The sequence below is a fragment of the Lissotriton helveticus genome, chromosome 3_1, assembly GCF_964261635.1.
Source record: "Lissotriton helveticus chromosome 3_1, aLisHel1.1, whole genome shotgun sequence".
In the NCBI taxonomy this organism is placed as follows: Eukaryota; Metazoa; Chordata; class Amphibia; order Caudata; family Salamandridae; genus Lissotriton; species Lissotriton helveticus.
Window position 1 is genome coordinate 381,612,306 of NC_136061.1, and position 1,153,433 is coordinate 382,765,738.

General features: G+C 45.5%; 1 protein-coding gene across 1 annotated transcript; it reads left to right on the top strand.

Moving 5' to 3' along the window:
• The first annotated feature begins 14,859 nt into the window (after positions 1-14,859).
• Positions 14,860-755,100, top strand: LOC144824555 (Na(+)/citrate cotransporter-like). The gene is made up of 9 exons (XM_078683616.1): positions 14,860-14,938; positions 126,158-126,280; positions 215,521-215,739; positions 218,982-219,082; positions 264,312-264,433; positions 457,831-457,992; positions 497,121-497,258; positions 725,351-725,421; positions 754,842-755,100. The coding sequence occupies exons 2-8, from the start codon at positions 126,222-126,224 to the stop codon at positions 725,360-725,362; spliced, it is 813 nt and encodes a 270-aa protein (XP_078539742.1). The 5' UTR covers positions 14,860-14,938; positions 126,158-126,221; the 3' UTR covers positions 725,363-725,421; positions 754,842-755,100.
• The last annotated feature ends 398,333 nt before the right edge of the window (positions 755,101-1,153,433 follow it).

Below are 1,153,433 nucleotides of genomic sequence, written 5' to 3' on the forward strand. Positions count from 1 at the left end.
GGCTCCTTTCACTAACAGGAACCAAACAACAAGCATTGCTAAAAGCAACTCCTATTTACACAGGATCTTATTACAGTCTTAACACTCAAACTAATATTCAGAGTTTAATTTATACATTATATTAGATTCATTCAGTTGTAATAAAACACAGTCTAAACCATGTAACCAGATTTAAGCTCATTAAGCTAGACGACCTGTAACACCCCTAACAGTTCCTCCCCCCAAAGGTCGTCTCACAGGGCGAGGTTTGTCAGGATGTAAAGCATGGAAAGACCTAATAAGTCTAGGAGCATGCACATTTTTTTCTGGTTCCGAAGATCGTTCTGAAGGATCATAACCCTTCCAATCGACTAAATAAAACAAGGTACCTCGAATTCTCTTTGAATCTAAAATAGATTTAACCTCATACTCAACATGATCCCCAATAACCACAGGTGGGGGTGGATTATCAGGTCGAGTAGACGGTTCAAAAGGCTTCAACAGAGATACATGAAATACAGGATGAATAGTGTATTCATCGGGCAAAATTAACTTTAAGGATACTGGATTCAGAATTTTCTCAACTTGGAAAGGCCCAATATACCTAGGTTTCAACTTCCTTGGACCCTCCAACTGAATGTTTCTCGTAGACAGCCAAACCCATTGTCCTTCCTTGTAAATAGGAGAAGATCTACGATGAGAATCAGCAATTCTCTTCATAGTAGTCTTACTTTTAATCCATTGTTTCTTAGCTTTTTCCTGAATATCAATCAATGAAGTCAATCTATCAGCAACTGCTGGCATAAATTGCTGATCCTCAGGTAAAAGAATAGGAAGAGATCTAGGATGTAGACCAGTGAGAAAGTAAAAAGGGGAACAACCCAAAGCTGAATGGGTGGTACTGTTATAAGAAAATTCAGCCCAAGGCAAAACTTCATCCCAATGACCAGAGGAATTAGTTAATAAACATCGTAAACCCTGTTCAACATGCTGATTAACCCTTTCAGTTTGACCATCAGTTTGTGGGTGAAAGGAAGAAGACAAGGCCAATTCAATTCCCAGTTGTTTACTCAATTGAGACCAGAATTTCGATATAAATTGCGGGCCTCTGTCAGAAATTATTTTAGATGGAAGACCATGAAGTTTAACAATATTTGATAAAAACACAGTACTAAATTCTACAGCTGTGGGAATCTTGTGCAAAGGAATAAAATGTCCCATTTTTGATAGCAAATCAATCACCACCAACACAGTAGTAAATCCATTAGATTTAGGAAGATCTGTAATAAAATCTAAACTGATTGTATGCCAAAGTTGAGGAGGAATAGTCATTGGTTGAAGCAAACCCATAGGAACTGCATGTAAGGCTTTTTGTCTTGAACATACTGGACAAGATTTTACAAATTGCTGAATTGCAGGAATCATTTTTTCCCACCAAAAATAGCGTTGACATAAATCCAACATTTTATTAACGCCAGGGTGAGCAGCAATTGCCAAATCATGATTCCAATGCATAACTTCATCTTGTAATTTTTTAGTAGGCATAAATAACCTATTATCATGAAAAAACAAACCCTCTCTGACAGAATTCCCTTTCTTAGATAACCACTCCTGAATGTGAAAAGTTTTTAATTCCTCTTTAACAGACTCCAAAAAGTTTTCAGAATGAATCCCTGCAGCTATTTTTTCTTTAGATAAAATACTTGGTGGCTCATTAACTGCAATCAAATCCTTCTCACAAACTAATCGTGAAAGTGTATCAGATAATAACTGTTTATTACCTGGCCGATATGTGATTAGGAAATCAAATTCACTAAAAAACTGCAACCATCTCATCTGTCTGGGAGTGAAAGCTTTTACTGTGGAATAAAATTGTAAATTTTTATGATCGGAAAATACAGTGATAGTATGTTTAGCACCCAAGAGATGATGTCGCCATTCCTGAAACACATCTTTTATAGCAAGAAGTTCCCGTTCAGCAACTGTATAATTCTGTTCAGCTAATAAAAGTTTACTTGAAAAGAAGGCAATAGGGTGTAAATTGCCAGAATTTGAATCCTTTTGAAGCAACACTCCACCAATAGCAGTCTGAGAAGCATCAGCTTCAACAAAAAATGGCCTATCAGGATCAGGATGAACTAAAATCGGAGCTGATGTAAAAGCCCTTTTCAATAAAGAAAAGGCTTGATCTGCTTCTTCAGTCCAAGAATTTTTTTTCCCTTTTTTCAAAAGCTGAGTAATAGGCGAAACAATTTCGGAAAATTTAGAAATGAACCGCCTATAAAAATTAGCAAAACCTAAAATTCTCTGTGTGTCCTTAATTGAAACTGGAATTGGCCAGGTCAAAATTGCTTCTACCTTTTTAGGATCCATATGAATCCCTTCAGGAGATAAGCAATAGCCAAGAAACTCCACCTTGGATGCATGGAATACACATTTTTCCAATTTAGCGAACAAGGAATGATCTTTTAATCTTTGTAAAACAGCTTGAACATGTTGCACATGCTCCTCTGTATTTTTAGAATAAATTAGGATGTCGTCAATGTAAACTATGCAACATACATCCAGCAAATCATGCAAAACTTCATTAATAAAATACTGAAAAGCTGCCGGAGCGTTACAAAGACCAAACGGCATGACAGTATATTCAAAGAGACCAAACTTGGTACGAAAAGCAGTTTTCCACTCATCACCTTCCTTAACTCGAATCAGATGATAAGCTCCTCTAAGATCCAGTTTGGTGTAAACACTTGAACCTTTAATTTGATTTAAAAGTACAGGAATTAGAGGTAATGGATATCTGTTCTTAATTGTTGCTTTGTTGACAGCTCAATAGTCAATGCAAGCTCTCAAATCTCCCGTTTTCTTTGCCACGAAGAAAAGCGGAGACGAGACAGGAGAAGTGGAGTGCCGAATAAATCCTAATTCTAAAAGTTCATCCAAATATTTCCTCAAATAATCATTTTCAGGTTCCGTTAACGCGTAAATTCTACTGCAAGGTAAAACAGCTCCAGGAACCAAGTCAATTCTACAATCATAAACTCTATGAGGTGGTAGTTTAGTTGCTTCAACTGGATCAAAAACCTTAGAAAAATTTCTATACTCTACAGGGAGCCTATCAATTTCTGTATTTGAAGTAGCACAAAAAAGAGGCATCACCGGATCACTGGTTTCTTGGTAGCAATGCAATTTACAATAAGAAGACTCCAATGTAACAGTTCTTTTAATCCAATCAATTCTTGGATTATGTAATTCTAACCAAGGAATGCCCAAAATTACTCCAAAGGTTGGTGCATCGATAAGATCAAAAACCACCCTCTCAGTATGCCCATTGTCTGCCAATAAAGTTAATGGTTCAGTACTAAACCGGATCATCCCAGAAGACAAAACTGAACCATCAACAGCTCTCACCGGCTCCGGTTCCTTCTTGGCAACGAATTTTAAATTCAATTTATGGGCAAACCCAATATCGAAAAAATTTCCAGTGGCCCCAGAGTCCAAAAGTACAGGAATACTATGTCTCTGAAGGGTAGTTAAAATAAAACCATTCGAATAGTAAAATGTCTTGGAATAAGAGTAGTTACATTAGTGACAAATTGAGAGACCTTAGATGAAGATTTACTCGGGAGAACGATCTCAGCTTCCCTCGAGAATTCTAGTTTTCCGACAGATTTTTCACAGGGGTTTCAATTACTAAAACTTTCTTTTTGGTAGGTTTAACTGTACAATCCTTAGCAAAATGCCCAGGTTTACCACAGTGCAAACATAAATTACCCTTACGTCTTCGTTCTTTTTCTTCAGGAGCTAAAGGACCCTTAAACCCACCCGATAAGACAGGTTCTACTGAGGTACCCTTGACTTCTGACTCTTTTTTCTCAACTTTAAATTGTGAACTTTTAAACTCACCCCTAGATTTTTCATTTTTACGTTCACCCAACCTATGATCAAGCTTCACCACCAGATCTTGAAATTCTTTAAAATCTTCAGGTAAGTTAACTATGTGTGCAAGGGAATCTTTTAATTCGTCCTTTAGACCTCTATAAAACAAAGAAATTCTTTTCTCTTCAGGCCAATGAGTCTCGGTCAAAAGTCTATTGAAAGAAGTAATATAAGAAATGAGATCCTTAGTTCCTTGACGAAGATTCAATAACTCATTATCAGATGCCTGTACTAGAGTATGTTTTGCAAATAAGTTGGACATGGCCACCTTAAAATTTTGTAAATTATGAAGCAATGGATCATTATTATCCACCAAAGGCATTGCCCAATTTGCAGCCACCCCTCCCAGATAAGAAATTATAAAAGCTACCTTAGAAGTGTCAGAAGAAAAAATTTGAGGTTTACACATAAAATGCAATTGACATTGACTAATGAAAGTAGCAAACCTACAATTATCTCCAGAAAATCTTTCTGGATTTGCCAAGGGAACAGGTGTAGGCGTAACAACCGTGACCTGGACAGGTTGACTTTCTAACTGATCACCCATGGAATGTGACTGACGGATATCAGCACCAAATCTAGTTGGCGCTAGGACTGGCTTTTTCTCCTTAGAAGGATCCCTCCAAACTGAGAAACCCGCTTTAGTTTCTTCTAATTCTTGACGAAGCGATTGATTCTCCAATCGTAAATTATTCATTTCCACAGTCATTTTCTGCACTATTTGCGACAACTGAGATACATCCATGAGGGCGAATTTACAGACTTAAGAGGAAACAATTTTTTGAGGCTTCGTCTTCTGTTGCGAAGTCCTGCGAGACTCTTCTGACGTTTCTTCTTAAGCTGCAAACTCCCAACTCCCCCAAGGATCAATCAACACAATCAGGATTGTAACTCTGACTGAATTAACTTTTCCCTAAGGGAAAGGGGAAGTGGACAGAGAAAACTAACAACACATAAAGAAATATTGACTTCTGTAGTTGTTTCTCTGGGTAGTGTTCCAGGCCTTTGACTTCTTCTGATTGCGCGTCAAGTTCTACACAATTCAACAATTGAAAAGTTGACAATGAATTACTCTTCTTAACTTATACCATATACCAGAATATTGACTAGACAATTCGTTACTGACCATTGAGTCTAGTGGCCTTTGTTCACACTTTGATGATCCTGAATTGCCAAATCTCTTACTCAGGATTCCTTGAAAATTATTAAAGATTGTTAATCAGGGAAGAAATAGACTTTTCTTTGAAAAAACAATAGCTGTTAATCAGGTTAGTGAACTTAACTGGTTAACACATGCAGGAATCATCAAGAATCATACCTGGAGACTTCAGCAACTCGTCTATCAAAGAAAACTCTGCAAGGGGGTGACAGAAGATGAATACAACAACCTACTTCTATACTACAACTGTCTTATAGAAATTTACAGCAGTGCATTAAAAATCAGACCCCTTTTTCTCAGAATTCAACAGTTACCTATTTACATATGATATTGTTCTTTCCTATTTAACATTTGAATCCTTGTCTCTGCCAAGGCTTGTTTGTTTAACAAGACTAGTCTCCTTTTTTGAGTACTCAGAATAACCTTGTCTTTACCAAGGTTTGTTGGTTTTTAGTCTCATGCAACCTAATCCCTCGCAGATCTCAAGTGACCTCAAAATGTTTTATCCACTGAATATCTTGTCTTTGCCAAGGTTGTTTAATCCTAGCTGAGCAAGAGCCCTTAGATAATCTGAAGCGAGTTCACTTAAAAATTAAATTAGTGGTGACTGTTCAGACGCTGCACAAGCTCCTCCGTTGAATAATTGAAATTTATGACCTACTGTCTCCTCTGAAGACGTCCGTCTGACTGCAGCCTCGATCCGCCTTCAGACGCGCTGAAAATGAAACGCGATCTCAGCCGCCTGACTGAGAAAAGACACAGTGCTTCAAGCTCTCCGCGAAGCTTTTTCTAAAAGGGACCGATTTCCCAAATAACACGACAAGGAGTTGGGAGATTGTTATTTTTAAGGAAGGGGACTCGGAAAAGGGTTTTTAAAAGGATAGAGATGACGGAATCACAGTTCAGCTAGCACGGTCAGAAGCGCTCGTCGAACCCAACAAGAGACGAAGCGCCGACCGTTGGAAGGCAGCTGTATAAATAGATTCAGCTCTTGCCACGAGAGCCTACACGAGCCTCCACCCACAGGGATTCCTTACTCTCAAGGAGCGCACAATCTTAAACATATTAATGAAGGCTCCTTTCACTAACAGGAACCAAACAACAAGCATTGCTAAAAGCAACTCCTATTTACAAAGGATCTTATTACAGTCTTAACACTCAAACTAATATTCAGAGTTTAATTTATACATTATATTAGATTCATTCAGTTGTAATAAAACACAGTCTAAACCATGTAACCAGATTTAAGCTCATTAAGCTAGACGACCTGTAACACCCCTAACAATTGACTATGATTCCAGCTTCTGCCACCTGGTTTTCAGTGATTGACTTGAAGAATGCTTTCTTCAGCATCCCGATTGCCGAGGAGAGTAGGGACATTTTCGGATTCAGTTTAGGAGGCCGAAGTTTCCGCTTCAAACGCGCTCCCCAGGGCTAATGTGAAAGTCCATCGATATATAGTCAGGCTTTAAAAACACAGCTTGATACGATTGTTTTACCTGATGGCGCTACACTTATTCAGTACGTTGACGATTTGCTGATTGCTGCAGATACTGAGGAGATTTGTAAAGAAGCCACATTGTCATTGTTGCGTCATTTGTCTGATTTGCATCACAAAGTGTCTCTTTCAAAATTGCAATATTGTCGACAAGAAGTGACCTACTTAGGTCATCTCTTATCGAAGGAGTGAAGGAAACTGACCCCAGAAAGAATTCAGGCAATTGCGAAATTGAATGTGCCAAGGACACAGAGAGAAGTACGTGCTTTCCTAGGTGTTACATCATACTGCAGACAATGGATACCGAATTTTTCTTTGTTGGCCAAACCTTTGGTGGCATTAACTTGTAAAGATACACCGAATCCCATTCCATGGTCTGAAGAGTGTCAGAAAAGTTTTTCAGAATTGCGTGATGCATTGTGTTCGGCTCCTGTGTTGGGTACCCCCGACTACAGTAAGCCCTTTACATTGTATGTCCATGAGAAAGAGGGTTGTGCATTGTCAGTGTTGACACAGTTGTTCGGAGACAAGCAGCGTCCGTGCGCGTATTTTTCGTCGACTTTGGATCCGGTAGCTAAAGCATTGCCGAGTTGCCTGAGAGCCACAGCAGCAGCAGCAGTTTCCATTCGACAGTCTGCTGGTTTAGTGATGAATAATACATTGATTGTGATGGTTCCACATGCAGTAGACACGTTGTTAAACAAGACCAAAACACAGCACTTAACTAGTGCTCGATTGTCGGGGTACGAGTTGACACTGTTAGCGAGTCATGTGCACATAAAGAGATGCAACACGTTGAATCCAGCTACGTTGTTGCCGATTGTAGCAGAGACAGATGCTTCTGAACAGCATGATTGTTTTCTAAGGACAGAGGAAGAAACGAAAGGGAGAGTAGATCTTCAAGACACTCCTCTTGTGAAGTGTGATGGTACCTTATGGGTGGATGGTTCATGCTTCAAGCTTCCGAATGGTGATACGCCTGCGGCATATGCTGTCACGACTTTGCATACGATTGTTGAAGCTGCACGTATTCCACATAATGCAGCTCAAGCAGCGGAGTTGATTGCACTTACGAGAGCGTGTGTGTTGTCGAAAGGAATGAAAGTGACCATATATACCGACAGCCAGTATGCATTTGGTGTGGTTCACAGTTTTGGACGATTGTGGAAAGAGCGTGGTTTTCTGACTTCGCATGGAGCTAAGATACAGCATGGTCAGTTGGTGAATGAGCTCCTTGACTCACTTACTTTGCCGTTGCAAGTTGCGATTGTGAAATGTAGTGCACAAAAGAAGGTTACTGATGATGTTGGTCGTGGCAATGCATTTGCTGACGAAGTCGCAAAAGAAACAGCAAGGGATGTGATGAGTCGAATGTATGAATTGACGGCTGAATTACGTGTTTTACACCAACAGGTTCACGATACTCTGCCTCAGGTCTCTGAAGCTCCAGGACATCCGATCGATCCTGGATCTTGGGTGCTGGTCAAGAATTTCCAGCGAACAAAGAATGACCAGCCCCGCTGGACCCGCCCCCATCTAGTCCTTCTCTCAACAAGATCAGCCATTCGAGTGGAAGGGAAAAAGAACTGGATCCACGGCGTACACTGCAAGAGGGTCCCTTTGCCTCTGCCATACTACCGGTGGGTCCAGGAGGGTGTCGCTGACTCAGAGACCGAAACTGTGCCTCGTTTTCTGCCTTTCAGCGATGCACGTGTGAAAGGAACAATTTCTGAACAAGAAAGTTACAATCTTCTACAAGAAGCTGTGCCACCGCCAAATCGCTTGGACACTACCGAACCTGAACTTTTATTTCAAAACCAGACAATACCTGGAAAAAGCCGTTATAATTTGAGACCGAGACCTATGAACTAATAAAATATTTTTCTTCTTTTCCTTGCTATTCTCGAAAAGTGCAGCTCTCTCATCTGAGAAACTTTTTTATTTCTGTTTTTCGAACCACCATCCGGGTTCAGCTGTAGGGTCGCTGTTGCCCAAGTCTTTGGGGTGCAGCCGAAGACGTTAGGTCGACGGTTCTGGTTGGTCTAAGGGAGTTGCCCTGGACTGACAGAAGCATTCCTTAGCATAGAACACCCTACCACCGTGAGCAGCAATTAGAGAGGATGGAGTTTTTCGAGATGGAGAGACCTGCCAAACAGATGAACTTTAAGGCTAAAATTTGCAGAATGATGACCAAGAAAAGTTTTCTGATATTGTGCATTTTTATGTTGTTCAGTGTGATGATGTTTTTAATAGGATATGTTTTATATTCTTTTCGAGTGACATTTGCACCCACTACACAGCCCATACCTCCTCCTACTGTGTCCTCGCATTCTTTCCACCCTTTTTCTGAACATGAGTCTGTTAGGAGATTAGAGTTTATTAATAACTCTTTCATTCAGCTTATGCACCAACACCAAATAGTAATGAACACGACTAACTGTTGGGTGTGTGGTCTTATGCCTCATACAACGGATAAAGGTATCCCCTATCTGGTCCTGCCTTTTAGCCATAATGGTTCTGTGTGGGCATACAGGACAATGTTCATTTATGCACATGAAGTCTACCCCCTACGTTCTGTGAAAGATAATCCTAAGAATAGTGCTCTAGTTAAGGGTATAGTAGATATGATTAGGGAAGATACTTCCTATGAGACTATCCCGAGAGATGAGACACTAGCATACATTGGATGGAACGTGACCGGATATGGCATTACTCTGAATGAAAAACAGCAAGCTAAGAGGTCCTCCCCGATTTGGATTGTACCCCATCAGGGTCACCTATGTCTGCAAGGTAATGGCAAGAATCCCAGAGCTCAGTTAGGGAAGAGTACCTGCCCTGAAACGTATGTTTTTGCGTCTCAGACTTCCCCTTCGTTCCTAGCAGCTAGGGGTACCTATTTCATCTGCCATGATAGAGCCTATACATGGTTGCCCCCTGACTTTTCGGGCACATGTTTTGTTTCGTTCCTGTTGCCTCCCACCTACACAGCTACGGCAGATTACCATAAGACAAGGATAGTTAGAGGTGTCTTCAGTAAAGAAGACACTACTGGACAAGAATTTGGAGACTTCGTGAAGGGTTTTCTGCCGTTTTGGGGACCCATGGTTAACAGCAAGAACATAAGACAATTGACAAGGGTGGTTGAATCCACCGTAGTTGAAACTGCCGGTGCCCTTAGTAACTTGACTGCTGAGCTCCAGTCGGATCGTCTTATGACCCTTCAGAACAGGGTCGCGTTAGATGTCATACTTGCAGACCGAGGTGGGGTATGTAAAGTGATCTAATCGAGTTGCTGTGTTTTCATTCCAGATAACGCTCCAACAGTGTACCAGGCCATTTCCAAACTACACAAGATCTCCCACTCTATTCACGTGGATAAAGGAGATTGGTCGTTACTGGGGTGGTTCTGGGTATCCGCCTGGGGATGGAAGATTCTGATGGTCATTGGGATGATCTTAGCCATTCTTTTCCTGTTCTGTCTGTGCGTACAGTGTGCTCCTGCTATATGTGGCCTCTGTGCTACATCGTGTGTAAGGAAGCCTGTATCGAGGGACGAGCTAAGTAATAGGATGATGCTACAGCAACATCTCAATGACTTTACGAATATAGACCTGGACTCAGATTAGCATGAGTATAGGTTAATTGCCTATGTAAGGGCAAAAGAAGGGTCTGTGGTACTGAAAATTCTGACCCGTGTCATAAACATCGTCGTATCATGACGATTTTAGTATCAATAGACCGAGAATGGCGAGTATACTATGCATGAGTATTTCCGTCGTATTCGAGTCACGAGATCACCCTGAAAACAGAGATTCCGTCCTGAACCCTAGGGTTCCATTTTGTATACGGCAGCCATTTTGTGATTGCCCTCACATAGGCCGGTGAACTGAAGCCGAAAACGAGTCCGAAGGACACGTACACCTTTACTGACTTCTCTGTGACCTGGGCAAGCTGACTCCACTGCCTGAAGCCAAACTCGTTCGGGCAGTTCCTCTCCCATTGGCCGAATGAGATTAGTATCAAGGCACAACATATCATAAACCTTTCATCGCACACGAACCATGCCTAATCTTACACACACCTGCCCCTGTTTCTTCCTTTATGACTTGCTTTACGAGGAGGAGGTGCCCGTTTTTATTGGGGGTCCGTCGATATCTGATGGAAATACTGGGCCTTGCCGGGTAATTAATTGTGGGCTGGACAAACTGAAATACGGGCTTGTCATCATGACTCTGCTTTTTCTTTGTAGTGAAAATATGTGAATGATCAACTGTAAAGTAAGGAATGTTTGCCTAAAGCATAATATTTTGTATAAAGGAGAAGACTGGCTTTGTAAGGTTGAGCAGTCTCCTGAAAATATACACCATGTTGTACTTCTAGGATACACTGTTACTGGCTGCAGCCAATAAATTCGATCTTTGACTTAACCTAGAAGACTCTGTGTTTCTGTATTCTGTAGTCTGAAACAGGAAGAACTCGAAGTCTTTGGGTGTTCTCCCTGGCACCGCTGGGTTGCGAAAAACCCAGTACTTCACGAGCGGTGCACAACCGCCTTTTTTAGGAGACACTCAGTGGAGACCACCGAGAGGCAGAGGCAGAGGAGGCTCATGGAACAACCGCCCCACCCGGGGACAGAACCAACAGAACTGGGACGGAGGGAGACAACAGGGCCAGAATTCGAAACAGGTGCATTTCCAACCAGAGGATCACGGGGAGAGAAGCACCAGGAGGAAGACTTACAGATGGTAACTGGGGGGCCCCCCAGAACCACGACTAGAGTCAGCCCAATAATCAATCTATCAAGCCATACACTAACGGCTGAGGAAACAAGTGTACTCTGCAAAGGGCTATCTTTTGTACCCACATCCCAGGTCAATAGATTCAGTATCCAAACGGAACTCACCAGATTCTTCAGGAAGATACGATTAAGAAACTTTTTTAAGAATCGAGCATTACCAACCATGACGGCCTTCACAAATCTACGTCCACCATCAACATTCATGCCTACCATGGCATCAGTATCACATAGGATTTTGACATATGAGAGCGTGGTATTAAGGGACGTTCTAAGGACATGTGACAGAAGATCTTATGTCAAACACAATATCACTGCAGGAGAACGGACAGCGTTGAACACACTAAAGAACAATAAATCAGTTGTGATCAAACCAGCTGATGAAGGGGGATCCATAGTGATGCTGGATGTGGAAGAGTATAAGGCTGAAATGTATTCTCAACTAACGGATGGGGTTAGCTACAGACCTGTAGCTTCGGATACTACCAAGGAGATAAGGACTGAGATCGTAGCCATTACCAAGAAAGCACTGGAAATGGGCTTTTTGACCAAGAAGGAGTTTGATTATCTCAATGTGGAACAGCCGAGGGTTCCCACAATATATGTACTACCTAACGTACATAAAAATCCAGTCAAACCACCAGGACGGCCCATCATATCGGGTTGCGGCTCCCTGCTAGAACCCCTCTGCAAATATGTGGATGCATTTTTGAAACCACTGGCGGAAGCGACGCCTACATATCTCAGGGACACGATGCAGGTGATCAACTTGGTTGACCAGATGCCATTCAACAAAAACAACCAGATCCTGGTGACAATGGACATCGTCTCCCTATATACCAGTATTCCCCAGAGACCGGCTTTGGAATGTATGAGGAGAGTTTTACAAAAGCGGGTGCAACCAGCGGGGGTCCCAACAGAGTTCATTATTGATCTGCTTGAAATCGCCATGACAAAAAACTTCTTTGTTTTCCAGAACAGGTTCTACATCCAAAGCAAAGGAGTTGCTATGGGCGCTGCCTTCGCCCCAGACCTGGCTATCCTATTCATGTCTGAATATGAACAAGATTGCATCCTATCACAGCACAATCCATACCACAACAAGATTTCAAATTGACATAGATACATAGACGACGTCCTGACAATATGGACTGGCGAAGAACACGACCTGAAGGACTTCATGGAGTGGTTGAAAACCCAATCGGAGGACATAAAGTTTACGATGCACATGAATAAGGAATACATCGACTTTCTGGACATCAGCATAAAAGATATGGAAGGCAAACTCTACACCACCCTCTATAGGAAACCAGCTGAAAGAAATTCCCTTCTAAGATACACCAGCCATCACACAAGAGGCCTACGGGACAACCTGCCTTTCGGCCAATTTCTTCGCATTCATAGAAATTGCTCTCTGAAGGAAGATTTCTTCAAAGAATCTGATGATCTAATCACCCGCCTGATTGATAGGGGCTACCCCAAGCGACTCGTCAAAAGATCTAGAAAACGAGCATGGTTTCAGGATAGATCCACACTTCTAATGCCAAAAGAACGCCAGTCGTCTCAGGATCGTATGATCTGCGTCACAACATTTTGCAACAAGAGCAATGAAATAAAGAGAATTATCAACAAACATTGGGGCCTGGTGGCAGACATCATAGACACCCCAGAGCCACCAATGCATGCTTTCAAAAAGGCCAAAAGTATAAGGGACCACATTGTTCGATCTCTACTAGACACACCACAGGCACCGACCATCCAAGGACTGTGGAACCTACCAGGGGTAGTAGGCCACTTCAGATGCACGACGTGCAAAGCATGCCCAACATGTTGGGAGACTAAACAAATAACTCATAACAACTTGACCATAGACCTCATGTCCTTTACAAATTGCAACACCAGCGGAGTAATTTTTGCTATTCTTTGCCCATGCGAACTGATGTACATTGAGCAAACCAAACAAAAGTTCAAAAACCGAATTTTCCAACACTGCAGCAGGGTCCGCTGCCAAACAGCAGGAGCACCACTTGTTGAACATTTCATGGACAAAAAACACGCCCCTGAATCGATGAGATGGGTTGTACTCGATAAGATTACCCTAGGACCGAGAGGTGGGAATTTGAACTCCATCCTAAACATCAGGGAGTGTAACTGGATGCACAAATTTAAGACTATCAACAGTGGTCTCAATGAACTAGGGGGCATATTATCAAGGGGGTTTATCTCCGCTTTTATGGCTTTAAAAGCCAAGAAAGCGGAGATAAAATTATCTCCCTATTACCTAGCTGTCGCTAACACCAGTTAGCGACAGCTAGTAGGAGATAGCGACCATCTTGGGCCCCACTTTGCATTTCAGTGATATTTATCACTAATGAGATGCAAAGTGGGCGTGCCAAGATGTTAGCGACTGGAAACAGTCGCTAACATCGCTATCTCCTATTACCAACTTTTGGAGATATTCGCGCTAAGCGCGAATATCTCCAAAAGCTAACACCTGCCCTGAGCAGTTCTTAGCCATGTTATCCAATGGGAGGTGGATAACATGGCTAAGAGCATTAGCTCGGTAATGCATGAATATCGCTGACTTTTCAGCGATATTCATGCATTGCGGCCGTTTTTTATCGCATTTGCGATAAACCTTGGTAATACCAAGGTTTATCTGCGATCGCCGCAGCTCAGCGGTAAAATTTTGTCTCTCACCAAGCAATAGCGATAATTATCGCTATTGCTTGGTAATATGCCCCTAGATGCCAATTTTGCACAAATGGCGGGTCTTGAACCCGAATAATCGCACTGTATTGTAGGTTTGCATTAACACACCAATCATGTGGATAAATGTAGCGGGGTAGCCACTGTCTTTTCATAAACTCCACCCGTAGATAGAGTACATGCTAGTATTGTTAAGAGGCCTCTATAATCCAATATTAACTTTGATTGCTGTTTTACTCGAGTACATTGAATTCCAAATTACGTATGATTTGTATGATTTGCAATTTCCTTTTATATGGTTGATACATATGCATAATTCTGTCTACAGATCTCTGTTATATATCACCAACCAGATCTTGAGATTTATCAAATTGCATGTTTATCATACACTATATGCAACAGTACCGGTAGAATGATAAAAACATGGCCCACTGCTTATCTCATTGATTGACATGTTTTCTCCTAAATGTCATTGTAAGAATGTCTAGGTCATTTTCAGATTGCCATACCGAACACCATGCAATTTTGATAATATATTTCCAAGTTAGACCGAATCGGAGACACATATTTCTCCACCAGTATGCGCCATTTTAGTGACTGCGATACTAAACCGCTTCCCTCAGAATAATGAACACACCCGATCCTAAGTTTTAGTATCCCTTGCAACCAACATGCATCTTTTTAGATACTCCCTCCCTTACCAGTCTCACGCTGACGCGGCGTATCATGGAGTGACCCGGTGATTGGCCCGGCAGTGCCGAGCCCCTGAATACTTAGCATTGAGCGGCGGCACCGCGAGCATCGTGAGATGCATCGAGGTAGCGAGCTGTGCGGACGGCGGCATTCTGACGCCGAGAAGGTACGAATACATATACGAAGCATCACAGGCCTTAAGCACTACCAGACTACGCTAATAGCACCAACCCAGTAGTATTCTACTTCTCCGGCTTGAAATGTACCCACCAACACGCCGGGTTAGTTCGAACTCTAGACTCGATGTTAAGACTGAATTTTGATAAACATCACGACCCGTTTGCTATCCTTTACCTACGAATTTGTAAGTTAACGATGCACATCCCACATGCCAGTTTTCCAACCCTGTCCTTTATGAATAGTACGAGGTTCCATTTTAACTCCTACGCAATCCAGTTCTGATTAACAATACACTTCTTAACCCCTGTTAGTCTCATGTCGCACACTTTATTGATTTTTAGAACGGTGCCAGACGAGCACGGAAATCATAAAGTGACTACGGAAACCACAAATTTGACAAGTTTTTCTATGCTGACTCATGAGGATCACTGCCCAAGTAAGTCTCCCTCCCACACAAGTCACTGTCATATGGCTCCCTAGCCATAGCTGTCCTTTGAGAATTTCCTTCATTTCATTTATTTCAGAATTCGTAGGAGCGCGCAAAGGCCCAGCTGCTGACCGTCAGTTCCATGTAGGTAATTCCTACATCCCTTCTTAAAATACAGCCAATTCACCACTTAGACTACTAATGTTAGCCTTTATATTGTTCCATAGGCTCTCTATCTTTGTCCTGACGAAGACCCCAACACGAGGCGATAATAACCCTTCAGCGTACATGGGGGTCGAAGCGTAGACTACGCCAACCTAACACACCATAGGATCCAATGAAATGAATGTATCTCACCTATGTATGATGTGATTTGGGAACATTAATACTACTTTGATTGTAAAGGCGTATTTGATTTCAATGTGATGTTATAAATGTCACACCACCTTTACCCAGTCCCTCACAACCTCTTCACTTCCCTTCCTTCTCACACTGAGAGCACTTTTAATGTAATGACTTCACAATTACATTGAATTAATGTTGACCATTTATGATAAATTCCTTGTTGGAAATTTACATGAGTAAATTTTGCTAAAAATAAATGCAATTTGATTTTGAATATTGCATCTTTAACTCTACTTCATTGTATTTAATAATATGTTGTGTTTATCGGTATGAAGTAAAACTAAATAACGTCCTTACCAAATTGATTTATAACTCGGACCACTCCTTCGTGTACCAATTTAATGACCCAGGTCCAGGAGTTTTAAGGTTAACCCCTTTATAACTTACGACCTCTTTGCCAGGGCCGATTTTCGGCCGATTTTGGTACAGGGCCGATTTTGCAGTTATGCTGCAAAACGGCCCTGTAAAAAACCGGCCCCCAGGGGCCCAAAACCGGCCCCCACCTATGCAGCGCACCGGAGGATTGCCCGGTGCCCGCTATGGCCAGTCTGGCCCTGGGTATCAAAGAGCTCTGTGCTGGCACATCTTGTCAGCCATCGTGCTTGGCCATGCCCCTACTCACAACAATATTTACTGGCATCATTGTCACATCAGTATCATGGTTTCCTTTTCTTCACTTCCCTTTTCTCATCTCCTTACCTCAATTTCTCAGTTTCCCTCACCTCCATTTTCCAGGTTTTTATTTAGCCTAAATGCATACCTTCCTCTCTTATCTGGCTCTCTCCTTCGCTCTTACCATCTGTTCTTTTCATTCTTCTTTGGTGTATGCTTCTCATCACTCCCTTGTTTCAGTGTTTGTTCTCATCCTCTTCCTTCTATGTCACCTTACCTTCTACACTCATCTTTTCAACCATCTAATTGTGTGAAAAAGCCATTCTTTTCACTGTTGGCCTTTTTTGTTCACCTTCCTTCTTTCTCCTGTCACACCTTGCTTTTTGTTATTTTCTCCTCCCATATTTTTTCTTTAAGTTAGTTCTGTTTCATTCTTTCTTTATAGTTCTCCCATGTTTATTATTTTTAGCCCATTTCCTTTGGTCTTAGTGCTTCCCGTGTTTGCCTTTCTTTTACTTCTTGCTCTTTCTTTCTTTTCCAGTTTCTTGTTTCCTTCTCAGTTTTTCTTTTTTTGCTATCCATTTGTCTTTTCTTTTTCTCTTGTCATTTTTTCTCTTATTTAATTCTTCTTTCATTCATTATCCCGTGTTTTTCTGTGAGAAGCCGGATCAGTATAAAGTGCTCCCTTATGTAAGTGTTGAACCCTGCACTAACGCGGTCGACCTTTATGGTGATTTTAAGGGTTTAGATAACCATACAAAAATCTCTAAGTGGTAGCATTGGAGAACAGCCTTCAGGCTTAATCTAGGAGGAGTGCAAAGCAGCTCAGTTTACCAGTATCTAATATTTTAGTAAAGGCTAAATGAAAAAGAACTACACAGTGTACTTATAAAAATAGATATTTATTACAATTACTCACTAACACATTGCAATATCTCCTCCCCAGAGATATTCACAATGCACACAATACTTTGGATATAAAACAGCAATCAGCACCAGTAAACAGTGGTCCAAAGGGGAAGACCAGACCATATATCAAAATAGTGGGACACAAACAACGACCTAAGTGGAGACTGCACCCAGGAGACGAAGAAGAGTTGGGGGCCCAAGGAACATCCCCATCTGAGAGTCTTGGAACCCCGCGACGGCCGCATGAGAACTCAATACTGATCAGCAGGTACATCGCAGTTGCAGTCTTACCACAGAAGGACGAGACACTTGGTTGGAACCCAGAAGTGAGTTCGAGTCGAAGAGTACCTCAAAGCAGAGGGGACAAAGTCTATGTATCACACAACAAGATTCTACCCTGGCATGATGTCTGATTCATAAAGAAGATAGAGACACACTTTGCCAATTACCTATGTGCTGTTGGGCATCTCAAAAAAATTTTAGTACAGTCCTCACACACCACCAGGTGTCATGCTTCATTATCGTCAGTCCTCACTCTTTAAAAACCGCGTTTGATAAAGAGCGGGTCTACACGTGGAGACAGGGAGGCACTTCTACAACTAAGTGGGGACCCATGCTAAGAAAGTGAATGAGTGATGTTAAAAATCGATGCAAATACTACATGAAAATTTTAACTGCGGAAAATTAGCTAAATATTAAAACTAATAGAGGGGACTTGGGGGATTAGTGTCCCATCCCATCAGTGTCGCCAACATGTTTCTGCCTCTGTGGCCAGGTGTGTCCATGGCATTCACCAGGACATGAAAGAATGGGCTCCTATCTAGTCTCAAAGAGACTAAGATGAATCCACTTAAGTAGGTTGACCTTTGTCAAACTCTACTATGAACCTTCAGAAACCCCGGGTTAGGGATGTCCCATGGGAAGGGAGGAATTGAGGAACCCCTGTAGTCGTACTTGCCTCAAGGTGCATCCCTCGTGATGCTCCTACGTTCTGTCCTTGTTGCTTCCCCGATGGTGGCTTGTTGAGATGCCCAAAGGCACATTGGTAATTGGCATAGTGTACCTCTACCTTCTTTAAAAATCAGACATCTTGCCAGGGTAACTTCTTGTTGTGTGATACATGTTACTTGGAGGCCAGCTTACCTTGACTGCCCAGTAGCCTCTTGTTCCCTCCCCTTTTGCTTATTAGGGTTTTGTGCGTATTTGGGACATAGTCCATGCTGCACCTGGCATCCAGGCCACTTGAGTTCAATGATGCAGGTTAGATGAAGAGGCTTCACGTACGGGTACACTGAATCAATAGCTCTGCCCGAGCCACCAGGATGCTGAAGACAACAGAATCGATCTGTCCAACCAACCACGTCGGGACGGGTCAGTTATAGCGGGAACAGACTCGCCGACAAAACCTCTCGATGTGTCCGACTCTGTTGGCACGAGTCGGTCATGGTAACCGTTGCGGTCACTGGGTGATTGAAGGGAGCAGCAACATCGTGCACAGGGGTTTGGTTACAGCGTGTTTCTACAAAGGATGTCGGCCTCAATGCAACGAGGGGACAGCTCAGGCCTCGAGGGAACACAGATCCACCACTTCTGTTGTAGAGCCTTGCGGAGTACATGGGAGCCCAGGTTCGGCAAACCAATCAATCATGTTGCTGTGACTGCGGATGCAGGGGAGTGACTCTTTCACTCCAAGGGAGATTCCTTTGGATGTCTTTAGATGTCCACATTCCCCAGACGGAACATGTATGGAGCATGGGCACTGATGGTGCAGGGGGTTTGCAGGACAACAAGGTCAGGAGTCGACAGAGTCTTCTCCTTTGCAGTCTCAGTCTCAAAGCAGAGGACGATGCAATCAGTGCGGCGCGGTCAGCACGACTCGGCCAGGATATCCAGACGGTCAAAGAAGAGGTGGAATTAAATCTGAATCGAATCACATGACAAATCTAGGGACCCACCCACAGGTAAGTCCTTAAGTACCCTAAGGTGAGGGTTGGGATGATTCAGTGGTTCCTCCCAGAGGAGGGGTCGACCAGTGGGGAGGATACTCCCATGTCCTTTGTCCAGTTTCGCGCTAGAGCTGGGAGCCAACGGCTCCCTGATCTGGTTTGAACTGGAGCATGCAAGGAGTGCCCACACTATGTGTAGCTGGCAAGTGCCCCCACCCCAGCCCAGTACACTAAGTCCAGTTCGGGAGGTGGTCACACCTCCCTGTGACAGGAAACCTATTTTCCTACCTTCCCCTGCTTGGGTCTGACCCATCAGCAGGATGGCAGAATCGTGTCTCTGGTCGGCAGCAGCCATAGGTTGCTGTCAGGCTCTGTCAGATCGGTCCCAGGAGCATGGAGAGCCTCCCGGAGGGGCCCTGGAATGGGTGGAATCATATCTCCAGCAGGGGATACGGTGTTGGGGTATATTTCCAACATAATGAGTACCTTGAGCAACACAATAATCAATCAAAGACGTGGGTACACATAAAGAGTTCTTGCTCCTTCGTTGCATTTTCTTTGTTTCTTTAATCCTCCTTCTCCATAGGAGATATTAGTCATTCATTGAATACAGTGTACATTCCAGTCAATCTTACAGCCTATTCTATACCCAAAACATGTTTCGCCATTGGTTATTAAACCAATTTGACTTTATCAGGGCAGCTCACCTGTTTCGCATTGTTAAAGTGGCAAGGGGAGATTTACAAGCCCCCTGCAACACGTTTGTGCTGTTGTTCCCACTCAGGAAAGCCTTGTAAAAGTGATGCAGTGAAATTTACAAGATTTCACTGCACGACTTCTAGGATGCAACTGCATCAAAACCTCACGCTGGCTTGAAGCAGGCGTAAGGAATGACACGGTACAATAAGTATAGGTCTCCACATGCATTGCTGGAGTTGCGTTGTGCTGGAGACCCGACTCCAGCAATGCGTGACTTTTGGGCGAACAGATGCAAATGAATTTTTGACGCATCTGTCAATCCTTGCGCCACGGTGCGCCGTATTGTAAATACGAAGCACCCATGGTGGCACAAAGGTAAGGCAGGTTGGCGCAGGGAAACTGACGCATCTCTACAGATGCGTCAGTTTCTTGTACATCTGCCCCAAACAGTATAATCGTAGTCAGTCTCACACAGAAAGCTTCCAATAATCTGTAAGTCAGTAAACACTGTATTCAGAAGCTTATCTAAAAAGACCAAACCAAGTTAAAAATATTCCCGCTTCATGAGCTCACCAGTACTAAGGAAAAGTAAGTATATCCATTAGTCTTCTTCAATGTTACCGTAATCCATTAAACCGATATAGTCATCCTAAGTCCATAATTCCGAATATTAGGAGAGCACTCCTACAACCCTTGTCGATCGGCCCCTTGACACATTTTTAAGACATGACTTCTTTCCTTTTACCCTATATAATGAATGTTCTATAGTTTACTGCTCCATCACATGATTATAACAGTTTATTATTATGTCTTGTGACCTTTTACTATACCATTTTATATTATATATTCGTCATATCTCTTGTTTATTTGGACAAAACTGTTCTTTGAGTTAAGGGCTGCTCAGGGTGTTGTCCAGCTATATAATACTGCTCATAAATTGATTAGGAATCCCACAGTGTTTAGCTAAAACACCACCTCCAGATCCTCCACTGCATTGTTGTCGATGGAGAATGGATCAACTAATCGTCCAGATACAGGTGAATACCTGCAAGCGAGACATCACTGGGAAGCACCTTGGAAAGAAGCAGCTAAACGGGCATAAGACTGAGAGGGTGGACAGAAAACCACATCAGTCATTGATAATGAGAAATGTGAAGCATCCTCATGTCCATAACTTACAAATCTTCTCTTGCTAGGATCAGATCAATGATTTTCTGTAGGGTGGCCATCTTAAAAGTGAACAGTCTGCACACAATTGTACACCCCTTTCAAGGTGATGATCAGCAGGTATCCCCCCTGATCTCTGGCACCAAAAAACATGATAGGAAACCCCTTCACTCCACTCTTCCAGGGACACCAGGGAGATTACCTGCTTATCCAACCTGAATTGAATTCCACCATGGACTGCTGCTTGTTAGTCTAAGTCGTCCAGCCAGTGAGCCAATTGAGGCCTGGAATTGAAAGACAGAGAAGAGAATTTGGCTTGGTATAATGACCACACTATATCCCACCACAAAGCACCTTACATCAAATCCCCACATCAATCGAGGAACCTGTGAATACTGCTTCCAACAGAATTGGTCTTGGAACGATCTGGATAGAATACAGAATTAGGGACAAAACCCTGAAATTGGGCAAATAATAATGAATTGCACTTTTATGGACGTATAAGGCAGTTCCAAAGTATCTCTCATGTGGCCTAGTACAAGTGCCATCTCCTCATTGTCTACCAAATGATCCCCTCAGATCAGGCATGAAAGTCCTGATCATAGTCTGAGGATAGCCATAAGGAAGTGAAAGGCACAGTATAACTAAAAAAGTCCAATCTACTGGCCTGTTTCTTAGCCACCATTGTAGAAAAGTTTTCAGCCATAAAGATCCTAATGAATATACCAGAGAGTCAATCAATCAATCAATCATAGGCATTTATACCGCGCACTACTCACCCGGAGGGTCTCAAGGCGCTGGGGGGGGGGGGGGTCCGCTACTGCTCGAACAGCCAGGTCTTGAGCTTCTTCCTGAAGGAGAGGTGGTCTTGGGTCAAGCGTAGGTCGGTCGGGAGGGAGTTCCAGGTCTTGGCGGCCAGGTGGGAGAAGGACCTTCCTCCTGTTGTCGCTCTTTGGATGCGGGGGACGGCGGCGAGGGCGTGACTGGTCGAGCGGAGATGGCGTTTGGGAGCGTAGAAGTTGAGGCGGCTGTTGAGGTAAGTCGGGCCTTGGTTGTGCAGGGCTTTGTGTGCGTGGGTGAGGAGCCGGAAGGTGATTCTCTTGTTGATCGGGAGCCAGTGCAGGTCTCTCAGGTGTCTGGAGATGTGGCTTCGTCTGGGGACGTCGAGGATGAGTCGTGCGGAGGCGTTCTGGATACGCTGGAGTCTCTTCTGGAGCTTGGCGGTGGTTCCGGCATAGAGGGCGTTGCCGTAGTCCAGACGGCTGGTGACGAGGGCCTGGGTGACCGTCTTCCTGGTCTCGGTGGGGATCCACCGGAAGATCTTACGTAGCATGCGCAGGATGTTGAAACAGGACGAGGAGACGGCGTTGACTTGTCTGGTCATGGAGAGGGAGGAGTCCAGGATGAAGCCCAGGTTGCGTGCGTGGTCTGTCGGTTTGGGTGCGTTGCCCAGGGCGGGGGGCCACCAGGAGTCGTCCCAGGCGGAGGGTGAGGAGCCCAGGATGAGGACTTCCGTCTTGTCTGTGTTCAGTTTCAGGCGGCTGGTCGTCATCCAGTCGGCCACGTCTTTCATCCCTTCATGTAGGTTGGCTCTGGCGGCGGCGGGGTCGTTGGTCAGGGAGAGGATCAGCTGGGTGTCATCGGCGTAGGAGATGATGTTCAGGTTGTGTTGGCGTGCGATGGCCGCAAGGGGGCTCATGTAGACATTGAAGAGGGTGGGGCTGAGCGAGGAGCCCTGAGGGACGCCGCAGATGACTTCCGTGGCTTCTGATCTGAACGGGGGGAGGCGGACTCTCTGTGTCCTTCCGGCAAGGAAGGAGATGATCCATTCCAGTGCCTTCTCCTCGATTCCGACGTTGCCGAGGCGCTGTACTAGGGTGCGGTGGCAGACAGTGTCGAATGCCGCGGAGAGGTCCAGGAGGATGAGGGCCGCTGTTTCTCCGTTGTCCAGCAGGGTTCGGATGTCGTCAGTGGCAGCGATGAGGGCGGTCTCGGTGCTGTGGTTGGCCCGGAAGCCTGACTGAGATGGGTCGAGGGATCCAGTCGTCTCGAGGAAGGCTGCCAGTTGCTTGTTGACGGTCTTCTCGATGACTTTGGCTGGAAACGGGAGGAGCGAGATGGGGCGGTAGTTCTTGAGTTCGGTGGGGTCCGCCGTTGGTTTCTTTAGTAGAGCGCTGAGTTCGGCGTGCTTCCAGCTCTCAGGGAAGGTGGCGGTGTCGAAGGAGGTGTTGATGATGTCCCGCAGGTGGGGTGCGATGACAGCGTCAGCCTTGTTGAAGACGTGGTGGGGGCAGGGGTCGGTTGGAGATCCGGAGTGGATGGAGTTCATCGTGCTGATGGTGTCTTCGAGGTTGATCGGTGTCCAGGCGTTGAGGGTGGTGGTGGGGGGCGTTGGTGTGGTCGTGGGGAGCGTTGTTTGTGTGTTGAAGCTGTTGTGTATGTCAGCGATCTTGTTGTGGAAGTAGGAGGCGAGGGAGTTTCAGAGGTCTTGCGATGGGGTGATGTCGTTGGTTCCGGCGTTGGGGTTGGAGAGCTCTCTCACGATGTTGAAGAGTTCCTTGCTGTTGTGTGCGTTGTTGTCCAGCCGGTCCTTGAATGCTGTTTTCTTGGTGGCGTGGATCAGTTGGTGGTGCTTTCGGGTGGCGAGCTTGAGGGTCGTCATGTTGTCCGGTGTAGGGTCTTTTCTCCAGGCTTTCTCGAGGGCACGGCAGTTCTTCTTGGAGCTCTTGAGTTCGTCGGTGAACCACGGGGCCTTCTTGCTTCCGGGTCTGCTGGGCGGGGTCCTCAGAGGGGCGAGTTCGTCCGCGCAGGTGCAGATCCATTTTGTGAGGTTGTCGGCGGCTTGGCTGGGGTTCGCTGAGCTGGCGGGAGGGTGCTGGTTTAGGGATGCGGCGAGTTGGTCGGCTGTGATCTTGTTCCAGCTTCTTCGTGCAGCCTGTTGCTGGTGGTGGTGGACCGTGGTCCTTCTGAAGGTGAAGTGGATGCAGCTGTGGTCCGTCCAGTGGAGTCCAGTGGCGTGGCTGAAGGCGATGTCTTTGCTGGATGAGAAGACGGCGTCGAGTGTGTGTCCGGCGAGGTGGGTGGGGGTGGTCACCAGCTGCTTGAGTCCGAGGGTGGCGAGGTTGTCAAGCAGGGTGGTGGTGTTGCGGTCGTTGTTGTTCTCCAGGTGGAAGTTGATGTCCCAGAGGAGGATGTAGTCATAGGAGGGGAGGGCGTGCGGGCTGATGAAGTCAGCGATGTCTTCGCTGAATTGAGTGCGTGGTCCTGGGGGTCGGTAGATCAGGGTGCCCCTGAGGGTGGTCTTGGGGTCGGTGTGGATCTGAAAGTGCAGGTGTTCGGCGGTTGTCAGGGTGTCGTCGGTGTTGGTCGAGATGCGGATGCTGTTCCTGTGGATGATGGCGATGCCTCCTCCAGTCTGCTTGTCGCGGTCTCTCCTGATGATCTTGTAGCCCTCTGGGATGGCGATGGCGATGTCGGGCGCTGAGGAGTCGTTCATCCAGGTTTCCGTGAGGAAGGCAACGTCAGGAGCTGTGGTGTCGAGGAGGTTCCAAAGTTGGACGGCGTGTCTGTGGACGGAGCGGGTGTTGAGCAGGATGCACTTCAGGTGGTTGCTGCTGGTGTTCGGCTTGGTGGATGCTGGTGCAGTGCAGGTCCGGATGCAGGAGACTTTGCTGGACTGGCAGGTGAAGGGTCCGTGGGTGCGTCTCGGGGTGGCTCGGTAGCACCCAGGGGTTCGGCCGGCGTTGAGTGCATTGAGGGTGGCGGCGTCGTACGTCCGGCGGGTGGGCTGGGGTCTGCGAGGGCCAGGGGTCCTGGCGCTCGGCGCGGTCCAGGCGCGGACGGGCGTAGACGGGCTTACCTTTGGCGCACCTTCGGCGCTCAATCGGTGCTCCCGCTGCGCGCGTCCGCTGCGCGGTCGCTCTGGGGGCGTCATAAGAGGGGATCCGGTAGGGAGGGCCTGCGGGGAGGTGGGGAGCGCGGGAACCAATCGGCGGCCGGGGGGCGGGGTCTCGTGGGACCCGGCGGGAAGCCTGGGGGCTCGGCGGCGGCCCTGTGGCGGCTGGGGTGTCGCTGGGTGGTCCTGTGGCGGCTGGGGCGTCGCTGGTTGCGAGGCTCAGGCAGGTAAGGAGGAGCAGGCGGGAGGTGTGGGGGTGACCAGGCCGAGGGCACAGTGGTCACTCCAGGGCAGCGGTGTGGGACCCCTTAAGAGGGGATCCGGTAGGGAGGGTCTGCGGGGAGGCGGGGAGCGCGGGAACCAATCGGCGGCCGGGGGGGCGGGGTCTCGTGGGACCCGGCGGGAAGCCTGGGGGCTCGGCGGCGGCCCTGTGGCGGCTGGGGCATCGCTGGGTGGTCCTGTGGCGGCTGGGGCGTCGCTGGTTGCAAGGCTCAGGCAGGTAAGGAGGAGCAGGCGGGAGGTGTGGGGGTGACCAGGCCGAGGGCACAGTGGTCACTCCAGTCCAGTAGCCCCATGTCATCTGAAGCAAAAGAGGCCTCCTACGGCACTAGACAAGCACATCCCTAACCAACCTGGCCACTTCACCTAAGAAAGGTAGAGGAGTTGGCTTAACGGCTAAGGCGCTCGACCTCGGACCTGGGGATCTGGGTTCGAGTCTCGGTAACGACGCTAAAACCTCCTGTGATTCTGGGCAAATCACTTAATCTCCCCGTGCCTAAAAATGAAAGTGTGTGTCCTCATGTAAAAACGTAACTTGTACTATGTAAAGCGCTCTGATACCTGATTCGGTTCGGTTCGGGTCTAGTTCGCGCTATATAAAACTCTACAAAAAAAAAAAGAAAGACAAGGAGGTTGAGCCACATGGTGACTCAGGACATCCAGATGTAGCCACCGCCAACATAAACCGGTACATGTCTCGATAGGAAAGGAGCACCACCATCTTAAAGCCACACCAGATACCAGGGGAGAGGTGCTGCCAACAAACCCACCCACCTTGACCGGCCCTGCCACTAAGGCACTAGCAGTGAATGAACAATCAAAACAGAAAAATGCGACCCGTAATCTGCCTTGCCAATGAGTCCTCCCGCCCGACTTCATACAGAAGGCTGCCAGGCCTAGAGAAAGAAGAACAGGAAGGTTGATGAGTAACATTCCCTTTTACAGGGCCTACTGACTGGAGGTGGCAGAGAGTTAAAAAAAAAGTTTTTTAGCTGTAGAGTGTCCGTCCAAGAGGTGGACATTGTTAAGGAACGAAACAAGAAAAGGAACTGAGATGTAAATCCTGAAAGGGCGGCCTCGTTGTCTGACTGCTTTTTTCTGTTACCAGTGAGCGGTCACCCATGTTTATTCACTGTTTTCAATTAAAGATTAAGTCTTGCAATTTCATATACTTGCAAGACATTCAAGCAGATGAGTCTGACATGTAATTGATTCCTCACCAGCCCTGCTAGCTTTTCAGTAGCTCTGACATGTCAAAAATCTCAGTAGGCTCTAGCAGGCTTGTTTACCTCTTGTAGGACTAGATATTATGCGTATAATTTGAGCACTTATCAAAACACTTATGTACATGTGCCAAGTACCGATCCTCACCTGATTTGGTGAAATCCTCTCTGTGCACGGGGATTGTTCCATAATATAACAGCAATAACACAAAAGATGAATTGGAGATGAAAGACGGTTCGGCAAAATGCAGATTTCATGCAAATTATCGAGGTGTTTCTGTTTTTGATTGGGGTGTGACCTCTGTTGATTTATCCGCATCAGGATTGCTTGGCAAGGGCTGGCATGTTGGAATAATCCCTGTCTCTCCTGGATGTAGAAGGCGAGGGCCGCGTGCCAAGCAGCTACCTCACCTCCGGGGCGGCGGGGCCACCAGTAAACCTCTGCCACACCTCGGAACACAATCATCAAAGAGAAACCCGCTCCAATTTGTGGCTTGCTACTGGTGGGGATTTTGGTTTTGCCGCCCAAGGTCTTTGCGTGGTGACGTAGGCGACGGCGTTTCACTCTCTCTCTTAAAATAATATAGATTTCATGGTCACCTGAATTTTGCGGGCAGGACTGATTTCTGTGGCCTGAAGGAGTTCTGAAAGGAAAAATAGCAGAGATGATTAATGCACCTACACGACGACCTCGAAGCCTCTCTTTAGAGCACATAAAGAGTGGACCATTTTACGTGGGAAAGAGGATATAAATATAGGTATGCAGGTGAGGCATGAAGATCCTGTGAGCAAGAATAATCACACACCATGGTCCTCAGCATCCCTCGATCAGTGGCGCCTCGTGCCCCAGGCTGAATTGCCCATGAACTGTCAAGTTTTTTTTAATGCATGCATTGCAGCCTGCTTTTCGAAAGAATCGGCTTCCTGTGGTCTGGTAACCTTGAATTTGTCTCTCAGAAGCTGGGAAAGGACTCAGTGTGAGAGCAATTTACACCAACTCGAAGGAGAAGCGTCTGAAACTCAGACTGCCCACTGTCTCTTTAAATGTAGACCACAAAGCAAACATATAAAGGATTACTTGTCGCCCTTGAACCACTACTGCTCACCAATTCCTGGCAACCTCAATATCCAGAAGTATTTCGTTTATCCTAGCATGCGTGTATTAGTTCAGCATGCACAGCGGAACCTGTGGGGCACATAAAGACGGGGACCCTCAGGAAAGAGATGGAACACGTGTTGCATGACTCACGTTTGGGGGCCCACTAACACTACTTATCACTCTACTCGAAAGGTGCAGGGCGCTCTCCAGCTTCCAAGTGACAGTAACGTAATTCACAGAAGAGCACATCAGTTTTCCATTCCATAACTGAGATCTTATCTCTAATTCAACTGAGCTGGCCAGAACACGTCTGGCTATATTTCCTTACTGAAATAGCCATGTCAAGTGCCTCACATTTGCATTTCCCCTTCCATTCCTGCTTTTGGCCATCCCTCTCTCTCCGCCAATCTCACCTATGCCCCTTCTTTTTTTATCTCTTTCCCTCTCTCCTCCTTTTGTTAACCTCCTCCCCTCTCACCCCCTCCCTACTCCCATTGTCTCACTCCTTGTCTCTCTCTACTCTCCCTCCTTCAGTTTTTTCTCTTCTTCCTTCTCATCCCTTTACCTCCACCTTTTAGAAATGTATACATGCATAGTCTGCAGTGAATGTCATGTCTTAATGAACAGCCTGTATTCTACAGCATGTTAACACCTTGGCTGCGCCGCCGATTGTGCGGACGTGCGGCACTTCCGCAAAACGGGCGGGGCCGCGTCGGCCATTGGCCGACGGCAGCACCAGCGAGGTAGCGTTGCCGTCAGCCAATGGCCGACGGCAGCATGGAAGGGGTTAAAAACTGGACATGTTCAAAACAGTATGTATGCAGTATGCAGTATGGTATGCACTGCCACTGTCCCTGTGACGTTAGTGCTAAAAGAATGATATTAGCTGTGACCAAGTGTGTGTTTCTGTGCTTTCGGTTTGCAGTTTATTTCTCAAAACTGCCGGAGGTAATTTAGAACAGGTTTCTGACAGCCATAAACTAACATCTATGCTGTATGGGAGATTATTGCACCGGCCTCAGCCTGTGAAGATAATGCAGAATGGTGCTAGACAGTCTGTCTGTGCACGTGTCACCTGAGATAGTGTGACACTTAGGCAACTGAGATGGCTCAGTGGGTAACTTGTTCATGTTGGTGCCTCACACATCCATGCTTCCTGTTGGGCCAGGTCCCATGTGGACAGCAGGGGCGCAACACAGGTCCCCGCAGCCCACGCAGTGCGGGGGGGCCCCTAGCTCCAAGGGGCCCCCTCGGCACTGAACTCTGGCTGGGACAGCTCCTGATTGAGCCCAGAGGGGGCCCCTCTAAGTACCGTGCAGGGAGGACCCCTCACTTTTCGTTACGCCAGTGGTGGACAGCGACCATTTCTGATGCTTTGCAGCACTTTTAAGATGTTCATGCAGTATCTTGTTGCTCAAAAGGATGCCATTTCTGATATTTACATGTTTCCCGCATCTTTATTGCTTGATTTTGCTTGCGAGAAAGTGTCACTCCTAGTCGTTGAAATGTCACTCATAATTACACTGACATTTTGAAAATGTCACACATAGCAATCTGAAACCTTGGCAGCTATGAGCCAGGATAAACCTCACTCTAGGCAAAGTCATGAAACTTCATCTGTCTTCATGAAACTTCATCTGTCTTCAAGAAGGATGAATTTTCTCAACTCCACCCACTTTGTGGGCAAATATTTAACTTCTTATGCAACTAATCTAAAAACAACGTTCCAGGAAGCTTGGAGCTTATCCATCAAGGACTAGCAGAGTATTTTAAACACATGATGAAATCCATATAGAATCTAATTACATTTTATAGGGGAGAGGGGTGGAGATGGGCAGGCACTGCAAAGAATTTTACTGTGAATAGTGTGTCAAATGGTTGATAGTTCAGTTACATGGGATCAACAACACTAGTCAAAACTACTCAGACTATAAACAGGCAGGCACATTGGCATACCCCGCTCCAAGTAACAGGCAGGTTGTGCTGAAGCAGACCTTCGCCAGATAGCCACATTCTACAGTAGGAGATTGTGTGAGTTGGGGGTGGGTCATTTTGTGGCATGGAGATGGGTCATTTTGGGTCCTGTAGTCAAGCTGTGGGCACTAGTTCTCTTTCAGTCACAGAGCCACAGTTGGCCAGTTAGCAGCTCTGCCTTTACGGTTTTGTCAGTGAGTGGTGATTTCATGGTATGTATGTAAAATCCTGGTATGTGATGATTTCTTTTTTTGCTGATGCTTGCATGGTTCCTCCCTTTTGGCTGTTAAAAATGTCTTAACTGTCTGAAATTACAGATCTGCTTCTTTCTTTCCCTTGCTGAACACTATCATTGTGGCACTCAGTAGTACTATTTGTCAGTACAAGGAGGCGTTGTGAGTCAACACTAATCAATTACATTTTTGGGAAAATATCACAATAATGCCTGCTATCACGATCTGTAATTATAGCGCATAAACCACAAGTATACGGCAGAAATGGAGCTAGATGTGTCTCAAACAAATCAAACACACTGGAAGTTATCAACCTTTAAAAAAAAACACTGACGGAAATGGAATTGAAACATCTAAAACGGGGCTTACATTTTTGCCCTACTAACAATATTGACCTAGCAGAAACAAGGATAGACCTTTATAAATATGTTAGAAAAGTCAAATTAGCTAAACTCTTCATAGAAAACCCAAAGATGGCACAGTACAGTAAAAGGATTACAGCTCCGGACATGGAACTTATGGCAAAGGATGCAGAAAGCTTTGTTACCCTTATGGAATTGGATCAAAACCCTGAATGTGAAAGGAGAGAACTGCGGGCACACTGCACACAATTGGGAGATGGATGCAGTAAAAAAAAACTCAATCCAAATTCTACCCACAGCTGACGCAGGGCAACAAAATCGATGTGTTTCACGACTGTGTAATAAAAGACTTGTACCATTTAAATCATTCAAAGAAAAAAGACACCTTTCCCAAAATGAGTGTATTTCACTAAAAAACTTAAAAAAATTATTATACAATCGACATAAAAATGGCGGATAAGGGAGGAAATGCCATCATCCTAGAGAAAGAAGCCTACATTCCGGAAGCTTACTCACAGCTGAGAAACAGAGAGTATTATGAAAAATTGAAAGCAAATCCGACAATGAAGTGAAAAGAGGTGCTGGATGCCAAACTTGGTTCCTGGATGCAACAAAACTTACTGGATGAGGATGAAGTAAAATATCTGAGGAGGGAACATACGAAAATGGCGACGATATAGTTCCTCCCCAAAATTCATAAAAATCCCACTAAACCACCAGGGATACCAATAATCTCAGCGAAAGGAGCATTATTGGAGCCAATGGACAACTTTTTGGATGTGTTTCTACTACCTTACATTAAAGACTTGACATCATACTTGCAAGACATAGGGGACCTGCTGAGACACCTGCAGGAAACTCCATGGCAAACAACATATAAATTGATATAGATGGATGTGATATCATTATATTTGAACATCTAAAATGACATTGGTTTAAAAGCGTGTGAACACTTCTTACAAGACAGAAACATCCAGTTGGCTGATCACAATAAAATGTTGTTAGAAATGATCCATATGTGCTTGGAACAGAACACGTTAATGTTCAGGGAAGATGTCTATCACCAAGTGAAAGGTACGGCGATTGGCTTTTCCTTCAGCCTCAGTTATGCCTGCTTCACCATGGGATGGTGGGAAAAGATCTGGGCTTGGAAAAATGAAAATGACAGTCATGTGAGTAAAACTATAGCATGGCTAAGGTATATCGATGACCTGCTAATAATTTGGGATGGAAACAATGAAGAATTCGCCGATTACTTTGAGATATTGACCAACTCGGAATTTAATTTGAAGTTCACATATGACATCAGTGATGAACGTGTCGCATTTTTAGATACTGAAATCTATATCCTAAAAAATGAAGTACACACAATCTTGCATCGAAAAAGCACGGCAAAACAAGGGCTGTTCTGCATGCAGAGAGATTCCACCAAAGTAGTTTAATCAAAAATATCCCCTCTGGGGAATTTCTCAGAATCAAAAGGATGTGCTCCCAGGAGGAAGAATGGCAAAAACATAATCGTCTGGCAACAGAAAGATTTAAAAAACGAAAATATAACTCCAAGGCCATTAATACATCACCACAACGAACAATGATAGTAACCAGAACTAATCTGTTAAAAGAGAGACAAGCTCAGGGGAATGATGATGAACAGAAAATACGTCTTATAACAACATATTCCACGGAAAGTCAACAACTCATGAAAACCATGCGTAAGAATTGGCACAATTGCATAAGGACCCAACAGTCTCTAAAATAGTGGGAGACCATCCAAATATTACTTTCAGACGGGCAAAAAACATAAGGGATCAACTGGTCCACAGTCACTTTCAAAACCAAAAGACGTGGTTGAAACTCAGAGGCTTCTTTAAGTGTACCAATTGTAAGGGCTGTGCTATTGCCAGGAATGCAAAAGAGGTAGTGATGGCCAACAAACGTGTTTGGAAATGTCAACAGCTGATCAACTGCAAAAGCCAATTTGTAATATACATAATTGAATGCCCATGTTCCATGAAATACGTGGGCAGCACGATATGTACATGCCACAATCAATACCGACAGGAGCAATGCAGTTGCCGAACATTTGGAAAAGGAGCATAGGAGCAAATGGAAAGACCTGAAATTTTATGCTATGGAAATGGTGGGAATACACCCAAGAGGAGGAGACAGAGAAAAAGTTCTCAGGCAGAAAGAATCACGACACATCTTGAACTTTCAGACTCTCATTCTGAATGGATTGACCCAAGACGAAGAGCCTCATTATCATTTGTTAACTGACTTTGAGTAGCTCCATGGTCAAACTTATAGAAGATCTCAGTATAAATTAGACAGTGTCCTCCCAGGATTTTTAATCACACTTTAGAAAGTTTTTCAATATTGATTTTTGTGGATAAGGGGTTAGCTTAGCACAAAATATATTTTTTTCTTTTCACTATCAAGTAGGCACTATTGTTCCCGTGTAAATACGATTTGAGATTTGGAGAATAATACAAATAAGCAATTTAAAATTGTTTGTGGAGTAAGGAAACGAGGCAAATTAAGGTGATAAAACACATTATTGTGAATTGTAAAAGTAGGGGGTAAGTGTCCGGAACCCTGTTTTCCACATTGGCAAATAAACTGCAGGATTGCCTGACAGTATAGAAATCCAAGGCCCACTAGAGGGCTGGAGTGCGAAGGAGGCAAATGTTTATGCCCACTTGAGGGCAAGATCAAACATGTTGAGTCAAATGTGGAATTGCTTTAGGAGTAATATGAGCAGTTGGATGTTTATGCGCTGTAATTGCAGATCGCGATAGCAGGCATAATTGTGATATTTTCCAATAAATGTTATTAATTATTGTTGACTCACAATGCCTCGCAGTACTAACAAATAGTAATAGCAAAATAATTGTATTCTACCAATTATGGATCTAATCCTAAATCGATCTTAAGTATTTACACAAATTGCACATATTGGTTTTTCAATGGTTTTCACTGTTTACCAAGACGAACATGAAGAGTTGCACTACATGACCCAGAATTTTTAGCTGCTGTTGGCTGGAAATGATGTAATCACTGGTGTTAGATGTATAAAAAATATGAAAAAAGCGCAGTCACAGTTGGTCTGCTATTCGCCTGAGCAAGGTCTTTGGAGAGACGCATAGAGATGTTTCTGGCATGCTGAAATAAATCGGAATGGTGATAATTGCTGTTTGGTTTACTCCTTAATCGCGAGTGCGTTCGGAATCACTGTGGGGAAAAGTGGTGTAATACATATATAACTCTGAAACTGCGCCTGCTGGCGGGCTGTATTCCATTAAAGCGGGCTTTGAAAACGAACCTTTGTGAGGCGTTATTACTAAACAAGGACCCTGGTATGGTTGGATTTATAGCGGCTTCCTGGTCGCGGTAATACGCCTGTCGCAACAGCGGATCCCTGATGGTGTCCAGTGGGTGCTGTCGTTTGGGAGCGAAGGTGGGGAGACTGAAATCAACAGGGGATTCCAGCTCCATTGCTCCGGTTTGCAGCCAACAAAGCAAGGCAGGTGCGGGCAAGAAGACTCCCGTTTATTAAGGCTTATCGCGCTGGCGTGGGGGTCACGCCCACGGTGGTAATACTAGGGAAGAACTACATCACCCAGCATGCCTCGCATGAGGCCACACCTACCTGAGCAGGGGATGAATACGAAGTGCTTCCCAGTGAGCGCCCTCAGCCAGCATTTGCCTATCTACGCCACTGAAGAAAGGTACTTCACCTGAAACGCGTCTGGCGTTTGTTACACGGACATTGAGAACTCTGAAAATGCGCCTGCTGGCGGGCTGTATTCCATTAAAGCGGGCTTTGAAAACTAACCTTTGTGAGGCGTTATTACTAAACAAGGACCCTGGTATGGTTGGATATATATATATATATATATATATATATATATATATATATATTACCTACTGGCGGTCGCCAGTAGGTATATATAGTTAGGATTTTTTCTCTATGGGATTTTTGAAAATTCTATGTCTAATAACTTTGCCGTTTGTGGACGGAATTGGCTGAAATTTTCAGGAAAATGGCACATTTTGTTTCTGAGCAGCCTTTGAAAATTTGGGGGGGGTTCGTCAAGGGGGGGCCGAGAAAAAAGGGGGGTCCCAAAACGCGTTTTTCCCATGTTAATTTCCATAGGGCGGTTGGCCTCACTTTTAGCCCGAACGGCTGAATGGATTTGCACGAAACTTGGCAAAATTGTAGGGACTGGTAGCCCGATGTGCCTTTTGTAGGTCTCAATATATGTGCTCCAGTGGATTTTGAGAAATTAACGTTTAAAAAAAGATATATATCTGTAAGCGCGGACCGGGCAGCGGCCTAGGACGCGTACTTTTCGCGCAACGGAGCTTTGTGAAGCGAAGCTGATTGGTTCTCCGGCGTCTGTCAACATTCCAAACAGTCCGTAGTGGCCGCAAACAGTCCGTAGTGGCCGCCATCTTGTCTCTCGGTAGGATCGAGAGACAAGAGGAGGCCAAAGCGAAGGGGCAAATGACCATAAGGGGGAATAGTAGATCCTCGCTGACCCCCTAGGTTTGATGTGGAGGTTTTAAAAGGGCCCCGCGGGGCAAAAAAAAAAAATTATAATAATAATCTTACGGCTGAATGGATTTGCACGAAACTTGGCAAAATTGTAGGGACTGGTAGCCCGATGTGCCTTTGCTAGGTCTCAATATATGTGCTTCAGTGGATTTTGAGAAATTAACGTTCAAAAAAAGATATATATCTGTAACAGCGCACCGCTGCGCGTACTTTTCGCGTTACGGAGCTTTGCGAAGCGAAGCTGATTGGCTCTCCGGTGTCTGTAAACATTCCAAACAGTCCGTAGCGGCCGCCATCTTGTCTCTCGGTAGGATCGAGAGACAAGAGGAGGCTAAAGCGAAGGGGCAAATGACCATAAGGGGGCATAGTAGATCCTCGCTGATCCCCTAGGTTTGATGTGGAGGTTTTAAAAGGGCCCCGCGGGGCAAAAAAAATAAATAATAATAATAATCGAACGGCTGAATGGATTTGCACGAAACTTGGTAAAATATTAGGGACTGGTAGCCCGATGTGCCTTTGCTAGGTCTCAATATATGTGCTTCAGTGCATTTTGAGAAATTAACGTTCAAAAACAAGATATATATCTGTAACAGCGCTCCGCTTCGCGGAGATAAAATTATATCTGTATTACCTAGCTGTTGCTAACACCAGTTAGCGACGGCTAGTAGGAGATAGCGACCATCTTGGGCCCCACTTTGCATGTGAGTGATATTTATCACTAATGACATGCAAAGTGGGCATGCCAAGATGTTAGCGACTGGAAACAGTCGCTAACATCGCTATCTCCTATTATCAACTTTTGGAAATATTCGAGATAAGCGCGAATATCTCCAAAAAGTAACAGCTGCCCTGAGCAGTTCTTAGCCATGTTATCCTATGGGAGGTGGATAACATGGCTAAGAGGATTAGCTCGGTAATGCATGAATATCGCTGAGTTTTCAGCGATATTAATGCATTGCGGTCGGTTTTTATCGTATTTGCGATAAACTTTGATAATAGCAAGGTTTATCTGCGATAATTTCTGACGGTAAAAAAATCTTTGCAATGCATCGTTAGGGATAAATATCGCTTAACTTTGGTAATATGCCCCAACGTCTGTTAACGTTCGATTCGAAGGAAATCAGGAAGTGTTGAAAAACATTGTCTGCGCCATCTTGTCTTTTTTCAAATGCCACACTTTTGTCGTGCACGGCAGCCATTTTAGATGCCTTGACCAGACCCACTCTGTGCACGCTGTCGATCCTTAGCATGGCTCCCCACCCTCGCAAGCATCTCCCCCAGGCAGTGGTCACCCCCGCTCTCTGTCTTATGCATGGGTAATAAACCTCCCCCCATCTGCGCTGCTCTTTCCTGAGAATCACACCCTGTGCCCGCCCGACACCTCCCTTTCGCTCTATTCACTACTGCACCCTCTGACACTCCTTTTCCTCTGTGTCCGATTGTCCAGGCTGGTCCTAGGGTATCAGCTAGCCCTGCAGATGTAGTTTATGGCCACAGCTGTAAAGATTCACCCCTCTTCAAAGGAGTTATAGTAGATCAAGGCCCACACTCGATGAGATCCGTCACAGCAGAAGCGTTGCTATTATCTGAAAACCATCCTGTATTGTGATTGGGGAGGGGACCGAGCGTGAAGCGGAAGATTCCAGGGATGACTCTTTGTACATCAAAGTTTTTACAATTATGTGTCACATTAAAAATATATAGCACTCCGACAAAGTAGTAAGATTATAAAACTTTAATTTATAAATATATACAAGAAAACAAAAATAGTAATAACATATAAACATTTTTAGGGAAAAACAACGAAGTAGCGGTCGGCTGTGCGAATAGTCCCAACGCAGCACAACGTCCAGATTTCCGGCGTGGGGCGGGTCATCAGTAGCAAACTGTTGTGCGAATAGTTCCAAGGCAGCAGAACGCGCTGAAATCTAGATGACACGAAAGTGATGTCTAGTAAGTTGCCACCCAGCAAATAACGGCGTGGGGCGTCGCGGGGGGTGGGTCTTCAGTAGCAAACTGTTGTGCGAATAGTTCCAAGGCAGCAGAACGATGGCACCAAGGTGATGTCCAGTAAGTTGCCGCACTGGTTTTGGTATCCTACAATGCTGCTCCGAATAACGGCGTGGGGCGCCCCGGGGGAGGCGGCGTGAACGGGCCTCTCCAGGTGGAGTGTCATCTGTTGTAGTGGGGCGCCCCTTTACCGTTTCAGTTGCCATTCCGTCCGTTTTTGGTCCACTGTGTCAAAAGCCGCAATTCAGCTGAGTTGCGCCCACTCTTGCGGTGCAGCGATAGGCGGCTGTCACAGGACTCTCAAAATGGCGGCAGGCTCTTTCCTTTTTGGGCCTGGTCCACTGAAATGGCCCTGGGACACCTTGGAAATCGGATGCTTGTCTGCTAGGTCTTGGACCCCATTCTCGAAAGCGTCCCCTCCGCCTTGAGAATTCATCAAAAGTTTTGGGGGCCCCGACTCCTGCAGGCTTCTGGTGGGGAGCGGCTGCCATGATTGCTCGCGGAATGACTACGACGGAGCTACGAGATGGTGGTGCTCTCATGCTGACGCCAGCTTCAGTCTGAAACATCCAGAAACAAGGTGGGGCTTTCATCGTTTGGAAAAAAAAAAGTTTTCATCCAATGAAAAGTGTTGTTTTTAGGTCATATGATCAAGCCTTCCATCATTAGGAAACCAAAAGTAAAATGAACCAATGAAAAGTTTTATAAACAAGTCACATGACCTGTTATGCGGCATAGGGTATAAAATGCGGAGAAAATACGTTGGCACGTGAGGCGGCGTCAGTAGCGGACCGATGTGCGAATAGGCCGAAGGCAACACAGCGCGCCAAGATCCGGATGGCACCGAGGTGGTGTCCAGCAAGTTGCAGCACTGGTGTGGCCATCCTACAATGTTGAAAGTCGGCGTGGGGCGCCCCGTTGGCCTGTGAGTTTGCGTCAGTAGCGGACCGATGTGCGAATAGGCCGAAGGCAGCACAACGCGCCAAGATCCGGATGGCACCGAGGTGGTGTCTAGTAAGTTGCCGCACTGGTGTGGCCATCCTACAATGCTGAAAGTCGGCGTGGGGCGCCCTGTTGGCCTGTGAGATGGTGTCAGTAGCGGACTGATGTGCGAATGGGGCCAAAGGCAGCGCAACAATATTTTCTGACTGACACCACAAGGCGCTGAGATGCCAAGATCCGGATGGCACCGAGGTGATGTCTAAGTTGCGGACTGATGTGCGAATGGGGCCAAAGGTAGCGTAACAATATTTTCTGTATGGAAGATACCACTAGGCGTTGAGATGCCAAGATTCGGATGGCACCGAGGTGATGTCTAGCAAGTTGCTGCACTGGTGTGGTCATCCTACAATGCTGAAACTCGGCGTGGGTCGCCCCATTAGCCTGTGAGATGGCGTCAGTAGCGGACCGATGTGCGAATAGGCCGAAGGCAGCACAACGCGCCAAGATCCGGATGTCACAGTGGTGGTTTCATAGTTGAGAGGCACTTCATCTGCAGTGGGGCGCCGAGATCCGGATGGCACCGAGGTGATGTCTAGCAAGTTGCTGTACTGGTGTGGTCATCCTACAATGCTGAAAGTCGGCGTGGGGCGCCCCATTAGCCTGTGAGATGGCGTCAGTAGCGGACTGATGTGCGAATGGGGCCAAAGGCAGCACAACGCGCCAAGATCCGGATGGCACCGAGGTGGTGTCCAGCAACTTGCCGCACTGGTGTGGCCATCCTACAATGCTGCGCCGAAAGTCGGCGTGGGGCGCCCCGTTGGCCTGTGAGTTCGCGTCAGTCAGTGGGGGCTGTTTGAGGATCTGACTGCATTGGAAAGCAATGTGATGCTGTGCGTCGCCCCCAAGATGGAGGTTCCTCGGCTGCAGTGGGGCGCCCCTTGGTGTTTCACTCGCTATGCAGCTGAGTTGCGTGCGCACTTGTGGCGAATAGGCCGAAGGCAGCACAACGCGCCGAGATCTGGATGGCACCGAGGTGGTGTCCAGCAATTTGCCGCACTGGTGTGGCCATCCTACAATGCTGCGCCGAAAGTCGGCGTGGGGTGCCCCGTTGGCCTGTGAGGTGGCGTCAGTAGCGGACCGATGTGTGAATAGGCCGGAACCAGCACAAGGCGCCAAGATCCGGATGGCACCGAGGTGGTGTCATAGTTGAGAGTTCTGAGCAGCGCTTGTAACACTGTCTGAAGCTTATTTGCACCTGCTGCAGCTTCACTATTGCCCTGGTGTGGCCTAAGATCGCCCATGACATAGGCGGCCACCTCCCGGGGTCCGGCGGAACTTTTTTCCTTTTCCTTTCTGCATCTTGTCCCAAATTCGTTTGACCTGAAGACACGACCAGGTCCCTGAATGTGTGCAGGGGGACGCTATTGATTGAATCAAAATGGCGGCTTCACACAAAGCTGACTCAAGCGTTTTCTGGTGGTTTCATAGTTGAGAGGCACTTCATCTGCAGTGGGGCGCCGAGATCCGGATGGCACCGAGGTGATGTCTAGCAAGTTGCTGCACTGGTGTGGTCATCCTACAATGCTGAAACTCGGCGTGGGTCGCCCCATTAGCCTGTGAGATGGCGTCAGTAGCGGACCGATGTGCGAATAGGCCGAAGGCAGCACAACGCGCCAAGATCCGGATGTCACAGTGGTGGTTTCATAGTTGAGAGGCACTTCATCTGCAGTGGGGCGCCGAGATCCGGATGGCACCGAGGTGATGTCTAGCAAGTTGCTGTACTGGTGTGGTCATCCTACAATGCTGAAAGTCGGCGTGGGGCGCCCCATTAGCCTGTGAGATGGCGTCAGTAGCGGACTGATGTGCGAATGGGGCCAAAGGCAGCACAACGCGCCGAGATCTGGATGGCACCGAGGTGGTGTCCAGCAATTTGCCGCACTGGTGTGGCCATCCTAAAATGCTGCGCCGAAAGTCGGCGTGGGGTGCCCCGTTGGCCTGTGAGGTGGCGTCAGTAGCGGACCGATGTGTGAATAGGCCGGAACCAGCACAAGGCGCCAAGATCCGGATGGCACCGAGGTGGTGTCATAGTTGAGAGTTCTGAGCAGCGCTTGTAACACTGTCTGAAGCTTATTTGCACCTGCTGCAGCTTCACTATTGCCCTGGTGTGGCCTAAGATCGCCCATGACATAGGCGGCCACCTCCCGGGGTCCGGCGGAACTTTTTTCCTTTTCCTTTGTGCATCTTGTCCCACAATCCGTTTGACCTGAAGACACGACCAGGTCCCTGAATGTGTGCAGGGGGGCGCTATTGATTGAATCAAAATGGCGGCTTCACACAAAGCTGACTCAAGCGTTGCTGCTGATGCTATACAGAGAAAAACTGGTTTTCAGTTTGTACATTCTTCAGGATTTTTCCATCCAAGGCTGGTTGAGAGTTTGTATAACAATGGCTTCAGATTTTCAACATACTACTCTTCAACATTCTTCCTAAATGTAACAATGTGAGACTCACTAGGAGAACGGTGTAGTGAGGGCCACAAACGGCTGTTTGTCTTTCCTTTCAAAATGCTGCCAACAATATTTTCGGAATGGAAGACAACACAAGGCGCTGAGATTCGGTTGGCACCGAGGTGGTGTCCAGCAAGTTGCCGCACTGGTGTGGCCATCCTACAATGCTGCGCCGAAAGTCGGCGTGGGGTGCCCGAAGGGGGGGGGGGAGGCGGCGCAAACGAGCCTCTCCCGCTTCTCCATGTGGAGGCAGTTCATCTGCAGTGGGGCGCCGAGATCCGGATGGCACCGAGGTGGTGTCTAGCAAGTTGCCGCACTGGTGTGGCCATCCTACAATGCTGCGCCGAAAGACGGCGTGGGATGCCCGAAGGAAGTGTCCTTATCCAGGGCATTATCGCTGTATCATGTCCTCCACTAAAATGGCCCTGGGACACCTTAGAACTCGGACGCTCGATTTTTTTTTTCCTTTCCTGTACATGCAAAAAAAGGTAAATGCCCGGTACGTTACACGCTTCATCTGCCACGATGAACTCTCCAGAGGAACCGAAAAAAAATATAGTTGTGGTAACTATACCATGCATCGTCATATGGAGAGGTGGCACCAATTAATTATAGTGCTGCATAAAAGAGAGATTTGGAGGAGAACCCCTGACCTGCTAGTACATTCATCAAAGAAGTGGCACTGAGAGCTTCAGAGGCAAGGGAAACGGTCCCAAATTTTTAGAAGAACTTTGGAAAGATTAAAATGACATGTTTAGATTGTGGCAAATTAATTTCATGTGGACAGATGAGTGTTACTCTAATAAATACAGCATATGAACATCATCATAGTCGATGGTTGGTAGAGACATTTTGACTATATCCTGGACCTGCCCGTCCTCGCCCAAAATGGCGCCGGAATAAATGGGACTCGTAACTCCTTGTTGTGTACTGGTTGCAGAACCTTGAAATCACGAGATACGTATGCAGTTTTGAAGCACATGGCGGGCGGGGACGAGAATTGATTGAATATTTCGACATCCCTATTGATATTAAGTTCTGATGTGTTATTGATTACTGTACTGTTGAAAGTTCGAATTAACGTCACCCATGGTACTTGCCCGCAAATGTATATCTAGATAATTTTATTGTAACTGGCCCTGTCGTATTTTAATTATAAAATGTACGTCCACCGATTCCGTAACTGTTAGACACCTTAGTTCTTGCAACCTAATGGCCCGCCCGTTACGTTCCTCTACAGTGTAAATGTCTACTCATCACATACGATTACAGTTTGCTCCGTGGCCGGCCCACGTGGTTATAGGCTCGTATTTGTATAATGAAATTTTCACAATAAAGGTTTTTAAAAGAAAACATGGTAGTAGTATATACATTGGTAAAGTTTGTAATAATAGTCACTGTTTTAGAATCATTAAAAGGCAAGTGAAATAAAGAAGACCAATTACATGAAGGGTAAAAGGTATAATACGAAGGAACGCAGTAAAGATAAATGGTCAAGGGCTGTTGTGTTTTCTATTCCTGCAACATAAAGTGATCGATAAGAATCTCATATTCAGGCGTATCGGCGACTAAGACAGCAGGTCGACCCTCTTTTGCTCAACGGCTCCATCATGGGACGAAGAAACGCTCTTTTTCTCGAAAAAAGAATATATTTTACTTGCAGGACAGTTGTAAAATTTCCGGGAAAGTACATTAGTCTGGAACATTATAACATATATTTAAGAAAAAATAATGTTCGGAAGTAATGAAAAGCGTAATTTTTAGGTCATATGACCAAGCCTTTCATCATTACAATAAGAAAAGTAAAATGAACCAATGAAAAGTTTTATTAACAAGTCACATGACTTGTTATGCTTACGTTACGCGCTGCGCGCCCCGGATGACTTCCGGATGTGCTAACGCGGCGCGTCATATGACGCATTACGCGACAACGCAGGTCCAGAATATAGTCAAAATGTCTCCACCAACCAGCGGTCGGAACACAACCCCTTTCAGCAGGCTAAATAGTTCTGTTAAATGAGAACAGAAGGGACAGGCAACAAGAACCATCAGTCAAAGAGGGGAGGGCTAGTTCTTCTCTACCGGGTTACATTGGGGCGCTACCGGAACTGATCGAATTGGTAGTCTACAGTGTTTCTGGATGTTTCAGACTGAAGCTGGGGTTAGCATGAGAGCAGCATCATTTCGTAGCTCCGTCGTGGCCATTCCGCAACCAATCATGGCAGCCGCTCTTTATCGTTATTTTGGGCGGGGTGGGTGGCGGAGCCGAGCTGTTTTGCAGCCATCATTGTGTGGAGTTCAGTTCATCTCACTAGTTTTGTATTTGTCATGAGGGGTTGTTCCTAATGTTTCTATTTTAGCGAGGTCAAAAAGAGATCCCATTAGTGGCCTACTGATTTTGCTCGATTCCTTTTCTTTTTTTTACACGATTTTTCGTTATCTGCAAAGACTAAACAGAGTATTGCGACTCTGTGTTTGTTTGTAAATAGAGAATGAACCAAAGAGAACTAATTCTAAAACAGTAAATACTTGGATAACAATCAATCAAATGGAGAGAGAAGCAGGCACGACGGATTACAACGGGGGCAAAGGCCTGCGTTAACTACCTTTCACTATCTGCAAAGAGAGAGTACTCCTAATAGAAATGAGGGGGGGGGTACCATTCAAAGCAGATCAGTGTGCATAAACACGAAAATGTTTTCACTTACCACGTACTTGACATTCGACAGCTTATGATATTTGCTATTAAAAAACCATTGAAATTCACTGAAAAAACCATAGGTTATAGACCATATATAGTTAGGAATTAGCATTTACAAAACCTTGAAAATTCACTGAAAAAACCATAGGTTATAGACCATATATAGTTAGGAATTAGCATTTAAAAAACCTTATTTTACTCACACAAAACCATTGAAATTCCATATATAGTTAGTTGCACTAACTATATATTGCGCACCCGCAATCCACTGCTGATCATGTCACATATTACATCATTCATGACATGGTCAGTGACATCACTGATGACATCACTGATGACATCTCAAATGACATCACTGATGACATCACTGATGACATCTCATTTGACATCAATGACCACATCACTGATGATATCATTCATGTGACAATACAATGCATCTCTTCACATTTTAATATAACCTCTGTTTCACCCAGTGTTAAAAACAGAGTATAATTTTTGAAACCATTGACACACCAATACTAGTTACTACATACGTACTCACTGATTCCTACGTCTACACACACATTCACTCATTCACCCATACAATCATTCATACATACAATCACTCATGTTTACAACACAATCATATGCACTCATACACCTATACAGACACTCACACTCTGCCACTCATCCATGGAGTTACTCACACACCTAGTCAGTCCTGTAAAGAATCAATCACACTTCCATTTTCTACTCTATACAGTTAAACATAGAGCACCTTACGTTTTCAACCATATACTAACACATACTTACTCTCTTATACAATCATTGATACAAGTACACATTGATCTGTACAGAGTCACACACCTCCCATCCAGCCACACACACACTCAGTCTCCCATGCAAATACTTGGGCAATCAATCAATAACCCATATAGTTACTCATATAGCTACTGATCAACACATGCAGCAGTTTACAGAACAACAGACATAATGATGCACAAATTAAGACAGTTTAGTCACTAACCCATGCACTCAGTGAGACACATTTAATCACTCACTCATACATTCAGTCATGCACCTACTAAATCCTTCGTCCAGACACTTATACATCCACTCATTCTTCAATATGTAAGACATATTTTAACTTTATAGAAACATACAGTCACTGGATGTTGTCATCAGTGATGTCATCAGTGATGTCATTTGAGATGTCATCAGTGATGTCATCAGTGATGTCACTGACCATGTCATGAATGATGTAATATGTGACATGATCAGCAGTGGATTGCGGGTGCGCAATATATAGTTAGTGCAACTAACTATATATGGAATTTCAATGGTTTTGTGTGAGTAAAATAAGGTTTTTTAAATGCTAATTCCTAACTATATATGGTCTATAACCTATGGTTTTTTCAGTGAATTTTCAAGGTTTTGTAAATGCTAATTCCTAACTATATATGGTCTATAACCTATGGTTTTTTCAGTGAATATATATATATATATATATATACATACACACCAGATGATTACTTTGGATGTGCACCTCAACTCACTCCCACAGCACAAAGAAAATACATCAAATGATCAAAGCAACTGGCCTAACATCACAATGGCAATAATCAAGACTCAATACTTCAAACACTGTATCTCACCCAATACTGACTGGGGAAGTTAAACATCCATGATTGAGAGCCTCAGCAACCAGGGCCCCACACTCCAAGGTAGACGCGCCCGTCCCCACTCGGATTCAAAACTCCCGGTTTCTGAGTCAACAATCCACAGATTTATGATCTCAAAACACACTAGAAGCTTAGGGAAAACCTCCACCCAGGCCAGAGGAATCTTACCAGAACCGGCCATGTTCCAAGCAAGCATTCCCATGGCAGGAAGGCTTTCTCATGTCCCCTTCTCCAAATCTCGCATAATCCAGTCTTTATCTCGACGAAGCTCACAAAGCCTTCAGGATACATTAAACAAAAAACAATCCTTGAACATGAATAACTCAAACAACTTGCAAACACTGCTGTGCACGCAGAAAAGCTGAAGCAAGGAAGAGTCAGCAAAAAGGATGACATGAAGCCATGTCAAAGCCAATAGTAAGAACTACATAATTCTCATCAATGTACAACACAATGCACAATTGTGCACAACTGCTTATAGATTCACATACTTCATCTCTCAATGGCCTAGATCATCACATACTTTATCTCTCAATGTACAACACTGAGCACACCTGTGCATCACTGCCAACAACACTGCACTTCAAGACCAAAAAGTACATTTCACATCTCTCTCTACCTCTTGCTTTCTAATGCACATGCCACACCTGTTCTTGGCAAGGCTCTTCTACTGCGTGACTGCTCCCACTGAAAGACCGCAAGATTACAAGAAAGAAACTTTTAAGAGAAACATTGCATATGCAGGACTGTTGTACATTCAGGCTAGGATAAAATAACACACTAAAGTCAGTAAAAATAATGATAGTCAAAGGTCATCACTGGGTGTCAGACCACAAGAGTGCCTCTAGCACTACATTCCACCCCATGGCCTTTGACTATCATTACATACATATATAAAAAAACTGAATTTCTTAACTGAAAGCACAACTATGATTGAATACTGAACTTCATCACTGAGAGCACAACTATGAGTGAAAAACGGAACTTCTTAACTGAAAGCACAACTATGATTTAAGAACTGCATTTCCTAACTGAAACCACACAACTATGATTGAAACACATGTTAAAGCAGTAACATTATATTCTCATGTGCTGAACTGAAAGCACAAGTATAACTTAAACACACATTAAAACAGTGAAATCATAAAGGCATGTAATAATAATTTCAAAGCATGTAAAAGTAGCTCATGACTATCTGGATACTCAGCAAGAATAAATGTATGATGGATACACAAAATGAATGCACAAATTGAATCATGCATATGAACTCCGTAATGCTCCTAATGTCTCAAATGGCTAATACTGGAACTTCTACTGATGAAGCAGCCAAACGTATATATTATGTGCTTGAAAATAAAGGCAACATCATCATCTCAAAAGTGAAAAACCATCTTCTGCAAGTTCAATTGCACAATTTTCTTTCTCTTCAAAGTAACTAGCATTTGCAGAATAAATAATGTCCTTCTGTGTGAAAGACACACAACCTTCTTGCATTTAAAATGATAACTGTGTTTATGTTTACGCAATCAGTTCATGATTGTTGACTTGGTAGGTCTGTCTGATTTGTTCAGCCACAGGATGTCAGTTAGCACCATCCGGTGATCACTCCTGGGTTGGGGAGGGGAGGGGTCCCTCACCAAAACGGGGCACACAAACATGGACAGGGACATCAGGTACACCAACACACGTCACAGTATGATGACCTGGAAAAGAAACAAGCATCACTCTTCTTACAAAAATCATTTTTCAAAAAGCGCACGTTTTCCTTTCTCTGTTTTGAGTTTGAAGGCACAATATTATCATTCCTGTTTGCACAGTTCTCTGCTGGCTCTGGGGAATTATCTGAGAGTTCTACCCATGCTATATCCTCTGAATCCTTGGTATTAGAATGAAACTCTCTTTTTCCCTGCACAGTAGGAAGGGCTGGGGCAGTCTCCTTCCTGACTATTTTTCCACTCACTGCTGAATACTTGCTCCTTTATCAATTGGCAGAAGCCCAAGGCAATCCATTTTCTCTGTCGGCTCTGGTAATTTTCCTTTCTTCAACTCGCCCCTCAACTTCTATGAGACTGGTCTGACTGGTGCATACTGACACATAAGAATCACAGTTCCAGGTAAATCTAGGGGGATATGCATCCCTTCGTTCTCTGCCCACCTGTTTGTATGGTCTTTCTCTCCTAGGTGCCCGCATTTAGTCATGCACACCAAATCTGAATCGTGTGTCACCACCTTTGTCTCCAAGATTTTAGCCTTTTCGTCTGTAACGGAATTGAAGGTTCTGTCATGCACAGTATCTGCGCTTTGCAGTAAAATCTGCCACTTCATTGGGGAATCCTGTGTCTCAAACTCCACGCCTGGACTTTCTATTGGGAACTGCACAAACTGTTCATGCAAAACTGCAGTTTCTGTCTGTATATACCACTTAATAGCAGCTGCTTTCTCCCATTGACAAATCTCATTATGTCTTATTGTCTTCTGCCCAGTGTCTTTCAATACGCCAAGCACAAAAGCGTCTGTATTTGTCCAGCATCAGAAAATGTTACAGTCCACAAAGTTAAAAGCATACTTTTCTTTCCCTGTGTTTCACAAATTCTAAAAATAGCTCACTGCTCCTGAACTGGCACATCAGATTCACTGTCTCCTTTCTGAATTGACCACATTTAAAAAACATACTGCACAGTCTGTTGTGCAGATTCAAAAGTACATTGCTGCATTTCTTTTTTCAAGACAGCGTCTTTCTATGTAGAGCAAGATTCATCATTCACTGTCATGTCTGATTTATACCTGCAACTGGCGATTGCTAATTCTAACAGACTCCAGCTCTCCGTCAGACCCATTCCCGTACCACATCTTCAACAGAGCAAGCAGCTCCATCGCACCCCACCTGCCCAACGTCATCAATCTCTCCCTCGAGACCGCGACCTTCCCAGAGATCTGGAAACGCACTGAGATCAACACCCTACTCAAAAAACCTAAGGCAGACCCAAGAGACCTTAAGAACTTCCAGCCCATCTCTCTGCTCCCCTTCCCGGCCAAGGTCATCGAGAAAACCGTCAACACATAGCTAATCCAAAACCTAGAAGAAAACAGAATGGACCCTTCCCAGTCAGGGTTCCACAGCAACCACAACACCTAGACTGCCCTCATCGCCGCCACCGATGATATCAGGACCCTGTTGGACAACGGCCAGACCGCAGCACTCATCCTCCTAGACCTCTCTGCCGCCTTAGACGCCGTCTGCCACCGCACACTACACGCACACCTCCACGCCGCAGGGATCCGAGACAAGGCTCTGGATTGGACCACCTCCTTCCTCTCCAGCAGAACCCAGGGCGTCCGCCTCCCCCATTCGGTTCCAAGGCCTCCGAGATCATCTGCGGCGTACCCCAGGGATCCTCCCTCAGGCCAACGCTGTTCAACATTTACTTGGCCCTGCTAGGACACGTAGCAGGACTTCAACATAATCTCCTATGCTGATGACACTCAGCTAATCCTCTCCCTCACCAAGGACCCCATCACCGCCAAAGCCAACCTCAACAAAGGAATGAAGGTCGTCGCTGACTGGATTAAGACCAGCTGTCTGAAGCTGAACTCGGACAAGACGGAGGTCCTCATCCTCGGCTCCAACCCTTCAGCCTGGAATGACTCCTGGTGGCCAATCACACTGGGGGCAGCCCTGACACCCACCGACCACGTAGGCAACCTGGGAATCAACCTCGACTCAACGCTCTCAATGACCAAGCAAGTAAACGCCGTCTCCTCCTCCTGCTTCAACACCCTCCGCATGCTTCGCAAGATCTACAGATGGATCCCGACAGATACAAGAAAGACAGTCACCCTGGCCCTCGTCAGCAGCAGACTCGACTATGGAAATGCCCTCTATGCAGGAGCCCCGACCAAGCTCATCAAACGACTACAACGCATCCAAAATATCTCGGCACGACTGATCCTCGATGTACCACGCCACGGCCACATCACCCCCCACCTGAGAAACCTGCACTGGCTCCCTGTCAACAAGAGGATATCCTTCAAGCTCCTCACCCACGCACACAAGGCACTCCACAAGACCGGCCCAGCCTACCTCAACAGACGGCTCTCCTTCTACATCCCCAACCACCAGCTATGCTCCGCCAACCTCTCACTCGCCACCGTCCCGCGCATTCAAAGAACAACCACCCGTGGGAGATCCTTCTCCCACCTCGCAGCAAAGACATGGAACACCCTCCCACTGAGCCTATGACAGACCCAAGACCTGCTTACCTTCAGGGGGATACTTAAGACCTGGCCGTTTGATCAGTAGTGCCCCCAGCGCCTTGAGACCCTCGCGGGTATGTAGTGTTCTTTACAAATGATTGATTGATTGATTGATTGATTGACTGGTCTGTTTATCTCCCTGCACATTCACATGTTCTTTGTTCAAAATCATTTCTGGCTGAGGAACGACCTCAAAAGAATTAATTAAGGCCTTTTGTGACACCGGCAGATTAACTGGCAACATCTCTAAGTTCACAGCACTATTCAAAGGGTACGTTACAGTTGCAGTCTCGGAGAGAGAGAACCCTTCCCAGTGAACCCTGAAGACACACTGTGGAGGACAGAAGGTTGAGGAGCCACCCCACCTGTGGATATCCCCAGAATCAGGATAACTAAAACCACTGTTGAGCACAATCGAGGACTTCAGGATGAGCCAGCTGTTGCGGAAGGATGAAAGAGTCTGTTGGAACCCGGATGTGGGTTAGTGTTCAAAAGTACCTAAAAGGAGAGGGAACAGAGTCAGTGCCATTCCGGAGCATCTAGGAGGCATGCAATGCAAGATGAAGGCGATTCAATGAAACAGGTCAGTTGATAAAGAGGCTTCATTATGGGTACACTGAACTGGTAGCTCTGTCCGAGCCGCCATGAGGCGGAAGACAACAGATTCCGTCCGTCCAACCAACCGTGTTGGCACGGGTCAATAATAGCGGGGGCAGAATCATCAACAGAACCTTTCGATGCGTTTGACTCCATTGGCACGAGTTGGAAGTGGTAACTGATATGGCGGTTACCGTGTGATGAAGCGATGCAGTGAGACAGTGCACAGGGGTTCGGTTACAGTGCGTTCTACAAGTGATACCGCCCTCAACTAGATGAGAGAACAACTCAAGCCCCTAAGGATTGCAGAACCACCACCTTTGTTGCTGAGCCTTTTGGAGTCTGTTGGAGCCCGGGTTCGGCAGACCGGTCGATTGTGTTGCGGTGTCTGTGGGGGCAGGGGAGTGACTCCTTCACTCCAAAGGAGATTCCTTTGGAAGTCTTTAGATGTCCAAAGGCCCAGGACAGAACCTGTATGGAGCATGGACACTGATGGTGCAGCGGGTTTGCAGGACGGTAAGGTCAGGAGCAGACAGAGTCTTCTCAGTTGCAGTCTCGGTCCCAAAGCAAAGGACGATGTGATTAAGTATGGGTGAAATTTGCGAATTCGCGGTCCGCGAAATCGCACGAAACGAGTTCTTGATCCGCAGAATTCGCAAATTAGTGCGAATTTGCGAATTTCTTTTTTTTTGCGTGTTCGCGCGTTTTTTTGCTTATTCGCGGACCGCTTGCAGCGCACCGACCGCAAGGTTGCCCATGCGGTCGTACATGGGCACGGCCATCTTGTGCGCGCTGCGTATTTCCGTTTACGGGTGCTATTCGCAATGTCGCGTTGTGTGCGGTGCGCTATTTCGAGTTCGCGCGTACCCCTTCTGTGGTACAAATTAAAAGATTTAGGAGGATTATGTAGGATAATTCAGACTATGGATAAACCTCAATTGGAGCCTGTTCATCATGATTAAGGGTGGCTTTGGTCCTATTTCTTGAAAGAAAAAATGCCCTGTTGCCCCTACAGTTGAGTACTAAAATCTAGCCACAATTGGTGCTTATTGGGCCACATAGCCTATGATGTCACAATGTGTGGCATAACAGTAAGTGACATCACAAGAAGTAACATCAGATAAGTTAAGATCCCACTCATTGGTTTTTATTAGGTATATATTATGAGTGCATTAAGCAATAAGCACATTATTTGGTTCAACACATTTTGCTTTACGGTTGTCCTGAAAAAGTGGCACACTCCCAAAGCAAAATGTGGGCCTAAACTAATTTTACAATTTTTTTTAAAAACCCTGCCATAAAGAAATTCGTAACCAGGAGAAGCATGGTAGTACATCTGTTATGCTTAATTAGTTTCAAAGTCTGTGTTTTCTAATATTTAATATTTGATGTGTTTTATCGTTTAATACAAGTTGTTTTATATCTGATGCATTAATTCTTCTAGTCAAAGTCAAAGTCAAAGTTTATTTATTATGTTTTGGCTCTCACTGAGGGCCACATAAAGAAATTAAACATACCAAAATACTATAATAACAAATAAGAAAGCAGATATATAAGCATACATAATTAACAATAAATAAACAGAATACTACAGTTATCAGCTTTAAAGTGAATCATGGCGACATTTCAGTAATCTCAATAAATATTTAAGAATCCTTTAAAAAATTTAAAAATTCTACAACAAAATAATTCATTGGGAGGGCAGTAAAGTGCATGAATAAACAATTTGGCATTTAAGATTCCCAATTGTAGACAAATAGGTTTAATCCACTTAACTCGCAAAGAACGTAAAGCAGGGCAAACAAACAAAACGTGGTTACGATCTTGAACAGCGACATCACAAAGGTTACATATCGTGGGACTCCCGTGCCATTTTGCTAAAAGTATATTAAGTGGGAGTAGGTCATGACGTAGGAGATACCATAACCTACGTACTCCATGAGGAATATTCCAGCTCAAATATTGCTGGGCCAGCTTGGGGGTATATGTTTCTAGGAGAGGTTTCCTGGCACATAATCTGGGTTGCGCAAGAGTATCCAGCTTAAAACATAACTCCCATGAAGCTCTTTTTAATAAATTTTTAAGTTCAGAGGAATTGAGTAAGAATAGGGTACTCTCATCCAACTCCAGCAAGGCCACAGCTTTCCTAAAATTTTTTAGTAAAGAGGAAAAATCATTAAGATTACCCAGTAACTCCTTTTTAACAAGCTCTCTTAGAGTACCAGGTTTTCCTCTAGCCAAGCATGCTACCCATCTTACTAGGGCCACCAGTCCCTGTGTCCAACAGCTTCGGAGCCCAAATTCTAGTCTGCATGACGAGGTAGAACATGCATTACTAAGTGATGTAATTTTTCGAAGGACCCGTCCTTCCATTTTTTGAAGGAATCCCCAATGTTTCAGCCCCACTAGTTCTATTCCATATAAAAGAGTAGCTGGGACTTTGGCTTTAAAAACTTCCAAAAAAAGTGAGAAGTGTCTCTTCCCAGTAGCATTATATAACGAACATAGCCCCATTCCATGAGACAATGCTTTACGGGAATTATGTTCGATATGGGGAGTCTCACTAAGATTCGCTGATATTATTTTGCCTAAAAAAGGGTAAGTTTTAACAACATCGAGTCTTTGCCCCCCTATTAACCACTTATAATTGCTCGATCTGCATTTTCTCTTACCAAAAATACACATAATTTTACTTTTTGATGTGTTAATTTTCATATGGTGTGCTACAGCAAATTCATTCAATGCAGACAGGCGATTAGATAAACCCTTCGGGGTCAAATCCAAAACAAGAATATCGTCTGCATACATTAAAATAGATATAGTAGCTCCTCCAATTTTCGGTGCCACTCCTTCACACGATGAAATAAAAATTGGGAGGTCAGCCATATACAAGGAAAATAATATTGGTGCCAATATGCATCCTTGTTTAAGGCCATTTTGGGAGGGAATTAATGAAGTAAGACCCTCTTCTCCACCTTGTAGCACTTTACACCATGTGTTCGTATGTAGAGAACGAACCAATGCAAGTAAGTATCCTGGCATTCCCAATGCCGCCAATTTTCTCCACAGCGATGGACGATCCACTTTGTCAAACGCCGTGGAGAAGTCAATAAATGCGGCATATAGGCCACCATCACGGATGCATACATACTTGTCACTGATCACCTGCAACATTGTCAGATTATCGAGCGTTCCATGTTCTTCACGGAAACCAGTTTGTTCCATTGGTAAAATCTTATTAGTTTCTGCCCATTCCACAATAAGCATTAAAACACATTTCGCGAAGATTTTTCCTATGGCATCTAGCAAAGCTATTAGACGGTAATTAGATGGCAACTCCCGATCCCCCTTTTTAAATATGGGGATTAATATACTACCCCTCCAGGATTCAGGAACAGTTCTTGTCATGAAGCAGGCCTGAAATATAGGGAGAAGAATCCTACTCCAAGTAGCGATATCCTGTTTGATGATTGTCATGGGGAGTTCGTCTGGACCCATGGCTCCGGTAGAGCGCATACTCTTTATTACCGTAGCTATTGTTTTTTCTGTAGGGAGATTACTATTTTGAATATCATTTATTTCCACCAAACCTATATCCTCCATTACCTCAGTTGGAGCATATAGCGCAGTTACAAATAGTGTCCAAACTTTTTCACTGATGGCAATAGGACGGGGTGTTACTACAGTACCACAACCTTTCCTTATTATAGACCAGAATTCTCTGGATCGATTAAAGGTTATTGCTTCCCTCAAATTAATCCACAGTAGATCTTCCTTTTCTCTTTTCAATTTGAGTCTCAATCTAGCTCTTCTACGCTTTAATAATGCTAATAGAGACTCATTTTCCTCTGTTCTATTGAGATATTGTTTCCTGATTAATGCATTTATCTCCCTATTCAGGAAAAATAGAGGACTCGGTGAGAAGTGTGGCCTATTAGCAATTCGCTTTTTCTTAGCGAATCCAATAACTTTTTTAATAAGGTTTTCAAATTGTAAGAATTCTATACCCTCCCACTGTTCAAGTTCCAGTAAAGTATGGGCCAGGAGGCTTTGTATATCCTTCATGGTAGTAGGTCCCCAAAAGCATCTACCCGACCTACAATCAATAGAGAGATCTTTATGCTTTAAGGACCAAGAGTTGTTTTCAGAAGGGGTTAGCGAAAGAGCCAATTTAATTATTTTGTGATCACTCAGAATAGAATGAGTGATCACCATATCCATAATCAAATGGAATGACTCAAAATCCGTAATGGCGTAGTCCAAAATAGACTCACCCCTGTATGAGCCATGTGTATACTGGGCAGGACTATCCCAGGGCATTCTACCATTAATAATAAGCCCTTCTAGGAGGCTTAGTTCCTCCAAGAGAATCTTACCTCTTTTATTAGATTTTATTTTAGGAGGCCAAGCCATTTGAGGTATATTATACATTTCTTCCTTAGACTTATTTCTAAACTTAACTAGGGTAGAGTTAGATAGTTTACTATTTAGATCTCCAACCATTAATATATAAGGGGGATGTTCAACATCCAATAGCTTTGCTACATAGGAAAACATTCGCTTCATAACTACATTAAAACATTCCTCAGGGGGAATGTATGCGTTTAAAATAACAAACGAGGACCGCGCTCCAACTTTGCCCAGATTAGTGAAGGTTATAGATTGAAAGAGATTGCTAGTATCAGAATAATGTGTATATTGCCATTGGAGAGAGGTGGATAACAAACAAGCAATTCCACCTTTCGCATGGCCTTTTTTTGAAGGTTTTGCAGACGCCTCTAAAACAAAAGACTCTTTCCCTACATAGGGGAGACTTTTACACCACGTTTCCTGCAGGCATATTACATCAACATTTAGAGTATTTAGAAAGTCAAACTTCTCAGGGGAATTGAACATACCAGCAGCATTCCAGGAGACAATTTTTAAATTCTTGTTAAAGATGTTGGAAAAGTCGTGGGGTGTTCGCGGAATTACTAGATAAAGCCCCCGGTAACCAATTCCACATCTGATTGTCTTCTAATTGAGGAGCGTCTGTATTTTCAGGCAATGGCAGGGCCTGAGATACCATTCTTTTGCCCTTTGAGACCCAGATTTTTAGATCTTTATTACCAAGGTAATAATCATCCTGTATAGTTACTGGATTAATTATACTATCTCTATTGGCAATAGATAATGCCCTGTTGTAATAGGGCAATACGTCAATTCCTCTGCATTGGAAGAATTCCGCCTGTTGTAGAACAAGATTAGTAATTATTTTTGAATAGAAAATTACTCTTGTTCGTTGTCCAATACTGGATTTTATTGGAAAAACCAGGTCAATATCGTTTGACAAAATCAATTTTAAATTATTAGTCTCTTTGAAGCAATTAAGGAGCCAAGACCTATTCATTTTTACGTCTTGGTCAAACAACGGAAGGAAATCCAATATTAGTGTATCCACACAATGCACTACACCTTTTACTGGTTGAATATCTAGGCTACTAGCACTGATTGGTTGAGGCCGGAAAGTGGATGCAGTTGGATTTAGTACTTTTACCACTTGCAGCGGAATCCCCATACCCTCAGCCGGCATAAGTAAGGATTCTGGCGCTTGTAGCACATGAGGTGAAATCACCACCTTTGTACTGCTCCTAACCATATTATCCTTCAATGAGACATTAATTGCATCGCTCACCACCTTAGTATTGGTGGCATTCAACAGTGGATTTTCCCCATTACCTGACTCCTCTCGTGCTTCAAGACTTATGTTTTGAAAAATATTTTGCCTTGGCCTTTTCTTCTTAAATTTACGTAGTAACTTCCTATTTTTTCCTTTTGTTTTTTCTTTTCTAGTTTTAATCTGAGCCGGCAATCCATCCCTGCCCTTTTTTTCATGAGTAAAGATAGGAAAAAGATCATTTTCGATCGTTTGCACCACCTCTACCAAGCTATCATCTTTGACAGTAAGCTTTGACAATTTACTCTGTTCAGAGACAGATAAGGCAGGGGTCTTAAGGGGTATGTGGATGTCTGCCTTAACGTTTAACTTCATAGGAATATTGCCCTGCACAGAATTAGTACAGTTTGATGGAGTCCGAACTGCAGGTTTGGTAGGGGATAATATAATGTTTTCAACTACAGGTTCAGAGGGGGGTAATGAAACATTAGCAGCCTTTTTAGTCAACATTTCCTTCAATATCTCAGACACAGATGATAAAATACAATCTGAACTCACAGCAAATTTACCAAGGAGCAACAATATAGAAGACAGTATTTGTTCAAGCGCTATTAGAGATTCAGAGATTGGTTTCTCATTTTTTGGGTAGCTGGATTGAACAAAGGAACAAATCCCAGATAAGTTTAATTGGGGAGACTTCAATTCACTGTGCGTTAAGAAATCCTCTTGAGATTTGTTTGATGGAGTGCTGCTATATAGAAGCATTCCAGATGGAGTTGCTCTAATTGGAGTTTTGCTGTCCATAGCCTGGGCAAAGGGTTTCTTATCCAGGTATCGACCACAAAGTTCGAGATCGATACTAGTGGAGATGGATGTAGCAGCAAAGTCTTCACCTTCCTTTTCTCTTTCAATGAAAGTATTATGATCATGAGCCGAGGAGTTAATTTCCATCATTTGAGGGATAGAAGATTGATTTAGTTCAGTCAGCACGACAGTGTTTAAATCCGTTACTAACTTGGTTTGTGGTTGTGAATGAGGCGATAGACCAGAGTTTACAATTATTGGGTCTCTTACGAGTTTATTTCCAGATTTTTCCCAGATATGTTCCAGCTGCATCTGGCCTTTCACTAACACACTGCTTTCTGATTTTTTCCTCAGGCGTGCAGATTCAGATATGACATCTACTTTATCTCTTAACACTTTCCCGGATCGTAGTTTCTTTGTAGACATAATACTTCTTTAAGGGATAGTCCTTATGCTTAATGAGCAGTCAGAGAATCACAACACACAATTTATAAGATAAAAGTACTAGAATACCGGAAGAAGCCAATAGTTCACTATAGCAGATAACAGAGTTGATTGTCAGCAGATAATCCGTATGCTTATGTTAGAATAATTGCTGCAATTTCAAAGCAGCAGAGAAGCGCAAACAACGTAAAATATGAAACTAAAATAACAGGGCCCAGCCCGGCCTACCTCGGCCACTGAGGGCCACAGAGGGCCCGCCCTTTGCCCGGGCTTCGCTCCGGGCGTCCCGCTCGCGTCCCGCGAGACGGGGGTGACTGTTGATTTATGCGCCTCCTGGCGCGCAACTGACGCGAGTAGCGTCGCGAAGGCTCTTGGGGGATGTAGTCTTTATCCCCACCGCGCTCCACTCGGCGGCCTCACCCAGGGATGTGTAAAGGGTCGGGCGGCGGGAGGCGGGAGGTCAGGAAACACAGGAGCTACTGCAGGCAGCAAAGGAAGTCTATTCAGCGGTCAGCAGCCAAGAATTACCGCGTCAGGAGTCACCCACTCGACCGGGGTGACTGTTGATTTATGCGCCTCCTGGCGCGCAACTGACGCGAGTAGCGTCGCGAAGGCTCTTGGGGGATGTAGTCTTTATCCCCACCGCGCTCCACTCGGCGGCCTCACCCAGGGATGTGTAAAGGGTCGGGCGGCGGGAGGCGGGAGGTCAGGAAACACAGGAGCTACTGCAGGCAGCAAAGGAAGTCTATTCAGCGGTCAGCAGCCAAGAATTACCGCGTCAGGAGTCACCCACTCGACCGGGGTGACTGTTGATTTATGCGCCTCCTGGCGCGCAACTGACGCGAGTAGCGTCGCGAAGGCTCTTGGGGGATGTAGTCTTTATCCCCACCGCGCTCCACTCGGCGGCCTCACCCAGGGATGTGTAAAGGGTCGGGCGGCGGGAGGCGGGAGGTCAGGAAACACAGGAGCTACTGCAGGCAGCAAAGGAAGTCTATTCAGCGGTCAGCAGCCAAGAATTACCGCGTCAGGAGTCACCCACTCGACCGGGGTGACTGTTGATTTATGCGCCTCCTGGCGCGCAACTGACGCGAGTAGCGTCGCGAAGGCTCTTGGGGGATGTAGTCTTTATCCCCACCGCGCTCCACTCGGCGGCCTCACCCAGGGATGTGTAAAGGGTCGGGCGGCGGGAGGCGGGAGGTCAGGAAACACAGGAGCTACTGCAGGCAGCAAAGGAAGTCTATTCAGCGGTCAGCAGCCAAGAATTACCGCGTCAGGAGTCACCCACTCGACCGGGGTGACTGTTGATTTATGCGCCTCCTGGCGCGCAACTGACGCGAGTAGCGTCGCGAAGGCTCTTGGGGGATGTAGTCTTTATCCCCACCGCGCTCCACTCGGCGGCCTCACCCAGGGATGTGTAAAGGGTCGGGCGGCGGGAGGCGGGAGGTCAGGAAACACAGGAGCTACTGCAGGCAGCAAAGGAAGTCTATTCAGCGGTCAGCAGCCAAGAATTACCGCGTCAGGAGTCACCCACTCGACCGGGGTGACTGTTGATTTATGCGCCTCCTGGCGCGCAACTGACGCGAGTAGCGTCGCGAAGGCTCTTGGGGGATGTAGTCTTTATCCCCACCGCGCTCCACTCGGCGGCCTCACCCAGGGATGTGTAAAGGGTCGGGCGGCGGGAGGCGGGAGGTCAGGAAACACAGGAGCTACTGCAGGCAGCAAAGGAAGTCTATTCAGCGGTCAGCAGCCAAGAATTACCGTATCCTGGATGATGGGGGGGGCGAAAGTGATCTTAGTAAAAGGGAGAGGGCGGCATTTTTCAATTCTCGCCTAGGGCGGCAAAACACCTAGAAACGGCCCTGCTCAGAAGCCAACCAAAAAGCCATACACGAGAAAAGTGAAACTCTGGAGTCTAAATTAGACAACATATGAAGGCGCACTGGGGCCTTAGAATTAGAAGTAGAAGCACTCACTGAAGTAGTTCAGGGGAACACAAAAAACATTTGAGATCTGAAGACACAGAACAACTCACTCCAGATGGACATTGAAAGACTAGAAATGCAGGCAAGGAGGAATAATTTAAGGTTCCTGAAAATTCTGGAGGGGGCAGAATGTGGGGATGTCAAAACTTTCATTTGCAGATTACTTAGAGAAGGTCTACTGAAGGATAGGCCTGACATCAACCTTGAACAGGAAATTCAGAGGGCTCATAGAGATCCCTTCAGGCCCATCCAGACAGAAGGCTCCCAGAAAGATCTTGGTCAATTTCCACACTTATACAGTTAAGGAGCTGATTTTGGGAAGGGCATTAACAGATACAACATTACAACTCAACTCTGTTAACTATCAAATCCGCTCTGATGTCGGTAAACGAACTGCTCATAGACAATGGGAGCTGGGTTCAAGAATGCCCGAGCTTAGGAGCTTGGGGGCGAACGTCCCGATGAAGTTCCCGGCGCACTTGAAGGGATGTGGAGGAACAAGCTCCATAACTGAGCTCCCCCCAAGAAGTGGATACTTTTCTGATTTTAACGAAAGAGAGCTCTCCACCTGGTCCATCTTAAGCATGTGTTTTGGAAGCGAATCCCATACCAATATTTATCCCCCCCTCCCTATTTCAGCAGAGGGTTAAATAATAAGGAAGGGAAGTAAGGGGGAAAAAATATATATATATATACTTATATATACCCTAAAAATACAAAATAGAAAACAAATAGAAAAAGGATGGGGCAAATGGAAAGAGGAAAAAAGAAATAATAATAATAAAAATCTTTTTTTGGAGCAGCCTCTAGCATAGTGTCAATGTCAATGTTGAAAAGGGGTTGTTTTATACTTATTAGCGGTCTGTTCTGTTGCTGGTGTAGGGGTAGTCCTGAATAGGCGACAATGATCGCTGTATGGAAACACGAGGGGGTTCCTCAGGGGGTGGAGGGTGTTGGGTGGGGGGCTGGGGGAGGGAAGCAAAACAAAAAAATGAGTCCTGATGCAACAAAAGTAAAAGAAAGTGCATCACTAGCTTGGGTATGTAACATGTCTCTTTCTCTCTTTTTTCTTTTCTAGAAGCTCTATTAAATGGCTAGTACTACAAGAATTAAAATAATAAGTTGGAACATAAATGGCCTGAGCGATAGGAGGAAATTATTTAGAGTGGCCGAATTTCTGTATAACTCCAAAGCCCATTTATGTCTCCTGGAAGAAACCCACCTAGAGGCTCAAGAGTGTAGGACGGGGTTTAGTAAGTATAGATGGATTCAGGAAGGCCTGTACTCAGAACAAAGGGGTAGTTCTCGGGGTGTAGCAATTATTATTAGAGGCAATAGTAGGATAAAGGTTGAAAAGTGTGAAACAGACCAATCCGGAAGGTGGCTGGTGGCCATTCTCACGATACATGGCACGCCCCTGGTATGTGCGGTATATTACGGGCCGAACCACGATAATCCAGGGGCTATGATTAAGCTAAAGACGAGTTTATTGGCCACCTCTGCTCCTGTTGTTTTGTAGGGAGACTTTAATCTTGTTTTCGATGAGTTTCTGGATTGCACTTCTAAAGCCAAATACACTGTTCCTCGCAGATCATATTCTGAGCTGAAAACTCTTATGAAGGAATTTAGTCTTATAGACATATGGAGAGTGAAAAATGGTTCCCAAAAAGATTTTTCCTTTTATAAAAATATAGACACCACTCCAGAATAGATTATTTTTTGTTAGATCAGATTATTTTTTCAGATGTAGACTCAATCTCCTATGTTCCTGCTATTCTCTCTGACCACTCAGCTGTGGCTCTGGTAGTGAATCTAAAGCAAGGAAAACGCCAGTTGAGGGTGACCCTAGATCGATCTCTACTATCAAAAGAGGATGTAAAAGCTGAAGTAATAGCCCAAGCACAACAATACTTTAGCCACAATCTTGGGACTACTAATGATCAGATAGCATGGGAGGCCTTCAAGGCTTTTTTAAGAGGCGTCTTTACCTCGCTAATGATCAGACAAAATAAATCCAAGAGAAAGGCGAAGGAGGATGGGCTCCGTAAGATTAAAAGTAAAGAACAGGAGCTGCAGTGGGCCTCGGCTAATGCTCAGAACCAAGTCCCAGGTCTACAAACTTAGCTTGAGGGCCTTCGGGCAGAATTCCTGGCAAATCTGGATACGATTTTAAAGGACAGGTGGGACGTCAGTAAACTCCAAAACTTTGCATATGGGGAAAGATGTGGGTCCCTCCTAGCTTGGAAGGCTAGGGCGGATAGAGCAAGGAACTAGATAAATAGTCTATCTCAAAAAAACACAGGAAACATCCTACATGATGATGATGAGATCCGGGAGGAAGCTAGACTATTTATGCAGGACCTATATAAGGAAGACCTAAATATTAGTGTCCAGGGAGTAAAGGATTGGCTAAATCAGATTGACCTTCCTCAGTTGTCCCAAGCAGATCAAGCTTTTTTAGACTCTAGTATCACAGAGGGCGAGGTAGAGCTCAGCTCAAGAAAATGGCCCGAGGTAAGGCTCCCGGTCCTGATGGCCTCCCCACAGAGGTATACCTTGCTCTAACTGATATGATTGTGCCTGTCCTAAAAAATCTTTTCAATAAAATATATATGCTTGGAGAGCCCATACCAAGTTCTTGGTCAGAAGCAACTGTTACCCTCATTCTGAAAGCGAATAAAGATCCACTAAAAACTGAGTCTTATAGACCCATTTCTCTTTTAAACATATACTATAAAATCTTTGCTGGGGTATTAGCAACTAGGACCGCTAAAACTATAAAATCTCTAATACATCAAGACCAAAGGGGCTTCATTCCCGGAAGACAGCTGAACAAACTCACTTTTCAAGCCATTGGCGCCATCGATGTGGCAGTAGATAAACAACTCCCGCTAACTTTGGTTGCCATCGACGCCGCCAAGGCTTTTGATCAGGTGAGCTGGTCATATCTCTGGGAAGCGTTAAATGTTTTCGGTTTCCCTAGCAATTTTATGTCCAGTGTTAGATCTCTTTATTCTGCCCCCCGAGCTAAAATTCTGGTGCTCTTTCGGACTGGGTTAATATCTCTCGAGGCACCAGGCAGGAGTGTCCCCTATCACCCTTCTGTTTAATTTATTTATAGAACCTTTTGTTTGTTGGCTTAGGACTGACCCGTTAATGATACCTTTTAAAATCTCGGACCTGGTCCTAAAATTTGCCCTTTACGCAGACGACCTGCTTATGTTTACAACCAATCCAGCAGTGTTTATACCTCGATTGGTAGAGCAGGCCGGGGTATTTGGGGAAGTCTTGGGGTACAGAATAAATAGCGATAAGATCGAGATCATTGAGTGGAATCAGGCCAATGGGACACAAGGGGCCACATTTCGTATGAGGTATCTGGGCATTCAATTAGCTCAGAAAATTGAGGATATCCCTAAGATCAACTGGAGCAAGGTCTCCAAAGAGGTTTGCAGTCTCCTTCTTCGGTGGTCAAGTCTACCGCTGAGAGGAGCTTCGCGCGCATCTGAGATGGCCGCGTGAGCACAGGGCTCCTGAGACCCTCGCCGCCCTCCGCATATATCCTGTACGATATCCTGATTATGAAGACGGGTTATTGGAGATGAAACTCAGCTGATATCATAGTTGCTTTCAAAAATTGATTTGGTCTTCGGGAACCGTCACAACGACGATTTGAACTTTTGAGGCCCACCCTATGGCGACACCTGGGGCTCAAGTCACTGAGATGCCCGGGAAGTAGTTGAACAACAACGGCCCAAGGGGTTCTGCTCATCGCCTTGGAGTTAACTTTCGGTTTCGCTTTGTGTGTCTTTGGCCTCATTCGATGGCCAGACTGACCTGATTGCCCGAGGATTAGCTGAACTCAGCAGGTCCATCGCGTGCCACTGATCGCAAGTGTCTGTGTTCTGAGCTACGCTGCCGCTACTGCCACTGGCACCCGTTTTTTGAAGGCTCTGGCGGGTTGACCGCGAACGGCCATTTTCACCAGGTCTCACGGGCCCCTCGGGGGCACACTGCCCAATATGATGGGCAGGACCGACAACGAGAAGCGGAAAACCAAGACGCCTCTTCGGGGGGGAACTGTCCAAACGAATGTCATGGATCGATATACCCATCCCAAGGGGTCCCCCGGAGGTACGAGTAGGACCCTGGAAGAGGCCAAGGAAGACCCGGCCGTGCCGATCGACTTGACTCTACAGGATGTCATGGGCGCCATTGCCAATATGAAGTCCTCCATTGGCCAGCAATATGAGGCTCTCGCCCTTAAACTCGACACTGTAGCCATTGACGTCACTTTGATTAGAGCGGACTTATCGAAGACCAATGAGAAGGTCAAATCGTTAGATCTGAGGACCTCCAGGCTCACGACCGATGTGTCCGACTTGCAGACGGAGGTCAGCAACCTGCGATCCTCCAATGATCTCATGGCTCGTCGACTGGAGGAGTCTGAAAATAGGGCCCGACGCAATAACGTACGTATAATCGGGGTCCCTGAAAACTCGGAAAATCCTAATGCAGATCTCCTTGTGGAGGACCTCATCCTAAATCATCTCGCCCCCACGGGACTGAGCAAATTCTTTGCTGTGGAGCGTGCGCACCGAGTGCCGGGTGGGAAACCGAAGCCGAGAGCCCCTCCGAGGCCGATCATCACCAGAATTTTTAACTTCCGAGATAGAGACGCTATCCTGCAGGCATCGAGGGTGGGCGGCCCGTGAAGTTCGAAAACACAACGGTGAGCTTTTTCCCGGACTTCACCCAGTTTGTTCAGAGGCAAAGGATGGGATTCCAGGGGGTGAAGCGAAGGTTGAGAGACATGGACTTAAAATATGCGATGCTATTTCCAACTAGGCTTCGTGTCGAATATGAGAACCGGACGTTTTTCTTTGATCGTCCCGAGAAAGTGAGTGACTGGCTAGATACATTAACAAGGCGGAGCGACCGAACGGAGCACTCGGGTGGAGCTGAGGGTGGCGTGTTGGACCAAGAATGACAATATGGTTCCTGATTTCCGAATAATTAACATACTGTACAGCTGGGTTCGATGACTTTCGTACTAATTTGATTTATTGTTGCATACCCGTGGGTGGCGGGGGGAGTGGGACTCTTTCCTCCTCCGAGTTTCTTTTTGTAGACTAGTTTAATGTCAGGGCGACAGGCACACTGCAAGTTGGGGTGGCTTTTGACTCTAACGCAGGGGTGCAGGGTGGGGGGTGTTGTAACAGGTTCAAGTTGGGGGGTGGAGGGGAGTGTTTTTGGGTGTGTTTTATCTTTTCTCAAGGCAACGTATTGTTTACTTCTTGGATCTGGTCACTGTGTTCGCGATGGGGTGGATTCTGCATTTATTTCCGGGATGGGGAGTAGTGGGTTGAAACTATTGTGTTGGAATGTCAATGGTTTGGGGGATAGGATAAAGCGTGGAGTAGTGCTACAGTTGTTGCGACACCTCTCCCCTGATATTGTGCTGTTGCAGGAGACGCACTTGATTGGAAATACTTGTCACGCCATGAATTGGCGAGGATACCGTCTCGCTGTGCACTCTGGGTTCACTTCTGGCTCTAGGGGCGTGGGCATCCTAGTCAAGACATCTCTCCCCCTTGAAATAGATAAGGTGATTCTTGATGATAGGGGGCGCTATGCCGCTCTAACCGGGAGATGGGAGGGGAGGACGGTTTCGCTGATCTCTGTATATGTTCCGCCGGTCTACAGACCTCAACCTTTGCAGATCTTCGGCGGGTGGTGTTGGGGCTTCCAGAGGGCTTCCTGATAATAGGCAGAGATTTCAACTCAGTTGTTTCCGGTACCTTGGATCGCTACCCCCACAGAGATCTCACTAGGTCGCAATCCTGGTTGAGTGGGTTCTTGGATACACTGGGGCTGGTAGATTGCTGGAGGCTGATGCACCTGGACCAGATACAATACACTTTCCGCTCTGGGGCCCACGGCAGTCTTTCTAGACTTGACTATGTTTTGATGCCGTCGGCACAGGCCCCCTCTATCAGGGAGATTAGACACCTGGCCCGGGGCATATCAGATCCCTCCCCACTGTGGCTCCAGATGAACACTAGTATGGGTAACGAAGGTCGGGTTGCTCCGATCAATCCCTGGTATCTTCGCAATCCCAAAACCCGTGCCGAGTTGATCAAGTCCCTGGATCAGTATTTTGCTGAGAATGAGGGGTCAGTGTCCTCTTCTGTATCACTGTGGGAGGCATTTAAGACGGTCATCCGTGGACAGGCACTATCGTTAATCGCTGGTGCCAAGAAAAGTAAAAATGAGGAGGTGGTCCGTTTAGAGACCGAAATAGCTGAGCTTGAAAGGGAATTGGAACTGGGAGTGACTCGTGATAAGCTTCATACCCTCAGCCTCAAACAACTAGATTACAAAGCCCTGGTTACGGATGCTGCGAAAGTCATGAGTAGAGAGCAACAGGGCAGACTGTATGATGTGGGAGATAAGGCAGGGAAATTGATTGCCTGGCTAGATAAAAAAGAGAGGGCGAGTCGTGTCGTTCCAGTAATTGAGAAAGCTGATGGAGTGTGTGTGACTGATCCAACTGAGATTGTTGAGTGTTTCGCGGACCATTTCCAAACTGTATACTCCCCAGTTTCTGATAGACTTGAGGAAGACTCTCATCTGTTGCTGTGTGACATTGCATTGCCTCTCTGAAGCGGACAGGGACCTAATGGACGCAGCACTCTCAGCGGAGAAGGTAGCCATTGCTATTCGCTCCGTGCGTTCGGGCAAAGACATGGGTCCTAACGGTCTGCCCATTGAGCTATACAAGTTGCGTCCGGATAAAATGGCGCCGTACCTCCGCGACATGTTTCTGGAGGCGCGGGACATCGGCTCCCTCCCTCGTGATCAGCGTCTCGCTACCATCGTGGTGATCCATAAGGAGGGAAAGCCGAGGGATTGCTGTGCGTCCTACAGGCCCATTTCGCTTTTAAACGCCAAACAAAAGATTCTTGCCAAGTTGTTGGCAAACCGCTTGATAAAAGTAATTAGTGACTTGATTCACCCGGATCAGTCTGGTTTTATCCCACACCGCAAAACTGCACTCAACCTGAGGCGTCTGCACGGTGTTCTCGCGAGGGCCGCGTTTCTGCGCAAGCCGGCCATTTTGGCTTCCTTGGACGCTACGATGGCCTTCAATACACTGGAATGGCCATATCTCTGGGCCGCTCTTGTGAAATTCGGCTTTGGTCCCGGGTTCATTGGCTGGGTGAAACTTTTGTATGAGGAGCCATTGGCGCAGGTGGTAGTGAATGGTCGAGTGTCTGGACCCTTTGTCCTCGGGAGGGGCACGCGGCAGGGCTGTCCGATGTCCCCACTTCTTTTCGCCCTGGCCCTGGAACCTCTGGCCGCCTGGTTGCGATGGGAGCCTTCGATGAAGGGTATTCAATGGACCCCGGACTTCGAAGATCGCATATCGCTCTACGCAGATGATATTCTGTTGTACCTCACATCCCTTCGAAAATCGTTGAATGTTTTGATTGATGTGCTCACCTCGTTTGGTAGAAATTCTGGCCTAGTGTTCAATTGGGCCAAGTCCTGTGTGTATGTGCTTTCGGGTGGTGCCCCCTTCCTGCCGCGCGGGTGCCCCGTCCAGGTCTCGCAAACCGGATTTAAGTACTTGGGGATTTTTATATCTTTGGATCCAGTGGCGCGCTATGAACGTAATCTGCTCCCTCCTCTTCAGAGGTTAAAACTTGACGTTGTGGGTTGGCGCAAGCTACCGCTTTCGCCACTCGGGCGCGCAGCTCTTTTTAAGATGATGTCCCTACCGCGATTTTTATACGCTCTCCAGAATACATTTGACATTATTCCGGCGAGTTACTTTCGAGAGGTGGAGAGTCTTCAGAGGCAATTGATCTGGGATGGACGCACGCGTATTGCCCTTCCTAAACTTACACTTCCCTGGTATGAGGGGGGTATAGCACTTCCGGATATCAGGCGATATTACTGGGCCTCTCAGTTGGGAGCGATTAACCATGGAACGTACGCGCCGGCCTCTAACCCTGCATTTGAGATGGATAAATATTTGTTACCGGGCGGGAACTACAATAGGGTGCTTTATTCCAAAGCAGCGGGAAGGGAACTGTCGGGGCCCACCAAGATTGCGGTACGAGTGTGGCACGACGCGAATGCAGCAATGGGATGGAGGGATCGACTGACCCGAGCGACTCCGTTGTATGCATCTGAAAGACTGGGATGCCTTTCTAAGACGAAAGGATTTGAAAAGTGGGATATGATTGGTATCAGTAGGGTGAGTGATCTTTGGGTCAAGGGTAAAATCAAGACCTTCGGGGCTTTGAAGACAGAGTGTTAGTTGAGTGACAGGGAATTCTTTCGTTATGCACAGATTCACCACGCATTGAGTTCGGTTTTTCCTGGGGGCACTAACATCCCCAAATCTTCCCCACTCGAAGATCGGGTGCTTGACGGCTACGTGCCCGACAGCACTATTTCTTTGATGTACAAGAAATTGATTAATGATCGGTCGGATTTGTTGGTGCGTCTCAGGGAGGTTTGGACCCGTGATGGCTTGGAGTTGGACGACGAGGACTGGCAATCTGCGCTATCCTTGCCTAAGGAGGTCGCGATTCCGGCCCGTCTCCGACTCGTGCAGCTCAAAATCCTACATCGTGTATATGTCACTGGCCCGCGCTTGATTCGTATGGGTTATTCTTTGGATGGGTTATGTAAGCGTGGATGACTGGTCGGAACCTTCCTTCATATAATTTGGGAGTGTCCGGAGGCAGTGGTGTATTGGAATCGTGTCCATATTGTAATGGAAAGGGTCACAGGAGTGGCATTATTGCCCGAGGCCAGGCGCTGCCTGTTGAATGTCTGGGAGCCGAATGATTATGATGTGGCACAGAAGCAGTGGGCGACCCTTGGGAATATGATTGCTAAGAGAGACATTGCACAGTTGTGGGGTTCCCAGCGGCCGCCCACGGTATCGGTATGGAAGGAGAACATGGACTGGTGCATGTTTAGAGAGAAGACGGTGTATGTGGCTAGGGCAGACCTAGGAAGTGGAATAAAGTTTGGAGCCAGTGGAACTCTTACCGTGGAAACATATGTACGCCTCCATTCGTTGAGACTCTAGAGGTTTCCCTTTCCCCCTGATCCGACATTCCATGTCTTGTGTAACTTATGAGATTACTGCTCTTGTTTCCTCACTGGCCCACTTGCATCAATGATTTCTGTATTATATTGTACTGCAGTTTTCCCCCCTTTGTAGCACATGTCCAACTGTACAATTTATTGCCTTGTGTATAATTTCTTTTTCTTTAATAAAAAGTAAAAAAAAAAAAAAGTCTACCGCTGAATATATTCGGTAGAGTAAATCTAATAAAAATGATTATTTTGCCCAAGTTAACTTTTTTATTCAACTGTATTCCATTATCTTTTTGTGTTGCGGATATCTCAAAATTGCAGGGGAAAATCGGCTCCTTTATCTGGAACACCAAATCCCCAGAATTTCCTGGAAAAAGCTCAGGAGGAACTTACAAATGGGAGGTCTAGGCCTACCTGATTTACTTACCTATTGCCACACGTCCATTTTAAGAACTTCAGAATATTAGCCAATAAACACGTCCCGTCCTCCTTGGGCTTACTGTTTCAGGCCCTACTCCACGATATCCCTCAAGGACAGGAGTTCTTTCTTTTTAAATTCGGGGACCCTAAGTTTTACAACAAGGTCAGGCTGAAGGTCCTGGGGACTGCATTAAAAATTGGATCTATGTCAGGAAGAGTCTAAAAATACCGTACTATACTTCCCAGGCTCCCATCTGGGACTCTCCAGGAACTCCTGCTTGTCTCAGGGATCATCTCTCTCAGCCTCTTAAAATCCGCAGGCATTCAGCTTTGTGGTGATCTTCAGAAGGATTCGCAGGTGATGAGCTGGGAATCTCTCTCCAACATTACAGGTGGCACGCTTACCAGATTGAAATATTACCAACTGTCTGGGTGGTGGGCAACCCAGTCATGGGATTATGAAGATTCGAGTGTCAAGTTTAACTTCGTTTCTAGAAAGGGAGGCTGGAAGCGAGAAATTTCTTTCTGGTATTGGGCCTTGTTGGAAGATGAAAGTCTGGTGGCATCTGAAATTCAGCGTCTTCGGGGAAATAGCCTTGGCCTCGATACGCATAACCTAGACGACCTCTGGAGGGACTCTTTTACCTTGCTGCAGACTGTAGTAAAACCAGCCGCCCTCACGAGAAATCATCTCTATACGGTCTACAGGGTTTATTGGACCCCAGGGAAACTAGCCAAGGCATTAGGGTCAGTATATCATTGCCCTAGATGCAAGTACTTGGCGGCCGATGACCTCTAAATGTGTGTAGACTGTCCAAAGATTATAAGCTATTGGCTTGAGGTAAAAAGGTTTGTTGAAGATGTTCTTCAACAACAGGTGAAGATTAACCCCAGGACAATCTTTTTCGGCCTAACTACAGACCACTGCTTGAAAGATCCAGCATCCAAATTTATTTTTATGTGGTCATTTTAGCTAGAAGAGAGATTTGCAGAACATGGAAATCTCCAAACCCCCTGACCTTTGCAGAGTGCCTGTCACATATAATATTCACTATTGAATCAGACATTGCAAGTGACACTACAAGTCTGGATAAGATATAGTTGGCCCTGGTGGCCTGGCGCAATAAGTACAGTGGTTCCATGATTTTACCTGGGTACTGTTGGTTCTTTTTCTCCTAAGTAACATATGGTTTGGGAGCTATGGTGAAAAGGAGTGGACTAAGGAAACAGTTTTGACTTGAGGGAACCTCATCACATTATCATTACTGGCCTAACACATGGTCCGGAACGAGTAAGCCAGATGAGAAGAGCGGAGGAAGCCCTTCAATAATGCCCAATACGGTGTATGACGACTACAAAAAGTTTTTTTAAAAAAGAAAACAGTCCGTTCCTGCCTGAAAAAACCTCATCTACTGAGACACTGCATAATAGCAGGATGTGCTGTGAGCAGAACATGCTTGTGGCACCCCCTGCTCAGGAAGATTGTAATGAAGACCACTGAGGTTTACCCTGTAAGGACCCTAATAGTGTTGCAGAGCTGAATGTTGCTCAAGGCCTCAAAGCAAGTTTTTTCTGCCTACACCAACATTACTACACGTGACCAATGCACAGGTCACATGACTAAGGTGAGGTCACACCCCACATGTCACATGACTAAGGTGAAGTGACACCCCATCTATCCACCCCATAGGGCCGTGACTAAGGTGATGTCACATCCCCATGACCACCCCACAGGGCACACAATTAAGGGGATGTCACACTCCACAATAACGACCCCACAGGTCACATGACCCACACAGTCATGTGACGTAACATCCAGGGTGGGCCCCCCAGGAGCCAGGAAGTCCCGTCCACTGAAATAACGTCACTTCCAGGGCAGGATAACTGCCACTTTCAGTTTGATGGGAGGTACCATTTCCTTCTACTGATATCATCAAAGGTGAGGACATTATGTTTTTTTCCACAGTCTTTCATTATCTATTCCTAAAGTTGCTAAAAATGGTTCGTTTGGGTAGATATAAATTCTTATTAGTAGAGTCAGTCTTTACCAGTGCTTTAAAACAAAGAAAATGTATCTGAGAGTGGGCTAACGAAAGATGAGGGGGCACATTTGCCCGGTGGTAGTGAGGGAGTCTGAGGATGATGTCACGGGGTGGGCACCAAAAATGATTGGTGCACTGGGCGCCACCAAAAACAAAGGAGGGAGGGAGCCCATATAATCTTCTTGTGCCTGAGCTACACCTTACAAATGTGCAAAGTAATAAAAAAAACAGCTCTAGCTTGAACAATGAAAATATTTTTTTAGATCGCTAAAGAGAGATTGCTGTATTGGCAAGGTATTGACTTATTCAATGTAGATATCGAACGAAATCTACTACACAAGGCAGTGGTTGTGACACATGCTGGGTAAAGGCTCTGACTGGTCTAAGATGGTGCAGTGAAGAAGGAGACTTCCAACCCACAGTCTGGAGCTGTTGGCCCATTCACAGATTCTAGAAGGCAGTGGATGGGAAACTAACTGAAGAAGTAAACCAGCACATTGCTCCCACTTCCTACAAAGTATTGCTGAATGCAGGAGGAAGGGGATCTCAATTGCTATGATAGGGCCTTTTTAGGTCGAGCCTCGGCAGCGCTGCTCTGCGAGGCATGCTGTATTGAGGTAGGGATTGAAGCTCCTCCCACATTTTTCATTTGATTGTGTCATTGTCCACTACAAACTGTGGCTGTTCATTGGTCAAAAGGATTAATATTCTCTCCTTAGTACCACCTTGTGCAATTTTGTAATCTCCAGTGGCAAAATCCACTGTTACATGTGTTGTTGCTCGGTAGGCTTTAATTACAGCCTTCAAGCGCAATTTTCTCAAATAGTTTTGTTCTGCCTTCTCTTGCAAGCAGGACACACTCTCTCCTAACGATTTTTTTTAATTTTTATAGGACGCATTTGCAATGTAATAGGTCTCGCATTTGCGAACATTTAAGCTATTGAAATTGTATTTGACTATGCCTTTTTTTTCTCTGTTTTAAAAACAACACATAAATTAAAGGCATTGTCATTTACAATGCAAATAGCTCAAACTCTCATAAATGCCAGACCTATTGCATTGCAAATGCTTGTTGGGATTATGGTTAGTGCATGCAAAAAGAGGCATAGGACAAAGTGGTGGCAGGCAGAAACATCTAGCTTAAGGCTGGCAAATATGCATGTAAACTACTAGTACTTCTTATCTACAAAGCAAAAGAGTTCCCTCAAAAACATCATAAGCTGTGGGATAATTGAATTGCATAAGGGCAACAGGATTTTAACAACCATGATGCCAGGAGATTGAAAATATGCATCATTTTCTGAGCCTCATAGCTTGTCACTAGCCTTCTGGATTAACTGTACTAGTGCACTTTTGTTCTGCTGGTCTATGATATAAAAAGCCAATAAAAATGGATTCTTAAAAATAAGAGAAAATTAGCACTGTAATTCACAAATGACCAAGAAAAAAATTGCATCCCTAAACTTGGGAAATTTGAGAACCATGCCATTGTCCAGTAGGGACTAGCTAGCTGTCACCGGGTGACTCCGTGAAATCAGATGCACTAACAGGTAGATGCATCAAGCATTTTTGCGAGCGCAAACGGTGCGAATCGCAAAAGTCGTCCGTTTGCGCCTGCAAAAATGGCATTTGAGATGCATCAAGGGTTCAGCACTCGCAATTTAAGAATTCGCAAATAATTGAGAGTTCTCAAATTGCAATTGCATTTAAGGCATCGCAATTTGCGATTCCTTAAATGCAATGCATGAACCATTCCAAGATTGCGAATTCGCAATCTGGGGCCGCTATTTACCGCGAAGTCACACTACGTGGTAAATAGCAAAAACTTAGAAATATGCACTTTAGTGCATTTTTCTAAGTTGTATGTTACACACACACATGTCCTTGGGACATGTGTGTGCGCAACACCAGTGAACATTACCATTTCAGGGGTGCAACAGGGTGTCCTTTGGACACCCAGGCACCCTTGAAATTGCGGCACATTTGCGATTCGCTAATTGCAAATCGCAAATAAGAATGACTCCCCATTCATTCCAATGGGCCTCTAGGCCCATAGGAATGAATGGGAAAGCCATTCCTTATTTGCGATTAGCAATTAGCGAATCGCAAATAGGGAATCAGTAGAAATCGCAAATAATATTGCGATTCCTACATGCATCCCGTTTGGCGAGTCTTTAATAGCGAATCCTTAAAATTCGCTATTAAGGACTCGCAAAACATAACTTTGATGCATCTGGGGGTAAGTTCGAGATCCTGGGCTTTCTTTTTACCAAACATTGTTTTCAGTTCGGACTACTACTGCCAAAATGCATAGGCCGTTAAAGGAAAGGCAAGGCCTGGAATTGTGTCCCTGATGACATGGAGTCGCCTGGTAAAACTGGTTCTAGAGGGTAAGGGGTAATGAAGGATATGGGGTGGAGGCTGTAATCTTTTCGAATTTCGGTGCCCAGCTGATTGTCCTCAGTCGTTTTAACCTTTGTAAAGGGGTTGTTTCCCATTTGATCAATGTAGATCTAGATCAGTAGCCTTCAAACCTTTTCACGCCGAACTCCCCTTAAGTAAAAAAAATTGTTCAACCAACCCCAAAATGTTGTAACCAACTAAAATACTTAATGATAAATACCGAATAGTACTGCCCTTGCATTTTGAAAGTTGAAATGCGTGCTGTCTGACCTTCCAACTGTTTATTTTCAGCAACATTATCACACATAGTACACGTATATGCGCCCACTTGTGCTTACTCGCAACGTTTTACCACATTCTTGCAGTTAAGCTGCAGTATTAATGTTTTCCGCAAAGTATTGTGTGTGTGCGCGTGTTTGTAAACATGCAGGTCCCAGAATAAAATCTTTGTAAGCTGGCTGAATTGGTTTATGCAATGATTGCTGAGATTAGATACATATGGATGTAGGTTTTGTTACTGCAGCTATTTTCCAAGTCTCTAATGAAGACAGGGTTCAGTGAAGCTGCTGTTTCTCATTTAACTTCACTGACGCTTTCTGAAATTATTTTATAAATGCTCATTTTTTAAAAACCGGCCTAAAGTGGAAGTTTTCACATTTCAATGTAGTATATTGACTAATTGTGATGCTAAATTGCAGATAGAGGGGCAAATGTACTACTTCTGGCGCACTCCTTTAATCAGCAGGGATGCGCCAGTAGAGTTGCGACGCATCTGCCCACCCGTGCGTCACCACTGATGCGCCGCATTTACAATGCGGCGTACCGTGGCGCACGGATGGGCAGATGCGTGCCGCATCCCCCGGCTGAAAGGCAGCGCATTGCTGGTGCCGCTTAGCAAGCGCGACGCAGCTCCAACAAGGCTCGGGGTCCCCCTATTCAACATGCTGCGTCAATCCTTACGCCTGCTTCAAGCATGCACAGGTTTTTGATGCAGAATGGCCTTAAAAGTGACTGAGTGAATTCTTGTCGATTTCACTCAGCCACTTTTCTGAGGCGTTCATGCGCCGGAACGCCCCACCGGTGCTGGAACGCCCACATGTGGCGCAGGGCTTTACAGCATGATGCATCTCCCTAGATGCGTCACGTTGTAAATACCCTGCAGCATGGCGCTGGCTTTGCACCGCCACCGAGTCACAAAAGTTTCGCAACGGCGGCGCAAATGTGCAGTACTGGGTTTGTAAATCTGCCCCAGAGTCTTTATTTTCACTGTGCTTGCTACAAATGGTTCGCCCATGAGTCAGCGCTCTAGGCCATATTGTTGCCGTGGATTTTAGCACTTTGCATCCCAGATGCCCTGTCCGGGATTCAAAGAAAAACCTGCACTGGAGCATTATTATGGGGACTTGATATGCCCATGGTCTGACTAGCACTCGTCTGAAACATCTGAACGGTAAGAGCAGCAGTTAGTTTAAGTACCATGGTGATCCGCATGCCAAAACACACGAAGCTCTTGCTTGACGTTAGACACCCCTTTCAGATTGCAGTTCCACCTTAGTTACACGCCCATTTACCTCACGCCTCTACCCTTTTAATCCTTCAGTTGTGCAACAAGACTTAAATATCCTGCTCTTTTTCCATGTACATTTATCAGCATGATTCAGATCTGTGGGTACATTCTACATGGATATCTAGAGCCCCGTGATGGTAACTGATACATCAGCTCTTTTTAAATGGCAACGTATTTGCAGGTGTCGCCCAGACAGCAGCAGTGCACGCTTCCTCCCCTAAGCACAGACCTTGTACTACATTAATAGAAATGCATTCAATCTAAGGGTGGCAGAGCAAGCTTCTCCCAAGCACAACAGCTATACCATGTGCAGCGAAGGCTTCCATCGCCCACAGATTAAGTGGGACAGGAGCAATAGTCATGGAAGATGTATGGACCGCAAGAATAACACAGTGAGCACCATCGCAAGCTTCACCCATGTGTAGAACATTAAGCAGTGACAAAGTATATTGAGAATAGGCCTCAACATGCATTGCTGAAGTTGCATCGTGCTCGCTACACGTATAAAAATAGTCACAATAAATATGCAGCAGAGAAAGATTACTCACTCAGCCGGTACAGCGTCTCTACTGTAAAGAGGGTTCTTGCATCTCACACAGAACAGGCGGAGGACGTTAATATAAATAAAGCACATAAACAACTAGTTATAAAAAACTTGAAGACATTTGAGCAGAGAATAGCCTAAAAGTTGCTAATGGAGAGATTCTGGAATAATTGCTAAAATAAAAAAAGATAGAATGGAGATTCCTGAAACTGAAACTGCAGTGAAGTGAATAAGATTTTCCTGGTACATAAGATCACGAAGCAAAATCTGAATGTGCTAGTTGTAGTTGCCTTACACAGACCTCAGATATCAGGATTACTTTAAAGGATGAAAAGCAGCGCTTAGGTGAAATAGGCAAAAGACAGGGGGGCAGATTTACAAGAAACTGACGCATCTGTAGAGATGCGTCAGTTTCCCTGGTCCAGCCTGAGAAACGCTTGCGCAACCTTGGATGCACCGTATTTAAATACGAGGCACCATGGCGCAAGGATTGACTAATTCGTAAGAAATTCTGACTCATATGTTGGTGCAAATGTTACACATTGCCTGGAGGCATGTCGCAAGCACGATGCAACTTCAGCAATGCATGTTGAGGCCTATTCTCACTATACTTCGTCACTGCTTAGGGTTGATCTTAGATGCTGTATTTGAGAAGATAAGGAGCAAATCATCACATAAATACTGAACACAATTTCTAAAAAAGTTCAGTTAATAATGAGAGTTAATTAAAGTTTTTAGGATTTTATTGTTCAAGGTTTAGTAAATCCTCTTTATTCAAGTCATGTTTTATTCCAATTCCGAATCATTTCAATAATCAATCATTTACAGAAATTGATGAATTGATGAAACAATGGTTTATTCGAAATATGATCAAACGTATTAAGCGTGTTCCATAAAGGATGAAATCCCTGTTTTAAGAATGCTGTAAAAAGGTGTCAGAAAGAACCTATAAAGAGCTCAAGTTCAAAAGAGAGTCAGATCAAGCATAAAGTTTAAGCTTTATTAAAAAAGTCAATTATCGATCAGAGCAGAACCTCCCATAAAGAGAGGTTCCTGAAAACTCAGAAGAGTCTCGAAGCAATAAGGAATAAGGCAGGATAAATGTGCAGTAGCTGTATCAACCACAATCGGCAATGGGGTCTGGGCAGTATGACTGGGTAAAAAGTCTTGTGGCGAGTGAATGAGTTGTAAGTGAATGTGCGTTAACCTACTCTAGGAACAAGTATTATTATAAACAGTCAGAAATTATGTTGCAGGTCACATTGCACCTTCTCCTCCTCTTGTAATCATCATTCAGGACAACTTCTGGAAGCAGGATTACACATCTTCTTCTCATATGAATACATTGGTTCACAGACAGTTATCTTAAAGTGTTGTATTAGTCTAAACTACACACAAGACCTTTTTACATTCAGGACTTCTTTTCCCATGAATGATACTACACCTCTTCCTTCTAATAAAGCAATATGTATAGAAGCTAACAATGGGCTATGTAAGCATTTATATATAGCTGCTGTAAGGAGATCAAAATTATTTCCAAGATATTATCCCTTTGAAGGAAAATAAATATATTAAACGTGGTCATGTTTAGTGTATGTGCTGCATTCTATTTGTGGTTATTCTTTATAATTCTAGTAAACAATACTTTCTACACAAATATTTCACACAGCAGTACCTGTAAGTTTAGACTTTTCATTGGGAGAAGTAAAATCAGCAATCCAAGGGCTATCAAAAAACAAAGCGCCAGGCCCTGATGGCATCCCGCCTGACCTCTATTTGAGCAATGTGGGCTTGTGGGCACCCATCCTCACTAGGGTCTTGAACGAGGCAGTAGTGGCAGGACTGCCTCGCTCTTGGTCCTCTGCAATTATCGTCCCAATTCACAAAAAGGGTAGCCGGGACGACCCCCAATGCTACCGTCCTATATCTTTAATAGATGTAACGGCTAAGGTTTTGGGACTGGTGATTCTAAATCGTTTACAAATGTGGGCAGAGGACAATCACATTTTAACAGATGTACAATATGGGTTCAGAGAAGGGAGATCTACAACAGATCAATGTTTAAATTTGTATCTCCTCACTGCTAAATATACCATTGCCGCCAAAGGGACCATCCATATGGGCTTTATGGACCTCTCAGCGGCCTTTGATCGTGTCAACAGACAGAAGTTATGGGCCCTGATGATCTCCCTGGGGGTGGATCAAGGGTTAGTGGACACATTGAAGGCATTGCACTGGGAGACCACAGCTTCAGTTCGTTATAACAAGGAAGGAATGAAGACAGAGCCATTTCCTTGTACAAGCGGTGTCCGCCAGGACTGTATATTACCTCCCTTTTTATTTTCATTGTATATTAATAACTTGGACTGAGAACTTATGAAACTGGGTGTAGATTCGCCCCAAATAGGCCAGCGTCCGGTACTCGTTCTCTTGTATGCGGACGACGCAGTGTTGTTAGCCCGCACCCCACTAGGTTTACAAAAGTTAATTGATGGTTTTGTCAACTTTATGAACTCATTGGATCTCTCAGCTAACCTGGATAAGTCCTTCGTTATGTCCACAGGTACAAACCCTAAAAAGGACTTTTTACACAGCATAGGATCACACAGACTAGGAAGAGTTAAGTCCTTCTCCTATCTAGGTGTACTTTTCGACGAGAAACTGGAATTCAGAAACTTGGCCGAAAAGCATGTAGCCAAACTGGTGGCTTCAACGGGTGCCATAATGGCATATGGGAGGAGGCTAGGCAGATGGTCCCCGGAACAGATATTGAACCTATATAGAGCGGTTTCCTGCTCTAAGGTATCATACGGGGCAGAAGTTTGGGGCTGCAAAGCAAACTATGTGCATCAGATACAAGCTGAGGAAAACACATTTTTTAAAAGATTATTAAAGGTTCCTCAGAGTACCCCTTCATATATAACACATATGGATTTGGGTGAACCATATATCCAGGATAGAATCATGGTCCGACCCGTCTTGGCCTGGATCAAGATCTGGGTTAATCCAGAGGCCGGCCTCAGCAGACAGATTATTAAGGATCGCCTGAGCAGGGTTAGAGGGGGAGAGATTCCGTGGCTCAAATATGTAAAAGATACTATGGAAGGAATTGGTTGTAAGAATTTGTTTTTTGAGCCGGAGTCTATGACCAACCTGAATAAAACTCTGGTTAAGAAACTTTTCACTGCCCGGGCAACCGCCAGAAGGGCCCACGTTGAAACCGGGAAAATATCCGTGGTGTCCCATAGTTCACTAAAAACACAGCCTGGAATGGAACCATACCTAGCGGTGAAAAATCGGCTCACATCAATTTATAGTCTGAATGAATGTCTGTACAAAATTCCCAATGATTTATTGTTTGTTTCGCCCCTTTTTAGATCTATTTTTATTGTTCTTAATATGTCTTTTTTGAAAATGCTTTTAAACATTGTATGTATGTGTCTTCATGTTCTTTAATGGTATCTTTTTAAGTGCCGAATAAAGATATTTGAATTTGAATTTGAATTTACACAAACATTTCAAGACTTTGTGTATGTAGAAACATTTTGCAGTGTTTTGTGGAATATTTATTCAATTGAAAAATATGATCATTTAAAGGTAAAGATACTAAACATTTTATGGGTGCTCCAGCACATCTTGTCTAACTACTTGCTAAGCAATACTGCTTTATTCATTTTGAGGCCTAGTATGAGTAACTATAGCTACCTACTACAATTGTGCACATTTTTAAATGCATTTTGTTAATTTAAATAAGTAAACTAATATTGTACATGTACGCTAACTATATTATTTTGTGTTTGTTGAAAGCGCCCCTTCAATCGCCCATCTGAAGGTCATCTTAACCATAACACTTTCACATGTGAATCCGTTAAAGCTCATTCTCATCTTCAATTAAGTCTTTGCTCTTTCTTTTAAAACTTGTACATTGTTTTGATTTTCTGTACTCTTCATTAATAAGATAATTCAATGCTATTTCTCTCTCTTTTCTTTCACTCATTTACCTACTCCTGTTTTTGTTAATGCAATATCTACAATCTTTGAATAAAGTAAGCAAAGCCGTATTGTTAACCCCTTCCATGCTCATGACGAGCTCAGCTCGTCATGCAGTACACTCAATCAATCAATCAATCAATCACTGACACTTATAGAGCGCGCTACATACCCATAGGGTCTCAAGGCGCTTAGGGGAGGGGGGGGGGGTGCCGCTACTGCTCGAACAGCCAGGTCTTCAGCTTCTTCCTGAAGGAGAGGTGGTCTTGGGTCAGGCGCAGGTCGGTCGGGAGGGAGTTCCAGGTCTTGACGGCCAGGTAGGAGAAGGACCTTCCTCCTGTGGTTGCTCTTCGGATGCGGGGGACGGCGGCGAGGGCGTGGTTGGCTGAGCGGAGGTGGCGTTTGGGAGCGTAGAAGTTGATCCGGCTGTTGAGGTAGCCCGGGCCTTGGTCGTGTAGGGCTTTGTGTGCGTGGGTGAGGAGGCGGAAGGTGATTCTTTTGTTGACGGGGAGCCAGTGAAGGTCTCTCAGATGTCCGGAGATGTGGCTGTGTCGTGGGATGTCGAGGATGAGTCTGGCTGAGGCGTTCTGGATCCGCTGGAGTCTCTTCTGAAGCTTGGCGGTGGTACCGGCGTAGAGGGCGTTGCCGTAGTCCAGTTGGCTAGTGACGAGGGCCTGGGTGACGGTCTTCCTGGTCTCGGTGGGGATCCACCAGAAGATCTTCCGTAGCATGCGTAGGATGTTGAAGCACGCTGAGGAGACGGCGTTGACTTGCCTGGTCATGGAGAGGGAGGAGTCCAGGATGAAGCCCAGGTTGCGTGCATGGTCTGTCGGTTTGGGTGCGGTGCCCAGGGCGGGAGGCCACCAGGAGTCGTCCCAGGCGGAGGGTGAAGAGCCCAGGATGAGGACCTCCGTCTTGTCCGAGTTCAGTTTCAGGCGGCTGGTCGTCATCCACTCGGCTACCTCTTTCATCCCTTCGTGTAGGTTGGCTCTGGCGGTGGCGGGGTCGTTGGTCAGGGAGAGGATCAGCTGGGTGTCGTCGGCGTAGGAGATTATGCTGAGGTTGTGTTGGCGTGCGATGGCCGCGAGGGGGCTCATGTAGACGTTGAAGAGGGTGGGGCTCAGAGAGGATCCTTGAGGGACGCCGCAGATGACTTCGGAGGCCTCTGACTTGTACGGTGGTAGGCGGACTCTCTGTGTTCTTCCGTCGAGGAAGGAGATGATCCATTCCAGCGCCTTGTCCTGGATTCCGACGTTGCTGAGGCGCTGTACTAGGGTGCGGTGGCAGACCGTGTCGAATGCCGCGGAGAGGTCTAGGAGGATGAGGGCCGCTGTTTCTCCGTTGTCCATCAGGGCTCGGATGTCATCGGTGGCGGCGATGAGGGCGGTCTCGGTGCTGTGATTGGCTCGGAAGCCGGACTGTGAGGGGTCGAGGGATCCATTCGTCTCGAGGAAGGCGGCCAGCTGCTTGTTGACGGTCTTCTCGATGACTTTGGCCGGGAACGGGAGGAGCGAGATGGGACGGTAGTTCTTGAGTTCGGTGGGGTCCGCTGTAGGTTTCTTGAGTAGAGCGCTGAGTTCTGCGTGCTTCCAGCTCTCAGGGAAGGTGGCGGTGTTGAAGGATGTGTTGATGATGTCTCGCAGGTGGGGTGCGATGACCGCGTCGGCCTTGTTGAAGACGTGGTGAGGGCAGGGGTCGGTCGGTGATCCGGAGTGGATGGAGTTCATCGTGCGGATGGTGTCTTCGGTGCTGATCGGGGTCCAGGCGTGGAGGGTGGTGGTGGGGGGAGGTTGTTCGGTCATGGTGTGCGTTGGTTGTTTGTTGAAGCTGTTGTGTATGTCCGCGATCTTGTTGTGGAAGTAGGAAGCGAGGGAGTCGCAGAGGTCTTGCGATGGGGTGATGTCGTTGGTTCCTGCGCTGGGGTTGGATAGCTCTTTCACGATGTTGAAGAGTTCCTTGCTGTTGTGCGCGTTGTTGTCCAGCCGGTCTTTGAATGCAGTTTTCTTGGCGGTGCGGATCAGCTGGTGGTGCTTCCGAGTGGCCAGTTTGAGGGTGGTCCTGTTGTCCGGTGTAGGTTCCCTTCTCCAGACTTTCTCGAGGGCTCGGCAGTTCTTCTTGGAGCTCTTGAGTTCGTCGGTGAACCATGGGGCTTTCTTGCTGCCGGGTCTGCTGGGCGGGGTTCTCAGCGGGGCGAGCTCGTCCGCGCAGATGCTGATCCACTTCGTGAGGTTGTCGGCGGCCTAGCTGGGGTTCGCTGAGCTGGCAGGAGGGTGCTGGCTCAGGGAGGTGGCGAGCTGGTCTGCTGTGATCTTGTTCCAGCTTCTGCGGGCGGCCTGTCGCTGGTGGTGGTGAGTCGTCGTTCTCCTGAAGGTGAAGTGGACGCAGCTGTGGTCCGTCCAGTGAAGCTCTGTGGCGTGGCTGAAGGCGACGTCTGTGCTGGATGAGAAGACGGCGTCGAGTGTGTGTCCGGCGAGGTGGGTGGGGGTGGACACCAGCTGCTTGAGTCCCAGATTGGCGAGGTTGTCGAGCAGGGTGCTGGTGTTGCTCATGATGAGCTGAGCTCGTCATGAACAATGGAAATAATGGATCTGCAGCACAGAGGATGAATTGCTGTAGCATTCATGTGGTTAATATTGGCATTAAAATAGCTTTCAGGATTCCTCTTCCTGTAGGGGTAAACCAATTTCTAATTGTTTTATTTCCCTTTCCAAAGTTATCTAAAATCGAATGTGTCTCTAATGGTTCTAATTCAGCTTTTAAATCAGAAATATTCTTTTCAAATATTTGTATTTTCTTACTTTTGTCGGAGATATACGGACAGCAATGGTGAACTTTCAGTATCTTGCAGACTTTGTCTGTTAGCAAAATGTCTAATGCTAAGCGACTTTACAAAAACTTTGATCTACTAGATACTAATCGTGTTTTAGCAACTAATAACGCTCCAGAAGGGCTCGTTGCAATTTGTCGACAACTGATGAAAGCTTTCTGACTTTTTCACCATTTATTATGACTCCTACCCGTGGCATGATTGCATCAAAAATGTCTCCCACTAATTGAGTTTCATCTTCTACACTATAGTGTTTGTCTGTATGATGGTGTCATTGTTGAAGCATCTATAGTGTCTATACTATATACATAATATATCTTAGGAAACAATATAGCTAAATAACTTGCCTATCTACTAATGTAGTGTGAGTTATAAATGGGGTTGCCCTGAAAACTCCAGGACCTGGGGCCTTAAGTAAGTACAAGAAGAAGTGGTCCGAGTTATCAGTCAATTATGTACAAAAGTTATTCAGTATTAATTCATACCAATAAACACCACATATTATTGAGTATAGTGAAATATAGTTACTGATGCAATATTCTTAGTCAAATTGCATTTATTCACAGCAAAAGTTCACTCACTTAGATTTCAAACATGGAATTTGTCTTGTTATAATCGACAAGCATTAAATGTAATTGTGAATTCATTACATTAACATGTGCTCTCAGTGTGAAAGGGAAGGGAAGTGAAGAGGTTGTGAGGGACTGGGTAAAGGTGGTGTGACATTGATAACATCACAATAAAATCAAGTACGCCTTTACAATCAAGGTAGTATTAATGTTCCCAAAACACATCACACATAGGTGAGATACATTCATTGCATTGGATCCTATGGTGTGTTTATGATTGGCGTAGTCTACGTTTCGACCCCTTGTGTGCTGAAGGGTTAGTGTTGCCTCATGTTGGGGTCTTCGTCAGGACAAAGGTAGAGAGTCTATGAATCAATGTAAAAGCTAGTATTAATAAATGGCGTGGTGATACGGGTGTCTTAGTATTAGGGAATGTAGGAGTTTCCCTACATGGAACTGACGGTCAACGGATGTGCCGTCGTTTTGTGGGCTTTAGGGCGCTCCTACCAATTCTGAAATAAACAAAATTGAGAGAATCCAGTGGCACAATGAGCAAGGGACCCACATCTGGGCATACCCATCCCACTTAGGGTGAAAAGTGCTAAGCAAACAAATGATGGACGAAATGCTGAATAAATCATACATTCACCCATCGTTCTTTTGCTCCCCATGCCACTCCAGTTTAAAATTGAAATACTACACATTGCAATAATGCTGAAATAAGTCTCTCATGCTTCAAAGTTGGATTTCCCTTCTCCCGGCTATGCACTCTACTCATCCCTTCCTCCCTGTGTCTCCATCTAAGGGTTCCCAGGGTTAATGTGGCATAGTCTCTAGCATTGATAAAGCACTGTTTGTGTACTTCACACAGCATGCAGTCTCAAAAGCTATACGTCTGTTTCAGTCTCTAATCATCTGTTGTTAGGCAGCTCAGGGGCCGCATTGGCCCTTCTAACAGCAGAGACTTCACCAGTGGTGTGCAAGGCCTCCCCACACTGCATATGAAAGTCCAGCTGCAGGAAAGGAGATGCTAGCCACACAGCAACTGTCATAGAGGCTGCAGCAGAAAAGTATGCATCTGGTGGAAAGCCCTCTTCTGGGCACTGACAATTGCAGGCCTTGAGGATTCAGCAGCTCGGTCCCATTTCTCCCGTGAGCCTCTAGCATAGGTGCTGCACTCTATCTGCACTTTTCTCAGCATATACTTTCAACTGCCCTAGGCTTGTTTCAGTCTCTCACCAGTCTGTAGTGGTGAGGCAGTGTGTTCACCAGAGGCAGGACCTTCCCTCATAGCATGTGACAGCCCTGCTGGAGGCAAGCAGCTGCAATCCTCAGCAAATCTCATACTGGCTGCCACAGGAAGGGGTTCTTCTGGCATAGTGCCTTTTTCTGGGCTCGACCATAACTCTTCGTGGGCAGCCCTCAAGCATTTAGCAGGTCAGGTACCGTCTCTCCCTGTAGAGCCTTTGGTCAGTCACACTGGAGCCTCTCCAGGTGGAGGCAGTTGGCAGTCCTCTTTCCCAGGTGTGAGACTCCGGTAACACATTTCTAGGCAATGTCATGAGTCATGGTGGCAGTACCTGTACCCCGGCTGGGTGTGGAGGGTTTCTGCCACATGGTTAACCCTGGGCTCTTTTCGCAGTGTTTGCAGAGGTGTCCTCACTCCGGGGAGTACGGGGAGTTTCAGCAGAGGTTTTTTCCTCTACCTCATGGTGAGATTTTTCCTTGCTCGCACTTGCCAAGGTGTTGTTGGCAAGTGCTAGTGAGTAAAATCAACCACCTGGCGAGATTTCCTCAATGCAGGGAGTTGGATTTCTCAATGCAAGTGGTCGCGGCAGGTCACGACCACTCATGTTGGGAAACCTTCTGTTTGTGTTGAAAAATCTGCAACTCGAGTAGAAAATCTACTTGAACAGCAGAAAGGAAGCTGCATCCTCTTGCGCTGCTCATGGTGCCATTCGCCATGATTTTACAGCGAGTAAAAAACACCCGGCTCTCAAAATCACTGAGAACGGCATGACCCTAATGCACTCCACCGCTCGTGAAGTGTTTTTGTCACTTCGTGGAGTACCGCGTAGCTTAATCATGGCTGCCAGGCACTATCTTTAGCATGTAGTGCCATGAGGTGATGGCTTCAGATCTTCATAGTAGGGCTTGCTTCCAGGCACATCTGAGACAGTGCTGGCTTCTCTACTTGTGGAGGGATACCCTAGATTGGCAACTCTGGATTGCAGTCTTTACATCCTTGGGGTAGTTGGGACTGGCAGTTTTGTGATCACACTGTCCATGTTAACCCGGTATCCAATTGGTGGCCCATGCAGATACGCATTCATGCTTCAGTCAATCAACCATACAAACTGCAGTGCCTTGGTTATGACGACGAACATAGTACACTGTGGCAGTGCTGCAGTTAATCTGAGGAACCTTCTTTAATCAACTGGTGCTCTTGACTGTGTTAATCACTCAGGTTGCGAGTCTATGTTGTACCAGAGGCAACCTTTTCCAATGATCCACTCTTCCTGCAGGGTTGGCGCTTTCTTTCCCTCTTACTCAGGTAGGGCTCCTTGAGTCTCAGTAAGTCAGCAATTCTACCTTCTGATTGGACTTCAGGTGGTGGTGACCCTTCACCTCTGGGAAAATGGCTGTCTAGCAGACAATAGCCCTTGGCTGTGCAGTAGTCTTCTGAGTACCCTGCGGAGTAATCAATCCATGTTTGAGGAGAAATTTGAACTAGAACAACAAGTGGGTCAATTGTTCCAACATTTGTACAGAGTTGGCAGATAGGGTATGTGAATTTCAAGTCTGCATTTTAAAAACAGGCTTGGGTCGGTTCCTTTTTCATATGCCCTTCACAGGACATGGTCCTGAGAGATGCTTCTCATAGCAGGGTTGTTTCTAGGTGGCACACACCATGGAGACACAAAGAGGTGTAAGAATGCTGACCCTTTACTGTAAGCAACTACATCAGTGAATGATCAGGAAGAGAAACAAAGCTGCTCCACTTCTAATGACCATTCACAGCCTGACAACAGATTCTACAGTCTCACCCTTAACTACTGACATCCACTGAATGGCAGTTCCAGTAAGACTGTTCAGCAGCCCTCTTTACCAGAAAGGACATAAGCACATTTCTAAGGAAAAGCCTATCTCTTCTTTCCCCATTTCAGTCTCTAGGTTTCCTGCCTCAAGTCTCAGGAATGTCATCAATACATATCCACTCTCTTGGAAAGCAACCTCACCTCCATCTTCTGTTCATACATGGGCCACACATTTCTAAAATGAAACCTCCAGGCCTGTGTCACTCAGGTTCACTCATACATTCACAGACAGCACAACACCATATTTAGCATACACACATATGGTCAAGTGCACAAGATCTTGGTGCTAGGATTCTGGGCCATTGTGAGCAGTGTTACATTTGGGTGAGTGTGCTCACACTCACACAACACAGGAAAAAAAGGCCCAGTCAGACTATAATCACAATAAAACACGGTGTGCTGCAACCATAGCGCTAGACCTGGAAAACCCATAACAGAGATAGTATTCCAGCTGTCATTATGAGGGGTTTTCTTGGTGCACCCTCTCAGGTCTAGGACAAATCCAGAACCTCTTGTAAGTCAAAGTTAGGCCAAAGACCCTACAAACACACATTGTAAGGCTGTGCCCAAAAACCAGGAAAATAGATACAAGCAGTTTAGGTCTGGAGATCAGTGAATACGACTATGCACTGTGCAGGGTACAGTTCCATCCCACAACATGCCCCTCACAGATCAAACTACCCAGAACCTTTCTCCACTATTGGAGAAGTCTGATATTCAGAACTGGCAGAAATGTATAGCTGCATTCCTGTGGTTTGATCCAAGATTTAGCTCAACTGTGAAATCTAGGCCTTGCAGTGAGATTAACTAACTCTGCATATTGGAATTTTCACCTTCATAACCATCAACCACTTGAGTGGATTGAGATCTGTATGTACCAAAAATACGGGCAGAACCTTTTCAAAGACTACAGTATGGCAAACACATGTTCTCAAATGCTGCCCTGTTCTGCTGACTTAGTAATAATGTACAGCTAATAAAGACCAGAGGATGCTTTGTCCCTTTATAGTCAAGTAGATTCAGTACTGCTCCAAGGGCCAGATGTACGACCATTGGCAATTGCGACTCGCAAATTGCGCCAAATGGCGAGTTGCAATTGCCAATGTACAACAGTGTCTGAGGCACTGTTTGGGACTCCAGTGGGGATGCAAATTGCATGCCTCATGCATATTAACAAGTCTGTCGCAATTTGGGACCCCATTGGGAATGGCTGGCACTGCCAGGGATGGTGGCCTGCTGGGGTCAGCAGACCTCTATGTCTGGGACTGCTTTTAAATAAATCAGTTTAAAAAAAAAAATGCGGCCTGTTTTCCCTATAGGAAAACAGGATGCATTTAAAAAAAAAATATCATGTTTTTGTTTAATTTTTTAAGGGCTGGTAGTGGTTCCTGGGACCAATAATGTTTGCGCACCCATTCACAAACGGGAAGGACGGGACCCCTTCCCGTTTGTGAATGGTTTACCACCTTCTTGAAGAGTGTGGGAAACTGCGAGTGTTTTGGAACCGCAATTGCAGGCGCAAAATATTTTTACATAGGGTTCATACTCACTTTTAGGAAGGGATGCCCTCGGAACGCCCCTTCCTGATAGCAAGTCGCTAACCCTATTTTGTGAGTCGCTTTTTAATTTGCAACCCCATTGGCAATGGCTGGCACTCCCAGGGATGTTGGCCTTCTTGGGTCCAGCAGACCTCCAAGTCTGGGACTGCTTTTAAATAAAGCAGTTTTTTAAAAATTAAATGCAGCCCATTTTCCCTAAAGGAAAACAGAATTGTTACATCTTGTTATTGTTTACATTTAATATTATATCTCTAGTGTATGTTGGTATTACATTCTGTAAGGAGTTCTCAGTGTGGCAACATTCTTAACGGCATTGAGAGGACTGGCAATCCTAATGCATTGAAACGTTCTGTAAATGTTGTTACTGAAGTTACTGATCATAGCAGTGACAGTGAAATTGAAGTCATGGCTATTTGGACCAGCGAAGTGGGTGAGATATCCGGTGGTAATCAACCACCCAACTGTGAAATCACAATCAATGGATGTAACATGGTTTTATGGGTGGACTCTTGTTCCCCATTTACCATAATTGACAAGAAAATGTGGGAATCTTTTGATAAATGTGATTTATCACAATCGGACGTGATACCTGTTGGTTATTGTGGCAACAAACTGCCAGTGATTGGATGTTTTGTAGGCAATATCACGTATAAAGACAGGTTTGCTCAGGCTAAGGTTTATGTGGTTGAAAAAGGTAGAGCCTTATTTGGATGGAAGGAACAAAAAAGTTTAGGAATAATTTTAGATCCAAACCATCCTAACCAGGTTCTTTTAACACAAACTGATGTTGTGTCCAAATGGCGTGAAAGGTTTCCAGATCTATTTAGTTCCACATTAGGGTGTTTAAAAAAATTAATTCACCGCATAATTCTCAAACCGGATTGTGCTCCTATTGTTCACAAAGTCCGCAATGTGCCAATTGTGTTAAGATCACAATTAAAAGTTGAACTGGATAGGTTATGTGAACAAAACATTATTGAGCCCATCGAAGCATCGGATTGGCTTAGTCCAGTGGTTTTGGCACGAAAACCCAATGGAAAATTGCGCATGTGTGTAGATTGAAGAGATTTAAATAAAAACATCTGGACTGATCGCCATCCCCTACCCAGTATAAATGAGATGGTAGCTTCAGTCAAGGATGCTAAGTATTTTTCATCTATAGACCTATCCAATGCCTATCACCCAAAAAAGTTACACCCCGAGTCTCGCCACCTAACCTCTTTCATAACGCCAGAGGGTGTGTTTCGATTCCTTAGGATCCCTTTTGGGTTGTCTTCAGCTTCAGCTGTGTTTCAAAGACTCATGTGCAAGATTCTCGAGGGTATCTCTAACATGTTGGTGTTTCAAGATGACGTATTGGTTTGGGGTAAATGTGAAGCTGATCATGATGGTGTATTGAATGAGGTATTAACTAAGTTACAATTGGCTGGTTTAACAGTTGCTGCTGAGAAATGCAAGTTCGATACTACTGAAATTGAATATCTTGGCCATACCTTGTCAGCTGATGGTGTCAAACCCAAGAAAAACTTGATGGATGCTATCAGGAATGCCCCTCCACCCTCAGATAAGGAGCAATTACGCTCTTTTCTGGGGTTGGCAGAGTACTATTCCAAGTTTGTGTCTCATTTTGCATCTAAAGTATATTGTTTAAGATTGTTAATGAAAAAGGGAGTGAATTTTGGGGCCAATTAGGATGGCCGACGAACTTTGCCCGTCTGCCATCCCTGTGGAAACAGGACCGTCCGCGATGTGAGCGGTGGTCCCGCCATGGCAATTATGATGCGCCCGCCACACTGGCGGGCGCATTATGCATTTTTTACATTTGGCGGGCAGTGCTGAAAGCACCACCCATGCAGGCAGGCGGTGCCTGCCGCTTTGTGTATGCAAATGCAGGGGGTACCAAAGGTACCCCCTCTGTCCACTCCCCCTCTCGCCTTCACTATGGGGGCCCGCAGGGGGCCCCCAAAGTAAAGACCGCATGCCTTTCCGTAACGGCATTGCCGCCACGGAAAGACATCTGCAGGAGGCCATCCTAATATGGCTGGCGGTGTTTGGAAGACACCGCCAGCCATATGAACCCTATTCCGCCCCGGCCGCAAGGTGACTGGGCCGGAAAAGCGGCAGACGGTGTTTCCGTCCGCCGCGGAAATAGGCCCCCTAGTTTGGACTTCTGAGTGCCAATTGGTTCTTGACAATATAAAAAAGATATCATCAATGCTCTGGCTCTTAAACCGTTTGACCCTAACAAGAAATCAATTATTGTAGTAGATGCAATTGCTTATGGGTTAGGGGCTGTTTTGATGCAAAAAAAGACAAATTTGAATGGGCAATAGCGTTCGCTTCCCGTACCCTGAGAGGGGCGGAGTCATCGTATTCTGTCATAGAGAAAGAAGCGTTGGCTTGTTTTTGGGGAGTTAATTATTTCAGGACCTATGTGTGGAGCACAAATTTTGAGCTAAGAACGGACCATAAACCTCTTGTGGATATTTTCTCAACAAAAGGTGCGGGTAAAGCAACTCCTAGAATTGCTAAATGGATCTACAAATTACAAGAGTATGACTTTCAGATTATGTACGTACCTGGCATTAAGAATGTTAATGCTGATTGTTTGTCACGTCTTCCTATTAATAACAATTGCGAGAAATAAAATATATTGAAAAATAACTAGAGGATTCCATCTCACCTGAAGAATGGTCTAAAACCCTGGAGGATATCAACACACAACTTGAAAAACACACAAGAGAAATAAATGAAAGAAAAATCCGGAAGTTCAGGCGCGACACCCTGGACTATAAACTTGGTGAAGTTTACACCTGGGCCGATGTATACGCTCAGAGACGCCGAAATAAGCCTTATAGCCAGCAAACAGACACCTCTTCGTCTGGGAGTGAATCATCTAATCGCCCACCAAGAAAGACAGGCACAGTTCAAAGTACATCAGGTGGGATTAAAGACACCAGTGAGAGACCAACCCCAAGAGAAGATAGTCCATCCACATCGGAGCTTTTTTTAGTGGAAGGCCATAGCGAAATAGGAGACTCCGGAGGGGTGAAAGAAAAGGAAAAAGGCCATCCCAACACAAGGAGCACAATTCAACAAAAAAAAACAACAAAAAGAGGAATACCTAGTCATCAATATATCAGATACTACTTTAACACCACATGAAATAAAACTACTACAAAAGGGTACATCTTTCATTCCAACCACTTCTACTAATTTACTTGAATTAGAAGTAAGTACATTCAAATTCACACGGAAACTCCCACTACGTCATTTTTTTGATAATGTTTTGCCACCCACTACTGAAAAGAAACCCGACCTACTGATGGGCCTACGCCCTCCAAGTTGTTATCTAGCTCCATGCAGTCACAAACGCATCCACATGTTTGAAACCTTAGTCAAGCAAGACTTAACGAAAATAAACTACCACAAGAAAATCAAACAAAACATCACTCAAAAAGATAAAGACACGCTCAGAAAAATTGCCGGCAACAAGGACATAAGATGTATAAAAGCGGATAAAGGCGGAGCCTTGGTAATAGTAAATTCCAGCATGTATCAAAGAAAAATCCACGAACACATCTCAGATCGGCACACATACATGCAACTTGAAGCCAATCCTACTACTCAATTTAACGCTATCTTGATTGAAATACTTGGTAGAGCCCAGGAATCTGGCATAATTGATGAAAGAACCAAAAAATTCCTACTGCTAGAACATCCGAAAAGCCCGACCATCAATATGACACCAAAAATTCACAAAAACCTGGAAGACCCTCCATTCAGACCAATAGTATCCACCAGAGGTTCCCTACATGAACCTGTGGGGAAATTTCTGGATCGGTACCTCCAACCTCTAGTCAAACAAATGAAGAGTTATGTGAAAGACACCACAGAGTTCCTAATCAAACTATCTGAAGTAACCACCCAAGAGGGGGAAAGTTTAATCTTCTGCACTGCAGACGTTAAAAGCCTATACACATCTATCCCCTATGGAGGCGGGATCGATGCTATTGAAAAGGCCATCCTGAACAGCAGCATTGAGGACACAATGCAAACTTTCCTTATGGAACTCATGATGTACACTCTGTACCATAGCTATTTTGTATATGAAAATAATTGGTATTTGCAGCTATCCGGAATGTCCATGGGAAACCGCGCAGCTCCCACGTATGCAAACATTTATATGCAAGAATTTGAGGTAACCAATATTTATGACAACCCCAACTGGAAAAAGAACTTGAAACTATTCGTCGGATACATTGACGACTTATTCTTTATTTGGAAGGATACCAAGGAAAACTTGGAACAAGCACTCATAGAGTTGAATACTAAAGACAACAGAATACAAATCACCTAGCAGATAAGTGAAGACACTATCACATTTCTAGACGTCTTGATTTCAAAAACTAACATTGGGTTTGAGACTGACCTGTTCCGGAAAGAAACGGATCGCAACAACACGTTGCATTTCTCTAGTTTTCATCAGGGTTCACTGAAACGCCACCTACCATACTCTCAGATGCTACGCATTAAACGCATAGCATCAAATACCGATGTATGTGAAAAACGAATGAAAGAGATGGGCTCTAGATTCCTTGAAAGAGGATACCCGCAAGAAACCTTAAAAGAGGCTGAAAATCGTGTATCTAAAATACCTAGAGAAAAAGCATTAACCAGAGCCATGAAACCTAAAGATACCAGGATGGTATTAGTATCGAAATTTTCCACACAAAGTGCCAACTACAAAAAGATAATTTTGAGACACTGGCGAATTTTGACATCTGAACCTGAATTCAATAATTTGTTTAAAACACCACCCATATTTGCCTATTCACGGAATAACAACCTCAAAGAGATCCTTTCTAAAGAACCCATGATTCGAACAGAATTCAAAGGAACCCGTCCATGCCTTAACTGCAACAGTTGTAATAATGTGATGAAAGGCAACACCATCTGTCATCCAATGAAGGGTCATAACATCAAATTGAACGTCAACGCCACTTGTGATTCATCTAACTTAATTTGCCTCCTCAAATGCCCATGTGGAAAAATCTATACTGGAAAACTGAAAGGAAAATAAAAATACGATTGAACAAACATAAATCTAATATCCGCACTAAAAATGACAAATCGAACATTGCAATGCATTTCATGGAATATAAGCACAGTATTGCCCAACTTAAGTTTCTGGTATTGGAGATCATTGAGAAAAAAGAGAGTAAGGACAAAAATAAGACACTACTGCAACGTGAAATAGCTTGGATATATCGCCTTCAGGCTATGAAGCCATTCAGGCTGAATGACAGGACCGAATTTAGTTGCTTTCTGTAAACCACCACGATGGTGGAGATCTAATGTATAATACTTTTTGCTGCCTGCAATGATACTATTGACTTTACCATGATTTATATATTTGTGGGTTGGATGCCATGTCATTAAATGATGCACCGTTTCTATTTTACACACCCCCGGCGTACACCCAACATGGTCACTCCATCATTAACTCGCCCACATAGTCCGTTTTTTACTATTATTGCGCACATGAGCGTTTTTTGAGCCAATCAGGGCTCTTCACTCTTCATTTCCGCACTTGTTGTTTAAATATCCCGCAGCCCGGCAAGTTTACTACTTCCTGGGAACAAACTAACTACACGCGTTTGGAACTCGCTCCCGTAACATACCCGCAGAGAACTTTTCAAGCACCCCCCAACCTTTCATGTAAGTCGGCTTATTGTCCGCTGTCACCTTGTTTGACCTAGGTAATGTAGCGAATTCGTGCCCTGAAAGGCTAGACCTCACTAACTGATGCTTGTTACCTTTCTTCCAGTTGGTGAATTCGTCTACATTTGTTCACGTAAGTGTAGTAGGTTTACCCCGACGCGTTTTCATGGTATACTGGTATCTGGCATAATACACCCGCCGAACCGAACACTTGATCACGTATCACATATCACCCGTCGATTTGTGTGTGCATCCACAAATGAGCATGATATCCTTGTGCATGTACTGTTATTACTTAGTATATGAATGTTGAAATGATGGGCTATATATTTAATTTTTGTTTGTAGAGCTCCTCGATAAAGGGCTATGGAGCCCGAAATGCATCGGAGCGGTTAGAAACATGATGGAATATGTATTAAACATATGGATTGCATGAGACTTCCATTTGATATGAAGTAAAAATATTGAATCACAATATTAAAGAAATAATCAACCTACCTGAACTGAGTCTTCTGTGAAGAACAAAAGCTGTGCCCATTGGCAGGGATGCACCCATAATGTATGAGTGCACACATTCTACAGTAATTGTGAGGAGGTTGACATAGATGTGGAGTGGTCAGTAGCCACTGTTAACGGAGCTTGTAATGGTGCCATCTGTTTGGAAGATTGGAAACAAGCTGTTCTGGATGACCTGGATTTACAACAAGTCCTTTCACAGTTAACTCAGGACAACAATCGTTGTATTTGGAATCACAAAGTACTTTCAGAGTATAAAACTGTGTGGTCTGAGTTATCTTATGATTCTGTTCTTGGCATTGTAAGGAGAGTGGACAAACTTATTGTACCATCTAATTTACGTTCTAGATTACTGGAGCTCATTCATGATGGACATTTGGGCATGTCAGGCATGAAAAGAAGAGCTAGATTCGATTTTTGGTGGCCAGGCATGGACAAGGATATCGAAAGAGGTGTTAGAAATTGTTGGGCATGCACATGTAGTGACTAGTCTCATGTATCACAAGAATCTGCCATCATTCCTGTTGCATTTCCGGAGAAACCTTGGCAGAAATTAGCTATGGATATTTGTGGTCCATTTAGCGTTGGAAAGTTTGCCATTGTTTTAATGGATTATCATAGCAAATGGCCTGAGGTTGCGTTTGTTAGGGAAATCAAGGCTTTTAAAGTGATTTGTTTTTGTGAGGAAATATTTCACAGAGAAGGTTATCCAGAATCTATTACCACAGATAAAAGTCCACAATTTGTGGCAGGAGAATTTCAGGATTATTTAAAGACACATGGTGTAAAATATATTACTACTTCAGTTTATTGTCCGATGGAGAATGGAATGGTGGAAAGGTTCAACCGTGTATTGAAGGAATGTATTCAGTTGGCTATTGTGGAAAGTGTGGACTGCAAGGTGGCTGTTAAGGAAATGATTTGGAGTTATCGTAATACCCCACATTCAGCTACTTTGGAGCCTCCTTTTAGTCTTCTCAAGGGACGTTCTGCGTGTAGTAAGGTAACTCCTGCCTGGATGCACAAGACCTCTTCTAAATCTGTTTCCAAACAAATTCTTCAAGATAGGATGAATGTATATCAGGAAAAGTACATCCGCAGGCATAATAGTAAAATTAAGAAGCGTGTGCAAGATGTTAGTGTTGGTGATTGGGTGAGAACTTTGCATGTTGAAATATCAAAGGGAAGTTTCTCCTGGTGGTCTCAACCGAAGAAAATTTTAGAGGTGATGGGAAATTGTGTGTTATTGGATGATGGGCGTAGATGGAATTTCAACAAAATAACGTTGTGCAATGATTTAGAACGTAACATCTGGTTGGACAATGAAAGGAAATCTAATGTTTCTAAAAATGTTCATCCAAATCCTTTCATTGTTTTGCCAAAAACATCATCAAGTGTATCTGTTCAAAATAATTCTGGTTCCAGAAGGTTATCTGGACGGATTGTTGTTAAACCAGTCAAGTTAAAGGATTATGTTTTGTACTGTAAAATTGTCACCATAAAGTGTTATTAAGGTATTATTGATAGTATTCATTTTTACTTTTACTTTCTTTTTATTGTTTATTTTTTGTTTTGTTTGTTTTTTTAGTTTATTTTTAGGAAAGAGGATGTGTTACGTCTTGTTATTGTTTACATTTAATATTATATATCTAGTGTATGTTGGTATTACATTCTGTAAGGAGTTCTCAGTGTGGCAACATTCTTAATGGCACTGAGAGGAGTCCTGAGACAGCAGCAGATGTGTGTCTGTTGTCTCGGGGGTTGCATCACTAATAAACTTAAAGAAAGAAACCTTTTGGTGTGATTTCCATTTTGTAAAAAGGATGCATTTAAAAAATTCAACAATAAACGTTTTTGTTGAATTTTTTAAGGGCAGGTAGTGGACCCTGTGACCACTGCCTGCTCTGAAATAATGTTTGCGCACCCATCCACAAAGGGGAAGGCGTCCCCTGGGGACCGCTTACCATTTGCGAATGGTTTACCACCTACTGGAAGAGGGTGATAAACTGCAAGTGTTTTGCTACCGCAATTGCAGTCGCAAAACATTTTTACATAGGGTCTAGACTCGCTATCAGGAAGGAATACCCTCGGAACGCCCCTTCTTAATAGCGAGTCGCTAACCCTGTTTTGTGAGTCGCTATTTAATTAGCGACTCGCAAAATAGCGTTAATACATGGGCCACAGTTTTTTTGCATGCGCAAACAGGTTTAAAACCCATTTGCGCATGCAAAAATACGTCGTACATCTGGAACCAAATTCTTTAGATAAGGCATCAGTCAGTACAATGTAGAGTTCATACTAGTCAAGCCCATTCAGTACTGGTGCACTGCCTAGAGTTTCTTTCAGTTCCTCAAATGCCTTTCAACACTCCTCAGTTCAGATCACCTTCCCAGGCTGCTTCTTGAATGCCACTGCTGTAAAAGGGATAGGTCTGATAGCTAGCTACAAAATTTCTGTAGTAACTATTGAGCCCTAAAAAGCCTTTCTCCACAATAAGAGTAGTAGGCACTTCTCGCTTCAAATCAAATTGTATTTTTGTCCCCAGCAGACAAATCTTCCTGTACTACACCAGATACCTAAGGTAGACTGAACTGAACTACCCCGCTTGGTAGATGGTCACTATTCTCGCTGTTTCAGGTAGTTCTCCCATGAATTGCTAAACATGGCAATATCATCTGGGTAGGCCACACAGAACGTATCTAACCCTGTGAGAACATGGTTCAACAGGCACTGGAATGTGACTGGGGCATTTTTTAACCGAGAGAGCATTACTATAACTGAAACAATCTCTTTGACATTGAAAATGTGGTCTCCTCTAGGGATGGGATTAATTTGCATAATTCTGTGTAGTGTAATCATGTGGGATTGTTTAAGAATTCAGTGAGATTACGCTTGAATTACACAAGATGACAAATTCTGCATTTAGCTCTATTTTAGCACAAAAATGACCCCTCAAATCCAAAATAGGCATGAGGATCCGTTTTGTGCTAAGAAATAGAGCTAAATGCAACAGAACACGATTAGCAAGTTTGAGTGGCCACTTGCACTGTCTAAATGTGCTTTTGGGGTATAATTCCCCCCAATTTACTACTTCCACTGAACGCTATTGTCATATCCCAAAATGCAACCTTGCGTCAAAAGTGGACGTGAGGGGGGGCGTGGCTAGCGGCTGAACATGGCGGCTGCCTGAAAGGAGAGCTCCGTGGATAGAGCAGCCTCTCCTAATATCCGAGCAATTATCCGGCAACAACGAGACCTCTGCAGGGGAGACCCGATGCCCGGGACCGGGCGGTACCTGACATGCTGCCGCTGAACTCAATCGGACACCGTGGGAACGAATTATCACCAAAGACAGTCGTGGCCTTGAAAGGACATACAGACCAGGAGCTCTCCTGTTAACGGACCCAACCGGAAATGCGGCGGACCTGGGCACGCCAAACCGGAAGCGCCCGATCTTGTGGGACCTCGCAACGGTGCTAAAATTTTTTTTTTTGCAGTACTGAGTAGGGGAGAGCTGCGGGAAACCGGCGGCTGCCATGGAAACGCAGCAGTGGTGACACAAGCGGCATAACGGGCTGTGCGGCGGGCTGACTCCAGCAGTGGTGGAGACGGCGTACAAGAGTGCACCGCCATCTGGGAACAGTGCAACTCGCCCCGACTCCTGAGGCAGCCTACAGCGAGTACCGGACGGCAGAGACACCCGTCTATAACAGCAGCGCTGCAAATAATAATAGAGGAGTGGTGTCCGGACCGGAGCCGGGGGAAGGTTCAGGTCAGGCGGCTGGAGCCGTCAACGCGCACCGCAAGTACTGTGAGCGCGACGAGACGGACCCTCATGCAAGTAAGTCCTGACGCCCGCGGGGGGGACACGGCCCTCCACTGGGCCGCGAAGATAAGTACCAGGGTGAAGCACGAGGCACGGGACACCGGCACCCTTGATAACGGCGCCGCAGACCCCAAGCTGGGCGATGAACAGTGCGGCCTGCAAGCCCACAATTACATCAGCCTCGCGGAGTGACATCGCTCACCAACCAAGGGCAAATCGGACGCTAGGATCTTGGGACACTAGCCCACAACCACTGGCTTACTCAACTAGCGCCTCTCATTGAATGCTGAGATACTGCAGACTGACACCTGGGTGACATCTATCGTATGCCAAGTGTGCAAGCAGTGCTACATGACAATATCGCAGTGTGAGCGCGGTAGACCATATATCTAACCAGTCCATATACACTCAAGTGCGCCTCTTCACCGCGACCAACGCCACTGCGAGTAGAGCCGGACGCACCAACGACCGCAGCGCTGATCAACATGGCCGGTAGGGGCGGAAAGGGTGGCACTACGCAGACCAGAAACGACAAGTTTGCCTGCGATAAGAGCATGTCCTCTCCGACGGATGGGAAAACACAGACGGGAAAAGCGACAGATGGCATGAGCGGGAAGAAAGCAACGCTAGATGACGTCATGAAAGCCCTGACTCAAGTCCAGGCGACGATAGGCACGATATCCACCGAAATCCCACTTATAAGGGCGGACTTCCATAAAATGTCGGAGGGGGTGAGCTCTGTGGAGGTGGTGGCGAAGTCTCTGGTCGAGGATGTCTCGGAGCTTCAATCAGCGATGGAGAAGATGTCGGCGGAGAATAGGGTGCTGCGTGAAAGGCTGGACGATCAGGAAGGGCGCTCTAGGAGAAACAACGTGAGGATCCTAGGGGTTCCAGAATCGGAAGGTACCAGAGCGATGGACCTCTACGTGGAAGAATTAATAAAGAAAGAACTCCAACCTAAGGGCCTGTCCGCTTTCTTTTCCGTTGAAAGGGCGCACCGGGTCCCAGGGGGACAACCTAAGCCGGGTGCGGCCCCTCGCCCGATTCTAGCCAGAATGTTCAATTTTCGGTACAGGGATGCCATCCTGCAAGCAGCGCGAGTCTCACCACCGGTCAAAATTCAGAACTCAACATTAGCCTTTTTTCCGGACTACACGGCGGAGGTGGCCCGCCGTAGAAAGACGTTCCTGGATGTGAAAAAAGAACTCAGACAGCGTGAGATTCCATACTCGATGCTGTTCCCGGCCAGGCTGCGTGTAGTGGCGGACAACAGGACTTGGTTTTTTGACAATCCGGAAATAGCCCGAGATTGGCTTGACGGTTGGCGGCCGGCCACTCATCCGCGCCGTTCGAACAGAACAAACAAGACTCCGAAAACAGGAGGACATCGAAGCTCGCAAGATTCTAGACATGAGTCAGAAGACCAATCGCAGGTGAGAAATAGCGCGGACGAAGAGGTTAACGAGGAACAATAACTACCGGTGATTAAGTACAACCTAAGAACTCAGCGATGGGCCAGACGGACTGCCACTGGATACCGGGCTGGGGCACCTGGAGAGAGTGAGAGGGGCTGCCATCTCCGGAGAGTCCTTCGCCCCATCGAGCAAGTATAATTTGTGTGGGGAACGGGTTGAGCATTCCGCTTAGTTGGGGAGGCGGGCGGTTTCGTGTCCGAGTAGCTGGAGGGCAGGGAGGGGGGGTTTTGGGGGGGGTTGTTCTCAATGTTGGTAAACTGTTTACACTGTTTGACTCGAAAAGATCTGCTATGGCACATACACAACAGTATACGGACTGCTACACGAATGACACGACAGGGTAAGCTGAGGGCACAGAAGGGCCTGACGCTGCTGAAAGACAATGGCGCACGATGCACGGTGTGATCTAGTGGGCGGGGGACCTGAGCGAGGCCCCGTGCCACCATTGCAACTGATGTCCTGGAATGTGCGGGGATTGGGTGACAAGATTAAACGTGGGCTGGTTCTGCAGGCCATCCGGAGGCTGGGTCCCACAGTGGCTTTATTGCAAGAAACACATTTGGTGGGTGCGGCTAGCCGGGCACTAGATAGGCGAGGGTACCAAATGATTGCACACTCAGAATTCACTTCGGGATCACGGGGAACGGGCATACTACTAAAGAAGTCATCCAGGTTCATATTACAATCCACTAAAACAGACGACCAAGGCCGTTTCGCGGCGGCACATGGACAATGGGAGGGGAAGCCGCTGACTCTGGTATCAGTATATATCCCGCCAGCACTTCACAAAGTTGCGCTTCCAGACTTGGGGAAATTCCTACTGGAACTCCCAGAAGGAGATCTTCTAATAGGAGGAGATTTAAATGCGGTGGTGCACAACGCGCAGGATAGGTTTCCACTTCGCACGCCGAACCCGGGTCCCTCCCGATTTAGCGATTTCCTAGCAGCAAAGAGCCTGGTGGACCTCTGGAGACAGTTACATCCTGATGATAAACAATACACATACTACTCCGCTGTTCACGATAGTCTGTCCCGTATCGATTACTTTCTTGCTTTGGGAGGAGGTCTCCTCACCGTGAGTGACGTGCAAATTAGACCCAGGGGCATCTCCGACCACTCGCCACTGACATTAATTTTATCCTGCCCAGACACAGCAAGAAAACGACTATACCCGATCTTCCCTGGTTACCTTAGGATACCGACCATACGTAAAGACCTGAAAAAGGCTACTCGATATTATTTTGCGGAGAATACGACCTCGGTGACCTCACCGTCAACCCTATGGGAGGCATACAAGACGGTCCTGAGAGGGCGGGCAATAGCATCGATCACAGGACATAGGCGCGCCCATTGGGAAGACCTGGCAAAACTGGAACTAGAGCTTGAGCAGGCGAATTTGGCACACATGTAGGACCCAACCACAAGTACACTGCATACATTACAGCTCTGTCAGCGGCTTCACGATGACCATCTGCGTGGGCAGACGGTTGCGAACATCGCAGCGACGACACATAGAGTCTATGATATTGGGGATAAGGCTAGTAGACTCCTGGCCTGGTTGGACACGAAAAAGGGAGGTACCAAACATATATTGCAATTGAAGGGATCTAGTGGGGAGGTGGATACAAGCCCATCAGTGATAATTGAAACCCTGGCTGATCACTTTCAAAACGTATACACCCCTGAGGTGGCCATAACACGGGAGGAGGAGGCAATGGCGCTCCACAAGGTGCCAACGCAGACCCTGTCACAAGAGGCAAAGGGAGAGCTTGACGCAGACCTGTCAACAGAGGAGATTCACCTGGCCATTAATGCACTGAATTCGGGTAAGGCCGTGGGCCCCAATGGGATCCCAATAGAATGGTTTAAGACCATGTCTGAAGAGGTGTGCACGCCTTTGTTAAACATGTATACCGAGAGCCTGGAAAGGGGGATTTTGCCCCTGGACCAGAGGGTTGCAACCATTGTGGCAATCCCGAAACCAGGTAAACCGCCAATGGAGAGCTCGTCCTATCGTCCTATTTCCCTCCTCAACGCGGAAGCCAAAATACTGGCAAAACTGCTGGCTACCAGACTGCTACCTTATCTCACACAACTGATCCACCCTGATCAGTCGGGATTCATGCCTCACCGGAGTACAGCGCTTAACCTCCGTAGATTACACGGAGCACTGGCAAGGGCCCCGTTGCTGACGGAACCAACGGCTATCCTGTCATTAGATGCCAGAATGGCATTTGACATGGTAGAGTGGCACTACCTTTTTGCAGTCCTGGAGCATATGGGCTTCGGCCCCAGATTTATTTCATGGATTCGATTGCTTTACACTGACCCGGTGGCGCATGTGGCAGCGAATGGACATATCTCCCGGGATATCTCCTTGGCAAGAGGGACACGGCAGGGATGCCCGCTCTCGCCCTTATTATTTGCTTTGGTCCTGGAGCCATTGGCAGCAGTCCTTAGAACATCCCAGCTGCTGAAAGGGATACAATGGGGGGAAAATTGGGAAGACAGGATCTCATTATATGCAGACGATATGTTAATCTACATGTCGGATCCAGAGAGGGGGATCCCGATGTTGCTGGCGCTGTGTGATCGACACGGACACACCTCTGGATATAAGATCAACTGGACTAAATCGGTCATGTATGTACTTAGAGGCCCTGCCCCAACCCTACCAGCCGATTGCCCATTGACGGTGACGAACGACACATTCAAATACTTGGGGATAATTATCACTCAAGATAGTAAATCCTTTTACGACCTAAACCTGATGCCTCCGCTCACGCGGCTTCAGGCAGACGTAAGACACTGGAAGTCGCTCCCGATGACGTTACTGGGAAGGGCGGCCTTATTTAAGATGAAAGTGCTGCCTCGTTTCATATATGTATTAGAAAATACGCCAATGTTAGTGCCACCTGCATATTTTCGTAAAGTAACTTCGGTGGTCACTGGACTATTATGGGGGGACCGACCGGCTCGAGTGGCATACGGGAAACTGGTCAGAGACTGGTACAGCTGTGGGATAGCCCTGCCGAATATACAACTATACTTTTGGGCGGCTCACCTTAAGATTGTCAACCAGTGGCTTCATGCGCCGCAGGACGACCCTGCCTACCTAGCAGACAGAGCACAGCTGGGTACGCACACTCTCTTGGCCCCGTTATACAACAAGGGACTTCTGATGAAGCTCCTGGGACCTACTAAGCACACGGTGGCGATATGGCACAAAGCACAGGCGAAATTGAAGTGGGGGGGTGTTATCACTAGACTTACGCCTCTATGGGACACTAAGGCCTTGGGACATTTAAGACACAGTAAAGGGTTCACACAGTGGGATAATATAGGCATCTCCACGGTGGGAGACCTGTGGACTAAAGATGGAGTGATTCCCTTTGACCAGCTGCGGCAGCAGTACGACCTGGGAGTCAATGAGACTTACCGCTACATCCAAATACGGCACGCACTGCTGACAGCGATTGAAGCGGGTACGGATATCCCAGAGTCATCCCCGCTAGAAGATCGTCTGTTGACGGACTACATGCAGACAAGCGCCACCTCCCTCACATATCGGAAATTATTAAATAATCTACCAGACCCATTACAAAGCCTGAAAGGAAAATGGGAGAATGAGATAGCGGAAATGGATGAGACGGAATGGAATGAGGCAATGGCCTCTCCGAGGGAAGCTGGCATCTCAGCGCGCTTTCGACTTGTGCAATTTAAAATACTACATCGGGTGTATTATACGAGGGCCACATTGCACAAAATTCAGAGGGCGGATCACCCATATTGTCTCAGAGGATGTGGTGGGGAAGGGACACTACTACACACACTCTGGGAATGTCCACTAATTGCAGACTATTGGAGGCAGGTACTGCGCACGATTTCACAAACTCTAGAGGTATCAATTACACCTGATCCACGCATGTGCCTGCTAAATGTGTGGGGGCCTAATGATCTGACACGCCAGGGACAACAATGGGCTATTATAGGTTTCATGGTGGCCAAGCGTGACATAGCGCAGAAATGGGGGGCGATTGAGGTCCCGACCCGAGCACAATGGTGTAGGAATGTAGATATGCTCATGGTGATAGGAAGGGCTGTGTATAAACAAAGGGCTAATCCTCAAAAATGGAACAAGGTATGGCTTCCATGGAATAGGTATCGGGGGGATATATGTGACCCATTACCAGAAGAGGACTCGGACGATTCAGAGGAAGAGGGAGATGTAGATTGAGATTTGAGTGTTGGGGTAACAGTTGGGAGGTAATAGGAATGGGAGGAATGGTGGGAGAATAAATTTACGAGGGGGACCGAGAGCGATGGAATGTACAGAAGTACCGGACTGAGCATACTCATATCAGTCGTGAAAAGTGAGATGCAATGTTGTGAACTGCTTATTGATCTATCGAGTCACAAGTTAACTTAAGTTTATAAAACCATAAAAGTAAGATGTACACTGAAACTTTTGCTACAGACTGTTGTGTTTCTGAGAAGAGTGAATACACTGCTCCTAAAACTGCAACTTTTCCACCGGAATGGATCTTAACTGATGTATGTTATTACGAGCTTACTAGCAGCCCGCCTCCGGGTTGTAGGCAAATGCTGTGTTAATTGCACGGATGTCAATAAAGTCTTACAAAAAAAAAAAAAAAGTGGACGTGAAGATGCATTTTGCACTACGAAATTAAATGTATAGAAAATGAATAAAACCAATCAATCAATCAGGGGTTGGTGAGGCACGCTACTCACCCGTGAGTGTCTCAAGGCACTGGGGGGGGAAGGTAGGGGATCGTAGTGAGCAGGGGAACCATTTCTGGGCAATAACCCTTCCCCCATAGGGCTAACAGCCAAACACACAAGGTGATAGACGGGTTGTTGAACAATGGCACAAAATTCACCCCTAGTCAAAGATCTGGGTTTCATCCATCGTTATTTTTCTCCCCACGCCACCCCAGTTCAGACATGGCCATATGCAAATCAGTCTTGACCCTGTGCCTCATAGGAAGAGTCCAGCCCGAACTGCCAAGCCATGTCTTCCCTGGACCGGAATCAAGTATCCTAGGACCATTTCTGGCCATCAGCTATCAGCAGCCAGGAGAGCTTGAATAGGGAGTGCAAGCAACTGCTGGCGCTCGCTAAATGTGCTCTTGCAGTAGGATTTATCCCCTCAAATTACTCTCAATTTTGTGAGTAGAACTAATTGTGTAACTATGGGTAATTGTGTGTCAAAGAGTAATGCAGAATGACTGAAATTACTACGATTACTCCAGCATAATCGCAATTCGGCCAGGCCTAGTCTTCTCCTTGACATTTAGTGCTAATGCATTCTGCCAGTAACTGCTGGTCAGATCATAAGTGCTCAGGTATTTTGCAGCACTCAGGCGATCCACCAGCTCAGCAGCAGTGGGGATCGGATTTGCATCAGTATTGGTGACTTCCATGAGGATGCAGTAATTAAGCACCAATACTACAGGGCTTGTCCATGGGCTATGCAAATACTCAATCACCCCCAAGCCCAACAATTTGATCACCTCTGCCTTGATGCAATCCTGGACACAGTCAGATATGTGATGTCTTATATTCTGTTGTGTAAGTTCTGAATTTGCGTAACCCTACAATGTGTGCTTTCCCACCCACGAGTGACACGGATGAACTTGGTTCAATATACCAGCAATGAGTGTGAAAAACAGAGTATTGAAGCTCCGCAAAGCACTATTCAATTTGTAATTGACAACGAAGCATTGCTGTTGGGTTGCTAACAATCCCATAAAAGGATCAGAGGTACAGTAGAAACAGTAACAGACTTTTTTTTTATTCACCGTATCCCACACACTTTACAAAGAAGAATGAACACTTTTAAGTTAAAACTATTTATTACTACAGAAACAATCTGTTTCTCAGTACATCTAAAACAACCACATAAAATATTATAAAAACAGCAAGAAGGCATGTTATGAATAACGAGAATAAAATTAACATTTCCAGCACTGTTAAAATGTAATTAAAATAGCATCTAGAACCTAAAACCCTAAATTCTACTACTATGCAACATACAAAGACAGCATGGAAGGCAGAGCAACTTACAGTCTAGATGTTCCTAGGGAAAAGACATGCACTGCATACCTTGCTGATAGTAAAGTCTGCCTTTATCAGCGGAGGCTCAAAGATAGTGTTCCCTGTGAAGGGCAAACACACACTGTGGTAGCAGTCAGGCAGTCTTCCTCCGGGACTCAGCGTTATTGCTTTAGGTGAGATGTAGCTTCTGTGAAATGCAAAGTGTGCCATCAGTAGGTGAGACCATCTTTGGCAAAATCTCAGATCATATTCTGAACTAAGGACCTCTCCTGTCAAGTGTACCCTTTTGCAGTTCTTAGATGTGGTGAGGCAACATCTGCAAATAGCAGACATGACAATGATTCTGCATGATTCCGGAAGAAATGTCGGCTTCTATTGTTTGAGAGAGGATATGGCGGTGGCCATTTATCAAGATGGAGTTGAAGCCTATCTAAAATGGAGTCAGATTTTAGGGAATATACGTCATTCCCGACTTGTACGTCAGAATGAGTTTATAGGGACTTATTTAAGCAAAAGGGATTCATCTTACATTTAGGAAAATCCATGCTCTCAATGTATTGAGATCTAAAATACCTCACATAAAATGTGCACCTAACTATGCATATAAAATATAACAAAAATATTCAATTTGAAGCATTTAATGAACCATAAAAAAGGCAATAAGTACATCATATAAGTGAAAATGACAAAGTGATACATAGAACAATTATAACTGCGAAGCATGAATGTTTTCAAGCCTTAAATTGATTAGAAATAAATGATATATACATTGTAGTCTAGCTGGAATGTTACATACATGTTGACGATTAAAACATGCAAGTGATAATATGAATAGGCCAAATTAAAAATAGGTGGGAAAAATTATAAAAACAGAAACATTAAAAAGAGTCCTATTAAAAGAATATAGTTTGTCTAGGCTTTTGAGGTATGTTTGCTGAATTCTTGTTGTTGGACAACTTACTTGTTAAGTTCACTCTTCGTCAGAGGACATGTTGATACTGCTAGGTGCACACGCAGCATACATGTGATCTTTACGAAAACCATACAGAGAATGTTCATATTCAATGGTCGTTGTAGTAGACGGATCAGCAATTGGTTGCTCATCTTGGGCACTCGATGGTAGTTGCAGCTCCTCTCCAGGGGGCTCAAAAGATAACAGCGAATAAAACCATTCATCAAGAGCTGCGTCAAAAAGTGCTACCGGTGATATTGCTCTGCCATAGGTAGCATCCTGTTTGAGGGACAGATGCATTGCTCGCCATCGTAGATGTAGGCCCAGGATGATTTCAGGCAGACATTATATGCACCAGAACAGAGGTTTTACTTGTGTAACATCTGTTTTACAAAAGATGAGCATCCAGTGCTCCCTGTGTTCAGACAGCCAAGCATGTCCCATGAGGTGAGCAAGAGTCTCTCTGAAGATTTGCTCAGCTCGATACGTATACTCCATGTTGTTGATTTCCTTATCGGAACAGGAGAAAGATGATGATACCACAACCAATCGGCAGTACGATGGTTTGAAATCCTCCAGAAAGGCTGGAGAACAGGGAATGAAAATAATATGGAATCACTACAAATACTGCTCTAAATCCAACACCAGTTGTTACAGACAAATTAAATATTGTTTGTACTATATCTGCAAATGTGTTGGGTGCCCTATGTGTAACAGCATTTGAATTACTCAAACATTCCTGGCTGTCTGCAGATTATAAACTTCAACTGCTGGAACAACAGTATATAGTTTACAAAACCATTATCAGGTACGGCTGGCTGTATTTTTAACACACAACAAGTAGAATCTGGTAGAAATAAATGCGAGGCGTTGTTCACAAGTTCATGATGTGTGAGAATGAACATAACATAAAAAAAGATAAAACACAGCTTAACCCTGGCATCAAAGCACTACACATTCCGCGTAATGATATGGTGTCACACCGAAGTGAGTGTCCAAGAGCATTTCTACAATCTGTTGTACTAATACACACAGGGTTATCTTCATTTTCATTTGAACAGATGTATGAAAAAGGAAATATATGGTTCGAATCGGGCTGTTTCATTGAGGAGTTGCCAAGGCATGAAACCTGATCTAAGTGTTTGTAATGCCCAATCTAGTTGTAGTATTGTGTCTGCCCATATTGTAATAAATTCAGATCTACTACCAGGTCTAGGGTTGATGAAAAAATGTGATTTAATGAGTACACTCTTTTAGAAAGTATGTGTATACCATTGTCAATAACTTTAATGATTATTTGCATGTTTTTCTGATCTATTTGTGAAGTTCTTTCTGCAGCTACTTTCTCTGAAAGGTATTCAGCTCATTCTGAATGGCATATAGTCCTGTGGCAAGGAATCTTTTATCCGTTTTAGGACAGGGTCCGAGAAGAAAATCAGAAAGTCAATGTTTTCATTAATGGAGGAAAAGTGTTCTTTCACAGCTGAAAGACTACAGAGTTCTAGCCATTGTTGCCATAGCTTACCTACAGTATATGTGGTAACTACTACGGATGTATTATACCATAGATCAGTATGATTAATTTAGGCCCTAGAATGCTGGAAAGAAAATGCTGCATGTAGGTATTGTAATCACAAGGCCAAACCTTTGACAGGAAATTGGGTAGAATTATAGGTTCCATTCTGTATCGAATATGACACATTACTACGCGTACTAAAACCACGTGTGTCATTACAACGCGGGTATTACTATACATAGTCATTCACCACGACCTACCATTGCAATGCAAACTTTTACCACGAATATGCCTTTACCACGCATGCCATTACAACGCAAAAGCATGTGTGGTAAAGGTATACTCTTGGTGAAAGTATCTAAGGCAGAGGTGTTCAAACTTTTTAATGCTGTAATACCCCTGTCAAAAATGTTTAAGCGTAGGAACTCCTCCTAACAAAAATTTCTAGTACTTGGTCATCCTCATCATTGCCAACTATCGACAACCATAAACGCCCCAAATTCCCGCAGCAAATCATTTTTACATTGGCGAAATAAATTAAACAGTGTTTAGCAAACCAAAGGTCAGTGCGAGAGCTTGGAGGTGTGGTCAGAGGTATGACTAAAACAAAGAGCATTAATTATGAGGCATTGGCGTAGGGCAGTGCCGCAAGTCTTCTTGCTGCACTGCTGGTTTACATGGTTTCACAAATCTGGGGCAGCATCAAAATCAATGGATGTTGCGTGAGAACACTCACTGCAATGCCTATGGAACGCTTACTTGATGTAGTGTAAGGCAACGCAGCGACTTGGGCTGCTTTGTCTTACTCCATATCTACGAGGCCATGCAAAGCCATGCAGGGTGACTTTGCGTCGCCTCATAGATATGATTAAGATGCTTGTGCAGCCAAAACATTTAAAAAAAAGTGATGCTTAGGCAGCGCAAGCTTCTCATAAATCAGCCCCAAAGTATTTAGTTCGTTTTTTAGGTCTGCCACCATCAGGTAACTACATATAAAATAATGGGCAGCTTAAATGAAAAATACATTTACTCAATGGGAAAAGCACTGTAGTACATTATGAAAACTCAATTTTTAATGCACTGCAGAGGTCTGTGTGTAAACAGAGAGACACAGAATTAAATTTGGTTGGCGCAGTGGAGAATAGTGACTTGTGCATTTTTAGTGCTATGAGGTCACAGCCTGTGACAGAAAGCACGGTGAATGTGTAAGTCTTTTTTTATACTTGCATTACACACATTATAATATAGACTGCTACAAACTGTGCAAATAGTTTTAAAATAAAATGGAGCTCCCAAAATGTAGATTTAAGTAATATAAGACCATAAGTAATGTTTTTTTGCACACCTGTCCCTTCAACACGTTCCCAGGGGTACCAAGCACTGTATAAATGAAGTTATGAATAAAAGCATGCACTTCACATCCCACTTCGTAACTCTTTACACCACCATGCAAAAAAAAACACATCTTTGCCATCACAATGCTTGGAGTGATTCCAGCAGTTAAAGCCAGAACCACTCTGAGGCAGATTAGCTCCTAGCGCACATTTGCATGTCATTCAGACAAGCAGGCACCCTGGCATGAACACTTACTTGAAGGATTGTTTTACTAGGCCTCTTCGTTTTACAGCACATTAGAGTCAATCAACTTCAGCTAAAGGATTTCAACAATCGGAATGAAGGGTCAGGGCCATTGTCCAAAAGGAAAAGCACATTTCGCATTCCAGGCAGAAGTTGGACCTGGAAATGTGTGACCCCATTTGCAGGACTCCACAGCCCCCCTGAGGGTCGCGCCCCTCATTTATTTATTTATTTATTTGTCGGTTTATACGCGCTTGAATCGACTCCCGAAGGAGTATCTCTGCGCCGAATGCTATTGATAGATCGAGGAGGGGAGCAACAATCTAATTAAAATGCTGAAGCTAGAATAAAAGAGTTTTCAGCATTTTCCTGAAGGTGAGATGGTCAGTAGCCGGCCTAAGCCAGAAGGGAAGTTTATTCCAAAGTGCTGGGCCAACAACAGACAGGGCTTTACCACCCTGTCTTGCCTTTTTCACCGTAGGCACTTGGAGAAGAAGCTGGTTGCTGGACCTAAGGGTACGGGCGGGGGTATAGGGAAGGAATTTTTCAGCCAGGTATGACGGGGCTAAGCCATGTAGGCCCTTATGGACCATGCAACAGATCTTGAACTTGACCCTTTGGCGAATTGGGAGCCAATGTAAATTTTCAAGGAGAGGTTTTGAAGGTGATCTGGGAGGAGCATTCAGAACCAACCTTGCAGCGGTGTTCTGTACTACTTGGAGTCTGCTAAGCACTCCGTCGGTGGCCAATGCCAGTAGCCCGTTACAATTGTCCTCAGATTGAAGACTGCTGATCTAGAGTAAGTTACACTACCTTGCACTACCCTAAGCGCTAACTTAGTTCCCCTGCACATCCCCCCCAAGCCCCAATCCTTTCCCTACCCTAAATCACTACCCCTGCACGACCCCCAACCCCCAAACCTTTCCCTACCCTACAACACAACCCCCGTACGACCCTCCGCCTCGCCAGTCCGCTCCTTACACTAAAACACTACCCGGCACAACCCCCCAACCCTCAACCCTACCGTAAACCCTAAAACACTACCCTGCATGAAACCTCGACCCCCAGTCCTCTTCTTACCCTAAAACACTACCCTGCATGGCCCTCCCCGACCCCCTGTCCTCTCCGTACCCTAAAACACTATCCTGCACGACCCCCTGACCCTACCATAAACCCTAAAACAGTACCTTGTACGCCACTCCCACTGACCCCCAGTCCTCTTCCTACTCTAAAACACTACCCTGCACAACTCCCCGACCCAACCCTAAACCGTACAACACTACCCCTGCAAAACCCCTCCCGACCCCAGTCCTCTCCTTATACTAAAACACTACCCTGCATGACCTCCTGAGTCCCGACCCTACCCTAAACCCTAAAACACCACCGTGCACAACACCCCTGACTCCCAGTCCTCTCCCTATCCTAAAACACTATCCTGCACGACCCCCAACCTTACCCTAAACCCTCAAACACTACCATGCACGACCCCCCTGACTCTAACCTAAATCCTCCAACACTACCCCTGATCGACTCTCCCCGACCCCCAGTCCTAGCCTTACACTAAAACAGTACCCTGCACGACCCCCTGACCATATCCTAAACCTTACAACACTAGCCCTGCATTACCCTTCCTCGACACTCAGTTCTCTCCCTACCCTAAAACACTATCCTGCACGACTCGCCAACCTTACCCTAAACCCTAAAACAGTACCCTGCACAACACCCCCCCCCACCTGACCCTCTTTTACCCTAGAAAAAGTAACCCCCACCAAAGACCCAATCCCCCTTACCTCTCTTTCATGTTTCCTCTCTCTCCTCGTGGTTCCGGTTTCCCTCTGGTTGTCTGAAGGGCGGTGCACATTGTTGTCAGGAAACGGAAGAGCCTCTGTTTCCTCACAATGACGTAGATCGTCTATATTTTTTTACAAGGTATGTGCTTTTATCACACATACCTTTACAATGAAATTCATTGTAAAGGCATGTGTGGTAAAAGCACAATGTTAGAAATGGGGCAGAAACCCCCACTTTAGTCAGGGCAAAGTAGTTACACGCTGAAGATAACCCCTGCTCACCCTCTTGGTAGCTTGGCATGAGCAGTCAGCTTATCCCAGAGGCCATGTGTAAAGCGTTTGCGCACGCACACAGCAACAACATACCAGCAACACCACAAAAGGAACTCCACACAAGGTTATATCAAAAATAACCTTTGTATTCTCATAACACATTAGAATAGTAATCACATAATAAAAATTGTGCCACTGTGCACTAGGTAATATCTACAAGGGATTATATACACCTGACAGGGCCCAATGGACCACTGTCAGAACCATCACAAAGTGAACTTAGTAAAAGTTAGACATATCATAAACGTACAACCAGTAATCACTGGTAACAACTGTACTCAGCATCATCCTGTTACATAAACCACATTATGCACAGTCTCACGTTAGGCGCCAAATACAATGTACGCCAACCTCATCAGTCTAACCTCCTAAGCATCACTCACATTAGGGGTATACTCGCAGTAGGAAATAACCTCACCAGGATTAACACATTATGCACATAATCTCATCCCCAAACACATTTAGAGGTATGAATCACAGTAGAGAATCACATGTCCTACATCACATAAATCACTGACCCCCTTGGTCAACTGGCCTTCTCAAAGGGGCTCAAATGCCCTGCATTCAGAATGTCAGGACTGATGCCAATGCAGCATAGTTTGCACATGCGCAATTGCGCTGGGGCAGAGGACTGAATTTCACTCCTATCTCTCAAAACATGTCCGCAAAAAAGGGTGGCCTAAACGTAGCAGCTAGCACTAAGTGCTGCCCAGCTGTAAATCCAGTGAAGGCCCCGGCACCACTGTGCTTCCTGTCCAACGCAGGGACTCTCAAAATAAATGGCCCCCCTCATCAGTGCAGCTGCCGGTGCTCTCGCAGGGCAGCTGGGATCAGCCATCAGTCCACGGGCACCGCTGTGCCGCTGGACCCCCCACTGGGGCCCTACAAATGAATGTGCCTCTGTTGCAGCTGCCCGCTATGGCGGAGCAGCTGTGACACTCTTCATAGAGGGGGCCCGGCACCTCTGTGCCCTCTGGACCCCCATCTGGCATTGAAAACATGCCTCCCTCGTTAGAGCGGCCCGCAACGGCTGGTCCGCTAAGAGAAATGATGCTGGCACTGTACCTCGCACACACCAGGGATAACGGGGGCGCTTAACTCACCAGGTTCTCTGCTGGAGACTCCTCCAGTCCGGCCATCTCTGCCTTCGCCCGGTTCTGTTGTAGGGACTTCTCTTGCCGTAGTGTAAAAGGGTAGGCAGATTTCAACCGATAACTTTTAAGTATTTCCCGGCGTTAGTCGCCTCTCATACCACTCGAAATTATCAAACAAAGAGGCAGGCGCTGGAGACTGGAAGGCAGGAAACAGAAGTTTATTCCGACGGAGCAGAACACATCAAATCAGACAACAGGGTATCTTCTCGAGGTGCTCTAACCGCATCTCTGAGGCCTGGCCTCTTATACACAGGTTTATGGTTTTATTGTACGAAACACGTTCTTGTCAATACTTTGAAGTACGGAAAGACATCCTCGGAATCCCTGCTTCAAGCCCTTTCCCACACACATTTACAGTAGAAGTCCCCACCCCGATCTCAGTAGGTGATGACTGTCGCGCAGCTGGATATTCCGCCAATTCCCGGAATGTGTGCGGTTGATCGGATCTCATAGGGTGGGGGCTTTGATCAGTCGTAGATCCTTTGAAGAAAGACAGATTCCTACTGTATGGGGCAATAAACTGCATCCGCAGGGCCACGTGATGGCCTGGGATCGGGCTGGACAATCGGGCACAGAGGAAGGGGGTTTATCAAAGGATGCGTGATCACGAAAGGGACGGAGGGAGGTGTTAGCCGGGTACGGGATGTGGCTCCGAGGCAGGGTCGCGCTGAAGGGGTGGTTTATGGCCCAAGCATGTGAGAGCGGGGGCTGTCAGTGCGCGGGGGATGCTTGCGAGGTCAGAGAGGGAGAGAGAGAGACGCGCTGGCTATCGGCAGTGGGCAGAGAGGCCATGGCATTCAAAATGGCTGCTACTTACGCGCACATATGAGCCTGAAAAGGGACAAGATGGCGCCGATAATGTTTACGCCGCAATCTAGGTTTTAACAGTCCTCCCTTTTCAACATATCTAGCCAGCTTGTCAATCTATGTCTATCCCCATCATATTACGGATTTCTACATCATACAAAGCTTTCATGCGTTCAGCTTCAAAGTCCAGAGTCTTAGGGCAGATACAGTTAGCAAAAAGTGAGCACAGGGGTGGCAAGCATTGAACACCCAGGCAGAATCCACATATTACGACAATCGGTATCAATATGATCATAAACAACCTCCACCCCCAGTCCTTTACAGCACTCCAGAACCAACTCCCAAGCGACCATTCTTCTTGTTCCTGATGAACTTCTGAGGAAAGTCTGTGGAGGTGTTCAATGGCTTTGTAGACTGAGGGCGAATTGCCTGGTATGTAGGTGCAGCAGCTTGACCCAATGATACGGCATGCTCCTCCACGATCCGCTAGAACAATGTCTAGGACAAGACGGTTCTGAAGTGCCACCAGGCGGACCGCCTGGAGCTCGGCTGTATTGTTTGTGAGGATGCCAGCTGCAATGTTCATCGTCGTTTCAACTGCCTGGGTCAAATGTCAGATGGCACGGCTGTTCGCCATCGGACCCCAGAGTGGAACAAGTCCCTTCATTGCATCCAGGAACTGTGCTCCCGTGGAGTCGGCTTGCTCAATGTCTCTCGCTCGCTTTTGTCGGTGGTGGTTTGCTGGGGCCACATAGGTTGGAGGAAGGATGAAGGCAATGTAGCAGGTACCTCCCCAGCCCTTTGGGAGCCAAGTGTAGGCTTTTGTACCACAGACAAAGTACATGTTCGGAGAGGTGACAAAAGAGGGTGGATCAGTTGAGTCCAAAGTTCTGGTGATGCGGCAAGTGCTGTGGCCCATCAACTGTGTCCCAAGGCCTTCGATGCATACAAGGCCCGAGATGTTGACGACAGATAGGGCCACAGTCAGGGTGGCAGCTGCTCTTTTTTGGAGGTAAGAGAAGGTGGGTCTGGCTGGGTTGTTGAACACCTGCATTTCAACCTGTTCTTTGGCAGGGATGTCTATGTGTGTAGAGGCATTGGATGTCAGAGGGCAAAAGGGAGCAGCAGTTCTTCCTGTTTTGTTCAGCCAGACCCCATGATAAAAGTGCGACATAGTTTTGCTGGAAGTGGCATTATCCCTGTAACTCTCTTGCAAGAGGATCAGCCAAGCAAGGCAGGAACCATGAACAGAGAAAGGTGAAGGGATGAAGGGGATGGAATGTCCAGTGGCATGTGGTATCAACCCACAGATCCAGCAATTTGTGGCATTGGTGGCAAGGTTGTGTTGGTGCAGCAACTGCACGAAGGAGTTGTTCCAGAACGCCTTACGTCTTTCTCGGAGTTGAGGTGAAAGAGAGACCAGGTAGTGTTCTTTCATGGTGGTAGGCTGTGCAGTAGTCAGAAATGTCTTATGAGCTGGTGCGCTCTCTTCCACGATCCAGAGGGTGGTCATGAGAAGGAGGCAAAAGAGAAGGGCGATAAAGAGGGCAATAGTCTTTGAGCTGTGTATTTTGTCGGTCTTTGGGTTTCTGTAGTGGGTCTTCCGATGTCTGGTTGCTTCCATCATCTTCGTGTCGGGTGCTTTCATCATCTTTGTGTCGGGCGCTTCCATCATTTTCAAGGGGCTCGGTAGCGGGCAGAACCACAAACTTCGTTTGGCTTCTCTCCTGGCAGCCTTAGTAGTGTTAGGCCGCCGCTCTGAGAATTGTAACTTAGTCAGTGGTCTACTTAGCCGAAGCTCCCTCCTTTCGTCGCAGGTTATACCCTTCTCTGGATGGCACAGTGGGATCGGGGAATTCAGCCAGTTCAAGTGTCTCTGTATCAGGGTAACAGCTCAGGGATGGTCGGTCTTTGTTCAGGAGCTCTTCTTGGGTGGCCACGTCTTCGGTCGTCGTCAGGGTGGAGGAGATTTTCTTACAATGGTGTGCGTGCAGCCAGTGTTTCTTCCCTTCCACTCGAAGAGCTGTTCGGGTGGTGATCAAGACTTGCCAGGGGCCCATCCAGCGAGGTTCCAGACTCTTTGCACTCTGGAAGTTTCGGATTAACACGTAGTCTCCAGGTTGGAGGTCGTGTCCGGGACCCCTGGAAGCATCGGGGATGGCCTGCAGCACCTGTTGATGGATAACAGACAGTGTCTTAGTAAGATTGTACAAATAGTCAGACATTAGGACGTCCGGGACGTCATGAATGGATGTCGGTTTCGGTGCAGACCAAATGCTCATAGGTCAGCCGAAAACGACCTCATAAGGGGTCAAATAGTGTTTGGTGGGGGTGGAACGCATTAATAGCAATGCCAGTGGGAGAGCGTCTGGCCATTTCAGTCCTGTGGTAGCCACTATCTTAGCTAGTTTGAGCTTCAACGTGGCATTATGTTGCTCAACCAGTCGAGCAGATTGGGGGTGGAAGCCTGCGTGAAATTTTTGTTTGACACCCAACCCCTTCAAGATGAGTTGGATGACTTCGGCTACGAAGTGGGGGCCATTGTCGCTCCATAAAATTCGGCAAAGGCCGTAGCGAGGGAAGAATTCCTTCAGTAATACCTTTGCGGTAGCAATGGCAGTGTTGTCGCGAGTTGGATAGGCTTCCACCCACTTGCTAAATGCGCACACGACAACAAGTACATACTTCAGACCTTGGCATCTTTCTAGTTGGATGTAGTCCATCTGTAGGACTTCAAATGGATGATTGGGGGCCCTAAACCCTCCCCGGGGTACGACAGTTCCTTTCCCAGGGTTGTGTTGCAGGCATATCAGACATTGTTGGACTAGGCGTTTGGCTGAGTCTGTGATCTTGTCATTGTGCCAAACTTTGGAGACAAGTTCGGCCATAGGGGCAGATCCTATGTGTCCAGGGGAGTGTGCCATGGTCAGTATGGGGATCAGGTATGAGTTGGGTAGCAACCATTTGTTCGTGTCTTTTGTCCGCCAGCAGCCTTCATCGTCTTTCAGTCCCACCCGTGCCCATTCAGTCAGTTCGTGTGGTGAGCTAGCCATCTGGATGTCCCTAATAGTTTCCCTAGCGTCCTTCCATTTTTCTGTTTGTGACCTGGTCACATACATGCCTGTCGTTGTCCTATTCTCGGCTGTGGTCCGGGCAGTGATGTCGGCCAGTGCATTCCCCTTCCCAATGATGTCCGTCACCTTTTTGTGTGCCTGGCATTTGATTACAGCAAGTTGCTTGGGAAGGAGCACCGCTTCAGTCAGAGCGAAGACTAGATCTCCGTGTAGGATGGGTGTGCCGTGTGAGGTCAGGAATCCCCTCTACTTCCACAAGAGCCCGAAATGATGAACCACCCCGAAGGCATACTGGCTGTCTGTGTAAATATTTGCTGTCGTCCCTGCTGCTAGGATACACGCTCGTGTGAGGGCAATCAGTTCCGCTGCATGTGCAGATCGTTGTGTGATGCGGGCGGTCTCAACTACGGTTCTGGCTGTGGTAACTGAATAAGCAGCTGAGGTGGTGCCATCGGGGAGTTTGATACAAGAACCATCCACCCATAGCTCTCCGTCAGGATCTGGAAAAGCAGTGTCTTGGAGGTCAACCCTACTCCTAGTCTGTTCGTCCGTGAGGGTCACACAGCCATGTAAAGGGGACACATTGGGGTCGTTCTCAGGTAGGGGCAACAGCGTGGCTGGATTCAGCGTGGTGCATCTTTTCAGCGTGATGTGGGGTACAAGCAGAGTCAGTTCATACCCAGTCAGTCGTGCGCTAGTCAGATGCTGCGTCTTAGTCTGGTTTAGGAGGGTGTCGACCTCAAGGGGCACTAACACCGTAAGGGAGTTCGAGAGCACGATCCCCTCACTCTGTCGGATAGAGATAGCAACGGCAGCTACAGCTCGAAGGCAGGCAGGCAAAGCTCTGGCTACGGGGTCAAGAGTGGCAGAGAAGTAGGCACATGGGTGTTGCTTGGGGCCAATGGACTGAGTCAGGACAGACAAAGCGCACCCCTCCCTTTCGTGAGTATAGAGGGAGAAGGGCTTTGTGTAATCAGGGGTACCTAGGACTGGTGCAGAACAAAGGGCGTCTCGTAGTTCTTTGAAGGAGGATTGGCATTCAGGGGTCCAAGGGAGCGGGAAGGGTACATCTTTAGCCAGCAGGGAAAGTAGAGGTTTCACAATGAGGCTGAACTTTGGCAACCCCTGTCGACAGAAGGAGGTGAGGCCTACCAGGGAGCGGACTTGTTTCTGGGTCTTAGGGACAGGGGTTTCTAGGATGGTCTGTATTCGATCGGGTGTAAGTTTCCTCCCATCTTTGGACAAGAGATGGCCTAGGTAAGTGACCTGGGGTTGGCAGAATTGCAACTTCTTCTTGGAGACCTTGTGGCCATTTTCCGCGAGGAAGTGCAGTAGTTGGATGGTGGCTGTGACTGCAAGTGGAGTGGTGTCGGCCGCTAAAAGGATATCATCGACGTACTGTATCAACACCACTCCATCCGGTAACTGGACTGCGCCCAGCTGCCTCTTGAGGGCCTGGCTATAGATGCTGGGACTATCAGTGTAGCCTTGGGGTGCTCTACAAAATCTATATGAGCGGGCTTTTAAGGTGAAGCCGAAAAGGTAGCGGCTGTCTGGGTGGATGGGGATGGAGAAGAATGCGTTCTTGAGGTCGATTACAGTGAAGGTGGTGGCAGTGGAAGGAATCAGAGTCAGAATGGTGGTGATGTCTGAGACTATGGGGTACTGAGGTACAACTACTTTGTTAACCTCTCGTAGGTCGATGATGAAGCGGTACGCTTTCTCATCTCCCTCACCCTGCTTCTTTACAATGGGTAGGATAGGGCTGTTGCAAACATTGCTAACTACTTCCTCTGCCACTCCTGCATCTATCAGGGACTGGATGATCTTTACCAATGCCTTCTCGCCCTCGGGCGATATCCGATATTGTGGAAGTTTTGGGAGCACTGCGTCCTGCCGAACAGTTATATGCACAGGGTCAATCATCATGCGTCCTACGTCCGAGTCAGTTTTGGCCCATAGGTATAGAGGTAGAGTGTCGAGTAGGGACAAGTCAGCATCAGAGATGGAAAACATGCGTCGAGTGGGACAAGGTCTGAGCAGAGTCGGGTTGTCGTACAGAATGACTCGAACCCCGTCTTGTGAACACCTAATAGTAGCTCGGAAATGTTTCAATAAGTCAAGTCCCATAATGGAATCGGGGGTGTTGGATGAGAGCAAAAACGTTGTGTCAGTGGTGTTATTTTCCAAGTCAAAGGAGATCAGTGTGGACAAGGGATTAGTGGAGGGCGTTCCATCAAAACCTATTGATGTCACATGTGAGCCAGACAAGTGTGCCCTTGGAATCAGTCATTTAGATAACGCGCTACGTGTTGTGCCAGTGTCTACCAAAAAATGGAGACTTCGTACCCAGGACCTTAGCGGTGACATAAGGACCTTGCTGGTCAACATGGAGCTCGACTGGATCCCTCCCTTGCCCTTGGCAGTCCTATGCGAAGTCGTGGGTGTCGTCGCAGTCGGACTGTTGGTACTGGTTCTGTCGGGGACTGTCAAACGTGTTCGGTCTGCTTGGCCTGTCGTTGTTGGTGTCGTTCGTGTACCCTCGTCCCTGTCCTCTATTTCTTGGCCCACCCGCTACGTCTCTTGTGTCTCTATTTTTGTTTGCTTCTTGCAGAACCGGGCACTGGGACTTCCAATGACCAAATCTTTTGCAAAACGCACACTGGTTCTCATCGATGTCTTTACGTCCAGCGTAGGGTGCGGATGTACGGCCTCTAGGGGGTGGATTTCTAGGAGCATTCTATTGGTAACTACCTTTGTACTGTTCCCTTCCTATTGTCACCCCTTGCGACTGTGCGATCATCACCCTTTCTTTTAGGTCCTTTTTCTTTTTCTCAGTCGCCCTATCGTTCTCATTCTTTTGATGTTCATACTACTGGGCCATCTGAAGGATAGCCGCAGGTTTGGAGGCCGCCCAACTACTCTCGCTAGTCTGTAGTTTCTGCGAGACTTCCTGCAATAGACCTTTGACATAATTCTGGACAAACAGATGATGTCCGGTTGCAGTGGTCATGTCCTGGCCACTGTAATCGGAGAACACCGTCTCAAACCGGGAGAAGTATTCTGATACGTCTTCCTGGGGTTTCTGGTGGCAGGCCGTTACTATCGACCAGTCCACCTTCTTTTCTGGGATCAGGGTTTTCAATTTCTGGACGATCTTGTCTGGGAGGTCTAAAATGGATTTTAAAGGTTTCTGTCCAGGCTCTCGTTGTCTATCTATGCCATCGAGTTGTGACCAGGTATGTCCGAACAGCTCAAGGTGGTCGACTTTCCGGATTTGCTTCCACACATCAGCTGGCAGACATTGCCCGAAAAACAAATCGATGTCCGCTAGGGTCATAATCGTCGAACCCAAGGCTGTGCCTAATTCAGTATAAAAGGCAGTGAGGTTCTTTCGTAAATCAGGCAAGGATTTTCGGAAAGTCAGGATGTCTTGCCGATCCCATGGTTGGTAGACCCAGTTATAAACTACTCTCCCTCTCGCATCTTGGTGGTTAATGTCATCATGCGTTCCTTGTCCTCGTGGGGGAACCCAGTAGGGAGCGGCCTCCTTTATAGGCATCATTGTGTCAGTTTTTTCTGTTCGGGGTTCGGTCGCTACAGGAGTCGTAGCGTTAGTTTCTGGCCTCTGTTCAGTGAGGTGGTGGAAAACTTCAAGCGTACGCGTGAAGAGGTCCGTCACATCACGCTCGCCTTCATCCCCAATGTCAACTTTCCTATACAGAGTCGTTAGGCTCTCAGGACCTTTGTCTTGATATCGATCCACATAGGTATTGATGGTGTGATAACAAAATCGCACAACAAAGTGTCGTCTGTGGCTATTGGCATACGAATTGTACATATCCGTTACGTATTCTTCACTCTCTTTTCGTTCCACCAGTGTCTTCACTATCTTATCGATCCCTACTCGTTCATCTTTGCTTAATCGGTTCATTCTAGTGGAATCTTTACTTCTAGCTTCAGGGTCATCTAGTGTTACTGCTTGCGCTGCGTTGAGTACAAGGGGCTCGGCCGCGCGGAGGCCGTGAGGACCGAGGTCCTGGTACTATTCTCACCTGTACTTGGGGGCTGCGGGTGTTGTATTAAGGGTTGGGAAGGGGCGTATGAAGGGGAGATGTAGATGATTGGGGGAACCTAGTAATAAATCATCGTTCGCTCGTTGTTTCGAGGGTAACTCAGGGTAGAGCGTAGAGGGTGTTCTAACGGGACACTGGCCCGATGTTTCGGACTCTTGCTTCTGTTGGGCCTCTCTCTCCTTTATCTCTTCCTCTAACTTTTTAGCAGCTAGGTGAGCTGCTTTTCGTAGCTCTTTCACTAATCTAACTTCGTTTCTCTTTTTTCGTTGCTCTGCTTCTTTGCGCCACATGCCGAGACTATCAAGCATAGTGGGCGTTGTCTTATTGTTACGAAGGGCTGTTTCCAGCACGTTTATTTTATCGTCATCAAAGGATCCTATCAGTGGCCACTGACTTTCCTGATCCTTTCTTGTATATTTATGCCATAGCTTACTATAGGCTATGGCGACTAGTCCATATTTAGTGAACATGTCCTTATTAGGGGTGCCTTCCAGTGGAGCTGGATGGTTCATCTCTAATAAGCGGTCCGGGCTGAACCAACTACCAATCAGTGGGGAGAAGATAGGCATGACAGATTACAAAGGGGGACAAAGGTCTGCACTACCTATCCTTTCACTACTTGCAACGACTAGACAGAATATTTCTATTCTACGTTATTTGCAAACAGAGAATATCTCAAAAAGAACCAACTTCGAACAATCAATGTTTGGACAATCAATCAATCAGTGGGGAGAAAAATAGGCGCTACAGATTACAAAGGGGGACAAAGGTCCGCACTACCTATCCTTCACTATCTGCAAAGGAAGAGAGAATATTTCTATTCTTCCCCGTTTGCAGGCAGAGAATATCTCAAAAACAATCAATGAGCAATACTAGTATTTTCAAACAATCAAACAATCGTTTCGCAATTTGTTGTGTTACACGACCTTACCCGGACCGCATGGACAGTTTCTCGTTCCCAGTCAGGACCGTAGATCACTCGAGAGAGGTCTGCTCGGAACCGGTGAAGTTCGGATGATCGGCTGCCAGACGAGGGTCTATCAGGCAGGTGCACTACCGATCGTTGCAGTTGTTCACTCTGTCGTCAGGACCTCTCCCACTGGATCCACGTGTCGCTGATGGGCCCCACGTTTGGGACGCCAATTGTAAAAGGGTAGGCAGATTTCAACCGATAACTTTTAAGTATTGCCCGGCGTTAGTCGCCCTCATACCACTCGAAATTATCAAACAAAGAGGCAGGCGCTGGAGACTGGAAGGCAGGAAACAGAAGTTTATTCCGACGGAGCAGAACACATCAAATCAGACAACAGGGTATCTTCTCGTGGTGCTCTAACCGCATCTCTGAGGCCTGGCCTCTTATACACAGGTTTATGGTTTTATTGTATGAAACACGTTCTTGTCAATACTTTGAAGTACGGAAAGACATCCTCGGAATCCCCGCTTCAAGCCCGTTCCCACACACATTTACAGTAGAAGTCCCCACCCCGATCTCAGTAGGTGATGATTGTCGCGCAGCTGGATATTCCGCCGATTCCCGGAATGTGTGCGGTTGATCAGATCTCATGGGGTGGGGGCTTTGATCAGTCATAGATCCTTTGAAGAGGGACAGCTTCCTACTGTATGGGGCAATAAACTGCATCCGCAGGGCCAGGTGATGGCCTGGGATCGGGCTGGACAATCGGGCACAGAGGAAGGGGGTTTATCAAAGGATGTGTGATCATGAAAGGGACGGAGGGAGGTGTTAGCCGGGTATGGGATGTGGCTCCGAGGCAGGGTCGCGCTGAAGGGGTCGTGTATGGCCCAAGCATGTGAGAGCGGGGGCTGTCAGTGCGCGGGGGATGCTTGCGAGGTCAGAGAGGGAGAGAGAGAGACGCGCTGGCTATCGGCAGTGGGCAGAGAGGCCATGGCATTCAAAATGGCTGCTACTTACGCGCACATATGAGCCTGAAAAGGGACAAGATGGCACCGATAATGTTTACGCCGCAATCTAGATTTTAACAGTAGCCTATGGTGGGCAGCAACACGAGGGGTTCTCTCTCTTCACGAGAACCCCGCCTTCCAATCCAGCAGCCTCCATGCAGGCGGGGTGGGTACCCGTCTTCCCGCAGCTTCCCTCAGCTTCACTCGGGCCCCCTCCTGGGACCCGGGTCTTCTCCTTCGCTTCGCCTGGTCCCCTATCTGAGCACTGGGACTTCATCTGGAGCCTGCAAGGCTATGGCAGTTTCTTGCAGAGGCGGGGTGGGCTCCCGTTCTCCTTCCGTCACCACTTTCCTTTTCCGGCCGCTCCCCCAGGGCATCCAGGAAGGCGGGGTGGGCTCCCACCGGACTCCCTGCTTCCGGGTATCTTGGGTGAGGCCCTACCCCCGTCTCAGGCCCAGGTGCCTGACTTTCTCCACCGATCTCTGCAGTGCGGTAATACGGGGTAGGCTCCCGTTCTAATGCGCACATCTGCGTGGTAGGCACCCGCTTTAGGAACAATACCCGCAAAAACCCGCTATCATCAGACAGGCTATTAAAAATCCAAACGTGGCGTGGGCACCCACAATGATGCCTGTATCACGGGTGAATCCCTACAATGTGGATTCCCTCTCTAAGGGCTGCAGCGCTGCGCTGGGAAGCCCACGCTCTCCTTGCTCTTTCTCCTTGGGATAAGTTGAAATAAAGCACTCGCAAGGCGCTAGAAGCCCAAGCAAAAAGTTCCTCTAGAGATCATGGGGCAATGCAGGGCCCAGGGAGGCAAGCCCTCATGGTAGCCCCCCCCCAGCAGCACGCCCCAGCAGGAACAGCAAACAAGAACTGAACAACTTCATGGGGTCACAGCCCCTATATTTATATTAAGAAATGCCATTGTGTCACAGCACAGGCTTGGGGATACCAGTCAGAACTGGTTTAGGGGAGCTTTGGAGCACTTTGTTTTGCTCAGCTCCTCTCTCCTCTGTCAGGTGGGGGCTCAGTGATTAGTCGCACCACAGGGGGCGGAGTCAGCATTGTGGAGGGAAGGCACAGCCCTATTCAGGTCCCAGGTGCAACTCCTCCCTCCCATCTGCATGCAGATCTCTCTATTCACCACTGGGCAGACTTCCCATGGCTCCTGGAGCCACCCAAACCTCTCAGCTCCTGTCAATCATAAGCCAGACATGCAATTCACATCAGGCAGGCAGACACACAGTACACAGAGATGCCAACTGCTAAAAGTGCCATTTCTCCACCAGTCACCATAAATCTGTGCACACCATTGCGCTGCATTTATCCTCACGAGTTCATACATACTAAACTAACCCCTGCACTCCTCTCATACCAGGAATTACCATGGACACACATATCCCCGATGCATTCCTATGGGACGGCAGGCCAATCTCACCACGCGCACTTTACACTGGGCCACAGTGCTAAAGTGTGCAGAGGCCAAAAAGGGACAAGTCCAACACAGACCTACAAATTAGTCAACACAAATACAAGTCTTCCAATGAGAACTGATATAAAGAGGCTAAGCTCCAGGGATGGAATATGCATGAGGACAGGGAGTAAAATTACTGATTTTGAGCAAGGGGCTGGTCATAAGCTAATTTTGTATATTGCATTGCATACTACAGGCGTTCCAAAATGAACAGCTAAAGCTGTCTGTAGGTGAGACCTAAATACAGAAGCGATCTTTTGTGGAGACTTGTGATAAGTATAAAGTCTTGCTGCAGGCCATTTTAAGCTATTTTTTCTTTTTTGCGACAGGCCAGCGTTTTTGATGAGCTGAACTCATAAGCGGGTTAGTGTAGTTATTATTAAAAACTATAAATTGGAATCAATATTCAGCAATGTTAACTTTTTCCAAAAATACTGTCTATTAGCTAAAGGTGCGCATGCCTCTGAAAGCCCCAGCCAGACTCAAGCCGGAAGCCTGACTCTGGCTCAGCTTAATGTCCTGTTGAAACCTCGAGGTAATAATTAGCCCAGCTTGTATGTGGTATCGGCCTGCCTCCCTCCCTCCACCTATGATGTGGAGTAAAGTCAGAGCTGCCGACTGTAGAAATCAGGAACCAGGTTCAAGTCTTTGCATCAGCTCAGCATACTGTGATTCTGAGCAAAATCACATAATCAACCCATGCATATAAACAATGCATGTGACCTTATGTAATTTAACTGGTGCTCCTGTAAAGTGGTTGGCCTTTGGGTCAAGTTTGCGCTATTTTTACAAACTACAGAAAAATGCACTAGGGGGGAATAACAAAGCCTTAACATAAGGAAAGACAAATAGGTATCCATTTGCTGGTTAATTTGCACAAAATAAAACCTGGATAAATCGCGGCTTCCCCGCATAAAATGTGATCTTAGCAAATATTTTATTTCACCAAAACTCTTTTTTCTTCATTATCACATATAATAACACTTTAAAATGTGTGTTTCAGACTTCCAGTTGTACAAAACTATCACTGTTAATAAGTACTTCTCTGTGCAGTGCTATAATATGTGCTCTTAATGGTAAAGCTTCCACCTGGTAAAGATATTCGCTTTTTTTTATTTTGATGAGTGTATCTTATTTTACGTGGTTTCTTGTGTGATTTACATAGCTGATATTTTCAGGTCTCTGCTCGTTCATGGGCTCTAAAATCCCATTCAGACCTTTGGCTGGCTCTCCCCGCTAATTTGTTGGCGCGCCCACCTCTATACAGTCTGTACCATAATAGACAGGAGCAGGAGCAGCCGTAAATCTTCCCCGCTTTCTCACTATAAAACGTTTGGAGCAATTAGTGTTATGATTGATATTGTCGAGAGCTTCTTTGCCTGGACTGAAGCTAGTTTGGTTCCAGAATAAGGTGTCAGAATAAAGTGCCATTTTGATCCAGCATTCCTGCGGTAGGTCCAATATGTGTTTAGCAAAATGCATCCCTTCTGTTTCCACAACAAGGAATAAAATGAAATTTTATGTCATGAGACTTGCCCCTGTGTGTTTTTTAGCGTTTGGCTACAGACTTTTGATTTCACATTAAAATCTCGTAAAGGTGCTGCATAATGTAGCTCCTCTTCTACATGGAGTAATAGCGCCACTTTGTGGCACTTTGGCATACTACAAGCACGTGCCAAACCAGATGCATCGGCATTGCCAATGCGTGTTCTGAATGTAGAACATTATTTTAATCATTATCTACCCAATCGAAAAGTACGACATTTTCCATTTTAATGCATACATAATTACCAGATACAGGGCTTCAGCCCAAAAGGATAATGGGTAAGATGTTATTAATGCCGCCCGAATCTAGTTTTAAGCTCCGCACCTCAAGTGGCTTCAAACTCAAAATTCGTGTTTGCATCTTTAGATAACTATTTGTTCAGAGCTGCATGAACATAAGCCATGCAGTTCCATAACATATTTTTTCAGTATGACTCTGTATTAGCCAAATTACCTCCACTGTTACTCATGAGCCACCAACTAGCAAAATGCGTGTGTTTCATCAATCATAAATGTTCTCTTGATACATTCACTAACCGGTGCCTCTAATGTCTATAAAAGATAGTCCTAGATAAGCTCCTAAGAAGTCCAAACAATTTGGTTCTAATTTTTTCCACCTGAGAAACCAAACCTAAACTTGGGATACTTGTCTGTGGGGCTTTATATTTGGATTACTGACCAGCATTATGGTTGATAGCTTTTGTATAACCGAAATCATTTAACCTGGAGAAGTTAGTAAAGTGGTCAGAGATACCACACTTCTTTAAAATGTCTGTCAACAAACTAATACCATCCATTACATATTTTTCCAAATTTGCAACAGACCATTTTAAGACACATTTTAATGTTTTTTTTTCTCCTAAAGTCACTGCACTAGTTGTGTTATGTTAAGGCCTCTTCAACAACTAGGCCTCGATGTGCTTAGGGGCCCACTTCACATTATGTCCGGCCTGCAGTTGTTACCTGTACTTCCGGTGCCAGCTGCGCCACTCCACGTGCACAAACCATGAGCTGAACATTGCAGGCATTGCTCTGCAACTTCAGAAACGTAGACATGGCCGCCGGTTGTACAGTGGGGTGTCGGAGAACATTCCATAAAGTATAGAACCCTGCAAATGCTGGTAATTTCTACGTTTTTATTTCTTTATTTGAAAATTTATATCACACACAGACGACGTTAAAGTACTCTACAGTTATTTTTTTACAAAAAAATGTGAGAAATGATTCCAAATAATAAACATACATGTTTACAAAGAAATGTTCAGGATGATGTCAGAGCATTTTGCATTTTGTAGATACATATTCTGAGAAATGCATCTAAGTCATACAAATCCATGTTTGCAAAGATGTGTTGTCTTATAGTGAACATTAAGTCGTCAGTTTGTTCTTCACGCTACAATATTTGATTTAAGAATTGCACTGAATATGTGGCGGTGCAGGTGCTGGAGAGAGCTGCAATTAAATGTCACAAACGTAAGTGTTAGTATGGTGGCAGTCTGTGTGTTCTCCTTTGTACTGCCGGTCACCGGTGTATTTAACTGTGTAGCCTTGGACTGTGTCATGTATGTGCATGTAACTTGCATGATCGAGGTAACTATTAGCGGTGATACTTCGTGACTCTCGGTCCTTTTTCCCCAGCCCCCTCCCCAGGGGCGGCAATCTGAGGGATAGCCCCGGGCGCCACAAGCTCTAGCTACGCCCCTGTACTAATGCTGTGCATAAGATAAGAACTTGAATCATGGCGTCACAGATTGATGGAGCAATCCTCTCACCCTGCCAGTGCAGTGAAATCTAAAGGCTTATTCAGATAGCAATTCAAGATATATCTGTGGTGTGACAGATTCTTGATATAATTGTTTTATGTTTTTTCATGCAGGCTGTTCCCGGACAATAACAATGTCATTAACTTTGCCTCCTGGTTCGGATTTGCATTTCCAACCATGATTGTGATGCTTGTATTCTCCTACATCTGGATGCAGACTATGTTTTTAGGATTCAAGTAAGTAAATAATGTCTCATCCAAGAAATATGGTAACAAGGAGTCCATGACTGATTAATGAAGGAATGTGACTCTGTTAATCACAAAGGGCATAACTGAACATTGTATAATGTTGTATTCGAGCATTTGCATATTGGTACACACGTCTGCTTCTCATCTATTCATGGGTGTCACTCTGGAGGTTTGTGGTTGGCTGGATTTTCGATACAATTTGTCCTATGCAGAAGATGTTGGATGAAGTGTCTGAGATTCGAAGAAATGCTCTAAACATCGTGGAGATTGTGAAAGGAGTCGCAGTTGCACATATCAACTTACCAACTTGTAAGAATCAAAGTCATTCGTTTGTAATGGGAGGACCCAAGAGCCTGATTTAGAGTTTGGCAAGCAAGTACACTTTTGTAAACGCAACACAGTATTAAGCCCACCAAACCATCAGTCTACCCCCCTTATTTGGAGACGGGCACGCATAAAGTATTCGGTTAATGGAGCCCCTGTTCGCTCAATTAGTAGAATACTTCTTCCGACATCCTAACATAGTAGTGACCACTGAAGGAAGGACAACATTGCCTTCAATGTTTAGGGTGGGTGTTTTTTAGGTCGAGCCTAGACCGCACTTGATTTGTTTTATGTACTTTGTGGGATTTGCAGATCCGCCCTAGGACTTGCTTTCTACTTAGGGACTTTCTTTTTTAATTTGACTGGCAACTGCCTCTATTTAACTCTTTTGATAGAAAACAACCAGCAGAGGTCAGTAAAATACCAGAATACCTTTAGCATTCCATAGATTCCAGGCCGTAAAAACTTGTATTCAACGAGCACCCATAGACAATAATATTTTATTCAAATCTTGTATTTTCAGTGATATGACCACCGAAGGGGCTGATTTTATATTAAAACAGAGCGTAGACAGTATTTCTCTCCATGTGTTCCCATATCTCACGTGTTTCTCAGTTTGGTGCTTACTTTCCCTCCATGTTGAAGAACAGTAGACCTTTCAGCACCCAGGATAATTTGCTGCATAGCTAAATACATATAGCGTCCCAGAGGCAAGACTGATTGCATTGCAAATGCTTGTTTTTCTGTCTGTCACCACCAGAAAATAACAGGATCGCGTAAACAGGAAAACAAACTTTAATGACCCCCACGTTCTGGGACAAAGCTCCCATTGTTTGGGGGGTCACTAATTTTAAGAAGAAACTCATGTTTTAGGAGTTTGTTTTTGAAAGAAAAAAATAATAATTTGGTAAATGGCTGTCAAAATCGATGGGTTTCTTCCACTAAACTTTCATAAAATTAAACAGAATTGTCGGGTACAGTCCCATGGATTGATATGTACATGTTGCATTGAAGGTGATCCTTCTACCTACTGCTAACTGCTGTATGGAAAAAGGCCAGGTTGAAGTGGGCCCGCAATGGTAGGCTGAGGAGCTGTGATGTGGCAGAGTTTTTAATTCTCTGCAGTCCCTATATTACTGATAGGATTGCTCCTAAATAGAGAGTTCCTTGGTGTAGTTGAGATGGGTGAATATTAGGTCAGTCATAGCTTACACCTTTCGTGCTACTACCAGGGATGGGAACATTCTTTGGATATATGTCATCCTGTCAAAGATTCTTTTGACCACTTAATTCACTTATGGTGTAAGGGATAATTTTAAGTCCATGATCACCCTTGATTTTCTCAGTATCAGCTGAGAACAGTGCTGGGTGGACCCAGTTTTTGAGGCCAAATGGTTCAAGGGTGATGATCTATCCAGCTGTCATATTTAAGAATCTCCATCTCTGAGGTGGTGAGCTTTCGATGGTTAGCAAACATTGGGTGGGAAACTGCTTGAAGCCATTTCCCCAAGATACATAACTAAAGGTTGGATGACCTTTCAAGCTTTAAAATAATTTGAATGCATCCACCTACGCTCATCATTTATGTTTAACAGAGTGTAAAAGCTCTGAAAATGGCCCAATTGGATGATCTTTCCTGCACTCCAGCTGGGAACGTGGACTAGCGTTTGTAGGAAGCTGCCTCCTTATATACTATACCAAAAAGAGTTATGCTGTGTAAAGAGTCCAGGTATACCTTATGAGTGGAGAGAGACTTGCTCTAGCAATCCCAAGGTGCTCTATCTACGGTAGTGTAGTGGATCAGCCTTAAGCCTATCAGAGAGGAGTGTTAGACATTTGTTCCGCACACAGAGTAAATAAATGATGCACACACTCAAAAAGGAGGTTCACACCAATTTAGAAAATTAAACAGGTATTTTTATATGTATTTTAAAACCAAGAACTTCGTAAAGAGTTAAGTTCTTTTTCGCAAATATACTTTTTACAATTTTAGCAATGTAACCAACAGTGCGTTTTTACGCGTAATGCTTTCCTATGAGAGAAAGAACATTCACTGCATACATATACTTGCAAAACTTTTCTGTGGGACCCCTTTCTGTCGTGAGGTGGTAGAGGGACCAGAACCAAAGTTCCACCAGCAGATTGGTCTTATCTGCCCTGGTGAGTCTGGGTGCAGAGATGCTGGATCGGTTGGTAGCCATGCACTCTGGATGTATGACGTTAAAACGCATACTTTTACAACGCATACCGTTACAACGAGACTTTTACAACGCAAATACTATTACAACGCATGTATTTACAACGCATTTTTTTACAACGCAGGTACCTTTACAACGCATACCATTACAACGTAAGTATTTGGTAAGTATATATAATTTTTTTAATTGTAAATTATTTAAAATTAATATAATTTAATGTAATTGTATTTAATTTAATTTAATTTAATTTAATTAATTTAATTTAAATTTAATTTTATTTTATTTTTACCCTGTACCCCTGTACCCCAAAAACCCAAAACTGACCCTGGACCCAAAAAATACCCCTTTACCCAAAAACTGAAAACTGACCCTAAACCCTAAAAATACCCCTTTACCCAAAAACTGAAAACTGACCCTGAACCCTAAAAATACCCCTTTACCCAAAAAACCAAAACTGACCCTGAACCCTAAAAATACCCCTTTACCCAAAAACAGAAAACTGACCCTGAACCCTAAAAATACCCCTTTACCCAAAAACCCAAAACTAACCCTGAACCCAAAAAATACCCCTTTACCCAAAAACTGAAAACTGACCCTAAACCCTAAAAATACCCCTTTACCCAAAAACCCAAAACTGACCCTGAACCCTAAAAATACCCCTTTACCCAAAAACCCAAAACTGACCCTGAACCCTAAAAATACCCCTTTACCCAAAAACCCAAAACTGACCCTGAACCCTAAAAATACCCCTTTACCCAAAAACCCAAAACTGACCCTGAACCCTAAAAATACCCCTTTACCCAAAAACCCAAAACTGACCCTGAACCCTAAAAATACCCCTTTACCCAAAAACCCAAAACTGACCATGAACCCTAAAAATACCCCTTTACCCAAAAACCCAAAACTGACCCTGAACCCTAAAAATACCCCTTTACCCAAAAACCCAAAACTAACCCTGAACCCTAAAAATACCCCTTTACCCAAAAACCCAAAACTGACCCTGAACCCTAAAAATACCCCTTTACCCAAAAACCCAAAACTGACCCTGAACCCTAAAAATACCCCTTTAAAAAAAACCTAACATATAACATTTTAAATATAATTATATACTTACCAATACTTACGTTGTAATGGTATGCGTTGTAAAGGTACCTGCGTTGTAAAAATATGCGTTGTAAATAAATGCGTTGTAATAGTATTTGCGTTGTAAAAGTTCCGTTGTAATGGTAGTGCGTTGTAAAAAATGTGTTGTAACGGGTGTATACCCTCCATATGTCCTAAAATGCACTGGAAGCCTCAGGCTCTAAAACCCACACCTTGTACTCTTGTTGGAACTTCACCAGTGCAGCCTTTTGGCCATACCAGAGCTTCTGGAGCTCTTGACTGGCCTCACGTTTTTTGGATGCTTTGACCATATACTCAGCCATCCTTGAATGGAGGCTAAGTACATAGTCCACAATATCTAGCTTAGGCTCTTTGAGAGGTCTTTCCCAGCCATCCTTTACTACACATAATGATCCCCTCAAAGAATGATTAAAAAGAAGTTGAAAGGGACCAAAGCTGACTCACTTCTGTGGTACTACTCTGTAGGCAAAAAGCAAGCCTGGCAAAAGGACATCCCATCTCCTTTGGAGTTTTTTAGAGAGCCCCGTGATAAAGTCATGACTTTTTTTAATCTCTCTGCTAAACTGTTGGTTTGTGGATGATATAGGGTAGTGAATTTGTACATCACACCACACTCATTTTACATGGCCTTTAGGTAACCAGATATGAAGTTAATACCTCTGCCTGATACCTCCTCCTTAGCAAAACCTACTCTTGTAAAGATACTCAAGAGGGCCCTAGCAACTGCAGGAGCACTGCCAGTCCTAAGTGGAATATCTTCAGGGTGTCTGTGGCATGATCTACTACGATCAGTATAAATCTGTTCACTGTTGCAGTTGGAAGGTCAAGGGGGGCAACAACATCAACACCTACCCTTTCAAAGGGAACCCTAACCACTTAAAATGGAATTAAGGAGGCTTTTGGGGGTATACCTGTCTTGCCACTGGCTTGACAGGTAACACAGGAGTTACAAAACCGCTTCACCTTCTGGGACATGCCTGGCCTGTAGGAGTAGATAACTAACCTACTCCAAGTTTTGGTCTAGCCAAGATGCCCAGCTAAGTGCATGTCATGAGCTAAAGAGAGTAAGAACTCTCTGCACTATTGATGCACTACCACTCTTCATGTGGCTCAAGGTTTGGGGTTGCTGCCTTCAGTGTACAGGAGTACCTCCTCCCAATAGGTTCTGGGGGAACCACTGACATCTCCCTTTTCCTGGTCAGCAGTTTGCTGTTTCGGGCTCTCTAGAGTGGGACAGGTCCTCTGCCCCTGGCACAGATGTTTCCTAGAGGGCCCCCCTGGGCCTAAGAGCTTTGCCGCATAAGGCCCAAGTTCCTGGCACTCATTCTCTCTGGGGCTGACAGGTCTTTTGAAGTTGGTTTCTGAGACTTCTTGCCTTTTCTCTTGGAAGATTGGGCCATTATTTCATCCTCCAACTTCTCTTTTTCACCCTGGGCTTTGCTTTGTGCTCTGGTTTTCTCACACACCAATTCAGGTATTCCTAGCATAGCTGTATGGGAGATAAGTTGTACCTCAGCCCAAGCTGAAGACTCCAGATCATTTCCTAGCAGACAGGCTACAGAGCAAACGATCACCTTCTTTTGGCCACTAACCCCTTTCCATTCTAAGGACACAATTGCCATAGGATGGACCTTCGTTTGATTATCAGCATTGATGATTAGGTTTTTCCAGTCAAGTACTGCTCTGAGGATGTCAGTTTCTCAGTCACCATGATGACACTTGCACCCGCATCCCTCAGTGCTTCCACTCTAACCCACTGAAATCTGTCTGTTTTGGACACCCTAGTCTTGACCCAATGATCAGCCGTCTTTCCCAATTCTTGGGGAGAGGTTTGACCTAGGTCTACCAAATACTTATGCAATTTTGCGGAAATACAGTTACTTGATAGATGCTCTTTCATAGTAAAATTATAAAGCTCATCATAGTCTTGCACCTGGTTACCTTTCAACCAGCCACCTAGTGTTTTGACTGAAAAGTCTATAACATCTACCCAGATCTGGCTCCCTGAACTTAATCCTTTCGTCTTCAGTGCTGAGTCCCAAGCTCTACTCTTTCAAGAAGAAACTCATCTTCAGTGAGCCCTTCATTATACCCTGAGTGGCCTTACCCATCGTCAGTAGAAGAAGGCACTCTGGGCACATTTACTCTGTGTTTGGGTAGAGGGACCACATCTTTCCTTTCTAGTGGAGTAGGGTCAAGCTCATCTCCACTCTCACCATCTCCACCCTGACCCTCAGAAGGAGTGGTGTCATCCCTTGGATGGACCAACTCATACTCTCTCAAAAGCTTCTGAAGCGATGTAGAGGTAGGGTGTCAGCCAGTTCTAACTTAAAACTTTCTCTGAAGGTTCTTAATTGCTTATAGTTAAGCAGCCGGTAAGGGGCCAGGTTGAACTCCTGCGCCATGTCTTCTATAGAGCTTATTGTTCACTAAAGCTGGGACATTTTTAGAAAAATGACAGAAATTCTGAAATTGTCTTTTGAACCTAACTATTAGTATGCTTTTTAAATTCTAAACATTTTGGACTGGGGGCATAACACAAGGCCCTAACAATTATTTTCAAACCATTTAGAAAAAAAAGTTTGAGAACAAATATTTTCTTACCTTAAGACAATTTGGATTCCTTAGTAGAATCACCCATTAACAGCAAATGTCAAGTTTTGTATTCCACTGCTGCCACCAATGTATGAAGATGCCTCTTTACATAGTAAATCAAAAAAAAGTATGCTCTGTAAAAAATCCAGAAATACCTTATGATTGAACAGGGACTTGTTCTAGCAATCCTGCATGTGCTCTATATAGGGTGGTGTGGTTGGCTTATCAGAAATGAGTGTTAGACTTTTTACAACAGTGTGCTTTTAAGCTGAATGCTTTAATACGGAAGAAAGAACATTCACTGTATACATATACTTGCAATACTTTACTGTGGGACCCCTTTCAGCCTTCAGGTGGTAATGGGACAAGGACCAAAGGTTCACTAGCAGATCGATCTTATCTGCCTTGATGAAGCTGGATGCAGAGGGAGCAAGGAGGGGGCCACTTGAAATAGGTTGCAAAGGGGACTTGGGTACAAGTCTGGGAGCTCCCTAAGCAGGGCTCAGTTGTGAGGGCCCTGGGAGCATGGGGAGAAGTTGGTTTCCTTAGGCCCGGGTGCAGAGCGTTAGTGGCTGGCTGGCTCTTGTGCTTCGAGGTGCTCACTGTTGTTGGTCATGCCCTGTAAGGGGGACAACATCAGGATAGCTGGGACACTCTTGGTGCTGGCTCTGTGTAGCTGATGTCCTTCGTTAGCTAGTCATAGATGATGTAGTTGGAACCTTGGCTGGAATTTCAACAAGCTTTGATTGCAACAAGGTTTCTGTACCATGGGTATTGGTGAAGGAAGCCTCATGAAGGTCCTGGCCTCTTTAGTCTTGGCAGAAACATGAATATGACCTTATAGTGGGCAGCTACTGCTTGGTGGATCCGGAGGACAGCAGCTTCTTTAAACCGGACATCGCTGTCTGTGCCTCTCCACACATGTACTGTAATGCATCCTGCCTTAGGTTGTAAGCCCTGCTGTTGGTATTACTTACATATATTGCATGCAGTGTCTGTAGGCATGGTACACAGGAAGTGTGCCTAGTCTTGTCTTCACTTTTGTCTGCACCATGTCATGCAGCCTGCAAAGGCAGTTTGTATGAGTATGGTGAGGGGTCCCTTAGGGTGGCATAATACATGCTGCAACCCTTCAGGACCCTCTTTAGTATCCATGCCCTAGGTACCAGGGGTACCATTTACTAGGGTCTTGCACAAATGTGAATTTACCTTAAAAATTAAATCCAAGAGGCATTTGGCAAAACAAGAACAGTTGGTTTAATTACAGGCAGCAGAGTCTAGGTCTGACTTCTGTCTCAAAGCACATCGGTTTCAGCCGTCATTTTATACAATACCTGAAGAAGGGAATCTGGGACCAGTCATACGGCCAAAAATCTGGTCATTTGATAAGAAGTGCAGGTGGGTCTTGACCTTGTGGGGACACATTGTGGGGTCATTTGGTACATGTCCAGATGTTCAAAATGGGGAGTGCGTGATCACTGTGTGTAGTGTGCATGTTGTGTTCTGATTGGTTGAGTATTCCTTACTTAGGGCGCCACCGTAACAGAAAACGGGACTGTTAGATTTTGGGGTATAAATGTTGGCAGAGGTAGGTACCTTTGACCAAGTAGGGACCCTTGCGTCTAGCCAGGGTAAGGGTGTACACTCTTAAAATAACCCCTGCTCACCCCCTTGGTAGCTTGGCATGAGCAGACAGGCTTATCTCAGAAGCAGTGTGTAAAGCATTTGTGAACACATACAGTAACCCAGTGACAACACTACAGATAGACACCACACAAGTTGTAGTATAAAAATAAGTATTTTTATATAGGCTTAACACAAGACCACTAACAACAACAATCCACAACACTGTACTTTAAAAATTGTAGAAATAGCTTAGTTCTCTTTAGATGTAAAATGCGACATTGTGAGTTCAATGTACCATTGGATGCATAACGCTATACAACGAAAGTGTTGCAGGGATGGTGATGCGTTGGTTCCTTACACGCAAGAACGGTGATGCATCAGGTCCCTACTGCTGTGTAGGGGTTCTTCTCCACGTGGGGAGGTGATGCCTCGGTTTCTTACTGCGCTTCCGTGGCAATGCGACCAGCAGCGTCGTGATGCGATGAAGATCCGGTGCAATGAAACAAAATGGCATCTTCTTCTTGATGCGGCATGCTGCGTGCACGCCCGTCGGGCGTGTAGAAACTCAATGATTCTTCTGAGCCATGACAGGCCCTGCGACACACTTCTCCAGTGATGCAATGGCATCTGCTGCGACAGCGACACTCTTCTCAGGAGATGCCAGGCGCTTCAGGTGATGGGATGGCGACAGCGGCAGTTACGGCACGCTTCTCCAGTGATGCGAGGCCGTCTGCTGCGACGGCGACACTCTTCTCCGGTGATGCAATGACAACGGTTGCGGCTGCGACACGCTTCTTCATCTTGAGTCACGCTTCCAGCTCCCAGCAACACACAGTCTCTCAGAAGGCCCTTCAATTCCCTGCAAGGGAAGGCAGGGGAGCTGGTTGGTGGAGTATGTTGCCCCTGAAACTTCATCAGGAGGAATGCTCTATCTCAAGCCCTTGGAGATCCTTTACAAGTTGATTTTAAAGTAGCACAAAGTCCTTTCCCCTTTCTTTGGCAGTCAGGCAACCACTACAGGCCAATCCCCCAAACAGCACTCAGTCTAGGGATAGTCTCCCCCTCAGTTTCTCTGTTTCCTCTCCTCAGCAAAGGTTCTTCTTGTTTCCCAAAAGTGATCTAAAGTACCGGGGTCTGGGTCCCCCCTTTCATATACCAAAATCATTTGTCCATTAAGGCAGAGAGTGTCTGTGCCTAGTCCAAACCAGTTATGGGCAGTCATGTAGCACTTTGTTGACAAGACTCCTTTTTTCCTTTGACAGTGTGGGCCAGGGACATCAGACGCACCACCGGAGGTGTAGCCAGCATTGTGGATGGCAGGCACAGCCATATTCAGGTCCCAGGTGCAACTCCTCCCACCCATCTACATGCAGATAGTTCTATTCAGCCCTGTGCTGACTCACCCTGTCTCCTGGAATCCCCCAGCCCCTGTCCCTCAAACTCCAGACAAGGAATACACAACCTAGCAGAGGCAGGCTTGGATAGATAGGCAAGAAAATACCTACTTTCTAAAAATTGTATTTTCAAACACAGAATTTTAAAACCAACTTCACTACCTAGTTCCCTGAGTCAGTTAGGATTATAAGATGTTATAATCAAATTGCCCTTCTGGCCTATGGGGAACAGGTAGCCTTGCAATTTTTAAAAATGAAAATGGCTGTAATTCACTATTAGGGCATACCACACACACCAGGGCATGTCCTACCTTTTACCTCCAGTGCACCCTGCCCTTGGGCCTACAATAGGGGTGACTAATATGAAGAAAAGGCTATGCGACGCCATTAGAAGGGAAAACCCCTTCCTAATTGTGACTCGCAATACCAAAATAACAAGTTGCAAATAAATTGTGAGTCGCTATTTAGAAATTGTATATGGCCAACAGTCATTATGTATACGCAAACGGGTTCGTAAACGAGTTTCCGCATGCAAATTGACGTCGTGCATCTGGCCCTAGGTCCTTAACTCCAAAGGAATATATGCAGAAGACAAGGAGAGTGATCTTTCCAGCTCGAAACCCCAATGAAAAGTGACTAGGAGAGGGACGAAGCATTGGGAGGAGCCTGCTGGAGAGGAACAGGGAAGTTGGAATCTCTGGAGTGCATCCTTCTGGTTTGAAAAAACAAAGTTTTTAAAAATCCCCTCCAAATGCCTCTCAGCTGCATTCTCAAGCAGTAAAGCCGATCGACCATTCCATTTGTGCCGGCATGGCCAGAAGCCGTGTGAATTAGCGTGAAGTCTCACGGGAGCTCGCTAGCAGCAAGTGGTCTGAGACTCTTGACATTCACGGTTGCTAGCCAAAAGGAAACTCAAGCGTGTGTATGGAAAAAAACCTCTGCTTTGCACCCAAATGGCGGAATTCATGGATTCTACACTCCTCCTTGGAGCACGGGGTGCCCGAATTCCACAAACTCTGCGAGTGAAGCGGAGTTTACCACCAAGGCTTAGTATTAATTAGCTCTGTTTTTGACATTGTGTCAGCCTAAAGGTTGGAACTATGGAATAAAGATGTCCTGAGACTGTACACCTGTATGTCTCTGTTGGGGTGACATGGTTGCGATACTCAGTTGCACATTGTTGACTGGATTTTTTCTTGGATGTCCTGGCCCACAAAGGGGGGAGTCTGCTGCTGCAGGGTCAGGGATGTCTAAGGAGTCATCATTTGACATGCTATCCCTTCCTGTTGCTGCTGCAGCTGTAGAAGGGGTAAGTGGCAAGGGAAAACCCCTTCAGGGTGTGGCGTTAATGTCCCTCAGCACCCCTTTGAGCTGGCACATTTTGTCACTGTCGGTGTTATGCCTCTGGTCTATGAACCTCTGCAACTGCTTCCTCTCCAGGAGTTACACAAGTACCTGGCCTATCACTCCTAGGTAATCCACACAGGTTCCTAGGACTCAAGCAATTTTGGTCTTGGTGTCAGTGGCACCAGTGGCTTCACTTTGCAGGCCCACAGTTACCCTCCAACCTACCCCTGCCCCCACTGGCCTGTGTCCTTGGGACAGCCTACCCACTCTCAAGGCTCCTTCATCCTCAGTGAGAGTGTTGTCGATCCTCACCTCTGGAAGTGGGACTGGGATGAAGGATCTGTTGCTGCCCATGCTAGGTACACCAGTTGATGGGGCAGAGGCCAGCAGAGATGTTGCAGCTGGGTTGAGAGGTGTGGTTGTAGGCACAGTGAGACTCACCTTTGCCATCTCCTCAGGCTGACCAGATGTGCCAGGTTGGTACTCTACGTGCATGTGTCCAGGTGATTATACATCACTGGAGGCTTGATCCGGGGTGGAGGATGAGTCTGGGTGATGTCTTCATTCTGGTCAGATGTTGTGCCTGATTGACCTGTTCAGACATAGAGTAGACTGGTATTGTTGTAAGTGTGGTATGTACATCTACATCATTTGGTACACAGTGGATTCAGGCCTGGGAGGGACAAATGGGTTGAGGTTAACATTGTGAACTATCCCTGCTGTGTTTGACTCGTTTGTAAGACATTGGGAGAAATCCATTACATAAAGTAGTATTGGCCTGATCATTTGTTGAACCGATGTGCTTCATGTTGACATGTGGGATGGCCTTGTCATCTCCCAATAACCTGGGGGGGCAGAGAGCCAGCGAAAAGCACTTGCGGGAGCTCCGGCCGTGAGGGCAACGGTGGCGGAGCTAACTCCCGACTCACAAGCGCCGTGAGGGAAACGGCAGTGAACTCCATCTCCCAGGTGCCCCAGCAAACACCGGCGCACCGGTGACGCGACAGCCTGCGCCCGGAGGCGCTACTTTACCCCGGAGCGCCGAGCGCTCCAGGGGGCAGAGAGCCAGCGAAAAGCACTTGCGGAAACTCCGGCCGTGAGGGCAATGGCGGCGGAGCTAACTCCCGACTCACAAGCGCTGTGAGGGAAACAGCAGTGAACTCCATCCCCCAGGTGCTGCGACAGCCTGCGTCCAGAGGTGCTACTTTACAGCGGAACGCCTCCCGTCCCGCGGGACGCGTGCGGGCGGCGCCAGGCTAGGCCCAGGCAAAGGGCGGGCCGTCTGTGGCCATCCGGGGCAGGATGAGGCTGAGCTGGGCCATCCCTCTAAACCCTATCAGAAGGTGAGTGTCATCGTAATACCATGGGGAAAGTACAGTATTAACTGGTACCAAGCCTCCAACTGTGCCCATCATTGAAGCAGTTAATATGGTCACAACTGAGATCGAGCTAACTGAAAGAAGACTTTCTATGAGCCTACCTGCACCCAATCGGCATTCATTGGGCGAAGTAGAACAGACCAATACATCTATCCCTTTCCCACTGTCCCCAGAAGTTTTGATTACCACCCTTAGCCAGCGAGATATGTTTTCCAGGGGCCCTGAGATTGAGCCTGAAATTACTGAAACTACTGATGCTGATACAGTTAACATAGCGTGCCAACTGGGGGCCAATACCGATGCCAATAGTGGGGACTTGTCCAGGGCTACAACAACAGCGGGGGGCAAGAGGAAGAGAGGAGTAACCAAACCTACCACTTGTAAAAGGAAACAGCCGGCTCGCTCAAAAACACAACCTACCCCGCAAAGTATGTGGAAGCAAGGACCAACTGCTAATACATTGGGCACAATGGAGTTAACATCGAATAATACCGTGGATTTGACAGTTGCAGATGGTATCAATTCAGCCCATACACAAACTGACCATATGATTACATACATGGCAGGCCGGGGGGCTTTCCAATTGATTCCATAACGGACTCTGTTTATGACCGATTAAAAACATTAATTGATAAACAATTTAATGCTTTGTTCAAACGGCTGGACAGATTGGAAATTTGGTTAAAAAACCAGACATTAACAGAAGTAATGTTACTATTGCTAAAAAAATCGTGGGGGGCAATAATCAGACAGGAGTATCCGACCAGGGCATATCACAGGCGAGTGGTATATGTACAGCCCCAATTGTTAATGCTGCTTGTGTAAAGGGCAGCAATCTAAAGGATTGTCACCCCCCGAAATCTAGCCCAACCATGATGTCCACTCCAAATGCAGTAACAGTCGGTGATGGGTCAGGCATTAATAGTAACAGTCAGCCACAGATTCCGGTGTCAGCTTCTTCCGCATTACCTGTTTGTGTGCCTGTTTGTGTGCCCATAGGTGAAAGAACTGCCCCAAAAGATATTCCCATTGTGGCCAAAGATGTTCTTAACTTACCTCCAGAAGCCAGTCCTTACGTTGTAATCCTAGCTGGCGTCCCTCCCTTGAAGAGAGATCAATCAGAATCTTGGGAACAACTTAGAAATAAGAGCAGTGATTGGCTTACAAAATACAAAGGCTTAGGGATGGAGTACGCAAATGATATCTTAATGGTGGGACGTGTAGGCTGCGTGGGGTCTTCTGAAAAGAATATTCTAGGTGATTGCATAATCATAAATTTTAGACGCCCCCTTATGGTGAAATGGCTATTGCAAACACAAGTCAACTATAACACAGTCCCAACCCACATACAATCTTTACCATTGTTTTTTTTATAAATCCCCATTGGGAAACATCCTTTACAACGAAACTTTTACAACGCAGTGCTTTTACAACGCAGGTTTTACAACGAAAACTATTACAACGCATTGCGCTGGGGGGTGCTCTAGGATAGGGAATAGATTTAGTTTTCTATCCAACCCCTTCCCTAGTGTCCAAGGGGACTGGAGTTGGAATAGTAAATTAAACTATTCATTATCCAGCACCCCAAAGCGCTATGCGTTGTAAAGGTTTGCGTTGTAAAAACTGCGATGTAACAGCATGCGTGGGAAAAGCATGCGTTGTAACGTCATGCATCCACCCCCATTAGGCCCACGTATTCCCCGCTATACCCACATGGAACACTCAGAATAGGTTCACTGGTTTTCCTTACTCAGAGGGCCCTCGTAATCTTTTCACACCAACATGGAACCTACAGATCCGGTTTGCCGCGCTGTCTAGTTTAGAGAGTCAGGACTGACTATCGAACCACCAACTCCCTACTATATCCGAGCCAGCAGACCCTGTAATATTATGTATAGGTCCTAGCAAACCCACAACTCTAGATCTAAATCTAAAAGTTTTAAGCTGGAATATAGCTGGATTAGGATCTAAGTTGAATTGCATAGAGTGGGTTGACTTGGTTAGTACTTATGACATCCTGATGTTTCAGGAGACGTGGTGCACAAATTAATTGTTCCTGGAAGGGTTTGTGTGTCATAACTGTATTGTAGATAGACCAAAATCAGGCTGACCATGCGGGGGGTTATCAACATGGTTAAAAATATCGGCAAAGGGCAGCATAAAATCTGTAATGACAAACAAAGCAAATTTCCAAGCCAATATTTACACATGGGGCGTCAATATGTTTAATCAATTTTTATAATAATGATTTTATGTCACTACCAAACAGAAATTGTTTGAATTTATTGATGGATTGAATGATGAACAGAGGTATGGCAAAATAGATGGTATACTCTTAGCTGGAGACTTTAATGCCCGAATGTCTAGTGATATTGAGAACACTTCTATCACCCCAGTTGGTGTGACCCCATGCAGAAGAGGGGAAGAACTTTGTAATTTTCTATCACCCCGAAATATGATTAATGTAATGGAAAAAGCTGGTGTACATCCAACTGAGGGATCGTTGCCTACCTATAGAGGACGCGGATGCTCATCGATTATAGATTATGTTTATATATCATCCTCATTGGAAAACTTTCTGGTGAAGGCTGAGGTTTTATGCACTAGTCAAGGCGACCAAAATCCTATTTTAACTACTATTAGACTTTGCTCTAAATGTATTACTCAAAGGGAAATCGGGGCTAAAAACCTGGTGATAACTACGGACATGCTCAGGTTGATATGGAAGGGGATAGACAATAAAGCCCTACTTGAACGTACGATAACGACGTATCCCGCACTTGTAGATATATGTTTGTCAAGCAGCTCCACAGGCGGGGAGATTATTGAGGCTTTCAGTGGCCTTTGCACTGGTATTAAACACATATTCTCCAAACCAATTACTAACATAAGCAAGACTCCCAGGTGGTTTGATAGTTCTTGTTCGCGTGCCAATAGAGATCTGCGTGAATCATTAGCGGCGTCACCCAGGGATGTAAGTCTAGTAAGATCATTAAGAGCCTGCTACAAGAAAGCCACTAAAATACGCTCAGATGAGATACTAAAAGCATGCTGGGACAATCTAACTAGGGCTGCCTCCCTAAAGGACACAAACGGATTCTGGAAGGAAGTTAAAAGCATGAAGTCCATGGATACAAATAGCACCCCCATAAGCTGTAATATATCTAGTGAGCTATGGGAGGAGCACTTTGCTGGAATTTACACCGCTTCCTCAATGACTACCAGCAATAATATTTGTACCCAAGTCCTACAAGTCATTATAACAATATCTAAAGTTGAAGAGGCCTTACATCAAAGCTTAGGGAATAAAGCACCAGGTCCGGATGGGTTATCTATTGATCTTATTAAACAAGAACCAGATTTTGGGCTCCCCTTTTATGCAATGTTTTTAACAACTTGACTAATGCAACCATCCCGAGCACCTGGTCGACTAGCATTATCGTGCCCATTTTTTAAAAAGGGGACCGATCCAACCCCAGCTGCTACCGCCATATTTCTTTGATTGACAACACCCTAAAGATCCTGGGTAGGGTCGTTTTTAACAGAATCAGGCTTTGGGTGGAAGATAACCAAATTTTAAACTGTTGCCAGCTGGGCTTTAGAAGTAATGTTGGAACTGTCGAACAGTGCTTAAATTTGAATCTTAATTTAGGGAAATACACGGTTGCACAAAAAGTTCCACTTTATTTAGGTTTTATGGATTTATCCTCAGCATTCGATTTTGTTAACAGATCACGTTTATGGGAAATTCTTTTAAATTATGAGTTGGATGAGGCGTTTGTTTGTTTTTTGCCTTATTTGCACAGGGATCTGAAGGCACGGTTGAGGATAAGTAACGACAGGGAAGTTTCTGGGGACATCACCATCGGTCGAGGGGTCAGACAAGGTTGTGTTCTGGCCCCTCTGCTTTTTATTCTTTACATTAATGAATTGCATAACTCCCTGTCAAAAATGTCTAGCGATGTTCCAAAAATCAACGGTAAATTACTGCTCGTGCTTTTATACGCAGATGATGCGGTCTTTATGGGTCGCACGCCCAATGCACTTCGCACTTTAGTCAAGGGATTCGTGTCATTTATGGCTGATCTCGATTTGTCTACAAAAAAAATATAAAATCCTATATAATGAGCTGCGGGCCGAAAAAATATTGTATTAAATCAATCTCAGTGGGCAATGAACTGTTGACATGCAACAGCACTTTTCCCTACCTGGGCTTAGTCTTTTCAGAATCTGGCACATGGAAAACCCACACGGCCCATGCAAGAAGCAAACTTACTAAAGCAATAAATTCCATTATCAGTCTTCGGCAACCAAGACAATCTGAGGTTGTGGTACCGTTGACTCAGATATACAAATCGCAATGTGTGCCAACTGCCACCTATGGGGCCGAAGTCTGGGGGCATGCAAATTGTAATGGGATTCAAATCGAAGAGAACAGATTCTGCAGGAAAATCCTTGGCGCGCTAATATCATCTCCTAATTATATATGCCACAAGGAATTGAATTTACAATATGTGGAGGATTTCATTAGGTCACGCCCAGCTGTTTTCTGGGCAAACATATGGCAGAATCCAGTGGCAACCTTAACTAGAGAAATAATTACAGATTGCCTCAAGTGCGACAAAAGCGGCTGTATACCCTGGTTTGCCGCAGTAAAAAAACGTTTAGCTAGAGTGGACATGGAGCATATTTTTCAATGTCCTTTAGAGGCGGAAGGAATAAATATAGGATCAGTCAGGGGGGCACTTTACAACCTGTATCGCAAAGAAAGACAAGATACTGAGCATCTTAAACCATCTGTTGCTAGATACATGCCCCTTTTGGAGATACCTAGTATTCAACATCATATTCCACAACAATACCTTAGAAAGGATATGGAGAGATGGCAAAGGAGCCTACTCTATCGCCTCAGGGACAGAAGCATCAAATACTCACTTTGCTTCCCAATAGTTTTCAATAAAAATTTAGAGCAATTGACCTGTCCTTTCGGGCATTGGTAGCAAACAAACTCTGTTACACTTTTTACTTTTTTGTACATTTTATGTAAGATATACCAAATGGTACCTCGCCCCATATTTCAAAGCTCGGGCTATCATGGACTTTGAATTTGCATATTTTGAAATATTAAAACTAGGAAACAAGGATCTGATTTTTAGAGTAAGTACATTCCTCCAAGCTGCAGTACGCTCTCGCCCTTCAATGAATGAATCCTAATGCGGTATGCACTCTTATCTTGTTTTTATATATCTTTAATCGTTAGTGAAGGTTGTCTCATTGTATAATAATTTTAGGGACCCATTTGGAAGATATTTTTGTTTTGTTGAACATCTATGTATTTTCCATGTAAATTATTGCTGACGTTGCACAGATCTACTTAAAATAATTTGCACTGTCAAGTTTGACCGCACTTTAATGCACTTTATTATAATTCCCTGGCTGATTTGCACACATTGTTCTAGACTCATATTTTGCACAATGCCATCTATACTGCTGGTTTTTAGGCCCATCGAACCCCTTTTTTTATCATGTTTTTATCCCCGTATTGTGTATTTCTATTGGATGGTATTGTATATTTATATGTTTTAATATTTTACTGTATCTGTTTTGGTGGTGATGAACTGTACTTTTATGGATATTTTTATCCGAATAAAGATTATTCATTCATTCATTCAAATAACCTGAAGCCAACACAGGGTAGGAGTTACATGTGTATTAATCCATTACAAGTCTTTGGTGTGTACGATACAGGCATACATACAACCTGGTAATATATTTAGTATTGTAAATCATGTGTGCTGTGTAATGTCAATGGGCACCAGACTTTTCAAATCACCTTGAGACCTTCATGCGTTACATATATTTCTGGTACACACTTGCTCTAACGGAAGTTCAGATTGAGTAGGCAGAAATGTGCCTGAGCAGAGCATTGTTTGTAAAGTTCTCAGTCCATCTGACCTGGGGAATCAGTGGTGACATGGCTGACAAGTGAGTATGGGCAAACAACACTGGTGCCTCTTGTTCAGAGTTAGAGGTACTGGTCCATATGGTAGTTAAAGTCATTTGATTCTCTCATACCCCACACTTGACCAATGGCAAACTGCATGTGAGGGGAACATCAGTGGAGACATGGCTGATGTGTGAGTATTGGCAAACAACACTGGTAACTCTTGTTCAAAGTTAGAGGTACAGTGCCTCATGGTAGTTGTTGTCATTTCAATCTCTCATATTGCACACTTGACCAATAGCTAACTGCATTTGATGTGAACATCAGTGGTGACCTGGCTGACAAGTGAGTATGGACAAACAACACTGGTGCCTCCTGTTAAGTGTTCAAGCAACAGGGCCTCATGGTAGTTGTAGCCATTTAAATTTCAAATGCCAACACTAGCAAAACTGGTTTGTGTTACATACCTATTTGTAAAATGTATTTATGCTGGGTTATATGTAGGGGTGAGCGGAATTTGCGTAATCGTGTTACGCAAATCTCCGCAAAACAGTAAAAAATCTCTGTGAAAACGCAGAAATTCCACGAACACGCGGAATTGCTTGTTCGCAATGCTTTTTTACTGTTCGCAATCACTGTTTGCGTGCTCTGGGGGAAATATCTCGTGAACACGCATTTGAGAACACGAACAAGCAAAACATTTCACGAAGTCACTGAATGCAGAATTTTGGGCAATTTTGCGTTCTTCGCGGAACGTGAAATTACCCAAATTTCGCAAGCGGAACGGAATTTACCGCTCAGGCCTAGTTATATGAGTGGCTGTATGGGTATGGGTGAGTGAATGGTTATATGAGTGGCTGTACGAGTGAGTGAGTGGGTGAGTGAAAGCCTCTATGGAGGAGTGAGTGGATGTGTGAGTATTTGTATGGGTCTGTGAAAGGGTATGTGAGTGGTTGTGCTGGTATGTGGTGCGTGTTCATGATATTGTATGGGGGTGTGAGTGGTTCTGTGGATGATGTCATGAGTGATATAATTTGCATTGTCATCAGTAATATCATCAGTGATGTCACTGGCCATGTCATGAGTGATGTAGTATGTGTAGTCATGAGCAAGGCATTGCGGGGCGTAAGTTATAGTTACCTCAGGTAACTGTAAATGCTGAATTTCACAGGTTTAGTATGTGTGAAATCTGGGCCTAATTATAACGTCCTGTAACCTTTGTTTTTTCTGTGAATTGCAAAGTGTTTTTAATTCTATTTCCTATCTATAAAGACCCAGTAACATTTGTTTTTTAAGTGAATAAAGAATTAAGGTTTTTTAAATTCTAATTTGTAACTATACCGTCCCTGTAACCTTTGTTTTTTAAGACAGTCAAAAGCAATGTTTATTTAGACCTTAGGCCCAGAAGCATCAAGCTAAAATCCGCTCGCAAAGGGGCAGATTCTCAGAATCTGCCCCTTTACGACCGGTATTTTTGCATTTGGGATGCATCATCCCAAATGCAAAAATCGCAATTTAAGAAATCGCAAATTTGAGATTACTTTTATTGCTATTGCATTTAAGGAATCTCAAATTGAGATTCCTTAAATGCAATGCATTAAAGTTAAAAAATTAGTGACTTCGCTAATAGGGGGCGCAAATTACTTAATGGTAATTTGCAAAAACTTTGAAAAATGCACTAAAGTGCATTTGTCAAAGTTCCATTTTACACACAAACATGCTCTTAGGGCATGTGTGTGTGCAAGACAAGATGTACCCATATGCAGATTTCAGGGGTGCAACAGGGTGTCCTTTTGACACCCTGGCACCCTTGAAATTGCAATCTCAATTTGCGATTCTCTAATTGAGAATCGTAAATTGAGATTGTCTTACCAGAGGCCCATAGGAATGAATGGGGTTGTATTCCTTAATTGCGAGTCGCGATTAAGGAATTTTAAGAAATCACTATTTTTTAAGCGAGATATAAATGCATAGCATTTTGCTATTCCTTATTAGCGAATCCTTATTTTTCGCTAATAAGGAATCGCAAAATGGGTGCTTGATGCATCTGGGGTCAGTCTTTAAACTGCAATACCCAACAATAGAAAACATTAAAACAGAGATAAATATGTATTCATTAACAAACAATAAAAATAAAACCATATTCATCGATACATTCTTATTCCTGGATGTGCTTTTTAATGACCAAATTCAGTCTAGGGCTCGCAATACTAAATGCAAAAACATAATTACTCATTAAAATTCTACCCGTTTGTCCCCGGGAAGAAAATTTTTATTCATATTAAGATAAATGATAAATATAAATATTCATCAATAAAATCACTAAAATCCAGTATATTTCTAACATTTTACAATATTTCACTAGGAGCTTTTTACAGACTTCATATAAATTCCGATTACAATCGCAATGTCGAGGTTAGGCATTTCTGTGAGTAAGTCAACCGCCTGAGGACGAGACCTAATTTCATATTTTACAAAAATAGGTCTCAGATGCAATTTACGCTGGGGTATAAGCGCCAAACAGTCTAACAAAATATGCAGCATGTCACCTTTATTGCCCAGCAAGCATTTACAATTCCCATCCGGGTGGAGCTTATTGACCTTCTCCCTCTGATTTGTCAGCCAGGGGTTAATGCCTATCTTCACTCGTGTAGCCAGGCTGAAGTCATAAATTGAACTGATGGTTTCAAGCTCAAATAGCCTTGATCAATTGTTCTAGACAGTTCAAGGCCTTGTGTCCTGAGCTCCTTCTTGGTGAATTCAGCCTGGAGTGACTGTTGGCAAAATCTCACCTTTAAGTTCTCTGCAACCTTAATCAATTTTATTCTTATCTCTTTGGCCCATTTTAAATCACTTGATTCGATCTCCTTCCTACACCAGAGGGAAACCTTCTGGACCCCTCCCGGGTCCTGTCGTCTCCACAGCCTTAATACATTTTCTTGGGCCTCTACGGTCCATGATGTTGTACCTAACTGTAATCTGATAGCCTGCACCATTGCTGAGCTGGGAAGCGAAAGTAGGACTTTCACGCATTTTCCCTCCTCAGAGTCCCAGATATCTTTGCCACAAAGACAAAGTACTTCTGAACTATACAGGACTTGAGGAGGGATCATTGCATTAAATGCCTGTAGCACAGGTCGATGTGACATGTTGCCATATTCACTATTACATTTTTTCAGCCCACACACTGAATTAAAAGCCTTTGCTTTCTGGGCTGTCAAATGAGCTTGCCACTTAAAGGAATTTTCAAACCCAACCCCGAGGTATCTATATTCTTTTACTACCTCCGATTTTATGGGCCTAGATACCAACTAAAGCCCAAATCTCTTTTTCCAAAACATAAGATTTTAGTTTTATCCACATTTATGGTTAAGGACTTTAACAAACAGTATTCTTGAAAGACATTTAATTTCCTTTGAAGGCCCATCGCTGTCTGATCAGAAATCACCAAATCACCTGCATAAAGCAGACATTTTAGGGCTGGCACTTCTATCGGTCTCTTAGGCCTTTGGTAGATTAGCAAGAAAAATGGCAAACAAGAGTGTAGCCAACACACAGCCTTGTCTAAGTCCATTTCTGATTTGTATTTTAGGAGTTAAGGACCCTTTCTTATTCATAATAATCTGTGCCCAATTCTCAGTATGTAGCTCTTTTATTAAAGCAAAGAGCACTTCTGGGATATTATACTTTCTAATGGTTTCCCACAGGCATTTCCGATCCACTAGGTCAAATGCCTCACGGAAGTCAACAAAGCAGCAATACAGCTTCCCATTTTTCTCGAGTGACTTCCGTGCGACGGCCCACAATGCGAAACAATGATCAATTGTCGAATGGCCGTCTTTGAACCCACCTTGCTCTATAGGCACAATTGCACACTCCTCGACCCACTCTTTTAATCTATCTAAAATTATCTTCGTGAACACTTCTTCCCTCGATATCTAGAAGATTAATCAATCTGTAATTTTTAGGGGCATTCATGTCACCCTTCCTATGCACCGGTCGGATGACAGCCTCCCTCCAGTTTCTCTGTAATTTTCCCAGCTCTAAAATCCGTAAAAACATATGAGATAGAAATTCTGCCCACCATTATGGTTGGGTTTTCAATATTATTGCAGGCAGTTTATCTGGGCCGGCCGCCCTGATCAGGTTTACACTTCCTATTGTTTTACTAACTTTTGTTACTTAAAAGTCTGCTTTCAAGTCCCCTACCAGATCTATCCAATTTAAAGGCTTGTCTATGACCACGTCACTTCTGGAACTGTATAACTCCCTTAAATATTCAACCCATACTGCCTCTCCCACTACACAGTTCATTGCCCCCATCGTATGCCCAGCCGCTCCTTTTATTAATTGCCAAAACTGGCGACTATTCTTTGATTCAATAGAATCCAGGAGATTAGCCCAACATTTTTCTTTATATAGTCTTTTTGAATCAGTAATTAGCTTTTTATATTCCCTTTTCAGTTTTATAAGGTTTAACGATCCAGCCAAATTATAGTTGTCTTTGAGGTTACGTGCTTCTCTCCTTATTTCCCTCTTCTTTGCTAGACATACAGCTGAAAACCATTTCATTTGCCTAATCTGCGGATTTTGTCTGTTTATTACACCTACTTTGCCTTTTTTTAATTCGACTTGGAGACATTGCACCACCTGATCGATTTTTTTCTCAAACCAATCCAGTGTATGCCCTCGTGGGCTCTCCAAGACTAACCTCTGTTGAAGTTTTAACACTTTTTCGATATACTCATCCATTAGTCTAGTGGTAGCCCGTCTCGGGTACTGTACACTTTGAGTAATTACAGTCTGTCGCTTAATCGCCGCCGCATCCTGAAACTCAACTGCAGTAAATTATGGTCACTATTGTCCGTTTGAGAAACCATAAAACCCTTCATTAAGGCACAGTTACAGGCATGCGTAAAAACGTAGTCAATCCGGCAGTTTTGGGCACCTATCTCAAATGTTTTCTTCACAGGGCAGTACATTTCTGACCTGCCATTTAAACAAAATAGCCCCTTTGTGGCTAGATAATTTACCAGACTTAGATCTTGCTATGAAGAAACCCTATCTGGATAGGTAGCCATGCTTATATCATAGCTTCCAAGATTTCAAAATGCTTTGGATCAGACTTGGAGGGATTCAATTTGAGATTAAAATCCCCCATCAGAAGAACAATATCAGAGCCATACTTTTCGGTCAAATGATCCAAATCTTCTTTAAAAAAACCTTAGCTCTACCCCGTATTAATCTGAAGGCCCCCATTGCATATACACGTTTATATAAGCACCACATTTTCAAACTTTTTTTCTTTAAACTCAGAAGTACTCTACATGCTAAAAGCCATTTACATTTGACGCTTAGTTGTATTGCATCTTTCACCTTACTAGAAGACAACAGTATCATCAACCCTCCAGCTGGGCGACCAAAGCTTTTTTTCCTCGCCGGGCGGTGGAGTTGAATATAATCATCAAAAGTAGGGGTTTTGTCACATAGCCATGTTTCTTGGAGACTAATAATATCATTCATCTGGGTTAAGATACTTATACTCCCTTGTTTTATCAAATCTCCAAGACCATTTACATTCCTTGATACAATTCTAAGACTATGCGACAACCCAGCTTCCTACTCCACATCACATAAGTTATCAATTTCCCCACTGTAGCGTCGAAAGGGGCTTGTAGGGCTACTCTTTCGACTCAAATTACCCCACATATCAGAAATACCTGCGTGGCAATTTAGGAAGCCTGCACCCAATTTGCTGCACCCTGCTAGATCTCCCTCCGGGACTAATCTTATCCCTTCCTTTGACATTTCGCCCGCAGCATTTTCTATTGCTATTTTTACCAGATTATAATACACTACAACCCTGGTAATTTCCTTCCCTTCCGGGTTAAATCTAAAGCCACTTGGCGGAGATCTTTAGAACCAATTCCTCTCAGACTCGGGCATTTCGAGAATGAGAACAGAAGTTAGGATCTATTCAGGGGTACTACCTTTCTTATTATTTCCCCCCACTGTGATTGCTGTACGGGTTCAAAGGATAACCACTTGTTGCCCTCTGCCTCCTTTGCCACCTTAGGGGTTATGGGGCCCACCTGATCTGTCATTTGTTGACTCCTGTCTCAAACAATTCTAGAGCCCACTTGTTTTACCCTTGGGGACTGAAAACTATGGCAATTCCCTTTTTCAGGGTTTCTGCCCGGCAATATAATATTTGGGCCATATCGGAAAGATGACTTCCCAGGTAACTCTCTTATTCACCTTTCTCCAGTCGCTATCCTGCGCTGTCCTAAATTTTGGAGATCATTCTTTTCCCCTTCTCTGCTGCTAATATAGGGGGCCTCGGCTCCAAATGAATAGAGTCTCTACTATTGTCAATAACCATGGGTGTTACAGGTTTTTGCCTCCTCCTTTTTGTAACTTTCTTTATTTTATGTCACCCGCGGTTCCTTGCGCTATTACCCCAGTAATGCCCCCTTCTTTTTGTCAACATCGGCCATTTAGAAATGTATTCATTTGTTTGATCAGTAGGTGTCATAGCGTCTGCAGAGTCCATCGGGAGTTTCTCGCAGATGGTTCTTGTCATTGCAGGCATTTGTCCCCTAATGCTTTGCAATTCCCCCACTACCTTCTGGAGTTGTTTTTTTTGTGATTTTAAAATATCATTATTTAGCATGGTTACTTCCAATAGTCCTTGGAGGGTTTTCTGAAGGAGCACCATTATATCCAGCATTGAAGACGCCGGAGTTGCAGAGATATTAAAGTCAAGTGTAAGGTTTTGGCCAAGTCCCTCTAGTTTTTCAGTTAAATGGGAGCCTGGATGATCTAGGCTCTTGACTTGGCTCTTGTCTTGGCTCTTATCCATTTTTGTACTTAAATTTATATACGCAGCCTCATCCCAGGACATAATTGGCTCCTCACTGTTGGAGACGTGCTCTTGTTGTTCTGAAAAAATTTGTGGCGACGAGGAGAGTCGAGGATGAAGACTTAGCTCACTTTGATCTAAATTTGTAAGATCAGATAGAGTAAGACCCACCTCGATTTAGAGGCGACTGCACCTTTTTTAGCTTGTGAAACTTGTGAATCCTCCCCTGTAGGATTCTTTATTGTACTTCTCGCCAGAGTTTTTCTGGCCCTTACTTTCTGACTGTTAACACTCACCCTTGTTACTCTGTGCTCCGCAATAGATTCTTTTGACACGTGCTCAAGTGCCAGGGGTTCCTTGGAGGCTTTAAGCCTTTTTGGTACCATCCCCTTCCCCTTAAGGGCTTCTGATTGGATAATAGATCCAAGAACAGTTATGCGGGTCGCTTTTTCTTAACAGCTGCTAGTCCACGCTCTCTTCTGCCCAATAGACCATTTTTAGCACCTCATGCCCCTGTTATCGAACTCTGAAGTCTTAACATACCTTAAAACCATTAAATTTATAGATTATACCACTTACCTCTGTTGAATCACCTAGCTGGCTGCTGAGCCGTGCTTCTTCCTACACAGTTCACTTTGAGACGTTATATCTTTAGTGCCCAGATCTGGGTATTATGGTCTCTTTTGCCTTAATAGCCCTCAATTTGTGCCCTTCAAAAACTACAGTGTCCACTAGAGGGCCAATCTCCGGAACGTTGCCCTTTACAGGGTTGCTCCTTCCCTAGGGCTGGGTGCATCCAGACTTCCACCTGTGAGCCCTGTGTAGCTCTCAACAGAACTCGGCTCACGGCCTTTCTCCCCAGACTCTTCCAATAGTACCCCAGGCAACACAAGTCAAGGAGGAGAGGGAGGTGACTTCGAGGACTTTGGGGTCAGCCCCGTTGCCCGCACCCTACAGGGAGCCGCGCCGCGGCTTCTAACTCTTTGTCTCAGGCTCCGACACCCAGGACGGGCCAATCTCAGGCGACTCACAGCTCCAAACTCCGAAACTCCGAGGACGAGCACGTATGTGCGAGAACGTGGCGTAACGTGGCGTGGCTCCGGCACCAGCTGCGGGAACGATTCAATAGAGTGTTTTTTAAGTGAATTTCAATATTTTTTTAACTAGCAGTTGCGTTTGCAGAGTGGTGGGGAAAAGGGGCAGGTCTCCAAACAGCTCTCAGGAATCCTACTGTGTCGGACTTACTAGAGATTTTAGTAACACTTCTGGGCCCCCAAATATATATAAATTTAAAAGTGCAACAAATAAACTGCAAACATATTAAAAATATTTTCATTTTAATTATATAAAAAAAGTATACTAATAGTTACTAAAAATATCTTTAAAATGACACATTCATATATGTAAAAAATATACATTTGAATACACAAACACATAATAATAATATAATACAAAAATGTAACTATATAAATAGTAAATATACTATTCCTGCTTCAATTTATACAACAGTAGAGAAAGCGCTTAACTCCAGAGGAGTTAAGTTTGCTATTCCCACTCCAGTTCGGCGCTATTTGCTGAGGAGACAGTTTAATGAAAGAGATATCCGCACCTGCAGATCAGCAATACTACGAAGTCTGGACTCAAAGGAACCGCAATTAATCTGCTAACATTTCTAACCTATTTTGAGGACTTAACAAACAATGTCATAGGCCATAAACAGTGCTTAGCTGTTCCTCTCAGCCTCTTTAGAGTTATATAGCTGTAAAAAGAGACAATGATGTCAATTTTAATGAATTGCACAAAGCAATCTTACTTTCTAACTTTGGAGTATTTTTTTTTTCTTACCATACAGAAAAATCAGATATTTTGTATTGGAATATTGTGATGGTCTTAACCGGCAGAGAAATTGGATTTTATGCATTGGAACATTGTGATGGTTTTAATTAACTATACAATAAATAACTTTTCACTCCAGTCCATGCAACAGTAAGAAAAGCGTTGGAATCAGGGGGGGGAATTATTTACATTCCCACTCCATTTTTGCCCAATAGTAGGGAAAGTGTTGGACTCAGTAGGGGTTACATTTACTTTTTTCACTCTAGTATGTGCAACAATAGGGAAAGTGTTAAGCTCAGGAAGGGTTAAATCGACTATTCCAATGCTAGTGGGTGAAACAGTGGAAAAACATTGGACCCTGGAGGGATAAAATGAACTATTCCCACTTCATTCTGTGCAACTGCAGATACATTGTTGGACTCAGAAGGGGTAAAATGTACTGTTCCCACTACAATCTGTGCAACAGTAGGGAAAGCGGTGGACTGAGTAGGGGTAACATTTGCTCACTTGGCCACTGGATTCAAGATAGCCTGGCTGATGAGGATTATGAATCCGAAACCGGTCCCAGGATGCTTGTTTCCGGTCCATGGAAGACATGGCTTGGCAGTTCGGGCTGGACTGTTTCCATGAGGCACAGGGTCAGACTGATTTGCATATAGCCATGTCTGAAATGGGGTGGCTGAGTGGGCTAAAGAATGGTGATGGATTAAACCCAGATCAGTTGACTGGGGGTAAATGTTTGATTTGCTCAAGCGCTCCGTCCATCATCCCCTTTTGTATCGCTTTGTTCGCCCTAAGTGTGGCAGGGTATGCTCAGACGTGAGTCCCTTGCACACTTGGTCACTGGATTCAAGATAGCCTGGCTGATGAGGATTATGAATCCGAAACCGGTCCCAGGATGCTTGTTTCCGGTCCATGGAAGACATGGCTTGGCAGTTCGGGCTGGACTGGTCCCATGAGGCACAGGGTCAGACTGATTTGCATATAGCCATGTCTGAAATGGGGTGGCTGAGTGGGCTAAAGAATGGTGATGGATTAAACCCAGATCAGTTGACTGGGGGTGAGTGTTTGATTTTCTCAAGCGCTCCGTCCATCATCCCCTTTTGTATCGCTTTGTTGGCCCAAGTGTGGCAGGGTATGCTCAGACGTGAGTCCCTTGCTCACTTGGCCACTGGATTCAAGATAGCCTGGCTGATGAGGATTATGAATCCGAAACCGGTCCCAGGATGCTTGTTTCCGGTCCATGGAAGACCTGGCTTGGCAGTTCGGGCTGGACTTTTCCCATGAGGCACAGGGTCAGACTGATTTACATATAGCCATGTCTGAAATGGGGTGGCTGAGTGGGCTAAAGAATGGTGATGGATTAAACCCAGATCAGTTGACTGGGGGTGAGTGATTGATTTGCTCAAGCGCTCCGTCCATCATCCCCTTTTGTATCGTAAAATGTACTATTCCAACTCCAGTCAGTGCAACAGTAGAGCTACACTAGTAAAAGTGCCAGACTATTTTTACACAATCACAACAGCAAACAATTGTAATTGAAATTAAAAAGTATAACCATTTTTTTTGTATAGTCTGTTTATTGAACATAACAGCCAAACACTGCATCATCGTTACATTGACACGTCTCACTAGACATAGCAGATGATTACAGCCACAAAACTTCTTGTACAAACATACATTTAGATCCCCTCTACTATCTTCATCTGGAGTCCCCGCTCCACCATTGGTTTCATGGATAATAATTAACCCTGGGCAACGCACTACACTACGCTCGCGTAGTTTGTGAAATTTGCGCTACTTCACACTATGCAAACTACACGTAGCACAGTGCAAACACGCGTTGCGCAGTGCAGCGATCATTTTTTGCTTGCTCGCGGTCCTCAACGTCAAGTTGGCGATCGCGAGCAAGCAAAATGACATCCCGGCAAGACTTTTTCCTCGTTCATGATCAGCAATATCAAGTTGCAGATCACCAGCGTGGAAAATAAACCTCCCGGCAACATTCTCAATGCGGAGAGGTCAGGTTTCTCAGTGCGAGTGGTCGCGTATGCTCGCGACCGCTCGTGATGAGAAACTACCATTCCGCGTTGAGAAAGCTGGCGCTCGAGTGAAAATCTACTCGAGCTGCAGAAAACTACAGCTCACACTGTGCAAGATGCCGTTATCAATGATTGCACAGTGCCGGATGCTTGTCCGCACTGTTCAATCATTGAAAACGGCATCTTGAATAGTGCGAACAGGGTACTACGCAGTTCGCGTAGTGCTACGCGTAGCTCGCGTATTGCGAAGTGCACTTTGGTTAGCTTCGCGTAGCGCTACTTTGCAAACTACGCCTAGCCCTAAATTAATACCCGAGCATGGTGAGGACTACAAATATTCCCAATGAACGAGTTCCACTTGCCCCAAATCTTGTCCCATTTTCTGAGGGCACCCTCTGTTTTTATAGACCTCTGCCTCAGCGACCATACACCAGTTCATGTCCCGCTCCTAATCCATCAAGGTTGGTGACTCTGCTGCTCCTCACCTCCGGGCAATACTACGTTTTGCAATCATGATGCCCATAGTAGTCCAAAGTTGTTCAGTCCAGTTCATATCAGTTGCCTCCCATATGTTCAAAAGGCACAGTTTCAGGGATAGATGGATGGTCCCGCCACACGCACCTGTCATACACTTGATTATTGTTTCCCAGCATGCCTGGATCAAGGGACATTCCCAGATCACATGGAAAAAAGTGTCTATACTACCGCATAAACTTTTGCACCCAGCCTTTCTTGCCCATTTTGACCAGTGTGGTGCATGCAATGTATTATCTATGTAGCATTTTTAACTGGATAAGACGCAGTCGTGATTATATTGACACTTCACAGGGTGACGCAAGTGCCTCCCTCCAACCCTTAAAATACAAAAAACATATCTACTCAGAGAAATCCTCCATCTTCTGAGCCCCACTTGATCATTCTAGAAACAGACCTAAGGACCCCTTCAACGTCATTAAACAGTAAATATTCCTTTTTCTTCTACCCTCTTCTGATGACTGTCAATTGCTGTGATGAATTCTCCAAATTCTTTTCTGAAAAGATAACAAACATTGAATTCTCGTTGGATACCCTCACCTCCCCACCCATTTCCATTGATGCCCCCTCTTCCAATGATGATCCCACCACTGCTACACCTTCACCCAATGACGCCCCAATCCACCTCCTCACTGTGCTTGAACTCTAACCACAATCATATACAGCTGAAAAACAATGCAACATGGACCAAGTTTGAAAATGTCTGAAGAAGAAGTCACTAAAATTCTTATATTCATGAAGCCGATGTTAACCATGTCTGACCCCCTTACCTCATCTCTAGTCAAAAACTTCAGACACGTCATCTCCCTAACCTGGACCAAAATCACTAACTCCTCCATATCCAGTGGCTTGATGCCGGCTCCGCTTAAACACGGCCAAGTCAGAACCCTCACCAAAAAGCCAGACGCTGATCAGAATGTCCTTAACAACTATAAAACCATAAACAATCTCCCTCTCGTTGCCTAAACTATAAAGAAATGTATGCTTTCACACCTCAACAACCACATTGAAAAATTAGACCTACACATAACCTTTGATCTGGAGTAAGGAAAGGCTGCTGTACAGAAACTGCAATCTTGAACATCACTGATGACTTACACAGATCTCGCTATTAAGATCAAGCCTGCTAAACCTCTTTGATATGTCCATGGCCTTCGATACTATGAACCACAACGTTCTTCCACGCACCCTCTCATAGCATCCATTCATCAAATGTACAGTTCTTCCGTAGTTTACCACATACCGCAACCATTGATCTCAATTAATCAGACTGAACAAATCCACCTCACCAACAGTATAAGTCCCACATGGAGTTCCCCAAGGATCTATTCTATGCCCCGACCTGTTCAACCTCTCTATGGAACTGCTTACAGTCATCCCAAAAGAAGCCAATATTGCCTACCTTCTATATGCAATGACACATAACTGTACAATAAAATATCATCTTCCGAAGGCTTTCGGTACCTAAACAGTCTTGTCATGGTACAAATGTTGCTGACCAACAACCACCTCAAGCCCAACAAAACTGAACTCTTCTCCATTTAACCTAAAGAAAAGTCCTATCCTATACACAACTTAACTTCACTAAACTGCAAACTTTTCTTCTCCAACTCTGTCAAAACTTTAGGAATTACACTTGACAAAAACCCGAACATGAAAGATCACATTAATGCTTCTGCAAAAAGTGCCTTCTACATGCTGAAACACCTAAAAGAAATCAAACCCTTGATCCCCCCTGAAGACTTAAAGACTGTAGTACAAACCTTAGTCGTCTCTAGGCTGGACTGTGGTAAGACATCAAACACTGGTATCCCAAAAAACACACCTCATTCCTATGAAACTCACAGACAGTGCAGCGGGTAGGTTTCTCTCAGGAGAGAGCCTCTACAATCACTCACTCCCACTCTCAAGAAACTCAATTGGCTACCAATCAAAGCAAGAAGTATATTCTAAATGGCCTGCATTACCCACAAAGCTCTTTACGCTGAAAAACCAGTCCACCTCACAAACAAATTATTGAAAGCTGAAATAAGGAGGTCTCTGCAAAGCTTAAACACTCTGGGGCTGACTATAATGTGGGGCAATGACACCGTTGTGGAACCGATACTGACCGAACTCTGGCTAGCAGTCCCGACTGCATTATTTGGATGGAACCGCACATGGTGCGGTCTCAGAGTCCCATTTCTCTATGGAGCTTGTCTTACAGTCAGAAACTGGGCGCAGCACAAGCTCCCATAGAGAAATGGAAGTTTGTGTAAATCCCTGCACCATGTGGCAGGCACCTCATTGTGCCTTCCACGCAGTGCAGGGATTTACAGGGGGTACCATAGATGCCCCACAAGCTTACAATCTGAGGCTGCGGAGGCATGGGGCCCTAGTGGGCACCCCAAAGTCACTTTCCGACACGATTTTTATGTCGGAAAGCCCGACATAAATAGCCTGCTGGAAACACATAATAATCTCCATGACGGAAATGCTTTCCATAGGGGATTATGTGAGGCCTCCAACTGGCTGACAGGCTTTTTGAGCCAGTCGGAAGCCAGTCGGGTTGACCGGCCAGTTTCAAATCCGACAGCCTTCATTGTAATTATGACTGGATAGTAAACTTCATTCTGCTGGTGGGGTTTGCAGAGTTTTGCCCTCTCCGTGCTTCGCTTGAACGGTGGAGTTCGGAAACTTTGCTTATTCCGCAGCGTAGCGTACTTTACGACCAGTCCAACTTTCTTTCTCTGTACTGTCCATGTAGTGGCTGCACTCGTGAGACCAACCCTTGCCCCACTCCATGTTTATTACCATGGCAACAGTTCTGAACTTTTGTCCCTTCAGCCTCCAAGCTGACATTGATTGATGAGGGATCAGCACGCCTCAGTGCACTCCAGTTTTCCAGCGGCTATGGGTGTTTTTTTATTAACTAGGTGACATGGTTCACGTCATTGATCCTAACCAACTGAAGGAGAGGCTCGGTGCGGGTGGAGTGTATCCATAGAACTGAACTCCTCTGCCTGTTAACAACCAAGCTGTCAGCACTACACTTAACCACTCCAACACCTGTTCCCCTCCCAGTTTGCAATCCCTTCTGTAAGACCCCTTGCTTTACAGCAATACCTAGTCCATCCCTCACCCTCTGAGTAATCTGTTTCTTCATTTACTGCTGCCCGCCAATTCTTGGAGTTGTACCCCCTGCCCGACAGCCACCCCTGCCCAAGCCTTGGATGTCGGTCGACTCGCCGACATCCAAATCGGCCCCTCTATTTCTGATTATGCCCAAATTTAAGAAAGAAAAATCACTCACTCGATACCTCTCTGGAAATGTGCCTAGAATTTAGAATGCTCTGATACAGGATTTCTGTGACAATCATTCATTCCTAAACTTCAGAAAAAACTTACATTACTTCTGCTCTCCAAATACTTTAACGCATCCTCCCAATATAACAGACTTCATGGACAATCTTCCCACTCCAACCAATAAAAAGCCTGAACAACTCTACCTATGAATTTAAAAGTGCATTCCCCAAACTTTTGAAATAAACTGCCAACACTACCTCTGAACTATATAACATATCTACTCCATCATCGTTTACATATTATTATTATTATTATGTGCATTGTTTTTCCTATTTTTCTTTAGACTATCTACAAACACTGCTGATAACCCTTCTACTCTGCCTCGTTTATATACTATTATCATGTATGCCAATTATTTTGACTATATTACATGTATGCATCATATAAAACTAAAAAAATAACTAAAATAACTAAATAAAGCACTTGTCCGAACCACTACAGAAACAAACAGCAATAATTATCCATCAATGCATACTTTCAATACAGCCTCACAAAAATATATTTTCAATATTATCATTGCAACCATACCATCAGGACCCAACAACAACCAAAAATCTTTAAAGAGATCCTTCACATGACCTGTGCTGGGATGTAGCCAGATACTTACTCAACCAGTCCCTGGAACTATGTTCATTCCCACCTAAGATGAAAATCCTCTACATTAGAGAGCCCCTCAAAAATAAAAACATTGACCCACTTGACCAAGCAAACCATAGGCCCATATCAAATGGACCATAGTTAGGAAAATTATTTCAGAAGGCAGTGTTTACTCAACTCTCTTTTACCGAACACTATGGCTTACTGTCAGGCACACAGCCCAGTTTCAGACCAGGTAGATGCACAGATTCAGCGATCTAGTCAGCAATCATCCATCTGGGATGTTCGAAAACTCACGGTAAACAAAGACGGAGTAGCTTCCTAGTTGCTTCAGGATGTATCAGCTGCATTTGACACTGTCCACCACCACAACCTAGTACAAAGACTCCACTGAAAAGATGCTTTGTACACCAGAGGTAAAATAGTCTTCTTTATATTCAGCATCCATCTTCTGGCAGGCACGTAGGACTACTCCAACTGCTACTCCCATTTTGAAGCTAAACATTCTCAGAATATATATATATTCTAAATACACCTTTCATCACAAGTCTAAACCCATACAAGCTAAACCCAATACATCTTCCCCCTTTATAATGAAAATAAATAACTGTTATCAAAAATATGATAAAAATTTAAACTGCAACACAACACTGTAATGCAATCTTTTAGTTTAAGAGGAGCAGAAATTCTCCAAGAAAAACTCCTCACCCCAACTGATGAGGATGAAGGAAAAAATGACGATGACCGCACTTCCACCTTCTCTTTTGAATTGCTCCACCCTAGCAATAAATCATTCGGCATCAGTGATAATTCACATTTATTCCAACATTTGGCATCTTCCAATCTGACCCCATGTTTTTACAACTTCATCACCTTCATACACTCAGAAAAGCGAGATCCAGTTGCACATTTACAAGGTCTCTTGACTATCACCACATCAACCTCCTTTACATTCAGACACCAACTTTTCTTCTCAGTGTACTTCTTTTGCGTATCACTTCTTCTCGCTGGTACCTCAGTCAAAACAGACATAGATGGCAACTTCTTATCCATCCATAATCTTTTCATCTCTGAACACGGTAACCTCCCTTTCAACAGATCAAATGAAGAAACTTTGGTGTCAGCATTGGGAATAGTATGAATGGCCCACAACAATTTTTTTACCTCCTGCATCCAATTCAATCCGCAGACCACTGACAATTGCAAGTTTTCTTTGATGCTCCGATTACATCGTTCAGCCAAACCAGTACTCCTGGGATGGGTCAACAAAGTGATGACATGTTTAATGCCTAGCTCTTTAAGACAAATTTCAAATTTGTATTAAACAAACTATGACCCATTGTCCATAAACTTCTCATTTGGTAACCCTTCCGGGGAAAAACAAATTTTTCAAAGCTCCTTCACATTGCTCAACATGACAGTATTCATGAAAAGTACCTCTGACCATCTAGAATGATAATCAATAATGATGAAACCATACGTGACTTGATTTCCCATATTAAGAGGACCAATAATACCCATAGCAGGTTTAGACCAAGCTTTGTCAGGCACAGGCACAGGACTTACTGGACATGGCACTGTAACTTGAAGCTAATCACTGCCCAAACAAAATCTACACTCTGTTACAAATTGTTCCACAGCTCTGTCCACACCTGGCCACCAGAACAAATCTCTAACTCTCATTTCCATGGCTCTCATTACAAAATGCCCTTCATGAGCTAGATCCACCACTTTTGCCCTCATGAAATCCAGAACCACCAAATTATTGTCACGAAACAACAGACCATGTATTACTGATAATTCTGGGGCTACATGCCAGAAAACATCCACGTTTGCATTTGCGATTCAAAATTTAGGCCAGCCATTATATATATATAGGTTTCCTTCCCAATATGTTTAGAAATGGCACCCTTGGAAATATCAGAAATTTTATTTACTACTATCAAGTCATTCTCAACCCTTTTCATTTGTTCATGAAAGTTTGATGGTAATCTTAAAAGGCAATCAGCCATTATGTTCTTGACTCCGGGTATATACTCCATACAATAACAAGCTTCTTGTACTCTACATTGCCATTTTGGTATTCTGAGAGTAGCTTTACCTGCTCCCTTGGGGGCAAAGAGATGAACCAATAAGTTTATGATTCACACGAATTCCAAACTCTGACCCCTATAAATAATGTCAAAATTATTAATACGTCACAAGGACACCAAAGCTTCCATCTCCACCACTGAGTATGAAGACTATGCACCTCTAAGACGGCGACTTGCAAAGGTCTCCACTTCTTCTCTATTGTCTCTTCTTTGTAACAACACTGCACCCACTTCATACTGGTCTGAATCTGTCACAATAATACTAGAATCCCTGGTATCAAACGGTGTAAGAGATACAGCTTTGGCAATGCACGCTTTGATTGTATTGAACTCCCACATGCATTTTTCATTCCAAACACATGTTTAGTAACCTTGTAGTGAGTAAGTTTTCTCTGCGCACATGTGAATTAACCTAAAATAAAATTCCATCAACCCCATGAATGACCTTGACTGGTTCTTACTTTCTGGAACAGGAGCTTCTACAATGGCCTTCATCAAGTTTTCTTTTGACTCTACACCCCGTTCAGATAATTTGTGGCCTAAACACTCAACACTTGCATTTCTCCACTCTCGATGTATACCTTTCCCCTCAAATATGGCCAACACATATACCAATTTCAGCACCACTGGCTGTACCCCAATTTTCAACTGCATGTTGTGTTTGAAACCCTTCAATTTTCCGAACACATCTGTAAACACTTTAGGAAATCTTACCTCCCACTTTGATCCTTGCAACGTCCATACCCTCATGCATTCCTTTTTAAGAAGCACCTCTACAGAAGTGTTAGGGTCCAAAATAAAGCCAATATCTCTCTGTTCCAACCATCCCAATAATGATGACACATACCACGCAACATACACCGTGGCAGACGTGCTATTATCTTTAAAGGACACTTCTGGATCAAAGTCACCTAACACCTCTATAGGTTTCCCCCCTTTATGCCAATGGCTTAACTTTTGAATTCCTTAACTTATCATTTAAAAAACAATGTTAATCATCTATTTCTATCAAGGTAAAGGATGAATCTAAATCTGCCATCACATTTACAGATATTTCTCAAATTCCAACTTGACAACATGAAAGTCTAAAAAACACCCTTTCTACTTACATTCCTTGAGAAGTTAAAATTAAATTAAATTTACAATAACCAAACTGACCACTTTGAATGAATGAATTCTTATTTGTAAAGCGAGAATATATCACCCTTATAGGTTTCAAGGCAATGGGGGCCGTCGGGGAGCTTAAGTGAGCTATTGCCCAGAGTCACATGATGCTTAGCTGAGCTGCCGCCAGAGCCGGGGATCAAATCTCAAGCCCCATGCTACAGAGTCAGACACTCTGGCCACTGCACCATAACTCTCCTTAATTTGGATGGTTGACCTTTGCTGGAATGACTACCATACCAAAATGTCCTTTTTTTCTACATTTCGGAATCTCCTTGACTGCGTCTGAGCCGACTCAGTCATTTTACATTATGACAGCTCAATTACGATGTTCGCGGTCGGAATGTAAACTGTGCAGTCATTCCAAATCGGTTCTGAGAGACTCCCGCAGTATTCGTCTCGGTCGGAACCGCATGTTACACCCCTATAGACAGCGTTTCTGCCCTCGGTATTCCGATGTCAATTTTCAACAGCCTTTCCGCATTGGCCTGTCTGACACGGAAAGGCTGTCGGGAAGTGACCTTGGGGGCCCCCGGCAGGGCCTCCTTAGCCCCGTGGCCTACAGTTACTGGCCAAGTGGGAACCTAAAGGACCCCCCTGTACAACTCTACTCTGTGTGGCAGGCACCATGGGGTGCCTGCGACAGGGTGCAGGGTTTTGCGCAAACACCCCATTTCCCCATCGGAGCCTGTGTTACAGCCGGTTGTCGGGTGGAACATGAGCTCTCATAGGGAACAATGGGACTCCGACCAAACAGTGTTCAGTCGCATTGTAATCCGGCAGTTGGAACCGCCGACCACAAGTGGTCGGTAGAGATTCCGAGTACGTGCCAGGCGGAGGCTTTCAGGCCAAAATCGTAATGAGCTGCTTCATGTCCATTTTGTCTCATGCTGGACATAACTTTGAATTTTCCACATGATTCATGTTACTACATCTATAACGATTCACTATCAGAATATCAATCTCAAAAATATTGATGGAAAAAATATTGATGGAAAAATATGGGATTTGGAATTATCGACTTGCTATACATAAATGTTAAGTACAAAAATATATATATATATATATATATAGTTTACAAAAATATAGTTATATTAATTATCGATTTTTTAAGATATATAATTTAAAATATTAAAATAAACATATGCTAAATACTAACATTAATTTCTAAAATTAAAATATATTCAAATGTAAATTATAACAAATATAATATATAAACTAAATGCACATTTATGTGTGTGTGTGTATATATATATATATATATATATATGTATATGTATATATATATGTTTTTATGCAAAAACAACAGTGGATGGACAAAGTGCAGAACAATGTCATACATTCACCCCAGTACAGAGATCAGGGCCTAAATCCATCGTTTTTTTGCACTCCACACCACCCCAGTTCAGACATGGCCATATGCAAATCAGCCTTGACCCTGTGCCTCATGGGAATAGCCCAGCCCGAACTGCCAAGCCATGTAAGATTTTTGAATCTTCATAGGTTATGGTCGCCAGCACGACTTTCATATCAGTCCTGAAAGTGTGTTAATTACTTGTAGACTTCCTAGCAGAACAAACCAGGATAGCCTCACTCCAATGTTAAATATATCATCCAGTAACATAGAGGTGTGTTGGATGTAGATTATACATTAATCATTTAGTTAGATTGGATTTAATGACAGACAACGGTTAGCTTTGGTTCCTTTAATATGGTAGGAACGGAACGTTCTATTTTTGAAGAATAATTACGATGGTTTAGTTGCATTTCATGTTATCAGCCGCAATGTGAGTGTCACACATTTGGTTAACATCCCTAATAACATAAACCACTGAGTACTTGTGGGAAGAAGTGAACTACACATGACAGCACTGTTATACATAGTTTTGTTATTGTTGAATTTGTGTATAGAGCCTTCTATTAGACTATTGACATGGACTGGTGAGCACACCCACTGGGTCAGAATACACTCTCTCTGTGTAGGGTTACAGGTGGGAGAGGTCATCCACACAGATTATAACAATCATTACGATTATGTTTAATAAAACTTAATCCTGTCATTTCAAAATTCACCTGAAGAAGGAATTACCACATTTGGAAATACATTGGGCTTCAATCAATTGAAACAAAAAATATTATTTCTATTGTGACGCATGGATTATGTATATTAGGCGACAGGAACGCCAAGCTGTATTTTTTATTAAACAATCATATAAAGCAATTCGAATAAGTAAATAAGTGTATACATTGTGCAAGTGAAAAGACTTGTTAAAATGTTGTTTTGATATATTCTCTAGTAGTGCGTACTGTGCCAAAAAATATATACCTGAACTACATGTGTTATTAATTTTGCATGAAACAACGCTGCACACTTTTGCAGTGAGGGAGGGCGCAGCCTGCAAGAACAGCTGCCTTTTCTGTACCTTTGCCGCCGACCTGGGTCGTCTCTGTGCCTGGTGGCTGGCCACTGCAGCTGACTCTCACTCAGCTCAGCTACTAGCTGCAGTGCTCTGGGCAGCTGAGCTGCAAACCATTAACCACCACTGTGCCGGAGCAAGCCTTGTGTTTCAGCACCGCCTGCAATTGCAGAGGCTGCACACGAAGGGGGCTCAAAAGGCCTTGCCCCCACCCGTGACAAGCCAGCTCGTGGGCAGTCTTTTGAGCGCAAAAAGCAAAGGCGTGGAAAACTGGCCTCGCCCCCACGGTGGCAGCCGTACCGGGGGTGCCCCCCCCCCCGGGGAATGGGGGCCCAAGAGCAACATACAAACCCCCCAATGGGAAGAAGGCAGCAACTAAGAGGAATAGGCAAGTGGGGGATATAAGGCCTGCTCCCCCAGGTGAGCTCCACGTTCACATCCAGAGCAGGGGAGCAGCATCACTGGCAGAATCTTTGCCCACCCACACCTAAGGAAAAGCAATGTCGCAGTGCTGAGGAGCAGAGACAAGCAAACAGAAAACTACGCGGATAATGGTTGGTAAGGTGGCACACCGGAGGGCGGTGTGCCATAATTGTACCACTAACCTTGGGATGCCTCACGACTGGGAGAGCTGGCCTAAGGGCAGCGGGTAAGACCACTCACCTTCAGATGCCTCACGGCTGGTCGAGGCGGCCTACCAAAGAGGGGGTAGCAAATGGAAACGGCGCTCGCAGCCCGGCCCCCGCCGGATGGCAGGGGACAACAAGAATCGGACAAGGTAGCGAGTCGTGGCCTAACTCCGGGACAGAAGCTACTCCCTCCCCTGCGCAAAGAGAGCCCAAACCCAACCGACCAGAGAAAAATGACTCGGAAGGGCCAAGAGAGACTAGACAGCAAAATGACACAGCAAAATTACAAATTTATGCATGTTGTCACTATATTCCAAAATAAACTGCGGCCAACAAATGACCACCAAAAAGAAACGTGTACGTTGGTTCTTTGACAGAATGAGGAATGCAGTATGGGGGAAATTTGTAAATGCACGGATGGGGAGGTATGGGGCAAGTGCAAGGGTTATGGCCGGTCGCCCTGCATTGTCCGGCTGTGTTGGTCTTTCCGAGATTTATCATTGCCACGGCGAGCTGTGCTCATCATCACAGGACACACTACAGCAAAAAGAAATTAATGTCAGCTGCCACGCCGCACACCCGCCTACAACTGCGAGACTCACGTTCCTGACCAGTATGCCACACAGTGATTGATTCATAGTATTAACATTGTTGCAATTGAGCTTAGCCAGTCCCCAGGTCCCCTGAAGAGCAGGGTGCAATGCTTGCTGCCTGCCACTCCGGCTTTTACCAAATCATGTTTTAGCGGCTGGCAGGTCTGGGGTTGCAATTACAGGGACTGTCCCGGGATAGTGAATTACCCAGGACAATCTCCTACTTTCCAGGAATGTCCCAGAAAAAATGGGACATTTGGCAGCTATTAATTAGTTGAGTGTGAAAGTGACAAAGATGCCTTAATGGGCAGTGAGAGGTATGTGTGGATTCCTTTCCCTCAAATCCCACAACTCCCTACAAGGCGATGGCCGCCATCTGTTGGGACCATCTATCAGGGCCATTCAGTCACCTACAACACAAGTCCCTGCTCTCCTCTCCGCCCAGCCACGGGGTAACCTTGATTGGGATGCCTACTTCCAATCCTCAGACTGCCTGCTCCGCTAAAAGTATCTTCTACATTGAGTTAACTCCTGTCGGGGAAGAAAAGTCAACTGATTGTGCTCCACTTTCTGGTGTGCTCTTGCACAAGCCCCCACCACCTGATGGGCTAAATTCTCTCCTTCTCACTCTGCCTCTGTGGTGACCGGATATTTTGTTCTATTTTCTGAGTGATGGTGACTGTGGTCTACTACCATCTTAGTATAGTGGATAGATCCCTATTCTTAGCCTATTCTTAGGGTTTGCCTATTGACTTTGACATAATTCAGTGCCCCTTTCATCGTTTTCGGGCCTGAAAACTTACATTAGGAGGTAGATGCTTTATTCCTGATTCAATATTACCTATTGGTAGGGCTTGCCTATGTACTTTGACAGAGCTATGCGTCTCTTTCATCTTTTTCGGGCATGCAAGGCCCAAACGAGAGAGACTCCATTTTCCTTTCCGCCTCGGCTGCCCGAGGCGCTTGTAGGTCAAAAGTAATATTTTAGTTATGAGCTGTTGTTCGCTGGAGAAGAACCGGTCAGAGCTGGCCCTTATCGGAAGAACGTAAACGGAGCTCGGATTTAAGATGCAACAACATGTGGCCACTGTGGGAGCGTCGAGAGCCCGGGGCCTGGTACAGAAGTCTGGTGGGCGGCAGGTTACTGTCTGGAAATTTCCACGAACGAAGGGCTCTCTATATTATCGAAATGCAGCAAGGTAGAGCAGACAGATGATTTTTGGACAGGCAGACGATCTTTGAAGAGAAACGAAGCAGACGATTCTTAGCCACGCAGATGATCCTTTGGAGAGGCCGAAGTTATATCAATCGGTCTGTTAGAGCAGTTGGAGTTAGGTTGTGGCCAGCATTGGCATAATCAGAGTGAAGAAGTTAGTCGACGGATGGTTCTCAGAATAGTGAAAACTATACCAGCAGAGTGAAGCTTGGAGGTGAAGACAGTTCGTGGGAGAGAGAGGAGAAGTCAGTGCAGATTGGATGGTGTAGAGCTGAGAGGCAGAGACCAAGACCAGAGAAGGGTTCCAGTGCTTTGGAGGGGTGACGGAAGTGAAGGTGCATAGCGGTGCAGACGTGTATCCGTGAGTGCAGAGCAGAGTTTGAGATGAGCCAAGGCACAGATGAGAGCGGGACCCAGACGACAGCCAGAACCGGACTATGTAATTATAAGGAGAAGTCTGTCCTGCTATTATAGTGCGGAAATATATTAACTCGCTACTATGAATGCAATGTTTATTTTTAGCCAGGTGCTGACGAACATAAGGATGGGACATCCCCTTCTGAGAAGGTAACTGATGACAGGAAAGAGTGTAAGTCGTATCAGGGAATAATTCTTGAATGTAACGACCCAACCGTTTTTGTGTGTGAGGATTGGATCTCCTATCCAGCATACAAAGGATAATAATAACTCATGTGAGATAGATACTTCCAGTAGATAGTAGATACTTAGGAAATTCCCCAATAGAGAACAGAAGATATTAATAGGACAGTGGGAAGAGATCGCTCAAGATAGGGCGTTACAGTTGAGAGAGCTGCTCCCCTAGGAGCGAGGGGGTAGAGTAGTCCAGGCCGGATAGTTGTGGGACTACAAGTGGGAACACTCTAAAAGAGAGATCGCTCAAGATAGAGCGTTAAACACCAGCGCTGCTTTCCGACACAAGAGAGAGTAGATTAGCCCGAGCCAGATTGTTGTGGGGCTATAAGGTGAGATCATAGGATGTAAGATGGAATTCCGTAGTCTCTCTAGGATTTAATGGTATATTAGCTATGTAAGCCTGTATATATTGTGGGTTCTCCATTCCCAGGTAAGTACCCCAGGTACTATTGTAAATAGGGTCTGGGAAGGGATGAAGTTACGTGATGACTGGGTTTGTGGTGTTTGGGTGAGCTAACAACTTGGTCAGAAAATCCGGTCATTACAGCCTCTCTGGCTGAGCTTGCCCGCCTTCCACCCAGGCATGCCTTCCATCCACACTTCCTGTTAGCAGAAAAATCACTGTGCAGGAGGGCTGGTGTGGGAGGAGCGGAGCTCTCTCTCCGAGGATAGCAAAGGGTATTGTAATCTCTGGACCAAAGCATGCGTGCGGGAGGTAGAGTGAGGAAAGCCGAGTTTGTCAGATGGGAGACGTGCAACCACATTGTCTCAAAAAGAGTCGTAATGAAAGAAACTTTTATAGAAAATGAAATAATACTAACCTATACCCTTATAACCCAAAACTGGAATTGCAAAAACTGCTGCACATAAAACACGGTCTATTCTGGGTAAGATGTTGGCAGAGAAATAGGGCACAGGGTTTTGGATTGCCCAATATATGGTTAATGTGTACTTTAATGAGAAATTGTTTCATGATTTAACTATAAGCACCAGTCCTTTTACTAAAACGTGTTGTATAAAGAAGTATGCATAAATAACCTTAGTAACAAAACACATGTACTGGAAAGGTCTATTTGTCTTGCCTCCCAATGTGGAGTTCCCAAACTAGGCAGCTAGCGATGCCAAACCAAAAGTACACATGCACACTTGCAGCATACACCTCCTTCGCGTTACATCATGTCTGCTGTGAAACACACATGTGTAACGCACCGGATCTCAAATGGCATCCCTCAAAAAGTGCCACCAAAAAGAGTCACCTCGAGTCCACACAGTGTGCTTTCAAAAGTCCTGATGACAAATTGCGCATACTCAATTTCTCGGCTTCCTGTCTGCCTAAAGCCTGTACCCCAACCCTATCCTAACTCAGTTGGGAGAGGGTAGGGTGACCAGGACTTCCACTTCCTAATTGATGTGAAGCTCCAGAGCAACAGGGTTTCAGTCTTAAAAGCCCAGGACTCATTTTACCCCCATGTCATCAAGCGGCAGATACTAGTCCTCAAGGCTTTGCTGAGCTGATGGCCTCACAGTCTAAAGGCTGGGAGATCGTCAGTCTGGCAAATCCTGTAGACTTTAGTCACTCATCACAAACATTACTGCAGACTACTGCAGTGTCATTACACAGTGATTGGCATTGTGCAGCTGTCCCAAACCCCAGCAAGAGAAACTAGTGATGTGCGTGTAGGATAATTAACATAAAAACACTTTGGGGCTGATTTACAAAGGGCTTCCGCACTCATGACAGAGGCCCTGCAGACACGGCTGATGCCTTACAATGAGTAACTGCAGTACGGAGGTCCTGTCATGACTGCTTGGCCTTCGCCACAAGTGCAGAGGTTCTTTGTGAATTGGGTCCAGTGCTTTGTTTTTGGCAATGATGTGAAAGTAATGGGGGTGGAGTCCCAACACCCTTGATGAAAAAGCTGCTTCTGAATGGATGCATCCCACCATGTGCCAATGTTCAGAACTCACCAGAAATTCCTGAGGTTTTGTGTTCTGGGTCACTAGTACAGGGTCCTTCCGTTTCGTCTCAGGTGATCACCAAAGGTCTTTATCAAGGTGGTAGCTCCTCTGGTCACCCATTTTTAGCCTCAGAGGTTCTCTCTTTTTTCTGACCTGGACAATTCGTTGCTCCAAACCCCTTCTCTTCAAATAATGGACCATCCATTGTCATTGACCATGAATACACCAATATGGATTTCTTCTTAACCTACAGAAGTTTCAGCTACAGCCCTCTCAAGATCTTGAGTTTATCGGAGCACGGGTTACCACTCTTTAGGGTAAAGTCTTCTTCCATTGGAGAGAATAATTTGCCCCCAGAATCTCCTGGCTATTCTGCTTCAGAAAAAGGAGACAATAATGTTCAAATGGATGGATCTGCAAGGACACATGGCAGCTTCAGTGTTCACTGTTTAGTGGGCACAGTTACACCTGAGACCACTGATTTTCGATTTGAACAAGTATTTGGCATTGTCATCGAGGAGCCGGATGCTGATGATTCCAGTAGCGTCAGACATCAAAAAAGAACTTCAGTGGTGGCCGGACTCTAACAATCTCCCAAGGGGGGTTTGCTGCATCCATGCATTTGTTCTGGTACTGGATGCAAGCATCTAAGTCTAGGGTGCGTAGCTGAACAATCTCTCAGTTCAAGAACATTGGCCTTGGATGGAATATTTGAGATATTCAAACTGAAGGGAGCTACCAGCACTGTTCAATGCACTTCAACATTTCAAACCACAGCTACACTAGGCCAAAGTGTTGGTAAAATGAGACAACACTGTTACAGTGGCATATAACAACCATCAAGGCATCACTCATTCTCAGTTTGTGAACAAGGTAGCTTGTTTTGTGACACTGTGGGCAGAACAGCACCTCCTGTCTTCATCAGCTGTCCATATCAAGGTTCTCAACAATGCGCAGGCAGACATCTTTGCAGATTTCTATAGCGAGAACTCGACCCAAAAGTATTGGAGTGCTTTACATGAGCACTGGTTACGTTACACAAGGACACATTAATTTTTTGGTAGGCATGGGGAGATTAAGTGATTTGCCCAGAATCACAGGATGTAGATGCGACTCGAGGTTCAAACCTTGGTTTCCCAGCTCCAAAGTCGGCATTCTAGCCGTCAGACCATATCCTCTCCCCCAATCTTCAGCTGGATGTTTCCATCTTCCCAGAACCTTAGCCTAAGTCAACCTTCAGTGTAATATGCAGGAGGTTTGGGGAATGTTACATTGACCTGTTCACTTGCAGGATCAATGCTCTTCTCCTACAATTTTGCTCCAGCTTTCCCAGGCAAGGAGCCTTCGAAGTGAATGCTTGGAGCCTGAAATCACCTACAAAACGTCTGTTTGCCTTTCCCTGTGATGCAGAAGCTGTTATGGAAAATTGTTGAAGAGCAGACTCAAGTGGTGGTGGTAGTTATGTGTTGGCCCAGGAGAACTTTGTTCCCACTGATTTGAGACGGAGGGGTTGCCTTCAAATGTTATTCAGTTAGCTCAAAAGTCTAAGAGAGCTGCCACGCTTTTTGCTGCTTCTACACACTGGAAGAATTTTGATGAATGGTCCGCTAATAATAAGTGTTCCTCTTATCCTGCTCTGTTGCTTTTATGCTTCAATTGTTTTGGGATGGTTTTAACAAAAATTTATCTTTATCCACTTGAAAATCTCAGTGGTACGCTATTTTCTTTCTTTTTATTAACATAAATAACCAAAGAAAAAACATCAGGTGACTCTGGCAGATATACACTTATCAATATAACTTCCATACATACAGAATGTGACATACAGTATAGAGAAAATAGGTCACAGGGATTCCGCGATATCGCTTCCAAGCCTCCCATACCTTTCCCCACTTCTTAGGACAACCTCTGGCAACATAGCCTGACCTCTCCCTGAACATGCACCAATCCCAGTCTTCCGCCCACTTCGTAACCAGGGGTGGCTTATTGGCTCCCCACAACTGTGCAATGTTTCACTTCGCAACCATATAGGCCAGTGTCACTCACAGTGTACACATTCAAATCTGTGGGCTCCCAAACGTTTAGTATGCACCTGCGGGCCTCCGGCCGTATCTCCACCCTCAGGACATATTGCAGAACCTCATGGATATTCACCCAGTAGTCCCGCACTCTCGCACAGTGCCACAAGATATGCATAAAGGTGCCAAGCTTCGCGCAACCCCTCCGACACTCCCCGCTCTCCACTCGGCCCATGCGAACCAGACGCGTTCCCGTGACATTTGACCTATGCAAGATCTTCAACTGCACTAGCTTGAGCCTTGCCTGTATTGCTACTACTCTCGCAGAAGAGACCACCTCCCTCCAACCCTCATCATCCAGCTCCAACCCTTCTTCGTTCCAATGGGCCCTAAGGGACGTCAAAGGGTTCTCCACATTGTTCATATTAATATTAAAGAAATAGTCTTCTCCGGGAGGCGCCTGTCCAGTACAGGGTCTTCAAGAGGGGAAGCATCGGAAAGCGTTGCGCCTATAGGGACATGTGTAAGCAGAGCGTGTCTAACCTGGAGGTCATTTTCATGAAGGTTGTACATTTGCTTGAGAGAGTCAAATGTGTGCAGCGTGTCTTTCCCCCCATGCGTCTTTAATCTGCGTAATCCCAATAAGATCCCATTTGTCAAATCCCTTGGATTTCTACAAACTTCCCAGCTTCTTCGAGCTCCATAGGGGGGTGGCAAGTGTGAGTTTTCCCTCCCATCATATCTGTCTGTTTTCCGCATGCCACACGCTCACGGCGTGTGCCGTTGGTCCCGACAGGGGGAATCGGCGAGGTCTGGCATATAGAGCCCTGGTAAAGTCATTCCCGGGCACCTGCCAGCGATCCATAGCATAGCCCGGATCCCCAGGGGGCCCGTACATGACTTAATTCACCGCCGCCAGCTAGGAGGCCCAATAGTATTTCCGTATGTCCGGCAAGCCCATCCACCCATCATACCAGGGAAGGGTAAGTTTAGCGAATGCTATTTGTGGGCTACCTTCCCAGAGAAGCCGTCTCTGGAGGGTCTCTATTGACTTAAAATTAGGGCTCCCGGTTTTGTGGTATTTATTTTTCGGCCGTTTCCGTCTGTATTTATCCATATTTACTTTTTGCTAATTTAATCTGTATTTATCCATATTTATTTTGGGTTTTGTGGAAAATGTAAGCTAAAATTAGCATATTTCCACATTTATTTAACCGATAAATATGCACTCATGCTTGAAGGTCTGCCACGTTTCAGTGCTGTGAGTACCTGCAGAAAATAAATCAGTGCACTTATATGAAAAAAATGCAAATTTCACTATCAACCTTGTGCATATCTACTGCTGTTAAAGCCTTGTTACTAAAATTTCTTTCTTTTTTAACCAATTTATCTATCAATCCATACATCTATTGGCCTGGCAGTCATGGCAGACAGTATTTAGAATTACTCAAAAAGCAACCCAATTTCCGTTTTTATCCACATTTAAAAATAAATACAGACAAGAAAATGAATGTTTTCTGGGTTTATTTATCTGTAAAAACCATTAAAACGGAAAACAGGGAGCCTTACTTAAAATATGAGACCGGTACCGGGTCCATTGTATTCTGGAGTGCATATAAAAATCGAGGGAGAGCCAGCATCTTAAAGAGTACCGCTCTGCCTAAGAGGGAGAGTGGAAGAGTCTACCAGCGCTCCACATCTCTCCCAAAACGGATCAAAGGGGGTTCTAAGTTATTAGCATACCTTGATTTTGCATCGAGCGAGATATAGATACCAAGGTACTTGAACCCCAACGGCTCAATTTGTATTGGGCAGTCCTGTGGTATTACCGGTGAATCGCCCCTAAGGACAAAAAGCACTGATTTAGCCCAATTTATAGCGAAACCGGAATATCTCCCATATATAGCCAATACATCCAGAAAACAACTCAGTGATCCTCTAGGGTTGGTGAAGTGAAGCAGGATATTGTCTGCATATAATGAAATTTTATCCTCTCACTCCAATGTCCACCGCAGACCCCGTATCGATCGGTCCCACCGGACCAATGCCGCCAAGGGCTCAAGAGCGAGAGCAAACAGCAGCGGGGACAAGGCGAATCCCTGCCTTGTGCCTCTACCGAGGGGAAAATTGGCAGACTTGCGATTGTTAACAACAACTCTAGCCAATGGATTAGAATAGAGTAAATGCACCCAGGCCACAAACTCCGAACTGAAGCCCATTTTTCCCAACACTGCAAATAGGTAGGGCCACTTGACTCTATCAAAAGCCATGGCGGCGTCCAAGGACACCAACACAGCCGGTTCCTGTATCGTTGAAGATCTACCCAGTATCCTGTGGAGTCTACGCAAGTTGAGGGCCGTATTACGGCGGGGCATGAACCCGGATTGATCCGGGTGTACAAAGGTGGCAATCACCTTGACCAATCGGGTCGCCAATAACTTCGCCAGGATTTTGGGCTCGGCGTTTAATAGTGAGATTGGTCTATACGAGGAACAGAGCCTCTTAGGTTTATCCACCTTGTGGATGACTACAATGTTAGTCACCCGTTGGTCATTTGGGAGCTACCTCTTCTCTCTACTCTCCAGGTACATGGACCGGACATATGGGGCGAGTTTGTTAGCACTTAATTTGTACAATTCAATGGGGATTCCATTCGGGCCAGTGGCCTTTCCGGAGTGTACCCCGCTGATGGCCTGCGCTACTTCGTCATCAGTGAGGGGGAATCTAAATACTCTTGGTGCTCACCCAATAGCACAGGCATCGGAATATCTCTAATCATTGCACTATTGTCTTCCTCTGTGTATCTGCCAACTGAGGAATATACCTCGCAATAATATTCTGAGAACTCGTCCGCAACTGCCTGTGGGTCGGTGATCACCGCAGGATCTGTTCCCTGTAGCTCTGGCACTAGCATCGAAGCCCGGTCTCCCCTCTCAAGTCACGCTATCAATTTACCGGCCTTGTCCCCATGTTCGTATATCTTACTCTGAGTATCAGTGTCCTGAGTCATGGCCCTGTCTTTTGCAAGGCTTCTATAGTCATCCTGTCGTAATCTTAGGAGGAGCATACTCTCCGGGGTTGCTGCCCTAGCTACCTCCTCATCTAGCTTTATCACCTCTGCCCTTTCCATATCTGCAAGGGGCTTCTTTTTCTTCCCAGCTATCAAGGACAGTACCTCTCCTCGAACAACTGATTTATAAGCTTCACATAGGGTCTCTGGTGACTCCACCGAGCCTGAGTTTTCTTGAAAGTATCTCTCCGTGACTTTAACAATCTCTTTCTTGTTGTCTGGGTCTTTCAGGTGCCATGCATTAATAGGAGCCACCCTACCCACTGCTGATTGGCCAATCTCTAGCTGAAGCCATGTGGGAGAGTGGTCAGAAATCCCCCTCCCAGGTATCGCACCTCCCGGACTTCGGCCGCCGGTACCAGAATGTAATCAGTCCTGTCATGTCTAGAAAGTCGGGGAGCCACATCTGCACCAGTCTCAACGCTCTACCCGGGTGCCTATCTTGTTCCCCGTCTACCACCGCATTGAAGTCACCTCCCATCACCAAGAGACCAAAAAGTAGTGGTACGCAATTAAAGCTTCCCACAAGACTCATTTTGTAATTAAGGAGTCAGAATCTCTAGAGGTCAGAATGTTTGAAAGTTTTTTTATTTCTAGGCCTGTTCCTTCTTCTTTAGCTCATGCTTGGGAGTTACCTCTCGTTCTTTGTGACCTGAAGAGTCCTCCTTTTGAATCTTTAACCAACGTGAATTTCAAATTTCTGTCTAACAAGGTTATTTTCTTGATAGCTACCAATTCTGCTAAAAGGTTGGGGAAACTGTTTGCTTTACAATGTCATCCTCCTTGCTTGACTTTCTGAGAGGATGATGTTGTACTTCAATTACATCCTTCCTTTCTCTCTAAAATCAATTCTAAGTTTCTCTCTCCTCCGGAACTGGATTTTTCCGACTTTCTTTCCTTCACCTTCTTCTGATGAAGAGCAGTTATTGAATTTATTGGTCTGTCCATTTATCTTGAAAGATCCGGTGAATTCATGAACAATTTGGTTTACCAGGACAAGATACAAAAGCTTCCAAGATAACTCTGAGTCACTGAATTAAACTATTGCCCTTGTGTACTCAAACTCTGATCGTTGTCTAGCATCTCTGGGTTGCATGGGATCGATCTGTGAGAAGGGTAGCGGGCAGAACTGTGAGGTGTTATGATGGAAAAGATCTGCAGATCAGGGACTTGGGCTTTGGTGTATACCTATGTAAACCATTACAGTTTGAGGGATATGGGTAATGCTCATAGGAACATTGGTAAATATGTTTTGCAATCTGTTTTCCTGTAAGTATTTGTATATTCATGGTATTGATGCTGATATCAGCAATAAATCACTGCAGTGTTGCATTATATCATTCAATTAGAACTCCTTTACATGTTCATATTGAGCAAAGGCCTGTCTCTTTGCTTTGGTATACCTCATAGGTGAATGACTTGGTCGAGGACGAGGGACCTACAAGTAATGCTCCAACTACTTACTGGTAATCTTCATTTCTCTTAGTCATATTCATCCTCAACCCAATCATTATATACAACCCACCCTCCCTTATTTTCAGAGACCTTTGATAAACAGGCTTTGGATGACAGGAAGTGCTGGGGGAACTCTGTTCCTTTATAGTACCCAGCCGAGGGTGGGTGGGCCTCATTTCATTTCTGTTTTGTTTCCTGTCCGGAAATTGAATGTCTCTCATAGATGAATGACTGGGTCAAGGATGAGTATGATCGAGAATAATGAAGATTACCTATACATATTTTGGCCATCTTTCACTCACTGACCATGGCATAATCCAACGTTATCAAATCATGGGGCATATATACTAGGAAGTGGGGGAGCGAGATGTTAGCCACCCTGGCTTAACGCCGCACTTCGCCACTTCCATATTTACAAGGATATGTTGCAGCCCTGCGTTTCCTCCTTTGATGGCGTTAATATGAGCTGCCTTGCGCCAATGCAGACACTCTTGCACATTAGTGCAGTGGTGCCTGTGTTGTAGGGGAAGATTGTTTATGTGCAGGAAGGTGCATGCCTGCACATAAACAATCTGAAATAGCATTTTGAAACTTCTATGAAACTTCTATGTGTGCTGCTTAATGCTGCTTAATCATTTTCTATTGATTGTTTATATGCAGGAAGGGTCACCTTCCTTCACATAAACAATCAATGGTAGTTTGCTGTTTCTATATGTGCTGCTCAACGCTGCACACATAAAACCAGGTTTTCCTGGTCTTAATTTTGGCGCCGGCCCAGATTTACTCTACCCTTGCAAATATGGGGCAGCTTCATAATCAATGGGTGGTGGAGTGGAATGACCCCAAAATCCTAAAAAGACTCAAGCCAAGTTGAGGGTGGAGAGAGAGTTATTTCAGGATTGATGACCCAAGTAGGGGGGCAGTTCTCTTTTTTGGAAGTGGTGCCCTCACACCTATGAAGGTGTCAGGGTTTATCATTGGGCGTTTTTGCTCCTCATGGAGTTGGAGCTGCAATACCCAATGGGCCCAGCAAGAGGGCTCTTTAGCAGGGATCTTTCAAAGTAAAATACGCCGTAATGATGACTGCAAGTGTGTGTGGCACTAATGAGTAAGTGGGTTAAAAATACCAAAGTGGTACCCAATAAAAGAAGGTTTTTATTCTAGGGTCCACCGGATAAAGTAAAAACACTTACTTTCCAATAATGAGAAAATGCAGGTTGGTCAAGACTGCCGGTGAAGTGCATTGGGTTAACATGTTTCAAGCAGTATTGTCCAGAAGGGATCCTGGGTGTTTCATCAGGACCGAGTATAGTGCAAAAGGTAAAACAAAAAAAGGGAAGTCTGTCCTTTCCCAGAAATTTAGGTAGTGGGTGTCAATAGATTACCCACTTGTATCTTAGTCGGGGAGAGACTAGAACGTTAGGAGCAAGAAAAAAGCATTGACGATCAGCCACCCAAAAATGGATCCTATCTGAAAGAGAGGGGAGTAAACATAAGGTAGGAATAAATCCTCCACAGGGAATGTACAGTGGCTGAATAGTAGTGGCACGTAATGGAACAAACGTGCTGGAGGTGTAGTAGAGAGTCTATATCATTGCTGTGTGTCACTCATACAAAAACATAAAGTGTGTGACAATTATTTACCTGCCTGAAGAAACGTATTAAATCATTAGCAGGACCACAAAGACTCACCAAACATAACACACACATTTATATATAAATAAGTATAACATATTGATAAACATCAAAGTTTGGGAGAGATATCTCGCTTACCATCTATAAGTAATGAAAATATCATCTTAAGTAAGCGTAGGCGTTCGCTGTGTGTCACACGTGGCCCAGAAAGCCAGGCTTGATGTGAAAGAAGCAAGGGGAAAAATGTGGACAGGAGCCTAATCCTGTGACCACAATCTTAGAAAGGTGAAAGTGACCTAATTAGCTGATTGTGGATGCCTCCATGGGAGGGTGAAGTTGTTATGATGAATAATCCACAGATGAAACGGAGGAAAGTTGAAGTCAGGTTTATTTCCAATAGATAACAAACTCCACCCGATGCGCGATGCTTCCATCCAGAGGCAAACCCCAACGGTGACTGGCCACACGTTAGAGTAATAACCACCAAATGGACACATCGCGCGTGGATGCATCATTAAACAAATACATAGCATGCGACCACATCACGCGTGGACCCATAGTCAAATAATAACATGTAAGATGCGTGCACATCGCGCGACACACTGCGCGATGAGCACGAGTAATTAAAGCAACCACTACACCACCTTCCCCCTTATAATGACAAATAGAAACTAAAGAAAAACGAAAACAAATTAACATCAGAAGAAATCATCAAACTTCAATACCTTACAAAATCATTGAATTTTCTAGGTGCTCTGATGACTCTGCCATAAGAAGAAATAAACTGTGAAGAATTGGTATCAGAGGAATTAACACAACCATTGGCCGATTGAACATGAATATTAACACATCCGTTCACATCAACAGGGTCATTTAACCAATGACACCAATCCAAATCCTCAACAGGTTCATTCCTTATGTTTCTAATGATGTTGGCTTGTTGATGAGAAACTTTTACAAGATGGCGCTTGTTCCACCAACCTTTGCCATCAATGAAAGCAGCACCCTTACTGACTTTAAGAACCCTTAAAGGTTGAAAAAACTTGGACTCTCCTTTTTTACCTTTAACAGGCTTTTTGATCAAAACCCAGTCATCCATAGAAATATCCACAGGAGTAGCATTACACTTAGAATCAAAATGTTTCCTCATAAGTATTTGTTTGGCATCCACTCTTTTTCGGATAGCACCCAGGTCAATTTCCTTATCCCCGGATAATTTCTGAAGCCAGGAAGGAAACCAATTAGAATGCGAACCTCTGTTCCTCAACAACATAAAAGGAGAGACTCCTGTAGTACAGTGTGAAGAAGTGTTGTAATGCCAAACTTTCTCCCTAATGAAACTAATTGCATTCATTCCACAAGCCAACGCCGTCTGAATGCCCTCCTTAATCACCGTATTTCCTCTTTTCACCAAACCATCTGAAGATGGGGAATATAAAGCAACTTTGAGTTGTTTAATATCTAGATCACCAAGAAATTTCCTCATCTTATCGGAAACAAAATGTGTGCCATTATCACTGACAAGCACCCTAGGAGCCCCCTCCACATCAAAAATTCTTTTCAAAAATGAAATAGTAGAGTCAGAATCGGGTGATTTAACAAATTCGTGGTACATCCACTTGGAATAATAATCAACTAATAAGATAACATACTTGCATTCCTGGTCCAAAATAGAATAAGGACCTGAAAAATCAATACCAACTTTTTCCCATGCTGCATGTGGAAATTCAGTCGGAGATAAAGGTACTTTCATTGTATGCCAATGTTTATCAGAAACCAAGCATTCTGGACAAGAATCAATTAATGTCCTGACCTGTACATCCAAAGAGGGCCACCAATAATGTTCCTTAATCCTCATAATGGTTTTAGTAATTCACAAATGACCTTTGTGAGCTTCACCTATAATCAAAGGCCGTAATTTGAAAGGAGGAATAAATCTGTCTCCTCTGCAAACAATATTATTCTCAACTGAAAGCTCATCAGCGACCTGTGAAAATTGACGTAATTTACCCTCCAGACACCTAGGCTCCGGCCATCTACGGGTCGAATAGTGAATAACCTTCTGAAGGACTGAATTACTTTCACCTGCAGATTTCCAATCATTCTCAGATAAAACAGGGGTCAATTCATCAACAGCATCCACCATGGTAACACATTCAATATCCTCAAAAGAGATATCCTCATCATCATCCTTAACCATGGAAAGTCTTGAAAGACAGTCGACCCTAAAATTTTTACCACCACTAATGTGTTTGACCTCAAAATGGAACTCCTGTAATTTAGAAACCAACCTCATCAATCTAGCCGACATACATGAAGAATTGACCTTCTCAAAAATATAGACAAGAGGCTTATGGTCGGTAACAAGCTCAAATTTCCGACCCCAAATATATGTTCTAAATTTCTGAACTGCCCACACACAAGCTAATGTTTCCCTTTCAATTGTGCTATATCTGGTCTCAAATGACTTCAGCGAACGTGAAGCAAAAGCAACTGTCTGTTCATTTCCTCCTACTTTCTGAGTTAATACTGCACCCAAACCAGTGATACTTGCATCCACTGTTATGACAGAAAGACAATCATCCCTGAAAGCGTGAAGAGCTTTAGCAGACACAATCAATTTTTTAACATCATTAAAAGCTTTGTCTAACTCAGGAGACCAGGCAAAACTGCAGCCTTTTCTCAATAAGCCGCGTAGAGGTTCAACCAACTCAGAATAAGCAGGGACGAATCTGGCATAGTACTCTGCCAGACCAAGAAACGATCTGAGAGAATCCTTGTCAGATGGAGGTTTGGCATCTTCTATGGCTCTAATCACAGAGAACTTTGGTTTAATCCCCTCACGGGAAACAGTATGACCCAAATAATCAAGCTCCTTAACAGCGAATTTGCACTTTTCACCGCGGACAGTCATTTTTTTAGACATCAAAATGGTAAGGACACGTCTCAAAATTGTATTATGCTCCTCTAAAGACTTAGCGAAAATCAAAATGTCATCGAGGTAAGCCTGAACTCAAGGCACCTCACAGAAAAGAGAATCCATAAGCTTCTGGAAGACACTGCCAGCTGAAGCTAGGCCAAAGGGAAGGCGTAAAAAATTAAAAGCGCCAAACAGGGTAATAAAAGTGGTTAACTTCTGAGACTCCTTTGATAAAGCTACCTGATGATAAGCCGACTTTAAGTCGATCAGAGAAAACCACCTAGCCCCGCCAAGATTAGCGAGAAGCTCATGGATCTTTGGCAGAGGGTGGCAATCCACAATAATATTCTTGTTTAAACCGCGTAAATCCGCACAGAGCCTAATTTCGCCAGTCTTTTTGCGAGCGACCACAATCGGTGCCACTCACTGTGAAGAATCAACTGGTTGAATAATACTTTGTTCACACAGATCTTTCAAAGACTTGTCTAATTCCGCATGAACGCTCAAAGGGACAGATCTAACCTTATGAGCTACAATCCTCGTACATGAGAGGTAAAACAGTCTATAATGGCCAATCCTCACGCTTGAAATGTAAGCCAATCGCGCATAAAATATATTTCAACGTAGCTTATTCATCGGTGAAGAGTACAGAAAGTTTCTGCGAAGTACTTCACAGAGTGGAAACGGCAAAGGTACGTCCTTAATTTAACAACAAATATTGATGAAAAATTCTTGCGTGAGTATGGTGGAGTTTTATTCCCGATCGTCGCCAACTGTTATGATGAATAATCCACAGATGAAACGGAGGAAAGTTGAAGTCAGGTTTATTTCCAATAAATAACAAACTCCACCCGATGTGCGATGCTTCCATCCAGAGGAAAATCCCAACGGTGACTGGCCACACGTTAGAGTAATAACCACCAAACGGACACATCGCGCATGGATGCATCATTAAACAAATACATAGCATGCGACCACATCACGCGTGGACCCATAGTCAAATAATAACATGTAAGATGCGTGCACATCGCGCGACACACCGCGCGATGAGCACGAGTAATTAAAGCAACCACTACAGAAGTGGAAAAGGAAGTGCTGTCAGAAGGTATTTTGACAAATGTAATTCAAGGATGAAACATTCTGGTTTTTAGGCACTAAGCGAAAATCTCGGTGGCCGCAAGATGACGGCCACAGGATTAGGTTCCTGTCCACCTTTTTACCCCTCGCCTCCCCCACGTTAAGCCTGGCTTTCCGGGTCACATGTGACGTGGGCCAGTTCACTGATGGACAGCTTCTGCACTACTTTAACTTTGCTGTCCCGAGGGGCTGGTTCCCTCCGGCTAGGCAGATGTGGGTAGGTGATTATGCAGAGTGCTACAAGAATATACTGTAAGCATGCATTGGCGAGTGGCAAGGGCTTTCATTAAACGGCCGACTCCTTTGTTTTGACGTCTGAGCCCCTTCTGTTAACTTATCCTGCAGATCTCACACAGCGAGCCTTCTGTTACCTAAGAGGCTATTTTCTTTACTTAAAGAGGATAAGAGATATATTACTCCCAAACTCGGATGTTTAGCAATACTTTATTCTTATTTATATATTTATGTGTGTGTTATGTTGGGTGAGTCTTTGTGGTTCTGCTAATGATTTAAGACGTTTCTTCAGGCATGTAATCACTTGTCACTCACAGTTGTTTTTTTTGTATGAGTGACACACAGCAATGATATAGACTCTCTGCTACACCTCCAGCACATTTTTTCCATTACGTTCCGCTACTATTCAGACCCTGTACATTCCCTGTGGTGGATTTTTATCCCCTCTCTTTCAGGTTGGATACTTTATTAGGTAACTGATCATCACTGCTTTTTTCTTGTACCTAACATACTAGTCTCTCCCCGACTAAGACAGAGGTGGCTAATCTATTGGTACCCACTACCTAATGCTCACTCTCCGAATTCTGGGCAGGGACAGATTTCCCCTTTTTTACCTTTCGCACTATACACTGTCATGATGAACTGCCAACGATCACTTCTGGACCAATAGGGAGTGAAATATGTCGACCCAATTAACTTCACCTTCACTCTTGACCAAACTGCATTTCCTCGTTATTGGAAAGTAAGAGTTTGGCTTCTGTTTCAACTTTATACCTGGTGGACGCTAGAATGAAAACCTTCTTTTCTTGGGTACCACCGTTGTATTTTTAACCCACTTATTCATTAACGCCACACATTTTCACTCACCATTAAGGTGTTTTTTACTTTAAAAGATCCTCAGTAAAGAGCCCTTTCGGAGGGCTCATGAGGAATTGCAGTGCCCCCACATGGACCAAAAATGCCCAATGATGAAGCATGACACCTTCACAGGTGTTTGAGGGCACCGCTTCCAAATAAGGAAATTCCTCCCCTACTTGTACATCCATCCTGAAACATCTTATTTTCTTGCTTATCCATCCCGGTTGCCTCTGCTGGTTTGTGGATTGACTGTCTGGCTTTGGAGTGACGGGCTGGGGATGTGCATTCTCTCAGACAGCCACTGTGGGGCTAAGGTGTGTCCTGCCTTTCCAGAATGAGCCAGGGCTGGGCGAATAGACCTAGGCTGTATTTAGAGTAGTGGGGGGAGATTTCACTGAACCTGAATAGGCTGGTCTGCCTTTAACAATGCCGTCTCCATCTCCTGCTGGGAAGCTGGGCCTGAGAGGACAGATCTGCTTTAGACTGAGCACAGAGGCTCTCTGGCACAAGAGAACTAAGATAAATTTAGTATAAATATTGGGGCCCTGACGCAAGGACTTTAGAATACTTCTGGAATCAAGGGGAACCTCTGCCAAGAAGTGCTGGGAAAGCTGAAGGAGAAGTACTGCCCCTTTGATATGTGCTCTCTGGGGTGGGCCTGCAGTGGCTCTTTCTGCCAAGAATAGGACAAAGACTTTGCTGCACGCTATGTATCCTGCTTGAAGAAGTTCTCCAAGAGTTTGAAGTAGAGCGTGCCTCCTGTTCTGAAGTCTCAGGAACACAAATACTTAACCCACAGCTCCCCTGAACTCAGTAGCTTGGAGTTCAGACTTGCCAAGAGGGGTCTGTTCCCGTGTTGGGCCTCTGGAGTTTGTTCTTGCTGCTGGAAGCTGAGAGAACTTGAAGCAACTAAAGAAGTGTGATGCATCCGCACCTGTTTCTGATGCAACACCGCCATGCTGGAAAAATTCCCAAGCATCGCCGGCGTGCCGCTGAAGAAACCGATGCACGTCGAAATCACCGCACCGAATGATGCAGGCCCTGCTGTGTGGTTGCAGGAACCAACGCATCGTGGGACCGTGGCTAGAGAGATCGGCACTGTACCGTTGCTTCATCGAGAGTTGATGCCTCCCCAAATCCCCATACGTCGCAACAGGGTGCCCAGTCTACAGTAAGGAAGCGACGCATCAGCTCCCCTATGTGGCAGTAAGGAACCAACCCATCACTTCCCCTGGATCAAGGAACCAACGCATCACCCTCCCTGTGCGTGAGGAACCGACATACCACCTTCCCTGCGGCTCTTTTTGCTTATGATTTTGATGCATCCAATGTACTTTGTGTTGAAAGTATTGCCTCTATAGTTGGTTATGGATAGAACTGTTTTTACATTTTACAATTCATATCTTGATAATTGTATGTTGTTTTTTTGTTGTTTTGGTCTTGTTTGGTTTAGATAAAGATTACTTATTGTTATAAACTGGTGTGGTGTCCATTTGTAATGTTTTCACTGCATTACTGTATGTGTGCACAAATGCTTTACACACTGCCTCTGTGATAAGCCTGTCTGCACCTGCCAAGCTACCAAGGGGGTGAACAAGGGTTGTCTAAGGGCGTTACTCCCTTACCCTGACTAGAAGCAAGGGACCCTACTTGGACAAAGGTGCAAATCATTGCCAAGAGGCCACCATTTCCAGCACACTGCCTCGTGAATAAGGCAAAGCCCCTATCGCCACCACAACGTCAGAAAAAGTTAAGTTGTGGTGGCGATAGATTAACAGGGAGGTTCTTCACTCTCCCTTCTTAATGCTGTCACTGCTGTAAACTGTGACCATAGCACAACCAAGCTTGACGTATCATGTTGGGTCATGCACCGACATTGCGCAATGGCATAGGAGACTGATTTCACACGCCAACAAGTGCACAGGGTATGTTTATTGAGCTGTACGAGTGCAGTGCACATGCAATAGAACAATACATACCATTTAAATGCAATAGCCGTTGAAATCTGAAACTTCAAATAGTCCAGCAGCTGACCCAAATTACGAAGAGGGTTATCTCTTATAATTTACTAGCCAGTAAATTATATGCAAACCCACACTGCCTACGCATTGTACCTTAGTTTGTTTAGTTTTTTAGTAAGTTCAAGTGAATAACAAATGCGATGCCAACTCCTGCACAGGGGCAAAGCAGGGAAACTCCTTTCTGCTTGTTTAGCACTGCAGGCATGGGTTACACACAGATGATTTCACTTGCTAATTTTTGTGAAGACAAGCTTGCTGCATGCCTATATCTAGGGATAACAGCAAAACACACAAGATGATGGGCGGAATGTTGCACAATGGGAAACATTCACCCCCAGTCACAGATCTGGGTTTAATCCATAGTTATTTTGCTCATCAGTCTTGACCCTGTGCCTCATGGGAACAGTCCAGCCCGAACTGCCAAGCCATGTCTTCCCTGGACCGGAATCAAGCATCCTAGGACTGGTTTCTGGCTATCAGCCGTCTTGGGAAACGGCCATTACAACGCGGCCGTTTCCACGAATACATTAACCACGCATGCATTACAACGCATGTGTGGTTAACACGAAAGCCTTTACCACGCATACCTTTACTACGAGGTGTGTAGTAAAGGCATATGTGGCAAAGGTTCAAAATAAACATGGGGGGTTTGGGGGGGGTCTCCCCCCCAAATAAAAACCTCACCTGAAATCGTCGTCGTTTAAGAGGAAACGGAAAGAAACTTCAGTTTCTTCTTAACGACGTACCACGTCACCACGCATGAATTAGAGGAAAAAGTTATGCGTTGATAAACCATTCCGTTGTAACGCATGCGTGGTAAAGGCATGCGTTGCAGCGGAATTCGTTGTAAGAACATATAACCAGCCGTCTTCAGCCAGGATAGCTTGACTCCAGTGGCTTAGTGAGCACGGGACCCACGTCTGGGCATACCCTTCCCACATTGGGTGAACAGCAAAACACACAAGATGATGGACGGAATGTTGCACAATGTGAAACATTCACCACCAGTCACATATCTGGGTTTAATCCATTGTTATTTTGCTCACCAAGCCACCCCAGTTCAGACATGGCCATATGCAAATCAGTCTTGACCCTGTGCCTCATGGGAACAGTCCAGCCCGAACTGCCAATCCATGTCTTCCCTAGACAGGAATTAAGCATCCTAGGATCGGTTTCTGGCTATCAGCCTTCATCAGCCAGGATAGCTTGATTCCAATGGCATGGAGAGCACGGGACTCACGTCTGAGCATACCCGTCCCACTCGGGGTGACAAATGCAAAAATCTGGTTGGGGCTGCTATGAAGCGCCCAGAGGCAAGAGGGGGTTACCCCTCACATGAAAAAGCACGCCAAAGAGGTGCTGAAGCACTTGACCAATAGAGGAGGGGGGGCAGGTGACTTTTGAACCCCTCCAGTTTAATGCTGGGAAGACGGAGGTGCTCTTTAGCACCGGGAATAAGATCTCCCGGCCATTTCCAGAGAACTTTTGGCCTTCTGAGACAGAGACTAAAGTGCGGCCAGTGGAATCAGTTCGCAACCTAGGGGTCATGCTTGATCAGAAGTTCAGCATGGAGACACACGTCAATAAGACGACCTCCTGCTGTTTTGCTATTTTGCGGTCTTTGCGGAAGATCATGCCATTATTACCATCTAAGGCGCTCGCCCAGGTGGCAAGGTGTACGATCCTCAGTAGGCTGGACTACTGTAATGCCTTGCTACTGGAGTCCCCTGGCTTCCTTTTGGACAGGCTCCAAAGACTACAATCAGCGCTGCTAGGCTGGTTCTGGGGCTTCCTAGGAGAGCACATGCGCAGGCAGCCTTGGCGAAGCTGCACTGGCTCCCTATGCGACAGAGGGTACAATTCAAGGCCCTCTGCCTCGTTTTCAAGGCCTTACATGGAATAGGCCCTCTACCCCTGCAATCCAAATTTGCGTGGTATTCCCCAACCAGGCTGCTTCGTTCCTCAGTGGCTAGGTTGGTGAGAGTGCCTAGGTTTAGGAAGACCAGATCGGGGGGTAGATCTTTTGAGGTGGCCGCGGCCAAGCTCTGGAATCTGCTTCCGTGCGAAATCAGGCAAATGAAGGAGCTTCTCCCGTTCAGAAAAAAGGTTAAAACCTGTCTGTTTCCTTAGTATGTGTAACTTGCCCGTCATGTCCGGTTCTGTCTGACACTTCCGCCCTCTTTGAGCAACCAGCGCCAGGATGCCTGCAAGGTGATAGTGCGCTTTATAAAGACACATGAATAAATAAATAAATAAATAGCTGATATAGTTCCTGCGATGGGTATCCCTATAATATTTTAGATGACATCTGCCCAAATCTGCACTATTTTTGTATGCCTGGACAGCTCCTTAATATGTGCAGCAAAGTGCCCCATTCCTTGCATTCCTCCCAGCAGGTGTCAGGTCCTGTGCTGCCTGAGTTGTTCTGTGCGGTGTGAGGTGCCATCTGTAGAGAAGTTTATACAGTAGTTCCTTCACATGCTCATGTCTTTTGAAATTGTTTTGCATCGGAAATATTGTGTCCCATCGTTCATCATCTAATGTTATGTCTAACTTTCCTTTCCTCATACTCTCTGGTAAGGGTGACGTGTATGAGCTTCCCTACCAATCCGAAATTTGTATGTGAGTGATATGGCTTGTCTTTGTCAAGTGTGTGTTTGGATTAGCTTTTCGAGGGGTGTAAGGGATCTTGAACCACCCCCCTTTATCAGTGGTTACAGCTCCCAGTACTTTACTTGCATATATCTATACCTTTCTTCGTTCTTTATCACATATTTCTGCTTGAGTTGCTGGAATGGCGTAGTCTGACCCTTATGAAACAAGTCGTCTATTGTGTCACATTTGGTGCTTTTTCAGCCTTTAGATTTATCACCCCATCCTGGGGCAAAATCACTGTTTTGTAGTAGGGAGGTAAATGGTGCCAGGCATGAACTCGGGGGTTTCCTCCTATGCCCTGTATCCCATGTCTCTGGGGTGGACCTCAACACTGCGGAGGCATACAGCCTTATATCTCTATGCGTGGTATCCATGCTACCTACCACAAAGATTGGTCCACCATGGTATGGTCTATATAGCATCACTTCTTTTGATTTTCCATATATGACTACTCCAACAAAGATCGCAAGTGTGATTCCGGAAAGTACCTGAGTATATGTGGCACACCCAAACCTCCCGTACTTGGTGTTAAGTGTCCTTTCTGACCCATTCCCATACTGGGTTTCTTATCATGCCAGATGTAATTTGTGCATAAATTGTGCACTGTTATATATCCCTTGTTGTTGTTGTTAGAGGAACTACACGGATCAGGTAGAGTGTTTTTGTTAATATTTTCGTCTGTATGAGTGCTTTATTAGCTCCCAAGAATAATTGTTGGTGTGCAGGATATTGAGTCCCCATCTTTGCAACGTGTGCTGTTCTTCCTACTTTTCTCAATAGGGTTTCTGGTAAGTTTTTAGCTGACAAGACACGGAAGTATTCCAGTTATTTTTCATTCAAACATGGATCTAGCTTTTATCTCTGGGAACGTGAAAGTGGGTGTGGTGAGGCTTAGTCCCATAGACTTCATCAGATTGATTTTGAAGTCAGAGAGTAACTGATAGTACCTTAGTTCTGCTAGAAATGCGGAAATGCTGGCACTGATGTCTCTGGACTAGTGAGCCAGAATAGAAGTTTGCATAAAAAGCATGAAAGCAGGTATTTTCATCCTCTTTAATCGCTGCTGTCCTGGAGGAGTCTCTTCGCACCCCCTGAGTAGATGATTTACTTTGTTGATCTCTGACTTTGGCTGCCAGGGGGTTGCTTGCTCTGCTGTTTTTGATGTGGTTTTTAGGAAAGTATCAAAGGATAACCTGGGGGAAAACACCACATTTTTAACACAATTCAGTGAAGCAATGCATTACCATTGAGCATACATTTATTTTAATCTAAATCATAGATGTATTGCAAACTGCCTACACTTCTGTGTTTATACCAATAAATTACATGGATATGTACAGGCTACTGTCCAAAACAAACATTAATCATTCAAAGCAATAGTCATAGAAGACATGCTCATCTTTATGCATATTTTCAACAACTATGTCTCAAGGGTACCACCATATGAAATTAGTCCATTCCTTGTTGCCTCTATTTGTTTTTTGGAAACAAAGGTGGTTATGCAGCGTTCTTACTGGCCTGGTCAGTAGGTTGCTTTCCTCGCCACACAGCTCTGCCTGGCAGCTGTTGCCCCCTGATCCTTTCATGTCCGTAGTTCTAGACCCTCAGGCACCCACCTGGGCATCATCCCTCGTGTTCCAGTGGGGAGTGTCTCTGCTCTGCTGTTGTTCTACCCTCTGTCTTCTGCTTTCTGCCTACTTCCGCTCCTCTGCTCCTTTTTTCTATCACTGCTTTCTTGTCACTTTCTCTGTTTTCTCCCATTTGCACCTTTTGTCCCTTTCCCTTGCCGCAGCTCGCCCCAACAGCCTACCCACTCTAGAACCGTTTTCCCGATCCCTCTTCCCACCTCACCAGCTGTTGAGCCCTTCACAACACTAGTTGATGTCGGCCACTGTGCAGTGAAGGAGTGTACTTTCTGACCTGGTAGTAGGTTGCTTCACACACCGTACAGCTATGCCTAGCAGATGTTGCCCCCTGACCCTTCCAGGTGCTAGGTTCGAGGCCCTCCTCCACCCACAGGCACTTGCCTGCGTCTAATCCCTTGTGGTCCAGTGGGGTGCATCTCTGCTCTGCTCCTGCTCTGCCCTCTGTCTTCTGCTTTTTGCCTTTTTCTGCTTCTTCTCTTTTTTTCATCTTTCTTTTTTCCATCACTGCTTTCTTGTCACTTTCTCTACCTGCTTCCTGCCTCCCAGTTGTTCAGCCCTCCCCAACACTGTTTAATTGCAGTCGTGTAGCTGGTGTGTTTAGCTGGCGCGCCACTGGCATGTCTAAGGCGCTCCAAAGTCAAGTCCGTCTGCACCTGCCCGTGCCTGGACTGCTTCCAGCGCCACAGACCCGGTTTCCTGGACCATCTCCCGCTATGACTCCACCACCCTCTATGCCCTCAACACCGCCTGCAACCTTGTGTCGCCAAAGAACACCCAATGCCTGTTCACCTGCCACAACTGCAACTACACCTTCGCTGACCTTTCACACACTGACCTCACGACCCCCAAGAACCAGACCCGACCTCCTCAGATGCATCCTACTCAACACCCTCTCCCTCAAAAGACATTATGTGGAGATCTGGAACCTGCACGACTCCCTCTCCTCCGACTTTGCCTTCCATGCAGAAACCTGGGTGAACTTCACCTCAGCCCCAGACATCGCAACCACCATCCCTGACAGCTACAAAATCATCCACAATATGGCGTCAACCGGCCAGGAGGAGACATCGTCATTGTACACAAAGATACCCTCTGCCTCACAACTAGCTCCGACGACTACTCACTATGAGAAGTTGGCCTGGCATATGAGGTGCACTATTCTAGTGGGCACCTTGCACCAGTCCAAACGACCCTTATTGATGGTAGGTTTAAGACAACCTTTATAGAAAGCTAGCCTAGTGGTAGCTGTGGAGAGCAGCCTTCAGGCTAAGTCTTGAAGGAATGTAAAGCAGCTTGTTTTACCAGTCTATAATCCCTTGAATAAACACATGAAAGGAGAACCACACAAGGATATATATAAAATATATATATTTATTCTAAAACACACCCCTTTGGTCTCTTTATGAGGCTAAAAGTAAAAGTACAAAAAATAATTTAAATAGCTCACAGTAAAAAGCCCAGTATACGTTTTGCCCTAGGGGCCTCACAAACCATACACTAAGAAAGTGATAGAAGTACCGCTCTAAGCATAGAGACAAGGCCTAGGGCCTGTAGAACCACTGGGGTAACCAGGAACCACCCACGGTAGGGACGCAAGAGACCCACGGGGGACACATGCAGTGTCTAAACACAGCCTCGAATCACCATTTGCTTCTATGGAGGAAATTAAAGTTACAAGTTTAGAGTTTAAGGACACTTAGGAGTGGACTACGATAATACCCCTTCAGTACTGAACACTTTGAGAGTCCAGATTCACGGGAGCACCGAAGTACTCGTGTTACCTCACCCAAGGAAGCTGGGTGCAGATGGATCTTTTCGTGTCGGGTTTCGTCGTCATTTCAAATGGCGAGCTGCAAAGAAGTGCTGCAGGCGACTAGGAGAAAAGTGTCCGGATGGATCCAAGGGTGGATTGGAGATCTGAAGAACCTGAAAGTAGAGGGGACAGAGTCTGGGTCACTAGCCAGTGACCAGGATGGCGAGGAGAAAATGCCAGCCGATGTCGGGTGCGTTCAAGTGATGCAGGTGAAGCTTGACTATTCAGCCACGAGGATTAGGAGGCGTTGACTATGACCAGGAGCTGGAATCGAGCTGTCCCACAAAGGATATCGAGTGCTGCAGGATCGGTATCCGGATTGGACCCAACAAGCCTTGGCAACAGCACCCCACGCAGGATGAAAAGATTGGCTTCAGAGTAGACCAGCAAGGTCTGAGGGACTTACCCTTTGGAGGGGAGTCAGGGCACATCTGGAGCAACCAGAGAATCCCAAGAAACAAAGGATTGTTTGAACAGGGGAATCACTCCTTGACCCTGTAACAACCGGATTTTTAGGATAGGCAGCCTCCAGCCGCGGCTAACCCAGTCGTCACGCAAACACACTCTTCTCAGGCCGCTATTTACAAGATATTTAGAAGACTCACCTGAGAAGGTGAAAAGAGGCTTATTTACAAGCCTATACAATTAGAGATATAGCTAACATCTAAGGAATTCCATATATTATATCCTATGATTCTTACTTTATAGCCCCACGGCAAGCTGACCTGGACCAACCTACCCACTCTTGCGTCGGAGGGCAGCTTATTCTCTTTATAGTCGCCAGACTTTTGATTTAACGTCGCCAGACTTTCGATTTAGAGTCGCCAGACTTTTGATTTAACGTCGCCAGACGGTTCCCTAACTCTTGGGATCAATATCATCTATACTTCCCACGGGTGAACCTGTTATTCCCCAATGGCGTATTCTATAGGGGTCGGCGGTACACCTAAGGTGCACCGACGATATTTACTATTCTCAATTTAGAAGAGCTATCTCATTAGAACATTTGGGAGTTCCTTCCAGCCATAGGCTACACAATCTCTCATTTCTCAGTTACCTGCTAGAAGGGTCTACTCACCTGCTAACCTGCCAGTATCTGGTTAAAAAGAAAGGTTAGTCCTGTCTTGGAAACAACACTCAAACATATAGATCGGATATAACATCATTTATTTATACAATTAGATACATCATTAGCAAGATAATTATAGTTGCAATTAGCCATCATCTACAACCTAATAAAGGAGAAAAGATGGAAAAGATGGATTTTTAATTTTGAGTCACCTACTCTAGCTTAGAACGCCTCACCTTAAACGTGCGTCTTTCCATCTCAGCAGCGGGGCTGGTCCCTCTCTCTCTCTCTCTCTGTCTTGGGTCTTCACTCGCTCGGGACTCTGCTCTCCCACTATGGCTCACGAATACACGTCTGCACCGCTACGCCTCGTCTACGCTGCCTTGGTTCCAAAACTCGAACCCTCTTCTGGACTCGCTCTGTTTCTACCACTCCTGCATGTTGGCATTACAGGATTCTCCTCTTCAGTAAAAGCTAGCAATTATTCACCAGCTCTCGGACCAACTTCATCCGTCTGCTCCGCACGTTGCTCTCCCTCTATCTACGCCTTGCTCTTTGCTAATATCTCTTTCTCATTCGCTATGGAAATTTCCAACCGTAGGCCGACTCCCACCAAATTCCTGTACCAGTCTCTGGCTTCTCACGCCGTCGGCAGTGGCCATCTGCGTGTTGCGTCTTCCACCAGTGAAGAAAATACATTCCTCTGATAAGGGCCGGTCTCGACCGGTTTTCCCGCTAGCGAATAACAAGTTAGCTCTAAATATTATTCTTACTCTGGAAGCACCTCGCACAGACGAGGCAGCTATCTAAAATGGATGCGGCAGCCATCCAAAATGGCTGCTCTCTGGTTTTGGGCCTACAGGCCTAACTAACGGTAAAAAGGCACTAAACCCTGTCAAAGCGCATAGCTAAGCCCTATTAATTAACGAAAAGGTATCTAAGACTGAAATGATAGTAGATTATAGTCACTTTTGGTCTAGGGAAAGGCTAGAAATTACCCGGGCCTTACACTCCACTCCTGACTATATGTACTAGCATTGAAGGATTAGTAGAACAACTAAATTAAGGGGATCGTTTTGTTTTTCAAGCTGCATGTATGTCGGTAGATGAATAATATGAAACAATACTAAAAGATCTAGCCATTACATGTGGTCGGAATAAATGGAAAAATGATGGTATACATTGAATACAGCAACAGATGGCAATCAAGATGCAAATTATTGAAACAATTCCACCTAAAATTTGGCGTAAAGAATGCAAATCAGGTAGCCAACTAAAAAGCCAGTCAAACCACCCACCGTCCAGATGTTCCCTCACTTCTTGGGTCAGTTCATGTAACTTGTTAAGATGGGATCTAATGGATTGGGAATGGTCTGATAAGTTGAAACAACACATACCCTCAAAATCTGAGCAGCCATGATCATGTTTTAGCAATAAATAATCAATAGCGGTCCTATTCTGTAAGATGGCACGGCGTTCTCCTTGATTATCTAATAACAGGTCAGTTAAAATTGTAGAAGTACTATTAATGGATTTCACCATCCAGCAAGCAAGTTTACTTATGGTTTTAGCATTGTGCACAGCTAAAGCAGGAACACCAACAATAGAAATAGCTAAACTAAGGTATTCAGATTTGGAATAAAGATGGAGTGATGAATCACAATCACTGGACAACATGACATCTCGTGTCACGCGGGATGAAATTGCTCCATCAGGGGAGAATAACAAAAGACTCAACCTTGTTAGGGCACAGGGGCCTCGAGAAATATTTGCTGGTATATAGGACCAGGATACATTGCCACAGGAAAAGAGCCATCCAGTCGGTAATGATACATGATAATAATGACTTGCAGTTATTATTATGCCTTTACAGCTCATTTCGTTGTCAAGGGAAACGCAAGAGTTTGCAGTTCTAGTTCGACACAGAATTGTCTCATGTGGAGAAAGCGATGTCGCATGTTCCAATCTTAATTGGGCACATTTGCCTATCAATCTAGGGTCACAGATAAATCTGTAGCACGTATCCCCCTCAGTAATATTAAATGTTAGAATTTTAAAAGTTCGTGGGGGTTCTGGGTCAATCAGGACAGTACATGAGGCACAGTAACTGTAGGGTGTGAAATCCAGATAAATGAATTCGGAATGAACTCCAGAAACATTAAAGAAATGTCGAAGGGAAGCCATGGATATTGGAACTGCCACAAGGAATGTGGTAAGGAGGTCATTAATGGACTTCATAGGAGTTAAACAAAAGTGAGATGAATTAATAATCGTATGGGCCAAGCTGACCCAGAAGTTAGTATTAACGTCCCATGCTGCAACGGAGCGACGTCTTCTGTCCACATGGTCGATCCGGTCCCGGACACTTTCTTGACCCTCGTCGCAGCAGACCCACGGGAGTCCAACGACGACACATCCGGCAGCAGCAATCCATGTAATGATCTGCAATTCAAATAACAAGTATCATTTATTCTCGCAAATAACATTTGTTAGCTGGGACTACATCCCAGCCTTCTTGCCCTGGCCTCATCACTAGTACTGTATTATCAGATCCTGTTGCAATAATTTCGGCCTGTTCAGGGGGATTATTTGGCAACTGCACCCAAACTCTAGCTCCGGGATTATTGGTGGAGCCAAAGCCACCTGCACCACGCATTGTTAACAGAGTTGGAGCTGCACCATTTGAATCGCACCACTGAATACAGGCATAATGACCAATTGGGCCATTCTATCATTTTCGTTAACTGTAACTTCAGAATCGCCACTGTTTAACAGGATGACTTTAATTTCTCCTTGGTAGTCACTGTCAATTACTCCACCAAGTACCTGGATACCTTTTAAAGCTAAACCAGATCTTGGGGCAATCAAGCCGAAATGTTCAGTAGGTAATTGGACACCAATTCCTGTTTCAATTACAGTAATCGTATTAATTCTCAATACAGTATTTTTTAAAGAATGCAGATCTAAGCCTGCAGATCCAGGGGTAGCTCTACATGGAGCCAAAGCTCCGGGTGTGATTTCCCAATAGGACACTGTACTCTTAATTGTATTAGGTTTAACATCAGCTGCAGGAGGGAATAAACGCATTAAAGGAGAATTTGAATACAAATATGGACGATTATTTAAGATCAGTAAAGCATCAGATAAATGATCTCTCCAATTCTTTAAGGTACCGTCTGACAATTTACGTAACTGGTCTTTCAAAGCGATTAAAAAACCACTAAAAGTATCGACAACTGTACAGACATATTGGCAGTTTTTGCTCATGGGTAATGGACCAATATAATCAATCTGCCACACCTGGGCAGGAGATTTACCTCGATGCAACTGGCCTTTCACTATTCGAGGCACTTGTCTATGTTGGGAATGCTGACATACAGGACAGTGGAGTATGGCTGTTTTAATCAAGTCAAGAGGAATATAGATGCCTCTCTCAGCTGCCCACCTGCTAGTAATTTTCTCGCCATAATGTCCTGCCTTTTGGTGGGCCCATTTCGCCAAACCCTCCAGATCAGAATCTTGTTGGTCCACCACTGCCTTAATGATTTTGGAATGTTCATCTGCAATATTATTGAATAATTTATCTAAAGAGTCAATGGGCATATGAGCATCAACATGAAAAACTGTTACATTGCTTTGAGGAAGGAACTCCCAAATCTCCTGCCACAGCTCTTTACCCCAGATCTCTTTTCCATGAATCGACCAATTACGGAACTTCCACGTGGGTAACCACATCACTAATCCATTTGCAGTGGAGCATGAATCAGTAAAAATATGACATTTTCCAGGTAACTCTTGTTTCAGAACTTGGTACACAGCATATAGTTCTGCAAACTGGCTACTTTGCCCTTCACCAGTTGTGCTCAATAACTTTTGGGTCACGGGGTTATAGGAGACGGCTTTCCAATGCCTCTTCTCTCCTATGTACCTGGCAGAACCATCCGTAAACCAAACGTGATTTCTATCCTCCACGGACAGATCATCGAATGGCATACCCCATTTAACAGGTGATTCCTGTACTACAGGTACGGAGTGCTCATTTTCTCCCTCTTTCGCCTGCGCCACTTTCTCATGCAACATTGCCACTCCTTTTGGACCCACGCAAGCCCGATCTTGTATATACCACTTCCATTTAATTATGCTCATTTCCTGAGCATGTCCAATTATATGGGTTTTTGGTGAACTTAAAACCCATTGCATAATAGGAATTTCTTGTCTCAGAATCACATCATGTCCCAATGTTAATTGCTCCGTGTCTACTAAAGCCCAGTAACATGCAAGCAATTGTTTCTCAAAAGGTGTATAACGCTCACCAGCGTCTGGTAGCTTTTTAGTCCAAAAACCTAGAGGTACTCTAGTATTGCCCTGCTTCTGCCATAAACTCCAATTTGCATACATCTCTTGTACAGATACATTCAGATCCACATCACCATCACGCACTGGCCACAAATCCAAAGCATGCTGAATTGCTTCTTTTGCTAAATCAAATGCATCCTGCTGTGCTTTGTTCCATTGGAATGCATTCTTTTTACGTGTGACTTTGTATAAAGGGGCCAGAATCTGACTCAAATGTGGAATATGTTGGCGCCAGAAGCCAAATAGACCAATACATTTTTGAGCTTCTTTCCTATTTTTAGGGACTGCGAATTCTGCAATTTTCTGTTTCACTTGAGGGATTACTTCTCTATTTCCTTCATGCCAATGAATACCTACAAATTTTACATGTTGCGCTGGACCCTGTAATTTATCAGGATTAATCTCCCAGCCTTTGCTTTGTAAGTGTGCAATGATTTGTTCAAATTGTGTTCGCACCTGATCTTGTGTATCACCTTGAATTAGTATGTCATCAATATAATGACATACTTGAATTTTAGGATCAATGGTCACCTCGTCTAAATGCTCTGCCACTATCCGATGACAGATAGTCGGACTATGCACGTAGCCCTGGGGAAGACTTTTGAACGTCATTTGACGGCCATTCCATGTAAAACTGAATTGTTCCGGACATTCAGGTGCAATCGGGATGGAAAAGAAAGCATTAGCAATGTCAATGGTTGCATACCATGTTTCTGTGTTTCTGAATTCTCTCAATCAAAGTAATAACATCAGGGACTGCAACCGTCAAAGAAGGTGTGTGTTTATTTAATTCTCGATAATCAACTGTCATGCGCCAAGAATTGTCACTCTTACGGACCGGCCAAACAGGATTGTTCCAAGCCGAAGTAACAGGAATTATTACTCCTGCGTCCATTAAATCTTGAATGGTAGCACTGATCTCCTCGTGCCCACCGGGAATACGGTACTGTTTCATTGAAACCACCTTCGTGGCTTGTGGAATCTTAATCGGAGGCATAATTAAACGCCCCACTCTCACGATTTTAGATGATATATAATGATCATGTCCAAATTTATAACATCCATCATCCAAGTGCAACGTCATACCTTTTAAAATATCAATGCCAATTATATATTCATCAAGAGGTACCACCAATACATGATACTCTTTTCGGGGTTTTCTTCCAATTTTCAGTTCAAGTTTAGTTTGTACGGCGGGGGTCTCTTTACCACCTAATCCAGTAATTGTGTAACCTTGTCCTTTAACTTCTTAGGATTTCCAGAAATTAGAGTGGCCTCCGCTCCAATATCCACCAATGCTCGGGCCCTCTGTATATTTCGATGTCTCCAATATATTTCAATATCTACATAAGGCCTATGGTCTCTACGAGACCAATTTCGCACTGGAGCTTGACCTACTTCCTAGTCTCGTTTACCGTGTTCTTGCGCCCAGGACAAATCAGGATACAAACTCTCATACCGTTTAGGTAATGTTGCATCCCGTTCATATCCTTCATCCTCAAGAAAAGGATTTTTGTCATTCACATAGTATTGCGATAGTCTCTCAAGAGATCGTGATCTTTTATCTCTCATTCTTACCTCTGGGGATCGACCACCCTCTCTCTCTCTCTCTCGTACAGAATGGTCTCTTCTCTCATCTCTCTCTCTGTCTCTGTCTCTGTCTCTCCCACTCCTGGGCCAAGATGAATCATTCCGTGTCCTGTCTCCCTCTCTTTCTCTCTCTCTCTCTCTCTCTATCTCTCCCTCCCTCTCTCTCTCCCTCTCTCTCTCGTGCTCACGGGACACCCTTGAACTATATTCATCGCCATCAAAGTGGTAGTGATCAATGTCTTGTTTACGGACCCGTCTAGCACCTTCCTTCCTATCCAAACCACGCTTACGGAACATATTCCACAGTACATTATTAGGAAGATCATGAATTTCACTCTCACGGACTCCATCCTTAAGCAGAGCCATATACATATCACGTCGAGTGAAACGGAAATCATCAGTGCGAGCCTCAGGCCGAGACTGTCGTTCCGGCTTAAACCAATCACCCAAGTCACTGAGTTCACGCACAGCTTCAAGCACAGCAGACAAAGGATTACCAGTTTGATTAATCAATAGTCATCATCACTTGTTTATAAGCAGGAGGGGAAGTACAAATTAACCTATTCCTCACAGATGTATTAAGCACGCAGTCCATCAACTGATGAGCCGTACCCAAAAAGATAGCGGTCTTCATGCATTCCTCTTTCAAGCGCTGAGAAGCGTCTCTCAAAGTATACCATTGTTTGTCATTCATAGGCCAATCAGACTCAGTCGGATATTTACGATTTGAACCATCCACTGCCAGCTGCAAAAGATTAGTTTGGTTATTACCAGTAAAATGGCGGAAACTTTCCTGAACAGTAGGATCAGAACTCAAGGTACAAAACTTCACAGCATCACCATGATCTAACGAGATACCAGAAGCACCTGTGTCAAAAAGACGGACCATCCAAGTCAGTAAGGACTCACCCGACTTTTGTCGGAAGCAATCCAAAATATCATTCAATTCCTGTTGTGTGTAATCTTCCAGACTGTCAAGCGCAATACCCCGAGGAGCATTAGGATTGCCTTGCAATTTACGTCGATATATCGGATGAGCAGAGACGTCAGTACGATCCTTAGAAGAATTACGACATTTAACGGGAGACGGCGCACGCGCAACATTCTCCTCAGATGAAGAAAACGCATCAGAAGAATTCCAAATATCACCATCCCATTCATCGGGATTCCAGTCAAGCCCTGCTTTCGCAACGGCCATACGTACTTTTCTGGTGTTAACCCTTCCACGTCGGTGTCTATATTTGTATACAGCCTGATATGTTTCAAGTTTGTCAGCGAGCAGTTTATTTTGACATTGCAAAAGAGTAACATCATTCTGAACTTGAACAAACTGTTCCTCCAAAGTCTTATTGTCAGATAGCAATCGAGTCATATTCTCATGCACAAGCCTGTACGCATTCAACAACATCCAACCTCCAAAACGGGAAGCTCATTGCCCTTTACGACCGGGACTTTCTGCAAGCACTCAACCACCTGAGCTGGCCCAGCGTCCCCCAAGCAGGAACTCCAGTTCTCACTCAGCCCAGTAGAATTAGCCCATTCATGTGCAAGCGCTTCGTATGCGGTAGAATCCCAACCAGGTATGTCAATAGGCAATACGAAAGGAGGTTTAACTTTCTTCGAAAACATTTTGACAAATATATACAGCAAATAGAATCGAACAAAAAACAGTACAATAAATCAGATATATACAAAATCATACACGGCGAGAACCCACGGATCCTCTCAAGAAATCACGACGGCATTCCTGCACTTATCGATCGAAAACGGTTCGTGACGCCAAGTGTAACAACCGGATTTTTAGGATAGGCAGCCACCAGCCGCGGCTAACCCAGTCGTCACGCAAACACACTCTTCTCAGGCCGCTATTTACAAGATATTTAGAAGACTCACATGAGAAGGTGAAAAGAGGCTTATTTACAAGCCTATACAATTAGAGATATAGCTAACATCTAAGGAATTCCATATATTATATCCTATGATACTTACTTTATAGCCCCACAGCAAGCTGACCTGGACCAACCTACCCCCTCTTGCGTCGGAGGGCAGCTTATTCTCTTTATAGTCACCAGACTTTTGATTTAACGTCGCCAGACTTTCGATTTAGAGTCGTCAGACTTTTGATTTAACGTCGCCAGACGGTTCCCTAACTCTTGGGATCAATATCATCTATACTTCCCACGGGTGAACCTTTTATTCCCCAATGGCGTATTCTATAGGGGTCGGCGGTACACCTAAGGTGCACCGACGATATTTACTATTCTCAATTTAGAAGAGCTATCTCATTAGAACATTTGGGAGTTCCTTCCAGCCATAGGCTACACAATCTCTCATTTCTCAGTTACCTGCTAGAAGGGTCTACTCACCTGCTAACCTGCCAGTATCTGATTAAAAAGAAAGGTTAGTCCTGTCTTGGAAACAACACTCAAACATATAGATCGGATATAACATCATTTATTTATACAATTAGATACATAATTAGCAAGATAATTATAGTTGCAATTAGCCATCATCTACAACTTAATAAAGGAGAAAAGATGGAAAAGATGGATTATTAATTATGAGTCAGCTACACTAGCTTAGAACGCCTCACCTTAAACGTGCGTCTTTCCATCTCAGCAGCGGGGCTGGTCCCTCTCTCTCTCTCTCTCTGTCTTGGGTCTTCACTCACTCGGGACTCTGCTCTCCCACTATGGCTCACAAATACACGTCTGCACCGCTACGCCTCGTCTACGCTGCCTTGGTTCCGAAACTCGAACCCTCTTCTGGTTCACTCTGTTTCTACCACTCCTGCATGTTGGCATTACAGGATTCTCCTCTTCAGTAAAAGCTAGCAATTAATCACCAGCTCTCGGACCAACTTCATCGGTCTGCTCCGCACGTTGCTCTCCCTCCATCTACGCCTTGCTCTTTGCTAATATCTCTCTCTCATTCGCTATGGAAATTTCCAACCGTAGGCCGACTCCCACCAAATTCCTGTACCAGTCTCTGGCTTCTCACGCCGTCGGCAGTGGCCATCTGCGTGTTGCGTCTTCCACCAGTGAACAAAATACATTCCTCTGATAAGGGCAGGTCTCGACCGGTTTTCCCGCTAGCGAATAACAAGTTAGCTCTAAATATTATTCTTACTCTGGAAGCACCTCGCACAGACGAGGCAGCTATCTAAAATGGATGCGGCAGCCATCCAAAATGGCTGCTCTCTGGTTTTGGGCCTACAGGCCTAACTAACGGTAAAAAGGCACTAAACCCTGTCAAAGCGCATAGCTAAGCCCTATTAATAAATGAAAAGGTATCTAAGACTGAAATGATAGTAGATTATAGTCACTTTTGGTCTAGGGAAAGGCTAGAAATTACCCGGGCCTTACAGACCCCAAGGGAGATTTCTTCCGTCTTCCAGTCGATATGGAATGTCGAAGGTACAAGATTTCTGTTCTAAATTCCTAGGGACTGGGTTCCTATGCGTATACCAAGTTTAGGGGTTGTACTAACTCTAGGGTCCCACCTATGGGAGGACCTGGGTAGGGGGTGGTTACACCCCTTCCCCTTTGTCCAGTTTCGTGCCAGAGTTGGGGCTGAGTGCCCCAGCAACTGGTTTGAACTGGGAAATGCACGGGGACACCTTGTGTGCCCCAGGCACTGTCTGAAAAGCATTCACTGAATGCAACCCACCCTGCCCCAATACACTAAAGCCTGTCTGGGGAGGTGCTGGCACCTCCCTGGACAGGAAACCTATTGTCCAGGCCTCCCCTGCCGGAGTTTCATCCAGCAGCAGGAGGTCACACTCATGTCTGTGGCAGCAGCATCCATTTTGAGATGCTGGGGCTATTTTAAACTATTACCGGCAAAGTAAGTGTGTACATGTCTTCTCCGTTGTTGGGGTTCAAGGGGGCCTGGTTCCTTCTGTCTAGTTCCCCGTTAGCGGTTTTTCTTAAAAGTGCCAAGTGCATATGCGAATTTATGGACGCTCCCTAGAGCTCGCTTTAAAAGGGGGCTGCCAACAGGAAACAGGTGCTTGGTTTCTTTATTGGTCCCTTGCCGTGTGTTTCCTGTTCCTGTGGTTCTACCTTGTTTCCCTTCCTGCGATCTCCTTTCCAGCGGTCTTTTCTAGTGCTGGGTTTTGATCCCCTTTTTTCCCCTGCTCCCTTGTTTTTCTATTCCCTTGGGCATTTCAGAACCCTTTATTGGGGACCTGTTTTTGATCTTCGGTGACGTTCTGGGATTCGCGGCTGCGTTTCCTTTGAGTTTTAACATCCCGTTATTATCCCTTTTTTGTATCCAAACCATCTTGTTATACGCTGTGTTTGGGTGGTTTCACGAAGGAGCTGAATAACGGCCGTTTTTGTGCTACCTTCGTGTTCTTTTTTAGATTCCAGGGGTTTTTTGGGTGTCTTTCGTATTCCCTTTGATACCATTTTCCCCCTGTCCTTTTTTGTCCTAAGAATTGTGAATTCCACCCCCTTAGTCATTCTCGGTGTTTCCTGAGGGGGCGTGGTTGGTCTGGGGTTACGCAAGAAACAAACAATACGATTGCAGTGGAAGAATTCCTGTTTCGTATCAAGCCACTCCCGTTTGTTATCTGGGGTAAGCAGGGAGGTCGGTGGTTCGTGTGTGTACTTGGCACTGGTAATAGTAGTAGGGGTGTGTTTAATCTTGTCTCCTTCTTTCATTTTAGCGGTCTCGTCTGTGTCAAGCTGTCAGCTGCCAGGAAGCCAGAGGAGACGAGTTGTGTTCCCCAAGACCTTGGGTTCCCTTGTTTTGTTACCCACCTTCTCCCCGTGTCGTGTTCTCCACCATCCGTTTTGATTGCGGGTGTTGGGGGTCACGGTAAGGGTAGAGGATTGGGGCGTTCTTCACTCCTGCGGTGTTGGGCCGGTCGGCATCGGAACAGAAAACCAAGACCACGAATTAACACACCGCCCAAGTGGAGAATGGTGGAGGAGGCAGCAGGGGGGGCTTCTTCGATGCAGGAAATCATGCAGGCTTTAGCGCACATACAGGGTGAAGTCCATTCCCTGCGTCAGGAGAACCAGGAGTTACGGGGGACACTGAGTGAGGTGAAGGAAAGCACTAAAAGAAGAGGGAGGGATCCCTCAGTTAAGGCTAAGCCCCCATTGATTCAACCAGCCACAGTTCAATATGAGAGGAGGTGGGGGCAGAGTGGGTCTCCTTCTACTTTGTCCGTTACAGTGAACACTCACGTGCCGGTGCCTCTAGCAGCTCCAGAGAGGTTTTCCGGGGATAGTAGCAGATATGCTATATTTATGAACCAGTGCCATCTGCACTTTATGTGTCGACCAACCGCTTTTCCTGACGACACTACTAAAGTAGCGTTTGTGATCTCATATCTTTCGGGTACTGCAGCTAGTTGGGCGATCCCCTTAGTGGAAAACAATGACGTTGTGTTGAATAGTTTCCCGGCCTTTAAGAACCAGATGCATGCTTTTATGCAGGCAAGCGATGTTGAATTGTTAAAGATCCGGCAGGGTAAGCAGGATCTTTTGGGTTATGTGGCTACTTTCAATCGCCTAGTAGCAGAGAAACAATGGCCTATGGCAAAAAGAACCTCTTTGTTTTATCAGGGCTTGTGCGAGGACTTAAAAGATATAGTCTCTCAGGTTGTAGACCCCCCTGAAGATTGTGTTGAGTTCATCGATTTGGTTGTCAAACTCAACCATCGTATGAGTGAAAGAAAAGGGGAAAAGATCAGGTTTCAACCCCCAAGGACAACTTTAACCAAGAGAGAAACATCTGAGAATGGGGGCATGAAAATAGATCCTGAACCTATGCCTTTGGGTGGGGTGCGGGGTCCTTTATCCAAGGAAGAAAAGGAGCGAAGGCGCTTGTTGCAGTTGTGTTTGTATTGTGGGAGGGGTGGACACTTTGCTCGAGAGTGTCCAGTGAAACCGTCTCGGATCCCAGAGAATAAGGCTGTGGCTTTCGTGGGAAGGGATTGCGAGAGTCCTTTAGTCCATGAAAGAGGTTTTTGTAACCCATATGACGTACAAGGGGCGGTTCAAAGAGTCCCACATTATTTCACGATATCGGCTTGCTTCGCTTACTCATCTTGTGGTAGAGCTTCCTTGTCGGTATTATTGGATTGTGGGGCCACAGGGAACTTTATGGACATTGGGTTGGCCGAGTCATTGATGGTTCCCTGTGTGATGAAGAAACAACCTGAACCCGTGAGGGCTATTGACGGAACGGAGCTAACCTCTGGGTCGATTGTACGACAACCGAACCTTTGTTGATGACATTTGATAATGGGCATTCTGATACGGTCTGTTTCGATCTGATTGCCGCACCAGCATTTGGGGTGGTACTCGGGGTACCCTGGCTACAGGCCCATAATCCCAGAATCGATTGGGCGCAGAGGCTGGTTACGCTTGATTCGGAGTATTGCCTTCTTCACTGTTATTGTGAGGCGACTGATAGGGTGTCTCCGTTGTCTTGTGCAGCGAGTGGTTGCGATCAGAACGGTTTGCCTCCTTTGTTTGTGGCATATAAGGAGGTGTTTGATAAGGATCAGGCGTGTGTATTGCCACCACACAGGGCTTTTGATTGCCGTATTGCCCTGTAGTAGGGTTTATGCGTTGTCGGAGCCGGAGGAGAAACATCTACGGCAGTATTTGGATCAGATGTTAAAGAATGGGTTTATTCGGCCTTCTTCTTCGCCTGTGTCTTCCTCCATATTTTTTATACCGAAGAAGGAGGGTGATCTTCGCGCTTGCGTAGACTACAGAGCGTTGAATAAGGTCACAATAAAGAACAAGTACCCATTACCTCTTATACCGGTGTTGTTAGACAAGCTGCGACATGCCAAGGTGTTCACAAAGCTTGCCATCTCGTTCGCGTCCGCGAGGGCGACGAATGGAAAACGGCGTTCTGTACTAAGTTTGGTTTGTTTGAATATTGTGTTATGCCTTTTGGTTTGTGTAACGCCCCTGCCGCTTTTCAGTTTTTTATAAATGAGGTTTTGCGTGAGTTTTTGGATGTCAGTGTGATTGTTTACATTGATGATATTTTGTTTTTTTCCCCGTCCTTTGAGGAACATGATGCTCATGTTTCGCAGGTTGTGTCTAAGTTGTTGGAACACCGTTTATTTGTCAAGCTGGATAAATGCCTTTTCGGTGCGACACATGTTGAGTTTTTGGGATTCCTGATATCTGCGGATGGTATAAAGATGGATCCCCGGAAGATCGAAGCTATAGTTAACTGGCCCATACCCGCATGTGTTAAGGATATACAGGTGCTACTTGGTTTCGCCAACTTCTACAGGCGTTTTATCAGTCATTTCTCTGACATTGTTTCGCCTATGACTTCATTGTTGAAGAAGGGAGTGGTGTTTGAGTGGACGCCTGCGGCACAGTTGGCTTTGGAAAGATTGATTGGGCTTTTTACATCTGCTCCTGTGTTGATGCATCCTGATCCTGCTCTTCCGTTTTATGTAGAGGCAGATGCGTCCCAGCTAGCCGTTGGGGGCGTGTTGTCTCAGCGTGACAATGAATGATTTGCCGCTTGATTCAGGGTTTACGGCCATTTTAGTTGTTGTGGATTTATTCACAAAAATGGCTCACTTCGTTCCCTTGCCAGGGTTACCTACAGCTAGAGAATTGGCTGATGTGTTTATGGCCCAAGTGATCCGACTGCATGGGGTTCCTACTGCCTTCGTTTCAGATAGAGGGGCACAGTTTGTTTCTCATTTTTGGACTGCCCTGTGTCGATCATTAAAGATGGAAGTACGTTTGTCAACAGCTTACCATCCACAAAGCGACGGGCAAACAGAACGTACCAATCAAACTATGGAGCAGTATTTGCTCTGTTTGCTAACGTCACTGACGGGCAGTTGGGTACAAGCCCTTCCTGTGGCTGAGTTTGCATATAATAATAGCATGCACTCAGCTTTAGGCATGTCACCGTTTTATTGTTCAATGGGGTTCCATTCCAAGACCATTCCTATTCAGCCATCTGAGAAGGTACCAGCAGTGGATTCCCTGAGTAGGGGTTTGATTGAAATCTGGAAGAAAGCCCAACAGCATTTATTTGAGTCCAAGAAAGCCATGAAAGAACAGGCAGATAGGCATAGACGGCCAGCTCCTCTGTATGCAGTTCGGGATAGGGTTTGGCTATCAACGAAGAATCTGAAGTTGCCAGGACCAAGAAAATTACAGCCTTGGTTTGTAGGTCCCTTTCCTGTTCAGAAGGTGGTGAATCCAGTTGCGATCAGATTGACTTAACCGGCTGAGTATGGTATTCATCCTGTATTTCACACCTCTTTGTTGAAGCCATATGTCACCACTTCTCAAGAGTTGCCACCTCCTCCTCCCGTTTTAATAGATGATAACGTGGAGTATGAGGTTAAAACTGTTATGAATTCCAAGCGGATGAAGGGACGGCTGTATTACCTAATTGACTGGAAGGGTTATCCCCCAGAGGACCGTTCTTGGGTTCCGGCAAGTAGGGTTCATGCTGCCCGGTTAGTTCGTCTGTTTCATCGCCTGCACCCTGGGAAGCCAAGGCCTATAGGGAGGCTTTCGGGAGGGGGTACTGTTGGGATTCAAGGGGGCCTGGTTCCTTCTGTCTAGTTCCCCGTTAGCGGTTTTTCTTAAAAGTGCCAAGTGCATATGCGAATTTATGGACGCTCCCTAGAGCTCGCTTTAAAAGGGGGCTGCAACAGGAAACAGGTGCTTGGTTTCTTTATTGGTCCCTTGCCGTGTGTTTCCTGTTCCTGTGGTTCTACCTTGTTTCCCTTCCTTCGATCTCCTTTCCAGCGGTCTTTTCTAGTGCTGGGTTTTGATCCCCTTTTTTCCCCTGCTCCCTTGTTTTCCTATTCCCTTGGGCATTTCAGAACCCTTTATTGGGGACCTGTTTTTGATCTTCGGTGACGTTCTGGGATTCGCGGCTGCGTTTCCTTTGAGTTTTAACGTCCCGTTATTATCCCTTTTTTGTATCCAAACCATCTTGTTATACGCTGTGTTTGGGTGGTTTCACAAAGGAGCTGAATAACGGCCGTTTTTGTGCTACCTTTGTGTTCTTTTTTAGATTCCAGGTTTTTTTTGGGTGTCTTTCGTATTCCCTTTGATACTATTTTTCCCCTGTCCTTTTTTGTCCTAAGAATTGTGAATTCCACCCCCTTAGTCATTCTCGGTGTTCCCCGAGGGGGCGTGGTTGGTCTGGGGTTACGCAAGAAACAAACAATACGATTGCAGTGGAAGAATTCCTGTTTCGTATCAAGCCACTCCCGTTTGTTATCTGGGGTAAGCAGGGAGGTCGGTGGTTCGTGTGTGTACTTGGCACTGGTAATAGTAGTAGGGGTGTGTTTAATCTTGTCTCCTTCTTTCATTTTAGCGGTCTCGTCTGTGTCAAGCTGTCAGCTGCCAGGAAGCCAGAGGAGACGAGTTGTGTTCCCCAAGACTTTGGGTTCCCTTGTTTTGTTACCCACCTTCTCCCGGTGTCGTGTTCTCCACCATCCGTTTTGATTGCGGGTGTTGGGGGTCACGGTGAAGGTAGAGGATTGGGACGTTCTTCACTCCTGCGGTGTTGGGCCGGTCGGCATCGGAACATCCGTCTAGAAGAGTGGAATGCTACCCCCAGCGCCAGAACTGGTGGGGGGTAGTATTCCAAAGTGTTTGACACCAAACACGACATGTTTTGATAAAGCCATTCTAAAGTTAGCATTAACCGCAAGGATTATAATGCACTTAAAAGTATATGGTTTGCCTATATCATAGAACAGCTATAAGGAAGGGATTCCGAAAGCTGCAGAGGGGCTCAATCTGGAGTGTACCTAATGTACATGCAATCAATTTAGAGATAGAACAGCTAGGCTGGGGTCCTGGTTAGCAGGGCCACAGCCAGACTAAAGTCGATAAACCAGTGAAACACAGCAAAAAGTGAGCAATAAGCAAATCCTACTCTCCTACACACACCCATCATGAAACATCTCTATTTTCAGATCAAGACCAACTCAAAAGCCACCCTCCCCAGCACCCTCATCTACAGACCCCCAGACCTCACCCCCCTTAAGCGAAGCCATAACTGACTTCATTGCTCACCACGCTCTTGCCTCAACTGACTACATCCTCCTCTGCGACCTCAATTTCCACCTGGACAACCTCAAAGACCACAACACCTCATCCCTACTGGAGAACCTCACCACCATCGGACTCAAACAACTGACACAAGATCAACCCCATCTTCTCCACCGGCAGCAACATCTGTCAACCACTCCTTCGAGCCACACCAGACCGACCACCACTGCGTCCACTTCTCCTTCACCAAACCTACCTTATGCCACCACACCCACCCACATCCTCACAGAAGCTGGAACAAGGTCCCCGAAGACCAGATCACCACCTCTCTCAGCAAGACCCCACCATTGACCTCCAAGGACGCCCCCACTCCTCAGCACGCAACCTCCACCGCTGGATCTCAGACTGCGCCAACACACTGGCTCCCAGACCAAAGTCCTTATCCTGGGTCCTCCACCTCCGCCATGGATGACTCCTGGTGTCCCGCAGCGCTGGGACCTCCACACACCCACAGACCACGCAAAAAACCTCTGCATCATCCTGGACTCTTCGCTCTCCATGAACCATCAAATCAATGCTTTGTCATCCTACTGCTGCCACACATTCCACCTACTTTGTAAGATCTTGAAGTGGAACCCCACTGAGTCCAGGAAAATGGTCAGCCATGCATTTGTCAGCAGCAGATAGACTATGGCAACCTGTGAGACCTTTACTGGCTACCTGTCAACAAAAGTATCACCTTCAAGCTCCTCACACAAGCCTACAAAGCCCTCCACAATGCCGGACCTGCATGCCTCAACCACTGCCTCTCCTTCAACACCCCCACCAGGCATACGTGCTCTGCCTAACTAGCCCTGGCTGCCATCCCACAGATCCACAAGACCTTACCTGGAGGCAGATCCTTCTCCTACCTCTCTACGCAGACATGGGACCTCGGGCAATCACCATTGCTGCACAATTCAGGAAGGACCTCAAGATCTGGCTCTTTGACTGAACTGCAGATCCACCCCACCCCCACTCAGCACCGTGAGGCCCTCACGGGTGAGTAGTTGCGCTTTATAAGATTGTTGATTGATTGATTGATCCAGGATTTTCTGACACTAAATCAACCTGAAAGTAGTCTTCCTCCACTCAAGGAGTGAAGGGTCAGACACCCTAAAGTTCCTTCTATTGCTATTCTAATCTAAAGCAAGTCTGACTCCATGTAACTCCTTCCACCAAGAAAAGTTGATGATTTTGGCCAATATGATTAAAATGCCTCCTCAGGACTGAATAAGTCAAGGAAATTGATATTGTCTACTTGATGCTATGAAAGCAGGCATGGGAGGCATACAGCAGATGAACAGAAAATATTCACTTCTTCCTGGTCTGCTTGAATTTACGGATGCAGACAGCTTCAGGCAAACATAGCTTGCCTTCCTCCACACAGTATTATAAGCTCCCAAGGTAAATAGTGCAGGTGTAAATAGAGACCATTCGTTCCCCCTTGATAGCTGTCACCAGACTCGTACCAGCGCTCTGTGCGGTTCGTGGCCGGAGCTGCTGTTAATTTTTAATCTTACCTGGTTTTGTGTTTTATTTTTATTTTTGTTTATTTTTCCTTGCTTTTAATTTGCCTGGCCCCCACTCGCACTCTAAAATTGGTGAAAACCACCGCTGTTGGGCGGGTCCGCTTCCCGGCGTAATTCACTCGCACTTGCGCCATCTTGCGAGTAGACGGTGCCGTTTTTCGGCGCCATTATGTAGTTTACACGCTCTAGTCGTCAGAAGGACGCTAGACGTGTATAAAAGAGAGTCATGCAAACGCGCAGCGGTTACGCGCAGCGGGGACGCCTGAATGACGCGGGAGTTACGCCAGAGTTCTGCCCGTCTGCGCCCGTCCGCGCTGAGGACGGGCTGGACCCTGGGGCTCTTTATGGATCTCTCTCCTTGCACCGGGGATATTTATTATCGGAACTTTTGTCTCTTAGACCCCCAGTGCTCTCCTGTCACCATCGGTTTTTTCCTGAAGTCCTACGGCAGGCTCAGGTATGCCCTACTTGTAGAACCTCTTTTAATTCCACCACTCAGTTTTTTATTAAACCTGATCCTTCCCCCCCATTGTCAGACGACCTCTCTACTCAGAAAGGGCTTCCTGATTAATGCGCGATCCCTTATTAAGCATAATGTAGCTTTTTACGATTTTGTAAGTATGAGGCATCCAGACTGGGTCTTTGTGACCGAGACATGGGCCTCTGAGTCCTCTGGTCATGATCTTCTTTTGGCTATACCTGAAGGATATGTGCTGCATAGGCAGGATAGAGTGCGACGCAGAGGAGGTGGATTGGCAATCCTTGTTAAGGCCACACTCTCCTGTACGGTGAAGTCTCTATCGGTCCCTTCGGATCCCTTTGAGGCCTTATATTTCTGTATTGTGTGTTCCTCCTCGATTTCCTTCACTGGAATTCTTTTATATAGACCCCCAGGACCGAGAACCAAATTCTGCCCTGAGCTATTTAGTATCCTGGAGCCTTATTTTGGGAGATCTCACTTTACTATTCTTGGCGACCTAAATTTTCATCTTGATGATCTGGAAGCCAAAGATACATCCACTCTGGTTAACGCATTGGAAGCCTGTGACTTCGTCCAAATGGTACATTGCCCGACTCACAGGGCTGGCCATACTTTGGACGGGGTGTTTTCCAATGATTTGAGACTAACAGTTGGTACGCCTATGCCACTGGTATGGTCAGATCATCTAGCAGTACCTCTGGACTTAAACATTCCCCGTATCGAGGGTAACTCGGTTGCCACCAATAAATGCTTTAAAAGAAACCTCAGAAATATCACCAACGAGGCTCTGGCCCCCTTTATCCAAACCACCAGTATTTCATCTCAGAGGGCAGTGGATGAGGCGGCTCAGGAACTCGCCGACTCTATCACTAAAGCAGCTGATGAGTTAGCCCCTACCTCACTCAGATATGTGGCACGACAGAAACCCACAGCCCCTTGGTTTACAGAAACACTGAGGCTCCTCAGACAAAAATGTAGAAGGAAGGAGAGAGGCTGGCGCAAATCATGGGATCCGACAGAACGGGAGGTGTACAGGGGCCTGTTGCGAGAATATAAAAGCAGAGTTATTAAGGAGAAACAGGAATACTTTACCAACCTTACCAGTTCTCTTACTTCATCCAAAGAGCTCTTTAATATCGTGGACTCCCTCTGCTCTCTTCAGACACCTGACCCTGTGGTAGGTTCGCAGGAGCTATGTAATAACATCTCGGATTTCTTCTATAAAAAAATAGATGATATCTACCTGGCTCTACAATCCCAGAGGAATATCTTGAATGACAATGATTCCTCTCGAATTAAGCATCTTGAATCTTGGACGGGTGATCCCACCCAAATCCATACTCACTTCCCAGCGCTTTCCCTGGACGGTCTCAATCTACTTTTAGATAGAACGAAATCCGCCTCTCCTCTGGATCCTGTTCCTTTGAAAGTACTAAAGGAATGTAGGGACATCATTCTTCCTCCCCTGTTGGAAATAATGAATGGAGCCATCGAACAGGGCACCTTTCCTATGGCATGGAAGAAAGCCATAGCGAAACCGCTACTTAAAAAGCCCACTCTGGATCCTGGTCTCCTGAAGAATTTCAGACCAATATCTCTTCTGCCGGCCCCTGCCAAGATGTTGGAAGCGCATCTGAACTGTCATCTATCCAACTTCCTCGACTCTTCTGGGTTCCTGGACGGGTCCCAACATGGTTTTAGGAAGTTTCATAGCACGGAGTCTGCCCTGACTAAGGTTGTAGACAACATTCGCCGAAAAGTAGACATGGGCCAAACCACCGTGCTAGTACTGTTGGACCTCACAGCGGCATTTGATACCCTGTCTCCCTCTACTTTGACATCTCGGTTAAGGGAGGCAGGGGTAACAGGGTCTGCCCTGAGTCTTTTGAACTCTTTTTTACAGCAGAGAGAACAGCGTGTGATGCTTGGTGATTTCCTCTCCCCTGCGAAATCTCTGCAATGTGGGGTGCCACAGGGGTCGGCATTGAGTCCGACCCTATTCAACATCTACATGGCCCCCCTTGCGAGACTAGTAAGATCTCAGGGGATGGAGGTGGTGTCGTATGCCGACGACACGCAGATTATGGTGTCCCTGACCCACTCTGTGAGTATCTCCACGTCCAACTTTAGGTCCTGCATGCAACTTGTTGCTGAGTGGATGATTTTCAACTCCCTAAAGTTGAACGGCGACAAAACAGAGGTCCTGGTCTTTGGCAAGGACCAGGACGTGTGGTCGGGTGAGTGGTGGCCCTCATCTTTAGGCACCTGCCCCACTCCCACTAAATCTGCTAGGAATCTTGGCGTCATCTTCGACACCTCGCTCTCTATGGAGCTTCAGGTTAACAGGACTGTGGCCACCTGTTGGGGTGTCATTAGGACCCTTAAAAGAATCCTTCATTATCTCTCCCCCCAGGCACGCAAGCAGATCGTGATTGCTCTTGTTGGCTCAAGGCTCGATTATTGCAACTCACTTTATGCCGGGGCCAACAAGGGGCTTCTGCAGCGTTTACAGGTTGTGCAGAATGCCGCGGCGCGATTTGTGTTGGCCCTGCCATGGATGTCATCCGCTACCATGGCAAGGAAGAGCCTCCATTGGCTCCCTATTACCTCCAGAGTGTCTTTTAAACTCCTCTGCATTACTTACAGGGCCCTCATGGCTGACCACACCGATGCTCTTGGGTCTTTGCACACCCGGTATGTCCCGAGCAGATGTCTACGCTCTCTAGAGCTGAACCAATTGGTAGTCCCTCGCTCTAGGAAGGCCAGATGGGGGACTAGGGCTTTTTCCATCTTGGCACCCCAATTATGGAACACACTTCCTCTGGAGATCAAATCGCAGCCCTCATTTGATCTCTTTAGGAAAGCCCTTAAAACCTGGTGTTTCATTAAGGCCTATCAGTAAGCTCCTGTCACCTGGTGAATTCAGCTAGATATTGAGTTAGGCGCCTTGACGCCCACTGGGCTAAGTTGCGCGGTTACAAATCACATTTAATAATAATAATAATAATAATAAGTGTTGTCTGCCTCATCAGGGTCAGTCGCAATAGAATGCTCTCTGCTATAAGTAGAGAGTGTTCTATTGTGATCAACAAAGTATTTGGTATTCATATGCTATACGTCAACCCGGTGGAGAGGATTTCTCCTTGTTGAGAAAGATGACACCTGTGCTGTTTACCTTTGGAGCATTTCCAGGCATGCAGAAGTGAATATCTCTTGATCTATGCAGGATCTGCTCATTCTTAATGGACAGAACACAAGCTGTCAGTCTGGCGCCTTACACCTTGGAAGCCCACAAACCCATCTCCTGAGTGCCTCAACGTTCATTGCTCAGCCCAACCCTCATCAAAGCATACATGATCCCTCTGGGCAACGTCATCAGAGCACATGATGTAAACTTCCTCTTCTACGCAATAACGTGCATCTCATACTCTCCTGCCTTTAATAAAAAAAAAAATGTGAGCTCTCATTGAGAGAATGTCTGCTCGAAAGCCAGATGAGAAACTGTTTTTAACTGGAGTTAATATACCTTTATCATCCTGAAGAAATAATTAAGAGAAATAACATAACATGTGAATTTGTAAAGTGCATGTCCACACAGAAGGGTATACGGAAAGGTGTCATGATGAGGAAGGAGGTGATTATCCTCAGGAGCATGTGTCATGGGTGACTGAGCGCATGTGTCACAGGACATACCTTTCGCCACTGTTACATATATAAAAAAAAAAAAAAATTTTTTTTTATGGGAGACGTGTAAAGTGCAAATAATGTTCTTCAAAAATTTTCATAATACGGGCCATTTTTCTGCACTTCAAATTTCTCTCTTTAAAAAAAAAAAGGCTCTATTTTTAGTTATACTCACGGCGGAGTCTACTGGCCATTAGGAGAAAGAGGCCTGCTGTTTGTAAATGCAACACTTTGAAATGGGAGAAAATTCAAATGAAAATTTAACTTAATCATTAATGTAACATCCTTTTATTTTTCTTCCATTTGAAAAAGATTTCAGAAACACCATTTTGTTCACAGCTCTGTTATTGAGTTGACAAGGAATTTGATTTAAGAGTTAAATTCCTCCGCGATTCAGTTGTTCACCACTGTGCCCCCGACCCAGCATGGGTCATTAATCTGCCTGCGTATTGCTCATTATCTGGCCTTGCTATCTGCATCCTGAAGATAATACTATAAAATAAACACAGCATTCACTTAACTTTGATAGGAAAATATGACCATGTGCTTATTTATAAATGAACGCGAGGGTGTGAGAGACTCTGAATGTGTCTGGGAACTACCAGTAGCTCGCAATCTAAAGGTTGGAGACAACATTTGGTGATCAGTGCTAGTGTTACACTTTGTAATATTAGGGCAGTTGATTTCCTAGTCCCCAGTTCTGTGTGATGGGCATGTGCATGGCCATATTTATGAGAATCGAGTACAACTCATCCTTGGCCACCAGGAGCGGCCCATGCAGGTAAGAGAGGTGGGGTGGGGCAAGGTGGGGGGGGGTGGTGGTGATTCGACAGACAACCTGCACGGGTAGCTCCTGTTAGCTACACCGCTATGAAGGTGACTAAGGTATTGGTAAAGATGCTAGCTGAGTGCCTGTTCCACTAAGAAGAATATACGGTATTTAAAAACGGCAGTCCCAACTCAATTTGGCTCAAGTATTATAGTTTTATGCTATTAAAGACTTACTGCTTCCAGGAAGGTAGTCCTGCACAGTGGATTGCACATTTTGTGGTCAATATTTTTTTAAGTACTCTCTTCCTACACTCTCACCCATCGACCTCTTTCTGTCATGCAGTTTCCGAAAGAATTTCGGGTGTGGAGTGAGCCCAGAAGAAAAAGCCAAAAAGATGCAAGCCTATAAAGTGATCCGCAGAGAGTACAGCAAATTGGGATCCATGACCTTCGCTGAGATCAGTGTCCTCAATCTCTTCGTATTACTGGTGCTGCTTTGGTTCACCAGGGATCCAGGGTTCATGCCAGGATGGGCCACCAACAGTTTCAACCTCAACAAACAGTGAGTGTCCATTTTAGGAAAAAGTGATCTACTCTGAATATGTCAGTCAGCCATATCTTTCACCCTAAGAGAGTCTGAGTCAGCAGTACCGGGTCCAACATCCAAAATCTATAGCGCCAGAGACACACTTCCCAAATTATCAATACCAAGAATTCAACATGCTCAACATTAGAAATGCATTCAAGGGGTTCCCTACCAAAAACAATGCAATGGTACCTGAGGAATATCCTGAAGCCCCACAGGTCCAGATCAAGTTAAGAAGTCAGAAACACACCTCATAGTCTCACTCACATAGATGCATCTAAAAGTATCACTACCAGACATGCATCTTAAAATCTCACTTAACAGAGGCACAAGTCTTGAAGAGACACATACACGGGTCTCACTTAGAGGCACCTAAAAGTCTTAGTATAAGATGCATATCCAAATGTCTCAGTGGAAGATACATGCTGATAGGAGAAACCAGAGATACAGATACTGCAGACGCATTAATATAGACCCATATCACAAAGTCTCTCTAGCTCTGAAACCCAGGTTCAAAACATCTAGAGGTCTAGAGGGAGCTGCAAATCCTGAAGTCTGATTAACAAAGACAAGCATCTTTATATCCTATTAACAGAGGCACGTTAAGACACTAGTAATAGACAAAGCCAGAACACTCAAGCTAGACACATCATAAATTGTAGATTTCAGCAGTGCCAGGCATTTTAGTACAAGAGATGCACATCCCAAAGTCTCACTGATAGATACATACATCTCAGAGTCTCACTAAAAGTGGAAGACATCCCGAAGTATCACTAACAGAGACATACATCTCGAGGTCTGAGTAAAAGAGGCATCTAAAAGTCCTACTTTTAGAGACATATCCAAAAGTATTGGTACTAGTCTTATCAGAATTGTTGATAATATCAACATACTGCGAAATCTTAATGTCAGGTGCCCATCCAGTTATCTTAATACCAAACATGTGAATTTAGAAGTTTATGCAGAGAATATGAAGTACAGAGATTTTCAAACCTCTTGACGTATTTTGAAGTCTCACAACTATACACCGAAAAAAAGAGAGGAACCAACCTTACTTTGGGCAAGTTCTTGTTCTTTCATAAGGAAAACAAAACGTTTTCTGTTAAACCCTCACCCACCAGGGTTACCCCTTGGAGGCATGCTTCATCATAGGGTCCTTCCCGTTCCGCTGCAGAACGGGGCGTGCTGCGACCGGACGAACTACGTGGGAGCACTAAGTTTTTGACTATGAGAAGCTGTTGATTCTACAGGGAAGGAGTGAAGGAAAGGATGGTGTTCTAAAAATACCTGGCTAGTGAATAACGACTACTTTGTTCCGACCCCTAGTCGGTATGGTTAAAAAACAGGGGAAAAGATTAGGTTTCATGGATTTAATGTGCTGAATAACCTAATGGTCGACATGTTTCTAGCCTACCCCTAGTCTCAATACTATAGCCACACCTTCAAAGGTCCTAGGCACTCAAAACTGGTGCAGAGGTAATCCTAATTCATGCAGAAATAGGGGTTTCCTATCCAAATCAGGATTATGGGTTTTGGAAAAATATCAACACCATACACATTTTCCCATTAACACTTCCATCAGGAAAAACATGGTAAAATGACTGGCATTGTGCATGGAAACATCCTTTCTCTGACTATTCCCCATTTCCATGTGCCTTGTTAATAATTACGTGGCTATCCTGTACTTGGGAATTACCAATCCGCGTACGAAAATTTCTAGGTCCAGGAATTTCCACCATATTATCGTAACTTGTAGCTTGTATTTTAACAGTGACTGACATTTAGGGTCCATTTAGAGTTGGCTGTCACACAAAATATTCTGATTTCAAGAGTAGACTGCTAAATCTGCAGGAGAATCAACCAGTAGAATTTTCTCAACCATGCAATGCCTACAACAATATCTTGACAGTCAATAATTTGGAGTCGATGTAGGTGCAAGCTGATGATAAAATTCGATATGTGGTAAAACACTGTCTTTCCATAGTATTGATAGATATGAAAGTCCTTATAGGATATGGAGGTGGCCACAACTAGTTAGTGTAGGTTTCTAGATGGCACTGAGGAGGAGGCTGGGGATGGGGAGGAAAGTGGTGAGGAGATCAGGCTGGCTGACTGCCCTCTGGTGTCGTGGTGAGTTTGGGGAGGATTGGAGGCATAGGAGTGACTGAAGGAGAAGAGACAACTAGGACAGGCTTCAAGTCATGAAGTGGAAAAATCAGTAGCTTATCAGACTTATCTTATAGTCTCCTGAACTTTTTTCTTTTTAAACTTTTTCATCCTTTTCTTGTTTTTTCTATCCTGTTCTCTCTATCTCTTCTACTAGCTCTTAAATGTCAAGTGATGCGAGTCCTAGATTTTTGCTTTCCTGACTGCTACTCTTCTTTCCTTAGGTCATCTACACTTGACTACTCATTGCTCCACTTTTACCTCATTCCTCTCTCCAGTGTACTACAGCAAAAGTCTTCTGGGAATTTTCATTACTTTTCTCTTTATTGGCTAATGAGACATACCTGTCCTTCCTCCTCATTTTGCCGTGCAGTTCCTTACTCTGTTTCTCCTCAACCCGCCGTCTCTCCTCTCCTCCTCTCCTATCCTTATTTCCCCGTTTCTTCACTCCTCTGTTTAATTGAATACATCCTCTTCTCATTCATCCACCTCTTCTCACTCTTCTATCTAAGCCTTAGGCCCTAAACTCAGTTTTCTGGTTTACTCATAGCTTCTTTCTTTCATTTACCACTCTACTTCCCCCTGAAACTACCCACTCTTGAGTACATTTTTCTTCTTTTCTTTCCCAAATATCTCCTTTCCTAATAACTCATAACTAATGCTGCGTTTAGTGGCTCAGTGGATGAATGCATACACTACATGGATCTGTGTATGAACCCATGATAACAGGTTTCTATCCCAGAGGGTATACTCAGCCTTTCTATAAAATGAGTATCGATCAGTTTGGTACCAATAAACATTTATTATCTCTTATTATTGCCCAGATATTTCGTTTTACAGAATGTGGACTGTACAAATGTCTGTTAAGTCATCTTTCCTACTATCTATATATTCTCCCTTACCTTTTCAGTTCTTGTTGTTGGTTACTTCCTCTCTTATTCAATCTGACTGTCCTTACTCCTCATCCCCTAGATCATGCATTACCCCATATTCCTAATCCTCCATATATTCTTCCTGTCGGCTGATACCGTGGCTTTCTTTCTTTCCCACAGATATATCACAGATACCACTGTTGCCATCTTCATTTCACTCCTGATGTTCAGTTTCCCATCGGAAGTTCCTACCTTCACCTTTCGTAACTCAGGGGAATCAGGTAAAGTTGATCTCCTCTTGTGAGCGTGCAAGCAAGGAAACAGTTCTGCTAGAAGTCCCCTGTTGCATGAACAGAAAGAGTAATAGGGTGAAACGTTAGTGTGAGAGCGCTGAACATGTAGAACCTCGTGGCAGAAGCCCTCCATTCCTTGAATTTTTAATATCAGATAAACTAAAGGTCTATGGGCAAGACCTGTGATCAAGAAGACCCGCCAGGAAGAAGTTATCTATTCCATGAACTAAAATGTTCTTAGAAAAGTAGTGCTCTAGGGACAAGACCTGCAATTAGGGAGACCCACTTGGCCAAAGCTCTCTAACGGAAGCATTTTAAACAAAGTAGAGTTGTACATGTAAGAAGTATGATCAAGGAGTTCCTTATGGCAGGTGTTTCCATTCCTCATATTGAGAAGAGTCAGGTAAGGTGGAATTGTATTGGTGAGACCAGTGAACATAGTGACCTTCCTTGCGGAAGCCTTTTATTCCTTGAACCGAGATGTCTGGCAAAATAGAAAGCTATAGATGAATGCTGTTCACAGAGAGACCCTTATAGCAGGTAGTTGAAATCATAGAAGTAACTGAATACTCCACTCCTGTGTCAACCATTTCCTGAGATAAACGAGCAGGAGAGTAGCTATAATATGGCAGCTAATATGGACTACTTCCTGTTTAGGAAAAAGCACTGCAATAGAGCTGAATAAGACTGACCATTGAATGTTGTTAATTTTTTTTAATTTTTGGCTTGAGTTTCAAGCCAGGCGCTTGCATTTCAGGTTCTATGCATACATTTTAATCCATGACTCTGATAGAGAGCAACCATGACACACTCAAAGCGTAACATGGCAGAACTGCTCCAGGAATCAGTACTAGAAGACTGATCCCTTGCAGCCCCTAGAATCCCCTAGAATCATGTATGTGGTTCACATACACCAACTAGGTCAATTTCTGTTTCCTGGATGTTAAGGGATGTAGGGCCGGGAACCATAGTTTATCCCAACATTTTTTATGTTTGTTAGCCTTTTTGAGGAGAAAGCCACTCTGAGGTTTTCAATCTTTAATTCCATTGTATCTTGTCACATAGTGGTGCCAGTGACAACTCTTGAAATTGATTGCCTCTGGTGCCTGGGTAGCTATGTGCTCAAAATACACAGGGCCATCTTGAAGGGAAAATGCCAAACCCTCTCTAAATGAGATATTTGCCCTTAAACCCATTCATGTAGACAGCCCTGAATAGAAGCATAAAAACATTTAAAAGAATAAGGAATCCCTCATCATCCCAACGTAGTAAACAATACAAAGAATCCCAGTGCCAAAGTACTGTATATTGTGTCCAAAATATACTTGGGTGTGTCAGGGTGCAGTGCTTTATGCATCAGGTATGCTATTTTGCAAAGGATCCCAAGATTCCAATGAGAACCTGCGAAGACACTTGAGAGGTGATGTGGTTTGTGTCTCATTCAGATATCAGCCTTGCTTCGCCATGGAAGGTCACCTTGAGTGGTGCAAGTCAGGTTCACCTACTCCAAGCTGAGCCTCATTGCTCAGCAAGTTATGGTTTACTAGGTTAGGATATAACTCATCTGAGGAATCTCCATGAGGGCGAGGGTCAGATCAGCCACCCAGCCTCATTTATAAGTATGCAATCTTTTTTTGTGTGCTCAAAAACCTTTATTGCACCTTCAAATTTACACAGCTGAAGGCCTACAACCCAGTGGGCTGGCCGCTATAGCGATCTTGTAATCATCATGCAGCATCATTAAGTTATTATCAGAATGCCAGTCATTTTAAGCATAATTGAACTGCACCGATGAAGAGGTACTTTGTAGTCATTATAATATCAATCAGTAGTGGTTCTTGATTTTCTATTTTCACAACAACAACAACAATTCAAAAGAAACTCAAGGAATCACATTATGGTCATGTATTGTGTGGTATCGGTCGTGTTTAACTGGGTCGTGAAACGTTCCCCCATTAGAACTCCACCCGGTCCCTCCAGTACTGCCTTAAATGCATGGTAGTGTGAGTACACCGGTTTCGTTGAACTCTATTCCCTAGTAACCTCCACCATTCGTCCCATTATATTATCCTGTAGAATCTGGTGAAACCCAAGTTCCAGGGCTTCCCTCCCCATCATACTCTGTGAGAACTACCATTCCTCCTCCCCCTCCCCATCCGACACATCCTGGTCATCTTCCGACAAGGAATCACATATCTCCCCTCTGTACACGTTCCACTTGGTCCAGATTTTATTCCATTTCCCCGGACAGGCTCGGTTAGAGTACACCGCCCTTTCCGTTACCATCACCCTATCCATGTTCAGGCACCATTGCGTCTTTGTTGGCACTTCTGCCGCTCCCCATAGTTGTGCGATATCACGTTTCGCCACTATCAAGCCCACTGTGACCCAAAGTTGACCATTCCTGGATAGCTCAGTAGGTTCCCATATATTTAGGAGGCACCTCTTCGGTTCAGGCAACAGTGAGATCTCCAGTGTCTGTGACACTGTTCGCAGTACTTGTCTCCAAAACTCCTGAACCCGGGGGCAGTCCCATATGGTGTGGAAAAACGTGCCCTCCTCCCCGCACCCACGAAGGCAATAAGGGTGTTGTGTTCTGTGAATGCAGTGCAACATAGTCCTCGTGTAGTACACCCTATGTAACACTTTCAGTTGTACAAGTCTCAGTCGTGCGGAGATGCCTACTTCCTTAGGCGATGCTATCGCCTCATTCCATTCATGTTCGTCCATTTCACTAGTGTCTCCCTCCCATTTCTCCTTCAAAGGGGTCAGTTGGTCCGGTAAGTTGTTGAGTAGTTTACGGTACGTGAGTGACGTCGCGCGTTCAACCATAAAGTCAGTGAGAATGCGATCTTCCAGTGGGGACGATTCTGGCAGATCCGTGTCCGGGGGCAGAACAGTGAGCAACGCATGTTGTATCTGAATATATCTATATAACTCCCGCTCACCCAGGTCGTATAGCTCCCTCAATCTACTGAAAGGCACCACGCCTCCCCTCTCCCAGAGATCCCCCACCATAGATATACCTATAGTATCCCAGTGTGAGAACCCTCTGCTGTTTCTCATGTTACCTAAGGCCCGTGAGTCCCACAGTGGGGTAAGCTTGGTTATTCTCCCCTTCCATCCCAGAGCTGCTGTCGCTGTATGCCACAGCTAGTCTGGTGGGCCCCACCAATTTGCGCATTTTGCGTTGGTCATACAACGGAGCCAATAAACTATTTGTGCTCAATTGTGCCCTGTCTGCCTGAAATGCTGGCTCGTTTTGTGGAGTGTGTATCCATTGATTGATGGGTTTCAGGTGCGCCGCCCAATAATACAATTTTAGATTAGGCAACGCGATCCTGCCATCGTACCATCCTCTATGCAATTTGGGTTGTGCGATGCGCACCGGGAGGTTCCCCCATAGAAGATTGGATACCATTGGCTCCACTTTCTGAAAAAATCTCGGGGCCACCGGATATGGCGTGTTTTCAAGTATGTACAAAAATCGGGGCAGGGCCATCATCTTATACAGTGCCGCCCTTCCTAGTAGCGTTAAAGGTAGCCCCGACCAAAATTTAACGTCCTGCCTGAGCCTTTCCAAGTGGGGCCCTAAATTTTTGTCCATAAACTCCGAGGGGTCCCTAGTGACCTGGATACCCAAGTATTTAAATGACGAGCCTGCTATCTTCAGAGGGCATTCTGCACTCAGTGTCGGGACCGGTCCCTTCAGTACATACATTTCCGATTTGCTCGAGTTCAACGTATATCCTGATACCCTACCATGACTATCACTGAGATGCAAGAGAGCCGGCACCCCGCGGTCTGGGTCCGTTAGATATACCAGCATATCGTCTGCATAGAGTGAAAGCCGGTCCTCCCAGCCCTCGATCCAGCGTATGCCCGTCAAGAGTGGTGAGGTCCTTATTAGAGTGGCTAGGGGTTCCAATGAGATCGCAAATAGCAAAGGCGAGAGGGGGCATCCTTGACGTGTGCCCCTACCCAGTGGGAATTTATTTATTTATTTATTTATAATTACATTTGTTGAGCGCGCAGCTACCCGGAGGTTTCCCGGCGCTAGAGCAAACTGAACGGTGAAAGGGAGGGAGGATCATAAGATCATAAATTAGTTGTTAAAAAGCCAAGTTTTTATTCCCTTACGGAATTTCAGAAAGCACAATTCAGTGCGCAGAGATTGAGGAAGAGAATTCCATAAGGATGGGGCCAGCAGGGAAAACGAGCGTCCTCCCATCTTGGCTCTGTTGATGCGCGGAATCTTAAATTTATTCTGCGTCGAAGACCTAAGTGTGCGGGGGGGGATGTATTGCTGCACCAGAGCAGAGAGATAGCAAGGGGCTCTACCAGTCATAATTTTGTGCATGTAGCAGAGTGCTTTGAAGTTAACTCTGCTTTCAATCCGCAACCAGTGCAGATTCCGCATATGGTGCGCGACCGAGGATCGAGCAGGAAGGTGACAGATCAAGCGGACAGCCATATTCTGTACCACCTGGTACTTCTTGATTACCTCTTTGGCAGCACCTAGGAGCAGGATGTTCCCATAGTCCAGGCGTGAGATGACAAGAGCCTGGACTACGGTCCTCAAGGTGTCCGCAGGTAACATCCAGGTGATCTTTCTCAGCCACCTGATGATGGTAGTACAGGTGGCTGAGACTTTCACAGCGTGTTGTTTGAAAGTGAGTTGGTTGTCGAAGATCACACCAAGATTGCGGGCAGACACAGATGGAATGGGAAGAGGACCCATCTCTGGAGGCCAATGGTGTGGGCCCCAGAGAGAGGTGTCTGGGCCAAACAGGAGCAGCTCTGTTTTATCCCCGTTTAATTTTAGTTTGTGCTTCAACATCCAGTCCGATATATGTTTCAGTCCAACTTGCAGAGAGGAAGAGGGGAGGTTTTTATTGGTGGAGAGAGAGTAGATGACTTGAGTGTCATCAGCGTAGGAATAAATTGTGAGGCCAGCTTGTTCCGCCAGGAAAGCAAGCGGCCTCACGTACAGGTTAAAGAAAAGGGGACTAAGAATAGACCCCTGGGGAACACCGTGAGGGGAAGGGAGAATAGATGAAACAGATGTGGAAGAAAAAACTTGAAATGTGCGCTCAAAAAGAAAATTAGCGATCCAGGCCAGGGCGGTACCACCGACACCAACTGCCTCCAGGGTGGACAATAGGATGGAATGGGAGACGGTGTCAAAAGCGGCACTCAGGTCAAGCAGAATGAGTGCCACCGTCTCACCATTATCCACTTGGCGTCTGATGGTTTCTGACACGCCAAGGAGAGTTGTTTCCGTGGAGAAACCAGCCCTGAACCCGGATTGAGAACCATGAAGAAAATTGGTGGATTCAACAAAGGAAGACAACAAAGAATTAACATGCTTCTCCAAAATCTTGGAAAAGCAAGAAAGCAAAGAAATAGGGCGAAAATTGGAAGGATTATTGGGGTCTGCGTTGGCCTTTTTTAGTAATGGTACCACCATTGCGTGCTTCCGTTCGCGAAATATGTCCGTTTGCCACTACCTGTGCAACCGGGTCAGCGTATAATAGTCTAATCCAAGCGGTAAACCGGGGGCCGAATCCCAAACGTGACAGAGCCTCAAACAAGTAGTTCCACTCTACAAGGTCAAATGCCATCTTGGCATCAAGGGTCAATATCACTGCTTGTGTTGCGATCGACTCCGCCCTAGGCAACACTCCATGCAGTCTGCGCAGATTCAATGCCGTATTCCTATGAGGCATAAATCCGGACTTGTCCGGGTGTATGAGGGACGGCAGATGAGGCAAAATCCTGGTCGCCAAGAGTTTGGCGAGGATTTTAGCTTCTGCATTAAGCAGCGAGATGGGGCGGTATGAGGAGAAATCTTAAGGTGGCTTCCCTGGCTTGGGGATGGCTACTATAGTTGCCAACCTCTGATCTGGTGGAAGTATGCCTTTCTCTAAACATTCCTTAAACATTGCTAGTAGATATTTGCTCAGGCTCTCGGGCGTCGCTTGATACCATTCTATAGGTATGCCGTTTGGTCCCAGCGCTTTGCCCGGATTCAGCGCGTTAATAGCCATTTGGATTTCTTCAACAGTAATGTCTGCATCTAACTCAGTTGCCACCTCCGAAGAAAGCGTACGGACCTCTATCTGTTCTAGTGCTTCTCTGGCCATCTCGGGTGTTACCATGCGCTCAGGGGTGTAGACCCCCTCGAAGTGGGCCGCGAGCTTCTCAACAATTTGTTCTGGGTTAGTGTGCATCCTCCCCAGATTGTCCCTCACTTGTTGGATTCCTCTAGAACTTCCTCCTCTCCTGTCGAGCCATGTCAGCATCCTTCCTGCCTTGTCTCCCACCTCATAAATCCTATTCTGCGTGTCAGTTATTTGCCCCTTAACCTGAAAACGTAAGTGGTCGGTGTAAAGCTGCTGTTGAAGGTTAAGTTCGTGTAATGTGGCCGGAGTGGGGTGTTGTTCATGTGCCGTTGTCAACTCCTGCAACGTTAATTCCAATTTAGCTAGTTCCTGAGCCTGTTCCCTTTTGTAGCCCGTGATTGAGGTTATTGCTTGCCCCCTGAGAACCGTCTTATACGCCTCCCACACAACCTCTGAGGAGCGCACTGAGTTTACATTCTCGTTGAAATACTGTGTCGTCACTTTTTTAAGAGCCTTGCGAACTTGGGGAATCTTAAGATATGCAGCATGTATAGGGTATATGCGTTTGCGTGACTTCTCCTGGGTGGAGATCGTAAGAGGTGGGGGGAGTGGTCCGAGATTCCCCGAGGGTGAATTTCTACGGTGTCTATATGTTGGATACCATTGCCCAGGGCAAGGAAGTGGTCAATTTGTGACCTACTGCCGTGCACTGCGGAGTGAAAGGTGTATTGTTTAGCCTTGGGGTGGGTGTACCTCCAGACGTCGGGGAGACCCATGGCTGTCAAAAACCGTTAGAGGCGGGGGGGCCCCCCGTGGGGGCTGGCGTTGGGAACCTATCAAGTTGTGTATCTAAAATGGCGTTGAAGTCCCCCCCAAGAATAACGTCCCCCTCGGGAAGAGTCAGCATAAAGTCTGCCAGTTTCGGGAGCTGCACCGAGTGAAGTGCCGGTGGGATATATACAGAAACCAAGTTAAGGAGTCTACCCTCCCACTGTCCCTGCAGTGCCACGAAGCATCCTTGATCGTCAGTCTTAGTTTGTAATGGAATGAACTGTGAGGATTTCTGAATCAGGATACCAGTCCCCCTGGACCCCGAAGTGAAGTCCGAGTGGACTACCATCTTGTAACCTCTCCTATCCATGGCCTTGGTTCCCCCCCCCCCGTCAAATGCGTCTCCTGCAGTAGTGCTATAGTGGGTTTCTGTCTTTTCAGTGCAGTCAGTACCAGTCCTCGTTTTACCTTATCACCCAGCCCTCTCACATTCCAAGTCAGTAATCGTAGGGACAAGCCCAGCGACTCTGTGTCCACTCTTACCGCTCTGTGTGCTGGGTCATCAGCCATTTGCATTTATGAGGTCCGTGGTATGTCTGACATGATTCGTGTCATGGGTGCTGGCTTTGTACCTGTTCAATGGACTGCTTAGGGTCCCCATGGAAGAGCTAGACCAGTGTTGCATGTACCAAACCTTTGCCAAATCGCCCGTATGCATAACATTATTCTTCGACCTTACATGTGTATTCCGAACTGTGTTAAAACAACCCCCCCCTTAACCCCCCTCCCTGCACCCCTGCTTAACGGACTTCCAACTGCCCGCCCCCCCAACTGAGCAGAGTGCTTAACCCATCCCACAACCAGAGTACTTGCGTGTAGAGGGGAGAGCGTCTCCGCGAGCAGGCGGCATCCCTGCTTACATCCGGGGCTAACGAGGCCAGCGTCCTTCTGCAACTATAAACCAGTATGTCAATGAACAAAGACAGCGTCCCTTATTTTCCCCATGTTCCAGGTCATTCTTCTCCGTCGACCCCTGCGGATCCATGAGTCGGAGATCCTCCCGCTCCTCCTCTGCCTGATGTTTGCAACCCTGTCCGGTTATCTTCTCTGTGCCTCTGGTTTGACCTGTGAGTTCTCAGCGGCTGGTCCGCAGTGCGCCAACCCTCGAGCCAGTCCCTGGCCGCATCTGGGGAGTCGAAGAACCAGACCTTTTTATCCGCTACCACTCAGAGCTGTGCTGGGAAGAGCATCGAGTAAGGCAATTCTTTTTCTCTTAATGTCTTTTTCACCTCAAGAAACGTTCTCCTTTTCCTTGAGACCTCCGCCATATAGTCTGGGAAAAAGGACACCCTAGAGTTCTGGATTTGGATGACTGGTGCCACTCTTGCCGCTTGTAAGATGGCGTCCCGGTCCCTGAAGTTAAATAGTCTCGCTAGTATTGGCCTCGGCGGTCCTCCCGTTTTCCGCTTACCCCCTAGCACCCTGTGGGCCCTTTCCACAGAAAAGAAGTGTGAAAGGCCTTTAGGCTGGAGCCGAGTTTTGATCATATCCTCCACGTAGAGGTCCATTGCTCCCGTATCTTCAGATTCCGGCACACCTAAAATTCCGACGTTGTTGCGCCGAGAGCGCCCTTCCTGATCGTCAAGTTTTTCTCTGAGTATTTTGGTGTCTGCTTGCAGTTTACCCATTTCGATTTGTAGTTCCGACACATCCTCGACTAAGGATTTGGTCACCACCTCAACTTGTTTAACTCCCTCATTCATCTTCTGGAGGTCCGCTCGTATCAGGGTCACCTCAGTTGCCGTAGCCCCCACCGTCGCCTGTACCTGAGCCAGCGCTGCCAGAACATCCTCCAGTGTAGCCTTCTTCGCCCCTTCGGCTTTCGTTGGTTTCCCAGTGGGCTTGCGTTGTTCTTGGGGGGGGTCTACTTCTCATAGGTGAATTTGTTGAGCTTGGCCTGTGTGGAGCTGTGTCTGGGGCCTCTGTTCGCCATGTTGCGCCGCCGAAGAGCGTTCTATTCCCCCACAGAGGCGCGGTACCTGTGCAAGAGGAGGGTTTTCCACGTGCCTTCTGGTTGATGTCTGCGTGGTAGTCGCGACAGCCACTCCGCAGTGCGTGATACTGGTCTCACCTGGCGAGCCCTCGTCCTCTGGGTCCTCCGTTGTTGACAATGTAGGCTCGGGCAGCGCTCCGTGTAAGTAATGAACAATTGGGGTGACCCCCCGCCTCTGTCCAGGTGCAAAGGACTCCGCACTCTTTCCCAGTACCTCCGAGCAGCGTCACGGCTCAGTCGGCCGACTGAGCCTGCAAGAGCAAACAGTGCTGTGGCCGGTGTAACCGGGGCATAGGTTGCTTGTCCTTTGCGCTGCCCAGCGTGTCTGTGCGTTACTGATCCGGAGCCCCTTCTCTAGAATTCAGGCGCTCGATCTCCACGCTGCCTAGTTTTGCTCGTGTCCCAGCAGTAAAAAGGGGGTGGGGGGTGAGGGGGCCCGATTCCTTGCAGGCTCTCAGTACGACCCGCACCGCGTCCCCCAGATGGTGCACCCCCAAATGTTCACGCAAAAAATGCGGATCGCCTTTCACTTCCCCGGGGTTACCCCCGATCGTATTATGCCCAGCGTACCTTCGCAATGGGTCCCGCTTTCGTTTCTTGGGGTCTCTGCCCACGATGCGAGTCCGCCGCTCACGATGGCGGTTCCGCCCTTCCGGGCCGCGGAGTCCTCTACGATGCGTTCCGTGCACTTTTCCCTGCAGCGCTCACTATGTCGGGTCTCCGTCCCGCCTTCTGCCGCCCATAGAGGCTCTCCGACTGTTTTCCCTCAGCTCAGCCGGAGGACCGGCACTTCCGGCCAGCAGCACCCGCCAGGACACCACTTCCGGTCGGATTCGTTCTGCCCACTACTCCGCTGCTGCGAGGAGGACAGCAGGCCCCTTCCCTCTCCTCGTCTTTCCGGGTATTATCGGGCCGCCGCTGTCTTACAATTGCTCCGGTGAGTGCCTCATGGACTCCGGACCCAGTCCGCCCTGTCTGGTAATGAAATTTATCGGATAAATGTAGCGGATTTGTGTGGGAAGCCGCCTTGCCGCGGAAGCCTCCCTAAGCTGCGTCCGCCATCGTTGGCTGCTAGCCACGCCCCTATAAGTATGCAGTCTTGAAGCATCATTTGCCATATCTAAGCATGTTCTGGGCTATGTTGAACCCTCTGTGCTTCTAATTTCAACAGGACTCTTCACACTCAGTCCATTCAATTCACGTCTCCACCCCTGTAGTGTAGCGCCTTTGAGGGATTCCCAATGCATGGACAGTTGCCAGGATAAGGGCCAGATCTATGAATCTTGTGGTTACCAGTTTAGCCTTAAGTTTAGGATATAATCCCAACAGGCAAACTACTGGTGTCTTGTGTAAATTTAAGTTTGATCTGACGTTAATGAGATTCTGGATCATGTCCCTGTAGGGCGTGAGTCAGGCATTCCCATAACATCTGACAAAAAAATCTACCCTTCCAGCTGGCACCGCAGACAAGTTGCATGCGTTTAAGGGAATATGAGGTTGATTCATTTGCAAGTCAAATATACCCAATGCAGCTAGTAGTACTGGATTCATTTGCAACAGGCATTTTGGGATGTACAAGGAGTGAATTTCAGGTTATTGGTTCAATCTGCATCTATAAGCACAGGCCCATGTCTGTGGCCCACCGCCCACAAAGCCCAGGAGGGACCGATAAAGAAGAGTTATCGCCCTTGCATGACTGATAGTCATACAAATATCTTTCAAACAACCATTTTAAGGAGGCTTTAGGCTGCCATCTTCCCAGGAACGCCTTATGCAAATGCCACTGTAAAATTCTTTATTGTTCAGTTAATTAAAACCATTACAATATAAAGCATTCAGCGACGTGTAGTACAAAACTTTTAGGGCTGTGGTAAAGGAATAATAAATAGAAGAAGGAAAGGGAAGGAAATATAAAAAGCATAAAAACTATGTAGCAAAGGGTCTGTCACCAAGTTCAATAAACTATTCCGGAGCACAAGTTAATCTTACAGCAGTGTTCTTAAGTCTCAATGAAGGCCGAGCCTATGACAGCGGGCATCGTTTTTTCACAAAACTGTCCAGAAATTTTACTGATCTACAGATCAGTTGGGGGTCCCCCGAGCATAGGATCGCGACTATTGCGGATCGGCAGGTGCGGACTCCTTGCTCGTGAAGTTTGTCCTTAAGCCAGTGCCGCCGACCCTGATACATGGCTGGACAGATGCAGACTATGTGTATCATGTCTTGTTTGCCTGCACCACAAAGGTCGCATTCCGTTGTATCTTGCGGTTTCCATTTCAGTTGGTCTGATCTTGAGGGCAGAGTGCCCAGCCTTAGATGGAGGAATTTTCGTTTAAATATCAACGAGAATGAAACGTCTAAGTAGGGTGCTGGGGCAGGCCTTGTGTATGATTTGATAGTCATCCAGGCGTGGGTTCGGGTGCTAAAGCTCATTTTGTCGTTAAGGAACGAGTGTTTCTTAGCAGTCCTTTTAACCACCTGGTTAAATGAAGGAACTGGCAGTTTTGTTTCCCACAATGGTTGCCGCTAGTGAGAGCTTTAGGTACTTTGAGTACTCGGAGTTCGGGCTTGTCTGGATCGCTTCCCAAAGAGCGCCGTTCATTTTATTCTCCTGTGTCCTCCAGACGTTGTGCCAGAATTTAATGGCCTCGTATTTTTTCAGTAAAACTTGAGATTGTAATCCAAATTCAAGTCTGACTTGCGCTGGAGAGGAACTGTTCGATAGCAAGAAAACCCGTTTATAGACTTTGGTTTGAATTTTGTTCAGGAGGGTGGCGCTTTTCCCATGGTGCAAAACACTCCCGTATGCTATTGTGGGCAGTAGTTTTGATTTCATTGCGATTAGCAAAGGGGAGACAAGAGGACCTTTTAACTCGACTGCTAAACTGGCGAATGCGTGCAATAAGGTGGCCCCCTTTCGTTCTATGTCTTTGAAGTGCACTAGGAAGTTTAAGCGCTTGTCTAAGTGTACCCCCAGGTATTTATAGCTGTTAACGGCTTCCAGCTGGTCATTATTTATTCGGAAGGTTGGCGGATTTTTGCGTCGAGGCGTTATGAGCATTGTCTTTGTTTTCCTGATGTTTATTGTTAGCAGGTTCCTTTTTGTATAGCTGGACAGGTCGTCTAGCAGGCGTTGAAGGCCAATTCTTGTCTGGCTCAACAGTACCACATCGTCCGCGTACGATAAGTGCGTTAGATGAAGGGTGCCTAGCCTGGGAGGATGCGCGTTGACCTTGTCTAGGCTTTCTGCTAAATCGCTCATAAACAAGTTAAATAGGTGTGGAGCCAAAACGCAGCCTTGCTTTAATCCATCAGTGGTGTGAATTTTCCTGGTCAGGCGGCGCGCATTATCAATTTTTACCTGCATCCAGGTTTCAGTGTAAAGATTAATAATAGGCAAGAGGATTGAGTCCGGTAGGCCAAGATGTTTTAGTTTTGCCCACAACATTTGCCTGTTGACGCGATCAAATGCCGCCTTGAAGTCCACAAAACAGGTATAAAGGTCCTTGGAATTCTGTAGGCTTTTCTCAGTGTTCAAACATAGGGCCATTGCGTTCGTCATGGTTCCCATACCGCGGCGAAATCCGGTCTGGTTCAGTGGTATTTTACTGTTCGTTTCAGACCATTCAGCCAGGTCGGCTAGTATCAGTGACACGTAGTATTTTGCTTTGGCGTCGAGGAGGGCGATCAGACGGTAGTTGTTCGGATCCTTGTGGTCTCCGCCTTTGTAGATTGGAGTTATGATCGCCCCCCTCCAACTCTCGGGAACGCCACCTGTTTTATTTACTGTTCGAAACAGTAGGTTAAGTTTACTAGCCCAATACTGTGGATCCTCCTTGTAGATGGCTTGCGGAATGCCGTTTGGACCTGGGGGGCTGTCTTGCCTACTTTTTCCAATTATTTTTAGGATGCTTTGTTCAACATCTTGCCTGCGGCATAGTGCCGTGGTTCCATAAAGTTTTCCGCGATTCCCTTTGGACACTGGGGCGGGGTCTTCCCGCTCAGGGTTGACTTTTGCTTCGGTGACCAAGGTTGTGGCTGTGCTCAAGTTGTTGATTGAGAATGTGTCCGTTAAGTGTTGGGACCATTCCGACTCAGTTATACAGGCCATGCCAATTGGTTGGGCTGTCCGATTTACGGAGTTGACTTGTAACCAAAAGGCATGTGAATCGGTTTTCTTTATGTTGTGCAGTAGTTTGGACCAGAACTCGTTTTGGAGATTTTGTTTTTCGGTCCATATTAGTTTCTTGTATTGAGTCCTGGCCTTGCATACTGCTGCCCAGATGCTGGCGCTTTGGGTTTGCCCACTTGCTCAATGCAATAGTTTTTTCAACTGCCTCTTTAATAGTAGTACAGATCTATTACATTTGATGTTAAATTTGTAAGAGGTTCTTGAATTGTTGCTTAAATTAGACCTCGGGAGTTGCTTTAGGTAGTTGTTCCAGGTGTCTGGGCTCAGGGCATTCTCTGTCAGGAACTCTTCTAGTAGATTTTTGGCGTCGATGGCTACTTGTGAAAGGGATTCACTTGTCCACTTGAGCCGTTTCAGGTTGATGGTCGTGACATTTCCTGGTAGCGTCGGAGCTGGTGAGCATTTAGGTATGTCCATCGTGATCTCAATATGCTGTTTAGCATGGTCGCTATCCAGAGTGCAGATGATGTGGAAGTCTTGTACTTGACTAAGCAGTGGTAATGTGACAAATGTGTATGGAGCAGGAATTGTGGCCTAAATAGGTCAAGGAGGGAGGGATGTCTTGATTGGATCTTCCGTTTAGCGCTCTTAGACCGAGATTTTCAAGATCCCACATGAGTTGTTTACCCTCCTTATCGTTCTTCCTTGCCTGAGGGACCACCTGCGGCAAGACATTCCAAATTTCATTTGCAGCGTTGATGTTAGCTTCGTCCTCCGGTTGGTGTAGGAGGTTTGAGTTAAAGTCGCCCATGAGAATTATTTCCCAGTCAGAATGTTCCAAACGCATGTTTGAGACCACTGAGATGATATGTTGGAAAAGTGTTTTTTGAGGGATTTTTTGGGGTTTGCGTATATGTTTATTAAGATTAAGGTTCTGGTTGTGGCCATTAGTACACTCACCAATTTTAAGATTTGCATGCCGCCGTCCATTCGGGCAGTTGTGTTGTTCTGATCTTTAGGGCTGTTGAAATGTAGATGGAAAGGCCCCCACGGGCTCGCCCAAAGCGCTGTAGGCGAGTCGCACTTGGTAACACAAACGGCCAGGTATGTTAATTGGGTCGGTTAGCCACGTTTCCTGTAAGTCTATTATCGCATACGGGTCCCAAGTGGCACCTTTGCCGTTTTTGTTCACAATGTCTTCTGCACCTGCAATGTTCCAGGAGAGGATTTTTATAACGTGGCTTACAGTGTTAGTTGACCTACCGAGCATGCAATTAAGAAGTGGCAATTGCAGTTGTGGGTGGTCACAGCATGCTGCTTCGGCTCCCCTGGCTCCTTGGAGGACCGAGCGCGTTGGTCGATTCTTCAATGCTTGGTTTATACTCTTGGAGTGCCTTCTTAGGAGTGGGGATGGATAAGCTGCCTTGACCATTTCCTTCAAAAGAATTCCCCATTCCTTAAATTTGGCCATTTCAGAAAGAATGTGGGTCACTATTCCTGCCTCCCTCCATATCGTGACTGTACACTCTTTTTTTGGCTCGTCGTTCGTTGTTGTAAACTCGACTGACAGGAGGTCTGCTGAAGTAAGGTAGCCAAGACTAGGGATAGCTGAAGTTAGGCGAAGTATGTTTCCACGGTTTAAGTAGTCCTGCGAGCCTTGCTGCTCGTATTCAGGAATAAAAAGAAGCTTCCCCGCGTTGGGGACTTCCTCTTTTGTCATTGGTGGGTTATCACAATTTTTGATAGTTTGGCGTTGGTTCATGTGGTTGTAGTTCCCAGAATCTTTCACGCTGACAGTGTGACTGCTTCCGAGGGGGAGATGAACCCTGTTCAGAGATCGCTTATATGGGATGCTTAATGGCTTCTCTTCGTGTTCTACGGTTGTCACGTGCCTCGTTGCTACTAGGCACTCATTTGCGTCAGCTAAGTTCTCCCAGGGACGTCTGCCCCTTATTTCCCTAATTGTTTCAGGATTAGCGTCCTTTCTGTCGGTTGGGAAGGTGACTTTAATGAGATCAAGTTTATCCCTGCTCACATTTGTTGCTGGTTGTCTGCCGGGTTCTGAGGCCATAGTTGAAGTAGTTATTAAAAATGGGGATACTATGTCGTTGGTAACTGTCTTTACAACAACTTGACTGTTGGGCCTATCTTTACCAGACTTATCGTTGTTTAGTTCTTTCTCAGTTGGTGTGAGCTGCTTGTTAGTGTTCTGCGAAGTTGAAGTCTGTTTGGGTGGTGGTAAGGGTGTTCCTGAAGCGAGCTGGTTAACTGACAGTGGCTTGATTGACTGACCAACGATAGTGCCTTCTTGATCGGTGGTGACGTATGATCCCAATGTGTACCCAAGGCTTTTGGGGGAATAGCTCCTGCTATATAAAGTGATTTGTTTGACGAGTTTTCCTGTTGTCGCTTGTTGGGGGGTTCTGTACTCGTGACATGTGCCTCAGTTATTACGGGCATCCTCTGACCCTTGATTTTTGTGTCGTTGGCTATCGTCGCCTGTGGTGTGCCGGTTTAGTTCCACTAGGGCTCGTAGCCTGATTTTTGCTCGGTGGGCCTATAATTGGTGAGATGGGTACGATTTCTGACTGTGAGTCGTGAATCGTTATTGCTAAATCGTCCAGCGCGGCAAGCAGTAATTTATCGCTTGTATTGGGTTGCTCCGTATCACTTCCAGTTATATTGGTGGGCGGGCAATCCCTGTGCCTTGTGGTCTTATCATTATTAGTTGTAATTGATGTTTCGGGTTTCAAAGCCAGATGTAGGTCTTTTGTTTTCGCTAACCTCAGTTTTAGATTTTTGTTTGAGCATAAGGCCGGTCTAGGCGTTGAATGATTATTTGGGTGGACCTTCTCTATTGGGTCACTCGAATTATTTTTAAGAAAACTTGCCCTTTTACTGACTGGTCGCTGATTGCTAGACGTGTCAAAGTTCAATTCGCTGTTATTTGATGTTACGTTGCTTGTATAACTTTCGGACGGGGTACCCAAGGCTGAATTTGAGTCTCGCGTTGTTGCTGTTTTTTTTCTCTGCGTCGGCGCCTGCTGCGTGCATGTTATTGTCCCTGTGGACTTGGGCTAAACATTGCATTGTGTGTTTCGTTGGGTCGTGAACTTGTTCCGCACAGTTATGATCCGGCTCAATACCGTTCGACGTTGTGGCTGTAGATGACTGGACTGATTGGATCGCTGATGTGTCCTTCTCCTCCGTCTTAGTGCTGCATATTTTCGGAGTCATTGGCTTCTGTAGGCCGTTTAGGGTAGTCGGCATTGAGTAGATTACCGACATCGGATCTTTCATGAATGTGAACTTCCCAGAGGGTTTCACTGTTCCAAAAATTGAGTAAGTAGGGGATATTAAGCTGGGGGGTTGGTCAGCTTGCAAGGTATGAGCAGGTGATTTGGTCTTGGCCTTAGCCTTCTTCTTGATGGTTCTTGGTGGATTTTCTCTCAGCCTCCCAGATCTCATCCTTCCCCTCAGTTGGTCCAAGAGTTTGGTTGTGTTTTTGTGGGTTACTTGTTGTGTGTTTTTTTTGTTGTTTTTTTTTTTATTTGTTGCTGCTAGGTCAGGTACTGGCAGGAGTGCTAGCAGGGGTGATTGCAAAGATCTGCGGCAGCCTTGCCCCTTGCGCCTTAATCGGCACTGCAACCCTTGGGGGGTTCCTACCTATCCTACTAGCCTAGTCCCAGGCGGGGTGCGATTCAGGTTGAATGCGAACCTCCTCCTTGCTGCTACGCGCTTTATCTCTTCTGTTTTGCGGCAACTTAGAACTTATTTCTACTGTCTTTCGTGCCGTTGTAAGGTGGAGTTATAATGACAGAAACGGCGTTTAGGGCATGTACAGGAGTGTTGTTATCACAGCGCTATCCCTTTGCTCCCAGCGCTCACAATACCTGCTGCCGCTGACAGAACAACGCTAGGTGGCGTATTCAGGAGTGTTGTTATCACAGCGCTATCCCTTAAGTTCCCAGCGCTCACACTACCTGCTGCCACTAGCCACTAGCTCACAGACCTGTTCTCCCTCTGTTTTGATGTTAGTTTGCCAGCGATGAGTTGAGTGACAGGGAGTCGCGGTTTGTGTTAATGTCGACGCTGAACTTGTTATTTCCTGTGAGCGCAGTTAAGTTGATTCTCGGCTGGTCAGATTCAAATTGCCGCTAGTTTGTCAGTTGGGGTCCATCGCCTTCCGCATTGCCCCCCGTAAGTCAGGGTGCTACTGACCAAGTCGGGCACTGGGCGGGGCGCCGCTGGTCAGACCGAACCGCTGTGCCCCCCCCCCCCCCCCCGGGCTGTGGAACGAGGCCAACGGACCGGGGAGCCAGGGAACTGAACCCGCGCCCGCACCTGCACCCTCCGGCCAGGCCCGGACCGATGGCCGGAAGGCAGTAGGCGGCAAGGGTGGCGGGTGAGCAGGTGAGCGCGGTCCGTTCCTCGCTCTCCGCCTTCCCTAAGCATTGAAATGGGCGAAGCTAGCGGTCTCCCGCCTCCTACCTTCTTGATGAGGCCACTTGGTGCCTAGGAACTCAGGTCCTCTCGGTCCGCTTGGCCCCCCTCGGTCTTTCTCGTCTCGAGTGTGTGAGGGCTCCTCTCGGTGCGTCCTCCGACCGTTGGCCCACTCTGCTTTCTCGGCTCTCTCGGCCCTCAGCTCTCTGCTCGCTCGCCACTGACCTCTAGCGGTACCTCCTGCAAACCTGTTAGCAACACGAAGCAAGCCTCACGAGTGCAATGTGGCTCCCACTAGTACACGGCTGAAGCTAAATCCGGCTGCCCCTGCCCTTCTGGGTTGAATAAAGGAAATACTCGAAATAACTTCAGAAAAGGAAGGCGACTGGGCAGCTGACAATCTGCCCACCCCTTCGGCTCCGGCCGCAAAGGAAATGTTTGGCGGCTCCAGCCGCGAGGAAAATGGTTGGCGGCTCTGGCCGCGTTATAGGTGTTTGCGGCTCCAACCGCGTTGTAGATATTTTAGCGGTTCCGGGAAAAATGCTTGGCGGCTCCAGCCGCGAAAGAAGTGTTTTTGGCGGCTCCGGCCGCGAGGGAAGTACTTGGCGGCTCCGGCCGCGAGGGAAGTACTTGGCGGCTCCGGCCGCGGAAGAAGTGTTTTTGGCGGCTCCGGCCGCGGGGTAAATGCTTGACGGCTCCGGCCGCGAAAGAAATGTTTTTAGCGGCTCTGGCTCCGGCCGCGAGGGAAATGCTTGGTGGCTCCGGCCGCAAGAGGAGATGTCCCACAGCACCCGGCTCCGGAAGGTGTAGCGAGCGCATTCTAGTTTATGCACGTCACGCTAACGTGACGTGCATCGGCCATGTGGAAGCTGCGCGCGCATCCCCAGGGGAGAGTGCGGGGAGTCTGAGCAGCGATCGGAAGCGCCGGCCGGCGCTCCTCAATCACAGTTGTAAAACTTAAATAAATACTTGCCTTACCCTCAACGAGTGTTGTGTATACCTTGGTACACCCTCACTTTACAGTGGCGACGAGGTCGGGAGGCTCCAGCTGGCCATCTCGGCAGAAAAAAACAAATCGAACCCTCCACCACGTGGGCAACAGCAGGGTAAGCAGCCCCCCTGACCACCTGTACACAGCGTCCAGCAGCCCCACGAGGCCACAGTGCGGAGGGCAAAGGGGGGCACGGCGGAACCCACCCAGGAACAACAGATTGAGGAGCGTGGCAGTGCCACAGTCACCGGAGGGGCGGCGAAGTGGCCGGAGAGGTGACACCGCGCCCCGCAGCAGATAAACCACCGTGCAGACCATCCCACGAAGCCGCGGAAGGTAGGAACAGCGCTGGCTGCCAAAGGGGAAGAAGTGGGGACTGGCACTAGGAGTCCCCAGGAGGACGCTGACACAGAAGTTAAAGACAGCACCCCAGGGAGCCCCACCAGCAAGGCGGTCAAAGCGACAGAGAGCAGGGAGGTGAGGATGAGCACACCGGCAGGCTATGCAATCGCACCAGTGCAATTCCTACTGAAACCTGGTGAACCCCTGATGAAGTGGGAGGATTGGAAGCAATATATTGATAATTTTATTGGGGTCCTGGAGGACGAAAATGAAGAGAAGTTCACCCCCCAAAGGAAGAAACGCATCTTGCTGCTGAACCTGGGACCGGAGGGTCTCAGGATTTACAAGAGTCTGGTGCCCAAGAAGAGAGAGGACACCGATACGGATGTATATGCCCATGCAGTAGAAGACCTGGATGAGAGGTACCGCCCCACCATATGTGTGTCTGTGGACAGGTTCAATTTCCAGCAAAGGAAACAACGGGCTGGAGAAACCATAGAGGAATATGTAGGGGCCTTAAGGAAACTAGCGGCCCCGTGCAAATATGCACTGTGGGAGGATGAATTCATAAAGGACCAGATCGTGATGCACACTACGAGTACACAGGTCCAAGGCAAGTTGTGGGCGAGCGGCGACACCACGCTCAAAGAAGTTATGGTCATCGTAAAAAGGGCCGAGCTTGCCAGGAGGTGTGCGGCAGCAACCAAGAAAGATGTGGTCTCTCCGACAATGGTGAACAGGATACAAGAAGGAGACCACCGTAAGGACCAAAGAGGAAAAGACTCAGCAGCCAAAGGAACTAGCAGGTGGCAAGGGAAACAACCTGGGAGCGACAGCAAGAAATCGTGCTACAGGTGCGGCAGTTGGTCCCACGATGCCCGTGACAGAAGATGTCCCGCGTTCAGAGCTAAGTGCCTACACTGCGGTATCCTGGGCCATTATGAAAAGGTGTGTAGGAAGAAACAGTCAAAGGAAACGGTGAAATGCGTTGAGCAAGGGGAAGAAGAGCTGGAAGAAGTAGCAGAAGAAGAGGTGATCACTGTCCTGTGCATATACGACCAGGTGATGAGCATAGACGGGAGGAAATCCACAAAACCCATCCTGGACATGGCAATGGGAGGAATCACCATCACCGTGGTGGCGGACACAGGATCCCCCTTCACCATCATTCAACAGGCAGTATGGGAAGAAACATTCAGACCCAAGTTGGGACCGGAGTTGGAGAAGCTAGACATCAGACCGGTCACTTACAACGGGGACCGCATTCCAATGTTGGGGTTCCGCCGCCTACTGTTCGAATTCAGGGGCCGGTCAGCATGGTGCAAGCTGTACATTGCCGAAAAGGGACCCTCGGTCCTGGGATGGCTAGACCAGGGGGACCTAGGAATTAAACTGGATCCAGGAGGGAAAGAGCAGAGTTTACTTACTGAGCAAGAAGAATGGCCAGACTTGAACAAATGGAGGGAGAACTTACCCGAAGGTATTTGGTGGCACAGTGGGACGGATGGAAAACTTTCAACACAGGATTGTGCTCAAGGAAGGGGCCATTCCGGTAGCCCACAAGGTGAGGAATGTGCCGATTGCGGTGAGAGAAGCTGTCCAAACTGAACTCCAAGAGCTGGAAAAGAAAGGAATAATCGAGCCGATAACATGTGCAGAATGGTTGGCGCCCCTGGTGGTCGTAATGAAGCCAAATGGGAAGGTCCGGCTCTGTGTGGACCTGAGAGAACTGAATAAGAATATAGTTGTGGAGAAATTTCCCCTCCCCAGAATCGAGGAAATGTTGACCAAGACCAGGGGGGTGCAGTGGTACTCCACTATCGACTTGACCTCGGCCTATCATCAAATTGCACTGCACCCGGACAGCAAACGGCTCACATCCTTCATCACCCCGTTTGGGTGTTACCAATTTTGTCGAATGCCTTTTGGGCTGGCCTCAGCAGCCGCCGTTTTCCAGAAAATGATGCACCAACTGTTCAGAGACTGCAAGGATGTCCAGTATTTTCAGGATGGCCTCTTGGTGATGGGGCGAGACCAGCAGGATCACGATCAGAAGCTGGGAAAGGTGTTGAAAACACTAGAGAACAAAGGCCTCACGGCGGAGTGGTCGAAGTGTCGGTTGGGCCTGCAGTCAGTAACGTACCTGGGTCACGAGATCGGACGACAGGGTGTCACCCCCAAATCGGAAAATGTCAAAGCCATCGCAGAAGCACCGCCACCCAGGAACAAGGAAGAGGTCAGGTCGTTTCTGGGGATGGCGGAGTACTACAGCAAGTTTGTAGTACACTTTGCTTCCAAAACCCACAACTTGAGACTATTGACCAGAGACAGCACAGTGTTCCAGTGGACACCAGAAGCCCAAGCAGAGTTCGAATTGATCAAAAGGGATGTCACCAGAGCCGTTCCCCTCAAAGGGTACGACCCACAAGGCACCACTATACTGACGACAGATGCCAGCGACAAGGGCCTGGGTGCTGTTCTCATGCAAGACAGAGGTAGAGGAGAGATGGAGACCATCAGCTTTGCATCCAGAGCACTGACAGATACGGAGAGCAAATACAGCGTGATTGAGAAAGAAATGCTGGCGGTCGTATGGGCCATGATGAGATTCCGGCAATTTCTGTGGGGAACACGCTTCCAACTCAGAACTGACCACAAACCGTTGGTGAAGGTGCTGACGTCGAGCGGACATGCCAGTGCTACACCTCGGATATCCAAGATGTCTCTAAAGTTGCTCGAGTTCAGGTATGATGTTGAGTACATTCCCGGGAGCCGGAACCGAGTAGCGGACTATTTGAGCAGGGCAGCTGCCATGGAGCCAGGAGAGGAAGACCCTGCCGGCAGTGGGGAGTTGGTAGCTCTAATAGAGGACCAAGAGAAACTGATCAGTCTACAAGAATGGACAGAGTCATACGAAGAAGACATGGACATAAAGGAAGTGAAGGGGTACATCGTACATGGATGGCCGGATAAAAGGAACGTGAGAGCGAGCCTCAAGCCGCACTTCGAAGTGCGGGAAGAACTGTCGATAGGAGACCGAGGGATCTTCATGTACAGAGGAGATAAGGTGATTCCCCCAAGGAACCTCACGTCAAAACTGATGGACTTGCTACACGAGGGTCACCTGGGCATCGGGAAACTCAAGGCACGCGCTAAACAGAATTACTGGTGGCCCGGCATGGACATAAGGGCGGAAAGGCATGTTCGAGAGTGTCCCCAATGTCAACGGGCGGACAAAACATTAAAACCATTAAGGCCAGCGATAGGAAAGTTTGATCCCCCTTCAAATCCGTGGGAAGAACTATCCATAGACATTTTGGGACCGGTCCTAGATGATCAAGGCACACAGAAGTATGTGTGTGTGCTCATGGATCGCTACTCGAAGTGGCCAGAGTTGAGAGTAGAGGAATCCATGGACACGGAGAACATCCTTAAGTTCCTGTCAGAGACTTTCACGAGAGAAGGAATACCGAAATCAATCTTGAGTGACAATGGACCCCAGTTCACGTCAGAAAAATGGACTAAGTTCATGCAAAGAAATGGCGTCACCGTCAAACACACTGCAATTTACCATCCGGCCGGAAACGGTTTAGTGGAAAGATTTAACAGAGTAGTGATGGGAGCCATACAAGCGGCCATCTCAAGTGGACAGAATTGGGAGAAGGCGCTAGAGAACATGGTATGGGCCTACAGAATAACCCCCACTGGCACGGGGTATAGTCCATTTCAAATACTAAGGGGACGTGAACCTTTTACTCACGACAACAGAATTTGGAAGGAAAAGCTCATCACCAGTGAATGGTCCCCTGCAGTGGTGCGGGCCAACCTGAAAAAAGCACAGACAATTTACAGCAACCACTACAACAAACGAAGGAATGTCAAAAGCACAGATCTGGAACAAGGAGAGTGGGTAAGAGTAAGATTGGCCACCCTGCAGAAGAAGGGAGACAGCAAGTACAGCAAGCCGTTGCAAGTGGTAGAAGTGTATGATCGGGCAGCTCTATTAAGTGACGGAAATGTGTGGTCCCAAGACCGCATGGCCCGGTGCAATAAAGTTTTGGGCTGGGAGCAACAGGGCACCGATTGGGAAGACAAGGAAGGTTCTGAGGTGGAGAAGAGTCAAGCGGCCGCGGAGCAGCAAGGAGGAGTGAGAGCTGAAACGGAAAGTGAAGAGGAAGGAGAAACTGGAAGTCCAGGAACGGAAAGGGACAGTTTGGAGAGAAGCACGCATGAAGAAGGAGCTCTAAATGAAGGAACAGTAAGCAATGAGTTGCAGAGTCAAGAGACAATGGAGAACCCAGTCAGGGTCACAAGGAGTGGAAGGCAGGTGGTAAGACCTTCGAGATATCGAGATTTTGAATTGGACGATGAACTGTAAGTGACTCATTTAAGTTTGGTAAAAAGGGGGAGATATGTAGCGAGCGCATTCTAGTTTATGCACGTCACGCTAACGTGACGTGCATCGGCCATGTGGAAGCTGCGCGCGCATCCCCAGGGGAGAGCGCGGGGAGTCTGAGCAGCGATCGGAAGCGCCGGCCGGCGCTCCTCAATCACAGTTGTAAAACTTAAATAAATACTTGCCTTACCCTCAACGAGTGTTGTGTATACCTTGGTACACCCTCACTTTACAGAAGGGAAAGTTTGGCGACTTCAGCTCCGGCGGCAGTCCACTCAGATAATGCACACCATCCGGGGCATAGGATTGAAACAAGTTCATAGATTCAAAATCTGTGGCAAAGTAAGAGGATACATCCAAGCCTGCGGGGAACGCCAAGGAAACCCCACAGCGGGGGTGCAAGGGTCAGTATACGAGAACTTCAATGACGGCGCAACCTCAGGCGTCCAGTCACTAAGGTTAGCCCTCTCACTATCTGGAACGGAACTGGTCCCGAGAGGATCACCTTCTGTAAGGTTGTAAAATGTACTCGTTAGAAGTGGACTGGATTAACGGTTCCAAAGAATCTCAAGCTCTCCGGTCAGGTTTGTCCGCACATATCACGTCGGCCGGGCTCATCAGCCGCAGTAACCAAGCACTGCACCATACTGTAAAAAGGGTTGTGAGGGGAATGCAAACTCATCTGTCAAGTAGCGGAAACTCCACAATTTCCCATTGGTGTACCAATCTCCTAGAGTGTCCATGCCCCTGCGGGCCCAGTTATGTAGCCCAGACCCGCTGCCGTTATGAGAGAGATGTAATAGAGCTGTGAGAGGAAGGTCCTTCGCATAGAGGAGCTTTGTCCTTGTGCGCTGGAGAGTGCTCCCACTAGTGGAGCTGAGGTTTTAGCAATAAGGCCATCGGGCTAGTGAGGGTGGATGTGTATCATATGTCAGTATTTACCCCTCACCAGAGTCCATCTCTCCAGCAGGCTGCCCATTTCAACTGCGCAGCAAGATTATAAAGCTCTATGTATGGAGCCCCCATTCCACCATTATCGGTGGGAAGTCAAAGTTTTGCAAGAGAGATTCTCAGTTGATTCACACTGTTATGATTTTTTTTTAAATATATTTTTATTAGCATTTCAACATAATTCATACAGCGTACACTTCCATGCTTTGAACTGGCATACATTTTGTTTCTTCAATGCAATGCTTTGATAATGAATTACAGTAATAAAGAAAAAAACTCAACAGCATGTGTTGATCACTCTTTTTAAGTATAAAGATAAGTGAACAAGAATGAAACAGTATGTTCATGGCAGTTGATAGTAACAATCTTATGATACCTTTACAATAAGAGTTTCAGAGCTGATCTTAGCATGCAGAGGTATGTGTGACTATTAGAAACAGAAGCAGATAGAAAGTCAACATTAAACAAGAACCATTCCATGATGGCAGTTAGGGGGGAGAGTCAGGTCTTCTACGTTGATGTACAGAGTGTTGTTTCAATCCCTGGGTAGCAAGGGTCAGTTGTGACTGTGTAGGGAGATATATCAGATGGTAAAGGTGTGGTGTCATTTATCACAAGCCCATCTGCATTCAAATGAGACTAGACGGTTATGGGGGGGAAATTCCGAAGGGATGGTGACGTCTTCTCACTGCGACTCACTACAGTTTACAAAAAAGTGATGGATGAAATGATTAAATTAATCGCAGTTACTAGTAATTACTCTGGTTGCATCCCAGTCCTTTGTTATTCGGCACGCCGTGATACATCAGTTTGGACCTTGCCCTATGCAAATTATTTTCGACCCTGCTCGAATGGGAACGCTGCAGCTTGAACTGCCAGACCAGGTCCTCCTTGAGCCGGAACACAAGGAACCTAGTAATGCTTTTGCTCTAGTTAGCGCTCATCAGCCAGGCACAGCTTGGTTTCAGTGATATAGTGTGCAAAAAACTCACATATGAACTTACCTGTCCCACTTAAGGTGACACACTAAAGTGTACAAAAAGGTGGTGGGTGGAATGCTTAAATTAATCTCGGTCACTGGTAATTACTCGGAGCCTCTTCCCAGTACAACCTTATTTTCCACATTCTGCCACCTCAGTCAATATGCAAATCAATCTCTACTCTGCTCCAGACACCCCATCATAATCACCATACACATTCAATTGAATGCTCATGACTCGCGCCTCAAGATTCAGGTAGGGTATTTCCCCCAAGGGACACTGGACTGGAAAACCTTGACTTTCCATGCTTTGCTTTTTGAATTTCGAAACCTGGAGAAGGTTGCTGCTACAAGACCTTTAACTACATGAGGTTATGCATTTAGTAAGTCCCTTTACTGAAAAATGTGGGCCCGAACCTTGCAGATCTTTAAATATTAGACAATACATTTTAAACTGCACCATTTACTTGATGGGTAACCAGTGTAATTCTTTTCAGATAGAAGTTACACAGGAATGCCTCAGAAGTTTAAACATGATGCGTGCTGATTCATTTTCAACAAACTGAATCCTTTTGATAGCATTATCTGGGAGAGTCAGGTAAATAGAATTGGCATAATTTAGCTGAGAGATGACCATAGCCATGATGACCATTTTCAAGGTATCTGAAGGAATAATGGAGGGCATTTTATCTAATTATATTCAAGGCCCTCCTACAGCAGGCCTTACCGCCTTAAGGCAGGGTGCACGGTACCTCCTGTGAGGGCATTACTGCAGGAGCGAATATGCCCCAGTGCTGGTCAGTTCCATTACTGCCAGTACCTGTGATGAGGGATGCCATTTTAAAGAATGTCCTAAATACTGGTGAAAACTAGCTCACTAGCTACATGATGGTTTCACTGAAATAGGGATGTTTGAAAACAAACATCTCCTATTAATAAACCCACACTGATACCAGTGTTAGATTTAGCACAACATGTACACAGATGGCCCCTTAGAGGTGCCCGCTTAAAACCTTGCAGCCACTGGTGTGCTGTCTGGCTGTTTTTTGACAGCCTGCCCCTAGAGACGAGATTCTGACTCCAAGGGTGAGGACCTTTGCTCTGAGGGGGCCACAAAGTGAGCCTGCTCGAGCAGGGGGTCTTTTCACCTCCACTCACAGGATGACCTGTAGATTAGCATTCTAAGCCAGGGGAGCTTCAAAGGTCCTACCACCTTTAGTGTGCTAATCTGGTTTCTCTCACAGGAGAAGAAGCCTTCTCCCTTTGTTTAGAGCCGTTTGGCACCTGGGCAGGCCAGAAAATTAGCTAGTCAAGATAGGCGTGTCCTTCCTCAGATAGGGCCCTCTCTAAGGAGGGATACCTGAAGTGGAGGCAAATTTACAAAGTTAGCCATCTTAGTGATGGCAAAGTCAGGAATTCTGAGGCGAAATGATGCAGTGGCGTAGCTAGGGGGGGCGGTCCGCCCCAAGCTGCACAAATTTGCGGGCGGCACTGGTGGCACGTGGCCAGTCTAGGATTTTGTTAGGGACAACAGGGTCACCCACCACCCCCCACACCCACACGTGCGGCTGTAACTGAGCAGCACTGCACACGTGTAGGTAAGTGCAAGCACACATGCTTGCAATTGCTGCACCACCTAGCTTAGTGGTGATGCAGCGCTCGGCGTACAGCGTATGTGGATCCCAGGGCCGTCAATCTTGTAGCGCGTGAAAGCGCTACCAATGACGGCCCTGGGCATCTTTTTTGGCCAGCCCCCGCACTGTAGGATCATCGGTTAAAATATACTAGTAACGAGCGCCACCCCCACGCGCTCTCTCTTTAGTGGAGTCTCTGCAGTGAAGGGCGATTTGCAGCAGACATTCTAGCTGATTAAGAACAGCACTGCAGCAGTCTCACTTAGTTCGAGAGCTGCACTTCGCGCCCACAAACTTCCTCTTCCCAACGATGTGAAAGGAGCTGAGGCTGAACTTCCCTCTGTTTAGCCCCAATCATCCCTTTGCACAATGAGAAACAACAGCACAGTGAAGCTGCGTTTCCATTGTCGTCTTCTGTTGCACGTGTACTCTGTGGTCTTCTGGGCGCTACGTCTGATATGGTATTTAAGCTGTCTGTTTTGGCATTTACAGCTCCAACCAGCACCGCTTCGAGACCCCCGACCGGGCCGTGAGTATTTTCTATATAAGTGCTTACTATCTCTGACAAGGCGCTGAAATATGTTATTAGATTGTAGTAAAATACCTCGTCAGCCGCTGCCTCGCCATTGTTCCTAAATCCCTTTAAGTAAAATCGGTACATTTAAAAAGATCAAATGGCAGACCCTCTTGCATTACTGGAATGTAGATATGGCGATTTTGTGTTTTCTTTAACTGATTATAATATATATAGCCCACATTTCACAAGATGAAGCTTGAAATAGTGTTTCAGCAGTTACCAAACACACCAAGGGGGGCTTGGGGGGGGGCAGCCGACCCCTGGGAGGTCCCCCCCCCCGGGCTGTTTGGGAGGGTCGGGTGGGGGCCATTTTGAAGCAGGCCAGGGGTTTGGGCTAGTTTTGGGCTATTTTTGGTTGTGGAGGAGCCCAGCCTATAAGGGGCTTGGGCTCCTCCTCCCGGCCACCATTTTAGGCTTAGGTGACCTGGTGGCCGGGTGTGTTGCATAGCGAGTTTTTTGTCCCTCCCTCCCTCCCTCATGGTTTTTTCTTCCTTTTCTTTGGTTTCATCTCATGGGTTTTTCTGACGCTTGCTATTTTGCCCCTTCCTTTTTTCTTTTTGTTTGGCGCAGCTTTTTGGTACAGGTGGACATGGGGGTTATTTGTTATTGTTCTTTTATTGTCGCTTGGAACAGGTGCGGTGCGGAATATTTTGATTTGCCAAATTTTGGGCACGAGGGGAGTTGAGATTTTGGAACGTGGATTTTGTCAGGGGAAGTTGTACAGGTGGAATTCGGGTTTGGAGGCATAGGCTGGGGGATCTGGTCGGGCTTTGGCTGTAAGTGGGGTTTGGAGATATGGTTTTGGGGCCTGTTTAAGTTATAATGTTGTAATGGGGCTGTTATATGGTTTTAATATGTGATGGGGTATGTACGGGTGGGGGCGGGTTTGACTGAGGGTGAGGGGCGGGGGTGGGTATTTTGGGGGTTGGAAAAACAATTCAAACAATTGGTAAGGTTTTAGATTGTTAGGCGTTTGCCGAGGATTCGTTGTGTAAATGTGCACCTGTTTCATTAAAGCGGCCTTTTTCACACTCTACTTGGTCTCTTGGTCTGCTCACTCCCCCCCACCCCTCCCTCCCAAATCAAAGCATACTAAAAACACACAAGCAGTACTCAAGGTTTAACAGAAACATGAGACCCACTGACTGAGCGCACACCATCTAGGTGGAAAAGTAAAGGGAAACATAGTTTAGTATTTATGGTTCTAAACATTTCTCAAATCTTAACATCCTAAAATTCAAACTTAGATTCAATCAAAGACAAAGAACTCAAGGGATAATACATCTAAATTGCCTTTCACCATTTTTGACAAAATCCATTGCTTTTGTACAGGAAGGCTGAGAGCAAAAAGTATTTTAATAAACTTGGAAACTTGGCCTGTGGTTTGGAGAGAGGGGCAATGACATAATGGGATGCGGAGACTCAGACACGGACTTTGTAACAGAAACACGAGCAGGTCTGACGAGGTAGGTGGAAAATGGCAAGACACATCATCAGCAAAGAAAAACTAGTACCAGTAGACTACAGCGTTGCATAACAAAACAATCAACAATGGCATGTGGATAAGGAATTTGCAAACATTGGGCGAGATGAAAAACCCATGATATAACATTGCATACCATAATATTCATGTAGCCTGATTTTCAGGCCGAGCATACTAGACTTTGCTGTCTGCTATAAACCATTTTGTGGCTCACAAAGAACATACAGGGTTCGCCAATGGCTTGAGCTCCGACCACCACCGCTTCAAGATCCCAGACTGGGCCATGAGTATTTTCTTTTTATAGCGCTTACTATCCCCGACGAGGAGCTTAAATATGTTAGTAGATCGTAGTAAAATACCTCGTCTGCCACTGCCTCATCATTCATGCCTCACAAGCTGCTCACTTCTCAATCAATATGGAACAATAACAATATTATTACCGAAACTCTATGACCTCATTATAATATTTACATCCACGGGTCATTAACCTTCACTCTAACCCTGACCAAAATTAAGCATGCTATCATATTCTTATTAAGTACATGTAAGTATCCTAAAATGTAACATCTAGAGCTAAGTATGTTGAACTTAACCAATGTTACATACCTAATTGTCACAATTAAATTAAAGAAATGAACACTTACCATAAGGCTAATGTTGGGTCTAATTGTAGTCAATTTAAATATTTAATTATATTAATTAAATTAGATAAGATAAGATAACTTTATTGCACAGTTAATTAAAACTCACAATTTGAAGTGCATGACTTTAAAAGAGATACATGTTAAAGGTAAAAATTAATTATCAGGGGTTAAAATTATGAAGTTCATATTAACAGTTTACATTTTTACTATTGTTTGTTTGAGCTGCGGTCCCGAAGTTATGCTCGGCGGCAGTGACTGAATGTTACTCCGTTTCCTCATTTTGTGTCTCTTTAATTCTCTCCGTCACTGTGTCAAAGTATTTTGTAAGTCTGCAATTTAATTGGGTCTCCTGCGGATTAAAACATATTTTGACTGCTTGTCTGCTCTTTCTAATGCCCTTCTGGTTCCATATTGTGCGTAATAAGGATCTCCTTTTGTCCGTTAAGATTGGACAGATACATATTATGTGGATTAGATCTTCAGGTCCTGCACTGCAGGGACGGCAAGTTTTGTCTTCCTGGTTCCTTTTCCATGGGGCCAGGTGGGGGAGAATTGGTAGTATACTGAATCGTAGCTTTAAAAATTTCTCTTTAGTCTTCTGTTTGAATCCATGATCCATATACGCTAGAGTCTTTAGTGTTTTATAGTCGTTTAGGACTGTCCATCCATGTGCCCTTTTATTCTAGAGTTTCCTTGTCCTCTAATAGTGATGTTATTTTTGTAACCTTTGTTACTAGCTTTTTGAAGCTTTTGTGATCTACTGAGGTGTTCCAGAGGTCAGACAGTTTGAGTACTTCTAACGATTCCATCAGATACTTCCTTGCGTATGAAGATTCTCGTTGCTGCAGCTCAGTCCAAAGGTGGGCGCTTAGGGTGCCTTGCTCTGCGTTTCTAATCTTATGCCAGCATTTTATGAAGCTGCCCCTTCTTTCCACTGTCTGTTTTTGAATCCCAAACTCCAGACGGATTTGGGCAGGGGATACATAACTGGGTAGCCGAAAGATGGTTCTGAAGGTTTTGCTGATCACTCCATCGAGGGTAAGAGCATCTTTTCCGAGAGTTGATTCGCTCCCATATTTTAGCATCGGTTGAAGGCGAGCTCTCAATACTTGTAGAAGCGGGTGAAGCGTGTAATCTGGCAGTATTTTCTTCAAGGGGATCATCGCAAAGCTGCTCATGGTGCTTTTTCGATGCAGCGTCTCTAATTGCGGTTTAGACGAGCCTCTGCTGTCTACCAGGACCCCAGATATTTGTAGCATGCTACATGGTCCAATTTGTGTCCGTCCAGATACCAGGAATTTATCCTGGCCTTCTTATAATTCACAGCCATGGTTTTTGTTTTCTGTTGGTTGATTTTTAACCCGTTACACTGTGAAAATATGCTGGTAGTGTTTAGAAGTTGCTGAAGGTCAATTGGAGTTCGACTAATTAGAACCAGGTCGTCAGCGTAGAGGAGGTTGGACAGCGTGGTGTCCCCCAACCGTGGGGCGTGCGATTTGATGTTGTCCAGTTCCCCTGGTAGGTCTGCCAGGAAAAGATTAAACAAAGTAGGGGCTAGGGCGCACCCTTGTTTTAGTCCTTTAGAGGTGTTGATTCTCCTGGAGAGGTGCGTCCCGTCTCCCAGCTTAATCTTAACCCAGGTGTTAGTGTGGAGTAAGATTAATTGCTTCAGGAGGGGTTGCGGTATCCCCCATATGTCAAGCTTTCGCCAAAGTTTGCCCCGGTCCACATGGTCGAAGGCTGAGCTGTAGTCGATAAAACATAAAAACAGGGAGTTCTTTCCTAGTTTGGCCGCATCTGTCAGCAGAGTTAATGCCATGACAATGGTAGTAGTTCCTTGTCCTCTGCAGAACCCTGTTTGATTTGCCGGGATTATGTGTTTTGACGCTGCCCAAGTTGTCAATTCATCCAATAAGATGCCCGCATAATACTTTGCTTCTATATCGAGTAGAGCGATCAACCGATAATTGCAAGGATCACTCCTATCTCCTTGCTTGTAAATTGGGCTTATTGTTGATCTTTGCCAGGATTCGGGGCAGGTTTCTAATTCTTGTATGCCCGCAAAGAGTGGTAATAGTGTGTTGCTCCAGAATTCGATGTTGTGTTTAAATATTATCGGTGGTATTCCAATTGGGCCTGGAGCTCCTTCCATTTTCCCCTTTTTTATTTGAGTTTTTATCCGATCCGCTGTTAAATTGATTTTGTTCTCTGTGGTACTTATTAGTGTGCTGTTGTTCTTTACGTCATCTGTTTTCTTTTTGTCGTATTTTCCCGTTATGCTATCCTTGGGGTTTCTGGACCCGCTTCCAGTCTTTCCTGTTTCGTTATCCTTCTGATTGTTGTCTGTTTCTTGCTTTATCAAGGTTGTGGAGTTACCATCGTCGGTTTGATTGTAATGATTGTGCAGGAAGTCGGCCCAAGCTGCCTCTGATATGTAGGAGTTTATTCCTTGATGACCCGGTCGCTGCAAGCTGTGAATTGTTTGCCAAAATTTAGCACTATTTTTTTGTTTCGAATCCTAATTTATTTTTGCCCAGAGCTCATCGTTCGCCTGTCTTTTGATTTCCCAAGTTGCCTTTCTTAGGCTTGTTTTTAGGCCGCGAAGAGCGTCTTGTAAAGGCCCTTTTCCAGGCTGTGTGCGGAGTTCGTTCAGAATTTGCTTCATATTCCGTTTAATTCTTTTTATCTCCAGCGTGTTTGTCTTGCTCGATACAGGCTTGGGAGTTTTGCCTTTGACAGGCCTTAGTTTTGTAGCGTATTTGGTCCCCAGAGTCTTTGTATACCACTCCCAGGCCTCTATTGGGTTTTTAGCCAAATTGCACTGATGAATAACTCCTTTGCGTTTGAAGACAGTTCTTCGATGTTATGTTGTTTATATCTTATGCGTTTGAAGTCTGATGTATATTCAGATTTGGCGCATGCCCTAACTTCTGTTGGGTTTTCTCTGGTTGTCCTTAGAACGATTTCTTGTGGCAGATGGTCACTTTAGTCACTAACACCCAGCTTAAATGAATTAATATTGTCAAATAGAGGGAGTGTTGCAAATGCGTAGTCTAGATAGGAGGAAGTTGCTGCCAAGTGGTAGGTTGATGGTGGAGGGGTGTCTTCTTTGTACCGGCCGTTTAGCGCCCTTAGATTTAATTGCTCTAGCCCTTTTAACAGTTGGTTAGAGCAAGTGGTTTGTTTAGATGAAGATGGTTGAGCCTGAGTTGGTATTCCCCAGGCCCTGTTAAGATCGTGTACCAAGTCATCGTCTGTTGCGGTTCCAAAAAGAAAGAGGTTAAAGTCTCCTGCCAAGATTAAATTATCAGCTTCCCCCTCATCCATAATTCTTGCTGTCTCTTTGACCAGCTCTCTTGCGCATTTCCCTCTGTGCTTCGGATGTATGTAAGAGTTAACTATTACCAGGCGGTGGTCCGGCTTTCTGGTGTTAATCGTTATCTCAGTCACCTGTATGACGTTAGGAGCAGTAGTTTTAATCTTTATTTCCCTCATTGTTCCTACTGTGGGGATTGAGGCAAAGATCATTAATCCACCTGAGCTATGGCCAAAAGATGATGTCCTGGTGGCTGGGACAAACTGCGTCATATAGCCTTTGAGGGCTATCTCAGCTTCTTTCCAGGTTTCTTGAAGTAATATCAAGTCAAATGATCTTAAATATTTTAGTGTTTCTTGATCATCCAGTTTGTCAGCCAAGCCATTAATATTCCAAATACATACTCTGAAGTTGTTCAATGTTGTTTATGTTGAGGGCTGCGCAAGGGATCCTTGTCATTGCCCGGCTCTGTTTGTAATTATTTGCTGTATTATGTCCAGGTTAGGAGCTATGCATTTCGTTATTACCGTTTTGGTGTATAAGGACCTCCCTTGGCGCCTGGTGACTGGCCAAGGGCTCCTTTTAAAATAGATGTGGCTTTGGGCAGGTGTTCTTTCTCACTCTCCTTTAAGAATGGTGTTGGGTAGGCTGGCCATCTACCTGGTTCCAGCCTTATTCCCCATTGAGAGAATTTGTTAAGTTCTCCTAAAATCCGGTCAACCAGGTCAGTTGACGCCCATGTTGTCTTTGTCATTTCTGGTTTTGACTGGTCAAGTACAGGTAGGAATTCAATTTCAAGTAAGTCGGTTGTGGTGATGCCTTCCAGATCCTTGATAGATGTAATTAGTTTAATTATGTTTCCTCTGTTCAGGATGTCCATTCTGCCCCTAGATTTGTACTCTGGGGTGAATATTAGTGTGTCTGTCTTATTTGTTGAAAAGTCTCTCGATGCTCCGGCTGTGGTTTGTTCAAGATGGTTTGCCCCTGTGGGGGGTTGGTCATTGGTGCTGTCGGTTTTGGCTAAAGTTGCCCTTGTTTGGGTTTGTTCTGAGACCTGCACCAGGGCCGACTGTTTCATATTTTGTGGCGTGGCCCTTGGCCAGTTGTCGGAGAAGCTCCTTGTTATGCTACGTGAGTCAGACTCTATTTTGAGTTTTTCCTGTTGGTGTGAGCGTTTTGCTTTTGTGACGTCCTCATGCCCAGGGTATTCTATTGCGGTCTCTAATAGGTCCGTTGCTCTCGGGATTTTAAATTTGATGGGGGTCGCTGTAGTTGACGTTTTTTTGCCCAGGGGCAGGGACTGCTCAGCCTGATTTAAAAGTCCTGCCGTCACTTCTTGTACCACTTGGCCTTGGGGATCCACTGTCGGCCCCTCCTGATCATGGGGAGTGGCTGTTATTTTCCTGTTTCTGCCCTTCCTTTTTTGTTTCCGGCGGGTTCGTGAGTTTGTGGGCACCTCTATGATGGCTATTTCAGGGAGTGAGAGATCTGGGAGTGCGTCTTTTGGCGATTGACTAACAATAGGGGAACAGGACTTCTCGTTTTGAAACAAGCCGTTTTCTGCTTTTTTTGGCGTCCCTGGGGTTGGGCGACCCTTGCGATGGTTCCCTCCTTGGCTGTATCTATCAAGTCTGCAGATGCGGTTGGCTTCAGACTGACCAGAAGGTTCTCTAGCATGGTTGGTAGTGTCGATAGTTTGTTGATTATTGGGGAACAGTCACATTCTATTCTAGTTATAGCAGAGAGTTCTGCTGCTTCCTGACCCCTTTTTATTAAGCCGTTTAAGTCGCCTAGTTTCTTCTCATTCCTTGAGGTGAATTCAGCTAGTGTTTGTAGTACTGTTAGCTGCATGTCTAGTTTCTCTGATTGATATTGTAGGGCTGCTGCTGATAGTTGTGTTGTGTTTAGTAGATTTGCCCAGAAGGTGATGAACGAGCTTTTGCTCTCGCTCTCTGGTCTCCTGGTACTTGGGGTTGTAGTTGGTTTTAGATTGTATGCCGCCACTAGATCTTGCCACTCCTGTGTTGCAAGGAAGGACATGTAACCGTCTGTAATGTGTGGAATCTCCCATTTTCGATTTTTTGGTGTGTTAGGGCGGCCCGTGTCACTCTGCTCGTCTCGGGCCGTTTGGGGGCCGTCCTGCACACTCTTCAGCGTCGGTGAAGGGATGCTGTTTTGTAGTGTTGTTGGTGTCCTTGCGTCCCGCACACTCTGCGGTTTTTGCCACGGCGTAGCTATTTGTTGGTCTCCCCAATCCTGTGGGAGGTGTTGTTCTTGAGTAGTGAAGGCATCTAATGCTCTGTCTGTACTTTGCCCGCTGAGTGTTGTGACCTTGTCCAGGGATTTTTCTATTTTTGTCCTACTGGGCTGTGTCTGGATGCCTTGAGGGTTAGTCAATTCGGTGTCTGGTTGAGTGTTGAGTTCCACTGGCATGTCTACTGATGAGTATACTGTTCCACCTTCTTCGTTGTTTATACTGCTTAAATTAAAACCAATGACATTTAAAAAAAAAATAAGTAGCCATTAGCCTAACCCTATTCCTTGGGAAGACCTTAATACTAACCATAACCAAATATAATATCAATTAAATAAAACTACATTCAATTAACCTTTATATGAGGTAATGTTGCCGACTGTAATGGCAAACAAAGATGAAGACGTGGAAATTGTCGAGGTAAATGATATTGCAAACGTGAGACAAGGTAATGTGCTCGAGCTAACAGTATGTCTCCTGTCTGTGGTTCTGCAAGTCCAGGCTTGTGAAATATTGTTATTTACAGCCTCCGGTCTAGCAAAAGATGCTACACGTATCATGGGCCCATTGGCAGCCACCGGCCCGTTACCACTGTGATCTTGGTCATGTACAAGATTCCACCCCTGTTTCTGCTTCAGGGCCGTGAGTCTTCTGACTTACTCGTGGACCGGGGATATGTAAAGCATTCAAGTGAATACTGTTGGTGCCACAATCAAAAGTAAGTGCTATTTTGCCTAATTTACATCAGTTTTCTCCTGCTGGAACCCCTCCCTCTCCCAACCCAACAAAGAACGGGTGGTGTTTGCGTGTGCCACATGTCGCTTAGGAGTGCTGACGGAGGCAGCTTGATTTATGGTAGGGCCTGCTCTGCTTGTGTGCATTGGTGTTTTATTATAGGAGGATGTGTTTTGTGTGCGAGTAAGAATACTCACAATACTAGGCAGAGCTTTTCTGGACCCTCAGATTTAGGTAGTGCGAGTATAGGAGTGTGAAAGACTTATTTATTAGTCTCCTGACAGGCCGACATCTAATTGATTTGTTGATTTTCAATAGCAGGCTCATGGCCACTTCAAGAGGCCACAAGCCTGCTACTGAAAAGCAACAAGCTCAGTGGTGTGCTTGTTTGGTAATTTAATGCCTGCTAGTCAGGCCTGACGTTACTTGTACAAGATGTCTCGCCGCTCTAGGCTCTGTCACCTCACCATTGCCATTGTCACCGGCCAAGTGACAGATGCTCCAAGTGGAGATGACTTGTCTCGCGCAGGTTAGGTAATAGATGTGTTTCCAGTGCTTTGAAGGACAGTTGCCAGAAATTGCAATTTTTTAAATGTATGAAACATGTCATGCAGTAGGTACTGGTGCTTCAGAGAAGTTTTTTCTACTTATGATCTTTATGTACACGAAATAATCGCACAGTGCTATCTTCAGGTAAATAGTTTACACACTTTAAACAGTTGCTGTGCTTTTCAGAGTTAGTTGTGTTGCCAAGGTGCAGTAACTGTTACCGTGCTTTTCGGTTCCCCCAGTTTTGAGTCTGCACGAATCCTCCTGTTCACCATGTGTCTTGTGCAGCAAATGAAAGGCAAGAAGGCTAGCTGCTTGCAGAATGCCTATGGGTTCTTATTTCAACAATGCTGGCATTTTTATCCGTAATATCAAATAGGTTATATGCAGTTAAGGACCTAGAAGAAGCACAAATGTGGAACTGCTAATGATCCAGAACTTAGCGATACAAAAGGGGATGATGGACGGAGCATTTGAGCAAATCAAATACTCACCCCCAGTCAACTGATCTGGGTTTAATCCATCACCATTCTTTAGCCCACTCAGCCACCCCATTTCAGACATGGCTATATGCAAATCAGTCTGACCCTGTGCCTCATGGGAACAGTCCAGCCCAAACTGCCAAGCCATGTCTTCCATGGACCGGAAACAAGCATCCTGGGACCGGTTTCGGATTCATAATCCTCATCCGCCAGGCTATCTTGAATCCAGTGGCCAAGTGAGCAAGGGACTCATGTCTGAGCATACCCTGCCACACTTAGGGCGAACAAAGCGATACAAAAGGGGATGATGGACGGAGCGTTTGAGCAAATCAAACACTCACCCCCAGTCAACTGATCTGGGTTTAATCCATCACCATTCTTTAGCCCACTCAGCCACCCCATTTCAGACATGGCTATATGCAGATCTTTTGACCGGGTGTGAGTGTTTGATTGGTTCAGATGCTCCGTCCATCACCACCCCCTTTTGTACCACTTTGGCCGCCATAAGTGTGGCAGGGTGTGCTCAGACGTGAGTCCCTTGCTCGCTTTGCCACTGGATTCAAGCAAGCCGGGCTGAAGACGGCTGTAATGCCAGAAACCGGTCCTCCGAAGCTTGTTTCCGGTCCTGGGAAGGCATGGCTTGGCAGTTCGGGCTGGACTGTTCCCATGAGGCACAGGGTCAGACTGATTTGCATATAGCCATGTCTGAACTGGGGTGGCAGAGTGGGCTAAAGAACGGTGATGGATCAAACCCAGATCTTTTGACTGGGTGTGAGTGTTTGATTGGTTCAGATGCTCCGTCCATCACCACCCCCTTTTGTACCTAATGATCCAGAACTTGGCATGTAGATTATTCCTAAATACATTTTTTATTTAAAACACGTCACCCGGGCACTGATGCCTCGCCTTTATATTCTGAAGCAGTAAAACAACCAGTTCCAGGTTTTGTGTCCCATACATGCAACCTTTCATTGTAGAGGCACTGCTACTTATAAGAAATGGCCACACACTACCCATGAGAAATCTGTTATCCAGAAATGCTGCCCGCACCTACTAAAATAACTCCAGGTATCGGAAGCATTGATTAAAGCTCTGATAGTTATGGTCCTCCTCCTGTGAAATTAGCGAGACTTTGTTTATGAGTTCATCTTCTTTCAGTTCAGTAAACACTTTAAAAACCTACCTCTTTAAAAGGGCCTGTGGCACTTTCTTGTCTGAACTGGACACCACCCTCGATCCTATGGAATGGCCAACGAATAGGAGGACCCTTCCAAGATTAGATTGTTCTTGCAGGAAAACTGTAAGGAATCTCCCAGTTAGCTGGAATTCCTGGACTGAATCGAAAGAAAAGACTAAATAGCACCCTGGAGTGTCTGAAACTCTACCAATCCACCCCCGTTGCTCGCCGTCTTTTTTCCCCAGAAACCCCCCCTCCCCCAAGTACCTATCATGGGCGCCAATCTGAGGGATACGCCCGAGTGCCTGAAGCTCTAACTACGCCTCTGAAATTATGACCACCTCCCCTAGGATGTGGTTATATAGGAGGCGTAGGGACTCTGAGAGTTGATAGCTCATTCTGTTTGGTATTTAAGGGAGCCCCTGGCACCAGAGAATAAGATAATGCTAACTAAAAGAAGAAGGGCTGAAGAGATACAAAAGCAAGAACTGCAGAAGAAGCCACTGACATGGCACCAGCCCTGCTGGACTGTTCGCCTATATCCGACAATTGCGCTAAAGTCGTCTCACCCTGTAAACTGCTGATCCTTTAAAGCCTGGAAGGACTACCATCACTTCTCCAAAAAATCAGGAACTCCCATGGAACAACGGAGCTGTTCCCTTGTATCTTGCAGTTAGCAAAGGATGAGCTGCAAGACTCCAAAACTGCAATAACCTGACACCCGGAAGCACCTCTGCTCCCGGGCTGCCTAGCTCGAACTAAAGTGGACAAACGGGTCCAACGTGTTTCCCTGACCCTCGAGACTCGAAGCCTACCTGGGGTTACTCTGCAGTGGACATCCTGATGCCACCTTTCACATCTGTTCACAGGCCCCATCTACCACTAACGCTCCCGATGGCGAAAACCAGATGCCTAAATACTCTTCTGCATCCATGACCCCTGGAGAAGAGGACCAAAGGTGCCCCCCGCCTTGTGAGGTCTAAGCCCTCCTGTTAAGTCAGCCTGACTGATCCCCTAGTCTGACACTGCAGCATCTATTCACAAAGACCGATCCCCACCGACTTTGGCACCACTGCACCAAGCCACCCTCATGCCGCGGAGGTTATCTGCTGGTGCTGCCTTGGACCTTTCCCCCATACCCACCTTATTTCGCAGAGTTTGGTTTCGTACATTGCTGCAAAGAACTCTCATGCCGTATTTGTTTTTCTTCCATAGAATAACATTAAAGCCTCTGAAAAGTGTTGACTGTTTAAACGCAAACGTATTTCTCTTGAAAAATGTACTTTTCTGATCTTATTGATTCTGGTGCCGAAACATATATGAAGATACTTGTTAGTTTTATAAATTGGTGTGGATCTCCTTATTGAGTCGAGTGCATCAAATATTGACTATTGTGTGTGTCTAACTCTCCTCTATTATGAGCTTAAAGTTGCTCAACCACACTACCCCCTAGAAAATCACCTTGAGATTGCTAGAGAAAGCCCCTGTTCACTCATGAGGGAATTCCCAGACTCTTTGCACAGTATTTCTTTTTTTGGTATACTACATAAAGAGGTGGCTTCCTACATTAGTGGCAGTGGTGGGACTTGACATCAGCTGTACAACTTGGTTAATGAGTGATTACATTAAGGAAATCAAAATGGTGTTTAGATAAAAAAAATGTTTTCCAATTTTGACTTTTTTCCCTAAATAGTTTAAAACCTAGATGTTAGGGCCTTGTGATAAGTCCTGTGGTGAAACGGTTTAGAACATAACAAGTATTTAAGTCAGTTAGGCCTTTAGAAAGTTTTTCTGTCTGAGGCAATTCCTTCCCAAGCGCTCAACCTGGGACCATACAGGAAACCTATTTTGTACAGACTTATGTCCCTCTGCCAAGCATGGAACCTTCCAATGGGATCTAGACCCAATAAGACAGACTTGCAAAAACTGCTGGCAGAAAATGCTAGATACCTGGGTGAGGAAGGAGCCCATAATGAAGGAGGGGAACATGATTCTGAAGTGGATGAAGATTCCAACAGTGGCCCTATGGATAAAACACCACTGGTGATACTACCATTAGTGCACCAGAAGACTTGGAGAGTGAAGATGCTGATCTTCAAAAACTTGCCCAGAGGATAGCCTTAGAGGCCAAACTCTTAGCTATAGAAAAGGTAAGAGCAGAGATGGGTCAAAGACCCAACTCTGGTGGCAGCAAAATAATAAATAGGGAGAAAGATTAAGCTTTTAACCCTAAGGTTCCCAAACGGATTGTCCCGAAAATACACAGAGGGTGATGATATCACCAAATGGTTTACATTCTTCGAGAGGACTTGTAAAATGAGCCACCCAAGCCAAAAATATTGGGGCTATCTTCTCTGGGATCTGTTATGAGGAAAGTGTAGGTATAGGCTCCTGACACCGAATTAGACAGATGCTGAGTCCTATTACCTCATGAAGGATACTCTAATTGAGGGCTTTTGGCTCTGGATCACAGAGGAATACAGGATCAGGTGCCAAGTCAAACCTGCGTCCATTTTGTAGACTTTTCAGTGAAAACACTGGGTGGATGGTTGAAAGTAACTATGTGCAAGAATATGATGGGCTTTATATTCTCATTATGAAAGAGCATCTGTTGAGTTACTGTGTTCTGACAAATTACATCAGTACCTGGTAGACGTAGGTACACTTTCTCCTTAAGAGTTGGGGAAGAAGGTAGACTACTGGGTCAAGGCAACTCATGTTTGGGGTGGCCAGTCGAAAAATAAACACCAAGAGACTTCTCAAGGCCCCCAAAAACCTGTTCAGGAGGGTGGGCCCGAGCCAATTCACAGTCTTAGTGTGGGTACCAGGATAAGAACTATGATTCCGAGAAGGCTTTTTGCCTTAATTGCAAGGCCAGTGGGCACCACAACTAATACCCTTTTTGTCCCAATACAAAGAGTTCACCTAGTGCATCTGCATGGAATGTAGTGGTAAGTCTCAAGTTGGGATCCCAGGTGAGCCCTGACCATGTCAGAGAGAACATCGAAGAAACTTTAGGGGCATATCTACAAGTAAGTGGTGGTTTACAAAGTCAACTGGACTAAGAGCGAGGCCCTCCCATGGGAAACAACCATTACAACACAGTCATTACAATGCACTACATTTACACGCAACTACCTTTACAACGCATGCCACTACAACGCATGTCATTACAACGCGTGTCACTACAACGCATGTCATTACAATGCATTATAAGGTAAGTAATGGGAATAGAAATTTTTATCCCTACAGTTTCCAACACTTACCCTACTGTTGCACTCACTGCAGTGGAAATAGTAATTTCTACCCCTACACTATCCAACTCTTACCCTACTGTTGCACTCACTGGAGTGGGAATAGTGATTTTTACCCCTACACTATTAAACACTTACCCTACTGATTCCCTAAAAGTATTATGCGTTGTAATGGTATGCGGTGTAATAGTATGCATTGTAATGGAAAGCGTTGTAAATGTAGTTTCTAAAAATGCGTTGTGATGGCATGTGTTGAAAAATCATGCGTTGTAATTGATGTTGCGATGTAAAAACCGTGGTGTAAAGGCTTGTGTTGAAAATGTTTGCGTTGTAATGTGTCTTATTCCCCTTCTACCTGTGCTACTGTCACTGGATTCCCTTTTCAATGGAAGGATTCCTGCCTAAAATAACTGGGCGTCTATATCAATAGGGCCCTGGAACACCTGATAAAAGTCAACATCGACCTGCTCATGATAAGTGGTCACACCTGAACCTGCCCTACAGGGGCCGTGTACAAGAGGTGAAAATAGTGAACCTCTTCTGATTCACCTACCTACTGTGCATGGTCTCCCTGCTAATGAATCTCTTGAAACTCTGACAAGTGGACAATATAGGCCTCCATCTGGGGGGCTGTGAGGCCTGATTAGCCATCAAAACCTGTTGCCCACAGGTCCGTGGGGGACCTTGGCCTCCAATCTGTGGAGCACTATTGTATGGCTCTCCACCTGGAGCATTTGGCATTCATGCATACCTGGGTTCAGGATCCCACGTAATGGGTGAAAATAGAAAACCGGCTCGACCATGATTCACCAGGGCTGCTCACCTCTATCTACCTATACCCGGCGGCGCTGGAGCACTGAACCCAATTGTCCAGGCAATGTACAGAACAAGCTCTTCTTGGTGAATGCCTATCTTCATGCCAAAGCACCCATATGGAGTAACCATGGCATCTGCATTGGCAGGGAAATGCTTGGTTGAACTCCATGGTGCGACACAGGCATACATACCTTATAGCACCTTCTCTCTCATGGTGAACTCAAGTAATTTGCGGCATTGCAGGAGGAAATCAGCCTGCCACAAACCCAGCACTGGCGCTATATACAGCGGTGGCACTGTCTAGCGAGCAGACTAGACTTGCAACACTCTTCTGTCCCGCCATCCCCAGTGCTCACGTACCTTGAATGTCCAGGCTGTACAACCTTTTGATCCGCCATCTATACTCACAGTTGCACGTAGAGCACCCCAGAGAGGTCTGGCAGACCTATCTTCAGGTGGAATATGAGGATGAGGCCTGGGTGGAGATACTGGAGTCCCTGGGAGGAAGGACCAGAGAGGCCCGGATGTAGTACAGTCTTTTGAAGATTCGGCAGGGCTGGCATTGGAAGCCGGCATTGCTCTGTGCTGCTGGCCTGCTGCCCCACTCCTCCTTCCTGTTGGAGGTGTAGTCATGCATCCTGTGACATGGTTCACCTTCTCTTCGAGAGCCCCGCAGTTTGTCCTTTCTGGTCCACAGTTGAGTCTATGTTGGCGGAGACCCTGGATATGCCCGATTCACTATCGAGCCAGCTGCTCCTCCTGCAGGACCTGACAGACTTCCCTCTGCTAACACATTATGCTTGTGCCTCCTCACTACCGCTCTCACAATGGCCAAAATTGGTATATTGTGTCATTGGTGCTCTCCATAGGTCCCAACCCACAGGGAAGGGCTTGCAGCCATGTTCAGGACTCCCTCCTACATGAAGGTGATCTATAACATGATGGATAGGGCTGATGAGTTCCTCCTTATTTGGATCCCCTAGCTATGGAAAAACTGACCCATTTTGTCGCCCTCCCTACCTTCATCTTTCCAGCCCCCTTCCCTTTTATCTCTTACCCCCTCCTGTGTAATCTCCCGCCTGTTCCCCTCCCCTTCAGCTTTTTTTTTTTTTGCTTGCCTGTTAAACTGGTTTCTTTCCAACCTCTCCCTTTCTATTGCCCCGCATTTGACAATTGAATTACTCTCCTATACTTTTGCTGCTTGTATTCATCTTTGTTTTTATTGGCATTTGTGAATTCAATTAAATGATTTCACCACCAATAAAACAAAAGTGGCATGTCTAAAATATTAATGTCAAATTCAATTTTACCTCTAAAGAGGATTTAAAATTACCATTCCAAAGATATGAAACATGATTTAGCCACTCCTTTATAATCAGGAATTACAGCTTAAAAGTGTTTTAAGGAATTCCCAATGCTACCCTGTGAGAAGATTGGGCTCACAATAGTGACACATTAATTTAGCTGTTTGTCACTATCAGGACATGTCAAATTAATAAGTATATGTCCTATCTTTTACTTACACCACACCCTCCCCTTAGGGCTACCCATGGCCTACCTTATGGGGGACCAATGTGTAATAAAAGGGGAGTTAAGGCTTGGCAAGTGGATTTTACTGCCAAGTCGAAGTGGCATTAAATGCCAATTCCAAGTGGCAGTAAAATGCACACACAGGCCCTGCAACAGCATGTCTGAGATAGGTTTGAAAGGCTACTGTGTAGGTGGCACAACCAGTGCTGGAGGCCCACTAGTAGAATTTAGATTACAGGCCCTGGGTATATGGTATACCACTTTATAAGAGACTTATAAATAAAATAAATATGCCAATCAGGTGTACGCCAATGTCACCATGTTTAGGGGAGAAGCACATGCACTTTAGCACTGGTTAGCAGTGGTAGAGTGCTCAGAGTTCTGTGGCCAACAAAATGATACAGCAGAAAGTGGAGATATGCATGCAAAATGTTGGGGGAAGACCCCCCTATGGTTAACATGTCTAACACGGAGTCAGTGTTCAGGGTCTTGTGTGTAATGCAGGCAGTCTTATAGCGAGATCTAACTTCTGTGGGAAGCAAACAAGGCAGGAGAAAAATGGTCACATCTTGTTGTTCCTGAGAGAAAGCAAGCAACTGGATGTAGGACTGATTTCAGAGGGGCGAGATTCATTTTTGAGAGGCCAGCCAGGCGAGGATCTCTATAATCAGTCAGTGAGAGCTTGAGGTCTGGCAAATCCCCTAGGTTTAAACTGAAAGAGTCCATTCTCAGTCATATCATTGTTAGAGTTTGCAATAATTCTTTCTATCACAGTTAAATCCAAAAGATTTGGAGTTGTTTATGATTGTGTATTCTCAATCCAGCACACCACATCATGACCGGATGGTACTGATAAATTCAAGTAGGAGGGTGAGATGAGAAGAACTTCAATCTTGATGGGATTGAGTTTCCGGTCACTATAGGTCATCAAGTCCTTCATCTTTTGTAGTGTCAAGAGTAGAAGTGGACTCTCCTCCAGAGGGGAAAATCTTGAGGTGTGCTTAAGTATCATCAGCGTATTGGTGGTAAGGAAATTCCAAAGCTTTTGAGTAGCACAACCAGAGGTTCAATATTAAGGCTAAATAGAGCGGTGGCCAGTATAGACTCTTGATGTACCAATTCACTGAGAATTACGGAGCTGAACAGGGCGTTGTGAGTTTTGATCTCTTGAGCCCGGTTGGTTTGAACCTATTGAGGACCAAGTCTTCAGTGCCCATGAAATCTTTGGGAGTTTCGATGAGTGGGAAGTGATTCACTGTATTGAAAGTAGCTGAACAAAAAAAAAATGCTAGAATGTATTATCTGTGTACGGCATATGGAGTGCATCATCTACAATCTGCAGAAGTACAGTTTCTCTATTGCAGCCCTATCTAAACCCTTACTGATAATACTGAAATGTTCAAAGTGTGGTTAAAGACGTCCTATAATTTGAAGAATATGATAATAAATGAATTCCAAAAAATCCCTAGAATGTATTTTGTAGTTGTTTAAATGTGCAATCTTACAACATTTTGAAGCATTTTCCACCATGGTTCTATTCTTAACGAACACTACCTTTTTCCATTGAACGGCTATTTCTCTAGATGATAAAAAGAAGATTCAAGTTCCCTCTGCGCTACTGAGCTGGAAGACAGTAAATGAAAAGCTACCATGGGGTGTCGTGCTCCTGCTAGGAGGTGGCTTTGCACTTGCCAAAGGTAGTAAGGTAATCGTATGTGTTTCCCTTATTTGCTGAGTTATCCAAATCTGAATGACAAACCATTGCATTATCCTTTGCTTATCCGAGTCAGTGACCAGTTCTCAATATGTGGTCAGATACTATATATTTTCCAAGGCTATCCTTGCTCAGTGAGAGAATACCAAATGTGTTTTGTTCCTTCCAGGGAATACTAACTGGAGATCCTTGCTCCCTGTTAAAGGGTAACCTGGGCTTGATGAAATATGCCAGAGCATGGATTATACTGATGGGCAAGACTTGTCACAAAAATAATCTTTTTTTACTATTATGCATGCCTAATAGGCCAACAAGAGTCTTATGTTATATTTATCTGAAAAACAAATTATCACGATGAGGATTTCCTAGGGCTGAGCTGGTGTGTGTGCCTAGCCCTGCTTATGGTAAGTTAATTAATTGAAAAGCCAGGTTATTCATCTTCATGTGAATTTCAATAAGAGAGGCAGAGGCTGTGATGTGGAGTGGGATGTCATTCAATGCTTTAAGAGAACACCTATCCTTCTGATCTGGTTTTGTGTATGTATGAATTGTGTGCAAGCAGGAGTCCGGCAAGCAGATGTGTCTGGGTGGTTGGTGGAAGGAAATGCAACAGTTCACTTAGGTGGGGCCTAAAGTGTGTAATGCCTTTAATGTTCGTGTGAGGAGTTTGAAATGAAAGCATTTGTGTATTGAGAGCTAGTAGAGCTGCCTGAGGTGTGGTGTGAGTTTTGTGTGAGAGGTTGAGAATGAGTCTGACTGCCAAGTTGTGGATGGTTTGTAGTCTTCTAATGAGTTGCTTGATGGTCCCAGCAAAGAGGGTGTTCACATACTCCAATTTGCTTGTGATTAGGGCGTGAGTGACAGTTTTTTTTTATTGTTGCTTAGGAGCCATTAGAAGATCTTTCCCAGCATCTTCTAGATGTGGAAGCAGGATGCCTTGACAGCCTTGACTTGTGCAGTCTCGTTCAGCTTGCTGTCAATGATTATCCCCATCACCTCACCATTTGGAGTCCCATGGTGAGGTGTTCTTGCAGAAGATCACTACTTCACTCTTGTCAGTGTTGATTTTAAGACAGTTGGCTTTCACCCAGTTTGTGACTTCAGTTATGCAGGCGGTGAACTTGTTTCTTGTGTTGGCGGTTTTGACTGAAAGGGAAGTATGAGTTATGTATCATAGGAGTAGAAGATGTTGATATTATATTCTGTGCGTGGATGATGTTGGCTTGAGGATTCATGTATGAGTTGAAGAGGGTGCTAAATCTTGAGGCACTCAGCAGATGAGTTTGCGGGCTTCTGAGGGGGAAGGTGCTTTACTGACAGTTTGTGTTCCATCCATTAAGATGGAGCATATTCAGCAGGGAGGGTGTCCTTGGATACCATTCTTGTGCAGGCGCCTGATAAGGAAGGGCTCTGCGACCATCCATATCAAATGCTGCAGAGAGGTCCAGGAGAATGAGGGCTGCCATATCTTCCATGTCGAGGATCTAGCAGATGTAACCTGTGTTGGCAATGAGTGCTGTTTCTGTATTCTGGTTTGGTCTGAATCCAGACCATGTTGCATTGAGGAGCTGGTGGTTTCTGAAGTGTTCAATGAGGCATCAGTTGATTACTTTTGCTAAGACCTTTTCAGGCTATGGTAGGAGGGCGATGGGTCTGTAGTTGTAAAACGTGGCTGGGTCAGTGGATGATTTATTGAGCAGGGCCATGATGGTGTCAATAGAGGCAAATAGGATAGTTGATAGTACTTCACTGGTAAGTAGGAGTCCCTTGGTGTAGGCATGGTGGAGCAAGATTTAGATGAGGGAGTGGATGGTCTACATCAGTGGTTCCCAAACTTTTGACTCCTGAGGACCCCCATTGAGTCACCACTGGAAGCCGGGGACCCCCAAGCAATTTGTATGAGTTAAATTTCAAACATTAAAACAGTAATTCGAAAAAAATACACACGTGTGCACACAAAACAAATACTCAAAGTACTAAGGGGCAGATTTATGTTGGGAATGCGCCACGTTTGCGTCACGCAACTGCGGCGTAAACGTGGCGCATCCCTACGACCCATTTACAACGTGACGCATCTAGGCAGATGCGTCACGTTGTAAAGCCCTGCGCCACTTGTGGGCGTTCCGGCGCAGGGTGGGCGTTCCGGGGCAGGTGCGCCTCGCAAAAGTGGCTGAGTGAAATCTATAAGATTTCACTCAGTCACTTTCAGACCAATGCTGCGTCAAAACCCTGCGCCTGCTTGAAGCAGGCGTAGGTCTTGACGCAGCATTGTAAAGATGGGGCACCCCCGAGCCTTGCTAGAGCTGCGTCACGCTTGCGACGAACTCCAGCAATGCGCCACCTTTACGGCACAGATGCGTCACGCATCTGTGCCGTTTTTACCCCATGGTGCGCCGCATTGTAAATGCGGCGCACCATGGGTTGCGGAGCTGCGGCGCAAAATAACTGGGGCATCCCTGGAGATGCGCCAGTTATCATAAATCTGCCCCCTAAGGATTTTGGGGCCATATGTATGACCATTTCATTTAGCGCCTCGCAATTAGCGGCACATTGCGAGTGGCAAATTGCGAGTCGCTAAATGAAATGTACAACAGTGTGTTTAACACTGTTTGGGATTCCAAATGGGGTCGCAAATTGCGAGGTTCATTAATATATGAGCCTCTCGCAATTTGCAAGCCATTGGGAATGCCAGCCCTCCCAGCGATGGTGGCCTGCTGGGCTCTGCAGGCCACCGTGTCTCGGACTGCTTTTAAATAAAGCTGTTTTTTTTAATGCAGCCTGTTTACCATGCATAAAAAAAAAAAGAAAATGTAACGTTTTCGTTTCATTTTCTAAGGGCAGGCAGAGGTCCCTGGGACCACTGCCTTACCTTAAAAATAATTTTGCATGCATTTGCAAAGGGGGGGGGGGTCCCCTGGGGAGCCCTTCCCATTTGCGAATGCGTTACCATCTACTTGAAGTAGGTGGTAATTGTGACTGTTTTGCAATCGCAAAACATTTGTACATGGTTTTGAGACTCGCTATTTGGAAGGGAATGCCCCTTCCAAATAGCAAGTTGCAAAACCTATTTAGGGAATCGCAAACAAATTGCGACTCGCGAAATAGGCTATGTACATGGCCCAATAGGTTTTTGCATGCGCAAACGGGTTTGCGAACCCGTTCGCGCATATAAAAACAGATCGTACATCTGGCCGTTAGTATTTTATATTGAAGTAATAGCCCCTCTGTCACATGTATTTCATTTGTTTTGTAGCATCTCTCATACCATTGTAGGATGTCAGAGCGCTTTACATCACACACATATAGAGACATTGAATCATACATGTAAATCAGTGTATAGAAAATGTTTAAAGAGTGCTTGGTCTGGAAAAGCACAAACTCAGGATTCAGAGCATAACACAGTGGCTAGCATTGACTTGAACATTAAAAATGTATTTCCACTCAAATATATCTTTTTAGCAGCATCAGGATAATGAATAACTGGGACAAAATATAAGTTACTAACTGGTACCATGCAGTTTGCAAGCAGCTCTTTGATAACAGTTTATAGGTCCCTCTGCTATATTACGATTGTCACTTATGAAGTGCACAGTAATAAAGGAAGCTCTGTGACAAAAGCAATAACCACGAACCTAGGCACATAAAATGCTGCTTTTTAAGATGCATGTTACACGTTCTTTGCAGTAGGCACATTAACCCTCTGTGCTACATTAGTTAAATCAAAGCTGCCACTGAACAAAACTCTCCTCGCTCTCCAGCAGGTACATTAATCACTGGCAGTCTCTTGACACTTTTATTGTTGCTGGAAAGCTGCTAATTATACAAGAAATGTTTCTGTGCTTTTAAAACTGTTGCCTACGGACCCCCTGGGAATGTGTCACGGACCCCTGGGGGTCCGCGGACCACAGTTTGGGAAACACTGGTCTACATGGTATAATAATTTTTGGATGGTTGGGGGTGTGGCAACGGCACGTTGCGTGATGGCTGCCTGCTGAAGGAGCTCCGCAGGCCAGACTGCAACATCCGACGAATACCATCCTCCAAACTCACTCTGAGCCTGAGGCAAATACATGCCCTGATTGCTAGACTTCTCCTGATTCAAACGATGTGTGTCGCGACCTCGGAGTTGGTGTAGAACCCCTGAGTTGAGAAGCGGCGCGGATCGGTTGAGCTAACGATAAAAAGGACGCTGCCATCTGAACTCAAACTGCGAGTGCGGACCATATCCAGAGACCGAGAGACTGCGGCGACATTACCGGCTGCTAGTGAGGAGCCCCGAGGGGCAAAGATGCTGTCATGAGACGGATTGTGGGCGATTATTGATACGCACAAACTGTGAGACGGGAGCAGTAATCTCTGTCTGCTGAGGGCCGGAGAAGCAGGCAGCTGATGACCGACCAACGGCAGGGGGAAGCATTTGAGGAGGCCCGCCGGAGCTGTGGATTTGTCCTCCTGGAAGCCTGACACAGACAAGGTAGGAGCGGTGGGGCCTTTTTTGGCTGGCATTGTGCTGGGCATTGCGGGGTGGCCTGGACCTTTTATTTGCAGCTTAATGGGCTGCGGAACCTGTGGCTGGCGCTGTGCTTGCTTGGGCCTGTGCGCGGAGGGCTACGGGCATCGCCTGACTCCCCCCTTTTGCAGTGAACACGGGGGCTGTTTAGTGCGGTGGGGCCCTCGCATGCAGCGCTTACTTCTAGTTGGTAACCACACCGCTCATGTAGACCCCCCCCTGGGGAACACTGTTGTCTGGCTATAGTGGACTCTGGTCCTGGTGCAGTGATTGACCTCCCTTTGTTTGCTGACCGGGAGTGATCCCAATATTGCCTGGAGGTGTCTGACCAGGGTGGTAAAATATGCTCTCTTTCCACTGGAGGGTGAGCGATACTGAGCCAGCCTCCTGCCTCTCTGCTGACTGTTGCTTGTCTTGACCATCTGCTGAATGTTGATTGGTTTGACCATGTGCTCATACCACTGCCTGCCACACCGCCACTAAATTATACAGAAGCCACAGACCCGTGCAGCGTTGGGATCGGTGAATATGGGCAAAACAGAACCCAAACAGCCTAAAATCCCCTTAGAGAGTAAGAGACACACAAGCACGGCAGAAACACTGATGGAGACGGGCGCTGCTCAGGGTGCGCCAGACAATGTGGATGAACCGGAGGAAGACATCTGGTCCATATTGCTTGAGATGCGTACTGGCTTAAACACAATCAACAGCAAGATCGATGCCCTTGCGACCAGCCTCGATGCAGTAAAAAAAAAGGTGGACATGCATTGGACCAGGTTGGATGTCTTGGAAAACAGGCTGTTGGACATGCACAACGCCAGTGCTGAAGTGAGGACACAGATTCTGAACATGGAGTAAGTGCTGGAGATTCTAAAATTAAAGAATGAAGATTTAGAAGCGCGATCACGCGGAATAATGTTTGAATTATTGACCTTAGGGAATCGACGGCCATCTCGAAGATGGAGACCTACATTGATAACCTCCTCCATGAGTTGTTTGGCGCGTTATGATTGTGGAGAGAGCGTACCGATCACTCGGTCCCCGGCCGGCCCCTGGAGCACCACCACGCCCGATAATAGCACCCCTTTCTTAACTATGCGGAGAGGGATGCTATACGCCGTGAAGCAAGATCTAAAAGTCCTGTCATCCATCAAGGTGTAGTGTAGTTCCTATATTCCCAATAGGCTCTGCTCATTGTAATAGTATATCCTGTAGTTTAGACGTAGGACTGAAGTCAACTAGGTCTCTACCGAATATACTAGACTTAATTGTGTGTGTGCCAGCTAGCTCGAAGGTCACTAGAAACTTTCTCGAATGAACAAGAAGGGATTAATTTCTGACAACCGCTTAAAACATGACAACTTTGTTTCCCAAGAATAAGAAATATATCTCTAGAGTCGCGGAAACAATAGATAGTTATTTCACTAAGTCAACCGTGCATGCTTCGTTTCACCAGAGGTGCAGAAAAATAGAGAGATGGGCGTTTTCAATAAAAGGTATTTATTGAACAGTCTTCTTTCTCAAGCATAAGAAATGAACTGCTGCAATCATAATACTTGTGGTAAAGTACAAAGCGTACAGTACGAAGAGTATTATAAAATATTATTGTAAAAGCATGATATGGTTTCTAAGCCATAAAATACCTAAAATACCTAAAATACATACAGTGATAAATAATGACTAAAAGTACTCAACTGGTGCTTCTAAAATATGCCTACCCCGGTGTACCTAACCTAGGTCTGGTACAAGGGAAGAAGTAAGTAAGGTGTTGCCTAGTTTTAGTATTCTTTGCCAAGAATCTATTCCAAGAATTCTGTTAGGGTCTAATCAGCTCCGTACCTTGGTTTAGAATGAAGGAGGTCTGGTATCTCTCTCTCAGGACTCGATTTCCTAGCAACCCGTAAGGGTAGCCTGGAAACACTGGAGCTGGATTTCTCGGCTGGAGAAAGTACAGCATCTCTCAGTGCGTCAGCGGGAGGGTCGGCTTCCTTCGGCACTTGCTGCAGCAGGGCGCATCGGGCAAGTAGATAGTTGAACTCCTCCAAACCACTGTGTGTTTGTTTAGACAAGTGTGGGCATATTTATACCTTGAAGGTGCTGAGTTTGACATAAGATTGGACATAATAACGTCATTAGAGACTTAATTCTCTGACAACTCTTTCTTGGATAAATTAATATTCATGCAGGGGGAAGTCCCTGACTTCTGAAGGCGGATTTGTCCAAGAAATTGTTGTAGATTTTCGGAACTAGTGGAAGTAGCCAAGCCGTATTAGCACTACTTTAGCCATGTCTTAATATGGTAAAGATTTCTATGCCTATATAAGGCTACAATATTTTATACCTTTATAAGGGCATGAATCGGGAAAATTACACTAGGGTCCTAAAACGCTGTACAACACCCACTCCACGTATTATGTCTAATATTACAAAATCTATAAGCATAAACACATAACTAAACCATGTGTTCATAATCCCACCCAAAATACATGAAATGCATCAAATATGGTACATAGACATAAATCAGTATTTGTCTTGCATGTATCTTATAAGCAATAGCTGTCATTAAATTTTTTTATCTAAATGAAACATGAAATGACAGTCATGAAATGGCTCTAAATTTACAGAAGAAAAAGTCTAGACCATTCCATAGCATAATATATAAATAGTTAATGTTTTCATGAGATAATGCCAAATATTTGTCTTTTGGAAGTGTCAAATTTAATTTCTTGTTCTCTAAGAATAGTTCTACTTTAAGCAGATTACTTTGTGCCAAGTGAAAAGGGTCTATTCTGGGATGAAGAGAAAAAAGTTTTCAAATGTAGATTGTAGAAACTTAGAGTTCCCAAGTTACAGGGTTTGTTTAGAAAAGCCGAAGGCCAAATTTCAGAGTTCATGGAACTCCATGTGCACTTTCAAAAGTTATTCTCGGTGTCGGGAAAAAAATATTCAAATCATCTAAGCTGGCAAATAAGCCGTCTACCACAGTTGGTGAAAGTGGAACTACTTCATCTAGTAGATCAAATGTGCATAGATGTGAAGCATCGCCGTCAGAGTCATTTGCATTAGCAATGTTCGATGTAGATGGTACCTGTGTGCCTGTTGTTCCAAGTACCTCACCAATAGCTGGATTTGCTGGTGAGATCTCAATGAATGCCGTCATCAGGATTGGCAGCCGTTGGGGGCAACATGATGTATGAGTCGTTACAGGACCCAGCAAGGTGTCAACATCCACTGGCAGTGCTGATGGAAGGGTAAGACAGATGTCTAACACGCATTCTTCTCCGCAAAGCAGGCATTGTAGAACAGGTAAGATGCAATCTTGCCAGATTGTTCTGAATGAAAGGAACCAAGTGGTATTCAGATCTCTTAAACTAGTCAAGCCAAGAATCTGTGTAATTCTGTCACAATACCGCATGGCCAGGAGAGCCCGTTCCATTGTAGTCTGGGTATCGTCGGTGACTGGACTTGCCATATCGGAGCAGGAGAAATAAAAATAGAATTCCTGCTACGAGTCGCAAAAGTAGAGGCAGACCATTGAACACAGGTGCACGAAAATTGGATAAATGCCGAGGACTGCTTTGAATGGTGCTAACAGTCCTGAAAGGATCGTCTTAAATACATGTGCGATGCCACTGGTATCAGACATGTTTAAGATTTGACCTAGCATTTCTGCGAAATGTACTGGGCAGTTTGTTGATAATAATGCATGTATCTCTGCAGACGTCCTTGCAACTTGAAGATCATACGTTTCTTTAGACGAGGTCAGTGGCACAGTTTTTTGTAAAAGAATGGCTTTCATTCTGCTTAAAGTATCAATTCGTATAGAAGAGATATTCAGTGAAGGCCATAACGCCATCTCCCTGTCTGTATTACTTTTTGGATACAATACTTGCATACAACAAGTGACCCTGGCCGACACACTAACCAGATAGGCTTTTCCTGGCAACATGCCACAACAGCTGTGATCATTGAGCATAACGTAGCTCCCATTGGAAAGCTGCCTGAAAATCGGATCTATCAAGGCCGCTGGAGTACCGTGCAAGTGGCAAGAAAGGTTATTTAAAGAACCTTCGCAGGCTCCATGTAAATTAATACCATCACATAAAAGTGTACCGCTTAGTGAATTTTTACAATTTTTTTGTACTAAGAAATACCTCCTTTCCCCCACTCCAACATTTGTGTGTGTATGATAAATTCCAGGTTGACTTAATGTATCCTTTACCCAACCTTTCATCCTGCTGGTACATGCTGTAGACAATACTGAAATTGGAAAATCGTCACTGGTATCGTTATGGTGCCATGTATTATCCATTCAACGACAGGTTTCTCAGAAACAGTTAATGGTAATCTTTCCAGTTTTTCAATGCTCAGCACCGTATAGTCTGCTCCTCTTTGTGCCAGAGAGATTTGTTTATCTGTAAGGTTAAAGACAGTAAACAATGTCGTGGTATTGATTAGACGCCATGGCACATAGCCTGAATGGAGATTTTGCAACGTCCAGCCTAGTAGCATTATAGAACGCAATTGAGACTGGCCATGTTGTAACATTAGCAAATCCTGTTCTATTATGTCAATGGCAGATGATACAATGCTGTCCAAAGAATAAATTCTGGAGGACAGAGTCGTTAACCCATTGTCCACTACAGAAAGTGCTTTCTCTAAATGAATACAATCAATTTCTCGTATTTTTCCAAGGTTCGTTGTACGCAGCGTACATACTGACGTATATGAATTTTTTTTTTTTTTAACTTTTTATTAAATATAAGTTACAAAAAACAGAAACAACAAACGGACACAAGGCAGTACTATCATCACAGAGTTACAGCGTGCGGGGGGGGAAAGTACATGTCGAAGAGGAGGTAAAGACATTTCTTAAGCGCGGGGGCAGAGGGACCAGAAGCAATCAAAATGTCTAAGTCTACGTGGAGGAAACATCGGGTTGGGGAGATGGCGGGTCAATATCAAGTTCTGGAAGGGGGGGAGTACATATCTCACCACAATACACATTCCATTGAGTCCATACCTTCCCCCATTTCCGGGGTGTGCCCCGGGAGACATACACCGTTTTTTCCCTGAACATACACCAGTCCAAGGTCTGTTTCCAGAGCTGAACTGTCGGGGATCTCTGGGCACCCCATAGCTGGGCAATGTCTCTCTTGGCAATCATATTTCCTAAGGTCACCCAGCGAATTTGCGCCACACTATAATCATTCGGTTCCCACACATTCAGCAAACATCTCCTCGCCTCAGGCATCGACCACACACCCGTAACCTCACTCATGACTTCATGCACACAAGACCAATATTGCATCACTACAGGACACTCCCAAATGATATGGAGAAACGTTCCCACGAGACCACAGCCACGCCTGCACAGTCCATCAACTGAAAAGCCCATGCGTACTAGACGAGGACCGGTCACATACACCCTGTGTAGAATGTTAAGCTGGACGAACCGGAGCCGCGCCGGGATCGCTACTTCTTTAGGGGAGGAGATCGCAGCCTGCCAGTCTTCATCATCAAGTTCCAGCCCATCGCTAGTCCACACCTCACGAAGGTGACATAAGAGATCAGCCCTGGAGTTGATAAATTTTTTATATATAAGCGAGATCGTGCTGTCAGGAACGTACCCATCCAGTATCCTATCTTCGAGCGGGGACGCCTCTGGTACCTCCGTACCCGAGGGAAAGACTGAGATTACCGCGTGTCGAATTTGCACGTACCGAAAAAATTCCCCATCATTCAAATCATATTCAGTTCTCAACTCATCAAACGTCTTAACTCTCCACTTGGTCCACACGTCATTCACCTTGCTAATACCGATCACATCCCACCTGTCAAAACCCTTCGACCGCCAAAGGGACCCAAGTTTATCCGATGCGTACAACGGAGTCGCACGGGTCAACCTGTCAGCCCAACCTAGAGCCACCGTAGCGCGATGCCAGACCTGGACTGCCGTCCTAGTCGGGCCCGTGAGGGTCCTACCGGCAGATTTAGAATAGAGAGCCCTATTGTAATCTCCGCCAGGCAGTAGCCACTTGTCCATCTCAAAGGCCGGATTCGGCGAAGGAGCATAGGTACAGTGATTAATAGCCCCTAACTGAGATGCCCAATAGTATCGGCGAATATCAGGGAGTGCGACACCGCCATCGTACCATGGAAGCGTCAATTTCGCAATAGCAATACGAGAGCGGCCCCCCCATACCAATTGTCTCTGTAAACTTTCAATCTCTCGGAAATAACTAGCAGGCACGGCGTCTAATGTATTCTGCAATGCGTAGAGGAAACGGGGTAGCGACATCATCTTGAACAACGCCGCCCTTCCGAGGGGAGAGAGAGGGAGTCTACCCCAAGCAAGGACATCGGCACGGAGGTGCCGGAGAGGAGGTAGCAAATTGCGTTCATATCGAAGTCCTTGGTCCAGGGTAATAAAGACTCCCAAATATTTAAATCCCTCCCGCAATACTGTAATGGGACAGCCGCGGGGCAAAATAGGAGCGTCTCCCGAAAGGACATAGACACAAGACTTCAACCAGTTAATGACAAGGCCAGAGTTCTTGCTGAACGAGGTCAAAACATCAAAGAGGACTATCAGTGATTTTCGCGGGGAAGTAAGATATAGCAGAATATCATCCGCATATAGGGATATGCGGTCTTCAAATTCTGGAGTCCATCTAATACCCTTCAAGGACGGCTCCCACCTCAACCAGGCCGCCAGTGGCTCCAAGGCAAGGGCAAACAAAAGAGGAGACAAAGGACAGCCCTGGCGCGTGCCCCTACCAAGCGCAAAGGAAGCAGAGACTCGACCGTTCACAACCACTTGAGCCAAGGGGTCAGTGTAAAGCAGCTTCACCCAGTCAATGAAGGCCGAACCGAAACCAAATTTAGCAAGGACCGCCCATAAGTATGGCCATTCTAGCGTATCAAACGCCATAGTGGCATCTAAAGACGCCAAAATGGCCGGTTCACGCAACGTTCCCGCTCGCGCGAGAACGCCATGCAATCGCCGGAGGTTAAGCGCAGTGTTGCGGCGCGGTATAAAGCCGGATTGGTCCGGATGAACCAGGTCGCTTATAACAGTGACCAATCTATTAGCAAGCAATTCAGCCAGGATCTTCGGTTCAGCGTTGATCAAAGATATAGGTCGGAAGGAGGTGCAGCGATCACGAGGCTTACCCTCCTTGGGAATCACCACTATAGACGCCAGTCTCTGATCAGGAGGGAGGGAACCTGTCTCTAGTGATTCTAACAACATCGAGCGTAAATGCGGGGCTATCGTATCTGGGCGGAGTTTGTAGAGCTCAATAGGAAGCCCGTTGGGGCCTGCGGCTTTCCCGGAACGAACAGAGCGGATAGCAATCGCAACCTCCTCCACCGTAGGCGGCGCGTCAAGAAGTTCCCTTTCGGGATCAAACAGACAAGGCAGCTTAATGTCGCGCAAAAGCAAGCGGGAATCCTGTTCCGGTCTATCGGACACAGGGGAATACACTTCCCGGAATTAATCAGCAAAACATTCAACTATTGCAACCGGCTCAGTATGACTCACACCATTCACATCCACAATAACAGGAACCACTCGACTCGCACTCTCCCTTTTATCCAGCCAGGCAAGCAGCTTCCCCGCTTTATCACCAACATCGTACAGGCGTCCCCGCTGTTCCCTGCTCATCACTTTCGCAGCATCCGTGACCAACGCTCTATATTCAAACTGCTTAAGACCCAATAGGTGTAATCCATCTGGGGTGACCTCGGACTCCAGTTCTCCCTCCAGAGCAGTAATTTCACCCTCAATACGGACGACGTCCTCCCGACTATTCCTCTTAACGTTACTAATCAGGGAAAGGGCCTGGCCCCGGATAACAGTTTTATACACCTCCCACAATGAGACCGAGGAGGATACAGATCCGACATTCTCCGCAAAATAATGGTCGAGCGTCTTGATCAATTCTACTCTAACCTTGGGACCACGGAGGAACCAGGGGTTAATCGGGGCCAAACGGCCTTCCGTCCCCAGCTGCGCATCCACTACCAACCAGATCGGGGAGTGATATGATATACCTCTAGCAAGATGCTTTACCTCCCGTATTGCGGAGGCCTGGGCAGAGGGCATCAGAACATAGTCGAGTCTCGAGAGACTACCGTGTGCCCTAGAATGAAAGGTGTACTGCGAAGTCCCCAGGTGAAGCAATCGCCAACAATCGGTGAGCCCTAGGGCCTCGAGGAAGTCACTTAACCATGATTGAGCCTTCGGAAGTTCCCGGGGAGGATAGCGATCACACATCCCCGAAACTACAGAATTAAAATCACCGCCCACCACCAACAAACCCTCTGGGACTCCCAGGATAACCCTTCCCAGGTCGGCATAGGTAGTAGTCTGGAGGCGAGGTGGTATGTAGACAGAGAGCAGGGTTATACCCTTCCCCTCCCAACGCCCAACAATGGCGGCATATCGTCCCCTATCGTCAAGGATGGTCTCATCAATAGCAAGAGGGAGGGAGTTCCGGACCAGAATGCCCGCCCCCCTGGATCCAGAAGTGAAACCCGAGTGCGCCAGGAGACGATAGCCACGCCTATTCAGCGCATGGCACGTATTACCAAGCAAGTGCGTCTCCTGGAGCAAAACAACATCAGGGGATAGACGTCTCAACAGTTGCAACACCACTCCCCGTTTAATCCTATCCCCCAACCCATTGACGTTCCAACACAACAATCGAAGTCCCCTACCCCCCATCCCAGTACGTAGCCCCGCCCACATCCCACACCCAGTGCAACGCTGTACAAGAAAAGATCGACATTACTGTGCCTTGTGAATAAACATGAAACCTAAACTCCAACCCCCCTTTCCCCCAAAAAAACCCATACATCTCACCCCCCACCCCGCACCCCCGCGTGAGACTAAAAAGCCACCCCAACTTGCAGTGTGCCTGTCGCCCAAGTACCCAACTAATCTACGAAAAGAACCCCAGAGGAGGAAGGGTCACCCACCCCCCACCCACCCCCAAAAGGAAGAAACGTTTGCAAGCAATAATATCATGGCATCAAACCACAGCTGAAAATTAAGTCCAACGAAAGGGGGCCGATCTCGATTCCTATTCTTGTTCCATCGGGCCGCCTTCTGCACCACCGGAATGTCCAAAGTTCCCAGAATGTTCCTGCCCCGTAGGCAGGGAGTCCAGCCAGTCACTTGCGGCCTCAGGATGGTCGAAGAAAAATGTCCGCTCTTTATACACCACACGTAGACGGGCCGGGAAAAGCATAGCCTATTTCATATCCCTGTCTCTCAGCCTCTTCTTCACTCCTTGGAAACCAAGTCGCTGCTTCTGGACCTCCTGGGTAAAGTCCGGGTAGAAACTGACTGTAGTATTCTCGAAGCCAGTCGGACCCGACTGGCGTAACGCCTGCAGGATCGCGTCTCTGTCCCGAAAATGAAAAATCCGAGCGATGATGGGACGCGGAGCGGCACCCAGCTTAGGCGTGCCTCCAGGGATCCTATGTGCACGTTCCACAGCAAAGAACTTACTAAGGCCCTTGGGTGCTAGATGGTTCAATACAACGTCTTCCACCAGTAAGTCCACCGGAGAGGCCCCCAACGTTTCCGGGACACCAATCAAGCGGATGTTATTCCGCCGGGCCCTGCTCTCGAAATCCTTCAGGCGTCGAGAAAAGTAGGCCTCGGCAGTCCTTAGGTTACCGACCTCAGCCTGGAGATCGGAGACGTTGGTCGTGAGGCTAGATGTCTTAAGATCAAGGGACTTAACCCTTTCATTGGTCTTTGCAAGGTCAGCCCTGATCAAGTTAACATCAATAGCGACAGTGTCCAGTTTGTGGGACAGGGCCTCATATGGTTGTCCCACTGTGGCCTTCATCGCAGATATGGCGCCCATGACGTCCCGTAGTGACAGGTCCTCACCAATCGAGGAGTCGTCTGCAGCAATAGTCGGGGATTTAGTCGGTCCTCCAGGAGAGCCCTTAGTGAGGGTGTATCTATCCATGATATTCGATTGCACGGAATTCCCCGGACACCCGGCTTGGTCTTGCGTTTCTCACCCTCAGGCTTGGTGGCCATTTTAGATCTGGGGCCCCAGAGGGAAGCCTGATATCGGGTAAAAATGGCTACAACCACGTCGCCCGCAGCAATGAGAAGGAGGAAATACAGGCCTCTCACCAGGCAGTGAGCCAAATGAACCAGAGGTACCGTTCCGAGAAGTAAGAAGGTGGGAGGTAGTCGGAACAGGCCACTCAGGCAGAGTCAATGAGGCCCCTGGGTGAGAAACGAAACCGAAAGTAGACGACCGAGCCGAGATGACTCGGGTGGTCCGTTGTTGTTCAATTGCAGTCCGGCTGGCAGAGAAACAGAGCCCGGGGCAGTGCCATGGAGCAGGCCTGAAAAAGTCAGAGATCCATATCTTCGGCTCCCGAAGTCCAAATCAAAATCTGTAAACGGATAATTGATCAGCGGGGCTGTGCCAGTAACAACCCGTCGTTCAAATCAGGATAGAAGTCAGGATAATTGGTGGAGGTGGCGAGGGTCCGGGAGCCCTGTGCTCACGCGACCATCTTGGTTGCGCGCGAAGCTCCTCCCTCGATATGAAACGTTTTTGACGTTATTTACGAGGCCCAAGTAAGAAGTCTCGCAAGTCAACGCCTTCTTTAAGTAAAGTCAAGTGTTGTTTAATTTCTGGAAGTGTGGATTTCTGTAGCCAATCAAGGCATAGTTTTCCTACACTGTATGTGGTGACTATCCCTGGATGTTGTCTCTGGGAGTATCTTGGATCTGGCCTACTCATTTTGAACCCTTCTGTTTTGTCCATGAATCTATCTTGACAGTTATTCGTATCTATGGGCCAGATTAACCATTGTTTCCAATCAGGATTGGTTCTGTTGTGTTTTAAAATCTGTTTTATGTCTACCTCCTCATCTGCAGTGCCATTACTGTCAGGTGTGGCCTTAGGTATGGACGGTTTGTTTAAATCTTTTATCTTAGCTAAGCCAAGACATGATGTTTGTTGAACGGTGTCGTTCAAAAATATGATTTGTTCTGGTATAATGCAGGCTCTGAACAAGGATTCTAAACCCTGCACCTGCCATTCTTTTGTGCCCCAGACAGTTTTTGTCTCAATGTTGTCTTTCCAAAAGTTAAAACCTAATGTAGACAGCTGAGCATAAAAGTTTGCAGAATACATTTGTTTAGTATTGGTCAACATGTTTTTCATTTCTGTCTTATTCACATTTTTTAAATAAAACGTTTCTGGGGTTGTGACATTAAAACCTGTAAAGTATGGAAATTTGTCATAAAATGTTTTAGAGCTGCCTTTTGGCGGCGTTGGACCATGTTCCCATTGATTGTAAGTAAAAACATTTCTAGGAATTACAGATTTATGCAAATAATGGTGACCAAAATGATTAAAACAACACAGTTCTTCATAACTTGTTGAACCTTCTAGGTGTTCATGTTTTTGAAATGTTGCTGATATTTCTAAGTCTGACATCATATTATTAACAGTTTCAAAGTCCCAATCATCTGAAAAGGTGCTTGATGAAACAAAATCACCTAAAGAAACCTTGAACTGGTGTGGAATTTTCAGCAGTTCCACCTGGCCATAAATGTCATAATCAGTTGTCTCCCATGCTATACCACCAGGTATAGGAACGGCTGTGATGTTCACTGATGACAGGCTTTTTCGCTCATGATGAAATTACTTGTAAGGTTGCAGGAGCAAGTTGATGTTCCTACTTGCTGTGTCCATTGTGCTGTCTTTTCCATCTATCATTTGTCCCAAACTCAAAACAAGAATGAGCCATAGTAGCAGAAAAAGTACACCTAATCCTATCCAAAATTCAACCCTTGGCGAAACCAAATAAGTTTTCTGAAGTTGATGAAAGAGTTCTGTTATTTTTTCTTTAAAATCTTTATTTGCTGGCGTAATTTCTGGTTCACCGGGATTCTCAGAAAAGTTATCGAAGTTGATAAAATAACCAGAGGCAGTTCTGTTAATAGTTGGTATTGCATCCGGATTTTTTAAAATCACTGGAGTAGCTTCCTCCTTTGACATGTTTGTATAGTCAGATTCTACATCATTGTAGACAGGAGTTTTTTGACGAACTGATATTTGGGTATCAAGAGGGACGAGTTCCATGGCTGTGTTGCAAAGTCCTTTTTTTCTCTCTGCAGGTTTATCAAAGGTGATTAGTCTTTCAGTTTGAACCTCTTGAATAGTAGCTAGATTTGGTTGTCTGCTACTTCTTGGGAGTCCACTGGGCCTTCTACTTATTATCGGCCACATGATGTGGTTTTACCAGGTCAATTAATACAGTTCTGTTCTCCCTTTTTCCAGCAAGCGGCGGTAGTAACACTGATCTTGTTCCAAGAATTGCTAAGACAGGTACAGCTTTTCTATAAGAAGGCCCAAGTTCCTTCTTTATCGCAATCTTTTCCCTGACTACATCCCCAATCTTTGGAATCCAGATAGGTCTTGCTGGGACAGGTGGTTTTTCTTCAGTGGTCGTTGGGCTTTGTGTTGTGTTTCTCAGACTTCTTCTTGTTTCATTTAAGTCCTGTAAAACAGCCAAACGGTCTTTGATATCAAAGGGTTTCTGTTCCACCACTGAAGTTGGACAATCAAGGTCCTGGATAAGCATTCTAGTACCAAATAATAGTTCATATGGAGTGATTCCCCACAGAGAATTTCTTGGCAGATTGTTAAGACTACGTTGGACACTATTTAGATGTCGGACCCACCCGTCACCCGAACCTAATACCCTAGCTGTTATAGATTGCTTTATGTCACAGTTTTTGCTTATCACTACCGCATTTCCCTCAGGATGGAAGGGACTTGAAAACCGCAATGCAACGCCCAAGCTGGCCATGGCCTCCTTGTAAGCTTTGGAGCTAAACGCAGGACCCTGGTCAGAATGTAGCGTGTCGATTGCGTATGTGCAGATAAAGACTCGCAAATCTTTTATAACAGTTCTGGCATTAGCCGAGCTCTGGGGCCACATCCAAATGAATCTTGTTTTAATATTTGTGGGACATCGTACGTCTATAGCGACGTCTGCATGTAGATAGTCTAATGCTAGTCTGAACTGGGCTTGTTACACTGCAGTTAGGTATCTGGTGGTCTTCGAAGCTGTGCTCTGTAACAGGTATCACATTTAATTCCGAATTTGTAAACGTCGACGCTCATTCCCGGCCACCAGTACATCTCATCTAATTCTATTAGAGATTGCAAGATCCCTTGATGTGTCAGACCCTCCCCCATATGTGCTTTGTGAACCATAGCACCTCTCTTGTTCCTGTTTGGAATTACTTTATCCTCCACTCCAGGGATTCGAGAAAAAGGAACAGAGTTTGCATCAATTATGTATGTATTACCGAGTGGATAGTTTAGTGGTAATGCTGCATAGTTGCCTTTCATTGAGGCACTCACTGCTAGCATTGTTTCACCGTCTATTTTTGTTTTTGAACGAGTGATTGCAGCTACGGAAGTCGTCTGCACAGCTGCCTTCGCGGCCTCATCAGCCAATGAATTCCCTTTAACGTGAACGCCATTACGCTGATGACTCAGTGTATGAAACACGTGAGTCTTTTGTTGTTCTTTTGTAAAAGAACTACTTGTTCCCATAGCAGTTTATGCTTAACTGTGTCACCTTTAGCGTCTTTGAAGCCGTTCTGAACCCAGTTCTGCAAGTATTCGTTGTAAGACTGGACGCAGTAATACGAACTGCACACTGTGAGTGTGGGGAATTCGTGATCGTTATTTTCAAGCGCCATCTTGAAAGCCTTTAGTTCAGCTCGCTGAGCTGTACAGTCTCCGAGTGATTAAGTTTTAGTGACCATGGGTCTAAATTTACCTTTGCGCCAGTGACCTTTAACAATCTCGCACGCAGCACTATAGGCTTGTTTACCCCCAATTGCGGGTTGTGCTGATCCGTCTGTATATATTATACAGCCGTAATATTCAAGTGTCAGAATTTCAGTCGGCAGAGGACATTCTAATTCGTATTGTTGAAATTCTTGTGTTTTTAAATACGGGTCAAAAACTTATTCAACATCTGTTGCAGCAAGAGAATTAACCCATTGTATCCATCTCGGATGTAGAGCCTTTGCATTTGGAATGCTTGCTTTTGTCACTGTGTCTAAGGCAGGTACAGGTGTAACGATTTTAATGCGTTTACCCTGTGCGAGGGCTCTTTCTTTTGCTACAGCAGTCTGAACCGCTGTCAGTATCTTTTCTGTTGAAGTGAATTTCATTTCAGCTTGTGTGTACAAGTGTGACTTGGTTGCTGTTGGTACCGTCTCACCTTCGTTAAAGGTTAGGTATGTGAATCCGCATCTCCCTGGGATGATTCAGATCACTAGGTTGCGCACGTTGTCGCGTGTTTGTAACGGTGTTTTTGCTAACATGTCTGTTTGCACTGAACGCAAAATTTCTGTGTGTTTTTGTGTCAAATTTGTAGGTTTGAAATCAGGTTTGATTAGTTCGTAGAGAGGTTTAACCCTTTCTGCATAGTTTAGAACATAAGTTCTTCCAAAATTCAGGAAACCTAGAATTGACTGTAAGTTTTTCAGTGTTTTTGAGGTTGGAGCAGCGCACATTTCTCTAAAAAGTTTGCTGCCAGGCTCTTGCCTTCACTTGATAACTCATATCCCAAAAATAGGATGTTGAGGTGGGCAATTCGTGATTTCTTAAAATTGAATTTGTACCCTTCAGAAGCAAACCCGAGTATTATGGTGTTCACTCTTTTCAAGTGTACGTCCAAATCATCATCTGTAAGATAGATGTCCATAGGATAATGCCTCATCATCGTACATTTGTAGTAACTCCGTTACTCTGGCTGACAATAACCCTGGACTCTTCTTGAATCCCTGGGGGAGACGTCAAAATTGTCGCTGTGCCCCAATTATGGAAAAAGTGGTCAAATACCTGCTTTCTGGTGCAATGTATTGACAAAACAAACCATTTGAGATATATCTAATGTAGTTTTATATTTTTTGCGCACAATGTTATTCATCAGTACTGATCTATGTGCATCTTGTACTGCAAAAGTTTTGCAACAGTAGTTTAGATGTCTGTAATCCAAAACTAGACTATATGAATTGTCTGGTTTGGAGACAGGAAACAAAGGATTGTTCATTGATGAGGTGCATGTTTCAATCACCCTTTGGTATTCAAGCTGATTTAAGATCTCCCTGACCTGTTTTTTAGCTTCCTGTTTTACAGGATATTGCCTTTGCATTGTTGGTTGAGTTTTCAACTGGATTTTATGGTGAGGGGAATCCTCATCATATCCTACATGATTTTTGTATAATGCTAGGGCCGGGGGCACAGCCCATTTCCTGGCATATGTGTATTTGTTATGAATTGGAATGTGATTTGAGAAGGCTGGCATAAATATATCTTTGCCATGTGGGCACTCCCTGACAAATTCAGGTGGCCAGTCTTGTTCAGCTAGAAGGATGTCATAACCCTTAGAGAGCTTCTCCCAAAAGAGTGCTCTAATTTTTCTTGGTTTGCCCCCATCCATCCAAAGTGTTACTTCATGTAACTTATGTGGTACACTAACCCTGGTATCTGCAGTTTCAACTTGGATACTTTCATTCAAGTCCACTGTCTCCAGATGATCCTTCAGGATCTTGCGAGCTATGGTTACCTCTGCTGCGCTGTCTAGCATTGTTTGGGCCAACTCCCCGTTCTTGAGTTACGTCCTCAAGATCCTCTGCATATTTGATCTTTAGACTTGCTACCTTCTTTTTGGTGAATTGAGTTTTCTTATTTTTTGGAACGTGTTGTTCGTCTTTGGACTTTACTTGTTCTTCTTTTTGTTCTGATCATCCTCTTCTTTTGGTTTTCTGCAAGGAAGTCTGAAAGGTACGAGAGGAACGTGTATCATTATCTTGATATCTATCAGGTTTTCTCAAATTATCCCTATTTCTCAGGCTGTATCTCTTTTCAGAGGGCTCTTGGTGAGGAGACCTTCCTCTGGACTGAGAACGCTTCTCTCTAGGAAGTGTCTGTTTGCTATTTTCCGACTTCTTTTTAGTAGTGGTGAGATTATTTTTAATAAAAACTTTTTCAGGATTGTCAGTAAGTTGGGGTTTTACTGGTTTCCCACCCAAACTATCTCTACCTAGTTCTTCATATGATTTTTCAATATTCCTGGCAAGTTCAAAAGATTGCTCTGTTATTTCTGTTTCCTTTAGTTTTTGGCGGATTGCCACTGATGCTGCTTCCCCTTTGATGTTGGCTAATAGTATAGCCGAGACCTGTTTGAAATCTTTCAGTAATTTCATACCTAGATTTAAGGCCCCCATAGGTTGCCTACAAGCTTTAAGTGTGAACGGCACAAAAGGCTTGCTTTTCATTAGAACATTAGTGCACTTTTAATCTAACATTCATAACCGGAACAAGCGTACAGAGTACCAAGAAACATTTTCGAGACCACAAAAGCTACTGACAATATGCCACACACAGTTACAAATTGTTTCTCTAATGCATTGAGTGATTTGTTTAGAGAGGCATGAGCTCATTAGCATATATAAAATACCCTTTTTTGCAGGCAGGCATGTCCAAATAAAATTAACAATTCACATGGAAAGGTGAAAGAAGCTGAATGTCTAAGGCTATCTTCAGCCAGTCCTGCGTTTTTGGCCAACAGCAGTGTTTAGCATGTTGAAAGATTTTCACTTTTATTTATAGTAGGCAAAGAAATCCAAGACGGTGAATGCAATTCGGTGGCTGCAAAGCCAGAACTGGCACAAGATACTGTTAGGTCACAACGACATGCATACCAAATCTACATATATTAACCAAAACATTTGCTTTTTATGCATTCTAAATCAGGCACCTTGAGTAAAGATTTCAACTGCTTTCATTTCTGCCACAGATGTTATCAAGTAGGCAGAAGAATCAGGGTAACCTTTTAGCCGACTAGCCAAAAAAATCTGCATTACGACTCCGTCACATCTTTCTGCTTTACTCCATGCTTAAGTGCTGCAAAAGAAATTGCTCCCACACAGGCCTCACTATAAGGGCACACTCTACCAACCATAGGAACAAAATAAAGTATTCTCCTACCTGATGACCGGGATGGGTTGTAGCGCCTCGTCAGGAATAGGGCATGCGAGGCGCTTTATAACCTCTACAGTATAGCACAAGATGAACTGTAAAAATGTCATTCTGACCTGGCCTTTTGAAGAGGATGCTTTAGCACCGCTCTGGTTTGCATTTTAGGTAGTGCCCTGATGTGCACCCCTTTATCAGCGGTGCCATTAGCAGTAACCTGGCTTTGATTCCTGCCACGATGTCCAGCTCTTCGTTACCTTCTTCATGTCAGGGGAGCTGTTCACCATCTTGCCGGCCATCCAGAGGTGGTCGCAGAAGCTGACTAATGAGTCAGACTTGCCCAGCTGGCAATCACAGTGGCAGTGGTCCTCTGTCGCTGCGGCATTGATTATACAAACTGTTGGCGACGAAGGCTCTACTCTTGCAAGCATGCATGCCTAGTTGCCACAGTGACAGTGACAGTGTAGTGGCATCTGGGCGCCAATTCAGCAGGGGATTCTGGGTGCTTGTCTCTGTCACCTAATTTCTCTACCGATGGTGCTCAAAAACAATGGTAAAAGTCACATACGAGGTCCCAAAAGCCTCTTTCTCACCAGAAAACTGCTGATTAAGTCTGATAGAGAACCCGTTGTACAATGGTGGCTGACAGATAGTAACCCCATTCAATATCAGTAACCTCAGGTGCCTTGTGCAACACCCGAAGTCAGTGGTGGCTGGTGACATTTGATGGTGAGGTGTAAAAGTTTAGGTTGAGTGCCCTATGCCATTGGGGACGTAGAGCCAGACCGACCGATAGGTTGGACGATCCCGTGTTTCTCGTGATATGCTTTCAGGTTTCAGAAAGAGTCTGAAGTCATAGGACAGTAATAATAATATTATTTTCATAATGCCTAAATAATCAATTCACCAACATTACAACCTACAAATATTGATTACCAGTTTCAAAAGAAACAAGAGACTCGAACACCCACTTCCTCGAAAATATCCCTAATTTATCACTGATTAGGTCCGTCTTTAACTGACTAGCTCATCCCTTGGCAAAGTACAAGAAGAAATGTGCGAATCTTCGCTGACAAACACCTCAAATCACCAGTATAACTGCAATAAAGATAACGTTGTTTACAGTGCAGAGGAAGCAGCCAGTGTCAAGCAGCATGTGGCAAATCAAACGACGAAGAAGCATGGCTTGTGTGCGTGAAAACATCAGTATCAGAAGGGCTGAGTATCTTTTATGCCTCCGGAGACAGCACTTTTATCAGCGTAGACAAAAAAACATGTGGGAGCAGTCAGTCGCCTTGCACATCGGCAGAAAGGTCTTTCACGCCATGCTTAATAATATCTGGCAGTTTAATGAAACGGCCAGTACTTCTCACACAGAATGCCACGCCCGCCTCCCTCCCGACGGTGCAGAACTTCACGGCTCCCGGGAGGACAATTGTGTAGTGTTTGGGCCTCAGGCCCACATGGTGAGGATTGATGGACACAGACACTTAGGGCCTGATTCTGATGCGGTTAGGAAAGCATTCCCACCTAGGGCCTGATTCTGATGCGGTTAGGAAGACCACCTAACAGCATTTGCTCCTTCCAGATCGGATCGGGAACATGTCTTACGGACCGATGGCCCAATTATGATGTGGTTAGGAACATATGCTCTCATTGAAGTCAATGGGAGTCCAACCAAATCATATCGGTAAGCATCCGGATGCATCGTACTCCGTCGGTCGGACTCTCCCGATCCGAGAGGGTTGGAAACCATTTCCAAACCGATTCGGTCGGGAAGCTTTCCAACCCGCATCAGAATCGGCCCTTAGTAGTGTTGTGCGATAACTGGCCCAGGGCATGTGCCCCCGGCCCTGACTGGTGCCGCCTGTGGTGGGTGGGTGTAAAGTCTGTGTTACATCATGGGTGGGACACTAGAACGTATCCAGGTGGAAATTACATCCCTTCCAAACTTTAAGGAAAAAAACCAAACAAAAGTACAACCTGTAATAAAACAAATAAACAACACACAGCACCAAATGAGTCTATTCAGGCCATCAGCCAGGCAGCGCTGGAGCTTCGGACCGCATGGTCAGGATGCCTTCACCTGCCTTGGCGATGTTCTTTAGACTGGTTTGGTCTCGTGGTGTTGAAGTCAATGTGTAGAGCTCTGGTACTGGTGCATCTGGAGCGGAGGTGGAATCCACTCTGGAGGATCTCTCAGACGCTCAAGCCTCGGTGGATGACAGAACATGCAGCTGTTGGAGACGATCTCTGTGAGTGAGGCCTTCCTTTGGAGGTGGCGTGCTTGATGGACTTCTTTACTCCTGACTGCTGAATGACGTCCAACTTGCCTCTCTCGCCCGGACTCCTCTCTCGCTGGAACCTCTTGGAGGACTTTCCTGCTGGCTGCCATGGGACCGCGTGGACCGTGCTGGGCTTTGTGTGGGCCGCACAAAGGCGTTGCTGGGGAACTGCCAACGGACTCACAGCTAAGTCACTCATGTACCCATAGGTGGTGGTGTCTTAATCTGGGCGTCCTCGTCGTCCGGACTTAGTTTCTGCGCCTTCCTCTGACGATCTTGTGGGTGACCAGTCTTCAACCGTGACCTCTATGCTTTCTGCACCTGATGTGGAGCTGTGGCCCACGCATCTCTCCTACTTGGACTCCCATCGCACGGGAACTCCATCGAGGCCCTTGTCCCCTGGACTGCCACGTGACCGCGTGAGCTGTGCGGACCTTTGCATAGGCCATGCTTAGGGGTTGCTGCAGAACTCCCAACAGGGCCTTGGCCAAGTCTTGTGTAGTCCTCAAGGTCTGATCTTGCAATGGTCGGGTGTGCTCGACTTCCGCAGGCTGTAGGTTGACGGGGGTGCACAGAAGGTTCCTGGGTGGTTCACCTTGATGAACTCCGGTTGTTTGGAGCGTGTGTGGAGTCACTCAGGCGGTGCGATTCTCCTTGGTGATAATGTACCTGGATGGTGGTAACAGAACAGTGTTTTTTTCTTTGGTGGGCAAACAGGCGACGATCATCTGTTGGGTTGACCTTAGGGAGTGAAGAGGACTTGAGGGATTTTGTGGCACCTCTCCGTTGTCTTTAAGCAGGTGCACTGCGAGGCGTGGTGCTATCAATACCAAGCAGCCGGTGACGGGTGAGAGGACGGTCGAACTGCCAAGCGTGCGGCCAGGACGCACATCGCGCTTGCTAGTGGCTTGCGGTTGGTCCTCCCGCGAAGCTGTCTCCAGTGACGTCTCTGCACCATGGTGGCTGGCTTGTGCTGGTGAATACCTTACTCAGTGTTGGTGCGAGTCCTTTGTCCTGTCGCTCTACTTCGTTCCACCTTGCGCGCCTGTTGTGGTTGTCTGCCTTGTGGCGTCGTGCCACTCTCTTCTCCTTCTTCTGACCAGGTTTTAACTTGGAAGTGGTGTCCTGCCACCAGTCTTATGTTGGTGCCACATGGACATTTCACTGGTTGCATCGTTCTTGTGATGGTCTTTCCTTTCTCTTGTGGACCTGTTGCAGGCCTGTCCTGTCCGTAGGCCTTGCATGTGCTACTTGGGGATTTTCATTGGCACCATCCCCTCCTCAGGGATTTCGCTGTGTCCCTCTTCACTTCGCTCGAGGGTGTAGTGCTTGCGCTCGAGGCTGCGCCGTCATATCGCCTGCTTCTTCCTTTCATCCGGTGTGCTTGTCCGGGCTGGTCACTTTGCATGATGGGCTCCTTGCCCGCTGTACGCCGTGACATCCGGTCACGTGTCGTCATGTTGTTGGAGAGCTTGTCGCTGTGGCGGCCTGCCAGATGGAGTGTGCGACTCCTCTCTTGCCTGTCTTGGGTCACTGACGACTCCGTCTTGAGGCAGTGCAAGGGAGGACACTCTTTGTTGCTTTGGGCCCACTGCAGGGCTTCTCTGAGGCGATGGAGATTCTTCTTGATGCCTTCAGCATTTCTCCATCTCTTCGAGGAGGTCTTGCTCTCCTGGGCGCCTGCCCATGCATTCAAACTTCTGGGTGCCTTTGTTACGCACCTCGGACTTGGCACTCTTGTACCCTCTTCTGGGTATTCGTGCTTCTGGTGGTCTGCCCAACCTCTTCTTCGACCTCTTTCTGGCCCGCTTCCAATTGCGCCCCTCGTTCGCTTCACTGGACGCATTCTCTTCAGTCTGTCACTCCTGGAACTGTAGCAGCTGTTCCTGCGCTGCTGCGCACTTGCTTGGTGCTGTGTTCTCCTCCCTGCGTTCAGCAGTGCTTCTTCGTGGAGATGTCTCTTTCTCCCGGTCTCCTTCCCGTGCGGTCAGGCGCACTGGCGCGGCTTTCTGCGCGCCCCTGACTTAGCGCGCTCTGTCTTCTTCTGGGGCGCTTCCTTCGGGTGCTGCGTGTGCCTGTGGTATGTCTCTGAGTTTCTTGCAGTTCCTTGCAGGGTTTGTCAGTCTCTCCTTGTGTTCCGTAGAGGCGGCCGGCTATGCTCCTCTATTCCTCCTTTGGAGTCCTGGTACAAAGAGTGCTCTCGGGCCGATGCGCATTCCACATTCTAGGGGGTAACCAATGCCCGGGCGCCCTTGAGGGGTTGGACGCTCTCCTCTGTTAGCACGCTCCCCTTCTCTCTCTGGGTTTAGCAGCTGTCCTTCATGCTCATTCTGGCCACGGGGCTCATGTGGCTGGCATTATTACGCGGATGGGTGGTGTCGCTGTCAGTGTTGGTGTGGTTTCTTCCCACCATGGGGTTTACAGATACATGTCCCCCAATTGGAGAATCTCCTCTTCCCTCTTCACTGGGGTGCAGCCAATCTTTCCTGCAATCTCCGGTTCCTGTGCAGCTCGTGGGATGCACTGTGGCATGGATCACCAGGTGGTGGTGTGGGTGCTGAGGAGACAACCTGCCCCACGGGCTGAAAATGCCAATTTGGGCCCCTTGTAGGCTGGGTGTTGCTGCTAATAGTCTGCAGAAGATATGGCTGGCACCCTTACTACCTCTTTTTCATCCACACATGCTGCATAACAGGCGAGTGAGGGTGCAGAGCGAGGGTGCTGGACTAGCGTAGTTCTGCCAGTGGCGTTCAGTCTGCCAAAGGGGCATATGTGCGGCTGGAGTGTGTGTCTCTTTTGCGCCGGCCTGAATGGAGTCCGGGTGCGGTGTGACCAGCAGGCGGTAGGTGGCGCTGCTGGTGCAGCAGTCTCTCTTTCCTAGGCAGGCCACATGGGCTGATACTGCAGGCCGGAGCTCGTTTGACGGGTGAGGGTGCCTGTCAAAGGCTGCTGAGTTGCTTCGTTTTCTCCCATCGGCTGTTAGGACTTGGAGCTGATCTGTGGCGGCATCCGGTGCTGGGTCCAGGCGCTTGCTGGGAACCCGAACCTTCGGCTGCGTGCCTACCTCCAGACCGTGCTGGTCACTCAAGGAAGGTAGGGGGGCACAGTAGGGGTGGCGCACATGTGCTGGGCAGCTTGCTGACAGTGGCGGAAGTGCTCTGAGCACAAGCAACACAACATGTATTTCTCCGCACCCCTGCTCGCACAGGTGCAGGCTTCACATTGGGCAGCAGCAGCGGTGGTATCTTCCATCGCTGGCTGGATGTGCACCAGGCTGGCGGGGGACTACCTTCTCGGGCCGGACTGGGAACTGAAAGCAGCCCTGTCAAATTTTGCCAGACCAGCCCCCGTCCGGCACGTTGCGAGCGAGCGCAGCGAGCGAGCTTGACCGTTAATAGTTTTGTAATTGCTATATGGCAGAGACATGTTTTTGGCGTCCCTTCCAAGTAGATTGTAACCCTGATGTATCAATATTTCACAGCCCTAATCCATTGAAAGGTTACCTGCTCCCAAGTTGGGTTGTAACTGATTCACAAGGAGGAAAACCCCCCTTTTAATCCCTTCCTCTTTGTGAATTCTGAAAAGTTTCAGGGAGAATAGGTAGTGGTCCATGGGACCACTGCCAACTCTCAGTGAAACATTTTATGAGAAGAAAGGATTTTGTTTAAACGGGCTGCACTTAAAAAAAAATCTTTATTTAAACATAATCACAGACATGGTGGTTTGCTTACCCTTGCAGGCCACCATCCCTGTAATTGTGCCCAATCGCATGGTGGTGTACATTGTGAGTGCCCTAATGAATATTAACTAGGCAGTTCGTTCTGTGATCAGTTTGTTCTGTGATCCCGCTGCGATTGAGCATTTTGTGAGCTGACCTATTTGTACATAGGTCGGTTTGCAGAATACTATTCGAATCGCAAACAATTGCTGTAAAATTTGCTACCACTATTTGGAAAATGGAATAATTGTAGAGAAAGAAAGGGAACTATAGTCTTGGATCTGTCTGCTTGTGGTTCAAGTTCATCTGGTTTCATCTAGCACCCTTCCTTCTACAGGACGTTGGGAATTGCCAAGAGGGACTCTTAAATTAGAGATATGCAGCATCAGCATTTCATCCAGCTCTGAAGAGGTGGAGGCCGCCTGCAGGCAGGCGGTCCATTTTTACTGAAAGAGGTGGAATGCTCTGATGCTGTAGAACAGCATACTCCTTAAGTTGTAGGACGGGCTTCCAGGGAGTAATTTACTTTTACAAAGTATTGACCAACTTTATTTTGTCTGTAGAGTATCTGCTAAGAAATCATAAATGTTTCCTATTGTCAGCAGGTGCGGAAAATGATGGGACCGACCTGCAGAATATGATGAAGGCCTCTACGTCCCTCATAACTCCCAGATATTCCTTGACATTGGGCTTAATGGGGCCCACTTGAAGGGATGTGGCCCCTTGGAACGTTGGAAGCTCCCAGCGCTGCAAGGGCCTGTGTTACGCCCCTACCTATTGTTGAAAGTGCTCTTAACAACCAGGAAGTAGACGATTTACAACCTGATGCCATCAACACATCACGCAGGCCATTCGCCACATGGAGATACTTTGCTTTGCAGCAGTATTGCTCTTGGCAGACCAACAAAGATCTGTACATTTTAGTAGTTTTGTATAGCACAGCCATTGTCATGGTCATAGGGCATTAGAGTGCTTGACAAGAAAAACCCAAAGGTACATGTAACTTGTCTCATAATAAAATATGAGCGTGCCAAAACAACAGATACATACAGACTGAACTGAAGGACACAAGGCTAGGAGTTTACATGTGGTGGATCCTGCCAATGCTCACCACACATAGTAATAAACAAGAATTTTCAATGCCATAGGTCTCGCATTTGCCAGCGTTTAAGCTATTTGCATTGTAAATGCCAATGCCTTTTATTTGTGTTTTTTTAAAAGCAACACATATATAAAAGGCATTATTTTTAATGCCAATAGCTCAAACTCTGCAAATGAGAGAGCACTGTAATGGTTGCCGCGCCCCTTTTTTTAGACGCCGCTCGCATATTCAGGTTACAATGAGCCGCATATAAACAAAGGAGTGCGGCCAACAAAGTGAAAACAACTATGGTGCTTTCACCCAAAGTGAAAAAATATATATTTTCAAAAGTTTCTGTAGCATGGCAGCTACAGTGAAAGAGGCCTGCTGGTAATTAAATAATTAAATAAGCGCAGCCACTAAAGTGAAAATGGACTGCGCGGTATATTAATTAATTAAGTAAGTGCAGCCGCTAATGTGAAAGAGGACCATGGGATATATTACATAAGAGCAGCCGCTATAGTTAAAGCGGACCACACTGTAATTTGAATAATTACATTACTTTGAAATAAAAAGGGGCGGGTGCTGTGATGTATTGGGTGGAATAGGGGAAGAGCATTAAAGAAAATAGTGCTCACCGACTTATAAAGCAGACCATGTATCAACACCAGTAAAAGGTCCAGTTGTTATGGGAGTTAACAAATGCAGACAAGGCGGTATCAAGGTCGAACTAACAAGCCTAATAACAACTCAGAAGCCAGCGTTTAGGAAGGACAATGACACACGGCAATTAAAAATATGTCCGGAGACTGGTTGGGGCTTCAAAGCCATACTCCACTACTGCATGTCTCGCAGCAGCGCATGAGCTGCCCAGGCTCGACCTAAAAAGGGACGTTGAAACAGGTCCTTACCATGCCCTATATACATGACCTGACCTCCAGCAAAAACATATGGTGCCTAGAGGTAGTAGTGCTGGGACAATTCTTTTGAGTAGGGGATGCTGCTATTAATGTTATGCCACTGAAATTAGAGATTTTGTGAAAACACAAAGCGATACATAAATGACAGGTGTAGCAAATGAGCCACGTAGATTCGGCAGGAGTATGGTAGCGTTGTAGTATGTGTCCAGGGTGCATTTTGAAACACATTGTCCCAAATATAGGAGTAAAGCATGAAGTAGCACGGTAATGCCAAATACAGAGAGCACATTTTACATGGAAAAGTCCCCTTGAAATGGCTATTACATTTGCATCGGGCATGCAGTTTTACTGCTATACGTATATGTCACACAAACAACAACTTGTTGAAATTTGTTTTCTGAGCATATTTATCGCACAAGTAAAGTGTTTGTTTTGATTTATTAAACTATTTGTAACCATCACAATTCAGAATTAGATATATTTTGAATTACTGTAAAGTTAATTTACAAGTACTTATTTATTTATTTATTAATGAAATTTCTAGAGCGCGAACAATGGCCCTTGGGCGTCTCGGCGCTGTAATATCTGCAGAAATTCAACCAAGGAGGGGAAGAGAGGGTCTACTGATTAAAAAGCCAAGTCTTGAGTTGTTTACGAAATGACCAGAGTGAGTGACTTGATTTAATCGAGGGAGGCAGAGTATTCCAAAGTCTGGGGGCTGAGACAAGAAATCTCCTGTCTCCCCAGGAGACAGATTTGCTGCGTGGAACCACCAGATCATTCAGACTGGAAGAGCGTAAGGTTCTGGGCGGGCAATAGGGGGTCAAATTTTGAGTGAAAAATGCAGGTCCCATGTTATGCATAGCTTTCAACACTATGCATAAAACTTTGAATTTTATTCTATTCCTTATGGGTAACCAATGCAGTTCTTTGATGGTACCAGAAACGGAATGAAATTTGGGGATTCTGCCCAGGAGCCTAGCTGCTGAATTCTGGATTAATTGCAGTTTGTTCAAGACTCCTACTTCAATTTTGTTGTGTGTTGGAAAACTTTTGACATAATGTATACTTCTCTTTTCAAACTCTCTGTACCCCACAAGGATTGTCTCTTTATTGCAAAATTCACTTACTTTGCAGTATGAGAAGGGCAAAGTAAATGCCAATTTCCTTATTAAAAAACGTTAAGGAATAATTTGTCAGAAGACAAAGCCTAGCATTTCACCTCTGTCTTCAAACACTACAAGATAATAACAAAATTGAAAGGCCTCATCATTGATAGTAATACTATTAATCCATATGTGTAAAGCGCGAACATGCCACCCTTTAAGTGTTCATGGTCCTGGGGGCCCTTGGGGTAATTAAGTGAGCTATTACCCAGTCTCACATGATGCTGATCTGCCGCCCGCTATCGAACCGTGGTCCCTGTGCTCCCGAGTCAGCCTCTCTGGCTGCTGTGCCATACCTCTCACCCTAGGTGAACATTCTACTTTTGAACTCCTGCAAGCGTGCTTAATTTAGAAAGTTATGTGCCAGGACCCAAGACATTGCTTAGGATGTAGCTACAGCTTGCCCCGCCCTATGCCCCTGCAAGTGCTGTAAAGTGCCAGTACCAACGGCCTAGACACACATAATTTTTTAGTCTATATTGAATTTCTAAATTGACATGTTCTGCTGAAAATAGGCAGACAGTGGCTCCATGTGGGGGCCTGTCATAAGTAAAGTGCTGGTGTTTAGAATTAAATGCTGGTCAAAGTACTGGCAAACACAGGCATAAATTAAGCACAGCAGCATTCAAGGTTATTCTGGGAGTACTGCAGCACCTCCTGCATCCTTAGAATCAGCACCCTTGGCTGGAAGGGTGAACAAAAAAATCCTATAGTGACCGATAGGCAGCGTTAGGTGATGGTTACCTGCCACGCTGCTAAGCTTCCACCAATAAAGCCCCCTGCCCCCCCCCCCCCGCCTGCACCAGTACCATCTTCTCTTTTAAAGCCATCATGGGCTGTCATGGTCTATTTTCTTCTTGCTGCATTTGTACCCAGTCCTGGACTCTCTTATGGATGGAATGCTTTAACTTCCACTTACCTTTCCATTGGATTTTGCACAGGGCCCTGATTCTTTCGTTGTAATGCCTCGAGTACCTCTTCTGCCGTCCCTCGAGGATATTACACTGCTTACAGTGAGTCATGTGTTTGTTTTGCTCGTCAGATGGATTTGATTATTCATGTATTTTTAGTTCCAGATGGGTCCCTGCACCCCTTCTTGTCCCTGTGTTTGCTGGAGCATGCACCCTGTCCTATCGAGGCCCTGTGTGGGCTGGAGTCTGAATCTTGCCTTTATTAGGCACTTTGTGGGCCTGCCTGAGCCTCGTACCACCCTGTGCGCCCGAGAGCATGTATACCCTGCCCTTCCTTGAGCCTTGTGTGAGTCAGAACCTACAGCCTGTGCTTTCTCGGGCCCTGTATGAGCTGGAGCATTTGCCCATCCTTTTAGAGGCCTCATCAGAGCCTGAACATGATGCCCCTTCCGGGCTTTTGTGGGCCTTAGTGTGATGCCCACCTTCAGGACCAATCTGGGCCAAAGCTGCTCCCGCCTTGTGTGGGCCGAACCGTATGTCCCCTTCTGTACCCTTAGTCTTCTGTGCCCTATTTCGGCCTGATCCTACTGCCTTTCCCCTTCTGGGATTGATTCCTTAACTTTTGACTAGCTTTTGACTAACTGTCGAAACAAGGGAGGCTCCCAGTGTTTAATATGCAGGCCCACTGCCCCAGACACTACAGTGCCACAACGCCACCCGTAAATCCTCAGATTTTGCCAGGAAGGAACAAATAGCACTCACCTGCGGGTGGCACTGGAAGACAGGGGGAATTAAATTATGGGGTGCCGCTGAGCCGCTCTCTTTCCAGTCTCCCTCTGGCCTCTAAGATGCCTCATCCTGCCTCAGAGTCACAAGTTTAAGTTTATTTTATTGTACAGTTAATAAAAACTCACAATGTTTGAAAAATAAAAATTTTAAAAGGTCAATATTTTCTTAAAACCAGTAAGGTGCAATGGCTCAAGTGTTAAAAGTATAAAAGTCTCAGCTTTGGTTACATAAGAATCAGTGGGGTTTTCGTGGCCTTGTTACTTTTCAAAATTCAAAGACCTTGGTAGCCAGGGGTGTTTGCTCTATTGTTATTTTTCTTCTGCTTGACAAGACCCTCTGGATTTTTCGTTCAATCTTGTGGCCACTATATCAAAAAATTTTGTTGTTCTGCAGTTTAGCTGAGTTTCGTCAGGATTAAAACAGAGCATCACCGCCTGCCTGCAGCTCCTTATGCCCTTCTGATTCCACAGAGCCCGTAACAAGGAGCGCCTTATGTCCTGTAGGTTTGTGCAAATGCAGATAATGTGTATGAGGTCCTCTTTCGCAGAAAGACAGAGGCGGCATTGATTTGCAGGATTCTCCCTTGTCCATGGAGCCAGGTGCGGAGCTATAGGAATCCTGCCCATGCGCATATTAAGGAACTTGTTTTTTGTCTTCTGTGTGAGGCCAGTCGTTAGATACTCTTGTGGTTTTAGAGCGCTGTAGCCATTCAGCACGACCCATCCGTGAGCTCTTTTAGCTAGGGTGGCTTTGTCCTCAATTGATGAGACCATCTTGGTGACTTTTGACACCACTTTTTTGAAGGTGCCAAGGTCGGTTGCCGACTCCCATAGGTCTACAAGTCCTAAGACCTTCAATGATTCCATTAAATAGGTCCTTGCAGGTGAGTTGACTCTGATGGTTAGTTCGGTCCAAAGGTGGGCGTTTAAGGATCCTTGGTCGGCATCTCTGATTTTCCGCCAGCTTTTTAGATATGCGCCTCTTCTCTCCACCGCTTGTTTCTGGAGGCCGAATTCGAGGCGAATTTGTGCGGGTGATGAGTTGGTGGGGAGGTGAAATATTGCCCTGTATGCTCGACTGATGGTTTTATCTAGTGTTGTTGCATCTTTGCCTCTCATGGATTCGCTACCATAGGTAAGCATGGGCTGTAGGCGAGCTCTTAATACCTGTAGGAGAGGGCCCAGTGATCGTTCAGGGAGTGCTTTCTGCAGAGGCTTTACCGATAGGTAGAATGTCGTGCCCTTTCGACGAATTTCTTCTAGTTGCTGTTTGAAGGAACCATTACCGTCTATTGTGACGCCTAGGTATTTATAAGAGGCTACCTGGTCTAACCTCTGTCCGTCCAGGAACCATGCGGGTTTCCGTTTTTTGTGATAGTTTATTGTCATTACTTTTGTTTTGTTTAAGTTAATTGTTAATGAGTTGGTTTTTGAAAATGCGTTGGTTTTGTCAAGGAGATGTTGGAGGCCGACGGGGGATCGACTGATGAGGACTAGGTCGTCTGCATAGAGGAGGTTTGAGAGGGAGATGTTGCCTAGTCTTGGGGCATGGGATTTAACTGTCTCCAGTTCACCAGGGAGGTCTGCAAGAAAGAGGTTGAACATCGTGGGGGCTAGCACGCAGCCCTGTTTCAGGCCTTTACTGGTCTTGATTTGTCTCGAGAGGTGCGAGCCAGAGCCCAGTTTGATCCTGACCCAGGTGTCGGTGTATAACATTACCAGCTGCTGTAAAAGTGGGCCTGGGATTCCCCATCTGTCCAACTTCCGCCAGAGTTTTTTCCGATCTACGTGGTCGAACGCAGCGCTGTAGTCAATAAAGCACATGAAGAGAGAGCTCTTGGAAGCTTTTGCTGCGTCGGACAAAAGAGTTAGCGCCATGATGTTTGTCGAGGTTCCCTGGCCGCTGCGGAATCCAGTTTGGGTTGCTGGGATGGTGTTATTTGCTGTTGCCCAAGATGTTAATTCCTCCAAGATTAGGCCTGCATAGTATTTTGCCTCTGTATCGATTAGGGCTATAAGGCGATAGCTACTTGGGTCGCTCCTGGCTCCCTTTTTGTAAATTGGGCTTATTATCGAGCCTCTCCAGGATGTTGGTATGGTTGCTGTTTCTCTTATTGCGTGGAATACTGGTGTCAGGGTGTTGCACCAGAAGGCAGTGTCTTGCTTGTATAGTATGGGCGGTATCCCGTTGGGACCGGGGGCCCCCTCGAGTTTGCCCTTTAGAATTAGTTTTCTTAATCTGTCCGGTGTGTCCTGGAATGAGTTCTCTTCTTGAGGTGCGGTTGAGTCGAATGTTGGTAGTAGGCGTTTAGCCTCAATTGGGTTTTGTTCCTTGGTTGGTTTCCGCCCGCAGGCTTGGATTTTATTGTCGGAAGATATGCCAAGGTTGTCGGGGCTCTTGTGCACTGCGTCTGACCTGTCCCCCCCTGCAGGCGCTGCCTTTGCAGGGTCGGCTTTGTTGAAGTGAGCTGATAGGTAGGTAGCCCAGTCAGATTCGGAGATGTTGGAGTTAATGCCTTTGTGGCCTGGTTGTTGGAGGCTGTGAATGATCTTCCAAAAGCCGGAACTATTCTTCTGTTTGGAGTTATGAAGGATTTTTACCCAGAGGTCCTCGTTTAGTTGCCTTTTTCTTTCCCAAGTTTTCTTTTTTAACTGTGCTTTTAGCTTGCGGAGATTCTTTTGGGTGTCCTCGATGTTGGGGTGTTTTCGGAGTTCTTTGAGAGACTTTTTTATTTCTCGCTTTATATTTTTTATCTCTGCAGTTGTTATTTTGCCGTGTATGATCCTGGCGATGTTGTTGCCTTTTTGAGTTTTTGTCTCTGTTGCGTGCTTGGCTCCTAGTTCCTTTACGAAGTCTACCCAGGCGTCAAGGGGGTTATTGTTTGAGCTGGATGTCTGATGTATAAGTGTTTTAGCGCTATTTAGAAGTTTCTCAGGCTTGGTGGGCTTGCATCTTATTCTTCTGTAGTTGGTGGTGTGTTCTGTGACGATGTATCTTTTTGCAGCTGCTTCGTTCATGCAAGTCAGCCCAAGATTGATTTCTAGAGGCAGATGGTCACTTTGGGTGCTTTCTCCTATCTTGAACGAGCTTATTTTCTCATACAGTGGAAGTGATACAAGCATGAAGTCAAGGTGTGAGAAAGTGCTTGATGAGAAATATGTTGGTGCTGGAGGGATATCCTCAATGAGTCGTCCGTTGAGCACTCTTAGGTTTAATTGCTCAAGGTCTTGTACTAACTGGGTTGAGGTTTTGGTTTGTTTGTTTCGTGGGGGGAAAGCTTGGCTTGGGATTTTCCAGATGGTGTCCATTTCTTTTGTCATTTCGTCCGAGGTTTTGTCTCCGAAGAGGTTGAGGTTGAAGTCTCCTGCCATAAGTGTGTTTTCCATATCCCCCTCGACCATGAGCCTTGTCAGTTCTTTGACAAGTTCCCTTGACCCAGATTTCTTGTGCTTGGGGTGAATGTATGTGTTTATGACGTGTAGCTGTTGGGTGGCCTGTTCGTTTTTGACTGTAAGTGATATGAGCTGTATTTCATTTGGTGGGGTGATGTTTGCCCTTTTTTCTTCCACTGCACCAATGGTAGTTATTGAGGTGAGTATTGCAATCCTGCCTCAGAGTCACAAGCGTCACGCACTTTTTCCCAATGCGTAGGAGCCCTGCCCCCTGATCATCGGGCGCGCACACACGGAGGGCGGTGACATCTGCGCGCTGTGCACGTGACGCACGTCGTCTACATGACATCAATGGTGATCTCATCATGGTCAGGTGGTGTTGTTTAATAAATTAAAATGAGAAGGGCGGCGGCCTGCCACCTGATCAAAGAGCCTGCCTGCCTGCCTGAAATGAAAATCAGCGGACATGCTTCGGAGCATGGTGGTCACTGTGTTCTATTGTTGGGGCCGATTTGGACTGACCGTGACTCAGTCACGGTCGGTCCAAATCGGCCCCAACAACAGAACCGGCCCCCGGTCTAAAAACCGGCCCCCACCCGGTCCAGCCGACCGGGGGATTGCCCGGTGCCCGGAGTGACCAGTCCGGGTCTCGCCCCGTGCACATTACATGCACTGGGCGCCGCTTCGCATTGGTGCAGTCGGGCAGCTCTTGGGCGGTCACTGGCGTCCTGCAGACGGGGGAGGCATGGGGACACTCACCACCTTCCGGTCGGTGCCGGGCGGGCTATGGTAGTCATGCTGCTAGTAGCGATGAGCGGGAGTACACATCCCTCGCGTTAACAACCGCCTCAATGAAGGGGCGGCAATGTTGGCAGCATGGTGTGATCCACAGGGGCTCTCCAGGACCGCAGTTTTCGTTGCGCCTCACCTCCCAGTGGTGTCTCCTGTAGGGTGATCGCAGGCTCTGCACGTGATCCGCAGGCAGGGCCTCAGCACACCCTATGCCGGCACCTTCGCTCTATCTAGGGCTTCAGGCTGGGGCCGCGGGTTCACACAGCAGCGTGGTTACACTGTGCCCTTTCCCCTCCTTGCACCCGCGTAGCTAGAGGGGGGCGAGGGGGGCGGACCGCCCCAGGCGGCACTATCCTGAGGGCGGCGGCCGCGCTGCACTGGCACGTTGCGGCGGCCTTTATAATTTATTTGGGAACACTGTCCCCAAATACATTATAAAGGCCGCCACAACGTGCCAGTGCAGCGCGGCCGACGTTGGTTTAAATACAAGCACTGCGGCTGCGTACGTGACCTGCTGCTTTTAAAAAGCTCCAGGCGCCTACGATCTACAGAAATGAATCCCCTCAGCCCCGTGCCCCAGTGCCCCTCCCACCGCTGATATCGAAAGTCTGCAGCCACGGAGCCTCGTGGCCTGGACAGTTGATACAAGAACAACAAACACAGAGGCAAGTGAAGTTAGTTGATGTACTTCATCCAGAGGCTCAACTAGAGCCAACTTTCGGGGAGGGGGGAGGGAGGGGTTTTGCTGAGAAGAAATTTCGGGGGGGGGGGTCTGAACCTTTAAATCGGCAGAGTCGAGCAGCTGCAGGGGCTCTTAGAAGGGGTGAAACTACAGTAAGGCTCCATTAACATTCAAATGGGTCTTTTAAAGACCTGTTAAGTGTTCTGGTGCGGCTGTGAGCGGGCCCGGGATCTGTCTCATCCCGGGCTGCCACACACGACGGGGTTGGGGGGGGGGGGGGCTGCAGACCGGTGAGTGCAATGCAATGGGTGTTGCGTGCCTGATGTTCTTGCTGCTTATTTTTATTTATTTATTTTATATTCTTCTATAGCGCATGAATAGACCCCCGAAGGGGTATCTCAGCGCTTTGCCAGTGAGTATATCCTCAGATGTTAAGAGGAGAGGTGGATGGTGCATTTAGAGAGAGAGATTAGTTAATGGGAAACAGATGTGTTTTCAAGACCTTACGAAAGGTCAGATGGTTGGTCAGTGTTCTTATCTCAAGAGGCAGAGAGTTCCAAAGCCTTGGTCCAAGATGGGCCAGGGCTCGCCCTCCTTGTCTGGCCTTTTTTATTCTGGGCACCTGTAGAAGCTGTTGGTTCACAGAGCGCAGGGTTCGCCCAGGAGCATAAGGCAGGAAGATGTTGGCCAGATATTTGGGGCCTTTACCTATCACACTTTTGTGAATTGTGCATAGGGTCTTAAAATGCACTCGTTTCCTCACTGGTAACCAATGGAGTTTGGTCAGCAGGGGAAGGGAGGGAGTCCTGGGGGGGGAGTTGAGGACTATCCTTGCTGCCGTGTTTTGGATCACTTGCAGTTTTTTGAGCTGCCCTTCATTTGCTCCCAAAAGAAGGCCGTTGTAGTAATCCACTCTGCTGATGATTAATGCTTGCACTAGTGTTTTTCTATGGCAGTCTGGCAGGTAGGGAAACACTCTCCTTAGCATACCAATGGCTCGGAAACAGGTGCTTGCCACCTGGTTTACGTGGTCCTTGTAAGTAAGTGTTTGGTCTATTAACACTCCTAGGTTTCTCACTGTGTTTTTGGGGCTAGGAACGGGGCCTAATTCCAGGGGCCACCAGTCCGGTGTCCAATGTGTTATTGCTTGTCCAAACAGCATGACCTCCGTTTTTCCTATATTGCATTGGAGGCAGTTTGCTGACATCCAAGCAGATATTGCTCTCATTCCCTCTGCGAAAGATTTTTTTGTCGCAGGTGTCAGATCTTTAAAGGGGAAGAGGAGTTGGGTGTCGTCAGCGTACGACACTGGTGTAAACCCAAATGATCTTGCTAGGTTGGCTAGGGGAGCCACATACACGTTGAAAAGTGTAGGGCTTAAACAGGAGCCCTGTGGCACTCCCTTATTGAGCTCCCTATGGATGGATTTGTGGGAGCCCAGCCTGACCTCTTGAGAGCGTCCTGACAGGAAGCTTTCCATCCATGCCAATGCCGTGCCCTCCAAACCTGCGTCTTTTAGTCGCTCAAGAAGCACTTTGTGAGACACCGTATCGAAAGCGGCGGAGAGATCCAACAGCACCAGAATCATGGAATTGCCCCCATCCAGTGCCATTCTGATGTTATTGGTCACTGTTTGGAGGGCAGATTCGGTGCTGTGGTTTGGCCTGAACCCAGATTGAGAATAGTCCAGGCCCTCCGTCGCTTCTAGATGTTGTGACAGATAGGTGTTCACATGCTTCTCAGCTATCTTACTGATGTATGGTAAGAGTGAAATGGGACGCAGGTTGGAAAGGTCGGTCCATGGGGAAGCAGCTTTCTTACGTATTGGGTTTACTACCGCCCTCTTCCAATCTGCTGGGACTTGTCCTTTCATAAGAGATGTGTTGATGACATTCTGTATGAAGGGGCCCAGGAGAGGGAGCAGGGGAGGAACCATCTTAGCAGGAAGAAGGTCGTTTGGAGACCCTGATTTGATGTGGGTGATGAGGTGGGGGAGATCTGCACTTTCAATAAGGGGGAAGTGTGATATGGGACTTCCACTGTCTTTGTCTTTGGGCAGGTTTAGAGGTGTAATCCTGCTGGCGCCATTCGTACTGTTATTGGCAGCCACTATTTTCTCGTATATAGTATCAATTTTACTCTCAAAAAAGGACGATATCTCGTCACATAAGGTCTGTGAGAACTCCTCTGAGCTTTCACATGCAGCAGGATTAACAAAGTTTTGGAGGATTTTGAAAAGCTCCTTGGGACAGTTAATGGCTTCTTCTAGTTGTTGCTGAAGACGATTTTTCCTAGCCTGTCTAATGTTTTTATAGTACTTAGATTGAGCATGATGAAAGACCGCTCTTGTTTCCTTGGTCTTATATTTCCTCCATTTTTTTTCGGCTTGCCTACATTTTTGTTTTTCCTCCCTTAACTCCTTAGTGTACCAGCTTTCTTGTTTGGAGGCAGGATACTCTTTGTATAGTTTTAAGGGGGCCAGAGTGTCAATGGCTTGTTTGATTGAGCCTGTAAGTTTAGCCAATGCTACATCTACTGTATCTTCTGCTGATATGGTGGGTTGTACCCATGTTTCCTGTAGATTGCTTAGGGAAATTTTGTGCCATTGACGGCGCCAGGAAGGGAGGGAGGGTCCTTTATTTATCGGTCTTTTGGGAGTTGAGAGTGTAAATTCTAGAAGAAAGTGGTCTGTCCATAAGATCTCTCTGGCTGGAAGACAGATGACCTTGGGACAATTGGAGAGAACAAGGTCTAGCGTGTGGCCCCCATTATGCGTGGGTCCAGTATTTTTTATCTCTAGACCCACGTTTAGCAAGTCAGTGATTAGGGTATAAGATTCAGGTAAAGTTGGTAAGTCTACATGAATGTTGAAATCCCCTAGAAGAATGAAGTCTTCATTGGATTTAAGTTGGGGAACTAACAATTCTTGAAGAAGGAGAGAAAAATCAGGGTTTGGTCCTGGTGGGCGGTAAACAAGGGCTCCTTTCCAGAAAGTGTGACTAGTAAGGGCAATTTTAAAAAACATGATTTCTAATTGCAGATTTTGATATTGTGAGAATATGGTGACCTTTAAATCATCCTTGTGTATGATTGCTAGGCCACCACCTGTCTTCCCTTCTCTATCTAGATGTTTCAGTTTGTATCCAATAGGAATCCCCATTGTTACAGCTGTGATGGTATGGGGCTTCATCCAAGTTTCAGTAAGGAAACATATGTCTGGTTGGATAGAGTTTACCAGGTCCCATACCTCATGCTGGTGTTTAGGCAGGGACCGTACATTTAGGAGTAAAGCCTTCAGCCCAGTAACAGGGGCTCCTGCGTTGGACGGGGCGTTGTTACCGAGTAGTCGGTGATGACATTGGAAACATGAGAATGCTCCTTCTACGGTGTGCCATGGTATTTTAGAACCACATGCTATCTGTGGATTTAAGTCTAGTAGGGCGTGGGCGGTATAGGTAATACGATGTGAGCACATACCTAAACGTGGCAAGATGGAAGGTGCAGTGTCCCTGGCCCCTATGCCCCGTCCTGTCGCGGACGGGCGCAGACGGGCAGCTCTTTGGCGGGTCTTCGGCAGGGCTGCGCGCGATCGCTGCGCGCTCGGTAAGGCGCGAGGGCTATATAGCGCTGTGAGGATCCACTAGAGCGCTAACCGCTCCCAGTGGACCAGGAAGTGAACAGGAAGTGAGTCAAAGAGCCTACCACCCCCTTGTAAGCGAGGGAGGCGGCAGCCTAGCGTTTCCCCAAGCGAGGAGGGCTGGAAGCAAAGCTGCTTTTAGTGAGTGCGTGGGTGCAAGTAATGCGCTCCAATTTTAAAAAGCACACAATTACAATACAGTGTAAATTCAATTTAAAATGTTGCTACAATTCGATTTAAAATAGTTCATGCTTCATGTTCTTATGCTGAAAGAAGGAAAGGCCCTCTTACTGCTCTGAGTTACGCTTGTGTTTAGGTGCACTGAAAGCACTAGCACGTTATAAAAGTCCAGCTGCAACTCGCACTAGTGACAGATTAATGACTTATGTACACTCCTCTGTGCAGCACTCTGCTCACATGACAGTAGCACCGGACCGGCTGCTGGAGAATCGCGGTGACCGTGGGACATATTTACTTAGGGCTCATTCTCAATATATTTAATTTAAAGCCGAGCGTGCATCTGCATGAACCTGCAGCTCAGTGCTTCTGTCCTCGGTTACACTGAAATTAATTGTGCCTCTGCAGGCTGGGCAGTGAGGTCAGGTACAGTGGATCTAGATAACTGATTTATATTATAGCAGCTGAGATCTTTTACTGCGTAACATGGTGACTTTTGGGAGCAAAGCTAAAGTCCTGCTTAAGATGACTGCTAAAATATATTAGCACCCTTCCATTTTGCTGCTTTACAACATTTTATAGAGCTTCTTAGAGTTTCTTGTTGCTCAAATGGGTCTAACTAGTGATATTTATATATTTACCTTGTCCTCATTGCTTGATTTTGCACGTGAGAAAGTGTCACTCATAGTTGTTGAAATGTCACTCATAATTACACCGAAATTATGAAAATGTCACACAAAGCAATCTGAAACCTTGGCAGCTATGAGGGGCAGATTTACATGCGCCTTGCACCTCTTTTGCGCCGCCGTTGCGTCACTTTTGTGATGCAGCGGTGGCGCAAAAGATGCACCATGGTGCGGGGTATTAACAATGTGACACATCTGGGAGAAGCGTCACGTTGTAAAGCCCTGCGCCAGAAGGAGGCGTTCCATCGCAGGGGTGGGGGGGGCGTTCCTGCGCAGGAACACCTCCAAAAAGTGGCTGAGTGAAATCTACAAGATTTCACTCAGTCAATTTTAGGCCAATGCTGCATCAAAACCCTGCGCCTGCTTGAAGCAGGCGTAAGGTTTGATGCAGTATTGTCCAGATAGGGCCCCCCAAAGCATTGCTGGAGCTGCGTCACGCTTGCGACGCAACTCCAGCAATGCGCCGCTTTTACGGCACAGATGCGTGACGCATCTGTGCCGTTTTTGCCCCATGGTGCGCCGCATTGTAAATGCGGCTCATCATGGGTGGCGGAGCTGCGGCGCACAATTACTGGCGCATCCCTGCTGATTTGCAGGGATGCACCAATAATTGTAAATCTGCCCCTGAGATCCGAGGTCGCTAAAAAACTTTGGGGGTGAGGGGGCGGGGGTAGAGAATTCTCCACACCAATATTGTTCTGACCTCTCAAACTATGCTTCTCGGGATAAAGGAGGCAGGAAGGTCTAGAGGGGGTGATTCGTTAATATATGTGGCCATGGCTGTTTTAGTATGTGCATCGCTTCAGCGATCCACAGCCTAATACGTTTCAGCAATGGCAGGGGGCTGATTTCGTCTATCCTGAATTTAGAAATCGCATTGTATGAGCACAAAGGAAGAAGGTCCAGGCAGAAGGGAAAAAGAATATGGGGGCCCCTGTTGGATTGGGTTTATGTTCTCTGGCTGGCCCCGGATCCTTGAGTAGGATGACCTGCTTTTGAGCCTAAATGCAGGCATGGCTTTTGCACTGTATGGATTTTTGTGCTTACACATGTAAGAGTACAGCACTTTATGATCAGATTAATTTTGATATTGGTTACATTATACGGGCAGGCTGCTTGAATCTTTTGCAGAGGTGTATATTAGACTCTATCGGGGATTGTGCTTATGTTTTGTTTACATATTTTATTCATGTATGTAGTCTCAAAAGTCCATGCTTTGATAAACGAGTTCTAATGGCCCCTACAGTTTTTTAGTACAGTATCAATTTCGCTCAGATGCTTTTTGTAGTTTTATTTTTGCTTAGTGAGTCTTTTGTGTGCTGTTTGATAATTGAGTACTTACTGATTATGATTCGATTCTTGCTGAATGTGCACCCTCTCTCTCAGTTTACTTATTGTATTGATAAAGTAAATGTTTAAAAGCTTTAATAAAAATTATTGGAAAAAAATGAAAGGGGTATTTAATTGAAAAAGCAAGAGACCTACAAAGTCAAGGGAAAACAACTCAGGTTGGAGATGGTTCAAATAAAAAGTGGTAATAGAATGGATTATTAACGGAGTGCTGAGTCAAATTGGACAAGGAATAAATTAGAGATTTAAGGGATACTCTACCAGGCACACATTTTACTTCAGCTTGTTCAAAGGTTTTAAACTGTTGATGTTGACGTGTGCATGGTGTGACTTGCGTGCTTTAAGGTTGACCATTGGATTGATATGTAAAGGATCCTGAGTGGGCCAGCTGGACAATTTGGTGCGGATTTGATTGAATTGAACTCTGGGTGTTAGTATGTTGGTGAAAATGTGGTTGAATGCCTATGACTGATTGCATGGTGTTAAATATATCCTTGACCCTAAATTTCGCAGTGGACTGGGCATGGTAAAATTATCTAGATGGCATGATGACACTGTCAGTAGTGATAGTAAATGGCACAACTCAGTTCTCTTGGAAGCATGCCAGCAACTCTAATGTATGATTGGGATGTTTTATGTAACCTGCTTTGTTTCATACAGATTTAGTCACCCCTCATAGCCAACTCCACAGCGTATCTTTATGAGGGTTGCTCAATGTAATGTACTTTATGTGTTGTCTTTTGTTGACAAGTATGACGTGATGTGATAGCCAGCTGTAAGGTATGTAGTTATGTTTCTGTCTCTGCACGCACTTGGCATGCTGCAGAATGTGATGAAAATGCAATGATTGTTGGCACCCCTACCACCACTCCCCGATGACGGTGGGCGAATCAGCTATGGTGCCTGACACCCCCGAATAGGACCCGTTCCCTTGAAGTGTCCTACTGTGCCGCAGGTGGGGTGGTGGGTAGTGGGAGGGGCACGTGGGATGGTTTCTACTGAGCTCTCATGGGGGGCTTGGGTGGAGTGAGAAGGCTTCCACTGCAGGGCTGGTACTGCCCCAACTGCAGAACTCAAGCTAGTCTAGTGATCAGGTGCATTGGACTCACCTGTAGTATCCTGAAGGTGCTGCCAGGGGAATCGTGGTCAAACCCAGTGTGGTTGACTGGTCTGCAGACATTACTGAGGTCTTGGACGGGGCAGATAGGGGACAGGGGACAAGGGTCCTGCACAAGCTGTGATGTTATGAGTGAGATGTCACAAACAGGGTAGGTAGAACTGATGTTAGTTTTGGGTTTCCTTCTGCTTTTCCTTCAGCGGCGTAGCTAGGTGGGGGCGGTCCGCCCCAGGTGGCACTATTTTGGGGACGGGGGCTGGCTAGCCCTAGACCGTGTCATGTATGTGCATGTAACTTGCATGATCAAGGTAACTATTAGCGGCGATACTACGTGTCTCTCTGACCTCTTTCAGGTGCTCTCCGTCCTTTTTCCCCAGCACCCCCCCAGGGGGGCGGCAATCTGAAGTATAGCCCCGGGCGCCACAAGCCCTAGCTACGCCCCTGCCTCCTTAGGCAACTGTGTGCCGACCGGTAGCTGAAGGGTCACGCTGTGCAGGCAGACATTTGCGGGAGCTTCATGCTGCATCACTCCTCCCACGGTACAGCAGATGCAGCTGTCTTGCACAGGGTCTGGAACCTGCTCGTCGCTGATGTAGTGTTTGGGCCTCAGGCCCATATCGTAAGGATGGACGGACACAGACACTTAGTAGTGTGGTGCGATAACTGGTCCAGGGCAAGTGCACCCGACCCCTTTTATTGACAGGGTCACCTGACTGGTGACGCCTTTGGTGGGTGGGTGTAGAGTGTGTGTTACCTCATTGGCGGGACACTGGAACGTATCCAGCCGGATACTTCAAACTGCAAGACAAGCTGCAGAAGCCTCCAAGAATCAGTACAAAGAGCTGCTGTTTACAAGCATGCCAAGAGGATCCTATACACTATAAGTTCCAAAGGGGACTGACAACAATGCACCAGCCCAGGAGAAAACAGCCTTCAAGACAAACGGCAAATTAAAAAGAAACTAAATGACATGGAGGAAAGAGGGCAAATTGTAAAAGGGCGTTGAAAAGGCTAATTATGCCCGAACTGCAAAGTGATTGGCACTTCTGATGCACTATTTTTGGGAGGCGATGATCCACATGCCCATCTAAAACTAAGGAGAAAACATATTTTTGATCGCAACCATAAGCAAGAAATTATATATAACAAAAAACAATCGTACTTTATTTTCTTATTTGCCGGATTCAGAACGAATTTTTGTGTGCTATTTTTCGAATGGATGTCTTTAGAATATCTACAACGTAGTGCATAGCCTAAGGATGTTCCCATTAAGATTCATCACACGAAACACAATGCAAAAATGAAAGAATATTAAATACAGTCGTACTCATGGGGAGGGTTGCGTGAGGGTGGAGGAGTTTAAAAATAAAATAAATAAAAACGTACCTGACCGGGTTCGCTCTGCCTCTGCTTTTCGGCCGGGGTCTTCAACTTGCGAACCAGAACAGCTGCGTCACAACCACTCTCAGCCAATACAGACGCTGCTCCAGCAGCTCCAAGATTGGCTTAGCAGGGATACTCGCAGACCGCCTGCCCATTAGGAGACAGAGGGTGGCGGCATTGATCAACCCTTGCTCTCCTAATGCGCAGCCGACAGCCAGAGCAAACACTAGTGCGCATGACTGGGCTGGTCGGAAACATTCTCCGACCTAAACCCCAGCATGCGCACTTGTGCTGCTGCCTGCTGTGTGCTCCACGCCACCCCCTGGTCTGACAATGCATGTCAGTCAGCATGACACCGGACCGCCCACCCCCTTCAGACTCTGACGGGGTGGGAGGTCCAGCGTCATGCTGACTGACATGCATTGTCAGTTCAGATAGATCGACCGAGGGAGCTGCGGGCGCGGCTTGTGAGTCAACACCCCAGTGCCCTAATGGATGCACCGCCACTGCCAAATTGGCAAATCCCCTCTCCCTGCCTTCACTCTGGCTGCAGCTGTTGCCCAAAATAAATTCTAAGTAGCTTCCAATCCGTTCTTTCTGTCGGTAATGTGAGGATGGCCTATTATAGATGGTTTCAGTGCTACCAGCGCTATAATTGGCTGACGGCCAACTGCCTTAGAGATGATTGGAATGCAGATCTGGTGACGTAACTTTTGTCCGAGTGCTGAGAGGTGCAATTTGCAAAAATGCTTCAAACCCCATCATTATGTGTGCTTAAGCTCTTTCCTTGTAGGAGACTGGTGATATTGTCAGGTGGAACAAGAGATTAGCCTTCTGATATCACTGAGGGTCAAGGGGTACATGGTGGCACTTTAGCAAATCAACTTCCAGAACCCGGATCGGGTGCTATCCTTTCCACAAGAGTAACTAAAGATTGATTAAGAGTAGAACCCCATCTTATTGCAATAAAAAGGTGCTACACAACTTCGGGGAGGCAACATTTAATTTTTCAGCCCTTCTTGAAATCTATCGCATTAAGAATTCTCCTATATTAATTGATGGGTTGGAGTACATTTCTATAAAAACAGTGGGGCTTTATAAATTCCAAAGAAGGGAAATTCTTGCAAAAGATCACCTCTTCTTGCCAAGCCACACCTCCGGTGCATGCACTTCGACTACAATTAGAGGTAGTTAGTGCATGTGCAGGAGCCTTGGCAAACCCTATCAGATGGGCCTATAACCTATTACATAAATGTAAATGTAATGTCATGGTACTTATAGAGCGCACTGTCACCAGACGGTCACCTTGCGGTGTTGCCTATTCGGCTTCCTGGCGCTGATACTCATACCGCTGTGGAACCCCTCCTGGCTTTCCCTGTGAAGTGTCCACTCCTGGGCGCACCCAGGGTGAAGCCAGGCATCCTTAGCGCTGTTGGGGCCGGAGTGGAGGCTAAGCAAGCTATTGCCCAGAGTTGCAGCGTGGGGCCCATGATTAGAATAGGCACCGAGGCGAGAATTAACAGGTCCGAGGAAATTGAGCCCGAGACCCCGCCGAGGCGGGAAGAGAACCCTGGTCCCTGGCCAGAACTCTGCATCAGGGTCTGCCGCACTAGCCATTGAGTCACACTCCTCCACATGCCCCTGTAGGCTCACTGAGAGCGCTCTTATGTCAGGAAAGTTTTAAGTCTAATTTAAGGAAAAATACCTTCAAAGAAAACCTGGAGAATGCTTTGAAGTATTTTCAATGTTCCAATAAACTCCTGCAAGCTTGGTCTCCAGTACTCCTGAAGCTTTTCCTGAAAACATCTACCACAAGATTGAGCTTTGAAACGGATAAGTCTTATTGTCTGCACAGTGGCGTAACAAAAGCTGAGGGGGCCCCCCTGCAAGGTACACGAAGGGGCCCCGCCTCCGGATTTAATCCGGAGCTCTAAGGCCTGAGTATTGCATATCTGCCAAGGTTTCAGATTGCTTATGTGTGACATTTTCATAAATTCAGTGTAATTATGAGTGACATTCAACAGCTTGAGTGACATTTTTTCGTGAGCAAAATCAAGCAATAAAGACAAGGGAAACATATAAATAACAGAAATTACACCCATTTAAGCAAAGAGAAACTCTAAGAACATCTTAAAACTGCTTCAAAGCACCAGAAATGGAAAGGCACTCATAGCTGCCAAGGTTTAAGATTGCTTCTTTGTGACATTTCCATGATTTTAGGGCGCTTATGAGTGGCTTTAGGCAGTGCTTAATTTCTAAATGAATAAGTGCCAGGGCCCTTGTCAGGAGGCAACTACAGCTTGCACCAGCCTCTTCTTCAGCACTGCCAATGGCATAACCAACAAAACTGCTAACCATTGCTCTCCTAGAAGGATGATAATTAGGGCTATTCCGGGTCCGCAAAGCTATAAGAATGGTTTAGGCGACAGGTATTAGTCATTTTTTATGTGTAATGAATTAATCCATAATCGTTGATGTGCACATCTCTAAATTAGGCTAACCACACCACCATGTTGCAGACTGCCATAGCGTCAGTGTTAACAAATAGATGCTGTTGCCGAGCACCGGAAACCACGGGCTCAAATAAAGCACTGGCATTAAGTGACCACATGTGTGACACTTAATAGTGACATTTTTTCATGAGTAGAAGCACACACTCTTTCCAAACATTAAATATTAACTCTAAGGTACAAGTAGGATGTTAATTCAAGAGGGCGAGAAGGGGTCCTTTGATCATCTTTCTGTTTTCATAATGTATTTTTAACATTATTTGTTGTACCTATAAGAAACCAGAAGCTTTTTAGTTGCAAGGCTGGTAACTTCGCTCTGTGTACCACACATTTCTTCTCTGTGTGGAATTGTGCATCTGAAATATAAAGAAAAAACATTCCTCTTGTTTATCAGTGCAACTAATTGGAAGGGCGGCCGAGTAAGTTAAAGCACATGCTCCAGAGATCAGACAAGCAAACTTCAGAGCAGAGAGAGAGTGTATCTAGCAGTCCATAAGTGCCTGGGGAGTGCGTGTACCAGGCGGAGCACTTGAGAGTGCCTTTAAACTACTTTGGGTGGGCTGGATAGGGGGGCACCGGGCTGCTGCAACAGCAGACAGGCTGATGTTTTAAAGTGCTTTCTTCTTACATTGTGGTTTAAAGTATATACCGATAGGTGAAAGAAAAACTGTCTTTCATTTAATTTTGTATTTGTTATACTGCTGGGGGAGGCGGGCTAGCGAAACATGGGGGTGTTGGTTATTTGCACCAACGACCATGTAAATAAATAAACAAGCATTTACAATGCAATGGTTTCGCCTTTTTAAAAGTTTGAGCTATTGGCATTGTAAATGACAACATTTTTATTTATGTGTTAGTTTTGAAAACAGATACATAAATGGCATTGTCATTTACAGTGCCAATAGCTTAATCTCTCGCAAATGCACACACTTCAGTAGAGAGAATAACACGCAGAGCAGCACAGGCTAATTCAATCAATATCCGCACAGTTTTCACCCATTCCAAGAGGTGTAAACTCATAATAGGAGTGTAAAAGGGCAGAGGCGCTTTAACAGTAATCGCGGCTGGCCGGGGTCTCTGCCCATGCACTCCTGACTCATGGTTTGAGCCTTCAGTTTATACTATGGTGGAGAAGGCACGCCTCAAACTCTCGCAGTCTAACCTCCTTCAAAACCCGAAAGCTCCAATGCGTAGAGCTTCAGTAACGTGCCATACACATACTGTTGCTTGTATTCGCACCCTTCTATGCCACCCTAAACAGTTACCCCACTAGCTGGTAACAGCGCTATATAAAGAAATAACTTGGCAGCAGTCCCCTTATCAGCCGCTCCGTTGGCCCCCACCAATGTCGGCGCCACCTGCGCCCCAGAAGCAACTCTGTACGGTGCTGACGCATCACCAGCCCAACAAACTAAACACTACACCACAACAGAGCCGAAGCCATCTCCACAACACGCACAACAGCAGGGGTGGATGGGCAATGGATAATACGGATGGGTAACTGAGTAGCTGCATGGATTTTAAATAAATCTAGGGGTTGATCGATGAATGTAGAAATTATGGAAAAGGAAAAAATAGACAAAAGGAAATCACAATGCAAACAAGCGCGCATGCGGTCTTTTCACCTTAAGGGATTTTCCTACGCTTTCCTGTTACTTACTATACAGCATTAGACTATTACTCTTTTTTATCACCTTCTTATGCAGTGCTTTAAATGGGCCGGTACCAGTGCTTAAAATGGAAAAATAGAAGTGCAGGTACTCTTTACCAGAGTACCTGCTTGTTTCTGAGAAGTGCCGGTACTCTCCAATTAAAAGAATTACGTCACTCTTGAGAAGTGCCGGTACTCTCCCTCTCAAAATAAAAAAGTGCTGGTACTCAGTGCCAGAAGTACAGGCCCATTTAAAGTACTGTCCGGCATGGAGTACGGGCACTTCTCAGAAAAAAACAGGTACTCTAGGGCAGAGTGTCTGCACTTCTATTTCTCCATTTCAAGCACTGTTCTTAATTATGTACGGTTCCGATTTTCTAGTACTGGTCTGCAGTTGTCTGTTGGCAGTGAGCGAGGCCGCCGATACAGAAATAGAATGATGATCAATAGTTGTTCAGTTCTAGACTGGCGGGTTGATGTGCAGGTGACCGAGAAACGGAGCATTAGACACGCTGAGAGCTCTGTCTGCCCAGGATATATATCTTCAGATCTCCGCCCATGAATCTCTTCTTAAACACGAGCCGGTGGCCGTTGTGATGAGCGCTCAGTTTTTGTTTGTAACAGGGTAGTTTGTAAATAACCGTTAAAAGCAGAAAACCTGTTGCCTCATCAGAACGAGAGGTCGTGTTTTCCGTGAATTATTTATTGCGCGGATCAAATAAGTGCTTGTTTTTTTGGTGCACCTTGGAGTTGGCTCTTAGTCGGGGTGGTGGGGGTAGGGGGGCCGTTTCTCGGGGGCGAGTCGTGGGCACGCGCAGTGCTAAGCAGTAGTAGGGGCCCCAGCCCTCATTAATGCACTGATCCGGAGCGGGCCATTAAGAGGGAGCGGCGCATAGTCACCTTGGCCCCCGGAGCCCGCCGGGGCGACCAGGAGGCACGAATGGGAGTCGCTAATTACAAGAAACCGTTTATGGCGACGAGGCTGAGGGTGGGGGAGCCTCCCCGCGAGGGGTTGCGAGGGGTGGGGGTTGAGAGTCACGTAGGCCTGGGGAAGACACAAGGAAGTGATGAGGATATATTGGGGAGAGGCGAGAAGTTAAGGCTGAGGAGAGGAGCCCCAAAAAGTGATGGGGCTGCTGGAGGTGGGGAATTGGGGGCCGGGTCGGAAACGGAAGATGAGAAAATACTTACCAAGATCGAGAAGCAGCCATGGACACCCTACAGTGACTGCACGAAGCTACTGCCCGGGCGCCATCTTTGGCGAAATGACCAAAAGAAACCAAAAAAAAAACCACCGCCCACAAATCTGCTCCGGCAATGACGGACAGATCTGTCTTCCAATGGCTAGCCTCCATTTATGGAGCTCGCCAATGGAAGACAGAGGCGGGAGAAAGCTACATACTTGTAAACAAATGTTTTCGCCTGCGCGATACTGCTTGCGCAGTAAACGCCAGGCGAAACCTAAAAAGGCTTGTTTACATTAGCACACAGAGTGCATCGCCAATTACGTGTTACCTGGACCTAACGATGCCAGCCTCACTTTTTCTCTCGATCTGCAGCGGAATAAGAAAACAAAAGTGTAATTTGTGCATCTCTCATTCATTGGCTATAATAATCCTATTACTAACATGAACTGATGAAGTGCAGGGGTGGCGCCAGTTGCAGGAAAGCCAACACGCACAGTGGCGCCTCCCGATTAATTCAGTGCAGGCCTGCTGCAGGATGATTCTCACTTGACTTCGGATATAGGAACTGTTGTAGGTTGTCCTCTGTGACAGCCACGTCATGTGACTGTGCTGAGGGGCCCCCCTGCAGCTCGGGCCTACCCACACGGCGGGGGATGCGGAGGCCTGTGTTACGCCCCTGTGTCTGCAGCAATCTCATTATAAGCCATTTTTAGTCAGAGTGAGTCCAAAATGTTTGAGATTTTTCCTGGACAACAAGGTTAGGCGTTGCATTTTTATGTTAAGACTGAGAACATTACTACTAAAAGATGTAACTAAAATCTGGGGTGGCACCTTAGATAAAGCTCACCACTGAGATCTTTCAAGTGGAGGTATCCAAGACTTGGTACATGTCCTATTTGTCTGTCCCAACAAACTCCTGTTCGAAACACGTAGCCATTTCATAAAACCTATATGTATAAAATATAATATTTCTAGAACCAAGGATCTGATTGAGTTAATAATGGCTGCCCCAGATGAATTTGTGCATTTCTGAGTTTCACATTAAAAAAATTCTGAATATATCGATTTTTTAAAAAATATTGTGGATCTCTGACAAGGTCTTCATCAATAACACTTATTGTATTGTATTGTACCCAAACAACACCCCATTACAGGTACATGTGGTGTAACCAAATACACAATTAAGTAATGCCTACTGGGAACAAGTACCAAACACAAAAAGGCAAAATGAAGTACAAGTTTGCAATGTTGCTAAACTATGCTATTCACTGGTTACGGCTTCTTGTGCCAAAGATGCCGACTTGGCAATGGCAGAGGAAGGGCAGATGAAAATCTCAAAAAGTTTTGATAAACTGACATAGGACGTAACAGAATGGACTGCAATAATCCAGAATCTCTCGTACCTCTGGGTAGTAGGCCTAGTTAGAAAAACACAGCACATATTAGGCAGGGCCATAGGAGATGGGAATGATAAAAGAGAGGACAGGAAAGAGGCGCACACAAAAGAAATGCACTGCAGGAATTGGTATAGAATTAGAGCAACAGAATATAGGAGAACAGAAATTGTACTGATGACTGAATTAAGATTGGAATATGTACAAAATTAAATAAAGGGCCGATTTTGATGTCGGACGGACCTGAGGTTGTCCGACATCGATCTGGAACTGGGACCGACCAACCTCCTGTCGGCGGTCCCAAACCAGCAAGTGGTATGCGACTGAGCACTGTTCAGTAGCACTCCTATTCTTAGGGTGTCCTGTTTTCAGTTTCTATTTTCGGTAAATTCTGGTGGGGTTTTTTCAGTGTTTTCAATATCTTAAAAAACAGTTGTTATCAGTGCTTACACATTTTCACGCCACTAAAAACAACAGAAAACGTGTTTTTCCGGTTTTTATGGAACGTTTTGCTTTTATCATTGCTTGCTTTCTGCACTGAAAGAACATGGTATATAGACCGTGTACGTATGGTGTATATGAGGTCCAAAGAGATGTTTGCAAATTAATCTTATTGTAGTACACCATACAATACTTCTTAAGTGAGTCTTTGGTCATGTGCGCTGGTGCTTTCCTTCCCATGTAAACTTCCGTGAAAAGGCCCTCTTAGCATTCATAGCCCCTTGGGCTGAGAACCGCCAGCTAAGGGGCACAGTTGGGATGACTCTTTCTTTGATGCCACATAAAGCACGAAATCATAAATATTTGCATTTTAGTTCCTGGGCATAAGAAAACAGTGCACCAGAATGGACTAAAAAGTCAATAGCATCCCTCATTAACTCTGAAGATTGTAAAGATGCTTTCAGCATACCATCTAACAAGTGGCAAGGATCTCCTACAGGGAACCACTTCAGCTCGGGTATCAATTTTGACAGATCATCACACACATTTTTTATATACGTAGCTGAATCACTACAAATACAAACAATATCACTCCAATCTTTGCTGAACTTGGAAATAACATGTTTTGCAGAGCATAACAAGTGACACTGCGTTCCATGTTTTCCAAAAGTCTGGTGTCACGTTTTCACCACTATTCCAGATGCTTGGTGATATATATACTTGTCACTATACCTTGCATTTAATGTTTAAAGCCTGAGGTGTTGGCAATTCACCTACTATCAATACTGACCCCCTAGAAACTATGGTCTGATGTATTAAGGGTTTTTACCCATTCTCTGTGGGCAAATGTGATGACACATATTAGGAAAGATTTTTATGAAACTAGCCATTTTACCTATCAGTGAAAGAATATAATGCAGCCAAAATAATAAATGTGAGTTTGATATGTCCTGATTCTCTACAGGTTATAAAATAATTAAACTAAACGTGAAACTAAACCCTGCATCTTTAGACCAAAGGCCATAAAACTGAAAAAAAGTAAAAGGAAGAAGAAACAATATTTTAGTGGCATCCCTAAAGAACAAAACTCAAGCAGAATAATGTTAGTCAGTCTTTCTTACTGCTAGCTTGTATAACAAAGTTACATTTTATTGACCCCTTCAGTAAGAACAACATGACTCTTTCACTTTCTTTTTCCTTTCATTGAATGGCATTTAGTTTGTGGTTGTGCAGGTCTTTTTTCAGTGTTTATATGTTTTCACCGGCGAGGGCTATTTTTCTTTCAGTGGGGTTTTATCAGTTATTATAGGTTTGAACCTAAAACCCCACAGCCTACCTATTCTTTACAATGGGAGCATGCATTCCGACCGGAATGCATGCTGCATGGAGGTGCAGTTCATCCCTGCACCCTGTGGTAGGCACCTCAAGGTGCAGGGATCAACAAGAGGCACCAGGGGCGCCCCCTCGGCAGCCATTCAGAGGCCTTGCACCAATGGGGTCCCTGCTGGGGGCCCCCAAAGTCAACATCCCACAGCCTTTCTCAGTCGGAAAGGCTGTAGGAATCCGATGTTGTAATCCCTCGGGCGGAATTAGCCACCCTTGGGATTGCAGGAGGCTTTCCGAATGGCAGACAAGCTCTCCGAGCCTGTTGTAAGCCATTCGGAAATTCTGTTTGGATTCATTTCCAACCAACTCTATCAAAATGGGTCGGTCAAGAAATAACCCAAACAGGAGATTATGATGCCGTAGGAATGGCTCTGATCGAGGGTCGGAGCCGTTTTCTACGGGATTGTAATCGGCCCCATAGTATTGTCGGTATAAACCACCTGGAAACATGACGGTGTGGAACTGGGACCATCTATACTGTAACTAATGTTCAGATTACCTATGGTCTGCAACTGTAACATTTGGAGTCGTCATGAGCAATTATTGTAGAACTTTTACATTGAAAATAATGTTGGTAAAAAAGCTCCGCCTCTAGCCCCAATACAACTCTGGTCACACTCCTGCTTTCATGACAGACTCAAGGTTCTAAGAGTGACCAATCATTAGCCTAATCCAAATCTATTAGTGGTCATACCTTCCTTTTAGGACCGTCCAAGTTTCAAGAATGAACAATCAGCCTGATTCATCAAGCTGAAATCGGCTCGCAAAGGGCCAGATTCTGAGAATCTGGCCCTTTGCGAGCGCTATTTTTGCATTTGGGATTCATCATCCCAAATGCAAAAATCGGTAATAGCGATTTCGCTATTTTGCGAGGAATTACATTTAAGGAATCTCTATTTGAGATTCCTTAAATGCAATTCATCATCCATTTAAAAATTGCGAATTCGCAATTTCGGCCCGCTATTTACCGCGAGGTCAAACCTCGTGGTAAATAGCAAAAACTTAGAAAAATGCTTTTAAAAGCATTTTTCTAAGTTGCATGTTGCACACACACATGTCCTTTGGACATGTGTATGCGCAACACCTGTTTTCAATTTGCATTTAAGGGGTGCTAAGGCACCCTTTAAATCGCTATCTTATTTGCGATTAGCTAATTGCTAATCGCAAATAAGGAATACTCCCCATTCATTCCTATGGGCCTTTTGGCCCATAGGAATGAATGGGGAGTTATTCCTTATTTGCGATTAGCAATTTGCTAATCGCAAATAAGGAATGTGTAGGAATTGCAATATTTTTTGCAATTCCTACATGAATACCGTTTTGCAAGTCCTTAATAGCGATTCCTTATGATTCGCTATTAGGGGCTCGTAAAACGGGAGAATTATGAATCAGGCTGTAAGTCTTTTCCTAAGGCTGTTCAAGGTTCTAAGAATGACTAATGTCTATTTCTCAAGAGTGGCCGACACCAATTCTCACAAACAAGCTGTGGTTTTCAAGTTTGACCAGCACCACTCTACTCAAGTGTTCCACATCATTTCTCACACATTAGCTAAAGCTAAGAACAGTGTCCAACTTCTGGATCTCACTTACGACCCGTGTTCACCAAACACAACGCACTTTCATCCACTTAAGGCAACAGCTGGGCAAAATGGTGAGATCATGCCCATTATAGCAGGATTTAATTTTCTGGCAAATCATGTCAGAGCCGTCTAATGGCTTCACGGCTGAAGAGAAAGGCATGCTGTTTGCCTATGACACCGTATTCGGTGGCCATTCTCTGTTGCAGTGCCTGAAACCCTTTCAATTAACTGATATAAAGAAGTACCTGCTTTTCTATGTGGCATCCCTCATCCATGGTTTGTCTTCTGAAGAGATTGTGTCATCCTAGGTATCATTTTGCCACCTACCTTTATCACCCAATATATTTGATAGTGGAGAATGCTCTTAGCCAGCAACAAAATAACTCAGTTTATTATGGATAATAGCACAAACTACAGTCTTTTATAGCCCTGCATCAGGTGACATTTATTTGCAGCATTGATGTGTCTGATCAGATTAACTGTCTGGTTTTATTATGTTTAAATAAACAACATTGACCTCACAGGCAAACCCGGCTTCTACCTTAACCCATATTTGGGGCCTTAGAGTGGGGACAAGTTCAAGTCTTGAAAACGAAGATATATTCCAGATAAGCTGCACTACACACAAGGGTCCACATACTTTCTGCAGTTCAGTGATGGACATTTCTAAATGAGTATTGGATGTTTTGGTTTTCGTGTTATAAAACCCCATATTTCATAGGACCCAGGAAATATACCCAATATATAATGGTTCTGTGGAAAAGTAAATTTTGCCATGTTCTGTGTCCCTACGTGTTCCCCATCTTATGTTATGTGTGCATGATTAATATGCATATGTATTCCCCATGTTTGATTAAAGACGCAATTACAGTTGTGTCCATCTCTAGTATGCCAGTTCCCAGTTCTCGTGAATACTACGAATATCAGGCCTATGTAAAGTTACGTTGCCACGTTTCTCAGTGTGCACGTTATTTCATTGTAAAGTCCCCGTTTCTAGGCCTCAAAAGGGCCCGGACACCAGATTCAACTCCTGTCTCCTGAGCCCTCGCTGAGGAGTGATACAGCCCCCACCTGTATTCCTGACCCTTCACTTACTTCCTGCCTCACAGTGCCCGGCTCAGCCTGGCTCTGCCTGCTAGTCTGCCAAGAGTATGTTATGATTCTAGTTATCAGTCCAGCCCTCCTTCTCTGCATTCCTAAGCTACTGAATCGCATCAATAGTTTCCGTCATCGTCTAGCCCTTACGTCTCCATGTAAGAGAAATACTGTATTTATGGTCATTTAATATTCTTCAACACGCACTACATGTAGAATAATGCATGCACCAGTCTTAGTGTCTGTTAGCCTTTACCCCGATAACTTTTGGATTCTATCAACATGTTCTCTAAACATCAGATACTAGATATTGTTTAGGCACATGTCGCCCTGACTCTCCAGACTCCAGTCTCTGCTCCTAGTACAGAGTTCATAGCCCCCAGCTTCTCCTAGTAACACGTCATTGTCAGTTTGCGCGCACTATTAGGTTAGAGGTCCCGGCTCCTTAGGTAGCCCCCTCCATGTTTGACATATTCTGTTACGTTTACATCACATGTCTATGTATACGCCTCCTGTTACACCCACTTTCACCCTTATCTTTCGCGACTGCTATTGACCACACCCACTGCTCCGCCTATTGTATGTATTGTAGTGCAACTGTTTTAGTATATATGCTTGTGTACTGTTATTAAAGTTAGCGCGCGCTCATCCCAGATCCAGCCCCGGCAGCTGCCGGGCTCTGCCATCCTATTCCTGTGCAGGTTGTCCTGTTCCTGTCCTTTATGCTGTATTAAACCTGCAAACTCCTACTACCTCGAATCTTGACTCTTATTTATTGAGCTATCTGTTATTGCTATGTCCAGTCAAACCTAGATCCGGTATTATTTATTTATATACCACATAATGGCGCCCGAACAGGGACTTGCCCTTTCCCCACGCGCCGGTGAAGCCACGTATGCCCCCTGACCCTCAGCAGCCGTGACGGAACCATACCGGCCACGTGCAGATATTTCTGCTTCAAGTATCCCTCAGGCCCACGGAGGAGACGGAGGTTGCGGTCCAGCATCCAGACGAGGCGGTGGAGGAACGCGGCGAGTCCCGACAAGAGCCCAAGCCGAGAGTCCAAGGTCCGAGGTATCCGGAGGCCCACCCGTAACAGAAGTCCGTCTGTCCGGCGTCGAAGCAGTCCAGTCCAGTCCGAGGCCTTCCGTTCTTGCTGCCCGGTGAGTACCGTTGCTAGGGTAGTATCTAGACAGGGTCAATCTAATTGTCTCTGGTCCGTGGGGTTTGGTGGTACACAGATCCCAAAACGAAGTGTCCACTTCGGTGGATGCGGGTCCTGACGTGTCTCTTTATGAGACCGGTAAGTTTCGTACTGTTTCAGCAGTGCATCTAGTCTCTGTTCTAGCCAGTTCTGTTCTCGAGAAAATTCATGTATTCTGTTTTCCGTATTCCAGGTAGTATTTTGTCAGAACTGGTATTTTAAATGTTCTTCATGTATTTTAATGTCGTGGTATGAGAGTGGTGTAATTATCGTGTTCATTTTGTATTGTATTGTGTCTAGATTACAGTTCAGTCATGCCTTTATTTTCTAAACTACGTCAGTTAAAAACCAGAAAAGGTCTGTTAGAAGCAGCAGTTCCTGTCCCGCCTAGGGACAGTCCAGGTCATTTTATGTATCAGAAGCATGGCATAAGTGCCATATTATATCTAGATTTATGGGTAGAGTACACCAAAGAGTTAGAAGAAAAGTATAGATGGCCCGTATCAGGTACGTGGGATGCCGAGTGCATCATGCGAGTAGAAGAAGCATTATGGAAAAAGAAAGCCAGACAGTCACAGAAAGATGCCATCGAGTTATGGCGCAAAGAATCTCATAAAAGAACCGAAAAAGAAATCAGAAAGTCAGAATTAAGTAGAGAATCCTTAGAACGAGCCCAAGAAAGGGAATTAATCGAGATAGGTGAACGAGTTAAAACCGAACAGTCAGACAGACAGAGGAATGCCCTCATTAAGGGTATGTATCCTCTTCTTGCCGAGGGCTTGCCAAAAGCGACCCCGGAGGCATCCAGTAATTTTCCGCCACCATTAGTTCCGACCAAGCTACGTCACAAACCGACCGCAGCTGATATTTTCATCTCGTCCTACTTGGACGACACAGTCCCAGAATATGCAAATCCTGTTCCGTCAGTCCCTGTAAATCATGCAATTCCTGCTCCTCCAGACACCGGAGTACCTGCCACGGTACCCCCGGTCCAGCCTACATTACAATTTCCCGCCGCGCCAGTACGAAGAGTATCAGTCGACGATTCCAGTTTAGGGGCCGCAGGAGGAGGTCCTCCTGGTACCCCGCCACCACACCAACGAGTAACGTTAGTCGAGTTACATGAATGTGCGTTACAGCGTACGCCCAAATATAAGTCCGTTGCAGATATCCGACGAGCTCTTACTGAATGCCGCTATGATCCAGTTGCAGGTGATGATAGTACAGTTATATATTCCATCCGTGTAAGACGGGTGACCGGGTATTTGGACACCCTACCGAATATGAAAGAAGATCTAGACAGAATATATCGTTTCATCCGTACAGGGGATGATCCAGAAAGTATTGGCGAAGCCATGTCTCAAAGGAAAGCTGAGATCCAGCTCATGATATTAAAGTTTCTGATTAATTGTTTAATAAGGGAACAAGATTACCCGTCCAAAGATCCGGCCGAAATGAGAATCCTGACAAGGTGGAGTGATAATATAGCCGAGGGTAAACACAGAACTATCAGTAGTATAGAGAGTATGTACAAGAGAATTCGTAAGGAAATAATAAAGTTACACGAACAACGTAAAGCAGCACAAGTAAGCGAGAAAGAGAATGACTCTTCTACTGAAGAGGTAGACGACGAGAATCCCGCCAGAATAGCGTATGTAGGAAAATCTAGATTTCCAGACCGCCATTTACGCCTAGAACACAAGTCAGTTTTTCATCACCCAGCACCAGAACAAGGTTCTCTAGAACAAGTATTTCAAGCTATCGATCATATTCTGAAATCACGAATCGGTTATAGTAAGTTAAGTACTATGCATGAACAAGAACTAGCCCGATCAGCAGTCCGATGGATTACTGATTCTACCACTTTTCCAGACGAAATAGTGGCACAAATGTTTCTGAAACTGCCCCCAGCCGAGCAACGACTGGTGGGTATGTATATGATCCAGCACCTCATTACTCTGTATGAGGGTCAACATTCTGATCCAGGTCCGTTACACGATGTCCTGAACGAGTTACTCCAGTATAGATGGAAAGGTTTAGGTACCGATTTAATTAGTGTCATTCTAGAACAGCGCCACAAATATAGAACGTTCCTGAAACCGCATTTTGTTCATGTCTCATCTCCAGAAAGTAAACCCTTTTACATAGACAGACAGAATCCGTTACGAGAAGTACACCCAGTCAGGACAGCAGATGGCGAAATGCAACGAGTGTTTGTTTACACTCCGATTACAAAGATGGAACTCTTAGAGATGAAGAAATTAATTCCCTGTCATGACAAAGATCCAGCAGGGTTCCACCGAGAATTAAGACATGCTCCGTATGGGAGAATACACGTATCCAGATATTATTAAAATGCTAAAGGTCCTGTTGCCCGCAGGGGTATACGAGAAACTCAAGGAAAAAGAATGGGAGGTGGGAGAGAAAAAGATCGATTGGGCAGTTCTAGAAGCTGAAGATAAGATACGAGTACCAGGTACCGGTCTTGGAGAGAAATGTAAAGAATTACCTGAATTGTTAATACAAGTTTTGCCCAGGTTATTAGCCACTAAAAAGGAAGACTGGGATGCAATCTCAGCCTGTAAACAGAAACAAGACGAAGACACTAGTGATTTTTATTCTAGATTTGAGAAATGCTTTATTATAAACAGTGGCTTGAAGACGAGTAGCGAGTCGTACCCTCATCTTTTTGTTACTAAATTAGTCGAGAATTCAAGTCCACAAGTTAAGAATCGAGTTTTGAAAGTCGAAAGTACATGGCAAGCTAGTACCCCGTCCCAGATGTTACAGATGCTTCAATATCACCAGAATAGAATCAGAGAAGAGCAAGAACACGAGAGAAAACGTATGAAAGACACGAAAATGAAAGTACTAGTTGCACAATCTGTTCCTCAAGACAGTCAGAAGAGGGGTCCGAATCAAGCCAGTCATCCTGCAGCTCCCGTTAAAGGGACCTGCAATTATTGTAAACAGCCAGGTCATTTCATAAACGAGTGTGCAGTTCTGAAACACAATATAGCTACTGGTAAAACTAAAGAAAGACCACGTCCGCCTAGACAAGAACAAGTTTCACAGACTTCTCAGCCACAGAATGCACAACAGACAGTTCCAGCACCGCAGCCTATTGCTGCAACACAGCATGTTACACAGCAGATGTACCAGTATGCACAGTCTGAGTATCCAGAGTATCAGCAGTACTCATGAAACAGCCTAGAGAGGGAGGTAGGCTTGCCTCTCATCGAGATTCCTGTAGATCAAGAAGGTCCCTATGTTCATAGTCAAGTACTAGGGAAAGACAGAAAGTTTCTGATTGATACAGGGGCAAGTAGGACGACCATCAGTCACGCCGAAGTTCCAGGGGCTCCGCTCTCAGGCTCTAGAAATGTTTCCCTTGGATTTTCAGGAAAGCCTATTGTAAACGAGATATCTAAGCCAGTTACTCTAGAAGTAGGTCCATTGTCCCGCACTACTGATCTGTTACTTACGAAGTCATGTCCAGAAAATCTGTTAGGTATTAGGACACTGAAAGAATTAGGTGCAGTTATTTGCTGTTCCCCCGAGGGAATACGACTGTTTCTACGTGACTTCAAGGGTCACTATGTATTACGAGATTTTGATCCGAGATTGTCTAATGTTCCGCAGCATCTATGGGCGCAAGGTCCAACTGATGTAGGTCTTATGCAAATCACACCCCATCGTGTGACTCTCAAGCCAGGTGTAGTGTTACCACGAATCAGACAGTACAGATTGCCACCTGAGGCTGTAGCAGCCTTATCCAAAATTATTGACGAGCTCATCGCTCAAGGAGTAGTTGTAGAAACTACTTCCAATGTATGTAATTCTCCGATCATTCCAGTCATGAAACGTACTGATCCAAATGCACCCCCAGTATATCGATTAGTGATTGACCTTCGAGAACTCAATAAATGTATTATTCCCCAGTACCCAGTTGTCCCAGATATCTCTTCCCTATTGACAGCCATTGATTCCGAAGCCTCATTTTTTACAGTCATAGACCTCAAGAACGCGTTTTTCAGTGTCCCCATTCATCCAGACAGCCAGTTTCTTTTCGGATTTTGTTTAAATGGAAGGAGCTATATGTTCACACGAGCTCCTCAAGGTTTCACAGAAAGTCCTAGCATTTACAGTCAAGCACTTAAGAGACAACTAGACAACATTCACATGCCAACAGACACTGCCCTGCTCCAGTATGTCGATGATCTACTGATCACAGCCCGTTCTGAACGTGCTTGCGAGCGAGCATCACTTACAGTCTTGTGTTTCCTTGCCGAGATGGGGCACAAGGTGTCCCCTTCGAAGCTTCAATTCTGTGTCCAGCAAGTGATCTACTTAGGCCGCTTACTGTCCAAGTGGGGTAGGCAGTTGACACCAGACCGTATCCAGTTAATAACGAGTCTTCCTCAGCCCAAGACCCAGAAGGAGGTACGTGCTTTTATCGGCCTTACTTCTTACTGCAGACAATGGATTCCTCAGTATGCATTTCTAGCTAAACCACTAATACAGTTAACGACACAGGAGGCAGCCGTATCGACTGTCCTCCCTTGGACATCTGAACATACACTTAGTTTCAATGAGTTGAAGAAAGCCTTATGCCAAGCTCCAGTTCTAGCTACACCGAACTACAGTAAGCCTTTTACACTTTTCGTCACAGAACGCGAAGGTACAGCATTATCTGTTCTCACACAAGATCAAGCAGGACAATACAAGCCCTGTACTTATTTTTCGAGCACATTAGATCCTGTAGCCCAGGCTCTGCCTGCGTGCCTCAAGTCAGTTGCAGCCACAGCACTAGCTATCAGACAAAGTGATTCCATAGTATTAGGACACTCTCTGACAGTACAAGTTCCACACTCTGTGGAAGTTCTTTTAAATCGAACACAGACTCAGCACTTGACAATTGCACGTTTAACAGGTTATGAACTGACACTGTTCCAGCCACACATAGAAATCAGACGCTGCAACGTTCTAAATCCTGCTACACTATTACCGTCAGTTAATTTGAATCCTGCCACACATGACTGTGTGGAAGTAGTTAACACCATGACAAAGCCAAGACAAGATCTGACAGATATTCCATTACCAGATCCCGACCTGACACTTTATGTGGATGGTTCATGTATGAGAACAAGTACAGGAGAACTAGTAGCCGCGTATGCAGTGACTACTGACACTGAAGTTATAGAAACACACCGTATTGACACCCTGTCTGCTCAAGCAGCAGAGCTAGTTGCTCTGACACAAGCCTGCATACACGCTAAGAACCTGAAAGTTAATGTTTATACAGATTCACGCTACGCATTCGGAGTTGTACACGACTTCGGAGTGCTCTGGCAGGAGAGCGGTTTCATGACTTCTCATGGAACCAAGATTCAGCATGGTCTCCTTATTCAAGCTCTGTTAGATGCCATACATTTACCGACATCTATTGCTATCATGAAGTGCAAAGCACATACGAAAGTTACTGACATTATTTCTCAAGGTAATGATCTAGCAGATCGCACAGCCAAGCTTACAGCACAGACTCCAGACATTTCAGTTAATCCGACACAGACACATACTCCAGCTCCGACTACCTGTATGACAGTTAAGGACCCTACTCAAGATGTCATAGATATCCAGTTACATGCTACTCCCGAAGAAATCAAGAAATGGTCCGAACAAGGAGGGGTCCAGACAGATCAGGGATGGGTAACGAAGGGTAGAGCCACATGGTTTCTCCCCGACTCTATGGTTCAAGTCATTATCAATACCGCACATAGTCCAGCCCATTTAGGAGAAAAAGCTATGTTAGACAGTATCCAGAACATTTGGTTCAATAAGCATTTACGAGCTGCAGCCAAGCAGAAAGTCCGTACCTGTATGATATGTTGCCAGTTCAATCCAGGTAAAAGTGTCCCGGTGGAACAAGGTGGATTCCAGCCCCCTGACCACCCTTTTGAAGTCCTCCAGATGGATTATATTCAGATGGAGCGATGTCGAGGTTTCAAGTATGTCCTTGTAGTTGTATGCGCTTTGTCCAGGTGGACAGAGGCATATCCAGTTCCAGATTACACAGCCGCGACCACTGCCAAGCAGTTGGTTCGTGAATTCTTCCCCCGTTACGGACTCCCTAGGGTCGTATATTCTGATAACGGCCAGCCATTCTCATCTGAGCTCATGAAACACATCTCCCTGTTGTTAGGGTACCAGTGGAAGTTCCATTGTGTACGCCATCCTGAAGCAGCCGGTCTCGTAGAGAGACATAACCAGACCCTGAAAATCCGCATTGCCAAAATATGTAAAGAGAAAGGTGTGGACTGGTTAGTAGCTCTGCCAGTCGCTCTGTTTTATATGCGCATGGTCGCACATTCCAGATCAGGTCTGTCCCCGTACGAGGTCGTATTCGGCCGCCCCCCTAATATGTGGGGTACACCTAGACCCCGAAGTATTACCGATGTTTCAAGTAATATGCTGACAGATTACCTAGCTTCCTTGATGTCTGCCCTACACTCTTGTCGTTCACAGGTTGCCGCCGCATTTCCAGACAATACAGAGGTGGCACTGCATGACATCGTTCCCGGAAGTTTGGTTCTTGTAAGGAACTTTGATCGTTCAAGTCCGCTGGAGCCTCGCTGGAAGGAGCCAAAACAGGTCCTCCTGGCCACCCGTACTGCCGTCAAGCTGGAAGGCAGGAAGGGCTGGGTCCACCTGTCTCACGTGAAAAAGTTTTATGGACTAAAGACTGTTTCCAAGAACATTTCCGAGGATTTTAAGGATTGCCAAAGTACTATTCTTAAGGACTGTCCCGCAAAAGACAATGATACAAATCCCTCCCTGTTAGAGAAAACTCCGCAACAGGAGTATAAGCTAAAATTAAGGTCTAGTAAAATAAGTCAGCCAGTTTGATTGTCTAAGTCCTCCCCTAGGTGAAACGGTTAGACCGGTTTCTGACATGTATAAAATAGACCCCCATAGTGAGAGAGTTAGTCAAAACTCAATCCGATGTATCGTTTTTCTAAGTTTCATATTGTTTTTCAGCCTCATGATTACCTGCACAGGTTATGCATTTTATTTGTGTTTTCCAGTTTCTCATGTAAATAAGTCTTCTATTGTTACAGTAGAGCACACGTTTAGTGATCTGCCTCCTCATGAACTATCTTATCGTCTTGCTATGCGTAATAATTCCTTTATCCGCATGTTACATTATTCACACCAGACCAGCAATGCCACTAATTGTTGGGTGTGTGGTCGACTCCCCCCTTTCCAGACACCGAAGGGAGTTCTGCCACTGTTTCCTTATCCATTTTCACATAATGGTTCGTGTGGAGCATGATCCACGTTAACGTCATCCTCAACAGATATGTCTTTTCTTAACAGTACATGTTTTCCAGACAAGCAAGGTCTTCCCCACAGAACAGGGCTAGATCTAGAAAATGAAGTTTATAATTTAGGTAATTATTCTTCGAATTTTATGGTCCTGAATGTTCAGTCTGATACTACTCCAGACTTCCCTGCTATGTCAGTATTACCAGTCAAAGGCGAATTATGTGTCCAAAAGAATGGTTCCGTACATGTAGGACATAGTGATTGTACTACTATTGTCAAGTATAGTGACAGTGGGAACTCTATTTTCAAAGCTTCACGTCATTCTTATTTTGTTTGTGGTCAGACCGCATATGTCCGTCTGCCCCTCGATTGGGAGGGAACCTGTTACATTGCCTTCCTACTGCCACCAGTTTTTCTAGCCCCACCTGACTATCATAGGAATTCCCACCTAGTACATATCAGACACAAGAGAGACCTCCCGATTGTCGATTATACTGAAACTGCTCTAGAACAATACATAGATATCAATAAAGGTGTCTTCCCTTATTTAGGTACTGTTGTGAATAGTAAACTGATACGTAGATTAACCAGAACCCTTGAAGCAGTAGTGATTGAGACTACCTCTGCTCTAGGTAACTTAACCGAGGAGCAATCCTTTATGAGAATTGTCGTGCTCCAGAATCGTCTCGTCCTTGACGTCATACTGGCCGATAGGGGCGGGGCATGTAGAGTCATCGGATCTAGTTGCTGCATTTTCATTCCTAATAACGCGCCGTCTGTTTATTCAGCTATAACCAGACTCCATAAAATTGCCCATATGTTACACCAAGATCCAGGCACCTGGACATGGTCCGGTTGGTTCTGGAATATGATTTCCGCCTGGGGATGGAAAGTATTGTCCTTTCTAGGTATTGCAGTAGCGATCATATTCAGTTGTTGCCTCTGTATACAATGTGGCCCTGCGATTTGCGGCATTTGTGCTACCTCTTGTATTCCTAGTCCCAAGTCCCGTTCTAAATCCAGTTCCAAGAAAATTCGAGACGAGCAAATGATACTGTATGAATTAATAGATGGTATCATGAATATTGATGTTTCCTGATGGAAACGTAGTGACAAGGAGGGAATGTGGAAAAGTAAATTTTGCCATGTTCTGTGTCCCTACGTGTTCCCCATCTTATGTTATGTGTGCATGATTAATATGCATATGTATTCCCCATGTTTGATTAAAGACGCAATTACAGTTGTGTCCATCTCTAGTATGCCAGTTCCCAGTTCTCGTGAATACTACGAATATCAGGCCAATGTAAAGTTACGTTGCCACGTTTCTCAGTGTGCACGTTATTTCATTGTAAAGTCCCCGTTTCTAGGCCTCAAAAGGGCCCGGACACCAGATTCAACTCCTGTCTCCTGAGCCCTCGCTGAGGAGTGATACAGCCCCCACCTGTATTCCTGACCCTTCACTTACTTCCTGCCTCACAGTGCCCGGCTCAGCCTGGCTCTGCCTGCTAGTCTGCCAAGAGTATGTTATGATTCTAGTTATCAGTCCAGCCCTCCTTCTCTGCATTCTTAAGCTACTGAATCGCATCAATAGTTTCCGTCATCGTCTAGCCCTTACGTCTCCATGTAAGAGAAATACTGTATTTATGGTCATTTAATATTCTTCAACACGCACTACATGTAGAATAATGCATGCACCAGTCTTAGTGTCTGTTAGCCTTTACCCCGATAACTTTTGGATTCTATCAACATGTTCTCTAAACATCAGATACTAGATATTGTTTAGGCACATGTCGCCCTGACTCTCCAGACTCCAGTCTCTGCTCCTAGTACAGAGTTCATAGCCCCCAGCTTCTCCTAGTAACACGTCATTGTCAGTTTGCGCGCACTATTAGGTTAGAGGTCCCGGCTCCTTAGGTAGCCCCCTCCATGTTTGACATATTCTGTTACGTTTACATCACATGTCTATGTATACGCCTCCTGTTACACCCACTTTCACCCTTATCTTTCGCGACTGCTATTGACCACACCCACTGCTCCGCCTATTGTATGTATTGTAGTGCAACTGTTTTAGTATATATGCTTGTGTACTGTTATTAAAGTTAGCGCGCGCTCATCCCAGATCCAGCCCCGGCAGCTGCCGGGCTCTGCCATCCTATTCCTGTGCAGGTTGTCCTGTTCCTGTCCTTTATGCTGTATTAAACCTGCAAACTCCTACTACCTCGAATCTTGACTCTTATTTATTGAGCTATCTGTTATTGCTATGTCCAGTCAAACCTAGATCCGGTATTATTTATTTATATACCACAGTTCCATGTTATATATGGATTTCAATATCATAATGATCGTCCCAAACTACTCTCCCCAACTTCGCAGTTACTCGTTATTTAATCAACATTCTTTCATTGGTAAGTAGGCAACATCTTTACATTCTATTTCTGATCAGTGATTATTGCTTGCTGTTTTTTTGCAAAGACCAGCTTCAACAATCTTTCTCTCCACCGGAGACCACCGGATGGCGACCCTAGGTTCTTAATTCAACACCCCCCCGCCAGTGAGATTTGTGTTGTAGGCTTCCAATTGCGAGTTAAACTCTAATTACTTTCCCACAGCTTCTCATGATAGGAAAACCAAAAGAATTGGAGCAATGATGGCAGGAGCTCATTGATCGTGGTCTGTTGATTCGAGTGCTATAGTAACACCCTCTTGGACATGGTGCATGAGGTTTTTAAATGCGCTGCCTGAAGACCTACCAAATGCCTTCACACACACGGTCCAAGGGCAATGCTCCCCAGCCCATGCTTACATCTGTATGCTGGATGGAGGCAGGCTCCCCCAAACTTTTATGGTGCTCGATTCTTTCCATCACAGAGGAGGTCAGAGCTGCGCGCCATTTAGTTTGAGGCTCTGTGGCTTCATAAAAAGCATAAGAGGAGACAAGACAAATTAATAAAACTAGGAGTGGGGTTCAATGGTAGTAGCTATTTTAGATGCATAGAATATATTTTCTAAGGGTCTGAATCACAAAAGTAAAGTTACACTTCTGTGTGAGTTTCTGATGTTTTGTAATTCACAACGGAATTGTATGAGTAGTAGCTTTACGACTGCCTATTTGTTTAGGTGCAGAGTCTCTACCACGAATGCGGAGGCTCCACAGTTATAAAAAATACTACTCGTAAAATTCCTTTGTGAATTGCAAAAAGTCGTAAACTCAAACAAAAGGTCAGGTTTACCTTTGCACATAATCAGTTCCTATGTGTTTTGCTGCGTTCCTTTCTAGGCAATTGAGATACTTAGGTTCTGCTGCTGTAACCATATTGCTTGTATGTTGGAACTTATTGTGCTTTTATCTGTATTTATCAAAGACTACTGGATAAAGAGAATTATTCTCGGATAACACTCGAGATCAAGGACTTCAACTTTGTTTTGCACGCCACTAGAGGAGTCATCCTTTCCAAGGTGTAAAAAACGCTATTGCACCTAATATTTCACAAGATGAGTTAGAGGAATCCTTAGCTCGTACAGACTTTGTTTACATTACTTAAAGTCACATAAGGTATTAAGGTGTTGCCAGTTGCAGGGAAGTGAATGTATTTTGTCAGAAGGAGATGCACAATATTAATGAAGGTGTTATATTAAACCACTGACTTGATTTACTAATCATTGAAGGTATTTACCAATATAGAAACGTGCATTGCAGGTTGGATTATTTTAGAAACCATCAGAAAGGTTTCATATATTCATATATTTCAGCTATATGATTTGGGAGTTTGGCCTTACAGAGATTGTCATATTAGGAATAAAGACTTGGAATGCAATTGGAACTCAAATAATACAATATAAAAGAGTTATTTCTTGCTGTTGATATCAATGCTTTTGCAGTGCAGCTTAAGCCCAGTTGTAAGAAAAGGCAGAGTGAAGATATCGAGTGACTCTGGTCCTAACTCTCTTGTAAGCATTCCCCTTTCCCTGTCTACTGCTGACAAGAGTAAACAATCTTTGAATAGTTGTCATTGGTTTAAGTGAAGTGTGGATCTCAACACATCTTCTGTTGAATATGGATTATCAGGCTAGTGCAAACCTGACACCAAAATGGACAAGATAGAGCTAAACAAATTCACCACTCTAGCGTTGACCCCACTCAGTTGTTCCAACAATGGGTACTAGTGTCACTATCAGATAGCAACTCTGGATGCGATACAACACATTTTCAGAAAATGTCATGGCATCATTGGCCGATTTAACAATTGATGGGGCCAGACTTTTTCAAGAAAACGCTGGTGTGGCTCTGGAGCTTTTAACAACAGCATGGCTATGGATTGCTCTATGAAATTGCCACTCCCATGGGCTCCAGCTCCACCAGGAGTACAGGACGTTCAGGCATTGTTCCAAGTGCCTGCCAACGGTAGTCAACACAGTACCTTCAGCAACTAATGCACACTTTTCCTGGTACTCAAGGCAGAGGCTGCACTAAAGGTCAAGAACAGCAGCAACAGTCATCAATACTCTTCCTCCTTGACTCAAGGCATCGCATCCAGATCTCTTTAGTTTGTCCTTGAGCGGGAATCTGAAACTCACAGGATGCAGAATAAGACATTGCCTAACCTATTGACACTCGATCACTTTGGACGTATCAGTGCTTTTGAAGGTCTAAGAGTGAGACAGCTCCTCACATTTCCCCATTTGACATCCAGACATCAGTTGACCTCACCACTATTCTCTGCAAGGAGGTGCTGATGTTGCTTGACAAACAGGTTAACACAGGATGCAGGAGTTAACAGTTGCACTGTGAAGGGGGCAAGATGGAATCTCCGTGAGCTCTCGTCACTCGGCTACCCACGCCGGAAGCATTACGCTCGGCCAGCCGCCCTGCGCAGACCTGTCAGATGTCAGAGCACTGCGTGAATGATGCAGAGGCTGACTCTGGCACGGCGAGGCTGGAAACTTACTGGGGCGCTGAAGACGATGAAGATATCTAATACTTTCTGTCTAGCGGACACACAAGCTGCACTCGACGAACAAAAGATTCAAAGCGTTGTGCTGGGGTCGCTTCTTTTCTTAGTTGCTATTGCTGCCAGCCCACAGACTCGTTGGATTTTGTTGTACTTTGTGGCTGCAAGTATTATTCAAGCCAGCCTCTTCTTCATCGTTCCCCCGGTCGCGGGCAGAGGGCACTGCTGCATAATATTTCATAACAGATGTGGCACCATGAACTCCAGAACAGCGCGGAGAGGCCCTAAAACAAAGACACCGGTCGCCGCGAATGAAACTAAAACTTCCAAGGACTCAGTTACAGCGATAGAGGCTGACGGAACTGCCATACCCGGAGGAGCATGGGGAGGATCTGCCATTCTCAAACCGGAGGTTAGTGCTGGGCTGAAACAACAGGGGAAACCGATGGCCAAACCAGGGGTGTGGGGGCGATTAAAGATGCTAGAAACCTAGATGCAGTCTGCCCCGCCCCGGCAAAAATCTTTCTGGGGATAAAAAAGACTCACCTCAACCCCACGCTACATCCTAAAGCCCTAACTGCCTTACAACAAGAGGGGAGTGCCGGGAAAGAGAGCCTCGGAGGGGCGCCCACACTAGACTCAGAAGAGAATGTTCCTAATATATCTGTGCACCCCCCGCACCCATCAAGGATGCAGACATTCTCCCTTCAGCTCCCCTGTCAGACCAGCCCTCCAGCAACCTCTCTCTATCTTACGCACCTGGCATTGCCAGCAAAAACCCCTGCCTTGAGACCTCATCTCTCATTCATAACCCACAGTCGGACGAGACTGAGAAGGTCATCCAAAACTTGCTGCCACCTTCCATTCCTCAAAACCCCTGGACACCCGAGGCCGGAACGGAACACTTTTACTCTGTTTCAGACGGTACTCTCTCGTCCACTAGTGATGAAGTGTCGGATGGCACCAGTGAAGGCGATAGTGAGGTTTCACACAAGGAAATCAGCACCGTTCAGCGCACTAAGAAGCCCAGTAATATGAGTAAGCGGCGCAGTCGGTTAAAGTGGGATTATTCTGACTCCCAAATGTCGTACCCACCAGATGAGGATGATCACAATTCAACCCAGTGGGGGAGCTCAAAGAATCTGCCGACCGACTCTGAACCCTCTCTAGCTTCCATTCTAGCCTCAATTAAGGAATTTCATGAGGAAGTTCGGGCTGACAACCGCACAGCCAAACACACCGCTAAAAAATTGCAAGGTGGACTAAGGCACCTGAACAAATCTTGTTCCGACATCAGCGACCGTATCACCATGGTAGAGACACGAACAGAACATCTAGAGTCAGAAAGCCTTGCCGCCAAGCAACTTGGGGAGTCCAATACAGCCTGAATGATCGATCTAATGACAAAGATGGAGGATCAGGAAAACCGCCAGCGTCGAAACAACATACGCTTACTTGGCATTCCTGAAGGGAAGGAGGGGGACGACCCAAGACGCTTCATCGTCAAGCTGCTTCAAGAGTTCCTCCCTGACGAGCCAGGTTGGGATTGGGACCGTGAGGTACAGAGGGCACACCGCTTCCCCTTTCACCTAAAGCGACAACATAACCCAGCTGGAGGACACCCAAGGGTGTTTCTGGTGTACTTCGGAAACTTCCTTCTTAGAGAGATGATCTACGATAAAGCCCGCTTCAACTCTAAAAAGGGAAACACCCATTACATTGATGGCAAAACATCGTGGTGCCATCGCACCGCGACTTTTACATCGCAGGATCGATGGCATCGCATGCATTCACTACGCATGCGAGAACGGCGCAATGCCTTTAACATGGCATGCGATTACAACGGACGCTTAAGCCTGCTTTGTCTGCTGACGATGAAATACGCTACGGACGAAGAAATGCCAACTAATTGTGCGTTGCCTGTACTCTTAAGCCTGCTTTGTAAAAGTACGATTAAATATGCCAAGAGGTGGAATTCAGCTTTTGCCAAGAGGCTGAATTGTAAGAAAAACACAAGCACGCAAGTACGATTAAATATGCCAAGAGCTGGCACGCAAGTATGATTAAATATGCCAAGAGGTGGCACGCAAGTACGATTAAATATGCCAAGAGGTGTCATTAAAAGTACGATTTAATATACAACGGACAATGAAATTAATAAAAACACAGGGGTTGAATTCTCCAAGAGGTGGAATTGTAAGAAAACATAAGCACGCAAGTACGATTAAATATGCCAAGAGGTGTAATTAAAAGTACGCGGGTCAAATGAGGGGCCCTCTTTGATTACTCTAGTCTCATGGAATGTAGCGGGGGTGCGTGCAAAAATATGTGACCCTGACTGGAATATTTATATGAATAGTTTTGATATTTGTGTGTTACAGGAAACTTGGGCCACGGATCAGGTTCATAGAGTGGGATATAAAACATACCAAATAGAGGCTGTGCCTTCACCAAGAGGACGAGCCTCAGGAGGTATATTAATTTGGACCAGTGTATCTATTAACATAGGTATATAAATTTTAAACACTGATTCCCTAGATATACTTGGTCTAAAAATAACCACAGAGGATAAAAGGGGGATTAACCTCATAAATGTGTACAATAGTCCTCATCCATCCTATAAGGAGTCGCTGTGCATTGAAAAACTGGAGATTTTTATGGACACTTTAGAACCAAATGCAAGCATAATCTTATGCGGGGACATGAACTGCAATTTTGAACCGATTATGGGCATGGTTAAATTATATGAAGACGAGGATGTTGCTAATGGGATACCTGTCCTGACTAATAATGGGACAGTTGCTGGAACCACATTAGCCCTCCAGATTACTAGGTTGCTCACAAGCCATGGTTTGAGGGCATGTAACGGGCGTATGCCATCTGATAGCCCGAAAGCACCCACTTTCAAGAGGCGAGATTGCGAAAGTAAATTAGATTATGTCATTGTTTCTTTTGACCTATGGCCATACACAAATGATTTAAAGGTCAAGGAGAGATTCGACAGTGACCATTTTCCACTTGAAACTAGCTTTCTTCCAAGCTTACTAAAAGGGCCGGGAGTTAATGAGGGAGGTCTCACTCAAGCACAGCCACCAACAACAGATAATATCATTCTCAGTAACAATCGAAGGGCCGTCAAATGGGCATATATACTGGAAAGAGAGGACCTATTGGCTAATATTTACTGTACCCTCGTAAATACATTTGATCCATATTGTCCGTCTAGTTGTGAATCTGGTGAATTTATCAAATTACATAAATCCCTTTTTAACAAATTGTTAGATCTTCTTACAATAAGACCAAAAAAAGGGACCGGCACAGTAAATGCAAAACCAGTAGGTAAACCATGGTATAATAAGGAATGCCGTGTTGCCAAAACCATTTTGATTGATGCACTCAAAAGAAAAGGTCCTATAGAAATCAAAGATAAAAGTAAATCATATAATAAGATAATGGTAAAAGCAAAATCCTCTTGGGATGAGGAACTATGGTCCAGCATGCTATCAGCAGCCAAAACCAGGGACCAGAGGCAATTCTGGGAACTAGTGGCCAAGGGGAACAAACGTGAGATAGGCTCTAGAGAGGTCTTCCTAGATGAGGCTACGTGGGTAAAACATTTTACAACGTTGTACGCAGCCAAAACTACAGAGGAAACTTCCCTGGAAGAACTCACTTCTATCCAGCCGGAGAAACCATACCCATTGGTAGTTTTTGATCTGCAGGAAACTGAAATAGCAATTGCTTCAGTTAAACCAGGGAAGGCGCCTGGACTTGACAAAATTCCAGGCGACCTTTATTTACATAATATTGATGTTTGGGCACCCTATTTAAACCATTTATTTAACGTTATTGTGGCCGGTGATCAAATCCCGGACACATGGGATGGTGCAGAAATTATCACAATTTTTAAAAAGGGGGATAGAGGCGATCCAGCCAATTATCCCCCCATTAGTCTTTTAGATATAACTCAAAAGATATATGCCAGGCATATATTAAACCGTATAAACACATGGTTGGACGAAGAATTAGTTTTATCAAAATATCAGGCGGGTTTAGGGAAAAAACTGGGACCATAGATCAGGTATTAAGGTTATGCTGCTTGTATTGGAAATACGTCATCATTCGCAAGGGCCACTTGTATGTGACCTTTGTAGATCTACGAGCAGCATTTGACCTAATACCTCGTGACTTACTTTGGAAATCCCTGGAAAGGCAGGGACTCCCTGGAGAAATATTAAAATTGGTGATGGGACTGCACCAGGAGAACTATGCTAAGGTTAGATGGAGCCCAAATGGGTAACTTACAGATCCAATTCCCATAAAAAGGGGAGTACGCCAGGGATGCGTACTGGCTCCCACACTTTTCTCCCTTTTTGTTAATGACATTGCAGTCTACATGGAGAATTGTGATAATGATTCGCCCCGATTGGGGGGGGAACGAGTACCGTCCCTCCTCTTCGCGGACGATACGATCCTCATTTCACAAACTCCTCGGGGTCTCCAGATTTTACTAGACAGGTTCCAGCAATATTGCACTTTAAAAGGGCTAGAAATTAACATTAAAAACCCCAAAATATATGGCACTAAACCCGCACAAAAGTTTTAAAAGAAACTTAATGTTAAATGGCCATAAACTCGATTATGAACAGAGTTTCACTTATTTAGGGGTATTACTGGATTCTTCATTGGGATGGAGACCCCAGCTAGAAAAATCAAAAATAGTGTTCAAACAAAATTGTCTCCCAATACTAAAAAGACACAATAAATGTGTGAATAAGGCAGTTACCCCAGCAATAGAGATTTTCAGATATAAGGTCCAGTCAGCTGTTTTGTATGGGGCAGAATTATGGGGACCAGTATGTAGGAAGACCTTTGAAATACAGGAGAATACGTTTATTAGGGGATTATTAAAAGTACCCAATAACACTCGATTGTTACCACTATTTCTAGATTTAAACATTAAGCATACTGACCACCATGCAATGTTGAGACCATTATTACTATGGGTTAGATTATGGACAACCCCTGCACTGATTGATTACAAAAATGGGTTGAAAGAAGTATTGGACCTAGACAGTGGCAGTAAAATTCATTGGTTCAAGCATGTAAAAGCTTGGCTAATCAAACTAGGACTAACCCATTTCTGGAGTGAGCCAGAGTCCTTAAGCATGGCCTCCAAGAAAATTGTTAAACTGTCTTTTTGGTCTTATGTGAGCTATGATTCTCCGTACATAAGATCGCACGGCCCTTTAACTGAAAAATTTTTAATGGTTAAAAATGTGGCTCATTTTGAACCATTTCTCGATGAGGTTCAGCCACCTTTGGCCAAAACCGTGTACTTGAAATATAGATACGGAACATTGAGAACTAAGGCCACTGAGAAAAGCTGGGGGAAGACAAACAGTGATTACTGCACTTTATGTACAAATAATATAAGGGAAGACGTCTTACACATATTGTTTTTTTGTCCCAGTTATGGTAAAGCTAGGAAAAAATGGATAGTGCCATTATGCCATAACATTGGTTCTATTTCCCATAAGGAAGCTGGTAGAATTTTAAATACGGATACCAGCCAAGTAATTGTGTTTGGAATCAGTAGATTTCTTTTGGCTGTAAACTTCATCAGATTGAAAATGTCTCTTCCTTTTTAAAACTGCATACCCTGTGGAACTGTCAAACCATGAATTATGTTTTTTCTTTTTTCTTTTTATTTTTGTGCAACTTTTAAATTTCTATGCCTTGGCTGTTATACATTCTATTTAATGATCTTTAAATCTGTAATAATGTATTTTTATCCTTTTATATATATTTATTCAATATTCCATGATAATTCTGACCATAACAGTGTGTCCCAAAATGATGATGTGTGTATTGATTATTGATCTTTTGGCACTGTACAAAGTATTTTTATTGTATATCTTTTATGTTGCAAAAGCAACGAAATAAAGATTTGAAAAAAAAAAAAAAAGTACGATTTAATATGCCACTAAAAGACAACGGACGATGAAATTATTAAAAACACAGGGGTTGAATGCTGCTTTCAAAAAATGCAAGCAGCGTTGCCAAGAGGTGCATTTGTAAGAAAAACACAAGCACGCAAGTACGATTAAATATGCCAAGAGGTGTAATTAAAAGTACGATTAAATATGTCACTAAAAGACACCGGACGATGAAGGTGGATGGATGGTGGGTGATGGATGGGTGGATGGGGATGGGTGGATGGATGCGTGAGGGTGGATGGATGGGTGGATGATGGATGGATGGGTGGATGGATGATGGGTGGATGGATGGGTGGATGGACGGGTGGATGGACGCATGATGGATGGGTGTATGGCTTGATGGGTGGATGGATGGTGGGTGATGGATGGGTGGATGGATGCATGATGGATGGGTGGATGGATGCATGCTGGTGGATGGATGGGTGGAGGATGGATGGATGGGTGGATGGATGATGGGTGGATGGATGCATGATGGATGGGTGGATGGATGCGTGATGGATGAGTGAATGGATGCATGATGGCTTGATGGGTGGATGGATGGTGGGTGATGGATGGGTGGATGGGGATGGGTGGATGGATGCGTGAGGGTGGATGGATGGGTGGATTATGGATGGATGGGTGGATGGATGATGGGTGGATGGATGCATGATGGATGGCTTGATGGGTAGATGGATGGTGGGTGATGGATGGATGGGTGGATGATGGATGGATGGGTGGATGACCACAATTGTGGAGGGATGCATGATGGAGGATGCATGATGAATGGGTGGATGGATGCATGGATGACCAAAATTGCAAAAGTGTGGGTGGCAGGATGGCTAAAAGTGTGGATGGGTGCATGATTGGGTGGTTGGGTGGTTGGGTGTATGGATGGATGAATGGGTGGGTGGGTGGCTGGCGACAATTGGTGATGGATGCATGATGGATAGGTGGATTGATGGGTGGATGGATAGATGGATGAATTGATGGCTAAAAGTGTGGATAGATGGGTGAATGGATGGATGGGGAAATTTTGTAAAGAATTTTGGAAGGGTGTCACCTTCAGTACAACGTGTGGGTGCCTTGTGCCCCTTTGAAGCGATCCACTGTTACTGCGCATGCACACCTCAGCAAAAGTCAAATGCCTGTTTATTTTCGCATTGCTAGGGCAATTGTTGAAGAGAGGAGCTTCGAAGGTGGGTGCACCTTCCATGATCAGCACCACCACATGCCAGCGCAGTAAACAGTAGCAAAGAGTATGTTTAAAAAAACAAGGTACACCCGCCCATTTTTTAGTTACATACGTTGTTAATGTATAATGGCTCCAAACTCAAGGCTATAATTAGAGACAACCTCTTTTTGGACCCCTGGGCCCCATCCTTCCTGCTGCCTGGATATCAAATCAGTGCCATCAAATGCTCCTTCTTTATCATAGGTGTATTCCTCACAGCACGGCCCATCCCCCAATCTGGAACGTTAACTAACTTACAGCAAGTAGACTGGCCTCTTAAGGTGCTGATGGCCCTTTATTTATGCACAAAGGTGCCTTTGCATGTTCGTGGCTGACGTCTTGTATGGTTGCCTTCTGGAGTTTCCTCTCAATGCAAATAATGTTTTACATACTGCTGGTGGGCTGATGGAAATACTTTATCTATAGGACGGAGGAAGAAAATAGCTCTGTTTTATTTACCCCTCAAATGCGATATGAAGAATGGTTTCATGTTAGTAATGAAATGGTTTTGCTTCATATTCATATGTAGTCACGATTAAATCACGTGCACTATTCTCAACGTGGGGATTCATTTATCAACTCTTGTGTACATTTAGTATTCTCATTATGGAGTAGAACAGCAGCGGCTGTGATGGTTCGCCCATCTATACTGTGTACACTCTTTAGTTTAAGCCGTAAATGGAGTCTGTTCTGAGACTGAGCTGTTTAAATGCATTATCGTTGTGAGCTATCTCCATAAGTTTTAGCTCTCACACTCCGAGCACTTTTAAAACAAACTGCAGAACCCACGTTGTTTAAGAATGGCACAGGAGGTGAGCAACCTTGACCTATTAACTCTGCCGCTGGCCGCGCGACGCGAAGGGGAGCTAAGCGAGACAGCATCTTAGTCCCACATTCCGCGCGAACAAACGGTGCACGCCAGCTCTTGGCTGCCCCCTTTCATGTGCGTCCAATGGGCGCGGGCCACCAGGTGGGAGGGGCGGCCCTTAAGGGGTTTAAAGTTTAGCGCGGCAGCGAGGCCCGGTCTTTCCTGCCGTCGCGTTCCTGGCTGCTCTGCGCTGTTACTGCTCTCCGCTCGATCGTCGTCGGTTTAGAGGTATGTTGCATCCGCCTGGTCTCCCCCCGGCCCGATCCCTGGACATGCTCAGGTCGATTGGGCCCTGTGATGTTGATCACGGGGGGGGCTGGGGTTTGCAGCGCAACGCTGGAAGTAGTGCAGAGCCTGTTGGGAAAATTGAACTTCGCTGCTAGGGTCATTCCGGCTGGCAAAGTGTTTTCCCGCAGGTTGGCGAAGGCCACGGCTAGCGTGAGGAAGAAGCATCACCTAGTACGTTTGGGACCGGGACTGAGATCAGACATGTGCATGTGGGACGAATTTTTAAAGAATTTCAATGGTACAGTAATATGGAGGGCCCCCTGGGAAAGCAGCCAAGGCCTGTGTCTCTTTTCTGACGCTTCCGGTAGAGTAGGTTTCGGGGTGATCTTTAGAGAGAAGTGGTGTGCAATGAAGTGGCCGAATGCTTGGCGCAAGAAAGGTGTGACAGCAAATATTACCGTCCTGGAGCTGTTTCCCATTGTGGTGGCACTGCACCTATGGCCAGAAGGATTGGGCAACAGGAAGGTGGTGTTCTGGTCTGACAACCTAGCTGTGGTCCAGGCAATCAATGGTTCGACTGCTAACTGCCCGCTAGTTTTAAGTCTGCTGAGAGAACTGGTCAGGGCTGGGCTGCGTAACAACATTGAGTTCAGGGCTAGACATGTCGAAGGTGTCAAGAATGTGGCAGCTGACGCTCTCTCTCGTTTTCAGCTGTCACGATTCCGGGAGGCATGGCCGCAGGCAGGGGAGGAGATGACACCGTTCCCGGCAGCACTATGGCGACTACTTCGGTGGGGGAACGGTTGAAGAGGATGGGCCAACGTTCCCTGGCCCAGTCAACTAGGAGAAGATATGAGGCCCAACTGACAACTTTCTGAGCAGTGATACAGTCCCTGGGAGCAACAAATTTGAGTTCAAGGGAACAAGTTGAGGTTTTTGTAGTTTGGGCTAGGGAAACGGGCAAGTCCCACTCTTGGGTGTCCAGCCACCTGGCAGCGCTCAAACACGAGACACGTTTAAATGGCGAGCAGGACACAACTGGGGAGTTCAGGATAAGGGCTGCACTGAAGGGGTGGGCCCGGGACGAAGTCAGGTCCCCAGACAAGAGAGCAGGGATAGAGTTCCCCGCCCTGCAGCGCATGGTAGACACGCTGCCGTCTGTCACAAATTCAGCTTTTGAGACGCAGCTTTTTGCAACGGCCTTCTGTTTGGCGTTCTTTGGTGCCTTTCGGGCCAGCGAGCTGGTGGCGAAATCCAAATTGGACAAGTCAGGGAGGGCGCTAGACATGATAGACGTTTGTGCCAGGGATTCATTAGTTCTGTGGCTGCGCAAGTCCAAAACGGATCAGGCTGGCAAAGGTGTTGCCATAACATTGCATGCATTCGAGGACCCTAGATACTGCCCAGTCACCTTGGTTAGGGAATACCTGAAGATAAGGCCCTTGCTAGCGGGCGCCTTCTTAATTCACGCTGATGGCACGCCACTAACACAATTCCAATTTGAGCGAGTGATGGCAAAGGTGTTGGTCAAAGCAGGCTTGTCGCAGACAGAGGGAGGTCAAAAATGTTCAAGCCACTCGTTTAGAATAGGGGCAGCCACTGCTGCATATAGGGCTGGGATGGGCGAGGAAGGTGTCAAGAGAGTGGGGAGGTGGTCATCCTCTTGCTACCAGCGATATGTTCGCCCTTGAAGATGCCTGGATCCTAGATGATTCAGGGCGGTAGGTCAACGAGGCCCTGCGAAGCCAAAATTCAGCAGTACAGTTAAAGTTAAGTGTTTTTGTGCAGTGTTTTGTGCAGTGTTCAGTTATAAAGAAGGATTAAGGACAACGGTGGTACAGTTCAAGTTAAGTTTGCTTGTGTGCAGTGCTCAGTTATAAATAAAAGATTAATGCCAACGGTGTCTTTTTCTGTTGCGTATGGGTGATGGGCCATTCGTATGTTACCAGGCTGGAACAGTGGGCGTCATACAGGAAATGGGATGCGGCCTTAGCAAGGACACGAATTTTATGGCTGGGTTTCCCGGGTATGAGATGGGGCCAGCTGAGGCGCAGGATTGACCAATGTTTAGCAGCGCAGGGTGGGCCTCCCAACATCCTCATCATCCACTTGGGCGGGAATGATCTGGTGACGATGGGGAGGAGGGCTTTGGTAGATGCCATTCAGAGGGACACAATTGCCATAACGAACAAATTGGGTGCCACCGAGCTAATATGGTCGTAGATCATTCCCCGGAGGGCCTGGAAGGGAGCGCGATCAGCTGTTGCCCTAGAGCAAGGCAGGAAGAGGGTCAACAGGGCCACGCAAAAATTCATGGAAAAGAGAGGCCTGGGGTTCATCAGGCATGCGTTGATACAGGAAAGGACTGTGGGTTATTACGAAAAGGACGGGGTACACTTGTCTGGGCTGGGTATGGATGTCTTTCTCCTAGACTTAGAAGAGTGCCTAACAGCAGCAGGGTGCCAGTGATCTTGCTGATAGGTACCTATGCGGCGAGACACAGAAAGATACAGGTGATGAAAGCAGTAACGGAAAGTAGGAGGTGGTGGGGGGCTCTGTCATCGACGGGGGCCTCCTCCAGAGCTGTAGCGGAGTACAGGGCGATCTGGAAGCAGATGGACATTAGGGGTACCTCTGCGGCAGAAGGACACAGTCAATACCTCTGCCGGGCACAGTAGGGGTGCCTGAGCCAAGAACCTGGAGCCGAGGGGGTTCCAGGAAACAGCGTCGGCGCCTCGTTAGTCCTTCGGGCGGTCGGGGGGCCTGAACCGACCGGGGGTGTGCCTCATCGCTCCGCCCTGACAGGGGGGGCGGGAGTGAACGAAAGAAAGTGATAATGGACTGCACCGTCAGAGCATCGACTCGCCGTGCAAGAATGGCTCATTAGGCATGCGGGTCAGCGAGGGGCTGCCGCATTGGATCGCCCGTAAGATGACCCACCTTATTTCCACTTGTTGTGCAAAATAAACCTGCACCACTGCTTTCCCACTAATCTGTCTCATGAGTTTCCTTGGTATGTAAGTGTTATGGGGCGCAGAGTGGAGTAAGCACTGGGAGTGTGGGCACTATGCCGCTGGCCGCGCGACGTGAAAGGGGAGCTAAGCGAGACAGCATCTTAGTCCCACATTCCGCGCGAACAAACGGTGCACGCCAGCTCTTGGCCGCCCCCTTTCATGTGCGTCCAATGGGCGCGGGCCACCAGGTGGGAGGGGCGGCCCTTAAGGGGTTTAAAGTTTAGCGCGGCAGCGAGGCCCGGTCTTTCCTGCCGTCGCGTTCCTGGCTGCTCTGCGCTGTTCCCTCCCTGGCCCAGACCCAGCGGCAGGCATGTTTTGAACTGTTAACGGTCTGTTTTTGTGTTGCAGGCGGAGTCACAGGGCGATCTGGAAGCAGATGGACAGTAGGGGTACCTCTGCGGCAGAAGGACACAGTCAATACCTCTGCCGGGCACAGTAGGGGTGCCTGAGCCAAGAACCTGGAGCCGAGGGGGTTCCAGGAAACAGCGTCGGCGCCTCGTTAGTCCTTCGGGCGGTCGGGGGGCCTGAACCGACCGGGGGTGTGCCTCATCGCTCCGCCCTGACAGGGGGGGCGGGAGTGAACGAAAGAAAGTGATAATGGACTGCACCGTCAGAGCATCGACTCGCCGTGCAAGAATGGCTCATTAGGCATGCGGGTCAGCGAGGGGCTGCCGCATTGGATCGCCCGTAAGATGACCCACCTTATTTCCACTTGTTGTGCAAAATAAACCTGCACCACTGCTTTCCCACTAATCTGTCTCATGAGTTTCCTTGGTATGTAAGTGTTATGGGGCGCAGAGTGGAGTAAGCGCTGGGAGTGTGGGCACTATTCACATGGATGCGCATTCCTTTTTCGACAGATGATGTAATACTGGAAGTTTTGAGGCAGTGACACATTTTAATAAACAGCTGGTGATATCTACTTTTCTTCTATATACAGCAGCTGTCGCTCAGAAAGTGATGTGGCGATGGTTGTGGCTTTTTTATATTCTGCGCTCACGAAGCACGTCTTCCAGGGCAATTTCACACACAAAAACACGTAATTTTTTGGATGTTGCATGTACTTCGATGGTTTTCTCACCGGAAAAAAAAGACTAGTTATAGGTGTACATATATTACTCACCAATTACAAGAAAAAACGTCGGCGGGACGCGTACGGTGGGCTTCACAATTAAAGACGTTTGATGAGTTTCGGCATTAGGGCTGCGTTGTAATCGCGTGCGCTTTGGCAGTGTGCGAGGTATTGTTCTTGCAATAGGAAACAACGTATTTGCGTTGAAACGCCATGCGCTGTTAAAAATGCCGATGTAATGGTCATTGCGATGTTTTACACGCGAGCTAAATGCACGCGTTGAAATCGTTAGCGATGTAGGAACATACATCCCTCTAAAAAGGGTGCCAACGGAATAACTTTCTTTGCTAAACCTGACTTCTGTCATCAGACAGTTGAGCGCAGATGGCGCCTAAGACAACTAATTCTGCCTTTGCAGCAACAGGGAGCAGACGTGTATCTCATGAACCCCACCAGACTAAAGGTCATATGCAATGGAACAACCAAAATCTTCCTCTCTGAGATAAAAGCTGGAGAATATCTCAACGAGCTGAAGACCAAAAAATGCAGCAGACGAATCAAGCTCTAGCTGACGCTGCCCACCCGTCAGGACGCCTGGCAACCTGCCTAACATAAGCTACTATTGACCATTGACTATTGACCATCTCTGGCCTATTGCAAGACACACCGAGCACTTTACACTACAGGCCCCTATACCGTTACCTTCACTCTTCTTTTCTTTTCTTCCTTTCCTTTTTTATATAAGCTTCCTCTCCTACTTTTGCTAGCCCACATATAGCAAACCAAATAAGGATCTCTGACATCAGATCTTCTAGAGGAGGGAACCAATCTGGAACTTTACCTTCTGGCGTGGCGGATGGCCGGGGCTCATGCAGATTGCCATCACTCAGGGTTCTCCTGATTGCTGCAAAGAAGGGGGGGAGGCACTCGCACTCATATTGGAAAAATGGGCACTAAATTTTGTTTTAAATTTGCACTTACTCACCATAAGTATACACAAGCAGACTGTATATATATTTCATGGCACCAAATGGCGAACACAATTTTTTTCTTTAGATGGCCAATTTAGATACATTAAGAATCGTTTGTGTTAACATCTGTGGACTCAATGATCGTTCCAAAAGGCAAGGTGTGTCTCAGGGCCTCAGAACCTTGAGGGGAGGCATCTATTGTCTGCAGGAAACGCATATTGAAGGCTCACAGAGATGCCTACTTGACTCTTTAGGGCTCAAAGTTTTGGGGGCAACTTCCCAAGGTTCTAAAAGTAGGGGGGTGTGCATCTTGGCTGAAAAGGGGCTCCTTCTTAATACTCCTAGGGCCAAAGCGGACCCTCTTGGTAGATGGTTATAACTGAATGTCGTCTTCCAGGCAGTCCCCCCTTCACACTTTGCTCAATCTATGGCAGTAACACGGACGATCCTGGAGTCATTAATTTAGTATCAGGAGAACTAGCCCACTGGCCTACCCCCATAATTCTCTGCGGCGACCTCAACATACACCTACCCAGTAATTGGGCTGTTGACTGCACCTGGAAATACAAGGGCAGAAAACCGTTGGTTTTCCAGGCCCTGACTAACTTGGTTGAGACACATGGCTTAAAAGACGTCTGGGCTAGCCTGAAACCTTCCCATCCCTGCTACACTTTCTACTCTGCCCCTCACCATACCCTTGTCAGGCTAGACTATTTTTTTATGTCCTCCTCTCTTATTAACAACAGTATTATTGAGATAGCCCCCCGTTGTATGTCCGACCACAAAACCCTCATTCTTAACATCAAGGGGCTGCTAAAACCTAGAACTCCCTCTACGTGGAGCTTTGAGAAAGCCCTACTACAGAATCTAACATATCAGACTCATATGCGGGGTTGGATACAGGACTTTCTAGAAATAAACATGGGGTCAGCCTCCCTGGCTGTTGTCTGGGACACACTCAAAGCAGGCATAGGGGCCGAGACACTTGGCTTCTCAGTGGGTAAAAACAAAAAGGAGAGACTTTTGATCAGTGATCTCCAGGAAAAGCTCAAGATTGCTGAAACCAAACTAACCCAAGCTATCCAAACTGGGTTAAACACTGAGGCTATACAAGACGAGGTTGTCCTAGTCAGAGCTAAAATAGGAGCAATTTTTTCTGAAAAAAACGCATCAAAATGGGCTGCTACACGACAAGAAAACTATGAATGTAGCGATAGTATAGGGCACCACTTAGCGGTTAGGACCCAACAACAGGTTTCGAGTAATGAAATACACTCAATTAAACTCCAATCAGGAGAGGAGACTAAAGATTTTGACCTAATACGTAAGGGCTTTCAGGACTTCTATGCCAAATTGTTTACCGAGGAGAACAAAAACCCGATCGACCTAACTGAGAACGACATCTCCAGATATCTGAACGAGGTCAATATCCAAACACTCTCCACCGATTCTAGCGAGGTATTAGAACTAACTCCTACTTGGGAAGAGATTCAGGAATCTCTCAAGTCCCTCCCCGACTGTAAAGCCGCAGGACTGGACGGGATCCCTGTGGAATTTTACAAGGTCTTTGCACCGCAAATCCAGAAAATACTAACGGAATTGGTAACATCTATTTTCAGCGGGGCTTTACCTCCAGCCTCCTGGTCTAATGCCAGGATAGCTATCTTTCCCAAAAAAGATAAATCCCCGCTCGAAATGAGCTCATATAGGCCAATAGCACTTATCAATTGTGATTCCAAGATCTTCTCAAAAGTATTGGCAAGTCGAATTTCCTCAGTGGTTGAATCCATCAAATCAGAGTGGCAGCATGGGTTTATCCCGAAAAAGGGCACAACAGAGCATGTTAGACGAGCCATTACTCTATTTGACGCCGCGCAGGCAGCAGGAGACCCGATGTCATTAACACTACTGGAAGCCGAAAAGGCCTTTGATCGGGTCTCATGGAGATACCTGTGGGCAGTCATGAAGAGGATGGGCTTTGGGCCAAAACTCATACAGGCTGTACAAGTGCTCTACCTAAAACCTTCGGCCTGTGTCTCTATAAACGGCCAATTAACTGGGCAACTGGAGATATCCCGAGGTACCAGGCAGGGCTGCCCCTACTCCCCTCTGCTGTTTGCCCTGTATCTGGACCCCTTTATTAAACAGATCGAAAACAACCCTAACATCCCACTGATTAGCTTTCAAGGCTGTAGCACAAAAATCTTAGCATACGCAGACGACCTGGCTATTACCTCACCAGACCCCCTAAAAGCCATAACGGAACTAGAAATTGAGGCAACAAAATTTGGAAAAATCTCTGGCTACACTCTTAATAAAAATAAGACCTAGATAATAGCTAACAGCAACATTTCTTGGGCTGATCATAGGGTGGTACCTAAAGCCAAATATTTAGGAGTATCTATTTCCTCCAACCTGGACAAAGTTGTTTCCAACAATCTACTTCCGCTTGCTACACAGACCAGGAAGGCACTAAAGCAAATAAATAACCTGCACCTTACTTTAGTTGGCAGATGTAATGTCGTAAAAATGACCTACTTTTCCAAACTTTTATACTATTTTCGTCCAATACCTTTAGAATTTAGTAAAGTCAACCTTATGAAATTTCAACAAATATATACACAATTTATTTGGGCATACTCGCAACCCAGGAGGGCACTCAGACAATTATGCCTGCCAAAAGACCGTGGAGGCTGGGCCTTCCCCAACATCACGCTGTATTATTGGGCCGCGGTCATGCAGTACAGCACCGAAACTAACTAAAGAACCTCCTGACATCTACTCTACAGAGCTGCCCTCTCCCTTCCATCTACTGGTGGGGGAGCACCATTGGGGGTGCCTGCTACGAGAAACTACCTTTGGATACTTTAAACGGGTTAGATTCAAGACCCTACTTAACTCGTTTAAGGTTTTCCGAAGCATCCGTAAATATCTTGGAATTGGCAGATACAATCATTATTCACCCATTCTAAATAATAGTAACCTCCCTGGTATCTTTGGAAGAGCTTACTTCTCTGACTGGTATAGGGCCGGTATAAGAAAATTAGGTGACCTAATCACCAGCGAGGGAGTTATCCCCTTCCCTGATCTATTAGATAAATTCAGCCTTAAGAAAGAGGACGCCTTTAAATATCTGTCTATCTATGATTTTCTCTCTAGGAAGGTCGGAGGCACCTCTGGATTTATGGAGGTGGAACTTCTTAATGCCTTACTGAAACCTCAGATTCCTCGAATTGGCCTCCTATACAGAATTTTAAACAGCCAGACCCCGGACGATTTACAAACTATTGCAGGCAAATGGCATATCAAACTTGATTCTCCCAGGAATGTCTTTTTTAATTCACTTAACCTTTCACAAAATATTTTACTGTCAGCCAAACTACAAGCTCAGCACTTTAAAACTATTTTTTTTTATATATTACTCCTTGGAAAGTCGCAAAATGGGGGACCGGCCAAGGCACTCTCTGTCCTAGATGCGCTGAATACGGGGCCAACTCCATACACATATTTGCTTCTTGCACGAAGCTTTCATTTACTTTGAACCGAATACAGGGGTTCTTAAGAGAAGTCACCTCTCAGCCAATAACCTTGAATCACACTATCATTATGCTTGGAACGCAAACAGAAACTCCACATCTAAAAAGGGACGGCCTAACATTCATAGCAATGGCCGTTTGGAGGATCTGTGTTCCGACAGCCTGGCTAGACTCAGAGCCCCCTTCTTTTTCTCAATGGCTTGCAAGATTCATGGCAACCTATCATTTGGAAACAGCTGTATACGCTAAAAAGGGATGCAGGGGCCGGAAGAAAGGCACAGAGGTTTGGGAAAACCTTACTAACTGGCTGACTCTGTCTGAATAGCCTGGGTATTTCCTTTCTTTTTTTTCCCTATATTTTGTACCATTCGGTGCCTGCCCGTTCGGGCAGTAATCTGTCTTTTTTCCCGTATTTCCATTTACCATTTCACTTCTTTGATTTTCTATCTTTTCTACATCTTTTTCTCTTTTTGTTTTGTAACATATATGTGCCCTTTATTCCAATTTGTGACTTATTTTTTTTTCTACCCTGCAACAGATGGGTGGAGTGGGGCGTGGGGGGGTTGATAGACTCAAATATTTTGTACCATTCGGTGCCTGCCCGTTCGGGCAGTTATCTGTCTTTTTTCCCGTATTTCCATTTACCATTTCACTTCTTTGATTTTTTATCTTTTCTACATCTTTTTTTCTTTTTGTTTTTTAACATATATGTGCCCTTTATTCCAATTTGTGACTTATTTTTTTTTCTACCCTGCAACAGATGGGTGGAGGGGGGCGTGGGGGTGTTGATAGACTAAAAAAAAAAAAAAAATGAAACTCACAGGATGCAGACTAAGACATTGCCTAACCTACTGACACTCGATCACTTTGGACCTATCAGTGCTTTTGAAGGTCTTAGAGTGAGACAGCTCCTCACATTTCCCCATTTGACATCCAGACATCAGTTGACCTCACCACTATTCTCTGCAAGGAGGTGTTGATGTTGCTTGACAAACAGGTTAACAAGAGGTAAGGTGATAGAGTGTTACTTTCATTCCTTCCTTGTTCCCAAGAAAAATGACAATAGCTTGAGACCATTCTTTTAACACAGATTAGTGAACCTGTTCTTCAAGAAGGAAAAATTCAAGATGACGACCCTCACCCATATTTTGATGTCCATTGACCAAAGGGTTGAATGGTGTCCCTGGATTTACAGGACATACACGTTTATGTACAAGTCCTACAGTCACATAGGAAGTATCTCAATTTTTGCAATAGGATTAGATGACTTCCAGTACATCGACCCTTTTATGAAGATCTTTTTGAAGGCCTTGCCAGTGGTCAAGGCTCACCTTCTCAGGTCAGGGTTACATATATTCCTGTACCTCGACTTGCTGGTCTGGAACCACCTGCTGAAAACAATTTCTTTGCCCACCCCGGATTTCCCCACAATGATTCTAAATCTCATCTGCAACCTTCATTGGGGCTTCCCCTTATCTGAGCCATTTTGGACATGGTTGCCTTGAAGACCTTTTCATTGCCACTGTGAGTCCGGAACATTTAAGCTGTGATTATGATGTCTCAGGCAAAAGCTACTGGTCCAGTGTTGTAATAGGTGTGAGGCCTTTGGGTCTGTTAGAGTCTTACAATCTACTGGTGTCTTATGATCTGGGGCACATAAATGGATCTTGCATTTTCAGTAGGCTCAATATTGGGAACAACACTTGCACAGATCTGCATCTCTGATAAGAATGGTAAAGACCACCAGTGGTGAAGGATGGAGGTCAATTTGACATACAGCAGATCGCTCTACTGGTCATTGTGGAAGTCACAGTAGTGAGGGATGCATCTTCTCTTTGATAGGAGGTCATCTCAATGACAAAGTGACCACTGGCCTCTGGTCTTCAAATAGATTTATCTGATGGCATGGAGCAGTGCCATCAGATAAATCTATTTGAGCTCTGTATCATCTAACAGGCTATCAAGGCCATTCTGCCGCCATTAAGAGCAGGTAGAGCAAGGTAATAACCAACATCATGACCACCATTTGGACTGCAAAAAGCAGGGCAACCTGGTGTCACTGACTTGATTCTTTGTCTGAAGGTGTGGAGTTTGTGGCACAGTTTGGGACTTCACGGGATCTCCCTGACGGTTAATCTGACGGCCAGTCATCTAGCATGATGAGTTGAGCAGGCGTCAGCTTGACGATCGAAAGTATGTTTCTCCTTGCCATCACTTCTGTATCACCTGTCAGTGATAGAGCGCGGGTTCACCTGCCCAGAATTTTACCGTACTCATCTGGCACCCACAGTTAAAGTATAACGTCAGCGTCACACCCTCTCTGCAGCAAACAGTCGGACCCCGAATGGGTTAGTGTATCTTCTCTCCAGAACCCCGATTGGGTTATCGAATCTTCTGACAGAGTGCTCCGCCAGCACTTCTGCTCTTGATCGCCTATAGAGCGCGTTGGGTCAGTGACAGGTCAGCTATTCGGACAAGTCGTACAATCTAACTAGCTAAGCCTACCTTAGATATACCATTTTCCAGGGCAATGTACCACCCCCCCAATGTTGCAAATGTGTGAATTCCCACAATTGAATTGGTTAAAAGATGAGGAGAGTGGGTGAGGGATGTGGGGGAGCTGGAGGAAGAGGATTGGCGAGAAGCCCTTGAGTCCCCCAGAGGCGCGGCTATTGCCATGCGCCTGCGCTTAATACAGTTTAAATACCTACATAGAGCTTACTATACAAGGGAGAGATTGTGGAGGGCAGGCCTGATTGAGTCTCCGACGTGTCTGAGATGTAGCCACGAAGTGGGTGATTTCCTACATACAGTGTGGGGCTGTGATGGTCTGGTAAGATTTTGGACCGGGGTGTGGAACTGTCTAACGGAGGTGCTGGGATGGGACCTCCCTCGTACCCCAAAATTAGGCCTACTTCATGTGCTCGAGGGGGTAGGTGGTAACATCTACAAGAGACACCTACTCCTACTGGGCCTTACAGTGGCAAAGAGGGATGTGGCTCAGGCATGGAAGGACCCCAGAGCTCCCAAAGTGGCTGTGTGGAAAAAAGGCCTTGATTTCTGCATGGGATTGGAGCGGGCAGTATTTCAAGCTAGAGGCTGCCCCAGGAAACACTATAAAATATGGAAAAGGTGGGCGGACTACAGGGGTCTATGGCTGAAACCTCCAGCACCGCTAAGAGGGGCAGAGGTGATGGGAACATGGGGGCGATGTTATACACACTGTTTTATATATAAACAATTTTTTTTTACAGGAACAGAGAGACGCTGTGCAGGGGGGGGGAAGGGGAGGGAGGGCAAGGAGGGGGGAAGGGGGCAGGGTGTTGGAGGGCAAGTATTATAATGTTAAATGAATCGCTGACTATGCTGTACTGTACTTGCTGCAGCTCCTCCGGGGTACGGAGTGCTGTGTCTTCTATGCGATTTGTCAATAAAAAGAGTTAAGAAAAAAAGATGAGGAGAGGTCATCACACCATACCAGTTATGAAGTCATGCTCTTCAATATTCATATTAGTGTTCCCGCCAAATATTTTATTTTCCCATGCACTTTTATTCCTCCCGGCAATGAATGATCCAATAGTAAATACAATGTATAATTTGACATCCTCTTGAAAGTTCAGGAGGTCGAGTTCACATGAACACCTTCTCGCAAGTCTGGAGTTGGCATGGATTCAATGCCCTGGCTTGTGGACTCTTGAGCTCTTCTGCGGAGTCGCAGGATTGCAAGATGGAGTGCAGCAAGATTACATCAGGCCCAAATACGAGCTAATAGCAAAGTCAAAAAGAAACAGTTTTAGAACAAGAAATAAATGAATGCACTGTATACCACTTATCTCTATTCTATTCCCATTACTTTAATTTACCTAAAGATTTAGAGATTATGCAGAACAAACTTAGTAAAAGCAATGGTGCAAGCGTTAGCACGTTAACACACAGAGTAGCCATCTTAGATCTAGTGCGCAGAAGCAAGAATTTCCCACCAAGCAGAGAGAATACGTCATGTCTCGTGAGTGTGACAGACGCATGCGCAGAAAAGTTTCCGCGTTGCGGCAGCCATTTTAGGTTAATCGAGTTACGGTTAGTAAAAGCACATACTATTATTATTTTTATAAATAATATGAACTCTGACATATTAGATACTTAGGACTAATGCATAATTTCTGATGAAAATGGTCTCACCTTTCCACGTGGAACGGCTCCTCATTCTCATATTCTTTTCACCTCTGTATCCATCTAAAGAGGAAGAGAGGCTATACCAGAAGAGCGTTGACGGTGGCAGAGGCGGGCTCTATCCACTTAGCGCTTAAACTGCTGTCTGTTACACTGCTCGCGCTGTTTTCATAGCGGTTTGTTTTAATTTAGCGACTGAGACTAATTTTAAAAACGTTCAGTGTTTTGTTTACCTGATTGCACTTGTATCACTGCACCACACTTCCAGGCTGTTTGTATTCCGCCCACTCCCGCCCCGGTCCGCCGCGTCCAATCATGGGCGTTTGATGCGGAGGGTGAGGAGGAGCCTTGCACTTACGGGCTCAGGGATCACAGGTCAGCGCTCTAGCGACGCTGAGAGTGGAAGTCTACTTAAGGTCAGCTGGGTTATCTCGCGCTGTGGAGAAGAGCGTTGCCGGTGGCAGAGGCGGGCTCTATCCACTTAGCGCTTAAACTGCTTTCTGTTACACTGCTCGCGCTGTTTTCATAGCGGTTTGTTTTAATTTAGCGACTGAGGCTAATTTTAAAAACGTTCAGTGTTTTGTTTACCTGATTGCACTTGTATCACTGCACCACACTTCCAGGCTGTTTGTATTCCGCCCACGCCCGCCCCGGTCCGCCGCGTCCAATCATGGGCGTTTGATGCGGAGGGTGAGGAGGAGCCTTGCACTTACGGGCTCAGGGATCACAGGACAGCGCTCTAGCGACGCTGAGAGTGGAAGTCTACTTAAGGTCAGCTGGGTTATCTCGCGCTGTGGAGAAGAGCGTTGCCGGTGGCAGAGGCGGGCTCTATCCACTTAGCGCTTAAACTGCTGTCTGTTACACTGCTCGCGCTGTTTTCATAGCGGTTTGTTTTAATTTAGCGACTGAGGCTAATTTTAAAAACGTTCAGTGTTTTGTTTACCTGATTGCACTTGTATCACTGCACCACACTTCCAGGCTGTTTGTATTCCGCCCACTCCCGCCCCGGTCCGCCGCGTCCAATCATGGGCATTTGATGCGGAGGGTGAGGAGGAGCCTTGCACTTACGGGCTCAGGGATCACAGGTCAGCGCTCTAGCGACCTCCCCCAACGTTATAAATGTGCTTTGGTCAGCGACCGCGCAGCGGACGCGTGCAGCGGGCGCGCCGGAAGCGCGCCGAAGTCGAGCCAAAGTCAAGCCCGTCTGCGCCCGTCCGCGGCCGGACGGGGCGCGGGGCCATAAACCCTGGCTCTCCTACAGTTGCCACCATAAGGTATGACAGACAAGAACTGTTGGATATCCAGTCCAATATTCCCTTATGCTGCAAACATTCTATAAATGCGCTATCGCTAAAGAACTGTACTATATGCAAATTTGCTCCAGAAAAAAATGTAAAAACTAATAGTGCGACATGCACAATAAAAGCAGCCGTACTTAACTGCAGGTCCCTTCGAAAACACCGTACAGAAATCTTTCACCTGCTCGAGGATGACGAGATTGATGCCCTGTTTCTCACGGAAACATGGCTGGACGAATACTCAGACCCCGATATCATTCAGGCCCTACCTCCCGGCTACTCCCTCTCCAGATTGGATAGGAAGGATGGTAGAGGCGGGGGTATTGCCATTGCCACTAAAGCTCCTCTAGAATGCACCCTCTCTCCTATTTTTGTTGACCATAGTGAAGCTGGTTCATTTACCATCACTACTGGACCCAACCACTCTTTCTCAGGTATCCTCATGTACCGTCCCCCTGGAGGGCTCTATGACTTCACTTTCACTCTTATGGAAGCCTTAACCCATCTAGCACTTAGAAAAACACGATTACTAGTACTAGGTGATTTAAATGTCCACTTTGATGACCCCATCGATAAGGAGGCGGTAGACATCAAAGCCGAGCTACTCTCCTTACAACTAGAGTTAAAAAATAATGATCCTTCACACCAACATGGACACTTATTGGACCCTGTCTTTGGGAACTGGAAGGGAGTTCAGACCCTATCTCCCCAGCCAGTACCCTGGTCTGATCATTTTATTATCCCTATACAACTCCAACTAGATGGTACGTAGCAGTACAAACAAAGCTCACAGCGTTATAAACGCAGGAAATGGAAAAACTTCTCTATAGACTCCTTCACAAAAATCCTCCAAGATGCAGGATCTCCTAGAGGATCCGACTGTGAGACAGCATATGAGCATCTACAAGAATGCATCACGAAAGCTTTGGACATTACTGCCCCTAATCGTACGGTAACTAACGCCACGAGGACTAAAAAAACTGCCCCGTGGTTTAGTCAGGAGCTCCAATTTGCCAAAACCGCTTGTAAAAAGCTTGAAAGAGAATGGCGCCTCAACTTCTGCCCTGAAATCAAAGCCCGATATAAGGTAGCACAAAAAGAATATAATAAAAAGATACGCTTGTCCAAGGCATCTCACTATAATAATCGGATCTTGGATGCTGAAAACTCCTCGAAGGAGCTCTTCCAAATTTACAAGGAAATCTCAATAATTGATTCTAATTCCACTTCACATAATGACTCAGTAGAAACCTGTAATAAAATTGCTAAGTTTTTCTCTAGCAAAATCACGAACATATATGCTAATTTCTCTAGCAACATAAAATCTGGCATTGATTTTGCAGAGAGCGAAGACCTTATACGTACACAATCCTGTCTATGTGTTTTCTACGTTCCCCCTGTTGAAATTCTAGTGAAAACCTGTAAAAGTATCAAATCCGGCTCTCCACGAGATCCCGCTCCACCCAAAATTTTAGCAGCCAGTCTTGCTGTTTTAGAGCCCCACTTCAGACATCTGCTCCAAATATCTTTTTCCACTGCTTGTTTACCTGCAGAATGGAAGAAAGCTATAGTGCTTCCAATCAAAAAAAAACCTAACATAAGTCAAGACATATTGGAGAACCTACGCCCTATCTCCCTGCTACCCTATCTGGCAAAATTAGCAGAGAAAGTAGCCAATGTCCAACTTATGGCCCATCTTGAAGCCCATAATGCTTATCATTCATCGCAGTCGGGCTTCAGATCGAGCTTCTCCACAGAGACAGCACTCCTGAGAGCTACTGAAACTCTGCGGGAAGGAGCTGACGAAGGCAAGACCATGGCTCTTATCATGCTGGACCTCAGCGCCGCGTTTGACACTGTAGCACATTCCATCTTGCTACAGTGTCTAAACAGAGCGGGGGTCATCAAAGAGGCGCTGGGATGGCTGAAGGCTTTCCTTACCAACAGGAGTTTTCAGGTCCAGAGAGGGACCTTCCTTTCGGACAGCATGACATTAGAACAGGGGGTACCTCAGGGCTCTGCCCTGAGTCCCACCCTGTTTAACCTATACATGGCACCGTTGGCAGAGGTGGTCCAATCGTTCGGCGTAGAGATTTTCTCTTACGCCGACGATACTCAACTTCTGATCTCCCTGTCTCAAGCTCCCTCCTTTGAGGCCGACAACTTTAAATCCTGTATGAGCAAGCTTGCAGCTTGGATGACCGAACATTGCCTCAAATTAAATGGCACAAAAACTGAGGTACTCATAATAGGAGGAAAAGACACAACATGGACTAAAGATTGGTGGCCTACCTGCCTGGGACCCCTACCAACTCCCAGTCAGGAGGCTAAGAACTTGGGTGTCTGGATAGACAACAAGCTCTCCTATGATAGCCATGTCAAAAAAACAGTAGGGAAGTGCTTTGGAGTCATGAAAACTCTTAATCGCACCCTGGACTTGCTCCCTGTGAACTCCAGGCGCACCATGACTCAGGCACTCATTACCTCCCGAATAGACTATGGCAACGTGCTGCTGCTGGGCACTTCTGAAAAAAACATCAGAAAATTACAAGTCCTACAAAACTCAGCCGCACGTCTAGTGCTGAGACTCCCCCACAGAGCTCCTTCCAAACCTTCCCTAGCTACCCTCCACTGGTTACCTATCGGTAAGAGGATACTATTTAAAGCACTCCTCTGGTGCCACAGGATTATCTATCAAAAAGCTCCATCCTACATGTCTGATTTAGCCTTACTGTATGAGCACAACAGATCCCTTCGCTCCAAGGGAATGGGTATGCTCAAAACATCGCTTCCTAAAAAAGCCAGAATGGGAGGCAGGTCCTTCCGCACCCTTGGAGCTAAGAAATGGAATTCCCTCCCCATGAATATCAGACTAGATAAAAATGAGGTCTCCTTTAGAAAACTGGTGAAAACGTATCTTTTCACTCTCTAGCTGCCTGTTATATGTCTCCATCCTCCTAAGACTCTCTCGCCACAGCGCGGGGACACGCCGGGAGGCGTCACCAGGCGCTTTACAAACCCCTTTAATAATAATAATAATAATACCAGTTGGACCCATGGAGTGCCATGAATTTCTATATTGCTAGGGGTAACGAGTACAGTGTGGATGATTATCTATTACTTATGTTGACCAGTGAAAGGAACCAAAGGTGATCCAGAAATGGACCTTATTGAGATGGATTGCCCTCTACATTAAAGTATTATGGTCAAAAAGGAGAATCTTGATGCCTTCAAGATACACAAGATTCATTTCACCCAGTCAAAACTGTAGCCCTAGCTCTAGGTACTCCTGTCTTGGACATCTGTCAGGCAGTCACATGGGGATCTGTCCTTAATTTCACCAGGCACTACTTAATCAATTCCACAGAGAGAATTATTTTGAGCCAATTTATAAATGGGCGGACGGCTGCTGATCCTCCATGGTATATTACTCCATCTCCCTGGTGAAGGGACCGCCAGCCACATTTATAAATGACCACCAAGCTGGTGGCCATTTGTAATTCATTGACAGGATCTTTTTCCTGCCAAAGCCTTTCATTGATTGGAGCATGGCTCTGTCGTCAGGACAGTACACTGCATCAAAAGTTGTATATTTTTATTTTCAAAAATAAAATCCTGAAATGGGATTTTCTGTTTGACAATAAAAAAAGAAGAATTCCCCCCTCGCTATGGGAGTCATCTCCCAAGGAGAGGGGGGCATTATTTCTATATTACTGTCCTTGACAACCAGGGTTCCCTGGGGGTGATGTACTGTAAAAATTGGCTATATGTCCACCCATCTAAATTGGGCGGGCACACATATAGCTATATATCAAACGGCCCTCACTCTGCTGGGCTGTCAGACAAATTTGGCTTTTTGCAGTGACAGAGTAGTCACCGCCATTCCCAAACCCATGATCTGGCTACATCACAATTGGGCGGGTGGACCATTATCTTGGTGGTATAGGTACTCCATTGCCGTTGTGATGGGGTACGTGTACTGTCAAGATATAAATCGGACCCTCCCACCATTCTTTTTTGTGGTGTGTACTTTTAGGAGTAGTAAGGTCCAGTGTTAGTTTTTGCACACTGCCAGTCCAAATTCAGTCCCATCAGCTATATTCCACAACTGAGGGCAAGGAAAACATAGGGCAGCTGTTATCAGTGTGCAAGGGTGAAAAAACATAGCTTGGGTTCCATGTTTCATGTCTGGAGACGGAATAGTTCAGACGGAGTTCAATGGACCCACCTGTCATCATGCAGGAGATATTACATGATCTGGCATCTGGGGAGATTCACAAGATGAGGGCTCTGCGGTTAAATAGAGTAGCAACCAGAAAGAATGTTACCTAACTGCTCTAAAGTAAACATGTTATATAAAAATATATGACAGATAGCATGTGCACTACAGTTCTAGATTTCAATCAAAGGGTTCTAGTTGTATTTCTGAACCACTGGGTCTTTGGACTTGTGGTTTATAGTGTTACCAGATTCCTTTGATATCTTATATAGAACCATGTTACATGAGTATCCATTTAGTATACAACATAAGTCTTTAAATACATATGTAAAACTCATATTTCATAGAGACCTGAGAAATATTGAAAATATTCCAGGGGCCCGTGTGACATATTGGTTTTTTGAAGAGACTCCTCTTCCAAAAACCAAAGTAAAATAGGGGTCCCCGACTGACAGCTGTCCACCCTATGTCTTAAAAGAGGTTTTCTCTTTACTTTATTGGCCCACCATCTCCCTCATAAATGATTCATTGGCTCAGGGCACCGCCCCAAGAGCCTTTAAAGAAGCTATGTTTGTACCCCTTCTAAAAAAAACAGGGGCTGACCCTCAGATGTTGACTAATTATCGCCCAAACTCGCTGCTCCCTTACCTGGCCAAGGTACTTGAATCCTATGTGCCAAATGCCTATGTGCCTTTATCGAACAGTCAGAATTTCTCAACCCCCACCAAGCAGGATTTCATCCAGCTCATTCAAAAGAGGCATTCATACTGACCGCTCTGGACATCCTTCGGAAGGAAACAGATAAAGGATCCCCCCAGGCCTTGGTACTGTTGGACCTGTCTACGGCATTCGACACGGTTGATCACGGTATTCTGATCGATCGTGTCCAAGATGCTGGTCTTCAGGGATAAGCTCTCAGATGGATAGGGTCATTCTTTGAAGACAGCTCCCAGTCAGTCCACCAATCCCAGTTCACAGCATCTAAAAGGAGCGTAACTTGCGGTGTTCCCCAGGGCTCCTCGTTCTCTCCTCATTTGCTCAACGTTTATCTCCTGTCACTGATCCAGTCTTTAAAAGAAAGGAAAATGTGTACATTCAACTATGCGGACGATTTACAGCTAATTTTCACCATTAATAATTCACCTTAGTCAGTGCTGGAATTCTAAACCACCATGCTGAACACCAGGATGAACAGCAACCAGTTGAAACTCAATCCAGATAAGACCGAACTTATCCTGATAGGAGGTACACAGAAGTCTTGGAGCCCTGAGTTCTGGCCAACCAAGCTGGGTGCCCCCCACCCCATCTGCCTCACCTAAAAGCCTCAGGGTGATAATCAACAGTGTCCTCTATGAAAACCCAAATTGCATTGGTTACTTCGACCTGCTTTCGTCAGCTAAGAAAAATAAGGAAGATCAGCAGACTCCTTACCAGGAAAGCACTGATTCAGGCTGTTCTAGCCATGGTAATTTCACATTTAGATTATACCACCTCTCTATACTTTGGCATCCCATTGTATCTCACGAGGACAGTGCAACTAGCGGCGCAGAACCAGGCCACTAGACTGTTCTTCCAGCAACCCAGATGGCAACACATTTCCCCCTCATGAGGAAGTTTCATTGGCTTAACATCCCACAACGTTCTGCTTTCAAAGTGGGTTGCTTGATTTTTAAGTCCTTGTATGGTCCAAGCCCAAAATTATTCTCCAGCCCTATTCAAAGGCATATTCCTGTTCGCAACCTGCGTTCATCTCATGAACCTCTTCGCCACACCCTCTTACAAACTGAAGACTGAAGCGGCAAAGTGGCTGCAGATTTGCAGTGCTGGCACCTGTATTTTGGAATTCTCTTCCACTAAACCTATGCGCATGTACGGACCTCATGAAATTCAGAAGACTTCTCAAGACCTGGTTATTCACCCAAGCATATGACTAATCCCAAGCTTATGACAGACCAACAGGGCTCCAGCACATCCCAGATCCAGCGTCAAGAAACCAATCGGTGTACGTGCGCTCTACAAGTCATTTTAACATAACATAACTTCTGTCAACAGATTCCTCACCTTTTGAATATTCCCCAGAAATCAGGCTGGATCTGGAAATAATTCAGCAGTACATCTGTGGACAAGAAGGTGGTGCTGTGTGGCTCTGCACTGATGCTGTTTGTTCCAGCAATGATGTGTGAGGCTTATATAGGTGCCACTTCCATGCCACCGGATGCAAAAACACTTACCCTGCTGTTTTTGACAAATTTTCTCCAGTGTGCAAGGGATGTCACCCCCTAAAATGACAGGCTTCAAGCCCTGCAGGGACCTTTGCAAATAAATGTCTACGGCGGATCCCCATCAGGTGTCTATGCTGGCTGGGGTTGATCCACAACTCCAAGACTTATGGTGACTGAGCATTGATGAACTCAACAGCCGTTAGGAAACCCAAGACATACCTTTACATAGCCAAACATAAGAAGACTCCTCGCCAGGGCCATTCCAAGTCCCGTTCCGTATCTGAGGTTTGATCTCGGTCCCATTCCCAGAGGCGGCAGAGCTGCTCCAGAGGTTGGTCTTCTTTGCATTCAAAGTACTCACGTAAGTGTAAGAAACCAAATAAATCAAAGTGGGAATCCACTCTCTCGCCCCACTCGCATTTCTCTGAACAAGTACGGGACAGTGTCACCCTTCTTGTTCTTGCTTCTGAAGTCAGCCGACTTTGGAGCCGATTCCGCAGCTGGTTCCAGCATGACCTGAGTTTTGGGACCTACAAGCCATTCTGCATTAGATCGAAGAGTGCTGTGCAGCCATGCCCTGGCTCTTTGGATCTTTGCCAACTCCCTCTGGTGTGCCTTTGGGCCCCAAGGAGCCGAGACGCCTTCCACACAGGATACTGACAACGGGTTGGCCAAAGGCGAGCCCGTCTGCGCCCGTCCATGACCGGCCGGGACCCGGGGCCACAAACCCTGCCCCTTTTGTTATGTACACACCTGCGCAGCTCCTCGCCCTTCAGGGCAACTGGTCCCTTAGCTTGAACGCATCCAGGCCCTCGGCATTCCTGCCCCTCTCCCCCCCTTTCTACTGCTTCCTTGCCCAGGCTCCAGCCTGCCGCCCGCCCTGCGCATTCCCCCCCTCCCTCTTCCCGTCTACCCACTATGGCCTCTGCCTATCTCCTTAACACCCGCTCGGCGGGTAGGCACCAGTTGGAACTCTTCAATCTCCTCGACACTGAGTCTCCCGATTTTCTGTTTCTGACGGAAACTTGGTTTTCTGCAGATTCTCTGCCCAATGTCCTATCTGCGCTTCCCAACTCCTACTATGCTCTTCGGACTGATCGCCCAGATGGGAAAGTTGGTGGGGGTGTGGCCATGATCATCCGGTCCAACCTTCAGTTCCAAACCCTGACCCATCCTCCCATACCTTATGTGGACCTGTTAGTCGCCCGCTCGGTGAACCTTGTTGTTCCCCTCACCATAGTTCTTTTATATCGTCCCCCCAAACTATGCCTCACTTTGTACCAACTCTCCAAGATCTGCTGGCCACTCTTGTGATTATCAATTCATCAGTTCTTCTACTGGGCGACTTCAACTATTGGCCTGGCGATCCCAGGGAAGATCAGACCTCCAAAGACTTTTCTGATACTCTTCGCTGTTTCAATTTCACCTCTCACATTCAAGCACCCACCCATGTTCATGGTCATACCCTTGACCAGATATGGTCAGCCAGTCGGCCCATTTCTTCCATTACCATCCTTCCCTGCACTTGTTCGGACCACTCGCTCATCTCCTTCTCAGTTGACCTTACAGTTATCAACCAGCCTCCCCTGCCTAAAAATGTACTAGCACGGAATTGGAACCGGGTGGACCTTAAGTCTCTTCATTCTTCCTTGGAGCCTCCCTCCCTGATCTATCAGACCTCTCCATGGACCTTCAAGTTGAAGCCATCAGCACCTGGATATCCACCTCCTGTGACATGGTCGCCCCCCTCAGGAGGGTTAAGGGATGTCGTCTCCACGAAGCCAATAAATGGTTCTCCAGCGATCTTAAGGCTCTTAAATTAGCTCTCAGACAATCTGAGCGCCAGTGGAGGCGCAATTATTGCCCCCTCCTGAGAGATCGGCACAAGTCCCTCCAAAAAAACTATAAGAGAGCCATTCTTTCAGCCAAACTAGAATATTTCTCCAATAAAATCCTACTAGCGACCAACAAATCCAAGGAGATCTTTTCCATCGTTCATAATCTGGCTGCCTCAGATAGTCAATCCCAACCCTGTCCCCTCCCAAGCCCTTTGCCTCTCCTTGAACGATTTCTTCCTTGAGAAGATCGCTAACATCAAACGGAACATTTCCGCGCCTTCTTCTCCCCTCCCCCCCTTCCCTCACCCCTCTGTCCTATTCCCTGAATCATTTCCCAACTTTTTCTAAGGAATCTTTCCTTGTCCTTCTTGGGAAGGTCAAGTCAGGGTCCCCCGCTGACTGTGGACCGGCTCGCATCTTAAGGAAGCTATTCTCTGGCTGTCCTGATCCTCCTTTATCCCTTCTTAATGCATCCATTTCACAGGGTACGGTCCCGCTTTCCTTTAAATCTGCCACAGTCATCCCCATTCTAAAAAAAACCCGTCTCTGACCCCTCCCTCCCGGCTAACTTCAGGCCCATTTCCCTTCTCCCCTACTTAGCAAAGATCCTAGAGAGCCACGTCACCTCTTGTCTGTCGGCCTACATCGAGGAGAATCATCTTTTGGCCTCTCATCAAGCCGGCTTCCGCCCGGTCTACTCGACCGAATACGTGGTTTTGTCGGTCTTGGACGAGCTGAAGAGCAAGGCGGATTCCAACTCCCCTCAAGCCTTGGTGCTCCTCGATTTGTCCGCTGCTTTTGACACGGTCGACCATTCCATCCTTCTCGACCGTGTCAGGGCAGCGGGCATCCAGGGCACCGCTTTATCCTGGCTTGCCTCATTCCTCCAAGGCCGGACACAAGCTGTCCGTCTCTCCGGTCTCTCTGCCCCCCCCCGCTCGGTGTCTTGCGGGGTTCCCCAAGGTTCTTCCCTGTCCCCTCTTCTTTTTAATTTATATATCTATCCTCTTATCATTTCTCTGCTTAACATGGAGGTCTCCGTGTACAACTACGCTGACGACCTTCAGCTTGTTTTTGATCTTTCTTCTCCCTCAGACTCCCTCTCCATTTTTCAAACCACACTTATTTTTGTTTCTGACTGGATGAACCAAAACCACCTCATGCTTAACCCGGATAAAACGGAGGTTGTCCTGACGGGCGGTTCCACCAGCCCTTGGCCTTTTGGCCTCCCATTCTTGGTCCCCCCCGATTCCCTCTGCCTTAGTAAAAACCTTGGGAATCAAAATTAGCCAGGACCTCTCCAGGCGCCCCCAGGTCAGCTCCGTGGTCTCTTCCTGCTTCCTGTCCCTTAGGGTTATCCGAAAGATCTCCAGGTTCTTCTCTTTTAACGCTCTAAAAATTATTGTTCTAGCTATGATCCTCTCTCGCTTAGACTACGGGAATTGCTTGTACGTGGGCATTCCTGCCTACGAGATGCGACGCCTCCAGACCATCCAAAATCCGGCTGCTCACCTCATCCATCGGCTTCCCAGGTACCACCACATCACTCCGCTACTTAAATCTCTCCATTGGCTACCCATCTTACAGCGTACCCTCTTTAAGATGGGATGCATAGTTTTCATGGCCCGCGCCCGTACGGCGCCTATTTTCATCAACTCCATGACCACCCACTACCTCCCCTGCCGTGACCTCCGTTCCTCCAGCCAGTCTCTTCTCAGCATTCCCCGCTTCCGTAAGACCAGAGTAGGCGGCACTAGGTTCTCCCTCCTTGCCCCCCGCTTCTGGAATAGCCTCCCGCTCACCATCAGGTCCATCACTGAGTACCTGCATTTCCGCAAGGCACTCAAAACTCATCTGTTTGCCCTAGCCTTTGTTGCCCATTAATCTCTTGGCGCCCCCTCTCATCCTCCACCGTCAATCACCTAGCGCCAGGAAGCCGCTTGGCCCCAGTGCGCTTTATAAATATTTTCAACTTTCAACTTTGACGCCAGATGAATCTTCCGAGCCTCAGGCTCTTGTTCCCACTCTACTTCTCTTGTCTAGACACATGCTGGCCTGGGCATGTCAATGCCAATGACGACTTAACCGCCTGAGGTGGCGGTCCATTCGTTCTTTCCAATACTGGTCTGACCTCGGCCAACATCGTGCCCGAATCTACCCGAAATCCCACTTCCCCCACTTAATTTAACAGAATTTGTCAACACGCTCTACATTCCTCTTTTTGGGACTGACTCGGATGATCATGTGACCTGGATTATGAGAATGCTCAGCCCTACAAGCATGACAATTGGTACAAGGACTTATTGGAGGATAGTGGCGTCTGTTCCTCCCCGGAGATAGGTATTTTTCTTCCCATAGACCAGTCACAGAGAAACCAGCATCCTATGCCCTGGTGATATGTAGTGTGGCTGAAGGGCTTGACTTCCAGCTCTCCACCTTGGAAGATAAAACAAATCTATTTTCAGAAGTCCTTCAACTAGGGCAAACATCTTCTGAGCCCGTCTTTCATTTATTGAATAAGGTACTGACGGTTACCTTATTCGGGACTTTGGCTAGACCTTGTTCTGGCCTCCCATTCATTCGACTAAATGCCAGGCACCATCACCCGTATCCTGGTGAACCAACTTTTCTTTCAGAGCACTCCTCGCCAGAAAGGGTAGTGGTGTGGCTTCCACCAGTTGCTCCAATTCTGAAACATTTCCCACCACTCTTCCTGATAGGGAACCTAAGCGAGTGGAAACAATCAGCAAACTTGTCTTTACTTTTACCCGCTTGGATCACTGATCTGTTATTGCCAGCTGTTGTCCCACTCTTTGAGATTCAGTTGCACACATCCTCCCGAAGACTTCCTCCCTATACTCGTGCAGGCAATTCAAGATGGTTGGGATGCAGCCATGTTCATGACTCATTGTGGCTCGGACACCACCAATTCCATTGGACGGTCCATAGGCAACAGCATTGCCATTTGCTGTCAGGCGGGGCTGCGATTGACTGGGTTCTCCAGCCACGTCCAGTCCTCCAAAATGGACATGCCCTTTGATGGGACTTGCCTGTTCGGGGACAAAGCAGATTCTCCTCTTTATGGCATTAAGGGGAACAGGACCACTGCTTGCTCTCTGGGCCTTTACTCCCCACCATTCCAATGGCAACAGTTCTATTGTCCCATTTGCAGCGTTCGCTGAGTCATTTCTTTCCGCCAATCTATTATGCCCCCACAGGGACCCCAGCAGTTTTGCAGTAGATGCCATGGTTCATACCACCTCTGTGGCCAAGGTCAACATGTCTCCCAGCCTACCTCCCTCCTTACATTCCCACCTGCCAAGCCTCTTTCACATGCCCTTGTAGGGACATAGCCACCTGGTGGGAGGCAGAATCTACTGATTTTTACTGGGCTGGCAAGTAATCATGTCAGACAGATAGGTCCCACAAAGTGTTCGCAGGGGTTACGCTTTGCCCTTTATATCTTTCCCACTGACTCTTCCACGTTCGCTCTGTGACTGACAGAGAATCATCTCTTCATGTTGCAATAGGAGGAACAAGCCCTTTTGGCCAAAGAGACAGTCAAGAGGGTGCTGGTGCCAGAAGTAGGTTGTGGTTGCTATTCCTGCTTCTTTCTGGTGCCCAAGAAGGACGGCGCACCTTCTTAACTCTCACCATGTCCCGGGTCTTGTCTGCTCATAACCCTGAAGACTGCATCGTGGCGTTGAACCTACAGGACACCTATTTCTATATCCCCATGCTACCGACCCATTGGCACTACCTGCAGTTCATGGTGGACAGGCCCATTTTCATTTTCCTGTGCTTGCCTTTTGTCTCACCAGCGCCCTTCAGGTTTTTACAAAAGCATATCTTCAGAAGTCAGGGGTGCCAGTCATCCTCTTCGTCGATGGCTGGCTGTTAAAGACAGTCGGCAACTACCTCCAGACTAAGGTGACCTTCTTATCATCTTTGGAGTTCACTATCAACTTGCCAAAGTGGTACCTGACTTCTTCTCAGTTGCTCCCCTTCTTCAGAGCCATTCTGGACATGGTTCGGTATCGTGCCTTCCCCCTGGGCAAGAGAGTCCAGGATATTCAGGCTATGACCCCGATCTTTAGCCTCATTCTTTGATTTCAGAAAGGTTGACTCTTAGGCTGCTGGGGACTGATGGCCCCTGCATCCTGCTGGCTGAGAATGCCATGTGTCATATGCGGGCTCTGTAGTTCTATTTGAAGTCCCAGTGAGCCCACCATCAAGTACACCCTTCTGTACCCCCCTGAAGGTATGTTTTTCGGATTACAGTGGGCAGGTTTTGTCTATTGAGGGAGGTGTTTGCTTGTTTGTTTATAATTTGCTTCCTGAAATTGCAACCCGATTGCAGGCCTCTGAAAGTACTTGGTCCACCTCTTACCCCTCTGTTATTTTGAATAGGGCAAAGTATTATGAGCATAGGGATGATGAGGAGAAAGAGAGGACAGAGAAAAGGCATAAGGATTTAAAAACTAAGGTGTTGTTGCAGCAGGCTTTTAGAGGGAATGTCAGAGGACGTGGTGGTCCTGCCCCACAGCTTCCACGCACTAGTAGGCAGCCGAATACTACGCTTTTGGGGCCAAATCAGTGTGCATACTTTATGGAGGAGGGACATTGGCATAGCGAGTGTCCTGTACTTTTGCAGAAGGTAGCGGTCCCTAGAGGTTGAGGATCTCGTGGACGAGGTCATGGAGCTGGTGGGGCTGATAGGGCACAGATTGCTGCAGCCTCACAGAGTTGTTCTGATAACAATTATTTTGATAACTCTTGGGATGGACAGTACTATCATGATGATTATGATATGGAGGAAGTGACAGGGATGTCTTACAGCTGGGACAGCCAGGGACAGAGTGGGGTACCAGTTCCGATACCTGTAGGCCAGCGTGGTCCTTATGTAACAACAGAAGTGCAAGGTTTGACTAAGGATTTTTTGGTGGGCACAGGTGCGACAAAATGTTCTGTTTCTCAAAATATGGTCCCTAGGGCTGCTCTTTCTGGCCATAATAATGTTTCGGTAGGTTTTTCTGGTATACCAGTTGTAAGCCCAATTTCAAGACCCCTTGCATTGACCATTGGTCGTTTCACTGTGGAGTTGCCATTCTTGCTGACATCCAATCGGGGTGAAAATTTGATGGGTTTGGATTTGTTGAAGATACTGCATTCTACTATTTATTGTTCCCTGGCAGGTGTCTATATGACAATGGGACCAAATGTAGTATGTGCTAAACAGTGTTTGTCCAAAGATGCGCATCTTCCTGTTAATTTTGCTGATGGGCCACCCACTTTGTGGGAAACAGGTGATGCAGACGTGGGACTACTGCAGATACCACCAGTTTCGATACATGTTAAGGATGGTGCTATTTTGCCCCGTATCCCTCAGTATAAAATACCACAGGCAGGAGAGCGTGGGTTATTGCAAATTAGTTGAGTAGACGTCTGCTAATATTTGTAATAGGGGTGGTCGACAAATTCCATTCCGCTCGCAAAATTGCGATAATTTGACATTTTCGCGTTCCGCAGACAGAGCAAAAAATGGAAAAAATGTCCACGATCCGCAGCGTACCGGAGATTTATTTTCATGCTCGCGCTTTGAAAACATGTTCTCGCGCGCACAATCTCCTTACCGGGATCCCCGCGTTCGCCGAAAAGTTTTCCTGATCCGGTCGCGTGCTCCATGAGATGTTGGTAGCCGTTTGCACTATCTCGTGAGAGTTCGCTCCTGTGCTCACGTCATTCGTCACACGATCATGCATCGTGAGAGTATGAGATCTCGAACACGTCATTCTCCACCGCGAGCGAGAGCGTGAGGACGCGAACACGTCATATCCAACGCGACAGGGAGCATGAGAAGGCAAACACGTCATTTTGGACGCGCCATCGACATCCGGCTGAAGTAAGGTGAAGCTCGAGAACTCGAACACGTAAAATTTTCAATCTGGAGAAGAATATCATCTCTGGGGTGGCCCTAGTTCGCAAAGTTGCGCTACACGAAGTGCACTTCGCACTACGCGAACTTCATGTAGCACTACGCGAGCTGCGTAGTAGCATGTACGCACTGTGCAAGATGCATTTTCAATGATTGCACAGTGCGAACAAGCATCCGGCACTGTGCAATCATTAAAAACGGCATCTTGCACAGTGCGAGCTGTAGTTGTCTGCCGCTCGAGTAGATTTTTACTCGAGCAGCTGCTTTCTCAACGCGAACTGGTAGTTTCTCATTGTGAGCGGTCGTGAGCATGCACGACCACTCGCAATGAGAAACCTGACCTACCCGCGTTGAGAGTCTCGCCGGGATGTCATTTTGCTTGCTCGTGGTCACGAACATGATGTTGAGGACCACGAACAAGCAAAAAATGACCGCTACGCGTGTTCGCACTGTGCTACGTGCAGCTCGCGTAGTGCGAAGTTGCGCAAACTTCGCAATCTACACGAGCGTAGCATAGTGCTTCGCCCAGGTTTAATCTCTAGCAGCATAAAACCTACTGTAAATGAGGATTTGGATGAAAAGAACTCCTCAGATTGACATTTGGCTGTCCTTTTTTGTGCAAGGAGTCCTTTTTTGAAATGGGGGAGAGGGAGGAAGTGCCACAGAATCTCCAACTTCCTGTTCCTGCCCAGCAGGCTCCTCCCAGTGCTTTGTCCATCTCCTGGTCATTCTGCCTTTGGATTTTGAGCTGGAAAGATCACTCTTTTTGTCTGCTGCATCATTACCATCGGATTTGAACATTTTGAATTTGATATTTTACAAGTAAGTTGGTGTTGTGTCTGTTTGATTGGGGGCATTGCAGTTGTTGCAACTACAATTTAATTTTGGTACTTATCATTCCTTTTATTTAAATTGTTGTGGGTAGTAGTAGTCAATAGGCCCAGAGCTAGTCATGGGTGGGTGCATGATGAAACAACTGCTCCTTTGGTGTGTTTTGAATGTATTTCATTTTCAAGCATCATTTAGGGCATGGATGGCATTGGATTGAGTTGGGAAATGTGTTTTTTTGGGAAGGGGGTTCTGTTGTTGGGTGTCATAAAGAAATGCCTTTGTTGTGTGTGCCTGGTGTGTGTTGGTGTGCAATGCATGCACCGTGCAGACCTTTTTTTTGGCATGTGTATTTTCGTTTTTGCATTTTATTACATTAAAAAGGCAGAGCTATGTGCTTTAGCATGCATCCTTTGCCTGGCTTATTTAGGCCTTTTGTCAGTTCATGTTGTTTCCTCGGCCTCCTGCTTGTTGCTTGTGAGTGTCCATGTGGCTGGTGGCCTTTTTTTTGTGGTGGGAGTTATTACTGTCCTTCTTTTGCCATATAGGCCTGCATGCTATTCCTTTGTGGCCTAGGCTTCTTGTTGTGGGTAGGCCTGGCCATGAGGCTGACGGTCATTTTGAAGGCTGGCAGTGTGCTTTTTGCAATAGGCCTGCAGTGCATTGTCTGTCTTCTGTTTCTTGTAGTTGGGTGGGCCTGGCCATGTGGCTGGTGGCCATTTTGAAGCCTAGGCCTGCAAGCTTGTCTGGCCTTGTCTGCCAACAAGCCTGCTTTCATCCAGTAGGCTCAGGGCAGGTAGCCACAGGCTCATTAAACAAGTGTTTCTGTGTGTTCTGTTGAATTTAGACATCATTTAGGGCATGGATGGCATTCGATTGAGTTGGGAAATGTGTTTTTTTGGGCTGGGGTTTCTGTTGTTGGGTGTCTTAAAGAAATGCCTTTGTTGTGTGTGTCTGGTGTGTGTTGGTGTGCAATGCATGCACCCTGCAGACCTTTTTTTGGCCTGTGCATTTTCGTTTTTGCATTTTCTTGCATTAAAAAGGCAGAGCAGTGTGCTTTAGCATGCATCCTTTGCCTGGCTTTTATAGGCCTTTTGTCAGTTCATGGTGTTTCCCAGGCCTCCTCCTTGTTGCTTGTCATTTGTGAGTGTCCATGTGGTGGTGGCCTTTTTTTGTGGTGGGAGTTATTAGTGGTGGGAGTTATTAGTGTTCTGCTTTTGCCATACAGGTCTGCATTCTATTCCTTTGTGGCCTAGGCTTCTTGTTGTCGGTAGGCCTGGCCATGAGGCTGACGGCCATTTTGAAGGCTGGCAGTGTGCTTTTTGCAATAGGCCTGCAGTGAATTGTCTCTCTTCTGTTTCTTTGTAGTTGGGTGGGCCTGGCCATGTGGCTGGTGGCCATTTTGAAGCCTAGGCCCGCAAGCTTGTTTGGCCTTGTCTGCCAACAGGGCTGCTTTCATCCAGTAGGCTCAGAGCAGGTAGCCACAGGTGCATTAAAAAATGTTTATTTGTGGTCTGTTGAATTTAGACATCATTTAGGGCATGGATGGCATTGGATTGAGTTGGGAAATGTGTTTTTTTGGCGTGGGGTTTCTGTTTCTGTTGTTGGGTGTTTTAAAGAAATGCCTTTGTTGTGTGTGTCTGGTGTGTGTTGGTGTGCAATGCATGCACCCTGCAGACATTATTTTGGCATGTGTATTTTCGTTTTTGCATTTTATTGCATTAAATAGGCAGAGCAGTGTGCTTTAGCATGCATCCTTTGCCTGGCTTTTATAGGCCTTTTGTCAGTTCATGGTGTTTCCCAGGCCTCCTGCTTGTTGCATGTGATTTGTGAGTGTCCATGTGGCTGGTGGCCTTTTGTGGTGGGTGTTACTAGTGTGCTGCTTTTGCCATATAGGCCTGCATGGTTTTCCTATTGGCTTACTGCTTCCATCCACCCCCTTTGCCAGCAGCCGCTCCATAAATGATGTGATGCTCAAATCATTTAATGCCTGACAGGTTCCACCCCACTTCCATTACATTTGTATTTTAGTGGTTCTTATTCTCTTTCCTATCCTTCCTGAGAGTGTAGTGTGTACACAGTAGTATAACATAGCCCTTTTTGACAAAGTCTCAGAAATGGCTAAACTATATCTTTTGTTTGTACTAGTACAGTAGTAATTGTACCACAACAACAAATGCAACATTTCACTGATGTTCTGGCTTATTTGCTTTTAGGTTCGCAAAAAGCCAGAGGAGGAGGTGTCATCATCATCACCCGTTGTACTGCCAGACAGAAGTCCTGCTGTGCATCATGTCCACGTGTGACCACAACTTGTGCAACTGCGTCCTGCCTGACATCTGAAGAAGATGGCCCCTAAGAAAGGTACCAGGTCCAGTACCAAGAAAGTTGCCGGTGAGAAGAAGGAACAGAAAAAGGAAGTGCCACTAACCATGACTGGTGTGCCGGCCAATGTTTTTTTTGGGACCAAAAAATTACGCATGCAGCAGCGTCGTCCGGGAACCAAGCTGGGAGCAGCACCTCTGCACCAGCGGTCCAACCTCACCAACCTAGGCCCAAGCCCTTGAGTGTCGCAGAGGTAGCCAGTCTATTAACGAGCAGCGATGTTGAAATGTCATTATCGCAAAGTAGTACACAATCAACGCAGGCGGAAACTCAGCAGCTGCAAGAACAGCAGCAGCCGCAAGAACAGTCTACAATAGTAGTTGTTGCTCCTGGAGTAGGGGCATTTCAGGAAATCGAGCTTCCTGCAGACAAAGTGGAGCAAAGTAACCACTGTTTTGGAAGATCTATTGTCTTCCAGACCACCAGCAAGGAAAAGGAGGCTTAGTCCATCATCATCTTCTTCAAGCCCCGCTTCTGATGATCGTGATGCCACTTGGCAGCCACCAGCTCAGTCTGAGAGTAATGCACGCCACAAGACAATGCTACTGAAAAGGAAGGTTCCAGAAAGGCTTAGAGTTATGGAGGTCGATGTGCAAGAGGGGGATGATGTTATTGATGACGAGCCAGTCATGACGTACATCACTCAGCCCCCAAAAGGGGATGGAGACCAACATTATAACACAGGTTACACCACAACGACCTCCAGCTGCCATATTTTCAAAGGCCTGGCAGGGGCCCACATCCAGCTCAACCATCTCAGTAGGTAGTGGTAGTAGTCACAGTGTAGCTGCACAGAGTCACATTCCAAGCATACCCTCCAGTTCATCTGGTATTGAAAGTGGCACATCCAGCAGCACCAGAAAGTTCTCCCCAGTTTGGGACTTCTTTTCAGTTAGCACTAAGGAGGAGAACGTTGCTATATGCTCAATTTGTCGCACAGGTGTTCGGCAGGGTAAGCTTGGTACAAACTATGGTACCGGAGGCCAAACAAGTCATATCAAAATACACCACACTATCATGTGGGAAAATCACATACTTCACTTACAACAAAGTAATAAAACTCAACCCATTGATGTTGGGCATGAAGAATCAGGGGACGATATTATTGCGGTAGAAGGTGAAGAAGAGGGAGGCATTTCTAGCCCTGTCCCCAGTAGTGTAGTGGTACCGCCCACATCCCCCTCAGCAACATCTCATTAGCACCGCAGTAAGAGCCATACTCAGATTCAGCCTGAGACACCAAGGCCACGGAGTACTGCTATGAAACAAAATGCGTCATTGAGCCTAAGTGGGTTCATGAAAACAACAGCACCACAAAGGAAAGTAATCCAGCCTACCATTGAGTGCATTCTTAGGTTGGAGGGGCAGTTCCAACGCAACCATCCAACGGCACGGTTGTACAATCCGAAGCTGGCTAAAATGTTAGCGCTGGACCCTCTCCATTTTTTATTTGTGGAAGGGGTGGGTTTCCTTGAATTTGTGTCAGCCATCTGCCCTAAGTAGAAGGTTTCCAGCCGGTCCTATTTTGCAAGAATTGCTGTTCCGAAACTACATCATAATGTGCTGGAATTGGTTGGACAAGCTTTGCAGCAGAGTTCTGTTCACAATATCCACCTGACAACAGACATGTGGACCAGTTGCCAAGCCACAAATTACATGTGCATCACTGCACACTGGGTCTCTTTTGTGGGGGTTAGACATACACTATCTGACGGAAGTGCTGTTGACACAGCTGAAATTTTTACAGCTACTTGGAAACATGCAACTGTAGCCTTGTTCGCCATGGAGAAATATCATACTGCTGTAAACATTTTGGAAGAGTTTCGCAGCAAGGTTTTTGAATGGCTGCGCCCAATAGGGCTTAGTATTGGTTGTGTTTCCACAGATAATGGCAGTAATGTACTTAAGGCCATGGAGCGTGGTTCCTATTTCAGGGTTTCGTGTTTGGCGCCCTGCTTAAACATTATAGTTATAGACTTTCTGAAAAAAAGAACCCATAATCAGCAACTTACCGACCACCTGCTGAAGAATATGCACTCATTTCAGCCATTCTTTTAAAGCTCAGAAGCAGGTGAGGATCATTCGACGAGACTATAAAATGCCAGTCAAAGCACTCATCCAGGAGGTGTCAACACGTTGGGACTCAACTTATTACATGCTTGATTGTCTGTTTGAGCAGTACAGGCCACTCAATGAATATGTCATGCGAAGAGGGGATGCTACTTTGAAAGGCATGACTTTTCAGATGGACCAATGGTGCCTAGTTAAATGCCTGGCTGACATGCTTCGTCCTTTTGAAGTCTTTACACGTGAAGTCAGCAAGGAGGACTGTACTATGGGCAAAGCTATCCCATTTTGCAAATGCTAGAGCATCAGCTGAAAGCGGTATCTGAATCATACAAAGGTGTAGAGGGAAAAAAAAGAAGCCTATGAGTTGGTGGGCAGTTTATCCCGTCGCTTAGCTGACATTACAAGGGTGCAAAATAAGATTTTTTCACAAGAACATTCCATTTATGCCACAATTTTGGATCCACAAACAAAATTGGCACTGAAGACATTGATTCCTTTTCCAGAGATGGATGTTGCCCGCTACAAAACTTGGATTGCTGAGGCAGCGAGTAAGTTGGAAATTGAACGGCTGCTAATTACATTTAAAACCCCGCTTAATCAATCCACAACAAGTACTGCATCAGGGCATCCGGCATCAAGTGCAACTTCGGAGGCTGAGGGCAGTGCGTTTGGCTCAGAACACTCACCATCACTACCGACAACAGCAATAACTGGATCATTCGGCCCAGTAGAATCTTTACAGAATTGGTATTTACATTTAGGCATTGGGAAACGCAGTGCTGATGCACAGAGAAAAGAGCCGGAAATAAGTTTAGCACGCCTGAACATTGAGCGCATGATCCAGGTCTATCTGGACGACCCAACAGAGGTGTACATTGATCAAACCCATTGCGGTATTGGTATGGGAAAAGGGACCAATGGCCAGTGCTCAGCAGGCTGGCGATAAGCTATCTGGCTTGCCCTGTCGCAAGTGTCTCTTCCGAACGTGTTTTCAGTGCTGCTGGTTCCATTGTAACAGTGAGAAGGACCAGTCTCTCGCCAAAAAACGTGGAGAGGTTAACAATGATCAAAATGAATCAGCACTTCATACCACCGAATTACACAATACATGAATCCAGGGAGGAAGATGAGGACAGCGGCTCAGGTGACGGAAGTAGTGTGTTACATGATGATTACCCATTTCTGGTTGAACCCCCAGAGTTTGAGGACGAGCTATACTTCCCTGACAATTAGGCTTGCACTTCATGTCTTTCTCCCTTATTTTCCTTTATTTGTGTGTCTGTCTTTCCGGTTACAAACTTTAAATCACAACAAATCCATCGCCACTCTCTTCTACTCCTCCTGAATCTCCCCAAACCCATTACCCTCAAGACAGATGATGATTGGATGATGCAAAATAGAAGAAAAAATAAAATCTTTCCTAGTCCCTCCAAAATAAGTGGAACATGATGACTACTAGAGCTATCCTCCTTTCTGAGCCGAGAGAGACTGCCCATTAACTGAAAATGAGATGGAACAGGTAATGAATGATGCCATGCATTGGACGCAGACTGAGTGATTTTGTTGTGCATGAAGTTATTTCATTGTGCACTATTTGTAATAATCATCATTCTACACACTAAAAATAACTCATGACAATTTTCCCCTTCTTGCAACTATTTTTAATGAGAAATGTATACTTCTACTGCAGCTTGTACATTGCTTTTGAATACAGGAAGGGGACTCAATCTGTACACTGCACACTGAGTATGACAACAGCACCGTCCATGATGATGATGGCGAGAGAGACGCCCCTTAACTTAAGATGAGAAGGAATAGGTAATGAAAATGAATGGCATGCATTGGACATCTGACTCTGAGCGATTGGTGTTTGGGCTTTTGGTGTTTGTTGTTTATTGTGCATGAAGTGAAGTCAAAGTGTACCAGTCTTACTGTACACACTAAAGAGTGACTCAAGTCAATAATATTTCTACTCTAGTTGTTTAACCCCTTGGGCGCGGCCGCGATTCTGCGCCTGTGCGGCGTTTTTCGAAGTGGGCGGGTTCATGACGGCCCCCAGCCGTCATCAGCACACGAGCCCCGTGATACATGACGGCTGGGGGCCGTCATCAGCATCGAAGGGGTTAATAACAAAATTGTACTTCTACTACAGACCGATCTTCACAGTCAGTTAGTACAAGTATCGGAGGTGATTGATGGAATAATAAGTCAGGACGTTTCATGAGTGGCATAAAAGGTAAACAAGTCAACAACAACCACAGCAGACCTAAGTGTCTGTGTAGAAGTGGAGTCGAGTGTAGCGGTGGTATGACTGGCTGCGGTGCATTGATTTAGTCACTTAAATTGTAAAATGCTATGTTGCTGGATATGTGCTTTGTCCAACTGTTTCCAAAAATGTACACTTAACGAAAGATGTGCTAAGTGACATGCCGTCACTGTGGGCCTGCTCTGTCCTGTTGTTGTTGTAGGTCAATGCTGGAAACAGACTAGAGTAGAGATGATGCATACATGCAGCCTTGGAAAGTGTTCTTGTTGCCCTACACCATAACGTGTGCATTTTTTTCAACTTTGTTTCTCAATATCCCTTTTGTTTTTCCATCTACAATTACAGGCCGGGCCTTACCCTGTGCTATACTTGGGAAAACAATGCACACTTATTTTACCAATAAATCTACATTTGCCAGGCAAGCAGTGGCGACACCCAAGATTGATGGACGAGAGGACCAAGAGGAATGCCGAGATGCAAATCCACATTTTTGACCAGGATAACACAGTAACAGTATCAACTTTCATCATCTTTTAAAGAATTTGATTAATTGTTTGTCTACAATCCTTCCAACAGTGTGTTCTTCTTGTTCTTATTATTATCATTAGGTTTGCCCTCTGTTTATGATTCATCCCTACCGATATTTAAAAATGTTATTTGCTATCTGTAAAAGTAAGCCCGGAACTACTGAACAAAAACTCTATGTAATCCGGGTCTCCTTATCAATCATCATCATGCATGCATTTCCTTTTTCTCCTCCCTCAACATATTGATATGTATATAGTAGTCTACAGAGTTTGTTGTTTGTTGTTTATCCATGCGTACTGTTTTTCATTTTCAAACCTTTCTCCAAACCCCCCTTCCCATCCATTCAACTGTTGAAAATAGCAATGTGTATGTACATAAGCGGCGTTCATTTGTGCTCACAGTACCCCTTGTTGTAAGCAGAACAGATATCGCTAAAACACTGACTGTGTTATCCCGCTAGCATAGACCCATGCACACACGTACACGACAGCCATTTTAGGTACCATGGTCTCTCAGTTTGCGATCGATCACCAGCGCCCCTTCCCTGACCCTGCAAGCCTCCCCCATGCACCCTGACTGCCCCCGCTCTCACATGCACAAGTCATGAGCCCTCCCCTCCCGCATGACTCTGTCTCTGAAAAACGCACCCCCGCGCCTGACCAACACCTCCTTTTCCTCCATGAATACCCCTCCTTTGATGACCTCTTCCTCCGAACCTAATTGTCTACATGGACCGCTGGTCACCCCCTTAGCCTGAGGATACAGTTTATTGCCCACTACTGTATGCACTCGCCTCTCTTAAAAAGAGCCACTATTGATCATGACCTCCCCACCCCCTGAGATTCGATCAGGAGCACACATTCCAAAGGAATGTGCAGAACACTCAGCTGCATGACAGCCCCCTCCTATTGTATGGAGGATAAGGGCCCCTACTGTAGCCACGTGTTGGAATATCTTCGTACTTCACAATGTCTTGATTGTAATAAAGGATGCCTGTGTGCCACAAACCTGTGTATAAAAGACGAAGCCTCAGAGAAACTTGTTAGAGCACCTCCCGAAGACACTATGCGAGTGTCCCAAATGACAGGCTCTCCTCATGAGAAATAAACCTTTTTCCTTGTCTTCCTGCTTCCAGCGCCCGTCTCTTTATTTGGTAATTATTCAAGATGGGAACTAAGAGTCGCCCTGCACCAGCAGCCTGGGCATCGGGTGCAATCTGGGCTGACTTTTCCACAATTGGCGTCCCAACGCGGGGTCCATCAGCGACATAAGGTCCGGTAAGAAAGGTCCAGACGATGAGGTGAACATCTAAATGATTGGAGTATACCTGCCTTGAGAGGGCCCTCGTCCGGCTGCCGATTGAATGAACTTCACCGATTCCGAACGGACCTCTCTCAAGTGACCTATTGTCCTGACTGGAATCCCACAGGAATGCTGCGGTAAAAACATGGAGAAAGAGAACGATCGGGCGCTGGAAAAAGGAAGGCGAAGAACTGCCCACATGGTCCGGTCCGGGTAAGGTCGTGACACACGACAAATTGCGAAATTGATTGTTTGAAAATACTAGTATTACTCACTTTATTGTCTCTGAGAGATTCTCTATTTGCAAACAAGCACAGAGTCGCCATACTCTGTTTAGTCTTTGCAGATAGTGAAGGATAGGTAATGCAGACTTTTGTCCCCATTGTAATCCGTCATACCTATTTTTCTCCCCATTGATTGATTGTTTGAATCGAGCATTGAATTGTTCGAAGTTGGTTCTCTTAAGGATCTTCTCTGCCTGCAAACGGGGAAGGATAGGAATATTCTCTCTCCCTTTGCAGATAGTGAAGGGTAGGTAACGCAAGCTTTTAACCCGTCGTGCCTATTTCGTTCCTCATTGATTGATTGATTGTCCGAACATTGACTGTTTGGAATTGTTCTTTTTGGAGGTATTCTCTGTTTGCAAATAACGTGGAATAGAAATTTTCTGTCTAGTCTTTGCAAGTAAGGAAGGGTAGGTAATGCGGACCTTTGTCCCCCGTTGTAATCTGTCATGCCTATCTACTCCCCACTGATTGATGCACCAGTCTCACCCGGACCATTCACTAGAGGTAGGTCATCTGGCCCGACCGGAGAGCACCCTAGTGAAAAGGACATATGCAATAATAACGAAGTGATCATTGTATCCTGTTAACAGAAACTTTAGCATGAAACAACCTGGAAAGAAAGGAATAGGAAAGCGAAATCAGTAGGCCACTGATGAACTTTTTATTAAATAACGAACAAGGAAACGATAACAATACTTAATGATAAAACCTATTATTGTCCTAGAAACAAGAAACGTTAGAAATAAGCCCTTAATAAGAAACCTGAAAATGATAAGAGAAGCCAAGCTTGACATTGCGACGGCAACGAGGCTTCATCGCCCCTCATTGCTCCAAACATGTCTGTCCCACCGCCTGCCACGCCCAAATAACGGCAACCTGGGAAAGATACAAGTCAGCAGACATCCGCCCCCTTTCTGGAAACTCCCAAAGTGCAACAGGTTTGCGGCTACGCCCAGCCGGAAGCAACACATGTAGGGCGGGTCCTGCTGCCAACCGTCGGCCGGAGATCATCACATAGGGTGTAGCCGGAGGAGAGGCCGAGGCCGACGGGACCCGGCCAAGGGGACTGCTACGACAACCCTGGAGAGTTGCAGGGGGGGGGAATGTCCGTGTCCTCGACCCCCCCCCTCTCTCTCCCAGTCTGGACCAGCATCCATGGAGGGCCTGGGAGTGGAGAGGCCACTACACGAAAGGCCCAGGAGAGGCGCCACACGCCAGGGCCTGCCCCACCGGATGAACCAAGGAACCCGTTCCTGGGGCCGGAGCAAAGAGCGTCCGGCCACCATCAACCAGAGGCCCGGCCCAAAGACGGACGGGACGTTTCTTCTTTCTTCTATAATTGCTGCGACAACACTGGGGGGGATGTCTTGCACATGCCTCCGACCCCCCCCCCCGCCCTCATCGCCTGGTCCGGCCATAACAAATGTCAAGCAAGACGCTGTGGGGTGCACCGGGAGGGAGAGGCAGCGCGAACGAGCCTCTCCCACCTCCTCAGGTGGAGGCTCCCCAGCTGCGCCCTCAACGCACCTCGCACCCGGCAAAGGGTTCGTCCACTCTTGCGGTGCAGTGACGCTCCACGCACCCGGAAAAGGGTTCATCCACTGTGGCGATGCTGCAACACCTCGCCCGGCAGGTTGGAGCCCGTCTGCTCATTTGACCCCGCGATCGCCGGTAGCTGCCGAACTCTCAAAATGGCGGTCGACCTTGCAAGAGCGGGCCCAGCATGAAGGAATGTCCCGGTTGCTTGTGGATGCCACCATCATAAAAGTTCTCCTCGTCCATGAAGATTCTAGAGGAGCCGCGGGAGTCCCCAACTCCCGCAGATACCCCCGATGGGAAATGACTGCCATGATTGCCCACGGAACGATGGAAATGTAGCAGCAGGACGTCGGCGCTCCCATGCTGGCGCCAGCCTCAGTTTGAATGACTAGAATCCTGCAGACTACAGTTCGGATCAGTTCCGGTGAAAACACAGTATGACCCGTTAGGAAAATTGTTGCCTCCCTCCCCTTTTTGACTGATGGTTCAGACCACCGATCCTTTCTTTTGCCTTTAACGGAACTTTTGGACTGCCAAAGAAGCTCTGGGCCAACCACGAGTTAGTAGAGATTTAGACTATGCCTGGTTCTGCCTGACTGCACCCAAAATGGCGCCGATGCAAATGAAACTTTCAACTCCTTGTTGTACCCCGATTGTTCAGCCCTGGTGTCATGAGATATGTATGCAGGTTTTTTTAACCACATGGATTGATATAGGATGTGTACTGATCATATGTTCGGACAATTAATTGATTCAGGATGTGTACTGTCAGTTCGGGAAATGAATTGATATGGGATGGGTACTGGTTATATGTTCGGACAATGAATTGATATTGGATGGGTACTGATTATGTGTTCAGACAGTAAATTGACATCAGATGGGTATTGATTGAACATTCGGACAATGAATTGTTGTTAAGTTTGACGCATCATGATTATTAAAAGTTCGAAGCCCAACACTTATGACACTCGCTCACACTGAAGTCTCGACATGATTTTATTACACTTTTCGCACTTTTTATGAAATTAACGACCACCGACTCCATTAAGTTTTCCACTAATAAAGTATCCCCACATCTACAGTTCCAGCCTGCTCCGTGGCTGGCCCACGGGGTTGTAGGCCCGTATTTGTGCACCGACATTCTTATTAAAGATTTTTGGTGAAAGCAAATATAGTTGTCCCGCGTAAATTGATAAGTCTCGAATGAATGATCACTATTTTCGATATAACTAAAATATAGGTGAAATGACTCAGCTCGATTAGATAAGGGTTAAAGGGTATAGTACGCAGAAATACTGCAAACATGAATGGTCCAGGTTTTTGTTGTATGTACTTTGCACATTTTTGTACAGCCTAAAGCAACCGCTAAAAGACCCTGGAATTCAGTCTATACTTTATATGCCACCTGTATCAGGAAAATTGTGCTAAAATGCCCCTAAGTCGCTCCAAAGGAGTGCCATCTGGCCTCCCTACATACGATCCGTAATACCACACACTGGCTTCCGATAATCATCTCTCCCACACTAAAAGGTTCATCTGGGCTTAAATGCCGAGTTGGCAAGAACTGCGTTCCGTGGAGATAGACCGAGTATGTAGTAAGTAAAAGCCTTTTCGGGTTTATGCGCGCTGATGTGTTCTTAAATGCTGCCCCCGCCCCCCTTCTTTTTCCCTCTTTCTGCAGGTCACTTTGGAACATCGATTAAGAATACAAAAAAGGAAAATGGTGATCTAACGGACGAAGAAGACGGGAAAAAGGCGTTCGATTATGGTGCCCACGCATTCCGAATAATACAACCAAAAATAATGTGCACACATGATTAAGCACTCCACACTTAACTAAATAGGGAAAGGTTTAGGGTATATTTCGAGGTAAGGTTAACACAAGTATCCTCCGCCGAGAGGACTAGGAATATTGCCAATATTTAAAAACCTACTACCCCCCCCCCACCCTTTTTTTCGCATCCTCATAGACATGTAACTCAAAGCTGCCCCATTGTTCTCCAACTGACACCGACTATTGTCTCAGCCTGGAAACACATTTGCTAAAATGACTCGAAAATACCACCGTGAGCACTAGCCCGACCAGGTTAGTTCATGACCAAGTGGCAGAGACGTAAGTGTGTGCAACCACAACCTCCAGTAAAGGCAGCCGACAATAAAAAGAAAAGAAAAAGTAAAGAGAGCTTAGGATGCTGAGAATGCGCAGCGTACAGGAGGAGATCATTTTGGCCAATAACTGTTCTATGTTTTGTCTTGGATTTTTGTATATAATACATGTACTGTCTCCCCCGTCTGAGTTTGTGTGTACGTGATGCATGAATCCACGTCATCCCTCTGCCTGTGTTTCCGTATTACTTAACCCCTGTTGTTCTGTGTTGTGCGCGCACTAAATGGCCCATTATTGTACACGTCTCTCTCTCTCTCTCTCTCTCTCTCTCTCTCTCTTTCTTTCTCTCTCCATGTCATACGTGTACCGAATGGACCATTTAGGGTGCGGTCTCTCTCTCTCTCTCTCTCTCTCTCTCTCTCTCTCTCTCTCTCTCTTTCTCTCTCCAAAAGCCCCCTGTTCCCTCTTTCCTTGTATGGTGACGTTGTGCCCCTCCGGCACAAAACATAATTGGGTTTCCTCGAACGCAAAGGTGTTCAGCAAAATTGACCAAAACCAAAACGATTGTGACTTGCCATATTACTACCTCTCCTTTCTGCAAAACGATAGAACCCGAGTTGGTAGTGAAGGAAAGGACAGGTAAGACGACGGACGTCCCCTAATCTGGCCTTTTATAAGGGAACTATAACGTCAATGGTCTTCTGTTTCTCAGTTCGTTAGAAATGCGATCCCCAATGCCCCGATTGCCCCACCCCCCTGCGCCTAAGTGCGGATATTCAGAGTACCCCACTTCTCCCGATCGACCCCAGCTCCCTGTCCAAAGCACCCACGCGCCCCCGATTAACCTTAGCCTCATGTCAGCTACCCACGAAACGTAATTGATGACCTTGATTAACGGTCATTTCCCAGGAAAGCCATGTTCAACATCTGCCCCCTTCCCCCTTCTTCATGACGATAACGCCCCTGCTTGCAAGAGTTAGCCGACCCCGAAGGGAGATGTAAGATTGTCGATACTTGGGTTAAAGGGAAGGACGAGTCTCTACATAAGGACTCGATTTTGAATTTGGCGTAATACACTGTGTATAAAAGTCCAACTTCTCTCATCATATGTCGCGAATGAACGCTAAGCAGGTCTATGAATTCAATAAGCAATGCCCTTCTACAGACTCCATAAGTGACGACTTCTGACTGTGACCGATGAACTTATTCCCCACCTACATAGGATTGGGGACGGAATTGAGATGTATAAATGTCTTCTCCTGCCAGTTTTTCTAAAACTTGTTTTCTACCCATTCAAAGATACAATCACCGGAGGAGAGGAGCTGGACGTAACGCACAGCCTGGCCACAGATCATGGAGCACGTGTGACGACCAAAGGTGGAACTGCAGAGCAACGAGACGCGGGACGAGGCATAACTTTCAAACTCAGCAGATGGAGGAATGAAGGGCTGCCTTGAAGCCCTCGACTCGCTGACCCACTCGTGCCTGAAGTCCCCCGTCCCCTTTTGAGTCCGACTGTTGGGCTTGCCTGCTCGTTGTCCTTTGCTCCCTTGGTCCCTTGGTGTGTTCAAAGATCTGGCCCCACTCCGCCCTCTCTTCCCTCGATTATCCAACAAACTCACCCTTTTCGCATAAACTTTTGACTATAGAATGAGGTTTTGCCACGGAAAAAGAAAAGACACGGAGGTGCCCAGCTTGAGGCACCCCTAAGAAAATAAGTTAGGAAACAGGACTGTGATCTAACAGCAGAGGACTGATCGCACCCTGCAACGTGTAAGGATGAATCCGAGCTGGACCTATAGCTCCACCGCCGGTGCTCAGCAGCGCCAACAAAAGAAGACGGACTATGTTAAAAGACATTGCGACAAAGACCCTCCCCCTTTCCAGAACTTTCTACTCACCCCTTGACTAATTGTTTGTATCGAATTGAATCTCCCCCTCAACCATTTTGTATTGCCTTTTAAAATGTTTCATCGGTCACTCATGTGGTTAGTTTTTCAAAAGTCTCTTATAGTACTGACAAGACCCGAAGGTATCAGAGCATTTTTCCTGTATGTTGATGTCACTGGAGAGAAAATGTGAACCTGATTTTTTTAATGTGTCGGAACATTCTTCCTTGATTCTACACCGACTAAACATTATGCCGATCTCTAGGCTTGAATGAAGAACCCAACAGATGTAAATTAACATATATTGCATTCTGCCTCTAGCATCGACTAGGTTGAAATTGAACTTGCTTATGTAAAAAAGCGGCGACTGTTGAAAATAGCAATGTGTATGTACATAAGCGGCGTTCATTTGTGCTCACAGTACCCCTTGTTGTAAGCAGAACAGATATCGCTAAAACACTGACTGTGTTATCCCGCTAGCATAGACCCATGCACACACGTACACGACAGCCATTTTAGGTACCATGGTCTCTCAGTTTGCGATCGATCACCAGCGCCCCTTCCCTGACCCTGCAAGCCTCCCCCATGCACCCTGACTGCCCCCGCTCTCACATGCACAAGTCATGAGCCCTCCCCTCCCGCATGACTCTGTCTCTGAAAAACGCACCCCCGCGCCTGACCAACACCTCCTTTTCCTCCATGAATACCCCTCCTTTGATGACCTCTTCCTCCGAACCTAATTGTCTACATGGACCGCTGGTCACCCCCTTAGCCTGAGGATACAGTTTATTGCCCACTACTGTATGCACTCGCCTCTCTTAAAAAGAGCCACTATTGATCATGACCTCCCCACCCCCTGAGATTCGATCAGGAGCACACATTCCAAAGGAATGTGCAGAACACTCAGCTGCATGACAGCCCCCTCCTATTGTATGGAGGATAAGGGCCCCTACTGTAGCCACGTGTTGGAATATCTTCGTACTTCACAATGTCTTGATTGTAATAAAGGATGCCTGTGTGCCACAAACCTGTGTATAAAAGACGAAGCCTCAGAGAAACTTGTTAGAGCACCTCCCGAAGACACTATGCGAGTGTCCCAAATGACAGGCTCTCCTCATGAGAAATAAACCTTTTTCCTTGTCTTCCTGCTTCCAGCGCCTGTCTCTTTATTTGGTAATTATTCAAAATGGGAACTAAGAGTCGCCCTGCACCAGCAGCCTGGGCATCGGGTGCGATATGGGCTCTCCTTTCTACACAACAAACCCTAACCCTCTTCCCCCGGGCTGTGTGACTTATTGAGGTGCTTCCTGGGAAGCTTGATTCCGGTCCAGGGAAGACATGGCTTGCAGTTCGGGCTGGACTGTTCCCATGAAGCACAGGGTCAGACTGATTTGCATATGGCCATGTCTGAACTGGGGTGGCGGAGTGAGCTAAAGAACGGTGATGGATTAAACCCAGATCAGTTGACTGGAGGTGAGTGTTTGTATTGTCAACGCTCCGTCCATCACCACCTTTGGTTTTTCTTTGTTCGCCCTAAGTTGGCAGGGTATGCTCAGATGTGAGTCCCTTGCTCACTTTGCCACTGGAGTCAAGCAAGCCCGGCTGAAGACGGCTGTAATGCCAGAAACCGGTCCTGGGGAGCTTGATTCCAGTCCAGGGAAGACGTGGCTTGGCAGTTCGGGCTGGACTGTTCCCATGAGGCACAGGGTCAGACTGATTTGCATATGGCCATGTCTGTACTGGGGTGGCGGAGTGAGCTAAAGAACGGTGATGAATTAAACCCAGATCAGTTGACTGGGGGTGAGTGTTTGTATTGTCAACGCTCCGTCCATCACCACCTTTGGTTTTTCTTTGTTCGCCCTAAGTTGGCAGGGTATGCTCAGACGTGAGTCCCTTGCTCACTTTGCCACTGGAGTCAAGCAAGCCCGGCTGAAGACGGCTGTAATGCCAGAAAGCGGTCGTGGGAAGCTTGATTCCGGTCCAGGGAAGACATGGCTTGGCAGTTCGGGCTGGACAGTTCCCATGAGGCACAGGGTCAGACTGATTTGCATATGGCCATGTCTGAACTGGGGTGGCGGAGTGAGCTAAAGAACGGTGATGGATTAAACCCAGATCAGTTGACTGGGGGTGAGTGTTTGTATTGTCAACGCTCCGTCCATCACCACGTTTATTTTTTCTTTGTTCGCCCTAAGTTGGCAGGGTATGCTCAGACGTGAGTCCCTTGCTCACTTTGCCACTGGAGTCAAGCAAGCCGGGCTGAAGACGGCTGTAATGCCAGAAACCGGTCCTGGGAAGCTTGATTCCGGTCCAGGGAAGATATGGCTTGGCAGTTCGGGCTGGACTGTTCCCATAAGGCACAGGGTCAGACTGATTTGCATATTGCCATGTCTGAACTGGGGTGGCGGAGTGAGCTAAAGAACGGTGATGGATTAAACCCAGATCAGTTGACTGGGGGTGAGTGTTTGTATTGTCAACACTCCGTCCATCACCACCTTTGGTTTTTCTTTGTTCGCCCTAAGTTGGCAGGGTATGCTCAGACGTGAGTCCCTTGCTCACTTTGCCACTGGAGTCAAGCAAGCCCGGCTGAAGACGGCTGTAATGCCAGAAACCGGTCCTGGGAAGCTTGATTCCAGTCCAGGGAAGACGTGGCTTGGCAGTTCGGGCTGGTCTGTTCCCATGAGGCACAGGGTCAGACTGATTTGCATATGGCCATGTCTGAACTGGGGTGGCAGAGTGAGCTAAAGAACGGTGATGGATTAAACCCAGATCAGTTGACTGGGGGTGAGTGTTTGTATTGTCAACGCTCCGTCCATCACCACGTTTATTTTTTCTTTGTTCGCCCTAAGTTGGCAGGGTATGCTCAGACGTGAGTCCCTTGCTCACTTTGCCACTGGAGTCAAGCAAGCCGGGCTGAAGACGGCTGTAATGCCAGAAACCGGTCCTGGGAAGCTTGATTCCGGTCCAGGGAAGACATGGCTTGGCAGTTCGGGCTGGACTGTTCCCATGAGGCACAGGGTCAGACTGATTTGCATATGGCCATGTCTGAACTGGGGTGGCGGAGTGAGCTAAAGAACGGTGATGGATTAAACCCAGATCAGTTGACTGGGGGTGAGTGTTTATATTGTCAACGCTCCGTCCACCACCACCTTTGGTTTTTCTAAATTAAATGTACACCAATAATTTATCACACGCTTGCTGGGGCGGATGTGGCAAAAGCAACAGTACTTCAATTTCAAGGCAGAGCGAGGATCCTCTTCTGCTTGCCCACCCTTGAGCAGTATATTTTAGAGGTGATTTTTATTTACCAAAGGAACATATACTTCTCTTCCAGGGGATACTGATCAATAGTCATAAGCACTGAATAGTCCCGCCCACGTGCGGGACCCCGGAGCAATAGCCAATAATATGCATATATCTACATATATATATAAATACATATAAATACGCATAAAATAACCATATATATATAGATAAAACGCATATACATATACATATGCAGCCCACTATACACCATACTAGGCTCAAAAACTGCCATTATTGCCTGTAAAATCTTTACATTTGCTAAATAAAGACATATAAATTACATTAGATGACAATGCAAAGAAGAAAACACTGCCCTGGTTTTCTTTGAAACACACAACCTTTATTTTAAAAGGTAAAACAGGCAGGATCATAGAGGCAGCTTTAGCCTAAATAGGCTGCATAGTAACAACAGAAAAATCTGGTGCCGTGCTTTTAAGACCTCTGTGAGCCTCCAGGCTCCCATCATGCACCACAGGTGACAGTTAGGTCAATTCTTTTTTCCGGCTCCTTCTGTGAGGATCCTGGAGCACTGAGCTTGCCAGTTGGTGATATGTTTCACTTTCTTCTGGTATTTCTCAAATTTTTTCGTCTTTACTCGACGTCTTTAGTCATTATCTGACTAATCCAACAATTTTTAGCTGTTTTTTTGGCTATTTTTCCAGTCATAATGCCGGCCTTATTTGTTAAGTGTCCGGCCTGTGGTAAAAAAAATGGCCAAGACAGACCCACATTCGGTCTGTGTAGCTTGTCTACCATCTTCTCACAAGCCAGAACTCTGCTACCACTGCAGCAAGTTGTCAAATAGAACTTTGAGAGAGAGAGAGAAGAGCAGGCTTCAGTCCCTGCATGACAGAGGAGAAACTGTGAGTGGAAGAGAAGAATTTCATTCCAGGAAGCCTTCTTCTCAGTACAAAGAGCGCAAGGACAAAGGGGAGAAGAGAAAACATCGGTCTCCTTCAACTTCGAGGGACAGATCTTCTTCTAAGGTACCTGTGAGCTCAAAATCAGCATCGAAATCACCGTCGCGGTGTCCGTCGACGTCAAAACATCCCTCGCCGTCGAAGAAGAATTCGCCGTCGAAGCAAGGTGAGAAGCGACATGAGCGTAGGCGGTCCAGGTCTGGCTCCCCTGCGACTGTGAGAGGGCGGGACTCGACGTCGTCTCATCGACGTCGACGGTCACCGCCGAGAGGCTCGAAACATCAGTCAAGGTCGCCGTCGAGAGGTGCCATGATGTCGACGTCGAACCGGGCAGTAGAGGTTTCGACGTCGAAGAGCCCAAGTCATGTGGCGTCGAGGCACACGACGCCGAGAAAATCATCGCCGTCGAGGCGCATGACGTCGACGCCGAAGAGACCATCGTCGTCGAGGAGGTCGCCGCCGAGGAGGTCGCCGCCAAGGAAGTCGCTGCCGAGAAGGTCGCCGTCGAGGAGATCGCCGTTGGAAAAATCGACGTCGAGGAGGCTGTCGTCGCCGTCTCCTGCAGCTAAGAGGCCTAGAACGGTGTCCAAAGACCGCTCTAAGGTTTCTATTGTGTCTTCTGGGAGTTCCTCTTCCTCCCCTGGGCTGCGGATTGTGCAAATCTCTCCAGAGCCCTCAAGAGCACCTTCACCTACAGGGGCTAATATCTCGCCACGATGGCTGGGGGAGATCAGAGACTGGAAGATAAGGAGGATTAACCTTCCAAGGTCTTATTCCAGGTCTCCTGTGTCGGTAAGACCTACTTCAAGATCAAGATCGCCTCTAGTACAGTTGGTGCACTCTCCGAGAAGACGTGAGCGTACTCCTCCGAGAAAGTCTCCATCAGAGAGGAGGCAGACTTCACCCTCTCCTAGGTCTTCGTGTCACCGTTCTTCTAGGAGACGCGATGCTAGATCCTCGACAAGGTCTACAAATTCGAAGGGGGACTACTCACCGACGCTGTCATCTACTCCTCGAAGTAGGATATCACCGATTGATGACGTGATTACCTTTAATGAAGTTCTCTGTCGGGGAGCAGTGAAACTTAATATCGAGATGCCGGTCTCTACTGCCAAGACAACGGTCATTTTCGAAACGTTACATCAGAAATTATCATCAAGGCCTTTACTTCCTCTGGTTCCAGGTCTGTTGGAGCCTGCGGAGCACAAGTTCTTAACTCCTGCATCTTTGGGAGCGGTTCCTTCGCGGATGGCAAAGAAGTATAAGGCTCCGGACAATGATCCGTTATTTCTGAGGTCTGAGCCGCAACCTGATTCAGTCATCGTCTCAGCGGCACGTAAGAATCAGACAGGAGCGACGTCATCCTCTGTGCCTCCTTATAAAGATAGCAAAGCTATGGACTCAGTAGGGAAGAGAATGTGTGCCACCTCTGCTTCCTACATGAAGGTCGCCAGCGCCTCCGCTTTACTGGGTTGCTATGACCGTGCACTATGGGATTCCTTGTCTCGGTTTGCAGATAAACTTCCCAAAGAAGACAAGCATGATTTTCTTGAAATTCTTCATGAAGGTGGGCTAGAGGCTAACCAGGTGATTAGCGCAGCTGCTGATGCTTCCGACCTGTCTACACATGGTTACGCTCATGGACTCTGTGCCAGGCGCTCAGCTTGGCTAAGGCTTACGGGTCTTAAGCCTGAAGCGCAACACCGAATACTTAATCTGCCGTTTAATGGAAAATCACTCTTTGGCTCTCATGCTGACGATGAGATGTCAAGAATGAAGACGGAGCTTGATACTGTGAGAGCTGTTGGCCTCGAAAAGAGAAAGAACTTAAAGAAAAAATACCGTCCTTACGATCGGAGACAGAACCAACAGAGGGTTCAAACCCCTCAATGGTCGTCACAGCAGAATCAGGGACGATCTCAGTTCTCCCAGCTTCGTCCTGGTAGAGGAAGGGGTGGCATTTCCAGACAGTCTGCACCTGGAAACAAGCAGCAGCAACAAACACAGTGAGTTTTTGCTTCCCCTGAGCCCGGGAAGTGTTCGTTTTTGCCTGGAAGAGTGGAAAAACATCACAATCGACAAATGGGTGCTGAATATTGTACAAAATGGATATACTATCAGGTTCAAGTCTCCTCCACCTTCCCCTCCTCCTCAAAAGACTGTGATCCATCGACTTCATCTTTTGAAGCAGGAGGTGTCTGCATTAATCCTAAAGAAGGCCATCGAGGAGGTCCAGAGGGCACAGCGTCGACAAGGCGTTTACTCCCGATATTTTCTAGTTCCAAAGAAAGGTCAAAACAAGGAGTTCAGGCCCATACTAGATCTCAGGCACCTCAATCAATTCATTCGGCGAGAAATGTTCAGAATGCTGGCGTTACATCAAATAATTCCACTGTTGCATCAAGGGGATTGGATGTGCTCTATAGATCTTCAAGATGCTTATTTCCACATCCCCATCGTCCCAAAGCATCGGAAGTTTCTAAGGTTTTGCATACAAACCAGCCATTACCAGTTCACAGTCTGGCCCTTCGGGCTAAAGTCAGCTCCTCGCACCTTCTCAAAGTGCATGGCAGTCGTAGCGGCTTTCCTAAGGAAGAGACATATTTTCGTCTATCCCTATCTAAACGATTGGCTGCTAAAGAGTGCGTCTCCGATTCTGCTTCAGCAACATCTCACGTTCTGCATACATCAGCTGCGGAGACTTGGCCTGCACGTAAACTTCAAAAAGTCTATCCTCAATCCCACGCAGAGGATACATGATCTGGGCGCACTTCTGGATTCAAAGGACGCAAAAGCGTATCCTTCGGAGGAGAGACTATCCTCCATTCTCCTCAAGTGTCAAACCTTACTAAAGATTCCTCGACCAACGGCCAGACAGATCTTGTCTCTGCTAGGGTCCATGGCGTCTTGCATTTTCCTCGTTCTGAACGCCAGGCTGCACATGAGACCTCTGCAGCAGTCTCTGGAGGATCAGTGGTCCCAGTTTTCAAACCGTTGGGAGGACAAACTGTCACTACCTCTGTCAGTGCGGATCTCCATTCGATGGTGGATGCAGCGGAGTCATCTGGTAGTGGGAGTGCCTTTTTAAGAGGACATGCCCAGACGATCGCTGGTGACAGATGCGTCCCTTCAGGGATGGGGCGCCCATCTGGGGTCCCTTCAAGTTCAAGGAGTGTGGTCAGAGAAAGAAAGACTGTATCATATAAACATGTTGGAACTCAGAGCTGTCCATCTAGCTCTCAAGGCTTTCTTTCCAGCAATCAAAACATCCTCTCTGCTTGTTCAGACGGACAACACAACAACGATGTACTATCTGATCAAGTAGGGCGGAACGAGATCCAGACCTCTGTCGCTGGAAGCGCAAGCAATCTGGAAGTGGCTTCTGGCTCGGGATATGAAAATTTAATCTGTTCATCTGCCCGGTGTCCTCAACATCCAAGCAGACGACCTAAGCAGACACTTCGCAGAAGCACACGACTGGGTCTTAAAAGACGAAGTGATAGGAGATGTCTTCCAAGCCTGGGGGTCACCAGAAATCGATCTCTTTGCGGACGCAGAAGACGCAAAATGCCGCGTCTTTGCGTCCAGGTACCAACAACGAGGGTCCAAGGGAAAGGCTCTATTGATGGACTGGTCAGAGACATTACTCTACGCTTTTCCACCAATTCCACTCATTCCCTTGGTGATCAAGAAGCTGTACAAGTCCAAGACAGACATGATCCTTGTGGCTCCGGATTGGCCTCGCCAATGGTGGTACCCGGATCTCCTGTATCTATCCAAAGTACAGCACAGGAGGCTTCCTTGCTGTCCGGATCTGCTGACCAGAGAGAACGGCAGGGTGTTCCATCCCAACCTGCCGTCCCTGAAGCTAGCAGTATGGTTCCTGAGTTTGTCCAGTATGGACATCTAGGCCTCTCGCAGAACTGTATGCACATTTTAAGAGAGGCAAGGAGAGCTTCTACAAGAAAGTCGTATGCTTTCAAGTGGAAGCGGTTTTTCATGTGGTGTGCTGCTGAAGGTCATGACCCTATTCGAGGTCAGGAACAGGTACTGTTACCATACTTACTTTCTTTGGCCAAAGCAGGTTTACAATATTCCTCTATAAAGGTCCATCTGGCAGCAATAACAGCATATCGAAAGTCCCCTACCCAGGTTTCTTTCTTTCAAATGCCAGTTGTGAAGGATTTTCTGGAGGGTCTCAGGAAAGTGTATCCTCCCGTGAGGGCTCCCTCTCCTCCTTGGGAGCTTAATGTGGTTTTGTCTAAATTGATGGGTCCTCCATTCGAACCTATTCATAAGGCCTCCCTTCAACATCTGTCGTGGAAGGTGTCCTTCCTTGTAGCTATCACTTCTGCACGCAGGGTGAACGAGATTCAGGCCTTTTGTGCTACAGAACCCTATCTCGTTTTCCATGCGAATAGAGTGGTGCTTCGGACTCATCCAAGATTCCTTCCTAAGGTAGTCTCGGATTTTCACATTAACCAGTCAGTTACACTGCCTATGTTTTTTGCTAATCCGAACACTCCAGCTGAAAAAGCTCTACACTCTTTGGATTTAAATAGAGTTTTGAAATTTTATCTTGATAAAACTAAGAGTGTTAGAAAGACTGATCATCTGTTTGTGAACTACGGTCCTCTGAATACGGGCTTGCCTGCGTCTAAGAGGTCCATTTCTAGATGGATTGTGTCATGCATTACGTTATCTTATCAGTTGGCACGGAAACAGCTCCCGGGCAAACCGAGAGCGCACTCCACTAGAGGAAAGGCTTCTACTATAGCAATGCTTAACATTTTTCCTGTTCATGAAATTTGAAGGCAGCTACGTGGCGTTCGGTTCATACCTTTGCTCGCCATTACTGCCTTGATTCTGATACTCAGGCGGATGCTCAAGTTGGTCAAGCATCCCTGAGGTATTTATTTGGGTAATATATATATTAGTATACTGTTTAGAGAGTCTGGTATTCGTCCGCAGGCTATGGGATGGGCTTGCTACTCTATTCAGTGCTTATGACTATTGATGAGTATCCCCTGGAAGAGAATGATTAGTTACTTACCTGTAATCCTAGTTCTCTTCCAGGGGTATACTCATCAAAGTCATAAGCAACCCACCCTCCTCCCCGGGCGAATACCAGAGCTGTCTATTTTACATGTTGCCCATGCAGTTATCACACTGTTATACGCCGTCCAAAAGAACTGACCTAACTGTCACCTGTGGTGCATGACGGGAGCCTGGAGGCTCACGGAGGTCTTAAAGGCACGGCGCCAGATTTTTATATTGTTACTATGCAGCCTATCTAGGCTAAAGCTGCCTCTATGATCCTGCCTGTTTTACCTTTGAAAATAAAGGTTGTGTGTTTCAAAGAAAACCAGGGCAGTGTTTTCTTCTTTGCATTGTCATATAATGTAATTTATATGTCTTTATTTAGCAAATGTAAAGATTTTACAGGCAATAATGGCAGTTTTTGAGCCTAGTATGGTGTATATAGGGCTGCATATGTATATGTATATGCATATTATCTATATATATATGGTTATTTTATGCGTATTTATATGTATTTATATATACATGTAGATATATGCATATTATTGGCTATTGCTCCGGGGTCCCGCACGTTGGCGGGACTATTCAGTGCTTATGACTTTGATGAGTATACCCCTGGAAGAGAACTAGGATTACAGGTACGTAACTAATCCATCCGCATTAATTCCTGGCATTGATTGGATTTGTAGTCATCCTCATTCACAGCACTAACTGTTACGCTTGTGTCGAGTGTACTGTAGGCCTAGTCAAGTCACTCGAGTGACTCGACACAACTATAGTTTGTAACTCTGTTTAGCAGGCTATCCCCACCACCATTATGCTTTGTTGTAAAATATTTGCATATTATTGTTTCGCGGTAAGTTCTGTACTGTACTTCTTTCTACAACTCCTCGAACAGTTTCTCTCAGGCGACTGGCATTTTCTTTTTTTGCAAATGCTGCTGCCAGTGTCTACTACTACTACCACCACAACCATGGCATGTTAGGAAAGGAAACCATCATCACCATGCAGCCATCGCTGTGCCTAAGTTAAACATCAAGCAAAGGAAAGAGAAGTTTGGGGGAGGCATAATTATTAATGGACATGTTTTCAAACAATTCACACACCCCTTTGAGTTCAATTAAAGAATGCATAGACTAGAAGAGAGTGACAGTACTAGTAGGACAACTCAATCAGTGAGGGGTGCCGCATCTATCTGTTTGTGTCCTACAAAGTCAGCCAATTATTTAAATCAAACACTAGCTATTGGCGGCCCTACACCAGCAAGGAAACAGTGTGATGTAAAACAGTAACCCCACCCACAAAACATTAACAACATTGTATGTAGAAATATTGCTTTAATAACCCTCACAAAAATAAACTATGTAAAAAAAAACACAAAACGTGACCCACCCCCCTCCCTAACCCCAACCAATGTCCATAAAGACAAAGTACAACCTAATGTCCAATTGTCCAAAGAAACCCCAACGCCTGATTCCCACCCACCAAAACAAGAAATTAAAAAGGGGCAATGAACAAGGTCTCTTCTTTATATTCGGCGGGATTGTCTTTGGAGGACACACACTGCCTCCTCAAGAAGTGCGACGCGGCGCTTCAAAGCTCGGCAGTTGCAGCCACAGTGGGGGGGGGGGGCACCAGTGATGGAATGGCGGCAGCGGGCGGCTGCCAGACGGTGGCGCCGTACAGGTGGATGGCTCTGGCTGGGGCCCGGGGCATTGGAGGAGACTGCAGTTTCTGCTGCCGCCTCCTCCTCCTCTTCCATGACCACCAGCCCACGATATTTCAGCTGGATGGCCTCCAGCTTCCGGCACCGTGCCTGATCCGGTTTCCCAGTGGAAGGAGTAGCTGTATATCAAAAAGAAAAAATAAGACCATTGTAAAATATACTCTTAGAAAAACAGTAAGACAAGTTAATTATACACATAGTGGTAGCACTATAAAGCACAGTACATAACATTTGAGGTATGTATCTATCCTCCCACTTCCTTGGGCTGTAACATTTGTGGGATTTTTTCAGGCATTCAAACAACCATGCATCTGATTCCTATCAGCCACCTATGCATGCATTGCATGCATGCATCACACGTATCCTCTCTATCAGTCATAAATATTAAATCTCCCCCGTCCTTCTTCCTTCCACCTGTCTTTCCCTTTAAGTTCAACACCAGGTGATCTGATATGACTTTTAGACTTCTTCATAAAACTTTCAAAGCGGACTTATCATATAGAAGAGACCATTGGTTACTCAATACTCCCGCCACTAATGCCTTTACTAATGCCAACTAAAGGGTGTCTTCACTCTTCAAACGTTCACAACAACTTATTACTTACTAAGTCTCAACAGTACAGTATACATACAGGACACCCTTGCAGTGAGTGTAATGTCAATAGTTAAGGATTATGAATCTAACTTACCACCGCCCGCCACTGGTGCTGGCTCACCCATGCAGCTCCATCCACAACTGCTGCATCCTCACCAGCCGTGTCGCCTTCGCCGCTAGCCCCGGCACTGGTGGTCGGTAGTGGACCTAGAAAAAACATTACACATTTTTTAGGTGTCATATAAACCTCCCCCTAATGGTCAGTAGCAAGATTGAAAAATGAGTTTATAGTAATACATACATATACAACATACATCACTAGTACAAATCAGCTAGTAGTAGAGTAGACACTAGCAGTTATATGGTCCCTAGGGTCATTCTAGTCTTTGCTTAGTTAGCCCGAGCCGTGCAACCATTTTACCTTTGGGTCTTTTATTTTTGCACACGTGACGTTACCTCGCAGCTTGTTGTATAAGATACCTTTGAGCCCACATGACCTCATACTGCTACTGTCTAAGCGCTGCGTACCAGGTCAACCAAAACATTAACAAGCCACATTATGGAGTTCTAGTGTTAGTCCATATTGCTTATCCATAAAAATGCTACACTTTTTGGCACGGCTGAGAAATGCTTGCAATATAGTAACGCGCACCATTTTTCTCATTACAGACGGAAGATTCCCTTCTATGAAACAGAGCTTTGCAGAGCTTATGATGTAACAACTACCAGTACTAGGTTCTTCTAAGGTGCGGGGTCCCCAGAATTTGCTCAGAGATCTTAATTTATAATGTTGTATAAACTATATTCCTACCAAGGGGATGGTGGTGCTTTGTCTACTTGTTGGGTATCTTGAGGGGGTTTCGGAGAGCTAATAGTTATGATGAGACACTACTAACTAGTCGAGCAGGGGATTGTGGTGGGTTCTGAACTTCTGATTGAGGTGTGAGGAAGGTCCCACCTACCTATTTTCTTGCGCAAAGTTCTGTATGTGCAAAATCCCTACAACAGTAGTAGTATGTCGTATCCTATCAAAATAGTAAAATCTGGTTGTGCATTTGTTGGTGGGAATTGTCGAAAAGCCTCAAGATTAACAAAGACTCATGATCAATAAGAATAGAAGTAGTACAAGAGGACAACTCAAAGGTCTGGCCTCAATGGCTAGAGCTACAGGGAAATCTGAGTTTTATTGAAAACCTTTTAAATAAAGAGTGGCCAACTGGGCTAGCTTAGGCACAGACAGACAGATAGTAGTAGTACAGAGAGTCATCATTACAGAGGCAGTAAGAAGCAGGGATAACAAGAATTTAGAAATAGATAGTCCAGATCGAAGGATAATTGTTGGTAAAAAATAGCATTAGGAAACGGAAACACTAGTTCGTAAAAATATGGTGCAGTAAAAGTTAGGGAATGAGAATTATTAATATTAAAAACAAGAAGACTTACTAGGGCCAGCAGAAGAGCCCTCATCGTTATCCTCCTGTTGCTGTTCCGCTCCTCCCGCTGACTGAGAACCTGTCTGCTTGCCCCTGGGTGCTGAACATGAAAGATATAAGAAAGAGACAAACATAGATGAGTGGTGTGAAACAAATACAATATTTTTTAAGGACGGTCAAAAAAACATTCATGTAAACAACAATTGCAATAAATAAATTGACCTAGCTCATCTGGTCAACAAGAGGTATCGGGGGATTCGCGGATCAGCTACTTACTATTTATCAACACTAATCCAGTCTTCCATTCTGATTCCAGAATACTAACTAAGCCTAAGTAGTGCGTACCACCTGACCTAGCCCACCTATTCCAGGCGTGCCAATTTTACATTAAATATGCATTTCACCTACTTTTAGTCCTAAAAAATGCATAAATGGTCAAATGGAGGACACATGACTACATTTTTGCATACACCAAATTGTTGGTTGATTGATTGGTGCTGATGTTATGCTAGTGCTAAGCCTATTACTACTCATTAAACAAACTAAAAAAGGTTCTACTAAAGACTGGGGTAAGCACTAGCAGCATGTGACGTAACAGAGGGGGCATCACGCATACCACTAAAAAATTACAAACTCATACTAAGTAACTAAACCTAAGTATCAATCCACTCCTATCTCTTAGAGGCAGGAAAAAGTAAGGACAAGAGTCACTATAGCAGTACGTAACTTAATTTCTCTAAAATAAAACTCTTACATAATCACACTAAGCGAGTGCAAACACAAAGTTGCAAACAAGTAAGATTAGTAACGCAGAAGAGCACCTGTGTCCTAACAATAACAGAAGACTTTTAAATGTAATTTACATGTAATGTAAGCAGCAGCATTCTAGCTGGTTGGAAAAAAAAGATATTCGCAATATATAACACAGAGCCGAAGAACAAACACAAAGTAATAATCATTAAATAGTTACTCACCAGGACCCGGGACCTCCACTCCTAACAGGTCCAGCAGGTCCTGCTCCCGGTCCAGGATATCAGACCACCGGTGTGTCAATTGGTTCTGGGTGCGGCGGACCCCAGAGCAGTGAAACACTGCCCGGCACATCTTCCCCCACCGCTGCCGATGCTCCCAGAGCCCGGACCCTGGGCTGCCGCCTGCTGCCAGGGTTAAGGGGAGGTGGCGCTGCACAAAGAAAACCCGTGCAGTCAACTCCACCTCCCCAAATAAGGCCCGTGCCTGCACTCCTTGTGTGCGCCGCCTTCCGCAAGAAAGGCGGTTGCGGCTCTGGCTCCGGCATCGAGCCCTTTCCCTTTAGACATGGTTCTGGGATAGGCGGGGCGGGAAAGAAAAGGTAAAACAATTTAAAAAGTAATTAAAAGAAATGAAAAGAGCAGGCAATAGAAAAAGAGTGAAAAAGTAGTTAAAAAACATAAAAAGTAGACAAAAACCATAAATATAGAAGCAGGAAAATAGTCTGAGAGATAATAAATAAAAAAGATTTAAAAAAGTTTCTAGAAACAAAGGATTGAAAAGATAGAGGGAGGATTCAAAAGCAGGCGCCAGAACCATAGCAATAGAGTGAAAAACAAGATGGTCGCACCCATTGCGACCGCGTGGGCAAGTTTGCGCGATATTTCCCCCCCGAGCGCGCAAAAAGCGGTGCAAACACGTAAAAGCGTTCCTGAACAGGAAATATGTATCGCGAACGGGCGCAAACATGCATTGCGTAACCCGCAACAGGAAATAAGCATCGCGAGCTGGCGGGACAAGTAAAAACAAGATGGCCGCGCCCATAGGTGACCGCATGGGCAAGTTGGCGAGACATTTTCAACGCGATCATGCAGAAAATATCGTGAACAGGCGGGAAAAGAACTTCCGAGTCTTCGTGATATTTCCGCGTGTTTGCGGAGATTTTTGAAATTTTCGCAAAGAGTTGCGTAATACGATTATGCAATTTCAGCCCACCCCTAATTTGTAATAGCCCTATTCTTCCAATTCTTAAACGGACGCTTTCAGGTTCTCCCGATGATCATGAAGATACTTACCGTTTTGTGATTGATTTGCGCAAAGTTAATAAAATAGTGGTTCCCCAGTTTCCAGTGGTCCCTGACATTACTACTGTTTTGACCATGATTCCTTCTACTGCTAAATTCTTCTGTTATATAGTTGAAAAATGCATTTTTCAGTATTCCTACTCATCCAGATAGCAGGTACTTGTTCGGGTTTACTCTAGCTGGCAGAAGTTTGAGGTTCTGTTGAGCTCCTCAGGGCTAGACTGAGAGTCCAAGTATTTACAGTCAGGCTTTAAAGTCTCAATTGGATTCCCTTTCACTTTGCACAGTCAATATAGTGGTGCAGTATGTTGACGACCTCCTTATTGCTTCTGATACTGAGCAGGGTTGTAGAGACAGTACAGTTGAATTGTTGTTGCATTCGGCCCAACATGGACATAAGGTGTCTCTTTCTAAATTTCAGTATTGTCTACAGTAGGTCACCTACTTAGGCCACCTACTGTCGAAGGAGAGTAGGAGATTTACTCCTGAGCACATCAGTACTATTGCTAAAATGCTCATCCCACAGACTCTGAAAGATGTGCGTGCTTTCATAGGTATCACTTCATACTGTCGGAAGTGAATGCCTAACTACTCCTTATTAATCAAACCCTTGCTTGCACTAAGCACTAAAGATGAGCATGAGCCCCTGCCTTGGAAGCCTGAATTTGAGCAGTCTTTTGAGCACTTGAAAACTGCACTTTGTTCAACTCCAGTACTTGGCTCCTCGGACTATAACAAACTGTGTTGTTTGTCCATGCGATGGCCGGTTGCGCCCTTTCTGTTTTAACACAAAAATTTGGAGATAAGCAATGGACATGGGCTTATTTCTCTGCTGTTCTTGACCCTGTCGCAAGATCCCTCCTGAGCTGTCAAAAAGCGATCACGGCTGTGACTGCCTTGATAAGCCAATCGGCTGGACTCGTACTTGATACTGATCTCACAGTCATGGTACCTCATGCTGTGGATACACTTTTAAATAGGTCAAATACACAGCACCTCACCAGTGCACATCTGACTGACTATGAATTAACATTGTTCGCTAAACATATTACGATCAAAAGATGTGCCACTCTGAATCCAGCCACGTTACTGCCCCTCCCTTTTCAGAGTGTTGAGATTGATAAACTTGACTGTATCTTTCGGACGGAAGAAGAGACGAAAGGACAGGTAGACTTGACTGATGTTCCCTTAATTGACCCACAAGGGGAACTATAGGTCGACGGCTCTTGTTTTAAATTACAAGATGGTACTACAACTATTGCGTATGCTATCACTAGACTGCGTACAGTAGTTGAGACATCATGAATTCCTTATCGGTGGGCCCAAGCTGCTGAGCTTGTTGCCTTAATACGAGCTTTCAAATTGAGTGAGGGACTGGTTGTCAATATTTATACTGACAGCCAGTATGCCTTTGGCGTCGCGCATAACTTTGGGCAACTATGGGCTGAGAGAGGGTTCCTTACTTCACCTGGCACAGAAATTCAGCATGGGCACCTCATATTGAGGCTTTAGTATGGTAAAGTTTAGTGCCCACCAGAAAGTCACTGACGATGTCGGTAGGGCAAATGCATTTGCAGATCAGACTGCTAAGGAAACAGCCCGAACTAAAATAAAAATAATGTTTGTAGCAGGTCCCGCTAGGTGGGTGCCTGAAGTTACCATGTTTGAGGATACACTCGAGAATGTGAAAGAGCTACAAAGCGAGGCCACGATAGAGGAATTAGCAATGTTGCAAGAAACTTCAGCAAAATTAAACAATGAGGGATGTTGGATTGATAAATCAGGGAAGCAGAGTTGAGTGTTGCCAGATGCATATATTCTTCCTGTAGTCACAATGGCCCATGGTCCAGCCCATATCAGTTCTAAGGGTATTTGCAAGTTATTAGACCTTGTATGGCAGAATGATAACATTTGAAAACAGCTGCACATTTAGTGAAGTACTGCATGGTGTGCATGATGCATAATTCTGAAAAAGATACCCCTATACCACCCGGTAATTTTGCACCACCCACTTTTTCTTTTGAGGTCCTACAAATGGATTACATATAATTAAATAGGTGCAATAATTTGAAGTATGTCTTGGTGGTTGTTTGCACATTTAGTAACTGGGTTGAGGCTTATCCTACCAAAGACAATACAGCCATTAAGATTCACAGGCACTCTTTAAGGAGTTCTTTCCTCATTTTGGCTTGCCCTGTTTGATCTGGAGTGATAACGGAAGTCAGTTTAAACAAAACAGCAATTGGTGCACCGCCTTATGAACAATGTCACAAATTACAAAGTCTGTGTCCAAACTTGTTCTTCAAATCCTCCTTTTTATTGAATTACAATTTGATTTGAAAGATCATAAACCATGTTGAGTAGACCAGCCAACGTGCTTTGTCCAAAAAATTGGACTTCTTCATGGCATATGCGAAGTCATCTAACATATGGCCTCATTGTACCCGTTGCAAGTATAGATAATCAGCATAATGTCATACAGTGACGCCAGGCTTACCTGGACCAAAATGGATGAGGAAAATGATGAAGTGCTAATTGCAGCAGTTGCCCGGAAATACGAGCTATCCAGGAGCCTCTTTTCATTGATCCTTTTGTGCCTGGAGTCACTAGGTACAACCTGCACCCTTGGCTGAGGAACACTGTACCAAAAGGGAAGTCAGATTAGTTAGGGATGGACTGTGTAAGTTAGGGTGTACTTTGGTATAGTACCAACAGAGTTAGTTTAGGGTGATGTGAGATTTGTGCACTGTTTGAACATTGAACAGGATAGATCGAAAGTATCCCCTTGGGGGTACATTTTTGTGGTATACGTAGGAACCTGAGCTTACGACAGAGCAAGCTCTACCGCCTGTGCTCAAGATCACCAACGGTTTGATGGACAATTGGAGCCTGAACCAGTGAGGCTTTGACGGACACTGGGAACTTTTACATTTTTCTTGCTGGCATTTTGCCCCCTTGCTTCATCATTTGCTATGCATCCCTTTGGCAGAATGGTTGATGAAAAGCAGCCAGTGATTCCCCTTGTTCACACATGTACATTTTGGTCTACAAAGAAAAAGATATTATGTGCTATTCTTATGGTTCTGCTGCTATTGATTCTGGGTGGGGTGTCCTGGGTTTTGTAACGTGATCAAGATGCGCCGTCATGTACTAAGAATATGGTTGTTTCCCAAGTCCGCACAAGCCCGAGTAATGTATTTCTAGACACACATGAAAGATTTCTGGGAAAAGGTACAGCTTGTTATCCCACCGAATCTGTTACAAGCTTATAGACTGCTTATCCATTGTCACTTGTCAATTATACGTATACCCACCCAGGCCAATTCATAGAGGTAAGGGGTGAGTTTGGTATTGGGTATCCTGGCTCTTGTTTGTAATACAGGAAGCCATGAGGAAGGGGATTTCTGGGGTGTGACAATAATACGTATTGTGATAATTTGTATATGACAGAACGTTACCTTAGTGGGCTGGCACTACCCAGATTTAACAGTCACCCTGAAAGCTGGTTATTATCCTGCCTGTTATCTGATAATAAATAGTACTGACGCATTTCTGTATATTAATTGTTCTGGGATTTAGGACCCGAGGACCTTTGGAATGAAAACCAGATAGGCCCCCCGAAGATTATGAAAGACCACTTCATGCACGCCCAGGATTTTTTTTCTTTTCCATTGATACTTACTGAAATGTTTATAATGGCACAGATGATGTTGCTCTAGGGATGGTACTCACGCTAGGCGTGCCATTTAAGTACAGTAAGCCAAGTGTAAGACGGGTAAAAAGAATATTGACTGCAGAGTTCTGTGATGGAGTGAAAGATTGGAAGTCAAAAATTAAAGCAATGGGGTCACTTTTGGATATATTCTCTCCTCCATTATTACCTTTGGTGGGACTGCAATGGCCAGGGATGAAAGAGCTAGATAATATTTTGGATGTAAGCTGCAGATACTGTCTTATCACACAGTAACAGCTTTCAGTGACATCACCACCCAATTGGAAAGTATGTGGATATATTCTGAACAGACTAGATATGCTGTTGATTTCATCCTAGCTAAAAGTGGTGGTGTGCGCACAGTAGTAGGAGACCAGTGTGTAGTCGGGATCACCAATATGGAAAAGAACATTACCCAACACATTTTAGACATCCTACAAAATGTTAAAGGAATGGAGAGTTGGAACTGGAGTTGGTTACTTTTTGGTAGTTGGGGTTGGATCCTTGAGAAGGTGATTTATTTCATTGTGATTTTGATCTGTTGCTGTGTCCTGGTCCAATGTCTCCCCTTTTGTTGCTCTTATTGCACCACCTTCTCGCTCCTAAGAGAATATCGATTGATGATACTAATGCAACAATTATGATTCAAAAGGAAGTAGAAGACTTCATGCAAATAGATGAGGGTATTTTTGAGACCTCTTCCCTCCTCACTTTTTCCTTTCCTGAGACCGAAGACATGGAGTGCTCCTAAAACAGTTGATTATTGAATTACATGTATTTTTCTATTATACAAAATGTTTATCTCATGCTAAAAGGAGGGTCTGTTAGAATAGAAAAATAGGCTTTGCATTGTTTTATGTAAGGTTAGCATTTGTGGCATCATTTTGTGTATGGCCGCTATTTTGAATTATAATCCTATGCCATTTCTGAGAAACAGCCTTCTCTAAGTTATGTTCCTTTGGAGCTGAGTTTTGCTACACTAATGAATGCATTGTTCTGATTAGCGCATACCTTTCCTTTTAGACGTAGGCCTTCTCCCACTTGTCTACTGGTGGGTACAGGCAGAGTGACCGTACATAGTAGATAATGTGTGCTCGGCCTCAGAATCAAAACTTACTCCTTTGTAATTTATTGTCCAGCTGTAAAATTCCATTGTGGGCATGCTCTCATTGGTTTCAAAATGTACATAATGTATCATTATGCTTGCTGATGTCAGTCCCACTGCAGCACTCCTACCGACTGGGTATGTTGAGCTCCACCCTGAGTATACATAAATAAATAGATATTTTGGTTTGTATTCTCTACCGTTTGACAGACTCTTCATTTGGTATGGAAGGCTGAGAGGTGGTCGTGAGTGAGCCGGATGACCCTTATCTGGCCATTTCCTTCACTTCCTACCACGTTCAAGTTTTATGCAAAGGATCTGAAGTGGTGGTTGTTGGACCATGATTGGGTCAGCAGTAGAGCCCTACTCGCTTCCCCACCCAGAACTGACAGTGGTGATGGATGCATTGCTTCTGGGTTTAGGCGGTTATCTGGGAAAGGTAGAGATCAGAAATCTATGGTCTCTGGTGGAGTCATGGCTCCACATCAGCCTTCTGGTGCTAACGGCCATCTACTTGTCATTGAAAGCCTTCCTTCCATCTATCAATCGGAGGGTGGTACAGATGTCACAGACAACACCACTGGCATGTGGTACTGTAACAAACAGGGCAGGATGGCTCTCACAACCATGTGACAGGAGGCCTTGCACTTCTGGAAGTGTCTGGACCACCATTGAATTTTTCTGGTGGTCAACCACCTGGCAGGCTGCTTGAATGCCAGGGCAGACACGCTCAGCCATTGATGCCTAGCAGATCACGAATGACAGTTACACCCACAGGTGGAGCACAGTCACCCATGAATTGGGAGAACCGTGGCTCAATCTTCTACCGCCAAGAACGCACAATGTCAACACTTGTGATTCCCAGGTGTCTCACACTCTGAGATATGTTTCCATCGAGTGAAACTATATGCCTTTCTACCACTACCACTCCTGTATCGATTTCTCAAGAAGATAAAGACAGACCTGGCCTTACTCATACTAGTGGCTCTGGATTGGACACAGAGAGTGTGGTATCCCGAACTCCCGGACTTGTGCATATGTCCCCTGATCAGGCTGCCCCTCAAGGAGGACCTGCTGTCCCAGCAGCTGGGCAGGGTTCTGCAGCCGGGCCTTCATGCTTTTGAACTTCCTGCTAGAGGATTAAGAGGCAACAGCTGAATGTCTTTGATATTCCTTCAGAGGTGGTTGATGTCATATTGGCAGCCAGGCATTCCGTATCGAAAACTGTGTACAACTTTTGTTGGGACAAATTTGTGGTTTGGCTCGTCACACACCAGATTGGCCTCCTCCACACCAAGTTATCTGATGTTTTGTTTTTTGTTCCGTCTCTTGCCCAGCAAGGCTTTTCATTGCACAGATAAGGGTAATTTTTCGACTCTAGTGGCATTCTTATGATTGCCAGATCATCCCTCATTGTTTAAGTCACCAGTTGTGATGCGGCTTTCAAAAGGGCTTTAACAATTGTTTCCCTCTTCTCCCTTTGTCATGCCACAATGGTCCTACCGAAGTAAATGTTTATTGTTTAGTTAATTAAAACCATAACAATTTAAAACCAGAATAGAAAAAAAAGACCATTGTAGTACAAAAAAGTTACAAAAGTTAGCAATACATTCATTTCATTTCTTCTAATACTTCCAAAATGTCATTGTTAAAATTCAGTGCAGTGGTATTGTCCATTATCCTTCTATGCCACGTTTCCGACCCTTTTTAACAAAGCTTTGTAAATGCTTTGAGGAATTTAATCAGTCATCCGTTCAGTGGGGGATCTGAAGGATTTAGGCACGCCGTTATTGCAGCTCTACAGGACCTAATACCTCTTTCATTAAAGCTTGATTTTAGAAGAATAACTCATTCATTATACAGTTTCTTGCATGTGCAAATTACATGGATGAAGTCCTCTTTGTAGAAATTGCACAGCCGGCATGATTTAGGACCTGTATGCACCCAGGCTGGCTGGTCTGCCAAATATGGTAGTTTTCCGAAGCGTAGAGCCATTAATTACTTTTTTACATTCATTGAGAATGTTTCGCTCAAACATGACGCTGGTTCGAGGGACTTATAGTTGTTTATCACCATCCAAGCATGCGACCTTGATCTGAAAATATTTTTGTCATGTTGAGATGAATGAATTTTTGAAACTTTATTTATTGCTTGTTTGAATGATTGGTACGGAAGGTTTTTATTCCATAATTCTATTGTACATGTAGTTGAGAGGGATTTGAATAAGTATTGATTAAAAGCAGAAGTTTTGTCCTCATTCACTTCAGTCCAAATGGCTTCATTGATTTGTGATGTAGCTACATTTTGTTTCAAGAGATACCACGTTTTAACTCTCGCATACATTCTGCCTATGTCTTCGTTTATTAGGCCGAATTCAAGACGAACCTGGGCCGGGGAAGCCGACTTTTGTATCTGAAATGTTTTTTTATAGATGGAAACTATCAATTGGTTTAAAACCTCTCCATCTTCACCATGAAAGGCAGCGCTGGCATATGTTATTGTTGGCAGGATTTTTGCCTTCATTACGGCAAGCAGAGGTTTATATGAAGGACCCTTCAACTTTTTAGCCAGTAAGCTGAAGGCAAATGTAAGTGCGCATGTTCTCTGAGTCATATAAATTTTTTGCTCTGTGAGGTTTCTTGAGTTATCAATGTAGAATCCCAGGTACTTGTAGTTTTTTACCTCCTCTAGTTGATTACCATTAAGCCAGATTGTCTGTTTACATCTCTGCTGGCTCCCAATCACCATTGTTTTAGTCTTAGATATATTTATTTCAAGTTTGTTTTCTGAAATATAGGCTGACATTTCGTTCAAGCTTCCTTTAAGACCAATCTTTGTTTGGCTCATTAACACCACATCATCGGCGTATGAAAGATGAGAGAGTCTCAATTTACCAAGTTTTGGTGGATGGGAGTTGATACAGTCCAGCCTTTGAGAAAGATCAGACAAAAACAGGATGAAGAGGTGATGAGCCAAAACACACCCTTGTTTAAGTCCTCTGGTCGTTGTCAGCTTCCTTGATAATCTGGACCCATCACCTATCTTGCTTCTTAACCACGTGTTTGAATAAAATAACAGTATGCCTTTTAATAGCCTTTCAGGAATGATGCCACAATGGAACCGTAATCCCTTGCATGCTCATGATGGCCCCTGGCTGTCATGAGTCACGGTGGGCGTGTGCTGACGATGGCCGGGGGCCATTCGAATCCCGCCCACTTTTAAAATCACCCGCACAGCGCGAAAATTCGCAGCGCATGCAAGTGGTTAATTAGTCCAAATGTATCTGATGAAGAATTCCGAGCCCTGTGTCTCCTGTCACATGCTTAGGTTGGTTCGCCCTCTACGGCCTGAAGCCGCCGTGAAATACATAAAAAATATGTCGCTCATCAACTTAAGGGCGCACTCAGGAAGCAGAAGAACATTTCTTTATTGACCACCAGGCAACAGAGTGCACTTTCCAAATCATGCAAGTCTGCCTGACGCGTTTCTGAAAGTTCCTTTTTCAAAGGAGTGGCTTAGATTACTTGCGTTGCTGTGCCTGCTACCCTAAGGATGTGACAGGGGACACGTGGCTCGGAATTTTTCGATGCCCGATGTGGGGAAGCAGTTCCTGTGGATTTCGGGCAAATTATGAATTTTGCGGCCCATTGTGGAACGATTGTTTGTTTTGGACTTTTTCCAATTTCGGTTTGAATGCTGGCTGCGGGACATACTACAACTCTCAACAAACACTGAGATACTTATCTGAGAGACCATTGGAGGGCAATTATTTAGAAGGATATGCCGCGCAGCAACGCAAGTAATCTAAGCCACTCCTTTGAAAAAGGAACTTTCCGAAACGCATCTTGCAGACTTAAATGATTTGGAAAGTGTGCTCTGTTGCCTGGTGGTCAATAAAGAAATGTTCTTCTGCTTCCCGAGGGCGCCTTTAAGTTGCTGAGTGACCTGTTTTTGTTTTTATATATATATATATATATGTGTGTGTGTGTGTGTCTGTGTGTGTGTGTGTGTGTGCAAGCAATAATATCACACTTATAAGTAAGCAAATGCAACTGTTAAATGCATGGAATAAAATACATGGAATAAAATAATGAAATACAAGCAGATAATAATATGCACATCCAATGCAATAAATAAGAAAGATATATACACTAAATACATCAGATGATTATAACCACTGAAGACTTGAACGTGCACACAGACACACTCACATATTGTAAACAGTATTGTTAGAGAACAGTTTGTTAGGCCCTTACCTGCAGAAGTCCAAAGAGTGGATTGAGGCTGTTTCTCTACTAGGAGATTCTGAATAGAGGATCAGCTCCCCAGTCCCAGCCCCAACCCCAGGCCAGCAAACCCTGGCCTGTTGATTGGCTCCCCATCTCTCAGGCAACCCAGAGCCCTCCTCTCATACCTGCCCAGGCCCCTTAAGGCTTTGCTGGGTACACTCCAAAACATTCTCCTCCATCTTGTGAGTTGCAGTCTACCTGTGCCCCAGATTGCAGTGAAATAAACAAAGTGAAATGCCAATGCTGCCACTCAATTCCACAATTTAAAGAAGAAACAAGAATCAAACAGGTCCTTCTTAACCGCCTTTTCCGTTAGAATTAATCAGTTTTATTTATACAAATTTAGAGCTAATACATTCAGTAGAACATTATAAAAAACTTTCTTGTCATCACCAAATCCGGACAATTACAATAACCCCCACACTGACATACTCATCCTTCCAAATATTTTTAATGCTCCTCTTTCAAAACCTCACAACTGCAATCTCTCATCTCATTCATACTTTCAATAGATACTTCATATTCATACTCAACTAGTTGCCACACTCATCCTCACATACTATCACATTCACACTCATTCCACCCTGGGAAACATGAACAAAATCCTTTTTGAAAAACAAACAATCTATTCTTGAAAAACACTAATAATAACAAATTGTAAATAAGACCATCAATTTTTTTTTACAACAATCCAAAAAATCAAGAAAAATAGAATCTGGTGATTGGCCTAGAAATGACATGGTCGACGCGTTTCGAATCTCTTTCTTTGGAGAGATTCTCCTCAGGACCAATAATTTCTGAAAGACATGAAATGGTCTTGTCTTACTAGACATTCTCAACATATATCTAGATTTTCTGCCATATATTGCAGCATTTTACCTCTTACCTTACTAAATGCTTGAATCACAGGCTAAACCACTCAAATATGTTATCTGTGGACACAAAATAAATAAATATGTCTCAGCTGTCCAGTTGTGTCAGTCATCTGTTTCCAAACAAAGTTCTCTAATCACTAGTGGCTTACTTGTTTGAAAGCGGCACACCAAGCCTTAAATTGTTGGCCATGTTCCAAACTTTTTAAAGAAAAACAGCTTTTCGGTCACACTCTATAGAAAAATAAGATGGACTGCCATCAGTACCTTAGCTTTAATTCCATTGGCAGAAAAAACAAAAACAAGGTCTCTCATAAAGTTACCTGTTTTTTCAAGTCTTGCTCTTGTAGGGGAATCAAGTTTGCTCAGCTGTTTCTAGTAGGAATCAAATCCTAGGAATCAAAAGTAGAGTTGGTATAAATGCCATATTTGCCTTTCTTCGCATTATTTAATGAAAACATGATAGCTCCAGCCAATCCTTTCAAGTGCCCTCTAGCATCACTTTCTTCTATGCCATGAATGAATAATAATTTCCCTTTAAAAAAAAAAAATATATAAGTTTGAGAGCCCCGGTTAGTGCCGAAAAGTTCTTTTCGCGTGCTGCCCGCATCTGCGTTGGCTCGCATTAAAATGATATCTTATCCTCAGGGACGCTCTGTTCTTATTAGTGCATGTGCTAGAATGCTGCCAAAATCTTCCATCTTGCCTATAAAATCTTATAATGGTAGGGATGGCCCGCAGGCTTACCTTTTTTCTTTTTCGTAGCAGCTCACTCGTAGCTGAAATCGGAGGACGCTAACTCTGTGGTCCACTGAATGCGGAAATGGCGCGAACTCCCTCAAGTTTATCGTTCCATTTTTTGGGGGAGGGCTTGGAATTATGGGAAATGTAGTCGCAATCTAGAGGTCTCTTTTGAATCCAATGTGAGCTTCTCGGTTTCATTATATTCAGTCATTTATAGGTTTTTTTCATTTGAGAATCTCTCGATTGTTGATACTACAAAAAGCCAAAGTTATGGTCGGTAGTGAGACATATCAAATGACGGCTGTGGACTTCGTTGGTCTCAGTTAATCTCTCATATTTTGAATTGAAATCCAATAAGGTTGAGGTGAAGCTCGACATGTCTTTTTTCAATAAAGTTCTTCCAAACATAACTGATTTAAAAAAAAAAGAGAAAGGACTCAAGTCGTTTTTTTGTAGTAGCGCAGCTGCGCTGTTTAAATCTGTACCTGCTAGTATCGTTTTTCTTAAATTTGCGTAGTTGCATGCTTAAAAGCCTCAGGTTAATGGGCGCTTTTGCAAAACGTCCCTGCCTATATAGATCTTCCATATTGGCATGGTTTTTTTTCGAGAGCACCCCGGTTTGCAATTCTAATATCTACTCTGAAAAGGGTCCGGAGGGCTCTATAGATGTATCATATCTGATCATTCTGGGCAACGAGACCTTATGTCCAATTATCCATGGACAGGTTCTTCATGGATGGCATTTCAGAGTGTATGTGACCGGCATGGTTGGCCTAATACGCCGTTGGAAAGCTGAAATTGTGCTTGTAGTGGAACTTCCACGCAACAATATGGTGTTTTTTAACTATTGAACAGAAACACAACATATATTGAAGTGACGTCGGCATGATTTTACAGATGGTATATTTCTGAAAGTTCATTTAACCCATCTACTACCATGTTAAATGTAGTATTCAGTGTTGCTTCCCTTTTGGTCAGTTTTGCCTCCAGGCCACCTCCTCTTGGATCTTGTTCTACTTTGGAGATGGCAGTCCATCTTAAATCTTTTTCTGAGTGGGAGTGGCTGTGCCAATGATTTACTAAAGGAGCTGTTTGTACCACAATAATCACAAATTGCAAATCCAAATTTTTCATCTATGGAATTATTTGTCCCTGCAAAAAGCTGTATATTGGCAAAACCAATCAAGAAATATGCCATCGGATATCACAGCACAAGTTGCGAATTAGGAAAAAGGTACAAACAGCTCCATTTCTGAATGGGTGGTGAGGGAAAGTGAAAAACATTGGCTGCATCTGGACAGGGCAGTGGCCTGACGACCACTTTGGGACCTCTCCTGGTTGCCTAAATCCTCCCATCCACGCAGCGCTTACACAGCCACTCCGACACGCACTATGTTGGAGATCTGGGACAAACTATCTACGAGGCACAGATTGACCACATTCCCATCGCCTTATACTCCCATAGCACGCAATCCTGACTTCTACCCCGCTCTTCCCCAGGCAAATGTAGGATACTACACAACCTCTTTCGAGGCCTGACTGTTAAGTCCTTTGAACAATGCAAATGGGACTTACACCTGTCTGAAACTGCTTGTCAACAATATTTCCAGCTTCGGCACAGGGATCTTCACCCCTCCAATGCCGAGGCTGTCACCGCCCTCTCACACTCTTTTAACACCTTGTCCGCAACTACCTGGGCTCTCGGGGTTTGGTATCTAAAACATATTCAGTCTTGCAACAATAACGCACCCTCCCTCACCACCCTTACCAATGGAAGTTGTCCTCGGATGGCACGCATGACATCACCCAGAGACAGTGAGAGTAACTTTGGCACGACATTCTGCGCATACACAGAAGCATTCCTCAGCAGGAGGCAGTCTACAAGGTATTATTTCATTAGTATTACACTCCCTCCCGTCGACATGCTGTGCATCCGGCAGTTCTCGCCTCATGTCGGCAATGTGAGCCCCGGGAGGTGATTTTTGCCACATATGATGGGCATACCCTACCCTGAAGATCTTCGGGAAGATAATCCTGAGCCACATCAAGGGTAGGCCTGGGCGGCAAATTCCGTTCCTTTCACGGAATTTGGGTAATTTGGGTAATTTCGCGTTTCGTGGAGAACGCAAAATTGCCCAAAACTCTGCGTTCCGTGACTTTGTGACATTTTTTGCTTGTTTGCGTTCTCAAATGCGTGTTCGCGAGATATTTCCCCCTAGCACGCACACAGCGATTGCGAACAGTAAAAAAGCATCGCGAAGAAGCAATTCCGCGTGTTCGCGGAATTTCTGCATGTTTGCGGAGATTTTTTACAGTTTTGCGGAGATTTGCGTAACGCAATTACGCAAATTCCGCCCACCCCTAATCAAGGGCACCTTGGGATATCCATTTCCAGATGACTACCACACAATCATATTAGGTTCCTACCTCTCTCCCTGTTCATTCTCCCTTTGTTTGGTGTCTACGCACCTGAGAGACCCTCAAGCCGTGATACAGCTCTCTGAGGGGCCTGACTTGTCCCTACTAAGATTCTCTCCCCTCCTTCCAACATTTCAGTGGACAGGTCAATTCTGCAAGCATGCATTTTATGTCAATGGCTCTGAAGACTATATTATGTTACCTATTCTATGCAATGGCACCTAATTTGTTCTGTAAATGTTTTTTTAAAGTTTTTTTTTAGGTGCAAATATTTTTCTGTATATTATATAAAAAATAATACATTATTTTAATAAACAAATGGCAGTAAAATGATATGTTTATGTATATATTATTTATTAATATTTATTTTCTTTTTAAATCAAGGAAAAATAGATTTAAAAATGTAATGTATTTAGTTTTGATAAGAAGAGAAAAACCCACATTTTATTGACAATTTTTTAACATTTTTGCAATATTTATCATGTGTAGTTTTTTAAAAATGTTTAACAAAAATTTGGGGGAAATATTTGTGATCAATTTTTAAATTTAAAAAGAATTTGTATATTATTAATTTATGTTTTTCTCATAGTTTGGGATTTTTTTTATTTTTCTATGTTTAAAACTTTTACATTATTTAGCACTTTTCCTTAGTTTATTTGTTTTGGAGTTTGAATAGTAATTATTTTTTGTTTATTATCCAGCACTCTACCTGAGTTTAGTTGGTTTGGAGTTGGAATAGTAATTTCTTATGGTTTATTATCTAGCACGTTCCCTGAGTTTAGTCGGTTTGAAGTTGGAATAGTAATATTTTATGGTTTATTATCCAGCAGTTTCCCTGAGTTTTGTTGGTTTTGGAGTAGGAATAGTATTTTTTTATGGTTAATTATCCAGCACTTTCCTTGAGTTTAGCTGGTTTGGAATTGGAATCGTAATTTTTCATGGTTTATTAGATTGCATTTTTATACACTTTACATGTAAATCTATATAAATTAAAATGTAAATGTTCATTTGTGCAAAATCGTGAATCTCTGAAAGTTCTTCACCGATTGCTTTTAGATTTTGACACAACGTTGGATTTGAATACGCGCATGTTTTTATATACACAACGTTGGATTCGAATACGCATGTGTAGAATACGCTCGTGTTTTTAATCGAAAGCCCGAACAGACACATAAAAATGTCAAACGTTTGTTCGTTCAAAATCTTAAATCTCTGAAAGTTCTTCACCGATTGCTTTGAAAGTTTGACACAACATTGGATTCGATTAGGCGCATGTTTATATATAAACAACGTTGGATTCGAATACGCGAGTGTCCTGTACGCGAGTGTTTTTAATCAAAAGGCCAAAGGGACCCTATCGGTTTGCTTGCTTTGCAACAACTACATGGGACGCATACAGACAATAGTCACAAAAACATATTGTATACCCACAAGCATTGTGAAATTAAACATATTAGAAAAGTGCACTTACTCTTTTCTTTCTCTTCCATTTATCCAGACTGAGCCACAGCAATGCGTGGCCGGGTACAGCTAGTGAAAAATAAAAAAGGAGATGTATGTCAGTTTTTACTGTCAACATTTTTATTCACGAACAATTTTTTTATTTTAGTTGTTCACAATTAAATTGTTTTTATTCAGTTTTATTATACAATTTTTGAAAATGTTGAAAAACAAGACTAACAAATGTTGATGTTATTCAGAATACATTATGAAGTATAAAATATAGTTTGAATGTACATTTACATTACAAATTTATTTTTAAATACATATTCTTTTTAAACAGTTTTGAAAAATGATAAATATTTTATTCAAGCATTGTGTTTTTAATAAATTTTAGATAATTTTATTTGTGTCATAAAATGATATACTATGGGGGTCATTAGGATGGCGGGCGGACTCTGTCCGCCCGCCATCCTATCAGGAAATGGGACCGCCCGCCATAAGGATGGGGGCCATTGGGATGCGCCCACCACAGTGGCAGGTGCATCCTGCTTTCCTGTCATTGTTGCGGGCGGTGCACTCAGCACCACCCACGACAATGCCAGGAAGGCATGTTGTGCACTTCCATGCACAACATGGCGTCCACCGCGGTCCCCCGCCATAGTAATATGGCGGGGGGGAAATGGGTTGCGGGTGGGGACCGATCTCGGACGGATCGCCACCGCCATGCGATCCGCCCGAGATCCTCATGGGCCCCATAGTATTTTAAACTGTTATAGTTTTTATTTTGTTCTTATTATTTAGTATATTAAATATTATTATTTTTAGGTCATTTTGAAAGATGGAGCCTCGCTGCTGTGTTTTGTCTCTTAAGGTAAATTCAATTTAATTGACTTTTAAAGTAATTTTAGGGCAGGGGGGGTAGTAGTAGTGTAGGTAGATTTGTTAGGGTGTTAAATCTTCATTTTTGTGTAGTTTGGTGTTGTGTTGGTAGTTTGGTGTTTGATGTGTTTGACGTGGTTTTGAAGAGTAGTAGAGTGTTATATAGTGTTAGTTATGTGATGTTTAATTCTGTTATTTTGTATTTAAAGTTTTAATTAATGTGTGTGGGTTTAAATATTTTATTGTGGGAGGGAGTTGTTTTTTGTGCATGTTTCTTGTTTAGTTAAAGTATGGTGCAGAAGACGTGTTTTTTCTTTTACAAAGGAAAATGTATTTTATTTCTTTGAAATGAATTACTTTTTTAAATTTCCTTTTATTTTTTGGATTTGTCGGACCGTTTTCTTAAAACTAATTTTCAGGTTTTTGAGGGTTTTGTTATTAAGAGGATTGCATTGTTGGATCATTTTTTTCTACAGCTGTATTTTTGCATTTATTTTGGACATCCCCTTTTTAATGGATTCTTGTTCCGTTTTAAATGCTATGGATTTCTTCGTTTTGGAGGACCATCCACTGCGAATGTTTTTGTAAAACATTTGGTTTGCTTGTTTCTTTTTTATTTTAATAATTATATAAGGTCATATAGTTGTATGTACGTTTTTCATTTTTAAATGACATTATTATATTTAATTAAAAAAAGAGTAGAAATATGTTGTTTAAATATTTTGTAATTTTTAAATGCTGCATATTTTTTTTCTATTGTCTTATGTTTAAAATATAGATTTGGCTATAGTGTCTAGGTACTCTAGTCCTTTGGTGTTTGGGTAGAGTCTAGTTTTGTGTTGTAGGTATTCGTACATTGTTTTTGTTTGTTTACTAAGGGGCACATTAGGATGGCGGGCGGACTTTGTCCGCCCATCATCCCGTTGTACAACGGGACAGCCCGCCATAAGGGCGGGGGTCCTGTGGGTGCCATTAGGATGCTCCCACCACAGTGGCGGACGCATCCTCCATTCCTAACATTGTGGCGATCGGTGCACTCAGCACCGCCCTCCACAATGCACAACATGGAAGGCACCACATGGTGCCTGCCATGTTGTGCATGGAACTGCAGGTGGGTACCATGGGTACCCCACATGTGTACCCCCCACCCTCCTGGAGTCCCTGGGGGCCCGCACGGGCCCCCCAAGCAGACTCCGCATTCCACCACAGAAAGGCATTTCAAAACCCACACCATAATATGGCTGGCGGTGTCTTTCAGACACTGCCACCATAACAAACCCTTTTTAGCCCAGTCAACTTATCGACCAGGCGGAAAATCGGTGGGCGTTTTTTCTGTCCGCCGCGGACCCCCCAGCCATTGTATTAGGACCTATTTTAGTGACGGTTTTTTCTAGCCTTAGTTCTTGATAACTTTGGGGGTCATGGCGATGGCGGACGGAAAAGCCCTCAGAGCGCAGTGCTTGAGGGAAAAAAAGCAGCCGCATGTTCCGCGGCAAAACCGGTGGTCACATTATGATGCAATGAATGTAAAATCCGACCGCCACGATTGGAATGCACAAAAACCGTCCGGAAAACCATAAAATCGAACTGCGGTGGATGGAAAAGCTGCGGAAAGCACTAAAAATGCCGATCCTCATGCAGAAAGACCGCAAGTGAAATTATGATAAGATGGCGGAGCAGTCAGAACGTTGATTGATTGCCGACCTCTGCAGTCACATGAAAAGGTGAATGGCAGAGCAGGCGTAATGATCATTGCGTGGAAAGAATCCAACCACACAATAAGGCCTCCAAGTGTGTGTGTTCTTTCCGCTGCCCTCAAACACATTTGATGCCAACTTATGGCGAACAAAGTGGTACAAAAGGGGGTACAATACTGGATTCAAGCAAGTCGGGCTGAAGACGGCTGAAATGCCAGAAACCGGTCCTCTGAAGCTTGTTTCCGGTCCAGGGAAGGCATGGCTTGGCAGTTCGGGCTGGACTGTTCCCATGAGGCACAGGGTCAGACTGATTTGCATATGGCCATGTCTGAACTGGGGTGGCAGAGTGGGCTAAAGAACGGTGATGGATTAAACCCAGATCTGTTGACTGAGTGTGAGTGTTTGATTGGTTCAGATGCTCCGTCCATCACCACCCCCTTTTGTACCACTCAAACACATTTGACACACCACAATGAAACACCCCCATGGTATTTAAAACCAAACAAATCCCAGGTCAACATGGAGAACACACCTGGCAGGAACACCTCATTGTGACACACCCACATAGCTGAGTATAAAACCAACCCCTTCCCTGACCAGCCTCCTTTGCACAACTCCAGCAGTGAAGGTCCAAACACCACAGCTGAAAGGAGAGACAAATCATTACGCATCACCCCATCACAACCACCCACACCAACACTACCAACACACACCTCACACATCTCCACCACCACATTCCCACATGCACTTGTCACTTATTTGCGCATCACACACCACGGCACAGAAATAAATGCCAAAATTCACAGACAATGAGTTGTCAGTGATGGTAGACGAGATAATAAGAGTAAAACCACATTTGAAGCATGGTCCAACAGACACCACTACTCAGAAAAAATCAAATGTGGAAAAGGATAGTCAACAAGGTCAATACACTAGGGACCACCCTGTGCACACTGCATGACATCAGGAAGAGGTGGCAGGACTTAAAGACTGGTGGTGGCCCTCCCATTCTACCATTAACATTCCCTGGGAGGAGAAGGTGCTTGCCATACTGCATCCAGAGAGTGTCACAGGAATGGCCAGGGTAGTGGAGACTGGTAAGTACCAATACACATATTCCATCACACTGCCATGTACTGTCTTGCACAAATATAAAGCTACATTTACTACCCCTAAATGCACTTATGTATCACACCCTCTCCCCAACACATGCCTCACATATCTATCATTTCCTTCTTCAGATTATCTTCAAATGTAGGTAGCAATATTTCCATGAGGGTATGTGTACAGGCAGTCAGCACTACAACTCCCACCAGGCACCCAGAACCATGTGGCAGCCATTTCATAGCTCCCTTCACCTTACAGGTAGGTAGGCTCCTCATGCTCACTTCCATCACCCCTGAGCAGGATGGAATACTCACCCCACCCAAGAGCTATGTGGTAGCCATCTCCCTCCACTATGCCACCTAACAGGTAGATAGTCAGCACCTGCACCTGTTATCCCTCTCAAAATGCATGTAGACATATGACCACCACATCCCTCACCTGTTAGGCAACTCTGTAAAGATCAAAATGTCACATCCAGTGCACACACAGCTAAGCACAAGTAAATGTCACAGCAATACCACTTTGAATCACAAAGTCACATGAGAAATACAATCAGGGCCCAATCATGCAAAGCACACAATGCAATGTATAATTCCATTTGTTTGAGAGCATGAAGGCTCATATGAACTCATAACACGCATGGTCAATCTGTCAAAAAAATAAAACCACATGATTTTAAGCCATATTAACTAATGAAATCATGAAGATTTGGCATAGCTGGACCAGATTCTCAGAAAAGTCTATAATATCCAGACATAAAACAAAGTGGATGTGCACAACGTTGGTAGACGATGACATGTACATCTGTATCTGTACATGTCAAAGGGTTGTTATTTACATATCACAACAATAACAAGTAATGTATGTACTTCTACATCATGTCATGATGCTGATAATCTTCTACCAATACCAAGTGATGGCAATGTAAAATGTTTGGCGTATCAACTGAAACATACAAAGCTGTGTCAGCAGAGTTGTGAAGTGTACTTTCCTGGCAATCTAACCTCTGTCCAAGAGGAGATTCACAAGCAATAGCTTGCGAAAACACCACCAACGCGCACAGCCAGTCTCCCCCGAACGTGAACACTAATGCTGATTCTCAACGTTTATCGGATGAGGAGCAACAACCTGGCCCCTCAGGACTGCTAGGGTGCACTCTGTCTCAAGGCCACATTGTCCCCACCACCACAACTATCAACACACCAGCAACAACCACTACGCTGACCCCTGCTACAACGACCTGTGCTGCAGCCACCTCCAACATCACCACTGCTGCCTGCAACACTGTCCCTGGCTCAGTGGTTACCATCACCACCACACAAGACAAGGATGCTGTGGACAGTGTGCGTGTGTGCCGACAGCCAATGCCACAGGTCCGAGGCAGCAGGGCAGGTGGGAGGGCAACTGGAGGACAATCACATGAGGATCCTGAGACAGAAGCCATGGCCACCGTCGCAAGAGTTTGGTGCATACCAACAGAACCAGGGACAGATGGGCCCGGTTGTAGAATAACTGCGTGAGCTGCGCCTGCTGCAGAGGTCCATGGACACATGAATGGGACAACTTGTGGATCTCATGGGCCGGCTTTTGGGTGTTCCGAGGTACATACATGCTGCTCAAATGACGGCTCAACCCCCCTCCAGTGGCCAGCCTACTGAAACTCATACCAACTCAGCTGCGGCCACAGAGATGCGTGAGCTGCAAGACAATGACTCCTCAGACACCTTTGAACCTGCATCAGAGGCCCCCCCTGCCCAACGCACAAAGGGATGTCTGAGAAACACCAAGAGAGGATCATGTGGCACAGCACCAACTAAAGCCAAGTCGCTGAGCCAACCATGATGTCACATGATGTTGCACTGAACATTTACTTTGTTGATTATCCTATCCCACATTGCCATGTTGATGGCAGTAGTTTGTTGGACTGAGTAATTCCGTTATTGTGGGGAATACTGTATTTGTCTCTTTTACCATCAATGACAACTCATACACTCAGAAGTCCAAAAGCACGCTCCACTACACAACGTGTCCTCCCATGGGCATCATTGAAGTGGACTTTCCCCGGGGTACTTGGATTTCAATGTGGGCTCAGCAACCAAGGCTGGTTGGGATACGCAGAGTTACCTAGTTGTGAGAAACACAACCAAGTATGTAATAGTAATAGTTGAGGAGAATAGCATGTCACACATACAGCACGCTAATTGACACAGCTTACTCACCAACAAGCCACACACGCTCCGGATGCAGATTGTCCATACATGGTGGGATGATACTGTTCCTCAGTATGTAGGAGTCATGTGTCGAACCCAGAAAATTGGCACATACATGGGAGATAATCACATGCCACTTACACATTAATTGAATGGTAATGCTTCCTGTTATGGTAGATGTGCTCACATGCCTGTGGTGGAACTAGGCCAACGTGTATGCAGTCAATTACTCCAACAGCATTAGGTATGTGACCAAGGTTATACATTACCCCCTTCACATCTGCTAATTCATGTGTCCTTGGAAAGTGGATGCAGCTGTTCTTGTAGGTCCGGAATGCGGACAGGACATCACGCAACACCAAGCTGAACATAGGTTGAGACATCCCACCTGTGATGGCCACTGTGTACTGAAACAAACCAGTGGCAAAGCAATCCAGGGCGGCCTTCACCTTTACTGTTGGTTTCAAAGCTGTTGGACATGTTCTGTGAGGCCTCAAATGGGACTCCAACTGAGTATATAGCTGTTGAAGGGTAAGGCGATTCAGACAGAATTTCTTTATGATGGAATCGTCTTCCATTTTCTCCAGCTCTTGGAAAGGCCGATACACAGGTAGTCATCTCTTAATTATTGTGGCAGGGGACACATGTAAATATGAGTCAGATAGATGTGGCAAACATCTTACATAATGACTAACACAACACCAACATTGACAACAGGACTTTAACAACATCTTAATGCACAAGTCACATGCACAGACACCTTGATCTCCTGTAGTCATTCATGTAGCCAGAGGTACATACTAACTACTGTCAAATCTGAATCAGACTATGTGAATGGTATATGGTACACTCCTACATCTTGTGTCACCAGCCATGTGTGTAGCTGACACAGCACATTAGGCAAACAGCATGAATGCTGAGTTGTACGTAGCTGCTGTCACTGCACAACCTTCTTGCTTTAGTCACACGAAGCACAACATCATTCACAATGAACAAAGTGAGTGTAAGTTGTACAACTATCAATATAAATACAGCACTGTATACAGTGATATATGCACATTATGTGGTCAGTCCATCATGACTGTGGGATGAATTAGCATTTCACACATTGGCATGTTTACAAAAATTATAAGCAATTTAACATAAAATCTGTATATATGCCCACATGGGTGAAATTGGACATGTCAGTGAGTACATACCAATGTATTTAATCACGTGACTGACATGACATGTGTGGGCATACTTGAGTTAAATGTCACACTCTCAATTCACTTGATAACCAGATGAAATTAAATTTGTGTAAATGTATAGTCATCAGTGATGCAATTTGCAAAGCAATAATACTATTGCACGATATGTTTACAGGTGCGGTAGCCGTGCTCTGCCAGTGCGATCACAGGCATTGTCCACAATTGAAAGATGCAGGATTGCGGTAGAGACCACCTGGCCACCGCGGTGTGACATCGCCTATGAAAATGTCATAGCGGCCAATAGGAACTGCCATCGCGGTAGTGCAATACATGTTTGAAACTCGCAGTAGGTGTGCTGCGCCAGTGCGGTCACAGGCATTAGCCACAATTGAAAGATGCAGGATTGTGGTAGAGACCAACTGGCCCCCGCGGTGTGACACCACTTATGCGAATGTCATTGCGGCCAATGGGAACTGCCATCGCGGTAGTGCAATACATGTTTAAAACTCAAGGTAGGCGTGCTCCAACAGTGCGGTCACAGGAATTGTCCACAATTGAAAGATGCGGGATTGCGGTAGAGACCACCTGGCCCCCGCATTGTGACACCGCCTATGCGAATGTTATTGCAGCCAGTGGGAACCGCCATCGCGGTAGTGGAATGCATGTTTGAACCTTACCGTAGGCATGCTCCGCCAGTGCGGTCACTGGCATTGTCCACAATTGAAAGATGCAGGATTGCGGTAGAGACCACCTGGCACTTCGGTGTGACACCGCCTATGTGAATGTCATTGCAGCCAATGGGAACCGTCATCGCGGTAGTGCAATACATGTTTGTAACTCACATTAGGCATGCTCTGCCACTGCGGTCACAGGCATTGGCCACAACTGAAAGATGCAAACCAGGCAGACCAATTGCATCAGCAGAGTACCACTGAAACAACCCCAGGGGCCTATAAATGTCTGTGAGATAGCCATACGTGTCACTTGCAATCAGCCACTGCTGTCCGCAATTCATCACCACCAACTGCTGCTGTACCGCTACTCTGGAACCAGTTATGGTTCGTACAGAGAACATCAGGGCCCCTCCCTTTACCACAGAGGAGCTGGAGGTCCTGGTGGACGAGGTCCTTGGCCAGTATGGGCGGCTATATGGTGCTCCAGAGGTACTGGTAAGTGTATGAGTAAAAGTTTGAGAGTGCTCAGAATGCACACATGATGTTACTGTAAACTAGTATGTGCCTGTGAGTGCAAGCCAATGTTCATGCATTCAGATTTTGCCAACAGCATGGTCCACACATGACCTAGAACTTTTTGCACTTCAGTTTGGGGGGAGGATGGTACTGGTTGAGCTCTATTGAAGCCTAAGATCACACATATTGTTCTGAAACTGGGTAGTGGAAAGGTGTGAGACACTGCCCAGTATGATGACTTCACATCAATGAGGTGTATAGCCTTATTCCCCCATATCCCTGACTGCATGCAATGATGTAAATGGCATACTGTGCTTTAGAAGTTATACAGTTACACTGCTGAGTTGAGAAACTCGAACTCTGAACACACATTCCATGTGCCATGTAATGTCATAGTTCATTAAGTGTTCATATGCTCATTTGTGAGATTTCAAATGTAGATTGGCCAGAGGGTACTAAATAATGTGTGTTCTGCTTTGAAATTGACTCTATGGAGATGTGGCCATTATGCACAGGAGTACAAGGCCTGGATCTATCACTATTGGCAGTACATCAGCTCTGACACAACTGCTAAATGTACGATGGACATGTCATATTTCTATTGATTCCCTAATGTGGAGAGTCTCACATGTGTATGCACTGTTTCATCATTCTCATTGTGTATGCATGTGATTTCTGTGATGGACCACGTTTTTCCTCAGTGAAAAGCCCTCTGGCCTGCCCAGTAACTGCACAATGTTACAAGGACCAATCACTAAAAGGACTTAGAAAAACATATGTGCTGTCCACCATCCTATGTTTGAAGGAGATACTATAGGCCTGAGAAGTGCATAAGACAGGCCTACACCTTCTGACAGAGTGTGAGAATGTAAGTTCAGGGACCGTATTGTGACCTCCATGACACATGTAGCTATGCAATGGTCAAGGACATTAAGGGGTGTGTTGTGTAAGACACTGGGTCTGACCACTACACATCATTTACAGTGTATTGTATGTCATGCTCACTCACATAGTGCATCACAGATGAGGCCCATTTTCACATTGGTTTCTGTGCTGGCATCATCATAGATGTATACATTGCAATGATATGGCTTGATCCAAGTGTACTATGTGACATGGTGTATGGGCTCTGTTCTCCATTGATGTATCTGTGTGCTATGTGTTTACATGCTCCTTTTCTGTCACACAGAGGTACAAAACACAGTGTTACAAAATGTTCCTCTTATCTCCCATGCCTACAGCTCAAGGCCCATCAGCGTAAGGCCATCTGGAGGGCTATTGCTCGCAAGGTGTGGTCTCTTGGGGTCTCAAACCAAAGCCATACACACTGCCACAAGAGGTGTGATGACATCTGCCGCCTCAGCAAAAACGTCCCAGAAATTATGCTGGGGCTGGTCCCTCGAAGTGCCAGGTTGGCATGCAGGAACATGATACCACTAATGGTCCACATCCTGGCAGTGACACAGCCAGAGCTAGATGGACGCTTGAGGGCCCAAAAGCAGGATGTTAGGGCTGATTATTATGCAAAGTGTGACTTTGCGTATGAGTGACTGAATAAATCCCAGCCCAGAGCAAATACGGACCTCTATGATGTCTCTAGTGTGATGCAATGGCTTCTAAGTAGCCTCAGTGTTGAGTGCAGATGTACAATATTTTGTTTCTCATGTGGGAAATCCATGAACGTTGTCATATCAAGTCATCTTGCCATGTTTCCATCTCACATTTTGTGAATGTTGTCTGAACTGAGACCTTCTGACACAGGAAAATTCATTGTGTGAAGTGTGTAGCCCAGTACACTTGTCAGGCTTGTGTGTGCTGTGTGGCTACCACAATAGTGTGCTCATGTGATGATTTGTAAGTGGCTAGAGACAATCCCCAATGTGGACTCAGGGAGCAGTGAGTTGGTAAAGGTCACACCTGTCCCATGGGTTCTGTGTCTCACAATAATAGAGATGACCACATCACTCCATAACATTCTAGCCTAATATCAGCAGCAAGGCATCACATAATGTAATTTCCTGCCACAGTGGCAGCAAGGCACACAGGTGCTGCTGGGGTAGATGGCGATGACGGTATACCAGTCCTAATGGAGGCCACTCACAACTTCATCTACAGAAGGCACTATCATGCCTTGGATCAATGAAGGCCTGTCAGGAAATTAGAAAGATGTTGGTATGTGCTATGTTCCAACACATGAAGGCCTTGCATTACATTGCCTTTATCATGCTATTGTGGATTGTCTATGTGACAAAGGCACGTGGGGCTTATTTGCACTTCATCACAAAAAAAGGTGTGTTCATGTGACATATGCTGCAGTGTGAGTGTCAGAGACATGAACTGGCAGTGAACATCAGTGAGCATCATGTAAGTGTGCAGCATTTAGAGATGTGTGCTGTGCACTTCAAAGAAATTGGTATATCTACAAGGTTGACACCAATGTACAACTGTAGTTGTGTTTCATTGCCAAAGGAGGTAATATCACTTGCAAATGGATAGGTTTTACTTTGTATCTGTGGTGTTCAGTGAAATATACTTCAAATGTGACTGGGACAACATATTTGAATGTGTAGCTATCTTACCTACAGGCATGCAGGTGTGCCTACAGACAATTGTATGTGTTGTTGAAATGTAGGAACATGCGCAGCTATTTGGCTGTCAACGCAACATGGAGCATTACTATCGACTAAGCATGTTTCCATGCATCAGCTGATGATTGCACACATTTGGAATATGCTGAAAGTAGATGGAGTAGTAAAATGTGGGAGTTTCAGTCAAAGTATTTGTGTTTGTATTGCACATAATGTTTGTGAGTATGCCACTTTACTGAACCTATGTCTCTGTCTCTTGCAGCAACTACCGAGGGCAGGGAAGGAGAGGGGCCGACACCGTTGGGGAAGCTTCTGGCATGACTGGTATACAGGAGTTCCGTGACATTGAGGGAACCAGCACCTCGGGAGTAGGACAGGAGTGCCCTGGAGGATTGCTGTCCGGAAACACCAACCTCCACATCTTTCCACTCTAGGAGTGACTCCTCGGTGTTGGCGGGCACAGGAATTTCAAGATCTGCATCTTCTTCCACCACACGTCATCCTGTGTCCACCCTCCTGGATGCTCCCCAAAGTGCTATCCGTACCCGCAGCCATAAGAAGGGTAGAGTCTCTTTTCCCAAGGCACCTCTGCCCCAGCCCTGTCTCCCTTACTACCCTCAGTGTGGAGGCCATGGACATTTTGTGTGTGGGTCACACTGTGCTCCTGAATGCCCGCCAGGATCATGGCAACAACCTTTCACAGGTTGCTGCGTTCATAGAGGGCATTCATTCGGACTTGGGTGGACTACACCGAACTGTCCACTCTTTGGCCTCCATAGTGGCGGCAGCCATTGAGCAGTCCCAAATTCTCATTCCAGCTCCTGTCCCTTTCACAACCACAATCCCAGTGCCCCCACCTGACCAGAGCATACACACCGCAGAGCACTCAGGCCCCCAGTCATCCACACGCAGCACAACATCACTCCAAGTGATCTAGACACCATACATCATCGCCACAGCACACAAAGAGGAAGCATGACCGCACCACAAAAAGCCAATCACAGGACACTCAGAGACATGAGGACAAAAAACATGCATCCATATTTCATTCCTCAGATGACTCACCCTCCAAGAACACTCCAATCCCCACACCTGATCTGAAACCCACACAAACACTTGCCCTGTCAGCGGTGGACCTGGTGCCTGCCACAACTGTCGCCAAAACAATGTCAGAAGGCTGTTAGCCAAAATCGTCGACTCCCACCCACACCCCTGTGAAGCGTGGACAAGAGAGCAAAGTGGGGAGTGTACCTCCACAACAGGGGAAGACGGGGAAAAGGCAACACCCACCCCAGCGTACCATCAGGTGTGGCAAATTCCCACTGGAAGATCCACCACCACCACCTGCTACAGTTTTGGGGAAGAGGGAGGCTGTTGGAGCCACCTCCCTTCTCACTTGTGGCAATACACTTGGGGGATATTGGATCCACAAACAATTGATACCCAGCCCTCCTCATTCACCATCAGCCACTGAGCCTCCGCACAGCATGTCTCCGCCATCCCGTGAAACGACTCCACCAGGTCCAGCCAGCCCTCAAGCTCCCACATCCATGGATCCCTCTAACTCAGCCAGTTCTCACCCTCCCAGGTCCAGTCCTCCGACTAGCCCAGTCAGTCAGCCCCCTCCCAGTTCAACTTCCACACCATTTTGAGGCCAAGTCCCCCATCCTACCACATTCCTCCCTGAGCGGTGCCTGACTGCCCATTTGAGGCCTCTATCCTAGGGTGATTCCCATGGCAGGGGACTGCACTACAATTTTCTGCACAAGCTTTCATGCACACATGTGCGGACTTTAAATTTGGGCTGGCCGTTGGCCTTAATGTTTTGCACTTTTGATGCTGATATACAGAGTTTATGTAATAAAGATATTATATATGTTGTGAGCTTCGTTGCTGCCCTTTGTAATACTCAGACGTGAGTCCCTTGCTCATTGTACCATCAGGATTCAAGCAAGCCGGGCCGATGAAGGCTGTGATGCCAGAAACCGGTCCCCGGAAGCTTGTCTCCTTCCCAGTATAAGAATTGGCTTGGTAGTTTGGTTTGCCCTGTTCCCATCATGCACTGGGACAGGAACAGACTAATTTACATATAGCCAGGTTCTGAGCTGGGATGGTGCAATGAGCTAAAAAACAGGCGATGGATTAAAACCATGATCTCTTGACTTGGTAAGAGTATTCTGCATCATTCAGAAACTCTGTCCATCACCACCCCCTTTTTCCAAAATCGATTTTATCCACACTACGTGTGGAAGGGTATACTCAGACGTGAGTCCCTTGCTCATTGCACCATCAGGATTCAAGCAAGCTGGGCCGATGAAGGCTGTGATGCCAGAAACCGGTCCCCGGAAGCTTGTCTCCTTCCCAGTATAAGAATTGGCTTGGTAGTTTGGTTTGCCCTGTTCCCATCATGCACTGGGACAGGAACAGACTAATTTACATATAGCCAGGTTCTGAGCTGGGATGGTGCAATGAGCTAAAAAACAGGTGATGGATTAAAACCATGATCTCTTGACTTGGTAAGAGTATTCTGCATCATTCAGAAACTCTGTCCATCACCACCCCCTTTTTCCAAAATCGATTTTATCCACACTACGTGTGGAAGGGTATACTCAGACGTGAGTCCCTTGCTCATTGCACCATCAGGATTCAAGCAAGCCGGGCCGATGAAGGCTGTGATGCCAGAAACCGGTCCCCGGAAGCTTGTCTCCTTCCCAGTATAAGAATTGGCTTGGTAGTTTGGTATGCCCTGTTCCCATCATGCACTGGGACAGGAACAGACTAATTTACATATAGCCAGGTTCTGAGCTGGGATGGTGCAATGAGCTAAAAAACAGGTGATGGATTAAAACCATGATCTCTTGACTTGGTAAGAGTATTCTGCATCATTCAGAAACTCTGTCCATCACCACCCCCTTTTTCCAAAATCGATTTTATCCACACTACGTGTGGAAGGGTATACTCAGACGTGAGTCCCTTGCTCATTGCACCATCAGGATTCAAGCAAGCCGGGCCGATGAAGGCTGTGATGCCAGAAACCGGTCCCCGGAAGCTTGTCTCCTTCCCAGTATAAGAATTGGCTTGGTAGTTTGGTTTGCCCTGTTCCCATCATGCACTGGGACAGGAACAGACTAATTTACATATAGCCAGGTTCTGAGCTGGGATGGTGCAATGAGCTAAAAAACAGGTGATGGATTAAAACCATGATCTCTTGACTTGGTAAGAGTATTCTGCATCATTCAGAAACTCTGTCCATCACCACCCCCTTTTTCCAAAATCGATTTTATCCACACTACGTGTGGAAGGGTATACTCAGACGTGAGTCCCTTGCTCATTGCACCATCAGGATTCAAGCAAGCCGGGCCGATGAAGGCTGTGATGCCAGAAACCGGTCCCCGGAAGCTTGTCTCCTTCCCAGTATAAGAATTGGCTTGGTAGTTTGGTTTGCCCTGTTCCCATCATGCACTGGGACAGGAACAGACTAATTTACATATAGCCAGGTTCTGAGCTGGGATGGTGCAATGAGCTAAAAAACAGGTGATGGATTAAAACCATGATTTCTTGACTTGGTAAGAGTATTCTGCATCATTCAGAAACTCTGTCCATCACCACCCCCTTTTTCCAAAATCGATTTTATCCACACTACGTGTGGAAGGGTATACTCAGACGTGAGTCCCTTGCTCATTGCACCATCAGGAATCAAGCAAGCCGGGCCGATGAAGGCTGTGATGCCAGAAACCGATCCCCGGAAGCTTGTCTCCTTCCCAGTATAAGAATTGGCTTGGTAGTTTGGTTTGCCCTGTTCCCATCATGCACTGGGACAGGAACAGACTAATTTACATATAGCCAGGTTCTGAGCTGGGATGGTGCAATGAGCTAAAAAACAGGTGATGGAATAAAACCATGATCTCTTGACTTGGTAAGAGTATTCTGCATCATTATGAAACTCTGTCCATCACCACCCCCTTTTTCCAAAATCGATTTTATCCACACTACGTGTGGAAGGGTATACTCAGACGTGAGTCCCTTGCTCATTGCACCATCAGGATTCAAGCAAGCCGGGCCGATGAAGGCTGTGATGCCAGAAACCGGTCCCCGGAAGCTTGTCTCCTTCCCAGTATAAGAATTGGCTGGGTAGTTTGGTTTGCCCTGTTCCCATCATGCACTGGGACAGGAACAGACTAATTTACATATAGCCAGGTTCTGAGCTGGGATGGTGCAATGAGCTAAAAAACAGGTGATGGATTAAAACCATGATCTCTTGACTTGGTAAGAGTATTCTGCATCATTCAGAAACTCTGTCCATCACCACCCACTTTTTCCAAAATCGATTTTATCCACACTACGTGTGGAAGGGTATACTCAGACGTGAGTCCCTTGCTCATTGCACCATCAGGATTCAAGCAAGCCGGGCCGATGAAGGCTGTGATGCCAGAAACCGGCCCCCGGAAGCTTGTCTCCTTCCCAGTATAAGAATTGGCTTGGTAGTTTGGTTTGCCCTGTTCCCATCATGCACTGGGACAGGAACAGACTAATTTACATAGAGCCAGGTTCTGAGCTGGGATGGTGCAATGAGCTAAAAAACAGGTGATGGATTAAAACCATGATCTCTTGACTTGGTAAGAGTATTCTGCATCATTCAGAAACTCTGTCCATCACCACCCCCTTTTTCCAAAATCGATTTTATCCACACTACGTGTGGAAGGGTATACTCAGACGTGAGTCCCTTGCTCATTGCACCATCAGGATTCAAGCAAGCCAGGCCGACGAAGGCTGTGATGCCAGAAACCGGTCCCCGGAAGCTTGTCTCCTTCCCAGTATAAGAATTGGCTTGGTAGTTTGGTTTGCCCTGTTCCCATCATGCACTGGGACAGGAACAGACTAATTTACATATAGCCAGGTTCTGAGCTAAAAAACAGGTGATGGATTAAAACCATGATCTCTTGACTTGGTAAGAGTATTCTGCATCATTCAGAAACTCTGTCCATCACCACCCCCTTTTTCCAAAATCGATTTTATCCACAGTACGTGTGGAAGGGTATACTCAGACGTGAGTCCCTTGCTCATTGCACCATCAGGATTCAAGCAAGCCGGGCCGATGAAGGCTGTGATGCCAGAAACCGGTCCCCGGAAGCTTGTCTCCTTCCCAGTATAAGAATTGGCTTGGTAGTTTGGTTTGCCCTGTTCCCATCATGCACTGGGACAGGAACAGACTAATTTACATATAGCCAGGTTCTGAGCTGGGATGGTGCAATGAGCTAAAAAACAGGTGATGGATTAATACCATGATCTCTTGACTTGGTAAGAGTATTCTGCATCATTCAGAAACTCTGTCCATCACCACCCCCTTTTTCCAAAATCGCCCTTTCTAATGATTCAGTGCAATGTAAGTGTATATGTTCATCTGTTACATGCTCTGTATGCCACATTCACATTGGCATCTGCTTGATTTTCCGTTGCAGAGGTTCCCAGAGGTTACAGCAACTTTTGTGCTTCTTGACTCAGAGGCTTGAGGGTGCAATGATGCTTATCTGTGATGGTCTATTCTTGTCCTAAATATTCTATTATCAGGTCTGTAGTTTTGTACACATGTCATATGTGGATGCTGTACCATAACAGAAGAAAATTCTATTCACATGGTGACTTGAGGGGTGGACAGGGTCCGTCATGTCTGTGGAATCTATCTTGATGTGTACACACCAGTGTAGATGTTTAGTCATCTTGTATAGGTCTGGCTTCATAGTCACATTGGTACATTTGAATGTGTGCACTTGAGTACTCATACAGTTTGTTTGTCCTGTCTTTAGCTGAAGTATTGATGTGTATGTGCCCTTGAGCATGACCCTTACAGACATGTATGATCCAGTTGATGAGTGCCTGTTTGTTTACATGATCAGACACCCGCTGTAGATTGTGGGCACATGTATGTGTTTTTTCCCGAGCAACGTGCAGTGTGTCAGTGTGACCTTGCAGTCCAGGGTACACCTACTTGTTGTCCACATCATTTGTGAGTTTGCAGAGTGTGTCACTGCAATGTCTGTGTTGTGAGTTTTTGGATCAGCCATGGCTCTTGCTTACCTTTGCTCTCACTGTGCTGACTAGCTCAGGCAAACAAACATTATATGTGACTTTTCACATACATTTGTGTCACTTTATACTTTACTTACTCCACTATGTGGTATTCAGAGTCATTCCAGGCCCATGAAGAACCTTTGATACCTACACATTGTGATTAACTCCTCTATGTGTTTTTGCTCTGTACACTCCTCAGCTGTACAATACTGATGTATATACCACTTCGGTGTAATATGTTCGACTCCATGCCATGCAGTGTTTGGCCCTCCCCACCACTCCATGGTGTGACACTATACTGTGGGAGGATGATCTGTGTCCAGATCCATTCTGCCCCTCAGCACTGTTTCACAATTTGTTATGTACAGTATAAATGAGTTTCCAGCATAGTCCTCTAGTCAGGTTCCATGCATATGTGTTAGTGCGAGTTGTGCAGAATAAGTTGATAGCAGAAGTGTGTATCTGTTTTCTGATATACTGCTACCTATCCTGAGTTTGAAGTGATCAGTGTGAAGTGATGATCTGTGATGTTAAATTTCATGGTGGTGTAATCAGATATGTGTGATACTGCTTTTAGTAGTGTTCACACACTGCTTACTGTGCATACACTGCTGTCAGTGGATATTGCATTGCCCTTGCTAGGCGTGAGTCCCCCTGATGTCCAGCTGAGATTGCTATGTGATGTGTTTGGATGTGGATATGTTATGAATTTGTTGTTGAGGGATACAGTCTTTGTCCAGTGTTTGCTCTTTCTACTGACAGGTCCCTGTGTGTGTAATGTCTTTTTAGCATGACATTTTGTATGAGGAGTTTGTGCATTTGAATGCATTCTGATGTGTGTTGAATTTGTACTGTTCATTAATTGTGTGCATGTCACATGCGGCAATGTAGAGTCTTGTTTCTTTGCTTTTTTTGTGGACTATTGTGCTATGACCTCCGATATTTGACCAGTCACTTGTCAGGATTGTAAGTGGGAATGCTTGTGCTACACATTGACACCATGCTTACTTTGTAACAGGTGGTGTTTGCAGATTTGTCTGGTTGCACACAGTTTGTGTTTATATTTGACATTTGTTCATGTATTTGTGGATTAGTGTGGATGATGCTGTCTGTGCAGTTGGCCAGAGGAGAAATATGATCTATTCCAGTGTTCTACAGGATCACATTGCTTATCCACTCTTTTGCTGCACATGTCCATGCTATTTGGACTTCTTTTGGAGTGATTTGTGATACATTTATTTGGCAATTGGTTTGAGTTCAGCATTGGATCAGACATCCCTGAGTGGAACTCAGACCTTTGTAGGTACACAGTAGGGTAAAGCATTGGGTATCAGGGAACTCATAGGACCTTATTTTCACCTTTATCAGATCTTCTCCCATGTGTAGAGCAGTGAAGGTAGAAGATGGGTAGATGAGGGGTATACGCAATGGTCATAGTTGAGTTTGACAGTCAGGGAATGTCACGGTGAGCCACGAGTGTTGTGCTGGTGGCATACACATGTCAAGATAGTTGATAAAGATGAGGGGCTGGTCAGTGTATGGCTTATAACAGTTCATCTGATTCAGGTCCAATGCATTACTTGCATTGCTGTATTACAGGGATACTTCACATATGTTACTTTCATACCATTTTAATCTCTGTGCCTATTATGTAATATATGATGTCCTAGGTGTAGTGTCATATGTGGTACCTCTTGAATGCCATGTACATATGGTCACAGTCATTTCTACATGCTTTTCCTGCACTGTGCCCTCCACTTTATAATAGTTTAATTATCATAAAGAGCTGCTGACTTATGGTTTTTGTATGAGGCAGAGTTAAAGTGTGTGAGCTGTATCAAGGACTTAATATGCAGACTGAACATTTTCAATGTTGCACATTGGATCTTCATTTCTTCAATTGTTCACTTTAATTCACGTGAGTGGAAGGCAGGTGTGAGGAAGGGGAGGATTGTCCTGAGTCTCAGGTCAGGGTTTACTGCTGTCAAGATGGACTCTTCCTGAAACTTTGGCATTCATTCAATACTTTATAGTTGGTGCTACCTTTGTTGCGTTGGGCTGACTCATCCAACACCTTGTTGGACTACTGTGCAATACACATACTCACCCTGCTTGCTCTGCCCTCCTCTATTCCACATTATATGTGGACTGACCCCTATTTGGCTGCAATCATGACTATTGTCATTTTGAAGGGACTCTTGCCTCATCCCTCACTCAAGTTGCCATACAATTGCTGATGATCCTAATGAGATGTCACTATAGACAGTGTCCTTGCACATGACGTCTTGCTGCAGATATATATTGTGCAGAGTGGTGCTTCTTTTATGATACATGTGGAGTGGCTGTTGTGATGATGATCTTGCTTGCCTGGGACAATGTGCTGGACTCCGACAACATTGTGGGCAGGTTTTCCAGCGGCTGCAGTGATGTGACCAATACGACCGGGCTAGTTGCAATCATTTCTATGGAGATGAGTGCCCCCGATGCTGAGGTGACAATTTACTTATCTGCAAGACATGTGTAATTAGACTATGGTATATGTTCCTTTCTTCACCAGGGTGTATGTTGTAGACAAGACCCGTATTTCACTGTGACAGTTGTGTGTTGTTTTTTTTTTTTTTTCATTTCTTTTTTTATCCTCATTCGCGCCATGGCTCCAATCCATCTACTAGCAGTCTCTCCACAAAGCAAGAAGGTAGGCAATGCCTGGTGATGTCTCAGCATCCGCTGGCAGGAATATTTTAGTGGAATGAACGGCACAATATCCCAACAACACCTACTGGCAGGCCGCTATCCTTCGACCTCAGGGCTAAGACCGCCACAAGATAGTGTCTGGCCTATTTAGGCTCCCTTGAATATATCTTCGTTCTGGACCAACCCAAGGGTGAACCATGTATGCGTAATCATTGGACCTGGGGGGAGAAAAAAAAACCCCAGGCTCAACGACACCAGTCCAGCTGGTACCAGAAAGCTCTCCTTTCCTGGTTTCCTCCCCTTGCCAGGTCCAATTTAGATATTCGAAGCATTTCAGAGCGCCATTCGTAAAAAGAGGGAGGCAAAGCATCCTTCCAATGCCTACAAATTTCCCTGCGGGCCACCAACACAGAAAAAAACAAAAGGTTCGAGGCAGCAGAGCGGGATTTTTCACTCAGGCCAAAAATAACAAGACCCAAATCTATAGATATTGGGCGACCCAGACAAAAGGACAATTTTTCACTTATAGAGATCCAGAAAGCAGCGATTTGCGGGCATTCAAAAAACATATGCACGTCAGATGCCGCCTCCAAGCCACATCTTGAGCAGGAGACCGGTCCAGTCGAGGAAAACTTCGACAGCCTCTGCGGGGAATAGTAGGCCCTATGCATGGTGAATGAATGATTTCTTCGCAACCAAGCTGGTTTGACTAAGTCCCAAAGCACCTCGCAAGAGGCTCCCCACAGTTCCTCCACATCCTTCCCCGGCATCAACTCGCCCCATAGTTGTGATGGGAGACAGAACTTTCCGTCAGTTTCCTCTAAGACTATTTTATACCAGAGTGAGATCTCCTTTTTTGCAGGGGGTTTATTGACCAGACCCACCTCTAGCTCACTTACAACTCCCATAGGTAGATTTCTACTCCGTGTGGACTGTCCTTGAAAGGTCTGAGCCCAACTTGCTATTTGGACATATTTAAATCTTGAAAATCTTGGCCCGATTTTATTGACCAAGTAATTCCATGGTAGTAAGGATCCATCCATGAATAGGTCTCCCCAAGATTTAACTCCAGCCTCTCTGAGTGGTAAAGCGAGTGCATCTTCTGTCCAGGCTGGGGGTGCAGGTAGGTCCCAAATTGGGGCACAGTTAGAATAATACCCCAATTTAATCAAAAGTCTCAGTCTGTACCAGGTATTGCCCATCCCCTGCAACACCTTCAGTTTTATTTTTTTTTAAAACTTGGGATCCCCAAATTTAAACAAAAAGCTGCTCTGCCCAACTCCCTCACACCTCAGCAAAGCTGAAAACATGCCACCCACACCTGTGTCGGTAGGAGTTTTCAGCAACATGCGTGAGTGGGATAACTGAAAGGCCCACGCATAAACTTGGAGATCCGGACCTGCCAGTCCTCCCTTCTCCCTACGAGGCCTTATCTTTTTCCAGGCCATTCTCGGATTTTTGTTACTCCATATAAATGAGGAAATCTCACCCTGTAACTTAGATATGGTTTTGGGATAAAAAAACAACGGGATTGAATTAAATAAAAAAGTAACCTTTGGCAGGATGGACATTTTCACCAGATTTACCCTCCCTAGGATGGCAATCGGGAGATGTGCCCATGCTCTCATCTGTTTTCGGCACTGTGCAGCCACCCTATCAAAATTTGTAGGAGCAATCAGCCCTATATCTTTAACTATTGAAACACCCAAGTATCGCAAATTGGTTCTAGATATTTCACCATGAGTGTTATGGGCAACGTTCCATGACATGGACTCAGTCTTGGAGGCATTGACTTCGTACCCCGAAACTCTGCCGAATTCCAAGGCTAGATCAATGACTGCAGGGAACGCCGTATTCATATTAGATGTAAAGATCATAACATCATCCGCGTAGAGGGCTACTTTTTTCATCCAATTGCAATAGGTAAATGGTGCAACTAAGATGGCTTCTCTTAGTTTCTGGGCAAATGGCTCTATGTATAGATCGAATAATAGGGGAGACAGGGGGCAACCCTGCCTTGTCCTCCTCGTTAATGGAAACGACTCAGATAGCCCCCCGTTAACCAACAAAGAGGCTGATGGACTTCTGTACAGCAACTTTATCGCTCCACAGAATTCTTTGCCCACGTTGAACCTCGACAGGGCCTCCAACAGGTACAGCCAATTTACCCTGTCGAAGGCCTTGGTGGCGTCCAACGTGAGAAATGACAGGGGCATACCTTCCTTTGTTGCAATATCGATGGAGCCTATAAGGTCATAAATGAGCTCAAACATCTGCCTCCCCTTCACAAAGCCCTTTTGGTTAGGGTGCAAGATGTCCGGGGCTACTTGTCCAAGTCTTTTCGCTAAGATCGAAGCAAAAAGCTTGTAGTCGGCATTCAGTATCGAAATAGGCCGATAAGAACCACAGTCAGCCGGGGACTTCCCAGGCTTCAAAATAAGTGTTATAGAGGTGTTGTCCCAGGAGGCTGGTGGTGCCTCACCCTCCCTTAGTATCTGGTTAAATAAAGACACCAGAATAGGGGCAACCTCGACCATCAAGTTTTTATAGATTTCGGACGGTAGACCATCTGTCCCTGCAGCTTTATTACCCTTAGCTCCCCGAATAGCTTCCTCTACCTCTACCCCTGTTATTTCTTTGTCTAGGAAGTGGTTTTGCTCGGCTGATAGTGATGGTAGCGAGATGGCCTCCAACCAGTTTGTAATACTCTCTACTGTTATATTAAGGTCCTCCTGGTATATTGACTTGAAGAAGTCTTTAAAGGTGGCCCTGATATCCTCATCTCTTGTAAAGGAATTTCCTCCAGCAGTAATTACCTCTACATGATTTCTTACCCTGTCAGTTTTAGCTTTCCAGGCCAGCAACCTGCCTGCACCCTCCCCATACTGAAAGTGAGACAACTTGCTGGCCTCCCACCTCTGCAGAATCCGTTTGAACAGTTGTGTGTTGTTGTTGTACAGGGGTTGTGTATGTTTTTGACATATCTGCGGTGTTGACCGCGACAGTGTCTTATCTGCTGGTAGTGGATCAGTTACAGCAGCAGAAGGGCTTGTAGAGCAGGATCCATGGCGGCCAGGAACTTGTAGAGGTGTATCAAACTCTAGTTTTCAGCTCCGCAGTTGTGCTTCCACCATCTCCGAATTGCTGGTTTCTCCACTGCTTTCTGATGGGATGTTTTATGCATCCTGATCTGTTCGGCGGTCGAGATGTCATTCTGCACAGCAGTCTTTCTCTATTAGCTCCCTCCAGCACCATTGCAGAGCGAAAAATCTGGTAGATCCGAAAACTCCGCGACGGACAAAAAAAGGGCTAACTTTGCCCACTATAATATGGCGGTCGCGAGGCCCGCAGTAGGAGTAACTAAATGGGCATTTTCCACCACCGCCAGCACCGTGGAGGTGCCTACGACTGCCATTGTAATCAGCCCCTTTGTTCTTTTCTTATGGCTTCTATTAGTTTGTGCAAAGTTGGTTGTCCTCTTCCTATTGTGGCTTGGAAGGCATTATGCCATCCTTCCACTGCGTCATTTGTTTTTGCTTTTTGTGCTAGGGTGCTTTGATAGATGTTCCACCAGGGGATTTGGAACTTGGGTTGTCTTTGGTGCCCTGATCTATGTATTTCCACCCAGGTGTCTTCAAAGTAGTCAAGGAAGGATGTTAGTCTTGCTTCATTGGCTTGGTAGAAAGGACTTACAATAAGTATATTATAGTGGTTGGCTAGTTCTGTTGTTGGTACATAGGCCAGGGCTATTAGTTTTTTGATTTGATAGGCAAAGTTGCTGTTTGTGGCATAATCTATACTTAGGGTAGAGTTTGGAAGATGTCTTCAGATACTTTGGTTGAAATAATAATAGCAACCTTGTATTGCAGTATGTGGAAATATTTTTAAAATTGACTGAATCATTGCTTGCTCGAAATCTATTATTATTTTTTGTGGAAAGTAGTTTTATGTCTGTTGTTTTATTATTATAAGGAGTTCTATGTAGGTAGTTGTTGTAGATAGATCTCAGGACACTTCTAGTTAGTTATATGTAGTTTTATTGTAGGACACAGCTGAGTGCACACATCGCCAGCTGACCAGACCATCAACCGACAAGAGTAGAACACTCCGGTACAAGTTAGAACACACATAGGTATTCTGTGAGGCTAAGGAGGAAAGAACACAAAGGAAGGGCTAACGATCACTGTCAGTCATGTTACACGAAGAACTAATTTACAACAGTAGTACTTTGTTTGTTGGGGAGTAGTGCATATATGAAGGGGATGTTAGTTTCTTAATATTCACCATAGATGGTATAGAGTTTATAAAATGGCTTAGGGCAAACTTTAAATGTCCCATCCCTCATCTATGTTTCACATTGCTTTAACTTTTGACTGTTGGTGTTGGTGGCAAAGATGACAATTCTTTTTTACAGTTAATGTCATAAAGAATGATTTTTTTCATCTTTTTGTGTGACTGTGTATTCTTGTAAAATTTCAATTTCTGCAAAGGTTTGAGGGTGGGGGTGTTTGAGCAGTAGAACTTTTAGTTCTGGCTATTAGGTGTTTTAGAGTTGGTATGGAAGGTAATTGTCCTGTTACATGTTCAGGAACCCTAGTTAGTACGTTTTTTATTATTTGGGTACTGGTTTTTGGGAGATGGTGCTTGCTTCTTTGAAGGTTTCTAAAGCATCTCTTATCTCAATTTCTGTGACATTGGGGGGAGGTTTGTGTTTCCTGACATTAATAACATTTGTTTGTATTGTTGTTGCTCTCCCATGGCAAGAATTGGAGTAGTATTTACAACAATTCAAATGGGTTTCATTTTGGTTATTTTCTCTTGCATATGTGCAGCCCATGTAGCACAGAAGTAGTTTTCTTTTTTGTGAAGAGATGAACTTTGCCCCTCCGGTCATTTTCTTTGTATATCTGTGAATGTATTTGCATATATGTATTTAGTAATTATTAAGTATTGAAGAGTAAACATGTTCATATAAATATTACATTTCAAAATTACTTACATATATCTTGTTTTGCTTTTCTTGTTGGATACTTCTTTGATGTTTGTACTTTATTCACTGTTTTCTTTTTTTCAATTGGTTGAAAAGGAAAATGTTATTTTTATTGAAGTGTTACATTTAGTTTGTTTATTTTGTCTCTATTTTTATTTAGTTGTTTTGAAAATACTTACTATTTTTAGTTGATGTAGTCTATTTCATTGATGTTGTTTTTTTGTTGAAGTCTGTAGAAGAAATTAAAATAAAAGTATTTGTTAGTTATGTTTTGCTTTTTAAATAAATTTTTTAGTGTTAATTAACTCTATTAGTTATATACTTAACTTTGTTTTATATTTTCCTTTAATGTTGATTTTGTAGTTGTTTTGGAAGTAAATCGTTATTTTGAATTTTCTTTGTGGAGTTTTAGTTAAGTTTAGTCTGTGAAATGTAATGGAGAACACGTTATATTTGTTTATATATATATTTTTTTAAGCTAACTACTCATTTATTTATTTTAAAAGTTTTGTACTTACCTTTAATGCGCGTTTTTCTGTTTAGTTGTTTGTACTGTTTTCTCTCTTGCAAAATGTCTTCCTTCTGTAGTGTTTGTCTGTTTCATGATAAAGTTTGTGTTAATTATTTTATTTCTTTCATGTTTATTTAATTAGTTAGAGTTTTCTATTGGTTTGTGTTGGTGTAGTTTAAATTCATTGGTCGAGATAGCTTTTTTCAACTTTTAGACAGTTATAATTTAATCTGTTTTATGTTGATTATGTTTATTTGATGTTTGTTTTTATTTTGTTTAGTAATACAATTAAAATGTATGCGTTAATAAATATATATATATTTTCATATATGATAGTTGTGATTTGTTTTATGTTGTAGTGTTTGTTTATTTTTTGTGTTTGATTTTTGAGTGTATTTGTTTGTGTTTTAGTTTAATTAATTTTGTAATTTTGTTGTTTCTTTTTAATGTTAGATATGTTGTTTATATTATTGAAAATAGTTTATTTTTATGTTTAAATGTTGTTTTTTTGCATATTTTTTATGTATTTTGTAATTGTTTGTGTTGTCGATATTATGCTTATCGATGTTTTTATTGTAATATATGTTATTTCAATGTTATCAATATTCTTGTGTTCTTTCTTTGTTGATTTTTTTATATCGAACATTTTTTAGCAATATTTTGTAATCAGTGTTTGTGTTATTTTAGTTTTGTGTACTCAGTGACGATACTTTATACACGATATTAGTGACTCGATAATTTTGTAGGTCGATATAATAGGAGTCGTAGTGTCAGTGATCTATGCTGAACCCAAGGGGATGCTGGCAGGCACACTGAGAAATGGAAAAATGTGCTTTGAAGACCTCCAAAAAATGGGTTCAAAGTGTGTGTATCACAATATAGAAGAAAATTGTGCTCCTCCGGCAGTCCATTTTCCAATTTAAAAGAGAACAACACATCCTGCAGGGGGTTATGGCAGACAGTGAGAGGTTGAGGGAACTCCATGGCCGTACACTAGGCCCAGCTGCCAACCCGTACAGCGCACAGCCAAATGTCATACTCAGCTGGGGATGCTCATCTGGGGTTGCTCACACACAACAGGTTTGGGCAAGGCCTCACCATAGGTGGGTTGGAAATTAGGTATAACTTAGAAAACCATAAAAATTCACGAAAAAAGACAAGACTTGAAACCACTGAAATTTGCCAGTTATGGTTATCAATACTCAAAACTTGCCATAGCTCGTGCTCCCAACTATACTCACAACACATATTTGACAACGGCACAGACACACAAAAACAGCGATCAAGAAATCAACATGAGATGCGATTAAATTATGGCCTGTATTTTGAGTGTTGGTAAGTGTAACTGGTGAATTTCAGTGGTTTTATACGATTGATCCAAAACAACAACTCTCTTTTAATCTGGTTTCTTTCAGTGCAAATACTTCCATGTATATTTTCCATTAAATAAAAACATGTAAAAATGCAGTTATGGTTCCAAAACAACCAAACCCTAACAACAGCTGAAATTCCCCAGTTTATGATGCAGACCCTAGCCATAACTTACACCCTATCATACTCTGCATACAATCCCACCTATCACATCACTCATTACATGATAAATAACATTTTTGATGCCATCACTGGTGACATAGCAAAATTGCTCAAAAACTGTTCAAGGATGGATAAATGGATCAGACATAGGCTAGTCCATGGTGGCCAATCCTGCTGTGCTTAGTTTAGATTGTACACAAGAGTTATTGGTGACTCAGGAAACATTTTGGCACAGGCAGTAATCCCTGCTGCACATCTGCAGCTGGTGTTGGTTGCTGAGAGAAATTTGAAAGCGGGTTCTGGATTAAAGTCAAAGCCTTTTGCAACCACCTCTGAGTAAAGCTAAAGGTTGTTGTGCACCAAGGTTATTCCCCTGTGGAGGGCTAGGTGCATGGCCTTGTTATTCAGTCAAAGCTTAGTGCTATGGACGCAGGCTGTTTGAAGTGTGGGTTATAAAAATGTTGTGCTTCGCTGAAGATTATGGTTCAATCCTCATGGTTCAAGGACAGGCAATCTAAGGGTGAGCCACTCAGAAAGGGTTTAGCTCATTATAGTTGTAAGCATGACTAAACTCCAATATACACACCTAATTACAGTATGTGATGTGTGTGAACCAACTGGCTGAAGGCAGAACTTAGCTCGGTGGTCAATCTTTGTTGCTGCATTGTCAAAGGTATGTGTACTGGGAGTTGGTTGCACACAATGCACTCGGCACAGGACTTGCCTACTGCCTAACACCCATTGCACATGGCCAATGGCAAAGTATTGGAATAACTGTATGATGCCATCAGTGATGTCAGTAATGTCATCAATTATGTCATTTAACATGTTATGAGTGATGTAACATGGAAGGCGTTAAGCAGTGCATGAAGGGGGTGCAAGTTATGGTTAGTTTACAAAATATTAACTCGCAAATGTCAGTGGTTTTTAGGTTTTGTTTTGTAATCATAATTGAATATTGACAGTGAATTTCAGAAGTTTTGTAAACATACATTATGGTGTTATGAAGAAACCTAACCATCATGTCACTTTAACCTTTGGAAGTTCTGTGTTTTTTTAATCATAATTAACATGGACGTGTTTTTACACCTCAACCTATGTTAAATTCTAACCATTGTGGTGCACACATTTTGGATGTTACTCATGGGGAATAGCTGGTGTATCTCTGTAGAAAACTTGCTTAGACACCTTTACCATTACAACACATGGTGTATAGACAGGGGTAAGAAACAGTGGTTGACTGTTCGCTTTTATGGCAAGTCTCTGAAGCCCTACAGTAGAATGGATTGTGTATGCAGATGCTGTTTTCAAGCCTAATCCAAAAGCTAATCTGCATAGTGTACTTTCTTTGATTGAGGTCAGTAGGGGCAGACTATATGGCCTCGCAGACCAGGCACTGAGCACCATTGTAAACAGGCAACCTCTGGATGTGTGCAGGGAAGGAAGGGTGGGGTGCAGGGTGTGAATTTTAGCAAGTCCTTGCAACAAATCCTATAGGCATCTAATGTTTACAGGGGACGGCGTTTGATTGTCAGGAGTGGGGGGTGAGACCAATGGTCTCCAAATTGTAGATTGCATGGTGTACATGACTCTGATGGGCCCTGCACCCCAGTCTCCGTTGCCATTTGAGTAGCACTGCAGACAATCTTTGGCCATGGGCAGTGAGAGTGGGATGCAGTCCTGGCATCTACTCAGGTCCTGTGCCTCACCCATCGCAGGTGTATGATCACATGCCCAACTAGAGCCTGTCTTTAAACACTGATTTCACAAAAACTTCTGAATGAATTTACACCAAACCAATAATGTGCAATTCCATTGTAATTTTTTCTGCATCGGAAAGCAAAACTTCCTTTGCAAGTTAAAATTGTAAAACAGACTTTTGGGACCCCACTTTTTCTATGCACCGCATGATGAATCTACACAAAATCTTTAGTGCCTTACAGTCCAAAACTCCCTCCTCTCCTTGCAAGAAAGAGGCCGCATTCTCGTAGTGGTGCAAACCGAGACAAACTCCTCTGTGCGTTTTGGCTGTAAACAGCCTGGTTCCCGTGGCATGACGCCATCATTTGCAAGTTTAAATACCACATGAATACCAATGAAAACAAAACATAGAAAAAATACGTCCCTTCACATAACAGGCACAACAGCATACTAAAATTAATCCATAGTCATGCCAATCAAGGAAACAATATGCAAACAAAGAGAATTGGTTTTCTTTGTCTAATCATATTATATCAATTAGTTTGCATATGTAAGTATAATTCTGGAAGCATGTACAGCCAAGCCCTAATGGGCAATGGTTTCAACTCACTCAATTGCACTGAATTTTATTCTCAACCACAAAACATCCCTATCTTGTTGCTCTAAATTCAGGTAAAAAAAGAACATATTTTCAAGACAAACTATAAATTGTATATATTAAACAGATTCTGTAGTTTATGTATCTTCTTATAACACCTTATGTGTACTCAAAAACTAGCATGACTCTTAAACTATTGTCCGAACTATACAGATAAGCGGTGCCCAAAGGTCTCTCTTTGAGATATATCAGCTCTTTTGTCCTTGTCATGCCCAAAGATTCACCATTCATTTACACATGTTCTGGGAAGTACAAGAACATGGAAAGTTAAATCTAAATAAATCTAAAAAGCAAAAGTACAAAGGTGCAGTTAAAAACACAATAAAAACATCACTTGAAACAAGCAATATACAATTTATTGGGGGTATTTTTTTACTTTAAACTCATTCTTGTATCTATCTAGGTAGGATCCTCAAGACTCTCAATCTCAGTGTATTACAAATGTACGTATAAAACTTCATCTCGGTTAAACCCATTGGGTTATTTGCTGTTCAAAGCAAATATGTATCTTGATTCTAATCTTCTGAGTTATTTATCCCTGTCTGCTCCTCTTATTCTTTTCGACACTCCATTAATCACACTGTAACTCTACTTGGTTTGGTCATCTTTATGTTCTCTATAAAGTTCTTAATGGCCTTTAAATGGTGTAAAATTCCCCTGTCTTCAGATAAGATGGTACTTCTAACATACATTTTAGGGCAGGGGCATTTCGATATGAAAACTACATAGTCACTCTTGCAATTAATTTTACTTTGATCTTGTGCCTTTCTCTGCCTGGAATATTGATTTAATTTCTTACAGGCTTTGCATTTTCTGCATTTGAAAAAACCTTGTTTGGGTTTTAAACTTTATTTGTTCTTACATAAGCCCTCACCAGGTCATCTCTCATTGATCTCGCTCTCCTAAACGTTATAAGGAGTTTCCTCAACATCCCTTCACCTATAATGGTGTCACTTCTGAGTAAATACCCATGTTTTCCCAGGATATGTTGGTATGTTCTGCATGAATCGTAGTGATAAATCTTCTTTTACTTATTTGGGAGGTCCTCTTGGTTTTGGGTTTAAATAACACCTACTCTCTATTACATTTCATTAATACATGTTTTCTATTTGCAAAAATTCTTTGCTGTATCCTCTTGCTTAAAATCTCCAAATCTTGTTTGTTTCAGTTTTCTCATACTCCTCAATCATACTGCATATTCTTTTAGCTCTCAGAAGTTCACCATAGGGGATGCTATCTTTTGTATTGAGCTGTTCCCTGAGTTGAGTTTCCTATCCAATGTAGTTACAAGCACGGCATGCTGCACTGTTACCTTCAGATGCAATAATTCTACCTGGGCTTCACTGACATTACTAGTAAACCTTAAATTCAGATAATTCCTATTTATTTCAGATATAAATTCCTTGGCTAAGGCCAAACTTCCTCTTCAGATTACTAAAATATCAATGAACTGGAGCCACAGAAGAATATGGCTGGCCCATTTCTTCATAGACTGGCCATGAAGAACCTTCTTCTCCCACCAGCCCACGTACAAATTATCATAGGTGGGGGTGAAGCATGTACCCATCCCTGTTCCTTGTTTTTGGTCTAATTCTTCGCAATTGAAGACAAAGAAAAAAAGAAAAAAAACATTTTTGTCAAAAACAATCCTATCCTTTGCAAATGCTTCAAAAGCATACAGGAACATTTAAAAAAGAAAAGAACATTTTAGTCAGTCATGATAACATAGGTATTTATAATACTTGATAGATCTAGACCTCAAAAATGTTTTACAGCTTTCAATCCATCCTCATGGTGAATGCTTGTACGTAATGAAGCAACAACCAAACCATTAATAATAACTCATTTTCCAAACCAATGTCAAAACTTATTTTCAAAATGTAGGTGGGATCTGTTATGTACATGGGGATGCTCTGTACTCTGGGTCTTAAAACTGGTCTATATATGTTGTAGTGTTTGTTTTTCTGGTAGCCCTTCCTGCTCTGCAATAATGGGTCTCCCTGGTGTTTTTTTACATTCTTGTGTATGTTGAGAATCAAGAATAACGATGGTAGTTGGGGCATTCTGTTTTAAGGAAACTGATCTCAACTCTGTTGATCAATACCTGATTTACAAACCCTCCCCCCCCCCCCCAACTCCTGGAAAACTCTTTTTGCACATGCAAAAAAAAATCATGTTAACCTTCCTTTAGCATTCAATATAACTAAGCTGGTGACAAACTTCTTCCGTAAACATGCTCTTTGGCAAGAGGGGTACCCCCTTCTTCTGACACACAAATACACATGGAGTCTAGCATCACATCAACATACAATACACTCTCCTCATCCCATAGATCTTTTGTTAGGTCCACATCTTCTACCCAGAGATTACTCTCAACCATTGTCTCAAGTGTAGTGTTTTCTCTGAGATGCCTGGGTTCTTTTCTCCTTTTTGCTTAGTCCACTCTTATCTGCTGTTTTTTCTTTTTTTTATTCCTTTGCCTTTCTGGGGCCAGTATTGAATATTAAAATTTATCCAAAATTGTCATCTGCCCCAAACATACACACTAACCTCCACTTTGATTTTCCTCTATCTCAAATCTGTACTAATGGAGGCATCTTGTTTCAATCTGTTATATTTTCCAAATCTTTGTGTCCTCAAATTTTCAAAGCACCTAACAAAATTGTATATTTGAATCTTTTAATAATCTGCTCTGTCTCTGGAAAATATTCTAATTTTCTTCTGTATTATAGTTTCTTCTAATGTCTTCCACCTTTCAGACATCTTCTATTTGAAAACTTTAACAGTCTCTTGATCACTATGTTTATCAATGTATGTATAAAGTTAATGAATCTGAGTAACGGTCTCCTCTCTTTTTATGTCTGTGTATTTGATCAGAATATTCATCATTCCCATGGAGTTCATGGTTTTGCTTCCTTTACATTCCTTTAGCATACTGGGAAGTGGGTTCTCATAACTGGGTGTTATCAAAATGTGAGGGTATTCCAGCACTCTTCCCACTCCTAGGTATGTGTTCAGGGACACACTCTCTCCCCATTTAGACAATTCTGTTTCACAAACTTTTTCTAATTTGTACAATCTATCTTGTAAATTCCCACTTGTGGAAGAGGTGTGGCGCAGCGGCCAGGGCGACTAACGCTGGAAGCTGGGGATTACGGTTCGATTACTGGCTCCAGTGGCAGGGGTCTGCCCAGCACCATGTGACTCTGGGCAATAGCTCGCTTAATCTTCCCGACGGCCCCCAGCGCCTTGACACCTTTGGGTAATTGTTCGCGCTTTACAAATACTGGACATTTACATTTACACATTTACTTCAATTGCTTTCAGCTCAGCCAAGTTCACCTCTATTGATTACAACATTAGATTATCTATAAACACATTTTATGCCAATAACTGTCTTGCTTTGCAATCCACCTTGGTCATAATGGCCTCAATAACAATGCTCTCCCTTCACCATCTAAAGTGCTTGTGGAATTCAGACATGCAACAGTCCTGGCTCTTAGTATTCTCACATACACGCTTAGACGATTTACCTGGGGAAGTTACCAGTCTCAGTAGGGTCCTCTGATACTTCCTCCTCTGATCCTCCAGCTCCCTATTAGCAGTTCTGTCTGTCTATCAATGCCTCTCCAGCGCTCACTAGCCTCTAGATACAGAAGAACTTGGTGCTTTTTGGCATGAGCGCCACTGGTGCAAAACAATCAGTTTGACAGTCATCAGTGCTTTACAATCCAAAACTTCCTTCGCTCCTTACATGGAGGGGTCCGAAATCTCGTAGCACTGCAAACGTGTTCATTTATTTGGCTAAACTGAGAGAAACACATCTACTCATTTCAGCTGTAAACTACCTTGTTCACGATGCTTGAGGCCATCTTGTGCAAGTTTAAATACCACATAAATACCAATACAAACAAAACATGTGAAAATACTTCTCTTCACATAACGTCCACAACATAATAGTAAAATTAACCCATAGCCATGCCAATCATTGAAACGTTATGAAGCATAAAGTACATTAGTTTTCTTTGTCTAATTATATCACATCAATTAGTGTGCATGTATAAACACAATATTGAAAAAGAATAAACATAACATTGAAAAACATTTACAGTCAGGCCCTAGTGGGCAATTGTTTCAACTCAAGAGCAGTGGATTTTATTGATAACCACAAAATGTTCCTATCATGTTGCTTCAGGTTCAGCTAAAAAAAGAACATATTTATGGGAAAAACTCTATACCTTTTCTATATCAAACACATTTTATGGTTTATGTGTGCTCTTATACCATCTTATATGTACCCAAAAACTGGTATGAGACTTAATACTTTACTCCCTATACAGATAAGTGGGACCCAAAAGTGCCCTCATTGAGATATATCAGCTCTTTCGTCCTTCTCATACCTGAGTATTTACAGTTCATTTCCACATGTTCTGGCAAATACAAACATGTGAAAAGTCCAGTCCAAGAAACAAAATTACAAAAGTGCTGTTAAACCATAATAAGAACATAACATGAAACCATCAAAAGACAAATAAATAGGGGTATTTTTTTTTTACACTAAACTCATTTTTGAATCTATTTAGGTGGGATCCTCGAGCCACTCAAACTCAGTGTGATTACACATGTACATGTAATTCTTCATCACAGTTCCATCCATTTTGTTTTTTTTACTGTCCAAAGCAGGTATATATCTTTGTTCTAATCTTCTGAGTTCTTTATCCCTGTCTCCTCTCATTCTTTTAGACACCATCAATCACACTGTAAGACAAAAACTTTTATGTTCTTTATGCAAGTGTCTTGCCACAGGTTAAGTAGTTTCAAAGCTCTTAATGGCTCTTAAATGCTGTAATATTCTCCTGCGTACAGGTAAGTTGGTACTCCCTAAATACGCTTTTGGGGAAGGGGCATTTCAATATATTTACTACATAGTCAGTCTTGCAATCAAAATTAACTTTGATCTTGTTCCCCTTCCTCTGCATGGGATATTGATCTCATTTTGGCACTCCCCATTCTTAGACACTTTGCATTTAATGCATTTGCTATAACTCTCTTTGGGTTTTAACCATGAACCTATATCCGTTCTTACATTACTCTGTACCAGTTCATCTCTCATTGATCTCGGTCTCCTAAACGTTATATGAGGCTTTCTTGACATTTCCTCACCTATAATCACAAGAGTCCCTCAAACCCAACCGTCCAGATATACAAATATTTTTTTAACCTTAATTTCTCAAAAATTACTGATCAGATTAATGCCAAATCACAAAAAACCCAGCGGCCCTTCCCCCCTGCGTGTTCCCGCTCCCACCTCCCAGCTGCTCTCCCTCCGCCCAACCCTTAGAGGCAAGCCTGTCTGTGCCCATCCGCGACCAGTGCCAGGGACCCTAGCCCTCCATCCTCCCGCTGCTACGACTCAGCAACACTCCAAGCAATCAACCCCAGAAGCAACAACAACTGCCAGCTCTCATCACTGAGCATCATCCAAGGCTCAATGTCCTACAGACACTGCTGCCGCACCTTCACCCACCTCTGGACCCCAACAGCCACCGCCAACCCAACAGATGCCAGCACACCCAAAACCCTGAGCTGCAACCTCCTCAATGTACACTCCCTGCACAGACACACAATAGATATCTGGGACCTCCTAAAACCCTGTCACCCAGCGTCGCCTTCCTCACAGAGACCTGAAGCAACGGCAACTCCACACCCGCCATCGCAACTGCCATCCCTGCCGGGTACAAGATCCAGAGGAAAGATTGCCCCAACCACCCCAGAAGAGGCCTCCCATCATCCACAAAAGCTCCCACCAATGTACAACCTCCATCTTGAACGACCCTGCACCCCCTATGGAACCCATCCACTTCCAGATCATGGTCAACCGCAGAACAACTCTTCGCTGAACTCTTGGCTACAGACCTCCTGGACCCCGCACCTCAATCACCAACATCATCGCAGACCACATCATGCCCCACACCTCCACAGACAGCGTACTGATCGATGACCACAATTTCACCCCTGACAACCAGAACAATCATAACTCTACTGCCCTCATTGACAACCTTATCAAAATCGGACTGAAGCAACTCGTCTCCACCACCACCCACAAGGCAGGACACACCCTCGACCCTATCTTCACCGGAGGAATCAACATCCACTTCAGTCACAGCATGCAACCCCTCTGGACGAACCACCTCTGTGTCCACTTCTCCTTCTCTAAACCCACCGCACACAAGCCAACACCATTACTCTCAAGCAGGAACTGGAGCAAGATGACCGAAGAGCACTTTGCCTCCGCCCTCAGCCACACTTCTCCCCACACCACGACCGACACCTACCTCTGCAGCCAACTAACTTCACAATGGGTTTCCGACTGTGCCAACACGCTCACACCCCTTCAGAACTCCGACAAACAACACACCAAGAAAGCCACCTGGTTCACCACAGACCTCTGAGAAACAAATCACTCATGCCGATAACTAGAGAAAGCTTGGAGGAACAGTAAAACTCCAGAAACGCACACCACCTACAAGACTGCCTCTACAGCACACAACCAACTCATCAGATTTATGAAGAGGAACTTAATCGAGGACAGAATCCACTCCAACTCCCGCAAGTCCAAGGAACTTTTCAACATCATACAAGAATTCGCCAGGTACCCCAGTGAAACGCCGAACATCCCTCCCTCCCAGGACCTCTGAAAAAAACGTGCCTACTTCTTCCACCAAAAGATCAGGACACTCTATGACAACTTTGATGAATAGGACCATGGCACCAACCCAACACCTTCCACCAGCAACTCCACTCAGCCGACCATCCTCGCCTGGACCCATGTCACCACAGAAGACACCGCAAAGACCATGAGGAGCATGTACCACAACAGACAATCAACTGCACCCTCAAAACAGGCACGTTCCCCGACAACTGGAAATGCACAGAAGTCAAATCCCTTCTCAAGAAGCCCTCCGCAGACCCGACAGACCTCAAGATCTACAGGCCCATCTCCCTCCTCCCCTCTGCTACCAAAGTCACAGAGAAGATTCTCAACATCCAGCTAAGGAACTTCATAGAATCCAACATCATTGACACATCTCAATCTGGCTTCCCCAGCAAGCACAGCACTGAGACCACCCTCCTAGCAGCCACGGATGACATCCGCACATTCCTCGACCAAGGCCATATTGCAGCCCTCATCCTACAGGACCTTTCAGCCACCTTCGACACCGCCTCCCATCGCAAACTAGTCGTCAGACTGCTAAACGCTGGTATGGGAGACATCCATTTCAAAGCGGTCTTTACACCGCGATACGTTTACAACATGGCCATTACAATGCAAGTCATTATGACTTGCGCTGGATCGCGCTATACACTAAGGAATAGTATGATTTACTATTACAACACCTACCCTACTGTTACGTAGGCTGGAGTTGGAATAGTAAATCATTCTATTCCTAAGTCCAGCACCTCTAGCACAAGTTGTTGTAAAGACTTGCATTGTAGTGACTGCGTTGTAAACGTATCGCAGTGTACAGACCGAGTTGAAATGTCATACATTCTGCCGGCATACAGGGAACTGCCCTAGACTGGATCCTCTGCTTCTTCGCTGGCCGAACTCAAAGAATTAAACTCCAGGCCTTCCTCTCCGAACACTCAGAGATCAGATGCGGAGTACCCCAAGGATCCTCCCTAAGCCCCATGCTTTTCAACATTTACATGGCCCCCCTCGCAACTATCGTCAGAAAGCACAGACTCTGCATAATCTACTATGCCGACGACACCCAGCTCATCATCTCCCTCACCAAGGAACCCGACATCACCAAACACAACTTCCAGGAAGGAATGAAGGACATCGCAAACTGGATGAGCAGCAGCTACCTGAAGCTCATCTCGGAGAAAACGGAAGTGCTCATCTTCGGATCTGCCCCTCCATGCAGGATGACACATGTTGGCACCCCGCCCTAGGCAACCCCCACACCAATGGACCACACCCACCACCTCGGCATCATACTCGGCTCCTCCCTCACCATGATCTGACAGATCAACACGGTACCCTCTACATGCTTCAACACCCTCTACATACTCTGTAAGACCTTCAAATGGATCCCCCCGAATCCAGGAATACCGTCACCCACACACTAATCACCGGCAGGCTGGACTATGGGAACGCCCTCTATGCAGGAATCAACAAATCTCTACTCCACAAACTCCAGACCGTCTGGAACGCGGCAGCCAAACTCGTCCTCAGCATTACATGACAAGAACACATCACCCAGAACCAACGAGACCTCCACTGACTCCCCATAGAAAAAAGAGTGACCTTCAAGCTGCTCATACAAGCCTACAAAGCCCTCCACAACACCGGACCCCAATACCTCCATACAATCTCTTGTACACCCACTCACATGCCCGCACAACCACTCACATACCCATTAACAGACCTATACCAGTGCTGACATACCCACTCGCTCTTCCATAGAGCCACTAACACACCCATTGTCTCACTCATACAGCCATTCACACACCCATGCACTCACCTATGCAGCCACTCATCTAACCAGCCACTTATCCATTCAGCCATTCACATAACCACACACTCACCCATAGAGCTACTCACACACACAGTTATTCTCCTGGAAAGTTGCTCACACACCCACTCACCCATACAAGCCTTTACAGACAGCCATACAAGCACTCCCACATCTGCATACACACCCATACAGCCATTAATGCACGCACACACTCTACAATACAGCCACTTACACACCAACTCAATTATCCAAACATCCACTCAAGCAGCCACTCATGGACCCATACAGCTACTTACACACCCAGTCACTCACTCATACAACCATTGAGACACCCACTAACTCACCCATACAGTCACTACCCACCCACGTACCCACCCATAGATCCAATCATACTGCCACTAACCCACCCATACAGCCACTGAGATACCCATACACCCACTCACTCACCAATACAGCCACTAACTCACACAGCTACTCACACACCTTCGTATACACCCATACAGCCACTCACACACATACACACAAGGACATAATATCACTCAGTAGTACACCTAGTACACCGCTTTAACTTCTGTAGTACCTTACTATATACGTTTAACAATCATAAACTCTTACGAAATACTTACAGTGATGTCATTTGAGATGTCATCAGCAATGTCACTGACCATTTCATGTAATATGTGAGGTCATAAGCAGTGCATTGAAGGGGTGTAAGTTATACTTAGGTCAGCTAACTATGACGGCTGAATTTCAGTGGTTTTGTTTCAGGGAAATCTGAACTAGACTGCAAGTCTCCATTTTACTTACTGACATTAAGCATACACCATGTTGTATCACTGTAAGGTGCAATAGATCATTAATAAGCAAATTAGCCTTTTAACAACATGTTCAGAGATAGTAGAGTCATAGATGACAAATTGCCATTGAATAATAAAAGTTAAAAAGAAAATCATTTAAGGAGAAGTGAGATCTTCAACTAGTAACTAATGATTAAAAGTAATATAGAACAACCCATTTGTGTAAAGATGTGAAGTTCCATTTTCAATTTACATTACATTAATGTAAGTGTTACTTGTTTCAAATTTATACTGGCAAATAAAATATAATTCCATATCCAATGCAAATGCATGAGAAGATTTCTTCCTATTCAATATTGATGTAATTACTACAACTTGGATAAAAAAATTGGTTAAAAAAGTTAACAAGGACCGAATAAAACGCTAATATATTATTTGTTCGAATTTGCAAGATATGTTACTCAGAATTTCATCCAAACTAGTCTAACCAATCAAGGTGCAGTTTTAAGTAAAGTGCATTGCGCATTGTTATTATATCCACAATTGAGATAAGGAAAGGAGAGCAACGTCTATACTCCCTCTCTCACAATATTATTTATAGGTCACAAAACACCCCTCAAGAGATTTCATGTTGTTCCAGTCATCCACATTAGTCTCATCTAAAGTGCTAGAGCCTAATAAATAATTAAATTCCTCTTTAGAATAAGAATAGCTCTGTCTCACAAGAAGTTTGCCTGAGACAAGGTTAGACTGCTTCCTATAATCCCACTTGATTACTTTAACAAAGGACATAATAAACAGACTATCATGTTGACTTGAAGGCATTGCTTGCTCATACTTATGGCGCCTATGTGAGAACAGACTTCCATTACATTCATAAGTGCAAATTTCATTATGCATCTAAAAACTTCATGTTAAAATATCTACATAAATTAATATACACTTTTCGAATGTAAATTAATTAAAATTGGTTAATTTCTATTACCATTGTTCAAGGACTCCAAACATTATTTATATCATCAAGGAACCATATGAATTTGTAAAAATTCCTGCCTAAATGCGTTATGCAGTTTTGTTCCCATATTCAATTCTTTGCATTGTCAAATATATTGTTAGTTTATTAAAAATACCAGCCATTAAGAAGTCTAAATTATGAGTCTTAGCAGCAATCGATATGCAAATTGAGCCTGATAATCCTAGATAAAGTGCTTATGTGCCTACTAGCTTATATACATACATATATATATATAGTTCTCTGTCCCTTTTTATGTTGTTCTCTATCTCTCTTTCTTTCTCTCTCTCTCTCTATAGGTATGTACATACAGCTCTCCCTCTCGCTCTCTCTCGCATTGCCTCTATCTCACTGTCTCTTTCTCTCTCTTTGTCTATCTGTCACTCACTAACTCTTGCTCAGTCCTGCCAAGCGTCACGCAACAGGTGTGACACTCTCACATTTCAGTGCGATGATCCGCATCACTGCACTGATTTGCATTTTCATGCATTTTGCCACCAGTGCCAGGCGTGCCACCAGCGGCGCCTATGCCCGGGCTCCGACTGCTGCCTGCCTGAGCCCGAGTTCCTAAATAGTTAACTGCTCTCAGCCTCTGTGGAGTGGCTGAGAGCGCTACAATGTATTTGCACTCTGCCCGGGCAGGCTCAGCTTCCTGCTATTGCCCTGGAAACTGGATGCGGCGCCGGCGGCTCGGTGCTTATTCACACACTGCAGGGGGAGGGGCTGCCCTCTCTTAGCAAGCAGACACGATAGTACTGCTGAATCACCAGCTTGGCACCATGAGGGCCCGGACATTATCCGGATTTGCCAGCGGTAAAGTGTGCCGTCATGTCCGGACTCGGAGGAAGTAGGCAGAAGCGGCGGGAGAATCGCAGCAAGCAGGAGACTTGGACTCTCTCTCATGCCCCGATGGCCGCATGCCGCGGCTCGCCAAGAGGGGGCATGAAAAATGATTGATTGCGGCAGGTGGGCGGCCGGCTGCGCCGCGCAAAACACTGCAGTCTGCACCTCAGCAGGTGTGCCTGGCGACAATCAGCTCTGCCAGGCCCACCACCAGGATTGCGAGCACCAGAGACCACGCCGCCGGGGGCCGAGGAGAGTCCCGAGACTGACTCGAGTGGCCAGCTGCTGCCTGGCTGGTCCGTATGAAGACAGGCAAAGTGCACATCATGGCTGGGGGCAGCTGGAGTGCAGTACTGACCACAGTCGTGGTCGTCACTCATAAGTAAGTGTCAGAGGGATCATTGCCACCTCTAAACTCACACATTGCGCGCTCACAGCCTCCCCCCTCCCAAGTTGAGGACACCCACGTTCACTTTAGTGCCTGGATGTAGGCCTTTCGGCGGGGGTACAGAGGGTGGGTGGAGGTTTTCTGTGGGTTTGCGTGTTTCAATAGCAGTCTGTTATGGTGTGACCAGCCCCTCGTAATAATGTCATATTATTGAATGTGAGAACATCACTCACCAGATATCTCATTTACTTGACGGTTCTTCCGCTGTGAGTCAAACACTCGCTATAACGTAGCGACGCCCTCCAACTTGAACAACTCCAATGCCTCTGTGTGAATCCACTGCAGAATAAACTTTAATGTCCCTCTTAAGTGGCTTAAACATTTTTTAGCGTGTCCCATTTGTACGTTTTTTTCCCAAAAACACTTCTATGGGAAATCAATTTCGTTATAAAGCTAGCTCAGAAAACGTCTCTGCATCCCACCTCTGCTACCCAATGACTTATTTCTTTAAAGGATACTTTTTGAAAACGGAAGAGGTTAGTGTGACTGCTAAAGGCACTCGCGCTGCAACTGCAGCTGCTCCATAAATGCAACACTTTCCTGGTCTCTGATGAGGTTAATAATAGCTGGTGGAGCAGTACTTTAATCAGCGAATTGATTTTTATTAAATTGCTCAATGTGTCTTTTTGAAAAAAAAATTACACTTTGCGGCCAAATTGTGACCCTTAGCTATGTGTGTGCCCTTCCATTTCTGGTGCTTTCCTGCAATTTTAACATCTTCTTAGAGTCTCTTGTTGCTCTAATGGGTGTTATTTCCTAATATTTATATGTTTCCCTCGTGTTCATTGCTTGATTTTGTTCGGGAGAAAGTGTCACTCATAGTTGTTGGAATGTCACTCATAATTACACTGACATTATAAAAATGTCACACATATCAATCTGAAATCTTAGCAGCTATGCTTGCTTTCACACTCTTCTCTCTCTTTCAGGAATCTGGACTGTCACATTGGCTGGGTGACAAGCTTATGCCCTTGGAGTCTATCCCACCTGCTGGTATCGCCGTCATTATCTGCCTCCTGGTAGCCACCTTCACTGAATGCACAACTAATGCGGCCAGTGTCACTCTTTTCCTGCCTATTTTGGCATCATTGGTGAGAGATGGTGTTAGCCCTCAATGAGTAGCCAGAGGGCATTCTGAACCATTTGATGAGAAAATGTGTAACACACTTCTGAAAAGGTCACTGCCACTTTTATTCAGACAAAAATATACTTCAGGAAAAATGTCAAGAATTGAAAGTGCATGTTGGAGGCATTCCTTAACATAAAGGTCAAAGTTGATTGTGCCTTGTCAGACATTTTTTATCATCTTTACAGATTGTGATAAATCTCTTATCATGAGGCACTTAAATTAAAAAGGCCATGTTGTTAGCGTTCCAATAGTTGAATGAATTATATTTTTTTCAGTTAATAAAAACTTACAATATAACTCATTTATACACATTTCATACATATTACCATTATTAAACATTTTTTAAACTCATTTAAAATAAGGGTTAGTCCCACAGTAAGAACACTCAATTCATTAAATAACCTACATATAAAGTGCATTTACTGATGACACAATTTGCCTACTATTTCCTCTTACCTGCGGTGCCCTGTTTTTTCTGTTCATTACTAACTTGCTACACACTATGAGTAGATCTAACAATTTGTAAAATGTATCACATGGGGTCCTAGTCAGTTTATTATTGACACCTAGGGGGTCGATTCCGATTCTGGAAAAAACGCTCAGAATAGCCATATGGAGCGTTTTTCCCATACGAATCGTACCCTGCAACGTCCCCCGTACGTACGATGAAGTAAGATTCGTACCAGGAGCTGGACTCCGTACGAATCATACAGAGACCGTACGAATTAAATCCCTGTACGAATCTCCCTCTGAATCCGCTGTACGCGACATCCGTACAGTACGCACAGTTGTGTCGGGTACGCACCGCACAACACTTTTTCTACGAGAGCCGAAAACATCTGGAGGAGCAGAGTTCGCCTCGAAACAGGTATGGAACGCCCCCCCCGGGTACGGTGCATACACCCCATGATCGCAGGGGTCGGGTCATCGGGTCGTACGGCATGTTTACGATTCATACAGAGAGGGCTCCGGATACGAATCGTACGGATGTTTTTTTTCCAGGATCAGAATGGACCCCCTAGTGTTACCGGGTGAACCTACAACGAGCAAAGCTTTAAGATACAAAGTGCCTATTTTTAAAAAAATCCTCAGAAAGGCTTGTCAATACTAAGTCCAAATTTATTTCACGGTGTAACAATTAATTGTGTATGAAAAACTTCACTCCACTCGTTTAAAATTTACCTGCCCTTCTTGGTAATTTATTTATCTGCCCTTCAAGGTGTTTTTTCATAGATTAATAGAATAATTATGATAAGAGCCCTTTACTGGGCACTATTAACAAGTTTCCTCTCTGCTATATCTATGAACTTTAAGAAAGCTTCCAGTAAATTGTAAAGCTTCTCCCTGCAAGAAGGCTATTACTGCTTGGCAGCATGTTCGTATAGTTTGTCGATTAAAGTCCTGCTTTAACAGACTTCTGCATTTTGTTGCTAAAGCTGGGCAACTACAAATATTATGGCAAATATCTTCTCTCTTGTAGTTGCAGAGGCGACATGACATTTCACTACTCAGCTTTTTCCAAGCTGGTGCGTCACTGCAAAATCGAAAATCGCCAAGCCTGAGTCTCATAAGCTTAGTTTAGCATTTAGACAATTCAGGTCCCCTAGATAGTTCTGAGGGTGTAACTTGCCATATGTTGCAATTACCATGCATGCATGGGATATTTTTGCGAACGCCTCTCTCTCCAATAGTGAAGACAGTTTTTTACTGCACCCATTATTATCTCTGTTAAATGCAGCCTGAGAGAGGGGTAAGGCCCATAGTTGTTTTGCCTTGGACATAGATAAAGCCAAATTAAAATATTTATGGGCCTGCATGTGTTAACAATGACTTATTGCCTCCCAAACAACTGTCGTAAATGTGGAGTTATTAGCATTTCCAAGTTTGTGGCAGGATTTCCAATATGCCCCTAAGCTGTTTAAGTACTGTCTTCTAAGCCCAAACTCTAATCGAATTTGTGCTGGCGATGCCTGTTGCGGGAGATTGAACTGTCGACGATATGTTCCTGCCACCAGCTTATCTATGATATTATCAGCCTTCCCTCTTAAAATCTCCACGCCGTATGTCAAAGATGGAACATTTTTAGCTGACATAACTTGTAATTGTGGCTTGAGGGCAGCACTTTTAAACTGTTAAAGAATTATTCCTTCTTTATAGTGCAGCACACCGGTACTTAAATGAGCCCCCCGCATCTAGTATGACACTCAAATATTTATATTCTAGAACCGACCCCAGCGCTGACCCTTTTATGCTGAGTATACGGTGAACTGCTATACCCCTTGACACCAACATGGCTTTTGTCTTGTTTAAGTTGATCTTTAACCTGTGGGATGAAGCATACAAAGCAGTCACAAATTAACCGCTGAAGCCCCACCTTTGTGTAGCGCAGCAGAACAATATTGTCGGCGTACAATAGGTGGGAGACCTTGAAACTAGCCACCGACGGAGAGTGCGAGTTAATGCCATTCAAACCTGAAGAAATATTGGCAAGATACAAATTAAACAATTTTGGGGCCAAGACACAACCTTGTTTTAAACCATTTGTTAATAATCTATATTTTTTAACGGTTGTGCCTTGGCTAAAACTTACTCTTGTCCAAGTATTCGTGTACAGCAATTGAATCGCTCTCAAGAGTTTAGGTGGAATTCCCAGGTTTGCTAACTTATACCAGAGAATATTCCTCTGCACTGTATCAGAAGCAGAACGAAAATCAATAAAACACAAATGGAGAATCAGTGAGCGACGCCTCACCAATTCAATTGTGAGTGCTAGCATTTAAATATTAATAGTCGTACCCATGCCTTTGATAAACCCAGTCTGATTTCTTGGCAGCAGATTTTTAGAAGCCACCGAGGACGTTGAGTCAGCCAGCAGACATTTGGCGAAATACTTTGCCTCACAGTTTGTAGCACAGAAAAGGTGGCAGGCACTATTGCTGCACTAACTGACAGTTGTTACAACCGTTCTTTGGTTCACGCTATAGTTTCCACTCTTGCCCACCTCCTAAGACCAGCCACTAGAAATGGTCTTAATATATAAACTTATTAAACACAACAGTGGAGAGGCAAAGCGTATTAGTACTTATTTATGGCTTTAAATGCCATACATATAAATCAACATAGATGACAGGATTAATGGTTTTCCAAACGATGACGTGATTTTCAAGTGCTTTTATTGTGTCATAAAATCCACAGCCAAAATCCACAGCCTACGCGTTTCGCCCAACACAGGCTTCTTCAGGGCTTGGTATTGTATTTCGGTGCTACAATGGCTTCAAAGCTGGATTTGTCCATTTATGTGGTTCCAAAAAATGGTGAATGTGTCCCACTTGCTTTTATTAAGAGGTCAGGTATTATCTCGTGATCCTTTGTATGCTTGTAAACTCCTTATTTCATAGGATGTAAGAAAGACTTCAAATTTAGCCGTGTCGCTATACCGTGCCGATTAAGGCATAGTGTACTATCTCCTGTATCGGAGCCCTTCTCCTTTGGTATTCATTCCGGAAGTGTAAGCTAATAAAAGCAAGTGGGACACATTCGCCATTTTTTGGAACCATATAAGTGGACAAATCCAGCTTTGAAGCCATTGTAGCACCGAAAGAAGAAGAAGAAGCCCGTGTTGGGCGAAACGCGTAGGCTGTGGATTTTGGCTGTGGATTTTATGACACAATAAAAGCACTTGAAAATCACGTCATCGTTTGGAAAACCATTACTCCTGTCATCTATGTTGATTTATATGTATGGCATTTAAAGCCATAAATAAGTACTAATACGCTTTGCCTCTCCACGGTTGGGTTTAATACTTTGCCTCACAGTCCAGTAGGGCTATCAGCCGATTATTGGTGGGGTCCGTTGTTTGTCCAACTTTATAAATCGGAGCCAGGATTGAGCCCCTCAAATGATCTGGAATTCCTTCGCTCACCAGAATATGGTTCAATAAAGTTGTTAGTTTTTTTCCCAATATTGTGGATTCTCCTTGTAAAGTGCTTAGTGGAGACCATTCGGCCCAGGGGCACCATCCCGGCGGCTGTTGCTAATTATTGTCTCCATGATTTTAGGGTAGATCTCAATAGGCGAGTGTTCCCTATTATAATTAAAAGTGGCGGATTCAAATAAGCCAGTTGCTGAATTTGTACCACCTGATATAATGCCCAGGTGTTTAATCCCACGCTTCTTCAGATATATATGATGTAAACTGTTGAAATTTCCTTCTGGTGGATTGATTTACCAAAATTCTCTAGCGTCTTTACGTTTAGCGGCATAGTGGATTTTATGCCAGTACTGATCAAGCTCAGTTTTTGTTTGGGCCCAAACCGTTTTTTTGTAGAGCGCCCTTAGTTTAGGTAAAGTCTCACACTGGACTCTAGTGGATGGATTATTTCTTAGGACCCTCAGATCATGATTCAATTTCTTTTTGGCTGCTATGAGTTGCGCTGAAATTTTCTTTGGAATTGAAGTAGCGGTTGTTCCTCTGACTGTGTGCTGAGCAACATTTTTCTCTACTAGGCACTTTGAAAACTGGTCCCAGTGGATCAGAGGATTTTTTATTTATTTATTAAACAAAAGCAACAAAAAAACAAAAACATCAGGTATCAGGTGACATAATTCAACTTATTATCAATCAATAAATGACATATCCATACCTCCCAGCCGATTACAATTGAACTCAGGTGTCGGAACAAGGGGATGCTCGTTCCTCGGCTTCGCTTGGGCTCACCGGGGGGGTGCAGATGTCTCCCCTGTAAGCATTCCAGGCCTCCCAGATTCTATTCCACTTCCTGGGGCAACCCCTTGCCAAGTACACTGATATTTCCCTAAACATACACCAGTCCAAGTCCTCCCTCCACTTCTCCACACGGGGGGGCAGACTGGCTCCCCACAGTTGGGCCACATTACGTTTCACGATCATGAGTGCCAGCGTTACCTACTGCTTTCGATAGGCATTGAAATCCATTGGCTCCCAGATATTTAAAATACACCTATGTACCTCAAGACCCAGTTCCGTATGCAGGACTGTGCATAATGTGCTGTGGACCTTCACCCAGAACTCCTGGACTTTAACACAGTGCCATAGGATAAGCATGAATGCCCTCAGCTCTCCACAACCTCTCTTACATTCCCCCCTCTCTGAGTGGCCCATATGGACCAGTGTAGACCCAGTGACATATGACCTATGCCAGATCTTCAGCTGCACTAGTCTGAGCCTCATGGGGATTGCCACTACTCGTGGGGATGATACCGCCTCCTGCCAGTCCTCATCATCTAATTCTAGACAGTCTTCCTGCCACTGCCCTCTAAGGCGCCCCAGTGGGTCCTCCATGTGGTTTATTATTTTCCTGTATATCAGGGAAATCGTCTTCTCAGGGAGGTGGCCATCCAGAACTCTATCTTCCAGAGGGGAAGCCTCCGGAAGTATCGTATCACGGGGGATGTGTGTAAGCAATGCATGCCTTACTTGGAGGTACCCAAAATACTCTCCTTCGTTCAGTTGACATTGCAGCCGTAGGGAGTCAAAGGACTGAATTGAACCCGCCTTCCAGACATCCCTGATGGAAGTGATGCCAATGAGATCCCACTTGTTGAAGCCCTTCGACTTCCACAGACTTCCCAACTGTTCCGCACTCCACAGGGGGCTGGCGAGCGTAAGCTTCCCCTCCCATTTGAGGTGTCTATTGGCCGCGTGCCAGACCTGGACGGCGCCGTGGGTCCCGTGAGATGAAATCTACGGGGTGTCACATACAGTGCCCTGGTGTAGTCTCCCCCCGGCATCAACCAGCGAGCTATTGCGTAACCTGAGTCATTAGGGGCCACGTATATCCCATGATTAATTGCCACGAATTGGGAGGCCCAATAGTATTTCTTGAGGTCCGGCAGTCCTATACCCCTGTCATACCAAGGAAGGGTGAGTTTTGAGTAGGCGGTACGAGGCCTACCGTCCCAAAGCAACTGTCTCTGAATAGACTCTATTTCCCTGAAATAGGACGCAGAAACTGGATCTATAGCATTCTGCAATGCATACAAGAACCGAGGTAGGGCTAACATTTTAAAAAGTAACGCTCGACCAAAAAGGGATAGGGGAAGCGCCTTCCAGCGCTGCACATCTCCTCTAAAACGGGCCGGGGGGGTCAGATTACTGGCGAAGCGGATCCCGGGATCCAGGGAAATATGGACTCCGAGATATCGGAAGCCCGTCTGGGCAAACTGCAGAGGGCAAGTCCTGGGGAGGACCGGTGGGTCTCCCTTCAGAACGAATAGTACCAACTTAGACCAGTTGATGACGAAGCCTGAGTACCTCCCAAAAATAGCCAATACATCGAAAAAGCAGATCAATGATGATCTGGGGTTGGTGAGGTAAAGCAGGATATCATCTGCATAAAGCGAGATTTTATCCTCCCAGTCAGGGGTCCATCGCAATCCGCGTATGGAACGATCCTGCCGGACCCAAGCCGCCAATGGCTCCAGAGCCATGGCGAACAGGAGCGGGCATAGGGGGCATCCCTGCCTTGTCCCTCCGCTCAGGGGAAAGTCGGAGGACCTACGGTTATTGACCACCACTCGGGCCAGAGGAGCAGAATAGAGAAGACGCACCCAGTCAATAAATTCCGGTCCGAAACCGAACTCCTCCAGCACTGCAAAAAGATAGGGCCATTCAACTCTGTCGAACGCCATAGTAGCGTCCAGCGACACCACCACGGCAGGTTCCTGAATGTCAGTGGCCCGGCCCAATACCCCATCGAGACATCACAAATTAAGAGCTGTGTTCCGACGTGGCATAAATCCCGACTCTTCTGGATGTATTAAGGAGGTAATGACCTTGACTAGTCTCGTTGCCAACAATTTCGCCAGTACCTTTGGCTCGGCATTCAGGAGTGAGATGGGTCTATACGACGAGCAAGTCACCCTGGGCTTTCCCTCTTTGTGGATAACCACTATATTGGCTATATGCTGGTCATACAGAAGCTCCCCTACCTCCTTACTTTCCATAAACATAGAGCGGCGAGTCTGTAAGAATTCAGCTTGTAGAGTTCTATAGGGATGCCATTCGGCCCTGATGCCTTGCCGGAATTAACCCCCCTGAGATCCTGTGCTACCTCATCATTGGTTATCGGGGAGTCCAAATAGGCCCGGTCATCCTACGAGAGACAAGGCCTTTGAATATCTGTGATCATCTCTTTATTGTCTTCTTCCAAGAACCCTCCTTCTGCCTGGTACACCTCGCTATAGTAGTTGGAGAACCTATCTGCGATAGCCTGTCGATCCCCGATCGCTTTAGAGGCCTCCCCCTGCAACTCAGGCACAAACCTCGACACCCACTCTCTTCTCTCCAGCCACGCAATCAGTTTTCCGGCCTTGTCCCCATGCTCATACACCCTACTCTGGGTCTCTCTGAACTGCGCCCTCACCCCCTCCCTGGCTATTACACAAAATTCATCCTGATTAAGTTTGAGACGGTGAAGACCCTCGGGGGTTACCGTGCCGGATATCTCCCTTTCAAGGACTATCACTGCCTCTTCTGCTTCCTCCAACTCGGCTTGCCTCTCTTTATTTTTCATGGCAATCAATGATAAAGCTTCACCCCCTTATGACTACCTTAAACGCTTCCCATAAAGTCTTCGCTGAGTCCACCGTGCCCTGATTGTCCTGAAAATATCTATCCATTGCTTTGACTATATCTCTCTCAGGGTCTCAGAAATGCCTGTGATAAAGGGGGGCAATCCGGCCAACCATGACTCGGTCGAATTCTAACTGTGCCCAAACCGGGGAGTGGTCAGAAATACCCCTCCCCATGTGCCTTACCACTCTAACGGCCCAAGCTTGGGTCGCCAGGACTAATATATAGTCTATCCTAGACATGCTATGATGCGTGGAGGACACATATGTTTAGCGTGTGGCACACTGATTCCGCATCCGTCAACTAACCACCAACCCTGTTATGTCTAAGAAATCAGGTAGCCACCTCTGTACTGGGCGCAATAGTCTAGCTGGGTATTGGCTTAATTCTCCATCAACTACAGCATTAAAATCTCCTCCCATCACCAAAGTCCCCAGGGGCAAGGTAAGGAAGATTGCTCCTAAGTCTCGATATGTGTCTGTTTGCAGGCTCGGTGGGACATAAATCGACATAAAAGTGGCCGTCCTCCACTCCCATTGGCCCGAGATACCTATATACCTCTCCCTCTGATCGTACCACGTGGCTTGAGTGGTAAAGGGAAAAGAGTTTTTGAGGAGGATACCAACCCCCGTGACCCAGACGTAAACCCCGCATGGGACACCAATCTGTAGCAGCCCATGTGTAGGGCCATGCACTTATTTCCGATAAGATGTGTCTCTTGCAGCAGCACCACATCAGGGGAGTGCCGCCGAATGAACTGATTGACCATCCCCCTCTTGATCTTGTCTCCCAATCCCTTCACGTTCCAGCTAAGTACGTTAATCCCCGATCCTTTCCCACTATTTGACATCGAACTGGTATAAAATCATCACATTAGCTACATTGTCGCCTGATGTTTGAAACAAATGAAAAACACAAAAAACAATCAAACAGCGTAGTCCTAAACAAACAAGAGTACGCCAACCCTGGATCCCTCCCACCCTCCCTGCACCCCTGCACACAGCTTAGGCCATCCCCAACTGGCAGTGGGCCTCTCGCCCCACCATCAAACTCTACACACTAACTAAAGGTAGTAACGAGGAGGAGAATCGATGTCCTACGCTCCCCACCAGCTCTGCTCTACACATTAGTCCACTGTTTCGGATTCGCCCACCCAATCTCTACAGCGCTATGCCTACAATCAAAACACCACAACGGGGCTAGCCCCCCAATTATACATAGTCACAGTTCCTCAGTTGCACTCTCCGCCCTCACTCCTGCTGTTTGCCTTCTCCCTCATGACTGCGTCTCTCCGACTCGGCGGGATGGAAGCTATCAATCCAATCTGCCGCCACCTCTGGATTGTCAAAGAACCAAGTTCTCCCCTCAGCCTCCACTCTCAATCCCGCCGGGAACATCATTCCGTATCGCATGCCCTTGTCTCTCAATTTCTTTTTCACCGGTAGGAAGCTTTGACGCTGTTTCTGCACAAGTTGTGTAAAGTCCGGAAAAGAAGGCATTTTCATATCGGAGGGCCCCCCCCCGAGCGGGCCGCCTGCAATATTACATCCTGGTCCCTGAAATTCAGGACCCTCGCAATCATTGGGCGGGGCGGAGCACCGGCTTTAGGCCGACCCCCAGGCACCCTGTGAGCCCGTTCAATGGTGAAGAAATTCCCCAGTCCCTTGGGTTTAAGGTGGTTGAGGATGATGTCCTCGATCAAGAGGTCAGGGGCCGGATTCTCCACTTTCTCAGAGACCCCAAGGATGCGAATGTAGTTCCGTCTGGTTCTCCCCTCAAAATCACCAAGCTTCTTATCGGTCAGGGCACGGGAGGCCTTAAGATCACGTACCTCCTGCTGGAGCAGTGCCATATCATCTATCACACTGGCCATCTTAATATGCAATGATTTGACCTTCGCGCTCGCTTTCATGAAGTCTGCCCGGATGAGATTGACTTCTATCATTACCGTGTCCAGTTTGCTGTCCAGTGATTCTATTTTCTGCCCTAACGATAACCAGACTCCTTCAATGGCCGCCATCACATCTGATAGTGTCAGTTCAGTCGGCGTTCCCGAAGAATCACCACTTGTCGATTGGGCCCTCTTCGCCTCCACAGGTGATCCTCTTGGCATAGTGTATCGGTCCAGTTTATTAGACTGGACCTGCTTAGTTCCTCTGGAGGATCTAAGCAGATTCCTGTCGGCATCTGCCTTAGCTGCCATGTTAGTCATTCCCCAGCGGTCCCTACCGCTCCCGGGCTCCGTATGAACACGTAGGCTCCCAAACAAGTCAAGCCCCTCAAGTAGACCCAGCCCCACTCTGCTGTACAAGATCTCCATCCGGGACAGATCAGGCTTAAAGGGATCTCGTAAAGGGAGTGACTATTTGTGGCCCAGGATCGGGGTGCTTGGAGTCTCTGCTGAAGTACAGTCCAGGCAAGTCACTGCTTCAAGGAAACCGGGTCTACGCAAAGCCACTCAACTGCGCCGAGTGACTCGGGTATCCACGGCCAATCTGTAGGCCCTAGTCGATTGCGGCGATGAGAAGTCACTGGGTGGCAACAGTACCAATGTGGAGTGTCGGAACCAGCGTCACCACACCAAGGAGCCCCCCCTTTAAGATCCCCACAGGTGGAGCGGGGAACCGCAGGGACCACAGAAGGATGATTCACGGGCCGATATCATGGCCGTGCCTGCTGGACCCCCAAGGGCCCCCCAGATAGCAGTAATTGCGCTGCCGATTTCACGGCGAATCCCGATGGTTTCAATTCACCCCCATGAACCAAGTCTGTCTGGCCAGTCTGTCAATCGAGGGGCGAAAGGGGGGGCCCCCAACATCAACAGGATCTCCCAATGCCCCCCTCAGGGCGTCACCGAGTAGCCCACGCCCCTACCGGTCCACACCGGTTTCACCTAATCTCTGGTTTCGGTAATTGCAGGCCAGGTGTTGTATGTGGGGGGGCCCTAAGGAGGAAGAAACTGGGTCACTCTAACTCAGCGATCAAGGATCCCCCATCTCTTGCCCTGCCAAACCTCGTTCTCGGTGATCCTCCAGCCCGATTCGTAAATGGGGGGGGGGGGCAGTTTCGGCACCTCCAGTCCCCCCAGCGATCCTCTGTCATTCGTGCGGGGCACGCCTCTCGGGTCTAAGCTGCGCCGTTCCGTACTTCTTTACCAGCAGGCCGGCCCGGTAACTTCCGGTTGCCGGCCCAGCTGTTGACGCACTACTCCCCGGGCGCTGGGCTCACTCAGATCCCTGGCTTCTGCTGCTCTCCGGGCCACGACTCCAACACGGCGTATGTCCGGTCCCCGTCACCTCAGCAGGACCGGAGGAACCGTCAGCGCCTCAGCGGCACCACAGCCGTCAGGCGGCGGGCTCCGACATCAGGATTAATTGCAGGATTGCAGAGCTTGGTGGCTTGCCACGCGGAGCTGAGGTCCTAAGCAGCCATCATGCTCAACGCGTAGCTCCTCCTCTGGATCAGAGGATTTTGATTTACATCATGTAAGTCTTCCCACAACTCTTTTGCTTGGTGTTCAACTTTCTCTATACAGGCTACCGACCACTGCAGTTTTTTGTCATTTTGACCTATAGGGTAGCCTATTTCTGGAGCCGAATAGTCCTGTGAGGTGATGTTTAGATTAAAACTGATAATTTGCAGTTGGTGGTCACTTTCTAGCCTATTACTCAAACTATAGCTTTCCAATAGTTAATTCGAAGGTAGACAGACTGTGGTATTTCTTCCTTTGAGAACTTCTAAGGAACACCTTTGCATTCTGCACCACTGGAGTCAGATGATGGTGAATTTAAAGAAAGAGAACCACATTTCTGAAGCATCATGAGCCCTCTACTGGGAAACAGGTGATTTGAGGAGCTGGTGTGTATTTTGTGAATGCATTTCTCATCACAATTCTAATTACTTAAGGAAGAAGATTATCTGTATCAGAAAGAAAGAACCATGGGTCCTCTAAAAAAAGCTCCAAGGTAAGTCTATTAATATAGTGCTTACTATCACTGAAAAGGCGTTACAGTGCTTTTCGGTGAGCAGTACACAAATCCCAAACCCAAAGTGGGTAACTCATCTATTTACATACAGTTTACACAGGGGCGAAGATTAAAGCTTAGATTTGAGCATATCCTTGCAGATTTTACCCTTCACTCTCTAAATCTTCGTCTCCATCAAAAATGTCTCTTTTTTTAAATCTCTTACTCGCCACAAAGCATATCATATATACTTGGTCAATAAAAGTTCATCCATCTAACTATCCATTCTAAGAGTGATTCGAAGAAGGAAGATGGCTCAGACCACAACCCATTAAGGAATATGGAGACTCCAGCAAGGAAACTTTAATCACCCAATCAAGAAACCAAGGATTCCATCATTTAATCTAGTAGCTACTAAGTATATGGCACTAGTCCAAAAAACAAGAGTCAGAGAATTAGAGTATGTAAAGTCTAATGAAGTCACAGGAAGGGATCTCATAGTCACAACATTCACTGCTGACATCTGTGCGTGACTTTCATATTAGTGTTTCATGTTCTGTGAGAAAAGGGTGGGTGACCAATAGACCCTTGCGGGCTTGGGCGAATAATGTATAGAAATATAGGTTGCCAGCAAGGGATTTATTTTATGATCTGTTAAACAGAGTTTAGGATCTCTACTCAAAAGGGTTTTAAATCCTAACTGTAAACATCAGTTACTGTATTCAATTCAATTGTCAGATTATTTAAGACAGAGCAAAAACAGATAGCTACCACACTAGCTAAATGAATAAAGATGAACAACACAGGGAAGTTTGGTATCAAAATTGTTATTATTTGTTTTGAAATCATAAGGGTACTCAATCAGCTATCAGAATAAAATCAAGATAAACAATTCCAATGTACAAGGCAAAAAATCAATTATCCTATAGTACACAAGAAAATGTCCAAACTGTAACATAGGGTGCAGTGACTACTCATAAATTTGAAGTAAGTCACTGAACATGAGATGTCTGTAGCGCAGAAATGGATGTGTAGGTCGACGTTTCGGTCTTTTCAAGATAAATCACAAGACCATCATCAGAACGGATAGTTTAACATATACCGATGACCCCTGAAATATCGTAATCAATTCTCAATATCGAGGTAACAGATCCTGAAATCACCGTTCTTCTTCACCGTGACTGGTTGCCGGACGTAGTTGCCCTCAACACAATATTGATAGCTGAGAACGAATAACTTCAAGATCCCCCAGAAGAAGAACGGTGATTTCAGAATCTGTTACCTCGATATTGAGAATTCATTACGATATCAGGGGTCATCGGTATATGTTAAACTATCCGTCCTGATGATGGTCTTGTGATTTTTCTTGAAAAGACCGAAACGTCGACCTACACGTCCATTTCTGCGCTACAGACATCTTATGTTCTTGACTTACTTCAAATTTATGAGTAGTCACTGCACCCTATGTTACAGTTTGGACGTTTTCTTGTGTACTATAGGATAATTGATTTTTTGCCTTGTACATTGGAATTGTTTATCTTGATTTTATTCTGATAGCTGATTGAGTACCCTTATGATTTCAAAACAAATAATAACAATTTTGATACCAAACTTCCCTGTGTTGTTCATCTTTATTCATTTAGCTAGTGTGGTAGCTATCTGTTTTTGCTCTGTCTTAAATAATCTGACAATTGAATTGAATACAGTAACTGATGTTTACAGTTTGGATTTAAAACCCTTTTGAGTAGAGATCCTAAATGCTGTTTAACAGATCATCAAATAAATCCCTTGCTGGCAACCTATATTTTTATACATGTTTCATGTTCTGGCATGGTTAACTCAGCCTTTCACCATTTCTAGTTTACATTGGGTTATAATAATCACAGGCAAAAATGTTTTGGGTAAAGCAAATTGGTAAGCACCATCCCAATCGCAGAACAGACAGAACTATTATGGACTGTTTTTTTGGTGCTACTAAAGTTTGTGTTCCTTTGCCCACAGATCAAGTAATATCTCAATTAGGAATCTTTAATAATGAAAGTTATATTCAGCCATCTGACTGAAATTAATTTAAGCAGCAACAAAATATCCATGGGTCTATGTGCCTGAAAAAAAGCTCCTCAAGCAACTGGCACAAGAAAAGACCTAGTGGTGAAATCAGTGGAATCCTTTTAAAAGGACGGAATCCCATCACTCACCGTGGTGACACTCTTCATCATCTGGGATCTCCTCTTAGTTGCAACCTAGTGCAACCAAGGGCTACAACCCCCTCTCTGAGAGGGAGGAGCTCAGGGATGTTTTTATAATGAATATAGCTAGGATTTTCTACAATCCAACAGAGGTGAAGAGCAGGAATTTCTGTGAGTGGTGGTTGCAGTCATAGCCAGACAGTTGATCCATTGAAGTCTGTAGTAACTCTAGGAGTCGGACCCTGTTTCTTTACCTAACGGACCAACATCCCCGGCTGGAGTACGCTGAGCTATACAAGAGTTATATATGGTGATTTGGTGGCACCGATCAATTAGGGATTGTGGTTTCTGCACTTTAGTCTGAAGGTACAGACATGAGAAAGAGAACATGGATTGATCAATGAGTTTTGCAGTACTCTTTCTCCATGGTTTCTAATCACAACCATAAACCTCAATGTCTTTGGCTCAATGGCTTCAGATGGTGCAGGAATGAGATTGTGTAGCATTCCTGTTAAGATTCATGCGTTTAGAAATAAAGAAGGATCAACTGTTAGTAGGATGTGTGAGCATATGTAAACCAGGTGCGGTCAAGTCAAATGCATTTGAAAGGCACTGTAGCCATTGGGTATCCATGCTCTGTTATGAGTACAGTCATAAGTTCTAAAGGCCACCAATAGTAAACACCAAAGAAAGGTTTTCAACCCAAGCAGATAGGTAGTCTTTGGGAAGACGGATTACCCAGTCACCACTGAATCCATAAAGACTTGGATTCTCTGTAATCAATTGAGCAGATTCTGCAAGGCACCCACGATGATGGCATAACAATACTTTAATCTTGAGCCTATGATCACCCTGGCTATCATGGCTCTACTTTTTTTGTCATCAATGGTTGAAGCATACATAACAGGATGATGTAGCACCAGCATGAATTTGTGAGTATTTTCTCAAGTCCATCTATGCCGAGACGGGCCGCCATGCCAGCCACACCGCCAAACCCGTTCTGAGACCGCCCGCTGTATTCCAACTGGAATCCAGGTCAGGCGTTCCTGCTTTGGCGGTCCAACAGCGGTGGTGCCGTGCTGAGGCTCATATGTGATTCTTAGCAAGGCATCGCGTTCCTGTACGGCATGGACTATGAAGTCCATGCCGTGCCAGAACTGGGGGTGCATGTAGGTGGGGGGGCACAACATGCCCCCCCGCCCCCATAAGACATCCACTGGCCAGGAGGCAGCAGGAGGCCCTGTAGGGCTCCCTTAATAGTCTCATTGCAACACTTTTCATGGTGGGCTAACCGCCATGAAAACTGTTGTGGTGAGGCAACTCATAACATGCTTGGCGGTGCTGCAGAGGCACCACCAGAATATTGCAGGCCTCCGACTGCTGCAAGATTGCCAGGGATAGTTTATCCCTGGCGTTAGCAGCGGTCCCATGTCGGTCCGACCACCCAACTCGGATTACAGCGGTTCGATTGCCAGTGTGGCGATAGCCGCATCGCAACAGTGGGTTTGGCGGTCCATCAGACCCACAAACTCATAAAAAGGCCCTATATGTTGGATTTTAACCTCAACAGAGATGCCAAGTTCAAAGCCCCGAGACTTGAGTGATTTGCTTAGCTTTTTAACAATTTTTTTAGATCACCTTAGCAACAGCTCATGATATCTCACGCCAGCTCTCAAGCATCCATATGTAAATCTCAATGATCTGGATCGAATAAGAAGTGGAAATTAATGCCTGTCATCTGCGTAAATGCAGAAACCTACCTCAGCAATATATATAGCTTGTGTAAAGGTTTACGATTAAAAGCAAACCCTTAAATTGTATGCCACAAGTGAGGCTGTTACACCATCCCTGACTGCCCTGATAGTTCTTGATAGTTTTGACAGACAGTAAAGCCTCAAACCAAGTCCAAGGAGGGGGGTGACAAAATCTAGAGAATCTAAATCGGCTGAGGAGCACCAATCATATGACAATCTTGAAGTTGCCTCTTGCAAATGTCCAAACTAAGCTGAATGTGTTCTATGAAGAGGCTTAATGCCCAATTATGAGCAACACAGCAAGTTATTAGCCTTGACATGTTACTACCCCACAATAGGCTTACATCTTGTCAGCTCCACTTGGCTTCAGAGGGGACAGTCTTCACAGCAGACTAATGTACAACTATTTTAGACAATTCAGAACACTCTCTTCTGCCACTGACCTTTCAACGATTTTCTCAATGAAAAGAACACATGTGAAACAAAGTTATTTTACCAGGAAAAAGTCCATGTGTCTCCGGGGCATTCTGTAGCAGTCACAGCATCAGTTGTTCCCTGTATCTCTGCTGCTGTTTAAGTTTACAGGATCTCAGGGTTCAAAAAGAGTAACAGGCCATGAACAATGCCAGGCAAGTCAAAAAAAGAGTCAAATGCCCTGGACAAATACTGTACCACTCCCAACAAAAGTCAAAGCTTAGTCTTCTCTAGATTAACCGACTGAGAAAGACTGGGAGTTGGAAAATGGGGGACGTTCATTTAAGTTAGATGCTATGATCTGCAGCTGTTAATGCATGGCCTTCCCTTCAGGACTGGAGATACCAGCCAACCAGGAGCCCAGAAACGAAGCAACCACCAGAAATGAGGAACATGACCAAAGATAGCAGCATACACGAAAGCTCTAAAAATACACTTTCAGCCAACTCTAGGCCACGGCGGTCGCGCAAGAAATCACTGTCCACAACTTCTTTTAAGAGCAAGAAAGGCCACTTTATTTAAGACAGGTGTGCAAATCAATATCTGTTGAACACATTAATTATTTAATAAAATTCCAATCTTTACAGCATGACTAAACATCCCTACCTAACTAAAACCATAACAACTAACTCTTGAAGAATACCCCCTGGATTTCCCAATGAACTACCCTTTCAGGATGGCCAACCCGCTCCAGGCTGCCCACCCCACTAGAAAAACCGCCTCCTAAAAGAACCAAGACACCTGTCCTAAAAGTGGCAAGGCCCGAAGGCCAGAGCAGCGCCTAGAGCACCGCAAAGGAAAAAACCTAGCTAGAAAAAAGGGGAAGGGTGGGTGGGGCAAAACGAACCTCCCTTCCTTGCCTCCCGCTACGCACTTCCTTAACGCCTGCCTCCAGTCCCTTTATTACCTCCCCTCCAATCAGCACACCTGCGCTTTCCAGTTCGTGTCTCGCGCAAACGCACCCAGGGAGAGACCGGCTCGCGCCCGGCTCTCCCTGGGTCCCCCCTCGCGCAAGAAATCACTGTCCACAACTTCTTGTAAGAGCAAGAAAGTCCACTTTATTTAAGATAGGTGTGCAAATCAATATCTGTTGAACACATTAATTATTTAATAAAATTCCAATCTTTACAGCATGACTAAACATCCCTACCTAACTAAAACCATAACAACTAACTCTTGAAGAATACCCCCTGGATTTCACAATGAACTACCCTTTCAGGATGGCCAAACCGCTCCAGGCTGCCCACCCCACTAGAAAAACCGCCACCCAGAAAACCTTTAGCGTTTTCCTGCCCCACTCAAAGACAAGGAGGAAGGGAAGGAGCACACCACAACTGCACATCAAGTACCTTAGCTATCAAGTCCCGTAATTCTAAAAGATAAAAGGAAAGGCCCAATTGGGACAGGTGAACACCATCCTCACAAAATAAATGCGTCTCAGAATCTTGCAAATGATGATGAGCCAAACTGTAAATGCACAAATGTTTACAAAACAGTCTCATAGCACGATTCACTTTTCTTCGTGCTTTCTCCATGGCTGAATAATTCCTCGCCCCAGTCCATTGTAATCGTGGCACGAACTCAGTCCAGATCACCATGGTGCTCACCCAGGCGGTCTTGATGACGTCGAGATCCATTTTCATCAACTTGAGCAAAGTCAAACCGGATAAAGAGACCAGATCGTTTTCTCCAAGGTGCAGCACCAGTAAATCAGGCGGGCCTCCCAACCCCCCGAAACCAAAGCAGTCAAGGCGGGAAAGAGGCCGCCCTAACGCATGCCCCCCGTGCCATGCCATGAAACCTCATGGGTCAGACTGCTTAAACCAAGCGATCTACCACAAAGCAGACGTGCAGCGGCCACCGCAGCCCTTTTAACAAAAGAGTGGCCAAGAATCCACACCCTCCTTTTTGCTCCAGCCACCGAATGCCAAGGACCTAGGAGAAAAACAAATGTTAGGGCAAAACAAAGGCGATCTATTTTCTTACATACTTCTCACAACATCTTGATCGGCAAAACTGCCCAATGCGGCGAATTTGGGCCCAATCCCACCCCAACCTGGCGGCCTCAGTCGCTGCCCCCATCCGGAATGAATGGGTACCAAATTGAGAAGGATCCCGCCCCAGACCCAACAAAGCCTTTCGAAGAACAGCCAACAACTGAGAAACAACAATTGGACTGCCATTAGCATGACAAAAAATAGCTCCCGGGGCAAAATAAGGGGATGTCAGAAAAACCTCCCATTCTCCTACAGGGCAGCAAAAAACTACCCCGCTCCGTCCCAAAAAGACCCACTTACCCCTCCCCATCTGATCAGTCTTGGACATGCGCAACCACAGGCGGACCCTGTCAAGCTCTACCACCACCTCACTGCTAGTCATACCCACCCTATCCCGCAAACCCAGCAACTCAGAGGCCCGAAAAGCCCCAAAGAATAACCACACAAAACACAAACGAAATTTCTGACACTCAAAGGCATCATAACAGCACACATCCAATTGTGATAAAAGCAGCTGAAGCAAATCAGAAGTCACCGGCTGCCGTAACTTCTGGTCACCAGCCTGAAACCTACCCAAACCTTTTAAAACTTACCGAACCAACACCCCCCCAACAGGATCCCTCCCCCACCAAAGCTGACCGTAAAAAGATACCCCAGCCAGCTTGCCCGAAATGGTCGTGTGGGAGAGGCCTTTGTCCGCCAAATGCAAAACAAACTGCAACAAGAATTGCTCATCAGACAAAACAGCCCGTGCCGGACCTACCAACTCCTCACCAAACTGCAAAAACTCCTGCCAAGCCTTCAAGTAACTCCGACGGGTGGAGGCAGCCACTGAATTCTCAACCAACTGTTGGACCCCCAATCCCCCAAGGCCCATACGTACTGTGGGATCGCAGTCGGTTCTAGATCCGCCCCAGGAGCCAGTCTGCGGAATTCCGACCACTGAAATCGAGATAAAGCATCAGCGATACAATTAGTGGCTCCTGGAACATGTCTAGCTTTAAAGACAATATTCAGTTGTAAACACCGCAACATGAAAGCACGCAACAGCTTCAACACACGCAAATCCCGGGCCCTCTGCTTGTTTACGAGGTCAACCACTGCCATATTGTCCACGTGGAACAACACGGAACGATTCTGGAACTCATCCCCCCCAGATGTACAGAGCGGCCAACAACGGGAACAGCTCCAAAAATGCTATGCTGCGACCCTGCTCCCGCCAATGCACTGGCCAGCCAGCCGCGCACCAACGCCCTTCCCAAAAGAGGCCGAAGCCGTTAGCTCCAGATGCATCCGTGAAAAGCTGCACCTGCCAGACGATGTCCTCGTCCGCAAAAAACAAGGACACGCCGTTAAAATCCTGCAGGAAACGCAACCAGATACCCAAATCGGTTCGGACAGCTGTGGTAATGCGCACCCGATGATGAGGAAGGCTGGCGCCAGACATAGAGAGGCCCAGACGTCCACAAAACGTCCTGCCCGCCCGAACAACTCGACACGCAAAATTCAAGTACCCCAAAAGCTTCTGAACCTTCCGAAGTTCCAATTTGCGTTCGCCCAACACCAACTTGATGAAATCAGACATCTCCCGCACCTTGTCAGCAGGCAAGCGCATCATCATAGCCAGGGTATCGATCTCAATCCCCAAAAATGTCAAAGATGTACACGGACCCTCAGTCTTATCCGGCGCCAAAGGGACACCCAGCTCCGTGGACATAGCTTGGAAAATCTCTAATGCCAACTGACACTGCCCAGACTGACCCTCACCAATGAAAAGGAAGTCATCCAGATAATGACAAACCAGGGCATGGCCACTGATGAAAGTGAAGCGCCACTGCAGAAACGTACTGAAGGTTTTGAAGAAGGCACAGGACACCGAGCAGCCCATTGGCAAAACCTTATCCACATAGAAACATCCCCCAAAATGCATGCCCAATAGACCAAAATCCCAGGGATGAATGGGCAGAAGCCGAAAAGCCGATTGAATGTCACTCTTCGCCAGCAAGGCACCAGTACCCGCTGTGCAAACCAGCCGCAAGGCGTAATCCACAGAAGAATATGTCACACTAGAATCAGCCGGGTCAATGAAGTCGTTGATAGAGGAACCCTCAGGCCAAGAGAGATGGTGGATGAGGCGAAATTCCCCAGCCGCCTTTTTGGGGACAACTCCCAGCGGAGAGACTATCAAATCAGGGAGAGGGCAGCTAAGAAAAGGACCCGCAATCCTGCCCGCCGCAAGCTCAGCATCCAGCTTCTTCTGCACGACCCGGGGGCACTCTTTTGCAGACTTTAGGTTATCAGACCACCTACCCAACCGAGGACCTTGGTACCCAATCCTGAAACCGACTCTGAAACCCCAGGATAAAGTCTTAGCAGCCTCGAAATCAGGATAGTCTACCAACCACAAGTCAAGTACTTCGAGCTTAATAGGAGTAGGAGCCCTTAGATACAAAGTGTGAAGATTGTCCCTGCCCCCTGGACCCCTCCCTTGGTCCCCAAAATGCTGTCCCGGGAAACACTGTGTGAGGGCATGCCGTCCCCCGCACTGCGCACACTCATGCTTGTATCTGCACGCAGGCCTGTTACACGAGCCCCTGTTAAAGTGCCAGCACGCCCCAGAAGTGGAGGACTACCCTCTGCCCCAAACCCCCGCCCCAGAAAGAGCGGGGCGAAATTGAAAGGGGCGATACTGCACCGGCAGGCCGCTAGCCGTGTGGGTCGTAGCAGGCGGGTGAGCAGACGCCATCCACTGGAGCCACAACTCCGCATCCACCTCACCCCAGGAACGCTCAGGGAAAGCACTCATCCGAGCCCGGAACTCCTCGTCGTAAGACAGCCATGCAAAACCTCCAAAATAACTATAGGCCGTACGTATGACATCAGCATATTTGAACATTTCAACCGCCTTACTCGGATGACGCTGGCAATAAACACTAGCATAAATCAAGGAGGCCGACGTCCAGTTCTGTAGTAGGGGATCTCTGTGTATAGTCATAATCTAGTGAATAGTCCCGCCCATGTGCGTGGACCCCGGCAATCAAAAATAATCTCTTAAATTGTCAAAATCATGCAGAAACTGCAAAGACACTTAAGAGAGAATTTAAAGACAAATAATGCAGCCTATAACACAGGCTACACTGTCCAGTACTTCAACTAGAAATTCCACCAAATAACACCACACATAAGAAATCCAGCCCAGTTTCTACCAAGAGAAACTTGCCTCTACCCTTAAAAACACTCTGGAATGATAGAGAGGAAGGCATGGACAGACAAGCCCCATAGGCTGCCAGTATGTGGCTTAAACAGGATACTGTGCCTTTAAGGAAACCTTCTAGAACCTTCTCCCAGTATCCCAGAATGCATAGCAGGTCCAACTGACTTCAGTTTTTTTTTCCGGCTCCTGCTTACAGGACCCTGGCATTGAGCTCTCCCTTGTTTCAAGGGTTTATTGCATATTTTGGCACTTTTGTGTTTTAAAAGTGTTGCAGTTTACTCTCTTGGTGTTCTCTTTCTCTTCTGTGTGCTGCTTCAGGTATTTTAGGGCTCTAAAATGCCTGGACTCTTTGTGAAGTGTCCAGCATGTGGGAGGAAGAAGGCCAAGGGTGATCCACATGAGGTCTGCATTGTCTGCCTCCCTGAAGATCATGTCCCTGAGGAGTGTGTCATCTGCCAGCAGTTTACCACTCGTACTCTGAAGGAAAGGGCGAGGATCAGGCTGTCTGGCCTTGAGGAGAGGCGTCTGCAGGCTGCAGGTGGGTCTGGGCAGTCCGGGAAGGTTCCCTCTGCCTCTGCTGAGGCCTCTGGGGGGCTCCCCAGGGGCAGGAAGTCCGGCAAGCGGTCCCGGTCTCCGTCGACGTCGATGGCATCGACGTCGACGTCGAGAGGGATGACGGCGGTGTGCTCCCCTTCTCCCCGGGGCTCCGGGTCGAGACGCCGTGACGACTCGACGTCGAAGGCACCGCTGACGAAGCCGCCGTCGACATCATCATCACCGTCGACGTCGAGGTCTTCTTACCGACGTCATGGACAGAGCAGGCATCGGCGCTCGCCGTCGAGGCGACACCGCCGGTCGCCGGCGAAGCACCGGTCGGCGTCGAGGGGCTCCTCGACGTCGAGAGCATTTAGACGGCGGCATTGGCGCTCGTCGTCGAGGAAGGACCGTTCGACGTCGCGGGCGGCGTACGACGTCGCGGAGGAAGAGGTCGACGTCGAGGGATCGGCGTTCGACGCCGAGGAAGAAGAGGTCGACGTCGCGGAGGCGGTGTTCAACGCCGGAGTCCCGGAAGCGTCCTTCGACGCCTGAAAAGCGACGCTCGACGTCGAGCAGAAAGAGGTCGGCGTCTGGGAGTCGTTCAGTCTCTCCAAAGCGGCGCAAGAGGGATTCTAGTCCCAGAAGTCACGCTGCTTCCAGTGGGGGACGCAAGAGGAAGCGATCACCAGCTGAAGGGGCGGGCTCTCAGCCCCCTTCGCCTAAGGGGTCACCGGGCTCGGTGTACTCTGCGGTGTACACTCCATCTCGGCCTCGGTCGACACCTCAGCCTATTCCTAAGGAGGTCCCTCCTCCTCCTCCTCTTCCTAAGGAGGATCCTCCGCCCCTGCCTCCACTTCCAGCGGACGACCCACCACCACCGGTCCCTCCGCATGGGCCCGCCCCGCAGCCGATAGTTCCTCCGCCGAGGTCCACTTCGCTGCCGTATTTGCCTGTACCTCCTAAGGGGACCCCAAAACCTGCACCCCAGGAGGCTCCAAGGAAGACCCCACCGCGGAAACCGGTGGGGCGGCCACGGACTGGCAGGTCTCGCTCTCGCTCTCGCTCTGGAAGGCGGGACAGATCGCGACACAGATCGTCCACGCGGTCGAGACGCCGCCATAGGAGGCGCGAATCTCGATCCCGCACAAGATCCTCTGGTTCCAGGGAGTATTCTCCTACCCTGTCGGGATCACCGGACACGAGGGTGTCCCCGATTGATGACCTGGTGGCGTTCCAGGATGTCCTCTTGAGAGGCGCTGCGAAGCTGGGCATACCCCTGACGGTGCCCACGCCTAAAACATCAGTGATATTTGAGACGTTGCACCAAAAACACCTGTCTCGCCCTCTCCTGCCTCTGGTTCCGGGCCTGGAGGAACCAGCTATGGACCTTTTCCTCACCCCCGCGGTGACGAAGGCGGCGCCATCGAGGTTGCTGAGGAAGTACCGGGCCCCGGATTCGGATCCGGCCTTTCTGAGAGCGGAACCCCCTCCGGACTCCGTAATTGTGACGGCGGCGCGCAAACAACATGCCGCCACACCGTCGTCAACGGTTCCCCCGGATAAGGAGTCCAGGTGGATGGATTCGGCAGGGAGAAAGGTCTGTGGAACAGCCGCTACCTCCATGAAGGCTGCGAGTGCCACGGCGCTGTTGGGCCGATACGACCGCGCCCTCTGGGACTCCCTCGAGCGTTTTGCGGAGCACTTGCCTCGCGAGCAGCGTGCGGACTTTCAGGAAGTGCTGAGTGAAGGGATGCTGGTGGCCAACCAGATCATCAGCGCTGCAGCGGACTCTTCCCTGTTGGCTGCTCATGGGTTTTGCCATGGAATCAACCAAAGACGTCACGCCTGGCTCCGTCTTACGTCCCTGAAACCGGACGCACAGCAGAGGGTGGCCAACCTGCCGTTCTCCGGCAAGACTCTCTTTGGGAAGCATGCGGACGATGAGATGGCTCGCATGAAGGCGGAGGCTGAGACGCTCACGGCTGTGGGCCTCGAGAAGCCTAAGGAGGCGAAGAAGGCGTACCGCCCTTTCCAACGGCGGTTCGGTGGGCAAGGCCGTGGACGTGGCCAGGCTTCGGGACAATCGCAACAACAACAACAGTTCCGTAAGCCGTTCCAGAAGCGCCAGAGGGGCAGGGGAGGCCAGCAGTCTGCTCCGGCGCCCAAGGGCCAAGCTGGGTCTAGGCCCTAGGTACTTACTTCCCCCAGATCCGTTACCCACTCCGGTAGGGGGAAGCATTCAATCTTTTCTGGCAGAGTGGAGAAAAATTACTCAGGACAAGTGGGTGCTGAATATTGTTTGCAATGGATACAGTCTTCGGTTCACCAGCACGCCTCCATCGATTCCTCCGGTCAGCTCGCGGTTTCAGCTGCTAGAGCTCCAGGTGGAGGCCGATACCCTGTTAAGGAAAAGGGCGATAGAAGACGTGCCTCTGTCCCAGAGAGGAAGAGGTCTGTACTCCCGGTTCTTCCTGGTTCGCAAGAAGGACAAGAACGAGTTCAGGCCCATTCTGGACTTGCGACAGGCAAACAAATGGATTCGCAGGGAAAAGTTTCGCATGCTGTCGTTGCATCAGATTTATCCTCAGTTGCAACAGGGAGACTGGCTCTGTGCTATAGACCTACAGGATGCTTACTTCCATGTGCCCATTGCACACAAACACAGGAAGTTCCTGCGGTTCCAAGTCGGCACCAATCATTATCAATACACAGTACTCCCATTCGGACTGAAGTCTGCGCCGAGAACGTTCTTGAAGTGCATGGCGGTGGTAGCAGCGCACCTGCGGAAGAACAAGGTGTTTGTCTACCCGTACCTGGACGATTGGTTGATCAAGGCATCCTCCTTCTCGAAAGCGCGAGCACACTTCCAGAAGACGTGCGTTCTCTTGATCAAGCTGGGGTTGCACATCAACATGGCCAAGTCTGTCCCGACTCCGGTCCAATGCATACGGTACTTGGGAGCCTCCATCAATACGCTGTCAGCAAGCGTGTCTCCTTCGGAAGAGCGACGATTATCTCTCCTTCGGAAGGTTCAGGCTCTTATGACGACTCCATCTACAACAGTGAGGACGGTGTCTTCTCTACTGGGATCGATGGCCTCTTGTATCTTCCTGACGCCGCACGCACGACTGCACATGAGACCGCTGCAGGAGTGCTTGGAAGACCAGTGGGATCAGAGGAAAGGATCCTGGGACGACAGGATACGACTGTCTCTGCATGCTCTTCAGTCTCTGAAGTGGTGGTGTTTGGCGGGGAATCTCCTCAGAGGGGTTCCTTTTCACAAGGACATTCCCACGCAGACTGTCGTGACGGATGCTTCTCTCCTGGGATGGGGAGCGCACTCCGGGACTCTACAGATTCAGGGAACGTGGTCACCGGTGGAGGCCACGTATCACATCAACTTCCTGGAACTCAGAGCTGTTCACTTGGCACTGAAGGCCTTTCTTCCGTCCTTCCAGACCAGCTCCCTGCTTGTGCAAACGGACAACACTACCACGATGTACTACCTCAACAAGCAGGGGGGCTCGAGATCTCGCACTCTGTCGCAGGAGGCGCAGGCGATCTGGCACTGGCTCCTGGCCAGAGGACTGACGATAACGGCTACCCATCTGCCAGGTGTGCAGAATGTTCAGGCAGACGCACTGAGCAGACTGATTCAGGAAAACCACGAATGGGTCATAAACGACGAAGTACTAGGAGACGTCTTCGCGAGGTGGGGAACCCCAGACATAGATCTGTTCGCCACCGCCAAAAACAACAAATGCCGAGACTTCGCCTCCAGGTACTACCAGCAGGGGACGCTGGGGAATGCGCTATGGATCAGCTGGTCGAACAGCTTTCTGTACGCTTTTCCACCCATTCCCCTGATTCCGGCGGTGCTCATCAAGCTGGCCCGGTCCAGGGCTCGGATGATACTCATTGCCCCGGAGTGGCCCAGGCAGTGGTGGTTCACGGACCTGCTTCACCGATCTCTCCTTCCTCACATTCGGTTGCCGTGCAGGCCGGACCTTCTCACGAAATTCGGGGGGCGGATGTTACACCCCAGCCTCTCGTCTTTGAGTTTGGCGGCATGGCTCCTGAGATAGTGCAATATGGCCATCTGAATCTGCCCGAAGATTGCATGGTCATACTGAAGGAGTCTAAGAGGCCTTCCACTAGGACTTCATATGCTTAGAAGTGGAAGAGGTTTTGTATCTGGTGCCAGTCTAAGAACCATGACCCTACAACCTGCAAGGAAGATGTCATCCTTCCTTACCTTTTACATTTGGTGCAGTCTGGCCTTAATGTTCATTCCATTAAGGTTCATCTTGCTGCATTGACTGCCTACAGGAAATGCCCTTCACAGACTTCTTTTTTCCAGATCCCTGTGATCAAAGACTTTCTGGAAGGGTTGAAGAAGGTGTTCCCTCCTGTCAGGCTTCCCTCGCCTTCATGGGAATTGAATGTGGTGCTGTCCAGATTGATGAAGGAGCCTTTTGAACCCATTCACAAGGCCTCGTTGCAGCACCTGTCCTGGAAGGCGGCGTTCCTCGTGGCCATTACATCGGCCCGCAGGGTGAGTGAAATTCAGGCGTTGTGTTGTACTGAACCTTATACTGTATTTCATGCTGCTAAGGTTGTGATGCGTACTCACCCTAAATTTCTTCCCAAGGTTATTTCTGATTTTCATGTCAACCAGACCATAACTTTGCCTACGTTTTTTCAGAATCCTTCCTCTCCGGCGGAACGATCTTTGCATTCCCTGGATGTGAGGAGGGTGTTGAAATTTTATCTGGATAAGACCAAAGATATTCGTAGGTCAGACCAGTTGTTTATCAATTATGGATCAGTCAGGACGGGTCTTGCTACCTCTAAGCAGTCCATTTCTAGGTGGATTGTGTCCTGCATACAATTGTGTTACCAAAAAGCTAATAAGACCTTAGGAGGTAAGCCTAAGGCTCATTCCACCAGGGGCAAAGCTGCCACGACAGCCTTGCTCCGTTATGTGCCGATTGCAGAAATCTGCAAGGCCGCCACTTGGAAGTCGGTTCATACCTTTGCTAAGCATTACTGCCTGGACTCTGATGCCAGGGCAGACGCTCAGGTTGGGCAGGCTTCGCTGCGGAATTTGTTCGCACAGTAGTGGCGTTCTGTTCTTTCTCCACCGCCGCTTTGGTGTGGGGATGGGCTTGCCATTCTATTCACTAGATTATGACTATACACAGAGATCCCCTACTACAGAAGGAGTAGTTTCTGTCCTGTAACTCCAGTTCTGTAGTAGGGGTATCTCTGTTATAGTCATAAGCGCCCGCCCTCCTCCCCGGTGGAGAATTGTTCATGTAAGTAATGCTACAGGTCTGGCGTTTTTACGCCTTCAAAAAGAACTGAAGTCAGTTGGACCTGCTATGCATTCTGGGATACTGGGAGAAGGTTCTAGAAGGTTTCCTTAAAGGCACAGTATCCTGTTTAAGCCACATAATGGCAGCCTATGGGGCTTGTCTGTCCATGCCTTCCTCTCTATCATTCCAGAGTGTTTTTAAGGGTAGAGGCAAGTTTCTCTTGGTAGAAACTGGGCTGGATTTCTTATGTGTGGTGTTATTTGAAATTTCTAGTTGAAGTACTGGACAGTGTAGCCTGTGTTATAGGCTGCATTATTTGTCTTTAAATTCTCTCTTAAGTGTCTTTGCAGTTTCTGCATGATTTTGACAACTTAAGAGATTATTTTTGATTGCCGGGGTCCACGCACATGGGCGGGACTATTCACTAGATTATGACTATAACAGAGATACCCCTACTACAGAACTGGAGTTACAGGACAGAAACTACTCCTTCTCAATAGACATTCGGGACTCGAGGCCGCCGAGACAACTCCAATTCCTCCTCCTTAGACCCTTCCTTAGCTTGCACATCTCGATGGAGGAGCCTAAACACATCCACAAATTCACCACTCCAGATTCGAGTTTTAGTTTTTTCAGACAGATGAGACCCCAAAGGCATTCCCACCCCAGAATAAGGCAATCGCTTGGGAAGGATACTATCCTCCGCAACAGGTTTTGTAGGAGTCGCCGAGGCCCCACTGACAGAAACTTCCCCTGCATGTAGCACATTCGAACCTGCCGGCCGCTCAAGCCGCGGTGCCAGAGCGACTCGCTCATCAATAACCCCATCACCCGTTCCAATTGATCTGGTACGCTTAGCCGGGAGACTCTCCCCTGATTTCCAAACAGACCACCAACCATCCTTACCTCGTGGCAACTGGGCCAACTTCTGATGAAAAGCGACACGGTCCCCTTGAGGTGGTCGACTCCCCGCTGCCTCACGTACCGCTGCGTGGTCCGCACATGACTCCTGCAAGATACGAGAAACAGGGAATTGCCCCACCCCACCCTGTTGAGCCCGTGCTGCAAAAAGCCCAACAGCCTTTTCTCGTAATTCCCCTTCTTCCAAATCATCCCCTTGGACATCCAATGGTAACACATCACCAGAAAATGAATCTTGTGCACTGCCACTTGGCAGAGCCCCATCTCCAATTCCCCCATCATAAAACTGCCAATCAATTTCAGTAGAGCGCCCTGTGCGCAAAGCTGCAGAAGAGAGATCCGCTCTAGATAACTCTCCCGTGACCCCACCACAGGAAACAGCCGTAGGGACAGTTCCCACACCCTTCGAACCAGCCAACAGCCGCCCAGCTGGAGCTGCAACATGAAAACTGTAGCCGCTCAAGCCAGACTGAGAGGAACCAGTGAGAATGCCCACCCCCAGCGGAGCCAAGGGGAACACCCACAGCAGACCCAGAACCAGGCGCAAACCCTGGGCCACCACCCAACCCGCCCACCAAACCACCTTGCAGAACACCGGGCACCCCACGAGAGGCTGGGAAAAGCACCTGGCTGGAAGCCGGGTGCACCCCCCCCCGAGGTCGAAACCCAACCCACCAATGCCCTGGGGCTGCGGTACATCAGAAGGGGGCCCAGCAGAAACAGGAACATGAGCCCTGTGGGCCGGGGAGGGAGGGGTGGAGGACACGTCTCCTGTGAGAAACACCTCATTGGCCGAGGGGGCCCCCAACAACTGAAACCCAGACAACGCAGAAGAGGGAGCTTCAATATCTGGACAGCCCTGTACCAGAACACTGGAAAAAGGAGGGGGGGCTTGTCCCAACACAGGGGTGGCTGGTGACAAAAGGTAACACTGCCCATTGACCAGTAAATAGGGCGAAACACCATCAGGCAATGCACTAAAAGGAGGGGGGGGCCCTGCAGAGAGGGAGCAAAGGGGGCCTGGGGGAGGCCCTGTGAATCGAGGCTCCTCCCCCCTTGGCCCTGGCACACACCGGAGGCTTCTTCGCCTTCACAGGAGGGGGCCCGCCCAACCGCTGAACCGGCCGACCCACAGAACACCCCCGCCTCCCAACGGGCGCCCCACGCAAGCCAGCAGCCCCAGTGGGAGCCAAACATACCTGCTGCTGGGCGCCCGGTACAACCAGCGGGGGCGCCGAGGCCGCGGGAACCGGAGCCGGCACCTGCAACACCGCCGGCATTGCCGCATCGCCGTCTTCCTCCTCCTCCGGGCCTGGTGACAGGCAAGCAGTCACCGCCCTCGACACACCCTCGGCGGCCTTGCGAGGGGGGCGAACCAACCCCACCCACGCCTCCGACGGCACACCGGGACGCAGAAGGTCCTCGCGTCCCGCAGCGCACAAGGTCTGCACAGCCCTACGGACCTCCGCCGCCTCCTCCATAACCCCGCAGCACAGGACAGAGAATCAGGCAAAACGAACCTCCCTTCCTTGCCTCCCGCTACGCACTTCCTTAACGCCTGCCTCCAGTCCCTTTATTACCTCACCTCCAATCAGCACACCTGCGCTTTCCAGTTCGTGTCTCGCGCGAACGCACCCAGGGAGAGACCGGCTCGCGCCCGGCTCTCCCTGGGTCCCCCCTGCGCCCGCTGGGGCCCAACAGTTTGCCCTCCCTGCTGCCACCGCAGCAAACATGAAAAATAAAACAGTAATACAATGGTTTTATAACTATTTTATTTATGAGTGCAGCTGGTCACCCCAAGCTAAGCTTCTCCACTGAAGCTGTCTTCGATAGCTGGGTAGAGAGCAGGCACAGCCTTCAGTGCCTTTAGAAGCGCCTAGTCAGCCCGCTCCAGCCAATTCTGGTGCTGCTCTCATTCTGGGTAGCTGCAGATACTAGCATCTGATTTGGTTAGGGGAGTTGTCTCAGAGACGCCATGCTCCTGAACTACAGGACCAACCGTAGAGGACTGGATTTGGTAAGTAAGTTTTCTTTTTCTTTTAATTTATTGTATGTTTGATTTATTTTTTGACAATACCAGGCAGTGTGAGAAACTCATGCTGCCTTCAGCCTCAGCTCAGGGAGCTCTTAATCATGGTCCATTATAAACACTGTTTATAACTGACCACGAATGAAAGCTTTGGGGTTGCATCCAAGAACATTCTGGATTGCCCGCCTGATCGTCGCACTATCGTTAAATGTGGCCAGCTACCGCTGCGTCTAGGATCACATTTTACAAAAGCACCTGAGACTGGGATGAAGCATCCTTCAAGTTTTCTTGTCTTCTGTACTGTGTGTTTCTGACCCCTGGAATGATTGCATGTGATGTTTGTGGAATTTCAGATATAAGCCTGTAAACTCATAGGAAATCCCATGTATTGGACACTACATGTATGTGCATTTTAGCTTGGTTGTGATCTATGAAGGTCGATTCACCAAAATGCCAGGAGTAGCGGAAGTACCATCACACACCCATTGACCATATTTACATCACAGGAATTGACATCATAAGACCTTCTGCCCTGAATGTCAGCAGGAAGTGTTGTTATATGATCATAGTTGCATAATAATTGTTTTTGCTGAAATTTTATATTAATTGCCTAAGTAATATACCACAACACAGACAAATGTCGATTTTAGATAATAATTATGTTAGGGTGCTAAATTGACCCTTTAATGCAGTGGGGCTTACTATTTTCTCTGAATTGTAGCGAATGAGTGAAACGAGTGAGCCAGACCTCTTCTAGGAGAGATTCAGGGGATATAGTGAGGGGGAGTTCTTGAAGTGATTACACGCAGACAGGTAAGTGTAAGAGCACTAGGTTTAATGACCGTTCATCTCCACAGGTTCCAGGGAATGTCACAGCTGACCCTGGATTTCAAACAGCAACATTCCATAGCTCAAGAGATGACATCACAGCTTGGACATTCAGGTTAACTGATTACTACAGTTCTCCCCCAAGAAACATTGGAACAAAATGGCTCAAATAGTGTACACAAAATTCTCACTCTGACTCAATCATACTCACTTACTGACACTTAATCTCACTCACCGCATGCCACTGACTTTACTTTCTTTCCATCACAATATCACCACACCATTTTCTTTTCCATCTAAATGTTAGCACTCAGCACATTAATTACAAAAAAACGTTATTAGTGTATTTGTCACATATCACTTCGTGGTGGCTAGGAGTGATGCTCTGAGATTTTCATTACATCTATTGCAGCCATGAGAAACCCGATGACCAAGTAAGGGCAAAACACTTGTCGGCTGTTGAATGTTTCAAATCGAATCCTGTAACATCTTGAACAAATGATGAAAACTCAAAAACCATGTATAAAAGCAAAACAAATCCTTAACCCCGACGCCCCTGGGTTCAGCGGAGGGGCTGGGGATCGGGAGGAACCGACTGGACCGCAATTCTGCCGGCACTAACGGTGGTGGCTGCCTCGCTCTCCCTCTAACTGAGCGGGCCGCGGACCGCGATCTCTGGTACGTCGGCAATCCGCACTGCGTGCGGCGACGTGCGGCAGCGGGCGGCGAGCTCGCCCCCCCGGAGCGCATACATCTCCCGCTGGTGGCGATCGCGGCCCCGGCGGCCAGGAGACATCGGATGCCCCAGATCTCCGCTGCCTGAGACGGTGAGCCTGCCTGAGGGGTCGGAGGGACTCCTGCTGCGCCAAGGAACCACAGCCAGAGCGGGGCGCAGGGAAGGTTACGGAGGCGCTGTAGGGTGTGGGGACCGCACTCGACATGGCAACAGTGCACAGGCGGCACCCTGAGAGCCCCTCTCTCCCGTGATTGCGCCCAAACTGCTGACTAATTGATTTGGGACTCCACTGCACCTGGGGACCAGGCGGCTGGGTGGGTGACAGCGCCTGCAACGACCTGCAAGTTTGTCCAATTTGCCACCTGCTGACACTGGCTGCTCCCCCTAGGACCTTGTGATCCACGTGCAAGGGGAGAGGCAGCTTCAACGCTGTGGGGACAACACGTATTCCAGGCTGAACAGGCTAGCTTCCTACGCACGCCATTAGGAAGGTGAAAGGGTGTAAAAACAGTGACCTGACCTCAGATACCACTTTCTAGAGACTCGGAGCGCGCCACAGCAGTCAGTGTTGCGTATACGGTGTGCCACGGTCGACACAGGTTGCTACCAGACATGGGGAAGGGAGACAGGACCCAGAGCAAGCTCCCCTTCTCACAGAGACGCGTGACGGCGCCAAGTCCCCAGGCCCTGCGAGTGGAGGAAGCGCACAAAGGGGAGCAGCAGGAAGAAGACGCGGACATTAAAATGATGCTCCGCTCCATGGAGCAGAACATTCAAACGAACATAGCGGCGCTAGGTTCCAAGATGGACGCCATGTCCTATAGAATGGACCGCATGGCGGAGCGCCTAGACAAGCACGCGGAACGACACGATGTGGCCGAGCGGCGAATCACAGAGGTGGAGGAGGCCCAAACAGACCTGGACACGGCCAGACGGAGGGCGGAAACACTCATCAAAACACTACAGGACAAAACAGAGGATTTGGAAGCGAGGTCAAGACGCTGCAACCTCCGCATCACTGGCCTGCCGGAGACTACCCAGACGGGGAACATGGAATTATTCACAGAACGATTGCTCACCACGCTCCTGGGGGACGGAGTATTCTCGGCAATGTTTGTTGTAGAACGCGCGCACCGCACACTGGGTCCGAAGCCCAATCCGGGCCTCCCCCCACGCCCAGTCATCGCAAAACTGTTGTACTACAGGGACAGAGACACGGCACTCCGGCTGGCACGAGCCAAAGGGAACCTACAATTTGAGGGGTCGGCGATCTCCATTTTCCCGGACTTTACAGCGAGGGTACAGGAAGCACGCAAGCATTTTGCCCCACATAAGAAACGCCTGAGGGATATGGGCCTAGACTATGCAATGCTGTACCCGGCCAAATTGCGTGTGAACAGACAAGGTCACTCCCATATTTTCACCGATCCTGCAGAGCTGCAGAAAGCTCTGAAAACGTGGGCCAGAGAGAAGACGGACATACAAGCTGCGCAACAGAAGGAAGCGGACTCCAACCACCTCGACGAACAGGAGTGATAAGGGTGTAAGATTTCTGGTGCACAGTGTGCTATTGAGGGAGACGCTGTTATCCTGGAGTTTGGAAGGTCGCTATTCTGGATGTGAGAACTACTGAGACGAACAGTCAGATAAGTGGGGCAGGGAACTGGAAACAGGGAATGACTACTGGTAGTACTGAACACGGTTTCCATAGACCATGTGTGCCCCGGATACGATAGCGGCTGGTGGGGTGGAGGGGGCGAATATAGAGCTGTGAGGGCGGAAAGATCGGTCGTGGGGGCGGAGGGGGGGGGGAGGAAATAACCGTACTGAGATGTGGGTTTGTGCATTGATATGTTGCTGGTGGTGCAGGGCGGAGGCGGGGGGGCTGGGCTCCAGAATCGACAACTGAGCTCTTGGGAAGTGCTGGCCGGCTACCTTCGCCTCCACGCGCTATGCACACGGGGCTGTTGAAATTGTTGTTGGGGTGGGATGGGTGGGATGGGAAACTGCAAGACCGAATTGGGGTGGGTCTGCTGTGGGTGGCGGGGGGAGTGTTGGAGTATGTTGTTGGGTACGAGTTGTTGTTTCATTTGACTGCCGAGGTGCAGACTACTGTGGGCTGGGCCGGTTCGGATATACATGAGATTGCCGCTGCCATGCCACGTCCACTACTTAATCTTACCCCTCCGGGGCGTCTGACACTCTTGCTTGGTTGCCTCCTTAATCACACTGTACGACATGGCTGGAACTGATGTTGATCCTCCCCAGATGGGCGCGGCACGGACTTGCCTGCGGGCTCTGACGTGGAATGTCAGGGGCCTCAATGACTTTAGGAAGCTGCGCAAAGTCCTTAGTTACTTGCGTAGGCATAACATAGATCTCGCATTCCTACAGGAGACACATTTACCACTTAAAAGCAAAATGTTGGTACACAAAGGTATAGCGGGATGCAGTGTAGCAGCGGGCTACACCACTCACTCGAGAGGGGTAATCACATGGGTCAGCCCACGCTCCAAGCTAACATTGACCTCACTGGAGACAGATCCTGAGGGGCGTTACGCCATCTGTAGATGCAGGGGCAGGGGTCTTGACTTGTTACTAGTTAATGTGTATGGACCTAACTATGATTCTCCTGCTTTTTACGTAGAGTTGGCCCAGAAGTGCAAATCATATGATTACTCGACTATACTGTGGGGTGGGGATTTCAATCTGGTTCTTGACCCAACCCTGGATAGGTCTGCGGGACCCCCCCGAACCCCATCGGCAGCTGCATGGCACTCCAGTCGGAACTGGTTCACTTGGAGCTGATGGATGTGTGGCGCAGTCGACATCACTACAGAGGGGGGTACACCCACTACTCTGCTTATCACGCACTCCACACCAGAATTGATTACTGGCTGGCATCACAAAAGATATCCAATAGCTTGAGGGACTGTCAGATATTACCACGCACACTATCAGACCACTCTCCTCTTCTCCTGATCCTGGAGACGCCGGTGCATGGGATCCCCCCCTTTACGTGGCGCTTCCCCCCGTATTCTCTGCTGGACGAGGTATTCAGAGGGGAAATTGCAAACGAAATTGACAACTTCTTTGAGACCAACATGGGCTCTGTGGAGAGCTTCCAAACGCTATGGGAGGCCTTTAAGGTCTATATCCACGGGATAGCCATGGCCAAGCACTCCAGTGTGCTGAAATCCATTAGACAGAGGCTGAAATATCTTGAGAACCAGCTGTCAGAACTAGAAGAGAAACTGCGGGGCGACCCTGAGGGAGACACCTTGGACCAAATTAAACGGTTACTGTCAGAGTTTAACACAGAGGCGGACAGGGAGGTACAACACATGGGTAAATACGCCACGGCCCGTACCTATGGCGAGGGTGAAAGACCAGGCTCCCTCCTGGCCAAGATGATCCGGCACGAGAGACGTCCACTAATAGTGGGTGAGCTGGTTTCGAGCACGGGGGAGACGCTCACGGACGAGGAGCAGATTGTGGGTGAATTTAGGCGGTACTATTCCACACTCTATGAATCTCGGTCTACTGGAATGGAGGGGGCAATCGACGACTACTTAAGTTATATTAAAATGCCGCAGCTGACCGACTCGCAAAGAGAATTCCTCATGATGCCCATCCAAAAGGAGGAAATATCGGAGGCACTGGATAGCATGCGGGTCGGTAGCGCTCCGGGCGCTGATGGGCTGACGGTAGGTTTCTACAAGGCCTTTAAAGAACAGTTGATCCCCTTCCTCTCAGCACTATTCGACGACATTTGCTTAGAAGGCTGCATGCCCCCAACCATGCGAGAGGCACTCATCATAACGATCCTTAAGCCAGGGAAGATAGCTACTGAGTGCGGCTCATACAGGCCCCTCTCACTGATAAATGTCGATGCTAAACTTTATGCCAAAGTCCTTGCGACTCGACTCGCACTGCTCGCCCCGGAACTGGTTGCCCCAGAACAGGCCGGTTTTATACCCTCCAGAAACCTCACGTACAACATACGCACAGTCCTGGGGACGATGCAGCACGTGAAGCCGGAGAATAAGGCGCTGGCAGTGTTTCTCGATATGGAGAAGGCGTTTGACTCTGTAGAGTGGCCTTTTATGTCCAGAGTGCTCAGAAAGCTGGGGCTGGGCGAGCCCTTCCTACAAATGATAGGCGCCTTGTACTATAAACCATCAGCCAGGCTACGAATCGGTGACAGAGTCACGGAAGCGTTCGGAATAGGCAGAGGTACTAGACAGGGCTGCCCCCTCTCCCCATTATTATACGCCCTAGTAGCGGAGCCATTAGCGTGCGCACTTCGTGAATACCACAGTCATGAGGGCATTAATTTCCCCACTTACAAGATCAGTATCTCCACGTATGCCGACGATACACTTTTGTACGTTAGGGACCCGGAGCTCAACCTCTCTTCAGTTCTCAGGGAGGTGGTGCAGTTTGGAGCCTTGTCTGGTCTAAAGGTGAACTGGACCAAATCGGTGGCATTCCCACTGACTCCGGTGACAAGTAAATTCGCCATGGATTATCCGTTACAGTGGTCAGAAGACCCGGTTAGGTACCTGGGCATACAGCTTCATCCAGATCCGGACGTGCTGGTGAGGGAAAACTATGGTACAGCTTACACGAAGTTAACGGAGGATGTGGACAGGTGGTGTAAGTTGCCGCTGTCCCTGTCGGGTCGCATCGCACTGATGAAAATGATAGTCCTCCCGAGGTTCTTGTTTCTTTTTAACAATCTCCCGGTGATCCTATCTAAGGCCTTCTTCAAAACGATGACCCAAACTCTCACTCGATTGGCTTGGGGAGGTAAGCAGCCTAGGGTGCAGTGGCAAGTACTAACTCTCCCGTGTGAACAGGGAGGTCTGGGAGCCCCGGATATGGAGAGGTACTACAGGATCGCCCAAGCGGCTCACCTGCATACATGGATTCACGGGGACCGCAACATTCCACACGTGATCCTTGAGACACTATTCATGAGGCCCCTCCCCCCACCGGCCACTGTATTTGAACCAGCCACGAGACGGGTGGGTACACTGGATTCGATCACAACAACGAACCACGCATGGCACTCCTTGGCCAAGAGCCATGACTGTACGCTACTGTACTCCCCACTTGTCCCGATAGAATGGGCCGTGTGGCTATCACCGCTACGGGAGAAGGGGGTCACGCGTGCTCTTAACCAACTAGGTATACTCAAGCTGGGAGACTTGTTCAAGGACGGGAAGGTGGTCACCTGGCACCAGGTCGCTCCCTCCCGGACCCCGGTGTCACTGCTGCACCGATTCCATCTGCACAGGGTCCGCGTGGCGCTCCAGGAATTGCTGGGATTAGCCATGGAGGAGCCCCCCGAACTGCCAGAGCTGACGTATGTCATAAAAACGTCAGCGCCCAGCAAATTGATATCACGGTTATACAAGATCGGGCAGTGTCACCGGGAACAGGCAATGTCGAAGGCCCGACTGGCGTGGCAGAGGGATTTGCAGACAGAGATTAGCGACTCAATGTGGAAATACTGCTGCCAACATACGAAAAGGGTATCGCTTAACGCCAGGCACAGACTTATTCAGTTTAAATTTCTTCAACGAGTGTACTACACTCCAGAACGCTTGCACAGATACGGGCTTCGTCAGACGTCCAAATGTGAACGCTGCCATGCCCCAATGGCAGACTTCCTACACCTGGCGTGGTCCTGCCCGGGCATTAACAACTTCTGGAAGGATGTCTTCTTGGAATTGGGTAGAATTCTTGAGATTGAGCTCCCAGTGGACCCTGCGCTGGCACTGCTGGGACACACCAGGGTCCTTCCTCCGGCGACACGTCGCCTGGCGGGCATGGGACTACTTTTGGCTAGACGGACAGTTGCTCAGTGTTGGATGAGAGGCGCGTTGCCAACCAGACGCAGGTGGGACCGAGATATGCTGTATAGTTGCACCCAATCACAGCTGTATAGTGAACTCCTAACCCCGATCAGTAGACCCAAAAATTTCTGGGACCTGTACCTGACCTACAACACCAATAAAAACACCGAGGCTACAGATCAGGAGGAGGCAGAGGAGTGTCGGGAGAGGGAGGAGGGCCTCGAGGATTAGACGCACAATGTTGAAAGGCAGAGGGGGACACATGGGTGGGACGCCGAGGATTCTGGGACCCTGGGTGGGCACAGGACATTTAGTTTACACACGCGAGATGCACACAGGGCGGGAGGACAGGCCGCAGCGGGGACCTGGGTGAGGGAGGGGAGGCAGATGGAGTGTAGATGTGGGCGGGAAGCCACATATTATTGAGAAGTTCGAGACACAATAGCGGAGGACACGCAGGCAGTCAAGGGAAGGGGGTGGGGGGTTGTTGGGAATGTTCTGTTAAAGGTGATAGACCTAGATCACGTTGGCATACACGCGCACTTCATGTTCTAAACCGCATTGCATTGGTGCCGCCACATACACAATCCCCCAGCAATGTGGGGAGGGGGGTCGGGATGGCGGCTAGCGCTCAATAATTGCAAGATGTTCTATTGGTAAAATAGACCACCGGTCCCTTGAGTTGACGAAGGTATGATTCGTATGCGTTGGTTTCGATCACTGTATTGAAGTTGCCCTTGTTTGCTGCCGGCCTCAGGGTTGTAGGCGGGAAGCTGTGTGTGCTAATTGATGACAAATAAAAGTTTATAACCAAAAAAAAAAAGAAAAAAAAAAGCAAAACAAATAATCATCACTTGAAACCTTGAAGCATTCTTTAATTGCTAATATTTCCCTCGTGATAGCATCCTCCCACCAAAAGAGAAATGACAATAACACCCAGGAAGAGAATCTTTGAACCTACCTTCTTAAACAGTACTCTACACACATAAATTGCAGCTGTAGATATATTTAAAAAACTTTTTTCACTAACATCAGCTGCAGCAGTCTTGTTCCAATTCCTGGTGTTTCAATATTTTACATTAACAGTGAATAATTAGGCCTTATTGGCTATTAGTATGAATACTATTTGGCAGGAAACCTTGAGAACAGAGCCCCGATGCCGATAAGGATGAGTTGCTCCCTTCTTTTTGGGGCTGATTTTCTCTGAGGCCAAGGTTCGTAAAGGCTGTGCCAGTGGCTGCAGGGGCAGGTCAAGGGCCAGCGGGGACCCCTAAATGAAGTCCATGTTGCGATCCTTTGGAAACAGTGAAAGAGAAAGCACTGTCAGATTACAGGGAAGTGGATGTTTAACAGAGGTGCACTACTGAGAAGTAACCACCCACAACACAAGGAGATAAGCCAACTAGTGTGTGCATGGTGATTGCATGGTGTGATGTGGATGTAATAGTGAAGCATTATTTTGCATATGATGCAAATACATGACATGCTGATAGTCTAAGCACTACAAGGTGCATTCGAGAATGGGGAATGATGCAATGCAGATGGTGGCTAATATATTTAGTTCTGCAAGGAAGCATGTGCTCATGCGTTTGGTTTTCAGGTGATTCTTGAAAAAGTTCTCATTTGTCCTTTTCTCTTTTACTGTTGCCCAGGCTAAGGTTATCCAGATCCATCCTTTGTACATTATGGTGCCGGGCACCCTGTCAGCATCCCTGTCATTCATGCTGCCAGTAGCAACGCCTGCTAATGCAATCGTCTTCAGCAATGGATATCTTAAAGTCACTGATATGGTGAGTATCTGAGCGTCCTCCTATCTACACAGAGCTATACATATGCACATGTGCAATAAAACCGCAAACTTAAAGCATGCAGACTCTGATGTCAGTCATTAATTCACTTTCGACTAACACTATTAAAACCACTTTTTTAAATCCATGGCATAAGAAGATGTAACAACGCAATGAATTGGATTTTTAACAATGGTTCCCCTTGAACTGGCAAATTCTTCAAAGCAGTGCAGGACCTCCTTAAAGTCTAGAGATGACTGCTATTTGATAAGTTTTACTTTCCGTAATACAGACATTAGGCACTTTATACTCTGACTTTTTAGTAATTGAGTTTTAACAATTGCTATGCATCCAACCCAATTGTAGTGCATTTTACACTGCTTTTCCTTTGTTATTTTTGGGGGATATTACATATATGTTTGTGTTGGATAGCCCTATCATGATTTATTGTTTTTTTTTAAATATAGGGTTTTCTTTGGTTTTTCCATAATAGATTTTAAACATTTAAAGTGTTAAAAAGCTAAACAAAGTTGATCGCAGACTGTGATTTCTAATCTTAGGTATTATGTGTTAGTCACGTTAGGGGGAATCGCAAGGGCACTCTTCTGCTCTTTGTATAACATGCCTTTTAAATGTTTTACATTGTTATTGTTTTAATTACCACTCTGGAAGAAGCATAGGTTCATGGGCATAGGGACCTACCAGCAGAATTCACCCATGAAAATGTGTAGATAAAGGCAGGTATTACATTAATTTGAAATGTTGCCAGTGCATGCCGTAAGAGCCAACCATGGGCCCTGTTTCTTGAGATTCATTTTAGATGGCAGTCTTCGATTCCTCAAAACCCTGAGACGTTGCCAGAAACTCTGAAGGGTGGCAACGTACCCCATCATTCTTGGAAATTCCAATTCTTAACTGAAATTAACAATATTTGGAACCCATATTGACATTAGCTTCCAATGGATGAAAGGAGCACCATCGTGATTATCACAAAAAGCACTGCTTGAGGTTTTTCTAAAGGAGTTTTGATTAAAAAAGAAAATCAAACTCAGAAAAGATATACAAATATTAAGCAGTAGAATTCAGATACAATATGCTTGCTAATATCCCACATACAAACATAAAGGCTTACCTATACCTGACAAGAAGGTACGAATATCTGTCATAAAAATATAGAACCTTGCTATTGTAAAGCACAAAGATATACAAGTTTGATAAGATCTAGAAACAACAAAACATATAAAAGTGTCCTGCAATATGAAACAAGCATATACAAGTTTACCCATTTCCTATATTTAGTTTTGCTAATATTTTAGTTTTGCCAATTGCTAATATTTATCATGAAAATATAAATGCTTATACATATCCTATGTAATTATATCAATTGTCTTGAATCTGATATAAAATCTTGGTAATGTGCAATAGATAGATAATAAGAATGCTAATCCTACATAAGTAAAGCAATACCTTGCTAATACCTGACAGAATGCTATGAAAGCTTGCTACTAACCAACATAATGATATAAAACCTTACTAATATCTGACATGAGTAAATAAAAGCATGATAGTATTCCACAATAACATAAACAATGCAAGCGAATATCTGGTAAAAATATAAGAATTTGCTAATGCATGACATGAAGATATAAAAACGTGCCTCTGTCTGGCTACACGTGCAAAATCTTGCTAGTTTCTGACATGAAGATATAAACATGCAAATATCCTAGTTAAACATGCAAATGTCCACTGATGCTTATATGATATAATATCAAGATATGTGAAATCAAAACTCAAAACTATAGTCTAAAAATATTGAGAACCCAAATATTGACATCCTGTCCGTAAAACACTAAAACATAAATATCAACAACAAAACCATAGACCTACAAATCTTGAAAGAAACAAAATATTGAAAACAAAACCAAAGAAATTTAAAATATCATCAGCAAAATCAATAAATAAAATAACCTAATCATGGAGAAAAAAATCTTACAAACAAAAAATCACTTAAATTAATTATAACATTTAAATTGTTATATATGCTAATTTGAAACATATTAACTTTCATTTTTAAAGTGAATCAGACCCAGACTCCCTAAAACATATCGAATTCATGACCACTTTCGGGCTATCCCTAATCACGAAAGGTCCGACAAACAGTGCAGGACATACACTTGATGGAATTTTTTCCAACAATAAGGCTACTACTACTCCTTTCTCTCCCCATTACCTGGTCCGACCACTGGGCAGTCAACTGGCAGATTTAGTCCGAGAACTGCAAGTTGCACAGAAACACAATCCCAAAACCCGTAAGCAGACCCTGGCACAAAATTCGGGAGGCAGAACTGAGAGATGCCCTTTCCCTTCGGCCGTGGGAATTTGCCGAGAACCTGGAACAAAGAGTGGAAAACTTTTCTATCTGGCTAAATTTATCCTTGGACATAGTAGCTCCACTGAGCCATAAAATGGTAGCCAAAAAAGTATCCCAATGATGGCACAACAAAAATATTTGGAGATCAAGACAGGACTGTCGAAGGCAAGAACAAAGATGGAGGAAAAGTATGACTGAGAAGAGAAAATCACATACAAAAACAAATTAGCAGAACATAAAAGAAACATTGCATCAGCAAAAACCTCCTACTACTCCGTAAAGATCAAAGCAGCCTGCGACACAAATAAAACCCTTTTCCAAGTCATACCTACTAGTCCAAACCACGCAGTAATAAATCAAAATTATTGCAACAAATTAGCATCTTTCTTCCAGAAAAATGTTGCAAACATCTTCTCTAGCCTCTCAGCTTAAAGAGTAACAGGTGAAACCGGGGACCATGCCCCCAGTAACGTTAGCTGCTTCTCCATTATTAAGGCTCTCTCAGAGGAGCAACCGGCAAAACTCATTCCACTTATTAAATCTGGGGCACTTCAGGACCCCTGTCAGAAAAAAACGAAGCACTGAGTCGGCTTTGGTAACAGCCACTGAGGAGAGTTGAGAAGTGCTGGACAGGGGAGGAACCGCGGCCCTCATCCTGTTGGATCTTTCAGCGGCTTTTGATACGGTTAGCCACGATATCTTAGTTGACCATATGTGCAGTCTAGGGATCGAGGATGCAGCACTAGATCTCCTCAAATCTTTCCTGGCAAACAGACAGCTTATGGTGCCAATGGGCAATTAGACATCTAAACTTTTCTCCTCACCCTGCGGAGTCCCTCAGGGATCAGCTCTGAGCCCAACACTTTTTAACCTTTATGTGGCTCCACTTGCGACAATACGCTAATGACACCCAAATTGTGGTGTCTTTGGCAAAGCCTGAAAACAACTCAGGTATGGCACTCAAAAACTGTATGACCAACGTAAGTAAGTGGATGGATTACAGCTACCCCCCAACTAAATGCCACCAAAACTGAGGTCATCCTCTTTGGTAACAACCACTTACTCTGGGAGCCAGAATGGTGGCCACCCGAACTGGACTCACTCCCTGAACCAGTAAAGATAGTCAAAAACCTTGGAGTGTTGATAGATAAAAACTGAAGTTCAGAGATCAAGTTAACAAAATCACATCAGTGTCCTTCCTTTCGCTAAGGTTCATAAAAAAGATTGAAAGATTTCTACCCCCTGAACTCCTGAGAACAGCTGTCAGCGCATTGGTTCTTACAAAGATAGAATAATGTAATAGCCTCTATCTCACCCTTGCAGCGGGCCTTGAAAAGAAGCTCCAGACCGTGCAAAACGCTGCTGCTCGTTTCCTTCTGAAAATTCCCAAATATGAATCGCCAAGAGGAGCCATCAGAAAACTGCACTGGCTGCCGGTTAAAAAATGCTACAAGTTTAAGGCTCTGTGCCTGGTCTATAAGGCGTTGCATGGACTGGGGCCGGATCATTTTAGAGAGAGACTCAAATGGTACAACCCAGCCAGGACACTGCGCTCTGGCTCCGCAATAAATTTGATTGTTCCCTCCTTTAGGAGAACCAACTGGGGTGGAAAGAGCTTCTTCAGGGCCACAGCAGTGCTCTGGAATTGTCTCCCAAGGGCACTGAAAGTTGCGCCCTCTCTATTCACTTTCAGAAAGGCCCTAAAGACCTGGCTGTTACCTCAAGAGACTTAAAGGCTTCCGGTCCAAGCTAAACCTGATGAGGTCATTTAATACAGCAACTTTTTCAGCTCCTATAGCGCCAAGATGCCTAAAGGCATTAGTTGCACTTCACAAATTATATAAATAAATAAATAAATGACATCACTGATGACATCATCTACAGAATCTCTGGTGCACTCACTCACACCCCAATATAACCTTTCATACGCCCACTCTAACTTCCATACTGCCATTCTCAAAACCATTGACACACCCATACCAGTACTTGTCTTTCTCCATATGTTAAAAAATATATGTATATATTTATCCATGTCAAAATATGTACATATTTATTTATTTATGCATATTTATTTATTTATATCCATGCATTACCTAAATATTGATGATTTTTAGAATATCCCAACACTTGAAAATATTTTGAGTATTGTTAACTACACGTGAAGATACAAACAGCAGATGGTGCTTTTTGCAAACTCAAACTCATAGTGTATCCTTTATGTTGATTATGATGTGACACTTGGGGGTGTGCACAATTCATTTAAAAATGTATGGCGTACTGCGTTCCATGTGTGATCAAGGCACTTAATGCTCGAAACGCGTCGGAGGAGGAGTGAGGAAGAATAAAGAATAAACTTGCCATTCTATCACGGTGTCCCTTACTCTCTTTTTGCCAAGAGGAGGTTCTGAGAGTGCTGTGAGTTGTGAAAACAAATATATTTATCAAGGCCTCTGTGAAGGCCGAAACGTCATGCTGAGGTGTGCCGTCTCCCCGACGAAATAAAATACACTGCTCACCTGCACTTGGGTCTCCTCTCTTCTTCTGCGCTGCGGTATCCAGGATTGGGCTCCAGGCGAGAGTGGCAGGGACTGTTTCATATATATATATATATATATATATATATATATATATATATATATATATATATATATATATATATATATATATATATATATATTACCTACTGGCGGTCGCCAGTAGGTATATATAGTTAGGATTTTTTCTCTATGGGATTTTTGAAAATTATGTCTAATAACTTTGGCGTTTGTGGACGGAATTGGCTGAAATTTTCAGGAAAATGGCACATTTTGTTTCTGAGCAGCCCCTGAAAATTGGGGGGGGTTTCGTCCAGGGGGGGTCGAGAAAAAAGGGGGGTCCCAAAACGTGTTTTTAACATTGAGTTTTCCATAGGGCGGTTGGCCTCACTTTTAGCCCGAACGGCTGAATGGATTTGCACGAAACTTGGCAAAATTGTAGGGACTGGTAGCCCGATGTGCCTTTTGTAGGTCTCAATATATGTGCTCCAGTGGATTTTGAGAAATTAACGTTTAAAAAAAGATATATATCTGTAACAGCGGACCGGGCAGCGTCCCAGGACGCGTACTTTTCGCGCAACGGAGCTTTGTGAAGCGAAGCTGATTGGTTCTCCGGCGTCTGTCAACATTCCAAACAGTCCGTAGCGGCCGCCATCTTGTCTCTCGGTAGGATCGAGAGACAAGAGGAGGCGAAAGCGAAGGGGCAAATGACCATAAGGGGGAATAGTAGATCCTCGCTGACCCCCTAGGTTTGATGTGGAGGTTTTAAAAGGGCCCCGCGGGGCAAAAAAAAATAATAATAATAATAATCGAACGGCTGAATGGATTTGCACGAAACTTGGTAAAATATTAGGGACTGGTAGCCCGATGTGCCTTTGCTAGGTCTCAATATATGTGCTCCAGTGGATTTTGAGAAATTAACGTTCAAAAAAAGATATATATCTGTAACAGCGCTCCGCTTCGCGTACTTTTCGCGTTACGGAGCTTTGCGAAGCTGATTGGTTCTCCGGCGTCTGTCAACATTCCAAACAGTCCGTAGCGGCCGCCATCTTGTCTCTCGGTAGGATTGAGAGACAAGAGGAGGCCAAAGCGAAGGGGGAAATGACCATAAGGGGGCATAGTAGATCCTTCCTGACCTCTTAGGTTTGATGTACCATTTTGCCAAGTTTGGTGTAATTCCGTTCAGCCATTCAGGCTGTAGACGTATGTAAATGTCCTATGGAAAATTGCATGGGGAAAACACATTTGAAAGTGTTGAAATTTAGAACCAATTAAAATGTTACTTTGGTTTTGTATTTGTGTGTGATGAAAGTTAATTGGTTATGTATATATGTCAAATGAGAGGAAACCACAGCCATTTTGTGATACTACTGTCTGAGGTACATTTGTGAGGAATTTTTGGTGGTGAATTTCTGGTGTTTGATTTACACAGTACTAACACTTCTGCTACTTTTAAAAAGGTGAGTTGTTAATTTGTAATGGGAACTATGTTGTACACTTGAAGATAATTTGAAAAATGTTTTCTGTTATTTATTTGCAGTCCTTCTGTTATACTAAATACTTGATAAAGTTAGTTTTATATTATGTATTACTAAAAACGATAAATGAAAGTGATTATTTTTTTCTGCAATTTACAGCAAGCAATTTCAAAATAAAATGGCTCACAATGAAGAGACCGTGGCAATTTCTTTTGAATTGTCCAACACATTGATTGAAATTGAGAGCACCAATAATGAAATATTGTCACAAGGAGGACATGACTTGTATGATTCCATTAGATTGATTGAAATGGACAGCACCAAGAATGAAATATTGTCACAAGGAGATGACTTGAATGATTCCACTACATTGATTGAAATTGAGAGCACCAATAATGAAATATTGTCACAAGGAGGAGATGGCTTGTATGATTCCATTAGATTGATTGAAATGGACAGCACCAATAATGAAATATTGTCACAAGGAGGAGATGACTTGAATGATTCCACTACATTGATTGAAATTGAGAGCACCAATAATGAAATATTGTCACGAGGAGATGACTTGAATGATTCCACTACATTGATTGAAATTGACAGCACCAATAATGAAATATTGTCACAAGGAGGAGATGACTTGAATGATTTTTTTGATCAATCTCTTGATGGCGAATTTATCGAGTGTTTGGAGACCATAGAGTTACAAGAATCATCATTGGAGACTTTTAATGAGGACATTGCTGATGAGGACATGTTACTAGTTCTTTCAAATTTAGAAAATTCTGAAGAATAAATTTATATTTAGAAATCAAAAATTGTTTGAGACATTATTCATTTTTATTTTTAATTTATGAGGTTGTAGCGAAGTGATTGTAGTATAAAATGAGACTTATAGTATAGAGTGCAACATTTTTATGTTACATGGTAAGTTTACTCATATTTACTTCCCTTCTGCCACTATATTATCTCCAATGTGTATTTGACATGTCTTCTTCATCTCCGGCCTCCTTTCTCTCACTGTGTGTCTCCGATGCATCTTATCGCTGGTATTTTGTGTAATTACAGAAGAGAGTAAAATAAAATAGTTCGGAACGTGAAAAGGGGGCAAAGTAGAGTACTCCTCACCCCCTAGGCCTTTTTAGGCGGTCCCAAAAGGATCAGTTTCTGCTTTCCTGAGAGATTATGGTATGAGTTCCATATACCACAATAACTTGCATTACAACATGCAAGATATCTATCTCCTATTACCAACTTTTGGAGATATTCGCGCTAAGCGCGAATATCTCCAAAAAGTAACACCTGCCCTGAGCAGTTCTTAGCCATGTTATCCAATGCGAGGTGGATAACATGGCTAAGAGCATTAGCTCGGTAATGCATGAATATCGCTGAGTTTTTAGCGATATTCATGCATTGCGGCCGTTTATTATCGCATTTGTGATAAACCTTGATAATAGCAAGGTTTATCTTCGATAATTTCTGACGATGCTTAGCGGTAAAAAATTCGTTGGTAAGCATCGTTAGCGATAAATATCGCTTAACTTTGGTAATATGCCCCAACGTCTGTTAACGTTCGATTCGAAGGAAATGAGGAAGTGTTGAAAAACATTGTCTGCGCCATCTTGCCTTTTTTGAAATGCCACACTTTTGTCGTGCACGGCAGCCATTTTAGATGTCTTGACCAGACCCACTCTCTGCACGCTGTCGATTCGTAGCATGGCTCCTCACCCTCGCAAGCATCTTCCCCAGGCACTGGTCACCCCCGCTCTCTGTCTTATGCATGGGCAATAAACCTCCCCCCATCTGCGCTGCTCTTCCCTGAGAATCACACTGTGCCCGCCCGACACCTCCCTTTCGCCCTATTCACTACCGCACCCTCTGACACTCCTCTTCCTCTGTGTCCGATTGTCCAGGCTATCAGCTAGCCCTGCAGATGTAGTTTATGGCCCCAGCTGTAAAGAATCACCCCTCTTCAAAGGAGTTATAGTAGATCAAGGCCCACACCCGATGAGATCCGTCACACCACACGTGTTCCTACTATCTGAAAACTATCCTGTATTGTGATTGGGGAGGGGACCGAGCCTGAAGCGGAAGATTCCAGGAATGACTCTTTGTACATCAAAGTTTTTACAATTATGTGTCACATAAAAAATATATAGCACTCCAACAAAGTAGTAGGAATATAAAACTTTAATAACATATAAATATATACAACAAAACAAAAACAGTAAAAACATTTAAACAACGAAGAGACCGTGGCAATTTCTTTTGAATTATCCAATAGATTTATTGAAATTGACAGCACCAATAATGAAATATTCTTGTCAGTAGCGGTCTGTTGTGCGAATAGTTCCAAGGCAGCAGAACGCGCTGAAATCTAGATGGCACGAAAGTGATGTCTAGCAAGTTGCCGCCCAGCAAATAACGGCGTGGGGCGCCGCGGGGGTGAGTGAGTCCAGTAGGCACCACAGCTATTCTTACCGGCATTGCAGAATTACTGCTGGGGACAATGCCTGTGCTGTAGCAGGGTCACAGCAGAAACAAAAAGGATTCTGTTGAAGATGTTGTTGGTTTTCAATTTGAAAACAGTTCTGGTGTCAACTGCTATGCTAATGTAGTGGTTAATGTTTTGTTTTCTCTAGAAAATGTAAAAGAGGGGGAGGCAGTCCAAAGTTCCGTTAAAAGGGCAAAGGAAAGGATCGGTGGTTTGAACTATCAGTCAAAAAGGGGAGGGGGTGCAACAATTTTTCCTACCGGGTCACCCTGTGCTTTCACCGGAAGTGAGGTCTGCAGGATTCTAGTAATTCAAAGTGAGGCTGGCGCCGACGTCCCACGGATACAGTTTCGTCACTCCACGGGTGATCATGGCAGTCATTCCCCATCGGGGGTCGGAGACTCCCGCGGCTCCTCTAGAATCTTCAAGGTCGTGGAGGACTACGGTGGTGGAGTCAACCAGTGACCGGGCCATTTCTTTATGCTGGGCCCGCTCTTGCCAGGTCGACCGCCATTTTGAGAGTTCGGTAGCTACTGGCGATCGCGGGGTCAAATGAGCGGACGGGCTCCACCCTGCCGGGCGAGACGTTGCAGCATGGCCACAGTGGAAGAACTCTTTTCCGGGCGCCTGGAGCGCTGAGGGTGCAGCTGGGAAGCCTCCACTGGGGAGGCGGGAGAGGCCTGTTCGCACCGTCTCTCCCTCCCAGTGCACCCCACGGCGTCTCGCTTGAGATTTGTTATGGCCGGACCAGGCGATGAGGACGAGGGGGGGGGGTCGGAGGCATGTGCAAGACATCCCCCCCCAGGGTTGTTGCAGCAATTATACAAGAAAGAAGAAGTGTCCCGTCCGTCTTCGGGCCGGGCTTCCGGTAGATGTCGGCCGGACGCCCCTGGCTCTGGCCCCATGAACGGGTTTCTTGGTTTATCGGCTGCAGCCGGATTCCGTCGGCCTCGGCCCCCCGACCGTTGGTGGCCGGACCGGAAGAGCATGTGGCGGGACTACCTGCAACTCTCAAGGGCCACCGCGGCCGGACTGGGAGAGAGAGGGGAGGGTCGAGGAGACATTCCCCCCCCTGCAACTGTTCAGCGTTGTAAAGGCAATCCCCTGGCCGGGTCCCGTTGGTCTCGGCCTCTCCTCCGGCTACACCCTACGTTAGGATCTCCTGGCCGAGGCGTGGCAGCAGGACCTGCCTTATATGGGCTGCTCCCGGCTGGGCGTAGCCGGAACCCTGCCCCACCTTGGAAGTTTCCAGAGTGGGGGCGGATGTTCTACTGACTTGCATTTTCCCTAGTCTATCGATTTTTTTGGCGTGGCAGGCGGTGGGACAGCGAGGGGTGATTTGGTTTCTCTTACTGTTTTTCTGGTCTCTCACCACTGGCATATTTTAACGTTTTCTTGTTTCTAGGACATTAATAGGTTTTATCATTACGTTATGTTATCGTTTCTTTGTTCGTTGTTTAATAAAAGTTCATGTTCATCAGTGGCCTACTGATTTTCGTTTTCCTATTCTTTTCTTTCCAGGTTGTTTCATGCTAAAGTTTCTGTTAACAGGATACAGTGATCACTTCGTTATTATTGCATATGTCCTTTTCACTAGGGGTGCTCTCTGGTCGGGCCAGATGACGTATGTCTAGTAAATGGTCCGGGTGAAACAGGTGCATCAATCAGTGGGGAGTAGATAGGCATGACAGATTACAACGGGGGAGAAAGGTCCGCATTACGTACCCTTTCACTACTTGCAAAGATTTTCCTACGTTTATTTGCAAACAGGGAATACCTCCAAAAAGAACTAATTCCCAAACAGTCAATGTTCGGACAATCAATCAATCAATGAGGAATGAAATAGGTACGACGTGTTAAAGGCTTGCGTTACCTACCCTTCACTATCTGCAAAGGGAGAGAGAATATTCCTATTCTTCCTCGTTTGCAGGCAGAGAAGATCCTTAAGAGAACCAACTTCGAACAATTCAATGCTCGATTCAAACAATCAACAAGGGGTACTGTGAACACAAATGAACGCCGCTTATGTACATACGCATTGCTATTTTCAACAGGTTGTTCCTAATGTTTCTATTTTAGCGAGGTCAAAAAGAGATCCCATTAGTGGCCTACTGATTTTGCTCGATTCCTTTTGTTTTTTTACACGGTTTTTCGCTATCTGCAAAGACTAAACAGAGTATTTTGACTCTGTGCTTGTTTGTAAATAGAGAATGAACCAAAGAGAACAATCAATCAAATGGAGAGAGAAGCAGGCACGACGGATTACAAAGGGGGCAAAGGGCTGCGTTAACTACCCTTCACTATCTGCAAAGAGAGAGTACTCCTAATAGAAATGAGGGGTGGGGGGCAGCATTCAAAGCAGATCAGTGTGCATAAACACGAAAATGTTTTTACTTACCACGTACTTGACATTCGACAGCTTATGATATTTGCTATTAAAAAACCATTGAAATTCACTGAAAAAACCATAGGTTATAGACCATATATAGTTAGGAATTAGCATTTACAAAACCTTGAAAATTCACTGAAAAAACCATAGGTTATAGACCATATATAGTTAGGAATTAGCATTTAAAAAACCTTATTTTACTCACACAAAACCATTGAAATTCCATATATAGTTAGTTGCACTAACTATATATTGCGCACCCGCAATCCACTGCTGATGATGTAACATATTACATCATTCATGACATGGTCAGTGACATCACTGATGACATCACTGATGACATCTCAAATGACATCACTGATGACATCACTGATGACAACATCCAGTGACTGTATGTTTCTGTAAAGTTAAAATATGTCTTATATATTGAAGAATGAGTGGATGTATAAGTGTCTGGATGATGTATTTAGTAGGTGCATGACTGACTGTATAAGTGAGTGATTAAATGTGTCTCACTGAGTGCATGGGTTAGTGACTAAACTGTTTTAAATTGTGCACCATTGTGTCTGTTGTTTTGTAATCTGATGCATGTGTTGATCATTAGCTATATGACTAACTATATGGGTTATTGATTAGTTGGCCAAGTATTTGTATGGGAGACTGAGTGTGTGTGTGGGTGTCTGGGAGGTGTATGACTCTGTGCATAGATGTGTGAGCAGTTGATTCACTAGATGTATGGGTTCAAAAGTGCATGTGGAAACAGCTGTATGGGCGGTTTACTGTGTGCATGAGTGTATTGGTGAGTGAATGGATATCTCAGTGCTACATGTCAAAGTAAGTACATATGTAAAACACAGTACATGTGGTAGTTGACATATATAAATAACTGTGCATAAGAGCCAGTGAATGTGTGAGTGGCTGTATGGATTATTGTGAACTTGTATCAGGGATTGTATAGCAGAGTAAATATGTGTTATTATATGTTTCAATAAGTAAGGTGTGTTTAACTATATAGTTGAGGAAATGGAGGTGTGATTGATTCTTTGCAAGACTGATTAGGTGTGTGAGTAACTCCATGGATGAGTGACAGTCTGTGAGTGTCTGTTTACACTGAGTGTATCTAAGGTTATATTAGAGTCTGAAGAGGTTCATCGTATCATCACATGAATGATGTCATGAGTAATGTCAAATGAGATGTCATCAGTGATGTCATCAGTGATGTCATTTGAGATGTCATCAGTGATGTCATCAGTGATGTCACTGACCATGTCATGAATGATGTAATATGTTACATCATCAGCAGTGGATTGCGGGTGCGCAATATATAGTTAGTGCAACTAACTATATATGGAATTTCAATGGTTTTGTGTGAGTAAAATAAGGTTTTTTAAATGCTAATTCCTAACTATATATGGTCTATAACCTATGGTTTTTTCAGTGAATTTTCAAGGTTTTGTAAATGCTAATTCCTAACTATATATGGTCTATAACCTATGGTTTTTTCAGTGAATATATATATATATATATATATATATATATATATAATGTAGGACTTGGCCCGCTTGGCAGGGTCATCCCTGAACTTTTTGCCGTCCTCTAATATTCTCTCCGACCTGTTTGTGTTGGTTTAATGACTCTGGGCACTTTACCACTGCTGACCAGTGCTAAAGTGCATATGCTCTCCCTGTATAAAATGTACCTGTAAGTGATTTCCTTGATTGGCTCATTGGTTTTACATTCAGTCCCCAGTAAAGTTCACCAGGAGTGCCAGGGCTTGTAAATACCAATGCTGCTGGTGGGCTTGCAGCACTGGTTGTGCCACCCACAGAAGCGGCCTAGTAAAATGTGTCTAGGTCTGCCATTGCAGAACCTGCGTGCAGTCTGGTACTGTCATGCTGACTGCGCAAGTACACCTACTTGCCAGTCCCTAAACCTTCCCTTTACTTCATACTAGTCACCCCTATGGTAGACCCAAGGGCAGGGTCCATTGTAAACATACGGTAGGACAAGCCCTGATGTGTGTGGCATGTCCTAATAGTGAATTACAGCTCATTTCGTTTTTCACTATAGTAAGGCTACCTGTTCTCATTGGCCAGAATGGGCTGCTGGAATTATTACACTCCATAATCCCAGCAGGCTCAGGGAACATGGTAGAAAGTCAAGTTTAGTATGCCTGAACTCAGAATAATAAAATACTTATTTTAGTAAATTTTATTTTAACATCCTGTGTTTGCAAATGCTACTTTTAGAAAGTTAGCATTTGCTTGCCTAACCTTTTCAGCCTGCCTCTGCCAGGATGTGTATCTGCTGTCTGGGTTGTGTGAGTGACAGGGATGGTGATGACAGGTGGTGAATAGGGGGATTACACCAGAGTAGGTGGTGGGAGTTCCCCTTGACTCTGAATAGGTCTGTGCTCTGCCACCACAATGCTGGCTCCGCCCCCTGGGGAGCGACTGATGACTCTGCCACCCACCTGGACCAGGAAGAGGGAAGACTGTAAACAAGGTGCTCCTGACTGTACTTGTCTTCACAATGCTGGCTCCACCTCCTGCGGAACGTCTGCTGCCCTGCCACACACACTGAAAGCAGAAACCTGTTTTGGCAAAACAAAGTGCTCCAAAGCTGAAGTGAACTATGCAAAGGCCCCCCTGGCCTGAAAGAACAAAAGAAACTTGGTATAAAAGTAGGAGCCCTGCTCCTAACAAATCAGATCCTGCATGGAGGACTGCTGTCTCTAATCCTGAGAGACTGGACTGTGGTGGGTGCCTTGCTGCAAGAAGGAGCTAGGAAGAAAAAGACTGAGAGACTTTTTAAATCTACTTGTGCATTTGACAATCTCCAAGGGCTTGCTGGTGAACTTGCCCCCTGACCTGCGCCCCAGGAACAGTGGGCGCTACCCCCCTAAAGAAGGAAGCTGCTGCTGGTGTCATCCTCCCTATCAGCGCTGACCCTGGAGACCCGAGTGCACCTGGGAAGTCATCCCGCACTCTGAGCGCCTGTGCCCCCACCAGGTCCAAGCTCCGTGAACCTGTGGCCCCCGAGCTGCACGAACGCACCGCAAAGACTGGTGGCACCTGTACTCGCCCCTCTGAGAAAGAGGCCCTGATCGCAACATACCGCTGCTGGCATTATCTCCAGCCACTGCCCCTCTCTTCAGGACGCGGCCTCTGCTTATGAGCCTGTGTCCCCCGAGCCCCGCCAACCTTGAGACAAGTGGTCCTGTGGTCTCCGCGCCGCGACACCCTCCTGGGAGGCACCGCAACAAGGGACGTCAGCCTAGCCCCGGCCGCACCAAAGCTTGTAGGAAACACAGGTATTGGCCGCGAAGCGGGCTGCATTGCCCAAGCGTCTCAGCCCGCGCTGTGCGCTCCGAATGGTGCGCCTCATATGCTGAGTTCGCCTCGCCAATCCTGACTGTCCGCTTCTATTTGTAAATTGGACACTGTGCGCATCGTAGTCCTTATTTTTAAAAGCTGAAGCGAGTGCACTGAGAACTGTACGTTTGTATTGAGAAGAACTGTACGCTTTGTATTTGGCATCCGAGCGCCTTGGGCCCAGCGTACATCCCTCTTGCCTCTACCACCAGCCGGACGAGTCACCCAGTACGCCTCACCCCCCCCTTCGCTTTGGGCATTGAGGCTGTGCGCACCGTACCGACAAGGGAGAGGCATACGCTGCAACCATGCGCTGAGAACAGTGCGCTGGTAGTACGGTTGCTGGTACGCCTCGTACCTGCCATTTCCAGTGATCGCGCCGTACGCCGGCTCACGCGAGAAGCGTGAGGTTTAGTAGGGCTCTTTCCCGACAGCCGTACCAAGAGCACTACGAGGCGCACAAACCTTAAGAGAAGTGAGAGCAACGTTTAACACTGCCTAATATGAACTGTGGCACCCTTTTAAAAGTAGTACAAGTTACTGGAACCGTTTTTGAAGCCTGTATTTTGAAGCCTACTTGCAGATTTATATAAAAGAGATATATTTTCACAGAAATCCAGTCTTGTGTCATTGTGTGGTGGGCTAATGATTTATTGTGTGTGATATTGCAAATGCTTAGCTACATGTACTCCTGAGATTAGCCTTGACTGCTTGCGCCACACTACCTAGAGGGTGAGCAGGGGTTATTTCTTAAGGGGAATCCTGTGCCCTGACTTAGAGGAGAGGGTCCCTGCTTGTCACAAGAAGATACTTGTGCCAACCAGAGACCCCCAATTCTAACATTGCTGGCAGCGGTAAGGATCACGAATTTGCATTTGCAGTGTCCATACAGTGATTATTGACCATTACACAGTGAGTACAGTCCAGTAACTTAGCCACAGACACTCTTTTTCTAATTGTTGCTTTGCTAGAAGAGATCTCCATGTGTTTTTGAAGTCATGCCTGTGTCAGTGAAAATGAAAAAGGCAGCACCCATTTCTTCTATTGAATGTGATTGGGAAAAACTAGAAAACGACACCAAGAAACAGCTCAAGAGCTTCTGCAAAAATATGAAAATTTCCATGACAGGACTCTCCAGAAGGGAGCAGTTCCAAAAGGCGCTGAGAGTGAGTTCTCTGACCCCAGGGAGCTCACATTGGAGACTGACCCTTTGGTGGACTCCAGAGGGCTGAAGCAGCATTGGGGAGTGATTCCAACAAGAATGGCTCAGGTAACTTCCAGTCCTGTGTGATGGAAGAGGTTCAGTGTAGCCCAGCTAAGTCTCAGTGTAGTACGCTCTCTAGAGCTAAACCAACTGGTAGTCCCACGCGCTAAGAAGGCTAGATGGGGGAGCAAGGCCTTTTCCATTCTTGCACCCCAATTATGGAACACACTTCCCCTGGAGATCAAATTACAGCCTTCACTTGATCTCTTCAGGAAAGCGTTGAAAACTTGGTGTTTCATTAAAGCATATCAGTAAGCTCTTGTATCTGACTACCCCTAGCTAGTTGTTTGAGTTAGGCGCCTTGACGCCCATTGGGCATAGTTGCGCGTTATAAAAGCCATTTCATTCATTCATTCATAGTGGGAGGGGTGTAGGGGCTCACGTCCTGTCTCAGAGGAGAAGGAGTGAGTGTGGGTTCTGTCCCGAGGTACCCGAAACCCAGTCTCAGGGCCTGGATGGTTTCTTAAGGGAACATCAGGTCGGGGGCCTAGGCTGTACTTGTAGGCCATTTGAGGAGGATCTACCAGTGGTTAGAGAACGTGGAGACTCTGTAAACAGAGCTCCAGTAGTTCTGGGGTCTGGCAGTACCGCTCCAGTTGGGAGGATGCAGAGGTCCAGATGGAGGGGTGAGAGGGGGTAAGAGTACCCAGTGGGTCAGAGGCCAGCCAGCAGGGCTGCGTCCCCAGGAGATGAACATGGTGACACCACTTCTGTCCAGGGGGATCTTCGCGTACTGTCAGATGGACAGGGGACGGGAGATCTGCACCAGGCAGACTGTCACACAATACAGGAGTTATGTGTTACCCTCAGGGGGGGCATGCGTGCTCCCAAGGAAGTCCTGGTGCGCCAGCAAGTGTTCAACTGCAGGATTGGGTCCCTGAGTTGGGAAGCCAGGTTCAGAGGCTGTCTGACCTGGAGGGTGGGACCACTGTAATAAGTGTCCTGGCCCCTGTCACTTCTAGGGGTACCACTCAAGTTGGGATTGGGCACTGGGCAGTACTCTGGAAGGGGGTGCAGAGGGAGGGAGTCCTCACCTCTGACCCCGGTTCAACTAGAGTGTTTAGACCCTAGGTTTAAGGGCCAGGTGCAGGGTGTCCCCACTGACCTGGCACCCCAGTTTCAGGATAGTACCCCTGAACTGTTGGGCAAATTGTGCAGATCACCTGCCACAGGTGCCCTGACAATTCTGGAATGGGGTACCACTCCAAGTGGGAGGGTACAGAGCCCCAAGGAAGAGGGCCGGGTGTGGGTGAGCCCATCCCAGTCTCTGGTCCAGCCGCCGGGTACAGGCCTGGGGCTGGTGGGTCAGTGCCAGGATGTCATACCTGACAGGAGGGAGAGTGGACAAAGGGTGCCAAGCAACTGGGGCTACTGCCCCCTGCTCTCTAACGCCACAGAGGTTTGAGAGCCCTGAGAGGCATGAGGCCTGGGTCTCATCCCTGACTACTGTCAGTGGCCACTGGGACTTGCTGTCTGTCTGTTGGGACACACCTGTAAGCAAGTTAAGGTTAGGTGCTGCACAGGTGGTGTCCACAGGTGTAGAGAAGGGTTTCCCATGGAGTGGCTTGGTGGACCCTGAGAGTATGAACAGAGGATTTGAAATAGGTTCAGATTGGCGTAGAACTGGAATATGCCCCTGCTGTTGCGGGCCAGGTCCATGTTCTATTGCCCTAAGCAGGGAAGCCCATCACGGTAGTGATTGGTCTACCCTGCGTTTTGGCTGCAAGAGAAGTGTGTTGGACTTGGCCCTCTTGACAGGGTCATACCTGAACTTTTTGCCTTCCTCCAATAATCTCTCTGACCTGTTGTTGTTGGTTTAATGACTCTGGGCACTTTATCACTGCTGACCAGTGCTAAAGTGCATATGCTCTCCCTGTACAGGGCTGGGGATGACAGGTGGTGAATAGGGGGATTACACCAGAGTAGGTGGTGGGAGTCCCCCTTGACTCTGAATAGGGCTGTGCTCTGCCACCACAATGCTGGCTCCGCCCCCTGGGGAGCGACTGATGACTCTGCCCGACACCTGGACCAGGAAGAGGGAAGACTGTCAACAAGGTGCTCCTGACTGTACTTGTCCTCACAATGCTGGCTCCACCTCCTGCGGAGCGTCTGCTGCCCTGCCCCACACACTGAGAGCAGAAACCTGTTTTGGCAAAACAAAGTGCTCCAAAGGTGAAGTGAACTATGCAAAGGCCCCCCTGGCCTGAAAGAACAAAAGAAACTTGGTATAAAAGTAGGAGCCCTGCTCCTAACAAATCAGATCCTGTTGACGCCAAGAAGAAACTATGCCTGAAGAGAAGGACCTGGGAAAGCTGCATGGAGGACTACTGTCTCTAATCCTGAGAGACTGGCCTGTGGTGGGTGCCTTGCTGCAAGAAGGAGCGAGGAAGAAAAAGACTGAGAGACTTTTTAAATCTACTTGTGCATTTGACAATCTCCAAGGGCTTGCTGGTGAACTTGCCCCCTGAACTGCGCCCCAGGAACAGTGGGCGCTACCCCCCTAAAGAAATAAGCTGCTGCTGGTGTGATCTACCCTATCAGCGCTGACCCTGGAGACCCGAGTGCACCTGGGAAGTCGTCCCACACTCTGAGCACCTGTGCCCCCACCAGTTCCAAGCACCGTGAACCTGTGGCCCCCGAGCTGCACGAATGCACAGCAAAGACTGGTGGCACCTGTGCTCGCCCCTCCGAGGCATCCCGCACTCTGAAGCGCCTGTGCCCCCAGAAAGTTCCTATTCGCAGGCACATTAGTTAAAAGATTTTACACTGCAGCCAGCAGTGGGGAGGAGCACCGTCGCAGGCTGGGGAGAAAAGAAACTAGCCTGCGAGACTGCAGTTTGGAACTTTCTGAACTTGAAAAGCACAGCGCCATGCTAAAATTATCCTGCTGCCTTGGTTTCCATTACCTACTAAGGTGAATAATAGTTTTTAAATGCAAGCAAGATAATGACCTTACCAAAGGAAAGAATCATAGCACACCACGAGACTCAATGTCCCACAAGGCAATTGTACACGTCCGCTGGGGGCGTGCATACTAAATGAGTGATTACAAATCGAGAAAAGTACAAGGTGGTGCACTTTTCATTTACTTGCCTGCTGCCCATGAAGAAGGGATTGGTATCCTGAAACGCGTCGGCATGAAATAATTAAATATGGACAAAGCAAACAGGCTGCATTGTACTAAGGCACTGTGGAGTAACCTCCTATGCGCAGGCACATTGGTTAAAAAAAAAAAAAATATATATATATATATATATATATATTCACTGAAAAAACCATAGGTTTGACACCAGTTATAGTTAGCTGGAAATTTTACTGATATAAAACCAATGAAATTCCACGTTATAGTTAGTTGGACTCACTATAACTTGCGCGTGTAATGCACTGCTGATGACGTCACATATTACATCACTCATGACATCACTGATGACACCATCCAGTGAATGTGTATCTTTCTGAAAAATAAATATGTGTTATATATGTATATATTATTGAATATCTTAGTGAATACATATATTAGTGAGTAATGCTTAAATATTTAAATACATGTATTAGTGTTTCACTTTGTGTATAAGTGGCTGCATGGGTTGATGAGTAGGTACATGTGTATGTATATAGGTGATTAGATGTTTTTCTTAGTATCAGTATGAGTGTTTGCATGCTTTGGTGGGAGTATTACTTAGTACATAGATGCAAGAATGACTGAGTCTCTGTGTGTATGTGTTTTGAAGACAGCATATGTGCAGGACTGTATGGGTGGATTCGTGTGCATATGTCTGTGTTAGTGAGTGAATGACTGTCTTATTAGTGTCTTTATCAGTAAATACATATGTTTTAATGTAGTATATGTGAATATTGATGTATATAAGTGGCTATATGTGAGAGTGAGGGATTGTAAAAGTTCCTGTTTAAATTAGTATGTGTTTCTAGAAGTGATTTTTTAAGAGAGTAAGTATGTGTAAGTTTCCTTAGAAGTAAAGTGGTAGTGTGTGTATATTTGTTTATGCAAATAAATGTATGTTCAATAGTTTATTTGCATGTGTGAGTATGTGTGTGAATAACTTTTGGATGACTGTCGGTGTGTAACAGGATGTGTAGGTGTATCACTACATATGATTAGTGAATATATGTATGAGTGACTATATAGAACTGTTGGTGAATTAGTGCATGTGTATATACATGGTGGAATTATTGAATTGGTTGTTGTAACTGGTATGGATATCTCCATTTTTTTGAACATTTTAGTTTCTATTTTTGAATATGCGTTTCAAGGGTTAGATTACAGTGAAAGGAGGTCTGTCACTGAGTCACAAGGATGGTGTCATCAGTGATGTCATGAGTGATGTAATATGTGACGTCATCAGCAGTGCATTACACGCGCAAGTTATAGTGAGTCCAACTAACTATAACGTGGAATTTCATTGGATTTATATCAGTAAAATTTCCAGCTAACTATAAATGGTGTCAAACCTATGGTTTTTTCAGTGAATTTCATAGGTTTTGTAAATGCTACTTCCTAACTATAACGTGTGTAAAACCTATGTTTTTTTCAGTGAATTTCATAGGTTTTTAAAATGCTAATTCAGAAATATCTCGTGTATACAACCTATACTTTTGTCAATAAAGTTCTGGCAATATTTTTTTCAGAAACAAGCCGTTTTCTTCACTGTTCAAGTCGCATAGAGACTCCTTGTAAAGCGATACAGAATTAGAAAGTCTGTACCTTGCCTTTTTTTCAACGCATTAAAATTTGCCTGTAAATAAAAATAGCCTTTCTAAACTTTCGTGCACGACCCGGTGTGCGCACTCTCGGCAACAGTTCTCAATAAAATGGATAGCGCATTTCCAGGCTTTCGTGCGCGACCGACTGCGCGCACCCGCCTATATATTTCGTGAAAACTTTGCAATCTGAACTTATTGAATTTCTTCATAGACCCATCAAAGAACTTATAATACGTCAAAGAGACTAAACCTAGGCTTCTTTTTTAATATTATGAAAATTTTCATTAAATGGAGCCGAATGTCTTTTTAAACTTTCGTGTGTGACCGAATGTACACACCTTGGTATTTTAAAAAAAAATATAAAAGGTTTTATACTTTAACAATTGTATGCTTGAATCGAGCTCAGAAGATATATTAAATCCGGATATGTTTAGATTTACTCCTTTTCACGTTTTGAAACTTCGCTGAATTAGACCGCTACTTCCAAATGGCGTACGTGACCAGATACTATCACCGCGTACACGTCCTGAGACGCGCATGTGAAGTCATGTGACTTGAAAACAACACTTCCAATTGGTTCTTAGTAGTTTCTATTCTGCAATTTACACGGAGGACTCCACCCACTCCTCTCACTATCTTTTCTACTCTCAAAAGAGAACAACGTTCAACACCCTTCGGAAGACTTTGCTGAAATGGCTGCCGCCCCGCATTCATCTTCCGAATCTGAAGGAAATGAGCGACTACCTTTAAAAAGAAAAAAGGAATCTTTTATTTGGCAATTTTTCACTTATCCTGAAGAACAAAAGAAAGTGAATGCGTCAAAAGTTACCTGCACGGTATGCAATTCGGTTCTCTCAAGAGGAAATCCAAGAAAAAAATATTCCTTTTCCATACATACCATGGTGCGGCATGTCAAACAAGTGCACCCTGTGGAATTTGCACAGGCATCGACAAGAGCCCTGGCCACGCTATTACCATCAGAGGTGGCCAGCACATCTTCTGGTGGACGACCTGTATCTCCATCGAGTGCTGTGATGGACTTGAGACCATATCTTGCAAAGGTGCACATGAAATGCAACGAGTGTGGAGAAATTCTTCTGTACGGAGAGCAGAGCCTCATTCTTACTAAACTAAAAATTGAGAGTCATAAATGCCCCGAGAAAAGATACATTTCTTCATTTCATTTTGATCCTGTGTCACACATGAAAATGTTGTTGCAAGTTAAAAAAATCAAAAACTGCATGACACTGTTCCTGTCAAGGTAGCATAGCTGTCGGCCTAGGGGTGGAGGACCGTTGTGCAAATACCCCGGGGAGGACTCTGGATATGCTTGGTCCCTGAGATTCTTAGATGTCACTGCCTTCCACAAATGGCATAAGTCCTGGATGTTCGGTGCCATACTTGAGGATTTGACCTAAAGACACGTCCTGCGGTGCCCTGGTCCAAAATCAAACAACATAACACTTGTTTAAAAAAAAAAAAAAGTTCTTTTCAGAACTAACTCATTGTACCAAAAACAGCTCCAGGAGCATATTATAAAGGGGGTTTATCTCCCCTTTTTTGGCTTTCGTTCGTGCGCGACCGTGTGCGCGCACCCGCCTATATATTTCGGGAAAACTTCGCGATTGCAACTTATTAAATTTCTTCATAGACCCATCAAAGAACTTATACTACGTCAAAGACAGTAAACCTAGGCTTCTTTTTTATTATTATGAAAATTTTCATTAAATAGAGCCGAATGTCTTTTTAAACTTTCGTGTGTGACCGAATGTACACACCTTAATATTTAAAAAAAATATATAAAAGGTTTTATACTTTAACAATTGTATGCTTGATTCCAGCTCAGAAGATATATTAAATCCGGATATATTTGGATTTACTCCTTTTCACGTTTTGAAACTTCGCTGAATTAGACCGCTACTTCCAAATGGCGTACGTGACCAGATACTATCACCGCATACACGTCCTGAGACGTGCATGTGAAGGCATGTGACTTGAAAACAACACTTCCAATTGGTTCTTAGTAGTTTCTATTCTGCAATTTACACGGAGGACTCCACCCACTCCTCTCACTATCTTTTCTACTCTCAAAAGAGAACAACGTTCAACACCCTTCGGAAGACTTTGCTGAAATGGCTGCTGCCTCGCATTCATCTTCCGAATCTGAAGGAAATGAGCGACTACCTTTAAAAAGAAAAAAGGAATCTTTTATTTGGCAATTTTTCACTTATCCTGAAGAACAAAAGAAAGTGAATGCGTCAAAAGTTACCTGCACGATATGCAATTCGGTTCTCTCAAGAGGAAATCCAAGAAAAAAATATTCCTTTTCCATACATACCATGGTGCGGCATGTCAAACAAGTGCACCCTGTGGAATTTGCACAGGCATCGACAAGAGCCCTGGCCACGCTATTACCATCAGAGGTGGCCAGCACATCTTCTGGTGGACGACCTGTATCTCCATCGAGTGCTGTGATGGACTTGAGACCATATCTTGCAAAGGTGCACATGAAATGCAACGAGTGTGGAGAAATTCTTCTGTACGGAGAGCAGAGCCTCATTCTTACTAAACTAAAAATTGAGAGTCATAAATGCCCCGAGAAAAGATACATTTCTTCATTTCATTTTGATCCTGTGTCACACATGAAAATGTTGTTGCAAGTTAAAAAAATCAAAAACTGCATGACACTGTTCCTGTCAAGGTATCATAGCTGTCGGCCTAGGGGTGGAGGACCGTTGTGCAAATACCCCGGGGAGGACTCTGGATATGCTTGGTCCCTGAGATTCTTAGATGTCACTGCCTTCCACAAATGGCATAAGTCCTGGATGTTCGGTGCCATACTTGAGGATTTGACCTAAAGACACGTCCTGCGGTGCCCTGGTCCAAAATCAAACAACATAGCACTTGTTTTAAAAAAAAAAAAAGTTCTTTTCAGAACTAACTCATTGTACCAAAAACAGCTCCAGGAGCATATTATAAAGGGGGTTTATCTCCCCTTTTTTGGCTTTCGTTCGTGCGCGACCGTGTGCGCGCACCCGCCTATATATTTCGGGAAAACTTCGCGATTGCAACTTATTAAATTTCTTCATAGACCCATCAAAGAACTTATACTACGTCAAAGACAGTAAACCTAGGCTTCTTTTTTATCATTATGAAAATTTTCATTAAATAGAGCCGAATGTCTTTTTAAACTTTCGTGTGTGACCGAATGTACACACCTTAATATTTAAAAAAAAAAGATAAAAGGTTTTATACTTTAACAATTGTATGCTTGATTCCAGCTCAGAAGATATATTAAATCCGGATATATTTGGATTTACTCCTTTTCACGTTTTGAAACTTCGCTGAATTAGACCGCTACTTCCAAATGGCGTACGTGACCAGATACTATCACCGCGTACACGTCCTGAGATGCGCATGTGAAGTCATGTGACTTCACAACAACACTTCCAATTGGTTCTTAGTAGTTTCTATTCTGCAATTTACACGAAGCACTCCACCCACTTCTCTCACATCTCTACCCTGTTATCTGCAATTGTGAACATCAAAAGGAGCTGCGCTACACCCCTGTAAGAGGCCTCACTCCCACTGCTGCAACGGCTTAGCAGTCCTCCAGATGCACAGGAACAGCCCCTCCGATCCATTGAAGTTCTCTGTCGTGAGAGGCCTCACTCCCACTGCTACAACGGCTTGGCAGTCCTCCAGATGCACAGGAACAGCCCCTCCGATCCATTGAAGTTCTGTGTCGGTCTCAATACCACTTACTAAATGAAAATAAGCACTGAAGAATATTTATGCTGTAGCAGGAGGAGTACTACATGCTTGCAGAATGCATTCTATTACCTATAAAAAAGTGAAACACCCACGCTACAATCATATAGAATACTTCCTCTAAAGAAGCCTGTGAATAACTTTCGAACATCAGGTTAACCTTTTTGTACTCTGTCATCATTGCTAAAGATAAGTATTTACAATACTATATTAAACAATGCCATGATTTTTCCTTTTTAATTTTAAAAATCTTGCAATCTTTCACAAACCCAATACTCATGGCTTCTTTTTCGTGACAAAAATCTTGCAATATTAAATACCTACATAGAATAACAGCAAAAACATAAAACTACAAAGGCCAAACAGTCTACTAACCGCGGATTTGTAACCTATGGGGCAGATTCATGTTAACTACTTCATACCCAGATATGCACCAGTTAATGTGCACCACAGTATGGTAGTGCTCCGTTACCCATGGTGTGCCACATTTGAAATGTGGCGCACCATGGTACAAAAACACCATACATGCGTAACACATCTGTGCTCAAAAACTAATACATTGCTAGAGTTGCATCGCAACTGTGATGCAGCTCCAGCAAGGCTCACCAATGCACTATATTCACAATGCTACGTCAATACCTACGCCTGCTTCAAGCACATGCACAGTTTTGAAACAGCATGGGCCTGAAAGTCACTGAGTGAAATATCATACATTACAGTCAGCCACTTTCAAGACGCATTCCTTCAGAGGAACACTTACCGGTTATTAGAGGTAGATCGTCCGACTCCACCGGAGGAGACCCCTAATAAAAAAGACATATATAAAATGCAGACTAGCCACTGTATCGTGCTAGCAAACTTTAACTTAAAAATCGTTAGAAAAAACAAAAGGAATCGAGCAAAATTAGTAGGCCACTGATAGGATCTCTTTTTCACCTCGCTAAAATAGAAACATTAGGAACAACCCCTCATGAGAAATATGAAACTAGTGAGAGAAACCGAGCTTGACGCCATGATGGCTGCAAGATAGCTCGGCTCCGCCGCCCACCCCGCCCAAAATAACGACAAACCCTATACAAATATTATAAATAAATACAACACACCAGCAAAGTAACAGGGTAAAACGTTTTATTAAATAACTATTTACATGGCAGCCTGCTGCAACATGAAAACAACACTTCCAATTGGTTCTTACTAGTTTCTATTCTGGAATTTACACGCAGCACTCCACCCACTTCTCTCACTATCTTTTCTACTCTCAAGAGAGAACAACGTCCTACATTTTTCGGAAGACTTTGGTGAAATGGCTACCGTATCTCATTCATCTTCCGAATCTGAACAAAATGATCGACTACCTTTAAGAAGAAAAAAAGAATCTTTCCTCTGGCAATTTTTCACTTATCCTGAAGATCAAAAGAAAGAAAATATTCCTTTTCCATACATACCATGGTGCGGCATGTCAAACAAGAGCACCCTGTGCAATTTGCAGAGGGATTGACAAAAGCCCTGGCCACGCTATTACCATTAGAGGTGGCCAGCACATTTTTTGATCGACGACCTGTATCTCCATCGAGTGCAGAGATGGACTTGAGATATTTAACTATATATGGTCTATAACCTATAGTTTTTTCAGTGAATTTGCTCCGCCGCCCACCCCGCCCAAAATAACGAGAAACCCTATGCAAATATTATAAAAATATACAACACACCAACAAAGTAACAGGGTAAAACGTTTAATTAAATAACTATTTACATGGCAGCCTGCTGCAACATCGATCCAAATGCATGGTTTTTTCAGTGAAATTCCTCCGCCGCCCACCCCTGCCAAAATAACGAGAAACCCTATGCAAATATTATAAATATATACAACACACCAACAAAGTAACAGGGTAAAACGTTTAATTAAATAACTATTTACATGGCAGCCTGCTGCAACATCGATCCAAATGCATGGTTTTTTCAGTGAAATTCCTCCGCCGCCCACCCCTGCCAAAATAACGAGAAACCCTATGCAAATATTATAAATATATACAACACACCAACAAAGTAACAGGGTAAAACGTTTAATTAATCAACTATTTACATGGCAGCCTGCTGCAACATCGATCCAAATGCATGACACTGTTCCTGTCAAGGTAGCATAGCTGGCAGCCTAGGGGTGGAGGACCGTTGTGCAAATACCCCGGGAAAGACTCTGCATATGCTTGGTCCCTGAGATTCTTCGATGTCACTGCCTTCCATAAATGTCATAAGTCCTGGATGTTGGGTGCCATAGTTCAGGGTTTCACCTAAAGACACGTCCTGCGGTGCCCTGGTCCAACCATCACATATACCTGCGCCAGGAGACGGCGTGGGGTGCACTGGAAGGGAGAGGCGGCGCGAACGAGCCTCCCCCACCTCCCCAGGTGGAGGTTTCTCAGCTACACCCCTAAAGACACGTCCTGCGGTGCCCTGGTCCAACCAGCACATATACCTGCGCCAGGAGACGGCGTGGGGTGCACTGGAAGGGAGAGGCGGCGCGAACGAGCCTCCCCCACCTCCCCAGGTGGAGGTTTCTCAGCTACACCCCTAAAGACACGTCCTGCGGTGCCCTGGTCCAACCATCACATATACCTGCGCCAGGAGACGGCGTGGGGTGCATTGGAAGGGAGAGGCGGCGCGAACGAGCCTCCCCCACCTCCCCAGGTGGAGGTTTCTCAGCTGCACCCCAGCACTTCACTCCTCGACATAGGCGGCCGGCTCCCAGGGTCCGGCGGAACTTTTAGCCTTTTGGTGACTCTTCCATTCTGGACCTTGTCCCACAATCCGTTTGACCTGAAGACACGTCCTGCGGTGCCCTGGTCCAACCATCACATATACCTGTGCCAGGAGACGGCGTGGGGTGCACTGGAAGGGAGAGGCGGCGCTAACGAGCCTCTCCCACTTCCCCAAGTGTAGGTTTCTCAGCTGCACCCCAGCGCTTCACTCGACAAGATGAGTTGCGCCCGCTCCTGCGGCACAGTGCCTCGCTCGGCCAGCGGAATTACGCCTGCTCTTGCTATTACAGCGTCTCACCCACCATCCGGCTGAATTGCACCCACTCTTCCGGTACAGCGACAGGCGGCTGCCACGGAGCTCAGGAAATGGCGGTCGGCTCCACAGACTTGGGCCTGGCCTGCAAGGATGGCTCTGGACAACCCTGGAACTCGGACGCTTGACTGCTACGGCATGGGCCCCGTTCCCAAAAGCGTCCCCTCAGCCTTGAAGATACTACAAGAGTCACCGGGGCCCCCGACTCCCGCAGACTTCCGGTGGGCAGCTTCTGCCATGATTGCTCGCAGAATGGCCACGACGTAGCCACGGGGTGCTCTCATGCTGACGCCAGCTTCAGTCTGAAACATCCAGAAACACTGTAGTATCGCGTTGTCGCGTAATGCGTCATATGACGCGCCGCGTTAGCGCATCCGTTGCGCGAAGCGCAGCTTCCCGGAAGCGATCCGGGGCGCGGCGCGAAGCGCGTAACGTAAGCATAACAGGTCATGTGACTTGTTAATAAAACTTTTCATTGGTTCATTTCACTTTTGGTTTCCTAATGATGTAAGGCTAGGTCATGTGACCTAAAAGTAACACTTTTCATTGGTTTAGAACTAAACCACACCTCCTCAGGTGGTGGTTGAGCAAGAGGTGCCCCCCCTCCCCACCTTCATGTTGCCTGATTCGGCCAGCTCAATCGATCGAGCATGAGACTCTGTTGTGATCTGAAGAACAGCTGCCTGCGGTGCCTCACAGAACCGCTTAATGAAGGCCCCCGAGGGGCGGTGTGGTGGCGCGGACTGGGAGGGGCCGCTTATCTCCTACCCCGTCCCCAAGTCTCGCTTGGCCAGCTGAGTTCCGATCACTCTTGCGGCCTACGACATGGAGAGGCCGAGGCGTTGACTAGGCGGGACCTCCGGCCGCAACCACAGCGCCAACGATCGCTGCTGACGGAGGGGAGCCTTGCCGGTGAGAGCCACTGATCTGAAGAACCGCTGCCTGCGGTGCCCCCATGAGCCGCTAGAAGGAGGCCCACGAGGGGCGGTGTGGTGTGGTGGCGCAGACTGACAAAGGTTGCTTGGCTCCTGCGCCCTCCCCAAGTCTCGCTCGGCCAGCTGAGTTTCGCCCACTCTTGCGACCTACGATATGGAGAGGCCGGGGCGTTGACTAGGCGGAGCCTCCGGCCATAACCACAGCGCCAACGATCGCTGCTGACGGAGGGGAGCCTTGCCGGTGAGAGCCACTGATCTAAAGAACCGCTGCCTGCGATGCCTCCCTGAACAGCTTAACGGAGGCCCCCGAGGGACGGTGTGGTAGCGCGGACTGGGATGGGGCGCTTGGCTCCTGCGCCCTCCCCAAGTCTCGCTCGGCCAGCTGAGTTTCGCCCACTCTTGCGGCCTACGACATGGAGATGCCGGGGCGTTATGGATCAGTATGAGCAAATTGATCTCAGTCTTGTTGCCCTGGTGTGGCCTGAGATCGCCCCCGAGCGGCCGGCTCCCGGGGTCCGGCGGAACTTTTAGCCTTTTGGTGACTCTTGTCTTCTGGACCTTGTCCCACAATCCGTTTGACCTGAACACACGTCCTGCGGTGCCCTCGCAATGCGGCCTGGTCCCTGAATGTGTGCAGGGGGATGGTATTGATTGGATCAAGATGGCGGCTTCACACAAAGCTGACTCAAGTGTTGCTGCTGATGCTATGCAGACAAAAACTGGTTTTCAGTTTGTACATTCTTCAGGCTTTTTCTTCATAAATGTAACAATATGAGACTCACTAGCAGAACGGCCGTTTATCTTTCCTTTCAAAATGCTGCCAACAATATTTTCTGAATGGAAGACACCATCTGAGATCGCCCCCGACATAGGCGGCCGGCCCCTGGGGTCCGGCGGGACTTTTAGCCTTTTGGTGACTCTTGTCTTCTGGACCTTGTCCCACAATCCGTTTGACCTGAAGACACGTCCTGCGGTGCCCTCGCAATGCGGCCTGGTCCCTGAATGTGTGCAGGGGGACGGTATTGATTGGATCAAGATGGCGGCTTCACACAAAGCTGACTCAAGTGTTGCTGCTGATGCTATGCAGACAAAAAAAGTTTTCAGTTTGTACATTCTTCAGGCTTTTTCTTCATAAATGTAACAAAGTGAGACTCACTAGGAGAACGGCCGTTTATCTTTCCTTTCAAAATGCTGCCAACAATATTTTCTGAATGGAAGACACCATCTTGTAGCATAAAGGGCTGCGTCAAGAGTGGTATTGCCCAGAATGTCTTGTTTTCTAGTGCTCGTAATGACGAAGCCAGAACTGCCGAAAGGGATTCTGGTCCTGCCGCTACTTATTGGACACATTGAACTATACTCTGGTCCTGCCTGACCTCGACCAAAATGGCGCCAGTATGGGAGCGAATTGCAACTCCTTATGACGTTCTAGTTACTTAGCCTTGACGTTATGGGGGATGTGTGCGGTCTTTATGCACATTGCGGGCGGGGAAGGGTACTGACTAGGAATACGGACAACCCTATTGATGTCGATTTTTCATTATTGATTATTGTATTAATAAAGCTTCGAAATAATGTTACCCATGATACTCGCCCATGGTATGCGTATTGACGATTTTATTGTAACTGATCCTGTTATACTTTCAATTAAAAAATCAACCTTCACTGATCCTGCAACCGTTAGTCACGTTTAGTTTTTTCAATTAAATGGCTCGCTTGTTACATACTCCTATACCCCTGGCTTTTGAAAGACACCATCTTGTAGAATAAAAGGCTGCGTCAAGGATGGTATTGCCCAGAATGTCTTGTTTTCTAGTGCTCGTAATAACGAAGCCAGAACTGCTTTGGTATATTCCAATATATGCCAAAGACAGAAATGGAATTAGTCCAATCAACATTGTGCACAAATTGAGAAAGAAAGCAAGGAGACATGTTAATAAATCTGTTTCTGCTTTCCTCAGAGATTATAGCATGGGTTCTATTTACCACAACAACTTGCGTTACCACATGCAAGACATCTATAGGACAGATGGTGTTCATTTCACGGATGAGGGAAACAGAATCTTGCTCTGCAACATCAGACTCTGCATCGGTACTTACTTATAAATGCAGAAAAAACTCAATTAACACAAGGGCTCTTTTCAGAGCCACCTTATATCAAAGCACTCAAACTTCTGATTTATCTCCATTTTCACACTCTTGTAAATAGGTGTGCGCGCCCGGGTGCGTGCACCCCGCAACTTGAGAAAAAAAATATATATATATTTTCGCGTTTAAGGGCCTTACTGCACACCCTGAGAGAACCTATGCAGCAAAACAATCTCTACCTTCTCCCCTTTCCATGTTCCAACGCTTTGAAATGACAATATATTTACTCGCAGTGACAAAATGACGGTCAACACTTCCTGATTTCCTTCGAATCGAACGTTAACAGACGTCACGCAGCAAAAAAATTCCGCACGCGCACAGCCGCTTAAGTACACGCACCCGTCCGCGCTTACAGATATATAATTGACTTTAACTTTAATTTTCTCATCAACTACTGAACGGATTTACACCATTCCAAGAAAAGCGTAATCTGCGAGCCGGACTCTACAGTTTTGCCAAATTTCTTATAAATCCATTCAGCCGTTCGACCTGTAGCCGTGTCTAAACGTCCTATGGAAAAAACCATGGAGAAAACACGTTTTGGGACCCCCCTTTTATCTCAGCCCCCACTTCACCAATCCCCCCCAAACTTTCAGGGAAGGAGCGCAGCGGACCGAGCCATCTTCTTTGAGAAATTCGCAAAGATTCATCCACCAGGGCCAAAGTTAATCCAAATAGAATGTTGAGGATTTCCTATGGAAACTAGGTCCTAACTATAACTACCTACTGGCGACCGCCAGTAGGTAATATATATATATATATATATATATATATATATATATATACATATTTATATATATACATATTTATATATATACATATTTGAAGTTCACATTTGCCCAGACCCACTTGGGATTTAAATATGACTCCAACTCCCGTGATTCTTTGTTTCCAGGCCCAGCTGGGCAGGATATTAATTAGAAGGGATTTGTCAGTTGGAGTGCTCACGGAACGAACTTTGTTTGTCATGCTGCCTCTGAAGAAAGAGTGTTAACTCTGAAACGCGTCAGGCAAGGCGTGTGTTGATTAAATTACTTGTGCTGCACGAAGGTTGTCCCAATGCTTTTGAAAATCTTGTTGGGAGTGCTATCCAAAAGGGCAACTTGTGAAACTCAATGTATTACGGCCTGCCATTTTGGGGATATGCACCTTTGCAGATATGAAATGCGAATCCAGTGACATTCTGCGTGAGTGACGCTTTGGAGCAACAAGCGACGCTTTATGTTTGGAACAATCTTTTGGTGTTTGTGCAAGCAATGCTAACAAAAGGAAAATATGTACTTTATATTTCAACAGGTTCTGTGTCCGGACCCACTTGGGATTTAAATATGACTCCAACTCCCGTGATTCTTTGTTTCCAGGCCCAGCTGGGCAGGATATTAATTAGAAGGAATTTGTCAGTTGGAGTGCTCACGGAGCGAACTTTGTTTGTCATGCTGCCTCTGAAGAAAGAGTGTTAACTCTGAAACGCGTCAGGCAAGGCGTGTGTTGATTAAATTACTTGTGCTGCACGAAGGTTGTCCCAGTGCTTTTGAAAATCTTGTTGGGAGTGCTATCCAAAAGGGCAACTTGTGAAACTCAATGTATTACGACCTGCCAGGTCGGGGATATGCACCTTTGCAGATATGAAATGCAAATCCAGTGACATTCTGCGTGAGTGATGCTTTGGAGCAACAAGCGGCGCTTTATGTTTGGAACAATCTTTTGGTGTTTGTGCAAGCAATGCTAACAAAAGGAAAATATGTACTTTATATTTCAACAGGTTCTGTGTCCGGACCCACTTGGGATTTAAATATGACTCCAACTCCCGTGATTCTTTGTTTCCAGGCCCAGCTGGGCAGGATATTAATTAGAAGGGATTTGTCAGTTGGAGTGCTCACGGAACGAACTTTGTTTGTCATGCTGCCTCTGAAGAAAGAGTGTTAACTCTGAAACGCGTCAGGCAAGGCGTGTGTTGATTAAATTACTTGTGCTGCACGAAGGTTGTCCCAGTGCTTTTGAAAATCTTGTTGGGAGTGCTATCCAAAAGGGCATTTGTGAAACTCAATGTATTATGGCCTTCCAGGTCAGGGATATGCACCTTTGCAGATATGAAATGCGAATCCAGTGACATTCTGCGTGAGTGACGCTTTGGAGCAACAAGCGGCGCTTTATGTTTGGAACAATCTTTTGCTGTTTGTGCAAGCAATCCTAACAAAAGGAAAATATGTACTTTATATTTCAACAGGTTCTGTGTCTGGACCCACTTGGGATTTAAATATGACTCCAACTTCCGTGATTCTTTGTTTCCAGGCCCAGCTGGGCAGGATATTAATTAGAAGGGATGTGTCAGTTGGAGTGCTCACGGAACGAACTTTGTTTGTCATGCTGCCTCTGAAGAAAGAGTGTTAACTCTGAAACGTGTCAGGCAAGGCGTGTGTTGATTAAATTACTTGAGCTGCACAAAGGTTGTCCCAGTGCTTTTGAAAATCTTGTTGGGAGTGCTATCCAAAAGGGCAACTTGTGAAACTCAATGTATTACGGCCTGCCAGGTCGGGAATATGCACCTTTGCAGATATGAAATGCGAATCCAGTGACATTCTGCGTGAGTGACGCTTTGGAGCAACAAGCGGCGCTTTATGTTTGGAACAATCTTTTGGTGTTTGTGCAAGCAATGCTAACAAAAGGAAAATATGTACTTTATATTTCAACAGGTTCTGTGTCCGGACCCACTTGGGATTTAAATATGACTCCAACTCCCGTGATTCTTTGTTTCCAGGCCCAGCTGGGCAGGATATTAATTAGAAGGGATTTGTCAGTTGGAGTGCTCACGGAACGAACTTTGTTTGTCATGCTGCCTCTGAAGAAAGAGTGTTAACTCTAAAACGCGTCAGGCAAGGCATGTGTTGATTAAATTACTTGTGCTGCATGAAGGTTGTCCCAGTGCTTTTGAAAATCTTGTTGGGAGTGCTATCCAAAAGGGCAACTTGTGAAACTCAATGTATTATGGCCTGCCAGGTCGGGGATATGCACCTTTGCAGATATGAAATGCGAATCCAGTGACATTCTGCATGAGTGACGCTTTGGAGCAACAAGCGGCGCTTTATGTTTGGAACAATCTTTTGGTGTTTGTGCAAGCAATGCTAACAAAAGGAAAATATGTACTTTATATTTCAACAGGTTCTGTGTCCGGACCCACTTGGGATTTAAATATGACTCCAACTCCCGTGATTCTTTGTTTCCAGGCCCAGCTGGGCAGGATATTAATTAGAAGGGATTTGTCAGTTGGAGTGCTCACGGAACGAACTTTGTTTGTCATGCTGCCTCTGAAGAAAGAGTGTTAACTCTGAAACGCGTCAGGCAAGGCGTGTGTTGATTAAATTACTTGTGCTGCACGAAGGTTGTCCCAGTGCTTTTGAAAATCTTGTTGGGAGTGCTATCCAAAAGGGCAACTTGTGAAACTCAATATATATACATATATATACATATATATATATATTCTTATATATTTCCTCACAGCGGCGTGGTCATACCAAACAAATAGGCGCACTCGTCGATTGTCTTCGGCCCAAATTTTATTTTTCAAAGTCCCCCCCCCCTCTCATGCTGACAGACGCGTTTCGGCGTGGAACGCCTTTCTCAATGTCAGTTCAATAAAGTTTAAAATAAACTTGAATACAAGTGATTGGTGCATGTGACTTTTCATTACTACAAAATGCAGTAAAAATAGAAGAGGTGACTGCACATAGAATCCATGGTAGCCATCTTGTGAAGTGCAAATCGTGCAAATGAACAAGTGTACAACTTAAAAAAGAACGAAAAATACTACGTTCTAATACGTGTGTTTAGACAGTACAATTTGATATTGTTGTGAGTGGTTGAGAATACGTTACTCATAATGGGTAAATCATTAATTCAAACATTTCATCATCCAAACTCAACGTTATTTTATGTCTAAAAACACACACTTAACATATTTGTGCCCTGGATGGGCTACGAGCTAAATTACTCATACTGCTAAATTCATTGGTTCGAAACCTTTGTTGAACCAGACTACACCTAATTTTATGCCTAGGATGAGCTTGGCATAATTGAGCCCTGAATGGGCCTTGAGCTTAATTGTTCCGAAGTGGCTGAAAGAGAGTTCTCCATACATTCTAAAGTCCAAGAGTTTTTTTATAAAAAAGAGAGTAGTTGCTTAATTTTGGATTCTTACATAACATAGCAAAAAAAGGCCTGCTCAGGGGATGAAAAGTACAAACATTTTTTTACAAAAAATTTTGCGAGATGCGCGTAGGATCCGTGCATTTGGTTGCTGAGAAAAAAAATCATGTATTTTTGAGATATTTATCAAGCTTATGTGTATAGATGTTGGGTAGTTCTATAAAGAGCCCTTGTGTTTATTGAGAGATTTTAGTAATTACAAGTAAGTACGGATGCAGAGTCTAAAGTTCATGAGGAAGACTCGGTTTCCTTCATCTGTAAAATGTATACTATCTCTTTAATAAATACCATTGATATTGAAAAAGGCAGATTGCTGTGGTATATGGACAATATTCTATAGTCTCATAGAAAAGTGGAAAGATTTATTCACATGTTTATTCACTTATCTGCGCAGATCAGGTGTTCCAGTCTTTCCCTATCTTGATGACTGGTTGTTGAAGGCGGGCTCTCCCCAGACAGTTGTCTCCCACCTCCAGACTATGGTCGACCTCTTGCACCTGCTGGGGTTATCCATCAACGTGCCAAAGTCGCACCTGTGCCCCTCTCAGAAGCTCCTCTTCATTGGAGCAGTTCTGGATTCGGTGCAGTTTGGGAGTTTTCACTCTGAACAGCGGGTTCGGGATATTTAGGCTCTGATTCTGATCTTTCAGCTTTTATAACGGGTCTCGGTCAGTTTGACGCTGCGGCTCCGAGGGCTGAAGGCCTCCATCATCCTAGTGGTGCATCACGCAAGGTGGCATGTGAATAAATATAAACATAGGCCACGCAGTTTGCCTCCCGTAATCTACAAATTTCAGGGGGTGGTGGTTCCCGGGGCTTGAGGGGGGTCGTTGTAATGTTGTGGGGGGGTTAGATGCGAAAGTGGTGCAAGGGGGTTGTTATTCTGGTACACAGTGTTTTGTTTTACTTTGCTTTCCTTTCTGTAATGTAGAAGATCCTGGGTAAATATAACGGTTTTTGTACAGCCAGTAACTTTTACCCCTACCCCCAAACAGCTTTCTGCTTGTTACCATAGCAACAGTTCATGGAAAACTTACATGAGCACAGAGGTTAAAAGTTCACCACACTATGTTGCAAATGAGTTAGCCTCAGAATTATACTTCAAATTATAATTATCATTCCTATTGATGACTGCTACCCCCACAAACAAAACCAGACGTATGTACTTTTTAATTAACTTTTATTAAAAACAATAACTGGAACTATAACTAAAAGATAACAATACAATAAATAAGTAGAACTATAACTAACAAAATAATATAATAAACAACATATAATATGGACTCCAAAAGAAGTCAAAGTAACACTTGACGATATTTATATTTTTTTTAAGTTTGCAGTGTGCCTGAAATGCTTCCACTGGCATTGTACATAAAGACTTTGGTTCACCCTTTTAACAATTTTTGCAGTTTGAGATATAACGTCCTACCTCTGTTATTCATCTCCTACTTTCTCCTTTCAAATTCTCTTGTAAAGACCTTAACAACAATTAAAGGGAACATTTTCTGCATAATTGTAATAAAGCATTTGACACAATGCATAGTGAAAGCATATTTATTGAATGTTTTGAAATGAATTTTCACAAGTCTTAAAAAAGGTGAATACTAGAAAATGTACATGCCGCATATGCAAGCCTGCTTTCAAGAGGAGACCCCATTAAAGAGGACTGGTGTGGAACTGCAAGTAAGCGGAAGCACTTGCAGACTAAGAATCCAATCAACTTTGCAAGGGTAGAGTTAAGGAGATTGAGAGAGGCTCCTCCTGCTTCATGAGGTGGCCCAAGTACCAGTGGAGCAACACCGTCAACCTCTTCTGCACAGCCTAATATTCGTCCCCAATTTGGAACCTTTTAAGAAAAAAAGTAAGAAGGTTGGGAGCTCTGTATGCCATCCTAATACCTAATCCTCCTTTAATTATACAGAGATCTACCCTGTATCAGACCTATCCGTATAAGTGTGAATTGGAGATTATCTGCCACTGAAAACACCTCAAGTACTTATATCTGTTACTTTTTACCTTCGTCGAGTAGTCGTAATGTGCGTATTTACCTTAAAGTTGTCTGTTAAAAATTTGGCTTCATACAACTAGGTCATGCCATATTTGAGACATCAGTGAAATGAACTGGAACACGAGGATATACTTTCTTCAATGTTGGAAACTTGCTGCTGACTTATGCAACAGTGTGGTAACTGAAAAAAGAGTAAAAAATGTATATGTTGTACATATGTCCAAGCTTAATTTTAATGTTCATAAAAACAATTCTTCTCAATAGGATTGGGGATGAAAAGTAATCATCAGAGGTTATATTTGGACAGCAAAATAGGAAATACTTTTGCATTATACAAATGTTAGGCCGAGATTGGTCACTCACTTCATTCACAAACTCCTGGGCTTGCTCTGATAGAACCCTTTTTGGACTTCCATGATCTAGAAATTCAGAAATAAATAGCAAGAAAAATTAAAAGATAAGTTTAAAAAAAAAAGCAACATTTTTACTTTGTATCTGAAGTACAGGCTGAAAACATCTAACGAGCATTTAAATGAGAAATGGGTTTCAGGAAGAAATGTCTATAAGACTATCATAATGCAGATTTATATTTTATAAAAATATTTATAGAAGCAAAAAAATTATAACCCATACATTGTTCAATTTTAAATCACATATTTAATCAATAAAATCCAGAGGACATGTTTTTTTTACTATTGGTTGATTTCAGAATGCCTACGAATTCTAGTAAAACATGATAATAACACAGTTATCCATCTGCAAACACATGAAATACACAAATGCTTATCTCAGAATGGTTTTTGATCATGAAATGTTGAAGACAAACCTGATAACTCCATTAGGTCCATTGCAATTATCGGCTGATGACATATGGAGAGCAGACAGTGGATCTGGTGTGTCGAGTTGTTCACCACCGTGTGGTATAGTGTATGGGCAGGACAGCTTGTGGCGACCAGTACATCTCATGCTTGAAATATCTCTATAATGAGATAGAACAGGGGGCAAATGAAATTTAAGGTTATTAAAAAACATGGAGAGCGTGCTAAAATACAACATTGACTAATCAATTATATGCGCAGTTCATGGGGAGGAAGCAGCACGTGACGCACCACTTAAAAAATTATATGCGGCAGAATTAAATGATTTGCCCAGAAACATGGCCTACCAAGGAAAAAAATATTTACGTTATAAGAGCTGGAAACCGTGCTAAAATACACTTTTGCAGAAAACATTACTTTTGCAATGCATGGGCACGTAACGCACTACTTACACAAGAAAAACTATATCGCATTCACTTGAACAGCACGTAGCACACTGCTGTAGGAGCGGCCACATGCTTCTTGGCAAATTAAACAAACGCACCAGGATTAGGTAATTTGTACAGAAACAGAAGTTACAAAGTCAACTTTAACGATATAAAAAAGCAGGAAAACGTGCTTAAAAACAGCATTGCCAAATCGAACATGAATTTGCATTTACGCGGTATTTAAAGATTGTTAAGATTAATTCATTTAATTACTCTTAAAAAAAGTGCTCACCTACGAAGAAGTGGATACGAATACTCTCAATGGCTGTGACTGTGGAATAGGAAAATTTCAAGAAGGTTGGCAGCTTATAAATGCTTTGCAGAAGGATGATTGATTGAGCATGATGTCGCTGGGTGTGAGAGCTGTGATTGGGCATGTTGTAATTGAGCATGCACAAATAAAATGAAATACGTTAGGGGTACATAAGCAGACGGTGGGAATTATTGTGCAAATGCGTAACATTAACACTCATGCACTAACACAAACATGCATGCTCAAAGTGAAGGCAACTCCTATGGGGTACATACATAGATGGAGTTCGGACGTTCCCGTGGTCTTGAAGTGGCTTCAGGAGGGGGGCTTTGCAGCCCTCCTTAATAAAATAATAATATATAATTAGCCATGCCGGAGGGGGCTGGGTACTCCGCTGCCCGGAATTGGGCATGGGAGGAGGGCCACGCGGCCCACTTCCCATAAAAAAATGGAATACGTATACTCCGCTTATTTTCATCGTACCACAAGCGCACCCTTCCGATCACGCGCTGAAGGCTAATTGGCTGTCAAGTGGTTGTCAACATTCAGAACTAGAAACTGTTGGTATCCATTTTATGTCTTGGTACAAGGGAGGCTGAAGAAGCGTGTGAAATGTGTGTTTAAAATGTGAAAAGGGGGAGGGTAGACACACTCTGATCCTCTGGGTCTCCTCAGGGGGTCCCATAAGGTCTCCCAGGGCCCCTATTTTTTTTCTTTTTGTGGGGGAAAAATCGCATTCTAGCGATATTTTATTTTAAAAAAGACGTGGGCTTCATCGCATCTTTGATAATTTGCATTCTTTCAACTGTTTAGAGGAGATGCAGCAGTGCTGGATCCAGGATCCAAAACAGAGTAAGAAAAGGTAACGATAACACTATTTACCTGCTAAGTGAATTTCTACCCATAGGATTACAGTGATATACTTTTTATGAAAGTTAAAGAAAATAATTAAAATATTAACCTCAGATAATCTCTTATCCTAATATTTATATTAACTATATATAAATATGTTTTTTAGCATTGAAAAAATCGCCGAAGTCGCACACACACCCCGCCTGATATGTATATGACATCACGCACTACCGCGCGTCCGTCATGTTGCGTTATTTGTATATCTTGCGTATGCGCAAGGCGTCGCGCGCATGTCGCGTAGCAACTGCGTGGGAAAAGTTGTACCCGTCGCACACCCTTCGCGGATCCTAGACTGCGACCCTAAAATGGCGGACACGTTTTGTGCAGTAAATGAGTAGGGTGTACGTAGGGTGCGCCACTGCAAAAAAAAGAAAAAAAGAATAAAAATAATTTAAGTATCTTTTTTTTTGTAAAAATATTTTTTATTGGTATTCCAGGTTAGGAAGTGCATTACAGGAAAATAGCAATCAAGGCAGCAGCCGATAATGCAGTATATCAGTACAGTTCCAACAAGACACCTTTTATAGATAACATCCCCCAACAGACCAATCCCACCCTGTACCCCACCCCCATAGCCAGTGTGTCACAATCCTCCCTCCCAGTCATTAACATGGTATCACTTTTTTGTCCTGGACAGGCCCTCGGTAAAGGTAAGTAATGTCTTTCAACGGGATGTTAGGACCTCCTGATCCGCAATCGATAGGTGTAAGTAGTGTGTGTACCCTGGTGCGCGTGAGGTATCCCCGTACTCAGCACCCTCAACCTGGTGTCTCTCCCTCATCTTCGCTCTGGCCACCCTCTGGTTGCTGGAGCGCCACCACTAGGGCCTCCCACGCCCTAGCCACCTCCAGCGCTTTGTCATTATCTAGGCTCCTAGCCTGCCGCAGCCGCAAGGTACTCTCTGCTTTCGCCCAGCGCTCCAGAGTGGTCTTCCAACGCAAGTAGCTGGGGCCTTGGGTAGATTTCCAGTGCATGGAGATTTCACGTTTGGCTAACACCAAACCCAAGTCGCAAAATTTACTGGTAACCCGATTGCGGGGGGTGTGAGGGAACCACAATAATAGGCAGGTGCCCATGTCAATATCGATCTGCCGGTCCGTGACAGCATTCAGGCAGGACATCACCGCCTCCCAATAATCGGCCAGCTTGTTGCAGGTCCAAAACATGTGGGCGAAGTCTGCGTCCGCTGTCCCACATCTAGGACAGAGTGAGGACGCACCCTCGAAGTATTGCGAGATTTTCGTCGGTGTTAGGTATGCGCGGTGCAGGGTAAAAAACTGGACCAATTGGAACCTGGCGTTCCTGGTGCCCTTCCATGCTCGGCGCAGCAGCTGTGGCCATGTCGTTTCAGGAATAGACCGCCCAATGTCCCCCTCCCATTTGGCTCGCAGCGCATCCAGGGGTCGCAGGGTGGCAGTCGACAATCGTCGGTAAAGGCATGTGACGGGCTTGTAAGTGCCAGCGGCCATTACCACGTATTGACAGCACTCCGAGGTCGGCGGTTCGGTGAGCCCACTCCTCCAATAATGGCGAATACCAGCCACCAACGAAGCGTGTAGCAGATATCCACCTCTCGGCAGATCGTAAGAGTCCTGCAGCTCCTGAAACGGGAGCAGCGAGCCATCCTTATAAAGATCGCCGACCATCTGCAGGCCAAGCTCCTCCCAGGTCGCCAGTGCTGACCAGTCGCCACCGTGTGGAAAGGCCGTGCACATCCCGAGCGGAATTTCAGGGGCGTAGGGGCGAACGACACCCGAGCGCCTGTGGCACCGAAGCCAGCAGCTGCGAATCGTTCGTTCCTCCAAAGTGAGCTGAGCGAGGTCCAATTTCTGGCCCAAGATTATAAAGGAAAGGACGTGTCTCGGGAACAGTTTGCCCACCACTCCCTCCGGGCCACGGAACTCCAAGGCCACCGCCTGGGTGAGCCACTGCAGCTGCGCCGCCAGGTAGTACCACTCAAAATCCGGTGCCGCGAGACCCCCGTCTGCTCTGGGGCGCAGCAGCGTGGCCAGCGCCACCCGTCGTCTACCCGATCCCCAGATGAACCCAGACGTGAGGGAGCGGAGTCTGCTGAAGACTGACGCAGGAATCCAGATCGGCAGGGTGCGAAACAGGTACAACAATCGGGGAAGTGCCACCATTTTCAACAATGCGACTCGTCCCGCGACCGACAGCGGTAGTGTCCGCCAGAAACCCATGCAACCCTGTAGGCTCCGAATTGCCCTGTTGATGTTGCCGTCTAAGAGGGCCGCTGGTGAGTGGTATATGAGAGTGCCCAGATAGGGGAGGCAATGGTGCTCCCATCGCAAGACGCCCCCCGGCTGGGAATCATCAGCCCCTGGGGTCAGCGGGAAGAGGCAAGACTTCCCCTAATTGACTCTCAGTCCCGAGAGCTGGCCAAATTTCGCCAGGAGCCGCTCGGCCCCCCGCAGGGAATCATTCACGTCCGCCAGAAACAGCAAACAGTCGTCCGCGTAGAGAGAGATGTAGTGGGTGTCGCCTCTCAGCAGAAGTCCTGCATACGCTTGGCCCAGCCGGGCATGTGCGGCCAGTGGCTCAATAGCCAGTGCAAATAACAGGGGAGACAGAGAGCACCCCTGTCGGGTCCCCCGGCCCACCGCGTAAGGGGCCGAGATGGTGGTTCCAGTCTTGATGCGGGCCGTGGCCGCGTCATAAAGCAAGGTGGTCCATTTCACGAAGCGTTCGCCCAGGCCAAAGGCCTCTAGCACACGAAGCAGGTATGGCCACTCGACGCTATCAAACGCCTTCTCGAATTTCTAAGGTTTTTTAAATGCTAATTGCTAACTATAACTTTTCTGAAACCTATGGTTTTTTCAGTGAATATATACATATATATATATATATATATATCCAATGAAAAAAAACTCCTACCGAACTTCAACAGACGCTCGGAGAGTGGCACGTACGCCGGTGGAGTGATCCGGCACTCAACAATCCATAATGTCACTTTAACATTCAGCGTGCTCTCAGGAAACAACACACCCAAAGGTAATCCAATATACTGTTGTTTAATCACACAATGCGTTTCACCTCCTCAAAGGCTTGATCACGTGAAAGAAAACAACCCATACAGGCAAACATAAATACTGTGACTTGCAATGGGCATAGAAATAGGACTCACAGATGTTTTTGTTGGCAGACATGTTGAATAGCAAAGGAAGTTATTTGCAAAATAAGTAAGAAACACGCAAAACACTTACACATCACAGTTATGATTCACCATGTATGCTTAGTGCTGTCACAGTAATAAACACATGTTAAGATTCCCCACTCGTTCTACCCATCATGTAATAGCTAGATATCGCAGTGCGTATTCACATTAAATTGACCATTACGTCAAGAAAATTCCCGATATCTTGTATACAACATGATACATGTTTAATGACTCCTTTATGACCTATGCCTCCGACATGTGCTCTAGATATAGAAACGTCATAGTTACAGGAGACTTCAATTTTCACTGGGACAAAGATAAGAAACAGCCAGCGGCCAGCACCCTAGAGACAACCATGTCCTCCCTGGGATTCAAGCAGCTTGTAAACGCTCCCACCCATATAAAAGGCCACACCCTAGATCTGATATGGACCACAGATCTTAGGGTGGTACTAGCTGAAATCCTCCCTTGTATGTGGTCAGATCACCACCTGATCTACTGTGATATTCCCCTGGATATCATACCCCCACGTCCAGCATCAAAAACCAGACTGACCCGCCAGTGGAAAAACGTAGACCAACACACACTGACTACATCACTCAGAGGAACTGTCCAGCCGATAATGCCTATTAAAGATCTAGATCAGGATTGTAAAGATATGATGGGCTATTTGGTAAAGGCCATTGATCAGATAGCCCCTGAGAAACTTCAGACAAAAAACAGTGGGAAAAAGGGAGCCCCTTGGTTTACACCCGCCTTGAGGGACCAAAGGAAGGCCCTGCGTAATATAGAGAGAATCTGGAGGAGGAATAAGGACACAGCCACTTGTGAACAATACAAGATGGCGTTTCGTAGTTACAAAAAATCTATCCGGACAACTAAAGCCGCATACTATGAGGTCCGTATAAACAGGGCGAACAATGTCCAAAAGGAAACGTTTAAAATGCTGAAGGAACTAACAAAAAGAGCCCAGGATGCAGATAGTAGCATAGACTGTGACACTTTCCAGAAATATTTTCTGGATAAAGTTGACACTATCATGCGCGAAATAAAAAGCATGGGGTGCAGCTTAATTGAGCAACATATCGCTCTAAACCCTACTGCCAGCTGCTTATCATCATTTCCCCCTATGGATTCACTAACCCTTGAATCACTGATGAGAAAGACAAAATCTGGCTCCCCAGCAGATCCATGTCCCCCAAGTATTTTTTGCCTGGCAGGTCCAATTCTAGAGGACCATATCCTAGCTACACTGAACAAATCCCTGAGCACTGGCAGGCTCCCCACTAGCTTCAAAGAAGCTCGTGTAAGACCGTTGCTAAAAAAAGTGGGGGCAGATCCCAATGCCTTAAAAAATTATCGACCCATATCCCAGCTGCCCTTCCTGTCCAAAGTACTCGAGCAACATGTACTAAAATCTATGTCAAGCTATCTGGAGTTTAACCATCTACTCCATGAGAGGCAGGCAGGCTTCCGGGCACACCACAGCACCGAGTTGGTCATGCTCTCAGTGCTGGACGAGCTCAGAAGGATGGCTGACAGTAAGAGACCGAGCGCCCTGATTTTGTTAGACCTATCAGCGGCGTTCGATACTGTCAGCCACTCCGTTCTGTTGAATAGGCTGGCAGGGTTTGGGATTCAGGGTCTAGCCCTTCGGTGGCTCAAATCATTTCTATCTGGGAGAACCCAGAGAATCCAGATGGGAGATAGTGTATCAGGAGTGGGAAGGCTGACTTGTGGCGTCCCCCAGGGCTCAGCACTGTCCCCACTCCTGTTTAACATATATCTACAGCCCCTGATTAACACACTAGCGGGGATGGGCTGTCGGGTGTTTAACTATGCTGACGACACACAGCTGTTGCTGGGCATAGATGACACAGCACAAGCCCAGTCACACGCGCAGGACATACTTAGATATACGGTCCACTGGATGTCCACAAACCAACTTAAAATTAACCCGGAAAAGACAGAGGTGCTGATAGTACCATCCAAGTGCTCTTTCTGGAGTGACATGTATTGGCCCCAGGAGCTGGGCCCAACCCCACAGCCAGCAGCCACGGTTAAAAGTCTGGGCATTAAATTGGACAGTGCCCTCTCAATGACCAACCAGGTTTTCACCGTGGTCGGCACTTGTACGGGTCTTTTAAGACAGTTGCGCAAACTAGTCCCTCTCCTCTCTCAGTCGATGCTACGCACAGTGGTCTCGGCCACCATAGTGTCAAGACTCGACTATGGCAATGCGCTCTACTTAGGCCTGCCAAAAATGCTAACAAACAGACTTCAGGTAGTCCTAAACGACGCCGCTAGACTTATTTTTAACCTACCGCGGAGAACGCATGCCTCTCCACTATTAAAAAGTCTACACTGGCTGCCAATTGGACAGAGGTCCGTTTTTAAAAGTCTCTGTATAGCCCATAAAGCCATCTATGGGAAGGCCCCGACCTACATAAAGGAGCGGATTGAGATATGCAGACCGGAAAGAAATCTCAGGTCCTCTGATGCCAAACTCCTTGTATGTCCTCGTTTTAAGCTGGCCACAATGGGAGGGAGATCCTTTTCGGTTTTACTACCGAACCTTTGGAACGCCCTGCCTGAGACACTCCGAAAGGAGGGGAATCTACTCCGTTTCAGGAAAGCCTTGAAAACTAACTTGTTCAGAACAGCACTCAGCTTAGCTTAGGCACTCCACCCTTTTTTCATATCCCGGATGTTATGTTTGGTGGTCAAAACGCCCTGAGACCTGTAGGTGACCCGGCGCTATATAAACCCACTATAACAATAACAATAACATGTATCAACCTTAATGCGTTTGACAGTCTGTTCTCATGCGCGCATGTTCCGCTGATATGCCAGTATCACCCTGTAGGTGAACCTTAATTTGCCATGTCTGCCATGCATAGCCCAATGTCACTGTATCACGTTCGTAATGGTGTGCCCTGATGTTGTCCAATGGACTGAAAGTCATGTCTGATCTTGGCATGTAGATCAGAATACATCCAAAAAAGGGTGGGGGGGAGTCTCCATGCGCGCATGAGAACAGACTGTCAAACGCATTAAGGTTGATACATTGTATTCAAGATATCGGGATGTTCTTGCCGTAATGGTAAATTTAATGTGAATATGCACTGCGATATCTAGCAATTACATGATGGGTAGAACAAGCGGGGAATCTTAACGTATGTTTATTACTGTGACATCACTAAGCATACACGGTGAATCATAACTGTGATGTGTTTTACGGGTGTCTTGCTTATTTAGCCAATAACTTTCTTTGCTATTCAACATGTCTGCCAACAAAAATATCCGTGAGTCCTGTTTCTATGCCCATTTCCAGTGACAGTATTTATGTTTGCCTGTATGGGTTGTTTTCTTTCACATGATCAAGCCTATATATATATTCAGTGAAAAAAACATAGGTTTCAGGGATGTTATAGTTAGAAATTAGCATTTAAAAATATCTTTGATTCACTGAATAAACGATAGGTTTCAGGGACTTTGTAGTTAGTTGGATATTTCAATCATAAAAAACTACAGAAATTCATCCGTTATAATTAGTTAACCTAACTATAACTCACACCCCCGCAATTCACTGCTGATGACGTCACATATTACATCATTCATGACGTGGTCAGTGACATCACTGATGACGTCACTGATGACATCTCAAATGACATAACTGATGACTTGATCCACGTGATAATCTGATGCACCTCGTCAAACCCTAATATAACCTTTGATACACCCACTCTAAAATACAGACTACCATTTTCGAAACCATAGACACACCAATACCAGTTACTACATACCCACTCACTGATTCCTAGGTCTACACACACATCCACTCATACAGTCGCTCATACAGACTACAGTCGCTCATACATGCAGTCACTCATCAATACAGCGCTATCATATGCAGTCATACACCTATACAGACCCTTATACACTGCCACTAATCCATAGAGTTACTCATACACCTAGTCAGTCAAGCAAAGAATCAATCACACTCCTATTTTCTCACCTATACAGTTATATACAGGCCACCTCACTTATTCATACAGATGCTAACACATACTTACTCTCTTATACAATCACTGATACAAACACACACTCATCCATACAGCCGCTCTCACACTTACTCTCACATAGAGTCATTTATATACTTTAACACTCACATATACAGCCTATCACATATGTAGTTACATATGTACCACTGACACATCCATTCACTCACCAACACACCCATACATACACTCATTCTCCCATGCAGCTCTTCACAGATACACTCTTGAACCCATACACCCAGTGAACAACTCACTCACACATATATGCCTAGTCACACACCCCCCACCCACCCACACAGATACTCAGGCATCCATGCAGATACTCAGATAACCAATCAATAACCCATGTAGACACTCAAGTAGATACTCACTAACCCACACAGTCGCTTGCCCATCAACTGACAGACTGATACAGACATTCACACAGTTTAGTCACTAACCCATGCATTCCGTAAGACACGTTTAATCACTCACATATACAGTCAGTCACAGACCTACTAAATCATCTACTCAGACACTTATACACCCACTCATTCTTCACTACACCTTGGCATATATATATATAAGGATATTTTTGTTCATGAATATTATATTCAATTGCATATTTTGATCATCTGTAATAACGATGTTAATATGATTGTTCTCGAATGGTACAGTCTCCATGTATTCGTACAGTTCTTATTTGTCAAATCAAGTAACATTAAAACCTCTGCCATTTAGATTTCATACATTTTGGGTAGAGTGTTTTAAATGTATTTTACAATCAGTATCGCCAGTTCCCTTGTTGGATTAAGCGTGGTGTATAGAGTCTTTTTACCATGTTTGTCTACAGGTCATGTGACTTCCAAACACCGGATTGGCTTGTGGTGTTTTAAATCATGTTGGGTCACTATGCACTTTATTCCAGTGAGCAAGGCAACTGCGTTCGCCGAAACGCGTCTGGGTTACTTTTGCACTTTGCAGTTCACTTGAAAATCTTTTGAAAATAAAATTACCTGCCATTTCAAGAGAGAAGAAAACCGTCTGTTTCTCTGTTTTGCCAATAGCATCTGGGAGTTGTTGACTCGATATATATATATTTATATATATATATATATATATATATATATATATATATATATATATATATATATATATATATATATATGGAAAAACAATTTCTTGGCTGAAGAAATTAGAGGCCAGAGGGGGCTTCAAGGCGACAGCAAGCTTTATTGAGTTGATGACAGTGGCGGTAAATGCATTTCGGCAACCAGGCCTTCTTCAGTACCCATCACTGTTGTCCTTTCCTTCTGTTGCTCCGTCCTGTCGAAAATATTCGTCTGCACCACTGACTCCTCCCCCTTATGTAGTGGACACACCTGGGCAGTTCGAATGCAGTTCAGGGAACTACCCAACCCAGCATGCACTGTTTCGTCAATACCGGGCCGATGGCATGGGCGAGGAGTTTAAAGACTGTAGGTCTGTGCTGACATTCAGGTGAGTGGAAACGGAATCTTTGCAGCTCCCCAATGTCCACAAGCTTAACCCTGGGCCCCCTCGTACCGTCACAACCGTTTTACCAAGGATTTCATGCAGGAAGGGACTGCCAAATGCGAGGCGTCACGTCCAATGGAGGTCAAATACCGTCTTCTTCCTGTTTTCCTCCGAGGGTCCGGGCGGTCACCGCTTCTTATTGATTCCTCAATCTCGAACAGCGCTGCAACAGCGCGAAGCCAGATTAGAACCGGGACTCTTGCGTGACAGGGCCATCTTTACTGCGTCTCTGGCAGGTGCAGAAATATATGGAAAAACAATTTCTTGGCTGAAGAAATTAGAGGCCAGAGGGGGCTTCAAGGCGACAGCAAGCTTTATTGAGTTGATGACAGTGGCGGTAAATGCATTTCGGCAACCAGGCCTTCTTCAGTACCCATCACTGTTGTCCTTTCCTTCTGTTGCTCCGTCCTGTCGAAAATATTCGTCTGCACCACTGACTCCTCCCCCTTATGTAGTAGACACACCTGGGCAGTTTGAATGCAGTTCAGGGAACTACCCAACCCAGCATGCACTGTTTCGTCAATACCGGGCCGATGGCATGGGCGAGGAGTTTAAAGACTGAAGGTCTGTGCTGACATTCAGGTGAGTGGAAACGGAATCTTTGCAGCTCCCCAATGTCCACAAGCTTAACCCTGGGCCCCCTCATATATATATATATAAGACGTGGGCTTCATTGCATCTTTAATAATTTGCATTCTTTCAACTGTTTAGAGGAGATGCAGCAGTGCTGGATCCAGGATCCAAAACAGAGTAAGAAAAGGTAACGATAACACTATTTACCTGCTAAGTGAATTTCTACCCATAGGATTACAGTGATATACTTTTTATGAAAGTTAAAGAAAATTATTAAAATATTAACCTCAGATAATCTCTTATCCTAATATTTATATTAACTATATATAAATAGGTTTTTTAGCATTGAAAAAATCGCCGAAGTCGCGCACACACCGTGCCTGATATGTATATGACATAACGCACTACTGCGCGTCCGTCATGTTGCGTTATTTGTATATCTTGCGTATGCGCAAGGCGTTGCGCGCATGTCGCGTAGCAACTGCGTGGGAAAAGTTGTACCCGTCGCACACCCTTCGCGGATCCTAGACTGCGACCCTAAAATGGCGGACACGTTTTGTGCAGTAAATGAGTAGGGTGTATGTAGGGTGCGCAACTGCAAAAAAAAGAAAAAAAGAATAAAAATAATTTAAGTATATTATAAACAATATAAAATAATGAAAAAAAATATTTTTATGTAAAAAAATGTAATACAAAAAATGTGTAATGGAATTTAAAAAATAACATCTAAAAATAAAAAGATTAAAAAAATACAAATATATTCAAATTAGCATTTAAAAAATCTTTGAAATTCACTGAAAAAACCATAGGTTTCAGACATGTTATAGTTAGGAATTAGCATTTAAAAAACCTTTGCAATTCACTGAAAAAAACATTGGTTTCAGACATGTTATAGTTAGGAATTAGCATTTAAAAAACCTTTGAAATTCACTGAAAAAACCATGGGTTTCAGATAAGGTATAGTTAGGATTTAGCATTTAAAAAACTTTAGAAATTCACTGAAACAACCATAGGTTTTTGGGTTGTTATAGTTAGCTACACATATCAATCGTAGAAATTCCCCCGTTATAGTTAGTTGTACTAACTATAACTCGCGCGCCCGCAATCCACTACTGATGATGTCACTTATTACATCATTCATGACATGGTCAGTGACACACTGATGACATCACTGATGACATCTCAAATGACATCACTGATGGCATCACTGATGACATCATCCATGTAACAAGCTGATACACCTGATCATACAGTAGCATAATCTTTTAACACACATTATAAAATATGAAGTACCATATTTGAAACATTGACACACCAGTACAAGTTTCTAAAAACCCACTCAGTGATTCCTACATCTACACACACATCTAAACACTTACCTATAGATTCACTCATACATGCTAACAAAGATCAATAGAACACTATTAAATATACTTATATACCTACATCAACATTACACACCAGCACATCTCCTTTTCCTTTATGCAGATATCCTACTTACTTGTGCAAACAATTGATCATACTTATATTTAGTAAGCTACTCACTTACACAAACACCACTTTATTTATTCATATAGATAGGAACTCATAATTAGTGTGTTATAAAATCAGTATTACAAGTATACAGTTATCCATACATCAATCATACAATCACTGAGTATTATGTATACTTATTATATACAATAACTGTCACATACACTGCCTTTTATATTTTTAGTTTGTTGGACATATATCATTCAGAAATATATTTACTCATCACCACACCCATAAATAGATTCACACACCCAAACAACTGTTTCCACATACAGTCTTAACCCCATATACTTACTAAATCAACTATTTACACATCTTTCCACAGTCCCACACGTCCCCTCCAACCACACACACATTCATTCACTATCCCATACAAAAACTCATTTAACTAATTAATAACTAATGTAGACTTTCACATAGGTAGTAACCAACTTATGTAGTAGTTTACACAACAAGAGATACAGTGATACATGTATCCATACAGTTTAATCACTATCCCATATATTTAGTGAGACACTTAAAATTCCTCACTTAGACAGTCAATCACATTGGTACTAAATCCTCCATTCACACACTTATACATCCACTCAGTCTTCAAGGCAGATTGCTATATATATATAGCTACATATTTAAATAATGAACTAAACCACTTTCACTGGATGATGTAATTTGAGATGTCATCAGTGATGTCATCAGTGATGTCAATGACCATGTCATGAATGATGTAATATGTGACATCATCAGCTGTGGATTGCGGGCACGCGAGTTCTAGTTAGTACAACTAACTATAACGGGGGAATTTCAATGGTTTTATACGAGTGAAATGTGTAGCTAACTATAACACCCCTAAAACCTATGTTTTTTTCAGTGAATTTCTAAGGTTTTTTAAATGCTAATTGCTAACCATAACTTATCTGAAACCTATAGTTTTTTCAGTGAATATATACATATATATATATATATATATATATCCAATGAAAAAAACCGAAACGCGTAAGGAGAAACTCACCGGCATGATAAACATTTGTGCTTTTACAGTGTTCGAGGTTTGTTGCCTTATTGGAGTAAAGAGCCCTACCAAGTGCGTGGCCTCCCAAGTCTGGTCTCTTCTTTGTCATATTGAATTGCGGCCTGCCAGGGTCGCGGGAGGCCCCCCCGCGCACACAGCGGTGTCCAGCGCCTCACCTTACAGCGCAGCATGGAGCTTGGCTGGATCCCTCTTGCCTCCGGGATTACGAACATTGCCACAACTGCACAATTAACAAATACCTACCAAGGTGAATATACTGTTTTACTGTGGAGCAAGCAGCCGTTTTTATGCAAGTACTATACTACCAGTAGAACTCCAACTACCAGCATGCAAACTGCAGCCACGCCCCTGGGCGGGGTAGAAAATTTATTAGCTGGAGGAACGGCATTCTGCCCTCCACTTTGCCAGAGTCCTGTGATCAAGGGCGCAGGGACGCCCGAAACGCGTAAGGAGAAACTCACCGGCATGATAAACATTTGTGCTTTTACAGTGTTCGAGCTTTGTTGCCTTATTGGAGTAAAGAGCCCTACCAAGTGCGTGGCCTCCCAAGTCTGGTCTCTTCTTTGTCATATTGAATTGCGGCCTGCCAGGGTCGCGGGAGGCCCCCCCGCGCACACAGCGGTGTCCAGCGCCTCACCTTACAGCGCAGCATGGAGCTTGGCTGGATCCCTCTTGCCTCCGGGATTACGAACATTGCCACAACTGCAGAATTAACAAATACCTACCAAGGTGAATATACTGTTTTACTGTGGAGCAAGCAGCCGTTTTTATGCAAGTACTATACTACCAGTAGAACTCCAACTACCAGCATGCAAACTGCAGCCACGCCCCTGGGCGGGGTAGAAAATTTATTAGCTGGAGGAACGGCATTCTGCCCTCCACTTTGCCAGAGTCCTGTGATCAAGGGCGCAGGGACACCCGAAACGCGTAAGGAGAAACTCACCGGCATGATAAACATTTGTGCTTTTACAGTGTTCGAGCTTTGTTGCCTTATTGGAGTAAAGAGCCCTACCAAGTGCGTGGCCTCCCAAGTCTGGTCTCTTCTTTGTCATATTGAATTGCGGCCTGCCAGGGTCGCGGGAGGCCCCCCCGCGCACACAGCGGTGTCCAGCGCCTCACCTTACAGCGCAGCATGGAGCTTGGCTGGATCCCTCTTGCCTCCGGGATTACGAACATTGCCACAACTGCAGAATTAACAAATACCTACCAAGGTGAATATACTGTTTTACTGTGGAGCAAGCAGCCGTTTTTATGCAAGTACTATACTACCAGTAGAACTCCAACTACCAGCATGCAAACTGCAGCCACGCCCCTGGGCGGGGTAGAAAATTTATTAGCTGGAGGAACGGCATTCTGCCCTCCACTTTGCCAGAGTCCTGTGATCAAGGGCGCAGGGACGCCCGAAACGCGTAAGGAGAAACTCACCGGCATGATAAACATTTGTGCTTTTACAGTGTTCGAGCTTTGTTGCCTTATTGGAGTAAAGAGCCCTACCAAGTGCGTGGCCTCCCAAGTCTGGTCTCTTCTTTGTCATATTGAATTGCGGCCTGCCAGGGTCGCGGGAGGCCCCCCCGCGCACACAGCGGTGTCCAGCGCCTCACCTTACAGCGCAGCATGGAGCTTGGCTGGATCCCTCTTGCCTCCGGGATTACGAACATTGCCACAACTGCAGAATTAACAAATACCTACCAAGGTGAATATACTGTTTTACTGTGGAGCAAGCAGCCGTTTTTATGCAAGTACTATACTACCAGTAGAACTCCAACTACCAGCATGCAAACTGCAGCCATGCCCCTGGGCGGGGTAGAAAATTTATTAGCTGGAGGAACGGCATTCTGCCCTCCACTTTGCCAGAGTCCTGTGATCAAGGGCGCAGGGACGCCCGAAACGCGTAAGGAGAAACTCACCGGCATGATAAACATTTGTGCTTTTACAGTGTTCGAGCTTTGTTGCCTTATTGGAGTAAAGAGCCCTACCAAGTGCGTGGCCTCCCAAGTCTGGGCTCTTCTTTGTCATATATATATATATATATATATATCCAATGAAAAAAAACTCCTACCGAACTTCAACAGACACTCGGAGAGTGGCACGTACGCCGGTGGAGTGATCCGGCACTCAACAATCCATAATGTCACTTTAACATTCAGCGTGCTCTCAGGAAACAACACACCCAAAGGTAATCCAATATACTGTTGTTTAATCACACAATGCGTTTCACCTCCTCAAAGGCTTGATCACGTGAAAGAAAACAACCCATACAGGCAAACATAAATACTGTGACTTGCAATGGGCATAGAATTAGGACTCACAGATGTTTTTTTTGGCAGACATGTTGAATAGCAAAGGAAGTTATTTGCAAAATAAGTAAGAAACACGCAAAACACTTACACATCACAGTTATGATTCACCATGTATGCTTAGTGCTGTCACAGTAATAAACACATGTTAAGATTCCCCACTCGTTCTACCCATCATGTAATAGCTAGATATCGCAGTGCGTATTCACATTAAATTGACCATTACGTCAAGAAAATTCCCGATATCTTCTATACAACATGATACATGTATCAACCTTAATGCGTTTGACAGTCTGTTCTCATGCGCGCATGTTCCGCTGATATGCCAGTATCACCCTGTAGGTGAACCTTAATTTGCCATGTCTGCCATGCATAGCCCAAAGTCACTGTATCACGTTCGTAATGGTGTGCCCTGATGTTGTCCAATGGACTGAAAGTCATGTCTGATCTTGGCATGTAGATCAGAATATATCCAAAAAAGGGTTGGGGGAGTCTCCATGCGCGCATGAGAACAGACTGTCAAACGCATTAAGGTTGATACATTGTATTCAAGATATCGGGATGTTCTTGCCGTAATGGTAAATTTAATGTGAATATGCACTGCGATATCTAGCAATTACATGATGGGTAGAACAAGCGGGGAATCTTAACGTATGTTTATTACTGTGACAGCACTAAGCATACACGGTGAATCATAACTGTGATGTGTTTTACGGGTGTCTTGCTTATTTAGCCAATAACTTTCTTTGCTATTCAACATGTCTGCCAACAAAAATATCCGTGAGTCCTGTTTCTATGCCCATTTCCAGTCACAGTATTTATGTTTGCCTGTATGGGTTGTTTTCTTTCACATGATCAAGCCTATATATATATTCAGTGAAAAAAACATAGGTTTCAGGGATGTTATAGTTAGAAATTAGCATTTAAAAATATCTTTGAAATTCACTGAATAAAGGATAGGTTTCAGGGACGTTGTAGTTAGTTGGAAATTTCACTCATAAAAAACTACAGAAATTCATCCGTTATAATTAGTTAAGCTAACTATAACTCACACCCCCGCAATTCACTGCTGAGTGACATCACTGATGACGTCACTGATGACATCTCAAATGACATAACTGATGACTTGATCCACGTGATAATCTGATGCACCTCGTCAAACTCTAATATAACCTTTGATACACCCACTCTAAAATACAGACTACCATTTTCGAAACCATAGACACACCAATACCAGTTACTACATACCCACTCACTGATTCCTAGGTCTACACACACATCCACTCATACAGTTGCTCATACAGACTACAGTCGCTCATACATGCAGTCACTCATCAATACAGCGCTATCATATGCAGTCATACACCTATACAGACACTTATACACTGCCACTAATCCATAGATTTACTCATACACCTAGTCAGTCAAGCAAAGAATCAATCACACTCCTATTTTCTCACCTATACAGTTATATACAGACCACCTCACTTATTCATACAGATGCTAACACATACTTACTCTCTTATACAATCACTGATACAAACACACACTCATCCATACAGCCGCTCTCACACTTACTCTCACATAGTCATTTATATACTTTAACACTCACATATACAGCCTATCACATATGTAGTTAAATATGTACCACTGACACACCCATTCACTCACCAACACACCCATACATACACTCATTCTCCCATGCAGCTCTTCACAGATACACTCTTGAACCCATACACCCAGTGAACAACCCACTCACACATCTATGCCTAGTCACACACCCCCCCACCCACCCACACAGATACTCAGGCATCCATGCAGATACTCAGATAACCAATCAATAACCCATGTAGACACTCATGTAGATACTCACCAACCCACACAGTCGCTTGCACATCAACTGACAGACTGATACAGACATTCACACAGTTTAGTCACTAACCCATGCATTCCGTAAGACACGTTTAATCACTCACTTATACAGTCAGTCACAGACCTACTAAATCATCTATTCAGACACTTATACACCCACTCATTCTTCAATACACCTTGGCATATATATATATAAGGATATTTGTGTTCATGAATATTATATTCAATTGCACATTTTGATCATCTGTAATAACGATGTTAATATGATTGTTCTCGAATGGTACAGTCCCCATGTATTCGTACAGTTCTTATTTGTCAAATCAAGTAACATTGAAACCTCTGCCATTTAGATTTCATACATTTTGGATAGAGTGTTTTAAATGTATTTTACAATCAGTATCGCCAGTTCCCTTGTTGGATTATGCGTGGTGTATAGAGTCTTTTTACCATGTTTGTCTACAGGTCATGTGACTTCCAAACACCGGATTGGCTTGTGGTGTTTTAAATCATGTTGGGTCACTGTGCACTTTATTCCAGTGAGCAAGGCAACTGCGTTCGCCGAAACGCGTCTGGGTTACTTTTGCACTTTGCAGTTCACTTGAAAATCTTTTGAAAATAAAATGACCTGCCATTTCAAGAGAGAAGAAAAGCGTCTGTTTCTCTGTTTTGCCAATAGCATCTGGGAGTTGTTGACTCGATATATATATATTTATATATATATTTATATATATATATATATATATATACATATATATATATATATATATATATATATATATTACCTACTGGCGGTCGCCAGTAGGTATATATAGTTAGGATTTTTTCTCTATGGGTTTTTTGAAAATTCTATGTCTAATAACTTTGGCGTTTGTGGACGGAATTGGCTGAAATTTTCAGGAAAATGGCACATTTTGTTTCTGAGCAGCCCTTGAAAATTGGGGGGGGGGTTCGTCCAGTGGGGGCCGAGAAAAAAGGGGGGTCCCAAAACGTGTTTTTAACATTGAGTTTTCCATAGGGCGGTTGGCCTCACTTTTAGCCCGAACGGCTGAATGGATTTGCACGAAACTTGGCAAAATTGTAGGGACTGGTAGCCCGATGTGCCTTTTGTAGGTCTCAATATATGTGCTCCAGTGGATTTTGAGAAATTAACGTTTAAAAAAAGATATATATCTGTAACAGCGGACCGGGCAGCGCTCTGGTTCGCGGACTTTTCGCGCAACGGAGCTTTGTGAAGCGAAGCTGATTGGTTCTCCGGCGTCTGTCAACATTCCAAACAGTCCGTAGCAGCCGCCATCTTGTCTCTCGGTAGGATCGAGAGACAAGAGGAGGTCAAAACAAAGGGGGAAATAACTATAAGGGGGCATAGTAGATCCTCGCTGACCCCCTAGGTTTGATGTGGAGGTTTTAAAAGGGCCCCGCGGGGCAAAAAAAAATAATAATAATAATAATCGAACGGCTGAATGGATTTGCACGAAACTTGGCAAAATTGTAGGGACTGGTAGCCCGATGTGCCTTTGCTAGGTCTCAATATATGTGCTTCAGTGGATTTTGAGAAATTAACGTTCAAAAAAAGATATATATCTGTAACAGCGCACCGCTTCGCGTACTTTTCGCGTTACGGAGCTTTGCGAAGCGAAGCTGATTGGCTCTCCGGTGTCTGTAAACATTCCAAACAGTACGTAGCGGCCGCCATCTTGTCTCTCGGTAGGATCGAGAGACAAGAGGAGGCCAAAGCGAAGGGGCAAATGACCATAAGGGGGCATAGTAGATCCTCGCTGACCCCCTAGGTTTGATGTGGAGGTTTTAAAAGGGCCCCGCGGGGCAAAAAAAAAAAATAATAATAATAATCGAACGGCTAAATGGATTTGCACGAAACTTGGTAAAATATTAGGGACTGGTAGCCCGATGTGCCTTTGCTATGTCTCAATATATGTGCTTCAGTGCATTTTGAGAAATTAACGTTCAAAAACAAGATATATATCTGTAACAGCGCTCCGCTTCGCGGAGATAAAATTATATCTGTATTACCTAGCTGTTGCTAACACCAGTTAGCGACGGCTAGTAGGAGATAGCGACCATCTTGGGTCCCACTTTGCATGTGAGTGATATTTATCACTAATGACATGCAAAGTGGGCATGCCAAGATGTTAGCGACTGGAAACAGTCGCTAACATCGCTATCTCCTATTATCAACTTTTGGAAATATTCGAGATAAGCGCGAATATCTCCAAAAAGTAACAGCTGCCCTGAGCAGTTCTTAGCCATGTTATCCAATGGGAGGTGGATAACATGGCTAAGAGCATTAGCTCGGTAATGCATGAATATCGCGGAGTTTTCAGCGATATTAATGCATTGCGCTCGTTTTTTATCGTATTTGCGATAAACCTTGATAATAGCAAGGTTTATCTGCGATAATTTCTGACGGTAAAAAAATCTTTGCAATGCATCGTTAGGGATAAATATCGCTTAACTTTGGTAATATGCCCCAACGTCTGTTAACGTTCGATTCGAAGGAAATCAGGAATTGTTGAAAAACATTGTGTGCGCCATCTTGTCTTTTTTCAAATGCCACACTTTTGTCGTGCACGGCAGCCATTTTAGATGCCTTGACCAGACCCACTCTGTGCACGCTGTCGATCCTTAGCATGGCTCCCCACCCTCGCAAGCATCTCACCCAGGCAGTGGTCACCCCCGCTCTCTGTCTTATGCATGGGTAATAAACCTCCCCCCATCTGCGCTGCTCTTCCCTGAGAATCACACCCTGTGCCCGCCCGACACCTCCCTTTCGCCCTATTCACTACCGCACCCTCTGACACTCCTTTTCCTCTGTGTCCGATTGTCCAGGCCGGTCCTAGGCTATCAGCTAGCCCTGCAGATGTAGTTTATGGCCACAGCTGTAAAGAATCACCCCTCTTCAAAGGAGTTATAGTAGATCAAGGCCCACACTCGATGAGATCCGTCACAGCAGAAGCGTTGCTATTATCTGAAAACCATCCTGTATTGTGATTGGGGAGGGGACCGAGCGTGAAGCGGAAGATTCCAGGGATGACTCTTTGTACATCAAAGTTTTTACAATTATGTGTCACATTAAAAATATATAGCACTCCAACAAAGTAGTAAGATTATAAAACTTTAATAATTTATAAATATATACAAGAAAACAAAAATAGTAATAACATATAAACATTTTTAGAGAAAAACAACGAAGTAGCGGTCGGCTGTGCGAATAGTCCCAACGCAGCACAACGTCCAGATTTCCGGCGTGGGGCGTCGCGGGGGGTGGGTCATCAGTAGCAAACTGTTGTGCGAATAGTTCCAAGGCAGCAGAACGCGCCGAAATCTAGATGACACGAAAGTGATGTCTAGTAAGTTGCCACCCAGCAAATAACGGCGTGGGGCGTCGCGGGGGGTGGGTCATCAGTAGCAAACTGTTGTGCGAATAGTTCCAAGGCAGCAGAACGATGGCACCAAGGTGATGTCCAGTAAGTTGCCGCACTGGTTTTGGTATCCTACAATGCTGCTCCGAATAACGGCGTGGAGCGCCCCGGGGGAGGCGGCGTGAACGGGCCTCTCCAGGTGGAGTCTCATCTGTTTTAGTGGGGCGCCCCTTTACCGTTTCAGTTGCCATTCCGTCCGCTTTTGGTCCACTGTGTCAAAATCCGCCATTCAGCTGAGTTGCGCCCACTCTTGCGGTGCAGCGATAGGCGGCTGCCACAGGACTCTCAAAATGGCGGCAGGCTCTTTCCTTTTTGGGCGTGGTCCACTGAAATGGCCCTGGGACACCCTGGAAATCGGACGCTTGTCTGCTAGGTCTTGGACCCCATTCTCGAAAGCGTCCCCTCCGCCTTGAGAATTCATCAAAAGTTTTGGGGGCCCCGACTCCTGCAGGCTTCTGGTGGGGAGCGGCTGCCATGATTGCTCGCGGAATGACCACGACGGAGCTACGAGATGGTGGTGCTCTCATGCTGACGCCAGTTTAGTCTGAAACATCCAGAAACAAGGTGGGGCTTTCATCGTTTGGGGGAAAAAAAAAGTTTTCATCCAATGAAAAGTGTTGTTTTTAGGTCATATGATCAAGCCTTCCATCATTCGGAAACCAAAAGTAAAATGAACCAATGAAAAGTTATATAAACAAGTCACATGACCTGTTATGCGGCATAGGGTATAAAATGCGGAGAAAATACGTTGGCACGTGAGGCGGCGTCAGTAGCGGACCGATGTGCGAATAGGCCGAAGGCAATACAACGCGCCAAGATCCGGATGGCACCGAGGTGGTGTCATAGTTGAGAGTTCTGAGCAGCGGTTGCAACACTGTCTGAAGCTTATTTGCAGCTGCTGCAGCTTCACTACGCGCCAAGATCCGGATGGCACCGAGGTGGTGTGTAGCAAGTTGCCGCACTGGTGTGGCCATCCTACAATGCTGAAAGTCGGCGTGGGGCGCCCCGTTGGCCTGTGAGTTTGCGTCAGTAGGGGACCGATGTGCGAATAGGCCGAAGGCAGCACAACGCGCCAAGATCCGGATGGCACCGAGGTGGTGTCTAGTAAGTTGTCGCACTTCTGTGGCCATCCTACAATGTTGGAAGTCGGCGTGGGGCGCCCCGTTGGCCTGTGAGATGGCGTCAGTAGCGGACCGATGTGCGAATAGGCCGAAGGCAGCACAACAATATTTTCTGACTGACACCACAAGGCGCTGAGATGCCAAGATCCGGATGGCACCGAGGTGATGTCTAAGTTGCGGACTGATGTGCGAATGGGGCCAAAGGCAGCGTAACAATATTTTTTGTATGGAAGATACCACTAGGCGTTGAGATGCCAAGATTCGGATGGCACTGAGGTGATGTCTAGCAAGTTGGTGTGGTCATCCTACAATGCTGAAACTCGGCGTGGGTCGCCCCATTAGCCTATGAGATGGCGTCAGTAGCGGACCGATGTGCGAATAGGCCGAAGGCAGCACAACGCGCCAAGATCCGGATGTCACCGTGGTGGTTTCATAGTTGAGAGGCACTTCATCTGCAGTGGGGCGCCGAGATCCGGATGGCACCGAGGTGATGTCTAGCAAGTTGCTGTACTGGTGTGGTCATCCTACAATGCTGAAACTCGGCGTGGGTCTCCCCATTAGCCTGTGAGATGGCGTCAGTAGCGGACCGATGTGCGAATAGGCCGAAGGCAGCACAACGCGCCAAGATCCGGATGTCACCGTGGTGGTTTCATAGTTGAGAGGCACTTCATCTGCAGTGGGGCGCCGAGATCCGGATGGCACCGAGGTGATGTCTAGCAAGTTGCTGTACTTGTGTGGTCATCCTACAATGCTGAAACTCGGCGTGGGTCGCCCCATTAGCCTGTGAGATGGCTGTTCTTTGGATTTGGGCCTGGTCCACCAAAATGGCCCTGGGACACCTTAGAACTCGGACGCTCGATTTTTTTTTCCTTTCCTGTACATGCAAAAAAAGGTAAATGCCCGGTACGTTACACGCTTCATCTGCCACGATGAACTCTCCAGAGGAACCGAAAAAAAATATAGTTGTGGTAACTATACCATGCATCGTCATATGGAGAGGTGGCACCAATTAATTATAGTGCTGCATAAAAGAGAGATTTGGAGGAGAACCCCTGACCTGCTAGTACATTCATCAAAGAAGTGGCACTGAGAGCTTCAGAGGCAAGGGAAACGGTCCCAAATATTTAGAAGAACTTTGGAAAGATTAAAATGACATGTTTAGATTGTGGCAAATTAATTTCATGTGGACAGATGAGTGTTACTCTAATAAATACAGCATATGAACATCATCATAGTCGATGGTTGGTAGAGACATTTTGACTATATCCTGGACCTGCCCGTCCTCGCCCAAAATGGCGCCGGAATAAATGGGACTCGTAACTCCTTGTTGTGTACTGGTTGCAGAACCTTGAAATCACGAGATACGTATGCAGTTTTGAAGCACATGGCGGGCGGGGACGAGAATTGATTGAATATTTCGACATCCCTATTGATATTAAGTTCTGATGTGTTATTGATTACTGTACTGTTGAAAGTTCGAATTAACGTCACCCATGGTACTTGCCCGCAAATGTATATCTAGATAATTTTATTGTAACTGGCCCTGTCGTATTTTAATTATAAAATGTACGTCCACCGATTCCGTAACTGTTAGACACCTTAGTTCTTGCAACCTAATGGCCCGCCCGTTACGTTCCTCTACAGTGTAAATGTCTATTCATCATATACGATTACAGTTTGCTCTGTGGCAGGCCCACGTGGTTATAGGCTCGTATTTGTATAATGAAATTTTCACAATAAAGGTTTTTAAAAGAAAACATGGTAGTAGTATATACATTGGTAAAGTTTTTAATAATAGTGACTGTTTTAGAATCATTAAAAGGCAAGTGAAATAAAGCAGACCAATTACATGAAGGGTAAAAGGTATAATACGAAGGAACGCAGTAAAGATAAATGGTCAAGGGCTGTTGTGTTTTCTATTCCTGCAACATAAAGTGATCGATAAGAATCTCATATTCAGGCGTATCGGCGACTAAGACAGCAGGTCGACCCTCTTTTGCTCAACGGCTCCGTCATGGGACGAAGAAACGCTCTTTTTCTCGAAAAAAGAATATATTTTACTTGCAGGACAGTTGTAAAATTTCCGGGAAAGTACATTAGCCTGGAACATTATAACATATATTTAAGAAAAAATAATGTTCGGAAGTAATGAAAAGCGTAATTTTTAGGTCATATGACCAAGCCTTTCATCATTACAATAAGAAAAGTAAAATGAACCAATGAAAAGTTTTATTAACAAGTCACATGACTTGTTATGCTTACGTTACGCGCTGCGCGCCCCGGATGACTTCCGGATGCGCTAACGCGGCGCGTCATATGACGCATTACGCGACAACGCAGGTACAGAATATAGTCAAAATGTCTCCACCAACCAGCGGTCGGAACACAACCCCTTTCAGCAGGCTAAATAGTTCTGTTAAATGACAACAGAAGGGACAGGCAACAAGAACCATCAGTCAAAGAGGGGAGGGCTAGTTCTTCTCTACCGGGTTACATTGGGGCGCTACCGGAACTGATCGAATTGGTAGTCTACAGTGTTTCTGGATGTTTCAGACTGAAGCTGGGGTTAGCATGAGAGCAGCACCATTTCGTAGCTCCGTCGTGGTCATTCCGCAACCAATCATGGCAGCCGTTCTTTATCGTTATTTTGGGCGGGGTGGGTGGCGGAGCCGAGCTGTTTTGCAGCCATCATTGTGTGGAGTTCAGTTCATCTCACTAGTTTTGTATTTGTCATGAGGGGTTGTTCCTAATGTTTCTATTTTAGCGAGGTCAAAAAGAGATCCCATTAGTGGCCTACTGATTTTGCTCGATTCCTTTTCTTTTTTTTTTACACGATTTTTCGTTATCTGCAAAGACTAAACAGAGTATTGCGACTCTGTGTTTGTTTGTAAATAGAGAATGAACCAAAGAGAACTAATTCTAAAACAGTAAATACTTGGATAACAATCAATCAAATGGAGAGAGAAGCAGGCACGACGGATTACAATGGGGGCAAAGACCTGCGTTAACTACCTTTCACTTTCTGCAAAGAGAGAGTACTCCTAATAGAAATGAGGGGGGGGGGGCACCATTCAAAGCAGCTCAGTGTGCATAAACACGAAAATGTTTTCACTTACCACGTACTTGACATTCGACAGCTTATGATATTTGCTATTAAAAAACCATTGAAATTCACTGAAAAAACCATAGGTTATAGACCATATATAGTTAGGAATTAGCATTTACAAAACCTTGAAAATTCACTGAAAAAACCATAGGTTATAGACCATATATAGTTAGGAATTAGCATTTAAAAAACCTTATTTTACTCACACAAAACCATTGAAATTCCATATATAGTTAGTTGCACTAACTATATATCGCGCACCTGCAATCCACTGCTGATCATGTCACATATTACATCATTCATGACATGGTCAGTGACATCACTGATGACATCACTGATGACATCTCAAATGACATCACTGATGACATCACTGATGACATCTCAAATGACATCACTGATGAGATCACTGATGACATCTCATTTGACATCAATGACCACATCACTGATGATATCATTCATGTGACAATACAATGCATCTCCTCACATTTTAATATAACCTCTGTTTCACCCAGTGTTAAATACAGAGTATAATTTTTGAAACCATTGACACACCAATACTAGTTACTACATACGTACTCACTGATTCCTACGTCTACACACACATTCACTCATTCACCCATACAATCATTCATACATACAATCACTCATCTTTACAACACTATCATATGCACTCATACACCTATACAGACACTCACACTCTGCCACTCATCCATGGAGTTACTCACACACCTAGTCAGTCCTGTAAAGAATCAATCACACTTCCATTTTTTTTGTCTATACAGTTAAACATAGAGCACCTTACATTTTCAAACATATACTAACACATACTTACTTTCTTATACAATCATTGATACAAGTACACATTGATCTGCACAGAGTCACACACCTCCCAGCCAGCCACACACACACTCAGTCTCCCATACAAATACTTAGACAATCAATCAATAACCCATATAGTTAATCATATAGCTACTGATCAACACATGCAGCAGTTTACAGAACAACAGACATAATGATGCACAAATTAAGACAGTTTAGTCACTAACCCATGCACTCAGTGAGACACATTTAATCACTCACTCATACATTCAGTCATGCACCTACTAAATCCTTCGTCCAGACACTTATACATCTACTCATTCTTCAATATGTAAAACATATTTAAACTTTACAGAAACACACAGTCACTGGATGATGTCATCAGTGATCTCATCAGTGATGTCATTTGAGATGTCATCAGTGATGTCATCAGTGATGTCACTGACCATGTCATGAATGATGTAATATGTGACATGATCAGCAGTGGATTGCAGGTGCGCGATATAAAGTTAGTGCAACTAACTATATATGGAATTTCAATGGTTTTGTGTGAATAAAATAAGGTTTTTTAAATGCTAATTCCTAACTATATATGGTCTATAACCTATGGTTTTTTCAGTGAATTTTCAAGGTTTTGTAAATGCTAATTCCTAACTATATATGGTCTATAACCTATGGTTTTTTCAGTGAATATATATATATATATATATATATATATATATATATATATATATATATATATATATATATATATATATATATATATATATATAGAAAAACAATTTCTTGGCTGAAGAAATTAGAGGCCAGAGGGGGCTTCAAGGCGACAGCAAGCTTTATTGAGTTGATGACAGTGGCGGTAAATGCATTTCGGCAACCAGGCCTTCTTCAGTACCCATCACTGTTGTCCTTTCCTTCTGTTGCTCCGTCCTGTCGAAAATATTCGTCTGCACCACTGACTCCTCCCCCTTATGTAGTAGACACACCTGGGCCGTTTGAATGCAGTTCAGGGAACTACCCAACCCAGCATGCACTGTTTCGTCAATACCGGGCCGATGGCATGGGCGTGGAGTTTAAAGACTGTAGGTCTGTGCTGGCATTCAGGTGAGTGGAAACGGAATCTTTGCAGCTCCCCAATGTCCACAAGCTTAACCCTGGGCCCCCTTATATATATATATATATATATATATATATATATATATATATATATATATATTCACTGAAAAAACCATAGGTTTCACACCAGTTATAGTTACTAGGAAGTTTTACTCGCATAAAACCATTGAAATTCCCACGTTATAGTTAGTTGGACTCACTATAACTTGCTCGTGCAATGCACTGCTGATGACATCACATATTACATCACTCATGACATGGTCAGTGACATCACTCATGACATCCTACCGACACACAAGATGGCGGCCGCTCCGGACTGTTTCGAATGTTTACAGATACCCGAGAGCCAATCAGCTTTCCGTACACAAGTCGCGTGGCGCGCCCGGAGCGCGGCTATAGATATATAAATTTTTTGAAACATAAATTACTCAAAATCCTCCGGAGCACATATCCTGAGACATAGCAAAGGCACATCGGGCTACCAGTCCCTACAATTTTGCCAAGTTTGTGAAAATCCATTCAGCCGTTCGAGCTAAAAGTGAAACAGACCGCCCTATGGAAATTAACATGGGGAAAACACGTTTTGGGACCCCCCTTTTATCTCGGCCCCCGTTTGACGAATCCCCCCCAAACTTTCAGGGAAGGACCGGAGCGCCGCGAGGCGAAGTTGCTTAAAAATTCAGGCAGATTCCTCAACCGGCGCCAAAGTTATTCCCAATAGAATGTTGCGATTTCCCTATGGAAATCAATCCTAACTATAACTACCTACTGGCGACCGCCAGTAGGTAATATATATATATATATATATATATATTCACTGAAAAAACCATAGGTTATAGACCATATATAGTTAGGAATTTGCATTTACAAAACCTTGAAAATTCACTGAAAAAACCATAGGTTAGAGACCATATATAGTTAGCTGGACATTTTATTGACATAAAACCAATGAAATTCCATATATAGTTAGTTGCACTAACTATATATCGCGCACCCGCAATCCACTGCTGATGATGTCACATATTACATCATTCATGACATGGTCAGTGACATCACTGATGACATCACTGATGACATCTCAAATGACATCACTGATGACATCACTGATGACATCTCAAATGACATCACTGATGACATCATCTAGTGTCTGTGTGTTTTTGTAAAGTTTAAATATGTTTTACATATTGAAGAATGAGTGGATGTATGGAAGACTGAGTGTGTGTGTGGCTGGCTGGGAGGTGTGTGACTCCGTGCATATCAATGTGTACTTGTATCAGTGATTGTATAAGAGAGTAAGTATGTGTTATATATGTGTGAAAAGTATGGTGTTCTGTGTTTAACTGTATAGATGAGGAAATCGAAGTGTGATTGATTCTTCACAGGACTGACTAGGTGTATGAGTGCATATGATAGTGTTGTAATAATGAGTGACTGTATGTATGAGTGATTGTATGGGTGAATGAGTGAATGTGTGTGTAGACGTAGGAATCAGTGAGTGCGTATGTAGTAACTGGTATTGGTGTGTCATGATGTCATCAGTGATGTCATTTGAGATGTCATCAGTGATGTCATTTGAGATGTCATCAGTGATGTCATTTGAGATGTCATCAGTGATGTCATCAGTGATGTCACTGAAGTATGGTGTTCTGTGTTTAACTGTATAGATGAGGAAATGGAAGTGTGATTGATTCTTTACAGGACTGACTAGGTGTGTGAGTAACTGCATGGATGAGTGGCAGTGTGTGAGTGTCTGCATAGGTGTATGAGTGCATATGATAGTGTTGTAATAATGAGTGACTGTATGTATGAGTGATTGTATGGGTGAATGAGTGAATGTGTGTGTAGACGTAGGAATCAGTGAGTGCGTATGTAGTAACTGGTATTGGTGTGTCATGATGTCATCAGTGATGTCATCAGTGATGTCACTGACCATGTCATGAATGATGTAATATGTGACATCATCAGCAGTGGATTGCGGGTGCGCGATATATAGTTAGTGCAACTAACTATATATGGAATTTCATTGGTTTTATGTCAATAAAATGTCCAGCTAACTATATATGGTCTCTAACCTATGGTTTTTTCAGTGAATTTTCAAGGTTTTGTAAATGCAAATTCCTAACTATAAATGGTCTATAACCTATGGTTTTTTCAGTGAATTTCATTGGTTTTTTAAAAGCTAATATCTATAGCTGTAAAATATATTCTTTATTACGTGACGTATCACGTAGCCACGTGAGACGCCTCATGACGCGTCGCATAACCGTGACGTATCGGCTCTGCAGCGCAAACAAAACCCGTAACGTAAGCGTGCCGGAGCACGCTTACAGATATATATATTTTTTTTAACCTTAATTAGACAAAATCCACACGTGCACATATCTTGAGGCCTTGCAAAGGCACATCAAACAAACAGTCCCTACAATTTTGCCAAGTTTGCTGGAAATCTATTCCCTTAATTTTTTTTTACTGTTTCTCTTGGTTTTCCCCTTGTTACGCTTACCGGGACGCTACCTGGTACGCGAACCGGACGCTCCAAAAACACAAGATGGCGGACTCCCGTTACGCTGCCGGTTAGCTGCCCGGTTCGCGTACCGGGAAGCGCCTCTACCGCGAAAAATCGCGGGGGACTTTAATATCCCCCTCATCAATCCTAGGGGGTCAGGAGGGTTTTACCTTGCCCCCTTTCCTTCATTTCCCCCTTCTTTTTTCACCACATCTTGTCTCTCGAACCTACCGAGAGACAAGATGGCGGCCGCTCCGGACTGTTTACAATGTTGACAGCTACGCTGCCGGTTAGCTGCCCTGTTTTTGTTTTTTTTGCCCCGCGGGGCACTTTAATATCCCCCTCATCAATCCTAGGGGGTCAGGAGTGGTCTACCTTGCCCCCTTTCCTTCATTTCCCCCTTCGTTTTTCACCACATCTTGTCTCTCGATCGTACCGAGAGACAAGATGGCGGCCGCTCCGGACTGTTTAGAATGTTGACAGACACCGGAGAGCCAATCAGCTTCGCTTCGCGATGTTCCGTTACGCGTCAGGTACGCGAACCGGGGCGCTAACCGGAGCGCTGTCACAGATATATATATTTTTTCAAACGTTAATTTCTCAAAATCCACTGGAGCACATATATTGAGACATAGCAAAGGCACGTCGGGCAAACCATATCTACAATTTTGCCAAGTTTCATGTAAATCTATTCAGCCGTTCGAGCTAAAAGTGAGTCCAACCGCCCTATGGAAAAATGAATGGGAAAAACGCGTTTTGGGACCCCCCCTTTTTTCTCGGCCCCTCCTTGACGAAACCCCCCCAAATTTTCAGGGCCTGCTCAGAAACAAAATGTGCCATTTTCCTGAAATTTTCAGCCAATTCCGTCCACAAACGCCAAAGTTATTAGACATAGAATTTTCAGAAATCCCATAGAGAAAAAATCCTAACTATATATACCCACTGGCTATCGCCAGTAGGTAATATACATATATAAACATATATAATCTGAATATCTATATAAATATAAATGCATGCATACATATACATATATGCATACATATGCATGTTATTTACATGAAAGTTTTAAAAACACTAATAAAAGCAAAGCTAAAAAGCCACCTCATTACAAACAGAATGGCTTTAACTTAAACGAGGGCGAGATCTATTGCATTTTCAATGCTTGTTTACTTTGGTTCTATCAAGAAGGCATTCAGATGTGTCACACATTTGCCATAAATTCTGAATGTTAGCACTCTAGTTGCTCATTAGATCACTGTAGTAAAGCTAGTGCTCACCAGGGAAGTCTGCTGCTAATCATGGTTTGCAGCCATTTTCCCGCATTTTTTATCCCGCAGACTTTCAGTCCGCATACCATTATCCCGCAAGGTCATTGACCTCGCATACCATTATCCCGCATTTTTTCAAAACGCATGTGCATTTATCGCGCATGCCTTTACAAAGAATTACGTTTTAAAGGCATGTATGGTAAATGCATTTGCGTTGTGAAAACCACGATGACGAGAGAGGTAAGTGGGTTTGTGTTAATTTTTTCGTGGGTTAGTGATTGTGTAGTGTAGTGTAGTGTTGTGTAGTGTAGTGTTGTGTTAGTGTAGTGTAGAGTTGTGGTGGTTGTTTAGTGTAGGGTCATGCTGGGGGTAGTGTTTTAGGGTTTAGGGTTGTGTTGTAGTGTTTGCGTAGTGTAGGGTCATGCTGGGGGTAGTGTTTTAGGGTTTAGGGTAGTGTTGTAGTGTTTGCGTAGTGTAGGGTCATGCTGGGGGTAGTGTTTTAGGGTTTAGGGTTGTGTTGTAGTGTTTGCGTAGTGTAGGGTCATGCTGGGCTAGTCTTTTAGGGTTTAGGGTAGTGTTGTAGTGTTTGCGTAGTGTAGGGTCATGCTGGGCGTAGTGTTTTAGGGTTTAGGATAGTGTTGTAGTGTTTGCGTAGTGTAGGGTCATGCTGGGGGTAGTGTTTTAGGGTTTTGGGTAGTGTTGTAGTGTTTGCGTAGTGTAGGGTCATGCTGGGGTGTAGTATTTTAGGGTTTAGGGTAGTGTTGTAGTGTTTGCGTAGTGTAGGGTCATGCTGGGGGTAGTGTTTTAGGGTTTTGGGTAGTGTTGTAGTGTTTGCGTAGTGTAGGGTCATGCTGGGGGTAGTGTTTTAGGGTTTTGGGTAGTGTTGTAGTGTTTGCGTAGTGTAGGGTCATGCTGGGGTGTAGTGTTTTAGGGTTTTGGGTAGTGTTGTAGTGTTTGCGTAGTGTAGGGTCATGCTGGGGTGTAGTGTTTTAGGGTTTTGGGTAGTGTTGTAGTGTTTGCGTAGTGTAGGGTCATGCTGGGGGTAGTGTTTTAGGGTTTTGGGTAGTGTTGTAGTTTTTGCGTAGTGTAGGGTCATGCTGGGGGTAGTGTTTTAGGGTTTTGGGTAGTGTTGTAGTGTTTGCGTAGTGTAGGGTCATGCTGGGGGTAGTGTTTTAGGGTTTTGGGTAGTGTTGTAGTGTTTGCGTAGTGTAGGGTCATGCTGGGGGTAGTGTTTTAGGGTTTAGGGTAGTGTTGTAGTGTTTGCGTAGTGTAGGGTCATGCTGGGGGTAGTGTTTTAGCGTTTAGGGTAGTGTTGTAGTGTTTGCGTAGTGTAGGGTCATGCTGGGGGTAGTGTTTTAGGGTTTAGGGTAGTGTTGTAGTGTTTGCGTAGTGTAGGGTCATGCTGGGGGTAGTGTTTTAGGGTTTAGGGTAGTGTTGTAGTGTTTGCGTAGTGTAGGGTCATGCTGGGGTGTAGTGTTTTAGGGTTTTGGGTAGTGTTGTAGTGTTTGCGTAGTGTAGGGTCATGCTGGGGGTAGTGTTTTAGGGTTTAGGGTAGTGTTGTAGTGTTTGCGTAGTGTAGGGTCATGCTGGGGTGTAGTGTTTTAGGGTTTTGGGTAGTGTTGTAGTGTTTGCGTAGTGTAGGGTCATGCTGGGGGTAGTGTTTTAGGGTTTAGGGTAGTGTTGTAGTGTTTGCGTAGTGTAGGGTCATGCTGGGGGTAGTGTTCTAGGGTTTAGGGTTGTGTTGTGGTGTTTGCGTAGTGTAGGGTCATGCTGGGGGTAGTGTTTTAGGGTTTAGGGTTGTGTTGTAGTGTTTGTGTAGTGTAGGGTCATGCTGGGGGTAGTGTTTTAGGGTTTAGGGTAGTGTTGTAGTGTTTGCGTAGTGTAGGGTCATGCTGGGGTGTAGTGTTTTAGGGTTTTGGGTAGTGTTGTAGTGTTTGCGTAGTGTAGGGTCATGCTGGGGGTAGTGTTTTAGGGTTTAGGGTAGTGTTGTAGTGTTTGTGTAGTGTAGGGTCATGCTGGGGGTAGTGTTTTAGGGTTTAGGGTAGTGTTGTACTGTTTGTGTAGTGTAGGGTCATGCTGGGGGTAGTGTTTTAGGGTTTAGGGTAGTTTAGTTGTTTAGTGTATGCTAAAGGCATATTCGTTCTAAAAGTTTTCGTTATTTTAATTTGCGGCCTAATAGTACATGCAGGATTTTTTTTGCGGACTGATGGTATGCGGGATTTCGTCATATATTCGCTAATCATACTTTCTATGGCAAAATGAACCCCCTCATTTTGTTCCTTTTTAAATTAAATGTTTTAAGAGTTACCACTTTATTCCAATCAAGATGGCTTCAGGTGTGCCATACCTTTGTAATAAGTAGGACTGTTAGCACTCTAGTTGTTCTTTAGAACACTCTGGGACATTCTGTCATTGGGCTATAGTTGGGCTACATCTGGCTGATATTTGGGCTACATTTGTTTTTTTTGTCTCTGGTGGCCATCTTTGGGCTACATTGGGCTACATTGGGCTACATTTGGGCTCCAACATATATATAGCCCAATGTAGCCCAATATATATTTTTCAAAGTTAATTTTCGTAAAAACCACTGGAGCCTATATCTTGAGACATAGCAAAGGCACATCGGGCTACCAGTCCCTACAATTTTGCCAAGTTTGGTGTAAATCCATTCAGCCGTTCAGGCTAAAAGTGAGGCCAACCGCCCTATGGAAAATTGCATGGGAAAAACACGTTTTGGGACCCCCCTTTTTTCTCGGCCCCCCCTTTACGAAACCCCCCCAAATTTTCAGGGGCTGCTCAGAAACAAAATGTTCAATTTTCCTGAAAAATTCAGCCAATTCTGTCCTCAAACGCTAAAGTTATTCGACATAGAATTTTCAAAAATCCCATAGGAAAAAAATCCTAACTATATATACCTACTGGCTATCGCCAGTAGGTAATATATATATATATATATATATATATTCAACAGATTGCAGTTACCCAATTTGAGTGAGACCACACGAGAGGAATATCTCCGTTCTTTTATTGACTGCCTGCTGACATACAAACTCAGCTGCTTTCTCTCGTAAGTTAGTCTGCTGGACGCGTTTCAGGACCAACGCGTCCAGCAGACTAACTTACGAGAGAAAGCAGCTGAGTTTGTATGTCAGCAGGCAGTCAATAAAAGAACGGAGATATTCCTCTCGTGTGGTCTCACTCAAATTGGGTAACTGCAATCTGTGGAATAGTAACGGCTGGCCTCGGTAGTGTAGTGAGACCCGCCACAGCAATTTGGCTCCCAGTCAGCGCCAAGGGCCGTTTTCGGTTTGGGAACGAGAGTGGAGCTGGCACCTTGGCAGGAGGAGGCCCGCCCGTCCGGATTGACTAACACAGAGCAGGGCATGCAAGTTCAGCAGGACTGTATCTCGACCCACTTGGGATTTTATGTTTTGATTCAGAAGACTGCTTAGCGCACCCACATGGGGGATCAAGCTGCGCACTACAGTATCCAGAAGGCAATGCGGTGCCACGCCCAGGAGGCAGGCACTAAAGCAGGTAGTGGCGTGGCCAAGCGCTGCGATCTTCATTGAACTAAATGCTGCCGAAGAAGGGACTTGGTCCCGAAACGCGTCCAGCAGACTAACTTACGAGAGAAAGCAGCTGAGTTTGTATGTCAGCAGGCAGTCAATAAAAGAACGGAGATATTCCTCTCGTGTGGTCTCACTCAAATTGGGTAACTGCAATCTGTGGAATAGTAACGGCTGGCCTCGGTCGTGTAGTGAGACCCGCCACAGCAATTTGGCTCCCAGTTAGCGCCAAGGGGCGTTTTCGGTTTGGGAACGAGAGTGGAGCTGGCACCTTGGCAGGAGGAGGCCCGCCCGTCCGGATTGACTAACACAGAGCGGGGCATGCAAGTTCAGCAGGACTGTATCTCGACCCACTTGGGATTTTATGTTTTGATTCAGAAGACTGCTTAGCGCACCCACATGGGGGATCAAGCTGCGCACTACAGTATCCAGAAGGCGATGCGGTGCCACGCCTAGGAGGCAGGCACTAAAGCAGGTAGTGGCGTGGCCAAGCGCTGCGATCTTCATTGAACTAAATGCTGCCGAAGAAGGGACTTGGTCCCGAAACGCGTCCAGCAGACTAACTTACGAGAGAAAGCAGCTGAGTTTGTATGTCAGCAGGCAGTCAATAAAAGAACGGAGATATTCCTCTCGTGTGGTCTCACTCAAATTGGGTAACTGCAATCTGTGGAATATATATATATATCTATATATATTCACTGAAAAAACCATAGGTTATAGACCATATATAGTTAGGAATTAGCATTTACAAAACCTTGAAAATTCACTGAAAGAAACATAGGTTATAGACCATATATAGTTAGGAATTAGCATTTACAAAACTTTATTTTACTCACACAAAACCATTGAAATTCCATATATAGTTAGTTGCACTAATTATATATCGCGCACCCGCAATCCACTGCTGATGATCTCACATATTACATCATTCATGACATGGTCAGTGACATCACTGATGACATCACTGATGACATCTCAAATGACATCACTGATGACATCACTGATGACATCTCATTTGACATCAATGATCACATCACTGATGATATAATTCATGTGACAATACAATGCATCTCCTCACACTTTAATATAACCTCTGTTACACCCAGTGTTAAATACAGAGTATAATTTTTTAAACCTTTGACACACCAATACTAGTTACTACATACGCACTCACTGATTCCTACGTCTACACACACATTCACTCATTCACCCATACAATCATTCATACATACAATCACTCATCTTTACAACACTATCATATGCACTCATACACCTATACAGACACTCACACTCTGCCACTCATCCATGGAGTTACTCACACACCTAGTCAGTCCTGTAAAGAATCAATCACACTTCCATTTTCTAATCTATACAGTTAAACATAGAGCACCTTACATTTTCAAACATATACTAACACATACTTACTCTCTTATACAATCATTGATGCAAGTACACATTGATCTGCACAGAGTCACACACCTCCCAGCCAGCTACACACACACTCAGTCTCCCATACAAATACTTGGGCAATCAATCAATAACCCATATAGTTACTCATATAGCTACTGATCAACACATGCAGCAGTTTACAGAGCAACAGACATAATGATGCACAAATTAAGACAGTTTAGTCACTAACCCATGCACTCAGTGAGACATATTTAATCACTCACTCATACAGTCAGTTATGCACCTACTAAATCCTACATTCAGACACTTATACATCCACTCATTCTTCAATATGTAAGACATATTTAAACTTTACAGAAACATAAAATTACTGGATGTTGTTTTCAGTGATGTCATCAGTGATGTCATTTGAGATGTCATCAGTGATGTCATCAGTGATGTCACTGACCATGTCATGAATGATGTAATATGTGACATCATCAGCAGTGGATTGCGGGTGCGCGATATATAGTTAGTGCAACTAACTATATATGGAATTTCAATGGTTTTGTGTGAGTAAAATAAGGTTTTGTAAATGCTAATTCCTAACTATATATGGTCTATAACCTATGGTTTTTTCAGTGAATTTTCAAGGTTTTGTAAATGCTAATTCCTAACTATATATGGTCTATAACCTATGGTTTTTTCAGTGAATTGCAATGGTTTTTTAATAGCAAATATCAAAAGCTTTAAAATGTATTCTTCTTTAAATCGAAAAATATATTTTATATGTTTTTAATACAATTCTTTTATATATTTTTTTTAAATAATTTTTTTTGTTTCGCTTCCGGTCCGCGAACCAGGTAGCTTCCCGTTAGCTCAATTTGCTGCCACGACCCGGTCCGCGAACCGGTAAACGTTCCGTTTGCGCAACTGCCACGTTAGAAAACAACATCGTAACGCGTCGCGTAACCGCGACGTACCGCGTTGTCGCGTAATGCGTCATATGACGCGCCGCGTTAGCGCACCCGGAAGTGCCCTGGTGCGCGAAGCGAGGCGCGAAGCGCAGCTTCCCGGAAGCGATCCGGGGCGCGGCGCGGAGTGCGTAACGTAAGCATAACAGGTCATGTGACTTGTTAATAACACTTTTCATTGGTTCATTTCACTTTTGGTTTCCTAATGATGTAAGGCTAGGTCATGTGACCTAAAAATAACACTTTTCATTGGTTTAGAACTATTTTTTTCCCAAATGATGAAAACCCCTCCTTGTTTCCTCACTCTGACTTTCATCTTTGTGAGAGGAAGACCTTTTTTCATCACTTAGCAATGGCAAGTGTTGTAGCTTCAGCTGGTGCACCCCCACCACCACCACCACCTTTTAGGAAGAGAGGACCACCTCCTCAGGTTATGGTTCAGCAAGAGGAGGAAGAAGAGGAAGAAGAGGAAGAGGAAGAAGAGAGGCAGTTTTTGCGAGAAGAGCCTAGGAGGTCCCGTGTCAAAGAGAATTTTATTTGGCAATTTTTCAAATATCCCCGGGGCCAAAAAAAAGTGAATGCTCTGTATGTAACTTGCCTTATTTGCAAAAAAGATCTGTCCAGAGGGACAGATAAAAAATATAGTTATGGCAATTATACCATGCATCGCCATATGGACAGGTGGCACCCTATCAACTATAGTGCTGCGCAGCTACGTGACCTGCACGATAACCCCCGTCCTGTGGCCAGTACATCACATCAAGAGGCACTGACGGGACCAGAGGCGAGGGAGACGGTCCCAAATATTCAGCTGAAGTTTGGGGTAGTGTAATTTGTATGCATTTATTGCGAAAAATTGATTTGCTACAGGGAGAGTAGCGTAAATTTAATAAATGCTGCAATTGACAATCACAACTGTCCAAAACGCCCCAGAAAATAAATTATCTTTTTCTTTTTTTGCTCCTGTTGAGCCCTTTATAATGAATCATTTTTGTTTCCCCCCCCAAAAAAACCCAAAAAATATAAAACCGTTCAAAAAATACAAAAAAAGTAAAAAAATGTTCAGAAAAATAATAAAAAAAATATAAAACAACAAAAACAATAAAAAAAAAGTTATTTTCAGAACTACCTCCCCTTTATAAAAAATTGCTAGAATGTTTAGCACTCTGGCAACCTCTATTTCTTTTGGTTCGCTTCCCGGTTCGTGCGCCGGTACGCGAACCGAAGCGAACCAGAATTTTTTTATTTTTTTTTAAAAAGAAAAGAAAGTATAAGAGAAGGAAACAGAGAGTAATGTTAAAAGAAAGACAGCTAGAGGGAGTAACACAGAGATACTGTTTAATAGATCTATTTACCGAAGAAAAGATGTACGTGGGTATAATTGTGAAAAACAAAATAGATAAGGAAGTGAAAGAAAAAAAGGAGAGTAGAAGAATAATAAACAAGAGTTTCTTAGAGAATGTGAGTGAATGTTCAAATTAAGAAGAAAAACAGTAAAGGATGTGGAATGAGAGGTAGGGATAGAACCGGACTAAAAGAACAATCCTGAGGGAAAGTGTTAAGAAAAAAGTGAGCAAAAGTAAATAGGAATAAAACAAGATGTTGACATTGTGCAGAAGTAGTCTAGCATATGAATGAGTACGCAGAAGATGAGCACTGTATGCAACAACTTTGACACTTACAGAAGCCTCAGTTTCTCCATGCCCCCTACACAGTCCTAAATATATACATTTTAAACTGACAGTATCTTGTTGCAGATGAAGTGAGGCCAATCTTGCAACATGGTGCATCTTTTGCACTGCTGCTGCGTCACAAAAGTGACGCAATGGCGGCGCAAAAGAGGCACACGGCCATCATAAATCTGCCCCTAACATTTTAAATGATTGTTTCAGGATGCCGATAAGGTGTGGCCTATCCAGAGATTTGTTTGAGGTGAGGCCTACTCAGGGTTGCAGATGAAATTTAGGCTTATTGAAGAGTACAGAGAAAATAATACATGTGCAGGTCTACCAATGAAGTGAATCATGTCCACTGCACTCTTGAACAAAGGCCAGACCTCCTCTGTGTCCCTGGACAGGCCTAAACCTCATCTGCACAATGTGATTCGTAATGTTAGGAAACACAGGTGATATAATTGAAAAACGTGCAAATATTTTTGCTCATTTCACAATCACATCACCTGTATTTCCTCAGCTTAGGTATCTCATTGTGCAGATTTAGTCTAGCATATCCAAGAATACGCATAAGGTGAGGACTGTATGCAACAGAGCAATGTACATTACTCACCTCCCTTGACACTTACAGAAGCCTCAGTTTCTCCATGCCTCCTACACAGTTCTAAATGTATATCATAAATACAAAAAGGTACAGAAATAATTATACATGTTAAATGGTTTATTTTTGCTGTTCTCAGAATATATCAAATTTCACTAAAAACAGTGAGTTGAAGGTATTCATCATATAACAGCGGGGAAAAAAAAAACAATCAAAATGATTGTGTTTAAAAAACCCATATAACATAACCAATCAGAAATCAGACCTCCTGAAAAGTAACTTACTTTCCATGACGTCGAAGGATGTCCTATGAACAGCTTATACTCTGTTGTGCTGTTATTTTTTCTACCCGCCACTTTCTGAAAGAAAAGCTCCATCGTATTGACAAATATGTTACATACAATAAATGACTTCTCGCTCTCTACCGCACTTCTCCTCAAGGCCAAATCGTGTAAGAGCCATTTTTAACTCTTGGAATCCTTCTAAGCAAATCCCGTCATTTTCTTTTTCCGCAACTTTCAGAAAGAAAACGTCCAAGATCACTTTAACAATCCTGTACTAGTAATATCTCACCCTTCTTGCTCACTCATGTTCCACATTAACTTTTCACTCTGTACTACACTTATCCTCAAGGCCAAATAGTGTAGGAGCCATTAGAACCTCTTGAAATTCCTCAGAGCAAATCCCGAGATTCCTACCCTAAAATTTTGGTTGTAAAAACACCAGGTAAGAATTTTTAAGGTCAAAAGGCAATTTTTTTAAAAAGTTAAAACAGAATCATTGCAGAATGACCAGCCGTGTCTAGACTTCAAATAAGCTGTGTAATGTCCTGATGTTGTTGAAGGACCGTCATGATATATAATTGCTGCAGTTACAAAAGTCCTTCCTGATATTGACAACTGCGAAGCCACAACATTTTTAATTAAAGTTGTCAATTTTGTTCCATCAGGCCTACATCGTTGGAACATTAAAATGACATACTGGCCATATGTTCGTATAAATAATGTGGACAGCATTGCAGACTTACATTGGCTACACTCCATGTTGTGATCGGCTGCTTTTACTAGCTTATTAAAGGACACTGATTTACTGTCTGGCAAAGTTAAATATATAAATCTTTCTGAGTCTACACTAGTAGTACTTGATACCCTACAGTTCTCACAGTCATGCTGCCATTGATAAGAAAGGCCAAACAGATGATCTACATCTACACCTTCATCTTGCAATACATCAAGCATATACATTAAAAACTCCTGACAATCTTGCTGAATATTTTGAGAGAATTGCGTTTGACCTGAACATTTGTCTAACAGATTTCGAATTTCAGACACACTTTCTATTTTTGTTCTATCAGTGCTACATTTCTCTAACACAGAATTCAACAAGCAGCAAAAACTTTGATCTGAATTGATCACAATCTGTTCTTTTAAAGTTTCTAGAGAAAAGACAACATTAACCACTACATTAGCATAGCAGTTGACACCAGAACTATTTTCAAATTGAAAACCAACAACATCTTCAACAGAATCCTTTTTCTTTCTGCTTATAATTTCAGGTTCATCGACTTTTCGTCTTTTTGCTACAACCTCTCTACTATTGGTCACATTTCTTCGTTTCCGGCCTACTACACGTTTCTCAAACAAAGGATATTGAGGCAAATGTGGCGCATACTCTCTTCTTAACCTATTGTATTCCTTAACACAATCTAGATCCGCACAAATGTTTGTGACATCACACTCAATCAAGTACAATCCCGATAAACTTCTGACTCGTGACAATGCCACATATGCCATACCCTCCTTGAACACAGAACTGCCAATATTCACCAATGCACTGTCTACACTTAAACCTTGCGATTTATGGATTGTCACTGCATATGCCAAGCAAACAGGAAACTGCTTACGGCGAACATATAAGTCTTTTACAAGCAAAAACCTAGCAGAGCAACGACCAATTAGCTGTACTTCCTCAATGCCATCAAATTTAATTTAAAAAAATTAAATTCCATCTCTATTTCTGTATTTCTCAAAATCAACAACATTACCCATTGATCCATTTACCAGACCTCTTTCAACATGTAAATTCCTTCTTAAAATTATATGGCAATTTAAGCACACATTCAGAGTCTTTTCAAAACCTGCAGTTTTAGATATAGTCTTCTCTAATGAATCCAATTTTGATTTCAAATTCTCAGACAAAATAATTGTTGATCCCATATGCTCTACTCTATCAATAGCTTCCAGTTTCACAATCTCTTGGTTTTCTAAATGCAACATTTTGTTGTTGAAGATGGCACATTCTGCAAGAGTTGGCATCAAACATATTCCAGATTTCTTCTCAGTAATTTTCCGAAAAATATTCTCAGGCACAACGTCTTCTTCTGGATACAAATTTGACAGTAATCGTGCATGTAAAGCTTCTTTCCCATGCTCGGTCACTTTTCCGATTCTAACATCTTGTAGAATATTCTTATAATCTCCATCCTTTGCTTGACGCATATTTTCACGCAGTTCAGCATAATTGAAGTTTAACGATATATTGACGTTGCCAATGCTCCCTAGGCACTTCCTGGTATCTTCATGCGTGAGCATTTTGAACACAGGTTGTCCTTTCACTGGTGTCAGCTGCAGAAGATCACCGAAAACAATGATGTGTTTGCCACCAAATAACACATCATACTCTGTTTTGAGAACTTCTTGCATTCTCAAATGCACAAAGGCAAGCATGACATTGGAAACCATGCTTACTTCGTCAATGATAAGAAGTTTCATTTTCCTCAAGACTCTTGAAACTTCACAACAAGCATCTCCAGATAACTTGTGGCATTGTAATTTGTTATCATGCTCCACTGGCAGCATCAGTAGACGATGCAAAGTAATACCTTTAATGTTATGTGCTGCCAGTCCAGTTGGAGCGGTGACAACACAAGACAGCGATGACTCAGTCCTTTTCTGCGAATAACATAAAATTGCTTTAATGAGGAAACTTTTTCCAGTTCCCGCTTCTCCACTCACGTACAGTCGGACAGGCTTCAACGACGTACATGAGCACTCTTTCTTCTCATGACTTAATCCATGATCAATTTGGTTGGTAACTTCATCATATATTTTCCTCTGCTCAACGTTGAGTTGTCTTTCCAAGTCTTCTAAGTTAACCGCATCCTACTGAGCATGTGCCATGGCTCTTTCCACTTCAATCATGGCAGTGGCAGCTTCATTTTCGATAACTGGTCCTCCTAGTGGATCCTGACTCATTGAAACAGAACTCTGACTGTCCTGAGAACTGTCTCTAGCAATCTCGGCTGCAATCATTGCTTCCTGCTCGATTTCCGCATTCAACATTTCTAGATATTTGGGAAAAACAGGACATTCTATGGTCTCCTTGGCGGCATTGAAAGAGTCTTCGTAACAGAGGAAATCTCCAAGCAGTTCCTCTTCTGCACGCCAAGGCTTGAAAAGTTGCAAAAGAGCTAAATAGAAAAACTCTTTTCTTTCAGGAGATTCGCCACTTAATTTTCGATGGTTTACCAATTGGCATTTTCTTTGCTTGACCAGACATCCCTCACTTCCAATTACAGCATACACTCCTTTATCAATATCTTCTTTGATGTTCCTCTTGAATATGTAATTTTGTAGAACCTCATACAGACAAACATTCTCGAGGTGACTGCTTCTATTTGGATAATATGTATCCAACATGTTGGTCTTCAAAATATCGGTACTGTTTGGCTCCTTTTCCGCCAAATACTCAATTTGTCGCACAGGTTTCAGAACTCGATTACGCGTTGCAGCAAGACCAAGACTCGCCCAAATGATTCTCCTAGATTTGGCATAGAGACTTGCTGAAGATAACCGGTCAGAACATTCGTAAACTCCGATTTCTCGATGCGACAACATCTTCAGACTGAAACTGTACAACTTCTTACTGAGGCTTTTTTCATGGGAAATGTCCTCCCACATATCCTTCAATTCTGTCTTTTCTTTTTTGGTGATGTAAGATGCCACATACCGAGCCACAGCCATACAGTTATCAGCCACAAACTGTATATCCATGTTAGCATTCCACATGGACAAAATCACTGGGTTGTAGTCGTTGATGTACTTGGACTCTTCGTTCCTTTTCAAATTGTATGTATTTTTGGGTGATTTCCTCGTCACATTATGTCGCAGCGAAGACATCAAACTGTTCACTCTTCCTTTAGAAATCACCGGTCGTGGAAAGCCGAAACGACATTTTGTGTAGAACTTGTCCTTGTTTCTGAATTTACGACGACAGTACTTTCCGCAACGATGGCTTTGGAAGCGTAAAACTTGTTCTCTTATGCTTTTGTCTTCCTTTGTCTTTGGAACAGCACATGTAGAATACTGTTCTATGAAACTCATCACTAAGTCATCCGGATCTGTTCCAAATTTGGGTGCATCTTTGATCCATAGCAGCATATGTATATGAGGAGCACCTCTTGCTTGGTACTCCTTTCTCCAGAAGAAATCCAACACCTCTCCAAGAGGTGGATTTTTCTTGTTCATTATGAAAGCCATCATAGCTTCAAACCTATGATTGAAGTACCTGCATACATTCACTGGTTCCAAAAAGCACAGTTCTCCGGGTGTCTTGAATTTGATATTTTCAATGTTTCCATTTGCCTCTCGTAGAAATTCAAGTAAGTCTTCCCAGCCATACTCGGCACAGCTGAGAGTGAGGAACCATGTGGGAGTTTCTAAGTTCCTCAGCATACATTTTAAATCACCATGACGACGGTACCAGTACTCATTAGTACCACGCTGACACGCCATGAGATTAATCAGGTGAGAATCCAAAATACTGTCTTGCACATTGACTTTATCCATAAAGTCCCTTGCCGAGATATTTTGCATCTGTACACCACTTTTCAAGATGTGGTTCACTGCATATGACAGTCCAGACAGATCGCTTTCAAACAGGAGATGAAACAAATAGGGAATGCATTGACGAAACCTAGGATCTTCTGCATACAATCGTAAAGTACGGTATTCAGAAGCAAGAATTTGATCAGGTCGCTCATCATATCTTCCTCCTTCACCTGTTGGAAATAGCTGTGGGAAACACCGAGCTTCCAAACTTTCCTCCCAAACACTAATAGGACTCCCTTTGGCTTGTTTCTTTTGAAACAACTCAATAACATTCCCCATGACTTCCTTGGAATGCAAAGGATGAACACTATAATGTTCATATATTCCTTCATTTTTAGAGGCTTCTACTTTCTCAATTTGACCAGCACACAAATCTCTATCCTCTTCTTCACTTACTTCCTCTTCTGCAACATATACATTATTATAGTACTTATTTTTTTTCTTCAAATACAATGTTGCCTTTTTGACTTTCCTAACATCCACTAAATCTTGCCATATTTTATTACTCTTTGTCGGAACCCCATTAACTAAGATAACCAGAGGTTCCTCTTCCACTTTCTCTACTCCAATTGTATTAATGTTTTTCTTCAAATCTAGAGGCAAATAAACAACTCTTCCCTTTAATCCTCTCTGTAAATCTGATGGAGGCAATTTCCCTGTCTTTGGCTCCATTCGTACAATAGCCTGAAAGGGATGGACACTTTGAATCAAAATAGATTCATAAGTATTTAAATCCTTCAATTCAGAAGGAATCTCAACCAATACCAGATTATTATGAACCGCTCTAGCAGGCATCCGGTTTTGATTTAATTTGTTACAACAATAAGTACACACACGTTGATCCGATCCCAAATCAAAACAATTTTCTACCATCAAGTATGTTGCGAAATCCTTCCATTCACTATTATTTTCCCTTTCACTTTTCGCATATAAATCCACTAACTTAGTCTGATTCTTATAATAAGTGCGTCGACAACACACACAAGTGAAATTAGGCCTCTCACTTGATTTCACCTGAAACGTGGCAATTTCCTTCTGAAAATTATCTGTACTGGAAACCTGTACACTATCTTCCACATTACCTTCTTCTTCTAGGTCAATTTCAACATTCTCCTCTTTACTTGCAAAGTAACAAAACTCAATTTCTGCACAAATATTCTTCACATCTACTTCTGAACCATGCAAAAGAGCAGTGCATAATTGTTTAAGCATAATTGCTGGACTCTTAGTATAATACAACATTCTAACTAATTTCCTCACTTTATTATGATGCACTGCTAGCATCCTGAAATGATGAAAAACACTCTGGCATACTCTCCTGGAAAGACAAGCCAGTGAATGACCATGCAAACCTGTCACTTCTCTCACTCTGCAAGGATCTAATTCTTGCAACAACTTCATTTTCTGTTTTAAACTTTTCTTATTAAATGTCCGTACAAAATCACAAAGCAAATTGATGGAATCCTGTCGCACACTGCAAATACTACTACACTTCCAGGTATACACTGGTCCCTTAGGACGTCTTCCTAAAACCTCATTACCTAACACCTCTTCTGCCTCTGTTGTCACAAGTTTTTCTTTTTCAACTGGACAACCATCTTTCACCTCATATGCTCGACCACTGGTGTCAACTGCATGCACCAAATCATTATCCTGGAAATAACTCTCCTCATTAAAAAATGCCTCACAACTTGAACTATGCATCCATTCTCCAGAAAAAACTTCACAAAAATTACTATGATTAACTGTTCTTTTCCATCTACTATTTGATTTGAAATCATAAATTGCCTTGTTTAGTTTCCTAATTCTATTGATTATCAAAATAAATAACTTTCGCTTAATTTCGAAAGCCTGATCAATAATTTTCTCTACATCTTTCTTTCTCTTATAAAAAGCCACTTTCTGTTGACTTTTCTTAATATTTTTTAACAAATTGCCAATTATCCTATTGCGGAACATTCGTCTACGAATGTCCCAAAACTGATTTTTCCTTCTACTACCATGCACAGAGTTATCTCCTGCTCTAGCAGTAACATTTTTGAGTGGTCTTTCCTTTCCATTTAAATTGGCTCTCTTTTTCTGGACTAAAACATGTTCTGTACTGATACTTTTTCGTCTGCAAATGTTTCTTAAAAAAGATTTCGTTGTCTTACCCGGAGCTTTCTTGGTGACTTGACAAGTTTTTATTGTAGAGGACTGCTGCAAGCATTTAGTAAGCTGCTGTGTTTGACGTTTTGTAGCCTTTTTCCTCCTGTCCTTCGAAGGCATCGTATAATTTTGAAATGATCTGCAGTTGAATCTGTGGTAAAATATAATAAAAATGTTATTAACCACTATTACCAAACAGTAAATCAATAACAGTCGTCAAAAAATTAACAGACTAGTTGTCAATTCTACATACAATAATTTTTAGTGCATTAGCAAATTTTAAACTCACAAATAGCAGCAAAGAAATGGAATGCTTCTACATTTGACCTGTGCTCTTTTATATGTGAATCTGAACTAATTTTATTAGCATATTTCACTATTTTAATAAAGACACTTCACACAATCTGTTTTTGAAGTTGTATTTAATTTTAAATGAAACGGTTTACATGGTTACTTTTCATTTCGAGTAACTTAAATTTATTTTTAAAAGTCTTTATAGGTTAATAGGCTCGAGCAGGTCAGCTGCCCACCCTATGTCATACAATTCTGACAAATCAGCATCCTCATCATATTCTTCCTCATCCACAGGATATAAATCATCCAAGGGATCTACTTCCACTGACGTTTCAATAACAAGTTCAATGATAAGATCGAGATCAACAGATTGCTCATTATCACTCATGCTTGATGTTGTCGTGATCTTTAAAAAAAGAGAACAACAATGAGATGTTGCAGAGTAAGAGACACATCTCAGAGACTATAATAGTAAAATTGTTTAACAAGAGTTGTTTAACAAGAGTAACATTTTGCAGATATTATTTAACCATGTCCAGCGATGCTGAGGAGGTGAGGCCTATGTCCAAGTTTTCAGTGAACAGGACTCATCTCTTCTTAACCTTGGATAAGCCTCACCAACACTGTGTCCCCTGCTAAAACTTAAATTTAAAGGAGCAGATTTATGTTAACTGGCGCATCCCCAGGGATGCACCAGTTAACGTGCGCCACTGCTCTGCCACCCATGATGTGCCGCATTTACAATGCAGAGCACCATTGAGCAAAAACAGCACAGATGGGTCACGCATCTGTTCCACAAAAACGGCGCATTGCAGGAATCACGTCATAAGCGCGACATATCTACTGCAATGCACAGGGGCAAGCCACACATTGCATGGTGCATCACTCCTTATGCCTGTTTCAAACAGGCATAAGGATTTGATTCAGCAATGCCATAAAGGTGACTCAGTGAAATCTTCTTAATTTTACTGTGTTAGTTTTACAGGGCTTTCATGCAAATGACTGCCCACCCTACAACAAAACACTCACATGAAACCTGACGCAGGTTTCATGTGGCACAGGACTTTACAGCATGACACATCTGCCTAGATGCATCAAGTTGTAAATATGTCGCAACATAGCACATCTTTTGCACCGCCGCTGCGTCACAAAAGTGACGCACAGCGGCGCAAAAGAGACACACGGCTATCATAAATCTGTCCCTAACATTTTAAATGATTGATTCAGGATGACGATAAGGTGTGGACTATCCAGAGGTTTGTTTGAGGTGAGGCCTACTCAGGGTTTCAGATGAAATTTACGCTTGTTGAAGAGTACAGAGGAGATAATAGATGTGCAGGCCTACCAATGAAGTGAGTCATGTCCACTGCACTCTTGAACAAAGACCAGACCTCTTCTGTGTCCCTGGACAGGCCTAAACTTCATCTGCACAATGTGATTCATAATGTTAGGAAACACAGGTGATGTAATTGAAAAATGTGGAATTTCTTTTCCTCATTTCACAATCACATCACCTGTGTTTCCTTTGCTTAGGTATCTCATTGTGCAGATGGAGTCTAGCATATCAAAGAGTACGCAGAAGTTGAGCACTGTATGCAACAATTTTGACATTTACAGAAGATTCAGCTTCTCCATGCCCCCTACACAGTCCTAAATGTTTACAGTTTAAACTGACGGTATATTGTTGGAGATGAAGTGAGGCCTATCTTGCAACATGGTGCATCTTTTGCATCACTGCTGCATCACAAAAGTGACGCAACAGCGGCACAAAAGAGGCGCACGGCCATCATAAATCTGCTCCATACATTTTAAATGATTGATTCAGGATGACGATAAGGTGTGGACTATCCAGAGGTTTGTTTGAGGTGAGGCCTACTCAGGGTTGCAGATGAAATTTAGGCTTGTTGAAGAGTACAGAGGAGATAATACATGTGCAGGCCTAACAATAAAGTGAGTCATGTCCACTGCACTCTTGAACAAAGGCCAGACCTCTTTTGTGTCCCTGGACAGGCCTAAACCTCATCTGCACAATGTGATTCGTAATGTTAGGAAACACAGGTGATGTAATTGAAAAATGTGGAATTCTTTTGCTCATTTCACAATCACATCACCTGTGTTTCCTCAGCTTAGTTATCTCATTGTGCAGATGTAGTCTAGCATATCCAAGAGTACACAGAAGATGAGGACTGTATACAACAGAGCAATGTACATTACTCACCTCCCTTGACACTTACAGAAGCCTCAGTTTAATATTTCTCAGTTCAATATTTATTTAAAGAAGCAGACACCAATATGACCTTCTCATAAATGTGAAAAGTGTTTTTTTTTAAAAAAAAAACGATGTTCTGGTCATAATTTGAAAACACAACACAGGTCCTATGTAGAAGCACACCCTATCAGTACTTAAATTAGCCAAGCACACATGGGGGTGTATTTACAAGGACCTTGCAACACGGGGAAATGTCTTAAATTAAAATGGGAAAAATAACATCAAAGGGACTCAAAGGCCTTGTAAATATGCCCCAAGCAACCTATGAAACTCTAGCAGTACATATCAAGAAACCTAATTGATTTCAAAAAACGTTTTTAAACACATCATGTTAAGCAATTATATACCTACATTCATGGGGAAGTGACTTAAAATGCCCTAAGACACATGAAAGCGTTTTTTTAAGGCCCTTGCACCATTTTAGCGTCACTTTTAACATGGCTATGTAACTCAAAGAATCAAAATCTAAATTTGCCAAGCACACATGGGGGCGTATTTACAAGGACCTTGCACCACGGGGAAATGTCTTAAATTAAAATGGGAAAAATAACATCAAAGGGACTCAAAGGCCTTGTAAATATGCCCCAAGCAACCTATGAAACTCTAGCAGTACATATCAAGAAACCTAATTGATTTCAAAAAACGTTTTTGAACACATCATGTTAAGCAATTATACACCTACATTCATGGGGAAGTGACTTAAAATGCCCTAAGACACATGAAAGCGTTTTTTAAGGCCCTTGCACCATTTTAGCGTCACTTTTAACATGGCTATGTAACTCAAAGAATCAAAATATAAATTTGCCAAGCACACATGGGGGCGTATTTACAAGGACCTTGCACCACAGGGAAATGTCTTAAATTAAAATGGCAAAAATGACATCAAAGGGACTCAAAGGCCTTGTAAATATGCCCCAAGCAACCTATGAAACTCTAGCAGTACATATCAAGAAACCTAATTGATTTCAAAAAACGTTTTTAAACACATCATGTTAAGCAATTATATACCTACATTCATGGGGAAGTGACTTAAAATGCCCTAAGACACATGAAAGTGTTTTTTTAAGGCCCTTGCACCATTTTAGCGTCACTTTTAACATGGCTATGTAACTCAAAGAATCAAAATCTAAATTTGCCAAGCACACATGGGGGCGTATTTACAAGGACCTTGCACCACGGGGAAATGTCTTAAATTAAAATGGGAAATATAGCATCAAAGGCCTTGTAAATATGCCCCAAGCAACCTATGAAACTCTAGCAGTACATATCAAGAAACCTAATTGATTTCAAAAAACGTTTTTAAACACATCATGTTAAGCAATTATATACCTACATTCATGGGGAAGTGACTTAAAATGCCCTAAGACACATGAAAGCGTTTTTTAAGGCCCTTGCACCATTTTAGCGTCACTTTTAACATGGCTATGTAACTCAAAGAATCAAAATCTAAATTTGCCAAGCACACATGGGGGCGTATTTACAAGGACCTTGCACCACGGGGAAATGTCTTAAATTAAAATGGGAAAAATAACATCAAAGGGACTCAAAGGCCTTGTAAACATGCCCCAAGCAACCTATGAAACTCTAGCAGTACATATCAAGAAACCTAATTGATTTCAAAAAACGTTTTTGAACACATCATGTTAAGCAATTATATACCTACATTCATGGGGAAGTGACTTTTAACATGGCTATGTAACTCAAAGAAACCAAATCTATTTGTAAAACACTTGACACAAAGCAACATTTTAAATACACAACTTTCTTCATAATTTTCTCCTTAAAGCATACTAATCTCTATTTAAATTAAATGAATCTTTTCTCACCTTAGCAAATACTTTTTGAGTTTTAAAACAGTCTCAGACACACACCAATTTGGCTTTAGCAGAGCAAAGGGTATGCACTCCAGAGGCTGCAACCAACAAAGGCACAGAAATGCTGTAATTCATCACACATATCTCTCATGTCACCCAATCAAAACTCTTCCCTCACTTTTTTGAAATCGACACCCTTCCCCCTCTGCCCTTTCTGCCTTTTTTCCATAGCAACCACCTCCTGAAAGACCTCTGATGTTTGCAAGTTCACACAACTATGTTTCAATTGAACTCTGAACTCTCAGTACACCTGCGTATCCAGTGCAATCTTTCATAAAATGATTTTTTCTTGACCATTCAAATTACATCTTTCAAAGAACTCATCCATGCACCCTAACTTTCTGTTTTCAGCAACGAAATCCACCAATCACTGCTACTGAATCATTAGCACACAAACTCCACAGTTTTTTTCATTACAAACTCCTACTGTTTTAACTGTCATTTCAATCCCACACTTCATCTGACTGCAGCAGAACCTCCTCTCACCATGTTTTCTGTCTGGATTATTGGACATAGTTACATCCACTGGGCTCAAAGGTATGCTGATAACAGAAATTTACACAACCTCAATTTACAAAATGTGGAAATCAAGTGGATTGGCCACAGAGGATTAAGATGTCACCAATTGATACCATTGGTGAAAACCTTTTTGCATTTGCCAAAACCTGACCTGTTAATTGTACACTGTGGAGGAAATGACTTGGGCACTTTGACTGGGGTAGGTCTGGAAATGCTTTTAAAGGACACCTTTGACCAATTGATGGCACTTTTTCCTCAAACTGCCTTGGTATATTCAAATATATGCCAAAGACAGAAATGGAGGTGGTCGAATCAATTTTGTCCACAAATTGAGCAATCGAGGAAGCATGTAAATAAGTCTGTTTCAGCCTACATGAGAGACCATGGAATGGGCTCCATGTACAAAAATAACTTGCGTTACTACATGCAAGATATCTACAGAGGAGATGGAGTTCACTTCTCAGATGAGGGGAACAGAGTTTTCATCCTGAATTTAAGACTATGTATTGGTACCTACTTATAAGTACCTAAATCTACCACAGACCCAAAAGCTCTTTTCAGAGCTACCTTAACTATGATTACTCTTTTAAAATTTCAAATGTACCTTTTTTCACTAATTTTCACTTTTGTTCGCTTCCCGGTTCGCGTACCGGCAGCTAACCTCGCGAAAAATTCAATTTTTTTTCTTTTTCGACATATATGAGCCTCCTCAGCCACCCTTAGAAAACCTAGGGGGTCAGGATACGTCTCCTGTGCCCCCTTATACCCTTTCCCAACATTCTTTATCCTCCATTTTGTGTCTAAATTCATCCGAAACACAAGATGGCAGACTCCCGTTACGCTATCGGTTAGCTTCCCGGTCCGCTAACCGGGGCGCGCCTCTACCGCGAAAAAACTGAAATTTTTATTTTTTTAATTTTTTACCCTGCGGGAACTTTTATTGCCCCCTCATCAATCCTAGGGGGTCAGGAGGGGTCTACCTTGCCCCCTTTCATTAATTTCCCCTTTCGTTTTTCTTCACCTCTTCTCTCTCGATCCTACCGAGAGACAAGATGGCGGCCGCTCCGGACTGTTTGGAATGTTGACAGTCACCGGAGAGCCAATCCGCTTCGCTTCGCGAAGTTCCGTTACGCGTCAGGTACGCGAACCGGGGCGCTGCCCGGAGCGCTGTTACAGATATATATATTTTTTTAAACATTAATTTATCAAAATCCACTGGAGCACATATATTGAGACCTAGCAAAGGCACATTGGGCTAACAGTCCCTACAATTTTGCCAAGTTTCGTGCAAATCCATTCAGCCGTTCGGGCTAAAAGTGAGGCCAACCGCCCTATGGAAATTAACATGGGAAAAATGCGTTTTGGGACCCCCCTTTTTTCTCGGCCCCCCCTTGACGAAACCCCCCCAAATTTTTAGGGGCTGCTCAGAAACAAAATGTTCCATTTTCCTGAAAATTTCAGCCAATTCCGTCCTCAAACGCCAAAGTTATTCGACATCGAATTTTCAAAAATCCCATAGGAAAAAAATCCTAACTATATATACCTACTGGCGACCGCCAGTAGGTAATATATATATATATATATATATATATTCTCCACGCACATTTTGATGCTTAATTCGCTCTCAGGAAGTAAGGACAAAAACCCAAAATAAGGATTGCAGGTTTAATCACACAACGCGTTTCAGCTAAACAGCCTTGTTCACGTGTAAAAGTGCACGACAAAAGCCAGCACTGATAAAGTTTTCGATCTGCATACAATTCACAGGCAACGAAAGAGGACTAGCGCGACTGAAATTCGTCGGCCATCTTAGAGTGGTAAAATATAAAATATAAACAAACATAGGTAGTATTGTCTGGACCTGCTTGACAGCTAATACAATTGTAATATCGTCATAGCAACGTAATAACAATGCAGAAACAGTAAATATTAAGAGTAATCTATATCTATACTGTCAAGTGCAGGGTCCATAGTCATATACCACACGAGTCAATCAATTGCCATAGCATGCGACAATGGGACCTACTTGCCGATGCAGAAATAATAATAATCACAAAATAGAGCAAATATATATATACAGAAGGATACTGAATGCAGAATCTATGCATTAATACATTGCAGTCGGAAGGCAAACACGTACATTTATCCTGTGTGCGATGTTACATGGATATAAATATTTCCAAGGATCTTATGGCGAATTTCATCAATTGCAAGTGCAATAATATCAGCGTCAATCAGGTTGTGATGTTCATATGAACTGCAATGGTCCATGATAGTGTCCAATGAAAAAATGGGTAGCCCTATGCAGAGATTGGGTACAATTAATGACACAGTGTCCAATATATATCGATGTAATCAAAAAGGTCCAACGCAGATGGACAACCTACCAGTGACAGCAAACCCATAATGTGACATAAGTGATAGAGACTTCGGAGTGCAAAGGTTAGGAAAGCCAGTGAAAGTGAATACAAGTGATGGGGCCCCTTCCTTTCCTCCTATAAGACAAAGAAAAAACACACACAGGATTAAAATCATAAAATTGCGAAATCGCAAAATTTATTCAGAAGAAGAAAAAACAGCTAGTTACCATTTTAAGAATTTTAAGAAATCTAAGAACTACCAGGAGCAAGAAGGCAAACAGCTAGTGTAACCAATTTACTATGATCCCTCCCTTAGGTGGATTGCAAGCTCCTCATCCATATTCAACCCCCCCCCCCGGGTACTTGGTTTGAAACTCAATTCTGTACTGTGATTCACGTTGTCTCAGGGTTATGACTCTATCCCCACCTCTGGGATGCTTAGGAACATGTTCCAGAATGGTATAACTCAGATCAGCAGTATTTGAGAAGTGATTCTGCTCAAAGTGTCGTGCCAAAGGGTATTTAGGATCTCGGTTAGTGATGGCCCTTAAATGCTCTAGAATTCTTTTTTTGGAAGGACAAGTAGTCCTGCCAATGTACCACCATTTGCATGTACACTCAATAGCATAGATTACAAAACATGTACCACAAGTTAAGAATTGTGTCAGTTTCTTGGTTGTTCCTCTGTATTCCAGAACTCCTCTATGTTTGCTGTGCCTACAGGCCTTGCAGTGGCCACCTGGGTAAAAACCAACTAAGCCATGTTGTGTGTTATTGTGATATTCAGTAATGTCATTTCTGAAATCACGTATGTTTTTGTTCCTTCTATATGTGATGGTCGGTCTATCTGGAATGCAACTCCCTAGGATGCTATCCGTTTTTAAAGTATCCCAATGTTTGGTGAGGATCTGTTTCACCTTGTGTGACTCGGAATTGAAGGTAAAGATCATGCGAGTGGTTTCATCACCTTCTTTGGTATCCTTCTCTGTTGTGTCTTGTAGGGTTTGAATTCACTCGATTCCCCCTGCCCTCTCTTTTGCTTTCTTAAGGACCCAACTAGGATACCCTCTACTTTTGAATCTTGCTCTAATGTTGTTTAGTTCTTCCGTGTAGGACTCAGTATTGTTGCAATTTGTCTTTGCCCTCAGCAGCTCGCCGTAAGGAATACTCCATTTGAGTGCCTCTGGGTGACTGCTGAGGGCATGCAGGATACTATTGCCTGCAGTGGCCTTACGATACAGGGAGGTACATAGGAAGTTATTTTTGATTTCTAAAGTCACATCCAAATAATCAGTCATTTTCTCACTGATGTTACCTGTTAAGAGAATATTGTACTTATTGATGTTAAGTTTGGAGATGAAGTTAGCTGCATCCTCTCTAGATCCCTTCCATATAATGAACAAGTCATCAATGTAGCGAATGACTTTCTGAAAATCCCCAGCCAGAGTGGTGCTGGCAAAGATCTCTTGCTCCCAGTAGCCCATAAAAAGATTTGCGAAACTGGGAGCAAAACATGACCCCATCGCAGTACCGTTGATATGCCTGTAGAGGGCGCCTTTGAAAGAGAAAATATTGTTCATCAAACAAAATTCCATCATCTCCATTATCATTTTAGTATGTTCACGGTACCTTAATGGTCTATTCTTCAAAAAAATTTCACAAGCTTCCAGACCCTGTTGGTGATTAATTATCGTGTACAATGAATGCACATCAAGCACAATAAATAAAACTTCAGGGTCCCAGGTCAGATGTTCAATTCTGCACAGGAAATCTTTGGTATCTCTAATATAGCTGGGTAAAAGTATGACAAAATCACGTAGGAAGTGGTCAACATATTTGGAAATATGTTCACTGACACTCCCTATTGAAGAGACAATGGGTAATCCTGGTGGTTTTGTTTTATGTTTTGTTTTATGTTTGTGTAATTAAGGGAGTAAATACAGGATGGGAAGTTTAGGATAATCCTTTTTTAGATAACAATATTCTTCCCACACAAGGAGCCCCTTGTCTTTTCAAGTAATCAATTTGTCCCAAATCTCAGTAATACTCTGATTGTAAACCTCAATGGTTACTGATATGTAGAAGTTAGTGTCACTGAGCTGACGTAGTGCATCATTGATGTAATCCTCCCTATCTAAAATAACAATATTGCCCCCCTTATCCGCGGGGCGGATCACAATGTTGGTATCCTCATATAAAGCTCTAAGAGCCTGTCTTTGAGTGTAAGAGAGGTTGTTGGTATAATTTCTGTCTCTTTGATTATTTTTATGTCTCAGGTCCATTAGCCCCTTAGTAGTACAATCATGAAAAGTATCTATATTGTCATGGGGGAGCATAGGCATGAAAGTAGATTTGACCCTAAAAGCAGTTCTAGCTGCTGCATCCTGTTCTAAATACATGCTGTCTAGTACCTGAGTAGTTGTGAGATGTTCATCACCTATGTCATTATCAATGTCAAGTTCTGCTACAGTTAACAAACTATCAACATCCCCAATCACCAGATTTTCCGTACCGGGTCTAGTAATGCCTGTACTTCTCTGATTCTGACCCAGTCTCTTGAGTTTGTGCCACTTCCTTAATTTTAATTTACCCACAAATTTAAAAACATTATTTCTTGTGTCTGTATAGTTGAAACCAGATGTTGGACAGAATGAAAGGCCAAGGCATAATGGTATTTTGTCAGAGTCTGTCAAATGTCTTTGCGATAAATTAACCACTGTTTTATTTACTGTGTCTGTATCCATTAATAGTTGTTGTTCGAGCGCGTTCTGCGACTTCCCACAGCGCCCTTTCCTTTGTCTGTGTTCCCAGCATTTCCTGAGTCTATTTTAACGGTTTCTTCGTTTCCCTGACCTCTGCCTCGTCCTCGTCCTCTTCCTCTCGGTTTCGGTGAGGCAAAGTCTCTCACGTTTTGTCGGTCTTTTTGTCGATCTTTCTGCATGACAAGAAACTCGCCTAAAAAAATTTAATTTTTTTCCGATTACCATCTTCACTTGATGTACTGCCACCTGTGATGTCTGATTCTGTATCGCTTATGATTTGATTTTCCATCGCAGTATTGTTGGTATTAGTGTCAGCTGCTTGGTGAATCTGACTTTTGTATAGATGATCATATTTTCTGCTGAAGGTTAATATTGTACCACATTCATAATTCGCATAATCCCGATTAATTTTTCTTTGTTTTCTCGCCTTAATTTCATCCTCATATTTAACAAGGCGTTCTTTTATGGTCTCCAAAGTTTTTTTCAAACAATCACTATCCATGGCAAGAGTCAATTCTGCCATTATTGCAGTGATCTGTTTTAATATATCATCTCTGTCCAGCCAAGCAAATTTTATCAAGATTTCCTTCCACTTTCTCGAGCTTACAGCCAAATTATTATATATGTGTGTGTGTGTGTGTGTATATATATATATATATATATATATATATATATATATATATATATATATATGGAAAGAAAGAGTTGCCCCTAGGTGGGATGCACTTACAGGTAGGGATTAATGCCATCGTAAGGGCGCGAGCTGCAAACAGAGTCCCTTTCCTGCCAGACGCTTTTCGGGCCAACGCCCTCTTCAGTGGCAGCACATGTGACATGACGGCAAGCTGCAGGCACCAGTAAATACCCTCAGTAATTATGCACAGGTGTAAAACCTGAAGCAATGCTCTCTGGGACTGGTGGTTCCGTAAAACCCAAGTGGGTTGCCGCCGCCATTCGTATGCAAAAAAAGTATTAAAGGGATTGCCAATGTCCCCGCAAGCACCCCGCAAGTAAAGGCACCTCCTGTACCACAGAAAGCTACCCAAGTAAGGCAGCTGTAGACCCGCAGTTGTTAGCGGTAGTGCAACCCCGCGACCGGGCAGGCCGCCAACAAATGGAAAGAAAGAGTTGCCCCTAGGTGGGATGCACTTACAGGTAGGGATTAATGCCATCGCAAGGGCGCGAGCCGCAAACAGAGTCCCTTTTCTGCCAGACGCGTTTCGGGCCTACGCCCTCTTCAGTGGCAGCACATGTGACATGACGACAAGCTGCAGGCACCAGTAAATACCCTCAGTAATTATGCACAGGTGTAAAACCTGAAGCAATGCTCTCTGGGACTGGTGATTCCGTAAAACCCAAGTGGGTCGCCGCCGCAATTCGCATGCAAAAAAAGTATTAAAGGGATTGCCAATGTCCCCGCAAGCACCCCGCAAGTAAAGGCACCTCCTGTACCACAGAAAGCTACCCAAGTAAGGCAGCTGTGGACCCGCAGTAGTTAGCGGTAGTGCAACCCCGCGACCGAGCAGGCCGCCAACAAATGGAAAGAAAGAGTTGCCCCTAGGTGGGATGCACTTACAGGTAGGGATTAATGCCATCGCAAGGGCGCGAGCCGCGAACAGAGTCCCTTTCCTGCCAGACGCGTTTCGAGCCAACGCCCTCTTCAGGGGCAGCACATGTAACATGACGGCAAGCTGCAGGCACCAGTAAATACCCTCAGTTATTATGCACAGGTGTAAAACCTGAAGCAATGCTCTCTGGGACTGGTGGTTCCGTAAAACCCAAGTGGGTCGCCGCCGCCATTCGCATGCAAAAAAGTATTAAAGGGATTGCCAATGTCCCAGCAAGCACCCCGCAAGTAAAGGCACCTCCTGTACCACAGAAAGCTACCCAAGTAAGGCAGCTGTGGACCCGCAGTTGTTAGCGGTAGTGCAAACCCGCGACCGGGCAGGCCGCCAACAAATGGAAAGAAAGAGTTGCCCCTAGGTGGGATGGACTTACAGGTAGGGATTAATGCCATCGCAAGGGCGCGAGCTGCGAACAGAGTCCCTTTCCTGCCAGACGCGTTTCAGGCTGTTGTATAGCTCCTATATATCCTTATATCGTGTTAAGTTAGCATAGGTACATTTGAGATTTAAACGCCATTTTTCCTTTCTTGCAACTTCTGCACACGACCCTTAATTGTTGACTTAGCTTTCAACCTAGTGGTTTGCCGTGGTGTATGTGAGAATAATATGTTATTGCTCTGAAATCAGTTTTGTTTAATAAACCATGTCTGCACGGAGAGTGCTGAAGTTTCAGGAGCAACACGATATGGAATTGTTATGAGGTCTGATCTCCACGCCTTCATAGTCATAACACAAGTGCAGCCTTTGCCAACTTGGGCTTGAGGCGGGATTGATATTGCTTTGCAGGAGAATAGTTAACACACTTGATGCGGGGCACATGCAGAGAGAGCTGGTGATGCTGATGTGATTCCTTCATGCTAGGACACTAAGGTATGGGCCCGCCCTAAAACAACCCAAAGAGACCTTCTTAGCTAATAATATAATATATGTGTTAGGGAGGGTGAGATATAAGTGTTGTTAACTCTTATTCATTACAGCATGTTAACATGCTGTCACCATTCGCTTTTTATGTCTTAGTAACTATGCTGATAATTTTGATACTGATAATAAGTATACTTGTATTATCTAAGATACTGCGCCTGAGAAGACGGCATTAGTAAATAAACATTTCAAATGCACATGTGTCTTCTTTACTCCATGTTCTGGTTTGTAATGATAATATAACGAAAGAGTGTTCATGAGTCCCACGTACCCTGAGGTACTGTAAGTTCATGTTCTGGTTTGTCTAAACATTGGGAGTTTGATATGTCCAATGAGACACTGTAGCTAGCTCGGTAAGGGGTGAGTTGGTTGCTAAGGTAAGTTTTGGGACACCCTAATTTGCCGAGGTTCCACTCCTCTGTGCACAGTTCTGTGTGAGTACAGAAACCCTGCAACATGGCGCCCAACGGTTTCGGTGGTCTTATATCATGACACTCGAGTAGTTTATCGTTCATGCCTTAACCCCTTCACATCCGTTTCCGGAAAACGGGGTGTCGGTGAAACCTACCTATTTTTTGAAATAGGTCTTTATTCAAGCTTGATTCTTTCTTAAACGGTTTCTTTGAATTACTACCCAGTTGTGCTACAGAGTATTCTTTGTGTGTTCTTGTTTCCAGTGTTGTCATGGCGGCGGTGGCTATTGCGCAGCATAGTCGCGTAGCGGTACGCAACCATCTTCAGACGTACCAGGTCCCAGTAGATGGGATGGCTGTGATTTTCGTGGTAAGTGCAGATCCGGCGTTTCCTTACGAGTTGTTTTACTCTTGGGTTACGTTTCCGGCTGTGGATGCTAATTCTGGTTTGTTCCACTCCTACACTGCCTCGGATGTCCCGGCTGTATATACGCCGTACAGGGCATTGGAAATACCTATTGATCATTGGCAGCATCGAGTTTGGTTTGATGGCGCCCTCCCCCACTCTTTGTCCGCTGCGAGGTTAGGTCCACTCTCAATTCCAGGTACAAATTGGCCTGCGTTGGGTGGCTTTACCCCGCACCCGAATCACGGGGCTTGTACCCTAGCAGAAATACGCAGGCTACATGTTGTTTCCATTTCCGTGATTCGTGCTTTAGTGCAATACATCGGTCGACATCTTCCTGGTGGTCCCCAGGAACGAGGCGGAATGCGTCTCAATCCTGTGATGGTTAATTCGGTTTTTGGTGCGCATCCAGTTGACAACGATGACTTCCCATTCTGGCTAGCAGAGAAGTTTGATCAACTGGAGGCGGTTTTTCCGAATTCTACTCCTGCTGATAAACATAGAATGTTAACGATTACTCTACCGAAGGATATTACTCCTGAACTTGCTGACTGTGAAAGCTGGGGAAAAACATTTGCGGCAGTTTATACAAGGTGCTTCGGCACCCCGTCTATGACTGCCCTGCCTGACATCATTAGACGTGTTCAGAATGATCACGGTCCAGAGGCAGCGGTTGAATTGGGTATGCGCCTGTGTGGTTCTTTTGAGATTGTAAGTGATCTCATTCTCTCCAATGTTAAAGGAGATGCAGTTAACTTTCAGGTATCGAATGCTTTGGCTGCTCTGCCCGATGCCGACAAACCCCGCCAGTTAGCAAAGATTGTGGTGGCCGCTTATAAGACAATTGGCCGCACAAGTAGAGGTCTGAAATATTTTCCAGTAAAGGAGAAAAAACAACCTCAAGGACAATCTGCAGTGACAGATGTCCAGCCCAAGTCTAAAAAACAAAATTGGCCTAAGAAACAGACACAGGGGAGGAAGAATACTCAGACTCAGGATTCTTTTCCTGCAGTACAAGCACCTGCGCCGACTGAAAAAGTTTATGATTTGCGCGATCGCGCGATGATTAAATCACCTGATCGTTTTCAGGGTTCTGATCAACGCTCTCCTCGTTCCTTTCAGGACACATCGGCCCCGAAGACCGGTGGAGGAGGAGGGGGTGGACGTGGACGTGGTGGCCAGCAAGGACGTGGTCAGTCCCGCCAGACGGACGGCGCAGTGAAGCAGGAGGATTCTACGCCTAGGCGTCCGCAGTTTGCGAAAAAGAAAGTCGCAGCCTTAACAGCGCATCGATATGCCACAGATAGTGAGAACGCGGCTTCGGAATCTGACGTGGGCTCTGACCTTGCTGGACAGCGCGGCGGAGATAACCATAGTCAGAGAGGCGCTGCGTCCACTACTGAGGGTGACAGCGACTGATGTCTACGTTGTGATAGAAACAGCGGATACGAGACTTGCTCCCCCTGAAAGACTATATGAAATTGTCCTGTTAATTGAAGGTGACATACAGCGTACCGTTAAAGGTGTATTTTGGGAGAATCTGTCTTCTACATATGATATTTTACTTTCGGAGGCTGACTGGCCCCCACCTTTTGTGCTCGCGGCGCCGCGAGGGGAGGAGGTGATCCTACCCAGTTTCGCGAACACTGTCTCGAAAGAGCATGCGCAGCATTTTGCAGAAGAGTGGGCTCGGGCTCTCGCGCCGGCTCTGTACCGTAACCAATGTGGTTGGGATAGATTGTCGCCTTGCCACGAAATTCCGTTGCGGTCTCAGCCGCAGCCTCAACCTCAATATCCCATTCGGCGTGAAGCTAAATCTTCCGTCGCGGAAATCCTTGAACAATTGGAATATCAGGGAGTTATTGAAACGTGTGTGTCACCGATGAATAATCCCCTTTTTACTGTGAACAAACCTGACGGATCATATCGTTTGGTTTTGGATTACCGGCATTTAAACACGCATTGCCGTAACTGTGCTGTACAGAATACCCACGGCTCTGCCCTAGTGGATAGTCTCGTGCGTAAGCGTTTCAAGACAACGCTTGACATATCCAATGGTTTTTATGCCCACAGATTGGACTGCTTTAGCTCCCAATGGACCAGTTTTACGAGCGCTGGAGTCCAAAAGCAATTCCGGCGTCTTCCAATGGGCTATAAGAATAGTCCTGGTATATTTACCGCTCGCATTGTCTCTATTCTGGAGGCGCTCGACCCTGATGCTTTTTCGTATGTGGATGACATATATCTCACAGACGACGATATTTGGGAGCATCTGTGTCGTGTAAATTCTGTTATTTGCAACTTCGCTGACATGGGTTACAAATTTAACTTTGCAAAATCGCACATTGCTGAACACACAGTGTTGTTTTTGGGCTATGAGCTCAACAATGAAGGTAGAGGTTTGGCTCCTCACTTCTTAGAGAAGTGCGCACTATTGCGCGCTCCAACAACACTGAAAAAATTACAATCTTTACTGGGCTTTTTGAATTTCGGCAGAACTTACATTCCGGAATATGCCCAGCGTATCAAGCCTTTGTATGCTTTGATACAACCAACTTTCTCAAAATCATGCTGGCTGCCTGAGCATTCAGCCATTTTGCAATCCTTGCAGGCTGATCTGCTCGCTTCTAAATATTTACTGACTCGTGATAACCACACCAACCTGGTAATAAGAATAATTCCTGGGACGGTGGGTTTCACATACCTCACTTTTAATGAAGGTGACACAGTACCTATTGCTTACAAGTCACACTTGTACACTTCGGCTGAGATGCGGTTTCCCACAGTGGAAAAGGTTTTAACTGCTGTACAGATGGCAATTCTAAAAGAACGAGCACTGTCTCAGGGGAAACGCATGCTAGTGGTAACACCCTGTCCTCACTTGGAGGCAGTCACGAAAGCCAGTGTACCAAATTCGAAGGCTTTGCACCCTCGGTGGATTCAGTGGGCTGCGTCATTGTCATCCACGGATGTCATGTTTATTTTTGACGCCTCCTTACGGTCGCAAGAGTACTTGCAGTATGAATTCGTTCATCCTGCTCCTCTGGCTATGCGACCTTTGGAGGACTTCCATTGCATCATTTACACTGATGGGTCGGCGCAGGTTGCGCATGGCTCTAAACATGCCTACGTTTCCGCATGCGCCATTGTGGTCGGTGCTATGTTGAATGATGAGTTCGTTTCCAGGGAAGTGCACACGTTGCCCCTGGGCGATTGCACCGCACAATTGGCGGAGCTTCGTGCTCTCTTACTAGCTTTGGAGTACGCAGATCCAAGTGTTACTACTCTAATTGTAAGTGATTCTTACTACTGTGTCCAGTCTTACAATGAAAACTTGTTCTTTTGGATTCAAAATGATTTTCATGATTTCAAGGGTAGCACAATAAAACATAAAATGATCTGGGTTCGTGTGGCAGAGCTTAAGGCTATGTTGCCACTCGTTTATGTGATTCATACTCTCGGTCATCAGCGCGTAGGAGTTCACGCTGTTGGCAACTCGCTTGCTGATGAAGCGGCGAAATCTGCAGTATCTACATACTTAGTTGCAGCAGTTACTAGGTCTAAAACCAAGATTGATAGCGACATCTTGGCAGCGATTGCTGCCTCTGAGAAGGGAAGTAAACATCCTGCGGGATTCCCTTCGAAGTATAAATACCACTTAAGTCCCGAAAAGGTTCCTTTTGTGACAATTCCTGATGTTGGGGAACGGCTGATTCCCAACTCGGATCGCAGAACAGACTTGATTACAGCGGCTCATGAAGGTGTGGCGTCTGCGCATGCGGGCGTCTCAGCCGCTGTAACGCAACTACAACAACGTTTCTGGTGGCGGGGACTGTACAAACAGACGCGTGATTATGTCCTTCTTTGTGACATATGCCAGCAGATTAAACCTTCAACTGCTACGCGTCCGCCACAGACTCAGTTGTACATTTCTAATAAACCACTAGGCTGTGTTTATTTAGATCACTGCGGTCCTTTTTCATCTGATACTGCGTATAAGTACATCTTAGTAGCAGTTGACTCATGCACACGCTTTGTGTGGGTATGGCCACATCGCAGCGCTGATTCACGGACTGTCATTAGAGATTTGCGTATCTTTATAGGGATTTTTGCCTGTGGTACCTTCCATTCGGATCAGGGTCCGGCTTTCGCCTCTAAGGCGTATAAGGATGCCATGACTTCGATGGGGGTCCAAGTCAAGTTTTCGTCACCCTACAGACCTGAGGGTAATAGTGTAGTTGAACGAATGAACCGTGATTTAAAGCAATCTTTGACAGCCCGAGTTATAGGCACTGGCAGAAACTGGCTGGCTCACCTCTATGGCGTGCAGCGTGCTCTTAATAATCTCCCTAGAAGGTCTCTGGGTGGGCGGACCCCATACGAAATGCTCTTTGGCATCAAGATGTACGTCCCTGACCTTGACGGTCTAGACTCTGTGGTTCGCGCCACTTCCTTTGACGCAGATGAACATTGCAATGTTTTACAGAATCTACAAAAGACCAGAGACAGTCTTGCAAAGGAACATTTGCCCTCCACATCGGATGATGCGTTGCAGATCCCGGTAGTTGGCTGGCTACCCCAAGTTGGAGAACTGGTTCGAGAGAAGATCGACAACAAGAAAGAGTTTGGTCCCTCCTATCAATCTTCAGTGGCATGCAGAGAGAGCTGGTGTATGCTGATGTGATTCCTTCATGCTAGGACACTAAGGTATGGGCCCGCCCTAAAACAACCCAAAGAGACCTTCTTAGCTAATAATATAATATATGTGTTAGGGAGGGTGAGATATAAGTGTTGTTAACTCTTATTCATTACAGCATGTTAACATGCTGTCACCATTCGCTTTTTATGTCTTAGTAACTATGCTGATAATTTTGATACTGATAATAAGTATACTTGTATTATCTAAGATACTGCGCCTGAGAAGACGGCATTAGTAAATAAACATTTCAAATGCACATGTGTCTTCTTTACTCCATGTTCTGGTTTGTAATGATAATATAACGAAAGAGTGTTCATGAGTCCCACGTACCCTGAGGTACTGTAAGTTCATGTTCTGGTTTGTCTAAACATTGGGAGTTTGATATGTCCAATGAGACACTGTAGCTAGCTCGGTAAGGGGTGAGTTGGTTGCTAAGGTAAGTTTTGGGACACCCTAATTTGCCGAGGTTCCACTCCTCTGTGCACAGTTCTGTGTGAGTACAGAAACCCTGCAACAAGGCCAACGCCCTCTTCAGTGGCAGCACATGTGACATGACTGCAAGCTGCAGGCACCAGTAAATACCCTCAGTAATTATGCACAGGTGTAAAACCTGAAGCAATGCTCTCTGGGACTGGTGGTTCCGTAAAACCCAAGTGGGTCACCGCCGCCATTCGCATGCAAAAAAAGTAATAAAGGGATTGCCAATGTCCCCGCAAGCACCCCGCAAGTAAAGGCACTTCCTGTACCACAGAAAGCTACCCAAGTAAGGCAGCTGTGGGCCTGCGGTTGTTAGCGGTAGTGCAACCCTGCGACCGGGCAGGCCGCCAACAAATGGAAAGAAAGAGTTGCCCCTAGGTGGGATGCACTTACAGGTAGGGATTATTGCCATCGCAAGGGCGCGAGCCACGAACAGAGTCCCTTTCCTGCCAGATGCATTTCGGGCCAACGCCCTCTTCAGTGGCAGCACATATGACATGACGGCAAGCTGCAGGCACCAGTAAATACCCTCAGTAATTATGCACAGGTGTAAAACCTGAAGCAATGCTCTCTGGGACTGGTGGTTCCGTAAAACCCAAGTGGGTCACCGCCGCCATTCGCATGCAAAAAAAGTAATAAAGGGATTGCCAATGTCCCCGCAAGCACCCCGCAAGTAAAGGCACTTCCTGTACCACAGAAAGCTACCCAAGTAAGGCAGCTGTGGGCCCGCGGTTGTTAGCGGTAGTGCAACCCCGCGACCGGGCAGGCCGCCAACAAATGGAAAGAAAGAGTTGCCCCTAGGTGGGATGCACTTACAGGTAGGGATTATTGCCATCGCAAGGGCGCGAGCTACGAACAGAGTCCCTTTCCTGCCAGACGCATTTCGGGCCAACGCCCTCTTCAGTGGCAGCACATGTGACATGAAGGCAAGCTGCAGGCACCAGTAAATACCCTCAGTAATTATGCAAAGGTGTAAAACCTGAAGCAATGCTCTCTGGGACTGGTGGTTCTGTAAAACCCAAGTGGGTCGCCGCCGCCATTCACATGCAAAAAAAGTATTAAAGGGATTGCCAATGTCCTCGCAAGCACCCCGCAAGTAAAGGCACCTCCTGTACCACAGAAAGCTACCCAAGTAAGGCAGCTGTGGACCCGCAGTTGTTAGCGGTAGTGCAACCTCGCGACCGGGCAGGCCGCCAACAAATGGAAAGAAAGAGTTGCCCCTAGGTGGGATGCACTTACAGGTAGGGATTAATGCCATCGCAAGGGCGCGAGCCGCGAACAGAGTCCCTTTCCTGCCAGACGCGTTTCGGGCCAACGCCCTCTTCAGTGGCAGCACATGTCACATGACGGCAAGCTGCAGGCACCAGTAAAAACCCTCAGTAATTATGCACAGGTGTAAAACCTGAAGCAATGCTCTCTGGGACTGGTGGTTCCGTAAAACCCAAGTGGGTCGCCGCCGCCATTCGCATGCAAAAAAAGTATTAAAGGGATTGCCAATGTCCCCGCAAGCACCCCGCAAGTAAAGGCACCTCCTGTACCACAGAAAGCTACCCAAGTAAGGCAGCTGTGGACCCGCAGTTGTTAGCGGTAGTGCAACCCTGCGACCGGGCAGGCCGCCAACAAATGGAAAGAAAGAGTTTCCCCTAGGTGGGATGCACTTACAGGTAGGGATTAATGCCATCGCAGGGCGCGAGCCGCGAACAGAGTCCCTTTCCTGCCAGACGCGTTTCGGGCCAACGCCCTCTTCAGTGGCAGCACATGTGACATGACGGCAAGCTGCAGGCACCAGTAAATACCCTCAGTAATTATGCACAGGTGTAAAACCTGAAGCAATGCTCTCTGGGACTGGTGGTTCCGTAAAACCCAAGTGGGTCACCGCCGCCATTCTCATGGAAAAAAAGTAATAAAGGGATTGCCAATGTCCCCGCAAGCACCCCGCAAGTAAAGGCACTTCCTGTACCACAGAAAGCTACCCAAGTAAGGCAGCTGTGGGCCCGCGGTTGTTAGCGGTAGTGCAACCCCGCGACCGGGCAGGCCGCCAACAAATGGAAAGAAAGAGTTGCCCCTAGGTGGGATGCACTTACAGGTAGGGATTATTGCCATCGCAAGGGCGCGAGCTACGAACAGAGTCCCTTTCCTGCCAGACGCATTTCGGGCCAACGCCCTCTTCAGTGGCAGCACATGTGACATGAAGGCAAGCTGCAGGCACCAGTAAATACCCTCAGTAATTATGCAAAGGTGTAAAACCTGAAGCAATGCTCTCTGGGACTGGTGGTTCTGTAAAACCCAAGTGGGTCGCCGCCGCCATTCGCATGCAAAAAAAGTATTAAAGGGATTGCCAATGTCCTCGCAAGCACCCCGCAAGTAAAGGCACCTCCTGTACCACAGAAAGCTACCCAAGTAAGGCAGCTGTGGACCCGCAGTTGTTAGCGGTAGTGCAACCTTGCGACCGGGCAGGCCGCCAACAAATGGAAAGAAAGAGTTGCCCCTAGGTGGGATGCACTAACAGGTAGGGATTAATGCCATCGCAAGGGCGCGAGCCGCGAACAGAGTCCCTTTCCTGCCAGACGCGTTTCGGGCCAACGCCCTCTTCAGTGGCAGCACATGTCACATGACGGCAAGCTGCAGGCACCAGTAAATACCCTCAGTAATTATGCACAGGTGTAAAACCTGAAGCAATGCTCTCTGGGACTGGTGGTTCCGTAAAACCCAAGTGGGTCGCCGCCGCCATTCGCATGCAAAAAAAGTATTAAAGGGATTGCCAATGTCCCCGCAAGCACCCCGCAAGTAAAGGCACCTCCTGTACCACAGAAAGCTACTCAAGTAAGGCAGCTGTGGACCCGCAGTTGTTAGCGGTAGTGCAACCCCGCGACCGGGCAGGCCGCCAACAAATGGAAAGAAAGAGTTGCCCCTAGGAGGGATGCACTTACAGGTAGGGATTGATGCCTTCGCAAGGGCGCGAGCCTCGAACAGAGCCTCTTTCCTGCCAGACGCGTTTCAGGCCAACGCCCTCTTCAGTGGCAGCACATGTGACATGAAGGCAAGCTGCAGGCACCAGTAAATACCCTCAGTAATTATGCAAAGGTGTAAAACCTGAAGCAATGCTCTCTGGGACTGGTGGTTCTGTAAAACCCAAGTGGGTCGCCGCCGCCATTCGCATGCAAAAAAAGTATTAAAGGGATTGCCAATGTCCTCGCAAGCACCGCGCAAGTAAAGGCACCTCCTGTACCACAGAAAGCTACCCAAGTAAGGCAGCTGTGGACCCGCAGTTGTTAGCGGTAGTGCAACCTCGCGACCGGGCAGGCCGCCAACAAATGGAAAGAAAGAGTTGCCCCTAGGTGGGATGCACTTACAGGTAGGGATTAATGCCATCGCAGGGTGCGAGCCGCGAACAGAGTCCCTTTCCTGCCAGACGCGTTTCGGGCCAACGCCCTCTTCAGTGGCAGCACATGTGACATGACGGCAAGCTGCAGGCACCAGTAACTACCCTCAGTAATTATGCACAGGTGTAAAACCTGAAGCAATGCTCTCTGGGACTGGTGGTTCCGTAAAACCCAAGTGGGTCGCCGCCGCCATTCGCACGCAAAAAAAGTATTAAAGGGATTGCCAATGTCCCCGCAAGCACCCTGCAAGTAAAGGCACCTCCTGTACCACAGAAAGCTACTCAAGTAAGGCAGCTGTGGACCCGCAGTTGTTAGCGGTAGTGCAACCCCGCGACCGGGCAGGCCGCCAACAAATGGAAAGAAAGAGTTGCCCCTAGGAGGGATGCACTTACAGGTAGGGATTAATGCCTTCGCAAGGGCGCGAGCCGCGAACAGAGCCCCTTTCCTGCCAGACGCGTTTCAGGCCAACGCCCTCTTCAGTGGCAGCACATGTGACATGACGGCAAGCTGCAGGCACCAGTAAATACCCTCAGTAATTATGCACAGGTGTAAAACCTGAAGCAATGCTCTCTGGGACTGGTGGTTCCGTAAAACCCAAGTGGGTCACCGCCACCATTCGAATGCAAAAAAAGTATTAAAGCGATTGCCAATGTCCCCGCAAGCACCCCGCAAGTAAAGGCACCTCCTGTACCACAGAAAGCTACCCAAGTAAGGCAGCTGTGGACCCGCAGTTGTTAGCGGTAGTGCAACCCCGCGACCGGGCAGGCCGCAAACAAATGGAAAGAAAGAGTTGCCCCTAGGTGGGATGCACTTACACGTAGGGATTATTGCCATCGCAAGGGCGCGAGCCACGAACAGAGTCCCTTTCCTGCCAGATGCGTTTCGGGCCAACGCCCTCTTCAGTGGCAGCACATGTGACATGACGGCAAGCTGCAGGCACCAGTAAATACCCTCAGTAATTATGCACAGGTGTAAAACCTGAAGCAATGCTCTCTGGGACTGGTGGTTCCGTAAAACCCAAGTGGGTCGCCGCCGCCATTCGCATGCAAAAAATGTATTAAAGGGATTGCCAATGTCCCCGCAAGCACCCCGCAAGTAAAGGCACCTCCTGTACCATAGAAAGCTACCCAAGTAAGGCAGCTGTGGACCCGCAGTTGTTAGCGGTAGTGCAACCCCGCGACCGGGCAGGCCGCCAACAAATGGAAAGAAAGAGTTGCCCCTAGGTGGGATGCACTTACAGGTAGGGATTAATGCCATCGCAGGGCGCGAGCCGCGAACAGAGTCCCTTTCCTGCCAGACGCGTTTCGGGCCAACGCCCTCTTCAGTGGCAGCACATGTGACATGACGGCAAGCTGCAGGCACCAGTAACTACCCTCAGTAATTATGCACAGGTGTAAAACCTGAAGCAATGCTCTCTGGGACTGGTGGTTCCGTAAAACCCAAGTGGGTCACCGCCGCCATTCGCATGCAAAAAAAGTATTAAAGGGATTGCCAATGTCCCCGCAAGCACCCCGCAAGTAAAGGCACCTCCTGTACCACACAAAGCTACCCAAGTAAGGCAGCTGTGGACCCGCAGTTGTTAGCGGTAGTGCAACCCTACGACCAGGCAGGCCGCCAACAAATGGAAAGAAAGAGTTGCCCCTAGGTGGGATGCACTTACAGGTAGGAATTAATGCCATCGCAAGGACGCGAGCCGCGAACAGAGTCCCTTTCCTGCCAGACGCGTTTTGGGCCAACGCCCTCTTCAGTGGCAGCACATGTGACATGACAGCAAGCTGCAGGCACCAGTAAATACCCTCAGTAATTATGCAAAGGTGTAAAACCTGAAGCAATGCTCTCTGGGACTGGTGGTTCTGTAAAACCCAAGTGGGTCGCCGCCGCCATTCGCATGTAAAAAAAGTATTAAAGGGATTGCCAATGTCCCCGCAAGCATCCCGCAAGTAAAGGCACCTCCTGTACCACAGAAAGCTACCCAAGTAAGGCAGCTGTGGACCCGCAGTTGTTAGCGGTAGTGCAACCCCGCGACCGGGCAATTCGCCAACAAATGGAAAGAAAGAGTTGCCCCTAGGTGGGATGCACTTACAGGTAGGGATTAATGCCATCGCAGGGCGCGAGCCGCGAACAGAGTCCCTTTCCTGCCAGACGCGTTTCGGGCCAACGCCCTCTTCAGTGGCAGCACATGTGACATGACGGCAAGCTCAGGCACCAGTAAATACCCTCAGTAATTATGCACAGGTGTAAAACCTGAAGCAATGCTCTCTGGGACTGGTGGTTCCGTAAAACTCAAGTGGGTCGCCGTCGCCATTCGCACTCAAAAAAAGTATTAAAGGGATTGCCAATGTCCCCGCAAGCACCCTGCAAGTAAAGGCACCTCCTGTACCACAGAAAGCTACTCAAGTAAGGCAGCTGTGGACCCGCAGTTGTTAGCGGTAGTGCAACCCCGCGACCGGGCAGGCCGCCAACAAATGGAAAGAAAGAGTTGCCCCTAGGAGGGATGCACTTACAGGTAGGGATTAATTCCTTCGCAAGGGCGCGAGCCGCGAACAGAGCCCCTTTCCTGCCAGACGCGTTTCAGGCCAACGCCCTCTTCAGTGGCAGCACATGTGACATGACGGCAAGCTGCAGGCACCAGTAAATACCCTCAGTAATTATGCACAGGTGTAAAACCTGAAGCAATGCTCTCTGGGACTGGTGGTTCCGTAAAACCCAAGTGGGTCACCGCCACCATTCACATGCAAAAAAAGTATTAAAGGGATTGCCAATGTCCCTGCAAGCACCCCGCAAGTAAAGGCACCTCCTGTACCACAGAAAGCTACCCAAGTAAGGCAGCTGTGGACCCGCAGTTGTTAGCGGTAGTGCAACCCCGCGACCGGGCAGGCCGCAAACAAATGGAAAGAAAGAGTTGCCCCTAGGTGGGATGCACTTACACGTAGGGATTATTGCCATCGCAAGGGCGCGAGCCACGAACAGAGTCCCTTTCCTGCCAGACGCGTTTCAGGCCAACGCCCTCTTCAGTGGCAGCACATGTGACATGACAGCAAGCTGCAGGCACCAGTAAATACCCTCAGTAATTATGCAAAGGTGTAAAACCTGAAGCAATGCTCTCTGGGACTGGTGGTTCTGTAAAACCTAAGTGGGTCGCCGCCGCCATTCGCATGTAAAAAAAGTATTAAAGGGATTGCCAATGTCCCCGCAAGCATCCCGCAAGTAAAGGCACCTCCTGTACCACAGAAAGCTACCCAAGTAAGGCAGCTGTGGACCCGCAGTTGTTAGCGGTAGTGCAACCCCGCGACCGGGCAGGCCGCCAACAAATGGAAAGAAAGAGCTGCCCCTAGGTGGGATGCTCTTACAGGTAGGGATTAATGCCATCGCAAGGGCGCGAGCCGCGAACAGAGTCCCTTTCCTGCCAGACGCGTTTCGGGCCAACGCCCTCTTCAGTGGCAGCACATGTGACATGACGGCAAGCTGCAGGCACCAGTAAATACCCTCAGTAATTATGCACAGGTGTAAAACCTGAAGCAATGCTCTCTGGGACTGGTGGTTCCGTAAAACCCAAGTGGGTCGCCGCCGCCATTCGCATGCAAAAAAAAGTAATAAAGGGATTGCCAATGTCCCCGCAAGCACCCCGCAAGTAAAGGCACTTCCTGTACCACAGAAAGCTACCCAAGTAAGGCAGCTGTGGGCCCGCTGTTGTTAGCGGTAGTGCAACCCCGCGACCGGGCAGGCCGCCAACAAATGGAAAGAAAGAGTTGCCCCTAGGTGGGATGCACTTACAGGTAGGGATTAATACCATCGCAAGGGTGCGAGCCGCAAACAGAGGAGGCTTTCGGTGGTGCGAGTGGAACCCCTCCCCCAAAGAGGCTCGGCGGCAGGAAGCGGTGAGTTCCGTGTCCCGGAACTAATCTTTACAAGACTCCGGCGTGGAGTTAACCGCCAAGAGACCCTGGACACTGCAGAGTCCTATCATACGAAAGGAGTCGGCGCCATCCGAGTCAGGAGAACGGACAGCGCAACGGCAGCCCAGTGGAGGTAGGAGATGTCAGATTGTCCGGTGGGGAGTGTGACTACAGACGCGATAAATCGAAACGTTTTTTGGAAACAGCGTTTGAAAAGTCCATCATCGGTGCTGTGCTTACAAATATCAGCTACAGCCCAGCATTGTCCGCGGATGTGTTGCGGAGCAGGGAGGAGGCAGCCGGCCTCGTTTTTGTGAATCCCCCGGCTGGGGAAACCGACATAATACGGCAAAGTACAAGTGTAAATGCTGCGCCTCTGGCCTGGTCGCCCCCCTGCTCCTCTCCGCGCCTGCCACTGCAGCCCCTGCTTACCTGCTGACAGAGTTCCTTCGCCGACGCCGCCAGCAGCGCCCCAGCCGCCGCTGGGCCGCCCGCTCTGCCGGTCCCGTTCCCGCGCCTCCTGCCTGCGGCCCCGCCCCCCCGCCACACGATTGGTTAACCCCGCCCCGCCTCCCAGCGGACCCGCCCTCCCTGCTCCCCTCTTAAGGGGACCTCGCCTGCTTCTAGGGAGCGACCACTGCGCCTCTGGCCTGGTCGCCCCCTGCTCCTCTCCGCGCCTGCCACTGCAGCCCCTGCTTACCTGCTGACAGAGTTCCTTCGCCGACGCCGCCAGCAGCGCCCCAGCCGCCGCTGGGCCGCCCGCTCTGCCGGTCCCGTTCCCGCGCCTCCTGCCTGCTGCCCCGCCCCCCGCCACACGATTGGTTAACCCCTTCCCGCCTCCCAGCGGACCCGCCCTCCCTGCTCCCCTCTTAAGGGGACCTCGCCTGCTTCTAGGGAGCGACCACTGCGCCTCTGGCCTGGTCGCCCCCCTGCTCCTCTCCGCGCCTGCCACTGCAGCCCCTGCTTACCTGCTGACAGAGTTCCTTCGCCGACGCCGCCAGCAGCGCCCCAGCCGCCGCTGGGCCGCCGGCTCTGCCGGTCCCGTTCCCGCGCCTCCTGCCTGCGGCCCCGCCCCCCCGCCACACGATTGGTTAACCCCTTCCCGCCTCCCAGCGGACCCGCCCTCCCTGCTCCCCTCTTATGACGCCCCCTCAGCGACCACGCAGCGGACGCGCGCAGCGGGAGCACCGATTGAGCGCCGAAGGTGCGCCAAAGGTAAGCCCGTCTGCGCCCGTCCGCGCCTGGACCTCGCCCAGTGCCAGGACCCCTGGCCCCCGCAGACCCCAGCCCACCCGCCGGACGTACGACGCCGCCACCCTCAATGCACTCAACGCCGGCCGAACCCCTGGATGCTACCGAGCCACCCCGAGACGCACCCACGGACCCTTCATCTGCCAGGCCTGCAAGTTCTCCTGCACCCGGACCTGCACTGCACCAGCACCCACCAAGCCGAACTCTAGCAGCAGCCACCTGAAGTGCATCCTGCTCAACACCCGCTCCGTCCACAGACACGCCGTCGAGCTCTGGAACCTGCTCGACACCACAGCCCCAGACGTCGCCTTCCTCACGGAAACCTGGATGAACGCCTCCTCAGCACCCGACATCGCCATCGCCATCCCGGACGGCTACAAGATCATCCGGAGAGACCGCGTCAACCAGACAGGAGGAGGCATCGCCATCATTCACAGGAACACCATCCGCATCACGACCAACACCGACGACACCATCGCACCCGCCGAACACCTGCACTTCCAGATCCACGTCAACCCCAAGACCACCCTCAGAGGCACCCTCATCTACAGACCCCCGGGACCACGCACACAATTCAGCAAGGACATCGCCGACTTCATCAGCCCGCTCGCCCTCCCCTCAGCCGACTACATCCTCCTCGGGGACCTCAACTTCCACCTGGAGAACAACGACGACCGCAACGCCACCACCGTGCTGGAAAACCTCGCAAACCTGGGACTCAAGCAACTGGTGACCACCCCCACCCACCTCGCCGGACACACACTCGACGCCGTCTTCTCATCCAGCAAAGACATCGCCTTCAGCCACGCCACAGGACTCCACTGGACGGACCACAGCTGCGTCCACTTCACCTTCAGAAGAACGACTACCCACCACCACCAGCAACAGGTTGCCCGAAGAAGCTGGAACAAGATCACAGCCGACCAGCTCGCCGCTTCCCTGAGTCAGCACCCTCCCGCCAGCTCAGCGAACCCCAGCCAGGCTGCCGACAACCTCACGAAGTGGATCAGCAACTGCGCGGACGAACTCGCCCCTCTGAGGACCCCGCCCAGCAGACCCGGCAGCAAGAAAGCCCCATGGTTCACCGACGAACTCAAGAGCTCCAAGAAGAACTGCCGAGCCCTCGAGAAAGTCTGGAGAAGGGAACCAACACCGGACAACATGACCACCCTCAAGCTTGCCACCCGGAAGCACCACCAACTGATCCGCGCCACCAAGAAAACTGCATTCAAGGACCGACTGGACAACAACGCACACAACTGCAAGGAACTCTTCAACATCGTGAAAGAGCTCTCCAACCCCAACACCGGAAACAACGACATCACCCCATCGCAAGACCTCTGCAACTCCCTCGCCTCCTACTTCCACAACAAGATTGCGGACATACACAACAGCTTCAGCAGTCAACCATCGCACACAACGACCGCAGCAACGCCACCCACCACCACCCTCCGCGCCTGGACTCCGATCAGCACCGATGACACCGTCCGCATGATGAACTCCATCCACTCCGGATCTCCGACCGACCCCTGCCCTCAACACGTCTTCAACAAGGCCGACGCTGTCATCGCACCCCACCTGCGGGACATCATCAACACCTCCTTCGACACCGCCTGCTTCCCGGAGAGCTGGAAGCACGCCGAACTCAGCGCTCTACTAAAGAAACCAACAGCGGACCCCACCGAACTCAAGAACTACCGCCCCATCTCGCTCCTCCCGTTTCCAGCTAAAGTCATCGAGAAGACCGTCAACAAACAGCTGGCTGCCTTCCTCGAGACGAATGGATCCCTCGACCCCTCACAGTCTGGCTTCCGAGCCAACCACAGCACCGAGACCGCCCTCATCGCTGCCACCGATGACATCCGAGCCCTGATGGACAACGGAGAAACAGCGGCCCTCATCCTCCTAGACCTCTCCGCGGCATTCAACACTGTCTGCCACCGCACCCTAGTGCAGCGCCTCAGCAACGTCGGAATTCAAGAGAAGGCACTGGAATGGATCGTCTCCTTCCTCGACGGAAGAACACAGAGAGTCCGTCTACCACCGTACAAGTCAGAGGCCACCGAAGTCATCTGCGGCGTCCCTCAAGGATCCTCGCTGAGCCCCACCCTCTTCAACGTCTACATGAGCCCCCTCGCGCCCATCGCACGCCAACACAACCTGAACATCATCTCCTACGCCGATGACACCCAACTGATCCTCTCACTGACCAACAACCCCGCCGCTTCCAGAGCCAACCTTCACGAAGGGATGAAAGATGTAGCCGAATGGATGACGACCAGCCGCCTGAAACTGAACTCAGACAAGACGGAAGTCCTCATCCTGGGCTCCTCGCCCTCCGCCTGGGACGACTCCTGGTGGCCCCCGCCCTGGGCACCGCACCCACACCGACAGACCACGCACGCAACCTGGGCTTCATCCTGGACTCCTCCCTCTCCATGACCAGACAAGTCAACGCCGTCTCCTCGTCATGCTTCAACATCCTGCGCATGCTACGAAAGATCTTCCGGTGGATCCCCACCGAGACCAGGAAGACGGTCACCCAGGCCCTCGTCACCAGCCGACTGGACTACGGCAACGCCCTCTACGCCAGAACCACCGCCAAGCTCCAGAAGAGACTCCAGCGGATCCAGAACGCCTCAGCCAGACTCATCCTCAACATCCCCCGACGCAGCCACATCTCCGGACATCTGAGAGACCTGCACTGGCTCCCCGTCAACAAGAGAATCACCTTCCGTCTCCTCACCCACGCACACAAAGCCCTACACGACCAAGGCCCGAGCTACCTCAACAACCGCATCAACTTCTACGCTCCCAAACGCCACCTCCGATCAGCCAGTCACGCCCTCGCCGCCGTCCCCCGCATCCGAAGATCGACAACAGGAGGAAGGTCCTTCTCCCACCTGGCCGCCAAGACCTGGAACTCCCTCCCGACCGACCTGCGCCTGACCCAAGACCACCTTTCCTTCAGGAAGAAGCTCAAGACATGGCTGTTCGAGCAGTAGCAGCACCCCCCCCCCAAGCGCCTTCAGACCCTCCGGGTAAGTAGTGCGCTATATAAATGTCCATGATTGATTGATTGATTGATAATCCCACCACACGAGATCTTTTTAGAAAGTTGGAAAAACTCATGTTAAAAGAACAAGCCAAATGGTGGGAAAATAAATCCCTAAACATGTATCTACAGGTGGGCAGAGTACCTAGAGGTCTGCGAATAGGTTTAGCCCCAAGTTACGAAACGCCCGATCCTGCAATGCTCACAGAATGGGCGGAGACCAATTTAGAATCTTCGGCCAAACTAATGACTATCCTTGTCAAGTATGCTGAATCGGACCGTTGCAAACTTCAGGTTCAGATCGAGGAACTTGAGGAGGAAATTTCCGGTATAGGATCGAGTGAAGCTGTTGACAAAATGAGGGCGGACATGATGTTTAGGCTGAATAAAGAGGAAGAGGTAATCAAACAACGTAAGACATTTACATTTGAGCGTGATCACTTAGATTACTTGAATGGTCAAATTTTGACTTATGTCAAACGTTATGAAAATGTAAAAGCGCGGGCTAGAAAAATGCGCGCTGCACCACCAGAAAACACTGTGGTTACTCTGTCCTCCTCTGATACGAGTTCAATAGCGAGTGAATCTGACAACGAATGGTGCTAGAACCAAGGCGGTGGGGTTTACAAAGCTGTCCCTGGCTCAGGAAGTGAGCTGCATGTGCCAGGACCGCCGGGACACTTTGAGATGAGGAACAAAAAGTGGCGGACAAAACGTAAAAGGGCAAACAGGAGGTGCAGCGAAAGGCGCAAATGCAGTACCTGGAAGAACAAACAACGAAAAGAAAAAACCACAAAGAGGCCGTTGGAACAAATCAACTGCGCAAGCACAAGCATCAGCCCCTGCTCAGTTATAAACCTAACACCACTTAAACTTACAGACAATGACAAAAAGATTCTCAGCCTGGGACTAACATACTGCCCTCCATGTAACTTTAATTACGCAGATGTGAGAATGGACGCGTTCCGGTTTACTAGGAAACTCAAATTAAAAAAGTATTTCAAACTACAACCTGCGAAAAAGAAAGATGCAGGAGTTTCAAACAGTCCCGCTCTTCTGAATGCTGGAGATCGCACAGGATTCGAGGAAATTTGGGCTCTACAGAAGGAGACATGTCCAACAAGTTCGATCCCATTGGTAACATCAAGGATTGATCAAGCCTCCTGTGGTACCCCCTTCAAACCCAAATCGGTCTTTTTACCTACCATGACACATGACAATATAGATGTGTACCAGGATCTCATCACCAAAGACTTAAAAAAACTATACATTACTACAAACAAAAGACACATAGCCGTCAACAAAATGAATCAGAGCTACAACAATTTGATTACAAAATTGGAATCAAATAAGAATATCATAATCGGCTAAGCAGACAAGGGCGGAAATGTAGTTTTGTGGCCGTGCCAAATGTATATTGATGAGGCAGAATCCCAATTTAGGGACTAATCTTGCTACAAAAGGAGTAATCTGGCGGCAATTAGATTGGCATGGCAGGACCAAAACTCTAAATTGGTTGCATGGAGGAGCGGCAACCTGATCTCAAAAGAATAATTTGGGTTTCTAAAGAAGGAATTTCCAGTTATACCTTCATTTTATTTGCTTCCAAAGGTCCGCAAACGCTTGGACAATCCACCTGGGCGTCCCATAATCTCTGCGATCAATAGTTCAACTGAGAACATTGCAACCTACATTGACTATTTTCTGCAGGATAGTGTTAAAAACTTGAGATCTTATGTGCAGGATTCATCCGATTTTGTACGTAAATTGAACAATACATCATGGAATTCAGATTGTATATTGGTTACGTTAGACGTAGCCTCATTGTATACGTCAATACGGCACAATGATGGCATCAGAGCAGTTAGCCATTATTTGAATCAGCGTGCAATTAATTTCTCTGCCCATAACACAATGTTAATCACCATGATTAAGATCTGTTTGGAACATAATTATTTTCTGTTCAACAATCAAGTGTACCAGCAGACTAGAGGGGTAGCCATGGGGGCCTGTTTTTCACCCAGCCTAGCGTGCTTGCACATGGGCTGTTGGGAGGAACAGGTCCTCATGGGGCAACATCAAACTACAATGGAAAATCATGTCCCATTATATTTGAGGTACATAGATGATCTTTTTCTCATTTGGCAGGGAACATTACAGGAAGCTCGCACCTTTGTGGAACCTCTTAACAACAACGATCTAAATCTTGAATTCACATCCACTTTTAGTCCATCATCTATATGTTTTCTTGACTTGGAAGTGTACGTAGAGTCTTGGGCATTAGCAACAAGGCTACATAGAAAGCCCACAGCAGGTAATACTGTCCTGCATGCGGCCTGCCAGCACCCCCATCATTTGATACGCAGTATCCCCTTTGGGGAGATGCTGCGCATCAAAAGAAATTGTAGCACGGAAGCTGAGTGTTTTAAAGCTCCGGAAGCAAGTAAAGAACGCTTCCTTGCCAGGGGATATTCAGAGTCGGCTGTTCAAAAAGCAATGGAACGCTCCAGAATTATAACTAGAGCACAGGCATTAACCCCTAAGACAACCACTAGCACAACCAGTACTACTTCTACATCTGACTCATCAAGAATTATTGTCGCCTACAATCGACAGCACAAAGAGATTCATAAAATCTTTTCCCGCAATTGGAACCTGGTGACGGGGGATCCTATCATCGGTAGTCTTGTGGGAAAGAAACCTGAGTTCTCTTTTAGAAAACCCACTTCCATGGCAGACAGAGTAGTTAAGAACTATCTGGAGCAGCCAACACCAGAGACCTTCATGGCTCTAAGAAAGGGTTTCAAAAAATGTCCAAGCTGCAAAGCTTGTAAATACGGCTGCAGCAAAAAACAATATTTTACAACTTTCAGAGATGCACCTATACAAATAAACAAGCAACTCACCTGCAGAACTGTATTTGCGGTCTATGTGCTTCAGTGCCCTTGTGAGCTCCGGTATGTGGGGAGTACCCGACTACCGGCTCACAAGCCGATACTGCAGCACATAAGAGCCATCAGCAGAAAAGATCAGTCCTATCCAGTGGCACGCCACTTTGAGAGTACCCATGACAGTGACCCAAAACATCTATTATATTATGTCATTGACTGTGTTATGCCCCTGAAACGAGGCGGTAACAGAGATACACTTTTAAGGGTCTTGGAGACTCGCTATATATTGGAATTAGATAGTCGAACCCCTGGGGGTCTCAATGCCAGCGAGGATCTCTACACATGCTTATAAATCCCACATACACAACAATCATAAAAAGTGACATTTATTAAAACACAGGGCACTCTCTTACCAACTATGTGGTTGTTACTTTTTACATTGTGGTAGTGTATGAATTAGCATATATATCAGTATTAGCCGTTTTAAAAACATCTGTCATGAAATTAATTGCACAAGGGAGGGGCTCCTCCCATTATATATTTTAGATATTTGAAATATCTAAAATTTCAAATTTTGATTAACACTTTGCACTTTTATGTATTTTGCACTATGCGGTTACAGCTGCTCCTTGCCACTCTATCAGGTATATAAGTTTACATTGTGATAAAAAATATTTGCACAGGCACTTTTATTAGATCCCCACTTGGGATTTATTTGTTTCGGTTTTTTAATAGGAAACAAGCAGTTTTAAATGTGATTATATTAATATGTCCTTTTATGGTGTTTACATATTTATATATTTATTTATTTAAATATGTATTTATGACCATTGCGATATATTGCACACATTTATTTCTCTACATGTATTGTAAATTATGTTGGAACATGACTCACTATGAGTTCCATTATCTAGACATTAGGTTGCAGAATTGCTCCTAGTCTTTCTTTTGTTTCCTTGATAAAAAAACCTATGACATGCTGGGGGCGGGAAATAACAATCCGCCCTTTATGTTTACTATTTATACCCCACCTGTGGCATTGCAATCACATCATGTGATCAAGACTGTGGAGACAGTCGAAACGTGTCATGGCGGCATGCTGAGCAACAATATGCACAAATAAAGGCACCTTTGTTTTGGCACCAAATTGGGTTCCATTCTTCGTCATTTTCCAGTTGACTAATAATTGGTGGCGCTGTCCAAGCGTCTGGCGAGTTCCTGTTCATTTATTTATATATATATATATATATATATCAAAAACACATATTTAAACTTTATAAAAACACAGTCACTGGATGATGCCATCAGTTATATCATTTGAGATGTCATCAGTGATGTTGTCAGTGATGTCACTGACCATGTCATGAATGATGTAATATGTTACATCATCAGCAGTGCATTGCTAGAGGGCGAGTTACAGTTAGCTCAACTAACTATAACGGCCAAATTTCTCTGACTTTGTATGAGTGAAATGCGCAACTAACTATATCGTCCCTGAAACCTGTATATTTTCGGTGAATTTTTAGTTTTTTTAAATGCTAATGTTTAACTATAACATCCCTGAAACCTATCTATATATTCACTGGGTGTTATAGTTAGCTGGACATTTCACTCACACAAAACCATTGAAATTCCTCCGTTATATTTAGTTGTACTAACTGTAACTCTCGCGACCGCAATCCACTGGTGATGATGTCACATATTACATCATTCATGACATGGTCAGTGACATCACTGATGCCATCTCAAATGACATCACTGATGACATCGCTGATGACATCACTGATGACATCATCCAGTGAATGTGGTTTGGTTCAATATTTAAATAAGTATTATATATATAGCAGTAGTAGTAGTAATACTTTATTCGATAAAATATTTATCACAAAAGTAGGCAATCTTACAACCTTAAAATTCATCATTCCATACAACAATCCATTTAAAAAAAAAAAGTAAAATACACTCAATATTAAAAAGTACTATATACACAATAAAAACATAAAAACCCAGCAGCATAAACTTCAGAAAAGGGTCACGAATAAAGTGCATAAATGATCTTCAGTTTAGGACAATTGTTTTAACCTACGCAAGCGAGTCAACCATGCGCTGCCCAGAAATTTTGCCACAGCGCAGACTAAGACTAACAATGAGGGGTCCGTAACAAGCACCCTCATGGCCATCTTGTGGCATCTAAGGCCCAACTCCCTACATATCGGCTTTAACCATGTCTTTCTTGCTCCCCTATATGCTGGGCAAGCAAAAAGGAGGTGGGCCACAGACTCCTTTGGGGCAGCACACCCAGGGCAGGATTTATCTGGAGAGCTTGAAACATTCCAGCCTGCCGTGAAATACTTCACCGGCAGTGTCCCAATCCTGAGTTTTAAGTAAAGTGCTCTGTCTAGGGGTTTTTGTATGTAGTCAAGGAATGGTTCAAGTTTCCTAACAGGCTTAAGCTCTAAGAACCGCTCTGTTAAGGTTCCCCCGGTGACCCTGCGTAAACCCTCCTCCTGTACCCAATCCCAGTAAAGTTTCTTTATTACATCTTTTGAGGGTGGTGTTTGGGTAGCCCATGCGTCATTCAGACCTAGTTTTAGGACCAGCTGTCTGAGGCTATTTAGCCACTTGATCTTGTTACCCGCACTGAGTGAGATTATTTCGTCCAGGGCGGCCGCATAGTTTGAAAGCTCTGGGGTCCGCCTCAGACGAACCCAATAAAGTAGCGGGCGCAGACAAACTACGTCTGCTAGGGATCGCCTACCCAGATCTTGACGTAATGGTTTTAACGGGGTAGAAGAGGGAAGGGACACCAGATCACGCAGGAATTTATTGTCAGATTTCACTAAGTCAGTTATGTTCTCGAACCCCCACAACTCAACACCATACAGTGCCGAAGGCAATGGTTGGCCTTCATACATCGAGAGGGCCGGGGCTACAGGTTTACTTATCAACTCTCGCTGCTCCTGAAGGATCACTCCAGAGACACGCTTATGGTTTAAAAGCATTTTGGTTAGGTGGTTCTTCCAGTTCATCCGACTATTGACCCTTACCCCCAAATAGTCGAATGAGTCTACCAACTCCAATGGGGTACCATTAAGGGAGACATTATTCTTAAATCTCTTAGAAGGAGAAAAAGCCATGAGCTTTGTCTTGGAGGTATTATTAGTAAGACCTCTATCCTCACAGAAGGTGCAAAAGCGATCTAACAGCTTTTGAAGGCCAAAGGGGGTTTTCCAAATCAGAAGGGTGTCATCCGCAAAGAGCAGGGTGGGAGTTTTTTCCCCCGCAAGGGATGGGGCGTCGGCAGGGTCCTCCCTCAAATGGTCCACCACCCCATTCACATAGAGGGAGAACAATGTCGGCGCCATTACACATCCCTGGCGTACTCCTCTCATCACAGGCACCCTCTCTGTAAGCTGACCCTGGGAGCCCCATCTGGCCCTTGCATAGTTCCCCTTGTGCAATCTCACAATAAATTCCAGGAGAGCAGGGGGGAAACCCATTTTTTGTAATACCCTCCATAACCTAGGGCTTGGCACTAAATCGAAAGCTGTTTTAAGGTCTATAAATACCATGTAGAGGCTGCCCTTCCCGAGGGTCACAGTCTTCCAGTAGATGGTAAAAAATTGGAAGATCTGATCCATTGTGCCAACCTTTTGTCTAAATCCCGCTTGGAGATGGGAGAGGATATTCTCCTCGTCCATCCAGAGCCCAACCCGAGCAATAATAACCCTGCCAACCACTTTCTGGACCACGTCAATCAGACTGATCGGTCTGTAATTGGCAGGGTCATCTCTTGCCCCCTTTTTGTACACTGTTATCACCTCGGCTCCCTTCCATGAGTCCGGCACTGGATGTCCCCTAGCAATTAGGTTCATAATTAGGGAAATAAGGGCTGCCCAGATTTCAGGATAATTTATAAGAAGGTCCCCAGGGAGCCCGTACGGCCCAGCCGCCTTTCCCGGTGTCAGATGATTAATGGCCATTATTACCTCCTCACTGGAAAAGGGGTCTTCGAGGACTAAAACTTCACCGTCTCCATTCTCATCCTCTAGTGGAGAAGGACATAGCTCTACTCCTCCACAGTATAACTCATAAAAATGAGAGTACCATTGATGATCGGTGATGTGGTTCGTGATGGGCTCAGCTCCCCCTCTCCTAGCTTTGTTTATTAAGTCCCAGAATAAGGAAGAGCTCTTCATCTGGGATGCGGATTTAAGATCTTGCCAGCGTTGTTCTTCCCAGTCACGCTTGGCCTGCACTAGGGACCTAGTATAATTCTTCCTAGCCGCTCTAACTAGTGAAGGATTCTTTACAAGCAAGGCAGCGGTAAGCGCCTTCCTTTTTATGGAGCATTTAGCCGAATACCAGGGATTACTAGATTTTATCTGGGCATGATTCAGACTGCTACCGTGAATATTAAAATATTGGCCGACCTTCTCGATTACGTTCTTATAGACGAACGAGAAGGAAAGGGCCCGTGGGTTTTCTCGATCGACTGCCAAATGCTCCAAGTCTAAGGTCGTCACTATTAAGTGCTCCCTGATCTTACTCAGATTCTCTTCCTAGAATTTGACCCTATTCCATTTCAGTCTGCGGTTGGCGTTAAAAGGTGAGAGCTCCTTCGTTTGCATTAGGGGAGCTTTACTTCTAGCATCATTTTTGGGACTCCACCTTATCTTCATGCACAAAGGATTGTGATCGTTATATATATATATATAGCAATCTGCATTGAAGATTGAGTGGATGTATAAGTGTCAGGATGGAGGATTTAGTAGCAGTGTGATTGACTGTCTAAGTGACTAATTTAAAGTGTCTCACTAAGTATATGGGATAGTATTTAAACCGTGTGCATATCTGTATCACTCTATCTCTTGTTGTGCAAACTACTACATAAGTTAGTTACTAGCTACGTGAAGTCTATATTAGTTATTAAATACTTAAGTGAGGATTTGTATGGGATAGTGAATGTGTGTGTGATTGGGTGGAAGGTGTGTGACTGTCCAAAGATGTGTAAATAGTTGATTTAGCAGGTATATGAGGTTAAGACTGTATGTGAAAACAGTTGTTTGGGTGAGTGAATCTCTTTATGAGTGTGGTGATGAGTAAATATATTTCTCAATGATACATGTACAACAAAGTAGAAATATAAAAGGCAGTGTATGTGAAAGTTGCTGAATATAAATAAGTATACATAAGACTCAGTGATTGTATTAGTGACTATATCGAAAACTGTATACTTGTAACACTGATTTTATAACACACTAAGGGGCCTATTAGGATGTTGGGTGGATCGCCACTGCCATGCGGGGGCGGTGGCGATCCGCCCGACATCCTGGTCCGCCGGCCACCCATTTCCCCCCCGCCATATTACCATGGCGGGGGGACTGCTCGACGGAAAGACCGTCCGGGCGGAAAAGGCTTAATATGGTGGCGGTGTCTATTAGACACCGCCAGCCATATTTGGATGGGCTGAAACAGATGCCTTTCCATGCCAGCGATGCCGCCACGGAAAGGCAGGTGGTCTGCGGGCCCCCGAAGTGAAGGCGAGGTGGGGGTGCCTGCCGCTTTGTGTATGCAAAAGCATACATGCATTTTTAGCATTGTGGGGGGCGGTGCCATTTGATGTCATTTGAGATGTCATCAGTGATGTCACTGACCATGTCATGAATGATGTAATATGTGACATCATCAGCAGTGGATTGCGGATGCGCGAAATATAGTTAGTACAACTAACTATATAGGAGCAATTTCAATGGTTTTGTATGAGTGAAATGTCCAGCTAACTATAGCACCCCTAAAACTTATAGTTTTTTGAGTGAATTTCAAAGGTTTTTTAAAAGCTAATTCCTAACTATATAAGGCCTGAAACTTATGTTTTTTTCAGTGAATTTGCAAGGTTTTTAAAATGCTAATTCCTAACTATATAAGGCCTGAAACCTATGGTTTTTTCAGTGAATTTGCAAGGTTTTTTAAATGCAAATTCCTAACTATATAAGGCCTGAAACCTATGGTTTTTTCATTGAATTTGCAAGGTTTTTTAAATGCTAATACCTAACTATATAAGGCCTGAAACCTATGGTTTTTTAATTGAATTTGCAAGGTTTTTTAAATGACAAATTTTAAGTATATTATTTGTTGTTTTTTTATACTGATTTACTACATTTTTGTAGGCAGGTGTACAGAGGGCACGCCCCCTTTTTACAACACTCTGCAGCGCAACCCCTGGCGCGTTTGCAGAGGAGGAACTAATTCCCCTTGCATACTGGGGGTCCCTGGGGGGCAACTAGGCCACCAGGAGCCTCCAGTATAAGCCAGGGGGCTGCATTGCAGAGAGGTGTAATGAGGCCACACCCTTTTTTACACCTCTCTGCAACGCAGCCCCCGGGCGTGTTTGCAGAGGGAGACCTAATTCCCCTTGCATACGGGGGGGTCCCATGTGCAAAATAATGTGCATTGATTAGGACGGCCTATGCGTTTCAGCTACTGCTGGCCTTCCACTGGACAATAGAGTCCCTGGAGTCTAGACCATTTTTAAAGTGCTTGATGCAGTACAAAAAATCCCTTTTCCATTTCCATTATATGTCTAGACTGTCAACCTTGCTTGCAGGTAATGGCATAGTGGTATTCGCCATTTTCTAGGTGTTTTGTAGTACATTATGTTTATAAAGATTAAACATAATACACTCACAGTGAAGTACTCGTTGTAAATGATTTACAGTGTATATAACTTACACCTATATATTTACAAACTATATGCAAATTCCGACAGATGAGAGAGGGTGGTTTTCCAACTAGATGATGTTCTATTACAGTAAAGTACTCGTAATTCATGACCCTCCGCGGTATTGATCCAGCTTTTTCTCACACATTCAGTTTAACGCCATTTACAAGTACAATTACACTTGCTCTATACATTTTTTACACAGTGATTCTAATGTACACAAGACCTTCCCTCTTGTATTGTCTTTGCATTTGGCCATGGTGAGGTTTGTACACTTCAAAGTAAGTATCTACAATTCAGTATTCCCATGGACTTTGCATCTTCAATCTGTAAAGTGCATTATATACAATTTAGGTTACTGGGTCAAAGTGGACTCTATGTTGTAGTCCATCATCATGGCATCATCATTCGTGTGTTATGTTTATTGATTTAGTCTCGGAGTTATATAGTTTGAAAAGGATTGTCCTCTCTTATGGCGACTTCTCTTCTCAAGATTCTCGTACTATTTACATTTATTTACATTGATCGATTTCAGAAGGATTTGTAGATAAACAGTTAATTTTGTGGTTAAATGGAAGCTTTACAAATGTACAAACAATTTAGCATCAAGGTTGTGTCCGAAGGGATACTCTGTGCCCATTGCCAGGATTATTCTCGACTCAAGTTTGCGTAGAAGTAGTGTTTGGTCACCCCCTCCCTCAGATGGTTTGCTAAGTTTTATTCCAGCATACTTTAGCAAATTGGGGTTCGATTGATGGTATGTCGCAAAATGTATGGCCATAGGATAGCTCCTGTCCTCATTCTTGATCGCTCTTAGTTGTTGGAGGATCCTTAATTTAGTTTATTGATTGTGCTTCCTATGTAGAATTTTCCGCACGGACACACGAGTCTGTATACCACACATTTAGATTCACATGTTATGTGGTCCCTTATTTTTTCAATCCGTCCGCATTGTAGTTTGTAATCTGTGATATTGGTGCCATGCTCACAGGCCTTGCATTTGGAACATTTCCAGAACCCTGGAGTTGTTAGCCATGATGATTTCTTAGGGGGTTTCAACTGTAGGTGACTTTGAGTTAGAATGTCACGTAGTGATGAGGTTTTTCTATAGGTGATGCTAGGATAAGAGGTCAGATTTTCTTTGAGAGTATCATCAAGAAGTAAGATTTTCCAATTTCGTCTTAATGCCTTTTTAAGTTCGTCACTCTAGTTGTTGTAGTCGACAATCAAACGTGTCACGTTTTTCTTGTTATCTAATTCATGTCTCGTTCCATCACTTTTGCTGTCTTCTGGCAAAAGGAGGTCTGCTCTTCTTTTCAAATTCATCCTTCTCCGTGCAGTTACGATCACTTCTTCAGGATAACCACGTTCCTGGAATCGCTTGCTCAACCCATCAATTTCCTTCTCTAGATCATCCAATTCTGAGCAATTCCTTTTGACTCGCAACATTTGTCCGTACGGAATGCTCCATTTCAGTTTTATTGGATGCCCACTGTTCGCATGAAGCAAGCTATTACAAGACGTAAGTTTTCTGTGAATTTTTGTGCACAGGGTTCCTTCTTTCACGAAAACTTCAATGTCTAGGAAAATCAAGTTAGTTGCACTGATTGATGAAGTGAATTGGAGGTTAAGATCATTTCTCTCCAGCGAGTCAATGAATATTTGGAGATCGTCGATATTTCCGTCCCAGATGATAAATAGATCGTCTATAAAACGACACCAGAGTTTAATTCTTGATTTATGCTTTTTTTCTTCTTCAATCACTCCAGTCTCCCACATGGCCATCAGGAAGTTCGCATATGTGGGCGCAAATGATGTCTCCATTGCGGTACCTTGTTTCTGCAGGTACAAGTTCCCCAGAAACAAGAATGCATTGTGTGTTAAACAATAAGTAAGCATTTCTATCAACATTGCTGAATGTTCCAAATAACTGATGGATCTTACTTCCAAAGCTTTTTCAATGGCCTTGATCCCATCCTCATGGCGTATTGATGTATAGAGTGATGTTACATCTATACTAGCCATTAAATAATTTGCTTTCCATTTGATTCCTGAGATTTTGTTGAGGAAATCCATTGTGTCCCTTAGGAATGACGGTATTATGGTTACCTAGTTCATTAGGAATATATCGATGAATCTAGATGTTGTTTCAAGTAATGATCCTATTGAGCTCACATTTGGTCTGCCCAGAGGTTTCACAAGTGCTTTGTGTACTTTGGGTAGAAAGTAGATTGTGGCTGTGATGGGATTGTCCGTCTTTAAATAGGAATATTCGTCGAAGTCAATCAGACCTTTGCCCTTCCATGCCAACAATAAAGAGTGATATTCCTCCTTCCATTTTTCCAATGGGTTACTCTTTAGTGGCTCATAGTGATCTCGGTTTTCCAGCTGTCTGTTTGCTTCCGCAATATAATCAGTTACATTCTGCACAACAATGTTTCCACCCTCATCAGATGACATTATTATAATTGTGGAATCATTTTTTAACTCTGATATTGCTTGATATTCCTGAGGCGATAGATTGTTCTTATTGCCTTTATCTTTTTTTCGGTTTGACGATTTTCGTGAGATTTTCGCTATTTCCTCTATCATTGCCTCATGAAAAAGATTGACCTTATTCCCAGGCGGGAGTTGTGGGCAGAATCTAGATTGTCTGTTCAGGCTACTTTCTCCACCCACGTTCGTAGTGGTGCCTAATTGTTTACAAAATTCAATGTCAGTTTGAAATGAGCTTGTGGTCTCTTGTTGACTTAATGATGGTGTTTCTTTAATTGATGCCAGTGTTATTATCGCTGATAGGTCCTTTTGTACTGTGGGAGATACTGCCTCAATGCGTGTTATGTTAACAGGTTTATTGGTCTTTTTCTCAGCGAAATATTTTCTGAGTTTTACTTTACGGCAGAATTCGTATATATCAATTCTTATGTTGGGTATATCAATGTTCTTGTTTGGGCAGTAAGATAGTCCTTTATTCAATAATTTCATTTGTGTATCTGATAGTTTCTTACTCGACAGATTGATTACAAGATTATCAGATATTGTCGATTTCTTTATCGCTATCTTTGCTTTCCTTTGCCTCTCTTTTGCTTTATTGCGTCTTCCGCCCCTTCTGATTGTACTTTTGTTGGCGGTTTTGCCAGAGGTTTTGACTGCCCTCTTCCCCAAGTATTGGCTCTTCCTCTACCTCTCTGTCGCGTGACCATCTGGGCCAACTGCATCTCCCCGCGAAAATCCAATGGCATGCTGGTTGTCTCTTCATCATTAGAACTAATCTCTGAACTGTCCACAGCATCTGTATCTACTGTTCCCGCACTTTTATCCATTACTACACGGCTTCTTAGGGTGTCGTATTTCCGGGCGAATGTATAAATTTGCCCGTTCGCATAGTCCAGCCTGTCTCTAGTAAATTTGTTGGCTTTGCGTTTCTCCACCTCGAATTCATGTTTTGCCACTTTCTTCTCCATATTTTCAATAGATTCCTTGTTCTCCTCAGTTGCAGGTATATCTGCCAGTTCTAATTCCACTGCTTCAATCACACTTGTTATCTTTTCCAATTTCCGTTCTGCATGTATGATAAGGGTTCTCATCAACTTGAAAGAACACTTATTAGTGTCTGTTTGCCATAATTTAATACGGTCTGGGTCCAAATCATTAAGGGTGGGCATATATATATAGTTATGACTTATTTGCAACAAACTAATGTCCGAGAAATCGAGTGCACACTGGAGCCAATTATTTTTAAAGATTTAAGCCGGTGTCAGACTGACAAACGCGTGTCAGCATTACCGCCTTCCTCAGTGTCAGTTTCTCAATTCATTCAAAGTGTTTAAATAAAGTTACAATTCTCAAAACAACCTCACGCAGTGACATAGAAACAGTCTTAGCATTGGACAGAAATTCGTTCTAAACGGGCAGACATCTTTGAATGTTGTTTCATAGAGTTGATAGAGACCAATTTACATGTATACATATTTACATAAATGCCAATTACTAAACAATCACTAAAATATCATTTATCAACAATGCTCTTATTTTACATCTCATACGGTATGATCTCAATCTATTTAATTTATTTCATGGAAAGGAAATATCCTATTGTATTTACCATTTCTTACTCGTGAACAACTTATTCTGCCCTGAATGGGCTCGCTATTTTCGGCATCCTATCAACATCTTACAATATACATTATTAATTGATGCTCATATTTATTCATTAATCCATTTGCAGCATCAAATCAGAACTCTCAACATTCTGCTGGATATCCATAGAAAGAGACCCAAAGTCCTTTACTAAAGACTGTGCTATGTATGCCATATAAATAGGCACCTTCATGGACACAGAACTGACAGCAAAAGATTTCTTAGTAGCACTATCGATCTCACTATCGACAGCATCTGCAGGCAAGCGATCCTATGGGTTAATTGCCATAGTGTCAATCAAAGGTCCCAGGATTGAATCCATTCACATGTTGGGTAAAAATACCTCTGCCCCCTCCGTGTAGTTGTGCACCTTTTGATGGAAACTCGGAATTCTGGATTGATCTACTTCCTTCAGTTGCCTGAAGATTAGTACCTTAATTCTCTTCATCTGGCTGAGCCACTGGCTCTTCACAGCCCTGGTTACTTCTGACGTGATCCAAAATCTGGACCAGATCCTATCTGGAAATGTGCTTCCCATAAATGTAAGTATAATGACCCTCCACCCACGGACTTCCTTTTTGAATTGCTAAGGGTCGTACCTGCGACCCCTGGCTTCTCCTTTGCTACCCTTGGCATTACCTTACCCTGACTAGAGTGGTGGTATCTGTCTGGCTTAGGTGCATACCCTTGCCAACAATGACTTTCTTGATTTGATTGGATGCAGAGGAGAATGTGATTACATAAGTGACCCTGTTTAATTGAAGAATTGTCACCAATAGGGCCACCCGGTTGTTGTTTGTGGCCCTTTTTCAATGAAGTATGTGCTCCTGATAAAATTCTACAATCCTGGGTACAGAATGTTTTCTCTGTAATATGAATTTCGGTGCTTACTGCACAAGAATCAACTTGCCCTGGTAATTACCTGGCCTTTTTCTCCACATTAAATTTTCATCAGGTTTGTCCTGTTGAAATTGAAAAGGGGGATGCAAACTTTATCATGCTCAGTAATCATCCAGTGGGATTAATATCCCACCAATTACTATTTTGATCCAGTGCAATTTACCAGTGGTTTTATCATCAGGTCTGTAGTGTACATTATAACTTTTATAAGGTGCGTCTTCCCAACTTCAGGCGTTATCACACACATTAAGATGGCGGTGTATAAGTTCAGGTGACAACTGGGAGATTTCCATCATTAATTGAAGCAGCGGCTCACATGGTTAGCAGTAGGCCTGGGCTTAGTACGCGTGGTTGTGCTACGTGGAGCTACGCAAAGATGTTCTCGCACTTCGCGTAGTTGCTTGTTGGACCTGTTCGCCGATGCGTTTTTCTTGTTCGGGAGTGCATTGTGCTTGTTCGGGGCGCTGTCTGCGTGCTCGGGGGATCGTAGCTCGCGAACTTACCCATGCAATCGGCTATGGGCGCTGCCATCTTGTCTTTTCAATTGTCCCGCCCACTCGCGTTGCTTTATTTCCTGTTCCGGGTCGCGTATAACGCGTTCTCGTTGTGCATGTCATGTTCGGGAACGCTATCTACTTGTTCGTGACGACAAGTGCGTGTTCGCGAGAAATATTGCGCAAACTTACACATGTGGTCGCGACGGGCACGGCCATCTTGTTTTTCACTCTTTGCTATGGTTCTGGGCCTAGTTTTTTATCCACCTTTAATCTTTGCAATCCTTACTTATTTTCACTGTTTTTCTCACTATTTTTATTTATCATATCTTTCTCTCTGTCCCTAAGTTTATATTTTGTGATTTATTTCTACTTTCACTGTGTTTTTGTTACTTTTCTACTGTTTTATTTGACTTTGTTCTTCAAGCTCCTACTTCTTCCCCCTAACTTTATTTTTTCCTTCTTTTCTTTTCTGTCTCCACCCCAGAACCATGGCCAAGGGCAGCAGTACCGGCTCCAAGGGCAAGGTGCCTGCGCCCAAGAGCCGGCTGCCTTGCGGCAGAATGCGCCCCGCAGGGGTGCTGGCCCAACAACTGTTTGGAGAGGCAGAGGTGGCCGCCCTGGTTTTTTTCATCCAGAGCCATCTCCCTTTGACCTTAGCAGCAGGTGGCAGGCCAGACTCCGGGTACCTTAGCCAGGAGCGTTACCGCCAGTGGGAGAAGGTGCGCTGGGCAGTGTTTCGCTGCTCTGGGATCCGGCGAACCCACAACCAGCTGGCCCACCAGTGGTCAGACATCCTGGACCGGGAGCAGTACCTGTTGGACTTGCTAGGTGTCGAGGTCGTGGGGCTTGGTAAGTAGCTAGTAATATATAGTAGTATACGTATTGTGTATAATTCTTGGATGAATAACACAATTACTGGTGCGCTTAGTTACATTGCAGGTCAATTCCGTTTCAAAATCGTCTGTGATTGTATGACACGGGTGCTGCTCGGCACTTCTCTTACTTGTTTGTAACTTTGCGCTAGTTTGGGCTGATTAATGATGTTAGAGTTTACTTTAGAGAACTGAAGTTAGTTAATGCTATTGCTAGAGTCTAGTCCTTCCATTGTCCTTCAGTGAAACAGTGATGGATGGATAATAGGTTTACTTAGTATTAGTTCATATTTTTTTTACGGTCTGCGTGACGCCTCCTCTGTCACTGAATGCTTCTTAACCCAGTCCTCCATAGAACCTTTTTGTAGTTTGTTTAGTGAGTGGTAGGCTTAGCAATAGCATTGTCAGTCAGTAGCAGAACAACATACGACGCAACTAACCAACAATTTGGTGTATGCACAAACTTATGCATGTGTCCTCCATCTCATCTATGCATTTTTGATGGCAAAAATAAAAATGGAAATGCAGACTTAGTGAACAATTGGCCCGTCAGGAATAGGTGGTGTAGGTCAGGTGGCACTTGGGCTTCATAAGTATTCTGCAATCAGAATGATTATGGAACATTTGATTAGTGTTGATATAAGTAGACGGTCCGTGAATCCTGCAAGCCAGCAGGAGCGCTCCTCTACTGAGGATCCTGCTGCTTGCCCCAGTAAGTCCTACAGTGCTTATATTATTAACAATTATATTTCCCTAACTTTTAACGCACATTCTTTTTTCCAAACTATTAATTACGCTTCCTAATTAAATTTTTAACAAAAGCTTCTTTGATCTTCATTATCTGTTTTCCAAATTTTGGTTATCCCTGCCTTTCAGTTCCTTCAAACTGCCTCTATGACTCTCTGTACTACTACTATTAGATTGTCTGTAGCTAAGCTTTCCCTGTTGGCCACTCTTTAGTTAAGGTTTTCTTTTGAATAAAGCTGTGATAGAACAAACAATAGCCGTAGCCACTGGGTCCACTCCAGTCCTTTGCTTTGTCCTCTTTAATCTCTAGGCTTTGACAATTCCCACCAACAAAATGGGGAACCAGATGTTTGTCTAGTATTTTTTGTTAGGATAGTAGTACATACTACTACTGTTGTGGGTATTCTGCACAGCCACATACAGAACTATGCACAAGGAAATAGGATGTTGGTGATGGGAGGTTGGACCTTACACCTAAGTCAGAACTCAGAACCCACAATTCCCTGACCAACTAGCTATAGTGTCTCATTTTTCATTAGGTCCTGAACCCCCACACAAAGATACCCAATGGTTTTTTTACACAACCCAGAACATAACACCCTTTCGCTCACTCACTTGTGTAAGTCCACAACTCCACACCAAATATACCACAAAGTCTATGTGTAAGTTCAAAAGGTTTATTTATTTCAAATAATAACAAGCATTGTAAGTTGTTCCATGAAATTACATCCAGCTCCAACATGCAAAATGAAGAAGATTAAAACACTAAACATTTGTACAACTAGTGCATGATAGAGATCTGTGTGAATTCTGGGAGACCCTTCACTGTTGAACGTATACTGGTTATATGCATCTTTCATAAGCTCTGCAAATCTCTGGTTCATAGAAGGGAATCTTCTGCCTATTATGAGAAAAACTGGGCATGTTAGACGGTATAATACAATTATGCTAGCTTTTTGCAGTCATGCCAAAAAGTATAACATTATGGCTAAGCAATAGGGACTAACAGAACTCCTTAAAAAAAGTGGCTTGTTTTTCAACCTCTTCTCTTGTATGCAACACTCATGTGGCCTCAATGGCGTCTTACTGCGCAACAAGCTGCGAGGTAACATTCGCAAAAGAGTAGACACAAATCTAAAAACGTTACATGGCTCAGGCTAACTTTCCAAAGAGTAGAGTAGGAGTAGAGAAGAGATGACCCTAGGGACCATATAATAATACTACTAATGTCTGTCTACTGACTCTACTGTACTACGCAATTTGGACTAGTGATGATTTATGTTGTACTTTAACTGTTTTTTCAATCTTCCTTCCTGGTGAAAATGAGTAAAATAGGGGGAGGTGCACAGGCTTCTAAAAAGGTGTATTTTTTTTTTTAAAGGTGCACTACCAGTACCAACCAGCAGTGCCTGCGGGGCCAGCGATTATGGCAATGCTGCCATTCAGGAGGGGGCAGGAAATGTGGCACCTGCAGGAGCACCAGTGGGGGAGAAAGCAGCAGCGGTGGGCAGTGGTAAGTTATATTCATTACTTATTGGCATTACTCGCTGGAAGGTGAACACTTCACTCACTGTACTGTGATACTTATTAAGTAAGTATGAACTTGAAGTTGTACTGAACAATATACAACGGTTGAAGGTGACACCCTTTACTTAGCATTACCAATGCATTAGCAATAGCATTACCAGCGTGAGTTAAGTAACCAATGGCCTCTTCTTTCAGACTCCAACTCAGCTGTGAAAGTTATGGAGGAGACTAAAAGTCAGATCAGATGACCTTGATGGATGTGTTGAACAAAAAGGGAAAGAACTAGGGTGGAAGAAGGAAGGACCGGCAAGATGTAATACTAGCAAAGTAGGATACTTTGGAAGCAGCATGCAGGTGGCTGATAGGAATCAGATGCATGGGTTGTTGAAGGATGGGTGAAAGGTGAAAGAAGATGCCTGCCTGGGTGGGCGACACAATATGGGGGGATAGTGGATAGCAAGAATCATCAGCAGTGTTTGTGTCAAACCCAAAGCCAAGGCAAGGAAGGAAGGAGTGGACACATGGGTGATTGTTGGTGAAAGTGAAACCAGCTAAGGTTTGTTAAGCGATACATATAACAAAAGAATGATAGACATTTTCTTTTAATGGATGGATGCCCCCTGGATGTATTCATCATAGGTGGAGACTGTTACTGGATGCAGACTAGAGTCTTACTTTGAAGAGAATGTAAAAGAAACTGCGCCAGCGTAGCAAAGCAGAGGGTCATATATTTATGTAAAAGTAGGATTTCATTGCAAAATACAGTTGATGACTCAGTAGTTTGCAAGCACATCATATATATATATATATTATCAAGCGCCTTCCTCTGACTCCAATGACCGCTTACAACCTATGTTTATTTTTTTCCGATCGTGTCAGCTCAGCCAGCCTGCAAAGGGTGGCCTATCTGTTGGTTACACAATCAATGATCAAAGTACCTTATGCATTAGCAGTCGGTGGTGGGAGTGCTGGCGGGTGGTGATGTGGGGTGTGGGAGGGGTGGGGGGTGGTAAACTATGGATTCTGAATGCAGTGCGCACAACAAATTTTTTTTTATTTATTTATATGTTTACTTACCAGTAATTGTCCACAATCCATAGTTTTCTCCCCCCACCCTGCCCCTCCCCACGTCACCGCCCGCCAGCACTCCCACCTCTGACCGCTACTGGACTGATATGCCGTTCAATATAAGTAATGATCATTGGATCAATAGTATATTATATTATTATAGATCTGCCTTTTTGTGGTCGCCAGGACACAGTGAAAGTGAAATCGAGCAATTGCCCTTCATGTAACAGACAGAGTATGGCCAGTGCCACCTGTACTCGAAAAATATACGAGCTTCTCCATCTGCAGCTTAGTTAATAAAAGTAACAGGCGTCTGTGTAGTGACTCGTATGTTGGTCTTGGGCGCAAGCTTAGCTGACTGAGCTGGCTTGCCGGCTACAGCCTACAACAAGGTTATGTCATTTATCTAAACTAGAGATAAGAAAAAGACTGGTGTTCTTCTGTGTACTGGAGTCCATCCATAGTACTAGGGCAAGTATAATGACGGAAAAAAACTCCATAAAAATGTTAGAGGCCAGGGAAGCAGGAGGATAGATACTTACCACAAATGTTATGTACTGCGCTTGCTAGTGTTACTGTGCCACTATGTGTTGAATTAATTTTGTGTTACTGTTTTGCTAAAGAGTTTTAGTTACAATTCTGTTTCTTTCTTTATAGATACTCCTTCCCAAAAACCAACATGAAAGGAATTGGCAGCCAGGGCCCGGCAACAGAAACTGCAGGACATCTGTGAGGAATACTGCCGGCTGGTAGCTCAGGCAGAGGAGGAGGAGGCGGCTTCAGCAGCTGCTGCCTCTTTCAATGCCCCGGGCCCCATCCAGGCCTCTCCTGCATTAGTACGGCGCCATGGTGAGGCAGCCGCCCACACCGCCATTTTTCAATATCTGCTGCCCCTCCACATGGATGCAAATGTAAGTGCCGTGCATTTCGCCAGAAAGTTCTCGTCCGGATGGCACAGCTGGAGGACCAATTAGAGGAGCGCATCAAAATCCTAGTGGACAAACACCTGAAAGCCCGCCGATTGTAGATGGCCCGTGTTAATTTGCCCCTTTTTAGTACTTTTGTTGGTAGGTGGGAATTGGCTGTTGGGGTTTCTTATTTTTTGGACATTGTTTGGACTTGGACATTGGTTGGGGTTAGGGAGAGGCGTGGGTGAGGTGTGGGATAGTCTATTTTTGTTAGGAAAATAAATGTTATTTATTTATACTTACACATACGATGTTAATGTTTTGTTGGGGGGGTTACCGTTTCACAAATTTATGTACGTCACAAGGTTTCCTTGCAGATGCAGGGCAGCAACCAGTGTTTGATTTAAATAATCTGCCTATTTTGTAACATGCAGACAGATAGATACGGTACCCCTCACTGAGTTATATTTGTCCTACTAGTACTACCAGTCGCTCCTCCTAGTCCATTATACCTCCCAGCAAACTTATCTTACTTGTGATTGATGAGGATTAAGTTCGGCATAGCAATGGCTGCCTGGTTTCCCAAGAGAATGGGGAAGATGCCATGGTTGTGGTGGTAGTAGTAGACACTGGCACTAGCATTTGCAAACAAAAAAAGAGACAGTCGCTTGCCTGAGAGAGACTGTGGGAGTAGTAGAAAAGTACAGTACATAAGAAGACTGCCAAACAAACAATATTGCAACTGCTAAACTAAAAGAAAACAATGGTGGAGGGGACAGCCTAGTACAAGAAGCTAAAAAGTTAAACTGTAGTTGTGTCGAAGGAGTGACTTAACACAATTGTAATTCGTAAACTTTAATGCTGTAAATCCAATCAATGCCGGAAATTAATTATGATGTATTCGGTGGGTCCCTTTGGAAAATTAACTGGCTTGTACATAGACTGAGCATGGGTGGACAAGCAGAAGAAGATCATTGCCCTGCCTCGATGACATTTAATTAGTGTTGCTTTCGCCACATCTGCCCCAGCAAGTGTGTGATCAATTGTTGGTGTACATTTAATGTAGTCACATCACACCTCAATATAAAATCACACAGCCCGGGGGAAGAGGGTTAGGGTTTGATGAATGGCTGAGAAGGGGGGTTTGGGGAAAGGTTTGACAAAGAAAAACAGTACGCATGGAGACAACAAAAGCAAAACAATATTTGAAGACGACAACGATCCACTATCCAATGAATCTATAAAGGGAGAAAAAGGAAATGCATGCATGATGAAGATAACTTGATGGTTAATGAGTAGTACTTAACTACTGCTACACAATTAGACAGTACGGGGAAGTAGTATTATATTAAATTTGCCTTGCCTGTAGGCCCTCAGAGAAACCCTAATTACCTGCTGAACCGGGCTGAAAGCTAGCAAAGAAAATAAAAAAATAGTTGTAGGGAACAATTAGCAAACAAAGTCACAAAGTCGTAAAATGAATGAAGAGAAAAAAGGAATCAAATTATTTAAAAGACGAATATCATACTAAAGTTACTGTATTATCCAGGTCCAAATGTGTAGTTGTATCTCGTCATTCATCTTGGTTCTCCCTTCCATGGACACTCTGCGCATCATTCTTGGGTGCCACTGGCTGGCTGATGAGAATTAGTAAGGTAAGTGTGAGTTGTTGCTCCGAGTATAATAGCACTGGGTAAAAGGCCGGCATGTAAGTGTTGAAGGAAAAACAAAAAAGGGGTATTGAAAAATAAATGAATTAAAAAAAGCATCAATTACTGTGTAGTGCAAAAAGACAAGACTCTTGGGCGAGAAGACTTTCAGACTGAGGCAGCTTGGATACATTGTGTCTACTCTACTATTTACACAGCATTGATCTACAAGAACAACAGGACAGGAGCCAGCACAGAACTGGCCCACAGCACTGGGCCATGACCCAAACTCCATTTACCTTAATTTTTGACAGAGCCAGACAAAAGGCATATACAGTAACCTATCATTTTCTAAATCAAGTGACTAAATCAATGTGCCACTGTCAGCCATCATACCACTATTCGACTCCACCACTGTACAGACATGTAGCCTAGGTCTGCTGTGGTTCTTGTTGATTGGTTGTGATTACCTTTTATGCCACTTCCTGAAACTCTGTTATTCCATCAAACATCTCAGATCCAACTGACTGACTACGTGCAAAGATAGTATGGTCATCATCATCATGGTGTGGTACGTGTACGTGTTGTCCAACAGACCAGTCCAACAGACCAACACCAACTCAGTCTGTAGTGAGTGACTCCAATTAAGTAAGTCCAGACTGCACCTGCAGTAGTAGGAGTATAATTGGTTATTATTAAACAACATGGAAACATTGACTATCACTTGAGTCACTTTTACTTTGTTATTATTTTAACTACTAGTATAGTTTGACTTCATGCACATTTGCTCAGAGTCAGCAAGCATCCAATGCAATGCATGGCATAATTCATTAATTATATACATGTCTTGCTCTTCTCTTTGGCTGTCAGATCAGAGATGCCGAGCCTTCTGAAAGTGATGACAAGTTTACTTTAGTTCTGGATGCCTGTTCAAGTTCTGACTGTATAGAGTTGCGTATGCCTGCAGACAGAGGTGGTAGCCATAAGACAGTGATGAGTTTCGGATTGGAAACAAAACAGAAGATGGCTATAGTCATGTACGTTTAACTTGTTATGGAGGGACTGTTAGAGGCTACATTATTGTACTATTATTCATCTCCATCCAAAGTCTGGCAAGATGGAAATGTATTTAGGGCGAGTCAGGAAGATGGAGCAGGACTCTGAGGAGTGGAGTGGACAGTTAAATGCACCGACGTGCAACTCCAATAGGTAAATAAAAATAAGAGACGGTGGTGATGGATTTGTTGTGGTTTGATTTGATCCAGAAAACAGATATACACACAAATAAAGGAAGGGAGAAAGTAACAATTTGAAAACTTAGTTATCAGGGAAGAGGAACTCTTCCTCAAACTCTGGTGGTTCAGACAGAAGTAGGTCATGTAAACCACTACTTATGTCTTCGGAGTCGCTCTACTCTTCCTGCTGTGATTCACGTATTTTGTAGTCCGGTGATATGAAGTGCTGATTCATTTTGATCATGGTTAACCTCTCCACACTTTTGGGCGAGAGACTGGTCCTTTTCACAGTTACAATGGCACCAGCAGCACTGAAAACACGCTCAGAAGAGACACTTGCGACAGGGCAAGCCAGATACTTTATCGCCAGCCTGCTGAGCACTGGCCATTGGCTTCTTTTCCCATACCAATACGCCAATGGGTTTTGCTCCATGAAGGCCTGGACCATCTGCTCAATGTTCAGGGGTGCTCCAATTTGCTTGGCCTCATTTGACTTTGCACCAGCAACGGACTTACACATCCCTTTCTGTAGAAGCCAAGCAGCTATTTTGTTTTTTGCTGTGTCTGATGAATCAGATCCTGTTGGTGCTGTTATTGATGTTATTGGTAGTGTTGGTGACTGCTGGGAAGCAAATGCACTGCTCTCATGCTCTGAAGAAGAACTTGACTCTGGATGCCCTGTAGTACTTTCACTGTCCTGGGCTGGCACTGGCAGGCCTCTAATTGAGAGCTATTCGTTTTCTAAATCAGTGGCTTCCTCAGCTATTAAAGTTTTGTACTTGGCAACATCCCCTTCTGAAAAAGGAATTACTGCATTACTGTTCAGAGATCATTTGTACCGTGGATCCAAAATTGTGGCAGTAATGTAATGTCGATGTGACACAATCTTATTTTGAATCCTTGTATTGTCAGATAAGCAGACGGCTAAGGCGTTTGCCAAATAACATGCGTTTACTTTGTCTTTCACACCTTCGTATGTTTCAGACACCTCCTTCAGCTGTTGCTCTAGCATATACAACAATGGGATAGCTTGGCCCATAGTACAGTCCTCCCTGCTGACTGCATGTGTGAAGACCTCAAAAGGAAGTAGCATCTCTGTCAGGCATTTAATGAGGTCCCATTGCCACATCTCAACGGTCATGGCTTTAACAGTAGGATCCCCTAATCTTCTTGTCATAACATAAGCATTAAGTGGTATGTACTGCTCAAACAGACGATCGAGCATGTAATAAGTTGAATTCCAACTTGTTGGCACCTCTTGGATGAGTGTTTTGACTGGCCGTTTATGCTCACGTTGAATGACCATTATCCGCTTCCGGGCTTTGAAAGAATGGTTGAAATGTGTTTGTATTCTTTTGCAAGTGGTCAGTAAGTTGCGTTAATTTTTGAGAAAGTCTTGAACAACAATGTTAATGCAGTGTGCCAAACACGGGACCCTGAAATAACCACCATCTTTCATGGCCTTAACTACATTACTGCCATTGTCCGTGGCAACAAAACCAATGTTAAGCCCTCTTGCTGTTAAACTCAGCCAAAATGTTTGCAGCAGTATGAGATTTCTCCATAGCAAACATGGCTACAGTTGCATGTCTGCGAGTGTCATTAAAAATCTCAACAGTATCACCGCCTGCAGATAGCTTTTCTCTAACACCAGAAAAAGAGATTCAGTGTGCAGTGATGCACATGTAATCAGTGCCTTGGCAACTGGTACACATGTCTGTTGTCAGGTGGAGACTATGAACAGCACTCTGATATAAGGCTTTTCCAAGCAATTCCAGCACGTCATGATGTAGTGCTGGAACAGCAACTTTGGCAAAATAGTAGCGTCTGGGAACCTTCCATTTTGGGCAGATGGTTGTCACAAGTTCCAGAAAACCCACCCCTTCAACTTAAGAAAAAGGGAGAAGGTCCAGTGCTGACATTTTAGCCAGCTTAGCATTGTACAAATGTGCTATTGGGTGGTTGTGTTCGTACTTTCCCTCCTGCCTAGTAAACATGCTAAGAATGGTACGCTGTGTGGTATTTCTTTCTGTTCGGCTCGACGCAGCACTTTGCATTGCAGTACTCCTTGGTGTCTCCGGCTGACTCTTACTCTTGTGCCACTGAGATGTTGCTGATGCAGAGGATGTGGGCTGTACCACTGCAGTGCTGGGGGCAGGGCTACTTTGTGTTCCACTACCAAATAGAATGGCTCCCTCTTCTTCTTCTTCCTGTTCAACCGTGAGTGGACCTTGCACTAGTTTATCCCCACCAACATCAATGGTTCCAGTTTTTAAGCTACGAAGGTGGTCCTACCACTTGATTGCGTGGTGTTTTTTCAAATGGGTCGTTTGGCCTCCGGTACCATAGTTTGTACCAAGCTTACCACGACTAATAGAGGAATGACAAATGGAGCATATAGCAATGTTCTCCTCCTTTTTGCTAACCGTAAAGAAGTCCCACACTGGGGAGCTTAACTTTTGTCTCCTACTAGAGGTGCCACTTCCAATGCCGGATGAACTGGCGGGTGTGTGTTGAATTTGACTATGTAGCTGCGCAGTAGTACCACTACCTACTTCTGCGGAGGTGGTGCTTGTGCTGGATATAGGACGCTGCCAGCCCTTTGCTAATGTAAACATGGAAGCTGGAGGCCGTGTTGGTGTTGTCTGTGTTGGAGGTATGCGTGCTACATCCCTACTAGTTGCAGCCATTCTGGATAGGGTAAAAATGTTGGTCTCCATGTCCTCGGGCTGGGAATGATGCTTGTGAAGACTGGGTCAGACTCATCATCATCATTATCCTGCGGTTCTACATCAACCTCCATAAGTGTAAGGCTTTCTGGAACCTTCCTTTTCCCCAGCCTGGTCTTAGAATGTGTATCCCTCTCATGCTCAGGTTGTTGTGGCTCCCAAGTGAGATCTAGATCATCAGAAGGGATGCTTGGCGAATAACTCGATGGACTAACCATCCTTTTCCTTTTTGGGGATTTGGAAGACAATACATCTCCTGCATGAGTGGCTTCCTCTTCGTCTTGCTCTGCATGAGGCTCAATTTCCTGAACTGCCCCTACTTCAGGAGGAACAACAACTATTGCGGGCGGTGGTTGCGGTTGTTGTTGTTCACCACTTATCTGCTGTGTCACCTCATGCGTTGAGATACCGATAAGTTTAGGTCAGGCTCAGCATCACAGCTTTCCACCATTAGATTGGCTACCTCTTCCATGCTCATCTGCTTGGGCTTGGGTTGGTGGGCTGGGCCCACTGATGCGGAGGTGCTGCCCCAAGCTTGCCCCCCGGACACCGCTGCTGCAGGCGTACTTTTTGGTTTCCCAAAAAAGGTTTTGGGGTCAACACCATAAATTAAGTGTCACTTCCCTTCTGTTCTTCCTTCTTCTTCTCAGCAACCTTCTTGGTCTTGGAGGACCTGGAGCCTGATTTCTTTGGGCCCATCTTCTTCAGAACATGGTTGGATCCATGGTTACCTCTGGGCCTACTGGATGAAATTTCAAAGAAAGAGAACTTGGCCCCTCATCAAAGTGCAGGCCTCCCTCAACAATAATTTTTAACAAGGATTGAAAAGCCCAGAAAACTGTAGGTAAAAAAGCCCAAAATCAAACAAACATGTACACCAATTCTCCTACTTACTTGTAAAATAAAATTTCAAATCCAAAAGTCCTCAATAAATCCAATCCAATGATATGATGCAGCAGGCACACACAAAAAGTGATCCTTCCAGCTCCAAATCCAAATGAAAGTGAACAGCACATGGACAAAGCACTGGGAGGAGCCTTCTGGACAGGAACAGGAAGTTAGAGACTTAGGGGCACTTCCTTTCTCTTGAAAAAATTAGTTAAAAAAAAGAGGACCCCTAAAACAAAAGACTACAGCCAAATCACAATCTGAGGGGTTTTTCTGAGCAAAATTATCATTTTCGAGAAGGTTTTATCATGCTCGAGAGATATTCTGTGCCAAATTGTAGTTTCTGCGTGTTCGGAAACACGATCTTACCAACACTGCGTCGGAAGGAAGATCGTGAGTCCGAATGACGTGATCGCGCGTCCAAATAATGTGATCGCAGTCGTACAGTCTCGCGGGATTGTGCAGCCGGATTCCAAACCTCGTGGCGCACGCGAAGGGGAGAAAAAATCAAGTAGGCAAACGCAGAACCACAGTAAGTCGTTACCGCACACGCGAGAACGATATTGAGAGTGCAAGGAAGAAAACAACTACGCTACGCTGTAGATTGTGAAGTATTCGACAACTACGTGTTCACTGCGAAGCACAAAGTTGCCGAAACGTCGCAAACTCCACGAGCAGAATGTAGTTCACTGCCCAGGGTTAGTTAGCAGCAAACAGCCTGGGAAGTTTGGAGGGAAAACATCACAGATAAATGGAACAGGTGAAATTCCAGTAAGAAAGGAGGGATTCACGGCAAGTACACGAGGACTCCTTTGCCTAAGGTCACATATTTCTAGGCTCATCAGATAGTTGAGCATTTATACATCATGGTAGGGTGGGAGTAGCAATACCGCAGCACAGCATCCAACTAGAGCCCGCAGTTAGAATGGGACTGGATGTTGTACACATTGTCTTCCAGAAGCTTTTCTATCACCGGTCTGTATCCTGGTATACAAGAGCAGAAGTTTTACACTGGGCTTCTCACCTCAGGGTGGGAACATCAGCACGGCAACTCAGGAGCAGTAAATCGCAGTCGGAGGTGACAGGCTTGCATGCAAGGCTGACATGAAGCAGAATACTGTAAGGATGAGTGTGGGCTAAGGGTCCCTGCAATTAAGCCAAGACAACCTGTTACCCCTCAGCCAGGTGGGCTGCGTTACTTATCTAAAAAGGGGGAGTGGCCTCAATAGTGCTGAGATAGATGAGTTTGGAGCACATGTGGTGACAACCACCAGAACACATTTGTATTTTCAGTGAAGGTGCAGGTAAATTAATACGTATAACTCACTACAGGTTATCGTGATCCAAAAGGAATGGCACCTGTTCGGCACACCGGTATACCTTTAGCAGAAGTAGGGTTATGGGCCACACACAAATAAACGCTATTCAGCTGTGTGTGGCGTGAGTTTGTCATTCCTAAAAGGGTGCGGTTACTTCAATAGTGTTGAATAGCTGGGTTGGAGCTCAAATTTGGACAACTACCAGTGCACGTCTTGCGTACATATTTAAGAAGGTGCCGGTACATCTGCTCATAAGTTTTACCCCATGTCCTCAAATCCAAAGAATTGGCAAACTTTTTGGGCACAATAACGTACCATTGGCATAAGCGGTCTATGGGCCACTACTCAGGTGGAGACACCAGCAGGGCAACATAGCATCTATAACAAGACTGCACCCTGTCCCCACCCGATGACCTTCTCCTCTCCAGGGGGGTCCATATTTCTCTTAGTCCTGCACACGGTCATCAATGAACCCCAAATGTGGACTCGCTAAGCAAGGGGGGTAACCAAGAGCTGAGTCATCCCCTATATGGAACTGCACATAATGGTACACAGCGAACAAGGGAGTATACAACGCAGAAGCTGTAGTGTGGTTTTTGGGCCTCTTTCTGCGTGCATGTTAAGTTATCATGGCTTATTAGAAGTTTAAACGTCATTTTTCCTTTTTGATGCTTTTTGCACACAACACTGCTTAGCTGTTTTTGCTGAGTTCACTTTCTCGAAGGTCTATACATGAGATAAGGATTGTTTTTCGACATCTCTAGACATACATTGTGTCCCCAGTCTGTACAGTGAGTGCTGAGCCGACAAGGTTATCACAACGTGCGAGCCTGTTTATCGGCGTGTCCGTGTAACACATTCTAGACACAACAATTTGGCAGCTGCAAGCCGAGTAGGATTCTGGTGCCTTTATCATAGCACACTTGCCAGAACTGAACACACTTGGAAGATTCCAGGCATGCAGAGAGACTAACCGATCCTGATGTAATTTGCACTTACTGAGTGGACAGGTAAATGGGGTCCCCCTAAGAAAGCTCAAGAGACCTTCTATAGTTTTATAATACATAGTTCCTAGATAGGGAGGGTGCTTTAAATAGGCGCTTTTGGCACCTCTTTGCACTATCATTGTAAAAAGATTCCTCCTTTTGTATTTTATGGAATTGTAACCATGCTGACCATATTATTCTTAATAATATGTATGCTTATGTTGATTAAAATACTGCGCTTGAGATCACGTCGTTAAAATAAACATTTTAACCTTACTGTGTCTCTATTATACTCCTGTTGTGGACTGGTATGAACGTATAACAAAAGAGTGTTCTCACTTCCCACCATTCCTGAGATGGTACTAAGTCGCATGTTCTAGGTTGTCTAATCATTGGTTTCTTTGCTATAGGACGAAGAGCTAATGTGACACTGATTGCTAGTCTGGTAGGGGATTTTGGGTACTAAGGTGAGTTTTGGCACACCCTAATTCACTGAGGTCCTAAGTCTCTGTGCACAGCTCTGTGTTTGCACAGAATCCCTGTTACAAAGCCTGGTCAAGAGAAGAGCAGTAGTTTAATTTTATTTTAATATCTCTGGAAGACACTGTACTCCCATACAACTGTGGTCAGCTGGTAGAAAGAAGGGTATTGTGCGGTCACAAATAATAACTGTTAACAATTATACAGATGGACTTGGAGGCGAAACCCACCATGATTACCAGCCAAGCCCGTTTACCAGGTACCGGGCAGTAAAGGATAAGCACATGACGCTACAACACCTAACAAGAAGGCCCCCTAGTGGCGCACCAGGCACAATAGGGATTTCTGCCTGAAAATTGGTTAAAGTAGTGATCAGTTGCTGCAATTGAGGCCATTGAACGTGCCCATGGGGGAAAATAAAGCAGTGGTTAAAACAGAGAATAGCAGTTCCCAAGTTAACCTCTTCGAGGCTCATGATGAGCTGAGCTCGTCATGAGCCACAGCGCTCCGGTGCTCATGACGAGCTCAGCTCGTCATGAGCTGTGGAACGCTTGCATGCGGGGATAATTCCCCTGCTGTGCTGTGCTGAGCGTTCCACGGCAGGTAATGCACATGTGACGAGCTGAGCTCGTCATGAGCACAGGAGCGCCGTGCCTCATGATGAGCTCAGCTTGCATGTCATGACCACAGGATATTTTGATGTGGATGGTGGTCCATTTGTTTAGATTGGGCATGGAACTATTTTGGTTGGACCTGGGTGATGCCCTAGAAACATCAGGGTATTAGTGAGAATGTCTGCCTTGGTGGGGGACCCTGGGTATGACAGGTGCCCCCGAGGTCTGGTCAGACCTGGTCACTCCCTCCTCCCGCCGCGTGGCCCGTCCCGAGTGTGCCCGGCCTCCTCCTGCTGCCTCTGAGCTCTGCCCCGGCCTCCGGACCCTGCCTGCCCTCTGTGCCGCTCGTGCCAGGTAGTTGTATCGCTGCCCTTTGCTCACTCGTTCCGCCATCCTTGTGCCCTGTGAAGTTTTGCACTGTTGTTGTTTTGTATTGTACCCCTTGTGTCGCCCTTTTGTTGCCCGTGTCCCCTGCCCCACCCCGCTCCCTGCCGCTGCCCCCCCGCGGCCCCACCCACGCTCCCTCCAGCATCACCGCACCGCTGACCCCCTCCTGCCACCCCGCTCCCACCTCCCAGCTGCTCCTCCCTCCCACTAAGGTAGATAGGCGCGGCTCACGGGCTAGGAGCTGTGACCTGATCTGACCTGGTCAGACCCGGTCGCTCCCTCCTCCCGCCGCGTGGCCCGCCCCGAGTGTGCCCGGCCTCCTCCTGCTGCCTCTGAGCTCTGCCCCGGCCACCGGACCCTGCCTGCCCTCTGTGCCGCTCATGCCAGGTAGTTGTATCGCCGCCCTTTGCTCACTCGTTCCGCCGTCCTTGTGCCCTGTGAAGTTTTGCACTGTTGTTGTTTTGTATTGTACCCCTTGTGTCGCCCTTTTGTTGCCGGTGTCGCCACTGTCCCCTGCCCCACCCCGCTCCCTGCCGCTGCTCCCCGCGGCCCCACCCACGCTCCCTCCAGCATCACCGCACCGCTGCCCCCCCTCCCGCCACCCCGCTCCCGCCTCCCAGCTGCTCCTCCCTCACCCCTCCCCTCCCCACTCCCAATTTATGGCAGAGTGCATGCGTACGCGCAGCGTTGACGCACAGCGTTGACGCGCCGATTGTGCGCCGAAGGTACCCCAAAGGCAAACCCGTCTGCGCCCGTCCGCGCCTGGACCGCGCCCAGCGCCAGATCCCCTGGCCCCCGCAGCTGCCAGCCCACCCGCCGGACTTACGACACCGCCACCCTCAACGCACTCAACTCCGGCCGATTCCCCGGCTGCCACCGAGCCACCCCAGGACGCACCCACGGACCCTTCACCTGCCAATCCTGCAAGTTCTCCTGCATCCGGACCTGCACTGCACCCGCCAAGCCAAGCACCAGCAACAACCACCTGAAGTGCATCCTGCTCAACACCCGCTTCGTCCACAGACACGCCGTGGAACTCTGGAACCTCCTCGACTCCACATCTCCAGACGTCGCCTTCCTCACAGAAACATGGATGAACGCCTCCTCAGCGCCCGACATCGCCATCGCCATCCCGGACGGATACAAGATCACCCGGAGGGACCGCGTCAACCAAACGGGAGGAGGCATCGCCATCATCCACAAGAACACCATCCGCATCTTGACCAACACCAACGACACCCTCACAGCCGCCGAACACCTGCATTTCCAGATACACACCGACCCCAAGACCACCCTCAGAGGCACCCTCATCTACAGACCCCCGGGACCACGCACACAATTCAGCGAAGACATCGTAGACTTCATCAGCCCGCACGCCCTCCCCTCCGCTGACTACATCCTCCTAGGGGACCTCAACTTCCACCTGGAGAACAACAACGACCGCAACACCACCACCCTGCTGGACAACCTCGCCAACCTCGGACTCAAGCAACTGGTGACCTCCACCACCCACTACGCCGGCCACACGCTTGACCCCGTCTTCTCCTCCAGCAAGGCCATCTCCTTGAGCCACACCACTGGACTCCACTGGACAGACCACAGCTGCGTCCACTTCAGCTTCAGAAGAACCACGACCCACCACCACCCGCAACAGGCTCCCCGCAGAAGCTGGAACAAGATCACAGCTGACCAGCTCGCCACATCCCTGAGCCAGAACCCTCCTGTCAGCTCAGTCAACCCCAACCAAGCTGCCAACAACCTCACAAGGTGGATCAGCAACTGCGCAGACGACCTCGCTCCACTGAAGACCCCCCCGTCAGACCCGGCAACAAGAAAGCATCCTGGTTCACCGACGAACTCAGGAGCTCCAAGAAGAACTGCCGAGCCCTAGAGAAAGCTTGAAGCAGAGACCCGACACCAGACAACATGACCACCCTCAAGCTCTTAACTCGAAAACACCACCAGCTGATCCACACCACCAAGAAAACCGCATTCAAGGAGCGTCTAGAAAACAACGCCCACAACAGCAAAGAACTCTTCATCATATTCAAAGAGCTCTCGAACCCTAGCGCCGGAAACAACGGCATCACCCCATCGCAAGAACTCTGCAACTCGCTCGCCACAGCAAGATCGCAGACATACACAACAGTTTCAGCTCACAGCCGACGCACCCCACGAACGCACCGACGCCCCCCATCTCCACCCTCCGCGCCTGGACACCGGTCAACACCGAAGACACCATCCGCACAATGAACTCCATCCACTCCGGATCACCAACCGACCCCTGCCCTCACCACGTCTTCAACAAGGCCGACTCCATGATCGCACCCCATCTCCGGGACATCATCAACACCTCCTTCAACACCGCCACCTTCCCAGAGAGCTGGAAACACGCCGAAGTCAGCGCCCTACTGAAGAAACCATCACCGGACCCCACCGACCTCAAGAACTACCGCCCCATTTCGCTCCTTCCTTTTCCGGCCAAAGTCATCGAGTAGACAGTCAACAGACAGCTGGCCGCCTTCCTCGAGACAAATGGATCCCTTGATCACTCACAGTCCGGCTTCCGGGCCAACCACAGCACCGAGACCGCCCTCATCGCAGCCACCGACGACATCCGAGCCCTGCTCGACAACGGGGAAACGGCGGCCCTCATCCTCCTGGACCTCTCCGCGGCGTTCGACACGGTCTGCCACCGCACCCTAGTACAGCGCCTGCACAACATCGGAATCCAGGAGAAGGCACTGGAGTGGATCATCTCGTTCCTCGCCGGAAGAACCCAGAGAGTCCGCCTCCCCGTTCAGATCAGAGGCCACCGAAGTCATCTGCGGCGTACCACAAGGATCTTCACTCAGCCCCACGCTGTTCAACATCTACATGAGCCCCCTCGCGGCCATCGCATGCCAACACAACCTCAACATCATCTCCTACGCCGACGACACCCAGCTGATCCTCTCCCTCACCAACGACCCAGCCACCGCCAGAACCAACCTACACGAAGGGTTGAAAGACGTAGCCGAGTGGATGACGAACAGCCGCCTGAAACTGAACTCAGATAAGACGGAAGTCCTCATCCTGGGATCATCACCCTCCGCCTGGGACGACACCTGGTGGCCCCCTGCCCTCGGCAGCGCACCTAAACCAACGGACCACACACGAAACCTGGGCTTCATCCTGGACTCCTCCCTCTCGATGACCAGACAAGGCAACGCCGTCTCCTCATCATGCTTCAACATCCTACGCATGCTCCGGAAGATCTTCCGGTGGATCCCCACTGAAACCAGGAAGACGGTCACCCAGGCCCTCGTCACCAGTCGACTGGACTACGGGAACACCCTTTACGCCGGAACCACAGCCAAACTCCAGAAAAGACTCCAGCGCATTCGGAAGGCCTCAGCACGACTCATCATGGACATCCCCCGACACAGCCAAATCTCCGGACACCTGAGAGACCTGCACTGGCTCCCCATCAGCAAGAGGATCACGTTCCGACTCCTCACCCACGCACACAAAGCTCTCCACAACCAAGGCCCCAGATACCTCAACGACCGCCTGACCTTCTACACCCCCACTCGCCAACTCCGATCGACCACCCACGCCCTCGCCGCCGTTCCTCGCATCCGAAGAGCCACAACGGGAGGAAGATCCTTCTCCTACCTGGCTGCCAAGACGTGGAACTTCCTCCCCATCCACCTCCGCCTGACCCAAGACCGCCTCTCCTTTAGGAAGCAACTCAAGACCTGGCTATTCGAGCAGTAGAGGACCACCCAAGCGCCTTGAGACCCTCCGGGTGAGTAGCGCGCTATATAAATGCTTTGATTGATTGATTGATTGAGTGCCATACTCAGATCTGTAGCAGTGTTACAAGGTGATCCAGAGGTTGAATGGTGCATAGGGGTACCCCTTCATGACCAGAAGAAGGGTGCACATGCCATATAGCCCTAGGAAGTCCTTATGGCAGGACCCTGGAGGAACGATGGCACCCCATTAGTCCTGGGGGGGCTGTAAATCTGAGCAACTGGGGGCTTGCCTGGATACGCTCCGTCCCCCTCAAGGGGCGTGACTAAATGGGTGGACTATTGGTCCACAGGATGTAAGGGGTAAACCTAAAGAATGGTTAACACCGACTGGTTATGCCACGGTGCAATTTAGCTCATCAGGTGGGCAGGCAGCAGTAGTAGTGACCGCTAGAGTTATATAGCCATGGATTAGCCATTCTGTGGACAGTGATCCACCCACTGTAAATGATAATTTATACAGTTTTTTGATATGCATCATTGTATATTTTGCTCCCCTCTGTGCCATTTTTATCTGTTTATCTGTTAGATTGCATTCAGAAAACAGAGACGTGCTGTTGATAAAACGCCAAGGCACATAGCCTACACGCAAAGATTGCAGCGTCCTGCTTGACAACATAATAGAACAAAACTGAGATTGCCCGTGTTGTTATATGGCCAAATCCTGTTCTAGTATGTCTATCGCAGAAGATACAATGTTGCCCAAGGAATATATCCTGGAGATCAATGTAATTAACCAATTGTCTACCACTGCTAGAGATTTTTCTCGATTTATACAGTCTTTCTCCCGTAAGCTCTCTGCTTCCGCTTGTTGGAATATTTTGCCATATTTTATTTTAGGCAGCATAAATGCCAGCATATATGAAACGTTTCTGACGTGGCTTCTTGGAACCTAGTATAAAATCCCTAAGATCCACATCCTGTGATAGTAAGGATAAGTGTTGTTTCACCTTTGAGTGTTGAGGATTTTAGCCAATAAAGGCACAAATTCCCAACACTGTATGATGTCACTACCCCTGGATGTTCTCATTGTACATAGTGTGGATCTGGCCTATGAATCGCAAACCCTTTGGCTTTACCCATGAATATTGCCTGACAACTGTTGGTGTCTGTGGGCGGAATCAACCATTTCTTCCAATCGGGGTCTGATCTATTGTATTGAATGACGTCATCTAATGTAACCTCTTTTTGTGATGTTTCATTACCCTCAGTCAGTGATGGTGTTGGTAGCCGAGGTGTGTTTAAGTCTTTGCTCTTGGCTAGTCCAAGGCAGGACGTCTGTTGCACTGTCTTGTTCAAAAACATGATCTGTTCGGGAGACAAGGCATGCTCTAAATAAAGCTTCTGTTCCCTGAACTTGCCATTCTCTAGTACCCCAGACAGATTTTAAGTCTATGGTGTCTTTCCATAAGTCGTAACCTTGTTCAGATAAAGGGGCAGTAAGGAATGCAGAGTAAATCTGTTTAGTGTTTGCTAACATATTTTTCTGTGCTGATGTTGGTACAACCTTATAATAATATGAGGCTGGGTCAGACATAATAAACCCTGAAAAATATGGAAACTTTTGTGCAAAGCGTTTAGAACTGCCTTTTGGCGGTGTTGGACAATGTTTCCACTGATGGTATGGGAACACATTTCAATAATTAGCAGATTTGTGAAAAAAGGGATGACCATAATGTTGAAAACAATACGTAGTTTCGTAAACTGGTGTGCTTTCCAATGTTTCACTATTAAAAAATGCAGCAGATTTATCTAAATGAGACATGTTTACAGTTACAAAGTCCTAATCATCGGAAAAAGTATTTGAGGTAATGATATCACTCAACGATATTTTAAATAAGTGTGGAACTTTTAACATTTCTCTAGGACCAAGTATATCAAAATCAACCTTGTCCCAAACTATACCTTTCAGGACAGGAACTGCTGTAATGTTCACTGATGACATGTCTCTTTCTTCTCGATGAGATGATTGATGTGTTTTTAAAATTAAATCCAGAGCTTTGTCGAAGGTATTTGCCATGAACAAGCATGCTGGAGGGACAGGACGCAGTCCCGTTGGAGACCTTTCATCGGTGCATGCAGGCGACTGCGGAATGGCTTCGCTTGAACTCATTACAGTTCAATGGAACTAAGACAGAGGTCCTATACTGCTCCAATGACCGAGTTCCCCGAGATCTCCCAGATGACTTCTGGCCTCCGTCTTTTTCTGAGTCGGTGTCAGCCGCACGTTCGGCACGTAACCTGGGTGTTATTTTTGGGCCCAACCTGCAGCTGGACCTGCACGTAAATAAAACCACCTCAACGTGCATGATGTTGATCCGCATGCTGCGCAAGGTCTTACCTCTCCTCCCTGAGCAAGCCAGACCCGAAGTAGTGCGTAGTACCATCCTAAGTCGTCTCGACTACTGTAACGCACTACTTCTGGAGGCCCCGGCAGCACTTCTGAGCAAGCTCCAAAGGGTGCAAAATATGGCTGCCAAACTTGCCCTCTCCCGCCCTTACTATAGCTCTGCAACAGCAGCGTTACAGGAACTCCACTGGTTGCCGGTCCAGTCACGCGTTCGCTATAAAGCAGCCTGTATTGTGTTCAGGGCCATCCATGGCCTGGGCCCAATCCCTCTGCAGAGAATGTTTGACTGGTACCTCCCTTCTCGAGCCTTACGCTCCTCTTCATCTAGGCTACTAGTAGTTCCACGTTTCCAGAGAGTGAGGATGGGTGGCCGATCGTTTAGAGTAGCGGCGGCCAAACTCTGGAACTCCCTGCCACTATCCCTGAGAAGCCTTGAGGATCTTTTAGCCTTTAGAAAGGCGCTGAAAACTTACCTCTTCCCTGGAACAGGCTAGGCTGCTGAAGTTGCTGGATTAGGGGTCAAAGCGCCAGGATGCCCTTGGAGGTGACAGGTTTGCGCTATAGAAGTATACCACAATACAATACAATGCTAAAAACTATTACTAAGCTTACCCAGAAAAGAAAGAAAAGTATTGTGGTTGTTACCCATAGTTCTACCAAACCAGGTAAGTCTTTTTAATACAGTTCAGAAAGTCATTAACTTGCTGCTTGCGTGATATTTGGGCTGGCATCGTTTCAGGTTCACTTGGATCCAAAGAAAACGTATCAAAGTTTATGAAATAACCAGAACCAGTTCGATCAATTGTTGGTATTGCATCAGGATTTGTAGAAATCATAGGTTGCTCTTTTTTGTTTGAATATGTTTATTGCATATTTTCAGGTATCGTACAATATTACACATAAGTAAACGTAAAGTATACACAGTGCCGCCATGAAAATTGTGCATCCTAGCTCTGTGCCAACAACATTCAACATAAAGGAGCCCAATGTCAAGGAGCAGGAGAAAGACAGTGTAAATGAAGCAGCATGATTAAGGCAATAAAGTCTGGCTTACATGTAAAAGTGTAACATTTTATAATTGCAGCACTAGGTGATGGAGAAGGTTGAAACCGTTTCCTCTTGGCATTGCAGACTTGTTCATCGGACGTGCAAACGATGTTGAAACAGCAACGCTTATAGGAAAAAGGGCCTAGAAATAGCTCAACATACATTCAAAGCTGTTTTTTCCTGTGAAGCAATTGACTATAAAGAACAATCTAACAGAATTTAGAAACAAAAATAGTGGGTGGTGATTAATAACAAAAGCTTGTATGTGTGTGATGGTCATGGGGTAGGCAACGAGTGGGTCCACGCTGCCTCTTATCAGTCATGAGGGTGTAAAGCGTAGGGGCGGGCGCGCGGGCGTCACCGGGAGGAGTGGGGGGAGGAGGGGGAGTGGTCACTCTATGCCGTACCGCTGGCATATTTGGTGATAGGATGTCAAGATGACATCCCAGTCTAGAGCTATTGGGAACTTATGGAGTCCCGCTGTCTCTTCTCTATGGAGCGCCACACTCTCAGCCCTTGCCCAGTTATCCAACGAATTCCGCAAAATCATAGGTTGCTCTTGATGAAGAATGTTGATGAAGACATCTGTATTTGGTCGAATAACAATTTGTTTTTCATTTTGATTCTGAATTCGAACTTCAGGTTCAAGAGGAACTAGTTCCATAGCAAAATTGCATAGTCCTTCATGAACTCTTCCAATGTGATGAGTCTTTCCGTTTGAACTTCTTAAATTGTAGCGAGTGTAGGGTGTCTGCTACTTTGGAGTCCACGTGGCCTACTACCCAGTATCGGCCACATAGTGTGGTTTGATTAGGTTAATTGAGACAAATCTTTTCTCCTTTTTTCCAGCAAGAGACAGTAGAAGTACAGTTCGTGTTCCTTTTACTGCTAGACCTGTATAGGCTGTAGGATGGCCCGATTGTTTTTTGTCCTCTATCTTCTGTCTGACCAGATCCATGACTTTTGGGATCCAGACAGGTCTTGCCTTGACTGATTTAACTTCCCCAGTGGCGGTCTGCTTCAGGTGAACATTACTTTGTTGTGTACTGGATTCATTTAGATCCTTCTTTTTGAACTGTGGCTTTTGCTTTGGCTTCTCTTCTTTCTTAGAAGTGTAATCCTGATTGTGCTGCTTGTCTCTGGACTTTGTACGCTCTTCTTGTCTGTCTGACCATCCTTACTTCTTTGTGTTTTTCGATGAACCCTGAAAGGAATGTAAGGAATATGTATCAGTATCCTGATACCTGTCAGGTTTCCTAATATTATCCCTTTTCCTAAGGTTATACCTCTCCTCCTGTGGAGGAGATCTACCTCAGGATTGAGATCTCTTTCCTTTAAATGTTTGTTGTTTTTTATTATCCGATTTCTTTTTAGTTGAAGCAGGTGTCTGCTTGGAAGTGTCCTTTTCAGAACTGCCCATCAGTTGTGGTTTGAAAGCTTTCCCACCCAAACTGTCCCTGCCTAATTCTGCATACACAGTTTCAATTATATTTGGTAGTTCGTGTTCCTGTTGTAAAGGACTGAACTGTCTTAGGCGTTGGCGGATAGACACTGAAGCTGCTTCCCCATTAATATTAGCTAATATTGTGGCTGATACCTAGGCAAAGTTACCTAGCAACTTCATCTCTAGGTTCAGAGCTGGCTCTGCTCCATACTTGTTCTGTATTTGTCTTAATACATCCGGTATCACTGCTAATGACGGGACACCATGAGTTCCTATAATCTAACAAGCATTTGCAATGCAATAGGTCTCGCATTTGCGAGGGTTTGAGCTATTGGCATTGTAAATGACAATGCCTTTTATTTATGTTTTGAAAACCAACACAGAAATAAAGGCATTACCATTTACAATGCCAATAGCTCAGACTCTCACAACTGCGAGACCTGTTGCATTGCAAATGCTTGTTAGTCCGCTTTCCGAATCACTAGGCAAAATCACTGTTAGTCTTTACGGTGCACCATTCCGAGTCCCTTTTATTGTGATCTCGTAAGTTAGCTGCTTGCAGTTGCCGAATTCTTGTACGACTTTGCTCAGGGCCATGTTTGTAATAGTTTTGAATATGTGCTGAATATCTAGCTAATACGTTTGCATCCTTTACCATAGGAAACGGGTGAAAGGGTTTTGCTTCACATTATATGTATCGCCAGCATAGGTAACGAAGCCGTCGTTTACGCAGTATTTTGCTGCGTTCACGTGAAAAGAAATGGAACAAATTTGTTTTTGTCATCATTTCAAAGATGAAACGCAGGAAGAAGCAAAAGATGTGTGCTTTAAAAACAAGTAAAACAAGTTTAAAAAAAAAAACACTGGGAGGGGGGAGGAGAAACACGAGAGACGGCCTGCGGCCGTCAAAGTGAAAGTACGGACGGCGGAGGGCATTGCTGTGGGGAGGGGGGAGGAGAAATGCGACACAGCGCGAAGCAGCAGGGAATGTTTGTAATCGTTTTGAATATGTGCTGAATATCTAGCTAATACGTTTGCATCCTTTACCATAGGAAACGGGTGAAAGGGTTTTGCTTCACATTATATGTATCACCAGCTTAGGTAACGAAGCCGTCGTTTACGCAGTATTTTGCTGCGTTCACGTGAAAAGAAATGGAACAGATTTGTTTTTGTCATCATTTCAAAGATGAAACGCAGGAAGAAGCAAAAGATGTGTGCTTTAAAAACAAGTAAAACAAGTTTAAAAAAAAAAACACTGTGAGGGGGGAGGAGAAACACGAGAGACGGCCTGCGGCCGTCAAAGTGAAAGTACGGATGGCGGAGGGCATTGCTGTGGGGCGGGGGAGGAGAAATGCGACACAGTGTGAAGCAGCAGGGGCCTTTGAAGTGAAGCTTCACTTCAAAGGTGTGGGAGGAGTGCGGCTCGGCTGAGCCAGAGCACACGCTGGGGGAAGCTTGTGGGGCGGAGCGGGAAGAGCTGCAGGGGAACAGATGGCTGGCCATTTGATGCTGTGCACGTGCATTTTAGGTCAATGCGCTTGCGCATTGACCTAAAAGCGCACGGGCACAGCATCAAATCGCCAGTTAGTTAAAGTCTGTTTAAGCCCCTATAGTCTCGCTCCGCTCAATGCGCATGCGCATTGACAGGTCGCGAGACCTAAAAAGCAGTTATTTTGCACTGTTTTTTAAAGTTTGTAAGTTTTGAGAGATATAAATAAATTTTTCTTTTCTCTCTTCTCTCCAATTTTATACACTTCACTTTCACTCATTCATGCACCGCATATCGGTTACCTTAACACATTTTTGTTTGGTATCCCGATCACATAATTCTATTCCCAATGGTTTGGCAGCAACCACCCTAACACGAAGTGGTTGCGAGCATATTCTCCTTGGTGTGAGGAGAACCCATATGATGACAAGGGCGGTACATAATGGTAACTGATGGGTACTTTTTATACCCTGGTGATATCATGCTGTGCCTCTAGTATACAGGGGAGCATGCTATTTTTCACTATTTAGTTGTGAGCCATTTTTTTGTCTTGAACGGGACACATAGTTGATCCTACAGACCCTTAGACATTTTTTTGTTTTTGTAAGTGTATCCCTTGGGGGTTGTGTCTATGTATAGGTCTTTAAACATGCCCTGAGACCCTCTCTCAAATGTATGTTTCTGAAGCAAAGACTGTACCCCAAGTGGTGTTATCCCCATGGGCAAGCAGATTGTTAGCATTCTGTGTTTTTCATACGGGGCAGTATTTCGTAATACTGCCTTGAGCTGTGTTATTTTCTGAGCTACCTAGAATGGCATTTGTTCACATTTTGTGGGCATCTTACCCATCACTGCGTGTAATATTTGTGGTGTGATTTTAGTTGTTGTACCCTGAGCTTGAGTTTCATTTGTTGCAACTATTGCTGGTTGGACAGTGAGTGTCCTCACAATGAATTGTGTCAAGTTTCTATATATTTTTTTATCACTTCCTTGTGTTGTGTGAATAAGTCTCTCACTGGCATTGTTTCAATGTCAGGATGTGGTGTGTATGCCGCTAACATTGGCCATGTTGCCCCTTCTCTTCCATACTTGAGCGGAAAATCAATGTCCTCAAATCGACAGTATTTCGCTGGTGCATCTCCTTCTGTATAGTAGTGAAATGTCTTGTTCTTGCATTTGCTGCTGGGAATGTGATCCACAAGTAGAATATCTCTGTTCTGTATGATTCATGTGCCTCAATAATGAGAGCTACTATGCCACCCCTAGCTCTTAGTCCATGTGCTAGCATTTTATGGGTGATTGCGTGTCTAAAGTTTGATGCAATCTGTATTGCATTTGCATCTTCCTCATCTTCTGAGAGGAGCAGTGCTTGCTGTAAAGGATTTAGGGGCCTATGTAGGTAATTTTCATTTTGCGATTCCCAAATAGCGATTTTTAAGGAATCGCTATTTGAGAATAGCAAAATGGAATGTAGGAAAAAATTCGAATTTTTTTGGCGAATCTCTAACATTCCTTAATTGCCATTAGCAAATTGCGAATCTCAATTAAGGAATGAGTGTCCCATTCATTCCTATGGGCTAAGAGGCCCATAGGAATGAATGGTGATACATTCTCAAATTGCAAATTTCTATGAGGAAATCGAAATTTGAGAATCGCAATTCTAAGGGTGCCAGGGTGTCCAAAGGACACCTGTTGCACTCCTGAAATGTGCCTCTAAGTACATGTGGCGCACATACATGCCCTATGGGCATGTCAGAGCGCCACATGGCACTTTGAATTTAAAAAAAAATGCATTTAGAAAGGGAATCGCAAAATACCATCTACTTGGAGTAGGTGGTATTTTTGCGATTCCTTAAGCCAAAATCGCATTTTAAAATTCACTCCGACATAGCATTTAAGGAATCGCATTTGCGATTCGCAAACGCAGAAATACGCTGCATTTCGGCATTTGCGAATCGCAAACGCCTACCTACATATGCCCCTTAATTACTCATTAGTCATTGTGTATAAAACACAAAATAGGAAACTAAGATAAGGTGTTGATCCACAATTTTTAGGAACACAGTGTCCTTCAAGCTTGATTAACCAACAGCCAATAGATAGGATTTTTTCGCCTACTCAGCTGTGGCGGTGTTTGTGCACACCCACTCCAGATATCTCTGTTTTTTGCGAGTAGGGGTCTCTGAGAATAGCACAACTGAACTACTCATATTCTCCTGTTAAATAAGTACCCAACCAACGTTGGCAGCGCTATGTCGTGTAGTTCCTATATTTACCCTATACAGGATCTGCGCGTTTGGATAACAAAAAGTGGGATTGGTTTCAGACTGGTTTCTTGCACCCCCACATGATATGATAGCCTGTCTCTATCAGCTAACTCACAGTGCCACTAGAATCTCTTCTTATCGAGGAGAGAATAGTTTTAGGCAAACTCAGAACATGACAACCCTGATCCCTCAGAATCATGGAAACAATATACCACCTTTCCCTCAGTCCCTCCTGCTCACTTAGTTTGTCTCAGAGATACACAGAATAAACATACTGGGCATTTGGTCAATAAGAATTTATTGAAAAGTTGTTATTCTAGTGTAGTGAAGTGTGTGGCTCACTGGTTAGAGGCGGCAGACCCGAGAGCAGAGGACGGCCCGGGACCAGGGTTCGATTCCCGGCGCGGCAGGTTTCTGGACCAGGGTCAGCGGACTCGATAACTCTCTCGCCTCGGTGCCCACTCTGATCAGCGTTCACACTCGGCAACTCTGGGCATTAGCTTGCCTCATCTTCACTAACGGCCCCACCAGACCGCCGGGGATGCCTGGTCTCACCCTGGAGATACCCATTAAGGGACCATCTCTCAAGGAAGCCAGGAAGGGTTTCGCAGCGGTCGAAGCGCCTTGGGACCCTACGGGTAAGTAGTGCGCTATATAAATGCCTATACATTTACATACACACATACAGAATAGATGAGCTGTAACAACTATTAGACAGTAGCAGAGATATATGATTAGCAGTGCTAAGCAAGTAAAGGGATGGTACAATTCTACCATTTTGCAGTAATCATGAATATATACAAGTACATAAAATACATGATACTGAGTGCATACTCCTACGATGCTTCCCTAACTAGATGTACCTAAATGTACCTACCATCTGTGTAGGTGTTATGCCAAGAATCTCTCTAGGATCTAGTCAACCCCATTACCTGAGAATGTGAGAATATGGGACCCTGTCCTGGTCTCGAGTTGGACAGCCTGCGAGGGATGCTAGACCACAGCAAGCTGGAGTGTCTGCATGCAGGAACCTCAGCATCTCTGTTCAGTGTGTGTCAGCCGGGAAGTCGCGGTCTCCTCTGTCTTGCTAAGCAAGACATGATGTATATATACCCAAAAGGCTAACCAGGGGTCCTACCTTGCTGTGTTATTGTGTCGGCATAAAGGATGGCGTTGGGCCTGAACTTTATACAGAGATAATATACAGGTGATGGTAGTCCTCCTGTGCTTCCAAGAAACCTCATGCATAATGTATGAGATTTGAACTGGGGAAAACCTGCGTAAAAGATAAAAGATCAGTCCCTAAGAACCGTTATGTATGTAATGTAGGGAAGAATATAGGTGAAAGGTTGCAATGTTACCTGCGCGTTGTATAGAGTACCTATATGGAATATAACACCGTAAATTGACCCACCATGTTGGCACATTTCTTATGAAAAATAAACCTGCAGCAATGTTTTTTCCAACAACTAATGTGTCTTGTGTGTTCTTTATTCTGGCATGGCTGTGTTTGAGGGTTGGGTGTATTGTCGATATTGGCACTATGAGGCTGCCTGCAAATAGGGCAATACATTACATTTAAAGTGTCTATGTACAAAAGTTGCACTTGAGATGAATATTACCAAATAGATTATCTAGTCGTTAATAATTAAGTATTGGATCCATTAGGAACATGATAAATATAGCACGTACAATACCAAGGGTGGAGAATACATGGGTATAAGGGTGATAAAAACTCCATAGCAGCAATAACTTAAAACATATAGTTGTAAGGTACGATACAGCATAGTTTATGTCACATCCCCGCTACCACCACTACTGCTAGAGTCGAGGAGATTCATGTTCTCTCTCCATCTAACTATGGGCACCCAAATTGCCTGCCCCAATTTCCTTGCCTCTCCACCCGGCATGAGTAAAGTGTGTTCTCTTGATTATAGACACCGGAGAGGCTTGCTAGCCACATTTGAAAGGTGGGGGGGGTGTCCGCATCCTTCTGTCTTGAAGCCATAATTATCCTAAAGACAGCTGCGCAAATTAATATAAAATATTCTTCCGTAGTATCTAAGTCTACACCGCTAGCATAGCCCATTTTCATCAGGGTAGGGAATGGGTTAACTTTTCGCCCTAGCAGCCCCTCCCAAAACCGTATCATCTCGTTCTTTTACTGAGAGTAGCCGAGCACAATCATAGAACATGTGCACTAGAGTAGCTGGCCCTTCCCCACATTTTGGGCATTTGTCATCCTCTCTTTTGCCACAGCTATAAAGTGTAGCAGGAGTAATAAATAAGTAAAGCAAAGTTTTATAACGTTGTGCCTTAAGGCTATTTGAGCGAAAATCTTCACCCGCTAATTGCAGAGCCATATACAAATTGACATCTGGATTGTTAAGTTTCCCAAACCACGTGGTTTTGGTTTTCCCCAGATCATCCTGAACACTTAGCAACATGTTGTAGATATTCTTAATTCTTTTACCACTCCCTACCATTAGTTTTATTAGTGGAATTCTTCCCCCAGGGGATACCATTGGATTAGACTAGCAAGAGATTTTCAGATTTGAACACATTTAAAATATTGTCTAGTCAGAATCCCATACTTCTTTTGTAGAGCACCAAAGGGGAGTACCTGACCTGATTCAAAAATAGCTCCTACCATGATTAAACTGAGTTGTTCCCAGTATCTTCCCACCTTGTCGTAGAAGGATTGCGGAAGAGCATGTGAGCGCCATAGTGATGTATAGTAACTCATCTTTGGGATTATCATAGCTTTCTGCACTCTATTCCATAATTCCCATGCGCTGCGCATGACCTTCGAAAGCACCTTCTTATAATAACTCACATCTACCTGACGCATTATCAGCCCCCGAGCCTCCCTCCCTGAAATAAGTTCAAATATCGATGGGGGTCTACCAGTTCGTCCTTCCTCTGTAACTTCTCTTATAGCTGAGCAGAGTAATATCAACATCTGGCAAAGAAGGTTCGCCCAGTGATAAAATCTAGTATTAGGCTATGCCACCCCTCCGTTCCTTCAGGAGTGTCATATATTTTAAACAGCGCCTAACTTTTCGATATTGCCAGGTCAAGTTTGAAAACATGGCATCCAGCGCCTTCATAATTTCTTTATCTATCATAAGTGTAATAGACCGAAACAGATAAAGAATTTTTGGAAGGAAAGTCATTTTATGAACATGTCCTCTTCCAATAATGGTAAGATGCAAGCCATTAATCCTCTTGAGATCTGTGGAGATTTTCTTTACCACTGGGTTAAAATTGAGCTTGAATATAAACTTCTGGACGAATACGTACCCCCAGGTAGATAGCATTCTTTCTACACCAAGGGACATTAAAACTGATGTTATCTGTACATACTATAAGAGTCTTGCCTTCATTCAGCAGGTATCCTGATGTCAACCCAAATTCTTTAGCTATAGCGGTAGTCTCCTTAATTGCATTGGCCAGATCAGTAGTTAAAATGGCAATATCTTGTGTATTTTAGTTTCAAAGCCTCTGGAAATAATAGGTTTGATAGCCTGACACCCCAACAGTTTTGCGATCAGGGGGTTTATGTGTAGGGCAAATAGCATGGGGGAGCAAGGACACCCCTGTGTAGTCCCCCTTGAAGAATATTATCTAATGTTTCCCCATTAATTGTAGTCGGGCCCTTGGATCCCAATACATTGCCTTGATTGCTCTAATAGTTCTTGGCCCGAAACCTTTCAACTCTAATATTCCTCAAAGGAAGCTCAGGCCACCCAATCGAATGCTTTTGCATGGAAGAGGATCATGGCCATCCGCCCCCTCTAGTAGGGTCCCAGTTCAGTTTCCTCTAATCTAGGCATATCTTCTTGCGATGCCCCTTCCTCTTCTTTATAGAGAAGTTGATAGTACTCCTGGAATACTCTAAGTATACCACTAGTCTCCGTATAGGTTTGATCATCCTTTCCTACAGCAGCTATTTGATTCACAGTTTTCTGCCTAGTACTGAGCGCTAATAATTCCCCAACTTGCTCCCCGGTCTCGTATATTTTTCCCTGTTGCATCTGGCATACTTCCGCTGATTTTTGTGTAAGCCATTTATTTAATTTGGCTTTTATAGACACAATCCGGAACTGTAGATCCATTGCCTCACGTCCCTGAGTTATTGAGGCTGTATGATCTTCTTCCACCTTGGCAAGTTCTCCTAGCAGCCGTTTATTCTCAAGCCGGATCTCATTTCTTTGCGGTGCTATGAAGCTAATCATTTCGCCCCTAAGGGCAGCTTTAAATGTATCCTATACCATGTTGCGGCTAGCACTATCTCTGTTGATTTCTAGAAAATCCTGAGCCCATTTCTTGATATGTTCTATATATATCTTTTTAACCAGAAGCATTCTGTCTAGTGTCCGATTCTTATATGTCTTAATTGGGGTGTCAACATCAACACTCAATATTAATGGATTGTGATCAGAGATCACTTTTGGGAGTTTTTTGATCCCCACTTTATTAATCAATTTTTTTCTGGTGAGAAAATAATCAAGTTTAGTGTATTTATTGTGAGGGCAGGAATAATACATATATCCTGGTTTATTAGGTTCCTTTTTTCCCCAGATGTCAACCAGTCCATGCTGCTAATAAGGGAGGTCAGTTCTCTATATACTCAGGGCTTCCACCCCATATATCTGTTATTATGACTCAATTCTGCAGATATAATATCACTGCAGATAATTAAGGGACATGGCCAGGTTGCAAGTTCAACTTCAAGATTCCTCAAAGATCTCCGGATCATCTAGGTTTGAACTATAGATTGCACATATATTATATCCCAACTCAAGCTCCACCACTGCCCATCGCCCTAATGCATCGGTTGCTTTGCGCTTGGCTCCCCTCAAAGCGATTTTTGCAAAAATCGCGATACTCCGAATGCTGGAGGTCTCGGGTGTACAAGCCGGAAAATTATACCCTCTTATACTCAACAGATTTCTTTTCTCCCCTGGAATATGTGTTTCGTGTACACATACAACGTCCAAAGTGCTCATCCTAACAAACTCTGCCATCCGTTGTCTTTTATTCCAATCATTTAATCCACCCACATTTATTGTACATATATTCATCTTACCCATTTATATATTATTATTTTTTTCTTGGGCCCAACTGATGCACCATCATTGCCCTTTACTATTTTAAGCGGTTCATAGCACAAAATATATTCAATATCCATTCATTCAGTTCTGGGTATATATTTTTTCCTCTTTTTTCCCCTTCCCCCCACCTTCCCCTCCCACCTTGACCCTTCCTCCCCAAACCCCTGCTACCAACCCTCTACCCACCCCGCTGCCCTAACCTGCCACCACCCAAGTGAAGCGATCGGACCGGGGTCTGTGCGTGAAATGAACACACCACCTGCGACCAGGACATTTAAATTACAGCTATTACAATATATTTCCCTGTAGTATCAAATTGAAATAGATTAGCGCATTATATATAACATGCTATTTCCCTTTGTAATTCCTTCATTACAAGCAGCTTATATATACATATATTTTTTCCCTTTTCTTAACCACCTCACAATACAAAAAAAAATGCTTTTTGCTACACCCTCCGACCCTATTCTAAGAGTTGCTTGATCTTTCCCTCTCGTGTCCCCCCGTATTTTTAAGCCTACCTGTTCCAACAGTTCATTTATCTATTCTTGTAAGGATTGGTATAAGCCCATTATTCCTACTTCTTTTCAGATTCTACCCCTTGTTCATTCTTATTTATTAGTCCAGGCTTTCTAGAAATTCTTTTGCCTTATTCTCAGACATGAAAAAATGTGTCAGTTCCTCAAAAATCACTGGGTTAATCATGTAAACTTTTGTTTTTTTAAACTTTATTTTCGACATTTTCCAGTTATATTACAACATGACAGCGCGATGAGCACATAGACATCTCAGTACAATATCTGGTACTTACTCATCTTACTGTGAGCAGAGTGGGAACACTTTATACATGGTAATAACATACGTATATCATAAACTGTTCTTACAGGGTCCTTGAGTCTGAGACGTGCTGCAAGTAGTGTCACATTATGCATAAAGGATTAGCCCATCTTATTCCATCGCAAGAAATCTATATGTATCAGCTCTCGCACCCACCCCTATCGTTAACAATCAGAACGATGTTCAGGTACATTTCAGTGCAGATTGTAGGTATTCCCAGCCTCGCCTTCCCCGCCCTCACCCTCTTCATCAGTGTGTCCCTGTTGTAATATATAGACCTGTAATGGTCCCCATATGTCTTTGGGCCTCGAGGTCACTGGTTGTGTTTCAGCATATATTTCAACCTGTTCCTGACAATGAGTCATATCCTGTAACCATTCCTTGAACTGAGGGGCTCTCCCCCTCCCCCATCTGCATGCATTTTTTCGTTTAGCTAACAGTAAAGCAATATCCATGAATTTCCTGCTGCCTTTAGGTATATGTGCCGTGTAGCCTAGGAGCAGAGTGAGAGGGTCCTTCTCAAAGCTCAAGTTTAACATGCTTGTCAGTGCTTCATGTATCTGCTCCCAGTATTGCCATATCAGTGGACACTCCCAGGCCAGATGGTAAAATCCAGCCCCCGGTCGTTTGCATCTTTCACAGTGGTCGGTGTCAGATAGCTTGAATCTATACTTCCTGGCTGGTGTGTAATAAACTCGGTGCAAAAATTTATAGTGTATAATCTTAAATCGACAGCTGGAAGTAATACGTCCCGTTATATCACAACAGTACCCCCATTGGTCGTCCGTTATCTCTTGCCCTAGGTCTTCACTCCAGTGTCGCCTGGCAGAACCCGACACCTCTGGGGCCGGAGTACGGAGACTGCCGTATATTCCAGATACAAGGTGCGTGCCATCAGTGCTACCCAATAGGACGTTCAGGGGAGGTATACCGTCCGGCTCCCGTGGATAATCGGAGAGGAGAGACTTCATACCCTCCCGTAGCCGTATATAATTTAAGAGGTCTAGGGGACTAGGGACAGTATCTCCAAAGAATTGTTCCTTAGTTCGAAACTCTCCATTTACAAACAAGTCTCCCCATGTTGCCAAGCGAAGACGTTTACATAATTTTTGGAAGCCAGTTTTTTGTATCACAGTCACTTTAGGGTGATACGTCAAGGGCATATGCGGCGCATACAGTAGGGGATTCTGCAACTTGTGCAATATCCTCTGCCAAGCATCGATAGTTCACGACACAGTGGTTGGCAGTGTCTCAAGAATAGTAACTGGTCTATGAACGACCCCGCTTAGGGGCAAAGGTTGTACAATCGAGTCTTCAACTGCTAACTGCGGCATATACCGTGTGGGCCTGACCCAGTGATTGAGATAATCGCTTGAGCGCTCAGATAGTATGTCTCAAAATCAGGGATATCGAAGCCTCCTTTGCTAAACGGCTGTGTCATAACCGCCCATTGGAGCCTCGGTTGCTTCCCTCCCCAGACCAGTCTGATCAGTGCCGATTTCATAGTTTTGAAAAAGAAATCCCCGGGGTAGTACGGTATATTAAGGAAAAAGTACAAGAACCTAGGTAGCACAACCATTTTAATTAGCGAGGCTCTTCCTGCCATAGATAAGGGCAGCGTATTCCAGCGGGTAATGGTGTCCTTGAGTTTCATCATATCCGTGCCATAGTTCATCCGTAACATCTCATCCTTGTCTCTCGAAACCCGGATCCCCAGGTATTTTAGGTCAGAGTGGCACCATTCAATAGGATATTCTAATGGGAATTCGGACACTGCTGGGGTCAGCGGAAAAATCTGCGACTTGCTCCAATTCACCGTGATGCCTGACAATCTGCCAAAAACCAAAAATTCCCTCAACAAGGCGTTTAGTCTGTGTTGAGGGTCAGTGACATACAGCGTCACGTCGTCCGCGTAAAGCGAGATCGAGACCTTTCGTTGGAGGCATCGGAATGCACTGTCCCTATGTAATTGTCGTATTCTGCAGGCCATAGGTTCTATTGCAATGGTGAAGAGAAGGGGGGATAGCGGGCACCCCTGCCGTGTGCCTCTGGTTATAGACACCGCGGTTGAGAGGCAACCATTTACTAGTATTCTGGCAGTAGGTTTATTATATAATAGTTGCACCCACGCGAGAAATATAGGTGGGAAGCCCATCTTTTGCAATACAGTAAAGAGGTAACACCACTCCACGGAATCAAACGCCTTGGAGGCGTCCAAGAACACAGCAGCAAGTGGAAGTTCCGGTGCTACAGTTTGTGTGAGAGAAAACAGGGTACGGAGGTTATGACTAGTCGCTCTGGACGGGACAAACCCTGATTGATCTGGTAGTACTAATTGAGTCATCAGAAACGACAGCCTTGTAGCCAATACTTTGGCCAAGATCTTTGCGTCACAATTAATTAGGGATAAGGGGCGGTAGGAATCACACTCCATGGGGTCTTTCCCTGGGTTCAGAGGAGAAGTGATCACCACCTCCCGAATGGATTGTGGTAATGTACCCACCTCCATTGATTCTTCGAAGTCTTCGCGTAACACTGGTTCCATAATGTCTATATAAAATTTTTAGAATTCTGCTGGTATACCGTCTAGTCCCGGCGCCTTCCCATTTTTTAAAGACATAATCGCCTCTCTAATCTCGTCTAACTCCAGTGGAGCACTCAGAAACTGCCTGTGTACATCGCTTAGCCAACATAAGGCCACTTTTCCCAGGAAGCCATCAAAATCCAAATTGCCTGAGACCCGTGTAGTGTATAAGCTTTGGTAATGCCCGGTAAGTACTTCCATGATGCGTGCATTGTCCCTACAAGTCTCCCCCTTACTGTCAGAAAGTTCAAGTATAATATTAGTGCCTCGCGTATTTCTTATGATTTCAGATAATGCCTTTCCTGGGCGCTCTCCCTCCCCATATTTTCGAGCAACCCAGTATTTACTTCGGAATTTCAACTCCCGGTTCGCTTCCTCCTCATATTCCAACAGCTTGGTGCGAAACTCTGTTTGCACCTCTGCTTTATCTCCCTTCTGTATTCTCTTCTCTAGGTCTTTTAGGTCAACCTCTAATTTTTGTATTGTGCGTTGGATGTCACGCAGTACTCCAAACCCCTTTGTTATGCACCACCCGCGTACCGTGACTTTAAAGGCCTCCCAGACCATTTCAACGCTGTCGACAGTACCCTTGTTGCGTGGGAAGAAGTCCTGTATGTCTTCGCGCAGTTCCTCTCTAAAGGCTGTATCAAGCAAAGCAGTGGGTTGTAGCCGCCAGGTTGGCCAAGGGCAATCAAAACCAGGGACCGTCAGTGTGATTATTACAGGACAGTGATCAGAGTAAGTGCGGGCTAGATGCTTCGCAGCAGTCTCACCAGCCGCTAAACCCTGTGTCAAGAAACAATAATCCAGACGTGCCCATGTTCCTGTGTATGATGTGAAGTGTGTGCCCTCCAGCTTCGTAGGATGTTTATGTCTCCAGCTGTCAACCAATGAACCTTCCTCCACTATACCCTGCATGACTTCCCTTGCTTTAGGATGATATAGTGCCAACCCGTACGCCCCGTCCAGTGAAGGTGTTAATGCCACATTAAATTCCCCTCCCCAGATGACGTGAGTGGAACCAATATCCAGGATCTTACCCCATAACATTGTGAAGAATTCCGGAGCGTCAGTATTGGGAGCATAGCAATTCACAATGGTAACCGTCCCGTCTCCCAGTCTCCCCCATACCATCACATAACGCCCAGCTGCATCAGCCAGGTGACCAAGGGATGTGAATGGAACAGCTCGTTTAATTAATATTGCAACACCCCTGGCGTAGGAGGAATAGGATGAAAAATATCTACCATCAGCCCATCCGTTGGCAAAGGAAGGACTAGTCTGCAGGGGAATGTGCGTTTCTTGCAGTAGCACCACTTGTGCTTTGTGCCGGTCTAGGTAAGACAATACTTGCCTACATTTATGAGCGTCGTTAAGGCCCCTAATATTCCAGGACATGACCACTAAAGATTTGTTAGGTGGTTCGCCAGTGACAGAGAGTAGCAATAATGAGCAGGCAGTACCATCCAGTCTGTATGTCATCAATCCCTGCCCACATATCAGAATCTTGTATAGTGTCTTCTTGTGCATCTGCGATGTCTAGAACAAAGCTAACATTTCCCCCCTTCACCCCCACCCAGCACCAATCCCACCCTCCACCCACTGAAGCAGCCCCAACTTGCCAGACCAGTCTACCCACCCACTGCCCCTTACCCCAACCAGAAACTCAGTCCCTCCCCAACATACACAATCCAATTCAGGGGAATACCCGTAGGGGGCCATTCTAGAGGGTTACACCGCCGCCCTTCCCACCTCAAGCCTCTGGACCTGCACGACCTCTAGGCTCCAATTGAGGGGGGGTGGCGGGTCCCGGAATACATTACCACCGGAACATCTGCAGTCCTTCTGGAATACGTATCCACACTTCGGTTGCAGTTACGGTTTCTCATCAAGCTTTAGTATTACCAACAGCCATATTAAGGAAGTGAAAGCAATTGGTGGTTGCCACAGTTCAGGCTTCATCGTCCGTGCCTTGTTCATGTTCCTGTTAGCCTAGACAGCTCATTTCCTCCCCGCTGCATCCGTTTCAGCGATCGTAGGTAGTCCTCAGCTTGCTGTGGGTTTATGAAGAAGCGTTGTTTCCCTTGGTGAGTCACACGGAGACGCACTGAATATAGCAAGGCATAATCTATTTGTGCTGCACATAATTTCTTCTTTACCTCAATGAACTTGCGCCGCTCCTTATGCAACATTGGAGTAAAGTCCGGAAAGATCGAGAAGGACAACCCATTATACACCAGATTTTGTTTGGCGCGCACTGCACGCAGTGCCACATCACGGTAGTTCAATAGACACGCAATGTGCACGTTCCACGATAAGATGTGCGGAAATGCCTCTGCCCCTATGGCAGTTATGAGCAGTTTTTCGATGAAATCTTCCATACGCCCATTGTCCGTGGATTCAGGAATGCCCGTCACGTGGATATTGTTGCGTCTACTGCGGGCCTCCAAATCCTCATTCTTCGCAGCGATGATACGTAGCAACTTATCCATTCTCATCAATTGCGTTGCATGACTAGCGGTGGTGTCATCATTGTACGATATTCGCCTCTTAGTCTCCTTTAGTTTCTCTTTGTGCTTGTCTACTTTATGCACAATAGCGTCCATTCTAGAGGACATGCGATCCACCTTATCAATGATTGTGGCAAATCCTTGTCCCATTTCCTGCAATATCTGCCGGATGTCCCGGTCTTGATATGTCGTATTGCCACCTGATGTGTCCGCATTATCCAAGTCGGCGTTCGTCATATTCTGTTTATCCCCTTTTTTGGCGGCCTCAAAGTTAAGTTTCGGCTAGCGGGTGTCCGGCTTTCCTATACCTCCGCCTGCACCCGGTGATCCGATATTATGCAGTACCTTTCGGGGCCAGATCCGTGTCAATATCTCGCTGTCTGTCCCCTGCGTCGTTGAACTGAGGCGACAATGGTGGTGTCCGTCACAGAGGCACGTTTCTCGTTCTCAATGCTGCCCCCAGGTCACACCACACTGCTAGGCCTTTTCCACAATAAGTCCAATATTGCGCGTTGTGGGCGAGCGCAAATACCTGCTGGCGTTCAAATGCTTACACCACTGCAACGTCGCCGCAATTCTTGTAAATAGCGCCACTCCGCCGTTGGGTAGAATGTTCTATCACTGCAACATTCAGCGCAAAGCGCCCGATCCTGCAGCCCAAATCTGTAGCTTGCATCCCGCTCCGAGGGTTCAGTGCTCAAGGCTGCTCTCAATGAGTTTCTGAAGGTGTAGCACGTTTAGCATTGTTTCCAGCGGTTTGCCCCGGTAAGTACCACCTCCGTCGCAGCTAGCGCATGGTGCCCCTTGACGCTTCGAGGAGCACTATATTTTTATGAAGCAAGGTTCCCCCTCGGTGGAGTGAGGGACATAGGCCAGAGCCAGATCGCTGCACCGAGAGGCACGGCTAGATCCGATTTTTCATTGCGTCCTGCCGGTTCAAATGGCGGCCATTTGTTCACTTATGCCCGTATTTTGTTCAACAGGTCGCGTGGGGCTTCACTCTATAATTGGGAGCAGTGTGTGCGGAGGCAACTGTCTTAGCCCTCCTCTGCAAACTCTCCGGCAGTATTAGCACAGCGTCTCGAGCCTCCAGGCAATGGTCTCAGCAATCTCGTCCCAAATCACAGAGACCTGCTCACCTCGTGGAGATCCCCGGTCTGTCCTGCCACCGGCCGCCGCTCACGCTGACTCCACCGTCACCAAGGCAGCTCCCAGCGGGGAGATCAGTGCCGCCTTTCTCAGCCTCCGAGACGCGGATCACCTCCAAATTTTCAGAGTGTGGGACTAGTAGTTATAAGCACGCAAGCTTCAGAAGGGTAGCTTTCGCTTCGATTTAGCAGGATAAATACCGGATAACTATTCCGGGTAGCAGGAGCCTCACCACAAGGCGGCCATTCTGCTCATGCGCCCTCTAGCGCCCCCCTTAATCAGAAAGGGCTTTATCATCTGTCTCAATCTCCGTCTTTCCAACGTATTATGACAGTAGTCGGGACACACAAAGAAAGACACCCCTCCACTTGGCCTTTTAGATTCAGGCCTAGCTTTTTCCGAGATTCCTTGGCCGAGCAGAAAATTTCTAATATATACAAGGAAGGCGCGGGGCTTTGGGTCTTGTTTCATCTGATATCTTGGTTTAAAGGGGTTACAATGAGCCCTCTGTATTTTGAGTGCCCAGTTCCATTCAGACAGTTCTCGAAAAGCAGTCCTTAGCAATTCCACTATGTAGGTCCGGGGATTGGACCCCTCTGTACCTTCCGGGATCCCAAGCATCCATAGATTCTTCCTCCTCTGTTGAATTTCATGATCTTCCAGCTTCTACTGAATATCTTTTAATTGGGATTTGTGTGCTTCGGTCTGTGATTTTACACCTGTAAGATCTATCTCAGCTATAACAATTCTGGACTCAAGATCTGTCATTGTTTCCCCAATGATGTAACGTGATTTGGTCAGTTTCCTAACTACCCCTTGCATCTTACGCATTGCAGAATGGGCTTTCCGGCTATCCTGATGGGTTTCTTCCCTATACATCGATATCGCCTGGTAGATAGCTTCCAGCGTTGGGGGGGTCCGAATTAGCTACGGTGGAGATTACCCCTGTTGAAAAACCTGCGAGTTGAGTTGCAGATGCATAATCCAACTTGGGATCTTTGCCATCCAAGCATTTTATAGTTGATCTATGTCTTAAATTTTTTGCAATTAGGGCTTGTACTCCTTAATGTTCTTCTGGGTCCGTCTCTATATTACTTAATTCTGAGGAGCTCAAGCCGTCTTCCGACCATTCAGCCCCCTCTGAGATTGAAAAGAAACAATCACTTGGCTCTTTTTCCGGCTCTCCTTTATTGCCTTTATCAGTCTCTTCCATACCTTGCTGGGATTCTATTGTAGATACCTCCAGAGTGTGGCCCATACTTTTTGTGTTTTCCTGTCTAGCAATGGTGTTGCTTATTTGCAAAGGTTTATTGCATATTGGAGCTGGATTGGATTGTTTCCTCCCTGGAGTTCTGCTGACTTGCATTTATTTAGGCTCTCAGCACTCTCACCCGCTTTGTCAAATCTCACTAGGGACCCCTGCCTGCTTAGGATCGCACATAGTTAGTGTTTGTAATGGTAATGTAATTGCCTCCATTAGCCTACCTCCGTCGAACGGCATTGCTGAATCCTCTCCAACTGGCTGAGTTTTTTTTTATTTTTTTTTTAGTTTTAGTTAGAGGACCATCCAGTCCCAGAGACTCGCTCGAACTCTGCTCTTGTCCTTGCTTGCCAGCTGCTCTGCTGTTAACACCCGGCTGGGTTTCCTGGGTTCGCTGGAATAGTTCAGCCACCGAAGGGCTGGCAGGACACAGTTTCCCCATAGCACCGCCTCTTCCCTTCTTCTCCGGGGGCAGTTCTCTGCTCTGATTCTGTGGTTGCGTTCGTCGTCCGCACCCAGACGCCTGTTCCACCGGACCCAGTGGCAAGTGCTCCACTGTGAACACGCCACGCGTCTGTCGATTACCGCCAGCCTTGGAGGCTCCACTGGTGCCTGCAATCTTCAATCCCATTACCTCGAGGCGGCGAGTCAGTCCACTGCAGTCAGAGCAAGGTGAGTGTCCCGCCGTAGTTTGCCTTAAAATATGCAGACCAAGCCTGAACCAGTCTGCCCACGCACAGCAACAGCAGATGTGGGCTCTGTTCACTAGGGGCATCAGACCACGATTTCCTTCATCAGATTGTGCCGGGGATAATGTAGCAGTCAGTAAATCCACAAGTTATCCAGGTTACAACCCGTCGGTCTCTAGTGCTCCACCGGCCTCCTAAGCGGCCGTCATCTTGCTTCCATTGAAATTCTCTTTATTCTGGCATTGCTGTGTTAGCGGGTTGGGTGTGTTACCGATATTTGCACTATTTTCCTGCTGACTGGGATTCCGGGTGGGGCACTCTAAAATCAACCAAATGCACTGATGCCAAATAAGAATGGCCCAAATGTAATGTACACCGGTGTTCTTTCACAAAATTGTGGTAATTTAATATTACATTTGTTATAAGAAATTCCTGAAGTAATGCCATTGCACCACTTGATGTAATTCTGCAAATTTACAGTAGAAATGTATAGAAAATGCACAGAATTAGGGTCTGTTGTTCATGGGGTCCTTATTCCATGCTAGTTTTGCGTGAAATGCATTCTCGTGTACAAAATTGAAGCAAGAGCCTTTTTTGCCTAATACATATAGTGCTAAGTGACAGATTTGCCTGGGGTTCCTCCTCCGTTATGGCGGAGGAGCGTTGCACCACTGATGAAAGGCAGCAGAAAAATAAAATGATAATAAAACTATTTTATTTTCATTTTATTTTTCACTTACTCAGTTGAGTACGCCGAGTCTAGGGAGGGGCGGGCCATGGTCTGAGTCAGCAGCAGGAGTGGTGGTAAGTGCACTTTAAGTGCACATGTCGGTTTGGTTGGCCGTCTTAGAACAGCCAAACTCACGTGTATGCTATGCTATGCTGTGCTATAAATTCTTATATAGTGCACGGCTGCCCCAGCAAAGGGGCGTCCCGGCGCTCATCAAGAAGAAGGAAGAAGACAGACACAGAGATTGAACAGGAAGGAACAACATAGCACCGCAATCAACAGAAGAGATGTGTTTTAATTGCTTTTCTGAAGGCCAGGAGGTCATTCAGTCCTCGTATCTGGGGCGGTAAGGCGTTCCAGAGTTTTGCGGCCATATATCGGAAGGAACGTCTTCCCATCCAGGCATGCTTAATTCGAGGAACCGTTGCCAGGGTCTGACCTTCCGATCTGAGGGTTCGCTGAGGAGTATACTTGGTCAGAAGGGGGCAAAGCATAGCAGGGGACGCAGTTTTCAGGATTTTAAAAGCAAGGCATAAAGTCTTGAATTGAATCCTCCTCTCCACCGGGAGCCAGTGGAGTTTGTCCACTTAGCTAACTAAGCTGTCTTCCACAGCCGGGTGGTAGAAGAGTCACAGACTCCCTGTGCGTAACTGACCAGCATTTCAGCCCACTTAGACCAATCATATCTGGCTCTGTTCACAAGCCCACCCCCACACTCTCTGTTCTCCCTTCGATCTCTCTGGATGGCTTGGAATCGAGCCATGGTGGTCCCCCTGCTAAAGAAACCCACATTAGACAATGCCAAACAGGATTTTTTTCCCCCTATTTCACTTCTGCCGTGGGTGCCCAAGATCACCAAGGCTCACATCAATTCCATTCTGACTGGTTTCATTGAAAACAACAACACGCTTGACTCCTCTCAGAATGGTTTCCGCCCAGGTCTACGGAGACTGCCTTCCTAGCTGTAACCGAACAACTGAGGGAGGCCTTGGATGCCCAACGTACATCGGCGCTGATACTTCTTGATCTCAGTGCCACGTTCGACATGGTATCTCATCAGATTCTGTTCCATGTCTGGAGGGGGCTGGCATTGAGGGTCAGGCCCTGGGCTGGTTCGCCTCTTTTCTCTCTGAGAGAACCTTCCAGGTGTTGGCCCCTCCTTATATACAAACACGCAGAAAAGACGGTTGACTATAGAATTCTGCACCTCATGCCAGTTCTGAAATCCAGTTTCCCACTCCAACAGCCCTGGCATCAACCGTCTATTGATGCCACTGTGTTTCAGATCCTTCAAACTGCAATTGTGTGGGCGTGCATGAGGAAAAGAAGTCCAAAGATCACAGAGTGAGTTTAATGAAGTTACTTTATTTCATGTTCAATGTCCAAACAAATTCTTTACTTTCCAACCAACGCGTTTTGTTCTCCATCAGAGAACTTCATCAGGCCTGAAAATACATAGGAAATCATATCCATTTAGATTACACTTATTGATACATGAAGAGAGAACAAACAAAACAAAAATATTACAAAACCATAATGTTCAAAATGTTGACAACTATGTCAAAAGGAAATCATAAAACATTTTGTAATGTGCACATTAGAAACAATTGTGAAGGTAAGAGAAAGGGGAGAAAACTGTTTATACGCTGGCATAGAAAATGAACCAATCATGGATTTCCAATCCCAAATGGAACATGCAACATGAGATCATTTACATAAAATCCAAATATTTGTCGCAGCCCATGTATCGGAGAGCAATGACACATTCTCCGCGTCAGGAACAATATATTGATACCTGAATCATTTGAATACAATATCCAATATATAAAACATAAATTACCTGATCATTCACAATATTTCTACTGTCAGTACAGAACTATAGAAAATGTTCAAGTAAATAAGAACCGTATAGTATACTGCAGATAGATCCCTCAATATAGACTGAATTTTTCAAGTTCCCAACATGCTAATACGTTTGGCGTGAGCTTCTCTAGTTATAAAAGTGTAATTAAATCCAACAAGTGCACATGGTAATGCTATTGAGAATGACATTGTGTACTGTTTTATACAATTTGTTAGAGTTCACATATATAACTTGAGATACAGCAGCAGAATCAGTGCATATGTACGTCATTAGTTGTCTTGACTTGGCTAATCTTAAAAAAGAGTGCTTTAAACCAAAGTTTTAAAAAGATGTGCTACAATATCAAAGATTAAAAGAGATAAGAGAAGAACAGAGAATGGTTGGTAGGCGGAGGACCATTACCCAGACTTGCCTGTACTATAAAACTCCATTAGGAATACTGTCCTTTTACTCATATTATAATATAACCATTCTAGAGGCATACTCTCACCTTATTGTTAGTAAGACGCCGTTCTGTATGGAAATTAAAAACATCTCAATAAAATTTCACTTGTTCACAAATACATGTGGTCGGTCCCGGACGGAAGATCTACACAGAAAAAGAATTATACATTAAGAAATCCCACACTTATATACCATGCTGGGCCAGATATACAAGACCATTATGGAAAATAATTTCAAAAGAACGTTCCCTATGCAATTTAAAAATGAGGGAAGAAATCGATAAAGATTATTGTAACGTAGATGTTGCACAGACGTCTGTACAAACTTTTACTATCCTCAAAATTTTTACAAAATGCCCAAAGGAGGCCTAATTCTAAATGGGGGCCAAGCCATAGAAAGACGGATCGGCCTAACTCACCTTAATCCTTTGATCAATGCTGGAGTTTGACAATTGGACTCCGAGAATAAAAAACATATACCTGTCACAGTAGTGTCACTAAATGGGGACAATCAATACAAAATATTCGAGCGTAAGTAGACTATAAGGAGTTCTGTGTAAAAACCAAAGGAATCAGACTGTCACAATAAAACAGTCACCTCACTTCTTGTCCGTATTATATTCCGCGTGCGGACATGAATATTTAACCTCTTTGGACTGATAGATTCAAAAGTGTACCAGGCTAAATAATATAGTCCTTTACATCAAAGTATTCCTATTTTGAAAAATAGGGTGATTAGCCCAATAGTAGAATAGGGTAAATGCTACTTATGATACAGCAGAGTGACGGGTAAAAACTATTATGACGCGTGAAAATCTCACCTGTCATTCACAAAATGGAACCGACAATGGTAAAGGAGGTCCTTATGCAGGACCGCTAGATTGTAAAGGAGAAGTTCCCGTAGGCTTTGATATGCCTAAGACAGAAAGAGAAACAAGGCAAATATATATGCAAATAGCCTTAAGGTATAGTCATGCACCCGATTGACTCAGTATGCAATCTCGAGTGCTTAATGTAAAAAAGGGCCCATCATTTATATGCCAGCCTGTCTAGAGAGTGTAATCCAAAAGCACACCCTATATGTATGGTGTCCTCGTTATAAAAATACATTTCTGCACCCCAAAATAGGGGCCCGTCATTCAGTATTCCATCTTTTGCACAGAGTTTAATTCGTAATGTACTGGCCCTCGTGTTAAGTTAAATAAAACATTGGGCTATCCATTCTAAATAACCGCCCCTGGGATAAACTGTCCATGAAAACCATCTTGCGAAAAGAATAATCCCCCCTGGCATTTCCACGGCTATGTACCCAAACCGACTAACCCATCCATCATAGATATCAAACAAGATAAGACGGCCGTTAATAAATACAGGAGAACTTTCAAGGAGCATTTACCTGATCATGCAACACGCCGGGTCCACGAGTCGAAACTAAACGGCATGTGGAATCCATCTTTAAATAGTATTTTGTTCCCACATTTGACATAGGGAACATCCTTTATTGACGTCATCGCCTAATACAGAAGACTAGACCTGCACTCTATCATATCCATGGAGACCGGAAATTAACTTAAATGTGTCCAAGTATTTCCGGATGAGCACCAATAGTGACAGCACAATTCACGGTAGTGTCCCGGTTTGAAATACAATAAGGCAATGTCATTCAATAATCTGCCTGCCCTTTATTTTATCAGTCTAAGGCCGGAAATGGATTCTCGCTTGTTTGAAAAACATCCGGATCAATAGTGAAAGCGGCAGAATTAAATAAAAATAAAATGATCAGTGACTTTGAAAGTCGAAGTTTGGACACGCAAAATATCAAGTATTTAACACGCTTGGCAACAAAAGCTTAATATTGGAATTGACAAGTTAAAGGCAAATCTATCCTCCTTATCTCATCAGACTATGTACAATGCAGGAAACAATTCTCAAACTAATACAAATCGCAAGGAATAATCCACAAAGTGCAAATCAGCAAAAAACTTTTGTGTAGCGTGTCGAATCGAGGGGGCAAGAATAAAAACGAATGATGACCTTTTACCCAATCCATCAAAATTAATAGAAAAGAAAAGAATAGAATATACCTAAGTTTAGAACCAAGGCACCCGTCATGACGATCAAGGGAGTATTATATAAATCTTTTATTAAAGATATATTCGCAACAAGTACCTTCAAAATTTTTGGGACATTACCGGTACATACTTACGCCATCCGGCATAAGTAGTTTACTTTAACACAGTATAGGGACTATTTCCGAAAAAACAGTAGTTTACTTGAACAGTGTAGGTACTATTTCTGAACAAACAGGCATATTTCAGATTATTTAAAAAAGTGATGCATCTCTGTATCGTATTATGGCAGCATGTGATCGCCCGCAATTTACAGATCCACCGTGCCTCACTTTGCCTTAACAAAAGTTCCCCATTTCCACCTCTGGCTTGGGCTTCAATATGTTCAATACCGTAAAACCAGAAGTTCGTATTGCCAGGGTGTACTTTGGAAAAATGTTCTGCCAAGGGTTATTTGGTGTCTTTTTTTTTGTGTAGCCCGTCTTTGTTCCTGAATTCGCATTTTAAGGTTTCTTTTAGTACTGTCTACATAGAGTGATATCGCACGGGCATCTGATGACATAAATGACATATGATGTATTGCAATTAATAAATTGCCTAACATTGTAAGAGATACTGCCATTGTGACTAAAGACTTTGGTTTTACTTTGCCAAATTTACATATATTACAGGTGCTGCATACATGGAAACCACATGGTTTGTCCGGTAAGCAGGTTGCGGCACTCGTTTTTGTTGTAATGTAACTTGGACAAAGCTTATTTCTAAGGGTGGTCCCTCTTCTACACCTAATAGAGGGATTTTTTTAAATAGTTCCCTTCAGGCTCAGTATTTCTTTCAATAAATGCCAATTGTGTTTAAACAGTTTAAAGATGTCACTATTATGATTTGTATATGTAGTGATGAAACGTAACTGTTTTTTACTGTCCTCCTGTGTTTTCCGATTCTTAGGCAATAGTGTAGTGTCATCCTTCCCTTTATTCTACTCTCGGCATTGTCTAATACTTTGTTAGAATAGCCCCGGTTGGTGAATCTAGTTTTTTGTTTCCGTAAGTTTCTGAGAAAACTCACTTGATTCACTGCAATTACGCCTAATTCTAACCATTTCTCCAAATGGTATGTTATTAATAACTGCGCTGGAGTTTGCACTACTAGCATGAAGTAAACTATTGCATGAAGTACTTGTCCGTTACAAGGTGCTTTGTATGGTGCCATCTTTTACATAGAAGTGTAAATCAAGAAAATTGATGCACTTTTGATTGGATTCCATGGTGAACCTTACGTTAAAGGGATTTGAGTTTTGGTATGTAAGGTATTCTTGCAAGGTTTCCACCATCCCTGACCACAGGCAGAGGATGTCGTCAATGTACCTCCCCCAGAACACAATGTGTTCTTTCCAGGGGGAGGCACCTCTACCCCAGGCATGCTCCCCCTCAAACCAGCCCATAAAGAGGCCAGCGTAGGAGGGAGAAACCCTGGAGCATACTGCTGTCCCTTGTTTCTGGTGATACCACACGCCATTGTGTAGAAAATGTTTTTTTGTCAAAATCAATCTCATCATATCAATGACCATTTCATTATTCTCCAAGAGGTCTGCCCCACTCCTGTCTAGAACGGATCTAACTGCTGCAATGCCCAAGTCATGTCTAATGCAAGTGTATAGACTGACAACGTCTAAGGTAACAAAAAGAAGGTCATCCGACCAACTAAAGTCTTTGAGTTTTGTAAGTATGCTTTGCTGTCACATAAGTATGATGGTAAATTGACAACCAAAGGTTGTAATTTGAGGTCAACATATTCGGAGAGGCCTTCGGTCGGGGAGCCGATACCAGAAATAATCGGTCTCTCCGGCGGGAATGACCCCTCCTTGTGTATCTTCGGTTATATATAGATACAAGGATACTGGGGATTTTTCACTCTCAAATATCTATATTCGTTGTCAGTAAGTAGACAGGTATCTTTCCATTCTGTAAGTTTAGAATTGATATCCCTAGGTAATTCAACTATTGGACTTGAGCCAACCTGTTCATAACATAATGTATCGCTCAATTGTCGTATTACACCTATGTAATCCTTGGTGTTCATAACGACAATGTTGCCCCCCTTGTCTGCCTCTCTAATGACTATGTTACTGTCTTTTTGTAATGTAATAAGTGCCGCTCTTTCCCCAGAGGTCAGGTTGTTTGGTTTTTTGGCTCTAAATTTGTTCGGGGTCTTCAATTTATAGAGGCCTTCAGAGATTCTTTCTTGGAAGGTGTCAATATTAGGATGGTAGGGGGCAGCGGGAGTGAAAGTTGATTTAGGTCTCAAACCCCTGTCCACATTTAAATTCTCAGAGATATTCAATTCCCTCATGATTGTTTCAAGTTCAATTTCCTCCCCCGTTTCTAAAGATGTCAAACAATGAATATTCCTGACTTCCGCCACTGTATGTGAAGTTGGTACAATAACATCCGTAGACATCGGTAAGCGTTTTTGTTTATCATGAAAGAAATCTTTTAATTTGACAGTTCTCAAAATTTTGAACAAATCAATGTGGACATCAGTAGCGTTGCCATTATTTGTAGGACAAAAATTCAGACGTTTACATAAGAGTTTCTCCTCTTCGGCATCCAAAGATCTGTACGAGAGGTTCACAATTTTGAGATCATCATTTAGTAGGGCAGCTGTACAACTGGACCTGTCTAATCTTACTTCTGACCCTTCTTGGAGCATGTTGACACTCTGGGGTCTTCCTTGGTTTGTACCGCCGTATTTCCTTTTTTGTCTCCGGCCACCTCTTCTTGTTTTTTTGCCTCTTTTTTCTTTTGCCTCCCACTGATTCTTAATTTGGTTAATTCCTTTTGAAAGAAAGTGCCCTCCTCTAAAGGGTGGTCATTAGCTGTAGTGCTCAATGCCACACTGCTAGTCGAAGAGATAGAAGTACTACTAGCAGTTTTGTTTTCTTCGCTTTCCTCCCTCAATCTTTTCCTGTCTTTCTGATCAAATTTTTTCGCAAATGTGTATACCATCTTTGTAGTCATGGTCATCGCGCCTTATTTTGCGCATTTTCTTCTCTTTAAGGTAGGTTTGATGATCCTCTATTACTTTCTTTAAAATCTCATCATTTTTCTTTATCTGTTCCTTGTTATTAATTTTGCTAATCTCATTCTCGACCTCCTCTATCTCTGACAAGAGTTTGGCCCCTTTTTCTAGAGTATGGCGAAGGAGAATTTGCATCATTACCAGCAATGCTCCCTCAAGGTTGCTCTCCCACTCCTTGAGGAGATCATTGCTCAGGTCCTCAAATGTTGGGAAAATGAGGATACAAAGGCCTCTGAGGGCCTTCCTGTGATCTATATATTGTTGAAGTGTGACCCGTCCCACCATCGGGCTAGTTCCTGTTTCTTTAGTCGTTCTAACTTCAGGAAGAAAGCCCGCAGCCCCAAGTTGTTATCTGAGCTTCTACCTGGTGGTTGTGCAGCTGTATCCGTACCAAAGAGATCATGTGCTAATTCCTCTCTTCTATCATTAAAGCAAGCCATGTTCAGAATTATTATAATTAACAAATCAAACAGATGGCTATTGAGTGCATGAACAGTCAAGATTTATATATACAAACACGCAGATAAGACGGTTGACTATAGAATTCTGCAACCTCATGCCAGTTCTGAAATCCAGTTTCCCACGTCAGCAGCCCTGGCATCAAGGATTTCTTAATATATCATTCTTTTTCTGTGTAGATCTTCCGTCCGGGACTGACCACATGCATTTGTGAACAAGCAAAATTTGATTGAGATATTTTTAATCTCCGTACAGAACGGCGTCTTACTAACAATAAGGTGAGAGTATGCCTCTAGAATGGTTATATTATAATAGGAGTAAAAGGACAGTATTCCTAATGGAGTTCTATAGTATAGGCGAGTCTGGATAATGGTCCTCTGTTCTTCTCTTTTTCTCTTTTAATCTTTGATATTGTAGCACACCTTTTTAGAACTTTGGCTTAAAGCACTCTTTTTTAAGATTAGCCAAGTCAAGACGACCAATGACGTACATATGTACTGATTCTGCTGCTGTATCTCATGTTATATATGTGAACTCTAACACATTTTATAAAACAGTACATAATGTTGTTCTCAATAGCATTACCATGTGCACTCTTTGGATTTAATTACACTTTTATAACTAGAGAAGCTCACGCCAAACGTATTAGCATGTTGGGAACTTGAACAATTCAGTCTATATTGAGGGATCTATCTGCAGTATACTATACGGTTCTTATTTACGTGAACACTTTCTATAGTTCTGTACTGACAGTAGAAATGTTGTGAATGATCAGGTAATTTATCTTTTATATATTGGATATTGTATTCATATGATTCAGGTATCAATATATTGTTCCTGACGCGGAGGATGTGTCATTGCTCTCTGATACATCGGCTGCGACAAATAATTGGATTTTATGTAAATGATCTCATGTTGCATGTTCCATTTGGGATTGGAAATTCATGAATGCTTCATTTTCTATGTCAACGTAGAAACCGTTTTCTCCCCTTTCCCTTACCTTCACAATTTTTTCTAATGTGCACATTACAAAATCTTTTATGATTTCTTTTTGACATAGATGTCAACATTTCGAACATTATGGTTTTGTAATATTTTTGTTTTGTATGTTCTCTCTTCATGTATCAATAAGTGTGATCTAAATGGATATGATTTGTTATGTATTTTCAGCCCTGATGAAGTTCTCTGATGGAGAATGAAACGCGTTGGTTGGAAAGTAAAGAATTTGTTTGGACATTGAACATGAAATGAAGGAACTTCATTAAACTCACTCTGAGATCTTTGGACTTCTTTTCCTCACGCACGCCCACACAATTGCAGTTGGTCCCTCCTTATACCTCTCTGATACACAATATCAAACAAGGGGTGCCACAGGGCTCAGCGTTGAGCCCAACTCTATTCAATCTATATGCCCAACCACTAACAGTGGTTGCCAGGAGTAGAGGACTAAAGGTAGTATTATATGCTGATAATACCCAGCTGATAGTATCATTCTCTGATGATGCCACGCAGGATGTTCTCAAGTTCAGGAGCGATCTTGCAGCCATTGCAGAGTGGATGACGGCCAACTGCCTCCAGCTAAATGTTAGCAAAATTGAAATTCTGCTAGAAGGGAGAGTCACTGAGCTGTGGAGTGAGAGCTGGTGGCCTTCGACTTTGTGCTGCGCTCCCGTCTCTCAAGAGTTGTTCAGAAACCTGGGTGTATGGGTCGATTCGGCCCTTAGCTTCCAGGTCCAGAGTAAAAAAGTAGCGGGGACCTGCTTTGGACTCCTGCAAGGGCTCAAACCACTGTTGGGATTTTTTGATCCAACAGTCCGCCAAGTAATCATTCAGGCCGGGGGGCGTGGCCACGGCGGCGATCGGAATGGCTGCCTTTCCGTGAAGCTCCTCCATGCGGGCTCCCAGCGGCGACGAGTAAGATGTGATCCGCTGCTCCTGGCCCCCACATCCCTGCAGATCCGCATGTAGATGCCACCCCGACCATCCGGGTGGCTCGGGAGACCGTGGGAGCGTCCTTAGTGGTGTGCACGGCAGAGGAGAATCGAGGCCTTTGGACCTTGGTGCCATCTTCTCTCTCTGCGCCGGATCGCTGGGTGAGTGCTGTGCGGTGCTCTGCTGCCCTTTCACACGCCGCCTGCGGGCTCTCTCGCTCGTTGCCCGTCGTTCGTGGGCTCCCGGGTGGGGGCGCCGAGTTCCTGGACGCGACTGAGGCCTGTTGGCCTGAGGGCGTGCTGGGACCGGGGCCCCATCCACCTCTGCCTGACCTAAGACCACCTCTCCTTCAGGAAGCAACTCAAGACCTGGCTATTCGAGCAGTAGAGGACCACCCAAGCGCCTTGAGACCCTCCGGGTGAGTAGCGCGCTATATAAATGCTTTAATTGATTGATTGATTGAGTGCCATACTCAGAGCTGTAGCAGTGTTACAAGGTGATCCAGAGGTTGAATGGTGCATAGGGGTACCCCTTCATGACCAGAAGAAGGGTGCACATGCCATATAGCCCTAGGAAGTCCTTATGGCAGGACCCTGGAGGAACGACCGCGCCCCATTAGTCTTGGGGGGGCTGTAAATCTGTGCAACTGGAGGCTTGCCTGGATACGCTCTGCCCCCCTCAAGGGGCGTGACTAAATGGGTGGACTATTGGTCCACAGGATGTAAGGGGTAAACCTAAAGAATGGTTAACACCGACTGGTTATGCCACGGTGCAATTTAGCTCATCAGGTGGGCAGGCAGCAGTAGTAGTGACCGCTAGAGTTATATAGCCATGGATTAGCCATTCTGTGGACGGTGATCCACCCACTGTAAATGATAATTTATACAGTTTTTTGATATGCATCATTGTATATTTTGCTCCCCTCTGTGCCATTTTTATCTGTTTATCTGTTAGATTGCATTCAGAAAACAGAGACGTGCTGTTGATAAAATGCCAAGGCACATAGCCTACACGCAAAGATTGCAGCGTCCGGCTTGACAACATAATAGAACAAAACTGAGATTGCCCGTGTTGTTATATGGCCAAATCCTGTTCTAGTATGTCTATCGCAGAAGATACAATGTTGCACAAGGAATATATCCTGGAGATCAATGTAATTAACCAATTGTCTACCACTGCTAGAGATTTTTCTCGATTTATACAGTCTTTCTCCCGTAAGCTCTCTGCTTCAGCTTGTTGGGATATTTTCCATATTTTATTTTGTCTTGTTCAAAAACATGATCTGTTCGGGAGACAAGGCATGCTCTAAATAAAGCTTCTGTTCCCTGAACTTGCCATTCTCTAGTACCCCAGACAGATTTTAAGTCTATGGTATCTTTCCATAAGTCATAACCTTGTTCAGACAAAGGGGAAGTAAGGAATGCAGAGTAAATCTGTTTAGTGTTTGCAAACATATTTTTCTGTGCTGATGTTGGCACAACCTTATAATAATATGAGGCTGGGTCAGACATAATAAACCCTGAAAAACATGGAAACTTTTGAGCAAAGCATTTAGAACTGCCTTTTGGAGGTGTTGGACAATGTTTCCACTGATGGTATGGGAACACATTTCTAGAATTAGCAGATTTGTGAAAAAAGGGATGACCATAATGTTGAAAACAATACGTAGGTTTGTATACTGGTGTGCTTTCCAATGTTTCACTATTAAAAAATGCAGCAGATTTATCTAAATGAGACATGTTTACAGTTACAAAGTCCTAATCATCGGAAAAAGTATTTGAGGTAAAGATATCACTCAACGATATTTTAAATAAGTGTGGAACTTTTAACATTTCTGTAGGACCAAATATATCAAAATCAACCTTGTCCCAAACTATACCTTTCAGGACAGGAACTGCTGTAATGTTCACTGATGACATGTCTCTTTCTTCTCGATGAGATGATTGATGTGTTTTTTAAATTAAATCCAGAGCTTTGTCGAAGGTATTTGCCATGAACAAGCATGCTAAAAACTATTACTAAGCCTACCCAGAAAAGAAAGAAAAGTATTGTGGTTGTTACCCATAGTTCTACCAAACCAGGTAAGTCTTTTTAATACAGTTCAGAAAGTCATTAACTTGCTGCTTGCGTGATATTTGGGCTCACTTGGATCCAAAGAAAACGTATCAAAGTTTATGAAATAACCAGAACCATTTCGATCAATTGTTCGTATTGCATCAGGATTTGTAGAAATCATAGGTTGCTCTTGATGAGGAATGTTGATGTAGACATCTGTATGTGGTCGAATAGCAATTTGTTTTTCATTTTGATTCTGAATTCGAACTTCAGGTTCAAGAGGAACTAGTTCCATAGCAATATTGCATAGTCCTTCATGAACTCTTCCAACGTGATGAGTCTTTCCGCTTGAACTTCTTGAATTGTAGCGAGTGTAGGGTGTCTGCTACTTTGGAGTCCACGTGGCCTACTACCCAGTATCGGCCACATAGTGTGGTTTGATTAGGTTAATTGAGACAAATCTTTTCTCCTTTTTCCCAGCAAGAGACAGTAGAAGTACAGTTCATGTTCCTTTTACCTCTAGACCTGTATAGGCTGTAGGATGGCCCAATTGTTTTTTGTCCTCTATCTTCTGTCTGACCAGATCCATGACTTTTGGGATCCAGACAGGTCTTGCCTTGACTGATTTAACTTCCCCAGTGGCGGTCTGCTTCAGGTGAACATTACTTTGTTGTGTCCTGGATTCATTTAGATCCTTCTTTTTGAACTGTGGCTTTTGCTTTGGCTTCTCTTCTTTCTTAGAAGTGTAATCCTGATTGTGCTGCTTGTCTCTGGACTTTGTACGCTCTTCTTGTCTGTCTGACCATCCTTACTTCTTTGAGTTTTTCGATGAACCCTGAAAGGAATGTAAGGAATAAGTATCAGTATCCTGATACCTGTCAGGTTTCCTAATATTATCCATTTTCCTAAGGTTATACCTCTCCTCCTGTGGAGGAGATCTACCTCAGGATTGAGATCTCTTTCCTTTAAATGTTTGTTGTTTTTTATTATCCCATTTCTTTTTAGTTGAAGCAGGTGTCTGCTTGGAAGTGTCCTTTTCAGTACTGCCCATCAGTTGTGGTTTGAAAGCTTTCCCACCCAAACTGTCCCTGCCTAATTCTGCATACACAGTTTCAATTATTTTTGGTAGTTCGTGTTCCTGTTGTAAAGGACTGAACTCTCTTAGGCATTGGCGGATAGACACTGAAGCTGCTTCCCCATTAATATTAGCTAATATTGTGGCTGATACCTAGGCAAAGGTACCTAGCAACTTCATCTCTAGGTCTCTTCTCTCCAATTTTATACACTTCACTTTCACTCATTCATGCACTGCATATCGGTTACCTTAACACATTTTTGTTTGGTATCCCCGATCACATAATTCTATTCCCAATGGTTGGGCAGCAACCACCCTAACACGAAGTGGTTGCGAGCATATTCTCCTTGGTGTGAGGAGAACCCATATGATGACAAGGGCGGTACATAATGGTAACTGATGGGTACTTTTTATACCCTGGTGATATCATGCTGGGCCTCTAGTATACAGGGGAGCATGCTATTTTTCACTATTTAGTTGTGAGCCATTTTTTTGTCTTGAACGGCGCACATAGTTGATCCTACCGACCCTTAGACATTTTTTTGTTTTTGTAAGTGTATCCCTTGGGGGTTGTGTCTATGTATAGGTCTTTAAACATGCCCAGAGACCCTCTCTCAAACGTATGTTTCTGATGCAAAGACTGTACCCCAAGTGGTGTTATCCCCATGGGCAAGCAGATTGTTAGCATTCTGTGTTTTTCATACGGGGCAGTATTTCGGAATACTGCCTTGAGCTGTGTTATTTTCTGAGCTACCTAGAATGGCATTTGTTCACATTTTGTGGGCATCTTACCCATCACTGCGTGTAATATTTGTGGTGTGATTTTAGTTGTTGTACCCTGAGCTTGAGTTTCATTTGTTGCAACTATTGCTGGTTGGACAGTGAGTGTCCTCACGATGAATTGTGTCAAGTTTCTATATATTTTTTTATCACTTCCTTGTGTTGTGTGAATAAGTCTCTCACTGGCATTGTTTCAATGTCAGGATGTGGTGTGTATGCCGCTAACATTGGCCATGTTGCCCCTTCTCTTCCATACTTGAGCGGAAACTCAATGTCCTCAAATGGACAGTATTTCGCTGGTGCATCTCCTTCTGTATAGTAGTGAAATGTCTTTGTTCTTGCATTTGCTGCTGGGAATGTAATCCACAAGTAGAATATCTCTGTTCTGTATGATTCATGTGCCTCAATAATGAGAGCTACTATGCCACCCCTAGCTCTTAGTCCATGTGCTAGCATTTTCGGGGTGATTGCGTGTCTAAAGTTTGATGCAATCTGTATTGCGTTTGCACCTTCCTCATCTTTTGAGAGGAGCAGTGCTTGCTGTAAAGGATTTAGGGGCATATGTAGGTAATTTTCATTTTGCGATTCCCAAATAGCGATTTTTAAGGAATCGCTATTTGAGAATAGGAAAATGGAATGTAGGTAAAAATTCGCATTTTTTTGGCGAATCTCTAACATTCCTTAATTGCCATTAGCAAATTGCGAATCGCAATTAAGGAATGAGTGTCCCATTCATTCCTATGGGCTAAGAGGCCCATAGGAATGAATGGTGATACATTCTCAAATTGCGAATTTCTATGAGAAATCGCAATTTGAGAATCGCAATTCTAAGGGTGCCAGGGTGTCCAAAGGACACCTGTTGCACTCCTGAAATGTGCCTCTAAGTACATGTGGCGCACATACATGCCCTATGGGCATGTCAGAGCGCCACATGGCACTTTGAATTTAAAAGAAAATGCATTTAGAAAGGGAATCCCAAAATACCATCTACTTGGAGTAGGTGGTATTTTGCGATTCCTTAAGCCAAAATCGCATTTTAAAATTCACTCCTACATAGCATTTAAGGAATCGCATTTGCGATTCGCAAACGCAGAAATACGCTGAATTTCGGCATTTGCGAATCGCAAACGCCTACCTACATATGCCCCTTTATTACTCATTAGTCATTGTGTATAAAACACAAAATAGGAAACTAAGATAAGGTGTTGATCCACAATTTTTAGGAACACAGTGTCCTTCAAGCTTGATTAACCAACAGCCAATAGATAGGATTTTTTCGCCTACTCAGCTGTGGCGGTGTTTGTGCGCACCCACTCCAGATGTCTCTGTTTTTTGCGAGTAGGGGTCTCTGAGAATAGCACAACTGAACTACTCATATTCTCCTGTTAAATAAGTACCCAACCAACGTTGGCAGCGCTATGTCGTGCAGTTCCTATATTTACCCTATACAGGATCTGCGCGTTTGGATAACAAAAAGAGGGATTGGTTTCAGACTGGTTTCTTGCACCCCCACATGATATGATAGCCTGTCTCTATCAGCTAACTCACAGTGCCACTAGAATCTCTTCTTATCGAGGAGAGAATAGTTTTAGGCAAACTCAGAACATGACAACCCTGATCCCTCAGAATCGTGGAAACAATAAACCACCTTCCCCTCAGTCACTCCTGCTCACTTACTTTGTCTCAGAGATACACAGAATAAACATACTGGGCATTTGGTCAATAAGAAGTTATTGAAAAGTTGTTATTCTAGTGTAGAATAGATGAGCTGTAACAACTATTAGACAGTAGCAGAGATATATGATTAGCAGTGCTACGCAAGTAAAGGGATGGTACAATTCTACCATTTTGCAGTAATCATGAATATATACAAGTACATAAAATACATGATACTAATTGCATACTCCTACAATGATTCCCTAACTAGATGTACCTAAATGTACCTAGCAGCTGTGTAGGTGTTATGCCAAGAATCTCTCTAGGATCTAGTCAGCCCCCTTACCTGAGAATGTGAGAATATGGGACCCTGTCCTGGTCTCGAGTTGGACAGCCCGCGAGGGATGCTAGACCACAGCAAGCTGGAGTGTCTGCATGCAGGAACCTCAGCATCTCTGTTCAGTGTGTGTCAGCTGGGAAGTCACAGTCTCCTCTGTCTTGATAAGCAAGACATGATGTATATATACCCAAAGGGCTAACCAGGGGTCCTACCTTGCTGTGTTACTGTGTCGGCATAAAGGATGACGTTGGGCCTGAACTTTATACAGAGATAATATACAGGTGATGGTAGTCCTCCTGTGCTTCCAAGAAACCTCATGCATAATGTATGAGATTTGAACTGGGGAAAACCTGCGTAAAAGATAAAAGATCAGTCCCTAAGAACCGTTATGTATGTAATGTAGGGAAGAATATAGGTGAAAGGTTGCAATGTTACCTGCGTGTTGTATAGAGTACCTATATGGAATATAACACCGTAAATTGACCCACCAAGTTGGCACATTTCTTATGAAAAATAAACCTGCAGCAATGTTTTTTCCAACAACTAATGTGTCTTGTGTGTTCTTTATTCTGGCATGGCTGTGTTTGAGGGTTGGGTGTATTGCCGATATTGGCACTATGAGGCTGCCTGCAAATAGGGCAATACATTACATTTAAAGTGTCTATGTACAAAAGTTGCACTTGAGATGAATATTACCAAATAGATTATCTTGTCGTTAATAATTAAGTATTGAATCCATTAAGAACATGATAAATATAGCACGTACAATACCAAGGGTGGAGAATACATTGGTGATAAAAACTCCATAGCATCAATAACTTAAAACATATAGTTGTAAGGTACGATACAGCATAGTTTATGTCACATCCCCGCTACCACCACTACTGCTAGATTTGAGGAGATTCATGTTCTCTCTCCATCTAACTATGGGCACCCAAATTGCCTGCCCCAATTTCCTTGCCTCTCCACCCGGCATGAGTAAAGTGTGTTCTCTTGATTATAGACCCCGGAGAGGCTTGCTAGCCACATTTGAAAGATGGGGGGGTGTCCGCATCCTTCTGTCTTGAAGCCATAATTATCCTAAAGACAGCTGCGCAAATAAATATAAAATATTCTTCCGTAGTATCTAAGTCTACACCGCTAGCATAGCCCATTATCATCAGGGTAGGGGATAGGTTAACTCTTCGCCCTAGCAGCCCCTCCCAAAACCATACCATCTCGTTCTTTTACTGAGAGTAGCCGAGCACAATCATAGAACATGTGCACTAGAGTAGCTGGCCCTTCCCCACATTTTGGGCATTTGTCATCCTCTCATTTGCCACAGATATAAAGTGTAGCAGGAGTAATAAATAAGTAAAACAAAGTTTTATAACGTTGTGCCTTAAGGCTATTTGAGCGAAAATCTTTACCCGCTAATTGCAGAGCCATATACAAATTGACATCTGGATTGTTAAGTTTCCCAACCCACGTGGTTTTGGTTTTCCCCAGATCATCCTGAACACTTAGCAACATGTTGTGGATATTTTTAATTCTTTTACCACTCCCTACCATTAGTTCGATTAGTGGAATTCTTCCCCCAGGGGATACCATTGGTTTAGACTAGCAAGAGATTTTCGGATTTGAACATATTTAAAATATTGTCTAGTCAGAATCCCATACTTCTTTTGTAGAGCACCAAAGGGGAGTACCTGACCTGATTCAAAAATATCTCCTACCGTGATTAAACTGAGTCGTTCCCAGTATCTTCCCACCTTGTCGTAGAAGGATTGCGGAAGAGCATGTGAGCGCCATAGTGGTGTATAGTAACTCATCTTTGGGATTATCATAGCTTTCTGCACTGTATTCCATAATTCCCATGCGCTGCGCATGACCTTCGAAAGCACCTTCTTATAATAACTCACATCTACTTGACGCATTAGCAGCCCCCGAGCCTCCCTCCCTGAAATAAGTTCAAATATCGATGGGGTCTACCAGTTCGTCCTTCCTCTGTAACTTCTCTTATAGCTGAGCAGAGTAATATCAACATCTGGCAAAGAAGGTTCGCCCAGTGATAAAATCTAGTATTAGGGTATGCCACCCCTCCGTTCCTGCAGGAGTGTCATATATTTTAAACAGCGCCTACCTTTTCGATATTGCCAGGTCAAGTTTGAAAACATGGCTTCCAGCGCCTTCATAATTTCTTTATCTATCATAAGTGTAATAGACCGAAACAGATAAAGAATTTTTGGAAGCAAAGTCATTTTATGAACATTTCCTCTTCCAATAATTGAAAGATGCAAGCCATTAATCCTCTTGAGATCTGTGGAGATTTTCTTTACCACTGGGTTAAAATTGAGCTTGAATATAAACTTCTGGACGAATACGTACCCCCAGGTAGATAGCATTCTTTCTATACCAAGGGACATTAAAACTGATGTTATCTGTACATACTATAAGAGTCTTGCCTTCATTCAGCAGGTATCCTGATGTCAACCCAAATTCTTTAGCTATAGCGGTAGTCTCCTTAATTGCATTGGCCAGATCAGTAGTTAAAATGGCAATATCGTCTGTATTTTAGTTTCAAAGCCTCTGGAAATAATAGGCTTGATAGCCTGACACCCCAACAGTTTTGCGATCAGGGGGTTTATGTGTAGGGCAAATAGCATGGGGGAGCAAGGACACCCCTGTCTAGTCCCCCTTGAAGAATATTATCTAATGTTTCCCCCATTAATTGTAGTCGGGCCCTTGGATCCCAATACATTGCCTTGATTGCCCTAATAATTCTTGGCCCGAAACCTTTCAACTCTAATATTCCCCAAAGGAAGCTCCAGGCCACCCAATCGAATGCTTTTGCATGGAGGAGGATCATGGCCATCCGCCCCCTCTAGTAGGGTCCCAGTTCAGTTTCCTCTAATCTAGGCATATCTTCATGCGATGCCCTTTACTCTTCTTTATAGAGAAGTTGATAGTACTCCTGGAATACTCTAAGTATACCACTAGTCTCCGTATAGGTTTGATCATCCTTTCCTACAGCAGCTATTTGATTCACAGTTTTCTGCCTAGTACTGAGCGCTAATAATTCCCCAACTTGCTCCCCGGTCTCGTATATTTTTCCCTGTTGCATCTGGCATACTTCCGCTGATTTTTGTGTAAGCCATTTATTTAATTTGGCTTTTATAGACACAATCCGGAACTGTAGATCCATTGCCTCACGTCCCTGAGTTAATTAGGCTGTATGATCTTCTTCCACCTTGGCAAGTTCTCCTAGCAGCCGTTTATTCTCAAGCCGGATCTCATTTCTTTGCGGTGCTACGAAGCTAATCATTTCGCCCCTAAGGGCAGCTTTAAATGTATCCCATACCATGTTGCGGCTAGCACTATATATGTTGATTTCTAGAAAATCCTGAGCCCATTTCTTGATATGTTCTATATATATCTTATTAACCAGAAGCATTCTGTCTAGTGTCCGATTCTTATATGTCTTAATTGGGGTGTCAACATCAACACTCAATATTACCGGATTGTGATCAGAGATCACTTTTGGGAGTTTTTTGATCCCCACTTTATTAATCAATTTTTTTCAGGGGAGAAAATAATCAAGTTTAGTGTATTTATTGTGAGGGCAGGAATAATACATATATCCTGGTTTATTAGGTTCCTTTTTTCCCCAGATGTCAACTAGTCCATGGCTGTTAATAAGGGAGGTCAGTTCTCTATATACTCAGGGCTTCCACCCCATATATCTGTTATTATGACTCAATTCTGCAGATATAAAGTCACTGCAGATAATTAAGGGACAAGGCCAGGTTGCAAGTTCAACTTCAAGATTCTTCAAAGATCTCCGGATCATCTAGGTTTGAACCATAGATTGCACATATATTATATCCTAACTCAAGCTCCACCACTGCCCATCGCCCTAATGCATCGGTTGCTTTGCACTTGGCTCCCCTCAAAGCAATTTTTGCAAAAATCGCGATACTCCAAATGCTGGAGGTCTCGTATGTACAAGCCGAAAAATTATACCCTCTTATACTCAACAGATTTCTTTTCTCCCCTGGAATATGTGTTTCGTGTACACATACAACGTCCAAAGTGCTTATCCTAACAAACTCTGCCATCCGTTGTCTTTTATTCCAATCATTTAATCCACCCACATTTATTGTACATATATTCATCTTACCCATTTATATATTATTATTTTTTTCTTGGACCCAACTGATGCACCATCATTGCCCTTTACTATTTTAAGCGGTTCATAGCACAAAATATATTCAATATCCATTCATTCAGTTCTGGGTATATATTTTTTCCTCTTTTTTCCCCTTCCCCCCACCTTCCCCTCCCACCTTGACCCTTCTTCCCCAAACCCCTGCTACCAACCCTCTACCCACCCCGCTGCCCTAACCTGCCACCACCCAAGTGAAGCGATCGGACCGGGGTCTGTGCGTGAAATGAACACACCACCTGCGACCAGGACATTTAAATTACAGCAATTACAATATATTTCCCTGTAGTATCAAATTGAAATAGATTAGCGCATTATATATAACATGCTATTTCCCTTTGTAATTCCTTCATTACAAGCAGCTTATATATACATATATTTTCTTTCCCTTTTCTTAACCACCTCACAATACAAAAAAAATGCTTTTTGCTACACCCTCCGACCCTATTCTAAGAGTTGCTTGATCTTTCCCTTTCGTGTCCCCCCGTATTTTTAAGCCTACCTGTTCCAACAGTTCATTTACCTATTCCTGTAAGGATTGCTATAAGCCCATTATTCCTACTTCTTTTCAGATTCTACCCCTTGTTCATTCTTATTTATTTGTCCAGGCTATCTAGAAATTCTTTTGCCTTATTCTCAGACATGAAAAAATGTGTCAGTTCCTCAAAAATCACTGGGTTAATCATGTAAACTTTTGTTTTTTTAAACTTTATTTTCCACATTTTCCAGTTATATTACAACATGACAGCGCGATGAGCACATAGACATCTCAGTACAATATCTGGTACTTACTCATCTTACTGTGAGCAGAGTGGGAACACTTTATACATGGCAATAACATACGTATATCATAAACTGTTCTTACAGGGTCCTTGAGTCTGAGACGTGCTGCAAGTAGTGTCACATTATGCATAAAGGATTAGCCCATCTTATTCCATCGCAAGAAATCTATATGTATCAGCTCTCGCACCCACCCCTATCGGTAACAATCAGAACGGTGTTCAGGTACATTTCAGTGCAGATTGTAGGTATTCCCAGCCTCGCCTTCCCCGCCCTCACCCTCTTCATCAGTGTGTCCCTGTTGCAATATATAGACCTGTAATGGTCCCCATATGTCTTTGGGCCTCGAGGTCACTGGTTGTGTTTCAGCATATATTTCAACCTGTTCCTGACAATGTGTCATATCCCGTAACCATTCCTTGAACTGAGTGGCTCTCCCCCTCCCCCATCTGCATGCATTTTTTAGTTTATCTAACAGTAAAGCAATATCCATGAATTTCCTGCTGCCTTTAGGTATATGTGCCGTGTAGCCTAGGAGCAGAGTGAGAGGGTCATTCTCAAAGCTCAAGTTTAACATGCTCGTCAGTGCTTCATGTATCTGCTCCCAGTATTGCCATATCAGTGGACACTCCCAGGCCAGATGGTAAAATCCAGCCCCCGGTCGTTTGCATCTTTCACAGTGGTCTGTGTCAGAAAGCTTGAATCTATACTTCCTGGCTGGTGTGTAATAAAGTCGATGCAAGAATTTATAGTGTATAATCTTAAATCGACAGCTGGAAGTAATACGTCCCGTTATATCACAACAGTACTCCCATTGGTCGTCCGTTATCTCTTGCCCTAGGTCTTCACTCCAGTGTCGCCTGGCAGAACCCGACACCTCTGGGGCGTGAGTACGGATACTACCGTGTATTCCAGATACAAGGTGCGTGCCATCAGTGCTACCCAATAGGACGTTCAGGGGAGGTATACCGTCCGGCTCCCGTGGATAATCGGAGAGGAGAGACTTCATACCCTCCCGTAGCCGTATATAATCAAAGAGGTCTAGGGGACTAGGGACAGTATCTCCAAAGAATTGTTCCTTAGTTCGAAACTCTCCATTTACAAACAAGTCTCCCCATGTTGCCAAGCGAAGACGTTTGCATAATTTTTGGAAGCCAGTTTTTTGTATCACAGTCACTTTGGGGTGATACGTCAAGGGCATATGCGGCGCATACAGTAGAGGTTCTGCAACTTGTGCAATATCCTCTGCCAAGCATCGATAGTGCACGACACAGTGGTTGGCAGTGTCTCAAGAATAGTGACTGGTCCATGAACGACCCCGCTTAGGGGCAAAGGTTGTACAATCGAGTCTTCAACTGCTAACTGCGGCATATACCGCGTGGGCCTGACCCAGTGATAGAGATGATGCTCTTGAGCGCTCAGATAGTATGTCTCAAAATCAGGGATATCGAAGCCTCCTTTGCTATACGGCTGTGCCATAACCGTCCATTGGAGCCTCGGTTGCTTCCCTCCCCAGACCAGTCTAATCAGTGCCGATTTCATAGTTTTGAAAAAGAAAGCCCCGGGGTAGTACGGTATATTAAGGAAAAAGTATAAGAACCTAGGTAGCACAACCATTTTAATTAGCGAGGCTCTTCCTGCCATAGATAAGGGCAGCGCATTCCAGCGGGTAATGGTGTCCTTGAGTTTCATCATAGCCGTGCCATAGTTCATCCGTAACATCTCATCCTTGTCTCTCGAAACCCGGATCCCCAGGTATTTTAGGTCGGAGTGGCACCATTCAATAGGATAATCTAATGGGAATTCGGACACTGCTGGGGTCAGCGGAAAAATCTGCGACTTGCTCCAATTCACCGTGATGCCTGACAATCTGCCAAAAACCAAAAATTCCCTCAACAAGGCGTTTAGTCTGTGTTGAGGGTCAGTGACATACAGCGTCACGTCGTCCACGTAAAGCGAGATCGAGACCTGTCGTTGGAGGCATCGGAATGCACTGTCCCTATGTAATTGTCGTATTCTGCAGGCCAGAGGTTCTATTGCAATGGTGAAGAGAAGGGGGGATAGCGGGCACCCCTGCCGTGTGCCTCTGGTTATAGACACCGCGGTTGAGAGGCGACCATTTACTAGTATTCTGGCAGTAGGTTTATTATATAATAGTTGCACCCACGCGAGAAATATAGGTGGGAAGCCCATCTTTTGCAACACAGTAAAGAGGTAACACCACTCCACGGAATCAAACGCCTTGGAGGCGTCCAAGAACACAGCAGCAAGTGGAAGTTCCGGTGCTAGTTTGTGTGAGAGAAAACAGGGTACGGAGGTTATGACTAGTCGCTCTGGACGGGACAAACCCTGATTGATCTGGTAGTACTATTTGAGTCATCAGAAACGACAGCCTTGTAGCCAATACTTTGGCCAAGATCTTCGCGTCACAATTAATTAGGGATAAGGGGCGGTAGGAATCACACTCCGTGGGGTCTTTCCCTGGTTTCAGAAGAGAAGTGATCACCACCTCCCGAATGGATTGTGGTAATGTACCCACCTCCATTGATTCTTCGAAGTCTTCGCGTAACACTGGTTCCATAATGTCTATATAACATTTGTAGAATTCTGCTGGTATACCGTCTAGTCCCGGCGCCTTCCCATTTTTTAAAGACATAATCGCCTCTTTAATCTCGTCTAACTCCAGTGGAGCACTCAGAAACTGCCTGTGTACATCGCTTAGCCAACATAAGGCCACGTCTCCCAGGAAGCCATCACAATCCAAATTGCCTGAGACCCGTGTAGTGTATAAGCTTTGGTAATGCCCGGTAAGTACTTCCATGATGCGTGCATTGTCCCTACAAGTCTCCCCCTTACTGTCAGAAAGTTCAAGTATAATATTAGTGCCTCGTGTATTTCTTATGATTTCAGATAAGGCCTTTCCTGGGCGCTCACCCTCCCCATATTTTCGAGCAACCCAGTATTTACTTCGGAATTTCAACTCCTGGATCGCTTCCTCCTCATATTCCGACAGCTTGGTGCGAAACTCTGTTTGCACCTCTGCCTTATCTCCCTTCTGTATTCTCTTTTCTAGGTCTTTTAGGTCAACCTCTAATTTTTGTATTGTGCGTTGGATGTCACGCAGTACTCCAAACCCCTTTGCTATGCACCACCCGCGTACAGTGACTTTAAAGGCCTCCCAGACCATTTCAACGCTGTCGACAGTACCCTTGTTGCGTAGGAAGAAGTCCTGTATGTCTTCGCGCAGTTCCTCTCTAACGGCTGTATCAAGCAAAGCAGTGGGTTGTAGCCGCCAGGTTGGCCTAGGGCAATCAAAACCAGGGACCGTCAGTGTGATTAATACAGGACAGTGATCAGAGTAAGTGCGGGCTAGATGCTTCGCAGCAGTCTCACCAGCCGCTAAACCCTGTGTCAAGAAACAATAATCCAGACGTGCCCATGTTCCTGTGTATGATGTGAAGTGTGTGCCCTCCCTTTGTAGGATGTTTATGTCTCCAGCTGTCAACAAATGAACCTTCCTCCACTATACCCTGCATGACTTCCCTTGCTTTAGGATGATATAGTGCCAACCCGTCCGCCCCGTCCAGTGAAGGTGTTAATGCCACATTAAATTCCCCTCCCCAGATGACGTGAGTGGAACCAATATCCAGGATCTTACCCCATAACATTGTGAAGAATTCCAGAGCGTCAGTATTGGGAGCATAGCAATTCACAATGCTAACCGCCCCGTCTCCCAGTCTCCCCCATACCATCACATAACGCCCGGCTGCATCGGCCAGGTGACCAAGGGATGTGAATGGAGCAGCTCGTTTAATTATTATTGCAACACCCCTGGCGTAGGAGGAATAGGATGAAAAATATCTACCACCAGCCCATCCGTTGGCAAAGGAAGGACTAGTCTGCAGGAGAATGTGCGTTTCTTGCAGTAACACCACTTGTGCTTTGTGCCGGTCTAGGTAAGACAATACTTGCCTACATTTACGAGCGTCGTTAAGGCCCCTAATATTCCAGGACATGACCACTAAAGATTTGTTAGGTGGTTCGCCAGTGACAGAGTAGCAATAATGAGCAGGCAGTACCATCCAGTCTGTATGTCATCAATCCCTGCCCACATATCAGAATCTTGTATAGTGTCTTCTTGTGCATCTGCGATGTCTAGAACAAAGCTAACATTTCCCCCCTTCACCCCCACCCAGCCCCAATCCCACCATCCACCCACTGAAGCAGCTCCAACTTGCTAGACCAGTCTACCCACCCACTGCCCCTTACCCCAACCAGAAACTCAGTCCCTCCCCAACATACACAATCCAATTCAGGGGAATACCCGTAGGGGGCCATTCTAGAGGGTTACACCGCCGCCCTTCCCACCTCAAGCCTCTGGACCTGCACGACCTCTAGGCTCCAATTGAGGGGGGGTGGCGGGTCCCGGAATACATTACCACCGGAACATCTGCAGTCCTTCTGGAATACGTATCCACACTTCGGTTGCAGTTACGGTTTCTCATCAAGCTTTAGTATTACCAACAGCCGTATTAAGGAAGTGAAAGCAATTGGTGGTTGCCACAGTTCAGGCTTCATCGTCCGTGCCTTGTTCATGTTCCTGTTGGCCTTCATCGCCTCATTTCCTCCCCGCTGCATCCGTATCAGCCATCGTAGGTAGTCCTCAGCTTGCTGTGGGTTTGTGAAGAAGCGTTGTTTCCCTTGGTGAGTCACACGACGATGCGCTGGATATAGCAAGGCATAATCTATCTGTGCTGCACGTAATTTCTTCTTTACCTCAATGAACTTGCGCCGCTCCTCCTGCAACATTGGAGTAAAGTCCGGAAAGATCGAGAAGGACACCCCATTATACACCAGATTTTGTTTGGCGCGCGCTGCATGCAGTGCCACATCACGGTCGCGGTAGTTCAATAGACACGCAATGTGCACGTTCCACGATAAGATGTGTGGAAATGCCTCAGCCCCTATGGCAGTTATGAGCAGTTTTTCGATGAAATCTTCCATACGCCCATTGTCCATGGATTCAGGAATGCCTGTCACGTGGATATTGTTGCGTCTACTGCGGGCCTTCAAATCCTCATTCTTCGCAGCGATGATACATAGCAACTTATCCATTCTCGTCAACTGCGTTGCATGACTAGCGGTGGTGTCATCATTGTACGATATTCGCCTCTTAGTCTCCTTTAGTTTCTCTTCGTGCTTGTCTACTTTATGCACAATAGCGTCCATTCTAGAGGACATGCGATCCACCTTATCAATGATTGTGGCAAATCCTTGTCCCATTTCCTGCAATATTTGCCGGATGTCCCGGTCTTAAGATGTCGTATTGCCACCCGATGTGTCTGCATTATCCAAGTCGGCGTTCGTCATATTCTGTTTAGCCCCTTTTTTGGCGGCCTCAAAGTTAAGTTTCGGCTGGCGGGTGTCCGGCTTCCTATCCCTCCGCCTGCACCCGGTGATCCGATATTATGCAGTACCTCACGGGGCCAGATCCGTGTCAATATCTCGCTGTCTGTCCCCTGCGTCGTTGAACTGAGGCGACAATGGTGGTGTCCGTCACAGATGCACGTTTCTCGTTCTCAATGCTGCCCCCAGGTCACACCACACTGCTAGGCCTTTTCCACAATAAGTCCAATATTGCGCGTTGTGGGCGAGCGCAATTACCTGCTGGCGTTCAAATGCTTACACCACTGCAACGTCGCCGCAATTCTTGTAAATAGCGCCACTCCGCCGTTGGGTAGAATGTTCTATCACTGCATCATTCAGCGCAAAGCGCCCGATCCTGCCGCCCAAATCTGAAGCTTGCGTCCCGCTCCGAGGGTTCAGCGCTCAAGGCTGCTCTCAATGAGTTTCTGAAGGTGTAGCACGTGAAGCATCGTTTCCAGCGTTTTGCCCCGGTAAGTACCACCTCCGTCGCAGCTAGCGCATGGTGCCCCTTGACGCCTCGAGGAGCACTATATTTTTATGAAGCAAGGTTCCCCCTCGGTGGAGTGAGGGACAGAGGCCAGAGCCAGATCGCTGCACCGAGAGGCACGGCAAGATCCGATTTTTCATTGCGTCCTGCCGGTTCAAATGGCGGCCATTTGTTCACTTATGCCCGTATTTTGTTCAACAGGTCGCATGGGACTTCACTCTATAATTGGGAGCAGTGTGTGCGGAGGCAACTGTCTTAGCCCTCCTCTGCAAACTCTCCGGCAGTATTGGCACAGCGTCTTGAGCCTCCAGGCAATGGTCTCAGCAATCTCGTCCCAAATCACAGAGGCCTGCTCACCTCGTGGCGATCCCCGGTCTGTCCTGCCACCGGCCGCCGCTCACGCTGACTCCACCGTCACCAAGACAGCTCCCAGCGGGGAGATCAGTGCCGCGTTTCTCAGCCTCCGAGATGCGGATCACCTCAAAATTTTCAGAGTGTGGGACTAGTAGTAATAAGCACGCAGGTTTCAGAAGGGTAGCTTTCGCTTCGATTTAGCAGGATAAATACCGGATAACTATTCCGGGTAGCAGGAGCCTCACCACAAGGCGGCCATTCTACTCATGCGCCCTCTAGCGCCCCCCTTAATCATGTACACTTGAATATTTTTATCCAGAAAGGGCTTTATCATCTGTCTCAATCTCCGTCTTTCCAACGTATTATGACAGTAGTCGGGACACACAAAGAAAGACACCCCTCCACTTGGCCTTTTAGATTCAGGCCTAGCTTTATCCGAGATTCCTTGGCCGAGCAGAACATTTCCAAAATATACAAGGAAGGCGCGGGGCTTTGGGTCTTCTTTCATCTGATATCTTGGTTTAAAGGGGTTACGATGAGCCCTCTGTATTTTGAGTGCCCAGTTCCATTCAGACAGTTCTGGAAAAGCAGTCCTTAGCAATTCCACTATGTAGGTCCGGGGATTGGACCCCTCTGTACCTTCCAGGATCCCAAGCATCCATAGATTCTTCCTCCTCTGTCGAATTTCATGATCTTCCAGCTTCTACTGAATGTCTTTTAATTGGGATTTGTGTGCTTCGGTCTGTGATTTTACACCTGTAAGATCTGTCTCAGCTATAACAATTCTGGACTCAAGATCTGTCATTGTTTCCCCAATGATGTAACGAGATTTGGTCAGTTTCCTAACTACCCCTTGCATCTTACGCATTGCAGAATGGGCTTTCCGGCTATCCTGATGGGCTTCTTCCCTATACATCGATATCGCCTGGTATATAGCTTCCAGCGTTGGGGGGGTCCGAATTAGCTAAGGTGGAGATTACCCCTGTTGAAAAACCTGCGAGTTGAGTGGCAGATGCATAATCCAACTTGGGATCTTTGCCATCCAATCATTTTATAGTTGATCTATGTCTTAATTTTTTTGCAATTACGGCTTGTACTCCTTAATGTTCTTCTGGGTCCGTTTCTATATTACTTAATTCTGAGGAGCTCAAGCCGTCTTCCGACCATTCAGCCCCCTCTGAGATTGAAAAGAAACAATCACTTGGCTCTTTTTCTGGCTCTCCTTTATTGCCTTCATCAGTCTCTTCCATACCTTGCTGGGATTCTATTATAGATACCTCCAGAGTGTGGCCCATACTTTTTGTGTTTTCCTGTCTAGCAATGGTGTTGCTTATTTGCAAAGGTTTATTGCATATTGGAGCTGGATTGGATTGTTTACTCCCTTGAGTTCTGCTGACTTGCATTTATTTAGGCTCTCAGCACTCTCACCCGCTTTGTCAAATCTCACTAGGAACCCCTTCTTGCTTAGGATCGCACATAGTTAGTGCTTGTAATGGTAATGTAATTGCCTCCATTAGCCTACCTCCGTCGAACGGCATTGCTGAATCCTCTCCTACTGGCTGAGTTAGAGGACCATCCAGTCCCAGAGACTCGCTCGAACTCTGCTCTTGTCCTTGCTTGCCAGCTCCTCTGCTGTTTACACCCGGCTGGGTTTCCTGGGTTCGCTAGAATAGTTCAGCCACCGAAGGGCTGGCAGGATGCAGTTTCCCCATAGCACCGCCTCTTCACTTCTTCTCCGGGGGCAGTTCCCTGCTCTGATTCTGTGGTTGCGTTCGTCGTCCGCACCCCAACGCCTGTTCCACTGGACCCAGTGGCAAGAGCTCCACTGTGAACACGCCACGCGTCTGTCGATTACCGCCAGCCTTGGAGGCTTCACTGGTGCCTGCAATCTTCAATCCCATTACCTCGAGGCGGTGAGTCAGTCCACTGCAGTCAGAGCAAGGTGAGTGTCCCGCCGTAGTTTGCCTTAAAATATGCAGACCAAGCCTGAACCAGTCTGCCCACGCACAGCAACAGCAGATGTGGGCTCTGTTCACTAGGGGCATCAGACCACGATTTCCTTTATCAGATTGTGCCGGGGATAATGTAGCAGTCAGTAAATCCACAAGTTATCCAGGTTACAACCCGTCAGTCTCTAGTACTCCACCGACCTCCTAAGCGGCCGTCATCTTGCTTCCATTGAAATTCTCTTTATTCTGGCATTGCTGTGTTAGCGGGTTGGGTGTGTTACCGATATTTGCACTATTTTCCTGCTGACTGGGATTCCGGGTGGGGCACTCTAAAATCAACCAAATGCACTGATGCCAAATAAGAATGGCCAAAATGTAATGTACACCGGTGTTCTTTCACAAAATTGTGGTAATTTAATATTACATTTGTTATAAGAAATTCCTGAAGTTATGCCATTGCACCACTTGATGTAATTATGCAAATTTACAGTAGAAATGTATAGAAAATGCACAGAATTAGGGTCTGTTGTTCGTGGGGTCCTTATTCCATGCTAGTTTTGCGTGAAATGCATTCTCGTGTACAAAATTGAAGCGAGAGCCTTTTTTGCCTAATACATATAGTGCTAAGTGACAGATTTGCCTGGGGTTCCTCCTCCGTTATGGCGGAGGAGCGTTGCACCACTGATGAAAGGCAGCAGAAAAATAAAATGATAATAAAACTATTTGATTTTCATTTTATTTTTCACTTACTCAGTTGAGTACGCCGAGTCTGGGGAGGGGCGGGCCATGGTCTGAGTCAGCAGCAGGAGTGGTGGTAAGTGCAATGTAAGTGCACATGTCGGTTTGGTTGGCCATCTTAGAACAGCCAAACTCACGTGTATGCTATGCTATGCTATGCTATAGATTCTTATATAGCGCACGGCTGCCCCAGCGAAGGGGGGTCCCGGCGCTCATCAAGAAGAAGGAAGAAGACAGACACAGAGATTGAACAGGAAGGAACAACATAGCACCGCAATCAACAGAAGAGATGTGTTTTAATTGCTTTTCTGAAGGCCAGGAGGTCATTCAGTCCACGTATCTGGGGCGGTAAGGCGTTCCAGAGTTTTGCGGCCACATATCGGAAGGAACGTCCTCCCATCCGGGCATGCTTAATTCGAGGAACCGTTGCCAGGGTCTGACCTTCTGATCTGAGGGTTCGCCGAGGAGTATACTTGGTCAGAAGGGGGCAAAGCATAGGAGGGGACGCAGTTGTTAGGATTTTAAAAGCAAGGCATAAAGTCTTGAATTGAATCCTTCTCTCCACCGGGAGCCAGTGGAGTTTGTCCACTAAGCTAACTAAGCTGTCTTCCACAGCCGGGTGGTAGAAGAGTCACAGACTCCCTGTGCATAACTGAGCAGCATTTCAGCCCACTTAGACCAATCAGATCTGGCTCTGTTCACAAGCCCACCCCCACACTCTCTGTTCTCCCTTCGATCTCTCTGGATGGCTTGGAATCGAGCCATGGTGGTCCCCCTGCTAAAGAAACCCACATTAGACAATGCTAAACACAAGTTTTTTCCCCCTATTTCACTTCTGCCGTGGGTGTCCAAGATCGCCAAGGCTCACATCAATTCCATTCTGACTGGTTTCATTGAAAACAACAACACGCTTGACTCCTCTCAGAATGGTTTCCGCGCAGGTCTACGGAGACTGCCTTCCTAGCTGTAACCGAACAACTGAGGGAGGCCTTGGATGCCCAACGTACATCGGCGCTGATACTTCTTGATCTCAGCGCCACATTCGACATGGTATCTCATCAGATTATGTTCCATGTCTGGAGGGGGCTGGCATTGAGGGTCAGGCCCTGGGCTGGTTCGCCTCTTTTTTCTCTGAGAGAACCTTCCAGGTGTTGGCCCCTCCTTATATACAAACACACAGAAAAGACGGTTGACTATAGAATTCTGCACCTCATGCCAGTTCTGAAATTCAGTTTCCCACTCCAACAGCCCTGGCATCAACCGTCTATTGATGCCACTGTGTTCCAGATCCTTCAAACTGCAATTGTGTGGGCGTGCGTGAGGAAAATAAGTCCAAAGATCACAGAGTGAGTTTAATGAAGTTCCTTTATTTCATGTTCAATGTCCAAACAAATTCTTTACTTTCCAACCAACGCGTTTCGTTCTCCATCAGAGAACTTCATCAGGCCTGAAAATACATAGGAAATCATATCCATTTAGATTACACTTATTGATACATGAAGAGAGAACAAACAAAACAAAAATATTACAAAACCATAATGTTCAAAATGTTGACAACTATGTCAAATGGAAATCATAAAAGATTTTGTAATGTGCACATTAGAAAAAAAATGTGAAGGTAAGAGAAAGGGGAGAAAACTATTTATACGCTGACATAGAAAATGAACCATTCATGGATTTCCAATCCCAAATGGAACATGCAACATGAGATCATTTACATAAAATCCAAATATTTGTCGCAGCCGATGTATCGGAGAGCAATGACACATTCTCCGAGTCAGGAACAATACATTGATACCTGAATCATATGAATACAATATCCAATATATAAAAGATAAATTACCTGATCATGCACAACATTTCTACTGTCAGTACAGAACTATAGAAAATGTTCAAGTAAATAAGAACCGTCTAGTATACTGCAGATAGATCCCTCAATATAGACTGAATTTTTCAAGTTCCCAACATGCTAATACGTTTGCGTGAGCTTCTCTAGTTATAAAAGTGTAATTAAATCCAACAAGTGCACATGGTAATGCTATTGAGAATGACATTATGTACTGTTTTATACAATTTGTTAGAGTTCACATATATAACTTGAGATACAGCAGCAGAATCAGTGCATATGTACGTCATTGGTTGTCTTGACTTGCCTAATCTTAAAAAAGAGTGCTTTAAACCAAAGTTTTAAAAAGGTGTGCTACAATATCAAAGATTAAAAGAGATAAGAGAAGAACAGAGAATGGTTGGTAGGCGGAGGACCATTACCCAGACTTGCCTGTACTATAAAACTCCATTAGGAATACTGTCCTTTTACTCATATTATAATATAACCATTCTAGAGGCATACTCTCACCTTATTGTTAGTAAGACGCCGTTCTGTACGGAGATTAAAAATATCTCAATCAAATGTCACTTGTTCACAAATGCATGTGGTCGGTTCCGGACGGAAGATCTACACAGAAAAAGAATTATACATTAAGAAATCCCACACTTATATACCATGCTGGGCCAGGTATACATGACCATTATGGAAAATTATTACAAAAGAACGTTCCCTATGCAATTTAAAAATGAGGGAAGAAAAGGATAAAGATTATTGTAACGTAGATGGTGCACAGACGTCTGTACAAACTTTTACTATCCTCCAAATTTTTACAAAATGCCCAAAGGAGGCCTAATTCCAAATGGGGGCCAAGCCATAGAAAGACGGATCGGCTTAACTCACCTTAATCCTTTGATCAATGCTGGAGTTTGACAATTGGACTCCAAGAATAAAAAACATATACCTGTCACAGTAGTGTCACTAAATGGGGACAATCAATAAAAAATATTCGAGCGTAAGTAGACTATAAGGAGTTCTCTGTAAAAACCAAAGGAATCAGACTGTCACAATAAAACAGCCACCTCACTTCTTGTCCGTATTATATTCGGCGTGCGGACATGAATATTTAACCTCCTTGGCCTGATAGATTCAAAAGTGTACCAGGCTAAATAATATAGTCGTTTACATCAAAGTAATCCTATTTTGATAAATAGGGTGATTAGCCCAATAGTAGAATAGGGTAAATGCTACTTATGATACAGCAGAGTGACGGTTAAAAAATAGTATGACGCGTGAAAATCTCACCTGTCATTCACAAAATGGAACCGACAATGGTAAAGGAGGTCCTTATGCAGGACCGCTAGATTGTAAAGGAGAAGTTCCTGTAGGCTTTGATATGCCTAAAACAGAAAGAGAAACAAGGCAAATATATAAGCAAATAGCCTTAAGGTGTAGTCATGCACCCGATTGACTCAGTATGCAATCTCGAGTGCTTAATGTAAAAAAGGGCCCATCATTTATATGCCAGCCTGTCTAGAGAGTGTAATCCAAAAGCACACCCTATATGTATGGTGTCCTCCTTATAAAAATAAATTTCTGCACCCCAAATAGGGGCCCGTCATTCAGTATTCCATCTTTTGCACAGAGTTTAATTCGTAATGTACTGGCCCTCGTGTTAAGTTAAATAAAACGTTGGGCTATCCGTTCTAAATAACCGCCCCTGGGATAAACTGTCCATGAAAACCATCTTGCGAAAAGAATAATCCCCCCTGGCATTTTGACGGCTATGTACCCAAACAGACTAACCCATCCATCATAGATATCAAACAAGATAAGACGGCCGTTAATAAATACAGGAGAACTTTCAAGGAGCATTTACCTGATCATGCAACACGCTGGGTCCACGAGTCGAAACTAAACGACATGTGGAATCCATCTTTAAATAGTGTTTTGTTCCCACATTTGACATAGGGAACACCCTTTACTGACGTCATCGCCTAATACAAAAGACTAGACCTGCCCTCTATTATATCCATGGAGACCGGAAATTAACTTAAATGTGTCCAAGTATTTCCGGTTGAGCACCAATAGTGACAGCACAATTCACGGTAGTGTCCCGGTTTGAAATACAATAAGGCAATGTCATTCAATAATCTGCTTGCCCTTTATTTTATCGGTCTAAGGTCGGTAATGGATTCTCGCTTGTTTGAAAAACATCCGGATCAATAGTGAAAGCGGCAGAATTAAATAAAAATAACATGATCAGTGACTTTGAAAGTCGAAGTTTGGACACGCAAAATATCAAGTATTTAACACGCTTGGCAACAAAACCTTATTTGGAATTGACAAGTTAAAGGCAAATCTATCCTCTTATCTCATCAGACTATGTACAAGGCAGGAAACAATTCTCAAACTAATACAAATCGCGAGGAATAATCCACAAAGTGCAAATCAGCAAAAAAACTTTTGTGTAGCGTGTCGAATCGAGGGGGCAAGAATAAAAACGAATTATGACCTTTTACCCAATCCATCAAAATAAATAGAAAAGAAAAGAATAGAATATACCTAAGTTTAGAACCAAGGCACCCGTCATGACGATCAAGGGAGTAGTATATAAATCTTTTTATTAAAGATATATTCGCAACAAGTACCTTCAAAATGTTTTGGACATTACCGGTACATACTTACGCCAGCCGGCATAAGTAGTTTACTTTAACACAGTATAGGGACTATTTCTGAAAAAACAGTAATTTACTTTAACACAGTGTAGGTACTAGTTCTGAACAAACAGGCATATTTCAGATTATTTCAAAAAGTGATGCATCTCTGTATCGTATTATGGCCGCATGTGATCGCCCGCAATTTACATATCCACCGTGCCTCACTTTGCCTTAACAAAAGTTCCTCATTTCCACCTCTGGCTTGGGCTTCAATATGTTCAATACAGTAAAACCAGAAGTTCGTAATGCCAGGGTGTACTTTGGAAAAATGTTCTGCCAAGGGTTATTTGGTGTCTTTTTTTAGTGTAGCCCGTCTATGTTCCTGAATTCGCATTTTAAGGTTTCTTTTAGTACTGCCTACATAGAGTGATATCACACGGGCATCCGATGACATAAATGACATATGATGTATTGCAATTAATGAATTGCCTAACATTGTAAGAGATACTGCCATTGTGACTAAAGACTTTGGTTTTACTTTGCCAAATGTACATATATTACAGGTGCTGCATACATGGAAACCACATGGTTTGTCCGGTAAGCAGGTTGCGGCACTCGTGTTTGTCGTAATGTAACTTGGACAAAGCTTATTTCTAAGGGTGGTCCCTCTACTACACGTAAAAGAGGGATTTTTTGAAATAGTTCCCTTCAGGCTCAGTATTTCTTTCAATAAATGCCAATTGTGTTTAAACAGTTTAAAGATGTCACTACCATGATTTGTATATGTAGTGATGAAACGTAACTGTTTTTTACTGTCCTCCTGTGTTTTCCGATTCTTAGGCAATAGTGTAGTGTCACCCTTCCCTTTATTCTACTCTCAGCATTGTCTAATACTTTGTTAGAATAGCCCCGGTTGGTGAATCTACTTTTTGTTTCTGTAAGTTTCTGAGAAAACTCACTTGATTCACTGCAATTACGCCTAATTCTAACCATTTCTCCAAATGGTATGTTATTAATAACTGCGCTGGAGTGTGCACTACTAGCATGAAGTACTTTTCCGTTACAACGTGCTTTGTATGGTGCCATCTTTTACATAGAAGTGTAAATCAAGAAAATTGATGCACTTTTGATTGGATTCCATGGTGAACCTTACTTTAAAGGGATTTGAGTTTGGGTATGTAAGGTATTCTTGCAAGGTTTCCACCATCCCTGACCACAGGCAGAGGATGTCGTCAATGTACCTCCCCCAGAACACAATGTGTTCTATCCAGGGGGAGGCACCTCTACCCCAGGCATGCTCCCCCTCAAACCAGCCCATAAAGAGGCCAGCGTAGGAGGGAGAAAACCTGGAGCCCATTGCTGTCCCTTGTTTCTGGTGATACCACACTCCATTGTGTAGAAAATGTTTTTTTGTCAAAATCACTCTGATCATATCAAACACCATTTCATTATTCTCCAAGAGGTCTGCCCCACTCCTGTCTAGAAAGGATCTAACTGCTGCAATGCCCACGTCATGTCTAATGCAAGTGTATAGACTGACAACGTCTAAGATAACAAAAAGGTCATCCGACCAACTATAGTCTTTGAGTTTTGTAAGTCTGCTTTGCTGTCACGTAAGTATGATGGTAAATTGACAACCAAAGGTTGTAATTTGAGGTCAACATTTTCGGAGAGGCCTTCGGTCGGGGAGCCGATACCAGAAATAATCGGTCTCTCCGGCGGGAATGACCCCCTCCTTGTGTATCTTCGGTTATATATAGATACAAGGATACTGGGGATTTTTCACTCTCAAATATCTATATTCGTTGTCAGTAAGTAGACAGGTATGTCTCCATTCTGTAAGTTTAGAATTGATATCCCTAGGTAATTCAACTATTGGACTTGAGCCAACCTGTTCATAACATAATGTATCGCTCAATTGTCGTATTACACCTATGTAATCCTTGGTGTTCATAACGACAATGTTGCCCCCCTTGTCCGCCTCTCTAATGACTATGGTACTGTCTTTTTGTAATGTAATAAGTGCCGCTCTTTCCCCAGAGGTTAGGTTGTTTGGTTTTTTGGCTCTAAATTTGTTCGGGGTTTCGAATTTATAGAGGCCTTCAGAGATTCTTTCTTGGAAGGTGTCAATATTAGGATGGTAGGGGGCAGTGGGAGTGAAAGTTGATTTAGGTCTCAAACCACTGTCCACATTTAAATTCTCAGAGATATTCAATTCCCTCATGATTGTTTCAAGTTCAATTTCCTCCCCCGTTTCTAAAGATGTCAAACAATGAATATTCCTGACTTCCGCCACTGTATGTGAAGTTGGTACAATAACATCCGTAGACATCGGTAAGCGTTTTTGTTTATCATGAAAGAAATCTTTTAATTTGACAGTTCTCAAAAATTTGAACAAATCAATGTGGACATCAGTAGCGTTGCCATTATTTGTAGGACAAAAATTCAGACTTTTACATAAGAGTTTCTCGTCTTCGGCATCCAAAGATCTGTACGAGAGGTTCACAATTTTGAGATCATCATTTGGTAGGGCAGCTGTACAACTGGACCTGTCTAATCTTACTTCTGACCCTTCTTGGAGCGTATTGACACTCTGGGGTCTTCCTTGGTTTGTACCGCCGTATTTCCTTTTTTTGTCTCCGGCCACCTCTTCTTGTTTTTTTGTTTCTTTTTTCTTTTGCCTCCCACTGATTCTTAATTTGGCTAATTCCTTTTGAAAGGAAGTGCCCTCCTCTAAAGGGTGGTCATTAGCTGTAGTGCTCAATGCCACACTGCTAGTCGAAGAGATAGAAGTACTACTAGCAGTCTTGTTTTCTTCGCTTTCCTCCCTCAATCTTTTCCTGTCTTTCTGATCAAATTTTTTCGCAAATGTGTATATGCGACCATCTTTGTAGTAATGGTCATCGCGCCTTATTTTGCGCATTCTCTTCTCTTTAAGGTAGGTTTGATGATCCTCTATTACTTTCCTTAAAATCTCATCATTTTTCTCTATCTGTTCTTTGTTATTAATTTTGCTAATCTCATTCTCGACCTCCTCTATCTCTGACAAGAGTTTGGCCCCTTTTTCTAGAGTATGGCGAATGAGAATTTGCATCATTACCAGCGATGCTCCCTCAAGGTTGCTCTCCCACTCCTTGAGGAGATCATCGCTCAGGTCCTCAAATGTTGGGAAAATGAGGATACAAAGGCCTCTGAGGGTCTTCCTGTGATCTATATATTGTTGAAGCGTTTCCCCGTCCCACCATCGGGCTAGTTCCTGTTTCTTTAGTCGTTCTAACTTCAGGAACAAAGCCCTCAGCCCCAAGTTGTTATCTGAGCTTCTACCTGGTGGTTGTACAGCTGTATCCGTATCAAAGAGATCATGTGCTAATTCCTCTCTTCTATCATTAAAGCGAGCCATGTTCAGAAATATTATAATTAACAAATCAAACAGATGGCTATTGAGTGCATGAACAGTCAAGATTTATATATACAAACACGCAGATAAGACGGTTGACTATAGAATTCTGCAACCTCATGCCAGTTCTGAAATCCAGTTTCCCACGTCAACAGCCCTGGCATCAAGGATTTCTTAATATATCATTCTTTTTCTGTGTGGATCTTCCGTCCGGGACTGACCACATGCATTTGTGAAAAAGCAAAATTTGATTGAGATATTTTTAATCTCCGTACAGAATGGCGTCTTACTAACAATAAGGTGAGAGTATGCCTCTAGAATGGTTATATTATAATATGAGTAAAAGGACAGTATTCCTAATGGAGTTCTATAGTATAGGCGAGTCTGGATAATGGTCCTCTGTTCTTCTCTTTTCTCTTTTAATCTTTGATATTGTAGCACACCTTTTTAGAACTTTGGCTTAAAGCACTCTTTTTTAAGATTAGCCAAGTCAAGACGACCAATGACGTACATATGTACTGATTCTGCTGCTGTATCTCATGTTATATATGTGAACTCTAACAAATGTTATAAAACAGTACATAATGTTGTTCTCAATAGCATTACCATGTGCACTTGTTGGATTTAATTACACTTTTATAACTAGAGAAGCTCACGCCAAACGTATTAGCATGTTGGGAACTTGAACAATTCAGTCTATATTGAGGGATCTATCTGCAGTATACTATACGGTTCTTATTTACTTGAACACTTTCTATAGTTCTGTACTGACAGTAGAAATGTTGTGAATGAGCAGGTAATTTATCTTTTTTATATTGGATATTGTATTCATATGATTCAGGTATCAATATATTGTTCCTGACGCGGATGATGTGTCAATTCTCTCTGATACATCGGCTGCGACAAATAATTGGATGTAAATGATCTCATGTTGCATGTTCCATTTGGGATTGGAAATTCATGAATGGTTCATTTTCTATGTCAGCGTATAAACAGTTTTCTCCCCTTTCCCTTACCTTCACAATTTTTTCTAATGTGCACATTACAAAATCTTTTATGATTTCTTTTTGACATAGATGTCAACATTTCGAACATTATGGTTTTGTAATAGTATGTTCTCTCTTCATGTATCAATATGTGTGATCTAAATGGATATGATTTGTTATGTATTTTCAGCCCTGATGAAGTAATCTGATGGAGAATGAAACGCGTTGGTTGGAAAGTAAAGAATTTGTTTGGACATTGAACATGAAATAAAGGAACTTCATTAAACTCACTCTGAGATGTTTGGACTTCTTTTCCTCACGCACGCCCACACAATTGCAGTTGGCCCCTCCTTATACCTCTCTGATACACAATATCAAACAAGGGGTGCCACAGGGCTCAGCGTTGAGCCCAACTCTATACAATCTATATGCCCAACCACTAACAGTGGTTGCCAGGAGTAGAGGACTAAAGGTAGTATTATATGCTGATAATACCCAGCTGATAGTATCATTCTCTGATGATGCCACGCAGGATGCTCTCAAGTTCAGGAGCGATCTTGCAGCCATTGCAGAGTTGATGACGGCCAACTGCCTCCAGTTAAATGTTAGCAAAACTGAAATTCTGCTAGAAGGGAGAGTCACTGAGCTGTGGAGTGAGAGCTGGTGGCCTTCGACTTTGTGCTGCGCTCCCGTCTCTCAAGAGTTGTTCAGAAACCTGGGTGTATGGGTCGATTCGGCCCTTAGCATCCAGGTCCAGAGTAAAAAAGTAGCGGGGACCTGCTTTGGACTCCTGCAAGCACTCAAACCACTGTTGGGATTTTTTGATCCAACAGTCTGCCAAGTAATCATTCATTCCGGGGGGCGTGGCCACGGCGGCGATCGGAATGGCTGCCTTTCCGTGAAGCTCCTCCATGCGGCCTCCCAGCGGCGATGAGTAAGATGTGATCCGCTGCTCCTGGCCCCCACATCCCTGCAGATCCGCATGTAGATGCCACCCCGACCATCCGGGTGGCTCGGGAGACCGTGGGAGCGTCCTTAGTGGTGTGCACGGCAGAGGAGAATCAAGGCCTCCGGACCTTGGCGCCATCTTCTCTCTCTGCGCCGGATCGCTGGGTGAGTGCTGCGCGGTGCTCTGCTGCCCTTTCGCACGCCGCCTGCGGGCTCTCTCGCTCGTTGCCCGTCTTTCGTGGGCTCCCGGGTGGGGGCGCCGAGTTCCTGGACGCAACCGAGGCCTGTTGGCCTGGGGGCGTGCTGGGACCGGGGCCTCGATTTGTGGGCCTGCGTCGGATCTTGGGCGGCGGGTGGGAGCGTTCGTTAGGAGACGGCAGGGTGGGGGATTACGGCGATGGGGAAGCCGGGGGGCCTCCCTAGTAATCAGTGGCGGCCCCGCCTCAGACCCACTTGGGGGGACTTTTGATTCCCTCCCTCTCTACGGCCCAAAGCGAGTGTCTCTCCTTTACCGGACTCTGGCCCATACAGTTATCTAGACCTTGGCCGCCAAGACTACGTGACGCCATCGACGTTTATATGCAAGGCTGGACATATTCAGACTCACCTCATCTCGCCCGGTCTCACGACGCACATTGAGGCCTGTCTGGTCGTGGGGCTGACTGGTGCCTAACATTGCCCTGCCACATTCCCCCCTCGCTGTTTGGCGCCACAAAATATTACACTGTGACAGCACCCTTCATACAGCCTCTGCGATGGGGAAGAGGGATCCGAATCAGAGGAAGCTAAGCTTTGACAAAACTCCCCTCCTCACTACGGACCCTCCACCTGGTTCGTCTACTGGGGCTGCCAGTACTGCAGACATGGGGGACGCCGCGGCCATGGTCGCCGCCATGATGGGTAAAATGCGCGCTGGCTTTAAGGCGCTTGACACCCGCTTCGACAGCCTCAAACAAAAAATTGCTGACATGGGCACCAAGGTGCAGGCCCATGACCGATGACTGGACGTGGCGGAATCCAGGATATCGGATGTGGAGGATGGTGCCACCAAAACGGTGAAACGACTGGAACGGGTCGAGAAAATCCTTAAAGACGTGGCCATAAAATATGAGGACTTAGAAGCCCGTAGCCGGCGCAACAACATTCGTATCCTTGGTGTGGCGGAGGCGACAGCTACGGGCCGTTTTGACACCTTTGTTGAACATCTCCTCATTGAACTATTCGGCAAGGACACCTTCACTGCTGGCTTTGTGGTCGAACGAGCGCACAGGTCACTGGGACCTAAACCTCACTCTGGGCAGCCATCATGGCCTATAATCGCCAGATTCATGAACCTCCGCTACCGGGACGCCACGCTCCGCGCTGCACGAGAGGCCGGTGAAGTGCGGTGGCAAGGCAGCACTTTGTCAATCTTCCCAGATTTCACGCTGATGGTTCAAGAGGCACGCCGCAAGTATAATGGAGTCAAGGCCACTCTCCGCAATCTAGGTTTAAAGTACGGTATGCTGTATCCGGCCAGATTGAAGGTTGATGTGAACGGCAGATTCCGCATTTTTGACTCACCCGCGGAGGCACAGGACTTTTGTCAAGGTTATAAGAAATTGGGCTCACCATCGGCTTCAGGACCCGCGGCACGATCTCCGCCCCGCAACGACACACAGTCCAGTGCTGACCTTTTTGCTGAAACCGGCCAGGGCTGAACGTTCTTTATTGCCTAATCTTTGGGCCCTACTCGATGTGTTGCTTATTGGATGTGGACTTTCCAGCGTTTGTTGAACAGCCATCACTTCAGGAGTCGCTTTAGTTGGGACGCCCGCATTGCGTGGCGTTGCTACCCCATATGGTGAATGCCTTCTTGTCTAACTTCTTTGGGGTTTTATCATTTTATTTGCAGCAACACCGTTTCATTGAATGGCTATTATTTTTTGTATTTTGCATTGTTAGTCAGCGCTTATTCGGGGATTGCCTCTCTGGGGATGCTGGTAGGCTGGGTGGTGGGTGGGGGTCGGGACGTGTTTTGTTTGTGTGGTCATTTATGTTTGTGAGTGAATGCGAGACTCATGAGAGTGGATTGACGGATGCACGCCTGTTAGTGATTATCTTTGGTGTGGTGTTATGGCCAGGGTAGGTCTGCAGTCTGGCCCGTCCAGACTTACTTTGATGTCTTGGAATGTTCGTGGTTTGAACACCACATGGAAACGTAAACAGGTACTGAACTATGCAGCACGACACAAGGTAGATATCTTTTTTTTACCAGAGACTCACTTGGCGCAGGCGGACACGATCTCCGTGGCTAGGGGTTGGGGTACACACAGAGTATTTTCGAGTTATAGCAGATATGCAAGAGGTGTTGCAATTCTTGTGCATAAGCGTGTTCCCTTTGTATTGACTGGTAGTACGACGAATGAGATGGGCAGATATGTGCTGATAACAGGAGTGTTGTTTGGGTACAAGATCGCAATGGTAGGAGTCTATGGTCCCAACGTGGATTCCCTGGCCTTTTTTCAAGACCTGAAGCTGACGCTGCTTCACTCTGACATAGATTTGTTAGCGATGGGAGGTGACTTTAATTTATTAATGAATCCAGATAGAGACAGTACTTCTCCCTCACCGGACTGCAAGCCACAAGCCCGCTCAGTGATGGCGAAAATTTGCTCCCACTTTTCCTTAATAGACATAGAAGCCCGATTGCACCCAAACACACCGGATTATACACATCACTCAGGATTCCACAACACTAGCACTAGAATTGACTATTGGCTCCTCTCCCCAGGCATTGCAGGCTGGGTGGATGGCCTTTCCACTCTTCCACGCACGCTATCAGACCACTCCCCCATCGTGTTAACTTTAGCAATCCCTAGGCTGGGTGGCTACGAGAGACAGTGGCGTTTCCCTGGTAAGGCCCAGCTGGACCCAGTTTTTAAAGAGGAGATCCCCACTGCCATTGACGACTATTTTGATATTAATACCGGCTCTGTAGCTTCCTGGGCCACGTTATGGGAGTGTTTCAAGGCCACCATCCGCGGGGTTTGTATTGCCAAACATGTAGGTGCCCTACGTGAGAATCGCTACACCTTGACCCGCATTGAAGCGGATATCTCTACGGTAGATAGGGAAATACTTGAGGATCCCTCGGCTGCCCGAGAGGCCAAACGCCTTGAGTTGCTCTTGGGGTTTCGGGACGCTGCAGATAGGGAACTGCGGTTCATGGGCAAGCACTATATGGCGCGGCAGTATGGAGAAGGTGACAGGCCGGGCAAGATACTGGCGCAAATGCTCCGTCCGCCACACCAGGCGGCTTACATCTCTGGCGTAGTTGACATGCAGGGCACATGACATCACTCTACTCCCGATATATGTAACACCTTTTTGTCATACTACAAAACTCTTTACACTTCCACGCTTTCAGGGGAGCATCGCGACCCCGGACCTTATTTGAATGAGATTGCCATGGTATACCTAGAGAAAAACATGCAGGAATTTCTGGCCATGCCCATAACGCCGGATTTTATAGTTGAGGCCATTGATTCATTGAGGAGCTCCTCGGCGCCGGGCCTTGATGGTTACTCGGCCGATTTTTATAAAGAATACAAGGAAGAACTTGTACGAAGGCTAGTTGAGGTTGATGCAGAGGCGCTGGAGTCGGGCGTTCTCCCGCCCACGCTCCGGGAAGCGATAATTGTTCTACTTCCCAAAACAGGTCGTGACGCCTCCTTATGTAGCTCTTAAAGGCCCCTATCCCTCTTGAACTTGGACTACAACATTGTGGCTAAAGTACTTGCAATCCACTTAGCGCTACTCGTGGAGACTGTCATTTCGCCGGCCCAGTCTGGATTTGTTCCACATAGATCCACCTCCTTCAATCTTCGGACACTGTTCTCTGTTTTGCACAGAATTGACCCCTCCACCCCGGCTGCAGCGGTGTTTTTGGACGCGGAGAGAGCATTCGATACCCTGGAATGGCCCTTTTTTTATCGATCATGAGGCGAATGGGCATGCCTGAGATGTTTGTGGCGACAGTGGAGTTACTGTACTCAGCGCCCACTGCCCGATATGTCTAAATGGCACCATTTCTGAAAGCTTTACACTTTCACGAGGCACCCGTCAGGGATGCCCCTTATCCCCGCTCCTGTTCATCCTTGCGATGGACCCTTTGGTGCGTCATTTTCAAGAGAAGCACCTCCATAGAGGGCTTCAGTTTCGCACCGGGCCACTCCTCGTCTCTCTGTACGCAGACAACACGGTCTTGTATGTTCGGACTCCTCCGACCAATCTGGAGCCACTGTTATCGGAGATAGCCCGCTTTGGCGAATATTCAGGCCTCAGAATAAATTGGCATAAATCGGTCATTTTTCCGCTTTCCCCATCCACCTCGCTATGGACATGTGCTTTTCCTCTAGAATGGAGCACGGACTCCGTGAGATATCTGGGAATCCATATCCACCTTGACACGGTGTCCATTGTCCGCTTGAACTACGGACATGCCCTAGATTTCTTGGAAGACCATACGGAGCGCTGGCTTCGTCTCCCCTTGTCCTTGGATGGCCGGATTGCCATTATCAAAATGATAGTCCTCCCTCGGTTTTTGTGTTTGTTCAACAATATTCCGATCCCTCTCACCAAGATCTTTTTTTCGCAACTTCGTTCCTTACTATTGCGTTTGGTGTGGGGCGGTAAAAACCCGCGAGTGGCCTGGCGCACATTGACGCTTCCTTACGAACGGGGATGATACCAGACTTTTTTCTTTATTATTTAGTGGCACAATGTTCGTATGCGTATTCCTGGTTTCACCCAGACGCCAGAATTCTTTATCTGAGACCTGAGGCCGATATGGCGCTTCCGGTGCCCCTTAACTCCATCCTTCCTAGAGGGCTCCCCCGGGACCCACAGGACATACAGCCAATGTCCACCACATGCTGGGCTTGGGATAAACTGTGACGATTACTTCACATTGAGACATTATACTCTTCTGCACTACCGTTGCCTAACCCTCATTGGCTCCCCACCACAGGCGAATCGGTGGTACAGCGCACATTATCCAAATATCAACTGCATACAGTCGGGGATCTCTTCCCGGACGGTCATGTTTTCTCCCTGACAGAAGATCACCGCTTCGCTGACCGAGGGTTTATGGACTCTTTCACACTGACTAGACTCAGATCCATGCTCCGTGCTGAATTCCGCACATTCCCGCTCCCTCCTGAGGACGCTGCCACACTCACATTCATAATACAGAACCAGACGGGGTCGCACATTGTCTCTAAGCTCTACAAGCTATGTCTGGCCTCACTTCCTTCCTCAGACACAGCGGTGCGCGCCGCATGGGAGGGCGACCTGGGCATCCAGATTACAGACGACCAATGGGCGGCGTGCTGCGCTACCACTAGGGACGTGTCCATAAACAGCAGACATAAACTTATACACTTTAAGTTCCTGAGAAGGATGTATCACACTCCCGCACTTGCTCATAGGATTGACTCTAGCAGACCACACTGCTGCCCTAAGTGCAGAGCCCCGTAGGCGGATCTCGCCCATCTTTCCTGGACGTGCCCGCTTTTGCATGAATACTGGCTAAAGGTGCACCGTGTTTTGGGGGACATATTGGGCATGGAGTTGCTATCCACCCCTGAAATTGCGTTGCTTGGCTATGTGGCAAATTTCCCACGCTCTCTCCGCAAATTGGCATCTATTGGCTTTCTTTTGGCAAAAAGGGAGATAGCGCTGCTCTGGTGCGCTAGGCGCGCTCCAACCGTCCACGCTTGGCTCCGTAGTATGGCCTACTGCAATGTTAACAGTGTAGAATACTCAGATCAGATTCCGGCTGCTTCCCGACCAGTGGACATTTGGGGGCCATATAGAAAGTATGTTGCGAAACTTACTCAGGAGACACAATCCCAATCGATTAATTCCATTGTACCGGAGGGGTTGGGCTAGGATGGGCTCCATGGCGCTGTGGCCGACTTCACCACTATTTCTGTATAAGTTACGCTAGACCTACGCAACCAGCTATAGCTGTTTGGTGTAATGGTTGTTGGCATGGTGGTTCCATGGGCTGCCCTGTATTGTACCTGTGTCACTGTTGAACTCTATTCCTACTCAAATGGTGTTAAATGAAAGCTGGCCTGCCGCAGGATGTATTGTTGTTTACATTTCTCGGTACACCATACTAAGATTGAGACTGTTATTGTGCTGATTGATCTGCTCTACCATTCTCGCAAACTTGCAGATATGATTTGTTTTCTGTATGTTGTTTATTTTTTTCCGTTCCTATATCATTATTGTGATTATGGTTTCACCAAAAACAAAATTGTACAAATGCAATGTGTCATGCAAGACGTACGAAATCCCTCTGAGCGAATATCTGATTACTGGATAATGCTCCAATTGGTGCTTATTGTCTATTCACCTGATTCTTCTATATGTAAGAGTGGATTGCTTATTTGTGCAATAAAGAGATTTATCCAAAAAAAAAAAAAAAAAAGTAATCATTCAGGCATCCATCTTATCTAGGCTGGACTATCCAAGTTCACTTTACCCGGGAGCTAATAAGGCTGAAATCCTACGATTGCAAAGGGCTCAAAATGCGGTTGCTAGAACCCTACTTGGCCTTCTAAGAACTTGCTCTACGACCAACGCCATCCGCAAACTTCATTGGCTGCCGGGGGCGAAACACATTGAGTTCAAGGTCCTCTGCATTGCCCATAAAATCATGAATCTTTCTACCCCAGATATCCAGCTGAACTTGCTCTCACCCTACATACCTACTCGCCAGCTACGTTCCATGGGCCAGGATTTCACGGTTGTCCCTCAGGTGAGGAGGGAGCGATCAGGAGGACCCTCTTTCTGTGTCCTAGCGGCCAAACTCTGGAACTTCCTCCTGGTGCACATCTGCAGCATTACCAACTACATGGTATTTTGCAAAGCCATTAAAACTCATCTTTTTCCTATACTATAGGCTCTGTTCCTCTCAGTATCCCCCCCCACTACTGCTACAGTTAGCACTGGGATGCCCCTTTGCTGGTGCCGCTGGGTGCTCTAAAACATTGTAACATAACATAACAGTAGGCCTGACCGTAGTTTGCGTAGATTGGCTACTCTGAACTCCGCGAAGTTACAAAAAAACTCTGCGAAGTTCCACGAGTGGTGGAGTGCAGTGAGAACTGAAGTTTGTGCTAGCATTCTTGTCGCTCTGGTACAAATTCTACCTGAGCAGCAGCTCATGCTTGTGAACTTACTGTCCCCCATTTACAAACAGTCGTGAGCGGGGGTAAAACTTCACTGCACATCGCAAAGCGGAGTTTTCTGCACTCCGCGAGCTCCACAGAGTGTGGAGTGCAGAAAACTCTGCTAACGGAGCGAAGGTCACCGCCCAGGCCTACATAACATAACATAACAATCGCTGAACTTCTCTCATGCTGGTTAATACCATGAGAGCAGCTTCTGGATTTAGTAGGGAAGGGAGCAGAGGAGCACAGAGGTAGTGGGAGAAGAGAAGCATCGATTCGGCATCTGGCCGTGGCAGGTAAGTTCTTCATTTATTTTTTAATTATCCCCCCTCCCCCTGCACAGCCCACCAAGTTTTAGTGGCAGCATCCGCCACTGAGATTTGCATATTGTGCAATTACACGTAATTTTGCATACTTTTGCCAACATTTTCTGTAAATAGGGAAAAGGCAATTATTCAAATTTTGCTGTGACTCTAGTGCGCTAATGCCAAGAGCATGCATAATAAAAACATGCTGGAACACTGCAACTCCATTGATCAAGGACTGAATACCCCTGAGGAATGGCGCAGTTATCTTATAACCCTTGCCAACTGAATCTATGATGTCAGTAGACTTTATAACCATTGAACACATAAGAAAATATGGTGTAAACATCTGTTGATATAACTATAAGTATATTGTTTTCTCTTTGTATATACAGTTCTATTAATTCCTACTGCTATATACTAATTACCACTTTTTATCTATTATTTACATACATAAAAGGCATCCAAAGACTTTACAAGCATTGGCGCAAGATTCAGGACACAGGCTGGATGTAGCTTTATGCCACAAGAAAGGGCAGTACAACCTAAGCCATTTTGTTGACCTTGCACCTTAGGCCATATTTTATCTGAGACAAGTAGTATTTCACCTGCAGCGCTTCCCTTCATTTTTTTAACGGTTTCCTGACGATAGAGTAGTGCTTTCTGTTGATACAGCTACCCATGGGGGAAAACAAGACACACTTTGATCTTATGCCTTGTCACTGGGTAATGTATAGCAGAAAATTGTGTCTAATTCTCTCGGAATGTCTGAGGATAAGTCGTTATGAATTCTATGGAAACTCCAATCACTCATAGATAAATGAACTACCTGAGTTTTTTTTCAAACGTTATTGATTTTCCATTATAGTCACTGTGCATAATATATCATATCATTTTTGCAGTAGTCGATGAGAGGAAACTTTCGCAAAGTGCATCACAACGTGCGTCAGAATATGTTTACCATTATGCAATCACACTACTCTATGGACCTTTGTGGAATAACATCGCCGTCTACATCGTCTTGTGCCCACAATATATATCACAATAATTGTAGCATATGGCACTCGCCAATAGCTTAAGCGTCTCAAAAAAGAAAGTAGCAGGTAGTCGTAAACTTAAAACTTGATTCATTTTCCAGGTCAGTCTCACAAACATTCACCACGGTAGGCATGCACCCAGTGGGTGAAATGAACCCCTTGTGTTAACCAAGGAATACTCTTCTTATTTTATTAAAACACTTTCTCGTAGGATTTTTGTGTTTATTTGAAGGCAAGAAAGGAAAACATATCAATGCTTAACATAAGGTAAACAATGTGCAGTGCGATATTATAATGAATCACTTTTCACACCACTTGTTTTGGGTGTAAAACATTATTTTTTATTGATCTGTAGCAGGTAACTGAAGCTTATGCAGGTCTTGGAGCCTGATGGACCATCTCTCTTTTTTCAACATTACTCACCTGTGACTCGGTTTCCATCAATCACCGGCGTTTTAAAGTGCAGCAATGTCATCCCTAGGGGTATCTGGGCGCTGTGTCTCTATCGAAGAGCCAAGGCTTGAGTCTCTTTCTGAAGTCTACTGTGGTTGTGACCGATGCGGGGGATATGAGCGAAGGTGAGTGAGGAGGAGCGCAGATGTCTAAAGCGTTGGTGTAAGTTCAGTCTATGGTTGATGTAGGTAGGTCCTAGGCCGTGGATGGCTTGGTAGGCATGTGTGAGAATCTTGAACTGGCATCTCTTTTGGATGGGGAGCCAGTGGGAGTCAGGGGAGGGCGATGTGGATTCATTTGGGGAGGTCCAGGATGATTCTAGCTGCACCATGCTGTATGGTCTGGAGTCTTCTGAGGAGCTGGGTGGAGAAGCCAGAGTAGAGAGCATTGCTGTAGTCGAGGAGGCTGATGTCGAGGGCCTGAGTGACTGTCTTTCTGGTGTTGGTTGGATCCATCTGAAGAACCTGCAGAGCATGTGAAGTGTGTTGAAGCAGGAGGAGACGACTGCATTGACCTGTCGTTTCATAGTCAGTTGGTTGTTGTGGATGATGTTGAGGTTGTGCGCATGGTCAGGCCTTGTGGGAAACAACCTTTATAACGCAACTTTTACAACGCACTACCATTACAACAAAACTTTTACAACGCAACATCCATTACAATGCATGCAATTACAACGCAACCATTACAACGCATGACACTACAACGCACACCACTACAGCGCATGTCATTACAACTCAGTCATTACAACGCATACCATTACAACGCATAACATTACCACCCAACACTTACCCTACTGTTGCACCTCCTGGAAGTAGAATAGTAATTTTTACCCCTACACTATCCAACACTTACCCTACTGTTGCACCCCCTGGAGTTATAATAGTAATTTTTACCCCTACACTATCCAATACTTACCAAACATGCAATGTAATGTTATGCGTTGTAATGGTATGCGTTGTAAAGGTATTATGCGTTGTAATGGAATGCGTTGTAAATGTAGTTTTGAAAATTTCGTTGTAATGGCATGCGTTGTAATGGAATGCGTTGTAATGGATGTTGCGTTGTAAAACATGTGTTGTAAAGGTATGCATTGTAAAAGTGTGCATTGTAACATCATACATCCGGCCTTGTCGGTGTAAATCTGAGTTCTGCAGATTAGCAGCTCTGGTCCCGTGTGGAGTTGTTCTTCCCAAAGATCAATACTACAGTTTTGTCACAGTTGAGTTTGGACTCACACACCCATTTAGTTTAGCTAATAATAGTCTGTACAAAACCCACTTTGAGGATTTGTAACCCGTTTAAAGACTTAAACACACAAACCATGTGCTGGTGAGACAGTACTACCCACTATTAAATTACCCTGCGTGCTACTTTGCGTCAAGGGAGCATTCCATGGGTTACCACCAAGGTTTAGGTGTTCGTATGCAACAACCCATGTGTTTAACACTGGTAGAGAGGATTTTGCACCAAAAACATACACCCAGGGCCGGACTGGGAACCAAAACCGGCCCTGGCAAAGTGCTCGGAAAACCCCCCCACCCCTCTGCCCCCCCGGGGGGGGGGGTTGGGGGTGCGACCGCGATCTTTGCCAGGGCCGGTTTTTGGTCGAATTGTTACAGGGCCGTTTTTGCAGCAACACTGCAAAAACAGCCCTGTAACAAAAACGGCCCCCAGAGACCCAAAAACGTCCCGACCCTTGCGACACACCGGGGGGTTGCCCGGTGCCCTCAACGGCCAGTCCGGGCCTGCATACACCTCCTCCATGCAGGCATAACTATGGAGCAAGTCTCTAAAACTGTCTGCATTTTTCCATTGCCTGTGTGTTTTCCCATACAAAACGCATGAAAAGTGCGAAAAAGTATTAAAACATAGTTTTTGAACTTGAAGGGTCCCCTTCTAATACTAAACCTATGGTTGACAGAATGTACGTACCCTTGCACTGCGGTGCAAGGGTGTGTGCTTTGGTGCATTGCAGCTAAAGTGCATGAGCATAGGAAGAGAGAACAGGAGCTCTTTGTAGATATGGCAGTGTTCAGCTCTCTCCATTTCATGCAGAAGGGTGCTGCAACATAGGATGCATTCTAGAGAACAGTGGTCCCTATTTTGGAGGAAGAAATACTGTGGAAGGATGAACATACGCTGAATAGGTAGTATGTTTTATGTTCAGCCGGACATGAATTTATTTATCAAATGTAAGAGCCTTCATAAAATTGATTGGGAGCAATAGATTACAAGTGGGCACAGCCGTGACCCACAGAACATAAGACAAACCAACGAACACAGAAATGGCTAAAGGCAAAGTTCACATATGTCTGTAAGCTAGTACTCAGTAAAACAGACTTAGATATGCATTTAGACACCATTACACTTAACAATATTGCTTATTCATATTGCATATGGTGCGTAAGTGTCGACGACGTTTCAATGCCTCCTAATTAATTACAGGGCATCAACTTCAGGACAATTTTATAAGTCATTGTTGTCTTAAAATTAGATTACACTATGCCTATATCACATTACTGTAAACAATAAGAAAAAAGGGGAAAAAAATAAATAAAACAAACAGTAAGTTTTGGTATCTGCTAGGCATTTGAACACGTGATGAGTGACTTAATGTGAAAGCAGTCCGCATGAAAGGTGATCCGAGGTGGACTGCTTTCACATTAAAATTGTCCTGAAGAGGATGCCCTGTAATTAATTAGGAGGCATCCTTCCACAGTATTTCTTCTTCCAAAATAGGGACCACTGTTCTCTAGAATACGTCATTGCCCAAGGTCCCTAAGGCATACCTTTTGGGTTCCCTTGTCCTTTCGTAACAAGCAACATAGGATGTAGCACCGCGTGGCATGAAATATTAGTAAGTATTTTCCTATTTATCTCTGGGCCAAGGGGATTCCTGTATGAAATCGTCTGTCAGGGTTACCCGCAGAGAGCTTTGGCTTCAGGTTATCACACCTCTCTGGTCACCTCTATTCTCAGTTCTAACACCACCTGACTCACACTCTCACTTTCTTATCAGGAGCTGCAAAATTCAATTGAGGACATCACAGAAGGTTTTAGCTCGGGTTCAGACTGGTCCATTCTCAACAACAGCACATATTCACTCCTATCACACAGGAGAAAATGAACAGTAAAAAAATGCTTGATCCACTGGTGAATGCTAACTGAACAAAATAATACTGACACAGAAAATCTTTAATCAACACTAATGCTAAACAAATCATTCATATGCAGGCATTACAAATGTCGCATAGGTACTGGCCTCAGAGTTCCTGAAATTATGAGACTCGGATTTCTATCTCACAGGCGCTGTGGATAGAGGAGGTGGTGGTCGGTTTCTTCCCATCTTGAAAATAACCCCTCAGGGCAATGATCACCAAGTGGGTGTGAGGGTGAAGAGTGACGTCAGGTTTTATTAGCTTGAGGATCTATTGTCAACAGAAGAGAGAATCAAGTCCTCCAACTGACGTCGTTATTTAGGGTCCCTCAGTTTCTCCCCACACAGAAGCCTGAGGAGTACAGAGGTGAACCAAAAATTTCACAGTTCTGGGCAATGTCACATACTTGGGGGGGCAAGTGGTCAATACCCAAGTTAGAATAACATAACCATGTGGAGAATGGGGCACTCATTTGGTGTTGGATCTAACTCACATGATGTTTCATGTATTGTGGTATTCTGGTCCTACAATTGCTTCCCAAATTTTACATCAAATTTCAGATAGCAGGGGCTGGCAGCACAAGAGGCTCATGTTTTAGAATTCCTGGGAGGTGTTCTGCATGTTTTTACACTGATGGATTTTATTCCTAATAAGGTGGTTTATACAATTTGCCAAGATGGGTAATGGGGTGAAATAGAAGATTCCTGACTTGCCCTTCTCTGACACGGTTTAAGGGCAGTCATTCATGGGCTTGGAGCTATAATGGCAAACACAGAGTAAGGCCACTGGAGGTTCAGAAACCTTATTGGCTTTTTAGAAATTGCAGCCTTTTTATACGTGATCTGTATGCTCAGCATTCATTGGTCCTAACCTGAAGTGCTCACCACTAGATTTGCAATTTTTGCAGTCTCGTCCCTTTGAGACTGTGCAAACAGGAACTATCATGTTTCTCAAATGAAATAATGTTTAGGTCTCAGCCTAACAGACAGCACTGTTGTCTGGTTTGCTAAATACATCTTAGGGACATTCAGAAAGTTGACCAGAAAGTTGACCAAGGAATACATTCTGCCCGTTGTTTGCCATTGTCTTTGCGGTTTGTAACTCACATTTTCTTACTTTCCATTTGCTGACTTTATTTGTTTTAGGCTTTCCAGCTTGAGTTTATACCTTCCATTGCCCAAACCTTATTTATAGTATGCTATAGAGTACTCCCTTTCTGTAAACAGGCCTGTAAATCGCGTTCCTATATCGTCACATTTGCTTTACAAATAAAGACTGATGTCAAATGTCAGGCGCTGTCTTCTGAGGGCCTTGTTTACTTTTCTTTCTCTAACTTCAAAGTGAAAGGATTTATTTGGCAATCTTGCTATATATTAGGGGTAGGAAAATGTTGTTTTCTAGCACACAACTGCAAACACAACAATGATGGACAGAATGTGGATCAATGTCACACATTCACCCCAGTCCAAAGATCTGGGCCCAAATCCATCGTTTTTCCACTCCACACCACCCTGGGTTAGACAATGGCGATATGCAAATCAGCGCTGACCCTGTGCCCCATGGGAACAGTCCAGTCCGAACTACAAAAGCCATGTCCTTCCCAGAACGGAAACAAGCATCCGAGGACCGGCCCGGTTTCGAGGTAACACCTCTCTTCAGCCCGGCTAGCTTGACTCCAGTGGTGTGGAGTGCCTGGGACTCACGTCTGAGCATCCCCAGTACACTTAGAGCGGTAACTGCAAACACAACAATGATGGACAGAATGTGGATCAATGTCACACATTCACCCCAGTCCAAAGATCTGGGCCCAAATCCATCGTTTTTCCACTCCACACCACCCTGGGTTAGACAATGGCGATATGCAAATCAGCGCTGACCCTGTGCCCCATGGGAACAGTCCAGTCCGAACTACAAAAGCCATGTCCTTCCCAGAACGGAAACAAGCATCCGAGGACCTAGCACACAACAACATTTAAATGAATAATGTAAGTACTTCAGTATATATCAGAATTAGGAACACAAATGAAGCGCTTTTCTTATTCCTGAAGTGAGTTGAAAACAAATACTATAATATGCTCAAAACAAATCATTACACCAGGTGATACAATTTCCACACATTGAGTGTGTGCTGTATAGTTTTATTAGTAAAGCTGTATGTATGTGCAAATGTAATTGTAATTTCTATTGAAAATGTGATGTCTGTACTCTACTCTGCACCACTCCGCTTTACACCACTGCACTCTAGAATGTATGACGATACAATGCGTTGTTTTACAATGCAGTACGTTACATCGCGGTCTTGACAACGCACACATCGACTTGCGTTGGAGGGTGCTGGACTTAGGGACAGTGTGAATTACTTTTCCAACTCCAGTCTACGTACAATAGGGAAGGTGTTGGAATAGTAATTTTTACTATTCCTTAGTCTAGAGCGCCCGGCAGTGCAATTCGATGTAACAACTTGCGTAGTTAAAACAGCGATGTAACATACCGCATTGTAATTGATGCGTGGTAAAGGATGTTTCCCGCTGTCTATGCTGCTCTATTCTACCTTGTGCCACTCTATTCTATGCCAATGCACTCTTCGGCACTCTACTCTACACCACTGCACTCTTCGCCACTGCACTTTACACCACTGCACTCTACACCACTCCAGTCTAGACCAAGCCAAGCTACTCTGCATAAATCCACTCTACACCATTCTGAAATACTGCACTTTACTCTGTAACATTCAATTCTATGCTCCTGCACTCTACACCAATTCACTGTATGTCACTCTAATCTATACTGCACTCTCCACCATTTCTCTCTATGCTACCATACACAAATGCACTCTACTCTGCACCACCCCACTCTACATCACTACATCTTAGTCTGGAAACATCTATACTACCCCACTCTACTCCTCTCTAGTCCACTCCAGTCTACGCCCCTCTACTCTTAATGACTGCACTCTACACAACAGCACTCTACGCCTCTGCTCTCTTTGCCATTCTACTCTACACCACTACACTCTGACACTCATCTGCAACACTGCACTCTCCACCACTGAACTCTATGCTACTCTACTCTGCACCAGTCTATCTCTCTGCCATCTATGCCACTCAACTCTGCCCCTATACTCTATGCCACTGCACTCTATGCCACTCAACTCTACTCTACGCCACTACCTCTGCATCACTCAACTCAGTGCCACTCTGCACTACTCTATTCCACCCTACTCTACTCCACACTGCACTCTATGCTAAGCCCGGGCAGATACCTCCGCTCCGCCCACGGAATGTGCAGAGATTTGCCTCCTCTGCGTTCCATGGAGAACGTGGAGAAGAAAAAATCTCCGCACACTCCATGGTGGAGCGGATTTGGCCAGCCCTCGCCTCCACCCCCCAATAACAATTTATTAAAAATGACATAAAAGTAAAGAAAAACCACTTACCTGGACTGTGGCATCTCTGGGCTGCCCTCCTCCTCTTCCTCGGCGTCTCTGCGAAAACTGCGCATGCATGCGCACGTGTGCACCCACGCATATGCGCTTCTTGCGAGACGGGGACGCTGCATTCCAGGTAAGTGGTTTTTCTTTACTTTAATGTCATTCATAATTCATTGCTAATGGGGGGGGGGTGTGGAGGCAGGTGGCGTAGCGCAGTTTGTTCTCAACTCCGTGACCCTCCGCGTACTGCACTCTACGCCACTCTACTCTGCCCCATTCTACTTTACTCCACTCTACTCTGTGCCACTCCATTCCACTCTAAGCCACTGCACTCTACTATGCATCACTCTAATCTATGCCACTGCATTTTTATGACATTGGATTGTACACAACTGAATTCAATGCCACTGCACTTTATGCCACTTTACTCTACAACACTCTATGTAATGTACTCTACACCAGTCCACTCTACTTTGTGCCACTCCAGTCTATGCCCCTCTCTGTGACTCCGGACTATGCCACTCCAATATATAAAACTCTCTCCCACTTCAGTATACAACACTCTATTTCTCTCTTTGCCATTCCACTCTGTGACACTCCACACTAATCTCCTCTGCACCACTAGCCATGCTGAACAGCAGCCACACTGGTGTACAACATGGCTAAAACACATTAGCAAAACCATTTGCTTTTCCATAGGTCAGACCTACGGCTTTGCCAATGCTTGTTAAGTACAGATTACCTCAGTAATACATTATACAGAAGAAGGGCTCTTCTCTCCATCTTGTACCAATTATGGGCATTCAGCCTTAATCTTTGCTCTTGTGGGATGATGCTCCATTTTGACTCAAGGTCATTTCGATTTCTTCTTGCTCTAATGACTTTGTATTACCTACATGTATTTGTTCTTCTACCTAGGCTGAGGAGAAGTTGTATTGTTTAGATAGTAGGCTGTCTTTCAAAGTTATGTAGACAGATCAGTGGTATTCAGTACGTCTCACCACGTTTTTTTGACTTTTACAGGTGAAGGCCTGAAGACACCAACGCTTTATTTTACTAGATGAATTGGATACTCTGTACCCTTGGCTTATTTGGTAAAAGTGATACTCTCCGTGACTCCGCACTATGCCACTCCAATATATAACACTGTCTCCCACTCAACTAGACAACACTCTATTTCTCTCTTTGCCATTCCACTCTGTGACACTACACACTAATCTCCTCTGCACCTCTAGCCATGCTGAACAGCAGCCACACTGGTGTACAACATGGCTAAAACACATTAGCAAAGCCATTTGCTTTTCCATAGGTGAGACCTATGGCTTTTCCAATGCTTGTTAAGTATGGATTACCTCAGTAATACATTATACAGAAGAAGGGCTCTTCTCTCTATCTTGTGCCAATTATGGGCATTCATCCCTTATCTTTGCTCTTGTGGGATGATGCTCCATTTTGACTCAAGGTCCTTTCGATTTCTTCTTCCTCTAATGACTTTGTATTACCTACATGTATTTGTTCTTCTACCTAGGCTGAGGAGAAGTTGCATTGTTTAGATAGTAGGCTGTCTTTCAAAGTTATGTAGACAGATCAGTGGTATTCAGTACGTCTCACAGGTACCAGTGATACCGTTTACTAGGGACTTATGGCACGGTCCATGAGGGAAACATTTGCATTGTGGGTGGAGGTGGATGGACTACTTTTTCTGGACATCTTCTGAGCTGAAATGTTGCCATGGGAGTTCTGTAGTGTTAGCAATGGGATTTCTGGTTGGCTTGGGCAAGCACCTAAGCCTGGCAGAAACCACCACTCTAGTCAGGGCAAGGGAGTTACACACCAAAGATAACCCCTGCTCACCCCCTTGGTAACTTAGAGCAGTCAGGCTTATCCCAGAGGCAATGCGTAAAGCGTTTGTGCAGCACACACACACAGCAGCAACACACTAGGCACACCACAAAATAAAATCCACACAAGATTATATGAAAAATAGCCTTGGTATTGTCGCAGGGATTCTGCTCCTACACAGAACTGTGCATAGAAACTCACCTTAGTATCCAAAATCCCCTACCAGACTAGCAATCAGTGTCTCATTGGTTCTTCCATACCCCCAATGATTAGATAACCCAGAACATGAAATTTAGAACACCTCAGGACACGTGGAACACATAAACACTCTTTCTTTAAACACTCATGCTAGTCCAAAACGGGGGGTAAATGAAGACACGTGCAAGTTTGAAATATTTATTTCTAATGCCGTGTTCTCAGGCGCAGTATCTTAGATAATACAAGCATACATATTATAAGCAACAAGGTTATCAGCATAGTTACTATTGCATAAAATACAAAGGGAGAAAGTGTGTTCAAATGCTAAATGGAAAAAGGCTAGATTGCACCTAAATCTTACCCTCCCTTGCTAGTATAATATTTTATATCTATAGAAGGTCTCTTGGCATTATAAGGGCGGTCCAATACCTCTGGTCCTAGTAGAAATGGATCAAATCATTTTCTACACCAGCTCTCTGCATGCAAATGTTCTCCAAAGTGTGTTTTAGCATGCCTGCGCAGTGCATTATTAAACGCGCCAAAATCAGAGGTGGCCACAGCTGCATATATGTTATGTCTAGAACGTGCACTGATCAGACCGAACAACAACTACTGTGTTGAAATAACCTTGAAGGACTCGGCACTCACTGTTCAGACAAAGCCTACCAAGCCAAGCAGCTAGTATAGAAAAACATATTATTCTTGTGTGAAGCAAAACAGTCCTCTAGACTCTAAACATTTGGAAGAATGTGTATCGAGTGCAAAGGCAGCAGAAAGGAAAAATAGCGTTTAAACTTCTAATAAGCTCATGCTTACTCAGTGTAAATGCAAGGCCCAACCCCCATGACATCCTCCCTTGATCCGAGCACGGATAAGACAAAAGGGCAAATTTGGAAAGCAGAGTTCAAGAACGACAGTCAGACCCAAGTTCAAATTGCCACAGGGAAAAAATAGGAACAAAAAACTACTTAATTTGAATGCATGTCAAATCAAATAATCCTAACCATGGACATAGTGAAGTCAATAGGTTTGGGCAGAGAAAAAAATTCAAACTGAAAGAAGAGAAAAAAATTTAAAATATCTGATGTCCAACTCGTGACCCTGGTCATGGAAGAAAAAGAGAAGCCATTCAATCCAGCAAAGTATATGCAAAAAATGAACAGCCTCCAATAGGAAGTCACTGTATTCATCCGAAAATATGCCAGCAATCCAATTCAGCAAAGGGAACGAACATACATGTTCCTCAATTACCGGAGCCTCTAGCACCATCAGAGGGAAACTCGGTGTATCTTCAATGAAGCTGTATGCCAAGAAATCTTGCGCCGCTGCGAAAACATTCCAACGTCCCAGGACTCCATGCATCGTGCTAAGGCCATAATCCCACAGCCAGAACTAAGCAATTCATGAGCAACTAAGGGGCTCATAAGCTAAACATAATCCGCATTGGGAGACACCGTATTGCAGAGACACAAATCCAGGGCCCAGTTGAAAACGCAACTGAGGCAACGAAAGACAGGCTGGATGCATGTGAAAAAGGAAAATCGAAACGATAATCCATAAGCCGCACTCAAGGTAGCAAGAGGCAGCGCTCCATAATACTCAAGCATTTGGTTGCGGAGCAGCAACAGTCGGGACAGATCTGCTCGCAACACAGGACGTGCATTAATTTTGAAATAAACAAAACAACAAAAGTACGCCTGCGGCCAGAGCTAGCAATAAGGGAAATCCACCAAAGAGGCTGGAAAAAATTGAATGAGAAAACGCCAGGAATACACCAAATATAGTTTGAAAAGAAGTCACAAGGCCACTGCTAACAACTTGGAGGATGCATTAATGATAGTGTGAATTAACTCACCGAAATACAAGGGAAAATCAGTATTTAATAAAGCATGCACCTCTGTTTTCCATGTGAAGGACAAATGTTTCACGAGCAGATGTGAGGGCGACTTCTTTTTGGGACAATAGAGCTCTTATACGGCTCATCTTGTTGAACACTGCTTTCAAGGTCGGAATCGTCAGCCAGATGGAAACATCAAGCTTCCCATGCGGAGGCAGGAACATTACATTTTTGCAGCAAACCACGCGCTCACTGACTGTAACCACATAAGCGATTCCGGCAACCATCCCACAACAATCCTCATTATTTAAAAGTAAATAACTCCCGTTTGCCAGTAATGTGAATGTTGGTATGATTGCAGGTACTGGTGTGCCTTTCAAAATACAGGCTAAATTCGGCTTGTTCTGGTTACAAGAGCCATCATGCAATTCCTACACATTAGCGAATGATCAGGCGTTGTAGTACAATCGTTACCATTCAAGTAAACCTCTTTCCCCTCCCTAAGGCATCTATAGGTAAATGGTAGCGACCAAGCTTCATGGAGATAAGCGGTGCCCAAAGGTTCATATCTGCCAATTGCATAGTACTTCATACACGCTTCGAGCTTGAAAAGAGGAAAAGGTAGAGTTATTAACGCTTGTATAAGCCACGTTGCCGAATTAGTCTCAGCCACAGAAAATGGTAATGGTTCTAACTTTTCAATGTGTAACATAGAAAAAGTTGCATCTTTCATTGACATAAAACTTTGCTTTTCAGTCAAATTAAACGGGGCAAATAACGATGACGTATTCATGTAATGCCATGGCACTTTTCCAGCTTTCAGAGTTTGCAAGGTCCATGCAAACTGCATAATAGAACGCAATTGATGTTGACCACAGTACAAAACAGACACTTCATCTTGCACAATATCAACAACAGATAACACAATATTATCTAACGTGTAAATGCGGGAAGAAAGCGTGTTAATGCTGTTTTCTACAACTACTCGCACGTTCTCTAAATTCGCTTGATCTATAGCTCTAATGCGGGAAGCCGCCTCAATTTGGGACTGTTTCCAGACTTCCTTGTAAATAGCATATATCCATCCTTTTGATCTACCGGAAGCCGGGCCTTTCACGAAATCATTCAGTTCAACATTATCGGTCAATTTAGATAAGTGCATCTTAACTGACGCCAAAGTGGAATGTTTGAGCCAACTCTGACATAATTTGCCTACAGAATAGGTAGTCACAGAATGGCCACTTTCAAAACGGGGATCCACCCTGACCTGAGTGTAGCCTGGGGCTAAACCCAGATAACGATGTTGGCATGAATCAGCACTTTTGTGCCACAGCAACCAACCCTTAGGATCCAAACTGGATATATTAAAGGAAGAATTCAGTAACATTGTCTGTAATTCCCTGAATGACAACTTGGTATTATTATCCCAACTGGAATATTCCTCTAATTCAGGAAAGGAAGAGACATTTATTTTTTTAGTAGTGGCCAATCCAAAGCAAGTCGTTTGTGAAATTGTAGAAATCAAAAACAACATATGGTTCGGGATGAGGCATGGACGATGTAGCGCCTCCGTGCCTTGCACTTGTCAACTTTTAGAACCCCAAACAGATTTAGGATCAATAGTATCTTTCCACAGCTCGTAGCCCTCAACGGCCAATTGGTCTAAAAAGGACTTAGAATACAATAATTTTGTGTGGGTAAGTCTAACCTTGGAAGTGGACTTTTCACTCATTTTAAAATAAAATTCATTAGGATTTGACTGATTAAAATCAGTGAAGTAAGTGAACCTCTTTAAAAAAGAAGTGGAACTGCCTTCTACAGGAGCGGGACAATGTTCCCACTGGGTATAATTAACAGTATTCCTCCTGTATTTGCTTTATGCAGGTAGTGATTGCCAAAATATTGATAACAAAACAAATCACCATAATTTGCGGAGTCAAGATACAAATCATCAGCATCAAACGGTAGAATAATATTTCAAATCAGAAAGCAAAGCTTCTATGGCCTGAACATTCCAATCATCAGAACGTATATTTTGTGTAATTACATCCCCTATAGAAATTCTCAGGACGTTTGGGACATTAATAACCTCGGTGGGTCCATGGATTTGAAATCTAATAGCATCCCACACAATCCCATCTAAGACGGGCCAAGCAGTGATGTTAACAAAAGCCAGGTCCCTCTTCAATCTGTGTGATGAGGAATGGGGAGCCAATGTTCCATTAATATGTCAAATGCATGTTCTTTCTTCAACATAGTGTCCGTTGACAAGGCGGAAAAAATACACCACAAATCCAATAGACATGAACAGGTAAATCGAAAAAAGCACCAACCAGATGTAGGTCCAAGGAGGAATAAAAAAATGTTTTTTCAACAGTGGTTCAAGAACAGAAACCTTGGAAGGGGTCTTCGATGTGCGAGAGTCAGTGTCAAATGAAAATCTGGATTCTGTAGCCAAACAATTTTGCAAATCAGGCATTGATAAGTCAGTGGGGTAAGTATATTCAGTCTCATCAAGATGAGCACCAGGTAGTGAACTCAATAAAGGACTTGAAACTGCAGGCATCTCAAGGGCAACATCAGGCCTGGGATTAGGAGCCGGGGCCAAAACAGAATTCCTCAAAATCGATGGACATGAGACTGCCGGAGTCATACTAAGACGAATCAGCCATTCTGTGTAGTTTGACATTGTCAATGGAGATATAGCTTTGTTCTTTTCGACCTGGAAGTGGTGGTAAAATGACTGTTCTTGTGCCCTTCACGCCAAGCACTGGAACTGGAGCTCGATATGAGGGACCAAACTCCGTCTTGTTCTCGATCTTCTCTTGAACAAGTTCTCCAACTTGGGGTAGCCAGCCAACTACCGGAATCTGCAACGCAGCATCAGATGTGGAGAGCAAGTGTTCCTTTGCAAGACTGTCTCTCGTCTTTTGTAGATCCTTTAAAACATTGCAATGTTCATCTACGTCAAAGGAGGCAGCAACTGTCGCCTGGTCTAGACCGTCAAGGTCCGGGACAAACATCTTGATACCAAAGAGCATTTAGTATGGGGTCCGCCCACCCAGAGACCTTCTAGGGAGATTATTTAGGGCACGCTGCACGCTATTGAGGTCGGCCAGCCAGTTCCTGCCAGTGCCTATAACCCTAGCTGTCGAAGACTGCTTTAAATTACAGTTCATTCATTCCACAACACTATTATCCTCAGGTCTGTATGGAGACGAAAACTTGACTTGGACCCCCAGCGAAGCCATGGCATCCATATACGCCTTAGAGGCAAAAGCAGGACCCTCGTCCGAATGAAAGGTACCACAGGCAAAAATCCCTACAAAGACACGCAAGTCTCTTATGACAGATCGTGAATCAGCGCTGCGGTGTGGCAACACCCACACAAAGCATGTGCATGGATCAACTGCTACAAAGATGTACTTATACGCAGTATCAGAAGAAAAAGGACCGCAGTGATCTAAATAAACACAACCAAGTGGCTTATTAGAAATGTACAACTGTGTCTGGGGCGGACGCGCAGCAGTTGAAGGTTTAATCTGCTGACAAATGTCACATTGAAGGACATAATCACGCGTCTGTTTGTACAGTCCCCGCCACCAGAAACGTTGTTGTAACTGAGATACAGTAGCCGAAACGCCCGCATGCGCAGACGCAACACCTTCATGGGCAGCTGTAATCAGTGTGGACCTGTGGACCGCGTTTGGATTGAACCTTTTACCAACTTCTGGTATTTTCACATAAGGAACTTTATCAGGACTGAAGCGGTATGAATACTTTGAAGGGTAGCCTTTAGAATATTTACTTCTCAGTCGCGGCTACAGCCGCCAAGATATCATCATCAATCTTACTCTTGGAACGTGTAACTGCTGCAACCAAATATGTCGATACTGCTGATTTTGTGGCCTCATTGGCCAAAGAATTGCCAACAGCGTGAACTCCCACGCACTGATGACCAAGAGTGAGAATTACATACACGAGTGGCAACTGCTCTTTAAGCTCAGCCACTCGGACCCAGATCATTTTATGTTTTATTGTGCTACCTTTGGAGTCACAAAAGTCATTCTGAATCCAAAAGAACATGTTTTCATTGTAAGACTGGACACAGTAGTAAGAATCACTCACAATAAGAGTCGTCACACTAGGATCAGCGTACTCCAATGCACGCATCAGGGCACGGAGCTCTACCAATTGTGCGGTAGTCCGCTACAGTCTGCGTGTGCGCGACTTTGGACTTGAGTTCATCATTCACCATGGTACCTACCACAATGGCACAAGCTGAGACTGAGCTGAAATCCTTCAAAGGTTTCATAGTCAATGGCGCAGGATGAACAAATTCATACTGCAAAAACTCCTGCGACTGTAAGGAGGCATCAAAAATTATCGTGACATCAGGAGACGTCAAAAATGCTGCCCATTGAATCCACCTTGGGTGCAAAGCTTTAGAATTAGGTACACTGGCATTCGTCACTGCCTCTAGTGCAGGATACGGGGTAACAACCAACATGCGCTTTCCCTGCGGCAGTGCACGTTCTTTAAGAATATCCATTTGCACTGCTGTCAAAACTTTTTCCACAGTGGAAAACTGCATTTCTGCCGAAGTGTACAAGTGTGACTTGTAAGCAATAGGTACTCTGTCTCCTTCGTTAAAAGTAAGGTAAGGGGGCGTGGCCAAGATGGCAACGGAGTGAGACGCTCTTTCGAGTCCCTCCGGCGCCAAGCCCGGCTAAACTTTGTTCCAGCAACAGAGGCGGCCAGCTTTTCGCCCGCTTGGGACCTGCAGTGACCCCTGGAGTTGAGGGGTCCGGCCCGGAGTCTCAGGTGTGACCGCGGAGACCCGAGGGTGGAAATTACCGCGGCGGTGGTCTGCAGCCTTGCAATCCCCGGACTGGCGTGGAGGGAGGCACCGGACTTCCGGTCCGCAACTGAGCGGAGCAAGCACTGCCGGAGACCGGACGAGGACGGGGCGGCCGGCCCTCGCCACGCAGCACAACACCCCTGCGGCCCACCGGAGGCGGCGACCGGCGGGGGGCGCTGACGAGGAGGATCGGCGGGACCTGGTAAGTGCGGCGGCCTCGCTGCTTCCCCTCCCCCCCGACCCCGCTTCGGCAAACCTGGCGGTGCGACCCGGCCGCGATCTCCCCGACTGCATCTACTCCTGAGGCGCGCCCTGCAGTGGAGTGGTGGACGCCGGAGGACCGCGCTAGAGTGGAAGAGGCCTGGAGGAGGGCTCCGGAACCCTTGCAGCACGAGTCTCGTGATCCCAGGCCCTGGGAGCTTGGCGGGCTCGGGCTCCGGGCACCGCAGGTGGAGGAAGGGGACATAGAGGTGGAACTGCGGCAGAGGGGACTCCAGACCTCTGGGCTAGCGCCTACCCCCCGCAGCTCTGGGGAGCTGCTCCGAGCAGAGGGTGGATGTGCATCGTGGCCGGAGAGTGGAGACCGTGGAGGAGGACCAGCAGCCAATAGGGGCCCCAGCAACGGCGCTACCTTTCCCCCACCACGTCCCTGAAGTGCCCAGGAGGTTGGGAAGGCCCTGCTGGAGAGCAGCCCCCTGAGACTCGAGCACCTTGGGGGGACCTCCGGAAGGGACCCAGTGCCCCCCTGCTTGCGCCACATCTGTACCCCTGCGGTGCTGGTCCGTCACGGAGGTGACCTTCATTGGGGGCCCGGCTGGAGAGCATTGCAACTCGAGTAGTGAGTAGTGTGCGCTGTCCGGCGACGGCTGGCCGCGGCGGGGCCGGACATTTGCCGGGACCGTTAGCCCGGGGGGTCCCATGCCCTTGAGACACTAGCAGTGGAATCGGCGGCGCAGCCCCCAGAGGCGGAGTACCAGAGGCGGACGCCTGAGATACGGACTGGGACCTGCCTTTTGGAGAACCCCGGCCGGGAGGGGACCGGTAAAATATCTGCTTTCCCAGCACTTGTGCTGAGGAGACCTTGTGAATACCGGAGAGGTGACCGCTACCCTTCCCGGAGGCGTCGTGATGTCCTCCACGCTGCGCAAGGGGAAGCCTGGGAAAGATGGCGCAGCAAAGAATTCTCAACAACCGCCGTCCCCCGGACCCAGCGTATCGCCCAAGAATTCGGACGATGAGGCCCCTGCAACCAAGGCCTTTATGATCGAACTCTTTGCCTCTATAAAGGAGGACATCTCTGAACTTTGCGCCCAACTAGCGTCGGACCTCCGTGAAGTGCGGAGGGACGTGGACGGCCTCGGAGAGAGAGTGGCCACGTTGGAGGACCACGACCTGAACGTGGCGAACGATGTCCATCAGCTGCAGCAAGATATAATTAGGCTCACGGAGCAGAACTTGGATCTTCAGGCCCATACGGAGGATCTGGAAAACCGTTCCCGCCGGAACAACATCCGTGTTCGGGCGGTACCCTGGGACGGAGAAGCAGGCGATCTGCGGGGTTATGTCCAAGCTCTTTTCTTGCAAGTCCTGGACGACGCTGATGTTCAGGAAATCAGAATGGACAGAGTGCACAGGGTCGGTCTCCCTAGAAGGGGTGGGGGGCCGCCTCCGGACATCCTAGCCTGTGTGCACGATTTCCAGCTAAAAGAGCGGATTTTACGGAAGGCGCGAACGATCCCTTCCTTGCAATTTAGAGAACATCGCCCGCAGCTGTACCAGGACTTAGCGGCATCGACCCTCCAGAAGCGGCGGGAGTTCCGCCCGGTGACCACCTTCCTCCGGGAACGCAACATCACCTACTCGTGGGGCCATCCCTTCCGCATCATCTTCCGGTGGGAGAACAGGCTTGCGCAGATTCGATCTCTCCAAGTGGCAAAAGAACTGTTGGGGCTGAATGATGAGACTCCTTAGCAGGAGTCTGGCAGATCGCTGCCGCGACGACGCAGGCGTTCTTCCTCATGGCAGAGAGTGGGCCCGGCCACGGATCGTGGGCGGCCTGATCGTGCGGCTAGCTTACAAGAGAGAGGGAATGCAGTGGCATCGGTGGCCTCGGCGACTTTGGCGTCGTCCCAGCAAAGCTCCGGTGCCACTTGATCCTTGAGCCGCCAGCTGGTTGGTGCCGGAGGGGCACGTGACGCAAGGTACCGTGGGTTTCAGTGTACTTTTGGAGAAGACACCCCGTACCGTGGCCTGTGGGGTCCCACCTTGGATACCACATCCCCAGCCCAAGAGGACCACTACGAAATGTTCCCCGATGGGACTGCTAAGTACACTGTTTTTATTTTTGATTTGGGGTTGGGAGGGGGGGGATTGGAGAGACTTGGAGGTCAACTGAGGGGGGGTCTGTTGGAATCTGGGATTGTTTATCCACTTTTGAGGGTTGTTGGGGTTTCGAAGAGTTGAATACGGGAGGGGTTGTTGAGGGGAAGGTGGGGTTGGGGGTTAGGGTGGTCGGGTGGGTTGTTCGAAGGGGTGGTGATGACAGGAATGCGTGGATTGTTGTGCATGCTGACTCTGCTGGGGAACCCTTCCCTGGTTCCGAGAAGTTGAGATACTGCAGAGGTTGTACATCGTCCCTTGATTCTGCTGACCCCGACGGTGGGAGGCTCTCGGGGAGCCCCGGGAGGGATGGGGAGGAGAGAAACTGGAGACTGCAAGAGGAGGTAATGGGGCATGTCGGTGTGAGGGACGCTGAGTACTGGAGAGACTGGGGGACTTGGGCTGGTATGCTGGCTGGTTCAGGGAGGCGGGTAGATGTGATGACTGCAGTGCAGGTGAATCTACTTTATCTCCATGCCACTTAATATTGCTCCTTGGAATGTGAAGGGCTTGAACTCTCCACAAAAGCGCCAAAAAATTTGGAAATACCTGACGGATCATCAGCTGGATGTGGTGGGCCTACAGGAAACCCACTTGGCGCGTAGGGATGAGCTCCGTCTTAGGCATAGGCACTTTCCTCTTATTTATAGGTCCTCGGCTTCCACTAAACATAGAGGGGTGGCCCTTCTGTTTCGGGCGGCCCTTCATTTTCAACCACTGGGGATGCAGAGTGACAAGGAGGGCCGTTGGTTGATGGTCAAAGGATTGCTGCACGAAAGGACTTGTACGTTTGTGGTGGTGTATGCTCCTAATTCAGGGCAGAATAGTTTTCTCCAGGATCTGCTGTGTAAAATTGAGAACTTTGTTGAGGGTCATTTGGTTCTTCTCGGAGATTTTAACTTAGTGTGGGACAAAACCCTGGATAGTTCAGGCACTCTTAGAGCCGATGCCGGCTCGTTCTCTACAGCCACGCAGCGTAGGATGGGTGAAATGGGCCTGATTGATAGTTGGCGCGCGCTGCACCCCCACTCCGGAGACTACACTTTCTTCTCTGCTGTCCACCGCTCCTATTCCAGGCTAGACCATATTTTTCTAAGCCAGGCCCTTCGGGGCGATGTCCGCGACTCTAGCATCTTTCCACTTTCTGTTTCAGATCACAGCCTGCTGGTCCTTGGGTTGCGCTGGTCGGCGAGGGGACACGGATTACGCAAATGGTATTTCCCTGCTGCCTTAATCCGAGATGACACTTCTTGTAAAGCACTGCGGCGGCCATCCGAGATTTCTGGGCCCTAAACCCGGTCTCGGACACCTCTATCTTCACTACTTGGGAAGCCTGCAAGGCTTCCTTGAGGGGCACGTGCCTCGCCCTAAACGCTAATCTTAACAAGTTGCGGAGGGCGGAACGGGAGAGGCTAGAGACTGAGCTGGCCTCCCTGGAATCGGCGCATAAATTGAACCCCTCCCGACTCACCCTTCGCCCCCTTACGACGGTACGGGGGAAGCTGAGGGCCCACTACAACAACAGGGCGGAATTTACTCTACTACGGCTGCGCCACACTTCATACGCGCAGGGAGACAAGGTAGGAAGACGTTTAGTCCGACAGCTTCGAGACAAACGAGAAAGAGAATACATTGGGAGCATGCGGGACGGAGCGGGGGACCCACTCCACCGAGACGAGGAAAAGGCGGCCTTGTTTGGCCGCTTTTACGCTGACCTCTATAGAAGCGACGATCACGATCCTAAAGCGCAAAGGCGTTATCTGGCAGACTTATCACTGCCTCAAGTCTCTGCTGACCGGAACGAACTCTTAACGGCCCCCTTCTCCCGGGAGGAAATTCTAGACGCCATCAACGCCCTGAAGCCTCACAAGGCGCCGGGGCCAGATGGATACACCTCCCTTTTTTATCAGACCTTCTCCACCGAGATCTGTGACTACCTAGTTGATCTCTTCAACGCGATGGCCGAGACTGGCTGCATCTCTGGCTCTATGGCCGAGGCGGTGATCTCGGTCATTCCTAAACCCGGGAAGGATCCCGCTAGTTGCTCCTCCTACCGACCGATAGCCCTTTTAAATATCGATGCGAAACTGTATTCAGCTATTATTGCACGACGCCTCCAGGATCTGATGCCGATCCTCATCCACCCAGATCAGTCGGGCTTTATCGCGGGACGTCAGACCCACGATAACTTGCGTCGGGTGATCCATTTGATCGAAAAAGCCAATAGATTCCGCATCCCGGCGGTGCCGAGAAGGTCTTCGATCGAGTGGATTGGGGGTTTTTGTTTCGTACCCTAGCGGCCTTCGGATTCTCGGATAAATTCATCACGATGATCCGGGCGAACTACAGTACTCCCCATTCCAGGGTGTCTGTTAATGGCCACTTGTCCCCTTTTTTCTCCCACTCCCGCGGAACCATGCAGGGCTGTCCCCTTTCCCCTCTGCTCTTTGCGCTGATCATTGAACCACTGGCGTTGGTGGTGAGGGAGCACGAGGGGATTCGGGGCCTTCCCTTCACAGGAGAGCAACAAAAGATTTCGCTCTTCGCGGATGACGTTCTACTGTCCATAGAGGAACCTGCTCGCTCGCTCCCACACGTCCAGAGGGTCCTGTCCGAGTTTGAGGAAGTAGCCGGATTTAAGGTTAACTTTGGGAAGTTGTACATCCAAAACCTCACACTGCCGCCGGCTGAAATGGAGCGAGTACGGCTTTTGACCCCCTTGTCCTGGGCGACCGGCTCCCTCTTGTATCTGGGGGTCCACTTGACACCTACCGTAGGGGGCCTATTCTCTGCAAATTTCCCTCCGCTGCTGACGTCCATACGGGCTGACTTAGCCCGCTGGAGGCCCAAATACATCTCATGGCTAGGCAGAATACACGCCATTAAGATGGTTCTCCTCCCCAAGCTCCTCTAAATCAAATTCAAATTCAAAAACTTTATTCGGTTAAAATACAAATAACCATGAAAGTAACAAACATATACAACAGGCTACAATGATTACAACTCTAAAAAATAGGTGTTCAGTGAGGGAGATCAATAGATAGTTATTCAATGGTAAAAAGATACAAAAGTTTACACCATTTCTCTAATCATTTGTTTCCGTAAATGAAACACAGTTTTGAAAAATTTTAAAACCACAGTTACAGTTAAAACCGTATCCATTCTCTGGACCTCTAAAAAAGCTGGGCGGCATCTGGTTAAATTCATTTCTTTTAAAAAAGGGACGATAATTTCAATACGAGAGGCACTATAAAATCTGCAAAAGAAAAGGATATGGATATCCGATTGTTGTGAAATGCCATCGCATGGGCAAGTGGGCAAGGTACGTGTCCATAGATTCATACTAGGGAAGGACACCAATCTAAAATATATACAGAATCTAAATCGAGTTAAAAGAAAACGATCATAGTTTAACATGGGCAGGGAAAGGTATGGCTGTACAGTCTTAGTCTCACATAAAGTAGGGTGGTGGGATTGTACAGAATGTTTCAGAGTTTCAACTCTCCTCCTCTTGTCCTCAAGATGGTCCAGGCAGAGGGCTTTCAATGTGCTCCTTGAGATGCTGTCCATTGTAGATGGATCCGAAAAATAAGAATAGCACCCCAAATCAGTCAGGAAGCACTTAACATATCCCAGCCACTGTGATCTCTCCACATGGTCCAGGTGAAGGGTGTCCTGTAAAAGAGCCCGATTCATGGTACATTCATTTGTAGTCCAAACCCTGTGCCACAACAGGATGGGTTGAATTTTGATAATATCTGTTATATGGGATTGGCCCAGTTCAGCATGACAATTAAATGTGGCAACGCACTGTGGAACTGCAAGGACTTCCCTCATAAACTTATTTTCCACAACCTGGATAGGATCCACATTTGCGTACCCCCACAAGCCTGAGCCGTACATAGCCACAGATAAGCATGTTGCTTTATATATAATTAACAGTTCTTTTATTGGCTTCCTGCCCAATTTTCTGACAAAGTTATTTAAGGCCATGATCGTTTTCATAAATAAAAGAGTTCTGGCCTTAATTGCACTTGTCCAAGAACCTGACTCATGAAATAAAATGCCCAAATAAGAAAAGGTTGGGGTATTGTCTAGTGGAACATTATTTAAAAACATTCTTTTCATTGGTTTACTTGATTTAGGGCCACAGTTCATTGTAAATGTTTTGCTACAATTGACTAGCAGATCTAGATTCAGCATAAAATTCTCAAAGCTTACTACTAGCTTTTGCAGAGCCTGGGGTGTACGTGCCATAAGCACAGCATCATCCGCATACATGAGCGCGGGGATTGCCCTCCTCCCAACCCTGGGCATATCCCTGCACTCATGCAGCAGATGATGCTCAAGCCCATTAATGTAGAGGAGGAAGAGAAAAGGTGCCAACACACAACCTTGACGTACTCCACGACCCACACTAAATTTTCTGGAGCATTCCCCCCCTCTACCGTAGCGAACAGAAGCTGTGGCTCCACTATAAAGTTCCCTCAGAAAAGAAATAATGGTATTATCCACTCCCATGCTTTTCATTACTGCCCATAATTTGGCATGCGACACGGAGTCGAACGCAGATGAAAGATCCACAAAGGTAAAATACAAGCGTTCCGACTTAATCCTTATATACTTGTGCTGCAATAACATTAAGTTTAGGCCTTGCTCAATTGTGCCAATCCCTTTTTGAAAACCAAATTGCAAGTCACTCATGACATCATTTTCTTCCGCCCAACTTTGGAGTCTTGCCAACACTATTCGACCGAAAATTTTTATTGAGGAATCAAGAAGGGAGATTGGCCTGTAACAGGCACAGCTGTTTCTGTCCCCCTTCTTGTAAATAGGGACAATGACGGAGGTGAACCAGGAATCTTTTAAGCCCCTTGACAGAGCTGCATTAAAAAGTTGTACCAACATAGGGGCCCAGATTTCAGGGTTTGCTTTGAATAGGTCCGCGGGGATCCCATCGGGCCCAGCTGCCTTTCCTCCCTTAGTAGCTCTTAAGGCAAGCAATACCTCATCGAGTGTAACGATCAGATTTGGACCTGGTTGTAAGTCCAAACTGGTCTGAAGACCTCCACCTCGGTTGTCATCCTGAGCCTTATAGAGATTGGAAAAGTGATCCACCCAATTATCCTCATTTATTGCAATCTCAATTCGCGCAGTGTGGGTTTCATAAGGAAAAGGGGTGTTAATTACTTTCCAAAATGCAGCAGGATTTTTGGATTGTGAAGCCTCACAGAGTGAATCTAATGCCTCCTTATTTAGCGCAGTTTTCCTTTCTTTAAGAGCCTGGTTGTATACTGACCTACATGTTCTTATTTCACCTGGGTCTCTGGGGCTTCTGTGAACTGCATGTTTTAAAATTTTCAGCGCCCTAGTACATGCATTATTGAACAAGCTCTTAGATCCCTTACCACTACGCTTTGACTCCACCCTTAAGCTACTTTTTATATTTGCGGCAATGATGCCAAAATGCTCAATTATTTGGTCACTACTCGCATCGTGTCCCAAACAGGTCAAAAAGCTAGTAGAGCACGCCTCCCAGAGTTTCTTAAAAAACATTACGGGGACTATTTTGCTCCAATTAAGTGAATACCCATTTTGTATCCCAAGAACCACATCAACCGCTGCCTCAACAGAAGGCGCGGCCGTAGATGGGTCTGGGAATAGATCTACTACCTTAAGGCATTGCGGGAAATGATCACTTATGGGCAATGGAATATTTGTGACCTCCACCGCTCTATGATTAAGATTACTGGAGGCGATAATGAAATCAATAGTTGACGTCAAACCTCTACCAACAAAAGTGGGGACAAAGGGTGCGGGTTTTAGCGCTGTTTCATTAGCAAACCCCAAGTCAAACGTGAATAGTAGTTCGTTAAGCAGATCCCCCATTAAGTTGTGATCAAAGTGGGTCAGATTCGTATCTCTATCTGTCATTAGACCACATAGTCCCTGACTCCCTTTTGAACAGAGTGAACAGTTAAAATCTCCCCCCCATAAAATTACAATTTCTCTATCATTTTTATCTACCTCTATCTGAACTTCCTCCTTGAGTTGCTTCATTGCAACCGCAATTTCTTCCCTCGGGATATTATTATAGAAATTAATAATAATCACCTTTGCTCCTTTTAAGCCTCTTAAAACTATAAGCTGAAAGTATTTGGAGTATAAGTGACAATGGGCCTGTTTAATTTTAAGGTTGTTTGAAATAAACGTAATCAAACCTCCTTTTGCCCTTCCAAAATGTCCTCCAATTGCTGGGGTGAAAAAGGTCCTATAGCCATTTACGTGGATTGGGTCCTGGGTCCATGTTTCTTGGAGGGCCACTATATCCTGACCGCTTATTAGAGAATCCCAAGCTGGGTTACTAATTTTTTGCCTCAACCCAGCTACATTCCAGAAAAGCAGTTGGCAAAGATCACTCTTCGCCTGTATCGGACCATTCCCTATTTGTTCTCTACACCCATTATTGTCATCTCCAATAGGCTGCATCTGCTCCAGAGAAACACTGTCACAAGGTGTCAGCCCATCGGGGATGCAGGTCTTATTTAATATGGGAGATTCATGGGGTGGATTAGTGGGGACCTCAATGATACTTGAGAGTACCCTGCCCCTAGTAGAAACTTGAAGAGCTGGGGGTGGGGACCGTTCCCCAGCCACAGATTCTGTGAGAGTCTGAGCTTGCTGTCAATCTACACCATCCAAACCAGAAAAAATCTGATAGCGGTTTTGGATCGGTAGATTATACATAGGTGGCAGCGGTCCTCTATTATTCCATGGTCTCCCTTGAGTAATGTTAGGTCCGAAATAAGGTGGATAGTGATTGATGGTAGGTGGATATTGATAAACCTGGTAATCATTCCTGGAATAAAAGTCCTCCGGGCTCTCAGTATAAAGAGGGGGGCCTTGACCACTTGCGTAACCAGAACTAGCCTGCATAGGCTGGTTCCCCCCAGGCCCATCCCTATCCCATGATCTTTCATTTTCAAACCCCCAGCGTTGACGGACTGGCTTCTTAATAAGCTGCCTGTCCCTGCCCCAGTTGTTGAGACTTTTTGGGGGTGCGTAGGGATAGAAGTAGGAAAGAAGATGCGTGGAGATAGAATCGCTGCTACTAACATCGAACCAATCCCCAATATGCCTCACGGCCCTATGATCCTTAAAATTGATGATTATAACATCACCATTTTTGTCCTTTGGCCTAACTCCCACCCAATTAGCACGCCTTAGACTTATAATTTCGCCATTTATTGAAGCAGGTAACGGTCTATTATCACGGAGCCAAAAAACCACCTTATTTCGTAATGCTCCGTGATCTTCCCGTTTACCTGCGGGAAGTTCTGGGACCCCTGCCATTACAATGACAAAAGGGGCAAAGTCAGGGGTTAAGTCCACGACACAATTAATTTTAGTTTTTTTGGGGGCGGTTGTCAAAGCATTCCCTTTACTTAACTTGGTCGTTTGCGGATCCTTACTACCACCTTGATTTTGGGTGTCCCCTGGTTTAGATGGTTGCTCATTAATTACCGGAGCCACCAATTGGGGTGTAACCGTCTCTGGGGCTGGAGTAATTAACGTAATTGCAGGGCTACCTGCTCTTACCCCCTTTTGCACGGATCTCTGTTTTTGCAGGGATACCGGCGTTATTACTGTAGGTGTTATGGGTAGTGACGGAGGGGGCCCTATTACAATGGGTTTTACAGGTGGATTGGCCTTGGGTTTTACAGGTGGATTCGCCTTAGGTTTTCCTAGCCCCTTTACCAGGTCAAGTAGGAGAAGGGAATTATGTTCAACCTTCTTCTCTATTTGATCTAGATGAGCACACATCATAGTTGTCTTGTCTAGGAGTGGTTGCATCGCACCCTTGATAAGTTCTGCAATTTTGGCCATCATGGCCACCTCACCTCCTAGAATTTGGCCAGTTTGTGTCAGGGGCACACAGACAACCCCTTTTCTTATTTTATGTGCTCGATTTCCCAGTGGCTCGCCTCCCCTTTTTAAACTATTTGTCGTAGTAGGGGGGGATGTTGGGGACGTGGGAGATGGCTCAATAGGGAGTCTAGGGGAACCCGATAGCCTAACAGTATCGTTCCCAGTAAGTAAGTCCAATACAGATGAACTAGTAGGTGTGCTGGACAAAGGGAGCTTATTAATCATGGTGGGGTCATAGGAAGACTTTTCTATATTATCGGTGACCCCCGAAGATGACAGATCAATAAGGAGCAAAGAATCTCTAGGGCATTCGGGCACAATAACATCCCCTTTTTCTCCTGTTTTACCTATTCTAGTTTCAAAAAATACTGATGGAGCACCAAACACTCACCCCCCTCCTTGTTTGGTTTTATGGTTACTTTTCCTTTGCTTTCCCCCGCGTCTCACTCGGGCTTTCCTAAATATTCGTGGGGGATCCTTTGCTACAGGCTCCTGTATTTCGGAAGAGCCTATACCTGTCCCCTGGGTGTTGGAGGCCTCATCATTCTGACCCGCATGGATCAGAGCCACTACCGTCGTAGTTTTACGTATAGGGGCTGGCGGCTCCTCCAACAAGGGAGTATCTGTAACAGTAAGTGGAAGCTCAGGAGAGTTTATCAGAGGAAGCTCCAATCCCAAGGACGCCCTTCTGTTGCTGTTAATTACTGCAACCTTTTTAATTAGGAAGTTGTCCATAGTTACAGGTTTGGGAGGCATAGTAGGGAAAGTTCCAGTAATAATAGTAGCAAATGTGATATATTGGCAGTAGAATCTAACTCACATATGTAATGAGCTGGAGCAATGATGAAATAGGGGGTATGGCCCAGGCCCGGCTCCCTCGATTCCCGAAGGGCCACAGAGGGCCCGCCCTTTGCCCGGGCTTCGCCCCGAGCTGCGTCCCGCGTGCGTCCCGCGGTGCGGTAAGGGCCACTCTTACTTTATAGTAGAAGGTTGGGGGCGTGGCCGCCGGGGGAAGAGGCACCAGCTGTGTGGAACTGAGGCTGCTGGTCCTCGCAGTCCCCCGGTAGGCTCGCCGCGCTGTAAAGACCCGCCGGACTCGACCTGGGAGCGAGATTGCCCTTCCACCGACTGTGGACGCTCACACCAGGGAGGACGGGGTCAGGCTGAAGGTGAGCGGCACCCGCGGAGCGGGTGTCGCGAACAGTGGCTGCAGGTCGGGAGCAAACAGCAAGAAATCCGCCCGCAGGCGAGGAAGGTATGGCCAAAAATCACCCACTCAGGCTGGCAGGCACGGCGTTGAAATCGCCGAAGGTTGGGGGCGTGGCCGCCAGGGGAAGAGGCACCAGCTGTGTGGAACTGAGGCTGCTGGTCCTCGCAGTCCCCCGGTAGGCTCGCCGCGCTGTAAAGACCCGCCGGACTCGACCTGGGAGCGAGATTGCCCTTCCACCGACTGTGGACGCTCACACCAGGGAGGACGGGGTCAGGCTGAAGGTGAGCGGCACCCGCGGAGCGGGTGTCGCGAACAGTGGCTGCAGGTCGGGAGCAAACAGCAAGAAATCCGCCGGCAGGCGAGGAAGGTATGGCCAAAAATCACCCACTCAGGCTGGCAGGCACGGCGTTGAAATCGCCGAAGGTTGGGGGCGTGGCCACCGGGGGAAGAGGCACCAGTTGTGTGGAACTGAGGCTGCTGGTCCTCGCAGTCCCCCGGTAGGCTCGCCGCGCTGTAAAGACCCGCCGGACTCGACCTGGGAGCGAGATTGCCCTTCCACCGACTGTGGACGCTCACACCAGGGAGGACGGGGTCAGGCTGAAGGTGAGCGGCACCCGCGGAGCGGGTGTCGCGAACAGTGGCTGCAGGTCGGGAGCAAACAGCAAGAAATCCGCCGGCAGGCGAGGAAGGTATGGCCAAAAATCACCCACTCAGGCTGGCAGGCACGGCGTTGAAATCGCCGAAGGTTGGGGGCGTGGCCGCCGGGGGAAGAGGCACCAGCTGTGTGGAACTGAGGCTGCTGGTCCTCGCAGTCCCCCGGTAGGCTCGCCGCGCTGTAAAGACCCGCCGGACTCGACCTGGGAGCGAGATTGCCCTTCCACCGACTGTGGACGCTCACACCAGGGAGGACGGGGTCAGGCTGAAGGTGAGCGGCACCCGCGGAGCGGGTGTCGCGAACAGTGGCTGCAGGTCGGGAGCAAACAGCAAGAAATCCGCCCGCAGGCGAGGAAGGTATGGCCAAAAATCACCCACTCAGGCTGGCAGGCACGGCGTTGAAATCGCCAAAGGTTGGGGGCGTGGCCGCCGGGGGAAGAGGCACCAGCTGTGTGGAACTGAGGCTGCTGGTCCTCGCAGTCCCCCGGTAGGCTCGCCGCGCTGTAAAGACCCGCCGGACTCGACCTGGGAGCGAGATTGCCCTTCCACCGACTGTGGACGCTCACACCAGGGAGGACGGGGTCAGGCTGAAGGTGAGCGGCACCCGCGGAGCGGGTGTCGCGAACAGTGGCTGCAGGTCGGGAGCAAACAGCAAGAAATCCGCCCGCAGGCGAGGAAGGTATGGCCAAAAATCACCCACTCAGGCTGGCAGGCACGGCGTTGAAATCGCCGAAGGTTGGGGGCGTGGCCGCCGGGGGAAGAGGCACCAGCTGTGTGGAACTGAGGCTGCTGGTCCTCGCAGTCCCCCGGTAGGCTCGCCGTGCTGTAAAGACCCGCCGGACTCGACCTGGGAGCGAGATTGCCCTTCCACCGACTGTGGACGCTCACACCAGGGAGGACGGGGTCAGGCTGAAGGTGAGCGGCACCCGCGGAGCGGGTGTCGCGAACAGTGGCTGCAGGTCGGGAGCAAACAGCAAGAAATCCGCCCGCAGGCGAGGAAGGTATGGCCAAAAATCACCCCTCCTCCTTTTTCAGGCCCTACCTATTCCGCTGGATCTAGACTTTTTTTGGCGCCTCAAAACTTTGATGCTCCGCTTCATCTGGCAAGACGGGCGCGCCCATTTCTCCTTTTTTTACATTGCGCCGATTACGGTCGGAGGGGGGAGTGGGTCTTCCTGATATGCACCTGTATTATAAGGCGGCACAGCTACGAGTCCTTGTAGAATGGTCCCAGCAACTCTCAGAAAAACACTGGCTGCATATGGACAGGAGTGTTGCGGGTCGGTCCGTGTGGGATCTGGCTTGGAAGCCCAAGGGAGATAGGCCCAGGAATGCCTATATCAGTACCCCCACCAGCACGGTGCTGAAAGTATGGGACTCAGTCTCAGGCGATGATCGTTGGACGACGTTCCCGTCGCCCTTCACCCCCATTCATTTCAACCCGGCCTTCCCCCCAGCATTGCAAGAGGGTCCCTTCCAATTGTGGCGCGAGGGAGGCTGTCGAGCACTTACTCATCTTTTCCACGGTACCGTTCCGCCTACCTTCGCTAATTGCATGAGAGACTATGGGGTCCCCCCGTCTGAAAGATATCACCATCTCCAGCTCCTCCACTGGGCTACCTCCGCCGGGACGGGCGATGCAGCTACGAGACTGCCATCCACCTTCGAGGCCTTCCTCCTACGCACTACCACCATGAAGGGGGCCATCTCCTTTCTCCATAAGTTGCTGCTCACTACGGCGGCATCGCCCCGCCCACGCTATATGGGACATTGGGAGGAAACGCTCGGAAGAGACATCACCGATGCCGAATGGGCGGGCCTCTGGCGGGACATCACGGCGCACAATCGCTCTGTGGCGCTGCGGGAAGCCCATCTCAAAACAATGATGGACTGGTACTTGTACCCATCCAAACTGCACTGCATCTTTCTGTCCTCATCGGACCGCTGCTGGAGAGGCTGTGGTCTCCTGAGGGATTTCCGCCACATCTGGTGGGACTGCCCGATCATTCGCCCTTATTGGAAGGAGATTTTGTCCCACCTCAAGGACACACTTGGCTATCCAATATCTACCTCGCTGGAACATGTCCTACTCGGGCTTCGGGACCCGGATCTTGAACATCAGACGAGAGCCGACAAGCAGATTATTTGGCTCTGCCTTGGAGCGGCTAAACTCACCCTTGCGGCAGCATGGAAGACGCCAGCTGCTTCAGCGATCTCCCTCTGGCACGCGAGACTGTGGAGACTTCTGAGTGTGGAGCGAGTGGCGGACATCTTTCTGGGAAACTTTAAGAACTTCATCTTCCGCTGGGGCCCTCTAGTCCGATTCCTTTCACGTGGATTGCCCTCAGCAGTCTGCCCTTCCTCAGTGCGCGCGCTCCACCTATTTCAACTTTAATTGTGAGAAGTATGCCTGTATGTATGAATGGCTGTCATCACCACGGGGGGTGGGATGGGAGGGAAGGGGGTGTTGATCCTGATATGCGACATCCATTGCACCTTTAGAAGGGTTCAGCAAATTGTGCACGAGACGGCTTGCTTCAGCTCCGGCTGCCCTCCTTGGCTGGACTTCAGACTTTGACTTTGAATTATCTATGCACGCTGCCGTTGAGACCCTTCCTACTAAAGTGCTCTGCCCGTATGTAGTCTGTATTTCAGAAGTGTCGCTCGTTGTATTGTTTTATTTTGTGTTCTGCAAACTGAAAATAAAAATGTTACAAAAAAAAGTAAGGTAAGTGAAACCCACCGCCCTAGGGATGATTCCTATCACCAGGTTGGTGTGGTTATCACGAGTCAGTAATAATTTAGATTCTAGAAGATCAGCCTGCAGAGATGGCAAAATGGCTGATTATTCATGCAGCCAGCAAAATTTGTTGAAATTAGGTTGTATCAATGCATACAAAGGCTTGATACCTGGGCATATTCGGGAATGTAAGTACGCCCAAAATTTATAAATCCCAGCAAGGACTGTCATTTTTTCAGAGTTGTAGGATCGCGCAGTTGTGCGCATTTCTCCAAGAAGTGAGGAGCCAATCATCGACCTTCATTGTTGAGCTCGTATCGCAGGAACAACACTGTATACTTAGCAATGTGAGACTTTGCAAAGTTGAATTTGTAACCGAAGTCCGCAAAGTTACAAATTATGTGGTCACCGCGACACAGATGCACCCAAATTTCGTCATCTGTGAGATAGATGTAAACCACATACGAACACGCATCTGGGTCGACTTTCTCCAAGAGAGAGACAATACGGGCCGCAAACACACCTGGACTATTTTTATAGCCCATCGCCAGGCGTTTAAATTGGCGTTGTTTGCCGCCACAGGTAAAACTGGTCCAGTAGGAACTTAGACCATCCAAATTGTGGGCAAAAAAAATGTTGGATATGTCAAGTGGGGTTTTAAACCGTTTTCATACAAGACCATCCACTAGAGCAGAGCCGTGGGTATTCTGTACTGCACAAGTACGGCAATGCGAGTTCAAATGCCGGTAATCCAATACCAAATGGTACGTACCGTCTGGCTTGGTCACAGTAAAAAGTGGGTTATTCATCGGTGACACGCAAGTTTCAATTACACCTTGATATTCCAATTGTTCAAGGATTCCCCCAATGGAAGCCTTAGCTTCATCTCGGATGGGTATATTGAGGTTGAGGCTGTGGCATAGATCGTAAGGAAATCTCGTGGTGTGGGGAAAATGTATCCCAACCACAGTGCGTATGGTACAGAGCCGGTGCAAGGGCTTTAGCCCATTCTTCTGCAAAATTCAGCGCATGCTCTTCCGAGACTGTGTGCGTGAAACAAGGGAGGATCACCTCCTCCCCTCTCGGAGCTGCGAGAACAAAAGGTGGGGGCCAGTCAGCCTCCGCCAACAAAATGTCATAGGTAGTTGTAAGATTTTCCCAAAATACCCCTTTTATGGTACGTTGTTTCAGGGGGAGCTACTCTGGTATCAGCTGTCTCCACAACAACATATCGGTCAATTGCTGTCACCTTCAGTAGTGGATGCAGGGCCTCTCGCACAATGGTAATCTCCGCCGAGCTGTCCAACAACGTCAGCGCCCATGCCTGATTCCGAAGCTGCGTTCTCACTATCTGTGGCATATCTCGCTGTCAAAGCGGCAACTTTCTTTTTCTGAAACTGAGGTCTTTTCTGTGAAGAATCATCCTGCTTTCCTTTTCCGTCTTTTGGGCGGGGTTGGTCGCAACTCTGCTGGCCACCCCGACCTCTGCCGCCGCCTCCGCCACCGGACAATAAGGCCGATGTGTCCTGTAAAGAACGAGGAGAGTGTTAATCAGGAACCTGAAATCGATCAGGCGACTTGATCGTAGTGCGGTCACGCAAATTATAAACGCGCTCAGTAGACTCAGGCATTGGTGATGGGGGACGGGACTCCTGTTTTCCGTGCTGTTTCCCCTGTTTTTTATTTCTGTCCCAATTTTTCTTTGGAGCTGTGGTTTAAACGTCTGTTTCAGACTTCGCACCCTGGGATTGTTTCTTATCTTTAGCAGAAAAGGGCTTGACACCTAAACTATTGCGGCCAATGGTTTTGTACGCAGCCATAATAATTCTCGGTAACTGTTGGGGTTTGTCGGCATCCGGGACATCGCGTAAGGCATTAGCCACCTGCAAGTTTACTGCATCTCCCTTTATATTTGAAAGGACCAGATCGGAAACTACATCAAATGAGCCCCCGAGTCTCATTCCCAATTCAACCGCAGCCTCAGGTCCGTGTTCGTCATGAACACGCTTAATGACCGTCGGAAGGACAGCCATTGACGGAGTGCCGAAGCACCTCGTGTACACTGCCGTGAAAATTCTACCTCATGACTCACAGTCACCGGCTTCAGGTACCAAATCCTTGGGTAAACTAATTGTAAGAATCCTGTGCTTTTCTACAGGACTTGAATTAGAAAAAACTGCCACCAGCTGGTCAAATTTCTCGGCAAGCCAAAAAGGCATATCATCCTTATCTTGGGGACTCTTGCCCATCACTGCATTGACCATCAAGGGACTAAGCTTCATTCCGCTCGGTCCAGCTGGAGGGGCCGCAACCCCAGGGGCCCGCCCTAGAAATTGCGGGTAATATATTGAACTATGGCCCGAATGGCACTAACAGAAGAGTCATATAGGGTCCGTAATTCAGCAACAGCGACCTGCCCCGCACGAGGGGTGAATCCAGCCAAAACCGGCCAAGAAGCGCCCAGAATGGACAAAGGACCCAATCTAGCCGCCGTTACACTGTGGGGAAGGGCGCCATCAAACCAAACACGGTGCTGTCATCCAGAAATCGGAATTTCCTGTGTCCTATAAGGGACGTAGCCCCGGGGCACGGCTGTGTGAGTGTAAGTGTGAAAAACCTGCGTAGCGCTTCCACTGCAGGAAATGACAACCAAGAGTAGAATATCTCAAACGGGTAAGCAACCTCAACACTTACTACCAAAATCACTGCCATGCCCTCCAAACAAATATTGTATGCTTGCAAATGATTGCGAACCGCAATGCTACTATGCTGCGGTATAACAATGTCAGCCATAGTGACACAGAGAACAATAAGCTACAATGTAAAACTTAGGAGCATAACTGGGTAGTAATTTGAAAGGAAACCTTTTGAACAGATTCAAGCTTGAAAAGACCTATGTAATTATAGGTAAGTTCATCCGACACCACTGTTATCCGGAAACAATAGCGAAGGGGTTAAGGACTGAATAAAGTACTACTCAAGTGTCATGTTATAAGACCACCATCGGTTGGGCGCCATGTTGCAGGGATTCTGCTCCTACACAGAACTGTACATAGAGACTTTGAACCTTAGTGAATTAGGGTGTACCAAAACTCACCTTAGTATCCAAAATCCCCTACCAGACTAGCAATCAGTGTCTCATTGGTTCTTCCATACCCCCAATGATTAACCAACCCAGAACATGAAACTTAGAACACCTCAGGACACGTGGAACACATGAACACTTTTTCTTTATACACTCATGCTAGTCCAAAACGGGGAGTAAATGAAGACACGTGCAAGTTTGAAATATTTATTTCTAATGCTACCTAAATCTTACCCTCCCTTGCTAGTATATTATTTTATATCTCTAGAAGGTCTCTTGGGATTACAAGGGCGGCCCCATACCGCTGGTTCTAGTAGAAATGGATCACATCATTTTCTACACTAGCTCTCTGCATGCGAATGTTCTCCAAAGTTGTTTTAGCATGCCTGTGTAGTGCATTATTAAACGTGCCAAAATCAAAGGCGGCCACAGCTGCATATATGTTATGTCTAGAACGTACGCTGATCAGACCGAACAACAACCACTGTGATGAAATAACCTTGAAGGCCTCAGCACTCACTGTTCAGATAAAACTTAGCAAACCAAGCTGCTAATTTAGAAAAACATATTATTCTTGTGTGAAGCAAAACAGTCCTCTAGACTCTAAAAATTCGGACGAATGTGTATCGTGTGCAAAGGCAGCAGAAAGGAAGAATGGCATTTAAACTTCTAATAAGCTCATGCTAACTTAACACAGTGTAAATGCAATGCCCAACCCCCATGACAGCATTACTAATTAAACACATTAGAATGTAATCACATATATATACACTGTGCCACCTGACACTTAGTATGACTTTACAGGGATTATATACACTACAGGGCCAAGCGGGCCACTGTTATACACCTCTAAACCACAGTTAGGCAGGGCAACCAGTCACTACTGCTAAGGGTACACTTAGCATATGCAGAACATAATCAGCAGTAGTGTACCATAGTACAAAGCATGTGTAGTGTGCACATATGATCATCACCTCATTGTGAATACCCCTGCATGAGCCAACCATTCTTTTGAGTCAAATTGCCCCCAACAGTGAGAGGCAGTTGCCCACAGACCCGTGGTGCAGCCACTGAGATAACTGCGGTGGGAGCCCGTCTTGGGCTCAGCCAGCAATTGCCACAGGAGGAAGATGAAGCCCCAAACACTGCACATAATCTGCAGCATCTGTGATAATTTGGGGTGCAGCTACTGGCACCGACTACGTAGGAGACCTCTCACACTGCCCCCTGTATGTGTAAGCAAAGGGGGAAGAATCCGCCCTGCCCCGCACAGCGGGAGTCCTCCTCTCCCCAAAGGCTAGTCTTTTTTACCTCTCCCTTGTCTGAGGCGTCTCCTCTCTTAAAAAGGGGAAGGCTCACTACTCGCCCTCCTCCTCATCAAAACAGAACTGATACAGGCAGCTGCACCAAGGTCTGGTGCTCCGTAGTAGGCAACCCAGGCCGGCTTCTCTGCCCTCCTTCTCGGGGTTACTCTTCACCGGAGGTGGTTTCACAGGGCCCGGGAGGCTCCAGTACCCGCTCCATGCCAGCACCACCCCTCCGACAGCTCACTGCAGACTGGAGCCTGCGAGGTTCTGTTTCCTTGTGCTGTCGGGCCTGCCCACAACCAGGCTCGGCCTTGAGGCTCGTCACTTCTGGCTTCCGGCACCCTTCCTTTAGCAGCATGCCCTGCCCATACAGCCTCCGAAAACATATTGGGCTCTCCTTATCACAGGAGCCCAGCCCACAGTCAGCCATCCTCTGCCTGACTTCCGGTATGCTGTTAATCACGGAGTGAAATCTCTGTTGATTTCACCGCTTTCTGGGCACTAAGCGAACACACTCTGCACGACTGCACCTTGGCAGATGGAGCCCTCTTCTTGGGCTCAAACAACATGGCACATGCCACCCTATGCTGGGCAGCCCACCAGCACTGCCACTTATCCTGGAATGCAACCGCAGCACCCTCACTTGTGATGGTCAGGGAGCAGAGCAAAAAGTGCTCCTCCCAAGTTTCTGTAGTTTCTGATTGGAGTCAAAAATAAAACCCTTGTCTGGCGGTACATCCAAGAAATCAAACTGGGCAGAGCTGGGCCCAGGTGGGCAAGCTCACAGGGCCCTCCAGCAGAGGGAAAATCCTTTGTGGCAGCTCCTCCTGACACCCAGCATCCCTCTTCGTCCTTCAGATCCAAGTAAGCACCCTTACATGGGGTCACAGCTCCAATATTTATACCACTTTCAGGCTTTATTCTGCCCTGGAACAGGGCACTGGACCTAGTACAAACCAGTTCTGGGGGGCACTTAACAAGTCCACAACACTTCCCATTGTTTGTGTAGGTTCTGGCCCCAGACACACAAGAGGGGGGGCGGAGCCAGCATTGTGGAAGGCAGGCACACCCTGGAGCCACTGCACCTCCCCAGCCCCTGTCATCCAGAACCATACCTGGAATAGGCACTAAGACACATAGCACACAGAAATGCCCCCTTCTAAAAGTGACATTTCTAAAATAGTGATAATAAAGCTGCGAACACCATTAGACAGCATGTATTACCACTATTCCAAACATACCAAACTTGATTCCGCCACCCCTCCCATATCAGAAATTACCACTGAAACACATATCAGAGAATCCCAAATGCATTAATTTGAGAGGGCAGCCTCACAGTATTGTAAAACCAAATAGGCTGTTTGTCACTACTAGGACATGCCACACAGTTAAGGCACATGTCCTACCTTTTACCTACATTGCACCATGCCAATAGGGCTCGCTAGGGGCTACTTAGTGGTGACTGATATGTAGTAAAATGGGAGTCACAGACGTGGCACCCACTTTATGCATCATGTCACAGCGGCTGTAAACAGTGCACGCACGCCCTGCAATGGCAGAGGCCTGAGACAGGTTTGAAAGACTATTTTGGTGGGTGGTGCAAGCAGCACTGCAAGCCCACCAGTAGCATTTAATATACTGGTCCCAGGTATATGAGATACCACTTTACAGGGGACTAATAGGTAAATTAAATACGTCAAACAGGTGTAGACCAATCTTACCAAGTTTACCATGGAGAGTGCATGCACTTTAACACTGAACATCAGTGATAAAATGCCCAGAGTCCTAAAACCACCAACACCAGGTCAGGCAAAATATCAGTAGAAAGGCAAAAAAAGTTCTGGGATGACCCTGAAAAAAGGGCAAGTCCAACTTGTACTAAATTTTCAAATGCAGTCATGAGCGTCGCCTGTCAATAAAGACCATGGCAAGAGTGGTGGATTGTTTGTGCTTTCATAGTCTGAATGAAGCATGGGTATTCTTTTGCCTTCCTAATTAGCAAGAGCAATGATGTGGAAGAGTGTCATCAGGGTAATGTGTAGAGTGATTACATTACCTCTAGGCCTACTCTACCATAGCACAGTTCTGTCCCTCCACCATCTTTACAACACAGTAAGATTTAGGTAGCGCTGGAGAAAGAGCCAGGGTTTTACATCACTCTTATGAGGACAGGAGAGGCACCTACAGCATAGCTCAGTGAGGTTATTCTTCAGGAAGGGGGCGTCCCACTTCATAACTATGTACTGGGAGTAGATAATGTAGAACTAAGAGTAACAGGAAGTGATCTAAACATATAGGACTTAATATATTTAGCTAATATCTAAACAGTACTCACAATCTTGAGATGGTGTACGTTGTGTACTCCAGTGGATATGATATATAACAACCTAGAGAGTACCGCTGCTTGAAATACGTTTTTCTTGGGGAGATAGCTCTAGTCTAACTCACACCTCTTCTGTTTTGTATCCACAGGTAAAGGCCAGCTTTATGCTGAATGTCATTGGAATACTCACAATCACTCTGTCCATCAACACCTGGACATTCTCCATGTTTAACATGGGCACATTTCCAACCTGGGCAAATACCACACAGAACCCATAACCCTTGACGAAGATGCAAGCATCACTCAACTGTCTGAGTGTGGGAGAAAATACAAAAGGCTGAGCCTCGCAGAGTAACACTGTGCTCCAGGGGTCGTATACACCATTCCTTGACCCCACTCAGGAACAACCGCAGCATGTCAAAAGACAGTCTCCTTTCTTTAGGTCTCAAATATTTAGCAGACTGGGAAATAATAAACCATTGCAATGTTTCCCTGACAGCCACGGATGGCAGGTGTGTTCTTGTTTCTGTTGTAGGCCACAGTTGTTAAGTGACCCAATGTTTCTGCCAAGCCTAACTTTTTGCACAGCAATCCAAGACTATTTTGCCAACACCTCCAGGTCAGAAATGTTGTGAAAGTCTAGCTCACCAAAGAGTTTCTGTACACTACCAGCTGTACTACCACTCATGAGTGTCTGCATTGTTTCTATAGTTCCCGTTGCTTGTACCATACCAAGGAAAATGATACACTACTTTGAGATATATATCACTTTAAAATCAGGCAATAAACGAGTAAATATGGATTTGCATCTGCACCTACCAAGGCAGTTGGTAATATGTCCTAGAAATATATACCTAGGCGTTTATTGCTTAGTTGAGGGCAGGGAGGGTTGCAGGTGCCAGAGGGCGAGGATAAATGCATTACATTTAAATCAAGAGCAGGTCTAAGTTTCTTTCCCTCTCCCAAGATTGAGGTGTCAGCTAAAAAAGAACCCACACAAAGGATCAGCTAAATCAGTGAGTCAGTGAGTACAGTTGTGAAAGATTACATGTGTATGTGTGTCACCATAAGCCTGGATCAACTTGTATATATACGCTACATACATTATTGTCAGGCCAGTTCTCGGTGATCAGCCATTTTACTCCGCATCTAATAGCACTGAGCCTTTTACTTGATTGATAGGGTGATCTGGGATGTAGGGTGTGGTGAAGTAAATGAGGATCCGGTCACGTAGTACGTCATCACGCTTGGCATCCATTTTGACTACCTGATTCAACCAATTGGATGCTCATTCGGCAAAACAGGCATCATCACTTGAAGCCAATGTCAGTCCGGTTCTCCAGGGACTGTGAAAGTCAGGCAATTAGGTAAACCATGTGATAAGTATGACTGTTGCCACTGGACTCAGTCTTTCTAAAGACAAGGTGAACATTCACAACTTTTAAGTATTACTCAGATGTGACTGATGCGCAACTGCACGTTTGAAGTGGCAGGCAGCCGGACCTCTGAATTTGGGTACTGATCTTATTCGGTGGAACTGTGATGAGTTGCTTGATGCAGTGGCGTCTCCTCCGCTATGGTGAAGGAGCTTCCTCCACTGCTTTTGAGCAGTGCAGAAAGCAAAAACATAAAATAATAACTTTCAGTTATTACCATTTTATGTTTCCTGTTGCTTTTCGGGTGGGGCTGCTCTGCTCATGGGGCAGGGCAGGAGTGGTTTGCCCACTCCTAAGTGCACAGTGACTGTTTGGTCAACCCTCTAGCACCACCCAAACCAGTCATGCGCACTTTTCCTCTTCTCTATGCATGCTGCATTACAGCCTTCATGGAGAACAGGACCACCCCTACAGCCCCTGGCCCCATGGCGCTCAGACCAATTACCATGCTGGACTACATCTGTGATTGATTTATTTTTGTTCAGCTCACTACTATGATGGCAACCCTCCTCCTGCTCCCCCTCCCAGAGTGACCCCCGTGCCCATCCCCCCACCCGTGCGCCATGCTGGCCAAAACTGGCTTGATGGAGGTGTGCCAGGGTCTATTGCTCTTGATCGTTCTTGCTCGTTCACAAACAAAAGAGCATGGAGGCCTCGGCAGCAGCGTAAAGTTGACGATCTGGGGTCTCTTTCAAAGGTGGGTTTGCCGAGGGGGAAAGTGGTCACAACAACTAAAGTAGCGATGGGGGCTTTCATGAAGACTCTAGCCCATTACGTGGTAATCAGCTATAAAGGATTGGGGAAAGAGGCACAGTGGTAGTTTTTTGACTTTGGGAGCCTCTATATTCTGACGAGTTGGATTGGCATATAAGGTAGGTAGACGTGCATGGTGGCAAAGTGGATGGTGACCTAGCTGGACAGGCTGTCAGTGGCGGACGGCACCAATTGAAAATGGAGAGGTGTAAAAGTTGTGGATGAGAGGTTGTAAGCAAGCTGCTACAGAGAGCAGTTAAATACATATAAATAGATTTTCCACTGCTAAATATGTTAACTTGAGACTAGAAATCGATCTCATCTTTTAGTCATGGGGAGGTTAAGTGATAGGTCCAGAATCACAGGATGTTGAGCCGACGCTGGGACTCAATGTTCAGTTCTGGGTAACTGTAACGCTAACTCCAACACATTCAGCATAGATATTGTTCACCAAAAAAAAGTTACAGGGATCCCTTCGGGCATGGCTACTCCTCACATGGAGTCTTCCGGAGGCAGCAGGACAGGCTAGAGTGCGGGTTAGAGTGGCCTCAGTGCTGGTGGCAGTGCTCGCGCTCCCCTGGGTCTTTCTACATATAGGGGTACCAAGTCTCCTGCGACCTTTAGTAATTATTAGTGAATCACTACTTCTCTTCCATCCACACAGACCGTCGATGACCAGCTGGGCTCGTGTCTGATGGATGTCCCCTCTTACTGCCTTCCATGTTCGCAGCTAGTTACATGTTAACAAACTTCACCGGGACCATCGGGGGCTCAGGATCTGGGCCTCAGGGACAGCGAGTGGCTGAAAGTAGCTGGCTGGGCTCGACCTCTCACAGAAACTGACAGAGTTTAAGAGATTCACAGAGGGACACCGAGCCTTCCACCTGTAGCTGGTTGGCTCAGGGTCTGGCCTTTCACTTCTTGGAAAGGGTTGATTGATACTGAGTTGTTCACCTCTCGCCTGGGTGGCTCAGGGGACCAATAGGCAGCACTTGCTATGTCACTTCGTGGGTCGCTTACCATGACCGGATGACGCGGGGTGGAGAGCTCTAGGCTACTCTTGGTCAGGCGGAGCTTGACCCTCGTCGTTTCCACTACATCCTGGGGCATATTGAGGCAGGAACTGTTGCAACTGAAGGAAAGGTAACAAGGATAAAAAATAAACATTCACTGCATGGCTTCACAATAAAGCCACACTGTAATTGGCCATATTCTTGAGTGAAGACAAACCTGCTGCCTCCAAGACTAGGCCTACTCTAACTTCTCTTGAGCCAATCCAGACACTCCTCCTATGTTGTCTATATCAGAACACAGCATAAGTGCACCGCCAGGATTGGCTGGAACAGCCAAAATCAATGCTCCTTTGGAGACCACAGAGGATGCAACTATGATCACCGGCTCACTAATGTTGTGCTGGTGGAGAGGCATCAGGTTTGCATGTCGGTTGGTCATAGGAAAGCACTTGTCCAACATGACATGCTCACTAACAGTTCAGACCCAGGCAGTTTGAGGCTTTCTGCCTGCGGTCTATAAGATGCCCCCCTCATATGATTGGAAGACTAGGCATAGCCTCGCTGTGCACTGCACTCAGCTGCGGTGAAAATAAACCATGCCACGGCCGGAGTATAAACAACCATTTAAAATTGCTGTTAACAAAACATAACATTTTTAAGGGGGCCAGGGGCAACAATTACAGGAGGTGAGGCAACACCCTTATGCACCCATGGAGAAACTGCAGCCGCAGGCTGTGGTTCTCAATAGAGAGTGTTCCACATTTCCACACTTTGGAATCAACAGAGGGCATCCAAGAAGGTACCGATAGGGTATAACTGTATGCCTGATAGTACCTTGCCCCTTAACCTGCTTACCACGTGGTACAACAAGCATTACATTGGGTTTAGATAGAAAGCATTTCCTTGTCACCAGTATTGGCATTCTTTGCAGGTCTGAGCTCCTGACAGCCAGGGGCGTAACAAACACCCCCGCAGCCCCCGTCGTGCGGGGGGGACCATCAGTCTCCAGTAGATGAAGGGGCCCCTCAGCTGAGCTCTCTGGTAGAGAGCTGTGTCTCTCTCTCTCTAAAGCAGTGCTGCTGTCTGCAGCCTGCTCCTCGCTCCTCGCGCTGCTGACCTTTGACTGAAGAGAAACAAAGTATCAACTTGCATTGTTTCTCTTCAGTCAAAGCCACAAGCCAGGCCCGGAAAGAGGAGGGGGTGGGGGCCCTAAAATAGTGCATTCTCCTCCTGACACTATTCCTGAGAAGGGAGGAGGCCAGGGCTTTGAGGGGTGGGGGTTGTCAGGGTTTGGGGGCCTACATGGGCTGGGGACCTCTTAATGTGATTGTGGCACCCTTAAAAAAACTGCTTCCCTGCCTCCATTTTAAAAGCATGCTTACCTTTTCTGGATGATTTCAGCCGGCTCGACTACGCATGTCTAACATGCGAAAGTGAAAGCGATTTGCACACCCTCTGGAGTGGGCCTCGGTAAATGTGGAGAGCTGGCATGCTGGCATGTGGCGAAGACGCAGTGTTCTGCTGTGTGCTTGTGCACAGGTTGGCCCATGGTGAATGAATTATAATTATTAGAAAGAACGCTCCAGATGCAGAAGCACTTCCTCAGCCACCAAGTTTGGGACAAGGAACGAGACAGTGAGTGAGTGCGTTTCTTTTTATTGTTGAAAGGTGAAACAGAGGTCTCGGTGGAATGGGATAACGGGCCTGCAAGTAAGGGAAGATTATCTCTGTTCAGACAGCCTGTAGGTCCTTTCTCCAACATACGTGTCTGTGTAATATAGTTTGTAATCACTGTGACATTTCTAAGAACTTTTATACATAATTGAAATTGTGTTTTCCGACAAGTCATTGTTCTTTTAAACAAAATACACCTTTAATTGCTTGCTTTATCGTAGTCAGTTTCGCGCTCACCCTGACATCTGTTTAAGTCCTGCAAGTCATTTGTTATTCTCTCGGTGTACCAATTCAACCTTCCCTCTGAGTTCGGTAAGATGAGTTACGGTGACAATCGTTATGTACAGCACACAGAGGTGTCAAAATGGCATTTGTACAAACATTAATTTTATTGTGAGAGAAAAGCATCCTCATTAAAACATGAATGCATGTGAGGGTGATGCGCTCTCTGCCCACCCTTGTTTGGGCGATATATTGTTGGTAGTTCTTAGTATTTAGTGTGTGTCCTTGGCTTGGGATGGTGGCACTTTCCTTGTATAGCCAGAGTACATATGGATACTGGATGAAAACTGCAAACTGATAGTAGAGCACCTGCCATGCATTTACTAAAAATAAAAAGCTTATCTATTAAGTCAAAATTATTTTGTTTGAAGAAAGTGATAAGCTTACTTTGGAGTCCAGGCGGAGGGGGAGAAGGGTGCAAGGCAGAGGGGAGAAGGGTGCAAGGCAGAGGAGAGAAGGGTGCAAGGCAGAGGGGAGAAGGGTGCAAGGCAGAGAGGAGAAGGGTGCAAGGCAGAGAGGAGAAGGGTGCAAGGCAGAGAGGAGAAGGGTGCAAGGCAGAGAGGAGAAGGGTGTAAGGCAGAGAGGAGAAGGGTGCACGGTAGAGAAGGCTGCAAGGCAGAGAGGGAGAAGGTTGCAAGGCAGAGAGGAGAAGTTTGCAAGGCAGAGAGGAGAAGGGTGCAAGGCAGAGAGGAGAAGGGTGCAAGGCAGAGGGGAGTAGGATGCAAGGCAGAGGGGAGAAGCGTGCAAGGCAGAGGGGAGAAGGATGCAAGGCAGAGGGGAGAAGGGTACAAGGCAGAGGGGAGAAGGGTGCAAGGCAGAGGGGAGAATGGTGCAAGGCAGAGGGGAGAATGGTGCAAGGTAGAAAAGGATGCAAGGCGGAGATGGAGAAGGGTGCAAGGGGGAGGGGGAGAAGGGTGCAAGGGGGAGGGCGAGAAGGGTGCTGCAAGGCAGAGGGGAGAAGGGTGCAAGGGGGATGGAGATGAAGTTAAAAATGTGCCCCCCCCGGAAACATTTCTGCGGATGCCCATGGAACGCACACTACTTTGTGAGAGAGAGTGGGAGAGAGTGGAGTGAGAGAGGAGAGAGAGAGAGAGTGGAGAGAGAGAGAGGAGAGAGAGAGTAGAGAGCGAGAGTAGAGAGAGAGAGAGTGGAGAGAGAGTGAGGGTGGAGAGAGAGGGTGGAGAGAGAGAGTGGAGAGAGAGTGGAGTGAGGCAGTGGAGAGAGAGTGAAGAGAGAGTGGAGAGAGAGAGAGTAGCGAGAGAGTAGAGAGTAGAGAGAGTGGAGGGAGAGTGGAGAGAAAGACAGTGGAGAGAGAGTAGAGAGAGAGTGGAGAGAGAGAGTGGAGAGAGAGTAGAGAGAGAGAGTGGAGAGAGAGAGTGGAGGGAGAGAGGGTGGAGAGAGAGGGTGGAGAGAGAGTGTGGAGAGAGAGTAGATAGAGAGAGAGTGGAGAGAGAGTAGAGAGAGAGAGTGGAGAGAGAGTGGAGCTAGACAGTGGAGAGAGAGAGAGTGGAGAGAGCATGGAGACAGTGGAGAGAGTGAGCGAGAGAGTGGAGAGAGAGTAGAGAGAGTGGAGGGAGACAGTGGAGAGAGAGTGGAGAGAGAGTGGAGAGAAAGACAGTGGAGAGAGAGTAGAGAGAGAGTGGAGAGAGAGAGAGTGGAGGGAGAGAGAGTGGAGAGAGAGAGTGGAGAGAGAGAGTGGAGAGAGAGTAGAGAGAGAGAGTGGAGAGAGAGTAGAGAGAGAGTGGAGAGAGAGTGGAGCTAGACAGTGGATAGAGAGTGGAGAGAGAGAGAGAAAGTGGAGAGAGAGACAGTGGAGAGAGAGGGTGGAGAGTGGAGAGAGAGAGTGGAGAGAGAGAGTGGAGAGAGAGAGAGTGGAGAGAGAGTGGAGCTAGACAGTGGAGGGAGAGAAAGTGGGGAGAGAGACAGTGGAGAGAGTGGAGAGTGGAGGGAGAGACTGGAGAGAGTGGAGAGTGGAGGGAGAGGGTGGAGAGAGAGAGAGAGAGAGAAGAGAGAGAGTGGAGGGAGAGAGAGAGAGAGTGGAAAGAGACAGTGGAGGAGACAGTGGAGAGAGAGAGAAGAGAGAGAGAGTGGAAAGAGAGAGGAGAGATAGAGGAGAGAGAGAGGAGAGAGAGGGTGGAGAGAGAGTGGATAGATAGTGGAGAGAGAGTGGAGGGAGAGTGGAGGGAGAGTGGAGGGAGACAGTGGAGGAGACAGTGCAGAGAGAGAGTGGAGAGAGAGTAGATAGAGGCTGGAGAGCGGGTGGAGAGAGAGTGAGACAGAGAGTGAGAGAGAGAGTGAGAGAGTGGAGTGAGAGAGTGGAGAGAGAGAGTGAGAGAGTGGAGAGAGAGAGTGGAGAGAAAGAGAGAGTGGAGAGAGAGAGAGAAGAGAGAGAGAGTGGAAAGAGAGAGAGGAGAGAGAGAGGAGAGAGAGGGTGGAGAGAGAGTGGAGGGAGAGTGGAGGGAGAGTGGAGGGAGAGAGTGGAGGGAGACAGTGGAGGAGACAGTGCAGAGAGAGAGTGGAGAGAGAGTAGATAGAGGCTGGAGAGCGGGTGGAGAGAGAGTGAGACAGAGAGTGAGAGAGAGAGTGAGAGAGTGAAATGAGAGTGGAGAGAGAGAGTGAGAGAGTGGAGAGAGAGAGTGGGGAGAAAGAGAGAGTGGAGAGAAAGTAGAGAGAGAGTGTGAAGGGAGAGAGGGGGGAGAGATTGGAGAGAGTGGAGAGAGACTGGAGAGAGAGTAGAGAGAGTGGAGGGAGACAGTGGAGGGAGACAGTGGAGAGAGAGTGGAGAGAGAGTAGAGAGAGAGAAAGTGGAGAGAGAGACAGTGGAGAGAGAGTGGACAGTGGAGAGACAGTGGAGATGGAGTGGACAGAGTTGAGAGTGAGAATAGAGAGAGAGAGAGAGAGGAGAGAGAGTAGAGACTGACTGACTGACTCAGAGACTAAATACTGACTGACTGAGAGACTGACTGGCTGCGAAACTGACAGAGAGAGAGAGAGAGCGAGACTGGCTGACTAAGAGAGTGACTGACTGACTAACAGAGAGAGAGAGACTGATTGAGAGTGAGACTGACTGGCAGAGAGAGAGACTGACTGAGGTAAAGAGATACTGACTGACTGAGGTAGAGAGATACTGACTGGCAGAGAGAGAGGCAGAGACTGACTGACTGAGAGAGATAGACTGATTGACTGCGAGAGAGACTGACTGACTGAGAGAGACTGACTGACTGAGAGAGACTGACAGAGCGAGAGAGACTGACTGAGAGGGGGACTGACTGAGAGGGGGACTGACAGGGAGAGGGAGAGACTGACTGAGGTAGAGAGAGAATGACTGACTGAGAGAGACTGACTGACTGGGAGAGAGAGAGACTGACTGACAGAGAGAGAGACTAAGAGAGAGAGAGAGACTGGGAGACTTACTGGCTGAGAGAGAGACTGGCAGATAGAGAGAGACTGACAGAGAGAGAGACTGACAGAGAGAGAGACTGACTAAGAGAGAGATTGACTGACAGAGACTGACAGAGAGAGAGAGAGACAGAGAAAGAGAGACTGACTGACAGAGAGAGAGACTGACTGACAGAGAGAGACTGACTGAGAGAGACTCACAGTGAGAGACTGACTGACAGAGAGATTGACTGACACAGAGAGAGACTGACAGAGAGAGTCACTGACTAAGGGAGAGAGAGACTGACTGAGAGAGACTGGCTGACTGCGAGAGAGAATGCCTAACTGAGAGAGACTGACAGAGGGAGAGAGAGACTGTCTGGAAGACTGACTGACTGAGAAAGAGAGACTAAGAGAGAGACTGACAGACAGAGAGACTGACTGAGAGAGAGACTGACTCACTGAGAGAGACTGACAGAAAGAGAGAGATAGAGAGACTGACAGAGAGAGAGAGAGACTGCGAGAGAGACTGACAGACAGAGGGACTGACAGGGAGAGAGACTGAGAGAGAGAGACAGAGAGAGACTAACAGAGAGCGGGACTGACTGAGAGAGACTGACAGAGAGAGAGTGAGAGAGAGAGAGAGACCGACTGAGCGACAGACTGACAGAGAGAGAGGGACGGACTGACTGACAGACTGACTGACTGACAGAGACTGACTGACTGAGAGAGACTGAATGACAGAGAGAGACCGACTGACGGACAGACTGACAGAGAGAGACTGAATGACAGAGAGAGATAGACTGACTGACTGAGAGAGAGAGACTGACTGACTGAAAGAGAGAGACTGACTGACTGAGCGAGAGAGAGAGAGAGAGAGAGAGAGAGAGAGACTGAGATGGAATTGGGGTCAAAGTGTGTATGAAGCTATGCAATGCCTCTTAAGATTGCTATTGTCTACTAATAAACATGTATTATCAAAATGTGCTCTTTGTAGTTACATCTGCTTTTTAAATACTGCATTGTCGCATTGTCTAATGTTTTAAAACGGAAACGAGAAGGAGCAGTGGATGCACTTTTGTCAAAACTGAACGATGAGTGGGCCCGATGTTGTATATTATGACAGGAGTCTGCATCAGGAAACCCACCTAAAATTGGGCAAACTTCCCCGGCGTACTGATGGCACGGACCCTGTAATGAATGGACCGCCACTTATGATAGCCTGCTGGCAGACTAAGCCCAACCATTGACTCCACCATCCAGTGTTACTTATAACGGCTGCATTGGTGACAGTGGCGTAACAATCACCCCGCATCCCCTGCAGTATGGCGGGTCGCTGGCCTGAGAGCTCTAGACTGGCATGGAGAATAGGGGGGCCCCCTCCATGAAGTTTGCAGGGGGGCCCCCTCAAGTTTCGTTACGCCACTGCTGACAGCAGCCCATGTAACACTGGATTTCGGCTGTGTATTGAAACAAGGTAAGTAATCGGGATTCAAGGCAATCGATCTCCTTTAGCCTTTCATGTTGAAGATGCAGCAAGTCTTTTCCATAGTCCTGAAGTATATTCAATACTCTTTCAGGGAAGGCGTAAAAAAAGTTCAGGCTACTGGTTAACTCCTTTCTCCTCCAGGGGATCTTCCTCAAAAGACATATGCATTGAATAGTCCCGCCCAAGTGCAGGGGCCTGAGCACATATTACATAGTTTAAAAAATAAATATATATATATATTTTTGATCGTCTATATTGGTGAATAAAAACCTTTGATCTTCATCCACGGAGTCGGTGCCTGTTCTTTTCAAAGCCAAGCCAGGATTGGAAAAATATATATATATATATATATATATATATATATATATATATATATATATATATATATATAATAGCTCCCCTGACAAAGTCAGAAAGACCCAGCACTCGCAGTGAGTAAAACCACTTGGTTTATTGCGCACACAGAAAGGAAAAACGCGTATCGGCTCTTGCCTTCGTCAGTTTCAAACTGGCGACGGTGAGGTAGACGTTAATAGTGGCAAACTAGAAACATAAAGGTAGGACTACAAGTCCAAAATCATAAGCGCCATCTTAAAGCAGTAAAGAAAACATAATGTTAACACAAATCAAATCTTCACATTATGTGACACTGTCCTGATTAGTAGATCATTTGCTTATATCTACTCGAGTTTATGTAGCCCTGGATGGGCATAAATAACATTTCAAGTTATTGAATTCATTAACAGTAAATCACGACAGTTGTGTACCGATTTCATATTCATAATCCAATAGAGGAAGAGCGTATTCTACTTATAGTTCACAAATTCAGATTACCTGATAATAGGTGAATATTATACTAACAGTTTTTCGGTCATTGTTCATTAAATCATTTCCATTCGTGTACTGGAGAATTAAAACAGTATTCCTCCAACTATGACTATATACATATATTTACATTGGGACATGGACCTAATAGACTCAGGTTTATACGCAGCTAGATACATGAATTAATTCAATTCAATTGTTCGCAATTATTACAGGTGTGACAGCAGTTCTTCTCCTGAATTCATGCCCCCCGGGGACTTTGTTTGGAGCTCGATGATATATCTCGACTCCAGACGTCTCAACTGGCATTTGTAATTCCCTCCTCTCAGATCTCGTGTGATGCAGTCTAAGCTAAAGAAACTTAGAAGGTTCCTATCACTGCCATGGTGTGTCGCAAAGTGACGGGCCATCGGATAGCTGTCATCTCTATTCACGATGGCACGTTGATGTTCTAATATCCTCAGTTTGACTGCCTTAGAGGTGCTCCCTACATAGAGGTGTCCACAGGGACACTGTAAACAATAAACAACAAAAGGTGTAGAGCATGTTATAAATTTAGAGATTCTGATCTTTGTCTCTTTGTGGGGAACTTTATAAGACAACACTCTCTTGCTCGAACTGCAAGCTTTGCATTTCCCACATGGGAAAGATCCATGCAGGAATTGCAGTTCTTTTCTAGGGTTCATTTTTGGCAAGTGGCTTTGTACTAATTTGTCTTTTAAGGACTTGGTTTTCCTGAAGGTAATCATCGGATGATCTGACAACTCTCTGCCAATAACTGCATCCGCTTTGAGAATGTTCCAGTTCCTAAGCATAATAGCTCTGATTTTATTTGCTGCCACCGAATAGTTGGTAATTAGTCGTATTATACCATTACCACTTTTGTTGTTCTTGCTCTGTTTCTCTTTCAAAAGAGATTCCCTTTCGGTTTGTGTTACTCTTCCTTTTGCCACTGTGAGAGCTTTCTTGGAGTAGCCGCGGGAGTTAAAGCGACTAATGCTACTCTCTGCTGCAATTTTGAAATCTCTCTCAAGAGAGCTGTTACATTTTATCCTTAACAGCTCTCCATAGGGAATACTATTGATGAGAGATCTCGGGTGGTTGCTACGTCCTTGAAGGACAGAGTTCCCTGCTGTTTCCTTCCTGTAAAGGGCTGTTTGGATCATGCCTGACTCTACGAAGACTCTCAGATCAAGAAAACTGACCTCCTCTCTACTCATATTGTAGGTGAATTTAAGATTTAAGTCATTTGTATTGAGTGCCATTATATATTCCTCAGCCGAGGATTTCGGTCCCTTCCAAATGCGGAAGAGATCGTCTATGTATCTCTTCCAACAAATTAAGTTATCCACCCACATAGCCTTGTCGTCGGCCCAGGCTACCTGCTTCTCCCACCAGCCCACGAATAAATTCGCGTAGCTGGGGGCGAAGCAGGTACCCATTGCCGTCCCTCTTGTCTGTCTGTACCTCTGGTCCTGGAAGACAAAAATGCTGTTGTTCAGACAAAATGATATAAATTCTAAGATCATTTTGCTGTGTTCAAGATATCTTGCAGAGCGTAAGTCCAAAAATGTTTTTACTGCTCTTATCCCGTCCAAGTGTCCAATACTAGTGTACAGGCTGGAGATGTCCATGGTTATCATGATCATATCCTCCTCCCACTCTACATCTTGTATCTGCCGCAAAAAGTCCTTAGTGTCCTTAGTATAGGAACTTAATTGCGTGACCCATGGTACCAGGAATAAGTCAATGAATTTGGACATCTTCTCGGTGAGTCCTCCAATGGAGGAGACAATGGGTCTTCCTGGTGGTGTAATGGGGTCTTTATGTACCTTAGGCAGGTGGTAAAAACAAGGGAGTCTGGGTTGTTGATTTTGTAGATAGAGATGTTCTTCCTTGGCCAGGATCCCCTTGTTATACCAGTGATCGATAAGTAGATGGTATTCACGAATACTGGTAAGGTACTCTTGTTCTGTGGTCAATGAGTAATTGGTGTGATCTTGTAGCTGGTGTAGTGCTTCTTTGCAGTAATTTAGGCGGCTTTGGATAACAATGTTGCCGCCTTTGTCTGAGGGCTTAATCACAATGGAATCATCTTTCTCCAGGTTTGAAATCGCAGCCCTTTCGTTGGATGTCAGATTCCATTTTATATTGTTTTTATTGTTCTCCTCCTCCTTAGACAGTTTCTGCAGTTCTCTATTCACAGTCTCTGAGAAGATGTCTATGGCATCTATGGGTGTCTGTGGTAGGAAACGCGAAGGGGGCTTCAGGTTGCTGTTTTCTCCAATCTGAACGATGCCGATACTTGTACCTCGGTCGGCTACTGTCGTTCGGGGTGGGGGGTGAGGATCATTTTCTTCTAGTAGTTCTTCCAAAACCGCCATGTTTTCCAGATCCCTGATATTGATGTCAAAAGGATCACGTGGATCGGTTTGTCCCTCCAGAATTGTTCTTTGCTCATTCTCCCTGAGGGCTTTCTGTTTGAAGAATTTCCACAATTTCATCTTGCGGATAAACAGAAATAAATCAATACGCGTCTGCGTATACTCGTAGCAGTTAGTGGGACAGAATGTCAGTCCTAATTTCAATACCTTTTCTTCATTCTGCGTGAGGATTCTTGACGACAGATTAATTATATTTAAATCTTCTGTTATTTCTTCTTGTTCCTGGGTTTCCGATTCCTCAACTGTCGAGTTGTGCTTTCTGTGTTTCCTCCCTCCTCTCCTCGTGATGCGCCTCTGCTTGTGGTTTGTTGCTTTTCCGGAGGGCGCTTCTTCCCATCTCTCAGCCAATTCTGGCGGATGAGGTTGAACTCCTTGTGAAAAGGAGGCTGGCATCTTGTCTTTTCTTTTGGCCGTGTATCGCTCAAATTCTCTTCCTCTGAGTGTTCTGCGCTTGTTGCTTCAGATTCGGAGGTTTCTACTGTTGTAGGCTGTTTTTCTTGCTGTTTAAGATTTTTCGCCCTTAGGTCCCTACGCGGAGCGTCGTACTTCCGAGCGAAGGTCAGTATCCTTCCAAGCTCGTAATCACGTGCATCACGTTCAAACTTCTGTTGTTTCCTTTGATGGATTCTTTTTTCGTATATTGCAAGTCGCTCTTTCATAGATTCCTTCTCTTTATCGAGCTCTCCTTGGTTCACCAGCTCAAGGATGCTAGACTCCAAATTTTCGATGTCTCTTAAAGCTTTCTCGCGGTCTTTCCAGGTGAATTTAATTAACAGTCTTAGCATTCCTTCACATGAATGTGCCGTGTATTCCGCCCACTCAGTGAGTAAATCCGGATCCGGATTTTCGTACGCGGGAACCGTGTATATCCGGAGGCCACGAGGGACACGGTTTACATCCACGTAATTTTGCAAAGAAGTGGCTTCCCACCACTTCCTGGTTTCACGCTCATAGAGTCTTTCGAGCTGCTGGTATTTGATCTTTAAGTTGGTCTGTGCTGCGTCTGGTGCCTGAGTCGCACCCTGTGTCGAGGTGCTAGGTCGTCCCTTGAAAATACCAATTGCCACCTCCCGACGCGCTGAATCGCTAAACATTTGGCAGATGTTAGGGATTGCTGCTGGTTATCAAATGTGCTTCTCACTTCACTCGTGCCGTTTTATTTCAAAGATGTCGGGTATCTCCTACCTTCTTCTGCCCTTCACTGTATTCCGAGCTCCTCCTCTTGAGCACGTACTCCTCGGGGCAGGAAGGTTTCGCCGGCTCTTCGTGGCGGTGCGGTTTCGTGTTTTCAAATTTTCGTAGCTCCGAAGTCGCCAATGGCAATCCGCACTCAGTCCGAGTGGGTGCCGGGTGCAGGCGGCGGCGCGCCGCTTCTATATAATAGCTCCCCTGACAAAGTCAGAAAGACCCAGCACTCGCAGTGAGTAAAACCACTTGGTTTATTGCACACACAGAAAGGAAAAAGGCGTATCGGCTCTTGCCTTCGTCAGTTTCAAACTGGCGACGGTGAGGTAGACGTAAATAGTGGCAAACTAGAAACATAAAGGTAGGACTACAAGTCCAAAATCATAAGCGCCATCTTAAAGCAGTAAAGAAAACATAATGTTAACACAAATCAAATCTTCACATTATATGACACTGTCCTGATTAGTAGATCATTTGTTTATATCTACTCGAGTTTATGTTTTAAAACGGAAACGAGAAGGAGCAGTGGATGCACTTTTGTCAAAACTGAACGATGAGTGGGCCCGATGTTGTATATTATGACAGGAGTCTGCATCAGGAAACCCACCTAAAATTGGGCAAACTTCCCCGGCGTACTGATGGCAGGGACCCTGTAATGAATGGACCACCACTTATGATAGCCTGCTGGCAGACTAAGCCCAACCATTGACTCCACCATCCAGTGTTACTTATAACGGCTGCATTGGTGACAGTGGCGTAACAATCACCCCGCATCCCCTGCAGTATGGCGGGTCGCTGGCCTGAGAGCTCTAGACTGGCACGGAGAATGGGGGGGCCCCCTCCATGAAGTTTGCAGGGGGGCCCCCTCAAGTTTCGTTACGCCACTGCTGACAGCAGCCCATGTAACACTGGATTTCGGCTGTGTATTGAAACAAGGTAAGTAATCGGGATTCAAGGCAATCGATCTCCTTTCGCCTTTCATGTTGAAGATGCAGCAAGTCTTTTCCATAGTCCTGAAGAATATTCAATACTCTTTCAGGGAAGGCGTAAAAAAAGTTCAGGCTACTGGTTAACTTCTTTCTCCTCCAGGAGATCTACCTCAAAAGACATATGCATTGAATAGTCCCGCCCAAGTGCAGGGGCCTGAGCACATATTACATAGTTTAAAAAATAAACATATATATATATTTTTGATCGTCTATATTGGTGAATAAAAACCTTTGATCTTCATCCACGGAGTCGGTGCCTGTTCTTTTCAAAGCCAAGCCAGGATTGGAAAAATATATGTAAAAGTTTTAACAACATGGAAACATTAATAGTATTTTTTCTGTTTCCATTGCATGTGATGGCACTTTGCACTTTAAAAGGGTGATCAGCCCTCTTGACGCTTGTCATGTGATCAAGGCTATCTCTAGCCGAAACGCGTCATGGCGGACTGGTGCTGGGCTAACATTCAATAAAGAACATTTGCACCTTCTCTGGGTCTCGCTGTTCCTGTTTGTTGATCGGCAGTGATTGTTGTTGCTGATTATTTCAACGCGGGAACGCCACGTACCTCATATATATATATATATATATGTATATATGTGCGTCACGGAAAGTTTTTCAGCCAGACAGCGTCCGCCTGCCCTCCGTTGCCGGTGCCAGCCGTGGCGGCCAAACCACAATTATGTCACAATCCTCTCAATACGAAAAGAAGGCAGCACACCAAAATTCTACACCAGAAGGTTTATTGTGCAAAAAGAAGAACGACGCATTTCAGCCTGTCGGCTTTCGTCAGGTTCAAGGGTCAAACTGTAACGTAGCCATTTTTAAAGACGTAAACCAACACAATCATAGAAATGGAAGACATACTATGTATTCCGCGAATTGCTTAAGAATCAAAATGTCAATACTAAATACAATTGTTCAGCATATCGTTCAATAATAATCACAATATTGCTTTAAAATTATTCATGACACTATACACTTAATATTAGCATGAAAATGATAAGAAAATTATATGTTTGTGAACGACGTTCAATTCAAAACAATAATGCGGCAATGAATGATAAAAATCAAAGCTATGCATCCTAAAGAAATATATACATATTGATATTTGTGCACATATATTAGGCCATCTATATACATATGTGCGATTCCATCAGAATCTACCGACATAAAAATGACAATTCATGTTATATATGTACAAACACATTGGATCATCTATATACAAATGTACAATTGCATCAAGTTGTATTAGCACAGAGACAACAAATCATATTGCCATGTGGCCTGTATCTAAATATACAGCCCTCAATTGCGGACAAGTGTCCATGCTTTGATGACATATGTATAACCTAAGACATTACTGTATGGCTGATTAATTTTATATAAGATCAAGATACACAGACAAGTGTCTACCTCAATGGCGTGCCAACAGAAGGATGCATTATCTATAGCTACAATTTAAAAGAGTATGTAACATAGTGGGGATATCGCGTGCCATTCACTTTCACCCTTTGATCATCCCTCCTCCAGAAAGACACTTACAAATGAATGGTGTCCACTGCGTAGCTTTATTATTTGACCAAAACACCATTTTTATTGTTGTTAAAAGTTCCAACATTGACCATTTTATTTAATTCACACATAAATGATGCGCTACATACATATGCACCACAGGTTACCATGTATCTACAATTCAGCATCTCTGGAGGCGTGTTGTACCAGCAGGACACAACACCACCCCCTTTTTCAAGAACCGGCTACTAGGGTAGGGCCAGAGAGTCCAGGACCACCAGCAGGACGGCCCCCTCTCCCGCCAGCCCAGAGCCGCCATGTATCTACAATTCAGCATCTCTGGAGGCGTGTTGTACCAGCAGGACACAACACCACCCCCTTTTTCAAGCACCGGCTACTAGGGTAGGGCCAGAGAGTCCAGGACCACCAGCAGGACGGCCGCCTCTCCCGCCAGCTCAGAGCCGCCATGACTGCCTCCCTGCTGCAGTCATCCATTTGTCGTCCAAAAAGGAGTCCCCCGGCCTTTTCTCTTATCCGGGACCCCGCCACAGGGCAAGAAGCCCCACTGGCGCTCTTGCCCTCCCCCTTCCAATAACTCCTTCTTTGCTAAGGCCCTGCTAATCTTCCGAGGTGTACAGCAATGGCCCCCAGGATAGTTTGCACAAAAACACTTCCAACCCTGCCCTGGACAGATGCATCCCTTCTGCCCGGTACTCATTCGAATTCACTGGCTGCAGCCGGCTATGTCTGATAACACGTATCTGCGACCCCCTCAACAATTTCTCTACCTCCCTATTCATCTTTTTTACCAACATGTTCACTCTGTGGCTGATGGAATGTCACCACCCCAGACTCTCCGAGTGAGCACCTCCGACCAAATAATAGTAGCGTCCGGTAATACTCTCCTGATCCATGTAAGTAATTTCTCTACCTCCCTATTAATCTTTTTTAACGACGTGTTCACTCTGCGGCTGAAGGAATGTCACCACCCCAGACTCTCCGAGTGAGCACCTCTGACCAAATTATAGTTGTCCGGTAATACTCTCCTGATCCATGTAAGTAGGGAGAATAAGGCCTCCTTCACTCCCCTTCTGCCCCCCGGGATCATGCTTTCCGCCCCCGAGTGAATCACCAGCACATCTGTCCTAGCCAGTGTGCCCGGAGCCCAGCACAACACCCGAAGAACATCCACCGAGCATCACAAGTGAGGACAGAAAGTCCAGAACCAACAGCAGGTGAGCCCCTTCACTCGCACGCCCAGAGACCAACAAGCTCTAAGGTGTCCCTTCTGCAGGGATTCCTCACTCACACCCTGCCATGTAATGTTCTGCGTGACTTGAAGATATTTCCTTTGATGTACAGCTTCCTCCTGCTGATGGAGGCTGCTCCCTATGTGGGAGTTGGTGCTTGTCTATACACTGTTAAGACCAAATGGCAAGATGTTCACGCAATGGTATCCCAGGCTGGCTTACTTATGGTAATATACCGCTTGATGTGTAATTACTCCGCACCAGAGATGAAGCCTATGAATACGGTTCCTTATCGGCACCCCTACCAAGCAGCCTCCTGATACACCACTTCCTGCTACTTTGTCCCCAGGTAAGTGGCTCAGTGAAGGTTTTGCTAAATACTTCCCTCTGCCTGCTAATACCAGTGTATTACATGGGACTGGTGACACTTATCCAGTCTCTTAAGCTTATTACTTCTATTTAACCCAAGTGCTTATTACTTTTATTGAACCTAAGTGCCCAGCAATAAGAACATTGTACTGCCTTTGTCCCAGGTAAGCAGTAGTTGTAGAAATTATTATTATTGTTATTATCTTTTACCTGATGACTAGCCTCATCATGTACCCACTAAAATAGTAGTCACTAGTGCAGCCAAACAATATAATACCAGCTGTTTCTCATGTCCCCAGTAATTGGTCCCGCTATTGTAGTTGTGTACATGTACTGTCCCTAGTAAGGTGGCACTGAAAGTTGTACTAACCACCCTTGGGGAAAGGAATATATTCTGCTCCTCATTGTCACGGACTGAGTATCCCAACTTTGGGTGGAAGGCGGTCCTCTTGAGCAAATCGCCTTTTAAAGGATCTTACGCTGGCTATTTAGACTCAGTAGTAGGCCTATGAGAACCCAATGAGAAACGACCTATTAAAGCAGGGAATTACTTAACCTCCTTTGCTATCACCCCAGCCATGTTGTTAGATGTAAGCATTGGTATGTAGGCTGGTACCGAACTGACCCATACGACACTGGCGAGACCTACTTATCCTGTAGCAATTTAGCCACCATTGCCACTGGCAGCAGCATTAGGACCGAATAACTGAAAACGTAAGTGACCAACGGCTGATCTTATTACCGCCAGGGCACTCAGCCCTGCAAGCCATAATACAACTGTAAGCAAGACTCCGCTGGATCTACCTCCCCAGCATTGTCTGATGGTGTTACTTAAAGTGGCAGACCAACCACCCCAGTCCTATTTTTGCCCATGGGGACCGGAACTTCGATGTAATAGAAAGAACGCCTTTTGTGTTTCCACCTCATTAGTGTGCACGGAGAGGTACAGCATGGCTCAGCCCAGGCCAGACTATAACTAGCCCTGTTTTATTTATTTATTTATTTTTTAAATTTCCTATACCATACGAACCAGATACCCCACGGGAGACGGAATCCTTCCCATGTCTGCTGGTACCAATATCTCGGCCATCCTGAAGTTCCCGCTAGGTGCCATCTTGAGAGCGTGTTGCCGCCATGCGTGCGTGGTGTGCCTCCCACGATCATATAAGGGAAGAGAATAACAAGCCATTAATGTTCAGTGCAGTGCTGCCTTAATTACACCAAATAAGATGCATTCATTCACCCACCAATGAGGAGGCTAGGCCTTATGACTGCACACATACGATATGTACACTAAGCCTCATATATGTTGCTCGGATCCTGATCTGAGACTCAAACCCTGTACTCCCATATGCTAACTCTGCAGGTCTGGCTGTAATGCCACCTATAGTAATTGTGACTATGTAACCTCCAAAGTTACTTGTTTGCAAAATATTTCCTGACAGAGTTTGAGTCTCCTACGCCCACCGAGCTGTTACGCATCCTTCTGCATGCATAAGTTTTCACTGCAGGATTCTACATAATGCTCTGCCTAATCTCAGGCTATGACATCACTTTCGCGAATACAACCTACTTAACAATGCTAACTAGCATCACCACAAAAAGCACCAACAATAACGCACCATCATTTCAATTTGTTATTCTTAATTTCATGCATTCAAATAAATTTTCTAGAATTGTAATATTGCTTACAAACGAAATGTTGCACTTAAGCGCACATTACATGTTTAAATGGGCCATAATGTGGAAGCTCCATACACAGCAAAAAAGGCTCACTAATTAACTTATTATTAAACTACCTTTGCTATCTCACAGTGAATTATCTGCCTCTGTGGCCTAGCATTCTGCATTACTATAAAAAACACTCTTTAAAGTGGGCTGCAGTACCTTTGTGTAGTTCTGCTCTCCGTTAAAATAGCCAGGAACCATAAATACAAAGAAACAAGAATTTATGTACGACTACCACTTCCAATACATGGTTACGTCGACCATTTTTATGTTCACCTCAAGAAAAGTCCAATGAATGTGTAACCTACTGTGCTGTTTCACGTGGAGAGACCTAAATGGGTTTTCTGTAAGCATGGGCGTAAAATCTGTTCCGCTCGCGGAATTTGCGGATTTTCGGCAAATTCGCAATCCGCGAACTCTAGCGAATTTGCCGAAAATCCGTAAATTCGCACGCAGCGGATTTTTTTTCTTGGTGATGCAATTTTTCGGCGAGCGGCGTTCACTTACCGTCATTCAGCGTTTGCAGAGTTGTTTTTCTCGATATTTTGCGAGTGCTGCGCCATTTTGGAATTTGCTGCGGGATCCCGCGGGAGTTTGTCGACCGCGATTACATCATCGCGCCTTGCCACCTTGCACAGCACGCATCGCGAGAGTTCGCAATTGCGAAAAACACGTAGGTGCGGCGGGCAGCAACAATCTCGCACTCGCGAAATACAGATTTTGCAATTCTGCACAAGAAATCCACCAGCAAACAGCATAAACCTTCAGAAAATGATGATTTTTATCAGAATCACTCCTCAGGTTGACATTTGCCTGCACTTTTTTTTAGCAAGGAGTCCATTTTGGAAGGAAGTGCCCCACAGTCTCCAACTTCCTGTTCCTGTCCAGCAGGCTCCTCCCAGTGCTTTCTTCATGTGCTGGTCACTTTCATTTGGACCTTGACCTGGAAGGATTACTCTTTGTGGATGCTGCTGGATATTTGGATTTAAGGCCTTTTTGACTTTCTTTGGATCACTTTTGGATTAGAAATCAACTTTCACAAGTAAGTTTGTTTGGGGCATTACAGTTGCTGCAACTACAATTTTGAAACTTTTTCAGAACATTAAATAAAAGATATTGTGGGTAGCCACAGTATCCAGTAGGACCAGGGTTAGTTATGGGTGCATGATACAACTGTTTTGTTGAATTTAAACATCATTGAGGCCATGGATGGGCTGGGATTGTGCTGAAATTTGTGTTTTTTGTTGATTTTTTTGGGGCTGCTGTTGTGACCTTTTGCCCAGGGGTAGTGAGTGGTGCATGGACTGAGTCTGCCTGTGGGGTCTCTTTAATGTAAACATCCTGGATGGCACTGGATTGTGGTGATTTTTGTGTGTTTTCCGTTTTTTTTGGGGTGTACTGTTGATGTGGACTGGCCATGTGGGTGGTGGTGGCCATCTTGAGTGCTGGTACAGGCAACATGTGCTTGGGGTGCACCCCTTTTGCATAGCTTTCATCCATTATGCCCAGGGGTAGTGAGTGGTGCATGGGCCTAGTCTTTCTGTGGGGTGTCTTCTTGAATTTAAACATCATTGAGGGCATGGGTGGGCTGGGATTGTGCTGAATTTTGTGGTTTTTGTCGATTTTTTTGGGGCTGCTGTTGTGGCCTTTTGCCCAGGGGTAGTGAGTGGTGCATGGACTGAGTCTGTCTGTGGGGTCTCTTTAATGTAAACATCCTGGATGGCATTGGATTGTGGTGATTTTTGTGTGTTTTTTGAGTGCTTGTACAGGCAGGCCCTCCACATGTGCTTGGGGTGCAAGGGGCCATTTTGAAGACAGGCAGTGTCTGAGGCCTGCACGCATTTTGCCTAGCTTTCATCCATTATGCCCAGGGGTAGTGAGTGGTGCATGGGCCTAGTCTTTCTGAGGGGTGTCTTTTTGAATTTAAACATCATTGAGGCCATGGGTGGGCTGGGATTGTGCTGAATTTTGTGGTTTTTGTCGATTTTATGGGGCTGCTGGTGGGGCCTTTTGCCCAGGGGTAGTGAGTGGTGCATGGACTGAGTCTGCCTGTGGGCTCTCACTCTCTTTAATGTAAACATCCTGGATGGCATTGGATTGTGGTGATTTTTGTGTGTTTTTCTGGTTTTTTGGGGTGTACTGTTGATGTGGACTGGACATGTGGGTGGTGGTGGCCATCTTGAGTGCTGGTACAGGCAACATGTGCTTCGGGTGCACCCATTTTGCATAGCTTTCATCCATTATGCCCAGGGGTAGTGAGTGGTGCATGGGCCTAGTCTTTCTGTGGGGTGTCTTCTTGAATTTAAACATCATTGAGGGCATGGGTGGGCTGGGATTGTGCTGAATTTTGTGGTTTTTGTCGATTTTTTGGGGGCTGGTGTTGTGGCCTTTTGCCCAGGGGTAGTGAGTGGTGCATGGACTGAGTCTGCCTGTGGGGTCTCTTTAATGTAAACATCCTGGATGGCATTGGATTGTGGTGATTTTTGTGTGTTTTTCGTTTTTTTTGGGGTGTACTGTTGATGTGGACTGGCCATGTGGGTGGTGGTGGCCATCTTGAGTGCTGGTACAGGCAACATGTGCTTGGGGTGCACCCATTTTGCATAGCTTTCATCCATTATGCCCAGGGGTAGTGAGTGGTGCATGGGCCTAGTCTTTCTGTGGGGTGTCTTCTTGAATTTAAACATCATTGAGGGCATGGGTGGGCTGGGATTGTGCTGAATTTTGTGGTTTTTGTTGATTTTTTTGGGGCTGCTGTTGTTGCCTTTTGCCCAGGGGTAGTGAGTGGTGCATGGACTGAGTCTGTCTGTGGGGTCTCTTTAATGTAAACATCCTGGATGGCATTGGATTGTGGTGATTTTTGTGTGTTTTTGTTTTTTTGGGGTGTACTGTTGATGTGGAATAGCCATGTGGGTGGTGGTGGCCATCTTGAGTGCTGGTACAGGCAACATGTGCTTGGGGTGCACCCATTTTGCATAGCTTTCATCCATTATGCCCAGGGGTAGTGAGTGGTGCATGGGCCTAGTCTTTCTGTGGGGTGTCTTCTTGAATTTAAACATCATTGAGGGCATGGGTGGGCTGGGATTGTGCTGAATTTTGTGGTTTTTGTCGATTTTTTGGGGGCTGCTGTTGTGGCCTTTTGCCCAGGGGTAGTGAGTGGTGCATGGACTGAGTCTGCCTGTGGGGTCTCTTTAATGTAAACATCCTGGATGGCATTGGATTGATGTGATTTTTGTGTGTTTTTCGGTTTTTTGGGGGTGTACTGTTGATGTGGACTGGCTATGTGGGTGGTGGTGGCCATCTTGAGTGCTGGTACAGGCAACATGTGCTTGGGGTGCACCCATTTTGCATAGCTTTCATCCATTATGCCCAGGGGTTGTGAGTGGTGCATGGGCCTAGTCTTTCTGTGGGGTGTCTTCTTGAATTTAAACATCATTGAGGGCATGGGTGGGCTGGGATTGTGCTGAATTTTGTGGTTTTTGTCGATTTTTTGGGGTGTATAACTGATGTTCCTCTGTCTTCCATTGCTTTTAGGTGCGCAAGAGAACCACCAGTGCCAGGAAGAAGTCCTGCTGTGGTGTGTGCAGCACAACGTCACGTGTGGCCACAGACAACTCTGCAACTTGTGCAACTGCAGCCTGCTGTTCTGAGTGACATCTGAAGAAGATGGCCCCAAAAAAAGTTCCCCGTAGCTCCTCTAGCAAGAAAGATGCCAGAAAAGAGCAGAAGAAGCAAGTTACCAAGCAAACTGGTGTGCCGCCCGCCACATTTTTTGGGAAAAAAAAAAGTACGCCTGCAGCAGCAGCGGGATCTGCTGGGGACCAAGCTGGGAGCAGCACCCCCGCTCCATTGGGCTCAGTGCCACCACCCCCACGCCAACTTAAGTCCAAGCCCTTGAGTGCTGCAGAGGCAGCCAGTCTACTTGTTCAATCACCATCGACCAGTGATGTTGGCTCATTGCAAGAAAGTAGCAGCAATGTCCCTCAATCAACACAGGTTGTTGTAACTCATCTGACGAGTGTTGAACAACCACAGCCGCAACAACAACCACATGTGCAAGTACAAGCCCAAGTTCATGTGGAAGGAGAGGCGGCGCAAGGAGAGGAGCAAGCAGAGGTGCATGGAGGGGCACAACAAGTGCCCACAGAAGTTGTTCCTCCAGAAGTAGGGGCACATCTGGAAATCAACAATCAAGCCGAGGTATCATTCGAGGAAGCCACTCCTCCTGATGATCATTCATTGTCTTCCACATCCCGAGCAAGGAAAAGATCAAGGGTGCTGGTGTCTACATCTTCTTCAAGCCCACCTCATTCTGATGATATGGATCTTACTTGGGAACCAGCACCACTGCCGTCTGAGAGTGAGGCTGAGGCACACCATGATCTGACAAAGGTAGCTAAGCGTAAAAGGAAGGTCGTCGAAACTCTCATAGTTATGGAGTGTGATGACGCTCAACAAGAAGTGGCGTGTACTCCTGCTGCTGAAGACTCTCACGACGACGACGCAGTCATCACTAACGTCACTGAAGCCCCAGTGGGCATGCAGCAAACAGACATTGTGACCCTAGCCCGACAAGCTGCTGAGCGTGATGATGAAGTCGACGAGGAGGCAATGGGAACACCACAATCATTGAAGTTAACTAGTACACCAACACCTACCGCTTCCATATTTCTTCCTCGCCAGAAGGGACCTCCATCCACCTTGACCTCAATTAGTGGTGGGCAAAGTGCACAACGTAGTAAAGTTCAGCAATACACATCCTCCACTTCATCTGGCATTAGCAGCATGACCAGAGATATAACTTGCCACATTTTCTTTTTTACTCTGTTTCTATCTCATGTATATTCATATACTTAATTGAATGTGATTTTTTTAATGATACTCTGAATTTTTTACTTTTATTGTGTTATATTTGCCACTATTGATATTGATTGTATAACATGAAATTATATATGTGTTGATAACTTTGAATAAAACTGTATATTTTTTACCAAAAACTAATGTTGTAGCTCAGTCCCTTCCTATGTTTACTGTTTCTGTTGCCTAGATTGGTACATATCGTTCATTAGCAGCATGACCACCACCAGTATCGCCTCCTCCGGCTCCCACAGACATTTCAAGTCCGCAGTTTGGGACTTCTTTTGTGTTTGCACAAAAAAGGAAAACCGAGCCATTTGTAGCATTTGTAAGCTTGCAGTTAGTCGTGGTAAGCTTGGTACCAACTATGGGACTGGAGGCCAGAGAGGTCATCTTGAGAGACAGCACACTGTCCAATGGTTTGCGCACCTAAAGGAGATCAAGGAAGCCCGAATTGCAAGTCGAGAAAACGTTTATGTTCCATCTGATGACGAGGAGGAAGAAGCGTCACACGCTTCACTTACACCCAGTACCCCTGTCAGCACACCCCCTGTGAGCCACACTAAGAGTGTGGGACAGAGTGAGACACCAATGCGAAAAAGTTCATCAGCGAGCGTAACTGGGTCGAAGAAGTCATCATCATCATCCCGTAAAATGGTCCAGGGCAACATTAAAACCATGTTGTTTTCAGACGCGCCATGAACGCAACCACCCAACAGCGCGTCTGTATAACACTAAGCTGGCTAAAATGCTAGCGCTGGATCTTCTCCCTTTTTCTTTTGTAGAAGGGGTTGGTTTTCTAGAATTAGTGGCAGCGCTCTGCCCTAAATGGAAGGTTCCTAGCCGGTTCTATTTTGCCCGAGTTGCGGTTCCAGCACTACATGAAGATGTGCTGGAGGTGATTGGGGCAGCTTTGCAGAAGAGTGCTGTTCACACTATACATCTGACAACAGACATGTGGACCAGTGGCGCAGGCACTGATTACATGTGCATCACTGCACACTGGGTCTCTTTTTCAGGGGTTAAAGCAAAGCTAAACGCAGGTGTTGACCTGGACCAAGTTTTTAAAGCTGCTCGGAAACATGCAACACTAGCCATGTTTGGTTTGGAGCAACGTCATACAGTACAAAACATTTTGAATGAGTTTAACACAAAGGTCTTTCACTGGCTGTCCCCAAAAAAACGCGAGATTGGTTATGTTTCCACGGATAATGGCGCCAATGTAGTTAAGGCCATGGAGCTGGGTCACTATTTCAGAGTGCCGTGTTTGGCGCACTGTATAAACCTGGTTGTTAAAATATTCTTGGATAAAGACAGTCCAGCATGCGAGTTAGTGGTCACCTGCCGAAAAATGTGCAACCATTTCAGCCATTCTTTTAAGCCCCGGAAGCATCTGAGGCGCCTGCTACATGAACGTCGAATGCCAGTGAAAGCACTCATCCAGGAGGTGCCAACACGTTGGAACTCAACCTTCTACATGCTTGAGCGTCTGTATGAGCAGTTTACGGTACTCAATCAGTATTTCTTAACACTGGGTACAGCTGTGAAGGACCTGAGGTTACATGCGGCGGAATGGGAGCTAGTTAAAAGCCTGACAGACATGCTACGTCCTTTTGAGGTCTTCACGCGTGCAGTCAGTAGGGAGGACTGTAATTTGGGAAAAGCTATCCCATTGTTGCGCATGCTGGAGCACAAACTGAAGGTGGTGTCTTCTAAGTTTCAAAAAGATGAAGAAAAGCAAGAAGCTTTTGTTTTGGCGGAGAAATTATTAGAGCGCCTACTTGGCGATGAACGTCTTCAAAAGATCCACTCAGAACAGCATTACATTTGTGCTACTATTCTGCATCCACGCTACAAAAAGGCGCTGGCAGGCAGTGCATTATTTCCTTTTGGTGATGAAGATGTTACAAAGTACAAACATTGGCTAGCTGTGTCAGCCACTCGGTTTGAAAGAGAACGGCAGCAAATTGAAGGAAAAGGCAGTACATCAGCATCAGCAGGCCATCCCCAGTCAAAAGACTTCACTTCTGCACCTGTGGCTGTGGCAGAAGTGACCTCTCAGCCGTTAAAGACACCGGCAACCGGATCATCTGTACCAGACACAACAGAAATATCGGGTGATGATAGTGAAGAGGATTGGCTAGCTGAGCTTGGGTTTGGTTCTCAAAAGGTCCGATCAAAAAGTAAGCAACGTGGAGAAACCATGGAGAACCTTGAGTCGATGGTGCAGGACTATCTGAATGACTCAACAGAGGTCTATGTTAATGCTGACCCATTGGCGTATTGGCATGGGAAAAAAGAATTGTGGCCAGAGATCACCAACCTGGCTATACATTACTTGTCTTGCCCACTCGCAAGCGTGTCTTCTGAACGTGTTTTCAGTGCTGCTGGTGGCATTGTAACTTGCAAACGGACCCGCCTCTCGCCCAAAAATGTGGAGAGGTTAACAATGATCAAGATGAATGAGCACCTCATACCACCAGATTACAAAGTACCGGATTGCACGACGGAAGAAGACGAGGAGGACAGCAACTTAGATGAGGGAATTTCTTCTGTGTTAGGTGACACTGACCGACTCCTGCCTGAATTCGCAGAGTATGAGGACGAACTCTTCTTCCCTGACACCGAGCCCTGAAAATGAGCCAATGACTCAAAAATTTTCTTTTTCGTACTTATTCACTTTTATTCCTGTGTTTCTGTCTTTCTTTGTTTTGCACAGTTAATATAATTAAAACTTTAATCACCTGTACTTTTGCTTTTTGGCTGTGTGGGGGTCTTCTACTTGTTTTCGCCTGGGTTGACGGCTCTGGGGCCATTGCTGGGAAGGTCTAATACCGGAAAAAACTGGTTTGGACAACATCCATGAGGAAAAACTTTTTGCATCTTCCGACATTTCGCTCAATGTAGCGTTTTTTGGGGGCCTGTTTGGGGGGCTTCCTGGTGTTTGTGGGTGGGTTTCGGGGTCTGGGAGCACAGCTGGGTATGGATAGTTTTGATAGCAAGAGGTTTGAAGGGAATCCATGGAGGCAGAGGGGAGTTAGGGCCCAGCTGCAGAGCGCGCACTGAGTGATTTTGAAAATTTTCAGAAAAGTGACAAAGTCCACATTTTTGTACTTTTGCTTTTTGGCTGTTTGGGGGTCTTCTACTTGTTTTCGCCTGGGTTGACGGCTCTGGGGCCATTGCTGGGAAGGTCTAATACCGGATAAAACTGGTTTGGACAACATCCATGAGGAAAAAGTTTTTGCATTTTCTGACTTTTCGCTCAATGTAGCGTTTTCGGGGGCCTGTTTGGGGGGCTTCCTGGTGTTTGTGGGTGGGTTTCGGGGTCTGGGAGCACTGCTGGGTATGGATAGTTTTGATAGCAAGAGGTTTGAAGGGAATCCATGGAGGCAGAGGGGAGTTAGGGCCTAGCTGCAGAGCGCGCACTGAGTGATTTTGGAAATTTTCAGAAAAGTGACAAAGTCCACATTTTTGTACTTTTGCTTTTTGGCTGTTTGGGGGTCTTCTACTTGTTTTCGCCTGGGTTGACGGCTCTGGGGCCATTGCTGGGAAGGTCTAATACCGGATAAAACTGGTTTGGACAACATGCATGAGGAAAAAGTTTTTGTATTTTCTGACATTTCGCTCAATGTAGCGTTTTCGGGGGCCTGTTTGGGGGGCTTCCTGGTGTTTGTGGGTGGGTTTCGGGGTCTGGGAGCACTGCTGGGTATGGATAGTTTTCATAGCAAGAGGTTTGAAGGGAATCCATGGAGGCAGAGGGGAGTTAGGGCCTAGCTGCAGAGCGCGCACTGAGTGATTTTGGAAATTTTCAGAAAAGTGACAAAGTCATCATTTTTGTACTTTTGCTTTTTGGCTGTTTGGGGGTCTTCTACTTGTTTTCGCCTGGGTTGACGGCTCTGGGGCCATTGCTGGGAAGGTCTAATACCGGATAAAACTGGTTTGGACAACATCCATGAGGAAAAGCCTTTTGGCACTTTTTGTAACTTAGGGTTCGTTAGAGTTAGCCCTAGCAGCAGGATTGCATGTGTTTCGGAGTGTTCTTGATTTTTGCAACTGAGTTCTGAGGTCTTAGAGCACTCGAGGGAATGTGTAATTTTGGTTGCAAGTGATTTGAAGAAAATCCATGGTGGGAAAGGGGGGATCAATTACTCTGTGAGAGGCACTTAGTGTTGAAAACATTTAGCCATTTTCATTTAAAGGAAGAAAATGACACAGACTTAAGTTTCAGGAAAACAAACTTACTGTTAAACCCCCACCCACCAGACTCAAAAGCAGTAAAAAACAGGTATGCTCAGATAAAGTTTCAAAAAGTATATTTGTGTAGCCCTAACAAAATAATCTCCCGCAAGACCCTCCCTAACCCCAACGATTGTCCTTCAAAAGTCCCAAAAAGAACCCAACTCCCAAATCCCACCCCCCAAAAGTCTCTAAAAAAGGGGCAAGGGACACTACGGCAGGATGCTGTTCAGTGTAGCGGCCAGGGCATCATACTCCTTGCGGAGGGTGGCATGGTCGGAGCGGAGGCCCTCCACCAAGTTCTTATAAGTTAAGACCTCCTGCTCCAGGTAGGACACTCTGAGGCATAAGCGGCGCTGGCGTGCCTTGCAACTCCTGTGGGGGGCAGCTGATGTCTTTTCTGCTCGGCGGTGGCGGTTGGCTTTGGTAGCCCGGCTCCGTACCGCTGGAGCACTGCGCTGGCTGGCAGCCCGTGGGGGCACGGAGGAGGATGCAGCTGTCCCAGTGGATGTACCAGTAGACTGCGTGTCCTCCTCCTCCAGGGCCACCAGCCGCCGATATTCGGCAACAGTGGCATCCAGCCTCCGTTGCTGGGCCATTCGAGCCTGCTCCTTCCTTGATGGTTTTGTTGATTTGGAAGGAACAACTATATGAAGAAAGAAAGACATAGTCTGTAACCAATGCTCTTTAAGATTAACACAAAATGATTCAGCAGAAAGTTGTGTCACAGTACAACTAGCAACTTGAAAGCACAGTACATAACTATTGAGGCCAGTATCTATCTAACCTCTCACTTCTTCATCCTTGCTCTAACATTAGTGGGAGTTTAAGGAACAAATTCTACGAGCACTATGAACTTCCATTACAGTTGACTATGACAGTACACCAGTCTTATTCTTCTTCTTCTCTCTTGTTTAGGAAAATTGGTACGCTATCTTCTGCAAGCCGGCATAATGCCAGCGCAGTGAACTTGCACCCGAGAAAAACAGACACACACCATGATGAGTGAGACAGACTTGCGTTACTGTACCGGTACAGTACATGCAGGTGGTGAAGCTCATACTTTTCCATTACGGGTGGCACTGAGAATACTCTGTTAAAAGGGCTACTGCTTAATTAATTTAACTTTCACCCTACAGTGCAAATGAGTACTAGAAAAGGAAAATTAAGAAGCTAAATAATCTGATTATCCATCACTTCACATGGGATGTATTTGATTACATATGGGATGACTTTAGGTGCTTTGCTTTTTATTGAGTGAACAGTGATACACCCACACATGAATGACGTACTACTACTAAACTAAAATTATTAAGAGAGGTAGGGAGGGTCCACCGTAATAACCGGATATATGCTGTGCTTGCAGTTGCAATACAAACTACTGCTACTATTCATGGTAGTATTTGGGCAAAATTACAACTTCTTTTCCTTGCCTTTCCTACACTGGAACGGACGTGCGGGTGCGGTGTAACATGCTCTTCAAAGTAACACTTAGTTCATCCAGTGACCGTCTACTCTCCCTAGATACACATATGCTATCTAAGAGTCAGATTGTACCATGATCCAGGCATCCATCCATTCAAAGTATATGCACACATACAGTTTCTGTTTCACCCACCAAGGCTGTTCTCCTTCTACCCATTCTTGCTTCATCATTCACCCAGCCATGCACCATACCATATTCTTTCCTTCCCAGCCACCTCGGGGACCAAGCAAACACATATCATTTTTCTTTGCCAGTCATCATTACATTTCTCGTCGTTCCACACTTACTTACACCCTTCTTTTGCTTTTCGTTCATCCCATCCATCAAGTTCATCTCAGATCTGATTGGCATTCTTCTCGCCAAAAATTTCACAGCTAAGTCGAAGTACATTTAGAGGAGGCTACTACCTGGTTGATTTATAATACACCCGTGCAGAAAGCACACTCTGCAGTCTTCAATCTCAATAAGTAAGGAATATATAGCTTACCTCTGCCCGCCACCACCGTGTGAACCCTCACAGGCAAATTGGTGTCGTCCGGCACTTGCACCACCTCCTCCCCAGAAGTGTTGTCCTCCTCATCATCCAGCAACATCAGCTCCGCGCTGGCCCCGCCACCAGATGTTCCACCTACAAAGTACATTTAAGATTGTTAGAATACACCACTCACTACTATATAATATTTGGTCTAGGAATAAAGAAATGTGAAAAAAAACAGAAAACTATGTAATAATTTGTGACTGCCTAATCTAAAGTAAAAATGTTCCTTTTTCCAGGGAAGGCTCAGTGCATAGAGCTATTACTGACTAGAATGGGAGTCCAATGGAATTGCCAAATGTGCAATCTTAGTTAGCTACATAGACAGACTAATAAGAATGATCTAGTAATACCACAGGGAGTCATAGTCGAGGCAGGATAGGAATTTAGATACAGTCTACAAGAAGATCAAAGACGATTTAGAAAAAATCGAATGAGGAACGCTAGGAAAAAATAGGTACTCTATATTAAAATGAAAACTTACTGGGGCCAGCATAGAAGCCCTCGCCTGGCTGATCCTGGCCTTCTACAGCAGCAGCAGCAACCACCTCCTCCTCTGTCCTCCTGCCCCTGGGGGGAGCTGATGTACAACATGAAAGAAAGAAAGACACGAAAACATGGATGATTGTTGTCAACCAAATCAAACATTTCAAAAGAACAATACCAAAATATTTTGGCGAAATAGCAAATAGACAACTATTCCACAGGATATATTGACCGATCCCATGTGGTCTACTACGTTATTAGTATTGCTTTATTTGCTGACCGTCGACTTGGAAAGTTCTTATGTAACTCACTAAACAAACTACTAAAAAGGTTCGCCTAGGACTGGCAGGCAGCAGTCCGCAGCACGCAAAGTGACAGACAAAGTCCATTGTGATTGCAGATCAGCGACAACACTAAAAAGTTTCCTGCTACATTAACCAGTCATTAAAATACTCAAACTATCAATCCTCCACCACTATTTCTTCTTATCGCCATGTGTACAAAGGAAGGACTGGACTTGAGTCTGTAGGGGCTGATTTAGAAGCCCCTTGTGGCTCTTTTGCTCCATTGTTGCGTGACTTTTGTGACGCAGCGGCAGGACAAAAGAGGCACCATGGTGCGGCGTATATTAACAACGTGACGCATATGGGAGATGCATCACGTTGTAAAGCCCTGCGCCATCAGGGGGCGTTCCGGCGCAAGGGAGGGCGTTCCTGCGCAGGAACGCATCCTAAAAGTGGCTGAGTGACATCTACAAGATTTTAATCGGTCACTTTGAGGACAATGATGCGTGACTCAAACCCTGCGCCTGCTTGAAGCAGACGTACGGCTTGACGCAGCATTGGGGAGATAGAGCACCCCAGAGCATTGCTGGAGCTGCACCATCGTTGCGACGCAACTCCAGCAATGCGCCGCCTTTACGGCACAGAAGCGTAACGCTTCGGTGACGTTTTGGGCACATGGTTCGCCGCATTGTAAATACGGTGCACCATGGGTGGTGGTGGCGTGGCGCACAATTACTGGCGCATCCCTGCTACTTTGCAGGGATGCGCCGGTAATTAAATATCTGATCCTTAGTGTCTAGCATTACACAGTTCTTTAAACTACACTCATGCATAATTTCACAGGCCAATGAAATGAACACAAAATCGAAAACAAATAAGCATAGTAGCAGCGCTACTGAGAAGGAGAGCAGTGCACCTGAAATGCACAGAAGATTTTGAAATATAATTTACCTACAATGTAATCAGCAGCATTATTGCTCTTGGTAAAAAACAAAAATTTGCAAGATAATAACACACAGAGCAGGAGAAAACAGGGTAGTAAAGAAATAGCTACTACTACTCACCAAGCCCGGGGATCTCAAGGCCGAGCAGGTCCAGCAGATCGCGTTCCCGGTCCAGGATATCCGTCCAACGGTGGGTGACTTGGTTGTAGGTGCGCCGGACCCGAGATTGTTGGTACATGGACCGGCACACCTTCTCCCACCGCTTCCGGCGCTCCCGGAGCCCGTAACTGCTAGCGATCTTGCCACCTGCCATGATGGTCCTGGGGAGGCGGCGCTGAACATAAAAAACTAGTGCGGCCACCTCCTCCGCGCTGAAGATCTCCCGGGGCGCGACATTCTCCCCCCTCAAACGCCCGCACGGGAGCCGGGCACGGGGTGCAGGACCCTTCCCCTTCGCGGGCTGCTTCCCGACTCCCTTTACCATGGTCTGGGCAGAAAGGAAGCTAAATAATAAAGAAGAAATAGAATAGGGAAAAAGAAAAGAAAAGAGTTTAAAATAGTAGGTTAAAATTAACCAAAAGTAGCAGAAAACACAAAAATATAGAGCTAGAAAAATAGAGGGATAGATAATAAGTAAAATAGATTAAAAAAAACTTCAAACAAGCAAAGGATGGCAGAGATTCAGAGAGGATACAGAAAGCATGCCCAGAACCATAGCAATGAATGAGAAACAAGATGGCCGCGCCCGTTCACGACCGCGTGGGTAAGTTCGCGCGAGATTTTCCTCGCGATCACACGCAAAATTGTACTAGCAAGCCGACACTTTGCGAGATTACACATAGCGCCCGGAAACGGAATTGCGTCACGCAAACAAGATGGCCGCGCCCATGTACGACCGCTAGGGTAACTTCGCAAACCTGTGATGATGAACCAGACGTAGAAACAACATAGTCGCGGCCGTTGGGAGCCGACTAGTAAGTTCGCAATTGCGAACTGGTACACAAACCTCGCAAACTGGCAGAAACCCTTGCGAACACAAAAAAAAAAAATCCGCGGGAGTTTGCGGATTTTGCGGATTGCGAATCCGTAAATACGCAAGTTCGCGGATTGCCAATCCGCAAAATGCGCCCATGCTTAGTTTTCTGCACTTAACCCAAACCACTGAAATTATACAAATGACCTGTACAGTTTTAAAATAGTAGCCTAACACGGCTTGGTAAGCAATTACAAAAGGTTAGTGCAAAGAAATTATATTATGTATATTACACAGCCACCAAGACCTTACAGGCAGGCGACATTTTTCTTGGATAGTAGAAAGTTCATTTCTTTTATTCAACTTAACTGCGGAAAATTGCTTCGTGCAAATAGACTGCCAGAAAAGACGACCTTTCAGTAGTTAATTTTATGGTTACAATGGTAGAGGAGTTAGGATAACATTTCCCAGTTGCTTAATTGCCAAGAAGACCAAATGGATGTTTCCCCCTGACCCCCCGTAACGATGTCAGTACTTCGGGTAATTGGGAAATCTTTACCAAAGCGAGTTTCTGCTGCCGACGTTTTATTGTATCTAAAACGCGTGCACCTTCAATATCAAATCTTGACCAAGATGACAGAAATAGATAGGCTATTACATGTTTGACTTAATTGTTATGTGTAAATAACAGAGCATTTTACCAGCATAGAAACTATTTATGTAACAAGCCCTTTCAAATGCCGAGCATCTTTCATTATGGCTCATGAAACAAGGTTTAAAACAATAATTGCAATCGCTCGTGCTTTCTTAGCTGCCGCGCGCACGCTTCCCCGCGTGTTTTTGTTCATTCATGTGGCGGGTTGACCATGCACTGTAAACTGGACATGAAAGGAAGTTCAGCTCAAATAAGCCTCTTGCCAGCCCAGTTTGATGACAGATGCCGTCACTTTATTGGGTGCAGCCCGCCTGACTGTGCTTGGTGACAGACAACAATTTAAGCTATGTGCCTCCCGTGGGGCCCCCTCTGAGATTGTGTGATAATGCACCTCTGAACCGGGCATCCCCCGCTCACATTGTGTGAAATGGCGCTAAAAACAACCGCACCACAAAGGCACATCGTCACGCACTCCGCGGCACACCAATGCAATCTTCTCTCTGAAGCCTGTCCTACCGATACAGCGTGGGCAGCATGAGGAGAGCACACTTAAGGAGGCACACATAGACAAACAACGAGTATAATACTAACATCAGCCGTTCAAGTCTACTCAGTCGCATGGAGCGCAGACTGTACAATGAGTAGTACGGGACTCCTTGAAGAATGGTAAGTACATGAACATAACAACTGGTATAGTCCGAACATGTGGAGAGGTGTGGCTCACTGGTTAGAGGCGGCAGACTCGGAAGCAGAGAACGGCCCGGGACCAGGGTTCAATTCCCGACGCGGCAGGGTCGTGGACCAGGGTCAGCGGACTTGACAATTCTCGCCTCGGTGCCTTCTCTAACCAGGGATCACACTCAGCAACTCTGGGCATTAAGCTTGCCTCATCTCTACAATGGCCCCCCACAGACGCTGGGGATGCCTGGCTTCACCTTGGAGATACCCATAAGGGACCATCTCACAGGGAAAGCCAGGATGGGTTCCCCAACGATCTTCAGCGCCGGGACGCTCACGGGCAGCTGTGCGCTTTACAAGTCCAACACATTCACATTTACATTTACATTTCGTGTCTACTAAGAAAAAGAAGGCAAATTACTGACTGACCTATACCTTTATGCCCCTTTGACAGGTCTAGCACTGGCGTGCATTCTTCTCTATACACCGGCCCTGCACCTTTAGCTCGGGCACTAGCAATACTTACTGGCCCAGCGCCCCAGTGTCTCAATAGTCTCCTGCTACACTCTTCCACACCATGCCACCGGCATGCACCCGCCATTGATAACGGCCCCATGCAGTTGGTGCCTATTCGCGGGAAGCTCAGCATACCTACAGGCTTAGTACCCCGGGAGTATCCCGCCCCGCCCCCCTGTGCCAATAATTAAACATGGCGTGCCCCTTTCAGCGCGTTAGCATCCCAATTATTCACATGCCCCCGGAAACTGGTTAGCATGCCTGCCCGTGCACTGCCACATGGTCATGCACTTGAATATATCCACGCGGTTGGCGAGCCCCTTTTCCATCCATTACGGCCCCGCTAAGGCCCCCATCGCCGCAACTTTCTTAATGTATCAGTTCTGTTCCTATTGTGAAATGCTCTGACCCCTTTGAGTAACGTCCGCGCTACATAAAGACGCATGAATAAAACAACCCTATTCATTCACGCCCCCTCGCCAGTGCTCCTCACTTCCTTTGAGCATTTTACCCTCATCTCCTCCCCGTGTCACCTGATCATCGAAAACCGCCCCTACCCCCTGCTGGAGCTCGCAGTACCACGCCCCCATGCTATATCCCCCGGTGCCATGCCGCTAGCATCCTCGCGTGTCCCTGGGCATCCGTAAGTGCCTCAGCCTGTCCATGCGACGCAGAGAGTCTAGAAGACCACCTCCATCCTCCTAAGTGCCTCCGTAATCACAACAGCCAAAATCGCGCTGCCTCTCTGCACTGTATGCACCAACCATGCCTCCTCTGTGTTCTGCATTAACGCTCCCCACCACGAAGGCAACGCTCTCCTGCCTCCCGGAGCCCTCCCCCTGCTGTGCCGCCACATGTGTAATGATCTTCTCGCCTCCCGCGGCCCTCATCAACACTTCCCCCAGTGGTCCTCCTCTCCCCTCACTCATGACTGCCGATGCCCTCCATGAAAGCAACGCGCCCCTTATCACAATGTCTTTTAACATTGCTCTGCTAAAGCCATTAAAACTCCTAGCAAACAGCTCGCACTCTTGCCCTCCCCGCAACGCTACGCGGCCTCTCACCTTGCGAATCGCGCAATAACCACTCCACGCATCAGTTAGCGTAAAAGGCCATTTATTAGGAGAGGCATGACATTCAGCAATAAACATAACATCATTAACTTGAACAATCCCCCCAACATCCTGCCATTCACCCCATCATCCACTCACGTGTTCCACCAGCTACTCCCAATTCACACCATGACCTCTTTGCATCTCATTCGCTTTCCCCTTTCACTTTCCAACTCCTCCGTCATCTCCATCCATCACACTCCTGTCTACCACTCCCCCCATCCTGCACCTGTAACCCCCTCCCTGAAAGGGTGATTCTGCCCGTCACGGACTCCCCACCCCTCCCAGTTCCCTTCAACACCTCTATCTTGCCATCCTGTCCTAAACTGGCACGTTGCCCAACTTGGCAACTTCAACAAAAACGCCCATGTCACCCCCTTTTCAGCTGTATGGTGGGTGGGTGGTAAAACTAACTTCTTTCCCTAAGGCACCGGAGACAGGAAGAGGAAGTCCTTCCCCCTCCTGTCCCCTTAAATAGCCTCCTAACCCCTCCCACCCCTGACCTAACCCCCTAACTACTTCCTGCCTTTCCCAAGCATCGCGCGAACACCCCGGGGAAAAGACTGGTCTGCCAACCTGCTTTCCCCGGGGGGCCGCATCGCGCAATAACCACTCCACGCATCAGTTAGCGTAAAAGGCCATTTATTAGGACAGGCATGACATTCAGCAATAAACATAACATCATTAACTTGAACAATCCCCCCAACATACTGCCATTCACCCCATCATCCACTCACGTGTTCCACCAGCCACTCCCAATTCACACCATGACCTCTTTGCATCTCATTCACTTTCCCCTTTCACTTTCCAACTCCTCCGTCATCTCCATCCATCACACTCCTGTCTACCACTCCCCCCATCCTGCACCTGTAACCCCCTCCCTGAAAGGGTGATTCTGCCCGTCATGGACTCCCCACCCCTCCCAGTTCCCGCCACCCAGGGAACCCCCGGAGGGCGGTTACCTGCTCCACCAAGCGTGCACCTTTCGAACTCAGTCACTCTTACACCTGATCGATTCATTCCACAGATGGCTAATCAGGTCCCGCAACTCCATCAGGTAAAATGCCTTCCCCATGTGAGAAAGGTGCACGCCGTCATCTCGGAAAAGAAGTGGCTGCTCCAGCTGAAGCCCGACATGAGCCAGCACGTTGATACCATTATCCGCACAAAAGAGTCTCATTGCCCTGTTCAGTTTCCTGCGGGCCCTTTCCACGGCCGCAGGCTTGAGTGCACCCCTCCAAATCCTTCTTGGAACAAACTCAGTCCACACAATACAGGCGCCAGCCAGATTGCGTTTCATCGCTTCCAAATCCCTCTGCATCAAATGCAAAAGTGACACCCCCCGATTGCTTCACCAAGTCATTCTCTCCCAAATGGTTGATAAGCATGTCCGGGCAGCCCAGCTGCGACACTTTCCTTGTGAGCCATGGTAGCAGTTCTCCCCAACGCATTCCGCTCTTACCCCACCATTGCACTTCGTGATGGCTGCTCCTCAGGCCCAGGTTACGGCCGTACACCCGCCTGGCAGCGTATTTCTCCCCCCAGTGCACAAAAGAGTGCCCAACGACCAAGGTGACCGTCTTGGCCCCCGGCCCACGAACACAACCTACGAAGAGAAAGAGATTAGTACCCCAGCAGAACAAGAAAAACAACAACAAACAGTGCAGCCGGCCAAGCAGCACGCCCCACCCCTTCATTTACGCACGTAACGCTCACAGCACCGCGAACGCCATCGACGAATCCTCCGGATCTCCTCCCACGACCAACCCAAACCCGCCGCTGCAGTGGCTTCCCCAATCCGAAACGAGTGCGTGCCAAAACACGCCGGGTCCCTGCCCAGCCTCCGCAAAGCCATCCGCAGAACCGCCAGCAACTGAGAAGACGTCAAGCGCTTCCGCGACGCATGCACAAAAATCTCCCCTTCCAACCTCCGCTCTCGACCACAAAACCCCAGCCACTCTCGCACCGGGCACACACCCTCACACCCACTCTCCGACAGCCACACCCATTTGCCCCGACCCAACTGGTCTGTCTTGGAACGCCCCAACCATATGCCCAACCGAACCCCATCAACACGCACATCCGCAAACATCAGACCCGGCGCCCCACGTGTCCCAAGCAACTCCGACACCCGAAAGGCACCAAAAAACATCCAAATCATGCATAGGCGAAACAGCCCACCTCTTCCCCATCATACCAACAGAAAAGCGACTCCCTTAAAACCTGCTCCAACAAATCAAACGTAACCGCCTCACGCGGCAGTTCCCCCCCACCCATTTCCGCCCTCACCCGACCCCAACCCTTCAACATTCGACTCAGCAGATCCGTCCTAGCCGGATCAAAACCCAAATACACCATGCTGTAGAAAGAAACTCCCGCCAACTTGCCAGCAATCGTTTGTGACAGCCCTTTATCTATGCAATCCAACACAAATTGCACCACTCCACTCTCACACTCCTCCCTGGACAACCTTCCTACTCCCATCTTTCCCCCCACCAAGGACCCAAACTCAGCCCACGCCAACCTGTACGCCCGCCTAGTGGACTCCGCTATTGACCTCTCAACCAACCCAACCACTCTCACTCCCCCCAGGCCCAGATACCCTCCGGCACCTTGGTCTTGCAAGCTTCCGCTCCCGGCGTCAGCTCCCTGAAGCGCTGCGACTGCAAACGAGATAACGCATCCGCAATTTCGTTACTCACGCCAGGCACATGTTGTGCGCGAAACAGCACATTGAAACGCAGACACAGCAGCATGAAACTTCGCAGCAAGCGCAGCACTCGCAGCACTCGCAGGTCCCTCGCCTTTTGGTTGTTCACCAAGTCCACTACAGTCATATTGTCCACATGAAACAACACAGACCTGTTCCTGAACTCCGGGCCCCACACCAACATCACCACCAACAAGGGGAAAAACTCCAAAAACGCAATGCTCCTGCCCTGGCGCAGCCAATGAGCTGGCCACTGCTTCGCACACCAGCGGCCGTCCGAGAAAATCCTGAAACCAGCCGCACCGCCACGTCCGAGTAAAGTTAAACCTGCCACACTATCCTGTCGCGCGCAGATCCAAGGACACACCATTGAAATCTTCCAGGAAAACCAGCCACACTCGCAAGTCCGACCGGACCCCCAGCGTGATCTTGATCCTGTGGTGTGGGAGGGCCGCCCCCGACATGGCCATGCCGAGCCGCCTACTAAACGTCCTCCCGGCCCTCACAACCCTGCAAGCAAAGGTCAACAACCCCAACAAGCGCTGCACAGACCTCAACTCAAGCTTCCAGACCTCGATCGCACTTCTCAAACTTCCTGCATCTCCGCTACCTTCCTTACCTGTAGAGGCGCCTGCCAAGCCACCGAATCCAACTCAATCCCAAGAAAAGTCAGGCAACAACTAGGCCCTTCCATCTTCTCCGGCGCCAACGGCACCCCAAACTCCTGCGCCAACAACTGAAACTGCTGCAAAGCCTCTCTACAGGCGCCAGAGCGACCCGCGCCCACAAACAGAAAGTCATCCAAATAGTGGGACACCAGCCGGTGTCCACTGCGGTCCACAAAGGCCCACTGCAAAAAGGAGCTGAAAGTCTCAAAAAGCGCGCAGGAAATCGCACAACCCATCGGCAGAACCATGTCCACGAAGATAGACCCGTCAAACTGCCTGCCCAACAGGGGAAAATCCGCAGGATGAATGGGGAGGAGGCGAAAGGCCGACTTGATGTCACACTTGGCCAACTCAGCCCCCTTCCCACAGGACCTCACCAAGCCTATAGCATCATCCACCGACGCATACAGCACTCTAGAGTCCTCCTCCGCAATGAAATCCTTCACCGACCCTCCTTCCGGCCAGGACAAGTGATGAATCAATCGAAACTCCCCAGGCTCTTTTTTGGGCACCACCCCAAGAGGTGAAACAATGAGATCCGACATTGGCCAGTCTGCAAAAGGACCCGCAATCCTGCCCTCCGAAACCTCCTTCTCCAATTTGCGTGCCACCACCTCCGGCAACTCCTTGGCGGACCGCAAGTTCTCAGCCCAACGTCTCTCCCTCGGCCCCTGATAACCAATCCGGAAACCTTCCATGAAACCCCAATATAAACGCAACGCCGCTTCCTTATCAGGGTACCGGGAGAGCCATGGACACATGGCCTCCACCCTAACCAGAGTATGGGCCCTTATGCCCAGGCTGCCCCCTACCCTTGGCAAGTTTCCACTGCTCTGACGGCGAAGCCAACGTGAGGCACTGTGTGACTGCGTGCCGCCCCCGCACTTCGAACACTCATGCTTGAACTTACAAGAGGGGCGGTTGCAGAAACCTTTATTGAACCCCCAACAGGCTCCTGAAGACACTGGCTTGTACTGTTGTCCCGCAGCCCCTGACCACACCGCCTGGTTTCCCAGACTACCTGCACCTCCTTGACTACCCGCCCCAGACTGGGCGGGGCGCGACTGAAAAGACCGATAAGTCACCGGAAGACCGCTAGCCGTATGAGTGGAAGCCGCCGCCTGCGTCGAAGACATCCATTGAATCCAGAGTTCCTGGTCCACCTCCCCCCACGGCTTGTCTGGATTGACGCTGACCCTGGCCCTAAACTCCTCGTCGTAGCTCAGCCAAGCAAAACCCCTGAAATGCAGCTGCGCCTTCCTGATCATGTCCATATACTTGAACAGAGCAATCGCCCGATCACCGTGCTTCTCACAATATATACTCACGTAAATCAAGAAAGCCGACGTCCAATTCTCCATCGTTACCGGCACCCTTGGCCGCCTGGTCAACTCCCATTCCTCTTCCTTAGACCCTTCCTTCGCCTGAATCTCTCTATGTAGCAGCTTAAACACATCCACATATTCATGCCTCCAAATGTTCCCTCTCGTTTTTTCAGACAGATGAGAACCCAGGGACATCGCCAACCCCATGTATGGCAATTTCTTTCGGAGCTTCTCAACTCCATCTTCCTTACCCCCCAAATCCTCCACCTTGTCCGTTTGCACACTGGCCGTCGTGACCTGCTTCCCCCCAGCAGCCGCCACCGGCTCCGCCCCAACATGGGACCCCCCGCACAGACCCATCCCCCACCCCCACCGACCGGCAGGGCTTCTTCCTCCCTCCTTTCCCCCTTCAGTCCATGCGTCCCACCAAGCGCCCTCACCTGACAAGGTTGCAGGTGCATCCATCTCCCGTCGCCATGCGTCCGCCGGCTTCATGGTCCCCTTGCTGGCCCGACTAGCGCCATATCGTGCCTCATGGGAAACACCGACCGTGGCAGATGCCACCTTAGCCCTGTCCACACACTCAGACTCACGCAACTTACCCTCTTCCAAATCATCTTCCTCATCCTCATAATCCAACCACTCATCCTGAACATCCAGCGGCACCACTTCTGTAACCACTCTCTTAGCACCCTTCCCTTTCACTCCAGGCATAAACTCGCATTCCAGCATCGTTGGTGCCCTCTCCCTCGATGGAGGGCAGGCCTCCGCGGACCCCCCTGCTTCTTCGTCCCGGCGTTTGGAGGCCGTTTTGCGCCCCGCCGGCCCACCCCGGCCTCTGCCAGCTGACCCCGCTGGCTTGTTCCCACCCCCCCCCGAGCCGTATGCGCTCGGGGAGGCCCCGGTGCCAACAGGTCTCTGATCCGTCAAGGCAGTCCCTGAACCTTCCACCCAGACCCACTGCCCATGAGTCCCAGGGGCCCCCCTGCCTCTACCTCCAGTCGCCCCCCTGCGCCGCACAGGTGCCCCATCGCCCTTGAGCACCCCGCCCGCCTTCGCCTCCCTGGCCTCGAATAAGCGCTGCCACTCCTTCTCATATTCGGCAATGACGCGCCGCTGATCTCAGACCCTCTCCTCCTCGGTCATGTGCTCCCATCTGTCATACATGGATGACCGCCCAGTCCCCCAGGCCGCTGCGCCTTCAGAGGGCCTTTGCCCTTGGAACCCTGCTGCTTGACAACCCCTTTCCAGCCCCCGGAAAGGTCGACCGGTTGCTCCAGGATGGTGAACTCCTCCTCCCCCCCAGACTCCCCCCCAGACAGCGTGAGCGCAAAATCCTCACCAGCCGCCACCTCCCACTCACCCAGGGTCTCCCCCCCGCTGCCCTCACTTCTCTCATCGTACCCCACTAGCTGGCCCACGCTCCCCGACCCCCCGGCACGTAATGCCAGCGGAGTCTCGTCCGCCCCGCCTTCCTCACCGGGAACCGCTTCCTTGGCCTCGATCTTGGCCGGGAGGCTCAGCCGCCTCCCCCCTTTCTTGTGCGCCTCCTGCTGTTTTTTGCCCCTCGCCCTCTTAGGCGCGCCTTCCAAAGCCCCAGTGGGCTCATCCATGCACGCTGCGACAACCGCAGCCACCCCCGCCGACGCCGACCGGGGCGTGCGGGTCATCCCGACCCATGCCTGGTCCAGGACACCGGGCTGGAGGAGGTCCGTCCTCCCCGCCCGGCCAAGCACAAGCAGTGCAGCCCTCACCGCCTCTGCATCAGGCGTTGCCATACCTCTTTCAGAGTTTTCTGACCGTCCGCGAGATGCGTGAGGTTTGGCACCCTCAATTTCAGCCCGTCCGCGAGATGCGTGAGGGTTGGCAACCCTGACCCGCCCGCGAGATGCGTGAGATTCAGCACCGCCGCGCGCCGCAGTGGGACACCAGGGGCTACACGCTGGAAAAATAGCCTAACTAAACACCAATAAACCTGCCTAACACGCCGCTCTGGGGCACCAGAAAACGACCAAAATCCCTGAAGCACACACCGCCTACCTAAAAGCTCTGACTAAAACTAACTTCTTTCCCTGAGGCACCGGGGACAGGAAGAGGAAGTCCTTCCCCCTCCTGTCCCCTTAAATAGCCTCCTAACCCCTCCCACCCCTGACCTAACCCCCTAACTACTTCCTGCCTGTCCCAAGCATCGCACGAACACCCCGGGGAAAAGACTGGTCTGCCGACCTGCTTTCCCCCGGGGGCCGCATTGCCAGCACTGCCGGGCCTATCCAACTGTTGCTCTGGCGGAGCCTTTCGGCAACCCCCAGAGGCGAGAGACAAAGAGGGCTACTCCCTCGAGAGCCGCACTTTAAACACTTTTGGGGGAGGGATCGCAGACGCCCTCCTGGCGTCTCACGTTACTTGCGACCCTCCCCATGACTAGACCTGGGGAAACGAAACCTCTGCTCCAGGCCCGGAATTCCCACTAAAGGCCCCCCTCCCCTATGCGCGGGGGGTGCCTCTCAATGCCGTTCCAAATCAGTTTTACTGATTACATTTTGTGTAAGGCAACAGAACCTCGACCTACTTTCTCAGTGTATGAAGTTAAAATGAAAAGGTGAATAGTGATAAAGTGTACATTTATGTGATTACTGGTTAATACCTTATGAGTGCATATTCCAACTTGAAGAAAGGGGATAACAAGACCAGCCGGTCCCAAGGCCCTAGGCTCGATGACGGGTTGATTTTCTACGTCACGTCAGTTCTGCACTAGAAGGGTGAAGTGCCAGGATATGAATACTTGGGAGGCAGAGAGACTAGCTGAGGCATCTTCCCTCTTCAATGAAAACATCAACATTGCACCAAATGATAAAAGTGTGTCAACACCAGGAAGTGGAGCTGATTTGATTCCAGCCCAAACAAACCACATTACCACGGCTCCAATGTGACAGGATGTTTATTGAAAGAACACCAGCAACAACATCCTAATGCGCTTCAGAGCCTTCCACTCCTTGATCACGGGTTAGGTTGTAAGTTACTTCCGTGTTCTATTGAAAAAAAACACTGTGTGAGACGTGCTCATAATAAAAATAGAAGAAATATCTTTGTCAGTTTTTGATTCCATACATCAAGAGTCAATTCGCATATGAAAGAATCACAAAACTTGCATCAATTTGTAAAACTGTTGGTAAAGGGTCTAGCATGATATGGGGAATCATATTGTATGGTAAACAAAACGTTCACTATGTTTACCACTATCACTGAATTTGCGGCACAAAGCAACACAATTCTACCCCAGTGGGGAGTTCATCATTGCTGATAATAATTCATATTTTAGCCCATACATCAGTCCTCAATTTCATAAGAAAAAAAACTTATTATTGCTCCAGTGACCATGCGCTTAAATCACGGTCCATTGTCTCTACACCGGTTGTACGGCACAATTTATGGCACAATTCTGCCCCACTGGGCCATTCCAGATTTAAGTCCAAAAAAACAGCTGCAATAAAAGAAAATGATATTCCTATTGTAGAACTGTAAAAAGAAAAGATATCGCTTATGTGTTTTGAGTATCTCCTCATCTGTAACAAAACAGACAAAAATCTGTGATTAAAATCAGATTCACGAAAACATGTTACAATTAAAAACATACACCTAAGGACAATATCCAGAAGAGAGAACTAAGTGCTTTAAAACACCTGCTGCTGGACTTGGACTATCCCAGATGCACGGCCAATTCCTCATCCAGGTTAAGACCTAAAGGATGAAGGGTATTATATCTAATAAGCAATTTAGATTCTAGTCTTCTGAGCTCTAAGACACTTCCCCCCCCCTTTCTCAGGCTGGGATTTCAGTGGATTACAGTTTTGATTTTGGCTATCCCTAAAATATACTTCAATACCCTTCATATATATATATATATATATATATATATATATATATATATATATATATATATATATATATATATATATATATATATTCACTGAAAAAACCATAGGTTTCACACCAGTTATAGTTAGGTGGAAATTTTACTCGCATAAAACCATTGAAGTTCCCACGTTATAGTTAGTTGGACTCACTATAACTTGCGCGTGCAATGCACTGCTGATGACGTCACATATTACATCAATCATGACATGGTCAGTGACATCACTCATGACATCACTAATGACATCTCAAATGACATCACTGATGACAACATCTATGTGACAAAGTGGCAGACCTCCTATCAGCATAAAATAACCTTTGCCACACACATTCAAAAATAGAAACTAACATTTTCTTAAAAAAGGAGAAACCAATACCAATTACAACAACTTATTAGGTAATTCCAACATCTACATACACATCCACTCATTCACCAACAGTTCTATATAGTCACTCATGCATGTACTTACTCATCATATGTACTCATACACCTATACATCCTGTTACACACTAATACTCATCCATATAGTTACTCACACACAAATTCAAACATGCAAATAAACTATCAAAAAACCATTTACTTGATTATACTGCTATATACACACCACAACACATACTTCTACAGAAACGGAAACATATTTACTCTCTGAAACAATCAATTATAAAAACACATACTCACTAACCCACCCATACACACAATCATCCACCCATACAGTCTTGCACACATGCTGTCTTCAAAATACATACAAATAGTGAGTCACTCATTCATGCATCTGTGCTCTAAGTAATATCCCCCACTGAACCATACAGACACTGATACTGATACTCAAAAAAATAACTAATAACCCATATACACACTCATGTAGCTATTCACCAACCCATGCAGCCACTTATACACAAAGTGAGACACAGATACAGATATTTAAATATTTAAACATTACTCGCTAATATATGTATTCACTAAACTACATTTAATAAGTCAGTTAACCAATCAATTTTACACAAAAAAAACAGCCATTTAGACATTTATTTACCCATTTATTCTTCCATCAACCTTTAGATATACATATATAAAAAATATTTATTTTTCAGAAAGATACACATTCACTGGATGATGTCATCAGTGATGTCATTTGAGATGTCATCAGTGATGTCATGAGTGATGTCACTGACCATGTCATGAGTGATGTACTATGTGACGTCATCAGCAGTGCATTGCATGCGCAAGTTATAGTGAGTCCAACTAACTATAACGTGGGAATTTCAATGGTTTTATGCGAGTAAAATTTCCACCTAACTATAACTGGTGTGAAACCTATGGTTTTTTCAGTGAATTTAATAGGTTTTTTAAATGCTAATTCCTAACTATAACTGGTGTGAAATCTATGGTTTTTTCAGTGAATATATATATATATATACATCTGGCTGATATTTGGGCTACATTTGTTTTTTTTTTGTCTCTGGTGGCCATCTTTGGGCTACATTGGGCTACATTGGGTTACATTGGGCTACATTTGGGCTCTAACATATATATAGCCCAATGTAGCCCAATATATATTTTTTCAAAGTTAATTTTCGTAAAAACCACTGGAGCATATATCTTGAGACATAGCAAAGGCACATCGGGGTACCAGTCCCTACAATTTTGCCAAGTTTGGTGGAAATCCATTCAGCCGTTCGGGCTAAAAGTGAGTCCAACCGCCCTATGGAAATTAACATGGGGAAAACACGTTTTGGGACCCCCCTTTTATCTCAGCCCCCGCTTGACGAATCCCCCCGAAACTTTCAGGGAAGGAGCGGAGCGCAGCGAGGCAAAGTTAAGGAAAATTACAGGCAGATCCCTCATTCGGCACCAAAGTTATTCCCAATAGAATGTTGCGGATTTCCTATGTAAAACAATCCTAACTATAACTACCTACTGGCGACCGCCAGTAGGTAATATATATATATATATATATATATATATATATATATATATATATATATATATATATATATATATATATATATATATACACACACACACACACATATATTACCTACTGGTGGTCGCCAGTAGGTAGTCATAGTTAGGACCAAGTTTCCATAGAAGAGCATTTTGTTGTTTTGCTTATAACTTTGGCGTAGTTCGATGAATCTTCATAAAATTTTCAAAACTAATGTTTTGTTCATAACCGCTCATATGTTAAAAGTTTGGGGGTGATTCGTCAAGGGGGGGCGGAGAAAAGAGGGGGGTCCCAAAATGTGTTTTCTCCATGCAATTTCCATAGGAAACTTCTGATAAGGCTAAAGGTTGAACGGGTAAATGGAATTACCCCAAATTTGGCAGGGAGAAGGGTCTTGGTCTAGAAAGCACACTTTTGTTTATTTGGTGTAAATCCATTCAGTAGATTTGGTGAAATATCGAAATTTACAGATATCGATATTTGGGAATTCTGCCATCCGATAGGCTAAGGCTTTACGAGCATGAGCTTGCTGCTTATTGGTTGCGAGCGGTGCGAGCGGTTGCAGCTAGGAAGTGTTGGCAGCCATTTTGTGAATTCGTTGAAGCGAGTAAGGGGAAAAAAGGGCAAAAAAAGTTGGAAAGAGGAGGGTAGGAGCACTGTAACCTCCTTGGGGTGTTTAGTGTGTGCTATACCGGTCTGAAAGTGCTGGGCTATGAAAATTAAGTGAGGTATAGCCTAGAGTCTGATGCTGCTAAGGTGAGCTGCTGCAGGACTCGGGGATTAAATTGTGAGCCTAAATCGTGAGCTAATTGCTGTAAAGTGATGTGCTCTGGGCGCTGTAGAATACCTGTGGTAGTAGTGTTAGTTTGCATTTATACAATACAGGGAGTGGGAAGCGAACTACTCACCCCTACCGGTCTCAAGACTCTTGGATGAAACTATGAGCTCATTGCTGTAAAGTCATGTGCTCTGTGTAGTATTCCAATGTAATTCATAGGAGAATGTTAGCATGTAATGCTACTAGAATGTTAGTATGAAATGTTATAATGTAGGGCTGTCATGAGGGGAATCTTGGGGAGTTTGTACGGGGTGCTGGAGAAGACGGTTGCCTTACTGTCTGTTCCTGTTGGTGGCTGTTTAAGCTGTCTTCTTTTCCTGCAATAAATCTACTCATCTTATCCACTGTTATCTGCCTCTTCACTACATGAATTGGGCGACTAGCGGGAGAAGGTAAAAAGAAGGGAGCACTCACCAATATTTCAAGCTTCTTTGTGTTCTGCTGAAGACCCATTTTCTTCATGAACTGTTTCTACTCATCCCAGGATCGTCGGCTCATCGAACAATGTCATCTGACCTCTGGTAGGATTTATATTTTTTTATTTTGGGCTTCCTCTACCTCTTCACTACACTCTGGTTGTTGTAGTACACGTGTGCAAGTAGTGTTAGTAGGCGTTTATACTAATTGTGTAGTTATGCAGTAACAAATGCATCATGGGCCTATGGAGCGCCACCTCCCAGGCGCAGCTCATACAATGTCCCGGGGTGTGCATCCGCGAGACATTTATGTTAGCTATTACAGGGCGGGAGCATGGCTTTCACCATGTGATAGAAAATTTTTGTTTGCCTCGTTGAAGTGAGAGGAGGAAAACCTCGTATTGCTTCAATAAAGCGGATCAGGATGGTAAAAATGGAGGAAAAAAATTAAATGAGCCCCCTGGTGGGTAATGTTCCGGGCCCAATCCTATTATTATATTGTGGGGTCTCTGCAGCACTGGGGACCTTAATCTAACTTGTAAATTAGATCGCGGGAGGGCACAGAGACGTTTTGCAGCCTAGGGGATCGCCACATTCCCGGATATTGTTTACTAATTGTTCGGGGGGCTTCGAGCCCAAATCAAGTTTGAGGATCGCCACCCCTCGGAGCTTTACTTAAATATGCAGGGTGGGCCTCGCCAGTCCCTGAAGTCTCGGTGGCCCTAGGCAGTGCCTTATTGGTCCTGTAATCACACAGGCAGTACTCATGGTGTTATAAAGTGATACACTCATAGAACCTTTGCAGTTGTAGAATTACCCAGGCTTCATTTATGTAATAGTCTGTTGGTTTATATTTGGTAGGTGCACTGCAAAATTACAAATGTTTTCCCTCATAACCTCCTATCAACCGCCGATTTTCACAATGAACTACAGACAAGTGTTGTCAGAAAAAGAAGACCCACACACTCACTTATTTATTGGTAAAAAAATAACCTTTATTAAAACAGAACAAATAAATGGAAACACAACGTTATTCGAACAAACAACAGTATAACATAAAATAAGTGGGTGGGACTTCTCCAGAAGCAGCGTACAAAACCTGCAAGACAAACAAGAAAAAAAAGTATGTGTGCCATGTCCAAGAGAAAAAGAAAGGTAGTCAGAATAAAGGGAAGAAAGTGAGAATGGGACAGAGAGCGAGTGGGTGGGAGGAAAAGGGAAGGGTGAGTCAAAAGAACAGAGGGAGTAGGATACACAGCGTTGTTTAAAAGTTTGCAGGAATTGCTGTTAGCATGAGCTAAAAGCCATTTTGTTCCTGGCAGCCATTTTAGTTAGCCATGTGCTCGCCATGTGCTTTCTCCCTCTTCCAGAGCCTTGCACATGCTTAGAAATACCTGTAGCTGCCAGGATTCACCTGCTCCTAGGGTAGAACTGTCAGGATATTCTTACTGATGTAAGCGGTTTAGTCTGCCCTCCCACTTTGTTGAGCAAGCAAATTTTGAATACCCATATTTGTCAATAACCATGCTTATATGTGCCAGGACCTCCCCTTGGTTTGATGCTAACTATGTAACAAATGCATATATAAGGCCCTTCTTCTCTGTACTCCTTAGACTGTCTCATAAAGTGGCCGGAGGGTACTGTGTGACGCAGTCTTCCTCATGTGATGTCAATAAATGCATTCCTTTGATATTGCAGCTTCCACGCCAATCTCTTCTTTGTTGGTTTTAGGACTAGGTGTATCAGTGAACCCATAATTGTTTTTTTATTTCTACAGTCGGCCTACTGCACCCAGCCCTCACTGTTCACCTCCCGTCACTCTTGTGTATGGGACACTGGGGTCCGCGAGAAAGGGTGCTGTCCGTCAAGTCCTTAAAATGAAACAGAGATATGAATGAGGGCATAAATTACATTATTATCTACGGCAAGATCGCTTCCCTGCACCTGTGCACCCAGGCTGGTGCACCCCAGCCCCTTTCCCTGGACTGTGCTCAATTTCAGATGCTGCGCACTGAGGCTTCACTGCTGACCTGCTACCATCGTTGTGTTCAATGACGTGCCGGTGAGAGCTTTTACTTCGAGGTGCCTCTCACAGGGTGGCACAGCAGGTGTATCAGTCAACTCCTATAAAGGTTTTTATTTCAACAGTTGGCCTACTGCACCCAGCCCTCACTGTTCACCTCCCGTCACTCGTGTGTATGGGACGCTGGGGTCCGCGAGAAAGGGTGCAGTCCAGCAAGTCCTTTAAATGAAACAGAGATATGAATGAGGCCAGAGATTACATTATTATCTACGGCAAGATCGCTTCCCTGCACCTGTGCACCCAGGCTGCTGCACCCCAGCCCCTTCCCCCGCACTGTGCTCAATTTCACAGCTTAATAGAGAACATCAGTTGAGTGCATCCTTCCTTCTTGAAATATGATCCACCAACTGTTAGTGGTAATCGTGGTTCAAAGAGGAGTTGGAGTGTAGGAGAATACACAAGGTTAAATTAAAATATGGTATGCTAACGTTCACATACAAAGGAACATAGCGTATGCTAGACGCATAATGTGCATGTGTAGTGCAGTGGCGCAAGCTTGTGTGCATGTACACTTAGTAATCAGCTCAGTACAGTGTCCCAAAAGCAAACGCCACTTGTCTGTGGGGCAACTCTACCCGCTGGCTCAGGCCCATTGTACGGTCCAGCAGGTTCTTAAAATGAGACAGAGATGTGACTGAATGAGGTCAGAGATCACATCATTACGCACAGCAAAATCGCTTATTCGCACCTGCACCCCCATGCTGATGCACCCCACCCCTTCTGCTGCACCGCGCTCAATTGCAGCCCCTGTGCACCCAGGCCCCACTGCTCACCTGCTGTCATTGTTGTGTGTCGAAACACGATGGCCAGCAGGGTTCACAATTCATATCCAGTGTTGATTGCCAGGATGGTGTCCACCTCATGGATCCCTTTTTTTATTGCGCACTGTGATATGCGCTGTGGATGCGGCCATATCACCTGTGGCAGTGTGGAAGAACTGGGACATGTGGCGTTGTCGTTATCCTATTTATATGTATGCAAAGTGGGCTGGGCTTGTGTACGCAAAGGCCAGTGAAGGGGTGTGAATAATTATTCCGGGGACCTGGGCATTGTTCAGTTCCTGCTTGGCCAGGAAGTGTACTTATGTGTGTGTCCCTGTTGTAGTTTTGACATTGCACAATCCGCACTTTGCATTAATGTAGCATGTACCGGGATGGTGGCAACTATCGCTAATGAGATGCTGTCCAAAAACATTGAATGGCCAACATCACATGTCGTTGTCAAGTTTGTGGATATGCGCAGACACGCATGTCAATGGTGTGCAGTATTATTTAAGTGTTGCTATCGGGAAGCGCACACGTGTGAATGTTCTCGGATGGAGGGAGGATCAGCAGTGAGGCTATGTCATACACAGTGATAACGCTCATCACTGTCAACCAATGCATGTCAAACGTGAATCTGAAAGTCTCACATATGACACACTACTATACTGGTAAAGCCCGACAACAGAGCATACTGAAACACAAATCTGCACATTACTCTTTGCTGTTTGTCACATGTGATCTAGGATGTGCACTCTGCCCATGGCTGATGATACCCATCTGAGCCACCAATACCCAGGGCGAAAGGCAGCACAATAATGCGAACACACACATACCAGGGGCATCGTGTAACACACATTTGTTTTTTGATGTAACGTTTCAGATGCATGACCATCACCGTGGAAGGCTACTGCACAGACCCTGTATATTGATCAAGATGATAATTGCATGTTGTGTGTAGTATAAGATATGTGTACACAGCAAAAAACTTTTCAAAAAAGCTCTCTAAGCAGAATAGGTGTCTCTCATCAAACGCTGTAGAGAGAATGATTAAAATGGGTGGAGTCCTCCAACTTTTACAATGGGAAATGTTATGAACCAATCAATTTTTTTTAAGGTCAAATGGTAATCGCGCACCATGCGCGCAAGGAGGCCACACCAACGCGATTTTGAGAAAATATATTTACCATAATATAAGTTTATTACAGTTAGAAATATATAAATGTTTAAAATATTTTAGATTATCGCTTGCTCTCATATAGTTTAAACTTATTTAGGTATAGTTTTGAGACATAAAAAAAAATGAGGGAATGTTATAATCGGGCAGACACCAACCGTCTATGGTGTAACAAAGGGCCTGGCAGCCTGCATTCGCCACATACTCAATGCGCAGCGGGTGCGACCCCATACGTACATGACGTAACGCGTGGCTTGTTACTGCGTACCCGTCGCATACCAAAGTAGCAGCTGGCGCAACCTCATGCGTATATAATGTTACGCGGGACGCAGTGCCACAAACCCGTCGGATACGAAATACACATCATTTACGAGTTTAGTAATATGGCGGAGACGATTCGCGTGCTGATGGAGCTTAGTACACTCCAGTTTTCTCCCCCCCAAAAATATATACATAATTTTTTTGAAGATATAAAACATTACATCATTTTTATAGTTAAAAAAAGGATAATAGAGTTCCAAAATATTACAAAAAAATAGAAAAAAGATAGGTTTTATAAATATTAAAATATGAAATTAACATTTAAAAAACCATTGAAATTCACTGAAAAAAACATAGGTTTTACAGATGTTATAGTTAGGAATTAACATTTAAAAAACCTTTGAAATTCACTAAAAAAACATTAGGTGTCATGGACGTTATAGTTAGTTGGACATTTGACTCATATAAAACCAGAGAAATTCGCCAGTTATAGTTAGTTGAGCTAACTATAAATCGCGCGCCCGTAAGGCACTGGTAATGACGTCACATATTACATCATTCATGACATGGTCAGTGACATCACTGATGACATCACTGATGATATCTCAAATGACATCACTGATGACATCATCCTGTGAAAATGGTTTGGTTTGTTATTTAAATTTGTATTATATATATAGCAATCTGCATTGAAGAATGAGTGGATATATACATATAAATATCTGGATGGAGGATTTAGTAGCAGTGTGATTGACTGTTTACTTGACTAATGTATAGTGTCTCACTAAATATATTGGATAGTGACTAACTGTGAATATCTGTATCACTTTGCCAGTTATTGTGTAAACTGCTGCACCAGTTGGATACTAGCTATGTGAAAGTCTATATTAGTAATTGATTAGTTAACTGAGTATTTGTATGGAAGAGTGAATGTGTGTGTGGATAGGTGGGGTGTGTGTGACTGACCAAAGATGTGTGAACAGTTGATTCAGTAGGTATGTGAGGTTAAGACTACATGTTATTATATGTAGGGTGAGTGAATATCATTATGGGTGTGGTGATGAGCAAATATATTTCTCAATGGTATATGTCCAACAAAGTAGAAAAAATAAAAGTCAGTGTATATGACAGTTGTTGTATATAAATAACTATACATAAACTCATTAATTGCATGAGTGACTGTATAGATAACTGTATACTTGTAATAGGGATTTCATAACACACTAAGTATCAGTTACTATCTATATGAATAAATGAAGTGCTATTAGTATAAGTATGTAGGTGAGTAAATGTAAACATGATACATTATTTCCAAAAGTGAGTAGGATGACTGCATAAGTGAATAGGATGTGTGCTGGTGTTGTTGTGTAGCATTTTAGGATCCAAGCGTAATTTACCGATTCATGCCCTTATATATGTATGATTCACATTGCCCTTAAATAGGCATAGAAATTATAACCATATTTAGACATAGCCCATCCAGTCCAAATACAGGCATGGCTACTTCCACTAGTTCCAAAAAGGCACAACTATTTCTTGGAAAACTCGACAGTCAGGGACATCCCCTTTCTTGAATATTGATTTGTCCTAGAAATCATGGCGTTTTCAAAGAACTCCCATTCACTTGGGGTTCTTTGGTGACGTTATTATGTCCGACTTTACGTCAAACTAGGCACCTTCAAGGTATAAATATGCCTACACTTGCCCGAGCAAGCACACGGTGGTTCGGAGCAGCCCGACTATCTACTTGCTGACGCAGCTCGCTACAGCAAGTGCCAAAGGAAGCTGACCCTCAAGCTGACGCACTGACAGAGAAGCTGTCCTTTCTCTCGTTGAGAATCCAGCTCCAGTGTTTCCAAGCCCCCCTTGCGGGGTGTTGGGAAATTGAGTCCGAGACAGAGATACCAGACCTCCTTCTTTCTAAAACTAAGGTACGGAGCTGATTAGACCCTAAGAGAAATCTTGGATAGATTCTTGGCAAAGAAACTAAACCTATGCTACACCATACTTACTTCTTCCCTTGTACTAGCCCTAGGTTAGGTACATTGGGGTAGGCGTATTTTAGAAGCACCAGTTAAGTACTTTTAGCTTTTGTTATTTATGTATGTATTTTATGGCTTGGAAACCATATCATGCTTTTACAGTATTATTTTATAATACTCTTCTTGCTGTACGCATTATACTTTACAGCCAGTATTATGATTGTAGCAGTTCATTTCTTTTGCATGAGAAAGAAGACTGTTCAATAAATCCTTTAATTGAAAACGCCCGTCTCTCTATTTCTCTGTACCTCTGATGAAAAGAAGCATGCACTATTGACTGAGTAAAATATCTATCTATTGTTTCCATGACTCTGAAGATACATTTTATCTTTGGGAAACAGAGTTGTCATGTTTATGCGGTTGTCAGAAACTAATCCCTTCTTGTGTATTCGAGAAAGTTTCTATTAACTTTTGAGCTAGCTGGCACTCACAGTTAAGTAAAACACACAAGATGATGGACAGAATGTTGCACAATAGCAAAACATTTACCCCCAGTCACAGATCTGGGTTTAATCCATCGTTATTTTGCTCACCAAGCCACCCCAGTTCACACATGGCCATATGCAAATCAGTCTTGACCCTGTGCCTCATGGGAACAGTCCAGCCCGAACTACCAAGCCATGTATTCCCTGGACCAGAATCAAGCATCTTAGGGCCAGTTTCTGGCTATCAGGCGTCTTCAGCCAGGATAGCTTGACTCCAGTGGCATAGTGAGCATGGGACCCATGTCAGGGCATACCCTTCCCACATAGGGTGAACAGCAAAACACACAAGATGGTGGACGTAATGTTGCACAATAGCAAAACATTCCCCCCCTAGTCACAGATCCACCTCTGGTCATACCCTTCCCACATAGGGTGAACAGCAAAACACTCAAACTGATGGACGGAATGTTACACAATAGCAAAACATTCACCCCTAGTCACATAACTGGGTTTAATCCATTGTTATTTTGCTCACCAAGCGACGCCAGTTCAGACATGGCCATATGCAAATCAGTCTTGACCCTGTGCCTCATGGGAACAGTCCAGCCCGAACTACCAAGCCATGTCTTCCCTGGTCCGGAATCAAGCATCCAAGAACCGGTTTCTGGCTATCAGCCGTCTTCAGCCAGGATAGCTTGACTCCAGTGGCATAGTGAGCACGGGACCCATGTCTGGGCATACCCTTGCCACATAGGGTGAACAGCAAAACACACAAGATGGTGGACGTAATGTTGCACAATAGCAAAACATTCCCCCCCTAGTCAGAGATCTGGGTTTAATCCATCATTATTTTGCTCACCAAGCCACCCAAGTTCAGACATGGCCATATGCAAATCAGTCTTGACTCTGTGCCTCATGGGAACAGTCCAGCCCAAACTACCAAGCCATGTCTTCCCTGGACCAGAATCAAGCATCCCAGGACCGGTTTCTGGCTATCAGGCCTCTTCAGCCAGGATAGCTTGACTCCAGTGGCATAGTGAGCACGGGACCCATGTCTGGGCATACCCTTCCCACATAGGGTGAACAGCAAAACACACAAGATGGTGGACGGAATGTTGCACAATAGCAAAACATTCACCCCCAGTCACAGATCTGGGTTTAATCCATCGTTATTTTGCTCACCAAGCCACCCCAGTTCAGACATGGCCATATGCAAATCAGTCTTGACCCTGTGCCTCATGGGAACAGTCCAGCCCGAACTACCAAGCCATGTCTTCCCTGGCCCGGAATAAAGCATCCTAGGACCGGTTTCTGGCTATCAGCCATCTTCAGCCAGGATAGCTTGACTCCAGTGGCATTTTTTATTTTTTTATAAACTTTTTTATTGACAATACATGAGTAATCACAAAGACATAAAAAAGTGAGGGAATACGGCACATACGTCAAAATCATATAGTAAACTTAAAAATCCCATTGCACATTGCATAAAACTCTACAGGTAATATAATAAGATTGAATATGTACAGGGGATATTCAGCAAGGGGCACAGAGATAGCAAAATAAAGCAAATTGCCCAAAGCAACTTTATATATCTATGTCCAGGTAAGACAAAATTGAACCCCAAATTTGCAAACCCAATTTCCTTTTATGGCTGCCTTTGAGAGCATATAAACTATACTCGATATTAAACTTAGTCAGAAACCTAGCCCTCCACGCATCAAAAGATGGGGCATCCTTTTGTAGCCAACAAGAAGCTATACACAACCTTAACACCGCTGAGGTTACAAAAATTAAATATATAGCATTCTTCGGTACAGTATCTGCATTTACACACATCTCTACACCCAACAAGATCTGCATAGGTGATAAATGTATAGGGGATCCCAGAATCGCAGTTAAACATTTATCTACATGCTCCAGTAATTTATCTAATTGTGGACATGTGTAAAAAATATGTACCACATCTGCATCTGGATTGCCACAACAAAAACATTTCCCCTACTGTTCTCCACCCCATTTAGCAATTTTATTGGGTGTAAGGTGCAAATAGAACATAGTCTTTTAATGTTGAGCAGATATTCAATTCAATTCAAAAATCTTTATTTCGTTGCATTGCAACATAAAAGATGTACAATAATACAGTCATAAAAACATTACACACAAAACCAGTAATCAATACTACGCGTCATCACTTTGGTACAATAATAGAATTATCACAGAGTTAATAAATAATTTAAAAAACATTATTACAAAGTTAAAAAGGCATTAAATAAATTTATAACAGCCAAGGCATATAGTTTAAAATTGACAAAAACTAAGAAAAAAACTTAATTTAATTTGTGGTTTGATCAGTACATATGGTATACTGTTTAAAATGGGAGGGACATTTTCAATCTAATAAAATATACAGTCAGAAGAAATCTACTAATTCCAAACACAATTACTTGGCTGGTATCCGTTTTTAAAATTCTACCAGCTTCCTTGTGGGATCTAAAGCCAATAATGCGACATAAGGGCACTATCCATTTTTTCCTGGCTTTACCGTAACTGGGACAAAAAAACAATATGTGTAAGACGTCTTCCCTCATATTGTTAGAACATGCAGTGCAGTAATCACTGTTTGTCTTTCCCCAGCTTTTCTCTATTACCTTAGTTCTCAGTGTTCCGTATCTATATTTTAAGTACAAAGTTTTGGCCAATGGCGGCTGAATCTCATCAAGAAATGATTCAAAACAAGCCACGTTTTTGACCAATAAAATTTTTTCGGTCAAGGGGCCATGCATTCTAACATATGCAGAGTCATGGCTCACATAAGACCAAAAGGACAATTTAACAATTTTCTTAGAGGCCATAATTAAGGACTCCGGCTCACTCCAGAAGTGGGTTAGACCTAGTTTGGATAACCAAACTCTTACATGTTTGAACCAAAAAATTTGGTTACCACTGTCTAGGTCCAATACTTCTTTCAACCCATTTTTGTAGTCAGTCAGTTCAGGGGTTGTCCATAATCTAACCCATAATAATAATGGTCTCAACATAGCATGATGGTCAGTGTGCTTAATGTTTAAATCTAAAAATAATGGAACCAATGGGGTATTAATGGGTACTTTTAGTAATCCCCTAATAAACTTGTTCTCCAGTATTTCAAAGGTTTCCCTACATACTGGTCCCCATAGTTCAGCTCCATACAGAACAGCTGATTGAACCTTATATCTGAAAATCTCTAATGCTGGGGTAACTGCCTTGTTCACACATTTATCATATCTTTTTAATATTGGAAGACAGTTTTGTTTAAACACTATTTTTTTTTTTTAAACCTTTATTAGCGTCAAAAGGATATATAAGTCTGGGCCTACAACCAAATCGGCCGGCCTCAATATGTAAAGCGGTCAGAGGTTCCAAGGCAAACAGTACAGATACAATCAGCAAGAATCAGAGGCAATACCATCATAAAAAGGGAGAAAGCACATAGGAACCAGACGGCCAAGAAACAGGAGCAAAGAAGGTTAATTTTATAATATGGGGATAAGGGGTACGAGAGGTTCACTTTCGATATAGAGGAGTCCGAAGTCCCAAAACCATCCTCAGCAACAATAAGGGGGTACGGGGCCGTAATACAGGAGAGGCAACACAATACACACAGGGAGATAGGGATAATTCAAACACAATCGACATGTGATCATTATAATCTTTACATGCCCACCACCCAACATCACAGCCGAGCCAGAACAGAGGGATCGGATATACATTACATCAAAAACCAACCCGTCATCGTGACCTCTAGGAAAAGTGGGGGGTCGAGGAAAAGGGGGGAAAGGGGGGAAAGAGGGGAAGGGGCGAAGGACAAGACGGAAAAATGATGAAAGGAAATGAAACACAAAAACGAAAGAAAGAAGACCACGCCGAAACAGGCGTCCCGTGGCGAGAGTACAGGAGAAAACAGGAGTATCAGCAACAAGGAGGGTACAGCAATCGAGATGAAAAGCAACCGACCCATAAGAGGAGGATCAACGACGCCACACACCCCACCCCGAACATACCACGGGAGGCAAGGACAGACGCGGCATTACTAGAAAGAGATACAAAAGGGCCATAGAACTATAAAACAAACAACAAATAGGACCCAACCCACCCATCCCACCCCGCACCCCTTTAGAAGGCTATGGCCTACCCTTCAGACAGCGTGCCTGTCGCCCTAAACCAGAACCCGAAATATAGCAAGAAAAGAAAGAAAGAAGAACGAGACAAAAAGAAACAGAAACAGAAATAAAGAAAACAGGAGGGAGGAGCATGAGAACAAAAATCAATACGGTCGGCCGCAGCCCTCCGCCCAACCAGACAACCGCAGCAAAAAACAGACCAGGACGACACCATTTCAAGCACCATAAAACTTACAGAGAAGGGGACCTCCCACCGCGCTATGGGTACAAACAACTGCGCCACGAAGTCGAACACCAATAATCCACCAGGAGTCGTACATATCACCCCCATCCCCTCCAAACCACAAATCCCACCCACCACATGACAATGTGAAATGAGCTACTCAATACAAGACCAGCACACAATCGAAAAAAATTATGACTACTATGTAGACAGGGGGGTCAATCGGTCCGCAAGTGAGCAAAAGTTCGAGTAGAGAGTCTAAATGCATCAGCAATTGCAGCACGGGTGATGAAGAACAGGAGTTCAGTTTCGCCGTTTGGGAGAGCGAGGGGTTCTCTGCAATAGACAAATGCGTAGCCAGCGATGCCGGTGCAGGCGGCAGTCCATCAATATTTCTAGGCATCCGAGCCGAACAGGGCCGCGGCACAATGTCCAAGTCTCCGGGGTCCGAACCTCGAAAAGCAGGGAGCTCCAAAGTCACTGGCACACAAAATGATCGTCGGGCAGCGGCAGCAACACTTGCAGCAGTCGAGGGGGGCGAGGCAATGGAGTCTCTGAAACAAGAGGGGGGCAAGAAGAAACGGTTGCTCAAAATGGCGGCAGATCGCGGCGGGCTCACAAGGACATCGGGGGCCAGGGATGCGTGCAGGGATCTCAGAGCTTCCAGGATATCTCCGACTGTAAGCTCACGCTCACCAGACCGGACCCCCGCGCAATCAGGCAACCCAAGCCCGCCGCCACGAGGCGATACAAGTTTCAGAGAGTCGTCCGCCATTTCGCGAAGTCGACCCAGTCGCCACCTTCCGCGACTCTCAAAAAACAGTCCAAAAATGTAGGACTTTACAGAGCTCCGGGGGGTTCCCAGCAATGGCAGCCTTGGTGCAGAAAGGATGTCCGCCCAATGCGGGTCTCCGCCTACACCAGCACCGGCGCCCCCAACAAGCAGAGTCCGGGCGCAGAGGTCCAGGGCCGCCGGACACAGCAGCGGCAGGGGGGAACCCCTTCACAGAATCAGTCCCCGGTGCATCTCACCCATCCCAGCCTCGCGGCCACCAGGGCAGGCCCGGATCAGGATTGCCGGGATGTTCGCACAACGGCTCTCATCATTGGTTCACTCTCTCGACCGGGGCCGACAGTCATCGGATCCCACAGGCTAGGTCCCGGTCCAGGTTCCACGGAGGCCCCGGTCTTGCGGAGGGCACAACTTCGGAACCGCTGCACGTCGAAACCTCCGGGCCAAACGGTGAGTACAAGCGAGGCGCACCGTCTCCAATTCTCCTAGAATGTGTCGTCTCCGGACAGGATATAATACAGGATATACGATCAGGCCGGAGGGCTGCGGGAGCCGAGCTAAAAGGCGACCATTACGCTTGCGAGCTTGGCTCCTCCCCCTTAAACACTATTTTTGATTTTTCTAGCTGTGGTCTCCATCCCATTAGTGAGTCTAATAAAACCCCTAAATATGTAAAGCTCTGTTCATAGTCAAGCTTATGACCATTTAACATTAAAAAATTTTAAAGCTTTTATGCGGGTTTAATGCCATATATTTGTTTTTTTTTATGTTAATTTCCAACCCTTTTAGGGTACAATATTGCTGGAACCTATCTAATAAAATTTGAAGGCCCCGAGGGGTTTGTGATATAAGGATCGTATCATCCGCAAAAAGGAAGGACGGTACCCGCTCCCCGCCCAGTCGAGGCGAATCATTATCACAATTCTCCATGTAAGCCGCAATGTCATTGACAAAGAGGGAGAAAAGTGTGGGAGCCAGTACGCATCCCTGGCGTACTCCTCTTCTTATTGGGATTGGGTCTGTGAGTTCCCCGTTTGGGCCCCACCTAACCTTAGCATAGTTCTCCTGATGCAGGCCCATCACCAGCTTTAAGAGTCCCCCAGGTAATCCCTGGCTTTCCAAGGATTTCCACAGTAAATCACGAGGTATCAGGTCAAATGCTGCTCGTAGATCCACAAAGGTCACATACAGGTGGCCTTTGCGGATGATGACATATTTCCAATACAAGCAGCATAGCTTTAATACCTGGTCTATGGTCCCAGTTTTTTCCCTGAACCCCGCCTGATATTTTGATAAAACTAGTTCATCATCTAACCACGTGTTTATACGATTTAATATGTGCCTGGCATATATCTTTTGAGTTATATCTAAAAGACTAATAGGGCGATAGTTAGCTGGATCGCCTCTATCACCCTTTTTAAAAATAGTGGTAATTTCTACTCCTTCCCAGGTATCTGGGATTTGGTCACCAGCCGCAATAGCATTGAATAAATGGTTTAAGTATGGTGCCCAGACATCAGTGTTATGCAATAAAAGATCGCCTGGGACTTTATGAAGTCCGGGTGCCTTCCCTTGTTTGACTGAAGCAAGTGCTTGCTCAGTTTCGTATAGGTCAAAGACTATCGGGGGGTTTGGATTTACTGACTGGATTAAAGTTGGTTCACCCAGCAATGTGACCTCAGTGGTTTTAACTGCATACAACATTGTAAAATGTTTAACCCATGTGGCCTCATCTAAAAAACCTCTCTAGAGCCCTTTTCACGTTTGTTACCCTTAGCTACTAGTTCCCAGAAATGCCTCTGGTCCTTAGTTTTAGCAGCTTGTAGCATACTGGACCATAACTCCTCGTCCCAAGAAGATTTTGCTTGCACCAATATTTTGTTATGAAGTTTCCTTTTGTCTTTAATTTCCTCAGGACTTTTTCTTTTGATTGCCTCAATCAAAGCTGTTTTAGCAGCCCAGCATTCCTTATTATACCAGGGTTTCCCGTCTGGTTTTGTATTTGCTGTACCAGTCCCTTTTTTTGGTCTTTTTGTTAACAGGTCTAGCAATTGACTGAAAAGGAGCTTGTGTAACTTAATAAATTCCCCTGACTCACATCTTAGTGGACAGTACGATTCAAATGTATTTACAAGAGTGTAATATATATTGGATAAGAGGTCCTCTCTTTCCAATATATATGCCCACTGAAAAGCCCTTCGATTATTACTAACTATGATGTTATCTAGTACTGGTAACTGTACTTGTATGCCACCTCCCTCTATGTTTCCCAACCCCCTTAATAAGCTTGTAAGGAAGCTAGTTTCAAGGGGATAATGCTCGCTGTCAAACCTCTCCTTAACTTTTAGATCAGTTATATATGGCCACAAATCAAAGGAAATGATAACATAATCTAGATTACTTTTGTAATCTCGCCTCTTGAAAGTGGGTGCTTTTGGGTTATCTGATGGCATGCGCCCATTACAAGCCCTCAGACCATGGCTTGTTAACAGCCAAGTGATCTGAAGGGCTAATGTAGACCCGGCTACAGTTCTGTTATCAGTCAGGAGGGGTATCTTATTGGCCATATCCTCATCTTCATACAAATTGACCATACCCGTAATCGGTTCATAATTACAGTTCATGTCCGCACATAGGATTACACTTGCATCTGGCTCTAGGGTGTCCATAAAAATCTCCAATTTTTCGATACATGGCGACACCTTATAAGAAGGATGAGGACTATTATACACATTTATAAGGTTAATTACCCTTTTGTCCTCAGTAGTTATTTCCAGACCAAGTATATCTAAAGAATCGGTATTTAGAATTTTTATACCGATATTGATAGATACACTGATCCATATTAGTAGGCCTCTTGAGGCTCGTCCTCTTGTTGAAGGGACAGCCTCTATTTGATATGTTTTATATCCCACTCTATGGACCTGATCCATAGCCCATGTCTCCTGTAACATACAAATTTCAAAGGTGTTTACATAATTATTCCAGTCAGGATCACATATTTTTGCACGCAATCCCGCTACATTCCATGAAACTAATGAAGCTAGTGTAGCGTTTGACCCACAATTGCCTCCTGGTAATAATGGAGGCCGGCTTCTATTAACCCCAGCCCCACTTGTAGTAAAAATATTTTCTGCCCTCAGAGATCTACTTCCTTCTTCCTCCTTGGCTCCATCAGTATTGCCATTATTTCCACCTCCGCTGTCTCCCTCCCTGTTCATTAAACATCAATCACATTCATCTAGACCACTGAATACATCAAACCTATTTGATGTTTCCAGTGGCGTGAATGGTAATTGGTGAGCCCTTCCTCTGTATTCACTTGTGATGTGTCTCGGGGGTATGGTGTTCCACCCAGATGAAACAGGGGCAAGTGCTGGTTGGTACATATGAACAGGGTTTCTAGCATGCTCCATAATGGGAAAATAGTTATCAAGAAGGGCTTTGCTAGTTGCCGATTGGTGCAGGAATACTATGGATCTTGGGTAGAAATAGGTTAGAGGTCGTGTTATAATGCAGTTATTCTCATTGCCATGTGGCCAGGACAGTATGTATTGAACTGCATTTTTGTCTCTAAAATTCACCACAACCACATCTCCCCCTATGTCCTTTGGTCTTCCACCTAACCAGGGCAAGCGTCGGACGTGAACTATCTCGCCATTAATATTACTGGCTTTTGGTCTATATGAAGTTAGCCAGTGCATGATTTTGTTCTTGAGTTGGTAGAAGCCTTCCCGCTTGTTTCCTGATAGTTCTGGTACCCCAGTGAGTACCACCACATAGGGTGCGGCTTCTGGCGGGAGTTCTGTAGGTGGTCTTCTGCCTTGGACTCCTCTTGTATGACTAACTTCATCCATCTCCAATCTTGCCAACCCATTAAATGGGTTACCCAGTTCCCTTACTAAATTATTATCAACAACAGTGTCCGGAATGTGATTCAACGTTGTGGCTAATAGTGATGTTGATATTTTCGTCTGGATTGGTTTGGGATTAGGGTGATGTGTAGGTACGGGTACAGATAAAGAACTTGTAGGTTTGTTTTTATTTGCAGCTAGTACGGCTGATTTCAGATTATTACAAGGGGTGGTTATAGAAGGTGTTGCCACAACGGCGTCAGATGAAAGGATATGCGCCGATGTGGATGCATGGCTGGGGACTGCTGCTGTTGTTGGCCCTTTGTTTTCTATGGCCCTAGAGGAGATATTTTGCTTGGCCAGATCTGCCTCTATTCTCCCCAGTCTTATTTCCACTCCTTTTAGTCTTTCAACCATAGCTAGCGTGTAACTCCTCACAATGAGTTCTATATTGTCTATTAAGTTACTGGAGGGCGTAGAAGAAAGCCCTTCTACATTTAAAACACGTTCAGTGCTGCACTCAGTGACCAGATGAGGAATTGATAATAGGGGTGCTGAAAGATTTAACGCTGTTTCTACAACTTCCTTGACAACAATAGATCCTGTAGCTTCGGTGCAGGTAGTGTTAGATTTCTTCCCAAACTCAGAATGACTCAGCTTTGGCTTGGTTGGGTCCAATCTGTGGCGTCTCTTTTTAGTAGGTGGAGGACCATGGATTTTATGTGGCAAGGGCCTCATTGTTTTCCCTCTTACTACCTTCCCTGGCCTGGATGTTGGTGAAATTATGGTCTTTGATACAATGGGAGTGCCAGAGGGATCAAGAGAAATAATAGCTGGTTCAGTTTGAATTGAATCAGTAGGAGGTGCTAAACATTCCCTTAACAGTAAGGGTACGCTCTCCCCCGTTAATATAACATCCATGATATCGACGCTTGAGTCATTGTCTGATGAGACATTGGGAATAGGCTCTGAAAATGCCCTGTTCTTAATACGTTCAATGGAACGACGACGGTCGGCCCGGCGTTCTGCTAGTGTTAGGTCTTTTGTACCTTCGAAGGTGGCTTTAGAAAAATAGTTATCAAGGGTGCCGTTCACCAGGCCCCCTGCTTTCTCAGGTGCTATAACAGAAGGAGGATTTTGGCCGATAGTAGACATTGGCTACAAATACTAGGAAACAAGAGGTTTACTCAACTTACTTCGAATTAGTTCCACGGCCAGGGGGTGTGGCCCAGTCCAGTCTCTTCTGGCCTCCGAGGGCCACAGAGGGCCCGCCCTTTGCCCGGGCTTCGCCCGGCGCTCCCGCGCAGCGGTATGTTACCTTGATTAAATAGGGCGTCTAGCGTCCTGTGGGCGGGGCTGAGAGGCAGCGCGGACCAGGTGTGCTGTGCAGGCAGGGACTCCTGGGAGAGCGAGTCCCTGCTACAGCCCCGGTCACTCCAGCCGCCTCGAGGTTAAGCAGAGCCCCCGCAGGATGAATCACGGCAGGGCTGTGAGCTTCCACTTCCCTAAAAGCTCCCAACAGCCGCTTTAATGCCCCAAAATGCGACGCAGCGCCCGCGAAGCGGGTGCTGCTAGTTGTAGAGTTGAAATCCTCTCTGGGTCCGGGGCAGCAAAGGAACGCAGACAAGTACGCCGAAAACACCAGAGCAGATAAATTGGCGGACATAAATATTCGGCTAGCTAATTCAATGTAAATCTCCAAATGTATACCATGACTGCCGAGTCTACTCTCCCATTTATTGTTATTGTTATTGTTATTGTTATTGTTATTTTAATTTTATACCGCGCCTAATCACCTGCAGGTCTCTAAGCGCCCGGAAAGATGGTACAGGACAATAACATAACAGGTCAGAGCAAAAGAAATAACATTGGATTATGCCATGCTCAGGCTTCTCCTGAACAATAGCGTTTTCAGGCTCTTTCGAAATCTTAAAAGGTTTCCTTCCTCACGCAGCCCTCCAGGCAAATTGTTCCACAACTGGGGAACCAATACTGAAAAGGCTCTACCTCCCTTCGTCACTAGCCTGTAGCGAGAGCAGGTCAACAACTGCGAGTCCGAGGACCGAAGTGTTCTCGCCGGGCAGTACAGTTGTAGGCGCTCCTTGATATAGGCCGGAGCCTTACCATAAATGGCCTTATGGGCTGTACACAAACTCTTAAATTCCACTCTCTCTTTAATTGGAAGCCAATGTAGGCTATGTAGTAAAGGAGTGGCTTTAGACCTCCTAGGGAGTCCAAAGATCAATCGGGCAGCATCATTCATCAAGACCTGGAGCCTATTAGTGAGGGTTTTCGGTAGGCCAAGATAGAGGGCATTCCCATAATCAATTCTGGAAATGATAGTGGCAGTTACTATTGACCGCATCATGGGCTCTGAAAGGATAGGGGACAGCTTCCGCAGTTGCCGAATGATATTAGTACAGCTGCCTACCACCGACGCGATCTGAGGAGCCATCGACAAATCAGCGTCCAGCCTAATCCCCAGGCTTTTTACAGCCAGGCTTGGCTTTGGGGCAGGACCCAGCTCCATAGGCCAGTAGAGGTCACTCCAAGGTGAGAGGGTGGATGGTATAACCAAGATCTCAGTTTTGTCAGGATTGACTTTTAAAAGGTTATCCGTCATCCATCGCACCGTGAACCTCAAGATATTCTGGGATTGGAGTTGTGCAGCCGTGGTGTCATTTATACTTAGCAGCAACTGCGTATCGTCCGCGTAGTTGAAGACTTTACAGTCCATCACAGCCAGCGCAGCGATCAGTGGTTGCAGGTATAGGTTAAATAGAAGCGGGGACAGGGCCGAACCCTGCGGTACCCCACACTCTAAGATCCCCACCTCAGATGTTTCATCCCCCAGTTGTATCCTTTGGGTCCTTCCTGTAAGGAAGGATTCCAACCACTGAAACGCCGGACCCTTAATCCCAAAGCTCTTCAATCTATCCAAGAGCAGGGTGTGGCTGACAGTATCGAACGCCGCTGATAGATCTAATAAAATCAGGGCGCTCGCTTTCTTACAGTCAGCCCTACCTCTTAGTTCGTCCAGCACCGAGAGCATCACCAGCTCGGTGCTGTGATGGGCTCGAAAACCTGCCTGTCTGTCATGGAGTAGATGGTTAGATTCCAGATAGCAGGACAGGGACTGAAGAACGTGTTGCTCAAGGATTTTTGAGAGAAAAGGCAGCTGGGAGATGGGTCTGTAGTTCTTCAACACAGCGGGATCCGACCCCAGTTTTTTCAATAAGGGTCTTACCCGCGCCTCCTTAAGTTCACTCGGTAGATATCCCATGTCTAGCGATCTATTGAGGAGAGAAATGATATACTCCTCTAGTAGGGGACGCGCAATGCGAAAGATCTCGGGTGGACATGGATCAGCTGGGGAACCAGATTTAATTTTACCCATCAGCTGTGCCAAGATTAGTGTATCCATCTCTGGGAACACTTCAAGAAAACAATCGCTCGCCTTATTAGATGTCAAGGCGATGGCAGTCCCTGTTGCCGCCACCTTCTCTATCTCCTGGACAATGATCTTCACCTTCTCCAGGAAGTAGGTCTGGAAGGTGTTACAGTCAAAAGGGGCCTTAACATTATCAGGCTTCTTACTCAGCTCGGCCAGTATTTTAAAAGTTTCCTTCTGGATATTAGTGGCCTTGCTAAGGCGCAACTCAAAGTAGTCCGCTTTAGCTTGAGTCATGAGTTTTTTGTATTGGTGGAGGGAGGCCTTGTAGATATTCCTATCTATATCCTGCTTGGATTTCCTCCACAGCCTTTCTAATCTCCTTAGCTTAGTTTTGGTTTCCCTTAAGAGCGGAGTGAACCAAAGAGCTTTCCCTGAGCCCTTAATTTGCTGTGTTCTCACTGGGGCTATCTGATCGATGGCCCGAGTCATACATCTTGTTAAATCAGAGTATTCTCGGTCCAGATTACAATCCAACTCCAAAACCTGGGGAGGTTCCAGATGTGCCTCAGTCAAAGACATCAGATTGACTTCAGTCCATTTCCTAATTTTTCTAAAGCCATGTGCGTAACGAACGGCCCCATTGTTAAGTGGGACCTCACACGAGACCAAACAGTGATCCGACCAGACACAGGGCACTGCCTCACTGAATGTTAGAGTGGCATCGGTGGTCCACATAAGGTCGAGAGTGTGGCCTTTTGCATGCGTAGGGGCATCCACAATCTGTGTAAAGCCCAGTGCGGACATCAATGTGTCTAACTGGCGCATGGGTGAGTCCCAGTTGGGCTTATCCCAATGTAGATTAAAATCCCCTGTAACCAAGATTTTTGTATATCTTGACCTGAAGTCAGATATAATAGGACAGAGTAGATCAAAGAAGGTAGGGGTTGCCTTCGGCGGGCGATAGACAGACAAGATCACCCAACACACATTGTGTACAGTGACCTTTACCCCGAGGAGATCGGCGAGGTCAATCGTCTCAGCTAGTATCTTTTCAGCTGTCATGGTCTTCCTATACAAAATAGCTACCCCACCCCCCCGTGAGCCCCCCGGGCGGTTGTGCCACATTATGTCATATCTGCTTGGAACTGCGGCGATGATATCCGGCAGCGAGTTCTCATCCGTCCAGGTCTCCGAGAGAGTCAGGACATCGATGTCACTGTCCTGAAGCATATATGACTGTGTTCCTCCAAATCGTTAGGTTTTGTTTCTAACATAAGAGTGTACAGTGTCCCGATTCTTGATGCCTTTCTGATAGCTTCTATACGGGGGTTAGTCTGGATATTACACCGGGCTTTAAGGAGATAGTCTCTAATTTGTAAATATTTTTAAAAAATCTGCCCGGGGCACATGATATTGATCTCCAATCTAATCAAACGATTTCAGTCCTCCATCCATATACAGATCCCCGACCATTCTTATACCTCTACTCTGCCAATTATACACACTCCTGTCCCAAAATACACTCGGAAAAAAGGCCGTAGCTGTTAATGGGGTATACCATGAGACTTTTTTTATCACAAACATTTTCTCGATGGCTTTCCATACTTTATAAGCAGCTATCACTATCTTGAATCTTGTCTGTTTATAGTAGCTCCAATATAAATTTATGAACAAACAATTTTTCGCATCAGAGCCCAACAACATCTGATATATGGAAGGGGACTCAGCGACATCAATTGGCCCTACCCCAGTAAGCAATATATTCATATGCTGTAACATACATGCGTAATAATAAAGAGTGAAGTCCGGGACAGCCCACCCCCCTACAGCTCGAGGTAACACCATGTATCGCATTGCTCTGCGAGCTTTCCTGCGTGCCCATATGAAATTCATGCAAAGAGACTGTAATTGTGCCAAATGAGTACGCGATATCTCCAATAGGACACATCTAAAAAAATATAATATTTTTGGCAGGATCATCATTTTAAGAACATTACATCTGCCAACTAGTGAAAGATGCAGACATTCACAATGATCTAATTGCCTGCGGGCCCCATTCAACAACTTCCCACCAGTTAGAATCAATCAACGCTGCAGAAGTCCTGATTAAGTTCTATCTCCTGCATTGCTGCCGCCGGCTTGGGAGACACAACAGCGACATCATCTGCATAGGCAAAAACACAGTATTGGTGCTGCTGTATAATTACGGGTTGTATCTGCCGGCTATGCTCAAGCATTTTCAGGAATGGGTCAATATATAGCGAGAATAATAATGGAGACCAGGGGCAGCCCTGTCTAGTACCCCTCCGAATAGACACTTCCTTTGATTCGAGCCCCATGGTGCATATCCTAGCAACAGGTTGGAGATATAACGTTTGTACTGCAGTGATGTATTGTTGCCCAAAGCCGCAATGTCGCATCACTTCCCATAAGAAGCACCAAGAGACTCGATCAAAAGCCTTCTCAGCATCTAGTAAAATAAGGCTGAAGGCGTCTCCGGTACTATTAGCGTGGTCTAATAGAGGTATAACTCTATTCACATGTCTGTAGTACCCCGATTAGGAATAAAACCATGCTGTCTTGTAGACAAAAGTGGAGGAATTACAGTGGCTAACCTAGTGGCCAGAATCTTAGAATAGATTTTACCATCCGTATTCAGTAAAGATATAGGGCGATATGATGCCGGCAAATCAGAAGGTTTGTCTTTTTTCAAGAATACGACAATACTGGCTTCGTCCAATGATTTTGGAGACACCCCACTTTGTGCTCTTCTGACTGTAGCTAACATATTCTTCTTTAGAGACAAAAAGAAAAATTTATATATCTCCAGCAGCAATTTATCGGGGCCAGCCGCCTTACCAGTTGCCAGCCCATTTATAGCTTGCTCAAGCTCAAACATTGTAATAGGGGTATCTAGTCTCGCTGCATCCTCCTCCCCAAGATCTAGGTTGCAATATTGGCGTACAAATGTTTTAACTTTTTGTATATCATATTGATCATCCGCATATAATGTTTCATAGAAATTCTTAAATACCTCCAATATGCCTGTCTCATTCTCAATACGACGTCCACTGTGGTCCAGAATTCTTTCAGCCGCTTCTTTCATCCTTAATTTTTGGGCCAGGCACCTGCCACTTGCCTCCCCATATTCATGATTAAACTGCAGTTTAACAACATATTTTTTTGCAGCCTCTTGACTCCATTGTATATTTATTTTTGCCTTAGCACATGCCACTTCCGTAGCTGCATCCCCGATATCTATACCAGCATGTATGGCCTGAACTAAAATCTCTTCAGCCTTTTCGAGACCTTGATACAACTCCTGCAGCTTTTGCCCCAGCTGCTTTTGAATATTTAACCTATAACTAAGAATTTCTCCCCTAAAGGCAGCCTTGAAGGCATCCCAAACATAGCCTGGATCAGTGCTTCCACGATTAATACGAAAAAAACTCAACAATCCAAACCTTCATATTTGCCAGAAACTTTTGATCCAGGAGAAGCTTCCGGTCAAAGGAGAACGTCCTAGGTTGTTTAACAATCTCAATACCTGACATGGTTATCACCACTGGACCGTGATCTGACATCACCCTTGGATATACCTGAATGCATGCAGCATTAAGAAGATGCTGTGGAGCAAAAAAATAGTCACGCCTCACTAGCTTTTGGTGAGGACACGAGAAAAAAGTGTATCCAGCTTCAGAGCCCCTTAAATAAGCCCAGGCATCAACCAACCCATGTGCCAAGATCAGCGATTGTAATGCCTTGTACACCTTTGGTTTCCGACCCGTATACCTAAAGCTATTACGTAATATATCAGGTGGGAAATTTATATTCAAGTCACCACATGTGATGAGAGGAGTCCGCCATGCTGCTAGTTCGATATTCAAGAATTCTAAAATTGCTGCTTCATCTAAGTTGGAGCCGTATATTGAACACAACGTAAATGTCATTGCCCCAGCCGTAAGCTCAACTATTGCCCATCTCCCAAATCCATCCGTCGCGATCCTACCGGTATTACCAATATGTTTTTTTGTCATAATAGCGACACCCCTAGATGTGCAGGTCTGTTTAGTGCATGCCGCAAGCTCATAACCCAGCTCATTTAATAGTTTCCTTTTAGACCACGATATGTGAGTCTCTTAAAGACAAATAACATCACAGTGAAGCATCTGAAGCTCTCTTATAACCCGCTGCCTTTTATTGATAGAATTCAAACCCCTGACATTAAGTGTTCCAAGTCTAATACCCTTAGCCAACATCGAATTCTGATGTGACACCAAAACAAAGACGCATGCGCCTAGTGACCGAAACTTTCAGGCACTGCAACTAATTATACTCATGTATTGATTTGGACTTACTTTTTACCCCCACACCCCCAGTCCCACCCCCCTCCAACCCCGCCCACACCCACACCCCCACCACCCAAACCGGGGCTTAAGGACTATGTCCTCTGCGATGGAGAGTGAAATGTGCATTGTCCCCTCCCCATGGCCCCCCATCCACCATGGCCCAACATTACCCCCTCTCTTCCAGTGTCACCATTGAAACATTATTAGCTCAATTCCTAAACCATCCAAATGGTAAAGTCATATTTGCTCTGAGCGGAGAGTCCCTGCATATACATACTAATGGAACCAAGCACGAAGAACCACCCCTGGAAGAAAACATAACATAAAAACTGTTGTGACATACGAGAAGCAGGTATCACATTATTAGCCAGAACCCATAGCAATCAGGAAATCCTGTGCCACGATCTCCGAGGTGAAATAGCGTGTTTGTTCTTTATATATAACCTTTAATTTTTCTGGGTTGAGGAGAAATACCTGAGCACCTTTCGATTGAAAGGGTGCCATTAACTTCCGCAATTGTCACCGTTGCTGTACCGTGGCCGGACAGAAATCGGGCGCACAAAAAACTCACACCCCAAACCGGCTCTTCGCCTATCTGGGCGTGCCAGATCAAAAGCTGCCTCCCGTAGCAAATAATTGTTTAAACAAATTAAAATTGCCCTTGGATATGCATTTGTATCTGCTCTAGGATCCTTCTTTCGCTGCCGTAATACAAACGGAAATGTGTGCGCCCTGATAACCTCAGTATCCCAATTCCAGTCTTTAAGCTCAGGAAAAGCCTCTTTAAATAGTTCAACAATGAATTTCCTTGTGTCTTGCCCTTCCTTAGATTCAGCAATACCCAAAACGCGTAGATTGTTCCGTCTAGAGCGATTTTCCAAATCAATAAGTTTCCAGTCCACATCTGCTCTAGATTTTTGAAGTGTATCTATAGCTGACTGTTGTTTCACCAAAGAATCCTCAGCACAGGAAACACGCTCTTCAACCTCCACTACCCGAGTAGTTATTTCAGCACAGGACTTGGCTATTCGCTGCACTGTATTTTGCAGTTTTCGAACAGCCCCCTGCGTACACATACCCTCTGCCTTAGTCTCAGCCCGATGGGCCATAATGCTCTTATAGATTGTACTTAGAGTAAGTGCATCTTCATCAATGTCATCATCCAAATTAGGCTGATCAAAAGGCACACTCAGCCCATGGGGGGGGGGCGTTCACCAGGATCAATCGGTTTTCTCACAGTCTCTTGAGGCGGGGACTGCTCCGAGTCATCACCTTCCTCCTCATCCGGACCATCACCCCAGTCCCCCACATTACTGAAGTTATCATTGTACTCGTCATCATCATCGTTATCTTTACCTGAGGCCATTGAAAGGTCTGACATAGAATAGAACTTGCCTTCTAACCCAGCATATTCGACATCACTGCCCTAATCCATAGCAGGGGCCAAACCCAGACCCTCTGAGGTTAAACTGCTGGACGTTGCTTTAGCTAGTGTTGATAAGCCACTAACTAGTGTCATGTCTGAACTGGGGTGGCTTGGTGAGCAAAATAACAATGGATTAAACCCAGATCTGTGACTAGGGGTGAATGTGGCACTGTGTGCATTCTGTACTGCAAATGTCTTTGTGCATGTGTTCAGATGTCTGTAGTCTAAAACTAGATGGTATGAATTATCAGGTTTTATTACAGGAAGCAGAGGATTATTCATTGAAGAGGTGCAATTCTTTATTGTACCTTGGTATTCAAGTTGATCTAAGATCTCCTTGACCTGCTTTTGCTTCTAGTTTAATCGGGTATTGTCTCTGTCGAGTTGGAGTTGTTTTCACCATGGTGAGGTGACTCCCTAAGTGGTTGAGATATAATGCGGGAACAAGTCCTACCGCCCACTCCTGCGCGTATGAATGTTTTAGTGAGCAATTACATCAGGTTCTGGGGAGCTATTGTTACTTCTGCTAATCTGTCTAGCATCGTCTGAGCCCATTTCCCGTTCAAAAGTTGAGTCTTCAGTATCCCTGGCAATTCAAATTTTAAGACCTGCTACCCTCTTCTTAGTAAATTAAGGTTTTTACCTTGCTGTGTCATGTTGGCTGAGGATGATGGAAGGGGGGACCCTTATACATAATTATTATGCAGAAGATGGTAATCCTGCTGTGATTCTGAGAATCCACATGCAGAATAAATGAGGATAGTTTCCTGGGAAAACACACAATGTTTATGCAGCACTAGGTAAAAGGTCAATACCAAAGACCGTTATATAGTAAAATGGCAGGGAAAATGTAGGTGAAAGTTTAGGTGACTACCCAGGCCTATTATATTGGTGTACACTACAAAACATAACAATACACATCAGACCACAATACCCCAATGATCCAATCTCCTTCCACGCCCCCTAGAGAAATCTTCACTCAGAAAGACATCTCCCTAGCAACCGTCACGCGCTATCACAGGACCAGAGCAGGTGGAAGATCCTTCTCCTACCTACCTAGCAGCCAAGTCCTGGAACGATCTTCCTCTTCAATGTGGTGTAAACCACATGGCCATGTTATATATGGCATTGTGAGCATTGCAGTTAGTGAATAATTTATTTTGGCACAGTCGTTCGGCACCTATGTCCATAGTGGTAAAAATACAAACTGAACAACACTTCCCACATGGTTAATGGCCACCACTGCAGGTAACCCTGGGAGTGTATCAGTGGGACCTGGCCTATCTTTCGAAAGTATTATTTGGACCAAAAGGTCACGTATGTTTGCACTACATTTTGAATGAAAACTAGGGTTTTCCTCAGTGTGTTTCAGTATTATTAAGGATATTCCAATGCTTTGTGATGACTTTCCTGATTTTATTGGAAGCAAGGGAAAATGTAGTTACACAAGTGATCCTGTTTGATTAGTGTTTAGGACTTGTCACCAATTAGGAATGTGGAGAACTGCAGTGCTCCTTTTAACATTCTACACCCCTTGGTTCAAAATTGTTTCTATGTAATGGGAAATAAAATATGGATTTTGGTGCTTATTGTGCCAGAATCAGCATGTGATGGAACGTGGCCTTTTCTCTTGCTGTTAATCAGGTACACAATGAAAAAACATTGCAAGGTGTAGCTCTGTTATTGGCTCTGGGTACCTCCGGTTCTTCGTGATACTACAAGTCATTCATATCCCGCAACCAAAAGGGTACAGCGGACGTAACAGTATATAGCTTTTAAGAATCTTCCATACTTAGAAAAAGTTACAGGTAAAAACGTAGGCCCAAACAGGCATATTTACAAGCCCTTATCGCCACCACAACGTCAATTTTAGTGACATTTGATGGCGATAGGGGCCTCACCTTATTTACAAGGCAGCATTAAGCCACTTAACAAGGCTTAATGCTGCTTTGCAAATAAGGCACCCTTTCTTGCTGTATTTAGCGTGAAAGGGGAGGGCAATGGGTGTTGTGGTGGGTGTTCCACTGCAACACCCATTGATTTTGACGCTGCCCCTCATTTACAAGCGCAGCATAAATAGGAGGCAGCGCCAAAATTAAGACCGGAGAAAACCTGGTCTTAATCAGACAAAACAAGGAGAAATGCTTTTTTTTAATGTATTTATTTAGAAAGTTTTATATAGCGCGAACATGACCCAGGTAGGTACCAGAGCGCTTTACAGCTAGGATAGGTGGGATAAGGACAAGCATTACTAGAGTACACATAACGAACAAGATAGGAGTACATCACATATAGTGTAGGGTGGATACGGTGCATGTAGAATAACATTCAATGCATAAGTGAGCATAACAGGCGAGTGCTGCGAAACAAAGATGCACAATAATCTGGTAGTCAATCAGTAGGCAGTCAGTCATCATTGGGGCCCGGGCCCTTTAGGGTAAGAACTTAGGTCCCTATGCATCGAACAAAAAAATGGTCGCAAACGGGCAGATTGCAGATTGCATCCCAGTATTTTTGCATTTGGGATGAATCATCCCAAATGCAAAAATCGCAAATTGCAATTGCATTTAAGGAATCACAAATTGCACATGCAATTTCCATTCATTCCTATGGGCCTGTAGGCCCATAGGAATGAATGGGAAGCCATTCCTTAATTGCGACTCCAAATTTGCGAGTCGCAATTTAAGGAATGTTTGGGAATCGCTATTTTTTTAGCGATTCCTACATGCATAGGCTTTTGCAATTCCTTAATTGCGATTCCTTAATAATAGCAATTAAAGCATCGCAAAAGCCTACCTTGATGCATTTAACCCTGGGCGTAGTTCGCGTAGTAGCGCTATGCATAGCTACGCACAGTGTACTTCGCACTACGCGAGCTACGCATAGCACTACGCGAACTGCGTAGTGTGGTAGGAAATTCTGTTCGCGATGATTGCACAGTGCCGGATGCTTGTCCACACTGTGCAGTCATTGCAAACGGCATCTTGCACAGTGCAAGCGGTCGTTTTCTGCTGCACGAGTAGATTTGTACTCAAGCAGTAGCTTTCTCAACGCGGACTGGTAGTTTCTCATCGCCAGCGGTCGTGAGCATACGCTACCACTCGCAATAAGAAACCTGACTTCCCCACGTTGAGAATCTCGCCGGGAGGTTTATTTTCCACGCTCCCGATCGCCAACTTGATGTTGCTGATAGCGAACGAGGAAAAAGTCTTGCGGGGATGTCATTGTGCTTGCTCGCGGATGTTGAGGACTGCGAGCAAACAAAAAATTACCCCTACGCGTGTTTGCACTGTGCTATGTGCAATTTGCGTAATGCGAAGTAGCACAAACTACGCGAGTGTAGCATAGTACTTCGCTCAGGTTTAGATACATTTGCCCCTAAGTCATTAGGATTTTTTTACTTCCTTTTTGAAGGAAGCAGTGGAGGAAATTCGTCTGACTTCCGGTGGGAGAGAGTTCCAAATCTTTGGTGCCACGCCTGAGGAGGCTCTGTTACTCGTTTTTGTTTTGTGGAAGATCTGTGGTTTTAGGAGCCGTGAGCTTGCACTTCTTGAATGTCTGCAGCCTCCAGATAATTGGAGTTTTTGAGCCAAACAAATAGGAGTCTTGAGATGTATGGCTTTGTGTGTCATGCAGGCTATCTTTAGCTGTATTCTTGATTTGTATGGCAGCCAGTTTAGGAATTTGAGGGCTGGGGAGATGTGGTAGTTTCTTTTTGTGCCTGTGACCAGCCTAGCTGTGGCATTAATGGATGGTTAGTGGGGCCAAGTTATATTTGGGAAGTCCACATAGCGTCGAGCTACCAAATTCTTGCCTGGGCAATACCAGAGCTTGTACAGCCATCTTCAAATCCTCCTGTGGAACAAATGGTTTGAGGTTCCTTGTAGTTCAACTGGTGTGTAGCACCCTTGCTTACATTGCTGATGTGAGTCTGCATATTCAAGTGCTTATCTAGTGTGAGTCCGAGGGATTTCTCAGAGTCTATGATGTGAGAGTGCAGTTGAAGGCTGTAAGGTGTTCCAGCCAGTGGCCGATCTTAGGAGTGTGATTAGGTCGAGCAATGATAAGGAATTCTGTTTTGGATGTGTTGAGCATGAGGTAGTTATCAGTTAGCCAGTTTTAAGTATTCATAAGGGTAGGGTTGAGTGAAATGAAGTCTTCAGGTGGGGTGATTTTCAGATAAAGTTGGGTGTCATCTGCGTACATATGGAAGAGAATATTCACTGAATTCAGAGTACTTGCCAACGGTTCAAGGAATAAATTGAAGAGTATTGATGATAATGCAGACCCTTGTGGAAACCCAATAGTAACTGAGGAGGGTTAGGAAAAGGCTTGGTTCATCTTGAATTTTTGTGATCTATTGTGGAGGAAGGATGTAAACCATTGTAATACTAGTCCTGAAAAGCCCATCCTGTGTTCTAGGATGGAAAGGAGATTGACGTGGATGACAGTGTCATAAGCTGAATCAGGAGGCATGATTCATTTGGCTATTGCATTTTTAGAATGTCATCCGTATTGTGAGTGAGAGCAGATTCCATGCTGTGACCTACCCGAGATCCTGATTGATGTTGATCCAGGAGTTGTAACTGCTCCATGTATGCACAGAGTTGCTTCTGCATGCATTTTACAAGCGGTTTAGCCAGTGTGGGGGATGGTGGAGATTGGCCTGAAGTTATTGAGGGCAGAGCTGTCTGCATTAGGGTTTTTTAGGATTGGGGAGACCTGCGCTACTTTTAGCAATCGGGGATTGTGCCTTGTAACATCGAGGCCTTGACGATCCTTGGGTCTCCTTGATATATTTGACAATGAGCGGGAGTAGCGAGTCCAAGGAATAATTAGAAAATGTGATCATCAGTAGAGTGTTGTAAATATCTCTTTCTCTGAGGAGAGTGAAGCAGTTCAAGGCGGCATTGTTCTTGGTGCCAACTCTGGAGGCAATGAGCCCCTCATAGTGAACTGGATTGGCAGCCTTATCATGGGTTGGGAGGAGCGCCCTCTGTGCTTCAAGGTTGAGACTGGTGCTTTTTATTCCAGTGAAAAAGTCAGCCAAGTCGTTGCATGAAGGAAGGCCATTGCTGAGGTCCAAACTGTTTGGTGTCTTGCCTGATTGTTGTTTAACTATTTCAAACAGATTCTTGGGGCGGTTTCTGGCTTGATTGAGTTGAGATCTGAAGACGTCAGCCTTTGCATTCTTGATTTTTCTGCTATATGTGTTCCTGACAGATCCAAGGTGAATTAGATGTTCAGTGGAGGGTACCATTCTCCAGGCTTTGGAGATTTTGGGGGAGGTATTTTCTGTTATAGAGGGGCTATTTTGTCCATGATACCATAGATGGTGGAATTATAGAAATCCGTGAGGGCATGAACATCAGATATGGCTGATTGGGGAGTCAAGGCCTTTCTACAACGCATTGCTAGATCCTTAGAGTTAATATTCCTAATGTTTCTCTTCCATTGCTTAGCTTTTTTGAGCTGGACCCTCTTCGGGCCACCTCTTGCTTTAATGGTTGGGCAGACCAACCGCAAGGGATAATGGAATCACGTGAGATGGTTTTTCCTTTGGAAATGATGAGGTCCAGTGTTTCCCCTCTGTTATGTGTTGGGCTCTCACAGTATTGTGTTAACTCGTGTTCCATTAGGAAGCATTTGAGGCAATTTACTGCTTGATCTGTTGGGTTAGACCAGTGTAGGTTGTAGTCTCCCAGGAAGATTTGGGCAACAAGGGTGTCATCATTGGAGGAGATGATTTTCATTAATTGATCAATGAAGGAGCGATTGTCTCCAGGTGGGTGATAGAAAGTGTGTAATTTGCAAACAGGTCAGTGATTGCATGCGATGTTGAAGCATGGGTACTCACTGGAGGTCAGAGCGGAGGAGTCGGATTGTGAGACCGAGAGTGTATTTTGGTGTATACATGCTAATCCACCACCCTGTTTTTTAGGTCTGTCCAAGCAAATTATGTCGTGGCTAGGTGGGACTAGAAGGTCAAGGATAGGGGTGGATGAGCAGTTTAGCCAGGTTTCCGTGAGGATGATGTCAAGCTCATTGTTTAGAATGAGTTCAAAGATATCGGATGCGTGTTTACTCGCTGATCTTCAATTTAGTAGTGCACATTTTAATTGTAGAGGTGTGTTGGCGGTCGGGGTCTGAATGATATTCACATGCTTGAGGTTGTGATTGTTTATAACTCTGATGTTGTGGCAAGGTACCCTTTTTGGGTTGGCAAGGATGGCTTGGATTAGGGGCTCTCTTTACACCCTCCTGGAAATTTAACCGGCCATACCTGATTCAGCCAAGCCTTCGCGGCACACACCTGCTGCCTGGTCCGCGAGTCCTCCCGTCGCCGCTTTCTCCATACTAGCGGCCGCAGAGTGGAGGACTCGCTATCCCGGCATCCTTTGCGGCGGTGCAGCACCCTCACGACGTCAGCAGAATGCCCGGAGGCGCATTAAAGGACTTGGAGTCCCGGGGGAAGCGGGCTCTCTTTACACCCTCCTGGAAATTTAACCGGCCATACCTGATTCAGCCACATTATATACCAACGACCAGAGTAGCCATTTGAGTGTCATCTCCTGGAATGTCGCAGGTCCGGGGAATAAAACAGCACTTCCCGATTGGAACAAACTAATTGGAAGGTATGACCTGTGTATCTTCCAAGAAACATGGTGTCTGGAACTGGTGTATAAGCCTGGTTATTCCACTTTCCATGTCCCAGCTACTTCCTCTGGACGGAGCCGCCCGTCTGGCGCTTTGCTCGTCTGGGTTAAAGCCTCTTTAAATTGTAGGATCACACACTCTCCTAACACCTCCAACGATATGATGAGGCTAACGATCAGGGTCCCCCAAGCCCCAGTGACTCTGGAAGTCTTTAATATCTATGCTAGAGGTATACTGGGGGCGGTAAATCCCCAACCATTGCCTTACTTGCAGACTCACTTTGTAACTGTTCCCCAGATATTTTACCGTTAATTGCTGGTGACTTCAAGTGCACCTTCGAACCGTTGGCCGCTGATGGCGCAACAGGTTTATTTGAGGAAGACGCGAGATGGGGAATCCCGCAATTGACGATTGTTCCAATTAAAAAATGGGCACCTGTCATTATCCAAATGAATGCCTTGGTGAGGGAGCACGCTCTGGTAGCAGTGAATGGGCGCACGCCTTCTGATTTCTCTGGTGCTTGTACCTACAATAGGGTTAGTTGCCCTAGTAGAATAGATTACATTTTGGTTGATAAGAGACTGTGGAGATATGTGTCAGATATGGTAGTTATTCCATCTATCCATAGTGACCATAACCCACTGTCCCTTAGTTTGTGCAACCTGAGAACTGCGGGAAATTCCCTGCCCACCAATAGTCTAACAATGGCGACTAGAGAATTAGTACCCTCGAATTGCAAAAGATTCATTAAATGGCACAAATTTGCCTTTAATGAGCAAAAGACAAATGCCTTGGGGGAGATCGTAAGAGATCAGACCGAGAAGCTTTTAGAACTCTGTGCTGATGATCCAGGTTCTGCCCAGGCTAACACGGTATACGTGGAGACAATTGACAGGATGGCCGCTCTCTTCCATGATGGACGTGGGGTAAGCCAAATGAATCGTAGGAAGCCCACTGCTAGGTGGTATAACCACGAATGCAGAGGGGCCAAGTCCAAACTGATTTGTGCCATTAAAACCCGAGAACCAACTGAGGTTCGTCTAGCCCGAGCTGTATACAGACGCGCACTATTAGTGGCAAAGAGGGCTTGGGATGACTCCCACTGGGAAGAGTTAAAATTGGCAAGCCAGAATAGGAATGGTGAACGATTCTGGGCTCTAGTAAGAAAAACTAATGATGATGGCCTCGATCCATTACCCAATTACATCACGGACAGGGAATGGTTTGACCACTTCAGGAAACTGTATGCCGGGGTAGGGGTCGCCGAGAATAGCGAACTGATAGCAGAATGTATTTTACCCCAGTATGATACAACTGTATTTACAGATCCTATAGGGCAGTCCGAAGTTGAGTCTGCGATCAGCAAAATTGTCCCAGGCAAGGCACCGGGCCAGGATAGCATTCCTGGTGAACTGTTCCGCTCCAGCCCCAAGCAATGGGCCAAGTTCTTCTGCCTCTTGACTAATGCCCTCCTCCTTGGATCCCCAGTCCCAAATTCATGGAAGGGGGCTGAAGTGATACCTATTTATAAGAAGGGGCCAAGGGGTGACACTGCCAACTATCATCCGATCAGCTTGATCGATGCTGGTCAGAAGGTGGTAGGCAGAGTCCTCCTGGAGAGGATCCTCTCTTGGGCAGAGGAGAACAACATTATCTCCCCCTTCCAGGCAGGTTTTAGGGCTTGTACAAGCACTGTATATAAGGCTTTCAGGCTGTTACTACTCCATTGGAAGACAGTCTCGACCGGTAAGGGCAGTCTGTACCTGGCCTTTATCGATTTGAAGACCGCATTTGACTTGGTCCCACGGGGCGTCTGTGGGCGGTTCTTCAAGAGATGGGGTTTCCTTCGCCCATTCTGAACTTGTTGGCCCGCATGCACGATGGAACGTATGCACGCATTCGGTGGGGCACGCAGGAGCAGAAAACTGCAAAAATCACGGTGAACAGAGGTGTCCGCCAAGGATGCGTCTTGGCACCGACTCTCTTTTCTTTATTTGTCAATGGGGTGGTTTCTTTTCTATCTGATATTAATGCTGATGCCCCTAGTCTGGCTGGTGTGAAAGTTCCTGCCATGCTTTTCGCCGATGATACGCTACTAGTCTCCAAAACGCCCATGGGGCTCCAAAAATTGCTGGATCGGTTCTGTGTCTTTTGTAATTTAAGGGGCTTGGTCATTAACACCACGAAAACCAAGCTCCTTTATTTCAACCCCAGTAGGAAAGCTAATCGCCCGCTCACACTTAATGAAGAGCCATTGGAGTGGGTTAAAATGTTTGACTACCTTGGGATTAGGATATCCGACCAACTTAAATGGAACCCTCACATTGAAAAAATAGCTTTAAACCATAAACGGGTTGTGGGTGTTATAGGCAGGGAGCATAGATCTTCAGTATCAAGACCCATAGCTCCCGCTCTGGAGATTTATTCGGATTAGACCCGTCGGGGCCTTGAGTGAGTCTAGAGGGATCGTGTCAGTATTTAATGGGAGGGCATAGGAGAGGAGAAGAGTATCAATATCAGTGGTCGATAGCTCAGTCTTTATTCTTCTGGGGTGGGAGGGGGTGTTAGGGAGGGGTGAGGTTTTCGAGGAAGGGTGAGAGGAATGCTTGTCTGAGAAAGGGGCTGTGCCTGTGGGGATCAAGGGCGGGTTCCCCGGTGTACATATCGTTCTGAGCAGGCAGAGATGATCGATAGTGAGGGCTTTCAGTTCATGAAATTCAACTGTGAGTAGGCGCCGGTGGAGTGAAATCACATCAAGGCGAGCTGTCAGTTCTGAGTGTTGGATAAAGGATAGTGGTTGTGTGGGAAGTTTTGATAGAGAAGTGGAATCTCTAGGGAAATTTGATGGGTCTAAGATGCAACTGGGGAGTTTAGGGGGAGTACTTGAATCAAGAGTGTCTTGTGTTGTACCAAACTGCATGGAGTTAGGTGCCGGGGATGGGGGATTGTGTGGAGAGATAGGTGTAGCTGATGGACGGTGGGTGAGGGGGATGGGATGGGATAGGTTGTGTAGAATCCTTGGAGGGTAGGAGCCTGGGCTTCGATTGAGGTGGTGGCATGTTAGGTGAGACTGTGCAAAGGAGTTTGCCATAAGAAAGATAGGGCGGTGAAGAGCGAGAGTATAACCAGCCATGGGAATCGTGTTGTAATCGCTTAGAGGTCGGGGAAGAAAAAGGCGATTTAACACTACTAGCCATCAGAGTTGGTGGATGAGTGGAGCGTCTGGTGTCTGGTGTTACAAACACAGGGGTTTGTGTGTTTCCAAGAGCATTGGAAGGGTGATGAGGGTTATAAGGGGTAGGAGGCATCCTTTGTGTAGTGGTAGGAGTGAGGGTGATGTCTTGTGTAGTAGGATTGTTAAGGCAGAGGTGATTGGTGTTTGAGATTGCTGCATTTTTTAGGATAGGGAAGATGTTATCCAACTTAACTAAATTTTGGTTGGAGGTTTGAATAAGGATAATGCCACTGTTGTAGAGGTTGATGGTGGCATTAGCATTGAAGAAGGGTGTGGGCGAGGTTGATAATTTGATGACATGTGGGGTTTTTCTGGTATCTGATATACGAAGCATTAATAAAAAACTGACCTCCAACGTGCCCGTTTTCTGGAGTAGAAGATGAGGTCATTTGATAGTTTACCCTTATTGATAGAAAAATAAACATCTGAGATTAAGGTTTCAGGTCGGGATTTGAGTAAGCGGTGTTTGTGTTTTTTGGCCGCATTTTTTAAGCGGTTGGCTGGGTAAATAACAGTAAAGGAGTTGGGACCTGATATGATTAATTTCCATTTTTTTCTTTTTCCCTTTGGACCTACAAGCTATCCTCTTAGATGTGTTAAATTGTATACAGAGTACAGAGTAATCTCATTTCTCAAATGCTTGATGCAAGGGATGGGCTTATTGAAAAAGATCTGCAAGTTTACCTCATAGAGGTGTTGGATTGCTTAAAGAATAGAATAGTCCTACCCACCTTTAATCACTATTGTTCCCTGTCCTCTTTTGATTTCTATGGTAGGTTGTGTCTATACTCCTGTGACTTATTTATTTTTTATTTATTTATTTTATTACTAAGAGCAGGAACTGGTCGCCATCTTGATTCAGAGTTGCTCTATGAAAAATGGAGAGGAAGGCAAAATGGATTCCTGGCCACGATCGACTTCTAGCCGATCCGACTGGAGCCAGGTCCTCCTAGATGATGTTACTGTGCGTTTGTCAGATACGGTGATGAAAGTTCCATGGGAGGTCTGTATGGGGCCCCCAGCAGTTGGGCAGAGCAAGATCCCAGCCTATTTTGTCAGACCCCCATAATCCCTTCAGTACAGCAGGGGTGGGCCGGGTGTTGGTGAGGCACCTCTGTACCTCTGATCGGGTCACTTTGCTTCGAGAGCGCAGGTCAAGTCCTATGCACTAGTACGGCAGACTCCATGAGGACAGGCTGCAAAATAGTCAGGCGGTTCTAGTGCGCACAAGCAATCCGTCACACCGGATGAGTAGCAATTTGCCCCGATCGGGTGTGTGCTCCGATGGGCTGCAACACCATGCTGATCCCCTATGTGAAGGCGCTGAGGCCGCAGATCCACTGTAATGATGTGGTTTGATTCCCGATCTCTGTCAGGCCGTATCACCATGCTGAGCCCCTATGTGAGGTGCTGAGGCATCTGACCGACTGCATCACGTCTGAGGCTGCAACCTGAGAACAAGCTCAGCCTGGCATCCTCCCAACTGACCGAAGATCCAGGAGTGAGGTCCGGTCACCGAGGGCACACCACCAGGGAGACCCCGCGCTGGTAAGTACCCTGCAGCCGAGTTAGGGGAGCGGTCAGGTGGGGACTAGGGTGGGCTAGGTCTGGAGCCTTATGCAGAGGCAGCTGAACTGCATTTTCAGAATGCCACACTCTGCGGTAAATATGCCACTAAAAGCTGTTTTTTTCAACTCAATTTCAGTATTGTTTTATTTCAACTGTTATTTTCTATAGGAAAACCTTGAAGGATCTGCACAAATGACCCCTTGCTGAATTTAGGGAAACTAGGGAAACGCAGGGGTGCACCACATTCTTGTGAATACGGCACATTCCTGCATTTTCAGAATGTAGACGTGTGGTGTTAGCAATGTTTGCTTAATGCCACACTCTGCTGTAAATATGCCACTAAAAGCTGTTTTTATTTTCTATAGGAAAACCTTGAAGGATCTGCACAAATGACTCCTTGCTGAATTTAGAATCGTATCTACTTTTCAGAAATGCATAGCTTTCCAGGAACCATTTTTGTTTAAATTTAAAAAAGGGTTCAATGATAATCATGTGCATACATACATTTCCAATATGAGTCCTAAATCAAACAGCATCTGTCAGTTTAACATTCTGAACAATACTTTAGTGTGGAACATGTGGAATGTCAAGCCTAACAGTGTATTGATACTGAGGAATGAACTGTGGGGTGGTGAGGCCTTGTTAATGCAACTTATTAAGATAGGAGCAGTCGCCTTTGTCAGTGTATCTCCCTCGCAACGCCGCACGTTCCGTCTCCGCCTCTGTTTACTCTATATATGTTAAAGCTGTGTATCGCCCGTCTTTGCTGTTTATGTGACGAAATTTTGACTTGGAGGTGCACTTGGGTCGCCCAACGCTCGGGGTCTGTATAGTTTCCCTGGACTAGCGCCGCATAAGGATATCAGGCTTTATTCTGTGCTGGTTGTTTGCACTTGCACCATGCTTGCCTCTTGGGGGTTCCCTGTGTCTCTAGGTGCGTCCGCCAGGTACTGTGATTTAGGAGTATTGTATCCCATGCTGATGCCATCTGTATATTGCGTATCCGGGTAACATCTTCAAGTCTAAGTGCTACACTTTCTGCCGGAGCCCAGCACACAATGGAGTGATCCAGACATTCACAGCTGGAGGTTCCGAGGATTTTCAGCATCTGGTAATAAGGCGTTTGGCTAATAGAAGTCCCAGATCTATGAATCGGGTTGTCTCCCTATGTTTTTTAGGCCTCTGATATGAGCCCAGAAGGCACACCTCCCAAGACCATTCCAGCATGCCACTGGTGCACTGTGCAAAGTGTGTTGTGACTGTCTCCCAGTACTGGGGCAGTGCAGTACATGTCCATAGCATATGTAGGAGGTCGCCTCCTACTAGCCCTCACCTAGGGCATCGGGCATCATCCGAGGGTGCAAGGCAGAGGGGAGAAGGGTGCAAGGCAGAGGGAAGAAGGGTGCAAGGCAGAGATGAGAAGGGTGCAAGGCAGATGGTAGAAGGGTGCAAGGCAGAGGGGAGAAGGGTGCAAGGCAGAGAGGAGAAGGGTGCAAGGCAGAGGGGAGAAGGGTGCAAGGCAGGGGGGAGAATGGTGCAAGGCAGAGAGGAGAAGGGTGCAAGGCAGAGGGGATAAGGGTGTAAGGCAGAGAGGAAAAGGGTGCAAGGTAGAGAAGGGTGCAAGGCGGAGGGGAGAAGGGTGCAAGGCAGAGGGGAGAAGGGTGCAAGGCAGAGGGGAGAAGCATGCAAGGCGGAGGGGTGAAGGGTGCAAGGTGGCGAGGAGAAGGGTGCAAGGCAGAGGGGAGAATGGTGCAACGGGGAGGGGGAGAAGGGTGCAAGGCGGAGGGGAGAAGGGTGCAAGGCAGTGGGGAGAAGGGTGCAACGGGGAGGGAAGAAGGGTGCACGGCAGAGGGGAGAAGGGTGCAAGGCAGAAGGGAGAATGGTGCAAGGCAGAGGGGAGAATGGTGCAAGGCAGAGGGGAGAAGGGTGCAACGGGGAGGGGAGAAGGGTGCAAGGCAGAGGGGAGAAGGGTGCAAGGCAGAGGGGAGAAGGGTACAAAGCAGAGGGGAGAAGGGTGCAAGGCAGAGGGGAGAAGGGTACAAACCAGGGGGGAGAAGGATGCAAGGCAGAGAGGAGAAGGGTGCAAGGTGGAGTGGAGAAGGCTGCAAGGCATAGGGGAGAAGGGTGCAAGGTAGAGAAGGTTGCAAAGCGGAGGGGGAGAAGGGTGCATGGCAGAGGGGAGAAGGGCGCAAGGCAGAGGAGAGAAGGGTGCAAGGCAGACGGAAGAAGCGTGCAAGGCGGAGGGGAGAAGGGTGCAAGGTGGCGAGGAGAAGGGTGCAAGGCAGAGGGGAGAATGGTGCAACGGGGAGGGGGAGAAGGGTGCAAGGCAGAGGGGAGAAGGGTGCAAGGCAGAGGGGAGAAGGGTGCAACGGGGAGGGGAGAAGGGTGCAAAGAAGAGCGGAGAAGGGTGCAAGGCAGAGGGGAGAATGGTGCAAGGCAGACGGGAGAATGGTGCAAGGCAGAAGGGAGAAGGGTGCAACGGGGAGGGGAGAAGGGTGCAAGGCAAAGGGGAGAAGGGTGCAAGGCAGAGGGGAGAAGAGTGCAAGGCAGAGAGGAGAAGGGCGCAAGGCAGAGAGGAAAAGGGTGCAAGGTAGAGAAGGGTGCAAGGCGAGGTCGGAGAAGGGTGCAAGGCAGAGGGGAGAAGGGTGCAAGGCAGAGAGGAGAAGGGCGCAAGGCAGAGAAGGGTGCAAGGCGGAGGAGAGAAGGGTGCAAGCAGAGGCATAAGAGTGCAACGGGGAGGGGGAGAAGGGTGCAAGGCAGAGGGGAGAAGGGTGCAAGGCAGAGGGGAGAAGGGTGCAAGGCAGAGAGGAGAAGGGTGCAAGGTAGAGAAGAGTGCAAGGCTAGGGAGAGAAAAGTGCAAGGCAGAGGGCAGAAGAGTGCAACGGGAGGGGGAGAAGGGTGTAAGGCAGAGGGGAGAAGGGTGCAAGGCAGAGGGGAGAAGGGTGCAAGGCAGAGAGGAGAAGAGTGCAAGGCAGAGAGGAGATGGGTGCAAGGTAGAGAAGGGTGCAAGGCAGAGGGGAGAAGGGTGCAAGGCAGAGGGGAGAAGGGTGCAATGGGGAGGGGGAGAAGGGTGCAAGGCTGAGGGGAGAAGGGAGCAGGGCAGAGGGGATAAGGGTGTAAGGCAGAGAGGAAAAGGGTGCAAGGTAGAGAAGTGTGCAAGGCGGAGCGGAGAAGGGTGCAAGGCAGAGAGGAGAAGGGTGCAAGGCAGAGGGGAGAAGGGTTCAAGGCAGAGGGGAGAAGGGTGCAAGGCAGAGGGGAGAATGGTGCAAGGTATAAAAGGGTGCAAGGCGGAGGTGGAGTAGGGTGCAAGGCAGAGGGGAGAACGGTGCAAGGCAGAGGGGAGAAGGGTGCAAGGCAGAGGGGAAAAGGGTGCAAGGCACAGGGGAGAAGCGTGCAAGGCAGAGGGGAGAAGGGTGCAAGGCAGAGGGAAGAAGGGTGCAAGGCATAGAGGAGAAGGGTGCAAGGCAGAGAGGAGAAGGGAGCAAGGCAGAGGGGAGAAGGGTGCAAGGTAGAGAAGAAGGGTGCAAGGCAGAGGGGAGAAGGGTGCAACACAGAGGGGAGAAGGGTGCAAGGTAGAGAGGAGAGGGGTGCAAGGCAGAGGGGATAAGGGTGTAATGCAGAGAGGAAAAGGGTGCAAGGTAGAGAAGTGTGCAAGGCGGAGGGGAGAAGGGTGCAAGGCAGAGGGGAGAAGGGTGCAAGGCAGAGGGGAGAAGTGTGCAAGGCAGAGGGGAGAAGGGTGCAAGGTGGCAAGGAGAAGGATGCAAGCCAGAGGGGAGAATGGTGCAAAGGGGAGGGGGAGAAGGGTGCAAGGCAGAGGGGAGAATGGTGCAAGGCAGAGGGGAGAATGGTGCAAGGCAGAGGGGAGAATGGTGCAAGGCAGAGGGGAGAAGGGTGCAACGGGGAGGGGAGAAGGGTGCAAGGCAGACGGGAGAATGGTGCAAGGCAGAAGGGTGCAACGGGGAGGGGAGAAGGGTGCAACGGGGAGGGGAGAAGGGTGCAAGGTAGAGAAGGGTGCAAGGCAGAGAGGAGAAGGGTGCAAGGCAGAGAGGAGAAGGGTGCAAGGCAGAGTTGATAAGGGTGCAAGGCAGAGAGGAGAAGGGGTCAAGGCAGAGGGGAGAAGGTTGCAAGGCAGAGAGGAGAAGGGTGCAAGGCAGAGGGGAGAAGGGTGCAAGGCAGAGAGGAGAAGGGTGCAAGGCAGAGGGGAGAAGGGTGCAAGGCACAGGGGAGAAGGGTGCAAGGCAGAGGGATGAAGGGTGCAAGGCAGAGGGGAGAAGGGTGGAAGGCAGAGGGGAGAACGGTGCAAGGCAGAGGGGAGAATGGTGCAAGGTAGAAAATGGTGCAAGGCGGAGGTGGAGTATGGTGCACAGGGAGGGGGAAAGGGTGCAAGGGGGAGGGGAAGAAGGGTGCAAGGAGGAGGGCGAGAAGGGTGCAAGGCAGAGGGGAGATGGGTGCAAGGGGGATTGTGATGAAGTTAAAAATGTGCCCCCCAGAAACATTTCTGTGGACGCCCATGGAACGCACACTACTTTGTGAGAGAGAGTGGGAGAGAGTGGAGAGAGAGAGAGAGAGTGGAGAGAAACAGTGGAGAGAGAGAGAGAGAGAGAGAGTAGAGAGAGAGGGTGGAGAGAGAGAGTGGAGAGAGAGACAGTGGAGAGAGAGTGGAGAGAGAGAGTGGAGGAAGACAGTGGAGAGAGAGTGGAGAGAGTGGAGAGCGAGAGTGGAGAGAGAGAGAGTAGAGAGAGAGTGGAGAGAGAGATAGTGGAGAGAGAGTAGAAAGAGTGGAGGGAGACCGTGGAGAGAGAGACAGTGGAGAGAGAGTAAAGAGAGAGAGTGGAGGGAGAGAGAGTTGAGAGAGAGTGGAGAGAGAATGGAGAGAGAGAGTGGAGAGAGAGTGGGGAGAGAGAGAGAGAGGGAAAGAGTGGAGAGAGAGTGGAGAGAAACAGTGGAGAGAGAGTAGAGAGAGAGAGAGAGTGGAGATAGACAGTGGAGTGAGAGAGAGTGGAGAGAGCGTGGAGAGACAGTGGAGAAAGTGAGCGAGAGAGACTGGAGAGAGAGACAGTGGAGAGAGTGGAGACAGTGGAGAGAGAGAGTGGAGAGAGTGGAGAGATTGGCAAGAGAGAGAGTGGAGAGAGAGTAGAGAGAGAGAAGAGAGAGAGTGGAGAGAGAGAGAGTGGAGAGAGAGTAGAGAGAGAGTGGAGGGAGACAGTGGAGAGAGAGAGTGGAGAGAGAGTGGAGAGAGAGTGGAGAGAGAGTTGAGAGAGGGTGGAGAGGGAGTGGAGAGGGAGTGGAGAGAGAGTGAGAGAGTGGAGAGAGAGAGAGCGTGGAGAGAGAGTGGAGAGAAAGTGGAGAGAGACTGGAAAGAGAGTGGAGAGTGAGTCGAGAGAGACAGTGGATAGAGAGAGAGAGAGTGGAGCGAGAGTAGAGAGAGAGAGAAGGGAAAGAGGGTAGAGAGCGAGAGAGTGGAGAGAGAGTAGAGAGAGAGTGGAGGGAGACAGTGGAGGGAGACAATGGAGAAAGAGTGGAGAGAGAGAGAGAGTGAGAGGTTGGAGAGAGAGTAGAGAGAGAGAAAGTGGAGAGAGAGACAGTGGAGAGACAGTGGAGAGAGAGTGGAGAGAGCGACAGTGGAGATAGAGTAGACAGAGTTGAGAGAGAGAATGTAGAGAGAGAGAGTGGAGAGAGAGTAGGGACTGACTGACTAACTCAGAGACTGAATACTGACTGACCGAGAGACTGACTGGCTGAGAAACTGACTGAGAGAGAGAGTGACTGGCTGACTGAGAGAGTTACTGACTGACTGACAGTGAGAGAGAGAGACTGATTGAGATTGAGACTGACTGACAGAGAGAGCGACTGACTGACTGACTGAGACTGACTGACTGAGGTAGAGAGATACTGACTGACAGAGAGAGAGACTGACTGACAGAGAGAGAGACTGAGAGAGAGAGAGGCAGAGACTGACTGACTGAGAGAGATAGACTGATTGACTGTGAGAGAGACTGACTGACTGAGAGAGACTGACTGAGAGAGAGACTGTCTGAGAGAGAGACTGACAGAGAGAGAGAGAGAGAGAGAGACTGACTGAGGTAGAGAGAGAATGACTGACTGAGGTAGAGAGAGAATGACTGAGGTAGAGAGAGAATGACTGACTGAGAGAGACTGACTGGGAGAGAGAGAGAGAGACTGACTGACTGAGAGAGAGACTGACAGAGAGAGAGATTGAGAGACTGACAGAGAAAGAGAGACTGACCAACTGAGAGAGAGAGAGACTCACAGAGAGAAACTGACTGACAGAGAGTGAGTGAGACTGACTGACAGAGAGAGAGACTGACAGGGAGAGTCACTGACTGAGAGAGAGAGACTGACTGGGAGAGACTGGCTGACTGCAAGAGAGAGAGAATGACTGACTGAGAGACACTGACAGAGGGAGAGAGAGACTGTCTGGAAGACTGACTGACTGAGAGAGAGAGAGACTGAGAGAGAGAGAGAGAGAGGCTGAGAAAGAGAGACTGACAGAGAGAGGGACTGACAGGGAGAGAGACTGACTGCGAGAGAGAGAGACTGAGAGAGAGACTGACAGAGAGAGGGCCTGACAGAGAGAGACACTGACTAAGAGAGAGACTGACTAAGAGAGAGAGACTGACTGAGAGTGACTGATTGAGAGAGAGACTGACTGAGAGAGAGACTGACAGAGAGAGACTGAATGACAGAGAGAGACTGACAGAGAGAGAGAGAGAGAGAGACTGGGACTCTGACAGAAAGAGAGAGACTGACTGACAGAGAGCGACTGCCTGAGAGAGAGAGACTGGCTGACTGAGAGAGGAAGACTGGCTGACTGAGAGAAAGTGACAGAGAGAGACTGTGAGAGACTGACTGACAGACAGGGAGAGACTGACTGACAGAAAGAAAGATAGAAACTGACTGAGAGAGAGACTGACTGACTGAGAGAGACTGACAGAAAGAGAGAGATAGAGAGACTGACAGAGAGAGACAGACTAAGAGAGAGACTGACAGACATAGGGACTGACAGGGAGAGAGACGGACTGAGAGAGAGAGGGAGACTGAGAGAGAGACTGACAGAGAGAGGGACTGACTGAGAGAGACTGACAGAGAGAGAGAGATCGACTGACTGACAGACTGACAGAGAGAGAGACTAACTGACTGACTTACTGACTGACTAAGAGAGACTGAATTACAGAGAGAGATAGGCTTACTGACAGAGAGACAAACTGACTGACTGAAAGAGAGAGACTGACTGAGAGAGAGAGAGACAGAGAGAGAGAGACAGACTGTGATAGAATTGGGGTCAAAGTGTGTACGAAGCTATGCAATGCCTCTTAAGATTGCTATTGTCTAGTAATAAAAATGTATTATCAAAATGTGCTCTTTGTAGTTACATCTGCTTTTGAAATACTGCATTGTTGCATTGTCTAATGTTTTAAAACGGAAAAGAGAAGGAGCAGTGGATGCACTTTTGTCAAAACTGAACGATGAGTGAGTCCGATGTTGTATATCATGACAGGAGTCTGCATCAGGAAACCCACCTAAAATTGGGCAAACTTTCCCGGCCTACTGATGACAGGGACCCTTTAATGAATGGACCACCACCTATGAAAGCCTGCTGGCAGACTAAGCCCAACCTTTAACTCCACCATCCAGTGTTACTTATAACGGCTGTATTGGTGACAGTGGCGTAACAATAGCCCGCTTCCCCTGCAGTATGGCGGGCTGCTGGCCTGAGAGCTCTAGACTGGCACGGAGAATGGGGGGGGAGCCTCCATGTAGTTTGCAGGGGAAGCCCCTCAAGTTTCGTTACACCACTGGCACCCATGCAAAAAGAGTTTGTGTGGAATGCCAGTTCTTTAGAGTGCAGCCAGAGTTCTAACAGTCTAGAAGGATCCGAATACCTCCCGCTTAAAGGCCTGTAAGCAATCTCTTAATATGTGGTAGGGAGAGGAGAGGGTTCTTCTGGTGAGAAGTGGAGGTAGGGTGTCCGTAGGCAGTAGAGCCTGTTGTCTCTTGTATGGTGGAGTCGTTGGTGTTAGCCCATGCCATAGAAGGGGGTTGGGTGGGATCCAGGGCCAGGCTGTGCACCAGCAAGTAAAATTAAAATCAAGTACGGGATTACGATTTCGAAGCCAAGCATGTATTATTTGTGCAGTTTTACTGCCACCTGGTGGCTATTGAAACTGATCACCTCATTTAATATATAGTAATGGTTCTAATTCTGCCTGCTAGCAGACCCCTGCAGGTGTGTGTAGCCCAATTGTTGTGAAGCGGTGTCTGCAAGTTGCAGGCCACTAAGCCATCGGGCTACCCATTGCATCTGTACTGCTAAGTAATAATGTTCCATATTGGGCATGGCCAACCTGCAGCGGTTGGTAGGTAGGTAGAGTTTGGCCAGTGTTACCCTGTTACAGGTATCATGCCAAATTACCTGCCTCATATCGCCTTCAAACATGCAGAAAAATGCCAGATTAATATATAAAGGTAAGTTTGTAAAGTGGTAGAGGATCCTTGGAAGCACCCCCATTTTTAGGGGTGCTATTCTGCCCATGGTGGTGAGGGGGAGCGTTAGTCAAAATGACATCTGTGATCTGACCGCTGTTACAACACATGTATAATTAACCTCTAGAAGGTCCGTTGTTTCACGGCATATTCGGATTCCCAGGTAACAGAATGCCATCTGTTGCCAGTGCACTGGTGTGCCGTTAATCGACAGTGTGGAGTCAGGCTTGATTTTCCTGAGTTTACACGAAGTACCAATAGAGAAGCAAATTCCAACAATGCTCTTTCTATTGCTCCGCACAACTCGAGGACATCCCGAAGATATATTATCAAATCATCTGCATATAGAGAGACCGTATGCGTGCCATCTCCCAGGGAGACACCCCAGTCTTCCTGTGTTCCATGCAAGAATTCGGCTAGTGGCTTAATGGTCAATGCAAACAACAGGGGGGAGAGAGGGCAGCCCTGTCACGTTCCACATCCAGTTGGGATCGGCTTAGATCTATACGTCCTATCTTAACTTTGGCAGTGGGCTGTGTATATAGCAGCTTGACGAGTCCTAAGAAGTCAGCGCCTAAGCCATATTTGATTAATTGTCTGTGTATATTCTCCATTTGACTCATGTACTGAACTGTTACCTTCCTTCCCTTTAAATTGTAAAGCTCCCTTATATTCCTGGGGATCAAGTTTGCGCTATATAAAACTTTATAAATAAATAAATATTTGGTTAGAGTGGCAAATAAGAAATCCCATTCGAGCGTGTCAAACGTCTTTTCTAGGTCAAGCACTAAGCAACCTGAGTGCGACCAGTGCGACCTTGAGTAGTGGGCTTCTAGAAAGAAACGTCTCAGGTTCAGTGATGTGCAGCATGCTGGTTCAAACCCATTTTGGTCTGTGTGCACTAGTTGCAGTACGACTGGAGCTAACCTGTTCGCTAATATTTTAGCTAATATCTTGTAGTCTGCGTTCAACTGTGCCAACGGATGAGCTTAGCATTTCTATAATTCTTTCTGGCTAAGGCAGTGAGACAACTAAGGACTCACAGAGTGCCGTTGGCAGAAAGAATGCCTCCTGTGAGCTATGATATAATGTAAGCAGTTGTGGAGCAAATATATTGTGGTAGGCTTTATAGAACTCCGCTGGGTGCCCATCAGGGCCAGGTGCCGTGCCCATAGCCAGTGCCTGGATCACCAGCCATATCTCCAGCAGTGTAATAGGTTAATCTAACTCAGCTCTCTGTGTCACGGATACAGAGGGTATACAGAGTTGGGACAAGTAGGATTCAAGCTCTTCTGTTGTCGTTTGTACTGCTGGCTTATGTACTGCGGCATACAGGAACGGCAAACTCACAGTGGATGTCATATTGGTGCGTTAACAGCTGTCCCGTCCTGGAACGCGGGTGTAGGATTGGCTGTTGTGTATGCTCATGTTTGATCAGTCTAGCTAGCAAACTGCCCACCATGTCAAACGTTGCATGAGTGCGTGCTGAGTATGCAGCATCGTTTAAACAACGCAGTCTTTCCATGACCTCAGGATGTTTATGCATCTGATTGTCTAGTGATCGCTAAGTGCCAGCGTTGCATGCCAAGTCAGTTTCTAGACTAATGAGTGTGTCTTCAATGTGTTTTGCCTCTCGATCCAACTGGCGGTGAACGCTCCAGGTCAGACCCAAGCACTCACCTCTAATCTTAGCCTTGCATGCATCCCATACTATACCCCTGTATGACACAGAGTCCGCATTTGTGTCGAAATATGTTACTATGGTTGTACCTACAGAGTCTCGAAAGGGGTGGCCCTCCACTATCACAGTTTGCCTCTCCACAATTGGATAGAGTGCTCCGGGTTATCTCTGGCAGCTGTATCACATGCGGGTTGTGATCTGAAAGTGTGCGACCAAGATAGTCTACGCTGGTGCAGTCTGCACGAAGTACAATACTGCCCACAAAATGGTCTGTGTGGAAATACAACCCGTGTGGGTGTGAATAATGTGAGTAGAGATGTGCCTGTGGGTTTAAGGACCTCTACATGTCTACTAGCCTCCACCAGTGCAGCCACTCACTTAGAACTCTAGCGTTTGATGCAGCAGTTGTTTGTTGTAATGGTGGGAAGTACCTGGCCAAGCTTGTGTCTAGCACTGTATTATAATCTCCTCCCAACAACCAAGGGATGTCACACCAAAGTGACAGCATTACCGATAGTGTGCGCCAGAAGGGAACTTGCTCTGTGTTCAACGCATATATGGATCCCAGAGCTATTTGTCTCCCTTTTAGGCGGCCTTTTGTTAGTACAAATCAACCATGTATGGCTATTTCTGTTTCTTCAGGTGCAAATAGAGTACCAGCTCTGACACATTTCAGGGGTTTGAGTATGGAGAATACCCTGTGGTAAATATGTGCCCTCTGCACTTGCATTGCAATCTTTCAATCTTAGGTTGTGTTATGTGCGTTTCTTGTAGCAGCGCTATATGGGTTGCATGTCGCTTAAGATATGCATAGGCTTCGTAACGGCGGGCAGGCGTGTGCATACCCCTGACATTACAAGTAACTATAGTAGGAGGCGACGTGTCAGCTATGTAGGACAGTGACGCAAGCAGGAGACGCAGCGCTTTGTAGGCCCAGTGGCGCAAATGTTCGAGTGTACCAGGCATATACTACATCTGCGTTGCTTGTAAATCCGTCAGTGTTGCGTGTGAGGCACAAAGTAGGGGAGTTAACATTGGGTTGTGTAACTGGGGCAGGGCAGAGGGACAACGTGCATCTGTCCAAACTGTGAACTTTGTCATGCGGCACGTATCGGCTATTCGCACTGTAAAACTCTATAAGGGTCTACAGGATGCTGGCATGGGCTTCGGCCTTATATCTTTGTGCAAATGGGCTCACTGCGCTTCATATTTCCTATATGTTAGTGCCTCCACAGTGGGGGGCGGTCATGGCTGATGATTGTGGTTTTGGGATTGGAGTTATTGACATGGTCTAACTCGCATATGCATATGAGGGTGATGTAATTCATGTGTGGGTGCACAAATCTACACTAACATTGCCAGTTCTCTGCCAGCTATTACACAATGTCATATGCCGTTTGGGGCGTCACTTCTGGGATCTTCTGTGAGTCTTTCCCCAGTGGCCACATGGCAGAGGAACTTTCTTCTCTTATGGATCTTTCCAAAGAGGCGTCTGTATCTCTGCCGCTTTTGGTGGCTCCTTATAGTCGCTGCCATTTGAAGGGCGCTACTACGCCGCTCTTGTAGCATTTGTTCCAGGTTGGGGACTGCCTGAGCTGTGTTCGGTCTTTCTTGGCATGTTTCCGGTTCCTGCACTGGGTCCTGCGGGCACCCAATACAGCGCTAGTGGCATAGTGCCGTTTGCTGGTCGATGTATGATGTCCTGCTGCTTCTAGCCCCTCCTATGCCTCCTCCGCTGTATTGAGAAAAGTGAGTGGAGCCATCCTTGGCTACTTGGAGGCAAGATGAGAAAAAAAGAGAATATTTGATATCTAATTCTCGCATTCGCTTTTTGACTGCCATGAACATGCTTCTGTGTTTCTGCACCCCTATGGCATAGTCCGGAAAGAAGAGGAACGGGGAATTATTGACTCTGACCTACTCCCTCTTGCGCACCTCACGAAGGATCACATCTCGATCTTTATAATTTAGAAGACAAAACAGAAATGGACGGGGCCCGACGCCCGGTGGCAGGCGACCTGTTGGAGCTCTGTGAGCTCTTTCCACTGCAAAGAAGGAGGAGAGCGAGTCTGCTGGCATCAGAGACTGCAGCCATTTCTCCGTATATGATACCAGGTCTCGACCCTCCCTTCCCTAGGGCAGCCCCACTATGTGAATGTTGTTACGACGGGAACACCCTTCCTCATCGTCCATTCTGCATTCCAGCACATGGACTGCGCCGTACGTTCTCGAAGGTCAGTGGTTGAGGCTTTGGTGGCTGGGAGGGTCTCTTACATTTCCGCTTCCATTTCACCGACCCTTTCGACTAATTTGCGGTGGTCCGCATGTATTAATGGGAAGTTAGATGTGATAATTTCTATGCGCTGAAAAAAGAAAGGTGAGGAGGGTCCAAGGGGTTCGTTTACCGACCCTGACATCTCTAAACCCCAACTCAAATGAAATAACAAAAGAAGAGATGTCCAATCAACTAAATATGTGTGCTGTACTAGAAGCTAAAGACAAAGTGAGATCATGTAGCAACCAAGTGAAATGGCACAGGGCTGAGAAACTCCCATCAGCCCACCCTTATGGCGGAATATCATCATGTGGGATACAGATAATAATAATATAATATAATCTGTATTCGGTTTTTTAGCATTTGCAAAAACCATAAAAGATGTCATGGAATACAAACATTCACAATAGAAAAAATGCAATAGATTATACGATTAAAAATGAGAAATAAAAATGCCAACAATTTAGATAAAATATAGATAGGCCCTACATTTTAAAGGTTATTTCTGTGCCTTATGATGCACTTAAGGAAATTTAGTACATAGTACACGGTGGATTCAGAGTCCAAGTATTGTAGTGCCAACATAGCTGGGCGGCATTGTCTGTGGCCCCATTTTTTTAATAGAGGAATAAGCCATGTTTTTCGGTGGGGGTGAAAAAACTTGCAGAACAGTATTGTGTGGATGGTGGACTGTTTGGAAAGGCCATCACATGGGCATGGATCCATCTGAGTGTTCCAGTTGTTTTTTTCCGGGAATGTCACTAGTCTGAAAAAAAGGTTCATTCTGAACCTGGTAAGGAGCATCTTTTCGTATGTAGAAATCTCTAAGGTCAAATATAGCTGCATCTTCAGAGACTGCTGCGTCATAATTGCATGCATGACAGATTTTTTTGCAATCGATGAAGACAATCTCAGGGAATCCAGGTGGCTCAAAGCAATTTGCTTCAGATCTTTTTTGGATATGTTTTTTAGGTTTTCTGGTTCATGGTAATATTGTGATAACCCCAAGTCGGTAAAAAAGTGTCTTACATAGGAGAGCCAAGCTATTTTGTTGGCGTGGTCCAAACCCATAATATCCTGTAAGATGCTTTTGGTCAAATTATTTTTTTCCGACAGCCAGACTCGCCTCCAAAGCATAAGTGGTTGGATTTTAATTAGATCTTCAATGTATGAGATTCCCAGTTCTATGTGTGAGGCATAGGTGGAAGTGCCTCGTGGGGTTGATAAAAGGAATCTCATGAAAGTGTTTTCTTCTTTTTGTATGGAGCAGATGGATGTATGACCCCAAATCCCTGCACCATATAGTGCAATGGATTGGCATTTCGCAGCATATATCTGTAGTAGTTCTACTGGAGGTCTTTTTCCAAGCTTATTTGAAAATGTCATCAGCGCCAGGATTGCTCATTTAAATAGATGTCTCCTGGCCTCAACCGCCGCTTTCCAATTCAGGGCGTCATCTATCATAATACCTAGATATGGGTATTGTGAGGTTTTTTCAATTTTTTGATTATTCAGAAAGATGGGCTTGGATACTTTTCTTGGTCCGCCAACCACCATAACAAAAGTTTTTTTGATGTTGATGTGCAAATCCAAGGCACCCATGAAGTCTGCGTATTTAGATAAGGATTTCTGCAATTCAATGGGAGTTCGAGCTAAAATGACTGCATCGTCAGCGTAGAGTAACGCTGGAATCAAGCGATCTTTTGCTCTTGGAAGGTCCTTCCCCCCTCTCAGCATGGCCTCTTCCAGTCCGTTGGTGTAAAGAGAGAAGAGGAAGGGGGCCAGGACGCAACCTTGCCTCACTCCCCGCTCTACGCTGAATTGTGCCGTCAGTTCTCCTCTTGTCCCATACCTCACTCTCGCAGTAGCTTTACTGTAAAGCTCCCTTAAAAAATCCAAAAGGGGGGGATCGACCCCCATAGTGCCCAACAGTGACCAAAGCTTTGCATGTGAAACGCAATCGAAGGCGGAAGACAAGTCCACGTATACCATATAAATGGCACCAGGTTTAGCGTGGGTGTATTTAGATGTAAGCAGGCTTAGATTTAGGGCCTGTTCGATGGTTCCAAAGCCCTCCCTGAAGCCAAACTGTAGGTGCGAAAGGATGTTTTTATCTTCTACCCATTGTTGTAGCTTTCCGAGGAGAACTCTGCCGACTAATTTGCCCAGAGAGTCGAGAAGGGAGATTGGGCGATAGCACTTAGGGTCCTGTCGCTCCCCCTTCTTATAGATTGGGACCATGATGGAAGAAGACCATGAGTCTAGCAGGCCGAGTTTCGATGTTGCTATACAAACTCTTGTAATTATTGGTACCCAGAGGTCGGGAAGGTGTTTAAATAAGTCGACTGGGACCCCATCGGGGCCTGGGGCTTTTCCGGACTTACTTGAAGAAAGCGCCATTTCAAAGTCCTGCAGATCGACCTCCAGTTGTATGGGATAGACTACTGGATTAAAGTTGCACTCGTGATCTTCGGTGTTGGATCGCAATTTGAAGATTTTTGAAAAATGGTTCACCCACGTTTCTTCGTCAATAGCTACGTCTATTTTTGGGGCGTTGGAGTCGGTTAGCAGAGGGGATTTGACTATTTTCCAGAATGCCTGACTGTCTTTCTGAAGTGCACTCTTGTGCAGGGCATTCCACAAGGATTGTTTTAGCTCTTTTTTCCTTGTGCTTCTGGCGATATTATACTCCCGTCGAAGAGCTTGGATGATTGTTTTATCTCTGGTTGGATTTCCGAGAGCTTTCCTCAAGTTGGTCTGCGCTTTAGTACAGTCTCGATTGAACCAACCTATAGCGGTTTTCTTATTTTGATTGGGTGTGTTGGTTAACAATTTTTTGACTTGTTCTATTATTAGGTTGAAGTTTTCCAAAATTTGATTAGGCTCTGCATGTGGGTCGAGACAGATCAAGATGTTGTTATAAGCGGTTGCTACTAGCCGTTTTGTAAGAATGTTGGGGTCCACTTTTTCCCATTTTATCGTGAATCCGTTACTTTTACCCAGTTCGAGCCTATTCTGGGTTAGCGTATTTGCTATAGTTGCCATCAATGAACTATGTCGGGTTGTTTGAAGTTTTAGGCTTAATGCAGAATGATCACTGAGGTTGTTTTTCAAGATTAACATACTGTTAATTTGATCTTTCAAGCCTTCAGTGACAATTACATAGTCCACAGTAGTTTCGTGGCCCCTTCCTCTGTAAGTGGGTTCTAACCTATTGTTAAACTTTTGGATGGGGTTTATAATTTGCAAATCCAGATCAGAAAGTATTCTATTCATAGCTGGCCCCACTCCTGAGTGGATAAAGTGGACAAGGGGGTTATCATGTTCGTCTACCAATCCACAATTGTCATTTTAGGAGCAGGAATGGAGGTTAAAATCTCCTCCCCAGATTACATGGGAATTTTCTTTTTTCTGTTTAGGATGACAATGTTCAGCTATTTTTTCTTCAATTCGTAAAAGAACGGCTAAGAAGTTATCATCCTCTAGGTTGTTATATATGTTGATTATTGTGATAGGGAGATTTTTGCCAATTATAAGAGTGAGGATCTGGAAGTTCGATAGTAGATCTGCCTTGTGGATCTTTGTGTCAGCAATTGTATTTGCCAGGTAGATTACCAATCCCCCTTTGGGTCTGCCTGAAATGCTGGGAAGGGAAGGAGATGTGAATGTCCTGTACCCCACGAGGTGAAGGGGGGTCGTTGCCCAAGTCTCTTGTAGGCAGATAATTTGTGTGTGCTTCAAGAAGCCAGCAACTGAACCATCCTCGATTTTGTTTCTGAGGCCAGCCACATTTCAAAAAACTATCGAAAGCTGGGTAAATGTATTGTCTGAGGCTGTGTTTTTCGTTTGTGGAGGGTGGGAAGGGAGGTGCGAGGATCCGGAGTTATTCGAAAGGCCTCCGGGCTTTTGATTTTTGGTCAATCGAACATTTCCAGGCCGCTGAACCTGTTCGTGGTCGATATACCTCGCCAATTTTGTCCATTAGTGTTATCTCTGTAGTTGGATCCAAATAGTTGATGAGGTGGTCTCTCCCACTGCTCCCAGGTTCTGGATCTGTTTTGTGGGCCCACAATCTGCCAAGGTACTTCTCTCTGCTGGTGATTTCGATTTACTAACCACCAGGAGTCATCCTGGTTGCTATAACACGGTGGTAGCCTTGGCCCAGCGACCTCTAGCTCCCACGGCTGCGGAATTGGTTTCCGCCAGAAGTTATCAGTATGGCGAGTATGATTGTGAGTGTTATACCTTTTTGGGTAGAAGTAGGACAACGATCTTGTTGCGATCCCCCCCGAGGTGCTGTTGAATTCCCAGGAGCAGATGTACTCGGCTATACTGGGTTCCTCAAACGTAATTACAATGCAATCACCCCGGATAGTTTTTTTCCTATTGCCTACCCACGGGGTCCGACATACTGACGCTATTCTGCTGTTCCAGGGAGGCGGGACGGGGCGGTTTATATTCAACCAATGCTGAACCTTGTTCTGTAGAGACCAATTGGGTTCAGTTCCCTCACCTGTGAGTTCGGGTACCCCTGTCATAACTACCACGTATGGAGATGCCTCAGGTGGCATATTTAGAGTAGGTCTTTGATCAATAGGCCTTCCTGGGGCACCTTTTGGTTTTGGTGGGTTTGTGTTTGTTGCGGCAGGGGTACTAGGAACGGGTGTGTTTATAGTTGGGGTGATTGCTGTTGGAGTTAATTGGCAACTGGGTTGTAAGGGGATGGTCAAGGGCTTGGGAACTGGTTTTTGTGCAGCAGGAGGATTAGCTACTATTCGAAGGGTTGGTGTAGATTGTGTTATGGTCTGTGGGGGAGGTAGAGTTACAGATTTCTTAACTGCAGGAAGAGTAGTCGTGGAAATTAGGGGTGGTTTTGGATGGGATTGTGGGGGAATAGGTTTAAGAGAGCCTGAGATTTTTGTTAGTTCACTCTCAATATTAGTGAGTCTGGATTCTAGAGGACGAATGTAAGAATTTAGGAGAGATGCTATCTCCTTAATTAGCCTCGCTAGTTCTCTCTCTCTACCTGATTGCTGTGGGCTTGGGGGTTCTGGAGTTAAAGAATCTTGTAGGTCGTGTGGTAAGTGATGTACTATTACAACATTATTTGTTGGGGGAGCAGAGTGATGGGATAGTGTTGGAAGGTTTGTGTCATCGACCAAAATTGCATGATCGGTTGCTTTGGTATTTTCAGTGTGCTCAGAGTTTTTCCTAACGTTCCTTTTCTTTATAGCTCCCTCCCGCCTCCCTCTCATTTGCCTTGTTTCTTCAGGCGTTGGATCAGGGAAAATGTCAGGGGTTTTTTCCAGATCGCTTTCTGTAAAAGTTACTGAGATTTGTGATGCTGAAAGGTCTACATTGTTTGGAAGGCTAAGCCTGTTTGAGATCACCATGGTTTGGCTAGATGCTGACTGTACTTCTGGGGTTTTTGCAGTTGCCAGTAGTCCCAGTGAGGATCGACGAGCGATTTCAAGTTCGGTTGAGACTCTCCTCTCAATTAAACTTATGCTTTGGTCGATAAATGTGCTTGCTTTAGCTAAAAAGTCATCCATTGGGCCCAGTAGTATTTCTCCTATACCATTCTTTTTTGGCTTTTTCTGCTTGCTAGATCTTGTGTTCATTCTTGTGGTCATTTTCCAATAATTAAGCGTTGAGAGCTCTTTTTGTGTTATCTATCAAATTATAAGAGTATTCAATAAAGATAATTAATACCTGTGTTGGAACGACCTGGATGTGAACTTAGGGGGGTGGGCCGGACCGGACTCTCACGTTCTCGAACGGCCTCAAACGGCCTGCTCTTTGCCCGGTCTTCGCCCCGGGCTACGACCCGCGCGCGTCCCGCTGCGCGGAGGAAGTAGTGTAAGTTATATGCTTGTGGGCGGTGGGCGTCTCCGCCGGGGGAAGAGGAACCAGCTGTACAACGTGGAGGTTGCTGGTCCTCGCAGTCCCCCGGCTCAGTGGTGGTGGTTTTAATTGCCTAGCCTCGACCCAGGGGACTCAAGCTGGGAGCGCTGTGCACGCCCTGCCGATTGCAGGGCTCGCTCACACCAGCGAGTCCTCGTAGAGGGGAGGCGGCACGCAGAGGAAACGGGAACCAAAGGCAGACGGAGCTCTGCTCTTTCCGTGGACAATGCAGGCAGCACGCTACTGGAGTTAGCTGAGTGAGTGGCACCCGCGGAGCGGGTGTCACAAAAGGTAATGGGCTGATGGGCGTGTCCGTGGGCGTCTCCGCCGGGGGAAGAGGAACCAGCTGTACAACGTGGAGGTTGCTGGTCCTCGCAGTCCCCCGGCTCAGTGGTGGTGGTTTCAATTGCCTAGCCTCGACCCAGGGGACTCAAGCTGGGAGCGCTGTGCACGCCCTGCCGATTGCAGAGCTCGCTCACACCAGCGAGTCCTCGTAGAGGGGAGGCGGCACGCAGAGGAAACGGGAACCAAAGGCAGACGGAGCTCTGCTCTTTCCGTGGACAATGCAGGCAGCACGCTACTGGAGTTAGCTGAGTGAGTGGCAGATAGTAAATCCAAACCTCGCCCAACCCATCAATCGATGGTGCAGAGATGGATTTCTGAGGTGGAACTCTAGCCACAGTGTTATTCAATTGATGCTGATGATGTGCAGTGCTGTGAAAATGTGTGTGAAATGTTAAAATTGGCTACTAGGGCAAAAAATCAAGTTTAATAAGGATTGTCCTAGTGTCAAAAATAAAATATCGCCTAATAGTCTGAAAGTATAACTATGTTCTGGCACTGTGCAGTGAGGTCAACATGTTTCAGCCAAGCAGAACAACTGTCCGGCTTTCTTCAGGACCCAGGATGGATAGCTACTGCAAAGAAGTGCAAGTGAAGTATGGAAAATATTTTTAAAAAATTATTACTGTGCACCAAATATTCAATTACTCCTACCAGGAACTTGGATCCCCAATGTAATCTGGTGGGATTGAGTTAGTTGTCCATTCCTAAAAGAAAAGAAGGAGAACAGTGCGCAAAGTGTATAATAAGGTTGTATACATATATACCCAAATGACATATAGAGACAGTACAAACAACACACAGAAATCGAAGAGAAACGTCTCTTCGTTGAACAGAAGGCTATAGTCCTTCGGTATGACAAATTCTATTCGAAAAATAGTTTAGTTTGATGTCTTACTCACCCAGCATTATGTGGGAAGTAACCTCACCTCGCCCGGCAACCGCTCGGGAAAATGAGGCCCCGCTCTGTTATGTAAAAATGAAAATGAGGGAACAATCAATGTCTTATGTATTGTGTCCAGCTAGATTGCTATATCATTTTTACTTTAAAAACAATAACCCAGTTGTTACTTAACGACCTTCCCTCTATGAGCAAATAGGCTGAGACTTCGCAGTAAGATTTCTAATGGCATGGGATGATCTACCCCTTTAAATGATCAAAAATTCACTTATGGCAAAGGCATATAAGTGAAAACAAAGTAGGGATAAGTTAAAGATGGTAAAAAAAACAGGTCTCTGTAAAATAAGAGGAAGATAATTCAAAGAGTGGCTGGCTGAGAGATTCGAAGCTCTCTTACTATGGATCAATATCCTCGAGACCTACCTGACCGTCGGTACCCCTCTCTAGCGTCCGAGAGGAAGTGGAGATACCGGAAAGTGCGTCATTGCGCTCTTTATAGCGCGCTTAATTGGAAAATTAGCTCCAATTAGGTAGTCAATTGATGACAAATGACTGCCGCTAACCTCCCGCTACAGTTGCGTGGAAAGCGAGCCACTGTTCTGCTCACGCATGCACTGTGACTAAGTCCAATAGCGCATGCGCGAAAGTATGGTCGATGTGCACTCGTCTCACGCTAGTGCGTTGTAGTGAAGTACAATGGCGCATGCGCAAAGCTCATGTGCTCCCGACTTGCGCGGCTGCGCGTGAACTTTGAGTTATTAAACACGTAGTTGTTGATAAAAGCGCTGAATAGAGCATCTACCAAATACCCGTGCTATATATTTGTTGATCACTCGAGAGTATGTATAAATCTCGTGTAAAAAAGAGACAATATAATAGTATTTCAATTACCGGGAGACCGCAAGAACACAGCAAATCTTATTTTTATTCTGTTGTTGTTATGTTTATTACGACGTGACCAAATTGTCCAAAAATATGGCACTTGGTGCTGGCATGTGTCGTAAGTAAAGCTTAACGAAGTGGAACAGTTGTTTAGTTCTAAAATGGATTCTTATTAAATAGCAAGAAAGCTTAGCACCTACTCAGTATTTTAGAAACAATACTGACAGATCTCAAAGCTAGTGAACACTACACTTTTCATTCTTCTGAAAGTAATAGTGGTATAGATAGTATATTCAGGGGGCCAATGGAAAAATCAATACAAAACCCTTTGAAGTAAGATCATACAAAGGTCTGTTGTTTAGATGTAAAGGTGTATGATTAAGTAAATGAGGATCTCATCCTCCTGTCCTTACATTTGACCCCTCAGACATTGTCCATCCCAACTCGACTGCTTGGCTCCCGTCCCCGGCGGTGGCGGAGTATGTGCAGCAACACATACGTCAACCCTTTGAGAAAGAGGTACGAGCACGACTCCGTTCCGAGTGCCCTAGATCGGATCTGGAGGACCACCTGGCAGAAACACCTGAGGTGGACCCCACTCTGATTACTTACCTTCGCAAGTTTGCTAAATGTCCGAAAAAGGGTCTGGACCGGTCATGGCGTTCTTGTCAAGACGAGGTTCTTGATCTACTGGGCCCGCTTACAAAGATCCTGAATCTAGGCTTCTTGGCCAAGGAGTCGTCTGCGTTGGTGGATCCAGATGAGCTTATCGAGTGGGATCAGAGGGCAATTTGTCAACTAGGCAATACCAACTACGCTCTTTCCAGCGAACGGCGCCGTTCCATACTCCTTAAGCTTGATCCAAAGCTAGCGGAGCTTTCCACTTCCGAATCTGGTCCAGCTGGTCAGGGATTGCTGTTTGGTCAGCCATTTCTGAAAGAACTGACCCAGTTTGTCAACACCTTCAGTGGTTTGGACAAGGCTCAGGCCTCGCTTCGCCGGGCGTTCCGTCCGGTTTTCAGCAAGGCCGGACGAAATAGGGGACGTTTGTTCGGCCGCGGTTCCCAACAACCCAACCAGAGAGGGTATCAGTCCCACAGAGGCGGACATCAGGATTCCAGATATTCCCAAAGGTCCAATTTCTATTCCTCTAGGAAAGGCCGAGGGCAATACAAGAAAGGACGATCCGGCAGAACCTCCGGTGGATACCAGGATTCCGCAACTTCAGGTGAGCCTGATTCCTGCTTGCAGTGTGGTTCTGGGGGGCAGGATACGATTTTTTCGAGACAATTGGCGGTTGATCTCCAACGATGCTTGGGTGTTGGAGACGGTCCAAGGGTACAAAATAGAATTTTACCAACCCCAACGTCAAACCCATCCACCCTCTCCTCTTTCCTTTTCCCAACGAGATCAAGAGTTCATTTCCGAGGAACTGAAGTCACTTCTCTTGAAGGAGGCGATTGTTCCCACCGTGCGAAGTCCACAGGGGTTCGTCAGCACAGTTTTTCTGGTGGAAAAGAAGAGAGGAGGCTCCCGCTTGGTCCTCAAGGAGTTCAATGGAGGGGTAGTTTACAGACACTTCAAGATGGAGGGCATCCATCTGTTACAGGATCTTCTACGCGAGAAGGACTGGATAGTTCGTCTCGACCTCAAGGACGCCTACTTGTCCATTCCAATCTCCCGTCCACATCGCCGTTTCCTCCAATTCCATTGGCACGCCATCGAACTCTGGAACCTCCTCGACACCACAGCTCCTGACGTCGCCTTCCTCACGGAAACCTGGATGAACGACTCCTCAGCGCCCGACATCGCCATCGCCATCCCAGAGGGCTACAAGATCACCCGAAGAGACCGCGGCAACCAGACTGGAGGAGGCATCGCCATCATCTACAGAGACACCATCCGCATCGCGACCAACACCGACGACACCCTGACAACCGCCGAACACCTGCACTTCCAGATCCACACGGACCCCAAAACCACCCTCAGAGGCACCCTCATCTACCGACCCCCGGGACCACGCACACAATTCAGCGAAGACATCGCCGACTTCATCAGCCCACACGCCCTCCCCTCCGCAGACTTCATCCTCCTGGGGGACATCAACTTCCACCTGGAGAACAACAACGACCGCAACACCACCACCCTGCTTGACAACCTCACCATCCTCGGACTCAAGCAGCTGGTGACCACCCCCACCCACCTCGCCGGACACACACTCGACGCTGTCTTCTCTTCCAGCAAGGACATCGTCTTGAGCCACGCCACCGGACTCCACTGGACGGACCACAGCTGCGTCCACTTCACCTTCAGAAGATCCACGATCCACCACCACCAGCAACAGGTTGCTCGAAGAAACTGGAACAAGATCACAGCAGACCAGCTCGCCACTTCCCTGAGCCAACACCCTCCCGCCAGCTCAGCGAACCCCAGCCAGGCCGCCGACAACCTCACGAAGTGGATCAGCAACTGCGCAGACGACCTCGCCCCACTGAGGACCCCGCCTAGCAGACCCGGCAGCAAGAAGGCCCCATGGTTCACCGACGAACTCAAGAGCTCCAAGAAGAACTGCCGAGCCCTCGAGAAAGCCTGGAGAAGGGAGCCAACACCGGACAACATGACCACCCTCAAGCTCGCCACCCGGAAGCACCATCAACTGATCCACGCCACCAAGAAATCAGCATTCAAGGACTGGCTGGACAACAACGCACACAACTGCAAGGAACTCTTCAACATCGTGAAAGAGCTCTCCAACCCCAACGCCGGAATCAACGACATCACCCCGTCGCAAGACCTCTGCAACTCCCTCGCCTCCTACTTCCACAACAAGATCGCTGACATACACAACAGCTTCAGCCCACAAACAACGCTCCCCACGACCGCACCAACGCCCCCCACCACCACCCTCAGCGCCTGGACCCAGATCAACACAGAAGACACCATCTGCACGATATCCACTCCGGATCTCCGACAGACCCCTGCCCTCACCACGTCTTCAACAAGGCCGACGCTGTCATCGCACCCCACCTGCGGGACATCATCAACACCTCCTTCGACACCGCCACCTTCCCTGAGAGCTGGAAGCACGCCGAAATCAGCGCTCTACTAAAGAAACCAACAGCGGACCCCACCGAACTCAAGAATTACCGCCCCATCTCGCTCCTCCCGTTTCCAGCCAAAGTCATCGAGAAGACCGTCAACAAGCAGCTGGCCGCCTTCCTCGAGACGAATGGATCCCTCGACCCCTCACAGTCTGGCTTCCGAGCCAACCACAGCACCGAGACCGCCCTCATCGCTGCCACCGATGACATCTGAGCCCTGCTGGACAACGGTGAAACAGCAGCCCTCATCCTCCTAGACCTCTCCGCGGCGTTCGACACTGTTTGCCACCGCACCCTAGTGCAGCGCCTCAGCAACATCGGAATCCAGGAAAAGGCTCTGGAGTGGATCATCTCCTTCCTCGCTGGAAGGACACAGAGAGTACGCCTGCCACCGTTCAGATCTGCAGCCACGGAAGTCATCTGCGGCGTTCCTCAGGGCTCCTCGCTCAGCCCCACCCTCTTCAACGTCTACATGAGCCCCCTTGCGGCCATCGCACGCCAACACAACCTCAACATCATCTCCTACGCCGACGACACCCAGCTGATCCTCTCCCTGACCAACGACCCCGCCGCCGCCAGAACCAACCTCCACGAAGGGATGAAAGACGTAGCCGAGTGGATGACGACCAGCCGCCTGAAACTGAACTCAGACAAGACGGAAGTCCTCATCCTAGGCTCCTCGCCCTCCGCCTGGGATGACTCCTGGTGGCCCCCCGCCCTGGGCACCGCACCCAAACCGACAGACCACGCACGCAACCTGGGCTTCATCCTGGACTCCTCCCTCTCCATGACCAGACAAGTCAACGCCGTCTCCGGGTCCTGTTTCAACATCCTGCGCATGCTACGTAAGATCTTCCGGTGGATCCCCACCGAGACCAGGAAGACGGTCACCCAGGCCCTCGTCACCAGCCGACGGGACTACGGCAACGCCCTCTACGCCGGAACCACCGCCAAGCTCCAGAAGAGACTCCAGCGGATCCAGAACGCCTCAGCCAGACTCATCCTCGACATCCCCCGACGCAGCCACATCTCCGGACATCTGAGAGACCTGCACTGGCTCCCCGTCAACAAGAGAATCACCTTCCGTCTCCTCACCCACGCACGCAAAGCCCTACACGACCAAGGCCCGAGCTACCTCAACAACCGCCTCAACTTCTACGCTCCCAAACGCCACCTCCGATCGACCAACCACGCCCTCGCCGCCGTCCCCCGCATCCGAAGAGCGACAACAGGAGGAAGGTCCTTCTCCTACCTGGCCGCCAAGACCTGGAACACCCTCCCGACCGACCTTCGCCTGACCCAAGACCACCTCTCCTTCAGGAAGAAGCTCAAGACCTGGCTGTTCGAGCAGTAGCGGCACCCCTCCCACCCGCCCCCCCAAGCGCCTTGAGACCCTCCGGGTGAGTAGTGCGCTCTATAAATGCCTTGATTGATTGATTGATTGATTGATTGATTGATTGGCAAGGAACTTGGTACGAGTATCAGGTTCTCCTATTCGGCCTCTCGTCGGCACCTTGGTGCTTCACGAAACTTCTGAGGCCGGTCGTCGAGTCTTTACGCAGCCGGGGTGTTCGGCTGATCATTTACTTGGACGACATCCTTCTTCTGGTGGATTGTCCGCTTCGGTTACTGACTCACCTGGAGTGGTCCATAGAGCTCTTGCAATCCCTGGGCTTTCTGGTGAACGTTCAGAAATCCGTGTTGAGCCCGACTCAGGTAATAGACTTCTTGGGCTTCCAGGTCAACTCTCTTACATGTCAACTTCTGTTACCCAATCAGAAGATTCGGTATATCAAGAGGGAGTTAACTTCAGTTATTGCGAAACCGACTGTGTCATTGAGATCGTTAGCATGAGTTGTCGGTCTGTTGGCTTCTTCCATTCAAGCGATCTTCCCGGCCCCTCTTCACTACAGGGCTTTGTAACGCCTGAAGATACGTCATCTCAAAAAAGGCCTCCCATATTTAGACCAGATTCCTCTCTCGGAAGAGGCGAGGTGGGAGATGCAATGGTGGTTGGATCACATGGATGCTTGGAATGGTCGAGCCCTGTTCGGCTCCTTGCCAGAGATAGTGATCGAGTCGGATGCCAGCCGGTGGGGTTGGGGGGCCCGGTGCGGCCCAATCTCGACGGGGGGTCGGTGGTTTCCCCAGGAGCTCTCCCTTCACATCAACTACCTGGAACTCCTGGCGGGCTCGTTTGCAATCCGTTGCCTCTCTCCCCTTCAGTCCAACTGCTGTATACTTCTCCGCATGGACAATGTATCAGCAGTCCGCTATATCAACAAACTGGGCGGAACTCAGTTGAGGTTACTGGCGGAGATTGCCAAGGACTTTTGGCACTTTTGTTTGCAGCAGAAGATCACTGTTATTGCGGAGTATCTCCCCGGCCTCATTGCAGATTGGAATTCAAGACACTTGAGGGACTTCAGCGATTGGAGACTCCATCCCCGCGTGTTCCGTCACATTCTCCGGAATAGCGGCCCGTGTCAGATAGACCTGTTTGCCTCCCGACTCAACACCCAGCTCCCGCTGTTCTTCAGTTGGAGGCCGGATCTGGAAGCCTTTCTGCAACCGTGGCCGACGACTCTTTGTTATGCCTTTCCCCCATTCATGATGATTCCCAGGGTTCTGGCTTACGCGAAGCGTTCCCAATCAGAGCTGATCTTGATTGCTCCTCTGTGGAGAGCTCAGGCGTGGTTCCCGGTTCTCCTGGATCCTCTTCACAATCCACATTCCCTGATTCTGTCAGGCTCTCTCCTTCTACTGGCATGGCGGATTTCGGGGAACGTTGGTCGGTCCCAGACCTTTCTGCAGACGTTTCCAAATTCATTAGTGATGCCTGGTCCTCCAGTACCCACAAACGCTACAGGGGATCTTGGAAGCGTTGGTGTGACTGGTGTGTTCAACGGAAGGTTGATCCCACTACAGCAGATGTCTCTGTGATGGTTAATTTTTTGGCCTCCCTTGCTTCGTCTGGTTTGGCCTATCGCACTGTGAACAATTTCAGCTCTGCTATTTCTGTGGGCCATCTCCATGTGGATGGTAAACCAGCGGGTGAACACCCTTTAATTGCTAAATTGCTCAAAGGTATCCGTCTGGCAAATCCTCCACGCCCTAAATACGTTTCTTTATGGGACGTGTCAGTTGTGTTACGTTTTCTGGAAGCTTGGCCAGTCAATTCTTTACTGTCCCGTAAACAACTGTCGACCAAACTAACTATGTTATTGTGTCTGGTCTCCTGCAAGCGGGTATCTGACGTCCAGGCCTTGGATCTGGCCGGTCGCAGTTTTATGCCTGAGGGCTACACGTTTCACCTCTCTAGGCGTACCAAGACCAATACTGCGTTCATTACTTATCCGTATTTCCCCGCCCATCCCAACCTTTGTGTCGTTCAATGTCTCAATGATTACGAAGTAAGTACTTCTTCTTTTCGGGCCGATGTGCAAGGTCAATTATTGATTGCCTTGCAGAAGCCTTTTCGCCCCGTTACCCCGGCCACTTTGGCTCGGTGGGTACAATGGCTCATGGCGGAAGCAGGTATTGATGTGTCTGTGTTTGGGGCACATTCCGCTCGAGGGGCCACGGCTTCTAAGGCTTTCTCGATGGCTGTCACTTTGTTTGATATTATGAAGGCCGCTGATTGGTCTTCTGATTCTGTTTTTAAAATCTTTTATCATAAACCTATAGATCATGTTGCCTCTGTTGTGGTGGGTCAGCTTTAAACAAGCATAATCGGAGCCTCCTGTCCTGAAATAGAATTCAAAATTTGCAAACATAAGTGACAACAATTTTCAATTCTATTAAGGACAAGGAGGCGAGGATTATCCCACCCGTTGTATACATTTATTACTGCTGTACACATGTTGAATATCTGCTTGATGTTGAATTGATGCAATTACCTTGTTTTTCTACACCCCCCCTTCTTTCTATGCTCACGTTGCACAGAATGTGTATTACGGCTCTATGTCTCTTTTCAGGATCGGATCCCAAATAAAGATTTTACGGATGCCTGGATTTTCCTGCCTGCTCTTTCGAAGACTGTGGCTTCAGTATTCTTCAGTTGATTCCGTCCTGGAGTTTCCTTGCTCGTCCTGGTTTGGCGAGGGTGTTTTTTCCTTCATTGACTTTCCATGTTGGATTTCTAGTTTTCTTGAACTGTTTTCTCACCAAAGAAAGAATAAGTGAGACACTCTACAGGACCTTATATACTCTATGGTCGCCATGGTTGTTACCCTTGTGTTCATTGGTATTGTGTTTTTTTACTTGTTCATTGGCTGCTGGGCATTTCTAATAAAGAAATGAGAATAGCATAATCCTCGCCTCCTTGTCCTTAATAGAATTGAACATTCTTGTCACGTATGTTTGCAAATTTTGAATTGTCTCCCTTGTATGTGGGCTTGGGCTCGACGCAGCCCCTGGGCTCCAGCATGCGTTTTGCGCAAATTCAGCATGTGTTACAGGACTGTGCTTTCCTCAGATCAGCACTCCAGGCGTTTAAAGTTTGTATCTCCTATATTCAAGCTGCTGAGTGGAACTGTGTCATTCACCGAGTAGATCTGTGTTGCAGGTATTGCACAGCTGCTGCTACTCTTCACCGCTTGTCTGCACTGATTGCTGCGACAATCCAACTGACTTTGACACCTTTATGCACCATCTAACGGCAGGCATGGACTTGACACAGCCCCCGGAACACCGCTCCGTGGCCTACGCAGCAGTCGGACCAGCTCTTGTTCACAGGTCGCTATGAGGTGAGGCGCCTTGCTATATGGCTCCTTTCAAAAAAGCTGTTGGTAGCTGAGTCTCTACAGCACAGCTCGTTACTGCCTGTGCAGCCCCCCCTGTGCTTTCGTTCCTTACGGATAGCATGGTGCAAGTCGGTCGCTCACCATTATCGCCGCCAGCAGCCTTCCTGGTGTTCAACCATTCGTGTCACTCTCCTGTGAACCTGCTCTCAGAGCGGCATTGTTTTTGCTAGTCGCTACCGGTAAGAGGTAGCGTCTGTTGGCTTGCCAAGATGGCCACAGCCCGCAGCGTATTCAGTGACAAACCAGGGCCCGCGCCGGGTTCATGTCGCACTCTATTCTCTGCACCCTCACCGGTGCGATATACGCCGGTGTCAGCTATCGGAGAGTCGGTCCTGAAGTTGGTATGGCGTCAGTGGCTTGTTTATTCTGACAGATAAGAGAACTTCAATGCGGAGCCGCTACAAAGCGCATCTGCCCTTTCTTGGCCAGCTAGCCACGCCCCCCAGCTTTTCAGAATCTATTGTTGGTTTCACACCTATTTCTATCACTCACTGGAAGGATGTTGAAAGCACAAAAAATACAAAGCGTGGCCATGTCCCTGTAAAATGCCAAAACTGAGTAGAAAATGTTAGTTTTCTGACAAAAGTGTGCCTGTTCCTGAAAGCTGGTAAGATGGTGAGTTTAGCACTGTAAGCCTTTTGTTGATACCCTTTGCAGTGAAAAAACAGACAATTTCTTCTGCAGCACAAAATGTTGTTGTATTTTGGCTAATTTCTCAGTCCCCTCCAGGGGAATCCACAGACCCTGGGCACCTTCAGAATACTCGGGCTGTTGGAAGAAAAGAATGCAAATTTGGTGTGGGTACCTTATGTGAACAAAAAGTTACGGGGCCTAAGCGTGAACTACCCCAAATAGCCAAAAAAGGCTTAGTACAGTGAGAAGGGGAGGCCTAGCAATGAAGGGGTTTAAATCCGCATGCTGTGTATTATTTCCTGCTGGCTGAGAGTCCAAATGGGGCACTCTAAACTCAACCAAATGCACTGCTACCAAAAGCAAATAAGTTCGGGTGAAATGTAATGTACACCGATGTTGTTTCACATAATTTTGGAATTTCATATACGTTTGTTACAAAACATTCCTGAAAGTATTCATTACACAACTTCATGTAATTATGCATATTATGCATAAGGTAAACAATGTGCAGTGCAATATTATAATAAATTACTGTTCACATCACTTGTATTGGGTGTAAAACACTATTCTGTTTATTGATCTGTAGCGGGTAAATGAAACCTATGCAGGTCATGGAGCCTGAGGGGCCATCTTTTTTTTCAACATTACTCAACTGTTATTCAGTTTGGACTCACACATTCGCTTTGTGTAGCTATTAATTATTACAAAACTCACAGAGAAGTTTTTTAACCCCTTTAAAGACTTAAGCACACTAACCATGTGTGGGTGAGAAAGTACTACCCACTATTAATTGAACCATATCCCTTAGACTTGAATGCCTTTTACTGTGGATTCATTTAACAGGTAGACTATGCTATCTTTCCCAGCTCTTCTTTTCTTTAAGTCTGTAGGGTAACTTCCTGTAAATGAACATCTCACGTCTATTGTCACTAACCACAGTCATACACCATTTTCTGTCAGCTCCACATGATATTCTTTTATATTTCTTTAGGCAAACCTGGAGATGCAAAAACGAGCCCTTCTAAAACTGTGAATCCCGGCAGTTAAACTGAAACACTATGCCCAAATGTCCTAACATTTTGCACCAGGCTTGCATTAATTATGGAACGCAAACCCAGCACAAAATGTTGTTGTGATATTTACTTTCCAACGCAAATCAAGAATTTCATTAGAAAGTTGCCCAAAGTAACACTGTGTTCTACTTTGCTTCAAGGGAGCATTCCATGGGTTACCACAATGGGTTAGGCGTTCCTAGGCAACCCCTTATCGGTTTAAAACAAAAATGCACCCAAGTACACACAGTTCCAATCACAAGGTAAGTCTCCTGTTTGAGTCCGTTATCAATTCCAGTACACACAAATCAGTGTTCCGCAAAGTTTTTTACTCCAAGAGCAGATTTCCATACAATGCTGTCGGAGAATGCAGCACCCAACACGTGTTTGGTCCACCTGGACCTTTTGAGGGCTATAAGTATGGTGATATGTCCAAAATAGGTCTCTCCCAACTGTGATAATTTTAACGTGTAGAACACTGGTCTGTCCGGGGCTTATCAGGTTTGTACCAGGGGCGTAACAGAGGCCCCCGCAGCCCACGCGGTGCGGGGGGGGGCCGAAGCTCCAGGGGGGGGCCCTCGGCACTGCACTCTGTTTGGAGAGCTCCTAATTGAGCCTGGAGGGGGCCCCTCTATATACCTTGCAGGGAGGCCCCCTCAATTTTCGTTACGCCAGTGGTTTGTACTGTCCATCATTTGGTGTAATACTACTGAAGCAGACCCACATTTTTGGGGTGTTCACTTTGTAGTCAGCCCAGTAATGGGACAGCCATTATTTCGATGCCCCAGACAGACGGAGTGCATTTTTGTTTTGAACATTGGGTACACACTCTGGTTTCAAAGTGTGGCCAAATTGCACCACAGGTGTCTTGGTGCTCAGCACGATAGCACCACAAAGAGTAAAAATATCATATTTGATGGTTTGATTAGGGCCAATGACTATAGATAGATGTGCAGACATTGGGCCTAGTCACAAGATGTTGTTCTCTACCCATTGGTTTAGCACTGGTAGACAGGATTCTGCTCCAAAAACTTACCATTCCCCCAGGCAGGCATTACTATGGAGCAAGTTTTTAAACTGTATGACGTTTTCCATTTTGACTGTGTGCTTTTCCATACAACAGACTTGCAAAACGTATTAAAGCATAGTGTGGTAATAAATCACTACTGATGAGGGTTCCAATATTAAGTTTATTAGATATAAGTACTACAGGTGCTCCCGGCTTGGCGGCTTCAACAATCTCTGAACATTCTAACCCGCACTCCCGGATGGAGCGCGGATCATACCAAGTGAGCAGAGCGAGAGAGGGGGGAAATAGGGAGGTGGGAAAGAAGTAAAGTTACAACACACCTCCCTCCTTAGGGAAAAATGGGGAGGGAAGAAACTAGAGGACTGCACACAATGGGTGCGAGACGGATAAGAGGGAAGAGGGGGGGGTTTTGAGAGAAGGATACAGCACTGCAACTTTGGGGTCGGAAGCAAGGACCCCTTGCTATAGTCTAAGTAGGAGAACAGTCAAAACTGCACATTAACTGTGGTACATTAGCTCTGAACAGTTAGTGTTTTTTTTTCCACATGACGTGGCTGGAGAATAATGCTTATTTGAACCCAAGGCATGTTCTGTAAAGATTTCATGAGTAGCCCTAGTCCATATTAATCTGCAGGAATTAAGATAAGGCTCTTTAAAATTCAGAAAATAATGAGTAAAGTTACCAGGCTACATTATCCAACGTTAAACAGCAGTAACTGTCTGGTGCATTTAAAATTCACAAAGTAATAGGTATAGCTATCAGGCTACATTATCCAGCGTTAAACAACAGTAACTGTCTGGTGCATTTAAAATTCAGAAAGTAATAGGTAAAGCTATCAGGTTACATTTTCCAACGTTAAACAACAGTAACCGTCTGGAGCAAACAGAGTGTGCACCGTTATGGTATGGGTAATACAATTCAATGTATGCACGAGGTAATGCTTAAGGCATCCTGACATTGGTGGAACACAAGTATATATCACCACCTTTTCACCCTTGGCTCCCCAATGTCTGAGCTTGCTACACCGTCTATTTCTCCCGGGGATTCCGAACTCCTCATGCTAGAATTACCATCCCTTTCCGAAAGACTGAGAATGGCTGTACTGTTCTTTTCCTTAGGCAAAAGCTTGAGCCAGGACACACCCCTGAGACTACCTCTGATGCAATGAGCCTCCGTTTCCATGTCCTTGTCCACGCCGGGACTAGGCCTTCTTCTGCTCTCATTTCCTTGGCCATGACCAGAATTGCAATCTTTATCGCATTTTGTTTTCGACAGCCCCCTATCATTTGCATGAGTCTCATCAGGTATAAGTATGTCCTCCTGTTCCCTCTGGGGCTTGCCATAAAAGAACTTATCTGTGTTTTCTGGACCATTGCACTTCGGCTTCCTCCAATGATCATAGACTGGACCCATCTTCCCTTCCATGACTTTTAGTCGGGATCCTTTTAGGTTTCTCTGCGTTGTATTACTCTCCCTCTCCCTCATTCCATACTCGATCCCTTGTATGTATACATCTTTGTTCTCTCCTTTTGGCTCAATGTAACTTGCACCCCTCTCTCTTTCCAGATCACAATTGTCCATATACTCCTCTGACATCTTGGGTCTGAACCCAGCCAACTTAATTCTTTGCTGCATCTCATTGCAAATGGACTGGATGCTTTTATTCATCTGCCGTCCTCGTTCTTTGGTTGTGGTATTTACACACTCCACCTCCCTTCCCAATTTTCCATCTGTCTCTATTTTATGTTTCCTACTGTCCATTCTCTCTAGTTTCTTACGTATTTCTCTTTCCTCCACCTGGCTTTGATATGTGTTCTTTTTCTTGTTATGTTCGTCCTTACTAGCTTTTCTTCCCCACTTTTTTTCACTTGCAGCTCTTTCAAATGCTGCATTACTCTTAGATGGTTGCATGCGAACATTAACAGTTTCACCTCTGGTATCTTGTTTGCTTTGATTTCGTGCCTGCTCATTCCTGTGTCCTTTTACTTTTTTCTCCAATGAAATCCTCAACTTCTGTTGATCTCTCCACCCTAACATGTTGATACCACCTTCCGTTATGTATATAGTACTCCTCGTATTGTTTTCTTTATAAACTACGTCCATGACTTTGTAACCAATAGCTTGTATATCCTCCCCTGCATATGTTTTCAGGACAGTGTTGGCCTCTTTTAATTCATTACCATATTTTTTTGCAAATTTTCTGTCCCAATCACTTTTGCTTACCATACTATATCTTGAACCAGAGTCTGTAATCATTTCTGTCTCAACTTCACCTATTATGACAGTACATCTCTGAGATGTCTTCCTGGCTCTAACCTCCTCTTTGCCATCCATTCTTCCCTTGAAACCTTCATCCCTTTGTGTCTTTCCACTTGTGGCTTGTATATAATATTCATCCCACACGTTCAAAATGTTCACTCCTCTGACATCTTGGGTCTGAACCCAGCCAACTTAATTCTTTGCTGCATCTCATTGCAAATGGACTGGATGCTTTTATTCATCTGCCGTCCTCGTTCTTTGGTTGTGGTATTTACACACTCCACCTCCCTTCCCAATTTTCCATCTGTCTCTATTTTATGTTTCCTACTGTCCATTTGAACTTGAATGGTCCGCTTGTACTACTAAACCTATGACGACAGAGTGTACATTGTATTGCAGTTGTTGTACAGAATTTTATATAGCGTGAACTTGACCCGAAGGCATAGGGTATCAGAGCGCTTTACATACCACCATTTGCATTACATGAAGACACATTAATTTTTGTTAGAGATGGGGAGATTAAGTGGTTTGACCAGAATCACAGGATGTTTAGCGTCATTGCGGAGACTCGAACCCAGTTCCCCGATCGACCGCCCTAGCCGTAAGGGCAAGTCCTCACCCTTGCACTGTGGTGCAAGGGTGTGTGCATTGGCGCACTGCAGGTAAAGTGCATCAGAATAGGGAGAGAAAAAGCAGCTCTTAGTAGATATGGCATGGTACATCTCTCTCCCTTTCACACACAAGGGTGCAGCAACATTGGTTGCTGCACCACGTGGCATGACATTTTAGTAAGTTATCTCCTATTTGTCTCCGGGCCTCGGGGATTCCAGTATGAAATCGTCTGTCAGGGTTACCTGCAGACAGCTTTGGCTTCAGGTTATCACACCTCTCTGGTCACCCTTATTCTCAGTGCTAACACCAACTTACTCACACTCTCATTTTCTTCATCATCAGCCGCAATATTCCATTGAGGACATCACAGGAGGTTTCAGCTCGGCCCATTCTCAACAACTGTACACATACACTCCTATCACACGGAGGAAAATAAGCAGTAGAAAGATCCTGGCATATGCAACTCCTAATCAGTAAAATGCATGATCCTCTGGTGAATGCTAACTAGACAAACCTGTGTATTTGTAAATCACACGTTCACCCGGAGGAATCTTGGCGCTGAATAACAGGTGTTTATTGTTACTAACTCAATTGTACTCATTTTATCGACCTCAGATGGATGGAAGGCTAAGTGGCCCCACCGTGATTTGAACCTGTGACCATGAGGTCAAACGCAGACTCCTTCAGTGGATGCATTAGTCCACTGAGCCACCTTACCGGGCATTAAATAAAAAATAAATAAATAAAAAATAATACTGACACATTAAATTGTGAATCCGCACTAATGCTGAACAAATCATTCCTATGCCGACACTACAATTGTCATCTTTTGAGGTGCTATTCATAGGCAATGATCACCAGGTAGGTGTGAGGGTGGAGAGTGATGTTAGGTTCTATCAGCTTGAGGATCTTTTGTTAACAGAAGATAGAGGCAAGTCCTCCAACTGACGGTGTTATTTAGGGTCCCTCAGTTTCTCCCCACACAGAAGGCTGAGGAGCACAGAGGTGAACAAACCACGTCCCAGTTCTGGGCAATGTCAATCACTGGGGAGGCAAGTGGTCAATACCCATGTTGGAATTACATATCCAGGTAGAGAAAGGGGCGCACGTTTGGTGGTGGATCTAACTCCCAGGATATTTCATGAATTGTGTTATTTTGGTCCTAGAATTGCCCCCCACATTTTGCACCATATTTCAGATAGCCAGGGCTGGCACTATATAGAGGCTCATGTTTTAAAATTACTGGGAGGTGTTCTGCATGTCTTTACACTGATGTGTTTTCTTCCTCAAGAGGTATGAAAAATCCCTTCCTTTTGACTAAGAAAAAGGTGGTTTACACAATTTGCCGAGATGGGTATTGGGCGAGTTTATAGATTACTGACTTGTCACTCTCTGATGGGGTTTAAGGACAGTCTCTCTTTCACCTGAGCCGTTCATGAGCATGGAGCTACAATGACATACATAGAGTAAGGCCGGTGGAGGTTCAGAATCACTAAAAGGCCAAAAACTTTAATGGCTTTCTAGGAAATGGCAATCTTTTTATATTTAGTCTTTCTCCTCAGCATCTATTGGTCCTAATCTAAAATACTCACCACTAGATTTGCAATGATTGCAGTCTCATCCCTTGGAGGCTTTACAAGCAGGAAATATGTTTCTCAAATGAAACAATATTTAGGTCACAGGTCAATGGTTTCCAGCTTCAGTTTGGACCTTCCCTTGCCCAAACCTTATTTATGGTATACTTCACAGTTCTCTGTTTCTGTAAACAGGCCTGTAAATCTTGTTCTTATCTCGTCACATTTCCTGTACATTCAAAGGCCAAGGTCAAATGTCAGGCTCTGTCTTCTGAGGGCCTTATTTACTTTGCTTTCTCTGACTTCAAAGTTAAAGGATTTATGTGACAAAGTAGCTGGATACTGGGGGTAGGAAAACATATTTTCTAGCACACAACAACATTTAAATTAACTGTGTAAGTATTTCAGAATATATCAGAATTAGGAGCACAAAAGAAGGACATTTTTTATTTCTAAAGTGTGTTGGAAACAAATACTTTAATATGATCAAAACAAATCAATCATTACACTAGGTGATGCAATTTCCACACATTATTGAGTGTGCGCTGTATAGTTTATTAGTAAAGATGTATGTCTGTGCAAATGAAAATGTGGTGTCGGCAATGGCAGTGTGCTACCGCCCCCTGAATACTCCACTCTATTCTGCACCACTCCACACCACTGCACTCTACTGTGCACCGCTCCATGCCTCTGCACCACTCCACTCCACGCCACTGCACTCTACTCCTCTCTACTCTACCTTGTATCAGTCTACTCTATGCCAATGCACTCTTTGCCACTCTACCCTACGCCACTGCACTCTACACTCTACACCACTCCAGTCTGGGCCAGGCCAAAATACTCTGCACAAATCCACTCAACATCACTCTGCCATACTGAACTTTACTCCCATGCCCTCTATACCAATACACTCTATGCAAATGCACTAAACTCTGTACCACTCATTTCATTCATCCTGCACTCTATGCCAACCCAGTGTATGCCACTCTAATCTACTCTGCACTCTCCACCAATTTACTCTACACCATTACATTCTATCTACTGTACACAAGTGCACTATACCCTAAACCACTCCACTCTACGTTACTTCACTCCAGTCTGAAACAATCTACACTATGCCCCTGTACTCTATGCCACGCTACTCTACTCTGCGCCACTCCACTGTATGCCACTACACTCTACCCTCTCTACTCTTAACCACTGCACTCCACATAACTGCACTTTACGCCACAACACTCTGCTCTACATCATTGTACTCTATGCCTCTGCTCTCTTTGCCACTCTACTCTACACCACTGCACTCTGACACGCACTCTGCAACACTGCACTCGCTGCCACTTTACTTTGCACTACTCCATTCTACACTACCCAACTCTGTGCCCCTGCCCTCTATGGCACTATTATCTACTCTGCACCACTCTATGCTACTCTACTCTGCACCACTCTACACCACCGAACTCTATGCCACTCAACTCTACTCTCTACTCTATGCCACCACACTATATGCCCCCGACTCTAATCCGCTGCCCTCTGCATCACTCAACTCTATGCCCCTCAACTCTGCACCACTCTATGCCACTCTATTTTACACTGCACTCTATGCCACTCTACTCTGCACCACTCTACTCTACACTACTCTGTGCCACTCCATTCCACTCTGCACCACTGTACTCTGAGCCACTGCACTCTACTATGCATCACTCTAATCCATGCCACTGCATTCTATGATGCTGCATGGTACGCAACTGAATTCAATGCCACTGCACTTTATGCCACAATACTCTACAACACTCTACGCCAATGCACTCTACACCAGTCCACTCTACCCTATGCCACTTCAGTCTATGTCACTCTCCACGATTTCACACAATGCCACTCCAATACACAACACTCTCTGCCACTCTGCTCTACAAAATGCTATTCCTCTCTTTGCCATTACACTCTGTGACACTTCACCCCACGCTCCTCTGCACCACTAACTTTTAGCCATGCTGAACAGCAACCACACTTGTGTACTCAATGGCTAAAACACATTGCAAAGCCAATAGCTCTTTCATTAGCTAGACCTTTTGGCTTTGCCAATGATTGTTTAGTAGAGATTACCTCAGCAAGACATTACACAAAAGAACGACTCTTCTCTCTAGGGAACCAATTATGTACATTCAGGCTTGAACTTTGCTCTTATGGACTCAAGGTAATTTCGATCTCTTCTTGCTTTAATGACTTTTCATTACCTACATGTATTTGTTCTTCAACGTAGGCTGAAGAGAAGTTGCAGTGTTGAGATGGTAGGCTGTCCTTTTAGGTTATGTAGACAGATCAGTGGTATTCAGTATGCTCACCACGTTTTTGTGACTTTTACAGGTGAAGGCCTAAAAACATCAACAGTGTCTTTTACTAGATGGATTAGATACACTGTACCCTTAACTTATTTGGTACCAGGGATACTGTTCACTGAGGGACTTAAGGGACGGTCCATGTGGAAAATATTGTCATTGTGGATGGAGGTGGATGGACTACCTTTGCTGGACATCTCCAAAGCTGATATGTTGCTATGGGAGTTCTGTACTAAAATTTCAAATGCAGTCATGAGTGTCACCTGTCAATAAAGACCATGGGAAGAGTGGTGAATTGTTGGTGCTTGGGTAGTCTGAATGAAGCATTGGTATTTTTTCCCTCATTGATGAGAACAGGGATGAGGAACAGTGATATCAGAGTAATGTGTAGATTGTTTGTATTACTTTTAGGCCTACTCTTGCGTAGCACAGTTCTGTTCCTCTGCCACCTTTTCAACACAGCTTCAATATTCACACCAAAAGGGCTCAGGGAGATTAAGGTGGGGCTGGGGAAAGAGCAAGGGTTTTATATCACTCTTATGAAGGCAGGAGAGGCAGCAACAACATAGCTACGTGAGCTAATTCTTGGCAGAGGGGAGGGCTTCCCACTTCATAACCATGTACTAGGAGTAGATAGTGTAGAACTAAGAGCAGCAGGAAGTGATCTAAACCTATACCACGTAATATATTTAGCTAACATTTAAAATTACTCATAATCTTGAGATGGTTTACATTGTGTACTCTAGTGGGTACAACATATAACCACCTAGAGAGTACTGCTGCTTGAATTAGGTTTTTCTTGGGGAGATAGCTCTAGTCTAACTCACACCTCTTCTGTTTTGTATCCACAGGTAAAGGCCGGCTTCATGCTGAATGTCATTGGAATACTCACAATCACTCTGTCCATCAACACCTGGACATTCTCCATGTTTAACTTGGGCACATTCCCAACCTGGGCAAATACCACACAGAACCCATAACCCTTGACGGAGATGCAAGATTCACTCAACTGCCTGTGTGTGGGAGAAAAGACAAAAGGCTGAGCCTCGGAGAGTAACACTGTGCCCCGGGGGTCGTACACACCATTCCTTGACCCCACTCTGGACAGCCGCAGCATGTCAAAAGATAGCCTCCTTTCTCTAGGTCTCAAATTTCTAGCAATGTTTTCCCTGACTAACACGGGTGGCAGATGTGTTCATGTTTCTGTTGTAGGCCAAAGTACTAGTTGTTTAGTGACTGTGGGATGGCTTAGAAGGCTATATTAACCAATGTTTCTGCCAAGCCTAACTTTTTGCAGAGCCATCCAAGACTATTTTGCCAATACCTTCAGGTCAGAAATGTATGAAAGTCTAGTGCACCAAAGAGTTACTGTACACTACCAGCTGTACTCCCACTCATAAGTTTCTGCAGTGTTTCTATAGGCCCCGTACCTTGTACCATACCAGGGAAAATGATGCACTACTTTGTGATATATATCACTATAAAATCTGGCAATAAATGAGTAAATATGGATTTGCATCCATACCTACCAAGGCAATTTGTGATGTGTCCCAGAATTGTATACCTATGCTTTTATTGCTCAGTGGAGCATATGAAGAGTTATAGGTGCCACAGGGCGAGGAAACTTGCATTAAATTTAAATCAAGAGCCGCTCATACGGGCACATGCATCATTGGTTTTTGCATTCGCAAACGGTGCGAATCGGAAAAATCGGCCGTTTGCGAATGCAAAAAACATTTTTGGGATGCATCAAACTTTTTTGCACAATTCGCATTTTTTTGCATTTCTAAAAAATGCGAATGCATTTAAGGAATCGCATTTGTGCGATTCCTTAAATGCAATGCATCATTTTTTTAAAAATTGCGAATTTGGAAATTGGAAGTGCAAATTAACACGAGGTTGACCCTCGTGTTAATTTGCGAAAATTAAAAAAAAAAAAAAAAAATGCATTTTTTCAACTTGCATGTTACAGACACACATGTCCTTAGGACATGTGTGTGTGAAACATCCACTTAAAAATACATTTCAGGGGTGCAGGGGGGGTCGTTTGGACCCCCCCCTGCACCCATGGAATGCATGAACATTATGCGAATTCTATTTTGCAAATTCGCAATTCCCATTGATTCCTATGGGCCTTTTGGCCCATAGGAATCAATGGGAAATGTGAATTAGCAAATTAGAATTCGCATAATATTTTCAAATCGGTAAACAATGAGAATTTTACCGAATCGCTAATATTATTAGAAAATATTCATGCATCCCGTTTTGCGAATTCCAAATTGCGATTCGCTATTTTTCGCAATTTGGAATTCGCAAACGGCCGGGATGATGCATGTGGGTGTAAGTTTCTTCCCATCTCCCATGAATAAGGAGTCAGTTAAATAAGAACCCACACAAAGGAGTAGCTTAATCAGCGAGTACAGTTGTGGAAGATTATGCTTTTTGTGTGTCACCATGAGCCTGGATCAACTTGTATGTTACACGCTACGTTGCATTTTACATTATTGTCAGACCAGTTCTCGGGGATGGCTATCAGCCATTTTACTCCGCACAGAACCTATTATTTTGTGTTAATAGTTCGTTCTGGGATGTAGGGTCTTAATCCCTCATCACTTGAAGACAATGTCAGTCCGGTTCTCCAGGGTCTTTGAAACTCGGACAAGTAGGTAAACCAGTGATAAGTACCACTGTTGGCACTGGACTCAGTCTTTCTAAAGACAAGGTGAACATTCACAACTTTCAAGTATTACTCAGATGTGACTGATAAACATGCTGCATGTTTGATGCGGCAGGCAGCAGCAGGACATCTAAATATGGGTACTGATCATATTTAGGGAAATGTGATAAGTTGCTTTATGGAGGAGCCCTGGTTCTATCGCTCTTGTGTGTTCCAGCTCGTTCACGTACAAAACAGCTTGGAGTCCTCTGCAGGAGCATAGAGTTGATGATCTGGAGTATTTTTCGGTTGTGGGATTGCCAAGGGGGAAAGTGGTCACAACACTAAAGTAGAGATGTGTGCTTTCCTGAAGACTCTGGCAGCTATGTGATAATCAGACAAAGAGGTATTTGGAGTGAGACTCACCGTGTTAGATAGACCTGCATGGAGTGATAGTAGATGGTGGCCCAACTGGACAGGCTGTGGTTCTCAAAAGGAGTTGTTCCACATTTTCACACTCTGGAATCAACAAGCGGGATGAAGGAAGGTATTGAGAGGTGAGAGAGGGTGCAAGTAATTAGCTTTGGGTATGACTGTATGTACAATAGCACCTTGTCCCTCTACCTGCTTACCACTTGGTGAAACAGGTGTTAAATTGGGTTTAGATAGGAAGCATTTGCTATTCGGCAATGTTAGCATTCATTGCAGGCCCGAGCTCTTAACAGCAGCCTATGTAACACTGGACTTAGGCTGTGTGCTGAAACAAGGTAAGTTCTCTGTGTGAAAGACAATCTACCTTCTTTCAACTTTCATGCTGAAAACGAAGGAAGTATTTTCCTCAGTCCTAAATTATATTCAATACACTTTCAGGGAAGGCAGATAAGAGGTATGCTTCTGGTTCACTCCGTTCTCTTCCAGGGGATCCTCATCAAAAGTCATAGCAATGAATAGTCCCACCCACGTGCCGGGACCACAGAGCACATATTAAAAATATATAAATATAATGTAGGTAGTACTTTTAATCACATATATATTTACACACATATATATATATATACAGCCTATAGAAAAGTCTAAACATGCCCAAATTACATTGAGCTTTCATTTAAAAACATCTCACAATTATCAAACATTTCTATAAAACAAAAAAAGAGACTATGAAGTGTAATTTCAGCCTTTATTTGAAAGGAAACTGCAAGGGAGTGAGGGGCAGTGTTAGCCAATGGTCTGACTTCAAACCATACCAGACAAAACTTGCACCATGCCTTTACGACCTGACAGAACCTCCTGTATCCCATCATGCCCCACAGGTAGCAGTTAGTTCAGTTCTTTTTTTCCAGCTAGGATCTTGGAGCACTGAGATTAGCAATTTTTGACATTTTGACAAGAAATTCTCTTGAAAAATACACGTTTTTGCTATCATTCAACGGTTTTATGTACCTAGAGTACATCTGACTATTTTGTGATTGAACAAGATTTTTTTCTGTCACATCAATCCTTAACTATTTGTGAAGTTCCCTTCTTCCGGTAAAAAAGAAGACCCAGACTGATCCACATTTAGTCTGTATTATTTGTCTCCCCGCTTCTCATCATCCAGAGACAGGCTACTACTGTCAGAAGTTATCCAAAAGAATTCTGAAGGACAGAGAGAAGATCAGGCTCCACTGCTTAAAAGAGAGAGTAAAGATAGGATCTTAAAGAGGCCTTGGAAAGCAACCCTCCTTCATTGAGCCCTCCTCTAATGTGAGGTCAGGGAAGGTCTCATAAGGCACATTAGAAACACCAACCCCCATTGACATTGACAGGTAGGGGGTCAAATTCTGTGGGAATTCCTGTGTGTTCTCTGTTGACGTCAAGAGTGCCCTCGAGAAGCATCAACACTCAACGTCAAAGACTTCATTGTCAGTGAAGTGGCAATAATCAACAATGGTCAATGGCAGGACTTTCACCGGCAGCTCAGGTGATGCCAAAGCAACATCTGCCATCGATGTCAAAGCACCTGTCGACGTCAAAAGATACACCATCGGGGGCGTGGCTAGCAGCAGAGAGAAATGGCTGCAGCTTGAGTGAGCTCCGCTTCGTTCAAGGCAACTTAATCCTGTGCAGACTGTAATTGCATTCCGATTCACACCACAGAGCCTTAGCACAAACCTGGCACCCCCGTGGAGGCGGCGGACTGGTTTCTGTGGGCACAACACCCCTCCCCTGGGGTGTTATTCTGGGACCCGAGTGGCTCCAGGACCGAAGAGGGAAGAGGATGACTGCGCAGACGGACTGAGGCGGCTCCCCGAATTGAATTCGGCATCGCGACGCTTCTCCCCCCCCCCCCGGCTGATTTTCGTCCATGACCTGAAGCGGATTCACACCGCGTTGCGGAGGAGGTAGTTGCTGGCGCCCCGCCGTTCGTAGGGGCTGGTCTCCTGTGACTGGAGGCATTCATAGAGTGCGGACCTCGGCCTGGGGGTGGGACCCAAATTGAGGCCCCGGCTTGTTGCATAGCTGGAGCAGTGGACTGGCAGGGGAGCGGCGGAACACGCACGAGAGGACGTCTGTGCCACCCTGGGCCCTCGGGGCGATATTGCGGGACCTGACTGGCTCCAGGACCACAGGCGGACAAGATTGTGGCGCGGATGGGCTGAGGCGGCTCCTTGATTTGAACTCTGCATCGCAACACTTCTCGCCCGCCCCACCCTGGCTGAGTTCTGCAGTGGCCTGAAGCTAACTCATACCGCGAAATAATCGCCGGCGCCCTGCCCTGCGGAGGGGCTGGTCTCCTGTGACTGGGGGCATTCATAGGGTGCGGGCGTTGGCCTGGGGGCAGGACCCAAATTGAGACCCTGGCCTGCGGCCTAGCTGGAGCCGCGGACTGGCAGAGGAGTGGCAGAAAACACGCGTGAAGACCTTGGTGTGACCCTGGGCCCTCAGGTTGCGGGGACCCGACTGGGGGGCCTGGAGGCACCCTATTGACAGGCTGGAACATTGCTTTTGCTCCTTGGGCGCGGAGTGGCGCCACGCACTACCGGCGCTTGGAAACCGGACTTTTAGGCCTGGTCGGGTCCGACCCTGTGTGAGGTAGGGGATCCCACCGGCCCATAATTGCTGACTGCAGATGCCCTCTGGAGGAGGCTCCCCTCCCCTACTGTTCTGCTGCTGATTGTGGGGGTATGTCCCGATTTGCCTGTGGGTTCCTGTGGTCAGTGGACGGCCTTGGAGGACTCGTAGAGGGCGTGAGTGCGTCTTCGCCTCTCCGCCCCCCTGTTTGGCCCTGCGTGCCCGGGGCGCTGCCGGCTTTGGAGGTGAGCACCACCGTCTGTGACGGGAGACCTCCCCCCCTTATATATTGATCCCTGTGTAGAACGGCGACTTGTGGCTGGAGACCCGGAGTTTGGTACCGGCGCAGGGTGGTCCTTTATGCAGATGACGATTTGGAGGAGCAGTTGCCACCAGTGGTCATTGTGTGACCTCACACGGTTGTTTCTATAGACTCAAGAATGCTCTAGAAGTCTGCCAGAGGTCTCTGCGGCGCAGTGGCGGAATTGGATCCTGAGCTACATACAGACAGCTTTAGTTGGTGGTGGGGGAGACGGCATTGATGCCATTGTTCCACTCGCACTCCCAACCTCCCTCCCCCTCCCAGTGTGCTCCTACGACGACTCCGACAATGGCGACAGGGGGCAGGGGATCGAGAAATACTGCTCAGAAGCAACTATCCAAATTTGCGTGGACTAAAGGTGGCGATAAAGGTGACTCGCCGAAAGCGGACAAGGAGGGCCCAGAGGCATCATTGCATTCGGAACCGGAGCCGACTCTCCATGACGTCCTGGCTGCCATAGGAGGAATGCGCACATCCATGGACTCAGTATCGGTAGAGGTCTCCCTGCTCCGAGCTGACTTTAAGCAGATGAATGAAAAAGTGAAGGAGCTGAAAATAGCGACGACTGCACTGCGGGATGATACCTCCGAGTTTCAGCGTTCGAAATGGAGAACAAGCAGCTTCGAATGGCACAGCAGCTGGATGACTATAAAGGACGGGCCCGTCGAAATAACATAAGAATCCTTGGTGTTCCGGAAAAAACGGACCTGCCAGCTGCGGACCTTTACGTAGACGAAACACTTAAAACACAAGGTGCTCTCGGCTTACTTCCCTATAGAACGGGCCCACCGGGTACCAGGCGGAAGGCCCAGGCCTGGAGCCCCGCCGCGACCTTTGATCGCCAGAGTCTTTAACTTTCGGGATAGGGACAGTATCCTACAGGCCTCAAGAACTGGCCTCCCGCTCAAAATCGATAATTATGAAGTCTCCTTCTTTCCCGATTTTACTGCCGTGTCCAGGCACAGCGGAGAAGTTTCCAAGCAGTTAAGCAGGAGCTACACAGCAGTGACATAAAGTACGCAATGCTCTTTCTGGCAAAACTTAGAGTGTAATGGGAAGGTAAACCATGGTTCTTTGATTCACCGGATGCAGCCTGGGACTGGATGGAAGGCTGGACGAAGGTCGGAGGCAGGAACGGCAATCGTCGGGAAAGAACAGAGCGGAGGGACAGTGATGGTCCTGACCGGACAGTTATGGAGACTGCGGCGGGGTCCAGTGGTCTGAATGAGCAGGAATAAGATGAACTCTTGACCTACTGGGGGCCCTGACGTCGAGGACACACGCAAGTACTGGGGGAGGTAGGTGGAAGATGCAAATAATAGCACAGACTTTTGCGACTATGCTAGGTTTCAGAAGACTCTGGGTTTATAATGTGCTTTATTTACCGATTACTCAGACATGTTATGATGTTTTGTAAGGTTCTAATATAGCATTAAGGCTGTATCTTATAGACGTCATTTTATAATGTCATTAAATGGAGAGCTCAGTTCCCCTCTGCATTTTTAGCATGGTTGGGGTGGGTTCAGGCACTCTGCCACGTTTGGGGGTGGGTAGCTCTACATCCACAGGCAGGGGAGCAGGGAGGGGGCGGGGAGGAGTGAGAGGAGAGTTCCTGGGGGGGAGGGACCGAGATTTTGTTTCTTGTGACGCTGTAAAGCTAATGAAACTAATAGCGAAGATGTGTAAAGGGTTTCTCAGTTCTGTTACTAGTTTATGTTTTGGGCTGTATTTCACTGCTGTGATCTATGAGGTGCATACTGATGAGATAGGTTTACACTACTGGTTTAATTCTGATGGAAGAAACGGATACAATGTGCACTGCTGCAGACGTTAGCGTTCCCCTGTTGGCCCCGGTGTCTCCTATGACCTTACTTACCTGGAATATGCATGGGTTGAGGGATAAATTAAACGAGGATTAGTATCACAATACATATGCCGAAAGGAACCTGCTGTAGCACTGCTCAAAGAAACACATCTGGTGGGCTCGGCATGTAAAGCTATGGACCGTTGGGGCTACACAATTGTGGCGCATTCAGAGTTCTCTGCGGGCTCCAGAGGTGTTGGCATATTGGTTCGCAGACGATTCCTACTAGTTATCCAACAGGTCTGGAGGGACGCACAGGGACAATTTGCAGCTAACTCATGCCAATGGGAGGGGAAGAGATTTAACATAGTGTAAGTATACATCCCACCGGCCCTCCATTCTGTGGTGCTTCCTGTCCTTAGTGCATTTTTATTGACCTTGCCGGAGGGGGAACTCATTATGAAAGGCGACTTCAATGCGGTTCTAAATGCTGCGCTGGATCGCCATCCATGTAAGTCGCAGGGATCGGGGAAATCCCGACTGGGTGGTTTTTTAGATGCACTTGCCCTGACGGACGGGTGGAGATACAAACATCCTGGTGACCGTGGATACACTTTCCACTCGGGAGTTCACGGTAATCTCTTCCGTATTGATACATTTTTCCTCTCCGCAGACAGCCTTCCTCACTTGACTGAGGCAGAGATAGGGCCGCGAGGCATCTCTGACCACTCGCCGGTTGCTATGACATATACCTCCTACGTCAAGGCTCGGAAGCAAATTTTTCCAATTTCTCCTGGCTATTTACAGGTCCCTAAAATTTGGAAGGAACTTATTGCAGTCACTTAAAACTACTTTCAAGAAAATGCGGATTCCGTACGCTCGCCGGGCGTCCTGTGGGAAGCTAATAAGACTGTGCTGAGAGGGCAGGCTATTGCCTCAATAACGGGACACAGGCGGGCAGCTAGAAGTGATTTGGATATGATTGAAACCGAGCTTACTGAGCATCAACGGGAACAAGTTAGACTGCGGCTCCAACATACACACCACACTATCTATGAAGTAGGGGATAAGGCGGGGAAACCTTTGGCCTGGTTGGAGCAGAAGGAGAGGGCTCAGAGGACGATAGCACAGCTCCGCACCCCCACTAGCGTACTTGTCTCCGTCCCAGTAGACATTGTGGACACCTTAGCTGACTATTATGAACAAGTTTACACCTCGACTTCACACTTGACGACGGAAGAGGCGCAAACCTACATTAAAGACATTAAAATGCCGTCTCTATTGGAAGATGACGCCTTACTTTTAGAATCCGATTTTACGAAGGACGAAGTCACTGCTGCGGGTCCCTCCCTGCAATCGGATAAGGCTATTGGGCCCAACGGGATCCCTATTGAGTTATATAAGTGAGTATCTGAATTAACAGTCCCACACGGCTTAGCTATGTTTTTAGATAGTTTGGGTAAGGGGGAATTGCCAAAAGATCAACAAATTGCCACAATTGTTGCAATACTGAAACCTGGCAAACCCCCAGATGAATGTACCTCATACCGTCCGATCGCCTTACTTAATGCGGAACCCAAGATTTTAGCCAAAATGGTTGCCAACTGGATAACCCCACATCTTGAAACATTGATCCAGCCGGATCAATCCGGTTTGATGCCAAATAGAAACACTGCTCTTGACCTGCGACTAGTCCGCACGGTGATGGCACAGATCCCAAGTCTCCCAGAGCCTGCGGTAATTTTATCCCTGGATGCCCGAATGGCATTCGACATGGTTGAATGGCCTTATTTTTTAGCGGCCCTCCGGTATCTTGGCTTTGGACTCAAATTTTGTGCATGGATACAACTGCTTTATACTAAACCACTGGCTCAGGTAGTGGCTAACGGCCATATCTCTAGGAACTTCCCTCTTGGTCGCGGCACACGTCAAGGGTGCCCCTTATCCCCCTTGCTTTTTGCTTTGATTCTGGAACCACTGGCAGCATTGATACGGTGGGACCCCATGATAAAGGGACTCAGTTGGACCGCGACATGGCAGGACCGCATATCACTATACGTGGACGATAACCTCTTATATTCAACCAGGCCCAGGCGCTCGAATATAATTCTTCTTAACATTTTTGAAATTTTTGGCTGGGTCTCGGGGTATACTATTAACTAGACCAAGTCTGTTTTATTTGTCCTCAAGGGTCCCCCACCACAACTTCGGCAGACTGTCCACTGATAATAACTGAAGAGCCCTTTAAATATTTGGGGATTTGGGTGACACCTACTCAAGAGGCCTTTTTCCGCCATAACTTGGCGCCCCCTCTTGAGCGCTTTCGCACTGATGTACATCACTGGCATACCTTGCCCTTGACCCTCCTGGGGAAAGTGGCGCTATATAAAATGAAGACACTGCTTCGGCTGCTCTATATCCTCGAGAAAACCCCATTCTCTGTCTCTCCAAAATATTTCAGATCCATAGACACGCTGGTCTCAGGTCTCCTCTGGGGAGATAAACTGGCACGCATCTCCTGACAAAAGTTAGTTCGGGGCTGGTATGACAGTGGAGTTGCTCTCCCCGATATCCAACTATACTACTGGGCTGCCCAGTTGAAGATCATTAATCAATGGTTGCATGCGCCCCAGACTGAGCCAGCGTTCAAAGCTGATAGGTACGACCTAGGTAACGGGGGAGTATTAGCTTCACTCTATGACAAAAGAGGCACCTCGGCCTTGCTTGGTCCTACGGCCCACACAGTTAAATTATGGTACGAGGCCCAGGCCCGCCTTAAATGTAAAAACGTCATTACACAAATGACTCCACTTTGGTCATCGCGCCAATTAGGCCGCTTATGTAACAGTAAGGGGTTCCAGGCATGGGATCTAATCGGTATTTCGACAGTGAGAGACCTCTGGAAACAAGGGGCCATATTAACATTTGAACAGCTTACGGAACAATATGACCTGGCCCCCACTAAAAGGTTTAGATATCTGCAAATTCGTCATGCCTTAGGATCACTTATCCAGCCTGGGGAAGAGGTTCCAGACTCTACCCCGCTAGAAGACAGGCTTCTTACAGAGCACATGCCCAAAAAAGCGACCTCATTCGTTTATCGTAAGCTCATTAATAATCTACCGGACCCGACTTTGAAATTAAAGGCCAAGTGGACTGAGGAGGTGGGGGAGCTTGACGAGTCAGATTGGCAGATTGCGCTTTCCTCCCCTCGGGAGGTTGCTATCCCTTCCAGTCTTCGCTTAGTACAACTGAAAATACTGCATCGGGTATATTATACTAGAGTTACATTACACGTGATTGGGAGAGCCGAACATACATATTGTTTGCGAGGGTGCGGGGAGGAAGGGGAGTTCTTTCACACTATTTGGAACTGCCCATGCATTGCAGACTATTGGAATAAGGTAATGAGGACTATGTCACAGGTGGTTAAGGACTCAATAGTACCGGACCCTAGGTGCTCTCTATTAAATATCTGGGAACCCAATGATCTCACTCACTCCTCCCAGGACTGGATGCCATTAGGAATAATGTGCGCAAAAAGAAATGTAGCTAAATACTGGGGATCCCCGGTGGTACCAGCACTCAAGGATTGGTGTTCGGATCTTGACTTCGCAATGTTGGCTGAACGAACAGTGTATTTGAATCAAAAATGTCCACGGAAATGGGTACGGCTTTGGGGTGCATGGAATGAATACAGGGGATATTTGTGTGACCCTCCGACGATGGACAGTGAAAGTGATTCTGAGTGAAAGGGTAGAGGAGGGGGGAGTACGGACAGGCTGTATCCAATTGCCTTAAATGAAATGCTTCCTATCATATGTTTTTGTATCAAGATCTTACGTTTACCGGTCTCAATGTATGCGCACTGTTATACTCTGTATGTCCTATGGTAGCCTTGATTAATGATAAAAATTGTTTAAAAAAAAAAAAGATACACCACCAAAGGATATACAGCAAACAGCGAAACACACTTCGACGGTGAAGGTCTACCACTAAAGAGGCACGGTGATTGTCAACATTGAAGTCAGACTGGTTGATTTCTAAAAGGCCAGAGAGGTAACGGTCGAAGTTGAAGACACTGTCTAAGAGACTATCAACATCAGGAAGCCATTCCCACTACTCGGGCTGCAGATTTTGCCAATGCAATCAGTGGAAGCAGGGCCTCCGGCACAAGGTACTCGTCCTGCTGACCCGTCTGTGAATCTCTCCCCACATTGGCTGGAAAGTGGGTGTAAGCGAAGTGATCCTCCTCAGAGTCCTGGCTCAGACTTTTTGCAGACCTACTCTCCATCCAGGGTTGACTGCGTACACCATCACCAAAAACACTCTCTACCTCCGGCATTCTCTACAGATTCGCCATGCACACTTCCAAGGAGACATGCATTTTCCTCCAAGCCTCCACCAATCCTCAGAGAGGACTACATCAAGGTCCAGGACCCCGCAGAGATGTAAATTAAGGTCCAGGACTCCGCATAGTCATGGTTCGAAATCTAAGTCACCAAGAACGAGGTCTGCCTTTAGATCTTGATGATCTCATTAGTCCAGATCACACCAAAGCAGGGGTAGAATCATCTCCTGGTCCACCACATCTTGTTCCTCCATGAGGGATTATTCACCAAGTCTTTCAGATACACCACCCCCTGCAAGGTTCTCTCCCCTGGATGACTTGATCATATTCAGTGATGTGTTGGCTAGAGGTTTACTGAAAAAATAGGGCAACCCAAAAATCCTCAAGAAATAGGGTAAGATCAACTACATATACAAAGAATACCTTGAGGAATTATTTGCATGAACACTTCTGATTTTTCTTGGTCACAGATGTGATCCAAACAGTAAGAAAATTACAATTGTAATCAAGGATGTATTAACATTTCTTTATATTGATTTATATTTTGAAATCATTCAGTATGCGTTACATCCACAAATTCATGAAAAAAATATATAAACACACGTTGTAGTCAGTATTCAAAAAGCAAATAGGAACACTACAACAACCCAAACATTCCCATGTAATGCACCTGATTGTTAAGGGATTGGTGATAGTGAAAACACCCTCTTCCTAAAAAATAATATGGTCAGTAAAAATAACAGTCCATATCTATTACAATTCTAGATGTTTAACACAACTTGAAATCAACTTAAATCAAGAGGTTAAGTGGCAAGAAGGGTGTTTGGTCGAAGTTTCGGTCTCTTAAGGCCACCGGGGTCTGCAAGACCATTCTCAGGACTCAGCGTTGCAAAATAGGGAAAATCCTATGGTTACACTGCAACTACCCAAACAATCCCATATAATGCACCTGTTTGTTAAGGGATTGGTGGTAGTGAAAACACATTCTTCCTAACAAATAATATGGTCAGTTCCAATTCTTGATGTTTAACACAACTTGAAATTAACTTAACTCAAGAGGTTAAGAAGAAAGAAGGGTATGTTGTCGATGTTTCGGTCTTTTGTGGCCACCGGGGTCTGAAAGACCATCCTCAGGACTCACCGTTGCAAAATAGGGAAACTCCTGTGATTACTAACAAAACAAATCAATGAATACACCCTATGTCCTATTGTATTGCTAGCTCACAAGAAGCCAAACTTCAGTGTCTGACCAACCAAACCATGCAAAAAATTGACCAATTTATAAACACTATGAGTGCCCAAAACACCCAAGTGTAACCAAATCAATCCAATTAAAATACAAAGCGCCTTGCTTGAATCTCACTTCCTTAAGTTGAATATTCAACCAGATGTTTTTTTACACCAGACCATCACTGGGAACATTAATCAAAGAAACAAGTGAATTTGAGATCAAACGTACCAACAATGTGTCTAGAAAAGTGGAAGGATTAAAATGTATCTTACCCACTCGATCAAGGAAAAAACTTATCTACAAATGAATGACCAAATCTATATTAGTTTGCCTCCTCGCAATTCCCACATAGGGACAACACATAACAGCTAAACAATATCAGAGCCCCTTCAGCCTGGTATAATAGCCGGCAGGTACTTACTTGCAAAAATGTTTAAATCTACAGACAAACAGCGTCCGGCTACTCCATGTGGTCCGTGTGCACTGTAGCTGCTGTTTCCAACCTTTAACCCAACTCTCGTCTACACGTGTCATTAGGTAATGCATAAGCCTGTGTACGCCATATTATGCGTAACATGAACCTTACAATGATTCCAAAACTTAGTGCGTCCAATGCTATTCAATTAACGTCGTATTTCAACCAAGAACAAGGCGGCAGTTCTAATTGCAATTGTGGCCGCCACACCTCTGTGTGTAAACACACCCATGCAAAGAGTAAGGACTGTAATTGGTGTAAGCACTATCTTACTATCACGTCATATTTATTAAGTGCTACATAGGAGCCAGCATCGTGATAATAACCATATAGTAAAACCCACAATCATGAATAATCAAACAAAAATTCTTTATAACAACAAAAATAACACAGATACATTACCATATCTAATTTGATTCTCACAACAAACAAATATAGGTATGAAGACGCCCATAATCAATGAAAATCACAAATAATATTTATTAAACTCTTCATGAAATATCAAAACAACAAAGACATCTATAAATGTCAATATAGGATACAAGTCTAACGCAACGACCATGAGACGTACCAGAAAACTGATGCACAGAAAAAGCGAAATCAGGAAATATCATATGATTACAAGGTGGCTAAGGTATGCCATTCCACAAATAAATTGAGTCCCTTTTTCACAGTCCTTGCCAACCAGATCCATCTGTTCTCCTTCACAGTGAGCAGGCAATCAACATTGTGGCTCCGTCTAGAACATTTGACTACCTCCAATACAAAACATTTCATGTCAGAAGGTGCATCGAACATGTTCAGATAATGTTTAACAAGGGGTGCAGATGTTATGTTACAACAAATGCGAGATTGATGTTGTAATATATGTTTCTTTACCTCTTATGTGGTGTTTCCTATATAATACAATGAACATGGACTTTGAATACAATAGATCACATTTTTCAAGTGGCAATTTGAATGATGTTTTAAAATCCGCTCCTTGTCATTAAGAATACATGATTTTACCACTGATGTATTGGCCCAAGCTGCACAATGACCTCAAGGAGAGTGGCCTACCACAGGTGTCAAACACCAAAGATTTTGTAATGAGTTGTGTTCACATTCATTGTATGCCCTAACCAAGTGATCTTTAAGACATCTTCCTAGCCTGCCACTGTATATCCACTTTGTGTATTAAATGCCAGTTCTTCAGTATGATCTTTTTAATCATATTGGATTCTGTCCCGAAAGACGTCACACAAGTAATCATTTTATGATCTGTTCCCTGGTGGTCTTTTACTTGTAACAGGGCCTGGCGATCATAATACCATGCCTGTTTCATTGATTGTTTCACAGGGTGATAAGGATACACTCTCATAACCAATTTTGTTTGTAGAATTTTTGCTTCCCTGCAATAGTCCTCCCTCTTGGTACAGTTACGCTTAATCCTTAAAAACTGACTAAAGGGGAGATTATCCCGTAAATTACATGGATGGTAGCTCGTGTATTTTAAAAGAGCATTCTTCGCCGAAGGTTTTATATACAGGCTAACTGCCAACCGTCCAGAATCATTCCAAATATTCAAATAAAAAAAACGTATGGAATGTTGATTAAAGTCCATAGTGAATTGTAGATTACCTTCTTGTCTATGAAGCCACAGATGAAAATCCTTCAATTCATCTGTTGATCCTTGGCAAACCAGGCATAAGTCATCAATATACTGCAGATATTTCTTTTTATTCTGTTGAAAGGGGTTGTTGTCATAAATAACCTTGTTCTCAAAGGCAGCAACATGCAAGCTAGCTATATCTGGGGCAAAAATCAATAGGGGGGATGAAGGAAGGTATTGAGAGGCACGAAAGGCTGCAAGTAATCAGCTTTGAGTATAACTGTATGTCCAATAGCACCTTGCCCCTCTACCTGCTCACCTCATGGTGAAACAGGTGTTAAAGTGGGTTTAGATAGGAAACATTTGCTATTCGCCAATGTTAGCATTCTTTACAGGCCCGAGCCCTTAACAGCAGCCTATATAACACTGGACTTAGGCTGTCTGCTGATACAAGGCAAGTTCTCTGTGTGCAAGACAATCTACCTCCTCTCGTCTTTCATGTTTAAGAAACAGCAAGTCTTTTCCTCAGTCCTAAAGTATATTCAATACACTTTCAGGGAAGGCAGATAAGGGGTAATGCTTCTGGTTGACTCTGTTCTCTTCCAGGGGATCCTCATCAAGAGTCATAAGCATTGAATAGTCCCACCCACGTGCGGAGACCACAGAGCACATAATAAAAAAATATAAATATAATGTAAGTAGTACTTTTAATCACATATATATTTACACACACACACACACATATATATATATATATATATATACATATACATATGTATATATATATATTCACTGAAAAAACCATAGGTTATAGACCATATATAGTTAGGAATTAGCATTTAAAAAACCTTATTTTACTCACACAAAACCATTGAAATTCCATATATAGTTAGTTGCACTAACTATATATTGCGCACCCGCAATCCACTGCTGATGATGTCACATATTACATCATTCATGACATGGTTAGTGACATCACTGATGACATCACTGATGACATCTCAAATGACATCACTGATGACATCACTGATGACATCTCATTTGACATCAATGACCACATCACTGATGATATCATTCATGTGACAATACAATGCATCTCCTCACATTTTAATATAACCTCTGTTTCACCCAGTGTTAAAAACAGAGTATAATTTTTGAAACCATTGACACACCAATACTAGTTACTACATACGTACTCACTGATTCCTACGTCTACACACACATTCACTCATTCACCCATACAATCATTCATACATACAATCACTCATGTTTACAACACAATCATATGCACTCATACACCTATACAGACACTCACACTCTGCCACTCATCCATGGAGTTACTCACACACCTAGTCAGTCCTGTAAAGAATCAATCACACTTCCATTTTCTACTCTATACAGTTAAACATAGAGCACCTTACGTTTTCAACCATATACTAACACATACTTACTCTCTTATACAATCATTGATACAAGTACACATTGATCTGTACAGAGTCACACACCTCCCATCCAGCCACACACACACTCAGTCTCCCATGCAAATACTTGGGCAATCAATCAATAACCCATATAGTTACTCATATAGCTACTGATCAACACATGCAGCAGTTTACAGAACAACAGACATAATGATGCACAAATTAAGACAGTTTAGTCACTAACCCATGCACTCAGTGAGACACATTTAATCACTCACTCATACATTCAGTCATGCACCTACTAAATCCTTCGTCCAGACACTTATACATCCACTCATTCTTCAATATGTAAGACATATTTTAACTTTACAGAAACATAGTCACTGGATGTTGTCATCAGTGATGTCATCAGTGATGTCATTTGAGATGTCATCAGTGATGTCATCAGTGATGTCACTAACCATGTCATGAATGATGTAATATGTGACATCATCAGCAGTGGATTGCGGGTGCGCAATATATAGTTAGTGCAACTAACTATATATGGAATTTCAATGGTTTTGTGTGAGTAAAATAAGGTTTTTTAAATGCTAATTCCTAACTATATATGGTCTATAACCTATGGTTTTTTCAGTGAATTTTCAAGGTTTTGTAAATGCTAATTCCTAACTATATATGGTCTATAACCTATGGTTTTTTCAGTGAATTTCAATGGTTTTTTAATAGCAAATATCATAAGCTGTCGAATGTCAAGTACGTGGTAAGAATTTTTTTTTTCGTGTTTATGCACACTGATCTGCTTTGATTGCTGCCCCCCACCCCTCATTTCTATTAGGAGTACTCTCTCTTTGCAGATAGTGAAGGGTAGTTAACGCAGCCCTTTCCCCCTTTGTAATCCGTCGTGCCTGCTTCTCTCTCCATTTGATTGATTGTTCTCTTTGGTTCATTCTCTATTTACAAACAAGCACAGAGTCGCAATACTCTGTTTAGTCTTTGCAGATAGCGAAAAATCGTGTAAAAAAACAAAAGGAATTGAGCAAAATCAGTAGGCCACTAATGGGATCTCTTTTGACCTCGCTAAAATAGAAACATTAGGAACAACCTGTTGAAAATAGCAATGCGTATGTATATAAGCGGCGTTCATTTGTGTTCACAGTACCCCTTGTTGATTGTTTCAATCGAGCATTGAATTGTTCGAAGTTAATTCTCTTAACGATCTTCTCTACCTGCAAACGAGGAAGAATAGGAATATTCTATCTCCCTTTGCAGATAGTGAAGGGTAGGTAACGCAAGCCTTTAACACGTCGTACCTATTTCATTCCTCATTGATTGATTGATTGTCCGAACATTGACTGTTTGGGAATTAGTTATTTTTGGAGGTATTCCCTGTTTGCATATAAACGTAGGAAAATCTTTGCAAGTAGTGAAAGGGTACGTAATGCGGACCTTTCTCCCCCGTTGTAATCTGTCATGCCTATCTACTCCCCACTGATTGATGCACCTTTTTCACCCGGACCATTTACTAGAGATACGTCATCTGGCCCGACCAGAGAGCACCCCTAGTGAAAAGGACATATGCAATAATAACGAAGTGATCACTGTATCCTGTTAACAGAAACTTTACCATGAAACAACCTGGAAAGAAAAAAATAGGAAAACGAAAATCAGTAGGCCACTGATGAACATGAACTTTTATTAAACAACAAACAAAGAAACGATAACATAACGTAATGATAAAACCTATTAATGTCCTAGAAACAAGAAAACGTTAAACTATGCCAGTGGTGAGAGACCAGAAAAACAGTCCGAGAAACCAAATCCGAGAAACCAAATCACCCCTCGCTGTCCCAACTCATGCACTCTGAAAGTTCAAAGTTTTGAGGAGTGCTTGTAACATTGTCTGAAGCCTATTTGCAATTGCTTCATCTTCACTATTCTTAAAGTAAGTGGGGGCTGTTGTGATGCGGTGCCACCCTGAACCGCTTGACGGAGGCCCCCGAGGGACGGTGTCATGTCGCGGACTCGGAGGGGGCGCTTGGCTCCGGCCCCCTCCCCAAGTCGTGTTGCCCTGGTGTGGCCTGAGATCGCCCCCGACATAGGTGGCCGGCTCCCGGGGTCAAGCGGAACTTTTTTCCTTTTGGTGACTCTTCCATTCTTCACCTTGTCCCACAATCCGTTTCACCTAAAGACACGCTGTAGTGGGGCACCCCTTTTCCGTTTCATTTGCCATTCAGCCCGCTTTTGCTACACTGTGCCTCTTCCGCTATTCAGCTGTTTACCGCCCGCTCTTTCGACTACAGCGTCTCGCTCACCATGTACTTGAGTTGCTCCCGCTCTTGCGGCGCAGCGATAGGCGGCTGCCACAGGACTCTCAAAATGGCGGCCATCTCTTCAGATTTGGGCGTGGTCCACTAAAATGGGCCTGCGACACCTTGGAACTCGGACGCTTGTCTGCTAGAGCTTGGGCTCCATTCTCGAAAGCGTCCCCTCATCCTTGAAGATTCTACAAAAGTCTTGGGGGGCCCCCGACTCCCGCAGGCTTCTGGTGGGGAGCGCCTAGCATGATTGCTCGTGGAATGGCCACGACGGAGCTACGAAATGGTGGTGCTCTCATGCTAACGCCAGCTTCAGTCTGAAACATCCAGAAACACTGTAGACTACCAATTCGATCAGTTCCGGTAGCGCTCCAACGTGACCCGGTAGAGAAGAACTTGCCCTCCCCTCTTTGACTGATGGTTCTTGTTGCCTGTCCCTTCTGTTGTCATTTAACAGAACTATTTAGCCTGCTGAAAGGGGTTGTGTGCCGTCCGCTGGTTGGTGGAGACATTTTCACTATATTCTGGACCTGCGTTGTCGCGTAATGCGTCATATGACGCGCCGCGTTAGAAAGTTTAATAAATTATTAAACACAATAAACAATCCTTAAAAAATAAAAGTCTATCATTCATTTTTCATTGCAGTACGCTGCCCAGAAAGCTTCCCGGTTCCCGGACCGGGCGCTACCCACGCAAAAAAACAAAAAAAAAATTATTTTTTTTTGCCCCGCGGGGCCGTTTTAAAGCCTCCACATTAAACCTAGGGGGTCAGGGAGGATCTACTATGCCCCCTTATGGTTATTTGCCCCTTTGTTTTGGCCTCCTCTTGTCTCTCGATCCTACCGAGAGACAAGATGGCGGCAGCTACGGACTTTTTGGAATGTTGACAGACGCCAGAGAACCAATCAGCTTCGCTTCACAAAGCTCCGTTGCGCGAAAGGTACGCGTCCTGGAGCGCTGCCCGGTCCGCTGCTACAGATATATATCTTTTTTTAAACGTTAATTTCTCAAAATCCACTGGAGCACATATATTGAGACCTACAAAAGGCACATCGGGCTACCAGTCCCTACAATTTTGCCAAGTTTCGTGCAAATCTATTCAGCCGTTCGGGCTAAAAGTGAGGCTAACCGCCCTATGGAAAAATCAATGTTAAAAACACGTTTTGGGACCCCCCTTTTTTCTCGGCCCCCCCTTGACGAAACCCCCCCCAAATTTTCAGGGGCTGCTCAGAAACAAAATGTGCCATTTTCCTGAAAATTTCAGCCAATTCCGTCCACAAACGCCAAAGTTATTAGACATAGAATTTTCAAAAAACCCATAGGGAAAAAATCCTAACTATATATACCTACTGGCGACCGCCAGTAGGTAATATATATATATACATATATACATATATATATTCACTAAAAAAAACATAGGATTCACACGTTATAGTTAGCTGGACATTTCACTCATACATAACCATTGAAATTCCCCCGTTATAGTTAGTTTAACTAACTATAACTCGCGCGCCCGCAATGCACTGCTGATGACGTCACATATTACATCACTCATGACATAGTCAGTGACATCACTCATGACATCACTCATGACATCTCAAATGACATCACTGATAACATCACAGATGACATTATCTTTGTGAAAGAGTGACAGACCTCCTCTCACCGTAATATAACCTTTGATACACACATTCAAAAATAGAAGCTAACATTTTCCAAAAAATGGATACCAATACCAGTTACAACAATCTATTCAGTAATTCCAACATCTACATACACATCCACTCATTCGCCAACAGTTCTATATAGTCACTCATACATGTACTCACTCATCATATTTACTCATACACCTCTACATCCTGTTACACACCGACACTCATCCATAGTTACTCACACACATACTCACACATATACATAAACTATCAAACATCCATTTACTTGCATATACATCTGTACACACACCACTACACTTACTTCTATAGAAACATACACATACTTACTCTCTTAAACAATCACTTATAGAAACACATACTTATTCTTACAGGAACACTTCCCATCTCTCACTCTCACATATACTCACTTATATACATCAATACTCACATATACTAGTTTAAAACATATGTAGTTACTCATAAAATACTATTGAGACAGTCATTCACTCACTAACACACCCATATACACACTCATCCACCCATACAGTCCTGTACACATGCTGTTTTCAAAACACATACAAACAGTGAGTCACACATTCATGCATATATGCGCTAAGTAATACCCCCACCAAACCATACACACACTCATACTGATGCTCAAAAAACCAGCTAATAACCCATGCAGACACTCATGTAGCTACTCACTAACCCCTGGAGCCACTTATACACAAAGTGAGACACTGATACAGATATTTACATATTTAAACATTACTCCCTAATAGATGTATTCACAAAGATACACTTAATAAGTCAGTTATACAATCATTTTTACAAAAAAAACATCCATTTAGACACTTATTTACCCATTTATTCTTCCATCGACGTTTAGATGTACATATATAAAAAATATGTATTTTTCAGAAAGACACACATTCACTGGATGATGTCATCAGTGATGTCATTTGAGATGTCATCAGTGATGTTATGAGTGATGTCACTGACTATGTCTTGTGTGAAGTAACATGTGACGTCATCAGCAGTGTATTGCGGGCGCGCAAGTTATAGTTAGCTGAACTAACTATAACAGGGGAATTTCAATGGTTTTGTATGAGTGAAATGTCCAGCTAACTATAACGTGTGAAACCTATGGTTTGTTCATTAAATTTCTAAGGTTTTTTAAATGCTAATTCCTAACTATTACGTGGCTGAATCCTATGGTTTTTTCGGTGAATTTCTAAGGTTTTTTAAATGCTAATTCCTAACTATAACGTGGCTGAAACCTATGAATTTTTCAGTAAATTTCAAAGGTTTCGTAAAAAATTATTTTAAAATGTATTAATTGTTATATTTTTTTATACTGATTTAGTACATTGTTTTAAACTATTTCTTTTTAGATATTTTATGTTTTAAATTACATTATATACTTTTAATATGAATGGGAAAAATATTATTTTTTAAATATTGAAATTGTAACTTGAATTTTTTTATTTTACTTTTTTTTTATATATATTTTATATAGCAGGCAATGATATCCTATGGAAGGAAATTCAAGTTACTGGTAAGTATGCTTACAATTACTTTTCAGGATCATTACTGGGCTGAAAGATGCAGCACTGAGTTCTCTCCTGATAACAGGTGAGTAAATCGGAATTCGTAGTTTGGCTGATTTTATAGCAATATTTTAAATTTCCAAAACTCCACACTTAAAAGAATTTCCAAGTGAAACCAGTCAATGTTAGCCTATGGAAGGAAATTCAAGTTACTGTAAGTATGGTTAGAATTACTTTTCAGGATCAGTAGTGGGCTGAAAGATGCAGCATGGAGGTCTCTCCTGATAACAGGTGAGTAAGTTCGGAATTCGTAGTTCTGCTGATTTTAGAGGAATTTTTTTAGATTCAAAAACTTCACACTTAGAAGAATTTCCAAGTAAAACCACTCAATGTTACCCTTTGGAAGGGCATTCACTTAGCAGGTAAGTAGTGTTATCATTACTTTTTCTTACTCAGTGGTGGATCCTGAATACAGCACTGGTGCATCTGCTGTAAACAGTTAAAAGAATGCGTTTAAGTCATACAGGCGATTTTTAAGGAATATTTTCAGTTTGTGAAAATAGACACATAGAAACTTTTCTGGTGAAAACCAGACAATGGATTCCTATGGAAGGAAATACAAGTTACTGGTAAGTACGGTTAGAATTACTTTTCAGGATCAGTAGTGGGCTCAAAGATGCAGAACTGAGGTCTCTCCTGATACCAGGTGAGTAAATCCGAATTAGTAGTACATCCAGTAAGCGCCACAGAGCTGCGTAGCAGAGAGATGTAAAAAGGGGCACGGCATGCACCACCTCTCTGCAACGCAGCCCAGTGGCGCTTCCTTGAAGCACCTGGTGGACTACTTGGGCCCCATGGTCCCTCAGGTTTGAAGTTGAAGTTTTTCCCCAGCTTAAAACGCGCCACAGGACGCATTTGCACACATCACGTCAGGCCCCGTCCCCTCCCTTCACCACTGTCTAAATGCGCCCTGTCACCGTTCTAAGTTGAGAGATTAAGTCCCCTTCAATCCTAATAATCCCTAGGGCCAAACTAGCCCACTAATTAAGCACCACAGAGCTGCGTTGCAGAAAAGTGTAAAAAGGGGCCTGGCCTCTGAACACATGTCTGCAACGCAGCTACCCGGCGCATACTGGAGATACCTGTTGGGCAATTTGGCCCTCAGGGACCCTCAGTATTGAAAGAGAATTAATTCCCCAACTTAAACCGCAACCCAGGGCGTGTTTGCACGCATGTGAACTCAGGCCCCGCCCCCTCCTTATACCAGTGTGCAAACGCAACCCGTGGCGCATTTTAAGTTGGGGGATTAACTCCCCTTGAATACTGAGGATCCCTGGGGTGCAACTAGCCCACCAGCTACCTCCAGTAAGCACCACAGAGCTGCATTGCAGAGAGGTGTAAAAAGGGGAGTGGCCTCAAAACACCACTTTGCAACGCAGCTCCTTGGCGCATACTGGAGGTACCTGGTGGGCTAGTTGGTCCCCAGGGACCCCCAGTATTCAAGGGGAATTTGTTCCCCCTCTGCAAACGCGCCAGGGGGCATGATTGCAGAGTGGTGCAATAAGGAGGCGTGGCCTCCGGCCCGATCCCGTTTTTTTAAAAATGTTATTTTGTGAAGGGGGGCTGTGTAGCCCCCCTTCCTTTTACTTTTTTGGGGGTCTGGGGACCCCATCCCCCAGGGCCTCAGCCCAATTTCAAATTTTGAAAAAATATTTCCGGATGGAGGCCCCGTGGCCGAATCCGGGCCCTGGGGACCCCATCCCCCGGGGCATGGCCACATTTTAAAAATATTTTTAAGGAGGTGGCTGCATATCCCCCCTCCCCAGGCCGCTTAAGGCCCCGGGGACCCCATCTCCCGGGGCCAGCCTGCCTCCTTTTTTAAAAAATGGTTTAATTATATTGGGAGGGAGCCGCAAGGCCGCCCTCCTAGGCCACTTCTAGCCCCATGGGGGGTCCCCAATCCTCCCACGGTCCCGGCCGGCTCCCCGCGTCCTGCGGGTGCCGGCATTATTTTTCTACATTGGGAGCAGCTAACATGCTGCTCCCCATGTAGAAAAGCAATCGTCTTTGGTTTTTGGAAGAGAGAGCAGGTTTCTCTTCCAAAAACAAATCAGTTTGCTATGGTAGGGCGGGAGCCACCAGGCACCCCAGGACACTGCAGGAGCCGGCCCTGGGGGTGGCGGTCCCCAGGGTCACCACAAGGCTCCAGGAGGGGGGCCGCGCGGTCCCCCTCCCAACATTTAAATTCCCCCGGGGGGGTGGTCCCAGGGGCTGGGGGGTCCGTCACGGACCCCCAATTTAAAAATGTAGTGCCCCGGGGAGGTGGCAGTCTTCGGAGCGTGTGGAGGGGCTTGAGCTCCCCCAAACAGGTTTTTTTTTATTTAAAAAAAATGGAAGCCCCTGGGGGTGGCAGTTCCTGGGGCTGCGGGGTGGGGGCGTGAGCCCCCCACATACATAATATTTAAGCACCGGGGGTGGTGGTTGCTGGGGCAGGGGGGCCCCTCTTTTTCTGTTTTCTTGTTCCTCAGTTGTACCGAGGCACAAGATGGCTGCCAACACTTCCTGGTTTGAAGTGTTGACAGCAAATTAGCATAAAGCTCGTACTCTGGAGGATACGCATACCCTACTTCGTCCATAGATATATCTATGATTTTACCTTTGATTTTCTCAGGAACTACTGAACGGATTTACACCATTTAACAAAAAGCGTGATCTGCGAACCAAACTCTACCTTTTTTCCAAACACGTTTTGGGACACCCCTTTTTTCACGACCCCCGCTTGACGAATCACCCAAGACTTTCAGGATAGGAGCGGAGCGGGCCATCTTCTTGGAGAATTTTGCGACCGGCGCCAAAGTTATTCCAAATAGTATGTTGCAAATTTCCTAAGGAAACTAGGTCCTAACTATAACTACCTTCTGGCGACCGCCAGTAGGTAATTTTATATATATATATATATATATATATATATATATATATATATTGCTCACCAAACTCCCATGCCAATTCAGGACGCACACGCATCTGATTGTAACCCTGCGGTTTATTTCAAGGCATACCAACAGCTCCTTTCGTAAGTTTCGCGTTTCGAGGCAGGAGGGGGTATGGGTGGCCCCCCTCCTGGAGTCTTGTGGTTGCCCTGGGGACCACTACTCCCCAAGGCCTGCTCCTGCAGTGTCCTGGGGTGCCCACCCCGGGACACTGTAGTTTGCTATGGTAGGGCAGGAGCCTCACGGCGCCCGCCCTACCACAGCAAACTGCTTTGGAAACCTACTCTCTCTTTCAAAAACCAAAGCCAATTGCTTTTCTGTATTGGGAGCAGCATGTTAGCTGCTCCCCAAGCAGAAAAACAATGCCGGCTCCCGCAGGATGCGGGGAGCCGGCAGGAACCGGCAGGGGTTTGGGGACCCCCCCACAGTCCCCAACGAGGAGGGCCAGTCCACGGGGGATGGGGTCCCCAGGGCAAGAAGTGGCTTAGGAGGGGGCCCACGTGGCCCCCTCCCCAAATAATAAAATAATTAAATAAAAGAAAGATGTAGGCCGCCCCGGAGGATGGGGTCCCCGGGGCCTTAAGTGGCCTGCGGAGGGGGGCTATGCAGCCCCCCTTCTTTAAAATTAAATATAAAAAGTGGCATGCCCCAGGGGATGGGGTCCCCGGGGCCTTTAGTAACCATGGGAGGGGGGCCACGCGGCCCCCTTCCCCTTAAAAAACATAAAAATACTTTTTAGGGCTGAGGCCCTGGGGGGTGGGGTCCCCAGGGCCCAAAAAAAAGAAAAAGCCCCCCTTCTTAAAAATAAAAAATAAAAATTCAAAAACGGGATCGGGAAAAAACTATAGGTTTCACACACGTTATAGTTAAAAATTAGCATTTAGACAACCTTAGAAATTCACTGAAAAAACCATAGGTTTCACACATGTTATAGTTAGCTGGACATTTCACTCATACAAAATCATTGAAATTCCCCCGTTATAGTTAGTTCAGTTAACTATAACTCGCGCGCCCACAATGCACTGCTGATGACGTCACATACTACATCACTCATGACATGGTCAGTGAAATCACTCATGACATCACTGATGACATCTCAAATGACATCACTGATGACATCACTGATGACATCATCCAGTGAATGTGTGTCTTTCTGAAAAATAAACATTTTTTATATATGTATATCTAAAGGTCGATGGAACAATAAATGGGTAAATAAATGTCTAAATGGATTTTTTTTTTATTAATTCTATAACTGACTTATTAAGTGTATCTTAGTGAATACATGTATTAACGAGTAATGTTTAAATATGTAAATATCTGTATCAGTGTCTCACTTTGTGTATAAGTGGCTGCATGGGTTGGTGAGTAGCTACATGAGTGTGTATATGGCTTATTAGTTGGTTTTTTGAGTATCAGTATGAGTGTCTGTATGGTTCGGTGGGGGATATTATTTAGCGTATAGATGCATGAATGACTGACTCACTGTTTGTATGTGTTTTGAAGACAGCATGTGTGCAAGACTGTATGGGTGTATGGGTTTGTGTATGGGTGTGTTAGTGAGTGAATGACTGTCCCAATAGTGTCTTTATGAGTAAGTACATATGTTTTAAACTAGTATATATGAGTATTGACGTATATAAGTGAGTATATATGAGTGAGAGATTGGAAGAGTTCCTGTATAAATAAGTATTTGTTTCTATAAGTGATTGTTTAAGAGAGTATGTATGTGTATGTTTCTGTAGAAGTAAGTGTAGTGGTGTGTGTATAGCTGTATATGCAAGTAAATGGATGTTTGATAGTTTATTTGCATGTGTGAGTATGTGTGAGTAACTCTATGTATGAGTGTCAGTGTGTAACAGGATGTATAGATGTATGAATACATATGATGAGTGAGTACATGTATGAGTGACTGTATAGAAATGTTGGTGAATGAGTGGATGTGTATGTAGATGTTGGAATTACTGAATAGGTTGTTGAAACTGGTATTGGTATCCATTTTTTTGAAAATTTTATTTTCTATTTTTGAATGTGTGTATCAAATGTTATATTAGGGTGAGAGGAGGTCTGCCACTCTTTCACAAGGATGATGTAATCAGTGATGTCATTTGAGATGTCATCAGTGATGTCATGAGTTATGTCACTGACCATGTCATGAGTGATGTAATATGTGACATTGCAGGCGCGCGAGTTATAGTTAACTAAACTAACTATAACGGGGGAATTTCAATGGTTTTGTATGAGTGAAATGTCCAGCTAACTATAACATGTGTTAAACCTATAGTTTTTTCAGTGAATTTCTAATGATTTTTAAATGCTAATTTTTAACTATAACGTGTGTGAAACCTATGGTTTTTTCAGTGAATTTCTAAGGTTTTTTAAATGCTAATTCCTAACTATAACGTGTGTGAAACCTATGGTTTTTTCAGTGAACTTGTAAGGTTTTTTACATGCTAATTTTCAACTATAACGTGGCTGAAACCTATGGTTTTTTCAGTGAATTTCAAAGGTTTTGTGAATGATAATTTTTAAATGTATTAATTGTTATATTTTTTATATTAATCTTCTACATTGTATTAAAGTGTTTATTTTTAGATATTTTATTTTTTAAATTACATTATATATTTTTAATATAAATTGAAAAAAAATGTTTTTAAAATTTTTGAAATTGTAATATATATTTTTTTATTTCATATTTTTTTTATTGATATATATTTTATATAGCAGGCAATGGTATCCTATGGAAGGAAATTCAAGTTACTGGTAAGTACAGTTACATTTACTTTTCAGGAATAGTAGTGAGCTGAAAGATGCAGCACTGAGGTATCTCCTGATAACAGGTGAGTACATTTGAATTCGTAGTTCGACTGATTTTTGAGGAATTTTTTTAGGTTCCAAAACTCCACACTTAGAAGAATTTCCAAGTGAAACCAGTCAATGTTAGCCTATGGAAGGAAATTCAAGTTACTGTAACTACGATTAGAATTACTTTTCATGATCAGTAGTGGGCTGAAAGATGCAGCACTGAGGTCTCTCCTGATAACAGGTGAGTAAATCAGAATGCGTAGTTCAGCTGATTTTAGAGGAATATTTGTATGTTTCAAAAATAGACACTTAGAAACTTTTCTGGTGAAAACCACACAATAGATTCCTATGGAAGGAAATACAAGTTACTGGCAAGTACGCTTAGATTTACTTTTCAGGGTCCGTACTGGGCTCAAAGATGCAGCACTGACGTCTCTTGTGATAACAGGTGAGTACATCGGAATTTGTAGTTCCACTGAATTTAGAGGAATATTGTGCTCAATAGTGAAGGAAGGGGGTGGGGACTGAGGTGACATGTGTGCAAACACGCCCTGTGGTGCGTTATAGATTGGGGAATTAATTCCTCTTCAATCCTGAGGTCCCCTGTGAGCCAAATAGCCCACCAGGTACCTCCAGTATGCGCAAGGGAGCTGTGTTGCAGAGAGGTGTTCAGAGGGCACGCCCCCTTTTTACAACACGCTGCAACGCAGCTCCGTGGTGCTTAATGGAGGTACCTGTTGGACTAGTTGGCCCCTAGGGAACTTCTGGATTGAAGAGGAATTAATTACCCAACTTAAAACGCGCCTAAGGGCATGTTTGCACACATATCACCTCAAGCCCCGCCCCCTACCTTCACCACTGTGCAAACGCGCCCCGTAGCGCGTACTAAGTTGGGGGATTAAATCTCCTTGCGTACTGGGGGTCCCTGATGTCCAACTAGCACGAGGTACCTCCAGTATGTGCCAGGGGGCTGCGTTGCAGAGAGGTGTAAAAAGGGGCGTGGCCTCATTACACCTCTCTGCAACGCAGCCCCCTGGCACGTTTGCAGATGGAGAACTAATTCCCCTTGCATACTGGCGGTCCCTGGGGTCCAACTAGCCCACCAGGAACCTCCAGTATGCGCCAGGGGGCTGTGTTGCACAGAGGTGTAATGAGGCCCCACCCCTTTTTAAACCTCTCTGCAACGCAGCCCCTGGAACGTTTACAGAGGGGGAACTAATTCTCCTTGCATATTGGGGGTCCCTGGTGGCCAACTACCTAGCCCCTTAGCACATACTGGAGGTTCCTGGTGGGCTACTTGGCCCCCAGGGACCCCCAGTATTCAAGGGGAATTATTTCCCCCTCTGCAAACGTGCCAGAGGGCGCGTTTGCAGAGAGGTACCTTAATGGTTTTTTGGGGGATCGGCGGTGTACGCGTACCCTGCGCTTATCCCAGCGATTTAAAAAAAAGAAACATTTTTGGGGCCTTGGGGGTCCTTGTGGGACCTCCTGAGCAGGCCTAGGGGGTCAGGAACCTCCAGTATGCACCAGGGTGCTGCCTTGCAGAGAGGTGTAAAAAGATCGTGGCCTCTTTACACGTCCCTGCAAGGCAGCCCCCTGGCGCATTTGCAGAAGGGGAACTAATTCCCCTTGCATACTGGGGGTCCCTGGGGGCCAACTAGCCCACCAGGAACCTCCAGTATGCGCCAGGGTGGCTGCGTTGCACAGAGGTAGAGGTGTAATGAGGCCCCGCCCCTTTTTACACCCCCCTGCAACGCAGCCCCCTGGTGCGTTCACAGGGGGGGAACTAATTCCCCTTGCATATTGGGGGTCCCTTCGGGCCAACTAGCCCACCAGGAACCTCTAGTATGCGCCAGGGAGCTGCATTGCAGAGAGGTGTAATGAGGCCACACCCCTTTTTACGCTTCTCTGCAACACAGCCTCCTGGCGCGTTTACAGAGGGGGAACTAATTCCCTTTGCATATTGGGGGTCCCTGGGGGCCAACTAGCCCACCAGGAACCTGCAGTATGCGCAAGGGAGCTGCATTGCAGAGAGATGTAATGAGGCCACGCCCCTTTTTACAACACTCTGCAAAGCAGCTCTGCGGTGCTTACTGGAGGTACCTGGTGAGCTAGTTGGCACCCAGGTACCCCCAGTATTCAAGGGAAATTACTTCCCGCTCTGCAAACATGCCAGGGGGCGCATTTGCAGAGTGGTGCAGGGAGGGGACAGAGCTTGAGGTGACAGATTGCACCACTCTGCAAATGCGCCAGGGGGAACTAATTCCCCTTGAATACTGGGGGTCCCTGGGGCCAACTAGACCACCAGGATACTCCAGTATGCGCCAGAGGGCTGCATCCCACAGAGGTCTAAAAAGGGGTGTGACCTCATTACACCTCTCTGCAACGCAGCCCCCTGGCGCGTTTACAGAGGGGGAACTAATTCCCCTTGCATATTGGAGGTCCCTGGGGGCCAACTAGCCCACCAGGAACCTCCAGTATGCGCCATGGGGCTGCGTTGCAGAGAGGTGTAAAAAGGGGCGTGGCCTCTTTACATGTCTCTGCAAGGGCCCGTTTTTCCTAAAGACTGACCTTCTACCAGATTCAGTCATCATAGTTGCTTTTCACAAAATGCACCCTATTGCTGCCTTCTTCATAAGTGTCCTCAGATAGGACAGCAAGCAGATGTACACTAGGGGCAAAAAAAATGTGGTACGTCTGCTTCTTTCAGGAAGGTGGCCAGCACCTCTGCACTGCTAGGAATGTATTATTGGGCACTCTGGGACTTGGGCACCCTTCCGGGTGAGTAGTGCGCTATACAAGTGTTATGGTTGATTGATTGATTGATTGGGACTCCCTTTCTAGATTCACAGAGAAGCGCCCAAAGGAACACAGGCAAGAAATTCTCCATGATGGCGGCCTAGTCTCCATCCAGGTCATTAATGCAGCTGTGGTTGTATTAGACCTGGCTGCACATGAATACTTCCAACCCATTTGTGGCAGAAGGTCCTCCTGGCTTTGCATCACAGCCCAGAAACCTGAGGCCCAAAACAGGATACTAAACTTTCTGTTTAATGGGAACTCGCTATTTGGATCACATGCGGACGATGAAATGGCAAAGATGAAAACTAAGCTGGATACGCTCAAAACAGTAAGCCTAAAAAAACGAAAGGAATTTCAACAAAGATACAGGCCCTATGATACGCATCCCTATCAACAGAGCATAGAAATCCCTCATTGGGTCCCGCAACAGCAATACCCAGCCCGATCACATTATCGTCCCCACAGACCAGCGCGGGGAAGAGGAGCTCATTATTAACCTACATCCTCTTTCCAAAATACCAGCCAAATAATGAGCCCTTACTTTCCCCTTCTCCTCTATCTGCTCCGGTGGGGGGGAATTATCATCAAACACTTGGACGAGTGGCGCTCCATCACAAGCTACAACTGGGTCTTAAATATTTTTCAAAATGGTTTCTCACTTTGATTCAAGTCTCCTTCTCCTGCTGTTCCACCTGCAAAAACATCATGTCATAAGTGAGTCCCCCTCCAAAACGAAGGAGGCCATAGAAGAGGTACCACTTTCCGAAAGGGGATGGGGATTTTACTCTCTCTACTTCCGGGTTAGGTAAAAAGCTCAAACCGAGAATTCACACCCATTCTGGACTTCAGATTACTGAACAAGTTCATATGCAAAGAAACATTCCGGATGCTGGCCCTCAACCAGATCTACCCCCAAATCTATCAGAGAGGACTGGATGTGTTTTATCGATTTACAAGATGCCTACTTCCACATTCCAATTGCCACAACATATTGGAAGTTTCTATGTTTCAAAGTAGCATCCAAACACTACCAGTATATATATATATTACCTACTGGCGACTGCCAGTTGCATAGTTAGGACCAAACTTTCCATAGGAAAAGCTTATCTTGTTTTGCCAATAACTGCCACTGTTTAACAAATCTTCACGAAATTCGAAATGTTCAAAATTCTTCCCCTTTTCGTTTCACCTAATTTGTTGAAAGTTTTGGGGTGATCCGTTAAGTAGGGGCTGAGAAGAAAAGGGTGTCCCAAATGTGTTTTCCCCATGTTATGTCTATAGGGATTTTTCATTGTTTGAACACGACTACAGTCCGAACCCCTGAATGGAATAACATCTAATTTGTTAGAAAGCTAGATGTTGGTGCAGAAAGCGTACTTTGTCATTTGGTGTAACTCCGTTCAGTAGTTTCAGAGATAATTAAGTTTAAAAATATAGATACCTGGGAACCCATCAGCCTACTGAAACCCTACTGAAATTTGAATGGCTGGCAAAACTTCAACCAGGAAGTGTTGGCAGCCATTTTGGGAATCGGCTGCACTGAGTCCCACAAAAAGAAAGAGGCAGGGTACAAATCCTGTAGCCTCTTGGGGCATCCCACTAGGACACCCCCACCCCTGGGCAAAAAAAGCTTTTTTCAAAAATATCGCATCAGATCCAGCTGAAAATTAAAAAAATGAAAACCGCAATCTCCCGTGCATTTTTAAAAAACATCCTGGTGGGCCGAATCCCAGGGGCATGCTAAAAATAAAGTAGGGGGATGCATGGGGCTTCCCTTCTAGGGTTTAACTAAAATTAAAACCCGGGGACCCTTCACCTCCCCAGGGTTTTTATATGGTTTTATGCAGGGTTGCCCACACAGCACCCCTGCACCCCAGAGACCATCACTTTACCGGGTTTGCTTCTTTAATAAATGGAGAAACCCCCGTAGACCCGGGGGCCGCCACCTCCCCAGAGCTTTAACTGTTATTAATGGAGGAGCCTCACGAGCCATCCAGCCCGCAGGGACTGCCTTCTTCCCGTGGCTTCATGTACATTGAATGTGGGGGGTCTGCGTGGCCCCCGCGGTCCCTTGGGTCACCATGTGCTGGTGGCTACATGAAAGAAAGGAAGGGAGCAGCGTGGCCCACCCTTATGGAATACAGATTGCCCTAGAGACCGTCCCCCACCATGGCCGGCTCCTGAAATGTCGTGGAGTGTCCAGCCCCAGGACATTGCTGTTTCCTATTTCTTGGCCAGAGACCACCATTGCCAAGCCATCGCTAACTCTGCTCCACTTCTATTAAGCTCTTGCTTTCTAGAAACGGAGCAGAATTGCTTTTATACAGAGGTAGTTGCATGCTAGCAGCACCCAATGTGTAAAAGCAATGCTCGCTTCCATAGGAGGTGGGGAGCTGGTAGGGACCGCGGGGGCCTACAGGTTCTCTCTGTGTTCCAAAACATTTAAAAAGTGGGTGCCCTCGGTGGGACCAGGGCACCCACACTAGAGGTCGCACCCTGGGAGGATGGGACCCCAGGGCTGAAATCGGCCAGGAAGGGGAGGCCACGCAGCCTCCACCCTTAAAAAATAGAAAAAATAGGAAAAAAACTCCAGCAAGTCGCCGCAGCCCACGCCTCTGCACCACCACTCTGCAAATGCGCTGCTGACACAATGTTGGTTGGGGATGATGGCCCCTTAGATGCTAAGTGTCCTTGGGGTCCAGGAACCCCTTCTATTACATCCAGTAATTCCCAGACAGTGGGATTGCTGAAAGGTCTTGGAGGCTATGCCCCCTTTCTCCATCAATCGGCAAACGCACCTCCTGGCATGTTGTTGGTTGGGGAATTAATCCCACTTTACTCCTGAGGGCCTTAGACTACATTGGACTTCTTCCCTCAACAAGCAGTGTACCAGAAGGCACATTTGCAGATTGGGGAAGAAAGGGGGCGTGGCCTCTGACGACCTCTCAGCAATCCAGCTGTGTGGGTCTTACTGGGCGTAATATGAGGGTAGTTGGCCCCCAATGACCCTCAATTGCAAAGGGAACTTCATCCCCCAACTCGTAGTGCCTGTCATGAGGCACGTTTACAGACACTACACCTCCTGTTATCTCCAGTAAGTCCTGCACAGCTGGATTGCTAAGGGGTCTTCGGAGTCCAAACCCCCTTCCTCCCACACTATGCAAACGCGCCTCCTGGCCCACTACTGGTTGGAGGATGAAGTCCATTTTACTCCTGAGGGACTTCGGGGGCCAAAAAGCCCTCCTGGGACCTCCTGTAAGACCGACACAGCGGGATTCCTAAGATCAGGTCAGAGGACTAGCCCCCTTTCTCCACCACTCTGCAAACCTGACTACAACTTAAAACACCATAGAAATTCACTGAAAAATCCAATGGTTACAAAGACGTTATAGTTAGGAATTACCATTTAAAAAACCTTAGTAATTAACAGTAAAAAACAAAGGTTACTGAGACGTTATAGTTAGGCTCAGGTTTTACTCCTACAAAACAGTGAAATTTAGCTGTTATAGTTAGTGATCTAACTATAACTCATGTCCCCGCAATGCACTGCTTATGACCTCACATATTACATCACTCATGACATGGTCACTGACATTACTGATGATATCACAATCGACATCTCACATGATATCACTATAACTATAATGTCCTTTTTACCTTAGATTTTTATATATATATTACCTACTGGCGGTCACATTTTTTGTTTTCAAAATAACTTTGGTGCCGGTTGACAAATCTTCGCAAAATGTTTTAAACTAGTGAGCAGCTCCGGTCAGCTCCTGTCTTGAAAGTTTTGTGGTGGTTTGCCAAGCGGGGGCCGAGACAAAAGGGAGGGTCCCAAAATGCGTTTTCCACATGTTATTTTCCATAGGAAACTTTAGACAAAGCTACAGCCCGAACTGATGAACAGAATTACACCAAATTTGGCAAAAAGGTAGCCCTAGGTTCAGAAAGAGCTCTTCTTGTTAAATGGTGTAAATCTGTTCAGGAGTTCCTGAGAAAGTAGAAAAAGAAAAAGTTTCGATATCTGGGGCAGCGGTGGGTTTGCGAACCCTCATGACCACGAGCTTCAATCTAATTGGCTGCCAAACCAGGAACTGTTGGCAGCCATCTTGTGACTCTGTAGAATCGAGTCACAAGAAAACAGTAAAACAAAGTGTAAAACAAAGTGTAAAATGAAGTAAAAGGGGCAGGGTAGAAACACCCTTACCCCCTAGGGCTGTGCAGACCTCTAAAAATCACCCTGTCAATCCATGTGAACTCCTCCAGTCCCCCAGCCACTACCATGTACTAATCCAATCACTCTGCCAATACCCAAGCACTTATAAATTCATCCAGGCACTCTCCTTGCAGTATTCTAATCATTCAGTCAGTAGCTATGTACTCATGCAATGACCCAGTCACTAACACATGCACTTCTACAACCCCCGTACACTACCCATGCAGTCCTCTAACCATCTATTCACTTCTGATTCGCTCCTTCAATTCTCCTGGTAGTACTCATGCAGTCCTGCAATCACCCTGTCACTCCCCATGCACTCCTCCAGTCACCCAGCCTCTACCATGTGCTAATGCAAACACTTCACCAATACACACGCACTTACAAATTCACCATGCACTCTCCTTGCACTTCTCCAATCAACAAGGCATTACCCGTGTACTCATGCAATGACCCAGGCACTCACACCTGCACTGCTACAATCCCCAGATCTCTACCTATGCACTCCAGCATCCCCCCTGTCACTCCATGAGCACTCTTCCAATCACCCTGCACTGTCTTTGTAGTACTCTAATCATGCAGTCACTACCCATGTGCTCATGCAATGGCCCAGGTACTAACACATGCACTGCTACAATCCCCAGAGCACAACCTATGCACTCCAGCAATCCCCCTGACACTATTGACCACTCTTCCAATCCCCCTGCCAGCACCATGTACTTATCCAATCACTGCGCCAATACATACACACTTATAAATTCACCACACACTCTCCTTGCAGGACTCTAATCATACACTCAGTACCCATGTACTCATACAATGATCCAGTCAATAACACATGCACTGCTGCAATCCCTTGAGCACTACCTATGCAAGTCCAGCAATAGCCCTGTTACTACCTATGCACTCCTCCAATCACCCAGTGAGTCCCATATTCTTATCCAATCACTGTGCCAAAACCCAAGCACTTATAAATTCACCATGCACTCTCCTTGCAGCACTCGAATCATTCAGTCCCTACCTATGTACTCATGCAATGGCCCAGGCACTAACTGATGCACTGCTACAATCCCTTGAGCACTACCTATGCAGTCCAGTAATCTCCCTGTTACTACCTATGCACTCCTCCAATCACCCAGTGAGTCCCATGTTCTTATCCAATCACTGCACCAAAATCCAAGCACTTATAAATTCACCATGCACTCTCCTTGCACCACTGTAATCATCCATTCACTACCTATGCACTCATGCAATGACCCAGTCACTAACACATGCACTGCTGCAATCCCCTATGAACTACCCATGCTGTCCTCTAACAACTTACACACTTCTCATTTGCTCCTTAAATTACCCAGGTAGAACCTATGCAGTCCAGTAATCACCCTGTCACTCCCCGTGCACTCCTCCAGTCACCCAGCCACTACCATGTACTAATCCAATCACTCGGCCAACACCCAAGCACTTATAAATTCACTCAGGCACTCTCCTTGCACTTCTCCAATCACCGAGGCACTACCCGTGTACTCATGCAATGACCCAGTCACTAACACTTGTACTGCTACAATCCCCAGAGCACTAACTATTCACTCCAGCATTCCCGCTGTGACTCCGTGAACACTCTTCCAATCAACCCTGCCAGCACCATGTACTTATCCAATCTCTGCGCCAATACCCAAGCACTTATAAATTCACCATGCACTCTCCTTGCAGCACTGTAACCATGCAATCACCCACACATTAGCATCTAGTGATTTATCTGTTTTACCAAATAAGGTAGTTCTGTAAAGAACTCTTTTTTTTTCTTTTTTTTGTTGTAATTTTTGAGTGTTTTTTAAAGTATTTAGTTAATTTTTGGGTGTTTTTTGAAAAAGGAAAAAAACAACAGACAACAGTTTTAACTTTGGGAATTATGTACTCATTCCAACAGAAACAAAAGAATTAGCAGTGATGGTTTCTTGCTGCAGAACAAACAGTGTCAACTGACTGCTACCCACAACATAAAATTGCCTTGCATTTCATACAATGCTGTTGTAGGGTCGCAAACTCGACTCGAATGTCTGGACCGCGAGATGTGGAGCGTGAGGCTCCAGAAGTGCTCGGACCAGCTCCCTGGTCACTTTGCTGTGTGGCTTCCTGAGCTCATCGCAGCTGTTCCCGTGCAAGATGCTTTGAATGTATGATTTGCAAATGTTTAAACATACTGGAAGTCCCACACAAATATTTTTTGTCATTGCCTCTCAAAAGAATCCTGGGACATAGCTTGCAGCTCAGCTTCGAGCGTTCACCTTTTTGTCTCCATCAGGGATGCTGAAAAACTTCCACACAATAGACTCAGGTCTTTTCTTTGCAGGTAGATCCAAGTCTTCATCTTCAGAAGGATGGTCTTGTTGTGGAACTGAAGAAGCCACTCTAAACTTCTCCAGTAAACACCAAAACAATTGTGAATATAGCTCTCAAAAACACAACGGTTCTCTGTCCTCTGATGCTGCAGAAAGAATTAATAACATGGGTGGGGTCCTTCAACTGTTACAATGGGAAGCCTTAAGAACCAATCAAATGCTTTCTTTAAAAGTCACATGGGAGTCGCGCACCTGGCGCACAACCATCGCACACCCGATGTGACTCCGCGAAAATATATTTAACAATAATATAAGTTTATTACAAGTACAAATATATAATTTTTATAAATAGTTTAGATAATCTCTTGCCCTCATATATACATTAAAGTTATATACATATAGTTTTCAAACATACATTTTTTTTACGGGAGTCGCGCACCCGACACGACCCAGCACGTATATCACGTTACGCGAGGCCAGGCACCGCTCACCCGTCGCATACCAAAGGCACAAATGACGCAATCCCATATGTATATCATGTTACGTGGGGCCGGGCACTGCACCCCCGTCGCATACCAAATGCGCATCCTTCTCGACTTTAGCAATATGGCAGCTGAATCCGCGCACCCACCGTGATAGGTGCACGATGGGTACGCGACCCAATTATTTATGCAAAAAAATATATATTTATGTTTTAAAAGACATAAGACATTACATATTTAAATTAAAAATAAGAGAACATAATTATAAGATATTATAGTTACAAAATATCAGTTAAAAAAACATGGCATTATCAGAGAAAAAGACAGGGATTATGCATATTATACTTAGAAATTAGCATTTAAAAAACCGTTGAAATTCACTGAAAAAACCATAGGTTTCAGAGGCATTATAGTTAGAAATTAGCAGTTAAAAAACCTTAGAAATTCACTGAAAAAACCATAGGTTTTCAGGGACGTTATAGTTAGTTGGACATTTCACTCATACAAAACCAGAGAAATTCGTCCGTCGTAGTTAGTTCAGCTAACTGTAGCTAGCGCCACCGCAATGCACTGCTGATGATGTCACATATTACATCATTCATGACATGGTCAGTGACATCACTGATGACATTACTGATGACATCTCAAATGAAATCACTGATGACATCACTGATGACATCATCCACATGAAAATCTGATGCACCTCCTCACACTCTAATATAACCTTTGATACACCCACTGTAAAGTACAGACTACCATTTTCAAACCCATCAACACACTAATACCAGTTACTGCATACACACTTACTGATTTCTAGGTTTACACACACATCCACTCATTCATCCACACAATCACTCATACATGCAGTCCCTCATCAATACAACACTATCATATGCACTCATACACCTATACAGACACTCACACACTGCCACTCATCCATGGAGCTATCGTAAACCTAGTCAGTCATGCAAAGAATCAATCACACTCCTATTTACTCGCCCATACAGTTATATACACATCACCTCACTTATTCATACAGATACTAACGCATACTTACTCTCTTATATAATCACTGATACAAGTACACACTCATCCATACAGCCACTCTCACAATCACTGACTCTCACGCATAGGCATTTGTATACTACAACTATCACATACACTGCCTTTTACATATGTAGTTACTTTGACATGTACCACTGAGACATCCATTCACTCACCAACACACCCAGACACCCACTCACCCTCCCTTACAGCTGTTTCCACATGCACTCTTGAACCCATACAGCAAGTGAATCAACCACTCACATATCTATTAACGGAGTCACACTCCTCCCACCCACCCACACACACACTTAGTCTCCCATACAAATACTCAGGCAACCAATCAATAACCCATATAGACACTCATATAGCTACTTACCAACCCATGCAGCAGCTCACACAACAACAGACAGACTGATACAGACATTCACACAGTTTAGTCACTAACCCATGCATTCAGTAAGACACATTTAATCACTTACTTATACAGTCAGTCACGCACCTACTAAATCCTCCATCCAGACACTTATACACCCACTCATTCTTCAATACACCTTGGCATATATATATAAAACATATTTAAACTTGAAACAAACAGTCACTGAATGATATCATCAGTGATGTCATTTGAGATGCCATCAGTGATGTCACTGACTATGTCATGAATGATGTAATATGTGATGTCATCAGCAGTGCATTGCGGGATCGTGAGTTATAGTTAGCTGAATGAACTATAACGGCCGAATTTCTCTGGTTTTTGTACGAGTGAAATGTCCAACTAACTATAAAGTCCAAGAAACCTATGGTTTTTTCAGTGAATTTCTAAGGTTTTTTAAATGCTAATTTCTAACTATAACGCCTCTGAAACCTGTGTTTTTTTCAGTGAATTTCAAAGGGTTTTTAAATGCTAATTTCTAACTATAACCCCCCTGAAACACATGGTTTTCCAGCGAATATTGGGCCTGGGCTATAAATTTTGTACTGCTCGCAGAATTTGCCATTCGCGAATGTCAAAACGTTCGCAATCTGCTGCGAAACGGAAGTATTTTCTTGTTTGCGCTTTAAAAATGCGTTCTCGCGCGCACGGTAGCGACTTACCGGGTCCCTGCATTCACCGACCACTTTTCCTATCTGTTCATGTGCACCACGAGATGTTGGATTGTTGGTAGCCGGTCGCGCTATCCCGCGAGAGTTTGCGATTGCAAACACATCATTTGACCTGGAACAGGAAATAAGCATTGCGAGCAAGATGGCCGCTCCCGTTAGTGACCGCATGGGCAAGTTAGAGATAAATTTCCCCGCGAACATTCACAAACACATTGCAAACGGGCGGGAAAAGCAATCTCTACATCTTCGCGAAAGTTCCCCATGCTCGTGGAGATTTTGATCAATTTCGCGATAATTTGCAAAAGTCAATTTCACAAATTCCACCCACCCCTAGTGAATATATATATATATATATCAGGAAATGCTCCAACCCAGAAAGAAGAAGCGAAAGCCACGAGGAGAGCAGGAAAGGCAGCCTTTATTCACCCGGTCAAAGTTCTGATGGCGGCGAATGCATTTCGGCGTGTGCCTTCGTCAGCGCCCAACACCAGCATGACACATGATTCCTCCCTGCTTCCATTTGAATGGTGAGCACGAGTTTGCCCCTCCCCCTTGTAAGTACCGCTCAACAGGTGCAGTCCGTTCTCCATTCTCCGGACTACAGCTCCCAGGATGCCTTGTACTGCAGGTAAACCAGGATGGTGAGTCAAAACTTGTGGGGGGTTATGTTGAAATTGCCGATTGAACTCGTTGAGCAGGGTGAGTTTGTCATGTCGAAATGTCACAGGATCACTCGGGCTCCCCTCGGGTCTCCTCATACATATAACAACATTAATGTATGTAACACTGTTTTTTAGCACACACACATATATAATCATATCCATATGTGATGAAATGTCCTACATACATTAATGGTGTGTGTATATACATATATATATATCCATCCAAGAAAACACATCCGACTGGGGAGCCCCCGACCCTGCAGAGCGGCCTCTTCAAACCGAGCATGGGAGACCCGGCAATTCCGCTCAAAGAAGCACCACACAAGAGGCCCACTTCAGTGAACAAGGAGCCTTTATTCGAGCTTACAGCACAGCATTCCTTATAGTCCCAACTAGTTTTGGCACCTTCGGCCTTGCTCACGGGCAGGAATCACACCAGTAGTGTCAGTGCCTACAGATTTATAACGTTCCTGGTCACCTGACTGATTCTGGCATCCAATTCCCACAATGCATCATTTCATACGGGTAAATGATTGAAAATACCTCATAATAGCTGTCAGCCAGGTACAATGTTCAGCAACCTTGTGCATTTGTGATGGTGAAAAAATACAGTTCAAGTGGTAATCAGGCAGGGTTCCTTGTAGAAGCACAATGCTGAAATAACCAACTTGCTCGATTTTCATGCCTCTGTCAACTGAACGATTGGAGGGGCATCATCCCCGACCAAATCCCTTCCAGAGCTGCCGTCATTTATATATAATATTTAATATGTACTCCTGGGTTCCTGCACGAGGCCGGGACTATTCAATATTTATGATTTTGATGAGGATTCCCCTGGAAGAGAACAAGGATTACAGGTAAGAGATGTATCCTTCTTTGCACAGCTGTGCAGATCTCCTTCAAGTGGAAAAGTGAACGATAAGCGAATAAATGGGCCAAGCTTGTATCTAGAAACAGTGGCAGATGGGCTCCAGCCAACAAAGCACTCATACTTAAAGCAGACATCAAATGTCTGGAGGAACAGAACCCTTTAAAAGTTAATTTCCCTCAGGTGTTCTGCACATCCATGACAACCACCCACCAAGCTGAACTGTATAATAGAGCCAGACGATCTTCTGCCATCAGGGTCTATTGCTGGTTCCCTGCTTTATGAGCAGAGGAGGACATAGGATACAGGAGATGGCCAGACAGTTGTGCTGAGAGATATGCAGAGAAAAGAGGACAGCTGTTCTGACTGACACTTAAAACTATGGAGCACTCTACAACCTTAGGGAGACCTAAATATGGAGCTACACACCTAATTTACCCGTGCACTACTCACAAACACCCCATATGCATTCATGGGAAAATGGGAATCCCAATAATGACAAACTTCACTTTTTTGCACAGAACGAGCGAGTAGGCAAACACTCAATTGACGTGCAGGTAAAAGGCCCTGTAACCAGTTATAAATGCAGCTGCCGACAGCCATAATTCATAGCATGGCCTAATCATGTTATAGCAGTTACTCATGTACTAATGTACCATTTTAGGTAAATAGAGTTTTCCCAGCTATTGGTAAACAACAGATAAAAGCATGTAGAGCACCTGTCAAGAACTCATGACATGAGTTTCCTACAACTGGAAATTATACCATGTCAGATAGAATGAGGAGGATGTCACATGGTCACTGTACCAAGCTGGGACTTTCAACTCTTCAGATCGGCAGCCTGGAATTGGTGGATGGTTAGGACTGTGGAAATCAAATTTCGCTCATTCCCGCTTGGACCTTCACAATGCTTTATTTCCTCCAGTTGTGTTGATAAGAGGTTAGGTATATTCAGGGGTTGGTCACCATTCTCAGCAGAAACACATGAACGATAATGAAGCTGTTAGAAATGGGGTAGCGTGGTGCAGAGCGGGCAGGACAAACTCCTGAGGACATGTGTGAAGCATCCACGCAGTACACACAGACGACACACAAGGCACACCACAAAAAGAGACACAACACCAGTTTTGGTGAAAAAGAATAACTTTTGTATTGTACCAACCTACACAGGTAATCACAGTTATCACTATACTGCGCGAACTGGCGCTGGGGCAATATATACAAGGGGTATTATTAACAGGGCAGGGCCAGGTAGCAGAGCAGCAGGCACTACTTGGCAAGGTCAGCAGTCAGTGGGCACTCATCAAGACATGGTGGTAGGGTTTACAAACCATCCTCCACTATAGCGTGGCACTCCTCCTGTACAGCAGCCTGTACTCCTGCAGTGGGGCTTTCACTAGCCCTGTAGACAGAAGGGGGGTTTCAGTTGGGTGCAGGGTTCAGCACACAGGCCCAAGTGGCGGTACCCCCTGGCAGCAGGTCCCCTCACGTTCATGTCCCTGCTCTGAGCACATGGTGGCACAACCCCCTTATTTATGCGCCCCTCATCCCACCTCCCAGACAGTGCCAGAAGCTTCTATAAGCCTTTAGGGAACTGGTTCTAACTGGCTCAGGGGGAGGAGTAGAGTACCCTGGGTGCCAGGCTTTCCCTCCAAAAAATGGGATGGCTCGGAACCGAACATCTAGACTGCTAACCTACTGCAGTCAGGTGGCACCACACACAACCATAGCATCCATTTTAAATGCAGCGCGTTACCAGGGTACCTTTTTACATTGGGGGGTTAACAAGTGCGCACACCATTGCAGTACATTTACTAGGGCATCTCACACCACACATGGCCTGTACATTTCCTTACCATGGGGGAGACATCCTAAAACAGGGGGGCGAAAAGCGAAAAATGTTGGGAAATTGGGCCAAGTCCAACAGAAGCCCAGTCACCTTCTCCTGGCGTACTGAAGGCAGTGTAACATGGACCTGTCACCTCACCTAGATCCTTGTAGGCTCTGCCTGTGCGGGTAAGAGCAGTGGGGCAGAGGGGGTGAGAGGGAGTCGACATATGATGATGAGGGAAACTTAATTTCTCTTTTTTATTTAAGTTTTCCTTGTCATCGGATTTTGACTCCCCTACCACCACAATGCAATGCCACACAATGCATTCCGGGATCACATGGATGGTGACCAGTGAGGTCCAAGGCCTGTCCAGCTTTCGCTCCAGTCCCAAGCAAGAACTATTTTATGCAGGAATTAATATTGGGTACCCAGGCTTTCGTGGGCAGATGGACGACACCAAGACTAGTTAGGTTTCCGTTAGGCCTGTGAGCTGGTGCCCATCACATGGGGATTTCGGAGACAGACCTTAAGCAGATGTTCAGGGCTTAGTTCACTGTACATTGCAAAGACACCTAAAATTCCACACTCTGAAGGACTCTATAAAAGGTTAACTTGGAACCCCAGGAGGCTACCATGCTTGAAATAAGTGTTTACTTTTTCCAGCCAACTAGGTGAATCACACCCTCATAAATAGAAAAGAGATTCAGTAGTCAACAACCACTCATTGGTGATAGAGGGTGTGTTAGGGGTCTATAGGGGCCCATACATGTCCAGGGTACAGTCCCAGGACTTGGTTTAATTTCCAATGATGCCACCAATTAGGACCTGCAAGGTGCTACAATACGAGGTCCTACGTCAAGATGCATTGCACTGCGTTGGTTCCAATCAAGCAAGAGAAGCTCCAAGCCTTCCCCTCACAACTGGTTCTGGAATTTCCTTCCCCAGCTCAGTCCCCAAGATGTGTCGGGTGACTAAAGGCTAGGGTGAAGTTCTTTGTGAGTGCAGGTGGCAGCCCCTATTGAAGACCAAGTGTAGTAGATGAGAGCTCTGTCATCACCCATCTTGTAAAGATGGCTCATCCTTCCAACACCCAGTCACCCTTTGTGACACTGTCTGGGAGGAATACACAAGGGACTACACCTAGTCATGTAGCATTTGCGGAATTGTTACTTAAAATGTAACTCTACCATTAAAGATTATTTTAAAATACAGTTCTCTGGAGACCCAACATGATATTTCTACCTGGTCCCAAGCAAAAGATATCCCTTATTAAATGTAAGATGGTAACCCAATATTATCCTTTGGGAGAGGATTGCCTTGCAGCAGTGAAGCACAAATTTTGGAGTTTTTAACTACTAGGACATGTCAAACTTAGACGTACATGTCCATCTTTTTAAATACACTGCACCCTGCCATACGGGCTGTTTTGGGCCTATTTTAAAACTGATTTATGTTTTTAAAAGGAAGGTCTGGCCTAGAAAAAGGTTAATTCTGCTAGGTTGAAATGACAGTTTAAAATTGCACACAGGCTGCACTGGCATGCTTGAGGCATGTTTTAAAAGTGTAGTCTTGTGGGTGGCACAATGAGTGCTGCATTTAATTTTCAGGCCCTGAGTACACATAGTACCACTTTTCCTGGGTTTAAAGCCAACAAAAATTAATTCAGCAAAACAAGAGAGAAGGCAAAACGTTTGGGGGTGACCTTGCAAAGAAGGCTGAATTCAACACTCTGCACCCTTTAATGGATGGCTGTCTTAGAGATCAATTTGAGGCCTAAACCACTCCCAAGAAAGTAGTGACAATAGATGAACAAAATTAAATGAAATTAGGAATTGGGCCCATGACTATTCAGTCAATGGTGTCCTAGTCACTCCCTCAAAAAACGCCTGCTTGGCTGATGATGTGGAAGATACCATTAAAGATTCATGAATGACACCACATTGATATCCAAATTCAATTGAACATGCACCGCCACTAGAACTAAACTACTAGGTGCCAGTGTGAACTTAAAAAAGCAGTTAAATGAAACTTAATGTCCCAAAGATGTGTTGGTCAACCATCCCTGAATATGGCAAGCATGAGGTACGAACTTTTACCATTTTACCTTGACATATTTACATCATTTTGTCACAAAATAAATTTAGAGTATGTGTGTCATATCATACTAGCAAAGATTAGATAGTATGTCTACTTGCCTTGGTTAGCCCCCTTCATTTTTTTCTTCTCCTGTATCTGTGCTTTCATTCCCTTGCTAACTTTCTGTCGCAAGTGTCTCTCTCCCCTGCTCTGTTCCTCACATAGCCTTTCTGTTATTCTGCTCGCACGTTGTCGGTTTGCAGTGTTTATAAGAAAGCTGGGAAAGAAAGGTGGTGGTTTTCTAGAAGTGTATGGCTTAAAAAGTGTATCTAAGAACCATTTATAAAAGATATGGCTTCTGTAACTAAGACCTTGTCTTAAAACGTGTGGCTATAAGTCACACACTTGAGGAAGGGATATGGCTATAAAACAACATACTTAGCATTACATTTGTGTCCGACAAAAAGGTGGCCACCCATCTAGGACTACTGAGAGTCCAGATCATGTATCATTTGTTTGTCTGCCATTCTGAAGATGCCTCTAGAAAAGAGCAGTAGAAAGGACAATAAGTGTAGACTAAACCAGGGTGAGCAATCAGACCTCAGTGAATGTAAGCAGCTGCTTGAATTTTCAGAGCTATAGAAGGCTACTCACCAACATCTGGGTCTGCACTGAAATTCTCTTTCATCATGGCTTTCACCTTTGTATTAATGCTTTCATATCAGAATAAGAAAAAGTTTGCCTGAATCTCTACTTTTAACAAGCTTTTATCATTTACGCTTATAAGCCAAACACATGTCTTTATGTTTGTATGGGTATTTTATTTATACCTTTTTTTTAAATTCCTGTTTTCATTTAGTTTTTTCTTTCTTTGTGAAAAAGGAGAACTAGTGCACTATTTACATAAATTAAAAAAAAACACTTACAAACACTCATTTACATTCCTCTACTTAAGACATACTATACATACTACATCACAGTACACAATTAAATACAATAAACTAAATAAATGAACAAATTGTAACCTTAAATACAGGTTATACAGTGAATGAATCAATATAATAGATTTTTTGAAAAAATATCTATATGTCCATAATACCACAAAGCCATTAATCATATAGTTCATCAAAGCAGAAATGAATCCTAAATTTAATGAAATACAGGTTTTTAAATCCTTATTCTTCTGTGCTCTTTTGATGTGCCGGCGCGTTTCAAATCATAGCTAATCAATGCCAGTATTCTCATCAGGGGTTTCTGATTCTCTGTACAAGATGTATAAAAATAAATAAAATCATTTTAAGTGAGGGGGCTTCATTCTTTTTAACACATCGACTCTCTCTGCACTCAACTTTATTTGTACCTGAAAAGGTACAAGTGGGTTTTCCTCATCAGTTATATCTCAGATTACTCTCTGTGTTCTCCTTTAGTCGAGGATTCTCTGTTGAAAAACAGTGAATCAAGTCAGTGATAATCATATGGAACGCTTTTCTCTTTATTAACACCTTATTAACCGGTGGGCTAATCAGGTGGTGGCAGCTCCTGTACCTCACTGGGGGCATTGTGATTGCGAGAGGCTGCACTGACTACAATTGGATTTTTAACCGGATGACAATCGGTGCTCCTGCATGATTTAGATGCAGGCGCCGAACTTTCTTTTAATCATTGTTATTTTCCTTATTTGAAGCTTCGTTTTAAAAACACATTTAATCTGTGCTTTCTTACCTTTCTATGTGGCCTCCCCAGCCCCGGTCCACCATGGCTGCTTGTGCCGTTTGTGTGGAGGGCGGGCGCCATTTTGGGTGTAGCCTGAAGGCTGGTTAGACCGCAGTTAGCGGTCCAGCTGCTCGTGGGTGCAGGCCATAAAGCGGCAGAATTCTCAGGGCTCGCTGTGGGCTAATCAGGTGGGGGCAGCTACTGTACCTCACTGGGGGCATTGTGATTGTGAGAGGCTGCACTGACTACAATTGGATTTTTAAGCAGATGGCAATCGGTGCTCCTGCATGATTTAGATGCAGGCCCGAACTTTCTTTTAATCATTGTTATTTTCCTTATTTGAAGCTTCATTTTAAAAACACATTTAATCTGTGCTTTCTTACCTTTCTGTGTGGCCTGCCCAGCCCCATTCCACCACGGCTGCTTGTGCCGTTTGTGTGGAGGGCGGGCGCCATTTTGGGTGTAGCCTGAAGGCTGGTTAGACCGCAGTTAGCGGTCCAGCTGCTCGGAGGTGCAGGCCATAAAGCGGCAGAATTTTCAGGGCTCGCTGTGGGCTAATCAGGTGGTGGCAGCTCCTGTACCTCACTGGGGGCATTGTGATTGCGAGAGGCTGCACTGACTACAATTGGATTTTTAACCGGATGACAATCGGTGCTCCTGCATGATTTAGATGCAGGCGCCAAACTTTCTTTTAATCATTGTTATTTTCCTTATTTGAAGCTTCGTTTTAAAAACACATTTAATCTGTGCTTTCTTACCTTTCTGTGTGGCCTCCACAGCCCCGGTCCACCACAGCTGCTTGTGCCGTTTGTGTGGAGGGCGGGCGCCATTTTGGGTGTAGCCTGAAGGCTGGTTAGACCGCAGTTAGCGGTCCAGCTGCTCGGGGGTGCAGGCCATAAAGCGGCAGAATTCTCAGGGCTCGCTGTGGGCTAATCATGTGGTGGCAGCTCCTGTACCTCACTGGGGGCATTGTGATTGCGAGAGGCTGCACTGACTACAACTGGATTTTTAACCGGATGACAATCGGTGCTCCTGCATGATTTAGATGCAGGCGCTGCTTGTGCCGTTTGTGTGGAGGGCGGGCGCCATTTTGGGTGTAGCCTGAAGGCTGGTTAGACCGCAGTTAGCGGTTCAGCTGCTCGGGGGTGCGCGCCATAAAACGCGCATGTGTCCTCGTGCACGCAGCGGACGAGCGCAGCGGGCGTGACGATGGCGTGCCGAAAGTGCGCCTAAGGTAAGCCCGTCTGTGCTCATCCGCGCCTCGGCAGCGTACAGGGCCAGGAACTCTGGTCCATCCACGGCCAAGGATGCGACAGTAAGGATCTCCTATAACCGGGAGACATTGCTTAATTTAGGTAATATTTCTTGTTGTTCTAGAGATTGGGATGTTCTGAATGATAAGATGAGGATTTGCCCTTCCTGCCATTTCCATTTCCTCATGAGCCATTCTGATCTCTCCCTTTTCCCAGCCCTGAAATCTAACATTCGAGCGGCACTCATCAATGCCAGGTCGATGGCAAAACATGCTGCGGACGTCCATGATCACAACTAGATCTCCTATTTGTCACCGAGACCTGGCTGAATGACTCCTGCTCCCCAGTGGTAGAATTAGCTATCCCTAGGGGGTATAAGATAGTTAGGGCAGAGGGGGTGGTGTTGCAATAGTATTCAGAGATATTTGGACGCTCACGAAGGAATGCACAAGGGAGATCTCGGAGGGTGAAGCGCTGGAATTTTCACTGCTCATGTCCCCACACTTTACTCTGGGCGGGGTATTGGTCTATCGGTCACCAGCACACCAAGCACCTTTCTCAAATCCCTCGATGAGATCATTGCCTCCCGGGCACTTCGGTTCTCCAGGTTTCTACTTTTAGGTGACCTGAATATTCATCTGGAGAACCAGCAGGCCCCTGGGACGAGTGACCTGTTGGATCTATTTAACTTGACCCATATGACCCAACAGGTCCGGGCGGCCACTCATAAATGTGGACATTTATTAGACCCAGTATGTTCCAACTTTGAGCTTAAGATGTCAGCTCCTAGGCCTGTTACCTTGTCGGATCATTTTCTGGGCTGCTTCTCTTGGAACATAGGTAGTTCCATTTTGACGCCTGGTAAGGCTTTCGGTCAGCATCCTAAGAAGATTAACATCCCAGCTCTTGCTAGAGCTTTGGCCTCTACATCTCCAGATATGGTCGCTGACCTTGACGGAGCAGTGGGAACTTTTTCTAACTGGATCAGCCAGGTGGTTAACTCGCTTCCTCAGGCCACTACGAAGGGCCCCCCCGGTGCTCCCCCTCTCAGCCTTGGTTCAACGACTCCCTCAAAGCTTTGAAAATAGAATGTAAAAAACTGGAGCGCGGTTGGCGCCGGGAGTATTGTCCCCGTGCGAAGGTGGCACTCCGTGCCGCTCAGAGGGAGTACTATGCTGCTATCAAAGAAGCCAAAGGCAACTTCTTTGCAGATAGAATTTCTAAAGCTAACAACAACAGCAAGGAAATGTTCGCCATCGTCCTCAGTTTTCTATCACCCACTGCGGAACTCCCCCCCTCTCTTAATTCACTCCAAAGGTGTGAGGACCTATCTAATTTCTTTACCGTTAAGATACAAAAAATCCAAGATAGCCTAAGGACTATCCCATTAGGCCCATCTCCTCTCTCCATTCGGACTGCCCCCTGTCCTATTGTACCCAATCAATTCTTTTCGTATTTCACCATTGCCGAGGAGAAAGATGTCCTAGCCATACTCAAATCACTCAAATCTGGTTCACCGGCAGACCCCTGCCATGCTAGGGTCCTGAGTGGGGTGGCAGAGACAGTCACTCCAGAGGTTGTGAAGTTGGTGAATAACTCACTTCAACCTGGAAGGGTGCCTATGCAATGGAAACATGCAAAACTCCTCCCCCTCCTTAAGAAACCTTCTGCCGATCCCACACTTCTCTCTAACTATCGCCCCATTTCCCTTCTTCCTGCCTTAGCTAAGGTGTGTGAGAAGGTGGCCTTTAAACAACTAGAGAGATTTGTGGAGTCCACAGGAGCTTTACATCCGGCTCAATCCGGATTTAGAACAGCATTTAGCACAGAAACTGCGCTAGTGGAAATTTCGGAGGCTATTAGGGAGTGCCTGGATGCAGGCGGCAGGGCGGCTCTGATTTTACTCGACCTCTCTGCCGCCTTCGATACGGTACCTCACCTCCAGCTCCTCTCCCGCCTGTCTGAAATTGGTATTAATGGCACGGCTTGGGAATGGGTTAGATCCTTTTTGGACAACCGTTCCCAACAGGTGTGGATGCCCCCCTTCTCTTCATCAGATACCATGGTAGCCACTGGTGTCCCTCAAGGGTCTACGTTGAGCCCCCTTTTGTTCAATGTCTACCTCACTCCCCTGATCGGTTTAGCGGAGAAGATGGGTGCCAAAATTATGGCCTACGCTGACGACACCCAGCTTCTCTTCACCTGGAAGGGGGATGATCCAAAAACGGAGGTGGCCCATCGTTGCCTGTCAGCGGTTTATTCATGGCTGGCCCAGGCCAGCCTGAAATGTAATGAAGAGAAATCTGAGGTGCTCCTTTATGGTCATTTTCCACCTGCCTTTAGAGAATCTCTTTGGCCTCCCGGATTTCCTTGTCCCTCAGGAGATTGCGGTGTAGCGAAAAACCTGGGAATCTGGTTTGGGGGCGACCTAGGCTTCCATGAACAAATCATGCGTCTGTCAGGGGTGTGCTTTGGCACACTGAAAGCCCTGAGAAGATTCTTTCCCCTGCTTCCACGCGCTGCCAGGGAGACTGTGGTTAGGGCACTCGTACTGGCACGCCTGGATTATGCCAATACCCTTTACCTTGGCATTCCAGGGTACCGTCTGGGAAAATTACAGGTCATCCAGAATGCGGCAGTTAGGCTCGTATTTAACATCCCCAGATGCCTTAGCATGCGTAAGCAGCTGAGCAATCTGCACTGGTTACCTGTTGCCCAGTGTGTGCATTTTAAAGCACTAATTATGACACATAAGGCACTTCATGGTCAGGGCCAGGCCTATATCAGTGCCAGGCTCTCCTTCTACATTCCGAGTCGTCCTTTGCGTTCAGCTATGCAAAGACAGCTGGTGATCCATAGATTTCGGAGAGCTCGTTTGGGGGGGATGTCCTTTACGGTCAAGGCCGCCACTCTCTGGAATGCGCTCCTCGATGATCTTCGGCATCTCAAGGAACTGTCTACATTTAAAAAAAAGGCTAAAAACTCATCTGTTTAAACATCCCATTTAGTCCCCTCTGTTTACTGTTTCCCCTACGCGCACGGACACTCTTGAGTAGCAGTGCGCGATATATAAATAACTTTATAACATAACATAACATATAACATTTACCCGTGTCCTACCTTCTGTGATCACTTGATCGACGGAAGGACATCTATTCAATTATATTGCCATGGCTTCTTATGTGTAAGTAGGGATATTTTTAATCATTCACTTTTTCCTATCTGAAACAGGAAAAGCTTTATGTAAAACCTTTTTTTGGACAATATTTCATAATCTCAATCGTAAAGAATGAGGAAAGCGCATACCTTTTTTCGGGTTTATTTAAACAATGTTTACTCCACTCGTGGAGTGTTTCCCTGATCTGGCGTTCGTCTTTCTACTGCCAAAAAAGAACTACATTTAATCCTTTCTGCATACATGAAGTTTCTGTTGGCCCTGGTTCTCATGATCCTGGTATTTCTTATTCTGGTCCTGATAGTCTTGGTGATAGCCCTATTGATCTAGCTCTTGTAGGTGTTACTATCCTCTTCTGATGGTCCATTTTCCTTTGGTCCTAATCCTCCTCCCGGTTCTCATCCTCCCAGCGACCTTATTGTGTTACTACTATTCCTTCTGGTAGTCCTGGTCTGCCTTTTGGTTGTCCTTCGACCCGTGATGCCATACTGACATCAGAAGAATGTTATGGTGAGAGGACAAAGTCAAGGACAGATATCTTCTGTGCTCTCTTCTTCTCCTTCCTATTCAGATTTGTCTTTATATTCTCAGATGCATATCTGTGATTGCTGCTGTATTCCTATTTTCTCTCTGTCTGTCTCTCTCTCTCTCACACACACACCCCCTCACACTCACATGCACCCCTTTATACACTCTCTCTCTCTCATCAGGTTCTCTGTTGTGTCATTCTTCTCTGCCCTTTCTGATTCCCCTTGCCTTTTCCACCTCACCCCTCTGCTTTAATTCTCTCTCAGTGGCCTTTTTATCACCTGTCTAACTCTATCTTTCTCTGCAAGTCCCTCTCTCAGGGGTATATTTACAAGGGCACTGTGCCACTGGAATGTCACTTCTATTGATGTTCCTGTTGCGCAATGCACTGCTCCATATTTACAAGGTGGTGTTAAGCCACATTACATGGCTTAACGCCACCTTGTGAATATGTCCCTTATCGCAGCAGTCCGCTGCACAAAGGGGCGGTGTCAGGACCCAAAAAGATCTGAATATCTCTCTCTGTACAACACAACAGGAACAAACAATTTCAAACGCGCAGAAAGTCAAAGCCATTACCTGGAAAGAAGCTTGGAGATTGAATAACTACAAGATGGCGAAAACTCACGGAAGGCACAGTTCTAGTTTTTTTTCCATCTCGCAGAGTCCGATTTGAAGCGCTCACGATAGAACGCTGATGCACTTAACCTGTGATTCCTGACTGAAGCGCATGCATTTTGAACTACTCCCGTTGGTTTAGTTAGTTAGGGGCTTCGTCAGTGCCGTCGGTATATCGACTCTAGTGTACGCAAGACTACTTCCAAGAAAGAAAGTTGTCAAGCCTGCGCATCTCTCTCTCTCTTGCTTCGTCGAAGCAGTGTTCCCCTTGAGGGCATGCGCAGAGGAATTCAGCGAGAAGCTATAGCTTTCAAGCCTGTGCGTTGAACTGGAAGCCACTACCTTGTCGAGGGAGCAGCGTTAGACTTCGAGATTGTTATCAGACAACGTGGTAGCAATTCCAGCAAGAAATAATGTTAAGGCACTGCCGCAGAGCTAAGTACTATTTGGTATTGTGAATTATTGTAAATAATTACTGGACACAATTCTTTGATATAGGCTAAAAAGCAGTATTAGAAGGTTACTGATACTCACCAAGACAATCTTCATTGCTGCTTCCCATACCTGAAAATACAAAAGGAAAAGAAGTTAATCAATACTGATTAAGAATAAAGAGTAAGTACTAATAATACTATATAATAAATAGACAGTGTAATAAGAAAGTATATAATTGATATCACTAAATAGTTATTTTCTTTCTCTTGATTAATCATAGAAATGCTTTGTGCAAATAGAACAAGATAATTCTTAAATTGCAGGAAGATACTGAAGACCAGTAGAAGAGAGGCAAAGGTCTAAGGTTTTTTGGGTATGTAAGGTTAGAGACAGGAGACTTATTCAACATTATTTAGAGGCATAAGTGTTAAATATTGTTGTCTTTAGTTTCCTGAACGAACTGCTAGAAACTCAACAATTGTGGAGGCGAAGCAGGAAATTGGAAGCAGATAACCTCAGACAGTCTCTTTGTCTTCTTTAATATGGTATCCACTCCTCCTTCCCCCTCTGGGGGTTTCTCCTAGGTACAGTTACATTTGTGCTAGGGGACCTCCTGGACGTGGCATTGGGGAAAGGCATCTCTGCTTCTGCGCAAGTACTGGATACATCACTGACAAAGTGAAGTGACCAAGTGCTGAAACTTGCGCCTGAGCGGAGATTACTGAGGGCTTAGATTTAAAAAACTTGGGAGAAGCACTGGGCTTAATTCAGAAAGAGTTAACAGCAGTCAGAGAAGAGAATAGAGGATTGAGACAAGAAATGATGGATGTTAGAAGAGAAACAGTAGAGTTGGCAGCTAGATTGACCAGCATGTCTTAAGCATCTAGTCAGAGATTTTCAGAGCAGAAGGGGAAACCTTGAGGTCCACATCCAGATTAGCAACTCACATGGTACATTTCCTGTCCCCAGTGATTCCTTTAGCACCACCTGAACGATTTAGTGGGGATCCCCAGATGGCCCAAATGTTCCTGATGCAATGCTCCCTGCATTTTATATGTCGCCCTTCAATTTTTCCAGACGCACAGTCTTGCGTAGCCTTCATTTTGTCCTACCTCAGTGGTGACGCCGCCAACTGGTCAATGCCTTTGGTCACCAAAGATGACGCCTTAATATACAATTTTGAAGACTTTAAAAAAGAATTCCTATGGATTTTTGATCAACAGAAAATATCACAGGCCACAGATAATGAATTACTAGAACTGAAACAGGGCAATAAAGATCTTGTGGCATATCTAGCCCAGTTTAATAAGCGACTGGTAAAAACAGACTGGCCAGAGAGTAAAAGAGCAACTGTCTTTTACCAAAGACTTCAGGATGAGTTAAAAGACATACTATCCCAAATTCCCAAGCGACCCACGGACATATCGGCCTTAATAGACTTAGTTTTGGAGATTGACTTTAGAGAAAGTGAAAGGAGAAGCGAGAAAAGAAAGGAATTCAGACCTTATACTCCAAGATTTGACAGAGCCACAACGGAAACAACGAGAGCAACTGACGGTCAATCTGGGGTAGAACCAATACAAATTGGAGCAGTTCGTAGAGCTTTAACCAAGAAAGAGAAAGAAAATAGACAACAGAATAATGTATGCATGTATTGTGGAAATAGTGAACATTTCATGAGGATGTGTCCAAAGAAACCCAAGATGTTTTCGAAGGAAAAGGAAAACTTCAAGCACCACCAGTAAGTGGAGTTGGACTGGTGGTTGCAGAGAATAAAACAACTCCAGAGGAGCACCTTTATTGCAAATACCTTACAGTCATTCTCCCCCCATCTAGTGATCTCGATGATAAAATTCAGAAACATTACCCTGACTGAAGTTTCTATCGTGTTAGATTCAGGAGCCACCGGAAACGTTTGTGATCTAAAATATGCCAGACAAATTGGCCTGAGGGCAATACAAAAGTCTAGGAGCGAACCGGTGAGGGCGGTGAATGCTACAAACCTTTCTTCCGGGCCCATCACCAGTCACACAGAACAGTTAGAATTGACCTTTCAAGAGGACCATCGAGAAACAATACAACTAGCAACTAGCAACTAGCAACTAGCAACTGACGCTCGAGCAACTTGCCAGTGATTTGTCCCGTCAGGGCGCGTCAGATCCACGCACCCGCTTTGCCTGGCAACCAGCGTGTTTAACGTCCTCGAGGTCTTCGGCCTCAGGCTTCCTAGCAACTGACGCTCGAGCACCTTACTGACAGCTCAGACGGCGCTCTGAGTCCACAGTGATCGCTCTCGGATCCACTGCCCACAGATCTTAACATTCGGGGTTGACCCACCGGCTCCCCTCCAGATTGTGATAACTCCTCCTGCTCTACCAGACCCCAATGCACCCCTCCCCCCTGTCTTGATAAAGACCCGCCGCGACCACCGACTGGGGCGCACTAGGGTCGAAACGTCGACGCTCAATATTGGTCAAGATACCTCCAGGAACTTGCACAGTAACCACCTGTTTCCTTGGAGCACTAACTCAAAACTCTGGCCTTCCAACAAAAGAAACCCCCCCCTTGTATAAATTTGTATATACATGTCACTAAATGTAATGCACTAGTCATTTTGTTCACCAACAGTCACTCATCATCACATGTTTTAGTAGTAATTGAAACCTATAACGGAATGAAATAATTCCTGTGTATTGTGATTGTGTCTTTTATTAATAAAAGTTTTTTGAACTTCAGTTGTTTTCAGAGAGGTTTGCTTTATTGTTTAATGAGCTGATATAGCCTTCTTTCAAAGCAATTCTTGCCGCTACCCAACAGAACCACTTTTGTTTTTAATCACGCTCACCCAAGTTCTGAGGGACACAGGGTTACCCCTCTTATGTTTTTTTTTTTTTTTTTAAATTTTTTTATTGCAGGAAGCGACAAAAACCAAAAGTGATACATACGTACAATTTCCAATGACCTTGAAAAGCGTATATTTACAATAATTGTAGTTTAAAAGGTAAGATAGTGAGGATTTAAAGATAAGAAAAGAAAAAGAAAGAAATAGAAATAATATATGAAGAAACTAGTAGGGGGCTGAGTTAATAAAGGAAAAAAGGAAATAAATCAAGAAAACAATTAATACAACGATTGCTTAGCACACAAACAAGCCATTAACAATCCCCATTTCTTATACTTCAAAAAATTGTTTCCAAATCTTTTCCTTTCTAGCCAGAGATTTTGGTCCTCTATATTTGGCAAGTGTAAGTTCCATGGTTCTAATTTCGATGACCAATACTAACCACTCAGCTACGGTTGGAGTATCCTTAGAAATCCATGCTCTTGCGATAATTAGTCTTGCGCAAGCTAACAAAATTGTTATAAGATCCTGGTTAGGACAGTTGGTCTCATAAATGTCTAATAAAACCAACTGAGGAGATAATTCAGGTATCTTTATCTGGATAGCTTGGAGATAATCTATTATTCCCTTCCAATAACAAGAAAATGCTGGACAAGAAAAGAGCATGTGTTCTATGCCTGCAGCATAAGTATTACACTTCGCACATTTCGTTTTGTCGAATAATTGGTTCCCTTGCGTCCATGAGGAAATTCTCTGTGGTGTGTAATATAGCTCGGTGATAGTCCTATACAGTTGCATTCTTAGGTTAGAAGAGTGCACAACATCACTTAAGTGCGTTAGGGCATTTCCGATCTGCCTTGAGTTTATGTCAAAATTTAGACGGCGAGACCACTTAGTTGCAATGTTAGTAGTATTTTCACATTTGTCTTCAATTAGAACTTGGTATCCCAACTTTATGAGTGATTTGGTTTTATCAGAGTATATGCAATCTACAATATCAGACTGCGTAACTGCCGTTATTTTCATTTTGTTAAAAAAGAAGTCTCTCAACTGACGATACTTAAAGTGCATATCGTTCGTTAAACCATTTAATGTTTTCAAAGTTTCAAAGTCTAACATACCATTGCTTCCAAATATATCGCCTAGTGTGGTAATATCACAACTAATCCAACGATTCCCTGTCCCATCCGAAAAGATATCCGGAAGACCAGGATTGTTCCATAGCCTAAGTTCAGTATTATAAAATGAACTCTGACTGATGTACATGATTTTATTCCAAATTTTTATGGCGTGTTTAGCAGTCTTAAATTTAACCCGCTTGAAATAATTTGGATCGTGTGTGCGAAGCAGAAATTGGTTAGAATCAGCACCCAACAGATACTAATAAAAAAATAGAGAAGGCTTGTTTTTTAGTAAGCTCCTTATCCGAAAAAAAAAGGTAGCCAAAAAGTATAAATTAAAATCCGGGAAAACAAGTCCCCCTTTCGATATTGGCAATGTCAAAAATGTAATAGCCCTGCGTGCCTTTTTGTATCCCCAAATAAAGCTGCTACATATACCGTCTAGCTTTTTAAAAAAAAGTTGATTCGGTTGTAGTGGTATGGCTCTAAACAAATAAAGTAGTTTAGGTAGTATTTTCATCTTAATCATATTAAGTCGGCCTAATAAACTAAGAGGGATTTTATGCCACTTTTTGAGGGTTGAGGTAGTTTCTTTTAAAAATGTCTCATAATTTGTTTCCAAAATTTTCCCTACTTTGGCCATTAATTTAATACCTAAATAGGTAGCTTCTCTACAAGTGTCGTAAATGTGGATATCCGGAGTGTAATTAACTATAATTTGGGTTTTATTCACATTCAGTTTATAACCCGATATTGAGGCATATTTTTGTGCTTCATTGATAATTTCTGGCATCGCTTTATTAATATCAGTTGTATAAATTGCTATATCATCAGCAAATGCAGTTAATTTAAGAGCTATGCCACCATGATTCACTGGAATAATATTAACTTGGTCGTTTAGCGCATTTAAAAAAGGTTCTAAAGAAAGAGCAAAAAGTAATGGGGAAAGGGGGCAACCTTGCCTCGTGCCTCTTGCTATTTTAAAGTTCGCTGAGTTTTTATCTCCATAGCTGATCAAAGCCAAAGGTGCATCATAGAGAGACATAACCCAATCCAGATAAGACCCGGAAAACCCCAATTTCTTTAATACTTCCCACAGATATTCCCACCCCACTCGGTCAAATGCCTTTTCCGCATCTAACATAATCATACCGAGCGGGGTGTGTGCAACTTCAGCTACATCGAAGGCTATTATTGATGTATTAATATGCGTAGTGGTATCCCTTCCAATTACAAAACCGTGCTGTTGGAGATTAACAATAGATGGCATGGTAGGAGCTAGCCGATTTGCAAGAATCTTAGAAAAAAATTTAACATCAGAGTTAAGTAAAGAAATCGGTCGGTAGGACCCACATTCTTTTTCCGGTTTCCCTTTTTTCAAAAAAAATATAATTTTCGCTATTTTCCATGAAGGAGGAACTTGTTTGGAGACACTAATTGAGTTTATCACTTTCTCTAATAAGGGCAATAATTCTTGGGCGCAGAGTTTATAGAGTTCAACTGGTAGGCAGTCTTCTCCAACCGCCTTCCCTAAAGGTAGGTTATCTATGGCGCGTTTTATTTCATCTAATGTTATTTCTGAGTTGAGTTGTTGAAGTGTTTCTGTATTTAGTGCTTGAGATGGAGTTAAATATTTATCTAGATATTGTTTTATATCTATTTTAGCTGGTACAGCCTCTGGTGTATAAAGATGTTGGTAATATTTAACAAACTGGCTTAATATTTGATCCGTTCGGTCGTACGTATTTGAATCCATACCCACTATTTCTTTAATTTTTGTTTTAGCTTTCCTATCCGCGGTTTTAAAGGCCAGTAATTTCCCAATACGATCGCCACCTTCATATTGATCAAGTTTATACTTTTGTAATTTGGAGCTATATCTTTCTCTCAAAGTTTTTATTAGTCCAGCTTGTAGTTTCGCCAACTTTAGCCTAATCCCTTCAATATTGTGCTTTGCATGGCGTGTTGCCTCTGCCAGGCATATTTCCATATTCCGTATATTAGCAATTATTTGTTTATTATTATAGCGACTCTCAGCATTTTGCCTAAATATATATTGGTGGGCAAAACCTCTAATTCTACACTTACATGTATCCCACACCACGTTTATGTTAGCCGAATTGATATTAATTGAGATAAACTCCTGTATATGCTGTTTTAGTAGGGTAGTAAATCTTGTGTCTACTAATAAATGTCTCGGGAAGGTAAATTTACGTGGTTCTTTTATTTGATCTTTAAGGTTACCCCTCTTATGTAAAACAAAAAAAAAACTAAATCAGGCCCTCTGTTTAGAGCAGTGGGTGGAAAATTGTGGTTTACAATACTCCTCTAAGGGATTGCCACTGGGTAGACTATTTGCAAGTATTTGTCCCATTACCTCTTGGGTGTATGATTTTCAGTAGAAACCTGAGACTGGCATAGCTTTTCAAGCTTACTGTAGTCAAAGTTTGTGAATTCTAAATAGCAGTAAACTTGCATCCATTCAAGGAGTGCTTCTATGGGTGTATATATACTACTTTTAAGATGAAGGTGTCACTATATATGTTTGCGATCCAGCAAAATGAAGTGTAAAATCCTCTGTGAAATCTGGATGAGGAGAAAATCTGACAGACATAGGAGACCCCACTCAAGGCCCCAAAGCCCAACTAAGAATGCGTTGACGGACAGTGTGACAGCTGAGCACCTATCATGCAGGTATGGCAACTTTGCACTTGCATGCACCATACAGTTCTTGTGTATCCCGTGTTTTTGCTTCAAGTGCTTCAGGATTTCCTGCATCCTTAACGTGCTGGGTGAGGGAGACTTCCTATGCTTCACCTATGCCACAACTGTGTTCTAATAGAGGGTGATTGTGCACTGCCACACCATTCCTAGCTGCCTCCGACATGCACAAGGGTTCTGCCCTCTAATGCACTAGAGAGATCAGGATGAGGACATCTTAGTGACTTTACACTGATGCCCTGTCACACCACTCAGCAATGCTATAGCCCCTAGTTTTGTGCAGGCATGTGCCACTGCTGAGACTTTGATCAGCAGCTGACAGAGGAAAATGAGAGATTCCCTGACCCACAGACAAGTCCCTCAATGGACAATTAAAGAGCGTGGAAAAGATTTGGACTCCACAGAGCAGAGGCAGAACCCATAGAGCTGTGTGGGGTTTAGCTAAATTAGTCGCTGCTCCTATGCTATGCCACAGCAGACCACATACAACCATGATCGTCCAGACACCGAGTTCCTAATGCATGGTGTTTAAGTCCAAAACTTGCACCACTAAAACGAGGCTGATGTCAGGTGAGGCTGTTCTGTTACTGGAATGCTCTTCTTGGAGTAATCCAGTCTAGAGTTACAGAGCATGAGATCACCACAAGTTAGACCAGCAAAAAGCTGCTATTTCCTAATCTCCTCTGATTTACCAAGCAGTACACAGTTGCACTGTTGAGAAGGTCTCCATGACTGCAAATTTCAGAGACTGACTGAAGACTGGTCTCAGCAATCCCCGCTGCCCACACTAGTCAAGAACCAATGGTGACACTGGGGCACCAGATCAGCATCATAGGAACAATGGTGGTTTTGTCAGCTCATCCTAAAGCAGGATTAATGCAGAGTACTGTAACTCAATATCAGTAATATTACATCTATAGTACAGTGGTGTCAGTTCAAATAGTGGATTTGCATGAATAAACATAATACCAGCTGTGATATCTGCGATTTATGCTAGTGAAACCCCTGGCAGTGCTGGGATTCTGGATCTCTCTCTTGGAAACAGAGAGATGTTTTGGGTGAATTGAAGGTGCCTACAAATAAGGACTAGGATTCGGGTATGCATGGGGGGGCTCCGAGAGCTCTAACTAGATTGGATAACGATGTGGTTGGCCCAGATGAGTCTGGGAGTCATCACAGGGTTTCCTAAAATTTCCTCTAAGTATTGAAGGCTGCCTCCATGGAATACACAAGGGTGAGGGTTCCAGGGAGTCTAATTAGTTAAGCATGGAGGTTTTCAACAATGAAGAGCCAAGAGGAAAACTCTGCATGGCTTCTGAAACTCTGCCATGGGTGTTGAGTGTGGACTCAGGCTGGTGGCAGGAGTTCAACTTTGGGGGCTCGCCTTGTATGTGTTTTTGTACCCATGGAAGCTCGACTCAACTGTAAATCACAAATTTTTCATCAGTGCGGCCTGTGAGTCTTAATAAAGCTTTTGGGAATGGCCTTGGTGTGGAGCAAAACCTACCGTTTGTGGCTTACCCTAAGTTCTGGCAGTGCACCCTGGTCATGGATAGGGGACTATAGAGCTCTAACACAGCCTTCTATGAAGAACATCACTCTGTAGAGACCAATGAGTAGTTGCTGACTTCTGCGTCCCTTCTATATGTATGAAGGCTTGCCTTACTTAGGTGGCTGGAACGAGTATAACCTTATTTGAAGTATGGGAGCCTCTTGATGTTCAAGTTTGACCTTTATAGGGTCTTTAACAGCAGAGATATTTCGGTGTCCTTGCAGGGTACACTGACGTAAGCCCTGAATATAGACATCTGCTCAAGGTCTGTCTCTGGAACACCGGGTCCATGGGCGCCAGCTTAAAGACCTCACGGAGACTTAACAAGTCTTCATTTCGTCCATCTGCCCACAAAACACCTCAGTATCCAATATTCATTTCTACAGAAATTCTCCCTTGCTTGGAACTGGCACTAAAGCTGGAAGGACTTTGAACCTCACAGGCCACCAACCATAAGAACCCTGAGGAAATTTCCTGGTAGAAGGATCATGGTGGTGTGGAAGGTACATGTCACATTGCCTATGGAAATCCAGGAGAAGGTGATTAGGCTTTGTTATAGTGCATGGGTTTCTGCTGACCTAACCTCTTATCAACTCAACTGGGAAAACATTTTTTTTTAAAACATCGCAAAGGTCCAAGTAGAAAGGAGTGAAATTTGAATTCTACCTGGAAAGGTTTGCAGTTGATTTTTTTACCCACCAACTTTTTCCTTTTGCATAAATACTTTCCACAAAAATGTACGGTTAACCTTTGGAATTCCTATTTTTCACATGACTTTTTAGCTCTTAAAGAGTTTGCCATTTTCAGAAAAGTTGATAGTTAACTGCGCATTCCTCACCATCCCCATCTTCAGACTGCCTGGTTGTGGTGTCCTAAATACGTGGGGGCAGATTTACAAACCCCCTTGCGCAACCAGTACATAATGTTTTGTGACGTACTGGTGGTGCATGTTACTGCTCCATATTTACATGGATAGGAAAAGCCACGCTGCGTGGCTTTTCCTGTCTCTGTAAATATGACCCCTTTACACACAGCACTTTGCATGAAAGGGTTGTTCGATGGGTGTTACTGTGTGTGTTCCCACACAACACCCATGGAATAAGACACATTTCCAGATTTCCAAGGAATCGTAAATCTGGAAATGCGCCTGAATGCTATGCCCCCCCTAAGGAGGGGCGTAGCGATGCTAAACGGGGATTTTTTTTTTATCTCTCCTCATTATTTTCTTTTTCCGTGTGTGCTGCATTCTACAGCACGCATTGAAAGAGAAAAATGCCTGTAGTGATTGGTTTTGTGCAGGAAGGTCCCCCTTCCTGCACAAAAAGTATCTCCCCATGATGCAGGCATCCTTGCTCCATGATGCAAGGGTGCAAGGGTGCCTGCGCCGATGCTTGGCTGCAGTTTGTGTGCCAGCGCAGGGGAGAGCACAGGAATGCAACATATTATTGTAAATATGTCACATTCCTGTGCTTTGGAAGTGCTGCAGCGTGGTGCAGCCAAAGGGCTTGCATTGTCATGCTGCAGCACTTCCTTGTAAATCAGCCCCCTGGTTGGGACAGTGACTATGTGATATCCTCCTCATTAACTCATTCTATCTAACCTAGTATAATTTCCAATGGTAGGAAACTCATGTCATTAGTTTCTGTCAGGTGCTCTGCATGCTTTTATCTGTTGTTGGACAATAGTGTGCAAGAATCTATTGGGTGATGGGGAACACCCAGAAGGGTACTTCTTTTGTCATGAGTAAGTGCTAACCCATCAACAGGCCATTACATGACTTAAGGTTGTGGGCAGCTATATTTATTAATGGTTGCAGGACCTTTTACCTGCAACCCCCTAGAGAGACTGCCTTTTGCTTGTCTTGTGTAGATCTGTGAAGTGTCCCATTTCCCTCTAAATGCCTATGGCTTGTTTGTGAGTAGTGCATCTGTAATTGAGCGGTGTGGTACTCCTTAAATTGAATTCAGGTCACCCTGTATGTACGTAATGCATTAGATTGTAAAGTGCTTAATATGTTAAAGTGACAGTCAAAACTGTTGTCCTCTTTCCTCTGCCTGTCTCTCTGCATCACTGCCAGGCCATATCCTGTGCACTCCTCTGCCCATAAAGTAAGGAACCAGAAACAGCCCCTGATGGCAGGAGATGGTGAACAACACCTGAAAGAATTTAACTTTGAAATGATTCTATTCCATCCGACATTTTACGCCTACTTTAGCTATGAGTTCTTTTTTGGCTAAAGCCCATATTCCACTGTTTCGAGATAGAATGTGACAGCATATATCAGCATATCGTTCACTTTTTGACTTGAAGGAGAACTGTGCACCTGTGCTAAGAAGGGAGTGAATCAGAAGCATAGTACCTTGTCTGCTTTCACTGAAAGAGTATTGAATATGCTTCAGGACTGAGCAAAAGACTTGCTTCTTCTTCAACATGAAAGGAGAAAGGCGGTAGATTGCCTTACACACAGAAAACCTACCTTACTTCAGCACCGACCCGAAGTCCAGTGTTCTATCTGCTGTTGTCAACCACTCAGGCCTGAAAATAATGTCAACATTGGTGACTTGCAAATGCTTCCTATTTTGAACCAAGTTAACACCTGTTTCATTACGTGGTGAGCAGGTAGAGGGGCAAGGTGCCATAGTTATACCCAAAGCCGGTTACTTGCAGCCTCTCTCACCTCTCTGTACCTTCCTGCATCCCCCCCTGTTGAGTCTAGAGTGTGAACAGATCGGAATCACATCCTCTCCAGGTGGAGTGCAATCTGCCCTGACTGAATGCAGGTCTGCTTACCTCATGTGCCAGTCCAACTCCTCAGAATCTGAAGGCTCCCAAAGTCACAGCCACTGTGCCTCTCGCCTCAACCCCCTTTGTAGTTGGTTATTACATAGGTGTCAGAGTCTTCAGGAAAGCCCCCATCTCTACTTTAGTTGTTGCAACCACTTTCCCCTTGGCAGACCCACCATTCAAAGAGACCCCAGATCATCAACTCTACGCTGCTGCTGAGTAACCCTGAGCATAGTGGCCCTAGCGGGGCTACGCAGAGGTCTATGGAGCTGCAAACAAACTCTGTGGAACTCTGTGGAGCTCCACTATGCCGCCCGCCTCCCCCCCCCTATTAATAAGTAAGTTAACAGTCATTAAAATTAAACTTAAAACTACTTACCCCTTTACTGCGGCATCTACGGGCTGCCCTCCTCCTCTTCCTCGCCGTACCAGTAATGCTTAAGAAAACTTGCATGCACGCTCGCCACGCATGCACATTTCTCCTAAGTATTGAAGGCTGTCTCCAGGGGAGCGCGCGCATGCACAGTTTTCTTAAGTAATTAGAAAAAATTACCCTATGTACACACATTCGAAAGTACATGCAATAATGATATCATTGGATAAGAACATCAATCCATAGGTAAGGTAGCAAAGTGATGACGGAGTCTTGTGTAGACTGAAATCTTCAGTTCTTTATTTTCTTGACATAAAAACAGCAACCAGCCGACACGTGTTTCAACGCTCACGCGAATCTTCAGGGCTTGGACGCTACTGTATATGCAAAGGAGGTCGCTCTGACGGTGATACTTCCGACCCGGTGGGGCACTTGACCAAACAGAAGTATGAGTAGAACAATGAAGCGGGTCACGACAGTATTGCGTCGGACAGGACAGGTAAGAGATATTGTGTGGAGACCGTGGAGATGCCAGAAAGCTTCTGAAGAGAACCCACTGTCAACCCAGCCATATACAAATCAGTCTTGACCCTGCTTTCCATGAGAACATTCCAATCCGATCTGCCAAGTCAGGTCCTCCCTGGACCGAAATCATGTATCCTGGGCATAGTTTTGGGGTATCAACTCTCATCAGCACAGCTAGCTTCAATCCAGTGCACAGCCAACAAGGGACTCGCGACTGGGAATACCCTTAGCCACTTGGGTCGCACTTAGCAACATCACAAAATAAAATGATGGATGGAGTGTTGAAACTTTTCAAACACCCACCCCCAGTCACAGATCTGGGTTTAATCCATTGTTATTTTGCTCTTCATGTCACCCCAGTTTGGTCCCAGCCATATGCAAATCAGTCTTGACCCTGCTTGTTTCCAGTCCAGGGTGGACCGGGCCTGGCAGCTTGGGCTGGACTGTTCCCATGTCGAGCAGGTCAAGACTGATTTGCATATGCCAGGGTCTAAACTGGAATGGCATGGTGTGCAAAAGAACGATGGATTTAGGCCCAGATCTCTATACTGGGGTCAGGCCCGGACTGGCCGTTGCGGCACCGGGCAATCCCCCGGTGGGCCGCAAGGGTGGGGGCCGGTTTTGGGCTCCTGGGGGCCGTTTTTGTTACAGGGCCGTGTAAAATCGGCCCTGTAAGTTACAAAATCGGCCGAAAACCGGCCCTGGCAAAGAGCTCGGTCGTACCTCCAGCCCCTGGGGGCGAGGGGGGAGAGGGTGGCGGCCGATCACTTTCCATGGCCGGTTTTGGCTCCCAGTCCGGCCCTGACTGGGGTGAATGTTTGGCATTGTTCAGCAGTCTGTCTATCAGTTGTTCTTTTTGCTTTTATTCCACATACACAGGCAGTTGAGTGATGCCTGCATCTCTGTCAAGGGTTATGGGTCCTGCCCTATGTTGGAAATGTACCCATGTTAAACATGGAGAATGTCCAGGTGTTAATGGACAGAGTGATTGTGAGTACTCCGAGGACATTCAGCATGAAGCCGGCCTTTGCCTGTGAAAACATAACAGAAGAGGTGTGAGTTAGACTAGAGTTATCGCTCCAAGGAAAGCAGAAGTACTCTCTCTGTGGTTATATTTCATACCCATTAGAGTACACAATGTAAACAATCTCAAGGCTATGATTAATTTTGAATATTTGCTAAATATATTTTTTTTAAAGTTTTTTATGCTTAGATCACTCCTGCTACTCTTAGTTCTACACTATCTGCTTACAGTACATAGTTATGTAGTGGGACGCCACCTTCCACCAATAAATATCTCACTGAACTATGTTGTTGCTGCCTCTCTCAAGCTCACATGGGCGATGTAAAACCCTTGCTCTTTGCCCAGCGCTACCTTAATCTTACTGAGACCTGTTGGGGTGAATCTTGAAGCAATGTTGAAGTAGTGGCGAGGGAGAGAACTGTGCTATGACAGAGTAGGCCTAGAAGTAATGCAAACAATCTAAACATTACCCTGATGCCACTGTTCCTCATCCCTGTTCTTACTAATGAGGAAGGCAAACGAATACCCATGCTTCATTCAGACTATCCAAGCACAAACAATTCACCACTCTTGCCACGGGCTTTATTGACAGGCGACGCTCATGACTGCATTTCAAAACTGAGTACATAAATCCCACAGCAAAATTCCAGTTCTACAGAAGTCTGGCAGAGGCAGTCCATCCACCTACACCCACAATGACAATATTTCCCTCTTGGGCTGTGCCTCTAGTCCTCAGCGACTGGTATCACTGGTACTAAATAAGTAAAGGCTATTGTGGAGCTGATCCGTCTAGTAAAAGACACTGGCATCTTTCAGAAGCCTTCACCTGCAAAAAGTCACAAAAACATGGTGCGACTTCCTGAATATCACTGATCTGTCTATAAACCCTAGAAGTGACAGACTACCATCTGAACAAAGCAACCTCTTTTCAGTCTACATGGAAGGAGAACACAAGCATGTAGGTAATACGAAGTCAATAGAGCAAGAAGAGAAAGAAATGCCCTTAAGTCGAAAGGGAGCTTCTCCCCAAAATAGCAAAGTTTAACGCTGAACACCCATACTTGGTTCCTTAGAGAGAAGAGTCCTTCTTTTTAGGTCTCGCTATTATATCCCGCAGGGATTAATAGCGAGTATATAGTAGGCAAAATAAACTGTTGACCAAGCGCGGATTACGTACAGTTCATGAGACTCGTGTGGACGTCAAACCAGACTTCAATGGAATGCCTCCCAAGCTGCTCTCCTGCCCCCCGGCATCAGCCTTCAAAGCAATGCGCTCCCGCCCCCCCACAGCAATACCAAGAGCTTGTTTTGCAGTGCGCTCCCAACCCGCCCCCCCCACAGCAATGCAGAGATCTTGTTAAGCAGTGCGGCACGCCACACTTACTTTAATGTTTTATTTTTTAATCTGCGCTTTCCGACCCTGCCCCCCGTCCCCCACCCCCCCACCCCCAGCAATGCTGAGAGCTTGTTTGTTTTGTTTCCAGGAATCGGCAATTGTACTTTGGCGCCCGTGTTATTGGTATCACTTACATTTCCAAAGTCGCATTTACGTTAAAGCGTCCAGTATGCAATCGGCGCCCGTCTTACTGACGCCAGTCACCTTTATAAAGTCGCATTTATGTTAGGTGTTAGCCTTCTTTTCCCACATACTTCACTCACACGCATGCTCATATAGACCCGTTAGCATCAGGTATTTACAGAAAGAGCATGTGTTAAACTTGCGCCAAGCGTCATGCTGTGTTAATTGGTTCCCTGCTCTGTCTGCTCTGTTGTTCAACCCACACACACATTTGTCTCTTTAGAAAAAAATACTCATTATAGAAGTTGTGTTTGCTTCTCAGATCTCTTCTTGCAATACGTCACATTTAACTAAAGTAACGAACATGTATTTTTTTTAGACTTTACATACATTATAATCTGTTTCAGAGGCCGAATTATATGTTGCTGTGGTTTAGTTTTAACATGTGTCTTAATAAATTACAACATCGTCTGTCTTTTTACAATTTTAAAATGGCTTAACTTACGACCCATTTAGAATGCGTTTCATACGTACTATCTATTAACTAGCGTTATTTGTTTGCAGCTGTCTCTTTCCTGTTTTTATTAGGATCCGTCTCAGATGACAAATGTTATGCTATTGCGGTTTATTTTTGACATGTCTTATTTAAATACAAATTCGTTTACCTCATTAAATTTTTGGGACGGCTTTATTTACTACACCGTTGCGGTGCATTACGTACGTAGTATCACTATTAAAAAAAGGAGCGTTATTTGTTTGCGGCTGCTGATATGTCACCCCAATACTACAAGTTCGTCATTCGCATGCTGAACGGAGCGATAAAAACTTTCGCGTATTTGGTATACCTCTGCAGGATCTATTTACATTTTTTTTACAGCATTTTGTGTGTTTTTTTTTACTAACTATCGTTTTAAAACCCTGAAATTACTGCACGTATAGTACATATTTGCCGTACTTTAATATGGTTATAATTACTTGCCTGTCATGTGCCGTTATAAATCTGTCGTAAAATATTTAAACAAACTATAACTGCATATAAAATAAAAAAACAACACTTCTTTCACTTGCACAGCGAGCTTCAGTTCGGCTCTGGAAGGTTCTCCCTCTAATAGACCCTGCAATACTTCCTGTAATCTGGTTACCGTGGGGCACGGAGGACACTCGTAAACACGTACTAGCATCTGCTGTTGTAAAACAGCGTGTTTTGCTTCAAAATGCCGCCATGCCACATTAATCCTTTTTCTGCTTTGTTCTTCAGCACAACTGTTAAAATTGTCTTGGGGGAACTTTAATGACTGTGTCTCTGGCACCGTGTCTGCTTTACCAGTCACAAGCATTATCACATTTACAACTCCCCCCACCCCCGCATACTAGTAATCTTGACAAACGTGCCCATTATATCTAAAATATCTGCTCTTGTACTTTAATTCTGCTATTCCTTATATTTTATTAGCATTTACCTTCCATACAACTACAATAAAAGTGTCTTATTAAACTACAAATTCAGCTGGCATGGCATATGCCTTTAGTAGCATCTAACATTACAAGCGTTCTACGCCTACCTTCTTCCTTTCGTTTTTAGGAGCATCTAACATTACAAGCATTACTAGTGCTGCCTTCTTCCATTCATTACGTTATCTTGCAGACACGCTGACACGGTTCACACGCGGGAGCATCCGCTGTTGTAAAAAAAAAAAGTGTGTTCTTCTACAAGCTGGCGCCATGCCACGCTAATTCGTTACTTGCTTTGTTCTTCCACACAAGTGTTACAAATCTCACCAAGGTACTTCGGTGGCCGTCTCACTGGCACCATGTTTGCTTTTGTTTTGAATGGCAAGCACTACCATATGTACAACTTCCCCCACTCCTCTCCACCAATACCAGTATGCTTAACAGACGTTCCCATTATATATGTAGTATCTGCTTCTCCTCTTTAATTTACAAATCCTTAGCTTATATTTACATTTAGCTACCATATTAACTACTTTCCGTTCGGAGCGGGAAAGAGGCAATTGTTTGACACAGACGTAACCTGAGAGTAGATCCTAGTATCATTGCAACATCATCAAAGTGCAAAAAACACCTCGGGATATGGCCATTTCACCATATTTATTCATAAACATGCCGATGTGATAGTTAATAGGCTCCAACAGGGATGCCTCCTATATTCTATGCAAGAAGCTGTTGTGGTAACGGTGCCGAAACAAGGGAAGGTACTGGTGGAGGTGATGTCTTATAAACTGATGTACATGTTAAGTATTAGCGGCCTGTTGCCTACCTCATTACTACAGTTTCTGTTAGCTCTTATATATACACATCACTACAGGTTCATTCCAAATAGGACCGCCACGTATAATCTGCTTAGACTGTTTCAAATTATGTATACCCTTAGTCTATGGGATAGTTCCTATACACTAGTGTTCCTTAACATCGCTTCTTTTGCATGGGAATTTCCGTAGCAGGTCTAACACAAAAAGTGTTTGATATCCAAATAAGTTTCCTGGTTCGAGTTACTTTGCAATGATCCAGACAGGTGGTTTGGATCTGCAAGCTTCCCAGTACATGGCAGTACGAAATAGTGGTGCCCTCTGTTGCAAATGTTATTTGCACTAGCACCGTTACGACAGAGGTTAGTGCCTTAGGTATTTAGATAGGACACAGTATGTGTGGTCTCATTAGACATGAATTATGCTGTAGTATATTTACTAGATACAGAAGATTTGGTCCCAGTGCTGTAGGATGCCCTTGCTGAGTTTCAGGAGGTGTCCTGACCTTTTGTTAATGCACAGCTATCACGTCTTGCTGCCGCTGGGGGGGTCCCACAATAATGGACCCCACAATACTCCCTGTAGTGTGGTTACCGTGCGGCACGAAAAGTATATGGTATTTATGGATTAAAACTGCATATAAAATAAAATACAACACTTCTTTCACTTGAGCAACGAGCTTCGGTTTGGCTTTGGACGAACCGCCCTGTCCTACTGACGAGAATGGCAGCTCTAGTGAATATTCTTGTGCTGCTCAAAAGCACCACAACATCACTATGCGCTACCACAGCATCACTGAACACACAGCATACTCGCTCAACCACAACATCACTTAGTGCCACCACAGCATCAATCTGTGCAACCATTCAACAACAACTGGTTCAAATATTTTCTCTCAATGTTTCAAGCTTTATTACAAATGTCACAAAAAGATGTTAATATTTCACTTCAGTTCTTAGGTTTTCGTCACAATAAAATACACTGAACATAATCTTCACAAAAGTTATTTACAAAAGTTCAAGCTATTGCAAATATAAATTACAATAACTTTTATTAAAGTATTATTTATTTTAAAAAAATAAAAGCAATTGTTATTTGTAATATCAATACATGTAAGTCACGTGAATACAACACATATTGCATTACAAATGCTATAGGTGTCACATTTGCAAAAGTTAGAACTATTGGCATTGTAAATGACAAAGCTATTAATCTCGCTATTTTCAAAACCAAAACATAAATAAAAAATTGTCATTTACAATACCAATAGCTCAAACTTTCCTAATGCGAGACCTATTGCATTGCAAATGCTTGTTGGTAATGTCTTTCTGAGATGACCTCTACTTAAAAATAGTTTCATTTGAGAAACATGATACTTCCTGCTTGCAAATGCTCAGAGTATCGAGACTGCAAACATTGCAAATCTAGTGGTGAGCATTTCAGGATAGGACCAATGGATGCTGCTGATAACCATCTTTTTGACGTGCTGCCAAATCATCTCCCATTGCAGTTTCTCCAAGAATTATTATTGTTATTAAATGAAATTTGTAGATAGCGCAACTAAACCCGTAGGCATCAAGGCACTGAAGATGGTAAACGGAAAGCTCAAAAATCACCTAAAGCGGAATTATAGATAGGCTTCTTGAAATAGCCAGGTCTTAAGTGCTTTACGGAACAGAGTGTGGGAAGAAATCACCTTGAGGTCGTTGGGGAGTGTATTCCAGAGTCTGGGTGCAAGGAAGCGGAAGGACCTTCCGCCCCATCTGGCCTTAACTATATGAGGGACAACTAACAGGCTTTTGCTGGAAGAGCGAAGTGCTCTACCAGGGGTGTAATAGGTCACCAGAGCGCGGATGGCCTCCGGTCCGGACTCATAGAGGGCACGGTGTGTAAGGCATAAGGCCTTAAAATTAATCCTCACCTGCATGGGGAGCCAATGTAGCTTTTTCTGATGGCCATGCCCGAGGAGCGTTTGGGGGCACCCACAACAACCTGGGAAGCCGCGTTCTGCACAGTCTGTAGGCGATGGACCAGACCGTTGCTAATGCCAAGGTAGAGTGCATTGCAATAGTCCAGTCTGGAGGCAATGAGCGCCATTACTACCTGTTTGCGTGCCTGAGGGGAAAGGCAATGAATGATTTTTCTTAAGATCCTCAGAGCATTACAACAGGTGGACACAGACCTGCTCACCTGCTTCTCTAGCGAGAGGGTAGTGTCCAGAATGACCCCAAGATTGCGGGCAAATAGGGACGGCAAGGGGCAGGTGCCTAGGACAGAAGGCCACCAGTCCATAGACCAGATCTCACACTTGCCCCCAAAGATGAGGACCTCCGTTTTCTCCCCATTAAGCTTGAGAAAGTTCTTGACCATCCATCAGGTGACCGCCTCCATACAGTTTTTAAAGTTAAGAGCAGTTATGCTCACAGATTGAGATATGGAGGCCATAATCTCTGTGTCGTCGGCGTAGGAAAGAACTTCTAGCCCAAAGGATCTTATAAGCCTGGCGAGTGGGGCAACATAGACGTTAAAAAGCATTGGGCTCAGTGAGGAGCCCTGAGGGACCCCACACTTCACAGCCTTAGTGGATGACATATACTCGCCTAGCTTAACCCTTTGCTTCCGTTGGTCAAGGAAGGATGTTAGGAGGCTCAGAGCAGAGCCCTTGACTCCCAGCTCACCGAGTCGGCTAGCCAGAATGGTAGGGGACAGGGTGTCGAAAGCAGCCGTAAGGTCAAGTAACACCAGTAAGGTGGTCTGACTGGTGTCGATCTTTGAACGGATGCTATCGACAACCACTGTGAGCGCCGACTCGGTGCTGTGAGTCCTACGAAAACCGTGCTGTGAAGGGTCGAAGGAGTTGGAGCTGTCAAGGAAAGCGCTCAGATGGAGATTGAGATGAGCCTCTAAGAGTTTAGCAGGGCCAGGGAGAAGGGAGATGGGATGGAAGTTCTTTAATATCCCAGGGTCCAAGTTAGGCTTTTCAATAGAGGCTTGACAGTGGCCATTTTCCAGGAGAGGGGATAGGTCCCCTATGAAATGGCCAGATTCATAACCTCCATCAAAGGGGGCAGAATAGTCTGTCTACAATCTTTAACCGCATGCGTGCAGCCGCGATTTTCGCGCTGTGCGGCTTTTTTGAAAAACCACGTTACATGATGAGCTGAGCTCGTCATGAGCATGCGAGCGGCGCAACTCATGACGGCTCAGCTCGTCATGAGCATGGAAGGCGTTAAGGACCTTTAAGGGGCAAGGGTCTAATGGTGACCCAGGCTTTAACTTGTCCAGCAGCGTATTGAGATGTATGGAAGTGATAAGAGGGAAATGGGAGAAGGAATGGGAAGGGGGAGAAGCTTGAACTTCTGGAATGAAAATCGGGGAGGTGGCAAGTAGGGAACTGGAGTTAAGGATTTCTAGGTCTGTGTAGATGTCCGAGATTTTCTCATGGAAAAATGTGGAGATCTGGTCACACAGTACCTGGGAGGCTGTAATAGGGTCAGGTGTCTGAATAAGGGAGAGATTATCAACAATCTTAAACAGATCACTAGGAGATTTGAGCGAGGATGTAAGTTTGGTGTAGTGGGCCTGTTTTTCAGTGAGGACCAAAGCTTTATAGCCCTTGAGAAGGCATTTATGTTTTTCCCTCTCAGTGGGGTCCAGGTGTGTCCTCCAGAGCCTTTCCTGCCTCCTGCATCCATAAGAAGAATGAAGCACCCTGATGACAGGCAGCATATTGGGCTAACAACGGGGATACTGCCAGACCGAAGTCAGACCCTTCCTCCGAAACTGTCTGCATCAGTATTTTAAAAGGAGATGGTTGAATGTTCCTGGATACAGACCTTGTATGAAAAGGCTGGCATTTCCTAGAAAGGCATTAAAGTTGATGGATGTCTTGTGATTGTGAAACTCCACTGGCCTTACTATTTCCAGGTGAAAGAGGGACTGTCCTTAAACCCTGTGAGAGAAGGCAGAGTCATTAATCTGCAAACTATCCCCAATGCCAGCTTTGCAAATAGTGAAAACCACCTTCTTCTTAGTCAAAAGGAAGGGACTAATACCACCTCCCCTCTTTCCTCCTGGATTTTTCATACCTCTTGGGAAAGAAAACATATTATTATAAAGACATATCGAACACCTCCCGGTAATTCTAAAACATGAGCCTCTATATAATGCCAGCCCCGGCTATCTGAAATATGGTGCAAAATGTGGGAAGCAACTCCAGGACCAGAACTGCACAATTCCTGAATCACTGGAGCTAGATTCAACACCAAATGCGTGATGCTCTTTTCTCCACCTGGATATGTAATTCCGACTTGGGTATTGGCCACGTGCCTCCCCAGTGATTGGCATTGTCCAGAGACGTGATGTTATTGGTTCAGATTTGTACTCCTCAGGCTCCTGAGTGGGGAGAAACTGACACCGTCACTTGGAGGGCTTGCTTCTCTCTTCTGTTGACAATAGATCCTCAAGCTAATGGAACCTAAAGTCACTTTCCACCCCAACATCCACCTGGTGTTCGTCGCCCTGAGGGTGTTTTCAAGATGGGAAGAAACCGACCACCACCTCCTCTATCAACAGTGCCTGTGAGACAGAAATCCGAGCCTCATACTTTCAGGAACTCTGAAGCCAATGCCTCTGTGTAGCAACTCGGTGGATGTCATTTGTGGTGCCTGCATAGAAATCATTTTTTCAGCATTAGTGTTGATTAACGGTTTACTGTGTCAGTATTATTTTGTCTAGTTAGCCTTCACCGCAGGAATAAGTGTTTTACTGAATCAGGAGTTGCATATCTCAGAGTATTTTTACTGTTAATTTCCTCTGTATGATAGGAGTGTATGTCGTTGAGAAGGGGCCAGTGTGCACCCGAGCTGAAACCTCCTGCGATGCCCTCAATGAAAGATTGCAGTTGATGATGAAGAAAAGGAAAGTGGCGTTAGAGCTGAGAATAGGAAGGACATTGGACAAGTTATTTAGGGCTGGGCAGAAATCGTGGACTTTCACTGCATGGAATTCTGTGGAGTTACTGAGAGTCGGCGAAGTATTACAATAAGTAAAGTAAAGGGGAATATACAAATAGTTTAGCCGATATATTCAGTTGTTAATGTTGAGATAGAGGTCAACTGTGAAAAATGCTATCTTTTTCACCACAAGATGGCAGTGCAAGCAATAGCATATGGTACGGCAGCCAAGTCTGCATAATCAAACATGATGCGCAGCGCAGGCTTATGGTAGTATTATAATTGTACTGAACAAGTATCACTTAGTGCAGCACACAACAGGTATTGATAAAACCAACAGCCTTCGCTTTAATCGTGCATGCATACAGAGGCACAAAGAGCAACATAACGGAGGAAAAGTTACATAAACATGTAAGCACAAATGCACCCAGGCAAACAGTCACTCAATACTGTGAAGCAGGGGATACTTGGCGTTGCGACTCAGTGGGCACACCGGGGGGAGGGGGGAGGAGGAGGATTGGTTGGGGGGGGGGGCGATGGAGGGGGGGCAGATTTTCAGAAAAGTGCCGCAGTACAGCACCGCAAGCCATTTGTCTGCACCACGCTGCGGCACTTTCGGAGCACAGGAATGCAACATATTTACAATGATGTAACATTCCTGTGCTCTCCCCTGCACTGGCACACAAACAGCTGTAATTCGCCGGCTCAGGCATCCTTACACCATGCCTGCGTTATAGGGAGATTGTTTTTGTGCAGGAAGGGGCACCTTCCTGCACGCAAACCATCACTACAGGCATTTTCCTCTTTCAATGCAAGCTGTAGAATGCAGCACACAATGAAAGAGAACAAAAACGAAGAGAAATGAAAACATTTCTCCTCGTTGCGCCTCGCTATGGTGGCATAGCATACTGACGCATTTCCAGGTTTACGATTCCTGGTAAATCTGGAAATGTGTCTGGCTCCATGGGTGTTCCATGGGAACACCCACAGCAACACCCATAGAACGCCCCTTTCACGCTAAGTGCAGCGAGTAAAGGGGCCGTATTTACAAAGACAGGAAAAAGCCATGTAGGGTGGCTTTTTCTGTTCTTGTAAATATGGGGCAGAGAAATGCGCTGCCAGTGCGTCACAAAAAGTGATGTACTGGCAGTGCAAGGGGCTTGTAAATCTGCCCCTGGGTGCTTACTGGTATGGGGCAAAGGGGGCTATTGAAGCAATAAGGTGATGTGTCCCAGGAGCAAGGGAGGATTTGCAAAATGGACACCGACCAGAAAGAAGCATTAATGCCGTATGTTGCCCACAAACTTTGTTAAGCGTGGACAGCACAAAAGGCTTGCTTTTGCGTTAGCACACTAGTGCTAACGCAAAAGCCATCACAACGCAGATTTTACAATGCAAGTCATTACCACGACTTGCACTGGAGGGCGCTCTAGACTAAGGAATAGTAGATTTACTATTCCAACACCTTCCCTACTGTACGTAGGCTGGAGTTGGAATAGTAAATCATACTATTCCTAAGTCCAGCACCCTACAGCGCAAGTCGTGGTAACGACTTGCGTTGTAAAAGCTGCGTTGTGATGTACCGCGATCATTTTGATCGCGTGGTAACATCATACCTCCGGGTTGGTCTTCACACCATTCTAGGTCAATATAATCCATGTGGTATGTCCTTGTGCCAGTTCCTTTTCTCGCCCTTCCCAGGTACCAATGTCTAAAGGTGTTATCTTAAAATCCTACAATATTCATGTTTTAATAGTTATTTTCTTACTTGCAAAGTTTCTGATCACACTATTGTGACTCATAAAATATTGCATAGATAAAGTGTGTAAACTTCTCCAGAGTCTTTGTTTATTTTCATGAACGTAAAGGTCAAATTTGCTACCTATTATTCTAACTCCCTGATCCTTAGTTTAGTACTCAAACATTAGTGACAAGGATTTGGTAAGTCATGGTACAGGCATAAGTCCTAAAGTGAAAACAAAATTCTGATAGGAAGTTAAAGCAGGATTACCGGCTCAACGAGTCAATGTTTATGGGCCCAGGTGAATATGATTAACTGTACTGGTAATCCCGCGCCATCAGATTAAAAGTGCATTAGTGTGCTAACGCAAAAGCAAGCCTTTTGTGCTGTCCACGCTTAACAAAGCTTGTGGGCAACATACAGCATTAATGCTTCTTTCTGGTCGGTGTCCATTTTTCAAATCCTCCCTTGCTCCTGGGACACATCACCTTATTGCTTCAATAGCCCCCTTTGCCCCATACCAGTAAGCACCCAGGGGCAGATTTACAAGCCCCTTGCACTGCCAGTACGTCACTTTTTGTGACGCACTGACAGCGCATTTCTCTGCCCCATATTTACAAGAACAGGAAAAGCCACCCTGCATGGCTTTTTCCTGTCTTTGTAAATACAGCCCCTTTATTCGCAGCACTTATCGTGAAAGGGGCGTTCCATGGGAGTTGCAGTGGGTGTTCCCATGAAACACCCATGGAGCCAGACACATTTCCAGATTTACGTGGAATCGTAAACCTGGAAATGCGTCAGTATGCTACGCCACCATAGCGAGGCGCAACGAGGAGAAATTTTTCATTTCTCTTTGTTTTTGTCCTCTTTCATTGCGTGCTGCATTCTACAGCATGCATTAAAAGAGGAAAATGCCTGTAGTGATGGTTTTCGTGCAGGAAGGTGCCCCTTCCTGCACAAAAACAATCTCCCCATAACGCAGGCATGGTGTAAGGATGCCTGAGCCGGCGCATTGCAGCTGTTTGTGTGCCAGTGCAGGGGAGAGCACAGGAATGTTACATTATTGTAAATATGTTGCATTCCTGTGCTCCGAAAGTGCCGCAGCGTGGTGCAGACAAATGGCTTGCGGTGCTGTACTGCGGCACTTTTCTGAAAATCTGCCTCCCCTCCATCGCCCCCCCTCACCCTATCACCCTCCCCCACCCCGCCGCCCCGGTGTGCCCACTGAGGCGCAACGCCAAATATCCCCTGCTTCACAGTATTGAGTGACTGTTTGTCTGGGTGCATTTGTGCTTACATGTTTATGTAACTTTTCCTCCGTTATGTTGCTCTTTGTGCCTCTGTATGCATGCACGAATAAAGCGAAGGCTGTTGGTTTTATCAATACCTGTTGTGTGCTGCACTAAGTGATACTTGTTCAGTACAATTATAATACTACCATAAGCCTGCGCTGCGCATCATTTGTGAGTGACACTTCAATAGAGCAGTACACAACAGCCTGGCGGCAACTGGAGGCGTTATTATTTTACGAGAACGCATGTTTGATTATGCAGACTTGGCTGCCGTACCATATGCTATTGCTTGCACTGCCATCTTGAGGTGAAAATGAAAGATAGCATTTTTCACAGTTGACCTCTATCGCAACATTAACAACTGAATATATCGGCTAAACTATTTGTATATTCCCCTTTACTTTACTTATTGTAATACTTCGCCGACTCTCAGTAACTCCACAGAATTCCATGCAGTGAAAGTCCACGATTTCTGCCCAGCCCTAAATAACTTGTCCAATGTCCTTCCTATTCTCAGCTCTAACGCCACTTTCCTTTTCTTCATCATCAACTGCAATCTTTCATTGAGGGCATCGCAGGAGGTTTCAGCTCGGGTGCACACTGGCCCCTTCTCAACGACATACACTCCTATCATACAGAGGAAATTAACAGTAAAAAGACTCTTAGATATGCAACTCCTGATTCAGTAAAACACTTATTCCTGCGGTGAAGGCTAACTAGACAAAATAATACTGACACAGTAAACCGTTAATCAACACTAATGCTGAAAAAATGATTCCTATGCAGGCACTACAAATGACATCCACCGAGGGGCTACACAGAGGCATTGGCTTCAGAGTTCCTGAAAGTATGAGGCTCGGATTTCTGTCTCACAGGCACTGTTGATAGAGGAGGTGGTTGTCGGTTTCTTCCCATCTTGAAAACACCCTCAGGGCGACGAACACCAGGTGGATGTTGGGGTGGAAAGTGACTTTAGGTTCCATCAGCTTGAGGATCTATTGTCAACAGAAGAGAGAAGCAAGCCCTCCAAGTGACGGTGTCAGTTTCTCCCCACTCGGGAGCCTGAGGAGTACAAATCTGAACCAATAACATCACGTCTCTGGACAATGCCAATCACTGGGGAGGCATGTGGTCAATACCCAAGTCGGAATTACATATCCAGGTGGAGAAAAGAGCATCACGCATTTGGTGTTGAATCTAGCTCCAGTGATTCAGGAATTGTGCAGTTCTGGTCCTGGAGTTGCTTCCCACATTTTGCACCATATTTCAGATAGCCGGGGCTGGCATTATATAGAGGCTCATGTTTTAGAATTACCGGGAGGTGTTCGATATGTCTTTATAATAATATGTTTTCTTTCCCAAGAGGTATGAAAAATCCAGGAGGAAAGAGGGGAGGTGGTATTAGTCCCTTCCTTTTGACTAAGAAGAAGGTGGTTTTCACTATTTGCCAAGCTAGCATTGGGGATAATTTGCAGATTAATGACTCTGCCTTCTCTCACAGGGTTTAAGGACAGTCCCTCTTTCACCTGGAAACGGAAAGCTTAGAGTAAGGCCAGTGGAGTTTCACAATCACCAGGCGTCCATCAACTTTAATGCCTTTCTAGGAAAGGCCAGCCTTTTCATACAAGGTCTGTATCCAGGAACATTCAACCATCTCCTTTTAAAATACTGATGCAGAAAGTTTCGGAGGAAGGGTCTGACTTAGGTCTGGCAGTATCACCATTGTTAGCCCAATAGGCTGCCTGTCATCAGGGTGCTTCATTCTTCTTGGAGAAACTGCAATGGGAGATAATTTGGCAGCACGTCAAAAAGATGGTTATCAGCAGCATCCATTGGTCCTATCCTGAAATGCTCACCACTAGATTTGCAATGTTTGCAGTCTCGATACTCTGAGCCTTTGCAAGCAGGAAGTATCATGTTTCTCAAATGAAACTATTTTTAAGTAGAGGTCATCTCAGCCAGACATTACCAACAAGCATTTGCAATGCAATAGGTCTCACATTAGGAAAGTTTGAGCTATTGGTATTGTAAATGAGAATTTTTTTACTTATGTGTTGGTTTTGAAAATAGCGAGATTAATAGCTTTGTCATTTACAATGCCAATAGTTCTAACTTTTGCAAATGTGACACCTATAGCATTTGTAATGCAATATGTGTTGTATTTACGTGACTTACATGTATTGATATTACAAATAACAATTGCTTTAAATTTTTTTAAAAATAATTAATACTTTAATAAAAGTTATTGTTATTTATATTTGCAATAGTTTTAACTTTTGTAAATAACTTTTGTGAAGATTATGTTCAGTGTATTTTATTGTGCCAAAAACCCAAGAACAGAAGTGAAATATTAACATCTTTTTGTGACATTTGTAATAAAGCTTGAAACATTGAGAGAAAATATTTGAACCAGTTGTTGTTGAATGGTTGCACAGATTGATGCTGTGGTGGCACTAAGTGATGTTGTGGTGGAGCGAGTATGTGGTGTTCAGTGATGCTGTGGTAGCGCATAGTGATGTTGTGGTGCTTTTGAGCAGCACAAGCATATTCACTAGAGCTGCCATTCTCGTCAGTAAGACAGGGAGGTTCGTCCAAAGCCGAACCGAAGCTCATTGCTGAAGTGAAAGAAGTGTTGTATTTTATTTTATATGCAGTTTTAATCCATAAATACCCTATACTTTTCGTGCAGCACGGGAACCACACTACAGGGAGTATTGTGGGGTCCATTATTGTGGGACCCCCCCAGCGGCAGCAGGCGTGATAGCTGTGCATTAACAAAAGGTCAGGACACCCCCTGAAACTCAGCCAGGGCATCCTACAGCACTGGGACCGAATCTTCTGTATCTCGTAAATATACTACAGCATAATTCATGTCTAATGAGACCACACATATTATGTCCTATCTAAATACCTAAGGCTCTAACCTCTGTGGTAACGGTGCTAGTGCAAATAACATTTGCAACAGAGGGCACCACTATTTCGTACTGTCATGTACTGGGAAGCTTGCAGATCCAAACCACCTGTCTGGATCATTGCAAAGTAACTCGAGCCAGAAAACTTATTTGGATATAAAACACATTTTGTGTTAGACCTGCTACTGAAATTCCCATGCAACAGAAGCGATATTAAGGAAACTAGTATATAGGAACTATCCCATAGACTAAGGGTATAAATAATTTGAAATAGTCTAAGCAGATTATACATGGCGCTCTAATTTGGAATGAACCTGTAGTGATGTTTATATATAAGAGCTAACAGAAACTGTAGTAATGAGGTAGGCAACAGGCCACTAATTCTTTTAACGTCCACATTTTAACATGTACAGCGGTTTATAAGACGTCGCCTCCACCAGTACCTCACCCTGTTTCGGCACCAGCACCACAACAGCTTCTGCATAGTATATAGGAGGCATCCCTGTTGGAGCCTATTAACTATCAAATCGGCATGTTTATGAATAAATATGGTGAAAAGGCCATATCCCCCAGGTGTTTTTGCAGTTTTTCGAAATTGCAATGATACTAGGACCTACACTCAGGTTACATCTGTGTCAATCAATTGCTTCTTTTCTGCTCCAAATGGAAAGTAGTTATTATAGTAGCTAAATGTAAATATAAGGTAAGGATTTGTAAATTAAAGCGGAGAAGCATATACTACATATATAATGGGAATGTTTGTTAAGCATACTGGTATTGGTGGAGAGGAGTGGGGGAAGTTGTACTTATGGTAATGCTTGCCGTTCAAAACAAAAGCAAACATGGTGCCAGTGAGACGGCCACCGAAGTACCTTGGTGAGATTTGTAACACTTGTGTGGAAGAACAAAGCAAGTAACGAATTAGCGTGGCATGGCGCCAGCTTGTAGAAGAACACACGTTTTTACAACAGCGGATGCTACCGCGTGTTAACTGTGTCACCGTGTCTGCAAGATAACCTAATGAATGGAAGAAGGCAGCACTAGTAATGCTTGTAATGTTAGATGCTCCTAAAAACGAATGGAAGAAGGCAGCCGTAGAACGCTTGTAATGTTAGATGCTCCTAAAGTCATATGCCATGCCAGCTGAATTTGTAGTTGAATAAGAAACTGTTATTGTAGTTGTATGGAAGGTAGGTAAATGCTAATAAAATATAAGAAAGAGCAAAATTAAAGTACAAGAGCAAATATTATATATATAATGGGCACGTTTGTTAAGATTACTAGTATGCGGGGGTGGGGTGGAGTTGTAAATGTGATAATGCTTGTGACTGGTAAAGCAGACACGGTGCCAGAGACACAGTCATTAAAGTTCCCCCAAGACAATTTTAACAGTTGTGCTGAAGAACAAAGCAGAAAAAGAATTAATGTGGCATAATGGCATTTTGAAGCAAAACACACGCTGTTTTACAACAGCAGATGCTAGTACGTGTTTACAAGTGTCCTCCGTGCCCCACGGTAACCAGATTACAGGAAGTATTGCGGGGTCTATTAGAGGGAGATCCTTCCAGAGCCGAACTGAAGCTCGCTGCGCAAGTGAAAGAAGTGTTGTTTTTTATTTCATATGCAGTTTTAATCCATAAATACCGTATACTGTTCGTGCCGCACGATAACCACAATACAGGGAGTGTTGCGGGGTCCATTATTGTGAGACCCTCCAGCGGCAGCATACGTGATAGCTGTGCATTAACAAAAGGTGAGGACTCCTCCTGAAACTCAGCCAGGGCATCCTACAGCACTGGGACCAAATCTTCTGTATCTCGTAAATATACTACAGCATAATTCATGTCTAATGAGACCACACGTATTGTGTCCTATCTAAATACCTAAGACTCTAACCTTTGTCGTAACGGTGCTAGTGCAAATAACATTTGCAACAGAGGGCACCACTATTTCGTACTGCCATGTACTGGGAAGCTTGCAGATCCAAACCACCTGTCTGGATCATTGCAAAGTAACTCGAGCCAGGAACCTTAGTTGGATCTAAAACACATTTTGTGTTAGACCTGCTATTGAAATTCCCATATGCAACAGAAGTGATGTTAAGGAACACTAGTGTATAGGAACTATCCCATAGACTAAGGGTATACATAATTTGAAACAGTCTAAGCAGATTATACATGGCGCTCCTATTTGGAATGAACCTGTAGTGATGTTTATATATAAGAGCTAACAGAAACTGTAGTAATGAGGTAGGCAACAGGCCGCTAATTCTTTTAAGGTCCACATTTAACATGTATAGCGGTTTATAAGACGTCACCTCCACCAGTACCTTACCTTGTTTCAGCACCGGCACCACAACGGATCACTGAAAAAATATCGAGGGACATAATATCGACTGGAAAAAATATCGTTGACAAAATATCGACTGACAGAATATCGAGTTTGTATCTACAAACAGGTAAGTACAAAAATATCGAGTTTAAAATATCGTTTACAATAATATCGTTGTAAAAAATATCGACTTTAATAAAAACAATGTTTAATTACATTAATATAAAAAATTAATTACTAAAATATACTTAACAATACTTAAAATAACTTTTAATAATTAAATAATTAATGAAAGTAAAAAAATAATATTTATTCAAATTTCTTAAAACATATATATATATATAGTAACACAATTTTATTAAATAATAGCCAATATTATTAACATACAAATACAAAAGAGTAAAAATTACTATTCTATTGGTAAGTATATAATCATTCTTTTTTAATTTAAATTATTTAAAATTAATTTAATATATTTTAATTTTACTTTATTTTTACACTGTACCCCTGTACCCCAAAAACCCAAAACTGACCCTGAACCCTAAAAAAAACCCTTTACCCAAAAACCCAAAACTTACCCTGAACCCTAAAAATACCCCTTTACACAAAAACTAAAAACTGACCCTGAACCCTAAAAATACCCCTTTACCCAAAAACCAAAAACTGACCCTGAACCCTAAAAATACCCCTTTACCCAAAAACTAAAAACTGACCCTGAACCCTAAAAATACCACTTTCCACTTGTGTGGAAGAACAAAGCAAGTAACGAATTAGCGTGGCATGGCGCCAGCTTGTAGAAGAACACACTTTTTTTTTTACAACAGCGGATTCTCCCGCGTGTTAACCGTGTCACCGTGTCTGCAAGATAACTTAATGAATGGAAGAAGCCAGCACTAATAATGCTTGTAATGTTAGATGCTCCTAAAAACGAATGGAAGAAGGTAGGCGTAGAACGCTTGCAATGTTAGATGCTCCTAAAGGCATATGCCATGCCAGCTGAATTTGTAGTTTAATAAGACACTGTTATTGTAGTTGTATGGAAGGTAAATGCTAATAAAATATAAGGAATAGCAGAATTAAAGTACAAGAGCAGATATTTTATATATAATGGGCACGTTTGTCAAGATTACTAGTATGCCGGGGGGGGTGGGAATAGTTGTAAATTTGATAATGCTTGTGACTGGTAAAGCACGTGTCTGCTTTAATGACTGTGCCAGAGACACAGTCATTAAAGTTCCCCCAAGAAAATTTTAACAATTGTGCTGAAGAACAAAGCAGAAAATAAATTAATGTGGCATGGCGGCATTTTGAAGCAAAACACGCTGTTTTACAACAGCAGATGCTAGTACGTGTTTACGAGTGTCCTCCGTGCCCCACGGCAACTTACAGGAAGTATTGCGGCCGCAAACAAATAACGCTCCTAGTGATACTACCTACGTAATACACCTCAAAGATGTAGTAAATAAAGCCGTCCCCAAAAATTTTATAAGGTAAGCGAATTTGTATTTAAATAAGACATGTCAAAAGTAAACCGCAATAGCATAACATTTGTCATCTGAGACGGATCCTAATAAAAACAGGAAAGAGACACAAACTTATAATGTGATAGGAGACATATAAAGTGGCGTGCTAAAGTGTACAGCAGCTGCAAACAAATAACGCTAGTTAATAGGTAGTACGTACGAAATGCATCCTACAAGGGTTGTAAGTTAAGCCATTTTAAACATTGTAAAAAGCCAGACGATGTTGTAATTTATTAAGACACATGGTAAAACTAAACCACAGCAACATATAATTCGGCCTCTGAAACAGATTATAATGTATGTAAAGTCTAAAAAAATACATGTTCGTTACTTTAGTTAAATGTGACGTATTGCAAGAAGAGATCTGAGAAGCAAACATAACTTCTATAATGTGGTTTTTTTTCTAAAGAGAAAAATGTGTGTGTGGGTTGAGCAACAGAGCAGACAGAGCAGGGAACCAAATAACACAGCATGACGCTTGGCTTAAGTTTAACACATGCTCTTTCTGTAAATACCTGATGCTAACGGGTCTTTATGAGCATGCATGCGAGTGAAGTATGTGGGAAAAGAAGGCTAACACCTAACGTAAATGCGACTTTATAAAGGTGACTGGCGTCAGTAAGACGGGCGCCGAAGCTTAATTGCTGATTGCATACTGAACGCTTTAACGTAAATGCGACTTTGGAAATGTAAGTGACACCAGTAACACGGGCGCCGAAGCACAATTGCCTATTCCCGGAAACAAAACAAACAAGCTCTCGGCATTGCTGGGGGGTGGGGGAGGGCGGAAAGCGCGGATAAAAAAAAAAAACATTAGAGTAAGTGTGGCATGCCGCACTGCTTAACAAGCTCTCGGCATTGATGTGGGGGGGGGGCGGGAGCGCATTGCTTTGAAGGCTGATGTCGGGGGGCAGGGGAGCAGCTTGGGAGGCATTCCGTTGAAGTCTGGTGCGAGGTTGATGGGTTTGATGTGCACGCGCGTCTCATGAACCGCACGTAATCCGCGCTTGGTCAAGAGTTTATTTCGCCTACTATATACTCGCTATTAATCCCTGCGGGATATAATAGCGAGACCTAAAAAGAAGGGCTCTTCTCTCTAAGGAACCAAGTATGGCGCCAGGAAACCTATTGCGGGTAGCTGTGTGCCTTATAAGTTTAAATAAATAAATAAATAAATAAATGGGCGTTCAGCGTTAAACTTTGCTATTTTGGGGAGATGCTCCCTTTCGACTTAAGGGCATTTCGATCTCTTCTTGCTCTATTGACTTTGTATTACCTACATGCACGTATTCTCCTTCCATGTAGACTGAAAAGATGTTGCATTGTTTAGTTGGTAGTCTGTCACTTCTAGGGTATGAGGACAGATCAGTGGTATTCAGGAAGTCACACCATGTTTTCGTGACTTTTGCAGGTGAAGGTTGCTTGAAGATGCCAGTGTCTTTTACTAGACGGATCAGATCCACAGTAGCCTTTACTTATTTAGTACCAGTGATACCAGTCGCTGAGGACTAGAGGCACAGCCCAAGAGGGAAATATTGTCATTGTGGGTGGAGGTGGATGGACTGTCTCTGCTAGACTTCTGCAGAACTGGAATTTTGCTGTGGGATTTCTGTACTCAGTTTTGAAATGCAGTCATGAGCGTCACCTGTCAATAAAGCCCGTGGCAAGAGTGGTGAATTGTTTGTGCTTGTATAGTCTGAATGAAGCATGGGTATTCGTTTGCCCTCCTCATTAGTAAGAACAGGAATGAGGAACAGTGGCATCAGGGTAATGTTTAGATTGTTTGCATTACTTCTAGGCCTACTCTGTCATAGCACAGTTCTCTCCCTCGCCACCTCTTCAACATTGCTTCAAGATTCACCCCAACAGGTCTCAGTAAGATTAAGGTAGCGCTGGGCAAAGAGCAAGGGTTTTACATCGCCCATGTGAGCTCGAGAGAGGCAGCAACAGCATAGTTCAGTGAGATATTTATTGGTGGAAGGGGGTGTCCCACTTCATAACTATGTACTGTGAGCAGACAGTGTAGAACTAAGAGTAGCAGGAAGTGATCTAAGCATAAAACACTTTAAAAAATATATATTTAGCAAATATTCAAAATTACTCATAGCCTTGAGATTGTTTACATTGTGTACTCTAATGGGTATGAAATATTACCACAGAGAGAGTACTTCTGCTTTCCTTGGAGCGATAACTCTAGTCTAACTCACACCTCTTCTGTTATGTTTTCACAGGCAAAGGCCGGCTTCATGCTGAATGTCCTCGGAGTACTCACAATCACTCTGTCCATTAACACCTGGACATTCTCCATGTTTAACATGGGTAGATTTCCAACCAGGGCAAATATTACATAGGCCCATAACCCTTGACGGAGATGCAGGCATCACTCAACTGCCTGTGTTTGTGGAATAAAATCAAAAAGAACAACTGATAGACAGAATGCTGAACAATGCCAAACATTCACCCCAGTCAGGGCTGGACTGGGAGCCAAAACCGGCCCTGGCAAAGTGCTCGGCCCCCGCCCTCACCCCTCCCCCCCCCACTACCCCCGGGGGGTTGGGGGTGCGACCCAGCTCTTTGCCAGGGCCGGTTTTTGACCGATTTTGTAACTTACAGGGGCGATTTAACACGGCCCTATAACAAAAACGGCCCCCAGGGGCCCAAAACCGGCCCCCACTCTTGCGGCTCACTGGGGGATTGCCCGGTGCCACAACGGCCAGTCCAGACCTGATCCCAGTATAGATATCTGGGCCTAAATCCATCGTTCTTTTGCACACCATGCCATTCCAGTTTAGACCCTGGCAAATGCAAATCAGTCTTGACCTGCTCGACATGGGAACAGTCCAGCCAGAGCTGCCAGGCCCCGTCCACGCTGGACTGGAAACAAGCAGTGTCAAGACTGATTTGTATATGGCTGGGACCAAACTGGGGTGACATGGCAAGCAAAATAACAATGGATTAAACCCAGATCTGTGACTGGGGGTGGGTGTTTGAAAAGTTTCAACACTCCATCCATCATTTTATTTTGTGATGTTGCTAAGTGCGACCCAAGTGGCTAAGGGTATTCCCAGTCGTAAGTCCCTTGTTGGCTGTCCACTGGATTGAAGCTAGGAGTGCTGATGAGAGGTGATACCCCAAAACTATGCCCAGGATACATGATTTCGGTCCAGGGAGGACCTGACTCGGCAGATCGGACTGGAATGTTCTCATGGAAAGCAGGGTGAAGAATGATTTGTATATGGCTGGGTTCAAACTGAGGTGACTTGGTGGTAAAAATAACAATGGATTAAACCCAGATCTGTTATTTACTGGGGGTGATAGTTGGAAAAGTTTCAACACCCCATCCATCATTTTATTTTGTGATGGGCTATGTGTGGGATAAAAGACAAAAGGCTGAGCCACAGAGAGTAACGCTGTGCTCTGGGTCTCGTATACACCATTTCTTGGTCCCACTCTGGAACAGCCGCAGCATGTGAAAGGACATTCTCCTTTCTCTAGGTCTCAAAAAGTTAGCAGACTGGAAAATAAGAAACCATTGCAATGTTTCAGGTAACAACCACAGGTGGCAGATGTGTTCTTCTTTCTGTTGTAGACCACAGTACTGGTTGTTAAGTGACAATAAATGAGTAAATATGGATTTGCATCCACACATACCAAGGCAGTTTGTGATGTGTCCCAGAGTTCGATATAGAGTAGCATAACTTTGGCTTTATCCTTCTACATTGGGCTAGGCCACATATATATTTACATTCGTCCTCATGTACTCATGTTACGCAATAATATTGATATATGCACTGAAGGTATAGAAATGCATTTATTGTGTGTTTATTAAAATGTCTCCTTTTTTAGAGACATCTGGATGCTGATATTAAGGTAGTGTGCAAAAATGCATTTAATGCAGTGTATGTGCCAGGGATTAGTGAGAATTAATCACATGTGTTTACTGCTTTCTTTTTAGGTTGTGACCGGATGTCGTTTTTGCTTGCATTTACATGTATTAGTTAGTGTTCCACATATAAAATTACTGCATCATATGGCTTGATTCATTATTAAACATTTAATTTATTGGAATATATAAAGTTTCCAGAAATAAATGTTTTACAGAGAAATGTTAAGTTTGCGTGATTGTGGCCCTTAATCTGGCAGTCAAGACATTTGAAAGTTGTTTTTCTGCATGTTTCGCTCCTTTTTCAGGTGCAGACCAAAGGCATTCGTTAGTTAGTGGAATGCATATTGTATTACAGAGATAGAGAGGCGAGAAAGAGTTGGCAAGGCCAAAGAATTTTTATGAATTAAAAAGGGAGTGTTACTAGTTGGTACTATCAGACGAAGGGAGGAACCAAAGACACTTTGGAAGTGGAGACTGAAAGATTGGAGTAGTGTTCAAGGTGTCAAATTCTTTTCTGGGAACTGAACAACTTATTATGATGTGTATGAGGTCATATTTTCACAAATGTTCTTTATGCATTTTTATTAGTGAACCCACCTTAGTTAGTTAGCCAGATTACCTTTAGACTTAGAGAGGTACAGACCTCTCTGGACATCTCTGATTGCATGTCTTCATACTATACATGAGTCTTTAATTTAGAACTTATACTGCGGTTCTAATGCTGGCACCTCCCTTGCTACCTTAATTCGATAGGGTTTCCCCATCTGCTATTTAGTGTAGGCTTTACTGGAGCTGAAACTTTTTTCCATGTACGGGGAGAAGAGTGGAAATTATTTGTTTAGGCATCAAGTTATTTTTCTTACATTTTGCATTCCTCTAACAGAGATTCTGATATGCTCTTTGTTGTTGAGGACCAACATTGTAAGATGCTTTGGTCTTCCTTTTATAATTGTATATTTTTATAGTACGTTCTTGAGAATGATTTATATAAGTCTGACTTTGAGTTTGTAAAAAGCCCTCTTAATTCCAAGTTACTGTCTCAGACTTTTATTGTGTGGTCCTAATGATCACACTGTATTTTGAGATTTAAATTGAAGTTAAGACCTATTCCTCTCAGGCTACTTACTGCAAAAATCTATTGACTAGAGTTAAATTGGAGGAAAAGACACAGAGCATTCTCATATACCTAGTTTTTTGTTGCTCAGTACAGGACAGGAAGGCTTACAGGTGGGCAGAAGGTGAGGATATGTGAATTACATTAGACTCACTACCAGATCTAAATTTCTTTCCATCTCCCATGCATGAGAAGGGGGAGGCTGAAGAAAATCTCTTGTAAAGGAGTAGCTAAATCAGTGAGTACAGTTGTGACTCATTGCGGGTTTTTGTGTGTGTATCACTATCAGCTTGGATGAACTTATATAAGTTATACGCTACATTACATTATACTTTATTGTCAGGACAGGTCTCTGTGATGACTAGCAGCCATTTTACTCAGCATTAATCAGCACTGAACCTATTATTTGATCAATAGTGGTTTTTGAGATGTAGGTTCTTGATCCTTCATCACTTGCAGCCAATGCCAGTCCAGTTATCCAGGGTCTGTCAAACTCCAGGACTACTAGGTAAACTATGTAATAAGCATCACTGTTGGTACTGTACTCAATCATCCTAAAGACAACGTGAACATGCACACATTTTAAGTATTACTTAGATGTGACTGATGCACATGCCACATGTTCAATGTGGTAGACATCAGAGGGGCCTCTGACTTTGTGTACTGATCTTATTCAGGGGAAATGTGATAGTTGCTTGATGGAGGGGTGCAGGGGTCTATCGCTCTTGCATGTTCCTGCTCATTCACATACAAACAGCACAGAGGCCACATCAGTAACCCCAGGTGGAAACCTCTGCTCCGCCCACAGAGTGGGCAGAGATTTGCCTTCTCCACATTATATGGAGAACGCAGGGAAGGCAAATCTCTGTACACTCTGCAGCGATAGTGGAGTTGGCCAGCCCCCGCCTCCACCCCCTTATTAAAAAGTAAGTTAGACAGTCATTTAAATAAACTTAAAACCACATACCTCTTTACTGCAGCATCCCTGGCCTGAGCTCCTCCTCGCCATACCAGAAATACTTCAGAAAACTGTGCATGCACGCGCTCCCCTGGGGACAGCCTTCAATACTTAGGGAAAATGTGCATGTGTGGCGAGCGTGCATGCAAGTTTTCTTAAGCATTACTGGTACGGCGAGGAGGAGGGCAGCCCGTAGATGCCGCAGTAAAGGGGTAAGTGGTTTTAAGTTTAATTTTAATGACTGTTAACTTACTTATTAATAGGGGGTGGAGACGGGCGGCGTAGTGGAGCTCCACAGAGTTCCACAGAGTTTGTTTGCAGCTCCATAGACCTCAGGGTAGCCCGCTACGGCCACTATGCTCAGGGTTACTCAACAGCAGCGTAGAGTTGATGATCTGGGGTCTCTTTGAATGGTGGGTCTGCCAAGGGGAAAGTCGTTGCAACAACTAAAGTAGAGATGGGGGCTTTCCTGAAGACTCTGCCACCTATGTGATAACCAACTACAAAGGGGGTTGGGGCGAGAGGCACAGTGGCTGTGACTTTGGGAGCCTTCAGATTCTGAGGAGTTGGACTGGCACATGAGGTAAGCAGACCTGCATTCAGTCAGGGCAGATTGCACTCCACCTGGAGAGGATGTGATTCCGATTTGTTCACACTCTAGACTCAACAGGGGGATGCAGGAAGGTACAGAGAGGCTGCAAGTAATCGGCTTTGGGTATAACTATGGCACCTTGCCCTTCTACCTGCTCACCACGTAATGAAACAGGTGTTAACTTGGTTCAAAATAGGAAGCATTTGCAAGTCACCAATGTTAGCATTATTTTCAGGCCTGAGTGCTTGACAACAGCAGATAGAACACTGGACTTCGGGTCTGTGCTGAAGTAAGGTAGGTTTTCTGTGTGTAAGGCAATCTACCGCCTTTCTCCTTTCATGTTGAAGAAGCAGGAAGTCTTTTGCTCAGTTCTGAAGTATATTCAATACTCTTTAAGTGAAAGCAGACAAGGTACTATGCTTCTGATTCACTCCCTTCTTAGCACAGGTGCACAGATCTCCTTCAAGTCAAAAAGTGAACGATATGCTGATATATGCGGTCACATTCTATCTAGAAACAGTGAAATATGGGCTTTAGCCAAAAAAGCACTCATAGCTAAAGTAGGTGTAAAATGTCGGATGGAATTCACCATCTCCTGCCATCAGGGGCTGTTGCTGGTTCCTTACTTTATGGGCAGAGGAGTAGACAGGATATGGCCTGGCAGTGATGCTGAGAGACAGGCAGAGAAAAAGAGGACAACAGTTTTGGTTGTCACTTTAACATATTAAGCACTCTACAATCTAATGCGTTACGTACATACAGGGTGGCGTGAATTCAGTTTAAGGAGTACCACACCGCTCAATTACAGATGCACTACTCACAAACAAGCCATATGCATTTAGAGCGAAATGGGACACTTCACAGATCTACACGAGACAAGCAAAAGGCAATCTCTCTAGGGGGGTGCAGGTAAAAGGTCCTTTAACCATTAATAAATATAGCTGCCCACAACCTTAAGTCATGTAATGGCCTGCTGATTACTCATGACAAAAGAAGTACCCTTCTGGGTGTGCCCCATCAACCAATAGATTCTTGCACACTATTGTCCAACAACAGATAAAAGCATGCAGAGCACCTGACAGAAACTAATGACATGAGTTTCCTACCATTGGAAATTATACTAGGTTAGATAGAATGAGGTTAATGAGGAGGATATCACATAGTCACTGTCCCAACCAGGGGGCAAGGAAGTGCTGCAGCGTGACAACGCAAGCCCTTTGGCTGCACCACGCTGCAGCACTTCCAAAGCACAGGAATGTGACATATTTACAATAATATGTTGCATTCCTGTGCTCTCCCCTGCGTGACACACAAACTGCAGCCAAGCGCCGGCGCGCGCACCCTTGCACCCTTGCCCCATGGAGCAAGGATGCCTGCATCATGGGGAGATACTTTTTGTGGAGGAAAGGGGACCTTCCTGCACAAAAACAATCACTACAGGCATTTTTCTCTTTCAATGCGTGCTGTAGAATGCAGCACACACTGAAAAAGGAAAAAATGAGGAGAAATAAAAAATAAATCCCCGTTGAGCATCGCTACGCCCCTCCTTAGGGGGGGTGTAGCATTCAGACGCATTTCCAGATTTACGATTCCTTGGAAATCTGGAAATGTATCTTATTCCATGGGTGTTGCGTAGGAACACACCCAGCAACACCCATCGAACACCCCTTTCACGCAAAGTGCTGTGTGTAAAGGGGTCATATTTACAAGGACAGGAAAAGCCACGCAGGGTGGCTTTTCCTATCTATGTAAATATGGTGCAGTAACATGCGCCACCAGTACGTCACAAAAAGTGATGTACTGGTGGCGCAAGGGGGTTTGTAAATCTGCCCCAACGTATTTAGGACACTACAGCCAGGCAGTCTGAAGATGGGGATGGTGAGGAATGAGCAGTTAACTATCAACTTTTCTGAAAATGGCAAACTCTTTAAGAGCTAAAAAGTAATGTGAAAAATAGGAATCCCAAAAGTTAACCGTACATTTTTGTGGAAAGTATTTATGCAAATGAAAAAAGTTGGTGGGTAAAAAAATCAACTGCAAACCTTTCCAGGTGGAATTCAAATTTCACTCCTTTCTACTTGAACCTTTGCGATGTTTTAAAAAAAAAATGTTTTCCCAGTTGAGTTGATAAGAGGTTAGGTCAGCAGAAACCCATGCACTATAGCAAAGCCTAATCACCTTCTCCTGGATTTCCATAGGCAATGTGACCTGTACCTTCCACATCACCATGATCCTTCTACCAGGAAATTCCCTCAGGGTTCTTATGGTTGGTGGCCTGTGAGGTTCAAAGCCCTTCCAGCTTTAGTGCCAGTTCCAAGAAAGGGAGAATTTCTTTAGAAATGAATATTAGATACTGAGGTGTTTTGTGGGCAGATGGACGAAATGAAGACTTGTTAAGTCTCCGTGAGATATTTGAGCTGACGCCCGTGGACCTGGTGTTCCAAAAACAGACCTTGAGCAGATGTTTATATTCAGGGCTTAGGTCAGTGTACCCTGTAAGGACACCGAAATATCTCTGCTGTTAAAGACTCTATGAAAGTCAAACTTGAACATCAAGAGGCTCCCATGCTTCAAATAAGGTTATACTCGTTCCAGCCACCTAAGTAATGCAAGCCTTCATACATATAGAAGAGACGCAGAAGTCAGCAACTACTCATTGGTCTCTACAGAGTGATCTTCTTCATAGAAGGCTGTGTTAGAGCTCTATAGTCCCCATCCATGACCAGGGTGCAGTGCCACAACTTAGGGTAAACTTCAAACGGTAGGTTTTGCTCCACACCAAGGCCATTCCCAAAAGCCTTATAAAGACTCACAGGCCGCACTGATGAAAAATTTGTGATTTACAGTTGAGTCGAGCTTCCATGGGTAACAAAAACACATACAAGGCGAGCCCCCTAAGTTGAACTCCTGCCACCAGCCTGAGTCCACACTCAACACCCATGGCAGAGTTTCAGAAGCCATGCAGAGTTTTCCTCTTGGCTCTTCATTGGTGAAAACCTCCATGATTAACTAATTAGACTCCCTGGAACCCTCACCCTTGTGCATTCCATGGAGGCAGCCTTCAATACTTAGAGGAAATTTTAGGAAACCCTGTGATGATTCCCAGACTCATCTGGGCCAACCACATCGTTAGCCAATCGAGTTAGAGCTCTCGGAGCCCCCCAAAGCATACCCGAATCCTAGTCCTTATTCGTAGGCACCACCAATTCACCCAAAACATCTCTCTGTTTTCAAGAGGGAGATACAGAATCCCAGCACTGCCCGGGGTTTCACTAGCATAAATCGCAGATATCACAGCTGGGATTATGCAAATCCACTATTTGAACTGCCACCACTGTTACTATAGATATAATATTACTGATATTGAGTTACAATACTCTGCATTAATCCTGGTGTAGGATGAGGTGACAAAACCACCATCGTTCCTATGATGCTGATCTGGTGCCCCAGTGTCACCATTGGTTTTTGACTAGTGTGGGCAGCTGGGATTGCTGAGACCAGTCTTCAGTCAGTCTCTGACATTTACAGTCATGGAGACCTTCTCAACAGTGCAACTGTGTACTGCTTGGTAAATCAGAGGTGATTAGGAAATAGCAGCTTTTTGCTAGTCTAACTTGTGGTGATCTCATGCTCTGTGACTCTAAACTGTATTACTCCAAGAACAGCATTCCAGTAACAGAACAGCCTCACCTGACAGCAGCCTCATTCAGTGGTGCAAGTTTTGGACTTAAATACCATGCATTAGGAACTTGGTGTCTGGTGAACATGGTTGTATGTGGTGGGCTGTGGCATAGCATACGAGCAGCGACTAATTTAGCTAAACCCCACACAGCTCTATGGGTTCTGCCCCTGCTCTGTGGAGTCCAAATCCTTTCTACAGCTCTTTAATTGTCCATTGTGGGACTTGTCTGTGGGTCAGGGAATCACTCATTTTCCTCTGTCAGCTGCTGATCAAAGTCTCAGCAGTGGCGCATGCCTGCACAAAACTAGGGGCTATAGCATTGCTGAGTGGTGTGACAGGGCATCGGCATAAAGTCACTAAGATGTCCTCATCCTGATCTCTCTGGTGCATTAGAGGACAGAACCCTTGTGCATATCGGAGGCAGCTAGGAATGGTGTGGCAGCGCACAATCACCCTCTAATAGAGCACAGTTGTGGCATAGGTGAAGCATAGGAAGTCTCCATCACCCAGAACGTTAAGGATGCAGGAAATCCTGAAGCACTTGGAGCAAAAACACGGGATACACAAGAACTGCATGGTGCATGCAAGTGCAATGTTGCCATACCTGCATGATAGGTGCTCAGCTGTCACACTGTCCGTAAACGCATTCTTGGTTTGGTAGTTGGGCTTTGGGGCCCTGAGTGGGGTCTCCTATGTCAGTCAGTTTTTCTCCTCATCCAGATTTCACAAAGAGGGTTTTACACTTCATTTTGCTGGATCTCGAACATATATAGTGACACCTTCATCATAAAAGTAGTATATATACACCACAGAAGCACTCCTTTAAATGGATACAAGTTTACTACTATTTAGAATTCATAAACTTTGACTACAGTAAGCTTGAAAAGCTATGCCAGTCTCAAGTTTCTACTGAAAATCATACACCCAAGAGGTGATGGGACAAATACTTGCAAATAGTCTACCCAGTGGCAATCCCTTAGAGGAGTATTGTAAACCACAATTTTCCACCCACTGCTCTAACCAGAGGGCCTGATTTAGGGTTTGGCAGATGGAGTGAAGGCTGACAGGGTGGCAAAGGTCTTTTCTTCGGCCACTCTGCCTGTACTCAACATGCCAAATTTATAGATGTATTCCTGCCCCACGAACATCTCTCTATGTTGGCAACAACCGCAGTCATGGTAGTTCCTGTCAATGTAGGAAAATGTGGACTGACCACTGTCAAACACGATGCTGGCTGTCAAACTGGCCAAAGCAGGAGTTGTTTTAAAATAAAATGTAAAACCACTAATGACCCCCACATATTGGGAGATTTCTCCCATGGTGCAATGGTAATTTTTCTTTTTTTACTTGTTCCCCAATGCCAAGATATACTAAGGTCCACTCTTACTAGGACAGATGGTTGAATGACTTACCTCTGATGACACCTACTCCTCAGGGTCTTCGAGGAAGTTTTAAAATGATGGAGTAAAATATCTTATTTCAACAGTCGAAAAGCTCTTTCAGCTTCTTCTGTCCAATCAAATGGGACACCCTTCTTAAGGAGTCGAGTAAGTGGAATGAGTTTATGCAAAAATTCATTTACAAACCTTCGATAGAAATTGGCAAAGCCAATGAAGGTTTGTAACTCCATTACGTTTTTTAGGGATTTCCAGTCTAGAACGACCATCACCTTTTTTGAATCCATTGTTATTCCTGATGGTGTAATAACATTTCCAAGAAATTCTACTTCTTTTGCATTGAACACACATTTTTCCAATTTTACATAGCGATTGTTTTCTCTCAATCTCTGTAATATCTTCCTCACTTGATCCGGATGTTCTTCGTCTGACTTCGAGTAAATCAATATTTCGTAAATGTATACAATAATAGATTGGTGTATGAACTCTCTCAGTACACTGTTTGTAAAGTGCTGAAAGGCAGCTGGAACATTTCATAGTCCGTAAGGCATTACTTGGTATTCATACAATCCCAAATGTGTTCTGAATGCTGTTTTCCATTCATCCCCTTTCTTTTTTTTTTTTGTAACTGTTTATTATTTGAAACACAAAGAAACAAAACATCAAACAAACAAGCAAGGCAGTACAGTAATAATACAGCCATTAGGTCTGTGCTCAAGGAGAACGGGAGATACATGATAGCAGGAGAAAAAAGTCTTTGAATACAGATGAGGGGAGGGAGGCAGAGGCAGAGTTGCATATGAACAGCACGATATACCACAGCTGGAAGGGATGTAGGTCAGGGCGACTGGGGAGGACTCTGGATAGCGGTGAGCGGGGGTGTACAAATATCTCCACGGTATGAGTTCCAAGGATTCCAAATCTTCCCCCATTTTTTGGGCCTGCCTCTTGCAATATATACTGTTTTCTCTCGAAACATGCACCAGTCCAGACTCTCTTTCCAAGCAGTCACTGTAGGCGGCCTTGGGGATCCCCACAACTGGGCAATATCTCTCTTCGCAACCATATTGGCCAAAGTCACCCACCGAAGCTGCGACACGTCATAGTCATTCGGACCCCATACATTCAATAAACATTGTCGGGCTTCCGGCATCATAACAACTCCCTTGACATCATCCATAATCTCATGTATACGTTTCCAGAATCGCACCACCTCAGGGCATTCCCATATGATGTGGAGATAGGTGCCAAGGAGACCACACACACGCCGACACATACCATCCGTAGAGAAACCCATATGAATTAGACGGGGACCAGTGACATAGATTCTGTGGAGGATCTTGAGTTGGACCAGACGGAGGCGGGCCGGAATCGCCACCTCCTTGGGAGAGGAGATCGCGGACTGCCAATCCTCATCATCCAATTCAATACCATCAGAGATCCAGGCCTCACGGAGGCGATCAAGCAGACCCGATCGGTCATTAATCATTTTCTTATAGAACAGTGAGATAGTACTGTCCGGCACATAGCCATCTAGTATACGATCTTCGAGGGGGGAGGAATCCGGAACAGCACTACCCACTGGCAACACAGAATTCAGAGCATGACGTACCTGGATGTAACGAAATCATTCCCTGTCACTCAGTTTATACTCTATTTGCAGGTCAGAGAAGGCATTAACCTTTCCTTTAACCCAGAGATCACGCACTTTACCAATACCGATCATGTCCCACTTATCAAATCCCTTCGTCCTCCATAGGCCACCCAACTTCGCAGAGGCATAGAGCGGTGTCGCACCCGTTAATTTATCACTCCAGCCCATAGCCGCCGTTGCGCTATGCCATACCCGCACAGCAATAGCGGTAGGTCCCGTGAGTTGCGAACGGGAGGGTCCCGAGTAAAGTGCCCTATAATAATCAACACCCGGGAGCAGCCACTTGTCCATTTCAAATGCTGGATTCAACGCCGGGCCATACATCCTGTGGTTGATAGCAGCAAGGTGGGAAGCCCAATAATACCTACGAATATCCGGGAGCGCTATACCTCCATCATACCAGGGGAGTGTCAATTTCGGAAGAGCTATGCGCGAACGTCCGTCCCATATTAGTTGCCTCTGCAACGATTCTACTTCCCGAAAATATGTCGACGGGATGACATCAAAACTATTCTGGAGTGCATATAGGAACCGAGGTAAGGACATCATCTTAAAAAGGGCTGCACGCCCTAGGGGAGACAACGGTAATTTACACCAACGCGCTACATCGGAGCGTAACCGTTGGAGTGGGGGGAGCAAATTACGTTCGTAGCGAACCGCCGGATCCATGGAGATAAACACACCCAGGTACTTAAAGCCAGACTGCGACAACTGGATGGGACAGCCCCGTGGCAAACGAGGGACATCAGCCGCTAGTACATAAATGTAGGATTTCGACCAATTAATGACGAGGCCCGAGTTCTTCCCGAAGGAGGTAAATACGTCAAACAACACATTGAGCGATTTTTGGGGAGAGGTAAGGTACAATAAAATATCATCCGCATATAAGGAAATGCGATCCTCAAATTCCGGCGTCCAGCGTATACCCTTCATCGAGGGTTCCCACCGTAGCCAAGCGGCAAGAGGCTCCAACGCCAAAGCAAAAAGGAGTGGGGACAACGGACAACCCTGTCGTGTGCCCCTACCGAGAGTAAAAGGCATGGAGACGCGGCCATTAACCACCACCTGGGCTAGTGGTGTTTCATACAGGAGTTTGACGCAACCGATAAAACCTGCGCCGAATCCAAACTTGGCGACTACCGCCCAGAGATAAGACCACTCGATTGTATCAAAGGCCATCGTGGCGTCCAAGGACGCCAAGATGACCGGTTCACGCAGCGTCGGGCCCTCGCGAGAACACCATGCAGACGTTGCAAATTTAATGCCGTGTTACGGTGCGGGATAAAACCCGATTGATCTGGATGAATCAGGTCGCCAATACCCATAATCAGACCATTAGCAAGCAATTTGGCGAGGATCTTGGGCTCCACATTTAAAAGTGAAATGGGTCTATAAGACGAGCAGCGATCTCGTGGTTTATCCTATTTATGGATCACCACAATGGTCGCAAGACGCTGATCTCTGGGGAGGGAGCCATTATCTCGCGCAGCCAAAAACATAGCACGTAGATGGGGAGCTAAAGTATCAGGGCGTAACTTATACAGTTCCACAGGAAGGCCATTGGGACCCAGAGCCTTGTCGGAGCGAAGGGAGCGCAGCGCGAGAGCCAACTCATCCACTGAGGGCGTGGCATCCAAGCAATCACGCTCCGATTCCGACAAACATGGGAGCGCTATGTCCCGAAGCAACAAGTGCGAATCCTCTTCAGGCCTGTCGGACACCGAGGTATAGACCTTTCGAAAATAATCAGCAAAGCATTCAACAATGCCAACAGGATCAGTTACACTCACAGCACCACATGTCACAATCACCAGAACCACTCGATTCGCTCTCTCCCTTCTGTCCAGCCAGGCAATCAATTTTCCTGCTTTATCACCCACATCATAGAGCCGTCCCTGCTGTTCCCTACTCATCGTCTTTGCCGCATCAGTAACCAAAGTTTTATATTCTAATTGTTTAAGGCGGAGGACATGTAATGCTTCTCGAGACACCCCCCGCTCCAATGCAGTCTCCAGGTCTGTGATTTCAGTTTCGAGCTGAACAATTGCCTCGTTCTTACATTTCTTGGCACACCCCACCAAAGACAATGCCTGTCCCCTGATCACAGGCTTAAAAGCTTCCCACAACGAGACAGGTGAGGATACAGAACCAACATTTTCAGTAAAAAACAGATCAAATGATTTAATCAATTCAGCGCGTGTCTTGGGGTTGAGGAGATACCATGGGTTAATCGGAGCCACCCTGCCTTTGGCCCCGATGCTAAGATTAAAATGAAACCAAATAGGGGAATGGTCCGATATACCCCGGGTCAGGTGTCTAATCTCTCCAATCGAGGGGGACAGTGCCGCCGGTATCAGGATATAATCTAATCTACAAAGACTGCCATGAGCTCCCGAGTGAAAAGTAAACTGTGTTTGCTCTGGATGCATTAGTCTCCAACAGTCTATGAGGCCTAATGTTTCCAGGAAGTCGCCCAACCAGGATTGCGCAGCAGGAAGATCTCGGGGGGGATAGCGGTCCATCCTGCCAGAAATGACGGAGTTAAAATCACCACACAGTATCAAAACACCCTCAGGGAGACCCAGAACCATCCGCCCCAGGTCCGTAAATGTCGTGGATTGCATGCCCGGGGGGACATAAACTGACACCAACGAGATTGGCTTTCCCTCCCACCGCCCGACAAGTGCAGCATATCGACCCCTGGCATCGAGGATCACATCATCAACTGCGAGGGGGAGGGAAACCCTAAGCAGAATTCCCACTCCTCTAGAGCTAGATGTAAATCCCGAATGGGCAACAAGACGATAACCCCTTCTATGAAGAGCGTGACAAGTGTTTCCTATCAAGTGCGTCTCTTGTAACAGAACGACATCAGGCGAAAGGCACCGCAACAGCTGCATAACCACCCCTCTCTTTATGCGATCACCCAACCCATTCACATTCCAGCATAATACCTTCAACCCTCTACCCCCATCCATATCCAAAATGAACTCCCATCGCAAAACGAGCATCACACCAATGTCAAAGATAATGAAAGTACCTTGCCTTGAAAAAGAAAAAACAAACAATCCCAGAACTTGTCCCTCCCTCCCCCCAAGGTTCCCAACACAACTCCCCCCCACCCTGCACCCCTGCACCGACTCAAAAGCCAACCCAATTTGCAGTGTGCCTGTCGCCCTAGCAATTACAAACATGAACTATTCTACACAAAGAAAACCCCAGAGGAGGAAAGGGTCCCGCCATCCCCGCTACCTCCGAGGATATGAACGGAATGATTAAAAAAAAGTCAGTGAACTCCGGCTGATCACGCTGAAAATTGTTCCGGACACAGGCACCATAATCATTCTTGGTCCATCAGTCCCCCTTCCGCACCACCACCATGTTCCTGGCCAGCGCGGCGAGTCGGCAAAGTGTCCAACCAATCACTCACTTCCTCAGGCCTGACAAAGAAAAATGTTCGATTGTCATATTCAACATGCAGTCGGGCCGGGAATAACATAGCATATTTTAGTTCCATGTCTCTTAGTCGCCTTTTCACACCTTGAAATCCCATACGTTGTTTCTGGACCGACTGAGAAAAGTCTAGATAAAAATTCACAGCGGCGTTCTCGAACTGCGTAGGGCCGCCTGTCCGTGCCGCCTGCAAAATGGCGTCGCGATCTCTAAAGTTGAAGAGCCGTGCAATAATCGGACGGGGGGGAAAACTGGGCTTCGCTTGTCCCCCTGGCACTCTGTGTGCACGTTCGATGGCAAAGAATTTGCTCAGGCCCTTTGGTGCCAGATGATTAAGAATGAGGTCCTCCACTCGAAGATCAGTGGCGAGTGGACTAGATTCTTCCGGGACCCCAATAATACGCACGTTATTGCGCCGAGCACGGCCTTCAAAATCCTCCAAGCGACGAGCAAAAAAGTCATTAGCAGATCTAAGATTGCGCACTTCTGTTTGCAAGTCGGACACGTCCGTGGTAAGGCTGGATGTCTTCAGGTCTAATGACTTCACTTTCTCATTCGTCTTGGCCAAGTCAGTGCGAATGAGGTTGACATCGATAGCCACCGTGTCCAACTTCAGAGCCAAGGCTTCATACTGTTGGCCAATAGAGGACCGAATACCAGCAATGGCGCCCATCACGTCTTGTAGTGTTAAGTCCGCCAACACAGCAGGATCGTCGACAACCTCCTCCCGGGTCTTAGGTGCGCCACCAGGGGATCCTTTAGAAAGTGTATAGCGGTCCATGACGTTTGTCTGGGTAGAACCTCCACGGATGGTGGTCTTGACCTTCCGTTTCTCACCCTCAGGCTTGCCCGTCATGGCAAGTCGGGTGCCCCACGAGGGAGGCTTGGGATCTGGTCCAAATGGCTCCTTAAAATTCACACACGGAAATACAGGAGGCAAAGTTGAGCCAAGTGGAGACCACAGCCAAACAGTCACCCGCTCGCAACTCAATGAGCTGGCATCGGGGCTCGTCCGATCAACAGACACACCGCATATATGAGGCAGTGCGCCGGAGAAACGAAACCGAAAGTGAAGTGAGGCTGTGGTCCGATCCCCTCAAGCCGTTGTTGTTAAATTATGACCTGGGCACTGCCACCACTCAAGGTCCAGGCTGTTCCATGGAGAAGGCCTCAAATTTCAAGTCGGCAAAGCTCGGGGACCCTGCGTCCGATTTTGACCCAAAAACCTGCTATGACATCAGCCGTGTTGTGTCTTCAATGATCTTCCATCAAATCAGGATATTGTACAGGATAGATGCCAGGCAGTGAGGGTCCTCGGGGGCCCTGTGCTCACGCGGCCATCTCAGATGCGCGCAAAGCTCCTCCCTGCTCATCCCCTTTCTTAACTCGAAACAGGTGGTAAGCACCATGAAGATCTGACTAAGTGTATATTTGTGCTTCTTTCGCCTGATCTAATAGTACTGAAATGAGTGGTAAAGGATATTTTTTCTTGATGGTGACCTTATTTATTGCCCGATAGTCGATACACATTCTGAGTTCACCTACTTTCTTTGGGCCGAAGAACAGTGACGAAGAGACGGATGTATGACATCACAACGCATGCTTTCACAACGCATGCCTTTACAACGCGGTTTTCACAACGCATGCCTTTACAACGCATAGTGCTTTGGGGCGCTGGATAGTGAATTGTTTAATTTACTATTCCAACTCCAGTCCCCGTGGATAGTAGGGAAGGTGTTGGATAGTAAATTAAACCTATTCCCTATCCTAGAGCGCCCCCCAGCGCAATGCGTTGTAATGGTTTGCGTTGTAAAAGTTGCGTCGTAATGGCACTGCGCAATAAAAGTTGCGTTGTAAAGGATGTCTCCCGAAGAGACTGGGGATTGGGAGGGACATATAAACCCATTGGCTAAATACTTCTCAATATACTTCTTTAGGTGTTCATTCTCCTTTTCTGTCAGTGCATAGACCCTGCTACAAGGCAGATTTGTTCCTGGCTCCAACTCTATTCTGCAGTCGAATGATCGGTGAGGTGGTAATTTTTGTACCTCCACTTCATCAAGTACATCTTGAAACTCTTTGTATTCTGCTGGAATTTCATTGGTGTGAACCACACAAACGGACATTTCTTGTCTGCTCAAAAGTGTGGCTGGTCCTGGTTCTCTTGATCTGGTTTTTGAACTAAAACAATTTTCTTTATAATAGTCAGAATCCATTTTAACTGTTCTCATTTCCCAATTGATACTCGGATTGTGCTTTGTGAGCCATGGTAAACCTAGTATAATCCGGAATTGAAGAGCGTCAATTAAATTAAATTGTATTGTTTCTCGATGGTCCTCTTAAAAGGTCAATTCTACCTGTTCTGTGTGACTGGTGATGGGCCCGGAAGAAAGGTTTATACCATCCACCGCCCTCACCGGTTCGCTCCTAGACTTTTGTATTGCCCTCAGGCCAATTTTCCTGGCATATTTTAGATCACAAAAGTTTCCGGTGGCTCCTGAATCTAACATGATAGAAACTTCAGTCAGGGTAATGTTTCTGAATTTTAATGTCATCGAGATCACTAGATGGGGGGGAAATGACTGTAAGGTATTTGCCAAAAGGTGCTCCTCTGGAGTTGTTTTGTTCTCTGCAACCACCAGTCCAACTCCACTTACTGGTGGTGCTTGAAGTTTTCCTTCTCCTTCGAAAACATCTTGGGATTCTTTGGACACATCCTCATGAAATGTTCACTATTTTCACAATACATGCATACATTATTCTGTTGTCTATTTTCTTTCTCATCCTTGGTTAAAGCTCTACAAACTGCTCCACTTTGCATTGGTTCTACCCCAGATTGACCGTCTCCTGCTCTCGTTGTTTCCATTGTGGCTCTGTCAAATCTTGGAGTATAAGATCTGAATTCCTTTCTTTTCTCGCCTCTCGTTTCACTTTCTCTAAAGTCAATCTCCAAAACTAAGTCTATTAAGGCCGATATGTCCGTGGGTTGATTGGGAATTTGGGATAGTATGTCTTTTAACTCATCCTGAAATCTTTGGTAAAAGACAGTTGCTCTTTTACTCTCTGGCCAGTCTGTTTCTACTACTAGCTTATTAAACTGGGCCAGATATGCCACAAGATCTTTATTGCCCTGTTTCAGTTCTAGTAATTCATTATCTGTGGCCTGTGATATTTTCTGTTGATCAAAAATCCATAGGAATTCTTTTTTAAAGTCTTCAAAATTGTATAGTAAGGCGTCATCTTTGGTGACCAAAGGCATTGACCAGTTCGCGGCGTCACCACTGAGGTAGGACAAAATGAAGGCTACGCGAGACTGTGCGTCTGGAAAAATCGAAGGGTGACATATAAAATGCAGGGAGCATTGCATCAGGAACATTTGGGCCTTCTGGGGATCCCCACTAAATCGTTCAGGTGGTGCTAAAGGAATCACTGGGGACAGGAAATGTACCACATGAGTTGCTAATCTGGATGTGGACCCCAAGGTTTCCCCTTCTGTCTCTGAAAATCTCTGACAAGACGCTTGAGACATGCTGGTCAATCTACCTGACAACTCTACTGTTTCTCTTCTAACATCCATCATTTCTCGTCCCAATCCTCTCTTCTCTTCGCTGATTGCTGTTAACTCTTTCTGAATTAAGCCCAGTACTTCTCCCAAGTTTTTTAAATCTAAGCCCTCAGCCATCTCCGCTCAGGCGCAAGTTTCAGCACTTGGTCACTTCACTCTGTCAGTGATGTATCCAGTACTTGCGCAGAAGCAGAGATGCCTTTCCCCAATGCCCCGTCCAGGAGGTACCCTAGCACAAATGTAACTGTACCTAGGAGAAACCCCCAAAGGGGGAAGGAGGAGTAGATAAAATATTAAAGAAGACAAAGAGACTGTCTTTTGTTATCTGCTTCCAATTTCCTGCTTCGCCTCCACAATTGTTGAGTTTCTAGCAGTTCATTCAGGAAACTAAAGACAACAATATTTAACACTTATGCCTCTAAATAATCTTGAATAATTCTCCTGTCTCTAACCTTACATACCCACAAAACCTTAGACCTTTGCCTCTCTTCTACTGGTCTTCAGTATCTTCCTGCAATTTAAGAATTATCTTGTTCTATTTGCACAAAGAATTTCTATGATTAATCAAGAGAAAGAAAATAACTATTTAGTGATATCAATTATATATTTTTTTATTACACTGTCTATTTATTATATTGTATTATTAGTAGTTAATCTTTATTCTTAATCAGTATTGATTAACTTCTTTTCCATTTGTATTTTCAGGTATGGGAAGCAGCAATGAAGATTGTCTTGGTGAGTATCAGTAACCTTCTAATACTGCTTTTTAGCCTATATCAAAGAATTGTGTCCAGTAATTATTTACAATAATTTACAATACCAAATAGTACTTAGCTCAGCGGCAGTGCCTTGACATTATTTTTTGCTGGAATTGCTACCACGTTGTCTGATAACAATCTCGAAGTCTAACGCTGCTCCCTCGACAAGGTAGTGGCTTCCAGTTCAATGCGCAGGCTCGTAAGCTAGAGCTTCTTGCTGAATTCCTCTACGCATGCTCTCAAGGGGAACACCGCTTCGACGAAGCAAGAGAGAGAGAGATGCGCAGGCTTGACAACTTTCTTTCTGGGAAGTAGTCTTGCGTACACTCGAGTCGATATACCGACGGTACCAACGAAGTCCCTAACTAACTAAACCAACGGGAGGAGTTCAAATGCATGCGCTTCAGTCAGGAATCACAGGTTAAGTGCATCAGCTCTATCGTGAGCGCTTCAAATCGGACTCTGCGAGATGGAAAAAAACTGTGCCTTCCGTGAGTTGTCGGCCATCTTGGAGTTATTCAATCTCCAAGCTTCTTTCCAGGTAATGGCTTTGACTTTCTGCGCGTTTGAAATTGTTTGTTCCTGTTGTGTTGTACAGGCAGAGATATTCAGATCTTTTTGGTTCCTGACACCGCCCCTTTGCCGCAGCGGACTGCTGCGATAGGGGGCATATTCACAAGGTGGCCTTAAGCCCTGTAATGTGGCTTAACACCACCTTGTAAATATGGAGAAGTGCATTGCGCAACAGGAACGTCAATAGAAGTGACATTCCAGTGGCACAGTGCCCTTGTAAATATACACCTGAGAGAGGGACTGGCAGAGAAAGAGAGAGTTAGACAGGTGATAAAAAGGCCACTGAGAGAGAATTAAAGCAGAGGGGTGAGGGGGAAAAGGCTAGGGGAATCAGAAAGGGAAGAGAAGAATGATACCACAGAGAACCTGATGAGAGAGAGAGAGTGCATAAAGGGGTGCGTGTGAGTGTGAGTGGGTTTGTGTGTGAGAGAGAGACAGAGAGAAAATAGGAATCCAGCAGCAATCACAGATATGCATCTGAGAATAGAAAGACAAATCTGAATAGGGAGGTGAAGAGGAGAGCACAGAAGATATCTGTCCTTGACTTTGTCCTCTCATCATAACATTCTTCTAATGTCAGTATGGCATCACGGGTCGAAGGACAACCAAAAGGCAGACCAGGACTACCAGAAGGAATAGTAGTAACACAATAAGGTTGCGCTGGGAGGATGAGAACCGAGAGGAGGACCAGGACCAAAGGAAAATGGACCATCAGAAGAGGATAGTATCACCTACAAGAGCTAGATCAATAGGGCAATCACCAAGACTTCAAGACCAGTATAAGAAATACCAGGATCATGAGAACCAGGGCCAACAGAAACTTCAGGCTTAGGAGAATTAAGAAAAACAGCAAGACCACAACCAGAATCACTATGATCAGAAGGGGTGGTACAGAAGACCAGAAGAAATAAGTTCAAGGACTTAAACTAAGAAGACGAGTAGGACCAAAAAGACTATGATGAGTACAAATACCAGGAGTAGGACCAGGAGGACGAAGGAGACAAGGAACAGGAGGACCAAGACTGAAGGACCAATCGAGTCAGGGTTACCAAGACAAATAGGAGGGCCAGGGCTATGAATAGGTGAACCAGGAAGTGGAGGACCGGATGGAGAAGGACAAGGAAGAAGCAGACCTGAAAGTTGACCTGGAAGAGGTATACTAGGATGATCAGGCAAGGGAGCACCAGCAGAAAGATGAATCAGAGGATTGAAACTATGATGACAAGGCAGCGGAGGAGGGAGGGGCAGGTGGTGGCATGGGGTTAATATAATTGTGTATGGTAATGGAAGGCAGAGGTAAGCTCTATGTTGATACTGGATTATTCTGAACCATGATAGAAATGTAATGTCCTGCTGTAGAGCTGTATTTAGCAGCAGCAACAGCAGCACAGTGGCCAGGGGGCCACCACACATCATGCAGTAGCCCGCTGAACTGTAGGGTAGCCAAAATATCATGTTGCAAATGTTTAGATAGCACAGATGGTTTTTCCAATCTAATTGTGCAAGTTGGTTTGTCTCGAAACGTTTACGACATGCCCACAACTACACAGAGTCCATGTGGATCAGAACATGACTAACTACAAACCAGGGATCCTGCAGTATAGAAAAGATACTATTTTGAAATACGTTTCTATTGTTCCAGAATTGATTTAGACGTCTTCAAGAAAAGTATCTCCAGCTGCATTGGGAATGAAGTATCCCAAACTTCCCAAACTTGACACAATTAGTGCTGATAAAATATTTTGATGGCTGGACAGCTTTATGTCCTATGTGGAATAACAACGATAATTCGGATAACTGACATTTAGAGTATCATTAACTCTCTAAAGTCTTAAAGCCCTGAGAATTTATGTTGTTATTCTACATTTTATCACCCTAAGAGGAATGTTAAATTGAGTCAAATTACCAGACATAATGGCTACACTTAATTCTGTTTAGCAAGTGCATTAACCTACTGAACTATTTTATAGATTTGATATATAAGCATGGCATCAGCATAAACACTTTGACAATCAACTTTTTAGAAGACATTAACTGCTTCTACCATAAGTGACAACTAAAGTTAGGACTCCATTTCACAGAGTCCATGCACAGGAGCCAGCAGGCAGGGGAGGTGACATTGCGACAGTCAGGCGCATAAAAGCCCCTCTGTTTCTACGTAGTGCGGGACGGTGCAGTTAAGACACCATTTCCTAAAGTCCGTGCACAGGAGCCACCAGGCCAGGAGACAGGGCAGGTGACATTGTGCCAGTCAGCCGTATAAAAGGAATTCTGCTTCCACGTGGTACACAGCACTACAGTCCGGACTCCATTTACCAGAGTCCCTGCACAGGAGCCAGCAGGCCAGGAGACAGGATAGGTGACATTGATGAGCCAGTTGGGTGCATTAAAGGTCCTCTGATTCCCCACGCCACTGGATGCTACAATAGAACATTTTCTAGCATTTGTGACGACAATTTTTGATTCTTTGAGGTACACAAGGTGAGGATTATGCTTCTCAATCTTTACTACTCTCATAATAGCAGCCAATAAAAAGCCTCATGGGATGTAACATTACAACACTACACATCCCATGAGGCTTTGAACCACGCCTTCTATTAACCCACCTATTGTCTCTTGGTATCATGTACAAAATAGAGAGGGACCATCTTTCTTTGCAAACACACAGTCCAACAAATAAGAAAACTATGTCCATAAAATGAACGAAAGAACAGTTGCAAAAACCAAAGTTACCAAAGTCCAGAACGTCACATCCCAATGGAAGAAATTCTGAATACAGCAACCAGTCGTGAACACAGTCCACTGGAAATAGTCTTGCACAAGAGCTTCAGTTTTGTTTTTATTCCAAACCTGATGAGAAAAGTACCATGAATCCCATCTTGACATATGTTGAATAACAAGGGCGGGCCAAAAGAACCAGTCTGTACATAACAGTTACTTTGAAAACAATTATATCATAAGTCTTACCTGGCTCAATGGGTGAAATAATCCTCACCGCGGTGTCCTTAATAGAATCTAAAATTTTTGCTGCTCTCTGTTTCTACGTGGCGCGGGACTAATCAATCTCAACATCCAGGATCCATTCAGGTGCCGCCCTTTGGATTCTTTTATAGACCCATGGTTCTCCCAATTAATAATGTCACAGTAAACACTACCCATCCTGTGACCAATGAAAAAACCTACAATGTGGATATACAAAATTCTTTTCGAAGCATTGACCTCTCTGGAAGACCGGGACTGACTTTACTATAAAGCAGGTGCAGAAGCCCAGATCTATTCCACTATTGATTTAAAACAAAACGGGAATATAATGAGGTTTGGGCAAGTTGCTTTACCCGAGAGTGGTCATGTGATGGACAAAGGAATATAACAGGTTGGACTATGGCCAATCAATGAGGCCTTAGGGTTGTGTCTTGGAATATTGTCAGTATCCATCCCAAGTTACTATATCCTGACTGGCTTGTTGCAATTAATAATGAAGACATTGTTTTCCTGCAAGAAATCTGAGGACATATTTGCAAGGAGATATCGCCACCAGACCGTTACTTATAGTGACGTTCTGGTGGCTATATCCTCTTTTCTTTATTTACAAAGCAGCGTTGTGCCATTTAAAGTAGCTTAACGCCACCTTATATGTATGGCCCCTTTTTACGCTTCACTTACTGTGAAAGGGGTGTCCAATGGGTTTTGTAGTGGGCATTCCGCTGCAAAACCCATTGCTTTTTGAATCTGACCCATATTTAAAAGTATGGGGCAGCGCCAAAAACTAAGGCCTGGTAAAACCTTGTCTTCGGGTAGTGAAACAATTAAATAAAAACATTCTCGTCATATTTTGCTCCTGCTATGTGTGCTGCATTTTGCATCAGACACAGAAACAGCAAATCGCCTTTAAAGAGAATGTTTATGTACAGAAAAGTGTCTCTTCTTGCACATACATTTTCGCCCCTGTAGAGCAGGCACCCTTACAACATAGTGCAAAGGTGCCTGCGCTGGCGCTAGGCAGCTATTTGAGAGCTAGAGCTGGGGGAAATGCAGTGGTGCAACATATTTTTGTAAATATAGCTCATTCCTGCGTTTAAAAAATGTCAGAGCGCATTGTTACCAATTTTGGAGTAACACCACGCTTTGAAAATTAATTTTAAATATCCCCCCTGGTATGTTGAGGATTTACTGTTCCTTATTCATATTAATGGTCTTGAACAGTATGTGAGTAATATAGGGAAAGACCCACCTAAATTGAATTCTTGTACACAGACACGCTGATGAAGCAGTTTTAATTTCAAGACCGCAAATGGCCTGTAACCCCTGCTTTTCATAGTTTTATAGGGGAGTTGGACCTCAAAAGGAATTTTAGTGCAACGTTTGTGATTTTTATAGGACCTAAAAAACATTCAAATAAGATAATTTCAACTTGGAAGGGGGAACTGAAATCCTCAAAGTAAAAACCTTCATTTATTTAGGCTTTTCCCCGAGATTCGAAATAAAGTTGAAACTTCTCACTTAATACAAAAAGCTATCCAAAGCCAAAGAGCTTGCTCATCGAATCAGAAACAGGAGCTGGCTAATACCTATAAAAGCAAGTGCATCTCCTTGGAGGTTTATAGAGCCGTTTTAGGGGGACAAGTGTGGGGGTCAACTCCAGCAGATTGAAAACAAATTCCTGCTCAGAATTTAAACGGTCCCTTAACCTAACCAATCTATATTATGCGCTACTATGAAGCAGACCTGATCCCCATGGTGGATAGAATTAAGTTGGAGCCCCTACTTCTCTAGCTTAGAATTTGCGGTAACCTGGAAGCGCACCTCTCAAGAGCTTTGCTGGAATCCTGCATTTCCTTGGATAATGACATGGCAATTCCCGGGATTAATTATGGTAACATTGTTTGATGGAGCTAGGCCTGCCAGAGCTAGGCCTGCCAGAGCTCTTTTAAAACCCAGGAAATGTAGAAGCGAGAGTTAAGATACAGGTAAAAGAATTATTTATGGACAGAAAAAAACGACTTCATCAGGAGGATTTTGATAAGCTGTGCTCCAGTATCCGTTATAACCCATTAAAAATATTTCCGGGAGGAGGAGCCAAGATGGCGACCGGGATGGCTGCATAAACGCTTGGCTCCGTGAGCCCTCCCGCCCCGCACATACATCCTGGCGATTAACCTGAGCAGTATTTGTTAATTCGAGTAGGGGAAGGAAAGCATTCACTTACCATCCGCTTCTGTGGCTCCACCGTGCAGTTGACCCGAAGAAATGTCCCCGGCTGTTTGGCGGCCTTCGGGGTGCTGAGACCGGGATCTCGAGTGAGGAGAGTAACCGGCCGTGACTGCGACTCCAGCGGCCTCTGGTCGCGATGGGAAGCCACTAGGAGAGAACCTGAGATCTGAGAGCCGGAAGAGATGATACCAACCCGCTCCCAATAGCGGGTTGCCCTGCGAGAGGTGCGATATAGCTGGGCCGGAGAGAGTCCATGATGCCCAGTTCCCCTTCGGTGTGATTCCCGGTCATGTTAACAGCCCCCCCCGGGAGCCGATGGGAGACTCCTGGAGAGCAGCAGGGAGCTTGCTTAGCCTTTTGGTGACTCTCCTTTCTGTTACCTGCCCCGACTATTGAGATCCCGCTGTGGATCCTGCTGGTTCCGGGGGTTGGTCCTGATCCCGCGGTGAGGTGGAGGAGGAAGAGACCGCAACGGCTGAAATGGCGGATGCTACCCTCTCGCGTACCCACCGTCCGGGCAGAGAAACCGGTGCACAGGAGAATCCCGGGGTTTGGCAGAGCGAGGAAAGACCTACGCCTGGCAATATTCTGGCTGCTTTAACAACTCTGCAGACTGCCTTGTTCCGGGGGGCCCGAGAATTGGGAAAAAAGGTGGCCGCCATTGTTGGCCCGCCATCTTGTACCGACATGGATCGCTCTCGAGAAGGCGCCGAGGTGTTTGCCTCTGATTCATTGACGTATTCCCCGGATGAGTCTACGTTCTTGGAGCTGCGGATAGGTGTGGTACATGAGCTTGCAGTAGATTCCCCTGTTGCACGTGTGATTGTTTCATCGGGGCCTCTCTCCGATCGGTGAGGGGAGGAACAGCATCGCTCCATGGTTTGGGCGGCCCCGGCGGAGTTTCGACGCTTCCCTCATCGTGTGATCACTTTCCCATGTTTGGCGGGACTGTGCTCTGACTCGAGACTGTTGGCGGTGTCGATATTGTCGCACTCAGACTTCTGCCATGCATCATCTGCGAGATTTTGGTGGCTGGGATCCTATGGAGCAACGATACTGCCTGATCCTCCCGGTGCATTCACACCCTTTGTGCTACTTTGCATCCCGTCTGAGGGATTGTTCAACGTTGGTATTATTGACAGAAGTGGCCAGGGGTGACTTTGATCGGGACATGGAGGGACTCATAGATGGTTGATGGTGATTTGAGGGGTGCTTGGCGGAGTTGTAATTGATTGCGCTATACGTGATTGCTGTTACTTGTACTTCTTCTACCGTTGCTGTTTAGACGATTTTGGATGTGGAGGTGGGAGGGGCCGGATGACCAGATCGAGGGCCCTTCTCCTGTCTTTTTTCTCTCTCTTTCTTTTTCTCTTTTTCTTTTCTGTATTTCGGGTCTCTTACTTAGGGCGACAGGCACGCTGCTGGGAGGGGTAGGCCGTAGCCTTTTGCAGGGGTGCAGGGTTGGGGGTTGGGGGATGGGCTTGTTATTTTGTTCTCTCTTTGTCTCTATGGCCCTTTGCCCTTTTCCTTTTTCGATGTCGTCGTCTTCCATGTTTCCTATAGTGTGGTGCGCCTCGAGGGGTGGGACTAGCTCGCCATGATTGCTCCGTGTTTATCACATCCATCCTGACTCTTATGCTCCCTCCCCCGTCACTCCCAATATGTGTACATCACTGGCGTAAAACTTTTTGCTTCCACTTAGCTGTAATAGGGGCGTGTGTGACTGTGCGACATCGATTTTCTTTTTCTTTTTCGTTATTGTAAAATGAACCGTCTCAGATCCTTATTATTGTATGGTGATTTAAATTTTGTCATATCCTGGATGCTGCTCAACCTTCGACCTCCGAACCGCTGTATATTTGTACACTCCATTCCTCTTTGCCGATCTGAATAGCGGCCGGCCGGTTTGGTTGTAGGCCCATGTTTGTATTTCCGTGCCACAACAATAAAGGTTCTTAAAAAAATATATATATATATTTCCGGGTTGTGAGTTTTATCTAACGTGGGTTATTAGTTTGTTAGGTTTTTGTGTTTTATTTGACAATATTCTGTTACACTTTTTTGTGGATTTCCCTTAGAATGCAGATTGGAGTTCAACATTGTCTATGTGCCCGAGTGATAATACCTGTTTTCAAAGTACATTGCACTATTTTTTGTGGGTTGTATTCTTGTGCACAGAAGTGTTATTTGGTACCATACTGTGGTAACTTTTGTCTGCTGTGCCCTAGTGATTAGAAACAGATATGGGTCCTTGTAAACCATTGTGTTTTGATTCCAGCCTTTTTTTCTTTTTTTCTGGAACATGCTTTATGATTTTTGAAATTTGTCTTTTAAATATTATAGCTGTGCCGATTATATAGTTTAAGATTTTTGCTTATAAATTGATGTTTTAACTTCCTTGTTGATTTTATAGATTTTAGACTCAAGACTATGAATTGATGGTTTTACATTTTACTATGTACTTTAATGGATTTTCTGTACTAAGCCGATTAAAGTTTGTTGACTGACTGGCAACTTTCATTTTATTGATTACGCTTTTTAATTGAATCTAGGGCTTTTGACAAAAAGTAAGAACATCTCCTAAAATAGCAGGGCTCCTGCATGGGGAGCCATGGCAGGCAGCAGTACCAGAGAAGTACATTAGCATTGAAGGTTGATATGATGACAAGCCTTCCAATGCCATAACCATCTTTGCATACGCACTCTGAATTACATTAGTATATAGCACACGTCTTGCACTCTCTCAAGTTAAATGATCACATGATTGACTTATCTGCCTATTCTGATATGAATTTATAGAAATCAAGGAGTTTGGCCCAAAGGGACGAGGAACAGGCAGGGCAGTTTGACTGACTCTCTACTTTTAACAAGTTTTTATAATTTACGCGTATAAGCCAAACACATTTCTTTATGTTTGCACCGGTATTTTATTTATACCTTTTTTTTAAATTCCTGTTTTTATATGTTCATTTAGTTTTTTCTTTCTGTGCGAAAAAGGAGAACTAGTACACAATTTACATAAATTCAAAAAACACTTACAAACACTCATTTACATTCCTCTAGTTAAGACATACTATACAATCTACATCACAGTACACAATTATATACAATAAACTAAATAAATGAACAAATTGTAACCTTAAATACAGGTCATACAGTGAATGAATCAATATCAAAGATTTTTAGAAAAAATATCTATATGTCCATAGGAGCACAAAGCCATTATCATATAGTTCATCAAAGCAGAAATTAATCCTAAATTTAATGAAATACAGGTTTTTAAATCCTTATTCTTCTGTGCTCTTTTGATGTGCCGATGCATTTCGAATCATAGGTAATCAATGCCTGGATTCTCATCAGGGCTTTCTGATTCTCTGTACAAGATGTATAAAAATAAATAAAATCATTTTAAGTGAGGGGGGCTTCATTCTTTTTAACACATCTACTCGCTCTGCACTCAACTCTATTTGTACCTGATAAGGTGCAAGTGGGTATTCCTCATCAGTTATATCTCAGATTACTCTCTGTGTTCCCTTTTAGTCAAGGATTCCCTGTTGAAAAACAGTGAATCAAGTCAGTGATAATAATATGTAACGCTTTTCTCTTTATTAACACTTTATTTACTTGTGTCCTATCTTCTGTGATCACGTGATCGACGTAAGGCCATCTATTCAATTATATTGCCATGGCTTCTTATGTGTAAGTAGGGATATTTTTAATCATCCAGTTTTTCCTCTCTGAAACAGGAAAAGCTTTATGTAAAACCTTTTTTTGGACAATATTTCACAATCTCAATCGTAAAGAATGAGGAAAGCGCATACCTTGCGGCTTTTTTCTGGTTTATTTAAACAATGTTTACTTCACTTGTGGAGTGTTTCCTTGATCTGGCGTTCGTCTTTCTACTGCCAAAAAAGAACTACATTTAATCCTTTCTGCATTGCAACAACGTTTCAAGTGGCTACAATTCACAAGCACTCGAGTCCGTACCTCGTTAGATCACGATGGCGGTTCGCGCTACTTCTGGGTGCTTCAGATGTTTGGTTTAGGTCGCAAACCCTACGGCAAGGGCAGAACCTTACTATCATTATATCATGTACATTTGTACCACTACTTATACGCATTTTGATTTATTCCCCAGTATTTACCTAGTTAAATTTTTCTCGGGCTGCGCTCCGTGTCAATCTTTCGGTTCCTCAATGTCATGGCAGTCATCTTAAGAGGAGGGGCTTAGCTTTTTTACGCCCTTGTCATGAACAGTTCCTATTGGCAATTCAATCCAAATGCATTTTGGGGCACGTAGTTGATATGATTCTATGCTCTGTCATGTTGTTTCACCATGGAGTTTTAGTCTATTATTTGCATTGTGTGTTCAAAAAAGTGTTTCCTTCTATTCTTTTGCCTATACCCTAAGCCAGTGGTTCCCAAACTTTTTTGTCCCGTGGCTCCCTTGTCCAAATTGGCAGTTGGCCATGGCTCCCCACCATTTTTTTACCCGCGCACCGGGGTGCCGCAGTGCACCCTTTGGGAACCACTGGTCTACATGAAGAATCAAGCCTAGACGTGATGAAGGATTCAGAAAGTAGCCATCACTATCATAAAACTTTATTTGCAATCACAAAGATCTTATAAAGTACATGTCAATGCATACACCACCATCATGGAGTAGTATAAAGCACTCCCACTAAAAGTAACCAGGCTAGAGAAAGGCTCAAGGAGCTCTGTGGCGTTACAAGAAGTGTACGTGGGGTGGGCTCTGATCATGGGCGTCCGCAGAAATGTTTCCAGGAGGCGCACATTTTTAACTTCATCACCTTCCCCCTTGCACCCTTCTCCCCTCTGCCTTACACCCTTCTCGCCCTACCCCTTGCACCCTTCTCACCCCTGCCTTGCACCCTTCTCCCCTCTGCCTTGAACCCTTCTCCCCTCCCCCTTGCACCCTTCCCCCCTCTGCCTTGCACCCTTCTCCCCTCTGCTTTCAACCCTTCTCCCCTCCCCCTTGCACCCTTCTACCCCCTCTGCCTTGCACCATTCTTCGCTCTGCCTTGCACCCTTCTCAGCTCTGCCTTGCACCCTTCTCCTCCTCCGCCTTGCACCCTTCTCCCCCTCCGCATTGCACCCTTCTCCCTTGCACCCTTCTCCGCCTTGCACCCTTCTCCCCCTCTGCCTTGTACCATTCTCCCCTCCGCCTTGCACCCTTCTCCCCTCTGCCTTGCACCCTTCTCCCCTCTGCCTTGCACCCTTCCCCCTCTGCCTTGCACCCTTCTCCCCTCTGCCTTGCACCCCTCTACTCCCTCTGCCTTGCAACCTTCTACTTCCTCTGCCTTACACCCTTCTACTCCCTCTGCCTTACACCCTTCTCCCCTCTGCCTTCAACCCTTCTCCCCTCCCCCTTGCACCCTTCTACCCCCTCTGCCTTGCACCATTCTTCGCTCTGCCTTGCACCCTTCTCAGCTCTGCCTTGCACCCTTCTCCTCCTCCGCCTTGCACCCTTCTCCCCCTCCGCAATGCACCCTTCTCCCTTGCACCCTTCTCCGCCTTGCACCCTTCTCCCCCTCTGCCTTGCACCATTCTCCCCTCCGCCTTGCACCCTTCTCCCCTCTGCCTTGCACCCTTCTCCCCTCCCCCTTGCACCCTTCCCCCCTCTGCCTTGCACCCTTCTCCTCCTCCGCCTTGCACCCTTCTCCCCCTCCGCATTGCACCCTTCTCCCTTGCACCCTTCTCCGCCTTGCACCCTTCTCCCCCTCTGCCTTGCACCATTCTCCCCTCCGCCTTGCACCCTTCTCCCCTCTGCCTTGCACCCTTCTCCCCTCTGCCTTGCACCCTTCTCCCCTCTGCCTTGCACCCCTCTACTCCCTCTGCCTTGCACCCTTCTACTTCCTCTGCCTTACACCCTTCTACTCCCTCTGTCTTACACCCTTCTACTCCCTCTGCCTTGCCCCCTTCTACCCCCTCTGCCTTGCACCCTTCTACCCCCTCTGTCTTGCACCATTCTCCCCTCTTCCTTGCACCCTTCTCATCTCAGCCTTGCACCCTTCTCGTCCCTGCCTTGCACCCTTCTCGTCTCTGCCTTGCACCCTTCTTGTCTCTGCCTTGCACCCTTCTCGTCTCTGCCTTGCACCCTTCTCCACTCTGCCTTGCACCCTTCCCCACTCTGCCTTGCACCCTTCCCGCCTCTGCCTTGCACCCATCTCCCCCTCCGCCTTGTACCCTTCTCTACCTTGCATCCTTCTCCCCTCTGCCTTGCACCCTTCTCCCCCACACAGGACGCACTGGCGATCCAGGGGGGCAAGTAATCCCCCTTGCCCCCCTCTGCGGACGCCCATGGCTCTGATGAACCCAAGATGGCTCACCAGATCCCATCTACCCAGTGTTTTAAATGGGCTGGGTCTCTATCAAGCTCTCCATTTTTGCCTTCAGCCTCAAGATGAAAAAAAAAAATCTTAACTCTGTAGCAGTCACTTCACTGCCTTTGAGGTAACACCAAAGAGACTCGTTATAGTTCTTTCAGTCACATCATAAGGTTTCTAATGAAAAATAATAATAATAGTTTTTAAGTAAATTGTCGTGGAAGAATAAACGATACGCCCATCTCTGAAAGAGTTGTTCGTCTTCAAGGAAAAATGTCACTTGCTGATTCCCGTTTCACCACGAATGAAGGACGTGTCTCTCAGTAAATGTATTTCTGTCAGAGACCTACAGGTGTCTCATGGCGCTCAAAAAACAATCCTCCACTTGCGAGGGGGTGTGGGGCAGGGGGATGAGCTATCCCCAAGGAAGGGCTACAATAAAATAAACTAACACACCAGAGACCTCCAGGGCCCTGCCCTGCTCAACTCCCATCCTAATACTTTACACTGCCCCTGGGAGTGCTTTCTCCCACCGGAGTCTAAACATCCAGTCATAGGCTCAAGGTAGTATGACATAGCATTAAGGGCCCTGAATAGTGGTGAGGGACACACGTTTCACCATCAGACATTCATTTCACAGGTCACCAGGAGAGGATGTGGCTAAACGACTAGAGCGGCTGATTTTAAAGATGGGGAAGTGGGTTCGAGTCTCGGCAGGGATGCGCAACACCGTGTGATTCTGGGCAAATCACTTAATCTCCCCGTGCCTAAAAATGAATGTGTCCGTCTGTAACGCAACTGGTGCTAATGTAAAGTGCTCTGATGCCTTCGGATGGAGTTCGCGCTATATAAAACTGCAAAAAAATACTTGGTAGGGTGCCTTGTGCTGCTTTTGGGGAGCATTGAATCAGATGACGTAGTAAAATCACAAAGAGCACGGCGCAAGAGGCTTTTCACATCACCATAAATTCTTAAACAGCCTCTGAAGACGTTTAACCAGTAGGCGCTTTATACAGCGCTATATATGAAGCTGTGTGTGTTCCGCGGTGCGCATTGTGCCTACATGAAACAGTGGAGCTGGCAGAGTGCGGCTGCATCAGGGCATAGGCCTCGTCCTGGGCCGAGCTCTAGAGGACATAAAGAGAAGCACTTCAGGAATCAGTTTGAGGTCACCTACCAAGAGTCAAAGGTCAGCTGCACCTGCGTTAGTTCAGAATCACCTCGTGTAAGGAAGGCTAAGGGACCCCTAAGCCTTAGGAGTGACCACTCATCTGGGCCCATTAGCAGTAATTACAGAGTCCCCCACCCCCAGACATTGCCAGCACGATGGACCTCCCTTCCTACAGATTTACGACCCCCCCATCAGCGCCCCCCTTTCAGGACAGACCTAGGCGCTCTTCTAACAAACAGGCTCATGTCCTCCACAGCGCCTGGGTGTCAATAATTCTATTTTTTTTTTACCTTTTATATTTTAAATCAGGATCCAAACTGGAGGTTCACGTTCTCATGACCTGCATTGTATGCAAAACTATGTATCTGTACAATTTAATGTGTTGTTTATCATTTATTGTTTAAAAGTTATTTAGATTTTACTTGATTTTCTCTGTCCTAGGAAACGAGTCAGCACAATGCTTAAATATATCTTTAGTCTTGTCTCACAGCATAACAAACATATTGATACTGATAATCATGCCGTCTTATGTCTTGCTCACGTACCGCCATTGTTTTGATCTCTATGTCCACCTTAATCTGTAAAATTTGTGAAGCGCTCTGATGCCTTCGGGTCAAGTTTGCGCTATATAAAACTCCACAAATTAGTGCTCGATATTCGCTTCGAAGACTTTCTCTCTCACACTCCCTATTTTTGTCCTGATCTCTCTGTTTTTCTGTGTCGTTGCCTCTCTCTCTGTCACACTTACCTATCTCTTGGTGCCTTTGTCTTTTTATTTTCCATCTCTCTCTCTCCTTCTTAAGTACGCTCACTCTCACAGTTGCACGTTAAGTGTGTGTCTCACTCCTGTCCAAGCCGAGCCCGCCGAATGACGGACGACTGTTGATAGCAATTTCCCACAGTGTGCCCGCGGTGCCCCTGGCACCTCATTACGGCGCACCCGGGAGCCGCGGCGCACAGTTTGGGAACCACAGCCCTAAGCCTTAGGGCATTTAGTCCACTTGCTATCGGCAGCTCGAAGTGCATTGTGGGGGAGGAGGTTCAACTGATTACACAGACTCTACTCTGTTGTTTTGCTATATCCCCTGGGTGTTTTGGTCAGTTTATTGTTGCGTCATGTTACCGGATTTCATTATATTCTCGTTATTTCTGACATGTTGTTCAATCCACTTAAGGCACTATTGAATTTTAGAATTAAGTATGCCTCCTTCTGGAGCAGTGCTTTTTCAATGTCTAGTGGGCGTTTTGCTATGCTAATAGTGGACAAAATTGTCCATTTAAAATCATTCTCTGCATGCGCCTTCTCAATGAAATGTTCAACCATTGGGGCAGTCACTACTTTATTTTTGAGCCTTGACTTGTGCTGTGTAATCCGTGTATTAGCCTGCTGGTTCGTTTTTCCTATATACACTTTCATACAGGGACATAGTATGGCGTAGACTACATTTCTAGTTTTGCAATTTGAAAAACTGGAATGCTTCTACTTCACTCCTTGGTGGTTAAATTCCGTCACTTTAATTATATTAATGCACGCCACACAATTGCCACCCTTATGATGGCCTTCGACTGGTTTTAAATTCCATTGTGATAACAAATCACTTTTAGGTTTTGGTAAAGAAATGTCTGCCCTTACAATTTGTTGACCTATACTTTGGTTTTGTTCTCATTGCGAATATTGGTTTCAGAAAAGGACACTCAAGAGAACAAGCATTTACAATGCAATAGGTCTCGCATTAGAGAAAGTTTGAGTTATTGGCGTTGCAAATGAAAAAGTACTAGTACTGCACATAAAATTACACACATATGACATGCCGGTAATGAAACACTAACACTGCCTATTAAGTGAGTGCAGTGTTAAGTTGGACAATGCATGCATCCAGAATGGGAGGCATAAGACATCTTGTTTGTGCGGTGCATATTTCCAATGAAGGTTGAGGAGTCTGTTGATTGCCGTTGCGCAGCTGGATGCGCTTCGTGATCTATTGGAGGGATTGTCTGCATTGCCTGGGGTCATTGGAGAGCAATTTGACTGGTATACTGGCCAATTTTTGTTTTATTTGTCCAGTAGACAATAAAAACGCTGCATGAGCACACTGTGTGATCCTGGGCACACTTTACAAATCCTACCCCCATCCAGTGGCTGAACTGCATACTGTAAAACCCGATAACTGTGCACAATTACGGCGTCCTGCAGGCACACCCTGTGTGATCTTGGGAATTTATCACATCTTTAAGTACTTTTAAATACTTGAGCTCCGGAAAAACCTTGGACAAATACTCTCATGCATTTGCCCTACCCAGGTGTTTGCTGCTACTTGCGTGATACAAAAATCGTGCAACACACAATTGCAATTTTTGTGCCCCTTCCGCACAAACAGCACTGTCTCCAGAGCCAAGACCGGTGTGTTTCTCTGTTCTCATTGGATGGTGGTTGTCCATTTGGTGTTTGTGTTGTTTGGTGTGCTTGGCACACAGCTCCAGGACATAATGGAGTGTAAGGGAGGTAACCCTGCATCTGTTATGTGCATTCCTGCCCAGCCCACCCCCAGGTTTGCAGAGGGCCCAGGGAGCGGAATGCAGTTTTCAGACAACAAGAAACAACTCAGGACAACTCTGGTGATGTGTGTTTCCGCTGACATGAGATCAGATGTCCGTCTGCTGGCACTTTGGAGTAACATGGAGGGCGAATGTACAGCATATTTTGTCCCACACGGCTTCACTATGAAGTCAATTTGAACACTATTGTGGCTAAACAGCATACCATTGCAGAGTTCGACACATGGCAGTGCTTTTAATGCATTCTATCTAGTAAATATGTTATTGAAATTTGTAAACAGTGCAGCAGGGGGGATTATGTGGTACATTTTTAATCATGTGGGAATAGCCTCAGCATCACATAAATACAGTAACCCGAAATGACTATCACAATAGCACCCCAAGACAAAGGCACCTCCCTGGTTGCTCCCCACGACGCAAAAACATTTACGATACAGCACTAACAAAAACAGAACACTGTCCCAGCCTCATACTGCACCACAGTGTAACTTGCTACTTACCCGAAGGCCCAAAACGTGATTTCACGCCGGGCATACGGAGATGTGCAAATCTAAATATATATGTATATTGGACCCAACAGCTGCCAGAACATGTATACGAAGTGCTCTCATGACTGCCTGACGTGGTAAGCACTATGCAAACTTGTTGTGGGAGGACTTCAGCCCTGCACTGGTGTCCGTTCTAGCTCCCAGCACAGGAGCATAGCTCCCACCTGATGTACTGCTCTGGTTCGTTTTTTTTCTTTAGGTTGTGAGACTTGTAGTCCTGTGTTTTTTAATGCAACTGCAGGAGGTGCCCAGGTTGGAGCGAGTCCTTGTGCATTGTCTTGGGACGGACACTCGCCTGGAGGGGTATTTTTTCTTTAGGTTGTTGTACTTGTAGTGCTGTTTTTTTTAAATGCAACTGCAGGAGGGGCCCAGGTTGGAGTGGGTCCTTGTGCATGGACCTGGGACGGACACTTACCTGGAGGGGTGTTTTTGGAAGCGGCGAGGGAGCTAGTTGGGCATTGACATGCAGGCGTTGGTTGGACACTTCGTGCTACATTGGATTAGGGGTATTCCGCCTGTTGTCTGGGGTCCTGTGCAGAATGTTCCACGGGGCAGTGGGGGTAGCGAATGTGGCCGTGCCTCTGATACTGGGTTCGCGCCCTCCCCCCTAGGTTATAATGAGCAAAAGGAGCGGACACGTATGCCTACGGTGGTGCGAGCGACCCCATAGGAGGCATTGTGTTAAAAACTAGCACAGGGTTTGCATGTAAACAGCACCTGTGATTAGCAAAACAAAAGAAAAATCAACGTGTCCTTGTGTAATGTAATAGTGCTCGTGTACAGCGCTCCAATACCTTTGTGTCCAGTTTGGCCATGACGTGCTTTTAGTCCACGCTGCTGCTGCGACACCGCTTGCGGTGCCTCCTTTACTGATAGTGTCGTCAAGCCTATGTCGAGCTGGCGCTGGGGTGCCTCGAGCTGCTACAGTGGGCCCTGACGTCTTTCGTCCACCTCGTGTCCTGTCGAGGGGACGCATTGCTGACGAGCCTACCAAAGCCATTGCAGACAATGGCTGTGGCCGCGCGCTTTAGGAGACACGCGATGTGAAACTGAAAGTGTGGGAGAGCGCAAGAAGAGACGCGTGCGTTCACAGGGCGTGTCTCCTAAAGCGCGCTGTCACAGCTATTGTCTGCAATGGCTTTGGTAAGCTCATGCACGTCTCTTGTCCCACTTCGCTAGCTACACAGCGACAATAGTTTCGCTAGCGTGCATCGCATGGCGCTGCATCGCTAGGCGAGACCTAAAATAGAACTTGACCAACTGGTCTGTGTGACAACCTTTGGACCTGACACTAATAAATGTAAGCAAATTGTACTGAAAAACTGGCACCTCATTGAAAATCTTGAGTGTCCTTTTCCGAAATCAATGTTCGCAATGGGAAAAAACTAAAGTATAGGTCAACAAATTGTAAGGGCAGACATTTCTTTACCAAAACCTAAAAGTGATTTGTTATCACAATGGAATTTAAAATCCAGTCGAAGGCCATCATAAGTGTGGCAATTGTGTGGCATGCATTAATACAATTGAAGGCACGGAATTTAACCACCATGGAGTGAAGTGGAAACATTCCAGTTTTTCAAATTGCAAAACTAGAAATGTAGTGTACTCCATAGTATGTCCCTGTATGAAAGTGTATATAGGAGAAAAAAAACAGCAGGATAATACAAGGATTACACATCACAGGTTAAGGCTCAAAAAGAAAGTTATCACTGCCCCAATGGTCGAACATTTCATTGAGAAGGTGCATGCAGAGAATGATTTTAAATGGACAATTTTGACACTATTAACAAAGCAAAACGTCCACTAGACATTGAAAAAGCACTGCTCCAGAAGGAGGCATACTTAATTCTAAAATCCTGACGAGCTTACCAAAGCCATTGCAGACAATGGCTGTGGCCGCGCGCTTTAGGAGACACGCGCGGTGAAACTGAAAGTGTGGGAGAGCGCAAGAAGAGAAGCGTGCGTTCACAGCACGTGTCTCCTAAAGCGCGCTGTCACAGCCATTGTCTGCAATTTTGGTAAGCTCGTGCACGTCTCTTGTCCCACTTCGCTAGCTACACAGCGACAATAGTTTCGCTAGCGTGCATCGCATGGCGCTGCATCGCATGGCGCTGCATCGCTAGGAGAGACCTAAAAAAGAACTTGACCAACTGGTCTGTGTGACAACCTTTGGACCTGACACTAATAAATGTAAGCAAATTGTACTTAAAAACTGTCCGCTCATTGAAAATCTTGAGTGTCCTTTTCCGAAACCAATGTTCGCAATGAGAAAAAACTAAAGTATAGGTCAACAAATTGTAAGGGCAGACATTTCTTTACCAAAACCTAAAAGTGATTTGTTATCACAATGGAATTTAAAACCAGTCGAAGGCCATCATAAGTGTGGCAATTGTGTGGCATGCATTAATACAATTGAAGGCACGGAATTTAATCACCACGGAGTGAAGTGGAAACATTCCAGTTTTTCAAATTTCAAAACTAGAAATGTAGTGTACGCCATAGCATTGTGATGACTACGACAGATGCCGGACACTAGGACCCTGTGGGTCACAGGGCGGTGACCAGGTCACCGGACTACTTCCTGTGGACGGACAGGAAAGGGCATTATACACCAGGACGAGGACGAGGGCGGACGTGCCCAGACAGACGGACGACACAACCAAATAAAGATGTACCTCTGCATATGATCTGTGTCCTGTGTGGTTCCTGTGCGTGGCGCATCGCAGAACACGACATCTGGCGACGAGGGACGACGGACTGCATGCTGTGCCCATCGGAACACCGTGATTTTAACCAGGAGCCCACCCTGGATTGCGTCGTGGTCAAAAAGGAAGAGGGAAGAGTGAAGCGCCATCCAGAAGAAAGCAGCGACGTGGGAGCCCACCCCGACCGCCGCAAACGAAGAAGAAACGAGCCCGGTAAGCGCCAGCCAAAGAACGCGAGTTTCAAGATATAAAAGAAAAGCCAGCGCGAGCTCTCGCGAGAGTCTCGGCGGCCATATTGGGGCCAGGCGCGAGGGCCAATAGGGATGAAGAACAAGTGCGGCGGCCATTTTGAAGTCAGGCTGCATCGTGATTGGCCGCGAAGTCTCGCGAGAAGACAGCGGCCATCTTAGAATCAGGCTGTACAAGCCAATAGGAACAGAGAACAAGCGCGGCGGCCATCTTAAAGTCAGGCAAAGGGCGAAAAACAGTGGAAAGTGCTGATAGAAGAGAAGAAAAGGCACAAAGAAGGATAAATAACGACAACAAGTGGGCATAAGAGCAAAATCTAAAGAAAAGGGGCAAATAAAAGGACAAAAGAAAGAAAAAGAAGGAAAGTAAGAAAAAGGCACAAACAAGCATAAGCAAAGGCAAAAGAGGCAAAATAAGAAAATAAGGGTTGAACAAGCAGCAATAGAGCGGAGAACAGGAAAGAACAAGAGAAATGTCAGAAACAAAGCAAAGCGCACAATTCCGCAGACCAGTGCCTTTCACTGTATCGGAACCACAAGTGGGCATCCGATGGGAGAAATGGCTCATAAAATTCGAACGATACATGAAGGCGACTGATGTGGTGGACGGGAAAAAACTGGATCTATTCCTAAACTATGTGGGGGATGAGGTGGATGACCTCCTCATAACACTGCCACAGAGCGAATTAGAGACCTATGAGAAGTTAAAACAATGTCTAACGGCCAAGTTTGACCCCCAAAGAAATGTCGACTTTGAGAGATATTCCTTTCACATGGCATATCAGCAACCAGAAGAGTCAATGGATGACTTCGCAACAAGGCTGAGAAAGCTAGTAGCACATTGCGAATTTGAAAAATACGACAATGAACAGGCACTTCGCCTCAAAATGATAGAAGGCTGCCGAGACACGGAATTTCGCACCAGACTACTAAAAGAACCGATCACCCTAGAAAAGATTTTAGATCTAGCAAGGGCCGAAGCAAGAGCAATGATACAAGCGAAACAGATGGACCGAAAGGGAGAGCAAATACATAGACTGTCAGATGCAGGCAAGAAAGGGAACTGGAAGGGAGGACACAAGGAACAAGCGGCGAAGAAACAAAGTTCCCAATGCTACAGGTGTGGGCTGGAATTCCCTCACAAAGGACCATGCCCAGCATTCGGTCAAACATGCAAGAAATGCAACAGAAGCAACCATTTCGCTACCATGTGCCAAGGTGGGCACTTTAAAAATGAACGTGGCAGGCCCGGAAGGCCAAGAGCAGCATCAACAAGACATGTACGGCACATGGACGCGACGGAGAGGAGCTCGTCTGGAGAGTCAGAAGGAGAAGAGGAAGAGGAAGAAACAACAAGAAAAGTAGAACGCCTATACCTCATGACCACAGATGGAGGGCAGGAAGAGGAACACATCAGGCTAATAGACAGGAAGTAGTCCGGTGACCTGGTCACCGCCCTGTGACCCACAGGGTCCTAGTGTCCGGCATCTGTCGTAGTCATCAATAAAGAAGACGGACTGGGTGACCATTGAAGTAGGGCCCCACCAAACTGAATTTGTACTGGACAGCGGAGCCACGTGCAACATCATGTGTGCCACAGAATATGACAAGATGAAGAGGAAGCCACCGCTACAACCATCAAGCGTAAGAGTATTTACGTGGGGTGCACAAAATCCCGTCACGAACATGGGAAAATTCACGGACACCATGACGCACAAGGGCAAGACTGTCACGGAAGAAATACACGTGTTACGAGGAGACATTCCCGCACCGTGTCTACTAAGCAATGTAACAGCAAAAGTAATGGGCCTATTGAAAATGACGTACCACATGTCGGAAAAGGAGAGCATACTACAGGAATTCCCAAACCTGACAGAAGGACTAGGAAAGCTGAAAGGAAGACAAATAACGCTGCACATAAATGAAGCTGTCAGGCCAGTCGCACAACACCACCGAAGGGTACCAATACATCTACAACCTCAGGTGGAGGAAGAAATAAAGGCCCTATTAGCACAGGACATCATTGAGCCAGCAAAAGGGCCAACGCCATGGGTGTCCCCAATAGTGGCTGTACCAAAAAAGGACACCACACAGATAAGAATATGTGTGGATATGAGAATACCAAACACAGCCATCGAAAGAGAACGGCATCCAGGACCACATCTGGACGACATGATAAGTTGCCTGACAGGAATGAGAACATTTTCCAAACTAGACCTGTGCAAGGGATACCATCAATTGGAGCTGGACGAACAGTCCAGATACATAACGACGTTCTCAACGCACCTAGGATTGTTTCGCTACAAAAGGCTGAGCTTTGGAATATCTTCAGCAGCAGAAATATTTCAAGAAACGATCAGGCAGATAATAAGACCGATAAAGAACAGTCTCAACTACAGCGATGACATTCTGGTCTTTGGGAAGTCAGATGGAGAACACGACACAGCACTAAGGGAAGTGTGCTCACGGCTAGTAGAGGTGGGCCTGACAGTAAATGAAAAAAAATGTGAACTGGGAAGGGAAGAATTAGTATTTTTCGGACACATATTCTCACGGAAAGGAATGAGGCCAGACCGGAGCAAGATAGACACGCTTGAGAAAACGAGTGAACCAAAAGACGTCGCTGAAGTGCGATCCTTTCTTGGCCTTGCCAGCTACTGCGCGAGGTATATAAAAGACTTCGCGACGGTGAGCACACCATTGAGAGAACTAACAAAACAAGGACACACATTTGAATGGACCACAGAGTGCAAAAAGGCGTTTGAAGAAATAAGAGCGTCAGTAACGGCAGTAGACCACTTGGCATATTTCGACCCGAACTTATGCACTGAACTAACAGTAGACGCCAGCCCGGTAGGCCTGGGCGCAATACTAGCACAACACAAACCTGGAAAAGATTCACCTCGACAGATAGTAGCCTACGGAAGCAAGAGTCTGTCGGATGTCGAGAGAGCATACTCTCAGCCAGAGAAGGAGAGCTTGGCAGTAGTATGGGCATGCGAGCACTACCACATGTTCATATATGGAAAATCGTTCACAATAGTGACGGACCACCAAGCACTAGTGACCATATATGGCAACCCAAATGCGAAAATACCACCAAGAATAGAGAGGTGGGGAATAAGGCTGATGGACTATAATTTCAAAATAGTACACAAACCAGGCAAAGACCAAAACCCGGCTGACTATATGTCGCGGCACCCGCTCCCGCATCAAAAAGGTGGTACCACAATGGCAGAAGAATATCTGAACTTCATTGTGAAACAAAACACTCCAGCGTCAATAACAAGTGAAGAATTGGAGCGAGAGACAAAAAGAGACCCAACAATGAAGGCAATAGGAACGATAGTGAGGCTACAAAGATGGAGACATATCAATAGCAACACTGTCACAGAAGAAGGGGTCGACAAAAAAGAACTGCTGGCGTTCAAAAAGATTGGCGAAGAGCTGTCTGAGACAGAGAACGGAGTCATGATGAGAGGTCCAAGGATTGTAATACCACATCGGCTGCGGAAGAGGACCGTTAAGATAGCTCATGAGTCACATAGAGGAATGGTAGCGACAAAGAAGATGTTGAGAGAAAGAGTGTGGTTCCCAGGACTAAACAGTATGGTGGAGGACGAAGTGTCACAATGCCACACCTGTCAAGTAACAGGGTCGTCTAGTAAGCCCACACCGTTGAAGATGTCGGAACTGCCCGTGGCAGTATGGACGGAACTAGCAGCAGACTTCTATGGGCCACTAGAGACTGGAAAGTACTTGCTGGTAGTGATTGACGAATTTTCAAGATTTCCACTAGTGAGGGAAGTGTCATCGACATCGGCAAGTGCCACCCTACCTGTGTTAGAAGACATATTTGCTGCCTGGGGCTCACCACAAATACTGAAAACAGACAATGGGCCTCCATTCTCAGGAGAAGAATTCCGCAGGTTCATGGACTACCTGGGAATCAAACACAGGAAAATAACTCCTCTGTGGCCACAAGCCAACGGAATGGCAGAACGGTTTATGGGGACCATCAAAAGAGCAATTCAGCGAGCAAAGTTGACACAGATCTCAATTGGACAAGCGCTTTGTCAAGTGCTACGAGACTACAGGAACACCCCTCACAGCACCACGGGCAGATGTCCAGCAGAACTGGTGCTAGGAAGAGCAAGCAGGACAAGGCTACCACAAACAGAGGCCAGAACAGACACCAACAGAAGAGAGATTGCCGAAAGAGACAACAAAGAGAAAAAGAAAATGAAAGAATATGCTGACAAAAAGAGAAATGCAGCTGAGCACCAGCTAAAGGAAGGAGATTTAGTAATAGTGAAACAAACACAGCAAAGGAAATCTGACAGCCCTTTTTCAAAAGATCCTCTAGTAGTGACTGGAGTAAAAGGGTCAATGGTGACTGCGGTCTCAGATCATCGGAAAATAACAAGAAACAGCTCACACTTCAAGGAGTTCAAGATGGAAGAAGGGGAAAGAGCAATAACAACACCGGAAGGGGAAGAAAGAGAGCAAGGAACAAGCGGAGAGATGAAAACACACAAAGAAGAAGGCGGAGAACAAGAACAGAGCGGAGAACAAAGACCAAGAAGAGAGTGCAAAAAGACAAAGAGACTGATAGAAGAAATGTAGAGACTCTCTCTCTCTCTCTCTCTCTCTCTCTCTCTCTCTCTCTCTCTTTCATAGTGTGGACAACAGACAAGGAATTTGTGCATGTAGAAAAGACTTTGTTGCGACAGGGGGGGAGATGTGATGACTACGACAGATGCCGGACACTAGGACCCTGTGGGTCACAGGGCGGTGACCAGGTCACCGGACTACTTCCTGTGGACGGACAGGAAAGGGCATTATACACCAGGACGAGGACGAGGGCGGACGTGCCCAGACAGACGGACGACACAACCAAATAAAGATGTACCTCTGCATATGATCTGTGTCCTGTGTGGTTCCTGTGCGTGGCGCATCGCAGAACACGACAAGCATGTCCCTGTATGAAAGTGTATATAGGAAAAACAAACCAGCAGGATAATACAAGGATTACACAGCACAGGTCAAGGCTCAAAAAGAAAGTTGTCACTACCCCAATGGTCGAACATTTCATTGAGAAGGTGCATGCAGAGAATGATTTTAAATGGACAATTTTGACACTATTAACAAAGAAAAACGTCCACTAGACATTGAAAAAGCACTGCTCCAGAAGGAGGCATACTTAATTCTAAAATCCTAGAGTGCCTCAACTGGATTGAACAACATGTCAGAAATAATGAGAATATAATGAAATCATGTAACATGACGCAACAATAAACTGACCAAAACACCCAGGGGATATAGCAAAACAACAGAGTAAAGTCTGTGTAATCAGTTTAACCGCGTCCCCCACAATGCACTTCGATCTGCCGATAGGAAACGGACTAAATGCCCTAAGGCTTAGGGTATAGGCAAAAGAATAAAAGACAACACATTTTTGAACACACGATGCAAATATTAGACTGACTAAAACTCCATGGTGAAACAACATGACAGAGCATAGAATCATATCAACTACGTGCCCCAAAATGCATTTGGATTGAATTGCCAATGGGAACCGTTCATGACAAGGGCATAAAAAAAGCTAAGTCCCTCCTCTTAAGATGTCTGCCATGACATCGAGGAACCGAGAGATTGACACGGAATGCAGCCCGACAAAAATTTTACTAGGTAAATACTGGGCAATAAATCAAAGTGCGTATAAGTAGTGGTACAAATGTACATGATATAATCATAGTAACGTTCTGCCCTTGCCGTAGGGATTGTGACCTAAACCAAACCTCCGAAGCACCCAGAAGTAGCGCGAACCGCCATCGTGATCTAACGAGGTACGCACTTGAGTGCTTGTGAATTGTAGCTGCTTTTAAACATTGTTGCAATGCAGAAAGGATAAAATGTAGTTCTTTTCTGGCAGTAGAAAGACGAACGCCAGATCGGGGAAACGCGCCACGAGTGGAGTAAACATTGTTTAAATAAACCTGAAAAAAGACGCAAGGTAAGTGCTTTCTTCATTCTTTCTGATTCGAGATTGCAAAATATTGTTCAGAAAAAGGTTTTTATAAAGCTTTTCCTGTTTCAGTCAGGAAAAACTGGATAATTAACCCCTCCCATGCTCATGACGAGCTGAGCTCGTCATGAGCCATTAGAACCCTCACACGCGGGGCTAATTCCCCTGCTGTGCTGAGCGTTCCAAGGAAACGGGTGTGGCCGTGACGAGCTGAGCTCGTCATGAGCAACGGGGGGCTGCGCCCCCTCACCCCCCAGCACAGTGGGGGAATAACCCCTGCAGTCAAAGGGTTAAAAATATCCCTACTTACACATAAGAAGCCATGGCAATATAATTGAATAAATATCCTCACGTCGATCAAGTGATCACAGAAGGTAGGAAACGGGTAAATAAGGTGTTAATAAAGAGAACAGCGTTCCATATGATTATCACTGACTTGATTCACTGTTTTTCAACAGAGAATCCTCGACTAAAGGAGAAAACAGAGAGTAATCTGAGATATAACTGATGAGGAAAAACCACTTGCACCTTTTCAGGTACAAATAGAGTTGAGTGCAGAGAGAGTAAATGTGTTAAAAAGAATGAAGCCCCCCTCACTTAAAATGATTTTATTTATTTTTATACATCTTGTACAGAGAATCAGAAAGCCCTGATGAGAATCCTGGCATTGATTACCTATGATTCGAAACGCCCCGGCACATCAAAAGAGCACAGAAGAATAAGGATTTAAAAACCTGTACTTCATTAAATTTAGGATTCATTTCTGCTTTGATTAATTATATGATTAATGGCTTTGTGCTCTTAAGGACATATAGATATTTTTTATAAAAATCTATTATATTGATTCATTCACTGTATAACCTGTATTTAAGGTTACAATTTGTTCATTTATATAGTTTATTGTATTTAATTGTGTACTGTGATGTAGTATGTTTAGTATGTCTTAACTAAAGGAATGTAAATGAGTGTTTGTAAGTGTTTTTTTTTAATTTAAATAAATTGTGCACTAGTTCTCCTTTTTCACATAGAAAGTAAAAACTAAATGAAAACATAATAACAGGAATTTAAAAAAAAGGTATAAATAAAATACCCATAGAAACATAAAGAAATGTGTTTGGCTTATAAGCGTAAATTATAAAAGCTTGTTAAAAGTAGAGATTCAGGCAAATGTTTTCTTATTCTGATATGAAAGCATTAATACAAAGGTGAAAGCATGATGAAAGAGAATTTCAGTGCAGATCTAGATGTTGGAGAGTAGCCTTCCATAGCTCTGAAAATTCAATCAGCTGCTTTCATTCACTGAGGTCTGATTGCTCACCCTGGTTTAGTCTACCCTTATTGTCCTTTCTCCTGCTCTTTTCTAGAGGCATCTTCAGAATGGCAGAGAAACAAATGATACATGATCTGGACTCTCAGTAGTTCCAGATGGGTGGCCACCTTTTTGTCGGACACAAATGTAATGCTAAGTAAGTTCTTTTATAGCCACATCCCTTCCTCAAGTGTGTGACTTATAGCCACACGTTTTAAGACAAGGTCTTAGTTACAGAAGCCATATCTTTTATAAATGGTTCTTAGATACACTTTTGAAGCCAAACACTTTTAGAAAACCACCACCTTTCTTTTTCAGCTTTCTCATAAACACTGCAAACCGACAAAGTGCGAGCAAAATAACAGAAAGGCTATGTGAGGAACAGAGCAGGGGAGAGAGACACTTGCGACAGAAAGTTAGCAAGGGAATGAAAGCACAGATACAGGAGAAGAAAAAAATGAAGGGGGCTAGCCAAGGCAATTAGACATACTATCTAATCTTTGCAACACATCTTTGGTACATTAACTTTCATTTAACTGCTTTTTTAAGTTCACACCGGCACCTAGTAGTTTAGTTCTAGTGGTGGTGCATGTTCAATTGATTTTGGATATCAATGTGGTGTCATTCATGGTTCTTAAATGGTATCTTCCACATCATCAGCCAACCAGACGTTTTTTGAGGGAGTGACTAGGACACCAGTGCAGTTCATTGACTGAATAGTCATGGGCCCAATTCCTAAATTCACTTAATTTTGTTCATTATTATCTATTGTCACTACTTTCTTGGGAGTGGTTTAGGCCTCAAATTGATCTCTAAGACAGCCATCCATTAAAGGGTGCAGAGTGTTGAATTCAGCCTTCTTTGCAAGGTCACCCCCAAACGTTTTGCCTTCTCTCTTGTTTTGCTGAATTCATTTTTGTTGGCATTACACCCCTGGAAAAGTGGTACTATGTGTACTCAGGGCTTGAAAATTAAAGGCAGCACTCATTGTGCCACCCACAAGACTAAACTTTTAAAACATGCCTCAAGCATGCCAGTGCAGCCTGTGTGCAGTTTTAAACTGTCATTTCAACCTAGCAGAATTAACCTTTTTGTAGGCCAGACCTTCCTTTTTAAAGCATATATCAGTTTTAAAATAGGCCCACAACATCCCCTATGGCAGGGTGCAGTGTATTTAAAAATATGGGCATGTACTTCTAAGTTTGACATGTCCTAATAGTTAAAAACTCCTAAGTTGTGTATCACTGCTGCAAGGCAATCCTCTCCCATAGGATAATATTGGGTTACCTTCTTACATTTAATAAGGGATATCTTTTGCTTGGGACCAGGTAGAAATTTCATGTTGGGTCTCCAGAGAACTGTATTTTAAAATCATCTTTTATGGTAAAGTTACATTTTAAGTAAAAATTCCGCAAATGCTACATGACTCGGTGTAGTCCCTTGTGTATTCCTCCCAGGCAGTGTCACAAAGGGTGACTGGGTGTTGGCAGGATGAGCCATCTTGACAAGATGGGTGTTGACAGAGCTCTCATCTACTACACTTGGTCTTCAATAGGGGCTGCCACCTGCACTCACAAAGAACTTCACCCTAGCCTTTTGTCACCCCACACATCTTGGGGACTGAGCTGGGGAAGGAAATTCCAGAACCAGTTGTGAGGGGAAGGCTTGGAGCTTCTCTTGCTTGATTGGAACCAACACAGTGCAATGCATCTTGATGTAGGACCTCGTATTGTAGCACCTTGCAGGTCCTAATTGGTGGCGTCATTGGAAATTAAACCAAGTCTTTTGTGACAAAATGATGTAAATATGTCAAGGTAAAATGGTAAAAGTTCTTACCTTGTGCTTGCCATATTCAGGGATGGTTGACCAACACATCTTTGGGACATTACCTTTCATTTAACTGCTTTTTTAAGTTCACACCGGCACCTAGTAGTTTAGTTCTAGTGGTGGTGCATGTTCAATTGATTTTGGATATCAATGTGGTGTCATTCATGATTCTTTAATGGTATCTTCCACATCATCAGCCAACCAGGCGTTTTTTGAGGGAGTGACTAGGACACCATTGACTGAATAGTCATGGGCCCAATTCCTAATTTCACTTAATTTTGTTCATCTATTGTCACTACTTTCTTGGGAGTGGTTTAGGCCTCAAATTGATCTCTAAGACAGCCATCCATTAAAGGGTGCAGAGTGTTGAATTCAGCCTTCTTTGCAAGGTCACCCCAAATGTTTTGCCTTCTCTCTTGTTTTGCTGAATTCATTTTTGTTGGCTTTACACCACTGGAAAAGTGGTACTATGTGTACTCAGGGCCTGAAAATTAAATGCAGCACTCATTGTGCCACCCACAAGACTACACTTTTAAAACATGCCTCAAGCATGCCAGTGCAGCCTGTGTGCAATTTTAAACTGTCATTTCAACCTAGCAGAATTAACCTTTTTGTAGGCCAGACCTTCCTTTTTAAAACATAAATCAGTTTTAAAATAGGCCCAAAACAGCCCCTATGGCAGGGTGCAGTGTATTTAAAAAGATGGACATGTACGTCTAAGTTTGACATGTCCTTGTAGTTAAAAACTCCTAAATTTGTGCTTCACTGCTGCAAGGCAATCCTCTCCCATAGGATAATATTGGGTTACCATCTTACATGTAATAAGGGATATCTTTTGCTTGGGACCAGGTAGAAATATCATGTTGGGTCTCCAGAGAACTGTATTTTAAAATAATCTTTAATGGTAGAGTTACATTTTAAGTAACAGTTCCGTAAGTAACAGTTCCGCAAATGCTACATGACTAGGTGTAGTCCCTTGTGTATTCCTCCCAGACAGTGTCACAAAGGGTGACTGGGTGTTGGCAGGATGAGCCATCTTGACAAGATGGGTGTGGACAGAGCTCTCATCTACTACACTTGGTCTTCAATAGGGGCTGCCACCTGCACTCACAAAGAACTTCACCCTAGCCTTTAGTCACCCCACACATCTTGGGGCCTGAGCTGGGGAAGGAAATTCCAGAACCAGTTGTGAGGGGAAGGCTTGGAGGTTCTCTTGCTTGATTGGAACCAACGCAGTGCAATGCATCTTGACGTAGGACCTCGTATTGTAGCACCTCGAAGGTCCTAATTGCTGGCGTCATTGGAAATTACACAGTGGGACACACCGCGACACAGGACCTCGAATGGCAACACATCACAGTTACTGATCGGCGGCCCTATTGGAAATAGTGCAGCATAACGCAACTCGACACATCCCCACCAAGCTCCTGATCAGCGGTCTCAGTAAAACCGACAAAACTCCATTGCGTCCAGCTTGAAGTTACAACTTTGTCCTTGTCCACCTCGACCAGATAACCCATGTTGACCCTTTAAACATTTTTGGCACTATTTGTGCTTAAGACTTTGAAACTGCATATCTCCAGTTCTAGTAATTGGATTTTTGTTGTTCTGGTAAAATGTATTTTATTAAGAACTGCCCTATTGTTCTAGATTGATGTTGGATTTTCCTTGTGTAGTGTTTTAACTTTATAGCTGTTTTACTGGGTGCACAGTCAAAATATCGATTCCTAATTATCGACTTACATTAATATCGAGTTTAAAATATCGAAGGTGAAGAATATCGAGGTCAAGAATATCGTTGGACAGAATATCGACCCTAAGGTAAGTAATATCGATTTTTTTTATATCGATGCAAGTAATATCGAAGTTAGTAATATCGATATCAATTATATTGATGTTACTAGTTTCGATGTTACTAATATCGATATGTGTTTGTTGTTATGTATGTTGTATGTATTTTCCTATGTATTTTATATGTATGTGTTATATGTTTTTTTAAAGTATTTTATTTGTTTTAAATGATATGTGTACTAGTTTTTGTATATTAAAAATGTTATTTTTAATTTAATTTTATGTTTTAGTATTGGAGCGGGTTGTGGGTTTATAGGGGAATAGGGTGGGAAGTAATTTAATTATAGTAAATTAATTATTAATTTTTAGTAATTGTAATTTAATTTTAATTAATTTTCGCGTTTAAGTTCTGTAGTGGGTTGTGGGTTTATAGGGAAATTGGGTGGGAAGTAATTTTATTGTAATTAAGTAATTATTTATTTTTTATTGGTATTGATAATTTTTTTATTTCTAATTAATTATTCATTGGTAAATAATTATTTTAATTGCTAATTAATTTTTGTAATTGGTAATTAAGGGTTTGTAATTGGTAATTACATTTTTTAATTGGCAATTACGTTTTTTTAATTGGTAATCAAGGTTTTTAATTGAAAATTACATTTTTTAATTGGCAATTCGTTTTTTTAATTGGTAATTAATTTTTTACAATTGGTAATTGATATTTTTAATTATTAATTACTTTTTAACAATTGGGCATTTATTTTATTAATTGGTAATTCATTTTTCAAAAGAAATGTTTTGTTTTGAAAAATAAATGTATTGTTTACCATTTTTTAATTGTTAATCAATTTTTAATTATCAATATGTTTTTTGTTTTGAAAAATATTTTAGTGTTCAATATTTATTATTTGGTAATTTATATTTATTAATTCATATTTATTGGTATTTAATGTTAATTTAGTGTTAATTAATTATTAAATTTTAAATATATTTTTAGTAATTATAAATGGGTATTTGCAAATGATGTAGTTATTTAAAAATAAAATTTTAAAATATTTTATTTACAACACTTATTTATAAGTATGTTATATTTAACTTCTACGCTATCCAACGCTTTCCCTACTGTTGCACTCTCTGGAGTTTGAATAGTCATTTTTACCCCTTCGCTATCCAACGCTTTCCCTACTGTTGCACTCTCTGGAGTTCGAATAGTAATTTTTACCCCTATGCTATCCAATGCTTTTCCTATTGTTGCACTCTGTGGAGTTGGAATACAAATTTTTACCTCTACGCTATCCAACGCTTTCCCTACTGTTGCACTCTCTGGAGTGGGAATAGTAATTGTTACCCCTAAGCTATCCAACGCTTTCCCTACTGTTGCACTCTCTGGAGTTGGAATAGTAATTTTTACCCCTACGCTATCCAAGGCTTTCCCTACTGTTGCACTCTCTGGAGTTGGAATAGTAATTTTTACCCTTACGCTATCCAAGGCTTTCCCTACTGTTGCACTCTCTGGAGTTGGAATAGTAATTTTCACCCCTACGCTATCCAACGCTTTCCCTACTGTTGCACTCCCTGGAGTTGGAATAGTAATTTTTACCCCTACGCTATCCAACGCTTTCCCTACTGTTGCACTCTCTGGAGTGGGAATAGTAATTTTTACCCCTACGCTATCCAAAGTTTTCCCTACTGTTGCACTCTCTGGAGTGGGAATAGTAATTTTTACCCCTACGCTATCCAACGCTTTCCCTACTGTTGCACTCTCTGGAGTTGGAATATTAATTTTTACCCCTACGCTATCCAACGCTTTCCCTACTGTTACACTCTCTGGAGTTGGAATAGTAATGTTTACCCCTAAGCTGTCCAATGTTTTTCCTACTGTTGCACTCTTTGGAGTTGGAATAGTAATTTTTACCTCTACGCTATACAACGGTTTCTCTACTGTTGCGCTCTCTGGAGTGGGAATGGTAATTTTAAGTTCTATGCTATTCAACATTTTTATTACTGTATGTTTTTTTACTTATGGATTTTGAATAGTATTTTTATTTATTTAGTTATTTATTTTTTTTGTATAAATTTAGATAATGTAGTATATAATTAATTTTTAAAATATTAAAGGTATATTTAATTTTTTTTATTTATTAAACGTAATTCTTTACTTTTTATTTATGTTTTTGTTTCATGTTTGTAAATGTATTTGTAATTTATATTTTTTATTAATTTATAAATTATTAAAATAATTATTACAACTTATTAAATATGTATATATTATATATTGTATGTATATGTGTAATTAATGTATTATTATTATATATGTATTATTTATTAATTTTACACATTATTACATATTTTTAATTATGTTTATTTTATTTATTAGTGTTATTTACTTTATTTTACATTTATATTTTTACAGAAAAAAAATGATATTTTTAACATCGATATTTTCAACATCTATATTTTTTTCCGATATTTTTGTACTTACCATGTTGTAGTTAGGATGTCGATATTCTTGCCTTCGATATTTCTGCATCGATTTTCCTGTAGGTCGATATTTTGTAGGTCGATATTTTGACAGTGATTCGTTTTACTGCTGCATAAATACTTGATCCTTTACCAAATGGTTAAGCACAGGTTAATTTAATGACTGTCTGTTGTTCAGCCTGATGAGGGCTGTGCTTGTTGCATGGAAATAATTTCACCCCTCTGAGCAAATAACCAAATTTCCCTCAAGGCCCATTAGTGTTCAAGGAAAATATTCAATTGCACAGAGGCAGACCTTCTCTGAAAAGATGTGTTGACTAAGCATACCTCGGAAATCAGGGTTGAACCATGCAACTCAGGTATATTAGTCAAATATCCAGGCAGTAGTGATGACCTTGGGATGTCCCACATTGTTCTGTCAGTAAATTATCATTTCAACTTTGTTGACATTAATATTGTTCAGCTAAAATTCATTAATGAAGGGACAACAAATGCAGTCGGTCGGTAGTGGGAGTACCTGCCGGGCGGTGATGTGGGGAGGGGGAGGGGCAGGGTGGGGGGTAGTAAACTATGGATCACGGAGGTTTACATGTAAGTAGACATATAAATATATAAAACAAATTGCGTTGCGTGTACTGCATCCCCTCCCCACGTCTTCGCCCGGCAGGTACTCCCACTACCGACTGCGGCTGAACAAATGGTGTGGGAAGGTGGTTAGACCAAGGGTCAGTAACCTACCATACTTGTCATAATCAAGCATTGACAAGTACATCTGGCACCACTGACATGTCCCTTGTCTACATACAGTGACACACGAGGGACACAAACATATTGTTCATACATTTTAACTCTAGGGAACACATCTAGGGGCCGATTCCGAACCGAAGCGAACCCCTATACGCCTCGTAACCTGGTATGACTCGTTCTGGGGGTATGACTCATACCGGGATACGGGTCGTATAGGGGTATGAGGCGTACAGGGGTCCCCCCACATGCGAGGCGTGTGTATGGTGCGTACCCCAACATCGCGCATGTACGCACCGTACGTACGCGATTTTGGGGTACGGTGCGTACGTATGCAATTTTGGGGTACGGTGCATACATACGCAATTTTGGGCCACATACGCGATTTTGGGGTACGGTGCGTACATACATGATTTTGGGGTACGGTGCATACATACTCAATTTTGGGGTACATACGCGATTTTGGGGTACGGTGCGTACATACGTGATTTTGGGGTACATACGCGATTTTGGGGTACGGTGCATACATATGCAATTTTGGGGTACATACGCGATTTTGGGGTACCGTGCGTACATACGTGATTTTGGGGTACGGTGCATACATACGCAGTTTTGGGGTACATACGCAATTTTGGGGTACTGTGCGTACATACGTGATTTTGGGGTACATACGCGATTTTGGGGTACGGTGCGTACATACATGATTTTGGGGTACGGTGCTTTTACGGTGCGTACACGACCAGTACCCCGTCATCGCGTATGTACGCACCATACCCCACTTTCCGTGTCATCCGTACGCGCCGTACATACGCACCGTACCCCTGTATTCAGGGGGTGTACGACGCGTACATGAGGGGGTCTGTCTCGTACTGTTTTCGGGGCGTACAAGGTTTTTCCGGCACTTTTTGGCTCTTGTAAAAAAAGAGCCGTACCGAGTGCCGTTTGTACGAATCGTACTTGCTGGGTTGTAAACTGCTGCCGGGAATACTTGGGAACATCGCGGACAGAGCAATCCGAATTGGAATCGCTTGTATATACGAGTTGTATGGTCTTTTTTACAATTTGTATGGATTGCGTCTATTTGTACGGATCGTACTTCCTAGGTTGTAGGGGCCTCCTTACAAGTACGAGTTGTATGGGGAAAACGCTCCATACCACGATTTGTACAGCGTTTTTCCAGGATCGGAATCGGCCCCCTAGAGTTTGTCAGCACTGACAAATTCTCGCATTAAATCTGTGGTAAGTGGATTTCCATACATCTAACACATTTTCGTCCCTTCCTGCACAAAAACAAGAATCCCCACAATGCAGGCACCTTTGTAATATGATGCAATAGTGCCTGCACTGGTGCATGAAAGCCCATTGAGCGCCAGCGCAGGGGAAAGCACAGGGTTGCGTTGTATTATTGTTAATACGACGCATCCCTATGCTTTTAAAATGACATAGCTTGGTGCAGCAAAATGGCTTGTGGTGCCGTGCTGAGTCATATTTTTGTAAAGGAGGTCGATATGGAAGAAACATTTCCACATGTTATTCCACATTCAAATATAATTTGCAGTAATATCACGATTAATGGTTGCTGTAACACAGTTACTGGAATCGTGGAATGACAGCAAATAGCCCAATATTCTGTACAATAGGGCTTATGGGCTAAAGCCTTTAATAGTGGATACAGTACCGCACACCACACAGTAATGCTTTCACTAGGCCAGAACACTACGAGTAGGAAACCTGCAATATGGACATAGAGGTGAACGTAGATGAGTAAAGAAAGAAATAGAATGTGGCTGGGTAAGATTATGCATGAAGGTTGAGTGTAAACTCGTTAGGTGTGAACATAATTTGCAGCACGATTACAACTAATACAAGTAAATAAAAAGTTAATTCTGAATGTACCATCAAGCTTTTCATGCTATGTCAGAGGAATATTTGTGGTGGATCCTTAAAGATATTTGAGGAAAGATGGAATATATCAGGAATTAAAGGTAGATTCACATTCCAACTGAAACGTGGATGTAGGACTTCACGTTCTCCTGAACATTACTGGATTACAAAAGAGGAGTGTATTTCGAGTAGGGTGTTTAAAGTGATGAAAATGCAATATGATTCAAACAACAGATGGTATTGGGAAAATACACTATTCTTTGTTGTTTGTGGGTTGCACACATTGAGAAGACGGTATACAACCGGATTACAAGTGTCTGTGGAGGTTGTAATAATAAATCTCAATATTTGGCTTTTTAATAACCCTTTAACTGTTGGCATGCTCTTAGCTACAGATCTCTAAACAAGCATTGGCAAAGTCAATTTGTCGTGGCACTGCCCAAGCTATTGGCCTGGTTAATGTGAATGTCTTTTAGCCATGTTGTTTAGCAGCACATCTGCACATGGCTTGAAGTCAGTTAGAAAATCGCTATGATGTGGCAAGCACAGACCACGTTATACCACTTTTTTTTATATGAGCAGAGGATACAGGTGGCTGGAGGAAAAGAAACAGCCTAAATGAAAGTTATCATTATTGTGCGAAAAAAAGCACTGTATTAATAGCGCGTCCGGCGCTATGAGAGGTCATTATGCCCAAACAATGCATTTTGGTTGGTTGCTAGGGTATCATACTGAATCGGGCAGTTAAATCGGGCTAATTTGGTCCGTGCATCGCATCTAACACTGTGAGTGGTCATTATGCCTATAAAAGTTATGTGTTGAGATTGCTGCATATAATAGGGCAGTTGAAACAAAGTACTTGTAAAGGAGGGCTGGGGCTCAAGATGGCTAACAGGAAACGGGCATGGTAAGCCCTCTTACCACTCAAGAGTTGAATCCTGGTATTCCAATGCATCCGATGTTTGAACGGCGTTTTATCCAAGCTCTATTTTTAAAGGAGGAGTGATCATTAGCCCGTTTACAGTTTTGCTTGCTGTGCCTGGAGATATCTTAGAGTGTTGTTATAGTCACCATCTTAGCGTGTGGTGAACTAGTTTATGAGGTACTGAACCTGACGTGATTTTGTCTGTTCAGGAAGTATAATAAATCGAACTAATTTGATATCAGGTGACCGGGATATCTGTAGATATTAAAATTATGTGTGAGCTACATAGTGGTGAGGATAAGAATAACATTAATGAGGGGAATGAGGTGGAAAAGCAGTTTTTAAATAATGGGATTACACTGACTAACACTACTTGTTTCTAAATTCTTTACATCCTATGAAATAAAGTGGTTTGGTGGACCTTATTCAACCTTATTGACTGGCTAGGATATCTTGCAGAATCAAAGGCCACAGTAAGTAAGCAGCTATCATCCATGCAAGTCATAATCTACCACTATTATTATTGTGTTTGAGTCCGAAACCAGATTAAAAATATCCCAACATTCCATTGTTAGTGATGAAGGGCCAGGTTTAATATTCTCAACAAATATGCAGTATGCAGTATGCAGTATGTTTACCAACTGGTTTGCAAATGGAAATGCAATTTGTAACGTGATATATGTACTGATAGGGGAGTCCACTAACATAATATTGAAACTATAAATATTGTGCTACATAAATATTTTGTCAAAAATATTGGTCACAAAAATATTGTTTTCCTATTCATATACAGGTAAGTACAAAAATCTTGTAAAATATATATTGTTTTCTACTGATATCGAAATATTATATAACAAAATATTTTTTTAAATATATATAGTTAAAAATAGTAAATAATAAATATTTTAACATCTAACATTATTATAATGTAAATTAAATACACGTGTTCTTATTTAAACAGACACACACATATATGTCTGTGTGTATGTTTATGTAAACACATCTAGGGGTCGATTCCGATTCGGGATTAAAATCCGTGTTACGATTCGTATTCGTACCCGTTTACGTACGAATTCAAAAAACCCGTCCGAATTGCGAAGTACGATTCGAAATCCGCTAATACGTACGAAAATCAGCGAACCGTACGAACCACAATCGAAAACCCGTACGAAATGTCGACGGAACGTCAACCTTACGATTTGTAAACATGCGGTACGAACTAACAAGTACGATCCGGACCAGGAACAAAGTACGCGATTTGTACGGGCAAACGGTGTTCCGCATGAAGCACGATACGTACGGAAAACATTACGTATGAGCGAGCCGCACTAACAAATACGAGGCGCACACCCCACTATCAAGCGTACACGTAAGCATACCCCGGTGACGATATACAAGCCTAACTGACAGACGCACTAACAAATACGAGGCGCACACCCCACTATCAAGCGTACACGTACCCCCGGTGACGATATACGAGCCTAACTGACAGACGCACTAACAAACACGAGGCGCACACCCCACTATCAAGCGTACACGTACCCCCGGTGACGATATACGAGCCTAACTGACAGACGCACTAACAAATACGAGGCGCACACCCCACTATCAAGCGTACACGTACCCCTGGTGACGATATACGAGCCTAACTGACAGACGCACTAACAAATACGAGGCGCAGTGTGGGAGGGTGTTTGGGGGTGGTGGCCATGACTCCCAGCAGTGCCCACCAGTAGGGGGGTGTGGGGAGGGGGGGGTGGGGGGGTGGGACCATGACTCCCAGCAGTGCCCACCCGTAGGGGGGGGTGGGGGTGTGTTGGGGCGGTGGGGCCATGACTCCCAGCAGTGCCCAGGAGTAGGGGGGTGTGGGGGGGGTGTTGGGGGGGTGGGGCCATGACTCCTAGCAGTGCCCACCGGTAGGGAGGGTGGGGGGGTGTTGGGGCGGTGGGGCCATGACTCCCAGCAGTGCCCACCAGTAGGGGGGGTGGGGGGGTTGGGGGGGCATGACTCCCAGCAGTGCCCAGGAGTAGGGGGGTGTGGGGGGGGGGTTGGCGGGGGTGGGGCCATGACTCCCAGTAGTGCCCACCCGTAGGGGGGGTGGGGGGGTGTTGGGCGGTGGGGCCATGACTCCCAGCAGTGCCCACCAGTAGGGGGGGTGGGGGTGGCATGACTCCCAGCAGTGCCCAGGAGTAGGGGGGTGTGGGGGGTGTTGGGGGGGTGGGGCCATGACTCCCAGCAGTGCCCACCAGTAGTGGGGGATGGGGGGGTTTGGGCGGGTGGGGTCATGACTCCCAGCAGTGCCCACCAGTAGGGGGGCTGGGGGGGTTGTTGGGGGGTGGGGCCATGACTCCCAGCAGTGCCCACCAGTAGGGGGGTGTGGGGGGGTGTTGGGGGGGTGGGGCCATGACTCCCAGCAGTTCTCACCAGTAGGAGGGGGTGGGGGGGTGTTGGGGGGTGGGGCCATGACTCCCAGCAGTGCCCTCCAGTAGGGGGGTCATGACTCCCTGCAGTGGCCAAGAGTAGAGGGGTGTAAGGGGAGTTGCAGAAGGCTGCAAGGGGGAGGGTGAGAGAGTGCAAGAAGTATGGTAGGAAGCAGCACTCAACCCATATGTGCCAGGTACACACCCATGCACCATGTTCAATGCACAGGGAGTGTGAAAGACTGACAATATAGCTGACCCTGGGCCCTGTTGTAGGCAGTACATGGGCCTCCTGTGACCAGTGCAAACACTAACACCAGGACAAGTGAAGATATCTTGCACAGGAACTCACAAACACCATAATGGCAGCATGCTACATGGGGGACAGACACACCACGAGGGAGGCCCACTTGTCAATCACACTCAAACTACTACCATGGCCTGTCACACACTCCCCTTACAGAAACTGAGTCCCTGGGGACAGACAATGGAGTGCACCACTGTCACAATTGTCATGTGACTAAACCCCAAAAATACGGATCTGATGACGTATGCAAACAAAAAAAGCACAGTGCAGAATCACAAGTCCATTGTGCCTCTCACACAGTGCTATTGCCATAGCTTGGTGATGCTGTGGATGCACCCAAGTAGCACCATGGACATGGGTATTGACAAGGTAATGCGTCATAGAGAAGTGGCACGTCCTAAAACCCTGTGTCTGAAGAGGGTGTAATGCTCCTAGGGGGTTGGCAGTGGGTGTCTGTCTTGACCCTGCAAACCCTCTCTAAAGTAGCATGATGACATCAGCTAAAATCAAATCATTCGCCATCATAAACATGCAGCACAAAAACACTGTGCATGCTTGCACCAGCAAAAATTATTCAGACTGCAGTGTGCAGATTGGCCCAAACAGAGCACATCTTGAACTGTGCGGTGCTGGGCACACAAGCCACAACAATGTCTGTGACATTCATCAAAAGACAGTACCAACATGTCAAGCACCCCTGATCACATGTCAATCTCAGCCCACAACATACACAAGTGAACAATTTTGATAATACAAAGCAGGGGGAACATTGATAACAACAATGTATATTACATTTGGATGTTGCATGATAGTGCATTAACACTGTTCCTCTCTCACACCCACAGGGCAACGTGCGGAAAATACCCCCAACCAGGGAGGAGAAGGATCCCAGTCCCAGGCTCAGCATGGCAGTGACCCCACCGGAACGGAACAAAAGGGGCTGGACTGTTCCCATGAGGCACAGGGTCAGACTGATTTGCATTTAGCCATGTCTGAACTGGGGTGACAGAGTGGGCTAAAGAACGGTGATGGATTAAACCCAGATCTTTTGACTGGGTGTGAGTGTTTGATTGATTCAGATGCTCCGTCCATCACCACCCCCTTTTATCCCACCGAAACAGAAGCCTCTCAACACACCGTGGATGACCCCAACTAACCAGGCCCCTCTGGATCCCAAACTCCTGCAGCAGCTGGAACAGATACATCTGTGCCAACCACCACACCCATTCCCGCCACATCCCAGCAGACAGCTCGGAGCCCTGCCCATGATACACAACAGAGCCTGTCTGACAATGAGGGACATCGTTCGCCGGGCACCCATGAGGTGGCAGACGACACCTCCACTGTCAGCACTCATGGGTCCCGTCGACAAGATGTGCCCACAAGCGTCGGACCGGCTCGTGTGGGCAGGGGTGGTGGGAGTGGCGCAAGGCGGAGGCGAGAACCTGACCAGCCAGCTGCAGGGCCCGGTATGTCCGAACTACGTGACATCATGGAGGAATACCGGCGGGACACCAGGGAGTTCAGTCTGGTAGTGGAGGCCCTCAACAAAATGACAGAGCAGCAGGCCCAGCTACATGCCAGTCAAGAACAACACCAGGGACGGATGGAGGCAAGACTGGATCAGCTAGTGACGGCGCATCGGGAACTTAACCAATCGCTCCGTCTGATCGCTGGCAACATGCAGCACCCTCCCTGTGTCACGAGGCCAAAAACATCTAGGCAAAGACCAACAACAGGTACAGGGAGGGAGGAGGAGGCGGAATTGTCAGATGGAGATTCCCATGCATCGCCAAGGCCTGCACGTGAGGGTCCCCCAAGGAAGGTTAGTCGTCCACGGTCAAGACGTTGAGAGGCATAGGGCCATGAACAACTCCCAGGTCACCTGGTCTGGCATGTAGCCTTTGTGTGCAACAGCATCACCCTATTGACTTTAACTCTCTCCCACATGGACTTGCTGGTCGCAGTGTGGCCAATGATGCCAAGCACTGTGGCCTGGACTCAGTTGACCCATACTGTAAGCATCACATCTCCCGCTGTGAACATTGGATTCCCCCCTTCTTGTACAGCACCTACTCACGTTACACGCACAAGACTAAAAAATAAATCTCACTTGCACTAAAAACATTGATGTCTTTGTATGTACTCTGATACTAATACATTTGTGAGGTGAAAAGTCTTCAAATGCCACCCTCTCCTGCAAACTATTGCCATCAACACTCATGGATTTGAGTTAGGCAGTGGAAATACATAGGTCACAAGATAGCCGAATTTGCATACATAGATAGCAAGACTCACCCGTGATGGTTACTAACTGCAGAAGATGGGGTCAGCTTGAAATACTGCAATGACAGACAGTCATACAAGAGTGTGTGAGGTGTCCAGAGCATGGCAAATATGCTAGATCTCCACAGAGGGGGCACCAGGATCTGTCAAATGAGGAATGAGAACTAGCAGCCACATGCTGTTGTACTGTGGATGTGAAGATTGATGGCCTGGCCGAGGGTGCCAACAGGGACTCTGTTCAATAGGTTGTTAGATGTCAGACGTCCATATAATTTATATTGCATGGATCTGTGGAGTGCCGACTGAGTGTGGCTGATGAGTATGAAGGTGAAAGTGCATTTGACTGTGGGACCATTGTAGGTATCTCAGGCGGATGGTCATGTGGCAGCAGCAGGGGATGTTGGGGATGAGGTGTGTGCATGCACCCTGCATTTTCACAAGTACTCTGTAAGTCACGTTCTTGGTCCTGTGTAGAGGTAGTTGCTGTAGTAGGGCTGGCTGGTGTTGTGGACGGTAACCAGGCAGAACACCACCTTGCCAACATACATCACCATAGACATACCTGAAGGAAATTACAAATCCCGCTAACACCACACTGACAGAGTGGTAGTAGGACTTCCCATCATCCACATTAATAATACCAGGCTCACAACCAACAACAACGACACCCTCCACATCGCATAAAACATGCTTTTACTGATCCACACAAACAACACCCTCTGAGGAACACTCATCTAAAGAACTCCTGCAGTCCCAACGCTATTCACCAACTGCATCGCTCACCTCATCAGCACGCAAGCCCTCGCATACACGACTACATCCTCCTTGTGGAAATTTACTGTCACCGTAATGACAACTATGACGTAAACTCCACCGCCCTGATGGACAACCTTGCCAACCTTGGATTACAAGAACAAGTGACAACCCACACCCACAACGCTAGACACACACAGGACCCCATCTTAGCTGAAACTCCACACATCTAATCCAACAACAACACCTCACAACACTGGAAAGACCACAGAAGCCTACACTTCACCTTCAGGAAAGCAAACACAATCCCCCTGCACACAGACCATGCCAAGCAGCTGCAGGTGCAAGCTCAACAAGGACTAAGTGACAGCCACCCTTACCCTGGGCCCACAAGCCAACACCACCAACCCCCACACCGCTGCCATCTTCCTCAAACAGTGGGTCACCGACTGCGCATACACCTTCATCCCAATCCAGTCCTCCGCCACCTAACACAACAACCACACTCCGGAGCCTGCTGCAACGCACCTGTAACACATCGGCACGTCTGATCCTCATTTACCACAACTCGGCCACATCACACAACACCCCAGAGGCCTGCACAGACTCCCTGACAACAACCAAATAAGCTTCTAAATCCACATCCACGCACACAAATCTCTACACCACGCAGGACCACCATACCACTACCACACACTCACCTTCTACACACCCACCCGCAGCCTCTGCTCTACCAACCATGCACTTGCCACTGTCCCTCACATCCCGAATAACACGGACAGTGACAGATCAATCTCCTACCCCGACTCCAAGACCTGGTACACCCTCCCTAAAACTCAACTACAGAACCAGGACCTGCTGCCCTTAACAACAAATCTCCAGCACAGTGTCTTTAGATCAGTACCAGCACCCCCCAGCGCATTGAGACCCTCATGGGTAGGTAGTGCATCAAACTAACCAATCTAATGATTGTAAATGGCTGAGGCAAAATCTGTGTGTAGTGTGGGCGAGCTGGAGATGATAGTTACAATTATGCTGGTCAGGATGCTGGTGTGAAACAGACTGTGCAGATGTTTGACAATGCAGAGTGTGTCCATGGTGTTGGATGTGACTCAGAGGGTGTAGGGCGTTAAGTCTGACCAATCATAATCCTGGATAGGGTGTGTGATCCCTCTGGGGTTTTGAAAAAGCGTCTGTGATCTCCCGGCATGAGTGGCGCTTTCAGGTTGCGTACAACCGGTGCACAGACATAATATCGACTCCAAAATATCGTTTGGACAGAATATCGAGTCAAAAATATCGTTTGGACAAAATATCGACAGGACAGAATATAGACAGCCAAAATATCGTTTTTAAGGTAAGTGAAGTAATATCGACTGTAAATAATATAGAAAGTGAAAATATGTAAGTATATAATATAGATAGTAAAACAATTCGTTTTTATTTTTAGGGTTCAGGGTCAGTTTTGGGTTTTTGGGTAAAGGGGTATTTTTAGGGTTCAGGGTCAGTTTTGGGTTTTTGGGTAAAGGGGTATTTTTAGGGTTCAGGGTCAGTTTTCGGTTTTTGGGTAAAGGGGTATTTTTAGGGTTCAGGGTCAGTTTTCAGTTTTTGGGTAAAGGGGTATTTTTAGGGTTTAGGGTCAGTTTTCAGTTTTTGGGTAAAGGGGTATTTTTAGGGTTCAGGGTCAGTTTTGGGTTTTTGGGTAAAGGGGTATTTTTAGGGTTCAGGGTCAGTTTTCAGTTTTTGGGTATTATTTTATTATATTTTGTTACTATATATATATGTTTTAATAAATATGAAATAAAAAAATATTTATTTAACTTTCATTAATTATTTAATTATTATAAGTTAATTTAAGTAATTTATTTTAAGTATATTTTAGTAATTAATTATTAATATTAATTTAATTTAACACTGTTTTTAGTAAATACGATATTTTTTACAACTATATTTTTGTAAACGATATTTTTAACTCGATATTTTTGTACTGACCTGTTTGTAGATAGAAACTCGATATTTTGACTGTCGATATTTTGTCAACTATATTTTTGATGGTCGATATTCTGTCCCTCGATATTATTTCAGTGATCCGTACAACCACATTACAGCATTTTAGTCGTTGTGTGGTGGTGTTGTGCCAACGAGGTAATACACCACAATGTAGTGCTGCTGGAAGTAGTGTGTGTGCAGTACTAGGCACATGACCTGGTTGTACGGACACGCACTGTTAAGTGTGTCTGCGTTGAGTTGTCAGTATGAGTTGCACACACAGCCTGAGAGCCTGTCATGGGTGTGTTTGTGTTAGGGTGTGACCAGGTGGATGATTGTCTGCTGTTCACTGTGTGGAGGTTGGCTTGGGCATGAGTCTGTTGTGTCACATGTGTCATTCAACCAAAATGAGCCTAAGTGGACCTCCCACTAACAGCATCAACACATTGGATGACTTATGGCGTCTCCCCAGTGTGACAGGCCATGTAAAATGTGGTAATTGCTCTATGTGTAACACCAGTATAGACGGCAAAGAATTCATTTATGAGGATGTTAAATTCACACGCAGATATTTGGCGAACTGTAACAGCGTAAATGTTATTTATGCTATTCTCTGTCCATGTCCTAAGATCTACATAGGTCAGACCACCCAAAAAGTACGACTTAGGATGTGTCAACATAGAAGTCGCATACGCTGCAAGATGCCCAACGCGCCTTTGGTTGATCATTTTGATGCACTGGCCCACACAGAATTGGATTTTAAATGGACCGTCATCACCCAAATCAAAATACCTCCAAGAGGGGCCAATGTACAACAACTTCTGAACAAGGAGGAATTACACTGGATACTTAAAACCAAAAGTATTCAGAATGGGCTCAACCGTGCCGAGTATTGGACGTCACTATTATGATCTATTGAGTGATTTACTATGTGCTCTGTAAATCTTGCAATGGTTGACTCATTGTAACTTGCATGTAGATAATTAGTGCTCCCTTGGTTCAATTCTTGTCTAAGATTTCGATACATTACAATTATGTAGTCCTCATTTTAATTAATATGCTGCATGGTGTTTACTATTCAAAAAGAACCGAATAATTTTTGACTTTCATTAATTGGAATTTTAAAACATGTCTGAACTGGATATTCAACTGTTTTTTTAAAAATAGGCTGCCATTATTAATACACTACCCTATTCTCACTTCCCTTGCATGCACCGGGTCTTGCCCTTAGAGCATTCAAATATGTCCGTTCGTTTTTGATCCCTGGTGGTTCATGATACACGATCCCCTCTGTATATTAATGTTCCGGTTTAGATTATGACCCTGGTTTTCCATCCATTGTTTTAATAGGGCAGCACGGGCTACGGTGGTTTCACATTGGCTTTACACGGTTAATTCTATGCCTGGTTACTGCTCCAAAATGGCCACGCTATACAGTTGCGTGATTGGCCGTCCAGGTATCACGTGACTCCGCTCGCGTTACTTCCTGGTTCCCGGATGCAGGTCCGGTTGGACGATTTCTCCTGTGGACGAGGAACCCATTGACGGCCCGTCTGTTGCTATCTTTCGGTAAGGGAGCGGTTTTATTCAGGTTGCTGCTCCAATCATTTCCTTAAGACGGTGGTGCTAACGTAACATTAATTACGCTATTGCACTTCCCACAGTGTCCTTCCTATCAGTGGAGGTTTCACTTATTGGAATCCGGTAAGCTAATAATTGGCATAAATCTTGGTAGTTTTGTGGCCAACGTCTCATAGTATGGTTACAGTACTAATCACCAATTTTACGATTCAGGCATTCCGAAAATATCGGTTTGCATACCAGTCCTGCAGGTACACCTAAGCCCCCTGATATTCATAGATAGGGTGTCCGTCTATGGTGTAGGTTGTATTCTGGGTTGGACCCTTCCTTATCTCGGTTTTTTTCCGTCACTCCCTGGTTTGTGCACTGTGTCATGATAAATTAAATTCACGGTGGTAAACTCACGTTATTAGGTCACTTTTGACACGATCGTTTTTCACATGGCCTAATTTTAAATGATGTTACCACTGAATGGTTATGTTCGGTTCACAATGATTATTAATTGGTTTAGTAAACTTAATGTATATTTTGTGTGTGATATCAACATGTTTTGAAGAAATGCCCTAATCTGTGTATTTTGTTCTTGTTTTTCTTCCCCTTGAATCATTGCTTGTGTATTTTATGTGTCATGGCAATAGTGCTCATAATATGGGCTAAAAAGTTAAATTGTGACTTTTTTCTGATATAAAGAGAAGGCATATAATTGATGTCCTGAAGATGAACCGTTAATATGTCATAGGTTCGAAACGTCGTCGACTGTGTCACACTATATGTGTATGAACTGGGCTATTTTATGCCAACAATAGTGTGCAACCAATATTGTCTGACTGTGAATTGTACTACACAGACTGTTCATATTGCCTGAAACTCTTTGTTTGTCCTTTCCCTAGTGTGTTAGTCGGACATCGGCTGGTGTCCTGCTGTTATTTCAGTATTTTTGTGAAATTTCTTATTATTAAAATAAAAACTGTCCGGCTGGACAAAGAATATAGTACTCATTTAGTCTATATTTATCTTTCAGAAATTGCGCTTGTCTAGGGACCACTGTCCTGTATTAGGTGGATACAAAGGCAAAATGCAGCACCCCATTCAGACACTGTTCAAGCACAAAAAGGCCAAACACAACTCTCAAAAAATCCCTAACAAACAATGTCAGAGTTACATGGCCAATCAAAAATACTGCCTCAGAGGTCAACCTTTACACTAATCCTTAGGGTCATGTTGTGTTTTACGTTTACACAACATTGACACCAAGGTCTGAAACCACTCACTAACGTTAAAATGAAGAGAGATAAGAGAGAGTGCCTCACGGTAGCAACACCCGAGGGGGTTCCTGACAGACAATTGCCAGTTTACCCACTTCTCATCATCGGCCACTCTGTCTTCGTCTGAGCAAGGTACAAAGAGCCAAATACAAACATTGATTCACTAACTAATAATAATAGTGTGATAACATGATCTACCACTATGTCCCATCATGTTAATTATGGTTAACATCATGTGTGTCTGCACCTGGTACCCCTATGAGAGCCAAGGACAATCGACCACCACTATTGAGAAGGGGGGGACTTGCTAGCTACACAACTTCCTACAGATGTGGTCACATGTGTCATGAGATGAACTGAGTGTCTAGCAGTGTGCATGTTGCAGGTGCTGAGGGACGGGCCTTTGTCATGGCGGTTGTGCAACAGTGGCACAGACAAGATGCAGCATGCTCCAATGATGGCTTGATGGATGAGTATCTGATAGGTGTGTGTGGCTTGATTAGGGCATGCGGTGCAGCGTTGTGGCTGTGGATGCTGCATCCAGGAGGAGTGAACACATGAGGGCAGAAGGGGCATTTGAACATGCCAACCAGCCACACAACCCAAGGATTCCTGCTAGGCTAAAATTGAATATTGTATGTGAGCCTGGAGTGGCTGGTTACCCATGGGTCAGTCCCAGCAAATGTGTGAACATTGAATACACATCACGGCCACAGGACCAGGCACAACAATGCCAATCAGGGCACACGACAAACTGCGTCAGCATCAGTAGCCTGCACGTTCTGTGTATCAAACAACAGAACACATACGCAACCATGTTCATCATGCACAATATGGTCCATCAGCCATTAAAAACACCATGCTTGTTGTGAGTGTACACATACCCACATATGATCACTCACTGTAAAGAATGACATATTGAATGCATGCAGTCTGGAAAGATACTTGCGGTGACAGCAATGAGGCACAATGTACATTTTGTAACACAGTTCCTACACATTAGTTTGAACATGCTGCATCTGCCTGATTACATGTCCAGTGGCATTACTCAGACGACTAGAACACTCATGCAATGATGTTACCTGTAATGCTGCTGATACACTCGCCACACAACTGCCAGGGACTGTCCGTACCTGTGACCATCAGAGTAGTGTGATGCTGGAAGGTTTCCATCCCCCAATATCCCCTTGGTCTGACTACTAATGGCAGACACATTAGGGCAATCAGGCGAGGGAAGGTGAGGATGGGAACTGCAGGGAGGGAGATCTGAAAAAGACCAAAACATGCATGAGTATTCCATACTTTCAGTTACAGAATCTCAGAGTATCTTGGCATCTAAACTGTACCTCTCACACCTGTGTAGTGCAAACACTGCCATTGTGTCTTATTAGTGATCATAGATCTTACAATGGCCCAAGATCAGTTCCCTCTACAGGGACACATGAGAGTTGGTAGGGGTTCTCACCATAATGGAGCATGTATGATGCTCACTAGGCTTCTACAATGGAATTAGATCCATGCAGTCATTAACTACGTCCCAGTGTAAGATTGATGCACACAATCTCGGTAATTGTAACGTATAGCAGTGCAAATGACACAAAGCCAAATATACATACTCTGCCCTCTGAATAAGTGAGGGTCATAACAGGAAAGTTGACATCACCCGCATGAGCCGTAAGCAGCTCCTCAAATTAGAAAGGAAATACACAAAACAACATTAATGCCCATAGGGCCCACTCATTACCTCTTGCAACTGTGCCTTACTATGCTAGACAAGAAAAGAATGTGTAAACAAACTCAACTGTGAGTACATAGGCAGAATGCTAGTAGATACAACCCTACCGTGACCAGGATATGCTGCATGGCAGAAGAGATCTCAGACATTTACCTCAACGGACTGGTGCCATGTACATGTGAACATTAGGCCCAGGACAATGTTGTGATGTAATCTGCGCAACATACCTGGCATCATAAGAAGGGAAAGTTAACATCAACTTACTGAGAAGGCTAGCGAAGCAGTGTTGTCCACCGGAACTGAGGTAACGATCTGACAGTGACATGATATACTGCCACAAGGGGCAATGCATCCATGCAAACAGACTCACAAGAGAATTGACTGAAAATGTGGAACATACACTGGCCCACACCGGCACTACATGGTTCACAGGTGAACAAACTGTACTGGCCCACAAGGTTGAGTGGATGATTTGGACACATCCTGCTGCACACAGCGAGGCAGCAATTCTCCACAGTGCCTGTGTTTGTGATGTCACACACAATGGCAAGCCGTGCCATCCGCAATGTGTCAGGGTCAATGTAAACACACATTGATGCATTCACCAAATTATAAACTCTACTACAGATGACTGTCAGGTTAGGTGACTGTCTTGTCATGGGAGTGGCGCTACATGCAATTTGATACATGGCAACGTGACATCTATGTATGGGCCTACTACATGCGCAGGAACAGTTGCTACCCAAAAAAAAACCCATTACACCAATGAAATGGCAGTTACGAATCCTTACCCAAAATGAGATTTCGACATGTCTGTGCAGGGTACGCTGATTCAGCCAACGTTGCTATCATCAAGAGGGATTGCAAGAGGACCAAGATGACACAAACGGACAACAGGCCGGGCAACCTGGAAAGGACAGGCACACAAGTGGTCACGTACTGTATAAATTCATTTAGACATGGTCACGTACAATACACTGACAACATAGTACACTTGTACATTCGAACTAGAATCATTGTGCTCATGTGTGTGGCTTTACATCTTCACTTGTGTGACACAGCTCCACCTACCACTAAGTGATATTGTGTACAGTCTGCTGGACACACATTATGCTACAAATGTCACTCTACGGTGGAAGATTGCACACTATCATACAGGTACTCACTGTTATGAGAAGAAGGTGCGTATGAGTTGACTCCGGATATCCCCGTCCTCCTCCTCATCGCTAGCATCCTGGCCAAGGCCTTCGTCCTCAACGGACGGATGGTCCTCTTCATCAGGATCCAAGATGAGTGGCACCTCCCCCTCCACTGCCATGTTGTGCAGCATGCAGCACACGGTGAAGATGTCACACACCTTGAGCGGGGAGTATGGTAGTGATCCGCCTGTCTTGTGAAGACACCTGAACCGGCCCTTCAGGAGTCCAAACGTACGCTCTATCACACGGCGTGTCTGTCCATGTGCATTATTGTAGCGCTGGCCTGCGGCAGTTCGGGGGTTGCGTAGTGGAGTCATGAGCCACGGCATGTTTGGGTATCCGGCATCTCCTACAACAATACATCATGTCAATGACTGCGCAATGAGTAGCCATGAGAGAGATGCTTGACATAGAGACATACATGAGTAACAGTGTACACCCACCAACTAGACATGCCCGATGGTTGCGCAGCTGCAGCATCATCTGTGGTACCCTGCTCCGCCTCATGATGAATGCATCGTGGCATGATCCTGGAAAACGTGCACAAACATGGGAAATCATCATGTTAGCAAGACACACCACCAGGGCATTTATGGAGTGGTAATGTTTCCGGTTGCGGAAGGCCTGCTCCTGAGCCTGTGGTGGCACCAGTCCAACATGTGTCCCATCAATGGACCCAATTACATGTGGCATGCGTCCCAGGGCATAGAATGCACCCTTGACATTGTTCAACTCTTGTGGAGTTGGGAACTTAATGAAATGATCAATGTGCAGCAACATAGCCGCTAAGACATCACGGAGGACCCGACTAAACATGGTCTGGGACATCCCCCCCACATCACCTATGGTGAATTGGAACGTACCTGGGGCAAAGAAATGTAGGGCTGCCATCACCTTTACCTTGGGTGTCAGCGCAGTTGGATACCTGTGCAGCGGTTGTAGGTGTGGTTCCAGTCTGTCAGTCAAATCCTCTATCATTTGTTGTGGAAATCTGTAGCGCCAGATGCAATCCCGTTACCTCATGGCATCCAAGTCAGGCAACGGCCTTGGCAGAGGGGGTGCCCTGCACGACGTGTGGAGAAAAAAGTGTACCACTATCAGGCAAGACATTTTACAATGTACATATCACAATCAACAGTGATTACACACATGAAATCACTTAGGAACATGCGATGGGCTATACGTCATGGACAGTTAAGCAATCTACTTGGCTCTCTTGACACAGAACTGATTGCCCTGTTGTCTGTGTAATGTACATGACATGCACACAAAAGATAATCTGGGCATGTCAGAGTTGGCAGAGCAATGTATAGCGTCAGTGACACACGTCACGTGACCTGCATGAAAAGGTGGTCGACACATCCAGACAGCTGACTGCACGGAACACCCATAAGTCACATGTGCTCCATATATTGCTTTTCAGTTATGTTGTGCATGAGTTTTGCATTTTACAATACTAGACCACAGACATCCTCTGAATGCAGATGTGTATGTCTGTGGCCAAATGCTCTATGATGCAATCACACACATGAGCTGTAGAAATGCCCTTGTGGCATGTTGTGCGTACATGTGTGACACTTGCTATCACGACACAGACCCATCATAGATGCACCTATAGAGGATGACGTCTACCCATTACAAACAGCATGTACAATGGATTACATGGCACACACATTACATTGTCACACAGGGTCATGCATATCCGAAATTGGTACTGTGAGACAGTGCCCCTGTCCCTGGCATCATGTGACAGATGTCCGTAATGAAGAGTGTTCCATCACAGTGTTAATGTGAATGACTACATGTCCATTATGTTACTCATGTGGCAAGTGTGAAGGTAATGTAAACCACATAGTGGCCCGTCACATATGTCATGTCTCCACAGCCCATCAGTCATCATATATGCCACTAGTTCACATGCCCTCTGCTATTACAGTGTGTGCCACACCGGGGTCGTGCTAATGTAGGTCAGCCATGTAACTACATACATGGACATCCTCATGATGAACTCACACCCACATCCCTGCCATGTGTTTTCCTGTTGTCACTATAGTAATGGTGCCATGCGTGTGCCTGTGGAACGCACTGTACACATGCATTGACAGGAGCATGTGATACGCACACTAGGCCACTGGTGCGTGCAGGTGTACGGGTCGTCTCACCAGTGCATTGTGTCTATACACGCGTGCAGCGTACCCCACTGGTGGGTGTGGGTGTACGTGTCGTCCCACCAATGCATTGTGCCTATACGCGATACACGTCAGGAGAGTACCGCACTGGTGCTCGCGGGTGTACGGGTCGTCTCACCAATGCATTGTGCCTATACGCGTGTGTAGCGTACCCCACTGGTGCGTGCGGGTGTACGGATCGTCTCACCAATGCATTGTGCCTATACGTGTGTGTAGCGTACCCCACTGGTGCGTGCGGGTGTACGGGCCGTCTCACCAGTGCATTGTGTCTATACGCGTGTGCAGCGTACCCCACTGGTGCGTGTGGGTGTACGTGTCGTCCCACCAATGCATTGTGCCTATACGCGATACACGTCAGGAGCGTACCCCACTGGTGCGTGCGGGTGTACGGGTCGTCTCACCAATGCATTGTGCCTATACGCGTGTGTAGCGTACCCCACTGGTGCGTCCGGGTGTACGGGTCGTCTCACCAATGCATTGTGCCTATACGCGTGTGTAGTGTACCCCACTGGTACGTGCGGGTGTACGGGTCGTCTCACCAATGCATTGTGCCTATACGCGTGTGTAGCGTACCCCAATGGTGCGTGCGGGTGTACGGGTCGTCTCACCAATGCATTGTGCCTATACGCGTGTGTAGCGTACCCTAATGGTGCGTGCGGGTGTACAGGTTGTCTCACCAGTGCATTGTGTCTATAGGCGTGTGCAGCGTACTCCACTGGTGCGTGTGGGTGTACGTGTCGTCCCACCAATGCATTGTGCCTATACGCGATACACGTCAGGAGCGTACCCCACTGGTGCGTGCGGGTGTACATGTCGTATCACTGTCGAAACATGGCATATGCAACGATTCACGCACCGTACTTGTGTGTGGATGCCTGAAAATGCATAGGGAACACCTAGGGGACGAGTTGGATGCACTGAATGCAAGCTGGTTGTCAAGGAAACTGATGTTTGAATGTGCTACAGGTGTCCTGCAAAATTCAGTTGGCCAAAAGTATACAATGTTGCTATGTTTGTTGTGTAGCTGGAGCTAAAAAATTCAAACCATGCAAATGTGTGTTTTGGCCTTATGTGTAATGGGATTGGATGAAACATAGGATGCAAAGTGATGTGCCCTATCACACTGTCTTCCTGAGAATGACAGCCCCTCAGCAGCAGAGATTCAAGGATGCATGTGGCTGTGAGAGGGCACTTGCCTGCACAATATTTGAGTGGACAACACTGCTGCTGTCTCTGCATTCCCTGGACCCTGATTTTGCTGGACATGGAGAGGGCACTTGCATTCAGTGAAGGGGAGAACCAGGCACTGCTGGATGCCCTCCTACCCAACTACAGGAAGCTGTATGGGAAACCAAGGGATCAGGTGAGTGCTTAATGTGTGAGTGTGACTACAGCCAGTGTGTATTTATGGGACAGAGAGAGATGCAATATACTTCAGAGTGAGTGCCTGGTGTGTACTTTTAAATCTCTACCATGCAGTGAATGATGTATCTAAATCTTGTGTACTGCGTACCGCCATTGTTCTAAGTCCATTCACTTGAGAGTGTGTGGTCGGCTTAGAGTTCTTAGGTGTTGTGGGATATGTGCCAGCATGTCACGTGCAGGACACCACCATGAAAAAGCATAGCTTGTTCAGTGTTAGCCATGCTCAGTGAGTGTTTAGAAAGCCCTAGGGCATCATTTGGCTTTCACAGGCATGTAGTTCATTGGTGTTTGCTCACAGGCCACACACACCTGAACAATGATACTAGTCCTGTCTGCATCCTCTCCCTGTTGTTATCATCAATGTGGGGCTAGTGTGGATCTTTGGGACATGGAGCAGGTGTACTGATGTACTTTCACTTTTTATTCCTGACAGGTATCTGCCTATGAGAAGGGTGAAATCTGGCTGGACATCACCAGGGCTGTCAGGAGTGAGGGGGGCCTCGCAGGAAGCTGAGTAACATCAGGAAGAGGTGGCAGGACATCCGGTGCTAGACACGCCGCATCGCCAGGGTGCAGCTGAAGCTGGAAGCTCCACGCCGGCATGGTGGCAGCCGCCACCTCACCCCCCACATGCTCCGGGTCCTGGAAGTGGCGTTCCCAGACCTCCATAGGCAGTTGCAGGAGGGACAGCAGCAAGAAGGGGGTAGGTACATGTCTGTTTGTTGTCGTGTGTGTCACATGCTACCTACAGTGCTCCGAGGCATGCTAACACTCCCACAGTTGGAGTGGTGTGGTCAGACAGGCACTTCATGCATTGGCATAATTATGGCCCAGTTTCAGCAGATGCTTGTTTACATCCCTTGCCCTACTCCACATTTTTGCAGTGCTTTGACTATTGATCTTTTTTAACATGTACTCCTATGGTGCAATGTCTTAGTATGCATATTCCTTTAAACATCATCATGTTGGAGGGGGGATCTGTGGCACCTGTTGGTACCTTCCATGTGTCACCACATGTGCACTGTGTCTTGCCTTCTTCATATTTTGGCACTGATCTTGAGTCTCAACATGTGTTGATTGCATGCTTCTGCCTCAGTGGCCTTTGTCCATGGTACACTTTCTAATTGGCATGTGTTAGCTACAGGTGCACACTGTACATGTGCACTAATTTGGGCTTGTGCATACTCACACTGGCCAGTGCGTGTGTGCATATCTTCAAATTATGTGGCATGTTGTTTGTAAATAATATTGATGGTGAGCCACACAATGTGAGTTTGGCTGTAGCCAGCTGTGATGGCAGTGTGAGGTGATGGAACAATAGTTTCCGGTCCCAGGATGGCATCACATGGCACTTTGGCCAGGACTTTTCCTATGTGGCACAGGGTGATAGCAAAACAAACAGGACCAGGTCTGGATTTGGGTGGCAGGGTGGGCTAATGAACTGTGATTCATCATCAGTTAGCCTGTTGTCAGGCAGTGGCTCATGATTGTGTCTCTCATACAAGTGTTTGCCTTGCCTGTTACTTGTATCCTACTATAGATTTTGCGTTGTGTCTCTTACAATTGACCAGGAGTAGACTTAGCATTGTGCATAGTTCGGTGCAATGTGACTCATTATGCATGCCATGTTTAGAAAGGTCCCCAAATGATTTGTATGTGGTATGTCTGATGTGTGCAGGTGACTGATATGTTTTTCTTCTTCTCCTTGCCAACAGCATCATCATCACAATCTGAAGGAGACACAGGCGCGGACCAGGCAGAGGGACCCAGCGACAGTGCCACCTGCTTTGATGAGTCAGAGGGAGGCAGTGGCACGGAGGGTGAGGAGAGTCAGGCGGCCGTCCATCATGTGCATGACACCTCCTACAATGCGGACGGCTCAGATTCAGACTCTCCGGCGGAGGGGGAATATGCAGCGATGGCATCTTCAACATCTTTGGCTGTCCCCTCCTCCTCCATTACCATCTCCACCGTCCCAGTTGCTAGGGTCCCTAGGGTCCGTGCTAGCCCCCGTGTCTCCTTTGTGCCCATCACCACAGCCCCTGCCCCTGTCTCCCCTGCTGCCCTTCGTGCTGAGTCTGTGGACATACTCCGGCAGATTACAGTAGGTCAGACATCCATGTTGACTGTCCTCCATGAACATACACGAATAATGACACAGTTGTTGTCGTTCATGGAGGGCATGTCATCTGCCATGTCTGATCTGAACGAACCATGACCAAAATGAGAAGCGGATCACCTCTAGATCCGGCTCCCATTAGATTCCTCAAAACCGTGGCCCCTGTCATCGTCCCCACGGTCATGGAGCTTATTAATAGCTCACTTGCCCAGGCATCTGTCCCTGCCAGCTGGAAGAGCGCCGTGGTAAAAGCACTCCTTAAAAAAAACCAGCTCGATCCAGCAGATATGGCAAACTACCGACCAATATCACTCCTTCCGGCAATCAGCAAGGTAGCTGAGAAACTGGTCAACGGACAATTTTCTCAGTTCTTTGAAACAAACAACGTCCTACGGGAATCCCAAACTGGATTTCGCCCGGGTCATGGCACAGATACTGCCCTCCTCGCCGTCATCGAGGAGGCAAGGCGCATACTGGATTCAGGAGGGTCAGTGGCAGTGATCCTCCTGGATCTCAGTGCAGCCTTCGACACAGTTAACCATCGTGTCCTTCTCCACCGACTCGCGGCAGCAGGGATCACCGGGACGGCACTCAGCTGGATAGAATCCTTCCTCACCGGACGCACGTTCCAGGTATGGGACGGCAATTACCACTCATCCACCCTCCCCCTCACAAGCGGGGTCCCTCAGGAATCTTCCCTGAGCCCGACGCTTTTTAATGCATATATGGCCCCTCTTGAAGACGTGGTGACACCATTTGACATAAAAATGGTAAGCTACGCTGATGACACTCAACTGGTCGTCTCCTTATCCCAACTAGTCGACCACCCAGAGAACCTGGCCAACTGTCTCACACAAATCCACAGCTGGATGAGTGATTCATCATTAAAATTAAATGGGTCTAAGACGGAAGTGATGCTCCTGGGAAAACAATGGGCGACCATCCCCCCAACAGTCTGGCCTGACGTGTACGGAGAAATCCCTTCTCCGAAGCGTGAAATCAAAACCCTTGGAGTGTGGCTAGAACCTGAGCTCACCATGAAGACGCAAGCGAACAAAACTGCGGGTACCTGTTTTGGGCTCATGCGTACTACCCGTAAGATTCACCCCTTATTACCACCTGCTTCCAGGAAACTCCTTATCCAGGGACTAGTATTGTCCCGTCTGGATTATAGCAATATGGTCTACCTGGGAGCCCCAGAGGCCACATTGACGAGACTGCAGCGGACACAGAACGCTGCGGCACGTCTGCTCATGAACCTTCCCTCGAGAGTGTCAGCAAAACCAGCCCTCAAGGCCCTGCACTGGCTCCCTGTGCACCAAAGGGTGGAATTCAAAGCCATGTGCACGACACACAAACTAATCAACGGATCTGGCCCTGCGATCCTCAGCAGCTTGGTCACCCCCTACAAAGCATCCAGATCCCTCCGTTCGGAGAATGAGCACTTAGCCAACATCCCCAATTTCAAAAGGACACGCACAGGAGGACGACGATTCTCGGTTCAAGCGGCCATGGGATGGAACTCCCTCCCACGCACCCTCAGACTGGAATCCAGTTACCTGGTTTTTCGCAAAAAACTGAAAACGCACCTATTCCCGAAATAAATGTCCCTCCTCCCTTCCCTTCCCTCAATGGATATCAGCCTTTTTACAGCGCGGGGATGCCCTTGGGTCACCAGGCGCTATACAAATCCCTAAATAAAATAATAAAATCTACGTCGGAGTGTGGCTACCATAGAGTCATCACTGACGGCAGCAATGTCCACCCAGCAGCATCTCCCCCCCACCCTCATTCAGACCCATCCACCTCCGCCTCTCCCATACCTACCCAACATACACGCAGATGCTACAGATCAGGCACAACAACAGACACACCCAGCACACCCACACGCCAGAAGAAGCGCAAATCTCCATCCTCCCAATCTCAAGTGGATGTAGGCACACCCACAGGGAGAGGGGACACACATCACACACGCATCCACAAACCCACGAGAACAGACTCACAACCCTCTACCTCCACCCCCAATGTGTCCCCGGGTTCAGGTGGTAGTTTGTGTGAACTGGCTGCAGTGTGCAGAGAAGTCTATGAAGCCACATTCACCGAGGCACAGGCCAGTGTGGAGGGATCCACACCACCTGCACCCACTACACCTGTCCTTCCCTCTCCTGTCCCTGCAGTGCCAGTGGATTCCACAGATGATGCCCCCACTGCTTCCAAAGACAATTGAACTGTATGTGCAGGCAAGTGTGGGTGTGACAACATCCAGAATGCCACAACCTTGTTTGGACTTTATTTGGACTGGCAATTGGCCTACTATGAAAATGGACTTCAATTTATTTTTTCTCTTTGGATGCGGCTGAATAAAGCTTTTTATTTTTGGTTACATTACTTTTGGTTTCTGATAATGGCTTTGACTGCTGTGTGCCTGGGAGCTGGTGTGATGTTCACATGTGTGTATTGTTACATGGGTCTATATCCTGATGGTAATAAGGTCAAGCATGGTATGTTTCTACATTCACTGCTGGGCACTGCTGGGGGTCTTAGCCACACACACCCTATGCTGGTGGGCACTGCTGGGAGTCTTAGCCACACACACCCTATGCTGGTGGGCCCTGCTGGGGGTCTTTGCCACACGAATTGTAATGCTGGGCACTGCTGGGGGTCTTAGCCACACACACCCTATGCTGGTGGGCACTGCTGGGGGTCTTAGCCACATGAATTGTAATGCTGGGCACTGCTGGGGGTCTTAGCCACACACACCCTATGCTGGTGGGCACTGCTGGGGGTCTTAGCCACACACACCCTATGCTGGTGGGCACTGCTGGGGTTCTTGGCCACACACACCCTATGCTGGTGGGCACTGCTGGGGGTCCTAGCCACACACCACCTATGCTGGTGGGCACTGCTGGGGGTCTTTGCCACACGAATTGTAATGCTGGGCACTGCTGGGGGTCTTAGCCACACACACCCTATGCTGGTGGGCACTGCTGGGGGTCTTAGCCACACACACACTTTAATGCTGGGCACTGCTGGGGGTCTTAGCCACATGAATTGTAATGCTGGGCACTGCTGGGGGTCTTAGCCACACACACCCTATGCTGGTGGGCACTGCTGGGGGTCTTAGCCACACACACCCTATGCTGGTGGGCACTGCTGGGGGTCTTGGCCACACACACCCTATGCTGGTGGGCACTGCTGGGGGTCCTAGCCACACACCACCTATGCTGGTGGGCACTGCTGGGGGTCTTTGCCACACGAATTGTAATGCTGGGCACTGCTGGGGGTCTTAGCCACACACACCCTATGCTGGTGGGCACTGCTGAGGTCTTATCCACACACACCCTATGCTGGTGGGCACTACTGGGGGTCTTAGCCAAACACACCCTATGCTGGTGGGCACTGCTGGGGATCTTAGCCACACACACCCTCTAATGCTGGGCACTGCTGGGGGTCTTAGCCACACACACCCTCTCATGCTGGGCACTGCTGGGGGTCTTAGCCACATGAATTGTAATGCTGGGCACTGCTGGGTGTCTTAGCCACACACACCCTATGCTGGTGGGCACTGCTGGGGGTCTTAGCCACACACACCCTATGCTGGTGGGCACTGCTGGGGGTCTTAGCCACACACACCCTCTAATGCTGGGCACTGCTGGGGGTCTTAGCCACACACACCCTCTCATGCTGGGCACTGCTGGGGGTCTTAGCCACACGAATTGTAATGCTGGGCACTGCTGGGGGTCTTAGCCAAACACACCCTATGCTGGTGGGCACTGCTGGGGGTCTTTGCCACACACACCCAATGCAGGTGGGCACTGCTGGGGGTCTTAGCCAGACACACCCTCTCATGCTGGGCACTGATGGGGGTCTTAGCCACACGAATTGTAAAGCGGGCACTGCTGGGGGTCTTAGCCACACACACCCTATGCTGGTAAGCACTGCTGGGGGTCTTAGCCACACAATTTGTAATGCTGGGCACTGCTAGGGGTCTTAGCCACACACACCCTATGCTGGTGGGCACTGCTGGGGGTCTTTTCCAACCACATCTCAGATGTCACGCACCGTACCCCGGGCTTTCTGAGGTGTGTGCGGCGCGTATCACAATTGCAATGGTGATAAGCGCTAACGTGTGACGCACCGTACCCCGAGATTAATGACGTGTGTGCGGCGCGTATCACAATTGCAATGGTGATAAGCGCTAGCGTGTGACGCACCGTACCCCGAGATTAATGACGTGTTTGCGGCACGTATCACCATTGCAATGGTGATAAGCGCTAGCGTGACACACCGTACCCCGAGATTGATGACGTGTGTGCGGCGCGTATCACTATTGCAATGGTGATATGCGCTAGCGTGTGACGCACCGTACAGGTATATTTCCGTTGTTGCGGTGGGCTGTACTCACCATCTGCGCCGTCGTCGGTTTCTATGTACGAGTTTGTAGGCGTACAGGGCTCGGATGACACGGTCAATGGGGTTCATGTTGTGTATGTCGCGTACCGGGGTTCAGTTCGCGGCGGACTCTGGATTTACGGCAGTTTGCAGCTCTCGTAGGAAAAGTGCCGTACGGAGTGTCGTCAACACGGATCGTACTTCCTGGTTCGGAAATGGCTGCCGATTTATGTACGGACGTGGCGTACAGCGTCGGACGGAGTGAATCCGTAAGTAGTTTGTAGTTGTACGGTGTTTTGCCAGAGTCGTACGGAGTGGAGCTTTGGGTTGGGATCGTACTTGCTAGTTCGTACGGGGACATTGTTTGAGTACGAATCGTACGGGAAAAACGTTCCGTACAGCTAATCGGAGTGCTTTTTACCGGATCGGAATCGACCCCATAGTATAAAACTAATATTACAAATATTCGTTTGTTCTAAAACTTTATTCGATCTTTGCATTTAAAATCATAGAAGTACATGGCAAGTATTCACAGTGTTACAGATAAAAAAGTTATATAAACATTTCACAAATGAGAAAAACAAAGCAATAAAATTCATTTATCTCTCAAACGAGTATACCTTTACACACCTATCCATTCTTTAATGAAGTTTTGAGTCATATCAGTTAAAGAAAAAACTAAATAAAATAAAACGATCCATAACCTTTTTACAGTTGCACATGTTTCTTTTTGTTCCTAAAATCCCACAAAAATGACGCTAATGAAAAACACACTAAAGTATCAGGCAAGGATTTTAAAAAGTATAAGGCAACCTGACATTGCTTAAAATAGTATTGTTTTAAAATGGGTACAATGAATGTATTTCTTTCCCTCTGATAAGAGCCACAAACAAATGTGTAGGTCACTTTGGGGGGATTTTGAGTGACAAGGACAGAGGGATAATTCCAAGTGTTTTAAAGTCCTCTCTGGGAACCCTAACATTAAAGGTACTAGGCTCAGACGGAACCTCAGCAGGATGAATTTGTGGTGGGGGATGGGAATATCTTCTAAGTAAAAATATCCTATCTCTAACAATGGTGGCGGTAATTGATACATGAGGGCTGCCTGCTTACAATAATTCCTTTCCTTTCGGACATATTGAGCCCGGCGCATAAAGGTATCCACCAACTTCTGTTTGGACATCTTTTTGCACGTTGTAGGGATTTCAAAAAAGCTCTGCCATGCCCAGGGTGGTTAACTCCTCTTTCACATATTTCAACCACCTAATCCTGCTATGGTTATCCATCTTTAAAATATCTCTAATTATGTTTTGGGTTATGGTCACTGTGTCCCTGCGCCAGATGGAAAGCCAAAGCTGAAGGGGGGCCAGTCTAATAAAGTCCGTAATGTACGACAGACCTAGTTCCATGTGGGCTACATAGTTAGAGAATGATTCTGGGATGGAGACCACGAATTTAAAAAATCTGTTTTTGATCATTTGCAGTGGCTCAATAAATGCCATACCCATACCCCAGCTTCATAGGTAGCTGCTGACTTTGCCTTGGCATAATAGATTTTTTTAATTGGAAATAATGGTTTTGCCCCCAATTTTTGGGAAAAAGATTTTATTGCTCCTACACTCCTCTCCATCCCCAAGGCTCTTCCTTTAACCAGTTGTGCCCGTGCTTGTTTATTGTCCAATAATACCCCTAAGTGAGGGAGTGATTCAACCACAGAAATTAGACCAGAATCCATATTAAAATGTTTTTGCTTCTCTCTTTTACCAGCCCCAAAGACCATTACAAATGACTTGGACTGGTTAACTTTTAAATCCAGCCTAGCCATAAATGATGCCTAAGCTGTAATAAGGGACTGGAGACCTAGCCCTGTTCTGGCCATCAGGACAGCGTCATCCACATAGGCAAGTATCGGCAGACGTTTTGAACCTGAAAAAGGGACGTCCAAGGTTGTACCCCATTAGTGTAAATAGAGAAGAGAAATGGGGAGAGGACGCAGCCATGCCTTACCCCTCTAGAGATGTTAAAATAACCGGTACATTCACCATTTGTCCCATAACGAACGCATGCCGAGGGGTTAGAGTACAATTGGCGAATGAAATCAATTATGGCCCGATCAATCCCCATATCTCTCCTAATACACCAGAGCTTAGAGTGGGAAACACAATTAAATGCCGAAGATAAATCCATAAAAGCAAGATACAGTTTCCCACTCTTCACCCTGGTGTATTTATCCATAATTAAAGAGAGGTTTAGGCACTGTTCTACTGTCCCCATCCCTCTCCGAAACCCATATTGGGCTTGCATTAAAATATCCCTGTCCTGTGCCCATGTCTCCAATCTCACAAGAAGAAGCCATCCCATTGAGTTTCGCTGTAGTATCGTTAAGAGAAATTGGTGTGTAGTTTTTGGTATTGCCCTTGTCGCCCTTTTTGTCAATCGGAACCATCACACTGTTTCACCACGGGGGGGGGGGGGGCAGGCCTGTTATTGCTATGTTATTAAAAGCGTTGGTTAATAGGGGGGCCTACAGGTCTTCATTCGCCTGAAAAAGATCTATCGGGACCCCATTGGGACCCGGGGACTTCCCCACACTGAACGCCTCTAGCCCACTCTTTACTTCCTCCAGCGGAAATGTTAAATGAACATGAGTAAAATCAGCTGAGGATTTAGATGGCGAGACGGGTCTATCACTGGGCGAGAAGATGTTTCCAAAATGTACCACCCAGTCGTTCCCTTCAACATTGGTACCCAGAGGAGAATCCATTTGCATTTTAAAATAGGGGGCGTTAATTACCTCCCAAAAATCTTTACTACTGCCCGTAGTTGAAGCCTGTTCAAGTTTGAGCCAGGCCTCCTCCCTCATGGTCCTCTCCCTTTCCCTTCTACCACATTTATAATCACTTCGAAGTGAGATGATTGCGGGTTGGTTTCTGGGTTTAGCTCTCAGTGCTGTCAAGAGAGCCTTCCGCTTTTTCGAACAGGGAGAGTCAAACCGTCCCTTCACCTTTACAGCTTTCTCTTTTTTGTTCCGGGTAAGTACCACCTTATCTGTCCTAAGCGTTCAGTAAAAGAGGATACCAAGGCTAAAGGGGAATTACCTAGATCCAGACATTGCACGATGTTATCATAAGTAGACCTTATTACTTCAGGGGTAAGGTTAAGCTTGACTATCTCAGCCCATTTCAATTGGTAACCATTGCGTCCGGATAATAATGGTAGGTCTATTTCCTTTTTTTTTTTATTGAAAGTTCATGAAAATAGCATATCAGATACGTAAGAAAAATAAACACATTAACAAAGGGATTCCGAATAAATATGCATACAGGATGTTACAATAAATATAAGATAATAGTATGAGACAAGTTACGATAAATATGTGGAGGACAGGAGTAAATATCAACATAGTTATTAAAAAGCTAAAGGCGCATGCTTTTTAACCGCCTCCATGCTGCCACGGGCGCCCAGATCCTTAGTCCCATGCCCCTGGATTTCGCTCCCTTCAGTGCGTACAGCTCAGACTCAATGTTATGGATCCCGAGCAGCCTACAAATCCACATCTGAAAGGTTGGGGCATCAGCGTCCTTCCATGCAGCAGCAATTAATATTCTAAAAACAGCTGTTGCTATAAACACAAGTGCCTCAGACTCTATGCTTAAACCCAATTTGGCATCATACCCGAATATTAAAAGTGTAGGGGATAGGTCGATCCTGACAGCTAGCAGCCCCTCTAAAAACTTTACGATTTCGTTTTTAATTGGCCCTAATTTCTCACAGCTACAAAACATGTGAAGCAGATCAGCAGGGCCCTTACCGCATCTAGGGCAATTGTTATCCGCTCTCTTTCCCCAATCAAACAGTTTTGCCGGTGTATAATATAAGTTAAATAGGGTTTTAAAATGCTGTGCTCTTAAATTTGAGGATCGTAGAAACCTTTTATCCATAAGGATAGCTCTGTCTAGATCAATATCGGGGTCATTCAGTTTCCCAGCCCAAGTAGCCTCTGTCATAAGCATATCATCTGGCAGCGTTCCCAAGAATAATGCATACATTTTCCTTATGCGACAGCCGCCTACCTTCATGTAATCTAAAAGTGTACATTCTTTGGATATATCAATGGTGGGTCTTTTGGATTTAATTGTATTAGTCAATTGTATATATTTAAACTCTTGAGGGCCTTGGAGTGAATATCTTGACTTCAGAAGATCGAGGGGCCTTAGAGCATCCTTTACCATAACTTGGCCCAATGTAGTGATCCCCTGACTTTCCCAATGTCTCCAAGAGCCGTCTCTACTTAAGTACGGGAATAGTCCTGATTTCCAAAGTGGGGTATGTTTATTAAACTTCGGAATGCTCTGGTTCTTCTGTATTGCCAGCCATACCACCCGAATATCTTCCAATATTTTGTAACCTGGGGACTTGAAGAAGCGTTTATCATAGTTTCTTAATAATACACCAAACGCCTCGTTCCCTATTGCTAACTGGTATATGGATGGGATGCCACTCTGGGGGTGTATCATGTCAGCAGGGAAGAAAAGTATAGCCATATCTGTAAGGAGACAAGACCAGTGGTATAATTTTAAATTAAGGTATACCCAAACCACCCTGTTCCTGGGGTAGAGACATAAATTTGATTGATCTCCTCACCTTTCCGTATTGCCAGAGAAAATTCATAAAAATAGCCTCCATCTCCCTGATCAGATTGTCATCTATTTTAAAGGGGATTGACCTAAACTTATATAAAATTTTTGGGAACATTACCATTTTGATAACATTAGCCCTACCTATAATTGATAAATGAAGAGTATCAATTCTTTTTAGATCCTTTTTCATTTTCAGCAGTAATGTCGAGAAGTTGTCTTTGATAATTTCCTGTGTCTGGGCATTAATTGTAATTCCCAGATAAACTACTGAATCCACATATCTATCATCGACTTTGACTGTTTGGCTTGAACATAAGACCTGTGTTTTTGCCACATTGAGTCTGTATCCAGACGCATTCCCAAAATCGGAGGTGATGTTGATTATTTCCCTCATAGCACTGACAGGATCAACAGTGGTGATAGCTATGTCATCCGCGTATGCGAGGATTTTGGTTTCAAGACCATTGGTAATAATTGGTTTTATATAGATATTACTCATAATGCGGCGAATCAGGGGATCAATATAGAGGGCAAATAGGATAGGTGAGCACGGACACCCTTGTCTCGTCCCTCTTGAGATATGGATCAAGTTGGAACCCTGACCCATTAACTGAATGCTAGCTATTGGATTGTAATACATGGCCTTGATAGCCTGCAGAAATCGAGGACCAAATCCTTTGCCGACCATCACATCCCAGAGAAAGCTCCACCTGACCCGATCGAACGCCTTCTCTGCATCGAGGAGGATCATCGCGATCCCCCCTCCCCCCGAGCATGCATGTCAAATAAAGTTATAGCTCTTTTTATATGGTCGGTGGTACCCCTTCCAGGGATAAAACCATGCTGCCAGGGAGAGACGAGGCCCGCGATAATCCTCCCCAACCGTGACGCCAATATTTTGGCGTAGAGCTTGTTATCGCTATTGATTAGTGATATAGGCCGATAGGAGCCCGGGCTCTCCTTGGGTTTGCCCTTTTTGTGAAATATCACAATGTTGGTTTTGGTCCAGGATTCCGGTATCTTGCCTGTATTAATAACCCCGTTAAATAGGTCTAGCAGGAGGGGAGCCATTTCTTCCCTCAGGCATTTATAGACCTCCAGAGGTATGAGATCAGGCCCTGCTGCCTTACCTGCGGATAGATCTTTCAGTGCCTGAAGAAGCTCCTCTATAGTAATATCCTGCTCTAGGGATTCCCTCTCATTGGACGTCAGATTACTACCTGTATCCTGCCAGTTTGTACCCGGATAGGCTGTATCAGCATCCTCCTTATAGAGGTCCTGATAAAAACGCCTGAAAACCTCTAAGATTTCTGTTGGTTTTTTATAGGTCTGCTCACCTTCTTTGATTTCAGTGATAATATTTTTTGTAGTGGCTTGTCTTATTCGGAGCGCTAAAGCCCTGCCGGCATTCTCACCTGTTTCGTACATACCTGCTCTGCGGGTCTGATATTCTGCTGCTGCCTTTTTTGCCAATTGCCGCTGGATATCTGCTTTTATAGTATTTAAACTTTCTAGGCTCTGAGACCCCTGGATCCCGTGACATATGTCTCTCCTATGTTGCTCCTCCGCCTTCGCCAGTTTGGCCAAGAGACACTCCCTGTCTTCCTTCATTTTTTTTCCAGCCGTGCCGAAAAACTAATTGTCTCTCCTCTTAAACCAGCCTTAAAGCTATCCCAGACAATACTGCGGGATGCGCTATATCTATTAGCGTCAAAGAAGGATTGGGACCACCCTTTAATATGCGCTATATAATTGCTGTCCACTAGAAGCTTTCTATTAAATGTCCATGGTCTCATTTCTTCCCTTGGTTTGCTGATAGATATATTCAAGACAAGGGGGTTGTGATCGGATATTAGCTTAGGGAGCATTGAAATTTCGACATTGCTAAGTTGTGTGGCTGATACTAAAAAATAATCCAGTTTTGTATATTTATTGAATGGGTGTGAGAAATATGTGAACCCAGGATCATCTTTCTTTTGATTGCCCCAGACATCCTTCAGGCCGTAAGAGTGAATTATAGAGGACACCGCCCTGAATACCCGGGGCTTGCGGCCACTGTATGGGGTATTGCCTGTGAAATCGGCTGAGATGTTAAGATCACCGCAGAATACCATGGGTGACGGCCAGTTAGTAAGCTCACGCTCAATGTGGTCCATCACCCCTGGGTCGTCCAAATTAGAACCATACACTGAGCATAGAGTGATTCCTATTTTCAGCTCACATATTGCCCATCTGCCCAACGGGTCAGCTTTTGATTTTTTAGCCCCCCCCAATCCTACCCGGCCTATAATTGCTACCCCCCTTACAGTAGAGGTCTGTGAGGAACAAGACAAGATTTCATACCCCCTCATATTCAACCAATGTTTCTTTTTCCATGGTAAATGAGTCTCTTGAATACACAGAATGTCGGCCTTGATTAATTTGACATACTCCTCAAACTGTTCCCTCTTTTTCCAGTCATTCAGCCCTCCTATATTGAGGCTAACTATCTTAATCCTTGACATACCCCTGGAGAGAAACAAGCCAGCATACTAACCAATCACATTTTATCCTGAATCTATCAGCGACAAATATCACAGCTATCAAAATCTCAAATGTATCAATGAACGTGTTTATTGCATGAACTTTCTTTTTTTTGCTTTTTCCCCTTCCCCCCCCTCCCTCAGGAGTCCCCTCCCTCCCCACCCCCCTGACCCCAACTCACTCCCAGGTGAGGCGCGCAGACTGAGTCTGTGCGTGTGATGGGTGCGGCCCGGCAGTGGGCACAGTGCGATCCAGAAGAATAGAAAAAACAAAAATCAACTTCAACCTCAACCTCAACCATGAGTTCACCATGAGTTAACACACTTTCCTCTGTGCAATTCAAACTAGAGCTTGAACTGATCTAAACCTTAGGTTTCAGCCTGTGACAGAGATTAGAACCTTAGCCTTTATTGGCTTATATAAGTAATGAAACATATTATAGAGAGTCTAGAAACTCCTGAGCCTTGATTTCCGAGGAGAAATATATGGTCTTGCCTTGGTGGATTATCTTTAACTGAGCAGGATTAATAAGATAGACCTGCACTTTTTTGTCCTGAAAAGGTTTGATTAATTGTCTTAATCTCCATCGTCGTTCCACGGTGGAATGGCAGAAATCCGGCCTGACGAAGAAGGACCCCCCTTCAAAGGTTCTTTTGGAGTCTGGCCGGGCTTTCTCTGATATAGACTGTCGAAGGAGAAAATTGCCTATGTAGATCAAGATTGCTCTAGGCTTATCACCTTCTCTGGCGTTTTTTCTCAGTCTGAAGGGAGTCCTATGTGCTCTCTGGATTTCGGTGGCCCAGTTCCAGCCGGCAATGTCTGGAAAAGCTTTCTCAAATGTTTTTACGATGAACATTTTGACATCCTGACCCTCTGCCCCTTCAGGAATACCCAAGACCCTAAGATTGTTCCTTCTTTGTCTGTTCTCTAGGTCTTCCAGCTTCCACTGGACGTCGATAGCTTGAGCTCCAAGTGTTTCCACTTTATTTGTGGCTGCGGCCGCCTCGGCCTCTGTAGCAACTACCCTCTCCTCGAGATTTGTGACCCTGTCACCAACATTTACCCAGGCTTTTGAAAGCTTTCTGACCACTGCTTTCATCTTTCTTATCGCGGCTTGGGATTTGAGGCTGTCTGACCGGGTCTCCTCTCTGTGTGCAGTTATACCTTGATGGATTGATTCCATCATCGCCATCATTGACAACTGCGTAGTATCGTCGCGCCTCGCGTTACCCTTAGCCGGGTTAGAGCTCCCCTGAAGAGATGTCGTAGGAGAGTGATCCCAAGTTAGTGCTGTGTGGGCCCTTTGTGGAGGCACGTTTTTGATGATAGATGGTGGTAGCCCTGCCTCACTGTCGCTCTCTGTTTCCGGATTACTACCGTCGATATCAGAGCTGTGTGGCTCGTCATCCTCTTCTGACCAGTTGGCCTCCTCTGTGACAGAGAAGAAGCACTCACTGGGGGTCTTCACCTTCTCCCTCTCACCATGAGTGACCCCGGGGTAGATTGCATTAGCTTTAGAGTTGGCGAGTAGGCCCATATATTCCTCAGGGGCCATGGTAGAAATGGTGCTCTCTTCAAATACTTCAGCTGTTATTGGGCCTCCTTGATCGCCCTCATTATTAATTGGTATGGCCACTGATACTTGTATTGGAGGGTTCATTGCATCCTCTGAAGGTAGTGGGGTGGTCACCTCAATGTTGCGGGTGGTACCGGAGTCGTCCGCCCCCAATACAACACCTAGAGGCTCTGATTGTGTCATCGGGATCATTCCCCCGCCAGCGACATTCTCCCTGGGTTCCCCCTCCTGACATGGCTGAGGATGCTGTATCTGCAGATGAAACTGCTGTTGCTGGGGATTAGGAGCTGGTTGCACTGTTGGCTGTACTGCTGGCTGTGGTGCTAGAACTATATCAGAAACCTCTAATGGAGCAATGGCCGGAGTAATAGTCAGTACAGGTGGAGAAGGCAGCTCTAACAACACAGGTAAGATAAGCAATACCAATGAGCCCAGCAGCACAGAAGCTACTGGGGCTGGCTCAGTATCCTTCAGTTTTTTTTTCCTTTCGTTACGATTCAGCATTTCCACCACACTGACAGTTGCAGTGGCTGTAGCTTGCCGGGTTCTGACTGAGGGGGGGCGCATCTCCTTAGGGGTGTTCTGCCCTGTAAGCGATTGCAGCTGTGTCCGCCCTGATCCAGCTTCTAATGCAATTCCCTCCATCCCAGTATTTGCCACAGTGTCCATGCTTACAATACTGTCTGTAATGCTATCGTCAGCCAAGCCTTTCTTTTTTGATTTACCCCCTGTGTTGTTTTTAGGAGCCATAGATGCTGTGAATACAATAAGCAGAGAGACTCTCTGCCTCACCTTGACTGAGGCACAAGACCGAGCCTCTCCTCCTCCTTTCACCGGCCTGTCGGGTCTGACGGGTCTGTGTGGTCTGTTTGAGCTGCTGCCGTTCCCGCTCTGATTCCTGGGTCTCGCCGGCTTTGTGTGGCCCCGCCTCCAGGCTCCGCGAACTTCGTGAGCACTGCCGTGAGCCAGCCCGACTCCAAGCACAGCTGTAGTCAAGAGCCGCCGCAGATCCGAGTGGGGCAGCCTGCCATGAAATCCGCTGACAAGCATTGCCGTTCCCATGGGCTCTGAAAAGGTAAACAGCAAGCGTGATAGCGGCTTTTACTTTTCTCGCCGCTTACTCCTTGCTACTCGCTATTTTGCTCGGTGTGAGAGCTTTGTAGCAGCTGTAGATATCCGTGCCGATGTAATGCGATGGCTGTGTACTGCGGTCAGACCCAGCTGAAAAAGTGCACCGTGATCCGGGAAGACAGACAGCCTCGCATTTCTGTAGCTTTTCCTTTTCTTTAATATTCAGAAGACGCTGGCATGGATGGGAACCTGGTTATTTCATGGTTGCGTCGCGTAACAAACACTTCACATCGCACTGCATCCAGTGCTGCCGCTCAGCCGCTGGTCACGGCCGCCATCTTGCCCCACTGATAGGTCTATTTCCTGTTGAATAATTACTTCCTTAAGGTTAAGGGAGATCTCACATGTTAGGATCGCATGATCGCTATAGGTCGTAAATTGTGCATCTAAATATCTGCACCTATCGCTCAGGGGGTAGTAACCAATATAAAATCAATTGGTGATTCTTGTGTTGCTCGCCGCAACGTTTTCTTGGGGAGATCTGACAAAATAGAGACCTCGCTAATTATTATCATGTTTCTCAGGAAGAGGGCCTGTTTCAAACGCATTCCATAGGTGCTATGGGAAAAGTGATAGGCCGGGTTACCCCTTGTGTCCTCCAGGCTACATACTCGGTCATGATTGAATTTACAAGGACATATATTGAAGTCCACCAACCAGATAATATTTAGAGGGATATTCTTCTTACCTAGGTTTGAAGCCTGGTCAATTGCCTTATTTACCTGATCGACCACTAGGTGCATATTACTCCCAAAGTTGTTGTTATAATAATTTATTAACACGCAGGTGCCTAGGATAGGAAGCTCCAGCCTGAGAAGATGAAAGTATGGGCTTTCCCCCACAAACTTCTTTATTGTTAATAGGGCTGTGTTAGAAATCAAGGTTTAAAGGCCCCCCTTAGCCCTGCCTGAGGTTGACGGAGATGCCATGGTCTGAAAAGAATGGTGCCCATTTATAAAAATCGGTTCCGTAGCCCATGTCTCCTGATATCCTGTCCCCCTGCCAGATATTCATTTTAATTTGTAATATAATTTTCTACTTTTCTTTTAATTTACTAACCTAATAAGTGCATGTATAAATATATATATATATATATTCACAGAAAAAACCATAGGTTTGAGACAATATATAGTTAGGTATTTGCATTTACAAAACCTTGAAAATTCAATGAAAAAACCATAGGTTTGAGACCATATATAGTTAGGTGAATATTTTAATCATACAAAACCAATGAAATTCCATATATAGTTAGTTGTACTAACTATATATTTCGCGCACCCGCAATCCACTGCTGATGATGTCACATATTACATCATTCATGACATGGTCAGTGACATCACTGATGACATCACTGATGACATCTCAAATGACATCACTGATGACATCACTGATGACATCTCAAATGACATCACTGATGACATCACTGATGACATCATCCAGTGACTGTGTGTTTCTGTAAAGTTTAAATATGTTTGACATATTGAAGAATGAGTGGATGTATAAGTGTCTGGATGAAGGATTTAGTAGGTGCGTGACTGACTGTATGAGTGAGTGAATAAATGTGTCGTACTAAATGCATGGGTTAGTGACTAAACTGTCTGAATGTGTGCATCAGTATGTCTGTTGTGATGTAAACTGCTGCATGTGTTGATCATTAGCTATATGAGAGGCTATATGTGTTATTGATTGGTTGCCCAAGTATTTGTATGGGAGATTGAGTTTGTGTGGTTGTGGCTGGGAGGTGTGTGACTCTGTGCATAGATGTGTGAGCAGTTGATCCACTAGGTGTATGAGTTCAAGAGTTCATGTGGAAACAGCTACATGGGCAGTTGACTGTGTGCATGAGTGTATTGATGAGTGAATGGATATCTCAATGCTACATGTCATAGTAAGTACATATGTAAAACACAGTACATGTGAGAGTTGGCATATATAAATAACTGTGCATGAGAGCCAGTGAATGTGTGAGTGGCTGTATGGATCATTGTGAACTTGTATCAGGGATTGTATAAGAGAGTAAATATGTGTTAGTATATGTTTGAATAAGTAAGGTGTGTATAACTGTATAGTTGAGGAAATGGAGGTGAGATTGATTCTTTGCATGACTGACTAGGTGTGTGAGTAACTCCATGGATGAGTGACAGTGTGTGAGTGTCTGTATACACTGAGTGTATCTAAGGTTATATTAGAGTCTGAAGAGGTTCATCGTATTAGCACATGAATGATGTCATCAGTGATGTGATCAATGATGTCAAATGAGATGTGATCAGTGATGTCATCAGTGATGTCATTTGAGATGTCATCAGTGATGTCATCAGTGATGTCATCAGTGATGTCATCAGTGATGTCATTTGAGATGTCATCAGTGATGTCATTTGAGATGTCATCAGTGATGTCATCAGTGATGTCATTTGAGATGTCATCAGTGATATCATCAGTGATGTCACTGACCATGTCATGAATGATGTAATATGTGACATCATCAGCAGTGGATTGCGGGTGCGCGAAATATATAGTTAGTGCAACTAACTATATATGGAATTTCATTGGTTTTGTATGATTAAAATATTCACCTAACTATATATGGTCTCAAACCTATGGTTTTTTCATTGAATTTTCAAGGTTTTGTAAATGCAAATACCTAACTATATATGGTCTCAAACCTATGGTTTTTCTGTGAATTTCAAAGGTTTTTTGAATGCTAATTCCTAACTATATAAGGCCCGAAACCTATGGTTTTTTCAGTGAATTTGCAAGGTTTTTTAAATGCTAATTCTATTAGCGGATAACGTTTTTAAATATTCAAACGTTTTTTTAATGCTAATTCCTAACTATATAAGGCCTGAAACCTATGGTTTTTTCAGTGAATTTCAAAGGTTTTTTAAATGCTAATTCCTAACTATATAAGGCCTGAAACCTATGGTTTTTTCAGTAAATTTCAAAGGTTTTTTAAATGCTAATTCCTAACAATATAAGGCCTGAAACCTATGGTTTTTTTTTGAATTTCAAAGGTTTGTTAAATGCTATTTCCATTAGCGGATAACGTTTAAATGTATTAATATCCTAGTGAGACCACCTGAGCAGCCCTAAGGGGTCAGGGTGTTTCTACCCTGCCCCCTTTTTGTGTTCTACACGTTTTTTTTTCTGCTTTCTTGTGCCTCAGTCTACTAAGACCCAAGATGGATGCCAACACCTCCTGGTTAGAAGTGTTGACAGCCAATGAGCATGCAGCTTTCTCGGGAAGGCATGCTGATTGGCTGTCACTGTCTGTCAACACTAGCACAAGATAGATGCCAACACCTCCTGGTTAGAAGTGTTGACAGCCAATGACTATGCAGCTTTCTCGGGAAGGCATGCTGATTGGCTGCCACTGTCTGTCAACACTCAAAACCAGGAAGTGTTGGCAGCCATCTTGTGCCTTGTTAGAACCAAGGCACAAGAAAGCAGTGAAACAAAGGTGTGAAACTCGCAAAGGGGCCAGAGTAGAATCACCCTGACCCCCTAGGCCTGCTCAGGGGGTCCCACAAAGACCCCAAAGGCAAAAATTGGGGTAAAATTTTGTAAAAATCGGGGTACGCGTACCGTGCGCGTACGATACGCGTACCCCGTGACTTTTTAAAAAATAAAAAAAATATTTTTGCCTTCGGGGTCCTTGTGGGACCCCCTGAGCAGGTCTAGGGGGTCAGGGTGCTTCTACCCTGCCCCCTTTTTGAGTTCTACATGTTTGTTTTTCTGCTTTCCTGTGCCTCAGTCTACCGAGGCACAAGATGGCTGTCAACAGTTTCTGTTTTGGAGTGTTGACAGACATTGGCAGCCAATCAGCATGCAGCTCGTGCGCTTGAGGTACGCTTACCGTACGCGTACGTGCGCGTACCGTAAGCGCACCGGTAAGCTCACGGGTAAGCTGCTATAGATATATATATTTTTTTTAACCTTAATTTCTCAAAATCCACTGGACCGCATATCTTGAGACCTAGCAAAAGCACATCGGCCTAACAGTCCCTACAATTTTGCCAAGTTTGGTGGAAATCCATTCAGCCGTTCGGGCTAAAAGTGAGTCCAACCGCCCTATCGAAAATTGCATGGGGAAAACACGTTTTGGGACCCCCCTTTTTTCTCGGCCCCCGCTTGACGAATCCCCCCCAAACTTTCACGGAAGGACCGGAGAGTAAATATGCCATTTTCAGGAAAATTTCAGCCAATTCCGTCCATCAACGCCAAAGTTATTCAACATAGAATTTTGAAAAATCCCATATTAAAAAAATCCTAACTATATATACCTACTGGCGACTGCCAGTAGGTAATATATGTATATATATATATATATATATATATATATATATATATATATATATATATATATATATATTCACTGAAAAAACCATAGGTTAGAGACCATATATAGTTAGCTGGACATTTTATTGACATAAAACCAATGAAATTCCATATATAGTTAGTTGCACTAACTATATATCGCGCACCCGCAATCCACTGCTGATGATGTCACATATTACATCATTCATGACATGGTCAGTGACATCACTGATGACATCACTGATGACATCTCAAATGACATCACTGATGACATCACTGATGACATCTCAAATGACATCACTGATGACATCATCTAGTGTCTGTGTGTTTTTGTAAAGTTTAAATATGTTTTACATATTGAAGAATGAGTGGATGTATGGAAGACTGAGTGTGTGTGTGGCTGGCTGGGAGGCATCTATCTTGTGCTAGTGTGACTCTGTGCATATCAATGTGTACTTGTATCAGTGATTGTATAAGAGAGTAAGTATGTGTTAGTATATGTGTGAAAAAGTATGGTGTTCTGTGTTTAACTGTATAGATGAGGAAATCGAAGTGTGATTGATTCTTCACAGGACTGACTAGGTGTATGAGTGCATATGATAGTGTTGTAATAATGAGTGACTGTATGTATGAGTGATTGTATGGGTGAATGAGTGAATGTGTGTGTAGACGTAGGAATCAGTGAGTGCGTATGTAGTAACTGGTATTGGTGTGTCATGATGTCATCAGTGATGTCATTTGAGATGTCATCAGTGATGTCATTTGAGATGTCATCAGTGATGTCATCAGTGATGTCACTGAAGTATGGTGTTCTGTGTTTAACTGTATAGATGAGGAAATGGAAGTGTGATTGATTCTTTACAGGACTGACTAGGTGTGTGAGTAACTCCATGGATGAGTGGCAGTGTGTGAGTGTCTGCATAGGTGTATGAGTGCATATGATAGTGTTGTAAAAATGAGTGACTGTATGTATGAGTGATTGTATGGGTGGATGAGTGAATGTGTGTGTAGAGGTAGGAATCAGTGAGTGCGTATGTAGTAACTGGTATTGGTGTGTCATGATGTCATCAGTGATGTCATTTGAGATGTCATCAGTGATGTCATCAGTGATGTAATTTGAGATGTCATCAGTGATGTCATCAGTGATGTCACTGACCATGTCATGAATGATGTAATATGTGACATCATCAGCAGTGGATTGCGGGTGCGCGATATATAGTTAGTGCAACTAACTATATATGGAATTTCATTGGTTTTATGTCAATAAAATGTCCAGCTAACTATATATGGTCTCTAACCTATGGTTTTTTTCAGTGAATTTTCAAGGTTTTGTAAATGCAAATTCCTAACTATATATGGTCTATAACCTATGGTTTTTTCAGTGAATTTCATTGATTTTTTAAAAGCTAATATCTATAGCTGTAAAATATATTCTTTATTACGTGACGTATCACGTAGCCACGTGAGACGCCTCATGACGCGTCGCATAACCGTGACGTATCGGCTCTGCAGCGCAAACAAAACCCGTAACGTAAGCGTGCCGGAGCACGCTTACAGATATATATATTTTTTTTAACCTTAATTAGACAAAATCCACACATGCACATATCTTGAGGCCTTGCAAAGGCACATCAAACAAACAGTCCCTACAATTTTGCCAAGTTTGCTGGAAATCTATTCCCTTCATTTTTTTTTTACTGTTTCTCTTGGTTTTCCCCTTGTTACGCTTACCGGGACGGTACCCGGTACGCGAACCGGACGCTCCAAAAACACAAGATGGCGGACTCCCATTACGCTGCCGGTTAGCTGCCCGGTTCGCGTACCGGGAAGCGCCTCTACCGCGAAAAATCGTGGGGCACTTTAATATCCCCCTCATCAATCCTAGGGGGTCAGGAGGGGTCTACCTTGCCCCCTTTCCTTCATTTCCCCCTTCGTTTTTCACCACATCTTGTCTCTCGATCCTACCGAGAGACAAGATGGCGGCCGCTCCGGACTGTTTAGAATGTTGACAGACACCGGAGAGCCAATCAGCTTCGCTTCGCGAAGTTCCATTACGCGTCAGGTACGCGAACCGGGGCGCTAACCGGAGCGCTGTCACAGATATATATATTTTTTTAAACGTTAATTTCTCAAAATCCACTGGAGCACATATATTGAGACATAGCAAAGGCACGTCGGGCAAACCATATCTACAATTTTGCCAAGTTTCATGTAAATCTATTCAGCCGTTCGAGCTAAAAGTGAGTCCAACCGCCCTATGGAAAAATGAATGGGAAAAACGCGTTTTGGGACCCCCCTTTTTTCTCGCCCCCCCCTTAACGAAACCCCCCCAAATTTTCAGGGGCTGCTCAGAAACCAAATGTGCCATTTTCCTGAAAATTTCAGCCAATTCCGTCCACAACGCCAAAGTTATTAGACATAGAATTTTCAGAAATCCCATAGAGAAAAAATCCTAACTATATATACCCACTGGCTATCGCCAGTAGGTAATATACATATATAAACATATATAATCTGCATATCTATATAAATATAAATGCATGCATACATATACATATATGCATACATATGCATGTTATTTACATGAAAGTTTTAAAAACACTAATAAAAGCAAAGCTAAAAAGCCACCTCATTACAAACAGAATGGCTTTAACTTAAACGAGGGCGAGATCTATTGCATTTTCAATGCTTGTTTACTTTGGTTCTATCAAGAAGGCATTCAGATGTGTCACACATTTGCCATAAATTCTGAATGTTAGCACTCTAGTTGCTCATTAGATCACTGTAGTAAAGCTAGTGCTCACCAGGGAAGTCTGCTGCTAATCATGGTTTGCAGCCATTTTCCCGCATTTTTTATCCCGCAGACTTTCAGTCCGCATACCATTATCCCGCATTTTTTCAAAACGCATGTGCATTTATCGCGCATGCCTTTACAAAGAATTACGTTTTAAAGGCATGTATGGTAAATGCATTTGCGTTGTGAAACCCACGATGACGAGAGAGGTAAGTGGGTTTGTGTTAATTTTTTCGTGGGTTAGTGATTGTGTAGTGTATGAAACTTATATAGCGCAGGACTTACCCTGGGGCATCTCCGCGCTTGCTTAGGGAACCCGTCCTGGTATTCCCCTGTGAGAAACCCCGGCAGGGTATCCACAAGGTGAAAGCCAGGCATCCCGCCGCGAGGGGCCGATGTGGAGATTAAGCAAGCTATTGCCCAGAGTCACAGAGTGTGACCCCGTGAGTCGAGTAGGCACCGGAGCGAGAATTGTCGAGACCGTGGAATTTATGAGCCCGAGACCCGCGGAGGCGGGGAATCGAGACCCGCCGAGGCGGGGAATCGAACCCTGGTCCACGGTCGATCTCAGATTCCGGGTCTGCCGCCTCTACCCACTGAGCCACACTGAGCCACACTTCTCCAGTGTTGTGTAGTGTAGTGTTGTGTTAGTGTAGTGTAGAGTTGTGGTGGTTGTTTAGTGTAGGGTCATGCTGGGGGTAGTGTTTTAGGGTTTAGGGTTGTGTTGTAGTGTTTGCTTAGTGTAGGGTCATGCTGGGGCTAGTGTTTTAGGGTTTAGGGTAGTGTTGTAGTGTTTGCGTAGTGTAGGGTCATGCTGGGGGTAGTGTTTTAGGGTGTAGGGTAGTGTTGTAGTGTTTGCGTAGTGTAGGGTCATGCTGGGGGTAGTGTTTTAGGGTGTTGGGTAGTGTTGTAGTGTTTGCGTAGTGTAGGGTCATGCTGGGGGTAGTGTTTTAGGGTTTAGGGTAGTGTTGTAGTGTTTGCGTAGTGTAGGGTCATGCTGGGGGGTAGTGTTTTAGGGTTTAGGGTAGTGTTGTAGTGTTTGCGTAGTGTAGGGTCATGCTGGGTGTAGTGTTTTAGGGTTTAGGGTAGTGTTGTAGTGTTTGCGTAGTGTAGGGTCATGCTGGGGGTAGTGTTTTAGGGTTTAGGGTAGTGTTGTAGTGTTTGCGTAGTGTAGGGTCATGCTGGGGTGTAGTGTTTTAGGGTTTAGGGTAGTGTTGTAGTGTTTGCGTAGTGTAGGGTCATGCTGGGGGTAGTGTTTTAGGGTTTAGGGTAGTGTTGTAGTGTTTGCGTAGTGTAGGGTCATGCTGGGGGTTGTGTTTTAGGGTTTAGGGTAGTGTTGTAGTGTTTGCGTAGTGTAGGGTCATGCTGGGGGTAGTGTTTTAGGGTTTAGGGTAGTGTTGTAGTGTTTGCGTAGTGTAGGGTCATGCTGGGGGTAGTGTTTTAGGGTTTAGGGTAGTGTTGTAGTGTTTGCGTAGTGTAGGGTCATGCTGGGGTGTAGTGTTTTAGGGTTTTGGGTAGTGTTGTAGTGTTTGCGTAGTGTAGGGTCATGCTGGGGGTAGTGTTTTAGGGTTTAGGGTAGTGTTGTAGTGTTTGCGTAGTGTAGGGTCATGCTGGGGGTAGTGTTTTAGGGTTTTGGGTAGTGTTGTAGTGTTTGCGTAGTGTAGGGTCATGCTGGGGGTAGTGTTTTAGGGTTTAGGGTAGTGTTGTAGTGTTTGCGTAGTGTAGGGTCATGCTGGGGTGTAGTGTTTTAGGGTTTTGGGTAGTGTTGTAGTGTTTTCGTAGTGTAGGGTCATGCTGGGGGTAGTGTTTTAGGGTTTAGGGTAGTGTTGTAATGTTTGCGTAGTGTAGGGTCATGCTGGGAGTAGTGTTTTAGGGTTTAGGGTAGTGTTGTAGTGTTTGCGTAGTGTAGGGTCATGCTGGGGTGTAGTGTTTTAGGGTTTTGGGTAGTGTTGTAGTGTTTGCGTAGTGTAGGGTCATGCTGGGGGTAGTGTTTTAGGGTTTAGGGTAGTGTTGTAGTGTTTGCGTAGTGTAGGGTCATGCTGAGTTTAGTGTTTTAGGGTTTAGGGTAGTGTTGTAGTGTTTGTGTAGTGTAGGGTCATGCTGGGGGTAGTGTTTTAGGGTTTAGGGTAGTGTTGTAGTGTTTGCGTAGTGTAGGGTCATGCTGGGGTGTAGTGTTTTAGGGTTTTGCGTAGTGTTGTAGTGTTTGCGTAGTGTAGGGTGATGCTGGGGGTAGTGTTTTAGGGTTTAGGGTAGTGTTGTAGTGTTTGCGGAGTGTAGGGTCATGCTGGGCTGTAGTGTTTTAGGGTTTAGGGTTGTGTTGTAGTGTTTGTGTAGTGTAGGGTCATGCTGGGGGTAGTGTTTTAGGGTTTAGGGTAGTGTTGTAGTGTTTGTGTAGTGTAGGGTCATGCTGGGGGTAGTGTTTTAGGGTTTAGGGTAGTGTTGTAGTGTTTGCGTAGTGTAGGGTCATGCTGGGGTGTAGTGTTTTAGGGTTTTGGGTAGTGTTGTAGTGTTTGCGTAGTGTAGGGTCATGCTGGGGGTAGTGTTTTAGGGTTTAGGGTAGTGTTGTACTGTTTGTGTAGTGTAGGGTCATGCTGGGGGTAGTGTTTTAGGGTTTAGGGTAGTTTAGTTGTTTAGTGTATGCTAAAGGCATATTCGTTCTAAAAGTTTTCGTTATTTTAATTTGCGGCCTAATAGTACATGCAGGATTTTTTTTGCGGACTGATGGTATGCGGGATTTCGTCATATATTCGCTAATCATACTTTCTATGGCAAAATGAACCCCCTCATTTTGTTCCTTTTTAAATTAAATGTTTTAAGAGTTACCACTTTATTCCAATCAAGATGGCTTCAGGTGTGCCATACCTTTGTAATAAGTAGGACTGTTAGCACTCTAGTTGTTCTTTAGAACACTCTGGGACATTCTGTCATTGGGCTATAGTTGGGCTACATCTGGCTGATATTTGGGCTACATTTGTTTTTTTTTGTCTCTGGTGGCCATCTTTGGGCTACATTGGGCTACATTGGGCTACATTTGGGCTCCAACATATATATAGCCCAATGTAGCCCAATATATATTTTTCAAAGTAAATTTTCGTAAAAACCACTGGAGCCTATATCTTGAGACATAGCAAAGGCACATCGGGCTACCAGTCCCTACAATTTTGCCAAGTTTGGTGTAAATCCATTCAGCCGTTCGGGCTAAAAGTGAGGCCAACCGCCCTATGGAAAATTGCATGGGAAAAACACGTTTTGGGACCCCCCTTTTTTCTCGGCCCCCCCTTGACGAAACCCCCCCAAATTTTCAGGGGCTGCTCAGAAACAAAATGTTCCATTTTCCTGAAAATTTCAGCCAATTCTGTCCTCAAATGCCAAAGTTATTCGACATAGAATTTTCAAAAATCCCATAGGAAAAAAATCCTAACTATATATACCTACTGGCTATCGCCAGTAGGTAATATATATATACATATATTACCTACTGGCGATAGCCAGTAGGTATATATAGTTAGGATTTTTTTCCTATGGGATTTCTGAAAATTCTATGTCGAATAACTTTGGCGTTTGTGGACGGAATTGGCTGAAATTTTCAGGAAAATGGCACATTTTGTTTCTGAGCAGCCCCTGAAAATTTGGGGGGGTTTCGTCAAGGGGGGGCAGAGAAAAAAGGGGGGTCCCAAAACGCGTTTTTCCCATTCATTTTTCCATAGGGCGGTTGGACTCACTTTTAGCTCGAACGGCTGAATGGATTTACACGAAACTTGGCAAAATTGTAGATATGGTTTGCCCGACGTGCCTTTGCTATGTCTCAATATATGTGCTCCAGTGGATTTTGAGAAATTAACGTTTTAAAAAATATATATATCTGTGACAGCGCTCCGGTTAGCGCCCCGGTTCGCGTACCGGACGCGTAACGGAACTTCGCGAAGCGAAACTGATTGGCTCTCCGGTGTCTGTCAACATTCTAAACAGTCCGGAGCGGCCGCCATCTTGTCTCTCGGTAGGATCGAGAGACAAGATGTGGTGAAAAACGAAGGGGGAAATGAAGGAAAGGGGGCAAGGTAGACCCCTCCTGACCCCCTAGGATTGATGAGGGGGATATTAAAGTGCCCCGCGGGGCAAAAAATAAAAAAATAAAAAATATTGCGTTTTTTCGCAGTAGAGGCGCGTCCCGGTACGCGAACTGGGCAGCTAACCGGGCAGCTAACCGGGCAGCTAACCGGCAGCGTAACGGGAGTCTGAGGAGAAGCTGATTGGCTGTCAACATTGTAAACAGTCCGGAGCGGCCGCCATCTTGTCTCTCGGTAGGATCGCGAGACAAGAGGTGGAAAAAAAAGGGGGAAATGAAGGAAAGGGGGTAAGGTAGACCCCTTCTGACCCCCTAGGATTGATGAGGGGGCTATTAAAGTGCCCCGCGGGGCAAAAAAAAAAAGAAATGTGTGAGATTTTTCGCGGTAGAGGCGCTTCCCGGTACGCGAACCGGGCAGCTAACCGGCAGCGTAACGGGAGTCCGCCATCTTGTGTTTTTGGAGCGTCTGGTTCGCGTACTGGGTAGCGTCCCGGTAAGCGTAACAAGGAGGTGCATTGTATTATCACATGAAGTATATCATCAGTGGTGTGATCATTGATGTTAAATGAGATGTCATCAGTGATGTCATCAGTGATGTCATTTGAGATGTCATCAGTGATGTCATCAGTGATGTCACTGACCATGTCATGAATGATGTAATATGTGACATCATCAGCATTGGATTGCGGATGCGCGAAATATATAGTTAGTGCAACTAACTATATATGGAATTTCATTGGTTTTATATCAATAAAATGTCCAGCTAACTATATATGGTCTCTAACCTATGGTTTTTTCAGTGAATTTTCAAGGTTTTGTAAATGCAAATTCCTAACTATATATGGTCTATAACCTATGGTTTTTTCAGTGAATATATATATATACACACACACGCACACACACACATATGCATATACAGAAATAAACTGGAAAAATTTAAAAACATTGCCAATTTAATTATACATAAAAAATAAACAATAAAAAATATGTCTACTAAAAATATTTTACAAATTACCTACATTTCTATGTATACAAAATTAAATACACAAACACATAAAAATAATATATATTTAAACAATATTTAAAAAACGATTACATTTTAGGAATAATAAAAATACTATTCCAACTTCAGTCTGTGCAACAGTAGGGAAAGTGTTACAATGCGGAGGGGTAAAATGTAATATCCCCATTCCAGGCTGAGCAAAAGTAGGGAAAGCGTTGGACTTAGGAGGGATAACATTTAATATTCCCACTCCAGTCTGTGCAACAGTAGGGAAAGCATTGGACTCATGCGGGGTTAGATTTCCTATTTCCACTTCAGTCTGTGCAACAGTAAGGAAAGCGTTGGACTCAGGAGGGGTAAAAAGTACTATTCCCACTTCAATTTGTGCAACAGTGGGGAAAAAATCTTATGTTCCCACTCCAGTGTGTGCAACAGGTGGGGAAGCATTGGACTCAGGAGTGGTAAAATGTACTATTTCCACACCGGTGTGTGCAACGATGGGGTACGCTTTGGACTCAGGAGGGGTAACATTTCCTATTCCTACTCAATTGTGTGCGAAAGTAAGGAAAGCATAGAACTGAAGGGGGTAAAACATACTAGTCCCATTCCAGTGTGTACAACACTAGGGAAATTGTTGGACAAAGGAGAGGTAAAATGTACTATTCCCACTCCAGTCGGTGGAACAGTAAGAAAAGCGTTGGACTTAGGAGAGAGGAGAGGTAAAATGTTCTATTCCCATTCCCGTCTCTGCAGCAGTAGGGAAAGCGATGTACTGCGGAGGTGTAAAATTTACTATTCCCACTCCAGTCAGTGCAACAGTAGGGAAAGTGTTGAACTCAGGAGTGTTACAATTTACTGTTTCCACTCCAGTCTGTGCAGCAGTAGGGAAAGTACTTCTCTTCAAACACATACCATATTCTAACACCTGTATTAATTGAACAAAACATATAAAACTATTAATATAGAAGCGTGGCTTTGAGTGTCAAGATGGAGGTCACACTCAAAGAGTGCTCCAGACCCCTCCGTCATCCCCCCGTATCCTAAGACCCCTTCGGCTATCCAAAGTCACCAAAACTGGCCCACATGGAGCACTGACAGCACCAAAAAGGAGCTGGAACTATACAATCGCTGTCACATGTGATTTCCAATGGTGGTGCCGACCCGACGGCCGTGCACCCACTGGGGAAAACGGCGGCACTGTCGATGAGCTCCGTGACCTGGCTATGACAACTGCAGGGCTGCAGCAGAGTTGAAATCGAAGAAGATCTGACCCGCTGGAGCAATGGCGGCCCACCAACAGTGAATCCGACGACTCCGGTGGCTGGCTTTGAAAGAAAAACCAACCTGCGGCTTGCCTCTCTCACCAACCTAAGAGATCGGGAAGCTGGCACCTTGGAGCCAGCGGGAGCGGTTAGGTGGGAAGAGAAAACCACCAACCGACCGTGTCTCTTGATAACTTGCCGGCATTGTAGTGGACCTCGGTTGGAGTCGACCCTCCCCAGCGGTATTGAGAGTGAGTGAAGATGGTGCGGTGGGGCCCATGTCCTGACATGGACATGGGTCCCACCCATGGGACATGGGCAGCCTCTGCACTAGTTGGACAGACCCCGGGGCAAGAAAAAGGGCAGCAGTGCCCAAAAAGGGGAGATCCCCACCACGGATTGAAGACCTGTTGATGTCCCCGCGCGAGACCCCGGATGTGGTTGTCCCAAATGTTACAGTCCCTGACCTGCCATAATCGCGGACAGAATCGACCTCGCAGTGGCTCCAGAAAGCCGCGCCTGGAGAAGGAAGCGACACGCTGGTCACTCCCCTAATCAAAGGCAACCCCGGGACCAAAGAGACCACTGTCCACCAACCTGGGGTGAGATCTGACTCGCAACGGGGAGCCTGTGTACAACGAGGTCCGCATCCTGGAGGACGATGGGCCTGTGCTCGTGGAGCCAAGACACCAACAACCCCAGCTACCCCTGCAACAAGAAATAGAGGACTGGAGGCCAGCAAGCCCCAAAGCATCCAAATGCTGATGGGTTCCCACAACCTAATAGGACTGGCAGGAACAGCAGCCCTACAAGAGGGATCCTTACCGCCTCCACCAACCAGGCCTAAAATGAAGCAGTGCCCAAGACCATAGGCTGCATGAGTCCCCAGAGGATCTTGGTACTGGAGACATTTCACATCCCACACCGAACCCACAAAGAGACAGAGGCCCTGCATAAAAGAGGGGGTTCACCCCCCGGAGTGATGAGACCCGACTGCATTGGGGCCCAGTGTGACAGGCCTGTGCTGGGGTAGGTCCCAGTGAACCCCTTCCTTTCTCTCCCCTTCTCGCTCCAAAAATTGACCTGGTCTGGGGGACTGGGTGTATGACTTACGATGCTTGTGAGGTGCACCGGGACCAGGATAATCCCCCCTTCCTGCAGACCCGCCTTCATCCATTGCTGCAAGCAGCAAAGCACACAGCTCCCGGGTCCTGGAGAGACCTGTGGTGACAGGGCTGAACCCCCTGCAGCGGCACTGGGCTGTAAAGATAGTGGGCATAGGGAGTGACACAGTGAGGCGCCACAAGACAAGTACAAATTTAAGACTCCAAGCGGTGGGATGCCACAGACTCCAAACATGGCATTGGCCCAGAGAAACCATATACTGAACTTAAGCCCCTGAACCAACAGTTGGGTCAAGCGCAGGGCATGAGAACTCACAATATACAGGCTGGGCGGGCTAGGTAGATTGAGAAGAGGGAGTCGAGGGCTCCACGGTGTCAGCCGTGTTGCTGTGAAGACTAAACAGGGAAAGACTGGGGGCGCACAATATCACCTGGATAGATGCCAATTCCCCCCTAGTCCACCATCTAGGGGGAGACAAACCATTCACTGAGAGTCTGGAAAGAGGCACTGAGGGGACCACGCCCGCTCCCTCTGTCGCTGGTCCCGTCAAACATGGGAAAAGATAAAGCAGCATAGCCGCCCTCAACGCAAACCTGAATGGAGGAATACACTGTGAGTGGAACAGGGGAGGGCCGGTGAGGCAGTCCATGGCAAAGCCACCCTCCCCAAAGGAGACCTCACCAGAATCCTGCAAGCCATACACTCCTTACTAGACTCTGTGAAGAATAAAATCATTGAGGTACGGATTGACATGGCCCTCATCAGACAGCACCTTCGCAACGCCACGGCTCATCGAACAGAGGCAGAATCCCGCTTATCCACAATGGAGGATAATGTTCACTCTCTAACAGAACAGGTCTCGCACCTCCAATCCCACACAAAAAAATGGCACAGGTGTGCAGAAGATCTGTAAAACTGCTCACCGCTCAACAACCTCCACCTAGTAGGCATCCAGAAGGAGCAGAGCCTGGGCAAGTGGCCAACTTTGTGGGGACTTGGATCAGGTCATGGATGCAGACAGATGGATGCTCAGCATGATTCGCTGTGGAATGGGCCCACCTAGCCCTAGCACTCAAGCTGCAGATGGGCACCTCACACCAGCCAATAATAGCCAGAATCCTCATCTTCAAAGACAGGAACGGTATCCTGCAGGTTGCTCTCTCTCAGACAACCCTGTCCAACCAGAGCCTTATGGCCATGATCTTCCCGGAGTATAGTAAAGAGGTCCAGAGTGATCTTCAAAAAGAAAACCTTTTTCTTTGACACTCCATAAGAAGCATGCACTTGGGCCACAGAGGAGCATCTCCTCCGGAGCTGCGAAACAGCCTCTCCCGCTATGTTGTGCTCTGGGACTATGACACCCTAAGGCCCCAGGCCTCACAGGGGAAGAAATGACTGCAGAGAGGCATCCACCTCACCCACGGCTACCGCCTAAAACCTCAAATGAACTGCTCAAGCTCCCGAGTCTCAAGGACTGAGGGAAGGCCACCTCAGCCGCCGACTACTGGAACAGAAGACACCGACCTATCGCAGACCCCGACAATCTAATGTACACAACACTCGGTCCAGCCCATGCAGTCCTCTGTGAAAGACATTTGCTAATTGTTACCCTTAACACTTATGGCTCTAGTGTAATTACTGTGACTTGACTGAAGTTCAACCACATCCTACCTTATGGAGGGGTCCACCATGCAACTCATACACTAAGCCTATGGTTTAGTCTTGTTACACCCTGTTCTAGTTAGGGCAACAGATGCTTCCATTCAAGAGAATGGAGAGGGGGCTTGGTAGAGGGAAGGGTCTGGGACCATTGTCCCAAAGACAAGTTTAGTTCTGCTAGGTAGATGCAGCATTTACCTCACCACACCAGACACAGGCACACATCACCATCAATGTGAGATGACTAGTCCTCTCGACAGAGCCAACCCCAGGCACCCTGGCCGGCCAATTGCACGGCCGTTGCCCCCTAGTCTCACACACAAAACAGGGCCATAACCCAAAACCAGAGACAAACCCCACAAATCCTCTCCTGGAATGTAAAGAAGCTCCTGGACAAAGTGAAGTGCTCAACAGTACTGACACACTCGGAAAGGTTGGCCCCTGGTGACCTTTTGCTCCAGGAGACCCACACCATGGGCAACCACTGCCCCTACTTTGCTTGCCAGGGATTTAATAGGGTCTGGCATTCTGGGTTTGAGCAGGGATTTTGAGGGACTGTGATCCTCCTGTGCCGTACCCGCCCTCTCATTCCCACTAACACAACCAGAGACCCACAAGGCTGCTTTGTGGGTCTGACTGGAATCCTGGGAGACGCGACCATTAACCTGATCTAACTCTATGTCCCTCCAGAAATCCTTGCACCCAGCCTGAAAACCGCAACAGACACCATCTTGTCACTCCCCCTGGGCTTTATATTAATTGGAGGCAACTTCAATGCAGTTATGCAACCATCCCAACACGCCACTGGTTCCACATCTGCATATAGGACTCAACACACGAGGTGAATGGTGGAGTGGGCAGCACAGAAGGGATTGTGCGATGTCTGGTGGACTTGGCATCCCAGAACACAACAGTACACTCACACCTCAGCAGCACATCACACCCACATGTGCATTCATCTATTATTTATGCCAGCTCCCCACTGGCGCCTGGTCAGAGATGTCTGTATCCTCCCTCGAGGAATATCGGACCACTCTCCCCTCTTCCTCCATATTGCTTGATCCTGAGACGCTAGACCTCACTGTCCTATCCTTCTCACAGGGCCAGAAAGGACCCTGTTCAACCAACCTACCACACAAGAGGAAATAGTAGAGGCCATCTCCCTAACCGCTTCTGGAAAATTGCCTGGGCCCAACGGGTTCCCAGCGGAATACTATGCAACATACCGTGACACCAACATTCTGCACATGCACGCACTTTATGAGGAAGTGGTTGAGGCCTTAGCCTTCCTGCCTGGAGATAGATGTGGCATCAATAGTAGTCATACCCAACACACAGCCCCATCAGCCTCATGCTTTGATCTCCCAAGCCTATTAATCAATACCAAGGTCAAAATGTACACCATGTGCCTAAAATCAGTCCCCAACAGACCATTGCGGATTTATGCCCAGTCGGTGCATTTAGGCACCTACCACTCGGCCCAATTGGCCCTCCCGTGCGGGGTACCACAGGGCTCATCGCTGAGTCCGACGCTTTTTAACATCTATGTGTCGGACTTAGCGAGAGTCATTAAATCACACGGGATGGGCCTTACATCTTATGCCGATGATACCCAACTGGTACTGGCAATTAACAACAACGGTGAAAAGGCGGCAGTGGAATTCCGAAAAAGGCATGCTGGTAATCAGTAGCTGGATGGCCAGCAATTGCCTCAAGCTGAACTCTGACAAAACACAGGTGATGACAATTGGCAATCTAGCACCCGCCTGGTCTTAGTCTTGGTGGCCTCCTACTCGGGGTCCCCCCCCTGACCCCGGTCACTAAGGTCAGGAACCTGGGCGTCATATTTGACAACAGATTGACCTTTATACATCATGCCAACTCAGTAGTATCGGCCTCCTTTTACAAACTAAGTATGATAAAAAAAATTCTACCATTTCTCCCCTTGAACACTGATAACACCTTGGTCAGCACCCTGGTATTGTCCTCAATAGACTACTGAAATGGACTATTTGTAAATGCACAAAACAAAGTAACACAAAAGCTACAATCGGTCCAAAACGCAGCAGCCAGAATGCTATCCAGAACCTTTAAGTTTAAATCCATCTCTTGCGTCCTCAGACAGTACCACTGGCTCATGGTGAAAAACCATATTAAATTTAAGGCACTGTGCATTGTGTTCAAGGCCACACGCAATCTTGGACCTCAATTTTTAATAAAGGAGTTAGCTAGGTACACCCCTAACAGAGTCCTTTGCTCTGCCATGGCATTACTGACCAAGGTTCCTCGCGTCAAGGTTGCTACATGGGGCGATAAACGATTTATAGTCTCCACTGCAAAGCTTTGGAACTCACTTCCTTTGCATATCAGATCATGCCAAACCTTATTGATTTTTAGAAAAATGTCTAAAACCTGGATATTCAATCAATAACTCACCTACTAGCACTCGCTGTTGTCCGTAGCGCCGAGACACCCCTGGGTATTTGAGCGCTTTACAAAAATAAATAAATAAATAAAAAATATGCAATGCCGCAGCACTAGACACTGCACACGACATTGCATACAACACCTCCACCTGGCCCACCACCACCTCCTCACCCCATACCTCGCCCTTCTACTGCTTGACTTCGAAAAAGCCTGCAACACCATCAACTGCCACTATCTAGAGGCAGTACTGGTGTGGGTGGGCACGGGACATCACTTCTGCAGCCTAGCTCGAGTATTATTCTCTAACCCATCAGCTCAAGTGCTCATAAACGGAGCCCTCTCAGACGCCTTCCTGATTCAGTGGGGCACAAGGCAGGGATGCCCTCTGTTGCTCCTCCTTTTCACCCTGGCCATTGAGCCTCTGGCGTGCCATGTCCATGCAGATGCATAGATCCACTGGTGGCACTTGAGGGAGTGCAAGAGGACCCCATCGCTCTCTATGCGGATGATGTCCTCCTTTTCCTTGTGGACCCAGCGCGCTCTGGCCCCATATGTAGAAGCTCCTTCAAAGTAGTCTCACGCTTGCGTATGATTCCCGCCAAATCGACTCTGATCCCACTGCAGGGAGTGCATAGACTGGCAGGCAAATATCCCTATAAAAACATCTGGGTGGCATTGATCCCAGAGCTCACCTGGTTACTCAACGTCAGCCCCCTATTCCAGAGGACCAAAACTGACCTCTGCAAATGGTAATAAGTCAAAAGCTTTTGTATAGCGCGCAGTTCACCAAAAGGTCTCAAGGCGCTTGTAAAACCTACATCTGAACCCAATGGGTAGAATCGCCTTATTTAAAATGATGGTACTCCTCCGGTTCCTATACATAATCCAGAACCTTCCTCTACACCACTCTCACACATGGCTCCATTCACTCGACAGCATAGCCATGGCCTTCCTCTTGAATTCCTCAAGATCGCCCATTGCACTCGCCTTCTGTCAAATGCCCCGTATGACGGTGGATGGAGGATTGGGCATGACCAATCTCTTTCTATACAATCTAGCCACTCGCCTCCTGGTGATACTCGATGGTTCACCAGCGGCTGGTCAGACCCGCCGTTTCGCGTTGAGTTGGATGGCCTTGGATTCTCTTGGATCCAATCCATCCTTTATAGAGACCTGATCCCCCGCACACTCCCCGTAGTCACTAGAGCTGTCTTATTCGCCTGGCGCTCGTTGCTACACTACACACAATGGGACAATAAATTGATGCTACAAACACCTCTGTGGTGTGGTACCTGGCTTGGTGAGGTAGGCACACTGGAGTGTTTTCACAAATGGGCTTTGGTTGGTGGTAATCTCATGTGCTCCTTCCATGACTTACAAAACTCCCTTGTACTGCATCCCACCCAGTTTTACAAATATATGCAACTCCGGCATGCCCTCACTCCCTACACACTTACGGACACCACAATCCCAGAATTAACTCCCGACCTCCCTAGGCCCCCTCTAGCTTCGCGGGGAGGCTTGGCTGGGCTACCTGGAGGAGGAGGACTGCAGGGATATTCTGATGGCCCCCCGCATAACCACCATGCCCGCCAGACTCAGGCTAATCCAGCAATATTACCTATTCTGTTCATATCTGACCCTGGCACTGAGAGGGACTTCTCCCCAATATGCCAGCGATGCCAGATGCAACCTGCAGATTTCTACCACGTGGTGTGGCTGTGCAACCCCCACACCTCATACTGGGGAAACACATTGTACGACCTAAGAGAGGGTCTGGGGTGGGAGGTCCCACTTAGCCCACTAGTCCTACTCCTGGGAGTCATTGAGGGCCTAGAAGGGACCCAGGTAGATAATATTTTCCTCAGAACAGCGATTTCAGTGGCTAAACACGACATAGCAATGGCATGGAAAGACCCTCTCCCCCCAGTCATCACTAAATTGTGTAGAGGGGTAGACTGGTGTGCAGCACAAGGAAAACCCATATACAAAGTGAGAGGCTGTCTTGCCAAACACGGCAGTGTTTGGGGAAAATGGCTGCGAATACTAACTTAATGGGAGAAAAGGAGACATTGAGAAATGAAATGAGGATGAACATGTGCCAAAGTAATCTCACACGGAGCATATACTATTAGTCCCGCAATAACGCTATCTGCTCTTATTGTGTGATCTATTTAAGCTGCTGGTTCTTTTTGTATTCGTACTTTTTTTAAAAAAAACAATAAAAGTGATTATAAAAAACTATTAATATAAAAATTATACGAATATATATACATTTAAAAAACAAAATGAATAGTTAATTGAAATTTAGAATTTACTTAATTAGCTTCCCACCCTATACCCCTACAAACCCAACAAGCCACACCTAAAATATAACTTAAAAAATATAAGTATCCAATTTACATATTTAATCATTAATTGAATAATTACTAATAAATTCAAAATGAATCATAATCAATTATTAATGTATTAGCTTCCCACCTAATACGGCTACAACCCAACAACCCGCAAATAAAAAATAACTTAAGAAACATAAGAATTGTTCGTCAGTGGCTGCTGTCACCGAAAGTGGAGCAGGATTTGGGGGGCATGGAATAAATTCAGGGGAGACATTTGTGCGCCACCGAGGGTGCGGGCGGAAGAGGGCACGGATGAGGAATAATAGGGAGGGACACGAGATTAGCATAAGGGGTATTGTTAATTTTTATGCTGTACTGATTACCAATGGGACAATGTTACGGAAATGCGTACTGCTGATTTGCAATGTATTTGTATACTATCTGAGCGATTTGTGCCTTTAACATAATGAATATAATAAAAAGAGTTTAAAAAAAATAAGAATTTGCAGAATTGACATAATTAACTATCAATTAAATACTTAATAAAAATTAACAATCATTACGTAATTACCTTCCCACCATACAACCCCACAAATCCAACAACCCGTACTCAAAATATAACTTAAAATAATAATTTCACAATCTAACTAAATAATTATCAATTAAATAATTAATATTAATTTGAAATGTATTATTAATTAATTATACTTAATTAACTTCCCTGCCTGTAGCCACCCTGTATCTCAGCAAACCTCACAACCCGCTTCAACACTATAAATTACTGTTGACCATTAAATTAAAATTATAAATACCTTACAATTACAAACTATATTTGAAAACATTTTATAACAATTATACAAACAATATGTAACATATACAATTAAAATGTTATTTAAAACAAATTATTAAAATGCGATATTTGTACAGCTATATATTTGAAAATGATATTAAAAATTATATTCTTAAAAACATGTCAAAAATGGGTATTTATTAAACGATATTTCTGCATGAAAATATATCACTGAGACGATATTTAAAACTCAATATTTGTGTCAATCAATATTTATGACTCAATATTATGTCCAAATACCAATAGGCATTTGCAGGAGGACACAAAATGTCCTGCCAAATGAATATCTTTTAGTCAGGCTGCAATTTGCAGGGATGGACGCCTTTGACACCTCTTCCTATCTGTGATTAGGGAAGCACTGCAAAAGCCCTTATATGAGTTGTGCATTGTACGAATTCCCAGGCCACAAGTTGTGCTACATTGAAAGCGACTACAAAAGGACTTTGAACAACTCGCCCGAAATTCCTTATATGGGAGGAAAGACGTTTCTGAAGCTGACAAGAAAAGATAGCTTAACGATGGGATGATAATCGTGCAGCTTGGCGGCATGAGTACTAGGTTTGTTCAGAAGGATTTGAGGTAATCTAATGTCAGTGTTTAAGGCACCGCACCATGAAATAGGGAAGAATTGATGGAAGATAAGCAGAAGAGAGAGTGTGAATGGATGATGTCTTTGAATAGCTGACCCAACAGCGGAATTTGACAGTGGGAACGTGGTTCTGTGATGTCTACTGTGGATTTGAGTCAGGTAGAAGTGACCCAGTCAAAGGCGTTAAATTCTAGAACTGATATTCTCATTATCGTACCAGTTACAGAAGCTGTGGATGCAGCATCAAACTAATTCTCAATCACCTCAACTATGTCAGCAAAGAAATCTCCAAATATGTCAAAAGAAATAGGTAGAGGAGCGGAAAAATGTGGTGGACGGTTGCTGCCAAAGGACTATAAATCAGGTTGATCCTGATTGATTTGCAAGGTAAAGTGACACTGCTGCAATCAGACTGTGAAAGGAGATGACCCAGATGATTATGATTAGGCAGAGTCATTGTGTATGAAAGCCATTCTATCCTTGTGGTCTAGCCTCAGGAAGGACCATCAAGTTTGTCTATTGTACGTTAAGATGCTTCTGTTTACCAGACCTTTGTCAAATGTTTGCTGACATGGGTGCATGGTTGGTCATGACAGATATACAAGTGTGTAGTAGGCAGGATAGGTGAACTTTTGGAGAAGAAGGTAACAGGGACTGATGAGTTGATGGGAATAAAGTTAATTGTGCTGGCCATTCTGGCATAGCTACTGGGAGGTATAAGAATAAGGAGGGTTGGCCGGGCATACTGTAATGACTGAATCCGAGAGATGGGAAGGCAGCCTGCACACCATTGGTGGTGCTACAGTAGTTCTGAGCAAGACTTGAGGGAGCTTCATGTTAGATACAGCCCTGTTGTATCCTTAATATCTGGAACAGAGATTGTGTTGACAGGTCTTGAGGTCAGGATACTAGATTGGACTGTGATTGGGAGTCAGGCTGCCTGGTCTTAGTGAGAATGGAGAAATGAAAGGTATTCTTTTGTTTATGGGAAGAAAGAGGAAACTGGCAATAGTGATGGATTGGTTCAGAGGTGTTCCTGGAGAATACGATAAGAAAGTAGCTCCCAACCTGTGCACAGCGGCACCCCATTGCGCCGCCAAAACCAGCACGTGGTGCCACAGTTGCTGAGTAGAGCCCATTATGAATTACATCTGCCTCTGGAGTTCAGGCCAGGTGTGCTTTATCTGACACCTGCTAGGTTGTGCACTTGCTGCCGCTTAGCTGCACATTGACAAGCAGATGGCATTAATGTAGGCAATCTTGCAGTATCTCTGTTCAAAGTGCTTTAGGGGGGTTACATCTTTATCACATACACCAACAACCTCCCATCCTACGGCATTAGGAGATCAACCACCTGCTGCTGTTCAACGTGCTCAGGTAAGAGTCATAGCGCATTTTAATAGCCAGTGCCATACAGTGAGTGGGTGTGAGTCACCCACTGCCAAGGCAGCTGAGAGTAGGGCTGTCCTGACCCCAAACCCAATTAGTCCTGTTTGTTAGTCATCGACCTCTGTCAAGCAGCCACACAGCCAGCTTGCCTTGCATGGGAAAAGCGTAACCCATAGAGAGCGTGATTCCACAGTTGATTTATTTTTCAAAATATACCATGCCTGTTTGTTTCTAACTGTTCCTCAAACTTTATTGAATTCATTGAATCTAACTCCTTGTATGTTCGTGTTCATATTAAGAAAAATATTTGAAATACTTATTGGCTATATTGGATGCTTTTAAAAAAATCTGCTCAAAATGAGGTATAACGAGGCAGCTAATTAGTGAACCCTATTGCCAAAGAACACGAAAGCAAAACATGCGTGCATAGTAGATGCAGATAAAATGGTCTTGCGTTGTGCTTAATGAGGCGAGATAAGCTGACTTTTCGTTTACCTGATGGGAACTAGTGTACCTTTCGTATGCATCCTTAATCATAGGTAGGTGGGCCCATACATCCATTTTCAGGCCTGTCCAGGTAATAGTAATCCTGCTCCAGTAAGCTCTCGCGCCGGCCCTGCGTCAACATGCCCAAAGATGTCACTCTGCACCACAGATCGCAGCCACACAAACTGTAGCAACCAGTGTTAGCCCACACTCCAACTTAAACAAAAGCAACAGCCCAATCCACTAGCAAACCCATCTGTAATGGAAGCTCCCAAAGAAGGCACAGCCAGGGATGAATATCGCATAATTGCATTTGTCCCCTCTGAGAAAGAGTACTTGTGTGGGTGGGGTGCCTTTACACCAAGTTTCTTGCAGTATTTTAGTACACCAAAGGGAGTGCTGTTTTTATGTTTCGCCTGCACAGCCCTTGTTCTGTGCCTGTTAAGTTTAGCCTGCACAGAGTTCGCTCTGTTCCTTCGAATTCTATTGTTAGTATAAAGCATGAAAGGGGCTTACATCCTGCCCCTAGCTTTTTATTGGTTTCTGTGCTTGTCACTTACTTTTCGTCCATTTCTATTGGCTGTAGATTACTATTTCCTGATGTGTTTGCTCTAATAAGTTTCCCGAGGCCCAAGGACTGTGTTCATCTACTTTGTAGGACATTTTTTGTTCGCGCAAGAAAACATTGTCCACACCTTCTTTTAGGAGCAAGAAAGGCCACTTTTATTTTAGGACAGGTGCATCATCAATGATAAACATATTCATTATTTATTTATTATTTACATAATTCAACTCAACATTGAGCCTACGAAACCTAAATCCCAAAACCCCGAACAAACTCCTGCCTACTAAACCTAGCCTACCCAACGCTACCCTTCAGGATGGCCAACCCGCTCCAGGCTGCCCACCCCCACTAACAAAAACCCGCCTACGAAAGAACAAAGGCACCCATCCTAACAGTGGCAAACCTACCTAACTAAACAGTGCCTAGAGCACCACAAAATAACAAACCCAGAAATAAATAAAGAAAAAGAAAAAAGAGGGAGGGTGGGTGGGGCAAAACAACCTCCCTTCACGCCTCCCGCCACGCAGTAACTAATCCCCGCTTGACTTCCCCTTTTTCCCTCTCCGCTAATCAGCCCTCCACCTGTAAAATGTTCCTCGCGCGAACCCGCCCAGGGAGAGACCGGCTCGCGCCTGGCTCTCCCTGGGTCCCCCCAAAAGCTTTTGCTTACAAAGCGCTTGCACTGTGCTTTTTTAAATTTCTGCCGAGGGCACAGCTCACTACAGTTAGTCATGTTGCTCACTCACCCCTTTTCCCTCCTCCTCGCACCACTTCAATGAAGAGGGTGCATTACGATGTGTCAGTTTCATGGCAGCTCTTTTCTTTTCATGCCCAAATTCAGCTGCTGTTCTTATCTCCAGTTTGCCCTCTTCATCCCATCACTTCTTCCTGCTGAGTTCCGCTTTCTTTTCTTTACCATCTACTGTTCCTCTCTTCAACCTAACACTTTTTTTCCTCCTCAGCCACATCTCTCCATTTCGTACTTTAGCAGCATCTCATTTTGTATCGAGAGTGCCATATTAGCTATGCATGTTTAAATATTAGAAAATATGTAACCTATTCGCGATCATTCCGTAGAAAAAGTTTGAATTCAAAATACTGAGAATTAAAGGATTGAGTGTTCTACAACGGCTGAGGTGAGTAGCGTTTTATCTGAGTAGATAACCCTCAATACAAATATCACCCTTTAAAGATGACCACCATGTTGATTTAGTGCACTGGGGCAGTGATTGGCGAGTTCTCCTGTCCTTCTCCTTTTTCCATAGGTGTAACCGTTGTAGGTAGGCTACAGTAGAGGCATAGGCGTGCACTTAGAATACCGGTGTGTGCCTCTAGCTCGAATATCCCACTTCATTGCATCCTACTACTGCAGGTATAGAGTGACATGGGACACATTTTTACGTGAGTGGCATGCTTTTTGTTTGCACTCTATGAAATGGTATTATGTGGATGGCAGAACTTGCTAACTGAACCTTTAGGCCCTCCCATATTTCATAAAATGACTCGCTTCAGTTAACTTATATTAGATCGCCATTATCAGTGGTCAGTCAACATGTTTATAGGTGAAACAGGGTACACCTACTATTGCCTGGCTCTCGCACCTCCCCTTCATTTCATGTCCCATCATCCCCTGCTTGAATTTACATTAACCCTTAGAGATCGAATGCATATTTAGTGTCAAACTCCCAGAAAACATGCATCTATTTGCCATTTTCACAAAACGGTTCACCTCCACTAACCCCAGTGAGACTCAGTGGCGGTGCGTCCATGGGGGGCGTTGGGGCGTTGCCCCACTAGCCATGGACGACCGCACTGCCAAAATGAGCGTAATTACTTTTTTAAAAAATAAAACTGAGCCGAGCGCGCAGGCACCCGAGCACTGCACGCTACCGGCCCGGGACAAACCCGACTGAATCGGGCATCCATTAAGGAAGTGGGCCGTGGGGGGCGGGGCTGAGGCAGAGAGTGACAGGCAGAGGCAGGCAGCACACAGTTACAGTACAGACAGCTGCCCGCTGACAGCGCATGTAAAATCCCGGAGTCTTTAATATTTTGCCTGGCCCGCGCATGCGTAGACTGTAGCCCTTCCCTCTCCCTCCCCCCCCTCTTGCACTCAGAGACATAGGCAGGACCCGTGCCCCCGTCTGATTTAGGGCAGATAGTATCCTGCACTTAGCCAATCCTGGCGCAGTGGTGCTGTTAACGCTGCGCCAGGATTGGCTGCTGCAGCAGGATGGTGCCGCTTGGGTGTTGGCTGATATCTATACTGAGGGCCGCACACTATGGCCAATCACATATGGCTATATCGCCATGTCGTTTGTGAGTGGCCATTTGCCAACTCTGTGGGGACGTCACCGCGCGTGTCACACCAGTGCTGGAGACTCCTCGTCGTGACCAGCAGTGAAGTCGTCGTTGCGTTGGCGTTTCAGAGTGCAGCTTACCGCCTGCGGCCTGCCTGGACCTTTGCTTGTGCAGCAGAGTAGACGCCCTAATATTGGAAGTCATAAGAGCGAAGCTGGTTCACATCTTGGCCAATAGCACTAGCAGCAGAAGTAGTGTGCGTGCAGTATGAGTCAGTGCCAGCCATCCAGCCCATCGTCCACCCACGTAAGTTAAACAGAAAGTGGTTAGAGTTGTGTGTGTAAGAGCAGGCACAAGTTAACACAGACTGCGCACCACTGTTCCAAAATCACGCAGCACCCATCGGCTGTGCGTCTGGTAAAGCTGGGAAATGGTCTCAAAGCTGGGGCGGCCACATTCACTAGAAACAAGGCAATTAGTGTAAAACGCCCGATTTCGTGGCAAAAATCCGACCTAAAGAGAAGCGCTGATTCCTTGCAGAACTTTACCGTCTGATCCCCTGCATTTCCCCTCTCCCTGTCCCCGTGTGGGTGGGCAGCACAGCCTCGCCATCAGCATGCCAGCAGCTGCTCTCCAGCTGGCCGTGAGAATGACCAATTCACTCCCAAAGAGGGTAAAGGCAAAGAAACAGGCGCCAATCAGTTAATTGCCTCACAGCAATAACCCCCAGCAAACAGTGGCATTTAAGTGGATCATGATATTTGTTTTGATGAAAAACACCAGTGTGCGGGCGGTGGAGGCAGCTGAGGGAACAGGGCCCCGCATTTCCAACACGTTCTGCTGCCTGTAACCCCCTCTCCTGGTTTTCCTTGAGGCACCCCAGCCTAAATATTTAATTTGACTCCAATTAATAATCAGCAATCTTCCACTCATTGTGCGAGCAAAAAACACGCCCCGCCCTCTTTCCCCGGTCCCTCTCCCGGCCCGTCTCCTGCGTGCAGCTAGCTATATGTTATTGAATTAATTAAGCGCATTCTCGCTAATCTAATGCTCATAATTGGGAACCAATTCTAGCCTGCAACAAGAGAGCATTCTCTCTGCTGCTGAGGCAGCCGTCTCAGAGATCTGACTCTTTAATAGTGTATGCAAATCCTGTTTGATTACTGCAATGCACGGGATTTGCTTCTGCCGCTATATGGTAAATAGTAATGAGGTAACCCAGGGCCAGAGCTGCTTCCTAGAAAAAGTACAATTAAATGTGCCTTTTATCTTACCAATTAATATTCCTGTCTAAATACATTAATCACAAAAAGGCCTGCCCCTAAATGCGCTTTAAAGACTTGGAGAAGTTATAGGCCAAACTAACTTGTTGTACAGATACAATGAACATTTAACCCGTATTTACCCTTGTCACGTGGATGGGGTATAGTATAGGTAGTCTAAAAAAAATGAAGGAACAGTTTTTAAAAAAAGTTATATATAGCGCGAACTCGATCCGACCAAAGGTATTGGACTCGGAGCGCTTTACACGAGGACCAATTCCAATTGTAATATGCAAGGACACCTTTTTTGAGGCACAAGAATTGTAAAAGATTTGCCCAGAATCACAAGATGTTGAGCTAAAGTGCCGAGACTCGAACAGGGTTCCTCATTTCTTAAAGTCGGGGGCTCTGGCCTTCCCCCCCCATCCTCTCCTTTACTTTCAGAGGTCAAGTCAGCTAGCAACGTACAAGCATTGGTATTTATTTCATTTTCCGTGGACCAAACGTGAGAAACAAAAAGAGAGGTTTCTCTCCCCGTCCTCATGGTTGGTCAGCTGATGTTGAACACATCTGCTATATCAAGAACTAACAAAGCAACCAAGAGGTTTGACTTTTGTGTACTGCTTGCATACAGAGGCAAAAACAGTACTGGGGCACATCCACACAAAAATGGAATGTTATCCACTGTAACACATGAGTATACATATATCCAGGGCTTTACGTGGGCCAGGTCACTGTTCTCAGCCCCTGACCCGACTAGTAGCTTCCTGACCTTTGCTCTGCATTCTAAACTCTGCTCAGCGCTCCATCTCGTACTTGTGTCGCCCATTTATAATGCGCTCCTTTTCGATTGTCCAAACCCTCTGTCTGGTTCTCATTGTTAAAGCTCTGCCATGCACATGAACTGGCTTCTTTTCCGAGCTGCAGGCCAGCAGCAGCACCTGAAGGAAAGGATGAAAGGCGGAGTCGACCCACTTGGATTCGAACCGTCCGTCGCCATGAGGTCGAGCTCAGCCTCAGATTCCTAAAGTGTATAATCATTAATTAATACACTCTGCGCCATGGCGGCTGGTACATCCAACTAAGTTAATTTTGTTTGCAAAGCGCACACTGTTACTAGTTAAATTGCTTCTAGGAGGTGCTTTCGAGAGCAGCACCAGTACGTGTGAGAGAGGTTTGCACTCATCGCTTGTGATTGTATGCTGCATTCATTGGTTGGTGCTGTCTTCCCTGCTGTGGTTACAGTTGTGGTCACTGCGTTGGTCTCTACTCTGATGGCATCTTTGATCACTACTGGAGTCCTGTCATATCATTAGCTCTGTAGTACTTGCAGCCGTTGTTACTGCTGTTGCATCAGTTGTTGCTACAGTGGTGGTGGCAATTGTCACATCGGTTGTGACTCAATCGGAGGCAACTGTTGATGCTATTGTACTCCACTGGTGTGGTTACTACTGTGGTCGCTGCTGTTGTCCCTGCAGTGCAGACAGCTGTTGTTGCTTGTATGGTCCTTGTCACGATGGAACCTGTGATTGCTTCATTGGTAACTGCTATGACAGCACATGTGTTACTGCTGTAGTGACAGCTGTTGTTGCCGCTCTGGTCCCTTCAGTGGTGATAGATGTGGCTACTACTGTAGTCCCTGCTGTGAATGCTCACTCAAGTCACTGGGAGTACCGGGGGCAGAATGTGTGTCAGGAAAACTGCATAGTTCAGTCGCATAAAGGGACTGTTTTTCATTGCCCATACGAATGAAAAACTCAATTCAAAATGTACAAGTGCTAAAAAAAGCCCAGAAATCCCCTGTTTATATTTTCCCAGGCATTCTCATGTTTGCTGTTAAATGAGATCTTGCCAACGCTAAATCTGTCTCTAGCAGACCTGATAAGATATAGCCAGGGGCCACGAAGGTAGAATGCAATTTCATTTTAAAGAGCCAGTAAAGCATTTTATCCCGCTCAGTACACTGTTTCTTTCTCTAGCTGTCAGTACCAAACAGAGTCGAGCTTCATCCCCATTCAGGGAAACATTCTGTTTACAAAGAATAGAAACAGCTGGTAGCCGAAGTGGAATATTTCCGTGTAGCGTATCTAAACACAATTCCCTTTTTCAAGTGCTACTGAATAGGTTTTCATATTATGGCAGGCCGGCATTAGCTCAACTCTAGCTTTTCATGATGTGTGGGTAGTGAGACAGACGGACCCTCTGTTATAATCCATGTCAATGTTGTTTGTAAGGCGCACGCAACATAATTGAACTGCTTCTAGGTGCTTTTCTGAACAGAAACAGTATTAAGTGTGAGGGTGGTTTGCATAGAGGGGGCTTGTGGGATTTTAAGGCAGGCAGGCAAGCATTGCTGGCCGAGTTAGGTGGATCGACTCTAGCTTTTCATGGTGTGTGACGAAGGGACTTCACTGCCCACAGGGCCACTGCTGTAGGGTTACTTGGCGATCTGCTTTGGGTCCAACACTTAGGGTTGAGCCTCTGGACATCAACAGCAAAAAGGGGTCTGGTTGTCAGAGGACAGTAGTCGCTGACTGCCCGGGTGCCCCTAAAAGGACAGGCACTACCGAGGTCTATTTGGTGCTGCTGACACTGCTGAGTGCTGGGCTCATGGTAAGGGGGGCCGAACTATAGAGGTGAAGAACTGAATAGAATTGACTCAGTTGGAGCCCATGACCCCTCGTTGCCATGGGACACCCTAAAACACTCCCCGCATTGCTCTGCCATAATTTGTGGCCCCAGGTCACGTTTATCCTAGAGAGAGATCAGAGTTTTTTCTAATGGAGGTTTTGACTCATGGAAAGGTAGCAGAGAAGGTTAATATGCCTACTGCAAGGAACATGCACCTGATCCAGATCACAAAATGCTGTAAATAGGTCAGTGAGTCACTGCATTTGTCTGTTATGAAGCTCTGTTGTTATACTGAATAAGCAGCTACCTAGTATGTTATATGACAGCTCTTTAATAATGTAATACCTGCACTTTCACAATTGCTTTATTAACCTTCCTGCTTTCTCAAATTTGCTTGAAAATGCACCATTTTTCCACTATTTTTTCAAAATTTTCTCGGGGGGAAGTCCCCCCGAACCCTCCTTGGGGGGTCCAGGCTCGCTCGCTACGCGAGCTCGCTACGGTGCAGTATGATTGTCACTTTACGCCGCACCACTTTCAAATCTCACCAGCCGCCACTGGTGAGACTGCCCTCCCTGTTCAGTCATATATACAGCCCTCCTCACTTCGTTTTCATATTTTGTTACTTCTGGTTTAAAACGCATTCCGTACAATGCATTCAGTGGGGAATTGTAATATCTATCTTTTTTAGGTTTTGTCTGCACAGTGTTGGCGATTAGGTTTTGCCTGCATAGCGCTTGTGCTGTTCTTGCTTTAGTTTGGAAACTTGAGATTCATACTCCCTAATCAGCAACAGATCCTCCACTAAGGTGGAGGAGAACCCACCCACTGCTCCTGGAGCAGTGGAAAACGTAAAAATGAAATGGTAATACCACAATGTTATTATCATTTTATTTTTCCAAGTCAGTTTTACGTGGCAGGGTGGGGCGGAGATGGTCTATAGCAGGTGGAGGAGTAGTTGGGGCAATTAAGTGTGCATTGGGCCGGCCAAACAGTCATGAACACTTAGCATGTTCTACACCGGGCAGTAATGCACAGCCTGGGTGGAGAACATGCACAGGCTCCACTCCCTGTCTGAGCTGCAAACCACTTTGCTCAAACCAATCACGACACTGCTGTCATTCTGGCAATAGCAGCGTCAAGATTGTATTAACCCCTTCCACGCTCATGACGAGCTGAGCTTGTCATGAGTTGTGCCGCTCGCATGCTCATGACGAGCTCAGCTCGTCATGTAACGCGGCTTTTTTAAAAAAGCCGCACAGCGCGAAAAAAGCCGCCGCACGCATGCGGTTAAGCAAGCCTGTGTGCTGCCTGCTTCTGGTCCTGGAGGAACAGAAGAGGATGGAGGAGAGGCGGCGGCCTGCCGGCAGCCAGGTAAGTGATGTATATATTTTTCCCCCTCTCTCCCATGCTCCCGCCTACTCCCTCCCTTACTGCACTGTGACAGCCGCCACTGCCCCTAATCTCACTGACTAAGCTACGCCACTGGTCTCACTCACTTTCTTATTTAGGTTTCTATCTTCAATGTCAGTCGATGTAACTCCACAGCATGAGCTATTCACTTGTTAAGATAAAATAAATAATAACATCTTTATGAAAGGTAATGATGTTGTCATACTTGGATAAATGTTGTCTCTATTGTAAAGTGCTCTGAGATCCTTTATGCAGGCTGAAATATGCTATGTTTACAAAATTTTGTTAAGTTCACAGTAGAGAAAAAATAACCTAGAGTAATGAAGGAGCCTGAAATACTTATAAATATATTATAAATATATTAGATCAATATATCATTGAAATGTTGAAAATCTTTACTTCTACAAGTATATATCAATACCTTCTGACAATCTCTCCTTCTCTCTCAGACTTGTACTACTATTTGAGATCCTACTGTGCAAAAGATATCCTTGCATTAGTCCAAGGCCTTCTGTTTGTTCACAGACCTGCGTGCTATAATCCCAGTTGTAAAGTAATTGAATTCCTACTACAGAGATCGAAGTTTGATTAAGTATGTACTAGTTAAGTTGGGTCGGATTAGAAATATCTATGCATAAATGTCTAAAGACAATTTGGTCTGTGGTGCATTCTTTTTTAAACGGTCAGTTCAATTGTAATCGTCAACAGTGCACTGCAAGAGGGTTACAGTTCCTTCTTACCTGGCACATTTTACTTGCTTTCTGATTTTAGAATGAGATGTTAAAACTTAAGCTACAGCGTTTGAGCTCAAAATTACTTGTGAGCGTTTCTCTGGAAAACGACTCCGGTATTCATTGCAGCACAATTCTTTTTACCTGCAGAATGATACCTGTTGGAACGGAATAGTTATCTTCATGGTAATGGACGTGCATCCCTGCCCAGAGTGCTCAACTGTACTGATGTCTGGATCGTTAATGCTGATTTTTGTTCCCCAGCATCAAGATCGGCGCTCTAGCCCTTACACTACGTTCTCTGCTCAAATCGAGAAGATCAGCAATATATAAAATGACCGTCATTCCCATTACGCGTTCCAAAGCAGAGCCAGCCATTTTTTTTATCGTGCTTTTTTTTTACTTGTTTAATTCACGATTATTCAATTACTTTGAGAGCATGTTCTTGAAAAGTGGAAAAGTGGTTTATCACTTGCAGATACACTCTGTGCTAAGCTGAATAAGAAAGACCATCGATCATGGGGTTCAGATACAGATTTAATGGTATAGTTTAATTTCTCTCAACAGTAATAGCTTCATATTTTAATTATCTATGTTCTTTCATGCCTAAACACTTTTGCAGTGTGTATTTCAAAACTACTCTTATCTCTGTTCTCATTTTGTCCCATTTCAAGAGGTGTAATGCAGAATGAAAGTTTTTTTCTTCTGCTTACTCAACAACTGATACTTAACTTTTAAATCCCTTGAAAAGAAGGACAGCGCCTCCAGTCCCTAAAGCTCGAAACGTAGGCCTCTTCTGTGAAATCCAGCGGAAAATATTTCGAATAGTGTTGTGAATAAATTTGTGCATTGCAAAATAAACTACTTTTTTAGGTTTTGCCTGCACAGTGCTTGCGCTGTGCTTTTTTTTGGTTTTTCCTCCGCCCTTTACCTAATCTCCCCATAGCTGCACCCATTTCATGCGTATTTGTCTGGGGGAATGTATTTTATTTCTTTGTCCTTCGCCCTTTACCTAATCTACCGACTTTATAGTAACACCAGTAACTGCCCAATATATTGCTTTTCCCAATAAACAAGCCACAACACGCTCATGGAGTTTCAGTAACTTATATTACATAACTGCTAACCAAGCTATAACTTACAGCAAAAAGAAGCTTATTATGAATCATGTAGATGAAACCTAATGCACTTACTAATGCTTGTTACTCTGTGTTGTTTCCTTCCTGCAGGGCAGGGCGTGATCGTCAATGGCTTCATCAACACCGTCATCACCTCCAGATTTGACCTTCAAAGCTATTACAGTGCGCTGCCAATTAATACAACATTGCTGCCGTGTTTGACTTTTGTCAGCTACTTTGGGGCCAACGGAGGGGGTTAGCTTGGGAGTCATGATCATGGGAATTCGTTCTGTAGTGTATGCACTAACCCATTACCCCCTCATGGGTCCTCCCCGTCCCAGTCCTTACAACGTGAGGCAGTCCTGCCTCCACCCAGCCAATCACAAAGCCAGTATTTCAAAAGCTTACATAAGCCCCTCCACCTACCGCCGGCGCCATGCTTGTTTTTTTCCTGCTTCGACTGCGGCAGGAACGCTGGTGCTCCCAGTTCCTGTTTATGTTTCGGATTTTCTTCAGGACGGGGCCGTGAGTGTTTCATTTGCAGTTTTATGCTTCTGCATTATTTACTGTGTGAATTTCACTGGAGTATTTCATTTGAAGTTTTTTACTTCTGCATTGTTTCCTGTTTTTCTCTCTGCGCAGCCGCTCCGGTCCCCCGGGTCGTTCCAGCGCTGTGGTTCTGGTGCAGCGTCCGGCCCCCACGGCCATGGTCTTTTGACCTGGGGCTGTGGGTGGAGACTACAGTGCTGCCCTTATATTTTTTCTTTCATTTCACCGGTTGTGTGATTTGGTGATTGGGGCAGTGTTTGGCTCCCTCTACTGCCAGTCTGTGTGGTGGTGCTCTGTCTTCCTCTGGGCCTTTTTGTGGGTGGGGGGCTGTGTTCCGTTTGGTCCCCTGTGGTTGCCCCTGGGTGTTGGTCGTCTTGGGCTTTGGGTATTGTTGTGCCCTGGGGGTCTCCGTGACCTGTTGGTTGCGGTTGCGTCTCTTCTTCTTTGGGTTTGTGTCGGTTTTGGGGGCTCGGATCCATTGTTCCTGGCTTGTTGGTCCGGTCTGCTTTCCGACTGATGGGTCCTGTCGGTCTTCGCTCTTGGTAGCCGGATTCCTTTCCGGGCCGTCACCCTTTTTGGGCTGTTTTTACGGTTGCTCCGTTGTCCTTTGGCCCGTGTTGCATTTTTCCTTCTTCTTTGGGCGTCGGCCTGTTTTTGTCTCTGGCCACTGTTGTGCTGGTTCCGGTGGCAGAGCGGGGCCAGGGTTCTTCTTCCTCTTTGTTCCTGGTCCTGGCGCCAGTTAGTTCCTTTCTGCACAGTTCTGTGTCCCAGGGCTTTATACCGTTTGGTGCCGCTGGGCGGTTGTTCCCCTTGCGGTCTGTCGTTCCCCTCTTCCTGGTTGGTGTTTTCTTTTTTTTGGCTTCCCTGGATTTGGGAGTTGACTGTTTTTCACGTTCCATCTGTCTGGCTGGTCCGCGGTTCCTTCGGTTTGCTGTTTATGGGTTCCTTTCTCTGTTTCGTGTGTTGCCTTTTGGCCTCTCTCCTGCTCCCAGGTTTGTCCATGGTGCTGGCTTCTGCTGTGCAGGTTTTTTGCTGATTGGCTATTCCATCCTCCTTGCACCTGTTCTTCTAAGTTGTGCAGGTCAATACCTGGATGGGTGACCGCCTTGGATGGCCGGGTGCTGTAGGCTTTTCCCTATGTGGCTTTTGTCCGGTTTCTGCTTCCACCCTCCGTGTGGCTATTCTGGCGATGGTGACGTTTTGGCCTTGTACCGATTTCTGGGGTTTGTATTGGTTCTGGACATTTTTTATCTGGTTCCTGTTCTGGGCCTTTGGTTTCTCGGGCCTGTTCGTCACTTTGCAGAGAGCTGTTTTTTCCCTCCGGCTCAGTTCTCTTCCCTGTTGACTCTTTTGCGAAACCTGCTGGGTCGCCCTTCTGCCCTTCAGGGTTGGTTGCGGGTCCAGGGGGTGGTGGCTGCCTCCATGGCTGTGGTTCCTTGGGCTTGCCTGCTCCTCCTGTCCTTTGTGTTTCTTCTGATTGACTCCTTGGGTCCTTTTCCATGCAGTTTACGTGGCTCTGGTTCCTCTCTCCCCTGTTCTGGTTCCTACGTTGGCCTGGTGGCTTTGCTCTCCCAACCTGTTTTTTGGGTTGCGTTTCAGCTCCCTTCTCTCCTCTTGTTGTCCTTGGACGCCTGTCCTTGGGGTTGGGGGCCACGTTGGGGTCCTTGGTGGTCGACGAGTTTTTTGATTTGTGCTGGCCTTCCTGTAACTCATTGTTGCTTGGGCCTTCTTGGGGGGACCAGTTGCATGTCTCTGTTCCTGCTGGCTTCCATGTTTTGTTCCCACGACGCTATGGTTCCTTGGTATGTCTTGTGCCTCTGGTGGCACAGGCTCCCACGGCTCACTCTGGGCAGTGTCTCCTCTGTTGGCTTTGAGTTTCTGTTCGGGAACATCTGTGTTTTTGTTCGTAATCACAGCTTGGGCCTTTTCCTCCTGTCCTCTGTTTTGTGCCATCTGGTGCTCGCTTCGGCGGCGCATTTTCTTTGTTTGATTCGATTTGGTGTGGCCCCTGCACATTTCCTTGGCCTTCGGGCTTTCTGTGTGCCTTCCCTCCTATTTTGTCCTCCCGAATAGTCGGGGGATGTAAGGGGGTGTGTGTAGGTGTCTGTATTGTTGGCCTCGCTGTCTTTGGTTTCCGCTCCTGCTGGCAGGGGTCAGGTTTGGCAGGACTCCATTGACTCTGGCTCCGCTTTTGGGTCCGCAGCTGGTTTCTGCCCTGTCTTTGTCGCTTGCTTCTGACAGCCTGGCTCTTGTGCCGCTGTTGTTGGCGTCTTTGGGCTGTTCCTCTGTGGTGACTCGTGGCATCCCGTTGTCACGTCGGCCTTCGACCCTTGGGTGCTGTGGTCGTCATTGGGGTTCTTCCCATTGGGTAGTTCCTGTGCTGGGGGATCTTACTACTGTGTTGGATTTTCTCAGGAATGTTTTTTTACAGGGCCTTCCCCCTTCTGCTTTATCTTCTCAGTGGGCGGCGGTTTGTGCTTGTCGGGGTCCTGGGGCCTCCTTGGTGTTTTTTTGCCCTTTTGGTGAGTCGGTTTCATTGGAGCTTTCGGCTTCGTTGGCCAGTCTCTCCTGTGCTCGTGCCTTCTTGGGTTTTGCCTGCTTTTTCGTGGGGGGGTCTGATGTTTCCCCGTTTTGTGCCCTTGCTGGTAGCAGACTTGTTCTGGTTGTCAGTTACGTGGCTTTTTTGATGGCCATCACCTCCGCTCGTCAGTTGGGTGTGTTGGGTGCTTTGCTCGTTTCTTTTCCCTATTGGAAGTTCCTGCTGGATCGGGTTGTTTTGTGGCTTGTTCCAGCCTTTCTGCCTGTGGTTTCTTCATGTTTCCTTTGGCAGCAGGAGGGGATTCTTCCTAATTTGCCTGCTGGGGGGGTCCCTTGTTCCCCCTTCCTTGGTTGTTCATTGGACTCTCGGGTTTTTTCCTCCATCGTTCCCTGGAGTTTTCGGTTTTCTCCTACCCTTTTTATCTCCTGTGGGGGTGTGGCTTGGGGCATGTGGTTTCCGTTTCTACGGTTGATCGGTGTGTGCGTTTGGTGGTCTGCCTGCCTTTTCAGTCCATTGGATCTGCCTCCTCCATCTCTTGTGCAGGGTCATTCGACGCGTTCTGTGTCTGATTCCTGGGCTGGGGCTCCAAGGGTTTCTATCCAGGGGTTTGTTGGGTAGCCACCAGGCTGTCCCGTCACGTATTTGTGCTGACTTATTGGCTTGATGTTTTACATGCAGTCTGCTGGCTGTTTTTCTGTTGGCATCTTGAACATTGCTGTTCGTTGATCTTTACAGATTTGTGCTTTGCATGAATCCCTGGTGTCCTGCATTTTTTGTTGGTTCTCTGCTTGTGAGTTCCTCACGTTGTAAGGACTGGGACGGGGTGGACCCATGATGGGGGAATGTCTTGTTACTTACCGGTAATCTTCATTACCCCAATTAGGGTCATCCCCATCCTAGTCCTCTTCCCTCCCGTCCTCCCGCTGTGTTTGTGTCGGAGTCTTGTTGATAACAGGCATGGCGGTAGGTGGGAGGGGCTTATGTAAACTTTTGAAATACTGGCGTTGTGATTGGCTGGGTGGAGGCAGGACTGACTCACGTTGTAAGGACTGGGACGGGGAGGACCGTAATTGGGGTAATGAAGATTACCGGTAAGTAACAAGACATTTCATGGCAAGCCAAAACGAGGTGCACTCCCCAGAACAGACTGGCGTGTGTCATTCCAAACAGACTTTGAACTGTACAGAAGGCGCATCCAGCCTTTCCAACCACGGTTTATGCTCATGTTTGGACAGTTCCTTCACGGTGTTGGGGCCACAAATAACCCTGGGCGTAGTTCGCGAAGTAGCGCTACGCGAAGTTACGCAAAGTGCACTTCGCACTACGCGAACTTCACGTAGCACTACGCGAGCTGCATAGTAGCATGTTCGCACTGTGCAAGATGGGTTATCAATGATTGCACAGTGCGGACAAGCATCCGGCACTGTGCAGTCATTGAAAACGGCATCTTGCACAGTGCGAGCTGTAGTTTTCTGCAGCTCGAGTAGATTTTTACTCAAGCAGCAGCTTTCTCAACCCGGACTGGTAGTTTCTCATCGCGAGTGGTCACGTGCATGCACGACCACTTGCAATGAGAAACCTGACCTCCCTGCGTTGAGAGTCTCCCCAGGATGTCATTTTGCTTGCTCGCGGTCGTGAACATGACGTTGAGGAACGCGAACAAGCAAAAAATGACCGCTGCTCTATGCTACGCTGCGCTACGCGTGTTCGCACTGTGCTACGTGCAGCTCACGTAGTGCAAAGTTGCGCAAACTTCGCAAACTACGCGAGCGTAGCGTAGTGCTTCGCCCAGGGTTAGTCACAACACTCAAACTAGGAGTGACATAATCAGATGAAAATGTAAACCACAACTATTCTCCAGTTTACATTGGTAAGATATGTGGCCTTTAGAGGAGGGTGACAGCTCAAATTTGGTAACTGAGATGTTCATTGAATAGAAAGCCAGAGATTGCACACCAGCTGGCCAATGTTACAGGATACTTCAATTGATTTGTGTGTAATTACAGACGTGGTCGAAATAGCACACATTTGTTGTATATTTGAAGATTTGGATCTCACACGGTCACTTGCATATAAGATACGATTTGAGACCTTGCTAATTATTTTTCGGCGGGTACAACATGGTTCGGGCAGGAGTGGTTTTCACTATGACGCAGTTTATTCAGTTACTTGGTGTTACCCTGAAGTATGTTTCATGTACTTTACACCTTTCATTAGGTTAGAAATTACATTATGGACATTGTAGAAGGTAACTTTAGAAATATTGGGATTCCCAAAATCTTTGGTCATGTAAAAAAGCATCTGGTCTCCAGTGGCATAATGAGGACCAGGTAGGCATTGTAACCTTCACCAATTTACAAAGGACAGTTGTGGAAAAATGTGCTCCCTTAATTAGTCATACTAAAACATGTATTAACGGAAACTGCCTATCTCCCAGGGTCAATTGTCACAAAGACTTATAAACAAACAAAGAAACAAAGGCTTAGCAAGTAAGAGAAGCATCCTCTATCAATGTATAGACGTTAGTGAGAAAAAGGCAATGCTCATCCTGGTGAGTGAGGGGCACGTGGAAACAGCACATCCCTGTGCAGAATTAAAAGGGTTCAGGGAATCAACAGAGAAATCCTAGTGGGGGCAGAGTGTTAGTTCCTCAAGGTGATGGTAGACAAAAGGAAACACATAGAGCACTGATTATTCAAATGGGACCAAGACAAAGGAATATCATCGAATTGTGCGCATTTAGCATGGGGTAGAGCCTTGTTTTAGATAGTTTAGCAGGGTCCAGGACAGCCATTACTCAAATGAGGAAGGGACATATGGAGGCATAAAAAAATGTGTATGATAATTAGGGAGCACAGTGGCAGGCACATTGGTTTGGTGAAGTGCAGAGCATCTAACACTCAAATGGGGAAGGAGACTCAATGCAGCATCTCATCACAGTGATCTTTGTATTACTGTGTGTCCACCTGAGTGTGCGGAGAATCACAATTACATACAAGCAAGCAAGGTGCAAGGCACCATTTACATAAATGGGAAGAGCATCACATATATAAGATTGGCACCGAGCAGAAAAAAAGGAAATATCAACAACAGAGTATGGCTTAAGCAGAGCCTCAAACATAGACAAATACTACAGTGCTGGGCACCAATCATTCACATTAGGAGGAGAGGGCATCCAGGCCATGCCGATGGGGTGGATGGCTGCTGATAACAACACAAAAATGGGTGGGGTTGACAACCATGACCAATTCAGCTATGTGAGAATGCCGTTTAAGTACAAAAACACATATTTACAAAGAAGGGTCCTAGGGAAATATTATTTAACGACCCGATAGTCTCCAATCCCCAACTAATACTGAAACAACAAAAGAGGGGACCATCGGTCAGCGAACATCGCGACAAAAGAGTTTGGATAGAATAGTCGTAGGATACAAGGCAATTCAGGTTCAGCCCCACTGGGTTGAGATGAATCCCATCAGCACACCTCACTGGCGGAGCATAGCCATCTGGGAATGAACATGGTTATACGAATAAGCGCAGTTCCCACCTCTCAAGGGGGAACCACACTGCCCTTAATTCACAACCAGTGAACGGTCCGGCCAAGATAAAATCTCAAACAGTGGTGCCAATGATTTGCAGTGCAAAGAAAAAGTGAAAAGTTAAAAATGACTACTAGGACACACCAATGAATTTAATAGAAGCTGTCCTGGTGTCAAGATTAAAAACACAAGCTGATAGTTTGAAAAAATAACTATCTATAGCAATAGGACAAAGGTCGACATGTTTCAGCTTTATAGGTGGTACTAAACTAGCTGTTGACAGGACCAAGAGAGATTAACGCTACTGCAATAATTGTTACAGAATTATGTGAAAGAAAACAAAAAAAGGTTGTTACGCTACACTCTACCAGAACCTCGTTTCCACAGATACATTTTGGTATTCTGTTTTCACCGGAGGTGTATTTTTCTTCCTAAAAAAACCAAAGTAAAATAAAAGTGATTTAACATTGTGCTCCGATACACGCTTATCATGCCAATCTCTGTCTCATCACATACTGTCTGGAGTAAAATTCACAACAGTAAGTAGCCCAGTATGTGGCTAAAAGTAATGCAATTCAAAGCATTATGTACATATTAATTAGTTCATTAATTTAGTAGGTACTCACCCAGCTTTATGTGGGAGTACGCCTCACCTCACCCGGCAACTGCTCGGTAAATGAGGCCCCTGCTTTGAATTGCTTTGAATTGCATTACTTTAACCACATACTGCGTGGGGGTTGGACCCCTCATCGATGTGAGTGCAACACATCTTTTAGCCAGAAGAAAAGCCATGTCGACCAGTCTCTTGTGTGTCGGTCGTAGGGGCTTAGAGTAACCTAGTATCACTAATAAAGGGTCAGGAGAAGTGTTAGTTTGGTAGTTTCGTTAACCTCATTATACACGGCACGACAAAATGCCTGGATTTCCGGGCAGGGCCACGCTACCTGCAAGAAATCAGCAATTTGAGCCCCACACCTCTCACAGTTAGGACTATCTCCTAGTCCATATCTATGTAATCGTTCAGGGGTGTAGTAAGTCCTGTTCAAGTACTTAAAGTGGAGTAACCTATGTCGACCGTTATGAGATATTCGTTTAGTGCTTGTGCAGCAGTACTGCCATATCTCCTCGTGCAGTTCCGTTTGAAGATCGGTTTGCCACACTAGTCTCGGCTTGGCGTAGTCCGCTGTCCTCTCCGAAAAGGCTATGCTATACAGATTGGTTATTAATTTAGCAAGGGACTTGGCATTAACCACGTAGTCAAAAGCTGTGACTGTCGGTGGTTCCTCCATATCTTCCCCTAAGAGGCCTCCTAATGCGTGTCTCACCATATGGAACTGGAAACGTAGCAAAAGTGGGCTGTAGGTATCATCTGTTTTGATCTCCCCCCAGGTGCGGGCAGTGCCCTCTGTGAACAAATATCCCATATTGTGAATATTCAACACGCTCCGTGCCGTTAACACCCCTTTATCCAAGCATGAGGCCAGCCAGGTGCACCACTCAATAGCAGCTTTCAGGGCGTAAAGTAGGCTGCACGCCTGGATATCCATCATGTGATGCCAAGCGTGCATGACCGCATTCAAGGAGTCCAGGAAGCCCGTCCGTCGGTCTCGGGGTTTTGCCAGCAGCGCTGGTAGGGGCGTCGGATCTGCTACAATCGATTCAAGCGTATGTGTGGAATGTCCATCGGACCATGTATCCAGTGATATGCTGGTGCACACTGCGCCATGCGATAGTATAGCTCCAGATCAGGGGCGTTCAGACCTCCTTCAGCATACGGGCGAGTAAGCATGTTCTACGCCACTCTCTGCTGTTTCCAAGCCCATGCCAGCCGGACCATTAACCCTCGTAATTGTCTGAAGAAATTGGTAGATAAAACCATAGGAATGTTGCTGAACAAGAACAAAAAACGTGGCAGCACAATCATTTTCATGAGTAAGACTCGTTCCAACAACGATAGTGGCAAGGTGATCCATTTGTCAATGTCCTCCTCCAGCATAGAGACCGCCACCCCATAGTTTTCCCGTAGAACTACCTCCGAGTCGGTGTGGAGGCGGATCCCCAGATACCATACCGCATCCGTGGTCCATTGGATGGGATATTCCGGGTCGAATTTCCTCGTGGATGGGGAAAGTGGGAACATGGGTGACTTGGTCAAATTTACATCAATGCCCAAAAGAGAGCTAAATTGGACCACCTCGTGCAGCACCGCCGACAAGTGGGCTTCCGGATCCCTTACATATAAAAGGGTATCGTCCGCGTATATGGAGACGATCAGATTGTATGTGGGAAATCGAATGCCCCTGTGACTGTGGTATTCGTGCAGGGCGCAAGCGAGAGGCTCTGCCGCTAATGCGTATAGAATAGGGGAGAGGGGGCAGTCCTGTCTTGTGCCTCTCCCTATCTGTATGGGTTTCGTGACTAGCGAACTTATGCATATACGGGACGTTGGGGAGATATACAGCGTAGCTAGAAGTTGTAAAAACAGTTGACTCACACCCATCCTACTCAAAAAATGTCTTAGGAAAGGCGATTCGACAGAGTCGAAGGTCTTTTCCATGTCCAGGAAGACAGCTACCGCTGGGACTTCCGGGCACGTGTGCTGGAATGACGCAAAGACTGTCCTAAGGTTGTACATAAGATTACGCATGGATACAAATCCGACCTGTTCTGGGGCCACCAACAAGGTGATCATCGGACTGAGGCGGTTGGCAATCAATTTGGCGAATCTCTTTACGTCCATTTTTATTAGCGACAAGGGACGATATGATGCACAGTCCCCCGGGTCCTTTCCTGGTTTGAGAATAGCGACCAGTAATGCCTCACGCATTGTAGGCGGCATAGTGCCTGTGTCTTCCATATCCTCGAAGAGGGTAAGCAGTCTCGGCAGCAGGAGGGCCGTGAATGCCTTGTAAAAGGCCACAGTAAGGCCACCACTATCCGGAACCCTTCCGGCCTTCATTGCCGACAATGCCAACACTATTTCCTCCCGTTCTATCAGGTGCACTAAGAACTCGCGGTGCGTATTGGAGAGCCAGGGCAACTCTATATGAGAAAGGTAATCAAGTATGCGTTTGTCTGGTGCGGGGCCGCGTGAGGCATACAGAGTAGAGTAGTACTCCCGGAATCTCTCTGCCACCTGTGCGTTCGAGAGTAGCTTGTTCGTTGCCGCACACCTCCTTTTGGGTATCCCCGTTCTGCTCCTACCCCGTTTCACTAGCTGCGCAAGCACCGCACCTGGGCGCTCCCCCTCACCGTATGATCTAGCGGTTGCGTATTTTCCTAAGTGTTTGACTTCAGAGTCCGCTTCCTCATGATATTCCTGTAGTACCTTAGCCAGTTCTTGGGTGAGAGCCTCGCTATGATCGCGTAGACGCCTATTCTCCAGCTCTTTAAGCTTAGATTCTAAGGTCTGTACTCTACCTCTGATCGATTTGAGGACTCTTGAGTGCTTAGAAATGGTGATTCCCCTAATATACAGTTTGAGTGCTTCCCAGACATTCTGGAACGATTCCACGCAACCTACATTGGTATCAAAAAATGTCTCAATGGCCGTCGCAAGTTCCTCCCTGAACGGGCCATCCAGTAAAGAGTATGGGGGAAATCGCCAAGCAAGTAGCGGAATACGCCGGACCGGCGTGGCTACTGATACCAATATTGGTGAGTGGTCAGAATATGTGCAAGGAAGTATATCACATCTTTGAATTGTGGAGGTTAAGTGTGGCGTGGCAAACCAGTAATCTATCCTAGTGTGTAGCTTTGTAGATGATGATTTGTTCGACGTTTCGATCTTGAGTGCTGTTGTCTATAAGACCATCATCAGGACAAATATTTTTGCACAAACGTTGCCCCTTCACAATGTGGCCAAAGATAATCAGGCCCATGCCTGCCAAGTGTCACGCATCAGGCGTGACACTAGCGCATTTTAGTGTGGTAATCCGTATTACCGCACTGAAATGCATTGTCACGCATAATCGTAGTGTCTCAGCAGGTGTCTAACTGTGAAGTGCTACCACGGTAGTAGAAGCTGTGCTCCATTAGGTGAAGCAGCATGAGCCTGGTGCACTGCTGGCAGCATGCAGTGGAAACACTGTGAGCTATCTGACCAGACCTCCGCCTGCTGCACACAACTGAAGCATTGCAAACTAATGTATGGTTTGTAGCAGGTCAAAATGGGAGTTGCGGCCGCGCCGTCTTCAGGTCTCAGCTGCAGATTTCATTCTCACAGCTCTGCTCAGGAGGCTCAGCCCGGGCGGCAGCGGCGCACTTGGGTTCAAGGAAGTCAGGATGTTTTAGGTTATGTATGGTGGATATAGCCCTGAGGTTTTTTAAGGATTTGGTTGCAGAGGAAAGATGATTGTCGTGACATCCCGTCATTGCGCAGCACTTTGGTTTCACTTTAGTGCCTTGCACAAGGAGACTCATGGGCCCTGGAGGCAGCGCTTGATCAGCTGCTTGCAGCCAGTGCCGCTCATGAAGGTCTGCCCTGGGCATGGCTAGGGGCCACGAGGGTGCTTGCCCTGGGCATGGCTGTAGGCTCAAGGCTGCGGGGGTGCGTGCTGGTGTCTGGCGGGGGTGCGTGCTTGTGTCTGGCGGGAGTGCGTGCTGGTGTCTGCCGCCGTTAGTTTTACTTCAGCCTCGGCCAGCCAACAGCCTCCTTTACTTGGGCTGGCTAAGGCAGCTCATCTCTGTGCAGCTCATCTCTGCACAGCCCAGCACTGCGCAGCTCTTCTATATCTCACTGCAATAACAGAGATCACAGCGAGGGAAGAAAATAAAGCACTGGCAGCACTCCACAGAAAGTAGAGACTTCTAGTTTATACACAGGGCACGTCTCTTTACTGGGCTCAGGTGTGAGTGGTGTACGAGAGAGACTGCACACTGGAAGGGAGTGTGTATTCCCGGTGGGTGAGGTGGAGTGCTTTGTCGGGGCCCGAGGAGTATTGTAAAGGGGTTCCTTGCCTGAAAGAGGGGGAACGTCGGGTAGGAGAATTGTAAGGTGAGCACACGAGCGCATCACGGCTGAAAGTGTTTGAGTTAGTGGAAATGAGGGAGGGGCTTCAGTGCAGAAGGAAAGGGGTGGTGTGTGTGGCTGTATGAGAGAAGCGGGAAGGTGGGGGAGGCTTTCCTCCTCTTGTGACTCATCTTTGTCCTGTATACAGTGCATCATTTATGCAGGTGCTTGGTAGTGGAGGGAATTAATTTTTGGGGTCTGAGAGTTATTTTTCTTCCACCATATTTTGGTCCAGAGCTACTACTGGAGAGAATTACAGAAAGGGAGCAAGACGAAAGCAGAGGAAGATAATGGAACAGTGACATGAAGATAGCAGGAATGAAAAATAACCTACAAGAGTGAGATAAGAACACAGGAAGAGCAGGTTGATTGAAAAAAGAAGCATGACGTGGAATCAAAATGTATAAGCCTTGGTATTCATGAACCCCTACATTCGGCAGCATGAGTGATAGCCTCTTTACAAAAAGAATGAGCTCCTTCTGTTTTTTATTTGATTGCAAATTAGGCATGGTACATGTATAAAATACCAATGAACTTGGCCTAAATGCCATCAAGGCAAGCTTAATGGCACACCAAATAATTATACATGTATCAAATGGGGTAATGTAAAGACTAGCATTTGAACATAGCTCAGCAAACCTAAACTATGTAGGATACTTGAAAAAACGTAGAACTCAAGCCCAGATGCTCAAATGGATTTAATGTATGATATTGATATGTTTCCCTGGTTTTCATTGCTTGAGTTAGTTCACGAGAAAGTGTCACTCATGGTCATTAAAATGTCACTCATAATTGCACTGAAATTATGAGCATGTCACACATTGCAATCGGAAACCTTGGCAGCTATGCAGGCCAGAGGATCAAAAGGGAAACTTGGATACCGCACTTCTATTTGCTGATATGGCTATCTTCTCATAGAAAGTCTGGAATCAAAATAGTAGGTCCACTTAATGGAAAACCAGGTTCACCAATAGGTTGCTTATGTATTGAGTCTCTGCACACAGAGCTTCGGAGAGTAAATCGACAGCCTCAGTGTACGGTATCCAAGAGTATACCTCTGTTCTTGAATGGACTCGGTTACATTGTATCAAAGGAAGGAGTTGATGAATTGTTATGTACTGATCTGTTGACTTATGCATACATCTGTCCATAACTTGCTTTGCCTACATTTATATGTTACTGATTCCCCTTGAAACAAATCTTTTTGATTAACAGAATATAAATACCTTTCCAGATATAACTACTGTTCTGTGTGCTTCTTTTATCTTTTTTCATTCCTGTGCCTTTGCCATTGAATGTTTTCCTTTTTGAAAGAAATCATATTGTTACCCTTTGGTTACATTTGAGTTAGATTCTTGTGAACGAACTCTATTGATTGATGATAGTAAAACAATTTAACTAAGTAAACAAATAAAATCCCTTGTAGTTTTCCCTTACCCTGAACTATTCATTGCCCATACCTACAAGGGTCAACTGGGTTACCCACTATCTTTTCATGTGTCTCCACACGTCACACAGGTCCAGGCGGGTCATTTGTGTCTCCAGAACCCTGGCGGAGGCTGAAGGGCGACGGTCAGTGCCATTTGACCTGTCAATGTGTGGTTGTCTAGTCATATTAAAGTCGCCCCCCCAAAGTATCTCTCCCCCCGAGTGCGTCATGATCTGGGCAGCTACCTCAGAATAGAAGTCCGGGTGGTCGTAGTTGGCGCCATATGTATTTACTATGCAGAGCTCCATGCCCTTACCACAGCACCTTGTAATCGTGTATCGTCCATCCCTGTCCGTCACCAAAGGTGTCATCGTCAGTTGTGTCTTCGGATTGTCCCACGTAAGAACTCCCCTTGCGTGTGATTTGAACCCAACTGCATGTATATTGCCCAAGAAGCCCCTGTAACGCAGTATGTGACTGTCCGTGGGGAGGAACGTCTCCTGTAAGAGCGCTATATCCACCCTATATCTAGCAAAGTATTGTAGGACATTTCTAACCTTCCTATGGTCGTTAAGACCCCGTATATTCCAGGTCATCAGTGTCAGAGTGTCCAATCCATCCCCTGTCTGGGTCATCTCGGCTGCCATAGTCTGTATACTTATCCTATCAATGGAATCTGCACATACATCTTCACATAGTGACCTGCTACTGCCATGTGGGGTAACCTTCGAACAACATCCTCTGAGTGGCAACATTCCTCTCTCAACCCCAACAAGATGCCGTCGCATCATCCCACCCCCATCCTGTGCCCACCCACGCCTGCCCATCCCCAACTAGGCCACGAACATTTCCCCTCCCCGGCAAGCCCACCCCGGTCTCCCCTCCCAACACAGGAATTTCCAAACCCATGCAAGTAAAGCAGATCCCGTAGTCCAAATTCAGTGGGAATCACACGTGGGCAAAGGTAGCTAGCAGGACTTGAGCTCTATATAGAACGTGTTCATATCGCTACCCGCCCCTCCCCGTCTCAATATCAAAGTGGAATGCGTGTAACCATACACCCCCATTTTAAAGCTCACAGACTTCGGCATGTTCTCATGTAACGTGCTGTAAATTAATATATCTATCAAATATGTAATCCCCACCACAATAAACCATAACAGCTAAGCGCAACAGGTTCATAGAGAAGAGGGGCATCCCTAGTCTAAAGCAGTACAGTATGTTCCTTCTTACCATAAGCCGTCTCCTGGAGAATACCTTTTTCCGATCCAGGTGCTCCTCTTTGCTCTCTCTCCAAGCCACTTAAATCCACCTTGCCTGATGGGATGCATCCTAGTCATTACGTCAAACAGACCATAATACCTCCCTCCACCCGCATCTACATACACAAGCAATGTAAACCCTGCGGCTTATCTGTGTGGAACACCATTAGTCCTGATCATCCATGGAGCCCCCTGCTGCGCCGGCCTCTCTATTCGGGGAGGATCAGTCCTCTTTTCGGCAGTCCTTAAGGGCTCTCTGCAGTGCTTTAGGGTCCATGAAGATCATAGATTTGCCTTGTCATAATTTGCTCCCATTTCACGCAGCTGGCGTTTCATCTGTGTGAATTGTCTCCTAGCCTCTTGCACCTTAGTGGTGAAGTCCGGGAACAGCGAAAGGACCAAGCCCTCATATTTCAGTGGTTGTTTATCTCTAGCTAGCCGCAGTTCTACATTGCGGTCTCTGTAGTTGAGTAACTTGGCAATTATTGACCTCGGTGGTGCTCCTGGTTTAGGTCTCGGGCCCAAAGAGCGGTGGGCTCTTTCAACTAAGAAGGCAGAGTCGCCAAGGAGCGCCTTAAGCAGGTTTTCAGCAAAGACCTCCATATTTCCGGTCTGTGTGGTCTTGGGCAGGCCCGTGATACGTAGGTTGCACCGCCGAGAGCAGGCTTCTAAGTCTTCCGTCTTGTCCTGTAGTAACTGCATAGCTCTGTTCATCTGCTTATTATCAGTATCCAAGGAGGTCTGCGCTTCCTCTACCTCAGTAATTTGGCGCTCCGCCATATCCATCTGCTCCGCCTGTTTATCAAGTCTCTCCGCCATGCGGTCCATATGATAGGAAAGTTCATCCATCTTGGTACCTAACAAGGCTATTCCTCCTTGCAGGCTCTTTTCCATGGCTAACAATAAGCCTCGTATGTCTTGTTGCGAGGTGGCTTCCAGTGGATCTCGTTCTCCTGCATCTTTCCCCACTGTTGTGTCGCCTGACCTTGTTCCCTTTGGGTCAAAAGATAATTTAGATAGTGACCTGTCCGTGCCCCCCATGTCGAAAGGACCAGATGTGTCTCTGCGGCAGTGGGAGGCAGAATATTCGCAGTCCAGGACCGTAGTGGTGTTTTATTACTTAGTTAGAATTGTATGTGTACTGGGACTTTGCCCTGCAGCCTCAAACACAATGGTAGCCCCGCAGTGACATCTCGCTATTGTCAATGCAATCACGATGCGTCCGGGCTCTTCCCTTCCACCGCTAGCCACTCACTGCCGCCGAAATTTCTTTAATCAGGGGTCCAATGCTGGTCCACGGGGAAGCGTTGCCCTAAAGTTTACACTACGAGCCTGAGCGCGAGTGATCAGCGCAAGCCCTGTCGGGCCTTCAGGTCAATAGCTAAAGCGTCGAGGCCTTTCCATGGCATCTTCAAGCCGCTATCACAGTCTCTCTATTGGGGGCGGGTATATCGCAGCGCTGCCCCGAGCTCAATATGGCGGCCGCAACTCCCTTACTTGCAGTCCTGTGCACCGTCGTCTCGTCCAGCGCCACCACTTAGGGAGAGGCGGCCTGCCAGCATTCGCACTTTGCGGGGGAGTTCCCTGCCACATCCAGAGCAGCACCGTCTCCCAGCTCTTTAGATGCCGTGAGGGCTCCGAGGCACTCTCGGATGCAACAGGCCTCTGCTGATCCCAGGCAGGGCCCCCTCACCGCACCCAGGCTCCTCATTTCCATCCCCAGGCACACCTTCCCCAGCGCCGGGGTATTGTTCCCGGACCGGCAACCATCCGGGGGCTCGCGCCTGCCGATCTTCCTCCTCCAGGTCTCCCGCGCCCGGCTCTCACCTCGGGTGTGTGCGGCGCTACACTCTAAAGGAGTGTGTGTTGCAGCCTTTTGTCCGTCACTCTCTGGGGGGGCCTGAGGCTGCAACCCCCGCTGCCACGTTCTCCCTTACCCCGAAGGCCTGTCGCTGCTCACAGTAGACTTAAAGCGGGCTCCTCGAGTCACCTCTGTCACCGGTTACCCCTCAGGCGGGCACAGGCAGCCGAGATCACGTAGCCGACTTCTGCACGAGCCACAGCCGAGGCCGCTGTTCTCAGGCACGGCCCACTGCACCAGGCCTCGGAGATTGCCGCAGCCACATCAGACGAACATATAGCTCGGACCCTCGCTAAATTGAGTCCTCAGGTGTTCCGCTTCTTGAATCAACGTCTAAAGGGTGCTTCAGACTATCGCACACGCAGGATAAATGTAGGATAGTTTGTTGAGATGGGGGAGCTCTCGGCTCAAGCAGCCATCTTGGTTGCGAGCTAGCTCCGCCCCCCTGAGGAATCAAGTCTTTCTTTTTTTGTAACTTTTTATTATTTGAAACACAAAAAAAAAAAAAACCATCAAACAAACAAGCAAGGCAGTACAGTAATAATACAGTCATTAGGTCTGTGCTCAAGGAGGACGGGAGATACATGATAGCAGGAGAAAAAAGTATTTGAATGCAGATGAGGGGAGGGAGGCAGAGGCAGAATTGCATATGAGCAGTATGATATACCACAGCCGGAATGGATGTAGGTCAGGGCGACGGGGAAGGACTCTGAATAGCGGTGAGCGGGGGTGTACAAATATCTCCACGGTATGAGTTCCAAGGATTCCAAATCTTCCCCCATTTTTTGGGCCTGCCTCTTGCAATATATACTGTTTTCTCTCGAAACATGTACCAGTCCAGACTCTCTTTCCAAGCAGTCACTGTAGGCGGCCTTGGGGATCCCCACGACTGGGCAATATCCCTCTTCACAACCATATTGGCCAAAGTCACCCACTGAAGCTGCAACAAGTCATAGTCATTCGGACCCCATACATTCAATTAACATTGTCGGGCTTCGGGCATCATAACAACACCCGTGACATCATCCATGATCTCATGTATACATTTCCAGAATCGCACCACCTCAGGGCATTCCCATATGATGTGGAGATAGGTGCCAAGGAGACCACACCCACGCCGACACATACCATCCGTAGAGAAGCCCATATGAATTAGACGGGGACCAGTGACATAGATTCTGTGGAGGATCTTAAATTGGACCAGACGGAGGCGGGCCGGAATCGCCACCTCCTTGGGAGAGGAGATCGCGGACTGCCAATCCTCATCATCCAGTTCAATACCATCGGCAATCCAGGCCTCACGGAGGCGATCAAGCAGACCCGATCGGTCATTAATCATTTTCTTATAGAACAGTGAGATAGTACTATCCGGCACATAGCCATCTAGTATACGATCTTCGAGGGGGAAGGAATCCGGAACAGCACTACCCACTGGCAACACAGAATTCAGAGCATGACGTACCTGGATGTAACAAAATCTTTCCCTGTCGCTCAGCTTATACTCTATCTGCAGTTCAGAGAAGGCCTTAACTTTTCCTTTAACCCAGAGATCACGCACTTTACCAATACCGATCATGTCCCACTTATCAAATCCCTTCGTCCTCCATAGGCCACCCAACTTTGCAGAGGCATAGAGCGGTGTAGCACCCGTTAATTTATCACTCCAGCCCATAGCCACCGTTGCGCTATGCCATACCCGCACAGCTATAGCGGTAGGTCCCGTGAGTTGTGAATGGGAGGGTCCCGAGTAAAGTGCCCTATAATAATCACCACCCGGGAGCAGCCACTTGTCCATTTCAAATGCTGGATTCAACGCCGGGATATACATCCCGTGGTTGATAGCAGCAAGGTGGGAAGCCCAGTCATACCTACGAATATCCGGGAGCGCTATACCGCCATCATACCAGGGGAGTGTCAATTTCGGAAGAGCTATGCGCGAACGTCCGTCCCATATTAGTTGCCTCTGCAACGATTCTACTTCCCGAAAATATGTCGACGGGATAACATCAAAACTATTCTGGAGGGCATATAGGAACCGAGGTAAGGACATCATCTTAAAAAGGGTCGCACACCTAGGGGAGACAACGGTAATTTACGCCAACACGCTACATCGGAGCGTAACCGTTGGAGTGGGGGGAGCAAATTACGTTCGAAGCGAACCGCCGGTTCCATGGAGATAAACACACCCAGGTACTTAAAGCCAGACTGCGACAACTGGATGGGACAGCCCCGTGGCAAACGAGGGACATCACCCGCCAGAACATAAATGTAGGATTTCGACCAATTAATGATGAGGCCCGAGTTCTTCCCGAAGGAGGTAAGTACGTCAAACAACACATTGAGCGATTTTTGGGGAGAAGTAAGGTACAATAAAATATCATCCGCGTATAAGGAAATGCGATCCTCAAATTCCGGCGTCCAGCGTATACCCTTCATCGAGGGTTCCCACCGTAGCCAGGCGGCAAGAGGCTCCAACGCCAAAGCAAAAAGGAGTGGGGACAACGGACAACCCTGTCGTGTGCCCCTACCGAGAGTAAAAGGCACGGAGACGCGGCCATTAACCACCACTTGGGCTAGCGGTGTTTCGTACAGGAGTTTGACCCAACCGATAAAACCTGCGCCGAATCCAAACTTGGCGAGTACCGCCCAGAGATAAGACCACTCGATTGTATCAAAGGCCATCGTGGCGTCTAAGGACGCCAAGATGGCCGGTTCACGCAGCGTCGGGGCCCTCGCGAGAACACCATGCAGACGTCGCAAATTTAATGCCGTGTTACGGTGCCGGATAAAACCCGATTGATCCGGATGAATCAGGTCGCCGATAACCGTAATCAGACGATTAGCAAGCAATTTGGCGAGGATCTTGGGTTCCGCATTTAAAAGCGAAATGGGTCTATAAGACGAGCAGCGATCTCGAGGTTTAACCTCCTTGTGGATCACCACAATGGGCGCAAGACGCTGATCTCTGGGGAGGGAACCATTATCTCGCGCAGCCAGAAACATAGCACGCAGATGGGGAGCCAAAGTATCAGGGCGTAACTTATACAATTCCACAGGAAGGCCATTGGGACCCAGAGCCTTGCCGGAACGAAGGGAGCGCAGCGCGAGAGCCCCCTCATCCACCGAGGGCGTGGCATCCAAGCAATCACGCTCCGATTTCGACAAACAGGGTAGCGCTATGTCACGAAGCAACAAATGCGAATCCTCTTCAGGCCTGTCCGACGCCAAGGTATAAACCTCTCGAAAATAATCAGCAAAGCATTTAACAATGCCAACAGGATCAGTTACACCCACACCATCACATGTCACAATCACCGGAACCACTCGATGAGGAATCAAGTCTTAACGTGATGCTGTGTCCCACAAGAGTATTTGGAAAGCCTTGATATATTCAATCAGATTTTGCAAAATAACTTGGAGTCCTTAGTTATGCCATGAAATTCTGTCCTGGTCCAGTATGTCGCTGACTTTTTAGTGAAAATTGCAAAAAACACAGTTGATGGACAGAATGTAGAACAATGTCATACATTCACCCCAGTACAAGGATCTGGGCCTAAATCCATCGTTTTTGTGCACTCCACACCACCCTGGGTTAGACACTGGCTATATGCAAATCAGCTCTGACCCTGTGCCTCATGGGAACAGTCCAGTCCGAACAACCAAGCCATGTCTTTCCCAGACCGGAATCAAGCATCCAAGGACCGGTTTCTGGCTATCAGCCTTCATCAGCCTGGATAGCTTGACTCCAGTGGTGTGGAGGGCCTGGGACTCACGTCTGAGCATCCCCAGCACACTCGGGGTGAAAATTGCAAAAAACACAGTTGATGGACAGAATGTAGAACAATGTCATACATTCACCCCAGTACAAGTATCTGGGCCTAAATCCATCATTTTTTTGCACTCCACACCACCCTGGGTTAGACACTGGCTATATGCAAATCAGCTCTGACCGTGTGCCTCATGGGAACAGTCCGGTCCGAACTACCAAGCCATGTCTTTCCCAGACCGGAATCAAGCATCCAAGGACCGGTTTCTGGCTATCAGCCTTCATCAGCCTGGATAGCTTGACTCCAGTGGTGTGGAGGGCCTGGGACTCACGTCAGAGCATCCCCAGCACACTCGGGGTGAAAATTGCAAAAAACGCAGTTGATGGACAGAATGTAGAACAATGTCATACATTCACCCCAGTACTAGGATCTGGGCCTAAATCCATCGTTTTTTTGCACTCCACACCACCCTGGGTTAGACACTGGCTATATGCAAATGAGCTCTGACCCTGTGCCTCATGGGAACAGTCCAGTCCGAACTACCAAGCCATGTCTTTCCCTGACCGGAATCAAGCATCCAAGGACCGGTTTCTGGCTATCAGCCTTCATCAGCCTGGATAGCTTGACTCCAGTGGTGTGGAGGGCCTGGGACTCACGTCTGAGCATCCCCAGCACACTCGGGGTGAAAATTGCAAAAAACACAGTTGATGGACAGAATGTAGAACAATGTCATACATTCACCCCAGTACAAGGATCTGGGCCTAAATCCATCGTTTCTTTGCACTCCACACCACCCTGGGTTAGACACTGGCTATATGCAAATCAGCTCTGACCCTGTGCCTCATGGGAACAGTCCAGTCCGAACTACCAAGCCATGTCTTTCCCAGACCGGAATCAAGCATCCAAGGACTGGTTTCTGGCTATCAGCCTTCATCAGCCTGGATAGCTTGACTCCAGTGGTGTGGAGGGCCTGGGACTCACGTCTGAGCATCCCCAGCACACTCGGGGTGAAAATTGCAAAAAACACAGTTGATGGACAGAATGTAGAACAATGTCATACATTCACCCCAGTACAAGGATCTGGGCCTAAATCCATCGTTTATTTGCACTCCACACCACCCTGAGTTAGACACTGGCAATATGCAAATCAGCTCTGACCCTGTGCCTCATGGGAACAGTCCAGTCCGAACGACCAAGCCATGTCTTTCCCAGACCTGAATCAAGCATCCAAGGACCTGTTTCTGGCTATCAGCCTTCATCAGCCTGGATAGCTTGACTCCAGTGGTGTGGACGGCCTGGGACTCACGTCTGAGCATCCCCAGCACACTCGGGGTGAAAATTGCAAAAAACACAGTTGATGGACAGAATGTAGAACAATGTCATACATTCACCCCAGTACTAGGATCTCGGCCTAAATCCATCGTTTTTTTGCACTCCACACCACCCTGGGTAAGACACTGGCTATATGCAAATCAGCTCTGACCCTGTGCGTCATGGGAACAGTCCAGTCCGAACTACTAAGCCATGTCTTTCCCAGACCGGAATCAAGCATCCAAGGACCGGTTTCTGGCTATCAGCCTTCATCAGCCTGGATAGCTTGACTCCAGTGGTTTGGAGGGCCTGGGACTCACGTCCGAGCATCCCCAGCACACTCGGGGTGAAAATTGCAAAAAACACAGTTGATGGACAGAATGTAGAACAATGTCATACATTCACCCCAGTACAAGGATCTGGGCCTAAATCCATCGTTTTTTTGCACTCCACACCACCCTGGGTTAGACACTGGCTATATGCAAATCAGCTCTGACCCTGTGCCTCATGGGAACAGTCCATTCCAAACTACCAAGCCATGTCTTTCCCAGACCGGAATCAAGCATCCAAGGACCGGTTTCTGGCTATCAGCCTTCATCAGCCTGGATAGCTTGACTCCAGTGGTGTGGAGGGCCTGGGACTCACGTCTGAGCAACCCCAGCACACTCGGGGTGAAAATTGCAAAAAACACAGTTGATGGACAGAATGTAGAACAATGTCATACATTCACCCCAGTACAAGGATCTGGGCCTAAATCCATCGTTTTTGTGCACTCCACACCACCCTGGGTTAGACACTGGCTATATGCAAATCAGCTCTGACCCTGTGCCTCATGGGAACAGTCCAGTCCGAACTACCAAGCCATGTCTTTCCCAGACCGGAATCAAGCATCCAAGGACCGGTTTCTGGCTATCAGCCTTCATCAGCCTGGATAGCTTGACTCCAGTGGTGTGGAGGGCCTGGGACTCACGTCAGAGCATCCCCAGCACACTCGGGGTGAAAATTGCAAAAAACGCAGTTGATGGACAGAATGTAGAACAATGTCATACATTCACCCCAGTACTAGGATCTGGGCCTAAATCCATCGTTTTTTTGCACTCCACACCACCCTGGGTTAGACACTGGCTATATGCAAATGAGCTCTGACCCTGTGCCTCATGGGAACAGTCCAGTCCGAACTACCAAGCCATGTCTTTCCCTGACCGGAATCAAGCATCCAAGGACCGGTTTCTGGCTATCAGCCTTCATCAGCCTGGATAGCTTGACTCCAGTGGTGTGGAGGGCCTGGGGCTCACGTCTGAGCATCCCCAGCACACTCGGGGTGAAAATTGCAAAAAACACAGTTGATGGACAGAATGTAGAACAATGTCATACATTCACCCCAGTACAAGGATCTGGGCCTAAATCCATCGTTTCTTTGCACTCCACACCACCCTGGGTTAGACACTGGCTATATGCAAATCAGCTCTGACCCTGTGCCTCATGGGAACAGTCCAGTCCGAACTACCAAGCCATGTCTTTCCCAGACCGGAATCAAGCATCCAAGGACTGGTTTCTGGCTATCAGCCTTCATCAGCCTGGATAGCTTGACTCCAGTGGTGTGGAGGGCCTGGGACTCACGTCTGAGCATCCCCAGCACACTCGGGGTGAAAATTGCAAAAAACACAGTTGATGGACAGAATGTAGAACAATGTCATACATTCACCCCAGTACAAGGATCTGGGCCTAAATCCATCGTTTATTTGCACTCCACACCACCCTGAGTTAGACACTGGCTATATGCAAATCAGCTCTGACCCTGTGCCTCATGGGAACAGTCCAGTCCGAACGACCAAGCCATGTCTTTCCCAGACCTGAATCAAGCATCCAAGGACCTGTTTCTGGCTATCAGCCTTCATCAGCCTGGATAGCTTGACTCCAGTGGTGTGGACGGCCTGGGACTCACGTCTGAGCATCCCCAGCACACTCGGGGTGAAAATTGCAAAAAACACAGTTGATGGACAGAATGTAGAACAATGTCATACATTCACCCCAGTACAAGGATCTGGGCCTAAATCCATCGTTTATTTGCACTCCACACCACCCTGGGTTAGACACTGGCTATATGCAAATCAGCTCTGACCCTGTGCCTCATGGGAACAGTCCAGTCCAAACTACCAAGCCATGTCTTTCCCAGACCGGAATCAAGCATCCAAGGACCGGTTTCTGGCTATCAGCCTTCATCAGCCTGGATAGCTTGACTCCAGTGGTGTGGAGGGCCTGGGACTCACGTCTGAGCAACCCCAGCACACTCGGGGTGAAAATTGCAAAAAACACAGTTGATGGACAGAATGTAGAACAATGTCATACATTCACCCCAGTACAAGGATCTGGGCCTAAATCCATCGTTTTTGTGCACTCCACACCACCCTGGGTTAGACACTGGCTATATGCAAATCAGCTCTGACCCTGTGCCTCATGGGAACAGTCCAGTCCGAACTACCAAGCCATGTCTTTCCCAGACCGGAATCAAGCATCCAAGGACCGGTTTCTGGCTATCAGCCTTCATCAGCCTGGATAGCTTGACTCCAGTGGTGTGGAGGGCCTGGGACTCACGTCAGAGCATCCCCAGCACACTCGGGGTGAAAATTGCAAAAAACGCAGTTGATGGACAGAATGTAGAACAATGTCATACATTCACCCCAGTACTAGGATCTGGGCCTAAATCCATCGTTTTTTTGCACTCCACACCACCCTGGGTTAGACACTGGCTATATGCAAATGAGCTCTGACCCTGTGCCTCATGGGAACAGTCCAGTCCGAACTACCAAGCCATGTCTTTCCCTGACCGGAATCAAGCATCCAAGGACCGGTTTCTGGCTATCAGCCTTCATCAGCCTGGATAGCTTGACTCCAGTGGTGTGGAGGGCCTGGGGCTCACGTCTGAGCATCCCCAGCACACTCGGGGTGAAAATTGCAAAAAACACAGTTGATGGACAGAATGTAGAACAATGTCATACATTCACCCCAGTACAAGGATCTGGGCCTAAATCCATCGTTTCTTTGCACTCCACACCACCCTGGGTTAGACACTGGCTATATGCAAATCAGCTCTGACCCTGTGCCTCATGGGAACAGTCCAGTCCGAACTACCAAGCCATGTCTTTCCCAGACCGGAATCAAGCATCCAAGGACTGGTTTCTGGCTATTAGCCTTCATCAGCCTGGATAGCTTGACTCCAGTGGTGTGGAGGGCCTGGGACTCACGTCTGAGCATCCCCAGCACACTCGGGGTGAAAATTGCAAAAAACACAGTTGATGGACAGAATGTAGAACAATGTCATACATTCACCCCAGTACAAGGATCTGGGCCTAAATCCATCGTTTATTTGCACTCCACACCACCCTGAGTTAGACACTGGCTATATGCAAATCAGCTCTGACCCTGTGCCTCATGGGAACAGTCCAGTCCGAACGACCAAGCCATGTCTTTCCCAGACCTGAATCAAGCATCCAAGGACCTGTTTCTGGCTATCAGCCTTCATCAGCCTGGATAGCTTGACTCCAGTGGTGTGGACGGCCTGGGACTCACGTCTGAGCATCCCCAGCACACTCGGGGTGAAAATTGCAAAAAACACAGTTGATGGACAGAATGTAGAACAATGTCATACATTCACCCCAGTACTAGGATCTCGGCCTAAATCCATCGTTTTTTTGCACTCCACGCCACCCTGGGTAAGACACTGGCTATATGCAAATCAGCTCTGACCCTGTGCGTCATGGGAACAGTCCAGTCCGAACTACCAAGCCATGTCTTTCCCAGACCGGAATCAAGCATCCAAGGACCGGTTTCTGGCTATCAGCCTTCATCAGCCTGGATAGCTTGACTCCAGTGGTTTGGAGGGCCTGGGACTCACGTCCGAGCATCCCCAGCACACTCGGGGTGAAAATTGCAAAAAACACAGTTGATGGACAGAATGTAGAACAATGTCATACATTCACCCCAGTACAAGGATCTGGGCCTAAATCCATAGTTTTTTTGCACTCCACACCACCCTGGGTTAGACACTGGCTATATGCAAATCAGCTCTGACCCTGTGCCTCATGGGAACAGTCCAGTCCGAACTACCAAGCCATGTCTTTCCCAGACCGGAATCAAGCATCCAAGGACCGGTTTCTGGCTATCAGCCTTCATCAGCCTGGATAGCTTGACTCCAGTGGTGTGGAGGGCCTGGGACTCACGTCTGAGCAACCCCAGCACACTCGGGGTGAAAATTGCAAAAAACACAGTTGATGGACAGAATGTAGAACAATGTCATACATTCACCCCAGTACAAGGATCTGGGCCTAAATCCATCGTTTTTGTGCACTCCACACCACCCTGGGTTAGACACTGGCTATATGCAAATCAGCTCTGACCCTGTGCCTCATGGGAACAGTCCAGTCCGAACTACCAAGCCATGTCTTTCCCAGACCGGAATCAAGCATCCAAGGACCGGTTTCTGGCTATCAGCCTTCATCAGCCTGGATAGCTTGACTCCAGTGGTGTGGAGGGCCTGGGACTCACGTCTGAGCATCCCCAGCACACTCGGGGTGAAAATTGCAAAAAACACAGTTGATGGACAGAATGTAGAACAATGTCATACATTCACCCCAGTACAAGGATCTGGGCCTAAATCCATCGTTTTTTTGCACTCCACACCACCCTGGGTAAGACACTGGCTATATGCAAATCAGCTCTGACCCTGTGCGTCATGGGAACAGTCCAGTCCGAACTACCAAGCCATGTCTTTCCCAGACCGGAATCAAGCATCCAAGGACCGGTTTCTGGCTATCAGCCTTCATCAGCCTGGATAGCTTGACTCCAGTGGTTTGGAGGGCCTGGGACTCACGTCCGAGCATCCCCAGCACACTCGGGGTGAAAATTGCAAAAAACACAGTTGATGGACAGAATGTAGAACAATGTCATACATTCACCCCAGTACAAGGATCTGGGCCTAAATCCATAGTTTTTTTGCACTCCACACCACCCTGGGTTAGACACTGGCTATATGCAAATCAGCTCTGACCCTGTGCCTCATGGGAACAGTCCAGTCCGAACTACCAAGCCATGTCTTTCCCAGACCGGAATCAAGCATCCAAGGACCGGTTTCTGGCTATCAGCCTTCATCAGCCTGGATAGCTTGACTCCAGTGGTGTGGAGGGCCTGGGACTCACGTCTGAGCAACCCCAGCACACTCGGGGTGAAAATTGCAAAAAACACAGTTGATGGACAGAATGTAGAACAATGTCATACATTCACCCCAGTACAAGGATCTGGGCCTAAATCCATCGTTTTTGTGCACTCCACACCACCCTGGGTTAGACACTGGCTATATGCAAATCAGCTCTGACCCTGTGCCTCATGGGAACAGTCCAGTCCGAACTACCAAGCCATGTCTTTCCCAGACCGGAATCAAGCATCCAAGGACCGGTTTCTGGCTATCAGCCTTCATCAGCCTGGATAGCTTGACTCCAGTGGTGTGGAGGGCCTGGGACTCACGTCTGAGCATCCCCAGCACACTCGGGGTGAAAATTGCAAAAAACACAGTTGATGGACAGAATGTAGAACAATGTCATACATTCACCCCAGTACAAGGATCTGGGCCTAAATCCATCGTTTTTTTGCACTCCACACCACCCTGGGTGAGTCCCAGGCCCTCCACACCACTGGAGTCAAGCTATCCAGGCTGATGAAGGCTGATAGCCAGAAACCGGTCCTTGGATGCTTGATTCCGGTCTGGGAAAGACATGGCTTGGTGGTTCGGACTGGACTGTTCCCATGAGGCACAGGGTCAGAGCTGATTTTCATATAGCCAGTGTCTAACCCAGGGTGGTGTGGAGTGCAAAAAAATGATGGATTTAGGCCCAGATCCTTGTACTGGGGTGAATGTATGACATTGTTCTACATTCTGTCCCTCAACTGTGTTTTTTGCAATTTTCACCCCGAGTGTGCTGGGGATGCTCAGACGTGAGTCCCAGGCCCTCCACACCACTGGAGTCAAGCTATCCAGGCTGATGAAGGCTGATAGCCAGAAACCGGTCCTTGGATGCTTGATTCCGGTCTGGGAAAGACATGGCTTGGTAGTTCGGACTGGACTGTTCCCATGAGGCACAGGGTCAGAGCTGATTTGCATATAGCCAGTGTCTAACCCAGGGTGGTGTGGAGTGCAAAAAAACGATGGATTTAGGCCCAGATCCTTGTACTGGGGTGAATGTATGACATTGTTCTACATTCTGTCCATCAACTGTGTTTTTGCAGCTGACTTTTTAGTGACATCAGATATCCGAGAAGCATGTAATACGGCTACAATTGCCCTGCTGAACCATTTGGCTGAGAATGGATATAAGGTGTCCCCAAGCAAAGGTGCAAAAAAGGACTGTGGTGATCCTGCAAATAAATCCTCTGCATACCCAAAAGGAAGTCGGAATGTTCTTGGGAATGGTGGGCTACTGTTGGCAGTGGATAGCCAGCTTTTCCTTATCGGCCAAGCCTTTGCAAAGGCTGACACAGAAGGATGTGTCAGATCTGGTGCCTTGGGACAACAATTGCTTTCCGAGGTGAAAGAAAGCATTTGTCGCGCTCCTGCGTTAGGAATGCCTGATTACAAGAAAGAGTTTTTGCCATTTTGCAGTGAGAAAGAAGGTTGTGCACTTTCAGTGTTGACTCAGAACCATGGAGGTGCCAATAGAACAGCCGCCTACTGCTCAGCTACTTTAGATCCTGTAGTTTCAGAGTTGCCTGGATGTCTCAAAGCCATTGTTGCAACAGGTATCAGCATAGAGAGATGCAAGAGCATCATAATTGGTCATCAATCATCTGACTATGTACGTCCCTCACTCGGTGGAGAATCTATTGGCAAGAACTCTGACTCAACACCCAACGTTATGAGAAGATTATTCTGGCTGCTGAGAACGTGAGTCTGAAAAGATGTTCTCTTTTAAACCATGCAACACTGCTACCTTTGCCTGATTGTGATTCGGATGAAACTGAAGTGGAACATGACTGTCTTGATATCCCAGAACTGTGCAAAAAGCCATGTCCTGATATTATGGATCACCCCTTGCCTTAATCTGATTATACTCTATTTGTAGATAGCTTTTTTCTTAGAGACAATGAAGAAAATCTAAGGGCTACTTCTGCTGTTTGTACTGTTTCAAGAGTGGCGGAAGCTTCCTGGCTTCAAAGTATATGCCCGAACAGGTGGCAGAACTGATTGCTCTTACCAGAGCCTGCTGTGTTTCCGACCAGCAGAAGGTAATGATATTCACCAATAGCCAGTATGGCTTCGTGTTTTTCATGACTTCGGGCCATTATGGTCCCAGAGGGGATACATGACCTGGTCACGGTCCCCCATCCATAATGGAAAACATGTGAGAAAATTGTTAGATGCTCTACAAATGCCTCACAGATTGCAGTTGTGAAATGTTCTGCCCATGGGAAAGAGATGATTTAGGGACTAGTGATAACAGACATGCTGACGAAGTCGCACGCTATTGTGCACTGAAGATCTGCTCTTTCACTGGTGAATATATGAACGAAGGGGCCTGATTAAACAGATTTCAATCTTTCGATGACAATTGCTGACACTTGGGAAGAGGTTAAGAAATTACAATATTAGGTTTCTCAAGAGGAACAGCATAGTTGAATTAGAGCAGGATGTGTGAAACATGAGAATGATAATTGCGTGTCGGGAGATGGAAGACCATTGTTGCCTAATAATCTGTTGCCCCTGTTGACCAGGTTTTACCATGGCCCAATGCATGTAGGAAGAGAACCGATGGTGTGATTGTCTCAGCACACTTGGTCAAATACAAATTTAAAATGATGGTAGAAGCCTTGTGTTATAGGTGTGTGATCTGTCTGCAAATTAATGAGGGAAAATGAACTGCCATTAGACTGAGTCACATTGGAAGGTCTGCAGGTCCTTTTAACAGGATGCAACTGGATTTTGTTGAAAAGTGTGCCATGGATTGTGATACATTCTAGTGGTCGTGTGCATCTTTTCACGTTGGATGGAAGCCTACCTGATAGTCTCACTGTAGACAAACTGCTGTTGATGGAGCTGATTCTGAGAGTCAGATTTTCAACCTTTTTGGACTCAGACCAAGAAACTCATTTTAATAATGAGGTTCTGAGTAAGTATGGGCGTAATTTGCGAATTCGCGTTCCGCGAATTTGGGCAAAATCGAATTCGCAATCCGCGAATTCGTGCAAATTTGCGGATTTTAGTTTTTTTGCGTGTTTGCGGGTTTTTTGCGTGTTCGCTGGGTTTTTTGCATGTTTGCGGGGCTTTTTGCGTGTTCGCGGGCCGCTTGCATGGTGAAGTTACCCATGCGGTCAGGTATGGGCACAGCACCCTCTGGTTCACCACTGCCACCCTCTGGTTCACCACTGCCACCCTCTGGTTCACCCCTGCCACCCTCTGGTTCACTACTGCCACCCTCTGGTTCACCCCTGCCACCCTCTGGTTCAGCACTGCCACCCTCTGGTTCACCACTGCCACCCTCTGGTTCACCCCTGCCACCCTCTGGTTCACCACTGCCACCCTCTGGTTCATCACAGCACCCTCTTGTTCACCCCTGCCACCCTCTGGTTCACCCCTGCCACCCTCTGGTTCAGCACTGTCACCCTCTGGTTCACCACTGCCACCCTCTGGTTCATGACTGACACCCTCTGGTTCATCACAGCACCTTTGGTTCACCACTGCCACCCTCTGGTTCAGCACTGTCACCCTCTGGTTCAGCACTGCCACCCTCTGGTTCACCACTGCCACCCTCTGGTTCACCCCTGCCACCCTCTGGTTCATCACTGCCACCCTCTGGTTCACCCATGCCATCCTCTGGTTCAGCACTGCCACCCTCTGGTTCAGCACTGTCACCCTATGGTTCACCCCTGCCACCCTCTGGTTCACCACTGTCACCCTCTGGTTCATCACTGCCACCCTCTGGTTCACCACTGCCACCCTCTACCGAGACCTTTTGTGACGCAGCGGCAGCACAAAAGATGCGCCATGGTGCTGGGTATTAACAACGTGACACATCTGAGAGATGCGTCACGTTGTTAAGCCCTGCGCCATCAGGAGGCGTTCCGGCGCAGGGGAGGGCGTTCCTGTGCAGGAACGCCTCCTAAAAGTGGCTGAGTGAAATCTACCAGATTTCACTCAGTCACTTTTAGGCCAATGCTGCGTCAAAACCCTGCGCCTGCTTGAAGCAGGCGCAAGGCTTGATGCAGCATTGGGGAGACAGGGCCCCCCAGAGTATTGCTGGAGCTGCATCGCAAGCGCGACACAGCAATGAGCTGCTTTTACGGCACAGATGCGTGACGCGTCTGTGCCGTTTTTGCCACATGGTGCGCCGCATTGTAAATGCGGCGCACCATGGGTGGCGGAGCTGCGGCGCACAATAACTGGCGCATCCCTGGGGATGCGCTAGTTATTGTAAATCTGCCCCTACTTTCTACTGCCTAATCCAGTAAGTGCTCCCTCATTGGGTAAATATATAGTGCTTTTACTACACTGCAGCTGCGTAAAGGGCCAGAAGATCTATCTCCAGTGACGATATGTGCCTGTAACACAGGCACAGGCACACATGGTCACTGGAGACATATCTTCCGGCCCTTTACGCAGCTGCAGTGTAGTAAAAGCACTATGGGGCAGATTTACAAGCCCCTTGCGCCTCTTTTGCGCCGCCGTTGCGTCACTTTTGTGATGCAGCGGCAGCACAAAAGATGCGCCATGGTGCTGGGTATTAACAACGTGACGCATCTGAGAGATGCGTCATGTTGTAAAGCCCTGTGCCATCAGGAGGCGTTCCGGCACAGGGGAGGGCATTCCTGTGCAGGAACGCCTCCTAAAAGTGGCTGAGTGAAATCTACAAGATTTCACTCAGTCACTTTTAGGCCAATGCTACGTCAAAACCCTGCACCTGCTTGAAGCAGGCATAAGGCTTGACGCAGCATTGGGGAGATAGGGCCGGCAGTTATTATTCCCACAGCTCTGATGATGCACCTCAGGCACGGGGCTGACGCAGTTATTATTCACACAGCTCTGGTGATGCACCTCAGGCACTGGGCTGACGCAGTTATTATTCACACAGCTCTGGTGATGCACCTCAGGCACGGGGCTGACGCAGTTATTATTCACACAGCTCTGATGATGCACCTCAGCACGGGGCTGACGCAGTTATTATTCACACAGCTCTGATGATGCACCTCAGGCACGGGGCTGGCGCAGTTATTAATCACACAGCTCTGATGATGCACCTCAGGCACGGGGCTGACGCAGTTATTATTCACACAGCTCTGATGATGCACCTCAGCACGGGGCTGGCGCAGTTATTATTCATATATAGGTGGGGGTAGAAATTCTGCTCCCGATTTCAAGGTGTGCACATTTTGCTGTGGACCTGATGGTCCTGATCTACATCAAAATCCATTCACAAATTCATCCAAGCCATTTGTAGATCATGATTATGTGCTTTTTATTAATGAAAATTATGTTCTCATCATTTCATTACGGTTTTTTTCAAAATATCCACAACGTCCTTGTATTAAAGGATTTTACATCAAACCCAATGCATTTCGGGTACACCTGGACCCTTCATCAGGGGTCTCTATGGAGAGAGCCAAAGGAAACAATATGAGCCCAGAGCTATGTTAAATCTGATCAACAAAACAGTATTAAACAAAAACAGCCTTCTTGACTTTGTACGATTAAATGCGTTCTCACAACTTATATCTAAACCTTTCTACTTATTGTCTGCCATGTCTGTGATCAAAGTAACATTAATATCGCTATGCATTTCTAAGATCAGAACGACCGGCGTTCTGTGTCAGTTACTCACGGGAATTAGAATGTAGCAGCCCGCTTCAACTCCTGTCCAATAGCATTCGGGTAAACATCACGTTCAACAATCTTCATTGCTAGTTCAAATCTTATACGCTGTCGACATGGTCACGTGCCCGCCACCCTTTCGGAAATTTTAACAATGTTCAAATACAATCATGCTGTGTATAACAACTATGTGTACGCCGCAGCATTAATATTTTACATCCTCAACTCGCGAACGAGTTTTTAAACATAATGCATAAATGGCAAAATAGAGCGTGAAAATGTCAAATGAAGTTAATTCGAGCTTCATGATTACAACAAACATGCGGATAACCCCCCCATTTTAGTTGTGTAAAGATTAAACCATGTAATGAAAAAGTTCACGAAACGCTGTATATAGATGTATTCGAAGCATGCAAGTGCTAACTGGTCGGCCATCTTGGAGTGGAATGTAACAGCGATGTTCAGCAAATGTCAAATCAAATAAGACATGATAGCAATAATTTTAAGGTTGCCGCCTGGTGGCACTAATCACCAAGGCCAGTACAGGGACAATACAAAACACATGTTCATATTTACAAGAAACAAGATAATTCCAATCTGTCATTGAGCCCGTATGGTTGTAAGCTTGCCATCTTTTTGATCCAAAAATATTCAGATCTTAGTCTCATTTTATGAGTGTCTACACCAGGTCGTGCACTCACCACTTCAAGTATTGTGAATCTCAACTGTGCGATGTTGTGTCCAGATTCAACCCAATGCGCTGCCACAGTGGATTTCAAATTTTTTTGACGGATGTTACTTTTATGTTCGGTAATTCTAACCTTTATCTTGCGCTCTGTCTGCCCTACATACAATTTTCCACATGGGCACTTAATGCCATAAATAACTCCTTTGGTGTCACATGTACTTGAATGTTTCAAAGGGATCAGTTGGCCCGTTGTGGGATGTGTGAAAGTGGATCCAATTATTACGTTGTTGCAATGTGTACAATTCTCACATTTTCGCATGCCTTTATGCATTGCCTTAGTGACATTTGATTCTTGTCTCTTCAGTAATTCTTTAAGATTTTTAGATCGATTGTATGCAAAAGTAATTTTGTCTGCAAATAAAGGTTGAAGATCAGGTTCCTGAGTGATTATAGACCAGTGCTTCTTCATGATCTTACTAATTTGAGTTGACTGCATTGAATATTTTAAGACACACACTGTACGTTTTTCATCAGTTTTATCCTTTTTGGTAAGTAAAGACTCTCTTGTCATGGCCATGACTTTCTCTTTTGATTCTTGTAGTAGTTGATTAGGGTACCCTCTTTTCTCGTACTTTTTGATCTGTCTGTCAATAGTTTCAGAAACGTCCAAGGCCTCTGAGGTGATTCTCTTGTAGCGAATGAACTGCGATAGCGGTAAATGTTGTTTCAAAGCCTGATGATGAAAACTGGAGTAATGTAATCCACTGTTCCGATCTGTTTCTTTAATGTGCACATTAGTGCATATTTGTCCCTGTTTTATGGATACCATGACATCCAGAAATGAAAGTTGTAGCTGATCAATATTGTAGGTGAATTTTATCCTTTCATGGATCATGTTCAGTCTCTCTATGTTGGCTGTTAGTTTTTCTTTCTTACCACGCCACATGATAAAAATGTCATCTATGTAGCGTTTAAATACCATCAATCCATCAGTCCAATCTCTGTTGTTCAGTATATGATCACTTTCAAATTTAGACATAAAAATGTTAGCGTACGACGGTGCGCCCGCAAAACCCATACTGGTTCCGCTACATTGTGCAAAAAATTCTTCATTCCATTCCAGGTAGCTGTGGAAAAGTGCAAAATGCAAAATTTCCAGTAGAAAGATTTTTTCTGGGCCTTCAATCTCATTGTTAAGTAAACACCACTCCATTGCTTCAAGACCTTCATTGTGAGGGATCGAAGTGTACAAGGCAGTTACATCGATAGAACTAAGCCAAACTTCTTCATTCTCTGGGATGTTTACTTCCTGTAGAATGGTTAAAAATGCTGTCGTGTCTTTTATGTGGGTGCACCATTTCTGGACTAGAGGCTGTAAGAACCAGTCTAAATATTGTCCGATAGGTTCCGAAAGAGATCCGCAAGCTGATACTATTGGTCTGAATGGCGGTCTTGTAAGGTGCTTGTGCACCTTGGGCAGCATATAGAATTGTGGCCTCCTTGGATGTTTAATGTTCAGAAATTGGTAAGTCTTGTTGGTAATCCATTTCATTTCAAGAGCTTTGTCTAGTATTTCTTTTAATGTTGCTGCAAAGGTTTCAGTGGGATCATTCTCAAGTTTATGATAGATATTGGTGTCCTGTAGATGTTGGTTGACACTTTCTTTGTAGAAACTAGAGTTCATTACTACCAATGCTCCACCTTTATCTGCTTTTTGAATGGTTATTTCTGTCATGTCTTTCAACGATTTTAATGTGTTCCACTCATTCTTTGAGAAATTACTCTTGGTTCCACTTTTGTAATTGAGCATCTTAATTTCTGAGGTGATCACTCTCTCATAAGCATCAATTGTTTTGTGCGATATTGGAGCACAGAACGTGCTCTTAATTCTGAATTCTTTTGCACTAGTTTTTTCTCCCTGTTCTGTGGGTGGAAGAGTATTGAAAAAATTCTTTAGTCTCAGTGTGCGGAAAAATTTGAATAACGCAATTTCTGTCTCTTCCGGGTTCGATTTGTATACCGGGACAAATGTAAGACCTTTGTTGAGCAGATTCATTTGAGCTTTACTTAATGTATTGTCAGAAATGTTGATTACAAGTTCGTTTTCTTTTTCGATCTCAACTCTCGGTCTGCTGCCGACTCTTTCACTTTTTCTTTTTCTTTTTCCCCGCCTTGTTCCTGATGTTGTGGGAACGTTGTTGGCGGCTGGGCTGACCTCTAAAAAAGCCTTATCAGTTGTTGCTTTTTGTCCTACTGGTAAATTCTTATTAATTGATCCTCTATTTTGAGTAGTGTCTGAATCTGATACCACGCTTTCCTGGGATGAGGTGATGTTCGTAGGTGGTTTTTGCCATTTTCTTTGATTGTAGACTTCCGCCCAACTGTAAACTTCTTCCAACTTGTAGTCTACAGTATCTCTTTTATATTTCTTGATTTTCCTATCTTCAATTTCTTTGGAGTATTTCTCTAACTTCGTGTTGATATCATCAATTAAGGATGCTAAATTTTCATGCTTATCGAGTTCTTTTTTGATACTTTCCAATTCCTCCTCTACTTCTTTCAGTTCCTTGGAGAGTTCCTCTACTATCAGCAGGATCAGATCCAGACTGCATTTATTAAGTATTTGATACCATTTGTTCAGAAAGGCTTTGTTGTTCCTGCATAACATTGGTTTTAGCGCAATCCGTAGGCCTCTTGGGATTCTTTTATTGCGGTGATAGTGAATCAAAGTTGTGGCATGTAATCGTTTACTGATCTCTCGTTTACTCATATACTCGAGTTGTTTCAATAGTTGGTTAGCTGTGTTTATTTGTGGGCTGAAGACTCTTGTTTCTTTGATCAGTCCATAGATATATCTATATACAGCGTTTCGTGAACTTTTTCATTACATGGTTTAATCTTTACACAACTAAAATGGGGGGGTTATCCGCATGTTTGTTGTAATCATGAAGCTCGAATTAACTTCATTTGACATTTTCACGCTCTATTTTGCCATTTATGCATTATGTTTAAAAACTCGTTCGCGAGTTGAGGATGTAAAATATTAATGCTGCGGCGTACACATAGTTGTTATACACAGCATGATTGTATCTGAACATTGTTAAAATTTCCGAAAGGGTGGCGGGCACGTGACCATGTCGACAGCGTATAAGATTTGAACTAGCAATGAAGATTGCAGGAACAACAAAGCCTTTCTGAACAAATGGTATCAAATACTTAATAAATGCAGTCTGGATCTGATCCTGCTGATAGTAGAGGAACTCTCCAAGGAACTGAAAGAAGTAGAGGAGGAATTGGAAAGTATCAAAAAAGAACTCGATAAGCATGAAGATTTAGCATCCTTAATTGATGATATCAACACGAAGTTAGAGAAATACTCCAAAGAAATTGAAGATAGGAAAATCAAGAAATATAAAAGAGATACTGTAGACTACAAGTTGGAAGAAGTTTACAGTTGGGCGGAAGTCTACAATCAAAGAAAATGGCAAAAACCACCTACGAACATCACCTCATCCCAGGAAAGCGTGGTATCAGATTCAGACACTACTCAAAATAGAGGATCAATTAATAAGAATTTACCAGTAGGACAAAAAGCAACAACTGATAAGGCTTTTTTAGAGGTCAGCCCAGCCGCCAACAACGTTCCCACAACATCAGGAACAACGGAACCCCCAAAACAAGGCGGGGAAAAAGAAAAAGAAAAAGTGAAAGAGTCGGCAGCAGACCGAGAGTTGAGATCGAAAAAGAAAACGAACTTGTAATCAACATTTCTGACAATACATTAAGTAAAGCTCAAATGAATCTGCTCAACAAAGGTCTTACATTTGTCCCGGTATACAAATCGAACCCGGAAGAGACAGAAATTGCGTTATTCAAATTTTTCCGCACACTGAGACTAAAGAATTTTTTCAATACTCTTCCACCCACAGAACAGGGAGAAAAAACTAGTGCAAAAGAATTCAGAATTAAGAGCACGTTCTGTGCTCCAATATCGCACAAAACAATTGATGCTTATGAGAGAGTGATCACCTCAGAAATTAAGATGCTCAATTACAAAAGTGGAACCAAGAGTAATTTCTCAAAGAATGAGTGGAACACATTAAAATCGTTGAAAGACATGACAGAAATAACCATTCAAAAAGCAGATAAAGGTGGAGCATTGGTAGTAATGAACTCTAGTTTCTACAAAGAAAGTGTCAACCAACATCTACAGGACACCAATATCTATCATAAACTTGAGAATGATCCCACTGAAACCTTTGCAGCAACATTAAAAGAAATACTAGACAAAGCTCTTGAAATGAAATGGATTACCAACAAGACTTACCAATTTCTGAACATTAAACATCCAAGGAGGCCACAATTCTATATGCTGCCCAAGGTGCACAAGCACCTTACAAGACCGCCATTCAGACCAATAGTATCAGCTTGCGGATCTCTTTCGGAACCTATCGGACAATATTTAGACTGGTTCTTACAGCCTCTAGTCCAGAAATGGTGCACCCACATAAAAGACACAACAGCATTTTTAACCATTCTACAGGAAGTAAACATCCCAGAGAATGAAGAAGTTTGGCTTAGTTCTATCGATGTAACTGCCTTGTACACTTCGATCCCTCACAATGAAGGTCTTGAAGCAATGGAGTGGTGTTTACTTAACAATGAGATTGAAGGCCCAGAAAAAATCTTTCTACTGGAAATTTTGCATTTTGCACTTTTCCACAGCTACCTGGAATGGAATGAAGAATTTTTTGCACAATGTAGCGGAACCAGTATGGGTTTTGCGGGCGCACCGTCGTACGCTAACATTTTTATGTCTAAATTTGAAAGTGATCATATACTGAACAACAGAGATTGGACTGATGGATTGATGGTATTTAAACGCTACATAGATGACATTTTTATCATGTGGCGTGGTAAGAAAGAAAAACTAACAGCCAACATAGAGAGACTGAACATGATCCATGAAAGGATAAAATTCACCTACAATATTGATCAGCTACAACTTTCATTTCTGGATGTCATGGTATCCATAAAACAGGGACAAATATGCACTAATGTGCACATTAAAGAAACAGATCGGAACAGTGGATTACATTACTCCAGTTTTCATCATCAGGCTTTGAAACAACATTTACCGCTATCGCAGTTCATTCGCTACAAGAGAATCACCTCAGAGGCCTTGGACGTTTCTGAAACTATTGACAGACAGATCAAAAAGTACGAGAAAAGAGGGTACCCTAATCAACTACTACAAGAATCAAAAGAGAAAGTCATGGCCATGACAAGAGAGTCTTTACTTACCAAAAAGGATAAAACTGATGAAAAACGTACAGTGTGTGTCTTAAAATATTCAATGCAGTCAACTCAAATTAGTAAGATCATGAAGAAGCACTGGTCTATAATCACTCAGGAACCTGATCTTCAACCTTTATTTGCAGACAAAATTACTTTTGCATACAATCGATCTAAAAATCTTAAAGAATTACTGAAGAGACAAGAATCAAATGTCACTAAGGCAATGCATAAAGGCATGCGAAAATGTGAGAATTGTACACATTGCAACAACGTAATAATTGGATCCACTTTCACACATCCCACAACGGGCCAACTGATCCCTTTGAAACATTCAAGTACATGTGACACCAAAGGAGTTATTTATGGCATTAAGTGCCCATGTGGAAAATTGTATGTAGGGCAGACAGAGCGCAAGATAAAGGTTAGAATTACCGAACATAAAAGTAACATCCGTCAAAAAAATTTGAAATCCACTGTGGCAGCGCATTGGGTTGAATCTGGACACAACATCGCACAGTTGAGATTCACAATACTTGAAGTGGTGAGTGCACGACCTGGTGTAGACACTCATAAAATGAGACTAAGATCTGAATATTTTTGGATCAAAAAGATGGCAAGCTTACAACCATACGGGCTCAATGACAGATTGGAATTATCTTGTTTCTTGTAAATATGAACATGTGTTTTGTATTGTCCCTGTACTGGCCTTGGTGATTAGTGCCACCAGGCGGCAACCTTAAAATTATTGCTATCATGTCTTATTTGATTTGACATTTGCTGAACATCGCTGTTACATTCCACTCCAAGATGGCCGACCAGTTAGCACTTGCATGCTTCGAATACATCTATATACAGCGTTTCGTGAACTTTTTCATTACATGGTTTAATCTTTACACAACTAAAATGGGGGGGTTATCCGCATGTTTGTTGTAATCATGAAGCTCGAATTAACTTCATTTGACATTTTCACGCTCTATTTTGCCATTTATGCATTATGTTTAAAAACTCGTTCGCGAGTTGAGGATGTAAAATATTAATGCTGCGGCGTACACATAGTTGTTATACACAGCATGATTGTATTTGAACATTGTTAAAATTTCCGAAAGGGTGGCGGGCACGTGACCATGTCGACAGCGTATAAGATTTGAACTAGCAATGAAGATTGTTGAACGTGATGTTTACCCGAATGCTATTGGACAGGAGTTGAAGCGGGCTGCTACATTCTAATTCCCGTGAGTAACTGACACAGAACGCCGGTCGTTCTGATCTTAGAAATGCATAGCGATATTAATGTTACTTTGATCACAGACATGGCAGACAATAAGTAGAAAGGTTTAGATATAAGTTGTGAGAACGCATTTAATCGTACAAAGTCAAGAAGGCTGTTTTTGTTTAATACTGTTTTGTTGATCAGATTTAACATAGCTCTGGGCTCATATTGTTTCCTTTGGCTCTCTCCATAGAGACCCCTGATGAAGGGTCCAGGTGTACCCGAAATGCATTGGGTTTGATGTAAAATCCTTTAATACAAGGACGTTGTGGATATTTTGAAAAAACCGTAATGAAATGATGAGAACATAATTTTCATTAATAAAAAGCACATAATCATGATCTACAAATGGCTTGGATGAATTTGTGAATGGATTTTGATGTAGATCAGGACCATCAGGTCCACAGCAAAATGTGCACACCTTGAAATCGGGAGCAGAATTTCTACCCCCACCTATATATTCATTTTGGAACAGTGTTCTTAGACAAAACACTAGACAAGGGAGTCGCACACAACTAACATTTTGTTGAAAACTTCAGAAATTTGAGAATTTGAAAAAACGTGTGCAACTGACGGCTTAAGAATTGCAGTTATTATTCACACAGCTCTGATGATGCACCTCTGGCACGGGGCTGACGCAGTTATTATTCACACAGCTCTGATGATGCACCTCAGTCACGGGGCTGATGCAGTTATTATTCACACAGCTCTGTTTAAACACACAATGAAACCAGCTCCAGACGGACCCAGTGCCCGGCAAGCAGGATGTTCAAGGAAGTAAACCACGAAGGCAAACAGAGGGCTGATTTAATACGTTTACTGAATTTGACCTTCAACTCGGGCACCTGCTTTTTTTTATATCTGTAAGTGCTTCCTGTAGAGGTTTCATTTTCGTGACAGGCGCCTCATTGCCTAATTGTAACTATTCTCTGACCCTGCTTTGAGGGTCAGAGCAGGGTCAGAGAATAGTTGCAAGTAGGCAACGAGGCGCCAGGAAGCACTTACATGCTTACAGCAGCAGGTGCCCACGTTGAAGTTAATTTCTTTGTAACCATTTTCTTGTAAAAGGTTACAAAGAAATTAGCTTCAAATTTTGCACCTGCTGCTGTAACCCTGTAAGTGCTTGGCTGGAAATTCGTCCCGCTTGCGAATTCGCGGATTTTACCGCGATTTCGCGAAATTCGCGGATCGGGAAATCCGCAAATTCCGCGAGTGGAATGAATTTTCAGCCCACCCTTAGTTCTGAGGATGTTATGTGCAGCCCTGCAAGTGGAACAGACATTACATTGCAGCTATCATCCAGAAGTCCCAGGCATTGTCAAACAAGCCAACAGCACTTTGAAATCCAGGCTGGCTGAAGTGTGTGCTGTGACATCTTTGAACTGTCTGATGTTTTGCGCCTTGTACTGATGAGTCGTAGCAGTTTTCCTGAAAGGCTAGATTATCACCCCACAAAATAATATTGGGATGAGCTATGAGACTGTGCCAGTCAACATGCTTGTCAACATTACAGATGATTTGGTGCTTGATTACTATAAAGGATTGGCTGACGTGGTCCGTTCCATGTCTCACCATGTTGTAGCTGCACAGCACCGCAACACCAGGAGCAGTGCTGCAATCTTTGTCCCAGAGTTTGGGTTATGATGAACAAACATGTGAGAAAGAACAGTCTCAATCCTCGTTGGCATAGTACGTACCAGGGGATCTTGGTTACCACAACTGCTGTGAAGTGTTGTGGTCTACCGACCATGGTGCATGCATCCCACACTTGTAGAGTCCTGTGTCATCATGAACAAGTAACAGCTCTTCTCCCAGAAGAAAAGCCAGTGGTGGTCAGAAGGCCACAGGAGGAGGTCAGCCAAGCTGTGGGGGACCATACAGAGTTAGAGGCAACACTTGAACAATCCGAGGGAGGTCTCAATGAAACTGAAGTTGAATCTGAGGCAGAAGGTGCAGATGTTGTGGTGTTGAATGAATTAGATTCTGACCCTCACGTGGAAGCTAGTGTTGTGGGACCACGATTGGTTGTGGACAAAAGCTGTCCAAAGAGTAAAGAAAAGAGAGGACTGCAGTTATCATCTGAAAGGGCTTTTGCACTTTGAACTGAGATCTCTTATGAACCAGAACTGAGTTGAAACAAGAGTGAAGGAATAGATATAAGAAGATCTAAAATATCAAGGGTGCCTTGTCAAAGGTACTCTTTTCCTGAATGGACCTACTTAGCCACAAATGCAGATGAGAAGGAGCCCTGGAGCATCAGTGCTAATAATAGATGTTTTGCTGAAGATTCCAGGGACTGACTTGAATGTTCTCCCTGGATTTGCTGTTGCTCATCCAGTAAGGTTGAGTGGCTTACGACGTCACCTTCCTCACAGACACTTGGACCAATGGCAGCTCCGCACCCAACATCACAGTTGCTATCCCTGATGGATACAATATCCTGAGGAAGGACTGCCCCAACTGCCCAGGAGGAGACCTCGTCATCGTCCACAAAAGCCCACTCTGACTAACAACCACCATCTTGGACAATGCCTCGCCCCTCATGGAACACATCCACTTCCAGATCTAGCCAACACTAGATAGACGCTCCGCAGAACACACGCCTACAGACCTCCAGGACCCCGCACCACCATCACCAATGTCATCGCAGACCACATCGCACCCCATGCCCTCCCCTCCACGGACTACATACTGTTCGGTAGTGTAGTTCCTATATTCCCAATAGGTTCTGTGCATTGGAATAATATATCCTATAGATTAGACGTAGGACTGAGGTCGGCTAGGTCTCTATCGAATATATTAAACTTAATAGTGAGTGCTAGCTAGCTCAGAGGTCACTAGAAACTTTCTCAACTTCACAAGAAGGGATTCGTTTCTGACAACCGCATGAACATGATGACTTTGTTTCCCAAGAATAAGAAATATATCTCTAGAGTTGCAGAAACAATAGATAAGTATTTCACTCAGTCACTCGTGCATGCTTCGTTTCTACAGAGTTGCAGAGAAATAGAGAGACGGGCGTTTTAAATAAAAGGTTTATTGAACAGTCATCTTTGTCATGCAAGAAAAGTGAACTGCTACAATCGTAATGCAGACTGCAAAGTATAATGTGTACCGCGAGAACAATATTATAAAATAATACTGTAAGAGCATTGTATGGTTCCGAAACCCTATATAAATATATACATATATAACAATGACTAAAAATACTCAACTGGTGTTTCTAAAACACACCTACCCAAATGTACCTAACCTAAGTCTAGTACACGGGAAGAAGTAAGTAGTGTGTAGCCTGGGTTTTAGTTTTCTTTGCCAAGAATCTATCTAAGATTTCTATAGGTTCTAATCAGCTACATACCTTAGTTCAGAATGAAGGAGGTCTGGTATCTCAGTCTCCGGACTCGATTTCCCAACAACCCGCAAGGGGAGCTTGGAAACACTGGAGCTTGAATCTCGGCGAGAGAAAGGCAGTCTCTCGATCAGAGCGTCAGCTGGAGGGCCGGCTTCCTTCAGCACTTGCTGTAGCGAGCTGCGTCGGGCAAGTAGATAGTCAAACTGCTCCGAACCACCGTGTCTTGCTAGAGCAAGTGAAGGTATATTTATACCTTGAAGGTGTCTCGGAATGCCATAGTTTGACGTAAAGTCTGGCATAATAACGTCAACAAATAACCCCTAGGGAATAGTCGTTCTTTGCAAAGTACATGAGATCTTGGATAAATCAATATTCAAGCAAAGGAAGGTCCCTGACTGCTTAAGCTGTTTTTCCAAGAAATCATTGTGACGTTTGGTATGGGTGGAAGTAACCATGCCTGTATTTGGTCTGCATGGGTTATGTCTAAATAAGGGCTTGATTTCTATGCCTATATTAGGCCAAAGTGAATTGTACCGATATAAGGGCATGAATCAGGAAAATTCACCCGGAGCCTAAAATGCCACACAACACCCAATCAATCAATCAGTGAATTTGTAAAGCACACTACTTACCCATGAGGGTCTCAAGGAGCGGGGGGTGAGGGGGTGTGCTCGAAGAGCCAGGTCTTGAGGAGTCTTCTGAATGTGAGCAGGGCTTGGGTCAACCTCAGATGGGTGGGGAGGGAGTTTTAGGTCTTGGTGGCGAGGAAGGAGAAGGATCTGCCACTGGAGGTCATTCGTTGGATGCGGGGGACAGCGGCAAGGGTGAGGCTGGCAGAGCTGAGCTGGCGGGCGGGGGTGTGGAAGCTGAGTCTGCTTTTCAGGTAGTCTGGTCCGGTGTTGTGAAGTGCTTTGTGTGCGTGGGTGAGGAGTTTGAAGGTGATCCTCTTGTTGACGGGGAGCCAGTGTAGGTCTCTCAGGTGGGGGGTGATGTGGCTGCGGCGAGAGACGTTGAGGATGAGTCGGGTGGAGGCGTTTTGGATGCGTTGTAGCTGTTGCAGGTGTTTGGCCGGGATTCCTGCGTAGAGTGCGTTGCCGTAGTCCAGCCTGCTGCTGACGAGGGCTTTGGTCACAGTTATTCTGGTTTCGGTCAGGATCCACTTGTAGATCCTGCGTAGCATGTGGAGGGTGTTGTAGCAAGCGGAGGAAATGCCATTGACCTGCTTTGACATGGAAAGTGAGGAGTTGAGTCATTGTTTGGAGAAAACATCAAATCTTCTAAGCTTGTAAAGAATTTGTCTACTATTGTAGGGGAAAGTTGGACTACCTCGTTAAGAAGATCAACCGCACATAGATGAGAAGCATCGCCGTCAGCGTAAGACGCATTAGCAATGTTTGGAGTAGTTGGTACCTGTGTGCCTGTTGCTCCACGTATCTCCCCATCTGCATTTTGCGTCTGTGAGATCTCAACAAATGCTGTCATCAGGATTGGTAACCGCTGGGGACAACACAGTCCATGAGCCGTTACTGGTTCAAGCAAAGTATCAGCTTCCGTTGGCAGCACTGATGGGAGTGCAAGACAGATGTCTAGCACGCATTCTTCTCCACATAGCAGGCATAGTAGAACAGGTAAGATGCAATCTTGCCAGATTGGTTGGAATGATAGAAACCACGTGGTATTCAAATCTCTTAAACAAGTCAATCCAAGTGCTCACAACACTACATTGCCAGGAGAGTGTTCTCCAAGGTGATCTGGGTGTCGATGGTGACTTGGCTTTCCATATCAGAGCAGAATGAACAAAAATAGTATCCCTGCTATGAGTCCCAAAACAAGAGGCAGGCCGCCAAACACAGACTGCACAAAGTTTGGAAATATGCCAAGGACTGCTTCAAAGGGTGCTAACAGTCCCGAAAAAATCATCTTAAATACATGTACGATACCCCTCGTATCAGACATGTTTAAGATACGACCTAACATTTCTGAGAAATGTATTGGGCAGTTTGTCGATAAAAGCGCATGTATCCCTGCAGAGGTTCTTGTAATTTGCAGATCATACCTTTCTTTGGCCGAGGTCAGTGGCACAGTTTTTTGTAAAAGAATGGCTTTCATTCTGCTTAAAGTATCAATTACTATAGAAGAGATGTTCAGGGAAGGCCATAACGGCGACTCCCCGTCTGTCTAAGTTTTAGGAAACAATACTTGCATACAGCAAGTGACCCTGGCTGACATAGTTATGAGATAGGGGGTTCCTGGCAACATGCCACTGCAGCTGTGATCATTCAACATAATGTAACTTCCATTAGAAAGCTGCCTAAAAATTGGATCAATCACTGCAGCTGGAGAACCTTGCAAGTGGAAGGATAAGATGTTCGCAGGCCCCGTGTAAATTAATACCCTGACATAAGAGTGAACCGCTTAGTACATTTTTGCAATTCGTACCACTAAGAAACACTTCTTTTGCCCCACTACAACATTTGTGTGTATAAGGTAAATTCCAGGATGTCTTGGTGTATTCTTTACCCAACCTTTCATATACGCCTGCTGGTATATCTTTTAAACATTACTGAAAATGAAAAATTGTAACAGTCAGAGTGATTGTACCGTGTATTATCCATTCTGTTGCTGGTTTCTCAGAAACAGTCAATGGTAACCTTTCCAGTTTTTCAGCACTGTATAGTCTGCTCCCCTTTGTGCCAATATGATTTGTTTATCTGTAAGGTTAAATTCAGAAAACAATGATGTGGTGTTGATTAGATGCCAAGGCACATAGCCAGAACGAAGGTTTTGTAACGTCCAGCCCAAAAGCATTATAGAATGCAATTGTGACTGACCATGATGTAACATGATCAAGCCCTGTTCTATTATGTCTATGGCAGAGGATACTATGCTGTCCAAAGAATATATTCTGGATGACAGAGTTGTTAACCCATTGCCAACTACAGAGAGAGATTTCTCTAAATTAATACGATCAATTTCTCGTATTCGTTCTGTAGTCTCTGCTTGCGTTGTTTTCCATGCTTCATTATATAGGCCATACATACCGGCGTATATAAAACGTTTATGACGCGGTTTAGTAGGTCCTTGTAAGAAGTCCCTCAAATCAACGCCATCTTTAAGTAACGATAAGTATTGTTTTACTTCCTTTAGTGTAGATTTTTGTAGCCATTCAAGGCACAGTTTACCCACACTGTATGATGTTACTATCCCTGGATGTTGTCTCTGGACATATCTTGTATCTGGCCTAGTGAATATGAACCCTTGTGACTTATTCAGGAATCTATCTTGACAGTTGTTTGTGTCTGTGGGCCAGATTAACCATTTTTTCCAATCAGGATGTGTTCTTTTGTTAAGTAAAATAATATTTACATCGACTCACCCTTCAGCAGTGTTTTCACTATCCTGTTTAGGTGTAGGCAAGGACGGTTTGTTTAAATCTTTTATCTTGGCTAACCCAAAACAAGATGTCTGTTGAACAGTGTCATTCAAAAACATTATTTGTTCTGGGATAATGCAGGCTCTAAATAAGGCTTCTAATCCCTGTACCTGCCAGGCCTTTGTGCCCCAGACCGTTTTTGTCTCAATGGTGTCTTTCCAAAAGTCAAAGCCTAATGTAGACAGTTGAGCATAAAAGGCCGCAGAATAAATTTGCTTTGTATTCGTCAACATACTTTTCATTCCTGTCCTATTAACATTTTTAAAGTAAAATGTTTCTGGATTTGAAACATTAAAACCTGAAAGTATCGAAATTTGTCATAAAATGTTTTTGAGCTACATTTCGGTGGTGCAGGACAATATTCCCATTGGTTATAATTTAAAACATTTCTAGTAAGGGTGGGCGTAAAATCCGTTTCGCCGGCGAATTTGCGGATTTTCCGCAATTTCGCGATCCGTGAATCTCGCAAAATCGCGGTAAAATCCGCAAATCAGCGGGGACGAATTTTCAGCCAAGCAAGGGTTACAGCATCAGGTGCAAAAGTTGAACCTAATTTCTTTGTAACCTTTTACAAAAGGTTTACAAAGAAATTAACTTCAACTTGGGCACCTGGGTTTACAAAGAAATTAACTTCAACTTGGGCACCTGCTGCTAAGTGCTTCCTGGCGCCTCGTTGCCTACTTGCAACTATTCTCTGACCCTGCTCTGACCCTTGAAGCAGGGTCAGAGAATAGTTACAAGTAGGCAACAAGGCACCTGTCCCAGGAATTAAACCTCATCAGGAAGCACTTACAGATATAAAAAAACAGGAAGAAGGGAGAGGATGGCAAATACACCCATTTTGAGTTGTCAGGAGGGGTTAAACTAAAAGAGACCTTTACAGCACAATTTTCATATGCATTTGCTAAAAGTAAAAAGCTGTATGTTCTGTAGGGGCAACTCAGGAATCTGGCCCTTCATAGATCCGGCCTCTCTTTCTTTCTCTCGTTCTCTCTCTCCCTCTCTTTCTCTCTCTTTCTCTCTATCTATCTCTCTCTTTCTCTCCTTTCTTGCTCTATTTATCTCTTTCTCTCTCTCTTTCAAGTACTTCCTCTTTCTCTGCTTATCTCTTTCTTTCTCCGTTGTTCTCTCTCTCTTTCTCTAAAATCTCCCTCTCTTTCTTTCTCTCTCTCACGTCCTCTCTTTCTCGCTCTCTCTTTCTCTCTCTTTCTTTCTCTCTCACTCTCCCTCTTTCTCTCTCTCTTTCTCTTTCTCTCTCTCATCCTCTCTCTCTCCCTCTCTGTGTGTCTTTCTCTCTTTCTCTCTCTCTTTCCATGTCTCTCTCTCTCTTTCTCTCTTTTACTTTCTTGCTCTTTCTCTGTCTCTTTCTTTCTTTCTCTCTCGTTCTCTCTTTCTCTCTCGCTCTCTCCTCTTCTCTCTTCCTCTCTTTCTCTCACTTTCTCTCTCTCACATCCTCTCTTTCTCGCTCTCTCTTTCTCTCTCTTTCTCTCTCACTCTACCTCTTTCTCTCTCTCTTTCTCTTTCTCTCCCTCATCCTCTCTCTCTATCTCTCTCCCTCTCTGTGTGTCTTTCTCTCTTTCTCTCTCTTTCCATGTCTCTCTCTCTTTCACTTTCTTGCTCTTTCGCTGTCTCTCTCTTTCTTTCTCTCTCATTCTCTCTCTCTCCGTTTCTTTCTTTCTTTCTTTCGTGCTTTCTTTCTTTCTTTCTTTCTTTCTTTCTTTCTTTCTTTCTTTCTTTCTTTCTTTCTTTCTTTCTTTCTTTCTTTCTTTCTTTCTTTCTCTCCCTCTCTCTCTTACTCTCTCTTTCTCTTTCTCTCCCTCTCTTTCCCACTCTCCCGTTCACTTTCACTTTCTTGCTCTTTCTCTGTCTGTCTCTCTCTTTCTTTCTCTCTCTCTTTTCTTTCTTTCTTTTTTCTTTCTTTCGTTCTTTCTTTCTTTCTTTCACTCTCTCTCTCGCTCGCTCTCTCTCTCTATCTCTCTCTCTTTCTCTTTTTTGAAACATTGCAAAGATCTCGTAGATGACAAAGTACAAACAAGCATTTGCAATGCAATAGGTCTCGCATGTTTTGTATTTACGTTACTTAGCTGTATTGATATTACAAATTACAATGGCTTTTAATTTTTAAATAATTAATACTTAAATAAAAGTGATTTTAATTTATAATGGCAATAGCTTAAACTTTTGTAAATAAGTTTTGTGAAGATTATGTTCAGTGTATTTTATTGTGACGAAAATCCAAGAACAGAAGTGAAATATTAACATCTTTTTGTGACATTTGTAATAAAGTTTGAAACATTGAGAGAACATATTTGAACCAGTTGTTGTTGAATGGTTGCGCAGATTGATGCTGGGGTGGTGCTGTGTGGTGCTGTGGTGGTGCTGAGTGGTGATGTGGTGATGCTGAATGGTGCTGTGGTGGTGCTGAGTGATACTGGGATGGTGCTGAGTGATTCTGGGGTGGTGCTGAGTGGTGCTGTGGTGGTGTTGAGTGATGCTGTGGTGGTGCTGAGTGATGCTGTGGTGGTGCTGAGCGGTGCTGTGGTGGTGCTGAGTGATAATGTGGTGGTGCTGAGTGATGCTGTGGTGGTGCTGAGTGATGCTGTGGTGGCACTGAGTGGTGCTGTAGTGGTGCTGATTGGTGCTGTGGTAGTGCTGAGTGATGCTGTGGTAGTGCTGAGTGATGCTGTGGTGGTGCTGAGTGGTGCTGTGGTGGTGCTGAGTGATAATGTGGTGGCACTGAGTGATGCTGTGGTGGCGCTGAGTGATGCTGTGGTGGCGCTGAGTGGTGCTGTGGTGGTGCTGAGTGGTGCTGTGGTGGTGCTGAGTGATGATGTGGTGGTGCTGAGTGATGCTGTGGTGGTGCTGAGTGGCGCTGTGGTGGTGCTGAGTGATGCTGTGGTGGTGCTGAGTGATGCTTTGGTGGTGCTGAGTGGTGCTGTGGTGGTGCTGAGTGTTAATGTGGTGGTGCTGAGTGATAATGTGGTGGAGCTGAGTGATGCTGGGGTAGCGCTGAGTGATGATGTGGTGATGCAGAGGGCAGAAAGGCACAAAAAGCAGTCTAACAAAGGGCAGAAGGGCAGAAAAACAAGGGAAAAACGAGTCTAACAGAGGGCAGAAGGGCAAAAAAACAAGGGAAAACGAGTCTAACAGAGGGCAGAAGGGCACAAAAAACGAGTCTAACGGGGCAGAAAGGCACAAAAACGAGTCTAACAGAGGGCAGAAGGGCACAAAAACGAGTCTAACAGAGGGCAGAAGGGTACAAAAACAAGGGAATAACAGAGGGCAGAAGGGCACAAAAAAACGAGTCTACCAGGGGGCAGAATGAATCCCGCCCTGCATGTTTGTCCACGAAGATGCCACCTTTTTGTGCAATACCTCTACTCAACTGGAGTACTTTCTACTGTCTAATCAGTAACTGCTCCCTCGTTGGCTAAATGTATAGGGGCAGATTTACAATAACTGGCGCATCCCCAGGGATTCGCCAGTTATTGTGCGCCGCACCTCCGCCACCCATGGTGCGCCACATTTACAATGTGGCGCACCATGTGGCAAAAATGGCACAGATGCGTGACGCATCTGTGCCATAAAAGCAGCGCATTGCTGCAGCTGCGTCGCGCTTGCAACGCAGCTCCAGCAATGCTCTGGGGGTGCCCTATCTCCCCAATGCTGCATCAAGCCTTGCGCCTGCTTCAAGCAGGCGAAGTGTTTTGACGCAGCATTGGCCTAAAAGTGACTGAGTGAAATCTTGTAGATTTCACTCAGCCACTTTTAGGAGGCTGAGTCGGAACGCCTCCTGCTGGCGCAGGGCTTTACAACGTGACGCATCTCACAGAGAGATGCGTCACGTTGTTAATACCCAGCACCATGGCGCATCTTTTGTGCTGCCGCTGCGTCACAAAAGGTCTCGGTAGAGGGTGGCAGTGGTGAACCAGAGGGTGGCAGTGATGAACCAGAGGGTGACAGTGATGAACCAGAGGGTGGCAGGGGTAAACCAGAGGGTGACAATGCTGAACCAGAGGGTGGCAGTGCTGAACCAGAGGGTGGCAGGGGTGAACCAGAGGGTGGCAGGGGTGAATAAGAGGGTGACAGTGCTGAACCAGAGGGTGGCAGTGCTGAACCAGAGGGTGGCAGGGGTGAACCAGAGGGTGGCAGTGGGGAACCAGAGGGTGGCATGGGTAAACCAGAGGGTGGCAGAGGTGAACCAGAGAATGGCAGTGGTGAACCAGAGGGTGGCAGTGCTGAACCAGAGGGTGACAGTGGTGAACCAGAGGGTGGCAGTGGTTAACCAGAGGGTGGCAGTGGTGAACCAGAGGTGCTGTGATGTACCAGGGGTGGCAGTGGTGAACCAGAGGGTGGCAGTGGTGAACCAGAGGTGCTGTGATGTACCAGGGGTGGCAGTGGTGAACCAGAGGGTGGCAGTGGTGAACCAGAGGGTGACAGTGCTGAACCAGAGGGTGGCAGCGGTGAACCAGAGGGTGCTGTGATGAACCAGAGGGTGGCTGTGGTGAATCAGAGGATGGCAGGGGTGAATCAGAGGGTGGCAGTGATGAACCAGAGGGTGGCAGTGCTGAACCTGAGGGTGACAGTGGTTAACCAGAGGGTGGCAGTGGTGAACCAGAGGTGCTGTGATGAACCAGAGGGTGGCAGTCGTGAACCAGAGGGTGGCAGCCGTGAACCAGAGGGTGGCAGTGGTGAACCAGAGGGTGACAGTGCTGAACCAGAGGGTGGCAGGGGTGAACCAGAGAGTGGCAGTGCTGAACCAGAGGGTGGCAGTGGTGAACCAGAGGGTGGCAGGGGTGAACCAGAGGGTGGCAGGGGTGAATCAGAGGGTGGCAGTGGTGAACCAGAGGGTGGCAGTGCTGAACCAGAGGGTGGCAGTGGTGAACAGAGGGTGGCAGGGGTGAACCAGAGGGCGGCAGGGGTGAACCAGAGGGTGGCAGTGGGGAACCAGAGGGTGGCATGGGTGAACCAGAGTGTGGCAGTGGTGAACCAGAGAATGGCAGTGGTAAACCAGAGGGTGGCAGTGCTGAACCAGATGGCGACAGTGGTTAACCAGAGGGTGGCAGTGGTGAACCAGAGGTGCTGTGATGAACCAGAGGGTGGCAGTCGTGAACCAGAGGGTGGCAGTGGTGAACCAGAGGGTGACAGTGCTGAACCAGAGGGTGCTGTGATGAACCAGAGGGTGGCAGTGGTGAACCAGAGGGTGGCAGGGGTGAACCAGAGGGTGGCAGTCGTGAACCAGAGGGTGGCAGTGCTGAACCTTAGTGTGACAGTGGTTAACCAGAGGGTGGCAGTGGTGAACCAGAGGTGCTGTGATGAACCAGAGGGTGGCAGTCGTGAACCAGATGGTGGCAGTGGTGAACCAGAGGGTGACAGTGTTGAACCAGAGGGTGGCAGGGTTGAACCAGAGAGTGGCAGTGCTGAACCAGAGGGTGGCAGTGGTGAACCAGAGGGTGGCAGTGGTGAACCAGAGGGTGGCAGGGGTGAACCAGAGGGTGGCAGGGGTGAACCAGAGGGTGGCAGTGGTGAACCAGAGGGTGGCAGCGATGAACCAGAGGGTGGCAGTGGTGAACCAGAGGGTGCTGTGCCCATACACGACTGCATGGGTAACTTCGCCATGCAAGCGGCCCGCGAACATGCAAAAAGCCCCGCGAACACGCAAAAAACCCCGCGAACACGCAAAAAACCCCGCGAACGCGCACAAAAAAAATCCGCAAATTCCCACGAATTCACGGATTTTGCGGATTGCGAATTCGTTTTCGCGCAAATTCGCAGAACGCGAATTCGCAAATTTCGCCCATACCTAATTTCTAGGGTTTGCAGATTTATGCAAGAAATTAAGAAATTATGACCATAGTGATTATAACAGTACATTTGTTCATAATCTGATGAACCTTCTAAGTATTCATGATTTGTAAATGTTGCAGACATTTCTAAGTCTGACATCATATTATTAACAGTCTCAAAGTCCCAATCATCAGAAAAGGTGCTGGGTGAAAAAAAGTCACTCAAGGAAACCTTGAATTGGTGTAGAATCTTCAACAGCTCTGCAGGACCAAAGATGTCATAATCAGTTCTGTCCCAAGCTATACCACCAGGTATAGGAACGGCTGTGATGTTCACTGATGACAAGTCTCTTTGTTCATGATGGGATGATTTGTGTGGCTTGAGGAGTAAGTTGATGTTTTTACTTGCTGAGGCCTTTGTACTATATCTCCCATTGATCAGCATTCCCAAGGTAAATACCTGAGTCAACCAAAGTAGAAGAAAAAGTACACCTAAAACAATCCATACTTCAACCCATGGTGAAACCAGATATGTTTTTTCCAGTTAATGAAAGAGTTCTGTTGCTTGTTCTTTAAAAGTTCTTTTAGCTGGCGTCGTTTCAGGTTCGCTGGGATCCTCAGAAAAATATCAAAGTTAATGAAATAGCCAGAGGCAGTTCTGTCAATTGTAGTGATTGCTATAGGATTCGATAAAATCGCTGGAACCACTTGATCACTTGTCATATTAGTATAGTCATTTGCTATTTCATTGTAGACAGGCGTTTCTTGACGAACTGTTATTTGAGTCTCAAGAGGCACAAGTTCCATGGCTTTGTTGCATAGTCCTTTATTCTGTACTGCAGAGTCTTCAAATGTTATCAGTCTCTCAGTTTGAACCTCTTGGATTGTAGCCAGATTTGGGCGTCCGCTACATCTTTGGAGTCAACTTGGCCTACTACTTATAATTGGCCACACAATGTGGTTTGACCAGGTCGATGGATACAAACCTGTTCTCCTTTCTTCCAGCAAGGGGAACCAGTAACACTGTTCTTGATCCGTGGATTGCTATCACAGGTACTGGTTGTCTGTAAGAAGGCCCAAATTCCTTCTTGTCCGCATTCTTTTCTCTGACTACATCCCCAATCTTTGGAATCCAGGCAGGCTTGCTGGGACGGGTGGTGTCTCTTCAGTGGTTGTTGGCTTCTGCAATACGTTGCTTTGACTTTTTCTTGTTTCATTTAAGTCCAGAAAAAAAGCCTAACAGTCTTTGATATCAAAAGGTTTTTTGTTCTACCACTGAAGTGTGACGATCAAGGTCCGGGACAATCATTCTAGTTCCAAAAAGGATTTCATATGGAGTGATTACCCCTAGAGAACTACTTGGCAGATTGTTAAGACTACGTTGGACACCTATTAGATGTTTGACCCACCCGTCACCCGAGCCTAGTACCCTAGCTGTTAAAGATTGCTTTTTGTCCTGGTTTTTTCTCTCCACTACCGAATTTCCCTCAGGATGAAATGGACTAGAATACCGCAATGCAACCCCCAGATTGGCCATGACCTCCTTGTAAGCTTTTGAGCTGAATGCAGGACCCTGGTCAGAATGTAGCCTGCCGACTGCGTATGTGCCGATAAAGACTCGCAAATCTTTTATAACAGTTCGGGCATCAGCCGAGCGCTGAGGCCACATCCAAAGGAATCTTGAGCACGAATCCACAGTGACCATGATATATTTATAGTTACCATCCCTCTGCAAGGGACCGCTGTGGTGCAGGTAAACAGAAGCTAATGGTTTATCTGAGATTAACAGGGGCGTCTGTGCAGGACGTTTCACTGTAGAGACTTTCATCTTTTGGCAGATTTCACATTCCAAAACATAGTTTCTGGTTTGTTTCCTCATGCGTGGCCACCAGTATCTCTGTTTTAGTAATGATACTGTAGCTGAAACACCTGCGTGTGCAGAGGAGAGGCCTTCATGTGCTGCTAAGATTATTCATAATCTATGTTCCATGTTTGGAATTACTCTATCCCCCACTCCAGGGATTCGAGCAAAAGGTACATTATTTGCATCAGTTATGTATGAGTATTTGAGTGGATAGCCTTTTGGTAATGTTTTACCACTGTCTTTGCTTGAAGCATTGACAGATAGCATTATTTTGCCGTCTATTTTTGTTTTTGAACGAGTGATTGCAGCTACTGAAGCCGTTTGCACAGCTGCCTTCGTGGCTTCATCAGCCAATGAATTCCCTGCAACGTGAACGCCATCACGTTGATGACTCAGTGTATGGATCACCTGAGCTTTTTGTAGTTCTTTTCGTAACTGAACTACTTGTCCCCAAAGCAAGTTATTCTTGATTGTGCCACCTTTTGCATCTTTGAAACCGTTTTCAATCCTATTCTGCAAGTATTCATTAAAAGATTGAACACAATTTTAGGAATTGCAGACTATGAGTGTGGGGAATTCGCGATCAGCATTTTCAAGCGCCGTCTTGAATGCTTGTAGTTCAGCTCGCTGAGCTGTACAATCTACCATTGCGCCAGTGACCTTTAACGATCGCGCACGCAGCACTATAAGCTTGTTTACCCCCAATTGCGGGTTGTGTGATCCGTCTGTATAAATTATACATCCGTACTGTTCTAGAGGCAGAATCTCAGTGGGCAGAGGACATTCTTGTTCGTATTGTAGAAATTCTTGTATTTTCAAATAAGGGTAAAAAATGTATTCAACGTCTGTTGCAAGAGAATTAACCCATTGTATCCTTCTCAGATGAAAAACCTTTGCATTTGGAATGCTCGCTTTTGTCACTGCCTCTAAGGCAGGTACAGGAGTAACGACCATTATGCGCTTACCCTGTGCGAGGGCTCTCTCTTTTGCTACTGCAATTTGAACCGCTGTCAGATTTTTTTCTGTAGAAGTGAATTTCATTTCAGCTTGTGTGTACAAGTGTGATTTGTAAGCTATGGGTAAGTTTTCTCCCTCATTAAAGGTTAAGTACGTGAATCCGCATCTTCCTGAAATGATTCGGATCACTAAGTTGCGCACGTTTACGCGTGTTTGTAAATGTGTTGTTGCTAACATGTCTGTTTGTACAGAACGTAAAATTTCTGTGTGTTTTTGAGTCCAATTAATTGTTTTGAAATCAGGTTTGATTAATTCGTAGAGAGGTTTAACCCTTTCTGCGTAATTTATAATGTAAGTTTTTCCGAGACTTAGGAAACCAAGAATTGACTATATGTTTTTCAGCGTTTTTGGAGGTTGGAGCAGCGCACATTTCTCTAGAAAGTTTGCCGCCAAGCTTTTGCCTTCACTTGATAATTCACATCCTAGAAACAGGACGCTGAGGTGGACAATTCGTGATTTTTTCAAATTGAATTCATACCCCCTTAGAGGCGAAGCCCAATACTATGGTGTTCACCCTGTTCAAGTGCCTGTCTAAGTCATAGTCTGTTAGATAGATGTCATCGACATATGATAATGCTTCATCATCATAGGTTTGTAGTAACTCTGTTACTCTGGCTGAAAATAACCCTGGACTATTCTTGAATCCCTGGGGAGACGACAGAATTGACGTTGTGTTCCCATGATTGAGAAAGCGGTCAAATATTTGTTTTCAGGTGCAATGTTTTGACAGAAGAAACGGTTATAAATATCTAATGCCGTTTTATATTTTTTATGCACAATGTTGTTCATTAGTGCTGCACTGTCTGCATTTTGTACTGCAAAAGTTTTGCAACAGGAGTTTAAATATCTGCAATCCAAAACTAGACGATATGTATTGTCTGGTTTGGAGACAGGAAACAAAGGATTGTTCATTGACGATGTGCATTTTTCAATCACCCCTTGGTATTCAAGTTTATCTAATATCTCCCTGACTTGTTTCTTAGCTTCTTGCTTAACTGGGTACTGCCATTGTGCAGTTGGTTGAGTTTTTAACTGGATTTTATGTTGAGGAGAATCCTCATCCCATATGATTTTTATATAATGCAGGAGCCTGGGCTGCCGCCCATTTCCTTGCATAAGTATATTTTTTATGAATTGGAATATGATTGGAGAAGGCTGGCATAAAGATGCCTTCGCCATGTGGGCACTACCTGACAAATTCAGGTGGCCAGTCTTGTTCAGCTAGAAGAAGAGAGAGCTTCTCCCAAAAGAGTGCTTTTATTTTTCTAGTTATATCCCCCGCCATCCGGAGTGTTATTTCATATAACGTATGTGGGACACTAACCCTGGTATCAGTAGTTTCAACTTGGATGTACTCGTTCAAGTCCACTGTCTCCAGATGATCTTTCAAGAGCTACGGTTACTTCTGCTGCGCTGTCCAACATTGTCTGAACCCACTCCCCGTTCTTGTGTTGAGTCCTCAAGATCATCAGCATGTCTGATTTTAAGACCTGCTACCTTCTTTTTGGTGAATTGTGTTTTCTTATTTTTCGGAACGTGATGATCGTCTTTGGACTTCACCCGGTCTTCCTTTTGTTCTGACCCTTCTCTTCTTTCGGATTTCTGTGATGAAGTCTGATAGGTACGAGAGGAACGTGTATCAGTATCTTTATATCTATCAGGTTATCTTAAATTATCCCTATTCCTGAGGTTAAACCTCCTTTCAGAGGGCTCCTTTTGAGGAGACCTACCTCGGGAGTGAGAACGCTTCTCTTTAGAAATTTGTTTAGTATTCTCCCACTTCTTCTTAGGAAGAGTGGGAGTGTTTTAATAAAAACCTTTTCAGGACTTTCAATCAGCTGTGGTTTCACTGGTTTACCACCCAAACTGTCTCTACCTAGTTCTTCATAGGATTTTTCTATTATTCTGGCAAGTTCTTGTGGTTGCTCAGTTACATCAAATTCTCTTAGCTTTTGGCGAATCGCCACGGATGCTGCTTCACCTTTAATTTTAGCTAATATTATTGTTGAGACCTGTTTGAAATATTTCAGTAATTTCATACCTAGATTTAAAGCAGGCTCTGCCCCATATTCATTTTGAATCTGTTTCAGGACGTCTGGTATTACTGCCATAGATGGAACACCATGTGTTTTGGTAGAGATTGCAGCAAAGACTGTACCCCAGGTGTCGCAGTCCTCCAGGTGTGGTGCGATCCCCATTGATGAACAGATTGTTAAAATCCTGTGTTTCTCATGAGGGGTAGAATCAGGAAATACTGCCTCGATTTGAGTAATTTTATTAGCTATCCAGAATGGAATTTGTTTCCTTTTTGCGGGTAATTTACCAATGACTGATTTTATAGTCTGTGGTGTAATTTTATTTGTGTTCCCCTGGTATGGGATGTGTTGTGGAATCCTTATAGGAGGTTGGACTGTAAGAGTCCGCATGACATATTGAACCAATTGTCTGTGTATTTTTATTAGTTGTTTTAGCTGAACTAATAGTTCCGCACTTGTCATTTCTTCAATGTCAGGATGTGGTGTGTAGCTGGCTAATACCGGCCATGTTGCTCCTGGTCTACCTAGTGGACCGAGCCTGGTAATGTGATTTTGATGTTGTAGGGTGCATTTAAACCAGAGATCATGCTCTTGGTAAGTTAGTGGAATTTCAATATCCTCTAAAGGAATGTATTCCGTTGGATGTTCCTCTTCTTTGTAGAAATGAAACACATGTGATACTGGATATGGTTATGGGAAGATAATCCATGAATAGAATACCTCTGTCTGACTATATTCATGTGCCTCTATTACAAAAATTACCCTACCACCTCTTAATGATAGGCCATTTGTTATAAGTTCTGTGGTGATGGCTTTCCTTAAATTTTCTGGGATGATTATAGCATCTACATCAGTCTCTTGGACACCTGTAATGTCAAAGCCTGCCACGGCATTATTGCCTGTAGCGCCACCGTCCTTGGTGTTGCTATCCGGCATTTTGTTGACTGAAAGTTTGTAGAGTAAGTTTCAAGGAAATAAAGAGAAGGTGCACAATATTTTGGAACACTGTATCCTTAAACGTTGAACAAACCAAAAACGAATACATAGGATTTTCGTCCTACTCAGTTATGGCGGATATTTTATCCTTTTACCCACTCCAGATGTCTATTGAAGTATTACGGAAAAAAGGGGTCTCTTGTGAAAAGCACGACTGAGTTACTTTAGTATCTAGCGTTAAATTAGTGCCTCACCAAACGTTGGGCGCCATGTAGTGTAGTTCCTATACTTCCAATAGGCTCTGTGCATTGGAATAATATATCCTATAGATTAGACGTAGGACTGAGGTTGACTAAGTCTATACCGAATATATTAAACTTAATAGTGAGTGCCAGCTAGCTCAGAGGTCACTAGAAACTTTCTCGAATTGAATTCACAAGAAGGGATTCGTTTCTGACAACCGCATAAACATGTTGACTTTGTTTCCCAAGAATAAGAAATATATCTCTAGAGTCGCGGAAACAATAGATAAGTATTTCACTCAGTCACTTGTGCATGCTTCGTTTCTACAGAGTTGTAGAGAAATAGAGAGATGGGCATTTTCAATAAAAGGTTTATTGAACAGTCTTCTTTCTCATGCAAGAAAAATGAACTGCTACAATCGTAATGCAGACTGCAAAGTATAATGCGTACAGCGAGAACAATATTATAAAAGAGCATACTGTAAGAGCATTGTATGGTTCCGAAACCATATATAAATAACAATGACTAAAAATACTCAACTGGTGTTTCTAAAATACGTCTACCCCAATGTACCTAACCTAAGTCTAGTACGCCAGAAGAAGTAAGTATTGTGTAGCCTAGGTTTTAGTTTTCTTTGCCAAGAATCTATCCAAGATTTCTCTAGGTTCTAATCAGCTCCGTACCTTAGTATAGAATGAAGGAGGTCTGGTATCTCAGTCTCCGGACTCGATTTCCCAACACATCGCAATGGGAGCTTGGAAACACTGGAGCTGGATTCTCGGCAAGAGAAAGGCAGTCTCTCGATCAGTGCGTCAGTTGGAGGGTTGGCTTCCTTCAGCACTTGCTGTAGCGAGCTGCGTCGGGCAAGTAGATAGTCGAACCGTGTCTTGCTAGAGCAAGTGAAGGTATATTTATACCTTAAAGGTATCTAGCAATGCCATAGTTTGACGTAAAGTCGGGCATAATATCATCAGGAATGAAACCCCTAGGGAATAGTCATTCTTTGCAAAGTACATGAGTTCTTGGATAAATCAATATTCAAGCAAGGGAAGGTCCCTGACTGCTTAAGCCGTTTTTCCAAGAAATCGTTGTGCCGTTTGGTGCGGGTGGAAGTAACTATGCCTGTATTTGGTCAGCAAGGGTTATGTATAAATAAGGGCTTGATTTCTATGCCTAAATTAGGGCAATGTGAATTGTACCTTTATAAGGGCATGAATCGGGAAAATTTACCTGGAGCCTAAAACGCCACACAACAGTTCGGAGACCTACACTACCACCTAGACAACCACAGCAATCCTAATACCACTGACCTCCTGGAGACCCTCACCAACATAGAACTGAAGCAACTTGTCTCCACCCCCACACTAACACAGCAGGACACACACTTTAATAAAACAAATCTTTTTATTAAACATCATCGACATAACACACCACATTGACACAAGAGCAGGAGACAATATATCTTCAAAGTTTCCCACCTGGGTCACAGAGGATCAATTCACAATGAACAATATATGACCAGTACAAGAGTCTCGTCTTCATTCAGGGGTTCTGGTGGGGTACAAATATTTCCTCGATATGAGTTCCAAGGCCCCCATACCCTGCTCCATTTCTTGGGACACCCTCTGGCTATATAGACTGATTTTTCCCAGAACATGCACCAGTCTAAATCTTCCTTCCATTTTCCTTTTGTTGGTGGTTGGTGGGCCCCCAGTTTTGTGCTATGTTCCTTTTTGCGATCATTACTGCCAGGATTGCCCATTGATTTGTGTAAGAGGTGAGGTCCGTTGGTTCCCAAATGTTTAGGAGGCACCTGCGTGCCTTTGTCTGTAAATCGACTGTGAGTACCTCACAAAGAGTGTGATGTAAGGCATGGCAGTAAGTTTGTATGTGGTCACATTCTCATATAATGTGGATGAAAATACCAACCTCCCCACACCCACGTCTGCACTCCCCACTATCTGTTCTGCACATACGGATCAAACCCGGCCCAGTGGTGTAGATCCTGTGTAGAATTTTAAGTTGCACTAAATGTAACCTGGCCTGGACCGCCACCTCCCTCGGGGAGGAGACCGCCTCTCACCAATATTCCTCTTCCAGTTCTAGGCCGTATCTAATCCATTTTTCCTTGAGGGACTGGAGTGGGTCTTCCATATTGTTTATTAGCTTTTTGTAGATCAGAGAGATAGTTTTTTCGAGAAGATGGCCATCAAGTATTCTATCCTCCAAGGAGGAGGCGTCGGGGAGGGGGACTTACTAGTGAGGCGAGTGTGGAGGGCATGTAGAACTTGGAGGTACCTATAATGCTCAGTTTCTGTCAAGCTATATTGCTGTTGAAGGGTGTGGTAAATAAAATATTACCCTGGCATAATTTCTAGGCATTAACAATTATCATGCATCAAGTGAGAGGCAGAGTCCGTGGTATCTGAGTTAAAAGGGGCTTTATTCCAATAACTCGAGTCATGGGAGAATATGTTCCATCACCACTGAGGTTCAGGAAGGGTCGTCTAACATTTAATAACAAAACATCATATATATACTTTTTACTCCTTGTACATAGGGAGCTCGAGGCAGAGCAAGACGGAAAATGAGATAAGAGCATGTGGGCGTGCATGAGGGTGTGTACTTTGATGAGTCATAGGTAGGTGATAGGTAGGTGTCATAGGTGGGTGGGTACTTAGAGGAGGAGTCTGCATGACCAGCTGGAACTCTGCCCTACTTGTGTGCAACTTGGACATGACGTGCAATTGACGTGTAACTGGGAGGAGAGCTGACTTTCAGTCTAGTAGAGAGATCTCTTGTGTCAAGGCGACCAGCACATCTGGTACTATCTGATATCTTGAGTCCGGGATGTATTATCTGAAGCAAAGGTCGCTCAACATTAAAAGACAGAAAGGCATATATTTCTTCGCTCATTACATGGGGCTGTGAGCTTTCTTATGGATGCAAGTACTGTGATTTACTTTAATGGAGACAGAGAGGCTAGGCCCTATCTTTCGCGGACGGGTTCTGTTTACTTTCCTCACCGGACTGAAATGTGATTCTGTAATGCAAGCAGATAACTGTTATTCATAATACTGCTTTGGCAGGCCTCTTTCGGCTGAGCCTAAAGTATGCGAGGTCAGAGATACGTAACTGCAGCCTTCAGTGTGCCAGGAGTCATGAAAACATTAATTCAGAAAGTGGCTTCAGGCTGAACCACAAAAAGGGTTCATTACGATATTTATTTAAAAGTGCACAAGGCTATGCAAATACATGGGCCTTCATGCTAACTGAATGTTTGGGAAACTTGATGACTGGCATTCTAATGCAGGACATAAATGCAGAGGCCTAGTGATTCAGGCCACTACAAGGAAATGCATGGATGAAATGCACATACATGTAACATAGGGTATACGTAGGGGACATCTTGGTCAGGCAAAATTTCATTTTCCTCATTCCCTCCTTGTCCCCTACTTAACCCTTCAGGATACATCTATATTCATGAGACCGTATAGTTGATCATACAGCATCATCTGTTCGTCCTTAACCCTTTGTATACTTGGATGGGGAACACAGGCATTTGCACACAGGCCGCAAATGGCCGGGCCACACTGCAGACAGAGACAGCAACCAAATATCATAAGTAGAATCATTCCTAGGAAGGTCAACACTTTCCATCCCCAAGCAGATATCACACCCCAGAGCCAACTGGACCAAGTCCATGTGCCTGGGTCTTGATGTATGACATGAGAAATCTTGTGGAGCCTTGTTATCGCTGCGTACACAGATGGTGCGTTATTTGGGATGAAAATGCAACAACTAGATCGGATCACTCTACAAGCTCCGCCCCTATCCGCCAAGATGACGTCTAGAACGAGGCGAATTTTGAAGAACGACAAGTCTAATTGCCTGGCTGTTGTCACAGCAGTGTAATCTGGAACTGGATATGCTTCTGTCCATCTAGATAGTGCACACACTACTACTAAGACATACTTTACATCTGTCCATTTGGATATAATCCATCTGGAGGACCTCAAAAGGGTGGTCAGGAGGATGAAATCCGCCTTGTTCCACCGGAATGCCTTTACCTGGATTGAACTGGCAACAGATCATACATGTTCGCACTTTCTGTTTCGCTGCTGCACGTAGGTGCTTGTTAAACCAAATATTCTGTAAGCTGTCTATCATTGCCTTCTCTCCTAAGTGTGCTGGACTATCTTCTGTAGTTATGATTACTTGTACCATAGAATCTGGGAGAAACCATGTGCTTTTTCCCTTAGTCATCCAACCTTGGTCAGTCTGGACCCCTCCTTGTTCAGTCCACTTCTTTATCTCATCTGTGGTGGCATGTGTCTGTATGTCGAGTACATCATGTGTGGGATCCCTGACTGCCATACTTATTGTCAGTAACGGTACCTCTGTCCTTGTCGTGTCTGTTGGTGTCTGGGCTGTAAGTTTAGCTGTTCGGTCTGCCAGGTCATTACCCTGGGAAATGGTGTCTGTAACTTTGGTGTCAGCTTTGCACTTCAGGATAGAAATGGCTGTAGGTAAATGTATTGCTTCTAACAGGGCTTGAATAAGCTGGCCGTGCTGAATCTTGGTCCCATGGGAGGTCAAGAAACCTCTCTCCCTCCATAGTACCCCGAAATCATGAACAACGCCAAAAGCGTATTGTGAGTCAGTATAAATGTTTACTTTCAAGTGCTTAGCTTTTATGCAGGCTTGTGTCAGAGCGATGAGCTTTGCTGCTTGTGCTGATAGTGTGTCTATTTTCTGTGTCTCTATGACTTCTGTAGCAGTGGTCACAGCATAGGCTGCTACTAACTCTCCTGCACTCGTTCTCATGCATGATCCATCTACATAGAGCGTTAGGTCTGGGTCTGGAAGTGCAATATCTGTCAGGTCTTGTCTTGGTTTCCTCACTATATTCATAACTTCCACACAGTCATGTGGTGGTGAATTTACTGTACTTGAGGGCAAAAGTGTTGCAGGATTCAGAATATTACAACGTCTGATCTCTATGTGTGGTTGGAATAATGTCAGTTCATATCCTGTCAGTCTCGCTACAGTCAAGTGTTGTGGTATGCATGTGGTACTTGTACTGTCAGAGGGTGTCCTAGCACTATTGAGTCACTTTGTCTTATGGCTAGGGCTGTTGCTGCAACTGATTTCAGGCACGCAGGCAGAGCCTGGGCCACTGGATCCAGTGTACTGGAAAAATAAGCACACGGCTTGTGTTTTCCTGCTTGAACTTGTGTGAGGACAGATAACGCTGTTCCATCTTGTTCAGTTACAAAAAGCATGAAATATTTCTGCTGTAACATGGAGTCGCTAAAACTGGCGCTTGACATAATGCTCTTTAATTCCTCAAATGCCAAGGTGTGTTCTTGTGTCCAAGGGAGGACAATCGGAGTGGCTGCCTCCTGTGTAGTTAACTGTATGAGTGGTTTGGCTAGATATGCATACTGGGGAAGTGAGGCCAATAAATGCACGAACTTCCTTTTGTGTCCTGGGCTGTGAAAGGTTAGTAATGACCTGTATGTGATCTTGTGTTAGCTGTCCACCCTCCTTGGAAAGCAAGTGTCCTTGCACACCACTTGCTTTTCACAGAATTGCATTGGGGCCTTGTGCCCCTTGTCAGCCAGAAAATGTAGAACTGCCAGTGATGCATTTTCGCATTCTTTCACTGAGCGTGCTGTAATCAGTATGTCGTCTACGTACTGAATCAGTGCTGTGTTGGTAAGCATATAAATACTGTCCAGCTGTCTCTTTAATGCTTGACTGTAAATACTAGGGCACATTGTCATCCATCTAACAGAAATAAATTTATAGAAAAATAAATAAATAAATAAAAATGAATTTTCAATTCAAAAGCACAATTTTTATTTTGGGGAAACCTCTTTCCAAAAGCTCTGCAGTTTATAAAAAATCCCACTCTAAATCTTGGGAATAGTATGACCATACTACCTACAATATGTTCTCTAAATGTATTTGAATAAAATCCAAATTATTCTAGCATAGACAGAAGGGCTGGAGCCTCGCTACTTCTCACTCCTTTGAGAAGCAGCCCCTCCCTCTAGAAAGATGTTCGCGCTCGGAGGTTTGAATCAACTCCAAGCCGGGCTTCACTGTGATCTAAAATTGAATGACTGCCAGATGCTGAACTCTTTGCAAGAGCAAAACTCCTGCCAATTATTCTGTTTACACTACTGAGGGACAAACTATTCATTTGCAAGCGTGACTTATCTGAAGTCAATGAAGCTTTCAGTGCTGGCTGTAAGGAAGAGCAACTTTTTGTACACGTCAGAGGGGCTGGGGAGGTAACTTCGCTACGAACTCACTCCTTGCTCACCTACCCCTCCCCTCAGAGCCAGGAGCTGGCTCAGTGTCAAACATAACAAATAGGAGACAAGCCTCTCACTCTTCTCTGCTTCTCTGAAATTGGGTCGCTGCCAACGCTGAGCTCATTGAAAGAGTCAAGCGTCTGCCAAGTTTCTTAAAGAGTGAGCTTGGTTGGAATGCAAGCCTCCACCCTCTACATGCGAAGGAAGCTAGTGTCAGTCGGAGGAGTAGCCCTCCCTTTACATAAACAAAGGGATCGCGGAAAGAATTGGGTTATGGCCAATAATAACAAGACAGGCACTGCTCCAAGAGGGAAAAGCCCTCCCTTTACAAGATATCTTTTACTGGGAGCCAGGCCACTTCAAGGTCGAAAAACACATTCTCTTCTATTCTACCTATTAAAAGGCCAGATTTATCATTTTTCAAAAAGCTATGTTTTCTAATTGAGTGGATTAACTGTCACTACGCTATTCTAAAGGGCAGCTTGCATTGGGAAAAATAATAATGAATATTTTGTAAAAACATCCTTATTAAAAAAAACACACGGTTGCATTACACTAATTAAAAGCACATTCTATGATGGGTCTGTTTTATATTTTCTTCTCAACTGCAAAAACAGTAAAGCACCCTTTGTGCAAACCCTTATCTCAATCCGACTGGTTTATTTACAACTACCGACCTCTGAGTCAAACACATTAAATCAAGTGTTCCAAGGCAAACCCTTACAAATACACTTCTTTACTCTCCATGCAAGACGTTACCATTCAGTCTGCAAGCTGTCAAAGCACATAGGCAGACCCAGAAACCAATGAAAAAGTTAAAGAAACCTTCATTCATCTACACTCTCACTGACTCTTAGTGTCAGCTCACGTAACCATGCATGTTAAACAGCATGTTAAAACAAATACTGCCTTCTTAATACAAGATATTAACCCTTCGGCAGCTGAAGCACAATCATTCCCCAATGACTGCAGTACATGGGAAAGTCATGAACTCATCTCTCCATGTTATCACATAACACGTACGCACATCTTCAAAACGTTTTCTCCAAGCACTTGAAA

What these genes read in the sequence shown, in the direction of transcription:
- LOC144824555 (XM_078683616.1), top strand. Translation starts at nt 126,222, where the DNA reads ATGATTGTGATGCTTGTATTCTCCTACATCTGGATGCAGACTATGTTT. An exon ending in AGTTTCAACCTCAACAAACA is followed by an intron (nt 215,740 to 218,981) that starts GTGAGTGTCCAT and finishes TCTTTCCCACAG; the next exon opens with ATATATCACAGATACCACTG. An exon ending in TCGTAACTCAGGGGAATCAG is followed by an intron (nt 219,083 to 264,311) that starts GTAAAGTTGATC and finishes CTATTTCTCTAG; the next exon opens with ATGATAAAAAGAAGATTCAA.